Source organism: Pleurodeles waltl, chromosome 7 (assembly GCF_031143425.1).
Source record: "Pleurodeles waltl isolate 20211129_DDA chromosome 7, aPleWal1.hap1.20221129, whole genome shotgun sequence".
Taxonomy (NCBI): Eukaryota; Metazoa; Chordata; class Amphibia; order Caudata; family Salamandridae; genus Pleurodeles; species Pleurodeles waltl.
The window spans coordinates 769,303,711-770,457,143 of NC_090446.1; the positions used below are offsets into that span (position 1 = coordinate 769,303,711).

A 1,153,433-nucleotide genomic window follows, 5' to 3' on the forward strand; every position below is an offset into this window, starting at 1 on the left:
TAAATATTTGTATATACTGTTTTTTCCAATCGTTAACTTTATCTGCATATTTATAAATATCACTATTTGCACTCAATTCCTTTTGTCCTTGCGTTCTTCCAGGGGATTAAGGGGTGTAAATGTACTGTTGCTGCATGTGTGTGTGTGTATGGTGTTGTGGGTGAGGGTGAGGGTGGGGGTGGGGATGGGGGTTTTGCATGTTGTGTGTGTGTGTCACTCTCTTTTTCCTCCCCCCACCCCTGTGTGCTAGGTGCAGTACTCACTGTGGTCGTTGCCGCCGCCGTCTTTGGTGTTCCTGGTGTATTAGCAGATACACCAGCATCGGCAGGACCTGTAGTTCGGGCTCCATGGCATCCTGGTTCTTTGTTGAGTGTCGAAAGGTGAGTGGTTTCCCTTCAGAACACTGTTTCCGCTGTGCTTTTGATGGCGTTGGTACCACCCTGAAAAAGCTGGCAGATTGGCGGGTTGTGATAGGGTGGGCGGTACATTGTCCTCCGCCTGTCTGTTGGCGGTGACCGCTGTGGTGTTTGTTGCTATCGCCGTGGCGGTCAGAGGGTTAAAGTTGCTGTCTATGATGGCGGTTTCCGATGTGGTCGTGATCCCATTTTTATTACCGCCGGCCTGTTGGAGGTATTACTGCTGCTTTAACACTGACCGCCAGGGTTGTAATGAGGGCCTTACTTACTAATCTGACTAATGCCAGTAGTGATTTAAAGGTGTTGAAAGAACCAGATGTTTGGGTAAAGGTTGGCAAAGGGTTTATTTCAGTGTGAAATTGGCTTACTAGTATTTGGAATGGGGTACTATTTAACATTATACAGGGAATATTAATTGTTGTGGGTTGTCTATTAGGAATATGGGGATTATGCAAATTGTGCAAGAGAATTCAACTGAAAAGGTTTAAGAAGAATCAGAGGAGGGAAGAAAAGAAACAGGAAAGAATTTATAGTGAAAATTCACGGAGAAGACAACATTTTGAAGAAATAGAGCTATAAAATTGTGGGTGGCAAATTTGGTGTGATGGCACATTTAGTCATCAGAGGAGGGATTGCTGAAGCAGATGTCTTAATTAGAAATTATTAATGAGTGTTTACGTATTTTGAATAATGACATGTAGAAGATGAATAACGTAGACAAATATAATGCACATGTTTGAAAAAGTGACCACGAAGAATGGCCACCAGTGTTGACAAAATGTACTAATTAATGATTAATACTTATAAAATATTGAAAATGTATTAGATTAATGTACTAATATGTCATATTGGGGGTTATAAAGTATGCTTAGATTATAAATTGTAGGCCTTAATTTAGAGAATGTCTTGGCCTAGTTTTGCCAGGCCTCATCCAGAAGATGTATTTCTTAGCGCTTAATGGAAAATTATGACAGAGTGAACTAACTGTGAAATTTTCATTGTTTTAATAAAATGCTTAGCAGAAGCTTTCCATGAGAACCAACTAACAGGAGACAGTGTCCTAAAATTTGTAACAACTCTGTGTTATGTGTGTAAGAAGTTCTTTCCCAGGACGCAAACAATGAAGACACTGATTGGAGATGAAGATGCAACAAATTCGATACCTGACGAGCCGGATGATGAGAGCATCGTAAAGCAGACCAATTCACGTCGTGTGAAGAGTGAAATATTAGAATTTAAAGATTTGGTATGGAAATAAAATTGGGTAAAGTAATACAGTACGATTAATTGACCAATCGGAAATTAGGGGATAGTTTGGGTGACTTTGATATAACAACGCAACAGAGGAAAAAGACTTCAGACTAGATAGAGATTTTCAGATTACGAGACCAGAGATCTAGAGTGACTTTGGGAGAAGATGAGATTGGAGATTCTGTCATTGGGCTCATACTCTCTGACTGAGAACCTGATGTTTTGTTGATCGATTTATGACCTGAGGAAGAAGACTGATTCTGTTTGCTGACCCATATCGTGGCTAGGTAGATATGACAATATGACTGAATGCATTTTTATGCCTTTTCTTTCTAGGTACTAACTTCGCTGTCTTAAGAGTTTTCCTTAGCTAGAGGTTTTTCTAAATTGTGTTCTAAATTGTTTTTGCATAAAGCCCCACATGCTGATGCTTATCTGGGTTAGGTGAGGCTATCTACATGATGACTGATGAATTGTAGGGACAAATGTTTGTGGAGCTATCCTGCTGAATTCTATGTATCATATATCCTTATTACAGCTGACTCTACTATTGATTTGCACCGTTGCCTTAGAATGTATTGTGATTAAAGACTTGATTAGATTGCGTTTCTTCTGTCGCTTTGGTAAACCAGTATTGTTCTTATAAGTGTTTCATTTGATTTTGAGGTTAATCTACATGACTTTGGCAATGTTAATATAAGGGAAATAAGCTTACTAAACTTTTACTAACGGAGTGGTTATTCATGGCTAAAACATCATGGTGCGTGACAATTACTGACTCCATTGATTGTTGATTGATTTGACAAATGCTAATTGCTTATTGTGTACTGATTATTGTTTCTGTTCTGGAGCTATGGTAAGAACATCCTAAACGAGTCAAAAGGTTCATTGACCTATACGCGTCCCCTTGTAAGTTTACTTATTAAGGACCGACACGCTAACAACAGCCTGATCACCAAATAGTCGAATTCCAATAGTCTCTCAAGTTGAGCACCACCTAACACAACTGAGGCACCCAATCGCTTCTTTTTAGAGAAAACTATTAATTTGGTCCTAAGAGCATTTATCTCTGGCCCGTATGTGTCACAAAAAAGCATAGGCCTATCCATAAGTGTCTGGAGGCTCGAGTGTGTTTTGAAAAGCAACAAAGTGTCATTGGCAAAAAACAAAGGTGGCAACTTTTGGTTGGCTAGGGATGGAGAGTCAGTGACACAATTTAACAGGTAATCTATATTTTTGTTTCTGAACAAGCTAACTGTGGGTCCAAGTCACACATAGTGGAAAAAAGAATATTTGATCCTCCTTCACTAGTTGGCAGTTCCCTGCCAGGTGTGTAGGCGCCCGTGGTTAGTGTACACAGTGCACTGGCACCGGCACACGCAGCATAGATGGTCTGATCACTGAAGGGCCAGGTAGTATCTATGGCCCATTTTTTATAACCTAGTAAGGGCAGGACTAGTTTCACTTAATTAACGGCAGGGTGCAGGACTTGAGCTCTTTATTTTTGCCAGAAGTGGGAGAGGTAAATCCCAGTGTAAATTCTCTATCACCAGGAGACAAATGTTCACCTTCAGAGTTGCAAGGGGTGCAAACCTATTGGCAGTGAAAATTTGAAACTGAGTTGGGATAGAATCCTCACTATGAGAATTGTTCAGAAACGTGTGTATTGTTCGGAGAAGTGTGCATTGTCAGAAATGTGTGTACAAGAAAAGTTAGATAAGAACAAACCCACCGGTCACCCATTGCAGCTGCTCGAACATGTATATAACAGCCAGCTAAACATGGTGCAGACCTCTTACTTAATACTATAGCCGTATGATCAGATTCATCTTCCCCCCTCCCTAATCATAGAAGCCAGATGGAGTTCACTGAGGGACCACATGCAAATGGAGAGGTATGCAGTACAAGGAACATGAATCAGTAAGTAGAAACTTTTCAAGTTCCCTGTATTTTGAGGCTGACATTCAAGGGCCTGGAATCACCAATTCTGCCCAGTGTTGCAGAACCAAAGTACAGGATTACAAATTATTTTCCTCAGATATGAGACTAACGTGTAGACTCAGGCATACAGGGTCCAATAGTGTGTGTGTGTATTTTGCCTAGTCCACAGTAACTAACAGGCCCAAATCTTTATGCATTTACCACCAGTTTTAAACAAGTGTTAAGTTAATGTGGGGCTCTGTTTTGCTCCATGATGCAGATAGCAGAGAGTATGGTAAAAAGGAAAGACCACGATTAGAGGAGAGAGCTGGCCTTGCTCTGTGTTATAATGGGCTAGTTGAGTGCCCACTCTGCCTTTCGCCGTGTTGTCCAGTGGAATCCTGGCGATGCATGTATTCTGCTGGGCACGAGGGTGACATTTGGAGAGACTGAGAGGGCGAGGACTGAGGCAGGCGAGGAAGCATCATGCCAGTGGCTGTACACATAAAGTTTATCTGCTGGATCAGGATGGAGTGAATTCATTACAGTTTGGTGACACAATCCTGCCATTCATTTTTACAGCCACTGGTGAGGTTGGATCTCATGTGTTTAACTTATTACCATCAAGTCTTCTTCTCCAGCTGCCCTAAGGAAAAAAGCCTGGCATAGAGAAATGTGCGAACAACTTTCCTCTTACCACTTTGGGGATCAGCAGTGAGTTTGTGCTTTTCTCGACTTTCAATCTAAGGCAACTGAAAACTTTGCATTCTCCCTGGGAACTGATACTCCTGACATCACTTATGGTGGAAGAAAACATCTCAGAGTATTCTTCTACGCCTTTCAGATTTCTTGGAGAAGACTCAACTGACTTGCTGGGCATGACCGGAAGCAGAAGCGGGACTCGGCTCAGAAGAGCAGGGCGCGGCACGGCGGTTGGTAACAAGCTGAATTGAGCCGCGGAGCCGGAGCGGACCTCGCCGAGAACGCCTGGCGGCTGTTTTAGCAAGGAGATGTGCATTGCTGCAGTCAGGGAGAGGACGTCGCGAGGCCAAGAAGCCGGCGGTGAGGCGAAGTAGGCAGCAGGGCATTGAGGCTGAGCCTGGTGAGACTGCTGACTCTCTTAACTCTCAATTAGCCCTCATCCTCCGTCCCAGTGCCTTGTGCCCCAGCCTCTACCGCAGCCCTAAGCTAAGAACAAATAGCACAGGAACCTTAAATTTTGACTTTTTCTTTGTCTTTGTCTCTGGTCTCTGCCAGATTGGATTTAAGTGGCTAAAGGGGGCTCAAGTGGGCTCAAAGTGGACTCAAGTGGGCCCAGAATATTCTGCTTACCCTTCAGGGAGTAGAGTGGCGGCAGGCAGGCAGTAGGTGGAGGGGGCAAGGATAGGGATATCTGAACCCCCTTTGCCACTTCTGTTACTGTCAGTACTATATTGTGTACTGTGGCTTATGGTGGCGTACTTTGGGACGCGTGGATAGCGTGGTCAGCGTGGTCAGCTTCGGCTGCTCAGTGGATCCGGGTGAGGAGTTTGTGAGGAGCACAGGCCCTCGCCCTCGACCTTAGTTGGAGAGTCCGGAGGTATTTTGGAGTGTAAAAGGAACCTAATGCCAGTAGTAATTCATTGTTAGCCCTTGGTGGTGGTGCAGAAACGGCTGGTACCAGGCCAGACCAGTGCAGTTTGCCCCCCTCCGGTGCTGGATCAAGAAGTAAAGCAACTCCTACAGTGAAGTCCCCGGCAATGTAGAGTGTTGCGATCTATTGTGGAAATTTATTGTGGAAATCCTCCTACTATTACGTCTTAGTATAATACTGGGTATATACCTGGTATACAGTATATAGTACACAGTGCATAGTGCACAGGATGCCGGTAACCAAAGCTCGAGTACGTGGCATTAAAAAGGGTCCTAAGATAAGTTCGAAACCAAGGGAGACTTTCGGGGACACATCAGCTCTCAGGGGTATTGCATGGAAATCATGAAAAAGGTGATGGAGAAAATATACTCCAGTTGCTGGACCAGGAGAACACCCAGAGACAATGGTGACAGTGGCGCAAAACCCTCAGAGACCCCCTTGGTGGCTTCAATTAGAGAGTTTGTTGGGAAATATTTTTAAAAAGACTCATAGCATGTCACAGGCGTCAGAGGGTAATATAATGTTTGATTCTAATCAAACTGAAATAGGTCGACCCATGAGGAACAACTCTCAAGCCTCAGATTCATCGCAGATAGATAACTTGTTTTTAGGGGAGGGGTTTGAGGTTGTGGGTGGGCGCAAGGCCTCACTGGAACCTAGGCAATCCTCATCCCCATGCCCCCACCACAAGCTAGGGGTAGTATAAGATCAGAACTGGCTGTGAGAGAATGGAATGGGATGGAGGGAGGGGTTTTGTAGGAGGTCTGGGGGGGCCTGTCATAGAAGAGAGCAAAATAGGCGCTCTACTACCATCTTCCCCCCGGGTAGGCAGTCTGCATTTGCGTTGGATACTACTGCCATACCCGAGTCACTACTAGATGTAATGTTCCTAATGCAAAAGACCCTGCAAGCAATTTTAGAAGTACTGACGGCAAATAATAGTTTGGGAAAAGTACATAAAAATCAATTACAAGGAATTACTGAAGAGCTCTAGTGCAGCGTATATTGGAAAAAAGGGACCAAGAAACAGATACCCTCGGCACCCCCGAACAAAATAAAGATGGAGGGGAAACAGTTAGATTACAAACACTAAATAAACCATCAGTATATGTTTCTAAACAACCAATGTTAGTGATAAAGAGGAATCGTAGATGGGGATAAAGGGCTACGGTTTGCGTAGTCTCCCGTACCAACCGAAATATAGAAAGCAAAGTAAGCAAAGTAATGTTTGGAGTAAAACATCAGAAGGGGGAGTGGGAAAGATAGCACAGGCAGCTCAGGGCAATATTTTAAAGATAGGCCATGACCGAGGGTGGGAAGCAATAACCGGAGAGCAAAGGGCTATGTCGCAAAAGGTATCTAGTATACCCCATAGAGAAGTCAGTAAGCGAGGGAATAGAAAGAAGGGCAGTCATGAAGGGAAAGTGGAAATGGAAGTAGTAGAAGAAATAGAAGGAAGAGGAGAAACTAATGGTTTGGAGGGAGAGAATAATAGTAAGAGATCGTTGAGAAGTAGGGGTGGTAGAGAATTATTAAACCCAATTTACCCAACGAAGAGCGGGGTTTCATTCTCCCCTAATGACCATGAGAATAAGAAGGAGCGAGAAAGCCCTAGTTGGAGTAAAGGCAGGTGGATCTTTTTGGAGCCTTGGGGAAGAGAGATTGGGAGGAAACGGCAAAGGAAGTTAAAACCCTTGAATCGTACCCGCCTTTTAGAAGTTATGGCCTTGTGCCCAAGCTTATGTGAGATTGAGTCAGATGATAAAAAGCAAATAGGATTCATATTAAGCCCGGAGGGGACAGAGGTGACTAAAGCACTCTTTTATTCTGACTGCATTAGATGATTAGTACTACAAGCAGAGGTGGAGCTAATGAAGGAGGGTATAAGATTAGTGCAGGGAAATGTGACAGAGGATGAGTCACAAGATAGGCGAGCCCTCACGTGCCATGCAGGTTTATTCCCAAACTAAGTGCAGTGTAATCTGTCATATAATAAAAATTGCAGAAGGTGTGTGGATGGAAACAATGGTAGTTTAAGTGTAACCGTAGCCACTGAGTATAACGACTCACAGTGGAGGAATGATCTTGAGTCCATTGTAAACCCCTGTGACAAGTATAGTAGGGGAGAATTGAGGGAGGTGGACTAGGAATTAAGCCCCGCCCACAGCCATTTGATTTTATCCTGGAACTTGGGAGGATACAATAAACACTTAAAACAAGAACTATTTCGAGGAGAGTTCGAAGAGTATGATATAATGTGTTTCCAGGAAACTTGGCTGTGCGACGAACCCGAACCAGTAGATGGTTTTATGAGGCTTTTCAGAGGAGCAACACAGCAAGGGTTAGGACGTCCATCAGGGGGCCTATTAATGTTAGCCTCTACAAGATTAGCGAACAAGATCACAGAAACAAAAACCAAATGTCGCTGGCTATTGGCAGGCCGGGTAGATCTCTACAATGAAATTGGAGGTGTTAAACAGGTTTTGATAATCATTGTTCATATACAACCGGGGAATACATCTGATAATACCCAGCGGGGTCTCTTTGAGAAAGATTTGGAACTTTTATGTACTGGTAAAGCAGAATACTTGATTTTAATGCTGGGAGATTTTAATCATAATCTTAACCCTAACAGTAGTGACAATCTATATAAGGAGCTATTAGCAGCTGCACAAATCCCTAGTAGCATCTTTCCCAATGTAGAAAGTTTTGCCTGCGACTTTTCCTTAGTAAGAACTTTAGGATCTCTAGGCATGTTTTGTCTAAATGGGCGTATGAAGATGGATTGTCCAGCAAAAAAGACTTTTCGAATAGGCAAGCAGGAATGCCCTATTGATTATGCTTTTGTAAACACCTGGTTCTTTGGAGAAGTGCTAGACCTTGAAGTTAAACATATAGAGGGCAGTGATCACTGGCCACTCCGTTTAGCAATACGATCAGCTGGTAAAACCCCAAAAGAAAGAGAAAAGGCATTGATAGTGGTAGTTGAGTATTCCCCATAGGATAACAACTCGACTTACAGAAAGTAGTCTTGAAGTACTTAATAATCTGATAGTAAACTATCCAATCCTTAGTATGGAAGAAGATCCAGAAGATATATTCAAAGGATACAATAAGACATTGCGTTAATGGTTAACTGCTTAAAAACTAAATTAAATATATCGCAAGAGGGAAAGTTAAAGGGTGAACCATATAAGGCAAATAATAGCTAAACATGGTTTAATTGGGAATGTAGGCGGAAAAAGCAAATGATGCGAAAATTAGAAAGAGAATATAAGCTAAGACCCTCTGTTGATACAGAAGAGATGCTCCGTCAAGCAAAACAGGGCTATAAAATATTGATAAGACAGAAGAAACAAGAATATGCCAGTCAAAACTGGGATACAATGATTGAGGTGATAAGAACACAGAATATTAGGGGCTTTTGGCAGCTGGTAAGGGAGGAAAAAAAGGTAGAAACTTTGCGGTGTCTGGTCGAAGAAGAAGACTGGTATAAATATTTGTCCTCCATATATAAAGGTACAGATGATGAAGAAGGTTATGGTATCATTAGGAAGCTTGGCGAGAACATGAGATTAGCTTTTGCCCCACAAAAAATAAAATAAACTATTGCAGCATTAAAATTAAATAAAGTGGCAGGCCCAGTCAATCTCCCAGCAATAATAATAAAAAAGAATATTGATTGGTGGACTAAATTTCTCCATGCTACGTTTTGTAAAATTTTGGATCATGGCCGTTTCCCAGAGAATTGTAAGGGTGCCATGATAAGACCAATTCACAAAAAGGAGGATCCAACTCAACCAAAAAATTATCGGCTGATAAGCCTATTAGATGTAGGTGAAAAGGTATTTACGAAGCTACTGCTGTGGTTAATCAAAGAATGGGCAGATGGTAATGATTTGATACCAGTAGAACAAGGTGGCTTTAAAGAAGGGCACTCGACAATCGACCACTGCTTTGTGGGCATTAGCAAACAAAATCAGTGGAAATGCGAGGCAGCCTATTTTGCTGCTTCGTTGATTGTCATGCTGCATTTGACTTGGTAGATAGGAAATTACTATGGGATATGCTAAAACAGTTAGGGATTGGTTTGGATTCATTATCATTCCTTCAGGGTCTGCATTCACATAATTGGATATGAGCGGCTCACTCTCAAAAAGGATCCCCATAAAGAATGGCCTTCGCCAAGGTTGCGTGTTGGCCCCAATATTATTCTAATTATTTCTGTCAGACTTGCCAGGGTTGTTACGGGAGACCAAAGGCTTAAGCCCAAAAATGGATGGTGTACATGTTTCCTGTTTATTATATGCTGACGATCTAGTGATAATGGATATGATGGAGTTAGGGCTACAAAGAAAATTGGAGGCGTTTTACTCCTATTGTCAAAATAAAAAAATGGTAGTAAATGTGGAGAAAACAAAAATAATGTTTATAGGGAAAGAGAAAAGTGCATTTACCTACCATTTAGGAGGAGAAAAAATAGAGAAGGTAAAAGAATATAAATACTTAGGCATATGGTTTGACTCACACTTGAGATGGAAAGTCCATACCGAAGCCCTAAAAAAGAAAGCTCTATCATCAGTTTGGGGATTAAAACAGTTCAATAATAAATATGGGGGTCCTTCCTTCCAACTGGTTATTTCTGCCTTTAATGCCATGGTACATCCCCAGTTCCAATATGGAGTGGAAGCTCTAACATTTTCTGGGAAATTAAACTGGGAGACAGAAGAAAGCACTTGCGTAAAGCGTATGCTCTCACTGCCCCCTTCAAGTATGCTACAAGCTATAAGAGCAGAATGTCAAATGACGGCATGGACTTACCTGGGACTACAAGCAACACAGAAGTTCTGGTTAAGTATAAGAGATGAAGGGAACTTATCGCAAGATTGTGTAAAAAAGAAATAACAACAAGCAAGTTACATTGGGCGCTACAAATGAGAGGACGGATAGAAAAGATTTGTGTCCTTTTAGGCTTAACCGGCAACCAGTGGTGGGGTGCACAAATTCCGAAATCTAATCTACGAAGAATAGTGAAGGAAAGAGCAAGAGAACTAGACCTGAAGTACTTAGAGAGCAAAATATCAACTCAGGCTATGGTTGTCGGATGGAGGAATCCGGAAAACTTTCCCTATATAGAGGCTCTGCCTAACCCAACTCAGTGTTACAGTTCCGAATTGGGCTGAATCCAGGCTATAGATATCCCAAGGTAAAAGCATTCCTTAAGGATGCCCAGGGTCTATGTGCATGTGGCTTACAAAAGAAATATACTATGCAACACCTACTTTTGGATTGTTACTGTTTTTTAGAAGTGCGTAATACGTTTTTTAAACCAATTTTTAAGGAATATAATATTATTAATCAGGACCAAGCGTTTAGGTTACTCATTGATGTGAGATTTTTAAATGTAACCTGTGCATTGGGCCTATTTTTAAATAGCCTAAGAGGTGTTTTAACTGGAATTATAGGCTCCGGTATGATGTAGGAAGTAAACAGGAATTAAATACTATAACTAGTTGATGGTATTTTAGAAAATTGTGCCAAGTTATAACGAGGCAAGAATTTAAATGTAGAGTACTTTATATCGGAAATTGCACTTTATGAGATTATAAGGATTTTATATCGGAAATTGCACTTTAGGAGATTGTAAGGACCTGAGTCTAATTAGAATTGTATGTGGGATAATCCGGTTGGCACGTTGCACATTATGAAATTGTAAGAATTTGAACTTTGTAAGAAGTAAAGAGGAATGAAGAGTTTTTTACTATAATTGACTATTTTAGAATTGTATTGGACAATGGTATTTTAGAAAATTTGGCCTCACCTTAATGAAATACGATAAACTGCAGTGCATTTTATATTGGAAACTGCACTGTATGAGATCGTAAGGACTTGAGTCTAAACAGAATTGTATGTGGGATAATCTGGTTGGCACACTGCACTTTATGAAATTATAAGAACCTGAACCTTAAATTAATGATCTTTGTAAGTAGAGCTGATTATTAAGACTTAGAATGATTTAAGAATTTTGTATGTGAATGTAGTATGTAATAGAAAAAATGTGTACATTTGATTGTTTTTATACTTTTAATGGCTATGCCAAATAAAAGAATTTGTGAATTGAAAAAAAAAATCTAAGGCAACTATTTGACAAGAGACTGGTCCTTCATGAGCGTTGTTCCTCTCGTGACAATTAGGTTCTACACACGGGCTGCAGACTGGCGTATGCACTACAACGCTGACTCTGAAGGCTTATGGCAACGTCAGCAAGTGTCTTTGGTCCACCATCTTAGGAGAGTCTTAGGAAAGTTTTTCCAGCTTGATATCTCAGTGATTTGCACACTGCAAGCGGGCACAGAGAAGCTCTCTTATTACAGCCAAAAGGTGACAAAGAATTCATATATTAAACTAATTACAAATTCATGATTGTGAACTTGGCATCAGTGATTTGCACACCTGGATATTGAGAGATTTGACCTTTGTGATTAGGGATCTCACAATAAGTATATTTAAATCTTAGTTACAACTCTTTTGTAAACCCTCATATTTTTATCATTGTACTCTCATAAGTATCCCCTGGTGTACTGTAAACAGTGTTATAATGGCGAGTAATCAAACAAAAGCAACCCTTCCCATGTTCCTACCACAAGCAGGTTTGCCAGAAATAGAAAGGGAAGAGAGAATTCAAATATTTTTAAATTATCTAGAAGACATAGATAGGTTGAGATATCCTCTATCTAGAAAGAAGGCTTTATTATGAAATGCCTTAGGGAAGGACGGCCAATATGTGTTTAAATTTCTACCCGAAGTACTAGGAGCTGATGAACAGGTGATAGAAAATCCATATGTAAAAGTTAGAAGGATATAAGAGAAACAATTTAGGAAAATAGCTCCCTGTTGCAGTTACCCCCCACTTTTTGATGCTGACTTGACAGAGAAGAGTGCTGGGACCCTGCTAACCAGGCCCCAGCACCAGTGTTCTTTCACTAAAAATGTACCATTGTTTCCACAATTGGCACACCCCTGGCACACAGATAAGTCCCTTGTAAAAGGTACCAGTGGTACCCAGGGCCCTGTGACCAGGGACAGTCCCCAAGGGCTGCAGCATGTGTTGTGCCACCCTAAGGGATCCCTCATCTAACGCATGCACACTGCCATTGCAGAGTGTGTGTGTTGGTGGGGAGAAAAAGGCAAAGTCGACATGGCATCCCCCTCAGGATGCCATGCACACAGAATACTGCCTGTGGCATAGGTAAGTCACCCCTGTAGCAGGCCTTAACGCCCTAAGGCAGGCTGCACTATACCACAGGTGAGGGCATAGCTGCATGAGCAATATGCCCCTACAGTGTCTAAGTCCATTCTTAGACATTGTAAGTGTAGTGTGGCCATATTATGTATATGGTCTGGGAGTTCAAACTTCTCAGAATAATAAACCCACACTGATGCCAGTGTTGGATTTATTACAAAATGCACACAGAGGGCATCTTAGAAGATGCCCCCTGCATTTTACCCAAATCCTTCAGTGCAGGACTGACTGGTCTGTGCCAGACTGCCACTGAGATGAGTTTCTGTCCCCCTGGGGTGAGAGCCTTTGTGCTCTCTGCGGCCAGAAACAAAGCCTGCACTGGATGGAGGTGCTTAACACCTTCCCCACTGCAGGAACTGTAACACCTAGCAGTGAGCCTCAAAGGCTCAGACTTTGTGTTACAATGCCCCCGCGGAACTCCAGCTAGTGAAGATGCCCACCCCTTGGACACAGTCCCCATTTTTGGTGCAAGACCAGAGGAGATAATGAGAAAAACAAGGAGGAGTCACCTACCAGTCAAGACAGCCCCTAAGGTGCCCTGAGCTGAGGTGACCCCCACCTTTAGAGATCCTCCATCTTGGTTTTGGAGCATTCCCCCAATAGGAATAGGGATGTGCCCCCCTCGCCTCAGGGAGGAGGCACAAAGAGGGTGTGGCCACCCTCCAGGGCAGTGGCCATTGGCTACATCCCCTCAGACCTAAACACACCCCTAAACGTCGTATTTAGGGCGACCCTGAACCCAGGAAATCAGATTCCTTCAACCTACACAAAGAAGGACTGCTGACTTGAAAGTCCCGCAGAGACGACGGAGACACCAACTGACTTGGCCCCAGCCCTACCGGCCTGTCTCCAGACTCAAAGAACCTGCACTGCGACACATCTGACAGAGACCCGTGACCTCTGAGGACTCAGAGGACTGCCCTGAAACCGAAGGACCAAGAAACTCCTGAGTAAGCAGCACTGTTCACTAACTGCAACATTTTTGCAACTTTAAAACAACTTTGAAAGAACTCTCCCTTCCAGCCGGAAGCATGAGACTTCTCACTCTGCACCCGGCGCCCCCGGCTCAAGCTCCAGAAAACAAACACTGCAGAGAGGACTCCCATGCAACTGCGACAATGTGAGTGACCTGAGTCTACCCCCCTGCAACCCCACAGCGATGCCTGCAGAGAGGATCCAGAGGCTCCCCCTGACTGCGACTGCCTGGTAACAAGGAACCCGATGCCTGGACCAAGCACTGCACCCGCAGCCTCCAGGACCGAGAAGAACCAACCTCCGGTGCAGGAGTGACCAGCAAGTGGCCCTCTTCCTAGCCCAGTCAGTGGCTGGCCAGAGAAGCCCTCCTTTGCCCTGCCTGCATCACCTAAGTGACCCCTGGGTCCCTCCATTGCTTCCCATAGCAAACCCGATGCCAACTTTGCACACTGCACCCGGCCGCCCCTGTGCCGCTGAGGGTGTGTTTTGTGTGCCTGTTTGTGTCCCCCCCAGTGCTCTACAATGCCCCCCGGTCTGCTCCCCGAGGACGCAGGTACTTACCTGCCAGCAGACCAGAACCGGAGCACCCCTGTTCTCCATATTCACCTCTGTGTTTTGGGCCCTCCTTTGACCTCTGCACCTGACCGGCCCTGTGTAGCTGGTGCGGTGATTTTGGGGTTGCCTTGAACCCGCAACAGTGGGCTGCCTATGCCCAGGAGACTGACTGTGTAAGTGCTTTACTTACCTGCGAAACCTAACCAAACTTACCTCCCCCAGCAATTGTTGATTTTTGCAGTGTGTCCACTTTTAAAATAGCTTATTGCCATTTTAACCTATACTGTGTGTACTACTGCTTTCATTCAAAGTTCCCTACTTACCTGTGTGGAGTACCTTGCATTTTACTTGAAATCTTGAATCTTGTGGTTCTAAAATAAATTAAGAAAATATATTTTTCTATATAAAAACTATTGGCCTGGAGTTAAGTCTTTGAGTGTGTGTTCCTCATTCATTGCCTGTGTGTGTACAACAAATGCTTAACACTACCCTCTGATAAGCCTACTGTTCTATCACACTACCACAAAATAGAGCATTAGTATTATCTAATGTTGCCACTATCAACCTCTAAGGGGAACCCTTGGACTCTGTGCACACTATCTCTTACTTTGAGATAGTATATACAGAGCCAACTTCCTACAAATACTATGGTAAACAGGTGAATATTCTTATGCAACAACATAAGTTCTACACTTAATCTAAAAGAAAAAAATGAGTCTGTAGATCAACTAGTAACAAGACTGAGGGAATTAGCTAAAAAATGTGATTTTAGTACAATGACTGATCAAACGGTTAGAGATCAGTTAGTTGTACAATGTGAAAATAAACGCATGAAAGAGAGGTTGTGGACTGCAAGAAATCACATCTCAATGGAAACAATTGCAATAACAAAAATTGTGGAGGAATCTGACTTGCGCATGAAGTTCAGGTGCGGAAGTCCAATTTACTTACCTTTGGGAACAATATAACTGGTAGAGACATATTCTAGTTGCAGATTCTTCCCATTTTGAATTCCCCCCGGCGTCAGACTGGATCTGGAGACTTTTTCTTCGAGCAGTGCCTCTGTGCGCTGTCAGATGACGTAAGCCGACTCCGCGGGCGTTGGTGGGTTCTTGTTCGCCGTGATGATGTTGCAGTCGTATACAGGTGCCACTCCGGCACGCTGACGCCAGTTTCTTTTCACGACTTTCCACGCCAGAAGCGCAGAGCCATGAAAAACACTGATAGAGGTGCGCCAAACCTAGGGCCCTTTAAGGAAAGTTCCTGCTCCTAGAAATCAGTTTGCAGAATGGGGAGGATGTTATGTTATGTTAACAAACTTATACAGCGCATAACTACCCAAAGGCCTCCCAGCGCTTCAACAAATCCTCCATAACACTTTCATAGGGAAAAGATCAGTACAGCCATGTTTTCAGTAGCCGCTGAAAGGTTAATTCCTGGTCAGTTTGACGTAGGGACAGAGGTAGCCAGTGCCACAGTTTAGCGCCTAGATATGACATAGATCTTCCACCCCATCTGGCCTTATTTACTGCAGGAATTACCACCAGGGCAGCTGAAGAAGACCTGAGATGTCGCGTAGGCTGATAGAAAGTGGCCAAGGTTCGCAGCTGAGGGGGCCCTTTGGCATATAAGGCTCTGTGAATGTAGCTTAGTTGCCTTCAATTTTATTCGCTGCTCCAGTGGAAGCCAGTGAAGAGCTAAAAATGCCGATTTAACTGATTCATGCCTAGGTATGTTAAAAAGCAATCTGGCAGCAGTATTCTGCACCACTTGGAGTCTCTTTTTCACATAGTTTGGAGAACCCAGGATGGGTGGGTCGGTAAGGAATCTGCAACTAGAATATGCTTCCACCAGGTATATTGTTACCAAAGGTAAGTAACTTGTACATCTGATAGAGACTTCTAGTTGTAGATTCGTTACCTTTCGAATAGATACTCGAGCAATACCATCCCAGTAGTGGGCTGCGAACCAAGATCACACCAGGAAGTCCTGTAGGACCGAACAACCAAAGTAGCAGTCGCTACGGACCTGACTGTCCAGGCAGTAGTGCTTGGTAAACGTGTGCAGAGATGCCCGTGTGGCTGCCTGACAGATATCCAGGACTGGAACGCCTCATGCTAATGCTGTGGTAGCTGCAGTTGCTCTAGTTGAGTGAGCTCACAAACCCTCAGGGGGTTGCTTCTTTGCCAAAGCATAGCATATTTTGATGCATAGGAGGACCCAAATTGAAATGGTTCTCTTTAGCACCGCCTTCCATTTCTTCACTCCCACATATCCCACAAAGAGTTGATCGTCCACCTGCAAGTCTTTAGTACGATCAATGTAGAATGCCAATGCTCTTTTTGGGTCCAGGCGGTGGAGTCTCTCCTCCTCATGTGAGGGATGTGGAGGTGGGTAAAAAGTGGGCTAGGTGATGGATTGAAGTACATGGGAGGGTGTTGCCACTTTAGGGAGAAAAGAAGCCCTAGTGCGGAGTACCACTTTGTCAGGATGTACTGCCATAAAAGGTGGTTTAGATGACAGAGCTTTCAGCTCACTTACCCTGCAAGCAGAGGTAATGTCAACCAAGAAGGCAGTCTTGATGGTTAGGAGCCGTAAAGGGCAGCTATGAAGCAGCTCGAATAGAGTGCACATCAGATATGTGAGTATTAAATTTAAATCCCATTGTGGCATGATAAATGGGACAGGTGGGAAGAGATGTGTGAGGCCTTTGAGAAACCTCCCCACAGGGGAAGATTTGAATAAAGAAGGTTTGGTCAGGTAGTCTCAGGAAGGTAGAGATAGCAGAAAGATAGCCCTTGAGGGTGCCCAAGGCAGAGCCCTGTTGGGCGAGAAAGAGAACAAAAAGCAGAACTTCAGAAAGAGGTTCAGAGAGAGAATCAACAGATTTGTCGATACACCATGCCACAATTTATTTCCAACGACTGGAGTATACCGTTTTGGTGGAGGGACGCCTGGCTGCCAAGATGACGTTACAGACTTCGGGTGGAAGGTCAAAAGCCGTCAACTGTCGCCGCTCAATCTCTGCGCAAGGAGGCGGAAAGGAGACAAGTTCGGGTGGATGACCTTCCCCTGCTGCAGTGACAGAAGATCCTCCCGAATGGGCAGCCTGATCAGGGGAGATATGGCCATGCTCAAGACCTCAGGATACCAGACTCTTCGTGCCCATTCCAGAGCCACCAGAATAACTTGGGCCAGGTCTTGCCTGATCTTTTTCAGAACTCTGGGCAGAAGTGGTACGGCCAGAAAAGGCATACAGGAGGCCTGAGATCCACTTGAGACAAAATGGGTCGCCAAGCAAGTGCTGCCTTGGAAACTCCAACGTGCAAACCAGCTGACATTGCGCATTCTCTGCGGAGGCGAAGAGATCTAACCAAGGCTCTCCCCACTGTTGAACGAGACCTTGTGTCACTTCTGGATGGAGATGCCATTCGCAATCGACTATGCATCATCTGCTGAATTCGTCTGCTCTGGCATTCAAGGAGCCTGCCAGATGTTGAACCACCAGGGAAATGTCCTGATGTTCCAGGCAAGTCCAGAGACGAAGGGCCTCTTGACAAAAAGTCCACGATGCCACTCCGCCTTGTTTGTTGCAGTACTACATGGTGGTGGTGTTGTCTGTGAATACTTGCACTGCTTTCCCTTTGAGAGAGGAAAGAAATGCTTTCAATGCTAGTCGAATTGCACAGAGCTCCAATAGATTGATATAAAGCCTGGATTCCGCCAGAGACTAGAGGCCTCTGATCTGTGCTTCTCCCATGTGGCCGCCCCATCCCCAGAGTGATGCATCTGTCACTACTGTGAGGGCTGGTTGGGGAAAGGAGAGGGATCTGCCCTTGACCCAATCTTGATTCGTTAGCCACCACTGAAGATTGTACGCAGTTCCTTCCGAGATCTGGACTTTGCCGGAAAGTCTCCCCTGATGCTGCGCCCACTGGAACTTCAGGTCCCACTGCAGAGCCTGCATATGCCATCTGGCCTTTTGAACTGGCAGGATGCAGGAGACCATGAAGCCCAGCAGCCTCAGTCATTCTCACCGAAATCCAGGACAGAGGCTGAAACATCGGTATCATAACCCGAAAATCCTGAACTTGCTTTTCCGGAGGATGAGCCCGAAACTGCACTGGGTCCAGAACAGTTCCTATGAAAGGGAACGTCTGAGAAGGAGTCAGGTGTGACTTCGGCATGTTTATAGTGAACCCCAGCAAATGCAAGAGGTTTGGCGTAGTCTGGAGGTGGAAGACGACTTTCTGGGGTGTATCCACCTTCAACAGCCAGTCGTCGAGTTAGGGGGAAGACTTGGACCCCTAACCTGCGCAGTTGAGCTGCAACCATTACCATCACCTTCATGAACACCCGAGGAGTGCTGGTAAGGCCAAAGGGGAGCACGGTGAACTGAAAGTGCTCATGGCCTACCACGAATCTTAGGTAATGTCGCTGGGCCGGAAAGACGGGGACGTGGAAGTATGCGTCCTGCAAGTCCATCGACACCAACCAGTCTACCGGGTCCAGGGCAGAGACCTGAGCCAGTGTGAGCATCTTGAGCTTCTCCTTTTTGAGGAAGATTGAGGGACTGAAGATCTAAAATAGGACGAAATCCCTTGTCCTTCTTTGGCACCAGAAAGTATCGGGAATAACAACCACTACCTACTTCTGACGCAGGGACTCTCTCTATAGCTCCTTTTTCCAAAAGAGCTTTAACTTCCTCATGGAGAAGTGCCATATGATCCTCCGATATGTGGTCGAATGTAGGTGGCATGGCTGGAGGAGAAGACTTGAAAGGGAGGGAGTAGCCCGTCCGAACAATCTGGAGGACCAACCTTCCCGTGGTACTGGATTTCAAAAGGGGCAGATGATGGCAAATCCTGCCTCCAACTAGTGGTGGTCCGACAAACTAGGAAGGTTTGGAGACCGAGGAGGACGGGGTGGGGGTGGACTGGGCGACCCGCTGGCTCCCTGGTCCCCGAGATCATTGGATTCCACGGCCACGCAGGGGCTGTACAGCATGCGCGGATCAATAGCTCGGTGGAATAGGACGCAGCTGGGTCCCCTTCCAAAGCTACGAAAGGGGCGAGAGGCAGACTGGTGGGGTCTAGGGGCAGGTGCAAGGCCAAGGGACTGGGCCGTGGCTCAGGGATCCTTAAAGTGCTCGAGCACCGAGTCCACCTTATCTCCGCAGAGATGGGTGCATTCAAAGGGCATGTCCATCAATGTTTGCTGGACCTCCCCCGAGAAGCCAGATGTTCTCAGCCAGGCCTGATGTCTTAGTGCCACAGTCGATACAACCGATCTGCCGAGGGAGTCCGTCGTTTCCAGTCCACAGCAGATGATCTCTCCCATCTGCGAGCGCCTGGGAGAGGACAGTATGGGTCTCCTCCGGAACTGTAGGCAGCACCTACGTGTCTGTATCCCAGAGAGTATTGGAATAGTGGCCCAAAAGGCATGCAGTGTTCACCAACGACAGCGCTAGACTGATAGAAGAAAACATTTTCTTCCCCAAATTATCCAGTCTTTTTGATTCCGTATCCGGGGTGCGTCAGGGAATGCTCCAGAGGAGGAAGAAGAGGAAAACTGGATCAGAAGACTCTGAGGCCTGCGGTGTTGGGTGAGGAATTTCGGGTCTGTTGGCGCAGGCCGATGGCGGCAGGCAATCGTCCTATTGAAAGGAGCTCCTGTGCTGGGTCTGGAGCAAGTACCCAAAAGGACGTCTGTCAGTGCCTCATTAAAGGGGAGAAGGGGTTCTGATGTGGAAGACCCCGGCTGAAGCACATCGGTTAGGATGTTAGGCCTAACTTCCACAGAAGGTAGCTCAAGGTCCAAGACCTCAGCCGCCCTTCTCACCGCCATGGAGTATGTGGCGCCCTCCTCCTTGGTCACGGTAGGGGGAGAGAGCATACCAGTGTCAGGGGAGGTATCTAGACCACTGGCATCACCCAAATCCTGCACCCAGTCAATTTGGTGGTCACGCTGGTATTCTAAAGGGTCCAGTGGCCCCTCTCAACTCTCCCCATAAGTATAAGGGTCTGGATCAACCGTGGGCCCAGGCGAGCTCATAGAGAACAGAACTGGCGTCGAGCGACGTCGTTCCGGCTCCAGGTCATCGGGTATGAGAACAGGATCAACGTCGATTGTGGGCCCAACTTACGTCAGGAGCATTGAGGTTTGACCCGATGCCAGGGAAGGTTGCTTTGGCATGACCAGCATCGGGCGGACCCGAGATTGGATACAGAGGAGCCCTCCGGAACCATGGCCAAAGCCAACAACTTCGAACCCGAGGGGAACCTCACTGACTCACCTGTGCCCGAGTGCGCCAAAAGTGGGTCAGTCTGCCCAAAAATGGGGCGCATTGCCTCATAAACCCCCTTTTAGCTGGGCAGGGGTGGCTCCGGCTCCCAGGAAGTCTGGAAAGCGCGGGCAGACCCAGATGGAGTCTCAGTGGACGTAGGCCTAGAGCGTTGACGCCCTTCCCTCGCCACATCGTCCGAGCGACGGGGTGAAATCGATGAATGTTTGTTCTTCTTTGATTTCTTTTTCTTATGACCTGAATGTCCCGATGACTTAGAGGAAGAAGAGTGTCAGGTTACCATTAGCTTTAGGGACTGCCCCCTCAAAGCATTCGGGTTCATGGGCCGACACTCGGAGCACGACTTCGAGTCGTGATCGCGCACCAGGCAACAAAGACACACGAGGTGCGGATCCATCACCGACATCATTCGCTGACAGGAGTCGCAGGGCTTAAAACTGGTCTTGCGGGACATCCCTCAACACATCCACGACCTCGTCAAAATTGTTCAACAAAAGTGTTGTTGTAGTAGCCAAAATGACTGAGGTAGCTCCTCCCCGGATCTGCGCGCAGGCTGGCGCGGAAAGAAAAGAACTGACGTCAGCGCACCTGGGTGGCGCCTATATACGACCATGACATCTTCATGCCGAACAGGACACCACTGACGCCCGCGGAGTTGACCAATGCCACCTGACGGCACGCAGAGGTACTGTTTGAAAAAAAAGTCTCCGGATCCAGTCTGACGCCTGGGAGAATTCAAAAGGTAAAGAATCTGCAACAAGAAGTCTCTATCAGATGGATGGGACAGGCTGCTGACTATAAGGGATGCTTTGCTCGAGACAAAGAATGTTGTAAGTGTGGGGAGAAGTGACACTTAGCAGGAGTATGCAAAGACTTCTCTAGAATTAGGTTGCATGAGTTAAAGGAAATAGCATCACTCAGGATATAGTTCTGTGAATATTAAATGAAGGTGGAGAAAGGATACACAGACCTAGAGCAAGGTTTACAGTAGATGGGGTGCAGGTAGAATTAATGGTAATCCTGGATCAATGTACACCATTGTACCTAAAGATGTATTCCAGGAGAATTGCCCTTACACAAAGCTGCAGAAAAGTGATATTCAAACCAAAGTGTATAGTGGTGAAACCATAAACACTTTGCGATGGGTTGGGTCAAAGTTTGAATTCAAGGAAAGAAGAGCAACAGGAAAAATGTATGTGTCACAATATGGTATAGCCATTTTAGGTTGGGTACAACAATATGACTTGGATGTAGTCTTGGATCCCAGATCTACGGAACAGGTATTGTCAGTACAGAATAATGAAGAGTTGGAAAGTATATTAAAAGCATTCTCCACAGTGTTTGAAGTGTTAAAGGGTTATGTGCATTAAATAAAATTGAAGGAAGATGTGGATTCAGTTAAACATAATGTGAGAAAGATTCCCATTGCAGCCCAGGAGGAAGTGAAAGGAATGTTGAGAGAAATGCAAGAAAATGACATAAACAAATCAGTGGAAGCTTCTGAATAGGTTTCTCCAGTGCTTTTGACAAAAAAGTGATTGAAAGTTGAGATTCTGTGTGGATCTCAGGTCCTTGAATCAGTGTATTGTAATGGATAGTTTCCCCTTGCCAAACATTTCAGAAATGGTGTTGATGCTTAATAAAGCAACAAATTTCTCCAGACTGGATTTAATGTCAGCATACCATCAAATAAGACTGTATCTCAAATCCAATAAACTTACAGCATTCACAGTGATGGAAGGGGTATTTCAATTCAAAAGACTTCCTTTTGGGCTATCATCCACTGCTAGTGTATTTCAATGCATGCTGGACAAACTATTTGTTTCTTCCAAGATGATATTTCAATTACTGGGGTGTCTGGGGAAAATCTTAACAGAACCTTAGTAAAAGTGTTGGAAATATTGAGCAAGGCAGGTTTATCACTACATAAAGAAAAATGTCAATTCTTACTTAGGGAGATTGAATATCTGGGTTATACCATTACAGAATAGGGAGTTAGGCTCAAGGAGGACCTGGAGAAAGCTATACGTCTAGAGCTCCCACTCCCAAAGGGAAAGATCAGTTACGTTCATTTATGGTCTTAATTGAATATTATGCAAAAATTATAGACAGTGTTGCTGAGAAGACAGAGGTCTTGAGGTAAATGTTAAAGAAAGGAAAAGAGTTTGATTGGAAGCAAAGTCAGGATGAAGCTTTTGAAAAAATAAAGAATTAAATAGCAAATGTAAAGATTGTACCCCATTTGAACCAAGGAGCAGAACCATAATAACAGTGCACATATTCATGAAGGATTGAAGGGGGAAGGCAAAGGAGACACTAAGCCCGTTTTAAGAAATTATGCACCAATACAAGAGGAATTGAGTGAAGGAGTAACTGACAGTTTGGTGATAAAGAGAGAGAGGTATGTGCCTCCGTAAGGAGTGAAGAAGTGAGTTGCTTTTGCACATGAAGGACACTTGGGGCAATCATTAACATAGAAACGATTAAGAAGTAAGTTTTGGTGGCCAGGTATGGATGGTGAAGTGAGGGATTGGGTAGAAAGATGTGAGTTGTGCAGAGAGAGTGAAAAGATGACGTATTGTGGGAGGAGAAGGAATGGGATCGTTGAGTAAGGTCAAAGGTGCATGGATGACAGTGTGTCTGGATTTCATAGGTCCCATGGATTATTTAGGGAAAAATAATAGATTTGCAAAGTTGGTGCAAGATGTTTTTTCTAGGTGGGTAACTGCGGAATTTATGAGGAATGTCACAACCCAAAATGTTATTAGAAGTTGGAGAAACTATTCATGAGGGAACGTTGTCCGGGAATCTTAATAACAGTTAATGGCACGCAACGTACATCCATGGCCATGCAGAGTTGTTTAAAAGAACATGGAGTAAACCATGTAAGAACATCACTTTACAATTGTAAGTAAATGCCTCCTTGGCATGGTTGACCCCTAACTTTTTGCCTTTGCTGATGCTAAGTTTTGATTGAAACTGTGCTGGGACCCTGCTAACCAGACCCCAGCACCAGTGTTCTTTCCCTAAACTGTACCTTTGTCTCCACAATTGGCACAACCCTTGCACTCAGGTAAGTCCCTTGTAACTGGTACCCCTTGTACCAAGGGCCCTGATGCCAGGGAAGGTCTCTAAGGCCTGCAGCATGTCTTATGCCACCCTGGGGACCCCTCACTCAGCACATGCACACTGCCTCATAGCTTGTGTGTGCTGGTGGGGAGAAAATGACTAGGTCGACAAGGCACTCTCGTGAGAGTGCCATGCCAACCTTACACTGCCTGTGGCATAGGTAAGTCACCCCTCTAGCAGGCCTTACAGCCCTAAGGCAGGGTGCACTATACCACAGGTGAGGGCATATGTGCATGAGCACTATTCCTCTACAGTGCCTAAGTAAAACCTTAGACATTGTAAGTGCAGGGTAGCCATAAGAGTATATGGTCTGGGAGTTTGTCAAACACGAACTCCACAGTTCCATAATGGCTACACTGAACACTAAGAAGTTTGGTATCAAAATTCTCAGCACAATAAATGCACACTGATGCCAGTGTGCAATTTATTGTATCATACACCCAGAGGGCATCTTAGAGATGCCCCCTGAATACTAATCTGTCTTCTAGTGTAGGCTGACCAGTTTCTGCCAGCCGGCCACACGTCAGACATGTTACTGGGTGGAGGTGCTTCTCATCTCCCCCTGCAGGAACTGTAACACCTTGCGGTCAGCCTCAAAGGCTTACCCCATTTGTTACAGCTTCCCAGGGCATCCCAGCTAGTGTAGATGCCCGCCCCTCCGGACACTGCCCCCACTTTTGGCAGGAAGGCTGGAGGAGATAATGGGAAAAACAAGGAGGAGTCACCAACCAGTAAGGACAGCCCCCAAGGTGGCCTGAGCTGAGGGGACCCCTACCCTTAGAAATCCTCCATCTTAAGTTTGGAGGATTCCCCCAATAGGATTAGGGATGTGCCCCCCCTCCCCACAGGGAGGAGGCACAAAGAGGGTGTAGCCACCCTCAAGGACAGAAGCCATTGGCTACTGCCCTCCCAGACCTAAACACACCCCTAAATTCAGTATGTAGGGGCACCCCAGATCTCAGGAAATCAGATTCCTGCAACCTGAAGAAAGAAGAAGGACTGCTGACCTACAAGCCTGAAGAGAAAGAGGAAGACAACAACTGCTTTGACCAAAGGACTACTGGTCTGTCTCCAACTTCGAAAACCTGCAACCAGCGACGCATCTGACAGGGACCAGCAACCTCTGAAGCCTCAGAGGACTGCCCTGGACTAAAGGACCAAGAAACTCCAGTGAACAGCGGCCCTGTTCAAATTAAAACCAGCGACTTCTTTGCAACAAAGAAGCAACTTCCCAAGAGTGCATGTTTCCCGCTGGAAGCGTGAGACTTCTCACTCTGCACCCAACGCTCCCGGCTCGAGATTCAGAGAACCAACACCTCAGGGAGGACTCCCCGGTGACTGCGAGCCCGTGAGTAACCAGAGACGACCCCCCTGAGCCCCTACAGCGATGCCTGCAGAAAGAATCCAGAGGCTCCCCCTGACCGCGACTGCCTATAACAAGGGACCCGACACCTGGAACCAACACTGCACCCGCAGCCCACAGGACCTGAAAGAACCGAACTTCAGCGCAGGAGTGACCCCCAGGCAACCCTTTGCCTAGCCCAGGTGGTGGCTGTCCCGAGAAGTCCCCCCTGTGCCTGCCTGCACCGCTAGAGTGACCCCCGGGTCCCTCTATTGTTTCCTACCTGAATCCCGATGCCTGCTTTGCACACTGCACCTGGCCGCCCCTGTGCCGCTGAGGGTGTGTTTTGTGTGCCTACTTGTGTCCCCCCCAGTGCTCTGCAAAACCCCCCTGGTCTGCCCCCCGAGCACGCAGGTACTTACCTGCTGGCAGACTGGAACCGGAGCACCCCTGTTCTCCATAGGCGCCTATGTGTTTTGGGCACCTCTTTGACCTCTGCACCTGACCTGCCCTGAGCTGCTGGTATGGTAACTTTGGGGTTGCCTTGAACCTCCAACGGTGGGCTGCCTATGCCCCAGAACTGAGACTTGTAAGTGTTTTACTTACCTCATAAACTAACCTTTACTTACCTCCCCCAGGAACTATTTTTTTTTGCACAGTGCCCACTTTGAAAATAGGTTATTGCCATTTTTACAAAGACTGTATATGATATTGCTTTTATTCAAAGTTCCTATAGTATCTAAGTGAAGTACCTTATATTTAAAGTGTGTAATGTAAATCTTGAACCTGTGGTTCTTAAAATAAACTAAGAAAATATATTTTTCAATATAAAAACCTATTGGCATGGAGTAAGTCTTTGAGTGTGTTTTCCTCATGTATTGCCTGTGTGTACAACAAATGCTTAACACTACCCTCTGATAAGCCTACTGCTCACTACCACAAAATAGAGCATTAGAATTATCTACTTTTGCCACTATCTTCCCTCTAAGGGGAACCCATGCACACTATTTCGTACTTTGAAATATTATTATTACAGAGCCAACTTCCTACATTGGTGGATCAGCGGTGGGGTCTAAGACTTTGCATTTGCTGGACTACTCAGCCAATACCTGATCACACGGCTAAATTCCAAAAATTGTCATTAGAAACTGATTTTTGCAATTTGAGCTATTTTTCTAATTCCTGCTAGGGCCTTGTGTAAGTCCCTGTTAGCATTTGTTTTAGAGTTTAAAGGTTTTGTAAAAGTTTGGATTAAGTTCTAGAAATTGTTTTAGATTCTTAAAAAGTATCCCAACTTTTAGAAAAGTAATGTCTAGCACAGATGAGATAGTGGTGGAACTCAACCTCACCCCTTACCTGCATCTAGGGATGTCAGAGTTAAGGACTCTCTGTGAACTAAAAAATATAAAGACTGGGTCAAACCCTACCGAAGTTAAGCTCCAGGAGCTTTTGGCAAAGTTTGCAAGAGACGACCCTTCTGAGGATAACCCTACAGAGGGGGAAGCTAGTGAGCAGGAGGATGATTCCCTCCCTCCTGTCCTAGTTAGGGAGCCCAGGGTCCCTCAAACCCTGACTCCACAAGTGATAATCAGAGTTACTGGTTCTTCCACAGGGGAGTCCAGTAACTCTGGAAGCATTGAGGGCAGCCTCAATTAAGATGACTTCCTGTTAGCCAGGATTGCCAAAAGATTGGCTTTGGAGAGACAGCTCCTAGCCATAGAGAGGGAAAGACAAAAGATGGGTTTAGCTCCCATCAATGGTGGCAGCAACATAAATAAGGTCAGAGAAAGTACTGACATCCTAAAAATCCCCAAAGGGATTGTAACAAAATGTGAAGATGGTGATAACATCACTAAATGGTTCACAGCTTTTGAGAGGGCTTGTGCAACCAGAAAAGTAAATACATCTCACTGGGGTGCTCTCCTTTGGGAAATGTTCACTGGAAAGTGTAGGGATATACTCCTCACACTCTCTGGTAAAGATGCAGAATCCTATGACCTCATGAAGGCTACCCTGATTGAGGGCTTTGGATTCTCAACTGAGGAGTACAGGATTAGGTTCAGGGGGGCTCAACAATCCTCAAGCCAGACCTGGGTTGATTTTATTGACTTCTCAGTAAAAACACTAGATGGTTGGATTAATGGCAGTGGTGTAAATGCTTATGAAGGGCTGTATAACTTGTTTATGAAGGAACACCTTTTAAGTAATTGTTTCAATGATAAACTGCATCAGCATCTGGTAGACCTAGGTCTAATTTCTCCCCAAGAATTGGGAAAGAAGGCAGACCACTGGGTCAAGATAAGGGTGACCAAGAGGTCCACAGGGGGTGACCAAAAGAAGGGGGTCACAAAGCCTCCCCAGGGGAAAAGTGTTGAGACATCCAAGGGAAAAAGTAAAGAGTCTTCTACAGGGCCCCAAAAACCTGCACAGGAGGCTGGGTCCAAACCCTCTTCACAATCCTCATTTGGGTACAAGGGTAAAAATGTTGATCCCAAAATGGCCTGGGTGTTGCAGCTGTAGCCAGCATGGACACCAAACTGGAGACAAGGCCTGTCCCAAGAAAGGTTCCACTTCAACTACTACTCCAGTTAGCACTGGAATAGCCAGTCTCCAGGTGGGATCAACAGTGTGCCCAGAGCAAATCAGGGTTCACACTTAAGCTACATTATTCTCTGTGGGTGGGCTGGACCTAGCCACACTTGCTGCCTGGCTGCCTAACATGCAAAATACAGGCAGCAGCTCTTAGTTAATGGGACTAGAGTAGAAGCCCTGAGGGATACAGGTGCCAGTGTCACTATGGTGACAGACACACTGGTTTCCCCAGGACAATACCTGACTAGACAAACTGATCCAGTCACCAATGCCGACAATCAGACTAAAATACTTCCCATGGCTATGGTAACTTCAGAATGGGGAGGGGTCACTGGCCTGAAACAGGTGGTAGTCTCTTCTGCTATACAAGTAGAATGTCTGCTTGGAGATGATCTGGAGTCCTCAGCATGGGCTGAGGTAGAGCTCAAAACCCATGCAGCCATGCTGGCTATCCCTGAACTGGTGTGTGTCATGACTAGGGCACAAAAGAAGTGTTGGAGTCTGGAATAATGGCCCAACCTTCCAAGAGAAAAGGAAAGAAGACTGGGGAACCAGCTTCAGCACAGAAAAAGAAACAGAACCTCTCTTCTCAGGAAGAAGTTCTATCCCCTGAGGGAACTGAGCCCATGGAGCTGGAACTTTATCAGGTTGAGCTCTTGGGCCCAGGGGGACCCTCAAGGGAACAGTTGTGCAAGGGGCAAGAGCCCTGTCCCTCTCTTGAAGGCCTAAGACAGCAAGCAGCTGAACAAGAAAAAAGAATTGTCAGTGGAACCCACAGGGTCTATTGGGAAGATGGACTCCTTTACACTGAGGCAATAGATCCTAAACCTGGTGCCACTATGAGAGTGGTAGTGCCTCAGGAGTTTAGGGAGTTCATCCTGACCTTAGCCCATGACATTCCCCTTGCTGGGCATTTGGGACAAACCAAGACATGGGAAAGGTTAGTGAACCATTTCTATTGGCCCAATATGTCCCAGAAGGTAAAGGGGTTTTGTGCCTCCTGTGCCACCTATCAAGCCAGTGGTAAGACAGGTGGCCATCCAAAGACCCCCCTCATTCCACTTCCAATGGTGGGGGTCCCCTTTGAAAGAGTGGGAGTGGATGTAGTCGGTCCACTTGAACCTCCCACAGCATCAGGGAATCAGTATATTCTAGTAGTAGTGTATCATGCTACTAGGTACCCTGAGGCAATTCCCCTTAGGTCCATTACTGCCCCTGCCGTAGCCAAAGCACTCATTGGTATTTTTACCAGAGTGGGATTTCTTAAGGAGGTGGTTTCTGACAGAGGTACCAACTTCATGTCAGCTTACCTGAAACATAGGTGGAATGAGTGTGGGGTGACTTACAAATTCACCACACCATACCATCCACAAACCAATGGTCTTGTTGACAGATTTAACAAGACATTGAAGGGCATGATCATGGGGCTCCCTGAAAAACTCAAAAGGAGATGGGATGTCCCCTTGCCATGCCTGCTTTTCACCTACAGAGAGGTGCCTCAGAAGGGAGTAGGGCTTTCCTCCTTTGAACTTCTGTTTGACCATCCTGTTAGGGGACCACTAGCTCTTGTAAAAGAAGGCTGTGAGAGACCTCTCCATGAGCCTAAACAAGATATAGTGGACTATGTACTGGGCCTACGCTCAAGGATGGCAGAGTACATGGAAAAGGCAAGTAAAAACCTTGAGGCCAGCCAACAACTCCAGAAGATATGGTATGACCAAAAGGCTGCTATGGTTGAGTTTCAGCCAAGGCAGAAAGTCTGGGTTCTGGAGCCTGTGGCTCCCAGTGCACTTCAGGACAAATGGAGTGGCCCTTACTCAGTGCTAGGGAAGAAGAGTCAGGTCACCTGCCTGGTGGACCTAGGCACTAGCAGGACCCCGAAGAGGGCGATCTACTGACCCTAAAGATGGCACAGAAGATGGAGTGATCTATTCAGACACCCTCTCTGGCCAACAACAAGCTGACTGCAGGCAAGTTTCCTGAGCTCTCTTCCCTAACCCCTGGTAGGACACACCTGTGTACCCATGATGTGAACACAGGAGACAGCATGCCTGTCAAAAACAAAATATTCAGACAGTCTGATCAAGTTAAGGAAAACATCAAAGTGGAAGTCCACAAGATGCTGGAGTTGTGAGTGATTGAGCACTCTGACAGTCCCTGGGCTAGCCCAATGGTCCTGGTCCCCAAACCTCATACCAAAGATGGCAAGAGAGAGATGAGGTTCTATGTGGACTACAGAGGGCTTAATTCTGTCACCAAGACAGATGCTCACCCCATTCCAAGGGCAGATGAGTTGATTGACAAATTGGGTGCTGCCAAATACTTGAGTACCTTTGACTTGACAGCAGGGTACTGGCAAATAAGAATGGCACCAGGAGCAAAAGAGAAAACAGCATTCTCTACACCTGATGGGCACTACCAGTTTACTCTGATGCCCTTTGGCTTAATGAATGTCCCTTCCACCTTCCAAAGGTTGGTGAATCAAGTCCTTGCTGGCTTGGAGTCCTTTAGTGCAGCTTATCTTGATGATATTGCTGTCTTTAGCTCCAGCTGGCAGGATCACCTGATCCACCTGAAGAAGGTTTTGCAGGCCCTGCAAGCAGCAGGCCTCTCTATTAAGGCATCTAAATGTCAGATAGGGCAGGGTACTGTGGTTTACTTGGGACACCTTGTAGGTGGAGGCCAAGTTCAGCCACTCCATTTCAATATCCGGACTATTCTGGACTGGGTAGCTCCAAAAACCAAGACCCATGTCAGGGCATTCCTTGGCTTGACTGGGTACGATAGGAGGTTTGTGAAGGGATATGGATCAATAGTGACACCCCTCACAGAACTTACCTCCAATAAAATGCCCAAGAAAGTTAACTGGACCATGGACTGTCAAAGGGCCTTTGACACACTGAAGCAAACAATGTGCACAGCACCAGTTTTGAAAGCTCCAGATTACTCTAAGCAGTTCATTGTGCAGACAGATGCCTCTGAACATGGGATAGTGGCAGTCCTGTCCCAGACAAATGATGATGGCCTTGACCAGCCTGTTGCTTTTCTTAGCAGGAGGTTACTCTCCAGGGAGCAGCGTTGGAGTTCCACTGAGAGGGAGGCCTTTGCTGTGGTCTGGTCGCTGAAGAAGTTGAGACCATACCTTGTCCCGAGAAGCCCCCCGTGCCTGCCTGCACCGCTAGAGTGACCCCCCGGGTCCCTCCATTGTTTCCTACCTGAAACCCGACGCCTGCTTTGCACACTGCACCTGGCCGCCCCTGTGCCGCTGAGGGTGTGTTTTGTGTGCCTACTTGTGTCCCCCCCAGTGCTCTACAAAACCCTCCTGGTCTGCCCCCGAGGGCGCAGGTACTTACCTGCTGGCAGACTGGAACCGGAGCACCCCTGTTCTCCATAGGCACCTATGTGTTTTGGGCACTGGTGGTAACTTTGGGGTTGCCTTGAACCCCCAACGGTTGGCTGCCTATGCCCCAGAACTGAGACTTGTAAGTGTTTTACTTATCTCCTAAACTAACCTTTACTTACCTCCCCCAGGAACTGTTGATTTTAGCACTGTGTCCACTTTGAAAATAGCTTATTGCCATTTTTACAAAGACTGTATATGATATTGCTTTTATTCAAAATTCCCAAAGTATCTAAGTGAAGTACCTTACATTTAAAGTGTTTAATGCAAATCTTGAACCTGTGGTTCTTAAAATAAACTAAGAAAATATATTTTTCAATATAAAAACCAATTGGCCTGGAGTAAGTCTTTGAGTATGTATTCCTCATTTATTGCCTGTGTGTGTACAACAAATGCTTAACACTACCCTCTGATAAGCCTACTGCTCGACCACACTACCACAAAATAGAGCATTAGAATTATCTACTTTTGCCACTTTCTTACCTCTAAGGGGAACCCTTGGACTCTATGCACACTATTTCTTACTTTGAAAAAGTATATACAGAGCCAACTTCCTACAACAAACCACAAGGAAATGGAATGGTTGAGCATATGAATTGTGTGACAAAAGGAACTGTACGGATGGCTATCAACAGTGAAAAGGATGTTAGGAGAGCGGTGGAGAGGGTGGGCATATAATACCACAGAAAACAGTGATATGAGGTAGACACCTTTTAAGAGAATGAGAGATAGAGAAGCCGAGAACAAGCTTTCACCCCAGTGGATGGTGTAGAGGAATAGAGTGAAAGATAAAAGTTCATGTAAGAGAAAAGGGAGAATAGACAAAGGAGACCTAGTGAAAATCAAATTGGGAAGAAGAGGAGATGGGGTCAACAAATTCTCTTACCCTATAAAAGTATGGGAGGTTCATACATGGCATGTTATGTTGAAGAATGGGAAGAGCTGGAACAAACAAAGATTAGCATTATATCGCAAACAAATGATGAGCGTGGTAGGAATTTTAAGGAAGAAGTTGAGGAAAATCAAAAGTGTAATGGTTATATGTTTATGAATTATAAGGAGATTAAAAAGGGTTTGGGGGAGAATATAAGGGCAACAGAAGAGAGCACAAGTAGGAGGGAAGAAAATGAGGAGAAGATAGAAGAAAGAAAACAAGGAAGTAGACAGCACCAAATGCTCATCAAGTATTATGTCTATGTAATGAAGTGAGGTCATGTCATGTATTTGGAAGGAAGGGCAATTGATGAAGATGACTCACACTTTTCATGTAGTTTCAGATAGGGTTTTAAATATGACAAAGTATGTGTATTCCATAATGTAAATAATTGAGGAGGAAGGTACTTTACTGTTTAAACTGTTACATGTTATGCATCTTATGTTGTATGTGTAATGAAAGGAGACATGTTATAATGGGCTAGTCGCATGCCCTCTTTGCCTGTCGCCATGGTGTCCATTGGAATCTTAGTGATGAGCGGATTCTGCTGGGTGCGAGGGTGACATTTTGAGAGAGGAAAAGGGAGAGGACTGAGGCAAGAGAGAAAGCCTCACGCCAATGGTTGAGCACGCATTTTATCTGTTGGATCAAGATGAAGAATGAATTCATCACAATTTGTCCGTTAGAAACGGAATATGCTTTTCAACACATATATTTTAAAATAGTTATGTTAAAGTGCCAGAATGAAGTGCACATAAAATGGGTAACTCCACAAAAGATAATAAAAATCAGCTAAGGGTTTTAATAATAGTGAAAACAGGAAAAAAGTGCAACATCACATTGATAGCATTTGCATCCTCACTGTGCGATTTCTAAGTGCTATGCTAGTACTAGCAGATTAATAATTAATAGGCCTGAGTTCTGGAGGTGCTGAGCATACCTGAACAACAGATTTTTGGCCTGTTTGCAATAGCTTTTCAGTTACTTTAGTACAAAGCCAAGAGCTAGGAGATTGTGCCTACGAGAGAACACAATCCTGGCACCAGCTTGTGAAGGCAGAATAGAATGCTTGGACGAGCCTTTAAAAGTCTTGCTTGAGGCTCTTTCGGTCAGATAGATTCTGGAGGCGTGCTCGTCTGGGTCTGCAATATGCATCTGTGACCTGGGTGAAGTTTCTCTCCTGACTAAGTGGTCAAGTGACTGTCTATATATTACTCCCCTGAAATCATATTCTCTGCCGCTAGCCCATTTTGGCCGTTGCTAGGACAGGAGGACATCCAGCGATGGGAGGCAGCGGGAATAGGCACCCTCGGTGCTCTTTTCCATAATTGGGCCATCCTGTCCTTCGAACAGCTTAGAGCAGACCAGGGAATACCAGTTGGACACTTCGTAGCACATGGCAGGCTGCTGGCAGCTCTAGCTGATCTCTAGCACATCACAGACAAAGAGCCTGAACATCACCCCATGGCACACCCACTTCACCTTATAGGTAGTGGCCTTCGTCTTATAACTTGCTTCACTCATGCACTAGCACACACTGTTTAAGATCCTTACTCTCAACACGCTGGATCTGGGAGCTTGGCACTGGTAAGGAATTCACAGTAAGGAATGAGAAAATGTAGTTATAGATCCCAGGAACGTGTCATGCATGCGAAATTTCAATACATACAACATAACATCCTACACAGGGCTTATCTCACACCAACATCCCTGAACCAAATGTTTGGTTCTTCCCCGGAATGCCCTAGATGATGGAGCCCTGCTGCAAACTTATCTGACATGTTTTGGTCTTGCCCAGAGGTGGAGAGGTTCTGGACTTATATTACTGGCACTATCTCAGAACTGACGGACCAGTCAGATATTCCCACATTGAAGGTCTCCTACTTGCGCGTTTCAAGTGCCCCAAAAGTGCAAAGGTGACCAACTCCTTTATGGATCTTGCCTTGTTAAGCGGCTGCAGAAGCATTGCCATGCACTGGAAAGCTCATATTCTCCTAGGTCTATACTACTGGTGAGCAGCACTATTAAAATTGGATATAGCCGAATCCGTAGCACTTAAACGGGAATAGGCGCGGTGCCTACATAGAATACCTATTGCAGCTGGTTGAGAGTTGTTAATTCAAGACCTGCAAATATTCAAGGAAAAGCTACCAGGTTAAATGCAATCCCCCACCCCTCCCAACTCCCCATGCAGGGCTTGATGATTTCACAGTTCTTGGAAAGATAAGGTCTGGTGACATTGTATCTAATACCACTCTTGATGATGATACTGCATAAATCAGGAAAGAAAGCAGCTGCCACTGATTAAGAGAGGGAAGATGGTGACCTCCATCAGTAAGATGGAGTCAAGGCCTACATAGGTGAATGAGCTACACAGGCTAACTAAAATGGAAACTATCACTAAACTGCAACCTGTCCTGTATGTGTTTCAGAACCTAAAGCTAAAAGAAAGAGTGCCAAAAAAGTGACTTAAATAATAGCATTATGTAGGGAATAAGTCCCACATTTATGACATTTCTCTGAATAATTTCTCAGCTAAATAGTTAGTAAATTATATTTGAATGTGTTTTGATTGACCTTGCTTATCAGAAATATTCACTGTACCTCTACAGAATAAAAGCTCATGCCAGAAATGTGCATTGGATGAGATGACAATTCATCACTTGTTACATATTCAATAACATGTCTTCAAAGTGAAATGAGAAAGGGGTCACTGCACTGGAAAACATCATCCTACAACTGCTCCCAGGAGGCCTTTCACCCTTTTTCATATTTGTTCAAGGCTGTGCACGGGCAGAGAGCTGCCCGAGTCTTATGTTAATTAGCCTTCTGACTGTCCAGGCAGATAAAGCGTATCTTTCTAAAAGTTACTTTTCTTTAATAGTTATTAATAATCTGACTTCACCATGAATTTGTGAGATCTAATAAAAAATAGTGGTTTCATAGTTTTTCTGGTTGGTACCATTCCCAAGATAAAGTATTAGGGCCGATTTAAGAAAAGTGGCGCTGCACCCGGAGCTTTCTAAGATTAGCATCAAAACATTTGACACTAATCCTGCAAAGATCATTGAGGTCCCTTGTAATAAATGGTGTGCCTTCTTTTAACGCCTGCTCTAAGCAGGTGTTAAAATTGCCCCAAAAAATGATGCAAGGAAATCTCTTAGATTTCTTTGCGCCATTTTTTCTGCCCCCTTATGGGGAAACACCCCCTTTGCATGCATTATGCCTGGCGCAGGCATAATGTATCACAAAGGGTTACAAAGTGGTGCAATGCATACATTGCACCACTTTGTTAATTTGGCGCTGCAATTTTGGCTTGTTTGGGCCACAATAGCGTCAATAAAAATGACACTAATGTGGCGCAAGGAGGCACTAGGGTCTCTTAAATCTGCCCCTGAGTATTTTAACTTGCTGTATTCTGGTTTTCGACATATGGCAGATAGACCTGCCACAGTGAAAAAAAGCATTTTGGGTCTAAGTGAACAAGTTACTCACCTTCGGTAACGAATTATCTGGTAGAGACTCTATCTAGCTGCAGATCCCTTACCTTAGAATTCCCTGGTGTCAGCTTCGAATCCAGAATTTTGCTTCTGAGCAGTACCCTGTGCGTGCCATTGGGTGGCATTGTTCGGATCCGCGTGCGTCATCCAGCTTCGCTTGGCATTGTCAGTGTCATTGGAGCCGTCTGTGATGTCACAGTCTTCAATATAAGCACCACCCAGGTGCCCGTACGTCAGTTCTTTTCCACAACTTCCCACGCCTAAAACGCGCAGAGTCATGGGGAAAAACCAACAATTATTTTCTTTTCTTTTGATTGTTTGAGTAAAAAGACATGCCCTTGAGAAAGGGAAAAATTATGAAACATGATGTATATATCTGCAGAGCGGGGAGGCCTGGGTGGGTGTAAGGAATCTGAAGCTAGATAGAGCCTCTACCAGATAATACGTTAGCGAAGGTAAGTAACTTGTTCATCCGATAGAGACTTCTAGCTGCAGATTTCTTACCTTAGAATAGATACCCAAGCTATAACTCCTGGTGGTGGGCTGCGAGAATATACTCCACACCAGGAAGTCCTGTAGGACCGAGCAAGCAAAATGCCCCTCTCTCCTCACTTGGCTATCCAGGCAGTAGTGTCTTGCAAATGAAGCCCACGTTGCCGCTTGGCAAATATCAAGTACTGGCACGCCTCGAGCTAACGCAGTGGTAGCAGCTTTCCCTCTGATAGAGTGAGCTCTCAAGACCTCATGAGGCTGCATCTTAGCCGAAGTGTAGCAAATCTGTATGCAGAGAACAACCCAGCGCGAAATGGTTCATTTCTGGACTGCCCGACCCTTCTTAGCACCAACGTACCCCACAAAGGGTTGGTTGTCCACCCGGAACTCTTTTGTGCAGTCAAGGCAGAACGATAACGCTCTTTTTGGGTCCAGCCGATGTAGACGCTCCTCTTCTTTAGAGGGATGCAGTGGAGCAAAGAAGGTGGGCAGGGTGATATTTTGACCCAGATGGAAAGGGGTCACCACCTTGGGAAGGGAAGAGGCACGAGTTCTGAGGACCACTTTATCAGGATATATTGTGAGATACAGCGGTTTCGATGATAAAGCGTGCATCTCACTCATTCTCCTGGCAGATGTGATCACCACTAAGAAAGCTGTTTTGATAGTGAGCAGCCAGAGAGGACAGTTATGTAAAGGTTCAAAAGGAGCAGACATTGGAAAAGTGAGTACTAGATAAAGGTCCCACTGGGGCTTAACAAAAGGAGTAGGTGGAAACATATGTACAAGCCCTTTTAAGATTCTCAGTACAATGGGAGACTTAAACAAAGATGGTTGATCGGGCAAACAAAGAAAAGCGGATAAGGCAGAAGGATAGTCCTCAAGAGTCCCTAAGGAGGAACCCTGTTGTGCGAGTGATTGAATGAACAAAATGAAATTAGAAAGAGAAGAAGCAAGAGGATCAATAGACCTCTCTGTACAATATGATACAAAACGTTTCCACCGCAGGCATAAATCAAGTTAGTAGAGGGACGCCTGGCTGCCAGATGACATCACAGACCTCGGGAGGGAGGTCATAAACCATCAACTGTCGCCGATCAACCTCCACGCATGAAGCCACAAAGTTGACAGGTTCGGGTGGAGAACCTTCCCCTGCTGCTGTGACAGAAAATCCTCCCAAAGAGGCAACCTGACTGGAGGACTGCTTCTCATTTTGAGAAGCTCGGGATACCAGACTCTTCGTGCCCAACCCGGAGCCACTAGGATTATTTGGGCTGAGTCGTTCTTGATTTTCTTGACACCTCTGGGCAGGAGTGGCATGGGCATAAAGGCGTACAGGAGGCCTGAACTCCACTTGCGACAAAAAGCGTCACCTAGCGATAGCCGCCTTGGAAACTCCAACGCGCAATACTGCTGACATTGCGCTTTCTGTGAGGAGGCAAAATATCTAACCAAGGCTCTCCCCAGTGCTGAAAGAGTCCTTGCACCACCTCTGGATGGAGATACCATTCGTGATCTGCTAAGCATCATCGGCTGAGTTCGTCTGCCCTGGTGTTCAGAGAACCTGCTAGATGTTGAACTACCAGGTTTATGCCCTGATATTCCAGCCATGTCCAGAGACGTAGAGCCTCTTGACAAAGAGTCCACGACCCCACACCGCCCTGCTTGTTGCAGTACCATATCGTGGTAGTGTCGCCCGTGAACACCTGCACTACCTTCCCTTGCACAACAGGAAGAAATGCCTTTAATGCCAGTCCGATCACCCGAAGCTCCAACAAGTTGATATGGAGCCCAGATTCCGCCGGAGACCAGAGACCCCTGATCTCCACCTCTCCCAGATGGCCGCCTCATCCCAGAACTGACAAATTTGTCATTACTGTGATATATGGTTGGGGAAGGGAGAGGAGTCTGCCTTTGACCCAGTCGCAGTTCACTAACCACCACTGCAGATCCTTTGCAGTTCCCTCCAAGATCTGAACCACGTCAGTAAGATTTCCCTGATGCTGTGGCCATTGAAACTTCAGGTCCCACTGCAGATCCCTCATATGCCACATGGCATGCTTGACCAATAGGATGCAGGAAGCCATGAGTCCCAACAGCCTTAAAGTTTGTCTTACGAAATCCAGGATAGAGGCCAAAACATCAGTATCATAACCTGAATATCCTTGACTCGCTCCAGAACATCTCCGATGAAAGTGAGCTTCTGAGAGGGAGTCAGGTGTGACTTCAATATATTTATAGTGAACCCCAGCGAATGCAGGAGGTTCACCGTTGTCCGGAGGTGGGTGATGAGAGCCTGGTGCGTCGGAGCCTTCAACAGCCAGTCGCCTAGGTAGAGGAAAACTGAAATCCCTAACCTGCGCAGATGAGCTGCCACCACCGCCATCACCTTCGTGAACACCCGAGGGGCACTGGTGAGACCGAAAGGGAGCACGGTACACTGAAAATGCTTGTGGGCCACCTTGAACCGCCTGTGGGTGGGCAGGATGGGTATGTGAAAATATGCATCCTGCAAGTCCAACGCTACCATCCAGTATCAAGATCTGAGCAGGAATGAGCATCTTGAATTTCTCCTTCTTGAGGAAGAGCTTGACGTCTTTTAAATCCAGGATAGGGAGAAGGCCCTTGTTCTTTTTGGGAACCAGAAAGTAGTGGGAATAACAATCACTGCCTACTTCTGACATCGGGACCCTTTCTTTAGCTCCCTTGGCCAAGAGAGCTGTAACTTCCTTGCGAAGCAAAGCCAAATGATCCTTCATCAGCCGTTCTTTTATCGGTGGGATAGAAGGAGGGAAAGACTGGAAGGGGAGGGAATAGCCCTTCCGAATGAACTTCAAGACCTATTTGTCCAATGTGATGGATTACCAGTGAGGGAGATGAAATTGAATCCTCCCTCCAACTGGATGGACATGGTCTCGCAGAACTACACTAGAAGGGCTTGGGCGCTGTGGAGGGGGGCTGTGTGGTGGTCGACCTCTAGCCAGACGCTCTGGGTTTGATGGTACCATGACCTTGCGCAGGAGGATGGTGGCTAAGATGTGGCAGGCGTGGTACCGTGCCCTTTCCGAATCCTCAAAAGGGGCGGAAGACAGACTGCTGGTGAGTTGGGGCAAAGAGGCCCAAGGATCTGGCCGTAGCTTGAGAATCCTTGAACCACTCAAACGCGGAGCCTGCCTTCTCACCAAAAAGGCGAGAGCCATCAAAAAGTATGTCCATCAAACTTGACTGGACATCCGCTGAAAAGCCAGTAGAACAAAGCCAGGCGTGGTGACGTAGGGCCACTGTTGACGCAATCACTCTACCCAGCGAGTCGGTCATGTCCAATTCACACCTGGTAGTAAACTTGGCTGCATCTCTCCAATCCTTGACAGCCTGGGTGACAGTATTCTGTATGTCCTCCGGGACTTGTGGCAGCACCTGTGCCACCGTATCCCATAAAGTATGGGAAAAACAGCCCAATAGGCAAAATGTGTTTACTGACCTCAATGCCAGGCTGGAAGAAGAAAACAACTTCTTTCCAAGTTGATCTAGCTTCTTGGATTCCCTATCCGGAGGGGCTGAAGGAAGGCACCACGGTAAGTGGAGGCTTGGACCACCAAGCTCTCCGGGGTGGGGTGTTGGGTGAGGAAACTAGGGTCATTTGGAGCAGGTCTATGGTGGTGGCCGACTGTCCAATTCACAGGAGCCCCTGTGCTGGGTTTGGACCATGTTCCCAGAAGGGCGCCCGTAAGAGCTTCATCGAACGACAACATCAGCTCCGATGTGGTCACCCCCCGCTGAAGCACCTCTGTCAGGAGATTTGTCCTGACTAGCACCGTGGTCAAGTCTAAGTCCAAGACCTCAGCTGCCCTATGCACCACCAAGGCATAAGAAGCCCCTTCCTCCGTAGCCACATTGGGAGGAGAGAGCATACCAGTATCTGGAGAAGTATCCAGTCCACTGGCCTCCCCTAGATCCTCATACCAGTCCTGTTCTTGCTCCAGTTCACACTCTTAAGGGTCTTCAGACCCCTCCCACTTCTCTCCTGTGCCTGGTCGTTCAAAATAAGGCTCAGGCAATGATCAGTGCCTAATTGGCGCCGTCGAAGTTGGACTCAGCGTCGTACGACGTCATTACAGCTCCGGATCATCCATAATGAGGATGGGGCTACCACCAGTGGGCGCTAGTGGTGGAGGAAGGGTTGACGTTGGACACTGTACTGGAGGTCGACTGTGAGAGGCCGGCGCCGGTCCGGATCTGCTATCGGATCCTGGGTTCCCCAACGGCGCCGAGGCCTAAGCCACCGATGTCGAATCCGACGGGGCCCCTGCTGACCCATTGGGGCCCAAAGACCCACCGAGAGTGCAGCCCGCTCAAAAACAAGCGCATAGCTTCGTAAAACTCTTTAATTTGAGTAGGAGTCGCTCCGGTCCCCGGAAAAGGGGGAAGACGCGGAGTCGGCCCTGGCGACGGCTCTGCGTACCGGTGCTCGGAACACCAACGTTCCCTAGATGCCGCGTCGCCCAACGGGCGTGGTGAAGTCGAAGTCCGCTTGGACTTCTTCTATTTGTGCCTCTTACTTGAGTGGCCCGATGATCTCGATTGAGAGGAAGAGGACTTGGGGCTCCGGAAGCGGTGCCGCAACCTCCTCCTACTGCGGACCGTTACCTCCTTGGAGTCACGCTGACGAAGACAGCTGTGGGGCCGGCAGAAATTTGAGGGATCTCTCCCTCAAGGCCTTCAGAGCCATGGCCCGACAGTCGGAACACGAAGTCGAATCGTGGTCCTTTTAAAGACACCAGAGACACACTCTGTGCGGATCCGTGACCAACATGGTGCGATGACATGCACCACAAGGCTTGAATCCTGTCTTTCTCGAAGACATCTCAAACAATCAAGATAAAAACTGGACAATCGTTGAAGAAAAAGGGTAGCTCTTCCCGGATCTGCGCTTAACCGGCACGGAAGGACAAGAACTGACGTACGCGCGCCGGGGTGGTGCCTATGTAGAAGACCGTGACGTCACAGACGGCTCCAACAACGCCACGTGAAGCCGGATGACGCATGCAGATCCGAACGACGCCACCCTACGGCGCGCGCAGGGTACTGCTCAGCAGAGAAATTCTGGATTCAAAGCCGACTCCAGGGAATTCTAAGGTAAGTAATCTGCACCTAGAAGTCTCCAGCTAGAAGTCTCTATCAGATACCATGCACACTTCATTGTGGGCAATAAGGCCTACATAGGGGTGACTTACTATTATTTAAAAGTCAGGCTTGTACCTGGCAAAAGTATTATTTCAACAGGTTTTAAACTGCAGCAGTCAAGCTATAATGGTAAGGCTGAAGCCATGTTTTTTTTGTTACACTAGTGGATGACAGAATACAGTCCAAAGGTGACAGTTGACCTTTCATGGCATGGGTGTATTTCAGCACCATATACTATGGTCTTACACAAGTTAGATACAGCAATCAGGGATTAGTCAATTTAACCATGTTTAAAAGGGAAGTGTGTCACTTTTTTTTATAAACGAGTTTTATTAATTTTAATAAATTTAAAGTGTACACACAGCATGTTCTTACATTGTCCCACACATAATTCACACAGTCAAAAAATCATGGATGATCCACCAAGTAAAGTGTAACATTACAATAGAACTCCATGGTTCCCCCATATTTTGTGATACTTTTCGGGGCACCCTCTGGCCGCGTAGATCATTTTTTCTTGTTGGGTGCACCAATCTACCCCCACCCTCCAATCCACCAATGATGGACCTCTGGGATGCCTCCACAGGCAGGCTGTATCTTTTTTGGCCACGAGACATGCAACACCTACAAACTACCAGTCTGCACGGGGGCCACCTAGTTCCTCCAACAGCCCCATTAATGCGACCTTTGGAGTAAGATCTATGGGACGCCCCAAAGCCTCAGCCAATTTTTTACCAGAAGGGCTGGATCCGAGGACAACTCCATACCACATGGAAAAAATAACACCTAGTACATGTGATCATCACCCTGCCGGACAGTCTGGAGATTCTTGCTGGGGATAAATAAGATGCATGTAAATAATTGAATTGTATCATCCTCAGCCTAGTTGAGAAGGCTAATTCCCTAGGGAACAGTGACGCCTCCCGCCAGTCATCATCATCCAGCTCACCGACCCAATGAGCCCATTTCTGTTGCAAGTGGTCAAACCGATCTGATGAGTTTGTAGCTAGTGATTTGTAGATTTGAGATATTGATTTCTTCCCCAAACCCCCAGTTAATAATTTAGCCTCAAGCGGTTATAGTCAGGGAGCTGGGCGTTAGGAGAAATATGGCCCCCAAGGCGTGGCGCAGCTGTAAGTACCAAAAAATTGTGTCTTATGTTGTCCGTAATGCTCTCTTAGATCCTGGAATGACATAAGGCTACTTCCTGTGTACACGTCACCCAAGTAGGTGATCCCTATTGAGTCCCATCAATGAAACCCCTCCATTGTAGTGAGTTGATGTAGCTAGTCCTCCTGTCACAGTGGAATCAATCGCGTAAAGTGCTGGTCCCACCCTATAAGTTTGAGGGCCACTCTCCAGCAGCCTACAGTTACCCAGGTACAAGCACCATGTGGACAGAAATCTTGTCTCCATTAGCATCCCCAGAAGGCCACCGAAGCCCAACTCATGGATCTCAAGCTGGTACACCGGGTCATTCCAACCCCCAGCAAACCAATCACCTATAGGTGTCACCTGAGCTGCTAAGTAGTACATATAAAGATCTGGGACACCCAACACTCTTTGTATGAAGACTTCTGTGCTGTATTAAAGGCCACTTTGTGGCACCCACCATTCCATACAAAGTTAGTAAACTTAGAAGTGAGGGCCCGGAGCCATGCCCTAGGTATCTGAGAGAGATAATGCGTGAGGGCACAGTGGTATCGGGGGATCCACATCATTTTAAAGAAGGCGGTACACCCGCTGGAGTTTAAGGGGGGGTCCTTCCATCGCTGTAGATCCCTCTCTAAATGTGCTGATATGCCCTTAAAGTTCAGTACCTACGCCAACTCAGGCAGGAGGGAGATATAGATCCCCAGGTACTTAAACACGTTTCTCTGCACTGAGAATTGTGTGCACCAGTGTTGACCCGCCGCATCCCCCCTTACTTCCACCAGGGTTGACTTTTGGGCATTGACTAGAAGCCTGGACACCTCCCCAAATCTCTCCAATAACTCCACACATCTGGGGCCCGACAAAGGCGAATCTCCTAAGAATACCAGGACATCGTCCACATATAAAGGCACTCTGTTTTCCATGCCTCCTCCCCACCTCCAGCACCACATCAAAGGATCGCTACACAACAGGCACGCCAGGGGCTCAATGGTCAGCACGAAGAGCAGCGGGGATAAAGGACATCCCTGAAGCGTCCCCCGTTGGATGGGGAACGCGTGAGAGAGCACTCCATTCACCCGGATTTGGCCCGTAGGGTGCTGATACAAAAGCCAGATCATTCGACAGAGCTATAGCCCCAGCCCCATACGTACGAGGATTACTTCCATGTATTTCCACGAGATCGTGTCAAATGCCTTTCACAAATCAATTAAAAGAAGAGCAAGAGGACCATCGGACAGTGAGCCACGAGATAAGGCCACCTGAACACGGCGGATGCAATGCCGCGTACTCCTGCCTGGCATAAAACTACACTGGTCCGGATGAATAAGATATGTACGAGTAAGGCGCGATGCCAATATTTTGGCATATATTTTTACAACAGCATTGATGAGGGAGATTGGTCAATATGAAGCGCACAGGTCTGGGGGCAACCCCTCCTTTGGCAGGACTACGATTGTGGTGCAGTCCAATTCAAGGGGAAAGGGTCCCTGCAACAGTGCCTCAGCATAAAGGTTCAAGAGATGGAGCACCAGTAGTGAACAGAACCGTTTATAAAATTCTATCGAGTATCCTTCCGGCCCGTTGTTTTCTCCAGTTAAGCTTGGATATTGCAGCATCCACCTCGTCTGCCGACAATGGTCGGTCCAGTTCTTGGGCAAGGGTAAGCAGGATACTCGATAGTGGAAGTTCACACACACCAGAGCCCTCCTCCACCAGATGCCGGAAAGGGTCCCTAGCATATAAGTCTCAATAGTAGTTCTCAAAGGCCCAGGCTATCGCCGCCAACATTACGTGGAGATTTCCCTCCTTATTGTGCATAGCGGACACAACCCTGGCTGCTGCCCCATGCGTTGCCAACTGTAGGAAGTTGGCTCTGGGTATACTATCTCAAAGTATAGAGTCCAAGGGTTCCTCTTAGAGGTTGATAGTGGCAAAATTAGATATTACTAATGCTCAATTTTGTGGTAGTGTGGTCGAGCAGTAGGCTTATCAGAGGGTAGTGTTAAGCATTTGTTGTACACACACAGGCAACAAATGAAGAACACACACCCAAAGACTTAACAATAGGATTTATATTGAAAAATATATTTTCGTAATTTATATTAGAATCACAAGATTCAAGATTTGAGGTAAGTACATAAAATGTAAGGTACTTCACACAGGTAAGTATAGAACTTTGATTTAAAGCAGTAGTACACACAGTTTTGGTTAAAATGGCAATAAGCTATTTTAAAAGTGGACACTGCAAAAATCAACAGTTCCTGGGGAAGGTAAGTTTGGTTAGGTTTCTCAGATAAGTAAAGCACTAACACAGTCAGTCTCCTGGGCATAGGCAGCCCAACGTTGGGGGTTCAAGGAACCCTAAAGCCACAGCACCAGCAACACAGGGCTGGTCAGGTGCAGAGGTCAAAGGAGGGCCCAAAACACATGGGTGCCTATGAAGAACAGGGGTGCTCCGGTCCCAGTCTGCTTACAGGTAAGTACCTGCACCCTCGGGGAGCAGACCAGGGGTGTTTTGTAGAGCACTGGGGGGATAGAGGCCAACACACCCCTCTAGCAGGCCTTACAGCCCTAAGGCAGGGTGCATTATACCACAGGTGAGGGCATATGTGCATGAGCACTATGCCCCTACACTGCCTCACAGCTTGTGTGTGCTGGTGGGGAGAAAATGACTAAGTCGACATGACACTCCCCTCAGAGTGGCATGCCAACCTCACACTGCCTGTGGCATAGGTAAGTCACCCCTCTAGCAGGCCTTACAGCCCTAAGGCAGGGTGCACTATACCACAGGTGAGATGAGCACTATGCCCCTACAGTGTGTAGGCAAAACCTTAGACATTGTAAGTGCAGGGTAGCCATAAGAGCATATGGACTGACACAAACTCCACAGTTACATAATGGATACACTGGAATCTGGGAAGTTTGGTATCAAACTTCTCAGCACAATAAATGCACACTGATGCCAGTGTGAAATTTATTGTAAAATGCTAGAGATGCCCCCTGAATACCCATTCGACTTCTAGTGTTAGGCTGACCAGTTTCTGCCAGCCTGCCACAACCAGACGCGTTGCTGGCCACATGGGGAGAGTGCCTTTGTCATTCAGTGGCCAGGAACAAAGCCTGTACTGGGTGGAGGTGCTTCTCACCTCCCCCTGCAGGAACTCACCCCCTTTGTTACAAAGCCACAGGCATCCCAGCTAGTGTAGATGCCCGTCCCTCCGGCCACTGCCCCCACTTTTTTCTTTATTTTTCTTTTTAATGTATTTATTTATTGTTATATGAAGAAACATACAACGGAAACCAACAGAAGACAAGCCCACTGAACAGGAAAACACAGTCAATGTAACATTGTTCCAGCCTAGGTCTGGGGCCCAAGCCATGGTCCAGAAGCACCCACAGGGATGCCAGCCAGTGCGCATCATCAAAGAGTTCCAGTACTACTAAAAGAGCCCCATCCACGGCAATGCAGACATGCAAAACATAAACCAAAAACTATCACAAAACCAACATGGACAGAGAGAGGAGAAGGGAAGGCAGACAGAAAATGGACGCGGGGCGCACAACATCCAATCAGCTTCGTATTGTGGGCACAGCACAGTAGAAGAGCAATGGAGATCAGGACCGCTCAGCACATGGGCACACATAGAATGCATACACATCTGCACTATAAAGACTCCAGAAAAGAACTCAGTGGAGCCCATATATCCCGATGCCAAGACCCCTTAGGAGCCAACTCCCAAAAAATCATCAATTGCTCTTGGCAATAGGAGGTGTCATGCAACCAATCAGATCCACAAGGGGCTCGGCCCGACCCCAGCACATTGCAATCCTGAGCTTAGCCAGCAGAAGAAGTAGGCCCACCAGTCTCCTATATGTCTGCTGTACCTCATCCACACATCCAAGCAGCGCCAATCTTGGTGAAAGGGGCAGTTCTAAACCAGTCATCTCCTCCATCATATGGATGACCTCCGTCCAAAAAGCATGGACGTCGGCGCACTCCCACGCGAGATGGAGAAATCCAGCATCAGGGTCGCGACACAGTTCACAGCACGCATCTGCGTGAAGACTCTTAGAACATAGGCCTTGTGGAGTATAGTATAGGCGATGAAGAAATTTGAAGTGAATCAGACACAACCTATAATTTGGGGACAAAACTCTCATGTGCGCACAGCATCTGTGCCACTCTTCCTCCGATATATTCACTACAAGATCTGCCCCCCAACGAGCCTTAGCCGACCCCACAACCCCACCTTGCTGATCCTGCAAACAGTTGTACAATTTAGTAATGAGTTTACACGGCGACTGAGCGTGACACAGCACCTCCAAAGCCTGACACACTTATAGAGTATCAGAAGAACTAGAGAAATGAGCACGCAGCATGGTGGACATACAAAACATACAACCGCTGCAGAGCCGTAGCGCCACCGTCCCCAAGCGCATCCCCAGGAGAAATAGTCGACCATCCACAAACCCCTCACCCAATACAGTTAGATTTGAATTGTGAAGGAAGTCACGCAACCTCACATCTCGAAACATCTCAGCATCCGCAACTGAGAGAACCGGCATAGAGGGGGCAAAAGGCACGCTTACTTCAGAGCGATGCATCAATGCAGTCCAAGCGCGTGCGGTACACGTCACAGTGTCAACTCCGCGCGTCCTAGACCGGGAAGGATTCCCAAGTATACGAGGGAAACCATCCGGCCAAACTGCGTCAGTCTCGGAGCAAGATGCGATAAGTAGCGAATCGGGCGCAACCAATAGTACGCAAAGTGAGCCTGAGCACAGAGGTCGTAGAGCTCCAGATCAGGGGCGGCAAGGCCACCCAGCTCAAATGTAAGTGTAAACTTCTCCCAGGCGATTCTGGGCTGCCGGCCAGCCCAAACCAAACATATCAAGGCAGAACGAAGACGCCGCATGAAGCTCACCCGAAGAAGAAGAGGAAGGTTGACAAACAAATAGAAGAATTTTGGCAATACCACCATTTTTGCAATAGCAATACGCCCAATAAGCGAGAGCGGCAGTGAGCGCCACGCCTCAACTCTGTCCTCCAGCCACTTCATCGCCTTATCATAATTGGCCGACCAGAGAGCCTCCACATCACAGCTCAACCAAACCCCCATATAACGCACTGGGCCACTCGTTCATCCAATTGGGTACCGGGAAGGGAAGACGGCCACACCAGCCGCCAAAGGCATCACCACGGACTTAGACCAATTAATCGCGATCCCAGAGAAGGTGCCAAAGAGCACAATTTCATCCAACAAAACATCAAGATTCCTATGCGGCTCTTGAACGTACAGCGCAATTTCATCAGTGTACATAGATATTAATATAGGCCGCTGCTAGAACGGCAGTCCCATATCACTATGATGTTGTCTCAGCTGCGCCGCAAAAGGTTCCATGGCAACAGCAAAAAGTAACAGGGATATAGGGCATCCCTGGCAGGTTCTCCGAGCAACCGGAAAAGGGTCTGAAATATTCCCATTGAGGCGCAGCCTAGCGGTGGGGGCAGAGTACAGCAAGCGGATCAATTTCACAAAGCGCGCATTCAGCCCAACCCCGGCAAGCAAGGCAAACATATACTCCCGAGCCAGCGAGTCAAAGGCCTTGGAAGCATCCATAAACACTGCCCCACCGCGAAGAACGTACACAAATTGTGTGACGTGGACCGACCAGGCACAAAACCAGACTGATCAGGCAGCACCAACTTCGGGAGCAGTGGCTGTAACCGCACCACAATCATCTTAGCCAAGATTTTGTTGTCGATATTAATCATAGAGAGCGGGCGATACGAGTTGCAGCAAGATGGGTCCTTGCCAGGTTGAAGGATCGTAACAGTCAATGCCTCACGAAGGGAGGCAGGAAGTATCCCGGTCTCCATAGCCTCCGCATATACCTCCAAGAGATGGGGAGCAAGAATTTCGGAATACTCCTTGTAGAACGCAGGAGTCAAGCCATCCAGCCCAGGGGACCTGTCTCGAGGCAGACTACGAATCACAGCAGTAACCTCCTCTACTGAAAAGGGGGAATCAAAATAAGAACGGTGTGCATCATCAAACCAGAGCAGAGCAATCTCTGAAAATTAAGTCTGAGCTGCAGCAGCATCCAACCCAGAAGGCTCTGCATACAAATTTGCAAAAAAGGAGGAGAAAACCTTCAGAACAATCTTCGTCCCAGCAACACGCACGCCCTCCACACTATCTATTTCAGTGACATAGTTGCTGGCCCATAGGCTCCGCAGCATATTCGCCAATGTGCGTCCGGCCCTCTCCCCCTCGCCATATCACCTCGCCGTGGAAAACTTCCCCAGAAAGCAGATCTCCCGTAGTGTGGCCTCCTCATACAAAGACACAGCGCTCCGAAGAGCCGCAAGCACTGCACCCGGCCAGTCCAGCACCAAGCGCCGCTCCAAATCCACTATCTTCCCCTCCAGATTGGCCAATTCCCGGCGTAGTGTCCTCAGTACACCATGCTGCTTTGAGAGGCACACACCACAAATTACCACTTTAAAGGCCTCCCATAGAATACCTGCGGAGCTCACAGACCCACTGTTCTCAGCAAAAAAATGTATTGTGGCCTCGCAAACCTCCTCCTGGAATACCTGGTCTTGAAGCGCCCAATGCGGCAGCCGCCACATAAATGTGCGCTCCAACCCACAGGGCACCGCCAGCACTAATTTCACTGACGAGTGATTAGATAAGGTGTGAGCCAGATGTTCCACCTACTGTGTCCAGAGCTCCACATCTCTCGTACCCAGCCAACGATCAATGTGGGACCAGCTGCTATGGATATAATTAGCAAACGTGCCCTCCTGTGCGGTTCCATGTTTTGCCCCCCCAAAGATCCACCAGAGCACCCTTATCCATCACAGACGCCAAAGCCTTTGCCACAGCAACATGCTCAACCCTGGCCAAGCTTTCACGGTCCGCAAGCGGGTCCAGAATCACATTAAAATCGCCACCCCAATTCACAGCACCGTTGTCCAGCGACTCCACCAAACGCCACACCTCATGAAAAAACTCGGGGTCATCCTTGTTGGGACCATAGACCGACACCAGCCGACAGGCTCTATCCATCAACATCCCACTCAACAAGACATATCTGCCATTAGGGTTGGCCACAACATTGCGCGGGCGCCATTGCAACCCCTTGCGCAGCAAGATAGCCACACCACGTGCATAGCGCGAGAACACCGAACAGTGATATTCACCGATCCAGCCAGCCTTCAGCCTGCCCTGCGCAGAAGCTACTAAATGAGTCTCTTGTAGCATGCAAATATCGATCTCCTGACGTTTAACATGAGCAGACATGAGGCGCATCTTTCGTCCATGATTCAAGCCACTCACATTCCAGGTAAGACAACGAACCATTATCACATTTCAAGACTCCATCGCAACCTCCCAGCAAAATTAAAGCATTGCCACAATGACCAAATATGCCCGCCCACAGTTAACCAACAGTGAAAGGGAAAGAAGGAAGGATACCAGGAAAGGGAAAAACAGAACATGAACAGATTCCACCCCCAACCACACAGACCCCCCCCAACCGGGTCAAAGCAGTGAACCCACCCCCCAGAGCAACAAGAGGTCTGTACAGAACAGGTAGATAAATATAAGGACTCATCCAAAGGGCGGGAGCCAAGCCACCCATCCCACCATCCCAGGAGGACTGGGGAAAGGAGGGCAAAGGGCCAAACATGAATGCAAAACATTAGAGTGGCCGAAAGGTTAGGAAGCACATCGCGGGACCCCCCCCAGCAGGCATACCAGGAGTCCCCAGTCAACATCGCCATGCCCGATCAGTCATTGTCACTCAAGGCAGCGCGCTCAGATCCAGAACCTTCCGGGCCCAAAATCTCCGGTCGCTTCGGTACCGTTGTAGCAAATTTAGCCGTAAGCTTCTGGTCAGTGAAGGTAAACAGCTTCCCTTTATGCTCGATCTTTAGTTTGGAAGTGTAAACAAGAGAGAATCTAGCGTCTGTCTGGCTCAGCGGGCGCTTAACCGGCAAAAAGGCACGATGCGCAGCTGAACACCGGGGGTGTAATCCGGGAAAAAATTAAGTTCAGTATTCTTGTATACCACCGGTCTCCGCTCCAGAGCCAACCTGAGGACAGCAATAGTTTAGCAGGTGAGCTATTATGGGACGCGGAGGAGTGCCAGGTGGGGGCCGAGGGCCCAGGGACCTGTGCGCTCTCTCAACCACTAGCAGCCGGGAGAGTTCTCCAGGAAAGAGGTATGAGAGCATGTTTTCCACAAAATCTTCCATGCAGCCCATATCAGTGGACTCAGGCAGACCAATTATACATATGTTGTTACGGCGAGATCGCACTTCCAAATCCTTGTTTTTTTTGCGAATAATGTCCAATACTGGCTCCATTTGGAGTAGTTTTTCCCTTTCGCCATTATGTTGGTCCTCCAGATCAGATGTCTGCGACTCCAAATGATCAAGTCTAGAGTCGCGATTGTCCACCCTGGCCTCAATGCGTTCCAGCTACTCCGTCATATGGTCTAGCTTGGCATCTATGCCTGGAAGGCTACTCTTGAGATCCAGGAACATGGCCTTGACCGAGCATCGGGCCCCCTCCGCAGCAGGCCCATCACCAGACAGAGAGGCAGAGGAGCCACCTCTCTTCTTCCCACCATTGAAGGTGAGCTTTGACTGTCTTTGGTCGGATTTGCACATTCCCAACAGCCACCTAGCACCGACGCAGATCACCCAGCCCCCGACAACACCAGAAGGGGTCAACTTGGAGCTCCACAAAACCATGCAACGCAGTCCAGCAAAAACAAGAACAGGCCTCAGGTTCGTAGCTCAGGTGCACCAATTGCGACTGCCAGGCAAGTCCAAGCACCAGCCAATGCCTACAGCCAGAGTGCATACAGAAGCAGAAAATGGGCAGCTGCCTGAACCGCCCGTCGTCCAGCAGCCCGGGTCCTCTCCAACTTAGTCCATGCTCAGCTCCGGCAGGCAGCCCGCCAAGAGATCTTCAGGTGACCCGAGAACCAGCCTCAACAGGAATTCCACTGACCCATACAGTTCCGATGCTTTGAAGCCCAGTCTCTCCGGTCCGATCTGACTGGCAGCAGTCTCCCAGTGAACAGGGCATGGCACCGGGCCCACACAGCAGCCAGCCCACTCGGCGTGCAGACAACGCGGAGGGCCCCGCAGGCCACCACTCCCCTCCAACAAGAAGCTAGAGAAGCTAGCCAGCAGCACCCCCGCAAGGCCGGCAGGCCAATTCAGAGCTTCTAGCCCCCGGCCCACGCCGTAATTATCCAGCCGCAGGTGGGCCAACTCGGGAGACCTCCTCTCGCCGGCCCGGTCAACAACACCGGGCCAGATCCGCAGCGCTCCTGCGCCCCAGCGACAGCAAGGCCACGGTCCGACCCGACCGCCATTCAGGCCTTGGGAGGGAGGCCCCAGCATCCCCCTCCAACTTACCACAGCACCGTAGAGAACAGCGCAGCACTGGAGGGCCTGCCGGCGAAGGCAGTGAGGCCAGGAAACCGCGCAACCACCAGCACCGCAGGCCCCACCCACCGGCGAGGTTCGTCCCCAGGGAGCCAGTGGTGAAATACAGAGCCCGCGGCTCACACGGGGACCGCCGCCGAGATTGAAAGCGGCACACAAATCTCCAGGGGCCCCCGGCCAGTGTAGGGTGCAATCAGGTGCTCTGATACGAGAAATAAAGAATTTAGGCCCGAAGCCCGGCAGAGCCTCACAAAGTGACGGCCATCTTGCCGAAGGCTAGGCCACGCCCCCTCCCCACTGCCCCCACTTTTGGCGGCAAGGCTGGAGGAGATAATTAGGAAAAAAAGGAGAAGCCACCCACCAGTCAGGACAGCCCCTAAGGTGCTCTGAGCTGTGGTGACCCCTGCCTTTAGGAATCCTCCATCTTAGTTTTGGAGGATTCCCCCAATAGGATTAGGGATGTGCCCCCCCTCCCCTCAGGGAGGAGGCACAAAGAGGGTATGGCCACCATCCAGGACAGTAGCCATTGGCTACTGCCCTCCCAGACCTAAACACACCCCTAAATTTAGTATTTAGGGGCACCCCAGAACCCAGGAAATCAGATTCCTGCAACCTGAACTAAAGAAGAAGGACTTCTGACCCACAAGCCTGCAGAGACGACGGACGACAACAACTGCTTTGGCCCCATCCCTACTTGCCTGTCCCCTGACTCGAAAACCTGCAACCAGCGACGCATCCAACAGGGACCAGCGACCTCTGAAGCCTCAGAGAACTGCCCTGACCCCAGGACCAAGAAACTCCCGTGAGCAGCGGCTCTGCTCAACAACCTGCAACAAACTTGCAACTTTTCCAGAACTTTAAAAACCTCACTCTTCCCGCCGGAAGTGTGAGACTTCCCACTCTGCACCCGACGCCCCCGGCTCGAGATCCAGAGAGCCAACACCACAGGGAGGACTACCCTGTGACTGCGACTCCGTGAGTAGCCCGAGACGACCCCGTGGATCCCCACAGCTATGCCTGCAGAAAGAATCCAGAGGCTCCCCCAGACCGCGACTGCCTGTAACAAGGGACCCGACGCCTGGACCAGGCACTGCACCCGCAGCCCCCAGGACCAGAAGGGACCTAACTTCAGTGCAGGAACTACCCCCAGGTGACCCTCTGCCTAGCCAGGTGGTGGCTGGCCTGAGAAGCCCCCCTGTGCCTTGCCTTCACCGCTAGAGTGTCCCCCGGGTCCCTCCATTGAAACCAATACAAAACCCGATGCCTGCTTTGCACACTGCATCCAGCCGCCACTGTGCCGCTGAGGGTGTGTTTTGTGTGCCTACTTGTGTCCCCCCCCCAGTGCTCTACAAAACCCTCTTGGTCTGCCCCCCGAGGACGCAGGTACGTACCTGGCAGCAGACTGGAACCGGAGAACCCCTGTTCTACATAGGCGCCTATGTTATTTGGGCCCTACTTTGACCTCTGTGTAGGAAAGCACCATCTTGCCTGGCATGTTACCCCCATTTTTACATGTATGTCAGTTTGTTTTTGCCTGTCTCACTGGGATCCTGCTAGCCAGGACCCCAGTGCTCATAGTTTGTTGCCTGAATGTGTATACCTGTGTAGTGAGTTAGGGCCAGATGTAGCAAACTTTTGCGAGTCGCAAATGGCCCGAATCGCTATTTGCGACTATGCAAAATCGGAAATGGGATGCAAAAACCCCATTTCCGACTTGCAAAAAGCGATGCGAGCCGTTTGCGACTCGCAAAATTTGCGACCCCATTTTGGGGCCCGCAAATAGCAAGTCGCAATTTGCGAGTCGCAAAGCTTATGCAATGGCAACTCGCAAAAAGCCCAGTTTGCACTTGCAATTTACCACTAACTCAGAGCAGGTGGTAACCATAACCAAAGTATAAAAGGAGACCCAGAAAGCATCTGGGTTACTCAAGATGGCGGAGATATACCTGATAGCAGTGAGGAGGAGAGTCCACGCCGCACAGCAGAGGAGGAGGAGGGGCCACAGACAGGAGAAGATATATAGAACAAGGCAGACTCTTTTTCAGCAAACTGAGGATGAGATCTATGACAAATATCGCCTTAGCAGCGCAGCCATACTAGAATTAATTGATTTACTGAAACCACAGCTAGAACACCAGACTCTGCGGGCTGCGCCATCCCTACGCATGTGCAAGTGCTACGCTCACTGCACCTCTTGGCCTCAGGGAGCTATCAGGGGGTCATTGCTGTGGCAGGTGGGGTATCCCAAAGTGCAGTGTCAAGGTTCCTCAGGGCCTTCCTAGATGCCTTAGTCACACACATGTCTCACTTCATATACCTACCAAGGAATGAGGCAGAAATAAACAGCACCAAGCTGGACTTTTACAGGATTGCAAACTTTCCCCATGTCATAGGATGTGTAGAATATGCCCCCCTGGAAACCTGGAACATCTTTTCCGCAACAGAAAGTGTACCCACTCACTGAATATTCAGGTTGTTTGTGACGCCCATTATGTCATCACTGACATTGTAGCTAAGTTTCCAGGCAGTACCCATGACTCATACATTTTTAGGCACAGTGGGATACATCAACGCCTGGAACGTGGGGAGTTTGGAGACGGATACCTCCTAGGTGGAGCTGCATACACCTTGCAGACATACAGACAGGTCACTGTGCACACCAACCAGGACTTTCTAACAGTGTAATGTTTGTGCCCAACAGGTGACAGTGCATATGCTCTAAGGCCATGGATTATGACTCCGTTTTTAACACCCAGCAATGAATGTGAGAGGCGATATAACAATGCACATAAGAGGACCAGGAACTTCATTGAAAGGACCCTCGGACTCCTGAAAGCAAGATTCAGATGCCTCCACCGCAGTGGAGGTGCCCTCCAGTATACCCCCATTACAGCATTCAAAATTGTGGTTGCATGGGCCATCCTCCACAACATTGCCACCCGACGTGGGCTACCTCTCACCCCTGCAGACCCAGATCCTGATGATGAAGAGCAAGAGCAACCACATCGCCATCATGGGGATCGGAGTATAGCTAATCAAGGCAGACTGAGACGGGAACACATCGCAATCCAATACTTTGGAAGGTACGTGTCAACTCCAACCATACTCACCTACTGACCAAAAACTCCATTTGTTAAGTGGAACAAAAAAACTATTTAATTTGTGCAGAAATAGAACTATTTACAAATAATGACTGTTCATGGCATCTAAATGCAAACCATGCATGGGGCACATTAATATCATGTGCCACATCAACAGGGCCAGGGTAATGTTTATGTCCTTCTGCGGCTCCTGCCAGCCTGGCTGGTCCCTGGTGCTTCCGCTGTGCTCTGCCTGGTACTCCGGAGCACCCTAGTATCAGTGGCAGATACACTGCTCACTGTAGAGCCCTCCTCACTGTCCTGGGGTGTTTCCCCTGTGCCCCTGGACAGATGTCGTGCCTCCATTAGGTCTATGACGTGTGTGATACGTCCCAGGCCCCTAGCCACATCTCCAGAAAAATGGCCCATTTCGACCTGGAGGCCAACTGTCCTCCTCGACAGGCCTGTGGTGTTCATAGCCAGCCTGCCGATGGATGTGGCCATCCTATCCAGTCTTTGCAGGAGCTGACGGTTCCTGCGCCGCCCACCCTCGGCCTGGGCCAGTAGTCCTGCCGCCAGATCCCTCATGGACAGGGCAAGGTCCCCAGTATTTGTGGCAATCAAGTCGATTCTGGAGTTCAGATGCTGCATGCTTGCCTCGTTATTTCGGACAAAGCGGTGCAGCACACCACTAATCCTCCCTAAAATGTTATTTTGTAGGTGCTGACCACGCAGCAGCTGTGCCTCACTGTTGCTGGGAGGTTGATGGCCGGAAGCAGCCTGCAGCCCTGGTCTCCTGTGCCTGCGTCGCCTGCGCAGCGGTGGCTGCCCTGTGTGTTCACCTGTATCACTCCTGCCTGTTGCTGGCGCAGCCTCCTGGGACACAGTTGGAGCAGGTGTGGACATTCCAGGGATGATGTTGGCTGTGCAGGTGGGAGTGCTGGCGGCTCCTGAGCTGACCTCATGGGGCTGGCTGCTGTGGGTTGTGGTGGTGTCTTGTGGGAGACCTGTGGGACATGGGGAACAGACTGTCAGTGACTACTATCTGTTGCACACTTCCTAATAAACATTTGCCTATGAACTGCCTACTTGATTACATTTCCCATAATGCATCATTCTGGTGTTTGCTACCCTGAAATGGCGCTATCTTGGTTGAGCATGCCCCTGTCTACATGGTGGGTGGGGGTATGGCATTGATAGGGGTACAGGCATGTCACATGGTACTCACCGGTTGATGTGCTGGTCTCTGAGGTGTACAGGTCTCCAAATCCTGATACTGCCTCCTGCTCCAGAGTCTCCTCCACCCTTTCTTCCAGGGGTGTGGGTGGTGGTACTGAAGATGGTCCCCCTTCTGTGCCTCTCATCTCCCGGAGCTTTTCAGCCACCCTCTCCTTGGTCCAGGAGCGGAGGTCATACCACCGTTTTTTTAATTCATCAACACTCCTGTGGCTCACCCCCAGGGAGTTGATTTTCTCCTGGATGTCCTGCCACAGCTGTCTCTTGGTGGCTTCTGGCACATTTAGGGCTGCCTTCCCAAATAATTCGTCATAGTGCTGACAGCATTCATCTGTCAGCACTACCAGCTCCCTCTCTGAGAATTTAAGTTTTCTCTTCCTAGGAGTGCCTTCCATTGCAGCTGCTGTTTCTCCTGTGTGCAGTACAGCAGTTAAAAAGGGTGTGGTCCTCCCTCCTCCCAGGTGTATTTGTCAACTTCCTGACTGTGATGTCATCATCATGTGCCAGGAAGTGTTTCCAGAGTGTTCTGGAGTGGTTTCTGGAGTGTTCTGCAGCACCTGTAAGCAATTTACATGCAACTCGCAATTTGCGACACCAACTCGCAATTTGCGAGTTCGTTTTTTGCACGGTCGCAAAAAGTGACCTCGCACTCAGCGGACTCGCTCTCTGCGTTGCGACTCCGGGTGCGAGTCGCTATTTCAACACTGACATTGTCCCTGCATCTCAATTTGCGAGTCGCACCTACTCGCAAATTGCGAGTCGCAAAAAAATTATTTCCTACATCTGGCCCTAACTGTGGTCTCTCTGCCTTTAAATTTGTCACTATAGGCTAGTGACCACTTTTACCAATTCCAATTGGCATACTGGAACACCCTTACAATTCCCTAGTACATGGTACCTAGGTACCCAGGGTATTGGGGTTCCAAGAGCTCCCTATGGGCTGCAGCATTTCTTTTGCCACCCATAGGGAGCTCAGACAAACCTTTACACAGGGCTGCCACTGTAGCCTTATTTCAGAGCCATTTTCACTGCACTTAAGTAACTTATAAGTCACCTATATGTCTAACCTTCACTTGCTGAAGGTTAGGTGCAAAATTACTGAGTGTGAGGCCACCCCTGCACTAGCAAAGGTGCCCCCACATAGTTCAGGGCCATTTCCCTGGACTTTGAGAGTGTGGGTACACCATTACACACGTGCACTACATACAGGTCAGTACCTATATGTAGCTTCACAATGCTAACTCCGAATATGGCCATGTAACATTTCTAAGATCATGGAATTGTCCCCCCATTCCAAATCTGGTATTGGGGAGCCAATTCCATGCATCCCTGGGGCTCTACTATCGACCTCGGGTACTGCCAAACCAGCTCTCTGGGGTTTTCTCTGCAGCTACTGCTGCTGCCACCCCACAGACAGGGTTCTGCCCTCCTGGGGTCTGGGCAGCCCAGTCCCAGGAAGGCAGTACAAAGAGTTTCCTCTGAGAGAGGGTGTTACACCCTCTCCCTTTGGAAATAGGTGTTAAAGGCTGGGGAGGGGTAGCCTCTCACAGCCTCTGGAAAGCTTTGAAGGGCACAGATGGTGCCCTCCTTGCATAAGCCAGTCCATACCAGTTTAGGGAACCCCCAGTCTCTGCTCTGGCGCGAAACTGGACAAAGGAAAGGGGAGTGACCACTGCCCTGTCCATCACCACCCCAGGGTGGTGCTTAGAGCTCCTCCAGTGTGTCCCAGACCTCTCCCATCTTGTTTCCAGAGGTTTGACGGCACTCTGGAGGCCTCTGAGTGGCCAGTGCTAGCAGGTAACGCCAGGAACCCCTGCTGATAGGTGCTTACCTGACTAGGTGGCCAGTCCTCCTCTGAGGGCTATTTAGGGTCTCTACAGTGGGATTTTCCTCAGATAACAACTTGCAAGAATTCACCAGTGTTCCTCAGCACTTTTCTCTTTGACTTCTGCCAAGGATCGACTGCTGACTCCTCCAGGACGCCTGCAAAACTGCAACAAAGTAGCAAGAAGACTACCAGAAACATTGTAGCGCCTAATCCTGCCGGCTTTCTCGACTGTTTCCTGGTGGTGCATGCTCTGGGGCTTCCTGCCTTCACCCTGCACTGGAAGCTACGAATAAATCTCCTGTGTGTCAACGGAATCTTCCCCTTGCTTCAGCTGGAACCAAACTTCAGCTTCACCGGTACTCTGGGACCTCTCTCATCCTGACGAGCGTGGCCCCTGGAACACAGGTGGAGGACCCAAGTGACCCAGACTCTCCAGTGGTCCAACTGTCCAAATTTGGAGGAGGTAAGTCCTTGCCTCCCCTCGCCAGACAGTAATCCTGTGCACCACGTGAACTGCAGCTACAAGGGCTTCTGTGCACATTTCCAAAATATTCTGCATTGCCAGCCGAGCCTAGGTCCCCAGCACTCTGTCCTGCGCTGCTCCGCTCCCTGAGTTGATCTCCGGTGTCGTGGGACCTCCTTTTGCAGTGTTGAGACGACTGTTGTGTTCTGTCTTCTTGAACCCGTGTTCAAGGACTTCTGCGGGGGCTTCCTGCTTGCCGTGGGCTCTGCGTTGCTGATGGCCCCCTCTGTCTCCTCTCCCAAGTGGTGTAATACTGGTCCTTCCTCGGCCCGGGCAGCACCCTTTTTCTCTCACCGTGACTCTTGCAGCTATCAAGGCTTGTTTGTGGTATTTTGTCAAGGAATCAACTCCCCATCCTCCAGCACGCTGTGGGACATGTTTTGCACAAAGGGGAAGTTCCTAGCACCTTTCGTTGTTACAGAATCTTCAGCTTCTTCTATCCGGAGGCAGCCATTTTGCATCTGCATCTGGACACTTTTGCGAATCTTGGACTTGGTCCCCTTCTTTGCAGGTCCTCAGGTCCAGGAATCTGTCTTCAGTGCTTTGCAGTCTGTTGTGGTCTTTGCAAAATCCCTTATCACAACTTTAGTGTGTTTCTGGGGAAATAGTAGTACTTTACTCCTACCTTCCAGTGTCTTGGGGTGGGGTATCTTGGACCTTCTACACACTACACTAGCCTAGGGGTCCATTTGTGGTTCGCATTCCACCTTCTTAGTATATGGTTTGTGTTGCCCCTAGGCCTATTGCATCCTATTGTATTCCACAGTGTTTGCACTACTTTCTGACTGTTTTACTTACCTGATTTGGTTTGTGTGTATATTTTGTATATTTTACTTACCTCCTAAGGGAGCATATCCTCTAACATATTTTTGGCACATTGTCACTAAAATAAAGTACCTTTATTTTTAGTAACTCTGAGTATTGTTTTTCTTATGATATAGTACCTATATGATATAAGTCGTATAGTAGGAGCATTGCATGTCTCCTAGTTCAGCCTTGGCTGCTCTGTTATAGCTACCTCTATCAGCCTAAGCTGCTAGAACACTACTAATCTACTAATAAGGGATAACAGGACCTGGCACAAGGTGTAAGTACCATTGGTACCCACTATAAGCCAGGCCGGCCTCCTACATTGGTGGTGCAGCAGTGGGATAAGTACTTGTAACTGCTTTATCACTTTGTCATTGGTGCTTTTCATAGGAAAAACAAATTCTAAATACTTAGAAATATACACAAGTAACCTTAACAGTCTTACTTTCATTCTCCCCCAACCTCTTTCTTTCCACTATGTCTGTGATAGAGGCCACTCCCAAAGTTGTGAAGACAACTTAAGAGAATCTAAACTTTAAGAGTTTGAGGGGTCTCTCTATAGAAAGGAGTATAGGGATTGGTAACAACGCTACCAAGGATCTCATTCTTAGCCTTCTCCTTGAAAGTGACCAGAGTCAGACTGGTCAAACCCAGGATCAGGAGGTAGAGGAGGGAGGTACCCAGATAGTTTCAGGGGAGGGCCCTGAAGACTCTGGGGAGAGTACTTTGAAAGACCTTTCAGTTATCAGGCCACGTAGTGAAGCTGGTAGTAGGAGGGGGTCACACACCAGTAGGGCACCTTTCACTCCAAAAGGCCAGGTCACTACGGTTCAGGTAGTTAGAGAAAGGTCCACTTCTACTAATTCGCGCATTACCTCTTTGTCAGAGAATTCCCAAACCTCCCACCCTGAGGATAACACCCTAGACAGGGAACTCAGAAAGTTGAGGTTGGAAGAGGCCAGACTGAAGCTAAGACAGCAGCAGCTGGCCTTAGACAGGGAGTCTTTAGATGCAGAGAGGGAAAGACAGAAGTTGGGGTTAGTTCCCCATGGTGGCAGCAGCAGCAATCTTGATAGTCATCCTGTTAGAGAAACAGCTTCAAGAAAACTGCACAGGATTGTCCCCCCCTTACAAGGAGAGGGATGACATCAACAAGTGGTTTTCTGCAATTAAGAGGGCCTATATGGTACAGATGGTCCCTTAAAGGCAGTGGGCTGCTATATTGTGGCTATCTTTCACTGGCAAAGGTAGGGGCAGACTCCTTACTGTCAGGGAGAGTGATGCCAAAACTTACAAAGTTTTGAAAGATGCACTCTTAGATGGATTTGTCTTAACCACTGAACAATACAGGATAAAGTTCATAGATACCAGAATAGAGTCCTCTCAAGACTGAACAGACTTTGTAGACTGTTCAGTAAAGGCCTTGGAGGAATAGCTACATGGCAGTAAGGTAACTGATTATGAAAGCCTGTATAATCTTATTTTGAGAGAGCATATTTTGAATAATTGTGTATCTGATGTGTTGCATCAGTACTTGGTAGACTCAGATCTGCCTTCTCCCCAAGAGTTGGGAAAGAAGGCAGACAAATGGGTCAGAACAAGAGTGAGCAGAAAAGATCTTACAGGTGCTGACAAGGATGGCAAGAAGAAGGATGGTAAGTCTTCTGGGGACAAAGACAAAAAGAATTCTGAGTCTTCATCAGGCCCACAAAAGTCCTCTGGGGATGTAGGTCCAAATCCACTTCACACAATCAAAAGAAACCATGGTGTTATTTATGTAAAAGTAAAGTCCATTGGGCATGTGATTCCACTTGTCCAAAGAAAAACATCAAGGCTCCCACCACCACAACCCCAACTGCGTCCTCTAGTGCCCCTAGTAATAGCAATGGTGGTGGGAAGAGCACTACAAATAGCCAATCAAAGGGTGTAGCTGGGCTCACCATTGGTAATGTAGTTGGGGTTGGTCTTGTTAGGGAGACCACAGAGGCTGTTTGTAAAGAAATGGCTCCCTGTTGCAGTTACCCCCCACTTTTTGCCTGATACTGATGCTGGCTTGACTGAGAAGTGTGCTGGGACCCTGCTAACCAGGCCCCAGCACCAGTGTTCTTTCACCTAAAATGTACTTTTGATTCCACAATTGGCACACCCTGGCATCCAGGTAAGTCCCTTGTAACTGGTAGCCCTGGTACCAACGGCCCTGATGCCAGGGAAGGTCTCTAAGGGCTGCAGCATATCTTATGCCACCCTGGGGACCCCTCACTCAGCACAGACACACTGCTTGCCAGCTTGTGTGTGCTGATGAGAACAAAACGAGTAAGTCGACATGGCACTCCCCTCAGGGTGCCATGCCAACCTCACACTGCCTATGCAGTATAGATAAGTCACCCCTCTAGTAGGCCTTACAGCCCTAAGGCAGGGTACACTATACCATAGGTGAAGGCACAAGTGCATGAGCACTATGCCCCTACAGTGTCTAAGCAAAACCTTAGACATTGTAAGTGCAGGGTAGCCATAAGAGTATATGGTCTGGGAGTCTGTCAAAAACGAACTCCACAGCTCCATAATGGCTACACTGAATACTGGGAAGTTTAGTATCAAACTTCTCAGAATAATAAACCCACACTGATGCCAGTGTTGGATTTATTAAAAAATGCACACAGAGAGCATCTTAGAGATGCCCCCTGTATTTTACCCAATTGTTCAGTGTAGGACTGACTGGTCTGTGCCAGCCTGCTGCTGAGAGATGAGTTTCTGACCCCATGCGGTGAGAGCCTTTCTGCTCTCTGAGGACAGAAACAAAGCCTGCTCTGGGTGGAGGTGCTTCACACCTCCCCCCTGCAGGAACTGTAACACCTAGCAGTGAGCTTCAAAGGCTCAAGCTTCGTGTTACAATGCCCCAGGGCACTCCAGCTAGTGGAGATGCCCGCCCCCTGGACACAGCCCCCACTTTTGGCGGCAAGTCCAGGAGAGATAATGAGAAAAACAAGGAGGAGTCACTGGCCAGTCAGGACAGCCCCTAAGGTGTCCTGAGCTGAGGTGACTCTGACTTTTAGAAATCCTCTATCTTGTAGAAGGAGGACTCCCCCAATAGGAATAGGGATGTGACCCCCTCCCCTTGGAAGGTGGCACAAAGAGGGTGTACCCACCCTCAGGGCTAGTAGCCATTGGCTACTAACCCCCCAGACCTAAACACGCCCTTAAATTTAGTATTTAAGGGCTCCTCTGAACCTAAGAATTTAGATTCCTGAAACTACAAGAAGAAGAAGACTGCTGAGCTGAAAAACCCCTGCAGAGGAAGAACAGAAGACACCAACTGCTTTGGCGCCAGTCTTACCGGCCTGTCTCCTGCCTTCCAAAGAAACCTGCTCCAGCAACGCTTTCCAAAGGACCAGCGACCTCTGAATCCTCAGAGGACTGCCCTGCTTCAAGAAAGACAAGAAACTCCCGAGGACAGCGGCCCTGCTCCAAAAGACTGCAACTTTGTTTCAAAGGAGCAGATTTAAAGACCCCTACAACTCCCCGCAAGAAGCGTGAGACTTGCAACACTGCACCCGGCGACCCCGACTCGACTGGTGGAGAACCAACACCTCAGGGAGGACCCTCCGGCGACTCCAAGACCGTGAGTAACCAAAGTTGTCCCCCCTGAGCCCCCACAGCGACGCCTGCAGAGGGAATCCCCAGGCTCCCCCTGACCGCGACTGCCTGACTCTGAAATCCCGACGGCTGGAAAAGACCCTGCACCCGCAGCCCCCAGCACCTGAAGGAACGGAACTTCAGTGCAGGAGTGACCCCCAGGAGGCCCTCTCCCTTGCCCAGGTGGTGGCTACCCCGAGGAGCCCCCCCCTTGCCTGCCTGCACCGCTGAAGAGACCCCTTGGTCTCTCATTGAAAACCATTGGAAACCCGACGCGCGTTTGCACACTGCACCCGGCCGCCCCCGCGCTGCTGAGGGTGTACTTTTTGTGCTGACTTGTGTCCCCCCCGGTGCCCTACAAAACCCCCCTGGTCTGCCCTCCGAAGACGCGGGTACTTACCTGCTGGCAGACTGGAACTGGGGCACCCCCTTCTCTCCATTGAAGCCTATGTGTTTTGGGCACCTCTTTGACCTCTGCACCTGACCGGCCCTGAGCTGCTGGTGTAGTAACTTTGGGGTTGCTCTGAACCCCCAACGGTGGGCTACCTTGGACCCAAACCTGAGACTTGTAAGTGATTTACTTACCTGATAAAACTAACAATAACTTACCTCCCCCAGGAACTGTGAAAATTGCAGTGTCCACTTTTAAAACAGCTATTTGTGTTTTATGTGAAAAGTATATATGCTATTGTAATTATTCAAAGTTCCAAAAGTACTTACCTGCAATACCTTTCAAATGAGATATTACATGTAGAATTTGAACCTGTGGTTCTTAAAATAAACTAAGAAAATATATTTTTCTATAACAAAACCTATTGGCTGGATTTGTCTCTCAGTGTGTGTTCCTCATTTATTGCCTGTGTGTATGTACAACAAATGCTTAACACTACTCCTTTGATAAGCCTACTGCTCGACCACACTACCACAAAATAGAGCATTAGTATTATCTCTTTTTGCCACTATCTTACCTCTAAGGGGAACCCTTGGACTCTGTGCATACTATTCCTTACTTTGAAATAGTGCATACAGAGCCAACTTCCTACACTGTTTTAGCCTCAGATGGTGGTACTGATTTTGCCACCTTGGTTGCTTGTCCCCTTAATATGGGTAAGTACAAGCAACTACCTACCCCTAATAAATGGTGTTGAGGTGGAGGCCTACAGGGACACAGGAGCCAGTGTCACCATGGCGATAGAGAAACTGGTTACCCCTGAACAACACCTACTTGGTCAGCAGTACCACATGAATGATGCTCATACCAACACTCTTAGCCACCCCATGGCTGCTGTGAATCTAAACAGGGGAGGGCGTTACTGGGCCAAAGAAAGTTGTGATAGCCACTAATTTACCTGTAGATTGCTTACTAAGAAATGGTTTGGAAACATCAGCTTGGGGTGAAGTGGAGTTTGAGGCTCATTTAGCAATGCTGGGCATTCCAGGGCATAATTTTGCTCTCACAAAGGCTCAGGCCCAGAAGCAAGGAGGACAGGGAAACTTGGATCCTGGAAAAATTGACCAAGTGCTCCCAAAAGCTAGGGGTAGAAAGAGTAAATCCTTGCCCACTATCCCTCTCTCTCCAGAAGATTCCCCTTTTGAGGAAGAGGAATCCCCTCCCTGTGCAGAACCTACACCAGATGAGCTTGCAGCAGACACTGCTGAGCTTTTGGGTGCAGGGGGGTCTGCTAGGGAAGAGCTGAGTGTGGCACAGCAGACCTGTCCCACACTAGAGGGTTGAAGACAGCAAGCTGTCAAACAGCAGAATGGGGATGTCACTGATAGCCACAACGTCTTTTGGGAAGATAACCTGCTCTATACTGAGTCAAGGGACCCTAAACCTGGAGATGCCAGGATACTGGTTATCCCTTTGCAGCATAGGGAGTTTATTCTGACTTTGGCACATGACATACCTTTGGCTGGGCATTTGGGCCAAAGTAAGACTTGGGACAGACTTGTTTCATTGTTTCACTGGCCTCATATGTCAGAGGACACCAAGGAGTTTTGTTGCTCCTGCATCACCTGCCAAGCCAGTGGCAAGACTGGTGGCACACCTAAGGCCCCCTTAATTCCACTTTCAGTGGTTGAGGTGACGTTTGAGAGGGTAGGGGTTGACATTGTTGGCCCCCTTGACCCTCCAACAGCTTCAGGAAATAGATTTATCCTTGTGGTAGCGGACAATGCTACTAGGTACCCTGAAGCTATACCCTTAAGGACCACTACAGCTCCTGCAGTGGCAAAGGCCCTCTTAGGAATCTTTTCCAGGGTGGGTTTCCCTAAGGAAGTGGTATCAGACAGAGGTAGTAACTTCATGTCTGCATACCTCAAAGCAATGTGGAAGGAGTGTGGTGTAACATACGAGTTCACTACTCCTTATCATCCACAAACAAATGGTCTGGTTGAGAGGTTTAATAAAACTCCCAAAGGTATGTTAATGGGACTCACTGAAAAACTCAGAAGGAGATGGGATGTCCTGTTACCTTGCCTCCTTTTTGCTTACAGGGAGGTACCCCAAAAAGGAATGGTCTTCAGCCCCTTTGAACTCCTCTTTTGGCACCCTGTAAGAGGTCCCCTTGCACTTGCTAAGGAGGGTTGGGAACAACCTTTAAAAGCTCCTAAACAAGACATTGTGGATTATGTACTTGGCCTAAGATCAAGAATGGCTGAGTACATGAAAAAGGCCAGTAAAAACCTTCAGGCCAGCCAAGAGCTACAAAAGCAATGGCATGACCAGAAGGCTGTCCTGACCCAGTACCACCCAGTACCACCCAGGACAGAAGGTGTGGGTATTGGGGCCTGTGGCCCCAAGAGCACTCCAGGACAAATGAAGTGGACCCCATCTAATTGTTAAGAAAAAGGGTGAGGTTACCTACTTGGTAGACCTGGGCACTGCCAGGAGTCCCCTTAGGATACTCCATGTCAACCGCCTAAAACCCTACTATGACAGGGCTGATCTCACCCTGCTCATGGCAACTGATGAGGGACAGGAAGAAGAGAGTGACCCTCTCCCTGATCTCTTCTTCACCACTGAAGCTGATGGCTTAGTGGAGGGAGTAGTTTTTGCAGATTGTCTTACTGCTGAGCAGAAAGATAACTGTGTAAATCTTTTAAGTCAGTTTTCTGAACTCTTCTCACTGATACCAAGTACCACTACTTGGTGTGAGCATACAATCAACACTGGAGACAGATTGCTTGTCAAAAGTAAGATTTATAGGCAGCCTGACCATGTCAGAGACTGCATTAAACAAGAGGTTCAGGAAATGTTAGACTTAGGAGTGACTGAGCCTTCAGAAAACCCATGGGCTAGCCCAGTGGTGCTGGTTCCAAAACCTCACAGTAAGGATGGAAAAAGAGAGATGAGGTTTTGTGTTGACTATAGAGGGCTCAACCAGGTAACCAAGACAGATGCTCACCCTATACCCAGGGCAGATGAGCTGATTGATACACTGGCTTCTGCCAAGTATCTGAGCACTTTTGACTTAACTGCAGGGTATTGGCAGATTAAGTTATCAGAAGATGCAAAACCTAAAACTGCATTCTCAACCATTGGAGGGCACTATCAATTCACTGTGATGCCCTTTGGTCTGAAGAATGCACCTGCCACTTTTCAAAGGTTGGTGAACAGAGTCCTGCAAAGGAAGGAAGCTTTTAGTGCAGCATATCTGGATGATATAGGTGTCTTCAGCTCCACCTGGGATGATCACCTGGTCCACCTGTGGAAAGTTTTGGAGGCCCTGCAAAAGGCAGGCCTCACTATCAAGGCCTCAAAGTGCCAGATAGGGCAGGGGAAAGTGGTTTATCTGGGCCACCTGGTAGGTGGGGAACATATTGCACCACTGCAGGGGAAGATCCAGACCATTATGGAATGGGCTCCCCCTACAACTCAAACCCAGGTGAGAGCCTTTTTAGGCCTCACAGGGTACTATAGGAGGTTTATTAAAAAGGATGGCTCCATTGCAGCTCCTCTTAATAACCTCACTAGTAAAAAGATGCCTAAATAGGTATTGTGGACAGCTAGCTGTCAAAAAGCTTTTGATGAGCTCAAACAGGCCATGTGCTCTGCACCTGTCTTAAAAAGCCCTTCCTACTCCAAAAAGTTCATAGTCCAGACTGATGATTCTGAATTAGGGGTTGGGGCAGTGCTATCACAGCTTAATACTGAAGGCCAGGATCAACCTGTTGCTTTTATCAGCAGAAGGTTGACCCCTAGAGAAAAGTGTTGGTCTGCCATAGAGAGGGAGGCCTTTGCTGTAGTCTGGGCACTGAAAAAGTTGAGACCATACCTGTTTGGTACTCACTTTATTGTTCAGACAGACCACAAACCTCTACTTTGGCTAAAACAAATGAAAGGTGAAAACCCTAAATTGTTGAGGTGGTCCATATCCCTACAGCGAATGGACTATACAGTGGAACATATACCTGGGAGTACCCACTCCAATGCAGATGGACTCTCCAGATATTTCCACTTAGACAATGAAGAATCATCTGGGCAAAGTTAGCCTTATTGTCCTTCGTTTGGGGGGGGGAAGTTGTGTAGGAAAGTACCATCTTGCCTGGCATGTTACCCCCATTTGTACTGTATGTATGTTTGTTTTTGCCTATGTGTCACTGGAATCCTGCTAGCCAGGACCCCAATGCTCATAAAGTGTGCCCTGTATGTGTTCCCTGTGTGGTGCCTAACTGTATCACTGAGGCGCTGCTAACCAGAACCTCAGTGTTTATGCTCTCTCTGCTTTTAAAACTGTCACTGCAGGCTAGTGACTAATTTTACCAATTCTGATTGGCACACTGGAACACCCTTATAATTCCCAAGTATATGGTACCTAGGTACCCAGGGTATTGGGGTTCCAGAAGATCCCTATGGGCTGCAGCATTTCTTTTGCCACCCATAGGAAGCTCAGACAATTCTTACACAGGACTGCCACTGCAGCCTGAGTGGAATAAAGTCCATGTTATTTCACAGCCATTTTAGACTGCACTTAAGTAACTTATAAGTCACTGATCAGTATAGGGAAAGGTGCGGAAGACATTGTGACGCGAAGGGTTAATTAGCTTGAACAGTGTAGATGAGCGTGATGCCTGCTGAAGCTAGAGCAACGTGGAAAAATTTACAATGTTCGCTTTCAAGCTTGTTTTTTTTACGACATTCCGTAGATAAACTTATTCACAGCTGCATGTGTAAGAAACAGGTTGTGAAGGAGATTCAGTCTCAACCTTGAGAACAAGACCACAGTAAAAGATGGAATAAAAACAATGGCCAGGGAATGGCAAGGCAGCCAAGAGACATGTACTGATAACATAGCTAGAAAATACTAGAAGGGGATAGAATCCAAGCTTCAGGTTACTTAAGCACTGAAAGGCGAGTGAGGGAATTGAAGCTCGCAGATGGAGTTGTGAAAACTGTCATCTTCAGACCCAGAGCTGCCACCCTGTTGTGCTGTTCAGAGACCGTGACGCTCAAGGGGAAGAGAGGTCCAAGCGGGCGGTAGAAGGCTTCCCAGCACTTCGTGGACTATGTTAAGTTCCACCCAGGGATGAAAGGCCTTTGTTTCTCTGCTCTATTATTATGCTTGATTATTATGCTTGCACTGTGTTTATAATCTGAAGTATTCAGCTTGTTTATATTTTGCTTTCTAAACATCGTAGTGTGAGCCTGCTGCAGTAATTGAAACATGCATTTTGGTGTGCAGTAAATCAGAGCTTATCTGAAGTATTCAACTCGTTTATATTTTACTTCCTGAACATCGTAGTGTAACACATTTTGGTATACAGTTATCAAAGCTTATATCTGTCAATGAACTCTTTGCTTATATATGCATAGAGGCTCTTTGTAGTGTACTCATATATAAATAGATGCTTTTCATTGCTATTCTTATTCTACTATTGTTGATGTGCTAAATACATATATTCACCTGAAATTCTAGTTAAGCTAAATTGTATTCATAATTGGCGTGTGGTCCTTCACTGAGCGTCCTTATTGATTTATGCCGAATAGGTGTCAACCAGTCACCTGGATAAGACATTTTGGTACCAGGAGTGGGGTACAAGTCAATAATGCCTCTTTGGGGACGTAAGAAAAATGGGGCAGAGAGCGGAAGGCAGCGTGGGGCAGAAGCAGATCCATTCCCGGGTGGTTAGCAACTGACCCGTTCTCTGGTGTGGCAGGACTCCTGAACCGGTGGGCAGCGCCGGTTTTATGGGAAGCATTAGATGAGAAAGTGACTCCTCCCTTAGTGGAAGATGCGGTCCAGAGTGTGAAACTAAGAGAGGCGAAGCTGGAGCTGAAAGTGGCAGGGCAAGTGGGATGGCTTTTCCTGTCTGCGCTCCATATGGTATACAGGAAGACAAAACTGCGGGATGAGGTTGCAGCCTTGCAGGAAAGGCAGTTACTTATGAAAGAGACCATAGAAAGTGCAGTGACTCGGGGTAATCAAATGGAGGCAAGGTGCACCACATTAGCAGTATGAGTAGCAAAACAGAAGAGTAGGCAGAAGCCTAAAATGCCCTCAACTATGCAGGTGAGGGCACTAGTATGCAAACAGATGAGTAGGCAGAAGCCTAAAATACCCTTAGCTATGCAAGTGAGGGCACTGGTACGCAAACAGAAGAGTAGGCAGAAGCCTAAAATACCCTCAACTGTGCAAGTGAGGGCATTGGTACGCAAAGAAAATTGGGATCCATATACTCGGGATGGGACAGTCTCAGATAATGATGACTGGAATTGGGAGGATGAGGTGGAAGTACGTGTAACAGAACTAGGTGGAGTTGAAAGTGGAGAAGGACGTGTAGGTGAAATTGAAGGTGAACGGGGAAGTGTAATAGAGGTTCGCCAACTCGTGCAAAACAAATCAAAGGGAGTGAATGGTGGGCAAATACAGAATTCTCGTTTGGTAAGAGATTATACACAGAGTGAGTTGTTGGAGATATCCCGTATGTTTAGGCAGATACCTGCAGAGCCTTTGTTGGTGAGATTGTGGGACACTGGAGCAAAAGATGCATTACAGAATCCTTTTACGTTAGGTCCCATCACAGAAGGAGACCCGTTTAAGCTGGAAATGATTGTACAGGATGATGTAGTGATGTGGAGCCTATGGCAGAGGCAGGGAAAAAAGAGGGTGCCACAAGATTGGGCTTTAGTGGAAACAGAACGTATAACTGATGATCTGCCGGTCACCTTAAAAACATGGGTCCCCTTACTAGGTTGGACAAGAGAAGGAGGGATTGGCAATAAAGTATGCAGAGCGCAAGAGTTTGCCATTGTGAAGTGGAAATGGTATCTGCAGCAGAGGGCAAAACCGGGACCAGCAGGAGTGTCGAAGTTACAAGAAGATAAGCTAGGGGCAGTGGACTTGCAGGCAATGGCCCCTGCGCCAGAGCCCACTGAAATGGAATCCTTACCATTTAAGACAGCCCCGCCTTTTGAACGACTCACTTAAGAAGAACAGCAAAATGCATGATTCACAGATGGTACCGCCCGGTACTATCAAGGAAAAAGACAATGGCAAACAGTCGCATTCCAGCCTGCTACAGAAACAATGTTTCTGCGAGGAGGGGATAATGCATCAAGCCAGCTTGCAGAACTGCAGGGGGTAGCAGCAGTGATCGAACAAGCCCCCATCGGAGAGAAAACATTTGTGTACACTGACAGTCGGGCCACTTACCAAGGACTAGTAAGCAGGGCCCCAACTTGGCGCAAGGACGGATGGAAAATTAAAGGCACCCCCATTTCGGGAGGTGAGCAGCTATGGGAAGAGATGTGGGAGAAAGGGCAAAAATTTCAAATCTATGTGGGACATGTGGATGCCCATTGCCCATCGGATACCTCACATGCATCCTTATTCAACAACACCACAGATCAAATGGCCAAAACACGAACGGTGGTCATCAAGGAGGAATCTGAAGCTGCTTTAGCAAACAGGGCTCATGCAACATCCGGACATCTAGGAGAGAATGGCACTTATGCATGGGCACCTCAATGACAAATTCCAGTTACTAAAGAACAAGTGCAACAAGCAGTAAAGGAGTGCCCCACATACAACCAGATTAGACAAATGCCCCTGCAAAAGAAGCCTAGCGGCCATATCAGAAGTGGAACTGCAGCTGCTATAGTGTGGCAATTGGACTATATCGGGCCGCTACCAAAAGAAGGAGGAAAAAGCTACCTATTGACCATGGTGGACACCTACTCTGGCCTTATGTTGGGTATGCCCTGTAAGTCTGCAGTTCAAAAGTCCTCTTTGCGAGGGCTAAACTACCTGGTAAAACATTATGGGGCACCTGATGAGGTCCAAACAGATAAGGGCACACACTTTTCAGGGAAAACAGTGCAGAGCTGGGTGCAGGAACAGGGAATTTGGTGGATTTTGCACCTTAGTTATTACCCAGAAGCTGCAGGCATGATTAGGAAATATAACGGATTGGTGAAAAGAACAGCTAAAAAAGTTATCAGCACATGACAGACTTGCATAATTGATTTATGAACAAGCGTACACCCCCCACATTGAAGAAAGATCTGCCCTCCCCGATAACACCCGGAGAGGTGAGGGAGGATATGGAAGCACAAGAAGAAAAGTATGGGTGAACCATCCAGGAAAAAAACCAGAGGCAGGAGAGATATTGAGTCAAGGGGTGGGGAGTACGTATATTGTGTTTTTAAAGAACTCTAATGTACCTGTATTTGTACCTGCAGTGAGACTTACCCCACGGTCGTAAATGATGACATCTGCATCAATGACATGGTTCCTGTTTGCGGTCATGATTATAACCGGGAAAAGTGTATGGGTCCGACCGAATATAGCAGAGAATGTTGTTACGAACCTTCATGTCACTTGTGCACCTCAAACCGCTAATGTGACTGATGACGAGGGAAATGTTTCATTTTGCAACGTGAAGGTACCTGGAGGCAAGTGGATGGCTGCCAAAGCTGTAACCTGGAAGGAAACTGGACAGCAAATCTGACATGCCAACGGACTGAACGAGTTGCAGGGGATGCCAGCAACAGTACAGGCTTTGAATTATACGCTAAACATGATATGTAAATATTGTGATACCATCGTACCTTTTACACCAGTACAGGCATATCCGTGTAGACCCTATGATTGATCCAACAAACGAAACATTTTACCAGGACATATGGTGGTTGTTACAATGAACAATGGAACCAGAGGAGTTCGATACTCCAAACCGCCCGCCTTTCTGTTTTATGTAGCCGAAAGACGCATGGTTAGCAATTTAGGCAACGTTTCCATAGTTCGATATATAGAATAGGATGTAAGCAAGCTTTGCATGCAAGCATAATTAACCATATTGTGTTACAGATAACTATTGCCAAGGGGACTGTTTCTAAGTATGATCCATTAAGCACACCATGGACACTACAGTTATGGCCGTTGCCGAAGTTACGCATCAGAAGAGATCTAGGATCCTTGATAGCCGGGGCCACCGGAATTGGGGTAGGGGCCCTTTTGATATTGAAGCCATTAGGAATAAGCTATCTTCCACTGGATATAGTACAGGGGAGGCCATAAAAGTAATTTCACAATGGGGCCCACACACTCACAAGAAGTATGGAAGGTTCTACGTGGGTGGTATCGTGATTGGCAATGGCATAATTTCACTTATGAACAATTTGGAAAAAGCTTTCAAAGCACACAAACAGTGTCCAAAGGCATTCAATGCATACTATGGCAAAGCATTGTTAATCAACAGTATGTAGACTTCTAAGCGGAATGGGGACAGCTTCAGCGGGAATATTGGAGACAACAATTGCATTTGCCTGAGGAAATATGGGTAAAGCCCATACAGTTTCTTTGTGAGGGAGCGATGTGTTATGCTCATTTTGATATAGCTAGAAGTGATCTTCCTCCTGAAATATGGTGCCCCTTTATATTGCTCCCTGTAGTGATAGGTGAAGAATGGTGGATACCTCACACTGACAAAAAGTGGATTGATCAAACAAATCACACCGTAGATCCCACTAGATGTGCAGATTGGTCTAAGGGGTGGGTATGTACCCACATTGGACGGGTGCTAGATCCATGCCTTCACCCAATACCAGGAGAATGTGAATGGTTACTATTATCCTATTAATGGCACAGACTTATATCAGATTGGAACAGAGAGTATATGTTATGTTACTCATCATCCCTTACTTATTAACGGATTTGTACAAACCACCGGAGAGCAGGTATTGTGTATGTGCAATATTACCAGCATTATTGACATAAGTACTCACATCCTATACCGACCGACTAAGTTCACCACAACCACATTACAGACGCAAATGCAAGCACAGTTAGAATGGAACATCCCGCTTGTTGTGAAGCTACCTAGGCTAGAGCCAATCAGGCGCTATGCACAAATCACATTTGCTAAATTCGACATGGCGGCTAAATATACCAAGGATACCGCCATGCAGATGACCATAGACACCAAACAGCTTATGCACACTGCTTCACGCATCCAGCAAGTAACTGAGCACCATTGGTATGACATCTTCTTAGGTTGGGCACCAGGAGCTACGAAGACGCTAAATATAGTGTTACATCTGCTAATTTGGTTATTGATTGTCTGTGTCACGCTAATGATTATACTATGTAGACTATATATACGCACAAACCAGCTTTATACTAAGATGCAGGCGCTTAGAATAATGCTAACAAGTATTCGTAGCAACCTATCTAGCGAAGTGTCAAAATAAATGATTCTTGTTTCACATACATCGCGCTCATCTAAGGGGTGGAGTGATCAGTATAGGGAAAGGTGCGGAAGACATTGTGACGCGAAGGGTTGTCTAGCTTGAACAGTGTAGATGAGCGTGATGCCTGCTGAAGCCAGAGCAACGTGGAAAAATTCACGATGTTCGCTTTCAAGCTTGTTTTTTTTTATGACATTCTGTAGATAAACTTATTCGCAGCTGCATGTGTAAGAAACAGGTTGTGAAGGAGATTCAGTCTCAACATTGAGAACAAGACCACAGTAAAAGATGGAATGAAAACAATGGCCAGGGAATGGCAAGGCAGCCAAGAGACATGTGCTGATAACATAGCTAGAAAATACTGGTAGGGGATAGAATCCAAGCTTCAGGTTACTTAAGCACTGAAAGGCGAGTGAGGGAATTGAAGCTCGCAGATGGAGTTGTGAAAACTGTCATCTTCAGACCCAGAGCTGCCTCCCTTTTGTGCTGTTCAGAGACTGTGACGCTCAAGGAGGAGAGAGGTCCAAGGGGGCGGTAGAGGGCTTTCCAGCATTTCGTGGATTAAGTTAAGTTCCACCCAGGGATGAAAGGCCTTTGTTTCTCTGCTCTATTATTATGGTTGATTATTATGCTTGCACTGTGTTTATAATCTGAAGTATTCAGCTCATTCATAATTTGCTTTCTAAACATCGTAGTGTGAGCCTGCTACAGTAATTGAAACATACATTTTGGTATGCAGTTAAGCAAAGCTAATCTGAAGAATTCAGCTCGTTTATATTTTGCTTTCTGAACTTCGTAGTGTGAGCCTGCTGCAGTAATTGAAACATGCATTTTGGTGTGCAGTAAATCAAAGCTTATCTGAAGTATTCAATTTGTTTATATTTTACTTCCTGAACATCGTAGTGTAACACATTTTGGTATACAGTTATCAAAGCTTATATCTGTCAATTAACTCTTTTCTTATATATATGCATGGATGCTCTTTGTAGTGTACTCATATATAAATAGATTCTTTTCATTGCTATTCTTATTCTACTACTGTTGATGTGCTAAATACATATATTCACCTGAAATTCTAGTGAAGCTAAATTGTATTCATAATTGGCGTGTGGTCCTTCATTGAGCGTCCTTATTGACTAATACCGAACATGTGTCAACCAGTCACCTGGATAAGACAGTCACTTATATGTTTAACCCTCACTTAGTGAAGGTTAGGTGCAAAGTTACTTAGTGTGAGGGAACCCTGGCAGTAACCAAGGTGCCCTCACATTATTCAGGGCAATTTCCCCGGACTTCGTGAGTGCGTATAATGCATTATACGCATGCACTACATATAGGTCAATACCTATCTGTAGCGTCACCATGGTAACTCCGAACATGGCCATGTAACATGTCTAGGATCATGGAATTGTCACTGCAATACCATTCTGGTATTGGGGGGACAATTCCATCCAACCCTGGGTCTCCAACAAAGTGCCTGGGTACTACCGCTGCTATCAACCCTCAGACAGGTTTCTTCCCTCCTGGGGTCTGGGCAGCCCAGTCCCAGGAAGGCAGAACAAAGGATTTCCTCTGAGAGAGGGTGTCAGACCCTCTCCCTTTGGAAATAGGTGTGAAGGGCCAGAGAGGAGTAGCCTCTCCTGGCGTCTGGAAATGCTTTGCAGGGCACAGATGGTGCCCTCCTTGCCTAAGCCAGTCTACACCAGCCCTGCTCTGGTGCAAAACTGGATAAAGGAAAGGTGAGTGACCACTCCCCTGACCAGCACCTCCCAGGGGAGGTGCCCAGAGCTCCTCCAGTGTGTCCCAGACCTCTGCCATCTTGGATGCAGAGGTGTGAGGGCACAATGGACAGCTCTGAGTGACCAGTGCCAGCAGGTGACGTCAGAGACCCCTCCTGATAGGTGCTTACCTTTCTCTGTAGCGAATCCTCCTCTGAGGGCTATTTAGGGTCTCTCCTATGAGTATCTCACCAGATAATGAATACAAGAGCTCACCAGAGTTCCTCTGCACTTCCCTCTTCAAATTCTTCCAAGGATCGACCGCTGACTGCCACAGGACACCTGCAAAACTGCAACAAAGTAGCAAGAAGACTACCAGCGACATTGTAGCGCCTAATCCTGCCGGCTTTCTCAACTGTTTCCTGGTGGTCCATGCTCTGGGGGCTTCCTGTCTTCACCCTGTACTGGAAGCCACGAAGAAATCTCCTGTGTCTCAACTGAATCTTCCCCCTGCTTCAGCTGACACCAAACTTCAGCTTCACCGGTACGCTGGGACCCCTCTCATCCTGACGAGCGTGGCCACTTGGACACAGGTGTTGGACCCAAGTGACCCAGACTGTCCAGTGGTCCAACTGTCCAAATTTGGAGGAGGTAAGTTCTTGCCTCCCCTCGCCAGACAGTAATCCTGTGCACCGCGTGAACTGCAACTACAAGGGCTTCTGTGCACATTTCCATGATATTCTGCATGCCCAGCTGAGCCTAGGTCCCCAGCTCTCTCTCCTGCGCTGCTCAACTCCCTGAGTCGATCTCCGGTGATGTGGGACCTCCTTTTGCAGTGTTGAGACGACCGCTGTGTTCAGTCTTCTTGAACCCGTGTTCAAGGACTTCTGCAGGTGCTTCCTGCTTGCGTGTGAGCTTTACATTGCCGAGGGCCCCCTCTGCCTCCTCTCCCAAGTGGTGACATCCTGGTCCTTCTTGGGCCCGGGCAGCACCCCTTTTCTCTAACCGTGACTCTTGCAGCTAGCAAGGTTTGTTTGCAGTATTTTGCCAAGGAACCAACTCTGCAACCTCCAGCACGCCGTGGGACATCTTCTGCACAAAGGAGAAGTTGCTAGCACCTTTCGTTGTTGCAGAATCTTCAGCTTCTTCAATCCAGAGGCAGCCATTTTGCACCTTCATCCGGGGTTTAGTGGGCTGCTGCCCCCCCTCGACACTTTCGCGACTCTTGGACTTGGTCCCCTTACTTTGCAGGTCCTCAGGTCCAGGAATGTGTCTTCAGTGCTTTACAGTATGTTGTGGTCTTTGCAAAATCCCTTATCACAACTTTAGCGTGTTTCTGGGGAAATAGTAGTACTTTACTCCTACCTTCCAGGGTCTTGGGGTGGGGTATCTTGGACCCTCTACAAACTATATTAGCCTAGGGGTCTATTCATGGTTCGCATTCCACTTTCTTAGTATATATGTTGCCCTAGGCCTATTGCATCCTATTGTATTCTACAGTGTTTGCACTACTTTCTGACTGTTTTACTTACCTGATTTGGTTTGTGTGTATATTTTGTGTATTTTACTCACCTCCTAAGGGAGCATATCCTCTGAGATAATTTTGGCACATTGTCACTAAAATAAAGTACCTTTATTTTTAGTAACTCTGAGTATTGTCTTTCTTATGATGTAGTACCTATATGATATAAGTCATATAGTAGGAGCTTTGCATGTCTCCTAGTTCAGCCTTGGCTGCTCTGCTATAGCTACCTCTATCAGCCTAAGCTGCTAGAACACTACTAATCTACTAATAAGGGATAACTGGACCTGGCACAAGGTGCAAGTGCCATTGGACCCACTATAAGCCAGGCCGGCCTCCTACATTGGTGGTGCAGTGGTGGGATAAGTACTTGTAACTGCTTTACCACTTTGTCATTGGTGCTTTTCATAAGCAAAACAAATTCTAAATACTTAGAAATATACACAAGTAACCTTAACAGTCTTACTTTCATTTTCCCATAACCTCTTTCTTTCCACTATGTCTGTGGTAGAGGCCACTCCCAAAGTTGTGAAGACAACTTATGAGAATCTAAACTTTAAGAGTTTGAGGGGTTTCTGTATAGAAAGGAGTTTAGGGATTGGTAAGAACCCTACCAAGGATCTCATTCTTAGCCTTCTCCTTGACAGTGACCAGAGTCAGACTGGTCAAACCCAGGATCAGGCAGTAGAGGAGGGGGGTACCCAGATAGTTTCAGGGCCCTGAAGACTCTGGGGAGGGTACTTCCAAAGACCTTTCAGTTATCAGGCCATGTAGTGAAGCTCGTAGTAGGAGGGGGTCACACATCAGTAGGGCACCTTTCACTCCAAAAGGCCAGGTCACTAGTGTTCAGGTAGCTAGAGAAAGGTCCACTTCTGCTAATTCTCACATTACCTCTGTGTCAGAGAATTCCCAAACCTCCCACCCTGAGGATAACACCCTAGACAGGGAACTCAGAAGGCTGAGGTTGGAAGAGGCCAGACTGAAGCTAAGACAGCAACAGTTGGCCTTAGACAGGGAGTCTTTAGATGTAGAGAGGAAAAGACAGAAGTTGGGGTTAGTTCCCCGCGATGGCAGCAGCAGCAGCAATTTTGAGAGTCATCCTGCTAGTGAAACAGATTAATGAAAACTGCACAAGATTGTCCCCCCCTTACCAGGAGAGGGATGACATCAACAAGTGGTTTTCTGCAATTGAGAGGGCCTATATGGTACAGTTGGCTCTCAAAGGCAGTGGGCTGCTATATTTTGGCTATCTTTCACTGCAAAGGTAGGGACAGACTCCTTACTGTCAGGGAGTGATGCCAAATATTACCAAGTTTTGAAAGATGCACTCTTAGATGGATTTGTCTTAACCACTGAACAATACAGGATAAAGTTCATAGATACCAGAAAAGAGTCCTCTCAAGACTGAACAGACATTGTAGACTGTTCAGTGAAGGCCTTAGAGGAATGGCTACATGGCAGTAAGGTGACTGATTATGAAAGCCTGAATAATCTTATTTTGAGAGCGCATATTTTGAATAATTGTGTGTCTGACTTGTTGCATCAGTACTTGGTAGACTCAGATCTGACCTCTCCCCAAGAATTGGGAAAGAAGGCAGACAAATGGGTCAGAACAAGAGTGAGCAGAAAAGCTCTTACGGGTGCTGACAAGGATGGCAAGAAGAAGGATGGTAAGTCTTCTGGGGACAAAGACAAAAAGAATTCTGAGTCTTCATCAGGCCCACAAATATCCTCTGGAGATGTGGGTCCACATCCTCTTCACACAATCAAAAGAAGCCATGGTGTTATTTATGTAAAAGTAAAGTCCATTGGGCAAGTGATTCCACTTGTCCAAAGAAAAACACCAAGGCTCCCACCACCACAACCCCAACTGCATCCTCTAGTGCCCCTAGTAATAGCAGTGGTGATGGGAGGAGCACTACACATAGCCAATCAAAGGGTGTAGCTGGGCTCACCATTGGTAATGTAGTTGGGGTTGGTCTTGTTAGGGAGACCACAGAGGCTGTTTTAGTCTCAGATGGTGGTATTGATTTTGCCACCTTGGTTGCTTGTCCCCTTAATATGGGTAAGTACAAGCAACTACCCCTAATAAATGGTGTTGAGGTTGAGGCCTACAGGGACAGAGGAGCCAGTGTCACCATGGCGATAGAGAAACTGGTTACCCCTGAACAACACCTACTTGGTCAGCAGTACCAAGTGACTGATGCTTATAACAACACTCTTAGCTGTTGTGAATCTAAACTGGGGAAGGGGTTATAGGGCCAAAGAAAGTTGTGGTAGCCACTGATTTACCTGTAGACTGCTTACTAGGAAATGATTTGGAAACATCAGCTTGGGCTGAAGTGGAGTTGGAGGCTCATTCAGCAATACTGGGCATTCCAGGGCATATCTTTGCTCTCACAAGGGCTCAGGCCCAGAAGCAAGGAGGACAGGGAAACTTGGATCCTGGAAAAATGGTCCAGGTGCTCCCAAAAGCTAGGATTAAAAATGGTAAATCCTTGCCCACTATCCCTCCCTCTCCAGAAGATTCCCCTTTTGAGGAATAGGAATCATCTCCCTATGCAGAACCTACACCAGATAAGCTGGCAGCAGACACTGCTGAGCTTTTGGGTTCGGGGGGCTGCTAGGGAAGAGCTGAGTGTGGCACAGCAGACCTGTACCACACTAGAGGGTTTAAAACAGCAAGCTGTCAAACAGCAGAATGGGGATGTCACTGATAGTCACAAAGTCTATTGGGAAGATAACCTGCTCTATACTGAGTCAAGGGACCATAAAGCTGGAGCTGCCAGGATATTGGTCATCCCTTTGCAGTATAGGGAGTTTCTTATAACTTTGGCACATGACATTCCTTTGACTGGGCATTTGGGCCAAAATAAGACTTGGGGCAGACTTGTTCCATTGTTTCACTGGCTTCATATGTCAGGGGACACCAAGGAGTTTTGTCGCTCCTGTATGACCTGCCAAGCCAGTGGCAAGACTGGTGGCACACCTAAGGCCCCCTTAAGTCCACTTTCAGTGGTTGAGGTGACGTTTGAGAGGGTAGGGGTTGACATCGTTGGCCCCCTTGACCCTCCAACAGCTCCAGGAAATAGATTTATCCTTGTGGTAGCGGACCATGCCACTAGGTACCCGGAAGCTTTACCCTTAAGGACCACTACAGCTCCTGCAGTGGCAAAAGCTCTACTGGGAATATTTTCTAGAGTGGGTTTCCCCAAGGAAGTGGTGTAAGACAGAGGTAGTAACGTCATGTCTGCATATCTCAAGGCAATGTGGAAGGAGTGCGATGTTACATACAAGTTCACCACTCTTTTTCATCCACAAACAAATGGATTGGTTGAGAGGTTTAATAAAACTCTCAAAGGCATGGTCATGGGACTCTCTGAAAAACTCAGGAGGAAATGGGATGTTGTAGGAAAGTACCATCTTGCCTGGCATGTTACCCCCATTTTTCACTGTATATATGTTGTTTTAGTTGTATGTGTCACTGGGACCCTGCTAGTCAGGGCCCCAGTGCTCATAAGTGTGCCTGAATGTGTTACCTGTGTTATGACTAACTGTCTCACTGAGGCTCTGCTAATCAGAACCTCAGTGGTTATGCTCTCTCATTTCTTTCAAATTGTCACTAACAGGCTAGTGACCAATTTTACCAATTTACATTGGCTTACTGGAACACCCTTATAATTCCCTAGTATATGATACTGAGGTACCCAGGGTATTGGGGTTCCAGGAGATCCCTATGGGCTGCAGCATTTCTTTTGCCACCCATAGGGAGCTCTGACAATTCTTACACAGGCCTGCCACTGCAGCCTGAGTGAAATAACGTCCACGTTATTTCACAGCCATTTTACACTGCACTTAAGTAACTTATAAGTCACCTATATGTCTAACCTTTACCTAGTAAAGGTTGGGTGCTAAGTTACTTAGTGTGAGGGCACCCTGGCACTAGCCAAGGTGCCCCCACATTCTTCAGGGCCAATTCCCCGGACTTTGTGAGTGCGGGGACACCATTACACGCGTGCACTACATATAGGTCACTACCTATATGTAGCTTCACAATGGTAACTCCGAATATGGCCATGTAATATGTCTATGATCATGGAATTGCCCCCTCTATGCCATCCTGTCATAGTTGGCACAATCCCATGATCCCAGTGGTCTGTAGCACAGACCCTGGTACTGTCAAACTGCCTTTCCCAGGGTTTCACTGCAGCTGCTGCTGCTGCCAACCCCTCAGACAGGCATCTGCCCTCCTGGAGTCCAGCCAGGCCTGGCCCAGGATGGCAGAACAAAGGACTTCCTCTGAGAGAGGGTGTTACACCCTCTCCCTTTGGAAAATGGTGTGAAGGCAGGGGAGGAGTAGCCTCCCCCAGCCTCTGGAAATGCTTTCATGGGCACACATGGTGCCCATTTCTGTATAAGCCAGTCTACACCGGTTCAGGGACCCCTTAGCCCTGCTCTGGCGCGAAACTGGACAAAGGGAAGGGGAGTGACCACTACCCTGACCTGTACCTCCCCTGGGAGGTACCCAGAGCTCCTCCAGTGTGCTCCAGACCTCTGCCATCTTGGAAACAGAGGCGCTGCTGGCACACTGGACTGCTCTGAGTGGTCAGTGCCATCAGGTGATGTCAGAGACTCCTTCTGATAGGCTTCTTCAGGTGTTGCTAGCCTATCCTCTCTCCTAGGTAGCCAAACCCTCTTTTCTGGCTATTTAGGGTCTCTGTCTCTTGGGATTCCTTAGATAACGAATGCAAGAGCTCATCCGAGTTCCTCTGCATCTCTCTCTTCACCTTCTGCCAAGGAATCGACTGCTGACCGCGCTGGAAGCCTGCAAAACTGCAACATAGTAGCAAAGACGACTACTGCAACTCTGTAACGCTGATCCTGCCGCCTTCTCGACTGTTTTCCTGGTGGTGCATGCTGTGGGGGTAGTCTCCCTCCTCTCTGCACTAGAAGCTCCGAAGAAATCTCCCGTGGGTCGACGGAATCGTCCCCCTGCAACCGCAGGCACCAAAGAACTGCATCACCGGTACCTTGGGTCTCCTCTCAGCACAACGAGCAAGGTCCCTTGAATCCAGCAACTCTGTCCAAGTGGCTCCCACAGTCCAGTGACTCTTCAGTCCAAGTTTGGTGGAGGTAAGTCCTTGCCTCCCCACGCCAGACTGCATTGCTGGGAACCGCGACTTTTGCAGCTACTCCGGCCTCCGTGCACTTCCGGCGGAAATCCTTTGTGCACAGTCCAGCCTGGGTCCACGGCACTCTAACCTACATTGCACGACCTCCTAAGTTGTTCTCCGGCGACGTGGGACTCCTTTGTGCAACTTCGGGTGAGCACGTTTCACGCATCCTCGTAGTGCCTGTTTCTGGCACTTCTGCGGGTGCTGCCTGCTGCTGAGAGGGCTCCTTGTCTTGCTCGACGCCCCCTCTGTCCCCTGACACAATTGGCGACCTCCTGGTCCCTCCTGGGCCACAGCAGCATCCAAAAACACTAACTGCACGATTTGCAGCTAGCAAGGCTTGTTGGCGGTCTTTCGGCGGGAAAACACTTCTGCACGACTCTGCACAGCGTGAGGGATCCGTCCTCCAAAGGGAAAGTCTCTAGCCCTTGTCGTTCTTGCAGAAACCTACGCTTCTACTGTCAAGTAGCAGCATCTTTGCACCCACAGCTGGCATTTCCTGGGCATCTGCCCATCTCCGACTTGCTTGTGACTTTTGGACTTGGTCCCCTTGTTCCACAGGTACCCTCGACTGGAAATCCATTGTTGTTGCATTGTTGGTTTTTGTCTTTCCTGCAGAATTCCCCTATCACGACATTCTATGTCCTTTGGGGAACTTTAGTGCACTTTGCATTCACTTTTCAGGGTCTTGGGGTGGGCTATTTTTCTAACCCTTACTATTTTCTAATAGTCCCAGCGACCCTCTACAAGGTCACATAGGTTTGGGGTCCATTTGTGGTTCGCATTCCACTTTTGGAGTATATGGTTTGTGTTGCCCCTATCCCTATGTGTCCCCATTGCATCCTATTGTAACTATACATTGCTTGCACTGTTTTCTAATACTATTACTGCATATTTTGGTATTGTGTACATATATCTTGTGTATATTTGCTATCCTCATACTGAGGGTACTCACTGAGATACTTTTGGCATATTGTCATAAAAATAAAGTATCTTTATTTTTAGTATATCTGTGTATTGTGTTTTCTTATGATATTGTGCATATGACACTAAGTGGTACTGTAGGAGCTTCACTCGTCTCCTAGTTCAGCCTAAGCTGCTCTGCTAAGCTACCATTATCTATCAGCCTATGCTGCTAGACACCCTATACACTAATAACGGATAACTGGGCCTGGTGCAAGGTGCAAGTACCCCTAGGTACTCACTACAAGCCAGTCCAGCCTCCTACAGATGTCCTGTTGCCATGCCTCCTTTTTGCTTATAGGGAGGTACCCCAGAAAGGAGTGGGCTTCAGCCCCTTTGAGCTCCTCTTTGGACACCCTGTAAGAGGTCCCCTTGCTCTTGTGAAGGAGGGTTGGGAACAACCTTTAAAAGCTCCCAAGCAAGACATTGTGGACTATGTACTTGGCCTCAGATCAAGGATGGCTGAGTACATGAAAAAGGCCAGCAAAAACCTTCAGGCCAGCCAAGAGCTCCAAAAGCAATGGCATAACCAGAAGGCTGTCCTGACTCAGTACCACCCAGGACAGAAGGTGTGGGTATTGGAGCCTATGGCACCAAGAGCACTCCAGGACAAATGGAGTGGACCCCATCTCATTGTGGAGAAGAAAGGTGAGGTCACCTATTTGGTGGACCTGGGCACTGCCAGAAGCCCCGTTAGGGTGCTTCATGTCAATCGCCTGAAACCTTACTATGACAGGGCTGACTTAACCCTGCTCATGGCCACAGATGAGGGGCAGGAGGAAGAGAGTGACCCACTCCCTGACCTCTTCTCCACCACTGAAGCTGACGGCTTAGTGGAGGGAGTTGTGTTGGCAGATTGCCTTACTGCTGAGCAGAAGGACAAATGCATAAATCTCCTTGATCCGTTCTCTGACCTCTTCTCACTGATTCCAGGTACAACTACCTAGTGTGAGCACACAATTGACACTGGAGACAGTTTACCTAACAAAAGTAAACTTTATAGACAGCCTGACCATGTCAGAGATTGTATTAAACAAAATGTTGGAGTGATTGAACCTTCTGAAAGCCCATGGGCTAGCCCAGTGGTGCATGTCCCCAAACCTCATAGTAAAGGTAGTGAAAAGGAAATGAGGTTTTGTGTTGACTATAGAGGTCTCCACCAAGAAACAAAAACTGATGCTCACCCTATACTCAGGGCAGATGAGCTGATAGATACACTGGCTTCTGTCAAGTATCTAAGCACTTTTGATTTAACTGCAGGGTATTGGCAGATTAAGTTATCAGAGGATGCTAAACCAAAAATAACATTTTCAGCCACTGGATGGCACTATCAGTTCACTGTTATGCCCTTTGGATTGAGAAATGCACCTGCCACTTTACAGAGGTTGGTGAAAACAGTCCTCCAAGAATTAGAAGCCTTAGTGCAGCACAGCTAGATGATATTGCTGTCTTTAGCTCCACCTGGGATGATCACCTGGTCCACCTATGAAAAGTTTTGGAGGCCCTGCAAAAAGCAGGCCTCACTATCAAGGCCTCAAATAGCCAGACAGGGCAGGGGAAAGTGGTTTATCTGGGCCACCTGCTAGGTGGAGAACAGATTGCACCACTACAGGGGAAGATCCAGACCATTGTGGAATAGGCTCCCCCTACAACTCAACCCAAGTGAGAGCCTTCCTAGGCCTCACAGGGTAGTACAGGAGGTTCATAAAGAATTATGGCACTATAGCTGGCCCTCTTAATGACCTCACATCAAAGAAGATGCCTAAAAAGGTATTTGGACAGCTAGCTGTCAAAAGGCTTTTGATGAGCTTAAACAGACTATGTGCTCTGCACCTGTCCTAAAAAGCCCTTGTTACTCCAGAAACATCATAGTTCAAACTGATGCTTCTGAATTAGGGGTAGGGGCAGTTCTATCACAGCTTAACACTAAGGGCCAGGATCAACCTGTTGCTTTTATCAGCAGGAGGTTGACCCCTAGAGAAAAGTGTTGGTCTGCCATAGAGAGGGAGGTCTTTGTTGTGGTCTGGGCCTTGAAAAAGCTGAGACCATACCTCTTTGGTATTCACTTTATTGTTCAAACAGACCACAAACCTCTATTATGGCTTAAACAAATGAAATGTGAAAACCCTAAATTGTTGAGGTGGTCCATCTCCCTACAGGGAATGGACAATACAGTAGAACATAGACCTGGGAGTACCCACTCCAATGCAGATGGACTCTCCAGATATTTCCACTTAGACAATGAAGACTCATCTGGACAAGGTTAGCCTTATTGTCCCTCATTTGGGGGTTGGGGTTGTGTAGGAAAGTACCATCTTGCCTGGCATGTTACACCATTTTTTACATGTATGTCAGTTTGTTTTTGCATGTCTAACTGGGATCCTGCTAGCCAGGACACCAGTGCTCATAGTTTGTGGCCTGAATGTGTATACATGTGTAGTGACTGGCTGTGTCACTGAGGCTCTGCTAATCAGAACCTCAGTGCTTATGCTCTCTCTGCCTTTAAATTTGTCACTATAGGCTAGTGACCACTCTTACCAATTTCAATTGGCATATTGGAACACCCTTATAATTCCCTAGTATATGGTACCTAGGTGCCTATGGGTGGCTGTAGCATTTCTTTTGCCACCCATAGGGAGCTCAGACAAACCTTTACACAGGACTGCCACTGCATTCTGAATGAAATAACGCACATGTTATTTCACAGCACTTAAGTAACTTATAAGTCACCTATATGTCTAACCTTCACTTGCTGAAGGTTAGGTGCAAAGCTACTAAGTGTGAGGGCACCCTTGCACTAGCAAAGGTGCCCCCACATAGTTCAGGGCCATTTCCCAGACTTTGTGACTGTGGGGACACAATTACACGCATGCACTACATATAGGTCAATACCTATATGTAGCTTCACAATGGTAACTCCGAATATGGCCGTGTAACATGTCTAAGATCATGGAATTGTCCCCCCATTTCAAATCTGGTATTGGGGAGCCAATTCCATGCATCCCCGGGGCTCCAGTATGGACCCCGGGTACTGCCAAACCAGCTCTCTGGGGTTTTCTCTGCAGCTACTGCTGCGGCCACTCCACAGACATGGTACTGCCCTCCTGGGGTCTGGGCAGCCCAGTCCCAGGAAGGCAGAACAAAGAATTTCCTCTGAGAGAGGGTGTTACACCCTCTCCCTTTGGAAATAGGTGTTAAAGGCTGAGGAGGGGTAGCCTCTCCCAGCCTATAGAAATGCTTTAAAGGGTACAAGATGGTGCCCTCCTTGCATAAACCAGTCTACATCAGTTTAGGGAACCCCCAGTCCCTGCTCCGGCGCAAAACTGGGCACAGGAAAGGGGAGTGACCACTCCCCTGTCCATCACCACCCAGGGGTGGTGCCCAGAGCTCCTCCAGTGTGTCTCAGACCTCTGCCATCTTGTTTCCAGAGGTGTGGGGGCACTCTGGAAGCCCCTGAGTGGCCAGTGCCAGCAGGTGATGTCAGATACCCCTCCTGACAGGTGCTTACCTGAATAGTCAAGCCAATCCTCCTCTGAGTGCTATTTAGGGTCTCTCTCATGGACTTTTCCTCAGATAACGACTTGCAAGAATTCACCAGAGTTCCTCTGCACTTCTCTCTTTGACTTCTGCCAAGGATCGACCACTGACTGCTCCAGGAGGCCTGCAAAACTGCAACAAAGTAGCAAGAAAACTAACAGCGACATTGTAGCACCTAATCCTGCCGGCTTTCTCGACTGTTTCCTGGTGGTGCATGCTCTGGGGGCTGGCTGCCTTCACCCTGCACTGGAAGCCACGAAGAAATCTCTTGTGGGTCGACAGAATCTTCCCCCTGCTTCAGCTGGCAACAAACTTCAGCTTCACCGGTACTCTGGGACCCCTCTCATCCTGACGAGCGTGGTCCCTGGAACACAGTTGATGGACCCAAGTGACACTGACTGTCCAGTGATCCAACTGTCCAAATTTGGAGGAGGTAAGTCCTTGCCTCCCCTCGCCAGACAGTAATCCTGTGCACTGCATGAACTGCAGCTACAAGGGCTTCTGTGCACATTTCCAAAAACTCCTGCATGCCTAGCCGAGCCTAGCTCCCCAGCACTCTGCCCTGCAATGCTCAGCTCCCTGAGTTGTTCTCCGGTGTCATGGGACCTCCTTTTGCAGTGTTGAGATGACCGCAGTGTTCAGTCTTCTTAAACCCGTGTTCAGGGACTTATGAGGGTGCTTCCTGCTTGTGCAGGGGCTCTCTACGTTGCTGAGGGCCCCCTCTGTCTCCTCTCCAAAGTGGCGACATCCTGTTCCTCCCTGGGCCCAGGTAACACCCTTTTCCCTTAACCATGACTCTTGCAGCTAGCAAGGCTTGTTTGCGGTCTTTGCCAAGGAAACAACCCTGCATCCTCCAGCACACCGTGGGACATCTTCTGAACAAACGAGAAGTTCCTAGCGTCTTTCGTTGTTGCAGAATCTTCAGCTTCTTCCATCAGGAGGCAGTCGTTTTGCACCTGCATCCGGGGTTTAGTGGGCTCCTGCCCCCCCCGGGCACTTTTGCGACTCTTGGACATGGTTCCCTTCCTTTGCAGGTCCTCAGGTCCAGGAATCCGTCTTCAGTGCTTTGCAGTCTGTTGTGGTCTTTGCACAATCCCTTATCACAACTTTAGTGTGTTTCTGGGGAAATAGTAGTACTTTACTCCTACTTTCCAGGGTCTTGGAGTGGGGTGTCTTGGACAACCTTACTGTTTTCTTACACTCCCAGCAACCCTCTACACACTACACTAGCCTAGGGCTCCATTCGTGGTTCGCATTCCACTTTCTTCGTATATGGTTTGTGTTGCCCCTAGGCCTATTGCATCCTATTGTATTCTACAGTCTTTGCACTACTTTCTGACTTTTTTACTAACCTGATTTGGTTTGTGTCGATATTTTGTGTATTTTACTTACCTCCTAAGGGAGTATATCCTCTGAGATATTTTTAGGAACATTGTCACTAAAATAAAGTACCTTTATTTTTAGTAACTCTGAGTATTGTCTTTCTTATGATATAGTACCTATATGATATAAGTCGTAGAGTTGGAGCTTTGCATGTCTCCTAGTTCAGCCTTGTCTGCTCTGCTATGGCTACCTCTATCAGCTTAAGCTACTAGAACACTACTAATCTACTAATAAGGGATAACTGGGCCTGCCACAACGTGTAAGTACCATTGGTACCCACTATAAGTCAGGCCAGCCTCCTACACTCTGCGCCTGACTGGCCCTGTGTTGCTGGTGCTGGGTGTTTGCTGTGGACTTGAACCCCCAACGGTGGGCTGCCTATGCCCAGGAGACTGAACTTGTAAGTGCTTTACTTACCTGAGAAACTAACCAATACTTACCTCCCCCAGGAACTGTTGATTCTTGCACAGTATCCACTTTTAAAATAGCTTATTGTCATTTTTGCCAAAACGGTGTACATTACTGTATTAATTCAAAGTTCCATTCTTACCTGTGTGAAGTACCTTACAATTTATGTACTTACCTAAAATCTGAATCTTGTGGTTCTAACATAAACTAAGAAAAGAATATTTTTCTGTATAAAAACCTATTGGCCTGGAGTTAAGTCTTTGAGTGTGTGTTCTCATTTATTGCCTGTGTGTGTACAACAAATGCTTGACACTACCCTCTGATAAGCCTACTGCTCAACCACACTACCACAAAATAGAGCATTAGTATTAACTTACTTTGCCACTATCAACCTCTAAGGGGAACCCTTGGACTCTGTGCATAGTATCTCTCTCTTGGAGATAGTATATACAGAGCCAACTTCGTACACCTATTTTTCCCCTTTTAATTTTGACTTCTGTCAAGACAGCTTAGTTCTACTTCCATTCTTCAATATAAGTAATGCAATTCTGCTTTAGAGCACATCTAAAATGTAATCTGTGTTGGAAACACACTCTAATTCAGCGTAGATGCTTGAAAAGGTGTTAAGTGATTGGTCACACTACACCACCTTATGCCGTGATAAAAAAGTGTGATACGTTGGACCTCTTTGTTATTTGGATCATTGTAGCTCGACTGAAGAAACAGAAATATAGAACGGAAAGAAAGTGAAAACGAAAAGCTGTAATTAAGAATGAGAAAAGAAACAAAGTAAGTTATAATGTAATAGTTCAGGACATACTGAGAGCATGTCAAAGATCTTGTAATGTCACTTCCTGTGATATCATCCATGATTCAAAGGGCACGTGATATTACTTTCCCTACATTTGACAATATGATTAACATCTATGCTGAGATAGTCTGTTCTTTGCTACAGAAGTCTCATTAAAATAATTCTTAGGTATTGGCACTAAATCTAAGTTAGTGTTCTGATTCTTAGCCAGGGCACAGCTCGAAGGTTCTGGTTTCCCCTGCTCTTTAAGCAAGGACAATGGCAAGCATCTATTTCTTTACTTTGAGGTTTCCTTTGGACGATTAACACAGATGTGACATGACCTAGAATCATTACCTGGAAAAATAAATGCTTGTCGACTCTGTAGATTTTTTTTTTTACAGTTGCCGGTATATTGTTGTTCCAAATGCTCAGCAATGAATAAAACAGCACACATTTGTAAGAACAGAGTTTTCGAAAAACAGAACTGGAGCAGAGCTTCCCATCACTGACATACACAAGAGAATCTGACAGTTTGAGCCTCTGAGGGCATAACGTTGAGTGCCTATCCTTCTCATTGATACCAGTTTAGGTCCTACAATAAGATGTAAAGGTCAAAAGTAGCTTATGGCTGTTTCCAAAGTTTCTGTGTGTCTATAGACACTACTATATACCGAGGGCTCCCAGCCAGATAAAAGTGAATATTCAAGCATGTGAATACACAAAATATCTGAAGGTTACCCACACTTGCTACTACTGGTAAAAGACTGACTGACCAGGGTAAAGGCTGATTTGCATATGGTTGGGTCTACACTGAGGTGGCATGATGGGTGAAAAACGATGGATTGGAACGGGGTCCCAGTATGCATGTATGTATGTATGTAGTATTTGTAAAGCGCATTCCGACTCACGAAGAGCATTGAAGCGCTAATGTAGGAGGAGAGGAAGAAAGGGAAAGTGACAAAAATCCAAAGAACCCATCCCAAAGCATAACTAATAGTGAAAAAAAAGAAAAGAAGAAATTACTTGAAGATACAAACCAGGGTACTAAGTTGATACTATCGAGGGAAAAGCCATGTTTTAAGCAGTTTCCTGAACCTTAGGTAACAAGGTTCTTGCCGGATATTCAAGGGGAGTGAGTTCCAACTTTTGGCAGCAGCCATGGGGAAAGCTTTAACCCCCCATTTGACTTTATGAGTGCGGGGGACCTGAATTCGATAGGCATTACAGGACCTCAGGTTTCTCTTGGAAACGTGCCAACAGAGCTTGGTGGTAACGTAGTGAGGACCAATCCCTTAAGCAGCCTTATACATCAGACAGAGTGATTTAATAATAATACGCTGAGCCACCGGAAGCCACTGTAATTGCTTAAGACTCTGTTTGACAGATACCCGCCGTGAGAGGTTAAGAACTGCTCTAGCGGCTGCATTGTGGACCAATTGCAATTTATTGATCAAGGCCTTATCCAGATCCAGGAATAAGGCATTGCAATAATCTACCTTAGACATCACCAACGCTAAAATGGCAGAATCTCTCCATTCATGCTGAAGGTATGGAAACATTTTCCTGAGCATTTTAATAAGCCAAAGGCATGTCTTTAGAGTATGATTTGCCTGATTTTTAAAAGATAAGCAATCATCAAATAGAATGCCCAAATTCTTACTGACAATTGAAGGGACAGGAAGCTTGCCACATTCTGAAGGCCACCAATGTGTGCTTCAGAACTCTTTTCCTGAGCCGAAACAACAAATTTCAGTTTTGGTGGCATTCATTTTCAGCCAATTGGTCTTCATCCAGTTACTAACCGCTTGCATGCAGTTATTGAACTGGTCCGCAACCTCCTCCCAAGGTTTTTTAATTGGGATGATAAGCTGAGTATTATCTGCATAAGAAGATGGGATAAAGCCAAAGGAGAGGATCAGACTGGCCAGCTGGGCAATATACACATTAAAATGAGTAGGACTCAGAGAAGATCCTTATGAAATCCCGCATGGTAATAAATAAGGTGTGGATCTAAAATCACCACAACTTACAGTGGTCCATCTGTTTGTAAGAAAAGATTCCAAAAGCTTAAGGGCCTGCCACCCCCCACCCATGGGCAGGGATGGAAGGGGAATTGCTTCCCCTTCCACTCTCAACCCTGACTCGCCCGCCCAGTGATGTCTGATGACGTCAGTGTGCGATCGTGCGCTGACCTCAGGAGAGCTGACCCCTGAGCTTCCAGCGCAGATCTGAAGAGATTCTTTGCATTTCTCTTCCAGTCAGGGCGTGGGGGCAGGCAGAGGCATCAAAGGAAAGGAAAGGCCTTTCCTTTTGTTTGATGTCTCTTTGACCATTTATGCAGCCTGATTGTGAAGCAATCGAGCTGCAGAAATGCCCATTAGACACCAGGGATTTTTCTTTTGAAATGTAAACAATGAAGGGGAGCGACCCCTAGAGCAAGGGTCTCTCCCTGGGGGGGGCATTTTTTAAGGCCTTTTTTTCTGCAGATCAGCCTATTTTAATTAGGCTGATCTGCCCCCAGGGCAGGCAGAACCTACTAGACACCAGAGATATTTTTATTAACTTTTAAACATGTGGGGAGCGACCCCTTAGACAAAGGTAGCTCCGGGGGGGGCAAATTGTTATTATGCCAGTTCTGCCCCCCACTTGGGGCAGATCAGCCTATTTTAATTAGGCGATCTGCCCCTAAAGGGGGCAGAAACCCTTAGGCCCCAGGTTTTTTTTTGTTTTATTAATGGGGAGCGACCCCTTAGGCAAGAGTCGCACCCCTGGGGGGCAATTTCATTTTAGACCATTTCTGCCCCTTGTGGGGTCGGATCGGCCTATTTTTCTTATGCCACTCTGCCCCCAAGGGGGGCATAAAACCACCAGACACCATGGATTTTTCTTTTGTGCCAATTACACACAAGGGGAGTGACCCCTTAGGCTAGGGTCACTCCCGTGGGGGGCAAATTTATTTTAGCCAATTTCTGTACCCCTTGGGGGCAGATCGGCCTATTTCTATTAGGCTGATCTGCCCCCAAGGGTGGCAGAAACCACTAGGCACCAGGGATATTTATTTAAAAAATGTTTTTTACAGATGGGGAGCAACCCCTTAGTCAAGGGTCGCTCCCCTGGGGGCCAAATTTACTTTAGGCCATTTCTGCCCCCCTTGGGGACAGATCAGCCTATTTCTATTGGGCCGATCTGCCACCAGGGGGGCGGGGCAGAAACCACTTAGGCACCAGGGATTGGGGGTGTGTGTGTGTTTTATTTGGGGGGGCAGCCCCTGGGCAAGGGTCGCTCCCCATAGGGGCACATTACTGTTGGCCATTTCTTCCCCCCTTGGGGGCATATCGGCCTATTTCTGTAAGGCCCATCTGCCCCCAGGGGAGGCAAAAATCCCACCAGAGACCAGGAAATATTTTTTTTTTTAAAAAGAGGTTGGGGGAATGGCAATACACCCACCCCAAATAAATGGGGAAAAAGTTGTTTTGCCCACTGGTGGGCAGATGGGGCAATTACCCCCGATCCACTCCCTGGGGGGCAGAAAGTCTACTAGATTCCAGGGAATAAAAAAAAAATAGTGGGGTGGTGGCTACCAACCAGTATGGGCATGGTTATGCCCCCATCCCAAGTGAAGGGGGGTAACAGTCTTTCAGCTCTCCCCGTACACTAAAACATATCTTATCCCACGGCAAGCAAGAGGACATTTGATTAGCTTGGGTCTTGGTTTTACATTTGGGCCATGAGGGCTTGTTTAACTCTCAAAATCGTCCCACTTGGAATGGTGAGGGCTGTACCTTTTGGGCTTTGGGACGCTGCCATGTAGAAAACTCTACGAGACCTAGACACATCTGAAAACTAAACATTTGGGTGAGTCCAGGGTGGTGTGCTTCACATGCACCGAACCATTTTCATACCCACAATGCCCTGCACACCTCCAACTTTGCTTGAAATCACACATTTTTCCCACATTTTTTAGATGGAACCTTCTGGAATCTGCAGGAGTCCACAAAATTCCTACCACCCAGCACTGTCATACCTATAATTATAAAAGTTCCGCCCCACTTGTCAGCCTAAAAACATTTGTTTTCAAACTGCCCTTTTGGACCCACTTTGGTTCACCCACATTTTATTGAAAAAATAAGAGGGTGCAGGTATGGCCATACCCACACCCCAAAAAAATGGGGCCAATGTTGTTCTGGCCACCAGTGGGCAGATGAGGCAATTACCCCCGACACCCTGGGAGTGGCGGGAAAAAGTCTACTAGGTTCCAGGGAATTAAAAAAATAAATAAAAATAACAACCATTATGGGCATTGTTATGCCCCCGCCCCAAATGAAGGGGGTGACAGTCTTTCAGTTCTCCCTCCCGCACCCTAAAACATCTTATCCCACGGCAAGCAAGACGACATTTGATTATTTTGGGTTTTAGTTTTACATTTGGGCCATGAGAGCTTGGCTAACTCTCAAAATCGTCCCACTTGGAATGGTGAGGGCTGCTCTTTTTGTACTTTGATATGCTGCCATGCACAAAAATCCACAAGACCTAGACACATCTGAAAACTAAATATCTGGGTTAGTCCAGAGCGGTGTGCTTCACAGGCACCCCACACCAATTTCTTACCCACAATGCCCTGCAAACCTCCAACTTTGGTGGAAATCACACAAGTTTTCCACATTTTGTGATGGAATCTTTCGGAATCTGCAGGAATCCACAAAATTCCTACCACCCAGCATTGTCTCATCTATACTGATAAAAAATCTGCCCCACTTGTCAGCCTAAAAATGTTTTTTTTTCAAACTGCCCTTTTGGACCCGTTTTGGTCCCCCTCAATTTCGACATGTTTTTGACTCTTCCCTGTCACAGGCACTTGGCCCACCTTCACAAGTGAGGTACCATTTTTACCAGGAGACTGAGGGGAACGTTGGGTGGTAAGAAATTTGTTCCAGTGCGGTGATCCTACAAAGAAATGTGGGAAAAGGAATGGTTTCTTACCTGTAACTCCAGTTCTCTCGTAGGGGTATTTCCATGATAGTCATAAGCACTGAATAGTTCCGCGCGCCTGCGGGGACCCCGGAGCACTGTTGTGTAGTATATTCTTAAGTGCAATCATCAGCTCCTTGACAAAAAAGGTCTGTGAAAAACACTTAAGAATAACAATGTGCAGCCTATGTGAACAGCTACACAGGCCAAATTGTTAGAAGAAAAAACAGTTGTAGTGTAAATTTCACGTTTAAACCTCTATTTATTCTATAAATACATAAATAAATACATTCTCATATTTTATTTACACCTCTCATGAGAATAAAACAATGTAGGGCAGTGTAGCCCATAGGCTGCCATTATACAGAATGAAAATAGAGCTGTGCCTTTAAGAAAGTAAAGTCTTCCTGTTTCCCATCATGCACAGCAAAAGGCAGTTGCCTCAGTTCTTTTTTGGAGGCTATTAACCTGACATGAAGAAAAAACAAAACATTTGTTGGAGTACCAACCTCCATAATATTCATGTTCTATGTCAACTCCACCGGGGAGGAGGGAGGGTTGCTTATGACTATCATGGAAATACCCCTACGAGAGAACTGGAGTTACAGGTAAGAAACCATTCCTTCTCTCGTAGGGGATTTCCATGTATAGTCATAAGCACTGAATAGAGTAGCAAGCCCATCCCCATAACCGCGGTGGAGTAGATATAAGAATACTGAGAAAAACATGAATCATGCAAACAAATTCTTGAGCAAAGCCTGCCCAACCTGAGCATCTGCCCTAGCGTCTGTATCAAGGCAGTAATGCTTAGTAAAGGTATGGACCGACCTCCAAGTGGCAGCCTTGCATATTTCTGCCAAAGGGACATTTCTCATCAAGGCTACAGTAGCTGCTTTCCCTCTGGTAGAGTGGGCTTTTGGCCTACCACCAAGGGATTTGTTTGCTAACTGATAACATAACATTATACATGAAACAATCCACCTGGATAACGATTGTTTAGATGTGCCCAAACCTGTTCTGATTGGGCCATAGTTAATAAAAAGCTGTTGTGATTTTCGAAAGCTTTTTGTCCTGTCCAGGTAAAATTTCAAGACTCTCTTTACATCCAGAGAGTGCAGAGTTCTCTCAGCAGGGGTAGCTGGATTCTGAAAGAAAGTCGGTAATGAAATTGTTTGGTTCACATGGAAGTCGGAGACTACCTTAGGTAAAAATTTTGGATGAGTTCTCATTACCACTTTCGCAGAATGAAAAACCGTGTAGGGTTCCTGAGCGCAAAGGGCCTGGATTTCGCTGACCCTACGCGCTGAAGTGATTGCCACCAGAAAAGCAGCTTTCCATGTGAGATGCTGCAGCGATGCCTTATGTATCGGCTCGAATGGCGGCAGCATCAGACGTGATAAGACAACGTTCAGTTCCCATGGAGGAGAAGGCTTTCTAATGGGAGGAAAAACCTTCTTTAAACCTTCTAGGAAATCCTTAATAATCGGAATCCGAAAAAAGGAAGTTTGTGAAGGACTCTTTCTGTATGCCGTTATCGCCGCCAAGTGAACTTTTATTGACGACAGTTGTAAGCCCGATTTTGCGAAACTTAACAAGTATGGCAGGATAGATTGTTCCCCACAGGAAACCGGGTCAATGTTGTTGTGTAAACACCAAATGCAGAATCTCTTCCACTTGCTTGCATAGGCTGATCTTGTGGAAGGGCGCTTTGCTTCCTTCAGAATTTCCATACAGTCCTGAGGTAGGTTCAAGTGTCCATATTGCACTAGCTCAGGAGCCATGCTGCCAAACTCAACGATGAGGGGTTGGGATGAGATATCTGCCCTCTGAACTTCGTGAGAAGGTCCGGACGATATGGTAGCCTGATGTGTGGTTTGAGTGACCGGTGAAGAAGGTCTGGGAACCACCACTGGCGTGGCCACTCCGGAGCAATTAGGATCATTTTGGTCTGAACATTGGACAGCTTCTGGAGGACCGCCGGAATCAGGGGAAGCGGTGGAAAGGTGTAAAGAAATGCTCCTGACCAGCTTATCCACAGGGCATTCCCCAGTGTCCCTGGATGGTAATATCTGGAGGCGAAGTTTTGGCATTTTTTGTTTTCTGGGGTTGCGAATAGGTCTGTAGAGGGGGTACCCCAGAGTGCGAAAATGGAATGAACGACGTCGTCGTGTAGTACCCATTCGTGGTTCTCGTCCATTACCCGACTGAGGGCATCCGCTTGAACATTCTGGATGCCGGGCAGGGGAGTTGCCACTAGTGACAGGTTCCTGGCTAGAAGCCAATGCCAGATTGTCTGAGCCTCTCTGGATAAAATTCTGGACCTGGTGCCTCCTTGTTTGTTCACGTAGTACATAGTGGCCACGTTGTCTGTCTGGAGAAGGAGAGTTTCCGTTCTCAGAGAGGGAAGGAAGGCTTTGAGCGCAAGGTGGACTGCGCGAAGTTCCAGCAGGTTGATGTGATAGAGACTCTCTCTCTGTGACCACTCGCCTTGGACTCGAAGATGTTCCATGTGTGCCCCCCATCCGATCAGTGACGCATCTGTTACGATGGTTTGAGATGGGGGCCGTTGTTGGAACGGAATCCCCACCAAGAGATTGCTGGGTAAACACCACCACTTGAGGGATTGTAGGGTGTGAGGAGAAAGAAGGACTTTGTTCTCCCAATCGTCCCTCAGTTGACACCACTGATCCTCCAGATTTTCCTGCAATGGTCTCATATGGAGGCGAGCATTGGGAACCAGATGGATACAAGACGCCATTGAGCCCAGTAGAGAAGCTATTATTCTTGCAGTGGCTTGAGGTCTTTCCTGCAGTTGTTTGCACTTCTGGAAAATCGATAACCGTCGTTCCTCCGAAGGAAACACCTTTCCTAGCCTGGTATCTACAATGGTCCCTAAGTAATGCAACCTCTGAACAGGTGTTGCTGTAGATTTTAGGAGATTGACTTGAAGACCAAGTTTTTGCAGCAGTTGTAGAGTCCATTCGAAATGTTGCTGTATCTCGAGACAACTGGAGGCCTTTATGAGCCAATCGTCTAGATAGGGGTAGACGAATATTCGCTGTTTCCTCAAGTGGGCGGCTACTACCGCCATGCATTTGGAAAAAGTTCTTGGCGCTGATTTTAGGCCGAAAGGTAGAACTGCAAATTGGTAATGGCGTTTTCCGACGGTAAACCTTAGGAATTTTCGATGTTTCTTGGTTACTGGGATATGAAAGTAAGCGTCGCAAAGATCTATCGCACATAGCCAGTCGCCCTGACGTAGATGTGGATAAATTTGGTGTAAGGCTAACATCCTGAATTTTTCTTTGCGAATCCATTTGTTTGCTGTCCTCAGATCTAAGATGGGACGAAACTCTTGTTTGTCTTTTTTCGGTACAAGGAAATATCTCGAATAAATCCCCTTCCCTTGTTGGCTGATGGGAACGGGTTCTATGGCTCTTTTTTGCAATAGGATATTGACCTCTAACTGTAGAGCTTCGAGATGGCGGTTGTCTGTTTTGGGTGGAACAGATGGTGGAGAACTGGTGAATCTGAGAGCGTAACCATGTCTCACAATATTCAATACCCAGGCGTCTGTTGTGATGCGTAGCCACTCGTCCAGATGATTTGAGATACTTCCCCCTACCGGAGTGGATAACGGAGGAGGGGGAAGCAAAGATTCAGGGCTTAGACGTGGGAGCCTGTCGAGTTGCCTGAGTTTGAGGTGTTGAACGACCCCTTGTCGACCTTCGCTGAGTAGAGAAACCCCTTTGATACTGCTGTTGTTGCTGCTGCTGGGGGCGCGAAGACATCCAGTGTGGCGACTGATACCGGTGGGTGAAAAGTCGTCGTTGATATGGCCGGAAAACCTTTCTTTGTTCTTTCGGTCTTTCCATGCCTACCGCTTTCAAGGTATCTAGTTCAGCTTTCATTCTAGCCATCTCGTCATCGGCATGAGAACCGAACAAGGTGGAGCCCGAGAAAGGCAGGTTTTGTATTCTCTGCTGCGCTTCAGGTTTGAGTGATGTAAGTCTCAACCATGCATGCCTTCTGAGCGCTATCCCGTGTGCATAATTGTGTGCGGATAGCACCGAAGAGTCAGCTGCAGCACTTATAATTTGGTTAGACACCATGGCTCCCTCACCCACGACCTCCAGGAAATCTTCCCTTTTATCCTTAGGAAGATGTTCCGCAAACTGCATTAAAGAGTCCCAGAGGGCACGATCGTACCGCCCTAATAACGCAGTAGCGCTGGCTGCCTTCATCGTGACGGCTGCAGTAGAGCATACTTTTCGTCCTGCAGCATCTATCTTTCTGCTCTCTTTATCTGGAGGTGAAGAAGAAGATGGTGAGGTTGAATGCAGTTTCTTTGCCGCTACTATGACCACCGAATCAGGAACTGGGTCCGACCTCAAGAATAGAGGATCTTGTTCTGGTGGACGATATTTTTTAATAAGTCTGGAAGGAGCAGACTTTGTTGCGGCCGGTGCAAGGAAAATATCCATTGCTGGTTCAAGGAGACCTGGAACCAGTGGAAGCAAAGGTCTGGAAGATGTCCTGTGATGCAAGGTCTCGAAGATCACTGACGTCAATGGGGCAGGTACCGCCAGCGGGATGTTCAGCTTGGTTGCCCCTCGTACTAAGACCTCCTGGAACGTATTCACATCATCTATGGGGGACACTCTCGGGGACGGTGAGTCCGATAGGGTTGGAGAGTAGTCCCGTGTAGACGAAGAAGAACGCCTGTGATGTGAATGCTGAGATCTCTGTGAGTCATGACGGTGCCGAGAGGAAGAAGAGCATCTAGAGGAATGTCCCGAACGTCTTACAGACCGCGTTGGAGTCCTCAAAACAGACTCTGAAGGCGGAGCCGGAAGAGGTGCCGTAGGTGTTACCGGCGTCTGTGGCAATGGTGATTGTCGAGGAGAGAGTTGTGGAGACGCTGGAAGGAGGATGAGTGAAGCCGAGGATTCTGAGGTTGTATAAACCCTCCTAGGTCTTTTTGATTGTCTCGACGTCGACACACTCCTCGACGTCGAAGTACGGTGACGGCGAGTGCCCTTCGCCGTCGATTCTTCTCGCCGTTGAGAATCTCTCGACGACAACCCTCGACGTCGCCGTGATGACGGTGAACGTCTACGACGTCGAGCACCCCTCGACGTTGATCGATCTCGCCGTTTCGACGGCGAACCGGATTCAGATCTCCTCGACGTGGAACGTCCTCGCCGTGTCGACGGTGACCCAGATCTCGACGGCGAAAGTCCACGCCGTCTCGACGGCGAAATCGTCGTCGACGGCGAGCGATGTCTCTTTCTCGCCGGCGAACCACTCCTCGACGGCGAGCATGTTGGCGCCGTTCCTTGCCTCGACGTCGACGCCCTCGACGTCGTCGGAGACCTGTGCCGTTTTTGAGCCGGTCTGGACGGAGTTATAGAGGAACCAGTGTGAGCCCTGGTAGAAGACTGACCTTCTCCTCGCTCTGTGGTAGAATGACCACTTTTCCTCCTGTCCTCTTTCGCCTGGAGTCGGATCTTCTCCCTGTCACGAAGGGTCCTTCTGGAGAAGGTTTTGCAGATGTCACACGACTCCGGTTTGTGGCTGGATGGAAGGCAAATTATGCAGACCCGATGTGGATCTGTTTTGGCCTTTTTTCTGCCACAAGAAGGACATTTGTCAAACAGTGAAGGCATTTCTGAAGTAGAAAAACCTCAAAATTCTGTCAGAATCTAACAGAAAAAAGCAGAAAATTATCACTCAATGTTAAAAACGTCGAGTGAAAATGAAATTCAAAAGATTTTAAATGAATTTCTGTCACAAAAGGATTTTGTGAGGTAGAGCTCAATGCTTCAGGGTCCTGTCAGAAAGGAGCCGGAAAAAAGAACTGAGGCAACTGCCTTTTGCTGTGCATGATGGGAAACAGGAAGACTTTACTTTCTTAAAGGCACAGCTCTATTTTCATTCTGTATAATGGCAGCCTATGGGCTACACTGCCCTACATTGTTTTATTCTCATGAGAGGTGTAAATAAAATATGAGAATGTATTTATAGAATAAATAGAGGTTTAAACGTGAAATTTACACTACAACTGTTTTTTCTTCTAACAATTTGGCCTGTGTAGCTGTTCACATAGGCTGCACATTGTTATTCTTAAGTGTTTTTCACAGACCTTTTTTGTCAAGGAGCTGATGATTGCACTTAAGAATATACTACACAACAGTGCTCCGGGGTCCCCGCAGGCGCGCGGAACTATTCAGTGCTTATGACTATACATGGAAATCCCCTACGAGAGAAATTTGATTTTTAGCTAAATTTGAGGATTGCTGAGGATTCAGGGTAAGAAAACACTGGGAAATCCACACAAGTCACACCTCCCTGGACTTTCTCGGGTGTCTAGTTTTCAGAAATGTCTGGGTTTGGTAGGTTTCCATGTATGGCTGCTAAGCCCAGGACCAAAAACGCAGGTGCCCCCGCCCGCAAAAATAAAGTTTTGTATTTGATAATTTTGATGTGTCCTGATAGTGTTTTGGGGCGATTCCTTTCACGGGCACTAGGCCTACCCACACAAGTAAGGTACCATTTTTATCCGGAGACTTGGGGGAATGCTGGGTGGAAGGACATTTGTGGCTCCTCTCAGATTCCAGAACTTTCTGTCACCGAAATGTGAGGAAAAAGTGTTTTTTTAGCCAAATTTTGAGGTTTGCAAAGGATTCTGGGTAACAGAACCTAGTGAGAGCCCCACAAGTCACCCCATCTTGGATTTCCCTAGGTGTCTAGTTTTCAAAAATGCACAGGTTTGGTGGGTTTCCTTAGGTGCCGGCTGAACTAGAGGCCTACATCCACAGCTTGGCACTCTGGAAAAAACAGCTCTGTTTTCTTTGAGAAAATGTGATGTGTCCATGTTGTGTTTTGGGGCATTTCCTGTCGCAAGCACTAGGCCTACCCACACAAGTGAGGTACCCTTTTTATTGGGAGACTTGGCAGAACACTGGGTGGAAGGAAATTAGTGGCTCCTCCCAGATTCCAGAACTTTCTGTCACCTAAATGTGAGGAAAAGGTGTTTCTTTGGCCAACTTTTGAGGTTTGCAAAGGATTCTGGGTAACAGAACCTGGGAGACCCCCACAAGTCAACCCATCCTGGATTCCCCTAGGTGTCTAGTTTTAAAAAACTGCACAGGGTTTGGTAGGTTTCCCTAGGTGCGGCTGAGCTAGAGACCAAAATCCACAGCTAGGTACTTTGCAAAAAACACGTCTGATTTCAATGTAAAAATGTGATGTGTCCATGTTGCGTTCCCTGTCGCAAGCATTATGTCTACCCACGCAAGTGAGATACCATTTTTATCGGGAGTCTTGGGGGAACACACAATAGCAAAACAAGTGTTATTGCCCCTGTTAAAAAGACGTATATTTGAGAAATGCCCTGTAATTCACATGCTAGTATGGGCACCTCGGAATTCAGAGAGGTGCAAAGAACCACTGCTTCTCAACACCTTATCTTGTGCCCATTTTGGAAATATAAAGGTTTTCTTGATACCTATTTTTCACTCTTTAAATTTCAGCAAATAAATCGCTGTATACCCTATATACAATGAAAACCCAATGCAAGGTGCAGCTCATTTATTGGCTCTGGGTACCTAGGCTTCTTGATGAACCTACAAGCCCTATATATCTCCACAACCAGAAGAGTCCAGCAGACGTAACGGTATATTGCTTTAAAAAATCTGACATCACAGGAAAAAGTTACAGAGTAAAACGTGGAGGAAAATTGCAGTTTTTTCACCTTAATTTCAATATCTTTATATTTCAGCTGTTATTTTCTGCAGGAAAACCTTGTAGGACCTAAACAAATTATCCCCTGCTGAATTCAGAATGTTGTCTACTTTTCAGAAATGTTTAGTTGTCTTGGATCCAACATTGGTTTCACACCCATTTCTGTCACTATCTGGAAGGAGGCTGAAAGCACAAAAAATAGTAAAAATGGGGTATGTCCCAGTAAAATGCCAAAATTGTGTTGAAAAATTGGGTTTTCTGATTCAAGTCTGCCTGTTCCTGAAAGCTGGGAAGATGGTGATTTTAGCACCGCAACCCTTTGTTGATGCCATTTTCAGGGAGGGAATAAACCATAATCCTTTTCTGCAGCCCTTTTTTCCCATTTGTTTGAAAAAAATGAAATGTTTGGTGTATTTTGCCTAATTTCTTGGTCTCCTACAGGGGAACCCACAAACTCTGGGAACCTCTAGAATCCCTAGGATGTTGGAAAAAAAGGACGCAACTTTGGGGTGGGTAGCTTATGTGTACAAAAAGTTATGAGGGCCTGAGCGCGAACTGCCCCAAATAGCCAGAAAAAGGCCTGGCACCTGAGGGGGAAAAGGCCTGGCAGCAAAGGGGTTAAATGATTGTTGTCTGGTAGAAATACCATCACCAGTGATAATCTGCAAATATACACATATGCATCGGTTGAGACTCTGACATCTTTATTGTATTAATCACAAAACGCGTTACATTCCATTGCACTATATGTGAATCACACACTGATGGCAGCACCAATGTGTGGATGCTTGAAATGCTCCACTCAAGAACATTCTGCAGTAACACTGAAGTACAAGTTACTTACCTTCGGTAACGAAATATCTGCTAGAGACATATTCCAGTTGCAGATTCCTTACCTTTTAATTTCCCCAGGCATCAGACTGGATCCGAATATTTTTCTTCGAGCAGTACCTCTGCGCGCCGTTAGGTGGCATCGAGCGACTCCGACTGCATCGTTGGCATCATGCTCGCCGTGATGACGTTGCGGTCATATATAGGCACCACCCTGGCGCGCTGCCGTCAGTTTCTTTTCACGACTTTTCACGCCAGTAGTGCGGAGCCATGAAGAACACTGAGAGTGGTGCGCCAAAACTAGGGCCCTTAAGGAAAAGTTCCTGTCCCTAGAAATCAGTTTGTAGTGCGGGAAGGATGGCGGGTCGGTAAGAAATCTGCACTAGAATATGTCTCTCCCAGATATTTAGTTACCGAAGGTAAGTAACTTGTACATCTGACAGAGACTTCTAGTTTCAGATTCCTTATCTTTTGAATAGATATCCGAGCAATACCATCCCCGGAGGTGGGCTGCGAACCAAGATCACACTAAGAAGTCCTGCAGGACCAGACGGCCAAAGTAGCGGTCCCTTCGGACCAGATTGTCTAGGTAGTAGTGTTTGGTAAAAGGGTGCAGGGATGCCCACATTGCTGCCTGACACATGTCCAGGACTGGAATGCCCTGTGCTAGCGCTCTCGTAGCAGCAGTAGCTAAGGTGGAGTGAGCTCGCAAACCTTTGTGAGGTTGCTTTTTAGCCAGAGCGTGGTACATTTTGATGCATAAGAGTACCCATCGTCTTCTTCTGCACCGCCTTCCCCTTCTTTGCACCCACATATCCCACATATCCCACAAAGGGTTGATCGTCCACTCAAAAGTCTTTGGTACGATCAAGATAGAACGCCAATGCTCTTTTTGGGTCCAAACGGTGGAGTCTCTCCTCAACATGAGAGGGATGTGGGGGTGCATAAAAGGTAGGCAAGGTGATGGACTGTCCGACATGGAAGGTTGTCACTACCTTAGGTAGCAAGAAAGCCCTCATGCGAAGCACCGCTTTGTAAGGATGTATGGCAAGAAAAGGTGGCTTGGATGAGAGGGCCTGGAGTTCACTAACTCTGCAGGCAGAAGTAATCGCAACAAAAAAAACAGTCTTTATAGTTAAGAGCTTTAGACAAAAATTGTGAAGCAGTTCAAACTGGGTACACATAAGGGCCCGTATTTATACTTTTTGACGCTAAACTGCGCTAACGCAGTTTAGCGTCAAAAAGTTTAGTGCCGGCTAACGCCATTCTGAAGCGCCATGCGGGCGCCGTATTTATTGAATGGCGTTAGCCGGCGCTAGCAGACCGGCGCTGCCTGGTGTGTGTGGAAAAAAACCACGTACACCAGGCAGCGCCGGCGTAGGGAAAAATGGCGTTAGGGCGTCTTAAACTGGTGCAAGTCAGGTTGACGCAAAAAAATCGCCTCCACCCGATTTGCGCCATTTTTAACGACGCCCAGACGCCATTTACATGACTCCTGTCTTAGTAAAGACAGGAGTCATGCCCCCTTGCCCAATGGCCATGCCCAGGGGACTTCTGTCCCCTGGGCATGGTCATTGGGCATTGTGGCATGTAGGGGGGCACAAATCAGGCCCCCCTATGCCAAAAAAAATTATAAAAAAAATATATATATATACTTACCTGAACTTACCTGAATGTCCCTGGGATGGGTCCCTCCATACTTGGGTGTCCTCCTGGGGTGGGCAAGGGTGGCAGGGGGGGTCCCTGGGGGCATGGGAGGGCAGCTGTGGGCTCATTTTGAGCCCACAGGTCCCTTAACGCCTGCCCTGACCCAGGCGTTAAAAAGAGGCGCAAATGCGGGGTTTTTTGCCCCGCCCACTCCCGGGCGGGATTTTTGCCCGGGAGTATAAATACGACGCATTTGCGTCGCAGTCATTTTTTTAGACGGGAACGCCTACCTTGCATCTCATTAACGCAAGGAAGGCGTTCACGCAAAAAAATGACGCTCTTTCCTCCTACTTTGGCGCTAGACGCGTCTAACGCCAAAGTATAAATATGGCGTTAGTTTTGCGCCGAATTTGCGTCGAAAAAAACGACGCAAATTTGGCGCAAACGGAGTATAAATATGCCCCAAGGTATGTTAAGACAGGTTGAGATCCAATTGGGGCATGATGAATGGGATAGGAGGAAAGAGATGTGTGAGGCCTTTAAGAAACCTCCCAACTATGGGAGATTTAAATAAGTAAGGCTGATCTGGTAACCTCAAGAAGGCAGAGATAGCAGAGAGCTATCCCTTAAGAGTGCCCAAGGTGGAACCCTGCCGGCAAGGGAAAGAATAAAGAGAAGAACTTGAGAAAGAGGAGCAGATAGAGGATGGACAAAATTGTCGATGCACCATGCCACAAATTTCTTCCAATGACAGGCATATACAGTTTTGGTTGAGGGACACCTGGCTGCCAAGATAACGTCACAGACTTGGGTGGCAAGTCAAAAGACACCAACTGTCGCTACTCAATCTCCACGCATGAAGTTGCAGAATTGACAGGTTTGGGTGGAGGACCCTTCCCTGCTGCTGCGACATAAGATCCTCCCTAAGGGGCAGTCTGAACAGAGGAACTATGGCCATGTTTAAAAGCTCGGGATACCAGACTCTTCATGCACAGTCCGGAGCCACCAATATTACTTGGGCCCGGTCTTGCCTGATCTTCCTTAGAACTCTGGGCAGAAGTGGTATAGGCGGAAAGGCGTACAGGAGGCCTGAATTCCACTTGCAATGAAAAGCATCACCGAGTGAGTGCCACCTTGGAAACTCCAACCCGCAAAACAGCTGACATTGCATGTTCTCTACAGAGGTGAACAAGTCTAACCAAGGTTCTCCCCAATGCAGAAAGAGACCTTGCACCACCTCCAGATTGTGACGCTATTCGTGGTTGACCACGCATCATCAGCTGAGTTTGTCTGCTCACGCATTCAAGGAGCCTGCCAGGTGTTGAACCACCAGGGAAATACCCTGATGTTCCAGCCAAGTCCAGAGGCGAAGGGCCTCTTGACAAAGGGTCCACGACCCCACTCTGCCTTGTTTTTTGCAATACCACATGGCAGTAGTGCTCTCTGTGAACACCTGCACCGCTTTCCCCTTGAGGGAGGGAAGAAATGCTTTCACTGCTATTCGAATCACTCGTAGCTCCAGATGATTGATATGGAGTCCGGTTTCCGCCAGAGAACAGATGCCTCTCATTTCTGCTTCTCCCATGTGGCCACCCGATCCCAGGAGTGACGCATCTGTCACAACTGTAAGATCTGGTTGGGGAAAGGAGAGGGATCTGCCCTTGACCCAATCCTGATTTGTTAACCACCACTGGAGGTCTTTCACAGTCCCTTCCGAGATCTGAACCTTGTCGGAGAGATTCTCCTAATGCTGCGCACACTGGAACTTCAGATCCCACTGCAGAGCCCGCATATGCCACCTGGCATTTTGAACCAGCAGGATGCAGGAGGCCATGAGGCCCAGCAGCCTCTGAGTCACTCTCACTGAAATCCAGGACAGAGGATGAAATATCGGTATCATAGCCCGAATATCCTGGACTCGCTTTTCGGGAGGATATGACCGAAACTGCACTGTATCCAGAACAGCTCAGATGAAAGGGAGCGTCTGAGAAGGAGTCAGGTGTGACTTCGGCATGTTGATAGTGAACCCCAGCGAATGCAAAAGGTTCGCCATAGTCTGGAGGGGGGAGATGACTGTCTGGGGCGAGTTTGCCTTCAACAGCCACACGTCGAGGTAGGAGAAGACTGGGACCCCTAACCTGCTCAGATGAGCTGCAACCACTACCATCACATTCGTGAACACCTGAGGGGCACTCGTAAGGCCAAAGGGGAGCACGGTAGACTGAAAGTGCTTGTGACCTACCACGAATCGTAGGTAACGTCTGTGGGCCAGCAAAATGGGGATGTGGAAGTATGCGTCTTGCAAGTCCAACGCTACCATCCTCTCTCAGAGATCCAGGGCAGTTAGGACCTGAGCAAATGTCAACATTTTGAACTTCTCCTTTTTGAGGAAGAGATTGAGGGACCGAAGAACTAATATAGGACGAAGACCTTTGTCCTTTTTCGGCACCAGAAAGTAGCGGGAAGAGCAACCAAGACCTACTTCTGGCAACGGAACCCTCTCTGTAGCTCCTTTGGCCAAAAGGGCTTGAACTTCCTTGCGGAGAAGCGCAATATGATTCTCCGATATCTGATTGTATGAAGGTGGCATGGCTGGAGGAGATGTCTTGAAGGGGAGGGAGTAGCCCCTTCGGACGGACAATTTGATGGACCCACCTGTCTGAGGTAATGGATTGCCATTGGGGCAGGTGATGGTGTATCCTGCCACCCACTGGCTCCTGATGTACCCGCGTACTAGGAAGGCTGGGAGGCTGAAGAGGGGGCGGGGTGGACTGGGTGACCTGCTGGCTCCCAGATCTTTGGGGCGTGGGATCCATCATCCGCAGCAGCGCAGGGGCTGTACAGCATGTGAGAGTCGGTGGCCAGGGGGGAAAGGACACAGTTGGGTGCCACTTCTGTAGCCACGAAAGGGGTGAAAGGCAGACTGCTGGGGTCTAGTTGCGGGCGCGCGGCCAAGGGACCGGGCCGTGGATCAGGAATCCTCAAAGCGCTTGTAGTTTCGTTTAGTTTAGTTTTAAAGTTTTATAAAGCGCATAGCTACCCTAGGGCATCCCAGCGCTAAAGGTACATAACGACTCTCGGAAAGACCAAAGAAAACAGATTAACTACAAACAAGGATAGTTTTCAGCTTTTTCCTAAAAAGAAGTTCTGATGGTTCTTGGCGAAGTTCAGAGGGCAGGGCATTCCAGAAACGCCAGCCTTGGTGGTGAATGAATTACCTCCCCATGATCTCTTGACACGAGGAATATAAATCTGCTTGTAGGAAGTTGGCTCTGTATATACTACCTCAAAGGGAAAGATAGTGCGCACAGAGTCCAAAGGTTCCCCTAGAGGTTCATAGTGGCAAAATTAGATAATATTAATGCTCTATTTTGTGGTAGTGTGGTCAAGCAGTAGGCTTATCAGAGGGTAGTGTTAAGCATTTATAGTACACACACAGGCAATAAATGAGAACATACACTCAAAGACTTAACTCCAGGCCAATAGGTTTTTATATAGAAAAATATTATTTTCATAATTTATTTCAGAACTACAAGATTCAGAATTCAAGTAAGTACATAAATCGTAAGGTACTTGGCATAGGTAAATATGGAACTTTGAATTAAAACAGTAATGTCCATAGTTTTGGCAAAAATGGCAATAAGCTATTTTAAAAGTGGACACTGCAAAAATCAACAGTTCTTGGGGGAGGCAACTCTTGGTTAGTTTTTCAGGTAAGTAAAGCGCTTACAAGTTCAGTCTCCGGGGCATAGGCAGCCCATTGTTGGGGGTTCAAGTCACCCCCAAACACCCTGCAACACAGGGCCGGTCAGGTGCAGAGGTCAAAGTAGGGCCCAAATAGCAGAGGCGCCTATGACGAATAGGGGTGCTCCGGTTCCAGTCTTCTAGCAGGTAAGTACCTGTGTCCTCGGGGAGCAGACCAGAAGGGTTTTGTAGAGCACTGGGGGGGGGTCACAAACAGGCACACAAAATACACCCTCAGTGGCACAGGGGAGGCCGGGTGCAGTGTGCAAAGTAGGTGTTGAGTTGTAAATAGAAATCGATGGAGAGACTCGAGGGTCACTCTGGCAATGCAGGGAGGGCACAGGGGGGCTTCTCGGGCCAGCCACCGACTGGGTAAGGACGAGGGCCGCCTACTGGTCACTCTGGCACCAGTAGTTGGTTTCTCTCGGGCCTGGGGGCTGCGGGTACAGTGCTTCTTCCAGGCATCGGGTTCCTTTGTTACCAGGCAGTCGTGTTCAGGGGAGCCTTTGGGTTCTCTCTGCAGGCGTCGCTGTGGGGGTGCAGGGAGATGTCTCAGGGTGTCCACATCGTGGGAGTCCCCTGTCAGTCCTCTATGCAGTGTTAGTTCTTCTGGACATGAGCCAGGGGCATTGGGTGCAGAGTGTAGGGGACTCACGCTTCCGGACTGAGACTGGAGTCCCTTTAAAGATGGTTGTTTCTTGGTTTCTTGGACAGAGCCGCTGTCCACTGGAATTTCTTGGTCCTTTGGGTGCAGGGCAGTCCTCTGAGTCCTCAGAAGTTGCTGGTCCCGCTGGATGCGTAGCTGTGCAGGTTCTTTGAGTCTGGAGACAGGCCGGTAGGGCTGGGGCCAAGTCAGTTGTTGTCTCTATCATCTCTGTGGGGCTTTCAGGTCAGCAGTCCTTCTTCTTGTTGAAGGTTGCAGGAATATGGTTTCCTGGGTTTAGGGTCACCCCTAAATACACAATTTAGGGGTGTGTTTAGGTCTAGGGGGCAGTAGCCAGTGGCTACTGTCCTTGAGGGTGGCTACACACTCTTTGTGCCTCTCCCTTTTGGGGAGGGGGGCAAATCCCTAATCCTACTGGGGGGAATCCTCCAAAACAAGACAGAGGAATTTCTAAGGCAGAGGTCACCTCAGCTCAGGGCACTCTAGGGGCTGTCCTCACTGGAGGGGGACTCCTCCTTGTTTTTCTCATTATCTCCTCCGGACTTGCCACCAAAGGTGTCTGGGGGGCGGGCATCTCCACTAGCTGGAGTACCCTGGGGCATTGTAACTCAAAGCCTGAGCCTTTGAGGCTCACTGCTAGGTGTTACAGTTCCTGCAGGGGGGAGGTGTGAAGCATCTCCACACAGTGCAGGCTCTGTTTCTGGCCTCAGAGAGCAAAGAGGCTCTTACCCAATGGGGTCAGAAACTCGTCTCAGTGGCAGGCGGGCACAGACCAGTCAATCCTGCTCTGATGGATTGGGTAAAATACAGGGGGCATCTCTAAGATGCCCCCTGTGTGCATTTTGTAAAAAATCTAGCACTGGCATCAGTGTGGGTTTATTATTCTGAGACATTTGATACCAAACATCCCAGTATTCAGTGTAGCCATTATGGAACTGTGGAGTTTGTTTTGACAATCTCCCAAACCATATACTTAATATGACTACCCTGCACTTACAATGTCTAAGAATGGACTTAGACACTCTAGGGGCATAGTGCTCAAGCAGCTATGCCCTCACCTGTGGTATAGTGCACCCTACCTTAGGGCTGTAAGGCCTGCTAGAGGGGTGACCTACCTATGCCACAGGCAGTGGGTTGTGGGCATGGCACCCTGAGGGGGATGGCAGGTTGACTTTGCCTTTTTCTCCTCACCCACACATACAATATGCGCTGGCAGTATGCATGTGTTACGTGAGGGGTCCCTTAGGGTGGCACAACACATGCTGCAGCCCTTAGGGTCCTTCCCTGGTCACAGGGACCCCTGGTACTTTTTTACAAGTGACTTATCTGTGTGCCAGAGGTGTGCCACTTGTGGAAACAATGGCACATTTTTAGTGAATAAACACTGGTGCTAGGGCCTGGTTAGCAGGTTCCCAGCAAACTCTCAAGTCAAGTCAGCATCAATACCAGGCACAAAGAGTGGGGGGGGGGGCGGCACCACGGGGCCATTTTCCTACAGAAGCACCACCCCCAGCCCACAGGCCAGGAGACTCAGCCAAAGTTGGGAGAGTATTCCTAGTCTGTCAGGCGAGGAAGAGTAGGGAACACTGGCTGGTGTGTTGCAGGGCCTACTCTGCCTTACATCCTCCTGTTCAGGTCATTCCCTCTGGGGAACTGACCTACTTCCACAGTGATAGGACCTAGTCTGAATTGCTTCTTATCTATGTTTTTAGTGTCTTCACCCATTCTCTCTAATTTGGGGTTAAAGGTACCCACCTCTGCTAATCTTATCTTAGCCAGGGTCACCCCTAGCTTACCCAATGAGGTTACCCATAGCTGGAGTAACCCCACCATGACCAACAGGGTCAGGGGGCTTAACTTGCTATTTGGCATGGGGTTAGACCTCCATGCCAAGGACAGTGCAGCCATAAAGGCTAACACCCAGCAGAGGCCATTGACAGCTGTCAGTGCCCAGAACCACACCTTTAGCTCTTCACCAACAAGGGAAGGGGCTATGTTACAGGCTTCTTTGGGCTCAGGGTGCCTGTCTGTTGTGGTAGAGTAGGGGGGTTGCTACATCTTGTAGTAAACACCCTCCTTCCACTCTTTCTTCTGTTAGCTGAGGAGCCACCCACACATGCTTAACAGTTGCCTGAGTAGTCATGACTTCTTGTGGGTCAGGATGGACTTTACCAGGGCCACTTTTGAAGTTCTCCCCCACAGGAGCAGAATCTCCATGGCTTGCTGGAACGTTAGCTAAAGGTTGTCTACCTTTCCTGCACTGTTTTCTTTTCTTTTTCTTCTGGGGCCAACTTGCAGTTACTGCAGGGGCAGCACCTCAAGAATCCTTGGGAGAGGACTGGCACTGGACCAGTTCCTCTCTTGGGCTCTGACCAACCTCTGGGTGGTCATTTCCAAGGAGACAATCAAGGGGGAGATCTGTACTGACTTTCACCTTTCTCCAGCTAAAAGTCCCACCCACTTCTAGGGGCATTTAAGCCACAGGCCTATTAGTGACCTTGTCTGGGCTAACCCTTACTCTGGCAGTCTCACCTGGGATGCAGTGGTTTGAGAGCTCCAGCCTGTCATGCACAATAGTGTGACTGGCACAAGTGTCTCTCAGTGCAGTGGCTGGGATTAATTTCACCAGTAGGTGGTGGAAGTGTTTACAGGGAGTGCAGAATTATTAGGCAAATTAGTATTTTGACCACATCATCCTCTTTATGCATGTTGTCTTACTCCAAGCTGTATAGGCTCGAAAGCCTACTACCAATTAAGCATATTAGGTGATGTGCATCTCTGTAATGAGAAGGGGTGTGGTCTAATGACATCAACACCCTATATCAGGTGTGCATAATTATTAGGCAACTTCCTTTCCTTTGGCAAAATGGGTCAAAAGAAGGACTTGACAGGCTCAGAAAAGTAAAAAAATAGTGAGATATCTTGCAGAGGGATGCAGCACTCTTAAAATTGCAAAGCTTCTGAAGCGTGATCATCGAACAATCAATCGTTTCATTCAAAATAGTCAACAGGGTCGCAAGAAGCGTGTGGAAAAACCAAGGCGCAAAATAACTGCCCATGAACTGAGAAAAGTCAAGCGTGCAGCTGCCACGATGCCACTTGCCACCAGTTTGGCCATATTTCAGAGCTGCAACATCACTGGAGTGCCCAAAAGCACAAGGTGTGCAATACTCAGAGACATGGCCAAGGTAAGAAAGGCTGAAAGACGACCACCACTGAACAAGACACACAAGCTGAAACGTCAAGACTGGGCCAAGAAATATCTCAAGACTGATTTTTCTAAGGTTTCATGGACTGATGAAATGAGAGTGAGTCTTGATGGGCCAGATGGATGGGCCCGTGGCTGGATTGGTAAAGGGCAGAGAGCTCCAGTCCGACTCAGACGCCAGCAAGGTGGAGGTGGAGTACTGGTTTGGGCTGGTATCATCAAAGATGAGCTTGTGGGGCCTTTTCGGGTTGAGGATGGAGTCAAGCTCAACTCCCAGTCCTACTGCCAGTTCCTGGAAGACACCTTCTTCAAGCAGTGGTACAGGAAGAAGTCTGCATCCTTCAAGAAAAACATGATTTTCATGCAGGACAATGCTCCATCACACGCGTCCAAGTACTCCACAGCGTGGCTGGCAAGAAAGGGTATAAAAGAAGGAAATCTAATGACATGGCCTCCTTGTTCACCTGATCTGAACCCCATTGAGAACCTGTGGTCCATCATCAAATGTGAGATTTACAAGGAGGGAAAACAGTACACCTCTCTGAACAGTATCTGGGAGGCTGTGGTTGCTGCTGCACGCAATGTTGATGGTGAACAGATCAAAACACTGACAGAATCCATGGATGGCAGGCTTTTGAGTGTCCTTGCAAAGAAAGGTGGCTATATTGGTCACTGATTTGTTTTTGTTTTGTTTTTGAATGTCAGAAATGTATATTTGTGAATGTTGAGATGTTATATTGGTTTCACTGGTAATAATAAATAATTGAAATGGGTATATATTTTTTTTTGTTAAGTTGCCTAATAATTATGCACAGTAATAGTCACCTGCACACACAGATATCCCCCTAACATAGCTAAAACTAAAAACAAACTAAAAACTACTTCCAAAAATATTCAGCTTTGATATTAATGAGTTTTTTGGGTTCATTGAGAACATGGTTGTTGTTCAATAATAAAATGAATCCTCAAAAACACAACTTGCCTAATAATTCTGCACTCCCTGTATTTCCCTCTGAAATTTCCAACTCACCTGTTGGGCCCTTTCTCCCAGCTGAAGGCTATGAGGACCTCCTCATCTGAAGAGTCATCCCCAATGGGTACACTGGTCACCCCTGGGGTTTTGCTTTTGGGACAAGACGTGTCCTTGGTATGGTGCCCTGTCTGTCTACAGTTGTGGCACCATGCCTTAGTGGTATCCCAGTTCTTACCCTGGTACCCACCTTTGTTTTGTGTTGTGTCTTGGGGCCCACCCGCCTTGGGGCCTACAGAGGACTACTTTTCTTTATTTCTAGTGTCACCCACTTTCTCCTGAGGAGGGTTTGTAACCCCTTTCTTTTGGTCACCCCAAGTGGAGGTTTTGGTTACCCTAGTCTTGACCCAGTGGTCTACCTTCTTTCCCAATTCTTGGGGAGAAATGGGACCTAGGTCTGCCAGATACTGATGCAACTTTTCATTGTAGCAGTTACTTAAAATGTGTTCCTTCATAAACAAATTATAAAGCCCATTATAGCCATGCACTTCATTTCGAGTTACCCAATCATCAATGTTTTCACTGAGTAGTCTACAAAATCAACCCAGGTCTGGCTTGAGGTTTTGTGAGCCCCCCTGAACCTAATTATATACTCCTCAGTTGAGAATCCAAAGCCCTCAATCAGGGTAGCCTGCATGAGGTCATAGGATTCTGCATCTTTACCAGAGTGTGAGGAGTCTATCCCTACACTTTCCAGTGAACATTTCCCAAAGGAGAGCTCCCCAGTGAGATGTGCTTACTTTTGTGGTTGCACAAGCCCTCTCAAAATCTGTGAACCATTTGGTGATGCCATCACATTCTTCATATTTAGTTACAATCCCTTTGGGGATTTTTAAGATGCCAGTATTTCTCTGACCCTATTTAAGTTGCTGCCACCATTTATGGGAGTTAAACCCATTTCTTTTCCTTCCCTTTCTATGGCTAGGAGCTGCTTCTCCAAAGCCAATCTCTTGGTCATCCTTGCTAAAAGGATATCCTCTTCATTGAGGCTGTCCTCAATGCTTACAGAGGTACTGGTCTCCACTGTGGAAGAACCAGGCTCTCTGACTATGATTTGTGGGGAAAGAGTTCTAGGAACCCTGTCCTCCCTATTTAAGACAGGAGGGGGGGGTAGTTCCTCCTCCTGTTCACTAAGTTCCCCAAATGAAGCAGGATCTTCCATATCAAAGGGGTAGTCACTTGTGAAGTCTGCCAAGAGCTCCTGGAGCTTTGCTTTGGTAGGGTTGGACACAGTTTTAATCTTTTTTGTCTTACAGAGAGACCTTAACTCTGACATCCATAGATACAGGTAAGTGGTGAGTTGAGTTCCAATACCATCTCATCTGTTTGACTCATTATCACTCTAAAAGTTGGGATTATTTTTTAAGAAACTAAAAACTACTTCTAGATCTTAAATTCAAACGTTTACAAACATTTAAACTTAAAAATAAATGATAACAGGGACTTACATAAGGCCTTAGCATGACTTTTAAAAATGTAGAAAACTAGTCAACAACTCAAAAATCTGTTTCTAATGACAATTTTTGGACTTTTGTTGTGTGATCAGGTATTGACTGAATAGTCCAGCAAATGCAAAGTCTTAGACCCAACCGCTGATCCACCAATGTAGGAAGTTGGCTCTGTATATACTATCTCAAAGTGAGAGATAGTGTGCACAGAGTCCAAGGGTTCCCCTTAGAGGTTGATAGTGGCAAAATTAGATAATACTAATGCTCTATTTTGTGGTAGTGTGGTCGAGCAGTAGGCTTATTAGGGGGTAGTGTTAAGCATTTGTTGTACACACACAGGCAATAAATGAGAACACACACTCAAAGACGTAACTCCAGGCCAATAGGTTTTTATATAGAAAAATATTATTTTATTAATTTATTTTAGAACCACAAGATTCAGAATTCAAGTAAGTACATCAGTTGTAAGGTACTTGCATAGGTAAATATGGACCTTTGAATTAAAACAGTAATGTACATACTTTTGGCAAAAATGGCAACAAGCTATTTTAAAAGTGGACACAGTGCAAAACTCAACAGTTCCAGGGGGAGGTAAGTATTGGTTAGTTTTTCAGGTAAGTAAAGCACTTACAAGTTCGGTCTCCTGGCCATAGGCAGCCCACTGTTGGGGGTTCAAGTCAACCCGAAACACCCAGCACCAGCAACACAGGGCCGCTCAGGTGCAGAGGTCAAAGTAGGGCCCAAATAGCATAGGCGCCTATGGAGAATAGGGGTGCTCCGCTTCCAGTCTGCTAGCAGGTAAGTACCGGCGTCATCGGGGAGCAGACCAGGGAGGTTTTGTAGAGCACTGGGGGGTCACAAACAGGAACACAAAATACACCCTCAGCGGCACAGGGGCGGCCGGGTGCATTGTGCAAAGTAGGTGTCGGGTTGTAGATAGAAATCAATGGAGAAAATCAGGGGTCACTCTGGCGATGCAGGCAGGGCACAGGTGGGCTTCTCGGGCCAGCCACTGACTCGGCAAGGATGAGGGCCGCCTGTTGGTCACTCCTGCACCGGTAGTTGGTTTCTCTCGGGCCTGGGGGCTGCGGGTGCAGTGCTTCTTCCAGGCATCGGGTTCCTTTGTTACCAGGCAGTCACGGTCAGGGGGAGCATTCGGATTCTCTCTGCAGGCATCACTGTGGGGGTGCAGGGAGGTCGTCTCTGGGAGTCCACGTCATGGGAGTCACCTGGGGTCCTCTCTGCAGTGTTGGTTCTTCTGGACACGAGCCGGGGGTGTTGGGTGCAGTGTTGGGGACTCATGCTTCCAGAGTGAGGCTGGAGTCCCTTTAAAGATCGTTGTTTCTTGGTTTCTTGGACAGAGCCACTGTGCACAGGAGTTTCTTGGTCCTTTGGGTGCAGGGCAGTCCTCTGAGTCCTCAGATGTTGCTGGTCCCACTGGATGTGTCGCTGTGCAGATTCTTTGAGTCTGGAGACAGGCCGATAGGGCTGGGGCCAAGTCAGTTGTTGTCTCCGTCGTGCACTCACAATGCCTAAGAATGGACTTATACACTGTAGGGTCATAGTGCTCATGAAGCTATGCCCTCACCTGTGATATAGTGCACCCTGCCTTAGGGCTGTAAGGCCTGCTAGAGGAGTGACCTACCTATACCACAGGCAGTGGGTTGTGGGCATGGCACCCGATGGAGGATGCCATGTTGACTTTGCCTTTTTCTCCTCACCCACACCTACAATCTGCACTGGCAGTATGCATGTGTTAGGGGAGGGGTCCCTTAGGGTGGCACAACACATGCTGCAGCCCTTAGGGACCTTCCCTGGTCATAGGACCCATGGTGCCAATGGTACCTTTTACAAGGGACTTATCTGTGTGCCAGAGGTGTGCCAATTGTGGAAACAATGGTACATTTTTAGTGAAAGAACACTGGTGCTGGGGCCTAGTTAGCAGGATTCCAACACACTCTCTAGTCAAGTCAGCATCAATACCAGGCAAAAAGTTGGGGGGTACTGCAACAAGGGGCCATTTTCCTACAGCACTCGAGCACCAAGTCCACCTTCAAGGATTGCTGGACATCCCCTGAAAAGCCAGATGTTCTCATCCAGGCGTGGCCTGACAATGCCACAGTCAGTGCAACTGATCTGCCCAGAGAGTTGGTCGTATCCAGTCCACAACGAATCATGAACTTAGCTGCATCCCTCCCATCTGCTTGGGAAAGACCAGTCCGGGCCTCCTCCAGAATGGCAGGCAGCACTTGCGCAACCGTACCCCAGAGATTATGGGAATAGCGGCCAAAAAGGCATGCAGTGTTCACGGACCGCAGCGCTAGACTGTTTGGAAGAAAACAACTTCTTCCCTAAATTATCCAGTCTTTTTGATTCCCTATCTGGGGGGGCGGCAGGGAATGCACCAGATGAAGAAGAAGCCTGGATGACAAGGCTCTCAGGCATGGGGTGTTGGGTGAGGAATTTCGGGTCTAACGGCGTAGGCCAATGGCCCAAAATGACATCTGTCAGTGCTTCATTAAAGGGTAGAAGGGGCTTGGAAGAGGATAACCCGGCTGAAGCATGTCAGTTAGGATGCTAGGCCTAACCTCCACAGAAGGTAGCTCGAGGTCCAGGACCTCAGCCGCCCTTCTCACCACCATAGATTAAGAAGCACCCTCCTCCATAGCCACACTAGGAGGAGAGAGCATACCAGTGTCAGGGGAGGAGTCTAGACCACTGGCATCACCCAAATCCTGCACCCAGTCCATTTCGGGGTCAAGCTGGTATTCTAAAAGGTCCAGCGTCCCCTCCATACTCTGCCCGTATCCATACCCACAAGAATAAGGGTCTGGATCAAACCTGGGCCCAGGACAGCCCATAGAGAACATAATCAGCGTCGATCTACGTCGTTCTGGCTCCGGGTAATCGGGTATGAGGATGGGATCGGAGTCATTTGTGGGCCCAAACGATGTCGGAAGCATCGAAGTCTGACCCCGCGCCGGGGAAGGTTGCTATGGCACGACCGCCGTTGGGACGGATTAGTGATTGGATCCGGAGGGGCCCTCCGGGGCCGTGGCCGAAGCCGACGGCTTTGAAACCGAGGGAGCTCCAACGAGTCACCTGTGCCTGAAGGCGGGTCGGACTGCCCAAAAATGTGGCTCCAGCTCCCGGGAAGTAGGGGAAGCCCAGAGCCGACCCAGAGGAAGGCTTTGTTGGCGAAGGCCTACAGCATCGACGCTCTTCCTGCATCTTATCATCCGATCGACGGGGCAAAGTCGAAGAACACTTATCCTTCTTCGACTTCTTCTTTTTGCAACCCGAATGTCCTGAAAACTTGGAGGACAAGGAGTGGTGGTGACTCCGCGGCCGGTCTCAAGACTTTCCTCTCCAACGAGTCCATGAGCGCTGCGGAGTCGGGTGTCGGGCCACCATGAGCTTTAGGGACCACTCCCTCAAAGCTTTTGGGTTCATCACTCGACCCTCGGAGCACGACTTTGGGTCGTGATCACGCTCCAGGCACCAAAGACACACGAGGTGCGGATCCGTCACCAACATAGTTCGGTGACAGGATTCGCATGGCTTGAATCCGGTCTTGTGGAACATCCCTCGATGCAGCCACAAAAGTGTCAAAAATGTCTACAAAAGTGTTGACGTAGTAAAAAAAATTACTGAGGTAGCTCTCTCTGGATCTGCGCATTGGCTGGCGCGGAAAAAAAAAGAACTGACGTCGGCGCGCCGGGGTGGTGCCTACAAACAACCGCAGCATGATCACGGCGAGCATGATGCCAACGGGGAAATTCAAAGGTAAGGAATCTGCAACTAGAAGTCTCTATCAGATATAGATAAGTAATCAGAACAACCGGGATATTGGCATCTAGCAAGTGGCCAGAAAATAAGGAAACAAAACTGTCCCTGTGTGTGCGTTACATCCTCATCTTTCTTCCTTGTCAGAGCCCTTACTGGTAACATATTAAATATATAATCAGAGCTGCAACAGGGAGCCCAAACTAAACTGATATAATTTTTTTTTTTACATAGTGCTACCGTCTTTCCTAGGCGCTGTAAATACCATAACATTTTGACATGTTATAAATCAGAATTTACACCTCAGAAAGGTAAAAGGTGAATCAATTTTGCTCGGATTTGAAGTCCTATCTTTAGCAGCACAGCTTTTTATCTATGGTAAGCTTTTAGCACATTGAGCCATCATGCAAGACCTTATCTTGTGCTTGAGACAAAAAAAAGACAGTGAATACGACGGCGGGTGAACAGTTGTCCCAACAATATTCTTAGAGAAGGTGCTTCATAGGTACAAAGACTGATTAGCTCTTGAGGTTACACAAACAAAGACAGGTATATCACTATCATCAACCCTAGGGTAACTATAACTCGCGCCCCCACCATGCTCAGTTTTTTCTTCAAACTTTTACTGCTAATGTTTCATTTATATTTTTAATAATGACTATAAAGAAATCAAGGGTGCTGTAATATCTGGGGTAATTAGCAGTGCATGCGAGGGCGTGAGTTACAGTTACCTTAGGGGACGAGTTACAGTTACTTAAAATAACAATAACTATAACTGCTGAATTCCTATGGTTTTGTAAAAGTAAATTGAGAACCTAACTATAACGTCCCTGTAACCTTTGGTTTTTAAGTGAATTTCTATGGTTTTTTAAAATTCAATTTCTTAACTATAATAATGTCCCTGTACCTTTGTTTTTTTTCAGTGAATTTCTACGATTTTTTAACGTATAGTAATTTTAATTACTATACGTTAATCCAACCACCACCGCGTATGGCCTGTGGCCAGCCCTGCAGCCAACCCCTATAACCACCCAGTCCCGAATATGTGACGGAACAACTAGGTCCTAAACAACTATAGCCTAAACCACTACTGCTAAACAACTAAAAAGTCTCTACAACTAAGTACTGAACAACTACTGTCTGAACAACTATTGTGTCTGAATAACAATTGCCTGAACAACTAATATATATATATATTCTAAACAACTAATAAACCATAAAAACCAAAAGGAAAACCTTACCTTAAAATTAGTTGTTCAGGCAATTGTTATTCAGGCACAATTGTTGTTTAGACAGTAGTTGTTCAGTACTTAGTTGTAGAGACTTTTTAGTTGTTTAGCAGTAGTGGTTCAGGCAAGTAGTGGTTTAGACCTAGTTGTTCAGGATGTTTCCCCCCAGTCCCTGCAGCCAATCCCTTCAGCAACTCAAACTCGCACAGCCCCCCTCCTCAGGCCGATCTCAGCCTGGGGCCCCTTTCCCCCGGGACCCAGCCTAAATATTTAATATTTGGGAGGGAAGGGGGCTGTGGGGTCACCCTTTCCTGGCCAATCTCAGCCCCTGGGACCCCATCCCTCGGGCCCAGCTTAAATATTTAATTTTTTTTGGCGGGAGGGGGACCCACATGTCCCCCCTCAGGTCAATCTTGGCCCCGGGGACTCCATCCCCCAGGGGGGAGGCTTCATTTTTTTTGTGGGGGGGGACCACAAGGCCCCTATCCCAGGGCCAATCTCAGCCCCGGGGACCCCATCCCCAGTGCCCAGCCAGGTTGCTCTGTAGGCTACCCAGTCACTATGTTGGGGACCATGGGGGGAGCCTGTAGGCCCCACAGCCCCAGCTGCCTCCCCACCTCCTGTTGGAGCCAGCATTGCAATCACAGAGAGGGAGCTGCTAACGCAGCTTCCCCTCCATGAGGGCAATTGTTTTGTCTGTCTCCCTGTTTGCATTTCCGCAGGCAGAGAGACAGAGGAAATAAGGGAGAGTTGTTTGACAGATCTCCCTTGATGTGAGCAGAGTATTTGCCGTGGCTTGGCAGCAGCTGTAAAGATGTAGCCAAGCTACAGCAAACAGCTATGTCCTAGGAATGGGCACCACGGGACATAGCAGAAGTCGCCCCTGGGGGGTAGTGGTCCCGAGGGCGATCAGTGGCTTCTCAAGGAGGGTTGTGCGCCCCCCCCCCCCCTCTCACAAAAAGCACCCCAGGGAGGTGGTGGTCCCCAGGGCTGTAGGGATTCAAAACTGACGCCCTTTCTATTTTTGGGGAATATTTGCCCCAGGGAGGTGGGGGTCCCCGACGCTGCGGGGAGCAAGGAGGCCACCCTGCATGGCTTTTCATTTGTGCCTCAGGACGGTCCCAAGGGCTGCAGGGGGGCCAGGAGGCTCCTCCACATTACTTTTGCATACTACCCTGGGATGTGGCAGTCCCCGCGCTGTGGGGGGCTGGGATGTCCCCACCATATAATAAAAAACAATGCCGCCAAGTCCTGGCTCACCGGGGGGCTTATTAAAAAATGTGAACCCACGCGTGTTTTTAAAAACAAATTCCAGCAACGTTGTGACAACGCTGAAATTTCACAACAAAAAGTATACAAAAAATGCTTTTTTGCTCTGGCAGGGTTCCCCTGGGACCCCAGCACCAGAGCTAAGGGATCAGAGCTAAGGGGTCAGGGTGTCTCTACCCTGGCCCTTTTTCCTTTTTTTTGCACTTTTTTTAAAGGACCCAGCTCAAGCCGAGTCCCAAGATGGCTTCCAACACTTCCTGGTTTGAAGTGTTGGCAGCCAATCAGAACTGTGCATTTCCCTGCACAAGCTCGTCTTTTTATGTGAATCATTATGAAGGTTCTGCGGCCCTAGATATACACATTTATTTTCCCTTTAATTTCTCAAAACCTACTCAACAGATTTACACCAAATAAGCAAAAGTGTCATCTGTGTACTCAAAGCTTGCATTCGCCCAAATCTGGTGTAATTCCAACCAGAGGTTCGGGCTCTAGTCATGTCTAACCTTCCTATGGAAATTAATTTGGGAAACACAACTTTTTTGACCCCCACCCTTTTTCTCAAGCCCCACTTGACGAATCACCCCCAAACTTTCCATGTGCAACAAGAATCACCAGGGCACTTTTTTGGGAAATGTTCGTGAAGATTCGTCAAACGGTACCAAAGATATAGCCAAGTCAAAAAACCTTTTTTTATGGAAACAAGATCCTAACTATAACTACTTAGTGGCGACCGCAACTTGGTAATACATATATAGCTACCTCACCCATACTTAGCACGTGTAGTAAAGGTATCTGAAAGGTAAAGGATGTGTAGTAAATTGATGCATGGAAAAGACTGCGTAGTAAAGGTTGTTTCCCGACAAAGTTTGCAAGCATACCTTTGACATTGACAGAGCAAAAACATTGTTACAGGTAAAAATTAAAAACTTGTTAGTGAAATGGAGTAAATGATGTCTATCAATGAAGACACAAAGGAATATTAAAAAAATTTAGGGCCTGATTACGAGTACTTTGGTCCACAGGACCGCCATACCCATTGTGGAGGTCTGACCGCCGCATCCCTAGCGGTCTGACTTTCACACCCCTGGCGGTCCAACCGTCAGGTTATGATGCTGGCGGTTAGACCACCACAACACCGCTGACAAAGCAAGGACCAAAGATCCCGCAGTGCTGGCTGTACAGAAAACCTTGGTCAAGCACGGCAGTGCCCATGGTGGCACAAACGTGCTGGTCCCGACTTTCCTTTCCGCCAGCCTTTTTATCGCAGTGTCACTGCCATGAAAGTGCTGGAGGACAGACAGCGATGGGGCTATAGGGAGGCCCCTGCACTGCATGTCAGCAGTGCAGGGTCTCCATGTCAGCACACTAGGAATGCGCACTGTCTGCCATGGCAGACAGTGCACATCTCGAATGTGCTGTCTGCAGCAACATGGGCCTCAGCTCTCTCTAAGAGCCAAAGCCATTGCTATCTCACTTTTTCTGGTGGCCAACCCAAAGGAAACATCATAATATGGTGGTGGGGAGGCCGCCGGCTTGGCATTGGCCTTCCCATAGCTGTATTGGAGGTCTGGCGATCAAATCATTGCCATTGTAATGAGGCCCTGAGAAAGGCCGCTAGCAAGATAAGAAAGATTATTTTCAGTTCTCATGCTAAATCGACTTATATTGCACACAGCTACTCACATCATGCATGACTGAATAAAAGGCGCAGGGCAATCAATCAATCAATCAATCCATTTATAGAGCACGCTACTCACCCTCAAGGGTCTCAAGGCGCTAGGGATAGGGGAGGGTTACTGCTGCTCAAAAAGCCATGTCTTGAGGCGCTTCCTGAAGGCAAGATGGTCCTGGGTAGTTCTTAGGTGGTGGGAAGGGAGTTCCATGGTTTGGCTGCCAGGTAGGAGAAGGATTTACCTCCAGCGGTGGTTCTGCGGATATGTGGAACGGTGGCGAGGGCGAGGCTGGCTGAGCAGAGCTGACGGGTGGGCGTGTAGAACGAGAGGCGTCCGTTGAGGTATTCAGGGCCCATGTTGTGGAGGGCTTTGTGTGCGTGGGTGAGGAGCCTGAAGGTGATCCTTTTGTTGACGGGGAGCCAGTGCAGGTGTTTCAGGTGGGCGGATATGTGGCTGTGGCGCGGTATGTCGAGGATGAGGCGTGCGGAGGCATTCTGTATGCGTTGAAGACGTTTCTGTAGCTTTGCGGTGGTTCCTGCGTATAGGGTGTTTCCGTAATCCAGGCGGCTTGTGACGAGGGCGTGGGTAACTGTTTTTCTGGTTTGGCGGGGATCCATCTGAAGATTTTTCGGAGCATGCGAAGCGTGTGGAAACAAGAAGACGAGACAGCGTTGACTTGCTTGGTCATAGTGAGGAGGGGGTCCAGGATGAATCCGAGGTTGCGTGCGTGGTCTGTTGGGGTTGGTGCAGTGCCCAGAGCCGTTGGCCGCCAGGAGTCGTCCCAGGCGGACGGGAATGTCCGAGGATGAGGACCTCTGTCTTGTCTGAGTTCAGCTTCAGGCGGCTGAGCTTCATCCATTCCGCGACGTCTTTCATTCCTTCCTGTAGGTTAGTTTTGGCGGTGGTTGGGTCTTTGGTGAGGGAGAGTATCAGCTGGGTGTCATCGGCGTAGGAGATGATGTTGATGTTGTGTTTGCGAGCGATGTTGGCGAGGGGGCTCATGTAGATATTGAAGAGGGTTGGGCTGAGCGATGAGCCTTGCGGAACGCCACAGATGATCTCCGTGGGTTCTGAGCGGAAGGGCGGGAGGTAGACTCTTTGGGTTCGGTCCGAGAGGAACGAGATGATCCAGTCCAGGGCCTGTCCTAGGATTCCAGTGGAGCAGAGGCGGGTTATTAGGGTGCGATGGCACACGGTGTCGAAGACAGCCGAGAGGTCCAGGAGGATGAGGGCGGTTGTTTCTCCGTTGTCCATCAGAGTTCTGATGTCGTCGGTGACTGCGATGAGGGCGGTTTCCGTGCTGTGGTTGGCGCGAAAACCTGATTGGGGAAGGTAGAGCAGGTTGTTAGCTTCAAGAAAGTTGGCCAGTTGCTTGTTGACGGACTTCTCGATGACCTTGGCCGGGAAGGGGAGAAGAGAGATGGGGCGGAAGTTCTTCAGGTCGTTGGGGTCAGCCGTGAGTTTATTCAGGAGAGCGCTGACTTCCGTGTGTTTCCAGATCTCGGGGAAGGTGGCAGATGCGAACGAGCTGTTGATGATGCTCTGGAGATAGGGGGCGATGATGGAGTCGGCTTTGTTGAAGATGTGATGGGGCACGGGTCCGAGGGGGAGCCGGAGTGGATGGTGTTCATGGTGATTCTGGTCTCTTCGGAGCTGATGGGGGTCCAGGCGTTGAAGGTAGTGGCGGGGGCTGTTGGTTCAGTGGTGAACGGCGGGGTCTGGGGTCTGAAGCTGTCGTGTAGGTCAACGATCTTTCGATGGAAGAAAGTAGCGAGGGAGTTGCAGAGTTCTTGTGAGGGCGTGATGGTGTTGGAGCTGGCGCTGGGGTTGGAGAGCTCTTTGACGATGTTGAAGAGTTCTTTGCTGTTGTGGGTGTTGTTGTCAAGTCTCTCTTTGAAAGATGCCCTTTTGGTGGAGCGGATCAGCTGGTGGTGTTCACGGGTGGCGATCTTGAGGGCTGACATGTTTTCTGCGGTGTGTTCTCTGGGCCAGGTTTTTTCGAGGGTACGGCAGGATTTCTTGGATTCTTTTAGGGCGTCCGTGAACCACAGGGGTTTCCTGATGTTGGTCCCTCTTGGGTGGCTTTTAAGTGGGGCGAGGTTTTCGGCACAGTTGGTGTGAGGCTGAGGGCTGCGTTGTTGGCATCGGTGGTGATGGCTGGTGGGTTTTGGTTCAGAGTTGAGAGGAGCTGTTCTGTGGAGATTTTGCTCCAGGGTCTGAGGGGGGATTTGTTGTGTGCGATGGTGGTGGGTCTCCCGTTTGAAGGTGAAGTGGACGCATCTGTGGTCAGTCCAGTGTAGTTCAGAGGAGTGGCTGAAGGATATGTGGCTGCTGGCAGAAAAGATGGGGTCGAGCATGTGGCCAGCGGTGTGGGTGGGGGTGTTCACCAGTTGCTTGAGTCCGAGGTTGGCGAGGTTATCGAGCTGGGTGGCGATGTTGTTGTCGTTTTTCTCCAGGTGGAAGTTCAGGTCCCCGAGGAGGATGTAGTCTGGTGAGGCTAGGGCGTGCGGGCCGATGAAGTCAGTGATGGATTCGCTGAATAGGGCGCGTGGGCCCGGGGGCCTGTAGATGAGAGTTCCTCTGAGGGTGGTTCTGGGGTCGGTGTGGATCTGGAAGTGTGTGTTCGGCGGCAATAGTGGACATAATACCTCATGTTGAAAAAAAACAATGTGAAAAAAGTCTGAAACAGAAACAAATTAAAATAAATCTACATTTCTGGTAATGAATATAAGAACGATTGGTGAAAACACTTTTAACCTTTACAAAGTTAATAGAAATACTTCTTTTAATTTGTATTTGTAAGAGAAGAGCACTAGCTCAAATAAAATCCCTTACTATACACAACTTAGCGATAACTATCATTGTGAATTCACTCGTTATTCTTAAGAAAGGTCTATTAAAAACACGTATCCAGCATGATATTACATATTGTAGGTTCTACTTTGATATTAACTCTAGAAGACAACTGACATGCAATGGCTGTCCTAAATTCAAACAGATGAGGACAATTAGCAAATATACACACACCCTCTGCATTTATAGACTCACATCTGCAATATCTGGGGTCAGTTTCCACTTATTTAATTTATAACATGTGTAATATAACATACTGATGGTCTTAAATTGCTGTACCTTCATTCTAGCGCATATAAATAGTTGATGAGGCATATTGAAAGCTTCTACAGTTCTTGCATGGAAATTCAAGATCATCTTCTGCAGTATTGGTTAATGCTTTGTAGAATTCTTGAGTAGAAATTGTATTATTATGTGTACAAATCAGACCTAACAAGTTATAAGTATCCATACACAGACCTTGAGAGTTTATTCTACCAAAGAAATGCCATGTTTGTAGGTATGAAAATAGGTTACTTACCTGTAACTGTAGTTCCCAGTATTGCTATCTTACTTAGATTCACATTCTTGAATCATTCCCCGTCGTTGCAGTGGGAGTCTCACAGTACAATTAGAAAAGCAGCGTAATGTTTAACATAGCTTGGGAATGCCATAAAGCCTTCACTTTAGTAACATATCACTATCATTTCAAAGAAACCAAACTTCCACCAAGCAGGTTGCAGCACCCGTACAACACTCCCCTCAGAGGCTTCTGTCTCTCAGATGTTTAGAGCACAAGAGTGGATATGTAAAGAACAGGTGAGCATCCCAGGGGAGGAGGGTGGGCGGCATGTGAATCGAAGAAAAATATCAATACTGGAGAACTACAGCTATAGGTAAATAATTTATTTTCTGCTCCAGTTTTGGATTTTTCATAGATTGACATGCTTGAAGCAGATTAAATTGTGGTTAATGAGCACATTACATGTGAGCATTATGTTATGGATTATGCTTGTACATGTATATATATATATATATATATATAGAGAGAGAGAGAGAGAGAGAGACAGACAGAGAGAGAGAGACAGAGAGACACATACACATCTAAAAAATGTGAAATGTACACAATATATTAGGGGATGGTGGGATATCACTTAAAACGATGGCTCACCTTTAATGGAAAAGATGACCTCAACATAGCCTGGCCCACTGCTGTATCGCTGCAGAGAGTAGAGTCCAAGCAGTACTGCTGCATAAAGGTGTATCTATTCTTCCAGGTCGCTGCTCTGCCAATATCTTGGAGAGAAGAACCATCAAACCACACTGTTGAAGTCAATATACTTCTGGTGCGATGGGCTCGCACTTTAGCCTGTAATGGTGTACTAGCTTTTTGATGACAAAATTGTATGGCATTAGTTATCCACCTTGCTATGCCTTATTTAGAGCTGGATTTGCAGAAACTGCTTTGTCTTGCCATGGTAAAACTTCAAACATCTCTTTGCATCCAAGGAATGTAATGTCCTTTCTGCTACATTCTGGTGATTTAGAAATAATGGGGGTCATTACGACGTCTGCAGTCTTTTTGCAAGACCGCCGAGGGACTGCCGTGCGGAAGACCGCCTGTGCAGGCGTTTTGCCGCTCGCGTATTATGACTGTTGGCTGCTCTCCGTCGTTATTCCGACGGAGAGCCGCCAACAGCCATACTGGCAGGAGGCGGGGAAGTGGAGGTTGCTCCACCTCCACTGCCACGCCAACAGAACACCGCCCAGCGAATCACGTCCTGTGATTCGCCATGGCGGTGTTCTGTTGGCGGTGTGGTGTCGGCGGAGCCGCCCCCATGGCTCCCGTCCCCTCCCGGAGGATCGACGGACCAGGTAAGTTGATCGTTAGGGGAAGGGGGTGGGGGGGTGTTGTGTGTTGTGTGCGTGCATGGGGGGGTGCGTGTGTGTATGTAGAGGGGGTGTGCGGGTGCGTGTATGTTTGCGGGGGTGTTGTGTGTATGGGAATGAGTGCGTGTATGGCTATGGGTGTGTCTGTATGGATGTGTGCGTGTATGTTTGAATGTGGGTGTGTGTGTCTGACTGTGTGTGTGGATGTAGGCATGTATGTCGGTGTGTGTGCGTGTTGGTGGTGCCTGCATGCGTGTCGGGTGTGTGTGAGTAATGTTATGATGGGGGTCGGGTGGGGAGGGGGGCCCTGCCACCTTTGGGGGGTGGCAGGGGTGGTGGGGGGTGTAGGTGAGGGAGTCGGGGTGGGGGTGGGGGGGATGAGACCCCTATCAGTGCCAGGGAAGGAATTCCCTGGCACTGATAGTGCTTACCGCCATAGATTTCATGGCGGTTGAAACTGCTGGAAATCCACGGCGGTAAGCCGGGTCCAAATACCGCCGGCGGTATACTGACGGCCGCCGGGCTGGAGACCCAGGTCCCAGCCCGGCAGTCGTCTCCGCCCTGGCGGGCGGGACGGAGAACCGGCGGATGACCATGGCAGTAAACGCCATGGTCATAATTCACCAAGGTAAGACCGCCAGCCTGTTGGCGGTCTTACCGCCGGTTCTCCGCCATCCGCCAGGGTTGTAATGACCCTCAATGTCTTTAGAATTATTGGTTCAGACAGATGGATGTCTAATGAAACTTTTGAAATTAATTTTGGATTTGTTCATAGAATGACTCTATTGCTCCTGTACTGTAAAAAAGGCTTTGTGAATGGTGCATGCCTGTTTACTTACTTGTCTTGCAGATTTTTGTGTCAGCAGGCAGGATTGGCACTTTCCAATAAAGAAATGTAATGTCTACTTTGTGTATAGGCTTAAATGTGCTTTTCATTCATTGAGAAAACACAGTATTTAGCTGCCAGAGCAGAGGAGGATTTCCTACTGGCAGGTAAACCCTAAACAGTCCTTGGAGAAATGATTTGATAAGCCTGCTAGCCATAACAATGGTGATGTCGACAATCTTCAGAAGTGGGATATGGCTGCTAAATTAACCTTAATGGAGGTATGAGGGAGACTTTACTGTATCAAATGTAGCAAGTAAGGAACACTTTCTTCCAGCGTAGATGACCCTGGGTGTACATTTGCTCATTGACACCAGATTCAAAACTTCTTCTTTTAACACTGTAGGTCTTGTTCATACTATCTGCTCTAGCACTGGCCAGAATATCTCTGCATTCTCCTGGGACATTCAGAAGGGCAAACTCATTGAATTCAGGAGCCAAGCTGACAAGCGTAAGGATGTTGGATCTGGATGAAGTACTTGGCCTTGGTTCATGGTCAGTAGAGAGGTAATTGGTTGTAGTTGGATGTGCTGTCTCTCTGATAGGAGAAGTCGCTCTGTTAACCAGTATTGTCATAGCCATCTTGAAGCTATAAGAATTAGCCTGCAGGGCTTTGCCTTTGTCTTCCTGTGAATCCTCACAAGGAGAAGAGTCAGAGGACAAGTCTATGCAGAGATTTCAGACCATACAAACGAAAATGCATTACCCCCGCAACCCTGGTTGTGGATGCCAGCTTGCACAGAGTCGGCATTTCCGATTCAGGGAGGTTGCAAAAAGGTCCAGATTTGTCCTGCCCCATTGATAGAATATGTTGTCCAGGAGTTCCTGAGTGATCTCCTATTCGTGACTGGTAGTTCTTATTCTGCTCAATGTGTCTCTCATTACGTTTCGTTTCCCTGACACATGCTCCACTGTCAGATCTATCTGGTGACTGATCACCCATTCCCAAATCCCCTACACATCTTGGGATAGCGCTTGGTATCTTGTGCTCCCTTGCTTGTTGATATAATGCATAGTGGTCATAGTGTTGTCTGTGCGGATGAGCACTGCAGACTTTGTATTCTCAGCAGGAAGGCTTGCAAGGCTAAGTGTACTGACTTGAGTTCCAGAAGATTGATATGTAGAGATAACTGAGACAGTTCCCATTTGCCAATGACTTGCAAATCTTGGGGATGTGCCCCCTAACAATTTAAGGATGGTTAGGCTGTGAAAAGATTCGCTTCTTGAGTCCACTAGGAAAGGGCTGTGCGTATTTCTGGGGTGACACAAACTATACATTTGAAAGATCCTTGTTTGGATCCATTGCTTGTCAAGTTCCTCTTGCAATTGTCGCATCTGAAGTTGGAAGAACGGTATCAAAGGAATGCATGAGGACATCATTCCTAGCAGGGATTTTAATTAGGTGAACTGAAAGTGATTTTTTTCCTTGTACTAACTGAGCCAGGTGCAGGATTCTTGCCCATCTTTCTCGAGTTGGATATGCTTTGTTCTGCACTGTATGCTGTGTAGCTCCCAAGAATGTTATCCTTATGGATGGGTGAAGGGCTGACTTTTCCAGGTTCAGCATAAGGCCTAGTTTCCTGAAAAAGATCAAGCATGCATTGATTGTCCTATGTGCGGATTAATGGGAAGGTGTCTTGACTACCCAATCCTTAAGGTACAGAAAGACTTGGGGGGTCATTCTAACTTCGGCGGGCGGCGGAGGCCGCACACCAAAGTTCCCCCGCCAGAAGACCGCACCGCGGTCAAAAGACCGCGGTGGTCATTCTGGCTTTCCCGCTGGGCCGGCAGGCGACCGCCAAAAGGCCGCCCGCCGGCCCAGTGGGAAAACACCAGCAACGAGGATGCCGGCTCCGAATGGAGCCGGCGGAGTTGCTGGTGTGCGACGGGTGCAGTTGCACCCGTCGTGATTTTCAGTGTCTGCCAAGCAGACACTGAAAATCAATGTGGGGCCCTGTTAGGGGGCCCCACGACACCCGTTCCCGCCAGCCTGGTTCTGGCGGTTAAAACCGCCAGAACCAGGCTGGCGGGAAGGGGGTCGGAATCCCCATGGCGGTGCTCGTGGAGGATTCACAGGGGCAGCGGGAAACCGGCGGGAAACCGCCGGCTTCCCTTTTCTGACCGCGGCTTTACCGCCTCGGTCAGAATAGCCCCAGAAGCACCGCCAGCCTGTTGGCGGTGCTTCTGCGGTTGTTGGCCCTGGCGGTCCATGACCGCCAGGGTCAGAATGACCCCCTTGGTGTTTTTCTTGCCTTAAGAATTCTGCTTCTGGCTTTAGCCACTTTGGAAAATGCGAGGGGCAGCTTTCAGGCCGAATGGGAGGGCTTTGAACTGATAATGGCTGCAGGTTACTGTGAATCTTAAAACTTTTCGATTGCGTGGATGAATTGGGACATGAAAATATGCATCTTTGAGATCCAATGTTGTCATGTAATCTCCCTGGTTTAGAAGCTGTAGGATAACTTGGAGTGTGACCGTGCGAAATTTCCATTTCCTGAGATATTTGTTCAATGGTATTAAAACCAAGATAGGTCTCCATTCCCCTGACTTCTTCCGGATCAAGAAGAAACAAAAATAAAAACTTTTTCCCTTCTGAACTGCAGGGACTCATTCTATAGCCCTTTTACTGAGCAGGATCTGGAATTCTAACCTGAGAAGATACAGATGTTTCGGTGGGGACTTCTGGGGTTGACTCAGAGGCAGTTTTCAAATGAATTTCAGTGTGTGACCGAATGCAATTAAATAAAATACCCATTGATCTGTTGTTATTTTTCTCCACTAAGGAAGGTGATTGGATATGTTGCCTCTGAGACATGCTGGAGGAGATAAAGGAGTAGCTGGTGCCTGTAATAAGTAACTGTCAACGTCCTGTGGCCTTGCTCTGGTGACCCAGCTTTCCTCTCTGGATCTGCCTTGTGTATGCTGTCTGGGGAGGTTGTCGCTGTTGGTATTGGGGACGACCCTGTTGCCACCCAGATTGGTACATTGGATTCCTGTATTGTTGGTAGCCTCCTCCATAATAAAATTATCCTCTACCTCGTGTACCAAGAAAAGGAATCTTTCGATGTTGGAGAGTACCCAGTGACTTTGCGGTATCAGTATCCGCTTTTATGGATTGGAGAACCTCATCAATGTGCTTCCCAAAGGGGGTGTCACCCTCATATGGTGGTTCTAGAATTTTAGTTTGTACTTCTGGCCAAAAAGAAGAGGCCTTCAACCACTCCTGACTCCGTAGGATTGCCGCCCCTGCCAGCTGTCTAAATCCTGTTGACTCTTTCTTGTAGGATTTTTTGGCTTAGGTTTTGGCATCATCTGGCAGACGATCAACATATGGTGCTAGGTCTGACCACATTTAGTGGTCATATATTCCGTGCATTGCCAATCAGTTTTCTGTGAGTGCCAACATAGAAGAAAAGCGCTTGTCGATGTTGTTGAGGAGCCTGCCTTCCTTATCAGGAGGTGCTGACTTGAGGCAGATGGATTTTGGAAAAGCGTTGGGCCGCTAGGGTGCCTACAGAGTCAGGTTTTGGGTGCTCAATTAGGCAAGGTGGAGAATATTCCAGGGCCTTATACTCCTTGTCGAGGTGTGGCAAAATTGCAGCCACTGTGACTGGGTTTTTCATCACCTTTCTACCTTCCTCCCAGATGTAGTCAGCAATAGGAATAACTGACACACTTACAGACAATCTCTTTAAAATTGCATAAAAAGCAGTCAGTTTGCTTAGTTGTCATCAGGAATTCAAACATTTTAGCCTCTCTCTCCAGGAGATTGTGGAAAGCTCCCATATCTTCATGGAGTGAATCCATGGGTGGTGGTGTTGGGGATGATGGAGCCAGGATGAAGTAACCATCCCACTGAGTGTGGATATCTCAAAGTTCGCCTGTTCAGGGTCTTCATCTTAAGAAAAGCTATCATGCACTGGCACGGTTCTGGACTGTGGTGTATGCCTTGACGCAGCTGTTAGGATACTCTGTGGCATTTGAGGTGCTGAAGGCTGTAGTGAAGGAGTTTTAGGAGGCACTATAGCCTGCGTAGGTGAGGTAGTAGTCGAAGAAAATCACTTGTGGTGATCTTCTAGCATCATTTTCCGAGACCAATCCTTGGTACACATACCACATCCTCCTGATATTGTTGCAGCGTATATGGCTGGAATTGTCCGTGATAATGTTTGCCCACTTGCTGAGGAGGGTAATATTATTGACCATAAGACTCAACCTCCTCCTCGTCATCATCTTTCTGATATTATACATGCATTTCCGATGGGCTACTTGCTACTGCAAAGGGGTCATCGTCATCTGTGTCATACTCATCCACGAGATGGTTAAGGTGACACCTTGCTTGGGGATGTATGTTCTAGCATCAGAGAGAAGGTTTCCCCATTTCTTTTGCTGTTTCCTGAGATTTTCCTCTCATCGTCAATGTGGTTGACTGCGGTCTGGTCAGCACTTCCGATGGAATCGGTCTTGCCATTGAGGAAGACACCAGTTTAACCATTGGAGGGATGTGCACTGTCGACTGTACTGTCGACAAAGTAGTTGTCATCAGCGAACTGACCACGATCACAGTTGTTACCATCATCGTGGTCGACATCTTGGTCATCGTCAACAACACAGTAGACAATCCTTTCATCAATGGTGTGCTCGTCGATGATTTCTCAGTCAGCAGTGCCAACAACGGTTTCTTAAACTTATGAGATATCTGAGGGGAAGACATAGATGGTTCAGATCTTGATTTCCCTGCTTTTTCCGAGGAAATGTCATGTCCCTTATGCTTGTGAGAGTGCCTTTCAGATGGACGGTGCTCCTTGTCAGTGGTCAAAACGTATGCTCATACTTCCCTCATAATTTAATGTAATGAACTGAAAAGAGCCCCTGAGCCTGTCTATATTGAAAAACTAAAGTGCATTTTCAGTATATAATGCAATTATGTTCACAAGCATCTATTTTCAATATCTATTTGAAATGTTTAAATTGTTGCACCGCTGACCGTAACAGCCCTGAAGCAATAGACCTTATGAATAAAGTGCCTGTGCTAAGGTGCCATTGTTGCGCTCGTAAAAAAAATGTTTCACAAGAGATGTAATTCATATTGCACTATTCAACCAGATCCATTCATGTTAGATCAATGATTAGATATAAGATTAAACAGTACTGTGTACAGTTTGTTAAGTATATTTTCCCTGTAAAGTGCCTCTGCTGAAAAGCCAGTGTTGCACTCATAAAGTGCATATTTCATAACAGATGTAATTCATATTGCACTTATCAGCCAGGTACATTCATTTTACATCAACAATTAGATATGAGACTTGTTAAAGATATCTAAAGTGCACATCAAATTTAATCAAATTATTCATAGCTTAAACAGCACAGTTTTCAGTTTGTTAAGTCAATTTTTCTCTTGTGATATTCTGATATATATATATATATATATATACATATATATATATATATATATATATATATATATATATATATATATATATATATACTTACTTTCAGCAGTTCCGATTTATCAATCTCTTTAGGCACCAATGCTAATCTGATTTATTTTATCACGCTGACCTCTTGAGTGACCATATAGTTCCATGACTGGATTATGAATCAAGAGTCCCCTAAAGGTGAACATGCAGTTCTACATCCAAATTATATCCTAGAGGAGTCTCAGTACCCATTAATATAATAAGCCTTACTCATTAATATAATTAACCTTGATACTGCTCTCCTCAGTCTCAGTATATGATTGCCTCTTTTCTCATATTTCTTAATATGTTGAATCCTATATATCTCATGTTCTGTGGTGTTGCCATCATGTTTTCCCCAAAAGTGCTTGGCTAAGGGATCTGTAAAAGCCCTGTTCTTAATTCCATATATGTGCTGAAGAATCCAAAGCTTAACTTTAATTTTTGTACTTCCCAATTAGGTTTTATCACAAACACTCTGCAGCACATAAACAACATAGGGGGTCATTCTGACCCCTACGGTCTAAGACCGCCGGGGCCAGGGTCGGCGGGAGCACCGCGGACAGGCCGGCGGTGCCCCGCAGGGCATTCTGACTGCGGCGGTTCGGCCGCGGTCAGAAGAGGCAAACCGGCGGTCTCCCGCCGGTTTACCGCTGCCCTTAGAATCCCCCATGGCGGCGCAGCTTGCTGCGCCGCCATGGGGGATTCTGACACCCCCTACCGCCATCCTGTTCCTGGCGGTTCGCCCGCCAGGAACAGGATGGCGGTAGGGGGTGCCGCAGGGGCCCCCGTAAGAGGGCCCCACAAAGTATTTCAGTGTCTGCCTAGCAGACACTGAAATACGCGACGGGTGCAACTGCACCCGTCGCACCTTCCCACTCCGCCGGCTCAATTCTGAGCCGGCATCCTAGTGGGAAGGTTGATTTGCCCTGGGCTGGCGGGCGGCCTTTTGGCGGCCGCCCGCCAGCCCAGGGCAAATCTCAGAATCACCGCCGCGGTCTTTCGACCGCGGGGCGGTGTTCTGACGGCGGAACCTTGGCGGACGGCCTCCGCCGTCCGCCAAGGTTAGAATCAGCCCCATAATCTGTTTCAAATGTGATGAATTCCTTAATTTTCTGTTTTTGGTTATTGTGCAATTTCTGTCTACCTATCTATCCATGCACAGTTATCTGATCAATAATTTTAGTGCAGATGTTACAGTGGCATTATAAATTATGTCATCAAAGATGTCATGAGTGCTGTAATGTGTGCGGTCATTGGCAGTGCATGGTGAGGGCACAAGTTATAGTTACCTTAGGGCAAGAGTTATAGTTACTTGACATAACTCTAACTATAATTTGTGAATTTCTATGCAAGCAGAGTGTTTGCTGTGGCTTGGCTGCAGATGTCAAAGCTGCAGCTAAGCCACAGCCAGCAGCTATGTCCCAGGGGTGGTTACCCCAGTACATAGTAGGAGCTGGCCCAGGGTGATGGCGGTCCCCAGGGCCATCTGTGGCTCTTTAATGGGCCCCTCCAATGAGCATAGCCCTCGGGAGGTGGTGGGCCCTAGGGCTGTGGGGGTCTGAAACAGACCCCCTTCACTTTTTTTTTGTAGCCCTGGAGAGGTGATTGTGCCAGTGCTGCGGGGGTTAGGGGCGTGTCCCCCACGGAACTGAACTGGATTTAGGCCCCAGGGAGTAGGTGGTCCCTTGTCCGGCAGGGGGGCTGTGAGCCCCGCATATTATTTTAAAGCCCGGGAAGGTGCCGGTCCCTAGGGCTGTGCTGGTGCCAGGTGCCCCTCCCGCATTACAAATATTAATGCCCCCAGGACTTGGCCCACCCAGGAGCTTAAGAATAATGAAGCGCGGGAACCCAGGCTTTGTTTTTTTTTTTTACTTTTTGCCCAGAATGGCTAACCCGTTGCATATTTTGGCAATATTTTTTTTAGAAAGCGTTTTTTAGCCTTTGGGGGGGTCCCACTAGGACCCCACTACCAGAGCTAAGGAGTGAGGGTGTCCGTACACTGGCCCCTTTTCGTAATTTTTACCTTTTTTTCTGGGACTCGGCTTATGCAGAGTCCCAAATGGCTGCCAACAATTCCTTTTTGAAGTGTGGGCAGCCAATTAGATCCACGTACCTAGATATACATACATCTTTTTACTTTATTAATGCCAAAACTACTGTCCAGATTTACATCTAATGACAGAAAGCACTCTCTCTGGACCAAGATCTAGCTTTCTGACCAATTTGATGTTATTCTGTTCTGCAGTTTGGGCTGTAGTTGTGCTAAAATCCCCATGGGATATTGTATGAGGAAATTATATTTTAGACCACCCCTATTTCTCAGCCTCTGCTTGACGGATCACCCCAAAACTTCACAGGCAGCAGCCGAAGTGACTGGCAAACTAGTTTAGAAACTTGCATCAAGATTAGTTTAACGGCACCAAAGTTAAAGTTATTAGCTAAACAAAAAATGCTTTTCCTATGGAAACTAGGTCCCAACCATAACCACCTACTGGCAACTGCCAGTACTTTATTTATTTATATATATATATATATATATATATATATATATATATATATATATACAGTATATGTACATATATATATATATATATATATATATATATAAGTAAGGAAGTGATATTATAATTATATATATATATATATATATATATATATATATATATATATATATATAAATAATAATATCAATTCCTTACTTATGTTTTTTCCTCAGAAATCTGTCTTATTGAGCCAATACGTTTCTTTATTTTATCTTCACCACATACTGTAAACGTTCATTTGACCTTTAACTGCCCCCCCCCACACACAAAATGGCTAGTCTCACTCTTTGATAACCCCACATAAAGCTACCCACAGTTGAGTCTAGAAACATCAATCAAAACAGATAGTGAAAGCTCAGAAGTATATCATTGCAACATCCTACAAGACTGATAGGTAAGTGATACCAGTGACGCATTGGGGAGAAGCACTGTTTCAAATGAGTTACACAATTTAAGTAAATCATTTATCCAATGCAACTAGATACTCTGCTAACTGAAGAAGCTGCAACTCCAATAATCCAATTAAGCCATTTCTCTAGTTTGAGTTTAAGAATAATCTGGATTTTATTAGTAGTCAATTTATGCCCTGAAACTTCCCAAAAGCACAACGTATTTGCCTCAATAGAAGCAACACTTTGACTAACATCAGGAGAATAAACTGCGACATCATCTGCATGTGTAGTAATTCTAGCTTCTACTACTCTGAACTATATGGGAGTTGTATGTTTATTTTTCATTATACATTGTAAATAAGGCTCTAAATAAATCACAAATTAAAATGGAGGGATGGGCATCCTTATTTAGTATCCCTGTTTATCTGGATAATGTCAGAGGACTGACCTGCAACTATAACTCTACCAGTAGGATTAGTATATAACAAACCCCATCATTCTCATTATAGCCCATAGAAAGCACCCAGAGAATCTATCAAATGTGTTAACAGCGTTGAGGAAAACCCAACAGACAAACCTGTGCAGAGTATTCGCAACATCAAATAGTGAAAGGGCAGTATTGATATTCGTGGTAGTACCCTAACTAGGTATGAAGCCATGCTGATGGATTGATACTAATGAATCGATGACTGAAGACAACTGTGTTGCAAGAATCTTGGTATATTTTAGCATCAGCACTAATTAACAAGATGGGCTGATGTGATCCTCAATCATCCGCAGGTTGGGCCACATGTACGAAAGTTTTTGCACGTCCCAAACAGCGAATCAGGCTGTTTGCGACGTGCAAAATGCACTTCCCCACGTACAAACCCAGTTTTGCGATTTGGTAAACTTTTTACTGAATCGCAAAACGGGATTGCGACTCGCAATTAGGAAGGGGTGTTCCCTTCCTAGTTGCGACTCGCAGTCCAAGTATGATTGTTTTGTGACCGCAAATGCGGTCACAAAACAATCGCAGTTAGCACAAGTGTCACACTGGTGCTAACCCATTCGCAAACAGGAAGGGGTCCCTTGCCTGCTCTGAAAAAATGAAACAAAAACATTTAGGCCCTCATTCTGACCTTGGCGGGCGGCGGAGGCCGCCCGCCAAAGTCCCGCCGTCAGGTTACCGTTCCGCGGCGGTAATTCTGACTTTCCCGCTGGGCTGGCGGGCGGTCGCCTTCAGGCCGCCCGCCAGCCCAGCGGGAAAGAGGCTTCCACGATGAAGCCGGCTCGGAATCGAGCCGGCGGAGTGGAAGCTGTGCGACGGGTGCAGTTGCACCCGTCGCGTATTTCACTGTCTGCGCAGCAGACAGTGAAATACATTTAGGGGCCCTCTTACGGGGGCCCCTGCAATGCCCATGCCAGTGGCATGGGCACTGCAGGGGCCCCCAGGGTCCCCGCGACCCCCCCTACCGCCATCCGGTTCCCGGCGGTCGGACCGCCGGGATCTGGATGGCGGTAGGGGGGGTCGGAATCCCCTCGGCGGCGCAGCAAGCTGCGCCGCCTTGGAGGATTCAATGGGGCGGCGGTACACTGGCGGGAGACCGCCAGTGGTGCCGGTCCGACCACGGCTTTACCGCCGCGGTCGGAATCCCCATTGGAGCACCGCCGGCCTGTCGGCGGTGCTCCCGCGGTCCTCCGCCCTGGCGGTCTTTGACCGCCAGGGTCAGAATGACCGCCTTAATTTTTTGTTTTTGAAATGCATCTCGTTTTCCTTTGAGGAAAACAGGCTGGATTTAAAAAAAAAAAAAACTGCTTTATTTAAAAGCAGTCACAGACATGGTGGTCTGCTGTCTCCAGCAGGCCACCATCCTTGTGGGGGCCGCCATTCCTAAGGGGGTCGCAAATTGCGACCTACCTCATGAATAATCATGAGGTGGGCATTTGTGACCCCCTTGCAAATCACTATTAGTGTTAATGCCACTATACAGCATTCGGTTTTGCGACTCGCAAATGGCGAGTCGCTCTGACTCGCAATTTGATCATCGCAAATCCGAACTTTGGTACATATAGCCCGTTATCCCTTCTTTAAGAAAATTATCGTTTTAATTGAATTTTATGTCGGTGATACGCCGAGACCTTGACTGATCCCTCTGTTTATTGCTAATAAACTATAACATTTTTATAAAACTCAGAAAGAATAGAATCATCGCCTGCTAACACACACAAATGACACTGTAATGTTATTAAAGTGTTATGGATAACTAGATAATTAATAATGCAGCATGCCAAAGGGCTAAAATCTGTTGAATGCTTGGAGAGAGACCTGCTGCTGCTGCTTAAATTGTTTACGAGCATTGACAATGCCAGTAGGTCTGGTTTTAAAAGAAAGTTGTATTGGAATGTGGAGCACTGCAAGTAGATAGCATGAGTAGATAACATGGAAATTGATATGTATTTGTGTAGAAGAAAAGAACTGTAAAATAATATTGGTGTAGTTTAAAAGGTCAGTTAACAGTTGTACTGTCATACCAGACTTAGAATCCATGGGGGTTAATGACGGCCATCCTCATATCTGCATTCAATCTTTTGCAAAAAAGCCCTTCGCTGAGGTAAAAAATATGTATACCATTAGACTGACTAATTTTTAATGGCACAAAAATCTACTTGTGTCTTGGTTAATTCGTATTCATATCTAACTTCGTATCCATCAAATATTTCACGGTAACGGCCCTTACATATGCTTCTATCATGTCCCAGACTAAATTCCTGTATAGAAAGTGAAATATGCTTTTTGTATTTAGTATCAATAAATAGAGACCAGTCAATAGTCCATCTCTTATTCTCCATTTCTCCTAGCTTGTTCAGTCACTAGTATGGAGCTATGAGCAGAGATTACCACTGGAAAGATTTCAATGTTAATACAGGATAAAGAAGCATGAGGAGCAAAGACCATGACTATACAGGAATGTAGGAGGCTGGCCTGGTTTGTAGTGGGTACCAAAGGTACTTACACCTTATGCCAGGTCCAGTTATCCCTTATTAGTGAAATGCATTCAGTGTCTAAAAGCAGGCTGTCTAGAGGTAGATGTAGGCAGAGCAGCCAAGGCTGAACTAGGAGACATGCAAAGCTCTTGCAATGCCACTGTAGTCACACAGTACTCACACACGTGAAAGACAATACTCAGTGTTACAAAAATAAAGGTACTTTATTTTAGTGACACTATGCCAAAAATACCTTAGAGACTATACTCCCTTAGGAGGTAAGTAATATACATAATATATACACTAGTAACCAAAAAACAGGTAAGCACACAGTCAGAAAACAGTGCAAATTGTGAAAATCACAATAGGTTGCAATGGGCCTAGGGGGAACACAAACCATACACTGAAAATGGTGGAATGCAAAAGTTGTTTTCCCACCTACCCAAGGGTAGCGTGTAGAGGAGGGCTGGGAGTGTAAGAAAACACCAAAGTAAGTAATAGACCCCACCCCAGAGCCCAGCAAAACAGGAGTAAATCACAGTAAGGCCCATATTTATACTTTTTGACGCTAAACTGCGCTAACGCAGTTTAGCGTCAAAAAATTTAGCGCCGTCTAACGCCATTCTGAAGCGCCATGCGGGTGCCGTATTTATGGAATGGCGTTAGCCGGCGCTAGCAGACCGGCGCTGCCTGGTGTGCGTGGAAAAAAACCACGTAGACCAGGCATCGCCGGCGTAGGGGGAAAATGGCGTTAGGGCGTCTTAAAATGGGGCAAGTCAGGTTGAGGCAAAAAAATCGCCTCAACCCGATTTGCGCCATTTTTTTCGACGCCCAGACGCATTTAAATGACTCCTGTCTTAGTAAAGACAGGAGTCATGCCCCCTTGCCCAATGGCCATGCCCAGGGGACTTATGTCCCCTGGGCATGGTCATTGGGCATAGTGGCATGTAGGGGGGCACAAATAAGGCCCCCCTATGCCACCCAAAAAAATGTTTAAAAAAAAAAAATTATACTTACCTGAACTTACCTGAATGTCCCTGGGATGGGTCCCTCCATCCTTGGGTGTCCTCCTGGGGTGGGCAAGGGTGGCAGGGGGGGTCCCTGGGGGCATGGGAGGGCACCTGTGGGCTCATTTTGAGCCCACAGCCCCCTTAACGCCTACCCTGACCCAGGCGTTAAAAAGTGGCGCAATTGCGGGGTTTTTAGCCCCGCCCACTCCCGGGCGTGATTTTTGCCCGGGAGTATAAATACGACGCATTTGCGTCGCCGTCATTTTTTTAGACGGGAACGCCTTCCTTGCATCTCATTAACGCATGGAAGGCGTTCACGCAAAAAAATGACGCTATTTGCCCATACTTTGGCGCTAGACGCGTCTAACGCCAAAGTATAAATATGGCGTTAGTTTTGCGCTGAATTTGCGTCGAAAAAAACGACGCTAATTCGGCGCAAACGGAGTATAAATACGGGCCTAAGTTTCCTGAAACACACATTAAGTCATGATAGAAGATTATGCAAGAACCAGAAGAGACTACAAGACACCAACAATGGATTCCTGGACCTGGAGACCTGTGGAAGAAGGGGACCAGGGGCCAGATGTATCAAACTTTTTTGCATTCGCAAACGGTGCGAATCGCAAAATTCGTCCGTTTGCGAATGCAAAAACGTGGTCTGCGATGCATGAAAGGCATTCGCAGACCAAAAATAAGAAATCGCAAAAATTTTGATTTTTTGCGTTGCGACCTGTTTTTGCGAGTCGCATTTTGTGATTCTGTATTTCCAGTAGGAAATTGCGAGGCGCAAAATGAGATTTGCAAAATCCAAGTCACAATTCGATGCACCAAAAAATCGCAAATTGCGATTTTTCGCAGAATGGCATTTTGCACATGCAAAATACAATTAAGTGAAACCAGGTGGTAACCAGGTGTAACCTATATAAAGAGGCCCAGAATGCCTCAGACTCTTTTCCACAATGGCTGCACTCTACGTAATGGCGAGGAGGATGAGGATCTTGGCAGGTTTGAGGAGAGGGAGGAGGAGACAGGAGCGCATTTTCAGAGTGCGCATTACACTTTTTAACCAGACTGAGGAGGAAATACTTGAGAGGTATAGGTTGAACTCAGCCATGATACTTGATCTGATAGCTGAGCTACAACCCATACTGCAGCGCAAAACACATAGGACTCATAGTATCCCCCCTCATGTGCAGGTATTATGCTCCCTACACCTACTTGCCTCAGGGAGCTATCAAGGGTTCATAGCAGCAGCTGGAGGGGTCTCACAGAGTACCCTCTCTAGATTTTTCAATGCATTTATCAACGCCAAGCTGATACACCAGTACATCATATTCCCCCACACCCCACAGGAAATACAGCAGACAAAAATAGATTTTTACCAGATAGCACAGTTCCCCCATGTCCTAGGTGCCATAGATGGGACACATGTTGCAATCTGTCCACCATCAGCCATAGAGTATGTGTACCGCAACCGTAAATACCAACATTCAATGAACATACAGGTGATATGCAATGCCTCCTACATTATAACTGATCTCGTGGCCAGGTACTCAGGGAGCACCCATGATTCATACATCTTTCGCCATAGCAGCATTCACACAAGACTGCTAGCTGGGGAGTTTGGAGAAGGATATCTACTAGGTATTGTCCCTCTGTACACTGGCGCATTGATGGCGTGTTGATGTCAGATGGCTCAGTTACTCAATATACCCTCTGTCCCTTCCAGGAGACAGTGCCTACGCAGTGCGCACCTACATGATGACGCCCTACCTAAATCCTACTACACCTGCTGAACGGAGATACAATACAGCACACAGGGCAACCCGCAACGTGGTGGAGCGCACCTTTGGACTGCTGAAGAGTCGCTTCCGGTGCCTCCACAAAAGTGGAGGGGCACTATAGTACAGCCCAGAGATGACATGTAGAATAGTGGCTACTTGTGCAATCTTGCACAATATAGCTACCACCAGGGGCATACCTGAAGAAATATGTGATTCTGAATCTGATGAGGATGATGATCCCATGCCACCACTACAGCCAGCAGACAGGACCAGTGCAGCAGAGGGAAGGAAAAGGCGTGCTGACATCACACACAACCATTTCAGATGTAAGTATGAACAACACAAATACACTGACAAATGTACCTGTAGTGAGAAAATGTATTACCTTAATGTCAGGTAATGTTAGTCCAACGAATACCAACAAAAGTGATTTTAAAAAAACCAATAGAAGTCCAAAGTAAAGCACTATTCCTTCATAGTGTACTCATTACCCCTCTTGCCACTACTGTCACTTCTTGCGCCAGCCTAGTCACAGAGCGACAAAATCCCCCGAACATGCTCATGAAGCGTCGCTCCTGCTTGTGGTGGCTCACCCTGTCATGGCGCAGCTCCTGACATAGGGCCTGATTCTAACTTTGGAGGACGGTGTTAAACCGTCCCTAAAGTGGCGGATATACCACCTACCGTATTACGAGTCCATTATATCCTATGGAACTCGTAATACGGTAGGTGGTATATCCGCCACCTTTGGGACGGTTTAACACCGTCCTCCAAAGTTAGAATCAGGCCCATAGTCTCCTCACAGCAGAAGTGAGCTCCCTTGTGTCCTGCGATGCCTGAACCTGTCCCTCATGCAGCTGTTCAATGTTTGCATTCAGGCACTCCAGCTGGCGATGTAGGCCGCCCATGTTGGCATTATGTTGCTGCATCTGTTTTTGTAATGCAGTGATCTTTTTATTCTGCAGGCGCTGCTGCTGCAACATAGACGATTCAAGGCCACCAAAGAAGGAGGTTCCCTCACCTGCCTCATACGCCTGTGCACCTGCATTTGTAGCCATCCTGCGGGGTGCTGTGGTCTGCTGCGAACTGGGCTTCTGCATCTGGGTGCATCTGCCAGTTGGGGATGGTGTATGTGTGCCTTCCTGCTGCTCATCGGAGTCCTGACTGAGCTCTGGCAGTGGCAGTGCCCTGGGCCTGCGTCGGAGTGGCGCAATGTTCAGAGACCCACTCGTGTTGGAGTCTGAAGCAGGTTGGGTGTCAGTCTCCCCTAGCTGGCACATGCTGTGGCTGCTGGGCCTGGCCCACCTGCAACGACAATATGCAGCATGTCAGTTATGTTTGTTACAATTACGGTCACACAATGGTAGTAAAGGTACAGGTACTTCTCTGTGTTGTGGGTGTTGTGTTCTTCTGGGTGTCGCTCTACTTACTTACATTGTATGTGCTACTTTCAGCTCTGGGTTGTGGACTGCCACTCCCATAATGCACTGTTGTGCTGCTTCTAAAATGTGGAATGGACTACTTCTCACAATGTTTTACATTATTTGCTAGTTCCTAAGGGGCTTTTGTGCATACACATATGGGGTTACAATTCAATATTGCACTTACCTTTGCTGGTATTTGGTGTGCTGGAGGTGTCAATCTCAGTTACACCACTGACTGCTTCAGGGAGGAGTGTGGACTCCACTAGGTCCTCTATCGGGGTGGAGGGTGACTCTGTGGGTGGGCCGCCTCCTGTGCTCCTGGCCTCCTGCAGTCGTCTTGCCACCCTCTCCTTGGCACGGGACCGCAGGTCGTACCACCTCTTAATTTCTTCAACCGAGCGCTGTGTCACTCCAACAGCGCAGATCTTTGTTTGTATGTCTGCCCAGAGTCTGCTTTTCTCACTATCAGGCACCTGGAGTTAGCTTTTGCCAAAAAGCCGGTCATAGCTCCAGGCCTCCTCCTCTGTCAGCACCTCCAGCTCTTGCTCACTGAATTTCAGCTAACGCTTTCTTTCTCCCTTCTCCTTTCCTTGGGCAGAGGTGTCCATGGTTGTTCTGGTGTGCTGCCTCCTTCAGAGTGTTGCTCAGTGTGGCTGGGCTGACTCTCTCTGGATGCTGGTTTGGGTGTGGCACCTGAAACTGCCTGGGATGACTCACTTCCTGCTTGTGATGTCATCAGGCTCCTCCATTGATAAAGGGGCACTTATCTTAAGCCAAAGAGGTGGGGCCCTAGTACGTAGGTCTAGAAAGGCACCAAGTTCCCCTTTGATCACAATTGCTGAGATCTATAACGCCCAAATTCGTGCTGCGCCCCTGTATGGAGCGGAACTCTGGGGATTACACAGAAGATTGGATATTTTACAAACAAAAGAAAACAATTTCCTCAGACATGTCTCTCGGTTAGGGGCAGGTACCCCAATGATTCCTCTCAGGCTCGACTTAGGTTTAAACAGCATCAAAACCATAGCGGCCCTGAGATCGCTTTCCTATTGGATCCGACTTTGGAAAACTGCCGAACTCAAACCCTACAGGGCGGCGGTGAGGGAACTTATAGCCACTCCCCAGGGCCCAATTAAAATCAAATGGTTGCAGGAGATGAAATCTGCCTGGGTTAAAATAGGTTTCTCCCACTACTGGGAATACCCGAAATTGATTCCCAATAATGCGAAACAACTTGTTAAAAGAAGATACTGGGAAAAAGTTAATGAAGATCTACTGTGCCAAAACGGGCTGGGCAGGCTAACAACAGAACTCCTCCAATTCAAACACGAACCCTGGCCCAAGACTTTTTTGAACCTCCCTATGCCACCTTATGCTCGTGCCCTCTATCTACAGCTCAGATATGGTTCCCGGCCTATTAATGATTATATGGCCCAATGGTCAACCAGAGACCCCTCAACTGACAGGTGTATATCTTGCCCTCATTATAAAGAAACAACTGAACATATTTTGTTCGTCTGCCCTCTATATAAGAGTCCTAGAGGAAAGTGGATCATCCCCCTCTGTAAAAACTTATTACTGTTGGATAGAGCCAATGCGATCAGAATATGCAGATATGAAACATCCACATTGGTAGTTTCTTCAGTTTCCAAATTTTTATCAGAGGCTTGGTGTATCCGTCGCAAGCATATTTCCGTGAAGGGCCCTTAGAGTTCTAGGCCATGCTCCTGTTTGTTTACAGAGGGAGATTTTAATAAGATTTTAACAAGATTTATATTCTTTCATCCCTCTTCCTACTTTTTTAAACATGCCACATACCGTGTCATTATTTTAAAACTTCTACTTCGTATGTGTCACTTTTTAGATTGCACAAGCGCATAGAGACGTTTTTTATGCTAAAAACCTGCAAATTGTTGTATCTTTAGTTTGATTCTAATTTTAGCTGTAAGAATTTTACTGAAACATTTTATATATTTATTGATTATTAGATTTCTACAATATCTTGAAGGATTGTTACTTTGATTTATGATGAGCTATTGCGATTCTAACGGATTTTACATGACTATATAAGATTGTTCTTTTTCTTTTTGTAATTTTAATTGGTCCAAATTTTTTGGGATCGAATGTATTTAAATAAATAAATCCTCCAGGTGTGCTTTCTTGCAATTTCTTGCAATTTGCGATTTTCAATTACCGAATAGCAATTTGCGAAAATGCAAATTGTGATTCGGTAAATGGGCCTCGCAAACCACAAGTAGCGATTTTTAAGAAATCGCTAATTCCGAATCGCAATTATGATACATGGCCTATTGCGACTCGGAAATAGCGATTTCTTAAAAATCGCTATTTGCGATTCGCAAAGCCATTTCTTCATACATTTGGCCCCAAGTCCAAGAAGCACTGAAGAGTCCAGGGAGAACAGGAGCCCGTGCTAACCCGGATGAAGGTGCAAAAGAAGAACCACCGGTGAGAAGACAAAGTCAGTAATGCACCAAAGAAGATAAATGCGGGTCTGTGGTTGGTGCAGAAGATGTCCCACGCCAGATGGATGAATGGAGTCTGGTTTGCATTGCTGGATTCTGCCAACAAACCTTGGCACATGCAAAGCTCGCAGTTAGCGAAAAATGGTGCTGCCTGGGACCAGGAGGGACCTGGTAGCCTCTACTCAAGAGGGAGAGACAGAGGGGCATCTCAGCAACTGAGGGAGCCCTAGGAAGACCAAGCAGCGCACACAGGAGTTTCACAGCACAGGGGCAAAGAAGGTGCAAATGGAGGCCCACACAGCACTACACAAAGGGATCCCACACCACTGGAGAACCTCTCAGGAAGCTGTGTGTCGCAGGATGGAGTGCTGGGGATCTAAGCTGTGCTGTGCACAAAGAACTTCTTGGAAGGTTGCAGACAAGTCTTGGCAACTGCGAGTCACGCGTTTCACGGGGGTACAGTCTTGCATGGGAAGCCAAACTCTTACTTTCACCAAAGTTGGACAGCTGGACTTTGGGATTGTCGGGATCACTTTAGTTCACCACCTGTGTTGCTGGATTCACGCTCGTCGTCTGGAGAGGGGACCCAAGCCACCGGTTGTCCCTGCAGAGAGGTGCCTCCTGAACCAGGGAAGTGACTCCGTCGGTTCTTCTGGTGCAGGCTGAAGACTGGCAGTCCTCGAAGGATGCACTACCTGGAAACTGTTGCAGTTGCTGGCAGGAGCTGAAGTTACAATGTTGCAGAAGTCATCTTTGCTTCTTTGTTGCATTTGTAGAGTACCTGGAGGGTTCAGCTGCGGTTCCAGAGGAGAGACCCTAAATAGCCCTGAAAGAGGGATTGGTCACCTAACCAGGTAAGCACCTATCAGAGGAGGGCTCTGACATCACCTGCTGGCACTGGCCACTCAGATGCTCCAGGGTGCCCCACCACCCTGGAATCCAAGATGGAAAAACCCAGGGACACTCTGGAAGAGCTTTGGGTACCACCCCTGGGGTGGTGATGGACAGGGGAGTCGTCACTCCCCTTTCCTTTGTCCAGTTTCACACACTACTGCCTGGACAGTCAGGTCGGCAGGGACGGCTTCTTTGGCCATTCGGCCATGCAGGACTTCTTGGTGTACTCTTGGTTCACAGCCCACTACCGGGGATGGTATTGCTTGGTAAGGAATCTGCAACTAGAATTCTCTATCAGTTGTACCTAATACGGTAACTAACTTGTACAGTACATCTGATAGAGAATTCAAGCTTCAGGGTTGGAAGGCCTGACATATAGGTGACTTATAAGTGACCTGGTGCAGTGAAAATGGCTGTGAAAGTAGATGTCCTTGCGGACCTGACTGTCCAGGCAGTAGTGCTTGGTAAAAGTGTGCAGAGATGCCCATGTTGCTGCCTGGCAGATGTCCAGGACTGGAATGCTCCATGGTAGTACTGTGGTAGCAGCAGAAGCTCTGGTGGAGCGGGCACGCAAACCTTCAGGAGGTTGCTTCTTAGCCATAGCGTAGCACATTTTGATGCATAAGAGCACCCTTCTTGAAAAGATCCTCTTCTGCACAGCCTTCCCCTTCTTTGCACCCACACATCCCACAAAAAGTTGATCGTCCACCCGTAAGTCTTTGGTACGATCAAGGGAGAACGCCAACGCTCTTTTTCTGTCTAGACGGTGGAGTCTCTCCTCTTCATGTGAGGGCTGTGGGAAAAGGTAGGCAAGATGATGGACTGTCTGACATGGAAAGGTGTCACTACTTTAGGTAGAAAAGAAGCCCTTATGCGGAGTACCACTTTGTCAGGATGTATTGCCAGGAAAGGTGGTTTAGAAGAGAGAGCCTGGACCTCACTTACTCTGCAGGCAGAGGTGATGGCAACTAAGAAGACAGTTTTGATGGTTAAGAGCCATAAAGGGCAGTTGTGAAGCAGCTCAAACGGGGCACACATAAGATATGTTAATACTAGGTTCACATCCCATTGGGGCATGATGAATGGGGTAGGAGGAAAAATATGTGTGAGGTCTGCAAGAAACCTACTATAGGAGGCTGGCCTGACCTTTAGTGGGTACCAGATGGTACTTACACCTTGTGCCAGGTCCAGTTATCCCTTATTAGTAGATTAGTAGTGTTCTAGCAGCTTAGGCTGATAGAAGTAGCTATAGCAGAGCAGCTCAGACTGAACTAGGAGACATGCAAAGCTCCTACTATACCACTTATGTCATATAGCACTATATCATAAGAATCACAATACTCAGAGTTACTAAAAATAAAGGTACTTTATTTTCGTGACAATGTGTCAGAAATATCTCAGAGGATATACTCCTTTAGGAGGTAAGTAAAATACACAAAATATACACACAAACCAAAATCAGGTAAGTAAACAGTTAGAAAAGTAGTACAAACACTGTAGAACACAATAGGATGCAATAAGCCTAGAGGCAACACAAACCATATACTAAGAAAGTGGAATGCAAACCACTTAGGGACCCCAGGCCTAGTGTAGTGTGTAGAGGGTCACTGGGAATGTAAGAAAACACTAAGGGTGTCCAAGTTACCCCACCCCAAGACCCTGAAAAGTAGGAGTAAAGTTACCCTACTTCCCCAGAAACACACTAAAGTCGTGATAGGAGATTCTGCAAAGACCACAACTGACTGCAAAGCACTGAAGACGGATTCCTGGACCTGAGGACCTGCAAAGGAAGGGGACAAACTCCAAGAGTCAGGAAAGTGTCCAGGGTGGCAGGAGCCTACTAAACCCCAGATGAAGGTGCAAAACAGCTGGCTCCGGGTGGAGGAAGCTGAAGATTCTGCAACAACGGAAGATGCCAGGAACTTCTCCTTTGCACAGAAGATGTCCCACCGTGTGCTGAAGGATGCAGAGTTGTTTCTACGCAGAAAGACCGCAAACAAGCCTTGCTAGCTGCAAAGGTTGCGGTTGAAGAAAATGGGTGCTGCCCGGGCCCAGGATGGACCAGGAGGTCGTCCTTGGAGGAGGAGACAGAGGGGGTGCTCAGCAGCAGTGAGAGCCCATGCAGAAGCAGGCAGCACCCACAGAAGCACTTGAACAGGCATTCAAGAAATCTGAGCACGGCAGTCGTCTCAACACCACGAAGTCTGTGGTCAACTCAGCGAGTTGAGCAATGCAGGACGGAGTGCTAGGGATCTGGGCTATGCTGTGCATGAAGGATTCCTTGCAAAAGTGCACAGAAGCCCTAGCAGCTGCAGTTCACGCAGTACACAGGATTACTGTCTGGCGTGGGGAGGCAAGGACTTACCTCCACCAAATTTGGACAGAAGGACCACTGGACTGTTGAGGTCACTTAGATCCAGCTCCTGTGTTCCAAGGACCACACTCGTCAAGATGAGAGGGGACCCAGAGGACCGGTGAAGCAGAAGTTGGGTGCCTGCGTTAGCAGGGGGAAGATTCAGTCAACCCACAGGAGATTTCTTCTTGGTTTTCAGTGCAGGGTGAAGGCAGACAGTCCTCAGAGCATGCACCACCAAGAAACAGTTGAGTAAGCCGGCAGGATTAGGCACTACAATGTTGCTGGTAGTCGTCTTGATACTTTGTTGCAGTTTTGCAGGCGTCCTGGAGCAGTCAGCGGTCGATCCTTGGCAGAAGTCGAAGAGAGAGATGCAGACGGACTCTGGTGAACTCTTGCATTTGTTATATGAAGAGAAACCCACAGGAGAGACCCTAAATAGCCCTCAGAGGAGGATTGACCACCTAACCAGGTAAGCACCTATCAAGAGGGGTCTCTGACGTCACCTGCTGGCACTGGAACTCAGAGGCCTCCATTGTGCACTCACACCTCTGCATTCAAGATGGCAGAGGTCTGGGGCACACTGGAGGAGCTCTGGGCACCACCCCTGGGGTGGTGATGAACAGGGGAGTGGGCCACTCCCCTTTCTTTTGTCCAGTTTCGCGCCAGAGCAGGGGCTGGGGGATCCCTGAACTGGTGTAGACTGGCTTATGCAAGGAGGGCAGCATCTGTGCCCTTGAAAGCATTTCCAGAGGTTGGGGGAGGCTACTCCTCCCCAGCCCTTAACACCTATTTCCAGAGGGAGAGGGTGTAACACCCTCTCTCAGAGGGAATTCTTTGTTCTGCCTTACTGGGACTGGGCTGCCCAGACCCCAGGAGGGAAGAAACCTGTCTGAGGGTTGACAGCAGCGGTAGTTGCAGTGAAAACCCCAGAGAGCTAGTTTGGCAGTACCCGGGGTCCATACTGGAGCCCCGGGGATGCATGGGATTGGCACTCCAATACCAGATTTGGCATGGGGGGACAATTCCATGATCTTAGACATGTTACATGGCCATATTCGGAGTTACCATTGTGAAGCTACATATAGGTATTTACCTATATGTAGTGCACACGTGTAATGGTGTCCCTGCACTCACAAAGACCGGGGAAATTTCCCTGAACAATGTGGGGGCACCTTGGCTAGTGCCAGGGTGCCCTCACACTTAGTAACTTTGCACCTAGCCTTCACTAAGTGAGGGTTAGACATATAGGTGACTTATAAGTTACTTAAGTGCAGTGAAAAATGGCAGTGAAATAACGTGGACGTTATTTCACTTAGGCTGCAGTGGCAGTCCGGTGTAAGAATTGTCTGAGCTCCCTATGGGTGGCAAAAGAAATGCTGCAGCCCATAGGGATCTCCTGGAACCCCAATTGCCCTGGGTACCTAGGTACCATATACTGGGGAATTATAAGGGTGTTCCAGTGTGCCAATCAGAATTGGTGAAAATGGTCACTAGCCTGCAGTGAGAATTTTAAAAGCAGGGAGCATAAGCACTGAGGTTGGTTAGCAGAGCCTCGGTGACACAGTTAGACACCACACAGGGAACACATTTAGGCCACAAACTATGAGCACTAGGGTCCTGGCTAGCAGGATCCCAGTGAGACAGGCAAAAACAAACTGACACACAAGTAAAAATAGGGGTAACATGCCAGGCAAGATGGTACTTTGCTACACCTCCCAACAATAGAAGATTTGAATAAAGAAGGTTGATCTGGTAATCTCAACAAAGCAGAGATAGCAGGGAGATAGCCCTTAAAAATGCCCAGGGTGGAGCCCTGTTGGGCAAGGGAAAGAATAAAAAGAATGACCTGAGAGAGAGGAGCAGATAGAGGATCAACAGATTTGTCGATGCACCATGCCACAAACTTCTTCCAACGACAGGCGTATAGAGTTTTGGTTGAGGGATGCCTGGCTGGTCAAGATAACATTACAGACTTCGGGTGGCAGTCCAAAAGACGTCAACTGTCTACGCTCAATCTCCACACAAGGAGGCGGAGGGTGGACAGGTTCGGGTGGGTGACCCTCCCTGCTGCTGCGACAGAAGATCCTCCCAAAGAGGCAGTCTGATCAGAGGAGCTATGGCCATGCTCAACAGCTTGGGATACCAGACTCTTTGTGCCCAATCCAGAGCCACCAGGATTACTTAGGCCCGGTTTTGCCTGATCTTCTTCAGAACTCTGGGAAGAAGTGGTATGGGCGGAAAGGCACACAAGAGGCCTGAATTCCACTTGTGACGAAAAGCTTCGCCAAGCGAGTGCCGCTTTGGAAACTTCAACATGCAAAACAGCTGACACTGCGCGTTCTCTATGGAGGCGAACAAGTCTAACAAAGGTTCTCCCCACTGAAGGGAGAGACCTTGTGCCACCTCCGGATAGAGATGCCATTCGTGATCGACCACTCACCGTCGGCGGAGTTAGTCTGCCCTGTCGTTCAATGAACCCACCAGGTGTTGAACCACCAGGGAAATGCCCTGATGTTCCAGCCAAGTCTAGAGGCGAAGAGCCTCTTGACAAAGGGTCCACGACCCCACTCTGCCTTGTTTGTTGCAATACCATACAGCGGTGGTGTTGTCTGTGAACACCTGCTCTGTTTTCCCTTTGAGAGAGGGAAGGAATGCTCTTAATGGTAGTCGAATCGCTCAGAGCTCCAGAAAATTGAGATGTAGCCCGGTTTCCTCCAGAGACCAGAGGCGTCTGACCTCTGCCTCTCTCATGTGGCCGCCCCATCCCAGGAATGATGCATCTGTCACTACTGTAAGATCTGGTTGGGGAAAGGAGGGGGATCTGCCCTTGACCCAATCCTGATTCGTTAACCATCAGTGCAGGTCTCTCGCAGTTCCTTCCGAGACCTGGACCTTGTCAGAGAGATTCTCCTGATGCTGCGCCCACTGGAACTTCAGGTCACACTTCAGAGCCCGCATACGCCATCAGGCCTTTTGAACTACCAGGATGCAGGAGGCCATGAGGCCCAGCAGCATCACAGTCATTCTCACTGAAATCCTGGATAGAGGCTGAAACATCGGTATCATAGCCTGAATATCCTAGACTCGCTTTTCGGGAGGATACGCCCAAAACTGCACTGTATCCAGAATAGCTCCGATGAAAGGCAGCCTCTGAAAAGGTGTGACTTCGGCACGTTGATAGTGAACAACAGTGAATGGGAAAGGTTTGCTGTAGTCTGGAGGTGGGAGACGACTGTCTGGGGCGAGTTCACCATCAACAGCCAATTGTCGAGGTAGAGGAAGACTGGAACCCCTAACCTGCACAGATAAGCTGCCACCACTACCATCACTTTTGTGAACACCCGAGGGGCACTGGTAAGGCCAAAAGGGAGCACAGTGAACTGAAAGTGCTCATGACCTACCACGAATGGTAGGTAATGTCTGTGGGCCGGCAAGATGGGGATGTGGAAGTATGCGTCTTGCAAGTCCAACGCTACCATTCAGTGTCCAGGGTCCAGGGCAGATAGGACCTGAGCTAAAGTCAACATTTTGAACTTCTCCATCTTGAGGAAGAGGTTGAGGGACCAAAGATCTAATATAGGACGAAGATCCTAGCCCTTTTTTGGCACCAAAAAATAGCTGAAATAGCAACCACAACCTACTTCTGGCAGCGGAACCCTCTCTATAGCTCCTTGGGCCAAAAGGGCTTGGCCTTCCTCGCGGAGAAGCGTTTTATGATCCTCTGATATGCAATGGTATGAAGGTGGCATGTCTGGGAAGGTGTCTCGAAGGGGAGAGAGTAGCCCCTTCGGACAATCTGGAGAACCCACCTGTCTGAGGTAATGGCTTGCCAATAGGGCAGGTGATGGCGAATCCTGCCACCAACTGGTTTGTGGTGTTCCCACGGGCTAGGAAGGTTTGGAGGCTGAGGAGAGGGTGTGGGTGGACTGGGCGACCCGCTTGCTCCCTGATCCCCAGGTGCGTGGGATCCCACGTCCGTGCACAGGCTGTACAGCATGCGCTGGTCTATGGCCAAGGGGAAAAAAACGCGGTTGGATGCCCCTTCCGTAGCTACATAAGGGGCGGAAGGTGACTGCTGGGGTCTAGGAACAGGCGCAAGGCCAAGGGACCGGCCTGTGGGTCGGGAATCCTTGAATCGCTTGAGCGCTGAATCCGCACTGTCTCCAAAGAGATGTGTGGCATTAAAGGGCATGTCCATCACAGATTGCTGGACATCCCCTGAGAAGCCAGATGCGTCATCTCAATGCCACTGTTGATGCAACCGATCTGCCCAGAGAGTCAGTCATATCCAGTCCACAACTAATCATGAACTTTGCTGCGCCCCTCCTGTAGGAAAATGCCTCTCATGACATGGTTATCCCCTAACTTTTTGCCTTTTGTTGAAGCTAGTTATGATTGAAATTGTGCTGGGTTCCTGCTAACCAGGCCCTAGCACCAGTGTTCTTTCCCTAAACCGTACCTTTGCACCACAATTGGCCCAGCCCTGGCACACAGATATGTCCCTTGTTAGTGGTACCCCTGGTACCAGGGGCCCTGTGCCCGGGGGAAGGTCTCTAAGGGCTGCAGCATGTATTATGTCACTCTCTGGACCCCTCACTCAGCACATGCACACTGTCTCACAGCTTGTGTGTGCTGGTGGGGAGAAAATTGCTAAGTCAACATGGCACTCCCCTCAGAGTGCCATGCCTACAACCCACTGCCTGTGGCATAGGTAAGTCACCCCTCTAGCAGGCCTTGCAGCCCTAAAGCAGGGTGCACTACACCACAGGTGAAGGCCTAGTTGCATGAGCACTATGCCCCTACAGTGTCTAAGCCAAATCTTAGACATTGTAAGTGCAGGGTAGCCATAAAGAGTATATGGTCTGAAAATTTGTCAAACACGAACTCCATAGTTCCAGAATGGCTACACTGAATTCTGGGAAGTGTGGTGTCAAACTTCTCAGCACAATAAATCCACACTGATGCCAGTGTAGGATTTATTGAAAAATGCACACAGAGGGTATCTTAGAGATGTCCTCTGTATACCAGTCCAAATGCTAGTGTTAGGCTGACCAGTTCCTGCCAGCCTGCCACATCCATATGGGTTTCTGGCCAAATGGGGTGAGTGCCTTTCTCACTCTGTGGCCAGTAACAAAGCCTGTACTGGGTGGATGTGTTTCTCACCACCCCCTGCAGGAACTGTAACACCTGGCGGTGAGCCTCAAAGGCTCAAGCCTGGTGTTACAATGCCCCAGGGCACTCCAGCTAGTGGAGATGCCCGCCCCTCCGGACACAACCCCCACTTTTCGCAACAAGTCCAGAGGAGATAATGAGAAAAACAAGAAGGTGTCACCCACCAGTCAAGACAACCACTAAGGTGTCCTGAGCTGAGGTGACCCCTGCCTTAAGAAATCCTCCATCTTGTTTTGGAGGATTCCCCCAGTAGGATTAGGGATGCGCCCCCCTCCCCACAGGGAGGAAGCACAAAGAGGGTGTAGCCACCCTCCAGGACAGTAGACATTGGCTACTGCCACCCAGACCTAAACCCCCCTAAATTTAGTATTTAGGGGCGACCCTGAACCCAGGAAATCAGATTCCTGCCAACCTGAAGAAAGAAGAAGGACTGCTGACCTGAAAGCCCCGCAGAGACGACGGAGACAACAACTGAATTGGCCCCAGCCCTACCGGCCTGGCTCCAGATTCAAAGAACCTGCACAGCGACGCATCCAGGGGGACCAGCGACCTTTGAGGACTCAGAGGACTGACCTGCATCTAAAGGACCAAGAAACTCCCGAGGACAGTGGCTCTGTCCAAATCTGCAACCAAGAAACCAACTTTAAAAAAGACTCCAGCCTCACTCTGGAAGCTTGAGCCTTCACACTCTGCACCTGACGCCCCCTTCTCATATCCAGAGGAACCAACACCACAGAGAGGACTCCCATGTGACTCCAACAACATGGACACCCTGAGTCGACCTCCCTGCACCCCAACAGCGACGCCTGCAGAGAGGATCCAGAGGCTGCCCCTGACCGCGACTGCCCAGTAATAAAGGAACCCGACGCCTGGACAAAGCACTGCACCCGCAGCCCCCAGGACCGAGAGGAACCAACCATTGGTGCAGGAGTGATCAGGGGGCAGCCCTCATCCTAACCCAGTCGGTGGCTGGCCCGAGAAGCCCCCCTGTGCCCTGCCTGCATCGCCAGAGTGACCCCCGGGTCCCTCCATTGACTTCATTACAAAACCACTGCACCCTGTGCCGCTGAGGGTGTATTTTGTGTGACTGTTTGGGACCCCCAAGTGCTCTACAAAAATCCCCTGGTCTGCTCCCCAAGGACGCAGGTACTTACCTGCTAGCAGACTAGAACCCAAACACCCTTGTTCTCCATAGGCGCTTATGTTATTTGGGCCCTACTTTGACCTCAGCACCTGACCGGCCCTGTGTTGCTGGTGCTGGGTGTTTTGGGTTAACTTGAACCCCCAATGGTGGGCTGCCCATGCCCAGGTGCTGAACTAACCTGAGAAACTAACCAATACTTACCTCCCCCAGGAACCGTTGATTTTTGCACAGTGTCCACTTTTAAAATAGCTTATTGCCATCTTTGCCAAAACTGTGTACATTACTGTTTTAATTCAAAGTTCCATACTTACCTGTGTGAAGTACCTTACAATTTATGTACTTACCTAAATTCTGAATCTTGTGGTTCTAAAATAAATTAAGAAAATAATATTTTTCTATTTAAAAACCTATTGGCCTGGAATTACGTCTTTGAGTGTGTGTTCTCATTTATTGCCTGTGGGGGTACAACAAATGCTTAATAGTACCCTCTGATAAGCCTACTGCTCGACCACACTACCACAAAATAGAGCATTAGCATTATCTAATTTTGCCACTATCAACCTCTAAGGGGAGCCCTTGGACTGTGTGCACACTATCTCTCACTTTGAGATAGTATTTACAGAGCCAACTTCTTACACCTCCCATCTGTCACGGCTTAGGAAAGGACAATCCGGGCCTCCTCTGGAAATCTAGGCAGCACTTGCGCAACCGTATCCCAGAGAGTATGGGAATAGAAGCCCAAAATGCATGTGGTGTTCACAGACTGCACAGCTAGACTGTTGGAAGAAAACAACTTGTTCCCCAAGTTGTCCAGTCTTTTTGATTCCCAATCCGGGGGTGCAGCAGGGAATGCGCCTGATGAAGATGAAACCTGATGACAAAGCTCTCAGGCGTGGGGTGCTGGGTAAGGAATTTCGGGTCTGTCGGCACAGGCCGATGGTGGCAGGCAATCGTCCTATTAATAGGAGCCCCTGTGCTGGCTCTGGACCAGGTACCCAAAAGGACGTCAGTCAGTGCCTCATTAAAGGGAAGAAGGGGTTCTGATGTGGCTGAAGCACGTCTGTTAGGATATTAGGCCTAACCTCCATAGAAGGTAGCTCAAGGTCCAAGACCTCAGCCGCCCTTCTCACCACGATGGAGTAAGTCCTCCGTAGTCACTGTAGGAGGAGAGAGCCTACCAGTGTCAGGGGAGGTATCTAGACCACTGGCATCACCGAAATCCTGCACCCAGTCCATTTGGGGGTCAAGCTGGAATTCTAAAGGGTCCAGCTTCCCCTCCAAACCCTTCCTGTATCCATACCAGTAAGCATAAGGGTCTGGATCAACCCTGGGCCCAGGAGAGCCCATAGAGAATGTAATTGTCGATGAGTGATGTCATTCCAGCTCCAGGTCGTCGAGTTTGAGAATGGGATAAACGTCGATAGTGGGCCCAACTGACATCGGGAGCATCAACTTCTGACCCGACGCCGGGGAAGATCACTGTGGCACGACTGGTGTCGGGACGGATCTGAGATTGGGTCCGGAGAAGCCCTACGGAGCCATGGCCGAAGCCAAGGACTTCAAATCCAAGAGGGCCCACACCAACTCACCTATGCCCGAGGGTGCCAAAGGTGGGTCAGTCTGCCCAAAAATAAAATGCATTGCCTCATAAAACTCTTTGAGGTGGGCAGGGTTGGCTCCGGCTCCTGGGAAGTCAGGGAAGGGCGGAGCGGACCCAGATGAAGGCTCCAAGGGCAGAGGCCTAGAGCGTCAGCACTCTTCCCATGCTGCATTATTAGAGCGACAGGATGAAGTCGAAGAAAGCTTGTCCTTCTTGTAATTCTTTTTCATATGACCAGAATGTCACGATGACTTCGAGGGCGAAGAGTGGTGGTGACTTAGCGGCCGGTCTCGAGACCTTCCTCTCGAACGAGACTGTGAGTGCCGCAGAGTCAAATGTTGGTCCGCCATTAGCTTTAGGTACCACTCCCTCAAAGCTTTCGGGTTCATGGCGCGACACTCGGAGCACGACATCGGGTCGTGATCGTGCTCCAGGCACCAAAGACACTTGAGGTGGGGATCCGTTACAGACATCATTCAGTGACAGGAGTCTCAGGTCTTAAAACCGGTCTTGCGGGACATCCCTTGATGCATTCATGACCTCCTCAAAAAGAATTCAACAAAAATGTTGTAGTCAAAAGTGACTGAGGTAGCTCTTCTCTAGATCTGCGCGTAGGCTGGCGCGGAAAGAAAACAACTGACGTCAGTGCTCCAGGGTGGCACCTATATACAACCTCGACGTCATTACGGCAACCATGATGCCCGCGGAGTCGACCGACGCCACCTGACGGTGTGCAGAGGTACTGTTTGAAGAAAAATCTCCAGATTCAGACTGACACCTGGGGAAATTCAAAGGTAAGGAATCTGCAACTAGAAGTCTCTATTAGATACTAGGAACTTATAAGGGGTGACCAGTTTGCCAATTTGGATTGAAATACTGGGTTACTAGTATGTAGTGACAAATTTGGGAACAGAGAGAGCACAAGCACTGGAATCCTGGTTAGCAGGATCCCAGTGACACAGTCAAGCATACTTACAAAAACAGTGAAACATACTGGAAATTAGGCCACAAACCATAAGCACTGGGTTCATAGACCCCACCCCAGAACCTAGGAAAACAGGAGTAAATCACAGTAAGTTTCCTGAAACAAACAAGAAGTTGTGATAGAAGAATATGCAAGAACCAGAAGATATTGCAAGACACCAGCGGTGGATTTCTGGACCTGAAGACCTGTGAAAGAAGGGGACCACGTCCAAGAAGGACTGAAGAGTCCAGGGAGAACAGGAGCCCCTGCTAACCCGGATGAAGGGGCAAAAGAAGAACCACCGGTGAGAAGACAAAGGTGGTCATTACAACCCTGGCGGACGGTGTTAAAGCGGCGGTAAGACCGCCAACAGGCCGGCGGTAAAAAAATTGGAATTACGACCGTGGCGGAAACCGCCAACAAAGAAAGCCACTTTAACACTCAGACTGCCACGGCGGTACAGACAAACAGCTTGGCGGTCACCGCCAACAGACAGGCGGAAAACAAAGTACCGCCCGCAGTATCACAACCTACCATTCCGCCACCTTTTCCGGGGCGGATTCACTGCGGACAAAAATACGGCAGAAACAGGACTTCAAAGGGAAAACGCTCGCCTCTACACACCCCACGAGGAATCCAGACGCCATGGAACCCGAGCTGCACATCCTGCCAGCCCTCATCTTCTTGCTCCTCTATCAGGAGCACGAACGCCGGCGGCGAAGACTACAACACAGGGGAGGAGGGAGGGAAAAAACAGGGACACACACATGCAACACCCCCACCCCAACCCTCACCCACGACAACACACACACTAATACATATTTATACATTATAGTTACACCCCCAACGCCCCCGGAAGAATGCAAAGACAAAAGGAAATGAGTGTAACCATTGTAATATATTAAAATCAAGTACGCTAAAATATATATATACACCATAAACAAAATATACACCAAGCTTGGTAGGCCAGGTAGTGCTCCAATGAAGTCCGTGGAACACTGGGCCCACACGGTATGGGCGAGGCCCACACAAGATCCCCGACCTTATGGAGAGAACACTGTAGGGGCATCAGAGAGCAAGAAAACAGGCACCTCAGGGGGAGGGAAAGGGGGGGCACCTCAGCCGGTTGAGTGCACAATGCCAAATCCACGAGGGGGCCACATGCCCACTGTTCAATCCTGGGGAGTGCAAAGCCGCAGTCTCTCAAGTCTCTACAGTGGGTGGGTTGCTCACTGTTCCATCCTGGGGAGTGCAAAGCCACAGTCTCTCTAGTCTATACAGTGGGTGGGTTGCCCACTGTTCCATCCTGGGGAGTGCAAAGCCACAGTCTCTCAAGTCTATACAGTGGGTGGTTTGCCCACTGTTCAATCCTGGGGAGTGCAGAGCCACAGCCTCTCAAGTCTATACAGTGGGTGGTTTGCAGACTGTTCAATCCTGGGGAGTGCAAAGCCACAGTCTCTCAAGTGGATGACAGTCTCCACTGGTTCTGGAGGGGGCATGGTGCCCAGAGTGCTTCATCCTGCTAAGGACAGAGGTAGTGGATGACAGTCTCCACTGGTTCAGGAGGGGGCATGATGCCTAGAGTGCTTCATCCTGCTAAGGACAGAGGTAGTGGATGAGAGTCTCCACTGGTTCTGGAGGGGGCATGGTGCCTAGAGTGCTTCATCCTGCTAAGGACAGAGGTAGTGGATGAGAGTCTCCACTGGTTTTAGAGGGGGCATGGTGCCTAGAGTGCTTCATCCTGCTAAGGACAGATGTAGTGGATGTATCGCTCCACTGGTTCTGGAGGGGGCTATGTGCCCAGAGTGCTTCATCCTGCTTGTGACGGACTCAGTAGCGTCAGTGCCCTTGGTGCTCATGGGCCAGCGGTGCTTGTGGCGGCGGTGCCAAGTTCAGCGGTGCTTGAGGTGGCGGTGCCCTGTTCAGCGGTGCTTGTAGCGGCGGTGCCCTGTTCAGTGGTGCTTAAGGCGGCAGTGCCCTGTTCAGCGGTGCTTGTGGCGGTGGTGCCCTGTTCAGCGGTGCTTGTAGCTGCGTGCCCTGTTCAGCGGTGCTTGAGGCGGTGCCCTGTTTAGCGGTGCTTGTGGCGGCGGTGCCCTGTTCAGCGGTGCTTGTGGCAGTGGTGCCCTGTTCAGCGGTGCTTGTGGTGGCGGTGCCCTGTTCAGCAGTGCTTGTGGCGGCGGTACCCTGTTCAGCGGTGCTTACAGCGGCGGTGCCCTGTTCAGCGGTGCTTGTAGCGGCGGTGCCCTGTTCAGCGGTGCTTGTGGCGGCAGTGCCCTGTTCAGCGGTGCTTGAGGCGACGGGCTCCTTTGCAGTGACTCAGCTGCTGGTGGTCCTCTCTGTTCCAGCGGGGCTTGTGCTGGCGGTCCTCTATGTTTCAGCGGGGCTTGTGCTGGTGGTCCTCTCTGTCCCAGCGAGGCTTGTGCTGGCGGTCCTCTCTAGCCCAGCGGGGCTTGTGCTGGCGGTCCTCTCTGTCCTAGCGAGGCTTGTGCTGGCGGTCCTCTCTAGCCCAGCGGGGCTTGTGCTGGCGGTCCTCTCTGTCCCAGCGGGGCTTGTGCTGGCGGTCCTCTCTAGCCCAGTGGGGCTTGTGCTGGCGGTCCTCTCTGTCCCAGCGGGGCTTGTGCTGGCAGTCCTCTTTAGCCAGCGGGGCTTGTGCTGGCGGTGGCCTCCTGGGCAGCAGGGCAGGTGCTGGCGGTGGCCTCCTGGGCAGCAGGGCAGGTGCTGTTAGTGGCCTCCTGAGCAGCGGGGATGATGGCGGTGGCCTCCTGGGCAGCGGGGATGATGGCGGTGGCCTCCTGGGCAGCGGGGATGATGGCGGTCTCCTCCGCTGTGCTGCTCTTCCCAGAATTGCTGGGTTTCTTGTGGCCCTTCCCCACCTTGGAAGGTGTCGCAGCTGACTCCACACTCCCACCGGGACCCCTGGGAGCGGCTTTGGTGGCTGGAGTCTTCCCCCTCTCCCGCCAGGCACTGGCCAACATTTGATGCTTGACAGGTGGGGGACTGTCCGTGCTGTGGCTCCGTGCCACACTTGCTGCCTGGTGGCCGGTGCACTCTAGATTCCGGTGACTACAGGCACCACTGGTCCCGGAGATGTTGTGGCTGAGGTGCTAGGTTGGGACCTGGAGAGTCGGGCCCTAGAAGACGGACGGGGTGGGGGAGGTGTGGGAAAGAGGTCAAGGTTGGAGAGGAAATGTTTTTGGGAGACACTGGGACGGGTAGCTGGAGGGTGTTTGGGTGTGGAGGAAGAGGTTGTGGTTGTGGTTGAAGGAGGTGTTCGTTGGGTGTCTTTGGGTGAAGGTGCATGCGCTGGAGGCTGTCGTGAGGTGGATGGCTGTTGGGTGGGTGGGTGCCTGCGTTTGTGTATCTTGGCAGGTGGCGTCACAGACACACTGGGAGAGGACACAGGGGACGTGTGAATGGTAGTGGGGGTGGTGACTGCACGTGAGCAGGGTGTGGTGGTGGGTGTGCTGGTGATGGCAGTAGTGGCTGTAGATGTAATGCATGCAGGTGTGAGTGTAGATGAGACTGGGAGGGAGGAGGGAGACGAGGAGGAGGGGGGCACAGTGGAGGCTGTGGATGCTGGTGTGTCTGCATGTGTGTGATGCTTGCGTGAGTGCCTGTGGGATGTGTGGTGCTTATGTTTGCCTGAGCTTCCCTTGTGCATTAACGTGTGTGCATGCTGGTCTGAAGGTGTGCTTGGGATAGGCTGGGGTACAGGGGATTGGATCTGGGTGGAGGAAGTTGGAGGGGGAGGCTAGAAACAGGGACAATGGCTGCCATCAGTGCTGAGGCCAGAGTCTGAAAAGCTCGCTGAAGGGCCGCCTGACCAGAATGAATGCCCTCCAGGAATGCATTTGTTTGTTGCAACTGCCTTTCGACACCCTGGATGGCATTCAAAATGGTAGATTGCCCAACAGTGAGGGACCTGAGGAGGTCAATGGCCTCCTCACTGAGGGCAGCAGGGGTGACTGGGGCAGGGCCTTAGGTGCCTGGAGTGAAGGTGATGCCCACCGTCCTGGGTGAGCGGGCACAGGGCAAAGGCTGAGGGGCTGCTGGGAGGGCGGTGCAGGTAGGGGGGGTGGCGGCTGTACCTGTAGATACGGGGGGCACAGATGTTTCCGCCACCACAAGGGAGCTCCCATCAGAGGACAAGCCTGTGTCGGCTCCTGTCCCCGCTCTGGAGCTCCCCTCACCCTCCGTCCCACTGTTGAACTCCGAGTCCATTGTCTCGCCCTCCAGGGCCATGTGGGATGCAGCTCCCTCGTGCTCCGGTGCCACTGCACCTCCGCCTGATGATGCTAATGCACAAAAGAACAGGGAGACCACAAAAAGGGGGGGGAACAACAGAAGAAAGACATGTTCAGTGCATGCATTACCGCTACCGTTGGCGGACACGACAGACACAGAAGCCACCTGCACTACTTCGAATCCTTGGGCTCCTATGTTCAATCCCTGGGAAATGGCCTACAAGGCTATGGACGACATCTGCACACATGGATGACACAGGGGCATGACTAGGTGTACTTGGTACTCTACAGAGGTGGGGTGGGGTGCCAAATGGCCTGCCTTACGGAGGGGCCTTGCCTACTAAACTTGCGCTGGCCTAGGGAAACCTACAGCCCACCTCCCCCACCCAGACACCTCCACTGCACGCAAAGTCAGCAGGCTGAGAGTGTACTCACCCCCTTGTGGCTGCTGTGAGGCCCTCAAGCACCCATCCAACTCCGGGTACGCCACCGCCAGGATCCTGAACATCAGGGGGATCATGGTGCGACGGGCACCCCTCCCATGTTTGGAGGCCATCCCCAGCTGAGCCTCTGCCGTCTTCTTGCTCCAGCGGCGAATGTCCTCCCATCGTTTCCGGCAGTGGGTGCTCCGTCTGTTGTAGAACCCCACTACGCGCGATGGCACGGCAAATATCTTTTTTCTGGTGGGCGCTGACCTACTTGAATTGTACAGGGGGAAGAGAAACATATTACCAACTGCACCGTCACAGTCATTGGCCCCCATCCCTACCCTTGCCATGTGGCACATGCACTCACCGTTGTTTCATGCACGCCGCAATCTCCCCCCCCATCTTACATCCACCCCACTCCACACAGGCATAGCCCATACAGCATGCTCCCAGTGTACTTACCTGTTTGTCTGGAGGACCGTAGAGTAGCATGTACTGGGGGAGGACCCCGTCCACGAGTTTCTCCAACTCCTCCGATGTGAAGGCAGGGGCCCTTTCCCCAGACACTCGAGCCATTGTCTCTTCCAGACCGAGGTCACAGCAGCACTTGCAGTGTAGGTCCTCTCCTGTCGAAGATCAGGTATCGAGTGATTGAACAGATAGAAAATGGCGGTCACGTCCGCGGCGGTGTGTACCGTCACCGCTGGCGTACATTGTCATTGGGTCCTGGGACCCATGGGGTCCAATGTTAACCAATGCAGCATTGCGCCGCAGTCTTCGACCGCCTACCGCGACAGTGTACAGCACCAGCGCAGTTACCTCACATCCCATTGTCCCACTTTACATGTCAGGCAGCTGCCATTTCAAGGGCCCACATGGCTTAATTTTTAACTGTGTCACACATACCTAGGCCTAGACTCAATGCACATACAGGCCACTTTTCGGATTAGGATTTGTGTTCTGTGTAAGCTGTGGGTACGTACCTCTGAGTTGGTTGACTCTGTGCTCGCTTTTGTCCTTCATAGGCACAGTCCGCTGGGACATGTGAGGAGATGGCGGCATCCTCCGGTGTACACACCGCTGGTGGACCTGTCGACAATGGAGGAAAGACATGTGATCATCACATACCGGCTTGACCGTGCCACAATCCAGGAACTGTGTACCCAGCTGGAGCCAGACCTGATGTCAGCTATCCGCCATCCCACATGAATCCCCCCTCAAGTGCAGGTGCTGTCAGTGCTCCATTTCCTTGCAAGTGGGTCATTTCAAACAACAGTGGCTGTAGCATCAGGGATGTCCCAGCCTATGTTTTCCAACGTGTTGTCCAGAGTGTTGTCTGCCCTGCTGAAACACATGCAGAGCTACATCGTTTTCCCTCAGGTGGAGGATTTGCCTACAGTGAAAGGTGATTTCTGTGCCCTGGGACATATCCCCAACATCATAGGTGCCATTGATGGGACCCATGTGGCTTTGCCCCCCCCCCCAGCAGGAGTGAACAGGTGTACAGAAACCAGAAGAGTTATCATTCCATAAATGTGCAGATGGTGAGTTTGGCAGACCAGTACATCTCACATGTGAATGCCAAGTTCCCTGGCTCAGTGCATGACGCCTACATCCTGCGGAATAGCAGCATCCCTTATGTGATGGGTCAACTCCTGAGGCACAGTGTGTGTCTAACAGTTGTCCCTTGCCATTTGCAGGTGACTCTGGTTACCCCAAACCTATCCTGGCTACTTACCCTAGTGAGGAATCCCAGGACAAGGGCAGAGGAACGCTACAATGAGGCCCATGGGCGAACACGTCAGATAATAGAGCGGACCTTCGGCCTCCTGAAGGCCAGGTTCAGGTGCCTCCATATGACAGGTGGATCCCTATTCTACTCACCAAAGAAGGTGTGCCAGATCATCATGGCCTGCTGCATGCTTCACAACTTAGCTTTGCGATGACGGGTGCCTTTTCTGCAGGAGGATGGTCCAGATGGCGGTGTTGTGGCAGCTGTGGAGCCTGTGGACAGTGAAGACGAGGAAGCAGAAGAGGACATGGACAACAGGGACTCAGTGATCCTGCAATATTTCCAGTGAGACACAGGTAAGGATACAAACCTGCCTACTACATGTACTTTAAGACTACTACCTCTCTACTGTCTGTCGTTTTCACCCAGTGTATGGTCACTGAGTTGTCACTTTCCCTTACGATTTCACAGATGTGGGTCCCACTGTGTGACATCTGCTTTGATTCCTCATGGACTAGAGCTGTGTGGCATAGGTATGTTGACATTACAATTGAAAGAGCTTTTTGCCACAGTAATTGCTAATACACTATTCCAAAATCACAGACTGACTCCAGATTGTTTTGTGCTTCAAGGGTGTTTATTTAAGTGCAAAATATTGGAGGGGGTAGCAAAATGGTGAGGGGTGATGGTGGAGGAATGTCCATGGCAGAGTCCAGTCTATTAGTCTCACAGGCGCATTGCCCAAATGGGCATAGGAAGTAGAGCTGGGGCAGTTTATGGATGGACAGGGTGACTAAGTGGGACAGAAGGATGACATTCAGGGTGGTCTCATTTGTTGGCGGGGGTCTTGGCATCATTCTCTGGCTTTGTACTGAATCTCACGGACCGTTTGCAGGGTGGTTCTCCCTCTGCAGGGGGTGGGGTGGGGTGCGGGTGTGGTGGTCCTGTGGCGGTGCCTCCTGTCTACTAGCACCAGTGGAGGTGGTGGGCAGTTCATCGTCCATGCTAGTGTCAGGGGCCCCTTGTTGTGCCACAGTGTCCCTCCTGGTGTTGAGTACTTCCTTCAGCACCCCTACGATGGTGCCCAGGGTGGAATTGATGGTTCTGAGTTCCTCCCTGAAGCCCAAATACTGTTTCCCCTGCAGGCGCTGGGTCTCCTGAAACTTGGCCAGTACCGTTGCCATTGTCTCCTGGGAGTGGTGATAGGCTCCCATGATGGAGGAGAGGGCCTCATGGAGAGTGGGTTCCCTGGGCCTGTCCTCCCCCTGTCGCATAGCAGCCCTCCTATTTCCCCTGTGTTCCTGGGCCTCCGTCCCCTGGACCGTGTGCCCACTGCCACTGCCCCCAGGTCCCTGTTGTTTTTGGGGTGGTGGGTTAGCCTGGGTTCCCTGTATTGGTGGACACACTGCTGATTGACATGTCCTGGGGACAGAGGTATGGGCCCGCTGGGTGGGTGCTGTGCTGGTGTTTCCAGAGGGGGGAAGCTCTGTAGTGGCCTGTGACTGTGTGATGGGAACCGACTGTCCCGAGGTCCCCGATGGGCCGGGCTGGTCATCTAGATCCAGTTGACAGAGTTGCTGTCATCACTGTGGGTCTCTTCTGTTGGTGGTGTGGACATGTGTGGACCCTCCTGTCCGGTGATGTTGGGTAGGGGTCCTGCAGGGGTATAAAAGGATGTTTATTACATCTGTGTGTGCCATGGTGTGCAATGGGTGGGTGACCGTGTACCCCAGTGCTTGCATTCCTGTGTGGGACCTTGTGTGATGATGGTTTAGGTGGGTGTATGGGTATGTGCAGTGGGCATGCTTTGGTGATGGGTGTCCATGCTTTGGTGTTGCATGCAGTACTTGGTGTTGGGATGTGTGGTTTGTGATGTTGGTACATTTGTGAGGAGTTGGAGTGATGGGGGTGAGGGTGGGGGTATGTGATGGCATGCAGGTAGGGTGGGGGATGTAATAGTTAAGATTTGACTTACCAGAGTCCATTGCACTATCTACTCCTGCGAGGCCCTCAGGATGCAGAATCACCAAGACCTGCTCCTCCCATGTTGTTAGTTGTGGGGGAGGAGGTGGGGGTCTGCCGCCAGTCCGCTGAACCGCAAGGTGGTGTCTTGAGACCACGGAACGCACATTCCCCCGTAGGTCGTTCCACCTCTTCCTATATCTTGGGTGCTGTCCCACTGCGTTGACCCTGTCCACTATTCTTCGCCATAGCTCCATCTTCCTTGCAATGGAGATGTGGTGCACCTGTGATCCGAATAGCTGTGGCTCTACCCGGATGATTTCCTCCACCATGACCCTGAGCTCCTCCTCCGAGAACCGAGGGTGTCTTTGCCGTGCCATGGGGTGGTGTGGGTGATATGTGGGGTGGTGTGTGTGGTGATAAGTGTGCTGATATGTAGTGGTGTGTTGTGTGAGGTGCGTGGAAGTTATGTGGGTGATGGTCTGGTGTGCCTGTGGATGCTAGTATTGTTGATGGTGGTATCTATCTCTGTGCTTCTTTCTCAATTGTTGTCGTAGGGGGTTGTGGGTGATGTGGGTGTGTGTTTTATATTGTATTGGGTGCGTGGGAGTGGTGTGTGGATGTGTATGAGGTGTGTGTATTTTGAATTGTCCAATGTGGCTGTGTTTTGTAAAAGTGTGGATTTGTGTGTCGTGATAGCGTGGGCGTATTTCTGTTGGCGTGACGGTGGAGGTTTTGTTTTCGACATTTTATCACTGACCTTTGGTGTGGCGGAAGTCTGAGAAAATGGTCCTGGACGACATGGGGGCACCTCTGCTAGTGGCCTGACATATAGATGACTTATAAGTGACCTGGTGCAGTGGAAATGGCTGTGAAAGGGTGCATGCACCATTTCACGCAGGCTGCAATTGCAGTCCTGCGGAAGCCTTTGCTTGGGCTCCCCGTGGGTGGCAAAAGTAATACTGAAGCCCATAGGGATTCCCTGGAACCAGAGTGCCCTGGGTACCTCAGTACCATATACTAGGGACTTATAGGGGGTGACCAGTATGGCAATTTGGAGTGAAATACCGGGTTACTAGTATGTAGTGACAAATTTGGAAACAGAGAGAGCATAAGTACTGGGGTCCTGGTTAGAAGGATCCCAGTGACACAGTCAAGCATACTGAGAAAAACAGTGAAAAATACTGACAAGAAGGCCACAAACCATAAGCACTGGGGTCCTGGCTAGCAGAATCCAGGTGACACAGTTAAACACACTGACAAACAGGCCAAAATGGGGGTAACCATACTAGAAAGAAGCTACTTTCTCACAAGGAATAATGCTTATGCATAAGGAAATAAGTAGGCATAGCCGAGTTGATCCCTATTCAGTGTTCGCCCTACATCACAAAGTCCATATATTGTGATTAATTTATATATTCAGTTTTAGACTTCTTGCGTATGCCCAAGGGAGTTAAAACACCCCCGCAGCTCCAGAGCCTTTGTTTGACAGCTGTTGCCGTAAATGTTCAACAGTTAATAGCCGGACCCAAGGCTATAGCTGTGAAAGCCCCTGGCAAAAGCCAGCAATAGCTGTGAAAGCCCCTGGTTCTCCCTAGGCTCGGATAAACTGCTTTTCCTCATTCAGCGAGCCATGGAGACTCAGGAGCTGAGCAGCGTTCCCCACTCCCTCCTTCTGAGGCTCCAGTGACACTGAACTATGGTAGGACAGATGGGGAAGGCTTCTGTGTGCCCTGCTGCAATCCATATATTTTGAGAGGCAGAGGCTGTGTCTTAGGACATTGTAGTGTTGCGAGCAGCGGGCCTGTAACCGTTTATATAGAATGCTGCTGCTCCACTGTCTTCAGTGGAGCTCTCAAAAATCCAATGTTATAATCTACTAAGCAATATGAATTCCTACAACGCAAAGCATAGGAGGTTTCCAGGACACTTCTCTCACTAAGGCCCTCATATGACATTGGCGGTAAGTGCCGCTTACCGCCATGCTGACTGACGCCAACATACCACGGCGGTATACCACTGCGCGTATTATGACCCACACATAGAAATCCGCCACTATACAGACACACACACAAGTCCGCCACACCAAAGGTCAGTGATAAAATGGCAGTACCAAAACCCACACCGTTACGCCAACAGAAATACGCCCACAGCATTATGACCCACGAATCACCGCAGCAGACCTTCAACCGCGGTAAACCATTGGCAGTACATACCACCACGCTCAAAAATATACACACACACATCCAACACAACACCATGTTGGTTAATACAAATTACACACACCTGACACACATACAGACACCACACCCACACCACTATACAACACACACCCACATTACCCAAAACCCTTTACCACTACAAACAATTTACAACACAGAGAGAGAGACACACCAGGAGCACCCACAGAACCAGAGTCAGAGAACACCATCACCCATACAACATCCACGCACCTCACAGCACACACCCCAACCCATCACCCCACACACCCTCACACACACCACACACACTACACCCATGGCACCACAAAGACACCCTAGATTCTCTGAGGAGGAGCTAAGGGTCACGGTGGAGGAAATCATCCGGGTAGAGCCACAGCTATTCGGATCACAGGTGCAGAAGACATCCATTGCAAGAAAGATGGAACTATGGCGGAGAGTTGTAGACAGGGTCAACGCCGTGGGACAGCACCCAAGAACCAGGGATGACATCAGGAAGAGGTAGAACGACCTACAGGGGAAGGTGTGTTCTGTGGTTGCAAGACACCAGATAGCAGTACAGAGGACTGGGGTTGGACCCACACTTCCTCCACCACAAAAAACAACATGGGAGGAGCAAGTCTTGGCAATAATGCGTCCTGACAGGAGTAGCAGGAGGGCTGGACTCTGGTAAGACAAATCTTAACTACTTTCACCCCCCTACCTGCGTGCCTCACCCCTACCCTCACCCCCATCACCCTGCCACCTCACATACACCCCACCATCATAACCCACCCCTCTCAGTACCCAGCACTGCATGCAACAACAATGCATGGACACCACTCACAGTCCTGCATGGACACCCATCACCACAGCATGCACAGTAGTGACAATCACTTAGCCAACCAAATTACAACTCACACAAGCCAAAGCTGCCTTGGTAATAACAACCATAGAGGGAAACATACCCATGCACAAGATGTCACACGCAGTAACAATAATACTGAATTTACATCCCCTCAGGACCCCCACACAACGTCACCGGAGAGGAGGTGCCTGCAACATCCATTGCCCCCCGAAGAGACCCCCAGTGATGACAGCAGCTCTGCACGCCTGGATATGGATGACCAACCTGGTCCATCAGGGACCTCTGGACAGTCGGTTACCCAGGCACAGTCCCATCCCGCCACAGAGCCTCCCCACTCAGGAAACACCAGTACAGCACCCACCCAGTGGGCCCATACCACTGTCCCCAGGACACGTCAATCAGCAGTGTGCCCACCACTACAGGGACCCCAGGCAACCCCACAAACACAGGACAATCAGGCACATGGGGTCAGTGGCAGTGGGCACACGGTTCATGGGACAGAGGCACAGGACAACAGGGAAGCTGGGAGGACTACTGTGCGACAGGGGGAGGACAGGCCCAGGGAAGCAACTCTCCACAAGGCACTCACCAACATCCTGGGAGCATACCACCAGTCCCAGGAGAAAATGCAGGAGACCCAGTGGCTGCAGGATGGACAGTACCTGGGGATCAAGGAGGACCTGAAGGACATCCACATCACCCTGGTCACCACTGCAGGGGTGCTGGCAGACATGGCCAACACCATGAGGGAGGCAGTGGCACACCAAAGGGCCCCTGACAATAGCCACACCGATGAACAGCCTTCCACCTCCACTGATGCTAGTGGACAGAAGGCCCGCCACAGGAACAACAGACCACCGGCACCCCACCCCCTGTCAAAGGAGAACCATCCCACAAATGGTCCCTGCGATCCAGGCAGAAGCCAGAGAACATTGCCAAGAACCCCACCAGGAAATAAGACTCCCCTGATTGTCACCCTTGTGTCCCACTCTGTCACCCTGTCCACCTTGAACTGACATTGCTCTCCTTCCTATGCCCCCTTGGACAATGCACATGTGATACCAATACACTGGACCCAATCCTGGATGAATTTCCTCTACCATCACCTAAACCCATTGAAAAACCTTTACTTCTCAGCACTGAAATAAACACCCTTGGAAAAAACAAGTATGGAGTATGTCAAATGATTTGAGGATGTAGTTGTTTAACAATCAGTAGACATTGTCAATAGACTGTACAGTGATGTATACATAGTTATGACCTTTAATGTGCTGCAGTCAATACACCAGGAGCCACAGGAGGGCACACATATCTGGAAATAGACATGTTAAAGGGTACAATAAGTGGCCTTTGAAGTGGGAACAGCAGCCAGCCAGAGAAAATTCACTTCACAAAACAGCAATGGAAGGTGAGGTTACAGTGTCTTACCTGTGTGTCATGTCACTGGAAGTACTGTTGTATTATAGTTGTTCTGTTGTCCACATCCTCTTCCTCTGCCTCCTCTTCGTCACTGTCCACATGCTCCACCACTGCTACACGTCCATCTCCGGCCTCATCCTCCTGAAGAAAAGGCACCTGGTGTCTCAAGGCCAGGTTGTACAACATGCAACATGCAACATGCAACGATGATCTGGCAGACCTTCTTGGGTGAGTAGCACAGGGATCCACCTGCCAGATGGAGGCACCTGAACCTGGCCTTCAGGAGGCCAAAAGGTGGGCTCAATGATCCTCCTTGTTCGCCATTGTGCCTAATTGTAACTTTCCTCTGCCCTTGTCCTGGCATTCCTCACTGGGGTCAGTAGCCATGAGAGGCTGGGGTAACCAGAGTTCACCTGTAAATATTGAGGGATACCTGTTAGCCAGACACTCACCCGTAGGGCCAACCCCACACCCATATACCAACAGACACTGGGTGCGAACAATGGGCTCACCTATTAGCCACACCTGGTGCCTCTGGAGTTGGCCCATCACATAAGGGATACTGCTATTCCACAAAATGTAGGCGTCATGCACAGAGCCAGGATACTTGGCATTCACATGAGAGATGTACTGGTCCGCCAAACACACCATCTGCACATTCATCAAATGGTAGCTTTTTCTATTTCTGTACACTTGTTCATTTCTGCTGGGGGGCAAATGCCACATGTGTACCATCAATGGCACCAATGATGTTGGGGATATGTTCCAGGGCATAAAAGTCAGCCTTCACTGTGGGCAAATCCTCCACCTGGGGAAACACAATGTAGGTGCGCATGTGTTTCAGCAGGGCACACAACACTCTGGTCAACATGTTAGAAAACATTGGCTGAGACATCCCTGATGCCATGGCCTCTGTTGCTTGAAAGGAGCCAGTTGCCAGGAAATGTAGCACTGACAGGAACTGCACTATAGGGGGGATTCCTGTGGGATGGCGGATAGATGACATCAGGTCTGGCTTCAATTGGGCACACAGGTCTTGGATTGTGGCACTATCACGTCTGTAGGTGATTATGGTGTGTCTGTCTTCCATTGCCGACAGGTCCACCAGGAGTCTGTACACCGGAGGATGCCTCCATTTCATTATCTGCCCCAGCGGTTGTGGCCTATGGAGGAGAACTGTGAGCAGAGGGTCATGTATCACATAGGTTGCACAAGTGTGCCTGCAGTAATGTGAGTAAATCCGTGTGGGGCGTAGTTAGACCGTATATGTGCCAAAATGTGCTGTGACACAGTTAGGTGCCATGCCATGTGCCTCCCTGAAATGGCGGCTGCCTGACTTGTGAGGAGGGACAAGGGGAAATGAGGTAACTGCACTGGCATTGTGCTACGTCGCGGTAGGCGCACCGGTGATGTACGCCGGCGGTGACGGTACCCACTGCCACAGACGTGACCGCCATTTTCTATCTGTTCACTCACTTGATACCTGACCTTCAACTGGTGAGGACCTACACTGCAAGTGCTGCTGTGACCTCAGTCTGGAAGCGACAATGGCTCGAGTGTCTGGGGAAAGGGACTCTGCCTTCACCGGGGAGGAGTTGGACACAGTGGTGGATGGGGTCCTCCCCCAGTACATGCCACTCTATGGTCCTCCAGACAAACAGGTGAGTACACTGTGAGCATGATGCGTGGGCAATGACTGCTTGGAGTGGGGTGGATGTAAGAAGGAAGGGGGGAGAGTGCAGCGTGCATGAAACAACAATGAGTGCATGTGCCACATGGCAAGGGTAGGGATGGGGGCCAATCACTTTGACGGTGCAGTTGGTAATAAGTTTCTCTTCCCCCTGTACAACTCATGTAGGTCAGCGCCCACCAGAAAAAATATATTTGGCATGCCATCGCCAAGGACGTCCGGACCCTGGGGGTCTACCACAGACGGAGCACCCACTGCCGGAAAAGATGGGAGGACATTCGCCGCTGGAGCAAGAAGACAGCGGAGGCTCAGCTGGGGATGGCCTCCCAACGTGGGAGGGGTGCCCGTCGCACCATGACCCCCCTGATGTTCAGGATTCTGGCGGTGGCGTACCCGGAGTTGGATGGGCGCTTGAGGACATCACAGCAGCCACAAGGGGGTGAGTACACTCTCATTCTACTGATTTAGCGCGCAGTGGAGGGGTCTGGGTGGGGAAGGTGGGCTGTGGGTTTCCCTAGGCCAGGGCGAGTTCTGTAGGCAAGGTCCCTCCATAAGGCAGGCCATGTGGCACCCCACCGCACCTCTGTAGAGTGCCAACTACACCTAGTCATGCCCCTGTGTCATCCATGTGTGCAGATGTCGTCCATAGCCTAGTAGGCCATTTCCCAGGAATTGAACATAGGAGCCCAAGAGCGCGGCGTAGTGCAGGGGGATTCTGTGTCTGTCGTGTCCGCCAACGGTAGCGGTAATGCATGCACTCAACATGTCTTTCTTCTGTCGTCGTCCCCTTTTTGTGTTCTCCCTGTTCTTGTGTGCATTAGCATCATCAGGCGGAGGAGCAGTGGCACCGGCGCACGAGGGGGCTGCATCCCACATGGCCATGGAGGGCCACACTACGGAATCGGACTTCACCAGTGGGACGGAGGGCGAGGGGAGCTCCACGGCGGGGACAGGAGCTGAGACCAGTGACACGGGCTCGTCCTCTGATGGGAGCTCCCTTGTGGTGGCGGCAAAGTCTGTGCCACCCCCATCTACAGGTACAGCCGCCAGCCCCCTTCCAGCACCGCCCTCCCAGCAGCCCCTCAGCCTTTGCCCTGTGCCCGCTCACCCGGGAGGGTGGGCATCACCTTCGCCCCAGGCACCTCAGGCCCTGCCCCAGTTACCCCTGCTGCCCTCAGGGAGGAGGCCATTGACCTCCTCAGGTCCCTCACTGTTGGGCAGTCTACCATTTTGAATGCCATCCAGGGTGTAGAAAGGCAGTTGCAACAAACCAATGCATTCCTGGAGGGCATTCATTTTGGTCAGGCGGCCCTTCAGCAAGCTTTTCAGACTCTGGCCTCAGCACTGATGGCCGCCATTGTCCCTGTCTCTAGCCTCCCCCCTCCAACTTTCTTCACCCAGACCCAATCCCCTGTACCCCAGCCCATCCTAAGCACACCTCTAGACCAGCATGCACACACATCAACACACAAGGGAAGCTCAGGCAAACATAAGCACCACACATCCCACAGGCACTCACGCAAGCATCATACCCATGCAGACACACCAACATCCACTGCCTCCGCTGTGTCCCCCTCCTCCTCGTCTCCCTCCTCCCTCCCAGTCTCGTCTACACTCACACCTGCATGCACTACCTCTACAGCCACTACTGCCATCACCAGCACACCCATCACCACACCCCGCTCACGTGCAGTCCCCACCCCCACTTCCATTTACACGTCCCCTGTGTCCTCTCCCAGTGTGTCTGTGACACCCCCTCCCAAGATACACAAACGCAGGCACACACCCACCCAACAGCCATCCACCTCACGACAGCCTCCAGCGCATGCACCTTCACCCAAAGTCAGAAAACGAACACCTCCTACAACCACAACCTCTTCCTCCACTCCCAAACACCCTCCAGCTATCAGTCCCAGTGTCTCCAAAAAACATTTCCTATCCAACCTTGACCTCTTTCCCACATCTCCCCCACCCCGTCCGTCTCCTAGGTCCCGAACTAGCACCTAAGCCACAATCTCCGGGACCAGTGGTGCCTGTAGTCACCGGAATCTAGAGTGCACCGGCCACCAGGGCAGCCAGTGTGGCACAGAGCCACAGCACACACAGTCCCCCACCTGTCAAGCATCAGAAGTTGGCCAGTGCCCGGTGGGAGAGGGGGAAGACTCCAGCCACCAAAGCCGCTCCCAGGGGTACAGGTGGGAGTGTGGAGTCAGCTGCGACACCTTCCAAGGTGGGGAAGGGGCACAAGAAACTCAGCAAGTCTGGGAAGAGCAGCACGGCGGAGAAGACCGCCATCATCCCCGCTGCCCAGGAGGCCACCGCCACCAGCCCTGCTGCCCAGGAGGCCACTGCCAGCACCAGCCCTGCTGCCCAGGAGGCCAGCACCAGCCCAGTTGCCCAGGAGGCCACCGCCAACACCAGCCCTGCTGCCCAGGAGGCCACCGCCAGCACCAGCCCATCTGCCCAGGAGGCCACCGCCAGCACCAGCCCTGCTGCCCAGGAGGCCAGCACCAGCCCAGTTGCCCAGGAGGCCACCGCCAACACCAGCCCTGCTGCCCAGGAGGCCACCGCCAGCACCAGCCCATCTGCCCAGGAGGCCACCGCCAGCACCAGCCCTGCTGCACAGGAGGCCACAGCTGTCATCCCGCTGGGACAGAGAGGACCGCCAGCACAAGCCCTGCTGGGACAGAGAGGACCGCCAGCACAAGCCCCGCTGGGCTAGAGAGGACCGCCAGCACAAGCCCCGCTGGGACAGAGAGGACCGCCAGCACAAGCCCCGCTGTGACATGAAGGACTGCCAGCAGCTGAGTCACTGCAAAGGCGCTCCAAGCACCGCTGAACAGGGCACCGCTGTCTCAAGCACGGCTGGCCCATGAGGGCTAAGGGCACTGACGCTATTGAGTCCGTCACGGGCAGAACTAAGCACTCTGGGCACCATGCCCCCTCCAGAACCAGTGGAGAGATCCATCCACTACCTATGTCCTTAGCAGGATGAAGCACTCTGGGCACCATGCCCCCTCCAGAACCAGTGGAGACTGTTATCCACTTGAGAGACTGTGGCTTGGCACTCCCCAGGATGGAACAGTGGGCAACCCACCCACTGTAGAGACTTGAGGGACTGTGGCTTTGCACTCCCCAGGATGGAACAGTGGGCAACCCACCCACTGTAGAGACTTGAGAGACTGTGGCTTTGCACTCCCCAGGATATGGCAGTGAGCAACCCACCCACTGTAGAGACTTGAGAGACTGTGGCTTTGCACTCCCCAGTATTGAACAGTGGGAATGTGGCCCTCTTGTGGATTTGGCGTTGTGCACTCAACCGGCTGAGGTGCCCCCCCTTTCCCTCCCCCTGAGGTGCCTTTTTTTATTTTGCTCTTGGATGCCCCTGCAGTGTTCTCTCCGTCATGGTCGGGGATCCTGTGCGGGCCTCGCCCATACCGTGTGGGCCCAGTGTTCCACGGACTTAATTGGAGCAGTACTTGGACATCTATGCTTGGGGTATATTTTGTTAATGGTTTATATATATATATTTTTGCCTACTTGATTTTAATATATTACAATGGTTACACTCATTCATTTTCTATTGTCTTTGCATTCTTCCGGGGAGGATGGGGGTGTAACTGTGATGTATCAATATGTATTGGTGTGTGTGTTGTCGTGGTTGAGGGTGGGGGTGTTGCGTGTTGCGTGTCCCTGTTTTTTCCCTCCCCTGTGTCGTAGGTGCAGTACTCACCGTGGTCTTCGCCGCCGGCGTTCGTGCTCCTGGTAGAGGAGCAGGAAGGCTATCGCAGGGAGAATTTGGAGTTCCGGGTCCATGGTGTCCTAGTTCCTGGTGGGATGTGTAGAGGTAAGCGTTTTCCCTTCGGAATCCTGTTTGCGCCGTGTTTTTATCCACGGTGAATCCGCCCCGGAAAAGGTGGCGGATTGGTAGTTGTGATACTGTGGGCGGTACATTTTCCTCCGCCTGTCTGTTGGCGGTGACCGCCGCGCCGTTTGTTTGTACCGCCATGGCGGTCGGAGTGTTAAAGTGGCTGTCTTTGTTGGCGGTTTCCGCCACGGTCGTAATTGCAAAAGTTTTACCGCCGGTCTGTTGGCGGTCTTACCGCCGCTTTAACACCGACCGCCAGGGTTGTAATGACCACCAATAATACAAATCACAGACAATCAGCATTAGCTGGTCAGGATCCGTATGTTCCAGTGCCATCACCAGAGCCTTTAGCTCTGCTAGTTGTGCAGTGCAATCCCCTAGGGTTTGTGTAAAGGTATGTTGTGGATAGAATTTACTACCCTCCATATAGCCGTTTACGACTGCGCAAGCAGCGGGGTATTGATGCCTAATGGGGGTTGTGCTGTCCTATCGGTGTACATGACTCTTTGATATTGATCAATAAGCAATGTATTTGCTGGAACTGGGTATTCTAGTTCATATTGCAAAAATTCTTGAGTTTGTAACTTTGGGTCAAAAATATAGTTGACATCAGTGGCTGTCAAAGATGTTGCCCATTGGATCCAACATGGATGTCATGCTTTAGAGTTTGAAACACTGGCTTTGGTAACAGCCTTGAGGGCTGGGATTGGAGATACAGCAATAATGCGTTGCTCCTGGGCTAGTGGTCTTTCCTTAATGACAGCTGTAGGAAAATGGCTCCTTGTTGCAGTTACCCCCCCACACTTTTTGCCTGATATTGATGCTGACTTGACTGAGAGTGTTCTGGGACCCTGCTAACCAGGCCCCAGCACCAGTATATTTCCACTAAAAATGTACCATTGTTTCCACAATTGGTACACACCTCGCACACAGATAAGTCCCTTGTAAAAGGTGCCAGTGGCACCGAGGGACCTGTGACCAGGGAAGGTCCCTAAGGGCTGCAGCATGTTTTGTGCCACCCTAAGGGGCCCCTCACCTAACACATGCACACTGCCATGGTAGATTGTGTGTGTTGGTGGGGACAAAAAGGCAAAGTTGACATGGCATCCCCCTCACAGTGCCATGCACCTAAAATATTGCCTGTGGGTCACCCCCCCTAGCAGGCCTTAAAGCCCTAAGGCAGGGAGGGTGCACTATACCACAGGTGGGGGCATAGCTGCATGAGCAATATGCCGCTACAGTGTCCATTTTTAGACATTTTAAGTACAGTGTGGCCATATTAAGTATATGGTCTGGGAGTTTGTCAAAACGAACTCCACAGTTCCATAATGGCTACCCTGAATACTGGGAGGTTTGGTATCAAACTTCTCAGAATAATAAACCCACACTGATGCCAGTGTTGAATTTATTAAAAAATGCACACAGAGGGCATCTTAGAGATGTGCCTTGTATTTTACCAAATCCTTCAGTGTAAGACAGACTGGTCTTTGCCAACCTGCCACTGAGAGACAAATTTCTGACCCCAGGAGGCCAGAAACAGAGCCTGCACTGGGTAGAGGTGCTTCACAACTCCCCCTGCAGGAACTGTAACACCTTGCAGTGAGCCTCAGAGGCTAAGGCCTGGTGTTACAATGCCCCCAGGGCACTCCAGCCAGTGGAGATGCCCACCCCCCAGACGAGCCCCCACCTTTGGGGGCAAGTCCAGAGGGATAATGAAAAAAACAAGGAGGAGTCACCCCTCCAGCCAGGTCCATCCCTAAGGTGACCAGAGCTGAAGTGGCCCCCTCCTTGAGTGATCCTCCATCTTGCTTTGGAGCAGTAGCTCCAATAGGGATAGGGATGTGCCCCCTCCCCAGAGGGGGAAATGTAGTATTAGGGGTGACCCTGAACCCAGATCATCAGATTCCTGACGACCTCACAAGAAGAAGAAGGACTGCTTAGCTGAAACCCCAGCAGAGAAGGAAAGGAGTCAACAACTGACCACAGTCTCTCAAGTGGGTTTTTTGCCCACTGCTTGGTCCTGGGGAGTGCAAGGCCACAGTCTCTCAAGTGGGTGGTTTTGCCACTGCTTGGTCCTGGGGAGTGCAAGGCCACAGTCTCTCTAGTGGATGGCTACTTCCACTGGTTCTGGAGGGGGCACTGTGCCCATGAGCTTCATCCTGTGGAGGATGGGGTGTGTGGATGGCTTCTTCCACTGGTTCTGGAAGGGGCATTGTGCCCAGTGACCTTCATCCTGTAGAGGATGGGGTGAGTGGATGACTTCTTCCACTGGTTCTGGAGAGGGCATTGTGCCCAGTGAGCTTCATCCTGTGGAGGGTGGGGTGAGTGGATGGCTTCATCCACTGGTTCTGGAGGGAGAATTGTGCCCAGTGAGCTTCATCCTGTGGAGGGTGGGATGAGTGGATGGCTTCTTCAGGGGTGAGTGGATGGCTTCTCCACTGGTTCTGGAGGGGGCATTGTACCCAGTGAGCTTCATCCTGTGGAGGATGGGGTGAGTGGATGGCTTCTCCACTGGTTCTGGAGGAGGCGCTGTGCCCTGTGATGCAGATCTCCAGGGGTGAGTGGATGGCTTCTCCACTGGTTCTGGAGGGGGCATTGTACCCAGTGAGCTTCATCCTGTGGAGGATGGGGTGAGTGGATGGCTTCTCCACTGGTTCTGGAGGAGGCGCTGTGACATGTGATGCAGATCTTGGGGAGTGCAAGCTCACAGTCTCTCACCTAGGTGTCAGACCCACAGGATTTCCATGGCCAGGCCACACAACAGCCCATGGATGTAGGACTGCACACTGTCTGCCAGCGGTGACGGCTGCTCAGTGCTGGCAGTGGTGCTGGTGGCGGTGCTGGCAGTTGTAGGGGGAGGCTCCAGTCCTTCCCCTGCAGCCTCGGACGGCTGCCTACTGGGGCTGCTGCTGCTGGCAGTGGTGCTGGAGGCGATGCTGGCAGTGGTGGGGGGAGGCTAGAAACAGGGACAATAGCTGCCATCAGAGAGGAGGCCACAGCCTGGATTGATCTCTGTTGGGCTGCCATGCCAGTGTGAATTCCCTCCAGGAATGCATTGGTCTATTGCATTTGGGCTACCAGCACCTGGATGGCATTCACAATGTTTGACTACCCAACAGAGATGGATCGCAGGGGGTCAATAGCCTCCTCACTCAGGGCAGCAGGGCTAACTGGAGCAGAGCCTGAGATGCCTGGGGCGAAGGAGATGCCCACCCTCCACGACATATACACACAGGGAACAGTCCTACGTACAAGGCAATGCACTACCAGTCACAATGCTAGTCATAAGCCCATGGATATCTAATGCCAATTGCAGCATACCTGAGACCCACAGACCCCTGCCCAGTAGTGGATGCCTACTAGCTTGGATGGAGGAAGTTTACATCAGACCCTGCCCAACATGGGACCTACCCTGCAATGTCCGGCCTGGCCTAGGGGCACCCACAGGCCAACATCCCCCACCCAGATACCACCCCACCAGGCGCAAGTAGTATATTTGGGCACTTTACTCACCCCCTTGTGGCTGCTGTGATGCCCCCAGGCCCCCATCCAGCTCCGGATAGGCCACCGCCAGTTTGCGGGCCATCAGGGGTGTCAGGGTTCGACGGGCACCCCTTCCTCGTTGGGAGGCCATTCCCAGCTGGGTCTCCGCCGTCTTCCGTGCCCAGGGTCTCAGGTCCTCCCACCGTTTCTGACAGTGGGTGCTCCGCATCCTTGGCGATGGCACACCATATCCCCTTTTTCTGATGGACGCTGACCTGCAGGGAAATGAACACAGGGAAAGATATTAGTCCGACCTTCCTGCCTGTTACACTCATGGCCCACCATAGCCCTTCACACCCCCTTACGCACAGACATGGCCACACATACATGCAGCACTCTACCCCCACAGAAGGCCTTCACATACAGCACTCCATGCATTCATGCCCCATGCATCGTACTCACAGTGTACTCACCTGTTGGTCTGGAGACCCACACAGCATTCTGTACTGGGGTAGGACCCCATCCACCAGTCTCTCCAACTCCGCTGCAATGAAGGCAGGGGCCCTTTCCTCAGTGACACGAGCCATGGTCGATTCCAAACACAGGTCACAGCAGCACATGCAGTGTAGGTCCTCTCCTGTTGAAGGTCAGGTAGCAAGTGAGTGAACAGATAGAAAATGGCAGTCACGTCCACGGCGGTGCGTACATCACCGCCGGCGTACATCACCATTGGCCACTGTAACCCATAGGGCCCAATGATAACCAATGAGCAGTTGCACAGCGGTTTTCTCGCAACGGAGCACAACATCAGCGGAATTACCTCATTTCCATATGTCTCTCCATACAGGACAGGCGGATGCCATTTCAAGAGGGGGGCAGGCCATGGCACCTAACTGTGTCACAGTACATATAAGCACCATTTGGACCTATCTAACAATATACTGTTACAACCTTAACATGCAATGAAGTGTAGTGTTTGGAAATATGAGAGACTGACCACCTGTTCACCATTTTGCCCCATAGATTGCAACCACTGCGGGTGAATAGGAGATGGAGACATCCCCCCGTGTACAGACCCCTGGTGGACTTGGCAACAATGGAGGACAGGCACATTTTCTTCACCTATAAACTGGACACAATCACAGAGCTGTGTCCCCAATTGGAGCCTGACCTGATATCTGCTATCCGTCACCTCACCGGGAACCCCCCTCTTGTGCAAGTGCTATCAGTGCTCCATTTCCTGGCAACTGGCTCCTTCCAAGTGACAGTGGGCTTGGCAGCAGGAATGTCACAGCCAATGTTCTCAATAGTGCTGACCAGAGTATTGTCTGCCCTGATTAAACACATGCGCAGCGATATCGTTTTCCCCCAGGTGGAGGATTTGGCCACAGTGAAAGCTGACTTCTATGCAATAGGACATATCCCCAACATTATTGGGGCAATTGATGGTACACGTATTTCAATTGTCCCCCCCTGGAGAAATGAACAGGTGTTCAGAAATCGAAAGAGCTTTCACTCTATGAATATGCAGATAGTATGCCTGGCGGACCAGTACATCTCCCTTGTCAATGCAAAGTATCCTGGGTAAGCGCATGATGCCTTTATCCTGAGGAATAGCAACATACCATATGTGATGGCTCAACTGGGCACTGTGTCTGGCTAATAGGTGAGCCCTGGTTCCCAGCCAGTGGATGTTGGTGTATGGGTATGGTGTGGGCCCTAAGGGTTGGTGTGTGTCTAACAGGTGTCCCTCGATATTTGCAGGTGACTCTGGTTACCCCAACCTCTCATGGCTACTGACCCCTGTGAGGAATCCCAGGACAAGGGCAGATGAGCGTTACCATGAGGCACATGGGCAAACAAGAAGAATTATAGAGAGAACATTCGGCCTCCTGAAGGCTAGGGTTCGTTGCCTCCATCTCACAAGTGCTTCCCTGTGCTACTCACCCAAGAAGGTCTGCCAGATCATCGTGGCATGCAGTAGGTTGCACAACCTTGCCTTACGTTGCCAGGTGCCTTTTCTGCAGGAGGATGAGGCTGGAGAAGGGTGTGTGGCTGCAGTGGACCCTGTGGACAGTGAAGATGAGGAGGCAGAGGATGAGGACAACAGAAGGACAATAATTTGTCAATACTTCCAATGACAAATCAATGGCGTAGGATTCTGCGAGATCATCTGGAACAAGAGGCGAGAAAGAAGGTTTGATAACCTCTTCCCCATATGGGCAGGTACGGACAAATTCAGGTGGCCAATCCTTTTCTGCCAAAAAATATCATAAATTTTAACGACGCGGTCCCAAAAGATTCTGTCAATTGTGCGTTCAATGTCTCCTTCTAACTGTGTTGTTACTTTGTACACCCTGTCATGATTGGAGATATGCATGTCCGCAGTTTCAACTTTTAAGAAGTCATCAGTTGCTTTCACCTCCAGATGATTTTGAACATTCCGGAGAACTATTGTGACCCCTGCTGCACTGTCTAGAAGAGCTAGTGCCCACGTCTTGTTCTTCAATAGAGCCCTCTTCCTGAGTGGCCTGACGAATCGCAACTGCTGCCACTTTTTTCTTTTCAAATTGGAGTTTGTGTTGGGGAAGTTTCTCTTCTTTTTTAACAGAAACATCTGTAGAGCATTATGATTGCTATCTCTGTTTCACATACTCAGTCCTTTGCTCTGACAGCCCACCTCTCACACTGCGTTTTTCCCGTGAGTCCTGAAAGGAACGAGAATGGCGTGTATCAGTATATTGATATCTGTCAGGCATTTTTATAATATCTCTATTTCTGAGATTATATCTATTCTGAGGGGTCTCCTAGTGCGGAGATTCTCCCCTTTCTTTTTTAGGTGTTTGTTGTTTTTTATCCCAGCGTTTTTTAGAACCTTCAGATCCATGCTCGTTAGAATCTGTATTAGATTTACCCTGAAACTGTGGTTTTGTCGGTCTGGCCCCTAGACTATCTCGACCAATGTAAGAGTAGGTCTCCTCGATAATCTTTGGCGGCTCACGTTTTTGATCCTGTGGAGTAATGTCCTTGAGCCGCATACGTACTGCTAGTGCAACTGCTTTCCCTTTGAGGTTACTTAATGTAATAGAAAATACAGTGGCAAAATTGCCCATAAGTTGCATCCCCAAGTCTAGGCCCGGGGCAGCCCCGTATTCATCTTGAATTTGTTTTATCACTTTTGGAAGATTGGCAAGTGTTGATGTACCGTGTGCGGTAGTATGGAGCGTGGCAAATACCATGCCCCAAGTACTGCAGTTATCTACTGTGGGAACCATACTAAATGGCAAGCACATAATTATTATTCTATGCTTATCCTGAGGTCCCATATGGGGAAATACTGCTTCCAGTGCATTTATGTTTTGAGCTGACTAAAATGGAATCTCTTCCCGTTTGGCAGGTACCTTACCCGCAATCAAATGTACAGTTGCAGGATTAATGCCTGGCGTTACTGCATGTGGTTGCATTATGGCAGCACGTGCTGGGTTTGTATTTAATGTTTGCATTACAAACTGTACTAACAGTCTGAATATTTCCGTAAGCACAGTATATAAGCAGCGAACCTCGACTCATCAGGATGCAGTGTGTATGTGGCCAATAAAGGGCAGGTAGGACCATCATTACTTAGAGGACCTAACCTAACATGTAGGACTGTATGTGGTAAGGCGCCATCAAGACAATTATTATGTTTTTGATAAGATAAAGGTATTTCTAAATATTGGTATGCTCTATATTGTGCAGGTATGTTTGCAGGTGTATAGTGGTGAAATGTATTTGTATTTGTGTTCCCATTGGCTGTTGGAAATGTGACCCAAGAATAGAACATTTATTTTCTATAATCTGGATGAGCTTCAACAACAAACGTAACTGGACCCCCCAGGGCCGTTAGGCCATGTCTCAATAAATGTGATGTAAGGGGTGGTCGCATATTGACCGTAATTGCTCCTTGTTGCGGGGTTGCCATGGTGAACAGTAAGTGTTATTCAGAGATAAGCACACCAAATGGGGATTATCCTTTTAGGGTTCAAGCTTGAACAACCTACAGCGTTAGTTAGGTACTCCCTACTTAGCTGAAGAGGGAAATCCTCAATACCATGGACGTCTCCTTAAATAGTACAGAGGTGTCTTTGCATGTAGTGAGACAGAGATACTCAGGAGGACCCGAAAATTAGTACCTGACTGTAAGGAAATGGCTCCCTGTTGCAGTTACCCCCCACTTTTTGCCTGATACTGATGCTGACTTGACTGAGAAGTGTGCTGGGACCCTGCTAACCAGGCCCCTGCACCAGTGTTTTTTCACCTAAAATGTACCATTGTTTCCACAATTGGCACACCCCTGGCACACAGATAAGTCCCTTGTAAAAGGTACCAGTGGTACCAAGGGCCCTGTGACAGGGAAGGTCTCTAAGGGCTGCAGCATGTGTTGTGCCACCCTTAGGGACCCCTCACCAAACACATGCACACTGCCATTGCAGATTGTGTGTGTTGGTGGGGAGTAAAAGGCAAAGTCGACATGGCATCCCCCTCAGGGTGCCATGCACACAAAATACTGACTGTGGCATAGGTATTTCACCCCTCTAGCAGGCCTTACTGCCCTAAGGCAGGGTGCACTATACCACAGGTGAGGGCATAGCTGCATGAGCAATATGCCCCTACAGTGTCTAAGTCCATTCTTAGACATTGTAAGTACAGTGTGGCCATATTAGGTATATGGTCTGGGAGTTTGTCAAAAATAAACTCCACAGCTCCATAATGGCTACACTGAATACTGGGAAGTTTGGTATAAAACTTCTCATAATAATAAACCCACACTGATGCCAGTGCTGAATTTAGTCTTTGAGTGGGTGTTCCTCATTCATTGCCTGTGTGTTTAAAACAAATGCTTAACACTACCCTCTGATAAGCCTACTGCTCGACCACACTACGACAAAATAGAGCATTAGAATGATCTACTTTTGCCACTATCTTACCTCTAAGGGGAACCCTTGGACTCTGTGCACACTATTTCTTACTTTGAAATAGTATATACAGAGCCAACTTCCTACACTGACCAAATGTTGACGGCGCCATGTTGCGTAGGTTCTCATTATCCTAATGAGACTACTGGATTTGGGTTGCAAAATCACCTGTACTGCAGGAGACCGAATCTGAACCTGCTCCATGTGACGCCTGTCGGCCTAATCTGGGTTTGTTTCAGCTAACTAGCAGTGCTTCTCTCCACCCAAGAGTAGGGATGATTGGGGCAACCAGGAGCATGACAGAAATGACTCCTCAGGGGAATTGTGGTCACTCAGATTTCATCCGTTTCTCTCAGTTACATTAGTCCCATGTATGCAAGGGCAATCAAAGACAGAGTATAGTACAATAAAGTTTTATTGAAGTAACTGCATCTCAGATAATAATGCATGAATTGCAAAAACTAGGACGATGAAGCACAATAGGATTCAAATTGTGACAAGGAGAGTAGAACACAAGAATAACGCTACCATATTGTCATTAAGGTCTTTAAGGATAGTTCTTACCTAAGCTATGTTAGAGCACAGCATTTTAAGCTCTAATTCTTCCCTTCAAGTTTCCCCCTGGGAAGACATCATCCCTCATACCAGAGCAAGAGGCCTGTAGTCTACATAAGCAGCTGCAGCAAAGTAATCAGCAATCAGCATACAGTAGTGGTCATCTGGCCGGAATCTCCCTCTATCGTACATCGGTCAAAGTAGTATTTTTATAATAAAACAGCTGATGTTCCAAGAAAGGATTCCCACGTATGAGTGTGTATGATTCTGTGAACACTGGAGACAAAGCAGACCACTTTTACCGGCAACCTATCTTACTGCAGCCTTGAGAAAAACACAGAGTGAAAGAAATGTCTTGTTTGAGAACGCAGTGCTGACCTAGTTGAAGAACAGCTAGACAGAGAAAATAAAGTAAGACCGCAAATGTGGCTACAGTTAAAATAACATAACAAAGCTAAATTAAAACATATCTAGGATACAGTGCACAGCAGCAGGCCTAGTGTGCTAAAATAACAAATATAAAAAATATAGCTAAAATGGCTACACAACAAGAGTACCCAAGGCAGAACCTTGCTGGGCAAGGGAAAGTATAAAGAGAAAGAGAAGCAGAAAGAGAATCAAAAGACCTTTCTGTACAATAATATACAAAGCGTTTCCAAGGGCAGGTGTATATCGATTTAGTGGAGGGACACCTGGCTGCCAAAATAACTTTACAGACTTCGTGAGGAAGGTCAAAAGCCATCAACTGCAGCCACTCAATCTCCATGCATGAAGGTGCAGAGTTGACAGGTTCGGATAGAGAACCTTACCCTGATGCTGTGACAGAAGATCCTCCCAAAGAGCCAACCTGATCGAATAATTGATGCACACTTTCAGAAGCTCGGGATACCAGACTCTCTGTGCCCAATCTGGAGCCACTGGGATTACTTGGGCTCAGTCGTTTTTGATTTTCTTGAGAACTGTGGCCAGAAGTGTTATGGGCGGAAAGGCGTACAGGAGGGCTGAACTCCACTCACAACGAAAAGCGTTTCCAAGCGATTGCCGCTTTGGAATCTCCAACATGCAATACTGCTGACACTGCGTGTTCCCTGAGGAGCGAAACAGATCTAACCAGCTTCTCCCCATTGCTGAAAGAGTCCTTGTACCACCTCTGGGTGGAGAAACCATTTGTGATCCACAAGGTACCAATGACTGAGTTTGTCCGCCCTGGTGTTCACAGAACCTGCCAGGTGTTGAACCACTAAGGTTATGCCATGCTGTTACAGCCATCTCCAGAGATTCAGAGCCTCTTGACAAAGGGTCCACGACCCCACACCACCCTGCTTGTTGCAGTACCATGTTGCAGTAGTGTTGTCCATGAACACCTGCACTATCTTCCGTTTTACAACAGGAAGAAATGCTTTCAATGCCAGTTGAATCGCCGGAGCCCCAGTAAATTGATATGGAGTCCAGATTCCGCTGGAGACAAGAGACCTCTGACCTTCACCTCTCCCAGATGGCCACCCCATCCCAGAAGTGACGCATCTATCACTTCTGTGAGATCTAGCTGGTGAAGGGAAAGGAGCCTGCCTCTGACCCAATCGCAGTTTACTAACCACCACTGCAGGTCTCTTTCACTTCCCACCGGGATCTGAACCGTGTTGGTAAGATTACCCTGATGCTGCGCCCACTGGAACTTCAGGTCCCACTGCAGAGCCACAGGAGGCCATGAGTCACAACAGCCTCAGAGTCTGTCTCACTGAAATCCAGGACAGAGGCTGAAACATTGGTATCATAACCTGAATATTCTGGACTCACTGCTCATGAGGATAAGCCTGAAACTGCACTGTTTCCAGAATGGCTCAGATGAAAGGGAGCTTCCAAGAGGGTGACTTATGCACGTTTATAGTGAACCCCAGCAAATGCAGGACGTTCGCCGCCATCTGAAGGTGGTTGACGACAGCCTGGGGTGTAGGAGCCTTCAACAGCAAGACGTCGAGGTAGGGGAAGACTGAAATCCTTAACCTGCGCAGGTGAGCTGCTACCACCGCCATCACCTTGGCGAACACACGAGCGGCACTAGCGAGACCAAAGGGCAGCAGGGTAAACTGAAAGTGCTTGTGGCCCACCTTGAACCGCAAGTAGCGCCTGTGGGTAGGCAGGATGGGGATGTGAAAATAAGCATCCTGCAAGTCCAATGCTACCTTCCAGTCTCCTTGGTCTAGAGCAGATGAGACCTGAGCAAGAGTGAGCATCTTGAATTTCTCCTTTTTGAGGAAAAGATTGACATCCCATAAATCCAAGAATTTTGTTCTTTTTTGGAATCAGAATGTAGTAGGAATAACAACTACTGCCTACATCTAACATCGGGACCTTTTCTATGGCTCCCTTGGCCAAGAGAGCCGTAACTTCCTCGATTAAGTGATCCTCCATCAGCCGTTCTTTTTAAGGAGGCACAGAGGGAGGGAAAACTGGAAGGGGAGGGAATAGCCCTTCTGTATTATCTGCAAGACCCATTTGTCAAATGTTATGGACCGCCAGTGAGGGAGATGAAATTGAATCCTCCCTCCAACTGGACAAGAATGGTCTTGTAGAATCATACTAGGAGGATTTGGGTGCTGTGGAAGGTGGGGGCTGGGTCGTGCCCGACCACTGGCTAGACCCTCTGGGTATGATAGTATCACAACCTCGTCCTTGCACTGGATGTTGAGATGATGGAGGACGGTGGCTGACCAGTGGGTGGCGTGGTACTACACCCCTTCCGAGGCCTTGAAAGGGGTGAATAGCAGAATGCTGGCAAGCAGGCACAGAGAGGCCCAAGGATCTGGCCATAGCTCGACAGTCCTTGAACCGCTCAAGCGGCGAGTCTGCCTTTTCTCCAAAAAGGCATGAGCCATCAAAAGGCATGACCATCAGGTTTGCCTGGAAATCCCCTAAAAAGCCAGTCATACAAAGCCAGGCGTGGCGACGAAGGGCCACTGTCGATGAAATCATCCTGCCCAGCGAGTTGGTTGTGTCCAAACCATACCGAATCGTAAACTTGGCTGCATCCCTCCCATCTCTGACGCCTTGTGTGAGAGTGTCCCGCACACCCTTCGAGACCTGGGGCAGTAACTGTGCCACCATATCCCATAAAGCATGGGAAAACCAGTCCAATAGGCATGCGGTGTTTACAGACCTCAATGCCAGGGTAGAGGAAGAAAACATCTTCTTCCCAAGTTGGTGCAACCTCTTGGATTCCCTATCCGGGGGGCAGAAGGGAAGGCACCATGGGAATGTGAGTCTTGGACCACCAAGCTCCCCAGGGTGGGGTGTTGGGTGAGGAAACTAGGGTCAGTAGCAGTTGTTCGTTGGCAGTGACTGATCATCCTATTTACAGGGGCTCCTGTGCAGGGTTTGGACCATGTCCTCAGGAGGATATCACTAGGGGCTTCATTGAAGGGTAACATCGGCTCCGATGTAGAAATCCCTGGCTGAAGCACCTCTGTCAGGATATTAGTCCTGACCAGCAACGTAGGCAACTCTAGGCATCTCGTACAGTCGAAAATATCTTCGACATAAAGGTTGAAAATAGCCTGCCAAAAAAGGCAGAGGGTAGCTCAAACCCAGACCTACACTTAACCAGTGCAGAAGGAAAAGAACTGACGTGTGCGTGCGGAGTTGGTGGCCTTCTAGGCGATCGTGATGTCACAGACGGCTCCAACAACGCTGACAATGCACGTGGAGCCAAGCAATGCACATGGGTCTGAACGATACCACCCGACAGCACGTGCCGGGTACTGCTCAGCAAAACCCCTTGTAGGCCGTAAGATGTAAAAAATAGTCATAATGCAACTGTAACAACTATACTAATTCACTTTTTCTGTTGTTATCCTCCTCAGAACTTAGGTTCAAGGAACAAAAGATAAGAGTGGTAGCTTGTAGGGTAGTCTTTGCTTGAATGTGAGGTTGCTGTTGTTACATTCTGTCAATCCATTTTTATTTTTAAACAGTGTATTGTCCAGATGTAATAGTAACTCCTTCATCAAATGTATTAGCCACAGTAGGGTATGATTTTCCTGAAATAGATATTTGTTGTGCTTTAACATTTGTAATTTCTGTTTCCAATTTAATCCCATCTGCTCTGCATCACTGTAACATTACAGTAGAATAAGATACCTGCCAGTTCTTTGTATTCATAAAGCTGACATAAGATATGAGCAACAATTTCTGCAGGTATTGATTTGTGTAGCTTCTCCAATCTCTCAAAATTGACAGTTTTGCAATCCAATAGTTTTACGTAAGTAAATCGCTCTGAATCTACTTCTGTACTATGTCCATGAACGATATTCACACTTATGATTCCATGAGTAACTAAGTCCAAATAAGTTGTAAATAGGTACTTCCTCTTCTTTTAAAATTCCAAACATCACCATCAGAAATTCCTGTGCATCCTCTTGAGTATTTTGTGTAAACTGTACAGATTGAGTACATATATCTACAATGCTTCAAATGTGTGAGGTAGAATGTGTTTTACTTCTATCACCTCAGAGCCGTTGCAACAAAGCAAACAGTGCAGAGCACGTCTGTTTTCTGTGTTCAATTGCATGATCAAACATGGGGTAATGTAAACATTGCACTGGGAACCATGTTGCCATACCTGTTGACTCAAGGGGGTTTGACAACTGGTAACCAACAATATCTCAGTCATTATCAGTTTTTTTTCTAAACAACTTTCTGGTTCTCTTTCTTTCCCTTCTTCTCAGCAACACACTACAGTCGTTTGAAAGTTTTAGCTTTAGAGCAGATGCTATGTTTTTCATAAACAGTATACTGTCCCAGGCCACACAACTTGGATTGGCATTTACTTTACTGGCATCAATCTCAACAAGATACAAACCGGACAATGTTCCAACTCGGGATAAGGCTACATATGACATAACTTCTTTAAACACATTAAACACATTGCTACCAATATTAATAAATGCTGCATCTACACTTATACCTTGAGATTTCCTCCAAACATACAAGTCTTTCACAAGCATAAAATGTGCAACAGACCTTCCAATCTGTTTTATGCCATCAACCTGATCAAATTTTATCGCTAGGTATCTAACCTCATTTTTATTAGGAAAGGAAATGAAATCTAGCACTTTACCCAGTCTTCAACATTTACATTTTGACGCAAAATTACTGTACTGTTCTTACAAACACTTAAACACTTAAACACTTCTCTAGTCCTGCAGTTCTGGAAACATATTTTGCCAATAAATACAATGTTGCTGGTAGTTTTTCATTCAGGAGTACGGTCACTACCTGTTCCTTTTTGTCTATTCCTTTAAGTTGCAAAATGTCTTCTTTCTTCAATTTTAGTAGATCTTCGTTAAAACAGGAGCACTGCTGAAGTGTAGGCATTAGGCAGACAATAGATTTTCCTTCTTGAATAAAAGTGAACATTATCTCGGCTGCTGTCTTGTTTGTATGAAACAGTTTCTTAACAATTCGACTTTCTAAGCATTGTTTCACCTCTTTTGAAAGAACACTTACTCTAATATCCTTGAGAATATCTGTGCATTCAATGTCAGATGCTTGTCTCATATTCCTAAGTAGTTCTTTGCGTTGCAAGTTTAACCAAATGTTTACGTTTCCAATACTTCCTAAAAAGTTCTGCGTTTCATCATGTAGAAGAGTCTTGAACACAGACTGTCCCTTGGTGTATGTTGTAGTAGATCGACAAACACAATCAAGTGCTTTCGTTTAAATAGCACATCATAGTCTGTCCTTAGTTTATGTTGCATTCTCAAGTGTACAAAGGCAAGCATTGCATTTGAGACCATGCTGACCTCATCAATGTCTAGAAGTTTCAATTTCTTCAGTACTCTTGAGACTTTATGACAAGCTTCACGTGATAATTTGGTGCTCCAGTTTGTTGTTGTTTTCCTCGGGCAGCATGAGAAGTTGATGTAAAGTAATTCCTTTAATGTTGTGGGCAGCTAATCCAGTCGGTCTGCTACAATACATGATAAATGACAATCTGTAATATTCTGTAGGAAAGCAGTGAGAACCTATATTAAAAACCCTTTACTGATGCCAGCTCAGCTAGCTGACATACAATAGTATTGGCTTAAATCATGTACATGCACACTGTTTCTTCTCATGAAGGAATCCATGTTCAACTCTGCCTTTTACCTCTGTAAATATTTATTTTTGCTCTTCATTTAGTTGTCCAAGTAACTGTTCCAAATCAACACTTTCCTGTCTTGCTTGTTGCATTGCAGTCTTCACCCCATTCATGGCAATGACAGCTTCATTTTCAATAATTGGTTGTCCAAGAGGATCTTGACTTAGAGGTTCTGAATTTTGATTGCTTTGTGAACTCTCCTTAGCTATGTCATCAACAATCTTTACTTCCTGTTCAATCTCATCATTTAACATCCTCAAATAGTTTGCAAATACTGAACACTGAATGCTGTCCTTTGCAGCATTTAATGAATCTTTTTAGCAGTGAGTAATTCCAATTCAGAACGCCAAAGCTTGAACAGTTGTAGAAGTGCCAAATAGAAAAACTCTCTTTTATCAGGACTTTAGAAACTAAGGGCCTGAGTAGGACCATGGCAGAGGGAATTACTCCGTCCCAAATGTGACGGATATCCCGTCCGCCGTATTACAAGTTCCATAGGATATAACAGAACTTGTAATACAGCGGGAGGGATCTCAGTCACATTTGGGATGGAGTAATCCCCTTCGCCAAGTTCCTAATCAGGCCCTAAGATTTCTGTGGGCAATTGGATTGTCTTCTGTGTGTCGTAACAGACAACCTATGCAACCAACTACTACATAATTCCCGTCATCTACATTTTCTGTTACACTGTTTCTATATCTGTAGTGTTAAAGTATTTAAAAAAGACACATGTTTTCAAGAAGTCAAGACTCCTTCTTGGAAAGCAGGTGTCCAAAATATTTGTTTTGACAATATTTGTACTTTCCGGGCCCAACTTGGAGAGGTACTACATTTCTGGAAAAGACTTTTAACACTCTATTTCACGTACTTGCCAGGCCTAGACTTACCCAGACAATTCCTCTTGACTTTCAGTACAAACTAACTGAGCTCAACCGATCACAGCACTTATAGGAATCAATTTCCCTGGTTGAAAGCATCTTCAAACTGAAGCTGTACAATTTCTTGGTTATAGACTTTTCAGCAGAAATCTCCACCAACATCGCCTTCATCTCCGTCTTCTCTAATTTTGTTACGTAGGAAGTCACATAACAGGCAACAACTGTGGAGTTATCTGCAACAAACTGAATATCCATCACTTGTTGTTTTTGCTTTATCCATATAGGAACACTATTTGAGATGGATTATAGTCAATAATATATTTGGAGGTCTCTGTTCTTCTAAGGATTTATGTGTTTTTCAGTGATTTTTGAGTAACTGTAAGTCTCACTTCAGATACAAAACTGTTGACACTTCCTTTGGAAATTACTGGTCTTGGAAATCCAAAACAGCACTTTGTGTAAAGAGTTCCTTTAGCCATGTATTTTCACCAACAGTATTTCCCACATCTATATGTTTGAAAGTGCAGAACTTGCTGCTTCAGGCTTTTTTTCCTCACTGCCTTCCAGGATGACACGTCACATGCTGTTCTATGAAAGAGAATGCAGAGTCATCACTGTCTATTCCAAATTTTGTGCATCTTTTATTCATAACAGCATGTGAATATGAGGAGCACCTCTTGCATCCCACTCTTCACGGCAGAAGAAATAAGTAACTTATCAAAGAGGTGGATTTGTTTTGTTGCAGATGAAGGACAGCCTTGAAACCTGTGACTGAAATACCTACAAACATTAGCAGGATCCAAAGGGCAAAGTTCTCCTGCTGTCTTCAAATTGATGTCCTTAATGTTTGAGTCTGCATCTCTCAAAAATGCAAATAAGTCATCTCAAGCATACTCTACACAACTGAGTGTGACAAACCAAGTAGGTGCATCTAAATTTCGCAACACACATTTCAGTTCATCATGGCGACAATATCAATACTCGTTGGTCCTATGTTTGTATGTTGTCAAATCAATCAAATTGCAACTTTTCATCTTTTGCATGAACATTGTCAACACATTTTTTTGCAGAGAGATTTTGTACATTAACTCATGTCATCCTTATGTGGTTTACAAAATATGCTAGTTGGGGTAAATCACTCTCAAATAACAGATGGAATTTATATGGAAAACATTGACAAAATCTAGGGTACTCTGAATATAATCCGGTTGGCCTATGCTCAGCTGCTGGTATTTGTACGGGGCATTCATCATACCGGCCATCTACTCCATTTGGAAATAGTTTTGTAAAACAGCGAACCTCTAGACCTTTGTCCCACACACTCACTGGAGCTCCTTTTGTTTGATCTATTTGAAAGAGATCAATAGCATCGCTAATAACTTCTTTAGAAAGGAGTGGATCGATACTATAGTGTTCATATAATTCTTCTAGTTTAGTTCTATCCACTTTTTCGATCTATCCACTTGAGGGTAATAGTTCATCCTCCATACAACTTCTATGTCCAACAACACCTACATCTTTGTAATACATATTATTTTGTTTCAGGTATAATGTAGCTTTTTTTACTTTATTAACATCCACCATCTCTTGCCAGGTTTTTTGTTTTTAGTAGGCACACCATTTACTAGAATGATAAATGGTTCACCTATATCTCTCTCTTCACCCATAATTTGAATATTCCATTTACAATCTAATGGCAAGTAGACATCTCTACCTTTAAGGCCTTTCTGTAGCTCTGTTGGGGGTAGTTTCCCAGTCTTTAGTTCCATACAAACTATTGTTCGAAAAGGGTGCATAGGCTGTATCAGTATTGCTTCATATATATTTAAATCTCTAACTTCTTCTGGAATTTGTATTGCTCTGGTAGGCATTATGTTATCCCCTAATGTATCATAGCAATTTATACGTATAATTTGCTGTGCTGACAAATCAAAGCCTTCCTCTACAAATAGACTACATAAAATTCTTGCCACTTATCTCTGTTCTCTTGTTCAGTCTTTAAGAACAAAACTACAATTGTGTTTGGCTTTTGTAGTGAGTGCATCAACAAAACTAATACAAACAAAATCTGGTTTCTCTGAAGAAACTGTGTTAATACTTATACCTGTGTTCTGTTCTTCTACACCTGCACATACCAACTCCTCTCTTTCCCTAGACTCCTATTTATAGCCAAGGAAATTAAGCTGAATATCTTCACCAACTTTTTCTACCTCTGGTACTGTACCATAAAATAGAGCTCTATTAATTACTCCTAAACTTAAGGCAGGAGTTTTTACAAAGTAAAGTCTCCTAACTAAATTTTCAATTTTCTCTACCCTATGTTCTTTTTCACTCTCATATTTAAGCAGATAGTATTGTTGCTTCTATTTCTTTCTTCTTTCTCTCTTGTCCAGCATTGTAATTCTTCTTCTTCAAACACAAGTAGATATCTGGAACACAAATAAAGAATACATTTACCTCTATAGAACATAGTATTTCACTAGGTACTATAAGCAAGTAACTAACTATATAGGTGGTCATTTTGGTGTCTAAAAGGCTGTATAAGTGTATCAGTACAGATCTATAAATGTGTAAATGAATTAGTATATGGATAGGTGATTAGTTGTTCCAGTACTTCAGTATATGTTAAGTGAGTGTATCAGTGGGTCCCTGAGTGTCTGACTGGTTATGTAATGAACTATGCTGTTGTGTAACCGGCTATCATGTTAACTCTATGGATTTCTAAATGGTGACGCAAGTGACTATGTGCATTGCTAACCTGCTGTGTTACTCACAGTAGGGACATCAAACTCTGTGTACAACACCTCTCTTACTAATAGATATATAAGTGCTCTGTAGAGGTGTTCTTGGATATATGTGTTGCTGTGTGACTGGCTGTATAAATGGCTTTATGGTTTTGTACATAGAGATGTCAGTAACTGCATGAATATGCAACTGGATGTCTACCTGAGTGTATGGATGTATACACCTGTTTGTAACTTACTGACTTTTGAGTAAATCTGCCACTACCTGCATGGGAGTGTGAATAAATGACTATGTAGGATGATGTATATGTTAGTTAATGGTTTTTTTCAGTCATTTAGTTACTATGGCTATTTCTGTAATGAGTACATAACAAGGGTTCTAGAAGTGTAACTACGTGTTACAGTGTAGTGTTTACATTCAGTGTAGTAGGCACTGTAAGTCCCTCAGAATGCATGTTTAAATGTATATATGAGTTACAGCATACATGGGTGAGTAGATATGTTTGTACTTGAGCATACATTTGTGAAAGTGCATCAGTGCTTCTCTCTGTGTGTGACTTGATATGTAACGGACTATATCAATGAATAATTCACTGTCTTACTAACTATATACCTCTATTAACGCATATGCAAATGCCTCTACGGATTGGTTACTGGCTGTGGTAGTGGCTGTAGTAGTATTTAACTGTGTGTGCTTATAGGTGTGTTAGTGCAACATATATAAGTATTCTGTAGCTGTCTGAGTGAATATTGAAGTCTCTGCTGCTCCCTGACTAGCTCAATAAGTGGCTCCATGGTTTTCTAAATAGGTATGTCAGTAGCTGCACTGGTAGGTGAATGGATGTATGAGTGCCTGGGACATAACGGTTACGTCCTGAGTAGCACCGCTCGGGTGCCCAGGACGTAACCTTTATGTCCTTGTATGGGCCCTTGGGTGAACTCACTAGACACCACAGAGTTTTTTTTATTTTATTTTTTTAAATGAAGAATGGAAGTGACCCCTTGAGTAAGGGTCGCTCTCTTGGGGGGCAAATATGTATTATGCCACTAGACACCAGGGAGTTTTTTTTTTTTCACACCAAAAGGATGAAGGGGAGCGTCCCCTCTTTGTTTGTTTACCTTTTTTACAGGAGGGAAGCGACCCCCTAGACAGGGGTCGCTCCCCTGGGGGGCAAATTTATTACAGGCCATTTCTGCCCCCCTTGGGGGCAGATCGGCCTATTTCTATTAGGTCCATCTGCCCCCAGAGGGAGCAGAAATGACTTAGGCACCAGGGATTGGTGTGTGTGTGTGTGTGTGTTTGATTTTGGGGGGCAAGGGGGACAGAAAGCCCACCAGAGACCCGGGAAGATTTATTTTTCAAAAAAAGAGTGTGGGGGTATGGCCATACCCCTATGCCAAATAAATGGGGACAAAGTTGTTCTGCCCACCGGTGGGCAGATGGGGCAATTACCCTTGATCCACTACCTGGGGGTGGAGGGACAGAAAGCCTACTAATTGCCAGGGAATTAAAAAAAATAGTGCGGTGGTGGCTACCAACCAGTATGGGCATGGTTATGCCCCCACCCCAACAGAAGGGGGTAACAATCTTTCAGCTCTCCCTCCACACACTAAAAGATCTTATCCCAACAATAAGCAAGAAGACATTTGATTATTTTGGGTTTTGGTTTTTGGTTTTACATTTGGGCCATGAGAGCTTGTCTAACTCTCAAAATCATCCCCCTTGGAAAGGTGAGAGCTGCACTTTTTGGACTTTGGGACACTACCATGTAGAAAAATCTATGAGACCTAGGCAAATCTGAAAACTAAACATCTGGGTGAGTCCAAGGTGTTGTGCTTCACATGTACCCCACACCATTTTCTTACCCGCAATGCCCTGCAAACCTCCAACTTTGCTTCAAATCACACATTTTCCCCACAATTTTGTGATGGAACCTTCCGGAATCTGCAGGAAGCCACAAAATTCCTACCACCCAGCACTGTCGCATCTATAACGATAAAAATTCCGCCCCATTTGTCAGCCTAAAAACGTTCGTTTTCAAACTGCCCTTTTGGACCCGCTGTGGTTCCCCCTCATTTTCTACATGTTTTTGCTCTTCCCTGTCACAGGCACTTGGCCCACCTTCGCAAGTGAGGTATCATTTTTACTGGAAGACTGAGGGGAACGTTGGGTGGTAGGAAATTTGTGTCGGTGCGGTAATCCCACACAGAAATGTGGGAAAAATTTGATCTTTTAGCTAAATTGAGGTTTGCTGCTGATTCTGGGTAAGAAAACTCTGGGGGATCCACGCAAGTCACACCTCCATGGACTCCCTTGGGTGTCTAGTTTTCAGAAATGTTTGGGTTTGGTAGGTTTCAATAGATGACTGTTGAGCCCAGGACCAAAAATGCAGGTGCCCTCCATTGCAAAAACAGGTAGTTTTGTATTTGATAATTTTGATGTGTTCACATAGTGTTTTGGGGCATTTCCTTTCACGGGCACTAGGCCTACCCACACAAATGAGGTACCATTTGTATCGGGAGACCTGGGGAAAAGCTGGGTAGATGGAAGTTTGTGGCTCCCCTCAGATTCCAGAACTTTGCAGCACCAAAACATGAGGAAAAAGTGTTTTTTGCTAATTTCTGAGGTTTTCTAAGGATTCTGGGTAACAGAAACGGGTGAGAGTATGACAAGTTACCCCATTCTGAATTCCTCAACATGTCTAGTTTTAACAAATGTATAGGCTTGTTAGGATTCCCTAGGTGCCGGCTGAGCTAGAGGCCAAAATACACAGCTACGCACTATGCAAAAAACAGGTCCGTTATCTTTGGGAATATTTGATGTGTCTACGTTGCGTTTTGGGGCATTTCCTGTAGCCGGCACTAGGCCTACCCACACAAGTGAGGTACCATTTTATCGAGAGACTTGGGGGAATGCTGGGTGGAAGAAAATTTGTGGCTCCTCTCAGATTCCATAACTTTCTATCACCGAAATGTGAGGAAAATGTGTTTTTTTGCAAAATTTTGAGGTTTGCAAAGGATTCTGGATAACAGATCCTGGTGAAAGCCCCACAAGTCACCCCATTCTGAATTCCCCTAGGTGTCTAGTTTTCAACAATGTATAGGTTTGCTATGTTTCCCTAGGTGCCGGCTGAGCTAGAGGCCAAAATACACAGCTACGCACTATGCAAAAAACAGGTCAGTTTTCTTTGGGAAAATGTGATGTGTCCATGTTGCATTTTGGGCCATTTCCGGTCGCGGGCACTAGGCCTACCCACACAAGGGAGGTACCATTTTATTGGAAGACTTGGGGAAATGCTGGGTGGAAGGAAATTTGTGGTTGCTCTCAGATTCCATAACTTTCTGTCACCGAAATGTGAGGAAAAAGTGTTTTTTTGCCAAATTTTGAGGTTTGCAAAGGATTCTGGATAACAGAACCTGGTGAAAGTCCCACAAGCTACCCCGTTCTGAATTGCCCTAGGTGTCTAGTTTTCAACAATGTATAGGTTTGCTAGGTTTCCCTAGGTGCTGGCTGAGCTAGAGGCCAAAGTCGATTGCTAGGCACTTTGCAAAAAACAGGTAAGTTTTCTTTGGGAAAATGTGATGTGTCCACGTTGTGTTTTGAGGCATTTTGTGTCGCAGGCGTTAGGCCTACCCACACAAGTGAGGTACCATTTTTATTGGGAGACTTGGGGAATGCTGGGTGGAAGGAAATTCGTGACTCCTCTCAGATTCCATAACTTTCTGTCACCGAAATGTGAGGAAAAAGTGTTTTTTGTGCTAAATTTTGAGGTTTGCAAAGGATTCTAGGTAACAGAACCTAGTTAGAGCCCCACAAGTCACCCCATTCCAGATTCCCCTAGGTGTCTACTTTTGAGAAATGCAGAGGTTTGGTAGGTTTCCCTAGATGTCGGCTGAGCTAGAGGCCAAAATCTACAGCTAGGCACTTTCCAAAAAACATGTCAGATTTCAATGTAAAAATGTGCTGTGTCCATGTTGTGTTTCCTGTAGCGGGCACTAGGCCTACCCACACAATTGAGGTACCATTTTTATCAGGAGACTTAGGGGAACACAGAATAGCAGAACAAGTGTTATTGCCCCTTGTCTTTCTCTACATTTTTTCCTTCCAAATGTAAAACAGTGTGTAAACTGCCCTGTAATTCCCATGCTAGTATGGGGACCCCGGAATTCAGAGATGTGCAAATAACCATTGTTTCTCAACACCTTATCTTGTGCCCATTTTCGAAATATAAAGGTTTACTTGATACCTATTTTTCACTCCTTATATTTCACCAAATGAATTGCTGTATACCCGATATACAATGAAAACCCATTGCAAGGTGCAGCTCCTTTTTTGGCTCTGGGTACCTAGAGTTCTTGATGAACCTTCAAGCCCTATATTTCCCCACAACCAGAAGAGTCCAGCAGACGTAACAGTATATTGCTTTTGGAAATTTGACATCACAGGAAAACGTTACAGAGTAAAATGTGGAGAAAAATGGCTGTTTTTTAAGCTCAATGTAAAAAAATTTTTAATTTCAGCTCTTATTATCAGTAAGGAAACCTTGTACGACCTACACAAATGACCCCTTGCTAAATTCAGAATTTTGTCTAGGTTTCAGAAATGTTTAGCTGTCCGGGATCCAGCATTGGTTTCACACCCATTTCTGTCACTAACTGGAAGGAGGCTAAAAGCACACAAAATAGTAAAAATGGGGTATGTCCCAGTAAAATGCCATAATTGTGTTAAAAAATGTGGTTTTCCGATTCAAATCTGCCTGTTCCCGAAAGCTGGAAAGATGGTGAGTTTAGCATTGTAAATCCCTTGTTCATGCCATTTTCAGGGCAAAAACCACAAGCCTTCTTCTGCATGCCTTTTTTCCCATTATTTTTTTTTTAAAAACAACATCTTTGCTGTATTTAGGCTAATTTCTTGGTCTCCTCCAGGGGAACCCCCAAACTCTAGGTAACTATAGAATCCCCAGGATGTTGGAAAAAGAGGACACACATTTGGCGTGGGTAGCCTATGTGGACAAAATGTTATGAGGGCCTAAGAGCTAACTGCCCCAAATAGCCAAAAAAAGGCCTGGCACCTGAGAGGGGGAAAGGCCTGGCAGGGAAGGGGTTAATATCATCATATACCCTACCTTTTAGTTTCCCTTATATTCTTAAATGCATCCTACACACTTTATTCAACCTTATGTACACACACATATTTTCTTTTAAACATTTTCTTTTTCAAAACATACATCCTAACTTACATACCTGGTAAATTTGTTTGTTGAATTGCAATTTTGTTTTGTCAGGATCAGTTAGAATTTCTTCTCACTGAAAATGTGATCTCTGAAGCACAAGAATGGTATACCACTCTCATGCAAAGGAACCTTTAATGGCAAACTGTTCAACTTTGCTTTCAGGGTTACTCATGTAGAAAACAAATTGCAACCTTCCTTTCATATTTGAATATTCTTATACCATTTCTGAATGGTCAGTCTTTTTAAAGTTTTCTAAGACTCCTGTGAAGATGCCTAATTTGGTAGGGGTTTTGGACAGATCTACTGCAGTGTCAGCACAGCCCCCATACAAATTCACGGTGCATCCACAGATCCAGAAGGGAGCCCGTAAATCCTTTTCATAATCTGCTGATAAACAATGCCATTTATATTCCACCTGGTATCAATGACTATATTTTAACCCAAACACTCCATATTCAGCATTTCTTCTAATACCACTCTCCTTTCATGTTGACATGCTAGTCTTTTTTGTTCCCTTGCCCCGATATTATTGTCCCACAGCGACCAAGTTTGAAACATTTTCTGCTAGCACTAGGTCAAAAGTTCAGAATACTTTCTGAGAGCAGTATTCTAACGTCTAAACCAATTGTAGCCAGTGTGGTTGAGTGTATGGAATTATAAGCATTTTCCAAACACCATTACTTTTTTGTTATTTCTCCAAAACCAATCACACATGTTCTTACTTTTATCTCAATATCAATTTAGGTGCTATCCTCCATTTTACCTGCCTTACATTTTAAATAGGTCTCATTCAAATGCAGTGTTCTCTGGTCTGCAACTCCAGTTTTCCTCCCAAGTGAGTGTGAATTATTTGTCATAGTTATGTGTTTTGGGCCAGAGAGAATGCTAGAAAGAGTGGCATTGACAAGGACCTGGGTTTATCTAATGTGGGTGTTACTTAGGTGGAAAGCATTATGAATTGTCAACATCAAGGACTCATGAATGTGCACTGCAGTGGCAATGACATAGGCACAACTACTGTGGTAGGACTGGAAATCCTAATGAAGGATACTGCTGGTAAATTCAAGGCCATTTTCCCACACACTGCCTTGGTATTCTCAAATATTTGCCAAAGGCACAAGTGGAAATGGTCAACAAAAGTCTGCCCACAGATAGACAAATCCAGAAAACTTGTCAATAAAACTGTTTCTCCATTCCTCAGAGACCACAACATGGGTTCTATATACCACAATAATTTACACTTTGATATGGGTAGTATATAAAGAAATGATGGAGTTCATTTGACAGAGGAAAGCAATAGTGTGCTCCTCCAGAACTTGAAAGACTGCATCCTGTTTTATGTGTAGTTATCATCTATAAGTCATAAACACAACGCTCTTCTCAGAACCAACCTTTTACCAACGACAAGTTTCTTTATTTCTCAATTCCTTTATTTTTAATCTCATTCAGATTTGCGAATCCATCGCAGATTTACAAACCAAAAGCAGTCATTTGATACACACCAGCAACACTTAAGGATGTGTCAGTTGGTATGTAAGTGCATTTGTAAGTGTATGAATAGCTGTATCAATGGCAGTATGGGTCTTTAAGTGTCTGAGTGTGTTTGTAACTTGGTGTGCAAGTGTCTCTGTAGGTCAGTGAGTGAGTGTGTAAGCATCTGTGTGAAACTGTGAGTGGGTGTATGTGTGCATGATTGGGTATGTGAGTAGGTGTGTCAGTGTCCAAGTGAGGCTGTAAGTGGGTGTGTGAATTTCTTAGTGGATCTGTGAGTAGGTGAGTCAGTGTCCGAGTGGGCTGTAAGTGGGTGTGTGAATTTCTTAGTGGATCTGTGAGTAGGTGTGTAAGTGTTTACACGGCTCTCTCAATGGGTGTGAGAGTGTCAGTGCAGGTCTGTGAGCGGGAAAGAGAGTCTCTGAGTGGGTCTGTGAGTGGGTCTGTGAGTGAGTATGACAGTGTCTGACTGGGTCTTTGAGTGGGTTTGAGAGTGTCTGATTAGGTCTCTGGGTGGGAGGGAGAGTGCCTGAGTGGGTCTGTGACTGTGTGTGTCAGAGTGGGTCTCTGGTTGGGTGTGTGAGTATCTGAGTGTGTCTGTCAGTGGGTGTTTAAGTGTCTGCATGACTCTGTGACTTGGTATGTGAATGCCTCAATGGTTCTATGAGTGGATCTGTGACTGGGAGTGTGTGTGCGAGTAGGTCTGTGAGTGGGTGTGTAAGTGTTTGTATGGGTCTGAGACTGGGTGTGTGACTGTCTGAGTGGGTGTGTTAATGGATGTCTGACTGTCCAAGTATGATTGAGAGTGGGTGTGTAAGTGTCTGCATGGCTCTCTGAGTGGGTGTGTAAGTATCTGCGTGGGTCTGTGAGTGAACTTGTGAGTGTCTGCGTGGGTCTGTGAGTGAACTTGCGAGTGTCTGAGTGGATCTGTGAGAAGGTGTGTACATCTCTATGTGGATCTGTGACTGGGTGTGTGTGTAGGCAAGTGGATCTGAGAGTGGGTGTGTAAGTGTCTGCATGGGTCTGTGACTGAGTGTGTGAGTGCCAAGGTGGGTCTTTTAGTGGGTGGGTGAGTGTCCAAGTGGGTCTGAGAGTGGGTGTGTGGGTGTCTTTCAGTGGGTCTCTGAGTGGGTGTGTGAGTGTCTGTGTTGGTCTGTGATTGGATGCGAGAGTGTCTGTATATATAAACAAGAAACCAAGGCCCTTTCAGGGTTAGAGTGACGTAAAAATTATGCAAAAAGCAGACATTTGAGGTGAGCAAATTTAGAGTGTCGCTGGTGTTGCAGGGTGCTCCTTACTAGAGCAGCTCTCCACCTAAAATTGGGAACTTCCCAGAGCTCTCCTTTGTTTTTTGCATATCTATATATATATATATATATATATATATATATATATATATATATTGTAGGAAGGTAGCCTCTTTCTAGCCTTGTTACCCCCACTTTTGGCCTGTTTGCGAGTATGTGTCAGGGTGTTTTTACTGTCTCACTGGGATCCTGCTAGCCAGGGCCCAGAGCTCATAGTGAAAACCCTATATCATCAGTATGTTTGGTATGTGTCACTGGGATCCTACTAGCCAGGACCCCAGTGCTCATAAGTTTGTGGCCATATGTGTTCCCTGTGTGGTGCTTAACTGTATCACCGAGGCTCTGCTAACCAGAATCTCAGTGTTTATGCTCTCTCTGCGTTTCACAATTGTCACTGCAGGCTAGTGACTATCTTCACCAATTCTCATTGGCACACTGGAACACCCTTATAATTCCCTTGTATATGGTACCTAGGTACCCAGGGTATTGGGGTGCCAGGAGATCCCTATAGGCTGCAGCATTTCTTTTGCCACCCATAGGGAGCTCAGACAATTCTTACACAGGACTGCCACTGCAGCCTGAGTGAAATAACGTCCACGTTATTTCACAGCAATTTTTCACTGCACATAAGTAACTTATAAGTCACCTATATGTCTAACCCTCACTTGGTGAAGATTAGGTGCCACGTTACTTAGTGTGTGGGCACCCTGGCAAAAGCCAAGGTGAGCCACATTGTTCAGGGCAAATTCCACGAACTTTGTGAGTGCAGGGACACCATAACATGTGTGCACTACATATGGGTCACTATGTAGCGTCACAATGGTTAACTCCGAACATGGCCATGTAACATGTCTAGGATCATGGAATTGTCACCCCCAATACCACTATGGTATTGGGGGTGACAATTCCATGCATCCCCGCGTCTCTAGCACAGAACCCAGGTACTGCCAAACTGCCTTTCCGGGGTTTCCACTGCAGCTGCTGCTGCTGTGAACCCCTCAGACAGGTTTCTGCCCCGCTGGGGTCTGGGCAGCCCAGTCCCAGGAAGGCAGAACAAAGGATTTCCTCTGAGAGAGGGTGTTACACCCTCTCCCTTTGGAAATAGGTGTAAAGGCCGGCAGAGGAGTAGCCTCCACCAGCCTCTGGAAATGCTTTGATGGGCACAGATGGTGCCCATTTCTGCATAAGCAAGTCTACACCAGTTCAGGGATCCCCCAGCTCTGCTCTGGCGCGAAACTGGACAAAGGAAAGGGGAGTGACCACTCCCCTGACCTGCACCTCCCAGGGGAGGTGCCCAGTGCTCCTCCAGTGTGTCCCAGACCTCTGCCATCTTGGATTCAGAGGTGTTGGGGCACAATGGACTGCTCTGAGTGGCCAGTGCCAGCAGGTGATGTCAGAGACCCCTCCTGATAGGTGCTTACCTCTTTAAGTAGCCAAGCCTCCTTTCTTGGTAGCCAAACCTCCTTTTCTGGCTATTTCGGGTCTCTCCTGTGGGCTATTCCTCAGATAACGAATGCAAGAGCTCACAAGAGTTCCTCTGCACTTCCCTCTTCGACTTCTGCCAAGGATCGACCTTTGACTGCTCCAGGACGCCTGCAAAACCGCAACAAAGTAGCAAGACACTACCAGCAACATTGTAGCGCCTCATCCTGCCGGCTTTCTCGACTGTTTCCTGGTGGTGCATGCTCTGAGGGCTGTCTGCCTTCACCCTGCACTGGAAGCCAAGAAGAAATCCCCCGTGGGTCGACGGAATCTTCCCCTTGCCAACGTAGGCACCAAACTTCTGCATCACCGGTCCTCTGGGTCCCCTCTCATCCTGACGAGAGTGGTCCCTGGAACACAGGAGCTGGGTCCAAGTGTCTCCCACAGTCCAGTGGCCCTTCTGTCCAAAGTTGGTGGAGGTAAGTCCTTGCCTCCCCATGCCAGACAGCAAACCTGTGTACTGCATTATTTGCAGCTGCTCCGTCTTCTGTGCACTTTCCCAAGGATTCATTTGTGCACAGCCTAGCCTGGGTCCCCAGCACTCCGTCCTGCATTGCCCAACTTGCTGAGTTGGTCTCTGACGTCGTGGGACCCTCCTTTGTGACTCTGAGTCGACCGCTGTCCTCAGATCTTCTAAGTGCCTGTTCTGGTACTTCTTCGGGTGCTGCCTGCTTCTGCGGGGGCTCTCTGAGTTCCTGAGTGCCCCCTCTGTCTCTTCCTCCAAGGGGCGACATCCTGGTCCTTCCTGGGCCCAAGCAGCACCCAAAAACCTCAACCACGACTCTTGCGGACAGCAAGGCTTGTTTGTGGTATTTCTGCCTGGAAATACTTCTGCAACCTCCAGCATTCCGTGGGACATCTTCCATCCAAAGGAGAAGTTCCTAGCCCTTTTCGTTGTTGCAGAATCTTTGGCTTCTTCCACCCGGAGGCAGCCCCTTTGCACCTTCATCAGGGGTTTGGTGGGCTCCTGCCCCCCCTGGACACTTTCGTGACTCTTGGACTTGGTCCCCTTCCTTTACAGGTCCTCAGGCGCAGGAATCCGTTTTCAATGTTTTGCTGGTGTTTGTGGTTCTTGCAGAATCCCCTATCATGACTATCCTGTCTTTCTGGGATAGTAGGGTAACTTTACTCCTACTTTTCAGGGTCTTGGGGTGGGGTATTTTGGATACCCTCACTGTTTTCTCACAGTCCCAGCGACCCTCTACAATCTCCCATAGGCCTGGGGTCCATTCGTGATTCGCATTTCACTTTTGGAGTATATGGTTTGTGTTGCCCCTAGGCCTATGTCTACCTACTGCATCCTATTGTGATTCTACATTGTTTGCACTACTTTTCTTACTGTTACTTGCCTGTTTTGGGTTTGTGTACATATAATTTGTGTATATTACTTACCTCCTAAGTGAGGGTATCCTCTGAGATACTTTTGCCATATTGTCACTAAAATAAAGTACCTTTATTTTTAGTAACTCTGAGTATTGTGTTTTCTTATGATATTGTGCTATATGATATAAGTGGTATAGTAGGAGCTTTGCATGTTTCCTAGTTCAGCCTAAGCTGCTTTGCCATAGCTACCTCTATCAGCCTACACTGCTAGAAACACCTCTTATCTACTAATAAGGGATAACTGGACCTGGCACAAGGTGTAAGTACCACAAGGTACCCACTATCAGCCAGGCCAGCCTCCTACATATATACACACATATATATATCTTTTTAATTTGCGGCGCAAATATATACATATTTTTAATTTGCGATCCATCGCAGATTTACACGGGGGGCCATGCTGAGTATGTGGGAATTTTTTTTTAATGCAATTTCTTGTTCATCATACATACTTTTGCCACCTCTGTAACACAGACATGGGGTCATGGAACCTCTACACTGACCCCTTCATGTAAATCACACATTACTTTTCAGCCAATGGGACAGTTTGTCTGATACATAAAATTTCTTGCTGCTAGCCAATCAGGGCCTTGCTTTAGCGCGCAGATCCACCACAGGTGGCTCCACGGAGGATCTGCATCACTAGATATCTATATCTCTTTTTCCTTTAATAACTCTGAAACTAGTGAATGGATTTACACCAAATCACAAAAAGTACGCCTTATGGACCAAGAGCTAGCTTTCTGCCAAATTTGGTGTAATTCCAACCAGGTTTTAGGGAAAGTGCATGTCGAAAACGCATTTTGGTACCCCCCCCTTTCCCAACACCAGTCAAAGTAAGTGGCATACTAGTTTTGAAAATTTCGTGAAGATTTGTCAAATGGCACCAAAGTTATTTGCAAAGCAAAAAAATGATTTTCCTAAGGAAACTAGGTCCTAACTATAACTACCGACTGGTGACATACATACATTATCATTACACATACATATATATAGTGAAAGTCCAAATCGCCACAAAGTAACATGCGCTCACTAGGGTAGCCAAGGTTTTACCATTTATTTCAACACACATATAAATATGTGTGTGTCAATGCTTAATTTGTAAATAAAAAGGTGCTGGTGCCGAAAGCCCTCCTCTTAAGCACACGGCTGCTGCAATTAAATGTGCGAACACGGAATACAGAGGCACGGTAATCCTGAAGCCATCTCTGGGCTCTTCAATCCATATAAAGCCACTCTCTGCCTCTTCCGTTGACTCTGGCAGCTTTCTGCTTTCTCCCTTTCTGACGCTATTTCGTTTTTCCCTTCCTACGTCTTCCCCATAAGTGTCTTTTGCTCGCAGCAAATGCTTGAGGCAGAAGAGTAAGCTCCGGCCCTCAAAAATAAGTGCCGGTGCTCAGCACCAGAAACAACAAGCACAAATTAAGCACTGGTGTGTGTGTGTGTGTTTAACTTACCGTAACTCCTTAGCTGTACTTACCTGTCACGGTACAGGCATGCGTGGTAAATAAATATATATGGTAAAGGATGCATGCTAAAGGCATGCGTGGTAAACACATGCATCCCTTCAAGACTGTTATGTTGTTAGAAAGTCAAGGCTTGTAGGGTACTGAGGAATTTTCGTCATTGCCCCTCAATGCTAGTAGAGAGAGAGTTTGCAACCCTGTTTTTTTCAGCCACTTGAGAATACCTCTGATGAAAGCAACTAAAAACAAACTATTACCTTTTTTCAATGACTCATAGACACATATTTACAGTTTCCACCGTTGAATAATTACTGCAGTAATTGCACAGTAAAGCATACTTACCAGTAATACAAAGAAGACAAAGAATACATATGATATAAAATAAACAGGTCCAAGGATTCGGTTGGCATGTTCAATTGACACAAAGGTAAAATCTCCAAGAATAATGCGAAACTGCGTAAAACTGTGAAGAGAATAAGAAGGAAACAATTGGTAATATATAAAATCAACATCTTCAACATCTTCCAAACTTACAATATAATTACCCAAAAAGATTCTTCAAAGAAGACCTGGGCCCTGGAGAACAAATCAAGAAAACGGTGTCTTGTATGGACAGACTCCAAGTAGTGGCTATATATATTTCCAATTTATGTAGGTTTCTCAACACCACTGCTGTAGCAGCTTTACCCCTAGTAGAGTACACTTTAGGCCTGCCAAGTACAATATTTTTTGCTAACTGATAACTCAGTAAAATACAAGAAAATATCCAGCTAGAAATAGACAATTTCATAACAGTAAGGCTTGTTCCAAGGTGCAGCAGTTTACAAATGATCTGAGTATCCTAATGTATTTTGTGTTCTCAATAACAGACACACAGAGAAAGAGAGGAAAACACTTCACACCACGTCTTCCCTAAAAAATCAATAATCACGAATGGTGTAGTGGCATAGAACTCAAAGTATGATGTTTTGTTTACTTCTGATATGTGAGACCATTTGTCACATCCTTAGATCGTTTCAAGAATGTAGCTCCAATCCAGCAACCGGGATGTTTCCTTAATGGAAAAGGTGGTCTCACACACTAATAGTGCCGTGCTTCATCCTTGACCACCTCTCACCACCCTGGTAGGACAATACAATCAGGGTGGACTCAATCTCTGGGTAAGACCTACACTAGAGGGAGTTCTTATATAAAAACTACTGGATAAAGTCAGGGATCCAGATCTTGGTTAAAATTTCTCCTGGACTACCGGTGTTGTTTATCTTTATTAGTGATGTCCGAGGGTATGATTAAAACACTGTAGGACAGTAATAAGAGCTTAATTACCCTAAGTGTCTACTCTAGCCAACATATTTCTGCCCTCTCTATGAGCCTCAATCGGTCTGGGACTTTTGCCAGAGCTGAGGATCCCTAAAACCTAAACCCATGGTGTATTACCCAAGGAACGGGAAAGGAACTCAGGACCTACCTGAGTGGGAATCAAATTGGAGATACCCTTTATTTGGGGGGCAACAAGCTTTTGGTCTGGAGCAAGGCGATGTCCTTTGTAGTCACACATTCATCAAAAGGTCCTTCGCGTGGTAGCACCTGAGCATTATTACTTCCAGTCGCTTGTCCCATTTGTGTTCTCTTCACATCAAGTGTGTGGAGTGCTCTTTCCACTGGGGATAATGGATTCAGAAAGAACGATTGGAAAGAACTAGAAAGAAAGATTGGAAAGAACTAGCCTGATTGACACAGAAATTGGACATCAGAAAATTGGGATAAGTTCTCACCACCACTCTCTTCATATGGAACACAGTGTAAGGTTCCTGACTAAATAAGGCCTGAATATTACTGGCTCTATGAGCTGACGTAATGGCACCTTTCTGAACTAGATGTTGTACAGATGCCTTAAGTAGCAACTCAAAAGGAGGACCCATGACCTTAGAAAGGAAAACATTAAGCTCCCAAGGTGGAAATGAGGATCTATACGGAGGAAATACATTTGTAATGCGCTCCAAAATAACTTTTACTCAAGGAAAAGGCATTCTAAAATGGGAGGTTTGAGTGTGACCTTTTTCTATAGGCAGTGACTACTGCAAGGCCTATCTTAATCAATTTAAAGTGCAATTCAGATCTTGCTAAGTGCAGAAGATACAGAACTTTCACTTCTTGACATCTGGAGCTATCCTGAATGCTCCAGATGACGACCCTCTTCATCCTTACAGCCTGTTTCCCTCTTTTTATCCTCCCAGATGCCACCTATATTTTCTCTCCTTTTCTGTCTCCCTCTGCACTCTTCCCCTGTGCAATCTCAAACCAATCCCTGATCCACAGTATCCACTCTGCACATGTTTTTTTCTCTCCCTTTCTCTCTCCCTCTGCTCTCTTCCTGTGTGATTTCAAACTGCCCCACTCACCACTCCACTCCACTATATACTCTATTTACTGGCTCTGCTCCCCTTTTTACAGTGTTTTTCCTCTTTACAGCCTGTTTCCCCCAGTTTACCCCACTGCTCTGCCTACCCCATTGCCTTTTCCACTCACAGGCACCTGCCACTTAAATTATGCTAATCAGCCTAACAGCTGTGTACTCTTTAGACTATTGAAATAGTCTTTATCATCCCAATAGTTGCATACTCTTTAGACTATATTCAAAATGAATTTTTAGAGCTATGTAGCAAAATTTATTTTGGTAACAGCCTGTACTTGTGTTAATTGTAAAGGTTTGTGATTTTTGCGCAATCCCAGCCACAATTAACTAAGGTTTACTGCTACAAAACCCAGTTTCTCTCCTCTCCCCTCAATTTTCACTCTTCCTATCGGCACTTATGGACACAGTTTGTGGATTATTAAGCAGACTACACCACTCCTCTGGTGCACTCATTTGAGGGTTCCTGGGCAACCACTTAGCTGGGCCTGAAGCTGAACCTAAGAGGCTGGCTGTAGGAAAATGCCATTGTTGGCATAGTTACCCCCTAACTTTTTGCCTTTTGTTGAGACTAGTTATGATTGAAAGTGTGCTGGACCCTGCTAACCGGGACCCAGCACCAGTGTTCTTTCCATCAAACCGTAGCTTTGTCTCCACAGTTGGGACAGCCCTGGCACACAGGTAAGTCCCTTGTAAATGGTACCGCTGGTACCAAGGGGCCTTTGGCCAGGGAAGGTCTCTACGGGCTGCAGCATGTATTATGCCACCCTAGGGACCTCTCACTCAGCACATGCACATGTGCATGTGCTGGTGGGGAGAAAAACACTAAGGGGGTCATTCCAACCCTGGCGGTCGGTGTTAAAGCTGCGGGAAAACGCCAACAGGCTGGCGGTAAAAAAAATGGAATTCCGACCCTGGCGGAAACCGCCAACAAAGACCGCCACTTCAACACACCGCCCGCCATGGCGGGACAAACAAACAGCGCGGCGGTCACCGCCAACAGACAGGCGGGAGTCAATGTACCGCCCACCCTATCACAACCCACCAATCCGCCACCTTTTCCGGGGCGGTAGCCCCGCCGATAAAAACACGGCGGAAACAGCCATTTCGAACGAAAAACGCTCACCTCCATACACCCCACGAGGAATCTGGACAGCATGGAACCCGAACTACACATCTTGCCAGCGATTGTCTTCCTGCTCCTCTACCAGGAGCACGAACGCCGGCGCAGAAGACTACGGTGAGTACTGCACCTACGACACAGGGGAATATGGGGACACACATACGCCACACACCCACCCCCACCCTCACCCACTACAACACACACATCAATGCATAGCAATACATCACAGTTACCCCCCCAAACCCCCCGGAAGAATTCAAAGACAAAAGGAAATGATCATAAACAGTCGAATATATTGTATTACTGGCTAAAAAATATATCACACATCTAATACTTTTATATACATACATTGTCCAGTCCAATATTTGTAGCAGTCATTGTTATTGGACCACTGGGCCCAATTCACATGGGCAAAGCCCACACAGGATACCTGACTCCAACGGAGAGAACACTGCAGGGGCATCAGATAGGAAAACTACAGGCACCTCAGGGGGAAGGGAAGGGGGGCACCTCAGCCAGATGAGTCCACGACGCCAGATCCACGAGGGTCCTCCATGCCCACTGTTCCATCCTGGGGAGTGCAAAGCCACAGTCTCTCAAGTCTCTACAGTGGGTGGCTTGCCCACTGTGCAATCCTGGGGAGTGCAAAGCCATAGTCTCTCAAGTCTCTACAGTGGGTGGGTTGCCCACTGCCATATCCTGGGGAGTGCAAAGCCACAGTCTCTCAAGTCTCTACAGTGGGTGGCTTGCCCACTGTGCAATCCTGGGGAGTGCAAAGCCACAGTCTCTCAAGTCTCTACAGTGGGTGGGTTGGCCACTCTGCCATCCTGGGGAGTGCAAAGCCACAGTCTCTCAAGTGGATAACAGTCTCCACTGGTTCTGGAGGGGGACTGGTGCCCAGAGTGCTTCGTGCAGCCCTGCCCGACACAGATGCGGGCCTGCCCCTTCTGCCAATGGGGCAGCGGTGGTTGAGATGAAGGGCCCAGTTCAGCGGTGCTTGAGACGGCGGTGCCCTGTGCAGCGGTGCTTGAGACGGCGGTGCCCTGTTCAGCGGTGCTTGAGACGGCGGTGCCCTGTACAGCGGTGCTTGAGACGGCAGTGCCCTGTTCAGCGGTGCTTGAGATGAAGGGCCCAGTTCAGCGGTGCTTGAGATGGCGGTGCCCTGTGCAGCGGTGCTTGAGACGGCGGTGCCCTGTTCAGCGGTGCTTGAGACGGCGGTGCCCTGTTCAGTGGTGCTTGAGACGGCGGTGCCCTGTTCAGCGGTGCTTGAGACGGCGGTGCCCTGTGCGGCGGTGCTTGAGACGGCGGTGCCCTGTGCAGCGGTGCTTGAGACGGCGGTGCCCTGTTCAGCGGTGCTTGAGACGGCGGTGCCCTGTTCAGCAGTGCTTGAGATGAAGGGCCCAGTTCAGCGGTGCTTGAGACGGCGGTGCCTGTGCAGCGGTGCTTGAGACGGCGGTGCCCTGTTCAGCGGTGCTTGAGACGGTGGTGCCCTGTTCAGCGGTGCTTGAGATGAAGGGCCCAGTTCAGCGGTGCTTGAGACGGCGGTGCCCTGTTCAGCGGTGCTTGGGATGAAGGGCCCAGTTCAGCGGTGCTTGAGACGGCGGTGCCCTGTTCAGCGGTGCATCGGATGAGTGTCCAGGTCAGCGGATCCGGCCATGGCATGGAGGTCATTCGCCACTTGACCTGTGGCTGGCGGTGCCTTCCTGCCCATCTGTTGTGTGGCTTACGTGGCCCTCCTGGGCTGCAGTACCGGTCCTGTGGGTGTCCTCCTGCCCACCTGGGATGGGGCTGGCGGGGCCCTCCTGGGCTGCAGTACCGGGCCTGTGGGTGTCCTCCGGCCCACCTGGGATGGGGCTGGCGGGGCCTTCCTGGCCAGCTGGCCTGCTGGCGGACTCGTCGGGCGTGCTGCCCTTCCCACCCTTCCCTGTTCGCCTGTGGCCCTTTCCCACCTTTGGGGGTGGGCCAGGTGGCACCACACTTTCTGCCGGAGCCATGGTAGGAATTTTGGTACCTGGTGTCTTCGGCCTCTCGCGCCGGCCACTGGCAATGTTCGGATGCTTTACCGGGGGTGGGCTGGCCGTGCCTTGGCTCCTTACTGAACTGGCTGCCCTTGAGGGTGGGGGACTCCACAGTCCCTGGCAAACAGTCTTTACAGGGCCCGGTTTTGTGGTGGCTGAGGTGCTGACTGGAGTCCTATGAGATGGACGGGGTGGGGGAGTTGTTGGAAAGAGGTCAAGTTTGGAAAGGAAAATCAATTTAGGAAGAGAGGGAGGGGTAGGTGTAGTGGGTATGGGAGTGGAGGAAGAGGTTGTGGTTGTAGGAGTTTTCAGTCTGGTGTCTTTGGGTGCAGGTGCTTGGGCTGGATGCTGTGGTGAGGTGGATGGCTGTTGGGTGGGTGGCTGCCTGCGTTGGTGTAGCTTGGAAGAGGGGGTCACAGACACAGTGGGAGAGGACACAGGGGACGTGTAAATGGTAGTGGGGGTGGTGACTGCACGTGTGCGGGGTGTTCTGGTGGGTGTGCTGGTGATGGACGTAGTGGCTGAAGATGTTGTGCATGCAGGTGTGAGTGGAGATGTGACAGGGTGGGAGGAGGGAGACGAGGAGGAGGGGGACACAGTGGAGGCAGTGGGTGTTGGTATGTCTGTATGTGGATGTTGCTTGTGTGAATGCTTGTGTGATGTGTGATGCTTATGTCTGGATGAGCTTCCCTTGGGTGTTGAGGTGTGTGCAGGCTGGTCTGATGGTGTGTCTGGGATAGGCAGAGGTACAGGTGATAGGGTATGGGTGGAGGAAGTTGGAGGGGGGAGGCTAGAGACAGGGACAATTGCTGCCATCAGTGCTGAGGCCAGAGTGTTGAACGATCGCTGATGGGCAGCCTGACCAGAATGAATGCCCTCCAGGTATGCATTACTCTGGTGCACCTCCCTTTCTACACCCTGGATGGCATTCAAAAGGGTAGACTGCCCAACAATGAGCGTCCTCAGGAGGTCAATGACCTCCTCACTGAGGGCAGCAGGAGTGACAGGGGCAGGGCCTGAGGTGGCTGGGGCGAAGGAGATGCCCACCTTCCTGGGTGAGCGGGCACAGGGCAAACGCTGAGGGGCTGCTGGGAGGGCGGTGCTGGTGCGCTGGGTGGCGGCTGTACCTGTTGTTGCGGGGGCACGGATGTTGCCGCCACCACAAGGGAGCTCCCTTCAGAGGACGAGTCGCTGTCACTAATGTCTGCATGGGTCCCCGCTGTGGAGCTCCCCTCGCCCTGCGTCCTACTGGTGTATTCGGACTCCGTTGCATGGCCTTCCAGGGCCATGTGGGATGCAGCTCCCTCGTGCTCCGATGCCACTTCTCCTCTGCCTGATGATGCTATTGCACACATGAACAGGAAGACTACAAGAAAGGGGGGGGGGAGAGAAATAAAGACATGTTGAGTGCATGCATTGGCGACACCGTTGGCGGAGAGGGCAGACACAGAAGCACCCTGCACTACGCCGAGCACTTGGGGTCCACTACTCAATCCGTGGGACATGGCCTACAAGCCTATGGACGACAACTGCACACATAGATGACACAGGGCTATGAATCGCTGTACTTGGCACCCTACAGAGGTGGGGGGCGGGGGCACAGGGCCATGCCTTACGGAGGGGCCTAGCCTACAGAAATCGCCCTGGCCTAGGGATACCCACAGCCCTCCTCCCCCACCCAGACACCTCCACTGCGCGCAAAGTCAGCAGAATGAGTTTGTACTCACCCCCTTGTGTCTGCTGTGATGTCCTCACGCGCCCATCCAAATCGGGGTAGGCCACCGCCAGGATCCGGGACATCAGGGGAGTCAAAGTACGACTGGCACCCCTCCCACGTTGGGAGGCCATGCCCAGCTGAGCCTCCGCCGTCTTCCTGCTCCAGCGTCGGATGTCCTCCCATCTCTTCCGGCAGTGGGTGCCCCGTCTCTGGTGGACCCCCAGGGCCCGGACGTCCTTGGCGATGGCACGCCAAAGGTCTATCTTCTGGTGGGCGCTGACCTATGTGAAATGTACAGGGGGAGAAAAATAGTCATCACCTTCTGCACCCTCAATGTGAGTGGCCCACCATCCCTACCCTTGCCATGTGGCACATCCTGTCATCCGTCGTCTGATGCATGCCTCATTCGCTACCCTCCCCACCATCTTTCATCCACCCGACTCAACACAGGCATTGGCCACAAAGCATGGTCCCGGTGTACTTACCTGTTGGTCTGGAGAACCGTAGAGTAGCGCATACTGGGGGAGGACCCCATCCACGAGTTTCTCCAATTCTTGAGCAGTGAAGGCAGGGGCCCTTTCCCCAGTCGCATGAGCCATTGTCTCTTCCAGACCGAGGTCACAGCAGCACTTGCAGTGTAGGTCCTCTCCTGTCGAAGATCAGGTATCGAGTGATTAAGCAGATAGAAAATGGCGGTCACGCCCGCGGCGGTGCGTACCGCGGCGGTGCGTACCGCAACCGCCGGCGCTCATCGTCATTGGCTCCTGAGACCCATAGGGTTCAATGTTAACCAATGCTGCTTAGCGCCGCAGTCTTCGACCGCCTACCGCCACGGTGTGCCACGCCAGCGCATTGACCTCACATCCCATTGTCACACTTCACAGGTCAGGCAGCCACCATTTCAAGGGCCCACATGTCTTACTTTTAACTGCGTCACACATACCTAGGCCTTGCATCAACACTCATACAAACCATTCAGTGCATTGGGAATCGTGTTTTTTGCAAGCTGGGGGAACGTACCTGTGGGTTGATTGACTCGGTGCTCGCTGTTGTCCTTCATAGGCACCGTCTGCTGGGACATGCGAGGAGATGGAGGAATCTTCCTGTGTACAGACCGCTGGTGGACCTGTCGACAATGGAGGAAAGACATGTCATACTGACATACAGGCTTGACCGAGCCACTATACAGGAACTGTGTGCCCAGCTAGAGCCAGACCTGATGTCACCAATCCGCCAACCCACAGGTATCCCCCCTCTAGTGCAGGTTCTGTCAGTGCTCCATTTCTTTGCAAGTGGGTCATTTCAAACAACAGTGGCCATATCATCAGGGATGTCCCAGCCCATGTTTTCCAAGGTGTTGTCCAGAATGTTGTCTGCCCTGCTGAAACACATGCAGAGTTACATCGTCTTCCCTGAGGTGGGGGATTTGGCTACAGTGAAAGGTGATTTCTATGCCCTTGGACATATTCCCAACATCATTGGTGCCATTGATGGGACACATGTTGCTTTGGTCCCCCCCTGCAGGAGTGAACAGGTGTACAGGAACAGGAAGAGTTATCATTCCATGAATGTCCAGATGGTCTGTTTGGCTGACCAGTACATCTCCCATGTTAATGCCAAGTTCCCTGGGTCAGTGCATGACGAGTACATCATGCGGAATAGCAGCATCCCTTACGTGATGGCTCAACTCCAGAGGCACTGTGTGTGGCTAATTGGTGACTCTGGTTACCCCAACCTGTCATGGCTACTGACCCCAGTGAGGAATCCCAGGACAAGGGCAGAGGAACGCTACAATGAGGCCCATGGGCGTACTAGGAGGGTGATCGAGCGGACCTTCGGCCTCCTGAAGGCCAGGTTTAGGTGCCTCCATATGACAGGTGGATCCCTAATGTGCTCACCAAAGAAGGTGTGCCAGATCATCGTGGCCTGCTGTATGCTTCACAACCTGGCTTTGCGACGCCAGGTGCCTTTTCTGCAGGAGGATGGTCCAGATGGTGGTGGTGTAGCAGCTGTGGAGCCTGTGGAGAGTGAAGAGGAGGAAGGCGAAGAGGACGACATAGACAACAGGAACACAGTAATACAGCAGTATTTCCAATGACACACAGGTAAGGATCGACACCGGCATATTACATTTACTTAAAGAGTACTACCTCTCTACTGTCTGACCTTTTCCCCCTGTGTATGGTAACTGAGTTGTGACTTTCCCTTCCGATTTCAGAGATGTGGGCCCCACTGCGTGACATCTGCTTTGTTTTCCATGGACTACAGCTGTGTGACAGTGGTATGTTGTCATCACAATGTACATATACAATTTGGTCCGGTCATGTCTAATACATTTATATAAAATCACAGCCAGACTCCAGATTGTTTTGTGCAATAAGTATGTTTATTAGAGTGCCCTAAATTGGTGGGTGGTTGCAAATCGGTGAGGGGTGATGGTGGAGGATTGTCCTGGCAGAGTCCAGACTATCAGTATCACAGGTGCATTGTCCAAATGCCTGTGGAAAGTGGAGCAGGGGCAGTTTAAGGATGGACAGGGTGACAATGTGGGACAGTGGGATGACAATCAGGGAGGTATCCTTTGCTGGCGGGGGTCTTGGCATCTTACTCTGTCTTCTTCCTGGATCTCAGGGACCGCTTGCGGGGTGGTTCTCCTTCTGCAGGGGGTGGGGTTCTGGTGGCCTGTTGGTCTTGTGTCGGGGCCTCCTGTCCACTAGCGCCGGCGGAGGTGGTAGGCATTTCTTGGTCCATGCTAGTGACAGGGGCCCTTTGTGGTGCCACAGTGTCCCGCAATGTGGTGACTACCTGATTCAGTGCCACTACGATGTTGCCCATGGCGGAACTGATGTTTCTTAGTTCCTCCCTGAACCCCATATACTGTTGCTCCTGCAGAAGCTGGATCTCCTGAAACCTGGCCAGGACCGTGGCCATCGTCTCCTGGGAGTGGTGGTAGGCTCCCATGATGGAGGAGAGGGCCTCGTGGAGAGTGGGTTCCCTGGGCCTGTCCCCACCCTGTCGCACAGCAGCCCTCCCAGTTCCCCTGTTTCCCTGGGCCTCTGTCCCCTGGACTGTGTGCCCACTACCACTGCCCCCAGGTCCCTGTTGTTGTTGGGGTGGTGGGTTAACCTGGGTACCCTGTAGTGGTGGACACACCGCTGATTGACGTGTCCTGGGGACAGAGATATGGGCCCGCTGGATGGGTGCTGTGCTGGTGTTCCCAGAGGGGGGAAGGTCTGCTGTGGCCTGTGGCTGTCTGAGGGGAACCGACTGTCCCGAGGTCCCCGATGGGCCAGGCTGGTCATCTAGATCCAGGGAGACAGAGCTGCTGTCATCACTGTGGGCCTCTTCTGGGGGTGGAGTGGACATTTGTGGACCCTCCTGCGCAGTGACGTGGCGTTCGGGTCCTGCAGGGGTATAAAAGTATGGTTATTGCTTCTGTGTGTGCCATAGCGTGCAATGGGTGGGTGCCCGTGTACCCCTGTGCTTGCATTCCTCTGTGGGGGCTTTTGTGATGGTGGTTTGGGGGGGTGGTTATGTGCAGTGGGCATGCTTAGGTGATGGGTGTCCATGCTTTGTGGTCCCATGCAGGGATTGGTGTTGGGATGGGTGGGTTGTGATGGTGAGACATTTGCAAGGATTGGCTGTGATGGGGGTGAGGGTGGGGGTATGAGTTGTCATGCTGGTGGGGTGAAGTAGTTAAGATTTGACTTACCAGAGTCCATTCCTCCGCCTACTCCTGCAAGGCCCTCAGGATGCATGATCGCCAAGACCTGCTCCTCCCATGTTGTAAATTCTGAGGGAGGAGGTGGGGGTCCGCCCCCAGTCCGCTGCACCGCAAAGTTGTGCCTGTATACCATGGAACGCACCTTCCCCCGTAGGTCGTTCCACCGCTTCCTGATGTCGTCCCGATTTCTTGGGTGCTGTCCCACAGTGTTGACCCTGTCCACTATTCTGCTCCATCTTCCTGGCAATGGTGGTGTGCAGCACCTGTGTCCCGAATAGCTGTGGCTCTACCCGTACAATTTCCTCCACCATGACCCTGAGTTCTTCGTTAGAAAACTGGGGGTGTCTTTGCGGTGCCATGGGGTGGTGTGGGTGATGTGTGGGGTGGATTGTGTGGTGCTAAGTGTGGTGATGTGTATTGGTGTGTAGTTTGAAGTGCGTGATAATATTGCTGGGTGACAGTGAATTGCGCGCCTGTGTGCTCGGATCTCTTTTCTCTGTGCGTGTTCACGAATCACTAGTAGTGGGGGTTTGTAGGTGATGTGCGTGTGTGTTTTATATTGTATTGGGTGTGTGGGAGTGTTGTTTGTATGTGTATCAGGTGTGTGTATTTCAAATTGTCCAATGTGGCTGTGTTTTGTAAGTGTGTGTGTATTTTGAGCGCTACGGTGTGTACCGCCAATGGAATACCGCAGTTGAAAGACCGCCGCGTGGATTCATGGGTCGTAATGGCATGGGCGTATTTCTGTTGGCGTGACGGTGGAGGTTTGGTCATCGCCAGTTTCTCGCTGGCCTTTGGTGTGGCGGTCTTTTGGGGATGTCTGTATTTTGGCGGTTTGCCTGTTGTGGGTCAGAATGACCGTGGCGGTTTACCGCGGCCGCGGCAGTGTTATGGCGGTCTTCTGCACGGCGGTAAGTGCCTTTTACCGCCAAGGTTGGAATGACCGCCTAAGTCGACATGGCACTCACCTCAGGGTGCCATACCCACAACCCATAGCCTGTGGCATAGGTAAGTCACCCCTCTAGCAGGCCTTACATCCATAAGGCAGGGTGCACCATACCACAGGTGAGGGCGTAGCTGCATGAGCACTATGCCCCTACAGTGTCTAAGCCAATTCTTAGACATTATAAGTGCAGGGTAGCCATAAAGAGTATATGGTCTGGGAGTTTGTCAAACACGAACTCCACAGTTCCATAATGGCTACACTGAATATTGGGAAGTTTGTTATCAAACTTCTCAGCACAATAAATCCACACTGATGCCAGTGTGAGATTTATTGAGGAATGCACTGAGAGGGCATTTTAGAGATGCCCCATGCATGCCAGCCCAGCTGCTAGTGCTAGGATGACCGGTCTCTGCCAGGTCTCTTCCAGCCTGCCAGTTCCAGACTACTTTCTGGCCACATGGAGTGAGTGCCTTTGTGCACTCTGTGACCAGGAACGAAGCCTGTCCTGGGTGGAGGTGCCTCACACCTCACCCTGCTTGAACTGTAACACCTGGCGGTGAGCCTCAAAGGCTCAAGCCTGGGGATACAACACTCCAGGGCACTCCAGCTAGTGTAGATGCCCGTCCCCCAGACATAGCCCCCACTTTTGGTGGCAAGTCTGGAGGAAGTAATGAGAAAAACAAGGAGGAGTCACCCTCCAGCCAGGACAGCCCCTAAGGTGTCCTGAGCTGAGGTGACCACTTCCTTGGAAAATCCTCCATCTTGCTTTGGAGGATTTAGACAAATAGGATTAGGGATGTGCCCCCTCCCCAAAGGGAGGAGGCACAAGGAGGGTGTAGCCACCCTCAGGGACAGTAGCCATTGGCTACTGCCCTCCAGCCCTAAGCACCCCCCTAATTTGAGTATTTAGTAATGTGCCTGTTTGGGACCCCACCAGTGCCCTACAAAACCCTCCTGGTCTCCTCACCGAGGACGCAGGTACTTACCTGCTAGCAGACTGGAACCGGAGCACCCCTAGTCTCCATAGGCACCTATATTATTTGGGCCCCTCTTTGACCTCTGCACCTGACCGGCCCTGTGTTGCTGGTGCTGGGTGTTTGGGTTGACTTGGACCCCCAACGGTGGGCTGCCTATGCCCCTGAGATTGTACTTGTAAGTGCTTTACTTACCGGACAAACTAACCTTTACTTACCTCCCCCAGGAACTGTTGAATTTTGTACTGTGTCCACTTTTAAAATAGCGTTTTGCCATTTTATGCCAAACTGTGTACATTACGGTTTTACTTCAAGGTTCTATATTTACCTATGCCACGTACCTTACAATTTATGTACTTACTGGGGTTCTGAATCTTGTGGTTCTAAAATAAATTAAGAAAATATTATGTTTCTATTTAAAAACCTATTGGCCTGGAATTAAGTCTTTGAGTGTGTGTTCTCATGTGTTTCCTGTGTGTGTACAACAAATGCTTAACACTACCCTCTGATAAGCCTACTGCTCGACCACACTACCACAAATAGAGCATTAAAATTATCTATTATTGCCACTATCAACCTCTAAGGGGAACCCTTGGACTTTGTGTACTCTATCTCTCACTTTCAGATAGTATATACAGAGCTAACTTCCTACACTGGCTATCAAGTATGAACCAACTTTATTGAAGAACTATACTTTAAAATATGTCAACATGAATGGAACTGGAAATATGAAATAAATTGAACACTTGACGACACAGAACGGATCTGTTTGAACTCTGGACTCTTTTCAACTGTATTTATGTGCGTTGGTTGTAATATATATATGTATGAACTTAAGAGGCTTATAAACTGTCAAGTGACCTCCCCTGCAGCCTTTACAAGCCCTCCACCTAGAACAACTCAACCTGGGTGACAAGGCTACAGATAGAGAGGACAAGGTAATTACCTATTTGGCCGGTTAGGGCTACGGGCCAGAGATGCTGCCTATTTCACATTCTACATTCACACTCCAGTACAGCCATGCACACAAGTTCACAATAAACACGCACAACTCTCTACCAACAATAGGTTAACTCACTTTTCCCTTGCCCACCAAACTCCAGTCATTTGTATAACTCACTCCTATATGTCATTCTATCCATAAACCCACACACTCCTACACAAACCACTACTCTGTACTACAACACAACCAAATGAATATTTTGCTTATATAACAATAAAACTCAAAATTCACACATTTAATCTTACAACTCCCCACCTTCTTTCAAACAAACCTCTTTTACTACTCTCTGCATACTCCTAGCATTGCCTTTGCCACCCCTTTGAACCCTTCTTTCAACCATCTATCATATTGCTTTACTATATAGCAATCATCTTCTTTTTACACATGACCAGTGACAACACTCTTTCAACACTAAGACAGAATCATTCCTTTACTCAGCCTACAACCATCTCTCAAAACAAATATTTTCCCACTCTCATACTACACAGAGACTCTACTCTCATACACACTCCTGCCCTCCCTTCAACATACACAGCTCATCAGTCTTCCACACTCAAATCGTACCCCCCTCAAGTCACTACCAAAAAGCAGATAATATGACCTCACAAAAAACACAGATGTTTGAAATTTGTCTGAATAAAATCTCCCACATTCAAAAACTCCCCACCTACCCAACATAGCTACATGCTGAATACCAGCACATTTAAGCCCAACTCTGCCTCACATTCTCCAAGCAACAAGTATACCAATTGCTCAATCAACAAACACACGAATACACTCACTCACACATCTATCATCCATTGCTCAGTTCAGAGCCACAAAACAGTACCCTCATGCTCCTCCACCACCTGTTACACATACACCTTCCACCTTCAACATATGCAAAAAGAGTAGTTCCACAACCCCACAAAACATGCCTACCTTTGACACACAAAGCACAAGCAACACCGCCAACACAACACCCAAACAATATCTTCCAACCCTTTAGGAGGGAGATAGCTAACACCTCCGACAATAGCATACCACCCACATCTTCAAAGGACAATACTCATTCTCCTGCAGCACAAAACCACACCACCTCGAAAGTAGATTCTTTAGACTGCCTATTCATCAATACTTATTCCAGTAAAAAAAACAAGTACCATATATACCGGAACCGGAATAAGGGACCGGAATACCTCAACCGACGCCTCAGCTTCTACGTCCCCACCCGCCTCCTCCGTTCCTCTGGTCTCGCACTCGCTGCCATCCCTCGCATCCGCCGCTCCACGGCGGGTGGGAGATCTTTTTCCTTCCTGGCGGCCAAGACCTGGAACTCCCTCCCCACCAGCCTCAGGACCACCCAGGACCACCCAGCTTTCCGGAGACTCCTAAAAACCTGGCTATTCGAGCAGCAGTAACCCCCCCTTTCCCCTAGCGCCTTGAGACCCGCACGGGTGAGTAGCGCGCTTTATAAATGTTAATGATTTGATTTGATTTGATATATGATCTATTAATAGACACAGAACCTGAGTTACTTTTCAAAACTGAATCTTGGCTAGTGGAAGATATGGTAACGGTATTGCATGAAGCAGTTCCCCAGGATATCAAACTGTAACACAAAATTGCATATGAAACAGAGGAGATGGCTTATCCACTATATTTAAAGAAATAACAAATCTCACCAAAGCTGAGGATGTTTCATTACAAGGTTTGAGGCCCTCCTTGTCAGATGCAACCCTACCCCAACCTTTTCATGTTACTTTCCCTATCCTCTACAGACTGGCTTCTAGCAAAGCAACATTTCCAGACATGTTGCTAGATGCAATGCTAACCTTTTACCATACACTGAAACATCTGCATCATTGGTGAAATCAAAAAATGGCTTGACAAACCTGATATGCCACACCCCAGAACCATTCTCCTGGCTTAGCCACACACAACCTAAAACAGCCTATGCCCAATCCCACTAATCGCTGGGCACACATTAGGTATTATCTTCACTAACCAATACCTAGTCACATTCCAAAGGATCACTCCAGTCACATGGTCAGACCACTACCTCATTGCTTTCCAACACAAGACACCACAACTCACCACAGTGAAAATCATCATACCCTCAACTACAGATCGACGTTGGAACACGCTTAATTTCGAGAAACGAGAAAACTTTCTTACCTCCAACAAAGATCTGGTCATAATCAGTTCTGTAAACAGACTCTATTGATGGCTCCACAAAGCTTTTAATTTTTTAATTCTTCTGAAAATGCCTACGCATAACCAACATAAACACACCCATTGGATGAAAGCAGGATTAAAAAACGATCAAAAACTAACAGTGCAACTAGCTCAAAATAAACAACCCTCAAAACAAGAAATGCCTACACAGATACAACAGAATAAACAAGTCAACAATCAAAAAGGCAAAACACCTATACTCTTCCATCGGAATCCACAATGTAAAGTGTGTCAATAAAGAATGTATAAAATACTCTCAGAATTCTGTAAGCCAAAACACACAGAAGCTACCAGTACAAATTCTCATGCACTTTGTGACAAACTGACAAATCATTACACAACTAAAGCAAACATGTTGAACTGCTGCCTAAACAAAAAAAATCAACAGCCACAACCTGTTTCCAACAAAGCCCTGCAAGGAAAGGCAATACAGCTTCTATGCTCCTCTGAGAATTATCACTGACTAAATTTCTGGATCTCGTCAAAGCAAGCAAGCCAGTCAGCTACCCCTTAACCCTTGTGAACCTCATATCTCCAAAAACCATTCTGCTATTAAGCTTAGCAACCTTCCCAGTTAGAACAGGCATCAGCAACTCCTTAATGACAGGAGTTTTCCCTGAAGACTTATACCCACTATCAAAAAAAAAGAAAAACCTAGACAGTTAAGACACCACCAAATACAGACGCGTAGCAAATGGACAAATCCTGAGCAAACTTGTAGAAATAATAGCTTTTGCCCAGATCTCATAATTTATTGAAGACAATTACATAAGTTCCAAACTAGATTCAATTCAGGAACAGGCACTGAATCGTCCCTAATCTCTATCTGGGATGACCTTAAAAACACAGTAGACCAGAACAGGGTTGCCACCTTTTGAAACAATCTTTATTGTATAAGGTAAATTAAAACCTTTAAAAATGTTACTAACATTGAAAGCAATGTAGAGTTAAAAATCAAAGTGCCAGTGCATGAAAACACATAATTAAAACAGTAAAAGCAATCATGCAGATAAATTGAAAGTGCTGGACAGAGACACAGGACATGATTCAAGGATCCTTCGCACTGGCCACAGCCCCTAAAAGAGGTTCCCTCCATGGGCCAAGCTAGATGCTTCAGGAATAGCCAGTCCCCCAACCTAAGATCCATAAATCTAAATTTCAGATGATTGGAGTACATGCAGGTGAGATATGGGGAGAGAGATGCAGGGTGGTATGAGTTGATAACTGCCCATGAGTGCTGTCCGTGTGATAGGACCAGAGATGAATGTGTTTTTTGAAGCCCAATTTAATGCTGATTGACTCTGAGGTCGTTCACATTTAATAGTTGCTCACATTCTTTGAAAAACTGGTAGTGGTAGAGACCAGGCCAGGTAGTGCTAATAGTCCATATCAATGCCTCTAGGGAGCCAGCCCTAGCCCCCCTCAGCTTACGACACAGATTAAGGTTGGTTCAAGCACCAACAGCCCACTGACCAAGAAGGCCCAGTTCCAGTCTGATCTGGAAGGCAGATATAGACTTAGGCAGCTGCAGAGCACATTTGTAAATCCCTGAAATGAGCTTGTTCAATAAACTAATAGCCTGCTCAAAACAATTTCAGTATCGTAGGTTAGTGTGGGGAAGGTCTTTTCTCTCATAACTTCCAACAGAGGGCAAAGGCTTGGTCCTAATAGTGAGTTTAGATAATGTCACCTGGAGGACCCGGGCCTATGTTTCAATTTCCTCCCGTTGTGTTGCAAAGGAAACTTTGGTGTCGATGTGTACCCCCAAGTACTTGTTTGATAGGTCTAGCACAACCTTGTTACGGTTGTAAGACCAGTCGCCCCCAATACTTTTTTCTTCCAAACGTGACTATCTTGGTTTTATTTAGGTTGACCTCCAGATTATTAATGATTACATAGGTATGCAGCCGACTGAGCAGACAGTGCAACCCTACCCTTGTGAAGCTAAACAGAGCAAGGTCATTAGCATATAGCAGGTTACTAATCTGTGAACCGACGATCTTTGAGGGATGGCAATTAACTGAATCAAAGGATTGGGAAGGATCCGCAATGATCAGATTAAAAGGTAGGGGGGCAAGCACACAACATTGCTTTACACCCAGTGATGTTGGGATTTTCCTGGATAGATGAGCACCATCACTAACTTAATGCGAATTCAGGTGTTGGTGTGTAGCTGGATTATGGACTCCAGGAGCTTCAAGGGGATTCCCCACTTCTTTAATTTGGTCCAGAGAGTCCCCCTTGGTACATGGTCAAACACCACCTTGAAATCCACAAAGCAGCAGTGTAGCAGGGAGTGTGAATAATTTGCCTTATCCATCAGGGTTGATTTAGCTAACAGATTAGTTAGCGTACCAGACGAACAACCTTTGGTAACTCATTTTCTGGTAGGGACTCTATCTAGATATAGATTCCTTACATTTGATTTTCCACAGAAGTCAGACTGGATCCCGAAACATTTGTTTGAGCAATACCCCTGCACGTGCCGTCGGGTGGCTCCAGTCACCTCTTCATGGTGTTGTTGGTGCTGGAAGTGACATTGCGATATAGGCGCCACCCGTGGGCGTCAGTTACTTTAATCACGACTTTCCACACCAGAAGAGAAGAGCCATGACACGCACTGGTGCATATGTGTGTCCAAATAAGGGCTCTGAAAAAGGGTTCACCCTAACCCTAGAAAACAAGTCCGCAGAGCGGGAGGACATGGGTGGGTATAAGGAATCTCCAGCTAGATATAGTCTCTCCCAGATAATAAGTACACCAAAGGTAAGTCACTTGTTTTTCTGATAGAGACTTCTCGCTGCAGATTCCTTATCTCTGATTAGATACCCAAGCCATATTCTCCTGGCCATGGGCTTCTGACAAATGTTTTCAGATTAGAACGTCCTGCAGGGCCGAAGGGCCAAAATGCCTGCCGTCCCTGCGGTCCTGACTGTCCAGACAGTAGTGTTTGGCAAACGTGTTCAGTGACATAAACGCTGCTGCCTGACAGATATTCAGGACTGGGACTCCACAAGCTAACGCTGTGGTCGCAACTTTTTGCCTGGTGGAATGGGCTTGGAAAGCCCTTTGGAGGCTACTTTTTAGCCAGGGCATGGTGGATCTTAAATCAGAGAACAACCCAGCGTGAAATGGTCTGGTTCTGTACTGCCCGACCCTTCTTTTCTCCCACATACCCCACAAAGAGTTGGTTGCCCACCCGGAACTCTTGTATGTTTCAAGGCAGAACAACACCACTCTTTTTGGGTCCAGCCAGTGGAGATGCTCCTCTTCCTTAGAGGGATGTGGGGGACTACAGAAGATTGGCAGGGTGACAGTTTGACCCAGATGAACAGGGGTCACCATCTTGGAAGGAAAGGGGCACGGGTACACAGGACAACCTTGTCTGGAAATAACGTGAGATATGGGAGCATGGATGATATTCTTAATATTCTTGAGAACTCTGGGCAGTAGTGGTATGGGCAGAAAAGCATACAGGAGGTCTGAACTCCAACTGATACGAAAAGCTTTGCAAAGCGATTGCCACCTTGGAAACTCAAACATGCAATAATGGTGACATTGCATACTCTCTTCAGAGGCAAACGGATCTAACTAAGGATCTCCCCACTGCTGAAAGAGACCTTGAACTACCTCCATATGGAGATGCCACTAATGATCCGCAAAGCATTGATGACTGACTTTGGGGGTGACTCTAACTTCGGCGGGCGGCAGAGGCCGCCCGCCGAAGTTCCCCCACCAAAATACCGCTCCGCGGTCGAAAGACCGCTGAGGGTATTTTGGGATTTGCCCTGGGCTGGCGGGCGGCCGCCAAAAGGCCGCCCGCCAGCCCAGGGCAAATCAACCTTCCTACTAAGATGCCGGCTCAGAATTGAGCCGGCGGAGTGGGAAGGTGCGACGGGTGCAGTTGCACCCGTCGCGTATTTCAGTGTCTGCTAGGCAGACACTGAAATACTTTGTGGGGCCCTCTTACGGGGGCCCCTGCCGTGCCCATGCCTTTGGCATGGGCACGGCAGGGGCCCCCAGGGGCCCCGCGGCACCCCCTACCGCCATCCTGTTCCTGGCGGGCGAACCGCCAGGAACAGGATGGCGGTAGGGGGTGTCAGAATCCCCCATGGCGGCGCAGCAAGTTGCGCCGCCATGGGGGATTCTAAGGGCAGCGGTAAACTGGCGGCAGACCGCCGGTTTACCCTTTCTGACCGCGGCCAAACCGCCGCGGTCAGAATGCCCTGCGGGGCACCGCCGGTCTGTCGGCGGTGCTCCCGCCGACCCTGGCCCCGGCGGTCTGAGACCGCCGGGGTTAGAATGAGGGCCTTTGTCTGCTCTAGCGTTCAGAGAACCTGCCAGGTATTTAACCATCAGGGTCATTGTAGGAAGTTGGCTCTGTATGTACTATTTCAAGGTAAGAAATAGCATGCACAGAGTCCAAGGGTTCCCCTTAGAGGTAAGATAGTGGCAAAAAGAGATAATTCTAATGCTCTATTTTGTGGTAGTGTGGTCGAGCAGTAGGCTTATCAGAGGGTAGTGTTAAGCATTTGTTGTACACACACAGGCAATAAATGAGGAACACACACTCAAAGACAATTCCAGGCCAATAGGTTTTTATATAGAAAAATATATTTTCTTAGTTTATTTTAAGAACCACAGGTTCAAGATTTACAAACAATACTTTAAATGAAAGGTATTTCACTCAGGTATCTTGGGAACTTTGAATCATCACAATAGCATGTACAGTTTTGGCAAAAATGGCAATAAGCTATTTTAAAATTGGACACAGTGCAAAAATCAACAGTTCCTGGGGGAGGTTAAGTATTTGTTAGTTTCACAGGTAAGTAAAGCACTTACAAGGTTCAAAGTTGGGTCCAAGGTATCTCACCTTTGGGGTTCAGGGCAACCCCAAAGTTATCACACCAGCAGCACAGGGCCGGTTAGGTGCAGAGGTCAAAGTGGTGCCCAAAACACATAGGCTTCAATGGAAATAGGGGTGCCCCAGTTCCAGTCTGCCAGCAGGTAAGTACCCGCAACTCCAGAGGGCAGACCAGGGGGGTTTTGTAGGGCACCGGGGGGGACATAAGCAGGCATAAAAAGTACACCCTCAGCGGCACCGGGGCGGCCGGGTGCAGAGTGCAAACAGGCGTCGGGTTCATAATAGGATTCAATGGGAGACCCAGGGGTCTCTTCAGCGATGCAGGCAGACAAGGGGGCGGGGGCTCCTCGGGGTAGCCACCACCTGGGCTAGGAAGAGGGCCGCCTGGGGGTCGCTCCTGCACTGGAGTCCGGATCCTTCAGGTCATGGGGGCTGCAGGTGCAGTGGGTTTCCCAGGCGTCAGGTTCTTTGAAGCAGGCAGTCAGGGGGAGCCTCTTGATTCCCTCTGCAGGCGTTGCTGTGGGGGCTCAGGGGGGTCAACTCTGGCTACTCACGGGCTCGCAGTCACCGGGGAGTCCTCCCTGTAGTGTTGGTTTTCTGTAGGTCGAGCCGGGGGCGTCGGGTGCAAAGTGGAAAGTCTCACACTTCCGGCGGGAAATGTGTGGTCTTTAAAAGTTGCTTCTTTGTTGCAAAGTTTCAGTCTTTGTGGAACAGGGCCGCTGTCCTCAGGAGTTTCTTGGTCCTTTTAGATTCAGGGTAGTCCTCTGAGGCTTCAGAGGTCGCTGGACCCTGGGGGACGCGTCACTGTTGCAGTTTCTCTTGAAGTGGGGAGACAGGCCGGTAGGGCTGGGCCCAAAGCAGTTGGTGACTCCGTGTTCTCTGCAGGGCTTCAGGTCAGCAGTCCTTCTTCGTCTTCAGGTTGCAGGAATCTACTTTCCTAGGTTCTGGGGGGCACTAAATTCTCAATTTAGGGGGGTGTTTAGGTCTGGGAGGTTAGTAGCCAATGGGTACTAGCCCTGAGGGTGGCTACACCCTCTTTGTGCCTCATCCCGGTGGGGAGGGGTTCACATCCCTAATCCTATTGGGGGAATCCTCCATCTGGAAGATGGATGATTTCTAAAAGTCAGAGTCACCTCAGGACACCTTAGGGGTTCTCCTGACTGGCCAGTGACCCCTCCTTGTTTTTCTCATTATCTCCTCCGGCCTTGCCGCCAAAAGTGGGGGCTGTGGCCGGAGGGGCAGGCATCTCCACTAGCTGGGATGCCCTGTGGCGCTGTAACAAAGGGGGTGAGTCTTTGAGGCTCACCGACAGGTGTTACAGTTCCTGCAGGGGGAGGTGTGAAGCACCTCCACCCAGTACAGGCTTTGTTCCTGGCCACAGAGTGACAAAGGCACTCTCCCCATGTGGCCAGAAACATGTCCGGTGTGTGGCAGGCTGGTAAAACTAGTCAGCCCACACTGGAAGTAAGGTATGTTTTCAGGGGGCATCTCTAAGATGCCCTCTGGGTGTATTTCACAATAAAATGTACATTGGCATCAGTGTGCATTTATTGTGCTGAGAAGTTTGATACCAAACGTCCCAGTTTTCAGTGTAGCCATTATGGTGCAGTGGAGTTTGTGTTTGACAGACACCCAGACCATATACTCTTATGGCTACCCTGCACTTACAATGTCTAAGGTTTTGCTTAGACACTGTAGGGGCATAGTGCTCATGCACCTATGCCCTCACCTGTGGTATAGTGCACCCTGCCTTAGGGCTGTAAAGCCTGCTAGAGGGATGACTTATCTATGCCATAGGCAGTGTGAGGTTGGCATGGCACCCTAAGGGGAGTGCCATGTCGACTTAATGATTTTTCTCCCCACCAGCACACACAAGCTGGCAAGCAGTGTGTCTGTGCTGAGTGAGGGGTCCCCATGGTGGCATAAAATATGCTGCAGCCCTTAGAGACCTTCCCTGGTATCAGGACCCTTGGTACCAGGGGTACCAGTTACAAGGGACTTACCTGGATGCCAGGGTGTGCCAATTGTGGAGACAAAGGTACAGTTTAGGGAAAGAACACTGGTGCTGGGGTCTGGTTAGCAGGCCTCAGCACGCTTTCAAATCATAACTTGGCATCAGCAAAGGCAAAAAGTCAGGTGGTAACCATGCCAAGGAGATATTTCCTTACACAACCCCCGCCAAACGAAAGAGGATGAGACTAACCTTTCCCAAGAGAGTCTTCATTTTCTAAGTGGAAGAACCTGGAAAGGCTATCTGCATTGGCATGGGCAGTCCCAGGTCTGTGTTCAACTACAAAGTCCATTCCCTGTAGGGAGATGGACCACCTCAACAGTTTTGGATTTTCACCTTTCATTTGCATTAGCCATCTGAGAGGTCTGTGGTCAGTTTGAACTACAAAATGAGTACCAAAGAGGTATGGTGTCAGCTTCTTCAGGGACCAAACCACAGCAAAGGCCTCCCACTCAATGGCACTCCAATGCTGCTCCCTTGGGAGTAACCTCCTGCTAATGAAACCAACAGGCTGGTCAAGGCCATCATCATTTGTTTGGGACAAAACTGCCCCTATCCCATGTTCAGAGGCATCAGTCTGCACAATGAACTGCTTGGAGTAATCTGGAGCTTTTAGAACTGGTGCTGTGCACATAGCTTTTTTCAGGGTGTCAAAGGCCTGTTGGCATTCTATAGTCCAGTTTACCTTCTTAGGCATTTTCTTGGAGGTAAGTTCTGTGAGGGGTGTCACTATTGATCCATATCCCTTCACAAACCTCCTGTAGTAGCCAGTCAAGCCAAGGAATGCCCTGACTTGAGTCTGGATTTTTGGAGCTACCCAGTCCAGAATAGTTTGGACCTTGGGTTGAAGTGGCTGAACTTGGCCTCCACCTACAAGGTGTCCCAAGTAAACCACAGTTCCCTGCCCTATCTGACATTTGGATGCCTGGATAGAGAGGCCTGCTGCTTGCAGGACCTTCAAAACCTTCTTCAGGTGGACCAGGTGATCCTGCCAGCTGGAGCTAAAGACAGCAATATCGTCAAGATAAGCTGCACTAAAGGACTCCAAGCCAGCAAGGACTTGATTCACCAACCTTTGGAAGGTGGCAGGGGCATTCTTTAAGCCAAAGGGCATTACAGTAAACTGATAATGCCCATCAGGTGTAGAGAATGCTGTCTTTTCTTTTGCTCCTGGTGCTATTTTGATTTGCTAGTACCCTGCTGTCAAGTCAAAGGTACTTAAGTATCTGGCAGCACCTAGTTTGTCGATTAACTCATCTGCCCTTGGAATGGGATGGGCATCTGTTGTGGTGACAGAATTAAGTCCTCTGTAGTCCACACAAAACCTCCTCTCTCTCTTACCATCTTTTGTGTGAGGTTTGGGGACCAAGACCACTGGGCTAGCCCAGGGGCTGTCAGAGTGCTCAATGACTCCCAATTCCAGCATCTTGTGGACTTCCACTTTGATGCTTTCCTTAACTTGGTCAGACTGTCTGAAAATTTTGTTTTTGACAAGCATGCTGTCTCCTGTGTCCACATCATGGGTACACAGGTGTGTCTGACCAGGGGTTAGGGAAAAGAGCTTTGCAAACGGTTGTAAGACCTACCTACAGTCAGCTTGCTGTTGGCCAGAGAGGGTGTCTGAATAGATCACTCCATCTACTGAGCCATCTTTAGGGTCAGTGGAGAGGAGATCAGGGAGAGGTTTACTCTCAGCTTCCTGGTCCTCATCTGTAACCATCAACAGGTTCAAATCTGCCCTGTCATGAAAGAGTTTGAGGTGGTTCACATGGATCACCCTTTTGGGGGTCCTGCTAGTTCCTAGGTCTACCAGGTAGGTGACCTGACTCTTTCTCTCTAGCACTGGGTAAAAGCCACTCCATCTGTCTTGAAGTGCCCTGGGAGCCACAGGCTCCAGAACCCAGACTTTCCACCCTGGCTGAAACTCAACCATAGCAGCCTTTTGGTCATACCACATCTTCTGGAGCTGTTGGCTGGCCTCAAGGGTTTTACTTGCCTTTTCCATGTACTCTGCCATCCTGGAACGTAGGTCTAGTACATAGTCCACTATATCTTATTTAGGCTCATGAAGAGGTCTCTCCCAGCCTTCTTTTAGAAGAGCTAGTGGTCCCCTTAAAGGATGGCCAAACAGAAGTTCAAAGGGGGAAAACCCTACTCCCTTCTGAGGCACCTCTCTGTAGGCGAAAAGCAGACATGGCAAGAGGACATCCCATCTCCTTTTGAGCTTTTCAGGGAGCCCCATGATCATGCCCTTCAATGTCTTGTTGAATCTTTTCACAAGACCATTGGTTTGTGGATGGTATGGTGTGGTGAATTTGTAAGTCACTCCACACTCATACCACATTTGCTTCAGGTATGCTGACATGAAGTCGGTACCCCTGTCAGACACCACCTCCTTAGGAAATCCCACTCTGGTAAAGATACCAATGAGTGCTGTTGCTACTGCAGGGGCAGTAGTGGACCTACGGGGAATTGCTTCAGGGCATCTAGTAGCATGATCCACTACTACTAATATGTATTGGTTCCCTGAGGCTGTGGGAGGTTCAAGTGGACTCACTATGTCCACAGCCACTCTTTCAAAGGGGACCCCCACCACTGGAAGTGGAATGAGGGGGGCCTTTGGATGGCCACCTGTCTTACCACTGGCTTGACAGGTGGTACAGGAGACACAAAACTCCTTTACTTTCTGGGACATGTTGGGCCAATACAAATGGTTGACTAACCTCTCCCAAGTCTTGGTTTGTCCCAAATGCCCAGCAAGTGGAATATCATGGGCTAAGGTTAGAATGAACTTCCTAAACTCCTGAGGCACTACCACTCTCCTAGTGGCACCAGGTTTGGTATCTCTTGCCTCAGTGTAGAGGAGTCCATCTTCCCAATAGACCCTATGTGTTACAGTGATTTTTCCTTTGGTCTCTTCAGCAGCTTGCTGCCTATGGCCTTCAAGAGAGGGACAGGTTTCTTGCCCCTTACACAACTGTTCCCTTGTGGGTCCCCCTAGGCCTAAGAGCTCAACCTGATAAGGTGCCAACTCAATGGGCTCAGTTCCCTCAGAGGGCAGAACTTCTTCCTGGGAAGAGAGGTTCTTTTTCTTTTGTTGTGTTGAAGCTGGTTCCCCAGTCTTCTTTCCTTTTCTCTTGGAGGGTTGGGCCATTATTCCAGGCTCCAACACCACTTTTTCACCCTGAGCCTTGCACTGTGCCCTTGTCTTGACACACACCAGTTCAAGGATACCCAGCATGGCTGCATGGGTCTTGAGTTCTACCTCAGCCCATGCTGAGGACTCCTGGTCATTTCCAAGCAAATAGTCTACTGGGATATTTGAGGAGACTACCACCTGTTTCAAGCCATTGACCACTCCCCATTCTAAAGTTACCATAGCCATGGGATGTACTTTAGTCTGATTGTCAGCGTTGGTGACTGGATAAGTTTGTCCATTCAGGTATTGTCCTGGGGAAACCAGTTTTTCTGTCACCATGGTGACACTGGCACCTGTATCTCTCAGGCCTTCTACACTAGTCCCATTAATTAAGAGTTGCTGCCTGTATTTTTGCATATTAGGGGGCCAGGCAGCCAGTGTGGCTAAATCCACCAAACCCTCAGAAACTAATGTAGCTTCTGTGTGAACCCTGATTTGCTCTGGGCACACTGTTGATCCCACCTGGAGACTGGCTATTCTAGTGCTAACTGGAGTAAAGTTTGAAGTGGAACCTTTCTTGGGACAGGCCTAGTCTCCAGTTTGGTGTCCCTGTTGATTACAGCTATGACACCAGGCCTTTTTGGGATCAAGGTTTTTACCCTTGTACCCAAAATTGAATTGTGAAGAGGCTTTGGACCCTACCTCCTGAGCAGGTTTTTGGGGCCCTGTAGAAGACTCTTTACTTTTACCCTTGGATGTCTCAACACTCTTCCCCTGGGGAGTCTTTGTCACCCCTTTCTTTTGGTCACCCCTGTGGAAGTCTTGGTCACCCTAGTCTTGACCCAATGGTCCGCCTTCTTTCCCAATTCTTGGGGAGAAATTGGTCCTAGGTCTACCAGATGCTGATGCCGTTTATCATTGAAACAATTACTTAAAAGGTGTTCTTTCATAAACAGATTGTACAGCCCATCATAATCATTTACACCACTGCCATTAATCCAACCATCCAGTGTTTTGACTGAGAAGTCAACAAAATCAACCCAGATCTGGCTTGAGGATTTTTGAGCCCCCCTGAACTTAATCCTGTACTCCTCAGTTGTGAATCCAAAGCCCTCAATCGGGGTAGCCTTCATGAAGTCATAGGATTCTGCATCTTTTCCAGAGAGTGTGAGGAGTCTATCCCTACACTTTCCAGTGAACATTTCCCAAAGGAGAGCACCCCAGTGAGATCTGTTTACTTTTCTGGTTGCACAAGCCCTCTCAAAAGCTGTGAACCATTTGGTGATGTCATCACCATCTTCATATTTAGTTACAATCCCTTTGGGAATTTTTAGCATGTCAGGAGTATCTCTGACCCTATTTAAGTTGCTGCCACCATTGATGGGAGCTAAGCCCATCTCTTGTCTTTCCCTTTCTATGGCTAGGAGGTGTCTCTCCAAAGCCAATCTTTTGGCCATCCTGGCTAACAGGAGGTCATCTTCATTGAGCCTGCCCTCAATGCTTCCAGAGCTGTTGGACTCTCCTGTGAGAGAAGCAACATCTCTGACTATCACTTCTGGAGTCAGGGCTGGAGAAACCCTGGGCACCCTAACTAGGACTGGATGTGGGAATTCCTCCACATCATTAGCATCCCCCTCTGTTAGGCCATCATTAGAGGGGTTGTTTTTAGCAAACTCTGCCAAAAGCTCTTGGAGCTGCACTTTGGTAGGGTTTGAACCAGTTTTTATCTTTTTGATTTTGCAGAGAGACCTTAACTCTGACATCCTAAGATGCAGGTAAGGGGTGAGGTTGAGTTCCACCACCATCTCTTCTGCAGCAGACATTTTGTTTCTAAAAGTTGGAATACTTTTTAAGACTCTAAAACTATTTCTAGAACTCAATTCAAACTTTTATAAAACTTTTAAACTCTAAAAGAAATGCTAACAGGGACTAACAGAAGGCCCTAGCAGGACTTTTAAAAATTTAGAAAAATAGCTCAAAATTCAAAAATCAGTTTCTAATGAAAATTTTGGAATTTAGTTGTGTGATCAGGTATGGGCTAAGTAGTCCCGCAAATGCAAAGTCTTGTACTCCACCGCTGATCCACCAATGTAGGAAGTTGGCTCTGTATGTACTATTTCAAGGTAAGAAATAGCATGCACAGAGTCCAAGGGTTCCCTTTAGAGGTAAGATAGTGGCAAAAAGAGATAATTCTAATGCTCTATTTTGTGGTAGTGTGGTCGAGCAGTAGGCTTATCACAGGGTAGTGTTAAGCATTTGTTGTACACACACAGGCAATAAATGAGGAACGGACACTCAAAGACAATTCCAGGCCAATAGGTTTTTATAGAGAAAAATATATTTTCTTAGTTTATTTTAAGAACCACAGGTTCAAGATTTACAAACAATACTTTAAATGAAAGGTATTTCACTCAGGTATCTTAGGAACTTTGAATCATCACAATAGCATGTACAGTTTTGGCACAAATGGCAATAAGGTATTTTAAAATTGGACACTGGGCAAAAATCAACAGTACCTGGGGGAGGTAAGTATTTGTTAGTTTCCCAAGTAAGTAAATCACTTACAAGGTTCAAAGGTGGGTCCAAGGTAGCCCACCTTTGGGGGTTCAGGGTAACCCCAAAGTTACCACACCAGCAGCTCAGGGCCGGTCCGGTGCAGAGGTCAAAGTGGTGCCCAAAACACATAGGCTTCAATGGAAATAGGGGTGCCCTGGTTCCAGTCTGCCAGCAGGTAAGTACCTGCTACTTTGGAGGGCAGACCAGGGGGGCTTTGTAGGGCACCAGACGGGGACACAAGCAGACACAAAAAGTACACCCTCAGCATCACCGGGGCGGCCGGGTGCAGAGTGCAAACAGGCGTCGGGTTTGCAATAGCATTCAATGGGAGACCCAGGGGTCTCTTCAGCGATGCAGGCAGGCAAGGGGGGGGGGCTCCTCAGGGTAGCCACCACCTGGGCTAGGAAGAGGGCCACCTGGGGGTCGCTCCTGCACTGGAGTCCGGATCCTTCAGATCCTGGGGGCTGCAGGTGCAGTGGGTTTCCCAGGCGTCAGGTTCTTTGAAGCAGGCAGTCACGGTCAGGGGGAGCCTCTGGACTCCCTCTGCAGGCGTCGCTGTAGGGGCTCAAGGGGGTCAACTCTGGCTACTCACGGGCTCGCAGTCACCGGGGAGTCCTCCCTATAGTGTTGGTTTTCCGCAGGTCGAGTCTGGGGCGTCGGGTGCAGAGTGGAAAGTCTCACGCTTCCGGCGGGAAACGTGTGGTCTTTAAAAGTTGCTTCTTTGTTGCAAAGTTGCAGTCTTTGTGGAACAGGGCCGCTGTCCTCTGGAGTTTGTTGGTCCTTTTAGATGCAGGGTAGTCCTCTGAGGCTTCAGAGGTCGCTGGACCCTGTTGCAGTTTCTCTTGAAGTGGGGAGACAGGCCGGTAGGGCTGGGGCCAAAGCAGTTGGTGTCTCCGTCTTCTCTGCAGGTCTTCAGGTCAGCAGTCCTTCTTCGTCTTCAGGTTGCAGGAATCTAGTTTCCTAGGTTCTGGGGGCCCCTAAATAGTCAATTTAGGGGTGTGTTTAGGTCTGGGAGGTTAGTAGCCAATGGGTACTAGCCCTGAGGGTGGCTACACCCTCTTTGTGCCTCATCCCGGTGGGGAGGGGGTCACATCCCTAATCCTGTTGGGGGAATCCTCCATCTGCAAGATGGAGGATTTCTAAAAGTCAGAGTCACCTCAGCTCAGGACACCTTAAGGGTTGTCCTGACTGGCCAGTGACTCCTCCTTGTTTTTCTCATTATCTCCTCCGGCCTTGCCGCCAAAAGTGGGGGCTGTGGCCGGAGGGGCGGACATCTCCTCTAGCTGGGATGCCCTGTGGCGCTGTAACAAAGGGGGTGAGCCTTTGAGGCTCACGGCCAGGTATTACAGTTCCTGTAGGGGGAGGTGTGAAGCACCTCCACCCAGTACAGTCTTTGTTCTTGGCCACAGAGTGGCAAAGGCACTCTCCCCATGTGGCCAGCAACATGTTTGGTGTGTGGCAGGCTGGTAAAACTAGTCAGCCCACACTGGAAGTCAGGTATGTTTGCAGGGGGCATCTCTAAGATGCCCTTTGGGTGTATTTCACAATAAAATGCACACTGGTATCAGTGTACATTTATTGTGCTGAGATGTTTAATACCAAACTTCCCAGTTTTCAGTGTAGCCATTATGGTGCTGTGGAGTTCGTGTTTGACAGACTCCCAGACCATATACTCTTATGGCTACCCTGCACTTACAATGTCTAAGGTTTTGCTTAGACACTGTAGGGGCATAGTGCTCATGCACCTATGCCCTCACCTGTGGTATATTGCACCCTGCCTTAGGGCTGTAAGGCCTGCTAGAGAGGTGACTTATCTATGCCATAGGCAGTGTGAGGTTGGCATGGCACCCTGAGGGGAGTGCCATGTCGACTTAGTCATTTTTCTCCCCACCAGCACACACAAGCTGGCAAGCAGTCTGTCTGTGCTGAGTGAAGGGTCCCCAGGGTATCATAAGATATGCTGCAGCCCTTAGAGACCTTCCCTGGCATCAGGGCCCTTGGTACCAGAGGTACCAGTTACAAGGGCCTTACCTGGATGTCAGGGTGTGCCAATTGTGGAGACAAATGTACAGGTTAGGGAAAGAACACTGATGCTGGGGCCTGGTTAGCAGGCCTCAGCACACTTTCGAATCATAACTTGGCATCATCAAAGGCAAAAAGTCAGTGGGTAATCATGCCAAGGAGGCATTTCCTTACAGTCATGCCCTGCTATTCAGCCATGTCCACAGACTTGGGGCCTCTTGACAAAGTGTCTATGACCCCACCCTCCCTGCTTGTCGCAGTACCACATGTTTTCCCCTTGAAAGAGGGAAGAAATGCCTTCAATGCTAATCAGATTGCTCAGAGGTTTAACATGTTGATGAGGAGTCTGGATTCTGCTGGAGACCAGAGCCCTTTGATCTTCACCTCTCCTAGACGGCCGCCCCATCCCAGCAGTGACGCATTTGTCAATACTGTAAGGTCTGGTTGGGGAGGGGAGAGGAGTCTGTCTCTGACACAATCTCGGTTCGTAATCCACCACTGAAGGTCTTTCGCAGTTCCCCCTGGGATTTGGACCATGTCGGAGAGATTTCCCTGATGCTGCGCACACTGGAACTTCAGGTCCCACTGCAGAGTCCGCATATGCCATCCAGCATGTTTTATCAGTAGGATGCAGGAGGCCATGAGGCCCAGCAGCCTCAGAGTCGGTGTCAGTGAAACCCAGAATAGAGCCCGAAAAAGCAGTATCATAGCCAGAATATCCTGGACTTGCTGCTCGGGAGGATAAACCCAAAACTTTGCTGTGTCCAGAACAGCTCCTATGAAAGAGAGCATCTGAGAGGGAGTCAGGTGTGACTTCTGCTTGTTTATACTGAACTCCAGTGAATGAAGGAGGTTCGCCATAGTCTGGGGTCAGAGATGACAGCCTGGAGCAAGCCCGCCTGCAACAGCCAGTTGTCGAGGTAGGGGAAGACTGATACCGGAACGATGGGAATATGAAAATATGCATCATCTAAGTCCAGCGCTACCAACCAGTCTTCTAGGTTTAGGGTAGACAAAACCTGAGCCAATGCAAGCATCCTGACCTACTCCTTCTTGAGGAAGAGATTTATGGTCCGCAAGTCTAGAATAGGATGAAAGCCTTTGTTGTTTTCGGGTATCAGAAAGTAGCAGGAATAACAACCACTGCCTTCTTTTGATATCGGGACCTTTTCTATGGCTCCCTTGGCCAAGAGAGCCGGTAACTTCGTCTCACAGTAGAGACAAATTTATCCTCTGCCAGCTGTTTGAATGTTGGCTGTATTAGGGGAGGAAAGGATTGAAAAGGCGGTGCATAGCCCTTCCTGATGATCTGCAGTATCCATGCATCCGATGTGGACTGCCAGTGGAGGGGATGGTGATGTATTCTCCCTCCAACTGGGCAAGCATGGTCCTGCAAAACCAAACTAGGAGGGCTTTTAGGCTGCAGCTGCTGGGGGCTGGGTAGCAGATGACTTCTGGCTTCCAGACCCTTTAGGTCTAAAGGTAGCACGCCATGTCCTCGTGGAACCTGGGGTGATTGCATAGGATGGTGGCTGGCATAGGGCTGGCACAGTGCCACATGCCTTCCATAGCCACGAATGGGGCGAAAGGGAGATGGTGGATGAGGGGTAACGAGTGAGGCCCAAAGTCTTGGACGTAACCTGGGACTCCTTAAAGAACTCCAGTGCTCAGTCTGCCTTCTCGCCAAACATGCGAGTGTCATTGAAGGGCATGTCCATAAGATTTGCCAGGACATCCCCTGAAAAACCAGATGTTCTCAGCAAGGTGTGGCGCCTTATGCCACTATTGACGCAACCTTGGGAGTCAGCTATATTTAAACCACACCAAATGGAGAACTTAGCTGTATCCCTCCCGACTTTTACTGCTTGGGAGAGTATGGCCCGGGCTTCCTCCGGAACCTGAGGTAGCACGTGAACACCTCGTGCTTATTGGGCCATTTCCCTCAAACGGTGTGCGGGAAATGGCCCAATAAGCACGAGGTGTTCACCGACCTCAATGCCATGCTGGGAGACAAAAACATCTTCTTCCCTATATAGTCCAGCCTCTTGCATTACTTGTCCACGGGAGCGGAAGGGAATGTGCCATGGTACGTGGAGGCTTGGACTGCCAAGCTCTCAGGAGTGGAGTGGTAGCTGAGGAAGCTAGGGTCACCCCGTGCAGGGTGACAGTGGCAGGCAATCGTCCTATTCATAGGAGCCTCTGTGCTGGGCTTGGACCAAGTTCCCAGCAAAACGTCTGTAAGTGCTTCATTAGAGGGCTGAAGGGGTTCGGATGTGGACGCCCCAGGCTTAAGCGTTTCTGTCAAGATATTCGTCTTGACAGCCACTGAAGGCATTTTGAGGTCAAGGAACTCCACTGCCCTATGCACCACCATTGCATAGGAAGCTGCCTTCCCCTAGAGCCACAGGGTTGGGGGAGAGGAAGTCAGTATCTGGAGAGGTGTCCAGACCACTGGCCTCTCCTTGCTCCTCATACCAGTCCAAAGATCTCTCCAAATGGTGTTCTAAAGGGTCCAGTGACCCATCTCAATCTTCTCCAATGCCTGGCTGAGTCAAATAAGGCTCAGGCAACGATCTGGATCGTCTGGAATCAGAATGGGGCTGGTGCCACTGGTGTTCTGCGGCAGTGCCAGGAGCATCAGCACCGAGACCGGCACCGGAGAAGTTTGCCTGGGAATGACCAGCACAAGTCCAGATCCAGAATCGGATCCTTGAGACCCCATCGGAACAGAGGCTTGAGCTGCCGGCGTGGAACCGGATGGAGCCTCCAGTACTTGGCCTAGTAAAGCACCTTAAGCAGTTGTCGATCCAGCGCCCAGAAACAGGGGGAGGCGTGTAGTCAAACTCAACAATGGCTCTGCAGAATCGTGCCAGGAATGCGTATGTTCCCCACTTGTCTTTTCGGCCTACGGACGAGGTGAAGTCTAAGTCCTCTGGGACTTCGTCTTCTTTTTGTGCCTCTTACCCGAGTGTCCCAAGGACCTTGAGTGGGACAAAGAGGGTTTGGGGGTCCTGGAGTGGACCCGTGACCTCCTTTTGGACCGGGAACGAGACCGCCGAGGAGTTGCACATGCCGGTGTTGTCGACTGCTGGGCCACAAGCAGCTTTAGCGACCGCTCCCTCAAAGCCTTTGGCGCCATGGCCCGACAGTCCGAACACGACTTCGAGTCATGGTCATGCTTGAGACCACAGAGGCAGCTGAGGTGGGGGTCAGTAACCGACATGGAGCGGTGACAGGAGCCACATGGTTTGAACCCTGCCTTCTTAGATTACATCCTTGACACATGAACAAGAATAAACTTCGAACAAATGTCAAAAAAAGGTCTGTCAAAAAGCGACAGAGGGATAGTTCTCTCCATATCTGCACTAAGTGGCTTGGAAAGAAAAGACTGAGGCCCGCACACCTGGGTGGTGCCTATATAGGTGACCATGACTTCACTTCTCGTGCCAACAATGCTACGCAGATTCGTGTAGCCACCCGACAGCAGGCAGGCGCATTGCTTGAGCAAATGTTTCTGGATCCAGTCTGACACCTTGGGGAAACTCTATGGTAAGGAATCTGCACCGAGAAGTCTCTATTAGATTTTGCTGTAAATCCTGTTTGATTTATTGGGACAAGCCCCTTGGACACTATTCTTCCTATCCTGATACTCCAGGAGCAGGCTGGCATAGTACTTGGCTTCATTATCAAGGAGCGCAATTAGCCTATAGTTACTCAGATCTGACTGGGAGCCCCCTTTGTAAATGGGGTGAATTATTGACTGACACCATGATTCTGGTATGGTTGAGCTCTGCATGTAGTAATCGAAAAGCTTAGATAACTCAGCCCAAAACGAGATGTTCTCTTTAAAAAGGGACTGGGGCAGGCCGTTATGCCTAGGAACCCAATCCGTTCTTGCCTTTGACATTACAAAGTCCTGCCCACCTGACAGAGAGTACATCTCCGCGTCAGAAGAGGGCCGACAGTCTTGATCTTGAGGTGGTGGGCAGGGGTATTGCTTGAGCAAAAGTTTCTGCATCCAGTCTGATGCCTGGGGAAACTCTATGGTAAGGAATCTGCAGCTAGAAGTCTCTATTACATTTTGCTGTAAATCCTGTTTGATTTATTGGGACAAGCGCCTTGGACACTATCCTTCCTATCCCGATCCTCCAGAAGCAGGCTGGCATAGTACTTGGCCTCATTATCAAGGAGCGCAATTAGCCTATAGATACTCAGGCCTGACTGGGAGCCCCCTTTGTAAATGGGGTGAATTATTGCCTGACACCATGATTCTGGTATGGTTGAGCTCTGCATGTAGTAATCAAAAAGCTTGGATAACCTCCCAGCCTAAAACAAGATGTTCTCTTTAAAAAGGGCCTGGGTCAGGCTATTATGCCCGGGAGCAAAAACAACAAGTGATGGATGGAATGCTGAACATTGTCAAACACTCACCCCCAGTCATAGATCTGGGTTTAATCCATCGTTCTTTTGCTTACCATGCCACCCCAGTTTGGACCCAGCTATATGCAAATCAGTCTTGACCCTGTTCCTCATGGGAACAGTCCAGACCGAACTGCCAAGCCAGGTCCTCACTGGACCGGAAACAAGCATCCTGGGACCGGTTTCGGGGTTTCACCCCTCATCAGCCAGGCTAGCTTGAATCCAGTGGCATGGGAAGCACAGGACCCACGTCTGGGCATACCCTTCCCACTAGGGCGACAAAGCAAAAACAACAAGTGATGGACGGAATGCTGAACATTGTCAAACACTCACCCCCAGTCATAGATCTGGGTTTAATCCATCGTTCTTTTGCTTACCATGCCACCCCAGTTTGGACCCAGCTATATGCAAATCAGTCTTGACCCTGTTCCTCATGGGAACAGTCCAGACCGAACTGCCAAGCCAGGTCCTCACTGGACCGGAAACAAGCATCCTGGGACCGGTTTCGGGGTTTCACCCCTCATCAGCCAGGCTAGCTTGAATCCAGTGGCATGCAAAGACTGACTGCCTATAGGTTTTCTGCGCCAACTTGAATATGTCAGTTAGCTCTATGGCCCTGTCACATAGGCTCTCATTATTCTAATGAGACTACTGGATTTTGAGCAGCAGGATCGCCTGCGGTGTGGGAGACTAAGTCTTACCCACTACAGATGACGCCTGTTGCCCTAATCTGGGTTCTACTCCAGTTAACTAGCAGTGGCTCATCTCTATCCAAAGGCAGGAATGATTGGGCAGCCGAGCGCATGACATAGTTTATTTCTTGGGGAAATCGTGGTCACTCAGGTCTCCTCCGTTTCTCTCAGTTACATTAGTCTCACCTACACAATGACAAACAGAGGCAGTATATGTTTCAATAAGGTTTTAATGAAGAGACTGCATCTTACAAAGCATTTACTGCAATAACCAGGACTATACAGCATGGCAAGATTAGAATTGTGACAAGGAGAGTGAAGCATAGAAATAACTTTACCATATTGTCACTAGAGTCAATAGACTAATTTCTACCTAGGCTATAATAGAGCACAGCATGTTAAACTCTAAGGGCCTGATTATGACCGCGGCGGTCGCCGCCCGCCATGCGGTTCCCGCCAAATGACCGCACCGCGGTCACAAGACCGCGGCGGCCATTCTGGCTTTCCCGCAGTGCTGGCGGGCGACCGCCAAAAGGCCGCCCGCCAGCACAGCGGGAAAGACCCAGCAACGATGAAGCCGGCTCCGAATGGAGACGGCGGAGTTGCTGGAGTGTGACGGGTGCAGTAGCACCCGTCGCGAATTTCAGTGTCTGCTAGGCAGTCACTGAAATTCTTTTTGGGGCCCTCAGGGGCCCCGCGGCACCCCCTACCGCCATCCTGTTCCTGGCGGGAGACCCGCCAGGAACAGGATGGCGGTAGTGGGTGTCAGAATCCCCATGGCGGCGGAGCGCGCTCCGCCACCATGGAGGATTCTCACGGGCAGCGGGTACACCGCCGACTTTCCGTTTCTGGCCGCGGCTGAACCGCCGCGGTCAGAATGCCCAGCGGTGCACCGCCAGCCTGTTGGCGGTGCAACCGCGGTCATTCGCCCTGGCGGTTTTTACCGCCAGGGTTAGAATGACCCCCTAATTCTGCCATTCCGGTTCCCTGGGATGACATCATCCCCCATACCTAAACAAAGGCCTGAAGTCTGCATAAGCAGCTGTAGTGAAGGGTTCAGCAATCAGCATACAGTTGTGGTTCTCTGGTTGGAATCTCCCTCTAATGTGTAAGGGACAGGGAAGCATTTATATAATAAAACAGCTGATGTTCTAAAAAAAATGTCCCTACGTAAGGATGTGTGTTTTTCTATGAATGTCAGAGCCAAAACTTGTACAACGTTCACCGGCAACCTATCTCACTGCAGCCTTGAAAGAAGCACAGAGTGAAGAAGAATATCTTGTTTAAGAACATAGTGCTGGCCTAGGCAAAAACAGCTAGATAGAAATAAATAAAACAAGACCACAAAAGTGGCTATTGTAAGAATAATAAACAAACCTGAATAAAATATATCTAGGTTAAAGTGCACAGCAGCAAGCCTAGTATGCTAAAATAACGTGCATGGAGCTGTAACTAAAATGGCTAGACAATAGCCCCATGGTTCTTCTGAGCATCCCTCAAGGCCTTGTTACAGACGTTCTTTAGGTTCTGTGTCAGTGCCCATTAACACTTTATTTGAGAAGACTATGACAGTGGGCTGGCCATTTAAATTTAGCAAGCAATCAAGTACAGAGGCTCGACCATTCAATGATCGGAGACCAAGTGCCAACTTCGACTTCGGCCATGAAATGTGCACACTCTGCCATGATGGTATTGTCCTAGATTAACTCTCACTCCCTAGCGAGACTGCTGGTTTAGGGGTGATAGCACTTTTGTTTGTAGGCAAATGAGTCACTCCAACAGCAAGTTGCAAATGTTGGCTCATAAGCAGTAGATGAACAAAACTCAGACAGCAAAGGTGAATTCTGGCAGACTTATGCAAGGACTCTAGATTAGACCTCACAGAAAAGTTGTGGTGGAATGGAAGTTACACTTTTCTCTCACTAGCAACAAGTCTCATACACATATAGGCAAGGAAGGAGATGCAGGATTGTTTTCAATAGTTTTATTGAAAAGACTGCAATCTACAATAAAATGCAAGTACTGCAATGATTAGGAATATGAACAGTAATGAAAGCAGAATTGTGAAGATGAAAGTTGTGAATATAAAATGCCCCACCATCTTACAATAAACATGAGATATAATATTCCTAACCAAGAAAACCTAATCCTTACCCTAAAGAGAGTTAGGTGTGATAAACCTAATTTGCCAGTACCATGTCCATGAGAAGCACCCTCTAACCCTTGGTACCTTGAAATGAGGTCACTAGGTTAGACTACATGGAAAAACAAAGGCTGAGTTCTGCACCAAGGTGACATGCAGCAGAGATGGCATCTGGAAGGAACCCCTCTAAAGACCTTGTCCTTATGAGGTGTATTTATACAGATCATGTATGATCCCTGATGCAGATATGTTCCTAAACAACTGACAATGTGGCAGAGTTGTGTCTACAATTGCACAATTGCATAAACAATCCCTAACAAGTGTGTATGATGTTCCTATCATTCGTAAGTGAGAAAGGGACATGATGACAATACCTATGTGTATCACTGGCAATGACGCTAATAATGACGCCTTCTCAGAATGGCACTGATAATGAAAATCAAAACATTTCTTATAAAATGTAAGCACATGGCAAAAGCTAAAAGAAATAATAAAATAAATGGAATAAAACAGAGCATGCTAAGTAGGTAACAGGTCACTTGGTGATGGGGGCACAGGCCTGCAACCCAGAAGCTAAGCTCACTCATGTGTCCCAGTGTGGAACTAAAATAGATTCACCACAATATCACTGACAGTTGGACTCCACTTGAGATGCTCTAGATTCTCGGTGTGTTTTTCATGATATGTAATGCTGGCCGGAGCGTAGTATGATAATTTGGTCTGTGGTGATAATGTGAGGGGTATGGTCACTCTGTGCGTAGAGCAATACAGTAACTGTCAATGAATGGGAAAATTTCTGTGTTGCAGTTCGTTCTGCATCTTGTGGGAACCTACTGTTCAACACTTTGTAGCCAACACTATTAATTTGCAGAGCTACAAATTAACCTAATATGCTTCACAAACAGCCCCTTGACCTTGATTGTTCTGAAATATTCTGAGAACACCCCGATGGAGGCCAGTCAAGTTCCTCAAGGCTCTCTTGGAAGACACTGGTATTAAAGTTCCCAGTTATCAATCAGTCTGCTTGGGGGAAGTCCCTGGCTAGGGCACATAAAATCATCACTAAGGAATTAAGCTCTAACTGCTTCTCTCTTGCACTGGGGTAGCAAAAGGGGGCGCTGCAGTCTCCAATTGCTGATTTTGGTGGTCATTACAACCTCAGAGGTCTATTTGCAAGACCGCCGAGGGACCACCATGCTGAAGACCGCCAGTGCAGGCGGTTTTCCTCTCAGCAAATTATGACTGCTGGCAGCCCTCCGTCCTTTTCCGGACGGAGAGCCGCCAGCAGCCATACTGGCGGTCAGCGGGGAAGTGGAGATTGCTCCACCTCCACCGCCCTGTCAACAGAACACCGCCCACCGAATCACGTTCTGTGGCGTTGTTCTGTTGAAGGGGTGCTGGCGGCAGAGCAGCCCCCATGGATCCCGTCCCCTCCCAGAGGATCAACGGATGAGGTAAGTTGATCGTCCGTTAGGGGAGGGGGGGTGGCGGGTGTTGTGTGTTGTGTGCGTGCATGGAGGTGTGTGTGTGAGTATGTAGAGGGAGGTGTGAGTGCGTGTATGCATGCTGGAGGTGTATTGTGTTTGGAAATGTGTGCGGGTCTGTCTGTATGTATGCCTGAATAGATGTGTGCGTGTATGTCTGTGTGTGTGGTTGTTGGCATGTTTGTTGATATGTGTGCAGGTATGTGTGCTGGTGGTGTCTGCATACGTGTACGGTGTGTGTCTGGGTTGCGATGTTGGGGGTAGGGGTGGGGAGGGGGGTCCTGCCACCTTTGGGGGCTGGCAGGGGGGTGGGGAGTGTGGGGGGAGGGCACTGGGGGTTGTGGTGGGAGTGGGGGATGGGGGAGACCCCTATCGGTGCCAGGGAAGGAATTCCCTGGCACTGATAGTGCTTACCGCCATGGATCCCAACCCCATGGAATCCATGGCGGTCACCCGGGTCGTGATACCGCCGGTGGTCTTGTGACAGCCGCCGGGCTGGAGACCCAAGTCTCCAGCCCAGTGGTCATCTCCACCCTGGCGGGCGGAACAGAGAAGTGGCGGATGACCATGGCGGCAACCGTCATGGTCGTAATTCAATTTTTTTTACCGCCAGCCTGTTGGTGATAAGACCGCCACTTCTCCGCCAACCGCCAGGGTCGTAATGAGGGCCTTTAATTCTTAACAACTAGCTTCCTGGCAGCGTTATTGGGTCGATTTTGCTTTCAGTTTACATGAGATGTATATGGCTAGACCGCCCTGGGTTCTGCCAAAATTGTGCTCTCTGAGCGCCGGCTTTTAATAACAAAGCCTTTTATAGGGCAAGTCTGCTTGGCCCATGTTTCCTGCTAAACATACCAATGCCATGTTTGCTGCTAAAATATCTTGGCCATTTAGAAGGGTGAGTAGATCTGGGGAATGTAATGTCTGCGGAAGTACATTCATGTTCCAGGAGCACAGTGATAACGAAAGTAACAAGGAGTGCTGAGATGCCCAGAGGTTTGTTCAGTCTACGCGTCTGCTGGACACGACTGCAGGCAGCCAGTTCCAATCATTCTTAAGGGCAACGATAGCTGCTGCATTTCGAATATTACCATTTGTGACAGCACAACCTTGGTTGCTTTTTAAGATCGAATATGGTTTAATCTTGCGGGTCTCGAGAGGGGACTGCGGTTTGGCCAACACAACTGGATAACCAGTCACGTTGAAGGGGCTAATCTTAATGCCCTTTGCATTAAAAGTCTCTGATCTGGATAAACTTGATTGAGCCTGAGTGGGCAAGGCAAATGTTATGAGTGTGACTTCTGAAATTTGAGAGCCCCTGGAGGGGGAGAAATACAAATGATGCAATGTTGCATGATTCCTGTCCGCCCAGCCCAGGAACCACCTTCAGTAATCTTCAAATGCTTCCCCTATTTAGAATGTCATGGGGGCCTTGCAAGCGCTATTCCGGGATAAACAACAACTTGGAATTTGTGAGTTGTCGTACTGTTTCCTGCTGTAGGTTATGAGACCCAAGCGGGTCCTGCTCCGCCGGTGGTGACATAAGTGCAGTACCCTGGCTGTCCACATCCTGAGCACTAGACAGTCGGAGCTCTGATTAGGTCGAGCATTGCAGCGCGCAAGCGCTGCTTTTTCGACGTGTTGTTATGTATCTGGGCTTTTAACAACGCCCATCACTACCACTCGTTCGTGGGCTTGCCCTTCGAAAAATCCTTTGATGACATTGGTAAATGGTTTATCTTTGTCCCTCCTTGGGGAGGTTTTGTTACCGCCTTGGCCATCGCCTCTGTGACATGGCTAATTGCACTTTTGCCAATTAGTTTAACTGCAAGCAAACTTTTTTCCTTTTGTGCGTCTCTTCACGCTGATGCTCATGGCGGCCGTGACACTGTGAATTGGCTCGCTTATGTGAAACTGTTTAACTTTTAATTTTCAATTTATGTGGCAAGAAAAGTCGGGTTAGGGGTTTACAACGCTAATAGCTCTAACTCGAGCAGATGCGAGACCCACTGCATTGCAAATGCTTGTTATCATTGGTAAATGCTTTACGTTTGTCCATCCTTGGGGATGTTTTGTTACCTCCTTGACCATCGACTCTGTTTCATGGATAAATGCACTTTTGGCGATAACATTGACTGCGAGCAAACTTCTTTTTACTTTTATCTCTCTCTTCACTCTCATGGTGGCACTTTGAATCGGCCAGCTTATGTCAACATTTTTACTTTTTATTTTCAGTTTCTGTGGCAAGAAAAATTCCAGTTAGGAATTTACAACACTAATAGCTCTAGCTCGAGCAAATCCTAGACCCATTGCATTGCAAATGCTTTTAAACAATTGTGAATACCTTACAATTAGTTTACATTGTAAAATCAGCCTGAAGCCGTTATTTTTTTTAATCATTAAAGGCTTGTTTGGACAAACTTACGTTGCTTTATTTTTTGGGGGAACTCACGTTCGTGCATACAGTTAATTTGCTCATTTGTTTTTTAATTATGTGGCAAATTACTTTTGTGGAAATTAAACGCAGCAATATTTTCAAATAATTTATTATTAGATAGAATGCAAAACAATTTTCCGACTTCGGGAGGGGGCACCGTGTTTGCAAGTATATTACAGTTTTAAATGCACCTGCTGCCTGTTCTTTGGCTACAGCAATTTTAAGATAACAATAAAGATGTCAAGATAACTCTGGTGATTATTGTGCTTCCTGGAGAGATCGGAGTTTTGTCTTGTGGAAATTGTGACTTATCCTAAGGTAGGGGAGAGGGTTAATATGCGGGGTGCAAAGAACGTGTACCGTGCAGATTACAAAGTGGATATAGGTTACTGCTTTTGCCGCAGAGTTGCTTTTGTTATTTGCAGTTTATAAGTTAAAATGCTAATATAGAACATAGAGCTTTTATTTGTTATTAAGAAGCTGTCACTAGAGCATTACGGTTTTTACTCTCTTTCGTTAATCTAATGCTTCAAAAAGGTTTAGGTGGGTAGAACCTGAAACGAAACTGCTGCTCCACTGTAGCACACATAAAATAACTATTACAATTATTTGCTAACACGTATTAATTTAAATATATATTTTGTCTTCTGTAGCAAAACAGTTTGAAGAAATCTTTTTAGCAATAACCAAAGGCATAGCAGGTATGCTGCACACTTCCAACTTTGTACTTTTTGCCAACTTGTTGTTAATGTTACTATTGGGTTGCACTCTGGCCTTTGTAGATTGCCTTCCAACAGTGGCTTCAAAATGCTAGTATGGAAAACACATGTGATAGCCTTTCTCCCACTTCCTCTCCACAGAACTCTCACATGAAACACAGCTATTAACTGTCCAAATGTTACAAATTAGTTGTGCTTTAAAGTGAGCTGCTAAAGTTGGAACATACTTTGCTTTTAATTTTTGTGATGAAGAAAGTGAGCACAGGAGAGTTAATGCCTTAAAGTAGCACTTGCTGAAAACTTCATATTATATAAGGAGATAAAGCAGCTGTGCACAAGAGAGCTAACAGTGCGTGTCCTTTACTTTATGTATATATTTGGCTTTCATGTGTGGGGATACATCAACCATACATTACTGAGATTCATAAGTGTGACTTGCTCCCAGTGTATATATCATGACGCTCACACTCACACTGCCGCCCCCCACTCCCAAGCACAGGAGGCACCTCACCCTGACATTACTGGCTTTCACAACTGACCTGTGGTCGGTATTGTATTGTATTGTAATAGTATTTATATAGCGCTTACTACCCCTGACGAGGCGTCGAAGCGCTTGTCTGTGAGTAGCACGCTACTCTGGAAACCAACAAGAATTAGTGATGGATTAGTATCGGGAAATATGAGTACAGTTTTAGTATTATTATGAGTTAATTTGAGCCACGGATATGAGAGTTTGTTAGTTAGATTGACTGGAGTAATGGAGGGGTGGAGGAGGAAAGAAATCCAGAAGTGTTAATTGGGAGTATATCCTTCATTTACTCAACCCAAAGGCTTGGGATGAGTAAAGGGGGATGGAGGAGGAAAGAATCTGTGGACGAAAACCCATGAGCAGTAACTTGGATTATAAGTAAGAAGCTTTCCTTTCCGCTTCAAGAGATGCACTAATCTCCATAAAAAGATGGCTAAAAATACAACAGAATAAACACTGCCTAGAAGATGTGGACAAACAAAAAAACAAAAAGAAGAAAAAAACAGTTACATTCATACCAATAGATTACATTGAGAGGTGTGACCCGAAGCTAGTTTCTGGATTTAGACAATATAGTAGTGAGAAATGGCACACAAGATAAATCCTTTTTAGCAGCAAAAAGGCAATGGGACTTACCCTTAACTGTTTGTTAATTCACTGTAGTAGATGCTATACTGTGCACTATCCGGCAATCTAGTGTTGAGTTTGGAATTTTACAACTTGTTTATGAATTTCTTGAAATCTAAACAATCTCTTTATCACATAGCAGGAAAGTATGATGCATCAACACGCACACTCCACCTCAGAAGGTGATATTTTCCTCACTGAAGTAGGTGTGTCTGCTTGCATGTGAGAAGTAAAAAAAAAAAATGTAGTGCTAACTAAAGCAACCTAGTGCACCCTTTACTTTACAACCACAGGGGAGGAGGATGGCTAATGCAAGTCTTCAGCAGGCTAAAGCGAAGTAACATTTTTCTTTTGCAGCATGCATTGTTGTAGAGAACATGCTACACACCAACTTAAAAGTAATGCCCCAGCCCCTTAAAGTTGAGGTGGACTGAAAATAGATAAAACTGTAGCATAGAATATTTTAAAACTGTTAGGTCTGTTTGAGCTTCTTGTCCTTACAAGAAATTCTACACAGAAATATTTAGTAAATGGTTGTGCAGATGACCCAGTTGAAGCATTGCAAATATTTGCCAGAGGTACGTTACTTAGTAAGCCCAGGGTGGGCCCTTTCTTTCTGCACGTGGAATGAGCATGTGCTTTTCAATTAATTGTGCTTTTGCACGATGCATTGCAATCCTAAATGTACTGCACAATCCGTTTACCTGTGTTCCCTTTTAAAGGTATGTCACCCCGTCTCTTTTACTCACACACAGTGCAGCAGGCACATCACCCTTGCAAGTTATCTTGCTGGCCAGGTGTGACGTGCAAGTTGTACATGTTTCTGAACAACAATATACCTATCTCTCTCTCTTCTGCTCTATCTCACTCATCTATCTCCCTCTCTCATACACTATTCCCACATCATTATTATCATTTACTTCAAATCTTCACACACAATTTATTTACATCCCTTTTCAAAGTTTCCTTCCTTCAAGCACACGCTATCCTCCTCTTCTAACATTCTTCAACATACAGAAAAGGTCCCTCTTGAAGTATTTATAACATCCTCTCACCTTCTTTCTCTCTTGCTCTCACACTATGACAGCTCCTCTTTCTCAGTATCAATAACTACATCAAAAAACAATGTATTCCTTGTATACTTCCTTTCTAGCTATTCTCTACAACTATCACCACTATCTATCCACCAAAACACATAATTCTACTACACAAATTCAGTAAAAAACATACAATTCCACAAAACACAAATAAACAACAAACAAGTCCAATACTACACACATAGGTACATTACACAACACATACATATACTACACCATAAAACAAAGCACATACCTAAAAATCATTATCATTTACAACGCCAATAGCTCTAACTCTAACAAATACGAGACCTATTGCATTGCAAATGCTTGTTTTTTTTGGTAGAGGCGACTAAGAGTTGTTCAGTCCCGGGGCATTTGTTCTCGTTACTCGAAGGGTGTTTTTCCAAACGTGGGCGGAGCTGCTGTGAGCCTGAGTAACAGGCTTAGATTGTTCCACGTGGAGCTCTATGATTGGCAGCTGTCCGTGTTCACTCACACCCTATTTGGCGCACCTTGGCATGGCTGCTTCTGAATCCGCACCTTGCTGCCCGGGCAATGGGTTCTGCTCAATTTTAGGGGAACTTTGTGATATGTTATAACCAGCCATCGAGGGACCGTCTGAGTGGTTCTGAGGAGGAATAAACAGTGACTGGGGGGCGCCAATCCGTTCTCCATTCAGCGCTATTCTTTTACTTGTATACAGTGGTTGACAGATGCCACTCTGTTTTCCGCTGCACCAAGCATGCCCTGAGGTTTTGCTTGTGAACAGTTAGAAAAGGTTACAAATTGCGGAGCAGGTGTTGCTGTTTGTTTTATTTTGCTGTTTCTGGATTCTTTTCTTTTCCCTCTTGCTGAGTAGATCGGAGTTCATAAATGACAGATTTCCCGGAGGCTGATTTAGTAACTGAGGGGGGATTTTCCAGCTTGGGCTGGTAAAGTTGATGCCTCTGCTGACTCAGGGTTCAAATTTGTTGAAGGATTGAGTATATTATTGTAATGGCAAAACTGCTGTAGATCATCCAAGCCACTTTTCTCAGAGAGGGAATGAGGACAATTGGGGGCCATGCTGATAGCCGCAATGACGGTTGCCATTGGGCAGGCCACCAGCCGTGTAACTCAGATTTCGGGCCAGACCTTAAATGCCTGTTGGGGATATTGCTATCAAAGGCCACAGGAGTTTGCTTGGACGTTGCCTGTATAGGTCACAGGCTTTGGAAAGAGGTGCCAGACAAACCCTTAATTGCAACCACAATGGTGTTGAGAAACAGAAGTAAAGACAAGCTGTCTATAATAGGTGAACAGCATCAAACAGACAGTATGAGGTTAGTGGTCGACTGTGTTCTATGTATTAGTTTATTTAAATTGTCCAGCTTGTTGTCCACCCCTGCTGTAAAAACAGCTAACGAATTCTGGAGATCGACTTGTACATCCAGTTTGTCTGAATGATAATTTAAGGAAGAGATGGTAGATTGGAGTGTTTGCAATAGTTGTTACCACATTGTGCAGGAAGAGGTCGTAGTTGTATCGGGGTGGTTTTAGCTTGCAAATTGGGGCTCCGAGGGTACTCTGTGAGAAAGGAAGACAGTTCCAGTAGAGACTGGTCATTTGGCTCCATGCCACCTGGTTTATGGATGGGGTCACCTAAACAATCTGGATTGGGTTGTTTAGTAGGTGAGAGCAATAATATGTTTGCTGCTGGAGACCTGGACCATTGGGCAACTGGTGGGCTGGTGGTGCAGTCTGCACATGTCACCAGCATTAAACCATGCCACAGACTACTAAACTGAGGCAGCCTTTAGTTTGAAAGCCTTGAACATCCTGATGACTGGGTTCCCTTCGTGGAAGAGTGGATTCTGAGAAGACAGGCAAGAGGATGGTTGGGGGAGCTGGTAGCGAGAGGTTATAAAAGGGTGTAGCTACCTGAGGGGAGAACTCTTGGTCGGTCTGATGATTTGATGTTGTTAGTGCTGACTCAGCAGCTTCTACCTTAGGCTCTTCCAGTTGAGAATTGGTGTCCTCCATCACCAGGCTGCTACCAAGCTCATTATGATCCGAAATAGGGCAGGTTGTCGGAGGCAAATGTATTGTAACCTGAATTTTGAACAGTGAGTGCCTCTTCTCCCACTGCACTGGGCTAATGTGGGTGGGAGGGTCACCCTCAGTACCTTAGCAGTGGAGGATTTTTTTAAAGAAGTCCCAGAGGGTAACCCCCGAGGGCAAGGAGTGCCGATCGTTCTGCTAACGTCTATTGGTGTAGTCAGTATGTGGTCAGGGGCTATGGTTGGGTGGAGTGTTGTGAGATCATGTGGGAAGCTGTCAACATCAGAGACTGGGGAGGTTTAAATGATGAGGAGCATTGTTGGCTGAGCTCTCTGACTGACGGATGAGACTCCTCAGTCTTGCGGGTGGTTCCCACACTACCCAGCTTGTTCTTCCTTCCCCTTAGAGTAGTTGGAGGCTCCCTCCTCATCCTGCTTGATCTCATAGCTCCCAGAGAAAAGCCAGTCACTGGTAGCGCCGCCTCGCCTCCTTTCTACGAGTTTTCCACTGAACACTGGGGGAGGGGCATGAGCACGCTATCGGCAGTACTTTGGGGGTCCTTGTTGAGTATAGCTTAAACATTGTGGGTGGCAAATGCTTCAGAGGCTTATGGTAGGCTGCCGCTTCTTAATATTATTAGAGGTAATGGGCGGACACTTTAAGGTCCTGTGATAGTGGGGATGCTGGCCATTACCCAGTGTACAAACCGCACCAGCCTAACGCTGGCCACTTCCGTACTATTGGGCGATAGTCCTACGACCTAGCGCATCACACACATCACGCACCAGTCGTGACAATAGTGAGCAACAGTAAGAGGCAATTTCAGGGGTTTTAGCACACTAAACTCCCTCTCTGTTCCTTGTCCAGGTGCTTTGCTGGGGTAACAGGGAGTCAAGGCTGTGTGAAGTGGTTTAAGCAGATGATGGAAGGTTAATGGAGGCGTGAACCATTCCACAGCTTCCCCCGCTTATGGCACAGCCTTTTTAGCGACTGGCGAGTATCCGCTAAGCCCCAGCGGAGCTCCCTTCACACCCCAACATGCCAGCTGACACACTGGCAGCGAGAGTCAGAATCAGGCCGAAGCCTAGCAATGGTACAATGCTGCGCCAGCAGTGCCACTCACCGGCTGCCCCCTTCCAATTCCTGCAGTGACAGTGGCAGCGGCAGCTTCAGTCCTCTGCATGACTCTCCTCAGTCACTGCCAGTGTTGGGCAGTGATCATAGGCCCGGGGAGTTCAGAGGCTCGAGGTTGGAGCACAGTAGCCCATCGACATATAGGAGCAGCGAACACTTCTTCTCTTGGACATTTCAGCATCCTTTGAACAGTAGAAACTGATACACTAATCCAAAGACTTGAGAAAGGCGGGATAGCGGGCACGGCTCTAACTTGGCTCAAATCATAACTAAACAACAGAACAAATACTATACTTTCTCCTCTATTATGTTGTAAACCATACAGCATTAAAGCAGGAGTTCCTCGAGGCTCAATCATCTCACCCATACTTTCCAATATCTACATGAAATCTTTACCAGGGTTCATCAATGGTTTTGACTTCACCTGCTAAAACTACATCAATGACACTCCGATAATTCTGAAACTGGAAAGACCAAAGGACACTGGAACATCATAAATCTCCAGTTGCCGCTGGGCCACTGACTAACGGATGACATGGGACTACCTCAAAATGAATGCCTCAATAAACAAAATACTCACTTGGGCAAACTGGAAAACCTATTGCCCTCTCTGCACCTGACCTGAAGGTCTAGGACCACCACCAAGAATATCTAAGGAGGTAGAAAACCTCAGAATTACCATGGACACCGAGCTGTCAATGAATGCTCAACTAGATATGGTAGCCAAATCAAGCGTTCTTACACTGAAGACACTGCAGTGTTTAACACTTAGGAATCCCCCAAAAGGTACAAGCTACTATCAATCTGTTTTATGAAAAATGGAGTACACTAATATTCTGTATCACTGCTCACCTTTGTCAACAATGTGAAGATTACAGAGAATTTAGAACGCTGCTGCTAGACAACTCCCACTGGTAAAGCCACAAGTCCACATCTGTTCTGCCTTGAGGGCTCTACACTGGTTACTAGTTGTCAGAAGATACACCTTCAAACTGCTTTGTATAACACACCAAGCAATACATAGCAAAGGACCACTCTTCATCAGGATGAAAATCAACAGATACATACAACAAAATAACCCACACTGTAGGAGGTTGGCTCTGTATATACTATCTCAAAGTGAGAGATAGTGTGCACAGACTCCAAGGGTTCCCCTTAGAGGTTGATAGTGGCAAAATTAGATAATACTAATGCTCTATTTTGTGGTAGTGTGGTCGAGCAGTAGGCTTATCCGAGGGTAGTGTTAAGCATTTGTTGTACACACACAGGCATGCACTGGCATCAGTGTGGTTTTAATATTCTGAGAAGTTTGATCCCAAACTTCCCAGTGTTCAGTGTAGCCATTTTGGAACTGTGGAGTTCGTTTTGACAAACCCCCAGACCATATACTTAATATGGCCACAATGTACTTACAATGTCTAAGAATAGACTTTGAGACTGTAGGGGCATATTGCTCATGCAGCTATGCCCTCACCTGCGATATAGTGCACCCTGCCTTAGGGCTTTAAGGCCCGCTAGAGGGGTGACTTACCTATGCCACAGGCAGTATTTTGTGTGCATGACATCATGTGGGGGATGCCATGTCGACTTTGCCTTTTTGTCCCCACTAACACACACAATCTACAATGGCAGTGTGCATGTGTTAGGTGAGGGGTCCCTTAGGGTGGCACAACACATGCTGCATCCCTTAGGGACCTAACCCGGTCACAGGGCCCTTGGTACCACTGGTACCTTTTACAAGGGGCTTATCTGTGTGCCAGGCGTGTGCCAAATGTGGAAACAATGGCACATTTTTAGTGAAGGAACACCGGTGCTGGGGCCTGGTTTGCAGGGTCCCAGCACACGTCTTAGTCAAGTCAGTATCAATATCAGGCAAAAAGTGGGGGGTAACTGCAACAGGGAGCCATTTTCCTACACACACTAATGAATGGCTCCTATCCACACAATTCCTACATACAAGAAAAAACATGGGTGGAACATCTTACTCTGTTCAAGCAGCCAACTATGGGATTTGCTATAACCAGACATAGGATCCACTGTCAACCATCTCAGCTCCAGAAAATTAGTCAAGAGCTGGCTCTTCCCCACATGGGAACTATACTCATTACACAACAGTGTACCACTATGGTATAATAAAACATAATAAACAATGCCTCTCACGGTGTGGAGATGAGGTTTTCGTTATACATTAGTCCTGGTACATAAAACTACGCTTCCTGTTATAAGCAGACACATTTATGTAAGGAGAAAAATTTATATTACACCTTAAGATGCATGTGTATATCAGACCATTTCAAAACTGGTGCTTCTGTGTACACGTAGGTGCATACATAGAGGGGTTTATGCCTGCTACTAATCTTTTAAGACATGTCATGTTCAATAAGTATGTATGAATTCAGTTATTTGAATCCATAAAAATCATACTTCACCACAAGGTAAATGTGCGCATCAGACCGTGTATATATTGCTGTATCTATGTACATATGGATATTATATAGCGGTTTACTCTAGCCACACAACGTTATAAAATGTTCTGTATATATGTATGTACAAATTAATTTCAGTTTTTTATAAAAATATATATGTATACTCCCTACAACCTTTGCCCCATTCCTCCTTTCTGACTACTATGAACTCCCAAACATCCTTCACAAACTTCCACCTCCTTTTCAAGCCATATCACCCAACAACCTGACACACACAACCACTACCTACAAAAACAACTTATTACTTCCCCACTGTAAAGATATGCCTCTTTTTTATGTTCACCCTGAATGTTTTGCACAGTTGCTGCTGGTTTTTCAACTCTGTAAGTTACTCTTTGCCCTCAGGGACTGCAGCACTCAAAGTGCCACCCTGCCCTGAGTGGGACAAGGTAAAAAATGGCTCCCAGTCTGCCACTGAAAACGGGGAGGGCAGTTTAAAACTTTTAGCTCGACTTAGCCATTTTAATCAATGACAAACTCCAATCTCCTTTTTTAGTATGTGTAAGAGACCTCAACGCAAGGTCTTTTGAGTCTTAAGGCAGGGTGCAGCATGTTAGCAAACTAGAACATGTGTTTAGCATGTTCTAGTAGTAAAAACCTACAATTATCTTTTTTAATGGGAGAGACTGGTAGCCTCATTGGCAAGTACAGAATTACATGCTGAACACTTCATCTGTACTAGTTCTGAATAGGATTACCAAAGTTGATACTTCAAGGTATTAATCAACTCGTTACATTAAGCCTGACTTGAGTCCCAAGTTGAATTTAATGTAACTTGTTGACACGTGCAACTTTCAGAAAATTTCTATTCTGTGGCCCAGTTTTTGAGTGGGCATTTGCTAAGGCTGGCCATGAAACAGCCTTATGCCTGCCGAGGGAGATGTATCAACCGCTCGCAGGACAGGTAAAAATAGAGATCTAGAAGATGACTGGAGGTCTGCCCTGCTGACCCTGGAATCGGCAAGGAAGAGGTTGCATGAACGTTGGACTTCACCTGCTGCTTCCTGGGCTACTAAAGGACTATGCCTGATGTGTCTCACTCGTGAAGAAGTCGTCCCCCAAACCCGGTCAGAAGCAGAGAATGCAAGATTCAGTTGGCTGACTTCCTGTTTGCAGCACAGGGCCACAAAATCTCATAAAACCTGCAGGGGCCAGCTGGTAGCACAGTTAACAGTATTTGCCACTCCTTGCTATCGTGCAGCCCAAGAGACCAAGAACCAAAGTTCAAAAGTTGCATCCTAGTCTGCTGTGCCTAGGAGTTGTGGGAGAGCAGTTTGGTCACACAGAAGGAGAGAGACAGTTAAAAGAAGAAAAACGCTGTGCCGGGTGACTGGTAGCCTAGTGGCGACTGGTCCTCTGTTGACTCGGAAAGGACTTCTAGGGACGGTGATCCCTGTGTTCAGAATCAGCTCACCAAGACCATGCACCAAGGAGTAGCTCCAGAAAGACCCCCGTCAACTACACAACATCTTCATCATCCTTGGGCATCGTCAGCATCCTGTATCCCTTGCATCAAGACCCCTCAATAGAAGTCAATGGCAAGGGGCCATTGACATTGGAAATCACTCTGGGCTGCATCTCAGCCCATCATTTTAAATCCATCATGCCACCTCAATTCAGATCCACACATATGCAAATCAGACTTGACCCTGCTCTGATGGGAGCAGTCCAGCCCGAACTGCCAGGCCAGATCCATGTCTTCCTCACTATCACCACAAGATTGATATTGTTATCTCTAGATCCGCCTTCTGCATCATCAACTTTGTCTTCTAGGTTCCTCATTGTCTACATAGATTTCATCTGTCCCTGTAGGTCAGTCACATATGAACGCACACCTGCCGGTGTGGATTCTGCTTCTGTTATCCTCTCCATCAACTTTCTATGATTGTTCTCAAGAGATTGACTTCTATTGTTACACATTTTTTTTGGGGCTTGGAAGATGGTCTTGGCCTCCAGAATTGCTTGCAGAAACATGTCAAACTTTTGAATGTAGTCCTCTAAAATAATTTCTAGATTGTTTAAAGAATTTTTATCATCGCTCTAATCGGGACTGGGGGCTGATCTTTAGTAACCTGCAAGACTCGCCATTTCTGAAGAAGTCTTGAGCAGAACATGTTTCCTCTTCCCTCTCTGACTATATAAACACTTACACAGATAGTCAAGTCAGTAAGGGCTGTAAGAGAACAGTGCCTGACACTTATCTCAGCAATAGAGGCCCAACTTTATATGCATACTTCATGTGCCAGCCACAGTCCTATCAACACATCTCTCCATTAAGAAAAAAGACCACCAATCCTCTGGGCCACTCACTGTCCGATCACTGTGTCAGTTATAAGGTAGCAAGAAACGAGGGGCAGTGGCACGTCCCATTGCCCACCCAGGGCACAATCTTCATTTTTAGTTGTCCATGGGGGGATAGGAAAGGAGAGCTCCATGCTACAAAAACAATTCTATCTTGGCAGGCAAATGCAAAAAGAACAGATGATGGACAGAATGCAGAGCAAATCAAACATTCACCCCCAGTCACAGAGATCTGGGTTTAATCCATCATTTTTTTGCTCACTAAGCCACCCCAGGTTGGACCAAGCCTATGCAAATCAGTCTTGACCCTGTTCCTCATGGGAACAGTCCAGCCCAAACCGTCAAGCCATGGGGAACAGGGTCAAGACTGATTTACATATGGCTGGGTGTGAGCTGGAATGGCATGGCAAGCAAGAAAACTGATGGATTAAACCCAGATCTGTGACTGTGGGTGAATGTTTGATTTGTTCTGCATTCCGTCCATCCTCTGTTGTTTTTGCATTTGTCGCCCCAAGTGGGAAGGGAATGCCCAGACGTGGGTCCCGTGCTTGCTATGCCACCACATTGAAGCTAGCCTGGCTGATGAAGGGTGATACCCTGAAACCGGTCCCAGGATGCTTGTTTCTGGTCCAGGGAAGACCTGGCCTGGCAGTTCGGGCTGGACTGTTCCCATGGGGAACAGGGTGAAGACTGGTTTGCATATGGCTGGGACTGAGCTGGAATGGATGGCAAGCTAAAAAACTGATGGATTAAACCCAGATCTGTGACTGGGGGTCAATGTTTGATTTGTTCTGCATTCTGTCCATCTTCTGTTGTTTTTGCATTTGTTGCCCCAAGTGGGTAGAGTATGCCCAGTCATGGGTCCTGTGCATGCTATGCCACCAGATTCACGCTAGCCTGGCTGATGAAGGGTGATACCCTGAAACAGGTCCTAGGATGCTTGTTTCTGGTCCAGGGTAAACCTGGCCTGGCAGTTCATGGGGAACAGGGTCAAGATTGATTTGCATATGGCTGGGTCTGAGCTGGAATGGCATGGCAAGCAAAAAATCTGATCGACTAAGCCCAGATCTGTGACTTGGGGTGAATGTTTGATTTGTTTTGTCCCCCAGGACCATGCCTAATGTAAGGTGTTCACAAACCATGCAGTCTGTCTGAGGGGATAACTCCTCGGCAGCAACCTAATTTTCCCAAAACTGCCTCATCAAGGATGGCGCCCACCAGTAGGTACTCCATTCTTTGCATTGTTTCTTAGCTTGCCATCTGAGCCCCACTACAGCTACCTGACTTTTTCCAAGGCTAGCATGCCCTGGGAGGTACTGCCACTGTTCTTCTGCGGCCTTGATGGGTTGCCTGACTCACTAATGTGCATTACACCTCCATCGCACAGGAACTGCGTGCTGCAACACACCTCTAAGTGCTCACCAGGCCTCACCTCCATTCGAACTCGGCCTCCCGGGTGCCGTGATGCTTTCAAATCTCAGACTAGGAGGATCCGCTGAGGTCATCCTATAGCAGCAGTCTAGAATCTGCCAACATCATCCTAGGGCCCCACTGTTTGACAGCCAGCTCAGAAGGGCCCATCATATCCAGAATCATTGCAGGAAAGGATGAATACAGGGGGTGCTCCCTTATCAGTCGCATAACATTAACCCTTGCGGTGCGGGGTGAGCTCCACGGGGCTCCCTCAGCACAGTTCTAAATCTGAGACAGATTACAGTGCCATCCTGCTCCTGACTGGGGCCAGGATGGGGGTGTTTCCACACCATGTACTTTGCAGGGAACCATCTCAAGTTTCATTATGCCACTGTCCCTCAGGAGCAGCTGAGAAATGCATGTTATGCCATGTTTATTTCGCCCATGCCACCAGGCAGTAGCAGATGTTAATGGAGAGGACTATTTACCTCAATAGGGTCCTTGTGTGCATAGCCTTCTATTTCTTCACACCAGAAAACTAAAAAAAAAGTTGAGCATTCACTTGATGGTCCTTAGTACCATCGATGTAAACGCTTTAAGTCCTGTTGGGGGCCAGCTAATGGAGTCTTTCCTCCTCTTTCAAGGGGTAGGAGACAGCAAAGAAGTAGGCAGAGTGATGGATTGCTCCACATGGAATAGAGTTACGACTTTTGGCAAGAATGTCGCTCGAGTCTCCAGCACCAACATGTAATGGAAAATGGTGGTGTAAGGTGCTTGCACTGAATGTTCCTGATGTTCACTCACACTACGAGCTGACATGATTGCAATGAGAAAGATGGTGTTTAAATTCAGCAGACTTCTCTGACAAGATCATCTGCTGGGTCCGCTACTGTGGATCACAAGAGAAGCTGAGTAAAGTTACACATTCTGACCAAGGGGGACTGGGTCTACTGGACCTGTTCCTATACTACGCTGTGACACAGCTGCAATATGAAGTTAGTTGATTCAAAGAGGGACCCAACTGGGAGCGGACGCTCTTGGCTGGTAGCCGCAGCATGCATTCCCTGCATGAACTTTTCCCATTGGGAGAGGGTGTTTCTTAAGATTATCCCTACCTAGTACGGCAGTGTAGGAAAGTGCCTCTTTTTGACATGATCACTCCCACTTTTTGCCTGGTATTCATTACGATTTTAACTGAAAGTGCACTGGGTTCTTGCTGACCAGGTTCCTAGTGCCAGATATATTTCCTTAAAACTGTGCAATTGTTTTCCAATTGGCAGTACATTTGGCACCTCTGTAAGTCCCTAATAAATGGTAACCCAGGTACCTAGGGCATGGGCACCAGAGAGGGTCCCCAAGGGCTTTAACATGTATTGTGCCACCCTCAGGGACCTCTAACCTAGCACATGCAGAGTGCCATTGCAGGCTGCGTGTCTTGATGTAGATGAAAGTGAAAACACAACATGGCATAAAGCTGTGTGCCATGCCCACTAACAGTGCATGCAATATGTTACATGTGTGGACATATCTGTCACAGCAGATGTGCCCCTACTATGTCTTTGTCGATTCTCAGACATAGTAAGGGATCAGGGAAGCCATTTTAAGCATGTGCTGGACACTGGTCAATACGAGTTCCCCAGCTACATGATGGCTCCACTGAAACTAGGGATGTTTGATATCAAACTTCTTGTATTAATAAACCCTGATTCCAGCGATGGATTGTCAATATTTGCAACTGGGGAGCACCTTTGAGGTGCCCCCTGAAAAATCTACCAACTTCTGGTGTACTAGCTAACTAGATTTAGCCAGCCTGCCACCAACAGACGTGTTCCTGACCCTCAAGGGTGAGAGCATCCGACAATTAGCCTACACTCCCCTATTGCCCCTAAATTCAGTATTTAGGGGAGCCCCTGGCACCAGAAAATCAGATTATTTCGACCTGAAAAAGAAGGGCACTCCAAAGACGCAAAAACAAGAACTGAAGACCAGTGACTGACTTGACGCCAAACACTGCCAGCCTGCCTGCTGACTTCAACAATTGCGGAAAAGACGCCTTGTCCTGCAGCTGCTTTTACCTTCAAAAGCTTGGGATGTCTGCCAGCCTTCACCCAAGAGCCAGGAACTCCTGTGGAGTATAGGAGCCACTTCCTTGCATCTTGCAGGCACTCCAAGAAATACTGAGAGGACTCCAGACTGCCAAAACTAGATGCCGGACAGCACCACTACACTTGTGCCCCCTAGCCTGAGTTGAAGTGGGACAACAGTGCCAGTGTGGTTTCCAATCCTTCCAGAGACAAAGTCCATTGTGGGTCTTCCCACTGTGACCTTCATGCTGATGCCTAGGGCCTCTTTCTACAGGCTCCCTCTACTGCGACCGCCTCTGGAGATGGAAACCCGATGCTCCACTGCACCTCTGCACTCGGCCACCCCAGACCAAGGAGAAGAGGAACAAATGTGTCCCTACGTCTCTGAGCCTTCTGAGACCTGAGCCCACTTGTTCACTTGGTTAGACTTGACCTCCAGTCCATACCTGCAGTCTCTTTCTGAAAGACACCTCAGCACATGGCCACCCCAGAGCGAGGAGAAGAGGAGCCCTGGTGTCCCCACATTCCGAGCATAGCATCGTAAGAACTGAACCCCCTTGCTGGTTCACCTGGTCTGGGCCTCCAGTCCCTATCTGCAGCACCGATCCCCACTGACTTCAACGGAGCACCCAACACTGAACTACATCACTGCATCCGGCCACCCCAGTGCTGCCTGATGTTACCTGTTGGTGGCCTAGGTGCCTGCCCTGTACTAACCTTAAGTCTGGAAGATTGGTCCTGTAAGTTGCTGTGGAGTACCTGTTTGCTGTGAATGTTTTCTCTCCTGTAGGGTAACATTGCAGCTTCAGAGAATTGCACTGCATCAATTTAGAAAGTACCCTCTTTCTTGGCATGGTTACCCCCATTTTCTGCCTGTTGTCAGTATGTTTGACTGTGTTTGACGGTGTCTACTGGGTTCCTGCTAACCAGGACCTCAGTAGTTTCATTCTCTCCTCTAAATTGTACCTCTTTCTTTCCACAGTTGGCATACTGGTTCCCACATGTAAGTCCGTAGTATATGGTACCTCGGTACCCAGGGCATTGGCGGTCCAGGGGATCCCTATGGGTTGCAGCAGTTATTCTGCCACCCGTAGGGAGCCCATGCAAAGGGTTCTGCAGGCCTCCCATTGCAGCCTGCGTGAAATGGGTGCATGCACCCGTTTTTACTACAGGTCACTACACCCTATGGTAGGCCCTCTCAGTCCAAAGGGCAGAGTGCAGGTAACTGTGTGTGAGGGCACCATTGCACAAGCAGAGGTGCCCCACAAACTCCAGATCCATTTTACTGGACTTTGTGAGTGCGGGGACTCCATTTTACACGTGTACTGGACATAGGTCACAACCTATGTCCAGCTACATAATGGTAACACCGACCCTGATAATGTTTGGTATCAAACATGTCGGAATCATACTCCAATACTGTTGCAAGTATTGGAAGTATGATTCCATGCACTCTGGGGACTCCTTAGAGGACCCCAAGCATTGCTACCACCAATCTTACAGGGTTTTCCGCGCAGGGTTTAGCTGCTGCCACCCCTCAGACAGGTTTCTGCCCTCCTGCTGCTTGATCTGATCAAGCCCAGGAAGGCATAACACAGGATTTCCTTTGAGAGAGGGAGGTAACACCCTCTCCCTTTGGCAATAGGTGTCACTGGCTTGGGAGGGGTAGCTTTCCCAAGCCACTGGTTTGCTTTGAAGGGCACATTTGGTGCCCTCTGTGCATAAACCAGTCCTCGCCGGTTCAGGGACCCCCAGACCCTGCTCTGGCACAAAACTGTACAATGGAAAGGGGAGTAACTACTCCCCTGTTCATCATCACCCCCGGCGTGGTGCCCCCAGCTCCTCCAGAGAGTCCCTGGATTCTGCCATCTTGGTTCCAAGGTTGGCAGAGAACTCTGGGAGCATCTGAGTGGCCAGGCAGGTGATGTCAGAGCCTCTTCCTGATACTTGATTACTTGGTCAGGTGACCAATCCCCAGTTCAGGGTTGTTTTGGGTCTCTCTCTTGGGTGGTGTAAGGAAATGCCTCCTTGGCATGGTTACCCCCTGACTTTTTGCCTTTGCTGATGCCAAGTTATGATTTGAAAGTGTGCTGAGGCCTGCTAACCAGGCCCCAGCACCAGTGTTCTTTCCCTAAAACTGTACCTTTGTTTCCACAATTGGCACACCCTGGCATCCAGGTAAGTCCCTTGTAACTGGTACCCCTGGTACCAAGGGCCCTGATGCCAGGGAAGGTCTCTAAGGGCTGCAGCTGTCTTATGCCACCCTGGGGACCCCTCACTCAGCACAGACTCACTGCTTACCAGCTTGTGTGTGCTGGTGGGGATAAAATGACTAAGTCGACATGGCACTCCCCTCAGGGTGCCATGCCAACCTCACACTGCCCATGGCATAGATAAGTCACCCTTCTAGCAGGCCTTCCAGCCCCAAGGCAGGGTGCACTATACCATAGGTGAGGGCATAAGTGCATGAGCACTATGCCCCTACAGTGTCTAAGCAAAACCTTAGACATTGTAAGTGCAGGGTAGCCATAAGAGTATATGGTCTGGGAGTCTGTCAGACACGAACTCCACAGCACCATAATGGCTACACTGAAAACTGGGAAGTTTGGTATCAAACGTCTCAGCACAATAAATTCACACTGATGCCAGTGTACATTTTATTGTGAAATACACCCCAGAGGGCATCTTAGAGATGCCCCCTGAAAACCTACCCGACTTCCAGTGTGGCCTGCCACACACCAGACATGTTGCTGGCCACATGGGGAGAGTGCCTTTGTCACTCTGTGGCTAGTAACAAAGCCTCTACTGGGTGGAGGTGCTTCTCACCTCCCCCTGCAGGAACTGTAACACCTGGCGCTGAGCCTCAAAGGCTCACCCCCTTTGTAACAGCGCCACAGGGCATCCCAGCTAGTGGAGATGCCCGCCCCCTCCGGCCACTGCCCCACTTTTGGCGGCAAGGCCGGAGGAGATAATGAGAAAAACAAGGAGGAGTCACTGGCAAGTCAGGACAACCCCTAAGGTGTCCTGAGCTGAGGTGACTCTGACTTTCAGAAATCCTCCATCTTTCAGATGGATGTTTCTCCCAATAGGATTAGGAATGTGCCCCCCTCCCCTCAGGGAGGAGGCATAAAGAGGGTGTAGCCACCCTCAGGGCTAGTAGCCATTGGCTACTAACCCCCCAGACCTAAACACACCCCTAAATTGAGTATTTAGGGGCCCCCAGAACCTAGGAAGACAGATTCCTGCAACCTAAGATGAAGAAGGACTGCTGACCTGAAGCCCTGCAAAGAAGACAGAGACACCAACTGCTTTGGCCCCAGCCCTACCGGCCTGTCTCCCCACTTCGAGAGAAACTGCAACAGCGAAGCGCTCCCCAGGGTCCAGCGACCTCTGAAGCCTCAGAGGACTACCCTGCATCTAAAAGGACCAAGAACTCCCGAGGACAGCGGCCCTGTTTTAAAGAAACTACAACTTGCAACAAAGAAACAACTTTTAAAGGACTGCACGTTTCCCGCCAGAAACGTGAGACTTTCCACTCTGCACCCGACGCCCCCGGCTCGACCTGCGGAGAAACAACACTACAGGGAGGACTCCCCGGCGACTGCGACCCTGTGAGTAGCCAGAGTTGACCCACCTGAGCCCCCCCAGCGACACCTGCAGAGGGAATCCAGAGGCTCCCCCCTGACTGCGACTGCCTGCTTCAAAGAACCTGACGCCTGGTAAAGACACTGCACCCGCAGCCCCCAGGACCTGAAGGATCCGACCTCCAGTGCAGAAGCGACCCCCATGTGCCTACTCCCTTGCCCAGGTGGTGGCTACCCCGAGGAGCCCCCCCCTTGCCTGCTTGCATCGCTGAAGAGACCCCTGGGTCTCCCATTGAAACCTATTGCGAACCCGACGCCTGTTTGCAAACTGCACCCGGCCGCCCCGTGCCGCTGAGGGTGTACTTTTTGTGCTGACTTGTGTCCCCCCTGGTGCCCTACAAAACCCCCTGGTCTGCCCTCCGAAGTCGCGGGTACTTACCTGCCGGCAGACTGGAACCAGGGCACCCCCTCCTCCATTGAAGCCTATGCGTTTTGGGCACCACTTTGACCTCTGCACATGACCGGCCCTGAGCTGCTGGTGTGGTAACTTTGGGGTTGCCCTGAACCCCCAATGGTGGGCTACTTTGGACCCAACTTTGGACCCTGTAGGTGGTTTACTTACCTGCAAAACTAACAAACACTTACCTCCCCAGGAACTGTTGAAATTTGCAGTGTCTAGTTTTAAAATAGCTTACTGCCATTTTTGCCAAAACTGTACATGCTATTTTGCTGATTCAAAGTTCCTATGATACCTGAGTGAAGTACCTTTCATTTGAAGTATTGATTGTAAATCTTGAACCTGTGGTTCTTCAAATAAATTAAGAAAATATATTTTTCTATATAAAAACCTATTGGCCTGGAATTGTCTTTGAGTGTGTGTTCCTCATTTATTGCCTGTGTGTGTACAACAAATGCTTAACACTACCCTCTGATAAGCCTACTGCTCGACCACACTACCACAAAATAGAGCATTAGAATTATCTCTTTTTGCCACTATCTTACCTCTAAGGGGAACCCTTGGACTCTGTGCATGCTATTTCTTACTTTGAAATAGTACATACAGCGCTAACTTCCTACAGGTGGGTTCTCAGATTCGGCTTGCAAGATTCCAGCAGGACTTCTCTGTAACCTCTGTTTCAACGTCTGGCCTCCCAGACCACAACTGGAACCTCCAGGACCCGACAAGTTGCTTCCAAGAAGAAAGGACTCTTCAGCAACCTTGTTTGCAGGGCTCCTGCCAGCTTTGCAAAAGTTCCCTCACCGTGAATCCTCAGAAGACTGCAATCTTCAGCCTGCACAAGAAGAAGAAGGAATCTCCCTTGGAGTGAAGGAGTCACTCCCCTGCAACCGCAGGCACCTACAAGTGATGACCGGCTGCGTGGATCCCCTCTCCTGCTGAGCTGCGTTGATCTTGCATCACAGGTGGTGGTCTAGAGTAGTCCTCTTGGTCCTCACTGCCAGCTGTCCGACTTTGGTGGAGATAAGTCTTTGCCTTCCCAGGTAGGACAGTACCCCCGTGCACTGCGTTTCTTGCAGCTGCCAAGGCTTGTTTGCATCTCCTCCAAGGAAACTTCAGGCGACATATAGCTCCAGCCCCCAGCACTCCATCCTGCAAAGTACAGCCTCCTGCGTGTTCTCCTGCGGAGTGGGATCCTCTTTTGTAGTGCTGCGTGGACTCCTTCTGCGACTCCTGTGTGCCCATCTTGTGGGACTCCTGCAGGTGCTGCCTCTGCTCCTGTGGACTCCCTGCAATGCTGAGGGTCTCCTGTGACTCCCCATTCTGGGATGAGTTCTCCAGGGCCTTGCTAGTCCCCGGCAGCACATCTTTTCCACTAACAGCGAGTATGCCTTTGGCAAGGCTTGTTGTTGGAAATCCTGCACCGACACCCATCTGCAATCTTCCTTCCAGCGTGGTATATCTTGTGCATCTATCAGGAACTGTTCTCTGGCTTCAGGGCTGCAGTGCTGACCTGTTCTTCAGTACCGTCAACCAACTTCTGCACCCACAGCTGGGTGGGTAGTACTTCCTACTCCTCCTTGACTCCACTGTGACTCTTCGACTTGGCCCTCTCTCTTCACAGGTCTTCTTTCTTCAGGAATCCACTGCTGGTTTTCTTGCAGTCTTCTCAGGGTGTCTTTTATTTCTTCTTTTCCTCCTTTTGGGTGGTTTGGGGAAAATCTAGTGTTTTACTCCTGCATTCCTGGTCGCTGGGGGGTACTGTGTTACTTACCTATGTGGTTTTCTACTCCCAGATCCCCTCTACACATGTTACTTACCTATGTGGGGGTACCTTGTTAGCATTCCATTTTTTAGTGTATGGTTTGTGCTCTCCCTAGGTTCACTATTGGTTATTAGTGTTTGCACTGTTTTCTAACCTTTTCTATGCCTATTTCTGATTGCTAGTGTATGTATTTAGTGTATTACTTACCTCCTAAGGGTGGGACACCTGTCTAGTATTTTGTGGTGATTTGTGCCAAAAAAAAAGTACCTTTATTTTTGTACAACTGAGTGTTTTCTTTCATTTGTGTAAGTGCTGTGTGACTACAGTGGTACTGCATGAGCTTTGCATGTCTCCTAGAAAAGCCTTGGCTGCTCATCCACAGCTACCGCTAGAGAGCCTGCCTTCTAGACACTGCCTATGCTTCACTAAGAGGGGATACCTGGATCTGGTATAAGGTGTAAGTACCATAGGTACCCACCACACAACAGGCCAGCTTCCTACAGTCGACTTTTCAAAACTTTGATGATTTATAACACAAAACGTGCTTACCTGATCATATTGATTCTAATACTGCTTATTTTTGTAAATTGGCGTTGATCTCCTTATTGAGTCATGTGTCTCAATTACTGACTGCCTGCTACTGGTAAATGTAAAACACTTCTCTCTGATAAGCCTAAGGCTGCTTGATCACACTAACTCCAATAAGAGTACCTTGGGATTGGTGGAGCAAGCCCCTGTCCACTCATAAGGGAACCCCTGGACTCTTTGCATGGTATATCTCATGTTGGTAGACCATATAAAGACCCAGGTTCCAACAGGCAGCTAGCGGCAACATTGCATAAGGTGGTGTGTGAAATACTGTGGAAGGTGCTCTTCGTTGACTCCCTGCGGATATGCTATTTGCGGCCATTTGCTGCATTGCAGAGAGTGATGTCCTACACCCGATGTTGAGAGGGGGGCTGTGCGACTGTTGAGGACCTTTTTTGTAATGTTAGATTTATTACCTTTGAACAGATGCAGGAGCAATTTGGAGTGGGCTGGGGCAATACTTTGCAATACTCAAGGCATGTGGCTCACCAGGTCTGGCTCACCATCTCAGAAAAAACGGGCAGCCACAATGTGGTGATTGGTATCTTTGAATTGGCTGGATGCTGGTGCTTGATCACAAACCTATATAGGGCTTAGCAAGAGGATAAGGGAGATACGACGGGAAGGGTTAGGCACAGCAAGGAAGTGGCTTGCCCAGATGCGCTGGCTGAGCGTGACTCAAAAAAGGACTACAAGGCCGTGAAGCCTCTGTCTCTCAATGCTAGATTTAAGGTGACACTTTTTAATTACTTACACCAAACCCATTTGATGCTCAGTAAACTGACCGCATCAACCCTGGCAAGGTCGTGACGTGTGCAAGGACCAGGCTACGGGCAGCGGTTTTCCTTCACATAGCTTAGGTATGCCCACCTTTTGAGAACTTCTAGGAGACAGTTATGGTGGAACTAACACACATAGCGGCTATGGGGATGGAGGGGACAGTACAGATGTGCCTTCTCGGCATTCTGAAAGACTGGAAAAACTGTAAACTGGGGAAGCGCATGGTTGCGCTCGGAATGGTACTGGCGAAGTGCAGAATTGTGATACACTGAGTTGCACCACAAGCTCCTCAGGTGTACGTGTGGGAGAAAGATTTGGTGAAGTGGGTGACAGTAGATACACAACACATGAGACACACAAGGCAAGATGAAAAACTAGAGGAAGACTTTGACCAATGGGCTGGGATTATACATAGAATTGAGGAACAAGCAGATGGTCACAAACATAGCGAGAAAGCAGGGAAAAGCGGGGACACCGATTGTTGAACGGCAAGGTCTATGGTATGGAGGATTGAGTGGGACATTAGTTTCTATACACTTGTCGAATGATGTGATGTGATCTGAATATTTGATGCCTTATCCTTCAGAGAAGGTTTTTGTAAAATGGCAATAAAAAACTTAAATAAAAATATCAGCAGGCACAGCAAGCAGCTATGTATCAGGTTGAAAGATGTGTAGATACCACACGTGAATCACAAGACTACCTGCTCAGTTTGTCCGCCCTGAAATTCAGGAATACTGCCAAGTAATTGGCAATCAGGAAAAGGCCATAGTTTCCCAACTACCTCTAGGTATGCAGAGTTTCCTGACACAAGACCCTGGGCCCCACTCCATCCTGTTTGCTATGAAGCCATATGGTGGTGTCTTTGAGAACCTTCACCAGGCCCCCTTTGATGGACAGCAGGAAGGCTTTCAGAGTCAATTGAATGGCTCTCAACTCCAGCAGACTGATGTGAAGCCAGCCCTTTGCCAGAAACCAGAGTCCCCTAAGTTTTACATTCCCAGTAGGGATCCTTCTATACCGCAGCCAGGGAAGGTAAAGAGGTGTTCCACTGGACCAACTGCTTTTCAGCAACCACCACTGTATAGCTCAAGCCGTCTCCGCTTAGATCTAGATGGCCCTGATCACAATGCCTTGTTGTTGAGCCGACTGAACTTCTTCTTCTTTCACCCACAAGTGCCACCTGCCATAGCTGATGAGGAGGATGCAGGAGACTAACAGGCCAAGAAGACTCAGAGCTGCTTTTACCATGACCCAGGATCAAGCCTGATACATCATGATCGTAGCCTGAATGTCCTTGACTCACTGCAGAAGAGAAAAAGCCCTGAACTCAACTGTGTCCAGGATTGCCTCAATGAAAAAAAGCATCCGCAAAGATGGCAGGTGGTTTTTTGCTTGTTGATAATGAACCCCAATAACATTAAGAAGTCTGTGGTAAACCAGAGTTGGCCTACGACGGTGGTGAGCCAGCTTACAACAGCCAATCATTAAGGTACAAGATTACTGATTTCACCAACCTCTAAAGATGCGTAGCAATCACTGACATCACTTTTGTGTGAACACCTGAGGGGCGCAGGTGAGCTGGAAAGGTAGCACAGTGAACTCAAAATGCTCCTGCCTACCTTAAACCACAGCTAATATCTTTGGAACTGCAGGAGGGGTATATGAAAATATGCCTCCTGCATGTCCAAGAACACTATTACGTCACCTGCACCTGCATCCAGGATCTGGGCCAGCATGAGCATTTTGAATTTGTCCTTTTTCATGTAAGTGTTCAGAAGCCAACAGTTCAGAACAGGGCTGAGGCTCCTGTCCTTCTTCATAATGAGAAAATAGCAAGAGTAACGGTCTCCTCTTCGGTGAATCTGGAACCTTCTCGATGGCCCTCTTGGTGAGCAACAACTGCACTTCCTGTAACAGAATGGGAAGCTTGTCTGAAATCTTCTCTGGTGTGGGAGGAATAGTGGAAGGGACAGAATTAAACAGTAGAGCACAGAAACATAGAAAGACCATCACACACGCCCTCATCACCAGCAGACTGGAATATGGCAATGCAATCTATGCCAGAATCAACAAGAAATCACTTGCAAACTACAAAACATCCAGAACACTGCCGCAAGAATGGTCCTCGAACTACCTCGACTCAGCCACATCTCGCAACACCTGTGTACACTGCACTGGCTCCTCATAGAGAAAAGAATCACTTTCAAGATCCTCACCCACGCACACAAAGCCCTCCACAACACCGGACCAGCCTACCTGAACCAGTGACTGAACTTCCACGTACCCCATAGGGTGCAGCCCAGCTCTTTCTCGCAGAAGTAAAACCAGAACAGGAGGACGCTCCTTCTCCTACCACGCAGCCACCGCCTGGACCCATATCCACAGGCTCAAAAGGAATGTGGTGCGTGCTGCAGAGGCAGCAAATGTCATGTCGAAATGCTAGTCCTCTGGAACAGCCTCTAAAATCCCTGAACTTATGCAGGAAATGTTTGGCAGGAGTCAACAGCCCCGACAAGTGTGCTACAGCTCAACTGCATTTAAAGCACTCCATCACAGATTCTGCCTTTTTGCCGAAGAGGCAGGAACCATCAATGGGCATATCCACGAGGAGACCTGTACATCTCTGGAAAAAACAGTGGAACGCATCCATGTGGCCAATGATGTACAATATTAGAACCTCCTACCCTTGCCAAGCAATATGTAGAATCCATGCCGGTATTGATAACATATTTTGCCACATCCTTCCCATCCTGAATTGTCTTGAACAAAGAGGCTCTATGGTCTTCAGGGACTGCCAGCCAGAGCTTGCTAGCCATGTTCCGAAGGACATGTATGTGTAACAACCTAGAAAACAAACAGGAATACCTGATCGCAAAGCTAGTCTGGCTGAATCAAACATGAGTTTGCCAAAAGCCTCTCTCCTTTGTGGATGAGTGGTCAGAAATGAGTGATGATTCACCTTACTGGTTGAGGGCTGCATGATAACATTCTCTGAAGTGGGAGGCTGCTTGAGAAAATCTAGGCCACAAGGTACCAGTGTTTGAGGTCTGACCACCAGCCTATTCATAGACGAGCAAGTAGAAGGCTTTGATCAAGAGGCTATCAAATTATAATTAAGGTCATTAGTTAAGGGCAGCAAGGGCACAGAAGTAGCCGGTCCAGGCTGTAAAGTGTTTGTTCATTTTGATTTCAATGGATGGTGGCTGTAAGTCAAGTGCCTCACGTGTCCCACAGACCACCACCACAAATAAGGCACTTGGTGGCCTAAGTAATGAGTAAAGTTCTGTCTCAGGCAAAGTATCAAGCCCAGTGGTATTCTGTAAATCCATATGTAAAGCATTCTAAGTATACTGAGGAGGAAGCAAGTCATCCTCCTCATCCTCATCATTATCAACAACATCTTGGGATGTACCCTGCCTTAGATTAGGATCATAAATCAGAACAAAAGAGATGATGGAGTCTCTGCTGATAAGTGCAACTTGGTGGAGGCACCAGGTTTGAATCATGCTGTATGACGACCAGTAGTTTTTGTAATTTCTTAGTACAACATCTGTAAGATTTGGTCCGAAGTATCTTCAAGGTCTGACATTGGTGCTGGCACTAGAACTTTCTCCAACGCTGGTGGCATTGGGACCAGCGCCAATGGGCTCTGAATAGGTGTGGAATATGGCTGTACAGTGGAAGTCTGTCCTGGAGTCTTTACCTGCCCAGGAATGGTCCCAAGAGGACAGACAGCACCTTGATTGACTAGTTGGTGGAAACCAGATTGGAAGGTCCTGTGGAACCTCAGGCCTAAAGGTGCATGAAAGGGAGATCGTAGCACACACCGAATATGTTCAACATGACCTTCTTGAAGACCTCTGTCACAGGGTTGGCGGAGGCTCTGGAAACTTGGAGCACATTGGGACTAGCTGAGGAATGGTCTACATGGCTGGAGACCTCAAAAGGGTGGGACTGACAATGTGTTATCCTCATGTCTCCTCTTTTGATTTACAGCTGCAGGATGGTGTTTTGTCCTGCTTCACTTTCTTATGTTTGCTGTTGGACCTGGACATATAAGAGGAGCTTGAGGTTAAAGTTGAGCTGTTCTTGGAACTGCTTCTGGACCAGTTCGATACTTCTTCTTGTATTCATTGACATAAAGCTTCTCTTCCCAGTCTCGGAGTGCCTTGTGCATGAGGGTGCACTTACCTTATGACTTCATCATATGGAACACTGTGTAAGTGCCCGAGTCTACTACGTGTAAACTATTGCCGAAAGTGATTTTAATTAATATTATATTTAGTCAGAGTACTGTTAACTTTTCATGCTCATTTTAACTTGGTCTTAAATATATCTTACACCACTGATATTTACAATGGGGGGGGCATTTTTTTCTTGTAAGCAACGCGTTCGGTATTTTATTGCTGTGTCGCTTTCTGTTTCCTTGTGATTCTCCTGCTGGGTGTGTGGGCCTGTCAGAGCCCTCCCCCTAATTCCCAGACACTCACCATCTTGGGGGGTTTTCAGGTTAGCAGTCTAGCTGCTAACCTGAGGTCATAGGGGATTTAAACCGGCTATTATTTATTCAGCTGAGATGCAGCCTCGCAGCCGGAACACTGTGTAAGTGCCCGAGTCTACTACATGTAAACTATTGCCGAAAGTGATTTTAATTAATATTATATTTAGTCAGAGTACTGTTAACTTTTCAGGCTCATTTTAACTTGGTCTTAAATATTATTTTTTACACCACAGATATTTACACAGGGGGGGCATTTTTTTCTTGTAAGCAACGCAGTCGTCATTTTATCGCCACACCGCTTTCTGTTTCCTTGCGAATTTCCTGTTGGGTGTGTGGGCCTGTCACACCCCTCCCCTAATTCCCAGGGACTCGCCATCTTGGGGGTATTTCAGGTTAGCAGTCTAGCTGCTAACCTGAGGTCATAGGGGACTTAAACCGACTATTATTAATTCAGCCAAGATGTGGCCGCGCAGCTGGCGTGCCAAAGCCGCCCCTAAGGGAAGCCCGTCTGCGCCCATCCGTGTCCGTTTGGTCCAGGGGCCAGAGACTATACCTCTCCTCAGCCTCAGAAAAATCAAATTTCCTATTCCCCTCATACACTTCTTGCATTGGAAGGTAAGCAGAAGTGTAAGCATAAGGCGAAGGTTTCCCTTAGAAAGTTAGAAGGATGGAGATGTGCATATTGTCAATGGCCTTCTTGGCCAGTATTTAACTTCTCCTCATCTCCTCCCTCTCTTGGCCCTCCTCAAGGGACACAAGAGAATTGTAAAGAAATAAAGCCTTCTGAGACCAATACAGTGACCTATGCTTTCATTAAAGTGCATTATTTGATTAAGCACAAGACTGAAATATTAGATTTAATTTGCCAGGACAGTTTAAGAACCTGGGCTAAGGCAGGCTCATGCCCTGATTTTATTGCAGCAACCCCGCCGGGATATTATTTTCTAAGACTGGATAGAACTACGGGGAGGGGTGGGGGACTGGCACTGATTTTCAGGTCCACTCTTAACTGCTGCTGGGAACCTTTAAAGGTGGCATCAGAAATTTGCGAGGGTGCCCGCTTTAATACTTGTCAGAAAAACGTTATGCTATTTGAAGGACTGCTAATTTATAGACCCCCAGATTCCTACTCTACTTTTCTACACCATTGGTCACCTATTATTGAGCCAATAACTATGAACCCTAGATCTATAGTTCTGGGGGATTTTAACATTCATTTTGACGATAGTCAGGATCCCCACATTAATGATTTTCTTGATTTTATGGTAGATTTCGACTGGAATCTGAAAGTTACGTCAACCACTCACAGGGCGGGTCATATACTTGATGGAATATTTGCCTGTAACAATGATTTTGTTATTAGAGACAACAGGCCTTTATATTGGACGGATCACCATCTTCTTAGTTTTAGACCAACTAATATTTCTGCCTCTCAGACAACTATCTTCCTCCCCCTGAAGCCAGTCAGACACTGGAACAGCCTTAAAGTGTCCGAACTAAGGCCGGCTTTGATCACCGGCTGGAAAGCGGCTGAGGTAGAAAGATTTAATCAGGGGATCAGAGTAGCCATGGATCAATTAGCCCCCTGCAAACCACCATGGCTCTCGAGGAGGAAAATGGCTAGTTGCCCGTTGTAGGAAGTTGGCTCTGTATATACTATTTCAAAGTAAGAAATAGTCTGCACAGAGTCCAAGGGTTCCCCTTAGAGGAAAGAAAGTGGCAAAATTAGATAATTCGAATGCTCTATTTTGTGGTAGTGTGGTCGAGCAGTAGGCTTATCAGAGGGTAGTGTTAAGCATTTGTTGTACACACACAGGCAATAAATGAGGAACACATACTCAAAGACTTACTCCAGGCCAATAGGTTTTTATATTGAAAAATATATTTTCTTGGTTTATTTTAAGAACCACAGGTTCAAGATTTGCAGTAAACACTTTAAATGCAAGGTACTTCACTTAGATACTTTAGGAACTTTGCATAAAAGCAATATCATACACAATCTTCGTAAAAATTGCAATAATCTATTTTCAAAGTGGACACAGTGCAAAAATCAACCGTTCCTTGGGAGGTAAGTAAAGGTTAGATTAGGAGGTAAGTAAAACACTTACAAGTCTCAGTTCTGGGGAATAGGCAGCCCACCGTTGGGGGTTCAAGGCAACCCCAAAGTTACCACACCAGCAGCTCAGGGCCGGTAAGGTGTAGAGGTCAAAGAGGTGCCAAAAACACATAGTTGCCTATAGAGAACAGGGGTGCTCTGGTTCCAGTCTGCCAGCAGGTAAGTACCTGCGTCCTCGGGGGGCAGACCAGGGGGGATTTGTAGAGCACTGGGGGGGGGGACACAAGTAGGCACACAAAACACACCCTCAGCGGCACAGGGGCGGCCGGGTGCAGTGTGCAAAGCAGGCATTGGGTTTCAGGTAGAAGGCAATGGAGGGACCTGGGGGTCACTCTAGCGGTACAGGCAGGTACAGGGGGGACTTCTCGGGACAGCCATCACCTGGGCTGGGCAGAGAGTCGCCTGGGGGTCACTCCTGCACTGAGGCTCGGTTCCTTCAGGTCCTGGGGGCTGCGGGTGCAGTGCTGGTTCCAGGCGTCGGGTCCCTTGTTACAGGCAGTCGCAATCAGGGGGAGCCTCTGGATTCTCTCTGCAGGCGTCGCTGTGGGGGTTCAGGGGGGTTATCTCTGGTTACTCACGGGCTCGCAGTCGCCAGGGAGCCCTCCCTGAGGTGTTGATTCTCTGAATCTTGAGCCTGGGGCGTCGGGTGCAGAGTGAGAAGTCTCACGCTTCCGGCGGGAAACGTGCAGTCTTTGGAAGTTGCTTCTTTGTTGCAAAGAAGTAGCTGGTTTTGAGCAGGGCCGCTGCTCACGGGAGTTTCCTGGTCCTTTAGTCCAGGGCAGTCCTCTGAGGCTTCAGAGGTCGCTGGTCTCTGGCGGATGCATCGCTGGTTGCAGGTTTTCGAAGTTGGAGACAGGCCGGTAGGGCTGGGGCCAAAGCAGTTGTCCTCTTCCTCCTTCTCTGCAGGCTTGTAGGTCAGCAGTCCTTCTTGTTTCTTCAGGTTGCAGGACTCTGGTTTCCTAGGTTCTGGGGTGCCCCTAAATACTGAATTTAGGGGTGTGTTTAGGTCTGGGAGGGCAGTAGCCAAAGGCTACTGTCCCTGAGGGTGGCTACACCCTCTTTGTAGCTCCTCCCTGTGGGGAGGGGGGCACATCCCTAATCCTATTGGGGGAATCCTCCAAACACAAGATGGAGGATTTTTCAAGGCAGGGGTCACCTCAGCTCAGGTCATCTTAGGGGCTGTCCTGACTGGTGGGTGACTCCTCCTTGTTTTTCTCATTATCTCCCCCAGCCTTGCTGCCAAAAGTGGGGGCAGTGGCCGGAGGGGTGGGCATCTCCACTAGCTGTTACAGTTCCTGCAGGGGGAGGTGAGAAGCACCTCCACCCAGTACAGGCTTTGCTCCTGGCCACAGAGTGACAAAGGCACTCTCCCCATGTGGCCAGCAACATGTCTGGTGTGTGGCAGGCTGGCAGAAACTGGTCAGCCTACACTAGAAGTTGGATTGGTATTCAGGTGGCATCGCTAAGATGCCCTCTGTGTGTATGTTACAATAAATTGAACACTGGCATCAGTGTGCATTTATTGTGCTGAGACGTTGATACCAAACTTCCCAGTTTTCAGTGTAGCCATTATGGAACTGTGGAATTCGTGTTTGATAAACTCCCAGACCATATACTCTTATGGTTACCCTGCACTTACAATGTCTAAGGTTTTTCTTAGACACTGTAGGGGAATAGTGCTCATGCACATATGCCCTCACCTGTGGTATAGTGCACCCTGCCTTAGGGCTGTAGGGCCTGCTAGAGGGGTGACTTACCTATGCCACAGGCAGTGTGAGGTTGGCATGGCACTCTGAGGGGAGTGCCATGTCGACTTAGTCTTTTTCTCCCCATCACCACACACAAGCTGTGAGGCAGTGTGCATGTGCTGAGTGAGGGGTCCCCAGGGTGGCATAAGACATGCTGCAGCCCTTAGAGACCTTCCCTGCCATCAGGGCCCTTGGTACCAGGGGTATCAGTTACAAGGGACTTACCTGAGTGCCAGGGCTGTGCCAATTGTTGAAGCAAAGGTACAGTTTAGGGAAAGAACACTGGTGATGGGCCCTGGTTAGCAGGGTCCCAGCACACTTTCAATCAAAACTTAGCATCAGCAAAGGCAAAAAGTTAGCGGGTAACCATGCCAAGGAGGCATTTCCTCACACCCGTGGTTTACGAATGATCTTAAAAATTGGCAAAGAAAATACCTTCAACAAGAACGGAAATGGAGGTTAGATCCTACTCCCATGGAAAAGGCAAAACTTAGAGCTATCCTTAGTCTGTATAAAAACGCTATTAATACTGCTAAAACGGAATATTACTCAAGCATAATTGAGGAAGCTGTTAATACCCCTAGAGAACTTTTTAGAGTAGTATGCTCTCTCACCACCTGATACGCCCACAGATTTTGAGAATCCTTAAGATTTCTGTAATAAGGTGGTAACATATTTTGAAAGTAAAATCTTACACATCCAGGCGGATTTTTCACAACCCGTGGCACATGTGAGTTACATCAATCTCCCAACATCTTCATTAGATATGACAGCCTTACATTGATACATTTTCAGCCTCTCTGTTCACAGAAGATTAAAAAGCTTATGGCAACCATTAAATCTGGGTCTCCTACTGACCCCTGTCCAACTCACTTCCTAAAGCTTGTCCCAGATCTAATCTCTATTGCCCTTTTCCCCATATTTCAGGAGGTTATGACCTTGGGCGTGTTTCCTTCCTCTTGGAAGGAAGCCACGGTGATCCCCTTGAAAAAGAAAGTAGATGGCAAATCTAATGATCTCAAGACCCTTATTGCCTTTCCAATCGAAGAGCTTGGAAAACCATATCAATAAAGCATTAGACAGGTTCCTTCAAGACTCAGGGAGTCTAGATCCTACTCAACATGGTTTCAGAAAAAACCATAGTACTGAATCAGCTCTCATTACCACCTCGGATACAATCGGGAACTAGTCGATGAGGGAGTTGGTACCATTCTAGTGCTTCTAGATTTGTCAGCAGCGTTTGACACTATCTCCCCTCAAATTATGACACATTCCCTGTATCAGGCAGGCATTAGGGCACAGCTTTAGACATATTGAAGTCCTTTCTTGAAGGCATATTTACCACTGTAACCTGTAGAGATTTTACATTTAAAGCACCTGCATATCAGTTACCATGTGGTGTACCACAGGTTTCCTCAATTAGTCCTACCCTGTTTAATATGTATATGGCTCCACTGGCCAGATTGATTCGCTCTTTTGGTTTCTTGACCACATCTTATGCGGATGATACTCAACTAATCATTCCCATTGATGGGAACGGGGAAGAAGTCGCTGACCGTTTCCACCAATGTATATATGAGATTAATAAATGGATGAGAATGAATTGGCTAAAGATGAACGGCGATAAAACTGAAATTCTTCTATTTAGCTCTAGTAAAAACTTATGGAGCGCCCGCTGGTGGCCATCTGCGTGCAGAGACCTACATTTTCCGATTGGCTCTACTAAGAACTTGGGATTCATTTTTGACACTGCTTTATCTTTTAAGCCACATGTCAATTCTATCACTAAAACCTGCTTCTAGATAATGAAAACTCTGAGAAAAATATTCTATTTACAAAAGAGGCTCAGAATAACGGTGTCCCTTGCCCTGGTAATCTCGAAAATAGACTACTGCAATGCGCTATTGCTTATCATTGACAAGCTTCTACTCAGTAAGTTTCAACTTATCCAGAATACTGCTGCTGGTTTAACACTCAATCTCCCCTGTTCCACTTCAGCAGGTGCTACTCTGAGGCAACTGCACTGGTTACCTGTGAAGAAATGCATTGTCTTTAAGACAATGTGTTTAACACATAAAGCTGAATATTTGATCTCTGGGCTTCGCTGGTGTACCCCTGGCTGCCAGCTTAGATCTGCAAGTTCCAATTTGGCCTACGTACCACGGACTTGGAAGGCCAGATGGGGCGATAAGGCATTTACGGTGGCCGCAGCTAAATACTGGAACATGCTCCCTCCTATGATGAGGAAAAAATATGATTTCTTGGCTTTCAGAAAGAAGCTAAAAACTTGTCTCTTTCCACAGTAGATATGGACTTGCTTTTCTTTTTGCCTGTTTCTAGGCTCTCTCACTCCGTTCCTAGCGCTTTGATGCCTCAGCCGGAATGCGCCTTATAAATATGAAATACATATGAAATACATACTTTGAGTTGTGGCCTGAGAACAGACACCAAAACCACACCTTGTGCGGATCTAGGACCAACATCTGTTTCCTACAGTCACAGCATAACTTGAAATGTATAGTTTTGGGTGGGGACATAGATCCCTAGCACACTGGTCTGAAATTATTTGAGCTTGGTCAAAAAATGGACAAAGTTGGGAGCGGAGCTGTGGGTCTATGTCAGAAGGCATGGAAAAAATGGAACTGACACCAGTGCATAGGAGTGGCGCTTCAATGCGGCTCTGCTCTGGCACGTCTAGGGTGATGTGTAGTCAAGCATAGAGCTGCACAACACTACCTGGCACTGCATGGTAGTACTGATATGAAAACATTTCCCAATCCAGTCTGCCACCTGATGAGAATTCAAAGGTGAGGAATCTGAAGTTAGAAGTATCCATCAGAAATTTTCTTTCTTAATCCATTTGCTTCTTTTTTTTAGATCAAGGATAGGAGGGAGTTCTTGTTTTGGACCCTTTTTTTGAACCAGAAAGTAATGGGAGTACAATTCTTCTTTCGACGATGAGGGAACTCCTCCACCGCTTTCTTCTCCAGTATTGTGTTGACCTTTTTTTGCAGCTGTTCTTGATGGTACTGAGATGATTTTTTTAGTGGGACACATTAAGGGGAGTTTGGAATCTCACTGAGAATTCAAAGTGAGCAATATTCAAGACCCATTTGTCTCCTGTTATCTTTTGCCTTTCTCTAAGTGGTTTACTTTGCTTCTCCCCACCAGGGCGGGGAGGGCATAAGGGAGAGGTGTGGTCATATATGGTTTGTTGGCCACTACTTTCTTTTGATGGCTTACACTGGTGATAAGATTATCTCTGCTCATGCTGCTGAGACTGATGAAGGATTTGAACACTGAGGGAAGTAGCATCAGTCGTAGTGGCTACTGCATTGTATTCTTACCTCTTCTCTGGTACCACGGTTCTTAGTGTCTCCATTTCAGTCTTCATTCTATTCATGTCATCATTGCTTGAGATCCAAATAGAGAATTACCAGACCAACAGAGATTAAGAAAGCACTGGTATGGTTGTGTTTTGATCTCAGGGAGGCAAATCTAGGAATTTTATCTCCGGCACAATCCAAGGCAGTACCCAGGGGTTGCAAGATCCAATGAGTCTACTGCCACACTAACAGGAGCGGCTTGCGGTGGTAACAGGGGGGAAGGGTGGGGACCTGCATACCTGAATCATCATGGCCGCCTCCATCACCACCACGCTTCTCCTCTCCTGCAGGCACAGGCTTCCAGCCTGCCCTGCGGCCAATCCTGACGCTGCTCAGAGCAGTGTCAGGATTGGCTGGGAGCACCTAGCCAGGGCGCTCCCATGCAGACTGGGAGCATGTGCAGGCTCGCTCTTTCTGTTTGTCCGGCCCGAACTGACCGGCCAAACATACATACGCATTGAGGGGTAGTGCTGTGCACTACACCTCAGTGCTCGTAACAGCCTGTGGCCCCACCTCTTTTACTAAAAACAATAATAAACGTAGTTTATTGCCGTTTTTAGCAAAAAGTTTGCAGCCGCTGCTGGCAGTGGGGTGACCCTTCTCCGCCCTAGCGGAGGAGCCTCGCCTGCACATTAACTACCTAGTTGGAGACAAATATGGCTTCTAGGAGCAACTACTGGAAGCCTTATCTCTCCTTGCTTGGTAATTTCTCTGTAAAGTGTTGAATGGAATCCCATAGGCATCGGACATAGAGCCTTAATATAGTGATGGCCCTCGCAATCACAATGGTTGTTGCATGTAGCTGATGTTTCACACATTTTTTCTCTCTACAGAATCCATCATTTTACTTTGTTTGTCTAGGGGAAGAGTAGAGACGTACAAGTTACTTACCTTCGGTAGTGAAATATCTGGTAGAGACATATCCTAGTTGCTGATTACTTACCTTTGAATTTCCCCAGGCGTCGGACTGCATCAGGAGAATATTTCTTCGAGCAGTACCTCTGCGCGCCGTCAGGTGGTGTCGGTCGACTCCATGGCGTCGTGCTCGCTGTGATGACGTCGCAGTCGTATATAGGTGCCACCCCGGCGTGCTGACATCAGTTTCTTTTCACGACTTTCCAAGCCAGTAGCGCAGAGCCATGAAGAACACTGAGATTGGTACGCCAAAACTAGGGCCCTCAAGGGGAAGTTCTTGTCCCTAGAAATCAGTTCGCAGTACGGGGAGGATGGGCAGGTCGGTAAGGAATCTGCAACTAGAATATGTCTCTACCAGATATGTCATTACCGAAGGTAAGTAACTTGTACATCTGATAGAGACTTCTAGTTGCAGATTCCTTACCTTTGAATAGATACCCGAGCAATACCATCCCCGGTGGTGGGCTTTAGAACCAAAAAGTCCTGCAGGACCGAACGGCCAAAGTAGTCGTAAAAGTGTGCAGAGATGCCCACCTGACAAATATCCAGGACTGGAACGCCCGTGCTACCTCTGTGGTAGCAGCAGTATCTCTGGTGGATTGAGCTCTCAAACCTTCAGGGGGTTACTTTTTAGCCAGAGCATAGCACATTTTGATGCATAGAGTACCCATCTCGAAATGGTCCTCTTCTGCACCGCCTTCCCCTTCTTTGCACCCACATATCCCACAAAGAGTTGATCGTCCACCCAGAAGTCTTCGGTACGATCAAGATAGAATGCCAACGCTCTTTTTGGGTCCAGACGGTAGAGTCTCTCCTCTTCATGAGAGGGATGTGGGGGTGCATAAAAGGTAGGCAAGGTGAAGGACTGTCCGACTTGGAAGGGTGTCACTACCTTGGGTAGAAAAGAAGCCCTCATGCCAACCATCACTTTGTCAGGGTGTAGGGCAAGAAAAGGTGGCTTAGATGACAGAGCCTGGAGTTCACTAACTCTGTGGGCAGAAGTAATGGCAACTAGAAAGACAGTCTTTATAGTTAAGAGCCTTAGAGGACAGTTGTGAAGCGGTTCAAACGGAGTACACATAAGGTAAGTTAAGACCAGGTTGAGATCCCATTGGGGCATGATGAACGGGATAGGAGGAAAAAGATGTGTGAGGCCTTTAAGAAACCTCCCAACTATGAGAGATTTAAATAAAGAAGGCTGATCAGGTAACCTTAAGAAAAAAGAGATAGCAGAGAGATATCCCTTAAGAGTGCCCAAGGTGGAACCCTGCTGGGCAAGGGAAAGAATAAAGAGAAAGTCCTGAGAGAGAGGAGCAGATAGAGGATCGACAAAATTGTCGATGCACTATGCCACAAATTTCTTCCAACAACAGGCACATACAGTTTTGGTTGAGGGACGCCTGGCTGCCAGGATAATGTCACAAACTTCGGGTGGCAAGATGAAAGACGTCTACTGTCGCCGCTCAATCTTCATGCAAGAAGTTGCAGAGTTGACAGGTATGGGTGGAGGACCTTCCCCTGCTGCTGCAACAGAAGATTCTCCAGAAGAGGCAGTCTGATCGGAGGAGCTATGGCCATGTTCAAGAGCTCGGGATACCAGACTCTCTGTGCCCAGTCCAGAGCCACCAGTATTACTTGAGCCCAGTCTTGCCTGATCTTCTTCAGAACTCTGGGCAGAAGTGGTATTGGCAGGAAGGTGTACAAGAGGCCTGAGTTCCATTTGCAACGAAAAGCGTAGACAAGCGAGTGCCGCCTTCGAAACTCCAACGCGCAAAACAGCTGACATTGCGCGTTCTCTACGTAGGCGAACAAGTCTAACCAAGGTTCTCCCCACTGAGGGATAAAACCTTGCGCCACCTCTGGATGGAGGTGCCATTCGTGGTCGACCTTGCATCGTCAGCTGAATTCGTCTGCTCTGGCATTCAAGGAGCCTGCCAGGTGTTGAACCACCAGGGAAATGCCCTGATGTTCCAGCCAAGTCCAGAGATGAAGGGCCTCTTGAAAAAGAGTCCACGACCCCACTCCGCCTTGTTTGTTACAATACCACATGGCGGTGGTGTTGTCTGTGAACACCTGCACTGCTTTCCCATTGAGGGAGGGAAGAAATGCTTTCAATGCTAGACCGAATCGCTCGGAGCCCCAGAAGATTGATATGGAGACCAGTTTTGGCTGGAGACCAGATACCTCTGATCTCTGCCTCTCCCATGTGGCCACCCCATCCCAGAAGTGACGCATCTTTCACAATAGTAAGATCTGGTTAGGGAAAGGAGCGGGATCTACCCTTGACACAATCCTGATTTGTTAACCACCACTGCAGGTCTTTCGCAGTGCCTTCCGAGATCTGGACCTTGTCGGAGAGATTCCCCTGATGCTGCCCCCATTGGAACTTCAGGTCCCACTGCAGAGCCTGCATATGCCATCTGGCATTTTGAACCAACAGGATGCAGGAGGACATGAGGCCCTGTAGCCTCAGAATCATTCTGACCGAAATCCAGGAAAGAGGCTGAAACAACTGTATCATAGCCCAAATATCCTGGACTCGCTTCTTGGGAGGATATGCCCGAAACTGCACTGTATCCAGAACAGCTCCGATGAAAGGGAGCTTCTGAGAAGGAGTCAGGTTTGACTCCCGCACGTTGATAGTGAACCTCAGTGAATGTTAAAAGTTCGCCATAGTTTGGAGGTGGGAGACAACTGTCTGGGGCGGGTTCGCCTACATCAGCCAATCCTCGAGGTAGGGGAAGACTGGGACCCTTAACCTGCGCAGATGAGCTGCCACCACTACCATCAGTTTCGTGAACACCCGAGGGGCACTGGTAAGGCCAAAGGGTAGCACGGTAAACTGAAAGTGCTTGTGACATACCACGAATCGTAGGAAACGCCAGTGGGCCAGCAAGATGGGAATGTGGAAATATGCTTCTTGTAAGTCCAACGCTACCATCCAGTCTCCGGGATCCAGGGCAGATAGAACCTGAGCCATTGTTAACATTTTTAACTTCTCCTTTTTTAGGAAGAGATTGAGGGACTGAAGATCTAATATAGGTCGAAGACCTTTGTCCTTTTTCAGAACCAGAAGATAGCGGGAAGAGCATGACCTACTTCTGGCAACTGAACCCTCTGTATAGCTCCTTTGGCCAAAAGGGTTTGGACTTCCTCACGGAGAAGCACCATATGTTCCTCCGATATCTGACTATATAAAGGTGGCATGGCTGGGGGAGATGTCTCGAGGGGGAGGGGAGACGGAGCGGGGGCACAGCGAGAGTTGGAGAAGGTCCATGTACCACACCCTTTTCGGCCAATCCGGGGCTATTAAAATGACCTGAGCCCGGTCTTGGCGAATCTTCCTCAGAACCCGAGGAATCGAGGGTATGGGGGGAAATGCGTAAAGCAACTGGTTGCACCAAGAGATCTGAAACGCATCCCCCAAAGCTCCTTGCACGGGATACTGGAGGCTGCAGAATGGCGGGCAGTGCGTGTTCTTCCGAGCGGCAAACAGATCTATCCTTGGAAAACCCCACATCTGAAAGACGTGTAGGACCAGATTCGGGTGGAGACGCCACTTGTGATCGGCCGAAAAATGTCGACTGAGAGTGTCCGCACGTACGTTGAGCACCCCTGCCAGATGATTCGCTACCAAGCAAATCCGATGGTCCCGAAGCCACCAGAGTCGGAGAGCTTCTCTGCAGAGAAGATACGACCCTACTCCTCCCTGCTTGTTTATATACCACATCATGGTAGTATTGTCCGTCAGGACCTGAAATGAATGACCGCGAAGGGACGAGAGGAAGACCTTGAGAGCCAGACATATTGCCCGCAATTCTAACAGACTGATATGAAAGGTCTGTTCCCCTGGAGACCAATGACCCTTGATCTCCAGGTCCCCCAGATGAGCTCCCCACCCTAGAGTGGAAGCATCCGTCATGACTGTGGGCACTGGAGTTGGCTCTGAAAATGACCTTCCTTGAGTAAGGTTGCCATCCACAGCCCACCATCGTAGATCCGCTGCAGCGTCTCTGGAGATCGTTTGAGACTCTTCAAGATACCCTTTATGTTGAAACCACTGCCTGCGGAGGCACCATTGGAGAGCCCTCATGGGCCAACGTGCATGAGTGACCAACAGAATGCAAGAAGCCAACAGACCGAGCAGACGTAAGACCTTGAGGACTGGAACAACTGCTCCATTTTGAAACATTGGAAGCAACGCCTGGATGTCCTGAATCCGCTGAGGTGGAGGATAGGTATGATTCAATGTAGTATCCAGTACTGCTCCTATGAACATGAGGCGTTGAGAGGGCTCCAGGTGGGACTTGGGTACATTTATCTTAAAACCCAGACTGAACAACAACTGAGTTGTCATCTGCCAGTGAAGCAACACAAGCTCTGGAGACTTGGCTTTGATCAACCAATCGTCCAGGTAAGGGAATACCGAAATCCCCTTCCTTCTGAGACTTGCTTCCACCACTGCCATCACTTTCGTGAAGACTCGAGGTGCTGAAGTAAGACCAAACGGAAGGACCGCAAACTGGTAGTGTTGCGACCCCACCACAAAACAGAGATACTTCCTGTGCGACTTGAGTATAGGGATATGAAAGTAAGTATCCTGCAACTTCGCAGACACAATCCAGTCTTCTTTGTTCAACCCCAAAAATACCTGTGCCAGAGTCAGCATCTTGAATTTTTCCTGCTTGAGGAACCAATTCAAAATCCTCAGGTCTAAGATTGGTCCCTTCTTGGGGATCAGGAAGTTTCTTGAATAACAACCCTAACCCCTTTCCTGCTCCGGAAACAACTCCACTGCACCTTTTGACAACAGGATCTGAACCTCCTGCTGCAACAACAGGAGATGGCCTTCTGAACAAAACGAGGGACGGGGAGGGGTAGGAGGGGGAAACTCCTGAAAAGGTAGAGCACATCCTTTTCCCACAATGTACAGAACACATGAGTCTGATGTAATTAACTCCCACTCGTGGAGAAAAAGACATGGGCCCTCATTACAACCCTGGTGGTCAAAGACCACCAGGGCTGTTTCGACGGAAGCACCGCCAACAGGCTTGCGGTGCTTCCCATGGGATTACGACCGCGGTGGAAGCGCCGGTTTCCCGCCACATTGGTCCCAGCGGTTGTAACCCCCCAGGGTAGCGCTGCTTGCAGCGCTGCCCAGGGGATTACGAGTCCCCCTCCCACCAGCCTTTTCATGGTGGTATGAACCGTCATGAAAAGGCTGGCGGAAAGGGGAGTCGCGGGGCCTCCTGCACGGCCCCATGGAACTTTTCACTGTCTGCATAGCAGCATAGCAGACAGTGAAAAGCGCGACGGGTGCAACTACACCCGTCGCACCGTCGCAACACATCCGGCTCCATTTGGAGCCGGCTCCTGTGTTGCGGGCGAGATCCCCGCTGGGCCGACGGGTCGGAAACTAGGTTTCCACCCACAAGGCCAGCGGGGATCTCCAAATAGCCACCGCGGGTGTGCGGCCGCATTGGCGGCCGCGCGGCGGATTCAACTTGGTGGGTGGAGCATGCCTCCCGCCAATCTTGAAATGAGGGCCATAATCTTCCCCCTACAGGAGAAGTGTGGTCGAAAATGGGGAGAAAACTAGGACTGCTTCCCTTGTTCTTGTCCTGCAGAGGAAGAGGATGATGCAGGGTGCTGCTGGGTGGCCCCTCTTGTCTGAACCCTCCCCCTCCCTCTAAAGGATCGATATGGGGGGCTGGTAGGCTGTTGGACTGTGGACTGGGGTGGACACGGTAAATAGCGCCACGCCCAAACCCCCTGAACCTCCAAAAGGACCTGAAAGGGGTAGCAGGGGAGGCTTGCAGACCCAAAGACTTTGCCGTGGCCCGACTATCTTTAAAGTGCTCTAGGGCAGAGTCAGCTTTAACACCAAAAAGGTTTTCTCCATCAAAGGGCAAATCCAATAAAGCAGTCTATACATCAGAAGAAAAACCAGAGGACCTGTGATGGCTCTTATGCCCCTTCTTCGTCTTGGTCAAAAAGAGTTTGGCCTCCCTCTCTTTCAGAACCTTAGGATTCATGCTCTGGCAGGAAGCACACTCCTCAACGTCATGCTCAGAGCTCAGACACCAAAGGCAATCGTCATGAGGGTCGGTAACCGACATGCGACCCCCGCATTCTCGACATAGCTTAAATCCCGACTTCCTAGGAGGAGACATTGTAACTAGAAACCGAACTGCAACTAGTAACAAGATGGAACACCTCCAACAGTAGCGAGAGGTAGTTGTATCCATCAGAAGTTCTCAGCCAGGCGTGGCGTCTCAATGCCACCGTCGATGCAACTGATCTGCTCAGAGTCTCGGTCGTATCCAGTCCTCAACGAATCATGAACTTAGCTGCATCCCTCCCATCTGTTATGGCTTGGGACAGGACAGCCCGGGCCTCCTCCGGAACCGCAGGCAGCACTTGCTCTACCGTATCCCAGTGAGTATGGGAATAGCGGCCCAAAAGGCATGCAGTGTTCACGGACCGCAGCAAAAGACTGTTGGAAGAAAACAACTCCTTCCCCAAATTATCCAGTCTTTTTGATTCCCTATCCGGTGGTGCAGCAGGGAATGTGCCAGATGAAGAAGAAGCCTGGATGACAAGGCTCTCAGGCGTGGGGTGTTGGGTCAGGAATTTCGGGTCTGATGGCGCAGGCCGATGGCAGCGGGCAATCGTTCTATTCACAGGAGCCCCTAGGCTGGGTCTGGACCAAGTATCCAAAAGGACATCTGTCAATGCTTCATTTAAGAGTAAAAGGGGCTCGGAAAAGGAAGACCCCGGATGAAGCACGTCGGTTAGGATGTTAGGCCTAACCTCCACAGAAGGAAGCTCGAGGTCCAAGACCTCAGCTGCCCTTCTCACCACCATATTGTAAGAAGCACCCTCCTCCATAGCCACGCTAGGAGGAGAGAGCATAGCAGTGTCAGGGGAGGTGTCTAGTCCACTGGCATCACCCACATCCTGCACCCAGTCCATTTGTGGGTCTAGCTGGTATTCTAAAGGGTTCAGCGGCCCCTCCATACTCTCCCTGTATCCATACCCACAAGAATAAGAGACTGGATCAACCCTGGGCCCAGGAGAGTCCATAGAGAAAGGAATCGCCATCGATCGATGTCGTTCCGGCTCCGGGTTGTCGGTTATGAGTATGGGATCGACATCGATTTTGGGCCCAACTGATGTCGGGACGGATCCATGATTGGATCCGGAGGGACCTCTGGAGCCGAGGCCAAAGGCAACGGCTTCAAAACCGAAGGGACGCCAACCAACTCACCTGTGCCCGAAGGCTCCGAAGGTGGGTCAGACCACCCAAAAATGAGGCACATGGCCTTGTAAAACTCTTTGAGTTGGACGGGGTGGCTTCGGCTCCTGGGAAGTCGGGGAATCACGGAGCCGGCCCAGAAGAAGGCTCCGTTGACGGAGGCCTAGAGCGTCGACACTCTTCCCACGTCGTATCATCCGATCTATGGGGTGAAGTCAAAGAACGCTTTTCTTTCTTCGACTTTTTCTTCTTGTGACTCGAATGTCCCAATGACTTGGAGGATAAAGAGTGGTGGTGACTCCGTGGCCGATCTCAAGACCTTCCTTTCGAACTGGACTGTAAGCGCCTTTGAGTCACGTGTTGAGCCACCATGAGCTTTAGGGACCGCTCCCTCAAAGCCTTTGGGTTCATGGCCCAACACTCGGAGCACAACTTCGGATCATGATCACGCTCCAAACACCATAAACATACGAGGTGCTGATCCGTCACCGACATAGTTCGGTGACAGGAGTCACAGGGCTTGAATCCGGTCTTGTGGGACATCCCTCGATGCATCCACAAACACGTCAAAAATACAACAAAAAAGTCAAAAAATGACTGAGGTATCTCTTCTCTGGATCTGCGAGTAGGCTAGCACAGAAAGAAAAGAACTGACCTCAGCGAATCGGGGTAGCGCCTATATACGACCGCAACATCATCACGGCAAGCATGGCACCAACGACGCCTGCGGAGTCGACCGACACCACCTGACAGCGCACAGAGGTACTGCTCACAGAAAAAAATCTCCGGATCCAGTCTGACGCCTGGGGAAATTCAAAGGTAAGGAATCTGCAACTAGAAGTCTCTATCAGATTGGCGCAACAGCATGTGCCTTCCCAGCCATTGAGACAATAACAGCGGACCTGTATTGATAAACAGCATGTCCTGATCTGATGGCTTGAATGTCTTTCAAATCTAGTTGGAGTAGAGTCAGTTGATGCAGAGTGAGGAAAATCTGCAAAGCTGGTTCCAGAAACGCAGGAATAGAGGTAGAAGAGGTCTGGAGAATGATCTATGATGAAGGGTCTCAAGTATAACTGATGTTGTTGCTGGTGGAACTGGCATTGGTGCATTTAGCATAGCTTATCCTCTAGCTAGAACCTCATTGATCCACTACTGAGACACGAGTGGGAGGCGAATCTAATAGAGTTGGAGAGTAATCCAAAATGAGAGAAAAGAAGTAGGACATCCTAGAAGAATGCAACAGTAGATGAGACTGTGATCTTTTTCTAGGCGGTAGATGATGAGAATTTAGAGGCACTAGTAAGAAGCGAAAAGCAGACCGGCTTAGAGATGGAGTAGAAGATATGGGCTACTGGAGATACTTCCTGTGTAGAGCTGTTAGCCTGAAAAAATTTAATCAGAGAAGTGCTGAAGCTTCCTTTCTTTTCAGTGTTGAAGCCATTCAGCAGATAACTGCAGGGATCCCTCATGGAAGATGCTTGTCTCAATGGCTTGATGTGAACCCAAAGGAGAGAGACCAGAAGCCCTTGATGTCGGTTGTAGTTGTGATGATAAATGGCCCATGAACCACTTCACTGAATGTGGTCTCAACGTTGAAGGTGGACTCAATGTTGAATGTCTGGTAGTCTCTGACTTCGATACATGCCTCGACGTCCAATAGTGATTCAGTGTCAAATGTCTTGGCGGCATACCAGCCTTCAATGATGAACAACACCAGACCAAAATACCTAAAAAAAAGACTTTCCTTCTACACCCTGACCTGGCATCCCCGCTCCGCTGCCCCCGCAACCATCCCACGTGTCAGCAGAACTACAACTGGCAGTAGATCATTTTCACACCTCGCCGCCAAAATGTGGAACACTCTTCCCACCCACCTGTGCCAGACCAAAGACCTCCTTACCTTCAGGAAACTTCTCAAGACCTGGCTGTTCGAGCAGTAGCAGCACCTCCCACCCTCCTTCTTCCCCTCACCTCCTCAGCGCCTTGAGACCCTCACGGGTGAGTAGTGCACTTTACAAATCCCCTGATTGATTGATTGATTGATTGATGTTAAGACTGTACCCGTCCTCCATCTCAACGTCAGACAGGAGCGGCGCCTTTTCCTGTATGGATGTCTCTATTTGGACCTACCCTTTGGGATATCCCTGGATAGTGTCGTTGGAGCTGTAGAGAAGGCCCCCCTTCTCCTCAGGCCTTCCTGCAGCAGTGTCTTGAAGCCTCTCTTGTAGGCAATGAAACCTAATCTTCTGTCTGTCTTTAAACGTTCTTCTGGACATATTCTGACATTGGCAGCAGTCTTCAGGACAATGCTCATTTGGCAAGCAAACAATATACATTTTGCAAGAGTCTGAGTTGGACTTCTTGTTACATGAAGGGCACCTCACAAAAATTGAAGGCACTCTGTGCGAAAATGATTGCAGAAAATTTCTGAAAAACACACTTATGCCCTTTTTTGACAATGGTGGTAAATGCCGCCTACCGCTGCGGCGACGGCCGCCAAAAGACCGTCGGCGCAGCTAACAGCCATCTGCCAAATAATGACCACAGCCGGATTTCCGCCACACGAATGGTGGAAATCCGGCTGTGGCCATGCTGGCGGATGGCATTAAGGTGGCGCTGCTACCACCAGTAGCGCCATTCCAGTGGACCTCCACCAGCAGTATTATGAAAAATATTATGGCCTGGCGGTGTTCTGCTGGCGGGCACTGTTGGCAGTAACAGCACCCCATCCCGTCCCCTGCCGGAAGACCCCTTGGATTCAGGTAAGTCGGGTTTCCGATAGGGGAGGGGGTGGAGGGTGTTGTGTGTCGGCGTGGGGATGTGTGCCTGAATGTGTTTGTGTGCGTGAATGCGAATGTATGTGTAGTGTTGTTTGCGTGAGTGTAAGCATGTGTGAGAATGTCATAATGTGGCGGTATGTACCACCAGCCTGTTGGCAGTACCACCGCCACATTACCACCGACTGCCGGGGTCAAAATGACCCCCTTAGTCTTAAAAGGCACTGAGTGAGTGAAAGCAGAATTTAAAGTTCTAGAAAGATTTCTAATGTCAAAAAGCCAACAAAGGCCAAACTCAGTGCTCCAGGATACCATTTCCAGGAACTGGAAAGCGGAACAGACCTGCCACTTTAGAGGCATAATAGCATGTTGGAGGAGGGCGATTCCATAAAGGCACAGTGCAAGTTTGCATCCGATATGTATAGTAGCCTATTTGATAACACGTCTCCGCTTTTCCTTTTTAAAAATATTTTGTAAAATATGTTTCTACACAACTTTAATTAAATTCGAGACGGATAAGACTTTACACGTTTCCTTTTTTTAAATTTAAATAAATGAAATATATGCACTTATTAGGCTGTAAAGACATTTTACTTCTTAGAAGCACACTTGGAGTAAAATAGATATTCTTATTATGGCACATGTCCTACGTTACTAGAAGAGACGTTCTACCATTTTCATCATTTCTGCCTAAGCATTAAAAACATCTGAACACAATGAATGTGAGTTGTAAACACATGATTAGGAGGCTTACATGCAGTTCGGAAATGTTGAAAATTCTTCCACTTGAGTACCGAAGATAAGGTTTGCCAATTGTGCATACGCTAGGAATATAATAAAAAACATAAAAGCAAATCCGGTGATGTCCTTTGCACAGCGAGATAAAGTAGATGACAGCTGACTCATAGTGTGGTTGAAACGTATATATTTAAATATCTACAAGAGAAAAAAAGTAACTTAAATTACTCTGCATAACCTTATCTACAAAATCATAATTTATGCTGTTTTCACAGAATATATTGGCAACAACCATACATCTACATTTCCTTTTTCATTGCCAGATAGTGGAAGTCTACAGGGTGACACTGTCTAGAAGCGGTGAAATTGACCCGTCAAAAAACAAGTATGCGCTGAAGGGGAAGTAAAGAACATTCTGCTTTACATTGAGTATGTGATATATATTTGAGCTAAATACTTAGCAAACCAAGGCCCGTATTTATACTTTTTGAAGCTAAACTGCGCTAACGCAGTTTAGCGTCAAAAAGTTTAGCGCCGGCTAACGCCATTCTGAAGCGCCATGCGGGCGCCGTATTTATTGAATGGCGTTAGCCGGCGCTAGCAGACCGGCGCTGCCTGGTGTGCGTGGAAAAAAACCACGTACACCAGGCAGCGCCGGCGTAGGGAAAAATGGCGTAGGGTGTCTTAAAATGGTGCAAGTCAGGTTGACGCAAAAAAATCGCCTCCACCCGATTTGCGCCATTTTTAACGACGCCCAGACGCCATTTACATGACTCCTGTCTTAGTAAAGACAGGAGTCATGCCCCCTTGCCCAATGGCCATGCCCAGGGGACTTCTATCCCCTGGGCATGGTCATTGGGCATTGTGGCATGTAGGGGGGCACAAATCAGGCCCCCCTATGCCAAAAAAAAAAATAAAAAAAAAATATATATATACTTACCTGAACTTACCTGAATGTCCCTGGGATGGGTCCCTCCATCCTTGGGTGTCCTCCTGGGGTGGGCAAGGGTGGCAGGGGGGGTCCCTGGGGGCAAGGGAGGGCAGCTGTGGGCTCATTTTGAGCCCACAGGTCCCTTAACGCCTGCCCTGACCCAGGCGTTAAAAAGAGGCGCAAATGCGGGGTTTTTTGCCCCGCCCACTCCCGGGCGTGATTTTTGCCCGGGAGTATAAATACGACGCATTTGCGTCGCAGTCATTTTTTTAGACGGGAACGCCTACCTTGCATCTCATTAACTCAAGGAAGGTGTTCACGCAAAAAAATGACGCTCTTTCCTCCTACTTTGGCGCTAGACGCGTCTAACGCCAAAGTATAAATATGGCGTTAGTTTTGCGCCGAATTTGCATTGAAATAAACGACGCAAATTTGGCGCAAACGGAGTATAAATATGCCCCCAAGTGTGGCCTACCTCAATTAAAACAGGGCCCTTTCCAGTGTATGAATTTTGGTCACCATTAGCACCAGAATGGGACACACTCTGCTAAATGCTCCACTCAGAGATATATCTCTATGCCCTCACAGAATTAACCAGCATTTATAATGCAACGGGTCTCGCCTTTGCTCATGTTAGAGCTGATTGCGTTGTAAACTCCTAACCCGACTTTTCATCTATCGGCAAAAGTGCTTTTATGTGCCTAAACCGAAAAAGTGAAATTAACTGTGTAATGCGCTCGACTTCTGCCAAGCGAAATCACGCTAATAGAATAGAGAAAAAGTAGTCCACGATCCGACAGAACACAGCGAGCCTCGCATGTTTTCTGTACTTGGTCGCTGCGCTCGAGCAGGGCTAGCCGCCGAAAAGGCATGACGTGTGCATGCCTTGACTAATGAAAGCAATCAGATTTTATTAGGCAAGCAGACGAACCAATGAAACACACTGACATGACATGACAGGGCTCCGAGCCCTTTTCTAAACACTAAAGCGTCTCGCTGCGACATACATGCACGAGCGCATGCAACGCAGGCTCGACCCTAAAAATGAGTGGATACCTGGTTTGTCCTGAAATATGTTCCCAAAACAGAAGTGCAACAAAAAAACAAAAACAAACAGTCTGTGGAGTAAAGTGTTCATAAATTAATTTATCTTTCAATTAAATGTGTGCTTGATTTTATAAAGACTGGGAATGGGGAGACAACTCACAATACATTCACCAAGGTGAACAGCCGCCCAAAAATATCAATAATGCTATACCACTAGGCAGGCATAAGTACTCTTAATGTCAATACATTTTGCTGGTCCGTGCACCCACTTGTTTGGTCAACTTTAATAAGTGGCATACCTAGGGATTTGAGGAATGTACCAATCAAGACACTTTCAGCAGCAAGGGTCCTCCACAACAGGCAAAGCACTCAACACAACCAACAGCGCAATAGTACAATTATCCAGCCCAATGCTTATCTTTCTTTAAAAAAAGGTATTTAATACACACTAAACACTATCACAAAAAGTACCAGACATCCAAGGTATAGGTGTTAGACTATTACTTTCATGTGAAGATGCCCTCACTTCCAATTCCCTAATCTAAGGTTGGGTTGCTCTGGTGTGGAGCCTCAGTAAAGGTGCTGTGCTTTCCACTTTTGAGTTAATATTCTTATTTGATAATACCAAGCCCTCAGTGTCTCACCCTCGGTTTAGTTCCAAAGCAGCTTCGCATCAGCCTCTAATGCTTCTGATTTTTTGGGGCAGGAATGCGCTGGTCATAGTCAACCAGGCAACTACCCCACTTCCAGCAGGTATATGTGGACTGTGCAACAGTGTTTTGGAGGCAGCAGTGTATAATGAAGCGAGAAATTACACAAGTATGTGTGAACAATGTAATTTATTGAGCAAAGCTCACACGACATTGAGTCATCCCAGCCTGCTTGCAGGAATATCTCCAATGGACTCATCTCCCTCTCCAATTCCAACCCAACATTCCATAGAACCTCTACTGCCCAAAGCTCCAACATAGAACCTTGGTAAAGACTCTTACATACAAATACTACATAGTGGCAGACATTGATGGTTGGAGGGCCGATGGGTTACAGTCGGGCCACCCTATTCCAGACTGGATGAATCTTTATTTCAACCACTCTGGCCTACCTGGATGTTGCAGAGGTGTTCATGCAGTTCCCCTCCAGGTGCAAGTTGTTTTGAAACGCTGTAGGGAAGGGATGGATCGATCCCATCATGTGAACCTCTGGGATAGTGCCACAGGGAACCACTCAGTTGCTTGGCACACACTACCAAATGACTCAATATAGTGGCTTTACTTTCGGCAGAACAGTCTGTATAGCAGATTGGCAAATGTCATGGTTAGCCACGATATTGATCCGTTCATGCTCACTTGGAGCAATTTTAAGGATTTCTCAGGTTTCTTCTGTAGCGTTGCAGACCGCTCAGGCACATTTCGTCAGTGCCCAAAAACCTCAGTTTCTGCGATGATGACCAGCTATGAGTTAGAGGCATGACATTCATGAATTTCAGTTAAATGAACCCACAGCACTAGGGGCCAACTCTTGTTGCACATGCCAAGTGTCAGCTCTTTCTATAGGCATGACTCACTCTTTCTTCCTCTTTCAGGAAGCACTCTCAGGACATTCCAGGGCAGGGAAACAACTATTCCTTCAGATAAGACGACAGGTAATGTCCTCTCACCTCTAGGAACTGGCTGCAGGCAGACACAGAGCTCTGGTTGAGCAGTAGACCTATTGGTACAGTGTAGAAAACCCTCTCCTTAGTCAAAGAGAACTTGGAACTAGAAAAAGTGGGTCAACAAGTCCCAGATTTATACAGGGATGACAGACAGGGTGTGTGTATCTCTGTCTGAGCTTTCAGAATAGATTGTGGTCGGTTCTTCTTTCATGTGTCCTTCTCAGGGTGTCTTTCAGACTCACTAGTTGTCTAGAATGATTTTCCACACTGCAGGGTCAGGCCAGCCTACAGCACCCACAAGGAAGGCAAAAAAAGATGCATGCATTCTGCACTTGACTATCAACAGCCGTACCTGGCAGTGATCAGGCAGAAGGGAAAAAGGCGGACCCCTTGTAAAGGACGGCTCTTACTCTGGCAACAAGAACTGCAATACTGACTTTCCCCCTTACCTTCTACCGAATGACAGCTTCAGGAACACTAATCAGAAGCCTTCTGAATCAAAAGGACATATTTATAAGGGGGAATCTGTCTCCACTTACCACACTTTACTCTCTAGGTGCCCCTGAGTCTCAGGAATGTCAGCAAAACACCTTCATTATTTGGGACAGGAATCCCACCTCCATTTTGTGCAGATGAACAGGCAAGTAGCTTTCAAAATGGAACCAGGGGGTGTGTATCACTCTGGTTCCCCAAGGCACTCACTTATGTGTGAAACACATAGACCACACATAACATAGATACATCCATGCACTCAGGATCGTAGGGCAAGAATCCAGGCTCATCTGTAGCAGTGGTACTTTATAGGGGTACTCCAGTACATCTCCACTCCTGTGACACAGGTAAAAGTGCTAGTCACACTAACTTTTCCAAAAACACAGTATGCTGCCACAAGCACATAACGCACATGAACCTGTGAAAGGAATAGTAGACCTCTGCAATCTTTGAGCACACCCATGGTGCAACCCTCCGAAGCCCAGCACAGTCCAGGACCGTACCCTCGTCAAAGGCCAGTTGTAAGAAATTGGGTTACTGTTTGAGGGGGTGAAACCCTTCTCAAGAAGCAACCACAATCCTTGTCAGAGTGAAGTCGCAATTAAACCCTAAATTAACTTGTGCTCAACCCTGGGGTAGCTTGGCATAGAACAGTCAAGGTAGTAACCTCCCACCTCTACTCTTACCTTTAATCTCTCTTCAAATGCCTCTGTTTCCCATGATTACCATTCTGTATGTACCTTACATTCACCACCATATAATAGATATTCCCATCTACTCCCACTGTGCCCCCTCACTTTGTTCACCTATGACCCAATGTATCTGCCCCTCCCATAAATTATTCTATTGCATTACAGATTATGTGAGTTCCTAAATAATTCACAGTGGGTCTCCATTTTATTTAGCCTCATTTGCTATCAAAATAATTTCCCAAGTGTCCACAATATACCTCTGCCATTCATCTTCTGTGGTGTGTACAATGCATTCACTTCAGCCATATTCAATTTCTTAACATCAAGTAACCATTTCCTGACCTCTGGTGCGTTACCTGCCTTCCACCCCATAGCAGTATTTGCCTTAGCTGGTTCCATGGCCAGATCCACAACTCTGCAAATCTAATTGGGTACAATGGTTCTCACCATTTCTCTCAATAAGCATACCCACGGGTCAGGGGACATCAGCCTAACAAACACTTTGTTAATTCAATCCAGTACTTCAAACCAGTATTGTCATATTTGATTACACTGACACACCGTGTGATAAAAATCTGCATGTTCTTGCAGTCCTGCTTCGCCGTTGAGGATCCTGTCAATGAGGGCTTGCAATGTGAGGTCCGGCCTTGAGGATGAGTTGTGCAGATGAGGTGATGGTTCAGTTCCAAGGAGCTGAGAGGCTGCAATGCGAGAACCTGCATCATCATCGAGACTGTCATCGCCATGAGATTTGCAATGTGGGGGCCTGAGTCAGGGATGCATTGTGCCATAGCAGTTCTGATATGGTCTGTGACTTCGGTGTGAAGTTCTTGCGTTGGGGGAATCCTTGCAGCAGAGACGATGTGTCTGCTCGACTCAGGGTTGTGCCACACAGCAGAGGAGATGCAACAGTTCTGCTGGAACCACAGATGGGCTGGCAGAGCATCTTCAGCCCCACTTCTATGGGTCCAGGACTGGGGTGGCACCACTTGACAGGGAAGGACTCACACGGTAGAGTCCAGGTGCTGGTTCCAAGAGACTAGCCCTTAAAGTCACTGGGTACAGCTTGCAGGTTCAGTGCTTATCACCCATGCAAGAGGACAGTAGACAGCAGGTCGACGCAGCAGTCATTCGAGATAGCAGTCCAACAGGGTGGCAATCTCTTCAGCTGCACAACAGTCTTTTTTCCTGGAAGAGTCTTCAACAGGTCCAGAAGTGTACTGAAGAGTTGGTGTCTGAGATCCAGTATTTATACCTGGCCATTCCTTTGAAGTAATAGAAGCTTCTCAATGTTTTTCTTTGAATTCCTCAGGCTTCCTGGCCCTGGCTGCAGACTAGCTTCAAGGAGTATGCAGACCTTTGGGTCAAGGCAGGAAACAGCCTATTCAGGTCTGAGCAGGGCTGTGCCCAGCTACGCCCGCCCATCCTGCCAGTGATGATCCATCCAGGCACACCTAATCTCTCTATTGTGTGTGGCTGTCTGGGGGGAATACACAAAGCAACCAAAATCGCCAGCTAAACCCAGTCATGTGACTCAGAGGCAGGCTGCACTAAATGGCTAAGGCAAGAAAATGCCAACTTTCTAAAAGTAGCCTTTTCAAAATTATAATTTAAATACACCTTTACGATAAAAAATAATTTTTTAAGTATGGGACACAGTAACAAGGGCCTACGAGGTAACGACTTTTCCCTACCCGCACAATCCAATCCATCATAACGTAGCCTACCCACCGGGATTGACACCAGGGTCGTTTGATAGATGAAAGGAGGGAGGGTGTCTGCGGATCGCGGACTTGTATCATGGTGAAAACATACACACGTTTGAAAACTGCTGCAGAGACTTTCGGCTGGCCCCATCTGAACAGTTCCATTGCACCCAATTGAAACACTGGGTTGCACAGCTTCACATGCGACACACGGCTTCCAGGGACCTCCTTCCGATTGAAAAATGTGTACAGCGAGGGGTAGTGACGGGAAGCATTTCCACGCTGTATAGACTACTGACTTCGGCCCAGCACACGTTCACTCCTCCCCATATTACTTTTTGGGAGCAGGTATTGGGTTCCACAATAGAGAAAGTTCACTGGAGCCTACTGTTCCACGATATAACTAAATACAATCGCTCTATGGGGCAAAAGAAGCACACTATAAACTGCTTTACAATTGGTACCTCTACCCAGAAAATTTTAAAAAATATATCCCCACATGTCTGATAGATGCTGGAGGGGCTGTGGTATGGTGGGTGACTTCAGACATATCTGGTGGGATTGCCTAACTTTTCGCCCCTACTGGGAGGAAATCTTGTCACACATAAAGGACATTTTGGGTTACCCCATCCCAGCATCTCCGGCACACATTTTTTTTAGATATTAGAGGCCCAGACCTGACGTACCAAACAATGGGAGACCGCTCCATTATGTGGCGAGCATTGGGAGCTGTGAAGGTGGCTTTAGTGTCATACTGGAAAAAATCAGAACCGCCCCCTATAGCACTGTGGTACACGAGATTATGGCACAGCCTCTCCATGGAATGCTTAACAGATAAATTGGCAGAATCAAGAAGAAGCTTTGACTATATATGGGACCTCTTCGTGCGGTTCCTCTCCAGAGACCTGCCTCTTACAGCCTGTGGCCCATGTCTCAGGGATTTGCATCTCTTCCATGAGTAGGGGGGGAGTGACCTTGGGGTGGATGTGTACGGTGGAACAGGGTACACCTGAGGAAAGCAGATCGACTCCTCGGTTTGTGCATCCCAGGGTACATTGGCTATGCTGAGTGAGATATGACACACAGTTTCTTTGTTATGTTATGTTTTGTTTTTCTTGTTCACATTAGTTACTTGGTACTTTTGCTCTCATGCTATTATATGGTTTGATTAAGAGGGATACACCAACCACTTTTGGATAAGATGCCACTGTAAGCCACGTTCTGTGGAAGAAATAGTCTGATGTAACACACAGCGAGATATGTCAACCCATATGTTATTTTGAACTGTATATTGCATTGTACCATAAAAACGCAAATAAAGACAGTTTAACAAAAAAAATAAGAATAATAAATTTTCACAATATCAAAGGCACGAAACATGAGCTGGTTACCTGTTTCCATTTGGAATTTACAACTTATTAAATGTAATAAGGTAACTCAAATGTTATCCTATGGGAGAGGTAAGACTTGTGCACTAGTGAAAAACGAATTTAAGAGGTTTTCACTACCAGGACATGTAAAACCTAAACGCACATGTCCAGCTTTTTAAAGACAATGCACCCCGCCCTTTGGGTTGCCCAGGATCTACCCCAGCAGCGACTTACATGTATTGAAAATGAAGGTTTGGGCCTGGCAAAAGGTTTTTTTTGCCAGGTCGAAATGGCTTAAGTGCCTAGCACAATAAGTGCCTCAGGCCCACTAGCAGCATTTAATGTACAGGCCCTGGGCATATGTACTACCATTTTACTAGGGACTTATAAGTAAATTAAATATGCCAAATGGGGCTACGCCAGTGTTACCATGTTTTAAGGAGTGAGCACACACACTTCAGCATTAGTTAGCAGTGGAAAGTACACAAATTCTTATGACCAGCAAAAATAAGGTCAGCAAAAAGATGAAGAAAGGCATAACGTTTGGGAGAAGACCACCTTAAGGGTGACAGGTCTAACACCAGAGCTAAGCCTTCACACATACACAAGATTACCTTGAGTCTGTGAACAAAAATTCAAAAAACAAGACAGCAGTTACTTGCAGATGGGCACACAGGTCTGGGGAAAAAACTGTGCATCATTTATGGGATACTCTTGTACCAACGCCGCTTTGTTACCTTCTGCGTCTTCTACCAAGAGATATTGGCTTAAAAGGGAAGACTAGGTAGAAGGACAACTTTGCTCAGCAGGCCAATCCAATACCTCATATCAGCTAGTCTTACTAAAAGTACACAGTGAAAATTTTCTTGAGTAAAATTCAACCACATTTCTGGGCCTGCCCAAAATTCCTTTTGGATGGTTAAATTTATTTATACCCCAGAAGCATACATTTTTCTCACATAGTTGTGAAAGAAAATAGACAATTGCGAAATCCCTTAAACGTTTAAAACATGTTTAACAAAAAAATACAGGAAGCAAAAAACATTCTAGGTGCAAATCGACCAACACTTTGCCTTCTGAATGGTGAGCAAATAATGTTAAACTCCGTACGTTTACTTTGCTTTCATACAATGTTTTCAATTCAACAAACGGAGACTTGTGACTGTACCAAAACTCAAGATAGACACTAACAAACGGGTGCCTAGCTCTTCTTATGAGAACACGAGAAGACCGTGGTATGAAGATACAGTAGGTACGGTAGAAAGTCTGACTCCATTTAATCTGCAGTTCTCACTTGTCTATGTCAACCTCAAGACGAGGCCAGGCTTACCTGAGCAGCTAGGCTAAATGTGAAGTGTACAAAACTGGCATACAAAATGCCAGTATGTTTAAAATGCATATTAATGTACAATAATGCACCACATTTCTAGGTTCCGGACCAAAATTCCTTTGAATGGTTACATTTATTTATACCATAGTAGATGGAATGTACATTTTTCTCACATGATATGCTAGTGATTCTTTACGAATGAAGTCTCCATATTTTATCCCATTTGTGTGTACATTACATTCTATATCACTGCTGGGTTATGTGTAGGGTGTGGGCAAAAAAACAAAAGGTGAAACAATGTACCACACAGAGCTTTTGGAAAAGGTGACGAAGGTGTGGTACATACAATGCTTAATGATCTCTACAACTTCAGGCTAATTACTTTGCCACTTAACTCTCCTGCCTTCCCTCAAAGGGCGTGCATTCACTTGTCCAGGGTTCTTTATACCCTTCTGGTCTTGTGTAGTGTCGCACCAGTGATGCAACTGGTCGCAGGCACTACCATGAATAAGTTCATGGAATGGGGGTAGGCTAATTAGTTCCCCCGCCAATATGTTACCTAATGTGAGTGACCATAGTTCACGTGAGATCCTGATATATAATAGAGCATTCCTGCAGGCTGAGGCAGGGAAGGACAGATAGACAGATTGTGAAGACTGCTGATAAGCCTGCGGGTGGTATAACAATCACACTGTGTCCGGCTCACTGATTGCTGTTGCAGCGCGCATGAGTGCGATAATAAATAAGGTTTGTCTACGACAGTAAAGTACAAGTTACTTACCTTCGGTAACGATATATCTGATCTGATAGAGACTTCTAGTTGCAGATTCCTTACCTTTGAATTTCCCCAGGCGTCAAACTGGACGGAGATTTTTCTTCGAGCAGTACCTCTGCATGCCGTAAAGTGCAGTTGGTTGACTCCGCAGGCATCGTTGGCGTCATGTTCGCCATGATGACATTGCTGTCGTATATAGGCACCACCCCAGTGCGCTGACGTCAGTTTCTTTTCGCGACTGTCCACGCCAGTAGAGTGGAGCCATGAAGAACACTGAGAGTGGTGCACCAAAACTGGGGCCCTTTAGGGGAAGTTCCTGTCCCCAGAAATCCGTTCGCACTGTGGGGAGGATGGGCGGGTTGGTAAGAAATCTGCAACTAGAATATGTCTCTACCACATATATCGTTACAGAAGGTAAGTAACTTGTACATCTGATAGAGACTTCTAGTTGCAGATTCCTTACCTTTGAATAGATATCCGAGCAATACCATCCCCGGTGGTTGACTGCAAATCAAGATCACACCAATAAGTCCTGCAGGACGAACAGCCAAAGTAGCCGTCCCTTCGGACCTGACTGTCCAGGCAGTAGTGTTTGGTAAAAGTGTGCAGAGATGCCCACGTCGCTGTCTGACAGATGTCCAGGACTGGAATGCCATGTGCTAGCTCCATGTTAGCAGCAGTAGCTCCGGTGGAGTGAGCACGCAAACTTTCAGGAGGTTGCTTCTTAGCTAGAGCGCAGCACATTTTGATGCATAAGACCACCCTTCGTGAAATGGTCCTCTTCTGCATCACCTTCCCCTTCTTTGCACCAACATAACTCACAAAGAGTTGATCGTCCACCCAGAAGTCTTTGGTACGATCAAGGTAGAATGCCAATGCTCTTTTTGGGTCCAGACGGTGGAGTCTCCTCTCCTCATGAGAGGGATGTGGGGGTGCATAAAAGGTAGGCAAGGTAATGGACTGTCCGACATAGAAGGGTGTAGGTAGGAAAGAGGCCCTCATGCGAAGCACTACTTTGTCAGGATGTATGGCCAGAAAAGGTGGCTTAGATGACAGAGCCTGGAGCTCACTTACACTGTGGGCAGAGATAATGGCAACTAAGAAGACAATCTTGATAGTTAAGAGCTGTAAGGGGCAGTTGTGAAGTGGCTCAAATGGGGCACACATAAGTTATGTTAATACCAGGTTTGGATCCCATTGGTGCATGATGAATGGGATAGGAGGAAAGAGATGTGTGAGGCCTTTAAGAAACCTCCCAACTATGGGAGATTTAAATATGGAAGGCTGATCTGGTAACCTCAAGAAGGCAGAGATAGCAGAAAGATATCCCTTAAGAGTTCCCAGGGTGGAATCCTGCCAGGCAAGGGAAAAAATAAAGAGGAGGACTTGAGAAAGAGGAGCAGATAGAGGATCGACAGATTTGTTGATGCATCATGCCACAAATTTCTTCCAACGACAGGCGTATGCAGTTTCGGTTGAGGGACGCCTGGCTGCCAAGATAACATCACGGATTTGGGTGGCAGGTTAAGAGACGTCAGCTGTCACTGCTCAATCACCAAGCATGAAGCCACAGAGTTGACAGGTTCGGATGGAGGACCTTCCCCTGCTGCTGTGACAGATGATCCTCCCTAAGGGGCAGTTTGATCGGAGGAGCTATGGCCATGCTCAACAGCTCGGATACCAGACTCTTTGTGCCTGTTCCAGAGCCATCAGTATTACTTGCGCCTCGTCTTGCCTGATCTTCTTCAGAACTCTGGGCAGAAGTGGTATGGATGGAAAGGCATACAGGAGGCCTGAGTTCCACTTGCGACGAAAATCGTCGCTGAGCGAGTGCCGCCTTGGAAACTCAAATGTGTAAAACAGCTGACATTGCGTGTTCTCTACGGAGGCAAACAAGTCTAACCAAGGTTCTCCCCACTGCTGGAAGAGACCTTGTGCCACCTCCGGTTGCAGGTGCCATTCGTGATCGATCATGCCTCGTTGGCTGAGTTTGTCTGCTCTGGCATTCAAGGAGCCTGCCAGGTGTTGAACCACCAGGGAAATGCCCTGATGTTCCAGCCAAGTCCAGAGGCGAAGGGCCTCTTGACTAAGGGTCCACGATCCCACTCCGACTTGTTAGTTTCAATACCACATGGCGGTGGTGTTGTCTGTGAACAACTGCACTGCTTTCCCCTTGAGAGAGGGAAGGAATGTTTTCAATGTTAGTCGAATCGCTCAAAGCTCCTGATGATTGATATGGAGCCTAGTTTCCGCCAAAGACCAGAGGCCTCTGATCTCCGCCTCTCCCATGTGGCCGCTCCATCCCAGGAGTGACGCATCTGTCATGACCGTAAGATCTGGTTGGGGAAAGGAGAGGGATCTGCCCTTGACCCAATCCAGATTCGTTGACCACCACTGCAGGTCTCTCGCAGTTCCTTCCGAGATCTGGACCTTGTCGGAGAGATTCCCCTGATGCTGTGCCCACCGGAACTTCAGGTCCCACTGCAGAGCCCGCATATGCCATCTGGCATTTTGAACCAGCAGGATGCAGGAGGCCATGAGGCCCAGCAGCCTCAAAGTCATTCTCACCAAAATCCAGGACAGAGGATGAAATATCAGTATCAAAGCCCAAATATCCTGGATTGGCTTTTCGGAAGGATATGCCTGAAACTGCACTGTATCCAGAACAGCTCTGATGAAAGGAGCATCTGAGAAGGAGTCAGATGTGACTTCGGCACATTGATAGTGAACCCCAGCGAATGCAAAAGGTTCGCCGTAGTCTGGAGGTGGGAGACGACTGTCTGGGGCGAATTCGCCTTCAACAGTCAATCGTCGAAGTAGGGGAAGTCTGGGACCCCTAACCTGCATAGATGAGCTGCCACCACTACCATAACTTTCTGGAACACCCGAGGGGCACTTGTAAGGTCAAAAGGGAGCACAGTAAGCTGAAAGTGCTCATGACCTACCACGAATCGTAGGTAATGCCTGTTGGCCGGCAAGACTGGAATGTAGAACTATGCGTCTTGCAAGTCCAATGCTATCATCCAATCTTCGGGATCCAGGGCAGATAGGACCTGAGCCAATCTCAACATTTTGAACTTCTCTTTTTTGAGAGAGAGGTTGAGGGACCACAGATCTAATATAGGCCAAAGACCTTTGTCCTTTTTTGGCACCAGAAAGTAGCGGGAATAGCAACCACAACCTACTTCTGGCAACGGAACCCTCTCTGTAGCTCCTTTGGCCAAAAGAGCTTGGACTTCCTCACGGAGAGGCGCCATATGTTCCTCCGATATCCGATTGTATGAAGGTGGCATGGCTGGAGGAGGTGTCTCGAAGGGGAGGGAGTAGTCCCTTCGGACAATTTGGAGGACCCACCTGTCCGAGGTAATGGATTGCCATTGGGGCAGGTGATGCGAATCCTGCCGCCAACTAGATCCTGGTGTACCCACGGACTAGGAAGGTTTATAGGCTGAGGAGGTGGCGGGGCTGGACTGAGTGACGCGCTGGCTCCCTGATCCCGCGGCCACGCAGGGGCTGTACAGCATGCGCGTTCTATGGCCAAGGGGAAAGGACGTGGTTGGGTGCCCCTTACGTAGCCACGAAAGAGGTGAAAGGCAGACTGCTGGGGTCTAGGAGAAGGCGCGAGGCCAAGGGACCGGGCCGTGGCTTGGGAACCTTGAAAGGGCCTGAGCGCCGAGTCCGCCTTGTCTCCAAAGAGATGTGTGCTATCAAAAGGCATGTCCATCAAGGATTGCTGGACATCCCCTGAAAAGCCAGATGTTCTCAGCCAGGCGTGGCATCTCAATGCCACAGTCGGTGCAACCGTTCTGCCCAGAGAGTTGGTCGTATCCAGTCCACAACGAATTATGAACTTCGCTGCTTCCCTCCCATCTTTTACAGCTTGGGAAAGGATAGCCCGGGCCTCCTCCAGAACTGTAGGCAGCTCTTCCGTGACCTTATCCCAGAGAGTATGGGAATAGTGGCCCAAAAGCATGCGGTGTTCACGGACTGCAGCGCCAAACTGTTGGAAGAAAACAACTTCTTCCCCTATTATCCAGTCTTTTTGATTCCCTATCCAGCGGTGCATCAGGGAATGCGCCAGATGAAGAAGAAGCCTGGATGACAAGGCTCTCAGGCGTGGGATTTTGGGTGAGGAATTTCGGGTCTGATGGCACAGGCCTATGGCAGTGGGCAATCGTCCTATTCACAGGAGCCCCTGTGCTAGGTCTGGACCAAATACCCAAAAGGATGTTTGCCAGTGCTTCATTAAAGGGAAGAAGGGGCTCGGAAGAGGAAGAACCCGCCTGAAGCACTTCTGTGAGGATATTAGGCCTAACCTCCACAGAAGGTAGCTCGAGGCCCAGGACCTCAGCCACCATTCTCACCACCATGGAATAAGAAGCCCCCTCCTCCTTAGCCATGGTAAGAAGAGAGAGCATACCAGTGTCAGGGGAGGTGTCTAGACCACTGGCAACACCCAAATCCTGCACCCAGTCCATATGGGGTTCAAGCTGGTATTCTAAAGGGTCCAGCGTCCCCGCCATACTCTCTCCGTATCCATACCCACAAGAATAAGGGTCTGGATCAACACTGGGCCCAGGAGAGCCCATAGAGAACCGAACTGGCGACGAGCGTCTTCGTTCCAGCTCCGGGTCATTGGATATGAGGATGGGATTGACCTAGTTTGTGGGCCCAACCAACATTGGGAGCGTCGACGTCTGACCTGACGCTGAGGAAGGTCGCCGTGGCACGACTGGCCTTGGGACTGCTCCGTGATTGGATCTGGAGGGGTCCTCCGGAGCAGTGGCCGAAGCTGATGACTTTGAACCCCCACCGACTCACATGTGCCCGAAGGTGGGTCGGACTGCCCAATAATGAAGCGCATTGCATCATAAAATTCTTTAAGCTGAGTAGGGGTGACTCCGGCTCCCGGGAAGTCGGGGAAGCGTGGAGCTGACCCATATGAAGGCTCCGATGACGGAAGCCTAGAGCGTCAACGCTCTTCCCTGTCGCATCATCGAATCAACGGGGTGAAGTCAAAGAACACTTGTCTTTCTTTGACTTCTTCTTTTTGTGACCCGAATGTCCCGATGATTTGGAGGAAGAGGGGTGGTGGTGACTTCGCAGCCGGTCTCAAGACCTTCCTCTCGAACAAGACCGTGACTGCCACGGAGTTGAGTGTCAAGCCACCATGACCTCTAGGGACCGCTCCCTCAAAGCTTTCGGATTCATGGCCCGACACTCAGAGCACGACTTCCGGTCGAGATCGCGCTCCAGGCACCAAAGACACACGAGGTGCGGATCCCTCACTGACATAATAGGGTGACAGGAGTCGCAGGGCTTGAATCCGGTCTTGCGGGACATCCCTCGATGCATCCACGAACTCGTTAAAAAACTTCAACAAAAGTATCGACATAGTCAAAAAATGACTGAGGTAGTGTAGGAAGTTGGCTCTGTATATACTATCTCAAAGTGAGGGATAGTGTGCACAGAGTCCCAGGGTTCCCCTTAGAGGTTGATAGTGGCAAAATTAGATAATTCTAATGCTCTATTTTGTGGTAGTGTGGTCGAGCAGCAGGCTTATCAGAGGGTAGTGTTAAGCATTTGTTGTACACACACAGGCAATAAATGAGGAACATACACTCAAAGACTTAACTGCAGGCCAATAGGTTTTTATATAGAAAAATATATTTTCTTAGTTTATTTTAAGAACCACAGGTTCAAGATTTGAAGTAAATACATAAAATGCAAGGTACTCCACACAGGTAAGTTAGGAACTTTGAATTAAAGCAATATCATATAGAGTCTTTGTTAAAATGGCAGTAAGCTATTTTAAAAGTGGACACAGTGCAAAAATCAACTGTTCCTGGGGGAGGTAAGTAAAGGTTAGATTGTGAGGTAAATAAGACACTTACAAGTCTCAGTTCCTGGTTATAGGCAGCCCACTGTTGGGGGTTCAAGGCAACCCCAAAGTTACCACACCAGCAGCTCAGGGCAGGTCAGGTACAGAAGTCAAAGAGGTGCCCAAAACACATAGGCGCCTATGGAGAACAGAGGTGCTCCGGTTCCAGTCTGCCAGCAGGTAAGTACCCGCGTCCTGGGGGGACAGACCAGGGGGTTTTTGTAGAGCACTGGGGGGGACACAAGTAGGCACACAAAACACACCCTCCGTGGCACCGGGGCGGCCGGGTTCAGTGTGCAAAGCAGGCGTTGGGTTTTAGGTAGGATTCAATGGAGGGACCCGGATGTCCCTCTAGCGGTGCATGCAGGCACAGGGGGGCTGTAGCCAGGTAGATTACGACGCGGACTCCCCGTCGGAAAAGAGCGGTTCGCGCGGCCGCGCGAACAGCGTCTCTAGTTGCCTTGACGACCGGGGAGCCGGCGTCAGCAACGCAAACCCGGATTTCCGGGTTTTGGAAGGACAAGAAAAAGGAGGACGGACGACGCGAGAGGAGGACGCGGAGAGAGAAGCCTGCCGTCGGGAGCGAGACGAGGTGGAAAACTCACCACAGTTGCCGAAAGGAAGCCCAGAGGATCCCGACCCCGCTAGGGACACGGGAGAACGGAGCAGTCCAGAAGCGAGTGTAGAGACGCCAAAACGCCGCCACGTCCCAGGAGGGGCGTGGCTCTCTAAGGTACGGTCCCTTCTGAGGGACAGACAATTTTCTTACTTGAGTCGGGACAGGGAGGGGAGGGGGGATAGAGGACTGAGAGGAGGGAGGGGAGGAAGGGAATTAAGGGGAGAAGAAAAGGAGAATGGGCTGGAAAGCAAGGCACGAGGAAACACTTCACTTTAGTACTATGGCGGACAAATATAAACAGAACTGACGTCTCAATAAAACCAAGGGTGCACTGAGGGTGATCATCTCACAGTCTGCCATTCTTTATTTCCCACACAAGCACTCTCTCTCACTCTCTCTCTCTCTCTCTCTCTCTCTCTTTTTTGTCTCATTCTAAATTCTAAAACAAGTCCCATAGAGCAAAATCACCCCGACTTACCTTCCCTTTTCTTCTTTTCCGGCCCACGGGAGACACCTACCAGGACCGTCGCCAGTCAAGCAGGAGAAAGAAAAAAAAAACAAAGAGAAATTGGCCGGAGAGAACACCAAGAAACTGTCACCACAATAATAATAATAACTTGTAAATAAACACCTTATCACCTTATCGGAGTCTCTGAGTCCTTCTGTCACCGACCCACGTAACAGGGGCCTTCTAGGCAGAGGGTCACCTGGGGGTCACTCCTGCACCGAAGTTCGGTTCCTTCAGGTCCAGGGGTCTGCGTGTGCAGTGCTTGGTCCAGGCGTCGGGCCCCTTGTTACAGGCAGTCGCGGTCAGGGGCATCGTCTGAATTCTCTCTGCAGGGTTCACTGTGGGGGCACAGAGGGGTCGTCTCGGGCTACTACCGGGGTCGTAGTCACTGGGGAGACCTCCCTGTGGTGTTGGTTCTCTGGATCTCGAGCCTGGGGTGTCAGGTGCAGAGTGTGAAGTCTCACGCTTCCGGCGGGAAGAGTGAGTTCTTTGGAAGTTGCTTCTTTGTTGCAAAGATGTAGCTGTTTTTGAGCAGAGCCGCTGCTCACTGGAGTTGCTTGGTCCTGGGGGTCAGGGCAAGCCTCTGAGGCTTCAGAGGTTGCTGGTCTCTGTTGGATGTGTCCCTTGTTGCAGGTTTTCGACTCTGGAAAAAGGCCAGTAGGGCTGAGGCCAAAGCAGTTGTTGCCATCCGTTGTCTCTGCAGGCTTGTAGGTCATCAGTCCTTCTTTGTAGTTCAGGTTGCAGGAATCTAATTTCCTGGATTCTGGGGTACCCCTAAATACTAAATTTAGGGGTGTGTTTAGGCCTGGGAGGGCAGTAGCCAATGGCTACTGTCCTGGAGGGTGGCTACCCTCTTTGTGCCTCCTCCCTGAGGGGAGGGGGGCAGATCCCTAATCCCATTGGGGGAATCCTCCAAACTTAAGATGGAGGATTTCTAAAGGAAGGGGTCACCTCAGCTCAGGACACCTTAGAGTCTGTCCTGACTGGTGGGTGACTCCTCCTTGTTTTTCTCACTATCTCCTCCAGCCTTGTCGCCAAAAGTGGGGGCAGTGGCCGGAGGGGCGGGCGTCTCCACTAGCTGGGATGCCCCGTGGCGCTGTAACAAAAGGGGTGAGCCTTTGAAGCTCACCACCAGGTGTTACAGTTCCTGCAGGGGGAGGTGAGAAGCACCTCCACCCAGTACAGGCTTTGTTCTTGGCCACAGAGTGACAAAGGCACTCTCCCCACATGGCCAGCAACTCGTCTGGTTTGTGGCAGGCTGGCAGGAACTGGTCAGCCTAACACTAGTAGTCGGATTGGTATTCAGGGGGCATCTCTAAGATGCCCTTTGGGTGCATGTTAAAATAAATTGCACCCTGGCATCATTGTGCATTTATTGTGCTGAGAAGTTTGATACCAAACTTCCCAGATTTCAGTGTAGCCATTATGGAACTGTGGAGTTCGTGTTTGACAAACTCCCAGACCATATACTCTTATGGCTACCCTTCACTTACAATGTCTAAGGTTTTACTTAGACACTGTAGGGGCATAGTGCTCATGCACATATTCCTTCATCTGTGGTATAGTGCACCCAGCCTTAGGGCTGTAAGGCCTACTAGAGGGGTGACTTACCTATGCCACAGGCAGTGTGAGGTTGGCATGGCACTCTGAGGGGAGTGCCATGTCGACTTAGTAATCTTCTCCCCACAGCACACAGAAGCTGTGAGGCAGTGTGTATGTTCTGAGTGAGGAGTCCCCAGGGTGGCATAAAACATAATGCAGCCCTTAGAGACCTTCCCTGGCATCAGGGCCCTTGGTACCAGGGGTACCAGTTACAATGGACTTATCTGAGTGCCAGGGGTGTGCTAATTGTGGAAGCAAAGGTACAGTTTAGGGAAAGAACACTGGTGCCGGGGCCTGGTTGGCAGGGTCCCAGCACACTTTCAATCAAAACTTAGCATCAGCAAAGGCAAAAAGTCAGGGGGTAACCATGTCAAGGAGGCATTTCCTTACACAAAGTTTTTGCAGTTTCTGAACAGTGCCACCGTACTCAGGAGTTTATTGGTCCTTTAGGTGCAGGGCAGTCCTCTGAGTCCTCAGAGGTATCTGGTCCCGCTGGATGCGTCGCTGTGCAGGTTCTTTGAGTCTGGAGACAGGCCGGTAGGGCTGGGGCCAAGTCAGTTGGTGTCTCTGTCGTATCTGCAGGGCTTTCAGATCAGCAGTCCTTCTTATTTCTTCAGGGTGCAGGAATCTGATTTCCTGGGTTCAGGGTCACCCCTAAGTACTCATTTTAGGGGTGTGTTTAGGTCTGGGGGCAGTAGCCAATGGCTACTCTCCTGGAGGGTGGCTACACCCTCTTTGTGTCTCCTCCCTGACGGGAGGGGGGGCACACCCTATTCCTATTGGAGGAATCCTCCAAAACCAAGATGGAGGTTTCTTAAGGAAGGGACCACCTCAGCTCAGGCAATTTAGGGGTTGTCCTGACTGGTAGGTGACTCCTCCTTGTTTTTCTCATTATCTCCTCTTGACTTGCTGCCAAAAGTGGGAGCAGTGTCCAGGAGGTGGGCATCTCCACTAGCTGGAGTGCCCTGGGGCATTGTAACACGAAGCCTGAGCCTTTTAGGCTCACTGCGAGGTGTTACATTTCCTGCAGGGGGAGGTGTTATGCACCTCCACCCAGTGCAGGCTTTGTTTCTGGCCTCAGAGAGCATAAAGGATCTCACCCCAGGGGGGCAGAATCTCGTCTCAGTGGCAGGCTGGCACAGACCAGTCAGTCCTGCACTGAACGATTGGGTAAAATACAGGGGGCATCTCTAAGATGTCCTCTGTGTGCATTGTTTATAAATCCAGCACTGGCATCAGTGTGGGTTTATTATTCTGAGAAGTCTGATACCAAACTTCCCAGTCTTCAGTGTAACCATTATGGAGCTGTGGAGTTCGTTTTGAAAAACTCCCAGACCATATACTTAATATGGCTACCTTGCACTTACAATGTCTAAGAATGGACTTAGACACTGTAGGGGCAAAGTGCTCATGCAGCTATGCCCTCACCTGTCGTATAGGGCACCCTGCCTTGGGCTGTAAGGCCTGCTAGAGGGGTGACCTACCCATGCCACAGGTAGTGGGTTGTGGGCATGGCACCCTGAGCGGCTTCCCCACTGACCTCCGTAGCCCCACATTATCATTCACAGTGCAGCGTGACGGTGTATCTCCCACGCACCTGTGCTTCGGCTCGCTGCCAGACTCCAGCATCACCTGCTACGCCCGCTCCAACGAGAGCCGGTGAGGTCCATTTGATTTCACTACTGAAACAGCAGATTACACAAGTTTCATTTTCACAAAATAAAAAAATAATAAAAGGAGAAAAGGAAACGTTAATAATACCACGAAAGACACACAAACAATAACTCCATTATGAACACCATCCCGCCCTTCGAGCCGTTCCTCATAGGGGGTGAGCTATGCTAATACACCTTGGGGGAAAATAAATATATCGGTTTTCCTAAATTCTTGCAGAAGCCACCCCTAAAATCCACCTCACCCTTGAATGCCGCTCTCAACCAACATTTTGAGCCAATGGCAAAAATAAGCTACAAAGGCTTTGTATTCAGCCAGGTCTGAGGAGTCCATTGACTCATTCCATATGAGACTCAAGGAACTAGCCATAACATGTGGGTTTGCCGAGACTGAAGAGATTAGGGGCAAATTATTCAGGGATGCACCTCAGTAAAGTTGCACAAAATAATCCAAAAAAATTGGGAAGTTCCATAGCCGACATCCTGACAATGAGGGGAATGAAAGAATTGTCCAAAGCCAGGGCATCCCATATGGAAGCTGCCCTACAAAGACCCATCAAAGAATAAATGGTCAACACCATCATGTGGGCACCCTCCAAGCCAAAATCCAAGACTGTGCATTAACCATCTCGAACATGCGGGTACTGTGGAGTCTCAGAAAAAGGGGGGAGGGACCGGGAGGTTATGTGGTCCAGTGTACGTTCTCCCAAACTATAATCAAATATATAAAGTACACAGTTCCAATAAAATCTAAGGGACCACTGGTCTCAGGAGCGAGAGCCCTCAAGCATCACAATGGATGACTACTATCATCATTGGGAAGTGCTCCACACCAGGCTGGTGCTGCAATACCTGGTGGACACCGCACCAGGGGGGCTCTAGACCATGTTGTTGTGACTGGTAAACTTTACTGTACAGTCCAAGATGCTTCAATTCAAGCACCAGTGCAAAAGAGAGGTCAAAAAACTGGTTAAAATTGGTTATTCATCTTTAATAGAAACCATCAGAATTTTAATCAGTGTAATAAAGATGAAGACCAAGATTAAAAACAAACAATGAAAGTCGTGTGTAGAGTATCATGCTCCTAAGACTTTCACAAGATACAATCTCTAAGGATTCCCAACAAAAAAAAATTATGGGTACCTTTACGAACAGGTCAACATGTTTCGCGTCTATCGGTCCATCCGGATCCATTGACGCTTCATCAGGACCAACAAAAACTTTTTACCTCTTCATAAGCCAAAAAAGAACCACCTCTATTAGGGTAGAGAGACCGGTAACTTACATTAAAGTACACTGGTTACATCAGGTCACCCTAGAAAACAAAACATATAAAGCAAACAGTACACCATAAATACCCAATAGTGGTTAAAGGTGATCAAACAGTTAAACGAGTGATAAGTAAGTGAAGATGGGCTTACCTTCCCCAAGTAGAGAAAGGGCCCCCTGGGAAGCACGTTCCTAGGACTCAGATAGACACTCTATATAGATTGAATTGGGACAACAATTTATGAGCTTGTTAAATATACTTGTAGAGATTAAACTAGGAAATGGGTTCAGAAAAGTTAATTTTTCTCAGAAAAAAAGAGAATTTCTTTGTGCATTCAATAGATACAGGGTCTCAATGGTGGCCCTTGCATAAATCATCCTTCTTAAAACAACCGGGTTGGGGAGACCTCGTACTGTGGAGTGCCTACCCACCGACCTATTGCCCAGCCAGAGGTAAACAATGCGCAGGATGTGGCAAAGTCAACCATTTCGCGAAGGTATGCCGTTCAAGCACAACATAAACGACTTCAGCTCTCAAGTGGAGAAAGAACTAGAGAAGCTTGAAAAAGCGGGGATCATTGAAAATGTGAATGGACCAACACCCTGGGTATCTCCGATTGTGGTGGCCCGGAAGCCTAAACATCCGGGCGAAGAGCGAATGTTTGCAGATATGTGCTTGCCAAATGTTGTGATAGGGAGGGAGAGGCATCTGACCCCCACCATTGATGATCTGATTGGTGATCTAAGTGGGGCCTGCTGGTTCTCTAAACTAGAACTGTGATCAGGATATCACCAACTAGTCCTCGCCGAAGAGTCCCGGTACATCACGACTTTTTCTACGCATGTGGGCCTCCGACAGTAATGGCGACTTAATTTTGGCATATCCAGCGTGGCAGAGGTATTCCAGAATGAGATCCAATGACTTCTGTTTGGACTTCCTGGTGTTATCAACATCAGTGATGACATTTTTGTATATGCCAAAACCATACCTGAGCATCATCTCAGGTTGAGAGGCATGCTGCAATGGATCACGGACTCTGGCCTAATACTCCATCGTAGAAAACGCGTTCCTAAGGCACAAGCTGCAATTCTTCGGGTATTTGTTCTCTGCTGCAGGTATACCCCCCGATGCAGACAAGGTGCGAGACATCAAGGAGGCACGACCCCACACCACAGTGACTGAAGTCTGTAGTTTTCTGGGGATGGTCAACTATTGTGGACCCTTCATCAAGGGCCTCTCGACGCTGACTCAACCCCTCAGAGATCTAAGCAAGGTCTCCGAACCCTGGTTGTGGGGTCCAACCCAACAGGCCGCTTTCGATGCCACCAAGGCTGCCCTCTCTTCGGACACCACTCTCCGGTATTTTGACCCAAGCTATGAGACCACCATTGCTGTGGACGCCGGCCCAAAGGGGTTGGGTGCAGTACTACTACAAAGACAAGGCAACGACAAGTGGTCTCCAATTGCTTTTGCCAGTAGGTCTCTGACGGACACAGAGCAGCGGTACTCGCAAATTGAGAAGGAGGCCACTGCGGTACATTGGGGCTGTAGACATTTTCACCTGTACGTGTATGGCTATCCTTTTGCAGTGACCACTGATCACAAGCCACTAATCCCGTTGTTCAATGGGACCGCCACCATACGACTCCCAAGAATAGAGCAGTGATTACTCCAAAAACAAGACTACAACTGTTGCCTAGAATATCGGCCTGGATTGAACAACCCAGCCGACTATCTATCTCGATACCCTAGAGCGGCCACAATTAAGGAAGAGAATGAGGCCCAGGAGGTGGGGGAGTTTGTACGCTACATAGCTGACCGATCGCGACTGCTACCCCTGTCCACTGAAACTATAATCCAAGAAACTGCCCAAGATAACTGCCTCCAAAAGGCCCTGAATGCTACACGGACTAATCAGTGGCACAGGGTAAACAAGCAGTGGCCACAACTAACCACTGAGGCCAAACACATCATGTAAAGCTTGTATCACGTTTGTCAAGAACCGTCTATTGACTAAGAGGGGTGTTTGCTAAGGGGGCATTGGATAGTTATTCTGTCATCCCTCACTGACCAAGTGATCGAGTTAGTCCACACTGGGCACCAAGGGATGTTAAAAACAAAGAGTTGGTTGAGGACCAAGGTCTGGTTCCCTTTGATGGATGACAAACTGGAAGCCCTAGTCTGCTCGTGTCAGTGGTGCCAAGTCGCCGGAGACCCCAGTTGACCTACTCCGGTACGAACTGAAGTGGGACCCCGGTAGCCATGGGTTTCTGCCAGTCTGGACTTCAGGAGTCTCCCTGATGGAAGGCCCACCCTAGTGGTGATTGATGACAACTCATAATACCCAGAGGTGGAGGTTAATTCCTCTTTGACAGCTAAGGAAGTGATACCTAAAATTGAGAAGATCATGACCACCCACGGTCTAATATCTGTGTTGAAAACAGACAACAGACCCCCCTTTCAGAGTCATGAACTGTCATCTTACTTCAAAGCGGCAGGCGTTTGACTCAGAAAGATCGGTCCAGGTGAACACTGAATGAGGTCATCCGCATAGCCTCTACTCGCCACCAATCTCCTGAACTGGTAATATACTCATTTTTGAGGGACTACCATCAAACCCTGTACTCTACCACTGAACGAGCACCAGGGCACCTTTGCATAGGACACATAGGTGGTCATTCCGACCTCGCGGTCTTTTTTCAAGACCGCTGAGGCCAGGGGAGACAGAATACCGCCATTGCCGGCGGTATTCACGCCTTCCTATTCCGACATTTCCGCTGGGCCAGCGGACGGTAACAGCGTTACCGTCCGCTGGCCCAGCGGAAATGGCACATCAACATTGCCGCCGGCTTGTAATCGAGCCGGCGGCAATGTTAATGTGCAGCGGGTGCAGTAGCACCCGTCGCGCATTTCACTGCCCGAAATTCGGGCAGTGAAATGCGCGACGGGGCTACGCCTGGGGGCCCCTGCACTGCCCATGCCAAGTGCATGGGCAGTGCAGGGGCCCCCAAGGGCCCCATGCGTCCCCTTACCACCAGCTTTTCGCCATGGACAGGCTGGCGGTCGGGGACTCATAATCCCCAGGGCAGCGGTGCTTGCACCGCTGCCCTGGGGATTATGCCCGCCTGGCGGAAACCTGGTGGGAAAATGGAGGGGCCGGCGGTATGGCCGTGGCTTTTGCGCCAAGGTCATACTTGCTGGCGGGACACCGCCAGCCTGTTGGCGGTGCTCCCGCCAGCAATCCGCCGGCCGACAGGGTCAGAATGACCCCCATAGTCAGTGATTCCAGCCCTCACCATCACCTTTGGTGAACTGACCCCCCAGATGACCATCGAGTACACCAGGAGAGAGAAAACATAAAACAAAGGGCCAGCCCCCACCAGCGTGCGCAAGCCTTTGACCTGGGAGCTGGGGACTTAGTACTCCTCAAGGATCAGTCCCCAGGCAGTAAATTCCAACTACCATTTCTGCGACAGCCCTGGACAATTATTTGTCAACAGGGTTCCATTATCGTTGCACAGAGAGGGACAGCCACCATCACTCGAAACATCTCGGTGTTCAAAAGATTCCACCCTCATTCCTGCATGTCCCAACCAGAGAGTGATCAGTATGTCCAAGGATCCAGTCCAGACTCAAGGTCCAATGACAGCAACTCTCCGTCGCCAGCCCTGTCACCTCCATCCCCTGAACCACGACCAGCTCCTGAACAGGACTGCCAAGGAGCAGGCTCTTATGATCTGCGGACAAATCACCCCTCCACTCGATCTTCTCGCACCAGATACAGACTGAGGGAAAACCCAACGCCATCCCAGAAGCTGCGGGATCTCTAGTTATATGCTATGTATGTGTTTGCATAGAACTGTCTGTTTTGTTTTAAGGAGGAATGTAGTGTCGCGCAAGTGACACAACTGGTCGCGGGCACAACCATGAATGAGTTCATGGAATGAGGGGGTTACTTAATGTAACATGGCTTCATTGTATGTTAGTTTTCCCTAATTTTACCATTGAGAGATCTCCACACCAACAATAGAGTCTCCAGATGGTAAAGTATGGGGAAAAGTAAATAAATGTTTATTTAAATTAAAACATGGTAAAAATATCTTTATGGTAAATATTAATGTAAAATAATTATATCTGTTAATTTTAAATATAGAACAAAATTAAAAAGTGACAGCACGATTAACTTAATTTTTAATTAACCTTTTATTTAATTATCACAGATTAAATAAAGTATTTTTTGAAGTTTAAATGAAAAAATATATTTTTTCCTAAAGTAAAACAAAATTGTTTGTATTATGCAGTAATAATTATTAAAAGTGATTACAGATTTATTGTTCAAATAATTCCATTGTATTTTAATCAAAAATCATCTTCCATTTATTTATAAATTCAAGGTTGGTAAATATTTTCTAATTAAATAATTTTTTTTTTCTTTTTTTTTTAACATTACATTATAGTTATTCATAATTGTAGCTTTTTAAGTAAGTTAATGTAACATTATTTCTTATGGGTTTTATTTTAAGTCCATACCTCTATTATTTTCTATGGGAGGGTGTGGCAGTACCAGTAGTTGGCCGTGCATGGTGTTGGACGTATTCCAGCTCTGAGCTAGAGTAATATAATACTGTTGTGGGATGCTCTTTTGGCTACAGTCTCTTTGGAAGTGTACTTTGTGAATACTAATGGGCTTACTCTTTTGTGGATGGGTGCATGCCCCTCCCTCAACCTCCCTACATGCCTTACTTTTCTTAATACCCTCCCATTTAGTAGTATGTCCCTTTTTTCAGCCACTCCCATGGTCCTTCCACACATTTTTACTACTAAGGGCCTTGTAAGGAAATGCCTCCTTGGCATGGTTACCCCCTGACGTTTTGCCTTTGCTGATGCTAAGTTATGATTTGAAAGTGTGCTGGGACCCTGCTAACCAGACCCCAGCACCAGTGTTCTTTCCCTAAACTGTACCTGTCCACAATTGGCACAACCCTGGCACTCAGGTAAGTCCCTTGTAACTGGTAGCCCTGGTACCAAGGGCCCTGATGCCAGGGAAGGTTTCCAAGGGCTGCAGCATGTCTTATGCCACCCTAGGGACCCCTCACTCAGCACATGCACACTGCTTCACAGCTTATGTGTGCTGATGGGGAGAAAATGACTAAGTCGACATGGCACTCCCCTCAGAATGCCATGCCAACCTCACACTGCCTGTGGCATAGGTAAGTGATCCCTCTAGCAGGCCTTACAGCCCTAGGGCAGGGTGCACTATAGCACAGGTGAGGGCATACGTGCATGAGCACTATGCCCCTACAGGTTCTAAGCCAAACCTTAGACATTGTAAGTGCAGGGTAGCCATAAGAGTATGTGGTCTGGGAGTCTGTCAGACACGAACTCCACAACACCATAATGGCTACACTGAAAACTGGGAAGTTTGGTATCAAACTTCTCAGCACAATAAATGCACACTGATGCCAGGGTGCAATTTATTGTAAAATACACCCAGAGGGCATCTTAGAGATGCCCCCTGAAAACATACCCGACTTCCAGTGTAGGCTGTGTAGTTTCTGCCAGCCTGCCACACACCAGACATGTTGCTGGCCATATGGGGAGAGTGCCTTTGTTACTCTGTGGCCAGGAACAAAGCCTGTACTTGGTGGAGGTGCTTCTCACCTCCCCCTGCAGGAACTGTAACACCTGGCGGTGAACCTCAAAGGCTCACCCCCTTTGTTACAGCGCCACAGGGCATCCCAGCTAGTGGAGATGCCCGCCCCTCCGGCCCCTGCCCCCACTTTTGGCAGCAAGGCTGGAGGAGATCATTAGAAAAACAAGGAGGAGTCACCCACCAGTCAGGAAAGCCTCTAAGGTGTCCTGAGCTGAGGTGACTCTTACTTTTAGAAATCCTCCATCTTGTGGATGGAGGATTTCCCCAATAGGATTAGGGATGTGCCACCCTTCCCTCAGGGAGGAGGCACAAAGAGGGAGTAGCCACCCTCAAGGACAGTAGCCATTGGCTACTGCCCTCCCAGACCTAAACACACCCCTAAATTCAGTATTTAGGGGCCCCCAGAACCTAGGAAACTAGATTTCTGCAGCCTTAACAAGAAGAAGGACTGCTGACCTGAAGCCCTGCAGTGAAGACAGAGACGAAAACTGCTTTGGCCCCAGCCCTACCGGCCTGTCTTCCAACTTCGAAGAAAACTGCGACAGCAACGCATTCAACAGGGACCAGCGACCTCTGAAGCCTCAGAGGACAGCCCTGCAACCAAGTACCAAGAAACTGCCATGAACAGCGGCCCTGTTCAACAATCTGCAACTCTATGGACTTCACATTTCCCGCCGGAAGCGTGAGACTTTCCACTCTGCACCCAACGCCCCCGGCTCGACCTGCAGAAAACCAACACTACAGGGAGGACTCCCCGGCGACTGCGAGCCAGTGAGTAGCCAGAGATGACCCCCCTTGACCCCCCACAGCGACGCCTGCAGAGGAAATTCATAGGCTCCCCCTGACCGCGACTGCCTGTAACAAGGGACCCGACACCTAGAACCAACACTGCACCCGCAGCCCCCAGGACCTGAAGGAACCAAACTCCAGTGCAGGAGCAACCCCCAGGTGACCCTCTGCCTAGCCCAGGTGGTGGTTACCCCGAGGAGCCCCCCTGTGCCTGCCTGCATCGTTGAAGAGACCCCCGGGTCTCCCCATTGCTTTTAATATAAAACCCGACACCTGTTTGCACTCTGCACCCGGCCGCCCCTGTGCCGCTGAGGGTGTACTTTCTGTGCCTGCTTGTGTCCCCCCCGGTGCCCTACAAAACCCCCATGGTCTGCCCCCGAGGAAGCGGGTACTTACCTGCTGGCAGACTGGAACCGGGGCACCCCTGTTCTCCATTGAAGCCTATGTGTTTTGGGCACCTCTTTGACCTCTGCACCTGACCGGCCCTGAGCTGCTGGTGTGGTAACTTTTGGGTTGCCTTGAACCCCCAACGGTGGGCTACCTTGGACCCAACTTTGAACCCTGTAAGCGTTTTACTTACCTGTGAACTTAACAATTACTTACCTCCCCCAGGAAATGTTGATTTTTGCACTATCCACCTTTAAAATAGCTTATTGCCATTTTTGCCAAAACTGTACATGCTATTGTGATTATTCAAAGTACCTAAAATACCTAAGTGAAATAACTTTCATTTGAAGTATGACTTGTTAATCTTGAACCTGTGGTTCTTAAAATAAACTAAGAAAATATATTTTTCTATATAAAAACCTATTGGCCTGGAGTAAGTCTTTGAGTGTGTGTTCCTCATTTATTGCCTGTGTGTGTACAACAAAAGCTTAACACTACCCTCAGATAAGCCTACTGCTCGACCAGACTACCACAAAATAGAGCATTAGAATTATCTATTTTTGCCACTATCTTACCTCTAAGGGGAACCCTTGGACTCTGTGCACACTATTTCTTACTTTAAAATAGTACATACAGAGCCAACTTCCTACAGACCTCTTTAGATCTTGGCGGTAACGGTCCCGCCGCTAACTTTTCGATGAAAACTCATCCAGAGTCATGACCACCCGCCTGCCGTATTTAGATGTTGGTAGTCTCACAGATGAAAGCCCACATTCAAACCGCCATCTCGGCCAAGAAACACCGCCCATGTCAAAAGCGGGAGAGGGAAAAGGGGATGCTGGAAGGTCCCTAGTCATACTTCCCACACTGCAGATTTGGATGTGCCTTACCGCTAAGTAAAAAATGGCTGTCCTACCTCTACTTCTGAGTTGGCGGGTTGGGAAGGGGTGAACAATCACCTTCTTTCCCCCATTCCACTCCCGTTTTCGACTGGACAACAGCCTCCATCACTGCTGCTACTGGACCACAGAGAAATCACACTCCTCACAAAGGTAGGGAACCCACATTGACTGGACGTGAAGGTAGGGAACCCGCATTGGCTGTGTAATGTTGGGGACCACTGCAGGCATATATATGTCACAGTAATTTTTTTAAGTTACTGTGACATGCATATGTAAGGGACAGAAGTGGGTGAGAAACAGATGGGGATGTACTGGTACACAACACATAACACACACATACGCAACTGTCATGATGGTGCCAGTATTTATTGGCAAATGATTGCTGGCACCATAATGATGGTAAATTCACACCTGTCAACTGTGTCCATGAGTGTACCTTTTATGCTGTGCTATGAGTTTTGTGTTCAAGTGAGTACATGTGTGGGTGTATGTGATGCGATTGGCTGGGTGAGGGAGAGGGAGCTGAAGTGGGTGCTGTGGTTGTGTCAGTATGTAAGCCACTTGTATCTGAGTTTGATGTTGTTGTGTATGTTGTGTATGTTGTGTTGTGTTGCTACGTGCAACATTCAGGGGAGTGGTGTTGTGTGGCGGTCTTTGTTGTGATGTGTGTAGTTGTGCTTGTGTGTGAGTGTGTTTATGTAGCTGAGTGTGTAGTTGTGTTGGCTGTTATGGTTGTGTGTGGGTGAAGTATCAATGGTGAATGTATGTTGTGTCTTGGAGGTCCGTCAATGTTTGCTTGTGGCATGTACATGTTGTGATGAGGTGGGATGGCAATCAATACGGTTGTGTATGTGGTGTGTTGTGTCATGCGTGATGCAGGAGGACATATATGGCAAAGGTACAGTGCATGTGTATGTGTGACTTACCTCTATTCCACAGCCATTGCCACTGTCCGTTGGGTCCTGCGATGTCCTTCCTCTGTCAGAAAACCGCTGCCAACCATTTACCTGAAATTCTGTAACATTAACCCCACGGGTCCTTGACAAGACCAGCTCGTCCTGTACCCGGCCCACGGGGAGCGCATTAGCGCTCCCCGTGGGCCTCCCATCCACACCCCCCAGTCGGGGATGGAAGGGGAATCGCTTCCCCTTACACCCCTGACCCCCCCTCGGCAATTTGATTACATCAGCGCACTAACAGACGTCATCAGAAGCTGCCGAGGAAGTGCTGGAAGCCATTTGCTTCCAACGCGTCTAGAGAAAGGACGCCTTTTGGGTAAGTCCTTCTCTTTTTGGGGGTTTTGGGGGGAAAACAGACACAGGGGGAAAGGATAGAGTGTTTCCTTTTCCCCTGTGCCTGTTTTCAATGGATTCCTGTTTCACGATCTCGGGCGGGGCCCGAGATCGTGAAACAGGAATCCCCACTAGGCACCAGGGATTTATGTTAGCATTTATTTTGGGGAGCGACCCCTTGGCCAAGGGTCGCTCCCCTTGGGGGCAATAATAAATTCTGTTTCGGTCCCACCTGGAGGCAGATCGGACGTTTTTCGGCCGATCTGCCCCCAGGGGAGGTCGTAACCCACTAGACACCAGTGAATATGTGTATTTCAAAGTTTTAGGGCAGCGACCCCTTAGGCAAGGGTCGCTGCCCCGGGGGAAATATGTTTTTATATGTTTCGGCCCCCCCGGGGCTAGATCGCCCATGTTTTTTGCCGATCTCTCCCCCAGGGGAGTCGAAACCCACTAAGTCCCAGGGATTGTGTGTGTGTGTTTTGTGTGTTTGGGGGTACCCCTTGGGCAAGGGTCGGCCCCCCAAAGGGGGGGAAATTATTATTGGCCATTTCTGCCCCCGATGGGGGCAGATGGACCTATTTCTTTTAGGCCCTTCTGCCCCCAAGGGCGGCAGAAACCACCAATATGCCAAGGATTTTTTTTGTTCCCCTTCTTTTGTTTTGTGCTGAGGGTGCCCCCTTTTGCCCCTTTGGCAAGGGTCGCCCCCTAAAGGGGGAACAGAGCTGTTGGCCATTTCTGCCCCCCTTGGGGGCAGATCGGCCTATTTTTTTTACGCCCATCTGCCCCCAAGGGGGGCAGAATCCACTTAGGCACCAGGGATCCTGTGTGTGAGTGTTTTGTGTGAGGGAGGCGGCACCTTTGGCAAGGGTCACCCACCAAACGGGGCACATTACTGATGGCCATTTCTGCCCTCCTTGGGGGCAGATCGGCCTATTTTTTTTAGGCCCATCTGCCCCCCTTGGGGGCAGAAGGCACTGAGATGTCAGAGATTTTTTTTTGGTTCCCTTTGTTTTTGTGTGTGCTGGGGGCACCCCCTTTGACAAGGGTCGCCCCCGAAGGAAGCACAGAGCTGTTGGCCATTTCTGCCTTCCTTGGGGGCCGATTGGCCTATTTATTTTGGCCCATCTGCCCCTAAGGGGGACAGAATCCACTTAGGCACCAGGGATCTTGTGTGTGTGTGTTTTGTGTGGGGAGGGGGGCGGCCCCTTTGGCAAGCGTCGCTCCCCAAAGGGGGGCACATTACTGATGGCCATTTCTGCTCCCCTTGGGGGCAGATCAGGCTATTTTTTTTAGGCCTATCTGCCCCCAAGGGGGCAGAAGCCACCAAGATGTGAGGGATTATTATTTTTGTTCCACTTAGTTTTTTTGTGCTGGGGCGCCCCCCTTTAGCACCCCTTTGGCAAGGGTCGCCCCACCCCAAAAAGGGTACAGAGCTGTTGCCCATTTCTGCCCCCCTTCGGGGCAGATCGGCCTATATTTTGTAAGCTACTTAGGCACCAAGGACAATTTCTAAGTTCTTGGTGGCGGGGTGTTTGTCAACTGGCGAAGTATTTGTATTTGTGATTATAACTGTTTATTTCTTCTTTTTGTTCTAGTTCAAAGCTTTTGCTTCCTTTGCTGTGGATCCTTGCAGTTTTGGCAGTAGTTGTCCTGCGGTTTGCATAGTTGCTTATTTAGATAAGTAAAAGCAATTTACTCAAAAGGAGTATTGTTGACATGTATGAATGACATGTTTGTAGGTGGTGTACTAAATGCAGGATTGTGTGTGAAATTGTCCTTAGATTTGAGCACAATGATATTTGTGTTGTCATATGTCTAATTTGCTTTTTTCTTTATCATTTTTAGTGGGATATCATTGGTGATTGCTGTGTCTGTGCAGAGTAGTTGCTGATGAGTAGCTTTTTCAGGCAAGTGAGTGGTATAGATTTTTAGTACTTAACTCTTTGTGATAAAGCTATATTTTGTTAATTACTTTAGTGCTGGTTGTTGTTGGCAATCCATTTTTGTTAGAAAGGATCATGGCTAGCCGCAGAGTGACCACCCAGCAGGTTGTTGGCATGCTTTTTGAGTCGTCTTCTGACCATGAATATGAGACTGACTCTGCATCTAAGGCAGAGGAGGAAGTGAGACATTCTGGGAGTGAGTTTTCGGTCCGAGAGAATTCTTCTGATGAGGAAGTCACTCTCAGTGCAGATGAAGGTCCTGTTTTAGAGGAGGACATTGATGTGCCAAGAGTACAGCAGCCTAGGGCTGAAGGGTTTCCTATTAGAAGACCTGACACCTGGATTGCCCCAAACATGGAGCAGCCATAGTTACCTGCGTATACTGGTCTCCCAGGGTGCAGAGTAAATACAGAAAACTTTTTGCCTGACAATTTCTTTCACTTGTTTATGGATGATGTATTTTTGGAAGAGATTGTGGAGCAGACTAATTTGTATGCAGAGCAATATTTGAGGGACAATGCTGCCAGGCTTAGGCCTCAGTCTAGAGCTGCTCAGTGGGTTCCCACTTTTGGAAGAGATGAAAAAGTTTTTAGGTTTGACTTTTTTGATGGGGTTGATAAGGAAACCGTCACTTGCTTCTTATTGGTCTACTAGTCCCTTGATGGCAACGGATATATTTCCTGCAACTATGACTTGTAATCACTATTTGCTTCTTCTTCGTATGCTGCATATTGTAGACAATGCTTTAGCCTTGCCACAAGATCACCCTGATTGTGACCGTCTTTTTAAGATTAGGCCTGTCTTTGATCATTTGGTAGATCGGTTTTCAGAGGTCTATTTTCCAGGCAAAGAGATAAGTGTGGACGAGTCTTTGGTCCTTTTAAAGGGGCGTTTAGTTTTTAAGCAGTACATTCCTAGTAAGAGGGCACAGTATGGAATTAAATTGTATATGCTTTCAGAAAGTAGTACAGGATACGTGTATAATTTCTGGGTCTACACTGGTAGGGATTCCAGTATTGATCCTCCTGGTTGTCCGTCTACTTTTGGAGCGAGAAGATTGTGTGGGAACTTGGTAGACGGCTGTTTAACAACGGTCACTATTTGTATGTAGATAATTTCTACACTGGAGTGCAGATGTTCAAGGAGTTGTTTAGAGTGGACACTGTTGCTTATGGCACACTCTGTTCTAACCGGAAAGGCTATCCAAGGGAGCTTGTCTGTAAAAAAACTTGAGAGGGGACAGTGCAGTGCCTTGCAGAATAATGAGCTGCTAGCTCTGAAATTTTCAGACAGGAGGGATATGTACATGCTATCTACCATCCATAATGAGAGTACTTCCCCTGTGACTGTTTGGGGTCAGGTTGCCGAAGTGCCCAAACCTGCATGCATTTTGGACTACAATAGGCACATGGGTGGTGGTGATGAAGTAGATCGGAGGTTGGAACCTTACATACACTGCTCTTCGTAAGTCTTACATGTTGTAAGGAAATGCCTCCTTGGCATGGTTACCCCCTTACATTTTGCCTTTGCTGATGCCAACTTATGATTTAAAAGTGTGCTGGGACCCTGCTAACCAGGCCCCAACACCAGTGTTCTTTCCCTAAACTGTACCTTTGTCTCCACAACTGGCACAACCCTGGCACCCAGGTAAGTCCCTTGTAACTGGTACCCCTGGTACCAAGGGCAATGATGCCAGGGAAGGTCTCTAAGGGCTGCAGCATGTCTTATACCACCCTGTGGACCCCTCACTTAGCACAGACACACTGCTTGCCAGCTTTTGTGTGCTGGTGGGGAGAAAATGACTAAGTCGACATGGCACTCCCCTCAGAGTGCCTTGCCAACCTCACACTGCCTATGGCATAGATAAGTCACCCCTCTAGCAGGCCTTACAGCCCTAAAGCAGGGTGCACTATACCACAGGTGAGGGCATAGGTGCATGAGCACTAAGCCCCTACAGTGTATAAGCAAAACCTTAGACATTGTAAGGGCAGGGTTGCCATAAGAGTATATGGTATGGGAGTCAGTCAAACACGAACTCCACAGCACCATAATGGCTACACTGAAAACTGGGAAGTTTTGGTATCAAACTTCTCAGCACAATAAGTGCCAGTGTGCACTTTATTGTAAAAATACACTCAGAGGGCATCTTAGAGATCCCCCCTGAAAACATACCCGACTGTGGGCTGACTAGTTTTTGCCAGCCTGCCACACACCAGGCATGTTGCTGGCCATATGGGGAGAGTGCCTTTGTTACTCTGTGGCCAGGAACAAAGCCTGTACTGGGTGGAGGTGCTTCTCACCTACCCCTGCAGGAACTGTAACCCCTGGCGGTGAGCCTCAAAGGCTCACCCCCTTTTATTACAGCGCCACATGGCATCCCAGCTAGGGGAGATGCCCGCCCCTCCGGCCACTGCACCCACTTTTGGCGGCAAGGCTGGAGGAGATAATGAGGAAAACAAGGAGGAGTCACTACCCAGTCAGGACAGCCCGAAGGTGTTGTGAGCTGAAGTAACTGATTCCCCCAATAGGATTAGGGATGTGCCCCCCTCCCCACAGGGAGGAGGCCCAAAGAGGGTGTAGCCACCCTCAGGGCCAGTAGCCATTGGCTACTGCCCTCCGAGGTCTAAACACACCCCTAAATTGATTATTTATGGGTGCCCAGAACCGAGGAAGATAGATTTGTGCAACCTAAAGAAGAAGAAGGACTGCTGACCTGAAGCCCTGCAGTGAGACGGAGATGACAACTGATTTGGCCCCAGCCCCACTGGCCTGTCTCCCTACTTCAAAGAAAACTGCAACAGCAACGCATCCAACAGGGTCCAGTGACCTCTGAATCCTCAGAGGACTACCCTGCATATAAAGGACCAAGAAGCTCCCGAGAACAGCAGCCCTGTTCAAGAAACTGCAACTTTTGGAAACAAAGAAGCAACTTTTAAAGACCACACGTTTCCCGCCGGAAGCATGAGACTTTCCACTCTGCACCCGATGCCCCCGGTTCGACCTGCGGAAAACTAACACTACAGGGAGGACTCCCCGGTAACTGCAAGCCCGTGAGTAGCCAGAGTTGACCCCCCCTGAGCCCCCACAGCGACGCCTGCAGAGGAAATCCAGAGGCTCCCCCTGACCGCGACTGCCTGCTTCAAGGAACCAGACGCCTGGAAACCACACTGCACCCGCAGACCCCAGGACCTGAAGGAACCGAACTCCAGTGCAGGAGCGACCCTCAGGCGACACTCTGCCTAGCCCAGGTGGTGGCTACCCCGAGGAGCCCCCCACTGTGTCTGCCTGCATCGTTGAAGAGACTCCCGGGTCTCCCCATTGATTCCTATTGAAATCCCGACGCCTGTTTGCACTCTGCACCCAACCGCCCCTGTGCCGCTGAGGGTGTACTTTCTGTGCCTGCTTGTGTCCCCCCCGGTGCCCTACAAAACCCCCCTGGTCTGCCCTCCGAAGTCGCGGGTACTTACCTGCTGGCAAACTGGAACCGGGGCACCCCTATTTCCATTGAAGCCTATGTATTTTGGGCACCACTTTGACCTCTGCACCTGACTGGCCCTGAGCTACTGGTGTGGTAACTTTGGGGTTGCCTTGAAACCCCAATGGTGGGATACCTTGGATCCAACTTTGAACCCTGTAAGTGTTTTACTTACCTGTGAACTTAACATTTACTTACCTCCCCCAGGAACTGTTGATTTTTGCAGTGTGTCCACTTTTAAAATAGTGTATTGCCATTGTTGTCAAAACTGTACATGCTATTGTGACTATTCAAAGTTCCTAGAATACCTGAGTGAAATACCTTTCATTTAAAGTATTGTTTGTAAATCTTGAACCTGTGGTTCTTAAAATAAACGAAGAAAATATATTTTTCCATATAAAAACCTATTGGCCGGGAATTGTCTTTGAGTGTGTGCTCCTCATTTATTGCCTGTGTGTGTACAACAAATACTTAACACTACCCTCTGATAAGCCTACTGCTCGACCACACTACCACAAAAAAGAGCATTAGAATTATCTCTTTTTGCCACTATCTTACCTCTAAGGGGAACCCTTGGACTCTGTGCACACTATTTCTTACTTTGAAATAGTATATGCAGAGCCAACTTCCTACTCATATGGTATAAAAAGTTGGCCCTAAATTTATTTCATTTGGCAACTTTTAATGCTTTTATTGTGTTCAAGGATTGTTCACCTGAGTCAAGGATGAAATTTGTTAAATTTCAGGAGTCAGTGATGGAGAGCCTTATTGTGGTGGAACAGGCAAGAGTTCCTAGAGTAGCAGTGGTGGAGGATATGGCTAGATTGAAAGATCAACACTTTCCAGATCACGTTCCTCCCACTCCCAAAAAAGACTTGCCCGCTAAGAAATGTAGAGTATTTGCCCGAAGATGTATCCGGAGGGAGAGCTGGATCTACTGCCCCGATTGCCCTTAAAAGCCTGGGCTGTGTGCAGCCGGCTGTTTCAGGAGTTACCACACCAAGAAATTTTTTGGGGAAATACCGTGAGCGCAAACTGCCTATTCTATATTTTCATATGTTCAGTTTCACGGTTGGCATTACTGTCATGTATTTAGTTAGAGCTTTTGTGTTTGTAGTTTTGTACTTATTTTATAATAATTAGCTAGTGGTTTCTTTGTTGTTTATAAAAAAAAGTTATGGCGGTGTACGTGGGGTGGCGCTTGGCTGGCGGTGTGTGTGGGGTGGTGCTTGGCTGGCGGTGTGTGTGGGGTGGTGCTTGGCTGGCGGTGTGTGTGGAGTAGTGCTTGGCTGGCGGTGTGTGGGATGGCGCTTGGCTGGCGGGGTGCATGGTGTGGCTCTTGGCTGGCGGCGTGCTTGCGGTGGCGGTGTGCGTGGGGTAGCACTTGGCTGGCAGTGCCAGCCAAATGTCAGTCCACACACTCCCATCAGTTAGTGTGGTTGCTGTATCAGGCATGTGGGTGTATGTAACTGATGGGCCCTTGAGTTGCGCTGTCTGTCGATGCAAGTGTTGTAATGTGCTGGGCCCGTGGCTGGCGGTGTGAATGGTCTTGTGCATGTCATGTATGAAAGGTGTGTGAATTGACTGTAAAACGGTTGGTGCCTTGACGCAGCTTTACAGCTCACAAGCTGTGAGTCATTGGTTCAGTTTTTTGGCCTTTCAGTTATTGAGAGTGCGTTTCACTTTTGTGAAATCTCTTGTTAGTAAAACTTGATCTACTGAACCATCGCTCACCCTCGTGCCAAATCCAAACAGTATGTGTGGTAAAAATGACAAAACCTGCTCCGCTGTGATCAGGCATCGCAGCACACTTGTGACACGCTAGGTGTCTCAGGTGGGACCCCGATAATGAAGCATGCCACCAACTTGGTTGGTGGGTGAGAGTTTTTTTTCACATAACCTAAGTGTGTTTCTTTTCACAATTTTAGTGTTTGGCACATCACAGACATTATGGGGGTCATTCTGAGTCTGGCGGGCGGCGGAGGCCGCCAGCCAGACTTCCCCCCTCCAAAATACCGCTCCGCGGTCGAAAGACCGCGGAGGGTATTCTAAGTTTTTCCCTGGGCTGGCGGGCGGTCGCCAAAAGACCGCCCGCCAGCCCAGGGAAAAACTCCCTTCCCACGAGGATGCCGGCTCGTAATCGAGCCGGCGGAGTGGGAAGGTGCGACGGGTGCTGTTGCACCCGTCGCGTATTTCACTGTCTGCCAAGCAGACAGTGAAATACTTGTAGGGGCCCTCTTACGGGGGCCCCTGCAGTGCCCATGCCTGTGGCATGGGCACTGCAGGGGCCCCCAGGGGCCCCGCGACCCCCCCTACCACCATCCGGTTCCCGGCGGGCGGACCGCCGGGAACTGGATGGCGGTAGGGGGGGTCGGAGACCGCCAGTGTTGCCGGTCGGACCGCGGCTTTACCGGCGCGGTCGGAATGCCCTTGGGAGCACCGCCGGCCTGTCGGCGGTGCTCCCGCGGTCCTCCAACCCGGCGGTCATTGACCGCCAGGGTTGGAATGACCCCCTATATTACAAAACTACCTGTGCTTGGAGGGGAGGGGCCACCTATGTTTTTGGTCCTGGGTGCGGCCTTCACCTAGGGAAGGCTACCACACCCAGACTTTTTTTAAACTAGACACCCCAAGGAGTGCAGGGAGGTGTGGTTTCCATGGATCCCTCAACATTTTCTTACCCAGACTCCTCTGCAAACTTCAAAATTTGCATAAAAAGCATATTTTCCTGACTTTTTTTGTAGGATCACCGCTCCAGCACAAAATTCCTACTCTCCAGCGTTCCCCTCTCAGTCTCCCAAGTATAATGACACCTCACTTGTGTGGGTCCCCAAAGCAGAGTCAGCCTAAAGATGTATAAAAGGAAAATATGTGCTTATCAACTCGCTGTGCTATTCCCTCCATCTCTACAGGTTTTTGGCCTTTTTCTGTTGCAGGTACCTGCCCCACCCACACAAGTGAGGTATCATTTTTATTGGGAGACTTGGGGGAATGTTGGGTGGAAGGAAATTTGTGGCTCCTCTCAGATTCCAGAACTTTCTGTCACCGAAAGGTGAGGAAAAGGTGTTTTTAGCCACATTTTGAGGTTTGCAAAGAATTCTGGGTAACGGAACCTGGTTAGAGCCCCACAAGTCACCCCATCTTGGATTCCCCTATGTCTCTAGTTTTAAAAAATGCACAGGTGTGATAGGTTTCCCTAGGTACCGGCTGAGCTAGAGGCCAAAATCCACAGGTAGGCACTTTGCAAAAAACACCTCTGTTTTCTGTGGAAAAATGTCATATGTCCAAGTTTCGCTTTGGAGCATTTCCTGTCGCGGGCACTAGGCCTACCCACACAAGTGAGGTATCATTTTTATCAGGAGACTTGGGGGAACGCTGGGTAGAAGGACATTTGTGGCTCCTCTCAGATTCCAGGACTTTCTGTCACCGAAATGTGAGGAAAAAGTGTTTTTTTAGCCAAATTTTGAGGTTTGCAAAGTATTCTGGGTAATGGAACCTGGTGAGAGCCCCACAAGTCACCCCAGGAAAAAGTTATTTTTTAGCCACATTTTGAGGTTTGCAAAGGATTCTGGGTAACAGAACCTGGTGGGAGCCCCACAAGTCACCCCATCCTGAATTCCCCTAGGTCTCTAGTTTTTAAAAATGCACAGGTTTGGTAGGTTTCCCTAGGTGCCGGCTGAGTAGAGGACAAAATCCACAGGTAAGCACTTTGCAAAAAACACCTCTGTTTTCTTTAAAAAAATGTGATGTGTCCACGTTGTGTTTTGGGGCATTTCCTGTCACGGGCACTAGGCTTACCCACACAAGTGAGGTATCATTTTTATCGGGAGACTTGGGGAAACGCTGGGTGGAAGGAAATTTGTGGCTCCTCTCAGATTCCACAACTTTCTGTCACTAAATGTGTGGAAAAAGTATTTTTTTAGCTAAATGTTGAGGTTTGCAAAGGATTCTGGGTAACAGAACCTGGCGAGAGCCCCACAAGTCACCCCATCTCGGATTCCCCTAGGTCTCTAGTTTTAAAAAATACACAGGTTGGTAGGTTTCCCTTGGTGCCAGCTGAGATAGAGGCCAAAATCCACAGGTAGGCACTTTGCAAAAAACATTTCTGTTTTCTTTGGAAAAATGTGATGTGTCCACGTTGTGTTTTAGGGCATTTCCTGTTGCGCGCACTAGGCCTAACCACACAAGTCAGGTACAATTTTTATCGGGAGATTTGGAGGAATGCTCGGGGTAAGGAAATTTGTGGCTCCTCTCAGATTACAAAACTTTCTGTCACCGAAATCTGAGGAAAAAGTGTTTTTTTAGCCAACTTTGAGGCTTGCAGAGGATTCTGGGTAACAGAACCTGGTGAGAGCCCAACAAGTCACCCCACTTTGGATTCCCATAGGTCTCTAGTTTAAAAAAATGCCCAGGTTTGGTAGGTTTCCCTAGGTGCCGGCTGAGCTAGAGGCCAAAATCCACAGGTAGGCACTTTGCAAAAAACACCTCTGTTTTCTGTGGAAAAATGTGATATGTCCAAGTTTCGCTTTGGAGCATTTCCTGTCTCGGGCACTAGGCCTACCCACACAAGTGAGGTATCATTTTTATCAGGAGACTTGGGGGAAAGCTGGGTGGAAGGACATTTGTGGCTCCTCTCAGATTCCTGGACTTTCTGTCACCGAAATGTGAGGAAAAAGTTTTTTTTTTAGCCACATTGAGGTTTGCAAAGGATTCTGGGTAACAGAAACTGGTAGGAGCCCCACAAGTCACCCGATCTTGAATTCCCCTAGGTCTCTAGGTTTGAAAAATGCACAGGTTTGGTAGGTTTCCCTAGGTGCCGGCTGAGTAGAGGCCAAAATCCACAGGTAAGCACTTTGCAAAAAACACCTCTGTTTTCTTTGGGAAAATGTGATGTGTCCACGTTGTGTTTTGGGGCATTTCCTGTCATGGGGACTAGGCCTACCCACAAAAGTGAGGTATCATTTTTATTGGCGGACTTCAGGAAATGCTGGGTGGAAAGAAATTTGTGGCTCCTCTCAGATTCCACAACTTTCTGTCACTGAAATGTGAGGAAAAAGTATTTTTTTAGTCAAATGTTGAGGTTTGCAAAGGATTCTGGGTAACAGAACCTGGTGAAAGCCCCACAAGTCACCCCATCTTGGATTCCCCTAGGTCTCTAGTTTTAAAAAATGCACAGGTTTGGTAGGTTTACGTTGGTGCCAGCTGAGATAGAGGCCAAAATCCACAAATAGGCACTTTGCAAAAAACACCTCTGTTTTATTTGGGAAAATGTGATGTGTCCACGTTGTGTTTTGGGGCATTTCCTGTCACGGACACTAGGCTTACCCACACAAGTGAGGTATCATTTTTATCGGGAGACTTAGGGAAACGCTGGGTGGGAGGAAATTAGTGGCTCCTCTCAGATTCCACAACTTTCTGTCACTGAAATGTGTGGAAAAAGTATTTTTTTAGCCAAATGTTGAGGTTTGCAAAGGATTCTGGGTAACAGAACCTGGTGAGAGCCCCACAAGTCACCCCATCTTGGATTCCTCTAGGTCTCTAGTTTTCAAAAATGCACAGGTGTGGCGGGTTTTCCTAGGCGCCGGCTGAGCTAGAGGCCAAAATCCACAGGTAGGCACTTTGCAAAAAACACCTCTGTTTTCTTTGGGAAAATGCAATGTGTTCGCGTTGTGTTTTGGGGCATTTCCTGTCACGGGCAGTAGGCCTACCCACACAAGTGAGGTATCATTTTTATTGGCGGAATTCAGGAAACTCTGGGTGGAAGGAAATTTGTGGCTCCTCTCAGATTCCACAACTTTCTGTCACTGAAATGTGAGGAAAAAGTGTTTTTTTAGCCAAATGTTGAGGTTTGCAAAGGATTCTGGGTAACAGAACCTGCAAGTCACCCCATCTCGGATTCCCCTAGGTCTCTAGTTTTAAAAAATACACAGGTTGGTAGGTTTCCCTTGGTGCCAGCTGAGATAGAGGCCAAAATCCACAGGTAGGCACTTTGCAAAAAACATTTCTGTTTTCTTTGTAAAAATGTGATGTGTCCACGTTGTGTTTTAGGGCATTTCCTGTTGCGCGCACTAGGCCTAACCACACAAGTCAGGTACAATTTTTATCGGCAGATTTGGAGGAATGCTCGGTGGAAGGAAATTTGTGGCTCCTCTCAGATTACAAAACTTTCTGTCACCGAAATCTGAGGAAAAAGTGTTTTTTTAGCCAACTTTGAGGCTTGCAGAGGATTCTGGGTAACAGAACCTGGTGAGAGCCCCACAAGTCACCCCACCTTGGATTCCCCTAGGTCTCTAGTTTAAAAAAATGCCCAGGTTTGGTAGGTTTCCCTAGGTGCCGGCTGAGCTAGAGGCCAAAATCCACAGGTAGGCACTTTGCAAAAAACACCTCTGTTTTCTGTGGAAAAATGTGATATGTCCAAGTTTCGCTTTGGAGCATTTCCTGTCTCGGGCACTAGGCCTACCCACACAAGTGAGGTATCATTTTTATCAGGAGACTTGGGGGAAAGCTGGGTGGAAGGACATTTGTGGCTCCTCTCAGATTCCTGGACTTTCTGTCACCGAAATGTGAGGAAAAAGTTTTTTTTTAGCCACATTGAGGTTTGCAAAGGATTCTGGGTAACAGAAACTGGTAGGAGCCCCACAAGTCACCCGATCTTGAATTCCCCTAGGTCTCTAGTTTTAAAAAATGCACAGGTTTGGTAGGTTTACGTTGGTGCCAGCTGAGATAGAGGCCAAAATCCACAAATAGGCACTTTGCAAAAAACACTTCTGTTTTCTTTGGAAAAATGTGATGTGTCCACGTTGTGTTTTGGGGCATTTCCTGTTGCGCGCACTAGGCCTACCAACACAAGTGAGGTATAATTTTTATCGGGAGATTTGGGGGAATGCTCGGTGGAAGGAAATTTGTGGCTCCTCTCAGATTTTAAAATTTGCTCAAAAAAGCATATTTTCCTGACTTTTCTTTGTAGGATCACCACTCCAGCACAAAATTCCTCCTCCCCAGCGTTCCCCTCTCAGTCTCCCAAGTAAAATGACACCTCACTTGTGTGGGTCCCTAAAGCAGAGTCAGCCTAAGGATGTATAAAAAGTGTGCTTATCAACTCGCTGTGCTATATCCTCCATCTCTTCAGGTTTTTGGCCCTTTTCTGTTGCAGGCACCTGGCCCACCCACACAAGTGAGGTATAATTTTTATCGGGAGATTTGGGGGAATGCTCAGTGGAAGGAAATTTGTGGCTCTTCTCAGATTACAAAATTTTCTGTCACCGAAATCTGAGGAAAAAGTGTTGTTTTAGCCAATTTTGAGGCTTGCAGAGGATTCTGGGAAACATAACCTGGTGAGAACCCCACAAGTCACCCAATCTTGGATTCCCCTAGGTCTCTAGTTTAAAAAAATTCACAGGTTTGGTAGCTTTCCCTATGTTCCGGCTGAGCTAGAGGCCAAAATCCACAGGTAGGCACTTTGCAAAAAACACCTCTGTTTTCTGTGGAAAAATGTGATATGTCCAAGTTCCGCTTTGGAGCATTTCCTGTCACGGGCACTAGGCCTACCCACACAAGTGAGGTATCATTTTTATCAGGAGATGTGGGGGAGCTCTGGGTGGAAGGACACTTGTGGCTCCTCTCAGATTCCATGACTTTCTGTCACCGAAATCTGAGGAAAAAGTGTTTTTTTAGCCACATTTTGAGGTTTGCAAAGGATTTTGGGTAACAGAACCTGGGGGGAGACCCACAAGTCACCCCACCTTGGATTCCCCTAGGTCTCTAGTTTTAAAAAATGCCCAGGGGTGGTAGGTTTCCCTAGGTGCCGGCTGATCTAGAGGCCAAAATCCACAAGTAAGCACTTTGCCAAAAACACCTCTGTTTTCTTTCGAAAAATGTGATGTGTACACGTTGTGTTTTGGGGCATTTCCTGTCACAGGCACTAGGCTTACCCACACAAGTGAGGTATCATTTTTATCGGGAGACTTGGGGAAACGCTGGGTAGAAGGAAATTTGTGGCTCCTCTCAGATTCCAGAACTTTCTGTCACCGAAATGTGAGGAAAAAGTATTTTTATAGCCACATTTTGAGGTTTGCAAAGGATTCTGGGTAAAAGAACCTGGTGAGAGCCCCACAAGTCACCCCATATTGGATTCTACTATGTCTCTAGTTTTCAAAAATGCACAGGTGTGGTAGGTTTCCCTAGGTGCCGGCTGAGCTAGAGGCCAAAATCCACAGGTAGGCACTTTGCAAAAAACACCTCTGTTTTCTTTGGGAAAATGTGATGTGTCCACGTTGTGTTTTGGGGCATTTCCTGTCATGGGCACTAGGCCTACCCACACAAGTGAGGTATCATTTTTATTGGCGGACTTCAGGAAACGCTGGGTGGAAGGAAATTTGTGGCTCCTCTCAGATTCTACAACTTTCAGTCACTTAAATGTGAGGAAAAAGTATTTTTTTAGCCAAATGTTGAGGTTTGCAAAGGATTCTGTGTAACAGAACCTGGTGAGAGCCCCACAAGTCACCCCATCTTGGATTCCCCTAGGTCTCTAGTTTTACAAAATGCACAGGTTTGGTAGGTTTCCGTTGGTGCCAGCTGAGATAGAGGCCAAAATCCACAGATAGGCACTTTGCAAAAAACACTTCTGTTTTCTTTGGAAAAATGTGATGAGTCCACGTTGTGTTTTGGGGCATTTCCTGTTGCGCGCACTAGGCCTACCCACACAAGTGAGGTATAATTTTTATCGGGAGATGTGGGGGAATGCTCGGTGGAAGGAAATTTGTGGCTCCTCTCAGATTTTAAAATTTGCATAAAAAAGTGTATTTTCCTGACTTTTCTTTGTAGGATCAGTGCTCCAGCACACAATTCCTACTCCCGAGCGCTCCCCTCTCAGTCTCCCAAATAAAATGACACCTCATTTGTGTGGGTCCCCATAGCGGAGTCAGCCTAAAGATGTATGAAAGGAAAATATGTGCTTATCAACTTGCTGTGCTATTCCCTCCATCTCTACAGGTTTTTGGCCTTTTTCTGTTGCAGGCACTTGGCCTACCCACACAAGTGAGGTATAATTTTTATTGGCGGACTTCAGGAAATGCTGGATGGAAGGAAATTTGTGGCTCCTCTCAGATTCCACACCTTTCTGTCACTGAAATGTGAGGAAAAAGTATTTTTTTAGCCAAATGTTGAGGTTTGCAAAGGATTCTGTGTCACAGAACCTGGTGAGAGCCCCACAAGTCACCCCATCTTGGATTCCCCTAGGTCTCCAGTTTTCAAAAATGCACAGGTGTGGTAGGTTTCCCTCAGTCCCGGCTGAGCTAGAGGCCAAAATCCACAGGTAGGCACTTTGCAAAAAACACCTCTGTTTTCTTTGGGAAAATGTGATCTGTCCACATTGTGTTTTGTGGCATTTCCTGTCACGGGCACTAGGCCTACCCACACAAGTTAGGTGTCATTTTTATTGGTGGACTTCAGGAAACGCTGGGTGGAAGGAAATCTGTGGCTCCTCACAGATTCCACAGCTTTCTGTCACTGAAATGTGAGGAAAAAGTGTTTTTTTAGCCAAATGTTGAGGTTTGCAAAGAATTCTGGGTAAAAGAACCAGTTGAGAGCCCCACAAGTCACCCCATCTTGGATTCCCCTAGGTCTCTAGTTTAAAAAAATGCACAGGTTTGGTGAGTTTCCCTTGGTGCCAGCTAAGATAGAGGCCAAAATCCACAGGTAGGCACTTTGTAAAAAACACTTCTGTTTTCTTTGGAAAAATGTGATGTGTCCACATTGTGTTTTGTGGCATTTCCTGTTGCACACACTAGGCCTAACCACACAAGTGAGGTATAATTTTTATCGGGAGACTTGGGGGAATGCTCAGTGGAAGGAAATTTGTGGATCCTCTCAGATTACAAAATTTTCTGTCACCGAAATCTGAGGAAAAAGTTTTTTTTAGCCAACTGTGAGGCTTGCAGAGGATTCTGGGTAACAGAACCTGGTGAGAGCACCACAAGTCACCCCACCTTGGATTCCCCTAGGTCTCTAGTTTTAAAAAATGCCCAGGTTTGGTAGGTTTCCCTAGGTGCCGGCTGAGCTAGAGGCCAAAGACCACAGGGTAGGCACTTTGCAAAAAACACCCCTGTTTTCTGTGGAAAAATGTGATATGTCCAAGTTTCGCTTTGGAGCATTTCCTGTCTCGGGCACTAGGCCTACCCACACAAGTGAGGTATCATTTTTATCAGGAGACTTGGGGGAAAGCTGGGTGGAAGGACATTTGTGGCTCCTCTCAGATTCCTGGACTTTCTGTCACCGAAATGTGAGGAAAAAGTTTTTTTTTTAGCCACATTGAGGTTTGCAAAGGATTCTGGGTAACAGAAACTGGTAGGAGCCCCACAAGTCACCCGATCTTGAATTCCCCTAGGTCTCTAGTTTTGAAAAATGCACAGGTTTGGTAGGTTTCCCTAGGTGCCGGCTGAGTAGAGGCCAAAATCCACAGGTAAGCACTTTGCAAAAAACACCTCTGTTTTCTTTGGGAAAATGTGATGTGTCCACGTTGTGTTTTGGGGCATTTCCTGTCATGGGGACTAGGCCTACCCACAAAAGTGAGGTATCATTTTTATTGGCGGACTTCAGGAAATGCTGGGTGGAAAGACATTTGTGGCTCCTCTCAGATTCCACAACTTTCTGTCACTGAAATGTGAGGAAAAAGTATTTTTTTAGTCAAATGTTGAGGTTTGCAAAGGATTCTGGGTAACAGAACCTGGTGAAAGCCCCACAAGTCACCCCATCTTGGATTCCCCTAGGTCTCTAGTTTTAAAAAATGCACAGGTTTGGTAGGTTTACGTTGGTGCCAGCTGAGATAGAGGCCAAAATCCACAAATAGGCACTTTGCAAAAAACACCTCTGTTTTATTTGGGAAAATGTGATGTGTCCACGTTGTGTTTTGGGGCATTTCCTGTCACGGACACTAGGCTTACCCACACAAGTGAGGTATCATTTTTATCGGGAGACTTAGGGAAACGCTGGGTGGGAGGAAATTAGTGGCTCCTCTCAGATTCCACAACTTTCTGTCACTGAAATGTGTGGAAAAAGTATTTTTTTAGCCAAATGTTGAGGTTTGCAAAGGATTCTGGGTAACAGAACCTGGTGAGAGCCCCACAAGTCACCCCATCTTGGATTCCTCTAGGTCTCTAGTTTTCAAAAATGCACAGGTGTGGCGGGTTTTCCTAGGCGCCGGCTGAGCTAGAGGCCAAAATCCACAGGTAGGCACTTTGCAAAAAACACCTCTGTTTTCTTTGGGAAAATGCAATGTGTTCGCGTTGTGTTTTGGGGCATTTCCTGTCACGGGCAGTAGGCCTACCCACACAAGTGAGGTATCATTTTTATTGGCGGAATTCAGGAAACTCTGGGTGGAAGGAAATTTGTGGCTCCTCTCAGATTCCACAACTTTCTGTCACTGAAATGTGAGGAAAAAGTGTTTTTTTAGCCAAATGTTGAGGTTTGCAAAGGATTCTGGGTAACAGAACCTGCAAGTCACCCCATCTCGGATTCCCCTAGGTCTCTAGTTTTAAAAAATACACAGGTTGGTAGGTTTCCCTTGGTGCCAGCTGAGATAGAGGCCAAAATCCACAGGTAGGCACTTTGCAAAAAACATTTCTGTTTTCTTTGTAAAAATGTGATGTGTCCACGTTGTGTTTTAGGGCATTTCCTGTTGCGCGCACTAGGCCTAACCACACAAGTCAGGTACAATTTTTATCGGCAGATTTGGAGGAATGCTCGGTGGAAGGAAATTTGTGGCTCCTCTCAGATTACAAAACTTTCTGTCACCGAAATCTGAGGAAAAAGTGTTTTTTTAGCCAACTTTGAGGCTTGCAGAGGATTCTGGGTAACAGAACCTGGTGAGAGCCCCACAAGTCACCCCACCTTGGATTCCCCTAGGTCTCTAGTTTAAAAAAATGCCCAGGTTTGGTAGGTTTCCCTAGGTGCCGGCTGAGCTAGAGGCCAAAATCCACAGGTAGGCACTTTGCAAAAAACACCTCTGTTTTCTGTGGAAAAATGTGATATGTCCAAGTTTCGCTTTGGAGCATTTCCTGTCTCGGGCACTAGGCCTACCCACACAAGTGAGGTATCATTTTTATCAGGAGACTTGGGGGAAAGCTGGGTGGAAGGACATTTGTGGCTCCTCTCAGATTCCTGGACTTTCTGTCACCGAAATGTGAGGAAAAAGTTTTTTTTTAGCCACATTGAGGTTTGCAAAGGATTCTGGGTAACAGAAACTGGTAGGAGCCCCACAAGTCACCCGATCTTGAATTCCCCTAGGTCTCTAGTTTTAAAAAATGCACAGGTTTGGTAGGTTTACGTTGGTGCCAGCTGAGATAGAGGCCAAAATCCACAAATAGGCACTTTGCAAAAAACACTTCTGTTTTCTTTGGAAAAATGTGATGTGTCCACGTTGTGTTTTGGGGCATTTCCTGTTGCGCGCACTAGGCCTACCAACACAAGTGAGGTATAATTTTTATCGGGAGATTTGGGGGAATGCTCGGTGGAAGGAAATTTGTGGCTCCTCTCAGATTTTAAAATTTGCTCAAAAAAGCATATTTTCCTGACTTTTCTTTGTAGGATCACCACTCCAGCACAAAATTCCTCCTCCCCAGCGTTCCCCTCTCAGTCTCCCAAGTAAAATGACACCTCACTTGTGTGGGTCCCTAAAGCAGAGTCAGCCTAAGGATGTATAAAAAGTGTGCTTATCAACTCGCTGTGCTATATCCTCCATCTCTTCAGGTTTTTGGCCCTTTTCTGTTGCAGGCACCTGGCCCACCCACACAAGTGAGGTATAATTTTTATCGGGAGATTTGGGGGAATGCTCAGTGGAAGGAAATTTGTGGCTCTTCTCAGATTACAAAATTTTCTGTCACCGAAATCTGAGGAAAAAGTGTTGTTTTAGCCAATTTTGAGGCTTGCAGAGGATTCTGGGAAACATAACCTGGTGAGAACCCCACAAGTCACCCAATCTTGGATTCCCCTAGGTCTCTAGTTTAAAAAAATTCACAGGTTTGGTAGCTTTCCCTATGTTCCGGCTGAGCTAGAGGCCAAAATCCACAGGTAGGCACTTTGCAAAAAACACCTCTGTTTTCTGTGGAAAAATGTGATATGTCCAAGTTCCGCTTTGGAGCATTTCCTGTCACGGGCACTAGGCCTACCCACACAAGTGAGGTATCATTTTTATCAGGAGATGTGGGGGAGCTCTGGGTGGAAGGACACTTGTGGCTCCTCTCAGATTCCATGACTTTCTGTCACCGAAATCTGAGGAAAAAGTGTTTTTTTAGCCACATTTTGAGGTTTGCAAAGGATTTTGGGTAACAGAACCTGGGGGGAGACCCACAAGTCACCCCACCTTGGATTCCCCTAGGTCTCTAGTTTTAAAAAATGCCCAGGGGTGGTAGGTTTCCCTAGGTGCCGGCTGATCTAGAGGCCAAAATCCACAAGTAAGCACTTTGCCAAAAACACCTCTGTTTTCTTTCGAAAAATGTGATGTGTACACGTTATGTTTTGGGGCATTTCCTGTCACAGGCACTAGGCTTACCCACACAAGTGAGGTATCATTTTTATCGGGAGACTTGGGGAAACGCTGGGTAGAAGGAAATTTGTGGCTCCTCTCAGATTCCAGAACTTTCTGTCACCGAAATGTGAGGAAAAAGTATTTTTATAGCCACATTTTGAGGTTTGCAAAGGATTCTGGGTAAAAGAACCTGGTGAGAGCCCCACAAGTCACCCCATATTGGATTCTACTATGTCTCTAGTTTTCAAAAATGCACAGGTGTGGTAGGTTTCCCTAGGTGCCGGCTGAGCTAGAGGCCAAAATCCACAGGTAGGCACTTTGCAAAAAACACCTCTGTTTTCTTTGGGAAAATGTGATGTGTCCACGTTGTGTTTTGGGGCATTTCCTGTCATGGGCACTAGGCCTACCCACACAAGTGAGGTATCATTTTTATTGGCGGACTTCAGGAAACGCTGGGTGGAAGGAAATTTGTGGCTCCTCTCAGATTCTACAACTTTCAGTCACTTAAATGTGAGGAAAAAGTATTTTTTTAGCCAAATGTTGAGGTTTGCAAAGGATTCTGTGTAACAGAACCTGGTGAGAGCCCCACAAGTCACCCCATCTTGGATTCCCCTAGGTCTCTAGTTTTACAAAATGCACAGGTTTGGTAGGTTTCCGTTGGTGCCAGCTGAGATAGAGGCCAAAATCCACAGATAGGCACTTTGCAAAAAACACTTCTGTTTTCTTTGGAAAAATGTGATGAGTCCACGTTGTGTTTTGGGGCATTTCCTGTTGCGCGCACTAGGCCTACCCACACAAGTGAGGTATAATTTTTATCGGGAGATGTGGGGGAATGCTCGGTGGAAGGAAATTTGTGGCTCCTCTCAGATTTTAAAATTTGCATAAAAAAGTGTATTTTCCTGACTTTTCTTTGTAGGATCAGTGCTCCAGCACACAATTCCTACTCCCGAGCGCTCCCCTCTCAGTCTCCCAAATAAAATGACACCTCATTTGTGTGGGTCCCCATAGCGGAGTCAGCCTAAAGATGTATGAAAGGAAAATATGTGCTTATCAACTTGCTGTGCTATTCCCTCCATCTCTACAGGTTTTTGGCCTTTTTCTGTTGCAGGCACTTGGCCTACCCACACAAGTGAGGTATAATTTTTATTGGCGGACTTCAGGAAATGCTGGATGGAAGGAAATTTGTGGCTCCTCTCAGATTCCACACCTTTCTGTCACTGAAATGTGAGGAAAAAGTATTTTTTTAGCCAAATGTTGAGGTTTGCAAAGGATTCTGTGTCACAGAACCTGGTGAGAGCCCCACAAGTCACCCCATCTTGGATTCCCCTAGGTCTCCAGTTTTCAAAAATGCACAGGTGTGGTAGGTTTCCCTCAGTCCCCGGCTGAGCTAGAGGCCAAAATCCACAGGTAGGCCACTTTGCAAAAAACACCTCTGTTTTCTTTGGGAAAATGTGATCTGTCCACATTGTGTTTTGTGGCATTTCCTGTCACGGGCACTAGGCCTACCCACACAAGTTAGGTGTCATTTTTATTGGTGGACTTCAGGAAACGCTGGGTGGAAGGAAATCTGTGGCTCCTCACAGATTCCACAGCTTTCTGTCACTGAAATGTGAGGAAAAAGTGTTTTTTTAGCCAAAGTTGAGGTTTGCAAAGAATTCTGGGTAAAAGAACCAGTTGAGAGCCCACAAGTCACCCCATCTTGGATTCCCCCTAGGTCTCTAGTTTAAAAAAATGCACAGGTTTGGTGAGTTTCCCTTGGTGCCAGCTAAGATAGAGGCCAAAATCCCACAGGTAGGCACTTTGTAAAAACACTTCTGTTTTCTTTGGAAAAATGTGATGTGTCCACATTGTGTTTTGTGGCATTTCTGTTGCACACACTAGGCCTAACCACACAAGTGAGGTATAATTTTTATCGGGAGACTTGGGGGAATGCTCAGTGGAAGGAAATTTGTGGATCCTCTCAGATTACAAAATTTTCTGTCACCGAAATCTGAGGAAAAAGTTTTTTTTAGCCAACTGTGAGGCTTGCAGAGGATTCTGGGTAACAGAACCTGGTGAGAGCACCACAAGTCACCCCACCTTGGATTCCCCTAGGTCTCTAGTTTTAAAAAATGCCCAGGTTTGGTAGGTTTCCCTAGGTGCCGGCTGAGCTAGAGGCCAAAGACCACAGGGTAGGCACTTTGCAAAAAACACCCCTGTTTTCTGTGGAAAAATGTGATATGTCCAAATTTCGCTTTGGAGCCTTTCCTGTCACGGGCACTAGGCCTACCCACACAAGTGAGGTATCATTTTTATCAGGAGACTTGGGGAAACTCTGGTTGGAAGGACATTTGTGGCTCCTCTCAGACTCCAGGATTTTCTGTCACCGAAATGTGAGGAAAAAGTGTTTCTTTAGCCACATTTTGAGGTTTGCACAGGATTCTGGGTAACAGAACCTGGTGGGAGCCCCACAAGTCACCCCATCGTAAATTCCCCTAGGTCTCTAGTTTTTAAAAATGCACAGGTTTGGTAGGTTTCCCTAGGTGCCGGCTGAGTAGAGGCCAAAATCCACAGGTAAGCACTTTGCAAAAAACACCTCTGTTTTCTTTCGAAAAATCTGATGTGTCCAAGTTGTGTTTTGGGGCAATTCCTGTCACGGGCACTAGGCTTACCCTCACAAGTGAGGTATCATTTTTATCGGGAGACTTGGGGAAATGCTGGGTGGAGGGAAATTTGTGGCTCCTCTCAGATTCCAGAACTTTCTGTCACCGAAATGTGAGGAAAAAGTATTTTTATAGCCACATTTTGAGGTTTGCAAAGGATTCTGGGTAACAGAACCTGGTGAGAGCCCCACAAGTCACCCCATCTTGGATTCCCCTAGGTCTCTAGTTTAAAAAAATGCACAGGTGTGGTAGGTTTCCCTAGGTCCCGGCTGAGCTAGAGGCCAAAATCCATAGGTAGGCACTTTGCAAAAAACACCTCTGTTTTCTTTTGGAAAAATGCGATGTGTCCACGTTGTGTTTTGGGGCATTTCCTGTCATGGGCACTAGGCCTACCCACACAAGTGAGGTATCATTTTTATTGGCGGACTTCAGGAAACGCTAGGTGGAAGGAAATTGGTGGCTCCTCTCAGATTCCACAACTTTCTGTCACTGGAATGTGAGGAAAAATTGTTTTTGTAGCCAAATGTTGAGGTTTGCAAAGTATTCTGGGTAACAGAACCTGGTGAGAGCCCCACAAGTCACCCCATCTTGGATTCCCCTAGGTCTCTAGTTTTCAAAAATGCACAGGTGTGGCGGGTTTTCCTAGGCGCCGGCTGAGCTAGAGGCCAAAATCCACAGGTAGGCACTTTGCAAAAAACACCTCTGTTTTCTTTGGGAAAATGCAATGTGTTCTCGTTGTGTTTTGGGGCATTTCCTGTCACGGGCAGTAGGCCTACCCACACAAGTGAGATATCATTTTTATTGGCGGACTTCAGGAAACTCTGGGTGGAAGGAAATTTGTGGCTCCTCTCAGATTCCACAACTTTCTGTCACTGAAATGTGAGGAAAAAGTGTTTTTTTAGCCAAATGTTGAGGTTTGCAAAGCATTCTGGGTAACAGAACCTGATGAGAGCCCCACAAGTCACCCCACCTTGGTCTCTAGTTTTAAAAAATGCACAGGTTTGGTAGGTTTCCCTTGGTGCCACCTGAGATAGAGGCCAAAATCCACAGGTAGGCACTTTGCAAAAAACACTTCTGTTTTCTGTGGAAAAATGTGATATGTCCAAATTTCGCTTTGGAGCCTTTCCTGTCACGGGCACTAGGCCTACCCACACAAGTGAGGTATCATTTTCATCAGGAGACTTGGGGAAACTCTGGTTGGAAGGAAATTTGTGGCTCCTCTCAGACTCCAGGACTTTCTGTCACCGAAATGTGAGGAAAAATTGTTTTTTTTAGCCACATTTTGAGGTTTGCAAAGGATTCTGGGTAACAGAACCTGGTGGGAGCCCCACAAGTCACCCCATCTTGAATTTCCCTAGGTCTCTAGTTTTTAAAAATGCACAGGTTTGGTAGGTTTCCCTTGGTGCGGGCTGAGTAGAGGCCAAAATCCACAGGTAAGCACTTTGCAAAAAACACGTCTGTTTTCTTTCGAAAAATCTGATGTGTCCAAGTTGTGTTTTGGGGCATTTCCTGTCACGGGCACTAGGCTTACCCTCACAAGTGAGGTATCATTTTTATCGGGAGACTTGGGGAAATGCTGGGTGGAAGGAAATTTGTGGCTCCTCTCAGATTCCAGAACTTTCTGTCACCGAAATGTGAGGAAAAAGTATTTTTATAGCCACATTTTGAGGTTTGCAAAGGATTCTGGGTAACAGAACCTGGTGAGAGCCCCACAAGTCACCCCACCTTGGTCTCTAGTTTTAAAAAATGCACAGGTTTGGTAGGTTTCCCTTGGTGCCACCTGAGATAGAGGCCAAAATCCACAGGTAGGCACTTTGCAAAAAACACTTCTGTTTTCTGTGGAAAAATGTGATATGTCCAAATTTCGCTTTGGAGCCTTTCCTGTCACGGGCACTAGGCCTACCCACAAAAGTGAGGTATCATTTTCATCAGGAGACTTGGGGAAACTCTGGTTGGAAGGAAATTTGTGGCTCCTCTCAGACTCCAGGACTTTCTGTCACCGAAATGTGAGGAAAAATTGTTTTTTTTAGCCACATTTTGAGGTTTGCAAAGGATTCTGGGTAACAGAACCTGGTGGGAGCCCCACAAGTCACCCCATCTTGAATTTCCCTAGGTCTCTAGTTTTTAAAAATGCACAGGTTTGGTAGGTTTCCCTTGGTGCCGGCTGAGTAGAGGCCAAAATCCACAGGTAAGCACTTTGCAAAAAACACGTCTGTTTTCTTTCGAAAAATCTGATGTGTCCAAGTTGTGTTTTGGGGCATTTCCTGTCACGGGCACTAGGCTTACCCTCACAAGTGAGGTATCATTTTTATCGGGAGACTTGGGGAAATGCTGGGTGGAAGGAAATTTGTGGCTCCTCTCAGATTCCAGAACTTTCTGTCACCGAAATGTGAGGAAAAAGTATTTTTATAGCCACATTTTGAGGTTTGCAAAGGATTCTGGGTAACAGAACCTGGTGAGAGCCCCACAAGTCACCCCATCTTGGATTCCCCTATGTCTCTAGTTTTGAAAAATGCACAGGTGGTGGTAGGTTTCCCTAGGTGCCGGCTGAGATAGAGGCCAAAATCCACAGGTAGGCACTTTGCAAAAAACACCTCTGTTTTCTTTAGGGGAAATGTGATGTGTCCACGTTGTGTTTTGGTGGCATTTGCTGTCATGGGCACTAGGCCTACCCACACAAGTGAGGTATCATTTTTATTGGCGGACTTCAGAAGCGCTGGGTGGAAGGAAATTTGTGGCTCCTCTCAGATTCCACAACTTACGTCACTGAAATGTGAGGAAAAAGTATTTTTTTAGCCAAATGTTGAGGTTTGCAAAGGATTCTGTGTAACAGAACCTGGTGAGAGCCCCACAAGTCACCCCATCTTGGATTCCCCTAGGTCTCTAGTTTTCAAAAATGCACAGGTGTGGTAGGTTTCCCTAGGTCCCGGCTGAGCTAGAGGCCAAAATCCAGAGGTAGGCACTTAGCAAAAACCAACTCTGTTTTCTTTGGGAAAATGCGATGTGTCCACGTTGTGTTTTGGGGCATTTCCTGTCACGGGCACTAGGCCTACCCACACAAGTGAGGTATCATGTTTATTGGCGGACTTCAGGAAACGCTGGGTAGAAGGAAATTGGTGGCTCCTCTCAGAATCCACAACTTTCTGTCACTGAAATGTGAGGAAAAATTGTTTTTATAGCCACATTTTGAGGTTTGCAAAGAATTCTGGGTAACAGAACCTGGTGAGAGCCCCACAAGTCACCCCATCTTGGATTCCCCTATGTCTCTAGTTTTGAAAAATGCACAGGTGTGGTAGGTTTCCCTAGGTGCCGGCTGTGATAGAGGCCAAAATCCACAGGTAGGCACTTTGCAAAAAACACCTCTGTTTTCTTTAGGGAAATGTGATGTGTCCACGTTGTGTTTTGGGGCATTTCCTGACACGGGCACTAGGCTTACCCTCACAAGTGAGGTATCATTTTTATCGGGAGACTTGGGGAAATGCTGGGTGGAAGGAAATTTGTGGCTCCTCTCAGATTCCAGAACTTTCTGTCACCGAAATGTGAGGAAAAAGTATTTTTATAGCCACATTTTGAGGTTTGCAAAGGATTCTGGGTAACAGAACCTGGTGAGAGCCCCACAAGTCACCCCATCTTGGATTCCCCTATGTCTCTAGTTTTGAAAAATGCACAGGTGTGGTAGGTTTCCCTAGGTGCCGGCTGAGATAGAGGCCAAAATCCACAGGTAGGCACTTTGCAAAAAACACCTCTGTTTTCTTTAGGGAAATGTGATGTGTCCACGTTGTGTTTTGGGGCATTTCCTGTCATGGGCACTAGGCCTACCCACACAAGTGAGGTATCATTTTTATTGGCGGACTTCAGGAAGCGCTGGGTGGAAGGAAATTTGTGGCTCCTCTCAGATTCCACAACTTTACGTCACTGAAATGTGAGGAAAAAGTATTTTTTTAGCCAAATGTTGAGGTTTGCAAAGGATTCTGTGTAACAGAACCTGGTGAGAGCCCCACAAGTCACCCCATCTTGGATTCCCCTAGGTCTCTAGTTTTCAAAAATGCACAGGTGTGGTAGGTTTCCCTAGGTCCCGGCTGAGCTAGAGGCCAAAATCAAGAGGTAGGCACTTAGCAAAAAACAACTCTGTTTTCTTTGGGAAAATGCGATGTGTCCACGTTGTGTTTTGGGGCATTTCCTGTCACGGGCACTAGGCCTACCCACACAAGTGAGGTATCATGTTTATTGGCGGACTTCAGGAAACGCTGGGTAGAAGGAAATTGGTGGCTCCTCTCAGAATCCACAACTTTCTGTCACTGAAATGTGAGGAAAAATTGTTTTTATAGCCACATTTTGAGGTTTGCAAAGAATTCTGGGTAACAGAACCTGGTGAGAGCCCCACAAGTCACCCTATCTTGGATTCCCCTATGTCTCTAGTTTTGAAAAATGCACAGGTGTGGTAGGTTTCCCTAGGTGCCGGCTGAGATAGAGGCCAAAATCCACAGGTAGGCACTTTGCAAAAAACACCTCTGTTTTCTTTAGGGAAATGTGATGTGTCCACGTTGTGTTTTGGGGCATTTCCTGACACGGGCACTAGGCTTACCCTCACAAGTGAGGTATCATTTTTATCGGGAGACTTGGGGAAATGCTGGGTGGAAGGAAATTTGTGGCTCCTCTCAGATTCCAGAACTTTCTGTCACCGAAATGTGAGGAAAAAGTATTTTTATAGCCACATTTTGAGGTTTGCAAAGGATTCTGGGTAACAGAACCTGGTGAGAGCCCCACAAGTCACCCCATCTTGGATTCCCCTATGTCTCTAGTTTTGAAAAATGCACAGGTGTGGTAGGTTTCCCTAGGTGCCGGCTGAGATAGAGGCCAAAATCCACAGGTAGGCACTTTGCAAAAAACACCTCTGTTTTCTTTAGGGAAATGTGATGTGTCCACGTTGTGTTTTGGGGCATTTCCTGTCATGGGCACTAGGCCTACCCACACAAGTGAGGTATCATTTTTATTGGCGGACTTCAGGAAGCGCTGGGTGGAAGGAAATTTGTGGCTCCTCTCAGATTCCACAACTTTACGTCACTGAAATGTGAGGAAAAAGTATTTTTTTAGCCAAATGTTGAGGTTTGCAAAGGATTCTGTGTAACAGAACCTGGTGAGAGCCCCACAAGTCACCCCATCTTGGATTCCCCTAGGTCTCTAGTTTTCAAAAATGCACAGGTGTTGTAGGTTTCCCTAGGTCCCGGCTGAGCTAGAGGCCAAAATCCACAGGTAGGCACTTTGCAAAAAACACCTCTGTTTTCTTTGGGAAAATGCGATGTGTCCACGTTGTGTTTTGGGGCATTTCCTGTCACGGGCACTAGGCCTACCCACACAAGTGAGGTATCATTTTTATTGGCGGTCTTCAGGAAACGCTGGGTGGAAGGAAATTGGTGGCTCCGCTCAGATTCCACAACTTTCTGTCACTGAAATGTGAGGAAAAATTGTTTTTTTAGCCAAATGTTGAGGTTTGCAAAGTATTCTGGGTAACAGAACCTGGTGAGAGCCCCACAAGTCACCCCATCTTGGATTCCCCTAGGTCTCTAGTTTTCAAAAATGCACAGGTGTCGTGGGTTTTCCTAGGCGCCCGCTGAGCTAGAGGCCAAAATCCACAGGTAGGCACTTTGCAAAAAACACCTCTGTTTTCTTTGGGAAAATGCAATGTGTTCGCATTGTGTTTTGGGGCATTTCCTGTCACGGGCACTAGGCCTACCCACACAAGTGAGGTATCATTTTTATTGGCGGACTTCAGGAAGCACTGGGTGGAAGGAAATTTGTGGCTCCTCTCAGATTCCACAACTTTACGTCACTGAAATGTGAGGAAAAAGGATTTTTTTAGCCAAATGTTGAGGTTTGCAAAGGATTCTGTGTAACAGAACCTGGTGAGAGCCCCACAAGTCACCGCATCTTGAATTCCCCTAGGTCTCTGGTTTTCAAAAATGCACAGGTGTGGTAGGTTTCCCTAGGTCCCGGCTGAGCTAGAGGCCAAAATCCAGAGGTAGGCACTTTGCAAAAAACACCTCTGTTTTCTTTGGGAAAATGCGATGTGTCCACGTTGTGTTTGGGGCATTTCCTGTCACGGGCACTAGGCCTACCCACACAAGTGAGGTATCATTTTTATTGGGAGACTTCAGGAAACGCTGGGTGGAAGGAAATTTGTGGCTCCTCTCAGATTCCACAACTTTCTGTCACTGAAATGTGAGGAAAAAATTGTTTTTTTAGCCAAATGTTGAGGTTTGCAAAGTATTCTGGGTAACAGAACCTGGTGAGAGCCCCACAAGTCACCCCATCTTGGATTCCCCTAGGTCTCTAGTTTTCAAAAATGCACAGGTGTTGTGGGTTTTCCTAGGCGCCTGCTGAGCTAGAGGCCAAAATCCACAGGTAGGCACTTTGCAAAAAACACCTCTGTTTTCTTTGGGAAAATGCAATGTGTTCGCGTTGTGTTTTGGGACATTTCATGTCACGGGCACTAGGCCTACCCATACAAGTGAGGTATAATTTTTATTGGCGGATTTCAGGAAACGCTGGGTGGAAGGAAATTTGTGGCTCCTCTCAGATTCCACAACTTTCTGTCACTGAAATGTGAGGAAAAAGTGTTTTTTTAGCCAAATGTTGAGGCTTGCAAAGGATTCTGGGTAACAGAACCTGGTGAGAGCCCCACAAGTCACCCCATTTTGGTCTCTAGTTTAAAAAAATGCACAGGTTTGGTAGGTTTCCCTTGGTGCCACCTGAGATAGAGGCCAAAATCCACCGGTAGGCACTTTGCAAAAAACACTTCTGTTTTCTTTGGAAAAATGTGATGTGTCCAGGTTGTGTTTTGGGGCATTTCCTGTTGCACGCACTAGGCCTAACCACACAAGTGAGGTATCATTTTTATCGGGAGATTTGAGGGAATGCTCAGTGGAAGGAAATTTGTGGCTCCTCTCAGATTACAGCATTTTCTGTCACCGAAATCTGAGGAAAAAGTGTTTTTTTAGCCACATTTTGAGGTTTGCAAAGTATTCTGGGTAACAGAACCTGGTGAGAGCCCCACAAGTCACCCCATCTTGGATTCCCCTAGGTCTGTAGTTTTCAAAAATGCACAGGTGTGGTGGGTTTTCCTAGGCGCCGGCTGAGCTAGAGGCCAAAATCCACACGTAGGCACTTTGCAAAAAACACCTCTGTTTTCTTTCGGAAAATGCAATGTGTTCGCATTGTGTTTTGGGGCATTTCCTGTCAGGGGCACTAGGCCTACCCACACAAGTGAGGTATCATTTTTATTGGCGGACTTCAGGAAGCACTGGGTGGAAGGAAATTTGTGGCTCCTCTCAGATTCCACAACTTTACGTCACTGAAATGTGAGGAAAAATGATTTTTTTAGCCAAATGTTGAGGTTTGCAATGGATTCTGTGTAACAGAACCTGGTGAGAGCCCCACAAGTCACCCCATCTTGGATTCCCCTAGGTCTCTAGTTTTCAAAAATGCACAGGTGTGGTAGGTTTCCCTAGGTCCCGGCTGAGCTAGAGGCCAAAATCCAGAGGTAGGCACTTTGCAAAAAACACCTCTGTTTTCTTTGGGAAAATGCGATGTGTCCACGTTGTGTTTTGGGGCATTTCCTGTCACGGGCACTAGGCCTACCCACACAAGTGAGGTATAATTTTTATTGGCGGACTTCAGGAAACGCTACGTGGAAGGAAATTGGTGGCTCCGCTCAGATTCCACAACTTTCTGTCACTGAAATGTGAGGAAAAATTGTTTTTGTAGACAAATGTTGAGGTTTGCAAAGTATTCTGGGTAACAGAACCTGGTGAGAGCCCCACAAGTCACCCCATCTTGGATTCCCCTAGGTCTCTAGTTTTCAAAAATGCACAGGTGTGGCGGGTTTTCCTAGGCGCCGGCTGAGCTAGAGGCCAAAATCCACAGGTAGGCACTTTGCAAAAAACATCTCTGTTTTCTTTGGGAAAATGCAATGTGTTCGCATTGTGTTTTGGGGCATTTCCTGTCACGGGCACTAGGCCTACCCACACAAGTGAGGTATCATTTTTATTGGCGGACTTCAGGAAGCACTGGGTGGAAGGAAATTTGTGGCTCCTCTCACATTCCACAACTTTACGTCACTGAAATGTAAGGAAAAAGTATTTTTTTAGCCAAATGTTGAGGTTTGCAAAGGATTCTGTGTAACAGAACCTGGTGAGAGCCCCACAAGTCACCCCATCTTGGATTCCCCTAGGTCTCTAGTTTTCAAAAATGCACAGGTGTTGTAGGTTTCCCTAGGTCCCGGCTGAGCTAGAGGCCAAAATCCAGAGGTAGGCACTTTGCAAAAAACACCTCTGTTTTCTTTGGGAAAATGCGATGTGTCCACGTTGTGTTTTGGGGCATTTCCTGTCACGGGCACTAGGCCTACCCACACAAGTGAGGTATCATTTTTATTGGCGGTCTTCAGGAAACGCTGGGTGGAAGGAAATTGGTGGCTCCGCACAGATTCCACAACTTTACGTCACTGAAATGTAAGGAAAAAGTATTTTTTTAGCCAAATGTTGAGGTTTGCAAAGGATTCTGTGTAACAGAACCTGGTGAGAGCCCCACAAGTCACCCCATCTTGGATTCCCCTAGGTCTCTAGTTTTCAAAAATGCACAGGTGTCGTGGGTTTTCCTAGGCGCCCGCTGAGCTAGAGGCCAAAATCCACAGGTAGGCACTTTGCAAAAAACACCTCTGTTTTCTTTGGAAAATGCAATGTGTTCGCGTTGTGTTTTGGGACATTTCATGTCACGGGCACTAGGCCTACCCATACAAGTGAGGTATCATTTTTATTGGCGGACTTCAGGAAGTGCTGGGTGGAAGGAAATTTGTGGCTCCTCTCAGATTCCACAACTTTACGTCACTGAAATGTGAGGAAAAAGTATTTTTTTAGCCAAATGTTGAGGTTTGCAAAGGATTCTGTGTAACAGAACCTGGTGAGAGCCCCACAAGTCACCCCATCTTGGATTCCCCTAGGTCTCTAATTTTCAAAAATACACAGGTGTGGTAGGTTTCCCTAGGTCCCGGCTGAGCTAGAGGCCAAAATCCACAGGTAGGCACTTTGCAAAAAACACCTCTGTTTTCTTTGGGAAAATGCGATGTGTCCACGTTGTGTTTTGGGGCATTTCCTGTCACGGGCACTAGGCCTACTCACACAAGTGAGGTATCATTGTTATTGGCGGACTTCAGGAAACGCTGGGTGGAAGGAAATTGGTGGCTCCGCTCAGATTCCACAACTTTCTGTCACTGAAATGTGAGGAAAAAGTGTTTTTGTAGCCAAATGTTGAGGCTTGCAAAGGATTCTGGGTAACAGAACCTGGTGAGAGCCCCACAAGTCACCCCATTTTGGTCTCTAGTTAAAAAAAATGCACATGTTTGGTAGGTTTCCCTTGGTGCCACATGAGATAGAGGCCAAAATCCACCGGTAGGCACTTTGCAAAAAACACTTCTGTTTTCTTTGGAAAAATGTGATGTGTCCAGGTTGTGTTTTGGGGCATTTCCTGTTGCACGCACTAGGCCTAACCACACAAGTGAGGTATCATTTTTATCGGGAGATTTGAGGGAATGCTCAGTGGAAGGAAATTTGTGGCTCCTCTCAGATTACAACATTTTCTGTCACCGAAATCTGAGGAAAAAGTGTTTTTTTAGCCACATTTTGAGGTTTGCAAAGTATTCTGGGTAACAGAACCTGGTGAGAGCCCCACAAGTCACCCCATCGTGGATTCCCCTAGGTCTCTAGTTTTCAAAAATGCACAGGTGTGGCGGGATTTCCTAGGCGCCGGATGAGCTAGAGGCCAAAATCCACACGTAGGCACTTTGCAAAAAACACTTCTGTTTTCTTTGGGAAAATGCAATGTGTTTGCATTCTGTTTTGGGGCATTTCCTGTCACGGGCACTAGGCCTACCCACACAAGTGAGGTATCATTTTTATTGGCGGACTTCAGGAAGCACTGGGTGGAAGGAAATTTGTGGCTCCTCTCAGATTCCACAACTTTACGTCACTGAAATGTGAGGAAAAAGGTTTTTTTTAGCCAAATGTTGAGGTTTGCAAAGGATTCTGTGTAACAGAACCTGGTGAGAGCCCCACAAGTCACCCCATCTTGGATTCCCCTAGGTCTCTAGTTTTCAAAAATGCACAGGTGTGGTAGGTTTCCCTAGGTCCCGGCTGAGCTAGAGGCCAAAATCCAGAGGTAGGCACTTTGCAAAAAACACCTCTGTTTTCTTTGGGAAAATGCGATGTGTCCACGTTGTGTTTTGGGGCATTTCCTGTCACGGGCACTAGGCCTACCCACACAAGTGAGGTATCATTTTTATTGGGAGACTTCAGGAAATGCTGGGTGGAAGGAAATTCGTGGCTCCTCTCAGATTCCACAACTTTCTGTCACTGAAATGTGAGGAAAAATTGTTTTTTTAGCCAAATGTTGAGGTTTGCAAAGTATTCTGGGTAACAGAACCTGGTGAGAGCCCCACAAGTCACCCCATCTTGGATTCCCCTAGGTCTCTAGTTTTCAAAAATGCACAGGTGTCGTGGGTTTTCCTAGGCGCCGGCTGAGCTAGAGGCCAAAATCCACAGGTAGGCACTTTGCAAAAAACACCTCTGTTTTCTTTGGGAAAATGCAATGTGTTCGCGTTGTGTTTTGGGACATTTCATGTCACGGGCACTAGGCCTACCCATACAAGTGAGGTATCATTTTTATTGGCGGATTTCAGGAAACGCTGGGTAGAAGGAAATTTGTGGCTCCTCTCAGATTCCACAACTTTCTGTCACTGAAATGTGAGGAAAAAGTGTTTTTGTAGCCAAATGTTGAGGCTTGCAAAGGATTCTGGGTAACAGAACCTGGTGAGAGCCCCACAAGTCACCCCATTTTGGTCTCTAGTTTAAAAAAATGCACAGGTTTGGTAGGTTTCCCTTGGTGCCACCTGAGATAGAGGCCAAAATCCACCGGTAGGCACTTTGCAAAAAACACTTCTGTTTTCTTTGGAAAAATGTGATGTGTCCAGGTTGTGTTTTGGGGCATTTCCTGTTGCACGCACTAGGCCTAACCACACAAGTGAGGTATCATTTTTATCGGGAGATTTGGGGGAATGCTCAGTGGAAGGAAATTTGTGGCTCCTCTCAGATTACAACATTTTCTGTCACCGAAATCTGAGGAAAAGGTGTTTTTTTAGCCACATTTTGAGGTTTGCAAAGGATTCTGGGTAACAGAACCTGGTAGGAGCCCCACAAGTCACCCCATGCTGAATTCCCCTAGGTCTCTAGTTTTTAAAAATGCACAGGTTTGGTAGGTTTCCCTTGGTGCCAGCTGAGATAGAGGCCAAAATCCACACGTAGGCACTTTGCAAAAAACACTTCTGTTTTCTTTGGAAAAATGTGATGTGTCCACGTTTTGTTTTGGGGCATTTCCTGTTGCGCGCACTAGGCCTACCCACACAAGTGAGGTATCATTTTTATTGGCGGACTTCAGGAAACGCTGGGTGGAAGGACATTTGTGGCTCCTCTCAGATTCCACAACTTTCTGTCACTGAAATGTGAGGAAAGATTGTTTTTTTAGCCAAATATTCAGGTTTTCAAATAATTCTTGGTAACAGAACCTGGTGAGAGCCCCACAAGTCTCCCCATCTTGGATTCCCCTAGTTCTCTAGTTTTACAAAATGCACAGGTTTGGTAGCTTTCCCTTGGTGCCAGCTGAGATAGAGGCCAAAATCCACAGGTAGGCAATTTGCAAAAAACACTTCTGTTTTCTTTGGAAAAATGTGATGTGTCCACATTGTGTTTTGTGGCATTTCCTGTTGCACACTCTAGGCCTAACCACACAAGTGAGGTATAATTTTTATCGGGAGATTTGGGGGAATGCTCAGTGGAAGGAAATTTGTGGATCCTCTCAGATTACAAAATTTTCTGTCACCGAAATCTGAGGAAAAAGTGTTTTTTAGCCAACTTTGAGGTTTGCAGAGGATTCTGGGTAACAGAACCTGGTGAGAGCACCACAAGTCACCCCACCTTGGATTCCCCTAGGTCTCTAGTTTTCAAAAATGCACAGGTGTCGTGGGTTTTCCTAGGCGCCGGCTGAGATAGAGGCCAAAATCCACAGGTAGGCACTTTGCAAAAAACACCTCTGTTTTCTTTGGGAAAATGCAATGTGTTCGCGTTGTGTTTTGGGACATTTCATGTCACGGGCACTAGGCCTACCCATACAAGTGAGGTATCATTTTTATTGGCGGATTTCAGGAAACGCTGGGTGGAAGGAAATTTGTGGCTCCTCTCAGATTCCACAACTTTCTGTCACTGAAATGTGAGGGAAAAGTGTTTTTGTAGCCAAATGTTGAGGCTTGCAAAGGATTCTGGGTAACAGAACCTGGTGAGAGCCCCACAAGTCACCCCATTTTGGTCTCTAGTTTAAAAAAATGCACAGGTTTGGTAGGTTTCCCTTGGTGCCACCTGAGATAGAGGCCAAAATCCACCGGTAGGCACTTTGCAAAAAACACTTCTGTTTTCTTTGGAAAAATGTGATGTGTCCAGGTTGTGTTTTGGGGCATTTCCTGTTGCACGCACTAGGCCTAACCACACAAGTGAGGTATCATTTTTATCGGGAGATTTGGGGGAATGCTCAGTGGAAGGAAATTTGTGGCTCCTCTCAGATTACAACATTTTCTGTCACCGAAATCTGAGGAAAAAGTGTTTTTTTAACCACATTTTGAGGTTTGCAAAGGATTCTGGGTAACAGAACCTGGTAGGAGCCCCACAAGTCACCCCATGCTGAATTCCCCTAGGTCTCTAGTTTTTAAAAATGCACAGGTTTGGTAGGTTTCCCTTGGTGCCAGCTGAGATAGAGGCCAAAATCCACACGTAGGCACTTTGCAAAAAACACTTCTGTTTTCTTTGGAAAAATGTGATGTGTCCACGTTTTGTTTTGGGGCATTTCCTGTTGCGCGCACTAGGCCTACCCACACAAGTGAGGTATCATTTTTATTGGCGGACTTCAGGAAACGCTGGGTGGAAGGACATTTGTGGCTCCTCTCAGATTCCACAACTTTTTGTCACTGAAATGTGAGGAAAGATTGTTTTTTTAGCCAAATATTCAGGTTTTCAAATAATTCTTGGTAACAGAACCTGGTGAGAGCCCCACAAGTCTCCCCATCTTGGATTCCCCTAGTTCTCTAGTTTTACAAAATGCACAGGTTTAGTAGGTTTCCCTTGGTGCCAGCTGAGATAGAGGCCAAAATCCACAGGTAGGCAATTTGCAAAAAACACTTCTGTTTTCTTTGGAAAAATGTGATGTGTCCACATTGTGTTTTGTGGCATTTCCTGTTGCACACTCTAGGCCTAACCACACAAGTGAGGTATAATTTTTATCTGGAGATTTGGGGGAATGCTCAGTGGAAGGAAATTTGTGGATCCTCTCAGATTACAAAATTTTCTGTCACCGAAATCTGAGGAAAAAGTGTTTTTTAGCCACCTTTGAGGTTTGCAGAGGATTCTGGGTAACAGAACCTGGTGAGAGCACCACAAGTCACCCCACCTTGGATTCCCCTAGGTCTCTAGTTTTAAAAAATGCCCAGGTTTGGTAGGTTTCCCTAGGTGCCGGCTGAGCTGGAGGCCAAAGTCCACAGGGTAGGCACTTTGCAAAAAACACCTCTGTTTTCTGTGGAAAAATGTGATATGTCCAAATTTCGCTTTGGAGCATTTCCTGTCGCGGGCACTAGGCCTACCCACACAAGTGAGGTACCATTTTTATCAGGAGACTTGGGGGAACTCTGGGTGGAAGGACATTTGTGGCTCCTCTCAGACTCCAGGACTTTCTGTCACCGAAATGTGAGGAAAAAGTGTTTTTTTTAGAAACATTTTGAGGTTTGCAAAGGATTCTGGGTAACAGAAGCTGGTGGGAGCCCCACAAGTCACCCCATCTTAAATTCCCCTAGGTCTCTAGTTTTTAAAAATGCACTGCTTTGGTAGGTTTCCCTAGGTGCCGGCTGAGTAGAGGCCAAAATCCACAGGTAAGCACTTTGCAAAAAACACCTCTATTTTCTTTCGAAAAATGTGATGTGTCCACGTTGTGTTTTGGGGCATTTCCTGTCACGGGCACTAGGCTTACCCACACAAGTGAGGTATCATTTTTATGGGGAGACTTGGGGAAACGCTGGGTGGAAGGAAATTTGTGGCTCCTCTCAGATTTCAGAACTTTCTGTCACCGAAATGTGAGGAAAAAGTATTTTTATAGCCACATTTTGAGGTTTGACCAGGAGTCTGGGTAACAGAACCTGGTGAGAGCCCCACAAGTCACCCCATCTTGGATTCCCCTATGTCTCTAGTTTTAAAACATTCACAGGTGTGGTAGGTTTCCCTAGGTGCCGGCTGAGATAGAGGCCAAAATCCACAGGTAGGCATTTTGCAAAAAACACCTCTGTTTTCTTTGGGGAAATGTGATGTGTCCACTTTGTGTTTTGGGGCATTTCCTGTCATGGGCACTATGCCTACCCACACAAGTGAGGTATCATTTTTATTGGCGGACTTCAGGAAGCGCTGGGTGGAAGGAAATTTGTGGCTCCTCTCAGATTCCACAACTTTACGTCACTGAAACATGAGGAAAAAGTATTTTTTTAGCTAAATGTTGAGGTTTGCAAAGGATTCTGTGTAACAGAACCTGGTGAGAGCCCCACAAGTCACCCCATCTTGGATTCCCCTAGGTCTCTAGTTTTCAAAAATGCAAAGGTGTGGTAGGTTTCCCTAGGTCCCGGCTGAGCTAGAGGCCAAAATCCAGAGGTAGGCACTTTGCAAAAAACACCTCTGTTTTCTTTGGGAAAATGCGATGTGTCCACGTTGTGTTTTGGGGCATTTCCTGTCACGGGCACTAGGCCTACCCACACAAGTGAGGTATCATTTTTATTGGCGGACTTCAGGAAACGCTGGGTGGAAGGAAATTGGTGGCTCCACTCAGATTCCACAACTTTCTGTCACTGAAATGTGAGGAAAAATTGTTTTTGTAGCCAAATGTTGAGGTTTGCAAAGTATTCTGGGTAACAGAACCTGGTGAGAGCCCCACAAGTCACCCATCTTGGATTCCCCTATGTCTCTAGTTTTCAAAAATGCACAGGTGTGGTAGGTTTCCCTAGGTGCCGGCTGAGATAGAGGCCAAAATCCACAGGTAGGCACTTTGCAAAAAACACCTCTGTTTTCTTTGGGGAAATGTGATGTGTCCACGTTGTGTTTTGGGGCATTTCCTGTCATGGGCACTAGGCCTACCCACACAAGTGAGGTATCATTTTTATTGGCGGACTTCAGGAAGTGCTGGGTGGAAGGAAATTTGTGGCTCCTCTCAGATTCCACAACTTTACGTCACTGAAATGTGAGGAAAAAGTATTTTTTTAGCCAAATGTTGAGGTTTGCAAAGGATTCTGTGTAACAGAACCTGGTGAGAGCCCCACAAGTCACCCCATCTTGGATTCCCCTAGGTCTCTAATTTTCAAAAATGCACAGGTGTGGTAGGTTTCCCTAGGTCCCGGCTGAGCTAGAGGCCAAAATCCAGAGGTAGGCACTTTGCAAAAAACACCTCTGTTTTCTTTGGGAAAATGCGATGTGTCCACGTTGTGTTTTGGGGCATTTCCTGTCACGGGCACTAGGCCTACCCACACAAGTGAGGTATCATTTTTATTGGGAGACTTCAGGAAATGCTGGGTGGAAGGAAATTCGTGGCTCCTCTCAGATTCCACAACTTTCTGTCACTGAAATGTGAGGAAAAATTGTTTTTTTAGCCAAATGTTGAGGTTTGCAAAGTATTCTGGGTAACAGAACCTGGTGAGAGCCCCACAAGTCACCCCATCTTGGATTCCCCTAGGTCTCTAGTTTTCAAAAATGCACAGGTGTCGTGGGTTTTCCTAGGCGCCGGCTGAGCTAGAGGCCAAAATCCACAGGTAGGCACTTTGCAAAAAACACCTCTGTTTTCTTTGGGAAAATGCAATGTGTTCGCGTTGTGTTTTGGGACATTTCATGTCACGGGCACTAGGCCTACCCATACAAGTGAGGTATCATTTTTATTGGCGGATTTCAGGAAACGCTGGGTAGAAGGAAATTTGTGGCTCCTCTCAGATTCCACAACTTTCTGTCACTGAAATGTGAGGAAAAAGTGTTTTTGTAGCCAAATGTTGAGGCTTGCAAAGGATTCTGGGTAACAGAACCTGGTGAGAGCCCCACAAGTCACCCCATTTTGGTCTCTAGTTTAAAAAAATGCACAGGTTTGGTAGGTTTCCCTTGGTGCCACCTGAGATAGAGGCCAAAATCCACCGGTAGGCACTTTGCAAAAAACACTTCTGTTTTCTTTGGAAAAATGTGATGTGTCCAGGTTGTGTTTTGGGGCATTTCCTGTTGCACGCACTAGGCCTAACCACACAAGTGAGGTATCATTTTTATCGGGAGATTTGGGGGAATGCTCAGTGGAAGGAAATTTGTGGCTCCTCTCAGATTACAACATTTTCTGTCACCGAAATCTGAGGAAAAGGTGTTTTTTTAGCCACATTTTGAGGTTTGCAAAGGATTCTGGGTAACAGAACCTGGTAGGAGCCCCACAAGTCACCCCATGCTGAATTCCCCTAGGTCTCTAGTTTTTAAAAATGCACAGGTTTGGTAGGTTTCCCTTGGTGCCAGCTGAGATAGAGGCCAAAATCCACACGTAGGCACTTTGCAAAAAACACTTCTGTTTTCTTTGGAAAAATGTGATGTGTCCACGTTTTGTTTTGGGGCATTTCCTGTTGCGCGCACTAGGCCTACCCACACAAGTGAGGTATCATTTTTATTGGCGGACTTCAGGAAACGCTGGGTGGAAGGACATTTGTGGCTCCTCTCAGATTCCACAACTTTCTGTCACTGAAATGTGAGGAAAGATTGTTTTTTTAGCCAAATATTCAGGTTTTCAAATAATTCTTGGTAACAGAACCTGGTGAGAGCCCCACAAGTCTCCCCATCTTGGATTCCCCTAGTTCTCTAGTTTTACAAAATGCACAGGTTTGGTAGCTTTCCCTTGGTGCCAGCTGAGATAGAGGCCAAAATCCACAGGTAGGCAATTTGCAAAAAACACTTCTGTTTTCTTTGGAAAAATGTGATGTGTCCACATTGTGTTTTGTGGCATTTCCTGTTGCACACTCTAGGCCTAACCACACAAGTGAGGTATAATTTTTATCGGGAGATTTGGGGGAATGCTCAGTGGAAGGAAATTTGTGGATCCTCTCAGATTACAAAATTTTCTGTCACCGAAATCTGAGGAAAAAGTGTTTTTTAGCCAACTTTGAGGTTTGCAGAGGATTCTGGGTAACAGAACCTGGTGAGAGCACCACAAGTCACCCCACCTTGGATTCCCCTAGGTCTCTAGTTTTCAAAAATGCACAGGTGTTGTGGGTTTTCCTAGGCGCCGGCTGAGATAGAGGCCAAAATCCACAGGTAGGCACTTTGCAAAAAACACCTCTGTTTTCTTTGGGAAAATGCAATGTGTTCGCGTTGTGTTTTGGGACATTTCATGTCACGGGCACTAGGCCTACCCATACAAGTGAGGTATCATTTTTATTGGCGGATTTCAGGAAACGCTGGGTGGAAGGAAATTTGTGGCTCCTCTCAGATTCCACAACTTTCTGTCACTGAAATGTGAGGGAAAAGTGTTTTTGTAGCCAAATGTTGAGGCTTGCAAAGGATTCTGGGTAACAGAACCTGGTGAGAGCCCCACAAGTCACCCCATTTTGGTCTCTAGTTTAAAAAAATGCACAGGTTTGGTAGGTTTCCCTTGGTGCCACCTGAGATAGAGGCCAAAATCCACCGGTAGGCACTTTGCAAAAAACACTTCTGTTTTCTTTGGAAAAATGTGATGTGTCCAGGTTGTGTTTTGGGGCATTTCCTGTTGCACGCACTAGGCCTAACCACACAAGTGAGGTATCATTTTTATCGGGAGATTTGGGGGAATGCTCAGTGGAAGGAAATTTGTGGCTCCTCTCAGATTACAACATTTTCTGTCACCGAAATCTGAGGAAAAAGTGTTTTTTTAACCACATTTTGAGGTTTGCAAAGGATTCTGGGTAACAGAACCTGGTAGGAGCCCCACAAGTCACCCCATGCTGAATTCCCCTAGGTCTCTAGTTTTTAAAAATGCACAGGTTTGGTAGGTTTCCCTTGGTGCCAGCTGAGATAGAGGCCAAAATCCACACGTAGGCACTTTGCAAAAAACACTTCTGTTTTCTTTGGAAAAATGTGATGTGTCCACGTTTTGTTTTGGGGCATTTCCTGTTGCGCGCACTAGGCCTACCCACACAAGTGAGGTATCATTTTTATTGGCGGACTTCAGGAAACGCTGGGTGGAAGGACATTTGTGGCTCCTCTCAGATTCCACAACTTTTTGTCACTGAAATGTGAGGAAAGATTGTTTTTTTAGCCAAATATTCAGGTTTTCAAATAATTCTTGGTAACAGAACCTGGTGAGAGCCCCACAAGTCTCCCCATCTTGGATTCCCCTAGTTCTCTAGTTTTACAAAATGCACAGGTTTAGTAGGTTTCCCTTGGTGCCAGCTGAGATAGAGGCCAAAATCCACAGGTAGGCAATTTGCAAAAAACACTTCTGTTTTCTTTGGAAAAATGTGATGTGTCCACATTGTGTTTTGTGGCATTTCCTGTTGCACACTCTAGGCCTAACCACACAAGTGAGGTATAATTTTTATCTGGAGATTTGGGGGAATGCTCAGTGGAAGGAAATTTGTGGATCCTCTCAGATTACAAAATTTTCTGTCACCGAAATCTGAGGAAAAAGTGTTTTTTAGCCACCTTTGAGGTTTGCAGAGGATTCTGGGTAACAGAACCTGGTGAGAGCACCACAAGTCACCCCACCTTGGATTCCCCTAGGTCTCTAGTTTTAAAAAATGCCCAGGTTTGGTAGGTTTCCCTAGGTGCCGGCTGAGCTGGAGGCCAAAGTCCACAGGGTAGGCACTTTGCAAAAAACACCTCTGTTTTCTGTGGAAAAATGTGATATGTCCAAATTTCGCTTTGGAGCATTTCCTGTCGCGGGCACTAGGCCTACCCACACAAGTGAGGTACCATTTTTATCAGGAGACTTGGGGGAACTCTGGGTGGAAGGACATTTGTGGCTCCTCTCAGACTCCAGGACTTTCTGTCACCGAAATGTGAGGAAAAAGTGTTTTTTTAGAAACATTTTGAGGTTTGCAAAGGATTCTGGGTAACAGAAGCTGGTGGGAGCCCCACAAGTCACCCCATCTTAAATTCCCCTAGGTCTCTAGTTTTTAAAAATGCACTGCTTTGGTAGGTTTCCCTAGGTGCCGGCTGAGTAGAGGCCAAAATCCACAGGTAAGCACTTTGCAAAAAACACCTCTATTTTCTTTCGAAAAATGTGATGTGTCCACGTTGTGTTTTGGGGCATTTCCTGTCACGGGCACTAGGCTTACCCACACAAGTGAGGTATCATTTTTATGGGGAGACTTGGGGAAACGCTGGGTGGAAGGAAATTTGTGGCTCCTCTCAGATTTCAGAACTTTCTGTCACCGAAATGTGAGGAAAAAGTATTTTTATAGCCACATTTTGAGGTTTGACCAGGAGTCTGGGTAACAGAACCTGGTGAGAGCCCCACAAGTCACCCCATCTTGGATTCCCCTATGTCTCTAGTTTTAAAACATTCACAGGTGTGGTAGGTTTCCCTAGGTGCCGGCTGAGATAGAGGCCAAAATCCACAGGTAGGCATTTTGCAAAAAACACCTCTGTTTTCTTTGGGGAAATGTGATGTGTCCACTTTGTGTTTTGGGGCATTTCCTGTCATGGGCACTATGCCTACCCACACAAGTGAGGTATCATTTTTATTGGCGGACTTCAGGAAGCGCTGGGTGGAAGGAAATTTGTGGCTCCTCTCAGATTCCACAACTTTACGTCACTGAAACATGAGGAAAAAGTATTTTTTTAGCTAAATGTTGAGGTTTGCAAAGGATTCTGTGTAACAGAACCTGGTGAGAGCCCCACAAGTCACCCCATCTTGGATTCCCCTAGGTCTCTAGTTTTCAAAAATGCAAAGGTGTGGTAGGTTTCCCTAGGTCCCGGCTGAGCTAGAGGCCAAAATCCAGAGGTAGGCACTTTGCAAAAAACACCTCTGTTTTCTTTGGGAAAATGCGATGTGTCCACGTTGTGTTTTGGGGCATTTCCTGTCACGGGCACTAGGCCTACCCACACAAGTGAGGTATCATTTTTATTGGCGGACTTCAGGAAACGCTGGGTGGAAGGAAATTGGTGGCTCCACTCAGATTCCACAACTTTCTGTCACTGAAATGTGAGGAAAAATTGTTTTTGTAGCCAAATGTTGAGGTTTGCAAAGTATTCTGGGTAACAGAACCTGGTGAGAGCCCCACAAGTCACCCATCTTGGATTCCCCTATGTCTCTAGTTTTCAAAAATGCACAGGTGTGGTAGGTTTCCCTAGGTGCCGGCTGAGATAGAGGCCAAAATCCACAGGTAGGCACTTTGCAAAAAACACCTCTGTTTTCTTTGGGGAAATGTGATGTGTCCACGTTGTGTTTTGGGGCATTTCCTGTCATGGGCACTAGGCCTACCCACACAAGTGAGGTATCATTTTTATTGGCGGACTTCAGGAAGTGCTGGGTGGAAGGAAATTTGTGGCTCCTCTCAGATTCCACAACTTTACGTCACTGAAATGTGAGGAAAAGGTATTCTTTTAGCCAAATGTTGAGGTTTGCAAAGGATTCTGTGTAACAGAACCTGGTGAGAGCCCCACAAGTCACCCCATCTTGGATTCCCCTAGGTCTCTAATTTTCAAAAATGCACAGGTGTGGTAGGTTTCCCTAGGTCCCGGCTGAGCTAGAGGCCAAAATCCATAGGTAGGCACTTTGCAAAAAACACCTCTGTTTTCTTTGGGAAAATGCGATGTGTCCATGTTGTGTTTTGGGGCATTTCCTGTCACGGGCACTAGGCCTACCCACACAAGTGAGGTATCATTTTTATTGGCGGACTTCAGGAAACGCTGGGTGGAAGGAAATTGGTGGCTCCGCTCAGATTCCACAACTTTCTGTCACTGAAATGTGAGGAAAAATTGTTTTTGTAGCCAAATGTTGAGGGTTGCAAAGTATTCTGGGTAACAGAACCTGGTGAGAGCCCCACAAGTCACCCCATCTTGGATTCCCCTAGGTCTCTAGTTTTCAAAAATGCACAGGTGTGGCAGGTTTTCCTAGGCGCTGGCTGAGCTAGAGGCCAAAATCCACAGGTAGGCACTTTGCAAAAAACATCTCTGTTTTCTTTGGGAAAATGCAATGTGTTCGAATTGTGTTTTGGGGCCTTTCCTGTCACGGGCACTAGGCCTACCCACACAAGTGAGGTATCATTTTTATTGGCGGACTTCAGGAAGCACTGGGTGGAAGGAAATTTGTGGCTCCTCTCAGATTCCACAACTTTACGTCACTGAAATGTGAGGAAATAGTACTTTTTTAGCCAAATGTTGAGGTTTGCAAAGGATTCTGTGTAACAGAACCTGGTGAGAGCCCCACAAGTCACCCCATCTTGGATTCCCCTAGGTCTCTAGTTTTCAAAAATGCACAGGTGTGGTAGGTTTCCCTAGGTCCCGGCTGAGCTAGAGGCCAAAATCCAGAGGTAGGCACTTTGCAAAAAACACCTCTGTTTTCTTTGGGAAAATGCGATGTGTCCACGTTGTGTTTTGGGGCATTTCCTGTCACGGGCACTAGGCCTACCCACACAAGTGAGGTATCATTTTTATTGGCGGACTTCAGGAAACGCTGGGTGGAAGGAAATTGGTGGCTCCACTCAGATTCCACAACTTTCTGTCACTGAAATGTGAGGAAAAATTGTTTTTGTAGCCAAATGTTGAGGTTTGCAAAGTATTCTGGGTAACAGAACCTGGTGAGAGCCCCACAAGTCACCCCATCTTGGATTCCCCTATGTCTCTAGTTTTCAAAAATGCACAGGTGTGGTAGGTTTCCTAGGTGCCGGCTGAGATAGAGGCCAAAATCCACAGGTAGGCACTTTGCAAAAAACACCTCTGTTTTCTTTGGGGAAATGTGATGTGTCCACATTGTGTTTTGGGGCATTTCCTGTCATGGGCACTAGGCCTACCCATACAAGTGAGGTATCATTTTTATTGGCAGACTTCAGGAAGTGCTGAGTGGAAGGAAATTTGTGGCTCCTCTCAGATTCCACAACTTTACGTCACTGAAATGTGAGGAAAAAGTATTTTTTTAGCCAAATGTTGAGGTTTGCAAAGGATTCTGTGTAACAGAACCTGGTGAGAGCCCCACAAGTCACCCCATCTTGGATTCCCCTAGGTCTCTAATTTTCAAAAATGCACAGGTGTGGTAGGTTTCCCTAGGTCCCGGCTGAGCTAGAGGCCAAAATCCATAGGTAGGCACTTTGCAAAAAACACCTCTTTTTTCTTTGGGAAAATGCGATGTGTTCACGTTGTGTTTTGGGGCATTTCCTGTCACGGGCACTAGGCCTACCCACACAAGTGAGGTATCATTTTTATTGGTGGACTTCGGGAAACGCTGGGTGGAAGGAAATTGGTGGCTCCGCTCAGATTCCACAACTTTCTGTCACTGAAATGTGAGGAAAAATTGTTTTTGTAGCCAAATGTTGAGGTTTGCAAAGTATTCTGGGTAACAGAACCTGGTGAGAGCCCCACAAGTCACCCCATCTTGGATTCCCCTAGGTCTCTAGTTTTCAAAAATGCACAGGTGTGGCGGGTTTTCCTAGGCGCCGGCTGAGCTAGAGGCCAAAATCCACAGGTAGGCACTTTGCAAAAAACATCTCTGTTTTCTTTGGGAAAATGCAATGTGTTCGCATTGTGTTTTGGGGCATTTCCTGTCACGGGCACTAGGCCTACCCACACAAGTGAGGTATAATTTTTATTGGCGGACTTCAGGAAGCACTGGGTGGAAGGAAATTTGTGGCTCCTCTCACATTCCACAACTTTACGTCACTGAAATGTGAGGAAAAAGTATTTTTTTAGCCAAATGTTGAGGTTTGCAAAGGATTCTGTGTAACAGAACCTGGTGAGAGCCCCACAAGTCACCCCATCTTGGATTCCGCTAGGTCTCTAGTTTTAAAAAATGCACAGGTGTTGTAGGTTTCCCTAGGTCCCGGCTGAGCTAGAGGCCAAAATCCAGAGGTAGGCACTTTGCAAAAAACACCTCTGTTTTCTTTGGGAAAATGCGACGTGTCCACGTTGTGTTTTGGGGCATTTCCTGTCACGGGCACTAGGCCTACCCACACAAGTGAGGTATCATTTTTATTGGCGGACTTCAGGAAACTCTGGGTGGAAGGAAATTGGTGGCTCCGCTCAGATTCCACAACTTTCTGTCACTGAAATGTGAGGAAAAATTGTTTTTTTAGCCAAATGTTGAGGTTTGCAAAGTATTCTGGGTAACAGAACCTGGTGAGAGCCTCACAAGTCACCCCATCTTGGATTCCCCTAGGTCTCTAGTTTTCAAAAATGCACAGGTGTCGTGGGTTTTCCTAGGCGCCCGCTGAGCTAGAGGCCAAAATCCACAGGTAGGCACTTTGCAAAAAACACCTCTGTTTTCTTTGGGAAAATGCAATGTGTTCGTGTTGTGTTTTGGGACATTTCATGTCACGGGCACTAGGCCTACCCATACAAGTGAGGTATCATTTTTATTGGCGGATTTCAGGAAATGCTGGGTGGAAGGAAATTTGTGGCTCCTCTCAGATTCCACAACTTTCTGTCCCTGAAATGTGAGGAAAAAGTGTTTTTTTAGCCAAATGTTGAGGCTTGCAAAGGATTCTGGGTAACAGAACCTGGTGAGAGCCCCACAAGTCACCCCATTTTGACCTCTAGTTTAAAAAAATGCACAGGTTTGGTAGGTTTCCCTTGGTGCCACCTGAGATAGAGGCCAAAATCCACCGGTAGGCACTTTGCAAAAAACACTTCTGTTTTCTTTGGAAAAATGTGATGTGTCCAGGTTGTGTTTTGGGGCATTTCCTGTTGCACGCACTAGGCCTAACCACACAAGTGAGGTATCATTTTTATCGGGAGATTTGAGGGAATGCTCAGTGGAAGGAAATTTGTGGCTCCTCTCAGATTACAACATTTTCTGTCACCGAAATCTGAGGAAAAAGTGTTTTTTTAGCCACATTTTGAGGTTTGCAAAGTATTCTGGGTAACAGAACCTGGTGAGAGCCCCACAAGTCACCCCATCTTGGATTCTCCTAGGTCTCTAGTTTAAAAAAATGCACAGGTGTGGCGGGATTTCCTAGGCGCCGGATGAGCTAGAGGCCAAAATCCACACGTAGGCACTTTGCAAAAAACACCTCTGTTTTCTTTTGGAAAATGTAATGTGTTCGCATTCTGTTTTGGGGCATTTCCTGTCACGGGCACTAGGCCTACCCACACAAGTGAGGTATCATTTTTATTGGCGGACTTCAGGAAGCACTGGGTGGAAGGAAATTTGTGGCTCCTCTCAGATTCCACAACTTTACGTCACTGAAATGTGAGGAAAAAGGATTTTTTTAGTCAAATGTTGAGGTTTGCAATGGATTCTGTGTAACAGAACCTAGTGAGAGCCCCACAAGTCACCCCATCTTGGATTCCCCTAGGTCTCTAGTTTTCAAAAATGCACAGGTGTGGTAGGTTTCCCTAGGTCCCGGCTGAGCTAGAGGCCAAAATCCAGAGGTAGGTACTTTGCAAAAAACACCTCTGTTTTCTTTGGGAAAATGCGATGTGTCCACGTTGTGTTTTGGGGCATTTCCTGTCACGGGCACTAGGCCTACCCACACAAGTGAGGTATCATTTTTATTGGGAGACTTCAGGAAACGCTGGGTGGAAGGAAATTCGTGGCTCCTCTCAGATTTCACAACTTTCTGTCACTGAAATGTGAGGAAAAATTGTTTTTTTAGCCAAATGTTGAGGTTTGCAAAGTATTCTGGGTAACAGAACCTGGTGAGAGCCCCACAAGTCACCCCATCTTGGATTCCCCTAGGTCTCTAGTTTTCAAAAATGCACAGGTGTCGTGGGTTTTCCTAGGCGCCGGCTGAGCTAGAGGCCAAAATCCACAGGTAGGCACTTTGCAAAAAACACCTCTGTTTTCTTTGGGAAAATGCAATGTGTTCGCGTTGTGTTTTGGGACATTTCATGTCACGGGCACTAGGCCTACCCATACAAGTGAGGTACCATTTTTATTGGCGCATTTCAGGAAACGCTGGGTGGAAGGAAATTTGTGGCTCCTCTCAGATTCCACAACTTTCTGTCACTGAAATGTGAGGAAAAAGTGTTTTTTTAGCCAAATGTTGAGGCTTGCAAAGGATTCTGGGTAACAGAACCTGGTGAGAGCCCCACAAGTCACCCCATTTTGGTCTCTAGTTTGAAAAAATGCACAGTTTTGGTAGGTTTCCCTTGGTGCCACCTGAGATAGAGGCCAAAATCCACCGGTAGGCACTTTGCAAAAAACACTTCTGTTTTCTTTGGAAAAATGTGATGTGTCCAGGTTGTGTTTTGGGGCATTTCCTGTTGCACGCACTAGGCCTAACCACACAAGTGAGGTATAATTTTTATCGGGAGATTTGGGGGAATGCTCAGTGGAAGGAAATTTGTGGCTCCTCTCAGATTACAACATTTTCTGTCACTGAAATCTGAGGAAAAAGTGTTTTTTTATCCACATTTTGAGGTTTGCAAAGGATTCTGGGTAACAGAACCTGGTAGGAGCCCCACAAGTCACCCCATGTTGAATTCCCCTAGGTCTCTAGTTTTTAAAAATGCACAGGTTTGGTAGGTTTCCCTTGGTGCCAGCTGAGATAGAGGCCAAAATCCACACGTAGGCACTTTGCAAAAAACACTTCTGTTTTCTTTGGAAAAATGTGATGTGTCCACATTTTGTTTTGGGGCATTTCCTGTTGCGCGCACTAGGCCTACCCACACAAGTGAGGTATCATTTTTATTGGCGGACTTCAGGAAACGCTGGGTGGAAGGACATTTGTGGCTCCTCTCAGATTCCACAACTTTCTGTCACTGAAATGTGAGGAAAGATTGTTTTTTTAGCCAAATATTCAGGTTTTCAAATAATTCTTGGTAACAGAACCTGGTGAGAGCCCCACAAGTCTCCCCATATTGGATTCCCCTAGTTCTCTAGTTTTACAAAATGCACAGGTTTGGTAGGTTTCCCTTGGTGCCAGCTGAGATAGAGGCCAAAATCCACAGGTAGGCAATTTGCAAAAAACACTTCTGTTTTCTTTGGAAAAATGTGATGTGTCCACATTGTGTTTTGTGGCATTTCCTGTTGCACACTCTAGGCCTAACCACACAAGTGAGGTATATTTTTTATCGGGAGATTTGGGGGAATGCTCAGTGGAAGGAAATTTGTGGATCCTCTCAGATTACAAAATTTTCTGTCACCGAAATCTGAGGAAAAAGTGTTTTTTAGCCAACTTTGAGGTTTGCAGAGGATTCTGGGTAACAGAACCTGGTGAGAGCACCACAAGTCACCCCACCTTGGATTCCCCTAGGTCTCTAGTTTTAAAAAATGCCCAGGTTTGGTAGGTTTCCCTAGGTGCCGGCTGAGCTGGAGGCCAAAGTCCACAGGGTAGGCACTTTGCAAAAAACACCTCTGTTTTCTGTGGAAAAATGTGATATGTCCAAATTTCACTTTGGAGCATTTCCTGTCGCGGGCACTAGGCCTACCCACACAAGTGAGGTATCATTTTTATCAGGAGACTTGGGGGAACTCTGGGTGGAAGGACATTTGTGGCTCCTCTCAGACTCCAGGACTTTCTGTCACCGAAATGTGAGGAAAAAGTGTTTTTTTAGAAACATTTTGAGGTTTGCAAAGGATTCTGGGTAACAGAAGCTGGTGGGAGCCCCACAAGTCACCCCATCTTAAATTCCCCTAGGTCTCTAGTTTTTAAAAATGCACTGCTTTGGTAGGTTTCCCTAGGTGCCGGCTGAGTAGAGGCCAAAATCCACAGGTAAGCACTTTGCAAAAAACACCTCTATTTTCTTTCGAAAAATGTGATGTGTCCACGTTGTGTTTTGGGGCATTTCCTGTCACGGGCACTAGGCTTACCCACACAAGTGAGGTATCATTTTTATGGGGAGACTTGGGGAAACGCTGGGTGGAAGGAAATTTGTGGCTCCTCTCAGATTCCAGAACTTTCTGTCCCCGAAATGTGAGGAAAAATTATTTTTATAGCCACATTTTGAGGTTTGCACAGGAGTCTGGGTAACAGAACCTGGTGAGAGCCCCACAAGTCACCCCATCTTGGATTCCCCTATGTCTCTAGTTTTAAAACATTCACAGGTGTGGTAGATTTCCCTAGGTGCCGGCTGAGATAGAGGCCAAAATCCACAGGTAGGCATTTTGCAAAAAACACCTCTGTTTTCTTTGGGGAAATGTGATGGATCCACTTTGTGTTTTGGGGCATTTCCTGTCATGGGCACTATGCCTACCCACACAAGTGAGGTATAATTTTTATTGGCGGACTTCAGGAAGCGCTGGGTGGAAGGAAATTTGTGGCTCCTCTCAGATTCCACAACTTTACGTCACTGAAATGTGAGGAAAAAGTATTTTTTTTAGCCAAATGTTGAGGTTTGGAAAGGATTCTGTGTAACAGAACCTGGTGAGAGCCCCACAAGTCACCCCATCTTGGATTCCCCTAGGTCTCTAGTTTTCAAAAATGCACAGGTGTGGTAGGTTTCCCTAGGTCCCGGCTGAGCTAGAGCCCAAAATCCACAGGTAGGCACTTTGCAAAAAACACCTCTGTTTTCTTTGGGAAAATGCGATGTGTCCACGTTGTGTTTTGGGGCATTTCCTGTCACGGGCACTAGGCCTACCCACACAAGTGAGGTATCATTTTTATTGGCGGACTTCAGGAAACGCTGGGTGGAAGGAAATTGGTGGCTCCTCTCAGATTCCACAACTTTCTGTCACTGAAATGTGAGGAAAAATTGTTTTTTTAGCCAAATGTTGAGGTTTGCAAAGTATTCTGGGTAACAGAACCTGGTGAGAGCCCCACAAGTCACCCCATCTTGGATTCCCCTAGGTCTCTAGTTTTCAAAAATGCACAGGTGTGGCGGGTTTTCCTAGGCGCCGGCTGAGCTAGAGGCCAAAGTCCACAGGTAGGCACTTTGCAAAAAACACCTCTGTTTTCTTTGGGAAAATGCAATGTGTTCGCTTTGTGTTTTGGGGCATTTCCTGTCACGGGCAGTAGGCCTACCCACACAAGTGAGGTATCATTTTTATTGGCGGACTTCAGGAAACTCTGGGTGGAAGGAAATTTGTGGCTCCTCTCAGATTCCACAACTTTCTGTCACTGAAATGTGAGGAAAAAGTGTTTTTTTAGCCAAATGTTGAGGTTTGCAAAGGATTCTGGGTAACAGAACCTGGTGAGAGCCCAACAAGTCACCCCATCTTGGTCTCTAGTTTTAAAAAATGCACAGGTTTGGTAGGTTTCTCTTGGTGCCACCTGAGATAGAGGCCAAAATCCACAGGTAGGCACTTTGCAAAAAACACTTCTGTTTTCTGTGGAAAAATGTGATATGTCCAAATTTCGCTTTGGAGCCTTTCCTGTCACAGGCACTAGGCCTACCCACACAAGTAAGGTATCATTTTTATCAGGAGACTTGGGGAAACTCTGGTTGGAAGGACATTTGTGGCTCCTCTCAGACTCCAGGACTTTCTGTCACCGAAATGTGAGGAAAAAGTGTTTTTTTAGCCACATTTTGAGGTTTGCAATGGATTCTGGGTAACAGAACCTGGTGGGAGCCCCACAAGTCACCCCATCTTGAATTCCCCTAGGTCTCTAGTTTTTAAAAATGCACAGGTTTGGTAGGTTTCCCTAGGTGCCGGCTGAGTAGAGGCCAAAATCCACAGGTAAGCTCTTTGCAAAAAACAACTCTGTTTTCTTTCGAAAAATCTGATGTGTCCAAGTTGTGTTTTGGGGCATTTCCTGTCACGGGCACTAGGCTTACCCTCACAAGTGAGGTATCATTTTTATCGGGAGACTTGGGGAAATGCTGGGTGGAAGGAAATGTGTGGCTCCTCTCAGATTCCAGAACTTTCTGTCACCGAAACGTGAGGAAAAAGTATTTTTATAGCCACATTTTGAGGTATGCAAAGGATTCTGGGTAACAGAACCTGATGAGAGCCCCACAAGTCACCCCATCTTGGATTCCCCTAGGTCTCTAGTTTTCAAAAATGCACAGGTGTGGCGGGTTTTCCTAGGCGCCGGCTGAGCTAGAGGCCAAAGTCCACAGGTAGGCACTTTGCAAAAAACACCTCTGTTTTCTTTGGGAAAATGCAATGTGTTCGCTTTGTGTTTTGGGGCATTTCCTGTCACGGGCAGTAGGCCTACCCACACAAGTGAGGTATCATTTTTATTGGCGGACTTCAGGAAACTCTGGGTGGAAGGAAATTTGTGGCTCCTCTCAGATTCCACAACTTTCTGTCACTGAAATGTGAGGAAAAAGTGTTTTTTTAGCCAAATGTTGAGGTTTGCAAAGGATTCTGGGTAACAGAACCTGGTGAGAGCCCAACAAGTCACCCCATCTTGGTCTCTAGTTTTAAAAAATGCACAGGTTTGGTAGGTTTCTCTTGGTGCCACCTGAGATAGAGGCCAAAATCCACAGGTAGGCACTTTGCAAAAAACACTTCTGTTTTCTGTGGAAAAATGTGATATGTCCAAATTTCGCTTTGGAGCCTTTCCTGTCACAGGCACTAGGCCTACCCACACAAGTAAGGTATCATTTTTATCAGGAGACTTGGGGAAACTCTGGTTGGAAGGACATTTGTGGCTCCTCTCAGACTCCAGGACTTTCTGTCACCGAAATGTGAGGAAAAAGTGTTTTTTTAGCCACATTTTGAGGTTTGCAATGGATTCTGGGTAACAGAACCTGGTGGGAGCCCCACAAGTCACCCCATCTTGAATTCCCCTAGGTCTCTAGTTTTTAAAAATGCACAGGTTTGGTAGGTTTCCCTAGGTGCCGGCTGAGTAGAGGCCAAAATCCACAGGTAAGCACTTTGCAAAAAACACCTCTGTTTTCTTTCGAAAAATCTGATGTGTCCAAGTTGTGTTTTGGGGCATTTCCTGTCACGGGCACTAGGCTTACCCTCACAAGTGAGGTATCATTTTTATCGGGAGACTTGGGGAAATGCTGGGTGGAAGGAAATGTGTGGCTCCTCTCAGATTCCAGAACTTTCTGTCACCGAAACGTGAGGAAAAAGTATTTTTATAGCCACATTTTGAGGTATGCAAAGGATTCTGGGTAACAGAACCTGATGAGAGCCCCACAAGTCACCCCATCTTGGATTCCCCTAGGTCTCTAGTTTTCAAAAATGCACAGGTGTGGCGGGTTTTCCTAGGCGCCGGCTGAGCTAGACGCCAAAAGCCACAGGTAGGCACTTTGCAAAAAACATCTCTGTTTTCTTTGGGAAAATGCAATGTGTTCGAATTGTGTTTTGGGGCCTTTCCTGTCACGGGCACTAGGCCTACCCACACAAGTGAGGTATCATTTTTATTGGCGGACTTCAGGAAGCACTGGGTGGAAGGAAATTTGTGGCTCCTCTCAGATTCCACAACTTTACGTCACTGAAATGTGAGGAAATAGTATTTTCTTAGCCAAATGTTGAGGTTTGCAAAGGATTCTGTGTAACAGAACCTGGTGAGAGCCCCACAAGTCACCCCATCTTGGATTCCCCTAGGTCTCTAGTTTTCAAAAATGCACAGGTGTGGTAGGTTTCCCTAGGTCCCGGCTGAGCTAGAGGCCAAAATCCAGAGGTAGGCACTTTGCAAAAAACACCTCTGTTTTCTTTGGGAAAATGCGATGTGTCCATGTTGTGTTTTGGGGCATTTCCTGTCACGGGCACTAGGCCTACCCACACAAGTGAGGTATCATTTTTATTGGCGGACTTCAGGAAACGCTGCGTGGAAGGAAATTGGTGGCTCCGCTCAGATTCCACAACTTTCTGTCACTGAAATGTGAGGAAAAATTGTTTTTGTAGCCAAATGTTGAGGTTTGCAAAGTATTCTGGGTAACAGAACCTGGTGAGACCCCCACAAGTCACCCCATCTTGGATTCCCCGAGGTCTCTAGTTTTAAAAAATGCACAGGTGTGGCGGGTTTTCCAAGGCGCCGGCTGAGCTAGAGGCCAAAAGCCACAGGTAGGCACTTTGCAAAAAACATCTCTGTTTTCTTTGGGAAAATGCAATGTGTTCGAATTGTGTTTTGGGGCCTTTCCTGTCACGGGCACTAGGCCTACCCACACAAGTGAGGTATCATTTTTATTGGCGGACTTCAGGAAACGCTGGGTGGAAGGAAATTGGTGGCTCCACTCAGATTCCACAACTTTCTGTCACTGAAATGTGAGGAAAAATTGTTTTTGTAGCCAAATGTTGAGGTTTGCAAAGTATTCTGGGTAACAGAACCTGGTGAGAGCCCCACAAGTCACCCCATCTTGGATTCCCCTAGGTCTCTAGTTTTCAAAAATGCACAGGTGTGGCTGGTTTTCCTAGGCGCCGGCTGAGGTAGAGGCCAAAATCCACAGGTAGGCACTTTGCAAAAAACACCTCTGTTTTATTTGGAAAATGCAATGTGTTCGCATTGTGTTTTGGGGCATTTCCTGTCACGGGCACTAGGCCTACCCACACAAGTGAGGTATCATTTTTATTGGCGGACTTCAGGAAGCACTGGGTGGAAGGAAATTTGTGGCTCCTCTCAGATTCCACAACTTTACGACACTGAAATGTGAGGAAATAGTATTTTTTTACCCAAATGTTGAGGTTTGCAAAGGATTCTGTGTAACAGAACCTGGTGAGAGCCCCACAAGTCACCCCATCTTGGATTCCCCTAGGTCTCTAGTTTTCAAAAATGCACAGGTGTGGTAGGTTTCCCTAGGTCCCGGCTGAGCTAGAGGCCAAAATCCAGAGGTAGGCACTTTGCAAAAAACACCTCTGTTTTCTTTGGGAAAATGCGATGTGTCCACGTTGTGTTTTGGGGCATTTCCTGTCACGGGCACTAGGCCTACCCACACAAGTGAGGTATCATTTTTATTGGCGGACTTCAGGAAACGCTGGGTGGAAGGAAATTGGTGGCTCCACTCAGATTCCAAAACTTTCTGTCACCGAAATGTGAGGAAAAAGTATTTTTATAGCCACATTTTGAGGTTTGCACAGGAGTCTGGGTAACAGAACTTGGTGAGAGCCCCACAAGTCACCCCATCTTGGATTCCCCTATGTCTCTAGTTTTCAAAAATGCACAGGTGTGGTAGGTTTCCCTAGGTGCCGGCTGAGGTAGAGGCCAAAATCCACAGGTAGGCACTTTGCAAAAAACACCTCTGTTTTCTTTGGGAAAAAGTGATGTGTCCACGTTGTGTTTTGGGGCATTTCCTGTCACGGGCACTAGGCTTACCCACACAAGTGAGGTATCATTCTTATCGGGAGACTTGGGGAAATGCTGGATGGAAGGAAATTTGTGGCTCCTCTCAGATTCCAGAACACTCTGTCACCGAAATGTGAGGAAAAAGTATTTGTATAGACACATTTTGAGGTTTGCAAAGGATTCTGGGTAACAGAACCTGGTGAGAGCCTCACAAGTCACCCCATCTTAGATTCCCCTATGTCTCTAGTTTTCAAAAATGCACAGGTGTGGTAGGTTTCCCTAGGTGCCGGCTGAGCTAGAGGACAACATCCACAGGTAGGCACTTTGCAAAAAACGCCTCTGTTTTCTTTGGGAAAAAGTGATGTGTCCACGTTGTGTTTTGGGGCATTTCCTGTCATGGGCACTAGGCCTACCCACACAAGTGAGGTATAAATTTTATTGGCGGACTTCAGGAAACGCTGGGTGGAAGGAAATTTGTGGCTCCTCTCAGATTCCACAACTTTCTGTCACGGAAATGTGAGGAAAAAGTGTTTTTTTAGCCAAATGTTGAGGTTTGCAAAGGATTCTGGGTAACAGAACCTGGTGAGAGCCCCACACGTCTCCCCATCTTGGATTCCCGTAGGTCTCTTGTTTTAAAAAATGCACAGGTTTGGTAGGTTTCCCTTGGTGCCAGCTGAGATAGAGGCCAAAATCCACAGGTAGGCACTTTGCAAAAAACACTTCTGTTTTCTTTGGGAAAATGTGATGTGTCCACGTTGTGTTTTGTGGCATTTCCTGTTGCACGCACTAGGCCTAACCACACAAGTGAGGTATCATTTTTATCGGGAGATTTGGGGGAATGCTCAGTGGGAGGAAATTTGTGGCTCCTCTCAGATTCCAACATTTTCTGTCACCGAAATCTGAGGAAAAAGTGTTTTTTTGGCCAACTTTGAGGCTTGCAGAGGATTCTGGGTAACAAAACCTGGTGTGACCCCACAAGTCACCCCACCTTGGATTCCCCTATGTCTCTAGTTTTGAAAAAAATGCCCAGGTTTAGTAGGTTTCCCTAGGTGCCGGCTGAGCTAGAGGCCAAAGTCCACAGGGTAGGCACTTTACAAAAAACACCTCTGTTTTCTGTGGAAAAATGTGATATGTCCAAATTTTGCTTTGGAGCCTTTCCTGTCACGAGCACTAGACCTACCCACACAAGTGAGGTATTATTTTTATCAGGAGACTTGGGGAAACTCTGGTTGGAAGGACATTTGTGGCTCCTCTCAGACTCCAGGACTTTCTGTCACCGAAATGTGAGGAAAAAGTGTTTTTTTAGCCACATTTTGAGGTTTGCACAGGATTCTGGGTAACAGAACCTGGTGGGAGCCCCACAAGTCACCCCATCTTAAATTCCCCTAGGTCTCTAGTTTGTAAAAATGCACAGGATTGGTAGGTTTCCCTAGGTGCCGGCTGAGTAGAGGCCAAAATCCACAGGTAAGCACTTAGCAAAAAACACCTCTGTTTTCTTTCGAAAAATCTGATGTGTCCAAGTTGTGTTTTGGGGCATTTCCTGTCACGGGCACTAGGCTTACCCTCACAAGTGAGGTATCATTTTTATCGGGAGACTTGGGGAAATGCTGGGTGGAAGGAAATTTGTGGCTCCTCTCAGATTCCAGAACTTTCTGTTACCGAAATGTGAGGAAAAAGTATTTTTATAGCCACATTTTGAGATTTGCAAAGGATTCTGGGTAACAGAACCTGGTGAGAGCCCCACAAGTCACCCCATCTTGGATTCCCCTATGTCTCTAGTTTTCAAAAATGCACAGGTGTGGTAGGTTTCCCTAGGTGCCGGCTGAGTAGAGGCCAAAATCCACAGGTAAGCACTTTGCAAAAAACACCTCTGTTTTCTTTTGAAAAATCTGATGTGTCCAAGTTGTGTTTTGGGGCATTTCCTGTCATGGGCACTAGGCCTACCCACACAAGTGAGGTATCATTTTTATTGGCGGACTTCAGGAAGCGCTGGGTGGAAGGAAATTTGTGGCTCCTCTCAGACTCCAGGACTTTCTGTCACCGAAATGTGAGGAAAAAGTATTTTTTTAGCCAAATGTTGAGGTTTGCAAAGGATTCTGTGTAACAGAACCTGGTGAGAGCCCCACGAGTCACCCCATCTTGGATTCCCCTTGTTCTCTAGTTTTCAAAAATGCACAGGTGTGGTAGGTTTCCCTAGGTCCCGGCTGAGCTAGAGGCCAAAATCCAGAGGTAGGCACTTTGCAAAAAACACCTCTGTTTTCTTTGGGAAAATGCGATGTGTCCACGTTGTGTTTTGGGGCATTTCCTGTCACGGGCACTAGGCCTACCCATACAAGTGAGGTATCATTTTTATTGGCGGACTTCAGGAAACGCTGGGTGGAAGGAAATTGGTGGCTCCTCTCAGATTCCACAACTTTCTGTCACTGAAATGTGAGGAAAAATTGTTTTTGTAGCCAAATGTTGAGGTTTGGAAAGTATTCTGGGTAACAGAACCTGGTGAGAGCCCCACAAGTCACCCCATTTTGGATTCCCCTACGTCTCTAGTTTTCAAAAATGCACAGGTGTAGCGGGTTTTCCTAGGCGCCGGCTGAGGTAGAGGCCAAAATCCACAGGTAAGCACTTTGCAAAAAACACTTCTGTTTTCTTTGGAAAAATGTGATATGTCCAAGTTGTGTTTTCTGGCATTTCCTGTTGCACGCACTAGGCCTAACCACACAAGTGAGGTATAATTTTTATCGGGAGATTTGGGGGAATGCTCAGTGGAAGGAAATTTGTGGCTCCTCTCAGATTGCAAAATTTTCTGTCACCGAAATCTGAGGAAAAAGTGTTTTTTTAGCCAACTTTGAGGCTTGCAGAGGATTCTGGGTAACAGAACCTGGTGAGAGCACCACAAGTCACCCCACCTTGGATTCCCCTAGGTCTCTGGCTTTAAAAAATGCCCAGGTTTGGTAGGTTTCCCTAGGTGCCGGCTGAGCTAGAGGCCAAAGTCCACAGGGTAGGCACTTTGCAAAAAACACCTATGTTTTCTGTGGAAAAATGTGATATGTCCATATTTTGCTTTGGAGCATTTCCTGTTGCGGGCACTAGGCCTACCCACACAAGTGAGGTATCATTTTTATTGGCGGACTTCAGGAAACGCTGGGTGGAAGGAAATTTGGGGCTCCTCTCAGATTCCACAACTTTCAGTCACTGAAATGTGAGGAAAAAGTGTTTTTTTAGCCAAATGTTGAGGTTTGCAAAGGATTCTGGGTCACAGAACCTGGAGAGAGCCCCACAAGTTACCCCATCTTGGATTCCCATAGGTCTCTAGTTTAAAAAAATGCACAGGTTTGGTAGGTTTCCCTTGGTGCCAGCTAAGATACAGGCCAAAATCCACAGGTAGGCACTTTGCAAAAAACACTTCTGTTTTCTTTGGAAAAATGTGATGTGTCCACGTTCTGTTTTGGGGCATTTCCTGTTGCACGCACTAGGCATAACCACACAAGTGAGGTCTAATTTTTATCAGGAGATTTGGGGGAATGCTCAGTGGAAGGAAATTTGTGGCTCCTCTGAGATTACAAAATTTTCTGTCACCGAAATCTGAGGAAAAAGTGTTTTTTTAGCCACATTTTGTGGTTTGAAAAGGATTCTGGGTAACAGAACCTGGTGGGAGCCCCACAAGTCACCCCATCTTGAATCCCCCTAGGTCTCCAGTTTTAAAAAATGCACAGGTTTGGTAGGATTCCCTACGTGCCGGCTGAGCTAGAGGCCAAAATCCAAAGGTAGGCACTTTGCAAAAAACACCTCTGTATTCTTTGGGAAAATGTGATGTGTCCACGTTGTGTTTTGGGGCATTTCCTGTCACGGGCACTAGGCTTACCCACACAAGTGAGGTAATATTTTTATCGGGACACTTGGGGAAACGCTGGGTGGAAGGAAATTCGTGGCTCCTCTCAGATTCCAGAACTTTCTGTCACCAAAATGTGAGGAAAAAGTATTTTTATAGCCACATTTTGAGGTTTGCAAAGGATTCTGGGTAACAGAACCTGGTGAGAGCCCCACAAGTCACCCCATCTTGGATTCCCCTATGTCTCTAGTTTTAAAAAAAGCACAGGTTTGGTAGGTTTCCCTAGGTGCCGGCTGAGATAGAGGTCAAAATCCACAGGTAGGCACTTTGCAAAAAACACCTCTGTTTTCTTTGGGAAAATGTGATGTGTCCACGTTGTGTTTTGGAGCATTTCCTGTCATGGGCACTAGGCCTACCCACACAAGTGAGGTATCATTTTTATTGGCGGACTTCAGGAAGCGCTGGGTGGAAGGAAATTTGTGGCTCCTCTCAGATTCCACAACTTTACGTCACTGAAATGTGAGGAAAAAGTATTCTTTTAGCCAAATGTTGAGGTTTGCAAAGGATTCTGTGTAACAGAACCTGGTGAGAGCCCCACAAGTCACCCCATCTTGGATTCCCCTATGTCTCTAGTTTTAAAAAATGCACAGGTGTGGTAGGTTTCCCTAGGTGCCGGCTGAGATAGAGGCCAAAATCCACAGGTAGGCACTTTGCAAAAAACACCTCTGTTTTCTTTGGGAAAATGTGATGTTTCCACGTTGTGTTTTGGGGCATTTCCTGTCACGGGCACTAGGCCTACCCACACAAGTGAGGTATCATTTTTATAGGCGGACTTCAGGAAACGCTGGGTGGAAGGAAATTTGTGGCTCCTCTCAGATTCCACAACTTTCTGTCACAGAAATGTGAGGAAAAATTGTTTTTTTAGCCAAATGTTGAGGTTTGCAAAGTATTCTGTGTAACAGAACCTGGAGAGAGCCCCACAAGTTACCCCATCTTGGATTCCCATAGGTCTCTAGTTTAAAAAAATGCACAGGTTTGGTAGGTTTCCCTTGGTGCCAGCTGAGATAGAGGCCAAAATCCACAGGTAGGCACTTTGCAAAAAACACTTCTGTTTTCTTTGGAAAAATGTGATGTGTCCACGTTCTGTTTTGGGGCATTTCCTGTTGTACGCACTAGGCATAACCACACAAGTGAGGTCTAATTTTTATCAGGAGATTTGGGGTAATGCTCAGTGGAAGGAAATTTGTGGCTCCTCTCAGATTACAAAATTTTCTGTCACCGAAATCTGAGGAAAAAGTGTTTTTTTAGCCACATTTTGTGGTTTGAAAAGGATTCTGGGTAACAGAACCTGGTGGGAGTCCCACAAGTCACCCCATCTTGAATCCCCCTAGGTCTCCAGTTTAAAAAAAGGCACAGGTTTGGTAGGTTTCCCTAGGTGCCGGCTGAGCTAGAGGCCAAAATCCACAGGTAGGCACTTTGCAAAAAACACCTCTGTTTTCTTTGGGAAAATGTGATGTGTCCACGTTGTGTTTTGGGTCATTTCCTGTCACGGGCACTAGGCCTACCCATACAAGTGAGGTATCATTTTTATTGGCGGACTTCAGGAAACGCTGGGTGGAAGGAAATTGGTGGCTCCTCTCAGATTCCACAACTTTCTGTCACTGAAATGTGAGGAAAAATTGTTTTTGTAGCCAAATGTTGAGGTTTGGAAAGTATTCTGGGTAACAGAACCTGGTGAGAGCCCCACAAGTCACCCCATTTTAGATTCCCCTAGGTCTCTAGTTTTCAAAAATGCACAGGTGTAGCGGGTTTTCCTAGGCGCCGGCTGAGGTAGAGGCCAAAATCCACAGGTAAGCACTTTGCAAAAAACACTTCTGTTTTCTTTGGAAAAATGTGATATGTCCAAGTTGTGTTTTCTGGCATTTCCTGTTGCACGCACTAGGCCTAACCACACAAGTGAGGTATAATTTTTATCGGGAGATTTGGGGGAATGCTCAGTGGAAGGAAATTTGTGGCTCCTCTCAGATTGCAAAATTTTCTGTCACCGAAATCTGAGGAAAAAGTGTTTTTTTAGCCAACTTTGAGGCTTGCAGAGGATTCTGGGTAACAGAACCTGGTGAGAGCACCACAAGTCACCCCACCTTGGATTCCCCTAGGTCTCTGGCTTTAAAAAATGCCCAGGTTTGGTAGGTTTCCCTAGGTGCCGGCTGAGCTAGAGGCCAAAGTCCACAGGGTAGGCACTTTGCAAAAAACACCTATGTTTTCTGTGGAAAAATGTGATATGTCCAAATTTTGCTTTGGAGCATTTCCTGTTGCGGGCACTAGGCCTACCCACACAAGTGAGGTATCATTTTTATTGGCGGACTTCAGGAAACGCTGGGTGGAAGGAAATTTGGGGCTCCTCTCAGATTCCACAACTTTCAGTCACTGAAATGTGAGGAAAAAGTGTTTTTTTAGCCAAATGTTGAGGTTTGCAAAGGATTCTGGGTCACAGAACCTGGAGAGAGCCCCACAAGTTACCCCATCTTGGATTCCCATAGGTCTCTAGTTTAAAAAAATGCACAGGTTTGGTAGGTTTCCCTTGGTGCCAGCTAAGATACAGGCCAAAATCCACAGGTAGGCACTTTGCAAAAAACACTTCTGTTTTCTTTGGAAAAATGTGATGTGTCCACGTTCTGTTTTGGGGCATTTCCTGTTGCACGCACTAGGCATAACCACACAAGTGAGGTCTAATTTTTATCAGGAGATTTGGGGGAATGCTCAGTGGAAGGAAATTTGTGGCTCCTCTCAGATTACAAAATTTTCTGTCACCGAAATCTGAGGAAAAAGTGTTTTTTTAGCCACATTTTGTGGTTTGAAAAGGATTCTGGGTAACAGAACCTGGTGGGAGCCCCACAAGTCACCCCATCTTGAATCCCCCTAGGTCTCCAGTTTTAAAAAATGCACAGGTTTGGTAGGATTCCCTACGTGCCGGCTGAGCTAGAGGCCAAAATCCAAAGGTAGGCACTTTGCAAAAAACACCTCTGTATTCTTTGGGAAAATGTGATGTGTCCACGTTGTGTTTTGGGGCATTTCCTGTCACGGGCACTAGGCTTACCCACACAAGTGAGGTAATATTTTTATTGGGACACTTGGGGAAACGCTGGGTGGAAGGAAATTCGTGGCTCCTCTCAGATTCCAGAACTTTCTGTCACCAAAATGTGAGGAAAAAGTATTTTTATAGCCACATTTTGAGGTTTGCAAAGGATTCTGGGTAACAGAACCTGATGAGAGCCCCACAAGTCACCCCATCTTGGATTCCCCTATGTCTCTAGTTTTCAAAAAAGCACAGGTTTGGTAGGTTTCCCTAGGTGCCGGCTGAGATAGAGGTCAAAATCCACAGGTAGGCACTTTGCAAAAAACACCTCTGTTTTCTTTGGGAAAATGTGATGTGTCCACGTTGTGTTTTGGAGCATTTCCTGTCATGGGCACTAGGCCTACCCACACAAGTGAGGTATCATTTTTATTGGCGGACTTCAGGAAGCGCTGGGTGGAAGGAAATTTGTGGCTCCTCTCAGATTCTACAACTTTACGTCACTGAAATGTGAGGAAAAAGTATTCTTTTAGCCAAATGTTGAGGTTTGCAAAGGATTCTGTGTAACAGAACCTGGTGAGAGCCCCACAAGTCACCCCATCTTGGATTCCCCTATGTCTCTAGTTTTAAAAAATGCACAGGTGTGGTAGGTTTCCCTAGGTGCCGGCTGAGATAGAGGCCAAAATCCACAGGTAGGCACTTTGCAAAAAACACCTCTGTTTTCTTTGGGAAAATGTGATGTTTCCACGTTGTGTTTTGGGGCATTTCCTGTCACGGGCACTAGGCCTACCCACACAAGTGAGGTATCCTTTTTATAGGCGGACTTCAGGAAACGCTGGGTGGAAGGAAATTTGTGGCTCCTCTCAGATTCCACAACTTTCTGTCACAGAAATGTGAGGAAAAATTGTTTTTTTAGCCAAATGTTGAGGTTTGCAAAGTATTCTGTGTAACAGAACCTGGAGAGAGCCCCACAAGTTACCCCATCTTGGATTCCCATAGGTCTCTAGTTTAAAAAAATGCACAGGTTTGGTAGGTTTCCCTTGGTGCCAGCTGAGATAGAGGCCAAAATCCACAGGTAGGCACTTTGCAAAAAACACTTCTGTTTTCTTTGGAAAAATGTGATGTGTCCACGTTCTGTTTTGGGGCATTTCCTGTTGTACGCACTAGGCATAACCACACAAGTGAGGTCTAATTTTTATCAGGAGATTTGGGGTAATGCTCAGTGGAAGGAAATTTGTGGCTCCTCTCAGATTACAAAATTTTCTGTCACCGAAATCTGAGGAAAAAGTGTTTTTTTAGCCACATTTTGTGGTTTGAAAAGGATTCTGGGTAACAGAACCTGGTGGGAGTCCCACAAGTCACCCCATCTTGAATCCCCCTAGGTCTCCAGTTTAAAAAAAGGCACAGGTTTGGTAGGTTTCCCTAGGTGCCGGCTGAGCTAGAGGCCAAAATCCACAGGTAGGCACTTTGCAAAAAACACCTCTGTTTTCTTTGGGAAAATGTGATGTGTCCACGTTGTGTTTTGGGTCATTTCCTGTCACGGGCACTAGGCTTACCCACACAAGTGAGGTATCATTTTTATCGGGACACTTGGGGAAACGCTGGGTGGAAGGAAATTCGTGGCTCCTCTCAGATTCCAGAACTTTCTGTCACCAAAATGTGAGGAAAAAGTATTTTTATAGCCACATTTTGAGGTTTGCAAAGGATTCTGGGTAACAGAGCCTGGTGAGAGCCCCACAAGTCACCCCATCTTGGATTCCCCTATGTCTCTAGTTTTCAGAAATGCACAGGTGTGGTAGGTTTCCCTAGGTGCCGGCTGAGCTAGAGGCCAAAATCCACAGGTAGGCACTTTGCAAAAAACACCTCTGTTTTCTTTGGGAAAATGTGATGTGTCCACGTTGTGTTTTGGAGCATTTCCTGTCATGGGCACTAGGCCTACCCACACAAGTGAGGTATCATTTTTATAGGCGGACTTCAGGAAGCGCTGGGTGGAAGGAAATTTGTGGCTCCTCTCAGATTCTACAACTTTACGTCACTGAAATGTGAGGAAAAAGTATTCTTTTAGCCAAATGTTGAGGTTTGCAAAGGATTCTGTGTAACAGAACCTGGTGAGAGCCCCACAAGTCACCCCATCTTGGATTCCCCTATGTCTCTAGTTTTAAAAAATGCACAGGTGTGGTAGGTTTCCCTAGGTGCCGGCTGAGATAGAGGCCAAAATCCACAGGTAGGCACTTTGCAAAAAACACCTCTGTTTTCTTTGGGAAAATGTGATGTTTCCACGTTGTGTTTTGGGGCATTTCCTGTCACGGGCACTAGGCCTACCCACACAAGTGAGGTATCATTTTTATAGGCGGACTTCAGGAAACGCTGGGTGGAAGGAAATTTGTGGCTCCTCTCAGATTCCACAACTTTCTGTCACAGAAATGTGAGGAAAAATTGTTTTTTTAGCCAAATGTTGAGGTTTGCAAAGTATTCTGTGTAACAGAACCTGGAGAGAGCCCCACAAGTTACCCCATCTTGGATTCCCATAGGTCTCTAGTTTAAAAAAATGCACAGGTTTGGTAGGTTTCCCTTGGTGCCAGCTGAGATAGAGGCCAAAATCCACAGGTAGGCACTTTGCAAAAAACACTTCTGTTTTCTTTGGAAAAATGTGATGTGTCCACGTTCTGTTTTGGGGCATTTCCTGTTGTACGCACTAGGCATAACCACACAAGTGAGGTCTAATTTTTATCAGGAGATTTGGGGTAATGCTCAGTGGAAGGAAATTTGTGGCTCCTCTCAGATTACAAAATTTTCTGTCACCGAAATCTGAGGAAAAAGTGTTTTTTTAGCCACATTTTGTGGTTTGAAAAGGATTCTGGGTAACAGAACCTGGTGGGAGTCCCACAAGTCACCCCATCTTGAATCCCCCTAGGTCTCCAGTTTAAAAAAAGGCACAGGTTTGGTAGGTTTCCCTAGGTGCCGGCTGAGCTAGAGGCCAAAATCCACAGGTAGGCACTTTGCAAAAAACACCTCTGTTTTCTTTGGGAAAATGTGATGTGTCCACGTTGTGTTTTGGGTCATTTCCTGTCACGGGCACTAGGCTTACCCACACAAGTGAGGTATCATTTTTATCGGGACACTTGGGGAAACGCTGGGTGGAAGGAAATTCGTGGCTCCTCTCAGATTCCAGAACTTTCTGTCACCAAAATGTGAGGAAAAAGTATTTTTATAGCCACATTTTGAGGTTTGCAAAGGATTCTGGGTAACAGAGCCTGGTGAGAGCCCCACAAGTCACCCCATCTTGGATTCCCCTATGTCTCTAGTTTTCAGAAATGCACAGGTGTGGTAGGTTTCCCTAGGTGCCGGCTGAGCTAGAGGCCAAAATCCACAGGTAGGCACTTTGCAAAAAACACCTCTGTTTTCTTTGGGAAAATGTGATGTGTCCACGTTGTGTTTTGGGGCATTTCCTGTCATGGGCACTAGGTCTACCCACACAAGTGAGGTATCATTTTTATTGGCGGACTTCAGGTAACGCTGGGTGGAAGGAAATTTGTGGCTCCTGTCAGATTCCACAACTTTCTGTCACGGAAATGTGAGGAAAAAGTGTTTTTTTAGCCAAATGTTGAGGTTTGCAAATGATTCTGGGCAACAGAACCTGGTGAGAGCCCCACAAGTCACCCCATCTTGGATTCCCCTAGGTCTCTAGTTTTAAAAAATGCACAGGTAAGGTAGGTTTCCCTTGGTGCCAGCCGAGATAGAGGCCAAAATCCACAGGTAGGCACTTTGCAAAAAACACTTCTGTTTTCTTTGGAAAACTGTGATGTGGCCGCGTTGTGTTTTGGGGCATTTCCTGTTGCAAGCACTAGGCCTAACCACACAAGTGAGGTCTAATTTTTATCAGGAGATTTGGGGGAATGCTCAGTGGAAGGAAATTTGTGGCTCCTCTCAGATTACAAAATTTTCTGTCACCGAAATGTGAGGAAAAAGTGTTGTTTTAGCCACATTTTGAGGTTTGCAAAGGATTCTGGGTAACAGAACCTGGTGGGAGCCCCACAAGTCACCCCATCTTGAATTCCCCTAGGTCTCTAGTTTTTAAAAATGCACAGGTTTGGTAAGTTTCACCTAGGTGCCGGCTGAGTAGAGGCCAAAATCCACAGGTAAGCACTTTGCAAAAAACACATCTGTTTTCTTTCGAAAAATGTGATGTGTCCAAGTTGTGTTTTGGGGCATTTCCTGTCACGGGCACTAGCCTTACCGACACAAGTGAGGTATCATTTTTATCAGGAGACTTGGGGAATCGCTGGGTGGAAGGAAATTTGTGTCTCCTCTCAGATTCCAGAACTTTCTGTCACCGAAATGTGAGGAAAAAGTATTTTTATAGCCACATTTTGAGGTTTGCAAAGGATTCTGGGTAACAGAACCTGGTGAGAGCCCCACAAGTCACCCCATTTTGGGTTCCCCTATGTCTCTAGTTTTCAAAAATACACAGGTTTGGTAGGTTTCCCTAGGTGCCGGCTGAGATAGAGGCCAAAATCCACAGGTAGGCACTTTGCAAAAAACACCTCTGTTTTCTTTGGGAAAATGTGATGTGTCCACGTTGTGTTTTGGGGCATTTCCTGTCATGGGCACTAGGCCTACCCACACAAGTGAGGTATCATTTTTATTGGCGGACTTCAGGAAGCGCTGGGTGGAAGGAAATTTGTGGCTCCTCTCAGATTCCATAACTTTACTTCACTGAAATGTGAGGAAAAGGTATTCTTTTAGCCAAATGTTGAGGTTTGCAAAGGATTCTGTGTAACAGAACCTGGTGAGAGCCCCACAAGTCACCCCATCTTGGATTCCCCTATGTCTCTAGTTTTCAAAAATGCACAGGTGTGGTAGGTTTCCCTAGGTGCCGGCTGAGATAGAGGCCAAAATCCACAGGTAGGCACTTTGCAAAAAACACCTCTGTTTTCTTTGGGAAAATGTGATGTTTCCACGTTGTGTTTTGGGGCATTTCCTGTCACGGGCACTAGGCCTACCCACACAAGTGAGGTATCATTTTTATTGGTGGACTTCAGGAAACTCTGGGTGGAAGGAAATTTGTGGCTCCTCTCAGATTCCACAACTTTCTGTCACGGAAATGTGAGGAAAAATTGTTTTTTTAGCCAAATGTTGAGGTTTGCAAAGTATTCTGGGTAACAGAACCTGGTGAGAGCCCCACAAGTCACCCCATCTTGGATTCCCCTAGGTCTCTGGTTTTAAAAAATGCACAGGTGTGGTGGGTTTTCCTAGGCTGCAGCTGAGCTAGAGGCCAAAATCCACAGGTAGGCACTTTGTAAAAAACACCTCTGTTTTCTTTGGGAAAATGTGATGTGTCCACGTTGTGTTTTGGGGCATTTCCTGTCATGGGCACTAGGTCTACCCACACAAGTGAGGTATCATTTTTATTGGCGGACTTCAGGTAACCCTGGGTGGAAGGAAATTTGTGGCTCCTGTCAGATTCCACAACTTTCTGTCACGGAAATGTGAGGAAAAAGTGTTTTTTTAGCCAAATGTTGAGGTTTGCAAATGATTCTGGGCAACAGAACCTGATGAGAGCCCCACAAGTCACCCCATCTTGGATTCCCCTAGGTCTCTAGTTTTAAAAAATGCACAGGTAAGGTAGGTTTCCCTTGGTGCCAGCCGAGATAGAGGCCAAAATCCACAGGTAGGCACTTTGCAAAAAACACTTCTGTTTTCTTTGGAAAACTGTGATGTGGCCGCGTTGTGTTTTGGGGCATTTCCTGTTGCAAGCACTAGGCCTAACCACACAAGTGAGGTCTAATTTTTATCAGGAGATTAGGGGGAATGCTCAGTGGAAGGAAATTTGTGGCTCCTCTCAGATTACAAATTTTTCTGTCACCGAAATGTGAGGAAAAAGTGTTGTTTTAGCCACATTTTGAGGTTTGCAAAGGATTCTGGGTAACAGAACCTGGTGGGAGCCCCACAAGTCACCCCATCTTGAATTCCCCTAGGTCTCTAGTTTTTAAAAATGCACAGGTTTGGTAAGTTTCACCTAGGTGCCGGCTGAGTAGAGGCCAAAATCCACAGGTAAGCACTTTGCAAAAAACACATCTGTTTTCTTTCGAAAAATGTGATGTGTCCAAGTTGTGTTTTGGGGCATTTCCTGTCACGGGCACTAGCCTTACCGACACAAGTGAGGTATCATTTTTATCAGGAGACTTGGGGAATCGCTGGGTGGAAGGAAATTTGTGGCTCCTCTCAGATTCCAGAACTTTCTGTCACCGAAATGTGAGGAAAAAGTATTTTTATAGCCACATTTTGAGGTTTGCAAAGGATTCTGGGTAACAGAACCTGGTGAGAGCCCCACAAGTCACCCCATTTTGGGTTCCCCTATGTCTCTAGTTTTCAAAAATACACAGGTTTGGTAGGTTTCCCTAGGTGCCGGCTGAGATAGAGGCCAAAATCCACAGGTAGGCACTTTGCAAAAAACACCTCTGTTTTCTTTGGGAAAATGTGATGTGTCCACGTTGTGTTTTGGGGCATTTCCTGTCATGGGCACTAGGCCTACCCACACAAGTGAGGTATCATTTTTATTGGCGGACTTCAGGAAGCGCTGGGTGGAAGGAAATTTGTGGCTCCTCTCAGATTCCACAACTTTACTTCACTGAAATGTGAGGAAAAGGTATTCTTTTAGCCAAATGTTGAGGTTTGCAAAGGATTCTGTGTAACAGAACCTGGTGAGAGCCCCACAAGTCACCCCATCTTGGATTCCCCTATGTCTCTAGTTTTCAAAAATGCAAAGGTGTGGTAGGTTTCCCTAGGTGCCGGCTGAGATAGAGGCCAAAATCCACAGGTAGGAACTTTGCATAAAACACCTCTGTTTTCTTTGGGAAAATGTGATGTTTCCACGTTGTGTTTTGGGGCATTTCCTGTCACGGGCACTAGGCCTACCCACACAAGTGAGGTATCATTTTTATTGGTGGACTTCAGGAAACTCTGGGTGGAAGGAAATTTGTGGCTCCTCTCAGATTCCACAACTTTCTGTCAAGGAAATGTGAGGAAAAATTGTTTTTTTAGCCAAATGTTGAGGTTTGCAAAGTATTCTGGGTAACAGAACCTGGTGAGAGCCCCACAAGTCACCCCATCTTGGATTCCCCTAGGTCTCTAGTTTTAAAAAATGCACAGGTGTGGTGGGTTTTCCTAGGCTCCAGCTGAGCTAGAGGCCAAAATCCACAGGTAGGCACTTTGCAAAAAACACCTCTGTTTTCTTTGGGAAAATGTGATGTGTCCACGTTGTGTTTTGGGGCATTTCCTGTCACGGGCACTAGGCTTACCCACACAAGTGAGGTATCATTTTTATCGGGACACTTGGGGAAACGCTGGGTGGAAGGAAATTTGTGGCTCCTCTCAGATTCCAGAACTTTCTGTCACCAAAATGTGAGGAAAAAGTATTTTTATAGCCACATTTTGAGGTTTGCAAAGGATTCTGGGTAACAGAGCCTGGTGAGAGCCCCACAAGTCACCCCATCTTGGATTCCCCTATGTCTCTAGTTTTCAGAAATGCACAGGTGTGGTAGGTTTCCCTAGGTCCCGGCTGAGCTAGAGGCCAAAATCCACAGGTAGGCTCTTTGCAAAAAACACCTCTGTTTTCTTTGGGAAAATGTGATGTGTCCACGTTGTGTTTTGGGGCATTTCCTGTTATGGGCACTAGGCCTACCCACACAAGTGAGGTATCATTTTTATTGGCGGACTTCAGGTAACGCTGGGTAGAAGGAAATTTGTGGCTCCTGTGAGATTCCACAACTTTCTGTCACGGAAATATGAGGAAAAAGTGTTTTTTTAGCCAAATGTTGAGGTTTGCAAATGATTCTGGGCATCAGAACAAGGTGAGAGCCCCACAAGTCACCCCATCTTGGATTCCCCTATGTCTCTACTTTAAAAAAATGCACAGGTAAGGTAGGTTTCCCTTGGTGCCAGCCGAGATAGAGGCCAAAATCCACAGGTAGGCACTTTGCAAAAAACACTTCTGTTTTCTTTGGAAAAATGTGATGTGGCCGCGTTGTGTTTTGGGGCATTTCCTGTCACAGGCACTAGCCTTACCGACACAAGTGAGGTATCATTTTTATCAGGAGACTTGGGGAATCGCTGGGTGGAAGGAAATTTGTGGCTCCTCTCAGATTCCAGAACTTTCTGTCACCGAAATGTGAGGAAAAAGTATTTTTATAGCCACATTTTGAGGTTTGCAAAGGATTCTGGCTAACAGAACCTGGTGTGAGCCCCACAAGTCACCCCATCTTGGATTCCCCTATGTCTCTAGTTTTCAAAAATGCACAGGTGTGGTAGGTTTTCCTAGGTGCCGGCTGAGATAGAGGCCAAAATCCACAGGTAGGCACTTTGCAAAAAACACCTCTGTTTTCTTTGGGAAAATGTGATGTGTCCACGTTGTGTTTTGGGGCATTTCCTGTCATGGGCACTAGGCCTACCCACACAAGTGAGGTATCATTTTTATTGGCGGACTTCAGGAAGCGCTGGGTGGAAGGAAATTTGTGGCTCCTCTCAGATTCCACAACTTTACGTCACTGAAATGTGAGGAAAAAGTATTCTTTTAGCCAAATGTTGAGGTTTGCAAAGGATTCTGTGTAACAGAACCTGGTGAGAGCCCCACAAGTCACCCCATCTTGGATTCCCCTATGTCTCTAGTTTTAAAAAATGCACAGGTGTGGTAGGTTTCCCTAGGTGCCGGCTGAGATAGAGGCCAAAATCCACAGGTAGGCACTTTGCAAAAAACACCTCTGTTTTCTTTGGGAAAATGTGATGTTTCCACGTTGTGTTTTGGGGCATTTCCTGTCACGGGCACTAGGCCTACCCACACAAGTGAGGTATCATTTTTATTGGCGGACTTCAGGAAACGCTGGGTGGAAGGAAATTTGTGGCTCCTCTCAGATTCCACAACTTTCTGTCACGGAAATGTGAGGAAAAATTGTTTTTTTAGCCAAATGTTGAGGTTTGCAAAGTATTCTGGGTAACAGAACCTGGTGAGAGCCCCACAAGTCACCCCATCTTGGATTCCCCTAGGTCTCTAGTTTTAAAAAATGCACAGGTGTGGTGGATTTTCCTAGGCGCCGGCTGAGCTAGAGGCCAAAATCCACAGGTAGGCACTTTGCAAAAAACACCTCTGTTTTCTTTGGGAAAATACAATGTGTTCGCGTTGTGTTTTGGGGCATTTCCTATCACGGGCACTAGGCCTACCCATACAAGTGAGGTATCATTTTTATTGGCGGACTTCAGGAAACGCTGGGTGGAAGGTAATTTGTGGATCCTCTCAGATTCCACAACTTTCTGTCACTGAAATGTGAGGAAAAAGTGTTTTTTTTAGCCAAATGTTGAGGTTTGCAAAGGATTCTGGGTAACAGAGCCTGGTGAGAGCCCCACAAGTCACCCCATCTTGGATTCCCCTATGTCTCTAGTTTTCAAAAAGGCACAGGTGTGGTAGGTTTCCCTAGGTGCCGGCTGAGCTAGATGCCAAAATCCACAGGTTGGCACTTTGCAAAAAACACCTCTGTTTTCTTTGGGAAAATGTGATGTGTCCACGTTGTGTTTTGGGGCATTTCCTGTCATGGGCACTAGGCCTACCCACACAAGTGAGGTATCATTTTTATTGGCGGACTTCAGGAAACGCTGGGTGGAAGGAAATTTGTGGCTCCTCTCAGATTCCACAACTTTCTGTCACGGAAATGTGAGGAAAAAGTGTTTTTTTAGCCAAATGTTGAGGTTTGCAAAGGATTCTGGGCAACAGAACCTGGTGAGAGCCCCACAAGTCACCCCATCTTGGATTCCCCTAGGTCTCTAGTTTTAAAAAATGCACAGGTAAGGTAGGTTTCCCTTGGTGCCAGCCGAGATAGAGGCCAAAATCCACAGGTAAGCACTTTGCAAAAAACACTTCTGTTTCCTTTGGAAAAATGTGATGTGTCCGCGTTGTGTTTTGGGGCATTTCCTGTTGCACGCACTAGGCCTAACCACACAAGTGAGGTCTAATTTTTATCAGGAGATTTGGGGAAATGCTCAGTGGAAGGAAATTTGTGGCTCCTCTCAGATTACAAAATTTTCTGTCACCGAAATCTGTGGAAAAAGTGTTTTTTTAGCCACATTTTGAGGTTTGCAAAGGATTCTGGGTAACAGAACCTGGTGGGAGCCCCACAAGTCACCCCATCTTGAATTCCCCTAGGTCTCCATTTTTAAAAAATGCACAGGTTTGGTAGGTTTCCCTAGGTGCCGGCTGAGTAGAGGCCAAAATCCACAGGTAAGCACTTTGCAAAAAACACCTCTGTTTTCTTTGGGAAAATGTGATGTGTCCACGTTGTGTTTTGGGGCATTTCCTGTCACGGGCACTAGGCTTACCGACACAAGTGAGGTATCATTTTTATCAGGAGAGTTGGGGAATCGCTGGGTGGAAGGAAATTTGTGGCTCCTCTCAGATTCCAGAACTTTCTGTCACCGAAATGTGAGGAAAAAGTATTTTTATAGCCACATTTTGAGGTTTGCAAAGGATTCTGGGTAACAGAACCTGCTGAGAGCCCCACAAGTCACCCCATCTTGGATTCCCCTATGTCTCTAGTTTTCAAAAATGCACAGGTGTGGTAGGTTTCCCTAGGTGCCGGCTGAGATAAAGGCCAAAATCCACAGGTAGGCACTTTGCAAAAAACACCTCTGTTTTCTTTGGGAAAATGTGATGTGTCCACGTTGTGTTTTGGGGCATTTCCTGTTATGGGCACTAGGCCTACCCACACAAGTGAGGTATCATTTTTATTGGCGGACTTCAGGAAGCGCTGGGTGGAAGGAAATTTGTGGCTCCTCTCAGATTCCACAACTTTGCCTCACTGAAATGTGAGGAAAAAGTATTTTTTAGCCAAATGTTGAGGTTTGCAAAGGATTCTGGGTAACAGAACCTGGTGAGAGCCCCACAAGTCACCCCATCTTGAATTCCCCTAGGTCTCTAGTTTTCAAAAATGCACAGGTGTTGTAGGTTTCCCTAGGTCCCGGCTGAGCTAGAGGCCAAAATCCAGAGGTAGGCATTTGGCAAAAAACATCTCTGTTTTCTTTGGGAAAATGCGATGTGTCCACGTTGTGTTTTGGGGCATTTCCTGTCACGGGCACTAGGCCTACCCACACAAGTGAGGTATCATTTTTATTAGCGGACTTCAGGAAACGCTGGGTGGAAGGAAATTCGGGGCTCCTGTCAGATTCCACAACTTTCTGTCACGGAAATTTGAGGAAAAATTGTTTTTTTAGCCAAATGTTGAGGTTTGCAAAGTATTCTGGGTAACAGAAACTGGTGAGAGCCCCACAAGTCACCCCACCTTGGATTCCCCTAGGTCTCTAGTTTTAAAAAATGCACAGGTAAGGTAGGTTTCCCTTGGTGCCAGCCGAGATAGAGGCCAAAATCCACAGGTAAGCACTTTGCAAAAAACACTTCTGTTTCCTTTGGAAAAATGTGATGTGTCCACGTTGTGTTTTGGGGCATTTCCTGTCATGGGCACTAGGCCTACCCACACAAGTGAGGTATCATTTTTATTGGCGGACTTCAGGAAACGCTGGGTGGAAGGAAATTTGTGGCTCCTCTCAGATTCCACAACTTTAAGTCACTGAAATATGAGGAAAAATTGTTTTTTTAGCCAAATGTTGAGGTTTGCAAAGTATTCTGGGTAACAGAACCTGGTGAGAGCCCCACAAGTCACCCCATCTTGGATTCCCCTAGGTCTCTAGTTTTCAAAAATGCACAGGTGTGGTGGGTTTTCCTAGGCGCCGGCTGAGCTAGAGGCCAAAATCCACAGGTAGGCACTTTGCAAAAAACACCTCTGTTTCCTTTGGGAAAATGCAATGTGTTCGCGTTGTGTTTTGGGACATTTCCTGTCACGGGCACTAGGCCTACCCATACAAGTGAGGTATCATTTTTATTGGCGGACTTCAGGAAACGCTGGGTGGAAGGAAATTTGTGGCTCCTCTCAGATTCCACAACTTTCTGTCACTGAAATGTGAGGAAAAATTGTTTGTTTTAGCCAAATGTTGAGGTTTGCAAAGTATTCTGGGTAACAGAAACTGGTGAGAGCCCCACAAGTCACCCCATCTTGGATTCCCCTAGGTCTCTAGTTTTCAAAAATGCACAGGTGTGGAGGGTTTTCCTAGGCGCCGGCTGAGCTAGAGGCCAAAATCCACAGGTAGGCACTTTGCAAAAAACACCTCTGTTTTCTTTGGGAAAATGCAATGTGTTCGCGTTGTGTTTTGGGGCATTTCCTGTCACGGGCACTAGGCCTACCCATACAAGTGAGGTATCATTTTTATTGCCGGACTTCACGAAACGCTGGGTGGAAGGAAATTTGTGGCTCCTCTCAGATTCCACAACTTTCTGTCACGGAAATGTGAGGAAAAAGTGTTTTTTTAGCCAAATGTTGAGGTTTGCAAAGGATTCTGGGCAACAGAACCTGGTGAGAGCCCCACAAGTCACCCCATCTTGGATTCCCCTAGGTCTCTAGTTTTCAAAAATGGACAGGTAAGGTAGGTTTCCCTTGGTGCCAGCCGAGATAGAGGCCAAAATCCACAGGTAGGCACTTTGCAAAAAACACTTGTGTTTCCTTTGGAAAAATGTGATGTGTCCGCGTTGTGTTTTGGGGCATTTCCTGTTGCACACAGTAGGCCTAACCACACAAGTGAGGTCTAATTGTTATCAGGAGATTTGGGGGAATGCTCAGTGGTAGGAAATTTGTGGCTCCTCTCAGATTACAAAATTTTCTGTCACCGAAATCTGAGGAAAAAGTGTTTTTTTAGCCACATTTTGAGGTTTGCAAAGGATTCTGGGTAACAGAACCTGGTGAGAGTCCTACAAGTCACCCTATCTTGGATTCCCCTATGTCTCTAGTTTTCAAAAATGCACAGGTGTGGTAGGTTTCCCTAGGTGCCGGCTGAGATAGAGGCCAAAATCCAGAGGTAGGCACTTTGCAAAAAACACCTCTGTTTTCTATGGGAAAATGCAATGTGTCCACGTTGTGTTTTGGGGCATTTCCTGTCACGGGCACTAGGCCTACCCACAGAAGTGAGGTATCATTTTTACTGGCGGACTTCAGGAAGCGCTGGGTGGAAGGAAATTTGTGGCTCCTCTCAGATTCCACAACTTTACGTCACTGAAATGTGAGGAAAAAGTATTCTTTTAGCCAAATGTTGAGGTTTGCAAAGGATTCTGTGTAACAGAACCTAGTGAGAGCCCCACAAGTCACCCCATCTTGGATTCCCCTAGGTCTCTAGTTTTCAAAAATGCACAGGTGTGGTAGGTTTCCCTAGGTCCCGGCTGAGCTAGAGGCCAAAATCCAGAGGTAGGCACTTTGTAAAAAACACCTCTGTTTTCTTTGGGAAAATGTGATGTGTCCACGTTGTGTTTTGGGGCATTTCCTGTCATGGGCACTAGGCCTACCCACACAAGTGAGGTATCATTTTTATTGGCGGACTTCAGGAAGCGCTGGGTGGAAGGAAATTTGTGGCTCCTCTCAGATTCCACAACTTTACTTCACTGAAATGTGAGGAAAAAGTATTCTTTTAGCCAAATGTTGAGGTTTGCAAAGGATTCTGTGTAACAGAACCTGGTGAGAGCCCCACAAGTCACCCCATCTTGGATTCCCCTATGTCTCTAGTTTTCAAAAATGCACAGGTGTGGTAGGTTTCCCTAGGTGCCGGCTGAGATAGAGGCCAAAATCCACAGGTAGGCACTTTGCAAAAAACACCTCTGTTTTCTTTGGGAAAATGTGATGTTTCCACGTTGTGTTTTGGGGCATTTCCTGTCACGGGCACTAGGCCTACCCACACAAGTGAGGTATCATTTTTATTGGTGGACTTCAGGAAACTCTGGGTGGAAGGAAATTTGTGGCTCCTCTCAGTTTCCACAACTTTCTGTCACGGAAATGTGAGGAAAAATTGTTTTTTTAGCCAAATGTTGAGGTTTGCAAAGTATTCTGGGTAACAGAACCTGGTGAGAGCCCCACAAGTCACCCCATCTTGGATTCCCCTAGGTCTCTAGTTTTAAAAAATGCACAGTTGTGGTGGGTTTTCCTAGGCTCCAGCTGAGCTAGAGGCCAAAATCCACAGGTAGGCACTTTGCAAAAAACACCTCTGTTTTCTTTGGGAAAATGTGATGTGTCCACGTTGTGTTTTGGGGCATTTCCTGTCACGGGCACTAGGCTTACCCACACAAGTGAGGTATCATTTTTATCGGGACACTTGGGGAAACGCTGGGTGGAAGGAAATTCGTGGCTCCTCTCAGATTCCAGAACTTTCTGTCACCAAAATGTGAGGAAAAAGTATTTTTATAGCCACATTTTGAGGTTTGCAAAGGATTCTGGGTAACAGAGCCTGGTGAGAGCCCCACAAGTCACCCCATCTTGGATTCCCCTATGTCTCTAGTTTTCAGAAATGCACAGGTGTGGTAGGTTTCCCTAGGTGCCGGCTGAGCTAGAGGCCAAAATCCACAGGTAGGCTCTTTGCAAAAAACACCTCTGTTTTCTTTGGGAAAATGTGATGTGTCCACGTTGTGTTTTGGGGCATTTCCTGTTATGGGCACTAGGCCTACCCACACAAGTGAGGTATCATTTTTATTGGCGGACTTCAGGTAACGCTGGGTGGAAGGAAATTTGTGGCTCCTGTGAGATTCCACAACTTTATGTCACGGAAATGTGAGGAAAAAGTGTATTTTTAGCCAAATGTTGAGGTTTGCAAATGATTCTGGGCATCAGAACAAGGTGAGAGCCCCACAAGTCACCCCATCTTGGATTCCACAATGTCTCTAGTTTAAAAAAATGCACAGGTAAGGTAGGTTTCCCTTGGTGCCAGCCGAGATAGAGGCCAAAATCCACAGGTAGGCACTTTGCAAAAAACACTTCTGTTTTCTTTGGAAAAATGTGATGTGGCCGCGTTGTGTTTTGGGGCATTTCCTGTCATGGGCACTAGGCCTACCCACACAAGTGAGGTATCATTTTTATCAGGAGACTTGGGGAATCGCTGGGTGGAAGGAAATTTGTGGCTCCTCTCAGATTCCAGAACTTTCTGTCACCGAAATGTGAGGAAAAAGTATTTTTATAGCCACATTTTGAGGTTTGCAAAGGATTCTGGGTAACAGAACCTGGTGAGAGCCCCACAAGTCACCCCATCTTGGATTCCCCTATGTCTCTAGTTTTCAAAAATGCACAGGTGTGGTAGGTTTTCCTAGGTGCCGGCTGAGATAGAGGCCAAAATCCACAGGTAGGCACTTTGCAAAAAACACCTCTGTTTTCTTTGGGAAAATGTGATGTGTCCACGTTGTGTTTTGGGGCATTTCCTGTCATGGGCACTAGGCCTACCCACACAAGTGAGGTATCATTTTTATTGGCGGACTTCAGGAAGCGCTGGGTGGAAGGAAATTTGTGGCTCCTCTCAGATTCCACAACTTTACGTCACTGAAATGTGAGGAAAAAGTATTCTTTTAGCCAAATGTTGAGGTTTGCAAAGGATTCTGTGTAACAGAACCTGGTGAGAGCCCCACAAGTCACCCCATCTTGGATTCCCCTATGTCTCTAGTTTTAAAAAATGCACAGGTGTGGTAGGTTTCCCTAGGTGCCGGCTGAGATAGAGGCCAAAATTCACAGGTAGGCACTTTGCAAAAAACACCTCTGTTTTCTTTGGGAAAATGTGATGTTTCCACGTTGTGTTTTGGGGCATTTCCTGTCACGGGCACTAGGCCTACCCACACAAGTGAGGTATCATTTTTATTGGCGGACTTCAGGAAACGCTGGGTGGAAGGAAATTTGTGGCTCCTCTCAGATTCCACAACTTTCTGTCACGGAAATGTGAGGAAAAATTGTTTTTTTAGCCAAATGTTGAGGTTTGCAAAGTATTCTGGGTAACAGAACCTGGTGAGAGCCCCACAAGTCACCCCATCTTGGATTCCCCTAGGTCTCTAGTTTTAAAAAATGCACAGGTGTGGTGGATTTTCCTAGGCGCCGGCTGAGCTAGAGGCCAAAATCCACAGGTAGGCACTTTGCAAAAAACACCTCTGTTTTCTTTGGGAAAATACAATGTGTTCGCGTTGTGTTTTGGGGCATTTCCTATCACGGGCACTAGGTCTACCCATACAAGTGAGGTATCATTTTTATTGGCGGACTTCAGGAAACGCTGGGTGGAAGGTAATTTGTGGATCCTCTCAGATTCCACAACTTTCTGTCACTGAAATGTGAGGAAAAAGTGTTTTTTTTAGCCAAATGTTGAGGTTTGCAAAGGATTCTGGGTAACAGAGCCTGGTGAGAGCCCCACAAGTCACCCCATCTTGGATTCCCCTATGTCTCTAGTTTTCAAAAAGGCACAGGTGTGGTAGGTTTCCCTAGGTGCCGGCTGAGCTAGATGCCAAAATCCACAGGTTGGCACTTTGCAAAAAACACCTCTGTTTTCTTTGGGAAAATGTGATGTGTCCACGTTGTGTTTTGGGGCATTTCCTGTCATGGGCACTAGGCCTACCCACACAAGTGAGGTATCATTTTTATTGGCGGACTTCAGGAAACGCTGGGTGGAAGGAAATTTGTGGCTCCTCTCAGATTCCACAACTTTCTGTCACGGAAATGTGAGGAAAAAGTGTTTTTTTAGCCAAATGTTGAGGTTTGCAAAGGATTCTGGGCAACAGAACCTGGTGAGAGCCCCACAAGTCACCCCATCTTGGATTCCCCTAGGTCTCTAGTTTAAAAAAATGCACAGGTAAGGTAGGTTTCCCTTGGTGCCAGCCGAGATAGAGGCCAAAATCCACAGGTAAGCACTTTGCAAAAAACACTTCTGTTTCCTTTGGAAAAATGTGATGTGTCCACGTTGTGTTTTGGGGCATTTCCTGTTGCACGCACTAGGCCTAACCACACAAGTGAGGTCTAATTTTTATCAGGAGATTTGGGGAAATGCTCAGTGGAAGGAAATTTGTGGCTCCTCTCAGAGTACAAAATTTTCTGTCACCGAAATCTGTGGAAAAAGTGTTTTTTTAGCCACATTTTGAGGTTTGCAAAGGATTCTGGGTAACAGAACCTGGTGGGAGCCCCACAAGTCACCCCATCTTGAATTCCCCTAGGTCTCCATTTTCTAAAAATGCACAGGTTTGGTAGGTTTCCCTAGGTGCCGGCTGAGTAGAGGCCAAAATCCACAGGTAAGCACTTTGCAAAAAACACCTCTGTTTTCTTTGGGAAAATGTGATGTGTCCACGTTGTGTTTTGGGGCATTTCCTGTCACGGGCACTAGGCTTACCGACACAAGTGAGGTATCATTTTTATCAGGAGAGTTGGGGAATCGCTGGGTGGAAGGAAATTTGTGGCTCGTCTCAGATTCCAGAACTTTCTGTCACCGAAAAGTGAGGAAAAAGTATTTTTATAGCCACATTTTGAGGTTTGCAAAGGATTCTGGGTAACAGAACCTGGTGAGAGCCCCACAAGTCACCCCATCTTGGATTCCCCTATGTCTCTAGTTTTCAAAAATGCACAGGTGTGGTAGGTTTCCCTCGGTGCCGGCTGAGATAAAGGCCAAAATCCACAAGTAGGCACTTTGCAAAAAACACCTCTGTTTTCTTTGGGAAAATGTGATGTGTCCACGTTGTGTTTTGGGGCATTTCCTGTTATGGGCACTAGGCCTACCCACGCAAGTGAGGTATCATTTTTATTGGCGGACTTCAGGAAGCGCTGGGTGGAAGGAAATTTGTGGCTCCTCTCAGATTCCACAACTTTGCCTCACTGAAATGTGAGGAAAAAGTATTTTTTAGCCAAATGTTGAGGTTTGCAAAGGATTCTGGGTAACAGAACCTGGTGAGAGCCCCACAAGTCACCCCATCTTGAATTCCCCTAGGTCTCTAGTTTTCAAAAATGCACAGGTGTGGTAGGTTTCCCTAGGTCCCGGCTGAGCTAGAGGCCAAAATCCAGAGGTAGGCATTTGGCAAAAAACATCTCTGTTTTCTTTGGGAAAATGCGATGTGTCCACGTTGTGTTTTGGGGCATTTCCTGTCACGGGCACTAGGCCTACCCACACAAGTGAGGTATCATTTTTATTAGCGGACTTCAGGAAACGCTGGGTGGAAGGAAATTCGTGGCTCCTGTCAGATTCCACAACTTTCTCTCACGGAAATTTGAGGAAAAATTGTTTTTTTAGCCAAATGTTGAGGTTTGCAAAGTATTCTGGGTAACAGAAACTGGTGAGAGCCCCACAAGTCACCCCATCTTGGATTCCCCTAGGTCTCTAGTTTTAAAAAATGCACAGGTAAGGTAGGTTTCCCTTGGTGCCAGCCGAGATAGAGGCCAAAATCCACAGGTAGGCACTTTGCAAAAAACACTTCTGTTTTCTTTGGAAAAATGTGATGTGGCCGCGTTGTGTTTTGGGGCATTTCCTGTCACAGGCACTAGCCTTACCGACACAAGTGAGGTATCATTTTTATCAGGAGACTTGGGGAATCGCTGGGTGGAAGGAAATTTGTGGCTCCTCTCAGATTCCAGAACTTTCTGTCACCGAAATGTGAGGAAAAATTATTTTTATAGCCACATTTTGAGGTTTGCAAAGGATTCTGGGTAACAGAACCTGGTGAGAGCCCCACAAGTCACCCCATCTTGGATTCCCCTATGTCTCTAGTTTTCAAAAATGCACAGGTGTGGTAGGTTTTCCTAGGTGCCGGCTGAGATAGAGGCCAAAATCCACAGGTAGGCACTTTGCAAAAAACACCTCTGTTTTCTTTGGGAAAATGTGATGTGTCCACGTTGTGTTTTGGGGCATTTCCTTTTATGGGCACTAGGCCTACCCACACAAGTGAGGTATCATTTTTATTGGCGGACTTCAGGAAGCGCTGGGTGGAAGGAAATTTGTGGCTCCTCTCAGATTCCACAACTTTACGTCACTGAAATGTGAGGAAAAAGTATTCTTTTAGCCAAATGTTGAGGTTTGCAAAGGATTCTGTGTAACAGAACCTGGTGAGAGCCCCACAAGTCACCCCATCTTGGATTCCCCTATGTCTCTAGTTTTCAAAAAGGCACAGGTGTGGTAGGTTTCCCTAGGTGCCGGCTGAGCTAGATGCCAAAATCCACAGGTTGGCACTTTGCAAAAAACACCTCTGTTTTCTTTGGGAAAATGTGATGTGTCCACGTTGTGTTTTGGGGCATTTCCTGTCATGGGCACTAGGCCTACCCACACAAGTGAGGTATCATTTTTATTGGCGGACTTCAGGAAACGCTGGGTGGAAGGAAATTTGTGGCTCCTCTCAGATTCCACAACTTTCTGTCACGGAAATGTGAGGAAAAAGTGTTTTTTTAGCCAAATGTTGAGGTTTGCAAAGGATTCTGGGCAACAGAACCTGGTGAGAGCCCCACAAGTCACCCCATCTTGGATTCCCCTAGGTCTCTAGTTTAAAAAAATGCACAGGTAAGGTAGGTTTCCCTTGGTGCCAGCCGAGATAGAGGCCAAAATCCACAGGTAAGCACTTTGCAAAAAACACTTCTGTTTCCTTTGGAAAAATGTGATGTGTCCACGTTGTGTTTTGGGGCATTTCCTGTTGCACGCACTAGGCCTAACCACACAAGTGAGGTCTAATTTTTATCAGGAGATTTGGGGAAATGCTCAGTGGAAGGAAATTTGTGGCTCCTCTCAGAGTACAAAATTTTCTGTCACCGAAATCTGTGGAAAAAGTGTTTTTTTAGCCACATTTTGAGGTTTGCAAAGGATTCTGGGTAACAGAACCTGGTGGGAGCCCCACAAGTCACCCCATCTTGAATTCCCCTAGGTCTCCATTTTTTAAAAATGCACAGGTTTGGTAGGTTTCCCTAGGTGCCGGCTGAGTAGAGGCCAAAATCCACAGGTAAGCACTTTGCAAAAAACACCTCTGTTTTCTTTGGGAAAATGTGATGTGTCCACGTTGTGTTTTGGGGCATTTCCTGTCACGGGCACTAGGCTTACCGACACAAGTGAGGTATCATTTTTATCAGGAGAGTTGGGGAATCGCTGGGTGGAAGGAAATTTGTGGCTCGTCTCAGATTCCAGAACTTTCTGTCACCGAAGAGTGAGGAAAAAGTATTTTTATAGCCACATTTTGAGGTTTGCAAAGGATTCTGGGTAACAGAACCTGGTGAGAGCCCCACAAGTCACCCCATCTTGGATTCCCCTATGTCTCTAGTTTTCAAAAATGCACAGGTGTGGTAGGTTTCCCTAGGTGCCGGCTGAGATAAAGGCCAAAATCCACAAGTAGGCACTTTGCAAAAAACACCTCTGTTTTCTTTGGGAAAATGTGATGTGTCCACGTTGTGTTTTGGGGCATTTCCTGTTATGGGCACTAGGCCTACCCACACAAGTGAGGTATCATTTTTATTGGCGGACTTCAGGAAGCGCTGGGTGGAAGGAAATTTGTGGCTCCTCTCAGATTCCACAACTTTGCCTCACTGAAATGTGAGGAAAAAGTATTTTTTAGCCAAATGTTGAGGTTTGCAAAGGATTCTGGGTAACAGAACCTGGTGAGAGCCCCACAAGTCACCCCATCTTGAATTCCCCTAGGTCTCTAGTTTTCAAAAATGCACAGGTGTGGTAGGTTTCCCTAGGTCCCGGCTGAGCTAGAGGCCAAAATCCAGAGGTAGGCATTTGGCAAAAAACATCTCTGTTTTCTTTGGGAAAATGCGATGTGTCCACGTTGTGTTTTGGGGCATTTCCTGTCACGGGCACTAGGCCTACCCACACAAGTGAGGTATCATTTTTATTAGCGGACTTCAGGAAACGCTGGGTGGAAGGAAATTCGTGGCTCCTGTCAGATTCCACAACTTTCTGTCACGGAAATTTGAGGAAAAATTGTTTTTTTAGCCAAATGTTGAGGTTTGCAAAGTATTCTGGGTAACAGAAACTGGTGAGAGCCCCACAAGTCACCCCATCTTGGATTCCCCTAGGTCTCTAGTTTTAAAAAATGCACAGGTAAGGTAGGTTTCCCTTGGTGCCAGCCGAGATAGAGGCCAAAATCCACAGGTAGGCACTTTGCAAAAAACACTTCTGTTTTCTTTGGAAAAATGTGATGTGGCCGCGTTGTGTTTTGGGGCATTTCCTGTCACAGGCACTAGCCTTACCGACACAAGTGAGGTATCATTTTTATCAGGAGACTTGGGGAATCGCTGGGTGGAAGGAAATTTGTGGCTCCTCTCAGATTCCAGAACTTTCTGTCACCGAAATGTGAGGAAAAAGTATTTTTATAGCCACATTTTGAGGTTTGCAAAGGATTCTGGGTAACAGAACCTGGTGAGAGCCCCACAAGTCACCCCATCTTGGATTCCCCTATGTCTCTAGTTTTCAAAAATGCACAGGTGTGGTAGGTTTTCCTAGGTGCCGGCTGAGATAGAGGCCAAAATCCACAGGTAGGCACTTTGCAAAAAACACCTCTGTTTTCTTTGGGAAAATGTGATGTGTCCATGTTGTGTTTTGGGGCATTTCCTGTCATGGGCACTAGGCCTACCCACACAAGTGAGGTATCATTTTTATTGGCGGACTTCAGGAAGCGCTGGGTGGAAGGAAATTTGTGGCTCCTCTCAGATTCCACAACTTTATGTCACTGAAATGTGAGGAAAAAGTATTCTTTTAGCCAAATGTTGAGGTTTGCAAAGGATTCTGTGTAACAGAACCTGGTGAGAGCCCCACAAGTCACCCCATCTTGGATTCCCCTATGTCTCTAGTTTTAAAAAATGCACAGGTGTGGTAGGTTTCCCTAGGTGCCGGCTGAGATAGAGGCCAAAATCCACAGGAAGGCACTTTGCAAAAAACACCTCTGTTTTCTTTGGGAAAATGTGATGTTTCCACGTTGTGTTTTGGGGCATTTCCTGTCACGGGCACTAGGCCTACCCACACAAGTGAGGTATCATTTTTATTGGCGGACATCAGGAAACGCTGGGTGGAAGGAAATTTGTGGCTCCTCTCAGATTCCACAACTTTCTGTCACGGAAATGTGAGGAAAAATTGTTTTTTTAGCCAAATGTTGAGGTTTGCAAAGTATTCTGGATAACAGAACCTGGTGAGAGCCCCACAAGTCACCCCATCTTGGATTCCCCTAGGTCTCTAGTTTTAAAAAATGCACAGGTGTGGTGGATTTTCCTAGGCGCCGGCTGAGCTAGAGGCCAAAATCCACAGGTAGGCACTTTGCAAAAAACACCTCTGTTTTCTTTGGGAAAATACAATGTGTTCGCGTTGTGTTTTGGGGCATTTCCTATCACGGGCACTAGGCCTACCCATACAAGTGAGGTATCATTTTTATTGGCGGACTTCAGGAAACGCTGGGTGGAAGGTAATTTGTGGATCCTCTCAGATTCCACAACTTTCTGTCACTGAAATGTGAGGAAAAAGTGTTTTTTTTAGCCAAATGTTGAGGTTTGCAAAGGATTCTGGGTAACAGAGCCTGGTGAGAGCCCCACAAGTCACCCCATCTTGGATTCCCCTATGTCTCTAGTTTTCAAAAAGGCACAGGTGTGGTAGGTTTGCCTAGGTGCCGGCTGAGCTAGATGCCAAAATCCACAGGTTGGCACTTTGCAAAAAACACCTCTGTTTTCTTTGGGAAAATGTGATGTGTCCACGTTGTGTTTTGGGGCATTTCCTGTCATGGGCACTAGGCCTACCCACACAAGTGAGGTATCATTTTTATTGGCGGACTTCAGGAAACGCTGGGTGGAAGGAAATTTGTGGCTCCTCTCAGATTCCACAACTTTCTGTCACGGAAATGTGAGGAAAAAGTGTTTTTTTAGCCAAATGTTGAGGTTTGCAAAGGATTCTGGGCAACAGAACCTGGTGAGAGCCCCACAAGTCACCCCATCTTGGATTCCCCTAGGTCTCTAGTTTAAAAAAATGCACAGGTAAGGTAGGTTTCCCTTGGTGCCAGCCGAGATAGAGGCCAAAATCCACAGGTAAGCACTTTGCAAAAAACACTTCTGTTTCCTTTGGAAAAATGTGATGTGTCCACGTTGTGTTTTGGGGCATTTCCTGTTGCACGCACTAGGCCTAACCACACAAGTGAGGTCTAATTTTTATCAGGAGATTTGGGGAAATGCTCAGTGGAAGGAAATTTGTGGCTCCTCTCAGAGTACAAAATTTTCTGTCACCGAAATCTGTGGAAAAAGTGTTTTTTTAGCCACATTTTGAGGTTTGCAAAGGATTCTGGGTAACAGAACCTGGTGGGAGCCCCACAAGTCACCCCATCTTGAATTCCCCTAGGTCTCCATTTTTTAAAAATGCACAGGTTTGGTAGGTTTCCCTAGGTGCCGGCTGAGTAGAGGCCAAAATCCACAGGTAAGCACTTTGCAAAAAACACCTCTGTTTTCTTTGGGAAAATGTGATGTGTCCACGTTGTGTTTTGGGGCATTTCCTGTCACGGGCACTAGGCTTACCGACACAAGTGAGGTATCATTTTTATCAGGAGAGTTGGGGAATCGCTGGGTGGAAGGAAATTTGTGGCTCGTCTCAGATTCCAGAACTTTCTGTCACCGAAAAGTGAGGAAAAAGTATTTTTATAGCCACATTTTGAGGTTTGCAAAGGATTCTGGGTAACAGAACCTGGTGAGAGCCCCACAAGTCACCCCATCTTGGATTCCCCTATGTCTCTAGTTTTCAAAAATGCACAGGTGTGGTAGGTTTCCCTAGGTGCCGGCTGAGATAAAGGCCAAAATCCACAAGTAGGCACTTTGCAAAAAACACCTCTGTTTTCTTTGGGAAAATGTGATGTGTCCACGTTGTGTTTTGGGGCATTTCCTGTTATGGGCACTAGGCCTACCCACACAAGTGAGGTATCATTTTTATTGGCGGACTTCAGGAAGCGCTGGGTGGAAGGAAATTTGTGGCTCCTCTCAGATTCCACAACTTTGCCTCACTGAAATGTGAGGAAAAAGTATTTTTTAGCCAAATGTTGAGGTTTGCAAAGGATTCTGGGTAACAGAACCTGGTGAGAGCCCCACAAGTCACCCCATCTTGAATTCCCCTAGGTCTCTAGTTTTCAAAAATGCACAGGTGTGGTAGGTTTCCCTAGGTCCCGGCTGAGCTAGAGGCCAAAATCCAGAGGTAGGCATTTGGCAAAAAACATCTCTGTTTTCTTTGGGAAAATGCGATGTGTCCACGTTGTGTTTTGGGGCATTTCCTGTCACGGGCACTAGGCCTACCCACACAAGTGAGGTATCATTTTTATTAGCGGACTTCAGGAAACGCTGGGTGGAAGGAAATTCGTGGCTCCTGTCAGATTCCACAACTTTCTGTCACGGAAATTTGAGGAAAAATTGTTTTTTTAGCCAAATGTTGAGGTTTGCAAAGTATTCTGGGTAACAGAAACTGGTGAGAGCCCCACAAGTCACCCCATCTTGGATTCCCCTAGGTCTCTAGTTTTAAAAAATGCACAGGTGTGGTAGGTTTCCCTAGGTGCCGGCTGAGATAAAGGCCAAAATCCACAAGTAGGCACTTTGCAAAAAACACTTCTGTTTTCTTTGGAAAAATGTGATGTGTCCACGTTGTGTTTTGGGGCATTTCCTGTTATGGGCACTAGGCCTACCCACACAAGTGAGGTATCATTTTTATTGGCGGACTTCAGGAAGCGCTGGGTGGAAGGAAATTTGTGGCTCCTCTCAGATTCCACAACTTTGCCTCACTGAAATGTGAGGAAAAAGTATTTTTTAGCCAAATGTTGAGGTTTGCAAAGGATTCTGGGAAACAGAACCTGGTGAGAGCCCCACAAGTCACCCCATCTTGAATTCCCCTAGGTCTCTAGTTTTCAAAAATGCACAGGTGTGGTAGGTTTCCCTAGGTCCCGGCTGAGCTAGAGGCCAAAATCCAGAGGTAGGCATTTGGCAAAAAACATCTCTGTTTTCTTTGGGAAAATGCGATGTGTCCACGTTGTGTTTTGGGGCATTTCCTGTCACGGGCACTAGGCCTACCCACACAAGTGAGGTATCATTTTTATTAGCGGACTTCAGGAAACGCTGGGTGGAAGGAAATTCGTGGCTCCTGTCAGATTCCACAACTTTCTGTCACGGAAATTTGAGGAAAAATTGTTTTTTTAGCCAAATGTTGAGGTTTGCAAAGTATTCTGGGTAACAGAAACTGGTGAGAGCCCCACAAGTCACCCCATCTTGGATTCCCCTAGGTCTCTAGTTTTAAAAAATGCACAGGTAAGGTAGGTTTCCCTTGGTGCCAGCCGAGATAGAGGCCAAAATCCACAGGTAAGCACTTTGCAAAAACCACTTCTGTTTCCTTTGGAAAAATGTGATGTGTCCACGTTGTGTTTTGGGGCATTTCCTGTCATGGGCACTAGGCCTACCCACACAAGTGAGGTATCATTTTTATTGGCGGACTTCAGGAAACGCTGGGTGGAAGGAAATTTGTGGCTCCTCTCAGATTCCACAACTTTAAGTCACTGAAATATGAGGAAAAATTGTTTTTTTAGCCAAATGTTGAGGTTTGCAAAGTATTCTGGGTAACAGAACCTGGTGAGAGCCCCACAAGTCACCCCATCTTGGATTGCCCTAGGTCTCTAGTTTTCAAAAATGCACAAGTGTGGTGGGTTTTCCTAGGCGCCGGCTGAGCTAGAGGCCAAAATCCACAGGTAGGCACTTTGCAAAAAACACCTCTGTTTTCTTTGGGAAAATGCAATGTGTTCGCGTTGTGTTTTGGGACATTTCCTGTCACGGGCACTAGGCCTACCCATACAAGTGAGGTATCATTTTTATTGGCGGACTTCAGGAAACGCTAGGTGGAAGGAAATTTGTGGCTCCTCTCAGATTCCACAACTTTCTGTCACTGAAATGTGAGGAAAAATTGTTTGTTTTAGCCAAATGTTGAGGTTTGCAAAGTATTCTGCGTAACAGAAACTGGTGAGAGCCCCACAAGTCACCCCATCTTGGATTCCCCTAGGTCTCTAGTTTTCAAAAATGCACAGGTGTGGTGGGTTTTCCTAGGCGCCGGCTGAGCTAGAGGCCAAAATCCACAGGTAGGCACTTTGCAAAAAACACCTCTGTTTTCTTTGGGAAAATGCAATGTGTTCGCGTTGTGTTTTGGGGCATTTCCTGTCACGGGCACTAGGCCTACCCATACAAGTGAGGTATCATTTTTATTGCCGGACTTCACGAAACGCTGGGTGGAAGGAAATTTGTGGCTCCTCTCAGATTCCACAACTTTCTGTCACGGAAATGTGAGGAAAAAGTGTATTTTTAGCCAAATGTTGAGGTTTGCAAAGGATTATGGGCAACAGAACCTGGTGAGAGCCCCACAAGTCACCCCATCTTGGATTCCCCTAGGTCTCTAGTTTTAAAAAATGCACAGGTAAGGTAGGTTTCCCTTGGTGCCAGCCGAGATAGAGGCCAAAATCCACAGGTAGGCACTTTGCAAAAAACACTTCTGTTTCCTTTGGAAAAATGTGATGTGTCCGCGTTGTGTTTTGGGGCATTTCCTGTTGCACGCAGTAGGCCTAACCACACAAGTGAGGTCTAATTGTTATCAGGAGATTTGGGGGAATGCTCAGTGGTAGGAAATTTGTGGCTCCTCTCAGATTACAAAATTTTCTGTCACCGAAATCTGAGGAAAAAGTGTTTTTTTAGCCACATTTTGAGGTTTGCAAAGGATTCTGGGTAACAGAACCTGGTGAGAGTCCCACAAGTCACCCCATCTTGGATTCCCCTATGTCTCTAGTTTTCAAAAATGCACAGGTGTGGTAGGTTTCCCTAGGTGCCGGCTGAGATAGAGGCCAAAATCCACAGGTAGGCACTTTGCAAAAAACACCTCTGTTTTCTTTGGGAAAATGCAATGTGTCCACGTTGTGTTTTGGGGCATTTCCTGTCACGGGCACTAGGCCTACCCACAGAAGTGAGGTATCATTTTTACTGGCGGACTTCAGGAAGCGCTGGGTGGAAGGAAATTTGTGGCTCCTCTCAGATTCCACAACTTTACGTCACTGAAATGTGAGGAAAAAGTATTCTTTTAGCCAAATGTTGAGGTTTGCAAAGGATTCTGTGTAACAGAACCTGGTGGGAGCCCCACAAGTCACCCCATCTTGGATTCCCCTAGGTCTCTAGTTTTCAAAAATGCACAGGTGTGGTAGGTTTCCCTAGGTCCCGGCTGAGCTAGAGGCCAAAATCCAGAGGTAGGCACTTTGTAAAAAACACCTCTGTTTTCTTTGGGAAAATGTGATGTGTCCACGTTGTGTTTTGGGGCATTTCCTGTCACGGGCAATAGGCCTACCTACACAAGTGAGGAATAATTTTTATTGGTGGACTTCAGGATACGCTGGGTGGAAGGAAATTTGTGGCTCCTCTCAGATTCCACAACTTTCTGTCAATGAAATGTGAGGAAAAAGTGTTTTTTTAAGCCAAATGTTGAGGTTTACAAAGGATTCTGGGTAACAGAACCTGGTGAGAGCCCCACAAGTCACCCCATCTTGGATTGCCCTAGGTCTCTAGTTTTAAAAAATGCACAGGTTTGGTAGGTTTCCCTAGGTGCCGGCTGAGTAGAGGCCAAAATCCACAGGTAAGCACTTTGTAAAAAACACCTCTGTTTTCTTTGGGAAAATGTGATGTGTCCACGTTGTGTTTTGGGGCATTTCCTGTCACAGGCAATAGGCCTACCTACACAAGTGAGGAATAATTTTTATTGGTGGACTTCAGGATACGCTGGGTGGAAGGAAATTTGTGGCTCCTCTCAGATTCCACAACTTTCTGTCAATGAAATGTGAGGAAAAAGTGTTTTGTGAAGCCAAATGTTGAGGTTTGCAAAGGATTCTGGGTAATAGAACCTGGTGAGAGCCCCACAAGTCACCCCATCTTGGATTGCCCTAGGTCTCTAATAAAAAATGCACAGGTTTGGTAGGTTTCCGTTGGTGCCAGCTGATATAGAGGCCAAAATCCACAGATAGGCACTTTGGAAAAAACACTTCTGTCTTCTTTGGAAAAATGTGATGTGTCCACGTTGTGTTTTGGGGCATTTCCTGTCACAGGCACTAGGCTTACCCACACAAGTGAGGTATCATTTATATCGGGAGACTTAGGGAAACGCTGGGTGGAAGGAAATTTGTGGCTCCTCTCAGACTCCACAACTTTCTGTCACTGAAATCTGAGGAAAAAGTATTTTTTTAGCCAAATGTTGAGGTTTGCAAAGGATTCTGGGTAACAGCACCTGGTGAGAGCCCCACAAGTCACCCCATCTTGGATTCCCCTAGGTCTCTAGTTTAAAAAAATGCACAGGTGTGGTCGGGTTCCCTAGGTGCCGGCTGAGCTAGAGGCCAAAATCCACAGGTAGGCACTTTGCAAAAAACACTTCTGTTTTCTTTGGGAAAATGTGATGTGTCCACGTTGTGTTTTGGGGCATTTCCTATCACGGGCACTAGGCCTACCCACACAAGTGAGGTATCATTTTTTTTGGCAGACTTCAGGAAACGCTGGTTGGTAGGAAATTTGTGGCTTCTCTCAGATTCCAGAACTTTCTGTCACCGAAATGTGAGGAAAAAGTATTTTTGTAGCCACATTTTGAGGTTTGCAAAGGATTCTGGGTAACAGAACCTGGTGAGAGCCCCACAAGTCACCCCACCTTGGACTCCCCTAGGTCTCTAGTTTTAAAAAATGGCTAGATTTGGTAGGTTTCCCTAGGTGCCGGCTGAGGTAGAGGCCAAAATCCACAGGTAGGCACTTTGCAAAAAACACCTCTGTTTTCTGTGGAAAAAGGTGATATGTCCAAGTTTCGCTTTGGAGCATTTCCTGTCGCGGGCACTAGGCCTACCCACACAAGTGAGGTATCATTTTTATCAGGAGACTTGGGGGAACGCTGGGAGGAAGGACAGTTGTGGCTCCGTCCAGATTTAAGGACTTTCTGTAACCGAAATCTGAGGGAAAAGTGTTTTTTTAGCCACATTTTGATGTTTGCAAAGGATTCTGGGTAACAGAACCTGGTGGGAGCCCCACAAGTCACCCCATCTTGAATTCCCCTAGGTCTCTAGTTTTGAAAAATGCACAGGTTTGGTAGGTTTCCCTAGGTGCCGGCTGAGTAGAGGCCAAAATCCACAGGTAAGCACTTTGCAAAAGACACCTCTGTTTTCGTTCGAAAAATGTGATGTGTCCACATTGTGTTTTGGGGCATTTCCTGTCACGGGCACTAGGCCTACCCACACAAGTGAGGTATCATTTTTATTGTCTGACTTCAGGAAACGCTGGGTGGAAGGAAATTTGTGGCTCCTCTCAGATTCCACAACTTTCTGTCACTGAAATGTGAGGAAAAAGTGTTTTTTTAGCCAAATGTTGAGGTTTGCAAAGGATTCTGGGTAACAGAACCTGGTGAGAGCCCCACAAGTCACCCCATCTTGGACTCCCCTAGGTCTCTAGTTTTAAAAAATGCACAGGTTTGGTAGGTTTCCCTAGGTGCCGGTGGAGCTAGAGGACAAAATCCATAGGTAGGCACTTTGCAAAAAACACCTCTGTTTTCTTTGGGAAAATGTGATGTGTCGACGTTGTGTTTTGGGGCATTTCCTGTTGCGCGCACTAGGCCTACCCACACAAGTGAGGTATAATTCTTATCGAGAGATTTGGGGGAATGCTCGGTGGAAGGAAATTTGTGGCTCCTCTTAGATTTCAAAATTTGCTTAAAAAAGCATATTTTCCTGACTTTTCTTTGTAGGATCACCGCTCCAGCACAAAATTCCTACTCCCCAGCTTTCCCCTCTCAGTCTCCCAAGTAAAATGACAACTCACTTGTGAGGGTCCCCAAAGCAGAGTCAGCCTAAAAATGTATAAAAGGAAAATATGTGCTTATCAACTCGCTGTGCTATTCCCTCCATCTCTACAGGTTTTTGGCCATTTTCTGTTGCAGGCACCTGGCCCACCCACACAAGTGAGGTATCATTTTTATCGGACGACTTGGGGGAACCCTGGGTTGAAGGAAATTTGTGGGGCCTCTCAGATTCCAGAACTTTCTGTCACCAAAATGTGAGGAAAATGTGTTTTTTAGCCACATTTTGAGGTTTGCAAAGGATTCTGGGTAACAGGAACTGCTGAGAGCCCCACAAGTCACCCCATTTTGGATTCCCTAGGTCTCTAGTTTTCAAAAATGCACAGCTTTGGTAGGTTTCCATAGGTGCCGACAGAGCTAGAGGCCAAAATCCACAGGTAGGCACTTTGCAAAAAACACCTCTGTTTTCTTTAGAAAAGTGTGTCCACGTTGTGTTTTGGGGCATTTCCTGTCACGGGTACTAGGCCTACCCACACAATTGAGGTATCAATTTTCTCGGGAGACTTGGGGGAACACTGCGTGGAATGAAATTTGTGGTTCCTCTCAAATTCCAGGACTTTCTGTCACCGAAATGTGAGCAAAAAGTGTTTTTTAGCTACATTTTGAGGTTTGCAAAGAATTCTGGGTAACAGAACCTGGTGGAAGCCCCACAGGTCACCCAATCTTATATTTCCCTAGGTCTCTAGTTTTAAAAAATGCACAGGTTTGGTAGGTTTCCCTAGATGCCGGCTGAGTAGAGGCCAAAATCAACAGGTAAGCACTTTGCAAAAAACACCTCTGTTTTCTTTAGAAAAATGTGATGTGTCCACGTTGTGTTTTGGGGCATTTCCTGTCAAGGGCACTAGGCTTACCCACACAAGTGAGGTATCATTTTTCTAGGGAGACTTGGGGAAATGCTGGGTGGAAGGAAATTTGTGGCTCCTCTCAGATTCCAGAACTTTCTGTCACCGAAATATGAGGAAAAACTATTTTATAGCCACATTTTGAGGTTTGCAAAGGATTCTGGGTAACAGAACATGGTGAGAGCCCCACAAGTCACCCCATCTTGGATTCCCCTAGGTCTCTGGCTTTAAAAAATGCACAGGTTTGGTAGGTTTCCCTAGGTGCTGGCTGAGCTAGAGGGCAAAATTCACAAGTAGGCACTTTGCAAAAAACACCTCTGTTTTCTTTGGAAAAATGTGATGTGTGCATGCTGTGTTTTGGGGCATTTCCTGTCATGGGCACTAGGCCTACCCACACAAGTGAGGTATCAATTTTATCAGGAGACTTGGGGGAACGCTGGGTGGAAGGAAATGTCTGGCTCCTCTCAGATTCCAGAACTTTCTGCCACCGAAATGTGATGGAAAAGTGGTTTTTTAGCCAAATTCTGAGGTTTGCAAAGGATTCTGGGTAAGAGAACCTGGTGAGAGCCCCACAAGTCACCCCATCTTGGATTCCCCTAGGTCTCTAGTTTTCAAAAATGCACAGGTGTGGTTGGTTTTCCTAGGCGCCGGCTGAGCTAGAGGCCAAAATCCACAGATAGGCACTTTGGAAAAAACACTTCTGTCTTCTTTGGAAAAATGTGATGTGTCCACGTTGTGTTTTGGGGCATTTCCTGTCACAGGCACTAGGCTTACCCACACAAGTGAGGTATCATTTATATCGGGAGACTTAGGGAAACGCTGGGTGGAAGGACATTTGTGGCTCCTCTCAGACTCCACAACTTTCTGTCACTGAAATCTGAGGAAAAAGTATTTTTATTAGCCAAATGTTGAGGTTTGCAAAGGATTCTGGGTAACAGCACCTGGTGAGAGCCCCACAAGTCACCCCATCTTGGATTCCCCTAGGTCTCTAGTTTTAAAAAAATGCACAGGTGTGGTCGGGTTCCCTAGGTGCCGGCTGAGCTAGAGGCCAAAATCCACAGGTAGGCACTTTGCAAAAAACACTTCTGTTTTCTTTGGGAAAATGTGATGTGTCCACGTTGTGTTTTGGGGCATTTCCTATCACGGGCACTAGGCCTACCCACACAAGTGAGGTATCATTTTTATTGGCAGACTTCAGGAAACGCTGGGTGGTAGGAAATTTGTGGCTTCTCTCAGATTCCAGAACTTTCTGTCACCGAAATGTGAGGAAAAAGTATTTTTGTAGCCACATTTTGAGGTTTGCAAAGGATTCTGGGTAACAGAACCTGGTGAGAGCCCCACAAGTCACCCCACCTTGGACTCCCCTAGGTCTCTAGTTTTAAAAAATGGCTAGATTTGGTAGGTTTCCCTAGGTGCCGGATGAGGTAGAGGCCAAAATCCACAGGTAGGCACTTTGCAAAAAACACCTCTGTTTTCTGTGGAAAAATGTGATATGTCCAAGTTTCGCTTTGGAGCATTTCCTGTCGCGGGCACTAGGCCTACCCACACAAGTGAGGTATCATTTTTATCAGGAGACTTGGGGGAACGCTGGGAGGAAGGACAGTTGTGGCTCCGTCCAGATTTAAGGACTTTCTGTAACCGAAATCTGAGGAAAAAGTTTTTTTTTAGCCACATTTTGATGTTTGCAAAGGATTCTGGGTAACAGAACCTGGTGGGAGCCCCACAAGTCACCCCATCTTGAATTCCCCTAGGTCTCTAGTTTTGAAAAATGCACAGGTTTGGTAGGTTTCCCTAGGTGCCGGCTGAGTAGAGGCCAAAATCCACAGGTAAGCACTTTGCAAAAGACACCTCTGTTTTCGTTCGAAAAATGTGATGTGTCCACATTGTGTTTTGGGGCATTTCCTGTCACGGGCACTAGGCCTACCCACTCAAGTGAGGTATCATTTTTATTGGCTGACTTCAGGAAACGCTGGGTGGAAGGAAATTTGTGGCTCCTCTCAGATTCCACAACTTTCTGTCACTGAAATGTGAGAAAAAAGTGTTTTTTTAGCCAAATGTTGAGGTTTGCAAAGGATTCTGGGTAACAGAACCTGGTGAGAGCCCCACAAGTCACCCCATCTTGGACTCCCCTAGGTCTCTAGTTTTAAAAAATGCACAGGTTTGGTAGGTTTCCCTAGGTGCCGGTGGAGCTAGAGGACAAAATCCATAGGTAGGCACTTTGCAAAAAACACCTCTGTTTTCTTTGGGAAAATGTGATGTGTCGACGTTGTGTTTTGGGGCATTTCCTGTTGCGCGCACTAGGCCTACCCACACAAGTGAGGTATAATTCTTATCGAGAGATTTGGGGGAATGCTCGGTGGAAGGAAATTTGTGGCTCCTCTTAGATTTCAAAATTTGCTTAAAAAAGCATATTTTCCTGACTTTTCTTTGTAGGATCACCGCTCCAGCACAAAATTCCTACTCCCCAGCTTTCCCCTCTCAGTCTCCCAAGTAAAATGACAACTCACTTGTGAGGGTCCCCAAAGCAGAGTCAGCCTAAAGATGTATAAAAGGAAAATATGTGCTTATCAACTCGCTGTGCTATTCCCTCCATCTCTACAGGTTTTTGGCCTTTTTCTGTTGCAGGCACCTGGCCCACCCACACAAGTGAGGTATCATTTTTATCGGACGACTTGGGGGAACCCTGGGTTGAAGGAAATTTGTGGGGCCTCTCAGATTCCAGAACTTTCTGTCACCAAAATGTGAGGAAAATGTGTTTTTTAGCCACATTTTGAGGTTTGCAAAGGATTCTGGGTAACAGGAACTGCTGAGAGCCCCACAAGTCACCCCATTTTGGATTCCCGTAGGTCTATAGTTTTAAAAAATGCACAGCTTTGGTAGGTTTCCATAGGTGCCGACAGAGCTAGAGGCCAAAATCCACAGGTAGGCACTTTTCAAAAAACACCTCTGTTTTCTTTAGAAAAATGTGTCCACGTTGTGTTTTGGGGCATTTCCTGTCACGGGTACTAGGCCTACCCACACAAGTGAGGTATCAATTTTCTCGGGAGACTTGGGGGAACACTGCGTGGAATGAAATTTGTGGTTCCTCTCAAATTCCAGGACTTTCTGTCACCGAAATGTGAGCAAAAAGTGTTTTTTAGCTACATTTTGAGGTTTGCAAAGAATTCTGGGTAACAGAACCTGGTGGAAGCCCCACAGGTCACCCAATCTTATATTTCCCTAGGTCTCTAGTTTTAAAAAATGCACAGGTTTGGTAGGTTTCCCTAGATGGCGGCTGAGTAGAGGCCAAAATCAACAGGTAAGCACTTTGCAAAAAACACCTCTGTTTTCTTTAGAAAAATGTGATGTGTCCATGTTGTGTTTTGGGGCATTTCCTGTCAAGGGCACTAGGCTTACCCACACAAGTGAGGTATCATTTTTCTAGGGAGACTTGGGGAAATGCTGGGTGGAAGGAAATCTGTGGCTCCTCTCAGATTCCAGAACTTTCTGTCACCGAAATATGAGGAAAAACTATTTTATAGCCACATTTTGAGGTTTGCAAAGGATTCTGGGTAACAGAACCTGGTGAGAGCCCCACAAGTCACCCCATCCTGGATTCCCCTAGGTCTCTGGCTTTAAAAAATGCACAGGTTTGGTAGGTTTCCCTAGGTGCTGGCTGAGCTAGAGGGCAAAATTCACAAGTAGGCACTTTGCAAAAAACACCTCTGTTTTCTTTGGAAAAATGTGATGTGTGCATGCTGTGTTTTGGGGCATTTCCTGTCATGGGCACTAGGCCTACCCACACAAGTGAGGTATCAATTTTATCAGGAGACTTGGGGGAACGCTGGGTGGAAGGAAATGTCTGGCTCCTCTCAGATTCCTGAACTTTCTGCCACCGAAATGTGATGGAAAAGTGGTTTTTTAGCCAAATTCTGAGGTTTGCAAAGGATTCTGGGTAACAGAACCTGGTGAGAGCCCCACAAGTCACCCCATCTTGGATTCCCCTAGGTCTCTAGTTTTCAAAAATGCACAGGTGTGGTGGGTTTTCCTAGGCGCCGGCTGAGCTAGAGGCCAAAATCCACAGGTAGGCACATTGCAAAAAACACCTCTGTTTTCTTTGGGAAAATGCAATGTGTTCACGTTGTGTTTTGGGGCATTTCCTGTCACGGGCACTAGGCCTACCCACACAAGTGAGGTATAATTTTTATCGAGAAATTTGAGGGAATGCTCGGTGGAAGAAAATTTGTGGCTCCTCTCAGATTTTAAAATTTGGTTAAAAAAACATATTTTCTTGAGTTATCTTTGTAGAATCACCGCTCCAGCTCAAAATTCCTACTCCCCAGCGTTCCTCTCTCAGTCTCCCAAGTAAAATGACACCTCACATGTGTGGGTCTCCAAAGCAGAGTCAGCCTAAAGATGTATAAAAGGAAAATATGTGCTTATCAACTCGCTGTGCTATTCCCTCCATCTCTACAGGTTTTTGGCCTTTTTCTGTTGCAGGCACCTGGCCCACCCACACATGTGAGGTATCATTTTTATTGGGAGACTTGGGGAATGTTGGGTGGAAGGAAATTTGTGGCTCATCTCAGATTCCAGAACTTTCTGTCACCGAAATGTGAGGAAAAAGTATTTTTTTAGCCAAATGTTGAGGTTTGCAAAGGACTCTGGGTAACAGAACCTGGTGAGAGCCCCACAAGTCACCCCATCTTGGTCTCTAGTTTTAAAAAATGCACAGGTTTGGTAGGTTTCCCTTGGTGCCACCTGAGATAGAAGCCAAAATCCACAGGTAGGCACTTTGCAAAAAACACTTCTGTTTTCTTTGGAAAAATGTGATGTGTCCACGTTGTGTTTTGGGGCATTTCCTGTTGAAAGCCCCACAAGTCCCTCCATCTTGGATTCTCCTCAGTCTCTAGTTTTCAAAAATGCACAGCTGTGGTAGGTTTCCCTAGGTGCCGGCTGAGCTAGAGGCCAAAATCCACAGGTAGGCACTTTGCAAAAAACACCTCTGTTTTCTTTGGGAAAATGTGATGTGTCCACGTTGTGTTTTGGGGCATTTCCTGTCACGGGCACTAGGCCTACCCACACAAGTGAAGAATCATTTTTATTGGTGGACTTCAGGATACGCTGGGTGGAAGGAAATTTGTGGCTCCTCTCAGATTCCACAACTTTCTGTCAATGAAATGTGAGGAAAAGTGTTTTTTTAAGCCAAATGTTGAGGTTTACAAAGGATTCTGGGTAACAGAACCTGGTGAGAGCCCCACAAGTCACCCCATCTTGGATTGCCCTAGGTCTCTAGTTTTAAAAAATGCACAGGTTTGGTAGGTTTCCCTAGGTGCCAGCTGAGTAGAGGCCAAAATCCACAGGTAAGCACTTTGTAAAAAACACCTCTGTTTTCTTTCGAAAAATGTGATGTGTCCAAGTTGTGTTTTGGGGCATTTCCTGTCACGGGCACTAGGCTTACCCACACAAGTGAGGTATCATTTTTATCGGGAGACTTAGGGAAACGCTGGGTGGAAGGAAATTTGTGGCTCCTCTCAGATTCCAGAAGTTTCTGTCACCGAAATGTGAGGAAAAAGTATTTTTATAGCCACATTTTGAGGTTTGCAAAGGATTCTGGGTAACAGAACCTGGTGAGAGCCCCACATGTCACCCCATCTTGAATTCCCCTATGTTTCTAGTTTTTAAAAAATGCACAGGTGTGGTAGGTTTCTCTAGGTGCCAGCTGAGATAGAGGCCAAAATCCACAGGTAGGCACTTTGCAAAAAACACTTCTATTTTCTTTGGAAAAATGTGATGTGTCCACATTGTGTTTTGGGGCATTTCCTCTTGCGCGCACTAGGCCTACCCACACAAGTGAGGTATAATTTTCATCGGGAAATTTGGGGGAATGCTCAGTGGAAGGAAATTTGTGGCTCCTCTCAGATTTAAAAATTTGCTTAAAAAAGCATATTTTCCTGACTTTTCTTTGTAGGATCAGCGCTCCAGCTCAAAATTCCTACTCCCCAGCATTCCTGTCTCAGTCTCCCAAGTAAAATGACACCTCACATGTGTGGGTCCCCAAAGCAGAGTCAGCCTAAAGATGTATAAAAGGAAAATATGTGCTTATCAACTAGCTGTGCTATTCCCTCCATCTCTACAGGTTTTTGGCCTTTTTCTGTTGCAGGCACCTGGCCCACCCACACAAGTGAGGTATCATTTTTATTGGGAGACTTGGGGAATGTTGGGTGGAAGGAAATTTGTGGCTCCTCTCAGATTCCAGAAATTTCTGTCACCGAAATGTGAGGAAAAAGTGTTTTTTTAGCCAAATTTTGAGTTTTTGCAAAGGATTCTGGGTAACAGAACCTGGTGAAAGCCCCACAAGTCACCCCATCTTGGATTCCCCTAGGTCTCTAGTTTTCAAAAATGCACAGGTGTGGTAGGTTTCCTTAGGTGCCGGCTGAGCTAGAGGCCAAAATCCACAGGTAGGCACTTTGCAAAAAACACCTGTTTTCTTTGGGAAAATGTGATGTGTCCACGTTGTGTTTTGGGGCATTTCCTGTCACGGGCAATAGGCCTACCTACACAAGTGAGGAATAATTTTTATTGGTGGACTTCAGGATACGCTGGGTGGAAAGAAATTTGTGGCTCCTCTCAGATTCCAGAACTTTCTGTCACCGAAATGTGAGGAAAAAGTATTTTTGTAGCCACATTTTGAGGTTTGCAAAGGATTCTGGGTAACAGAACCTGGTGAGAGCCCCACAAGTCACCCCACCTTGGACTCCCCTAGGTCTCTAATTTTAAAAAATGGCTAGATTTGGTAGGTTTCCCTAGGTGCCGGCTGAGGTAGAGGCCAAAATCCACAGGTAGGCACTTTGCAAAAAACACCTCTGTTTTCTGTGGAAAAATGTGATATGTCCAAGTTTCGCTTTGGAGCATTTCCTGTCGCGGGCACTAGGCCTACCCACACAAGTGAGGTATCATTTTTATCAGGAGACTTGGGGGAACGCTGGGAGGAAGGACAGTTGTGGCTCCGTCCAGATTTAAGGACTTTCTGTAACCGAAATCTAAGGAAAAAGTTTTTTTTTAGCCACATTTTTATGTTTGCAAAGGATTCTGGGTAACAGAACCTGGTGGGAGCCCCACAAGTCACCCCATCTTGAATTCCCCTAGGTCTCTAGTTTTGAAAAATGCACAGGTTTGGTAGGTATCCCTAGGTGCCGGCTGAGTAGAGGCCAAAATCCACAGGTAAGCACTTTGCAAAAGACACCTCTGTTTTCGTGCGAAAAATGTGATGTGTCCACATTGTGTTTTGGGGCATTTCCTGTCACGGGCACTAGGCCTACCCACACAAGTGAGGTATCATTTTTATTGGCTGACTTCAGGAAACGCTGGGTGGAAGGAAATTTGTGGCTCCTCTCAGATTCCACAACTTTCTGTCACTGAAATGTGAGGAAAAAGTGTTTTTTTAGCCAAATGTTAAGGTTTGCAAAGGATTCTGGGTAACAGAACCTGGTGAGAGCCCCACAAGTCACCCCATCTTGGACTCCCCTAGGTCTCTAGTTTTAAAAAATGCACAGGTTTGGTAGGTTTCCCTAGGTGCCGGTGGAGCTAGAGGACAAAATCCATAGGTAGGCACTTTGCAAAAAACACCTCTGTTTTCTTTGGGAAAATGTGATGTGTCGACGTTGTGTTTTGGGGCATTTCCTGTTGCGCGCACTAGGCCTACCCACACAAGTGAGGTATAATTCTTATCGAGAGATTTGGGGGAATGCTCGGTGGAAGGAAATTTGTGGCTCCTCTTAGATTTCAAAATTTGCTTAAAAAAGCATATTTTCCTGACTTTTCTTTGTAGGATCACCGCTCCAGCACAAAATTCCTACTCCCCAGCTTTCCCCTCTCAGTCTCCCAAGTAAAATGACAACTCACTTGTGAGGGTCCCCAAAGCAGAGTCAGCCTAAAGATGTATAAAAGGAAAATATGTGCTTATCAACTCGCTGTGCTATTCCCTCCATCTCTACAGGTTTTTGGCCTTTTTCTGTTGCAGGCACCTGGCCCACCCACACAAGTGAGGTATCATTTTTATCGGACGACTTGGGGGAACCCTGGGTTGAAGGAAATTTGTGGGGCCTCTCAGATTCCAGAACTTTCTGTCACCAAAATGTGAGGAAAATGTGTTTTTTAGCCACATTTTGAGGTTTGCAAAGGATTCTGGGTAACAGGAACTGCTGAGAGCCCCACAAGTCACCCCATTTTGGATTCCCCTAGGTCTCTAGTTTTCAAAAATGCACAGGTTTGGTAGGTTTCCATAGGTGCCGACAGAGCTAGAGGCCAAAATCCACAGGTAGGCACTTTGCAAAAAACACCTCGGTTTTCTTTAGAAAAATGTGTCCACGTTGTGTTTTGGGGCATTTCCTGTCACGGGTACTAGGCCTACCCACACAAGTGAGGTATCAATTTTCTCGGGAGACTTGGGGGAACACTGCGTGGAATGAAATTTGTGGTTCCTCTCAAATTCCAGGACTTTCTGTCACCGAAATGTGAGCAAAAAGTGTTTTTTAGCTACATTTTGAGGTTTGCAAAGAATTCTGGGTAACAGAACCTGGTGGAAGCCCCACAGGTCACCCAATCTTATATTTCCCTAGGTCTCTAGTTTTAAAAAATGCACAGGTTTGGTAGGTTTCCCTAGATGCCGGCTGAGTAGAGGCCAAAATCAACAGGTAAGCACTTTGCAAAAAACACCTCTGTTTTCTTTAGAAAAATGTGATGTGTCCACGTTGTGTTTTGGGGCATTTCCTGTCAAGGGCACTAGGCTTACCCACACAAGTGAGGTATCATTTTTCTAGGGAGACTTGGGGAAATGCTGGGTGGAAGGAAATCTGTGGCTCCTCTCAGATTCCAGAACTTTCTGTCACCGAAATATGAGGAAAAACTATTTTATAGCCACATTTTGAGGTTTGCAAAGGATTCTGGGTAACAGAACCTGGTGAGAGCCCCACAAGTCACCCCATCTTGGATTCCCCTAGGTCTCTGGCTTTAAAAAATGCACAGGTTTGGTAGGTTTCCCTAGGTGCTGGCTGAGCTAGAGGGCAAAATTCACAAGTAGGCACTTTGCAAAAAACACCTCTGTTTTCTTTGGAAAAATGTGATGTGTGCATGCTGTGTTTTGGGGCATTTCCTGTCATGGGCACTAGGCCTACCCACACGAGTGAGGTATTAATTTTATCAGGAGACTTGGGGGAACGCTGGGTGGAAGGAAATGTCTGGCTCCTCTCAGATTCCAGAACTTTCTACCACCGAAATGTGATGGAAAAGTGTTTTTTTAGACAAATTCTGAGGTTTGCAAAGGATTCTGGGTAACAGAACCTGGTGAGAGCCCCACAAGTCACCCCATCTTGGATTCTCCTAGGTCTCTAGTTTTCAGAAATGCACAGGTTTGGTAGGTTTCCCTAGGAGCCGGCTGAGCTAGATGCCAAAATCCACAGGTAGGCACTTTGCAAAAACCACCTCTGTTTTCTGTGGAAAAATGTGATGTGTCCATGTTGTGCTTTGGAGCATTTCCTGTCGCTGACACTAGGCCTACCCACACAAGTGCGGTATCATTTTTATCGGAATACTTGGGGGAACACTGGGTTGAAAGAAATTTGTGGCGCCTCTCAGATTCCAGAACTTTCTGTCACCGAAATTTGAGGAAAACATGTTTTTTTAGCCAAATTTTGCGATTTGCAAAGGATTCTGGGTAACAGGAATTGCAGAGAGCCCCACAAGTCACCCCATCTTGGATTCTACTAGGTCTTTAGTTTTCAAAATGCACAGATTTGGTAGGTTTCCCTAGGTGCCGACAGAGCTAGAGGCCAAAATCCACAGGTAGGCACTTTGCAAAAAACACCTCTGTTTTCTTTAGAAAAATGTGATGTGTCCACATTGTGTTTTGGGGCATTTCCTGTCACGGGTACTAGGTCTACCCACACAAGTGAGGTAGCAATTTTATCAGGAGACTTGGGGGAACGCTGGGTGGAAGGAAATGTGTGGCTCCTCTCAAATTCCAGAACTTTCTGCCACCAAAATGTGAGGGAAAAGTGTTTTTTTAGCCAAATCTTGAGGTTTGCAAAGGATTCTGGGTAACAGAACCTGGTGAGAGCTCCACAAGTCACCCCATCTTGGATTCCCCTAGATCTCTAGTTTTCAAAAATGCACAGGTTTGGACGGTTTCCCTAGGTGCCGGCTGAGCTAGATGCCAAAATCCACAGGTAGGCACTTTGCAAAAACACCTCTGTTTTCTTTCGAAAAATGTGATGTGTCCACGATGTGTTTTGGGGCATTTCCTGACACGGGTACTAGGCCTACCCACACAAATGAGGTATCAATTTTATCGGGAGACGTGGGGGAACGCTGGATGGAAGGACATTTGTGGCTCCTCTCAGATTCTAGAACTTTCTGCCACCGAAATGTGAGGGAAAAGTGTTTTTATGGCCACATTTTTAGGTTTGCAAAGGATTCTGGGTAACAGAACCTGGTGAGAGCCCCACAAGTCACACCATCATGGATTACCCTATGTCTCTAGCTTTAAAAAATGCACAGGTTTTGTAGGTTTCCCTAGGTGCCAGCTGAGCTAGAGGGTAAAATCCACAGGTAGGCACTTTGGAAAAAACACCTCTGTTTCCTTTGGAAAAATGTGAAGTGTCCACGCTGTGTTTTGGGGCATTTCATGTCATAGGCACTAGGCCTAGCCACACAAGTGAGGTAGCAATTTTATCAGGAGACTTGGAGAAACGCTGGGTGGAAGGACATTTGTGGCTCCTCTCAGATTCTAGAACTTTCTGCTACCGAAAAGTGAGGGAAAAGTGTTTTAATAGCCACAGTTTGAGGTTTGCAAAGGATTCTGGGTAACAGAACCTGGTGAGAGCCACACAAGTCACCCCATTTTGGATTCCCCTAGGTCTCTAGCTTTACAAAATGCACAGGTTTGGTAGGTTTCCCTAGGTGCTGCCTGAGCTAGAGGGCAAAATCCACAGGTAGGCACTTTGCAAAAAACACCTCTGTTTCTTTGGAAAAATGTGAAGTGTCCACGCTGTGTTTTGGGGCATTTCCTGTCATGGGCACTAGGCCTACCCACACAAGTGAGGCATCAATTTTATCAGGAGACCTGGGGAAACGCTGGGTGGAAGGAAATGTGTGGCTCCTCTCAGATTCCAGAACTTTCTGCAACCGAAATGTGAGGCAAAAGTGTTTTTTAGCCAAATTTTTGAGGTTTGCAAAGGATTCTGTGTAACAGAACCTGGTGATAGCCCCACAACTCACCCCATCTTGGATTCCCCTAGCTCTCTAATTTTAAAAAAATGCACAGGTTTGGTAGGTTTCCCTAGGTGCCGGCTGAGCTAGATGCCAAAATCCACAGGTAGGCACTTTGCAAAAACCACCTCTGTTTTGTGTGGAAAAATGTGATGTGTCCATGTTGTGCTTTGGAGCATTTCCTGTCGCGGACAATATGCCTACCCACACGAGTGAGGATCATTTTTATCGGACGACTTGGGGGAACCCTGGGTTGAAGGAAGTTTGTGGCGCCTCTCAGATTCCAGAACTTTCTGTCACCAAAATGTGAGGAAAACATGTTTTTAGCCACATTTTGAGGTTTGCAAAGGATTCTGGGTAACAGGAACTGCTGAGAGCCCCACAAGTCACCCCATTTTGGATTCCCCTAGGTCTCTAGTTTTCAAAAATGCACAGCTTTGGTAGGTTTCCATAGGTGCCGACAGAGCTAGAGGCCAAAATCCACAGGTAGGCACTTTGCAAAAAGCACCTCTGTTTTCTTTAGAAAAATGTGATGGGTCCACGTTGTGTTTTGGGGCATTTCCTGTCACAGGTACTAGGCCTACCCACACAAGTGAGGTATCAATTTTATCGGGAGACTTGGGGGAACGCTGCGTGGAACGAAATTTGTGGTTCCTCTCAAATTCCAGGACTTTCTGTCACCGAAATGTGAGCAAAAAGTGTTTTTTAGCTACATTTTGAGGTTTGCAAAGAATTCTGGGTAACAGAACCTGGTGGAAGCCCCACAAGTCACCCAATCTTGAATTTCCCTAGGTCCCTAGTTTTAAAAAATGCACAGGTTTGGTAGGTTTCCCTAGGTGCCGGCTGAGTAGAGGCCAAAATCAACAGGTAAGCACTTTGCAAAAAACACCTCTGTTTTCTTTAGAAAAATGTGATGTGTCCACGTTGTGTTTTGGGGCATTTCCTGTCAAGGGCACTAGGCTTACCCACACAAGTGAGGTATCATTTTTCTCGGGAGACTTGGGGAAATGCTGGGTGGAAGGAAATTTGTGGCTCCTCTCAGATTCCAGAACTTTCTGTCACCGAAATATGAGGAAAAACTATTTTATAGCCACATTTTGAGGTTTGCAAAGGATTCTGGGTAACAGAACCTGGTGAGAGCCCCACAAGTCACCCCATCTTGGATTCCCCTAGGTCTCTGGCTTTAAAAAATGCACAGGTTTGGTAGGTTTCCCTAGGTGCTGGCTGAGCTAGAGGGCAAAATTCACAAGTAGGCATTTGCAAAAAACACCTCTGTTTTCTTTGGAAAAATGTGATGTGTGCATGCTGTGTTTTGGGGCATTTCCTGTCATGGGCACTAGGCCTACCCACACAAGTGAGGTATCAATTTTATCAGGAGACTTGAGGGAACGCTGGGTGGAAGGAAATGTCTGGCTCCTCTCAGATTCCAGAACTTTCTGCCAACGAAATGTGATGGAAAAGTGTTTTTTTTAGCCAAATTCTGAGGTTTGCAAAGGATTCTGGGTAACAGAACCTGGTGAGAGCCCCACAAGTCACCCCATCTTGGATTCTCCTAGGTCTCTAGTTTTCAGAAATGCACAGGTTTGGTAGGTTTCCCTAGGTGCCGGCTGAGCTAGATGCCAAAATCCACAGGTAGACACTTTGCAAAAACTATTTCTGTTTTCTGTGGAAAAATGTGATGTGTCCATGTTGTGCTTTGGAGCATTTCCTGTAGCTGACACTAGGCCTACCCACACAAGTGCGGTATCATTTTTATCGGAATACTTGGGGGAACACTGGGTTGAAAGAAATTTGTGGCGCCTCTCAGATTCCAGAACTTTCTGTCACCGAAATTTGAGGAAAACATGTTTTTATAGCCAAATTTTTTGATTTGCAAAGGATTCTGGGTAACAGGAATTGCTGAGAGCCCCACAAGTCAGCCCATCTTGAATTCTCCTAGGTCTTTAGTTTTCAAAATGCACAGGTTTGGTAGGTTTCCCTAGGAGCCGGCTGAGCTAGATGCCAAAATCCACAGGTAGGCACTTTGCAAAAACCACCTCTGTTTTCTGTGGAAAAATGTGATGTGTCCATGTTGTGCTTTGGAGCATTTCCTGTTGCTGACACTAGGCCTACCCACACAAGTGCGGTATCATTTTTATCGGAATACTTGGGGGAACACTGGGTTGAAAGAAATTTGTGGCGCCTCTCAGATTCCAGAACTTTCTGTCACCGAAATTTGAGGAAAACATGTTTTTTTAGCCAAATTTTGCGATTTGCAAAGGATTCTGGGTAACAGGAATTGCAGAGAGCCCCACAAGTCACCCCATCTTGGATTCTACTAGGTCTTTAGTTTTCAAAATGCACAGATTTGGTAGGTTTCCCTAGGTGCCGACAGAGCTAGAGGCCAAAATCCACAGGTAGGCACTTTGCAAAAAACACCTCTGTTTTCTTTAGAAAAATGTGATGTGTCCACATTGTGTTTTGGGGCATTTCCTGTCACGGGTACTAGGTCTACCCACACAAGTGAGGTAGCAATTTTATCAGGAGACTTGGGGGAACGCTGGGTGGAAGGAAATGTGTGGCTCCTCTCAAATTCCAGAACTTTCTGCCACCAAAATGTGAGGGAAAAGTGTTTTTTTAGCCAAATCTTGAGGTTTGCAAAGGATTCTGGGTAACAGAACCTGGTGAGAGCTCCACAAGTCACCCCATCTTGGATTCCCCTAGGTCTCTAGTTTTCAAAAATGCACAGGTTTGGTCGGTTTCCCTAGGTGCCGGCTGAGCTAGATGCCAAAATCCACAGGTAGGCACTTTGCAAAAACACCTCTGTTTTCTTTCGAAAAATGTGATGTGTCCACGATGTGTTTTGGGGCATTTCCTGTCACGGGTACTAGGCCTACCCACACAAATGAGGTATCAATTTTATCGGGAGACGTGGGGGAACGCTGGATGGAAGGACATTTGTGGCTCCTCTCAGATTCTAGAACTTTCTGCCACCGAAATGTGAGGGAAAAGTGTTTTTATGGCCACATTTTTAGGTTTGCAAAGGATTCTGGGTAACAGAACCTGGTGAGAGCCCCACAAGTCCCACCATCATGGATTACCCTATGTCTCTAGTTTTCAGAAATGCACAGGTTTGGTAGGTTTCCCTAGGAGCCGGCTGAGCTAGATGCCAAAATCCACAGGTAGGCACTTTGCAAAAACCACCTCTGTTTTCTGTGGAAAAATGTGATGTGTCCATGTTGTGCTTTGGAGCATTTCCTGTCGCTGACACTAGGCCTACCCACACAAGTGCGGTATCATTTTTATCGGAATACTTGGGGGAACACTGGGTTGAAAGAAATTTGTGGCGCCTCTCAGATTCCAGAACTTTCTGTCACCGAAATTTGAGGAAAACATGTTTTTTTAGCCAAATTTTGCAATTTGCAAAGGATTCTGGGTAACAGGAATTGCAGAGAGCCCCACAAGTCACCCCATCTTGGATTCTACTAGGTCTTTAGTTTTCAAAATGCACAGATTTGGTAGGTTTCCCTAGGTGCCGACAGAGCTAGAGGCCAAAATCCACAGGTAGGCACTTTGCAAAAAACACCTCTGTTTTCTTTAGAAAAATGTGATGTGTCCACATTGTGTTTTGGGGCATTTCCTGTCACGGGTACTAGGACTACCCACACAAGTGAGGTAGCAATTTTATCAGGAGACTTGGGGGAACGCTGGGTGGAAGGAAATGTGTGGCTCCTCTCAAATTCCAGAACTTTCTGCCACCAAAATGTGAGGGAAAAGTGTTTTTTTTAGCCAAATCTTGAGGTTTGCAAAGGATTCTGGGTAACAGAACCTGGTGAGAGCTCCACAAGTCACCCCATCTTGGATTCCCCTAAGTCTCTAGTTTTAAAAATGCACAGGTTTGGTCGGTTTCCCTAGGTGCCGGCTGAGCTAGATGCCAAAATCCACAGGTAGGCACTTTGCAAAAACACCTCTGTTTTCTTTCGAAAAATGTGATGTGTCCACGATGTGTTTTGGGGCATTTCCTGTCACGGGTACTAGGCCTACCCACACAAATGAGGTATCAATTTTATCGGGAGACGTGGGGGAACGCTGGATGGAAGGACATTTGTGGCTCCTCTCAGATTCTAGAACTTTCTGCCACCAAAATGTGAGGGAAAAGTGTTTTTATGGCCACATTTTTAGGTTTGCAAAGGATTCTGGGTAACAGAACCTGGTGAGAGCCCCACAAGTCCCACCATCATGGAGTACCCTATGTCTCTAGCTTTAAAAAATGCACAGGTTTGGTAGGTTTCCCTAGGTGCCAGCTGAGCTAGAGGGTAAAATCCACAGCTAGGCACTTTGGAAAAAACACCTCTGTTTCCTTTGGAAAAATGTGAAGTGTCCACGCTGTGTTTTGGGGCATTTCATGTCATAGGCACTAGGCCTACCCACACAAGTGAGGTAGCAATTTTATCAGGAGACTTGGAGGAACGCTGGGTGGAAGGACATTTGTGGCTCCTCTCAGATTCTAGAACTTTCTGCTACCGAAAAGTGAGGGAAAAGTGTTTTAATAGCCACAGTTTGAGGTTTGCAAAGGATTCTGGGTAACAGAACCTGGTGAGAGCCACACAAGTCACCCCATTTTGGATTCCCCTAGGTCTCTAGCTTTACAAAATGCACAGGTTTGGTAGGTTTCCCTAGGTGCTGCCTGAGCTAGAGGGCAAAATCCACAGGTAGGCACTTTGCAAAAAACACCTCTGTTTCTTTGGAAAAATGTGAAGTGTCCACGCTGTGTTTTGGGGCATTTCCTGTCATGGGCACTAGGCCTACCCACACAAGTGAGGCATCAATTTTATCAGGAGACCTGGGGAAACGCTGGGTGGAAGGAAATGTGTGGCTCCTCTCAGATTCCAGAACTTTCTGCAACCGAAATGTGAGGCAAAAGTGTTTTTTAGCCAAATTTTTGAGGTTTGCAAAGGATTCTGTGTAACAGAACCTGGTGATAGCCCCACAACTCACCCCATCTTGGATTCCCCTAGCTCTCTAATTTTAAAAAAATGCACAGGTTTGGTAGGTTTCCCTAGGTGCCGGCTGAGCTAGATGCCAAAATCCACAGGTAGGCACTTTGCAAAAACCACCTCTGTTTTGTGTGGAAAAATGTGATGTGTCCATGTTGTGCTTTGGAGCATTTCCTGTCGCGGACACTATGCCTACCCACACGAGTGAGGATCATTTTTATCGGACGACTTGGGGGAACCCTGGGTTGAAGGAAGTTTGTGGCGCCTCTCAGATTCCAGAACTTTCTGTCACCAAAATGTGAGGAAAACATGTTTTTAGCCACATTTTGAGGTTTGCAAAGGATTCTGGGTAACACGAACTGCTGAGAGCCCCACAAGTCACCCCATTTTGGATTCCCCTAGGTCTCTAGTTTTCAAAAATGCACAGCTCTGGTAGGTTTCCATAGGTGCCGACAGAGCTAGAGGCCAAAATCCACAGGTAGGCACTTTGCAAAAAGCACCTCTGTTTTCTTTAGAAAAATGTGATGTGTCCACGTTGTGTTTTGGGGCATTTCCTGTCACAGGTACTAGGCCTACCCACACAAGTGAGGTATCAATTTTATCGGGAGACTTGGGGGAACGCTGCGTGGAACGAAATTTGTGGTTCCTCTCAAATTCCAGGACTTTCTGTCACCGAAATTTGAGCAAAAAGTGTTTTTTAGCTACATTTTGAGGTTTGCAAAGAATTCTGGGTAACAGAACCTGGTGGAAGCCCCACAAGTCACCCAATCTTGAATTTCCCTAGGTCCCTAGTTTTTAAAAATGCACAGGTTTGGTAGGTTTCCCTAGGTGCCGGCTGAGTAGAGGCCAAAATCAACAGGTAAGCACTTTGCAAAAAACACCTCTGTTTTCTTTAGAAAAATGTGATGTGTCCACGTTGTGTTTTGGGGCATTTCCTGTCAAGGGCACTAGGCTTACCCACACAAGTGAGGTATCATTTTTCTCGGGAGACTTGGGGAAATGCTGGTTGAAGGAAATTTGTGGCTCCTCTCAGATTCCAGAACTTTCTGTCACCGAAATATGAGGAAAAACTATTTTATAGCCACATTTTGAGGTTTGCAAAGGATTCTGGGTAACAGAACCTGGTGAGAGCCCCACAAGTCACCACATCTTGGATTCCCCTAGGTCTCTGGCTTTAAAAAATGCACAGGTTTGGTAGGTTTCCCTAGGTGCTGGCTGAGCTAGAGGGCAAAATTCACAAGTAGGCACTTTGCAAAAAACACCTCTGTTTTCTTTGGAAAAATTTGATGTGTGCATGCTGTGTTTTGGGGCATTTCCTGTCATGGGCACTAGGCCTACCCACACAAGTGAGGTATCAATTTTATCAGGAGACTTGAGGGAACGCTGGGTGGAAGGAAATGTCTGGCTCCTCTCAGATTCCAGAACTTTCTGCCAACGAAATGTGATGGAAAAGTGGTTTTTTAGCCAAATTCTGAGGTTTGCAAAGGATTCTGGGTAACAGAACCTGGTGAGAGCCCCACAAGTCACCCCATCTTGGATTCTCCTAGGTCTCTAGTTTTCAGAAATGCACAGGTTTGGTAGGTTTCCATAGGTGCCGGCTGAGCTAGATGCCAAAATCCACAGGTAGACACTTTGCAAAAACTATTTCTGTTTTCTGTGGAAAAATGTGATGTGTCCATGTTGTGCTTTGGAGCATTTCCTGTAGCTGACACTAGGCCTACCTACACAAGTGCGGTATCATTTTTATCGGAATACTTGGGGGAACACTGGGTTGAAAGAAATTTGTGGCGCCTCTCAGATTCCAGAACTTTCTGTCACCGAAATTTGAGGAAAACATGTTTTTTTAGCCAAATTTTTTGATTTGCAAAGGATTCTGGGTAACAGGAATTGCTGAGAGCCCCACAAGTCAACCCATCTTGGATTCTCCTTGGTCTTTAGTTTTCAAAATGCACAGGTTTGGTAGGTTTCCCCAGGTGCCGACTGAGCTAGAGGCCAAAATCCACAGGTAGACACTTTGCAAAAAACACCTCTGTTTTCTTTGGAAAAATGTGATGTGTTCACATTGTGTTTTGGGGCATTTCCTGTCACGGGCACTAGGCCTACCCACACAATTGAGGTATCAATTTTATCGGGAGACTTGGGGGAACGCTGGGTGGAAGCAAATGTGTGGCTCCTCTCATATTCCAGAACTTTCTGCCACCGAAATGTGAGGGAAAAGTGTTTTTTTTGCCAAATTTTGAGGTTTGCAAAGGATTCTGGGTAACAGAACCTGGTGAGAGCCCCACAAGTCACCCCATCTTGGATTCCCCTAGTTCTCTAGTTTAAAAAAATGCACAGGTTTGGTAGGTTTCCCTAGGTGCCGGCTAAGTAGAGGCCAAAATCCACAGGTAAGCACTTTCCAAAAACACCTCTGTTTTATTTCGAAAAATGTGATGTGTCCACGTTGTGTTTTGGGGCATTTCCTGTCACAGGCACTAGGCTTACACACACAAGTGAGGTATAATTTTTATCGGGAGACTTGGGGAAACACTGGGTGGAAGTAAATTTGTGGCTCCTCTCAGATTCCAGAACTTTTTGTCACTGAAATGTAAGGAAAAAGTATTTTTATAGCCACATTTTGAGGTTTGCGAAGGATTCTGCGTAACATAACCTGGTGAGAGCTCCACAAGTCACCCCATCTTGGATTCCCCTAGCTCTCTAATTTAAAAAAATGCACAGGTTTGGTAGGTTTCCCTAGGTGCCGGCTGAGCTAGATGCCAAAATCCACAGGTAGGCACTTTGCAAAAACCACCTCTGTTTTCTGTGGAAAAATGTGATGTGTCCATGTTGAGCTTTGGAGCATTTCCTGTTGCGGACACTATGCCTACCCACACAAGTGAGGTATAATTTTTATCGGACGACTTGGGGGAACCCTGGGTTGAAGGAAATTTGTGGCGCCTCTCAGATTCCAGAACTTTCTGTCACCAAAATGTGAGCAAAAAGTGTTTTTTAGCTACATTTTGAGGTTTGCAAAGAATTCTAGGTAACAGAACCTGGTGGAAGCCCCACAGGTCACCCAATCTTGAATTTCACTAGGTCTCTAGTTTTTAAAAATGCACAGGTTTGGTAGGTTTCCCTAGATGCCGGCTGAGTAGAGGCCAAAATCAACAGGTAAGCACTTTGCAAAAAAAACCTCTGTTTTCTTTAGAAAAATGTGATGTGTCCACGTTGTGTTTTGGGGCATTTCCTGTCAAGGGCACTAGGCTTACCCACACAAGTGAGGTATCATTTTTCTCGGGAGACTTGGGGAAATGTTGGGTGGAAGGAAATTTGTGGCTCCTCTCAGATTCCAGAGCTTTCTGTCACCGAAATATGAGGAAAAACTATTTTATAGCCACATTTTGAGGTTTGCAAAGGATTCTGGGTAACAGAACCTGGTGAGAGCCCCACAAGTCACCCCATCTTGGATTCCCCTAGGTCTCTGGCTTTAAAAAATGCACAGGTTTGGTAGGTTTCCCTAGGTGCTGGCTGAGCTAGAGGGCAAAATTCACAGGTAGGCACTTTGCAAAAAACACCTCTGTTTTCTTTGGAAAAATGTTATGTGTGCATGCTGTGTTTTGGGGCATTTCCTGTCATGGGCACTAGGTCTACCCACACAAGTGAGGTAACAATTTTATCAGGAGACTTGGGGGAACGCTGGGTGGAAGGAAATGTCTGGCTCCTCTCAGATTCCAGAACTTTCTGCCACCGAAATGTGATGGAAAAGTGTTTTTTTAGCCAAATTCTGAGGTTTGCAAAGGATTCTGGGTAACAGAACCTGGTGAGAGCCCCACAAGTCACCCCATCTTGGATTCTCCTAGGTCTCTAGTTTTCAGAAATGCACAGGTTTGGTAGGTTTCCCTAGGAGCCGACAGAGCTAGAGGCCAAAATCCACAGGTAGGCACTTTGCAAAAAACACCTCTGTTTTCTTTAGAAAAATGTGATGTGTCCACATTGTGTTTTGGGGCATTTCCTGTCACGGGTTCTAGGTCTACCCACACAAGTGAGGTATCAATTTTATCAGGAGACTTGGGGGAACGCTGGGTGGAAGGAAATGTGTGGCTCCTCTCATATTCCAGAACTTTCTCCCACCGAAATGTGAGGGAAAAGTGTTTTTTTTGCCAAATTTTGAGGTTTGCAAAGGATTCTGGGTAACAGAACCTGGTGAGAGCCCCACAAGTCACCCCATCTTGGATTCCCCTAGTTCTCTAGTTTAAAAAAATGCACAGGTTTGGTAGGTTTCCCTAGGTGCCGGCTAAGTAGAGGCCAAAATCCACAGGTAAGCACTTTCCAAAAACACCTCTGTTTTATTTCGAAAAATGTGATGTGTCCACGTTGTGTTTTGGGGCATTTCCTGTCACAGGCACTAGGCTTACACACACAAGTGAGGTATAATTTTTATCGGGAGACTTGGGGAAACACTGGGTGGAAGTAAATTTGTGGCTCCTCTCAGATTCCAGAACTTTTTGTCACTGAAATGTAAGGAAAAAGTATTTTTATAGCCACATTTTGAGGTTTGCGAAGGATTCTGCGTAACATAACCTGGTGAGAGCTCCACAAGTCACCCCATCTTGGATTCCCCTAGCTCTCTAATTTAAAAAAATGCACAGGTTTGGTAGGTTTCCCTAGGTGCCGGCTGAGCTAGATGCCAAAATCCACAGGTAGGCACTTTGCAAAAACCACCTCTGTTTTCTGTGGAAAAATGTGATGTGTCCATGTTGAGCTTTGGGGCATTTCCTGTCAAGGGCACTAGGCTTACCCACACAAGTGAGGTATCATTTTTCTCGGGAGACTTGGGGAAATGTTGGGTGGAAGGAAATTTGTGTCTCCTCTCAGATTCCAGAGCTTTCTGTCACCGAAATATGAGGAAAAACTATTTTATAGCCACATTTTGAGGTTTGCAAAGGATTCTGGGTAACAGAACCTGGTGAGAGCCCCACAAGTCACCCCATCTTGGATTCCCCTAGGTCTCTGGCTTTAAAAAATGCACAGGTTTGGTAGGTTTCCCTAGGTGCTGGCTGAGCTAGAGGGCAAAATTCACAGGTAGGCACTTTGCAAAAAACACCTCTGTTTTCTTTGGAAAAATGTTATGTGTGCATGCTGTGTTTTAGGGCATTTCCTGAAATGGGCACTAGGCCTACCCACACAAGTGAGGTAACAATTTTATCAGGAGACTTGGGGGAACGCTGGGTGGAAGGAAATGTCTGGCTCCTCTCAGATTCCAGAACTTTCTGCCACCGAAATGTGATGGAAAAGTGGTTTTTTAGCCAAATTCTGAGGTTTGCAAAGGATTCTGGGTAACAGAACCTGGTGAGAGCCCCACAAGTCACCCCATCTTGGATTCTCCTAGGTCTCTAGTTTTCAGAAATGCACAGGTTTGGTAGGTTTCCCTAGGAGCCAGCTGAGCTAGATGCCAAAATCCACAGGTAGGCACTTTGCAAAAACCACCTCTGTTTTCTGTGGAAAAATGTGATGTGTCCATGTTGTGCTTTGGAGCATTTCCTGTCGCTGACACTAGGCCTACCCACACAAGTGCGGTATCATTTTTATCGGAATACTTGGGGGAACACTGGGTTGAAAGAAATTTGTGGCGCCTCTCAGATTCCAGAACTTTCTGTCACCGAAATTTGAGGAAAACATGTTTTTTAGCCAAATTTTGCGATTTGCAAAGGATTCTGGGTAACAGGAATTGCTGAGAGCCCCACAAGTCACCCCATCTTTGATTCTACTAGGTCTTTAGTTTTCAAAATGCACAGATTTGGTAGGTTTCCCTAGGTGCCGACTGAGCTAGAGGCAAAAATCCACAGGTAAGCACTTTGCAAAAAACACCTCTGTTTTCTTTATAAAAATGTGATGTGTTCACATTGTGTTTTGGGGCATTTCCTGTCACGGGCACTAGGCCTACCCACACAATTGAGGTATCAATTTTATCGGGAGACTTGGGGGATCGCTGGGTGGAACAAAATTTGTGGCTCCTCTCAGATTCCAGAACTTTCTGTCACCGAAATATGAGGAAAAACTATTTTATAGCCACATTTTGAGGTTTGCAAAGGATTCTTGGTAACAGAACCTGGTGAGAGCCCCACAAGTCACCCATCTTGGATTCCCCTAGGTCTCTGGCTTTAAAAAATGCACAGGTTTGGTAGGTTTCCCTAGGTGCTGGCTGAGCTAGAGGGCAAAATTCACAAGTAGGCACTTTGCAAAAAACACCTCTGTTTTCTTTGGAAAAATGTGATGTGTGTATGCTGTGTTTTGGGGCATTTCCTGTCATGGGCACTAGGCCTACCCACACAAGTGAGGTATCAATTTTATCAGGAGACTTGGGGGAACGCTGGGTGGAAGGAAATGTCTGGCTCCTCTCAGATTCCAGAACTTTCTGCCACCGAAATGTGATGGAAAAGTGTTTTTTTAGCCAAATTCTGAGGTTTGCAAAGGATTCTGGGTAACAGAACCTGGTGAGAGCCCCACAAGTCACCCCATCTTGGATTCTCCTATGTCTCTAGTTTTCAGAAATGCACAGGTTTGGTAGGTTTGCCTTAGAGCCGGCTGAGCTAGATGCCAAAATCCACAGGTAGGCACTTTGCAAAAACCACCTCTGTTTTCTGTGGAAAAATGTGATGTGTCCATGTTGTGCTTTGGAGCATTTCCTGTCGCTGACACTAGGCCTACCCACACAAGTGCGGTATCATTTTTATCGGAATACTTGGGGGAATACTGGGTTGAAAGAAATTTGTGGTGCCTCTCAGATTCCAGAACTTTCTGTCACCGAAATTTGAGGAAAACATGTTTTTTTAGCCAAATTTTGCGATTTGCAAAGGATTCTGGGTAACAGGAATTGCTGAGAGCCCCACAAGTCACCCCATCTTGGATTCTACTAGGTCTTTAGTTTTCAAAATGCACAGATTTGGTAGGTTTCCCTAGGTGCCGACTGAGCTAGAGGCAAAAATCCACAGGTAGACACTTTGCAAAAAACACCTCTGTTTTCTTTGGAAAAATGTGATGTGTTCACATTGTGTTTTGGGGCATTTCCTGTCACGGGCACTAGGCCTACCCACACAATTGAGGTATCAATTTTATCGGGAGACTTGGGGGAACGCTGGGTGGAAGCAAATTTGTGGCTCCTCTCATATTCCAGAACTTTCTGCCACCGAAATGTGAGGGAAGTGTTTTTTTAGCCAAATTTTGAGGTTTGCAAAGGATTCTGGGTAACAGAACCTGGTGAGAGCCCCACAAGTCACCCCATCTTGGATTCCCCTAGGTCTCTAGCTTTAAAAAATGCACAGGTTTGGTAGGTTTCCCTAGGCGCTGGCTGAGCTACAGGCCAAAATCTACAGGTAGGCACTTTGCAAAAAACACCTCTGTTTTCTTTGGGAAAATGTGATGTGTCCACGTTGTATTTTGGGGCATTTCCTGTCACAGGCGCTTGGCCTACCCACACAAGTGAGGTACCATTTTTATCGGGAGACATGGGGGAACATAGAATAGCAAAACAAGTGTTATTGCCTCTTGTCTTTCGCTACATTTTTTCCTTCCAAATATAAGAGAGTGTGTAAAAAAGACGTCTATTTGAGAAATGCCCTGTAATTCACATGCTAGTATGGGCACCCTGGAATTCAGAGATGCGCAAATAACCACTGCTCCTCAACACCTTATCTTGTGCCTATTTTGGAAATACAAAGGTTTTCTTGATACCTATTTGTCACTCTTTATATTTCAGCAAATTAATTGCTGTATACCCGGTACAGAATGAAAACCCACGGCAAGGTGCATCTCATTTATTGGCTCTGGGTACCTAGGGTTCTTGATGAACCTACAAACCTTATATATACCCGCAACCAGAAGAACCCAGCAGACGTAACAGTACATTGCTTTCAAGAACCTGACATCGCAGGAAAAAGTTACAGAGTAAAACGCAGAGAAAAATGGCTGTTTTTTTCACCTCGATTTCAATATTTGTTTATTTCAGTTGTTATTTTCTGTAGGAAACCCTTGTAGGATCTACACAAATTACCCATTGCTAATTTCAGAAATGTGTCTACTTTTCAGAAATGTTTAGGTTTCTGGGATCCAGCATTGGTTTCACACCCATTTCTGTCACTGACTGGAAGGAGGCTGAAAGCACAAAAAATCGTAAAAATGAGGTATGTCCCAGTAAAATGCCAAGATTATGTTGAAAAATTGGGTCTTTTGATTCAAGTCTGCCTGGTCCTGAAAGCTGTGCAGCTGGTGATTTTAGCACCGTAAACCCTTTGTTGATGCCATTTTCAGGGAAAAAACCACAAGCCTTCTTCTGCAGCCCTTTTTCCCATTTTTTTTTTTTAAACGAAATGTTCACTGTATTTTGGCTAATTTCTTTGCCTCCTTCAGGGGAACTCACAAAGTCTGGAATCCATAGGATGTTGGAAAAAAAGGACACAAATTTTGCATGGGTAGCTTATTTGGACAAAATTTTATGATGGCCTAAGTGCGCCCTGCCCCAAATAGCCTAAAAAAGGCCTGGCACCGGAGGGGGAAAATGCCTGGTAGTGAAAGGGTTAAATACACCGGGTGGACACTGTAGACCTGGTGGTCTTCTCGGGTCCGCCACTGACGCGGCTTGGCTGTGCGACCACTAAGATCTAAATCAGGCCCTAAGTAGTTAACTTACATTTGTGAGGATATCCCCACAGAAAAGATAAGAAAGATGAAAGTGAAGATTTGCACTTGTATGTTCTTAAATAGAATTTATTTTGTAGTGCTTTGGTAGTACTATTGTAGATCTACTAAACGTACTACAAAAATAAGTTTGTAAATGGCCTCACATGTCTATCTTAGTCCCTGGAACATGTTGATAAATGCAGTATTCCTATAACAACTTTGGCATTACCCTGTAACATACATTCATTGTTTCAACAGACCAAAAACATATGAAGTACCACCAAATCCTTTAGTGCAGATTTTCCTTTACTGAAGAAAGATTGCAATTAAAAACAAAAAACAATACACCATCTAAATTCATACTTGTTAGGGCTTAAAATGTTGAATTCTTAAATAAAACAGTGTTGGTAAGGGGCTTGTAAAACCCCATGTATTAAGGAAGAAAACAATTTTACATTTTTGACCTTAGCAAAATGTATGTGTAACTCAGTATGCCTGCTTCTAGCATCAACATAAATATCTGACATAAAGAGGTACAGCTTATGGAAAGAGTGCGTAGTTCTACATGTGGTAATTCTGGGTTCTGGAATGTTATGTGTCTGGAAAAACCCAAATCAATAGGTAAGTCATAAATGTTTCGATTTCGGAGCTCAATCCGACAAACAAGCATACCTGTTAAGATTCACTGAAAATTATGCAGTATTTTAAAGTCACAGGAATGTAATGTGCTCCACAGATTGTATTATTGGGATTTTATGGAATGCCTCTTGGAACTTTTTTCATCTCACGATTTTCTTTTTTTTTTCAAGCAAATAAAAAGAGGGAGAACATGCATAAAATAACCAATAACTTACCTGTGGTAGTGCTCTTTCTGATAGAGACTTGTAGCCGCAGATTCCTCATCTTATAAATAGATAACAACTTATTACCTTATTGGAGGTGAGTCTGTAAATCGACAGATGGTCCTGTAAAACTGAATGGGCAAAATGCCCTTCTTGGTGGACCTGACTATCCAGACAATAGTGCTTCATGAATGTATGGAAAGGCATTTACGCAGCTGCTGGCAAATGTCTGAGACAGGGATTCCATGTGCAAAGGCAGTGGTGGCAGCTTTGGCCCTTGTAATAGATTGAGCGTGCAGTATTTCTAGCCAACATGCAGCAAATCGTAATGCAGGACATGATCCAGCAGGAGATGGTTCTCTACTGCACAACCTTGCATTTTTTCACTTTGGCAAACCCTACAAACAGCTGATCGTCTGCTCAGTGTTCTTTGGTACTATTTTTGTAAAAGCTCAGCGCTTTCTTGGGTTCCAAGTGACGCCTTCTGAGGGGGGTGAAGCAGAACATAGAATTCTGGCAGGTTGATGGTCTGACCGATGTGGAAGTGTGTCACAACATTTGGTAAAAAGGATGTTTGCGTCTGTAGAGCCAGTTTGTCTGGGGCAAAAGTGGTGTATGGCGGGTTGACACAGAGAGCTTGTAACTCACTAACCCGTCATGCTGATGTAACGCCGACAAGGAACACTGTCTTGAGGCTGAGAAGTAACAAAAGGCTGCTGCGAAGTTGCTTGAATGGACTATACATCAGGAACGTAACAACAAAACTAAGGTGCCACTGTGGCATGCCAAAGAGGGAGAGAGGAACCAGATGTTGTAAACCTTTTAAAAACGTACAACTGGAAACTTAGACCATGAAACCTGACTCGGCAACTGCAGAAAAGCCAAAAGATATCCTATGACAGTGCCCAAAACAAAGCCTTTGCTGGGTGAGGGCCAAAACAAATAACATTATGTCAGATAACTTTGCCTGGAGGGGGTCTATCTAACTGGACAGTGCACACACCAAGTTATAAATGTATCTCGACCACAGACATTGTTTTTTATCGAGGGATGCCTGGCTGCCAAGATGACATCAACCACCTCTGGAGGAAGGTCAAAGGTGTTCAGATGTCACCGCTCCTGCTACTAAGACAGCAGATACTGCTGAAGGAGTAGGCTGAACAGAGCACAGATGCTGAAGACCAGGAGTTCTGGATACCATACTTTCTGTGCCTAATCTGGAGCCACTAGGAAGATTGGGGCCCGGTTAGTTCTGATCTTATTAAGAACTTAGTACAGGAGTGATATCAGCACAAAGACATACAGGTATCTCTAGTTCCATTTGAGATAAAATGTGTCTCCCCACAAGAGACACCTTGGAAACACCAACACGCAGAAGTGCTAACATTGCACATTCAGAATGTGGCGAAGAGAGTGACCCAAGGTACTCTGCATTTGAGAAGAGACATTGCACCATCTCCAAATGCAAATGCCACACATGATCCACAAGGTGTCAATGGGAGAGTTGATCTTTCATGTCAATCTAAGAGCCTGGCAAATAGTTTACCACCAAGAAGATCCCTTGGCAGTCCAGCCATTTCCAGAGCAGCAGAGCTTCCTAGTACAGGGTCCAGGGCCCTACCCTGCCCTGTTTGTTGCAGTACAACATGGCAGCGGGGTTGTCTGTGAACACCTGTACCAGTCCCCTGGAATGTATAGTAAGAAGGCTTTCAATACCAAGTGGATGCCCCTCAGCTCCAGAAGTTTGACATAGAGCTGGGGTCCCCTGGAGATCACAGCCTTTAATCCCCGCCTTTTCCAGATGGCAGCTCCAACATTGAAGTGATGCATCAGTCACCACTGTCAGCACTGGGTCAGGAAGAGAGAGCTGTCTGCTGCAGACCCAATCGTGGTCCAATAACCACCAGTGCAGATCTTTTACAGTCTCCTCCAAAATCTGGTTACCTTGATGTTGGGCTCGCTAAGACTTCAGATCCCACTTCAGAGCAGGATGCAAAAACCATTAGTCCAAGCAGCTTCAGAGTCAACCTCCCTGAAATCCTGGACTGAGGCCACAAATTTGGGATCAAGGCTAAAAGTCCTGGACTCTTTTTCCTATGGGAAAAGCATGGCATTGAACAGTGTCCGAAACGGATCCAGTAAAGGGGAGCACTTGAGTAGGAGTTCAGCATATTGATAGTGAACTCCAAAGGTGACGGGTTAGCTGTAGTCTGGAAGTGGCTGAAGACTTCTTAGGATGAGCCCACTTTTAACAGCTGGTAGGGGAAGACCGGCATCCCTGACCTTCAAATATGTGCTGCCACCTCTGCCATCACTTTTGTGAGCACCCAAGGGGCGCCAGTGAGACCAAACCGGAGCAGCAAATTGAAAATGCTCCTGTCCCACCATGAATCGAGGGTGGCATTGATGGGTAGGTAGGAAGAGTATATAGAAATGGGTGTCCTGCAGGTCCAGCACTACCATCTAGTCTCCATGGTCGAGGACAGACAAGACCTGTGCCAGGGTGGGCATCCTGAATGTCTGGAGCAAGTTGTTATGAGGGCATAGATCTAGCATAGGAGGAAGGCATTCATCCTTCTGGGTCACCAGAAAATAAGTGAATAACAACCATGTCCTACTTCTGTCACTCAGACCTCTTCAACAGTTCATTTGGCCAAAAGGGCTTGCACTTCCAGCCACAAAATGAAGAGAGGGTTTTCTGTCAGGCACTGGAGGGATGGTGGAAGGTCCAGAGGAGGAATCTAGCATTTACTAATTGAAGAGAAAACTTGCTTTAAAAAAATATCCACCCTTTTGGTCTCCCTATCGTGGGAAGTAGTCAGAGAAGTATCTGCTCATGGACACCTCCACCGCTAAACTTTTGGTTGAAGGATGCTGACGAATAAGCAGGATCGCCTGTGGCAGGACAATGGCATTTCGCTAAGTGTCTGTTCACTGGGGGCCAGAGCAAGGCTTAGCCTAGGCTCCCAACAAGGTATCTGCCAATGCCTAATTGAATGGCAGAAGGGGTTCGGAAGACGTTTGCCAGGCTGAGGACTTCTGTCAGCACATTCATTTTTACCACGAAGGAGGGAAGCTGGAGGTCAAGGGCTTTGCAAGAGCCATGTCACCGAGCCTGTGCATGCTCAGGCGAATGTGAATGGCGATTTCTTGCTCTTCTTTTAGCAGTTACCAGGGCAATTCGGATTGTGATGCAAACCGGCCTCATGAGTGGGTTCAGCTACTCCTTGAGTGGCAGCTGGACTGGGGCTGACCTTTGTACTTGGACCGCAACTTAGATCGGGCTTCTCTAGGAGTCTTCTTATGCTTAACAATGTAAAGTTTTGACTTGAGGTTCCAAATTGACATCAGTTTCATTGATGCACAGTGGCTGCAGGCCCTGGAGTCTTAACTTAACCCCAGCCACCACAGGCACACCTGATGAAGATGTATAATAGACATTTCTTAGCCACAGTGCCTACAGGGCTTAATATCTGCTGTTGTTTTGGGAGGTGACAACCCTTGCACACTGAGAAATTTTTTTGAAAAAATATTGATATGCCTCCCTGAGGGATGAGAGAGCTCTGGATCTTTGTCTGGTGGGACAGAGAAAAAGGAACTGACGCCAGAGCACGGGAATGACGCTTTAAAGGCTCCACAGGTTATTTCCGGAGCAGAAGAGCATCACTGCAGAGCCACACGTGCCACCGAGCAGCACGCAGAGGTACTGGTGAAAAGTTTCCGGCTCCAGTCTGATGCCTGGCAAATATTGCAAAGGTGAGAAATCTGCTTTTATAAGGCTTTATCATATTTTAAGACGACAAAAGTAATCTAACAATTATTCATACTAACCATCTACTCCGTTTTTTTTTTTGTCATTTATAATCCATCTAAGGTTAGTCAATTTAACTAGGAACACAGATATCAATGGTACATCTGGTGCAATTGAACTGGGCCCCCATAGAATGAGGGACCTACTGCAACCGAGTTAAAGCTATCTTACCAAAGTACAAAATGGCGGATCCATTTTCCTTTTACTTGCATTAAGTACCATGGCAAACTTGTTACACCACTGCTTTTTATAAAAAATAAAGATTACTGTATGGATGCTATTAGAATTCAAATACCTAGACATAATATTTCTGAAACATAAACCAGTAGCAACAAGCACGGTAAATTTAGGGGACTAGTTCCAGCCTTCACCTTTTGAGAGCTGCTCTCTCAAAAAAAAAAAACTACAAAAAAGTTGCTGGTTCTAAGAAAAAGACTACAATTCTTTTACAGTGAATAAACTTAGTTCACAAATAATTCAACAACTTTTAAGGAACTTGCTTTTTAGGCGATGCTTAGATATTGAGCATACAAAGTGCAATTAAAAATATGTTTCGATGTCGTACCTTAATCCAAGCAAAGAACACACTGACTGCGACCATGATGTTGTACTGAGTTTGCCAGTAAGCAAGAAAATGAAAGTTAGGATATGCTGTGGAATCTTCGAGAAGCTTTTCAATCAAAAGATTGACTTGCACAGTTCGATACAAGTTGAAGGCGATGGCCAAAAGTGATATCTAGCAGAAAAATAAACCAGACATATATACTCTTTTACATAAACGGAAACTACATTGACTAAGGGTAGAGATTACTGTGTTTCATACCCATTTAGTTAACCAACTTCAGCAAACATTTTAATTGCATGGCACTTCAAATAAACAGTTTTAATGATGAAGAAATGACAGTACGCCTATGTTGAGTTGTGATTTTTCTAAATGCTAAATTGATTACCTTATAAAACATCTGATGACGCAGAAAAAGAAGGACCAACATATATTCTTATATCATGTAACCAAAATCGTATAATGTAGTGTGATTTTAGTAAAGAAAATAACGTACGTGGGAAACTGTGCCCTCGGAGTAGTTCGCCAATACTATAAACGGGCTTTATTAATCATGAAGAATTGAAAATTGTAGTAATCCGTTATAATTGCAAATGTGTGCCATGATTTCTTATTGAAACTGTGTGTGTTTAGCTTAAATTAAGTAGAGGCTTTGGCCTAGTTGCCTGGTCTCAAATTCTAACTGCGTGGCTTTTCCTTGAACTAATAAAATGAATATTTTACTTTAAGGTTGTATTTTTCCAGTAGGGATAACTAACATACTTATCTCCAAGGTTTCGTGCTAGGCAAGTTTCATCCCCTTTGAAGCAAGGTCAGTCTCTGCAGGTGCGGACAATAAGAGTACTGATATCAAAATAATTGGCAAACTGTGTTGCAACTTGTGTTCCAAGGCTCCAAGGACAATGTATGCATAAATCAGTACTAGGAGAAAGACACTATTCATTGGTCAAATTGAAGCCATCCTATGAACCCTCCAATGGAAGACCCTGCTGAATTTGGAATGTTTCTTACTTAAACCCACCAGACAAAGAGAAGTCAGCCGTTTTTCCTTGATGCCATCTTTGAAGCCAAATGCCAGACGCCATCATAGACGACATCTTGATGCCCTTTTCTCTATTCCAGAGAAAGAGACTTTGAGAATTCTCACCCTAGAGACTTTAACTTTAAATTGCCCCGTCTTGCCCATGCAGTAGCTTTGCCCCATTCTCCTTGCTGCTGCAAGGAAACTTGCCCTTAATTCTGCCCCTTTGATATCTGCCCCATGCTGATCGAAACAATACCTGAAGGACGAAGACTTTCTTGAATGCTGCTTGTATTTGGTAATTATGAAAGGATAATTGGATTATGCATTGTGTTTTTCCTTTTAGGTACCAACTGCTATTTTGATAGGGCCCAAGCTAGAGGTTTTCCAAATTTGTGTTGACTAAATTCGTTTTGCATGAAGCCCCACATGCCAATGCTAATTAGAGGCTAGTCAAGGTATTCATCTGATGCACCATGCTAAATTGAAATCTTGTTATGCTGACCGATGTATGAAATTAGTCAAATTCAGTTGCTTATATTAGTGATTTGTGTTGCTAAAACTGAATGCATTATAATTCAGATTTTGCGTAGATTGCGTTTCTTCCGCCTCTATGGACAGCTAGTAATGTTCGTATACATATATCATTTGGTTTTTAGACTTATATACATTGTGCTAGCTTTGTTAATATAGGGAAATAAATTCATTAACTTTTAATAAACTTGTGTGGTTATTCATGACTGAAAGGTCATGTTGCGTCGAAATACAAACTGTTATTAATTCCTAATGTGGTATTTTGATCTATTAATTGAGTATTGGATATTGATTACAATAGTTATTGATTATTAATTTAAGTGACCCGACTATTCTCTAAAAGGTTCACCGACCTCTAGGTACAGGTAATTCATAAGGGCTGGACGCGTTATCACATCTATAGTATCGAATTAAAAAAGAACAAACCTTGTATTTACCTTAAGTCTTCACAGTGTTATACAAATAGGAGAACGAATGAAAATGCAAATTTTAGGACATACTGGCGGGCTAAAGCCTTTGGAAACACAAGACTAATAAGCTATGGGAAGATAAGAGACAGTTCCTCCTGCGACACTGAAGTCACACACAGAAGGTGGAGTAGACCCAAAGAAGTGGTGTGCCGCACGCTAATGGTCGGGTGCTTTATAAGTGACATGCTGCTCATTCACATCTTGGCCTGGTAGTTCAGATGAGGCTACGAAGGCTCGACAATCGCATCGTAAAGGAAGTTACTAATCCAAACCCTTTGGTGGACACCATTGACAGCAGTAGTGTCAACTGTTATGGTCAGTGTTTCTCCCTGGATGATAGGGATGAGCAAAACTGGAGTTAGGGGGAAGCAATAGAAAACCATAAAGGGAAGGAGGGGGCATTGGAAGCAAATAGACCTAGAACAGGGGGGGCGAGGAATATCAAAGAATGTGCAAGACACCCAAGAGAAAGGTGGTGGAACAAGCGCAGGCGGGAGAGTTCTTTTAGATTCCCCCAGGAGCCTGCTGTTATGTGGTGTATCCCGACACTCCACACCAGGAAGTTAATATATTGGAGTAATGTGTATGAGCGTGGTCAGTTGAAAGGCCACCACTGTACTAACTATGTGCCTGGCTGTTTTCTTGGCCTGCCTGTGCCACACCACATTGGCGACGAGAAGGCTGCACGGACCCTCGATGTATACTGGCACCTCGATGGCCAAAGTGGACCCTGGTGCAGCCTCCCACAGCGACTGCCTGAGGCCCACAGAATTATTCACCATAAGCAGCTGCCTCGCTCACCCGGCAGCCTGCCTGTGGATGTCAACTGCCCGAGCTGGAAGCCCGCCTCAAAGTCAGCCAAGGTCTCCGACCACACAACCTTGCCCCTTGAGTTTGGCAGCCAGGCCCAGGAAACTCAGTACCACTTGAGGGAGCCCTCCTTGTAGTGTTTGCCTGTACTCAGGCAACCCCATGTTGCGGTCCCAGGGGTGGAGGATATGTTAGCCCACCCCTCTCCACTGGTGCCGAATGGTTGGGCCGACATAGTGGTGACCCAAAATGGTTAAGTTGCCTGTGACATGTATGAGTGGGGATCAGTGAGTTCTGAGTGAGTAAAGTATTTCTAGCAAACACTCCCGGCTCTGTGTCATTTTGAAGCCTACATGACACTGGCGATGAGGATGGCCATGCCGCCGTCCTCACCTGCCTCACTGCCCAGCACCTACTCTACGCCGCATTGCTGGAATGATCCTTGTGTGGTGCTTTCCATCCAGAGACCGCCAGAATTGGAGCTGGAGCCCGTACGTGACTTCACCCGGAACGGCCCGCTATCTGCTGCCAACCACCAGGTGCTCACTCAACTATGCGGCGCTGTCAGAGCCTGCCATCAGCCTGCCTCCTGCTGACACGCCCACTATGCTCTGCAGGTTATCGCCCCAGGGGGAAACACAACAGCGTTTCTCCACTGCACCCGAGGCTTCCCTGCAATGTTGCTTGAAGGCCTGCTCCAGCCGAGCCTGCCACGTGCTTGGGCCTATAACATCCCCATCGCTCTACCTGCTGAGAACTCAACATCTGGCAGGTACTGTGCAAATGTCTGGGGAACCAAGATGCCAGCCCCAGCAAAATTTGGTGCCTACACAAATAAAGGGTTGCAGAGCATAAGAAGGGCAACATATTACAGTCAGGAGGAGGAAGGAAGCAAGCCACCACATACCAGCACCACCCAAAAAATAAATAAATAAATAAAAGGAAGACACCACTCACACCACGCACAGCTCATAGTGGGCAGGGCTAGACAGTCATTTCACTCGCCTCTGAGTAGTGTTTGCCAGGCGAAAAGACCACAGCTTGGCCCTTCCCAGAATGAAGTGTGGATTCCTGAGGAAGAGTAAAAGTTTCTCCTGCTACCAACTCTCTGACCAAGGAATAGGTCCCGACCCAGAAAAAGTGAAGGACACTGGAAACCCTCATGCATCTACCTCTGTGTTAGGGGTCTGCAGTTTCCTGGGCATGGTAACTTAATGTGGACGGTTCACAATGAACCTGTCGGACATCACAGGGATCATAAAATTGCAGGTTTCAACTTCACTATCAAGTACCGGCCAGATATGCACAACCCTGCTGATTCTTTATCAGGCCATGCCCAGCCAGTGACTCTCTCCGAAGCACAGGAAGCACAGGAGACTGACAAATATGTATGCCTGGTAGTCAAGAGTTCTAATCCGATCCCTCTGTCCCTGGAGGATGTCATGGAAGCCACTGATTCAGATGACTACCTGCAAATGGCCATCTGAGCAGTACTAACTAGTGACTGGAGGCCCCTCCATGATGATACTGCTCACCGTACTGAACATGTGAAGCTAACTCTTCAATCACTACACAACATTTGACAAGAACTCTCAGTAATAATCAAAGGCAGCCTCAAGTGAGGACCACAACTTTTCTCCTCAGCAGCCTGGGTCACAGGGCTATCCTCCTGGCTCATGAAATCCACCAAGGTGTTGTAAAATTCAAGAATATGTTGAGGAGCAAAGCCTGGTTTCCTAGGCTTGATCAGCACGGTCAAGTGTGGTGTAGCCATTTTGGCTTTAATTTTATATACATTATTTTATCATATTAGGCCTGTTGCTGTGAACTTTAACCGAGATATATTTTATTTGCCTTTGTTTTATTATTTTAACATTAACCACATTTGCGGCCTCGTTTTATTTTTTCAATCTAGCTATTCTTCACCTTGGTCAGCACTATGTTCTTAAACAAGACAATTCCTTCACTCTGTGCTCAAGACTGCAGAAAGATAGGTTGCCGGCAAAAGTAGTACGCTTTGTCTCTAATGTTCACAGAAACATACACATTCTTGCGTGGGGATCCTTTCTTGGAACATCAGTTGTTTTATTATAAAAACACTACTTTGACCCATGTACGTTAGAGGGATATTCCAGCCAGATGACCACGACTGTATACTGATTACCGATTTCTGCGCTACAGCTGCTTATGTAGACTACAGGCTTCTTGCTCAGGTATGAGGGAACCTGAAAGGCAGAATTAGAGCTTAACATGCTGTGCTCTAACATGGTTTAGGTAGGAACTATCTCTACAAATCTTAGTGACAGTATGGTAGCATTATTCTTGGGTTTTACTCTCCTTGTCACAATTTTAATCTTATTGTGCTTCATCATCCTAGTTATTGCAATTCATGCTTTATTATCTAAGATGCAGTTACCTCTGCCTCTGATTGTCCCTGCATATGTTAGACTAATGAAACTGAGAGAAACAGATGAGATCTGAGTGACCACGATTCCCCTGAGTAGTCCTGTACCAAGTTATGATTTGAAAGTGTGCTGGGACCCTGCTAACCAGGCCCCAGCACCAGTGTCCTTTCCCTAAACTGTACCTTTGTCTCCACAATTGGCACAACCCTAGCACCCAGGTAAGTCCCTTGTAACTGGTACCCCTGGTACCAAGGGCCCTGATGCCAAGGAAGTTCTCTAAGGGCTGCATCATGTCTTATGCCACCCTAGGGACCCCTCACTCAGCACATGCACACTGCTTTCCAGCTTGTGTGTGCTGGTGGGGAGAAAATGAATAAGTCAACATGGCACTCCCCTCAGGGTGCCATGCCAACCTCACACTGCCTATGGCATAGATAAGTCACCCCTCTAGCAGGCCTTACAGCCCTATGGCAGGGTGCACTATACCACAGGTGAGGGCATAGGTGCATGAGCACTATGCACCTACAGTGTCTAAGCAGAACCTTAGACATTGCAAGTGCAGGGTAGCCATAAGAGTATATGGTCTGGTAGACTGTCATACACGAACTCCACAGCACCATAATGGCTACACTGAAAACTGGGAAGTTTGGTATCAAACTTCTCAGCACAATAAATGCACACTGGAGCCAGTGTACATTTTATTGTGAAATACACCCTGAGGGCATCTTAGAGATGCCCCCTGAAAACATACCCGACTTCCACTGTGGGCTGACTAGTTTTACCAGCCTGCCACACACCAGACATGTTGCTGGCCACATGGGGAGAGTGCCTTTGTCACTCTGTGGCCAAGAACAAAGCCTGTACTGGGTGGAGGTGCTTCTCACCTCCCCCTGCAGGAACTGTAACACCTGGCGGTGAGCCTCAAAGGCTCACACTCTTTGTTGCAGCGCCACAGGACATCCCAGCTAGTGGAGATGCCCGCCCTTCCGGCCACTGCCCCCACTTTTGGCGGCAAGGGCTGAGGAGATAATGAGAAAACAAGGAGGAGTCACTGGCCAGTCAAGACAACCCCTAAGGTGTCCTGAGCTGAGGTGACTCTGGCTTTTGGAAACCCTCCATCTTGCAGATGGAGGATTCCCCCAATAGGATTAGGGATGTGACCCTCTCCCCACCGGGAGAAGGCACAAAGAGGGTGTAGCCACCCTCAGGGCTAGTAGCCATTGGCTACTAACCTTCCAGACATAAACAGAATGTCCCAGAACCTGGGAAGATAGATTCCTGCAACCTGAAGACGAAGAAGGACTGCTGACCTGAAGCCCTGCAGAGAAGACGGAGACACCAACTGCTTTGGCCCCAGCCCTACCGGCCTGTCTTTCCACTTTGAGAAAAACTGTAACAGCGACGCGTCCCCCAGGGTCCAGCGACCTCTGAAGCCTCAGAGGACTACCCTGCATCTAAAAGGACCAACAAGCTCCTAAGGACAGCTGCCCTGTTCACCAACACTGCAACTTTGCAACAAAAAAGCAACTTTTAAAGACCACACGTTTCCCGACGGAAACGTGAGACTTTCCACTCTGCACCCGACGCCCCCGGCTCGACTTGCGGAAAACTAACTCTACAGGGAGGACTCCCTGGCAACTGCGAGCCCGTGAGTAGCCAGAGTTGACCCCCCTGAACCCCCACAGCAACGCCTGCAGAGGGAATCCAGAGGCTCCCCCTGACCGCGACTGCCTGCTTCAATGAACCAGACGCCTGGAAAACACAGTGCACCCGCAGCCCCCAGGACCTGAAGGAACCAAACTCCAGTGAGGAGCGATCCTGGCTACCCCGAGGAGCCCCTCCTTTGCCTGCCTGCATCGCTGAAGAGACCCCCGGGTCTCCCCATTGATCTCTATTGAAAACCGATGCCTGTTTGCACTCTGCACCCGGCCGCCCCTATGCCGCTGAGAGTGTACTTTTTGTGCCTGCTTGTGTCCCCCCCGGTGCCCTACAAAACCCCCCTGGTCTGCCCTCCAAAGTCGCGGGTACTTACCTGCTGGCAGACTGGAACCGGGGCACCCCTATTTCCATTGAAGCCAATGGGGGTCATTCTGACCCTAGCGGCCGGTGACCGCCAGGGTCACCGACCACGGGAGCACCGCCAACAGGCTGGCGGTGCTCCCTCGAGCATTCTGACCGCGGCGGTTCAGCCGCGGTCAGAAGCGGAAAGTCGGCGGTCTCCCGCCGACTTTCCGCTGCTCGGGGGAATCCTCGCGCTCCGCCGCCATGGGGATTCTGACACCCCCTACCGCCATCGGATGGCGGTAGGGGGTGCCGCGGGGCCCCTGGGGGCCCCTGCAGTGCCCATGCCATTGGCATGGGCACTGCAGGGGCCCCCGTAAGAGGGCCCCGCAAAGTATTTCAGTGTCTGCAAAGCAGACACTGAAATACGCGACGGGTGCAGCTGCACCCGTCGCACCCCTGCAACTCCGCCGGCTCCATTCGGAGCCGGCATCCTCGTTGCAGGGGCATTTCCGCTGGGCCGGCGGGCGCTCTTTTGGAGAGCGCCCGCCGGCCCAGCGGAAATGTGTGAATGGCCGCCGTGGTCTTTTGACCGCGGTGCGGTCATTTGTCGGCGGGACTGTGGCGGGCGGCCTCCGCCGCCCGCCACAGTCAGAATCAGCCCCTATGTGTTTTGGGCACCACTTTGACCTCTGCACGCGACCTGCCCTGAGCTGCTGGTGTGGTAACTTTGGGGTTGCCTTGAACCCTCAATGGTGGACTACCTTGGACCCAACTTAGAACCCTGTAAGTGTTGTACTTACCTGTAAAACTAATATTTACTTACCTCCCCCAGGAACTGTAGATTTTTGCACTGTGTCCATTTTCAAAATAGCTTATTGCCATTTTTGCCAAAACTATACATGTGATTGTGATTATTCAAAGTTCCTAAGATACCTGAGTGAAATACCTTTCATGTGAAGTGAAGTATTACTTGTAAATCTTGAACCTGTGGTTCTTAAAATAAACTAAGAAAATATATTTTTCTATGTAAAAACCTATTGGCCTGGAATTGTCTTTTGAGTGTGTGTTCCTCATTTATTGCCTGTGTGTGTACAACAAATGCTTAACACTACCCTCTGTTAAGCCTACTGCTCGACCACACTACAACAAGATAGAGCATTAGAATGATCTCTTTTTGCCACTATCTTACCTCTAAGGGGAACCCTTGGACTCTGTGCATGCTATTTCTTACTTTGAAATAGTGCATACAGAGCCAACTTCCTACATTGGTGGATCAGCGGTGGGGTACAAGACTTTGCATTTCCTGGACTACTCAGCCAATACCTGATCGCACAACTAAATTCCCAAACTTTCCATTAGAAACTGATTTTTGAAATTTGAGCTATTTTTCCAAATTTTTAAAGGTCCTGCTAGGGCCTTGTGTTAGTCCCTGTTAGCATTTCTTTTAGAGTTTAAAAGTTTTGTAAAAGTTTGAATTAAGTTCTAGAGATAGTTTTAGATTCTTAAAAAGTATTCAACTTTTAGAAACAAAGGGGGTTATTCTAACTTTGGAGGAGGTGTTAATCCGTCCCAAAAGTGACGGAAAAGTGACGGATTTACCACCAGCCGTATTACGAGTCCATTATATCCTATGGAACTCGTAATACGGCTGGTGGTATATCCGTCACTTTACTGTCACTTTTGGGACGGATTAACACTCCTCCAAAGTTAGAATAACCCCCAAAATGTCTACAGAACAGTTAGTGATGGAACTCAATCTCACTCGTTACCTGCATCTTAAGATGTCAGAGTTAAGGTCTCTCTGTAAAATCAAAAAGATAAAGACTGGTTCAAACCCTACCAAAGTACAGCTCCAGGAGCTCTTGTCAGAGTTTGTTAAAAACAACCCCTCTGATGATGCCCTCACAGAGGGGGACACTAGTGAGTTGGAGGAACTCCCACCTCCATCCCTAGATAGGGAGACCAGGGTTTCTTCAACCCTGACTCCAAATGTGATAGTCAGAGATGCTGCTTCTCTCACAGGAGAGTCTAGCAACTCTAGAAGCATTGAGGACATCCTCAATGAAGATGACCACCTGCTAGCCAGGTTGGCCAAAAGATTGGCTTTGGAAAGACAGATCCTAGCCATAGAAAGGGAAAGACAAGACATGGGATTAGGTCCCATCAATGGTAGCAGCAATATAAATAGGGTCCGAGATTCTCCTGACATGCTAAAAATCCCTAAAGGGATTTTTACTAAATATGAAGATGGTGATGACATCACCAAATGGTTCACAGCTTCTGAGAGGGCTTGTGCAACCAGAAAAGTAAACAAATCTCACTGGGGTGCTCTCCTTTGGGAAATGTTCACTGGAAAGTGTAGAGATAGACTCCTCACACTCTCTGGAAAAGATGCAGAATCCTATGACCTCATGAAGGCTACCCTGATTGAGGGCTTTGGATTCTCAACTGAGGAGTACAGGATTAGGTTCAGGGGGGCTCAAAAATCCTCGAGCCAGCCCTGGGTTGATTTCGTTGACTTCTCAGTCAAAACACTGGATGGTTGGATTAATGGCAGTGGTGTAAGTGATTATGATGAGCTGTACAATCTGTTTATGAAAGAACACCTGTTAAGTAATTGTTTCAATGATAAACTACATCAGCATCTGGTAGACCTAAGACCAATTTCTCCCCAAGAATTGGGAAAGAAGGCGGACTGGGTCAAGACTAGGGTGACCAAGACTTCCACAGGGGGTGACCAAAAGAAAGGGGTCACAAAGACTCCCCAGGGGAAGAGTGTTGAGACATCCAAGGGTAAAAGTAAAGAGTCTTCTACAGGGCCCCAAAAACCTGCTCAAGAGGGAGGGTCCAAAGCCTCTTCACTATCCAATTTTGGGTACAAGGGTAAAAACTTTGATCCCAAAAAGGCCTGGTGTCGTAGCTGTAATCAGCAGGGACACCAAACTGGAGACAAGACCTGTCCCAAGAAAGGTTCCACTTCAAACTCTACTCCACTTAGCACTGGAATAGCCAGTCTCCAGGTGGGATCAACAGTGTGCCCAGAGCAAATCAGGGTTCACACTGAAGCTACATTAGTCTCTGAGGGTGGGGTGGACTTAGCCACACTGGCTGCCTGGTCCCCTAATATGCAAAAATACAGGCAGCAACTCTTAATTAATGGGACTAGTGTAGAATGCCTGAGGGATACAGGTGCCAGTGTCACCATGGTGACAGAAAAACTGATTTCCCAAGGTCAATACCTGGCTAGACAAACTTATCCAGTCACCAACGCTGACAATCAGACTAAAGTACATCCCATGGCTATGGTAACTTTAGAGTGGGGAGGGGTCAATGGCCTGAAACAGGTAGTGGTCTCCTCAAATATCCCTGTCGACTGTTTGCTTGGAAATGACCTGGAGTCCTCAGCATGGGCTGAGGTAGAACTAAAACCAATGCAGCCATGCTGGGTATCCCTGAACTGGTGTGTGTCAAGAAAAGGGCACAGTGCAAGGCTCAGTGTGAAAAAGTGGTGTTGGAGCCTGGAATAATGGCCCAACCCCCCAAGAGGAAAGGAAAGAAGACTGGGGAACCAGCTTCAACACAACAAAAGAAAGGGAACCTCTTTTCCCAGGAAGAAGTTCTGCCTTCTGAGGGAACTGAGCCCATGGAGTTGGAACCTTATCAGGTTGAACTCTTAGGCCCAGGGGGACCCACAAGGGAACAGTTGTGTAAGGGTCAAGAAACATGTCCCTCCCTTGAAGGCCTTAGGCAGCAGGCAGCAAGCTGCTGAAGAGACCTAAGGAAAAATCACTGGAACACATAGAGTCTATTGGGAAGATGGACTCCTCTACACTGAGGCAAGAGATCACAAACCTGGTGCCACTAGGAGAGTGGTAGTGCCTCAGGAGTTTAGGAAATTCATTCTGACCTTAGCTCATGATATTCCACTTGCAGGGCATTTGGGACAAACCAAGACTTGGGAGAGGTTAGTCAACCATTTCTATTGGCCCAACATGTCCCAGAAGGTAAATGAGTTTTGTGTCTCCTGTGCCACCTGCCAAGCCAGTGGTAAGACAGGTGGACACCCAAAGGCCCCCCTCATTCCACTTCCAGTGGAGGGGGTCCCCTTTGAAAGAGTGGGTGTGAACATAGTGGGTCCACTTGAATCTCCTACAGCATCAGGGAACCAGTATATCCTAGTGGTAGTGGATCATGCCACTAGGTACCCTGATGCAATTCCTCTTAGGTCCACTACTGCCCCTGCAGTAGGTAAAACACTCATTGGTATATTTACCAGAGTGGGATTTCCTAAGGAGGTGGTGTCTGACAGGGGTACCAACTTCATGTCAGCATACCTGAAACACATGTGGAATGAGTGTGGGGTGACTTACAAATTCACCACACCATACCATCCACAAACCAATGGTCTGTAAAAAGATTTAACAAGACATTGAAAGGCATGATCATGGGGCTCCCTGAAATGCTTAAAAGGAGATGGGATGTCCTCTTGCCATGTCTGTTTTTCGCCTACAGAGATGTGCCTCAGAAGGGAGTAGGGTTTTCCCCCTTTGAACTTCTGCTTGGCCATCCTGTCAGGGGACCACTAGCTCTTGTAAAAGAAGGCTGGGAGAGACCTCTTCATGAGCCTAAACAAGATATAGTGGACTATGTACTAGGCCTACGTTCAAGGATGGCAGAGTACATGGAAAAGGCAAGTAAAAACCTTGAGGCCAGCCAACAACTCCAGAAGATGTGGTATGACCAAAAGGCTGCTATGGTTGATTTTCAGCCAGGGCAGGAAGTCTGGGCTCTGGAGCTTGTGGCTCCCAGGGCACTTCAGGACAGATGGAGTGGCCCTTACCCAGTGCTAGAGAGAAAGAGTCAGGTCACCTACCTAGTAGACCTAGGCACTAGCAGGACCCCCAAGAGGGTGGTCCATGTGAACAGCCTCAAACTCTTTCATGACAGGGCACATGTGAATCTGTTGATGGTAACAGATGAGGACCAGGAAGCTCAGAGTGTGAGAGTGAACCTCTCCCTGATCTCCTCTCCACAGACCTTAAAGATGGCTCAGTAGATGGAGTGATCTATTCAGACACCCTCTCTGGCCAACAGCAATCTGACTGTAGGAAAGTCTTACATCAGTTTGCTGAGCTCTTTTCCCTAACCCCTGGTCAGACACACCTGTGTACCCATGATGTGGGCACAGGAGACAGCATGCATGTCAAAAACCACATTTTCAGGCAGTCTGACCAAGTTAAGGAAAGCATCAAAGTGGAAGTCCACAAGATGCTGGAATTGGGAGTCATTGAGCACTCTGACAGCCCCTGGGCTAGCCCAGTGGTCTTAGTCCCCAAACCTCACACCAAGGATGGTAAGAGAGAGATGAGGTTTTGTGTGGACTACAGAGGACTTAATTCTGTCACCAAGACACATGCCCATCTCATTCCAAGGGCAGATGAATGAATTGACAAACTAGGTGCTGCCAGATATTTAAGTACCTTTGACTTGACAGCAGGGTACTGGCAAATCAAAATGGCACCAAGAGCAAAAGAAAAGACAGCATTCTCCACACCTGATGGACATTATCAGTTTACTGTTATACCCTTTGGCTTAAAGAATGCCCCTGCCACCTTCCAAAGGTTGGTGAATCAAGTCCTTGCTGGCTTGGAGTCCTTCAGTTCAGCTTATCTTGACGATATTGCTGTCTTTAGCTCCTGCTGGCAGGATCACCTGGTCCACCTGAAGAATGTTTTGAAGCAGCAGGCTTCTCTATCAAGACATCCAAATGTCAGATAGGGCAGGGAACTGTGGTTTACTTGGGACACCTTGTAGGTGGAGGCCAGGTTCAGCCACTCCAACCCAAGATCCAGACTATTCTGAACTGGGTAGCTCCAAAGACCCAGACTCAAGTCAGGGCATTCGTTGGCTTGACTGGCTACTACAGGAGGTTTGTGAAGGGATATGGATCAATAGTGACACCCCTCACAGAACTCACCTCTAAGAAAATGCCTAAGAAGATAAACTGGACTATAGAATGCCAACAGGCCTTTGACACCCTAAAACAAGCTATGTGCACAGCACCAGTTCTAAAAGCTCCAGATTACTCCAAGCAGTTCATTGTGCAGACTGATGCCTCTGAACATGGGATAGGGGCAGTTTTGTCCAAACAAATGATGATGGCCTTGACCAGCCTGTTGCTTTCATTAGCAGGGGGTTACTCCCCAGGGAGCAGCGTTGGAATGCCATTGAGAGGGAGGACTTTGCTGTGGTTTGGTCCCTGAAGAAGCTGAGACCATACCTCTTTGGTACTCACTTTGTAGTTCAAACTGACCACAGACCTCTCAGATGGCTAATGCAAATGAAAAGTGAAAATCCAAAACTATTGAGGTGGTCCATCTCCCTACATGGAATGAACTTTATAGTGGAACACAGACCTGGGACTGCCCATGCCAATGCAGATGGCCTTTCCAGGTTCTTCCACTTAGAAAATGAAGACTCTCTTGGGAAAGGTTAGTCTCATCCTCTTTCGTTTGGTGGGGGTTGTGTAAGGAAATGCCTCCTTGGCATGGTTCCCCCTGACTTTTTGCCTTTGCTGATGCCAAGTTATGATTTGAAAGTGTGCTGAGGCCTGCTAACCAGGCCCGAGCACCAGTGTTCTTTCCCTAAAACTGTACCTTTTCTCCACAATTGGCACACCCTGGCATCCAGGTAAGTCTCTTGTAACTGGTACCCCTGGTACCAAGGGCCCTGATGCCAGGGAAGGTCTCTAAGGGCTACAGCATGTCTTATGCCACCCTGGGGACCCCTCACTCAGCACAGACACACTGCCTGCCAGCTTGTGTGTGCTGGTGGGGAAAAAATGACTAAGTCGACATGGCACTCCCCTCAGGGTGCCATGCCAACCTCACACTGCCCATGGCATAGATAAGCCACTCCTCTAGAAGGCCTTACAGCCCTAAGGCAGGGTGCACTATACCATAGGTGAGGGCATATGTGCATGAGCACTATGCCCCTACAGTGTCTAAGCAAAACCTTAGACATTATAAGTGCAGGGTAGCCATAAGAGTATATGGTCTGGGAGTCTGTCATACACAAACTCCACAGCACCATAATGGCTACACTGATAACTGGGAAGTTTGGTATCAAACTTCTCAGCACAATAAATGCACACTGATGCCAGTGTACATTTTATTGTGAAATACACCCAGAGGGCATCTTAGAAATGCCCCCTGAAAACATACCCGACTTCCAGTGTCGGCTGACTAGTAATGCCAGCCAGCCACACACCAGACATGTTTCTGGCCACATGGGGAGAGTGCCTTTGTCACTCTGTGGCTAGTAACAAGGCCTGTACTGGGTGGAGGTGCTTCTCACCTCCCCCTGCAGGAACTGTAACACCTGGTGGTGAGCCTCAAAGGCTCACCCCCTTTGTTACAGCACCACAGGGCATCCCAGCTAGTGGAGATGCCCGCCTCCTCCGTCCACGGCCCCACTTTTGGCGGCAAGGCCAGAGGAGATAATGATAAAAACAAGGAGGAGTCACTGGCCAGTCAGGACAACCCCTAAGGTGTCCTGAGCTGAGGTGACTCTGACTTTTAGAAATCCTCCATCTTGCAGATGGAGGATTCCCCCAATAGGATTAGGGATGTGCCCCCCTCCCCTCAGGGAGGAGGCACAACGAGGGTGTAGCCACCCTCAGGGCTAGTAGCCATTGGCTACTAACCTCCCAGACCTAAAAAGTCCCTTAAATTGAGTATTTAGTGGCCACCAGAACCGAGGAAAATAGATTCCTGCAACCTGAAGACGAAGAAGGACTGATGACCTGAAGCCCTGCAGAGAAGACGGAGACACCAACTGCTTTGGCCCCAGCCCTACCGGCCTGTCTCCCCACTTCGAGAAAAACTGCAACAGCAACGCGTCCCCCAGGGTCCAGTGACCTCTGAAGCCTCAGAGGACTACCCTGCATCTAAAAGGACCAAGAACTCCCGAGGACAGCGGCCCTGTTCCACAAAGACTGAAACTTGCAACAAAGAAATAACTTTTAAAGGACTTCACGTTTCCTGCCGGAAGTGTGAGACTTTCCACTCTGCACCTGATGCCCCCGGCTCGACCTGCGGAGAACAACACTACAGGGAGGACTCCCCGGCGACTGCGAGCCCATGAGTAGCCAGAGCTGACCCCCCTGAGCTCCCACAGCGACGCCTAAAGAGGGAATCCAGAGGCTCCTCCTGACCGCAACTGCCTGCTTCACAGAACCCGACGCCTGGTAAAGACACTGCACCCGCAGCCCCCAGGACCTGAAGGATCTGACCTCCAGTGCAGAAACGACCCCCAGGTGGCCCTCTCCCTTGCCCAGGTGGTGGCTTCCCTGAGGAGCCCCCCCCCCCCTTGCCTGCCTGATTCGCTGAAGAGACCCCTGGGTCTCCCATTGGAACCTATTGCGAACCCAACGCCTGTTTGCACACTGCACCCGGCCACCCCGTGCCGCTGAGGGTGTACTTTCTGTGCTGACTTGTGTCCCCCCGGTGCCCTACAAAACCCCCCTGGTCTGCCCTCCAAAGTCGCGGGTACTTACCTGCTGGCAGACTGGGACCGGGGCACCCCCTTCTCCATTGAAGCCTATGCGTTTTGGCCACCACTTTGGCCTCTGCACCTGCCCGGCCCTGAGCTGCTGGTGTGGTAACTTTGGGGTTGCCTTGAACCCCCAATGGTGGGCTACTTTGGACCCAACTTTGAACCCTGTAAGAGTTGTACTTACCTGTGAACTTAACATTTACTTACCTCCCCCAGGAACTGTTGAATTTTGCACTGGGTCCAATTTTAAAATAGCTTATTGCCATTTTTGCAAAACCTGTACATGTGATTGTGATTATTCAATGTTCCTAAAATACCTGAGTGAAATACCTTTCATTTGAAGTATTACTTGTAAATCTTGAACCTGTGGTTCTTAAAATAAACTAAGAAAATATATTTTTTCTGTATAAAAACCTATTGGCCTGGAATTGTCTTTTGAGTGTGTGTTCCTCATTTATTGCCTGTGTGTGTACAACAAATGCTTAACACTACCCTCTGATAAGCCTACTGCTCGACCACACTACAACAAAATAGAGCATTAGAATGATCTTTTTTTGCCACTAACTTACCTCTAAGGGGAACCCTTGGACTCTGTGCATGCTATTTCTTACTTTGAAATAGTGCATACAGAGCCAACTTCCTACACCTACCCTGACTAGGACTGTGATCCCTATTTGGGCAAAGGTGTATACCTCTGCCAACTAGAGACCCCATTTCTAACATTGGTGATCAGCGGTGAGGATAGGACTTGTGTTTGTGCAGTGACATACAATAGCTATGTGTACACTACCTACCCACAGTTAAAGGTAAACTTGATTTTCTCTCTTTTTTTGCAATTTCGTTTTTCTGCTTGACATTTTAACCTAATCCTCAAACAACATATCTCTGGCTGGGTCTCAAGTAGGAGCTGGAGAGTTCGACCTAGCCAAGCTGGAGACATACACTGTCAGCCAGCTGAAAGGGTTCTGCAAAGGGATGGGAGTACCTACCCGGGGTGTCTTCAGGAAGGAGGAGTACCAAAAGGCACTGTGGGCCTGGGCAGAAGCCCATTCACAGGATGATGTTGAGGTGGAGGAGCCAGAGGATGGCTCCTCAGAGAATTTGCCACCAGAAATGGGGGATGATACCCCTGGAATTGTGCCTCCTGCTAAACCAGGGAGCAGTGTCTCTAGCCATGGCCTAACCGCAGAGAAAAGGAGGGAGGAGATAGAATTTCAATTGTGAATGGCAAGGTTAAACATGGAGGCAGAGGAGAGGAAGGCTGAGAGAGAAGCCAAACAACCTGAGGCTGGGAGAGCCTTGGCTGAAAAAAAACTTCTTCTGGCTCACAAACTGAGTCTCAAAGAGCTGGACCTCAAGCCTAGGCAGCCTGAGTCCAGCAGTGATGCTGGCAGCATACATGCAGGACTTGCTTGAGACAAGATTTGTATACCTAAAAATGTGGTGCCAAGTTATATGGTGGGAGATGCAAGTGGTTGGCTGCTTATGAAGTTGCACTAAGGGCTCATGGGGTTCCTGAAGAGCAATGGGGGGCAGGCTTGTGGAGATATGTGCCAGTTGTTGGGAGTGACCCACACCTCTCACATTAGACCCAAAGATCAGAACACATACTCGCCCATGAAAACCACTTTACATGCCAAGAACCCCTGAGAAGTACCGTCAGAGGTTCAAGAACAGCACCAAGTTCTACACATAAACTTGGGTAGACTTTTTTGATTTTTCCAGTAAGGCAATGAATGTATGGGTGCGGGGCAGTAAAGTAGATGACTATGTGAGGTCGTGTAATTTGATCCTGAGAGAGCATATGCTCAGTGTTTGCTTTACAGAGTTCAGCCAACACCTAGTTGATGGTAAGCTGACTGACCCTAGGAAGCTTGCTGAGAAGGCGGACCTCTGTGTTAGCACAAGAGTGTCCAAAAAGGTATCTGGGAGGAGACTCCCAAAGGTGGTTAGGGTTCCCACCAGAAGAAAGAGGGGGGGGACTTAAAAGTGAGTTCTCAAAAGGCCCCCAAAACAACTCATGAGGGGGTGGTGGTAACCAGTCCCAGCCTGAGCCTGAGAAGAGGCCAGAGTTCCTTGATAAGAAGAAACGGAAGTTTGTACCCAAATGCTTAGAGTGCACCAGGCATGATCACTTTCAGGGCAACTCCAAGTGTCCTATGCGGGCACAGCCCCCACTGGATGGCAGACACCTGGGTTGGCTAGCGTAGTGCTTTGGGTGGAGGTAGTCCCAGATAGTTTTGAGGAACAGATAGAGGTAACCCTAGTGGCCCTGGGAGATGAAGAAATGGTACCAAAAGCCCACATCCCTGCCAATACTTCCAAGTATAGACAGGGGGTCACCATTAATGGTCAAAGGGTGAAGGCTCTGCGTGACACAGGAGCCAACGTGACCACTGTTAGGGGTCAGCAGAGCAGGTCATCCCCAATACATTCCACCAGGTCACAGTCGCTGACAATTGTGAGTTACCTACCGGTGGCTCTTGTTCCCTTTGAGTGGGGTGGGGGTGGGGGGGGTTCTGGTACTCTAAAAGTAGTTGTGAGTCCTGTCATGCATGTAGATTTTCTGATAGGCAATGACCTTGAGCATACTACCTGGAAGGATGTGGAGCTCAAGTCTCACCTGGAGATGGTAGGTTTGCCTGAATGGGTCTGCATGACCACACAATCCATGGCTGCCCGGTAAGGGAGTCAAGGGTGCCTGGAGCCTGTAACAATGGCCCAGACAGCTGCAAAGAGGAAGGGCATGGGGTGTGGGAAAACGGTCCCAGATGTTCCCGTGGTGGTTGACGGGGCCCAGAGGAGGAGGCCCCTGAGCCAACTGGGGAGGACATTGCCGTCCTGGGTAACCTGCCTGAGCTTGCTGGCTGGCAAGTTGAGGGTGGGCCAACCGGGGAAGAGTTCTGCAAAGCGCAGAAAGAGTACCCCACTCTTGAGGGTTTGAGGCAACAGGCCACAGCCCAGGCAGCAAGTGAAGCCTCTAGTGATCACCATATCTATTGGGAGAATGATCTCCTTTACAGTGTGCCCAAAGTACCGGAAGCTGGGGCAGCACATGTGCTGGTGGTCCCCCAGTGCTACCTGGTCTTCCTGCTGGGGTTGACTCACAACACCCCCCTGGTGGGACATTTGGGGCAAGACAAGACCATCGCCAGGCTTGCCATCCACATTTATTGGCCCCAAATGCAGGTAGCCTCAGATGCTTTCTGTGGGCCCTGCCCAACCTGCCAGGCTAGCGGAAAGACATGGAAAAGGCTAAAGGACCCCTAATACCACTCCTCATCGTTGGCACCCCCTTTGAAAGGGTGGGCATCAACGTCATTGGTCCCTTTGACCCCAAAACTGCCCTAAGCAGCAGGTTTATCCTGGTTTTGGTGGACCATGCCACCCGCTATCCAGAGGTGATGCCTCTAAGGACAGTGACTGCACCGGTGGTGACCAGAGCTCTAATGGGGATATTTACCCGTGTGGGATTTCCAAAATAGATTGTGTCTGACAGAGGCACAAACTTCATGTCTGCGTACAGGACGTCCATGTGGGATGCGTGTGGGGTGAACTACTGGTTGACCACCCCTTACCATCCTCAATCCAACTGGCTTGTGGAAAGGTTCAAAGGCATGACCATAGGCCTACCTGAGGCCATGAGGCGTAAGTGGGATGTCCTCTTGCCATGCCCTCTCTTTGCTTATAAAGAGGTGCCCCAGAAAGGGGTGGGGTTCAGCCCCTTTGCACTTCTCTATGGGTACCTTGTCATGGGACACCTAAGCATAGTAAAAGAGTGGGGAGAGAATGCTCCCAGGAAACCCCCCCAGGATGTGGTCAATTATACGCTGGCCCTCTGCAACCAGATGCAAAGCTTCTGAAAGCAGGCCAAGAGCAACCCCAAGGCCAGTCAAGAGGTGATGAAGCAATGGTATGACCAGAAGGCCACCCTGGTAGAATTCTCACCTGGAGACAAAATATGGGTAATGGAACCAGTAGAGCCTAGAGCTCTACAGAACCGGTGAGCTGGCCCATTCGAAATTAAGGAGCAGAAGGGGGAGGCCACTTACTTAGTGGACCTCAGGTCCCCTAGAAACCCCCCTCAGGGTGCTTCATCAGAACAGAGTGAAGCCTCAGTTTGAGAGGTTTGAAATGAGCATGCTTCTGGTGACAGATGAGGGTATGGAAGAGTAGAGTGAGCCTCTCCCCAACCTCCTCTCTGCCAAGGAAGGTGATGGGTCAGTGGAGGGTGTCAATCTCTCTGACTCCCTGACCCTAGATCAGAAAGGCGACTGCTACGAGTTATTGGAGCAGTTCTCTTCACTGTTTCCCTCACCCCTGAACTCACACACTTGTATGTCCATGATATTGACACAGGAGACAGTCCTGCTGTAAAGAATACAATTTACAGTGTCAGATAAGGTGAGGTGCAGCATCAAGGAGGAAGTTGCCAAGATGCTGGCTCTTTGAGTGATAGAGAAGTCCAGCAGTCCCTGGTCCAACCCAGTGGTTTTGGTTCCCAAGGCTCTCACTCCCGGTGCCAAGTCAGAGCTTAGGTTTTGCGTGGACTACCAGGGTCTCATCTCTGTCACAAAGACAGATGCTCGCCCCATCCCCCGAGCTGACAGGCTAGGCGCTGCCAAGTTCCTCAGTACCTTTGAGCTCACATCAAGGTACTGGCAGATTGCCTTGACTGAGGGGGCAAAATAAATATTTACTTTTTCTACTCCTGAGTATGATTACCAGTTCAGAGTAATGCCCTTTGGACTGAAAAATGCCCCCTCTACCTTCCAATGGTTGGTTAACGGGGTCCTAGCTGGCAAGGATGCCTTCTGCGCAGCCTACCTGGACATCGCCGTCTACAGTTCTAGCTGGGAGGAATACCTGCTCCACCTCAAGGAGGTGCTTCAGGCTCTGCAACAGGCAGGCCTGACCATCAAAGCCAGTAAGTGCTAGATTGGGCAGGGTTCAGTGGAGTACTTCGGACACCAAGTAAGGTGTAGCCTGGCAACCACCCAGAAGCCAGACAGAAGTGACAGCCTTCTTAGGACTCACCAGATATTAATGCAGAATTGTTAAGGGTTATGGCACCATAGTGGCCCCTTAACCGAACTCACATCCAAAAAGCAACCTAGGTTGGTGAATTGGACAGAGGCTTGCCAGAAAGCCTTTGACTCCCTGAAGGAAGCCATATGCAAGGCACCTGTGCTCAAGGCACATGACTACTCCAAAGAAGTCACTGTGCAGACAGACGCTTCAGAGCATGGCATAGGGGTGGTCCTAGCACAGCTGAATGCGAAAGGCCTAGACCAACCAGTAGTCTTTATTAGCAGAAGACTATTACCAAAGGAACAGAGTGCCATTGAAAGAGAAGCATTTGCTGTGGTTTGGGCACAGAAGAAGCTGACACCATACCTGTTTGGAACTCACTTCTGGGTTCAGACAGACCACAGTCCCCTCAGATGGCTCATGCAGATGAGGGGTGAAAATCCTAAACTCTTGAGGTGATCCATTTCCATACAGGGGATGGACTTTATGGTGGAGCATCGCCCGGTGACTGACCACGACAATGCTGATAGTCTCTTCAGATCCTTCAACCTTAGCGATGAGAACTGCCAAGGGGTTAGGTAGCTCTCCCCACTTTCAGCTGGGGGGGGACACATGTTAGACCTGAATGCCTTAGGGTGGTCACCCTGACTTTTTGCCTGCCTTCCTCCACTTATTGACACTTTGGGGGTGATTCTGACCGCGGCGGACGGCGGTCGCCGCCCGCCAAGCGGTTCCCACCGAAAGACCGCGGCGGTCATTCTGGCTTTCCCACTGGGCCGGCGGGCGACCGCCAAAAGTCCGCCCGCCAGCCCAGCGGGAAACACCCTTCCCACGAGGATGCCGGCTCAGAATGGAGCCGGCGGAGTGGGAAGGTGCGACGGGTGCAGTTGCACCCGTCGCGAATTTCAGTGCCTGCAAAGCAGACACTGAAATTCTTCGTGGGGCCCCCAGGGGCCCCGCGGCACCCCCTACCGCCATCCTGTTCCTGGCGGGAGAACCGCCAGGAACCGGATGGCGGTAGGGGGTGTCAGAATCCCCATGGCGGCGGAGCGCGCTCCGCCGTCATGGAGGATTCTCAAGGGCAGCGGGAAGTCGGCGGTACACCGCCGACTTTCCGTTTCTGGCCGCGGCTGAACCGCCGCGGTCAGAATGCCCAGCGGTGCACCGCCAGCCTGTTGGCGGTGCTACCGCCGACCTCCGCCATGGCGGTAATTACCGCCAGGGTCAGAATGACCCCCTTTGTTTGCTGGTTTTAGGACTCTGTGCCCTTTACCACTGCTACCTAGTTCTAAAGTGCATAAGCTCTCTCCCTTGAAACATGGGGACATTGGCTCCTACCCAAATGACATATTTAATTTACTTGTAAGTCCCTAGTAAAGTGCACTGCATGTGCCCAGTGCCTGTAAATTAAATGCTACTAGTGGGCCTGCAGCACTGATTGTGTGCAATTTCACTGCCACTTCGACTTGTCATTTAACAATACTTACCAAGCCTTACACTCCCCTTTTTCTACATATACGCCACCCCTAAGGTAGGCCCGAGGTAACCCATAGGGCAGGGTGCTGTGTAGATAAAAGGCAGGACATATACCTATGTGTTTTATTTGTCCTGGTAGTGGAAAACTCCTAAATTTGTTTTCCACTGCTATGAGGCCTTCTCCTTTCATAGGCTAACATTTGTGCTACCCTCATATACTGTTTGAGTGGTAGATTCTGATCAGAAAGGAGTAGACAGGTCATATTTAGTAGGGCCAGAATAGTAATACAAAATTGCGCTGACTGGTGAGATTGAATTTTATATTACTATTTTAGAAATGCCACTTTTTTGAAAGTGAGCATTTCTCTGCACTTAAAATCCTTCTGTGCCTTACTGCCTGTCTCCAATCCATGTCTGGGCTGATTGACAGCTCCCTTGTGCATTTCACCCAGACAACCACAAACACAGGGTGCTCAGTCGGAACTGCTCACATCTGCACACTGAATGGGTCTTCTTGGGCTGGAAGGGTGGAGGGCCTGGCACTTACATTTCAAGGGACAGTGGCCTGCCCTCCTACTGGGACCCTGGCAGTCAGGGTTGTACTTAAAGGTGACCTTGTGCACTTCAAAACCAGTCTTTGAAGTATCCCCCATTTCAAAGGCACTTTTGGGTATATAAACTGGCTCCCTGCCCCAACCAACTTAGACACTTCTTGGGAAAGACACTCTGCACCAGAACCTGCAATCTGCCAAGAAAAGCTGCCTGGCTGCCCAAAGGACTCACCTGGACTGCTTTGCTGTAAAGGACTGCTGCCTTGCCGTTGCCCTGCTGCCTTGCTGACCTCTGGCTCTGCTGAGAAGTGATCTCTAAGGGCTTGGATTGAGTGAGCTTGCCTCCTGTTTCCTGAAGTCTCAGGGCCAAAATGACTTCATCTCTGCAAAGAAATTCCTAGTGCAGTGAAAATTGACGTACAGCCTGCCAGAATCGACGCACAGCCTTCATAGCAGTGAAATAATCACCGCATCACAGAACCGGAACGATGCAGCCTGGCTCCCGGAGTGGAGATCGACAAAGCACCAGCGTTGCGTCTGGAACTTCGACACACAGTCCACTGGATCGACGCCTCGTCAGGCCGGAATGGCGCAGCCTGACTTCCTGCGAGAAGAGTCGACACAGCGCCTGCTGTGCAGCAGAAATTTCACTGTTTTGCCCACCGGATTGACGCAGCACCTGTGACTTCCCCCTGCACGCCCAGGATTTCCATGCATAGTCCCTGGGCATCAAAAGACCCCACCTCGCAAAACGGATTCAAGCCTGTGTGCCGGAATTCGACACAAAGTCCTTGCTGCATGGAGGTTAATCGACGCATCATCTGTGTGCGTCTGGAAATCCGACGCACACCTGCCTTTTTCCACGCATCTCCTCCTTTGCAGTCTTCGTGCGTGTAATTTTGACGCAAAGTAGGTACTTTGTGCTTGTAAGAGACAATTGTTGCTTTTAAGAACTAAAGACTTATCGTTACAAAAGTGATATTTCAACTTGTGCTTATCAAAACTTGATCGTTTTGACCTTAGTTTAATCAGATAAATATCCTATATTTTTCTAAACCTGTGTGGTGTAATTTTGTGGTGTTCTCACTGTGTTATTCCATGATCTATCGCACAAATACTTTACACATTGCCTTCTACGTTAAGCTTGACTGCTCTGTGCCAAACTACCATAGGATGGGCACAGAATAATTTGGATTGTGTGTGACTTACCCTAAGATTGTGATCCGTACTTGGACAAAGGTGTATACCTCTGCCAACGAGAGACCCCATTTCTTATAGGTATTATCAATGGAAAGGCATACAGCAGTCCCAAGTTCCACTCAAAGCGGAACATGTCTCTGAGCAAGTGATACCTTGGAAACTCCAACGTACAGAAGTGTTGATATCACACCTTCTCAGTTGTGAATAGATCAAGCCAGGGTTTCTCATTCAAGGAAGAGACCTTGTGCCACCCCCTGGTGTTATTTGCTACTCGTGAACCGCTTAGCCCCAAAGGCTGAGCTCGCCTATCCTAGTGTTCAATAATCCTGCCAGGTGGTTCACTTCCAGGAAAACTCTGTGAAGGTCCAGCCATTGCCGAGGACCAGTGCCACCTGGCACAGGGTCCATGACCACACCCTGGCCTGACTGCTGCAATACCACATGGTGGTGATGTTGTATGTGAGCGCCTGTACCCTGATAAACGAAAAAAAAATCAATGTCAAGATGGATGATATGAAGATGGGACTTTGCCAGAGAACAGAGGACTCTGATTTCCGCTTCTCCTGGATGGCCACCCTATCCCAGAAGCAATGCATCGGTCACCACTGTCAGCTCTGGGTGGGGAAGGGACACAGGTTTGGGGCTGACCTAATTGTGGTCCTCAAACAACCACTGCAGATCTTTTGCAGTCTCCTCCGAAATCTAAATGTGGTAGGAGAGGACCCCATGAAGTTGGGCTCACTGAGAGTTCAGATCTCACTGCAGAGCCAGCATATGCCTCCTGGTGTGCTTGACCAGCAGTATTCAGGAGGCTATCAGACCCAGCAGTCTCAGAATCGACTTCAGAACCAAAGTTGAAAGCTTGAGATTGCACCCTGAATCAGAAGATCTTCTGAGAAGGAGACCAACCTGACTTCCCAAGGGGCATGATGAGACCAAAGTAGAACACTGTGAACTATAAATGCTCCTGCCCAACCAGAAATGGCAGGGAGCACAGATGGGAGTGCAGGACAGATATACTGAAATAGGCATCATGCAGGTTGAACGCCACCATCCAATCCCCGGGGTCGATTGCAGACAAGACCTGGGTCAGTGTGAGCATTTTGACCTTTTCTTGTGAATGAAGCAGTTTAGAGGCTGTGGTGCTAAGTTAGAAAGGCCTCATCCTTCTTGGGCACCAGAGGGTCAAAGCAATAAAAACCACATCCTGCTTCTGGCGTGAGCTCCCTCTCGATAGCCCTTTGGCCAAAAGAACATGCACTTCGTACTGCAAAAGGTAAAGATGGTCCTTTGTAACTTTAGAGATGGTGGAAGGTGCAGTGATGTGAAAAGGAAAGGTAGAGCCTAGTACTTCTGAATAATTTGTAGGACCCATCTGGCTGAAGTTATGGCCAGCCAACTGGGCAAGAATCACCGGATGCTACTTCCCTCCAAGTGCCATGCTTCACTTATAGCATACTAAAAGTAATTGGGTAGGTGAGGCAGCGGGAGAAGTTGACACAATTGTGTTAAACTGCTGGGCACCTTGTTGAGGCTGGATTGGCTGAAGGTACTGGACACCTGTGCCGAAGCTGCAAAAAAGCAATAGGACCGATGCAGTTGGAGAGGTGAGGCAGTTAAGCCCTAGGGAGCGTGCTGTGGTCCTAATTTTCTTTAATGGCTCCAGAGCTGAATCTGCTTGTCCCCAAGAAGGCAAGTCCCATCGAAGGGCACGTCCTTGAGGAATGGCTGGACATTGCCTGAAAAACTGGCTGACCACAGGCAAGTATGGCAGCGAATTACAACACCAGTGCCAATGCCCCCCTTTGATGGAATCAGTGGTGTCCAAGCCACAACAAATAATGAGCTTGGCTAAATCTCAACCATCCCATTTAGTCTGGGTGAGGACGCATCAGAGCTTTTCAGGAACACCTGGTAGGACTAGAGTCCCTAAATTCCAAAGGGCATGGGAACAGAGCCCCAGGAGGCAGCTCGCATTCATTTATATAGAAGCCATTCTGGTGTATGAGAAGACTCTCTTCCCCACAGCCTAAACCTGCTATGACTCTCTATCAAGGCGAGTAGTTGGAAAAGTATTTTGGTTTGTCTGTCTTGTAGATGCCTACATGACCAACCTTTTCAGGGGAGGCGTACTAAGATAAATACGTAGGTTCTCCTGGGGTCTGGGTTGTGACGCTGTGTGATCTGGCCACTTGAAAGGAGCCAAAGCAATGCCTTGCCGAAGCCCCCAACAAAGTTAAACGAGGAGCTCAATGAATATTTGCCCTGGCTAGAAGACTTGTGTCTGCACATTGCTCTTCAGCTCCAAATGGGGAGTTGGAGGTCAAGAATTTCATCCACCATAGGCATTGCCATAGGGTGAGAAATGCTTTCTTAAGTTGCTGGACCAGGAGATGAGGGAAACCCAGACCTAGGGGAAGTATTAAGACCATTAGCTTTTTCTAGGTCACCATACATGTTAGGGAAGTGTGGCCAAGATGGAGACCGTGATGGACGTGCTTTGTTGAGCTCCGTCCCAGGCCCATCAACAATCCTGAAAATATCATCTGGATCAAAACTGTTTTTACTCCCTACATTCTGGAGGAGGGGTGGGATTGACCTAGTATTGTGACACACTCAGTCACAGTCCTGACTGCATTTCTCAACAGGGCGGTTCTCGCTTTCAGACATTGCTGGAATCTGGTCCCTGTTTGTGACCGCATTCAAAGCGGAGAGAGCACACCAATCATTGTCACATGTGTGCAGAGCTTCTAAATGCCTGGAGGCACCGGAGCCTGTGCCTCAGAGGGTGGGGGTGTCCCGAGGGCCATCTGCCTCCCGGGAGCAATGCTCTGAGGCATGCAGGTTGCTTCAGCCCGGCCCCTGAGGGATCCTGTACCTGCAGTAGACATGCTGAAGGTGGTCAGGATCTTTGAGCGGCGGAATTCTTTGGGACCAAACTGGAAGCGGATGCCTGCGCCTGTATGTGGCCCTGTGTCATGCGGTACCAGCGGTGAATGAAGGTGCACTGCTTGGCAAAAAACAGAGTGCGAGCACACCAATTTGACCTCATTGACTGACATACTGGCCGAGACTTGATGAGCCTGAGCTTGTACCTTGACTGGCATGGGTGCAAAGGAAGTTGGATATATCCCCTTGCATTTTACAATTGAGGTGACGCAGAACCTTTTGTTTTGCACATAATCACTGGAGTCTTTACAGCTACATCAAATTTAGAAACCAGCTTGGGGCCTTAGATGTGGGCCCAATACATGGTGGAGGAAATCACTGAATGGATTCACGGTTTTGTGACTGTCTCCAGGGCTGTACATTGGAGCACTACGAGGATTCTGGGGTCCCATATGATGGCAGTCTCCTGGGAGCTGTGTTGGGTGCTATGATTAACAAACCCAGGCACTTATTCCATCTCTAACATCTTCCTTCGCTGTTCCAATTAAAACTGGGGACTCCCTGGTGACTTGCACCCTGGTTTCCCACTGCCTATGCCCACACTAGCCCGAATGCTGCAACCCAGGTTACTGGCTTTTGGCAAGTTGGAAGGCAGCATAAGGAACATGAATAAATTGCCAGATTCCCTGCCTGGTGTGTTTGGTATTTTTCCAGGTGTAACCTTCCTGCTTTGCACCTCGTGGTGAGTGGGGGTGCACGTGGAGAGTTTCTAGGCAGGACTTGTGACCTGTGGGAGCTTATTCATTATCTCAATGCTCGACCACAGCTGGGATGTTGTGCCCTCTGAGGTCCTGCTACACCTGCTGGCTCAATGCTCTCACACTCCTCACCTGATACATCATGGTTCGGCCCAAGGTTGCTGAGACTCAGTCAGGAGCTTACTGATACTGCACCTCTCGTGGCACCTCTGGATCTGAAGATGGGCACATTTGCCTCAACGCCACTTTTCATAGTCACTCTGCTCAGTTCCATAAGGTCCTTAAAGCGATTTTCGATTCAAAAAGGCCAGGATTGATGCATTCCCATTAGATTCTAATCTGCTCAGGGTGAATGACCATAAGCTGGCAAAGAGGCCTGAATCGGTTTTGACCTCCATGCAGCCTACCCTTCAGACCCTCCAATCCCAAATAGAGCAGCTACAGATGGAAGTCACTTCCATTCAACGCTTGGCAGAAGATGCAAAGGGTCTCTCTTGCCGGAATAATGTTTTTTTTCTTGGCTTCCCTGAACGCTGTAAGGGTCCTAATGTGGAACTGTTCTTGGAGCAATGGCTGATGACAATAGTACCGGAGGGCAAGGTACCAAAATTATTTTCAGTGGAACGGGCACAATGCATACCAGGCAGGCATCCACCTCCTGGGGACCGTTTGCAACTTGTCATAGATCCCCTCCTAAATTACAGGGACGAAACTTGGTTTTACAGCTGTTACGATCCAAAGGCCCCTGGCGCTATAAAAATATCATCATCACGATGTATCTGGACTGCACGGCGGAAGTAAAACAGAAATGTAATTCCTATATTGCAGTTTAGTGAAAACTATGTGGACTGTCCTTGAATTATGCATTACTGCAACCGGCCAGGCTAAAAGTTGTGGATGGTGCGTACTCAGTTCTTTTCTTCCCCCAGGGACGTATGGAGCTGGCTACATGCTAAAGGTTTGCAAAAGACATCCGGACTGAACAGGAGTGGCTGACAGCTAAGCAGAAGATGCAAGTAAATTGCACATCGCCCCACTCTCGAACAGGTGTCCAGGGAACAAGCGCGAGCGGTGGGAGAGGCTTTGCGTCTTGGGAAAATCCATTTGCTGGGTTACATCAACAGCACCCCTCGGACTTCAGCTTGGTGGCAAGAAGTTTGGGGACCTCGTATGAGTCAATGGCTCGAGGACTGGTTTTGATGCCTAGAATGGTAGAACCCTTGATCTGATGTTTCCATTGGCCTTTTGTTCCTCTTTTTCACTGTCTATCAGTTACACATTTTTTTGGCTGCCTCTTGGGGGGAGAACATTAGTCAGATCCAGCTTGGCTACCACAAGCATAATGGCAGGCACCTTGGCCGTAGCTCTGCTATCATAAATGTGCTCTCATAAATGTGCCATGCCCTGTACGGCTTCTGAAATGGGCAGGGTTTCTTAGTTGGGTTTTTTCTGATCTGTATTTTTGTTATATGTATGAGTGGTATAGGTCGGTGACAAGTTGTTTTACTGCAAAGGGTGGGTTCAACACTGTTCTGCTTTCCTTGTCTTTTCTTCTTAATTTCTCAAATTGGATTATGATGCTCATGCTTTATGGAACCAGCTGTATGACTTTACAAGGGTCACTAAAATAGGCGGATGACCGTGGCTTACTGTGGATTGGAATGCCATTATGGCTTTTGCTACTCAGGTGTACGGACCACAGGGACAAGGTATTCACACACATATGGGGATATCATACATGACACTGCTCCCCGTTATAGATTGCTAACATAGATTGTGTGAAGCATGGCTGTAGAAAAGTGCCACTGGTGGCATGGTTACCCCCACGTTTTGCCTAGTGTTGATGCCAACTTTGATTGAAAGTGTGCTGGGACCCTGCTAACCAGGCCCCAGCACCAGTGTTCTTTCCCTAAAACTATACCTTTGCTTCCACAATTGGCACAGCCCTGGCACACAGTTAAGTCCCTTGTAAAAGTTTCCCATGGTACCAAGGGCCCTGTGACCAGGGCTGCAGCATATATTATGCCACCCCAGGGGACCCCTCACTCAGCACATGCACACTTCCTGGCAGCTTGTGTGTGCTGGTGGAGAGAAAAAGGCAAAGTCGACATGGCACCCCTCTCAGGGTGCCGTGCCCACAAACCACTTCCTGTGGCATAGTTAAGTCACCTCTCTAGTAGGCCTTACAGCCCTAAGGCAGGGTGCACTATACCACGAGTGAGGCCATAACTGCATGAGCAATATGCCCCTACAGTGTCTAAGTCAATTTGTAGACATTGTAAGTGCAGTGTAGCCATATTGAGTATATCGTCTGGGGGTTTGTCATTACGAACTCCACAGCACCATAATGGCTTCACTGAATACTGGGAAGTTTGGCATGAAACTTCTAAGCACAATAAACCTACGCTGATGCCAGTGTGGGATTTATTGAAAAATGCACAAAGAGGGCATCTTAGAGATGCCCCCTCTATGTTTGCCCAACTGCTATTGTAGGACTGACCGGTCTGTGCCAGCCTGCCACTTTCAGACAAGTTTATGACCACATGGGGTGAGTATCTTTGTGCGCTCTGTGGGCAGAAACAAAGCCTGTCCTCGGTGGAGGTATTTCACAACTCCCCCTGCAGGAACTGTAACATCTCGTGATGAGCCTGAAAGGCTCAAGCCCCGGGTTACAGTGCCCCAGAGCACTCCAGCTAGTGGAGATGCCCACCCCCGACAAAGCCCACTTTTGGCAGCAAGTCCAGCGTGAAAATTAGGGAAATTAGTGACCACCCCAGCCAGGACCACCCCTAAGATGTCCAGAGCTGAGGTGACACCCTCCCTGCAGAATCCTCCATCTTGGTTTGGAGGACATGGACCAATAGGGAAAGGAATGTGCCCCCCTCCCCAAAGGGAGTAGGCACAAGGAGGGTGTACCCACCCGCAGGGACAGTAGCCATTGGCTACTGCCCTCTGACCCTTAACACACCCCTAAATCTAGGATTTAGGGGCCTCCCTGAACCCAGCTCACCAGATTCCTGGCGACCTAGAAGAAGAAGAAGGACTGCGAAAATGAAAACCCCAGCAGAGAAGAAAGAAGACGACATCTGCTTTGGCCCCAGCCCTACCAGCCTGTCTCCTGCTTCAGAGATCCTGCAAAAAGGCCAGCGATGCCTCCAGCTGGCCCAGCGACCTCTGCCAACTCCAGAGGACTGCCCTGCACCCAAAAGGACCATGAACTCCCAAGGACAGTGGCTCTGTCTAAAAGAAACCTACAGCTAGGGACTCCCACCTCACTCCAGAAGGGTGAGTCGTGACCCCTGTGCACCCGACACCCACAGCCCGTGACCAGGTGGTCCACCAGCAAGAAAGGGTTCCCAGGCGATTGGGAGCAAGAGCCTACCCTGGGTTGACCCTCCAAACCTCCACGACGATGCCTGCAGAGGGAATCCTGACGACCCCCGTGACCACAAGTTCCGGATGAAGATATCAGATGCCTAAAGAACACCCTGCACCCGCAGCCCCCAGGCCTTGGAGAACCTGATCCCCGGTGCAGCATGGACCAGCAGGCGGCCCTCCTCCCTCTCCAGCTGGTGGTTTGCCCGAGAAGCCCCCCTGGACCTCATCTGCAGCCTCAGAGTGACCCCCGGGGTCCGCTCATAGAGTTGCATTGAAAACCTGACGCCCTGTTTGCACCCTGCACCCGGCCACCCTAGTGCCACTGAGGGTGCGTGTTTGGTGTCTACTTAGGACCCATTCAGTACTCTCCCTCAGCCCCCCTGGTCTGCCCTCCGAGTCGCGGGTACTTACCTGCTGGCTGACCAGATTCCGAGTACCCCCTGTATCCATAGGAGCCCACGTTAATTTGGTTCCTCTTTGACCTCTGCACCCGACTGACCCCGTGTTTGTGGTGATGGGTGTCTGGGGTTAACTTGACCCGCCAACGACGGACTACCTAAATCCTGGAGTTAGGAACTGTAAGTTGAATTCTTGCCTGTAAACCGGTACTATCTTTTCCTCCCCAAGTAACTGTTGAAAACTGCAGTGTGTCCACTTTTAAAATAGCTTTTTGCCATTTTAAAGAAAACTGTATACATTGTTGATTCTATTCAAAGTCCTGATTATATATATGCAAATTACCTTTCATTTTATGTACGTACCTCCAAACTGAATCTTGTGGTTCTAGAAATAAATTAACAAAAAATATATTTCTATATAAAATCCTATTGGTCTGGAGTTGAGTGTGTGTGTCTCCTATTGCTTGTGTGTGTACAACAAATGCTTAACACTACCCTCTGATAAGCCTAACTGCTCGACCACACTACCACAAATAGAGCATTAGTATTATCTATTTTTGCCTCTGTCAAGCCTCTGGGGAACCCATGGACTCTGTGCACACTATGGCGGTCATTATGACCCCGGCGGTCGGAGATAATGTAGCCGTAGCACCATCAACAGGCTAGCGGTACATACCACCACATTATGACATTGGTAGGTTGGCTGAAGCCAACCTGCCAATATACCACACCGACAGCCATGGCGGTAGCAGCCTCAGACCTCCACCTTAACACCATCTGCCAGAATGGACACAGCCGGATTTCCACCCTTCTTGTGGCAGAAATCTGGCTGTGGTCATTATTTGGCGGACTGATGTTAGCTGCTGTGACGGTCTTTTGGTGGCCGCCACTGCGGCGGTAGGCAGCACTTACTGCCAATGTCTTAATGTGCCCCTATGTCTCATTTTGATATAGTACATACAGAGCCAGCTTCCTACAATGGCTAATACCTCAAAGCACTGTAAAATGCATGCATACATTAAGCGGCGACAAATACACATTGCAAGTTTACAGGAAACAGCCCTCATACCAGGCGAGTTAGGTAAGGTGAGGGCGACATGGAGGGGACGAGTATATGGAACTGTAGCATCGGCCTATGCGAGGAGAGTGCTAGTATGGATAGCCTCAGGTGTCCCATTTGTGGTGAATTCTCAAAAGATTGATGAATTGGGTCAGTTTGTAATCTTATAGGGTCATTTGGTTGGTTTGTCTTTCGCCATGGTGGGAATTTATGCCTCAAACTTTGGTCAATCGGCATTCTTCAGTACTCTTGCTCCGGGCACCTGGGTTGGGAGGTGGAGATTATAATTGATAATTGAGTGCAGGATGTAGACAGAGACCATTCTGTTCCTTCTCTGCAAGGGCTGCGAGTGTACAGATGCCACAATATTTCAGGGAGCAGATGGCTCGCAATGGTCTGTACAGCACATGGTGCTTGCTTCACCCTGCAGTTGATACTTCTATTCCCCGGTCCATAATATTCATATGCGGCTGGACCTTTTTCTTTGTAGTGAACCCCTGGGAGGGCACATTGGGGAGCAGAGTATTTGACACTTACGCTGTTGGACCACTGTCCACTACTGATTACGATCAACTGGGGGAGGCCGCTGTCCCAGATCCAAACCTGGAGGCTTCAGACAGAGGCCCTCCTGGACCTGCCCTTTAAAGAGGCACTAGCTCTGCAGGTTCTCACCTACTTTGAGCTAAATAAAGAGACAGCAAAATCTAGGGCAACAGAATGGGATGCCCACAAGGTGGTACTGAGTGGTCACTGAATGGGAGCAACATGCAGGATTCACAAGGTCCTCACCCTGGAACTCCTCACCATCGAACGGGCGAGAGGGTGTTGAAGAGTTGACAGTTCACCGACCTGGCGAGCTGGACCAACTGTGTTCCCTTCATAAGGAACAGAAAGAATCAGAAGCGAAGCTAGAGAAGCATGATTAAAGGTGACACCAGGCCACCTGGCAGATGGAGGGAGACCAATCTGGTAGGTTATTAGCTTGGATGGTGAATGAGAACTTGCCTTGCAGGGGCTTCCCACTGGCACCGTGGTTAATACACAGGCAGTAATCAACACTGCCTTTATTGAGTACTACCATAGATTGTATTAGTCAGAGAGTGCCTCCTCACCTGCACACATATGAGATTATCTCTGTGAACTGCTGTTACCTCGGCTACCAATAATATACATGGAGGACCTGTAGGCCCTCCTCCACCTGGAGGACAGCCAGCTTACTATCAAACAGATTGCTCATAATAAAACTCAGGGCGCTGGCAGGCTCCTGGTAGTGTATTATGCGACATATGCATCAACCCTGGCACCAAAGCTTCTTGAGATCTTCAGCGAGGCCAGGCATCTGGGGCAGTTGCTGCAATCTCTCAGGGAGGCATTAATTGTGGTCCTCCTTAAGTCAGGGCGTGACCCCTTAGATTTCCGGTCCTACTACCAGCTGTCCGTCTTGAACCTTGACTGTAAAGTGCTAGGGAAGGTGTTGGCCAATAGATTACTCTCTGTGATTGATATTTTGGTGCATGTGGATCAGTCCGGGTTTATATGGGCCAAAGCTCCTTCCTGAAAATCCGTAGTTTGCTCTGGGTAGTGGATCTCAACCCGGCTGGGGATAGGGGATAGGGGATGGAGTACTTTGTCATTGGATATAGAGAAGCCCTTTGGCACCCAGGGGTGGGACTACTTGATGTCCTCTCTCGAACACATGGGCTTTGGTCCTATGTATACGGGCTGGATCCGTGCCATATCCGGGAATCCAACTTCCAGAGTGCGCACAGGTGTTACAATTTCTGACAGTTTTCATATCCAGAGAGGCACAAGGTAAGGCTGCCCACTGTCTCCTTTGATATTTGCCTTGGCCATGGGGCCTTTGACATGTAGTCTACATCTGCAGGCACAACAATGGGGGCTACAGGACCGGGGCAAGTACCATGTTATCTCCTTGTACACTGACTGTGTGCTGGTGTACGTCTGTGATACTTCCTCTATGTGTTTAGGTGAGTTACCTTGTCTCAAAGTGAATTGCGCCAAATCTTGCATTTAACCGCTGGTGCCAGTTCTGGAGCCAGAGTGGAGGATCCACCTGGACTGCCGTTTACCTTGGTGCTACACCACTTTAAGATATTTGGGTGTGCAGATATATCACAACCTCTGTGACCTTAGAGATGGAAACATCAATAAGGCACTTGCTGGAATCAGTAGGTTCTTCCCATTCTGGACATCACAACTACTGTCCTCAGCAGGGTGGGTGGTGATAACCAAGATGATGCTACTACCTCGGCTTTTGAATTTTTGCTGCTCTCCCAATATATCGCCACAGAACATTTTTCAGGGAATTACATGGGATGTTGAGTCAGTGACCGGAATGTGTTTACAGGAGTCAGTTCAAAACAAGTTAAATTCAATAAGAGACACAAAGTAGTCAGAATGAGAAAATATCTACATTGGAGACATGAGCAAACATACCTAAATACTCTTCTGAGACAGTTGTTCAGCAAGCCCTGCTGTTGCTCGAAATCCAAGATGGCAGCTGCTACGAGGAATTATACAGGTCAGCGGTTTAGTTGTTTGATCCTCGTGCAATTTAGAGAGCAGTGCTCACATTTTTTTTTATATGAGTTAATTTCTCACTTTTGTATTTCTTCTTCTGTGTGCAATAAATGTTATTCAATTAAAATTGTTCTGGATAAACGTTATGTATTAAGGCTAGGGAGAGGTAATTGGTTTTGCCTTCTCATTGTAAATAATTACTTTTTTCAAGTTAATTACAGTGTTGGCTCTTGTTTCTTTTGTGTATTTTGATAGGCCTAGTCTCGCTGTTTTACAGGTCATACCCCTACAAGTCTTTTAGAAAGTGGTCATTTTCTTGCTTAACCATTCTGTGCCTCTGCCTGCCTGTGGAATCCATGTCTGGGTTAGACCGACAGTTTGGCTGTTTGTGAATTCCCTAGACAGTGACACAAAGGGAGCTGAGGCGTGTCCTGCATATCCTGATGAGTCTCCTGTGCTAGAGAGGGGGAGGGGGGAACTGGCACTTACACCTGAAAGGGCTGTGCCTGTCCTCACACAATGCAGTCTCCAACCCCCTGGAGTGTGCCTGGGCCAGGCCTGGGCAAGCAGGATCTTGTGAACAACAGAGACTTTCCTTTGATGTTTACCTACTGCAAAGGTAGAAATAAGCATAGGTAGTTGATCCCAAGCCCCAGACTTTTAGAATACTTCTGGATCAAGAGGAACCCCTGCCAAGGGGAAGAGGTGAAGGAGGGGTACTGCCCCTTTGCTGTGTATGCTTTGCTGGGTTTGCCTACAGTTGCTGCTTCTGCCTTAAAGAGGACAAAGACTGGACTTTGCTGTATATCTTGCTTGTGAAGATTCTCCGAGGGCCTGGGCTGAGCTTGCCCCCTGTTCTGAAGTCTTGGGGTCATCAAAGACTTAATCAGCCAGCACCTGGACTCTCTTACTGAGACCCCTACCCTGCCAAGTGCTGCTTCATCCAGTCACTGGGCCCTTGAAAGGAGAAGCTAGTAAACCCTAGGTGAAAATCCAGAACCTGCACCGTGGCTGAAAAACCGACGCTTCGCCGGCAAAATCGATGCATCACCAGCTCAGCACAGATTCATGGCTGCCGTGAGTCCGTATTTTTTGTGCAACGTCTCTGGGCGTCAAAACGTACAACATCACCTTGAAGACCTGAGGCTGTTTGTCCGGAAATCGACACATCTCGTCCTGCAAGGAAAGAATCAATACAGTGCTTGCCCCTTACAGAAAGAATCGCCACACGGCCTCACTTGCGAGAAAGGAATCAACACATTGCTTGCTTTTCCGACGCATCACTCGCCCGTGCAGCTTTAATTTTTTACGCATACCAGGTACTTCGGGCTAAAACAACGCATCCATTGATTTCTGTGGCTTAAGACTCTCTTTACTTTAAAAATTCATATCTTTACTTGTGCATGTTGGATGTTTGTCATTTTGGTCTTATTTGATTTAGATAAATGTTGGCTTATGTTCTTAACTGGTGTGGAGTCCTTTTGTGGTGTTTTCACTATGTTACTGTGTGTGTCGGTCCAAATACTTTACACATTACCTATGAGATAAGCCTGGCTCCTTGTGCCAAGGTGCCAAGGGGGTGGGCAGGGGTTATCCTAGGTGTGTATCTCCCTTCCCTGAATAGAGTGAGGTCCCTGCTTGGACAGAGTGCAAACTGACTGCCAACCAGAGATCCCATTTCTAACAGATTCGCCCCAGGATGAAGGCGGACAAGTACATGCATACATTTATAGACCTGGTGTTTATCCTGTTTTAACATCACATTGCCATACAATGGATGGCTTTTGACATGGGCTCGCGCTGAACCAAAGTTTCTCATGTGAATGCGTTCTCAAGGCATGACAGAGGGCTGAGGGGGAGGAAACTGCTGGGACAAATATGTTGGGAGGATCGAGGTAAAAAATGATGACCACCCTCCCTGAATGTTATGTTTACGCCATTGAGGCTTTCATGGTAGGGTATACAGCAGTATAGGAGGAAAGACTCGGAGATGGGCCCACCAAGAAATTGTCTGTCGATGGACTGAGTGTCTTGACCCTGTTACCGCGAATACTGTCTCCCGGTACTCCTTCATGGCATCCTACATACGAATCATGAACGGTGGGGTGTCCTCCTTAGTAAGTATGGTCATGAATACTGTTGACCCACTTGCAGCTATTGATCTGATAATTGTTAAGTGTGGAATGCTCAACAAATACATGCCTGCAATACGGTTAACTATTACTTACCTCCCTAGGGTTTGTACTATCATCGCGATCGCACAAAATCATCATGCCAATTCTATTATTTGTGCTCCCATTGAGTTTTTTTTTTTTTTGCCTTTTGCTCTATTGGTACATTTGTTTCCCCCTAGATATGGGGATGACATACAGAATATATTGACAGCTTATTCTGTAATGTTTTATTGCTCTTATAGTAAACCAATAAAACAAAATACAAAAAAAATCACACCAGTTCTCTTCATGGTACGACTGCCCAATCTCATCACCCACATCGTAATCATTGCCAGAATCCGTGACAAATAGGGAATGTAGGGCACCTGTTCTCCCTTGTGGAGGCGGCATGTCAAATGTAGAAAGTAGTGCCTTAAGAGTGGTAGGCGCATCGTCAGTCGACATTGAACCGGCACTGACTCACAGAGTACATCAGATATCTTGTCTTTCAGCGTCTTTGGGGCCCAAAGGCACACCAGACAGAGATGAAAAGGATCCAAAGTGTTGCAGCATGGCCTTACGGATCACTCGATCTGTTTCAGAGTTGGGGACGGTCCCGTACACTCAGGCTGTGCCGGAACAACTTGTGGGATAGGATTAGACTTTATCAACTTTGGGAGCAAGGTTGAGATATAAGGTGCCACCCCTGCACCTTCTCAGAAGAATGTGAGTGGCAGGAAGTTGCCCAGTCTCACTTAGATTTCTTGTGCATTTTCTTCAACTTACCCGAAAATCAGCCTCTAGAACAACTCTTGTGACTCCTGCATCTGGAAGGGGTCTGGGACTGAACTCTTGGCTGGTCTCCTTGCAGTCTTCTTGTGCTTAGCGATATAGAGTTTCACCTGGCGGCCTTTAGGTTGATCAATGCACAGTCACTGCAGGCCTCAGAGTTGTGACTCGACTCCAGGCACCTCAGAAAATCTGATAAGCATCTGTCACAGACATTTGTTTGTGACAGACCTCACAGGGTTTAAAGCCTATTTGGTGGTGCAGAAATAAAGAAACAGACATCAGCACACAGGAGTGGTGCTTATATAGGCTTTGTACATAATTTCCTGAGTAAAACAGTGCCAGTGATGATCCACACAGCACCACCTACCAGCGCACAGAGGTACTGGTTTGTGACCCCAAATCTGGCCACAAACAACTGAAAAGTTATTGACTCCTCCTAGTAGGTGGTAACTTATTCACAAAATGGAAAAGAGTCTATTGGGGTCCCTTCCCCTTTGTGAATGTTAAAAAAAAGTTTGTTAGTGAGTAGGCAGTTATCCACATGACGACTGCCAACTCTCAAAGAAACTTAAATACAACCCTGTTTCCTTTAAAAAAAATTAGCTGCACATAAAAAAAGTTTACCTTATTCAGAGGTGAATCACAGACTTGGTTTGCTGATCCTAGCTGGCCACCAACAATGTGATGGCCATCAATTGGAGTAAGTGGCAATTAGTGACTTACCTCATCAATACTGAGGTGGGTCGGAATGTGATCCAGTCTGATTCAGAATTTTACGAGTCAACTTATTTGAACATACGTTGCTTCATAAAATTCTTCACAGGTCGCAAAAACAGAAATTGCAGCTACATTTTTGTGACTGGACCTTTGTACATATGGCCCTATGTTTCTGTTTTAAAATAAGTATGGCACTTGGTTTACAGAAATGTTTACTTTTATATGAATACTGAGGGAATGTGTATGTACTGACCAGCAGTTTCTAGATTATCTGTATTACAGTTATATTAAAACTGTCATAATAAAGCTGAACATTATTTCTGATGTTGGAAAAAGGTTATTTTGTCAGAGATTTCAAAAGTAATAGAACGATTTATGGCTGAGTGTGGCTTTTTTGTTTTTCAAAGTTTAGAGCAGGTGCCATACACTTCGCCAGCCCACAAAGGGGCAAAACACAAACCTTTCACAACATCTCATACAGTAAATGCCCACTTTTGATTATACAGCAATCCATACATATCAATATACATAATTTATATGAGCTGCTGAATACATAATCATTTAACAATTAGCCATTTTAGCAACAAATATAGACCTGGGTATACTCACCAGCACAAGAACAACTTCAATCCAGTTCAAGATACTTTTGAAATAATCAGCCTTGTATTTTTTACATTTCATAATTTCTTGGAAAATAAATGCAAGTATGAAGAGGCAAAAGAGGACTTCACAGGCAGCGAGGAAATAATCATACAAGGTAACATATCTGAGCAGTTTTACGGCATAAAAGTGCGATGATGGAATTGCTCCACCTGTTGCAGGGAATTCGACCAGCAACCTGTGAAATTATGAGGACAGACAAGTATAAATGTGGTATAAGTGAAAGTGTTGTCAACAGAAAGATGCATTACTAATTTAGGCTAATATTTAAATCAGGACTTTTTTTTCATTTAGGAATATCAATGTATTACTTTTTCTAACGGTTACATAGTTAATATTAAAGACTAAGGCCATGGGTAGTTACGAACTGATTCACATATTTTTCTTCCATATTATTTCACCTACATTTGGAGAAAATATACAATTTTCATATAGTTTTAGGAATAACCAGATATGTAAAACTAATGGATATGAAATTAACATCTAGTGGATAGTCTACACCTGATAGTCAAACAGATATGAACAACATATTTCCACCAGGGAAAACCAGTTGCACCGGCTCTTGTAAGGAGAACATTTGCAAGTGTTTTCAGGGACGAAAACCACTTATAGGCGGTACAAGAATCAAAAAATGTTTACATTTGAAGGTGTTCAACTTCTCCTAATAGTTGCCCATTCAGGAAAAATCATCCCATCTTTCTGATGAACCTCTCCATGTAAAACCCCAGTATATTGGTGGGATTTACAAGGGTATGAAGTGACTTAGCAAGGCCGACATCACAAATACCTAAATTCTGCGAATCATAATGGGGAATATGTTATTTCCCCAAACGTTTCTGACTCTTAGTATCCTGTAGTCCAATGACAAAATGTACAATAAAATATAATGAATGGCGTCTTACCTGTAACGATAAGTTACTTACCTGTAAATCCTAGTTCTCTTCCAGGGGTATCCTCATCAAAGTCATAAACACTGAATATTCCCACCGAGTATGACCAGACACACATCAGGGAGGCGGGAGGGACCGTGAGGAATCCACAGGTAGCTAGTGTATCCACTAGAAAAAGCATTACCGAAGGTAAGTAACTTGCTCCTCTGATGGATACAACTACCTGTGGATTCCTCACCTAATGAATAGAGTCCCAAAGCAGTACCACCTCGGAGGAGGGTGTCTGTCTGGTCACACCAGGAACTCCTGCAGCACAGACCGCGCAAAATGGCCATCCCTCCGCACCTCAGAATCCAGGCAATAATACTTTACAAAGGTGTGGAGGGAAGACCAAGTCACGGCCTTACATATGTCCGCCACCGGAACACCTCTGGCCAGAGCTGATGAGGTCGATTTGGCCCTGGTGGAATGGGCCCTGATCCCCTCAGGAGGATCCATCTTCACCAATGAGTAATATATTTTAATACAAAGAATGACCCACCTGGACAGCATTGGCTTGTGGACGGCCTTCCCCTCCTTCTTCCCCACGTATCCAATAAAGAGTTGGTCATCCAGAACTCTCTCGTCCTGTCAATGTAAATGCTGAGAGCCCTCCTGGGGTCCAGATGATGCAGTCTTTCCTCCTCTTTAAATGGATGCAGAGGAGGGTAGAATGTCGAGAGAGTGATGGATTGTCCCAAGTGAAACAGAGACACTACCTTGGGGAGGAAAGCCGCCTTTGTCCTCAAAACCACCTTGTCTTTATGAAAAGTTGTTAACGGCGGATGAACAGAAAGCGCCTGGAGCTCACTTGCACGTCTAGCCGACGTGATGGCTGTCAGAAACACAGTTTTTAAAAACAAATACCTCAAGGGACAAGAATGAAGTGGCTCAAAGGGAGAGCCCATCAAAAAAGTCAACACCAGATTTAAGTCCCACTGGGGCATGAGAAACGGAGTGGGAGGAAACCTATTAATAAGCCCCTTCAAAAACCTTAATACTAAAGGGGATTTGAACAGAGAGGGTTGATCAGGAAGACATAAGAAAGCCGACAGGGACGAAAGATAGCCTTTAACAGTGGCCACAGCACAACCACGCTGCGCCAACGACAAAGCAAATAACAATATATCTGATAGATGGGCACTTAAGGGATTCATTTGACGCTCTCCACACCAATGAACGAATTTAGCCCACCTGCTCGCATAGACCGATTTGGTGGAGTGTCGCCTGGCCGATAAAAGAACGTCCACCACCTCTGGCGGGAGAGAAAAAGCACTCAGGTTGCCCCGTTCAATCTCCAGGCATGAAGGTGCAGGCTCTGGAGGTGGGGGTGTAGAACCCACCCCTGCGACTGCGAGAGGAGGTCTGCCCTGAGAGGGAGACGGAGCAGAGGGCACAGCGAGAGTTGGAGTAGGTCTGCGTACCACATCCTTCGTGGCCAATCCGGAGCTATAAGAATGGTTTGGGCCCGGTCTTGGCGAATCTTCCTCAGAACCCGAGGAATCAAGGGTATGGGGGAAACGCGTAAAGCAACTGGTCGCAGCAGGACATCTGAAATGCGTCCCCCAATGCTCCTTGCGTCGGATACTGAAGGCTGCAGAACAACGGGCGGTGCGTGTTCTCCCGAGTGGCAAATAGGTCTACCCGGGGAAAACCCCACATCTGAAAGATTTAAAGAACCAGATCCAGATGAAGATGCCACTCGTGATCGTCTGAGAAGAACCAACTGAGACTGTCCGCACGCACGTTTTGAACCCCGGCCAGATGGTTTGCTATTACGCAAAGCCGATGGTCCCGAGCCCAGGACCAGAGTCGCAGAGCCTCTCTGCAAAGAAGGTACGACCCTACACCTCCTGCTTGTTGGTATACCACATCGCGGTCATGTTGTCCGTTAGAACCTGAACCGACTGACCGCGAAGGGAAGGGAGGAAGGCCTTGAGGGCCAAATGAATCGCCTGCAGTTCCAGCAGATTGATATGAAACATCTGCTCTACTGAAGACCAACGACCCTTGATCTCCAGGTCCCCCAGATGGGCTCCCCACCCCAAAGTGGAGGCATCCGTTATCACTGTGGTCACCGGAGGAGGCAGCGAAAATGCCTTTCCTTGAGACAGGTTGTCGTCCGCAGCCCACCATCGGAGATCCGCCGCAGTGTGTTTGGAGATCCTTATCGACTCCCCGAGATCCCCTCTGTGTTGAAACCACTGCCTGCAGAGGCACCAATGAAGAGCCCTCATGTGCCAGCGTGCATGAGTGACCAACAGAATGCAAGAAGCGAACAGGCCGAGCAAGCGAAGGACCTTGAAGACTGGAACAACCGCTCCTTCTTGAAACATTGGAATCAACGCCTGAATGTCCTGGATCCGCTGTGGCGGACGAAAGGCCCGATTCAATGTAGTGTCCAGTACTGCCCATATGAACAGGAGACGTTGAGAGGGCTCTAGGTGAGAGTTGGGCACATTTATTGAAAAGCCCAGACTGAACAACAACTGGGTGGCCAGCTGCAGATGATGCAACACAAGCCCCGGAGACTAGGCTTTGATCAACCAATCGTCCAGGTAAGGGAATACCGCTATTCCTTTCCTCCTGAGGTCTGCTGCAACAACCGCCATCACCTTTGTGAAGACCTGAGGTGCGGAAATAAGACCAAAAGGAAGGACAGCAAACTGGTAGTGCCGTGATCCCACCACAAACCGGAGATACTTCCTGTGTGACTTGAGAATGGGAATGTGAAAATAAGCATCCTGCAAGTCGACCAACACCATCCAATCCTCCTTGTTCAACGCCATAAGCACCTGTGCTAGAGCCAGCATTTTGAATTTCTCCTGCTTGAGGAACCGATTCAAAATCCTCAGGTCCAAGATAGGCCTCAGACGACCATCCTTTTTGGGGATCAGAAAGTACCTTGAATAACATCCCTGACCCCTATTCCTGCTCTGGAACCAACTCCACTGCGCCTTTCAACAATAGGGACAGAACCTCCTGTTCTAGCAACAGGAGTTGATCTTCTGAACAAAAAGAAGGACGGGGAGGGAAGGGAGTGGGAATCTCCCGAAAGGGAAGAGCATAGCCTTTTCTCACCACACTGATGACCCGGAAATCTGATGTTATGGACTCCCACATGGGAAGAAAAAGTGAAAGCCTCCCCCCTACTGGAGAGACATGGGAGACAATGGCAAGAGGACTAGGGCTGCTTTTCTTGTGGCATCCCTCCTGAGGAAGAGGAAGGGTGCTGCTGCTGGGTGGCCCCTCTAGTGCGGACCCTACCCCACCCCCTAAATGATCGATAAGGGAGGCTCGAAGACTGCTGCCCTGGCTGCTGCGATCTCCCACCAAAGGAAGCTCCTCTTCCAAAAACTTGCAGCTGTCTAAATGATCGAAATGGGGTTGAAGCAGCCTGCAGGCCCAACGACTTAGCCGTGGCCCTACATTCCTTAAAGCGTTCTAGCGCAGAGTCCACTTTAGACCCAAACAATTTCGCCCCATCAAAAGGCAAATCCAACAACGTGGCCTGAACGTCTGAAGAAAATCCAGAAGTGCGCAACCAAGCATGGCTCCTGGTGGCAACAGAGGTCCCCATGGCTCTTGCAACAGAGTCCGTGGTATCCAGCCCTGACTGAATGACTTGCATAGCCGCTTCCTGGGCATCAAAAAGTAGGCCATGCAAGTCCTGGGGCATGTCTGGTAAAACTGTCTTCGCCGCGTCCATTATAGCGTGTATATACCTGCCAAGAATGCAGGTAGCATTGGGAGATTTTAATGTCATGCTACACAATGAAAACACTTTCTTGGCCAACTGTTCCATACTCTTGGATTCTCGGTCAGATGGAACTCCCGGAAAAGAGCCAGGAGCAAACCGCGAAGAACAGGATGCCTGCACGACCAGACTTTCTGGAGACGGATGCTTAGACAAAAACTCAGGGTCTCCAGGTGCAGATCTATATCGTCTGGCCACCGACCTGCTCACATCCGAGTAGGTGACAGGCTTCTTCCACACCTCCCCTATTGGCTCCATAAGAGCCTCATTAAATGGCAAAAGAGGATCCGCAATGGCTGTAGCCAAATTTGCAGCCTTCTTGATGACTGAGTGAAAAGTGGCTGCCTCCTCCGTAAACTCCCCTTGGGACTCCAGATCCCATTCTGCGGCAGTATCAAGACCACTAGCTGTATCCAATCCTGGAAACCTCACTCTGCGGATCAGCAATCTTCCCCCTCCTCAAGGATTTGCAGCTGGTATTCCCTCTCCTCCAGCAACCTGAGGGCCTTCCTTCTGGATCTTAACTTGGCCTCCAACCCTGCCGTCGACATGGAGTGCAACGACGTCAGTGAATTTCGCTGAGAAGGCGTCATGACAGGATCTCCGGATCCTCCCGACGCCGCAGATGGATCCATCAGCGCCATGGACAAGGGCCCTGTTCCGACGACGCCATCCTGCCTCGAGGCTCCATCTCATCCGACAACGGCATCGAAGGTCTCTACCTCGACCTCAATGGCAGCGCCGCCGGCATAGGCACCTGGTTAGAATCTCCTGACAGACAGAACGCCATAAACGGCGCCGGCCTGTACGGAGCCGGAACGCCTAGATTGAATGCCAGGGGACCAGTGCGGCCAGCCGGCGCACCACCTCCCGAAGCCATATTCTGGAATATGGTAAACATGGCATTTAGAAATGCCGCCGTATCCGTCCCCAGAGCCGGAAACGTAGGATAGCCCTGAGGAGCCAGGGCCAGCACCGGACTTGACTCCTGCATGCCTGGATGCACCGGAGAAGCCTGATGACTTTGAGGCTCCACAACCTCAAAGACCAACTGCGTCGGGGACGTCTGCGGAGTCACTGGATGTGGAGACACCGTCGGGCTGACTTCTCAAGACTTACGGCGTCGAGTCGACGGAGACCTCGACTCCGACCAGCTCCTGGACCGACGCCTAGAGTCACGATGACGCCGTTTCTTATGACTCGACTTCCCTGAAGACGAACCATGGTGCCACTTCCTCTCTTTCTTCGACTTGGCTAAGAACAGCTTAGCCTCGCGTTCCTTCAAGGCCTTGGGATTTATCTTTTAGCATGAACCACATTCCTGGACGTCATGATCCGAGCTCAGGCACCAAAAGCAGTCGTTGTGGGGATCGGTCACTGACATCCGACCTCCGCACTCTCTGCAGGGCTTAAAACCTGACTTCTTCGGAGCCGACATGTCGAGAAAAACACAAAGTATCCCTTCCGAAGAGCGAACGATACAGGTAGCTAGAAAAGTAACCGTTATCAAAGGCAGGGAAAAAAGGGAACTGACGTCAGCACACCAGCGAGGACCTCTTATTGCCACGATGACGTTAGGCGGAGCCACGTGGAGTCAGGCAATTGTGACGTCCTTGCCGACGTGCAGAGCTAGAGAGAAGTTTCCGTCGAATGCTACGCATGGGGAGAATTCATTAGGTGAGGAATCCACAGGTAGTTGTATCCATCAGAAATGATTTTTTCTCAAGTGCGCCACTATTGTCGCTACACATTTGGAGAATGTTCGAGGGGCTGATTTTAGCCCAAAGGGCAGCACCTTGAATTGGTAGTGTTGCGATGCCACTACAAAGCGAAGACATTTTCGGTGCTTTGCTATAACCGGGATGTGAAAGTACACATCCTGCAGATCCATGGAGCACATCCAGTCCCCTTGATGAAGCTGAGGAAAAAATCTGATGAAGAGCTAGCATTCTGAGTTTTTCTTTCCGAATGTATTTGTTCAGATGTCTCAGATCTAAAATGGGTCTGAAAACCCCTTCTTGGCCTTTCTTTTTCACTAGGAAATATCAGGAGTACACTCCTATTCCTCTTTGAGAAGATGGAACCTTTTCTATCGCTCCTTTTCTCAACAGGATGAGAACCTCCTTTCGTAGCAACAACTGGTGAGTACACCGGAGGGGGAGGAGACTTGAAACAAAGAGAAAATCCATTCTCGACAATATTCAGCACCCGTTTGTCGCTTGTTATGGTGTGCCACTCGTGTACGTATTTTGCAATACTTCCCCCACTGGAGTGGTGGACAGGATTAGGGGAAGCAAATCCTCATTGCTTGCCTGATGCTTTGGGGGTAGACTGATGTGGCCTGCTTGTTTCACGTTCTCGTGTCATCTTGCGGGACTGAAAAAACGGTTGCCCTTGTCTTTGCTGGGGTCTTTGGGACCAATGAGGGATTTGAACCCTCTGTTAATAAGGGCGCCTATCATATGGTCTGTACCTTCGTCTATAGTCTTTGCGCCTATCTAGCTCCACTGCTTTCATCGTGTCCACTTCTGATTTCATCTTAGCCATCTCATCATCAGTAGGCGACCCAAATAAGGAGTTCCCATTAAATGGCAGGTTCAGGATGCGGTGTTGGGCTTCCTGTTTCAAGCCTGTGAGGCATAGCCAAGAGTACCTCCTTGCACAAACGCCATTTGCGTAGCCATGAGCCGCCAGGTCCGATCCATCCGCAGCAGCACAGATAACCTGGTTGGACACCAAATTCCTCTCCTGAAGGATCTCTTGGAAATCTTGCCTATCTTCCCTAGGCAATTTCTCTACGAACCTGTTCAGAGAGTTCCACAAAGAACAGTCGTATCTCCCCAACAGTGCAGAGGCACTAGAGAACTTCAGGAAAGCTGCAGAGGTGCCACACCTTTTTCTGCCCAACGAATCCAGATGTTTGCTCTCCTTATCTAGAGGGACTGTTGATGATGAGGCCACCAAATAGGTCTTACGGGTAGCGGCTAAAATAACAGAGTCTGGTGGTGGGTCAACCCTGAGAAATAAAGGATCCTGGTCTGGGGCCTTATACTTCTTTAGGATCCTAGCCAGAGTTGAACGCAGGCTTCCAGGAGTCAAAAACGTGTCCATAGCCAGTTGTAGAAAACCAGGCACCAGTGGTAACAACTGCCTAGAAGACGTACGCTGATGTAGGGTCTCAAAAATTACCGATGATGAATTTGTCGGTCCTGGAATGTCTATATTAAGCTTCTGGGACCCTCTAACCAACACTTCGTTGAAGGTTGTTATATCGTCCACTGGCGACACTCTTGCCGGAGGAGTATTAGTCAGGGTTGGCGAATAGTCTCTAATTGAAGACTCCGATGCTGTCGACCATGAAGGAGATCTGCATCATTGTTGACGGGATCTAGAGGTTCTAGATCTAGACTGCCGTCTGGATCGTGACCTACTCCTGATGGGCTGCGTCGGTGTCTAGGACTGGGCTGATCCAATGTTGGCCTTGTCCGTTTTGGCGGGCATCGTTGGCGATGGCGTTCGTGGTAACGATGCAGATGGCGAATATGACGCAAATACTGTGAGTCTGGGGAAGCCGGTATTTTGTTAAGGCTTTCCAACCATCTCGGAGACAGGTTTATAGGCGAAATGTGTCCTTGAGATGATGCTCTTGATGCCCCAGATGACCCACTCTGTATAATGACCACTGGACCTTGATGAGGTAGAGCAGTTTGTTGTAGTCCTGTGGATGCCTTCTGAGGAGGACTGATATGTAGCGTCACCCTTTCTGGTGCAGGTGTCACTGGTGATGGCTGTCTCAATGTTGATCGACGTTGCACTGTCGTCGACTAAGATATACAAGTTCCTGATGTCGACTGAGACTTCCCCGACTTCTCAGGTCTCAACGTTGAGTGCCTCGACATCGACTGGCGGCCCATTGTAGAGGCATGCTTTGACGTTGACTGCCCTGACTTCGAGGGATGGTCCAACGGTGATGAGCGTCTTGACGGCGAAAGATGTGGCGACCTCGACCTTGTTCTTGAGGTCGACTTCGACGTTGGATGTCTTGACATCAGAGGATGGTGACTCGTCTTCAACGGCGTATGAGCACTCCTGTGCCTACATGACGTCGATCGGTGTGTGACCGTCAGCGGAGATCTTTCCCGATGAGGGAGTTGAGTCCTCGACGTCATGTCTTTCGACATTGATTGAATTGCTGAAAACGGCGGTGTACTCTTCGACATCTGGTGATGCAATGACGGAAGGGATGACGTCGACGGTGAACAGACTAATGTTCTGGCCAAATAACCAGAAAAAGGAGGACTCAATGCTCCAGGATCCTCACAGAAGGAGCTGGAAAAAAGAACTGACCTAACTGTGAACAAACTGTCACCTCACTTTCACCCCTGAGGCATGATGGGATACTGGAGGTCCTCAGAGTCTTAAAGGCATGGTGGCAGTTTTTTTATTCTACTGTGTTAATCTGCATGCAGCCTATTGGCTAATAATGCTCCTTTATTTTCAATGTAGTTGTTTTCTGTTTTATTATGGATTACTTATATTTTCTATACCTTATGCTTGGATTACAGAAGGTTTTGTACCTTTAATTGAAGGTTTTTAATTTACGTTAAAAAACAAAAAACCTCCAAAAATAAAGCATGTTTTGCCTGTTTTCTCAGCATAGACTGCATTACTGTTTACACATGTATATATTATATTGGTATTGAAATTCTCTACTACAGTATTATTTTTCATATATTCCACATATATATGCATGTTTGTTTGTATATGCTCCGGGGTTCCCGCACGTGGGCGGGAATATTCAGTGTTTATGACTATTGATGAGGATGCCCTGGAAGAGAATTCCAGTTTTCTCTTAGCGGAATCTTCGTAGACGTCATAAGCACTGAATAGTCCCGCCCACGTGAGCGGATTTAAGAGCACTTTTTTATAGTATTTATTCGTAAGTGTAGATGCTCGCGTTTCTTTGGGAAGGCCTGCAGAGTCACTTAAGACAAACAACATTATGCAGCCTATAAGAACATGCTACAGTGGCCCAATTTTTAATATTGTGCTTAAAAAAGGGACAGGAAAATCATATATGTGCATAATTTAATGCTAATATTTAGTAAAATAGCATAAATCTCTTTCACAAACCATTTTTTGGAAAATTAAAGATATGAAGGATAGCAGAACAGTGTAGCCCCATAGGCTTTCATTATGTGAGTTTAAAACAGTCTGTGCATTTAAGAATCCAGGGACTACCAGTATTCGTTCATGCCCAGCAGATGGCAATTCCTTCAGTTTTTTTTGACTCGATGCATGAGTGATAGGTAGGTCCCATAATTGTTTCTGTCTTCTCCCCCAGGGAGGAGGGGGGTTGCTTATGACTTCTATGGAGATTCCCCCAAGAGAGGACTGGGATTACAGGTAAGAAACCATCCCTTCTCTCTTAGGGGATCTCAATTAATAGTCATAAGCACTGAATAGAGTTGCAACCCCCATCACGACCAAGATCGGTGGAAAAGACAGAGGAATGAGTAATATAGGAAATTAAGCAAATACATTTTTGAGGGAAGCCTGTCCTACTTGAGCACCTGTTGTGGCATCCAAGTCCAAGCAGTAGTGCTTTGTGAACGTGTGAACAGATCTCCATATACATGCCTTGCAAATTTCAGCTATGGGGGCAATTCTCATTAATGCAGTAGTACCCACTTTGCCCCTAATAGAATGTGCTTTGGTCTAGCTGATAAGGCCTTGTTGGCTTCCTGGTAGCATAATAAAATGCAGGACACTATCCATCAGGAGAAGAGTTGTTTGGAAGTGTCTAAACCTGTATGGCCCAGGTCAAAATTAATAAACAATTGGTCTGATCTGCGTATGTCATGTGTTTTATCTAGCTAAAACTTTAAGACCAACCTTACATCTACAGAATTATAGAATTCTTCAGCCGGGGTAGTAAGATGCTGAAAGATTGGTGGTAGTGAAATAGTCTGATTAACATGGAAATCCAGAATAACCTTCAGAAGGAATTTCGGGTGAGTCCTCATGACAACTTTATAGAGTGAAAGACTGTGTATGGTTCATGAGAACATAATGCTTTGATCTCACTAAGCCTACAAGCTGATGTGATTGCTATGATGAAAGTAGTTTTCCTAGAGAGATGTTGCAGGGATGACTTATGAGTGGGTTCGAAAAGGCCCTGTAGGAGTCATGAAAGGACTATGTTGAGCCCCAACGGATGGGAAGGACGCCTACTGGGAGGAAACTCCTTTGTCAACCCTTCTAGAAAATCCTTGATCAAGGGGATTTGAAAAAAAAAAAAGAGGTTCATGAAGGACACTTTCTGTATGCAGTAAGGGCTGCCAAGTGAACTTTTATGGAAGAGAACTGTAAGCTAGATTTGGCCAAATGTAGTAAATATGGAAGAATAACATTTTACTGGCAGGTTGTAGGGTGTACATTCTTGGAGGAACACCAAATGCAACATCTCTTCCACTTGAAGGCATAGGTGGAACCGATTGACGGCTGTTTAGCCTCCTTGAGGATGCCCATGCAGTCTTGTGGCAGACTCATTTGTCTGTACTGCACAAGCTCAGAAGCCATGCAGGCATTATTACACGGAGGAAAGATTGAGGTGAACCATGTGGCCTCCGACTTTCGTTAGCAGGTCAGGTCTGCATGGCAGCTTGAGATGTTGGAGCTCTGGCCGGTAAAGTAGCTGGGTGAGCCACCACTGACGTAGCCACTTCGGGGCTCTTAAGATCATTCTGGCTCTTGAGTGGGACACTTTGATGAGGACTGAGGGAATCAGGGGAATCGGTGGAAAAGAGTGGAACTGATCCATAGGCATTCACAAGTGTCCCTGGTTTGAAGTATCTCGAGGCAAAGCTTTGACATTTTTTGTTTTCCGTGTTGGCGAATAAGTCGATGTTTGGTTGTACCCCACAGTGTAAAGATGTTTTGTACGATGATGTTGTGCAAGACCCATTCATGATTTTCCTGTAGAACTCTGCTGAGATTGTCTGCTTGAGCATTTTGCACACCTGGAATGTGAGTTGCCATGATCTTCAGGTCCCTGGCTATGAGTCAATTTCTAGATTGTTTGGGCCTCGGGTGACAAGATTCTGGACCTCATTCTTCCCTGAATGTTGAAGTAGTACATGGTGGTTTTATTTTCAGTCTGAACAAGAAGAGGCTGGATCTTGAATGACGGGCAAAAAGCTTTCAGTGCCAGATGAACTGCCCGGAGCTCACGGAGATTGATGTGATAGATCATCTCTCTTGGAAAACATGTGCCTTGAATTTGGAGGTGATCCATGTGGGCTCCCCAACCTAGTAGTGATGCATCCATCACTATCATCTGAGAGGGAACCTGAAGCAGGTTGGCTGGAGAGCGTCACCATTTCAGGATCTGCTTTGCATGAAGGGATACGCTGATTCAGTCCTCCCAGTTACCGTTAGTTAGTCCCACTGGTCCTCAACCCATTCTTGGAGAGGCTGCATGTGGAAAGGGGTATTTGGAGTCATGAAGATACAGGAGGCCATTGAGCCCAGGAGAGACAATACTAACCATGACACTCTTGCCTGAACAGTGTTTATGGAGGCCCCCAAATAATGCAAAGTCAGAACAGGGGTGGATGTTGACTTGCTGTGGTTGATATAAGGCCCCAACCGTCGAAGCAGATCGCAGGTCCATTTATAATTAATCCATTTGTTGGCTACTTTTAGGTCTGAATGTTTTCTTTTCTTTCTTTTTCACCAGAAAATATCTGGAATAAATGCCTGCTCCCCATTGTCTGTGAGGAACAGCCTCCACCGCCTGTTTCTGAAGCAGGATGTTGACTTCCGACCAACGCAATATCTGGTGGTAATTGGACGGTTTTGGAGCTATGGTTGGTGGAGGGGGGGGCTTGTGAATCTGAGACAATACCCATTTCAAACAATAGTCAGAACACAGGCGTCTTGTGCGATTTTTTGCCAATCTGCCAGAAAAGGAGAGATGCTTTCCTCTACCGGAGTGGGTATCTGAAGAGGAGGAAGAGAAGATTCAAGGTTTGGAGCCTAATGTTTGTTTACCTCCTTGAGCAGGCTGTTGGGTAAATCTTCCTCTATTCTGCTTTTGTTGCTGTTGTTGGTAATGTCTTTGGTGTTGCGGCGACTGTCGACCTTAATACCATTGAGGGGTTTGAACCCTCTGAAGGTAAAAACGTTGTTGGTAGGGCCTGAAAGATTTTCTCTGTTCTTTTGGCCTTTCTATACCCATTGCTTTAAGGGTTTCCATCTCTGCTTTCCTGAGATCCATCTCATCGCCCATGTGGCTTCCACAGAGGATGGAGTCTGAGAATGGAACGTTTTGGATCGTTTGCTGAAACTTCGGCTTGAGAGATGTTAAACGGAGCCAAGCATGTCTCATTAAAGCTACGTCGTAGCAGTATTCATGTGCCGCTAACAGAGAAGAATGTGCTGCCGCACTATTGACCTGATTAGACACCATCAAGCCCTCATTAACAATTTCCATTAAGTCTTCCTGTTTGACTCTGGGAAGGTGCTCTGCAAAATGTTGGATAGAGTCCCAGAGAGCTATGTCATATATGCCGAGTAGGGCAGCTGCTCTGGCTGCTTGCATGGCAGATGCAGCAGTGCTACAGACTTTGCGGCCTGCAGAGTTCAGTTTTTTTACTCTCTGTAGCCATCCTTGTCTCAATGTCGAACCTCTCAATGTCGATCCGGACCAATGTGTTTTTTTGGCCGGAACCCTCTTTTTGGACCTTCCACGTCCTTCAGTGGTAGAAGGCAGAGCCATAGTAGAAGACTGACCTTCTCCTCGCTCTGAAGTCCCACCTTCAGTCTGTGATTGCTGTCTTTATCTTTCCTCAGTGCCATGGAGGTGGGTTTTCTCACTTTCTCTTAGGGTACTTCTTCAAATGTTCCTGCAGCGATGACAAGAATCAGGAACGTGACTTGTTGGAATGCAGGTGATAGAGACACCATGAGGAACTGATTTGACCGTCTTCCTCCCACAAGCAGGACACATGTCAAAGATGGCACTTTATTTGACAAATTATCTCACCTTTCTGTCAGACAAATTCAGGGAGAGATGAAAATAGTCGAATGAAATGGCTGTCACAAAATTCTACTGGTAAATTTTGATGAGAAAAAGCCTAAAAGGCAAAGATCAGTGCTCCAGGATCCTGTCAGCAAGAGTCGCAAAAAAGAACTGAAGCAACTGCTACCTGCTGGGCATAATGGGATACTGGTGCTCTCTGGGTTCTTAAAGGCACAGACTCTCTTCTAAACTCACATAATGACAGCCTATGGGCAACACTGTCCTGCTATCCTTCATATTCTTACTCTTCCAAAAAAGGGTTTGTGAAAGAGATTTATGCTGTTTTACGAAACATTATCATTAAATTATAGACATAAATTTTTTTTGGGCCCTTTTTCAAGTACAATATGAAGAATTGGACCATTGTAGCCTGTTGCTATTGGCTGCATAATGTTCTTTGTCTTGTGACTCTGCAGGCCTTCCTGAAGAACAGCGAATATCTACACTTACGAAGACATTTCATGAAAAAGTGCTCTGCACGTGGGGGGGGGGGGATTTTCGGTGCTTATGACTATCAATGGAGATCCCCTAAGAGAGAAACAGGGTTAGGCTGATGAAAGTTGTTTGTCATTAAAGGTACATAAAAAATGATGGTGTAGTTCGGTAGCCAAATGGATACACACTGGGTTACGTACGGGTGTAAGCGCCACAATATCATACCAACAACAGAATGAGTTATATAAATGTCGATAACACAAGGTAACATTATACACAGATATTGTTATTATACAGGTTACATTTAGGGAGCTAGTCCTGGATGTTGTGAGGAGGAGCCTTGCATCTTAGATGTGCCATTTAAAAAACAAGACATTTATTTTGAATAAAAATGTCAAAAGCTTTACCCTCCACAAAAAAACAATTCAGAGAAATGTAACTAGTGATAGATAATTACTTGCTTTTTCATGATATGCAGGAGGCATGAGGAGGATTGCAAAACAAAACCTTGAAAAACCATTAAAGTGTCTCAACCTGCACCAGGACTGAAGCTGCTACCTTGTTAATATGTTTTTCATCATTTGTCAGTTATAGAAACATTAGCACTTCTCCCTTTATTTCTCATCACAATCCGGAGTAGCCTGGTTCAAAGCATTGTAGAAGTACCATACTGGGTCATATTCAGCACCATGGCCACCAATGCTTTTTATCACAAAATATATGTATATACTTATGTATATGTATTTAGCGCAAATCTAGATACAAAGCAAATGAGCACCTTATAATGTAGAAAGTAGGGCACTGAGGGTGGGGGAGAGGGGTGTCATGCTAAAATGTGGACGGCAAGGAGGGAGGAAGTATATGTCTGCTGGCATAAAGATCCAGGGTTGCGGAGGTGAAGGATTTTACATTAATGATGATGTAGAACAAAGGGGTTGATTCTAACCCTGGCGGTCGGTGTTAAAGCGGCGGCCAACCCGCCAACAGGCTGGCGGTAAAAAAAATGGGATTCTGAGCCTGGCGGGAACCGCCAACACAGACAGCCACCTTAACACTCCGACCGCCACGGCGGTACAAACAAACAGCGCGGCGGTCACCGCCAACAGACAGGCGGCAGACAATGTACCGCCCACACTATTCCAACTCACCAATACGCCACCTTTTTTCCGGGGCGGGAGCACCGCCGATCAAAACACGGCGGAAACAGACTACGGACGGGAAAACGCTCACCACTACGCACTCCAGGAGGAAGGAGGACAGCATGGAACCCGAATTAAACATCCTACCTGCTCTCGTCTACCTTCTCATCTACCACGAGTACGAAGTCCGGCGCAGACGACAACGGTGAGTACTGCACCTACGACACACGGGAGGGGGAGGACGAAAGGTTACGGGCACACATATATGCGACCCCCCCCAACTATGTACTCACCAATGCAGAGCACCAAGTCACAGTGACACCACCCAAACACCCCTGAATGCTAGGACATAATCATATTTGGAATAAATATTTATGTACCAAAAAGCTCCAGAAAATTATTGTACAACCATGAAAGATATTCACAACAAAACTAATGACATACACATCAGTGTATAACTGAAGTACCAAGTCCTGCACATCCTACGAATTCAGCATGTCCATGGGCCAAAGTCTTGAGAAATAAGGGCAAAGCCCACACAGGAGACCTGAGTCCTTTGGAGAGAACACTGCAGGGGCATCAGATGTAAAAACTACAGGCACCTCAGGGGGAAGGGAAGGGGCGGGCACCACAGCCACATGAGTCCACGACGCCAGATCCACGAGGAGCCACCATGCCCACTGGACCATCCTGGGGAGTGCAAAGCCACAGTCTCTCAATGTCTCTACAGTGGGTGGGCTGCCCACTGGACCATCCTGGGGAGTGCAAAGCCCCAGTCTCTCAATGTCTCTACAGTGGGTGGGCTGCCCACTGGACCATCCTGGGGAGTGCAAAGCCACAGTCCATCAGGTGGATGGCAGTCTCCACTGGTCAAGGAGGAGGCATGGTGGGCACAGTGAACCATAAACAGTGCTTGAGAGGAAGGGCCCAGCGGAGCGGTGCTTGAGAGGAAGGGCCCAGCGGAGCGGTGCTTGAGAGGAAGGGCCCAGCGGAGCGGTGCTTGAGAGGAAGGGCCCAGCGGAGCGGTGCTTGAGAGGAAGGGCCCAGCAGAGCGGTGCTTGAGACGGCGGTGCCCAGCGTAGCGGTGCTTGAGAGGAAGGGCCCAGCGGAGCGGTGCTTGAGAGGAAGGGCCCAGCGGAGCGGTGCTTGAGACGGCGGTGCCCAGCGTAGCGGTGCTTGAGAGGAAGGGCCCAGCGGAGCGGTGCTTGAGACGACGGTGCCCAGCGGAGCGGTGCTTGAGACGGCGGTGCCCAGCGTAGCGGTGCTTGAGAGGAAGGGCCCAGCGGAGCGGTGCTTGAGAGGAAGGGCCCAGCGGAGCGGTGCTTGAGAGGCAGGGCCCAGCGGAGCGATGCTTGAGAGGAAGGGCCCAGCGGAGCGGTGCTTGAGACGGTGGTGCCCAGCGGAGCGGTGCTTGAGACGGCGGTGCCCAGCGTAGCGGTGCTTGAGAGGAAGGGCCCAGCGGAGCGGTGCTTGAGACGGCGGTGCCCAGCGGAGCGGTGCTTGAGACGGCGGTGCCCAGCGGAGCGGTGCTTGAGAGGAAGGGCCCAGCGGAGCGGTGCTTGAGAGGAAGGGCCCAGCGGAGCGGTGCTTGAGACGGCGGTGCCCAGCGGAGCGGTGCTTGAGAGGAAGGGCCCAGCGGAGCGGTGCTTGAGAGGAAGGGCCCAGCGGAGCGGTGCTTGAGACGGCGGTGCCCAGCGTAGCGGTGCTTGAGAGGAAGGGCCCAGCGGAGCGGTGCTTGAGAGGAAGGGCCCAGCGGAGCGGTGCTTGAGATGGCGGTGCCCAGCGGAGCGGTGCTTGAGAGGAAGGGCCAGCGGAGCGGTGCTTGAGAGGAAGGGCCCAGCGGAGCGGTGCTTGAGACGGCGGTGCCCAGCGGAGCGGTGCTTGAGAGGAAGGGCCCAGCGGAGCGGTGCTTGAGAGGAAGGGCCCAGCGGAGCGGTGCTTGAGAGGAAGGGCCCAGCGGAGCGGTGCTTGAGACGGCGGTGCCCAGCGTAGCGGTGCTTGAGAGGAAGGGCCCAGCGTAGCGGTGCTTGAGAGGAAGGGCCCAGCGGAGCGGTGCTTGAGATGGCGGTGCCCAGCGGAGCGGTGCTTGAGAGGAAGGGCCCAGCGGAGCGGTGCTTGAGAGGAAGGGCCCAGCGGAGCGGTGCTTGAGACGGCGGTGCCCAGCGGAGCGGTGCTTGAGAGGAAGGGCCCAGCGGAGCGGTGCTTGAGAGGAAGGGCCCAGCGGAGCGGTGCTTGAGAGGAAGGGCCCAGCGGAGCGGTGCTTGAGACGGCGGTGCCCAGCGTAGCGGTGCTTGAGAGGAAGGGCCCAGCGGAGCGGTGCTTGAGAGGAAGGGCCCAGCGGAGCGGTGCTTGAGAGGAAGGGCCCAGCGGAGCGGTGCTTGAGACGGCGGTGCCCAGCGTAGCGGTGCTTGAGAGGAAGGGCCCAGCGGAGCGGTGCTTGAGACGGCGGTGCCCAGCATAGCGGTGCTTGAGACGGCGGTGCCCAGCGGAGCGGTGCTTGAGAGGAAGGGCCCAGCGGAGCGGTGCTTGAGAGGAAGGGCCAAGCGGAGCGGTGCTTGAGACGGCGGTGCCCAGCGGAGCGGTGCTTGAGAGGAAGGGCCCAGCTTAGCGGTGCTTGAGAGGAAGGGCCCAGCGGAGCGGTGCTTGAGAGGAAGGGCCCAGCGGAGCGGTGCTTGAGAGGAAGGGCCCAGCGGAGCGGTGCTTGAGACGGCGGTGCCCAGCGTAGCGGTGCTTGAGAGGAAGGGCCCAGCGGAGCGGTGCTTGAGACGGCGGTGCCCAGCGGAGCGGTGCTTGAGACGGCGGTGCCCAGCGTAGCGGTGCTTGAGAGGAAGGGCCCAGCGGAGCGGTGCTTGAGAGGAAGGGCCCAGCAGAGCGGTGCTTGAGAGGAAGGGCCCAGCGGAGTGGTGCTTGAGAGGAAGGGCCCAGCGGAGCGGTGCTTGAGACGGCGGTGCCCAGCGGAGCGGTGCTTGAGACGGCGGTGCCCAGCGGAGCGGTGCTTGAGAGGAAGGGCCCAGCGGAGCGGTGCTTGAGAGGAAGGGCCCAGCGGAGCGGTGCTTGAGACGGCGGTGCCCAGCGTAGCGGTGCTTGAGACGGCGGTGCCCAGCGGAGCAGTGCTTGAGACGGCGGTGCCCAGCGTAGCGGTGCTTGAGAGGAAGGGCCCAGTGGAGCGGTGCTTGAGAGGAAGGGCCCAGCGGAGCGGTGCTTGAGAGGAAGGGCCCAGCGTAGCGGTGCTTGAGAGGAAGGGCCCAGCGGAGCGGTGCTTGAGAGGAATGGCCCAGCGGAGCGGTGCTTGAGAGGAAGGGTCCAGCGGAGCGGTGCTTGAGAGGAAGGGCCCAGCGGAGCGGTGCTTGAGACGGCGGTGCCCAGCGTAGCGGTGCTTGAGAGGAAGGGCCCAGCGGAGCGGTGCTTGAGACGGCGGTGCCCAGCGTAGCGGTGCTTGAGACGGCGGTGCCCAGCGAAGCGGTGCTTGAGAGGAAGGGCCCAGCGGAGCGGTGCTTGACAGGAAGGGCCCAGCGGAGCGGTGCTTGAGACGGCGGTGCCCAGCGGAGCGGTGCTTGAGACGGCGGTGCCCAGCGTAGCGGTGCTTGAGACGGCGGTGCCCAGCGTAGCGGTGCTTGAGAGGAAGGGCCCAGCGGAGCGGTGCTTGAGAGGAAGGGCCCAGCAGAGCGGTGCTTGAGACGGCGGTGCCCAGCGGAGCGGTGCTTGAGAGGAAGGGCCCAGCGGAGCGGTGCTTGAGAGGAAGGGCCCAGCGGAGCGGTGCTTGAGACGGCGGTGCCCAGCGTAGCGGTGCTTGAGAGGAAGGGCCCAGCGGAGCGGTGCTTGAGACGGCGGTGCCCAGCGGAGCGGTGCTTGAGACGGCGGTGCCCAGCGTAGCGGTGCTTGAGAGGAAGGGCCCAGCGGAGCGGTGCTTGAGACGGCGGTGCCCAGCGTAGCGGTGCTTGAGACGGCGGTGCCCAGCGGAGCGGTGCTTGAGAGGAAGGGCCCAGCCGAGCGGTGCTTGAGAGGAAGGGCCCAGCAGAGCGGTGCTTCAGACGGCGGTGCCCAGCGGAGCGGTGCTTGAGAGGAAGGGCCCAGCGGAGCGGTGCTTGAGAGGAAGGGCCCAGCGGAGCGGTGCTTGAGAGGAAGGGCCCAGCGGAGCGGTGCTTGAGACGGCGGTGCCCAGCGTAGCGGTGCTTGAGAGGAAGGGCCCAGCGGAGCGGTGCTTGAGAGGAAGGGCCCAGCGGAGCGGTGCTTGAGATGGCGGTGCCCAGCGGAGCGGTGCTTGAGAGGAAGGGCCCAGCGGAGCGGTGCTTGAGAGGAAGGGCCCAGCGGAGCGGTGCTTGAGACGGCGGTGCCCAGCGGAGCGGTGCTTGAGAGGAAGGGCCCAGCGGAGCGGTGCTTGAGAGGAAGGGCCCAGCGGAGCGGTGCTTGAGAGGAAGGGCCCAGCGGAGCGGTGCTTGAGAGGAAGGGCCCAGCGGAGCGGTGCTTGAGACGGCGGTGCCCAGCGTAGCGGTGCTTGAGAGGAAGGGCCCAGCGGAGCGGTGCTTGAGAGGAAGGGCCCAGCGGAGCGGTGCTTGAGATGGCGGTGCCCAGCGGAGCGGTGCTTGAGAGGAAGGGCCCAGCGGAGCGGTGCTTGAGAGGAAGGGCCCAGCGGAGCGGTGCTTGAGACGGCGGTGCCCAGCGGAGCGGTGCTTGAGAGGAAGGGCCCAGTGGAGCGGTGCTTGAGAGGAAGGGCCCAGCGGAGCGGTGCTTGAGAGGAAGGGCCCAGCGGAGCGATGCTTGAGAGGAAGGGCACAGCGGAGCGGTGCTTGAGACGGCGGTGCCCAGCGTAGCGGTGCTTGAGAGGAAGGGCCCAGCGGAGCGGTGCTTGAGAGGAAGGGCCCAGCGGAGCGGTGCTTGAGAGGAAGGGCCCAGCGGTGCGGTGCTTGAGAGGAAGGGCCCAGCGGAGCGGTGCTTGAGAGGAAGGGCCCAGCGGAGTGGTGCTTGAGAGGAAGGGCCCAGCGGAGCGGTGCTTGAGACGGCGGTGCCCAGCGTAGCGGTGCTTGAGAGGAAGGGCCCAGCGGAGCGGTGCTTGAGAGGAAGGGCCCAGCGGAGCGGTGCTTGAGAGGAAGGGCCCAGCGGAGCGGTGCTTGAGACGGCGGTGCCCAGCGGAGCGGTGCTTGAGACGGCGGTGCCCAGCGTAGCGGTGCTTGAGAGGAAGGGCCCAGCGGAGCGGTGCTTGAGACGGCGGTGCCCAGCGGAGCGGTGCTTGAGACGGCGGTGCCCAGCGGAGCGGTGCTTGAGAGGAAGGGCCCAGCGGAGCGGTGCTTGAGAGGAAGGGCCCAGCGGAGCGGTGCTTGAGACGGTGGTGCCCAGCGGAGCGGTGCTTGAGAGGAAGGGCCCAGCGGAGCGGTGCTTGAGAGGAAGGGCCCAGCGGAGCGGTGCTTGAGAGGAAGGGCCCAGCGGAGCGGTGCTTGAGAGGAAGGGCCCAGCGGAGCGGTGCTTGAGACGGCGGTGCCCAGCGTAGCGGTGCTTGAGAGGAAGGGCCCAGCGGAGCGGTGCTTGAGAGGAAAGGCCCAGCGGAGCGGTGCTTGAGATGGCGGTGCCCAGCGGAGCGGTGGTTGAGAGGAAGGGCCCAGCGGAGCGGTGCTTGAGAGGAAGGGCCCAGCGGAGCGGTGCTTGAGACGGCGGTGCCCAGCGGAGCGGTGCTTGAGAGGAAGGGCCCAGCGGAGCGGTGCTTGAGAGGAAGGGCCCAGCGGAGCGGTGCTTGAGAGGAAGGGCCCAGCGGAGCGGTGCTTGAGACGGCGGTGCCCAGCATAGCGGTGCTTGAGAGGAAGGGCCCAGCGGAGCGGTGCTTGAGAGGAAGGGCCCAGCGGAGCGGTGCTTGAGAGGAAGGGCCCAGCGGAGCGGTGCTTGAGATGGCGGTGCCCAGCGGAGCGGTGCTTGAGAGGAAGGGCCCAGCGGAGCGGTGCTTGAGAGGAAGGGCCCAGCGGAGCGGTGCTTGAGACGGCGGTGCCCAGCGGAGCGGTGCTTGAGAGGAAGGGCCCAGGGTAGCGGTGCTTGAGAGGAAGGGCCCAGCGGAGCGGTGCTTGAGACGGCGGTGCCCAGCGGAGCGGTGCTTGAGACGGCGGTGCCCAGCGTAGCGGTGCTTGAGAGGAAGGGCCCAGCGGAGCGGTGCTTGAGAGGAAGGGCCCAGCGGAGCGGTGCTTGAGAGGAAGGGCCCAGCGGAGCGGTGCTTGAGACGGCGATGCCCAGCGGAGCGGTGCTTGAGACGGCGGTGCCCAGCGGAGCGGTGCTTGAGAGGAAGGGCACAGCGTAGCGGTGCTTGAGAGGAAGGGCCCAGCGGAGCGGTGCTTGAGAGGAAGGGCCCAGCGGAGCGGTGCTTGAGACGGCGGTGCCCAGCGTAGCGGTGCTTGAGACGGCGGTGCCCAGCGGAGCGGTGCTTGAGAGGAAGGGCCCAGCGGAGCGGTGCTTGACAGGAAGGGCCCAGCGGAGCGGTGCTTGAGACGGCGGTGCCCAGCGTAGCGGTGCTTGAGACGGCGGTGCCCAGCGTAGCGGTGCTTGAGAGGAAGGGCCCAGCGGAGCGGTGCTTGAGACGGCGGTGCCCAGCGTAGCGGTGCTTGAGACGGCGGTGCCCAGCGGAGCGGTGCTTGAGAGGAAGGGCCCAGCGGAGCGGTGCTTGACAGGAAGGGCCCAGCGGAGCGGTGCTTGAGACGGCGGTGCCCAGCGGAGCGGTGCTTGAGACGGCGGTGCCCAGCGTAGCGGTGCTTGAGACGGCAGTGCCCAGCGTAGCGCTGCTTGAGACGGCGGTGCCCAGCGGAGCGGTGCTTGAGAGGAAGGGCCCAGCGGAGCGGTGCTTGAGACGGCGGTGCCCAGCGTAGCGGTGCTTGAGAGGAAGGGCCCAGCGGAGCGGTGCTTGAGACGGCGGTGCCCAGCGTAGCGGTGCTTGAGAGGAAGGGCCCAGCGGAGCGGTGCTTGAGAGGAAGGGCCCAGCGGAGCGGTGCTTGAGAGGAAGGGCCCAGCGGAGCGGTGCTTGAGACGGCGGTGCCCAGCGGAGTGGTGCTTGAGACGGCGGTGCCCAGCGGAGCGGTGCTTGAGAGGAAGGGCCCAGCGGAGCGGTGCTTGAGAGGAAGGGTCCAGCGGAGCGGTGCTTGAGAGGAAGGGCCCAGCGGAGCGGTGCTTGAGAGGAAGGGCCCAGCGTAGCGGTGCTTGAGACGGCGGTGCCCAGCGGAGTGGTGCTTGAGACGGCGGTGCCCAGCGGAGCGGTGCTTGAGAGGAAGGGCCCAGCGGAGCGGTGCTTGAGATGGCGGGGCCCTGTTCAGCGGTGCTCTTCTCCACGGCGGGGCCCTGTACAGCGGTGCTCTTCTCCACGGCGGGCCCTGTTCAGCGGTGCTCTTCTGCACCGCGGGCCCTGTTCAGCGGTGCCTATCTCCACGGCGGGCCCTGTTCAGCGGTGCTCTTCTGCACCGCGGGCCCTGTTCAGCGGTGCTCTACTCCACGGCGGGCCCTGTTCAGCGGTGCCTATCTCCACGGCGGGCCCTGTTCAGCGGTGCTCTTCTGCACCGCGGGCCCTGTTCAGCGGTGCTCTACTCCACGGCGGGCCCTGTTCAGCGGTGCCTATCTCCACGGCGGGCCCTGTTCAGCGGTGCTCTTCTGCACCGCGGGCCCTGTTCAGCGGTGCTCTTCTCCACGGCGGGGCCCTGTTCAGAGGTGCCTATCTCCACGGCGGGCCCTGTTCAGCGGTGCCTATCTCCATGGCGGGCCCTGTTCAGCGGTGCTCTTCTGCACCGCGGGCCCTGTTCAGCGGTGCTCTACTCCACGGCGGGCCCTGTTCAGCGGTGCCTATCTCCACGGCGGGCCCTGTTCAGCGGTGCTCTTCTGCACCGCGGGCCTTGTTCAGCGGTGCTCTTCTCCACGGCGGGGCCCTGTTCAGCGGTGCCTATCTCCACGGTGGGCCCTGTTCAGCGGTGCTCTTCTGCACCGCGGGCCCTGTTCAGCGGTGCTCTACTCCACAGCGGGCCCTGTTCAGCGGTGCTCTACTCCACGGCGGGCCCTGTTCAGCGGTGCTCTTCTGCACCGCGGGCCCTGTTCAGCGGTGCTCATCCAGCAGGTCAAGGGAGCCAGACCTGGCCTGGACTCCCTGCTCAGTCGCCCTCGGACCGTGACGTTTCTGGACCCTTCGGGGACGGACTCCTGGCCTCCTTAGTGTCCTCCTTCCCAGCTGGGATGTGGCATGTGGGGTCCACCTTCTCCGCGCTCCTGCTGCCCTTCCGCTCCTTTGATGGGGCTCTCGGGCCCTTGCCTCCCCTAGATGGTGTGGGTGGTGAAGTGGCCGCACATTGCTCCTTGGGGGCAGCCCTGTCGGTCCTCGCACGGCGGCCCTTGTTTTTGCGGGTCCTCTTGCCGGGGGGGGGGGCTGGACGTGTCCTTGCTGCTGATCGATGTGTCACTGCTGGCAAAGGGTGGGCTCCAGAACCCAGGCACAACAGTGACACCCGAAGCTGGGCTGGTGGTGGCTGCGGTGCTCTTGGGACTCTTTGAAGATGGATGGGGGAGCTCATCGGGGGGAAAGAGGTTAAGGTTAGCCAGGAAAAGTTTTTTAGGGCCAAGGTAAAGGGTAGGAGAAGTGGAGATGGAAGTGGAGGTAGAGGAGGTGGTTGTAGGAGAGTCAGGTGTGCTGTCATTGGGTGAAGGTGCTGGTGCTGTAGGCTGTCGTGAGGTGGATGGCTGTTGGGTGGGTGTCTGCCTGCGTTTGTGTGTCTTGGAAGAGGGGGTGACAGACACAGTGGGAGAGGACACAGGGGACGTGTAAATGGCAGTGGGGGTGGTGACTGCACGAGTGTGGACTGTCCTGGAGGGTGAGGTGGTGATGGAAGCACTGGCTGATGTTGGGGTGCATGCAGGTGTGAGTGTAGACGTCACAGGGAGGGAGGAGGGAGACGAGGAGGAGGGGGACACAGGGGTGGCAGTGGCTGTTGGCATGTCTGCATCTGGGTGTTGCTTGGGTGAGTGTTTGTGGGATCTGTGGTGCTTGTGTTTGGATGAGCTGCTCTTGGGTGTTGAGGTGTGTGCAGGCTGGTCTGATGGTGTGGATGGGATAGGCTGAGGAACAGGAGACAGAGAAAGGCTGGAGGCAGTAAGAAGAGGGAGGCTGGAAACAGGGACAATGGCTGCCGTCAGTGCTGAGGCCAGAGCAGTGAACGCTCGTTGATGGGCAGCCTGACCCGAATGAATGCCCTCCAGGTACGCATTGCTCTGTTGCACCTCCCTTTGCACACCCTGGATGGCATTCAAAAGGGTCGTCTGCCCAACAATGAGCGTCCTTACCAGGTCAATGAGGTCCGCACTGAGGGCAGCAGGGGCAACAGGGGCAGGGGCTGAGGTGCCTGGGGCGAAGGAGACGCGCGCCTTCCTGGGCGAACCGGCACGGAGCGAAGACTGAGGGGCTGCTGGGAGGGCGGGGCTGGTGCGCTGGGTGGCGCTGTACCTGTAGAGGCGGGGGGCACGGATGTTGCCGCCACCCCTAGGGAGCTCCCATCCGAGGACGTGTCGCTTTCGCTGCTCTCACCAGCGGTCTCCGTCGTGGTGCTCCCCTCGCCCTCCGGATCACTGGTGCCCTCGGTGTCTGTTCCTGGGCCCACCGGGGCCTTGTGTCCTGCAGCTCCCTCGTGCTCCGATGCCAAATCTCCTCCGCCTGATGATGCTAATGCACACATGCACAAGAAGATGAAGAGAAAGGGTGGGGGGAGAAAAAAGAAGACCAGGTTGAGTGCATGCAATGTCAACACCGTTGGCGGAGAGGACAGACACAGGTGCCTAATGCACTAAGCCGCGCATTTGGGGTACACTACTCAGTACTACTGACTAAGACAACAGGCCAAGAGACGTCAAACGCGCACATGGGAGATGCTGGACCGTCAATGGCTGTACTTGTCACCCTACCGAGGTGGGGGCCGGGGGCACAGGGCCATGCCTAAGGGAGAGGACTACACTACAGAAAGCGCCCTGGCCTAATGTCACCCACAGCCCTCCTCCCCCACCCAGACGCCTCCACTGCACAGAAAGATAGGAGAATGTGCTGATACTCACCCCCTTGTGTCTGCTGTGATGTCTTAAAGCGCCCATCCAATTCAGGGTAGGCCACCGCCAGGATCCGGGACATCAGGGGGGTCATGGTGCGACTGGCACCCCTCCTAGGTTGGGAGGCCATCCCCAGCAGTGTTTCTGCGGTCCTCCTTGTTCCGCGGCGGATGTCCTCCCACCTCTTGCGGCAGTGGGTGCCCCGTCTGTTGTGGACCCCCAAGTTCCGGACTTCCTTGGCGATGGCACGCCAAATCTCGATCTTCTGATGGGCGCTGACCTATTTGACATGTACAGGGTGGAAAGGAGGAAATCATGAATGACCTGCATGTTAGATGTGATTGGCCCCCCCCACCAACTTTGCCATATGGCACATGCTCTCATCTGTCGGGCGTTGCACTCCTCATTCGCCCCCCACCCCACCAACTTGCATCCACCCCAATCCACACAGGCATAGCCCATTCCATGTGCACCCGGTGTACTCACTTGTTGGTCTGGAGGACCGTACAGTAGCGCATACTGGGGGAGGACCCCATCCACGAGCTTCTCCAACTCTTCAGACGTGAAGGCAGGGGCCCTTTCCCCAGTCGCAGCAGCCATTGTATCTTCCAGACCGAGGTCACAGCAGCACTTGCAGTATAGGTCCTCTCCTGTGGATGATCAGGTCTCGAGTGATTAAGCAGATAGAAAATGGCGGTCACGCCCGCGGCGGTGCGTACCGCGACCGCCGGCGCACTTCGTCATTGGCTCCTGAAACCCATAGGCTTCAATGTTAACCAATGCGGCTTTGCGCCGCGGTCTTCGACCGCCTACCGCCACGGTGTGCCCCGCCAGCGCATTGACCTCACATCCCATTGTCCCACTTCACAGGTCAGGCAGCCGCCATTTCAAGGGCCTACATGGCTTAATTTTGACTGCGACACACAGGCCTAGGCCTTGCATTGCCACACATACACGCCTTTCAACCCATTGCCATTCTTTTACTGTGCAAGCTGTCTGTACGTACCTGTGGTTTGGCTGACTCTGTGCTCCATGTTGTCCTTCCTAGGCACCGTCCGCTGGGACTTGCGATGAGAAGGAGGAATCCTCGCGTGTACCGACCGCTGGTGGACCTGTCGACAATGGAAGAACGCCATATAATACTTCGATACAGACTTGACCATGCCACTATCCATGAGCTGTGTGCCCAGCTGGAGCCAGCCCTGATGTCCCCCATCCGCCAACCCACAGGGATTCCCCCTCTGGTGCAGGTTTTGTCAGTCCTCCATTTTTTGGCCAGTGGGTCGTTCCAGACCACAGTGGCCATGTCATCTGGAATGTCTCAGCCTATGTTTTCTAAGATTTTGAGCAGAGTGTTGTCTGCCCTGATGAAACTCATGCGGAGCTACATCATTTTCCCAGAGGAGGGTGACTTGCCTACAGTGAAGGGTGATTTCTATGCCCTTGGACATATCCCCAACATCATTGGTGCCATTGATGGGACCCATGTGGCTTTGGTACCCCCAAAAGACGATGAGCAGGTGTACCGAAACAGAAAAAATTATCATTCGATGAATGTCCAGGTGGTCTGTTTGGCTGACCAGTACATCTCCCATGTAAATGCCAAGTTCCCAGGGTCAGTGCATGACGCGTATGTGATGCGAAATAGCAGCATCCCCTATGTGATGGAGCAGCTACAGAGACAACGTGTGTGGCTAATAGGTGACTCTGGTTACCCCAACCTGCCGTGGCTACTGACCCCAGTGAGGAATCCCCGGACAAGGGCAGAGGAACGCTACAATGAGGCCCATGGGCGTACTAGGAGGGTGATTGAGCGAACCTTTGGCCTCCTGAAGGCCAGGTTTAGGTGCCTGCATATGACAGGTGGATCCCTAATGTACTCACCAAAGAAGGTGTGCCATATCATCGTGGCGTGCTGTATGCTGCACAACCTGGCTTTGCGACGCCAGGTGCCTTTCCTGCAGGAGGATGGTCCAGATGGTGGTGTTATAGAAGCCGTGGAGCCTGTGGAGAGTGAAGAGGAGGAAGACTCAGAGGACGACACAGACAATAGGGACAGAGTGATACAACAGTATTTCCAGTAACACCCAGGTAAGAATCACCCACGCCATTTCACAATTGCTTCTAGCCTCCTGCATCTGTACTTTCTGTAGTTCCCACCAGATATTTTGGGGTAATTTTTTATTTTCCCTTCCTTTCTCAGTGCTGTATGACGCAGTGCCTGACTTCTGCTTGGTTTGCCCATGAACTACAGCGTATTGACATTGGTATGTTGTCATCACTAATTGACAGAACAGATATTGAACAGTAATATGTAATACATTTGCTAATAATACAGCAAGACTCCAAACTGATTTGTGTGCAATATGTGATTTATTTACAGGGCTAGATATTGGTACATGTGATTCTAAGGGTGATGGGTGGGGGTGGAGTAATGTCCATGGCAGAGTCCAGTTCTCAGTCTCACAGGTGCATTGTCCTTTTGCCTGTGGAAGGATGGAGCAGAGGCAGTTCATGGTTGGACAGGGTGGCAATGTGGGACAGTGGGAAGAGTTCAGGGGGTATGTCCTGCTGGCGGGGGTCTTGACATCCTACTCTGTCTTTTTTTTGGATCTCAGGCTCCTCTTACGGGGTGGTTGTTCTTCAGCAGGAGGTGGAGTTCTGGTGGCCTGCCGTGGTGTTGGGGCCTCCTGTCCACTAGCGCCGGTGGAGGTGGTAGGCTGTTCCTGGTCCGGGCTAGTGACAGGGGCCCTGTGTGGTGCCACATGGTCCCGCAACGCGTCTTCTATCCTGTTGAGGGCCAGGACGATGGTCCCCATTGCGGTCCCGATGATTCTCAGCTCCTCCCTGAACCCCATGTAGCGTTCCTCCTGCTGTGCCTGGATCTCCGTGAACCTGGCCAGTACCGTCGCCATCGTCTCTTGGGAGTGGTGGTAGGCCCCCATGATGGTGGTGAGGGCCTCTTGGAGAGTGGGTTCCCTGGGCCTCTCCTCCCCCCCCTGTCGCACAACAGCCCTCCGAGCTGCCCGGTTTCCCCCGGCCTCTGTCTCCTGGACGGTGTGCCCGCTCCCACTGCCCCCAGGTCCCTGTTGTTGTTGGGGTGTTGGGTTAGCCTGGGTGCCCTGTAGTGGCAGACACACCGCTGATTGACGTGTCCTAGAGACAGAGGCATGGGCCCGCTGGGTGGGAGCTGTGCTGGTGTTGGCAGAGGGGGTCGGGTCTGGTGTGGCCTGTGTCTGAGTGAGGGGAACCGACTGCCCAGAGGTCCCCGATGGTCCGGGCTGGTCATCAGGTTCAGTGTCGACAGAGCTGCTGTCCTCACTGTGGGCCTGTTCCGGGGGTGGGATGGACATTTCTGGACCCTCCTGGCTGGTGTTTTGGCGTTCGGGTCCTGCATGGGGTAAGAGAGTTTGGTTATTGTTTCTGTGTGTGCAATAGCGTGCGTGTTATGGGTGCCCTCGTCCCCCAGTGCAGGCATTCCCTTGAGGGAGGTGTTGTGAGGGTAGTTAGTGGGGGGGGGGGTAAGTGCGGTGGTCATGCTTGGGTGATGGGTGTCCATGGATTGTGTTGGCATGCAGGAGTTGGTGTTGGGATGGGTGGGTTGTGCTGGTGAGACATTGTCAGGGAGGATGTGTGCTGGGGGGTTGGGGGTGAGGGTGGGGGTGTGGGTTGGCATGCTGGTGGGGTGGGGGGGATCTAGTAGTTGAGATTGGACTTACCAGAGTCCATTCCTCCGGCTACTCCTGTGAGGTCCTGAGGATGCAGGATGTTGAAGACCTCTTGCTCCCATGATGTAAATTCGGGAGGGGTGGGTGGGGGTCCGCCGCCAGTCTTCTGGACCGCGATGTTGTGCCTGGAGACCATCGATCGGACCTTCCCCCGTAGGTCGTTCCATCGTTTGCGGATGTCCTCCCTATTCCTGGGATGCTGTCCCACCGCGTTGACCCTGTCCACGATCCGCTGCCATAGCTCCGCCTTCCTAGTTATACTGGTGTGCTGCACCTGTGAGCCGAAGAGCTGGGGTTCCACTCTTAGGATTTCCTCCACCATGACCCGGAGTTCTTGGTCCGAAAAGCGTGGGTGCCTTTGGGGTGCCATGGGGTGGTGTGGGTGAGGTGTGGGGTGGTGTATGTGATGATGAGTATGTTGGTGTGTGGTGCTTTGTGCTACTATGTGGTGTGTGTGATGGTGTAGTGTGCCTCAGTGTGTATTGCTATGGATTGTCTGCTGTGTCTCTCTCTCCTTCTCTCAGTAATTGTGGTCGTAGGGGTTTGTGGGTGATGTGGGGGTGTGTTTTATAGTTGATTGATTGTGTGGGAGTGGGTTGTGTATGTGTATCAGGTGTGTGTATTTGTAATTGTCCAATGTGCCTGTGTTTTGGTGCTGTGTGTGTATTTTGACCGCGGCGGTGTGTACCGCCAATGGAATACCGCGTTGGAAAGCCCGCCGCGTTGATTCGTGGGTCGTAATGGCATGGGCGTTTTTCTGTTGGCGTGACGGTGGAGGTTTGGTCATCTCCAGTTTATCGCTGCCCGCTGATGTGGCGGCCTGCAGTGGAGGTCGGATTTTTGGAGGTTTGGCCGTTGTGGGTCAGAATGACCGTGGCGGCTTTCCGCGGCCGCGGCGGTGTTATGGCGGTCTTCTGACCGGCGGTAAGCGCCTTTTACCGCCGAGGTCAGAATGACCCCCAAAGTGTTTACACTGTTGAAGATGGGTTGCATTTTCTCAGGGCACTACATGTGACTTTTTAACCCCTCGCTGCCAGGCCTTTTCCCCTCAGGTGGCAGGTCTTTTTTTGGCTATTTGGGGCAGTTCGCGCTTAGGCCCTCATAACTTTTTGTCCACATAAGCTACCCATGCCAAAAAAACACTTTTTCCTCACATTTCAGTAACAGAAAGTTCTGGAATCTGAGAGGAGCCACAAATCTCCTTCCACCCAGCGTTCCCCAAAGTCTCACGATAAAAATGGTACCTCACTTGTGTGGGCAGGCCTAGCGCCTGCAACAGGAAATGCCCCAAAACACAATGTGGACACATCACATGTTCCCAAAGGAAATAGACCTGCTTTTTGCAAAGTGCCTAGCTGTGGATTTTGGCCTCTAGCTCAGCCGGTACCTATGGAAACCTAACAAACCTGTGCATTTTTTAAAACTAGACACCTAGGGGAATCCAAGATGGGGTGACTTGTGGATCTCTCACCAGGTTCTGTTACCCAGAATCCTTTGCAAACCTCAACATTTGGCCAAAAAAACACTTTTTCCTCATATTTCAGTGACAGAAAGTTCTGGAATCTGAGAGGAGCCACAAATTTCCTTTTACCCAGCGTTCCCCCAACTCTCCTGATAAAAACAGTACCTCATTTGTGTGGGTAGGCCTAGTGCCCGCGAAAGGAAAGACACCAAAACACTATCTGGACACATCAAAATTATCAAATACAAAACTGCCTGTTTTTTGCCATTGGCACCTGCGTTTTTGGTCCTGGGCTCAGCAGCCATCTAGGGAAACCTACCAAACCCAGACATTTCTGAAAACTAGACACCCGAGGGAGTCCAGGGAGGTGCGACTTGCGTGGATCCCCCAATGTTTTCTTACCCAGAATCCTCAGCAAACCTCAAATTTAGCAACAAAAAAAAATCACATTTTCCCCATATTTCTGTGTGGGATCACCGCACCGGGCCAAATTTCGTACCACCCAACGTTCCCCTCCATCTCCCGGTAAAAATGATACCTCACTTGTCTAGGTGGGCCAAGTGCCTGTGACAGTGAAGAGCCAAAAACATGGCAAAATTGAGGGGGAACTAAAGCAGGTCCAAAAGGGCAGTTTGAAAAAAAATATTTTTAGGCTGACAAGTGTAGCAGAATTTTTGTCAGTATAGATGAGACAATGCTTTGTGGAAGGAATTTTGTGGATTCCTGCAGATTCCGGAAGGTTCCATCACAAAAATGTGGGAAAAATGTGTGATTTCCAGCAAACTTGGAGGTTTGCAGGGCATTGTGGGTAAGAAAATGGCGTGGGGTGCATGTGAAGCACACCACCCTGGAATCACCCAGATGTTTAGGTTTCAGATGCGTCTAGGTCTTGTGGATTTTTCTACATGGCAGTGTCCCAAAGTCCAAAAAGTGCAGCCCTCACCATTCCAAGTGGGACAATTTTGAGAGTTAGCCAAGCTCTCATGGCCCAAGTGTAAAACCAAAACCCAAAATAATCAAATGTCCTCTTGCTTGCTGTGGGATACAATGTTTAGTGTGCGGAGGAGAGCTGAAAGACTGTTACCCCATTCAGTTGGGGGTGGGTGAATAAACAGGCCCATACTGGTTGGTAGCCACCACCCCACTATTTTTAGTTTTTAATTCCCTGGCATCTAGTAGAGTTTCTGCCCCCCCCCCGGGTGTGGATCAGGGGTCATTGTCCCATCTGCCCATTAGTGGGCAGAACAACTTTGGCCCCATTTATTTGGGGTGCAGGTATGGCCATACCCCCCACCCTCTTATTTTGGAAAAAAATCTTCCCTGGTCTCTGGTGGGCTTTCTGCCCCTCTTGAGGGCATATGGCCAACAGTAATGTGCCCCCATGGGGAGCGACCCTTGCCCAAGGGTTTCTCCTTCCATCCCTGCCCTGGGGAGGGGGGTCCAAGGCCCCTGGGGGGAGCGCTAGACCTTCCCCCGTGGGCCCCTATCTGGAATTAACGGTTACGTCCTGGGCACCCGAGCGGTGCTGCCTAGGACTTAACCGTTACGTCCATGGCACCCGAGGGGTTAATGTCCACCACAGTTGATGTTTGCATCTATGCTGCCCAAGCAGACCAGCAAATGAAAAGGGCTATCAATGTCTTAGAAGTAATCAGCTGTTGTAATGGAGCCTATGGAAGAGGTGATAAATACCAGGATTTGGCACTCAAACTATTGAAGGAGAGGACGTCTACATGGCAGGATATTGTATGGCCACCCTGCCAAGCATAGAAGCTCGGTAAACCAGCACTTATGTGACCATTTCAGAGCTTGGTGGATCATCCTGGCTCTACTGTAAGTCAACTTGATAGTTACCAATGGAATTAGGGGTGTCTGATGAAATGTTTAAAAACATCCCTGAATAGTTTATCAAAGGTTTCTTGCTCATTCTAGCTGTAGGCAAAGTCTGGCCATTGTTTTGATTTTAGTATCTGTGTGAGCGCGTCTGACCATATTTGTTTGGTCTTTTAGAATTTAATCATAAGGGGACACATTAGAGGTTAGATAGATATTTTGACCATGCTTAGAGGAATCTCACCATCACTAATTTCAGTTTACTGACAACCAAATTTAATGACAACCACATATACAACGATCCATTTGTCAGAAACCTTGAGTCACTAAACTTCACACACCATGACCCATGTGGCCAGAAATAGCACAGCTTTTAGTAAACGTTAGAAAGTTTATTTCCCTATATTAAGAATGCTAACTTCACGTATATTAGTCTCAATGCCAAATCATAAACATATATGAATAACACCGGCTGACCAAATCTTCTAAAGAATCTCAAGAGTCACAGTTCAAATCAATAGCAACAATAACCGCACAATAGAAATTACATACATCTAGATTCAATCAGGAGAATAAGATCAATTCTTAGTTAATAACATTTGTCAATATTGGGATTACTAACTAACCATCCAATTAGAATAGCATGTTTCAATCAATCAATTAATCAAAAAAATGTATTAAGCGCCCTACTCATCTGCAAGGGTCTCAAGGCACTTGGGGGGAGGGGGACAAAACAGGGGGATGCCGTTTTACTGTTCAAAAAGCCATGTCTTGAGGTGTTTTCTGAAGGACAGGAGGTCCTGGGTCTTGTGTAGGTTGGTGGGGTGGCAGTTCCAGGTCTTGGGGGCAAGGTAGGAGAAGGATCTGCCTCCGCAGGTGGTGCGTTGGATGCGGGGGACTATGGTGAGGTAGGCAGAGCGGAGGAGACGAGTGGGAGTGTGGAAGTTCACTCTTTCGTTGAGGTAGGCTGGTCCAGTGTTATGGAGGGATTTGTGCGCGTGGATGAGGACTTTGAAGATGATCCTTTTGGTGATGGGTAGCCAGTGGAGGGGTCTGAGGTGGGCGGAGATGTGTTCATGGCGTGGGAAGTTCAGGATGAGACGTGCGGCTGCGTTCTGGATCCGCTGGAGTTTCTGCTGAAGCTTGACTGTGGTGCCAGCGTAGAGGGCGTTTCCGTAGTCTAGTCTGCTGCTGATGAGTGCTTGGGTGACGGTCTTCCTGGTTTCTATGGGGATCCATTTGAAGGTTTTTCGCAGCATGCGGAGGGTGTTGAAACAGGAGGAAGTGATAGAGTTGATTTGCTGGGGCATGGAGAGAGAAGAATCTAAGATGATGCCAAGGTTGCGTGCGTGGGGGGCGGGTGTTGCCGGTGGTCCTAGGGCGGTGGGCCACCAGGAGTCATACCATACTGTCTTGTTGGGGTCGAAGATGATGATTTTGTTTGGACTTCATGCAAAAGTGATTTAGTCAAAGTTAATTTGGAAAACATCTAACTAGGGCTCCATCAAAATAGCAGTTAGTATCTATAGCAAACAATAGCATTTTGTTATACCTCTCCTCAATGGATCGGCAAGCTGTGATTCTCTTCATCAGTTAGACATCCGTTGGGTTATCTTCAGCCATGGAGCAGTGAAAGGGAATGGCACATACACAGTAGGCTCTAAGCTATTTGAACCATTTAAGAAGCAATTTTTAAGGAATCAACATCCACCATTAGCAAACTAAGCTAGAAAGTTAAAGTTAGAAAATAAAGTCATCAGGAACTCTTCAGAACAGAATAAGACAGTGCACAAAAGAAGAATGGCAAAAAATAACACAGAACTCTCTCTGCGGTCAGGTCAAGTTAGAATTTCCTGAAGAATCTTCGCACATCGTCATTGGTCAGGAAATCGTGCATTTACAGTTGACCCAATAAAACTAAAATCCAAATCTAAGACATAACTAAACTGTCTTTCACACGTCGATGATTGGCTCCTCTTCTCCAGTACCCATCGTCAGGCTTGTGAGGTAAGAAATAAGAGCCATATGTAGGTAGCCTTTTGCACGTCGCAAACTGCGAAAAACGCAGTTTGCGGCATGCAAAAGGCCTAACGCGATGCACAACCTCAAATTGTGAGTCGGTACCGACTCACAATTTGAGGCTGCGACTCGCAAATAGGAAGGGGTGTTCCCTTCCTATTTGCGACCGCATCGCCATGCTGAGTTGCTTTGTGACCGCGAATGCGGTCGCAAACCAACTCGCAGTTACCACCCACTTGAAGTGGGTGGTAACTCATTCGCAAAAGGGAAGGGGTCCCCATGGGACCCCTTCCCCTTTGTGAATGCCAAAAAAAATGTTTTTTCAGAGCAGGCAGTGGTCCCATGGACAACTGCCTACTCTGAAAAAAACGAAACCAAATGGTTTCGGAAGTTTTTCTTTTTGCAGCTCGTTTTCCTTTAAGGAAAATGGGCTGCAAAAATAAAAAATAAAACTGCTTTATTAAAAAAGCAGTCACAGACATGGAGGTCTGCTGTCTCCAGCAGGCCACCATGCCTGTGAGTGCATGGACTCGCTATGGGGTCGCAAACTGCGACCCACCTCATTAATATTCATGAGGTGGGTCTTTGCGACCCCATAGCGAGTCGCCGATGGTGTCTGAGACACCTTTCTGCATTTGGTTTTGCGAGTTGCAATTTGCGAGTCGGTATGACTCGCAATTTGCAAGTCGCAAAATTTTGTGTACCTACATCTGGCCCTAAGTTACTTACCTGTAACTGTAGTTCTCCATTATTGGACAGTTTCATAGATTCACATGCTTGAATCCTTCCCCGTTGTTGAGATGGGAGTCCCCAGTGTAATACAGAAGCTATGCTCAAGTGCATATAAAGATTAAGCGCATTAGGTCTTAAAATCAGAAACATGTCATAGTTGTTTTGTAAAAAAAAGGACCAAACTCTAAAGTCAACCAATCAGATCACACCACCCTCTAGAACCCTCCTGTGAAGACCTGATTTCCCTCAGATTTTCAAAGCACTAGTGCTATAATATAGATACTACTGAGAGAATGAAGGTGAGCTCACCAGGGGAGGTGGGTGGGTTCCATGTGAATGTATGAAAGTGTCCAATACTGGAGAACTACAGTTAAAGGTAAGTAACTTATTTCTTACTCCAGTATTGGAAGTTTCATAGATTCACATGCTTGAATCAGAATAGAAAGCAGTGAGTAACACATTTTCTACATGTTCAATATCAACATAGTATTATATATGTGAAAGAGTGTTGCAAAATTCTCAGAAGTTTTTCCTTGCGGTCTAGAGTCTGGAGACCATAAAGTTATTACTTTTATAGACAAATTTGACATAATACAAAACAAGCCGATGGAGGGTAGAAAAAACAGCTCACCTTCACTGGAATAGATTTCTAAGGAATGCTTGTCCAACCGCTGCATCTTGAGGTGACTCTGTATCCAGGAAATAGTGCTGCGTGGAAGTATGTGCTGTCTTCCATGTTGCAGCACGATAGGTGTCCTGTATTGATGCACCTGTGAACAGTGCACAGGATGTGGATATTGCTCAGGTGGAATGTGTTTGCACACTTGTATTCAATGGTCTACCCACCCTCTGATGGCAGAAAATGATCATGTACTTAATCCATCGAGAAATAGTCTGTTTAGTTACAGTGTGCCCTTTTCTAGAGGTACTGAGGGCTATGAATAGCTGGTTAGATTTCCTAAATGGCATCGTTCTGGCCAAATAAAATTTGATGCATCTTTTAAGATCAAGTGAATGCAGGGTTCTTTCCTCAGTAGTTTGGGGGTTTGGGAAGAATGACTTCAGTACCACTGGCTCATTAATATGAAAATCCAAAGGCACCTTAGGGATGAATTTTGGATTGTTGCACACAATAACTCATCATGTTTACATTGTAAGAAAGGCTCCTGTATCGTGAAAGCCTGGATTTCGCTCACCCTTCGTTCTGGAGTAAGGGCGAGGAGAAGAGCCACCTCCGATGTGAGGTACTTGATGTCTGCCCTGTGAATGGGTTCAAAGGGCTCCTTCATGAGCTGGTGGAGGACGATGTTAAGTTGCCCTGCTGGAGGTGGGGCTTTCACCAGAGGAAAGGATCTGAAGAGGCCTTTCAAGAATTGCTTTATTAACCTCAGCGAATATAAAGATGGATTGCCTAGTATTCTCCTATATCGAGAAATAGCTGCCAGATGGACTCTGATGGACGTGTCAGCTGTAAGAAGAATGGTAAAACTCTTTCTGGGGCAGAGGAGAGAGGGTGTATATTCATGGCTTTGCGCCACAAACAAAATTGCTTTCACTTCAGGCGGTACGTTTTATTTGTGCTATCTGCCCGTGCTTTAGCTTGTATGTCCTTGAAATCACTTGGTATGTCTAAGCAGCCAAATCCGTTGAATTCAGGAGCCATGCCGATAAACTCAGAGGCTTGGAATCCGGGTGTCTTACTTATCCCTGGTTGATGGTGAGCAGCTCCGGAATTGGTTTCATCCTGATGGGTGGACATGAGGATAGTAGAAGTAACTCCGTGTACCAAGGTTGACGTCGCCAGGGAGATTAGCTTGTTCTGGCTGTCCAGTGTTGGGTAGGCTTTGATTTGTTGCGTGTCCAATATAGCCCATAGGGAGGCTATCCAAGTCAAAGAATGTAGTAGGGATTTTTTCCGGTTGGAAGCGAGGCCCAATTCCTTGAAAAGGGATAGGGTCGCCTTGACAGACTTGCTCGCTAACTGGACATCAGGAGCTTTCACTAGTCAGTCGTCTAGATAGGGAAAAATCTGGTGCTTCTTTCTTCTCAGGCAGGCTGCGACTGGAGCCAAACATTTGGTGAAGATTTGTGGTGCCGATCGTAGTCCAAAGGGAAGAACCTTGAATTGGAAGTGTTTGCCGTTCGCCACAAATCTTAGTAACTTCCTGAAATGCTGCTGTACTACCTGTGAGATGACAGAGACTGGTTTTGGGTGGCCTGTGAGGCAAGCAGGAGGAGATTCCACAATAGGTGTCGCAGGTGAGGCAGGTGCTGGAATGATATAGTCATCCCATTCATCATTCAGTGTATAGATCTCTCCTTCCTCACCATCTTCATCCGAAGAGGCTTTCCCCTGCGCAGGTATAGATTGAGGGAAAGCTTGAGGCCTAGGAGGAGTTATAATCTGCAGTTGTTGAAACTGCTGAGGGGTTGGTAGTATAGCGGGAATCATCAGCTGATACACCAATATAGGCGTTGGCGTAAAACACTCTCTATAATCCGCTAACATTGCTTGCAGGTCCGATACCATGCCGGAAGGGAGACCTACCAGCTCCTGTTGTTGCTGTTCATAATATTGCTGGTCATAGTAAGAGTCATCATCATCTGAATACTCCGGATATTTGACCCGTAATTGAGAGGGACTGCTGACCACCATATAGAGGCCATCCTCCTCTAAGTCGTCTTCATCCAACAGGTGCAAAGGTAGTAGGCTTGACACTTTACTAGGAGATGTAATTGAGGGGCTCAGGTGATCAAGTGATTCTTTTTGACTTTTCTTTGACTAACCTGCTCAGTCGACAAGAACAGAGCTAAGGTAGATGGTCTCTGTCTCTTTGCTGTTATCTTGATCGTCGTCTCGAGGACAAAAGTGTCAATGACATAAGCATCACCAATGGTGGGAGCGTCAACGGTTGAAGCGTCGTCAACGAGGCAGTCGTCGGTAAGGTCAACGAGGATGACCAGACTGTCGACGAGCATTCAGAAGTAGCTGCCATCCACAGACATTGTGACGACGGTAGATGTCATCACTGAGGCATGGGCATGGAGATACCGCCGATGATGGTCCCGTCAACGGTGAAGAGGCTGGCTTTTTGAAAGCATGTTTTATTCTGAAAGGCAGCGTTGGGGGCTCAGAGATGGTTTTCTTTCTAGATTTTATGTAATCTGAACCCTTTAATTTCCCCTTCTTTAATGGGCTACATATTTTTGAGGAAGCCTTGGATGACTTCTTTGAAGCTTTTTTAGGTGGTTCATGAGTGGCTAGCATTTCCTCAGCATGTTTCATCCCCGGTGTCTTGACGACAGACACAGAAGAGGAGGCACTGTCTTTATCAGAAACCGGATTGTCTCTGGATCTGAATTTTTGTAGACCTTCTCTGTCCTTTAGGGTCTTAGTAGAAAATGTCCTACATAACTTGCAGTCTCTGGTTTTAAGGTTAGGATAGATACAGTATATGCAGTCCTTATGCTGGTCATCCACATGCAGCCTCTTCTTCATGCTGGTAGCTCAGGCTCTAAAATGCCCTTTCTTAGGTGTCTCTGACATGGTTGTCAGTTTGAAGCATCCAAATGAAAGAATTTCTGAAGAGAAAAAGTAATCTAAGTTTCCTCAGAAAAGAGTATCTGAGAGAAAAACTGAGCTTAGCTCAGAGGAGGCTCCTAAGCACGACCTGCGGTGGAAAATCTGAGGGAAATCAGCTCCTCAGAGGAGGGTTCTAGATGGTGGTGTGATCTGATTGGTTGACAGAGTTTGGTCTTTTTTTTCACAAAACAACTGTGATATTTTTCTGATTTTAAGGCCTAATGCACTTATTATTTATATGCACTTGAGCATAGCTTCTGTATTACACTGGGAACTCCCACCGTGACAACGGGGAAGGATTCAAGCACGTGAATCTATGAAAGTTCCAATACCCAAGTAACTCTTTTGTTGCAATCCATACTCCAAATAGTGCATCCATTGTTGCTTCATGGGAACATTTGGATTCACTGTAACTTTTAATTTTTCTTTCCCTTTTCGAATTTTCTTAAAGTACTTCTCCATTTTAGTTTTTTCCCTCCTCTGATAATTTTTCAACTTCCTCATTTTAATAACATGATACAATTTATAAATTCCCTGTGCTCCAATTATACAAGTCACAATAATCAATATTATCTGTATTATTTTCAAAATTATACCTTTCCCTAGGTTGCCTAGCCAATTTCCCACAAAAGCAAAACCTTTGCCAACCTTTTCCCAAAATCTAGGCTCTCTTTTGCGGTCAGATCAGAGCTGCTATTCGTTAAATTGTTAATAAGGCTTCTAACCTTCTTACTATTGTCCGGAATGAAGGTACAACAATGTTGCGATTGTACCAAATTAAAAACCCCTGCCCTCCTTTGCTAAAAGGATGTCTAAAGCAAAGCAGTTCTGAAGAGTCACAGATCTTACTGTAGCTATTTCTGTATCCATTAGGATCATGGCTGCTGAAAAACTAGTCAGCATGTTTCCACAACAGTAGACAACTTTCGAATTTTCACTTCATTCGGAATAACTCCCGCTGATGGAATTTTTGCTCCACATATATCGCCATCTATGCCAAAATAAGATTCTCTCTTTGGTCTAGCATGATGTAACCCTTTCAGGTTCCCAAGTTGATAAATCTTTAGGAACCCAAGTAACATGTGGCATACCATCCTCTTGGAAGATGGTAATACGCACTTGATCCACAGATATAATAAACTACTTGAATTGCTAGGTCTTATCCATTTAAGATAAAAGCCCATTTACTCTGGAAAAGGAACACATGTCTACATTCACTCGTTCCCACAAACAATGTATCAGTTCTAGATTTAGGCCTATATGCACAAAGCTCCCCTACGTGTTGTGCATCTAAAGCTAATTTCCTTTGTGTTTTGATTTCACTAAATGAATAGTCATTTCTAAATGTCCTTTTCTCTAAGCCCTTGTCTAACTTCTCCTTCAATGCCTTCCTCCTATCATCAGTCTGATCTGAGAAACTTTTTTTCTATTGGTGTGAGCAAACATGTCAAATTGTTCCTGTGTGTGTAAGCTGTGCCAAATGTCAATGCAGGCCCAAAGAAACGTCTCACTAATTCTGTACTATTTTCTTTAGCTACTCTACTCAAATATTTGATTATAGGAACAAACGGAAACACTACATCATGATTTGAATAAAAAAACTGAATATACTCCTGGTTATAGAATCTTGTTAGTAACAGACTACAACTAATCCCAAAAGTTAGTGGCAAACTATGATAAGCAATCCCTTACTGTACTGATGAAGGAATTTGCGTACAAACGTAACACTCTCTCACATTCATTGTTTCAACATACTCATCTAGTAAGCGATAGAAGACATTAGAAGAAGGATCTCCCTGTGCATTATTGGCATGTAAATATATCTCATCCCTCTTAAACTTCTCTAATTCTGTAAGTGCAGTAGTTGTTTCTAAAGCAGTAGCATTATTAACCATAGTCTTCTCAATGAGATTCACACTCACAATCAGTACCAAGCATACTATAATGCACACAACTGCTAAGCCAATACCTATGTATCTACAATACCTACTGTCTCTAATTTGCTTAGTATGGTTACTCATGGTCTGTAAAGAATTAGAAAGTAGAAAGAACCAAAAATTATAGCTCTGCAGCAAAACAAAAATCTTCTTTTGCAAACATTTACAGCTTTCAGTCTCTTTTCCAGAACGTTCGTCAAAAATATGTAACTTGTCAAAATCAGTTTAGCAGCTTACCACATCAGTTTACTTAAAACGTCTCTTCCGGTTAATTTCAATTGTCTCTTTTCACTTTTCTTTGTTACACAACTTTACAAAGTTCAGTTCGTTAATCTCCTTCATGCCAAAATATTGACCTGGAATTTCACGATCAAAACAAAAAGACAAAACTTCACTTTGCCATTCACTTGTTGTTGCATATGCCCATTCAGGACCTGTGTCCCTTCTGCTCGCAACTTGCTCTCTTTTCAGTCTTCGATCTCCATTTTACTCTCCATCGCTCAAATCTTCTCTTCTTGTTGTGTCTATTTCCTCTTCGATTGTTGTCACTGTAATTGCTTCTTTTCTCTTGGCTTGTGATTTTGGCCACTTATCGCCTTTTTTCCTTTTGGTGGAACTTGGTCAATGCTCTTTTCAGCATTGAACTTTTGGCTTCTAGTTCTGCACGATTTGGACTTGATGTACCTGTGACTTCTGTCGGAGGAGTCAGGTCGTTTTAGCTTTGATCCACCTCAACTCTTTCCACCTCGGAGTCTGTTTCTTGCTCTGCTTGTCCTTCAAGACTGTCTACTTCTGAGAGAGCCCTCCTCTGACTAGACACTCCTGTTGTCTCATATGAGGTTGGCTCGCTGTTATCCTCCTGTATGTCTTCCACTTCTTCTCTCAAAGGAGTGCCTGAACCATCTTTGGTCTGCTCAGATTCAGTCTCTGATGCTCCTGTTTCCTTTTCCCTTTCTGGAGATTGTCCAGAAGTTGTTGGTACTCTCTACAACTCATCTTCGTTGTCCAGAGGACAGGGTACTTTCCGAGTATGGCTGGCATGAATCCAGTTCGGAACTCCTGCACACTTCACAGCTGTAGTAGTAACCAGTACTACTTGATACAGGCCTTTCTACCAAGGCTCCAAGGACGTCTTCCTCACATGGTTTCTGATCACAACCCAGTCTTCAACTCTCAGGTTGTGGCTTTTATCTTGGGATGATTGCACAGTGGTGGCTTCCACCTGATGAGAGAAAGAGCAAACCACATCAGCTAGACCCTTGCAGTAGTCCAACACCATATCATCTGTTATATTCACAAGAGGATTGAATGGGGCGACAGGCCAGTCTTCCTGTCAGGTGTGTTTCTCATGCTCATCAGAACTAGCTGTAGTGCGTCTGCCTATTTCAGATTCGTTGCCGCACACTCTTTACAAGTCCTGACTTCAAGGTACCATTCATTTGCTCAACAAGTCCTGATGCTTTGGGGCAGTAGCTACAATGCAACTTCTGTTCAATGTTTAAAGCTGAATATAGCAATTTAATTACTTTATTGTTGAAGTGACTTCCTCTATCTGATTCTAAAGAGGCCGGATACCGAAAACGAGATATCAGTTTCGCTACAGTAAGACTATAATTTCTTCATTTGGGTTAAGCCTCAATTCAGTGACTAAAGATGCACACAATAACAATCACCAGCACATATCTCAATCCTCCACACACAGGCATCTCAATAAAAATCCATCTGCATCCTTCTAAATAGACCTCCCGCTCTTCCAATGTGGCTCATATTGACCACAGTTCTCTTTCCCATATTCATCTGCTGACAGATGATGCAACGGTGGCAAACTGCTTTGGCAACATATGTAAACTTTGGATTAAACCAAAACTGTCTAAGGGTACGAATCATGGCATCTCTCTCAACATGTGCTTGACCATGATAATATCTAGCCATCTGAGTCAACAAATTATTTGGTAAAACCACTTGTCCCTGCCCAGACATCCAAACAGCGTCTTCTCGCTGAAAACATTTCAATTTGACCCATATTTTCTTCTCCACATTTAGAGCATAATTGGTACATAGTTCTTCCTCCAGTAACAATTCCCATTTGTCCTTAAAGGATATTCCATTCAGGGCACAAAACCTTGCAACTTGATCCAAATATCCATTTCCCATTGATACAAAATCTTGTGATTTCTGTTGTGCACTACAGTTCACCACAGTAATCTTTTCAGACATTTGCAGAGCTTGCAACAAATCGTGTATTGTTTCCCCATTTCTCACAGGTGAACCAGAAGAGGTCAGGAAACCTCTCTGTGACCACAGCTGGCCAAAGTCATGGACTATTCCAGATCCATACTGGCTATCAGTATAAATGGTAACTTTAAGCTCTGGAAAAACATGGCATGCTCTAGTAAGAGCCACTAATTCAGCCACTTGTGCACATTACACTCCTCGAAGCCAGGATGCTCAGAGTATACCAGAAATTGTACACACAGCATAGCCTGCTCTCAATGTTCCCATGTTATCTCTTCAACAGGAACCATCAATGAAAATAATTCAATCATTTTCTTCCAAAAGAGTATCTTTAATGTTAGGTTTTGGTTTGGTGCACAAATCAGTCACTTCCAGGCAGTCATGTTCAACTTCCTTCAATTTATCAATTTCAACATTTTCATTTGGAAGCACAGTTGCTGGGTTAAGCACTGTACACCTTTTCAATGTGACATTTGGAGAACCTAAAATCATAGTTTCATATCTAGTCAATCTAGCATTGGTTGGATGTTGGGTCTTGGTTCGGGTAAGCAAAACTTCAATGGGATGAGGGACCATAACAGTTAAAGGATGTCCCATCACAATGCTCTCACTCTGAGTGGGGCTCAGTCCAACCGCTGCCACTGTGCGCAAACAGCCAGGTAGTGTTGCTACAAATGGGTCCAAAGTAACTGAAAATATGCTACTGCGAGGTTTACACCACCATGGACTTGAGTCAAAACGGACAAAAAGCATGCATCACGCTCATGAAAAAACAACATTAAGGATTTTGTGTAGCCAGGCATTTCCAAAGCTGGAGCTTTGCACACACTCTCTCTCAGTTCAGTAAAGGTTTTCATACAGGCCTGGTCTAACACTAAAGGATCAGTAACTTCTATGTGAGTCAGCCTCTGCAATAGTTTTGAAATGATTGAAAAGTTGGGAATCCACTGGCAACAGTAGCTCACCATTCCCAGAAACATTCTGTCATCTCTCTGTATGACAGGGGGATTCATCTGTAATATAGCTGGAAACCTTTCCCTTGAAATCTTCCTAGCTCCATTTTCAAATTGGTGTCCCTAATACTTTACTTCTTTCAGACAGTACTGTTATTTAGCCGGGGACACTTTATGTCCATTCTTTCCCAAGTGATTCAATAAGGCAACAGTATTCTACTTGCATGCTTCTCTTGTCTTTGAAGCAACCAATAAATAATCAATGTACTGTACCAAATTAGATTGGAAAGGCAAGTCCAGTGATTCCAGATTCTTCTTCAATATATGACTAAAAATGGACGGTGACTCTGAAAATCCTTGAGGAATTCTGCACCCACAATAGACTCTACCATGAATTTAAAGCAAAAGAGACACTGGCTATCCTCATGAAGAGGTACAGAAAAGAATGCTTGTGACAGGTCTACTACGGTGAACCATTCAGCATCGCATGGGATCTGAAACAATATCACTTCTGGATTTGGCACCACGAGCCAACATTTAATCACAATGTCATTTACTTTCCTCAAATCCTGAACAATTTGGAATTTACCACAGGGTTTTCGCAAACCCATTATTGGTGAGTTACATGGGCTGCTCAGTACTTCTTTCAGAACACCTTACAAATTCTGCAATTATAGGTACAATCCCTTCAATAGTGTCCTGTGTCATGTGGTATTGGGGTATCTAGGGTATCTGGGGAAAATTGCATTTGGCTTGACTGGGACTTTAACTGGCTCAACTCCTTTGATTAGGCCAATGTCCTTTCCTGTAAAATCCTACACCTTCATTTTAACTCTGGAAATTCATGAGATAGTGAAAGTACAGATTGATTTTATTGTTGTACAGGCATTAAAGTCCCAGTTATACAAAAAGTCACTGGTTAATAGGACAGAGTACAAGATCCAGGGTCCAAATATGATGACCAAAGGAGAAGAGAAGATCAGCCAACACGTGTTTCGCCCCCTCTGGCTATATATAGGCCGGGGCTTTCTCAAGGCTGAAAATAAACAGAAATAACAAATTGCAAGTCGGAGTTATTCATATGAACAGGTAAGATGTCATTAGAAGCACCATCAAGAAAGTGAGCAATGGGGAAATCCCATGCGAAGGTCGTTGAAAGTGTAATCAGCCAAGATGTGAAGTAGTTAAAACCAAGTGCTTAATAAAAAGATAATACATAAGTGCAATTGGTGACTACAGTCAGACCCAGATATATTGAGAGTCCAAGGAAACAGAGGAGCAACCAGTGGCATGTCATTCGCGTTCCCAAGTTAAGGTAATGATAGAGGGAGCGGTGGGATGTAGAACAAACAGTCTGCAGTTACTTCCAATGTCCCAAGTACCAGGTAAGACTAAGGTATCCCCTAGGTGAGCTTGTGCTCAAGAATGGAGGATAGGAGTGCTAGAATGCTAACAAACATACCACGCGAAATGAGGCAGACATGTATCAAATACAAACTGAAATAGTCCTTTTCTGTAAGACAACAGTAATCTATCAGTTGGAACATTCAGGGTTTTACAAGAGTATATAAGAAAGTATTTTACAGCTTGTTTCGACTAATAAAGCAACTAATAGACCAGAGTTAAGAGGTACATACAAAATTTTTTTGCAACTAGTTAAGCAAAACAATAATCATACATTGATTTGTTGAGAGGAACCACCATATGGCTAATAGATAAATACGAAAGTTAAAATGTTCGAGAGAGAAAACTCGTCTGGGGGACTAAATCAAATAAATGAAAAATGCTGCATAGTAATCCATTAAATGTGACATACTAGACTGAAGCATCTACATTCACTCCCACGCTCCCAGCGGGTAACTCTATTGATCTGTTTTCCACAGCAGTTCTCCATGATCTTGATCCTGAATACAAACGATATTGTGACCAACGTAGATACTTACCTACTAACACTCACGGTGACCATACAGAGGCAATAAAACAGCTGAGATCTAACAACAACATTATCATTAAGGAAGCTGATAAAGGAGGCAATATTGTTATCCTCAATACCGATGACTATCTCATTGAAGCCTATCGCCAGCTCCAAGACAAGACATGCTATAGGAAACTTTCATATAACCCGACAGTTGAAATACAACAGAAACTGTCTGAACTATTGGAATACTGGCACTCTTGCCATACTCTCTCCAGCTCCGAAAAGACTGCCCTTTTTCTCCAATACCCCACCATTCCGACTCTGTACCTTTTACCTAAAATCCATAAAGCAGGTCATCCTCCGAAGGGCAGACCTATCATCTCTGGAGTAAACTCCATATGCTCTAAACTGGGATCCCTCATTGACCAAGAGCTCCAACTTTCATGACGAATCTGTCATCATATGTTAGAGATACTAAAGATATCCTACAAAAGCTACAAGATATTGGGTGGCAATCTGACTTTTTCCTTGCAACTATTGATATTGTCAGTCTTTATACTTCCATCAAACACACTGATGGGTTAACAGCAGTGAGCAAATGTTTGTCTACTAGATCAGTTCAATATTTGACACGGAATGCAATCATCTTGGATCTCCTCAAATTCTGTCTGCAAAATAACTATTTTCTTTTTGACAGAAACTTTTATCTACAGCTTCAAGGAACTGCGATGGGAGCAAAATTTTCTCCACCCTATGGTTGCATCCTGATGGGAGCTGTTGAAAACTATTGGCTCTGGTCAGACCATTCGGATCAATTCATCAAACACATCATCTTTTGGGGACGATATATTGACGACATTTTGCTCATTTGGCAAGGCTCAGAGGCTCACCTTCATAAATATATTCAGTCCCTAACACCTAACCCTTGGGAGATCGAAGTGACCTATCAAATTTCTAATTCCTCCATTGAATATCTAGATCTATTGATTTATGTTGAGGATAACAAACTTCTGACAAAGGTCTTTCGCAAAATGACATCTGCTAATTCGACTCTTCATGCCACTCTGCCAGTACCATTCGGAATATACCCAAAGGAGAATTCCGACGTGCTAGACTTAATTATTCTAATATTAATGACTATGACAGAGCGTCCTCTGAAATGACTATGAGATTAGTTTCCAGGGGGTATAATCAGGCCTCTCTTAACACCATCAGAAATGAAGTGAGAAATATGGATCGAAATTCTCTGTTGAATAAACCTAAAAAAATCAATAAGAACACGACCATTCGCTTTATCACGGCCTTTCACAATGGACATAAGCATATTCGTAAATCACTCAAAAAATTTTGGTTTCTACTGGTGAATAACTCTTCAATGAACCAACATATCACTAGCTATCCACAATTAGGGTTTAGGAGGGCACCCAATTTACGTAATAAATTGTGTCCTTCATTTTTTCAACGTAAGTCTTCCACTACTTTCTTACCACCCAAACCTGAAGGTTTCTACACCTGCAGTAAATGTTCTATATGCAAGTTAGGCCTGTCCAAATCTACAGCAGTCAGTATTAACAACTGTACCTATCGGATCATCGACTTCATTAATTGTTCCAGTACCTTTGTTATTTATGCCATTTGGTGTCCCTGTAACTTGACTTATATTGGCAGTACGGTTCGCCCTTTAAGAATTCGAATACAGGAACACTTTCGGAACATACACAAGTCTGATACCCATGGTGGAACATTTTATCAAGTGTCACCAACATCAACGTACCTTTACTTTTTGTGGGTTACGACGTATTACACCCTCCCCTAGAGGAGGCAACACACCATTGCGACTACGCCAAGAAGAGAGCCGCTTAATAATCAAACATGATACTGTTAACAATGGCCTCAACAAAGACCATGAATGGCATTTTTGGTTAATGTAAATAATCTGCAACACAGTGTCTTTTTCTCTTTCTTTTTCAGTATCAGTTTTTCCATTGCCTTTCAGGTTTCACAAGAAGTATATTTTTTTGACCTTATGTTAAAATCCAATTTTTGTCTGGTCTGTGAAAATGTAATTGCTTGATTTACTACTTGTATTTTCCTTTTTCTATTTACTCCTAAATTCTAGGTAATTATGCTGTTTCTCATCTTGCATTGCTTATTGTAACATTTACAGAATATTCATACATCATATAAGATCTTGCCAAATAAGGCTCCGGTAAGACGGAGCCGTCTGCACTCATGTTCCTATCTGACTTTCAAGATGACAGCTATCTTCGTCCACTCTTTACCAAAATGGCGCTGCCCAGCGCGTAGCGTGTGAGTCCTTTCTCCCTTTCACTCTATTCATTCTGACACGGGTTTTTTAAACGCGACCTGAGACGCGTGCGCGTCCGTCCTGTTCCCCGTGTTCTACTTTGCTTTCGGCCGTATTTGCACGGCATTTTGACTCCGCTGGGTCAAGGTAAGGGCCTGGAATATTGTTGCTATTTAAGCGAACCTTGGCTCTCTCTGAATGCCGCAACTTTGCTGTTTAAGAAGGTGAACCTCAGCTGTAAACACCGTGTTTGCCATACTGCCGTATTTAAATTGCGCTTTATATATAACGCATCTGTGTTATTTAAACTTACGAATTTATTGACCGACATCAGCCACATTGTATTATTGCTTCAGTCTAATATGTCACATTTAATAGATTACTATGCAGCATTTTTCATTTATTTGATTTAGTCCCCCAGACGAGTTTTCTCTCTCGAACATTTTAACTTTCGTATTTATCTATTAGCCATATGGTGGTTCCTCTCAACAAATCAATGTATGATTATTGTTTTGCTTAACTAGTTGCAAAAATATTTTGTATGTACCTCTTAACTCTGGTCTATTAGTTGCTTTATTAGTCAAAACAAGCTGTAAAATACTTTCTTATATACTCTTGTAAAACCCTGAATGTTCCAATTGATAGATTACTGTTGTCTTACAGAAAAGGACTATTTCAGTTTATATTTGATACATGTCTGCCTCATTTTGCGTGGTATGTTTGTTAGCATTCTAGCACTCCTATCCTCCATTCTTGAGCACAAGCTCACCTAGGGGATACCTTAGTCTTACCTGGTACTTGGGACATTGGAAGTAACTGCGGACTGTTTGTTCTACATCCCACCGCTCCCTCTATCATTACCTTAACTTGGGAACGCGAATGACATGCCACTGGTTGCTCCTCTGTTTCCTTGGACTCTCAATATATCTGGGTCTGACTGTAGTCACCAATTGCACTTATGTATTATCTTTTTATTAAGCACTTGGTTTTAACTACTTCACATCTTGGCTGATTACACTTTCAACGACCTTCGCTTGGGATTTCCCCTTTGCTCACTTTCTTGATGGTGCTTCTAATGACATCTTACCTGTTCATATGAATAACTCTGACTTGCAATTTGTTATTTCTGTTTATTTTCAGCCTTGAGAAAGCCCCGGCCTATATATAGCCAGAGGGGGCGAAACACGTGTTGGCTGATCTTCTCCTCTCCTTTGGTCATCATATTTGGACCTTGGATCTTGTACTCTGTCCTATTAACCAGTGACTTTTTGTATAACTGGGACTTTAATGCCTGTACAACAATAAAATCAATCTGTACTTTCACTATCTCATGAATTTCCGGAGTGGGACTTCACCTTTTTTGTATACTGTTTTGCCTTAGAGGACGTGGGTTCCTGTCTTCTGGTCAAGTCCCCTATTTTATGAAAGAGGCATCCATACAGGAGATTAGTGGTTTTTGGGCCCATCCGTTTGGAGTTGCTGTTTTACCTTCATTTTAACTGTGCACTGTAAGTCAGAGAGTAGATCTCATATTGTAAAAACTGGAAAGAAACTGATCAAAGGATACTCCTCATTCACTGTGTCACAATCTGTTCCTCCACGCAAGTCATCTTCATCATCACTGTTAGTCTGGATGGCAATACCATCATTCAAGCAAGTAATCGAACATCTTGTTTTGCATAGTAAGTCTCTTCCTAGTAAGGAAACCGGACTTGAGTCACAAACTACAAAGCTGAGTAACTTTCCAATTTTAACCTGAACTGGTTCCGTAGTTGGGTTTGTCAAATACTGATTTGCAACTCCTTCAATCTGTACTGTTTTCCCTGAAAGAGGCAAATTTGGAACTTCTGCAGTTCTCACTGTAGAGCGTGTAGCTCCTGTGCCAACAAAAAATTTGACTTTGTGACCCAACACTTTTTCCTTTACGTATGGACCCTTCTGATCCACTTCTAATGAAGCTGCTAACGCACATTCCTCCTCATCTGAACTCTCGCTCACCCAGTCATCATTCGCTTCATCCTCACTGTGTAGTGGGTATTGGTGTATTGTGTTATTACTCTGGTTAAGCCTTTGACCTGTGACCTGCTGTGGAAGCATCACCTGATGCTGTTCCATTGGGGCATGAGGTATCTGAATTTGCTGCCTAGTTACCATTTGGACTTAGGGTTGCATTGGCTGCACTGAGGCATCTGTAAACGTGCCATTTGAATCTGCTGCATAGGCTGAAAACCTTGCATCTGGTTCACATTATTTTGGAAATTTGGATTTTGATCTCTCATTCTTAGCTTCTCACATTTGAATTTTGTTTGTCTGCTGAACAACACCTTAACATTGGACACTCCTGTTTCCAATGTCCGAGGCCTTCGCAAGCATGACAAGTTAACATCCTTTTCATCACTTGAACATAATTCTGAATGATGCACAGTATTCAAATCAGGACCACGGTTCACATTTTCAACTCCCCCATGACCTCTACCCTTCGCTTGGTTCTGCAACCACGTTTCCCTGTTGCTGCTGTGGAAAACTTCCCTGCATTCCATGTCTGTGCTGCTTTAATCTGCATCACCATTGCCTTTTCTCTCAACTTTCTCTGTTTCAACTCAATCTCATTACTACAGTACTTCACATACTGCAACACTTCATCAGTCGGCTTTGCTTGCCAACAAATTAAATGATTCCTAAACTGACTCATTTCAGGTCTCAACTCCTCAACAAATCTAAACACAAAATGAATCATGTCTTTCGGCTCCATTGTTTCTGTGCTTCTACAGTATAATGATTGAATGCCTGCACAATCTCTCATAGTACGCATGTCTTTACTCTTTCCCTTCCAGAGCTGTCCTGTCTATTCTCTGCCAGTCAATATTTGGGGGCAAAATTCTTGTTTTCAAAAATTCAATCACCTTATAATAATGTTTCATTACATCAGGAGAAGGTGCACCTGTAGCCGGATCTCTCTGAGGTTCACTTGTTGGCCAATCTACAATCCTCCTACATTCGACCCATGAGTCTGCTGGAACTACTATTTCTAAAAGGGTGTTCAAATCCTCCCACAGGCACTTCACGAGTTTCTCTCTCAACCTAGGATAATCATTGGTAAACAATAATATGTCACTTCTGCTCCAAGGCAAAATTCCCTCCCGGAATTTCTCTCATTGGTAATGTTTTCACTAGGTCCTCAACCTGCTGCACATTTGCAGTAAGATTCCCAGAATCCCTTTTCTTCTTGTCTCTTTTCTTCACCCATCTGCCTTCCCACTTACCTGATGCTCCACATAATTGAATGTTCTGAAATAATTTCCTAACGTGAATTTTCAATCCCGGTATTCTCATATTCTTAAAGTCCTCAGAGTCAAACTCTAATCTGTAACTTCTCTTTGTTTTCACAATTTCTATGTCATATTTCTCTGCCAGATCTATTCATTTCTGATGGACTATTCCTGCTTTGTTGGTAATCAGTTTGCACAAATATTGAAACTCACGGTATGAATCAATTCCGTCTATCCCTTTTGTTCCTTCAATTAAGTCTTCTGCTTCTAGTTTAAGTCTTGTCAAATTCAGCGCACTTCCTCCACTGGGATCTCCTTGTGTGCTACTCAACTTCTCTAACCATTCAGTTAACTGCTGAGCTCTCAAACCTTGCAATGAAATGTTATTACTTACACCAGGCACTTGCTGTAACGTTAGGCTTGTGGTCTCTGGTGTTACCATGCTTGGATTGGAACCTATGTTGAATCTCTCCTGATTATCCGGAGGAGTTCTAAAAGACCTCTGTAGGAAAATGGCTCCCTGTTGCAGTTACCCCCCACTTTTTGCCTGATATTGATGCTGACTTGACTGAGAAGTGTGCTGGGACCCTGCTAACCAGGCCCCAGCACCAGTGTTCTTTCACCAAAAATGTACCATTGTTCCACAATTGGCACACCCCTGGCACACAGATAAGTGCCTTGTAAAAGGTACCGGTGGTACCAAGGGCCCTGTGACCAGGAAAGGTCCCTAAGGGCTGCACCATGTGTTGTGCCACCCTAAGGGACCCCTCACCTAACACATGCACACTGCCATTGCAGATTGTGTGTGTTGGTGGGGAGAAAAAGGCAAAGTCTACATGGCATCCACCTCAGGATGCCATGCACCCAAAATACTGCCTGTGGCATAGGTAAGTCACCCCTCTAGCAGGCCTTAAAGCCCTATGGCAGGGTGCACTATACCACAGGTGAGGGTATAGCTGCATGAGCAATATGCCCCTACAGTGTCTAAGTCTATTCTTAGACATTGTAAGTGCATTGTGGCCAAATTAAGTATATGGTCTGGGAATTGTCAAAACAAACTCCACAGTTCCATAATGGCTACACTGAATACTGGGAAGTTTGGTTCCAAACCTCTTAGAATAATAAACCCACACTGATGCCAATGCTGGATTTATTAAAAAATGCACACATAGGGCATCTTAGAGATGCCCCCTGTATTTTACCCAATCCTTCAGTGCAGGACTGACTGGTCTGTGCCAGCCTGCCACTGAGAGACAAGTTTCGGACGCCCCTGGGGTGAAAGTCTTTGTGCTCTCTGTGGCCAGAAACAAAGCCTGCACTGGGTAGAGGTGCTTCACACCTCCCCCTGCAGGAACTGTAACACCTAGCAGTGAGTCTCAAATGCTCAGGCTTCATATTACAATGCCCCAGGGCACTCCAGCTAGTGGAGATGCCAGCCCCCCAGACACAACCCCCACTTTTGTCAGCAAGACGGGGGAGATAATGAGAAAACCAAGGAGGAGTCACCCTTCAGCCAGGTCCACCCCTAGGGTGGCCAGAGCTGATGTGACCCCCTCCTTAGAAAATACTCTATCTTGCTTTGGAGGATTTAGCCCAATAGGATTAGGGATGTGGCCCCCTCCCCAAAGGAAGGTGGCAAAAGGAGGGTGAAGCCACCCTCAGGGACAGTAGCCACTGGCTACTGCCCTCCAGCTCTAAACACCCCCCTAAATCTAGCATTTAGGGGCGACCCTGAACCCAGGAAATTAGATTCCTGCAACCTGAAACAAGAAGGACTGCTAACCTGAAAGCCCTACAAAGATGACGGAGATGACAATTGACTTGGCCCCAGCCCTACCAGCCTGTCTCCAGGCTCAAAGAACCTGCACAGCGACACATTCAGCGGGACCACCGACCTCTGAGGACTCAGAGGACTGACCTGCACCCAAAGGACCAAGAAACTCCTGTGGACAGTGGCTCTGTCCAAGAAACCGAGAAACAACCATCTTTAAAGGGACTTCAGCCTCAGTCAGGAAACCTGAGTCCCCAACACTCTGCACCCGACGCCCCCAACTGGTGTCCAGAAGAACCAACACTGCAGAGAGGACCCCCAGACGACTCCAACGATGTGGACACCCTGAGTCGACCTCCCTGCACCCCCACAGCAATGCCTGTAGAGAGGATCCAGCGGCTCCCCAGACCTCAAATGCCCGGTAACAAAGGAACCCGATGCCTGGAATAAGCACTGCACCGCTGCCCCCAGGCCCGAGAAAAACTAACTACCGGTGTAGGAGTGACCAGCAGGTGGCCTTTGTCTGTGCCCAGTCAGTGGCTGGCCCGAGAAGCCCCCCTGTGCCCTGCCTGCATCGCCAGAGTGACCCCCGGGTCTCTCCATTGTTTCCTATCTGAATCCCGACACCTACTTCACACACTGCACCCGGCTGCCCCTGTGCCGCTGAGGGTGTATTTTGTGTGCCTGTTTGTGACCCCCCCCCCAAGTGCTCTACAAAACCCCCATGGTCTGCTCCCCGAGGACGCAGGTACTTACCTGCTAGCAGACTGGAACCAGATCACCTCTATTCTCCATAGGAGCTTGTGCTATTTGGGGCCTACTTTGACATCTGCACCTGACCGACCTTGTGTTGCTGAGTGTTTGGGGTTAACTTGTACTCCCAACAGTGGGCTGCCTATTCACCGGAGACTGAACTTTTAAGTTCTTTACGTACCTGAAAAACTGACCAATACTTACCTCCCCCAGGAACTGTTGATTTGTGCACTGTGTCCACTTTTAAAATAGCTTATTGCCATTTTTACCAAAACTGTGTACATTACTGTTTTATTTCAAAGTTCCATATTTACCTATGCCAAGTACCTTACAATGTATGTGCTTACTTGAATTCTGAATCTTGTGGTTCTAAAATAAATACAAATAATAATATTTTTCTATATAAAAACCTATTCGCCTGGAGTTAAGTCTTTGAGTGTATTTTCTCATTTATTGCCTGTGTGTGTACAACACATGCTTAACACTATCCTCTGATAAGCCTACTTCTCAACCACACTACCACAATATAGAGCATTAGTATTATCTAATTTTGCCACTATCAACCTCTGAGGGGAACCCTTGGACTCTGTGCACTCTATCTCTCACTTTGAGATAGTATATACAGAGCCAACTTCCTACAAACTCAAATCCATTAAAGGACCTGTTCCATCAAATGTCGGTCTCATGGGGGGGTCATCAATCCTGCATTTGAATTGAACCTCTTCCTTTCTACACTTAGATTCAGAATTTTCTGTTCAATGCTCTGATTTTTTTCCCTGGGCAAACAATGGTATAACTGGACCTATGGTAACCTGTACTGACATGGCATCTGGACTTGGTCAGACATTTGGATCTCTAGGGTACACTACTCCTGTATTCTGACTTGTCAATGCAGACATCTCCGTTTGTGACCCTGTTTCGGGGATTTATCTCGGGATCGTCTGTGCTTGTATTGGAGGCATTAAGTTCAGGGTAGACTCTATCTGGATCAGCGTCGGCTTCTGACAGACCTGTCTCATGTGGGCAGCCTGTCCTGTCTGCACTACTAAATTTGTTGCAGTATCTATAATACGTACATCTGGATAGAGTCTGGGGATGTCAATCTCTGGCATAGGCATTTGAATCACAGAAGTGGTAGAAATGTTAGGGTAAAACTGTACCTGTCTCTGTGCAGATTCAATGGACATCGGAACTGTAGGGTCTACACTAGTGTATGAACCTGACTCATGTGCTGCATACGGTAGGGGACGATTCCTCAATAATTGCAATATAAACTTGTCATCATCTGAGTCCTCAACAAGAGTCACAGTCTTTCTAGGCTTGCTCGGTCTCTGCTCTTTGTCATCAGAAGGATAAGAATCCCTCTTCTTAGTACTTTTTCTAGCCTCGCTCTAGTTGTCTTGGGCAATTGCAGGAAACAACTTAATTCCCTGTAAAGTCTCAGCTCTCCAAACTTCTGCTCACTATCCCATCTTGCCTCAGCTAAAGTCTTCTCAGCCTTTCCCATTCTCCTCTCAAATTTCTGTTGCTGTTGTTGTCTGGCCACTAATTCCCAAATAGCTAATGCTTTGCACTTTGCAGGTCTGAGAGGAGGTTTCAAATCACACAGTGCTCTCCTCAAGTTCTCTGAAATTCTCAAATTGAATGTTCCATGGGCAGGGAATGCTAAGCTCCCATCTCTCTCTGTTTCTTTGCACCATTGTTTCAGCCAATGACATGGTGAAGCACCCTGTTCTTCAAATACAATATAGGCGGGTGTACCTTCTGGCGGTGTAATTTCTCCTATTCTAGTTGGAATGAACACATCTCCCCTATGGCACTCTTTAAAGCTTTAAAAAAAATTATTTTCTGTAATTTATGCTACTTCAATCAAATCAGGAAGTAATTTTTCAATCCCAAAATCCTTTACCTCTACCTTCTCAGCCAATTTCGCTTCACGGTTGTCCACCAATCCGTTTGCGACCTTTCTCACTAACTGCCCTATCCAGGTGCGACTCTAGTGACGTCACACTCACACCTACAACAGCTGACAAAGCCTTTCGGCTTGCCCTCCTATACTCAGATCCGCGCAAAACTAAATTCAAATATTGCGAACACTAAATAAAAATAAGCACATAACTTGTCTGTTTACTACACGTAGGTAACACAATCGCTTCAGAAACCTTGTTGAATTTTCAACTGCAGCATTTCACTCTAAAAGGTAGTCCTTCTATCTCTGTTTCCCTGAATTGCAAGCAACATTCTACCAGCAAATTCTACTCTCAACTGATCATTGGATCCTCCTGATGCACATAGGACTCACCAAATCTCAGTTGAAAAACTATCACTCACTTTAACACACACTCTGAGTTCGTCAACCACACCCGATTGACTTTTAAACAGACAAATTACAACTTAAACCAAGTGTCTCATACACCTATACAATACTCCAGAGCCTTATGCCATGCAGGGCCCATATACCAACAACCACATGGGCAATTTTTGAGCACCAAGCGCCACACACATCTGAAGTTCAACGACTTCCCTACTCACACTCTTTGGAGTACGCAAACTCCCTAAACAACCTCATTTGGAGAACGCAGACTATCTATCCACTCACAAACATCACAATTCACCTGCAATTTGCTTAAGCTGTGCAAGCGAAAAACCTTTTTCATTCACACTCTCACTAGAACGCTGAGAACATTTTCAAACAAGCATTGGCAAACTCCAAGGTTTCGGGAAAATCATGGTAGGCTCTTAGGGAGACATAATCACTTGTTTTGTTTACCAAGGAGACAAACAATCCAACTCTTTTATCAAAAACTGGGAAATGATGGTGTCCTCTTAAAGGGACAAACCATTCAACCGTTCAAAAACTGAAAAATGATCAGCTGAAAAAATGATTGGGTCCTCTTAAGGAGACTAACCATCTGACTGTGCTACCAAAAACTGTGAGTCTGACCTTATTTGGTCTTTTATAATTTATTCATAAGGGGATGCGTTAGAGGCTCGATAGAACTTTTGACCGCACTTAGAGGAATCTCATCATCACTAATTTCAGTTTACTCACAACTACATTTAATGACAACCCCATATACAACAATCAATATGTCAGAAACCCTTAGTCAGTAAACTTCATGCACCATGGCCCATGTGGCCATAAATAAGGAATAGTTTCTTACCTGTAACTCCAGTTCTTTCGTAGGGGTATTTCCATGATAGTCATAAGCTGTGAATATTCCCCCCCCCCTGCCGTGCGGGGACCCAGGAGCACTTTTTCCAATATAACGTCTTAAGTGTCAATGTTCGCCTTACTTCAGAAAGGCCTGCCAAGTCACTTAAGAATGTACATAAGCAGCCTAGGGGAAAGGCTACAGTATCCAAAATTATTTATCCAGTCTATCTTTAAAAGGGACACATTTTAGATGTCTGCATCTAAGTGCCTGAATGAATGGCAAATATTGCAAAAAAATCCTTCACAAACCTTTTATATATTGTAAAACACTACTGAAGAAGTGCAGGGCAATGTAGCCCATAGGCTGCCATAGTAATGAAGAAAAATGTGACTGTGCCTTTAAGAGCAGCAAGTCCTCCAGTATCCCATCATGCCTAGAGAGATGCAGTTACCTCACGTCTTTTTGTAGGAAGACCTAGCTGAGGATTATGAGTAACTTGAGTTAGTAATCTGTCTACTCCACCGGGGAGGCGGAAGGGTCGCTTATGACTATCATGGAAATACCCCTACGAGAGAACTGGAGTTACAGGTAAGAAACTATTCCTTCTCTAGTAGGGGATTTCCATGTATAGTCATAAGCTGTGAATAGAATAGCAAGCGCATCCCAAAAAATGCGGAGGAGTAGACAGGACACTCATGAAATACATTTTCAAGCAAAGAGGTTCCTGAGAGAAGCCTGTCCTCCTTGAGCATCTGCCCTGGCGTCGGAGTCAAGACAATAATGCTTTGTAAAGGTGTGAACAGACATCAAAGTCGCAGCTCTTCAAATGTCTGCTAAGGGAACATTTCTCATTAAAGTAGTCGTTGCCGACTTGCCTCAGGTAGAATGCGCTTTTGGTCTGCCAGCTAGTGTCTTGTTAGCTAGTTGGTAGCAAAAAAGAATACAGGAGACAATCCATCTCGATATTGTCTGTTTGAAGGAGGCCATACCGGTACGAAGTGGACCATAATTAATTAACAATTGTGAAGATCTTCAAAGAGAATTGGTCTTATCTAGGTAAAATGTTAACACCCTCGTTACATCTAGAGAATGGAGAGCTCTCTCTGCTGGAGTAGATGGGTTTTGAAAGAAAGTTGGTAAGGAAATCGATTGGTTGACATGAAAATCAGATATAACCTTGGGTAGGAATTTAGGATGTGCACGAAGTACTACCTTGGAGGAGTGAAATACTGTGTAAGGTTTGTGGGTACAGAGGGCCTGAATCTCGCTAAACCTTCGTGTTGATGTGATTGCCACAAGGAAAGCTGTTTTCCGAGTTAGATGTTGGAGAGATGCCTTGTGTCTGGGCTCAAATGGACTTTGCATGAGCCTCAAAAGGACCACATTAATATCCCATGGTAGGGAAGGACGCCTAACTGGAGGAAAGACCTTCTTTAACCCTTCTAGGAAATCTTTGATGACTGGCATCCTAAAGAAAGAGGTTTGCGAAGGACTTTTTCTGTATGAAGTCAAAGCTGCCAAATGGACCTTTATAGAAGAGAGTTGCAGACCAGACTGAGCCAAATGTAACAAGTATGGAAGAATGACATCTTCCTGGCAAGATGTAGGGTGTATCCCTTAGAAGAACACCAGATGCAGAATCTCTTCCATTTGAAGGAATATGTTGTACGGGTAGATGGTCGCTTCGCCTCCTTTAGGATTTCCATACAATCCTGTGGAAGATTTAGGTGTCCATACTGGACTAACTCAGGAGCCATGCTGCCAAATTCAAGGAGGAGAGATTGGGGTGTCTCATCTGCCCTCCAAACTTCGTCAGGAGGTCCGGTCTGCCTGGTAGCCTGAGATGTGGACGGAGTGACCGGTGAAGAAGGTCTGGGAACCACCACTGTCTCGGCCACTCTGGTGCAATGAGGATCAATGTGGCTGAAGTCATTGAGAGTTTGAGGAGGACTGCTGGGATCAGTGGAATTGGTGGAAAAGCGTAGAGAAATCTGTTGGACCAGTCTATCCACAGAGCATTCCCCAGCGATTCTGGGTGGTAAAACCTGGGGGCGAAGGCACAGCATTTTCGGTTTTTCTCTGTGGCTAAGAGGTTGATAGAAGGTGTGCCCCACCAACGGAAGATATCTTGGACGACATCTTCGTTGAGCACCCACTCGTGGTTCTCTTCGAGAAGTCTGCTGAGGGCATCCCCTTGTACATTCTGAGCCCCTGGAAGGTGGGTTGCCACTATGTTCAACTTCCTGGCTAGGAGCCAGTGCCATATTGTCTGGGACTCTTGAGACAAGACTCTGGATCTGGTGACCCCTGCTTGTTCAGATAGTACATGGTGGTAGTATTGTCCGTCTGTACAAGCAAGTTGTCAGTGGTGAATGATGGGAGAAAGGCCTTCAGAGCTAGGAGCACAGCATGGAGCTCGAGGAGATTGATGTGGTATGACAACTCTGTGGGAGACCAGAGACCTTGTGCTCGTGGGTGACCCATATATGAGCTCCCCATCCGAGGAGAGAGGCATCTGTCACAATAATCTGTGCTGGAGACTGTGGATGAAAAGGTATCCCCTTTAGGAGATTGTCTGGAGAACACCACCAAGCGAGAGATCTTGGTGCATGGGTGAACAGACGAATCCGATCTTCCCAGTTCCCTGACAGTTGACTCCATTGGTCCTCCAGACACTCCTGAAGAGGTCGCATGTGGGGGCGAGCGTTGGGTGTCAGATAGATGCAGGAGGCCATGGAGCTGAGAAGGGGAGAGACTGTGCGCACTGTTGGTTGACGCATAGTTTGGAGTGCCTGACACTTCTGGAGAATGAAAAAGTGTTGTTCCTCTGAAGGACACACTTTTGCCTGTAGTGTGTCTATGGTAGCTCCTAAGTAATGTAACTTCTGGAGAGGAACTGTCATTGACCTTTGAAAATTGACATGAAGGCCTAGCCGTTAAAGGAGGTCACAGGTCCACTGGAAATGGAGTTGGGCTTCTGAACGGGTGGATGCTTTGATTAGCCAGTCGTCCAGGTATGGAAAGATGTAGATCCGATGTCTTCGGAGATGTGCTGCCACCACAGCCATGCATTTGGAAAAGGTTCTGGGTGCTGAGATGAGACTGAATGGTAGGAAGGTGTATTGGAAGTGATCTTGACCCACCACAAACCTCAGGAACTTCCGATGCTTTTTCGCGATGGGGACGTGAAAGTAAGCATTGTGAAAGTCTACCGAACACAGCCAGTCCCCTTGTTGAATCTGAGGGTATATCTGGTGTAAGTATAGCATCCTGAACTTTTCCTTTTGGACCCATTTGTTGGCAATTTTGAGATCTAGAATGGGTCTGAACTCTCTCTTGTCCTTCTTTGGGTTAGAAAATACTTGGAGTAAATGCTCTTCCCCCGCTGGTTGAGGGGAACGGTTTCCACTGCTTTCTTTTCTAGAAGGATGGAAACCTCCTCCTTTAGAAGGCCGAGATGAGAAGTGGTGGATTTCGGTGGAATGTTTGGGGGCAGAACGGAAAACCTGAGACAATATCCATTTTGTACACTGTTTAAGACCAAAGCGTCTGTTGTAATTTTTTGCCACTCTTCCAAACAATTGGTGATGCTTCCCCCCACCGGAGTGGGTAACGGAGTTGGGGGCAGGAGATTTTCAGGGTTTTGAAGCTGAAGGTTGCCGAGAACCCTAATTGGACTGCTGGGTCGAACGGCCTCTCTGTGTTTTTCGCTGAGGTTGATAAGATCGTTGGCATTGTTGGTGAGATCTTGCAGGGACCCAAATGAAGAGTTTGAACCCTCTGAGTAGGATAGCAATGCTGGAAAGGTCGGAAGGGCCTTCTTTGCTCTTTGGGTTTTTCAAGACCCACTGCCTTTAAAATGTCCCCTCAGCCTTCATCCTTGCCATTTCATTGGGAGCCGAATAGAGTGGAGCCTGAAAATGGCAGATTCAGAATACGGTGCTGAGCATCCAGTTTCAGTGAAGTAAGCCTCAGCCATGAATGCCTCCGTAGTGTCACTCCCTGGCAATATGTATATGCGGAGAGCAATGAAGAATCCGCCACTGCACTGATGATCTGATTCAAGACTATAGCACCCTCATGGACTATCTCCATAAAATCCTCCCAATGATCTCTCGGAAGATGACCTGCAAACTGGAGAAGGGAATCCCACAAGGACCTGTCATTTCTGCCTAAAAGGGCTGTTGCACTTGTGGTCTTCATGAAGGTTGTGGCCGAACTACAGACTTTGTGGCCTGTTGAATCTACCTTCTTACTCTCTTTGTCCGGAGGTGAGGTGGAAGATGGAGATGTTGCGTGGGATTTGCGAGCAGCCAGTATGACCACCGAATCAGGTGGAGGGTCAGAACGTAGAAACAAAGGGTCTTGTTCTGGAGGATGATACTTTTTCTGTAGTCTGGTGGGAGCAGGTTTGGTTGTGGCCGGCGAAAGGAAGACTTCCATAGCAGGCTCTAAAAGGCCAGGTACCAGAGGTAGAAAAGGTCTGGTGGCTACACGCTATTAGAGAGTCTCAAATATAATTGAAGTAGTAGGGGTAGCCATCGGAATGTTAAGTTTGTTACACCTCTGACCAGAACTTAATGAAATGTGTTGATATCATCCACCGGTGAAGACCGAGGTGGAGGTGTATTCGATAAAGTAGGGGAGTAATCTCTGGTAGAGGACGAAGAATCTCTCTGATGGTCACGTGATCTTGATCAATGGCTAGATCTACAGTGAGAGTGTTGTGACCTTGAACGGCCTGATGACTGATGGTCATGTCGAGACCAATGGCGCGATGTAGAGCACCGGCTAGGAGCTGGGACACTGATAGGCTCTTGAGGCACTGGAAGTGGTGCCGGAAGAATCAGGTCAGAAGGCTGCAATGGTGTTGCTGGAGGAGAGGCCTGAGGAGAAGGCGACAAAGGAATAGGCACTATAGAAGGTGAATGGTGCGATTCGGATGACAAATTAATCCTTCTCCTTTTCTGCCTCCTCGATGTTGATGGACTCCCCGAAGTCTTGACGTCGACGTTGAGCGGGACCTCAACGTCAAAACACGCCGTCTGCGTTTTCGTCTCAACGTCGATTCCAATTACACCGATTTGCTTCTCGAAGTCGTGTGATGTGGAGTCTTCGACGTCGTGCAGTGTCTTGATGTCGAATGGCGACGCTTATGCGACGTCGAGCCAGATTTTGACAGCGAGCATGTAGGCGCTGTACCTCCTCTCGACGTCCATCTCCTTGACGGCGATCTTCTCGATGTCGACCGGGACCGAAAGCGTTTTCTGGTAGAAGAATGCCTCTCAGACCTCCCAAGACCACTGGAGGCTGAGGTAAGAGCCCTGGTTGAAGACTGACCTTCCCCTCACTCAGAGGTCCCACTGGTTTCCTGGCGCCGTCTCTCCTCTTTCCCTTGAAGGCGAATCTTCTCCCTGTCATGCAGGGTGCACCTGGAAAATATCTTACAAATGCTACAGGAGGCAGGTATATGAGAAGACGGCAGACAGATGATGCAGACCTAGTGGGGTTCTGTTTTGGCCTTTTTCCTGCTACATTTTGGACATTTGTCAAATAGAGAAGGCATTTTTGAGGTTAAAAAAAGCCCTAAGTCCAGTCAGAAAATGACAAAAATGTAGAGAGAAAGTCAAAAGACGTCGAACAGAGCAGTTATTTTCGAAATTTAAGCTGTATTTTTGAAGAAAAAACCTAAAGAGGTCGAGCTCAATGCTTCAGGGTCCTGTCAGCAGGAGCCGGAAAAAAGAACTGAGGTAACTGCCTCTCTCTAGGCTTGATGGGATACTGGAGGACTGTCTGCTCTTAAAGGCCCAGTCACCCTTTTCTTCATTACTATGGCAGCCTATGGGCTACATTGCCCTGCACTTCTTCAGCAGTGTTTTACAAAATATAAAAGGTTTGTGGAGGAATTTTTCTGCAAAATCTGCCATTCATTCAGGCATTTAAATGCAGACATCTCAAACTTGTCCCTTTTAAAGATAGACTGGATAAAGAATTTTGGACACTGTAGCCTTTCCCCTAGGCTGCATATGAACATTCTTAAGTGACTTGGCAGGCCTTAATGAAGTAAGGCGAACATTGACACTTAAGAAGTTGTATTGGAAAAAGTGCTCCGGGGTCCCCGCAGACGGGAGGGGAATATTCACAGCTTATGACTAAACATGGAAATCCCCTACGAGAGAACCACACCTTTTAGTAAAAGTTAGAAAGTTGATTTCCCTATATTAACAATGCTAGCATCATTTATATTAGTCTCAATACCAAATGATAAACATATATGAATAACACTGGCTGACCAAATCTTCTAAAGAATCTCAATGCAAACCAATGCATTTACAATTCAGCATTCAAGAGTCACAGTAAAAATCAATAGTAACAATAACTGCGCAGAAGAAATGACATACATCTAGATTCAATCAGGAGAACAAGATCAATTCTTAGTTAATAGCATTTGTCAACATTGGGATTACTAACTAACCCTCCAATTAGCAGAGCATGTTTGGACTTCATGCAAAAGTAATTTAGTCAAAGTTAATTTGGAAAACATCTAACTAGGGTTCTATCAAAATAGCGGCTGATACCTACAAACTTAAAAAACAAAAATCTACAGCAAACAATAGCATTTTGTTATACCTCTCCTCAGTGGATCAGCAAGCTGAGGTTCTCTTCGTCAGTTGGACATCCGTCTGGTCACCTTCAGCCACGGGGCAGTGAAAGGGAATGGCTCAGACATGGTAGCCTCTAAGCCATCTGAACCAATTAAGAAGCAATTTCCAGGGGATCAGCATCCACCATTAGCAAACTAAGCTATAATGTTAACGTTAGAAAATAAAGTCATGAGGAACTGTTCAGCTCCTCAAACAGAATAAGACAGTGCACAAAAGAAGAATGGTGAAAAATGGAATGGAACTCTCTGTAGTCGGGCTAAGTTAGAATTTCCTAAAGAATCTTCTCACGTCATCATTGGACAGGAAATCATATGTTTACAGTTGATCAAATTAAACTAAAACCCAAATATAAGATATAACTAACCTTTCTTTTACACGTCGATGATTGGCTCCTCTTCTCCCGTTACCATCGTGAGGCTTGTCAGGTAACTCTTTTGTTGAAATCCATACTTCAGTCAGTGCATTCATTGTTGGCTCCTGGGAACATTTCAGTCTTGCGCATCAAGTTAACTTTGTATCGACCTTTAGTACAGCATGGTTGTTGGAAAGTACCATCTTGCCTGGCATGTTACCCCCATATTTCACTGTATATATGTTGTTTTAGTGTATGTGTCACTGGGACCCTGCCAGCCAGGGCCCCAGTGCTCATAAGTGTGCCCTGTATAGGTTCCCTGTGTGATGACTAACTGTCTGACTGAGGCTCTGCTAACCAGAAACTCAGTGGTTATGCTCTCTCTGCTTTCTAAATTGTCACTAACAGGTTAGTGACCAATTTCACCAATTCACATTGGCATACTGGAACACCCTTATAATTCCCTAGTATATGGTACTAAGGTACCCAGGGTATTGGGGTTCCAGGAGATCCCTATGGGCTGCAGCATTTCCTTTGCCACCCATAGGGAGATCTGACAATTCTTACACAGGCCTGCCACTGCAGCCTGAGTGAAATAACGTCCACGTTATTTCACAGCCATTTACCACTGCACTCAAGTAACTTATCAGTCACCTATATGTCTAAGGGGGCTAAGTTACTTAGTGTGTGGGCACCCTAGCACTAGCCAAGGTGCCCCCACATCGTTCAGGGCAAATTCCCCGGACTTTGTGAGTGCGGGGACACCCTTACAAGCGTGCACTATACATAGTTCACTACCTATGTATAGCGTCACAATGGTAACTCCGAACATGGCCATGTAACATGTCTAAGATCATGGAATTGTCACCCCAATGCCATTCTGGCATTGGGGAGACAATTCCATGATCCCCCGAGTCTCTAGCACAGACCCGGGTACTGCCAAACTGCCTTTCCCGGGGTTTCACTGCAGCTCCTGCTGCTGTCAACCCCTCAGACAGTTTTCTGCCCTCCTGGGGTCCAGCCAGGCCTGGCCCAGGAAGGCAGAACAAAGGACTTCCTCAGAGAGAGGGTGTTACTCCCTCTCCCTTTGGAAAAAGGTGTCAGGGCTGGGGAGGAGTAGCCTCCCCCAGGCTCTGGAAATGCTTTGATGGGCACAGATGGTGCCCATCTCTGCATAAGCCAGTCTACACCGGTTCAGGGATCCCCCAGCCCTGCTCTGGCGCGAAACTGGACAAAGGAAAGGGGAGTGACCACTCCCCTGACCTGCACCTCCCAAGGGAGGTGCCCAGAGCTCCTCCAGCGTGTCCCAGACCTCTGCCATTTTGGATTCAGAGGTGTGCTGGCACACCGGACTGCTCTGAGTGGCCAAGGCCATCAGGTTACGTCAGAGACTCCTTCTGATAGGCTCTTACCTGTGTTACTAGCCTATCCTCCTTCCTAGGTAGCCAAACCTCCTTTTCTGGCTATTTAGGGTCTCTGCTTTGGGGAATTCTTCAGATACCGAATGCAAGAGCTCACCAGAGTTCCTCTGCACTTCTCTCTTCACCTTCTGCCAAAGGATCGACCGCTGACTGCTCAGGACGCCTGCAAAACCGCAACAAAGTAGCAAAGGCGACTACTGCAACCTTGTATCGCTGATCCTGCTGCTTTCTCGCCTGTTTCCTGGTGGTGCATGCTCTGGGGGTATCCTGCCTCCTCTCTGCACCAGGAGCTCTGAAGAAATCTCCTGTGGGATGATGGAATCCTCCCCCTGCAACCGCAGGCAACAAAAGACTGCATCACCGGTCCTCTGGGTCCCCTCTCAGCACGACGAGCGTGGTCCCTGGAACTCAGCAACTCTGTCCAAGTGACTCCCACAGTCCAGTGACTCTTCAGTCCAAGTTTGGTGGAGGTAAGTCCTTGCCTCCCCACGCTAGACTGCATTGCTGGGTACCGCGTGATTTGCAGCTGCTCCGGCTCCTGTGCACTCTTCCAGGAATTCCTTCGTGCACAGCCAAGCCTGGGTCCCCAATACTCTAACCTGCAGTGCACAACCTTCTGAGTTGTCCTCCGGCGTCGTGGGACTCCCTTTTGTGACTTCACGTGGACGTTCACTCCTCTTCCAAGTGCCTATTACGGTACTTCTGCGGGTGCTGCCTGCTTCTGTGAGGGCTCCCTGACTTGCTGGGCGCCCCCTCTGTCTCCTCATCCAAGTGGCGACATCCTGGTCCCTCCTGGGCCACAGCAGCATCCAAAAACCCTAACTGTGACTCTTGCAGCTAGCAAGGCTTGTTTGCAGTCTTTCTGCATGGGAACACCTCTGCAAGCTTCTTCACAATGTGGGACATGCATCCTCCAAAGGGGAAGTTTCTAGCCCTCTTCGTTCTTGCAGAATCACAGCTTCTACCATCTGGTGGCAGCTTCTTTGCACCCTCAGCTGGCATTTCCTGGGCATCCGCCCACTCTCAACATTGTTGCGACTCTTGGACTTGGTCCCCTTGTTTCACAGGTACTCAGGTCCGGAAATCCACTTTGGTTGCTTTGCTGGTGTTGGTCTTCCTTGCAGAAACCCCCTATCACGACTTCTGTGCTCTCTGGGGGTTAGAGGTGCACTTTACACCTACTTTTCAGGGTCTTGGGGTGGGCTATTTTTGTAACCCTCACTGTTTTCTTACAGTCCCAGCGACCCTATACAAGCTCACATAGGTTTGGGGTCCATTTGTGGTTCGCATTCCACTTTTGGAGTAAATGGTTTGTGTTGCCCCTATACCTATGTGTTCCTATTGCGATCTATTGTAACTTTACACTGCTTGCATTACTTCCTTTTGCTATTACTGCATATTTTTGGTATTGTGTACATATATCTGGTGTATATTTGGCATCCTCATACTGAGGGTACTCACTGAGATACTGTTGGCATATTGTCATAAAAATAAAGTACCTTTATTTTTAGTATATCTGTGTATTGTGTTTTCTTATGATATTGTGCATATGACACCAGTGGTATAGTAGGAGCTTTGCATGTCTCCTAGTTCAGCCTAAGCTGCTCTGCTATAGCTACCTTCTATCAGCCTAAGCTGCTAGAAACACCTCTTCTACACTAATAAGGGATAACTGGACCTGGTACAGAGTGTAAGTACCCCTTGGTACCCACTACAAGCCAGGGCAGCCTCCTACATTGGTTGTGCGGCGGTGGGATAAGTACTTGCAACTACTTACCACTTTGTCATATTGTACTTTTCATAAGAGAAAAATATACAAAACAAGTTCAGTGTATGTACACCTAACCAAAAAGTTTTGCTTTTCTTCTCTTACACTATCTGCTAAGTGCTGACAAGTACTCCTAAACTTTAAAAAAGTTTCAAAAAGTGGAAAAAGTTTTTTTCCTTGTTCTTTAAAAAGTCCTGACATTTTTTCTGTCTCTAAACCTTTTTCTACCATGTCTGGTGTAGGAACTCCTCTTAATTTAGTCAATACAACTTATGACCACCTTAACTTTAAGAGCCTAAGGAGTCTCTGTATTGATAGAGGTTTAGTGGTCGGAAAGAACCCTGCTAGAGAATTATTGTTTAACATGCTCATTGAGAATGATAAGGCCTTAGCAGGCAGTTTAATTGAGAAGTTAGGAGATAGCTCACAATCTGACTCAGGGGAGCCCCCAGTAGGAGTGTTGCAGGGTTCCCTTCCTAATCTGCCCCTTAGCAGACCACCTAGCAATGCTGGTAGTAATAGAAGCTCCCATCATAGTAGGGATGTTTTTGTTCCTGGAGGCCAGGTTGTTAGAGTGCCAACTGTTAGGGACATTTCTCCCTCTGCTCATTCAAATCTTTCTTCTGTGTCAAAACATTCCCAACCCACCCACCCTGATGACAAGATGTTAGAAAGGGAACTCAATAAGTTGAGAGTGGAAGAGACCAGGCTGAAGCTTAAACAGCAACAGCTGGCTCTAGACAGGGAATCCCTAGACCTAGACAAAGAGAGACAGAGGTTGGGGTATGGACCCCATGGTGGCAGCAGCAGTATTCCTGATAGCAATCCTGTGAGAGAGCATGATTCTAGGAATCTGCATAAGATAGTTCCCCCTTACAAGGAGAGGGATGACATTAACAAGTGGTTTGCTGCACTTGAGAGGGCCTGTATGGTACAGGGGGTCCCTCAAAGGCAGTGGGCTGCTATCCTATGGCTATCTTTCAGTGGAAAGGGTAGGGATAGGCTCCTTACTGTGAAGGAAAGTGATGCCAATAATTTTACAGTTTTGAAGAATGCACTCTTGGATGGATTTGGCTTAACCACTGAACAATACAGGGTTAAGTTCAGAGAAACCAGAAAAGAGTCCTCACAAGACTGGGTAGACTTTGTTGACTATTCAGTGAAGGCCCTGGAGGGGTGGTTACATGGCAGTAAAGTTTCTGACTATGAAAGCCTGTGCAATCTAATCTTGATAGAGCATATTCTGAATAACTGTGTGTCTGATTTGTTACACCAATATCTAGTGGACTCAGATCTGACCTCTCCCCAAGAATTGGGAAAGAAGGCAGACAAATGGGTCAGAACAAGAGTGAACAGAAAAGCTCATACAGGGGGTGACAAGGATGGCAAGAAGAAGGATGATAAGTCTTCAGACAAGGTTGGGGACAAATCTAAAAATGAGTCTTCATCAGGGCCACAAAAACACTCTAGTGGGGGGGGGGTCCAAATCCTCTTCTAATCAAGTAAAGAAACCATGGTGCTATTTATGTAAAGTAAAAGGCCATTGGACAACTGATGCCAGTTGTCCAAAGAAAAGCACCAAGTCTCCCACTACCACAACCCCTACTGCGACCTCTAGTGCCCCTAGTAATAGCAGTGGTGGTGGGAGCAAACCTACTAATAGCCAATCCAAGGGAGTAGCTGGGCTCACTTTTGGTAATTTAGTTGGGGTTGGTCTTGTTATGGAGACCACAGAGGCTGTGCTAGTCTCTGAAGGTGCCATTGATTTGGCCACCTTGGTTGCTTGTCCCCTTAATATGGATAAGTACAAGCAACTTCCCCTAATAAATGGTGTGGAGGTTCAGGCCTACAGGGACACAGGTGCCAGTGTTACCATGGTAATAGAGAAACTGGTACACCCTGAACAACACCTACTTGGTCACCAGTACCAAGTGACAGACGCTCATAACAACACTCTTAGCCACCCCATGGCTGTTGTGAATCTCAACTGGGGGGGTTACTGGTCCAGCGAAAGTTGTGGTTGCCTCAGATTTACCTGTAGACTGTCTACTAGGGAATGATTTAGAGACATCAGCTTGGGCAGAAGTGGAGTTGGAGGCTCATGCAGCAACGCTGGGCATTCCTGGGCATAATTTTGCTTTGACAAGGGCTCAGGCCAAAAAGAAAAAAGGACAGGGTAACTTGGATCCTGGAACAATGGACCAAGTGCTCCCTAAAGCTATGGTTAGCAAGGGTAAATCCCTACCCACTATCCCTCCCTCTACAGATGATTCAACTTCTGAGGAAGAAGAATGTCCCCCCTGTGCAGAACCTTCACCAGAGGAGCTGAGCTTTTGGGTGGAGGGGGGCCTGCCAGGGAGGAGCTGAGTGTGGCACAGCAAACTTGTCCCACATTAGAGGGTCTAAGACAGCAAGCTGTCAAACAGCAAAATGGGGATGTCAGTGACTCACATAGAGTTTACTGGGAGGACAACCTCTTGTACACAGAGGCAAGGGACCCAAAACCTGGAGCAGCCAGGAGATTGGTCATTCCCCTGCAGTACAGAGAGTTCCTCCGAACTCTGACACACGACATTCCCTTGGCTGGACATTTGGGTCAGATTAAAACATGGGAAAGGCTTGTCCCCCTGTTTCACTGGCCTAGGATGTCAGAGGACACAAAATACTTTTGTAAGTCCTGTGTGACCTGCCAAGCCAGTGGCAAGACTGGTGGCACCCCAAAGGCTCCCCTTATTCCACTGCCTGTGGTTGGGGTTCCCTTTGAAAGGGTAGGGGTTGACATAGTTGGCCCCCTTGACCCTCCTACTGCTTCAGGCAATAGGTTTATCTTGGTTGTAGTGGACCATGCCACTAGATATCCTGAAGCAATTCCTCTAAGGACACTGCAGCTCCTGCAGTGGCAAAAGCCCTCCTGGGAATCTTTTCCAGGGTGGGTTTCCCAGAAGAGGTGGTATCAGACAGGGGTAGCAACTTTATGTCTGCATACTTGAAGGCCATGTGGAAGGAATGTGGTGTAACATACAAATTCACCATACCTTATCATCCACAAACAAATGGACTGGTAGAGAGGTTTAATAAAACTCTCAAAGGAATGATAATGGGACTCCCTAAAAAACTCAGGAGGAGATGGGATGTCCTGTTACCTTGCCTCCTTTTTGCTTACAGGGAGGTACCCCAGAAAGGAGTGGGCTACAGCCCCTTTGAACTCCTATTTGGGCACCATGTAAGAGGTCCTCTAACACTTGTGAAGGAGGGTTGGGAACAACCTTTAAAAGCTCCTAAGCAAGACATAGTAGACTATGTACTCGTCCTAAGATCCAGAATGGCTGAGTACATGAAAAAGGCCAGTAAAAACCTTCAGGCCAGCCAAGAGCTCCAAAAGCAATGGCATGACCAGAAGGCTGTTCTGATTCAGTACCAACCAGGACAGAAGGTGTGGGTATTGGAGCCTGTGGCCCCAAAAGCACACCAAGACAAATGGAGTGGACCCCATCTCATTGTTGAAAAGAAGGGAGAGGTCACCTATTTGGTTGACCTGGGCACTGCCAGGAGTCCCCTTAGGGTGCTCCATGTCAATCGCCTAAAACCCTACTATGACTGGGCTGATCTCACCCTGCTCATGGCAACAGATGAAGGACAGGAAGAAGAGAGTGACCCTCTCCCCGATATCTTCTCTTCCACAGAACAAGATGCTCTAGTGGAAGGTGTAGTTTTGGCAGACTGTCTTACTGCTGAGCAGAAAGACAACTGCATACATCTCCTAGGTCAGTTTTCTGAACTCTTTTCTACTGTGCCAGGCACCACTTCTAGGTCTGAGCACACTATAGATACTGGAGACAGCTTGCCTGTCAAAAGTAAGATCTATAGGTAGCCTGACCATGTCAGGGACTGCATAAAGCAAGAAGTTCATAAAATGCTTGAACTAGGAATGGTTGAACATTCTGAAAGCCCATGGGTCTCTCCTGTGGTGCTGGTACCAAAGTCTCACTCAAAAGATGGGAAAAGAGAGATGAGGTTTTGTGTAGATTACAGAGGTCTCAACCAGGTAACTAAAACTGATGCTCACCCTATACCCAGGGCAGATGAGCTCATAGATACACTGGCTTCTGCCAAGTATCTAAGCACCTTTGATTTGACTGCAGGGTATTGGCAGATCAAGTTATCAGAGGATGCTAAAGCAAAAACGGAATTTTCGACCATTGGAGGGCACTACTAATTCACAGTAATGCCCTTTGGTTTGAAAAATGCACCTGCCACTTTTCCGAGGTTGGTTGAATACAGTCCTGCAAGGGTTGGAGGCTTGCAGTCCAGCATATCTAGATGATATACCTGTCTTTAGCGCCACCTGGGATGATCACCTGGTCCACCTGTGGAAAGTTTTGGAGGCCCTGCAAAAGGCAGGCCTCACTATCAAGGCTTCAAAGTGCCAGATAGGGCAGGGGAAAGTGGTTTATCTGGGACACCTGGTAGGTGGAGAACAGATTGCACCACTTCAGGGGAAAATCCAGACCATCATAGATTGGGTTCCCCCTACAACTCAGACCCAGGTGAGAGCCTTCTTAGGCCTCACTGGGTATTACAGAAGGTTCATTAAAAACTGTGGCTCCATTGCAGCCCCACTTAATGACCTCACTCCCAAGAAAATGCCTAAAAAGGTATTTTGGACAGCTAGCTGTCAGAAAGCTTTTGAGGAGCTGAAACAGGGCATGTGCACTGCACCTGTCCTAAAAAGCCCATGTTATCCAAGAAATTCATTGTTCAAACTGATTCATCTGAATTAGGGGTAGGGGCAGTCTTATCACAACTCAATTCTGAGGGCCAGGATCAACCTGTTGCTTTTATCAGCAGGAGGTTGACCCCTTGAGAAAAGCGTTGGTCTGCCGTAGAGAGGGAGGCCTTTGCTGTGGTCTGGGCACTGAAGAAGTTGAGGCCATACCTGTTTTGCACTCACTTCATTGTTCAGACAGACCACAAACCTCTACTTTGGCTAAAACAAATGAAAGGTGAAAACCCTAAATTGTTGAGGTGGTCCATATCTCTACAGGGAATGGACTATACAGTGGAACATAGACCTGGGAGTACCCACTCCAATGCAGATGGACTCTCCAGATATTTCCACTTAGACAATGAAGACTCATCAGGTCATGGCTAGTCTTATTGTCCTTCGTTTGGGGGGGGGGGGTTGTGTAGGAAAGTACCATCTTGCCTGGTATGTTTCCCCCATATTTCACTGTATATATGTTGTTTTAGTGTATGTGTCACTGGGACCCTGCCAACCAGGGCCCCAGTGCTCATAAGTGTGCCCTGTATGTGTTCCCTGTGTGATGACTAACTGTCTCACTGAGGCTCAGCTAACCAGAACCTCAGTGGTTATGCTTTCTCTGCTTTCTAAATTGTCACTAACATGCTAGTGACCAATTTCACTAATTCACAATGGCATACTGGAACACCCTTATAATTCCCTAATATATGGTACTAAGGCACCCAGGGTATTGGGGTTCCAGGAGATCCCTATGGGCTGCAGCATTTATTTTGCCACCCATAGGGAGCTCTGACTATTCTTTCACAGGCCTGCCACTGCAACCTGAGTGAAATAACGTCCACGTTATTTCACAGCCATTTACCACTGCACTTAAGTAACTTATAAGTCACCTATATGTCTAACCTTCACCTGGTAAAGGTTGGGGGCTAAGTTACTTAGTGTGTGGGCACCCTAGCACTAGCTAAGGTGCCCCCACATCGTTCATGGCAAATTCCCCGGACTTTGTGAGTGCGGGGACACCATTACACACGTGCACTATTCATAGGTCACTACCTATGTATAGCGTCACAATGGTAACTCCGAACATGGCCATGTAACATGTCTAAGATCATGGAATTATCACCCCAATGCCATTCTGGCATTGGGGAGACAATTCCATGATCCCCTGAGTCTCTAGCACAGACCTGGGTACTGCCAAACTGCCTTTCCTGGGGTTTCACTGCAGCTGCTGCTGCTGCCAACCCCTCAGACAGGTTTCTGCCCTCCTGGGGTCCAGCCAGGCCTGGCCCAGGAAGGCAGAACAAAGGACTTCCTCAGAGAGAGGGTGTTACTCCCTCTCCCTTTGGAAAAAGGTGTCAGGGCTGGGGAGGAGTAGCCTCCCCCAAGCTCTGGAAATGCTTTGATGGGCACAGATGGTGCCCATCTCTGCATAAGCCAGTCTACACCGGTTCAGGGATCCCCCAGCCCTGCTCTGACGCGAAACTGGACAAAGGAAAGGGGAGTGACCACTCCCCTGACCTGCACCTCCCAAGGGAGGTGCCCAGAGCTCCTCCAGCGTGCCCCAGACCTCTGCCATCTTGGATTCAGAGGTGTGCTGGCACACTGGACTGCTCTGAGTGGCCAGGGCCAGCAGGTGACGTCAGAGACTCCTTCTGATAGGCTCTTACCTGTGTTACTAGCCTATCCTCCTTACTAGGTAGCCAAACCTCCTTTTCTGGCTATTTAGGGTCTCTGCTTTGGGGAATTCTTCAGATACCGAATGCAAGAGCTCTCCAGAGTTCCTCTGCACTTCTCTCTTCACCTTCTGCCAAAGGATCAACCGCTGACTGCTCAGGACGCCTGCAAAACTGCAACACAGTAGCAAAGACGACTACTGCAACCTTGTATCGCAGATCCTGCCGCTTTCTCGCCTGTTTCCTGGTGGTGCATGCTCTGGGGGTAGCCTGCCTCCTTTCTGCACCAGGAGCTCTGAAGAAATCTTCCGTGGGACGACGGAATCCTCCCCCTGCAACCGCAGGCAACAAAAGACTGCGCCACCGGTCCTCTGGGTCCCCTCTCAGCACGACGAGCGTGGTCCCTAGAACTCAGCAACTCTGTCCAAGTGACTCCCACAGTCCAGTGACTCTTCAGTCCAAGTTTGGTGGAGGTAAGTCCTTGCCTCCCCACGCTAGACTGCATTGCTGGGTACCGCGTGATTTGCAGCTGCTCCAGCTCCTGTGCACTCTTCCAGGATTTCCTACGTGCACAGCCAAGCCTGGGTCCCCGACACTCTAACCTGCAGTGCACAACCTTCTGAGTTGTCCTCCGGCGTCATGGGACTCCCTTTTGTGACTTCGCATGGACTCCGGTTCACTCATCTTCCAAGTGCCTGTTCTGGTACTTCTGCGGGTGCTGCCTGCTTCTGTGAGGGCTCCCAGACTTGCTGGGTGCCCCCTCTGACTCCTCATCCAAGTGGCGAAATCCTGGTCCCTCCTGGGCCACAGCAGCATCCAAAAACCCTAACCACAACCCTTGCAGCTAGCAAGGCTTGTTTGCAGTCATTCTGTGTGGGAACACCTCTGCAAGCTTCTTCACAACGTGGGACATCCATCCTCCAAAGGGGAAGTTTCTAGCCCTCTTCGTTCTTGCAGAATCCACAGCTTCTACCGTCCGGTGGCAGCTTCTTTGCACCCTCAGCTGGCATTTCCTGGGCATCTTCACACTCTCGACATTGTCGCGACTCTTGGACTTGGTCCCCTTTTTTCACAGGTACTCAGGTCTGGAAATCCACTTTGGTTGCCTTGCTGGTGTTGGTCTTCCTTGCAGAAACCCCCTATTATGACTTCTGTGCTCTCTGGGGGTTAGAGGTGCACTTTACACCTACTTTTCTGGGTCTTGGGGTGGGCTATTTTTCTAACCCTCACTGTTTTCTTACAGTCCCAGCGACCCTCTACAAGCTCACATAGGTTTGGGGTCCATTCGTGGTTCGCATTCCACTTTTGGAGTATATGGTTTGTGTTGCCCCTATACCTATGTGTTCCTATTGCAATCTATTGTAACTTTACACTGCTTGCATTACTTCCTTTTGCTATTACTGCATATTTTTGGTATTGTGTACATATATCTGGTATATATTTGGCATCCTCATACTGAGGGTACTCACTGAGATACTTTTGGCATATTGTCATAAAAATAAAGTACCTTTATTTTTAGTATATCTGTGTATTGTGTTTTCTTATGATATTGTGCATATGACACCAGTGGTATAGTAGGAGCTTTGCATGTCTCCTAGTTCAGCCTAAGCTGCTCTGCTATAGCTACCTTCTATCACCCTAAGCTGCTAGAAACACCTCTTCTACACTAATAGGGGATAACTGGACCTGGTACAGAGTGTAAGTACCCCTGGGTACCCACTACAAGCCAGGCCCGCCTCCTACAATGGTTCTACAAGCAGAGAAGGTTAAAGGCATCTGCAAATCGTTTGGTCAGCGCATTGTGAACAATGAAAGCATTAATTCTCTAGTTTTACAATACATTATCCATCTTTCATTAAACATTGCAGCTTGACATGAGGTTTTGCAAACTAGGCCCAAACCTTGTCAATTTATGACTTAAAGTTAATAAAAACAAATACAGAGCATGAAACGATTAATATGACATACTAATACATTTTCTCTACTCCTGCACAATAACTTTTAATAATATGCATTCACTAAAAGCATTTACGTATTTTATGACAGCCACTCAAGTGGGCACATTTACCAAGTCGCACATTATTTTCTATTTTAGCCTAATTCCATGCGTCCAGAATAAGTTAAAACCATTCGAAATTAATTCAGCTTTCACATCTGTGAAGAGGTCTAGTTGCAGACAATCCCAGTTGTGATATACATCTTGTAGACCACTGTTACCCAGAATTCATCCTAATATTCCTGGAACATTGTTCTGAGTGAGTCTGCTTCAGCAGTCTATACATCTGTAAGGGATAGTGCAGCAATTTTACATTTTTCACTATCAGCCATTTTCAGATTGATAAAGCTTCCAGTGACAGGGGCCTGGAGTATCTCCTTCCTTGCTTGTCCAAACACGGACATTGTTGTTGCATTGTCTGTTTGAACCAGAAATGAGCTCTTCCTAAATGCTGGAAGAAATTACTTTAGAGCCTGAGAGAATGCTCTCAATTGCATATTAATGATGTGATGTGACATCTCTTTCTCGGACCAAGTCTCTTGTACTTGGGGCACTGCCTGACAGGCATGGTATAGGATGCACCTAGGAGGAGCACTGTGCTGGCTGCCTGTAACATCTAGGGGCTGATTGAAGAGTTCCTAGCACCTCCTGGTGCTCCATTAGCCTAATTTTTATTTTACACTAGTGTGGCCCAACAAGGCCAAAATCGTCACACCAAATTTACAATGTGGTGCCATGCATTCATTGCACCACTTTGTAACCCTTTGCTGTACATTCTGCCTGTGCCAGCCATAATGTTTGCAAAGGGGCATTCCCCGTTACAGGGGCCAAACAAATGGTGCAAAGAAATCTGAAAGATTTCTTTGCTTCATTTATTTCGGTACTTTTAATGCCAGCTCATAGCAGGCATTTGTTTTCAATGGGCTTTGCACGATTAGCATAAAACATTTTGATGCCAATCCTGCAAAGCTCCGAACTAGAGTAAAAATTGTTGATGCTTGCTCCCCTTACTACCGCCATGGTGCGCTGTATCTTAGATACGGCACACACATGGTGGCATTAGTGGGGCGCTAAGGGGGCACAAGAAAAGTGTCTCTGCACTGGGTGCAGCGCCACTTTTTTGTTAAATCGGGGCCTTGGTGTTCCTGCCTTAAGGGACGGAGCACTGGGGGTGCTCATTGTGCTTGATGCAATCTGGTGCACCCTGTATATCACTAAGCTGGATTATTTCAACAATGGTAAAAACTGAGGATCTGCCTGGGCCCAGGTGTGGCGGTTGGCCTTCTGCTTCTCTCAAAATAGTGGTGGTTGGGCTTCTCTCAAAATAGTTGCTGCACCGTTGTGAAGGGCTGCGACTAGACAGGGCACTGCCAATGAGGATCTGTGGAAGCTGTTGCCTGTGACTGGTGGGGGGTAGAGCATAGACATTTTGGGGGTAGAGCATAGACATTTTGGAAGCCAAAAATACAAAGGTGAAGAATCATTTGCCGTACCAGTTGTGGAGAAGAGGTGGCAGTGCCATCGACTATGCTTCTAGTGATGAAAACTGACAAACTGGCCAGAGAAGAGGCCTTCTGGGCCCTTCAAGCTTAGAACTGTGTACAAAAGAGGACAATGGTAGACCGCCTTGGGATGAGAAGGATAAAGGTTCCATGGAGATGGTCCTGAGGGAGAGTGGCAAAGAGTTGAGGGAACTATTGACATATTGGACCCTAGGGCAGTGATAACATGTCCCTTTGCACTCCCTGCAGCACCAGCATAGCAGTGTTGCATTCAGAGCTACGAATAAGGTAAGTGAAGGCTTTTGCGCAGCATAGCCATAAAGCACCATGGGCTCTGAGGGCATCACCCAGTTCAGTTCAGTTCAAACAAGCTTTATTTGGTCTAAATAACCATCAAAGAAATAATTTACAACAATAAAATCAAGATCTATACATAATAAATATATAACACCAAAGTTAAAAAATAGGTGATAAAAGAGAGATAAGAATAATGAAAAATGAGGAATCTGCGAGTGTACAAAGAGAAAAAAAAGTCAGATATATCTTCACATATATGCCCCGGCCTGTAGATAAAAGGGAAATATCAAAGATCCTTTGATTGACTGCTTTTAGCTTCCACAACGGTAATTTATAAAAATTACATTTATAAAACAAATAAGTAAAATAAGGTAAAATCAGAAAATAATTAATAACAAATCACTTATAGTCCTATTTTATTTTAAAAAGTATGTACGTATATACCAAGCGGACGCAAGGAACTTGCTGACCGCACAAATTAAAGGAGAGGAGCAATCTCTCAACATCAGCCTAAGGGCATTTCTACATGTTCTCAACCCCATGTTTCTACAAACGGGACGAAGCCATTTCCGCCGGGCAGTTCCATGGGCAGGACAAATGAACAAAAAGTGCACTACTGTTTCCACAGAGTCATTACAACACGGACATTTGTCGGATAGCAGGGTGGAGCTCCATGAACTGGAAAAAGACTTCAGAGGGAGACATCCATACCTAAGTCGAACAAACAAACTTTTGCTTAGTTGATCAGTAATTAGGTCCAGAAAGGGTTCGAACTGGGGAAACCACTTATAATCGAGGAAGAGCGATGTCAGCCTACCATGTGAAGTGCAAAGCAGATATTTTTCCATAACATGGGACCAGTAAGCAGATTTCAGGTGGTCCTTGTGAGCCCTCCTTAACTTATTGGGCTGGCTCCAAAAGTGACTGAGTCCCAAAGTATGGAACCATTCTGAAATGTGCTTGAACCAGGGGATAGAGAGTACATTTGGTCTATCCAATAAGTCTTGCAAGGATTCCTTGTAAGTGTCTAGTTCAGGGGTAGTCCAAATACGAACCCCAAAAATTAAAGGCCTTAAGACTATTACATCGGAAATGCGAGGGAACCCTAGATCCAAAAACACTGGAACCAGGGGCGTACTACGAGGACATGCCAAGAGTGATCTTGCAAAATTATTTTCCCCCACGGATAACTTGCTGGATTTAGAGCAACCCCAGACCTCAGCACCATAGACCGCGGCACTCTGAGCCTTAGCTAGATAAATTTTAATAGCAGGGGAAACAACTTTCTCAATATTAGACATTTGAAAACGCAAAATTGCCCCAGCCCTATGTGCTAAGAGGGCTGACCTTTTCCCTACCTGGGCCTGCCAGTTCAAATCATTACTGATTCTTACCCCTAAGTAATCGATAGAGCATACCTTACTCAAGGGAACCTTATTATACAAAATGTTGCATCACTTTGAGCTACCAGGACCAAAGATCATAAGTTTTGTTTTGCTGGAGTTAAGTTCCAATCCATGATCTGCACAAAACACACTAAACCTATCCAGGAGGGCCTGCAGGCCCATAGGTGTTTTAGAGATCAGGAGGGAGTCATCTGCAAATAAAAGGATTGGAACTTTTGTATTATTCAAAGTAGGGGCATCGTTTAGACAGTCAGTTACAACTTGCACTACTTCATTGATAAACAACGAGAAGAGGGTAGGAGCCAGGATACAGCCCTGGCGTACTCCCTGCGTGATGTTAATACGATCAGTGAGTACCCCCTGGCTGCCCCATCTTACTCGAGCATAGGTGTTCTTGTGTAATCTTTGGATTAGATGCACCAGGTTCAGCGGGACGCCAGTATTCTTTAAGACTTCCCACCCAGTTGTGTATATCAGCACTGCGAATGCTCAGAGAGTAACTGTTTACTAGAAGGATGTAATCATTTATGGCCAGATGTATCATGATTTCCAATAGCGATTACCAAATTGCGATTTCTTTGCAAATTGCAATTAGATAATTGCTACTGGAATGTATGAAACTCCAGGAGTTTCATGTAGCGATTCGCAAGGGCTCGGAAATGGACCTACCTCTTTAATATTCATGAGATAAGTTGCAATTTGCAACCGACTGCGAATGGCTACAATCACAGGGATGGTAGCCTGCTGGGCTCAGCAGACCACCATGTCTGTGATTGCTTTTAAACAAAGCAATCTTTTTTTTTTTTTTAAATGCAGCCCATTTTCCTCAAAGGAAAATGGGATGTGTTTAAATAATGAAAAGTTTTCTTTAAATTTTTTTAAAAGTATGCAGTGGTCCCTGGGACCACTGCTTTCTCTTAAAAAATGTTTCTGCATGCATTCACAAAAGGGAAGGTGTCCATTAGGGCCCCCTTCCCCTTTGCGAATGGGTTACCACCAATTTGAAATTGGTGGTAACTGCAATTGTTTTGTGACCGCATTCACAGTCACAAAACAATCATACATACCTCTGCGATTAGGTATTAGGAAGGGACGCCCTTGACATGTCCCTTCCTAATACCAAATCGGTATGTAGTCGCAAATCCAATTTGCAAATCAGTGCCACATGATTGAAGATCTGGTTCTGCGACTCGCAAACTGCGAGTCTTAGCGACTCACAAAACCGGATGTACAACAGTGTTAATGACACTATCTGTGCTTCACAATGGAGTCACAAATGACCTACCTCATGCATATTCATGAGGTAGGTCGCAATATGCGACCCCATTGGGAATGGTGACACTCACAGGGATAGTGGCCTGCTGGTGTTATGAGACCACCGTGTCTGTGACTGCTTTTAAATAAAGCAGTATTCTTTTCTGAAATGCAGCCCGTTTTCCTCAAAGGAAAATGGAATGCATTTCGAAAAAAAAAATGAAAGTTTTCTTTTCATTTTTTTCAGAGCAGGCTGTGGTCCATGGGCAAAAGTGTTTTCACATGCATTCACAAAGGGGAAGAGGTCCCAATTTGAAACTGGGATTGTTTTGCAAGCTTATTCGCGGTCACAAAACAATCATACATACCATTTGGATTTGGTATTAGGAAGCGATGCCCTTGACACGCCCCTTCCTAATACCGAATCGCAAAACCCAAACTGCGATTCAGTAACCAGTTACCGAATCGCAGTTTGGGCTTTGTACATCCCAAATAAAACGACCCCTTTGCGACTAGAAAAACGCTTCGTACATCTGGCCCTCAGTAACAAGTTACTGAATCGCAAATTGGATTTGATAAATGCCAAGATGCATTTTTGCGATCACAAACGGCCCATCTCAAAAATGTTGATACATCTGGCTCTTAGTCCTCTCTCTCACTGCTGTATCAATCTTTTGAACCTCGCCAGACAAAAGTGAAAAGCAGTTAGTGTTTGGACAGGCAAACTTAAGGCGTGGGACACAGCGGCGTGGCCCAATTTCGTGAGCTTGCCTGAAGTATTTACAAGCTTGCCAAACCCAGTTCAAACTAAGGTAAGTGTCAAATATACATTGTGAATCATTGGCCCATATGAGCACAATTTAATGAGTCAGAAGGTGATAAACCTGACAACGAAACAGCGACAGACAATGGCACAAATGACAAACTTGACAAAATAGCAGCCTCCAGAGAACCCCTTACACATAAAATCGATTCCGTGGTGGTGGATAATGGACTTCTCTGAGACGACCATAGGAAATTTGCAGACCACTTCTAAGACAATGGCAATATGCAGAGGGACTGCAACCTACCACTAAAGCATTTCAGAAACAGGTGTCAGGTGCAACCAAGCACATAAGATTGTTATAATACACAGAAGAGGATTAAGAGGAGTGGAGTAGATGCAATAATTTACACGTGGTGAATCTACCTTAAAGTATTAGCAACACAAACATATTAGGCTATCTGGAGAAATGTCTGGTGCAAAGTGTTGCAACCCAAGGTTTATTTAGTTTCTACACAAACAGTACAGCCCACAGGAGTCCTGCAACTCCGCTGCCGCAATGGCCTACTTCTGAAATGAAAATAGTAAACTTGTGATTGTTGTGGGATATACTTGCAATCAAACACAAGCTGTGTGACATGGGTGTGAGGTACATTCCACTGTTCCCAGAAAAACTTAGGAGGCCATTACAACCCTGGCGGACGGTGTTAAAGCGGTGGTAAGACCGCCAACAGGCCGGTGGTAAAAAAATTGGAAACCGCCAACAAAGACAGCCACTTTAACACTCCGACCGCCACAGTGGTACAGACAAACAGCTTGCCGGGCACCGCCAACAGACAGGCGGAAGACAAAGTACTGCCGACAGTATCACAACCTACCAATCCTCCACCTTTTCCGGGGCGGATATACCGTGGACAAAAACACAGCGGAAACAGGATCTTGAACGGAAAATGCTCACCTCTACACACCCCACGAGGAATCCAGACGTCATGGAACCAGAGCTGAACTTCCTGCCAGCCCTTATCTTCTTGCTCCTCTACTAGGAGCACGAACGCCGGCGGCGAAGACAACGGTGAGTACTGCACCCATGACACAGGGGAGGGAAAAAATAGGGACACACACACACAACACGCAACACCCCCACCCTCACCCACGACAACACACATACAAATACAACATGAAATATTACAGTTACACTCCCCAACCCCCCCGGAAGAATGCAAAGACAAAAGGAAATGAGTGTAACCATTGTAATATATATTACAATCAAGTATGCAAAAATATATATTTACACCATAAACAAAATATACACCAAGCTTAGTAGTCCAGGTAGTGCTCCAATGATGTCAGTGGAACACTGGGCCCACACGGTATGGGCGAGGCCCACACAAGATCCCCGACAATGATAGAGAGAACACTGCAGGGGCATCAGAGAGCAAGAAAACAGGCACCTCAGGGGGAGGGAAAGGAGGGGCACATCAGCCGGTTGAGTGCACGACGCCAAATCCACGAGAGGGCCACATGCCCACTGTTCAATCCTGGGGAGTGCAAAGCCACAGTCTCTCAAGTCTATACAGTGGGTGGGTTGCCCATTGTTCCATCCTGGGGAGTGCAACGCCACAGTCTCTCAAGTCTATACAGTGGGTGGGTTGCCCACTGTTCAATCCTGGGGAGTGCAAAGCCACAGTCTCTCAAGTGGATAACAGTCTCCACTGGTTCTGGAGGGGGCATGGTGCCCAGAGTGCTTCATCCTGCTAAGGACAGAGATAATGGATGACAGTCTCCACTGGTTCTGGAGGGGGCATGGTGCCCAGAGTGCTTCATCCTGCCAAGGACAGAGGTAGTGGATGGCAGTCTCCACTGGTTCTGGAGGCTCTGTGCCCAGAGTGCTTCATCCTGCTCATGACAGACTCAGTAGCGTCAGTGCCCTTGCCGCTCATGGGCCAGCGGTGCTTGTAGAGGCGGTGCCCTGTTCAGCTGTGTTTGAGGCGGCGGTGCCCTGTTCAGCGGTGCTTGAGGCGGCGGTGCCCTGTTCAGCAGTGATTGTGGCGGCGGTGACCTGTTCAGCGGTACTTGTAGCGGCGGTGCACTGTTCAGCTGTGCTTGAGGCGGCGGTGCCCTGTTCAGCTGTGCTTGTAGCGGCGGTGCCCTGTTCAGCGGTGCTTGAGGTGGCGGTGCCCTGTTCAGTGGTGCTTGAGGCGGCGGCCTCCTTTGCAGTGACTCAGCTGCTGGCACTCCTTTCTAGCCCAGCGGGGCTTGTGCTGGCAGTCCTCTCTAGCCCAGCATGGCTTGTGCTAGTGGTCCTCTCTAGCCCAGCGGGGCTTGTGCTGGCGGTCCTCTCTAGCCCAGCGGGCTTGTGCTGGCACTCCTCTCTAGCCCAGTGGGGCTTGTGCTGGCGTTGGCCTCCTGGGCAGCGGGGATGATGGCGGTGGCCTCCTGGGCAGCAGGGCAGGTGCTGGCGGTGGCCTCCTGGGCAGCGGGGATGATGGCGGTGGTCTCTTGGGCAGCAGGGCAGGTGCTGGCCTCTTGGGCAGCAGGGCAGGTGTTGGCGGTGGCCTCCTGGGCAGCTGGGATGACAGCGGTCTTCTCCACCGTGCTGCTCTTCCCAGACTTGCCGGGTTTCTTGTGGCCCTTCCCCACCATGGAAGGTGTCGCAGCTGACTCCACACTCCCACCAGGACCCCTGGGAGCGGCTTTGGTGGCTGGAGTCTTCCCCCTCTCCCGCTGGGCACTGGCCAACTTTTGATGCTTGACAGGTGGGGGACTGTCCGTGCTGTAGCTCCGTGCCACACTGGCTGCCCTGGTGGCCGGTGCACTCCAGATTCCGGTGACTACAGGCACCACTGGTCCCGGAGATGTTGTGACTGAGGTGCTAGGTTGGGACCTGGAGAGTCGGGCCCTAGGATACGGACGGGGTGGGGTAGGTGTGGGAAAGAGGTCAAGGTTGGACAGGAAACGTTTTTTGGAGACACTGGGACAGATAGCTGGAGGGGGTTTGGGAGTGGAGGAAGAGGTTGTGGTTGTAGGAGGTGTTTGTTTGGTGACTTTGGGTGAAGGTGCATGCGCTGGAGGCTGTCGTGAGGTGGATGGCTGTTGGGTGGGTGTGTGCCTGCGTTTGTGTATCTTGGGAGATGGCGTCACAGACACACTGGGAGAGGACACAGGGGACGTGTGAATGGTAGTGGGGGTGGTGACTGCACATGAGCGGGGTGTGGTGGTGTGTGTGCTGGTGATGGCAGTAGTGGCTGTAGATGGGACTGAGACTGGGAGGGAGGAGGGAGACGAGCAGGAGGGGGACACAGTGGAGGCAGTGGATGTTGGTGTGTCTGCATGTGTGTGATGTGTGCGTGAGTGCCTGTGAGATGTGTGGTGCTTATGTTTGCCTGGGCTTCCCTTGTGTGTTGACGTGTGTGCATGCTGGTCTGAAGGTGTGCTTGGGATAGGCTGGGGTACAGGGGATTGGGTCTGGGTGGAAGAAGTTGGAGGGGGGAGGCTAGAAACGGGGACAATGGCTGCTATCAGTGCTGAGGCCAGAGTCTGAAAAGCTCGCCAAAGGGCCGCCTGACCAGAATGAATGCCCTCCAGGAATGCATTTGTTTGTTGCAACTGCCTTTCTACACTCTGGATGGCATTCAAAATGGTAGACTGCCCAACAGTGAGGGACCTGAGGAGGTCAATGGCCTCCTCACTTAGGGTAGCAGGGGTGACTGGGGCAGGGCCTGAGGTGCCTGGGGTGAAGGTGATGCCCACCCTCCTGGGTGAGCGGGCACAGGACAAAGGCTGAGGGGCTGCTGGGAGGGCGGTGCTGGTAGGGGGGGTGGCGGCTGTACCTGTAGATGCGAAGGGCACAGATGTTGACGCCACCGCAAGGGAGCTCCCATCAGAGGACGAGTCCGTGTCACTGGTGTCAGCTCCTGTCCCCGCCGTGGAGCTCCCCTCACCCTCCGTCCCACTGATGAACTCTGAGTCCGTAGTGTCCCCCTCCAGGGCCATGTGGGATGCAGCTCCCTCGTGCTCCGGTGCCACTACTTCTCCTCCTGATGATGCTAATGCACACAAGAACAAGGAGACCACAAAAAGGGGGGGGGGCGACAGAAGAAAGACATATTGAGTGCATGCATTACCACTACCGTTGGCGGACACGACAGACACAGAAGCCCCCTGCACTACGCCGCGCTCTTGGGCTCCACTGTTCAATCCCTGGGAAATGGCCTACAAGGCTATGGATGACATCGGCACACATGGATGACACAGGGGCATGACTAGGTGTAATTGGCACTCTACAGAGGTGGGGTGGGGTGCCACATGGCCTGCCTTACGGAGGGACCTTGCCTAATAAACTCGCCCTGGCCTAGGGAAACCCACAGCCCTCCTCCCCCACCCAGACACCTCCACTGCGCACAAAATCAGCAGGATTAGAGTGTACTCACCCCCCTTGTGGCTGCTGTGATGCCCTCAAGCGCCCAGCCAACTCCGGGTACGCCACCGCCAGGATCCTGAACATCAGGGGGGTCATGGTGCGACGGGCACCCCTCCCACGTTGGGAGGCCATCCCCAGCTGAGCCTCCGCCGTCTTCTTGCTCCAGCCGCGAATTACCTCCCATCTTTTCCGGCAGTGGGTGCTCAGTCTGTGGTAGACCCCCAGGGTCCGGACGTCCTTGGCGATGGCGCGCCAATTATCTTTTTTCTGGTAGGCGCTGACCTACATGAATTGTACAGTGGGAAGAGAATCTTTATTACCAACTGCACCGTCACAGTCATTGGCCCCCATCCCTACCCTTGCCATGTGGCGCATGCATTCATTGTCGTTTCATGCACGCCTCAATCTCCCTCCCCCCCATCTTTCATCCACCCCACTCCACTCAGGCATAGCCCATACAGCATGCTCCCAGTGTACTTACCTGTTTATCTGGAGGACCGTAGAGTAGCGTGTACTGGAGGAGGACCCGATCCACATGTTTCTCCAACTCCTCCGATGTGAAGGCAGGGGCCCTTTCCCCAGACACTCGAGCCATTGTCTCTTCCAGACCGAGGTCACAGCAAACTTGCAGTGTAGGTCCTCTCCTGTCGAAGATCAGGTATCGAGTGATTGAACAGATAGAAAATGGCAGTCACGTCTGCGGCGGTGCGTACCGTCACCGCCGGTGTACATCGTCATTGGCTCCTGGGACTCATAGGGTCCAATGTTAACCAATGCAGCATTGCGCCGCGGTCTTCGACCGCCTACCGCGACGGTGTAGAACGCCAGCGCAGTTACCTCACATCCCATTGTCCCACTTTAGAGGTCAGGCAGCCGCCATTTCAGGGGGCCACGTGGCTTAATTTTTAACTGCATCACACATACCTAGGCCTAGACTCAACACACATACAGGCCACTTTTCGGATTAGGATCCGTGTTCTGTGCAAACTGTGGGTACGTACCTCTGAGTTGGTTGACTCTGTGCTCGCTTTTGGCCTTCATAGGCACCGTCCGCTGGGACATGTGAGAAGATGGCGGCATCCTCCGGTGTACAGACCGCTGGTGGACCTGTCGACAATGGAGGAAAGACATGTGATCATCACCTACAGGCTTGACCGTGCCACAATCCAGGAACTGTGTGCCCAGTTGGAGCCAGACCTGATGTCAGCTATCCGCCATCCCACAGGAATCCCCCCTCAAGTGGGGGTGCTGTCAGTACTCCATTGGGTCATTTCAAACAACAGTGGCCATAGCATCAGGGATGTCCCAGCCTATGTTTTCCAACGTGTTGTCCAGAGTGTTGTCTGCCCTGCTGAAACACATGCGGAGCTACATCGTTTCCCCTCAGGTGGAGGATTTGCCTACAGTGAAAGGAGACTTCTATGCCCTGGGACATATCCCCAACATCATAGGTGCCATTGATGGGACACATGTGGCTTTGGTCCCCCCCGCAGGAGTGAACAGGTGTACAGAAACCGGAAGAGTTTCATTCCATGAATGTCCAGATGGTGTGTTTGGCCGACCAGTACATCTCCCATGTGAATGCCAAATTCCCTGGCTCAGTGCATGACGCTTACATCCTGTGGAATAGCAGCATCCCTTATGTGATGGGTCAACTCCAGAAGCACCGTGTGTGGCTATTAGGTGAGCACCTGGAAGCAAGTCAGTGGAAATGGTTGTCTAGGTCTGGGGATATCACTCCAGGTTAGTGTGTGTCTAACAGTTGTCCCTCGCCATTTGCAGGTGACTCTGGTTACCCCAACCTGTCATGGCTACTGACCCCAGTGGGGAATCCCAGGACAAGGGTAGAGGAACGCTACAATGAGGCCCATGGGCGAACACGGCGGATAATAGAGCGGACCTTCGGCCTCCTGAAGGCCAGGTTCAGGTGCCTACATATGACAGGTGGATCCCTATTCACCAAAGAAGGTGTGCCAGATCATTGTGGGCTGCTGTATGCTTCACAACTTAGCTTTGCGATGACAGGTGCCTTTTCTGCAGGAGGATGGTCCAGATGGCGGTGTTGTTGCAGCTGTGGAGCCTGTGGACAGTGAAGACGAGGAAGCAGAAGAAGAGGACATAGACAACAGGAACTCAGTGATCCTGCAATATTTCCAGTGCAACACAGGTAAGAGTACAAACCTGCCTACTACATGTACTTTAACACTACTAACTCTCTAAAGTCTTTTGTTTTCACCCAGTGTATGGTCACTGAGTTGTCACTTTCCCTTACGATTTCACAGATGTGGGTCCCACTGTGTGACATCTGCTTTGATTCCTCATGGACTAGAGCTGTATGACATAGGTATGTTGACATTACAATTGTAAGAGCATTTTGCCACAGTAATTGCTAATACACTATTCCGAAATCACAGACTGACTCCAGATTGTTTTGTGCTTCAAGGGTGTTTATTTAAGTGCTCAATATTGGAGGGGGTTGCAAAATGGTGAGGGTTGATGGTGGAGGACTGCCCATGGCAGAGTCCAGTCCATTAGTCTCACAGGTGCATTGCCCAAATGGGCATAGGAAGTGGAGCTGGGGCAGTTTTAGGATGGACAGGGTGACAAAGTGGGACGTAGGGATGACATTCAGGGTGGCCTCATTTCTTGGCGGGGGTCTTGGCATTGTTCTCTGTCTTTGTCCTGGATCTCAGGGACAGTTTGCAGGGTGGTTCACCCTTGGCAGGGGGTGGGGTGCTGGTGTGGTGGTCCTGTGGCGGTGCCTCCTGTCCACTAGCGCCGGCGGAGGTGGTGGGCAGTTCATCGTCCATGCTAGTGTCAGGGGCCCTTTTCTAGTGCCACAGTGTCCCTCCTGGTGTTGAACACTTCCTTCAGCACCCCTACGATGGTGCCCAGGGTGGAATTGATGGTTCTGAGTTCCTCCCTGAAGCCCAAATACTGTTCCTCTTGCAGGCGCTGGGTCTCCTGAAACTTAGCCAGTACCGTTGCCACCGTCTCCTGGGAGTGGTGGTAGGCTCCCATGATGGAGGAGAGGGCCTCGTGGAGAGTGGGTTCCCTGGGCCTGTCCTCCCCCTGTCGCACAGCAGCCCTCCCAGTTCCCCTGTGTTCCTGGGCCTCCGTCCCTTGGACCGTGTGCCCACTACCACTGCCCCCAGGTCCCTGTTGTTGTTGGGGTGGTGGGTTAGCCTGGGTTCCCTGTAGTGGTGGACACACTGCTGCTTGACGTGCCCTGGGGACAGAGGTATGGGCCCGCTGGGTGGGGGCTGTGCTGGTGTTTCCAGAGGGGGAAGCTCTGTGGTGGCCCGTGACTGTGTCAGGGGAACCAACTGTCCAGAGGTCCCCGATGGGCCGGGCTAGTCATCTAGATCCAGTTGGACAGAGCTGCTGTTATCACTGTGGGCCTCTTCTGTTGGTGGTGTGGACATGTGTGGACCCTCCTGTCCGGTGACGTTGGGTAGGGGTCATGCAGGGGTATAAAAGGATGTTTATTACATCTGTGTGTGCCATGGTGTGCAATGGGTGGGTGTCCATGTACCCCAGTGCTTGCATTCCTGTGCAGGACCTTGTGTGATGATGGTTTAGGGGGATGTATGGGTATGTGAAGTGGGCATGCTTTGGTGATGGGTGTCCATGCTTTGTTGTTGCATGCAGGGCTTGGTGTTGGGATGTGTGGGTTGTGATAGTGGAACATTTGTGAGGAGTACGAGTGATGGGGGTGAGGGTGAGGGTGGGGGTATGTGATGGCATGCACGTAGGGTGGGGGATGTAATAGTTAAGATTTTACTTACCAGAGTCCATTCCTCCATCTACTCCTGCAAGGCCCTCAGGATGCAGAATCGCCAAGACTTTCTCCTCCCATGTTGTTAGTTGTGGGGGAGGAGGTGGGGGTCCGCCGCCAGTCCGCTGAACCGCGATGTGGTGTCTTGAGACCACGGAACGCACCTTCCCCCGTAGCTCGTTCCACCTCTTCCTGATGTCATCACGATTTCTTGGGTGCTGTCCCACTGCGTTTACCCTGTCCACGATTCTTTGCCATAGCTCCATCTTCCTTGCAATGGAGGTGTGCTGCACCTGTGATCCGAATAGCTGTGGCTCTACCCGGACGATTTCCTCCACCATGAACCTGAGCTCCTCCTCCGAGAACCTGGGGTGTCTTTGCCGTGCCATGGGGTGGTGTGGGTGATGTGTTGGGTGGTGTGTGTGGTGATAGGTGGGGTGATATTTAGTGGTGTGTTGTGTGAGGTGCGTGGAAGTTCTGTGGGTGATGGTATTGTGTGCCTGTGGATGCTTGTTAGTTGTTTGTGGTGTCTCTCTCTGGCCTTCGTTCGTGATTTTTGGTCGTAGGGGTTTGTGGGTGATGTGGGTGTGTGTTTTATATTGTATTGAGTGTGTGGGAGTGGTGTGTGTATGTGTATCAGGTGTGTGTATTTCGAATTGTCCAATGTGGCTGTGTTTTGTAAATGTGTGTGTATTTTGAGCGCGACGGTGTGTACCGCCAATGGAATACCGCGTTTGAAAGACCGCCGCGTGGATTCGTGTGTCGTGATAGTGTGGGCGTATTTCTGTTGGCGTGACGGTGGAGGATTTGTTTCCGCCAGTTTATCACTGACCTTTGGTGTGGCGGACTTGTGTGGGTGTCTGAATTTTGGCGGTTTCCGAGCAGTGGGTCATAATGGCCGTCGCAGGATTCCGCAGCGGCGGTGGTGTGTTGGCGGTCTTCTGCACGGCGGTAAGCGGCTTTTATCGCCAATGTTATAATGACCCCCTTAGAGTTATTGCCAAACAGCCAGACCAAGTATTTTGACTGGATTATAGGACTCGGTATCGCAAAGGGACTTAACGGACTCCTGGAGGTTACACAAACCAAAAACTCAGCCTTGATTACAAGTTTGGTGGTAAAAACCAGAAACAATGTCATCCTCTAACAGAGCATGTGTGGACATATTTTATGACCTACAGTGTTCCAGAGGCCTACCTGATTCACATTACTCACCTGCCACATTAGTCTGAGAGACAGGACAGTCATCAACATGTGTCAGCATGATGCATGTGCTTACATAATGTATGTGTTCACTGCATGATGATATTTTACCGGATGTCATTGTCTCACATTCTGTTGTCTTTGTTGTTGAGGCTTATCTTCATTTGTGCGATATCCCCCATCCCCGATGTCGCCAGGTATTGGTGTGCGTTTCCTGATGCCAATGTTTTGAAGCATGACATACACCACTAGAATGTGACAAACTGTACTTGTGTGTACTCCAGTGAACCTCCATTTCAATACAGGCATATCTTCTTTAAGAGGCCAAAAGCACACTGCCAGTTGTGCTTGCTTATATGCTTGCTGGCGGGCATTATTTTCTTATAATTAATTTGACTATTTTTCACATGGGATAACCATCATGACACATTTCCGCAGCATGCCACCACCCAGGCCCACTTCGTCCACCATCCCTCACAGTAAAGCATTCTCAAACCAGTATTCCTGTAAAGTCTTGATGTTGGTGAGATCAACCATGCATACAGCTCTTGGCTGTTTGACTCTCTGGCAGATGACTTTACCCTTGTCCGCCAGCCCCGACCATTTGGGACATTCCCATAATGTGCTCTAGTGCAGTCTAGAGCATTTATTACTTGCCACCCATGTCCCTTTCTCTTAGAATCTTCTAAAATTTCTGTGGACAACCTCTATCCTTGTATGCCTCTCTCGCCACCATCATGCAGTTAGCCATGCCTATCTACCACTCCCTCAGACTAGGAATGTGTTCACTCCCAAATTTCTGGGTGTTGTCCCTCTTTACTGCCATATATCCTTTATTTACCGGGAGTTTTTGGTATCTCTTTGTCTTTGTGGGGTCTTAAAACCTGAGTAGTGCTAGTTTAGCCTGCAGCTCTAGTTTAAACCCAGTTGCCTCCTCCAAAGAACCCGTGACATCCCTCCAGAAGGCCTGTATCCCCAAGCACGATCACAGCGTATGCATGAAAGAGCCCTCCATCCTGCATTTCCGGAGACATGTTGCGTCACCCACATTCCCTATTTTATGTAAAAGCGTCCTCGTGCAGTATGTCCTGTGAAGGATTTTAATTTGGATCAGCCTGTAACTGTCCTTACTTGCCACTTCTGTGGGGAAGCAAAGTGCCAACTAACAGTCATACTCGTCTAGTTCACCCAAGTCCTGTTATTAGCACTCTTTCACCCTCCACAGAATTTCCTGTATGGTTCTCATTATTGTCACATATGTCAGCGAGATAGCTTTCCTCCTGAAATGCACATCCAAGAGTGGCATCTGCAGGGGAGAGTTCTCCTGTGTCTCCTCCTCCTCCTTAGGAATACACCAATTGAGTGCATGCCACAATTGTCTATACTTGAGCCATTGGGTTGTGGGCATTTCTAATTCTCTTTGCAGATGCTCAAAGGGGAAATCCCCTTTGCATCCCTTATGTCAGCTAGCATAGAAATGCTGATAGGATCCCAACCATGAAAGCCCTGCATGGCTACTATGGACCCCAGATTACGCCCCTCCCATAGAGGTGTCCTAGGGATTAGTCTTTTATCCCACTTCATTTCCCTAGACAGTTTATACCATACTCCAATCACCAACAGGGTAGATGGCCATGATGAGTAGGGCGTCTTCCCACCATAAAGCACACACAAATAGCTCATATGTCCCATATTTCACCAATCCATCCAGAGGGCCAGATAATCCCTCTCCGCATATGCCCAGTCACTGACCACACTAACTTGGGATGCTTCATATTTCCTAACATTTGGTGGCGCTATGTGTCCCTCAAATTGCATTGCAGAACCGCCATCATGATGCAGGTTAGTATCCACACCCACAGAAGCCTCCTCCGCACCGCATTTATTTAAACAAATAAGGCATCAGTATTTTATATGGACCATTCAGATAGGAGTCTGGGGAGCGCAGTCATCTTGAACATTGCCTCTTTAACCAGCAAAGAGAGGGGCAGAGTGTTCCAGTGATTAACATCCATCTCCAGAGTCCTGATCAGTGGCACCACATTTGCCTCTATTAGAAATGGCTCTCTCTAAAGGATCACCCCAAACCTATTGCCTTCCTCCTCCTATGGTTTGCTGGATTTTTGCTTGTTGGCCTTAGGACTCTGTGCACTTTACCACTGCTAACCAGTGCTAAAGTGCTTGTGCTCTCGCTCTAATACAGGATACGATTGGCATATACCTGCCTGACATATTTAATTCACATGAAAGTCCCTTGAAGAGTGTTATACCATATAATTGTAAATTAAATGCTACCAGTGGGCCTGCAGCACTTAGAATGCCACCCACTTAAGTAACACTTTAAAACATGTCCTCGGTCTGCCATTGCAGCCTGAAGACAGCATTCCCCTGCCATGTTGACCTGGCATTTAAAACCCTTTGCCAAGCTTAAACTCCCCTTTTTTTTACATATAAGTCACCCCTAAGGTAGGCCTTGGGTAGCCCACAGGGCAGGTTGCTGTGCAATTAAAAGATCAGACATGTACTTTTTAGTTTTACATGTCCTAGTAATGAAAAACTCCCAAATGTGTTTTTTTCACTGCTGTGAGGCTTAACCCTCCCATAGGATAACATTGGGGACTCCTTATTCAGTTTAAATTTAATAAGCTGTAATTCCTAAACCAGTGGTGGTAGTTATCTCATGTTTGGTATCTGTGAACTTGTAATGATAAACCTCTGATGGTAAAATTGGAAAGTGCCTCTTTTAGGAAATTGGCATTTTTCTGTCCTTAGCCCTCAGTGCCTGTAGACTGATTTAGGTCACATAACTGGGTGAAACTGACGTTGAGACTTTGTGAATCCACCCCAGGGATTCCCACAATAGTGGGATTAGCAGATCTGAATTTGCCATTAACTCACTTGATGGGAGAGGGTGCTGGAACTACGCACAGCCCCACTTATACCTGGATAGGTTGAGCTCTGGTGCCACACAATAGGCTTAACAACCCTGTATTGTCAGTGCAGCTAGCTAGGAGCCAAGGGAGAGGAGGCAGGAAACTCCTGGAACTTCAGAAAACTCTTCTGGAAATGTCTCTCAGCTTCTAGGAGCAGGGCACCTGGGTAGAACACTAGGGCTTTCAGACCCACTCTCTAGTTCATTGGGCATGCAGATGGACTCTCAGAGGATTTGCTGCTGCTGTGACCTGCTGTGCACTCTACCAGACAGCTGCTATACCTGGAAGAACTGCTTTGCTGCCTGGAGCCTGCCTTGAACATTGAGGCCAGCCCTGTATCTTCACTTGCACTCAGGACTCCAGCAGTTACTCCAAGGCCTAGTTTAGCTGGCCTCTTGTTCAGAGCCGCAGGGACATAAAAGGCTTCCACCATCTTGAACCCGTACATGGATCCAGCCTGAGTAAGCCTTGACTCCCCAAGAGGTCTCCATCTACTCCTGGACCCTTGGATGTGTTGCTGTTTTTCAAAACTGAGGACTTAATATTTTGAACCTTGACCGTTAATAATTCATAACTTCTGTTCTACTAATTGAATTTTTATGGTTTTGGTTTCAAATAATTTATTATAACATTTTCTCTATTTTTCTAAATTGGTTTGGAAGTTTTATTGTGTTGCGTTTTCACTGTATTGCTGTTTGTGTGCTACATAAATATTTAACATAGTGCCTCTAAGTTTAGCCTGACTGCTTTTTGCACCAAGCTATCCAGGGTTAAGGACAGGTTAAAATTTGTGACTTTTTATGGTTTATCTTGCAAGGGATTGTGGATGTTGCTTGAGCAGGGCTCACACCCCCAGTCAACCAACAACTCCATTTATCACAGCATCAGAGTGAGACGTAGCATCCCTAGTGATCCAAATACCCAAATATTTAAACCTGTAGGTGTCTACCCTTGGCAGCAATGGTAGATCGCCCATCAGTTTCCAATCCTCCTTTGGGAAGAGCGGGTATTTTTCCCAGTTGATCATGAGACCTCCCGTAGATACAAAAGATATCCTGTAGCCAAGTGAGGGACTGGTGTGGACTAGTGAGGTACAGCAGAATATTATCCGCATACAGCGGTATTCTCTCTACCCAACTCGTGCCTACCAACCAACCCCAGATTTGTGCATCTACTCTGACTCATGCGGCCAGCACCTCTGCTGTCACAGTAAAGAGCACGGGCAAAAGAGGGCAACCCTGTCCTCAATACAGAATACGAAAGGAACCCGTTGACCTTCACCCTTGCTCTGTCACGATTCACCCTGGGCTTACCATAGGTACTGGAGAGGGATGGTGAGCCCCCCGGTTATTGCAAGTCCTGCTCTGACTGAGGTAGGGGCGACCCCTTCCGGTAGCCACGGTGCTGTTGACAATAGTAAGCCACCACAGTCCGTGCCCTCCAGAAGGAATCCCAGAGGAAAAACCCCAAGGGGGAAAAAACCTCCAACAGGAACTCCCTGAAACAGAAGGAGGACACAAGGATTAGAACTCAGGATCCTGGAAATCTGGAAGACTGAAGACAGAACAAGAATGACTGGCATCCAAAACGAAGACCAGCCGGAGCGTGACCACCACCGCTGAAGTGTTGCAACGCAATGAGAAGAAGAAATGAGTTCCCTTATGTACCCCTAGACAGGAAGTGATAAACAGGAAAAAGTAACACCACCATCTTGGCTTGGGAAGGAGCTATAGCTAGAGATAGAAAATATACTCTTGTACAAAAATATACTCTTGCATGCAGGGAAGAAGGGAAGTGCACGGCATGCTGGGAAGGAGAAGGCATGCTTCAAAACCATGCATGAGGAAGAGGAAGGTCCTGAAGGCGTGTGGCAGGTAAGGAATGCTAGGGGGGAGGGCCCAGACACCCCACAACCATGTCCGTGTCACGCGCTGTGCGCGGCAAGAACCGTGACCCAATTCTGGACCTCCGGCCTCGCTGCGTCCTCACAACAGCGCGCAGCCGCAGAAAAGGGTCGCCGTGGGCGCCGTGACCTTTGACACGGGCCGCGGCTACCTCCGCGGCCCAGCTGAGAGACGCCGCGGCTTCCCCCGCGGTTCGGCCGGGAGGTGCCGCAGCAGCCCACGGTGCCACAGTAGGTCCCCCCCCCGAGGCCCCAGGTTTGTGAGGGAAAAGACAGAAAAAACGACGGACCAAAAGAGGGGCATGAACCGAAGATGCGTTTTCCCAGGAGCATTCACTCATAGGGTAGCCCTTCCAATGAATGACGTATTGGAGACGACCACGGAAGACCCGGGAGTCACAGATTTCCTGGACCTCGTATTCAGGCACGTTATCAATCAATTGAGGAGGAGGACAGGTGAACTGTCTGCGAAAAAGATCAGGGATGTAGGGTTTGAGTTGTGATACATGGAATACAGGATGTATTTTCCAAGTCAGAGGCAAGCGAAGACGAACAGACACAGGATTGATCTTCTGAAGAATCAGGAATGGACCATAATATCGAGGTTTAAATTTATTTTGGGTTAGTCGGAGAGGTAAGAATTTAGAGGAAAGCCAGACCTTATCGTGGATCTGATAACGCGGGGCTTCACAACGTTTCTTATCAGCCATTCTTTTCATGCGTGTTTTAGTGGCTAAAGGATTTGAATGTATGACACGTTGGATACCCCGTAGTTGCCGGACATATGAGGTAATGGCAGGAAGATTGGAGGTTTCTTTTAGAGGAATAGGAAAGGCCTTTGGATGGAATCCATAAGAACAATAGAAAGGGGAGACTTTCGAAGCACTGTGTAATGAATTGTTGTATGAGAATTCTGCAAGTGGTAGGTACGTAGACCAATTACTCTGCGTAGCATTACAAAAACTACGTAAATATTGTTCAAGGCCTTGATTCAGCCGTTCTGTCTGTCCATTCGTTTGGGGATGGAAACCTGATGATAAGGCCACCTCTATTCTTAGTGTCTTACAAAATTGTCTCCAAAATCGGGAGATGTATTGGGGACCCCGATCTGAGATAAAGACCTGTGGAAGGCCATAAAGCCGAAAGATCTCCTGAATAAAGATTTGACTTAGTTCCTTAGCCGTAGGTAGTTTCCTTAATGCCGTGAAATGTGCCATTTTTGTGAAGGAATCAATCGTTACCATTATTACCCGATTCCCAACCGAAGGAGGCAAAGAGCACATAAAATCAGTGGACATAGTGTGCCACGGACCTGGTGGAACAGGTAACAGATGGAGTAATCCTACTGGTTTATTGTGAGGTGTCTTGGCTTGTGCGCAGATGGGACAAGAAGTCACATAGTCCTCAGTATCTGCTTTGATTGTGGGCCACCAAAAAGAGCGAAGCAGGAGCTCTTGGGTAGCCTTCATTCCGCGATGACCTGCGATGGGAGAGTCGTGGCACATACGTAGGGCTTCTGTTTAGACTATCTTAGTAGGTAGAAACAAGGCTTTTGTGTAATAATAGTATTCCTGGTCTTTATGAAGCTGAGGTCGTAAATTGTTCATTTTGGTTATTTCAAGGTTGGAATATTCAGTCTTACCCTTGTCTAGGAATGTCTGTACTAGGCCAATGATCTTATCATTTTCAAATAGCTTTTGTACAGGAGAATCACTACACTCAGGGTTGCGACGGGATAGGGCATCTGCCAAAATATTCTGAGAACCAGGGATATACGTGATGTAAAAATCATGTTGACTAAAAAAAAAAGCCCAGCGAGCCTGCCGACTATTTTGGCACTGAAAGTTTCTCAAACACTGTAAATTCCGGTGATCTGTCCGTGCCTCAAAAGGTTCTTTCGATCCCATAAGAAAGTGTCTCCATTCCATGCCAACTGTCTTCAAGGCGAGTAGTTTTCGTTCTAACACCGAATAGTTACATTCAGAGTCGGATAGTATGTGTGAGAGATAGAATACAGGGTGCTCTAGCCCATCATCATCTTGTTTTGGTAGCAAGGCAGCCCCGATTACTCTTTCTGAGGCGTCCATGATGATGATGAACTGTTTGGTGGTGTCTGGATGCCGTAGAATGGGAGCTTGAATGAAGGCCTTCTTTAACTCTTGAAAGGCAAATTCGGTGTCTTGGGTCCAAGAAAAACCCTTCCTTAGATTGTCTTTCTTAAGGGTTTGTGCAATATAACTGGTTCTCTGGGCAAAGTCAGCTATAAACTGTCGATAAAAATTGGCCAATCCCAAAAAACACTGAGGCCCTGATTTTGACCCCGGCGGTCTGAGACCGCCGGGGCCAGGGTCGGCGGGAGCACCGCCGACAGGCCGGCGGTGCCCCGCAGGGCATTCTGACCGTGGCGCTTTGGCCGCGGTCAGATTTGGAAAACCGGCAGTCTCCCGCCGGTTTTCCGCTGCCCTCGAGAATCCTCCATGGCGGCGGAGCGCGCTCCGCCGCCATGGGGATTCTGACACCCCCTACCGCCATCCTGTTCCTGGCGGGTCTCCCGCCAGGAACAGGATGGTGGTAGGGGGTGCCGCGGGGCCCCTGGGGGCCCCTGCAGTGCCCATGCCAATGGCATGGGCACTGCAGGGGCCCCCGTAAGAGGGCCCCACTTAGTATTTCAGTGTCTGCTATGCAGACACTGAAATACGTGACGGGTGCCACTGCACCCGTCGCACCTTCCCACTCCGCCGGCTCAATTCTGAGCCGGCGTCCTCGTGGGAAGGATGATTTGCCCTGGGCTGGCGGGCGGCCTTTTGGCGGTCGCCCGCCAGCCCAGGGCAAATCCCAAAATACCCTCAGCGGTCTTTCAACCGCGGAGCGGTATTTTGGTGGGGGAACTCTGGCGGGCGGCCTCCGCCGCCTGTCAGGGTCAGAATGACCCCCTGAGTTTCCTTGATGGAAGAGGGGGATGGCCAATCCAGAATGGCTTGAATCTTGTCTGAATCCATGGCAACGCCTACTTGGTTAATGCAATACCCCAAGTATTTTATCTCAGTTTGGTCAAATTCGCATTTTTCTGGCTTGCAGAATAGATGATGTTGTCTAAGCCTTTCCAATACTTGGAGTACATGTTTAGTGTGTTGTTCTGGGTGAACAGAGAATATTAGAATGTCAGCCAGATAGACGACCACTGTCTGGTGTAGAAGATCAGAAAAAATAGCGTCCATGAATCTTTGAAAGATGGAGGGAGCATTGGTTAGTCCAAAAGGCATCACCCGATATTCATAATGGCCGAAAGGTGTTCTGAGGGCGGTCTTCCATTCATCACCTTCCTTTATCCTTAAAAGATGGTATGCTCCTCTAAGATCTACCTTGGTGAATTTCTTAGCTCCTCTGACAGCTTTGAAGATGTCCTTAATAAGAGGCAGAGGGTAGCGATCCTTAGTAGTAATCTTATTTAATCATCGAAAGTCTATGCAAGGACGTAAGTCTTTCGTCTTTTTTGGTACGAAAAAGAGAGGAGCCCCTGCAGGTGAAGAGGAAGGGGCAATCAAACCACTTTGTACATTTTCCTCTCAATATTCTTTGAGGATCTTTTTCTCAGGCTCGGTTAGAGAATACATTCGCTCGAAAGGAACCACGGCATCTGATTCCAAGGGAATGGCGCAATCGTATTCTCTAAGGGGTGGTAGTTCTGGCCTTTCTGGTTTCTGGAATACATCAGCATAGTCTAGATAATGTCTGGGTACTCCTTGTAGGACGTTGATGGAACATCCCACCTTAGGTGGTGTTAGTAAGAGACTCTTCGGGGACCAATAGGTTCCTGCTAAATAACAATGGTGTTGGCAAAAGTGGGAGGAAAGAGAAATGGTTCTGGTTTCCCAATTAATGTAGGGATTATGCCGAGTTAGCCATGGAATCCCCAGAATCATTACGTGATGCGGTGAGGATATTAAGTCAAAGGAAATATTTTCTTGATGTTTCCCGAACTGCAGACATAAGGTAGGAGTGGTATGCCAGACAGGTCCCGCGGCTAGGAGTGAACCATCCACTGTGTGGACTTGCTCTGGTACTTCCTCGGGTATTTGCAGAATCTGTCTTTCCATGGCCCAGGTTTCGTCTAGATAGATACCACTGGCTCCACAATCCAGCAGGGCCAGTGCTCTTTCTTCACGGCCATCTGTTAAGTGTAATGTGACGGGTAAGAGGAAAAGAGTAGTTATTTCTTCCCTTGAGGAACAGATGGAAGGTATCTCGGAATATCCCGTCCTCACCCTTCTCACAGAGGACGGGAGCTGGCGTTTCCCAAGGGCATGGCTGGACGGACAGGACAGGTACGAAGTAGATGACCAGCAGCACCACAGTAAAGACAAAGGCGGTCATTCTGACCGCGGCGGTTGGCGGTCGCCGCCCGCCAAGCGGTTCCCGCCGAAAGACCGCACCGCGGGCAAAAGACCACGGCGGCCATTCCGGCTTTCCCGCTGGGCCGGCGGCCGACCGCCAGAAGACCGCCGGCCGGCCCAGCGGGACAGCCCCTTCAACAATGAAGGCGGAGTTGAAGGGGTGCGATGGGTGCAGTGGCACCCGTCGTGACCCGTTCCCGCCATCCTGGTTCTGGCGGTGGACACCGCCAGAAACAGGCTGGCGGGAAGGGGGTCGGAATCCCCATGGCGGTGCTGCAAGCAGCGCCGCCATGGCGGGTTCCCTGGGCCAGCGGGAAACCGGCGGGAAATCGCCGGCTCCCCTTTTCCGACCGCGGCTTTACCGCCGCAGTCAGAATCGCCCAGGAAGCACCGCCAGCCTGTTGTCGGTGCTTCCGCCGCACTCCGCCATCGTGGTCATGGACCGCCAAGGTCAGAATGACCCCCAAAGTCCTTTTCATTGCCTGTTTTCCCGCTCACTAGTGGATAATGGCCCAATTCTGGGCCTCCGGCCTCGCCGCGTCCTCACAACAGCGCGCGGCCGGAGAAAAGGGCCGCCACGGGTGCCGCGACCTTTGACACAGGCCGCGGCTTCCCCCGCGGCCCGGCCGAGAGACGCCGCAGCATCCCGCGGCGCAACACGCTCTTGGTCCAGTTTAAATTAATCTCACCTACCTATGATAGAGGGGCCCAAATTCCATCCTAGTCATCACTGAAAACAAGAAAGGCCATTCAACCGAGTATAATAAGGCTATGGCCCATGGGTTCCGCTTGTTTCCTGCCCCAGTCAGAGCGTTGTGGAGTCTCTGTAAACTCAATCTTGCTGACCTATAGGGCATGAAACCTGTTTTGTCTGCGTGTATCAAATTGGTCACCACTGTACACAGTCTGTTGCCCAGCACTTTAGCCAGGATTTTGGTGTCAGAATTTAGCAGGGCAATCAACCTGTAGGATTCACATTAATCTAGGGATTTCCCTGCATTGGTGAGGAGGTCAGTAGGTGCCAATTAAACATCTGCTGGTAATTCTCTGGTGCGGCATACCTCCTCGTATGTTGGATTCAGCAAGGCAACCACACTGTCTCCATTTTACAGAAAAAGTGTATCCGGAGCCCATTCGGAGAGGGGGCCCTCCCTGCCTGCAATTGCGTAAAAGCTAACATGACCTCTGCCACCCTGGTGTCAGCCTCCAGCACCTTTCTCCAATTCTGGCTTAGCCATCTGGTAGGATAGTCCCGCGTGAACTCCATCACTGCCTCTGGGGGCACAGCAAGCTTAGACTTATAGAAATCTTTCATATAAATCACAAAAGCATCTGCTATACTCCCACTCCCACTTGCCACAGTCCAGTAAAAGCTCTGTGATATGCATGCCCTCTCTCTCCCTGCTCCCACATGTGCTAGCAATTTCACTGTCTTGTCCACAGCTTCATAAAGTCATTTCTGCTTAGCTGAGTAGAAGGTTTTTACCTTGTTTTGGGCCATCACCCAGTAATCCTCAAGTGTCAGACTTAGACTGCGCTTTATCTGGAACGTTGGGGAGGCGCAATGCTTAGACTTGAGCTGCATTATCTCTCAATCTAGTGCTGTCAGGTTCTTGTGTTGCTTCCTGCTTTCCTCACCTTGCCTGAAATTATTGTTCCCCCAGTTTGTGGCTTTATAGGCGTCCCAGAGTGTGAGGGCACTTAGCACTGACCCTGTGTTTTCTTGAAAATAATGCTCTGTGGCCTCATCCGGGTGTTTCACCTCATTTTGTTTAGCCGTGACCAAGGTAACAATCAAAGGCAAGCCTTGTAGACAATACTGGGTTCAAGAACTAGTCATCAGCCAAGACATGACAGGGTATCAGGCATCAACTACAGGGTGGAATACATGGATGCAGGTAGCGCAATTGGGTACTTTCTTGTAGGTGTACATCTGCTGCAGCAGAGATGTTGCAGTGCAAGTACATTTGGGTAAAAATTTAATTGGCTGAGAATCATCATCAAAGAGAAAAGTAACCAATATAACTTGTACAATATATGCACTGTGATCCATGTATGTGCTGCTACAGGGTTTACAATTTAAACTGTAATTGTACTGCCAAAACTTATTGAGTTTGGAACACAACAATCATAATGCATTGTAATCTTGATAATACAGCACTGATTTGCCTAGTAATCCTAAAACAACCAATTGCTTTGACGGTGATGTGTCAAAACAGAATGACTAATGTTTCTCCTCCAACTATCGTGGTTATATGGATTGATCCAGGACACCTAGCTCCACAGTTCAGTATACACATCTGCATCACACGTAGTCTGCATTACACTTGCTCCTGTGTACTTGAGGCAGCCAGGCGTACATGCGTGCATTCACTTGACTCTAGGGTAATAGGAAATTGCACTAAGACATATAGGGGGTCATTATGACCCCGGTGGTCGGAGATAATACAACAGTGTTACTTACCGCCACATTATGACATTGGCGGGTTGGCTGAAGCCAACCTGCCAGTGTACCACTCCGACCGCCATGGTGGTAGCAACCGCTGGGCTGGAGATAACAATCTCTAGCCCGGCAGCTGCTATTGGGCTGCCGGTGGTACCATGACCCGGCCTACCGCCATGGTTTTAAACCATGGTGGTAGGACCTATCAGTGACAGGGAATTCCTTTTCTGTCACTGATGGGAGGCCCACTCCTCCCAACACTCCCCAGACACCCCTACCCCCCCTTCATCCACGCTCCCCCTCCCTTCCAACCTCCCCCATACACACACACACACACACACACACATGCAGACACACACTCATTCACGCAGACATACACGCATACATACACGCATGCATTCATTCATTCATGCACACATCCGCACACACATCAACACATGCACGCAGACACGCATTCACATTTCCATTCATACACGCACTCACACACATGCATACACCCACCCAGACAACACTAAACATACTCTTGCATTCACGCACACACTCACACACACAACACCCCCCACCCCCTCCCATTGGAAACCCGACTTACCTGTATCCAGGGGGTCTTCCGGCAGGGGACGAGATGGGGCGCTGCTACCGCCAGCAGTGCCCCCTCAACAGAACATTGTCAGGCCGTATAATTTGGCATAATACTGCTGGCGGTGGTTCACTGGTGTGGCGCTGCTGGTGGTGGCAGCGCCACCTTACCACCATCCAGCAGTGTGGCCACAGCCGGATTTCTGCCCTTCTTGTGGCGGAAATCCAGATGTGGTCATAATTTGGCGAATAGATGGTAGCTGCGGCAACTGTCTTTTGGCAGCCGCCGCTACGGCAGTAGGTGGTTTTTACCGCCAAAGACATAATGAGGCCCATAATTTGGCTTTGATGGCAGTTGCTGTGTGGGAGTCCATGGGCAATTGTATTTTTACATGCTGCCCACTCACTCTAAGAAAAGAGTCCATCACTTTGTTGAGTACTTTACATAAAGTTGGCTTAGAAATTTTATGCAATAATCCTACTGCCTGTTGTGTCTGTTGTGAAGAATTCTAGCAGTTCTAGCATTTGTTCTGGAAAGGGGAATTGCAGTTATTCATACGTTGAGTTCCAGAGTACCCCTAATGATGCAAGTATGGTTTGGATGATGCCCATATTGAACCTTTATGTCCTCAGAATCTCAGGCTGATTAATTTTTAGTGGTTCTAGCCTTACTCTGTAATCCTGGCTTAGATCTTGCATTGCTGCACCCTCTAAAGACACAGCCGGGTGATCTGGTTTCCATCCTCACAGTATGGCCCTCATTATGACAATGACGGTAAATCCTGTTTACTGCTGCGGGTGGAAGTGAGGTAACGCCGCCCTCGTTGAGCATCATAGCGGAAGGCAGTCTTGCACCGCTGTGCTATTCCTCATTGGCTAATATGGGGCTCTATAGAGTACAGTGGCCGATGGGGATCATCATGCCATTTTCTGACTGTAACCTCACTTGATTCCTGAATATCCACAGGACAACACCTACACTGCGTGTGCTTCTGTGGCCTGTGTTTGGATCCTGCATGGCCTGTGTGACTGGGGAAAGGGCACCTGCCTTCACTTCGGAGGAGCTGGAGCGCTTGGTTGATGGGGTCCTACCCCAGTATGGACATGGTCTTCCAGACCAACAGGTGAGTACACCTTGGGCACGATGCACGTGACAAGGCTGCATGGAGATGTGTGTGCAAGAATTGTGTCATTTGGGGGGGTGGTGTGGCTGGTGGTAGTGTCAATGTTGGGCATTGGGTGATGTGTGTGCCAATGGATGGAAATAGAATTTGTGTGACAGGCTAGATTGTATGTGTAATGGTGTCCGCCTGTCTATATTACCTCTGCAGGTCAGTGCCCATCAGAAGAAGGGATTGTGGCGTGGCATCGCCAAGGACGTGCGGACCCTGGGGGTCTACAGCAGGCGGAGCACCCATTGTGGGAAAAGGTGGGAGGACTTGAGACGCTGGGCACAGAAGACCGTGGAGGCCCAGCTTGGGATGGCCTCTGAACGAGAGCGGGGTGCCCATCGGATCCTGACCCCCCTGATGGCCCACATACTGGCAGTGGCCTACCCAGTGCTGGATGGGCGCTTGAGGGCATCACAGCAGCCACAAGAGGGTGAGTACAGTGAGCGTAACGACAATTATTGGTAGGTGGTATGGGATCCTGGTGGTGGATTTCAGTTAGTGGGTGCCCCTTAATGCCAAGTCAGACATTGCAGTGTGATCCAGCTCAAGGGAAATGGGTGTATTGCAAAAGCTGGTAACCTAGCTAGGTTGCATTCCATGTCAGACAGGACTTAGTGGGTCCCAGGAGGGGTGCAGTTGGCAGTGATTGGCTCTTATCTTGCTGTGGCACCTAGCCAACTGAATGCCAGTGCGGTGCATAGTGCACAATCCTATTCCCTGTGTGTGATGGTAATGTGTATGTCAACAATGGTGTTGGTGCTGTAATTCACCCAGTGCTCCCTTTCTCTCCCCCCCTTTTTTCTTCTGTCATCCTGTCCATGTGTGCATTAGCATCATCCGGCAGAGGAGCAGGGGCACCAGCCACAGAGGGAGCTGCATCCCACAGGACCCAGAGTCCACTGACACCGAGGGAACCAGTGGGACGGAGGGCGAGGGGAGCACCACGGCAGAGACAGGAGGTGACAACACTGACTCTGATTCCTTCTCCGATGGAAGCTCCCTGGTGGTGGCAGATACCTATGGGACCACCGTACCAGCACTGCCATACCAGTAGCCCTCCACCGATTTGCCCTTGCCTGCTCACCCAGGAGGGTGGACATCTCCTTCGCCCCAGGCACCTCAGTGAGCCCTGGTGCCCTCAGTGAGGAGGCTACTGACCTCCTGAGATCCATCTCTGTAGGGCAGTCAACCATTCCTCCCTCACAGTCACATCTGCACTCACACCTGCATGCACTGCATCAACAGCCACCACCACATCTAGCAGCATACACACCTCACTTGCAGACACCTCCACAACATCCATCCAAGCGTCCCCTGTGTCCTCTCCCACCCTGTCTGCTCCCCTCTTAAGAGACACAAACGCACAAACTCAGACTCCCAACAGCCATCCACCTCACATCAGCACACTGCCCATGCACCTGCACCCAAGTCCAATAACCACTCCCTCAACCTCCACTCCCATCTCTCCTCCCTCATCCCGCAGCACCATCCCTAAGAAGCTTTTCCTTGCTCAACTTGACCTCTTCTCTCCCCCTTCTCCCCGCTGTCCTGCCCGTAAGAGCAGGATCCGAATGACCCGGCCCAGCACCTCAGCCAAACAGTCTGCCAATGCTCCCATCAAGTCAATAGCTGCTACGCACGAAGGGGCCCCAGAGTATGACGGCTGCCACCACACCTCCGCCTCAGAAAGGGAGGACTAGGGTGTTGAAACCCAAGGGACATGAGATGGGGTCAGTGGAGGCAGCTCCTGGTCATGGAGGCAAGAAAGGGAAGGTTCCCACTCCACCACCCAAAAAAAGGAAGATTCCACTCCATCAACAAAGAGAGGCATGAGGCCCCCTCCACCAGCAGTGGGCAAGGATCCCTCACCTCCAGCTGAGGCAGGCAGGGTAACACCTCCACCAACAGTGGGCAAGGAGCCCTCACTTCCAGCTGAGGGAGGCAGGGTAACACCTCTACCACCAGTGGAAAAGGAGCCTTCACCTCCAGCTAAGACACAGCAGCCCTCGCTTCCAGCAGAGGGCATGTAGGCCACCATCTAGGGACTGTTGTACAAGGAGCCCCCTCCAGAATCAGTGGGCAAGTTTCCCACCTCAGACGCTGTGACCTTGCACTCCCCAGCAAATAGAAATGGGCATGGGCAAGTTCCCCACTTCAGCTGAGGTGCCCCCCACCCTCTTCCCCCTGAATTGTCTGCCCGTTTCCAACATGATGCCCCTGTACAGTGTAGTGTGGATATTGTCAGAAAACAAGTTGGGGCTTGGAGTGTGCCCTGTGGCCATGTGTGCCTTTTGTACTTTGGAGTGGCCACTGGCCCTTTCAGGACGTTCACTCCAATTGTATTTTTTTCACATAGACAATATGGTGGCTGTTGGCATCAAATTACAATATCAGTTAAACCTAAATGTAATCCTTGCATTTTTATGACGTGGGTCCTGTGACATTGGTTTTCCTCTGCAGCTGGTTGTGTGTATGGTGTGTGTGTGAATGGTGTATATTGTGCGTGTGTGTGTCACCCTTTTCCTCCCTCCGTCCTTTGTGTGCTAGGTGGCTGTACTCACCGTCGTTGTCTTTGTCAGCGTTAGTGTTCCAAGTGGAGCATGGAGTAGAAGAGCATGGGAAGACTTGTAGTTCTGGTTCCATGGCGGTGGTGGTCTCCTCTGTGTCCCTGAAGGTGAGTCTTTCGTCTTCTGTGCAGTGTTTCTGCCAGGCTTTTGATGGTGTTGGTACCGCCCCGGAAATCGTGGCGGTTTGCTACGTCATAATATGGTCGGCGGTACCTTGCCTTCTGCCTGTCTGTTAATGGCTGCCGAAGTGGTCAGTGGTGTTAACACCCTGGAGGTTGATGTGGTACATTGGCTGTCCATGGGAGTTATCACCGTCATGGTCATAATTTGGCGGTAATCATGCCCAGCCTGTTGGCTTTATTACCGCCACTTTAACAGTCACCGCCAATGTCATAATGACCACCTATATGTCTTATTGTGGGGGAAATTGACTGGCCATAGCATGATGTAGTGGCCTAGCAGTGCTGCATTCATGGTGGTGTAATGCAATGCTGAATGGAAATGTAAGCTGCTGTAATCAACTCCTTAGGGCTGCAACTGTGCATGGCTGTTTGTGTAGGTCTAGGCCTGTGTTTAGGTGTGTGTGACACTATGGGCCTGATTCTAACTTTGGAGGATGGTGTTAAACCGTCCCAAAAGTGGCGGATATACCACCTACTGTATTACGAGTCCATTATATCCTATGGAACTCGTAATACGGTAGGTGGTATATCCGCCACTTTTGGGACGGTTTAACACCGTCCTCCAGAGTTAGAATCAGGCCCTATGTTTTCAGCAAAAATATTGCATGTACTGTGTTTTTGTGTATTGTTTGTAGATGTTTGGTGTTGCTTTTCCTTCTTTCCCAAAACATTGAGGAACTTTTTACCACCTGAGCGTATTTTTAGGTGGTACTTCCACTGGTTCCCACTGGTTTTCATTGACCTCTAAAACATGTGTAAGGAAATGCCTCCTTGGCATGGTTACCCCTAACTTTTTGCCATGGCTGATGCTAGGTTTTGATTGAAAGTGTGCGGGGACTCTGCTATCCAGGCCCCAGCACCAGTGTTCTTTCCCTAAACTGTACCTTTGTCTCCACAATTGGCACAACCCTGGCACCCAGGTAAGTCCCTTGTAACTGGTACCCCTGGTACTAAGGGCCCTGATGCCAGGGAAGGTCTCTAAGTGCTGCAGCATGTCTTATGCCACCCGGGGGACCCCTCACTCAGCACATGCACACTGCCTCACAGCTTGTGTTTGCTGGTGGGGAGAAAATGACTAAGTCGACATGGCACTCCCCTCGGAGTGCCATGCCAACCTCACACTGCCTGTGGCATAGGTAAGTCACCCCTCTAGCAGGCCTTACAGCCCTTAGGCAGGGTGCACTATACCACAGGTGAGGGCATATGTGCATGAGTACTATGCCCCTACAGTGTCTAAGCAAAACCTTAGACATTGTAAGGGCAGGGTAGCCATAAGAGTATATGGTCTGGGAGTTTGTCAAACACGAACTCCACAGTTCCATAATGGCTACACTGAAATCTGGTAAGTTTGGTATCAAACTTCTCAGCACAATAAATGCACACTGATGCCAGTGTGCAATTTATTGTAACATACACCCAGAGGGCATCCTGAATACCAATCCAACTTCTAGTGTAGGCTGACCAGTTTCTGCCAGCCTGCCACACACCAGACATGTTGCTGGCCACATGGGGAGAGTGCCTTTGTCACTCTGTGGCCAGGAACAAAGCCTGAACTGGGTGGAGGAGCTTCTCACCTCCCCCTGCAGGAACTGTAACACCTGGCGGTGAGCCTCGAAGGCTCACCCCTTTTGTTACAGCGCCCCAGGGCATCCCAGCTAGTGGAGATGCCCGCCTGTCCGGCCACTGCCCCCACTTTTGGTGGCAAGGCTGGAGGAGATAATGAGAAAAACAAGGAGGAGTCACCCATTAGTCAGGACAGCCCCAAGGTGTCCTGAGCTGAGATGACCCCTACCTTTAGAAATTCTCCATCTTGAGATTGGAGGATTCCTCCAATAGGATTAGGGATGTATCCCCCTCCCCACAGGGAGGAGGCACAAAGAGGTTGTAGCCACCCTCAAGGACAGTAGCCATTGGCTACTGCCCTCCCAGACCTAAACACACCCCTAAATTTTGTATTTAGGGGCACCCTAGATCGCAGGAAATCAGATTCCTGCAACCTGAAGAAAGAAGAAGGACTGCTGACCTACAAGCCTGCAAAGAAGGAGGAAGACGACAACTGCTTTGGCCCCAGCCCTACCAGCCTGTCTCCAACTTCGAAAACCTGCAACCAGCGACACACCCAACAGGAACCAGCAACCTCTGAAGCCTCAGAGGACTGCCTTGGACTAAAGGACCAAGAAACTCCAGTGAACAGCAGCCCTGTTCAAAACCAACTACTTCTTTGCAAGACTGCACGTTTCCCGCCGGAAGTGTGAGACTTCTCACTCTGCACCCGACGCCCCCGGCTCGAGATTCAGAGAACCAGCACCTCAGGGAGGACTCCCCGACAACTGCGAGCCCATGAGTAACCAGAGTCGACACCTCTGAGCCCCCACAGCAACGCCTGCAGAGAGAATCCAGAGGCTCCCCCTGACCGCGACTTCCTGTAACAGGGGACCCGATTCCTGGAACCAGCACTGCACCCTCAGCCCCCAGGACCTGAAGGAACCAAACCTCAGCGCAGGAGTGACCCCCAGGCAACCCTCTGCCTAGCCCAGGTGGTGGCTGTCCGGAGAAGCCCCCCCTGTGCCTGCCTGCACCGCTAGAGTGACCCCCCGGGTCCCTCCATTGTTTTCTACCTAAAACCCGATGCCTGCTTTGCACACTGCATCCGGCCACCCCTGTGCAGCTGAGGGTGTGTTTTGTGTGCCTACTTGTGTCCCTCCCAGTGCTCTACAAAACCCCCCTGGTCTGCCCCGAGGATGCGGGTACTTACCTGCTGGCAGACTGGAACCGGAGCACCACTGTTCTCCATAGGCGCATATGTATTTTGGGCACCTCTTTGACCTTTGCACCTGACCGGTCCTGAGCTGCTGGTGTGGTAACTTTAGGGTTGCTTTGAACCCCCTATGGTGGGCTGCCTATGCCCCAGAACTGAGACTTGTAAGTGTTTTACTTATCTCCTAATTTAACCTTTACTTACCTCCCCCAGGAAATGTTGATTTTTGCACTTTGTCCACTTTGAAAATAGCTTTGTGCCATTTTTACAAAGACTGTATATGATATTGCTTTTATTCAAAGTTCCTAAAGTATCTAAGTGAAGTACCTTGCATTTAAAGTGTTTACTTCAAATCTTGATCCTGTGGTTCCTAAAATAAACTATGAAAATTTATTTTTCAATACAAAAACCTATTGGCCTGGAGTAAAGTCTTTGAGTGTGTGTTCCTCATTTATTGCCTGTGTGTGTACAACAAATGCTTAACACAACCCTCTGATAAGCCTACTGCTCGACCACACTACCACAAAATAGAGCATTAAAATTATCTAATTTTGCCACTATCTTACCTCTAAGGGGAACCCTTGGACTCTGTGCACACTGTTTCATACTTTGAAATAGTATATACAAAGCCAACTTACTACAACATGTAATTGGCAATGTAATGACATTTTTTTCCCCTGTGTTGTCATTTTTAGATGTACTAAATAAATAGCACATGCAACAAATAACGCACACAAACCAAATACATACAATACTTAGAGCACGTGATAAATGTCTCTTGTGTTATTTAACTCAGGATCGGATGGGCTGCTAAGTTCATGTACTGTTTACCCTGGCATGCGGTTATTACCATTATACCTAACATGTAATTGAGGCCCTTTAGGTCCACTCTTTCTATTCGGACTTGCATGACTTCCAAGTCAGACAAGATAAAATATTCTAATCTGTAAGCTTAAATAGCAATCGTGGCCCACGGCAAGCAGAGGGGGTGGGAAAGATAAATACAAACTAAATTAAAAAGCCTTTGCCTGCCCTGCAGCCAATCCTGACGCTGCTCAAAGCAGCATCAGGATTGGCCTGGAGCACCCAACCAGTGTGCTCCCTGGCAGACTGGGAACCTGTGAAGGCTCTCTCCAGCCCGGCAACTGTGGCATGTGGCCCACCCCTTTTACCAAAAACGATAATAAACACAGTTTATTATAATTTTTTGGTAAGAGGTTTGCAGCTGCCACTGCTGGCAGAGAGAGGAGGAGCAATGCTCCTCCGCCCTAATGGAGGAGCCGTCCCTGTTAAATATGTCTGTCAATCAAGCTGAATATTTCCATAAAAACTCCACTGTCAATAAAACCCAAGTGTTGGGAAGAGGAGGGGTATCACAGTTCAGCAGCGCTATTCAGGGAATTCAAACTACTGCATTAGAGGACAAGCAGGCTTGTTCCCAGTCCTAATACTTCCCCACTACTGTTTTATGTCCTAGGTAACAGCCAAAGCACTATACCAAAACTTGTGGTTTCAAGACTGACCTGGAAAAAGCATTTGACACAATAGAATAGTGCTGCATTTTCCCAGTCTGGGGAATACTGGGTTTTGGGTCTAATGCTTTACCTTGGATCACACTATTGTATGTACAGCCACAGGTCTGTGTCAGAACATGTCAAGTTGTGTCAAGCCCCACAGGATAGAGAAGGAAACTTCTGAGGTGTGGCCTTTTGCCTCTGATACTCCCTATAGTGATAGAGGTCAGAACTATTATAATGAGATGTTCATGTAAAGATAGTTGTAAAGATAGTTTAACAAATATTTATGTTAGACTTGGCATCCTTGGCGTGGCTTCCCCTGTCTTTTTGCCTCTGCCTCAAGTATTATTGACTGTGTGCTGGATTTTGTTTTTGCTGAATTGGGTACTCAGAGCACTTTACCACTGCTGATCAGGCCTAAAGTACAAGTGTTCCATGTGTAAATTGTGATATGATTGCTTATCCATTATTTGCATATTTTATTTACTGTTAAGTCCCTAGTATAGTGTGCCATGTATGCCCAGACCCTATCAATCAAATGCTACTAGAGAGCCTGCAGCACTTATTGTAAACATGTCTCAGACCTGCCAATGCAGTACCTGTGTGTGCAGTTTTAAACTGTGGGTTACAGATCTGGATCAGGATGACAGTTGGGCTGGTTATGAATTCATTCTAGACAGTCACACAAAGGGAGCTGAGGTGTGCCTGCCCTGCATATCCTGATGGGTCTTCTTGGGATAGTGTGGTGGGAGAAGCTGACACTTGCAGCTGAATAGGGCTGTGCCTATCCTTAAACAATGCAGTCTCCAAATCCTAGAGTGTGTCTGGGACCAGGGCAGGAAAGGCAGGGTCTTGTGCACTACAAAGGCTTTCCTTTGAAGCTTGCCTACTTCAAAGGTAGAAATGAGTATAGGTATTGGACCTAAAAACCCAGACTTTTAGAACACTTCTAGATTAACAGGAGACTCTGCCAAGGGGAAGAGCTGAAGAGCTGTGAGGAGGAGTACTGCCACTTTGTGGTGTCTGCTTTGCTGGGTTGGCCTGCAGTTGCAGTTTCTGCTTTGAAGAGGACAAAGACTGAACTTTGCTCTGTATCCTGCTTTTGAAGTTTCTCAAAGCACTTGGACTGAGCTTGCTTCCTGTTAAAAAGTCTCAGGGACATCAAAGACTTCACCTACCAGTCTCTGTGTTCTCTTGCTAAGGACCTTGACTTGCCAGGAGGTGCCCACGCCAGTTCCTGCATCCTTGGGAGTGAAATCTGGCATAAAACAAGAAGAGTCAGGCAGATCAATTCTGGGCGACTCCAGAACCGGGACTGCAGCCTCACTCCGTGCAGCTGCCTGCACCCAAAGCCCTGGTCCCCGCTGAAGTGCAGTGACTGCAACTGATACCACAGACCTGTCACTGCTGCAGCTCCTCTGAGGACCTGCATTATTATGTGTCTTGAGTGGCGTGCCTTTGACGTCCGTGACACCTGACTCTGCCACAGCATCTGTGGCCCCGTGGTTTGAACGTGACCCCGGGAGGTCATCCCATCATGTCTTGAGCCGCTAGACTCATCGACCCTGGGATTGTAAGGAACTGATGCCTCGCTATCGATGGCACCTCACAACCGCTGGCTTTGTAAGAACTGACACCTCACCTCCTGTGTAGCAGTACGGAAATGAGGCGGCACCGGCTCCAGTGACGCCTCGCCTCCCCGGTTCCATGCCATGCCTTTGACTCTGCCTGTTTCTAAGATACTGTACCTGGGGTCCGTGCAACTCTGTGACCGGCGCCGCACTCCCCCGCAAGTGGCATCGGACTGTTGGGAATTACTTTGTCACAACCCCATGATAGCACCAGTTATAACTAGTGGGTTTCTAACCGCTTTATTGGGATTTCATATTTTTAATATTCATTTCTTTGCTTGTGTATGTTGGATTTTTGTTGTTTTGGTCATGTTTTACTTTGATAAATATTAGCTATTTTTCTAAACTGGTGTGGTGTGCATTTGTAGTATTTTCACTGTGTTGCTGTGTGTGGGTATAAATATTTAATATATTGCCTCGGAGATAAGCCTGACCTCTCGTGCCAAGCTACCAAGGGGGTGAACAGGAGGGTCTTTGTAGTGTGACTCCCTTTCTCTGACTAGACTGAGGGTTCCTGCTTGGACAGGGTGTAAACTGATTGCCAACTAGAGACAATACACAAATGATATCATTATGAACAGACAATATATTGTGTTACATAAGGGATGTCGCAACAGATCTGCCACCATGCTGGAAGTGTTGCAGTCCTTTGGAGGAGTGCTGGAGGTATGGACCAACAGGCCAAAATCTTGCATTTTTGCCTATTAGACTGATCCTATAGGAACTGCTATGCTGCCCAGCCATCATGGTCTTCAATAGGAATGGGATCTGTTCCACTATCTGGGGCACGTTAGCCATCATTGAGAGCAGTATATATGGGGCAGTGACAGGCCTGGAGGAAAGAATCCCTTTTTGGAAATCTCACCAACTATTGGTCTGGGGTAGGATATCATTTTCCAAGATGATTATTCTGTCAGGCCACTTGGCTGCTTCATCAATCTTCCAGTGTTCATACATGACACATTCTTCTGAGTGCTTGATACTCAATTGACAATTCTGATTTGGAGAGCAGACAGACATATAAAGGTGGACTAAGTACTGCCACTTCAGACTGTACTATGGCCCCCATTATGACCCTTGCGATCACCAGTCCGCCAGGGTCACGGTCACAGTTGGACCGGCGCCAAAAGTGGCGGTCCGTCCACAACATTACGATCGTGCCGCCTTGCCGCCAGCAGACAGCCTGGCGGTCCCGGCGGTTGTAATCCTCCAGGGCAGTGCTGCTTGCAGTGCTGCCCTGGGGATTATGAGTCCCCATTCTGCCAGCCTTTGCCCTTTGCTTGGCATAACTCCGCCATGCAAAGCCCGGCGAAAAGGAGGTTCCGGGGTCCCTAATTTGTAAAGCTCATAATTCAGGCTATCCACTGCCTAAATTACGGACAGTGGAAAGCGCGACAGGTGCTGCTGCACCGCCATATTGGCGCCGGCTCCATTGGGAGCCAGCGTCAATGTTAAGTCCCTGCGGTGAACTCTTTACAAGGCTGGCGGTGATAGCACCTGATGGCGGAACGAGTTTCACGGGTGGCCTCTGCCACCCACCAAACTCGTAATGAGGGTCGACACGGCTGCAAAACTTAAATGGATGTCAAAAGGACTATGAACGTCCCCTCAGGCCAGAAATGAAAATCTCAATGCTGAAATGGGGAAGGAACAGCCTTCCCTATTGCTGAACACAAATGTGATGATGAGTGATGTCCATGGGCTGCTAAAGGTGTCAAAACAATGGAATGCATGCCGTTCTAAAAAGTCACTAGAAGAGATATCCCATTCAGAGCCTTAGCAGGACCACACCCCTTCACAGAAGTGATGGTTTGGGATGTAGGAGAGATGCGTGAAATAAGTGCTCAATATCAGGCAGGATGTCAGACACCATTCGAGTGGGGGTCACAGGGCAGACAGAAGCAAATGTCAAAGTAGTGAAAGTGATAAGTCTAAAGCTTCTCAGTGAAGTAGTGTGGGGGACAAGTGCTCTAAACTCATGAGTCAAACAGCAGACACAATATAGTATTGTCCAGCTTGTGCTCATCTTAGTACAACAAATTGCTTTGATAACACAGCAAAATGTAATAGCACACATGATTCAATTTGGGCTCAAATATGGGGTTGTGATACCAACAATTCTTAGGTGGGCATTTTTTACCCTCTACAGAGCTCTCTCCCTGTTCTAGGAGGAGGTCTATTGTCAATTGGACCTCTAACCAAGGCACAGTCATTGTCTTTAGGCACAGGTGTAGTTCACTTGGGCTACATGTACGAAAGATTTGTTTTTGCGAGTCGCAAAACCTTACGTTGCACAGTGTCAATGACACTATTTGCGATTCGCGAGGGGGTCTTAAATGCCCATCTCATGAATATTCATGAGGTAGGTCGCAATTTGCGACCCCCTTGGGAATGGCCGCCCTCACAGGGATGGTGGCCTGCTGGAGACAGCAGGCCACCATGTCTGTGACTGTTTTTAAATTAAGCGGTTTTTTTTTCTTCGTTTTTTTTAAATGCAGCCCGTTTTCCTTAAAGGAAAACGAGATGCATTTCAAAAACAAAAAATGAAACGTTTTCATTTCATTTTTTGCAGAGCAGGTAGTGGTCCTCAGGACCACTACCTGCTCTGAAAAAATGTTTTTACTGCCATTCACAAAGGGGCACGGGTCCCATAGAGACCCCTTCCCGTTTGCGAATGGGTTAGCACCAGTGTGACACTGGTGCTAACTGCTATTGTTGTATGACCACATTCATGGTCTCAAAACAATTTTACATGGGACTGCGACTCGCATTTAGTAAGGAAACACCCATTCCTAATTGCGACTGGCAATCCCTTTTTGCAATTCGGTAAATAGTTTACCGAATCGCAAAAATGGGTTTTGACATTCCAAACTGCATTTTGCATGCCGTAAACGGCCTGATTTGCTGTTTGCGATGTGCAAAATGCTACGTACATGTAGCCCTAAGTCTCTACTCATCCCGAGTATTTTGTGGTTTAGTTCATCAGATCATAATTACAATTGGGATTATTTAAGTAGCAGTCAATGTGGCTGCCGCAGAACGAACAAGTTGGTTACCTTCGGTAACGCCTTTTCTGGTGGATACACTAGCTACCTGTGGATTCCTCACCTAATGAATTCTCCCAATTTGCCAGCATTCAACAGAAATTTTCTTCCCAGCTGTGCACGTCGACGAGGACGTCACTATTGCCTGACACCCACGCGACTCCGTCTGACGTCATCGTGGCAATAAGAGGACCTCGCCGGCGTGCTGATGTCAGTTTTCACCATTTTTTCCGTGCCTTTGAGGCGAACAGGTGATCACCTGACATCACATACTTGACATGACTACATCAATCAAATATAATACACAACATTTAATCAAATAAAAACAGCAAAATATACAAATATCTATGGATATATATCACACATATATGTACATATACATACATATACAATCAAACATATATACACATCCTTATATACATACACCCTAGGGAATCTTGGTAAAACCAACCAGGCAATGGGGAGGTGAGAGGGACCGTGAGGAATCCACAGGAAAAGGCGTTACCAAAGGTAAGTAACTTGTTCTTCTGATGGATACAACTTCCTGTGGATTCCTCACCTAATGAACAGAGTCCCAAAGCAGTACCGCACTCGGTGGCGGGTGTCTGAATGGTCACACCAAGAAATCCTGCAGCACGGACCATGCAAAATGGCCATCCCTCCTAACCTCCGATTCCAAGCAATAATGCTTTGCAAAAGTGTGGAGGGAAGCACAAGTTGCAGCCTTACAAATTTCAGCCACAGAAACACCTCTAGCCAAGGCCGAAGAGGCTGACTTAACCCTGGTGGAATGGGATCTAATTCCAACAGGAGGAACCTTCTTTGCCAAGGAATAATATACTGTTATGCAAAGAATGACCCACATGGACAGAGTTCTTTTGTGGACAGCCTTGCCTTTCCTCTTCCCCACGTAGCCGACGAAGAGCTGATCGTCTACCCGGTACTTTCCCGATCTCTCGATGTAGAAACTTAAAGCTCTCCTCGGGTCAAGCCGATGCAGTCTCTCCTCCTCTTTTGATGGATGGGGAGGAGGGTAGAAAGACAAGAGTGTTATAGATTGTCCCAAATGGAAGGGGGTAACAATCTTTGGTAGGAAAGCCGCCCTGGTCCTCAACACCACCTTGTCCGCATGAAAAGAAGTAAAAGGGGGTTTTAACGCTAAGCGCTTGAAGTTCACTCACTCGCCTAGCCGATGTGATGGCTATGAGAAAAACAGTCTTTAATACTAAAAACCTTAATGGACATGAATGTAAAGGTTCAAACGGCTAACCCATCAGGAATGTGAGAACCAAATTCAAATCCCACTGAGGCATAATAAACAGAAAACTATTGGTAAGACCCCTTAAGAACCTTTTAAGTATAGGGGACTTAAATAAAGAGGGTTTGTAAGGAAATGTCTCCTTGGCATGGTTACCCCCTGACTTTTTGCCTTTGCTGATGCCAAGTTATGATTTGAAAGTGTGCCGAGGCCTGCTAACCAGGCCCCAGCACCAGTGTTCTTTCCCTAAACTGTACCTTTGTCTCGACAATTGGCACACCCTGGCATCCAGGCAAGTCCCTTGTAACTGGTACCCCTGGTAACAAGGGCCCTGATACCAGGGAAGGTCTCTAAGGGCTGTAGCATGTCTTATGCCACCCTGAGGACCCCTCACTCAGCACATGCATACTGCTTGCCAGCTTGTGTGTGCTGGTGGGGAGAAAATGACTAAGTCGACATGGCACTCCCCTCAGGGTGCCATGCCAACCTCACACTGCCTATGGCATAGATAAGCCACCCCTCTAGCAGGCCTTACAGCCCTAAGGCAGGGTGCACTATACCACAGGTGAGGGCAGAGGTGCAGGAGCACTATGCCCCTACAGTGTCTAAGCAAAACCTTAGACATTGTAAGTGCAGGGTAGCCATAAGAGTATATGGTCTGGGAGTCTGTCAAACACGAACTCCACAGCACCATAATGGCTACACTGAAAACTGGGAAGTTTGGTTTCAAACTTCTCAGCACAATAAATGCACACTGATGCCAGTGTACATTTTATTGTGAAATACACCCAAAGGGCATCTTAGAGATGCCCCCTGAAAACATACCCGACTTCCAGTGTGGGCTGACTAGTTTTACCAGCCTGCCACACACCAGACATGTTGCTGGCCACATGGGGAGAGTGCCTTTGTCACTCTGTGGCTATTAACAAAGACTGTACTGGGTGGAGGTGCTTCTCACCTCCCCCTGCAGGAACTGTAACACCTGGCGGTGAGCCTCAAAGGCTCACCCCATTTGTTACAGCACCACAGGGAATCCCAGCTAGTGCAGATGCCCTCCCCCTCCGGCCACGGCCCCACTTTTGGCGGCAAGGCCGGAGGAGATAATGAGAAAAACAAGGAGGAGTCACGGGCCCGTCAGGACAACCCCTAAAGTGTCCTGAGCTGAGGTGACTCTGACTTTTAGAAATCCTCCATCTTGCAGATGGAGGATTCCCCCAATAGGATTAGGGATGTGCCCCCTTCCCCTCAGGGAGGAGGCACAAAGAGGGTGTAGCCACACTCAGGGGTAGTAGCCATTGGCTACTAACCCCCCAGACCTAAACACACCCTAAATTGAGTATTTAGGGGCTCACAGAACCTAGGAAAATAGATTCCTGCAACCTGAAGACGAAGAAGGACTTCTGACCTGAAGCCCTGCAGAGAAGACGGAGACACCACCTGCTTTGGCCCCAGCCCTACCGCCCTGTCTCCCCACTTCGAGAAAAACTGCAACAGCAACGCATCTCCCAGGGTCCAGCGACCTCTGAAGCCTCAGATGACTACCCTGCATCTAAAAGGACCAAGAATTACCAAGGACAGCGGCCCTGTTCCACAAAGACTGAAACTTGAAACAAAGAAACAACTTTTAAAGGACTCCACGTTCCTCGCCGGAAGCGTGAGACTTTCCACTCTGCACCCGACGCCCCCGGCTCGACCTGCGGAGAAACAATACTACAGGTAGGACTCCCCGACGACTGCGAGCCCGTGAGTAACAAGAGTTGACCCCCCTGAGCCCCTACAGCGACGCCTGCAGAGGGAATCCAGAGGCTCCCCCTGACCGCGACTGCCTGCTTCAAAGAACGCAACGCCTGGTAAAGACACTGCACCCGCAGCCCCCAGGACCTGAAGGATCCGACCTCCAGTGCAGCAGTGACCCCCAGGTGGCCCTCTCCCTTGCCCAGGTGGTGGCTACCCCGAGGAGCCCCACCCTTGCCTGCCTGCTTCGCTGAAGAGACCCCTGGGTCTCCCATTAAAACCAATTGCAAACCCGACGCATATTTGCACTCTGCACCCGGCCGCCCCTGTGCCGCTGAGGGTGTACTTTTTGTGCTGACTTGTGTCCCCCCCGGTGCCCTACAGAACCCCCCTGGTCTGCCCTCCGAAGTCGCGGGTACTTACCTGCTGGCAGACTGGAACCGGGGCACCCACTTCTCCATTGATGCCTATGCGTTTTGGGCACCACTTTGACCTCTGCACCTGACCGGCCCTGAGCTGCTGATGTGGTAACTTTGGGGTTGCCCTGAACCCCCATCGGTGGGCTACCTTGGACCCAACTTTGAACCCTGTAGGTGTTTTACTTGCCTGCAAAACTAACCAATACTTACTTCCCCCAGGAACTGTTGAAAATTGCACTGCCTAGTTTTAAAATAGCTTATTGCCATTGTTGCTAAAACTGTACATGATATTGTGTTGATTCAAAGTTCCTAAGATACCTGAGTGAAATACCTTTCATTTGAAGTATTACTTGTAAATCTTGAACCTGTGGTTCTTAAAATAAACTAAGAAAATATATTTTTCTATATAAAAACCTATTGGCCTGGAATTGTCTTTGAGTGTGTGTGTTCCTTATTTATTGCCTGTTTGTGTACAACAAATGCTTAACACAACCCTCTGATAAGCCTACTGTTCGACCACACTACCACAAAATAGAGCATTAGAATTATCTCTTTTTACCACTCTCTTACCTCTAAGGGGAACCCTTGGAGTCTGTGCATGCTATTTCTTACTTTGAAATAGTACATAGAAAGCCAACTTCCTACATTGGTGGATCAGCGGTGGGGTACAAGACTTTGCATTTGCTGGACTACTCAGCCAATACCTGATCACACGACTAAATTCCAAAAGTTGTCATTAGAAACTTATTTTTGAAATTTGAGCTATTTTTCTAAATTTTTAAAAGTCCTGCTAGGGCCTTGTGTTAGTCCCTGTTAGCATTTCTGTTAGAGTTTAAAGGTTTTGTAAAAGTTTGAATTAAATTCTAGAGATAGTTTTAGATTCTTAAAAAGTATTCCAACTTTTAGAAACAAAATGTCTACTACAGAAGATATTGTGATGGAACTCAACCTCACCCCTTACCTGCATCTTAGGATGTCAGAGTTAAGGTCTCTCTGTAAAATCAAAAAGATAAAGACTGGTTCAAACCCTATCAAAGTACAGCTCCAGGAGCTCTTGGCAGAGTTTGCTAAAAACAACCCCTCTGATGATGCCCTCACAGAGGGGGACACTAGTGAGTTGGAGGAACTCCCACCTCCAACCCTAGATAGGGAGACCAGGGTTTTTCCAACCCTGACTCCACATGTGATAGTCAGAGATGCTGCTTCTCTCCCAGGAGAGTCCAGCAACTCTGGAAGCATTGAGGACAGCCTCAATGAAGATGACCTCCTGCTAGCCAGGTTGGCCAAAAGATTGGCTTTGGAAAGACAGATCCTAGCCATACAAAGGGAAAGACAAGAGATGGGCTTAGGTTCCATCAATGGTGGCAGCAATATAAATAGGGTCAGAGATTCTCCTGACATGCTAAAAATCCCTAAAGGGATTGTAATTAAATATGAAGATAGTGATGACATCACCAAATGGTTCACAGCTTTTGAGAGGGCTTGTGCAACCAGAAAAGTAAACAAATCTCACTGGGGTGCTCTCCTTTGGGAGATGTTCACTGGAAAGTGTAGGGATAGACTCCTCACACTCTCTGGAAAAGATGCAGAATCCTATGACCTCATGAAGGCTACCCTGTTTGAGGGCTTTGGATTCTCAACTGAGGAGTACAGGATTAGGTTCAGGGGGGCTCAAAAATCCTCGAGCCAGACCTGGGTTGATTTTGTTGACTTCTCAGTCAAAACACTGGATGGTTGGATTAATGGCAGTGGTGTAAGTGATTATGATGGGCTGTACAATCTGTTTATGAAAGAACACCTGTTAAGTAATTGTTTCAATGATAAACTGCATCAGCATCTGGTAGACCTAGGACCAATTTCTCCCCAAAAATTGGGAAAGAAGGCGGACCATTGGGTCAAGACTAGGGTGACCAAGACTTCCACAGGGGTGACCAAAAGAAAGGGGTCACAAAGACTCTCCAGGGGAAGAGTGTTGAGACATCCAAGGGTAAAAGTAAAGAGTCTTCTACAGGGCCCCAAAAACCTGCTCAGGAGGGAGGGTCCAAAGCCTCTTCACAACCCAATTTTGGGTACAGGGGTAAAAACTTTGATCCCAAAAAGGCCTGGTGTCGTAGGTGTAATCAGCAGGGACACCAAACTGGAGACAAGGCCTGTCCCAAGAAAGGTTCCACTTCAAACTCTACTCCAGTTAGCACTGGAATAGCCACCCTACAGGTGGGATCAACAGTGTGCCCAGAGCAAATCAGGGTTCACACTGAAGCTACATTAGTTTCTGAGGGTGGGGTGGACTTAGCCACACTGGCTGCCTGGCCCCCTAATATGCAAAAATACAGTGTGCAACTCTTAATTAATGGGACTAGTGTAGAAGGCCTGAGGGATACAGGTGCCAGTGTCACCATGGTGACAGAGAAACTGGTTCCCCCCGGTCAATGCCTGGCTGGACAAACTTATCCAGTCACCAACGCTGACAATCAGACTAAAGTACATCCCATGGCTATGGTAACTTTAGAGTGGGGATGGGTCAATGGCCTGAAACAGGTAGTGGTCTCCTCAAATATCCCTGTAGACTGTTTGCTTGGAAATGACCTGGAGTCCTCAGCATGGGCTGAGGTAGAGCTCAAAACCCATGCAGCCATGCTCGGTATCCCTGAACTGGTGTGTGTCAAGACAAGGGCACCGTCCAAGGCTCAGGGTGAAAAAGTGGTGTTGGAGCCCGGAATATTGGCCCAAACCTCCAAGAGAAAAGGAAAGAAGACTGGGGAACCAGCTTCAACACAACAAAAGGAAAAGAACCTCTCTTCCCAGGAAGAAGTTTTACCCTCTGAGGGAACTGAGCCCATGGAGTTAGAACCTTATCAGGTTGAGCTCCTAGGCCCAGGGGGACCCACTAGGAAACAGTTGTGTAAGGGGCAAGAAACATGTCCCTCTCTTGAAGGCCTTAGGCAGCAAGCTGCTGAAGAGACCAAAGGAAAAATCACTGGAACACATAGAGTCTATTGGGAAGATGGACTCCTCTACACTGAGGCAAGAGATTCCAAACCTGGTGCCACTAGGAGAGTGGTAGTGCCTCAGGAGTTTAGGAAGTTCATTCTGACCTTAGCTCATGATATTCCACTTGCTGGGCATTTGGGACAAACCAAGACTTGGGAGAGGTTAGTCAACTATTTCTATTGGCCCAACATGTCCCAGAAAGTAAAGGAGTTTTGTGTCTCCTGTGCCACCCGTCAAGCCAGTGGTAAGACAGGTGGACACCCAAAGGCCCCCCTCATTCCACATCCGGTGGTGGGGGTCCCCTTTGAAAGAGTGGGTGTAGACATAATGGGTCCACTTGAACCTCCTACAGCCTCAGGGAACCAGTATATCCTAGTGGTAGTGGATCATGCCACTAGGTACCCTGAAGCAATTCCCCTTAGGTCCACTACTGCCCCTGCAGTAGCTAAAGCACTCATAGGTATCTTTACCAGAGTGGGATTTCCTAAGGAGGTGGTGTCTGACAGGGGTACCAACTTCATGTCAGCATACCTGAAGCACATGTGGAATGAGTTTGGGGTGACTTACAAATTCACCACACCATACCATCCACAAACCAATGGTCTTGTGGAAATATTCAACAAGACATTGAAAGGCATGATCATGGGGCTCCTTGCAAAAGCTCAAAAGAAGATGGGATGTCCTTTTGCCATGTCTGCTTTTCGCCTACAGAGAGGTGCCTCAGAAGGGAGTAGGGTTTTCCCCCTTTGAACTTCTGTTTGGCCATCCTGTAAGGGGACCACTAGCTCTTGTAAAAGAAGGCTGGGAGAGACCTCTTCATGAGCCTAAACAAGATATAGTGGACTATGTACTAGGCCTACGTTCCAGGATGGCAGAGTACATGGAAAAGGCAAGTAAAAACCTTGAGGCCAGCCAACAACTCCAGAAGATGTGGTATGGCCAAAAGGCTGCTATGGTTGAGTTTCAGCCAGGGCAGAAAGTCTGGGTTCTGGAGCCTGTGGCTCCCAGAGCTCTTCAGGACAGATGGAGTGGCTCTTACCCAGTGCTAGAGAGAAAGAGTCAGGTCACCTACCTGGTAGACCTAGGCACTAGCAGGACCCCCAAAAGGGTGATCCATGTGAACCACCTCAAACTCTTTCATGACAGGGCAGATGTGAATCTGCTGATGGTGACAGATGAGGACCAGGAAGCTGAGAGTGAACCTCTACCTGATCTCCACTCCACAGACCCCAAAGATGGCTCAGTAGATGGGGTGATCTATTCAGACACCCTCTCTGGCCAACAGCAATCTGACTGTAGGAAAGTCTTACAACAGTTTGCTGAGCTCTTTTCCCTAACCCCTGGTCAGACACACCTGTGTACCCATGATGTGGACACAGGAGACAGCATGCCTTTCAAAAACAACATTTTCAGACAGTCTGACCAAGTTAAGGAAAGTATCAAAGTGGAAGTCCACAAGATGCTGGAATTGGGAGTCATTGAACACTCTGACAGCCCCTGGGCCAGCCCAGTGGTCTTAGTCCCCAAACCTCACACCAAGGATAGTAAGAGAGAGATGAGGTTTTGTGCGGACTACAGAGGACTTAATTCTGTCACAAAGACAGATGCCCATCCCAATCCAAGGGCAGATGAATTAATTGACAAACTAGGTGCTGCCAGATACTTAAGTACCTTTGACTTGACAGCAGGGTACTGGCAAATCAAAATGGCACCAGAAGCAAAAGAAAAGGCAGCATTCTCCACACCTGATGGGCATTATCAGTTTACTGTTATGCCCTTTGGCTTAAAGAATGCCCCGCCACCTTCCAAAGGTTGGTGAATCAAGTCCTTGCTGGCTTGGAGTCCTTTAGTGCAGCTTATCTTGACGATATTGATGTCTTTAGCTCCAGCTGGCAGGATCACCTGGTCCACCTGAAGAAGGTTTTGAAGGCCCTGCAAGCAGCAGGCCTCTCTATCAAGGCATCCAAATGTCAGCTAGGGCAGGGAACTATGGTTTACTTGAGACACCTTGTTAAGTGGAGGCCAAGTTCAGCCACTCCAACCCAAGATCCAGACTATTCTGGACTGGGTAGCTCCAAAAACCCAGACTCAAGTCAGGGCATTCCTTGGCTTGACTGGCTACTACAGGAGGTTTGTGAAGGGATATGGATCAATAGTGACACCCCTCACAGAACGTACCTCCAAGAAAATGCCTAAGAAGGTAAACTGGACTATAGAATGCCAACATGCCTTTGACACCCTGAAACAAGCTATGTGCACAGCACCAGTTCTAAAAGCTACAGATTACTCCAAGCAGTTCATTGTGCAGACTGATGCCTCTGAACATGGGATAGGGGCAGTTTTGTCCCAAACAAATGATGATGGCCTTGACCAGCCTGTTGCATTCATTAGCAGGAGGTTACTCCCCAGGGAGCAGCGTTGGAGTGCCATTGAGAGGGAGGCCTTTGCTGTGGTTTGGTCCCTGAAGAAGCTGAGACCATACCTCTTTGGTACTCACTTTGTAGTTCAAACTGACCACAGACCTCTCAGATGGCTAATGCAAATGAAAGGTGAAAATCCAAAACTGTTGAGGTGGTCCATATCCCTACAGGGAATGGACTTTATAGTGGAACACAGACCTGGGACTGCCCATGCCAATGCAGATTGCCTTTCCAGGTTCTTCCACTTAGAAAATGAAGATTCTCTTGGGAAAGGTTAGTCTCATCCTCTTTCGTTTGGGGGGGAGGTTGTGTAAGGAAATGCCTCCTTGGCATGGTTACCCCCTGACTTTTTGCCTTTGCTGATGCCAAGTTATGATTTAAAAGTGTGCTGAGGCCTGCTAACCAGGCCCCAGCACCAGTGTTCTTTCCCTAAACTGTACCTTTGTCTCCACAATTGGCACACCCTGGCATCCAGGTAAGTCCCTTGTAACTGGTATCCCTGGTACCAAGGGCCCTGATGCCAGGAAGGTCTCTAAGGGCTGCAGCATGTCTTATGCCACCCAGGGGACCACTCACTCAGCACATGCACACTGCTTGCCAGCTTGTGTTTGCTGGTGGGGAGAAAATGACTAAGTCGACATAGCACTCCCCTCAGGGTGCCATGCCAACCTCACACTGCCTATGGCATAGATAAGTCACCCCTCTAGCAGGCCTTACAACCCTAAGGCAGGGTGTACTATACCACAGGTGAGGGCATAGGTGCATTAGCACTATGCCCCTACAGTGTCTAAGCAAAACCTTAGACATTTTAAGTTCAGGGAAGCCATAAGAGTGTATGGTCTGGGAGTCTGTCATACACGAACTCCACAGCACCATAATGGCTACACTGAAAACTGTGAAGTTTGGTATCAAACTTCTCAGCACAATAAATGCACACTGATGCCAGTGTACATTTTATTGTGAAATACACCCAGAGGGCATCTTAGAGATGCCCCCTGAAAACATACCCGACTTCCAGTGTGGGCTGACTAGTTTTACCAGCCTGCCACACACCAGGCATGTTGCTGGCCACATGGGGAGAGTGCCTTTGTCACTCTGTGGCTAGTAACAAAGCCTGCACTGGGTGGAGGTGCTTCTCACCTCCCCCTGCAGGAACTGTAACACCTGGTGGTGAGCCTCAAAGGCTCACCCCCTTTGTTACAGCACCACAGGGCCTCCCAGCTAGTTGAGATGCCCACCCCCTCCGGCCACGGCCCCACTTTTGGCGGCAAGGCCGGAGGAGATAATGAGAAAAACAAGGAGGAGTCACTGGCCAGTCAGGACAACCCCTAAGGTGTCCTGAGCTGAGGTGACTCTGACTTTTAGAAATCCTCCATCTTGCAGATGGAGGATTCCCCCAATAGGATTAGGGATGTGCCCCCTCCCCTCAGGGAGGAGGCACAAAGAGGGTGTAGCCACCCTCAGGGCTAGTAGCCATTGGCTACTAACCCCCCAGACCTAACACATCCCTAAATTGAGTATTTAGGGGCTCCCAGAACCTAGGAAAATAGATTCCTGCAACCTGAAGATGAAGAAGGACTGCTGACCTGAAGCCCTGCAGAGAAGACGGAGACACCAACTGCTTTGGCCCCAGCCCTACCGGCCTGTCTCCCCACTTCGAGAAAAACTGCAACAGCGATGCACCCCCCCAGGGTCCAGCGACCTCTGAAGACTCAGAGGACTACCCTGCATCTAAAAGGACCAAGAACTCCCAAGGACAGCGGCCCTGTTCCACAAAGACTGAAACTTGCAACAAAGAAACAACTTTTAAAGGACTCCACGTTTCCCTCCGGAAGCGTGAGACTTTCTACTCTGCACCCGACGCCCCCGGCTCGACCTGCGGAGAAACAACACTAACGGGAGGACTCCCCGATGACTACGAGCCCGTGAGTAGCAAGAGTTGACCCCCCTGAGCCCCCACAGCGACGCCTGCAGAGGGAATCCAGAGGCTCCCCCTGACCGCGACTGCCTGCTTCAAAGAACCCAACGCCTGGTAAAGACACTGCACCTGCAGCCCCCAGGACCTGAAGGATCCGACCTCCAGTGCAGCAGCGACCCCCAGGTGGCCCTCTCCCTTGCCCAGGTGGTGGCTACCCCGAGGAGCCCCCCCCCCCCTTGCCTGCCTGCTTCGCTGAAGAGACCCCTGGGTCTCCCATTGAAACCAATTGCAAACACGATGCCTGTTTGCACTCTGCACCCGGCCGCCCCTGTGCCGCTGAGGGTGTACTTTTTGTGCTGACTTGTGTCCCCCCCGGTGCCCTACAAAACCCCCCTGGTCTGCCCTCCGAAGTCACGGGTACTTACCTGCTGGCAGACTGGAACCGGGGCACCCCCTTCTCCATTGAAGCCTATGCGTTTTGGGCACCACTTTGACCTCTGCACCTGACCGGCCCTGAGCTGCTGGTGTGGTAACTTTGGGGTTGCCCTGAACCCCCAATGGTGGGCTACCTTGGACCCAACTTTGAACCCTGTAGGTGTTTTACTTACCTGCAAAACTAACCATTACTTACTTCCCCCAGGAACTGTTGAAAATTGCACTGTCTAGTTTTAAAATAGCTTATTGCCATTTTTGCTAAAACTGTACATGATATTGTGTTGATTCAAAGTTCCTAAGATACCTGAGTGAAATACCTTTCATTTGAAGTATTACTTGTAAATCTTGAACCTGTGGTTCTTAAAATAAACTAAGAAAATACATTTTTCTATACAAAAACCTATTGGCCTGGAATTGTCTTTGAGTGTGTGTGTTCCTCATTTATTGCCTGTGTGTGTACAACAAATGCTTAACACTACCCTCTGATAAGCCTACTGCTCGACCGCACTACCACAAAATAGAGCATTAGAATTATCTCTTTCACCACTATCTTACCTCTAAGGGGAACCCTTGGACTCTGTACATGCTATTTCTTACTTTGAAATAGTACATACAGAGCCAACTTCCTACAGGGTTGATCAGGAAGGCACAGAAAGGCCGACAGTGCCTACAGATAGCCCTTAACAGTCGCAACGGCACAACACCTCTGCGCCAAGGACAACGCAAACAATAAAATGTCCGACAAATGGGCCTGTAAAGGATCAATTTGCTTCTCTCCACACCAAGCAACAAATTTTGCCCATCTGCCAGCATAGATAGATTTGGTGGAGTGTCGCCTGGCCGATAAAATAACGTTCACCACTTCTGGCGGGAGAGAAAAGGAACTCAGAATGCCCAGTTCAATCTCCAGGCATGAAGGTGCAGGCTCTGGAGGTGGGGGTGAAGAACCTGCCCCTGCGACTGTAAGAGAAGGTCTGCCCTGTGAGGGAGACGGAGCAGAGGGCACAGTGAGAGTTGGAGGAGGTCTGTGTACCACAGCTTTCTTGGCCAATCTGGGGCTATTAAGATGACTTGGGCCCAGTCTTGGCGAATCATCCTCAGAACCCAAGGAATCAAGGGTATGGGGGGAAATGCGTAAAGCAACTGGCCGTACCAGGACATCTGAAACGTGTCCCCCAATGCTCCTTTCACCGGATACTGGAGGATGCAGAATGACGGACAGTGCACGTTATCCTGAGTGGCAAAGAGGTCTACCTGAGGGAATCCCCCATCCGGAAAATGTGAAGGATCTGGTCTGGATGGAGACGCCACTCGTTATCGGCCGAGAAGTGCCGACTGAGTCTGTCCGCACATACGTTCAGAACTCCGGCCAGATGGTTTGCTAGTACGCAAATCTGATGGTCCTATGCCCAGGACCAGAGCCGCAGAGCCTCTCTGCAAAGAAGGTACGACCCTACTCCTCCCTGCTTTTTGATGTACCACATCGCGGTAGTGTTGTTCGTCAGGACCTGAACCGACTGACCGCAAAGGGAAGGGAGGAAGGCCTTGAGATCCAAACGTATCCCCTGCAATTCTAACAGATTGATATGAAACATCTGTTCTACTGGAGACTGATGGCCTTTGACCTCCAGGTCCCCCAGATGAGCTCCCCACCATAGAGTGGAGGCATCCGTTATAACCGTGGCCACTGGTGGTGGTAGCAAAAACGTCCTTCCTTGGGAAAGGTTGCCGTCTGCGGCCCACCATCGTAGATCTGTTGCAGTGTCTCTGGAGATCTTTATCGACTCCTCGAGTTCACCTCTGTACCGAAACCACTGCCTGCGGAGGCACCAATGAAGAGCCCTCATGTGCCAGTGTGCATGAGTGACCAACAGAATGCATGAAGCAGACAGACCGAGCAGACAAAGGACCTTGAGGACTGGAACAACCGATCCACTTTGAAACATTGGAATCAACGCTTGAATGTCCTGAATCCGCTGAGGCGGAGGATAGGCCTGATTCAATGTTGTGTCCAGTACTGCCCCTATGAACAGGAGGCGTTGAGAGGGCACCAGGAAAGATTTGGGCACATTTACCGAAAACCTCAGATCGAACAACAACTGGGTTGATATCTGCAGGTGATGCAGCACGAGCTCCGGAGACTTGGCTTTGATCAACCAATCGTCCAGGGAAGGGAATATCCTCATGAGATTTGCTGCAACCACCGCCATCACCTTCGTGAAGACTCGAGGTGCGGAAGTAAGTCCAAAAGGAAGGACTGCAAACTGGTAGTGTTGCGACCCCAACACAAATCGGAGATACTTCCTGTGCGACTTCAAAAAGGGATATGAAAGTAAGCATCCTGTAAATCGACAGACACCATCCAATCCTCTTTGCTCAACGCCAAGGCACCTGCGCTAGAGACAGCATTTTGAATTTTTCCCGTTTGAGGAACCAATTCAAAACCCTCAGGTCTAGGATAGGTCTCAACCGACCATCCTTCTGGAGATCAGGAAATATCTTGAATAACAACCCTGACCCCTTTCCTGCTCTGGAACCAACTCCACTGCACCTTTCGATAAAAGGACTAGAACTTCCTGCTGCAACAACAGGAGATGGTCTTCAGTGCAAAAGGATGGATGGGAGGGGGAAACTCCCGAAAAGGAAGGGCATAACCTTTCCCCACAATATTGAGGACCCAGGAGTCTGATGTGATCAACTCCCACATGCGGAGAAAATAAAACAACCTTCCCCCTACAGGGGAAGCATGGCATGCAATGGATGGAGGACTAAGGCTGCTTTCCCTGTTGCACCCCCCGGAGGAAGGGGAAGAGGCAGGGTGCTGCTGGGTGGCCCCTCTTGTTCTAACCCTACCCCGCCCTCTATAGGACCTATAGGGAAGACTAGAAGGTTGTTGGCCTGCCGGTTGGGGTCTCCCCCGAAAGGAAGTTCCTCGTCCAAACCCCCTGAATCTTCTAAAAGACCATAACGGGGTGGTCGTAGAAGGCAGCGGGACTTGGCGGTAGCCATGCTCTCCTTAAAGCGCTCTAAGGCAGAGTCAGCTTTGGAACCAAACAACTTGTCCCCATCAAATGGCAAGTCCAACAGGGTCGTCTGTGCATCTGCTGAAAATCCAGAAGATCTCAACCATGCATGTCTCCTGGTGACAATGGATGTGCCCATTGCCCTGTCCACCGAGTCCGACGTATCCAGCCCCGACTGAATAACCTGAGTCGCTGCCACTTGGGCATCAGATAGGGGACCCCGCATATCCTGAGGCAAATCAGGTAGCACAGCCTTGGCCACGTCCATCAGGGCATGAATATACCTGCCCAAAACAAAAGTGGCATTTGCAGACTTAAGGGCCATACTGCACGAAGAAAAAGTCTTCTTTACAGACTGCTCCATTCTTTTCGACTCCCTGTCCGATGGAGGCCCAGGGAAGGAACAAGGAGCTGAATGCGAGGAACACGAGACCTGAACCACCAGACTCTCCAGAGTCGGATGCCGAGAGAGGAATCCTGGTCCCCAGGAGCCACTCTATATCTTCTCGCCACTGATCTGCTTACAGCAGTCGAAGATACAGGTTTCTTCCAGACTTCCAGGATTGGTTCTGTGAGAGCCTCATTGAACGGAAGGAGTGGCTCCGCAGCAGCCGAAGCAGGAAGCAAGACTTCCATCAGAATGTTCGTCTTTACTTCAGCTGCTGGTAGCGGAAGGTCCATAAAGTCCGCCGCCTTCCTTACCACCATATGGAACGAGGCAGCCTTCTCAGTAAAATACCCAGGAGAGGCTAAATCCCACTCAGGGGAAGTATCGAGACCACTCGCGGAGTCCAAACCCTGAAAGTCCCTCAGGGGGCTCAGTGATCTCTCCTTTCTCCAGGAGCTGCCTTCGATACTCTTGCTCCTCCAAAAGCCTCAGAGCCGTTCTTCCTGAGTGCAGCCTGGCCTCTATCCTCTGCGTCAACATAGAATTGGCCGACGTCGATGACCTTGGCTGACACGGCCCAGAAGACACAACCCGGTCTCCGGATTCGTCTGACGCCGCATCCATCGGCGCCATGGATAAACGGGCACTCTTCACCGGTGTCGACTGTATTTGTGGCGAAGTCATCGGCGCCACCGGATCAACAGAAGCCACTGGTGTGAAGGTCTCCTCGGCGAAGCCAACAGCACCGGCGCCGGACCAGCACCCTCTGCTGGACAGAAGGGCATGAACAGCATCGGCTTGATGGGAGCCGGAACGCCCAATCCAAAAGCCAAGGGACCTGAGCGACCAACCGGTGCTCCGCCAGGGGTCATGGAGCTAAAGATATTAAACATAGCATTCAAGAATGCTGCCGGATCCGTTCCTAGAGCTGGGAATGCTGGATACTCCTGCAGCGTCGGTGCTGGATCAGGAACCTCCGACTGTGCTGCAGGTGAGAAGCAAGGACTCTGGTGAGGCTCGACCACCTCGAAGACTGACGGCACAGGAGAAGCCTGTGGGCTCTCAGACTGAGGAGTCACCGTCGGACTGACATCCCACTTCGTCGAGTAGATGGTGACCTCGACCGGGATCAGTCTCTCTCCGAACGGTGCCGGGAATCATGCCGACGCCGGGAATCATGTGGACGCCGTCTCTTATGCGACCTCAAGGACTTCCCTGAAGATGACCTCCGATGCCTATGCTTCTCTTTCTTTTTAGCCTTGGCCAAAAACAGCTTGGCTTCTCGCTCTTTGAGTGCCTTCGGGTTCATTGTTTGACACGAACCACACTCCTCCACGTCATGCTCGGATCTTAAACACCACAGCCAGTCATTATGCGGGTCCGTCACCGACATGCGACCCCTGCACTCCCTACAAAGCTTGAATCCGGATTTACGAGGTGGAGACATCTTAACAAAGTAACACCTTTGAGAAACAGTAGCTCCCCCAAGAGCCAGGAGAAAAACCATTATGCTTCGAAGGCACAGTAAAAAGGGAACGTATGTCAGCACACCAGCGAGGTCCTCTTATTGCCACGATGGGGTCAGACGGAGTCGCGTGGGAGTCGGGCAATAGTGACGTCCTTGTCGATGTGCAGAGCTGGAAAGAAAAGTTCTGTTGAATGCTGGCACATTGGGAGAATTCATTAGGTGAGGATCCACAGGTAGTTGTATCCATCAGAAATAGTCTGCGCGTCTAGCTCAGCTTTTTGCATATGATGCCTCATTACCTGCTCATGTTTCTGTGGCTGTGCAGCGCTGGCATTCTCCAGGCTGGCACTTTTAGCAATGTTTAAGCTGATGTGGCACTGAGTGGGCAGCAATAATTGGTTCTGGGATGGGTTTGGTATTGGGTGTAACTCGCTTATTTCAGGTAACATAATTCTGAGACATTGCCGAAACATTACTTGAAATTACACATAATTAAGTGAACTGCATCTTGCACTGAAATAATTACCTGAATGTTCCATTCGGGTAAAAATTAAAGTCAAAGATGTAATTTTGAGTTTATTCCCCATTGCTCGCATTCAAAACATGGCCACTTGAATTTGGATTTGCAGCTTTGAGTTTAGAAATTACCCAATGGTCCTTTCAGGTAACAAAAATCTACCTGAAATATTTGTTGACCAACCATATTAAAAGAACTGCCACTTAAGTTCAAAATACTACCCTGCACGTTCATATTTGTAGTTTCACATTCAAAAATTAAAATTATGGTCCATTTGCTAAAAAAATCAACCTGAAATGCTGCATGTGCTAACAAATGACTGAATGCTACATCTTGCATTAGAGTCTCTTCAAAATTAAGCAGTGTGAAGTAATGGCATGATTTCACGTAGACTTTGTTATGCAGATTTACCAACATTAAGCCAATTAATCCAGCATAACTAAACCTTTGCCCAGGCCTAGTTAGGATCACATGGCGTGCTGGTTTATCAGTCCAGCCTCAGACAAAGTCTCATAAAGTGCTCATTAAGCAGGTGTGACCTCTCAGTAGGGATTGTGCTTCTGTTTCAGTGATGATGGCTGCTCTTTCACTTGATTCGTTTGGAGTTGGACAGCAGCAATACCATGCTTTTAAGAGTCACAAATGTGCTGAGCAGCATGTGCGCTTTTGGAGCTTCATTTCTGTATGCAGTCTATGGTGGGGCCATGTTGGGAGACAGGGAGACTCCTCATGAAATAGGTAATCTCCACTCCCAAGGGCAATCAGCAAGGGCTTTGTGTTCCTCGCACTAGGAACACAGTTGGCTTCTGTTCCTACATGGCCAGGCTCACTCCTCCGTCTCAGAGCAGGCAGGCAGGCTAGACAGACCTTCAGTTTCTTAGGAAAGTTGTGCTGGCTTCAGGTCTTGTCCCCTCCCCTCAGGGAGATGGTCTGCCATGAGGATGCTAGCCTTGGTCGCACAGCAGTCTTTTAAGTATTACACAGGGCACCCCTTCCTCTGTCATGCAGAATGTAGAACTGGAACAAAGTGGAGTAGTTTGGATTTTTCTGACAGTGGATGTGGATATACTGTATAAGGTTCTTGGATCCCCACCCACAGAATGCAGTCAATATCTTTCCACTGCCTAGAGAAGTTGTATCACCCTGCAGCTTGTGCCATGCTAAACTAGGGGACATCAATTTTGGATCCCACATGTTCCCATAATCATACCACATCCTACTACCATCCATGTACTATCTATTCACTGCACATTCTAACACACAAAGCACACATGATATGTAAGCACAGTGTTCAGAGAGGTCAGAAGACTCTCTTCTTCTTTATGAAGAGAAAATGATCTGGTCACACCGATTCACAAAAATTCAGTAAGCTGCCACCTCAACTTTACATAAGGGCATTGACAGTAGACCTATGACCATCATGATCTGTGCACCCTCCAGGGCAAAGATCAGGATCCAGACCTTGCATTACCAGGGACAGCCCTCGGCCTCTAAGCACACACTAGATTAGTGTGAAGCGAGCCCCAAAATCTCAAACTAGGACACCGGTTACACGCAGTCACACTCGAGGTGGGGGAGCAAGACTGTATATCATGTACATTCCCATCCCAAAAGATGCCCCTCCCAGGCCAGACTGCCGGGAGCCTTACTCCATAGTTGGAGAAGTCCAGTCATTGTCACAGCAAAACAGGTAGGTAAGCACACCTGCATTTCCATGATGCATTTCAGCTTTGTCCTCCGCTGTTAAACCTAGGTCTTGTCACAAAGTAGACCATCTCAAAAAATTGGGATTCTCATTCTTCATTGCCATCAACCACTTTAGTGGTTTGTGATCTGTAAAGGCCATAAACTTGGTACCAAACAAGTAAGACCACTGGACCTTTTCTGCTCTTGTCTTCAAGTTGGCCCGGTACCACTCCAATACCCTTACCTGATGCATCAGTTTGAAAAACGCAAAACTGACCATAAGAGGGCCCCACAAAGTATTTCAGTGTCTGCAAAGCAGACACTGAAATACGCGACGGGTGCAACAGCACCCGTCGCACCTTCCCACTACGCCGGCTCAATTCTGAGCCGGCGTCCTCGTGGGAAGGTAGATTTGCCCTGGGCTGGCGGGCGGCCTTTTGGCGGCCGCCCGCCAGCCCAGGGCAAATCTCAAAATACCCTCAGCGGTCTTGCGACCGCGGAGCGGTATTTTGTCGGGGGAAGACTGGCGGGCGGCCTCCGCCGCCCCCCAGTCTCAGAATCACCCCCATAGTGTTACTTTCAGGTCCTTGAAGGCCTTCTGACACACTGCAGTCCTAATCACTTTTGCAGGCTGCTTCTTGTATTTCAGGGCTGTGAAGGATGTAACTACAGTCACATAGTTGGCCACAAGGTTCCTGTACTACCCGGTAAATCCTACAACAACTCTCATGTGCATCTGCATAGTTGGAACTCCAAAAGAGACTGGATCTAAAAGGCGGCTCTAACAGTCAGATCTTCCCATTTCCAATCTGATGCCCAAAGTAGACCACGGAGGACTGCCCCACCTGGCCCTTGGTTGCCTTGATGGTAGGTTTTGCTCTCTGTATTGTGACGCACACCTATTCTAGAAGACTTAAGTGGTGTTCCCATGAATTGCTAAAAATGACAATGTCGTTCATGAAGGCCATGCAAAAATCTTCCAAACCCAAGAGACTATAGTTCACTGGAACTGAGAAGCAGCAGGAGCACTGCTAAGTGCAAAAGGTGTGAGCCTAAACTCGTACTACCCTTCTGGCATAGAGAAAGCAGTCTTCTCGCTGGCACTAGGTGCTCATGCTACCTGGCAACAGACACTGATCAGATTAAAAATACTGAAGAAATGAGCAGCACCCAGGACATTAGCTTCACAGCTCTGGGAATCCATTGTGCATCTGTCTTATTCCCCTAATTAATGGCCTAGTGGTCCACAGTTTTGAGCACCAATTGCAGCTGACTAGCTCAAAGGCTAGAGGAATGCTCAATCACCCCAAATTCAACATCTTAGCAAGCTCTGTCATAACGCACTCTTGCACCCAGTTGGACATCCTGTAACCCTTTCTCTTCATTGGCAAGTTATCTCATAGATGTATGTGATATGCAACCATATGTAAAACCTGGGCCAACAAAATTAGACGAGAAAGTTGGCTATTTCGCTTTTTACACACTCTGCTGCTCAGGTGTCCATTCATGTGGAAGTTGTAACTCCTCCAAAGATTCATCTTTCTCATCACTGTGCAAGAGGTCAAGTTGAGGTTCATTATTTCTCCAGAAACACATTTACCGTTGCAAGGATGTCAACTGTAAAATCTCTCTTGGGGTATGGCTTAAGGGAGTTCACATGAAACACCCTCTGGGCATATGGCAACTGGGTCTACCAAGCCATTTCAGGGGTTGTTGTAGGGTCTTGCCTTCACAACATTAATCCCTTACCTATATGTTAGAACTGGGGTTCCTGGTTATCAGAGTATGCACCCTGTACAAACAGAAAACACCAGTCTACTCACTGTAAGTCAGCTACATACTTAGAGATAACCTGTGCTCACCCTCTGGAAGCTTGGCACAGAGCAGCCAGGTTTATCTAAAGAGGCAATTTGTAAATATTTGTGCCACAGACACACAGTAACACAAAACAAACACCACAAAAATACTCCACACAGGTTTAGATAAATAGATAATATTTTATGAGTAAAACAAGACCAAACCGACAAAAATCCAATCAGCAGAAGTTGAGATATGAATTTTTAAACACTTGATGTAACCTAGACCGGAGTAATTCCAAAGTTCAGGGCAACTGCAATGGAGGGCAGGCTTGCAATTGAACCCAGGCAGGGTCTGCTGAGAAAGTACTTTGGATGGATTAACCATTGATGTCTGGGGCTCGATGCGCAGAGCAGAGGAGGAGATCTGTCACTGTTCATCAAGGAGATGTAGGAGATGCGTCAGTTCTGAGCTGTGCAGCATAGAGGCGACGTTGAAAATCGGGTAGTGTTAGTTGTCGAGGCGATGCGTCATTGTCAAACTTCTGGATTGGGGCGCTGCATTGATGCTGTGTTGCAGCACAGATACTCACTTTCAAGGGCCCAGGTCTGGATTGGCACCACTTGGCAGGACTCACAGCCGAAAGAGTCCAAGTGCAGGTTGCAGGCAGTCTTTGATGTCCCTGTGTCAGAAAACAGGCTTTTTGTAGGTTTCCCCCAACTTTCTGAAAAGGCTGTGCATGCACTGCACACCTGACTTTGCCATTACAATTAATAATGTCAGAGACACCTTAAGTCCCTTAACCATACCTGTAAGTCTCCTCTAAGGCAGGCCTTTCTAGCCCTATGGCAAGGAGCTGTATATTGTTAAGATAGATATTTACTTTTGATATGTCGATGCAGCAAAGCCCTAAACTGTTTGTGTCTGCTGAGGATGGTTGAGTAGCCTTATAAGGTAATGGAAGAGTTCACAGTTGGAACTCCAATGCATCTAACTTCTGGAAGAGGTTACCTAACCCTATCATATAAGGTATCAAATGAAAGGGCACATCAAATGCGACTCAATGGCGCAGTTGACATCCATGCCCACTTTGATGCTGGCTACTTTTGCGAAAGTAGCCAAACTATGACCCAGATAGTCCAGTGAATTCACAGAGTTACAGGGACTGAGACAGGTTTCTGCCCGCCTGGGGAGACGTGTAAATGACTCCCAGGCTGAGAACAAAGGATGTTGCCACACTGGAGGTGCGACCCCACACACCCACACGATGGGCTGCAAAGGGTGTTAACCTGAAAGGCAGGCATCAAAGGGCAATACCACCTTTGAAGGGCCGGTGAGACACCATTCCCAAACCGGAAGTCCTTTGATTCCCCTAGACAGGATAGAGCCAGGGCCAAAGGAGGGAAAACTCGTTTAGAACCAGTTTTCCATGGGCGTGCTGTCTGTGGTAGCCGTAGCCCCAGGAATGGGCTACCAAGGTCCTCATCCTCAAGGGAGACCTCAGCCATGTTTGTTGTGTCATGCAAAGTGCAGTCTGGGATAGTCACTTGCCAAACGTCCCTGGAACTGTGTCACCAGGTAGGAGGGAACCTATTAGCCCATTGGCTAATGACTGCATTGTCCCCTTGGGGTATTTTACTGAGATATAATGGGCACCCCTGGCACCCCTGGCACCCAAGAAGTTAGTACTCACTAGAATCAGACCAAGGACAAGGAGAAGACCACTCTGCACAACTTTGAAGCACACGGGGATAGGCTGCGGCATCGGACGGACTGCACCTGCTGCACACTGGGCTAGTGGAGTTTGGACCCTGTTCTTTGTGCCTGGCCTGGGTAAAGTTGATTCCTGGCCCCAATCCACTACAGAGGCTCCAAGGATCAGGTGGCTGGTCTCCTAGAACCCAATCCAGGGACACAAGAGGGGAAAGTGTCTAAAAGGACAAAGTGGGAGCCACTGTGGAAGTTTCCCTGCTACCAGTCGCCGTGCACCCCAACAAAGGAATACGAATCAGCCAAATTCTGCACCAGATTCTGGTGGACCCAGGGGAGCTGTCAGAGACTGGATTTGTTGGACTACAAAGACCCTAGCCCCCACCAAGGTTTGTACCAGAACCGTTGTGTTGTGTCTGCACAGGCAGCCCTTTGATCCCTGTGTAGTGGACTTCGTGGGACCCTAAGATCCGTGGTCACAGTCGCCCACACTCACCCGGGGACACAAACTGTCTTCATCCCCATGGATCACACAGCATCTGGAGCTTCAATTAGCACCCTTAAGCCTGCATCCCTCAGCAACAGGCCACTCCATAGAAGTCAATGGCAGTTGTCCTTTAAAGTCCGGAACTTGCTTCTAGGACGCATTTGTGGGCAGGTAACTTTCTAAAGTTTTCATTCTAGACTCCTCAACCTTTAGACTGCTGGATTTGGTTGCCCAACTCGGTTGGAGTCACCGAACTTAGAGTAAGAAAAGTTTTAGAAAGTTTTCCAAAGTTTTCAAAGTTTTGACTTGCCAGTGTTTGTTAGTGTTTGACATTAATATTTTTTAAATCTTAAAAAATGTATGTCTCTGGCACTCTTTTCATAAATTGTTGTTGTGTTTCTTTCTTGTTTGGTGACGTTCTTATTTCGTTGTTTGGTGTTGGTGCTTAACACATTGTTCCTTTGCTAAGCCTTGCTGCCTGTGCCATAGCTACCAAAGGGTTGAGCTCAGGGTTGAGTAAATAACTCTGACTGGGCCCAAGGAGACAAATGTGAATGTGTTGCATGACAAGGCCTCAAATTTCACATATAAGACATAAATTTTCTTACATCTTGAGACTGCAGAAAAATAGAGGACAAGCCAACAAGCTCTTGGAGTCACTGTGGGTTCAGATAAGAGGAGTCCAGTCTTTCCTCAGCAGGACAAAGATCTGCCGGCAGCACGGTAACTCATCAAAGCAGAAAGCAGTCTTTCTTGGAAAGCAGTCTAGCAGAGTGGAACTCCTTGTAGCACAGCAGTCCTTACTCTTGGCAGAGTCCTTCACAGGTCCAGTGGTGTACTGATTTGGTAGGGTCCGAAATGAAGTTCTTATATCCAAATTTGCATTTGAAGTGGGCTTGACTTCAAAGAAGGCTCTTTGGAGTGCACAGAGGTCTTTCCTTCCTCAGCCCTGGCTACAGACTATCAGTAGGGGGTAACCAGCACTTTGTGTGGAGATAGGCACTCCCTATTCAGGTGTGTCAGCTCCCCTCCACCCTTCATGTCCAGAAAGAGCCATCAGAATGCAGATGAGTGCTCAGACACCCTAACCTTCCTGTGTTTGTAGCCATCTAGAGGGAACGCAGAAAGTGTAGCTGTCACCAACGCCAGGTGTGTATTGGAGACAGACAGCAGGCACACAGAGCTGTAAGAGCAGAGAAATGCCCACTTTCTAAAAATGGAATTCCTAAAATAGTGATATTAAATCAAAATTAGCACTAAAGAGGATGTATTATTAGCATTCCAATGATATGAAACATGATGTAGCATCTCCTTTCTGATCAGGAATTGCAACTTAAAAGTATATTAAGGATGCAGGTCTATAAGAGGAGTAGGCCTCACAGTAGTGAAAAATTACTTTGAGAGTTTTTCACTACCAGGACATGTAAAACTGAAAAGTACATGTTGTGCCATTTACTTACATAGCCCCCGGCCCTATGAGCTACCTAGGGCCTACCTTAGGGTGTGACATATGTAATAAAAGGTGAGTTTAAGACTTTGCAAGTGGTTTTAAGTGCCAAGTCGAAGTGAAACTGCACACACAGGCTCTGCAGTGGAAGGCCCGAGACACGTTTAAAGGGCTACTTAAGTGGGTGGCACCATCTCTGCTGCAGGTTCACTAGTAGCATTTAATTTACAGGCCCTGGGTATATGGTATACCACTTTACAAGTGAATAACCAGTAAATCAAATATGCCAATTGTGTATACACCAATGTTAACATGTCTAGGGGAGAAGCACATGCGTTTTAGCACTGGTCAGCAGTGGTAAAGTGCTAATAGTCCTAAGGCCAACAGAGAGATACAGCAAAAAAATGAGTCAAGCAGGCAGAACATTTGAGGGAAGACCACCCTATGGCAGACAGGTCTAAGACTATAGGAAAATAATATATGTGATTAAAAAAAAAGGTACATGAGCCTACTGCACACTTTATTTCACATGTATAAATTCATGCTGGGGTAGCAAAAATAGTACTTGATACTGAATGATACACATAAAGCACCTTGTTAAACTCCTGCTATTGAACTATATAAATACGACTTAACTAATCTGTACAAAAGTTAGCAAAATCTTAAAAACGTCAAGCACCCATTACCCTAGATGTCAACATGGTGAGGTAGGATTCTTCCACATGACCTGAAGGTGTCAAATGATAGAAGAGTAATTGCAAAATGTGATTTTCCTCATAAAATACAAATTGTATACCTTCAATACAGCTCTTTCCAGAAGGGACTTGTGAGCGTTTGGGGTTATTGGTCAGGAGGGTGAAATCCTACTCAAGCATTGACCACAATCCTTGAAAGGGTAAACCACAAAAGTTACTAGTTGCAGCTCCTTGTAGTAGCAAAAATCCTTATCATAACCACGCAGGAGACAAAAATGGTAATGCAGCTGACACCGAGCAGTGGACAAGAACAGGCATAGTGGGATGGCCCTGCTATCTTTAAAGTGCTTCACGGCTGAGTCAGCTTGATACCAAAAAATAGGAAACCATCAAAGGGCATGTCCATGAGACTGGCCTCATCATCACCTGAAAAACCGGTAGAGTGCATCCAGGCACACTTGTAAAGGGCTACATTACTGCCTGTGGCTCTCACATAAGAGTCAGTGGTATCCAGTCCACAGCAAACTGTAATTTTGGCCATTTCATAAGCGTCCTCTATGGCCTGAGGGAAGTTGGCACACGCAGGCATCACCTGGGATAGCGAGTCCCACAAACTGCAAATGCAGCAACCTAAAAGGCAGCCTGTATTCACAAACTTGTGGATGGGAATACTTGCTTTACAAAGTTTCTATTCTCTTCCACTGTCTGTCAAGGGATGTAGATAGGAACAAATTTGGGTTGACCTTGCTGGCCAAAGCCTGTACCACAAGGCTCTAAGTAGTGGCATGTTGGGTAAAGAAGTCTGGGTCAGGTCTCTACAAAAGTACCTGTAAGAGGCTTGTTGAAGGCAAGTAGAGACTCAGACTTGTTTGACCAGGCTGAAATATTGGTTCTGACTAGATGATTAAGGATTTGGAGAACCATTGCAAAGAAGTCATCTTCTTCTGTTGGCAGGGCCTGAAGGTGAAACTAATCCAGTGTCCTGGGATGTATCCAGACCACTGTGGTCCTGGATATGTTCATATTGATTGTCCTTATGACAGGTGAAAGAAAGTGGGTTGTTGGTTGACCGGGGTGTGAGCCCTCGTCAAGCAACAACCACAGTCCCTCGCAGAGTGAACCACAAGAAGTAACTAAATTATCCTGTGCTTACACCTGTGTAGATTTGCATAAAAAGCAGTCAGGCTTAAAATTGAGGCAATACGTATTTATGCAATACACAAACAATAATAAAGTGGAAATACAACACAATAAAAATCCCACACCAATTTAGAAAAAGCGAGTAAATTGGTAATGAATAATTTCACACCAAAATGACAAAAATCCAATCCACAGAACCGGAGTTATGTATTTTTAAAGTTTCTAGTAAAAACTAGTGACTAAAAGATCAAAGAGCCAACTAGGATCATCTAGTTACGCAAGACTGGTTCAAAGTTGAAAAATATTGCCAAACATGATGGAGCATGCTTGGGATAAAGGAAGTGGATTGGACCAAGTCAGCGATTACCCGTGGACTTAAAAGAAATTTTGAAAAAAGTGTCCTTAGGAGGTCAAATTCAGCGGGGCAAGGCTGCAGGCAGTGTCCGAGGAGGAAGCATTGTCATCAGGAAGCCTTGGGTCGAAGCAACGTTGAAGATTTGTACATTCAGACTTAGGGGGTCATTATGACCCCGGCGGTAGGTGGTAATGTGGCGGTAGTACCAGGTGGTCTTCCATCAGGGAACGGGATTGGGGCGTTGCAACCGCCGGCAGCGCCCACCAGTAGAACACCACCAGGCCTTTTCATGTGTCATGATACGGCTGGTGGCAGTCTACTGGCGTGGCGGTGCTGGTGGTTGCAGCGCCACCTTACCACCATCCGCCAGTATGACCACGGACGGATTTCCGCCGTTCTTGTTGCGGAAGTCCGGCTGTGGTCATAATCTGGCGAACAGATGATAGCCGCAGTGACGGACATTTGGTGGCCGTCAATGCGGCGGTTTATACTGCCAATGTCTTAATGTGGGCCTTAATCTCTTTTTTGGAAGTCAAAAATTTCCAGCAGAATGTGGGCAAAAGTCGTACTCAAAGACAATTCCAGGGTCTCGGATACCCCTCTAGTGAAGGACTACTGAATAGGATTTGCTGTTGTGGAGAAGAACATAGTGAGAGAAGCCATGAAGTCAATACAACCTCGGGCAGATAGTCGAACAGGGTAGTCCTGGTCACCTCCTGCTTCTCAGAGAAGTGTTTGGACAAAAAAGGTTTTAAAGTTTAGGCCATATGGGCACCATTAGCACCACAATTAAGGGTCCAGGACTGGTAGGACACCACTTGGGGGTTCAGGACTCACTCATGCTGAGTCCAGGTGCAGGTTCAAGATGGTGGGAGTCTTTTGTGTCCCTGTGGCTCTGAACTGGAGGCCACCAAACTAGCCCTTGGAGTCTCCCTGGTAGTCTCAGGTTCAAGTAAAGATGCAGGGCTCAACAGTAGGGCTGGCCTCTGAGGGTTCAATTCAGGCTCCGGCAGTAAAGCAGTCCTTCCAGGTACAGCAAAGCAGTCTGGCACAGCGCACAGCAGGTCACAGCAGCAGACATTCCACTGAGAGTGGTTTTGCAGGTGCAGGAGGGAACTGAAGAGTGAGTATGAGGGTCCTATTTTTATACCCGGTGCTCTTCCCACTGGAAGAAACTTCTAGAAAGTTTATTTGAAGTGCATGGATTTTTCTGCCTCCCTTGCACTGGCTTCAAGTTGGCTGCAGTGCAATATGGAGTCGATCCGCCCTTTGTGTGAAGGCAGAGCACACTCTACTCAGTTGCAAGTAGAGATGTGCTCAGCTCTGCCCACCTCACCTCATCTTGTAAGCAGATGGCTCATTCAGGCATACCTAATTCCTCTATTGTATGACTGCCTGGGAGGAATTCACAAAGTCTGTCAGTTACACCCAGTCATGTGATCCAAGACAGGCTGCCGACACAAAAGGGCTATGGGCAGGTAAATGCCAATTTATGGGCTAAAAAGTGAAATTTTCATAATTGTAATTAAAAATCAGAAGTTATCATAAATAGGATTTTTCATCACAATTTCATAGATACCAAACATGAAATGATTACATGGTCCCAATCAAATGTTAGCATATATTACATGAAATCAGGCAACCCAATGTCCTTTTACGGGATAGGTAGGCTTCACAGTAGTGAAAAATGGATTAAGGAGTTTTTTACTAACAGGACATGTAAAATGTAAAAGTACATGTCCAACCCTTTATTTAATTACAATGCACCTTACCCTATGGCCTACCTAGGGAGTGGCATATATATATATAATAAAATGGAAGTTTAAGGCTTGGCAAAGAGGTTATATTGCCAAGCCGAACTGGCTGTTTATAACTGCATTCAGGCAGCAATGGCAGGTCTGGGACATGTTTTGAGATGCTTATAAGTGTGGTGGCAAAATAAGTGCTGTAGTCCTACTAGTAGCATCTAGTTTCCCGGCCCTGGGTATATGGTATACTACTGTATAAGGGACTTATAAGTAAATTAAATATGCCAATCAAATGTAAGCCAATCAAACCATGGTCAAGGGAGTAAGCACACGCAATTTAGCACGGATTAGCAGTGGTAAAGCAGACAAAGTTCTAAGGCCAACAAAAACTAATTTCAGCACAAACATGGCGGTAAGTAGGCAAAAAGTTTGAGGAAAGACATCCCTACAGCTGACAGGACTAACAAAAGCGCTTGGTAAACTTCTCCCCAGTATCATAACCACTATTTTCCAAATCTGTGCCAAACAATTCATTCAAGACATGAGCTCCCTTGAAGGCAGGGCCACTGTATCGGACTCAGAGAGGTGGCAGAGGGGCTGTGTCTCCTTTAGAGCAGAATGCAGCCTTAGTCAAGGTTCCACAGCACTATAGGTTCTCATCGTTGTCCATTGTCAATGCAGTGATGGATCATATTCCGGCATGGGATCTGGCACAGGAGAAGAAGTCGGTACTGAAGATGGTCAGGAATCCGTAATGAAACCAGAGGACCCAACTGGCACCATGGGCAAACGTGCCGACGGAAGTCCAAATAGGAGGCCTTTCGTCTTCTTTAAGTCCGAAGGTGCGCCAGAGGGAGCCGGTTATGTGCCAAAAGCCACAGCATCTATCATGGAATTCGTTGATTTGCTGTGCCTCTGCCAATGGCTCTGGGAATTGGGGTTGCCTAGGGACAAGAGTTGGAATGGGTTCCGGAAGCAAAACTGGGAGGCACGTAGATGCCATCACGCCTTCTCAGGGAAGCAAGATTGGTGAGAAAAGGCTTTGTCTTGTTTGGACTTTTTGTGCCTTTTCTTCAACTTATCCAAAGATTTGGACCATGATGACGATCTGTTGCTGGAACGACCACATTAGTGGGACTATCACTTTCCCTTGGGCCTTAACTGGTCACAAAATGGAGTCTTGGGGTACTTCACGTCTAACAACTTTTTTTCTTGAGCCCTGATGGCTTTGGGGTGGAACAAGGCACAGTCACTGCAAGCCTGGCAGTGATGGTCTGACCCCAGGCACTATAGTAAAAAAACATGCAGGTCTTTCACAGACATTTGTTTGGTACATTACCCACAAGGTTTAAACCCTATATCTGGGTAGAGACGTTGCTTACAAACTGTGGGAAAAATCTAAATTAAGGTCTTGAAAGAGATCATGGATAGCTCCAGATTCGCATTTGATAGCATAAAAAAGAAAGGAACTGATGTCAGTGTCCATGAGTGGTGACAATAGAGGGCCCCTTGCCTCACTTCTGGAGCAGAGATATCAAAGAAGAGACAAAGGGGACCACCTGCCGTCACGCAGGTGTTCAGCTTGAGATTTCCCAGACCCAGTCTGTTGCCTGGGGCAGTAGTGACACATTCATCACTACCGTCAACTCTGGGTGAGGTAAGGAGAGGGGTCTGCCACTGGTGCGCCTGCAGTCACGTAGCTGCCACTGCAGGTCTTTTGCAGTCTCCTCCAACACCCAGATGAAATCTGATGGGTCCCCCTGAAGCTGGGCCCTCTGAGACGTCAGATCCCACATTAGGGCTCGCATGCGCCATATGGCATGATCGCCAAGCGAGATGCAGGCAAAGAAGCCATGCAGCTATCTTCAATGAGACACAAGACAGAGGCTGAAACATCTGGATCTTAGCCGGAAACCTTGGACTCATTGGTCCAGAGGAAGGCCTGAAAGCGCACTATATTCAGAGTGGTTTAAATGAAAGGAAGCCTCCACGAATGAGTCAGGTGTGACTTTGACAAGTTAATTGAGATGTCCAGTGATGTCAGGAGGTTCACCATCATCTGAAGGTGATCTGTGATTGACTGGCAAGCTTTCCTTTAGCAGCTGGCTGTCATGTTAGGGAAAGACTGGAACCCCTAACCTCTGAAGATGGGCAGTGACCACTGCCAGTGACCACTGCCATCACCTTTATAAATATCTGTGGGGCACTAGTGAGTGTGAAACGGAGCACAGCCAATTGAAAGTGCTTGTGGCACACACTGAACTGCATGTAGTGCCTGTGGGCTTGCAGGACAGGGATGTGAAAATAGGCATCCTACAGGCATAAAGTCACAATCCAGTCTACGATTTCCATGGCAGATAGAACCTCGGCGAGCATCAACATCTCAAATTTCTTCTTTCGCAGGAACAAGGGTGAAAATCCACACAAGACAATGGTTTCTGTACTTTTTCAGCACAAGGAAGTTGCAGGAATAACATCCATCACTACGTCTGAGGCCGGTACTCTCTCTATGGCTCTTTTGGCCAAAAGAGCATGCATGCCCTCCCGCAAAACAAACATATGACCTTCTGAAAGGGCCTCTGATATAGGTGGCTGGTGTGGCTGGTCGAAAAATGTAATGGCAGAGATTAGCTTCATGAGACAATTTGAGGAACCTACCTGTTGGATGTGATGGTCTACCACCTATGAAAGAAGTGGCTAACCCTGTCTCCTACTGGATGACTGTGTGTCACGAAGGGTGCAGTAAAGAGGTTTCAAAGTGGTTGTCAGAGGGGGAGGAGGACTGAGGTGTAAATTGCCCCTGATGGTCCGATTGTGGTCTGCTAGGCCTATGGCCATTACCTTAAAGGGCTGGGAGGCCTGTTGTGTGGGCGACAGTGCCTGATGCTGTTGATAAACCAAGACCATAGCATATCCCTGAAAATACCGAAACAGTTGGGGGGATTGCTGGGCTGGTGCTGAAAGGCCCAAAGAGTGTGCCATGGCTCGACTCTCTTTAAAAAGCTCCAGGGTGGAGTCCGCCTTGTTTCATTAAAGGCAGGAACCGTTGAAGGGCATGTTCATTAGGGACCCCTTAACCGTTGAAGGGCATGTTCATTAGGGACCCCTTGATATCGCCAGAGAAGCCTGTGGATGTCATCCATGCATAGTACTGGAGCACCACAACTGTCCCAGTAGCCCTTCCTAGACAATCAGTGATGACTAGGCCTGAGCGGATGACAAACTTGTTTGCATCCTGGTAATCCTGAATGTTTTGGGCAAAGGAAGGCAGTATGCCTTCTGGGACTGCCGGTAAATTCTCACCAACCATGTCCTAGGGTGAGTCTTAAAGGGCAGGTAGCACAGACCAACCTCACGATAAGGCTAGACGATTAAAACATTCTCTTGCCTAATGTTTCCATACGTTTGGACTCTGACCAAACTGGCTATGGTCAATTCTGCCCCTTTTCCTGGGTTTTGCCCCAAACTGTCTAGGGTAACAAAAAGGCAGGTAGGCCCAGGTGTCAGCTGCATTTGCCAGTGACAGAGCATGTAGCTTCAAAAGTCAGGAAGGGGTGGGCACAGCCTTCGGGCTACCCTTTGAAGCTGAGGAAGGGCTGTGTACCAAACCCAGGCCAGGAGAGAAATACCCATGGCCATTTTGTCCCCTGTCTGGAAGGAATACACATCTCTCCACACAAGAGCCATTACAGTCATGTGATCCTGGACACTGGCAGGAAGGCACATTTAGTTTAGGCACGAAAATGCCAAAAACGTGGCATTTTCAGATTAGTAACTTAAAATCCAACTTTATTATTACAGAGGATTTTAAATTACGACTTATGGGGGGTTTCACTGCCAGTGTACAACATAAGTGCACATGTCCTACTGTTTAACTACCATGCATCCTGCCTTATGAACTGTGAGGACCTATTGTTGAGGGGAGTTACAACTCTTGAAAAGGATGGTTTAGGACAGGCAAAAGGTTTATTTTGCCTGGTTGAAATGGTAGTTTAAAACTGTACTACAGGCTGCAGTAACAGGCTTGCAACACATTTTTCAGTGCTACTTCAGTTGGTTTCACAATGACTGCTCCAGCCCAGCATTTAATTTTACAGGCCCTAGGTTTATGTAGTACAGTTTACTAGGGATGTAAATTAAATGTGTCAATTTTACCATGTTTAAGGGAGAGAGCACAAGCACTTTACCTCTGGTTAGCATAGGGAAAGTGCACACAGTCCTAATGCCATCAAGAATAGGTTCACCAAAAACAAGGCAGTAAAACCAAAAAGGTCTGGGGGAATACCATGCTAACGTCGTCCGGTGTAACAGCTCAAATTTGTTTTTGTTGCCAGTAGACTTTCCTTATGTGTGGTGTGATGTGAGACCAGAGTAGGAGGCTGAGGACCATTCTGGCTGCTGCATCCGGAAGAGTCTCTAGTCTTTTTTTGAGCTGGTGGTTTATTACTATGTAGGGGTGTTCCTTTAGTCAAGTTTGCTAGTGATGAGGGCTTGGGTGATGGTTTTCCTGGTATTGGTGGGTAGCCACTTCAATATCTTTTTCTTCATCCTCGAAGTGTGGAAGGAGGGTATGGTGACTATGTTGGCGTGTGGGTATGTCCAACATTTTGTCAATAATGATTCTTTGGTTTCCTGCTTGTGTGCTGGGGGTGGGACGGGGTCCAAGAACTGTAGGCCACCAGGCAGAGTCCCATGGCCAGGCATCTTTATTTAAGATCACCACTTTGGCAGTTGGACTTCATCCAGATGGCACTTCGGTCATGAACGCATTAAAGTTGATCTTGGCGGTGAGTGTTTTGTCTAAAAGGGACAACATCAGTTGTGTGGTGCCTGCACAGGTGAATATGTCAATGCTGTGTTTACGGAAGATGTCTGCCAGCAGAGTCATGAACATGTTGGAGAGGGTTGGACAGAGCTAGAAACCCTGTGGGACTCTGCAAATGAGTGTCATGTTTCTGAGGAATATGGTGACATGTTGACTGTTTGGGTTCTCACAGTAATACATGAGCAGATCCTTTGGAGGGCAGGTTCTTGGATGCCAGTTTTTGGAGACCTTTGATCAGGATGTGATGGAGACTGTAGAAAGCTGTAGAGAGGTCAAGAAGGAAGAGGGCTGCAGTTTTCCCTCTGTTGAGGATCACCTGATGTCGCCTGTAGGTGTAATGATGGTGGTCTTTGTACTGTGGTTTGGTCTGAATCTTGGTTGTGTTGTGTTGAGGAGTTGGTGGTTGGCAAGGTGGTCAGCGACGCACTGTTGATGGCTTTTACTAAGTCGTTAGCTGAGTATAATAGGAGGGAGAAAGGTCAGTAGTTTGTGAGGCTGGCTGGGTTGGCTGAGAGCGTCTTCAGGAAAGCATGGACAGGTGTGTGTTTCCAGGTTACTGGGGAAGTGGCTGTGTTGAAGGAGGTATTGAGGTTGGGTGTGTGCGCTTTGCTGATAGGGGCTGAACTATTGCGAAAGGCATGGTCAGGCAAGGGTCTGACAGTGTTCCCAGAGTGGAAGGTCTTCATGACTGCTATTGTTTCTTCTGTGGTGACGGTCTTGTCTTTGTCCAGTACTGTGAGGACTTATTTCAAGTTTAATGCAGTCTGACTGTGGGTCGAAGTTGCTGTAAGGGGCTGATTTTGTGGCAGAAAAAGTCAGAGAGATCACTGCAAGTTCTTGGGTTGGGGTGAAGCTGCTGGAGGTTGCTGTGGGAGTGGTGTAGTCCTTACTGTTTGAGAAAATGTTTTTTTTTCTGCTGTAGCTGACACCCTCAGCTAGGGTCTTTCTCTTGATTTCCAGGATTTGTTGGTGGTAGCGCCTCTGGGTGAATTTGAACATGTCCTTATCTAGTTCTTCCTGGCTTCCCCTTGATCTCTGTTCTTCCATGAACACTCTAAGAATTTAAGAGTGAAAATCAAAGAAAAAAAATCTCTACAAGGAGAGAAGATGAAGAGGAGCAGAGCTCCGGAACCACATCTGGAGACACTGAAAGAAAATAACAGTTACCAGCATCCCTGGGTGGCACTCATATATGGCTCACTTCAACACTTATCGTGCGGAACAGGGCAATGTTTTTTGAGTTTCTGAATTCAGTCTGGTGTCTGGCGGTATTGACAAGGTGAGGAATCTGCATCTAGAAATATCCATCAGAAAAAGGATATGACAGCACCATTGATGTTGAATGCACCAATGCTGATCTTATTGTCGTCCAGTGTTTTGATGGTGATCTTACTTTTGTGTTGAATTATGCAAGAAGGAGTGTCTCAATGTAAAATGTGTTGGTGCTGGAAACCTTGATGATACAATGCAAATGCATTGATTCCAATACCTAATGGGATTTCTCCTTTGAATCTGAGGTATCTCTGTGTTTCAGCATTTAACCTGCACCAATGCAGGTATTTGACAGAAAATTCATTGTTATAGCCACAAGCCTCAACATCGAAGTGCACGTCAAATGAGAGTCATGGGATTTGTGGGAATGGCCTATGTGGCGTGATGGTGACATGCCTCTTCCTCTCTGTATATTTCCTCCATGGGATTCTTTTGACAGAGAGAGTCAAATCGTCGAGGAAGGCACACCTTCCATAGCTGTCCTGTGGTAGTTTTCTTTCTCTTTCTCTTCCTTTAGCTCTACAAGTTTTCCTCTGATGTCCACTTAGACATTTTTTTACAGAATTCACAGTATTTGGTCAAATGTGAGGGCAGTAAACATGCCACACATACATTATGAAGGTCTGGGGGTGACTGCTTTCTCCTGCAGGGGGGGCACTTCACAAACAGCGAAGGTAGAGCTCCAAATTTCTCATACTTGCATGCATGCCACCACTGCCCACAGGTATTTCACCATCTCCAACTGCAGGGCTGTGAAATTATGCATTGCAGTGCAGATGGCAATATGACTATCAGCAAAACAAAATGGCACAAAATTTGCATACCATTGACCTGTATTCCTCCCAACTCCAGCTGCGACCACCTGGAGACCTGAAAATGTTCCAAACATCTCTTACTGAGCACCTGGAACTTGGCCAAGCTCAGAAGCTTTTAACAATCAAGAAGCTGCCACATTTGTAATGGACATGACATAGTATGTCTCCAAGAGACCTGTACCAGAGGCTCCCTTTCACTAGAAGGCTTCCAAAACTTTTGTTTGCCCGCATTAAGAACAACATTTTTGTGCACAACTATTGTTCGCCTGCAGTAAGGACAACATTTTTGTGCCTCTGTCTTGGCGGCCTAAGCATTTAAATTTTTACCTCTCTGGACATCAACATTCAAAGTGTCCCTCTGTCCAAAGATGTTTTACAAGCTGTCATCTTAGATCATTGCCTCATTGGAGCCAAAATAACTCCCTTAATTATAATAAATATCTACCTGAAAAGACATGAAGGAGACTATTGAAGGAAACAATCATGCATCAGCAAGAATCTGGAGGACCTAATACTCCAATGCGTGGGACATGATGCAATCCTCTTCTGAGATTTTAGTACACAATTTAGATAAACTGCTGACTGGTGACAACATTAGAGAAGATGTATTTACTCAGAGCCTTCAAATTACAATAATCACCATTTCATCACTCAGCAGATAAATCTCAGCATGCACATGTCAGGCGGAAGAACAATGACCATCAACTACTCGAGAAGAGAGAGATCATAACCCAATGATATAAAGATATAAAATAACCATAAAGAATGCTGGAAAGATACCAGTGATGGGTAAAATCCAGTCAGGTGTTCAGATGAAAAGACTAAGGTGGTCATTCTAACCCTGGCGGTAAAAACCGCCAGGGCGAATGACCGCGGTAGCACCGCCAACAGGCTGGCGGTGCACCGCTGGGCATTCTGACCGCGGCGGTTCTGCCGCAGTCAGTAGCGGGAAACCGGCGGTCTCCCGCCGGTTTCCCGCTGCCCTGCAGAATCCCCCATGGCGGCGGAGCGTGCTCCGCCGCCATGGGGATTCTGACACCCCCTACCGCCATCCTGTTCCTGGCGGGTCTCCCGCCAGGAACAGGATGGCGGTAGGGGGTGCCGCGGGGCCCCTGGGGGCCCCTGCAGTGCCCATGCCTATGGCATGGGCACTGCAGGGGCCCCCGTAAGCGGGCCCCAAAAGGAATTTCAGTGTCACTGAAATTCGCAACCGGTGCTACTGCACCCATCGCACTCCAGCAACTCGGAGCCGGCTTCATTGTTGCTGGGTCTTTCCCGCTGTGCTGGCGGGCGGCCTTTTGGCGGTCGCCCGCCAGCACAGCGGGAAAGCCAGAATGGCCGCCGCGGTCTTGTGACCGCGGTGCGGTCATTTGGCGGTAACCGCATGGCGGGCGGCGACCGCCGCCCGCCGCGGTTAGAATCACCGCCTAAGTGGAGTCCCACCAGCCACGCATTCATAAAGTGCTCTGAAAAACTTCCAACAGTTTAAACTCTCCTACTGGTACTTCGTGATACCTCATGGTTGATAAACACATAGGCGGTGATTCTAACCGCGGCGGGCGGCGGTCGCCGCCCGCCATGCGGTTACCGCCAAATGACCGCACCGCGGTCACAAGACCGCGGCGGCCATTCTGGCTTTCCCGCTGTGCTGGCGGGCGACCGCCAAAAGGCCGCCCGCCAGCACAGCGGGAAAGACCCAGCAACGAAGAAGCCGGCTCCGAATGGAGCCGGCGGAGTTGCTGGAGTGCGACGGGTGCAGTAGCACCCGTCGCGAATTTCAGTGTCTGCTAGGCAGACACTGAAATTCTTTTTGGGGCCCCCAGGGGCCCCGCAGCACCCCCTACCGCCATCCTGTTCCTGGCGGGAGACCCGCCAGGAACAGGATGGTGGTAGGGGGTGTCAGAATCCCCATGGCGGCGGAGCGCGCTCCGCCGCCATTGAGGATTCTCAAGGGCAGCGGAAAGTCGGCGGTACACCGCCGACTTTCTGTTTCTGGCCGCGGCTGAACCGCCGCGGTCAGAATGCCCAGCGGTGCACCGCCAGCCTGTTGGCGGTGCTACCGCGGTCATTCGCCCTGGCGGTTTTTACCGCCAGGGTTAGAATGACCACCATAGTCACAGGTGATTCATTCACTGCATGTCTACTGGCACATAGGGAGTCAAGATCCGCCTCAACCCTGATTTGAAAGTAAAAATCAATGGAATGCTACCACATTAAAAACAACAAGATAGAAAATTACTTTCCCTAAAAGTTTTGATGATAACTCTGGTGCAATTCATACTGACTTTAATAACATCCAAAAAAACATTTAAAATGACTTTGGGAGGCAAAATGGAAATACAATGGCTCTCAACGGCAACCCTCTATAAGGCCATTCACTAGAAATACCAAATTATACTTATTATGATAATTAAGTTATAGTTTATAAAGAGATTGAACACATCAAATGCCCAACAAGAGTGGAGTGAGCTCCAGGACTTGGGTGGCACAAATCAACCCAATATACTGCTCACATGAAATATCTGAGGACAATGTGCCAATGATTGATAAAAGAAGCCATGCGGCTATTTACCAACTTAACCATAAAGGAAAAGATGTACTCCTTAATAAACACTGAGGTAAGCAAGCAAAAAGGTCCTGCAGGTCAAATGGGGTGCAAGGACCAAATGGAATTCCCAGCTCAGTATACAAGTCGAATGTCCACAAGTGGGCAACTAGGTTACATCCTCTTTTTTCTCTGTTGTATGAACCGGCTTGTGTACCAAAGTCGTGGAAGGGTTCCATATTGTTCACAATTTACAACAAGCATTTGCAATGCAATAGGACTCGCATTTGAGCGAGTAAGAGCTATTTGCGTTGTCATTTCCGAACTGGACAATTCTTGCCACATAAACTGAAAATAAAAAGTAAAACAGAAGTTCGCTCGCAGTCAAACGTCAAACGTATTATCGGCAACAATGCAATTATCCATGTAACAGAGTCGATATGATGCAAATTGCTGGACTACTGCCCAGCGAGATCGTGCTGCGTAGGAAATAAAATAGAAAAAAGTAGTCCAGAAACCATATGGAAAACACAGAGCCTCGTATGTTTTCAGTAGTTGGCCGGTGCACTCCAGGAGGGCTAAACACCGGAAAAGGGTGTGACGTATGCATGCCTTCCACTAATGGAAGCAAGCGAATTTTAAAAGACAAGCCCACAAACCAATGAAAGTGATGGGCATGACATGGGCGTGGTTAAAAGCCCACAGAGAGATTACAGCAGGGACAGAGGGATTTGCACTCGACCCTAAAAATAAGAAGGTGTGGTGGGAAATGGGGAGGGAGGGAGGGAACTACACAGCAAAACAAATAGATATAAGTATCTACAGGGGTATGAATGCCTTGCCTTTTGGATTTTTGAGTAGTGGTATTCGCTGCAAGGAAGTGGTTGGCAGCAGTGCTCCAAAGCAGTGGGTTTGGGTGAATGGTTTTTAAAAAATTATTTTATGTTTTTTATTGTTGGTTCCAGGGGAATGTCAGCGCGAAAGCAGTAACGTGAGCCACAGCCCAGCGTCAGAGGCCCCGATGCACTCAGTTGCAGGGAAAATTTGCACTGATTAGTGAGTGCACAGGACATAGGATTTTAAATAGAAAGGTGGATTGAGTTAGGGAGTTTTTTTTTTTAAAGGCGAGATCGATAGGCTAATGGTGAAAATATATTATAAAAATAGCACAAACCACTCCCCAAACCCCTCAAATATACCCCCAAGTCTGAAACCAATTTGCCATTCGGTTCACAGAGTCCCCATGTCACAAAACAGGTTGGCAGGAAGTAAACAATTCCGATTTGTTCCGATATGAGCAAACAAATAACATCCTTCCAACTTATTATTTTCAGCTGAAGGGCACATTTTAATGTTTTTTTCCCCCCAACCTCCGTATTGGACGAAAGTGTTTGTGCCTCCCCCGTTCGCCAGCCACTAATACACTGTGATGTTTATTACACAAACAACTGCTGTCCCTGTGCTGTCTTCTCCTTCGCCTCCCCAATTTTATGATTTATGGTGTTCGCGCCTGTATGACAACCCTGCTCTAAAGAGAGAAATACAAATTTAGGCGGTCAGAAGACAAAGAACAAAACTCCACTATTTTAATATGACAAACACGAGTGATGAATATACTTATACAAATTCACGATGTGTTTTCTCTCGCCCTCTCTCCCTGCGAAACTTAACTATAAGTTAATGTTTCTCGGCGAAAGTAGAAGCCTACACTGTTCCGGTTAATGGCTTAGGTATTAGCTGACATTAAGGATGCATACAAACACAAGCGTCTCTGTGGGCTGTGAGCAAGATTTATGGCTCAGGGGCGACTGGAGCTGTGAACAAGGAGAAAAGGCACATCTCAGCCGCTCTTTGCCACTTCCTACTTCAATTTTTGCCAGTTCAGTGGCTAGTTCAGCCGCATTGTCAACGTATCTGGGCTCAGAAGCAGTAACTTGAGAGCCCCCCTTGCAAAGCACATGGAGCCCCCCTCTAACCCCTTCGACCCAGTCAGGAGTCCGTCCGTGCACACTGCTGGCCACTGCATGGTGCTTGACTGTGTGCTGCACATGGGCCAGCTGGCGCGCGGGGGCTAATGTTATGAAGCATGAAAGCAGGCGTGTGTATGGCTTAGGTGCGTGGCGAGCAGTGTTTTAGCCACCGAAGCGCGGCGTAGGTTCATGCCTCACGAAAGTAGCTGTATTTTCATGCTTCGTAATAGCGGCGGGAGGGGCACTAGCGTGTGCAGGAATATTGAAGACAAGAATGAAACCTATCCGCACTTATCTACGTAACCGGCAAAAGTGCAATAAACTATGAAACATCGTTGATGTTATGCAAAGCGCTCGACTTCGGCCAAGCGAGATTGCGCTGCGAACAAAAGATAACAAGCACCCACACTGTTGTGGTGAAACAGGCAAATGCCAAAACAAAGTCCCTTACGGAAGAGATAAGCAGGACATAGCGTAATCACACAGTACTTTGTGCTACTCCCAAGTGAAAAAAGGCAGGACAAAGAGGCAGAACTGACCACTAGCAAGCAAGGATTTTTGAAGGACACTGTAACTAACAAATCAAAACGATGGAACTCACTCTATTGTATACTTTAGAATACAGCAGGCCGAACGCTAACGCTCAACCTAAAAAGAGGCCTGCCAATCCAGAGGACTACCAGCTCATTGTCCTCCTAGATACAGAGGCAAAAGCCTATTCCAGAATTCTACTACATATCCTGAAATGTTGGGCCACAGATAATCAAATATAATTTTAACAAACAGGGTTCCAATGAAACTGCAGTACCACTGACAAGATCTTCGCATTGTCCCAAATGGCATTCATCTCTGCTTTGTGGACTATTCTGCGATCTTCTACAAAACAGAATTGTGTGGTGCATATTGCCCAATTGGGGCATATTATCATTAATACTAAAAGCAATTATGTCACTTTTTACTGACACCTGCAGCAGGGTCCAAACTGAACCTGGCAATTGAGTCATAGATCCTATTGAAACTAATACTGGACTCAGACAGGCATGTCTGTTCGCACCACCTTTTTCACGGCTGACTTCACAATGGCATTAGCCCAAGGACGAACATGCCCCTCAGGAACAAGAACACAAAAAATCCAGAACTTATTGTACACGGATAACCATTGCATTCCTGGTTCAGAACAATGTATGTTTTCAGAGAGCCTTCGATGCACAAAACATCTATAATAAACAGAATAAACTGACCGCAAATGATTTGAAAGAAAAGATTATGATCTTTAGAAAAGTAAAAAATGAACCAGCAAAGAAAGGGTTTATTGGGATAAGGAAAATTACTTATTCACCTTTATATTACTACCTTGAAAGGGCTCCTGGAGATACTGCTTCCCTTGCATAAGTAACTCTGCTGCTGCTTTGATTTTGGGTCTTTGCAGAATTAATTTAAAATTGAGAGCCCATCTGCAGATGCTATCCTTAGAGTAATCAAGGGAACGTTTCTGCTATCTCTTTATTACGGGATAGCCATTTTTCCAGCAAAAATTGTCTCCTTACGAGAGAAAATGCAATCCAAAACCTCCGGGAAAGTATTTTGGCTCCCAGACTCCACAAAAGGCATGACGTGGCACACAATGCTTCTTTTCTGACATATTGTTACAGTATAAAATAACTGACCCTGATTGAAGACACCTTAGGACGAGATAGCTAATCAACATATCAATCAATATGTCAATAATGTCATCAAAGTTCACAGTAATACGACAATTCAAATTAATCAAAGACATTTAATAAACTCGAAAACCACCCTGACCTTTCAGTCATGAATAATCATGCAAGTTTTAGTATGATTTTGTGAAGTTCATTCCCTATTGATTACAATTCTACTAGCAAGTTTATTAGTCTCAAAACCAAGAAACACATTAGCATAGTCACAATATGGCAACTCTGATAAGATTTCATCAAAGCAAGAATCACTAATATTAGAACATAACACGGCGTCAACATAGATTTACTTTAGAAGAGTATCATCACGTTATTCAACAAAGCATAGATTCAGTCATTTGTCTATTTGCGTCAGTTTAGTGAAACCCTCTCATAACCTCGAACTGGCATTGGCATGTTGGGCTTCATGCAAAAAATTTTGTAACACCAATTTAGAAAAACATCTAAGATCTCTGTCTAAAGAAGCAGTTGGTACCTAAAAAGGAAAAGCAAACAGACAATTATAATTTCATGGTCATACAGTTACCCTCCGTATTTAGGTCAGCACTCAGGTTCGGTCTTCGTCCTCAGGACATCAGTTGGTTCGCCATCAGGAATACAGCAATCGTGGAAAAGGGGCACTTCCCTCATAAGGAGGTAAAGTGTAATCAGGCAATATAAGGCAGGATTGGTTTTAAGAATCAAACGGCAAAGTCTCTATGCAGAGTGACAAAGTGTCTGGGTCATAGCAAAACGCATCAGCATCTCCCTAACTCTCTCCTTGTCTCTTATTCTCTCCTGTTCTCCAGTCCTAATTTACTTCCTGGTATCAAGGATTTTTAGCCCATTTTCGTTGTACATTCCCCTAAAATTTGGTTGGACAAGGGGTTGCACCCCACTATCTTTATACAATTGTCTTCAAATTAGCTCATCGAATTTGTCACCCCATAACAGTTCTCACGTATTTTATTGGTCCTTATGATTGATGTCTTCAGCGGGTGGAATGTCCGGTATGATTTCATAGTCTTGTGGTCCTTTGCACATCTTCAATCAGTGGCTCCATTGTCTGTACCGGTTCAGGCGACCTTGTACCTGCTACTAATCTACACTGTTGCATTCATCTAAAATGTTTCTACAAGCAAGTCGAATTTCATGAGAACGGATCTACTACAGTTACATTCAGCTTCTAATCTAGAGAAAACAAGAGTTCATGTCCTTCAGCAAGTCAGCACACTGCACGTTAGAAAAACAAATTTAATATGAGAGTCAGGCAGCTAGGCCTCGATTCATGCTAAGGCCTAATAATTTATTAGCAAAAGCCTTTACTTATACCTATTATAAAATCATATCATAATATAGCATTTCAACATTATTAGTCAGTTTCATTAGTCCCTGTATATGTTGACGGCCACTCCCCGTGGGCACATTTCAAGCGCATGTTTAGTAAAATACATTAATACATTTTCTATGCAGCATTATTACACATTAGTTCATAAACATTTCATGTTAATATTGATTATATAAGCTGCGCTCTCTCAGTATATTACAACTTAAACAAACGCATGTTCTAGAACGAATGCATAGCAACATATAAAAATGCCAGGCACAGAACAGTCGTTCTCTTTTGATTGCTGCTCCTTCACAAGATAAGTAACACTTTGTTTACTTCTCATGCTATTGTTCTGATCTTTGGTTTGATTACTTTGTCATCATCCCATTATTCACCATCATTATTCTTGTTATTATTTCGTTTCCAGTTTATGTAAACCTACTTGCTAATTTCGTCTTTTCTAAAACCCTTACACTTTTTATGTTTTTTTGCCTCCACAGCATTATAAAAATACAGTCTTTTAGTACTCTGACAAAGTTAAAGTTCCTGATTCTAAATATGCCCACGCGGCATATCTTTGTCAGATGTGTTTTAAAATAATTATTCATGGGCCAGTGCATTCTCAATAGCCTGATGCTGCGAGCGCTTGCCACGGTCCACTACTCTGCTGTTTTCGGCGTAGTCCGACTCCCATTACGCCACCCCCCACACACCTCCGATTCTCACAATGGGCTGACCGGTGGCCTGATACTCCGCACTCACTCACCGTGATCTGCAGGAGGGCAGTTTCTCCATCGGTGTTGAACGCCCTTGTAGCCAGGCTACGGTAGTGCTGGCGTTTGGCGAGCCTCTGTGTCCTAGGATTCTATGTCAGGACCGGAGGCTTCGGATTTTGCTTTCTCTTACTTTGCTGACACAAAACAGCAGCCAATAAAAAGCAATAAAACTATCATTACCATGATGTCAAGTCCACCAATCACGGCCACACCATGACCCCATAAATAGCCTGTGTGCCAAAGTCCATCTTCTTTCTTTGCTGCTCTAGCAGTCAGTTAAGTGACGCGTGCGCAATGTATTTGATACGTTCTTGCATTATTGTGTAGTTTAAAACAATCGCGCGTATTGTTAGCACTTCAGTTTTTTCTTAAAAAGTAAATGCGCATTTGTCAGAGCTTCGTTTCCGTTAAGTTATTTCATTTCTCCCCCCTTTTTCAAGCCGGCGTGGAGTGGGAGCAGGCCGATTGGTGAGCATACGCTCACTGTAAAGAGGACACAGTCCTCTTTCTATGCCGATGGACGCACACGCGCGGTGAGCCGATCGAAGTTTTCCGACCGGCTTTCAGCGCGTGTGCTTCAGTCTGCATAATCCAAGCAGCGTTAACACGCTAAACGGCCGTTTATCGCCCGTAGGGGCTGTAATCATTCTTATAGCGCTCTGCTCAGGGGGCAATTTTGCTGTTGCATCCAATACTATTATTTTTTACAGGCAGGTGGCTTCCTCCACTCAAAATTATTGCCGGTTATACAGCTTGTTAGCTGTTTTAAAAAGACTATTTGTTCACCTGGCCAGGGTTTTTTGCCCCCGTTAACTCCTCCAATACCATATATCTCTAACATGGCGTACTACGCCAATGAAGACGAGCAGTTTCAGGAGCTGCAGGAGATGCCATTGGAGCATCAAATGGAGGAAAGACTTGCGGAGGCACTAGGACACCATGTGCAAGACTGTGTGAATTGGGCGCTAATACAGACCCTCAAGCCTTTTACCCAACCTTTGACAAATTTTGCCAAAAGAGAGTTTTTGGGCGAGAGCAGTCAACAGCCTCGGTTACAATCTGGAGATCCCAAGGAAAATTTGGGTCTCCCTCTGGAACGCACAGGAGGCTCTTCCTCAGCAGAAATTTTGGCGCAAATGGCAACCTCGGTGTTGCGCGACCATGCCTATGGAGGTTTTCCTCCTCCTCAAGATCCATCCTCAAATTTTCAGCAATCATCTTTTTCACAATCCAGTTACCAGGACCCCTCTTTGTCCAAATCGGATTCAGATGACTCGCAATCAGATCCCCTTCCTCGTAAAAAGCAATGTAAATCACGACATTCTATGTCTGAAGCCACTCCTCCGGCTGGTAAGAACCTCTTATTCACGCCTGAGGATGTTATTCACCCACGTTCCACGGAGTTTGTTCCTATTCCAGAAGTGGCCAACTACGTCCAAGACAGACTGCGTAAAAGCTTCGAGAAAGAAGTGCGCAACACCCTCAGATCTGAATGTCCTCGTCCCTCTCTGCTGGGTAAGGTGGCGGATATGCCTGAGTTAGGTCCCAGCATGGCGACCTTTCTCCGCAAATTCTCCAAAGATCCTAAGAAGGGCCTAGATCAGGCCTGGAGAGGCTGCCAGGACAAACTGCTAGACGTCTCCGGCCCTTTGACGAAAATCCTGGATCTGACCATCCAATCTAAAGAATCGGATATTCCATTAGATGCAGAAGCTGTGTTTCAATAGGCCCAGAGGGCAATCTGTCTCCTTGGCAATGCCAATTGAGCAATGTCAACAGAGAGTAGATGATCCTTCCTCATTCACTTAGACCCTAAGCTGGCGGAGTTGGCTACTAATGAAGCGGGCTCTTCAGACAATGGTATGCTCTTTGGGGATAAATTTATTTCCAACTTGAGCAAATATGTTGCCACCTTTACAGCCCTAGACAAGGCCCAATCCAATATAAAGAAAGTTTTCAACAATGCTCTTTTTGCCCGGGCCGGGCGCTTCAGAGGCCGAGCGTCAGGCCGCAGGTATCAGGCTTCCAGATACGCCTCTCAAAGTAACCGAAGTGGTTATTCAGACCAACAGAACGTCTACCCCAACCGCTACAGAAGACGTGGTCGCTCCTCAAGAGGGTATCGCGGAGGTGGTTCCAATCAAGACACCTCAAATTCAGGTGAGAATTATCCCTCCTTCGAAGGTTGTGTTGGGGGGCAGGATACAGTTGTTTCTCCCAGCCTGGCAGATAATCACTCAAGATCCTTGGGTTCTTCAGACTGTTCAAGGTTTTCAACTGGAGTTTTACACCTCCCCGATTCAAAAGGCTCCTCCTTTGCCTCTCCTTTTTTCCCTTGCAGATCGCGAATTCATAGAAAAAGAGATTTCTTCTCTCTTAAAAAAAGGGGCAATAGTGCAAACTTCTCCTCATCCTTGGGGGTTCGCCAGCACTATCTTCCTAGTCCAAAAGAAAGGCGGGGTTCCAGGTTGGTCCTAAACCTCAAACTTTTCAATTCTTGGATGGTTCATCGCCATTTCAAGATGGAAGGTATTCATCTTCTCAGAGATCTCTTAAGGGACAACAACTGGATGGTGCGTCTGGATCTCAGACGCTTTTCTCTCAGTCCCGATTTTTGCCCCCATAGACGCTTCCTACAATTCCGATGGGGTTCCCAATGGTTCGATTTCAAAGTCCTTCTCTTTGGTCTGTCCTCAGCGCCTTGGTGTTTCACCAAACTTTTGCGTCCAGTGGTCCAGTTCTTGAGAGAACGAGGGGTACGTCTGATTATTTACCTAGACGACATTCTTATTATGGCTCAAGACAAGCAGTTAGTTCTGCTTCATCTAAACTGGACAATATAATTGTTACAGGATCTCGGGCTTGTAATCAATTCCAAGAAGTCTTGTTAAATTCCAACTCAGAATATAGAATTCTTAGGGTTTTCAAATAGATTCAATGAAGGCCTTGCTAATTCTTCCGGCCAACAAACGGAGCTTGATCAAGAAGGAGTTGAAGAGACCGCTTGCTTCTCCGACTATATCACTGAGGACGCTAGCTCGCCTAGTCGGGCTCTTGGCTTCGTCCATTCAAGTGATTTTTCCGGGCCCTTTACATTACAGGGCCCTTCAGAGATTGAAGATTCTCCATCTCCAGAAGGGTCTTCAATACTCAGAGTTGGTTCCCCTGTCAGAAGAAGCAAAGACAGAGATGTCATGGTGGCTCTCCCACATGGATGCATGGAATGGCAGAGCGACTTTTCCCTCCAGTCCAGATGTTGTAATAGAGTCGGATGCCAGCCGATGGGGCTGGGGAGCACGTTGCGGTCCAGTGGAGACTGAGGGATGGTGGTCCCCGGGAGAACTAACATATATCAATTGCCTATAGCTCTTAGCAGGGGCTTTTTCCATCAGATCTCTTGCTCTTCGTCGGGCTCATTTTTGTATTTTCCTGCGGATGGAAAATGTCTCAGCGGTCAAATACATCAATTGCCTGGGGGGGACCAGATCACGTCTCCTAGCGGAGATAGCGAAGGAATTCTGGCATTATTGCCTCAATCAGAAAATTTTGGTAATAGCGAAATACATTCCAGGCCGGGTCAACACGACAGCAGACTGGAATTCTTGCTTCCTTCGAGATGGCAGCGACTGGAGGCTCAATCCACGGATTTTCCAAGCACTTCAGCTACGCTGAGGGACGTGTCAGATGGATTTATTTGCCTCCTGATTGAACAGTCAGGTTCCTTGTTTTTTTAGTTGGAAACCGGATCCTCAGTCGAAGGGGACAGATGCGTTTCTGCAACTATGGCAGAAGGAGCTCCTTTATGCCTTCCCTCCTTTTGTGATGATTCCTCGCGTCCTGGCACAAGTTCGTCGCCAACGCTCGGAGGTCATTCTGGTAACTCTGCTTTGGAGTGCTCAGCCTTGGTTCCCTTCTGCGATGATTCTGTCTTGCGATTTTCCAGTGAAGATTCCACTGTCTGTGGACCTGCTCATGGACCCGTTGAACAATTTTCACCTACTAATTCTACAGGGGTTGTTGCCCCTGATGACGTGGAGACTTTCAGGTGATGATGGCAAGTGCCTGGAGTTTCGGAATCTGCGTTGTTCTTCTTATCCCAATCTTGGGCCCCTTCCACTCAGAAAAGATACGAGCAGGCCTGGAGGAAGTGGGTTTGTTGGTGCAATTCAAGGAGTGTGGATCCCCTGGGGTCAGAAATTCATGTCATAGCCAATTTTCTCTCTGAATTGGCCTCCCAGGGTTTGGCATACAGGACAATTAATAATTGTCACTCCGCCCTTTCTGCTGGACACCCACATATTCAGGGAAAATCAGTAGGTGAGCATCCTTTGATTTGTAAATTATTGAGAGGTATCCGTATGGTTAAACCTCCTCAACCAAAATATACTTCCTTATGGGATGTCAATATTGTCTTACGTTTCCTCAGAAATTGGCCAGATAATGAGGGATTATCTCGTAAACAATGTTCGGCAAAGTTGACAATGTAACTATGCTTACTGTCATGCAGAAGAGTATCAGATGTTAAAGCTCTGGATTTATCAGGTAGAGTATTTACTCCGGAGGGAGTATCTTTTACCATTACTAGACGTACTAAAACCTCATCAAAATGTATTTCTTATCCATCTTTTCCACATAATAAGAAACTCTGTGTTGTTCAATGTTTGAAAGTGTATGAAGATTGCACAAGAGAATTCAGGCAAAATGTTTTTGGTCAGTTATTGATTTCTTTACAAAAACCTTTTCGTCCAGTCACTGCAGCAACCTTGGCTCATTGGGTTAAATGGCTATAAGCTGAAGCAGGTATTGATATAAGTGTATTTGGAGCTCACTCTGTTAGAGGAGCCATGGCTTAAAAAGCCTTTGCTACTGGAGCCAGATTAGAAGATATTATGGCTGCAGCAGATTGGTCAAATGATTTCACTTTCAAGGTATTCTATCACAAACCTATTGTCGACGTACTGTCAGAAGTTGTAAATAGACTTTAAACTAGCATAATCCGAAGCCTCCGGTCCTGACATAGAATTAAAAAATTTCTAGCTATCGCGTCAAGAATTTTAGATTCTATTAAGGACACAGAGGCGAGGATTATCCCACCCAGTAATCATTTTAATGAATTTTGTAAGTGTTTATATTCAATTTTGGTACATGTTTCAACCATGATAAATTGTTGACCATCCCTTCAATGTACTTGGATATTAGTTTATTCTTTTGCATTCACAGGATCAAATAACACGAATGCGTAGAGGTCACCTTTTCGGATTAAGAATCGGATTCCAGTTTCTGTTCTAAGTTGGAGTGGAGTGTTGGTCCCTCAGGTTTCGAGGAGTTTCGTTTCTAAGGTGGCAAACTAATTCAGCGTCAGGTTGGATTCGCAAAGAAAGAGGACAGACTTTGGCACACAGGCTATTTATGGGGTCATGGTGTGGCCGTGATTGGTGGACTTGGCATCATGGGAATGATAGTTTTAAGTTTTATCGTTTTTTATTGGCTGCTTTTTTGTGTCAGTAAAGTAAGAGAAAGCAAAATCCTCGCCTCCGTGTCCTCAATAGAATCTAAAATTCTTGACGCGATAGCTAGAATTTGTTTAATTCCCATGAAGGGGAATCTTCACGGCAAGAGGTCTGGCCCAGGCAAACACCCTGAAGGGGAGTGTTTTCTAGGCAAAGCACTTGTTCAATAGCACAAGATTAGCAGCCATCTTGGTTTGGGTTTGAAACCCTTAATTCCTTTGTGTTTTAGTTTGCGTGTTGCGTTAGACAACTTCCGTCATGGTTAACAGTTGCAGTTTTCCATTGCGCAGCTGATCGGTCACACTACCACACAGTAAGACTAGCAATTTCTTTTGGATTATCAATAGGAATTATTTCTGGCTTTCCATATTATCTCCTGAAATAATAGAAATTTGGGTCTTTTACCATAAGGCAAATAAATATTTTACTATGTCTGAAAACGAGAAACATTCACCTGAGAGGGTAAGATCAACAAAGAGCTCATTAGGAAGCTCATTCAGCACGAAATGCGTTCTTGTGTTCAAGAGACGATAAACCAAGTAATATAGGCAAAAAAAGACAAAACAAAGGCTTTGGCCATGAAACATGCTCCATGTCTGATGCTGAGTCTGAGTCCTTAAACAAAGGTGGAAAAAAGAGGAAAACTAAACACATAGAGAAAGAGCCCTCGGAGATGATGGAAGGTCAAAGCACCCTTAGAAAGCTTGGAGGTCCAAGCATCTCAAAAATCAGTGGTGTCCTCTGCGGCACAAATGACTTGGGTGACCCTAGCAGCACAGAACAGATGAGCATTTTAGACCCAGATTTTGGGGATCGAGTTGATGAACAGACATTTATAATGAGTACGTACTTGACTTTGATCAAATGTGGTTGGATACAGATGATCTCTTTGATGCTGAATCACCACCTTAAACATCAAAGGATATTGTTAAGAATCCCCTGAGAGAGGTATTTTTTTCCCTCTGCAATATCAGACATCCAAAGAGCTCAGAATGGTGGCCCATGAAGCATGTGGGCAATTTTTTCATGAAATGTAAATTAACCCCTCTTGGAAAGGACACTCATGACCTGCTTAGAACAGAGTGTCCATGGCCAGTGATCCATGATAAAATGTGTTGAACTCCCAACCTAGACCCTGAACTTATCACCTTCTTGTTCAAGATGAGACAAGACCCACAAAAAAGCCTGGAAAGGTCCCATAAACTTTCTCCAAGTCCGTCTACTCCACTTAGTTGGTCCTCTGGCAAGGAAAATAGACATGTCCGAGGAGGCATACATTAAAAGCCTTCCTATTGATTTCAATCTGCTATGAGGTTGGAGCCAGAGGTCTATGTTTTTTTTGAGCAATGCCGGGTTTAACGATGAAAGGTGTAAAGCAGTACACCGAAGGTTAACCTTAAACTAGGTAATTTGGCAGAGAAAGCATCATCTGAAAACCCTAAAGGCTTACTCTTCAGGGACTATAAGGTAAAAAGCCTGGGAAAATACGTGGCCACATTTGCTGCATTTGATAAAGCACAAACTAATATGGACAAGATTTTTAACCTAATTTTTGGCAGGGCCAGCAAAAGGGGACTTTCTTTCGGCTGATACTGTCAAAGGTCCCAATTCAACAGTTCAAGACAAAGAGGAGGCCTGGGAAGAGTTTACCAAACCAATGCCTAATCTAACTTCTACCTTCAACGATCAAGGGGAATTAGAGGCCGTGGCAAGCTTCCCCACTGCACTTCCTTATTCTTCTCAAGAAAGTGCGGGGGACATCTCAAGTACTTTTTCAAGACCTGAGAATCTATTACTCAGGACCCGTGGGTATTACAAATGGTACAAGACTTCAAAATAGACTTTTGGGAGATCCCCTCTCAAACTTTCAGTCCAAAAGAAATTGGTTTGAATGCAGATCAACAAGTAATTGTAAAGAAAGAAGTAGGGTCTATGCTGATAAAGGGTGCCATTAAGGAAATAAGTTTAGAAAACAGAGTATTTCACCAGCACAATTTTCCTAGTAAAGACAAAAGACAAGGTTTGGAGACCCGTGATGAATCTCCAAGATTTAAACAAGGTGTTAATTTACAGACATTTCAAAATGGAAGGCATCCATCTCTTAAGAGACATTTTACTAAAGGATGACTGGTTGGTGAAACTGAATCTGAAGGATGCCTACTTCACGACCCCTATGGTCATAGAGTCCCAGCCTTATCTTCAGTTCATCTGGCAGAATCGCCTTGAAGTATTCTGTTCTCTCCCATTCGGTCTGTTCTCAGCCCCTTGGTGTTTTACAAAGGTGATGAGACCAGTAGCTTCCTATCTCAGGAAAACAGAAGTCAGATTGTTTGTTTATCTAGACAACATTTAGATAATGTCCCACAGTTATTCACAAGTTTTGGAGGATTTGGGCCAATTTTTGTCCCTGCTTGAAAGCTCTCTGGAATTTGAATTTTTAGGTTTTATATTAGATACGTTAAAAGTCATTCTTCTCCTACCCTTAAAGAAGATCAACAAAATTTGAAAAGAAATAAGATATGTTCTCGGGCGAGATTTTTTAACTCTGAGAGAGATAACAAGAGTTTTGAGCCAATTATCATCTTCCATTTGGGCTATTTTTCCAGGCCCCTTACAGAGGATAAAAGCAAAAGCCCTCCATTCAGTTCTTTAGTATGGGGACAGAGTATCTCTAAACAGGCGGCAAAAACAGAGTTGACTTGGTGTTTGGACAATTTAATGCTTGGAATGGCCTAGCAATTTTAGGTTGTTCCCCAGATTTCCTTCTGGTTTAGATGCAAGTTTGACTGGCTGGGGTGCACCCCTGGGTGTGCAGGAGACTGGTGGGGTTTGGTCAAATGCAGAGAGAATATATCATGTGAATTGTTTAGAATTGACTGCAAGATTTTACGCTCTCATGAATTTCAAAGATTGCTTGCAAGGCAGATCAGTATTACTGAAAATGGACAATGTCTCTGCAGTAGCCTATATAAATCGCTTAGGAGGAACAAAGTCCATGGATCTACCAAATTTAGAAATGAAACTTTGGTTTTCCTGTTTAAAACACAAAATCAGTCTGGAGGCAGAATATTTACCTGGGAAGGCAAATGTTTATACAGATTGGATTTCAAGGTTTTTAAAGGACTACAGCAAGTGGAAACTGAACGAGGATTGTTTCAGGAAAGTATTCCAAGCCTGGGGTCCAAAAGAGATAGATCTATTTGCAAGCGGACTAACCTTTCAACTGTAGAAATACTACAGCTAGAGGCCCGTCTCAGGTGCTATGGCAGTCAATGCACTTCTTAAAACTTGGAAAGGAATGATACTGTATGCCTTCCCTTCTTTTTCAATGTTCCGGATAGTCCTTCAGAAAGTGAGAAAGGAGAAATGCTCCCTTATTCTGAAAACTCTTTTTTGGGTTACACAAGCATAGTTTCTAATGGCATTGGAACTCGCATGCAACATTCCATTCTCTCTTCCTGCCATGGAGAGTCTGCTGAAAGACGTAGATGGAAGGAACACCCACTGGTTCAAACAGAGACTTTGAACCTTCTTGCATAGAAAGTGTCAGGCAACATTCTGAGTTGTCAGGCATTTCGAGAAGAGCTGCAGAGCTCCTCGAAGAGTCTTGGGCTCCAGGAACTCAATTCAGATATAAGGGAATTTAGAAGATCTGGGTTCATTGGTGCTTGGAAGGGGACATGGATCCCTTTGAGGCTCCTGTAGTTGAAGTAGGTAATTTCCTTGTAATTCAATTTGATGAAGGCCTAACTTATAGGACTATTAATTGCTACAGATCTGCCAGTCACAATATGGTTAATGGCCGTAGTGTAGGTGAGAATGTTTAAGTTTGTTGTGTTCTTAAGAGCACCTGCCAAACCAAGATATCAGACTCTTTGGGATGAAAACTTAGTTCTTAGCTTGTTTTTGGCTTGGTCTGTTAACAGATATTTAGATATGAAGAAAATATCTTAAAAAACTGGTGTGTTTGTTATGTTTAATTTCTTGCCTTAGAATATCAGATGTCAAAGCGTTGGAGGTAAGTAATAGAATCTATAACTCATTTGGAGTCACCTTTGATATTACACAAAGGACAAAAACTATGTCTGATGCTATCTTCTATCCTAGATTCATTTCTTGTGAAAAATTGTGTCAAGTGCATGAAGGAATATGATTCACAGATAATGGAATTTAGACCTAATTGTGTTAATTAGTTACTAATCTCCTTTGTTAAACGCTTTCAAGCAGTGTCCACAACAACAATTGCTAGATGGCTAAAGTGTATTACGCAGGAAGTTGGTGTTGATTTACAAACATTTTGTACACATTCCATGAGAGTCGCCATGGCTTCCAAGCTTTATGAAAAGATGCAAAATTGGAGGACATTATGAAGGCAGCTGACTGGTCTAATGCTACCATCTTTGCTAAATACTACTGTAAATCTATTGAATACGTCGAATGTTGTTTCAGAAGACTACTAACATGCATAATGCTCTTGTAATGTAATAGCGATCGTCAAAGTTTTACTGTCAAGAGAATATGAATTTCATTAAAGACATGGAGGATAACATTATCCATCCCTCTCCACTCTATTGGTATCTGTTAAAACATTTACTACATAATAGAAATTTGATGAATTTTAAATAAAAAAAAAAGAGAAAGAAAGTTCTTGTTATTTCTGCTTTGAGTTTCAATAGTAATTTGATGAGACTCAAGTGTATTACTTGCTTGGGTTCGTATTCTGATTGTTCTGAGCTAATGATTTTCTTACTTTTCAGATAATTTGCAGTGAGTTGACCCTTCTATTGGAATATATTTCAATTTCATTCATAGATTTCTTCTTTACAAGAGAAGAGTTTAAGTTTCGTTTATGAAGTTGTGCATTAAAAAGAGGATGATTGTTCTGTGCATGGGACTTTTGTATGTTGCGATGGATTTGTTCTATGCTGCATTTGTTTATGATGTAATGTACTTTCAAGTGCTGCTGTGTGGAGTAGCATTAAAAGATTAATTCATAATGTTAGCCTCCTTGTCTTTAATGAAATTCTGAATCTCTTCACATAAAAACTTTGAGAATCGCTATTCACTTCAAGAATCATACTATTGCAGCCTGTGCTCTCACCATCAGGAAACAATCCTCAGTCTTCAGTGCTGCTACTCAGGTGCCACCACAGAGAGACTGCAGCTATTAAACCTGTTGTGTAGCCATTTTAGCTAGTTTTATACGCGTTATTTTAGCAAACAAGGCCTTCCGCTTTACACTTTAACCTAAATATGTTTTATTTTAGCTTTGTTATATTATTTTAACAATAGCCACATTTGCCATCTTTTTTTATTTTCTCTATCTAGCTGTTCTTCGCCTAGGTCAGCACTGCGTTCTTATACAAGACATTTCTTTCACTCTGCGCTTTCTCAAGGCTGCAGTGAGATAGGTTGCTGGCAAAAGTGGTATGCTTTGTCTCCAATGTTCACAGATCACACACACTTTTAAGTGGGGATCCGTTCCTGAAACATCAGCTGTTTTATTATAAAAACACTACTTTGACCCATTGTGGTGCGTGGATCGAGTGTTGATCTACATTCGATCTACCTCGTGATGGAATGCGGCCAGGTAGAACGGTTCGGAGGGCGGCAGTTGGGTTGGACGATGGCCAGCAGATGTGCTGCATCGGCTCCTGTAACAAACCTACATTTATTTGATTAAATTAATAAAAGATATACTCCGACCTGTCGATGTACATATTTACACCCATGTGCGTTAGAGGGAGATTCCAGCCAGATGACCATGACTGTATGCTGATTGCTGAGTGCTTTGCTGCAGCTGCTTATGTAGACTACAGGCCTCTTGCTCAGGTATGAGGGATGATGTCTTTCCCAGGGGGAACCTGAAGGGCAGAATTAGAACTTAACATACTGTGCTCTAACATAGCCTAGGTAGGGACTATCCTTAACGTTCTGTAGGAAGTTGGCTCTGTATATACTATCTCAAAGTGAGAGATAGTGTGTACAGAGCACAAGGGCACACACAGAGGCAATAAATGAGGAACACACACTCAAAGACTTAACTCCAGGCCAATAATTTGTATATAGAAAAATATATTTTCTTAATTTATTTTAGAACCACAAGATTCAAGATTTGAGGTAAGTACATAAAATGCAAGGTACTTCACACAGGTAAGTACAGAACTTTGATTCAAAGCAGTAGTACACACAGTTTTAGTTAAAATGGCAATAAGCTATTTTAAAAGTGAACACTGCAAAAACCAACAGTTCCTGGGAAGGTAAGTTTGTTCATGTTTCTCAGGTAAGGAAAGCATTTACACAGTCAGTCTCCTGGGCATAGGCAGCCCACCGTTGGGGGTTCAAGGCAACCCCAAAGTCACAACACCAGCAACGCAGGGCCGGTCAGGTGCAGAGATCAAAGGAGGGCCCAAAATGCATAGGTGCCTATGGAGAACAAGGGAGCTCAGGTTCCGGTCTGCTGGCAGGTAAGTACCCGCATCCTCGGGGAGCAGACCAGGGGGGTTTTGTAGAGCACTGGTGGACACAAACAGGCACAAAAAAACAGACCCTCAGCGGCACAGAGGCGGCCGGGTGCAGTGTGCAAAGTAGGCATCGAGTTTGCTGTTGAAAGCAATGGAGGGACGCGGGGGTCACTTAGGCAATACAGGCAGGGCACAGGGGGGTTCTCAGGCCAGCCTCTGACTGGGATAGGAAGAGGGCCACCTGCTGGTCACTACTGCACTGGAAGGTGGTTCCTCTTGGTCCTGGGGGCTGCGGGTGCAGTGCTTGGTCCAGGTGTCAGGTTCCTTGTTACCAGGCAGTCGCAATCAAGGGGAGCCTAAGTATCCTCTCTGCAGGCGTCACTGTGGGGGTCCAGGGGGGGTAGACTCAGAGTTTTTGAACAGTGCAGCTGTTCTCTGGACTTTCTTGGTCCTTCGGGTTCAGGGCAGTCCTCTGAGTCCTCAGAGGTTGCTGCTCCCTGTCGGATGCTTCCCTGTGCAGGTTCTTTGAGCCTGGAGACAGGCCGGCAGGGCTGGGGCCAAGTCAGTTGTCGTCTCCGTTGTCTCTGCAGGGCTTTCAGGTCAGCAGTCCTTCTCTTTCTTCAGGTTGCAGGAATCTGGGTTCAGGGTAGCCCCAAAATACTGAATTTAGGGGTTTGTTTAGGTCTGGGGGGGCAGTAACCAATAGCTACTGTCCTGGAGGGTGGCTACACCCTCTTCGTGCCTCCTCCCTGAGGGGAGGGCGGGGCACATCCCTATTCCTATTCTGGGAATCCTCCAATCTGAAGATGGAGAATTTCTAAAGGCAGGTGTCACTTTAGCTCAGGGCACCTTAGGGGCTGTCCGGACTGGTGGGTGGCTCCTCCTTGTTTTCCTCATTATCTTCTCCAGCCTTGCTGCCAAAAGTGGGGCAGTGGCCAGAGGGGCGGGCATTTCCACTAGCTGGGATGCCCTGGGGTGCTGTAACAAAAGGCATGAGCCTTTGAGGCTCACCGCCAGGTGTTACAGTTCATGCAGGGGGAGGTGCAAAGCACCTCCACCCAGTACAGGCATTGTTCCTGGCCACAGAGTGACAAAGGCACTCCCCCCTCATGTGGCCAGAAACTCGTCTGGTTATGGCAGGCTGGCAGAAACTGGTCAGCCTAGCACTAGGAGTCGGACTGGTATTCATGGTGAAGAACCAGAACCTTATGGGCCTGGCGGCGCAGGGTACGCCTGAAATCTCCTTGGATTCACCTGCCTCAACTAACAGAGACACGGGACACTCTGTCAGGCGTAAAAGATCAGATTTTATTAGCTGCAGCTAGTACAGTTGTCCAAGAAGTACACAAGGTATGTTCTCAGGAGACTGCCACTTTACTTTGTGGCGCACAATCTTATATACCGTATAAAAACCATTTATTAACTACATACACTCCCAGAACACATAGAAAGGAGCCAGTAAGAATAATGTAAAGATAGAACAGAGCCAATAGAAATGTCGGAAAACAAGACAGCACCAATAGAAGGAATTGGAAAACAAAGTATCAAGTGACTTAAGGTTGCCTCCCCTCCAGCTGTGTTTGTCACCCCTCCCTTGAACTAATTCATTAACCGATCCACAACGAAGTTGCATGTGGTGTGATAAGTTTGTGTGCGTTTGGAGGACAGTTGTGAAATGAGAGAATACTAGCAAAGGACAGCGAAGGCCAGACGATAAGATAAGATCGGCGGAGAATAGTGTGAGCCTACAGATAGTTGAAACAAGGATTAGAAAACCAGACAGGGATTAGTGTACTCGGTCAGACCTTAATACCAGCCTTGTAAAGATAGAGGCAGAAGGCTGTTTTGAACACCATGTTGCAGAATAAGCAGAAAAGGCAGAATGGACTTCGTTCGCTGTGCTGCCTGAGTGAAGGCAACATAAAATGGCGGCGGGCCACAAAATGGCGGGTCGATACGATCGTATTAAAAATCGAATTTCCTCAGACCCTCCTTTTGCCAGAACTCAGGCAAGATACACAAACTCATGTTAATCTGAGTCGATGTCTATGGCCATGAGGTCATCAAGCTGTTGCTGTACCATCATTTTGATATTCTCTGCTCTTTGTGACTTGGGTTTGGGAATACATGCAGTAGCACATAGGTTGCAGATGGCAGGACCGCAGTGCATACAAAGACAACAAGAGAATATAAAAGCTAAAATTACTCCAAAGAATGTCAATACCTTCCAACCCCATTTGGACAGTAATCCCCAAAACCACTCTGAAAAGGACCAATCTCCTTCGTCCTGATGAATCGACTCGGAGATTATGTGTAACTTAGAGATAGCTTGGTATACTGTCGGAGCGTCATTAGGTATGAAAATACAGCAACTTGATCCGATCAATTTGCATAATCCACCACGGTCCGCAAGAACAAAGTCTAAGGCAACACGGTTCTGCAAGGTCATAAGACGATCAGCCTGTAGTTCAGCTGTAATGTTACTTAAAGCTCCTACAGTGATGTCTATGGTGGTTTCTACGACACGAACCAATTGCCTTATATTTCTGCTGTTGGCCATTGGACCCCAGAAGGGAAGAAATCCTTTGAGGAAATCTCCTCCCTCTTGTCCTGCTGTGTCTTTCGAATCCACAATCCCTCTGCCATATCTATTTTTATGATGGTTCGCAGGAGCGGTGTATGTAGGGGGAAGAAGAAAGGCTATATAACAAGTACCAGAGAAATCAGCTGGCAACCATGTATAAGCCCTATCGTGGCAAACGAAGTATGTACCTTGAGATGGTACTAACGGCAGTGAATTCAGGGCTGAATAAACATATGTATGGGAACATAAACTTTCTCTTTGTCCGGTGTTTGGAGTTCTACCATTTATTTGCAGACAGAAATTTCCTTGTTGGGGTATGACCCGTATCGGAGGAGATTTTCCTTGCTCAACCTTATCATTGAGGCTGGAAATGTAATTAGTTATGTTCCAATTGGTATATGCTTTTCTTTCATCTATGGAAGCTTCACTTTTTTCCATGATTTTAGCCATAGCTACCATTCCCTTTCTCAATAAACTATGACTAAAATCTGAACCAACACTATGTGAACTGACAGGTTGTTTAATTTTACTTTGATATGCATTATTGAAAATGACAAAATAAGCCCAAGCGGAACCTTCATAGGAGAATGGAAGAACTAAATATGGCATTCCTTTTTCTACCGTATGTGGTATGAGTCCACACACCCAACAGTCAGTTGTATTGATCACTAACTGATGTTGATGTAACAACTGGACGAAGGAATTGTTAAAGTATTCAGTTCTTCTGATGAGTTCATGCTGGGGAAGAGTGTGAAATAGGTGCGGAGAGATAGTAGAAGAAGATGTAGAGGTAGGAGAAGAGACAAATTTTTGCTGCAGAGTAATAATGATCCAGTTTACAGATGCCAAAAGAATACACGACAATATAATGACGCATAGAGCAATACTACAACGACTATATATTTCTTTACAATTATTCTTTACATTTTTACTTTCTCTTTTATCTAATGTAGCCTCCATCTTTCTAAGTGGATGCTCACGGCAATCTTCCTCAATCACTGTAGTCACGATTATCTACCGTCCTATGACACTGTGAGGTCCTGCAGGCCTATTGCCACTTACTCAGGTCGTAACTAAGACTCCTACCGTGACCCTGCAACCGGGATAGAGTACTACATAGGAGAGAAATTTACAAGTTCTTTGGTCTTGGTCTCAAATTATAGCGTTCCTGTCCAGAGGCAGTCTGGTTTTGAAACAATGTTCCTGGATTTGTCGTGTTCAAGCGACGATGCGATGGTATTGCTTCTTGAAGGATGTCGTCGTCCTCTTTCTCAGAAAGTGTTCCAATTAGACGCGCATCACTGAATGGTACAAATTGCGGAACTTTCTCACTTTCAGAGTCACTGATGCCTCTACGGACCCACTGATCGAAAGGCAAGGGCAAAGGCACTTTCTTGCAGTGCACGGCATGCATCCAGTTTTTCTTTCCTTCGACTTTAACTGCTGTTCTTGTGGTCAAAAGAACCAGGCGTGGCTCTCTCCATCTGGGCTCCAAATTTCTCTGTCGTTGGAAATTTTTCGTGCAGACCAAGTCACCTGGTCGGATGGAATGACCTGGGTCTGTGGAAGCCTCTGGTAGAGCACTCTGAACCTGTTGATGAAGAACACGCAATTTAGTTGTAAGGTCATGCAAGTAGTCAATCAACATCGGGTATGGCAAGTCTGAGTATTTCTTAGGGCGAGGAACTCCCCATACATTAGCTGGGCGACCAAATATCACTTCGTAAGGGCTAAGCCCCAAACGAGAGTGTACTGCTGTTCTGGTGGACAGAAGAGCCAATGGTAAAGCATCAGGCCAATTAAGTCCTGTGCTAGCTTGCACCTTAGCAATTTTAAGCTTCAAGGTTCCATTGTAGCATTCTACTAAACCAGCCGACTGTGGGTGATTCGCCGCGTGGAACTTCTGTTTTATGCCAAGACCTGCACAAACTTTTTGCATGACTTGACCCACAAATTCGCTCCCATTGTCACTCCAGACAATGCGCGGCAAACCAAACCTAGGGAAGAATTCTTTCAAAAGTATTTTGGCAGTTGATAAAGCAGTATTGTCCTTCAGAGGGTAGGCTTCTACCCATCTAGAAAAAGCACATACTACCACCAGAACATATTTGAGGTTGTTGCATCGTTCCATGTGAATATAATCGATCTGCAACACCTCAAATGGATATGTTGGAGGAGCAAAATGACCTGCTGGAGTTGGGGTTCCCTTTCCCGGATTGTACATCAAGCAAACAATACAATGTTTTACTACATTATTTGCACACTTTGGGATCCCCTCATTTTGCCACACTGGAGCCAGAAGTTTACATATTCCTTTTGCACTTAGGTGAGCTGGACCATGTGCCATAGTAACTACAGGTAGTACATAAGCATCTGGTAACAGCCAACGTTGATGTTCTGATAATTCAACCCAACATCCCATCTCATCTAACATTCCTGTACTTTCCTTCCACTTTCTCAACTCATTCTCCGTAGCCTCTCCTTGAATTGATTTCACACTCTCTACTGTATCTTCACACATTCCCTTTTCTCTTACGCAGTTTGCGGGACCTGCAACATACATTCGACTTGTGTTGTCTCTGGCTGTCTTTTTCGCTACCTCATCTGCAAATGCATTTCCTCGACCAACATCGTCCACAATCTTTTTGTGTGCACTACACTTCACGATCGCTATCTGAGTAGGCATTGTAAGTGACTCAAGAAGTTCAGTCACTAATTGACCATGTTGTATCTTAGTACCATGGGAAGTAAAGAATCCTCTTTCCTTCCATAAACGCCCAAAGTTAAACGCTACACCAAAAGCGTATTGGCTATCAGTGTACACGTTTACTCTTTTTCCTTTGGATAACACACACGCTCTAGTTAAGGCTATCAATTCAGCTGCCTGAGCTGAATTATGTCTAATGCGTGCTGTCTCCACAATCGTATGCAAAGTAGTAATAGCGTAGGCTGAAACTGTATCTCCATTCGGGAGCTTGAAACAAGAACCATCTACCCATAGTGTTCCATCTGGATTCACTAATGGCGTGTCTTTTAGGTCAATTCTACCCTTAGTCTCTTCTTCAGTACGGAGAAAACAATCATGCTGTTCAGAGACATCTCTCTCTTCTGGAAGAGGCAACAAAGTAGCTGGATTCAGGGTATTACATCGTTTGATGTGTATGTGACTAGCCAAAAGCGTCAGCTCATATCCGGACAACCGAGCACTCGTAAGATGCTGCGTTTTTGTCCTATTTAGTAAAGTATCCACTGCATGTGGCACCATAACAATGAGAGTATTATCTAGCACTACTCCAGCAGACTGTCGAATAGAAATTGCTGCTGCCGCTGTCGCCTTAAGACAACTAGGCAATGCTTTAGCTACTGGATCTAACGTAGCTGAGAAATATGCGCATGGTCGCTGTTGATCTCCAAAACGCTGCGTTAAGACTGACAATGCACAACCCTCTCTTTCGTGGACATAGAGCGTAAAGGGCTTACTGTAATCAGGAGTACCCAATACAGGAGCAGAACACAAAGCAATACGCAAATCAGTAAAACTCTTCTGACATTCGTCAGTCCACGGAAGAGGCTGAGGCGTATCTTTTAAAGTTAGCGCCAACAGCGGTTTAGCCAATAAAGAGAAACTCGGAATCCACTGTCTACAATAAGAAGTAATGCCCAAAAAGGCACGTACCTCTCTTTGTGTGGATGGCACTGACATTTGTGCAATTGCCTGAATTCGTTCGGGGGTCAATCGTCGTCCCTCCTTTGACAAGAGATGACCCAAATAAGTCACCTCGCGACAGACATATTGTAATTTAGAAGGAGAAACCTTGTGATTCAGATCAAACAAATGACGCAACAGTGCAACGGTCACGTTTTTGCAAATCTCCTCTGAATCAGCTGCAACTAATAAGTCATCCATGTACTGAATGAGAGCGGCACCGGACGGTAAGGAAAAGGCATCAAGATGACATTTTAGAGCTTGACTGTAAACAGAGGGACTTTCACAATAACCTTGAGGTACGCGTTTAAACCGGAAGCTTCGGCCTCCGAGGGAAAAACCAAAAATATCTCTACTCTCTTCGGCGATGGGAATACTAAAGAAAGCATTCTTTAGATCAATAACTGAAAACCAAGTCGCTGTAGAAGGTATCATCGTCAACAGAGCAGTGATATCTGGGACTACAGGAAACTGCGGTACGACAATCTTGTTTACCTCCCGAAGATCAATTACAAAACGATAAACAGGAGGCTGAGAAGGATCAGTGCGTTTAAGAACCGGAAGAACAGGACTGTTACATGTATTTCCTCTCGTTTCCTCAACCACACCCTTCTGAATCAAATCATGGACAATTTCCAGAAGTGCTTTCTCACCTTCAGTAGAGATTCTGTATTGCGGAATACGTGGCATTTCAGCATTGGGCTTAAGAGTAACAACATAAGGTGGGATCTCAAGACAACCAACGTCATTCGGACCCGTAGCCCAAAGCGTTTCGGGAAGAGAAAGCAATTCAGGTGGGAATTGATCTTTTGATAAGTACATTGGACTAGTCATTTTCTGTCCTAGAGTGAGGTATACACCAGAAGGTGAACAATATATCGTAGCATGCATTCTTTTTAATAGATCTAAACCCAACAGATTTTCACCACAACCATTCGTCAGAAGAAGCGGAGCTTCTAAATCATAAGGGCCTATTGAAACAGGCAAAGGGCAAGAAACTGGATTGCGAACAGGGGCGCCAGAAAATCCTACAGATACATTCGTTAAGCCAGACAAAGGTGCGCCAGGGAGTTTAGAATGAATGATAGAGCTTCTCATGGCACCAGTATCTAAAAGAAATGGCTCTGAAACACCCATTGTAGTGACATTAACATAAGGTCCATTCTGATCCACTGGAATTGACGTAACCCCCTTACTTTGTCCATTGCTGTCCTATTCAAAATGAAGACTTTCATTCCCTCCTTCAATATACTGATCCTCACTGTAATACTGTGTAGACCTAACATTTTGCTGGTCAAAGTAATTTCCGGAATTTGGAGGAACAAAAGAACGCTGCTCTTGGGTTAACACACCTCGACCTCTACCTCTATTTGCTGACTGAAGACCACCACGACCTCGTGAAGCAGATGTTGCTCCATTACGCTGCAACAATGCCGGACAATTGTTCTTAAAATGACCTTCCTCCCTACAATAAGAACATTGATTGGGACCTAGCAAAGGTCTTGGAATGAATGGTTCAGGCTTTTGATACAACCTCTGAAACTGCGGAGGCTGTTGAAACTGAGGCTGAACATAACGAGGAGGATAAGCCTGTTGCAAGAGAACTTTAGTTTTTAATTCTTTCGTCTTTTTCTCTTGTTTTTCCCTTTCTTCTTTGTCTCTATTTTCATAATATTGTGCAGTAGCCAATATCTGGGCGGAAGAAGAAACTGCCCATGAACTCTCGGAGTCTTTTAGCTTGTGTGATAGTTCAGGAAGCAAGTTATATACGAACTTATCCACAAATAATCGCTGTCCCCCTTCTGTAGCCATATCTTGACCACTGTGATCAATGAATGTCTCCTCGAATCGGGTAAAGAAATCGGAAACACTTTCATCTTTCTTTTGTTTACATGCTGCTAACTTATCCCAATTAACTCTCAAAGCAGGCATCATTGTTTTCATTAATGTAATAATCCTACCAGGGAGTTCTGAGATCAAAGCGTCGGGCTTTGCACCACCTACTTGACCTCTATCTGCGGCAATAATAGCGTTCCAATCGCCGCCTAATTCTTGAGCGTGATCCTCTCTACGAATTTTAGCCCATATTGTCTGTGGAACTACATTTCCCATCAACATGTCAATATCTGCTAGATTCATAGTACATGCATCAACTGTTTGCGACAACTCTTTATAGTAACCAGCAGGATTTTTGCGTGGATCTGGTAGTGACTGTTTAAGTGCTAAAACTTCAGACCTTTTCCAGGGGACATGTATCCATATGCGCTGAAAATGCGCAGGAATAGCTGGATTAGCACCTGCTGCTGCAACTTCTTCCTTCCATATTGGAGAAACCTCTCTCATGGGATAGTTTTTCAGTGCTGTCCTAACTGAAGGATCAGAATCAGGAAAAGTCTGTGAGAACAATAGGGATCTGAAAGAAATAAGTGTTCTGACAGCGTTTTCAACCTTAGGACCCACAATAAGTCCTTTGTCAAAGTCAGCCTGAACATCTAACAGATCCTGTGGGACCGAACCCAAATTCATATCCTCCCATTCTTTAGCGAGAGTATCGCACATAACTTTAAAAACATATCTCTGCGTAGGTGCATTCCATTGCAGAAAGGTGGACATAATATCAGACGTACTATATTGGGGACCCTTCTTGATCCATCTACAAGCAAGTGAGTCCAATTTTTCTCGCTCTTCGGAGTCTGGGAATTGACTACGAGACTGTCTTCGAGAAAAAGCTGGAGACACATTTAAAGCTTCAAAGAAAGGTGATAAGAGACCAGAGACAGTATCTGCAAATCGCTTACGCATAGATGGAGAATTTGACATAAGGATAGGGGACAAGGTATTAGGTGAATTAACTAAAGGAGCATTAGGAATTGCCAAAGGAGCAGAAGGCAAAGGAGTTAAAGGCAAAGCTGGCATAGGCAATACTTGAGGAGGCAAATGTGGAAAAGCTGGAGCAGGCGGAAGCACAACTGGCGGCTGAACAGGCTGTAACATCGGGGGTGCATTAGCACCTTGTACATAGGGCGGAGGCAATTTCAATAAGTGGGACATTAAGGAATCTTCCTCAAAATCTTTTCTCTTATCAAGGGAAGAGATAGGCAACGTCGGATAGCATTTATCTATTGCCATTCGATGCTGTCTGTCTGAAATTTCCATTGCATTATCTATTTCATCATCTTTGAATTGCTGAGCAGCCTGTATAATCGTCATTCCCTGTGTTTTCCTATCTCGTTTCGCTTGTTTAATTTCTCTCTGTTTGGCTTCCTTACGCCAAAGGCGAAAAGAGTCAAACATTGCCGGCCGGGCTTTTCTTTTAAATAACGTTGCTTCTAAATTATCTAGCACATCAGTTTCGAAACTACCATTTTCTGGCCATTTTAAAACACCATCTTTCTTTGTATATCGGGTCCATGTCTTATTAAAGGCAATAGGACCAACACCATGTTTAGAATAGAGCTCATATGTGGGAGTTCCAACCGAAGGAATCGGACAGGAGTCCTCAAGCTGGGAGTCCCTATTACAACCAAAGCAACAAAGTTTTCCAAACTTAGTCAGACCAGACATCTCACGATTTTTACTGGCTGTTCACAAACATCAAGGGGGTAAAACTTTCAGTTTACACAGCACAAATGCACTTACCCCTCGGCTTTGGCCACTGCAATGGCCAAATCTAAGGACCTAAGGACAAAACAAAGACCAAAATTTGTGGGCGCGACCCACCAAATACTTAACTAAGGATGTCTTCTTACACCAACAGAGGCCCGTCTATCGTCTCGCTTTACCATACATCATCAAAGAAAGGGCCAAGGCAGGGCGGCAGTCAGGGCAGCAGTCGTCAGTAGCCGTCAGGAAGGAGTAACCGCGCTGAAAAAGACCTTCGGACCACTTCGACATACAGGGGTCGCTTGACGTGGCTCGCGATTCCTCCAGAATTTTCTTGCGGGGTTCCTCACGACCTTCAGGCAGAACCGGTACCGCTGAAGCCGCCCCACGTTGGGCGCCAGTTGAAGAACCAGAACCTTATGGGCCTGGCGGCGCAGGGTACGCCTGAAATCTCCTTGGATTCACCTGCCTCAACTAACAGAGACACGGGACACTCTGTCAGGCGTAAAAGATCAGATTTTATTAGCTGCAGCTAGTACAGTTGTCCAAGAAGTACACAAGGTATCTTCTCAGGAGACTGCCACTTTACTTTGTGGCGCACAATCTTATATACCGTATAAAAACCATTTATTAACTACATACACTCCCAGAACACATAGAAAGGAGCCAGTAAGAATAATGTAAAGATAGAACAGAGCCAATAGAAATGTCGGAAAACAAGACAGCACCAATAGAAGGAATTGGAAAACAAAGTATCAAGTGACTTAAGGTTGCCTCCCCTCCAGCTGGGTTTGTCACCCCTCCCTTGAACTAATTCATTAACCGATCCACAACGAAGTTGCATGTGGTGTGATAAGTTTGTGTGCGTTTGGAGGACAGTTGTGAAATGAGAGAATACTAGCAAAGGACAGCGAAGGCCAGACGATAAGATAAGATCGGCGGAGAATAGTGTGAGCCTACAGATAGTTGAAACAAGGATTAGAAAACCAGACAGGGATTAGTGTACTCGGTCAGACCTTAATACCAGCCTTGTAAAGATAGAGGCAGAAGGCTGTTTTGAACACCATGTTGCAGAATAAGCAGAAAAGGCAGAATGGACTTCGTTCGCTGTGCTGCCTGAGTGAAGGCAACATAAAATGGCGGCGGGCCACAAAATGGCGGGTCGATACGATCGTATTAAAAATCGAATTTCCTCAATGGGGCATCTCTAAGATGCCCTCTGGGTGTATTTTATAATAAATCCCATACTGGCATCAGTGTGCATTTATTGTGCTTAGAAGTTTGATACCAAACTTCCCAGATTTCAGTGTAACCATTATGGAAGTGTGGAGTTCGTATTTGACAAACTCCCAGACCACATACTCTTTATGGCTACCCCTGCACAATGTCTAAAGTTTTGCTTAGACACTGTAGGGGCATAGTGCTCATGCACTTATGCCCTCACCTGTAGTATAGTGTACCCTTCCTTAGGGCTGTAAGGCCTGCTAGAGGGGTGACTTACCTGTGCCCCAGGCAGTGAGAGGTGGGCATGGCACTTAGGGGGTCATTCCGACTCCCGCCGGCAGCGGTAACCGCACGCCTGGCGGGAGCCGCCGAATGACCGCACCGCGGTCAAATGACCGCGGCGGTCATTCTGAGTTTCCTGCTGGGCTGGCGGGCGACCGCCAGAAGGCCGCCCGCCCGCCCAGCGGGAAACCCCCTTCCACGAGGATGCCGGCTCCGAATGGAGCCGGCGGAGTGGAAAGGGTGCGACGGGTGCAGTTGCACCCGTCGCGATTTTCAGTGTCTGCTATGCAGACACTGAATATCTTTGTGGAGCCCTGTTAGGGGGCCCCTGCAGTGCCCATGCCATTGGCATGAGCACTGCAGGGGCCCTGTTAGGGGGCCCCACGACACCCGTTCCCGCCAGCAAGGTTCTGGCGGTCAAAAGCGCCAGAACCAGGCTGGCGGGAAGGGGGTCGGAATCCCCATGGCGGCGCTGCCTGCAGAGCCGCCATGGAGGATTCCTCTGGCCAGGGGAAAACCGGCAGGAAACCGCTGGTTTCCCTTTTCTGACCGCGGCTTTACCGCCGCAGTCAGAATTGGCCTGGATGCACCGCCAGCCTGTTGGCGGTGCATCCGCGGTCCCCGGCCGTGGCGGTCTATGACCGCCAGGGTCGGAATGACCCCCTTAGTCATTTTCTCCCCACCAGCACACACAAGCTGTGAGGCAGTGTGCATGTGCTGAGTGAGGGGTCCCCAGGGTGGCAAAAGACATGCTCCAGACCTTAGAGACCTTCCCTGACAATTGGGCCCTTGGTACCAGGGGTACCATTAACAAGGGACTTATCTGTGTGCCAGGTCTGTGCCAATTGTGGGAACAAAGGTACAGTTTAAGGAAAGAACACAGGTGCTGGGGCTTGATTAGCAGGGTCCCAGCACACTTTCAATCATAACTGGCATCAACAAAAGGCAAAACGTCAGGGGGTAACCATGCAAAGGAAGGCATTTCCTTACACACCCCTCCCCCCAATGAAAGAGGATGAGACTAATCTTTCCAAAGAGAGTCTTCATTTTCTAAGTGGAAAAACCTGGAAAGGCCATCAGCATTGGCATGGGCAGCCCCAGGTCTGTGTTCGAATACAAAGTCCATTCCCTGTAGGGATATAGACCACCTCAACAGTTTAGGGGTTTCTCCTTTCATTTGCATCAGCCATCTGAGAGGTTTGTGGTCAGTTTGAACTTTGAAGTGAGTACCAAAAAGGTATGGTCTCAACTTCTTCAGGGATCAAACCACAGCAAAGGCCTCCCTCTCAATGGCACTCCAACGCTGCTCCCTGGGGATTAACCTCCTGCTATTAAAAGCAACAGGCTGGTCAAGGCCATCATCATTTGTTTGGGACAGGACGGATCCTATCCCATGCTCAGAAGAATCAGTCTGCATAATGAACTGCTTAGTATAATCTGGAGCTTTCAAAACAGGTGCTGTACACATAGCTTGCTTCAGGGTGTCAAAGGCCTTTTGACAGTCCACGATCTAGTTCACTTTCTTGGGCATTTTCTTAGAGGTCAGTTCTGTGAGGGGTGTCACTATTGATCCATATCCCTTCACAAACCTCCTATAGTACCCAGTCAAGCCAAGGAATGCCCTGACTTGAGTCTGGGTTTTTAGAGCTACCCAGTCCGGAATAGTCTGGATCTTGAGTTGGAGTGGCTGAACTTGGCCTCAACCTACAAGGTGTCCCAAGTAAACCACAGTTTCCTGCCCTATCCGACATTTAAATGCCTTGATAGAGAGGCCTGCTGCTTGCAGGGCCTGCAAAACCTTCTACAGGTGGACCAGGTGATCCTGTCAGTTAGAGCTAAAGACAGCAATATTATCAAGATAAGCAGGACTAAAGGACTCCAAGCCAGCAAGGACTTGATTCACCAACCTTTGGAAGGTGGCAGGGTCAATCTTTAAGCCAAAAGGCATCACAGTAAAATGGTAGTGCCCATCAGGTGTAGAGAATGTTGTTTTCTCTTTTGCTTCAGGTACCATTTGTATTTACCAATGCCCTGCTGTCAAGTCAAAGGTACTTAAGTATTTGTCTGCACCCAATTTGTCTATGAGCTCATCTGCCCTTATTGAGCCCTCTGTAGTCCAGGGACAACCTCATCTCTTTCATGCCAACTTTGGTGTGAGGTTTGTGGACCAAGACCACTGGGCTAGGCCATGGATTGTCAGAGTGCTCAATCACACCCAATTCCAGCATCTTGTGGACTTCCACTTTGATGCTTTCTTTGACTTGGTCAGACTGTCTGAATATTTTATTCTTGACAGGCATACTGCCTCCTGTGTCCACATCATTGGTACACAGGTGTGTCTGACCAGGGGTCAAGGAAAAGAGCTCACTTACCTGCAGTCAGCCTGCTGTTGGCCAGAGAGGGTGTCTGAATAGATCACTCCATCTACTGAGCCATCTTTAGGGTCAGTGGAGAGGAGATCAGCAAGAGGTTCACTCTCTGTTTCCTGGTCCTCATCTGTAACCATTGACAGGTTTACATCTGCCTTGCCATGAAAGAGTTTGAGGCGGTTAACATGGATCCCCCTATTGGGGGTCCTGCTAGTGCCTAGGTCCACCAGATAGGTGACCTGACTCTTTTTCTCTAGTACTGGGTAAGGACCACTCCATTTGTCCTGAAGTGCCCTGGGAGCCACAGGCTCCAGAACCCAGACGTTTTTCCCTGGCTGAAACTCAATCATAGCAGCCTTTTGGTCTTACCACAACGTCTGGAGCTGTTGGCTGGCCTCAAGGTTTTTGCTTGCCTTTTCCATGTACTCTGCCATCCTTGAACGTAGGCCTAGTACATAGTCCTCCACATTTTGTTTAGGCTCATGGAGAGGTCTCTCCCAGCCTTCTTTTACAAGTGCTGGTGGTCCCCTAACAGGATGGCCAAACAGAAGCTCAAAGGGGGAAAACCCTACTCCCTTCTCTGGGACCTCTCTGTAGGCGAAAAGCAGACTTGGCAAGAGGACATCCAATCTCCTTTTGAGTTTTTCCGGGAGCCCCATGATCATGCCCTTCAATGTCATGTTAAATCTCTCCACAAGACCATTGGTTTGTGGATGGTATGGTGTGGTGAAATTATAAGTCACCCCATGCTCATTCCACATGTGTTTCAGATAAGCTGAAATGAAGCTTGTACCTCTGTCAGAAACGACCTCCTTAGGAAATCCCACTCTGGTAAAAATACCAATGAGTGCTTTTGCTACTGCAGGGGCAGTAGTGGACCTAAGGGGAATTGCCTCAGGGTACCTGGTAGCATGGTCCACTACTACCAGGATATACTGGTTCCCTGATGCTGTGGGAATTCCGGGGGACCCACTATGTCCTCTCCCACTCTTTCAAAGGGGACCCCCACCACTGGAAGTGGAATGAGGGGGGCCTTTGGATGGCCACCTGTATTACCACTGGCTTGACAGGTGACACAGGAGGTGCACAACACCTTTACCTTCTGGGACATATTGGGCCAGTAGAAATGGTTCACTAACTAATCTCTGCCATGTCTTGGTTTGTTCCAAATGCACAGCAAGGGTAATGTCATGGGCTAAGGTCAGAATTAACTCCCTAAACTCCTAAGGCACTACCACTCTAATAGTGGGACCAGGTTTTGGATCTCTTGCCTCAGTGTAAAGGAGCCCATCTTCCCAATAGACCCTGTGGGTTCCACTGACAGTTCCTTTTTCTTGCTCAGCTGCTTGCTGTCTTAAGCCTTCAAGAGAGGGACAAGTTTCTTGCCCCTTACACAGCTGTTCCCTTAAGGGTCCTCCTGGGCCCAAGAGCTCAACCTGGTAAGGCTCCAGCTCCATGGCCTCAGTTCCCTCAGAGGATAGAACATCTTCCTGGGAAGAGAGGTTCTGTTTATTTTGGTGTGTTGAAGCTGGTTCCCCAGTCTTCTTTCCTTTTCTCTTGGAAGGTTGGGCCATTATTCCCGACTCCAACACTTCTTTTTCACCCTGAGCCCTGCTTTGTGCCCTTGTCTTGACACACACCAGTTCAGGGATACCCAACATGGCTGCATGGGTCTCAAGCTCTACCTCAGCCCTTGCTGAGGACTCCAGATTATTCCCTAGCAGACATTCTACTGGAATTGCAGAGGAGACTACCACCTGTTTCAGGCCAGTGACCCCTCCCCATTCTAAAGTTACCATTGCCATGGGATGGACTTTAGTTTCATTGTCAGCATTTGTGACTGGATATGTCTGTCCAGCCAGGTAGTGTCCTGGGGAAACTAGATTGTCTGTCACCATGGTGACACTGGCACCTGTATCCCTCAGGGCTTCTACTCTAGACCCATTGTAAGGAAATGCCTCCTTGGCATGGTTACCCCCTGACTTTTTGCCTTTGCTGATGCCAAGTTATGATTTGAAAGTGTGCTGAGGCCTGCTAATCAGGCCCCAGCACCAGTGTTCTTTCCCTAAACCTGTACCTTTGTTTCCACAATTGGCACACCCTGGCTTCCAGGTAAGTCCCTTGTAACTGGTACCCCTGGTACCAAGGGCCCTGATGCCAGGGAAGGTCTCTAAGGGCTGCAGCATGTCTTATGCCACCCTAGGGATCCCTCACTCAGCACGTACACACTTCTTACCAGCTTGTGTGTGCTAGTGGGGATAAAATGACTAAGTCGACATGGCACTCCCCTCAGGGTACCATGCCATCCTCACACTGCCTATGAAGTATAGATAGGTCACCCCTCTAGCAGGCCTTACAGCCCTAAGGCAGGGTGCACTATACCATAGGTGAGGGCATAAGTGCATGAGCACTATGCCCCTACAGTGTCTAAGCAAAACCTTAGACATTGTAAGTGCAGGGTAGCCATAAGAGTATATGGTCTGGAAGTCTGTCATGCACGAACTCCACAGCACCATAATGGCTACACTGAAAACTGTGAAGTTTGGTATCAAACTTCTCAGCACAATAAATGCACACTGATGCCAGTGTACATTTTATTGTAACATACACCCCAGAGGGCACCTTAGAGGTGCCCCCTGAAACCTTAACCGACTACCCGTGTAGGCTGACTGGTTTTAGCAGCCTGCCACACACCAGACATGTTGCTGGCCACATGGGGAGAGTGCCTTTGTCACTCTGTGGCTAGTAACAAAGCCTGTAATGGGTGGAGGTGCTTCTCACCTCCCCCTGCAGGAACTGTTAACACCTGGCATTGAGCCTCAAAGGCTCACCCCCTTTGTTACAGCACCCCAGGGCACTCCAGCTAGTGGAGTTGCCCGCCCCCTCCGGCCACGGCCCCACTTTTGGAGGCAAGGCCGGAGGAGATAATGAGAAAAACAAGGAGGAGTAACTAGCCAGTCAGGACAGCCCCTAAGGTGTCCTGAGCTGAGGTGACTCTGACTTTTAGAAATCCTCCTTCTTGCAGATGGAGGATTCCCCCAATAGGGATAGGAATGTGCCCCCCTCCCCTCAGGGAGGAGACACAAAGAGGGTGTAGCCACCCTCAGGGCTAGTAGCCATTGGCTACTAACCCCCCAGACCTAAACACACCCCTAACTTCAGTATTTAGGGGCTCCCCAGAACCTAGGAACTCAGATTCCTGCAACCTAAGACGAAGAAGGACTGCTGAGCTGAAAAACCCTGCAAAGAAGACGGAGACTCCAACTGCTTTGGCCCCAGCCCTACTGACCTGTCTCCCCACTTCTAAAGACACTGCTCCAGCGACGCGTTCCACAGGGACCAGCGACCTCTGAAGCCTCAGAGGACTGCCCTGCATCTAGAAGGACCAAGAACTCCTGAGGACAGCGGCTCTGTTCCACAAAGACTGCAACTTTTCAACAAAGAAGCTGCTTTGAAACAACACACGTTTCCCGCCGGAAGCGTGAGACTTTGCACTCTGCACCCGACGCCCCCGGCTCGACTTGTGGAGAACAAACACCACAGGGAAGACTCCCCGGCAACTACTAGAACGTGAGTAGCCAGAGTTGACCCCCCTGAGCCCCCACAGCGACGCCTGCAGAGGGAATCCCGAGGCTCCCCCTGACCGCGACTGCCTGCTTTAAAGACCCGACACCTGGTAAAGACACTGCACCCGCAGCCCCCAGGACCTGAAGGATCCGACCTCCAGTGCAGGAGCGACCCCCAGGTGGCCCTCTCCCTTGCCCAGGTGGTGGCTACCCTGAGGAGCCCCCCCCCCTTGCCTGTCTGCATCGCTGAAGAGACCCCTTGGTCTCCCATTGAATCCTATTGCGAACCCGACACTTGTTTACACACTGCACTCGGCTGCCACCGTACCGCTGAGGGTGTACCTTCTGTGCTGACTTGTGTCCCCCCCAGTGCCCTACAAAACCCCCTGGTCTGCCCTCCGAAGACGCGGGTACTTACCTGCTGGCAGACTGGAACCGGGGCACCCCCTTCTCCATTGAAGCCTATGCGTTTTGGGCACCACTTTGACCTATGCACCTGACCGCCCCTGAGCTGCTGGTGTGGTAACTTTGGGGTTGCTCTGAACCCCCAACAGTGGGCTACCTTGGACCCAAACCTGAACCCCGTAGGTGGTTTACTTACCTGCAAAAACTAACAAATACTTACCTCCCCCAGGAGCTGTTGAAAATTGCACTGTCTAGTTTTAAAATAGCTATATGTCATTTGTGTGAAAACTGTATATGCTATTTTGCTAATTCAAAGTTCCTAAAGTTCCTAAGTGAAGTACCTTTCATTTAAAGTATTACTTGTAAATCTTGAACCTGTGGTTCTTAAAGTAAACTAAGAAAATATATTTTTCTATACAAAAACCTATTGGCCTGGAATTGTCTCTGAGTGTGTGTTCCTCATTTATTGCCTGTGTGTGTACAACAAATGCTTAACACTACCCTCTAATAAGCCTACTGCTCGACCCTGCTACCACAAAATAGAGCATTAGAATTATCTCTTTTTGCCACTGTCTTACCTCTAAGGGGAACCCTTGGACTCTGTGCATGCTATTTCTTACTTTCAAATAGTACATACAGAGCCAACTTCCTACATTGGTGGATCAGGGGTGGGGTACAAGACTCTGCATTTGCTGGACTACTCAGCCAATACCTGATCACACAACTAAATTCCAAAAATTGTCATTAGAAACTGATTTTTGAAATTTGAGCTATTTTTCTAAATTTAAAAGTCCTGCTAGGGCCTTGTGTCCCTGTTTGCATTTCTTTTAGAGTTTAAAAGTTTTGTAAAAGTTTGAATTAAGCTCTAGAAATAATTTTAGATTCTTAAAAAGTATTCCAACTTTTAGAAACATAACATCTAATGCAGATGAGAATGTGATGGAACTCGACATCACCCCTTACCTGAATCTTAGGATGAAAGAGTTAAGGTCTCTCTGCAAAATAAAAAAGATTAGTACTGGTTCAAACCCTACCAAATTACAGCTCCAGGAGCTTTTGGCAGAGTTTGCCAAGAACAACCCCTCTGAGGATGACCTCACAGAGGAGGAAACTAGTGATGTGGAGGAAGTCCCACCTCCATTCCTAGTTAGGGAGACCAGGGCTCCTCAAGCCCTGGTCCCAAATGTGATAGTCAGAGATACTGGTTCTCTCACAGGAGGGTCCAGCAACTCTGGAATCACAGAGGACAGCCTCAGTGAAGATGACCTACTGTTAGCCAGGATGGTCAAAAGATTGGCTTTAGAGAGACAGCTCCTAGCCATGGAAAGGGAAAGACAAGATATGGGTTTTGGTCCCATCCATGGTGGCAGCAACATAAATAGGGTCAGAGATTCTCCTGACATGTTGAAAATCCCTAAAGGGGTTGTAACTAAATATGAAGATGGTGATGACATCACCAAATGGTTCACAGCTTTTGAGAGGGCTTGTGCAATCAGAAAAGTAAACAGATCTCACTGGGGTGCTCTCCTTTGGGAAATGTTCACTGGAAAGTGTAGGGATAGACTCCTCACCTTCTCTGGAAAAGATGCAGAATCCTATGACCTCATGAAGGCTACCCTGATTGAGGGCTTTGGATTCTCCACTGAGGAGTATAGAATTAGGTTCAGGGGGGGTCAAAAATCCTCAAGCCTGACCTGGGTTGATTTTGTTGACTACTCAGTGAAAACACTGGATGGTTGGATTCAAGGCAGTGGTGTAAATGATTATGATGGGCTGTACAATTTATTTGTGAACGAACACATGTTAAGTAATTGTTTCAATGATAAACTGTATCAGCATCTGGTAGACCTAGGACCAATTTCTCCCCAAGAATTGGGAAAGAAGGCGGACCATTGGGTCAAGACTAGGGTGACCAAGACTTCCACAGGGGGTGACCAAAAGAAAGGGGTCACAAAGCCTCCCCAGGGGAAGAGTGTTGAGACATCCAAAGGGAAAAATAGTAAAGCGTCTTCTACAGGGCCCCAAAAACCTGCTCAGGAGGATGGGCCCAGAGCCTCTTCACAATCCAATTTTGGGTACAAGGGTAAAAACTTTGATCCCAAAAAGGCCTGGTGTCGTAGCTGTAATCAGCCTGGACACCAAACTGGAGACAAGGCCTGTCCCAAGAAAGGTTCCACTTCTAACTCTACTCCAGCTAACACTGGAATGGCCAGTCTCCAAGTGGGATCAACAGTGTGCCCAGAGCAAATCAGGGTTCACACTGAAGCTACACTAGTCTCTGAGGGTAAGGTGCATTTAGCCACACTGGCTGCCTGGCCCCCTAATATGCAAAAATACAGGCAGCAACTCTTAATTAATGGGCAAAGTGTAGAAGGCCTGAGGGATACAGGTGCCAGTGTCACCATGGTGACAGAGAAACTGGTTTCCCCTGCTCAATACCTGGCTGGACAAACTTATCCAGTCACCAACGCTGACAATCAGACTAAAGTACATCCCATGGCTATGGTAACTTTAGAATGGGGAGGGGTCAATGGCCTGAAACAGGTGGTGGTCTCCTCAAATATCCCTGTAGACTGTTTGCTTGGAAATGACCTGGAGTCCTCAACATGGGCTGAGGTAGAACTCAAAACCCATGCAGCCATGCTGGGTATCCCTGAACTGGTGTGTGTCAAGACAAGGGCACAGTGCAAGGCTCAGGGTAAAAAAGTGGTGTTGGAGCCTAGAAAAAGGCCCCAATCCTCCAAGAGAAAAGGAAAGAAGACTGGGGAACCAGCTTCCACACAACAAGAAAAAGAGAACCTCTCTTCCCAGGAAGAAGTTCTGCCCTCTGAGGGAACTGAGCCTCTGGAGTTAGAACCTTATCAGGTTGAGATCCTAGGCCCAGGGGGACCCTCAAGGGAACAGTTGTGTAAGGGGCAAGAAACCTGTCCCTCTCTTGAAGGCCTTAGGCAACAAGCTGCTGAAGAGTCCAAAGGAAAAATAACAAGAACACATAGGGCCTGATTCCAACCCTGGCGGGCGGCGGAAGCCGTCCGCCAGGCGGGAACCGGCATTTGGCCGCCATGCGGCCAAAATACCGCTTCCCTCATTCTGACATTCCCGCTGGGCCGGCGGGCGCTAACCAAGTTAGCACCGGCCGGCCCAGCGGGAATGGGGGCCGCAACAGAGGAGCCGGCTCCAAATGGAGCCGGCGGTGTTGCGGCGGTGCGACGGGTGCAGTTGCACCCGTCGCGCTTTTCACTGTCTGCTAGGCAGACAGTGAAAAGCTTCATGGGGCCCTGTTAGGGGGCCCCTGCACTGCCCATGCCAGTGGCATGGGCAGTGAAGGGGCCCCCAGGGGCCCCAGGACACCCCTTACCGCCAGCCTCTTCCTGGCGGTGAAAACCGCCAGAAACAGGCTGGCGGTAAGGGGGTCAGAATCCCCAGGGCAGCGCTGCTTGCAGCGCTGCCCTGGTGGATTCGCCCAGCCGGGGCAAAAACGGTGGGAAACCGCCGGCCCCGGTTTTCTGACCGCGGTCAGAATGGGCTTGGAAGCACCGCCAGCCTGTTGGCGGTGCTTCCGTCATTCGTGGCCCTGGTGGTCTTGGACCGCCAGGGTCAGAATGACCCCCATAGAGTCTATTGGGAAGATGGACTCCTTTACACTGAGGCAAGAGATCCCAAACCTGGTGCCACTAGGAGAGTGGTAAAGCCTCAGGAGTTTAGGGAGTTCATTCTGACCTTAGCTCATGATATTCCTCTTGCTGGGCATTTGGGCTAGACCAAGACGTGGGAGAGACTAGTCAACCACTTCTATTGGCCCAACATGTCCCAGAAGGTCAAGGAGTTTTGTGTCTCCTTTGCCACCTGTCAAGCCAGTGGTAAGACAGGTGGACACACAAAGGCCCCCCTCATTCCACTTCCAGTGGTAGGGGTCCCCTTTGAAAGAGTGGGTGTGGACATAGTGGGTCCACTGGAACCTCCCACAGCCTCAGGGAACCAATACATACTAGTAGTAGTGGATCATGCTACTAGATACCCTGAAGCAATTCCCCTTAGGTCGACTACTGCACCTGCAGTAGCCAAAGCACTCATTGGTATTTTTACCAGAGTGGGATTTCCTAAGGAGGTGGTGTCTGACAGAGGTACCAACTTTATGTCAGCATACCTGAAACACATGTGGAATGAGTGTGGGGTGACTTACAAATTCACCACACCATACCATCCCCAAACCAATGGTCTTGCTGAAAGGTTTAACAAGACATTGAAAGGCATGATCATGGGGCTCCCTGAAAAACTCAAAAGGAGATGGGATGTCCTCTTGCCATGTCTGCTTTTCGCCTACAGAGAGGTGCCTCAGAAGGGAGTAGGGTTTTCCCCCTTTGAACTTCTGTTTGGCCATCCTGTAAGGGGACCACTAGCTCTTGTGAAAGAAGGCTGGGAGAGACCTCTTCATGAGCCTAAGCAAGAAATAGTGGACTATGTACTAGGCCTACGTTCAAGGATGGCAGAGTATATGGAAAAGGCAAGTAAAAACCTTGAGGCCAGCCAACAGCTCCAGAAGTTTTGGTATGACCAAAAGGCTGCTATGGTTGAATTTCAGCCAGGGCAGAAAGTCTGGGTTCTGGAGCCTGTGACTCCCAGGGCACTTCAGGACAGATGGAGTGGCCCTTACCCAGTGTGAGAAAAGAAGAGTCAGGTCACCTACCTGGTAGACCTAGGCACTAGCAGGACCCCCAAAAGGGTGATCCATGTGAACCACCTCAAACTCTTCCCTGACAGGGCAGATGTGAATCTGTTGATGGTAACAGATGAGGACCAGGAAGCTGAGAGTGAACCTCTCCATGATCCCCTCTCCACAGACCCTAAAGATGGTTCAGTTGATGGAGTGATCTATTCAGACACCCTCTCTGGCCAACAGCAATCTGACTGTAGGAAGGTCCTGCAACAGTTTGCTGAGCTCTTTTCCATAACCCCTGGTCAGACACACCTGTGTACCCATGATGTGGACACAGGAGACTGCATGCCTTTCAAAAACAAAATATTCAGACAGTTTGACCAAGTTAAGGAAAGCATCAAAGTGGAAGTCCACAAGGTGCTGGAATTGGGAGTCATTGAGCACTCTGACAGCCCCTGGGCCAGCCCAGTGGTCTTAGTCCCCAAACCTTACACCAAAGATGAAAAGAGAGAGATGAGGTTTTGTGTGGACTACAGAGGACTTAATTCTGTCACCAAGACAGATGCCCATCCCATTCCAAGGGCAGATGAACTTATTGATAAACTAGGTGCTGCCAAATACTTAAGTACCTTTGACTTGACAGCAGGGTACTGGCAAATCAAAATGGCACCAGGAGCAAAAGAAAAGACAGCATTCTCCACACCTGATGGGCATTGTCAGTTTACTGTTATGCCCTTTGGTTTCAAGAATGCCCCTGCCACCTTCCAAAGGTTGGTGAATCAAGTCCTTGCTGGCTTGGAGTCCTTTAGTGCAGCTTATCTTGACAATATTGCTGTCTTTAGCTCCAGCTGGCAGGATCACCTGGTCCACCTGAAGAAGGTTTTGAAGGCTCTGATAGCAGCAGGCCTCTCTATCAAGGCATCCAAATGCCAGATAGGGCAGGGGACTGTGGTTTACTTGGGTCACCTTGTAGGTGGAGGCCAAGTTCAGCCACTCCAGCCTAAGATCCAGACTATTCTGGACTGGGCAGCTCCAAAAACCCAGACTCAAGTCAGGGCATTCCCTGGCTTGACTGGGTACTACAGGAGGTTTGTGAAGGGATATGGATCTATAGTGACAGCCCTCACAGAACTTACCTCCAAGAAAATGCCCAAAAAGGTAAACTGGACTGTAGAATGCCAACAGGCCTTTGACACCCCGAAACAAGCAATGTGCACAGCACCAGTTCTCAAAGCTCCAGATTACTCCAAGCAGTTCATTGTGCAGACTGATGCCTCTGAACATGGGATAGAGGCCGTTCTGTCCCAAACAAATGATAATGGCCTTGACCAGCCTGTTGCTTTCATTAGCAGGAGGTTACTCCCCAGGGAGCAGCGTTGGAGTGCCATTGAGAGGGAGGCCTTTGCTGTGGTTTGGTCCCTGAAGAAGCTGAGACCATATCTCTTTGGTACTCACTTTGTCGTTCAAACTGACCACAGACCTCTCAGATGGCTGATGCAAATGAAAGGTGAAAATCCAAAACTGTTGAGGTGGTCCATCTCCCTAGAGGGAATGGACTTTATAGTGGAACACAGACCTGGGACTGCCCATGCCAATGCAGATGGCCTTTCCAGGTTTTTCCACTTAGAAAATGAAGACTCTCTTGGGAAAGGTTAGTCTCATCCTCTTTCATTTGGGGGGGGGGGGGGTTGTGTAAAGAAATGCCTCCTTGGCATGGTTACCCCCTGACTTTTTGCATTTGCTGATGCCAAGTTATGATTTGAAAGTGTGCTGAGGCCTGCTAATCAGGCCCCAGCACCAGTGTTCTTTCCCTAAACCTGTACCTTTGTTTCCACAATTGGCACACCCTGGCAGCCAGGTAAGTCCCTTGTAACTGGTACCCCTGGTACCAAGGGCCCTGATGCCAGGGAAGGTCTCTAAGGGCTGCAGCATGTCTTATGCCACCCTGGGGACCCCTCACTCAGCACAGACACACTGCTTGCCAGCTTGTGTGTGCTAGTGGGGATAAAATGACTAAGTCGACATGGCACTTCCCTCAGGTTACCATGCCAACCTCACACTGCCTATGAAGTATAGATAGGTCACCCCTCTAGCAGGCCTTACAGCCCTAAAGCAGGGTGCACTATACCATAGGTGAGGGCATAAGTGTATGAGCACTATGCCCCTACAGTGTCTAAGCAAAACCTTAGACATTGTAAGTGCAGGGTAGCCATAAGAGTATATGGTCTGGGAGTCTGTCATGCACGAACTCCACAGCACCATAATGACTACACTGAAAACTGTGAAGTTTGGTATCAAACTTCTCAGCACAATAAATGCACACTGATGCCAGTGTACATTTTATTGTAACATACACCCCAGAGGGCACCTTAGAGGTGCCCCCTGAAACCTTAACCGACTACCCGTGTAGGCTGACTGGTTTTAGCAGCCTGCCACACACCAGACATGTTGCTGGCCACATGGGGAGAGTGCCTTTGTCACTCTGTGGCTAGTAACAAAGCCTGTACTGGGTGGAGGTGCTTCTCACCTCCCACTGCAGGAACTGTAACACCTGGCGGTGAGCCTCAAAGGCTCACCCCCTTTGTTACAGCACCCCAGGGCACTCCAGCTAGTGGAGTTGCCCGCCCCCTCCAGCTACGGCCCCACTTTTGGTGGCAAGGCCGGAGGAGATAATGAGAAAAACAAGGAGCAGTCACTGGCCAGTCAGGGCAGCCCCTAAGGTGTCCTGAGCTGAGGTGACTCTGACTTTTAGAAATCCTCCATCTTGCAGATGGAGGATTCCCCAATAGGGATAAGAATGTGCCCCCCTCCCCTCAGGGCTCGTAGCCAAATTCAGTATTTAGGGGCTCCCCAGACGCCTGCAGAGGGAATCCCGAGGCTCCCCCTGACCGTGACTGCCTGCTTCAAAGACCCGACACCTGGTAAAGACACTGCACCCGCAGCCCCCAGGACCTGAAGGATCCGACCTCCAGTGCAGGAGCGACCCCCAGGTGGTCCTCTCCCTTGCCCAGTTGGTGGCTACCCCGAGGAGCCCCCCCCCTTGCCTGTCTGCATCGCTGAAGAGACCCCTTGGTCTCCCATTGAATCCTATTGCGAACCCGACGCTTGATTGCACACTGCACCCGGCCGCCCCCGTGCCGCTGAGGGTGTACCTTCTGTGCTGACTTGTGTCCCCCCTGGTGCCCTACAAAACCCCCCTGGTCTGCCCTCCGAAGACGCGGGTACTTACCTGCTGGCAGACTGGAACCGGAGCACCCCCGTTCTCCATTGAAGCCAATGCGTTTTGGGCACCACTATGACCTCTGCACCTGCCCGGCCCTGAGCTGCTCGTGTGGTAACTTTGGGGTTGCTCTGAACCCCCAACGGTGGGCTACCTTGGACCCAAACTTGAACCCCGTAGGTGGTTTACTTACCTGCAAAAACTAACAAACACTTACCTCCCCCAGGAGCTGTTGAAAATTGCACTGTTTCTAGTTTTAAAATAGCTATATGTCATTTGTGTGAAAACTGTATATGCTATTTTGCTAATTAAAAGTTCCTAAAGTTCCTAAGTGAAGTACCTTTCATTTAAAGTATTACTTGTAAATCTTGAACCTGTGGTTCTTAAAATAAACTAAGAAAATACATTTTTCTATACAAAAACCTATTGGCCTGGAATTGTCTCTGAGTATGTGTTCCTCATTTATTGCCTGTGTGTGTACAACAAATGCTTAACACTACCCTGTAGACGTGGGTCCTGTGCTTCCCATGCCACTGGATTCAAGCTAGCCTGGCTGATGAGGGGTGAAACCCCGGAACCGGTCCCAGGATGCTTGTTTCCAGTCCAGGGAAGACCTGCCTGGCAGTTCGGGCTGGACTGTTCCCATTGTTGTAAATTAGTAGCGATTAGATTAAGCATTAGCAGAAGACATCTTGTATTTAGCAACTATTGTGAACATTTCGCAGAATCCATTTGTATTCATGGCAGCCATTTTCTCTGCCACATGCTGCCATGTGCTCGCCATGTGCTCTGTCCTACCTTCATGTTAACTACTCTTGAAAATCTGTCTAGTGACAAGTTATATTTAGCATCTCCCACTTTCGCACATGCCCAGTAAGATCTGCAGCTGTTAGTAATGAGTAACAGACAGTAATGTGTCAACTAGTCCTTGAAAACTGTTAGCCCCTCCTACCTGTCCACTGTGCATTTCCATATGACCTTATATGTATACAAGTCCTGCTTCTATAATTGTATCACCTTCTTTTAGCCCCTGCATGGGTATAAAAGGACCATGCTCTCTTAGTTCAGTGTGCTACTTCAAACATTACCGAAGGGTGCTGTTTGAACTGTAGTACCACCTCATGAGGTTTATTAAACTTTGCCTTTTATTGCAGAGAAGGGCGAACCCCTTGCACTAGTAGGCCTTGCTGAGGCTTACTTCGACAAATTGGCGCCCGAACAGGGACTCATCGGCGACTCGGATGCCCGACGGATTGGTCGCGACGAAGGATTGGGATCTCGCTGCGGACGATCAATGCCTGAGGAGACCCGAGTCTTGGCAACCATGGCGTTTTTCCCTTCTTTCTGATTTGACCATCCAGGTGGCGCCGGTCCTCGACTGAGATCCTTTTTGTACATTCGTCTTGCAGTGACCATATGGTCGATTTTAGAACTTGGCAGTTGGAACCTGGACGCCCTGTGATTGGTAAGAACCGTTTTACGGCACTTGCAGTGGGTTTTGATGCCTTTGTTTCACCACTTACTGTGGCTCTCGTGTTTTGGGTGACTAGTCAATTTGTGTCCTTTGAATTGATATATAAATTGCAATTTATATAGGCAGGTAATGAGGAGAATTTTCTCCAATTTAATTTTGATTTGAACGGCACATTGTACTAGAGGTACTTTAAGTGCTACCTTGATTATAATACTGCATATTCTGCACTATTTTTGGCATGCCTGTTTTTAGCGCACTTCGTAGGATGTGTTGCTTTTGTAATGGTACCAATTTGAGACTGGAAGAATTGCAACCGGCACCCACAGAGGGGACCCCCAATAGAGCTATGTATGTTAAACATGGTCTTTCTTCTATAATGTACAGCACATTATGGAATAAATCTACTCGTGCGGATCCTGAGTTACGTTGGCCTATGCATGGGTCATTTGATTTGCGAAAGATTGAGTATGTGGAACAATGTATGTGTAAGCGAAGGTCTAGGCAAGATATGTTGGACTGTGTATGAATGTGGGAGAAAGAAGTGCGTGGACGAGTGAAGCGTGAGCAAGCCTTGCTTGAGAAAGAGCAGCGGAAGAATGTATATGTGAAAGCATAGGAAATGAGAAAGAAAGAAATAAACGATTTAAAGGAGATAGAAGAGAAAGAACGTAAATTACAGGCAACTGGCCAATACACTGTTCGGCAACCTCTCTATCCTATCCTTAATAAACCGCAGGATGTTTTTTTTGTTACTAGATCACCCTCCACCTCCGTATGTCGTTCCTTCTGCCCCTCATGAGTTAGCTGAGGTCTCCGGTTCGGAGCAACAGAAGATACGAGACAGTCGATCTATGTTGCCTGCTGACCGTGCATCTGAGCTTAGATCTATTGCTCGTAAAGCAATTCGTAGCGTTGTCTCTGCTTCTGAACTTTTAGACAACACGAAAGGGTGGATGGAAAAGAAACAGCTATATTTTACTGAGGCATTTGGCACAGAAGTTATTGAACTATTTCGGAAATATTCTGATGAGTTAGAGCCCGATGATGTAGCAGCTGATCATAAGCAAATGCATGATGGTCTTTTTGTTTTCTCCCAGGTGGCTGATGCAATCAGGTGTTTGGTGAAATTATGTGTTGCAGCAGTCCGTTTGCAAGAGGAGAAAAGGGCCGTGGACGTAGTTGCACGGACCTAGCTTCTGCACGTCGACGAGGACGTCACAATTGCCCATGCGACGCCGTCTGACGTCACACAGGCAATAAGAGGTCCTCGCCGGCGTGCTAACATCAGTACCAAAAAAATGTACGTGCCTTTGAGGCGAACAGGCAAATACAAACCCAATATATACATTTGAAACAAATGCATCAAATAAAATCTTATATCATAAAATTTAATTAAATCATATTGAGAAAACATCAGCATAAATATGCAAACACGCAAAAATATATACATATAAATTATATATAATTATATTATCATAAACATTTTTAAATATAGATACAACATATTACCAACAGGAGCTCACCCAAGGAAATCTTGGTAAGACCAGACAGGCAACGGGGAGGCGGGTGTTACCGTGAGGAATCCACAGGTAGCTAGTGTATCCACCAGAAAAAGCGTTACCGAAGGTAAGTAACTCATTCTTCTGATGGATACAACTACCTGTGGATTCCTCACTCATTGAATAGAGTCCCAAAGCAGTACCGCACTCAGTGGAGGGTGCCTGAATGGTCAAACCAAGAAATCCTGCAGCACCGACCGTGCAAAATGGCCATCCCTCCTAACCTCCGAATCCAAGCAATAATGCTTTGCAAAAGTGTGGAGGGACGACCAAGTTGCGGCCTTGCAGATGTCAACCACAGGAACACCCCTAGCCAAGGCCGAAGAGGCCGACTTAGCTCTGGTGGAATGAGCTCTTATTTCATCAGGGGGTTCCTTCTTTGCCAGAGAATAACACAACTTAATGCAAAGAATGACCCACCTGGAGAGTGTTCTCTTGTGGACTGCCCTTCCTCTCCTCTTTCCCACGTACCCGATGAAGAGTTGATCTTCCAATCTAAACTCCTTCGTTCTGTCGATGAAGAAGCTCAGATCTCTTCTCGGGTCCAAACGCTGCAGTCTTTCTTCCTCTTTCGAAGGATGAGGTGGAGGATAAAAAGAGGAGAGTGTAATAGACTGACCCATATGGAAGGATGAAACAACCTTCGTCAAGAAAGCAGCATTGGTCCTCAACACCACCTTATCCCCATAAAAGGATGTATACGGGGGCTTAATAGAAAGAGCCTGCAGCTCACTCACCCTTCTAGCTGAAGTAATAGCAACAAGGAAAACAGTTTTTAATACCAATAGCCTCAAGGGACAAGAATGCATCGGCTCTAACGGTGAGCCCATAAGAAACGTTAAAACTAGGTTCAAATCCCACTGAGGCATATTGAAAGGAGTAGGAGGATATCTATTAGTCAGGCCCTTTAAAACCCTTAACACTAAAGGAAATTTAAATAAAGAAGGCTGGTCAGACAGACACAGAAAGGCCGACAGAGCCGACAAGTAACCCTTAACTGTCGCAACTGCACAACCCCTCTGTGCCAGGGACAACGCAAAAGACAAGATATCCGATAAGTGGGCACGTAAGGGATCAATTTGCTTCTCTCCACACCAATTCACAAATTTAGCCCACCTGCTAGCATAGATAGATTTAGTGGAGTGTCGCCTGGCCGATAAAATAACATCCACTACCTCAGGTGGGGAGAGAAAAGGAACTTAGGTTGCCCCGTTCAATCTCCAGGCATGAAGGTGCAGGCTCTGGAGGTGGGGGTGTAAAACCTGCCCCTGCGATTGCGAGAGGAGGTCTGCCCTGTGAGGGAGACGGAGCGGGGGCACAGAGAGAGTTGGAGAAGATCTGAATACCATTCCCTCCTTGGCCAATACGGAGCTATTAAGATGACTTGGGCCGGGTCTTGGCGAATTTTCCTCAGAACCCGAGGAATCAAAGGTATGGGGGGGAAACACGTAAAACAACTGGTCGCACCAGGACATCTGAAACGCACCCCCCAACGTTCCTTGCACCGGATATTGGAGGCTGCAGAACAACGGGCAGTGCGCGTTCTCCCGAGTGGCAAAAAGATCTACCCGAGGGAATCCCCATCTGGAAGATTTGCCGGGCTAGATCTGGATGAAGACGCCACTCGTGGTCGGTCGAGAAGTGCCGACTGAGACTGTCCGCACGCACGTTCAAGACTCCGGCCAGATGGTTTGCTACCAAGCAAATCCGATGGTCCCTTGCCCAGGACCATAGCCGCAGAGCTTCTCTGCAGAGAAGGTACGACCCTACTCCTCCCTGCTTGTTTATATACCACATCGCAGTAGTGTTGTCTGTCAGGACCTGAACTGACTGACCACGAAGGGAAGGGAGGAAGGCCTTGAGAGCCAGACGTATCGCCCGCAATTCCAACAGATTTATGTGAAACATCTGTTCCACTGGAGACCAATGACCTTTGACCTCCAGGTCCCCCAGATGAGCTCCCCACCCTAGAGTGGAAGCATCCGTTATCATTGTGGCCACTGGAGGAGGTAGCGAGAACGGCCTTCCTTGGGAAAGGTTGCCATCCGCAACCCACCATCGAAGATCCACTGCAGCGTCTCTGGAAATCTTTACCGATCCCTCGAGATCCCCTTTGTGCTGAGTCCACTGCTTTCTGAGGCACCACTGAAGAGCCCTCATGTGCCAGCGAGCATGAGTGACCAACAGAATGCAAGAAGCGAACAGACCGAGCAGATGAAGGACCTTGAAGACTGGAATGACCGCTCCACTTTGAAACATTGAAACCAACGCCTGAATGTCCTGAATCCGCTGAGGCGGAGGAAAGGCTTGATTCAATGTTGTGTCCAGTACTTCCCCTATGAGCAGGAGGCGCTGAGAGGGCTCCAGGTGAGATGTGGGCACGTTCACCGAAAAGCCCAGATCGAACAACAACTGGGTTGTCGACTGCAGGTTACGCAGCACAAGCTCCGGAGACTTGGCTTTGATCAACCAATCGTCTAGGTAAGGAAATACAGCTATCCCCTTCCTTCTGAGCTCTGCTGCAACTACTGCCATCACCTTCGTGAAGACTCGAGGTGCTGAAGTAAGACCAAACAGAAGGACCGCAAACTGATAGTGCTGCGATCCCACCACAAACCGGAGATACTTCCTGTGCGACTTGAGTATCGGGATATGAAAGTAAGCATCCTGCAAGTCGACAGACACCATCCAATCTCCTTCGTTCAACGCCAAAAGCACCTGAGATAGGGTCAGCATCTTGAACTTTTCCTGTTTGAGGAACCAATTCAAAATCCTCAGGTCCAGGATTGGTCTCAATCGACCATCCTTCTTGGGGATCAGGAAGTATCTTGAATAACAACCCTGACCCCTTTCCTGCTCCGGAACCAACTCTACTTCACCCTTTGAAAAGAGGACTAGAACCTCCTGTTCTAATAACAGGAGATGTTCTTCTGAACAGAAGGATGGACGGTTGGGATGGGGGGTGGAAACTCCCGAAAGGGAAGGGCATAGCCTTTCCCCACAATGCTGGTGACTCAGGAGTCCAATGTTATTGCCTCCCACATGTGGAGAAAGTTCATTAACCTCCCCCCTACAGGAGTGGTATGCAAAGGAATTGGTGGATGACTAAGGCTGCTTCCCATGCTGCACCCCTTCAGAGGAAGAGGAAGAGGCAGAGTGCTGCTGGGTGGCTCCTCTGGTTCAGACCCTACCCCTCCCCCTGTATGATCTATAGGGGAGGGTAGTGGCGGCTTGCTGCTGAAACCTGCCCCGAAAGGAGGAGGAGGAGCCACGACCAAACCCTCTAAATCTTCTGAACAACCTAGAAGAAACAGAAGAGGAGGCTTGCAAGCCTTATGATTTTGCCGTGGCTCTACTCTCTTTAAATCTTTCAAAGGCAGAGTCCGCCTTTGATCCAAAAAGTTTATCCCCATCAAAGGGAAGATCCAGCAGGGCTGACTGAACATTGGATGAAAACCCTGAAGAACGAAGCCAGGCCTGTCTCCTCATAGCAACAGTGGTGCCCATAGCTCTGGCCACAGAATCAGTCGTGTCCAGCCCTGACTGGATTACTTGGGTTGCCGCAGCCTGAGCATCAGAAACAAGGCCCAACACCTCCTGAGGCAATTCTGAATGATGTGACTTGATCTCCTCCATAAGGGCGTAGATGTATCTGCCCAAGATGCATGTGGCATTGGTGGACTTGAGGGCCATACTACAAGATGAAAATGCCTTCTTCGAAGACTGGTCCATCTTTTTAGAGTCCCTGTCCGAAGGCACACCCGGAAAAGAACCTGGAGCAGTGCGAGACGAACATGAAGCTTGTACAACCAGGCTTCCTGGAGTCGGGTGCCTCGACAAAAAGCTCGGATCCGCAGGAGCCACACGATACCTGCGCGCCACTGTCCTATTAACAGCCATAGATGAAACTGGCTTTTTCCAAATCTCTAGAATTGGATCCAGGAGAGCCTCATTAAGAGGCAAAAGTGGCTCTGCAACTGCTGAAGCCGGATGTAGCACTTCCGTTAATATGTTGGGTTTTGACTCAGCCACTGGAAGAGGAAGGTCCAAAAAGTCAGCTGCTTTCCTTAAAACAGGGTGGAAAGAAGCAGCTTCCTCTGTATATTCCCCAGGAGATGTTAAATCCCACTCTGGAGAAGTGTCCAAGCCACTTGCCGTGTCCAAACCCTGGAGATCTACAAGAGGTTCTTCAATCTCACCCTCCTCCAAGGCCTGCTTACTATATTCCAGTTCTTCAAGGAGGCGAAGAGCTAGCCTCCTTGAATGAAGCCTGGCCTCGATCCTTGGCGTCGACAAGGCGTCCGCCGACGTCGATGACCTTGCCTGACGCCGATCCTCCGATCCATCCGACGCCGGGTCCATCGGCGCCGTGGGCTTCTTCGGCGCCGACCGAGGTAGAGGATGTGAAGGTGAAGAACTCTCCGGCACAGCAGTCCTCATCGGAGTCGCAGGTCATGTAGGCGACGCCAAAGGAACCGGCGCCGAACCAGCACTTCCCATTGGAAGGAAGGGCATAAAAGGTGCCGGTCATAAAGGAGCCGGAGCACCCATATTAAAGGCCAATGGCCCCGAAGGGCCAGCCGGACCACCACCTGGAGCTATCTGCTGAAAAATGGCAAACATCGCATTTAAAAATGCAGAACTATCAGCACCTGGCGCCGGGAATGCCTGATACTGCGGAGCCTGAGCTCGAGGTGATAACGGCGCTGGCCCCGGCGTCTCTGAAGCAGGTGAATACTCCTGTACCTGCTGAGGTACGACCTCGAAGACAGATGGCGGAGTCGTAGGTGAAGTCGGGGATGCGGGAGGCGACTGCGGCTGAGGAGTGATGGTGGGACTAACCTCCCATGTCTTTCGGCGCCGAACCGAAGGCGGCCTCGAGCGTGAACGCTCTCTACTCGACCGGCGCCGAGATTCACGACGGCGCCGGGAGTCACGGTGACGCCGATGAGATTTAGGCGATGATGATCTGTGCCGATGCCGCTTCTCTTTCTTCTTGGACTTCGCCAAAAACAGCTTCGCCTCCCGTTCCTTAAACGCCTTAGGATTCATGCGTTGACAGGAATCACATTTCTCCACATCATGGTCGGAACTCAGACACCGCAAGCAATCCACATGTGGGTCTGTCACCGACATCTTGCCTCTGCACTCTCTACAAGGCTTAAAGCCCGGCTTTCGCTGAGACATCTCGAAAACAGAATTGTAACTGTAACTACGCAGAGCAGAAACAGTTGCTCCCTCGAAGAATAACCGTGGCTTGAAGGCACGGAAAAAAGGGAACTGACGTCAGCACGCCGGCAAGGACCTCTTATTGCCTGTATGACGTCAGACGGCGTCGCGTGGGCAATTGTGACGTCCTCGTCGACATGCAGAAGCTAGGAAGAAAATTTCCGTTGGATGCTGGCGCATGGGGAAAATTCAATGAGTAAGGAATCCACAGGTAGTTGTATCCATCAGAAGTAATGGCACTTAAAACAGCATTACCTGACGTGCGGAAAAATCCAGCCGCCTTTTGTGAGGAAGTTGAGGGAGCAATTAGTTCTTGTACTATGACTTTAGCTGACATTGATTTATTTTTCGGATTGATATTACCGCCAGATATGTGGAGAACTGTTCGTAAAGTTGATGATCGTGTAGTTTTTGGGGCGTCATGCAAAGAATTAGAACAGATGGACAGGGATAGGGAACCTGCGAAAAAGCCGTATCAGTTTTTTCTAGATCTTCCCGCAGCCATATTAGTTAAGTTAAAAACAATTATTCCCCCTAAAAAGATAGATTGGACTGTTTTAGCGTCTTGTAAGCAAAAGGCAGATGAATCTGTCTCTGAATTCTTTACATGCTTTGAAGAAGCATTTCATGATTTTAGCGGCCAGTTATTGTCAGATGATACGGGCAGACATTTGTTTGTCGATAAATATGTCGCAAATCTGTTACTAGGAATAGCTAGTCATCTAAAAGCTACTGAAAGTTCATGGACTACCTCTACTCCGGTTTCTCTTTTGACTATGGCTCAGTATTATGAACGTCAGGAATTAGAAGCAAAAGGTAGCGAGGATAAAAAGATTAAAGAATTAAAGACGAAGGTTATGTTGGCTCAAGCTTATGGTTCACCTTTTAGAGATAGTGATAGAGGTGGATGTGGCTCTTATGGTTCTTCTTACACTCGTTTGAATTTGTCTGTTGATCAGTGTGCGTATTGTAAGAAATTTGGGCATTGGGCTGCCGATTGTCCAGCACTACATGTTCAGCAGTGTTCACGTGGTCGGGACAAATGAGAAATTGCTCAGGATATTCAGGGCCTAGAAGAAGCATGAATGATCATGCTAGGTTTGATGCTAATGTACGAAGGCAGGATGGGTTTTACACTTTTGATAGACGGAACCAATACCAGATGTCTAACTATGTGCAGCCTGATTTTCAAGATTCTGCTTATGCATAGGATTGCCTAGGACGGGGTAAGGAATCAGTTGAAGTTCCAGTAGATCTGAGGGGTCTCTATGTTACAGCACATGTTTTGGGTTCTACTGATCAGTTTCTGGTTGATACAGGAGCTACAAGTAGCGCCTTGTCTACAAAATTGGTTCCAAGGGCTCCCCTGTCTGGCTTAACAATTACATCGATAGGTTTTGATGGAACACCTTCCCCTAGCCCATTGTCACAACCACTTGCATCCCATGTTGATAAATGTACTGCTCCATGTCAATTTTTGCTTTCTCCAAATACACCAGACAATATTGTGGGTCTTGATATGCTCAAGTATTTCAGGGCTACAATACGATGCTCTCCTGAAGGGGTGTGTGTTATTTTGAATGATAATCATCCTGTGATGGAAAGAGTTTGTCTTGTTAAAGAGGATATTGCATTAGCTTCACTCCCTAGTACTTTGTGGGCTACTTCAGATACTGATGTGGGACAAATGATTATTCCACCGGTACATATTAGTGTCAAGGAGGTAGCTGTATTGCCACGTTTGCCTCAACACAACATTTCACAGGAGGGCGAAGAAGCACTCACACGAATTTTGCATGACCTTATTGCAGTTGGAGTTGTTGAGGAAGTTCCGTATAATGTTTGTAACAGTCCGATTCTTCCTATTCTGAAAAGGGATACTGATACTAGGATTTACCGATTCATTATTGATTTACGAGAAGTGAATAAGATTGTGGTACCACAATATTCTGTGGTATCTGACATCATGGCACTTCTTACTTTGGATCCCCCGACAGCAACTACGTTCTCTGTGATAGACTTGAAGAATGCTTTCTTTTTGATTCCTATTCATCCTGACAGCCGATATTTGTTTGGTTTTACTTTGAATAAACAATCATATAGATTTTTAGCAGAGTTCCTCAAGGCTATACTGAGAGTCCTAGTATTTATAGTCAAGCGTTAAAACAACAACTTGATTCTTTTGTTTTGCCTGAAGGTGTGGCTCTTATACAATATGTTGATGATATTTTGTTGGCAGCTGATACCCCTGTGCAATGTGAAAAGTGCACTTTGTCCTTACTTTCTTTTCTTGCTTCACACCATCATAAAGTGTCACGAAAGAAATTGCAATATTGTAGACCAAAGGTAACCTATTTAGGTCACCTTTGGTCTAAGGAGGGCCGTGCACTTACATCAGATCATATTCAAGCAATTTTAGACACACCAGTACCCTCTACTCGGAAAGATGTTCGTGCAGTCCTTGGAATTACTTCTTTTTGTAGGCAATGGATATTAGGGTTTTCACACATTGTCAAACCTTTGCTAGCACTTTTGACTAAAGATACTCCAATGCCCCTCCAATGGGCAGATGAATGTGAGACTGCTCTCCGGCAGCTACGACAAGCCCTTTGTTCAGCACCAGTGTTAGGTACTCCAGATTACACGAAGCCTTTTGCACTTTACGTACATGAGAAAGATGGATGTGCATTGTCAGTTTTAGTACAGACACATGGCGATAAGCAGCATCCCTGTGCATATTTTTCAGCATTACTTGATGCTGTCGCTCGAGCATTGCCTGGGTGTTTTCGTTCAGTTGCGGCAACAGCTGTGTCAATACGTCAGAGTGAAGGGATAGTTTTGTCACATAAGCTGTTGGTGTTAGTACCCCATGCGGTTGATGCTCTTTTAAATCAAACAAAGATGCAACATTTAACTAGCGCTCGCCTGACAGGATAGGAATTGACATTGCTAGCTCCTCACATTACACTGAAGAGATGTGCAACACTAAATCCAGCCACTTTGTGGCCATATCCAGTGACTAAGCCGCAGTCACAAGAAACACATGATTGTATATCCCTTACCAAAGAACAGACAAAGGGTCGTATTGATTTGCAAGATACGCCCCTTCCAGATGTAGACAGGGAATTGTGGGTTGATGGGTCTTGTTTGAAATTGCCAGATGGTACTACCGCAGCTGCATATGCAATCACCACAATACACACGGTAGTGGAGACAGCTCGTATACCACAGAAGTCAGCTCAAGCAGCTGAACTAATAGCTTTGACATGAGCATGTGAGCTTAGTATTGACTTATGTGTGAACATTTATACAGACAGCCGCTATGTTTTTGGAGTGGCTCATGATTTTGGTCTGCTTTGGAAGGAGAGAGGCTTTCTCACATCCCACGGGATGCAGATAATGCATGGAGAATTAGTGCATAACCTCTTGACTGCATTGACATATCCAAAGAAAATAGCTATTGTGAAATGTAGTGCACACAAGAGAGTAACCAATAAAAAAGGACAAGGTAATGCCCTTGCGGGCCGCGTAGCACGTGAGACTGCGATGCAGCGAAGTACTACTTCTATGTATGTAGTGAAGTCACAAGCTGAACGCTGGCATAATGCTAGACAAGACGTATTAGATATACAGAAATCTGCTTCTGTGAAAGAACGTGAGCAATGGTCCAAAGGAGGAGAAATGGATGATGAGGGCTGTTGGCGGAATAAGCAGATGGATAAATGGAAATTGCCTATAGCTTTTGTACAACCTATGGTTCAGATGGCACATGGGCTGGCACATGTTGGAGCTTCAACAATAACGAAGTTGCTTATGCAAGTTTGGGAGCATCCAGAAATTTCCAGTACAGCTAAGAGAGTATTACAGTCTAGTTTGATCTGTTTACAATACAATCCTGGAAAAGGGACATGAACTCCTGTGGGACGGTTTGCTACACCAACAGCCCCTTTCGAAGTTCTACAAATGGATTATATTCAGCTTGAACGCTGCAACAATATAAAGTATGTCTTGGTGGTGGTATGTGCCTTTAGTAAATCAATAGAGGCATACCCGACAAAGGATAATACTGCCATTACCACAGGGAACGTGCTTTTGAAATAATTTTTCCCTAGGTTTGGTGTTTGCAGACTTTTATGAAATGATAACGGACCTCATTTTGTTGGGGAAGTTATTAAGTATGTCCTGAAAGGATTAGGGATCAACCAGAAGTACCATACGGGTTTCCACCCACAATCAGCAGGGTCGGTGGAAAGGTATAATGCTACTTTGAAGCTGAAGTTAGCGAAGATACAGGCTTCCACATCTTTAACTTGGCCGGATGCATTACCGTTGGAATTATTGTCTATTAGGTCAGTGCCACACTCTCGAACAGGCCTTACCCCTTATGAAATAGTATTTGGAAGGCCAATGAACATTTGGGGAGTTCCTAAGCCAAATTCTGTTTAAGATGTACCTTGTGTCCTGATGAATGATATTTGGCACATTTAACCGACAATTTGGTTTCTATTCATCAACAGGTTCGAGAAGCACTTCCTGACAGATCTACAGGTGAAGGCCATGAACTCCGACCTGGTGACCAGGTGATGATTAAGTCCTTTGAAAGATCAAGCATCTTGGAACCAAGGAGGCGAGGCCCAGAGCAGGTGCTCCTTGCGACAAGGACAGCAGTTCGAGTGACGAACCGAAAGAATTGGGTCCATAGTACTCATTGCAAGAGAGTGCTGCCTACCTTGGTGGAACCTGCTGTGCTGACCGATCATCGAGAGATTTTGACTACGGAGAAAGGCCGTGCTATATCGCCTGACGAATCTGCAGAGTTCTTCCCGGACCATTCGATTTCTGGAGTGTTGCGATATAACTTGAGACCGAGGAAGGAATCTGTAGTGCTGAAAAAAACTGGTTGAGCTACCGCCCTGGGTTGGTGAAACAGAGAGCCAATGTGGCAAGGGGGAGGGGGGGATCAGCCATCCATTAGAGTAGTGACACCCGTCTTGGCCCATGGTGAAGAAATCAGCGGCTGCCCAGGGATAAGAGCTCCAACGATTGTTTTTAATTAATTTCTGGAAGGTTCGATCATCACTGTTGCTAAAATGAATAACAAAGTGATCATTAGTACTATGGGGTTTGTTGTTGTTTTGGTGGTTATAGTAATAATCACCTGGTTTGTTGAAAAGATGGCCCCTGCTCGTGAGTTTTTTGTTGCCACTACTCCAGTACCAGAGGATCACTATTTACTTTACGCTTTCCTATCAGGAGCAGAAGCACCGTCAATCATACTTCAATAACACTTTCATTCAGATGTTGCATCATACTCATAATGCTACAAATACTACTAACTGTTGGGTATGTGGAATGATACCTGCGCATCAAAAGAAAGGAGGAACACCTTTCATTCCTCTTCCTTTTTCACACTATGGTTCTTGTCAAGCTTGGTATGCACTTTTGTTTGCATCTGGAAAACGTACAGAGGGCGGACTTATTTTTCGCCTTAATAAAGTATGCTACCAAGACAAAGATGGGTATCCCCAAGCCAAAGGAACTAAAAGGGAATGGGAAGAGTATCAACCGGACAATGTTTCAATACCATATGTCTTCACAAATATAAGAGACTCTGAAAAGAAAGAACAATTTGTGATTTCTGTTACAAAAACTAAAGCAGATTTATGTATACATAGCATTGGGCGAATTCCAGTGGGGACAAGCGATTGTACCTTGATTATAACTATTGAGAGTGTAAATAATAGTAGTTTTACAGCTTCACATAATACATATTTTGTTTGTGGTAACTATGGATATTACCAACTACCTGTTGGGTGGTCAGGTGTGTGTTATGTATCTTTTCTATTACCCCCTGTGTTTTTGGCACCTGCATCATATCACCGAGATTTTAAACTGTTTAATGACATCATTAAAAATAGATATAAAAGGACAATAAGTACAAACGAGGTAGACCAAACGGACACTAGCCTGCAACAATATGTTGATTTTAATTTAGGGTTGTTCTCTTTTGTGGGTGCTGCGTTAAACAGTAGGAAAGTGAGACGATTGACTAGGGTTGTGGAAGCTGTTACCAATCAGGCAGCTCTGGCACTTGGGAATATTACAGAGGAGCTTCAAATTGCGAGGATTGTAGCGCTCCAAAATCGTATGGTACTAGGGGCCAGATGTAGCAAACTGTTTGCGACTCACAAACGGCGAAAATCGCCATTTGCGAGTCGCAAACGCGTGTTTGCTATGCAGAAATGCATTTTGCGAGTCGGAACCGACTCGCAAAATGCATTTCCGAGTCGCAAATAGGAAGGGGTGTTCCCTTCCTATTTGCGAGTCGCAGTGGTATGCAATTCCATTTGCGACCGCAAACGCGTACGTGGTCGCAAATGGAGTCGCAGTTACCATCCACTTGAAGTGGATGGTAACCCACTCGCAAACAGGAAGGGGTCCCCATGGGACCCTTTCCCCTTTGTGACTGGACCAAAATTATTTTTTTCAGGGCAGGCAGTGGTCCAAGGGACCACTACCTGCCCTGATAAAATCAGAAACTAAAGGTTTTGTTTTGTTTTCCTAAGTGCAGCTCGTTTTCCTTTAAGGAAAACGGGCTACACTTGGAAAAAAAAAAACTGCTTTATTTAAAAGCAGTCACGGACATGGAGGTCTGCTGTTCCCAGCAGGCCTCCATCCCCGTGAGTGCCCAGAGTCGCTATGGGGGCGCAAATTGCGAACCACCTCATTAATATTAATGAGGTGGGTCTTAGCGACTCGCAGAAGGTGTCTGAGACACCTTTCTGCATATATTTTTGCGACTCGGAAATTGCGAGTCGCTCGGAGTCGCAATATCCGAGTCGCAAAACCTAGATTTGCTACATCTGGCCCTAGATGTGATATTAGCTGATTGAGGTGGTGCATGTCGCATCATCGGTAGTAGTTGCTGCATTTTCATTCCAGATCACTCACCTTCAGTATATGATGCAAAATCTAAATTGCATAAAATTGCTGCAGAAATTCACACAGAGACTGGTACTTTGACTTTTTCTGCATGGTTTTGGGCTCTTGTTTTGGCCTGGAGCTGGAAACTACTGATTATCCTGTGTGTAATGATTGCAATATTTTTCACATGCTGTATCTGTATTCAGGGTGGTCCAATGTTCTGCTCCATGTGTATTACTGCTTGTATGAATACCAAAAGAGATATTACAGAAATGAAAGCACAACACATGTTAGATATGTATATAGCTGAAATGATGAGCATAAATATACACGATGAATATTTAGATTATCCCAGAAAGACGAATGTCTTCAGTTAATGCTGAAAGGGTCGTCTTTTGTAATTTAGTAGCGATTAGATTAAGCAATAGTAGAAGACATCTTGTATTTAGCAACTATTGTGAACATTTCGCGGAATCCATTTGTATTCATGGCAGCCATTTTCTCTGCCACATGCTGCCATGTGCTCGCCATGTGCTCTGTCCTACCTTCCTATTAACTACTCTTGAAAATCTGTCTAGTGACAAGTTATATTTAACATCTCCCACTTTCGCACATGCCCAGTAAGATCTGCAGCTGTTAGTAATTAGTAACAGACAGTAATGTGTCAACTAGTCCTTGAAAACTGTTAGCCCCTCCTACCGGTCGACTGTGCATTTCCATATGACTTTATATATATACAAGTCTTGCTTCTATAATTGTACCACCTTCTTTTAGCCCCTGCGTGGGTATAAAAGGACCATGCTCTCTTAGTTCAGTGTGCTACTTCAAACATTACCGAAGGGTGCTGTTTGAACTGTAGTACCACCTCATGAGGTTTAATAAACTTTGGGGGTCATTCTGACCCTGGCGGTAAATACCGCCAGGGCGGAGGTTGGCGGTAGCACCGCCAACAGGCTGGCGGTGCTCCGCCGGGCATTCTGACCGTGGCGGTACAGCCGCGGCCAGAAGCGGAAAGCCGGCGGTGTACCGCCGACTTTCCGCTGCCCATGGGAATCCGCCATGGCGGCGCAGCTTGCTGCGCCGCCATGGGGATTCTGACACCCCATACCGCCATCCTGTTCCTGGCGGTTCGCCCGCCAGGAACTGGATGGCGGTATGGGGTGCCGTGGGGCCCCTGGGGGCCCCTGCAGTGCCCATGCCAATGGCATGGGCACTGCAGGGGCCCCCGTAAGAGGGCCCCACAAAGAATTTCAGTGTCTGCTTTGCAGACACTGAAATTCGCGACGGGTGCAACTGCACCCGTCGCACCTTCCCACTCCGCCGGCTCCATTCTGAGCCGGCGTCCTCGTGGGAAGGGTGTTTCCCGCTGGGCTGGCGGGCGGACTTTCGGCGGTCGCCTGCCAGCCCAGTGGGAAACCCAGAATGACCGCCGCGGTCTTTTGACCGCGGTACGGTCTTCTGGCGGTTCCCGCTTGGCGGGCGGCTACTGCCGCCCGCCAAGCTTAGAATCAGGGCCTTTGTCTTTTATTTCAGTTTTTGTGCCAACTTCTTCCTATATGGTCTGAGGACTTTGTGCAGAGAAGGGCGAACCCCTTGCACTAGTAGGTCTTGCTGAGGCTTACTTCGACACCATGGGGAACAGGGTCAAAACAGATTTGCATATGGCTGGGTCCAAACTGGAATGGCATGGGCAGCAAAAAAACGATGGATTTAGGCCCAGATCTCCGTACTGGGGGTGAATGTTTGATATTGTTCAGCATTCCGTCCATCACTTGTTCTTTTTGCCTTATTTCCTCTGGGCACACTGTTGACCCCACCTGGAGACTGGCTATTCCACTACTAACTGGAGTAGTATTTGTTGTGGGACTTTTTTGGGACAGGCCTTGTCTCTAGTTTGGTGTCCATAATGACTACAGATTCAACAGCAGGCCTTCCTGGGATCAAAGTTTTTACCCTTATACCCATTTGAGGACTGTGGAGAGGCTCGGGTCCACCCTCCTGAGCAGGTTTGTAGGGCCCTATTGAAGACTCTTTACTTTTTCCCTTGGATGTCTCACCACTCGTCCCCTGGGGAGGCTTTGTGACCCCTTTCTTTTGGTCACCCCCTGTGGAAGTCTTGGTCACCCTCGTCATGACCCCATGGTCTGCCTTCTTTCCCAATTCTTGGGGAGAAATTGGACCTTGGGCTACCAGATGTTGATGCAGTTTGTCATTGAAAAAATTACTTAACAGATGTTCTTTCATAAACAGGTTATACAGCCCATCATAATCATTTACACAACTGCCAATTATCTAACCATCTAGTGTTTTGACTGAGAAGTCAACAAAATCAACCCAGGTCTGGCTCAAGGATTTTTGAGCCCCTCTGAACCTAATCCTGTACTCCTCAGTTGAGAATCCAAAGTCCTCAATCAAGGTAGCCTTCTTGAGGTCATATGATTCTGCATCTTTACCATAGAGTGTGAGGAGTCTATCCCTACACTTTCCAGTGAACATTTCCCAAAGGAGAGCACCCCAGTGAGATCTGTTTACTTTTCTGGTTGCACAAACCCTCTCAAAAGCTCTGAACCATTTGGTGATTTCATATTTTGTTACAATCCCTTTTGGGGGTTTTAGGATGTCAGTATTCTCTCTGACCCTATTTATGTTGCTGCCACCATTGATGGGAGTTAAACCCAGCTCTTGTCTTTCCCTTTCTATGGCTAGGAGCTGCTTCTCCAAAGCCAATCATTTGGCCATCCTGGCTAACAGGAGGTCATCTTCATTGAGGCTGCTCTCAATGCTTCCAGAGGTACTGGTCTCACCTGTGGAAGAACCAGTCTCCCTGACTATGATTTGTGGAGTCAGGGTTTGAGGAATCCTGTTCTCCCTGCTTAGGACAGGAGGGGGGAATTCATCCTCCTGTTCACTAACTTCCTCATCTGAAGGATTATCCTCAGAGGGGTGGTCCCTTGTGAACTCTGCCAAAAGCTCATGGAGCTTTACTTTGGTGGAGTGGGACCCAGTTTTTATCTTTCCAAGTTTACAGAGAGTCCTTAACTCTGACACCCCTAGATGCAAGTAAGGGGGGAGGTTGAGTTCCATCACCATCTCATCTGTATTAGACATCATCACTCTAAAAGGTAGGATTACTTTTGAAGAATCTAAAAACTACTTCTAGAACTTAAATCCAAACTTTTACAAACTTTTACACTCTAAACGAAATGCTAACAGGGACTTACACAAGGCCCTAGCATGACTTTAAAAACTGTAGAAAAATAGTTCAAATTGCAAAAATCAGTTTCTAATAACAATTTTGGGAATTTAGTCATGTGATCAGATATTGGCTGAGTAGTCCCGCAAATGCAAAGTCTTAGGTCCCACCACTGATCCACCAATACAGGAAGTTGGCTCTGTATATACTATATCAAAGTGAGAGATAATGTGCACAGAGTCCAGCAGACGTGCTGCATCGGCTCCTGCGATGAACCTACAGTTATTCTATTAAATTAATAAAAGATATACTTCAACCTGTTGATGTACATATTTACACCCATGTGCGTTACAGTGAGATTCCAGCCAGATGACCATGACTGTATGCTGATTTGTGAATGCTTCGCTGCAGCTGCTTATGTAGACTACAGGCCTCTTGCTCAGGTATGAGGGATGATGTCTTCCCAGGGGAAACCTGAAGGGCAGAATTAGAACTTAACATGTTATGCTCTAACATAGCCTAGGTAGGAACTATCCTTAACGATCTGTAGGAAGTTGGCTCTGTATATACTATCTCAAAGTGAGGGATAGCATGCACAGAGTCCAAGGGTTCCCCTTAGAGGTTGATATTGGCAAAATTAGACAATACTAATGCTCTATTTTTGTGGTAGTGTGGTCGAGCAGTAGGAGCAGTAGGCTTATCAGAGGATAGTGTTAAACATTTGCTGTACACACACAGGCAATAAATGAGGAACACACACTCAAAGACTTAACTCCAGGCCAATAGTTTTTATATTGAACAATATCTTTTCTTAATTTATTTTAGAACCACAAGATTCAAGATTTGAGGTAAGTACATAAAATGCAAGGTACTTCACACAGGTAAGTACAGAACTTTGATTCAAAGCAGTAGTACACACAGTTTTAGTTAAAATGGCAATAAGCTATTTTAAAAGTGGACATAGTGCAAAAATCAACAGTTCCTAGGGGAGGTAAGTTTGGTTAAGTTTCTCAGGTAAGTAAAGCACTTACACAGTCAGTCTCCTGGGCATAGGCAGCCCACAGTTGGGGGTTTAAGGCAATCCCAAAGTCACCGCACCAGCAACACAGGGCTGGTCAGGTGCAGAGGTCAAAGGAGGGCCCAAAACACATAGGCGCCCATGGAGAACAGGGGTGCTCTGGTTCCGGTCGGCTGGCAGGTAAGTACCTGTGTCCTCAGGGAGAAGACCAGGGGGGGTTGTAGAGCACTTGGGGGGGACACAAACAGGCACACAAAACACACCCTCAGCGGCACAGGGGCGGCCGGGTGCAGTGTGCAATGTAGGCATCGGGTTTGCTATTGAAAGCAATGGAGGGACCCAGGGGTCACTTAGGCGATGCATGCAGGGCACAGGGGGGCTTCTCGGGCCATGCACCGGCTGGGCTAGGAAGAGGGCCGCCTGCTGGTCACTACTGCACTGGAAGGTAGTTCCTCTCGGTCCTGGGTTCTGAGGGTGCACAGCTTGGTCCAGGCGTCTGGTTCCTTGTTACCAGACAGTCGCGGTCAGGGGGAGCCTCTGGATCCTCTCTGCAGGCGTCGCTGTGGGGTCCAGGGGGGTCGACTCAGGGTACTCATATCGTCGCAGTCTCCTGGGATTCCTCTCTGCGGTGTTTGTTCTCTGGCGCTCAAGACGGGGACATTGGGTGCAGAGTGAGAAGTCTCACGCTTCAGGTGGGAAGAGAGAGTTCTTTGGAAGTTGCTCAAAAGTTGCAAAGTTGTTGCTGTCCTCAGAGGTCGCTGGTCCCTGTGTGTTTAGGTCTGGGGGGGCAGTAGCCAATGGCTACTGTCCTGGAGGGTAGCTACACCCTCTTTGTGCCCCCGCCCTGAGGGGAGGGGGGCACATCCCTATTCCTACTGGGGGAATCCTCCAATCTCAAGATGGAGGATTTCTAAAGGCAGGAGTCACCTCAGGTCAGGGCACCTTAGGGGCTGTCCTGACTGATGGGTGGCTCCTCCTTGTTTTCCTCATTATCTCCTCCAGCCTTGCCACCAAAAGTGGGGGCAGTGGCCGGAGGGGCGGGCATCTCCACTAGCTGGGATCCACTGGGGTGCTGGAACAAAAGGCATGCGCATATGAGGCTCACCAACAGGTGTTACAGTTCCTGCAGGGGGAGGTGAGAAGCACCTCCACCCAATACAGGCTTTGTTCCTGGCCACAGAGTGACAAAGGTACTCACCCCATGTGGCCAGAAACTCGTCTGGTTGTGGCGGGTTGGCGGAAACTGGTCAACCTAGCACTAGGAGTCGGACTGGTATTCAGGGGGCATCTCTAAGATGCCCTCTGGGTGTATTTTACAATAAATCCCACACTGGAATCAGTGTGAACTTATTGTGCTGAGAAGTTTGATACCAAACTTCCCAGATTTCAGTGTAGCCATTATGGAACTGTGGAGTTCATATTTGACAAACTCCCAGACCATATACTCTTTATGGCTACCCTGCACTTACAATGTCTAAGGTTTTGCTTAGACACTGTAGGGGCATAGTGCTCAAGCACGTGTGCCCTCACCTGTCGTATAGTACACCCTGCCTTAGGGCTGCAAGGCCTGCTAGAGGGGTGACTTACCTATGCCACAGGCAGTGAGAGGTAGGCATGGCACTCTCAGGGGAGTGCCATGTCGGGCTAGTCATTTTCTCCCTACCAGCACACACAAACTGTGAGGCAGTGTGCATGTGCTGAGTGAGGGGTCCCCAGGGTGACATAAGACATGCTGCAGCCCTTAGAGACCTTCCCTGGCAACAGGGCCCTTGGTACCAGGGGTACCATTTACAAGGGACTTATCTGTATGCCAGGTCTGTGCCAATTGTGGGAACAAAGGTACAGTTTAGGGAAAGAACACTGGAGCTGGGGCCTGGTTAGAAGGGTCCCAGCACAGTTTCAATCATAACTGGCATCAACAAAAGACAAAAAGTCAGGGGGTAACCATGCCAAGGAAGGCATTTCCTTACACGATGTTAGTGACAATATGGTAACGTTATTTATATGTTTCACTCCCATTATCAGAATTGTAATCCTATTGCACTTCATCGTCCAAGTTATTGCAAAACACTCTTTATCATCTAAGATGCAGTTACTTCAATAAAACCTTACTGAACTATACTCTGGCTCTGATTGTCCTCGCATATGTGAGACTAATGTAACTGAGAGAAACGGATGATATCTGAGTGACCCCGATTCCCCTGAGGAGTCATTTATGTCATGCACCCAGTTGCCCAACCATCTCTGCTCTTGGGTGGAGATGAGGCACTGCTAGTTAGCCGGAAGAAAATCCGGATTAGGCTGACAGGTGTCACCTGGTGTGGGTTCAGACTCAGTCCCCCGCAGTACAAGTGATTCTGCTGCCCAAATCCAGTAGTCTCATTAGGATAATAAGAACCTATGCGACATAGCACCTCCAACGTTTGGGCAGGCACTCATTTTTGGGTCCTCCTGAGTATCTCTGTCTCGCTACATGCACAGACGTCTCAGTACTATTTAGGGAGACGTCTGTGGTATTGAGGATTTTCCTTCTCAGCTAAGTAGGGAGTGTTTGAAGCTGGCTCCGTATATACTATATCAAAATGAGATATAAGCCCTCATTACAACCCTGGCGGACAGCCAATAGGCTGGTGGTACATTTCCCCATATTACGACATTGGCGGTTTAGCTCAAGGTAAACTGCCAATGTACCACTCTGTCCGCCGCGGCGGTAACAGCTGCCGGGCTTGAGACTCAGTCAACAGTCAGGCGGCCGTCACTAGCCCGCCCACGGGATTATGACCCTGCATACCGCCCTGGTTTTCGTGGCTTCCTTACTGCCACGAAAACCATGGCGGTAAGCACTATCAGTGACAGGGAATCTCTTCAAATTCCTTCCAATTCATGATGGGATTGTTTGGGATAAAGTCACATTTGATGTTTATGGCCCGACGGAGGTCATTCAAATACCATGGCCGTCATTACGACTTCAGCGCCACGGGAGCCAACATACCGTTGGTGCTAGCGGTAAACTTGGCCCCCTATTATGACTTTTGCGCTGGGCCAGCGGACGGAAACAGCGTTTCCGCCCGCTGGCCCAGCGGAAAAGTCACATCAACATTGAAGAGCTGGCACAGTGTTGATGTGCATCAGCATCCGTCGCGCATTTCACTGCTCATAATTCAGGCAGTGAAATGCATGATGGGGCTGTGCCTGGGGGGGCCCTGCACTGCCCTTGCTAAGTGCATGGGCAGTGCAGCGGCTCCCAGGGGTACCCCGAGTCCCCCTTACCGCCAGCCTTTCCATGGCGGAGTTTACTGCCATGGACAGGCTGGCTGTTGGGGACTCATGGGCCCTCATTACAACATTGGCGGTAAATCCCACTTACCGCCGTGCAGAAGACCGCGAACACACCACTGCGGCCGCGGAAATCCGCTACAGCTGTTACGACCCACAGCTCAAAATCTGCCAAAATCTAGACACCCACACACGTCCGCCACACCAAAGGTCAGTGATAAACTGGCGATAACCAAACCTCCACCGTCACGCCAACAGGAATACGCCCACAGTATCACGACTCACAAATCCACGCGGCAGTCTTCCAACCGTGGTATTCCATTGGCAGTACATACCGCCGCACTCAAAATACACACATTTACAAAACACTACCACAATTCCAAATACACACACCTGATACACATACACACACCACTCCCACACACCCAATACAATATAAAACACCCACCCACATTACCCACAAACCCTTACAACCACATATTTGGCAGAAGCAGAGAGACAGCACAGCAAAGTCCATACCTGCATACAGAGGCACACAACACCATCACTCACACAACATCCACGCACTACACACCCCTAAACAACACCACACATAGCACAACACACACCACCTCACACATCAACCACACCACTCCATGGCACCGCAAAGACACCCCAGGTTTTCTGAGGAGGAGCTTAGGGTCATGGTGGAGGAAATCATCCGGGGAGAGCCACAGCTATTCGGATCAGAGGTGCAGCTCACCACCATAGCTAGGAAGATGGAGCTATGGCGCAGAATCGTGGACAGGGACAACGCAGTGGGACAGCACCCAAAAACACGGGATGACATCAGGAAGAGGTGGAACGACCTACGGGGGAAGGTGCGTTCCGTGGTCTCAAGACACCACATTGCAGTTCAGAGGATGGGCGGTGGAACCCCACCTCCTCCCCCACAACTAACAACATGGGAGGAGCAGCAGGTGTTGGCTATCCTGCATCCTGAGGGCCTCGCGGGAGTAGCTGGAGGAATGGACTCTGGTAAGTCAAATCTTTCACTACTTCATCCCCCACCCTACCTGCATGCTATCACATACCCCCACCCTCGTCCTCACCCCCATCACTCCAACTCCTCACATATATCCCACTATCACAAACCACACATCCCAACACCAAGCCCTGCATGCAACAACAAAGCATGGACACCATCACCAATGCATGTCTACTACACATACCCTCACAGACCCCTAAACAATTATCACACAAGGTCCTACACAAGAATGTAAGCACTGGGGTACAGGGTCACCCACCATTGCACACCAAGGCACACACAGATGCAATAATCATGCCTTTACACCCCTGCAGGACCCCTACCCACCGTCACCGGACAGGAGGTTCCAGACATGTCCACTTCACCCACAGAAGAGACCCACAGTGATGACAGCAGCACTGTCCAACTGGATCTAGATGACCAGCCCGGCCCATCTGGGACCTCAGGACAGTTGGTTCTCCTCACACAGTCACAGCCTACCACAGAGCCTCCCCCCTCGGGAAACACCAGCACAGCACCCACCCAGCAGGCCCATACCTCTGTCCCCAGGACACGTCAAGCAGCAGTGTGTCCACCACTACAGGGAACCCTGGCTAACCCACCACCCCAAGAACAACAGGGACCTGGGGGCAGTGGGCACATGGTTCAGGGGACAGAGGCCCAGGAAAACCGGGGAACTGGGAGGTCTGCTGTGTGACAAGGGGGGACAGGCCCGGGGAACCCACTCACCACGAGGCCCTCTCCAACATCATGGGAGCATACCATAATTCCCAGGAGACGATGGCAACAGTACTGGCCAAGTTTCAGAAGACCCAGCGGCTGCAGGAGGAACAGTATTTCTGGACGTTTAAAGTTTTTCCTTTTCCCCTGTACTATCCCTGTAGGTCAGCACCCACCAGAAGAAGGATATTTGGTGTGCCATCGCCAAGGACGTCAGGACCCTGGGGGTCCACCACAGACGGAGCACCCACTGCCGGAAAAGATGGGAGGACATTCGCCGCTGGAGGAAGAAGACGGCGGAGGCCCAGCTGGGGATGGTCTCCCAATGTGGGAGGGGTGCCCATCGCACCATGACCCCCCTAATGTTCCGGATCCTGCGGTGGCGCATCCGGAGTTGGATGGGCGCTTGAGGGCATCACAGCAGCCACAAGGGGGTGAGTACCGTCACATCCATCTGACTCTGTGCGCATTGGAGGTGTCTGGGTAGGGGTGGTGGGCAGTGGGTTCCCCTAGGCTAGGGCGAGCATTGTAGGCAAGGACCTTTTGTGAGGCAGGCTGAGTGGCACCCCAACCCCACCAGTAGTAAGAGCCATCTACACCTGGTCAGGCTCCTGTGACTTCCATGTGTGCAGCAATCGTGCATAGGCCATGTACCCCATGTCCCTGTAATAAATTAGGGAACTCCAAGTGCATGGCGTAGTGTGGAGGGCTGCTGTGTCTGTAGTGTCCGCCAACAGTAGCGGTGTTGCATGCACTGAACATGTCTTTCTACTTTCTTTCCCCCACCCTTTTTGTGGTCTCCCTGTTCTAGTGTGCATTAGCATCATCAGGCGGAGGAGCTGTGCCACTGGAGCAGGAGGGAGCTGCATCCCACTTGGCCCTGGAGAGCAAGACAACGGAGTCAGAATTCACCACTGGGAGAGAGGGCGAGGGGAGCTCCACTGCGGGGACTGGAGCAGAGACCAGCGACACCGACTCCTTCTCTGATGGGAGCTCCCTTGCGGTGGCGGGCCCTTCTGTGCCCCCCGCATCTACAGGTACAGCCGCCACCCTCCATACCAGCACCGACCTCCCAGCAGCCCCTCAGATTGTGCCCCTGGCCGCTCACCCAGGAGGGTGGGCATCTCCTTCGCCACAGGCACCTCAGGCCCTGCCCCAGTCAGCCCTGCTGCCCTCAATGAGGAGGCCATTGATCTCCTCAGGTCCCTCACTGTTGGGCAGTCTACCATTCTGAATGTCATCCAGGGTGTAGAGAGGAAGTTGCAACAGACAAATGCATACCTGGAGGGCATTCATTCTGGCCATGCAGGCCAACAGCGAGCATTTCAGACTCTGGCCTCAGCACTGATGGCAGCCATTGTCCCTGTGTCCAGCCTCCCCCTCCAACTTCCTTCACCCAGACCCAATCCCCAGTATCTCAGCCTATCCCAAGCATACCAACAGACCAGCTTGCACACACCTCAACACACAAGGGTAGTTCTGGAAAACATAAGCACCATACATCCCACAGGCACTCACACAAGCATCATACCCATGCACACATACTAACATCCCCTCCTCCACTGTATCCCCCTCCTCCATGTCTCCCTCCTCCCTCCCTGTCACGTCTCCACTCACACCTGCATGCACTACATCTTCAGCCACTACCTCCATCACCAGCACGCCCATCACCACATACCGCTCACGTGCAGTCACCACCCCACTACCATTCACACATCCCCTGTGTCCTCTCCCAGTGTGTCTGTGAGCCCTCCTCCCAAAATACACAAACGCAGTCACACACCCACCCAACAGCCATCCACCTCACGACAGCCTCCAGTCCATGCACCTTCACCCAAAGTCAGCAAACGGACACCTCCTACAACCACTACCTCTTCCCCCACTCCCAAACCCCCTCCATCTACCCATCCCAGTGTGTCTAATAAACATTTCCTGTCAAACCTTGACCTCTTCCCTTCACCTCCCCCACCCCTTCCGTCCCCTAGGGCCCACCTTTCCAGGTCCCAAACCAGCACCTCAGCCACCACATCACCAGGCACAGTGGTGCCAGCAGTAACTGGCTTCTGGAGTGCGCCAAGCAGCAGGGCTGCCAGTGTCCCAAGGAGCGAGTCCAAGGATATTCCCCCACCTCCAAAACAGAAGAAGTTGCCCACATCCCGGAGGGAGAAGGCCAAAACACCTACCACCAAGGGCTCAGCCAAGACAACAGTTGGGAGTGGCAAGACAGCTGCGCCACAATCCGAGGTGGGGAAGGGCCTGAAAAAGAAAGGCAAGTTGCCGCCAACTAGCATGGCGGACAAGACCGCCACCGGCACCGCCACATGCACCGCCGCCACGGCCACCACCACCAGCACCCAAGATACTGAGCCCTTCACCAGCACCGCAGATACTGTGCCCTTCAGCAGCACCGAGGTCAGTGAGCCCGCCACCAGCACCGCCACTCATGACACCGCCGCCAGCACTGAGGTCAGTGAGCCCCCCATCAGCACCGCCGCTCATGACACCGCCGCCAGCACCGAGGTCAGTGAGCCCCCCACCAGCACCGCCGTTCATGACACCGCTGCCAGCACCGAGGTCAGTGAGCCCCCCACCAGCACCGCAAACACCGCCACTACTGAGTCCGCCGCCAGCACCGCCAGTGGCCACGCCACATCCTGAGCTAGTGGCATCACCGCAGACATGGCTGCCATCCCCAGTGGTCATTCGTACGCGGCTGGTGGTCAGTTCCAGGGGCCTGGGCAGCTTCCATGTTGCACCACCATCAGTGGAGTAACACATGCAGTACCTCAGTCCTTGGCAGGATGTAGCACTCTGGGCACAAAGCCCCCTCCAGAACCAGTGGAGAAAGGCATCCACTGCCTCAGTCCTTGGCAGGATGAAGCACTCTGGGCACAAAGCCCCCTCCAGAACCAGTGGAGAAAGGCATCCACTACCTCTGTCCTTAGCAGGATTAAGCACTCTGGGCACAAAGCCCCCTCCAGAACCAGTGGAGAAAGGCATCCACTACCTCAGTCCTTGTCAGGATGAAGCACTCTGGGCACAAAGCCCCCTCCAGAACCAGTAGAGAAAGGCATCCACTACCTCTGTCCTTGGCAGGATGAAGCACTCTGGGCACTAAGCCCCCTCCAGAACCAGGGGAGTATCACATCCACTACCTCTGTCCTTGGCAGGATGAAGCATTCTGGGCACAAACCCCCCTCCTGAACCAGTGGAGAAAGGCATCCACTACCTCTGTCCTTGGCAGGATGAAGCACTCTGGGCACAAAGCCCCCTCCAGAACCAGTGGAGTATCACATCCACTACCTCTGTCCTTGGCAGGATGAAGCACTCTGGGCACAAAGCCCCCTCCAGAACCAGTAGAGAAAGGCATCCACTACCTCTGTCCTTGGCAAGATGAAGCACTCTGGGCACAAAGCCCCCTCAGAAACCAGTGGAGTATCACATCCACTACCTCTGTCCTTGGCAGGATGAAGCACTCTGGGCACAAAGCCTGTCCTTGTCAGGATTAAGCACTCTGGGCACAAAGCCCCCTCCAGAACCAGTGGAGAAAGGCATCCACTACCTCTGTCCTTGGCAGGATGAAGCACTCTGGGAACAAAGCCCCCTCCAGAACCAGTGGACACTGTTATCCACTTGAGAGACTGTGGCTTTGCACTCCCCAGGATAAAGCAGTGGGCACACCACCCACTAAAAAGACTTGAGAGACTGTGGCTTTGCACTCCCCAGGATAAAGCAGTGGGCAAACCACCCACTGAAAAGACTTGAGAGACTGTGGCTTTGCACTCCCCAGGATAAAGCAGTGGGCAAACCATCCACAGGAGAGACTTGAGAAACTGTGGCTTTGCACTCCCCAGGATGCAGCAGGGGCAACCCACCCACTGGAGAGACTTCAAAGACTGTGGCTTTGCACTCCCCAGGATAGAGCAGTGGGCAACCCACCCACTGGAGAGACTTGAGAGACTGTGGCTTTGCACTCCCAGGATACATCAATGGGAATGGAGCCCGTGCACTCATCCGGCTGAGGTGCACCCCATTCCCTTCTCCCTGAGGTGCCTGTTTTATTTCGATCAGATGCTCCTGCAGTGTTCTCTCCGTTTGGATTGGGTATCTTGTGTGGGCCTCGCCCATGCATTTTGGGCCCAGTGGTCCACGGACTATATAGGTGCAGTACCTGGACTTGAATTCTTGGCGTACATATTTGTTAATAGTGTATATACATTTTTGAGTAATGGATTTTTCTTGATTACATTCGTTCAAATCATTTCCTTTTGTCCTTGCGTTCTTCAAAGGGGGGGTTGAGGGGGAAATGTAAAGTTTCAGCATGTATTTGTGTGGGTGTTGTTGTGGGTGAGGGTGGGGGAGGGGGTGTAGCGTGTTGCATGTGTGTGTCACTCTTTTTTCCCTCCCTCCTCCCCTGTGTCGTAGGTGCAGTACTCACCGTGGTCGTCACCGCCGCCGTCAGTAGTGCTCTTGGTAGAGGAGCAGGAAGACAATCGCAGGGAGGATTTGAAGTTCCGGCTCCATGGCGTCCTGGTTCCTCGTGGGTTATGTAGAGGGGAGAGTTTTCCCTTCCAAGTCCTGTTTCTGCCGTGTTTTTGTTTGCATTGAATCCGCCCCGGAAAAGGTATCGGATTGGCCTGTCATAATAGTGTGGACGGTACATTGTCTCCCGCCTGTCTGTTGGCAGTGACCGACCTGCTGTTTGTTTGTACCGCCGTGGCGGTAGGAGTGTTAAAGTGGCTATCTGTGTTGGCGGTTTCCGCCACAGTCGTGATTCCATTTTTTTTTCCACCAGCCTGTTGGCTGCCGCTTTACAACTGACTGCCAGGGTTGTAATGAGGGCCATAATCCCCAGGGCAGTGCTGCTTGCAGTGCTGCCCTGGTGGATTATGACCGCCTGGCTGAAGCCTGGCAGTATACTGGCGGGACCGGCGGTATGACCGTGGCGAATACGCCACAGTCATAATACGCTGGCGGAACACTGCCAGCCTGTTGGCAGTATTACCGCCAGTGTTCCGCCGACCGCCGGGGTCATAAAGACCCCCTTTATGTGTTTAAACTTTCCATGGCTGATGTAATAATATCCGGAGGTGTTTCTGATGACTAGGATGTGAAAACAGTTGATTCTATAACTGAGTTGCAGTATTTAACTGTATTTAAAAATTAGGATGTTTATCAATCCAAAGAAAATGATGGTGACATGTTTTGCTATAATTATTATAGACACCATTTCGTTCACAGAGCAAGGACCCCAAAGACTATTTTTAATTACACACAATGGGAACATTGTCCGACACCACCACAAGGGAGTTCTAAAACATATTCTGAAAAATTTACATATTTTCTGGGCACAATGTTAAAAATGCTGAGTCATATTATTTCAGATTGTCATTTATGGAAAATGTACATATATTATTGACAGATACAAAAAATTAATCTATTTGTATTCCTTTGTTTCCCAGTTGATTATAGAAGGCTATGAATATTGGTTGAAGTCGATTGACTTAAAAAGTGTGTGGGGAATAAACAATTGGCAAATAAGGGGAAAGGAAGCTTTATTTAGAGCCTGCCTGATACCTGGACAAATGATATTTTTGAATGAAACTGTACAACAGACAAGCTGTTTAAGCTTAGCAACGATTAAGGATTTGAATGCGCCCAGTATTCCTGCCCCTGCAAACTTTTACAAATGGCAAACGTATATAAATGCAACTGAAGATCAGCTCGTTGAATGGGTCCGAAACGGCACGTTTAATGCTTCACTTTCACGTATTGGTGGGTGGTTATTGTGGCCAATAGATACCAATGGATGTCATAAATGTTTTGTAAACTCCACTGGGGTTTTTAGAACAAGTAGGCCTGACCCTCGCTATGTGTCATCTGAACATGTAGGTATAATAGCAACATACAATGTAGGGAAGCTATATCAACAATTGTTTAAGAGTTCCTCACTAGATGCTGTTAGACAACACCTCAATCTCCTCTCTAATAATACTGACTTACAGGATTTCCTGTTAGGCCCCAGAAAACAACACAGAAAGCGCATCTTATATGCAGTCTATAATGAAATTTGGGAGCTTTCTCATCAAGAAACTGCCACCCGGTTAAGGCAAATAGATCAGGAAAACTTACAGAAGGCATTAGCTGTTGTAGATAATGGGATTAGAACCCTGTCTGATCAAATATACACCTTAAACAACATTGTTTCTTCTGCAATAGACATAGTACAAACCGTCATGTCCTCTTTACACCACAGCCAGAGTCAACTAAGGTCCATCATGCAGTTAGGTTGGACACTACAAACACTGAAGGCAAGTCGCGTTTCCTGGCAACACGTTAGTGCAAGGAACATATTTCCCACATTTAATTTAACATGACAACAACAACTAATGGCTAAAAAAGAAGTGACTTATGTCATGTTAAATATTGAGAAATGAGAAAAGTTGCCTTTTACCGTGGCTGAAATACCATCTGCTGAGTGGTTAATACACAGCGTCATCAATCTGCCTATTTCAACACTTCAATTCACATCTTGCCTAAAACACATTCCAGCGGGCAGATATGAAAGGCTAGGAGATAGTTCCATACACGAGGTGTGGGAGCTACCCTTCTCGTACAAATGTCTCAGTGGCATGAAAGAGGTCTTTCTAAGCGGTAGTAAATGTGAGACTTCTGTCAGCCATTCAATGGTTTGTAAACAGCTCTCCTTGCACAGGGCATGCAACGCTTCGGCAGCAAACTTGTCTTGTTATCTGAAGGGAGTCCCAGGCCCCTTGATTAGACCTGCATTCCAGATGCTCTTGAATGGCAGCTATGTGCTTCTCAATGGTGAGAGCTGTTGTGGGATGCGAGCCAGAATAGTTTATGTTGTTTCGGTCTCTAGAATTATTACATGCTGCTGGAAAGTACTTTTTCCTCCTACACTACAGAGGTAAGTAGCTGATTTCTGACCCCATATTGCTACTTCAAATGTGAATTTTAGCAAGTTGAGCAGACTCAAGGCTTTATTGTTTCAAAAACATGTGGTGCTTACATCTGCACGCGAGACCTATGCGCTTCAGGTTGTGAGGTCATCTGCAGAGATACAGTCCCTTTTAAGAACAAACTTTCTGAGACACTTTGGTGAACCCGTGGGACAGATATTTAATACGTCCAGCACTACTGGATTCGCAAATTTCTTTAAGGCTGTTGGTTCTGGTTTTGTTCACACCTTCTCCTCTATATGTGGCTTAATACCTTCTCCAGTATTTTAGGGGGATCTCCGATAACTTTGGGTATAATAGGTGGCATCTTGCTATTGCCACTTTTTATGCGCAATGGCTGTCCTGTAGCAATAAGGAGGACTGAAAGCGCATCCACCAGAGCAGCTGTGTCGTGAATGCATGATGCAGTACTCTGGAGCACCACTCCTGGAGAAAGTGGAGTGTGAATGACTCTGTATTTCAGACCGGTTTTGTATTGTGTGCAGCTCGTGTTTCGATGCCTCTGGTGCACTTTTAAATGTGCACTGAAAGTTTGTCTGTCTACGCAGCACTTGCTTTCATTGGATGCTGATCTGTTGATGTTCTCGCTGAGGGCTCATTACTAGACATGCGCGTTGAGGGTGCGTTTGCTATGGGAAGATGTTTATGAGTTGCCCTTTGTGGATCATGCAGCTCTAAATTCACTGTTGGGCACACCACGGAATGCTGCTGCCTTGGCTGGAGCGAGGTTTTGGAACACGAAAGCTCTTTGGTTTTCCTTGGCAATGAACTTCCTAATTTACCACCTGCCGAAGTGGAAGATTTCCTGTCTTTAACTGTCCTGGATTCAATTGGCGATTTAAAAAATGACTCTGACTTTTGAAATTTGGCTTTTTCTGATGCTACAATTAACATTTTAAATTGTCCTTTTAATACATGCTCAAGAGTCTTTAACTTGTCATTATTGACATTCCGCTATATATGCCGTAGGTTGAATTTTAGTAGCTTCCATATATATATATAATTAGGCTTTGAACCATCTTTAAACCGGCAAGGGGAGGGTGTTGTGTAGCCATTTTAGCTATAGTTTTATACATGTTATTTTAGCAAACTAGGCCTGCCGCTGTGCACTTTATCCTAGACATGTTTTACTTTAGCTTTGTTGTATTATTTTAACAATAGACATATTTGCAGTCTTGTTTTCTTTTCTCTAACAAGCTGTTCTTTGCCTAGGTCAGCACTGCGTTCTTAAACAAGACATTTCTTTCACTCTGTGCTTTCTCAAGGCTGCAGTGAGATAAGTGAGATAAGTTGCCCACCCGCTTTGTCTCCAGAGTTCACAGAAACATACACACTCTTACGTGGGGATCCTTTCTTGGAACATCTGCTGTTTTATTATAAAAACACTACTTTGATCCACGTACCTTAGAGGGAGATTCCAGTCAGATGATCACGACTGTATGCTGATTGCTGAGTGCTTCGCTGCAGCTGCCTATGTAGACTACAGGCCTCTTGCTCAGGTATGAGGGATGATGTATTCCCTGGGGGAACCTGAAGGGCAGAATTAGAGCTTAACATGCTGTGCTCTAACATAGCTTAGGTAGGAACTATCCTTAACGATCTTAGTGACAATATGGTAGCGTTATTTTTATGTTTCACTCTCCTTGTCACAATTTTAATCCTATTGTGCTTCATCATCCTAATTATTGCAATACATGCTTTATTATCTAAGATGCAGTTACTTCAATAAAAACGTATTGAACTATACTCTGCCTCTGATTCTGATGATTACATATGTGAGACTAATGTAACTGAGACAAATGGATGAGATCTGAGTGACCACGATTCCCCTGAGGAGTCATTTATTTCATGTGCCGGTTGCCCAATCATCTCTGCTCTTGGGTGGAGATGAGGCACTGCTAGCTAGCCAGAAGAAAACCAGGATTAGGCCGACAGGTGTCACCTGGTGTGGGTTCAGACTTAGTCCCCCATAGTGCAAGTGATTCTGCCATCCAAATCCATAGTCTCATTAGGATAATGAGAACCTATGCGACAAACCCAATTTTTTTAAAGAGAGGTATTTGAACATGCAAGGATGGAGTTAATAGCTGAACATGGAGGATATCTCTGAGTAAACCTGCTTTGTGGTTCTTAAAGCTCATTTTTACAAGACTAAATGGGAATGCTGGACTTTGAAAAGTTGAATTAACATAATATTTCAATCACAGTGTATTAGATTATGCATTGTAGCTATTTAACAATAAAATGTATTTGTACAGGTCATGATGGCAAACAATATATTTAGGTGGTCATTACAACCCTGGCGGTCGGTGTTAAAGCGGCGGTAAGACCGCCAACAGGTCAGCGATAAAAAATTAGCAATTACTACTGTGGCAGAAACCGCCAACAAAGACAGCCACTTTAACACTCCGACCACCACGGCGGTACAAACAAACAGCGCGGCGGTCACCGCCAACAGACAGGTGGGAGACAATGTACCGCCCACACTATTATGACAGGCCAATCCGCCACCTTTTCCGGGGCAGATTCACCGCGGATAAAAACACGGCGGAAACAGGAATCCCGAAGGGAAAACGTTCACCTCTACACACCCCACAAGGTTCGAGGACGCCATGGACCTGGAACTCCAAATTCTACCTGCAATAGTCTTCCTGCTCCTCTACCAGGAGCACAAACGCCGGCAGCGAAGACCACGGTGAGTAATGCACCTACGACACAGGGGAGGGGGGAGGCAAAAAACAGGGACACACACACGCAACACCCCCACCCTCACCCACTACAACACACACACTTATACATATCAATACATCACAGTTACACCCCCCCAAACCCCCCAGAAGAATGCAAAGACAATAGAAAATGAGTGTAACCATTGTAATATACTAAAAGAAAGTAGGCAGAAATATATATATATACACCATGTACATAATATATACCAAGCATAGTAGTCCAGGTAGTGCTCTAAGAAAGTCTGTGGAACACTGGGACCACACGGTATGGGTGAGGCCCACACAAGATCCCCGACCATGACGGAGAGAACACTGCAGGGGCATCAGACAACAACTAAACAGGCACCTCAGGGGGAGGGAAAGGGGGGCACCTCAGCCGGTTGAGTGCACAATGCCAAATCCACGAGGGGGCCACATGCCCACTGTTCCATCCTGGGGAGTGCAAAGCCACAGTCTCTCAAGTCTCTACAGTGGGTTGGTTGCCCACTGTGAAATCCTGGGGAGTGAAAAGCTAAAGTCTCTCAAGTCTATACAATGGGTGGGTTGCCCACTGCCATATTCTGGGGAGTGCAAAGCCACAGTCTCTCAAGTCTCTACAGTGGGTTGGTTGCCCACTGTTCAATCCTGGGGAGTGCAAAGCCACAGTCTCTCAAGTCTCTAAAGTGGGTGGTTTGCCCACTGTTCAATCCTGGGGAGTGCAAAGCCACAGTCTCTCAAGTCTCTACAGTGGGTGGGTTGCCCACTGTTCAATCCTGGGGAGTGCAAAGCCACAGTCTCTCAAGTCTCTACAGTGGGTGGGTTGCCCACTGCCATATCCTGGGGAGTGCAAAGCCACAGTCTCACAAGTGGATAACAGTCTCCACTGGTTCTGGAGGGGGCATGGTGCCCAGAGTGCTTCATCCTGCTAAGGACAGAGGTAGTGGATGACAGTCTCCACTGCTTCTGGAGGGGGCATGGTGCCCAGAGTGCTTCATCCTGCTAAGGACAGAGGTAGTGGATGAAAGTCTCCACTGGTTCGGGAGGGGGCATGGTGCCCAGAGTGCTTCATCCTGCTAAGGACAGAGGTAGTGGATGCTTTTCTCCACTGGTTCTGGAGGGGGCATGGTGCCCAGAGTGCTTCATCCTGCCAAGGACTGGGGTAGACTGAACTGCATTACGACCGCAACATTACGACCCTGGCAGTGGGACCGCTGTCCCCACCAGGAACATAGTTCCCAACGGCATGACAACAGTCAGAGTTGTACTTGGCCAGGGCAGCGCTGAACTCAGTGCCGTCTAGCTGATTACAGCTCCCCCTACCACCAGTCTTTCCATTGCAGTCTGACGGCCACGGAAAAGCTGGTGGTAAGGGTGTGCTGGGGGCCACAGTGTTGGGCCCCTGCACTGCCCATGGCATGGGCATTGTAGGGGCCCCCCTGCCCAGCACCATCGGAATGCGCACTGTATGCTTTGCAGACAGTGCGCATTCCATGGATGCTAGACGGTCCCATCTGTGCTATGGTATAGGACTTGGCTTCCTTAAGGGAGTCAAGTCCCATATCGTACCACTTTTCTCGCCAGACTGACCAGCGGGAATGCTCTATTACAATGTTCCCGTCGATCAGTCCGGTGGGAACATTGTAATAGAGTGGGGGGGTGCCTCCGGTATGACGATGGCGTTCTCACTGCTACATTGGCGGCTGGCTGCTCCTACTGCAAATGTTGTAATGAGGCCCTAGGTACTTTAAGATAAAAGGTAAATAAATATTCAAAATATTGTTTTGCATGAAGGGCACCTCAATGTCACCCTGTTTGTCTTTTACCTCTGTAAGCTCCTTGTACTGTATGCTTATGTCCCTCGGTGTTCCCTTGAGCTTGTATCTCTCCTGTGTGTCACTGTGTCCAGCTTCCCCTCGTGCCCATATGACAAGAGCTGTCCTCATGCAGGCTTCTGTGTCGTAAGCATTCCAGGTCAGGTAGAGAAGCAACAAAGCTACTAACTGCAATAAAGGTGTGTCACTGAACTTCTCTTTGTGGACAGCTTCTTCTTTAAACAAAAAAAACCCTATTATTTTGGGTGGGACCAGCACTCACTGACATGGGTCTGTACTACCCCCCAAACCTACCCATGTCTGTCTTTCTATCACCTTCGAGGGGAGATCCGGAATCTTCAGGTATCCCCGAAATTTCTGCTGCCGATAGATCCCCCTCTTGTACTGTTTAAAATGCTACCCCTCGTGCAGCAGACCCAAAAATCACAGGTAACCACACTGCAAATAAGGGTCGGTTTGAATGGGAAAATGTTATCTGCCTATGTTGCATTCTGGGTCCTTTCCCGTAGAGGCCGCTTGGCCAGCCCATACAAGTGGGGTAGCATTTTTATAGTCCTTGCAGATTCCAGAACGTTTGTGCACAGGAATACAAGAAAAGTGTGTTTTCAGCCAATATTTGAGGTTTGCAAGGCATTCCATGTGAGAGAACTCTGATTGGTAGGAAATCTGTGGAAAATGTGTGCTTTATCTTAAGTTTGAGGTTTTCAAGGGTTTATGGGTAAAACAGCTTGTGAGATCTATGTCAAGTCACCCCACCCTGGATTCTCCTGCAGTGGCAGCTGGCAGCTTTAGGAGGGAGGGGTGCGTGTGGGAAGCACACACACTCATTCTTTCACACACGCACGCACATCCATTAACAACACTCATAACATTCAAAGATGCATGCAAGCATCAAACATTCATTTTAAAACATCACACACACACTCATTCTTTCACACACACACACAAACGCACACACATCCATTAACAACACTCATATCATTCAAACATGCATGCATGCACCAAACATTCATTTTGAAAGATCACACACACTCATTCTTTCACACACACACTCACGCACATCAATTAACAACACTCATAACATTCAAACATGCACGCACGCACCAAACATTCATTTTGAAAGATCACACACACACTCATTCTTTCACACACACATGCACGCACGCTCATCCATTAACAACACTCATAACATTCAAACATGCACGCACACACCAAACATTAATTTTAAAAGATCACACACACTTACCTTCAGCCTCAGAGGTCCCAGGAGGGTTGGGACTGCTGCCTTCCCTCATTAGCTGACCTAAGGCAGCAGTCCCAGCCTCGTCACAGAGTGGGATGGGGTCAGTGAGACTGCTGACCCCACCCCACTCTGTGACGAAGTGTCACTGATTGACACTCGCCCTGGGCGCTTCAGGGCTTAAACCTGAAGTGCCCAGGTCGAAGTCAATGAGTGATGCTTTCCTCGTAACCCACAGGAGGGCCTCGAGGCACCTTTGCTGAGCCGAGGAGGTCACGCCCATAGGAGCTGTGACCTCCTCAGCCCAGCAAAGTTCAGCTCAGGCAGCCAGGAGTCTGCGCAAATCGCGCATGTCTGCTCCTGGCTGAGTGACCTGAACATGAAGAGTGTCTATCAGGCTGACCTTTGTTCAGCCAGACAGACATTCTTCCTGAGGGGCAAAAGGTGGAAGGGCATGGCCCCTCCGCACTAAAGTACGGGCCACGCCAGCTCTCCCGGTTGTCTAGTTTTCAGACATTTCTGGGTATGGTAGATTTCCCTGGGTGGTGACCAAGCCCAGGCCCAAAATACACATATTGCAACAAAAAAGGGTCAATTTTGAGTGAAAACATTTGATCTGTCTATGTTGCATTTTGAATCCTGTGCTGTTGCGTGCGCTTGGCCCACCCACCGAAGTGGGGTTGTGTGGGCACGCTGGGTCATGGGAAAGTTCAAGATCCCCGCAGACTCTGAAACTTTCACTCACATGAATATGAGGTAAATGTGTGTTTTAGCCAAAGTTTGAGATTTGAAAAGGCTTCTTAGTGAAAAAAAATACCTTTAATGTTCCACACAAGTCATCCCACCATGCACTCTCTTGGGTGTCTAGTTTGCATAAATATCTCATTTTGGTAGGTTTCCATGAGTGGTAGCCGAACTAGGCCAAAAATCCACAGCTACCCACATTGCAAATAAAGGGTCAGGTTTAGTGAAAGCATGTGATCTGTCCATGTTGCATTTTGGGCCCTATCTTATCCTACTCTGTAGACCAATGCTAACAAGTGGTGTCGCGATTTTATCAGGAGACATGTGGGAACACAGAATAGCAGAACATATGTTAATACCAATTGACTTTTTGTGTATTTCTGGCTTCCAAATGTAAGTCCGCGCAAGAAAAAAACTTTTCGCAAACTACCTTCTGAATAATATTATAGTAGGGGCAACCACAAATTCAGAGATGTAGAAATAGCCACTTTTCCTAAACTAAGTAGCTTGTGTACAATTTAGTGATACATAGGTTTCCGTCATACCCATTTTTCATTCTTTATATTTTACAGTGTGCATTGCTTTATAATCAGCACACAAAAAACAACCATTGTAAGGTGTTGCTCAGTTACTGGCTCTATGTACCACGTGTTTTGTGTGAGAACCTAGAAATCCTATATATACCAACAACCAGAAGGGTTTATTGAACATAACACTCTATTGCTTTTTTCAGCCACAGTGAGAAGTTACAGGTGAAAAGGTTGTGAAAAACAGCTGTCTTTTTCCTTCTCATTTTCATTATTTTTTCATGTTAACAGTTTCTTTGGGAATACCTTGGGAGACCTGCTGAAATTATTTTTTTCTGCTTTTCAAAGTATAGTTTGTCAGCATCAACCATGGGTTTGCCAGCTGTTTTTACCACAAACTGCAAGTAAGTGGAAACCTCAAAAATTTGGAAATATGGTCTATTTCTTAGCAAAATGCCAAAACTTTGGTAAAAATGTTTTTATACACCTCTGCTTGTTCCTGAAAGCCGCGAAGATGGTGATCGAAGCACAACACACCTTTCGTTGAAACAGGTTTTTAGAAAAAATAAACACACTTTCTTTCACAACACATTTTCCCATTTAAAAAAAAATGTATTTGTATTTTAGCTATTTTCTCAGTGCCCTCTAGGGGAACCTATAAAGCCTGGGTGGCTTTCGAATCCCCGGGATGTGGGAAAAAGGGTGCAAATGTGGCATGGATACCTTATTGTGGAAAAAAGTAAGCTGTAAGAGCAAAAAAAAGGCTTCACCACTGGGTGTAGAAAAGTCTCAACAGTAAAGGAGTTTATATATATATATATATATATATATATATATATATATATATATATATATATATATATATATATAAATATGTATACCAAACACTAAAAAAAATTGTTATACAGGGACAATAGAGTTAGGTGTTCAGACTTTACACACACAAAACCATAGAAATTCAGCAGATATAGTTATAGTTATCCCACAAAAATATAACACGTGCCCTAAGGTAACTATAACTCGCGTCCCCACCATGGATAGTTTTCTCATCAAAAATTTTACTGCAAATGTTTCAGTGATATTATCAATGTCATAGAAGATGCCACAACAGATGTAGTATGTAGGGTAATTAGCAGTGGATGGCGAAGGTGTGAGTTCTAGGCTACCTTAGGGCATGAGTTATAGTTTCTTGAGATAACAAAAACCATAACTGCTGAATTTGTATTGTTTTGTGTGGGTAAAATCTGAACTGAACTATAATGACCCTGTAACCTTTGTTCTTTTAGTGAATTTCTATTTTTTTAAAATTCTATTTCCTAACTATAACGTCCTTGTAATCTTTGGCTTTTTCTGTGAATTTCTAGGTTTTTTTTTAACATAAAGAAATATTTACTTACTGTATATGTTAATCCAACTGCTGCCACATATGGTCAGGCCCTGTATCTAAACACCCTCCCCCCAACCCACATGCAGCCTGCCCCGTGCTGTGCACAGCCTTTGGCTGTGGGTCAGTGAGTGGATGTGTGAGTGGCAGTATGGGTGTGTGAGTGGGTGCATGTTGTTGTTAGGGTATGCAAGTGGGTGCATGAGTGTATGAATGGGTGTGTGAGTGCATGTGTGAGTTGCTGTGTGGGTCTCTGAGTGGGTGTGTGAGTAATTTTGCGTATCTGAGTGGGTGCATGAGTGGCTGTATGGGTGTGTGAGTGTTTGTGTGGGCGAATGTGTTTGTGTGAGTCAGTGTATGAGTCGCTAGACAATTTCTTGCCCGTATGGGGTCCCTAACAGACCTCTCCATCAGTCTCATGGACCTCTACCCTGACCCCTTCTATCACTCATAACTATTATTTCCCTCCTCCATGACTGAGTCTCGATACACAAAATGGCGGCCAAAACTTTTCTCTCAGGTTGCGGCCAGCCAATCACAGCACTGCTGTCGATCTCAGATATACATAAATCTTTATTCTATAATAACTTCAGAATTACTTAACAGATTTACACCAAATTCGAGAATAGATCTTTCTGGACCGAAATCTAGCTTATTGCCAAATTTGGTGTGATTCCTTTCAGCGGTTCAGGTTGTAGTTGTGTCTAAAACGCCTATGGGAAATTGCATGGGGAAAACAAATTTTGGGACCTCCCTCTTTTTCTTGGACCCCGTTTGAAGAATAACCCCAAAGCTTTCCAGGCAGCAGCTGAAATGAGTGGCAAAAATTCATCAAATGGCTCAAAAGTTATTAGCATAACCAAAAATGCCTTTCTTATGGAAACTAGGTTCTAACTATAACTACCTACAGGCGCCTACCAGTAGGTAATACATATATATATATATATATATATATATATCGGTCCTCCTTGAATGTGGCTGAGAATCTGGAGAGTGCTCCTTTTTGGCTCTGAAGTGGAGCCTGTTCTGTTGCTATATTTCATGTGCATGCCACTTGCACGAAGGACGTACCCATCCCAAAATTGTTCGCCAATATTGGTGGCATTTGTGAAAGAACTGAATTGTTATTGCCAGAACTGCCACATCCCTTTAAACTCCTAAATGCCTGCTGTTTTTTCAGGACATGACTACATGTTTTTGCACCAGTCACCAGACTACCGCTTTCAGGTATGGAGAGACATAAAATGTGGGCAAGAGACAGCTAGATGAAATGGCTCAGCTGATTTATTGTGCTAAGAGACATCTGGTTGCTTTAACAAGAACAGGAAAGATGAAAGATTACAGCTAAATGTGCGCCAGTTATAATGTGAACAGCAATGTACCCAGAACCATTTGGGTATTTAACTCTACTAAAGAAAAGTTATAACTGGGAATAAGCAACATCTAAAAGTACTTGGGATCATGGTGGTGCTGTAGCTGTGTGATTTATGGAGACTTTTTAGTCCTTTTTTACTTACTAGTATCATGAAATAACAATGAAGGAAAACTATTTAAAGCACCTGTGAGTAAATATCTATTTCTTTACTGGCATTTGAGAAAGGCAATCTGCTGCAACGCGTCTTGCTGGGTGTAATGAATGTGGCTGAGAATCTGGAGAGTGCTTCTTTTTGGCTCTGAAGTGGAGCCTGTTTGGTTGCTATATATATATATATATATATATATATATATATATATATATATAATGCAAAGATAATCCACGAACTCCAAAGCCCAGAAAATATATCAAATTTATGGATGGCTTCACCAATGCGTTTCGGCCGGAGCCTTGATCACTGAGGATTATTTTTGCGTAATTTGTTGGGCTGCCGGCACCCGGCACTGACCGCTGCATCAGTGGCCCTCCTACGATTGCTGGATTGGAATTTTTGATATATATATATATATGTACTCATTCACTTAAAAAACAAAAGGTTACAGGGACGTTATAGTTACACTCACATTTTAAACGTACAAAACCATGGAAATTCACCAGTTATAGACTGAGTTACCGCAAGCAACTAGAACTCGTGCCCTAAGTTAACTATAACTCGTGCCCCAGCCACGCACAGCTTTTTCATCAAAAATTTTGCTGCAAATATTAAATTGATATTATCAACAATGTTATCAAAGATGTCGTGAGTGCCATAATTTGTGGATTAATAAGCAGTGCATGGCAAAGGCGCGAGTTATATGAACCTTAGGGCACAAGTTAACCTTTGTTTTTTTAAGTGAATTTCTCTGGGGTTTTTTGTATTCTATTTTCTAACTGCAACGTCCCTATAACCTTTGTTTTTTCAGTGAATTTTCTATGTTTTTTTTTAACGTATAGTAATTTTCAATACTATATGTTAATCCAACCAATGCCTGTGGCCGGGCACTGGGCTGACTCCCTGTAAGCACCCAACTGTGCAAGCCCTTCACCCATGTGCAGCATAGGTTGCCGGCAAGACCTGGCCTGCAGCCAAACCATGCAGCCAACCCCCCTAAACCACCTAACCCCATGCTGTGCACGACCCTTTGGGGCATGTGCGGCTGGAGATGGCCATGGCCTCTTTGGGTGTGAGAACAGATGTGAGAGAGTGTATCTGGGAGTAAGGGTGGCTGTGAAAGTGTCTGTCTAGGTGTGACAGTGCGTACATCAGTGTTTTAGTGGGTGCGTCAGTGTGTGCACGGGTCTGTGAATGGGTGCATGAGACTGTCAGTGGGTCTATGAGTGGGTATGTGAGAGTCTGAGTGGGTCTGTGAGTGATTGGTTTAGGTCTGACTGGGGCTGTCAGTGGGTACATGAGTGTCTGAGTGGGTCTGTGAGTGGGTGCATGAATGTCTGACTGGGTCTGTGAGTGGGAGAAAATGACCGAAAGAGAGATACAGAGAGAGAGAAAGTGAGAGAGAGACACATGGCAAGTTATTTAGGTTTTAAGGTATGATAAACTTAGAATGAGATATTTCTGCACAATTTAAAATAAAAAATGTATCTGTCATTTGTAAAAATTAAAATCATTTTTACTTAAAAAAAAAAAAGAGGGAAGTGAGTCCAACCGGAACCCTGAATGCGACCTTCACACTGAGCTATTGCTTTCTCTTTTGCTCATTTTTTTAGCCCTCTATGGGCTATCTGGGACCGCAAGAGAGCAGGGCTCCCCGCAGTCCCTACATATTTATTTATGTTTTAGTATTCAAGAAAATACCCTTTACCGGCTATCTGGCACTGCAGGCTTACCTCATGGTGCCATTGCTTCAGCAAGCAAAGAGCTGCTCTTAACAGTAGCTCATTGCTTCCTGAAGCATTTCATCTCTGTTCCCTGCACTCCTGCAGAAAAAAAGAGATTAAAGCTTCAATTTTTGAAAGTGGGACCTGCATTCTGTCTGCATAACCACACCAGGTAAAACTGGCCTCCTACTGATAATCCTCAAGTAACATCTCCTACACTGACCTGCACAATCCTTTTCACTGTGTGCTGTTAAGCCCTGATAACTATCTTCCACAGCTTCAACGTGCTTTACCACATAAATGCAGATGCTGCCCAGGATCACTTTTGACTGTCTAATGAATAACTGTCTCATATGAATTAAAACTTTGGTGCATCATAACTGATTACATCAGACGACCTCCAAGGCTTTACTGTTTGATTCACCAGACTCCCTGGTGCCTCTGGCTGACTATCATTAAGACTGCATGGAAATCTGTCACTGATTGTGCAGGTGAACACTATCAAAAGGAACACCTGAAATCCATGCAACCCACGGGGAATCCTGTCTCTGGTACTTCTGCCTTAACAAAACAGCCTACTGCTAGCACTGGTCATCACCAGGGCCCATTGGCTCACTCTCTAAAAGTTGGGCACTTATTCCAACAGGCCCTTGATGTACACTGAAGGTGATATTCCTTGAAGTTGTGACAGTCTGCAACAGCATAGACTCCAAAAGCAGTGAGTCTACCTCCATAAAACCTCTACTCGCCTAAGCAAAGCACTTTGAAGATCCCACCTAATAGCGATGTTTTAAATTATGATGGGGCATGTTGAACATGACACATGTGTAGAGGCAATCTCACTAGAGCTCCGCCGATCGGGTGAGCATCTGGGTTAAGGCAGCATGCTGTGGGTCCCATAACAGTTCCCAGACCTCGCGCGGCTCACTACTGATTGTCAGGGACCCGGAGTGTCCCTGTTCAGCTGCTGCCCATTGGCCAAGTTGGGTGAGGAGCTGATGGGGTGAGCTGACCGCAGCTGCAACACGACAGCTGCCACGGCAACCCGGCTGTAGCTGAGAGCTGGTGCCGGAGTTGGAAAGCACACACCTGTGCATTCCGGATACCTGGCATTCCTGGCAGAGGTTAGTGCCCATTGGTGTTGCCCTGGGAATCGGCGTGGCGGAACCTTCTCCAAATGCGCTATGACAGCCACCACTATAGAAACAGGCCTGGGCGACCTTGGGTGTAGAGTGCCTGCCAGCCACAGGGAATTCAGAGCTGAGTGAAGACAGAGCATACTGAAAACAGCATGGGAACCTGCGGCAGACACCACCAAGATAGAGGCCACACGGAAGCCGCCAGTGAAGGAGAAGGCAAAGCACTGGTCCCTCCGGGTGCTGTGAGCCCTGGGCCCTGCATCAACTCACATGAGGTACTGTACTTACTGAAGGCTCTAATGTGACATGCGCTCTTGCTGTCACCCCCGCGAAAGACTTCCCCCACTTGCAGTCAGTGGCTGGGAGACTCAGGGTGTCTTCATCCACTAGCCTCAGAGCATTCATTGGAGCTTCTACATGGGGGTGGGGGCCTATAGACACTCTACAGGTGGGCCTTGGATCGGAATCAGGCCCTGAGGAGCTACGCCACCATACCGCATTATTAAACCTTGGGTCACTATGCATAGTCTTGAGCCGCAGTGCTTAACTGTTTATTGCATAGGCACTGGGGGTCAATGGGACTTCCAGACTTTACTGGCCGGGTGCAGCTCCTGGACCGTGGCCTACTGTGTTTCCATGGTGCGGAAACACCAAATCACCTCATCTACAATCCTAGGGACATGATCCAATAGCAGGAACCCAGTTTGATACCCACGGCCATTCCTGGGCACTTTATTCCAGAGCGCACAAGTTGTTGCCTGCAGGCTATCTCGTTCAGCATTGCCAAGTGGCATACAAGGTGGAAGTGTCCCACATCACGACTGCGGGTAGAGAAGAGGAGTCACCATGGGGCAGAGCTGCTGCTGCTATTCCTCCTGCCTGTGGGTCTGTGCTGCCTGCACCACCAAGAGGTTTGGTGCAGCCCCAGAGGAGAGAAGTGCAGCTTCATCAAGCATAAGGGTCCACATACGACAAGCTCAGCAATGGCCTACTGTAGCACTATGTCTTCCAACCACAGCAGTAAGAAAGACAATACCTTCAAAGATATGTTCACCAAACCTCACTCTGAGAAACCTGACCACCGTGGGGACTCTTCCTCGACCATGCTCCCACTCCCATCACCAACCGATGCTGGGTTTCAAGAAGATGATGCGCCAGTCACACTGTAATTCCTGAAGCATCTGTTTGGGGTCTTCAAGGAAGACCTAGTTGTCCTCAAGTGGGACATAGCAGCAGATGTCAAAGACTTGAAGAAGGATATTGGTGAGCTGGGTCAGAGAGTCTACGCCCTGGAGCAGACTGGAGACTCCCATGAGGAGGACCGGAGGACCACTGATGGGAGCTGACAGAACTGAGGGACAAAAATGCAGAGCTCCTCTACCAACTGGAAGACTTAGAAAACAGGTCCCAGCACTTGAACATATAAATTAAAGGGGTTCTGCTAGAGGCAGATGCAGGGAACATTGAGAAGTATGTTATCTGCCTGTTTCAACTTGTGGTGCCTGATCTTGCGGATAAAGAAGTGGTCCTGGAGCGTACACACAGGGTGGGCCAACTAACCAAATCACCCGGTAAGCCACAAGACAAACTTACCTGTCTCCACTTCTATCATCAAAAGGAAGTCATAATGGCAGCAGTGCCTGACAGGAACGCGATTGACTTCAAAGGTTCAAAAATTTGGCTGCACCAGGACCTCTCACTGAATATGGTGCAGTGCCTCAGAGCTCCTTGCCCTATCACAGAACTTCTGCATGGAAAAAGAATCAGATACAATCTGGGACACCTCTACAGACTAATCTTTGCATGGTATAAGGAGGCTTGGAGTGTCCGAACTTTGGAATAGGCCCTCTTGTTGCTGGCGATGGACAGATTTCAGGAGAAGGATGGAGCTCCTTTTTCACCAAGATTATCTGCAAAGTCACCCACTGAGGCACGTTGCTCCTCTTGCTCTACCAATAAACATGTCCACAATCCTACAGACACCAAAAGTTTCAAAGAAAGAGCTGCTATCCTGCAACAATTTCAGCTACAGGATAACATGTCGGAATCACAGACTGACTAATGCAGAAGTAGACTGGCGGTCCCTCAACCCTTATAAAAGACAAACCCTAGGGGCTAGGCCATAATTTCAGATGGACAATGAGGGGCGTGTGCTGTATCCTCACCACTCAAGGATGGACTTCACTAGGCAGAGCTTTTAGTCTTCTGCCATGCCAGTTGTTGGAGTTCCTCTCTATCGGATACATGCACCCTTGGTTAAGTAACTGTTACATTCCCAGGAGGGGACCTACTCAGTTCTATGGTTAAATGTTTATTTTCTTTCCTTCTTGCTCGGCAGTCATCACCTTGACAGGCATGCCTCATACACCACTATCTCTACAGATGTGCAGCAAGTTTCATGGTACCAACCCCATTCCCCTACATAGTCTGAAGTCGTCTTATGTTATTTCTCATGCCCAGGTCCATTGTAATGTCTAGAGCTTTAATCTACCAGTGCAGCGAATAGCGCTCCTCACCCTCCTCAAAGTCTCCAATTGTGACATCTACCTGCTCCATTTAACACACTCCTTCGTGCTGACTGGAAATTATTACGGTTCTGTTGGTTTATTATCACTACTTTTCCTCTGGGCCTGGAAAGAGGGCGGGTGGCTATAATGATAGATTCACATTCCACAGGGAAAGTGCTACAAACACAAGCAGAGCAAACTGGCAGGTTGATGTCCCTGCAAGTGAAGGTGTACATCCTGAATGAGCATCAGGTGACATTCCTTAAGAACACTGTGGGGTGGGTGGTGGCAAATACTGACAATGACTTTCTCTTGGGGGGAGATTTCAACATAGTCACCAACTCCCTACATGGACAAGTCTTCGCACACAGTGGAGTAAGCAGGGGCTCTCTCGTTACCCACCCAGAAATGGCTGTCAGACATGGGATTGGTGGATGTGGAGAAAGCATAACTCGACAACCAGTGCCTACACATATTTTCAGCCTCACACCAAAGGTATGTACTGATAGATCTTTTCTTTACCTCCCAGCGCCTAACAACAGCCAAAAAAGCAGTAGACATTGGGTGGGCAACTCTTTCAGATCACTCGCCCATAGTTATTGCACTTCAATTGCCCAATATGGCATCGCACCAGCATCCTTAATGCCTGAATCCTAAGCTGCTCTCTTATGTTACTACTATACCCAAAATACCCAACACCCTCTGCATATTCTTGTACACTAACAATAAACAAGATACTCCTATTGCCTTGTTGTGAGACACTCTGAAGGCTGTAATTTTGGGCCATTTCACTGCCATCTTGACCCGCCATAATAGAGAACACTGGGACAAGAGCGCCCAACCGGTAACAGGTATAAGAGATCTGGATGATCTGGATGAAGCCCATATGCGCACAGCTTCCCTAAAAACTCCGCCCCAGCTTACGCCGGCCCACAAACAACAAAGGGCCCTGGATATGGATAGAGCTGAGTATGCACTCCTGCACACAAAACAGAAATACAATGCAGGGGGTAACAAGGCGGACCATTTATTGGCTCAATAGCTTTGTGCTCAAACTAAACAGCAAAGAGTTGCTGAGCTCGAGAGGCCTTAGGGAGATTGAGTCCAGCAAGATCAACAAATCGCGCAGGAGTTCGAATGATTATATTCTCTCTTATATACAGGAGAAGCGCTCAATATGGACGCCGCTGAAGACTACTTAGCCCAGGCATGTGTCACCCAACTCCCTCAAAGCAAGTCTTCTAAACTGGATAAGGGTATACAACCTGCTGTAGTCCTTGCAGCCATACAATGCATGCTGCAGGGCAAAGCGCCCGGGCAGGATGGGTTCACATCCAAATTCTATATAATATCTCTACGATTCCTTCAGTGACAAGGGTGCCCTTACAGATACCATGAGGCTAGCCACCATTGCAGTCCTACCCAAGCTTGGAAAAGACCCAGCATACTGTGCGTCCTAGAAATCAATATCCCTTGTGAATATATATGCAAAAATCTTTACTAGCATACTGGTGTCACTTCTCGCCCTTTATCTGCAGAGAATTATCATCCCTTACCAATCCATGTTTAGACCAGAGAGCAGTTGCAGCAACAATGCCAAACGCCTCTGCCATCTACTCGAAAAAACACAACACACATGTCTACCTGCACTACTCCTGTCTGTTTATGTCAAGAAGGCTTTCAACCAACGACACTGGCCGTATTTCCACTTAGTTCTTGCCAAATTTGGATTAAGGGCATGGTTTAGACATTGGATTGGGCGTAGATATGCAGATCCCCAGAAGAGAGTCAGGATTAATGGTGTGCTATCCAGCTCATTTGCAATAGTAGGGGGCACCCAGCAAAGGTGTCCCCAGCCCCCGCTTTTATGCACACTATACATGGAACCCTTTCCTGAGCGAGAGCGTCAACACCCACACATAAAAATACCAATGTGGCGAAGGGACTATGGGCCATATGTACAAACACATTTTCCCATAGACACAGAATGGGCAAAACTGCTTGCTACATCTGGCCCTATATGTTGGCCTTGTATGCCGACTACATAATGTTTGCATTGACACAGCCATTCACGACCTTATGGCCACTCATGTGTGAGATGGAAGAATTTGGGTGGGCTTTTGGTTTCAAAATCAATTTCCAGAAAACCCAGGCCCATAACCTCAGTATTTCCAAAGAAGCTCAGCCTGCATTTGAGCACCTCTTACCATGTGACTGGGCCACTCAGAGAATCAGATACTTCGAATTACAGATCTATTCAACACCGAGGTGCACTGTGCATGAAAACATGCTACCCTTCTCTCCAATACCAGATCCGACTTGTCTTCCTGGAAGAAAAACATTCTGTCATGGTTGAGACGACTGTCTGCAGTCAAGATGACTTTGCTCACCCAGTCCTTTATATCATGCAGGCACTGCTCCTGCAATCTACTGCATATATGTTGGTTAAATTAAAGCATGTTATAGAAGATTTCATTTGGGTGTGCAACAAGGCTTGGATCGCGAAAAAACAGGCTTACTTAAGTCTGGCTGTGGGAGGGATTAGGTGTACTGCAGCTAGTCCGCTATTATTATGCGGTCCAGCTTCAGGACCTGGTGGAATGGGCTAGAATGAGTACTAAGAAGCACTGGTGCTTCATAGACCAGGCTGTCACAGGGATACATATATGGAAGGTGCCATGGCTCCCCAAGTCATACCGCCCGCTGAGGGTGTATGTATCTCTCGTCACAAGGGAAATGTTGGGAGTGTGGTATAGGGTACAGGAAGAACAACACCTCTCCTCACATATTTCCCCCTTGGCTCTGCTTATAGGTAACCCGGATTTTCCTCCAGCATCTCAAGGGTCCACCTTCCTATGCTGGTAGGAAGTTAACTGCAAAAGACTGGGGGACCTCTTCACATTGGATAGGATCATGGACTTTGATTAACCCCAATCTAATTATGATATTCCACCCACTGCCTACTGGAAGTATCTAGCCATCCGTCACAGGGTCACACAACCTCATATTCACCCCCAAGCCAGCCGCCCCTCATACCGTTTGAAAATTGTCCTCTAACATGTCACTCAGAAAGACAAATTTGATCAGAGATTTACGCCTTCCTTGTTAAGCCAATCACCCCTGTTGAAACACCAGTGAGCGGCTGTGGGATCTGGAGTGTGGACGTGAGTTTACTCCCAAGGAATTGCATGACATCCTGCACTGAGCAGGTACATTGGCCTGTGGTACGTCGGGCAAATAAATGTTTCTTAAACTAGCACACTATTGGTACCACACACCTGCTAGGGTGACTCAGTAGAAACCGGGTGGAGATGCTACTTGCTGGAGGGAATGCGTTCAACACAGCACCTTGACACATTTGCTGTGGCACTGCTCCAAGATAAAAACAGTTTTGGACAGAGATTCTAGCAGATATTGATAAGATATACAACACTGAATTACCTAAATTCCCTAGTTAGATTCTGCTGTGCCTTCCAAATGTATTGACTTACCACCTGAAATCCGCACCAGGGTGGGCCATCACTCTAACCCTGGGCGCAGCCAAACAAGTCCCGCTTTCCCTCTGGGGTACTGATGCTGTCCCAACAAAACTAGATTGGCTACACACAATATGAGAACTCCTGGGCATGGTGAAGTTGATGGCGGTGGCCAATAGCACACTGCCATGTTCTAATAAAACTTATGGTCCTTGAATAAAGTTTGTATCCTGTGAATTTAAATAATTGACCTGCCTAATGTATCTTTGCACACTGCACCTCATGCAGAAGAGTCAGTATTCTGATTCAAGGGACCTGCATTGTCATCTCCCTCCTATATGCACTCTAGGTAAATTATCTTATTCTCTCTAGGCTCAATTGAGCATTTTTCCCCTTTCTTTGACCACCCTTCTACCCCCTGACTTCTCTCTTCCTGCTCTCCCTCTGATCTGTGATGTTGATATTTATGTGTTCCCCACCGTCCAGTGGATGTCGATGGGATATTGTTGTATTGCACTTTGATGTGAAAACCAATAAAATAGAGTTAAACCATAAAATATTAACATATGCGGATTTATACATATAAAATGGATACCCTAAATGTACCTGATAACACAGAACAGATTTAGGTTAGCGTTGTAAACTGAAAAGTCAATGAAAATTGCTCTTGTCCCTCTTGTCAGCCAACTTTTTTCCTTTAGATTCCGGATTATTATTAGACTTTCCTCCTTCTTTCTGGATAATGACTTTTTGAATCCTCCACCAAAGTAAGTGCCAACAATTCCCCACTCCAGTTCGAAAGACTCCGCAGGACTGTATTCCCATCTGTTAGAATAAGAATAGTTTTTTGTCTGTTACGATAAGCCCTACACAGCACAAATACTTTAGCAATCTTACACACATATTCCCTTTAAAGCAGCAATTCCTTAAGGTTAGAGATGTTAGCTGAAGTGCTACAGATAGTTATAAATTAAAGTTCATAAAAGACACAATGTGAATTAAACGTCTTGTATAAAAAAAGCCAAAAAAACTACTAATCAATGCAACAGCTAGCATTACTACTTAAGAAACGTCGGGTTAAACCATATGTTTCTTTGCCACTTCCCCATTTTTTAAGTTTCGCAAAACTGATTTGAGATGTCCCACTGTTAAAGAAAACCATTTACTCAAATAAATCTCTCCTTTAAACAGTGCTGCATCTCTTACCTTATCATTGTATAATGTGATATACTAAACTGGGGATCAGATATCACATCTAAACTAGTCCTAAGCACATATTTTACAGAATAATGATAGCACTCGATACAAAACTGCCAACTGTACACATCGTTATTTCAGTTAACTCCCACAGTTCACCCAGTTATTTTCACTATCATGTTTTTCTTTCTTTCTGAAGGGGAAAATAGTGATGTTAATGAATGTAAGAAATGTAACTCTAGGACATAATTGCAACAGATAACAATGAGTACCGGAATGCTTTTCATGTGAGTATCTGTTCACTTTCCTGGGATTTCAAATTCTGAAGTGAAATAAAAGGGCTGCAGTTTAAATGGCTGGTAAAAAGCGATTATATTGCCTCATCCCTAAATGTGTACGAATGCAATGCATGTCATGGGTGCGACAGGACAAAGTATGATCTCGACTACGAACAAAAACATAAGAATCCCATTATAGAAGTTCCTGTGATATCTGTGCAAATATTATTGTGGGAGGGAACTTGGCAAGGAGGTGAAGAGACTATAGCACCATTTTTTTAGGGACAAGCTATATGAGCTCTAATGATTTGGGGTACCTGAATGAAAGATACAGTTTATGTCTCATTAAGCTATGTGCAGAATAAAGTATAATCAAGCACATCCATTGTAATTGGAGTACACGATTAACTGCTTGGTGTGCTGGAGTCCCTTAATTACAATTTGGCTAGTAAATATTTGTAAGTGAGTACACTATAATATTGTATCATTTCATATCACTCAGTAGTGTGTCATTACAAACATTATGCTCCCACACCAGCTCACATTGTGCCTGAAAGATTATCCAGTATGTACTTCAACGCGTACAGCAACATTATGGGGGTCATTCTGACCCTGGTGGTAAATACCGCCAGGGCGGAGGTTGGTGGTAGCACCGCCAACAGGCTGGCGGTGCTCCGCCGGGCATTCTGACCGCGGCGGTACAGCCGCGGCCAGAAGCGGAAAGCCGGCGGTGTACCACCGACTTTCCGCTGCCCATGGGAATCTGCCATGGCGGCGCAGCTTGCTGCGCCGCCATGGGGATTCTGACACCCCATACCGCCATCCTGTTCCTGGCGGTTCGCCCGCCAGGAACAGGATGGCGGTATGGGGTGCCGTGGGGCCCCTGAGGGCCCCTGCAGTGCCCATGCCAATGGCATGGGCACTGCAGGGGCCCCCGTAAGAGGGCCCCACAAAGAATTTCAGTGTCTGCTTTGCAGACACTGAAATTCGTGACGGGTGCAACTGCACCCGTCGCACCTTCCCACTCCACCGGCTCCATTCTGAGCCGGCGTCCTCGTGGGAAGGGTGTTTCCCGCTGGGCAGGCGGGCGGACTTTCGGCGGTCGCCCGCCAGCCCAGTGGGAAACCCAGAATGACCGCCGCGGTCTTTTGACCGCGGTACGGTCTTCTGGCGGTTCTCGCTTGGCGGGCGGCTACCGCCGCCCGCCAAGCTTAGAATCAGGGCCTATGTTTTTTGTGAATATCAACATCCTACAGCAACAGCAAGCAGCACTAAAGAACAGGCCTACACAATAGATATGTATCTCTGAGCTAAAATTCCAAAATACTTTTCTAAATGGTTACATTTAAGTAGTAAATATTTGTGAGTAAATACCAGGTGATACTCTATCACTTTATAATAATCAGGGGTGTGCCATCAACAGACATTTTGGCCCCACATCACTCCACATTTTGTCAGGAAAAGTGTCCAGTAACTACTTCAACTTATATTGATTAAACATTTTCCCCATATACAGCAACATTACATTATTTGTACATGAATACAAGCATTCTACAGCACCTACGTGTAGAAGTGTATGCTGCACTAATGGATAAGACCGAGCAAGAGATCTGCAACTCTGAACAAACATTTCAAAATACTCTTAAGGGCTGTAATCTTTTTGAACATTAATTATTTTGTTACCAATGATACATTTTATCTTCAGACAAAAGGTACGGAAATGCACTTTAGTTTATGCAAATTTAGCTCTGGGTCTTCAGAAAATAAAGCAAACGTGTGGTCTGGCATACTGATGAAATATTTCTTATTTGTGATAGTGCCACTATGGACTAGGATGATTATGTCAAGGTACTGAACTGCAATGAGTGAAACATAAATAATTATGTGATACATGTAATACAGTGGCTTTAACATTAGTAGTAGGGGATTACAATCTGAAATCTGAATGAACGCCCAGGGAGTCTCTTACATTGTAACACCTCTTCCAGCAACAGTATCTCATGTACACTACATGCCCATCCAATGAGTCAAAATAGTTATATAAACTCTGGTGCAAAAGTATGTGACAAATGGTGTTTCTCCTTGGAGAGTTACCATTAGGTGAACTAAGAGATTTCTGCTTTAACCAAAAGCAAACAGTGTCTTGTGGAGAAGTGTATCATCAGATACAGCCCAGTGCAGATATACTAAAGATAAGAACATTAGAAATGGGATGACCTAAGATACTCACACTAACATCATTAGAAAAGTAGAAAAGGCATTGACATTTATTGTGCGTGGCTAATGATCTGATTCCGAATTGTCCCTCCAGGACCTTTAGGAAATCTTTTACTGTAACAGATCCACTATGCCATTCCTCACTAAAACAGACAATACTACATTTATGTAGCAAGACTGTAGTAATTGTACCAGTGCTTCCACTGTGTGTGCTGTTATAGCAATAGTGCCAGGGTTTTGTGGGAACCACTACTTAAAAGCTTTGTTGTGAAAGTAAGAATTATCAGGTTAGTGTTCGATTTGAAATCAGAGCAGACCATACCTCAGACATAATGAGAATCACGGTCCTATATAAATACTAAAATAATAACCAGTGAGGCATTAGGAAACTAGTGATGGTTACATTATAAACCAAAAGCATCATTAAACTGAACAATAAGAAACTAAGGAGGAAAGCTTTCAGTTGTTTTCACTTAAGGTACGCTATTTCATATACAATATAGGCTGCTAGTATTTTAAAATTGTTGTGGTGAAATAGCACCCAGGTTTCATTGTATCTAATATCACAAACGGTATTCCTCTTTGAAGCTCTGTTATTTAGTAGGACCAATCATGGCAACACAGACTGTTCTACATACTAGTCATAAATTGTTTTTCAAATGCCATCTAGCCAGGCACCAATTACTTGAATCCTTTCATTTTAATTCTAATACAAGATCTGAACATAAGAGGTTTGCTAATATTGCAACTTTGTATTTTTATGATAATTATTATGTACAGCTTACTGTTGCAATATGTGGAATGTTTGTAGTAAGGCATTGTTCAAAGGCTTTGCACACCAGTGCTTGCTTGAGCATAAGATATGCATTAAGTATTTTGGATATGAGACACCCATCTTAGTGTGCAAGTCGTAAGGGGCTTGGTGCTACAGCTGAGTATAATAGTGTCCAAGTGATAGTGTAGATCTGAAGTTGTAACTTGCTATTTAGATGCAGATGACCATGGTAGCAGCTGTCTTACATTGTAAGAGTTTTAGTTCATGCTTGAGGGACACAGTGTTTTTGCATACAAATACCTTATTGTCTCACAGAGGTGTTTTGGGGAGAAGTGAAAGAACCTCCATAACCCTTAGATGTGACTGTTTTTACATCTGCATATGTGACTGAGGATTAATGGTCAGAGGTCATTCTTTTGGTGATTCTAGCCTTTCACTCCTTCACTAGGCAGCTACAGTCTAGTAGTGATTTAAATGTTGTACCCACAAGATTTCAGCTATGGTTAAAGGTTAAAATCATTAAACTATCTGAAACCAAACTTTTAAATTGTCAGCCAAAATACTGACTGTATGTCACATGTTGTAGGAAAGTGGAGTATTATGTGGTGTGGAGTTAGTCCTCACCATGTAATAGTCTCACAATACCCCAGACATGGTCCTTGGATTCACACTAGTAAATCCTGAGCGCAGTCATAATAGAGAGGCAAAAAGCAGTCAGGCTTTACTTAGGGGAACATGTGTTAAGCATTTCGAGCACCAACATGAACAATAAGTAAATGACACAACTCAAAGAAATTCAACACTAATTTATAAAAATAGAGCTTATTTTTATCTTAATTTAGACACCAAAACTAACAGAACTGAATCAGTATAAACAGAGTTATAGATTTTCTAAGCAAAATTAAATCACAGCAGAACTGGAATTTAAATGGTGCATTGAAGTCTTTGGAGAAAAATCCCTAGTTGCAAAACAGTGCTTAGAAAGTGAGTTGCGTGGAACACTTTTGGGTTTAAGGTTGTGCAGTCTCTAGTACCAGATCACAACAGTCAGATCAATTTTACCTGGCATGTGGCTTCCAGTTGCAGAGTTGTCTGGGCTGTCCATGGTGCTAAATGGGAATGTGATGACAAAGGGATGCAAAATCTCAGCTGGGGCTGATTTGCAGATGTTGGGTGCAGGCTGCATGATGTGCCCTGCACTTGCAGCATCGAGTGTGTGGGATAGTTACCGGACTGGCAACCAACAAGCCTTGGCAGCAGTAAAGGTGCAGAAATCCTTTGGAAACTTCACAGGGTCCGGGGGAGTGGTGAAGTGGCCTGAAGCTTGGAGGCAAGCAGGACTGCAACACCTAGAAACAACTGGACACCTGGCTTTGGTCGATTCCACGGTGAGCCTGATGGCCAGTGAGACTTTGGATGCTGCAAGCGTTTTTACCTGCAGTTTGCAGTGGACTAGTGACACTAGTCCAGGAGAGTCTAAGGGTGCTTCTGGTTTCCACAAGGGTTCCTCTAGTCAGGTTTGTCGAGCTTCAGCCAAAGAAGAGGGTCGTTCATGCAGTTCCCAGTCTGTTGCCTCTGGAACAGATTATCTCTCCTTTGCCTTGGTGCAGTAGGCAAAGTCCAATTGTTGGTAATGCAGAGCACCTCCTGGTCCTTTTTTGAAGTTGGTCGATCAGCCCCCCCCCCACCTTTTGCCCCTCATGAAGAGTCCCGGTCAGGCTGAGCAAAGGTCAGCCTGGCAGACTCACTTCATGTTCAGGTCAGGCAGCCAGGAGCAGACATGCGCTATTTGCGCAGACTCCTGGCTGCCTGACCTGAACTTTGCTGGGCTGAAGAGGTCACAGCTCCTGTGGGCATGATCTCCTCGGCTCAGCAAAGGTGCCTCGAGGGCCTCCCCCAGGTAACGAGGGAAGCGTCACCCACTGACTTTGACCTGGGCACTTCAGGCTTAAGCCCTGAAGCACCCAAGGTGACTGTCAATCAGTGACACCTTGCCACAGAGTGGGGTGGGGTCAGCAGTCTCACTGACCCCATCCCACTCTGTGACGAAGCTGGGACTGCGGGAAGGCAGCAGTCTCAACCCTCCTGTAACCTCCGAGGCTGAAGGTAAGTGTGTGTGTGTGTGTGTGATCTTTTGAAATGAATGTTTGGTGCATGCGTGCATGTTTGAATGTTGATGAGTGTTGTTAATGGATGTGCGTGCATGTGTGTGTGAAAGAATGAGTGTGAGTATTCTTCCCGCCCACCACCTCCCTCCTAAAACTGCCGGCCGCCACTGACCCACACTGTCTGGCAGGAAGTCAGAAACCTGTATTAGTGGCAGCAAGAGCGGGAAAAAGCATGAATATGGGCCTTAGTGTGGCCAGAATGGTAATAGAAAACCCTGCTTACTGGTGAAGTTGCATTTAATATTACTATTTTAGAAATGTCACTTTTAGAAAGTGAAAAATCACAAATGATGCAAGGAATGTGGAACCAATCAAACATTCACCCTCATTCACAGATCTGGGTTTAATCCGTCAATTCTTTTGCTCAGGGAAGGGAACATAATATGGGGAATGCAACGTTGATAAGAGTGTACAAAGATGAGAATGTTTATGGCAGAGAAGGAACATGGCAGCTGTTGTCAGGGACATAAAGAAGGACATTGGTGAGCTTGGCCAGAGGGTTGTTGCTCTTGAACAGACAGGTGACTCACATGAAGAGGAACTGGAGGCCCAAAGACAAGAACTATTGGAACTACCGGACAAGATGTGGAGCTCCTGTACAAATTAGAAGACCTTGAAAACAGGCCCAGATGCCCCAACATTCAGGCAGAGTCAGGGAAGCTTGAAGATTAAGGGGGTCATTCCGACCCTGGCGGTCCATGACCGCCAGGGCGGAGGGCAGCGGAAGCACCGCCAACAGGCTGGCGGTGCTTCCTGGGCGATTCTGACCGCGGCGGTAAAGCCGCGGTCAGAAAAGGGGAGCCGGCGGTTTCCCGCCGGTTTCCCGCCGGTTTCCCGCTGGCCCAGGGAATCCACCATGGCGGCGCTGCTTGCAGCACCGCCATGGGGATTCCGACCCCCTTCCCGCCAGCCTGTTTCTGGCGGGAAGTGAAAATCGCGACGGGTGCCACTGCACCCGTTGCACACCTTCAACTCCGCCGGCTCCATTCGGAGCCGGCTTCATTGTTGAAGGGGCTTTCCCGCTGGGCCGGCCGGCGGTCTTATGGCGGTCGCCCGCCGGCCCAGCGGGAAAGCCGGAATGGCTGCCGCGGTCTTTCGGCGGGAACCGCTTGGCGGGCAGCGACTGCCGCCCGCCGCGGTCAGAATGACCGCCTAAGTCCTTTGCCTATTTTTCCATGTGGTGCCCAAACTTGCGGAATAAGAAGTAGTGCTGCACCAGACACACACAGAGCAGGCTGACCAGCCAGACCCCTGTGGAATGATATACTCACTTGCCTTCACTCATATCGCCAAAAATACATCATCACGGCAGCAGTGAGGGTCAGAAATACTACTCAGTTTGAGGGGGGAAAACTAGGACCGTACCACAATTTTTCCCCTATGACACTACAGTGCGTTTGTGCACTCCAGCCCATAATTGACTTCCTAAAGAGACAAGGCATTCGGTACAAGTGGGGCCATTCATTCAGACTTACCTTTGTGTGGGATAAAGAAACTCAAAGTGTTCGCCCTCTGGAGGAGGCCCAAATGCTGTTGGACAAAGATATAACCCAAGAAAAGGACTGCGCTAATTCTCAACTGAAGACCGGTGCAAAATAATTGGTGGGGCCTCGCCGATCATCTCGCCCCTCAAAGAAGCATCTCAGCAAGCCAACAGATACTGAAAGCCATAGGGACAGAGCAGCACTACTACCACAACTATAGCAACAGGAAACCACCTCGGAGCCAGAAAATGACTGAAGTGGAGACGGATCCACTGCGGACTCACCCAGCCCCTTGTGGAATAAGCAATAGTCCTAAACTGAACTACAGGGGCAACGGGGTGCTGTTTCCCCTTTTCCTGGCTACAGGTGATGCCGGATGTCATCATCGCCAGCTACACGCTTTCTCTATTTCTTGTTTGCTTTGTTCACAGGAGAAGAACTCCACAGTTGTATTGGTTCACATTTTCCATCTTCTCTCCTTGCTCACCCACCTTCTTGACATACATGCCTTTGGCACCACAACACGATATGAGAGACTCTATTGTTCTAGCGGCCCTACCCAGTTCAGCTCAGCGACCCCCTTTATAGCTCCATCTGGTTAAAATATTAAGCCTCAATGTTCGGGGCCTCAATGCCCCAGCAAAAGGTGTAGCGCTGCTCCCCTTCCTTAGAGACTCTAATTGTGACATTTGCCTGCTCCAGGAACTAAGTCTAATTTGTTCCAACTGGAAACGTCTCAGGTCCCACTGGTTTGACCAACAATACTTTCCTCTTGTTCCGGGAAGAAGGCCGGGTGGCAATCCTTTTGGCATTGTGCTTTTCAGGGAAGGTGTTACAAACACCAGCAGAACTGCCTTGCGGGCTTTCATCCTTACACATGGATGTGAGGGGCTACAGCTTTATACTTGCTACTGTATACGTGCTGAACGAACACAAGAAGGCCTTCTTTAGGGATGTGGTGGGGCGGGTGGTGACTACTTCTGATAGAGACTTAATCCTAGAGGGTGACTTTAAAGTGGTGACCGATGCAGTGCTTGATAGGTCAACACAACCAACAGGACATGCAAGAGCTCTTTCATTAGCGGGCAAGAAATGGCTGTCAGACATGGGGCTGCTAGACGCGTGGCAATGGCACAATCCAACAACAAAAGCTTACAAATTCTTCTTAGCTGCTCGACAGACATATGCTCACATAGACTTTTTTTTACATTCCTGCATATTACTATAGCTACCATGGTAGTGGACTCTGAGGTGGCAGTCCTATCTGATCACTCACCTATTACCATCACCCTACACCTACCAGGGGCGCCAACACCTTGCCGCACGTGGTGCCTTGACCAGAAACTACTTACATATGACTCCACTGGAATCACAGACACCATTTGAAACTTCCTTGCAATGAATGATAGACAGGAGAAACCAATAGCCTTATTATGGGATACCTTAAAAGCAGTCATCTGAGGTCGCTTTCTTGCTATTTCGGCTCAACTTAATAGGGATATGAGGGACAAACATGCTCACTTAGAAGGGGCGGTGAGGGACTTAGAAGAGACACATAAATGCACTGGCCCCTTTAAAATACGGCGTCAACTCATGCTAGGTCGTAGACAACTCAAGGTTCTATAAATGGAGAAAGCTGAATACGTTCTTCTGTGCACAAAACAAAAGTATTACACAGGAGGTAACAAAGCAGGCCACTTACTGATTCAAAGCCCTCACGCCCAAGCTATACAACAAAGGGCACCTGAAACTGAAAGGTCAACAGGTAACCGGGTTCAACAGGACGAACAGATTGCACAGGAATTTAAACAGTTTTGTTTCACCCTCTCTATGGCAGAAGATCTCGACATGAGCACAACTGAAACATATTTAGCTCATATACTACTAACATGACTTCCCCACTACGAGGTTTCTAAACTGGATAAGTATACTCATCCTGAGGAAGTCCTTCTAGCCATACAACAACTATCACCGGACAAAGCAAACAGTCAGAACTGATACACCGCAGACGTTTACAAGGTGTTTGCAACTCTCCTTGCCCCTCTCTTAGCTCACCTGTAGAATTCTTTCAGCGAAACAAGGACTCTCACAGAAACTATGAAAATGGTGATCCTTACCACTTCTTCTCAAACCCGGCAAGGATGTTGTGTATTGTTCTTCATATCTCCCCATATCCCTGCCGAACGTTGATGCCAAGATTTTTAACAGTATCCTGGCGTCCTGTCGAGCCCCCTGTATGCAGGGCCTTGTCAACCCTGATCAGGCTGGGTTTATTCCTGAATTAGGTTTGTAGCTACAACACCAAACGACTCTGCCACCGCCTTGATGAAACACAATGCTCTCGATTGCCGGCTGTGCTTTTATCCATTGACTCTGAGAAGGCTTTCGACTGCGGGTATTGGCCATTCCTTTGATTGGTATTTACACGATTTGGCTTGGGCGCAAGGTTTCAATGCTGCATTGGGTGTAGCTATAGGACCCTACTGCAATGGTTAGTGTCAATGGATTGATGGTGCAACCGTTTTCAGCTGAGAGGGGCACCCATCTGGGTTGTCCTTTGTCCCCACTAATATTTGCCCTATAGATGGAGTCATTCGCTGAACGGTGTGCCAACACCCTCATATCAATCAATCAATCATAGCATTTGTAAAGCTCAGCACTGTCACCCCTAAGAGTATGTGGGTGCTAAGGGTGCTGTCTCTCCGTCAAAAAGTAATGTCTTGACTCCCATTCTGAACTCCACCAGGGAGAGAGCTGTTCAGAGGTGGAGGGGCAGGCTCTTCCAGAACTTGGCTGCTGTCTAGAAGGAGCAGCCTCTGCCGTGGCTCTGATGGATGCAGGGTGTGTGCGAGGTTTAGAGAGGTAGAGCGTAGTTGTCTTGCTGGGACGTAGAAGCTCATCCAATGGTTGATGTAGGATGGCCCTAGGTTGTGGAGAGCCTTGTATGCAAGTGTGAGGATTCTGAATTGGCATCTCTTTCGGATGGGGAGCCAATGGAGGTTCCTGAGGTGTGGGGTGAATCTTGAGTGTGTGGGGAGTTTGAGGATGAGCCTGGCTGCGGTGTTCTGTAGAGTCTGGAGTCTTTTAAGTAGCTGGGAGGACACTCCTGTGTAGAAAATGTTACCACAGTCGAGACAGCCGGTGACCAGGGTGTGTGTGACGGTCTTTCTGGTGTCAGTAGGGATCCATTTGAAGATTCAGCAGAGCATACAGAGGATGTAGAAGCAGGAGGAGGTGACTGAATTTACTTGTCCATTCATGGATAGTTGGTAGTTGAGGATGAGGCTGAAGTTTCGTGCTTGATCTGATGGAGAGGGCGTTGGTCCGAGTTCTGCTAGCCACCAGCTGTGGTCCCATATGGCGGTGTTCTTCCCGAAGATCAGGACTTGCATTATATTGGTGTTTAATATGAGGCAGCTGTTTTTTATCAATGTTGCTACATTGCTCATGGCATGGCAGAAGTTGGCTTTGGCGCTGTGGAGGTCTTTGGTGAGTGAGAGTATTAGTTCAGTGTCGTCGGCATAGGCGACTATATTGAATGCCCAGGATCTGAAGATGTCTGCGAGGGGAGTCATGAAGATGTTGAATAGGGTTGGGCTGAGGGAGGATCCTTGGGGTGCTCTGCAGGTGATGTTCTCGGGTTTAGAAGTGAAGGAAGGTAGATGCTGTGCGTGCAGCTCGAGAGGAAAGAGGTGACCCACTTATTTAGTAGGAATACAAATAGAGGGAAGAGAACATAATTTGGCTCTTTACGTTGATTACGTTATGGTCGCAGTAACACAACCACACACTTCTTTAACACCACTAAAGCACAAAATGGAGGAATTTGGGTAGGCATCTAGTTTTAAAATTCATTTTCTAAAAACAAAGGCCCTAAACGTCACTATCCCTAAAGATGGGCAAGCCAAACTTCAGCACCTTTTCCCCTTTAAGTGGGTTATTCAAGGCAGTATGTACTTGGGCCGAAAGATCTAATCCACTCCGGGCAGCACTGCCAAAAGCAATTACAATACTCTCCTCTCTAATACCAGAAACAACCTTTATGCCTGGAAGAAATATACACTATTGTGGATGGGGTGGCTTGCAGCAGTTAAGATGACCCTACTCTCCAGGGTTTTATATGTCATGCAGACGCTACCCCTGTAGCCCTTTGCACAAGTGCTTGATAAACTACAACAGTTAATAGGCAATTTTATCTGGTCATGGAAGAAATCTTGGATGGCGAAGAAGCATACCACACCTAGGGCCATATGTACCAACACATTTTCCGATAGACACAGAATGGGTAAAACCCTTTCCTACATCTGGCCCCTAGTGTGATACAGGCTGCCAGCTTAAATACCTAGTGGAGTGGACTGCACCTTCCCACCATCACATTACACTTATCTCAATGCCAAGCCCTGCGTGCACTACCAATACATGGACACCACTCACAGCCCTGCATGGACACTCATCACTAAAGCATGCACACTATAGAGAACTAATCATCCCACCATACACCAGCGTACACAAGTGAAAGCTGCCAGGGCAAATACGAACAAAAAGGACAAGCCACAGATGCACAATATGTCAGACACAGAAACCACAACACATCATTTACATCCCCACAGGTACCCCAGCCAATGTCAGCGGAGAGGAGGTGCCAGCAATATCCAGTCCCCCAACAGAAGAGGCCCATAGTGATGACAGTAACTCTGGTCTTCAGGATCTGGATGACCAACCTGGCCCATCAGGGACCTCTGGACAGTCGGTTACCCAGGCCCAGTCACACGCCACCACAGAGCCTCTTCCATCAGGAAACACCAACACAGCACCCACCCAGCTTACCCATACCTCTGTCCCAGGACATGTCAATCAGTAGTGTGTCCACCTCTACAGGGACCCCTGGACACACTTCAAACCCATGACAATCAGGGACCTGGAGTCAGTGGCAGTGGGCACACAGTTCAGGGGACAGAGGCACAGGCCAATAGGTAAACTGGGAGGACTGCTGTGTGCCAGGGGGAAGACAGGCCCAGGGAACCGACTCTCCAGGAGGCACTTGCAGAGATCCTGGGAGCATATCAACATTCCTAGGATACAATGGGCCAGATCTTGGACAATGTGCAGGAGAACAGGAAGCTGCAGGAGGGACAGTACCAGTAGATCAGGGAGGACTTGCAGGCCTTCAACAACACCCTGATCTCCATGGCAGGGGTGCTGGCAGACATGGCCAGTATTATGAGGGAGGCAATCACACAACAGCGGGCCCCTGCCACTAGCCAGACATCTGAATAGCCTTCCACCTCCGCTGACGCTAGTGGCCAGGAGGCCCTGTCACAGGACTCACAGGCCACCAGCACTCCTCCCCCTGCAGAAGGAGAACCACACCACAAACGTTCCCTGCGATCCAGACAGAAGACAGAGACACTTGCCAAGCCCCCGCCAGGAATTGAGACTCTCCTAATTGTCACCCTTGTGTCCCACTCAGTCACCCTGTCCACTTGGAACTGCCATAGGTCCCCTTCCTATGTCTCCTTTGACAACGCACCTGTGTTACAAACAGACTGGTACAATACCCTGGACTTTCCTCCATCATCACCCCATCCCACTGCACTTGCCCCTCAATATTTTAACACTTCAATAAACACCCTTGGAAAAAAAAGAAGTTTGAAGTATGTCAAAGTTTTAAAGTATGTATTCATTGAAACAGGTACAAACATTGCAATTCAACTGTTCAGAAAATGTGCATAGATTAATGACCTGTAGCTGGCTGCAGTGATCACACCAGGAGCACATGTCAGGTCACCAACATCTGCAAAATTAATTGCCAAAGGGTACAGTAAGTGGGCATAGAAGTGGAAAAAAACAGCATGCCAGTGCCACAGATATTCACACAAATGTCATTGAAAAGTGAAGTAACACTGTCTTACCTGTGTGTCATTGGAGGTGCTGTATGATCACTGATGTTCTGTTGTTCTCATCCTCATACTCTGCCTCCTCATCCTCACTGTCCACAGGGTCCACTGCTGTCACATGGGAATCTCCAGCCTCCTCCTCCCGCAGAAAAGGCACATGGCGTCTTAGGGCAAGGTTGTGCAACTTGCAGCATGCCACTACTATCTGACAGACCTTCTTGGGTGAGTAGCACAGGGATCTACCTGTTAGATGGAGGCACCTGAACCTGGCCTTCAGGAGGCCAAAGGTTCCTTCAATTATCCTTCTGGTTCGCCTATGTGCCTCATTATAACGTTCTTCTGCCCTTGTTATGGAATTCCTCACAGGGGTCAGGAGCCATGATAGGTTGGGGAAACCAGAGTCACCTGCACATTTTGAGGGACAACATTTAGCCATACAGTATCCCATATGGCCCACACCATACCCATACACCAAGATCTACTTGGTGGGAACCAGGGTTCACCTATTAGCCACACCCTGTGCCTCTGTAGTTGGGCCATATCATTTGGGATGCTGCTATTCCTCAGGACAAAGGCATCATGCACCGACCCTGGATACTTAGCATTGTTGTGAGAGATGTACTGGTCCGCCAAGCACACCATCTGTACATTCATAGAGTGGAAACCTTTCCGATTTCTGAACACCTGTTCATTCTGATGGTTGGTGGGACAAATGCAATATCTGTTACATCAACCGCCCCAATTATGTTGGGGATATGTTCCATTGCATAGAACTCAGCCTTCACTGTGGCCAAATCTCCAACCTGGGGAAATACAATATAGCTGCACGTTTTTTTATCAGGGTAGACAACACTCTTGTTAGCAGTATTGAGAACATTGGTTGTGACATTCCTTCTGCCAAGCCCACTGTCACTTGGAAAGAAGTTGCCAGGAAATGGAGCACTGATAGAACTTTCACAAGAGGGGGGATACCAGTGGGGTGACGGAAAGCAGATATCATGTCAGGCTCCAATTGTGCACACAGTTCTGTGACTGTGGCCCTGTCCAGTATATGGGTGAGGATAATGTGCCTGTCCTCCATTGTTGGCAAGTCCACCAGGGGTCTGCAAACGGGGGTATGTCTCCATCTCCTATTCATCTGCAGCGGTAGCAATCTATGGGGCAAAAGAGTGAGGAGCCAGTCACAAACTGAACAATGGGGCTACAACAGTACTTTGCATGCTGTTAACTTGAAATGGGTAAGTGTGATTTGTACAGTATGTCCTAATTTCACCAGTGATGCAGCAATTATCCAGGGCCTGCCCCCCTGAAATGGCATCCACCTGTCCTGTGTGGAGGGACAGGTGGAAGTGAGGTAATTTAGCTGACATTGTGTGCCATTGCGGGAGGCAGTCGGGAACCGCCGTGCAACTCCTCATTGGTCAACATTGGGCCCTATGGGTTATAGTGGCCAATGGTGATCTACGCCGGCAGTGACGGTATGCACTGCCGCGGATGTGACCGCCATTTTCTTTCTCATCCCTCACTTGCTACCTGATCTTCAACAAGAGAGGAACTACACTGCATGTGCTCCTGTGACCTGTGTCTGGAACCTACCATGGCCCGTGGCCCGTGTGACTGGGAAAAGAGCCCCTGCCTTCACTTCGGTGAAGTTAGAAAGACTGGTGGATGGGGTCCTACCCCAGTACAGACTGCTGCATGGGCCTCCAGACCAACAGGTGAGTACACTGTGGGCACAATGTGGCATGAATGCATGGAGTAATGTGAGTGAAAGCCTTGTGTAAGGGGTCATGGGTAGATGTCCTCTGGGCGGCGTATTGGTTGTGTGCTGGGCCATGTGTGTGTAAATGGTGATGTGAAGGAGTATGGTGAGCCATAAGTCTAACAGGCAAGACTGTTTGACTAATTCTATTTTCCGGTGTGTATTTCCTCTGCAGGTCAATGCCCATCAAAAGAAGGGTATATGACATGCCATGGCCAAGGGCGGTCAGACCCCGGGGGTCTACGGCAGGCGGAGCACCCACTGTCGGAAACGGTGGGAGGACCTGAGACGCTGGGCACAGAAGACGGCAGAGGCCCAGCTGGGGATGCACTCCCAACGAGGAAAGGGTGCCCATCGAACTCTGACCCCCCTGATGGCCCGCATACTGGTGGTGGCCTATCCTGAGCTGGATGGGCACTTGAGGGCATCACAGCAGCCACAAGGGGGTGAGTACAGTGCCCATCATCACAACTTACACATAGTGGTATCTGGGTGGGGATGTATGTCAGTGGGTGCCCCTAGGCCAGGCCTGACATTGCAGCATAGGTCCCCTGTTCGCTAGGGTTCAGAAGGGAGAATCTTGCTACCTAGCTTGTAGGCATCCACAACTGGTCAGGGCTCGGTGGGTCCCAGGTGTGCTGCATTTGGTGGTGTGTGCCCCTCCCCCTGGCTTGGCTGCTGACTATTTCTCTGGTAGTGCTATGGCATATTGTGTAGGGCTTCCCCCTGTGTGTGAGGGTGCTGTGTACGCCAATGGTGGTGTTGGTGCAGCAAGTGACCAAGTGTATCCTTTGTCTCTTCCTCCCTTTTTGTTTTGTCACCCTGTCCTTATGTGCATTAGCATCATCTGGCGGAGAGAGCGGCATCCTACAGGACCCAGGAAGGAGAGTCCATCAACAGTGAGGGCACCAGTGAGACGGAGGGCGAGGGGAGCACCACGGCGGAGACTGGAGGAGACAGTTCTGACACAGATACCTCCTCCGATGGAAGCTCCCTGGTGGTGGCGGACACCTCTGTGACCACCGCAGCTACAGGTACCACTGCCACCCCCGTACCAGCACCGCCCTCCCAGCAGCCCCCCAGCGAGGTGCCCGTGTCCGCTCACACAGGAGGGTGGGCATCTCCTTCGCCCCACGCAGCTCAGGCCCTGCCCCAGTTAGATACAACCACAAATAGGGGTCTTTAATGAGAGAAGAAAACAAGCGCTCACCATAACAATCCCTCTTAAGTACAGGAACGGTGCTAGACAAGGTACCACCTCAAAAAACCTTGCAATTGGACAATCATACGATTGGTCCTAACATAAACAACAACTACTAGCACTCGTGTTCATTAATGAGTATACCGAAGATCAAAATATCAAATCAACAGTCCCAGAATCAGGTATCCAGTAAATTTCTTCTTTAATAACTCTTCAAAGACAAATCCAGTCAAGTCATGTCTCTTCACAGAAAAATTCAGCCAAGCCGACACGTGTTTCATCTGGGTTGAATCTCCCCCAATGACTTCATCACGGCTGTTGTGAGCTATCCATAGAGCTCTTTCCAGGGTAATATCACTAGAACCCACTAGATGAATTGTATAAATACCTTTCCAAAAACGAGAAAATTCAGTTCAAATTGTATAAAAACTTGTGTTTCTCAAAGAGTTGGAGCGACGTTGCTCGTGTGTTTGCTTGCGTAATGCGAGTACACGTGACTATGTGAAACAAGTTGTACGAGTCGTATCAATGTCCGGTTCCTGGGGTTCCTGGAGAGAGTGGAAGGGCACAATTCGGAATTGTTCCTGGAGCAATGGCTAATTAAGGAGGTGCTGAATGGTACACCATCAAAGTTCTTCTCTGTGGAAAGGGCACACAGAGTTCCAGGAGGGCAGCCGGCTCCGGGGCTGCCGTCTCGCCCACTGATCATCCGTTTTCGCAACTACAGGAATCACGATCCGATATTACAGTGCTTCTGAAGCAAAGGCCCAATACGACACAAGGGGATCTTTATTATGGCCTATCCAGACTTCACGGCAGAGGCGCAGTGTCAGCGATATTCTTACATGAAGATCAAACAGCGTCTCCGTGAGCACAACATTAAATATGCCCTGATGTTCCCTGCTAAGCTCCGGGTAATCGCGGATGATCGTACTCATGTCTTTGCCACACCAGCTGATGCTTAGACATGGATGCATGCCAAAGGTATTGCCCAACTATCGGAGGAAGATGGGGATCATGGTGAATGGCTGACCTCACCGTCTCGTAGGAGACCTAGGAAAAGATCAAAAGCACAACCCACAAAAATGCAGGCAGCTGCAGAAAGGGCAAAAGTGCTGAGAGATGCATCATTGCACACTCATAATTCTTTCACTGTGCTCCGCACTGCCTCACATGAGCAAACGGACTTGGACTCTGGTGGATCTGATTCGACCGTCACGGATGTGCTGAAGGGATCAGCGATTACACCCAGGTCTGCAGATGAGTTGTGATACCTGGACAGTTCTCTTCCAAACTGCTGGTGCTTCCATGTAGGTTTCTGATTCCCTTGGCATTGTGATGATCTGGGCCATGGGCTCTGAGGCAACGAGATTTGTGACTAGGACTGGCACTTGGCTGGCCCTTGTTTGGAGTCCTTGGAGCTGTGTTGCCGATGGCTGCTTGCAGTGGAGTTGGTCTCCTCCTGGCCCATGGAGGTAGAGAGATCCTATGGCAGTGTGGTTGTGACTGCTGGAAGCGCTAATACAGACATTTTTTTTCTGACAATGGGGGTCCCCTACAAGGGCTTCCATGAATAGTTACCATGCTCCCCCAGATGGTATCCATATGGACAAAGTTTTTTGGTACTCGATGCATGTTTTATTTTTTGTTCCTATTGGTGGAGGCATATTTGCATCACCGTTTTTGGGGTTCGAGGGCGTTGTTGGGGGGTGGTGGGCTATGTTTATTATGTTCAACTGGATCACAATGTTTTTACAATTGCCAGACAGATGCTTTCTCCAAAATTGTAGTTATATATCCTTACTGGGGGTTAGTACCTGGGCACAGCAAACACAAATATATTGCCTACCATGTTGTGGGTTACCGCAGGCCATACACTATGCAGGAGTATAACATCATTACATGGAATGTACACGGGATGGATGCACTGGGTAAGAGACATCATATACACACTTACCTCAAGCACCAGGGAGTGCACTTTGCTCTATTGCAGGAAACACACTTGTTGGAGGGGGTGACCTACAGGCACTGAAGAAACGCTGGCGTGGACAGGTTTATGGCACGACTTTTTCAACTTATGCGAGGGGAGTTTTGGTGTGGATAGCACCGGGGGTACCATACCTTCAGCATGCACACAAGATAGATGAGGGGGGCAGATACGGAGTGTCAGAAGCACAGCTTGATGGTAGACCAATCACTATAGTAGGTGTCTATACTCCCAATAGCACGTTATCTGAATTTCTCCAGAGGCTGTCCTCCGTACTGCTGACTGACCCTGCTGTGCCTGCCATCTGGGGTGGGGACTTTAATTGTGTCCCAGATGTACTGCTGGATCGCTCGGCATTGCCCCCACAGGGTGCAGCGAGCAGACGTAATTCTAACTTGTTGACAGCTTGGGTCAGTGACATTGGGGTGTATGACATGTGGAGTGTGGGTCATCCGACGCATATGGAGTACTCATTTTACTCTGCACTTCACAAACTACACACTAGAATAGACTTGTTGTGGGGAACTTCAGCCGTGTGCTCCTTGATTAAAGATTTGGGGTACCTGGCCAGGACGTTGCCCGATCACTTCCCATTGCTGCTGACTCTACAGTGGGGTAGAAAGCGCTCCACAATTCCTACTTGGCGTCTACAGAGGGAGGCACTGTTGGACCAACCCTTTAGAGAAGAAGGAAATACCTGTATCAAGCATTATTGGGACTTAAACAAGGGGTCCACGGAATCGAGGGCAACAGAGTGGGATGCACACAAGGTCGTGGTGAGGGGGCATTGTCTTTTGGCCTCTTGGGGAGCACGTCGCTCACTGCGCTTTGATGTCGTTACCCTGGAAAAAGATCTGCGGGCCTTGGAGGTGGCAGTTGCACAACATAGGGTGTTGCTTGAAGCCCTCCGGGCTAAGCGGGGGATGTGTGAGGAGGCGGATCAATGCCTTCGTCGACACAATTATAATTATCACCTTAAGTGCCTACAGACAGAGGGTGACTGCTCAGGAAGACTGTTAGCATGGTTGTTGAGGGAGAACCAGCAACAGAACCCTATTTGAGCTATACGTCTAGAAGACGGAACTTTGGCCACTACACAGGAAGCAATTAATAATGCTTTCAAGGAATACTATATGGGGCTGTATCGGGGGCAAATGACATGCGATACTCGGCAATTAGGGCCCTTCCTTAGTAGAGCGCCTTTCCCGCAGTTGTCGGCAACGGACATGGCAGCATTGGACGTACCCCTTACAGTAGAGGAAATAGGCGTAGCCATAGCACAAATAGCCCTCAATAAGTCCCCGGGTATGGCTTGTCCGATAGAGTACTATGCCACTTATGCGCAGCACCTGTCATGGCACTTATTGTCAGTGTTTGAGGAGGCATGGACCCGTGGGATACTCCCATTGTCTCAGAGAGAGGTGTTGGTTGTGGTCCTTCACAAGCAAGGTCGTGATCCCAGGGACGTGAGGTCATATAGGCCGTTGTCTCTCCTTAACCTGGACTGTAAAATTCTGGGTAAGGTGTTGGCAAACAGACTTGCCCCCATAATACACACCATAATTGATGAAGATCAGAATGGCTTTATGCCAAAGCTAAATACGTTCCTGAATATCCGCAGACTCTTAAGTATTATTGGCGACACTCTGTCTGAGGCATATGACAATGTGGCAATGTCGCTGGACATTAAGAAGGCATTCGAAACGTTAGGCTGGGATTTTTTATTTGCCACAATGCATGGCATGGGGTTTGGTCTGGGCTACATACGTTGGGTACAGACCCTATACCCTGAGCCTACGGCTAGGATGAAAACGGGAGGAGTGATATCACACCAGCTTCTCAATTGGTAGAGGAACTAGACAGGGTTGTCCCCTATCACCTTTGCTGTTTGCCATCGCAATGGAACCGCTGGTGGTCCGGTTGCGTGCACTGGCCGAGCAGTGGGGGATATGCCGAATGGGGACACATCATATTCTCTCATTATATGCTGACGACGCACTGATCTATCTGGAGAGGGATTGGCCGACGCTACCTGCAGTGATGTTCCTGTTAGATGCATATGGAGAGATTTCGGGGTTGAAGGTCAATTGGTCTAAATCCTGTTTGTTCCCTTTGAATGATCTGCCTGCGCTGGTGAGAGAGAATTCTCCTGTGGAGGTGTTAAAGTGGTGCTATGACACATTTAAATACTTGGGAGTGCATGTATATCATAAATCCAAGGACCTGAGGGATGGCAATTTGGGACGCAAGTTCAGCTCTACGAAGGGCTCACTTCGGTTCTGGTGCTCACTCCCTTTGTCTCCATTGGGCAGGGTGGAAGTAGCAAATATGCTGGTGCTCCCACGGTTCCTTTACTATTTCACTGCATTGCCCATAGTAGTTCCCCGGTTGTTTTTTCCATTATCTGAATAGATTGTTGTTGGGACTTATATGGGGGAGTGGCAGAGCACGTGTGGCACTTGCCACTTTGCAATGACCGTTTCGGGAGTGGGGTTTGAGTGCCCCGAACTTTGAACACTATTATGCTGCAGCACAAATGCAATGGGCACTGTATTGGATACACAGGCCTGAGTCGTCGGAGGCACTGTGGGTTCGCACACAATTGCAAGGTGTTCCTGTTTATACGTGTCTGATTGATCGCTCGGTGAAATACAACACCCGCAACTCTTTATTGATAACAGCTCATGCCTTTTGGAGGCGATATGTGCAAAAGGGAGGAACGGGTTCCCCATACTCACCCCTCATCCCCCTGGGCCAGATTCTGGGAGGTACATATTTGCTTAGGGCTCACTCTCTTGCCCCGTGGGCAGAAGCAGGGCTAGAAACAGTAGTCGATTGTTTTGATGATGATGTCTTGATGTTGTTTGAGGCCATTAGAGACCTTACCTCAGTGGGCTTGGCACAATTCATGTCGTATTACTCCATATGTCATTTAATTAGAAGAGCATGGGTGGAGGGCGATCAGGAGCCTATCACTTCTCCCAAACTACATTATTTGCTCTCAGATAATGGCCTCACAAAAGTGATTACAAATTCGTACAAAGCCCTAAACGGAGTGGATGGTAACAGACTGGAGATTACGAGGCAGAGATGGAATGCAATTCTCCCGGTCCCCTTGACTCCCAGGGCTTGGAGGTTTGCCCTTCAGCAGGTGCAGGGTGTATCGGGAAACCCCAGGTTCCGATATACCCAATTTAATTTTATACACCAGACATATCTTTCCCCATTCCATATTCGGCGCATGTATCCTGCCTCTAGTCTGACGTGCCCCCATTGTGGCTCCCCGGCGGCTCATTCCTATCATATGGTGTGGGAATGTGGGCCCCTTCAGTCAGTTGGGCATGACATAGTGGCGGACATTACTGACATCACGGAACACTCGTTCCCACTGGAACCGAGATCTTCTCTCTTCAGGATACGAAGCAGAGATAAGCAACACATTTATATTTATAGGTTCACCAATTTAACATTTATCATGTATAAAAGATTGATTGCCATGAACTGGAAGGCGCCCAGGGCACCAGAGCTCCAGGTGTGGCGTGTCATGACATTACGCTAGGCACGGACGGAGTCCCAGGAGTTACGGGCATTGTGAGATAAGTGGACAGGCGCACACGGGACATGACACTTGGGAAATGTTTGTCACTAGACTGGAAATTAAGAATGATGAGTACCCGCTGTGAATTAAGGAAACATGGCAATTACACCTGCAGGGTGGAGCGCTTGGAGTTTTCATGCAGAGTGGGGGTGCACCGGGCAGTTGGAAGGGGCCTTTGTATATTGTATTTGGTAATGTGCTGATGTTGTCTTCCCGGAATGCCAACAAAAGACTGTCCATATCCAGATGATTGAATCCTCGTGTGTGCATAGCATTGTAATGGTCAAGCCATATTGGACTGCATGCTTGTAATGGGTTGTGTTAACGAGCTCAGGGGTGAGATGAGCAATAGAATAGATCCACACAAAACAAAACATGCAGACAGCCAAAGGTCACGCATGTTACAGTTAGTGTATTGTACCTTGTAATTTTCTTGCTCCGTTGGTGTATCGCTTGCAACCCCCTGGAATGTTTGCACAATGAATCAGCAATTAACTGCGATGCTGACTTTAGGAGAACAGAATGCTTTGATCCTGTATTTGTAAATGATTACATGTGTTGAAAACAATAAAATAGATATATACATAAAAAAAGACTATGTCGACCTCCTGTGATGTCTTGACATTGAACTGCTCCTTGACATTAAAACACCCCTCGGCATCAACAAGTGTGTGTGTCTCAACGTCGACCTACTCCTCTACATTGACGTTGATCTGTGTCACCTCCTTGACATTAAAACACCACTCGGCATCAACAAGTGTGTGTGTTTCAACGTTGACCTACTCTTCTACATTGATCTCAGCCTATGTGTCAATGGCGTGTGAGTGTTCAATGTCGACCTACCCTGTCTCAACATCAATCTCCTTGTCTTTCTTGACATTAATCCAGCCTTGACGGCGAGCAAGTCGGCGGCGTACCTTGTCTCGATGTCAATGCCCTCGAAGTCGATGGGGAATGATGTCATTTTTGGGCTGGAAACCTCTTTTTGGATCCTCCACATCCACCAGAGGTAGATGGCAGAACCCTGGTAGAGGACTGACCCTCTCCTCACTCTGAAGTCCTACCTTCAGACTGTGGCCCTCATTATGACATTGGCAGTAAATCCTGCTTACCTCCATGGTGACGGCCGCCAGCATAATGCTTCAGTGGCGAATATCCGTTTGCCATATTATGACACACAAACATGAATCGGACAGAATACTGCCACATACACAAATACGACAGTCCAAAGGTCATTGCTAATGTGGCGGTACCAACACCCATACCGTTACGCCACAAAACAATACCCACTACTTCATGACACATAACCACCGCTGACATTCAATGGTGGTAAACCATTGGCGGTACACACTGGCACGCTTAGAATTGACACCCAAATACTAAACTGCACAACATTGGCCAATACCAAAAACACACACCTCACACTCATACACACACTACACCCACCCACAGTAATCTAAAACACACACCCACATTACCCACAACCCTTTACAAACACAAATCATTGCCACCAGACTGACACCAAGACCACTGCGACAACTAGACACACACACCACATACACCCATACATCCCTCACACACACCAGTACGCACACCCAACCACAGTAACCAACACCCACACACTTACACGCACCACACAACACCCATGTCCCCACAAAGGCAGGCACCCCCGTTTCACTGATGAGGAGTTGAGGGTCATGGTAGAGGAAATAGGGCAGAGACACAGCTGTTTGGAGCACAGGTACAGCAGATCTCCATTGCCAGGAAGATGGAGTTATGCGGAGAATCGTGGACAGAGTGAACGCCGTGGGACAGCATCCAAGAACAAGGGATGACATCAGGAAGAGGTGGAACGACCTACGGGGGAAGGTACATTCCATAGCAGCAAGGCACCAGTTCGACATACCGAGGACTGGCCGTGGACCCCCACCGCCTCCCTCACAGCTCACAGCATGGGAGGAGCAAGTCTCTGCAATCCTGTGTCCTGAGGGACTCACTGGAGTTGCCAGAGAACTGGACAGTGGTGAGTCAATATTTACTACTTATCACCCCCTTTACCTGCATGCCATCATACCCTATCACCCTCACTCCCATCATTCCACTCCATCCAACACCCTGCACCTACACATATGACTAACCACAATGCCCAGCCCTGCATGCAATACCACTGCATGGACAGCCCTCCTAGCCCTGCATGGACACCCATCACTAAAGCATGCACAGCACAGGGGAACTAACAATCCCACAGTACATCAATATACACAAAGCAGGGTGTAAGGGAAACAGCAACGATAGAGGGAAAGCTAGGGATCTACAATGTGTCACAGGCATGAAGCATAATACATCACTTACATCCCCATAGGTGCCCCAGCCAATGCCAGTGAAAATGAGGGGCCACGACAAACCAGTCCCTCAACAGAAGATGCCCCAAGTGATGAGAGTAACTCTGGACTTCAGGATCTGGATCAATAACCTGTACCATCAGGGACCACTGGACAGTCGGTCACCCCAGCCCAATCACAGTCCACCACAGAGCTTCCCCCATCAGTATCCAACACCACAGCACCCACCCAGCGTCCCCACACCTCTGTCCCCAGGACACGTCAATCAGCAGTGTGCCCACCTGTACAGGGACCCCAGTCCACACCTCACACCCAAGACAATCAGGGACCTGGGGCCAGTGGCAGTGGGCACACCATTCAGGAGACAGAGGCACAGGGAAACAGGGACACTGGAAGGACCGCTGTGTGCCAGGAGGAAGTCAGGCCCAGGGAACCGACTCTGCAGGAGGCACTCACCAAGATCCTAGTGCCTACCAACAATCCCAGGACACGATGGACCAGATCCTTGACAACATGCAGGAGAACAAGTGGCTGCAGGAGGACTTGCAGGCTCTCAACACCACCATGATCACCATAGCGGGGGGTGGCAGACATGGTCAACATCATGAGGGAATCAACAGCACACCAGCGGGCCCATACCACTCCCTACCACTAGCAAGTCTATTGACCAGCCCACCACCTCCGCTGCAGATAGTGGACAGGAGGCCCCGCCACAGGACCCACAGGCCACCAGCACCCCTCCCCCTGCAAAAGGGGAACCACCCCGCAAATGTTCCCTGTGACCCAGACAGAAGCCAGAGACCAAGACCACGTCAGGAAATGAGACCCTCTTGAATGTCCCCCTTGTGTCCCACCTTGTCACCTTGTCCACTTTGAACTGCCTTTGCTCCCCTTCCTATGGCTCCTTGGAAACTGCACATGTGCTACAAACAGACTGGAACAATACCCTGGACTTTCCTCTACCATCACCCCATTCCATTGCACTTTACGCTCAATTTTGTAGCACCACAATAAGCACCCTTGAACACAACTTGACTGATAGTATTTTATGTGTTGAAAATGTGCATTTAAGGGAACAGTCACATCTGGTGCAAATGATATGGACACTACGACAGCATACAATTAATGACCTGTAACTGTCTGTAGTAATCACATCAAGACACTGTTGTCATATCACCAACATCTGTAAAAATTACAAGCCATAGTTGACAGTAAGTTTAGATGCAAAGGAAGCGAATGCCATCATGCCACAGTCATACAGATGAAATCAATATTCAGAGCAATGATCAGTTCTACTGTCTCACCTGTGTGTCATTGGAAGTATTGATGTATAACTGATGTTCTGTTGTCCACAGCTTCATCCTCTACCTCCTCCGTCTCCTCTCTGCCTCCTCCTCTGCCTCCTCATACTCACTGTCCTCAGGGGTCCACTGCTGCCACAGGGGCATCTCTAGTCTCCTCCTCCTGCAGAAAAGGCACATGCCGTCTGAGGGCCAGGTTGTGCAACATGCAGCATGCCACTACTATCTGGCGGACCTTCCCGAGTGAGTAGCACAGGGATCCACCAGCCAGATGGAGGCACCTAAACCTGGCCTTCAGGGGGCCAAAGGTCCTTTCAATTATTCTTCTGGTTCACCCATGTGCCTCATTATAAAGGTTGTCAGCCCCTGTCCTGGCATTCCTCACAGGGGTCAAGAGCCACAAAGTCCACAAGGGGTCTGTACACTGGGGTTTGTCTCCTCCTCCTATTCATCTGCAGCAGTAGGTATCCAAGGGACACAAGAGTGAGTAGGCTGTCACAATCTGAGCAATGAAACCACCACCTCAGTGTACATAGAGCATCAATGTGATGGGACAGTGGGAATGGCGATGGTATACACCACAGTGGACGTGCCTCCATTTTCTATCCAAATCCACACTTATTTCCTGAGTTTCCACAGGTCGACACCTATACTGCGTGTGCTGCTTTGACCTGTGTCTGGAACCTACCATGGCCCGTGTGACCCAGCATTCACTTCAGAGGAGTTGGAGCGACTGGTCGATGGGGTCCTACCCCATTATGGACTGCTGTATGGGCCTCCAGACCAACAGGTGAGTACACCATGGGCATGATGCATGTGGGAAGAATGCATGGGGATGTGTGTGCAAGCATCGCATCATCGGGGGGATGCCTGCTGGTAGTGTGCATGGTGGGTGCCGGACGATGTGTGTGCCAATGGTGATAGGAATGGGATTGGTGGGCCATATGTGTGACAGGCTGGATTGTATGTGTAATGGTGCCCTCCTGTCTGCATTGCCTCTGCAGGTCACCGCCCATCAAAAGAAGGGATTGTGGTGTGCCATTTCCAAGGACGTGCGGACACTGGGGGTCTACAGCAGGGGGAGCACCCACTGCAGGAAACAATGGGAGGACATGAGACGCTGGGCACGGAAGACCGCAGAGGCCCAGCTGGGGATGGCCTACCAACGAGGAAGGGGTGCCTGTCGGAACTTGACCCCCTGATGGCCCGCATATTGGCGGTGGCCTACCCAGAGCTGGATGGGCGCTTGCTGGCATCACAGCAGCCACAAGGGGGTGAGTACAGTGAGCATTACTACAATAATTGGTAGGTGGCATGGGATCCGGGTGCTGCGTGTGACTTAGTGGGTGCCCCTTAATGCCAGGCCAGACATTGCAGCGTGATCCAGCTCAAGGGTAATGGGTGTATGGAAATGCAGGTAACCTAGCTTGTTTGCATTCCATGTCAGTCAGGGCTTTGTGGGTCCCAGGAGAGGTGCAGTTGACAGTGTTTGGCCCTCATCTTGCTTTGGCATCTACCCAAATCAATGGCAGTGCAATGCATAGTGCTAAATCCTGATCCCTGTGTGTGACGGTGCTGTGTATGCCAACTTTGGTGTTGGTGCTGTAACTGAACCAGTGTTCCCTTTCACTCTCTCCCCCTTTTTTCTTCTGTCATCCTGTCCATGTGTGCATTAACATCATCTGGTGGAGGAGCAGGGGCACCGGCGACAGAGGGAGCTGCATCCCACAGGACCCATGAGGCGGAGTCCACCAACGCCAAGGGAACCAGTGGGCCGGAGGGCGAGGGGAGCACCACCACGGAGACAGGAGGTGACAACCCAGACTCAGATACCTCCTCCGATGGAAGCTCCCTAGTGGTGGCGGACACCTCTGGGACCATCCCAGCTGCAGTTACAGCCGCCACCGCCCGTACCAGCATCGCCCTCCCAGTAGCCCCTCAGCGAGGTGCCTGTGCCCGCTCACCCAGGAGGATGGTCATCTCCTTCACCCCGGGCACGTCAGGCCCTTCCCCAGTGAGTCCTGCTGCCCTGCGTGAGGAGGCTATTGACCTTCTGAGATCCATCTCTGTAGGGCAGTCAACCATTGTGAATGCCATACAGGGGCTGGCATCCCAGATGCAGCAATCCAATGCATCCCTGGAGTGCATCCACAGTGGTTTGGTAGCCCAACAGAGATTGATTCAGGCTCTGGCCTCCTCTCTGGTGGCAGCCATTGTCCCTGTTCCTACCATCCCCCCTCCAACTACCTCTTCCCAGTCTCCTCAACCCCAGCCCATCCCATGCACACATACTGATGAGCATGCACACAAGACAACACACAAGAGTGGCACAGGCACCACCCTTTAGCCCACAAGCACTCACGAAAACACTAGCCAGTTTCCACTGAATCCCCTCCTCTCCTCCTCCATCTCCCTCACAGTTTCATCCAGACTCACACCTGCATGCACTGCTTCAACATCCACCACCAGCATCACCACACCAAGCAGCGCACACACCTCACTTGCACACACCTCCACAACATGCATCCACGCGTCCCATGTCCTCACCCACCCTGTCTGCACCCCCCCTCCTAAAGGACACAAACACAGGCACTCAGCCATCCACCTCACATCAGCACACTCCCCATGCACCTGCACTCAAGTCCAGCAGACATACTCCTCCAACAACCACTCCCTTAACCTCCACTCCCATCCCTCCTCCCTCACCCGCCCAACTGTCCCTAAAAAACTTTTCCTTGCCCAACTTGACCTCTTCCCTCCGCCTCCACCCCCCCCATCTTGCCTGTAAAAGCAGGGCCCCAACGACCCTGCCCAGCACCTCAGCCAAATAGTTCACGGGGACAGTGGAGGCACCTCCTAGCTGTGGAGGCAAGACAGTGAAGGATCCCACTCCAGCAGCCAGGAAGAGGAAGGATCCCACTCCAGCAGCCAGGAAGGGGAAGGATCCCACTCCACCAGACAGGAAGGGGAAGGATCCCATTCCAACAGCCAGGAAGGGGAAGGATCCCACTACAACAGCCAGGACAGGAAAGAAGCCCTCACCTCCTGCCATGAAAGTGAAGAAGCCCACACCTCCAGCTGCCACACAGCAGCCCTTGCCTCCAATGGAGGCTGCCCAGGAGGCACCTTCCACAGCTGAAACACAGCCGCCCTCACCTCCAGCAGAGGCTGCCCAGGAGGCACCTTCCACAGCTGAGACACAGCAGCCCTCACCTCCAGCAGAGGCTGGCAGGGTACCACCACCACCAGTGGTCACGGAGCCCTCATCTCCAGCAGTGGACATGTAGGCCACCCTCCAGGGACTGCTGTGCAAGGAGCCTCCTCCAGAAGCAGTCGGGGAGTTCCCCACCTGAGAAACTGTGACCTTACACTCCCCAGCAAAGGAAAATTGGCATGGAGCCCCCTCCCGAACCAGTGGAGGGAGCTCCACATGAGAGACTGTGACATTGCGCTCCCCAGCAAAGGGAAATAGACATGGAGCCCCCTTCAGAGCCAGTGGGCAAGTTCCCCACTTCCGAGATTGTGACCTTTCACTTTCCACCAGGGGCAATTTGGCATGGAGCCCCCTCCAGAACCAATGGGTATGTTCCCCACTTCAGAGATTGTAGCCTTGAACTCCCCAGCAAAGGGAAATGTGCATGGATTCCCCTCCAGAACCAGTGGACAAGTTCCCCACTTCAGAGACTGTGACATTGCACTCCCCACCAGGGACAATTGGGCATGGAGCCCCCTCCAGAACCAGTGAGCGAGTTCCCCACCTGAGAGACAGTGACCTTGCACTCCCTGCAATGGGAAATGGACATGGAGCCCCCTCCAGTGGGCAAGTTCACGACTTCGGCTGAGGTGCCCCCACCCCTCTTCCCCCTGGGGTGCCTGTCCACTTCAATAATGATGTCCCTGCACAGTTCTGTGAGGGTGTTGTCAGGAAACGAGTTGGGCCTTGGACTGTGCCCTGTGGCCAGGAGAGTCCTTAGTACTTTGGACTGGGCATTGGCCCTTTGTGGACAATTGTCCATATCTCTTTATTATCCAATTGGTTCATTTGTGGCTGTTCCCATTCCATACATTCTCAGTACTGCCTTATTGTTGTCCTTGCATTAGTATGCCATGTGTCACCTGCCATTGTTTTTTGTCTGCAGCTGGTTGTGTGCATGGTGTGTGTGTGTCTGGTGTGTGTTGTGCATGTTTGTGTCACTCTCCTTTTCCTCCCTCCCTCACTTGTGTGCTAGGCGGCTGTACTCACCGTTGTCATCTTCGTTGGTGCTGGTGTTCCAGGTGGAGCATGGTGTAGAAGAGCATCAGGAAGACTTGCAGTTCCGGTGCCATGGCGGTGTTGTTCTTCTCTGTGTCTCTGATGGTGAGTCTTTTGTCTTCTCTGCAGTGTTTCCACCAGGCTTTTGATGGCGTTGGTTCCGCCCCAGAAATCGTGACAGATTGCAAGGTCATGATATGGTGAGCGGTACCTTGTCTTCTGCCCGGCTGTTGATGGTTACTGCCGTGGTGTTAACGCCCTGGCGGATGGTGTAGTTCATTGGCTGTCTATGGGGGTTCTCACCACCATGGTCATAATTTGGCGGTAATTACCTCCAGCCTGTTGGCAGTATTTCCACCATTTCATCACTCACCGCCAATGTCATAATGACCACCTATGTCTGCTGCCTGCGCTGCTCTTCCATGCCATGAAGGCAAATCTTCTCCCTTTCCCTCAGGGTTCACCCGGAAAACTTCCTGCAGTGATGACAATCTTCAGGAACATGACTTGCTTGAAGACAAATAATACAAACATCACAGGGGTCTGTTTTGGCTTTCCTTCTCCCAAAAGGCAGGGCATTTGTCGAATAAAGATGGCATTTTTAATGACAAAATATCACAGATATGCAGAAAATGCAAGCGAGAGATGGAAAACATCAAGGTGGTTGTCATGAAAATTCACAGTTGAATTTTGAAGAGAAAAAGCCTAAAAAGGCAGAGTTCAGTGCTCCAAGGTTCTCTCAGCAGGAGCTGGAAAAAAGAAATGAAGCAACTGTTAATTGCTCAGCACGATGAGATACTGGTGGTCCCTAGGTTTATTAAGGCACAAACTCTATTTTTAACTCTTGTAATGCCAGCCTATGGGGTTACACTACCCTGCTCTCCTTCATCTCTATGCTCTAATAAAAGGGTTTGTGAAAGACATTTATGTTGTTTTACAGAAACATCATGAATGTATATACATATACAGTTCTCCTGGCCCTCTTTAACTACAAGATGAAGAATAGGGCCACTATAGCCTATTCCTACAGGCCGCATAATATTTTCTTTCTTCGGTGACTCTGCAGGCCTTCCTGAAGACAGGCAAACATTTACACTTAAGAAGACATATTGTGAAAAAGTGCTCTGGGTTCCCCGCACATGGGTGGGGCTATTTAGTGCTTATGACTATCAATGGACATCCCCTACAAGAGTATGTTGGCTTATAGTAGACCTGAGGAGCTCCACAATACTTAGAACGTCACTGTTCAATGGAACCAATTATCAAAAATAAATATTTTGATACACATGATGATTCAGGGAGTGATTCTGTGTTAGAACACAGTAAACAATTTAAAGAGTGGGCCGGATACTTTTAAAAGGACAGCTACTGTCATGGTAAAGAGTGATTTAGTCCTCAAATTTAGAAGAATCGATCTGGAAAAGATTAATATTCTGTAATAATATTATGCTCGATTAAAAATTGAGGGGGGTTGTGAATGTCAAATTTTTCAACTAGAAAAAAGTAGCAGGTCGCAGAGTGAATAGGAGAGGTGGTAAAGGTTTAGAATAGACTGTTCCCAGGAGAAGCAGGGTCAGTAATGATTTGCATTAAATGGGTCTTACGGGCTGATTTAGAGTTTGTCAGACAAGGTACTCTGTTGCAATGGCGACAGAGTACCCTGTCTGCCAAACTCAAAGTCTGCCCACTTGATTTCAAGTCAGGCATGTCTTACACCAACAGAGTAAACTTTACTGTCATGTAAAATGTCTTCTGGTGGCCCAAAAACGTAGGTACCATCTAAGGTAAGTAATCTGACTCTCTGCCCTACTTAGAGTGGACAGTTTGATGGCTGTTTTTTAACTGTTGATAACTGACAGGTATATCCTGGTGGTGATGGCCAGGGGAAAAAAGAAACAAGACCTTCACACCATGGAGTTTGTTTTTGAAAATAAAAAACTTTGATTGGAGTTCCTGCCAATATATATAGTGGTCCACCGGGCTGGTAGACACCTCTACATTTTACAGATGGGGCAAAGGCAGGCTGGTTGATGTAAAGTACTTTGGCTCCCTGTCTGCCTTCACTCAGTCCACCAAACCCAGAATCAGGCTTTTTCTTTAGAGTGGCCCAGTGATGGAAAAACAATGATTTGGAATGCTAACCTGAACGACCGCCAGTGGTTCAACTATTTGCAAGCATCCAGCCCATCACCTTTTCGGTTGTTTGATTGCCATTAGTATGTCTGTAAACCTGAGACTGGGATAGATAGATAGATAGATAGATAGATAGATAGATAGATAGATAGATAGATAGATAGATAGATAGATAGATAGATAGATAGATAGATAGATGTTCTGTGTAATATGTACTGTATGTATGTTTCTTTACAGCAAAGATGCTGTAGAACACCATGTCATGTCCCAAAGGATGGAAAAGACTTGAAGGAAGAAATATGTCAGTCAGGAAAGTAAGTGGAAGGTTTTTTAAACCAAAAGAAAAAAAACACCTTTTTATTCTTCTACAGTAGAGACACCCAAGTCTAAACTCTACATCACAAACTCCTACCAACACTAATGTTGTGATAAATATAAAAACAATGACAAAAGCAGCTCTTTTAAGTAACTTTGAATCCGACATACACACCCATGAGTGAATGGATACAAATGATGTCGTGGCACAAAACAATAATGTGGGCGCTTTAGGGCATTTTATATTTTTGTGCATTATTACTGGTGTGCATGATGTGGATTTACTCTTGATTTCACAAGTACACACTTTACTCTAGGACACGCTATTTTGTGTCCTCTAGATAACGTCAGGTAAGGCCGTGTATACACACACACCCCTTACGAGTTTTTACACAGAATGTCTTACACAGTGCTACTTATTGGATCACTAATATTTTGAGACTTCATATGAGCTATTTTAGCTTTTTTGATTTGTCAATTTCTTTCTAAACATCGTGTTGAGCCCTGAGGAAGTCACGGGGATCATTTTCTCATAAGACGAAACACGTGTTGGCTGTTTTCTGTCCTAACAATACATGAATATTCCATCTCAAGAATAAATTGGAGTCATGCTAACCTTTTACGTCTACTTTGTTCCTGATTGTTTGGAAGAGGACCTGATATCCTATATACATGGTCTACTGACCTTCTGTTATTTATTCATGAGTGCCTTGACATTGAGTAAGCTATATTTCTCTTGAGAAACGTTGCAGGAGGGGGAAGATCCTCTTGCCAGGAGTACCGTGCCTAAGTTTATTTGTATTATGTACTAACTTGAGGATTCTTTGTAAGCGCTTTGTACTATAATCTTCTTCCCATCGCTGTTCTTTTCGTTTGTATTCACATCAATTACAGCAACGTCAATAAATGGAATCATAGCACCAAAACATCCAGCACAAATTGTCCAAATCTACACTTCACTCTTTTCAAACCAAAAGCATCTTTCATTTCATTCACAAGGTATACCCGAGGGAATACCAAAACAAGGTAAAAACTCCCTACCCATTTACAGGGCAGGTTAAAATAAACAGTCTTACCACAAAAATAAAAAAATCATCTAAATATTGTATTTCTGTAGGAAGGTAGCCCCTTTCTAGCATTGTTACCCCCACTTTTGGCCTGTTTGTGAGTATTTGTCACAGTGTTTTTACTGTCTCACTGGGATCCTGCTAGCCAGGGCCCCAGTGCTCATAGTGAAAACCCTATTTGTCAGTGTGTTTTATATGTCTCACTGGGACCCTGCTAGCCAGGGCCCCATTGCTCATAGTTTGTGGCCTGTATGTGTATCCCTGTGTGGTGCCTAACTGTGTCACTGAGGCTCTGCTAACCAGAACCTCAGTGCTTATGCTCTCTCTGCCTTTAAAATTGTCACTATAGGCTAGTGACCATTTTCACCAATTCTAATTGGCACACTGGAACACCCTTATAATTCCCTAGTATATGGTACCTAGGTACCCAGGGTATTGGGGTTCCAGGAGATCCCTGTGGGTTGCAGCATTTCTTTTGCCTCCCATAGGGAGCTCAGACAAATCTTACACAGGACTGCCACTGCAGCCTGAGTTAAATAACGTCCACGTTATTTCACAGCCATTTTACACTGCACTTAAGTAACTTATAAGTCACCTATATGTCTAACCCTCACTTAGTGAAGGTTAGGTGCAAAGTTACTAAGTGTGAGGGCACCATGCACTAGCCAAGGTGCCCCCACATAGTTCAGGGCGATTTCCCTGGACTTTGTGAGTGCGGGGACACCATTACACGTGTGCACTACATATAGGTCAATACCTACATGTAGCTTCACAATGGTAACTCCAAATATGGCCATGTAACATGTCTAAGATCATGGAGTTGTCCCCCCATGCCAAATCTGGTATTGTGGTACCAATCCCATGCATCCCTGGGGCTCCAGCATAGACCCCAGGTACTGCCAAACCAGCTCTCTGGGGTTTTCACTGCAGCTACCGCTGCTGCCAACCCACAGACAGGCGTCTGCCCTCCTGGGGTCTGGGCAGCCCAGTCCCAGGAAGGCAGAACAAAGAATTTCTTCTGAGAGAGGGTGTTACACCCTCTCCCTTTTGAAATAGGTGTTAAGGGCTGGGGAGGAGTAGCCTCCCCCAGCCTCTGGAAATGCTTTGAAGGGCACAGATGGTGCCCTCCTTGCATAAGCCAGTCTACACCGGTTCAGGGATCCCCCAGCCCCTGCTCTTGCGCGAAACAGGTCAAAGAAAAAGGGCAGGGACCACTCCCCTGTCCATCACCACCCTAGGGATGGTGCCCAGAGCTCCTCCAGTGTGTCCCAGACCTCTGCCATCTTGAATCCAGAGGTGTGAGGACACAATGGAGGCTTCTGAGGGGCCAGTGCCAGCAGGTGACGTCAGAGACCCCTCCTGATAGGTGCTTAACTGACTAGGTGGCCAATCCTCCTCTGAGGGCTATTTAGGGTCTCTCCTGTGGGCTTTTCTTCAGATAACGACGTGCAAGAATTCACCAGAGTTCCTCTGCATCTCCCTCTTCGACTTCTGCCAAGGGTCGACTGCTGACTGCTCCAGGACGCCTGCAAAACTGCAACAAAGTAGCAAGAAGACTACCAAGGACATTGTAGCGCCTAATCCTGCCGCTTTCTCAACTGTTTCCTGGTGGTGAATGCTCTGGGGGCTGCCTGCCTTCACCCTGTACTGGAAGCCAAGAAGAAATCTCCTGTGGGTTGACGGAATCTTCCCCCTGCTAAAGCAGGCACCAAACTTCTGCTTCACCGGTCCTCTGGGTCCCCTCTCATCGTGACGACCGTGGTCCCTGGAACACAGGAGCTGGATCCACGTGACCCCGACAGTCCAGTGGTCCATCTGTCCAAATTTGGCAGAGATAAGTCCTTGCCTCCCCATGCCAGACAGTAATCCTGTGTACTGCGTGAACTGCAGCTGCAAGGGCTTCAGTGCACTTTTGCAAGGAATCCTTTGTGCACAGCACAGCCCAGGTCCCCAGCACTCTGTCCTGCATTGCTCAACTCACTGAGTTGACCACCGGCTTCGTGGGACCCTCCTTTGTATTGTTGGGATAACCACATTGCTCAGTTTTCTTGAACCCGTGTTTAAGTACTTCTGCAGGTGCTTCCTTCTTCTGCGTGAGCTCTCTGTATTGCTGAGGGCCCCCTCTGTCTCCTCTTCCAAGTGGCGACCTCCTGGTCCTTCCTGGGCCCGGCAGCACCCTTTTTCTTTAATCGTGACCTTTGCAGCTAGCAAGGTTTGTTTGCAGTCTTTCTCCAAAGAAACAACTCTGCATCCACCAGCATTCCGTGGGGCATCTTCTTTGCAAAGGAGAAGTTCCTGGTACCTTCTGTTGTTGCAGAATATTCAGCTTCTTCCACCCGGAGGCAGCCATTTTGCACCTTCATCTGGGATTTAGTGGGCTCCTGCCCCCCCGGACACTTTTGTGACTCTTGGACTTGGTCCACTTCCTTTACAGGTCCTCAGATCCAGGAATCCGTCTTTAGTGCTTTGCAGTCAGTTGTGGTCTTTGCAGAATCTCCTATCACGACTTTAGTCTTTGGGGAAGTAGGGTCACTTTACTCCTACTTTTCAGGGTCTTGGGGTGGGATATCTTGGACACCCTTAGTGTTTTCTTACACTCCCAGTGACCATCTACACACTACACTAGGCCTGGGGTCACTAAGTGGTTCGCATTCCACTTTCTTAGTATATGGTTTGTGTTGCCCCTAGGCCTATTGCATCCTATTGGATTCTACAGTGTTTGCACTACTTTTCTAACTGTTTACTTACCTGATTCAGGTTTTTGTGTATATTTGGTATATATTACTTACCTCCTAAGGGAGTATATCCTCTGAGATATTTTTGGCACATTGTCACTAAAATAAAGTACCTTTATTTTTAGTAACTCTGAGAATTGTGATTCTTATGATATAGTTCTATATGATATAAGTGGTATAGTAGGAGCTTTGCATGTCTCCTAGTTCAGCCTAAGCTGCTCTGCTATAGCTACTAATCTACTAATAAGGGATATCTGGACCTGGCACAAGGTGTAAGTACCATCAGGTACTCACTATACGCCAGGCCAGCCTTCTACAATTTCCACCAACCAAAAACTCACTATCAATGACACACCTCTTTTCACACTCACTTTCCCCAACAAACTCTATTGGTCTAATCCCCAGAGCTTTCTGATGCACCATACACAACTCTCACTTCCTTTCATGCTCCATTTTCAGTTTTGGATGCGCATTTGAATTTCTAACTTTCTCTTCAGTGTTAATTTGTGTCCTAATTTCGCTCTTCTCTCATTAAATTCCTTAATAGAGTATAATATTTTCCTTAATACAGTACAGGGTGTGTACAAGATGGTGTGTGTTTAATCTCCCACTGCCCATATGTCCTTAAGAGTTTGGTTAACAGACCAGAGATAAGGAACTGGCCTGCATAAAGATTAAGCCAGATTTTCAGTGACTGAAACTGTTGGAGTTGGTTGTCTTGCAAAAGATCACAGAGTGGGATGATGGCGGTCTGGTTCCAGAACTGCATTTCAAGCGTTGTTAGGTGCGCTTGTTTAAGGGCGGACCAAGGAGAGGTATGCAAGTAGCGTACAGAATTAAATTCTTGATAGCTTCTGACTCTCTGTTGTGATAGATGAAGGGAAATCACCTCTTGGGCAGGCACCTGGGGCCGCCAGAGACAGGATCTCTGCCTGAGTACAGGTTGGGTATAAAGAGCTAGTTTCATCAAGGGAAGGTGCCACTATCAAGTGACTCAGCCTGTGGAGGTGGCGTGCCACGAAACATTCAAAGTTAGGGGCTTGAAAGCTACCCTAGTCATGAGATAGTTGCAATTTGGTGAGGGCCACTCGACTGCAGCCATTATGCCTAATAAGGTCACCTAGCAATTTATTAATGTTCCAAATGAACTTCCAAGGGTTTGCTAATGGGAGGTTGACGAAGTAGTACAAAAGACAAGGGAGCATCAACAAGGAAGGAGGGAGGCCACTTCAGCTGTATATTTGCCTGATACTTTTAAAAGGACAGCAACTGGTAAAGATTGATTTAGTCATCAAATTTAGAAGAATCGATCTGGACAAGTTTGATATTCTGTAATAATATTATGCTTGATTGAAAATTGACGGGGTTGTGAATCTCACATTTCTCAACTAGAAAAAAGTAGCAGGTCGCAGGGTGAATAGGTGAGGTGGCAAAGGTTTAGAATAGACTGTTCCCAGGAGAAGCAGGGTCGGTAATGATTTGCATTAAATGGGCCTTAGGAGCTGATTTAGGGTTTGTCAGACAGGGTACTCTGTTGCAACCCCAGCGCAACTCTCTTCATAAGCCTGCTAATTGTAGTTCAAAATCAACACACTTCCTTTCGCCATGAAAATACACTAATGAAAAAAAAAACCTTGCCTGCTCAACTTAATAAATGAGGAAAAGAAAAACTCAGGAAATTCTAAGATTCTTATTTACATATAGAAATTTTCTATCATCGATGTATATGCAGCGCCTCGCGACGCGCACTAATTTGCAGACAAGTTCAATGATCTATATCTCTGGATTTGAGATGACGACCAATCGGATTATTTTAACCAACAATGAATATAAAAAATCCAACAGCTTCTTCAATGCATACACATTTCAGCGCCTTCTCATCAAAACATCAAGACAAACATGACAGACATATACCAAACCTGAAAATCTCTGATACAAGAGAACCATGAAAATTACAGCAATTAGAACACACAATGAACGAAAAACCAACATGCATAACCAAAAATTTCACATGAGGTATAATTCATGTCCCCAAAACAAATCAGAACTCTCAGAATTAATTTCAGCCTGCTGATACTCACAACCCTTCGCATGGAAACAGCACTGGAACACTGGAAATAATCCAATTTATGGACATTTGCGTAGTATAGACAAAATCCAGATCAGGGAAAAAATTATCTTAGGAAAGATCTCTTATTTTATCTCCAATCTTTCCCCATATGGGTCACAAAAAACTGTGGGCGCTTTATCTCTTACATAATCTGCATGATAGTGGCTCCCAAGTTGTGGGGGCGAGGACAGTGTTGACCTCAAGAACTATGAGCTACCATGTCCCTAGAGACAAGATTCAAAACAGCACTGCAAAATTCAGTCAATAAAAAGGACTGACTCAAAAACTGGAGTGCAAGATCGGAAATATAGAAATAGCATTAAGATTTATTAAATAATAAAGTGCAATACAGAAGAATGATAAATACAAATTCAGTAGCACTCTCACTGAATCAGGCAAAATACATAAAAATCAAATGGCAGGGAGCCTATCAAATATAGCAATAATAATCAAATGATAATGAAATAATAAGCAAAATCAGAAAAATAGACTTAGGGCCTGATTACAATCTTGGCGGAAAGAATACTCCAAATTCCGTCCGCCGTAGTACGATTTCCATAGGATATAATGGAATCGTAATACGGCGGACGGGATATCCGTCATGTTTGTGATGGAGTAACCCTGTCGGCAAAGATCATAATTAGGCCCTAAGTTTCAAATGAACAAAAAAATCAACAGAGAATTGGGCTGCATCCTTAGTAGAAACCCAAAAGTCTCAGTTTCAACCCCAAATTTGAGGGTTTATAGAGCCACAGAAAATGATTGGCACTGCAATGTCAACTGGTTGCAAGCAAAATAGTCTATTCATTCACAAATCATGTAAACCAATCATGCTAGCGCTATCACCTATTTTGAATGTATTAAACTATTTCAGACCTAATGTTATTGGTGGAGGTAGGACAGAGATGATACAATAAACAATGGAAAAACTCATGGCTGTACAGTCTTCAGCGAGCAAGGACAAAGAGCACTGAAAGTCATAAACAAGCTTCCTCCATAGTTTCTTCAATAACAGCAAATCATTACCAAACATTTTACTGTGTTTGGTGTCAAGCGACAAATATAATCACACAATGAACAATATGCAACAGCAGTCATATTTTCCAGATGGAGTTAAGGCGAAGTAATGGCTACGAGAAAAGCTGTCTTCCACGTAAGGTGTTGCAAGGGAGCTTTTTGAATAGGTTCGAAAGGAGGGGCCATGAGTCTAGATAACACTATGGAGGTGAGGGTCTCCAAATGGGTGGAAAAACTTTCTTTAAGCCTTCTAAGAAATCCTTAACTACTGGCATGGTAAAGAAGGATTTCTGAGAGGGCGACTTACAATAAGCTGTAATGGCAGATAAATGTACCTTAATAGAGGAAAACTGCAGACCAGATTTCGCCAGATGGAGTAGGTAAAACAATATGACCTCCTCCTGAGCCAGAATAGGATTATGACCATGCTGTCGGCACCACATGTAGAATCTCTTCCACTTGAACGCATAGGAGCGTCGCGTAGACAGTCTTTTGGACTCTTAAAATGTTCATACATTCCTGCGAGAGCCCTAGATGCCCATACTGCAGGAATTCAGGAGCCATGCTGTCAAGTTCAGAGAGGGAAGGTTGGGATGAAGAATCTTGCCTCCTAACCTGCAAAGGAGATCCGGTCTGCACGGCAGCCTCCTGTGCGGTTGTTCTGACAACTGGAGAAGATCTGTGTAACAGAATTGTCGAGGCCATTGTGGGGCTATGAGTATCATCCTGGTGTTGGACCTGTAGAGTTTGTTGATCACCGCTGGTATCAGGGGAATCGTGGAAAAGCGTAGAGAAATATCCCTGACCAGTTTATCAACAGGGCATTCCCTCGAGTCCCTGGACAGTAGAACCTGGACACGAAGTCTGGGCATTTTTTGTTTACTTCGTCTGCAAACAGATCTAACTGAGGCTGAACCCACTGAAGGAAGATGTCTGCAATGACTTTGTCGTGAAGAACCCAGTCGTGGGCATCCCTCAGGGTCCTGCTTAGGAAATCTGTCTCTATGTTTTGTTGCCCTGGGAGGTGGATCGCTGTAAGAGACATCCCTCTCGCTATCAGCCAGTGCCAGATGGTTTGAGATTCCCGAGACAGGGGGCGGGATCTCGTACCCCCTTGTTTGTTTAGATAGTACATTGTCGTTGTATTGTGTGTCTGAACCAGTATAGGCTTTCCTTTAATCAATGTTGCAAATGATTTGAGAGCCAGGTGAACCGCTCGGAGCTCCAGCAGATTGATATGGTAAGTCTGCTCCTTGCTGTTCCACAAGCCTTGAGTCTGAAGGTGACCCAGATTAGCTCCCCAGCCCTGTAGCGATGTATCCGTTACCAGAGTGTCAGAAGGAATTGGTTGGTGAAACAGAGCCCCTACTGACAGATGATGTCTGTGCATCCACCATTGTAATGATCACCGTACTCCGACAGGAAGAACTATCCTGTCCTCCCATTGGCCTGTGTGCTGATTCCACTGCTCTTCTAGATTCCCTTGAAGAGGTCTCATATGCAGTCTGGCATTCAGGACAATGAAAATGCAAGAGGCCATGGAGCCCAACAGAGATGTCACCTGACGGACCGTAGGTGCGGGGGAGCAGAGGAGATTGCAACACCTCTTCATTATTGATGATAGTTGTTCCTCCAAAGAATACACTTTTTCTAGCTTTGTATTCAGTATCGCCCCCAGGTAGTGAAGGGTTTGTGTTGGGGTGAGAATGGACTTTTGGAAGTTGACTTGCAGACCTAAAGAGTGGAAAGTCCTGAGGACCAGACTGAGATGGTTTACCGCCTGTTCCGGGGTGGAGGCTTTTTGTAGCCAATCGTCCAGGTATGGATAAATGAAGATCTTCTGCTTTCTTAAGTGTGCTGCTACCATTGCCAAACACTTGGAGAATGTGCGAGGGGCAGATTTGAGGCCAAAAGGCAGCACCCTGCATTGATAGTGTTGAGAGGCTATCACAAACCGAAGGAACATTCAATGTTTGGGTACAATCGGAATGTGAAAGTACGCATCTTGCAGATCTATGGAGCACCTCCAGTCTCCTCGATGTAGTTGAGGGAAAATCTGATGAAGAGCCAGCATTCTAATTTTTTGCTTCCAGATTAACTGGTTCAGCAGTCTTAAGGGAAGACTCCTTCCCGACCATTTTTTGCTACTAGAAAATATTGGGAGTATACTCCCTGTCCCCTTTGAGCGGCTGGCACCTTTTCTATCGCAACCAGATGCGAACTTCTTTGCGTAGTAACTCTATGTGGGCAGAGTTTGATCTGGTTGGTGGTAGATGAGGTGGAGGGTGTCTGAAAAGAAGAAAGTATCCATTCTCTACAATGCTCAGCACCCATTTGTCTTTTGTTTTGCCGCGGCACTCGTGAGCAAACTCTGTGATACTTCCCCAACTGGAGTGGTGAACAGAATTAAGGGAGGCGAACCCTCATTGCTCGCAGGGGGTTTTGGGGGTAGACTGCTGTGGTCTGCTTGTTCCTCGATCTCTTGCAGCCTTGCAAGTCTGAAAGGGAGGACACCCTTGCTTTTGCTGAGGTCTCTGGGACCACTGAGGGGTTTGAACCCTCTGTTGGAAAGGACGCCTGTCGTAAGGTCTATACCTCCTTCTAAAATATTTCCGTCTCTCTAGACCGACTGCCCTCATTGTGTCGACTTCTGACTTCATGTGTGCCATCTCATCATCCGTGTGGGCACCAAATAAGGAATTCCTGTTAAAAGGAAGGTTCAGGATGCGATGTTGTGCCTCCTGTTTCAACCCTGTGAGCCTCAGCCAATAAGACCTTCTTGCGCAAACCCCATGCACGTATCCATGGGCCGCCAAGTCCGTACCGTCTGCCGCCGTGCTGATGATCTGATTGGCCACCAAACTCCCCTCCTGAAGGATCTCCTGAAAGTCTTGCCTGTCTTCCCTAGGCAATTTCTCTGCAAACCTACTTAGAGAATCCCAGAGGGATCGATCGTATCTGCCCAGAAGTGCTAAGGCACTGGAAACCTTCATTACTAATGCCGACGTGCCACACAGCTGTCTACCCAGAGAGTCCAGATGTTTGCTCTCCTTATCTGGCGGCACAGTTGACGATTACACCACCAAATGTGTCTTATGGGCTGCGGCTAAAATGACCGAGTCTGGTGGAGGATAAGCCCTGAGAAATAAACGATCCTGATCTGGGGCCTTGTACTTCTTCAGGATCCTAGCTGGTGCTGAACGCAGGCTTGCTGGTGTCAGAAATGTTTCCATCATTGGCTGGAGGAGACCAGGCACCAGTGGTAACAACTTCCTGGAAGCTGTTCTGTGCTGCAAGGTTTCAAAAATCACTGATGAGGAAGTTGATGGTTCTGGAACATCAATGTTAAGTTTCTGTGCACCTCTGAGCAGCACCTCTTAAAGGTCGTTATGTCATCCACTGGGAAAACTCTAGCCGGTGGAGAGTCTGTCAGAGTCGGAGAGTACCCCCTGATGGAAGAACTCGATGATGTGGACCATGAAGGAGTCCTCCGCTGATGGCGTGACCTCGACCTAGATCTCCGTAGGGAGCGTGACCTGCTCCAAGACCTTGTAGGAGTGCGTCGAGGCCTAGGGTTAGCCTGGTGAGATGTAGAGCAAGCCCGCTCTGTGGCGAAGGTGTCCTCGGCAATGACGCTGACGGTGAGTACATGCAGGAGTACTGTGAGTCTGGAGAAACCGGTGTCTTGTTAAGGCTCTCCAACCATCTGGGAGATAGATTTATGGGCGACATGTGGCCTGGTGATGAGGCCCTTGACCGTCCAGATGATCCACTCCTAATAGAGACCACTGGACTTCGTGGAGGGAGATCCTTGTCGGCTGGTGGTTGTGCCGATGCGTGTGGCTGATGCTCCCCTCCTTGAGAGACAGGTGACAGCTGTCTCGACGTTGACCAGTGGTGTACCGACGTCAAAGGAGGCCTCGAATGTGATATGGGCTGTTCCGGTCTCGACGTCGAGTGCCTCGTCGGCGACTGATGGTCCTTTCCATGGATACGACTCGACGTTGCATGCTTCAACGTCGAGCGATGGGCTGCTGACGACGGAAGCCTCTGCTCCACACAATGCGGCGACCTCGACCTTGACGTCGTTTTACCTGCAGTCGAGAGTTGAAGCGTCTTCGACGGCGTATGAGCACTCCTGTGCTGGCTCGACGTCGATCGGTGGGTTGCCGTCGACGGAGATCTATCCCGATGAGGGAGATGAGTCTTCGACGATGAATCCTTCGACGTCATTCGAGTCGCCGTCGACGGCGATAAGTCCCGGTGATGCGACGATGAAAGGGATGACGTCGACGGGGAGCAGGCAGGTATTTTCTTACCGGCTGACGTCGATCTAGCTTGTTGTGCATGAGAGTGGCATGTAGAAGTACTGGGAAGAGACGAGGATGATGTTTTCTCTCTCTCATGAAGCCCATAAAGTCGAATCTTTTCTCTGTCTTTCAGAGTCCTCTTAGACAGGTTTTTACAATGTCTGCAGGTGTCAGGGCAGTGACTCCGAGGCAGACACACTATGCAAACAGAGTGTGGATCTGACTGGGCCTTCTTCTTCCCACAGGAAGGGCACTTCACAAAAAAGAGAAGACATTTTCCAGACAGAAAAAGACCCTTCACTCAGGAAATCAATGAAGACATCGAGTGAAGTGGAAAAAACAAGGTTTTTAGTATATTGTTCTGTGAAAAAACTCAGAAAAATGAGAGCTCAATGCTCCAGGATCCTCTCAAAAGAAGCCGGAAGAAAGAACTGACCTAACTGTGAACCAACTGTCACCTCACCTTCACCCCTGAGGCATGGTGGGATACTGGAGGTGCTCAGGGTCTTAAAGGCACAGTGCCAAATTTTTTGGTTCTGCTGTGTTAACTTCAATGCAGCCTATTGGCTAATAATGATCTGTTATTTCCAATGTAGTTTTTCTCTTTTCTGATGTGTTGCTTGTATTTTCTGTGTCTTCCAATTGGGCTTCAGAAGTTTTTTTTTATTCTAATGGAGCGTGTTAATATTTAAAAAAAAAAAAACTCCATAGAAATAAAGCATTTTAGCCTGTTTATCAACATTGACTGCATTGCTATTATGCACATGTATACATGATTCTGGTATGGAAATTATCTACTAAAAATGTTATTTTTTCATATATATTTCATACTTATACATGTGTGTTTTTTACATAAGCTCCGGGGTCCCCGCACGGGGACGGGAATATTCAGTGTTTATGACTGTTGATGAGGATCCCCTGGAAGAGAACCAAGATTATGATGGAGCTGGCGGTTCCCTGGCAGTCTGACCGCCAGGGTTGTAATGTCATAGATGGACTGCCACATTGGTTTATAGACCGCCACACTCATAATAAGGCCCTAAGTCCAATGCCAATAAATGAATCCTCCACAAAACGAGAATTCAAGTCAAAACCAGAAGGGTTTATTCAAAGTTAGGATCATTAACTGTGGCTGGTCTAAGTCCACTCCCAAGCACTGACAGCGCTGACAAGTGGCATCTGCATGGTCAAAAAATCTGTTGATCTTGTCAGGTGTAAGGTAGGCTCTTTGAGTAACATAGTATTGAATGAGTCGAAAACACATATTGCGTGAGACTTACATGGGGGTTTCCAGTAGGGTCACCCACTCCTGTCCATGAAAGGTTCCAGTCTCCCTCCCATCTCCCTCAGAGGGCCACAAGTGGGCCAGATGTATGGAGACGCAGACAGTCCGCTACCCAGTGTATTAAATGCCTCTGTTCCCCAAATACATGTAGATACTGTAGTGTGTGGTGCACACGGGGTTCCTCCGTGAGGTCATCCCATGCATGTTGTAAGGCATGCCTGAGGGAGCTGTATAATAGAAAGGTACCTGGATGCAGCCCAGTGGCCGCCATCAGTGTGTCATGAGTATGGAGAGTGCCATCTGTGTAAATGTCCCCTAGGGTATATATTTCCACTGCATGCCAAGCTGCCAGTTCTGCAGCCGATATGCCACATGTGCCACGTGGTGTCCCCAATAGTGGTATGGCAGGTGCATAGGGCGTAATGTCCCTCGTGAGGTAACAGCATCTACGGAAGCAGCGATATGATAGGTTCAGCAATATGGGCACTGGTGTTGTGGATTTAGCACAGGGATGAAATAGATGAAGCAGTTTACACCGTGACCACGCTGGAAGGTCAGTGGCCGTGTCTGCCAACTGCCTTGAAGAGAGCTAGCAGTCCACCCACTGTAGCTGTGCAGCCAGATAGTAGTGTTTCAAATTCAGCAGTGACAAACCCCCCCCTGATTCAGTGGGTGATAAAGTTTAGATAGGGCCATCCTGCAGCGGGAAGCATTCCTAATTAAATTACTCACATTCCGCTCTATGAACCGGAAGAAAGAATCCGGAATGTGTTGGGGCAGATTCACAAAATAATATAATAGTCGTGGTAGCACTATCATTTTAACAAGGGCCACCCTGCCCATGGCCGTCAGCAGCAATGTTTTCCAGAATGCCATCTGACGACGCAGGCCTGATACAGCACGTCAGTTTCCCGTCAAATAGGTCAGATTCTGTGTGATATACCTGTATGCCTAGGTATCTAAATGTGGTGGATTGCTATGCCATGCCAGGGGGTATAGATGTGAGGCTTGGATCAGACACAGTAGGTGATAATGGGAAAATACAGGACTTGGCCCAGTTAACTTGCAAGCCGAAGATCCTTGCTTGCGCATTTAGTAATGGCATTATATTGCTGGGAACATTCACTAGGTCTCTAATATAAATTAGAAGGTCATCTGGCTATAAAGGGACCGTATGATTCCCATCTCCCAGTGGTATCCCCCAGCCGCGTCCCGCTTTGCGGAGCGCAGCCGCCAGTGGCTCCAGTGCAAGAGCAAAAAGTAGGGGAGACAGAGGGCATCCCTGCTGCGTGCACCTCATAAAACGAATGGGAGATGGTATGAGGCGCCCTGTTCGATTACGAGATTACAGGCATGTATACAATAATTTCACCAGCTGTATAAAACGAGGGCCGAAGCCATATTTTGGCAAGACTGCAAAAAAGTGAGGCCATTTCAGTGAGTCAAATGCCTTTTCCAGGTCAATCACTAAGCAGCCCGCTCATGGCCAGTGACGGGGGACATACCGCAGTATGCAAAAAAATCTATGTATATTAAGGGACATCGTGCAGCCTGGTACAAAGCCATTCTGGCCATGTCATGCTCCGATATGTGATCGAATGAAGGTGGCATGGCTGGAGGAGAAGACTTGAAAGGGAGGGAGTAGCCCTTCCGAACAATTTGGAGCACCCACTTGTTCATGGTAATGGTTTTCCAATGGGGCAGATGATGGCGAATCCTGCCTCCAACTGGTTCCAGGTGTTTCACCGGACTAGGAAGGTTTGGATACCGAGGAATAGGGGGTGGGGGTGTACTGGGTGACCTGCTGTCTCCCTGATCCCGAGATCGTGCGATACCGCGTCCGTGCAGGGGCTGTACACCATGTGCGGGTCAATGGCTCAGTGGAAAAGGACAGGGTTGGGTGCCTCTTCCAAAGCTACAAAAGGGTCAAGAGACGGACTGGTGAGGTCTAGGGGCAAGTGCGAGGCCAAGGGACCAGGCCGTGGCTCAGGAATCCTTAAAGCGCTCGAGCGCAGAGTCCGCCTTCTCTCCAAATACACGGGTGCCATCAAAGGGCATGTCCATCAATGTTTGCTGGACATCCCCCAAGAAGCCAGATGTTCTCAGCCTGGCGAGACGTCTTAGTGACACTGTTGATGCAACCGATCTGCCTAGAGAGTCGATTGTACCCAGTCCACAGCGAATGATGAACTTGGCTGCATCTCTCCCATCTGCAAATGCTTGGGAGAGAACAGTCTGGGTCTCCTACGGAACTGTAGGCAGCACCTGCGCGACCGTATCCCAGAGAGTATGGGAATAGTGGCCCTAAAGCCATGTGGTGTTCACTGACTGCAACGCTAGACTGGCCGACTAAAACATTTTCTTCCCCAAACTATCCAGTTTTTTTGATTCCCTATCCAGAGGGGCGGGTGTTAATGCGCCAGAGGAAGAAGAAGAGAAAGCCTGAATCTCAAGGCTCTCAGGAGTGGGGTGTTGGTTGAGGAATTTCGGGTCTGTTGGCGCAGGCCGTTGGTGGCGGCCAATCATCCTATTGACAGGAGCTCCTGTGCTGGGTCTGGACCAAGTCCCCAAAAGGACGTCCATCAGTGCCTCATTAAAGGGGGAAAGGGTTCTGATCTGGAAGACCCCACCTGAAGCAAGTTGGTTAGGATATTAGGCCTAACCTCCACAGAAGGTAACTCAAGGTCGAAGCCCTCAGCAGCCCTTCTCACCACCATGGAGTATGTGGCGCCCTCCTCCGTAGCAACGGTAGGGGGAGAGAGCATACCAGTGTCAAGAAAGGGGTCTAGATCAATGGCATTATCCAAATTCTGCATCCAGTCCACTTGGGGGTCAAGCTAGTATTCTAAAGGGTCCAGCGGCCCCTCTAAGCTCTCCCCATATCCATACCCGTAAGTATAAGGGTCTGTATCAACCCTGGGCCCAGGAGAGCCCATTGAGACCGGAATCAGCGTCGAGCGATGTTGTTCCGGCACCGGGTCGTCAGGTATGAGAATAGGATCGATGGTGATTGTGGGCCCAACCGACATCAGGAGCATTGACATCTGACCCGATGCCGGCGGAAGGTTGTTGTGGCACGACCGGTGTCAGGGCGGATCTCAGATTGGATCCAGAGGAGACATCTGGAGCCGTGGCTGAAGGCGATAACTTCGAACCTGAGGGTGCCCTTACCAACTCACCTGTGTCCAAGGGCACTGAAGGTGGGTCTGTCTGCCCAAAAATGAGGAGTAATGCCTCACAAAACTGTTTTATCTTGGCGGGCTGGCTCCAGCTCCCGTGAAGTCGGGGAAGTGCGGGGTGGACCCAGATGGAGGCTCGAAGGACGGAGGCCTAGCGCGTCAACGCCCCTTCCTGCGCAGCATCTTCCGAGCGACGGGGTGAAGTCGAAGAACGTTAGTTCTTTTTCAACTTCTTTTTCTTATGACCTGAATGTCCCATAACTTTGAGGATGAAGAGTGGTGGTGACTCCGCGGCTGGTCTTGAGACCTTCCTCTCGAACAAGACCGTGAGTGCCATGGAGTTGAGTGTCAGGCCGCCATTAGCTTTAGGGACCGCTCCCTCAAAGCTTTCGGGTTCACGGTCCGACACTCGGAGCATGACTTCGGGTCATGATCCCACTCCAGGCTAAAAAGACACACGAGGTGCAGATCCGTCACCGACATCATTCGGTGACGGGAGTCGCAGGGCTTAAAAATTAAAATCAGTATAGTGGGACATCCTCTCGACGCATCCATGACCTCGTCACAAATCGTTGTCATCGTTGGTAAAAAAGTGACAGAGGTAGCTCTTCTCCAGATCTGCACGTAGGCTGGTGCGGAAATAAAAGAACTGACGTCAGCGCACTGGGGTGGCACTTATATACGACCGCGACGTCATCACGGCAAGCACGATGCCCCTGAATCCTACGGAGGTGACCGATGCCACCTGACAGCGTGCAGAGATACTGCTCGAAGAAAATGTCTCCAGATCCAGTTTCACGCCTGGGGGAATTCAAAAGGTAAGGAATCTTCAACTAAAAGTCTCTGTCAGATAGTACTGAATTACATATATTGTGTAATCAGAGAAATAGGTTTGTCTAATGGCTTTATTGCACGTTACATTTGATAACCTTTTGATGCCTTTTAAATTTCATTTTTATCTTGGAATATGTATTTATTCACTAATTGTTCTTTTATTCTTTCGTTGATAAATTGAATTTGTGTTAATGGGCTTCTGGCCAAATAAAGCTGTTTGATATTGAATCAAGTATGCATAGGAAATAAGGGGAATTACATGACGTTTGTGCAATTAAGAAAAACAATAGACAGTTCAGGTAATCAGCGATGCCTTGGAAAGACTTGAGCATAGAATCATAAATATTTCATAGACAGGAACATCCTTCAGATGAGCAGAGATTTATACAATTATTTTTTTTATAAATCTACATCATGACGAATAAGGGTTCTATTTCGATGATTTTCTGCAATTGAAAATCACACAGGCAAACACAAGTGGAGAATGCTCGTTCACATAAAATAAAAATGACCTTTCTTTTTGCAAATGTGAATGAATGTCAATAGAAGAAGGTTACAGCTTACTAATCGTGCCAATTTAAACACATGTGAATTAAGCATTGTTTTTAAATTATTAAAACGTTTCCACGCAGTTTGCATAACCAGCATATTGAGGGGCTTTATTTAAATCGAAACAATATTATCAGAGAGAGAAAACAGCACATAGATGCAAACACAAGCATCCGAATAAGCCTTATTGAAATTTTGCTCTAGATCTAAAACGGCATCCCATTTCTAATTTCAACAAAGTACCTAAACACCTTTTAGCGTGCCCCTTCAAAGAGGAAACGGATGTAACCGGGAACACCTTAAGCTCTTTCTTTCAAACTCCCTACATATCCAAGATTCCTTCAAACAAATAATCTAAAATGAGTCAAGAACTGACACAAAATTTGAGTTTTTCAAGCCTGCTATATTCCTACAAAGAGAACAACTGTCTGTGGTATTAGGGTGAAATTAGAACCCTGGTAAGCCATGATCAGGGATCACAATCACAGTCTTCCCCATGGACAGGAATCGAAGTTTTTTCAAAAACCTGCCTAGATCCATTTTGCGCTAAGACAGTAGTTTCTTCCCTGGCCTTTTAGGGGTGATGGCAGGACATATCGAGAAATAGGTCTATGCTCAGGATCCTCTACTGAATTTCTTATACTTTGTGGGACTAAATATAGCCCTCTGCTACCGTGCTCCTGCCCGCCCAACACGTCACACTCTAGGGAGCCGCAACAGAGAAGTCACAAGGGAGGGCTGCTGCTACTCATCAGACAGGTTGGGAAGGTCCGTTCAAGCCCTTCCTGGACCACTTTGACCTTGCGTTGCGGTTCTTATAGTGTGGCCACGCCGTTGCTGTCTCTGTCTGCCTTCACTGTACCCGGCTCCCTCATGGAGGGGTGAGGGTATACGTCAGCGTGGCAGGTGTTGTGCTGCGGTTGTGGGGCCTCCAACAGCAGTTGCAAAGGCACGGGGGTCATGGCTGTTGACTAGGTCGACTGTGCGCTTATATCCTGAGCGCCATCAGCAGCAGGATGTTAGGGTGTTAAAATGGAGGCTTCTCTGGCTCCGATAGACCTCCGATCAATTGACCTACTGACATCTGGTCCATCCTGGTGCGGCATGGCTGTGGGTAGAGGCAGCGACTCTCTGCAAGACCAGGGGGAGGAGGCAAGTATCCCCTGCTGTTTGGCTGGATATCATATAATTCTTCTGAATACTACTCCAGGCTACTATATTATCACATTGCTACATTGACTTAATAGCATCACCCTGACTTTATACCTGCCCCTACTTCCCACACGTGACTTCCTCTATGAATGATTGCCACGAGTGACTTAAACAGGCCTAACCTGACTTAGCAGTCTATATTTAGTTAATAACTTGACAGTAGGCAATGGGCATTAAAGTTGCTGCCTAGCTGTCTGTCTGTCTTCCTGCCTAATTGCCTAAGTCAGCTACATGGTGCAGAGTTTCCTCCCTCCCCCAAGGCAAAAGGGAGGGTAAGAGGAGTGGAGTGTCCCTGGGAGCTTTCTTGCCCATCTACCTACTTAGGGGGTCATTACAACATTGGCGGTAAAAGCCGCTTACTGCCGTGCAGAAGACCGCCAATACACCGCTGCTGCCGCGGTAGACCGCCACAGCTATTATGACACACATCTCGGAATCCGCCGAAATTCAGACACCCACACAACACCGCCACACCAAAGGTCAGTGATAAACTGGCGGAAACAAATCCTCCACCTCCACGCCAACAGAAACACACCCATGCTTTTACAACCCACGAATCCACGCAGCGGTCTTTCAACCGCGGTATTCCATTGGCGGTAAACACCGCTGTGCTCAAAATACACACACATCTACAAAACACCGCCACATTGGACAATTCCAAATACACACACCTAATACACATACACACACCACTCCCACACACCCAATACAATATAAAACACACACCCACATCACCCACAAACCCCTACGACCAGAAATTCTGAAAGAAGGCCAGAGAGAGAGCACAGCAGTTGACAACCCCATCACACAGAGGCACACAACAGCATCACCCACACAACATCCACGCACAAAACACCACACACCACTACACTTACCACACTCATCACCACATACACCACCCCACACCTCACCCACACCACCCCATGGCACGCCAAAGACACCCCTGCTTCTCCGAGGAGGAGCTCAGGGTCATGGTGGAGGAAATCGTCCGGGTAGAGCCACAGCTATTTGGCTCACAGGTACAGCACACATCAATAGCCAGGAAGATGGAGTTATGGCACAGAATAGTGGACAGGGTGAACGCCGTGGGACAGCACCCAAGAAATAGGGAGGACATCAGGAAGAGGTGGGAAGGTGCGTTCAACGGTCTCCAGGCACAACATCGCGGTGCAGCAGACTGGCGGCGGACCCCCACCTCCTCCCCCACAACTAACAACATGGGAGGAGCAAGTCTTGACCATCTTGCATCCTGAGGGCCTCAGAGGAGTCGGTGGAGGATGGGACACTGGTAAGTCAAATCTTAAATATCAGATCCCCCACCCTACCTGCATGCTCTCACACACCCCCTCCCCTATCACTACAACTCCTCACTAATGTAACCATGACACCAACCACCCATCCCAAAACCAAGCCCTGCATGACACAACTAAGCATGGACACCCAGCACTAAAGCATGCCCACTGCATATACCCAGAATACCCCCCCAACCATCATCACACAAACCCACACACAGGAATGCTTGCATTGGGGTACACAAACACCCACCCATTGCACACCATTACACACACACATGCAATAATCATGCTCTTATGCCCCTGCAGGAACCCGAAGGACCGTCACCACACCAGAGGGTCCAGACAACACCACTCCACCCCCAGAAGAGGCCCACAGTGACGAGAGTAGCTATGCCCTACTGGATCTTGATGACCAGCCCGGACCATCGTGGGCCTCAGGACAGTCGGTTCCCCTTGCTGTGCACAGGCACAGCCCAACACCGACCTTCCACCCTCTGGTAACACCAGCACAGCACCCAACCAGCGGGCCCAAACCTCCCTACCCAGGACAGGTCAATCAGCGGTGTGTCCACCACTACAGGGCACCCAGGGTAACCCACCACCCCAACAACAGGGACCTGGGGGCAGTGGTAGTGGGCACACGGTCCAGGGGATGGAGGCACAGGAACACAGGGGAACTGGGAGGGCTGCTGTGCGACAGGGGGCGGACAGGCCAAGGGAACCCACTCTCCACGAGGCCCTATCCTCCATCATGGGAGCATACCACCACTCCCAGGAGACGATGGCCACGGTCCTGGACAAGTTGCAGGAGACCCTGTGCCTGCAGGAGGAGCAGTATTTGGGGTTCAGGGAGGAGCTCAGGACCATCAGCTCTGCCCTGGGCACCATCGTAGCTGTGCTGAAGGACATACAGCAGACCTTGAGGGACACCGTGGCACTCCAAGGGGCCCCTGACACTAGCCACGACGATGAACTGCCCACCACCTCCGCCGGCGCTAGTGGACAGGACGCCCCGCCACAGGACCACCACACCAGCACCCCACCCCCTGCAGACGGACAACCACCACGCAAGCGGTCCCTGAGATCCAGGAACAGGACAGAGCAAGATGGTAAGACCCCCGCCAGGAATTGAGACCACACTGATTGTCCTCCCACTGTCCCACTTTGTTACCCTGTCCATATTCGAACTGCCCCAGCTCCACTTCCTATGCCCAGATGGGCAGTGCACCTGTGAGACTAATAGACTGGACTCTGCCATGGACATTCCTCCACCATCCCCCATCACCATTTTACAACCCCCCTTCATTTTCGGAGCACTTAAATAAACACCCTTGAAACACAAAACAATCTGGAGTCAGTCTATGATTTGGTAATTTGTATTATCAATGACAGTGTCATAATGGCTGTACCATTGTAAGGCTAACATACCTATGTCACACATCACAAGCCCTTGAAGGATGCAAGTAGTTGACACGTAGGTTACCACACCTGTAAAACCGTAATGGAAGGGTACAACTCAGTTAACAAATAGTGATTGAAATCGAGAAACAGGATAGACGTAGACGTTTGAAAGTTAATGTAATGTTAAACATGAAAATGTTCTCACCTGTGTGTCACTGGAAATATTGCTGTATGACTGACTCCCTGTTGTCGTTGTCTTCTTCCTCAGCTTCATCCTCATCACTGTCCACAGGCTCCACAGACTCCACAGCTGCTACAACACCGTCATCTGGATCATCCTCCTGCAGAAAAGGCACCTGGCGTTGCAAAGCCAAATTATGGAGCATGGAGCAGGCAATGATGATGTTGCACACCTTCTTTGGTGAGTAGAATAGGGATCCACCTGTCATATGGAGGCACCTGAACCTGGCCTTCAGGAGGCCGAAGGTGCGTTCGATCTCCCTCCTAGTCCGCCCATGGGCATCATTGTACCGTTCCTCTGCCCCTGGTCCTGGGATTCCTCACTGGGGTCAATAGCCAGGACAGGTTGAGGTAACCAGAGTCCCCCAATAGCCATACACGGTGCCTCTGGAGTTGACCCATCATATCAGGGATGCTGCTATTCCGCAGGATGTAGGCGCCATGCACAGAGCCAGGGAACATAGCATTTACCTGCGAGATGTACTGGTCTGCCAAACAGACCATCTGGACATTCATGGAATGATAACTCTTCCTGTTCCTGTACACCTGTTCACTCCTGTGGGGGGGGACCAGAGCTACATGGGTCCCATCAATGGCACCTATGATGTTGTGGATATGTCCAAGGGCATAGAAGTCACCTTTGACTGTAGGCAAATCCTCCACCTGAGGGAAAATGATGTATCTCCTTACGTGTTTCAGCAGGGCAGCCAACACTCTGGATAACACGTTGGAAAACATAGGCTGGGACATCCCTGATGCCATGGCCACAGTAGTCTGAAATGACCCACTTGCAAGAAAATGGAGCACTGACAGCACCTGCACATCAGGGGGGATTCCAGTCAGATGGCGGATCGGTGACATCAGGTTTGGCTCCAACTGGGTACATAGTTCCTGGATAGTGGCACGGTCAAACCGGTAGGTGACGATGACATGTCTTTCTTCCATTGTCAACAGGGCCACCAGCGGTCGGTACACCGGAGGATTCCGCCATCTTCTCATATGTCCCAGCTGACGGTGCCATGAAGGACAACAGCGAAGAGCCAGTCATTATTCCTCCAGGTATGTACCCACAGTTACACACAAGACTACACCAGACACAAAACCCTTCCTGTATGTGTGTTGTGTGTCGGCCTAGCTATGTGTGACGCAGTAGTAAATGAAGCCATGTGGGCCCCTGAAATGGCGGCTGCCTGACCTCTAAACTGGGACAATGGGATTGTGGGGTAACTGCGCTGGCGTTGCACACCGTCGCGGTAGGCGGGCGTAGACCGCGGCGCAATGCTGCATTGGTTAACATTCCCTATGGGTCCCAGGAGCCAATGAACAGGTGCGCCGGCGGTGATGATGCACCGCAGACGTCACCGCCATTTTCTATCTCTTCAATCACTAGATACTTGACCTTCGACAGGAGAGGACCTACACTGCTAGTGCTGCTGTGACCTCGGTCTGGAAGCGACGATGGCTGCTGCGTCTGGGGAAAGGGCCCCTGCCTTCACTGCACAGGAGTTGGAGAAACTTGTGGATGGGGTCCTCCCCCAGTACACGCTACTCTACGGTCCTCCAGACCAACAGGTTAGTACACAGGGAGCACGTTGTATGGGCTAGGCCTGGGTGGAGAGGGCTGGGTGGAAGAGGGAAGGGTGCAGAGTTCATAGAACATTAATGCATGGGAACGAATGGGCCACATGGCCAGAGTAGGGAGGGGGCCACTCACATTGGCGGTGCAGTTGGTAATGACTGTTCCTCTTCCCTTGTGCATGTCATGTAGGTCAGCGCCCACCAGAAGAGGGACATCTGGCGTGCCATCGCCAAGGAGGTCCGGACCCTGGGGGCCCACCAGAGACGGGGCACCCACTGCCGGAAGAGATGGGAGGACATTCGCCGCTGCAGCAAGAAGACGGCGGAGGCTCAGCTGGGGATGGCCTCCCAACGTGGGAGGGGTGCCCGTCGCACCATGACCCCCCTGATGTTCCGGATCGTGGTGGTGGCCTACCCGGAGTTGGATGGGCGCTTCAGGACATCACAGCAGACACAAGGGGGTGAGTACAACCTCATTCTGCGCACTTTGCGTGCAGTGGAGGGGTCTGGGTGGGGGAGGTGGGCTGTGGGTGTCCCTAGGCCAGGGCGAGTTAGGTAGGCAAGGCCCCTCCGTAATGTAGGCCATGTGGCACTCAACCCCACCTCAGCAGAGTGCCAAGTCGAGGTATGGTTGCCCCTGTGGCATCCACGTGCGCAGATATCCACCATTGCCATGTAGGCCATAACCCAGAAATTGTGTGTGCAGAGTGCAGGAGCACGGCGTAATGCAGGGGGCTGCTGCGTCTGTATTGTCCGCCAACGGTAGCGGAATGCCATGCACTAAAACTCTCTTTCTTCTGTCTCCCCCCCTTTTCCTGCTCTCCCTGTCCTTTTGTACATCAGCATCAACAGGCGGAGGTACAGTGGCACCGGAGCACGAGGGAGCTGCATCCCACATGGCCATGGAGGGCCACACCACGGACTCTGAATGCACCAGTGGGATGGAGGGCGAGGGGAGCTTCACGTCAGCCACCGGATCACCAACCAGCGACACGGACTCGACCGCCGATGGGAGCTCCCCTGTGGTGGCGGCACCATCTGTACCCACCACTTCAACAGGTACAGCTGCCACCTCCCCTACCAGCACCGCCCTCCCAGCAGCCCCTCAGCGTTCGCCCCTTGCCCGCTCACCCAGGACGGTGGGCATCACCTTCGCCCCAGGCACCTCAGGCCCTGCCCCAATCACCCCTGCTGCCCTCAGTGAGGAGGCCATTGACCTCCTCAGGTCACTCACTGTTGGGCAGTCTACCATTGTGAATGCCATCCAGGGTGTAGAACGAGAGTTGCAACACGGTAATGCATTCCTGGAGGGCATTCATTCTGGTCAGGCTGTCCTTCAGCGAACCCTGCAATCTCTGGCCTCAGCACTGATGGCAGCCATTGTCCCTGTGTCTAGCCTCCCCCCTCCAACTTCCTCCACCCAGACCCAAACCCCTGTTCCCCAGCCCATCCCAAGCACACCTACAGACCAGCATGCACACAAGTCAACACACAAAAGTAGCTCAAGCAAACATAGGCACCACACATCCCACAGGCACTCACACAAGCATCACACCCATACAGACACAGCAACATCCACTGTCTCCACTGTGTCCCCCTCCTCCTCTTCTCCCTCCTCCCTCCCAGTCTCGTCTACACACACACCTGCATGCACCACATCTACAGGCACCATGAATCGCACCAGGACACTCAGCACCACAAGCCGCTCACCTGCACTCACCACCTCCACTGCCATTTACACGTCCCCTGTGTCCTCTCCCAGTGTGTCTGTGACGGCCCCTCCCAAAGTACACAAACGCCGGCAATCACTCACCCATCATCCATCCACCTCACGACAGCCTCCAGTACCTGCACCTGCACCCAAAACAGCTAAAGTGACACCTCCGACAACCACCTCCTCTTCCTCCACTCCCAGACCCCCTCCAGCTACCCATCCCAGTGTTCGTCAAAAACTGTCCCTGTGTAAAATTGACCTTTTTTCCCCTACCCCCCCCCCTCCAATTCATCAGTCCTGTCGTAGCGCCTCAGCCAAAAAGCCTCTAATACCAGTGGTGCGTGTTCAAGGCTTGTGGAGTGCACCGGCCACTAGGGCAGGCAGTAGGACCCGGAGCCAAGGCACTGGCAGCCCACCCCCTGCAAAGGCTCTAAAATTGGAGAGTGGACGACGGGACCGTGTTAAGACTCCTGGTGGGACAACAACTGACATGGGTTCGAAGGGGATTGGTGAGTCAGCTGTGACTCCACCAAAGGTGGGGAAGGTCCAGAGGAAGTCTGCCCAGCCTGTTGTGAGTGTCACGACGGAGAAGTGCGCCATCATTTCCGGCGGTCCAGACACAACCGCCAGCACCGTCGTCACTGGTCCAGAGACCACCGCCAGAGTCACAGCCCAGGAGGGCACAAGTATCGTCACTGGTCCAGAGACCACCGCCGGAGTCACAGCCCAGGAGGGCTCAAGTATCATCACTGGTCCAGAGACCACCGCCGGAGTCACAGCCCAGGAGGGCTCAAGTATCGTCACTGGTCCAGAGACCACCGCCAGAGTCATAACCCAGGAGGGCAGAAGTATCGTCACTGGTCCAGAGACCACCGCCAGAGTCACTGCCCAGGAGGGCACAAGTATCGTCACTGGTCCAGAGACCACGGCCGTAGTCACAGCCCAGGAGGGCTCAAGTATCGTCACTGGTCCAGAGACCACCGCCAGTCACAGCCCAGGAGGGCACAAGTATCGTCACTGGTCCAGAGACCACCGCCAGAGTCACAGCCCAGGAGGGCACAAGTATTGTCACTGGTCCATAGACCACCGCTGGAGTCACAGCCCAGGAGGGCACAAGTATCGTCACTGGTCCAGAGACCACCACCGGAGTCACAGCCCAGGAGGGCTCACGTATCGTCACTGGTCCAGAGACCACCGCCGGAGTCACAGCCCAGGAGGGCCCCGGCTGCCACAGCCCCGCTGGGCAATAATGGAACGTCATGCCACACACCAATGCCCAGTGTGAAGAACGTCATGCCACACACCAATGCCCAGTGTCGAGAACGTCATGCCACACACCAATGCCCATTGATAAGAACGTCATGCCACACACCAATGCCCAGTGTAGAGATCGTCATGCCACACACCAATGTCCGTATCAGAACCGCCATTTCAAAGCACCACTGAACAGGGCAAAGACCGCCATGGCAAAGCACCGCTGAACAGTCCAGAACCGCCATGTCAAAGCACCGCTGAACAGGGCAAAGACCTCCATGGCAAAGCACCGCTGAACAGGGCAAAGACCGCCATTGCAAAGCACCGCTGAACAGGGCAAAGACTGCCATGTATATATAATTATGACTGATTTTCAAATATATATCTGTATATTTTTGTATGACATGTATATTGGCACATTATAATGTTTGACCGAATTTCGCATTGTCTTTTCATTCTTCCGGGGGGATTGTGGGTTGTTCTTGTGATTTTTGTGAATGCATTGGTGTGTATGTTGTAATATGCGAGGGTGGGGGTGTTTGGTGGGTGTCCCCCTAACTTTTGCCTCCCCCTCCCCCGTGTCGTAGGTGCAGTACTCACCGGTGTCTTCGGCGCCTACGTAGCTGTTGGTCGTAGAGGAGCAGAAAGACAAGGGCAGGGAGTATTTGTAATTCCGGCTCCATGGTGGCCTCCTTCCTCGTGGGATGTGTTCAGGTGAGCGTTTTCCCATTGCAAAAGCTGTTTCCGCCGTGTTTTTATCCACAGTGAATCCGCCCTGGAAAAGGTGGCGGATTGGCGGGTTGTAATACTGTGGGCGGTACATTGTCTCCCGCCTGTCTGTTGGCGGTAACCGCCGCGCTGCTTCTCTGTACCGCCTTGGCAGGCAGTGTGTTAAAGTGGCTGTCTATGTTGGCGGTTTCCGCCAGGGTCATAATTCCCTTTTTTTGTCCGCCGGCCTGTTTGCGGTATTTCCGCAGCTTTAACACCGTCTGCCAGGGTTGTAATGACCACCTTAGTCTGCAATTAGACATTGTGGGGCCTGGTCTGACTTTGGCTGTTAAACGGTCACGTGGGCACTTGCTTACTACTCACACAAGACTGTTCACTGTGGCTTACTACTGTTACTGCTGTTGCTCCCCTTGCCACTGTCTCACCGACTAATACCAGGGGGATCCCATTTAAGGTATCTTTGTGGAGTGAGACAGTCTGGTGTCTCTCTCTTAGCCCTGAAGCTAGGACTATAGTGCACACAACCCTTGCGCCAGAAGGTGCCGCTACTAGCGTGGAGGTGGGGGAGGGGCCGAGTCCAGTCACTTTAAGTTTCATCCAAGGCAGTCCTTACTTTGTTTCCTGGTTCCCCTGTCCTCTGAATGGACTAATTAAGATTGCCCCTGGGATCTTTATTGAGAATTGCCAGAACAAATGGGGAAGAGAAAAGTGGGGGGAGACATGGGCACCTCTACACCCCCAGTGACAACTACCTCAACTGATTGGAGGATCCAACGAGCTGTGAGTGCCCTCAGTAATGAGATTGAGCTACCCGAAAGGAAACTCTCCCTCATCTCAGTTAATTTGAGCCGCTCAACCAGTAAAACATCTAACTCTCCCCCACCCCCTTCAACTTTGGCTCCACCTAACACGCTTGGTCACCTAAAACTGTTTTCGCCTGAGTCAAGCTCTAGCTTCATCCCATCTGATCTCTAGCAGATCTAGCTATCTAGCACACAACCATCTATTATGGTTAAGTGCCCAAAGCAGGCACCTAAGTGTTAAATAAAAGAGGTAGCCATGTAGACAGGTTGCATCCTTCCAGTCTGGCCCCTGCACCCCACCTAAGCAATCTAATGATAGAGGGCGAGGAGGGAGACCCTGGCCCCAATTGTGCATGGGCAAAGAGACCGATAGAGGGCTGCCTCGAGAAAATGAAGGATTCTCTACTGGCGGAGCTATCTCCAGTTCTTGAACGCTTGGAGGGTATTGAGAGCAGACTAGCAGTCATCAGTCTCTGGTCCTACCCGCACAGGGCTCCAGCTATACCGCCATCATAGACCCCTGTCAGAGGGCTGTCCTCAGCCAGTCAAAATGTAATCTTATCCAGGTGATCACAAGCCAGAGTCTTGCTTCAGGCTCCCTACATCTGTTCCCTGTCTTCACAGCCCAAAAGTCAAGCTCAGCCAAAGACACATACTTTCCACACTGGCCATTGTTCAGGACCCATGGAGGATGGGCAATCAGAGTATTGTCTAAACGGCCCTGCAGCCAGTGATAAACCTGCCTATATGTGGTTGTTCCATCTGGGGTACCAACTCTGTGTCTGGACCAAAAGGAAACCCAGGAGGAACTATATAACGAAACCTTGAACTGGCAGGGGCAGCACAGAGACGTCTCACTTTCCACGGCCAATGATATTTTATTGCCAAGAAGGGCGTGCCGGTGACTGAGTGATTGTGAACTTTAGGTCACCCCTGTCAGTGCAGAATTTACTCTACGGTCAGCTAAGCCACCAAAAAGGCAAGCGCAACATCACACTGCTAACTTTAAGGTATTTCTACAAGCGGGGTCCTCGCAACCAACAAGATCGCAACTGGGTTCAGTTAGGTGTGCCATAGATATCAGCATTTACCCCTCACAGTGCCACCATCACAGATGCTGTTGGCCTACCTGGGATCTTGACATCTAATCACTTTGAAGCCCTGGCTGATATACATTGACTTGATCAGGACAGTGGGTCTGAGTCCCACCATGACTCTGCCCAGGAGGATTTGTGCCTAGCAAATTAAAGCTCTGCCACACCATAAAAGTTGATCTCCTGGAATGTGGGCGGGCTACAGTCAAAGTTGTCCTACCCAGAGTGGTGCGCAATCATTGATACCTATGATGTTTGTCTATTTAAAGAACCTGGTTGCTTACATCTTTGCACTGTGTGGGATACACCATGAATTACCGGTAAGCTGTCACTTTCAGGAGAGGCAGATAATCGGGTGGCATGACAATTTGGATCAAAACTACTATGTTATGCAAGATCAAGGAAATCAAGTTTGCCTCACCTGATCTGTTGGGAGTTAATATGGTTCTCCCATATAATGGTGCTTGTAATATCTATAATGTTTATTGTAGGTCTACAAGTAACAGATCAGAGGCAGAGATAACTGAGGTACTTTCCTCACACTTAGCAACACTTCCAGTTGAGGTTCTAAAAATTGTGGGATATAACATCAAATGTCAATTTGAACTGCTTAATACTAGTACGGACCTTTTGCGGTCTGTCCCAGATCTAGCCATTCCTCCTGTAAAAAATAGTCCCCATTGGCTATACAACTCAATGCTTTCACTCTGAACCAAGCCCTAAGAGCCTGTAATGGCATATCTAATTCTCGCAGGGAGGGTAGCCATATGTTCAATTGTTCACAGAGTATAAGTCTTATAGATTACTTCCTGCTTGACGTCTGGTTATGGCCGAAATTACTTGACATTGAAACTATCTTGTCATACCCCAGCAAGATAGTGACAATATCACTCAGTCCTTGATATGAGTTCATTGGATCCTGGTTGTAGAAAGCTGGTCTGGGGTGTTGTGAGCACATATGGTGTTATCACCTTATACCTGGTCCAGGTATCCCCTATTAGTTAAGTGTAGGCAGTGTCTAGGAAGCCAGGGTTCTCTAAAGGTAGCTGTGGATGAGCAGCCAAGACCTATCTGGGAAACATGCAAAGCTTATGCAATACCAATATAGCCACACAGCACTTACACACATAAAAGAACCACACAGTGTTACAAAAATAAAGGTACTTTATTATAGTAACACAAATACTAGAATAATGAATAGACACCCCCCAACTGGATGTAAGTAAACACACTATCATATACACATTTGCAATCAGTAAATAGCATAGAAAGCAATAAGCATTGGTAAAAGTAATAGCAAATAATGAGGACTCTAGGGGAGGGACAAACCATATGCTAAAAAAGTGGAATGTGAAAGGCAGTCCTGCACCCAAGAGAGTGGAATCAGTAGATGGGAGCTGAAGGAACTAGGAACCCCAAGAGGTGAGTACCAGAGTGACCCCCAGCAACCAGGAGAGCAGAGATGATTACCTGATTTTCCCCCAAACTAACAGGAGGACTTTGGAAAAGGATTGTGCAAGATCCAACCAAGGCTAGAAGACCTCAAAGGTGGATCCTGACAGAAGTGAACCTGTGAAGGAAGGGGACCAAGTCCAGTTTGAGTTGGAATGTCTGGTTGTAGCAGGAGCCACTTCCCACTCTTCTGTGGATGCAGGACCAGGTCAATGCTGGGTGAAGGTCAGCATTGCAGCACAGGAGCTGAACAGGAGTTCCAGAAGTAAAGCATGTGATGTCCCACATCGGCGGTCGAGATGCAGTCAGTCAGTGGTGCTGGAAAACCACCAACAAGCCTTGGCAAATGCAAGAAACAGAGAAGAAGGTTTGCAAGGCTGAAGGGAACCAGCAAGGTCCAGGGTACTCGAATGAAGGAGGGGAATCTGGGGTGACCCTCACCAGCTAGGAGAGTCACAAGAAGAGGAGGCAGCCCCCACACACAACCCACAGGCAGCAGTACCAGGAGTCACAGTGAAGCCCACCGAGCACACGTGAAGAGGACTCCCACATCGCTAGATCAGCAAGCAGCAGACTGTGTTTTGCAGGAAGGAGTTTTGGAGGTCGGGTTACACGGAGCCTGAAGATCCCTTGGAGGAGGAGCAAACAAGTCTTGGTAGCTGCAAGAGTCGCTGTGCACAGAGGTACTGTCCTGCAAGAAGAAGCAAGGGCTTACCGTCTCCCAAGTGAGACAGCTGGTAGAGAGGACCAAGTGGACCACTCCAGACAACCACCTGTGATACAAGATCCATGCAGTTCCGGAGGAGAGCAGATCCACGCAGCCGGTCATCGTTGCCATTGGTGCCTGCAGATGTAAGAGAATGACTCCTTCATTTAAAGGGAGATTCCTTCTAACTTTTTGTGCAGGCTGAAGACTCTTCACCTTCAGAGGATGCACAGTCGGGGAAATGTTGCAGCTGCTGGAAGAAGCCAGAGAAACAATGTTGCAGAGCGGAGTCGTCACTGAAGATGCAGATCGTCGGTTCCTGGAGGGTCCAGTTGCAGTCCCAGTGGCCAGAAGATGAAGTAAACAATGCAAAGGAGTCCTGCTGGAATCTTGCACATCAAATCTGAGGACCCACCCAAGAGGGAGACCATAAATAGCCCAGGAAAGAGGACTGGTCACCTTGCAGGTTGACCACCTATCAGGAGGGGGCTGTGACGTCACCCACCTGACCTGGCCACTCATATGCTCCCAGGTCCTCTGCCCACCTTGGTTTCAAGATGGCAAAATCGAGGGGCCACCTCGAAGAGCTCTGGGCACCACCCCTAGGGTAGTGATGGGCAGAGGAGTGGTCACCGCCCTTTCCCTTGTCCAGTTTCGTACCAGAGCAGGAACTGGGGGACCCTGGACTGGTGCAAACCAGTTTATGTATGCAAGGAGGGCACCAAATGTGCCCTTCAAAGCATACCAGTGGCTTGGGAAGGCTACCGTTCCCAAGCTATGTAACACTGATTTTCAAGGAAGGGGGCGTTAACTCCCTCTCCCACAGGAAATCCTTTGTTCTGCCTTTGTCTGCCTAAGCTGGTCAAGCAGCAGGAGGGCAGAAAGCTGTCTGAGGGGTGGCACCAGCTTGGGCTGCCTGGAAAACCCCAGAAGACTGGTAGGAGCAATGCTGGGGGTCCTCTAAGGAGCCCCCATAGTGCAAGGACTCATACAACTAATACTGGCAACAGTTATGGGCTATGATTCAGACATGTTTGATACCAAACATGCCCCTGTTCAGAGTTACTATTATGTAGCTGAACACAGGAAACACGTACACGGGAAACATGGCTATCCCTCTCTTATAAAGTCCGGTATAATGGAGCTGGAGTTCGTGGGGGTACCTCTGCTCATGCAGGGGGGCCCTCAAACACAGGTACCTGCACCCTGCACCCTGCCCTCTGGGCTAGTAGGGGGTGACTCACAGTGTCCTTTTGCAGCGCCCTGTAGTGAAAGGGTGCATGAACCTCTTCATGCAGGCTGCAATGGCAGGCCTGCATACACATTTTGATTTGCATGGGTGGCACAATACATGCTGCAGCTCATGGAGAACCCCTGGTGCCCCAATGCCCTGGGTACCTAAGTACCGTATACTAGGGACTTTTTTGGGTGCACCAGTATGCCAATTGTGGGGTGCGCAAAGTCCTAAGCAATCAAATTTAGAGAGAGAGAGCACAATCATTGGGGTCCTTGTTAGCAGGATCCCAGTGAAAACAGTCAAAACACACCGACAGCAGGCAAAGTGGGGGTTACCATGCCAAAAAGAGGGTACTTTCCTACACCCGTTGCCCCGGCTAATCATGAAGATCCTTTTGACAGAATACTAATGATTACCACCTATAGGTGTAGGGTCAAATGGAGCCCTCTGTCCCAATCTAAATAATCATTTGAAGAACCATATAGAGTAGTTGCTGAGAGCATAGGGAGGCTGGCGCCACTACTAGTATTGAGTTTAAAGATGGGGGAGGTCCTGACCGGCATTGGTACCCTCCACAATCAGCTTTGTGAGAATTAGAGATTATTTTTATGTGGAAATGAGATGGTCAGTTACAAAATGTACTGCGCCCAACTGGTACAACAGTCAGTGCAGCGGAGTTAGAGTGTCCCTAACTGAATCCATCAAACTGCAGGACAGGCCTCTGATAAAAGTAGTGTAGAAGGCATATAAAGCAGAGCAAGAGTGGCAGCTTAGGAAATGGAATTGATTGCTGGCTGCGGCAATAAGTGGTGATCACTGCTCTTTTTGGAATATCGGGCCAGATGTATCATAGTACCGTATTGCATTTCCTAAATAGCAAATTTTAAGAAATCGCTATTTGAGAAATGCAAATTGGTATGTATGAAAATAGAAAATCCTTAATAGCGATTTGTTAAAATTCGCAATCACTATCAGGGAATCACAATTAGGGAATGGGACTCCATTTATCGATATAGGTGCGAATGGTCTTGCATTTCTTAATTTGCAAATTCCAGTAAGGAATTTGCAATTTAGGTAATGCAAATCCAAGGGTGCTGAGGGCCTAATCCCCCTTTGTTGCACCCTCTCCAAAACAATATGTACAGGTAAAGCACACATAGGGGCATGTATGCGCTACATGGCACTTTTATAAAATATTTTTTTATGCATTTTAAAAATTGCACATGGTTACCATCAACTTGGAGCTGGTGGTAATTGTATTTCCTAAATACCCAGTTTGCATTTAGGAAATGCATGATACATGTGCATAGGTAATTGCAAATAGGTATTCCCTATTTGCGATTTCCTATTTAGGGAATCGCAATATGCTAAATTGAGTCGCAATTTTAGGGAATCGCTATTTTAGCGCTTCCTTGAAATTGCACTGTGAATACCTTTCATAAATCGTGAAAGTCTATTTTGCATTCGCAAACTATGGAATTTTGTGATTTGCACTGTTTACGAATGCAAAATCTGGCCAATTCTCTGTAGAGGAAGTGTTGAAAGTTTTCGCCCTGTCGAAAATTACATTTCAATACCTGACTTGGGCGCTCACTTTTCAAAATTGTACTCTATTGCCAAAAAAGAGTAAAGCCCCTATACAGGCAGCAAATAACTCATGCAATGACAGGCATGGTGGGTCCCCACATGGGGGATGGATCCCACCCCTTTCCTGAGTGACAAACTGACAGAAGCAAACTTTAGCCCTGCGGAAATAAGCCATAAGCAAATTAGGTTTGCATATGGAGCCAGGGCTTAACAACGTACCACAGAATCTCTTTTTGGACAAGATTGGTGTTTGGTGCCTCTATTGTTCGTAAATTTTTAGTGCTATAATCAAGGGGGCACCCATTCCAATGACATGGGCTGGGGCAGAGACTGTTCCAATTTTTAAAAAGAACTTGCGTGACCTCCTGTAGGAAGCTGGCTCTGTATATACTATATCAAAATGAGATATAGGCGGTCATTAAAACATTGGCGGTAAAAGGCGCTTACCGCCGTGCAGAAGACCGCCAACACATCGCCGCGGCTGCGGAATTCCGCCACAGCTATTATGACCCACATCTCGGAACCCGACAAAATTCAGACACCCACACAAGTCCGCCACACCAAAGGTCAGTGATAAACTGGCGATAACAAAACCTCCACGGTCACGCCAACAGAAATACGCCCACACTATCACGACACACGAATCCATGCGGCGGTCTTTCAACCGCGGTATTCCATTGGCGGTACACACCGCCGCGCTCAAAATACACACACTCTTACAAAACACAGCCACATTGGACAATTCGAAATACACACACCTGATACACATACACACACCACTCCCACACACCCAATACAATATAAAACACACACCCACATCACCCACAAACCCCTATGACAAAAATTGAGAAAGAAACACAGAGAGAGACACCACCAGCAAGTACAACAGCATCCACAGGCACAGAACACCATCACCCACACAACTTACACGCACCTCACACAACACACCACTACATATCACCACACTTATCACCACACCCACCGCCCCAGACATCACCTACACCACCCCATGGCACCGCAACAACACCCCAGGTTCTCGAAGGAGGCGCTCAGGGTCATGGTGGAGGAAATCGTCCCCGGTAGAGACACAGCTATTTGGATCACAGGTGCAGCACACCTCAATTGCAAGGAAGATGGAGCTATGGCGAAGAATAGTGGACAGGGTCAACGCAGTGGGACAGCACCCAAGAAATCGGGAGGACATTAGGAAAAGGTGGAACGACCTACGGGGGAAGGTGCGTTCCTTGGTCTCAAGACACCACCTGCCGGATCAGCGGACTGGCGGCGGACCCCCACCTCCTCCCCCACAACTGACAACATGGGAGGAGCAGGTCTTGCCGATTCTGCATCCTGAGGGCCTCGCAGGAGTTGGTGGAGGAATGGACTCTGGTAAGTCAAATCTTAACTATTACATCCACCACCCTACCTGCATGCTATCACATACCCCCACCCTCGCCCTCACCCCTATCACTCCAACTCCTCACAAATGTACCAATATAACAAACCACCCATCCGAACACCAAGCCCTGCATGCAACAACAAAGCATGGACACCCATCACTAAAACATGCCCACTGCACATACCCATACACCCCCCTAAACCATCATCACACAAGCTCCCACACAGGAATGCCAGCACTGGGGTACACGATCACCCACCCATTGCACACCATGCCACATACAGATGCAATAATCATGCCTTTCCACCCCTGCAGGACTCCTACCCAACGTCACCAGACAGGAGGGTCCAGACATGTCCACTCCACCCACAGAAGAGGCCCACAGTGATGACAGCACCTCTGTCCAACTGGATCTAGATGACCAGCCCGGACAATAGGGGCCCTCAGGACAGTCAGTTCCCCTCACCCAGTCACAGGCCACCACAGACCTTCCCCCCTCTGGAAACACCAGCACAGCACCCACCCAGCTGGCCCATACCTCCATACCCAGGACACGTCAATCAGCAGTGTGTCCACCACTACAGGGAACCCAGGATAACCGACCACCCCAACAACAACAGGGACCTGGGGGCAGTGGCAGTGGGCACACGGTCCAGGGGACGGAGGCCCAGGAACACAGGGGAACTGGGAGGGCTGCTGTGCGACAGGGGGTGGACAGGCCAAGGGAACCCACTCTCCACGAGGCCCTCTCCTCCATCATGGGAGCATACCACAGGAGACGATGGCAACGGTAATGGCCAAGTTTCAGGAGACCCAGCGCATGCAGGAGGAACAGTATATGGGCATCAGGGAGGAACTCAGAACCATCAGCTCCACCCTGGGCACCATCGTAGGGGTGCTGAAGGAACTACTTAACACCAGGAGGGGCACTGTGGCACTCCAAGGGGCCCCTTACACTAGCATGGACGATGAACTGCCCACCACCTCCGCCGGCGCTAGTGGATAGGACGCCCCGCCACAGGACCACCACACCAGCACCCCACCCCCTGCAGACGGAGAACCACCCCGCAAACGGTCCCTGTGATCCTGGAACAAGACAGAGCACGATGCCAAGACCCCCGCCAAGAAATGAGACCACCCTGATTGTCATCCCACTGTCCCACTTTGTCACCCTGATTTCGAAATAGTGTATTTGCAATTACAGTGACAAAATGTTCTTGAAATAGTAATGTCAACATACCTATGTCACACAGCTCTAGTCCATGAGGAATCTAAGCAGATGACACACATTGGGACCCACATCTGTGAAACCGTAAGGGAAAGTGACAACTCAGTGACCATACACTGGGTGAAAACGACAGACAGTAGAGAGGCAGTAGTGTAAAAGTACATGTAGTAGGCAGGAATGCATTCTCACCTGTGTTTCACTGGAAATATTGCTGGATCACTGAGTCCCTGTTCTGCATGTCTTCTTCCTCTGCTTCATCCTCATCACTGTCCACAGGCTCCACAGCTGCCACAACACCGCCATCTGGACCATCCTCCTGCAGAAAAGGCACCTGTCGTCACAAAGCCAAGTTGTGAAGCATACAGCAGGCCACGATGATCTGGCACACCTTCTTTGGTGAGTAGAATAGGGATCCACCTGTCATGTGGAGGCACCTGAACCTGGCCTTCAGGAGGCCGAAGGTCCGCTCGATCACCCTCCTAGTTCGCCCATGGGCATCATTGTTGCGTTCCTCTGCCCTTGTCCTGGGATTCCTCACTGGGGTCAGTAGCCATGACAGGTTGGGGTAACAAGAGTCACCTGCAAATGGCGAGGGACAACTGTTAGACACACACTAACCTGGAGGGATAACCCCAGACAACCATTCCCACTGTCTTGCTTCCAGGGGCTCACCTAATAGCCACACAAGGCCCCTCTGGAGTTGACCCATCACATAAGGGATGCTGCTATTCCGCAGGATGTAGGCGTCATGCACTGAGCCAGGGAACATGGCATTCACATGGGAGATGTACTGGTCTGCCGAAAATACGATCTGTAGATTCATCGAATGATAACTCTTCCAGTTTCTGTACACCTGTTCACTCCTGTGGGGGGGACCAAAGCCACATGGGTCCCATCATTGGCACCTATGATGTTGGGGATACGTCCAAGGGCATAAAAGTCACCTTTCTCTGTAGGCAAATCCTCCACCTGAGGGAAAACGATGTAGCTCCGCATGTGTTTCAGCAGGGCAGACAACACTTTGGACAATACGCTGGAAAACATAGGCTGGGACATCCCTTATGCCATGGCCACAGTTGTTTGAAAAGACCCACTTGCAAGGAAATGGAGCACTGATAGCACCTGCACTTGAGGGGGGATTCCTGTGGGATGGTGGATTGCTGACATCAGGTCTGGCTCCAACTGGGTACACAGTTCCTGGATTGTGGCACGGTCAAACCTGTAGGTGATTATCAAATGTCTTTCCTCCATTGTCGACAGGTCCACCAGTGGTCGGTACACGGGAGGATGCCGCCATCTCCTCACATGTCCCAGCGGACGGTGCCTATGAAGGACAACAGCGAGCAGAGAGTCAAACAACTCAGAGGTACGTACCCACAGTTTACCCAGAACACCAATCATACACAAAAGGTGGCCTGTATGTGTGTTGAGACTAGGCCTAGGTATGTGTGTCACAGTTGGAAATTAGGCCATGTGGGCCCCTGAAATGGCGGCTGCCTGACCTCTACAGTGGGACAATGGGATGTGAGGTAACTGCGCTGGCGTTGTACACCGTCGCGGTAGGCGGTCGGAGACCGCGGCGCAATGCTGCATTGGTTAACATTGGAACCTATGGGTCCCAGGAGCCAATGACGATGTACGCCGGCGGTGATGGTACGCACCGCCGCGGACGTGACCGCCGTGGACGTGACCACCATTTTCTATCTGTTGAATCACTCGATACCTGATCTTCGACAGGAGAGGACCTACACTGCAAGTGCTGCTGTGACCTCAGTCTGGAAGAGACAATGGCTCGTGCGTCTGGGGAAAGGGCCCCTGCCTTCACATCGGAGGAGTTGGAGAAGCTCGTTGATGGGGTCCTCCCCCAGTACACGCTACTCTACGGTCCTCCATACAAACAGGTAAGTACACAGGGAGCATGTTGTATGGGCTATGCCTGTGTGGAGAGGGCTGGATGTAAGAAGGAAGGGGGCAGAGTTCTGCGTGCATGAAAGACGGTGGGTGCATGTGCCACATGGCAAGGGTAGGGATGGGGGCCACTCACTTTGACGGTGCAGTTGGTAATGACTTCTCTTCTTCCCTTGTACATTTCATGTAGGTCAGCGCCCACCAGAAGAAAGATATTTGGCGTGCCATCGCCAAGGACGTCCGGACCCTGGGGGTCTACCACAGACAGAGCACCCACTGCCGGAAAGATGGGAGGACATTCGCCACTGGAGCAAGAAGATGGCGGAGGTTCAGCTGAGGATGGCCTCCCAACGACCATGACCCCCCTGATGTTCAGGATCCTGGCGGTGGCCTACCCGGAGTTGGATGGGCGCTTGAGGACATCACAGCAGACACAAGGGGGTGAGTACAACCTCATTCTGCGCACTTTGCGTGCAGTGGAGGGGTCTGGGTGGGGGAGGTGGGCTGTGGGTGTCCCTAGGCCAGGGCGAGTTAGGTAGGCAAGGCCCCTCCGTAATGTAGGCCATGTGGCACTCAACCCCACCTCAGCAGAGTGCCAAGTCGAGGTATGGTTGCCCATGTGGCATCCATGTGCGCAGATGTCCACCATTGCCATGTAGGCCATAACCCAGAAATTGTGTGTGCACAGTGCAGGGGCACGGCGTAATGCAGGGGGCTGCTGCGTCTGTCTTGTCCGCCAACCGTAGCGGAATGCCATGCACTAAAACTCTCTTTCTTCTGTCTCCCCCCCCCCTTTTCCTGCTCTCCCTGTCCTTTTGTACATCAGCATCAACAGGCGGAGGTACAGTGGCACCGGAGCACGAGGGAGCTGCATCCCACATGGGCATGGAGGGCCACACCACGGACTCTGAATGCACCAGTGGGACGGAGGGCGAGGGGAGCTTCACGTCGGCCACCGGATCACCACTGGAGCAAGAAGACGGCGGAGGTTCAGCTGAGGATGGCCTCCCAACGCGGGAGGGGTGCCCGTCGAACCATGACCCCCCTGATGTTCAGGATCCTGGCAGTGGCCTACCCGGAGTTGGATGGGCGCTTGGGGCATCACAGCAGACACAAGGGGGTAAGTACACTTTCATTCAGCTGACTTTGCGCGCAGTGGAGTTGTCTGGGTGGGGGAGGGGGGCTGTGGGTTTCCCTAGGCGAGGGCGAGTTCCGTAGGCTAGGCCCCTTCGTAAGGCATGGCCCTGTGGCCCTCCACCCCACCTCTGTAGAGTGCCAAGTACAGCTATTCATGCCCCTGTGTCATCTATGTGTGCAGATGTCGTCCATAGAGTTGTAGGCCATTTCCCAGGAATTACACTGTTGAGCCCAAGTGCGCTGCGTAGTGCAGGGGGCTTCTGTGTCTGTCTTGTCCGCCAACGGTAGCGGTAATCCATGCACTCAACATGTCTTTATTCTGTCCCCCCCCCCTTTTTGTGGTTTCCCTGTTCTTGTGTGCATTAGCAACATCAGGCGGAGGAGTAGTGGTACCGGAGCATGAGGGAGCTGCATCCCACATGGCCATGGAGGGCCACACTATGGACTCTGAATTCACCAGTGGGACGGAGGGCGAGGGGAGCTCCACGGCGGGGACAGGAGCTGACACCAGCAACACGGACTCGTCCTCTGATGGGAGCTCCCTTGTGGTGGCGGCAACATCTGTGCCCCCCGCATCTACAGGTACAGCCGCCACCCCCCCTACCAGCACAGCCCTCCCAGCAGCCCCTCAGCCTGCGCCCCCTGCCTGCTCACCCAGGAGGGTGGGCATCCCCTTTGCCCCAGGCACCTGAGGCCCTGTCCCAGTAACCCCTGCTGCCCTCAGTGAGGAGGCCATTGACCTCCTCAGGTCACTCACTGTTGGGCAGTCTACCATTTTGAATGCCATCCAGGGTGTAGAAAGGCAGTTGCAACAAACTAATGCATTCCTGGAGGGCATTCATTCTGGTCAGGCGGCTCTTCACCGAGCCTTTCAAACTCTGGCCTCAGCACTGATGGCAGCCATTGTCCCTGTGTCTAGCCTCCCCCTCCAACTTCCTCCACCCAGACCCAATCCCCTGTACCTCTGCCTATCCCAAGCACACCATCAGACCAGCCTGCACACACCTCACCACACAAGGGAAGCTCAGGCAAACATAAGCACCACACATCCCACAGGCACTCACGCAAGCATCACACACATGCAGACACACCAACATCCACTGCCTCCACTGTGTCCCCCTCGTTGTCGTCTCCTTCCTCCCTCCCAGTCTCGTCTACACACACACCTGCATGCACTACCTCTTCAGCCACTACGTCCCTCACCAGCACACCCACCAGCACACCCCGCTCACGTGCAGTCACCACCCCCACTACCATTCACACGTCCCCTGTGTCCTCTCCCAGTGTGTCTGTGACGCCCCCTCCCAAGATACACAAACGCAGCCACACACCCACCCAATAGCCATCCACCTCACAACAGCCTCCAGCGCATGCACCTGCACCCAAAGTCACCAAACGTACACCTCCTACTACCAACACCTCTTCCTCCACTCCCAAACCCCCTCCAGCTACCCATCCCAGTGTGTCCAAAAAACTTTTCATGTCCAGCCTTGACCTTTTTCCCACACCGCCCCCACCCCGTCCATCTCATAGGTCCCGAACTAGCACCTCAGCCACAACATCTCCGGGACCAGTGGTGCCTGTAGTCACAGGTTTGTGGAGTGCACCAGCCACCAGGACAGCCAGTGTGGCACGGAGCCACAGCACAGCCAGTCCCCCCGTGAAGCATCAGAAGTTGGCCAGTGCCTGGCGGGAGAGGGGGAGGTCTCCAGCCACCAAAGCCGCTCCCAGTGTTCCCCGTGGGAGTGTGGACTCAGCTGTGACACCTCCCAAGGTGGCGAAGGGCCACAAGAAACCCGGCAAGTCTGGGAAGAGCAGCACGGCGGAGAAGACCGCCGTCATCCCCGTTGCCCAGGAGGGCCCGCCAGCCCCATCCCAGCTGACCAGGAGGCCACCACCAGCCCCCGCCCAGCTGCCCAGGAGGGCCCCACCAGCACCATCCCAGTTGCCCAGGAGGCCACCGCCAGCCCCATCCCAGCTGCCCAGGAGGGCCCCACGAGCCCCATCCCAGCTGCCCAGGAGGACACCGCCAGTCCCATCCCAGCTGCCCAGGAGGCCACCGCCAGCCCAGCTGCCCAGGAGGCCACCGCCAGCCCCAGCCCAGCTGCCCAGGAGGGGCCCACCAGCCCCATCCCAGCTGCCCAGGAGGACACCGCCAGCCCCAGCCCAGCTGCCCAGGAGGCCACCGCCAGCCCCATCCCAGCTGCCCAGGAGGGCCCCGCCCGCCCCAGCCCAATTGGGCCATGAAGGACCACCAGCACAAGCCCCGCTGGGCCATGAAGGACCACCAGCACAAGCCCCGCTGGGCCATGAAGGACCGCCAGCACAAGCCCCACTGGGCCATGAAGGACCGCCAGCACAAGCCCCGCTGAGCCATGAAGGACCGCCAGCACAAGACCCACTGGGCCATGAAGGACCGCCAACTCAAGCACCGCTGAACAGGGCACCGCCAACTCAAGCACCGCTGAACAGGGCACCGCCAAATCAAGCACCGCTGAACAGGGCACCGCCAAATCAAGCACCGCTGAACAGGGTACCGCCAACTCAAGCACTGTTGAACAGGGCACCGCCAAATCAAGCACCGCTGAACAGGGCAAGCACCGCTGAACAGGGCAAGCACCGCTGAACAGAGCACCGCCATATCAAGCACTGCTGAACAGGAAAGCACCGCCGAACAGGGCACTGCCAACTCAAGCACTGCTGAACAGAGCAAGCACCGCTGAACAGGGCAAGCACTGCTGAACAGGGCACCGCCAACTCAAGCACCACTGATCAGGGCACCGCCAACTCAAGCACCGCTGAACAGGGCACCGCCAAATCAAGCACCGCTAATCCATGAGCGGCAGGGGTACTGATGCAACTGGGACCGTCACAGGGTGAGTGACCTCTGTCCTTCACAGGATGAAGCACTCTGGGCACCAGTCCCCCTCCAGAACCAGTGGAGAGATCCATCCACTACCTCTGTCCTTCACAGGATGAAGCACTCTGGGCACCAGTCCCCCTCCAGAACCAGTGGAGACATCCATCCACTACCTCTGTCCTTAACAGGATGAAGCACTCTGGGCACCAGTCCCCCTCCAGAACCAGTGGAGACATCCATCCACTACCTCTGTTCTTCACAGGATGAAGCACTCTGGGCACCAGTTTCCCTCCAGAACCAGTGGAGACTGTTATCGACTTGAGAGACTGTGGCTTTGCACTCCCCAGGATGGAACAGTGGGCAAACCACCCACTGTAGAGACTTGAGAGACTGTGGCTTTGCACTCCCCAGGATGGAACAGTGGGCAAACCACCCACTGTAGAGACTTGAGAGACTGTGGCTTTGCACTCTCCAGGATTGAACAGTGGGCAAACCACCCACTGTAGAGACTTGAGAGACTGTGGCTTTGAACTCCCCAGGATTGAACAGTGGGCAAACCACCCTCTGTAGAGAATTGAGAGACTGTGGCTTTGCACTCCCCAGGATGGAACAGTGGGCAAACCACCCACTGTAGAGACTTGAGAGACTGTGGCTTTGCACTCCCCAGGTTTCCACAGGATTGAACAGGGGGCATGGAGCCCCCTCGTGGATCTGGCGTTGGGCAGTCATCCGGCTGAGGTGCCCCCCCTTCCCTTCCCCCTGAGGTGCCTGTTGTATTTCTATCTGATGCCCCTGCAGTGTTCTCTCTGTTTTGATCTGGTATCGAGTGTGGGCCTCGCCCATGCATTTTGGGCCCAGTGGTCCACGGACTATAAATGGTGCAATACCTGGACTTGTATTATTGGTGTATATATTTGTTTATAGTGTATATATATTTTATAGTACTGTATTTTAATAGATTACAATGGTTACAATCATTTCTTTTGGTCTTTGCATTCTTCCAGGGGGTTTGGGGGGTGTAACTATGATGTATAGATATGTATTAGTGTGTGTGTTGTAGTGGGTGAGGGTGGGGGTGTTGCGTGTGTGTGTCCCTGTTTTTTCCCTCCCCCCTCCCCTGTGTCGTAGGTGCAGTACTCACCGTGGTCTTTGCCGCCGGCGTTCGTGCTCCTGGTACAGGAGCAGGAAGACTATCGCAGGTAGGATTTGGAGTTCCGGGTCCATGGTGTCCTTGTTCCTCGTGGAGTGTGTAGAGGTGAGCGTTTTCCCTTCGAAATTCCTGTTTCTGCCGTGTTTTTATCCGTGGTGAATCCGCCCCGGAAAAGGTGGTGGATTGGCCTGTCATAATACTGTGGGCGGTACATTGTCTTCCGCCTGTCTGATGGCGGTGACCGCAGCGCTGTTTGTTTGTACCGCCGTGGCGGTTGGAGTGTTAAAGTGGCTGTCTTTGTTGGCGGTTTCCGCCACGGTCGTAATTGCAAATTTTTCCCCGCCGGCCTGTTGGCGGTTTTACCGCCGCTTTAACACCGTCCGCCAGGGTTGTAATGAGGGCCATAGTGTGCACAGAGTCCAGGGGTTCCCCAAGAGGCTTGACAGAGGCAGTAATAGATAAAACTAATGCTCTATTTGTGGTAATGTGGTCGAGCAGTTAGGCTTATTAGAGGGTAGTGTTAAGCATTTGTTGTACACCCAAAAGCAATAAGTGAAAACACACACTCAGGGGGTCATTACGACCCCGGCGGTTGGTGGTATAGTGGAGGTATTACCGCCAACAGGCTGGCGGTACCTACCTCCACTATTATGACATTGGCAGTTTGGCCAAAGCCAAACCGCCAATGTACCACACTGACCTCCACTGCGGTTAATGACCGCCGGGCTGGAGACTTCAGTCTCCAGCCCGGTAGCCGTCACTAGACCGCCCATGGCATCATGACTCCGCCCTCCGCCATGGTTTCAGTGGTTTCAGTTCCGCTACTGAAACCATGGCGGTAGGCACTATCAGTGCCAGGGAATTCCTTCCCTGGCACTAATAGGGGTCTCAACCCGCCCCCTCCCCAGAACACTCCCCCACCCTCCACCTCCCTGTCCCGACCCCCGCACATTTACACACATACACATACATACACACCCATACACACCCATACACACATTCACCCACGCATTCATACATTCATATATACTCACAGCAACACTCACAAACATACATCCAGGCACACACGCAATCTCACGACACAAAATGCACATACACTCACACCCACTCATGCACACACGCATTACACATGCATGCACGCATTCACACACAGTCACACACACTCCCACTCACGCACACAACACCCCCTCAGCCCCCTCTACTGTCAGAGAACCCAACTTACCTACTTGCAGGGGGTCCTCCAGCAGGAGACAGGACGAGGCACTGCTGCCAGCAGCAGCGTCCTCCAGCAAAACACTGTCAGGCAGTATCATGGAACATGATACAGTAAGCAGTGCTTTGCTGGCGTGGCGCTGCTGCTGGCAGCAGCGCCACCTTACCGCCGTCCGCCGCCATGACCGTAGATGGAATACCGCCAGCCTTCTGGGGATATTCCGTCTACGGTCATAATGCCATGGATGGTCAGTAGCCACGGCAATGGTATGTTGGCGGCTGTTGCCGTGGGGGTAGTTGGCATTTGCTGCCAAAGTCCTAATGAGGGTATCAATGGCAACTCCAGGCCAATAGGTTTTTACATAGAAAAATATTATTTTGTTGATTTATTTCTAGAACCACAAGATTCATTTAGCAGGTAAGTACATCAAATGAAAGGTACTTTGCATAGTAATACTTAGGACTTTGAATAGAGTCAATATTGTACACAGTTTTCTTTAAAATGGCAAAAAATTTACAAGTTGACACTGCAATTTTCAACAGTTCCTGGGGGCGGTAAGTAAAGTACAGTTTCTGAGGTAAGTACCACACTTACAGGTTCAGGCTCCAGGGCATAGGTAGCCCACCGTTGGGAGTTCAAGGCAACCTCAAGCACCCACCACCAGCAACACAGAGCCGGTCAGGTGCAGAAGTCAAACAGGAGCCAAAATAACGTGGGCAGCTATGGAGACAGGGGGTACTCCATTTTCAGTCGGCTGGCAGGTAAGTACCCGCGTTGTCAGAGGGCAGACCAGGGGGGCTTGGAGAAATACAATACAGGTCCCCAAGTAGGCACAAAAACCACACCCTCAGCGCCATGGGGGAGGGTGGGGCAGTGTGCCAACAGGGTGTCAGGTTCTCAATAGAACTCTATGGAAGACCCGGGGGTCACTTAAGCGCTGCAGGCAGGGCACAGGGGGGCCTCTCGGGCAAGCCACCAACTGGGCAAGGGTGAGGTACGCCTCCTGGTCATTGCTGCACTGGTGGTCGGTTTCTCATGGGCCTGGGGGCTGCGGGTGCAGTGCTTCTCCAAGCGTCAAATATCTTTGTCCCAGGCAGTCACGGTCAGTGGGATCCTCGGGATTCCCTCTGCAGGCATCATCGTGGTGGTGCAGAGAGGTCAGCCCAGGGTGGACACGTCTTCGAAGTTGCCTGGGGGTCCTCTCTGGATAGTTGGTTTCTCTGGACATGGGCCGGGGACTTTGGGTGCAGAGTAGTTGGACTCATGCTTCGGAAGTGAGGTGAAAGTCCCTTTAAAGTTGGTTTCTTGGTCTTCTTTTTGGACATGTTACCTGTCCACTGGAGTTTCTTGGTCCTCGGTGGTGCTGGCAGTCCCCTGGAGGCAATTCAAGGGTCGCTGGTCCTGCCGAACACGTTGTTTCCTTTCTTGCAGCTTTTTGAAGCAGGAGACGGGCCGGCAGGCCTGGGACCAAGTCAGTTGTCTCCTTCTCTTCTCTGATGGGTTTTCAGCTCAGCATCCTTTATTCTTTCTTGAGGTCATCAGGAATCTGCAGAGCTGGGTTCAGGGTTGCCCCTAAATAATGAATTGAGGGGGACGTTAAGGTCAGAGGGCAGTAGCCAATGGCTACTGTCCCTGAGGTTGGCTACACCCTCCTTGTTCCCACTCCTCTGGGTAGGGGGAGCACATCCCTATCCTTATTGGTCCTATTCCTCCAAAGCAAGATGGAGGATTTCTCAAGGAGGGGGTCACTTCAGCTCTGGATACCTTAGGGGTGGTCCTGGCTAAGGGAGTGACTCCTCCTTGTTTTTCTCATCATCCCTCCGGACTTGCTGCCAAAAGTGGGGGCTTTTCCAGGGGGGCTGGAATCTCCACTAGCTGGACTGCCCTGGGGCACTTTAATACCAAGCTTGAGTCTTTGAGGCTCACTGCCAGGTGTTACAGTTCCTGCAGGGGGAGGTGTGAAGCACCTTCACCCAGGACAGGCTTTGTTTCTGACCACATAGTGCACAAAGGCACTCGCCCAATGTGGTCAGAAACTCATCTGGAAGTGGCAGGCTGGCATAGACTGGTCAGCCTTGCACTAGCTGTTGGGCTAACATACAGGGGGCATCTCTAAGATGCCTATTGTGTGCATTTGTCAATAAATCCCACACTGGCATCAGTGTGGGTCTATTGTACTGAGAAGTTTGATACCAAACTTCCCAGTATTCAGTGTAGCCATTATGGTGCTGTGGACTTCGTAATGACAGACTCCCAGACCATATAGTCAGTATGCCTACCCTCCACTTACAACGTCTAAGAATTGACTTAGACACTGTAGGGGCATAGTGCTCCTGCAGCTATGCCTTCACCTGTGGTATAGTGCACCCTGCCTTCGGGCTGTAAGGCCTGCTAGAGGGGTGACTTACCCATGCCACAGGCAGTGGCTTTATGGGCATAGCACTCTGAGGGTAGTGCCATGTTGACGATGTCTTTTCTCCCCACTAGCACACACAAGCTGCAAAGCAGTGTGCATGGACTGACTGAGGGGTCCCTGAGGGTGGCATAATACATGCTGTAGCCCTTAGGGATCTTCCCTGGCCACAGGGCCCTTGGTACAAGGGGTACCTATTACAAGGGACTACCCTGTGTGCCAGGGCTGTGCCAATTGTGGGAACAAAGGTACAGTTTTATGGAAAGAACACTGGTGCTGGGGCCTGGTTAGCAGGGTCCCAGCACACTTCCAATCAAAGCTGGCATCACCACTAGGAAAAAAGTTGGGGGTGGACATGCCAACAGTGGCATTTTCCTACACCTCCCCTCAAATTATAGGCCTATAAGCCTTATAGATAGCCCCCAGAAGCTTTCCTCAGGGTAATTTAGGGCAGATTGGATGATGTGATGTCTGACAAAGAGATATTGACACCCTTACAAGAGAGCACACCTGTATAGTTGACCAGGTGTTTCGATGTTAGTTGCTGTACTGGAAGACTGTTCTACTAAGGGGTGGGTGCCTTTAAGTAGCCTTCACAGACCTAAGGTCTGCATTTGACCTTATTCCTCCATCTACCCTATGGCAAATTTTGACTGACATAGGGGTCCCTCAGCACCTATTGGACCTGATCGAGAGACTCTATGATAACAACTATGCACAAGTAAGATGTGGGCCAGCAAGGGAAATGACAGATCAATTCCCAGTTATTAGAGGGGTTTTGCTGGGCTGCGTACTTGCGCCCACCTTATTCACCCTGTTCATTAATGACCTGTTTATGTTTGTGGACCACTGCAACTCGGACTCCCCACGTCTTGCAAAAATCAGGGTGCCTGCCCTGATGCTTGCAGATGACACATTGTTACTCTCTTAATCAACTATTTTTATGAGGTTATTTTAGCATTTTACATGGGCAAATTATTTCGCTCCGGGCCTGAGGCTTGTGTCCTTTTACCTGGTTACATTCCGCTTTTATTCCTTTTATTATTTTAGCAACACTTCTTTTTGGAGGAGATGTTTTTTATCCCTTTGATCAGTTATCCTTCCTTGCAGAATCTGTTATTCATTTCTTTGCACAACACTTTCATCCTGTGCTCAACCCAAAGCTTTACACAATGTTTACTGGGTTTTGCCGGTCTGAAGGGTACATTGTCTTCCCTACACAGAAAAATATGTGTTGTCATGTCAGGGCAGTTCTTAGAAAAACAGATGTATTATTATAAAACATCACACTGCCCATACCATCTTGGAAGGAACATTCTAGCTGGTTTGCCATCTCATCTTGCATGTCTTCTCAGTTTCAACTGACACCTTTTGGTTCCTCCTCGTCTACGTGGGAGAACTCTCAGCAGATTAACAGACCTCCTCTTTACCTCTGCACAGGTATGAGGGTTGGGATTCCTTCCCGGGACCAGAAGGGCGATAAGGGCTACCAATCTTGAACCTTTAAAAGGCATCTTCAACTGGTGTTTCAATCTCAGAAAAATTAAATACCATTTTTTAAAAATGGCGGACCAAAACAGGGTCATAATTGCAGCAAACATAAGACTCCCCCTCACAACACACTTAAAGACTAATGGTCTCAAAGATGTAGGAGGAGAAGTTACACTTGTCTTTGAGACGGATGCAGCATACAGAGCAGAAATGTTTTCTCTTGTGTCACCTTGCCAGCAGCAGATGGGAACATTTCATCATTACACTCCAGCAAATGTAACCGTACAATATAGACCATAAGAGTATTTAGAAATACCATTATCTTACCAAAAACACCAAAATTGGCTTCATGGCGCTCTACCACACGTTCCACAGAGTATTAGACTAGGGCCCTCATTCTGACCTTGGCGGGCGGTGGAGGCCGCCCGCCAAAGTCCCGCCGGCAGAATACCGCTGCGCGGTCAAAAGTCTGCCGCGGTTATTCTGAGTTTCCCGCTGGGCTGGCGGGCGACCGCCAGAAGGCCGCCCGCCAGCCCAGCGGGAAACACCCTTCCATGAGGATGCCGGCTCCGAATGGAGCTGGCGGAGTGGAAGGGGTGCGACGGGTGCAGTTGCACCCGTCGCGATTTTCAGTGTCTGCATGGCCCCACGACACCCCATACCACCATCCTCTTCCTGGTGGCCAAAACCGCCAGGAACAGGATGGCAGTATGGGGCTCGGAATCCCCATGGCGGCGCAGCAAGCTGCGCCGCCATGGAGGATTCCCCAGGGCAGCGGGAAACCGGCGGTGCACCGCCGGTTTTCCGTTTCTGACCGCGGCTGTACCGCCGCGGTCAGAATGCCCATGGGAGCACCGCCAGCCTGTTGGCGGTGCTCCCGCGGTCGTTAAAACCGCCAGGGTCAGAATGACCCCCTAGGTCCTTTAAGTAATGACTGTTCTACATGGAGGGACAATCGCGGTGGCAGACGCACACCGCATATACACTAATTTAGTAGAAATATGTAGACAATTAACCCCTCGGGTGCCCTGGAAGAGCTGGTCTCAACCTCGGATATGGTTGCTGGTCAATGGTCAATGGGGGTTGGGAGTAAAAAAAAATGGCGCAAATCGGGTTGAGGCGAAAATTTTGCCTCAGCCTGACTTGCCCCATTTTTTGACGCCCAAGCTCCATATTCCCCTACGCCGGCGCTGCCTGGTGTAAGTCATTTTTTTTTACGCAATTCAGGCAGCTCCGCCGGCTAACGCTGGCTAACGTCATTGAATAAATACGGCGCCCGCATGGCGCTTCAGAATGGCATTAGCCGGCGTTCGATTTTTTGGCGCAGTTGTGCGTCGAAAAGTATAAATATGGCCCCAAATCTTTTTACAGATGGAAAGCAACCCCTTAGGCCAGGGTCACCCCCCTGGGGGGCAAATTTATTTTAGGACATTCAGATCGACCTATTTTTGGAAGGCCAATCTGTCCCCAACAGGGGCAGAAAGCCCTTAAGCAACAGGGATTGGTGTGTGTGTGTTTTATGTTGGGGGGGGCAACTCCTTGGGGAAGGGTCACTCCCCATGGGGTCACATTACTGTTGGCCATTTCCGACCCCTTGGGTGCAGATCGGCCTATTTTTGGAAGGCCCATCTGCCCCCAAGGGGGCCAGAAAGCCCAGCCGAGTCCAGGGAAGAATTTGTTTTTTTTAAAAAGAGGGTGGGGTTATGGCCATACCCCACCCCAAATATATGGGGATAAAGTTGTTCTGCCCACCGGTGGGCAGATGGGGCAATTACCCCTGTGCCACTTGCTGGGGGATGGGGGGCAGAAAGTCTACTAGAAGTCAGGAAATTAAAAACAAAAACAAAATAGTGGGGTGGTGGTTACCATCCAGTATGTGCATGGTTATGCCCCCACCCCAACTGAAGGGGGTAACAGTCTTTCAGCTCTCCCCCCACACACTAAAAAATCTTATCCCAACAGTAAGCAAGAGGACATTTGGTTATTATGGGTTTTGTTTTTACATTTGGCCGATTAATTTAAATCATCCTACTTGGAATGGTGAGGGCTTCACTTTTTGGACTTTAGAACGCTGCCATGTAGAAAAATCTATGAGACCTAAACACATCTGAAAACTAAACATCTGGGTGAGTCCAGGGTGGTGTGCTTCACATGCACCCGCACCATTTTCATACCCACAGATGGCCTGCACCCTCCAACTTTGCTTGAAATCACACATTTTCCCCACATTTTTGTGATGGAACCTTCCGGAATCTGCAGGAATCCACAAAATCCATACCACCCAGCACTGTTGCATCTATACCGATAAAAATGCTGCTCCACATGTCAGCCTAAAACCATTTATTTCGAAAATGCCCTTTTGGCCCCAATTTCGACATGTTTTTGGCTCTTCCTGTCACAGGCACTTGGCCCACCTACACAAGTGAGGTATCATGTTTATCGGGAGACTGAGGTGACCATTGGGGGTAGGAAATTTGGGCCGATGCAGTGATTTTTCAGCTAAATTTGAGGTTTGCTGAGGATTCTGGGTGAGAGAACACTGGGTCACACTTCCCTAGATTCCCTCTGCTAAATTTGAGATTTTCTGAGGATTCTGGGTGAGAAAACACTGGGTGAGACTTCCTTAGATTCCCTCTGGTATCTAGTTTTCAGAAATGTCTGTGTTTTGTAGTTTTTCCTAGATGGCTGCTGAGCACTGGACCAAAAACACAGGTGCCCCCCGCAAAATTTTGATGTGTCCACGTAGCGTTTTGGGGCACTAGGCCTATCCACACAAGTGAGGTACCATTTCTATCGGGAGACCTGAAGGAATGCAAGGTGGAAGGTAGTTTGTGGCTCTCCTCAGATTCCACAACTTTGCAGCACCAAAATGAGACTAAAAAGTAACAGAACCTGGTGACAGTGCCACAAGTTACCCCATCCTGGGTTCCCCTAGGTGTCTAGTTTTCAGAAATGTCCAGGTTTGCTAGGGTTTCCTAGGTGCCGGATGAGCTTGCAGCCAAAATCCACAGCTAGGCACTTTGCAAAAAACAGGTCAGTTTTCTTTGGGAAAATGTGATGTGTCCATATAGTGTTTTGGGGCATTTCCTGTCACGGGCAATAGGCCTACCCACACAGTTAGGTACCATTTTTATCAGGGGACTTGGGGGAATGCTAGGTGGAAGGAAATTTGTGGCTTCGCTCTAATTCCAGAACTTTCTATCACCGAATTGTGAGGAAAAAGTGTTTTTTCCCCACATTTTGAGGTTTGCAAAGAATTATGGGTAATAGAACCTGGTGAAAGTGCCACAAGTTATCCCATCCTGGGTTCCCCTAGGTGTCTAGTTTTAAAAAATGCACAGGTTTGTTAGCTTCTCCTAGGTGCCGGCTGAGCTAGAGACCAAAATCCACATCTAGGCACTTTTCAAAAAACACGTCAGTTGTCAATGTAAACATTTGATGTATCCATGTTGCGTTTTGGGGCATTTTTATCGGGAGCCTTAGGGTAATGCTGGGTGGAAGGAAATTTGTGGCTCCTCTCAGATTCCAGAACTTTCTGTCACTGAAATGCAAGGAAAAAGTGTGTTTTTGCCAAAGTTTGAGGTCTGCAAAGGATTCTGGGTAACAGAACCTGGTGAGAGCCCCACAAATCACCCCATCCTGGATTCCCCTAGGTGTCTAGTTTTGAAAAATGCACAGGTTTGGTGGGTTTCCCTAGGTGCCGACTGAGCCAGAGGCCAAAATCCTCAACTAGGCACTTTCCAAAAAACATGTCAGATTTCAATGTAAAAATGTGATGTGCCCATGTTGCGTTTCCTATCACAGGCATTTGTATCAAGAGACTTGTGGGAACACAGAATAGAAGATCAAGTGTTATTGCCCCTTGTCTTTCTCTACATTTTTTCCTTCTAAAAGTAACATAGTGTGTAAAAAAGACGACTAATTGAAAAATGCCCTGTAATTCACAGATGTGCAAATAACCACTACTTCCCAACACATTATCTTGTGCCCATTTTGGAAATAAAAAGTTTTCTTTGATACCTATTTTTCACTCTTTATATTTCAACAAAAGAATTGCTGTATACCCGGGATACAATTAAAACCCATTGCCAGGTGCAGCTCCTTTATTTGCTCTGGGTACCTAGGGTTCTTGATGAACCTACAACCCTACATATCCCTGCAACCAAAAGAGTCCAGCAGACGTAACAGTATATTGCTTTCAAAAATCTGCCACAGCTGGAAAGAGTTATAGAAGAAAACGTGGACCGAAATGGCTCTTTTTTCACCTTATTTTCAATATTTTTTTATTTTAGCTGTTCTACAGAAATGACGCCTTGCTGAATTCAGAATTTTGTCTACTTTTCAGAAATGTTTAGCTGTCCAGGATCCAGCATTGGATTCACACCCATTTCTGTCACTAACTGGAAGGAGGCTGAAAGCATAAAAAATAGTAAAAATAGCATATGTCCCAATAAAATGCCAAAATTGTGTTGAAAATGTGGTTTTCTTATTCAAGTCTGCCTGTTCCTGAAAGCTAGGAAGATGGTGATTTTAGCACAGCAAACCCTTTGTTGATGCCATTTTCAGGGGAGAGCCACAAGCTTTCTTCTGCAGCCCTTTTTTCCCATTTAAAAAAATGTTTTCACTATATTTTGGCTAATTTCTTGATCTCCTCAAAGGGAACCCACAAACTCTGGGTACCTCTAGAATCCCTAGGATGTTGGGAAAAAGGATGCAAATTTGGCATGGGTAGCATATATGGACAAAACTTTATGAGGGCCTAAGGACGAACTGCCCCAAATAGCCAAAAAATGGCTGGCACCTGAGGGGAAAAAGGCCTGGCAGCGAAGGGGTTTATCCAATTTATAATGCAGATTTTAAACAATGCTCCAGCAAGGACTCCTCCAGTGCAACCACATGTGGCCAAAGTGGGAATTAATCCTGCTACTGTGTATTCAATTATTGGTAAAGTACCTACCATACGTGAAGAAAGTTCGTTCTGGGTAACACAAAAAACTAGCGCTTTGGAAGTAGTGTTTTTCCATACGGGACCCCAAGACAAATATAGAATTCTCAGAATGTGCTTGCCATTTGCAGTGGTTCCCTCAGTGGACAACTGCACCACTTGGAGTGTGGTGTTTGCTGCACTTTACACTATTGCACACGGTACACCAACACTTGCTAATCTTCCAGAAGTGTTAAACAAATTCAGGATGAATATGGGGCTGCCCCGGCCCTAGATCGGGGGTGCAATTAATAGGCAACTTTGTCACAGTATCCTCAATAATATTAAATAACCTTAAAGGGGAAGCAGTAGCATTGGCAGTATGCCAGCAGCTACGGACTGATCATGTACAGAATCAGGAGCGTGAGCTGCAAAAGATTATTGCCAAGACTTATTCTAGTATAGGTCAGGTTAGTTTGGGGGCGAGATCAAGTAAACCACAACTACAAGATAAATTCAATAAGGATACTACCAAGGAAGCAGAGGGTTCTAAAAAACGGTGGAATAAACAAAAACAAAATAACGATAATGCAAAACAAAGAGGAGAATTTCCACATTCTGAGACATCTGAGAAACACTACAATTTAAGAAACAGAGATAATTAAAAAAACTCCTGATAGATACCATTGTACTGATACACACCAATCTTGTTCTTTTCAGGACACCCTGGAAAAATGCAGTGAGAGAGGTAAGTGTTTGAACAATGAAACGAGTACATGAAACCAAGAAGAGATTAACAACACTCATCTGAACCTCCCATAAAAAGGAAGAGAAACTACCCCAAGAGAAAGCACAATTCAAAAAGAAAAAGATGGCAGCAATTTTGGCTAAAAATGCTACACATAATGAGAACTTTACTGAAGAACAGGAAGTGGGCACTGACTCTGCTAGACAGCGCAGCATAGGTCACAAAAGTTTGCCGAAATCGACAAGAGCTTCTGGAGGTGACAGCAACTAATGACTTTTTAGAAGTCAAAACTGCAGACATGCAGGTCTCCCCCCACTCCCAGATTTGGTTTACAAAGTAAAAATGCAAATTGAGAGAGAAATAGTGCACACAATTAAAGTTATAGTCTGGGAAAAATTGACGTTATGTTATGACAGCCTATTGGCAGAAAAAGATTAGCCACCAGAATTTGTCCGTAAACTCCCAATAGGAGAAGATGTTACTATGTCATCTTTCTCTTTCCTTGTTCTTGAAGAATTAAGACAGGCTTATGAAGTAGACTGGGCACTGGCATAAGCCCCGGAGCTACATCGCAACCACGTAGTATGGGATAAATACTCCCCCTACCATATAATACTGATTAGATCAACACCACTTCTACAATCACAATATCCCTTTAAGCATGATGCTAAAGCACCAGTGAAAGAAATACTCACACAACCTGAGTACCAGGGGGAATAGAACCCTACATATCACTAATGAACAACCCTTTGTTCCCCGCAGCTAAGCCGGCCCATTGATATAGAATATTCTTAAACTACAGATACTTAAATAGTCACACATGCACATTTGATATACAAAGGCTAACAGCACAGCACTCATTAACAGTCAGGTGTGCAGAAAATGAAAAACAAGCTTGGATATTTCCAAGGGGGTTTTCTGCCAAAATATAGCACCTCATAGCAGGGATTTGACCCCCCTTAGCCCCTCAGGCTCATAAAGGAAATTTTCTTGACTGCTACAAGGGTATAAGAACAGTCCCTGATTGTTCTCAGCACGTGTAACATCTATACTACACAACATTTACCTGGAGACATTGGGCCTGATTAAAACTTTGGAGGAGGTGTTAATCCATCCCAAAAGTGACGGTAAAGTGACGGATATACCACCAGCCGTCTTACGAGTCCATTATATCCTATGGAACTCGTAACACGGCTGGTGGTATATCCGTCACATTTGGGACGGATTAACACCTCCTCCAAATCTGTAATCAGGCCCATAGGGGGTCATTAAAACATTGGCAGTAAAAGTCGCTTACCGCCGTGCAGAAGACCGCCATTACACCGCCGCACCCGTGGAATTCCACCACAGCTATGATGACCCACAGCACGGAATCAGCCGAAATTCAGACACCTAAACAAGTCTGCCACAACAAAGGTCAGTGATAAACTGGTGAACACAATTCCTCCACCGTCACGCCAACAGAAACACGCCCATGCTATAACGAACCACGAATCCACGCAGCGGTCTTTCAACCTCTCTATTCCATTGGCGGTACACACCTCCGTGCTCAAAATACAAACACATATACAAAACACCGCCACATTGGACAATTCCAAATATACACACACCTGATACACATACAAACAACACTCCCACACACCCAACACAATATAAAACACAAACCCACATCACCCACAAACCCCTACGACCAAAAACTGAAGACGAAGGCGACAGAGACTACAGCAATAGAGAACCCCACCATACAGAGGCACACAACACCATCACCCATACAACATCCACGCTCAAAACACTCCACACCACCACACATTACCACACTCATCAACACTTACACCACCCCACACATCACCTACACCACCCCATGTCACGCCAAAGACACCCCAGGTGTTCCGAGGAGGAGCTCAGGGTCATGGTGGAGGAAATCTTACGGGTAGAGCCACAGCTATTTGGAGCACAGGTGCAGCACACCTCTATAGCCAGGAAGATGGAGCTATGGCGAAGAATCATCGACAGGGTCAACGCTGTGGGACAGCATCCAAGAAATCGGGAGGACATCAGGAAGAGGTGGAACGACCTACGGGGGAAGGTGCGTTCAGTGGTCTCCAGGCACAACATTGCGATTCAGCGGACTGGTGGCGGACCCCCACCTCCTCCCCCACAACTAGCAACATGGGAGGAGCAGGTCTTGACCATCATGCATCCAGAGGGCCTCGGAGGAGTCGGTGGAGGAATGGACACTGGTAAGTCAAATCTTAACTATCAAATCCCCCACCCTACCTGCATGCTATCAGACACCCCCACCCTCACACCCTCCCCATCACTCCAACTCCTCACTAATGTACTAATAACACAAACCACACATCCCAACACCAAGCCCTGCATGACACAACTAAGCATGGACACCCATCACTAAAGCATGCTCACTGCACATACCCATAACAACCCCCCAACCATCATCACACAAGCCCCTACACAGGAATGCTTGCACTGGGGTACATGCACACCCACCCATTGCACACCATGACACACACACATGCAATAATCATGCTCTTATACCCCTGCAGGACCACAACGTAACATCACCACACAGGAGGGTCCAGATATCTCCACTCCACCCACAGAAGAGGCCCACAGTGACGACAGCAGCTCTGGCCAACTGGATCCAGATGACCAGCCCGGACCATCGTTGGCCTCAGGACAGTCGGTTCCCCTTGCACAGGCACAGCCCAACACTGACCTTCCACCCTCTGGTAACACCAGCACAGCACCCACCCAGCGGGCCCATACCTCCGTACCCAGGACATGTCAATCAGCTGTGTGTCCACCACTACAGGGAACCCAGGATAGTTCCCACCCCAACAACAACAGGGACCTGGGGGCAGTGGTAGTGGGCACACGGTCCATGGGACGGAGGCACAGGAACACAGGGGAACTGGGAGGGCTGCTATGCGACAGGGGGTGGACAGGCCAAGGGAACCCACTCTCCACGAGGCCCTCTCCTCCATCATGGGAGCATACCACCACTCCCAGGAGTCGATGGCTACGGTACTGGCCAAGTTTCAGGAGACCCAGCGCCTGCAGGACGAACAGTATTTGGGGTTCAGGGAGGAGCTCAGAACCATCAGCTCCGCCCTGGGCACCATCGTAGGGGTGCTGAAGGACATACAAAAGATCATGAGGGACACCGTGGCAATCCAAGGGGCCCCTGACACTAGCCTGGACGATGAACTGCCCACCACCTCTGCCGGCACTGGTGGACAGGACGCCCCACCACACCAGCACCCCACCCCCTGCAGATGGAGAACCACCCCGCAAGTGGTCCCTGAGATCCAGGAACAGGACAGAGCAAGATGGCAAGACCCCCGCCAGGAAATGAGAGCACCCTGATTGTCCTCCCACTGTCTCACTTTGTTACCCTGTCCAGATTGGAACTGCCCCAGCTCCACTTCCTATGCCCATATGGGCAGTGCACCTGTGAGACTAATAGACTGGACTCTGCCATGGACATTCTCCCACCATCACCCATCACCATTTTGCCACCCCCTCCAATAATTAGCACTTCAATAAACACCCTTGAACCACAAAACAATCTGGAGTCAGTCTGTGATTTTGAAAATGTGTATTAGCAATGACAGTGACAAAATGCGTTTTCAATTGTAATGCCAACATACCTATGTCACACATCACAAGTCCATGAAGGATGCAAGCAGATGACACACGTTGGTAACCACACCTGTGAAACCGTAATGGAAAAGTACAACTCAGTTACCAAATACTGCTTCTAATTGACAGACAGGATAGAGGTAGAAGTGTGAAAGTGAATGTAATAGTAGAAAACTTGCTCTCACCTGTGTGTCACTGGAAATATTGTTGTATGACTGACTCCCTGTTGTCTATGTCTTCTTCCTCAGCTTCCTCCTCATCACTGTCCACAGGCTCCACAGCTGCCACAACACCGTCATCTGGACCATCCTCCTGCAGAAAAGGCACCTGCCGTCGCAAAGCAAGATTGTGAAGCATCGAACAGGCGATGATGATCTGGCACACCTTCCTGGGTGAGTAGAATAGGGAACCAACTGTCATATGGAGGCACCTGAACCTGGCCTTCAGGAGGCCGAAGGTGCGTTCGATCACCCTCCTAGTCCGCCCATGGGCCTCATTGTAGCGTTCCTCTGCCCTGGTCCTGGGATTCCTCACTGGGGTCAATAGCCAGGACAGGTTGGGGTAACCAGAGTCCCCTAATAGCCACACACGGTCCCTCTGGAGTTGACCCATCACATACGGGATGCTGCTATTCTGCAGGATGTAGGCATCATGCACAGAGCCAGGGAACATAGCATTTACCTGGGAGATGTACTGGTCTGCCAAACATACCATCTGTACATTCATCGAATGATAACTCTTCCGGTTCCTGTACACCTGTTCACTGCTGCCTGGGGGGACCAGAGCTACATGGGTGCCATCAATAGCACCTATGATGTTGGGGATATGTCCCAGGGCATAGACGTCACCTTTACCTGTAGCCAAATCCTCCACCTGAGGGAAAACGATGTAGCTCCTTACGTGTTTCAGCAGGGCAGACAACACTCTGGACAACAAGTTGGAAAACATAGGCTGGGACATCCCTGATGCCATGGCCACTGTTGTCTGAAATGACCCACTTGCAAGGAAATGGAGCACTAATAGCACCTGCACTTCAGGGGTTATTCCTGTGGGATGGCGGATTGGTGAGATCAGGTCTGGCTCCAACTGGGTACACAGTTACTGGATTGTGGCACGGTCAAACCTGGAGGTGATAATCAAATATCGCTCCTCCATTGTTAACAGGTCCACCAGCGGTCGGTACACCGGAGGATTCCGCCATCTCCTCAAATGTCCCAGCTGACGGTGCCAAAGAAGGACAACAGCGACCACAGAGTCAACAAATTCTCAGGTATGTACCCACAGCTACACAGAACACAACACCAAATACAAAACTCTTCCTGTATGTGTGTTGAGTGTAGGCCTAGGTATGTGTGACGCAGTAGTAAATTAAGCCATGTGGGCCCCTGAAATGGCGGCTGCCTGACCTCTAAAGTGGGACAATGGGATGTGAGGTATCTGCGCTGGCGTTGTACACTGTCGCGGTAGGCGGTCGTAGACCTGGGTGCAATGCTGCATTGGTTAACATTGGACCCTATGGGTCTCAGGAGCCAATGATGAAGCGTGCCGGTGGTGATGATACGCACCGCCGCGGACGTCACCGCCGCGGGCGTGACTGCCATTTTCTATCTGTTCAATCACTCGATACCTGATCTTCGACAGGAGAGGACCTACACTGCAAGTGATGCTGTGACCTCGTTCTGGAAGACAATGGCTGGTGCGTCTGGGGAAAGGGCCCCTGCCTTCACTGCTCAGGAGTTGGAGAAGCTAGTCGACGGGGTCCTCCCCCAGTACACGCTACTCTACGGTCCTCCAGACCAACAGGTAAGTACACAGGGAGCACGTTGTATGGGCTATGCTGGGTGGAGAGGGCTGGATGTCAGTAGGAAGGGGGCAGAGTTCTGCGACCATGAAGGACTGTGAATGCATGTGCCACATGGCAAGGGTAGGGATGGGGGCCACTCACTTCGATGGTGCAGTTGGTAATGACTTCTCTTCTTCCCCTGTACATGTCATGTAGGTCAGCGCCCACCAGAAGAAGGGCATTTGGCGTGCCATCGCCAAGGACGTCCGGACCCTGGGGGTCTACCAGAGACGGGGCACCCACTGCCGTAAAAGATGGGAGGACATTTGCCGCTGGAGCAAGAAGACGGCAGAGGCTCAGCTGGGGATGGCCTCCCAACGTGGGAGGGGTGCCCGTCGCACCATGACCCCCCTGATGTTCCGGATCCTGGCGGTGGCCTACCCGGAGTTGGAGGGGCGCTTGAGGGCATCACAGCAGACACAAGGGGGTGAGTACACTCTCATTCTGCGGACTTTGCGCGCAGTGGAGGGGTCTGGGTAGGGGAGGAGGGCTGTGGGTTTCCCTGGGCCAGGGCGAGTTACGTAGGCTAGGCCCCTTTGTAAGGCATGGCCCTGTGGCCCTCCACCCCACCTCTGTAGAGTGCCAAGTACAGGTATACATGCCCCTGTGTCATCTATGTGGACAGATGACACTCATAGTCATGTAGGCCAAATCCCAGGAATTGCATCTGTAGAGGCCAAGAGCACGGCGTAGTGCAGGGGGCTGCTGTGTCTGTATTGTCCGCCAACGGTAGCGGAAAGCCATGCACTCAACCTGTCTTTCTTCTGTCACCCCCCCCCCCTTTTTGTGCTCTCCCTGTTCTTTTGTGTATCAGCATCATCAGGCGGAGGTACAGTGGCACCGGAGCACGAGGGAGCTGCATCTCACATGGCCATGGAGGGCCACGCCACAGACTCTGAATGCAGCAGTGGGACGGAGGGCGAGGGGAGCTTCACGTTGGTCACCGGATCAGCAAACAGCGACACGGACTCGTCCGCCAATGGGAGCTCCCTTGTGGTGGCGGCACCATCTGTGCCCCCCACTTCTACAGGTACAGCTGCCACCCCCCCTACCAGCACCGCCCTCCCAGCAGCCCCTCAGCCTTCGCTCCATGCCCGCTCACCCAGGAGGGTGGGCATCACCTTCTCCCCAGGCACCTCAGCCCCTGCCCCAGTCACCCCTGCTGCCCTCAGTGAGGAGGCCATTGAGCTCCTCAGGTCACTCACTGTTGGGCAGTCTACCATTGTGAATGCCATCCAGGGTGTAGAAAGGGAGTTGCAACACACTAATGCATTCCTGGAGGGCATTCATTCTGGTCAGGCTGCCCATCATCGAACCCTGCAATCTCTGGCCTCAGCACTGATGGCAGCCATTGTCCCTGTGTCTAGCCTCCCACCTCCAACTTCCTCCACCCAGACCCAATCCCCTGTACCCCAGCCTATCCCAAGCACACCATCAGATAAGCATGCACACACCTCAACACACAAAAGTAGCTCAGGCAAACATAAGCACCACACATCCCACAGGCACTCACACAAGCATCACCCACATACAGACACAGCAACATCCACTGCCTCCACTGTGCCCCCCTCCTCGTCGTCTCTCTCCTCCCTCCCAGTGTCATCTACACTCTCACCTGCATGCACTACATCTACAGGCACTAGGACTCGCACCAGAACACCCAGCACCACACCCCACTCACCTGCACTCACCACTCCCACTACCATTTACACATCCCCTGTGTCCACTCCCAGTGTGTCGGTGACGCCCCCTCCCAAAGTACACAAATGCGGGCACCCACACACCCAACATCCATCCACCTCACGACAGCCTCCAGTACCTGCACCTGTACCCAAATCATCTAAAGTTACACCTCCTACAACCACCTCCTCTTCCTCCACTCCCAGACCCCCTCCAGCTACCCATCCCAGTGTTCGTCAGAAACTCTTCCTCAGCAACGTTGACCTCTTTCCCACCACCCCCACTCCTCCAATTCATAGGTCCCGTAGTAGCACCTCAGCCCAAAAAAGTCCGGTATCAGTGGTGCGTGTTAAAGGTGTGTGGAGTGCACCGGCCACCAGGGCAGCCAGTGTGACACGGAGCCAAAGCATCGCCAGTCCACCCCCTGTAAAGCACCTTAGGTTGGAAAGTGGCCAACGGGAGAGGGTGAAGACTCCTGCCGGCAAAACAGCTCACAAGGGTCCCGGGGGGAGTGCCGAGTCAGCTGTGACTCCTCCCAAGGTGGTGAAGGGGCAAAAGAAGTCTCCAAAGTCTGGTAAGAGCAGCACGGCGGAGAAGGCTGCCATCCTCCCCGCCGGCCGGGATGCCAGCACTGTCGTCACTGGTCCGGAGACCACCGCCAGAGTCAGTGCCCTGGAGGGCAGCAGTATCGTCACTGGTCCGGAGACCACCGCCAGAGTCAGTGCCCTGGAGGGCAGCAGTATCGTCACTGGTACAAAGACCACCGCCAGAGTCAGTGCCCTGGAGGGCAGCAGTATCGTCACTGGTCCGGAGACCACGGTCAGCGTCAGTGACCTGGAGGGCCCCGGCAGCCACAGCCCCGCTGGGCACTGAGGGACCGTCATGCCACACACCGCTGCACAGGTCAGAGACAGCAAAGGCAAGCACCGCTGAACAGGGCAAAGACCGCCATGGTGAAGACCGCTGAACAGGGCAAAGACAGCAAAGGCAAGCACCGCTGAACAGGGCAAAGACCGCCATGGTGAAGACCGCTGAACAGGGCAAAGCACCGCTGAACAGGTCAGAGACAGCAAAGGCAAGCACCGCTGAACAGGGCAAAGACAGCAAAGGCAAGCACCGCTGAACAGGGCAAAGACCGCCATGGTGAAGACCGCTGAACAGGGCAAAGACAGCAAAGGCAAGCACTGCTGAACAGGGCAAAGACCGCCATGGTGAAGACCGCTGAACAGGGCAAAGACCGCCATGGTGAAGACCGCTGAACAGGGCAAAGACCGCCAAATCAAGCATCGTTAGCCCATGTGCAGCTGGGACAGTGACGGAACTGGGACCGTCACGGGGAGCGTGTTGCCCTCTGGGCACCATTCCCCCTCCAGAACCAGTGGAGACCTGCATCCACTCTGTCTGTCCTTCACAGGACGAAGCACTCTGGGCACCAGTCCCCCTCCAGAACCAGTGGAGACCTGCATCCACTCTGTCTGAACTTCACAGGATGAAGCACTCTGGGCACCAGTCCCCCTCCAGAACCAGTGGAGACCTGCATCCACTTGAGAGACTGTGGCTTTGCACTCCCCAGGATGGTACAGTGGGCAAACCACCCACTGGAGAGACTTGAGAGACTGTGGCTTTGCACTCCCCAGGATAAAGCAGTGGACAAACCACCCACTGGAGAGACTTGAGAGACTGTGGCTTTGCACTCCCCAGGATAAAGCAGTGGGCAACCCACCCACTGTAGAGACTTGAGAGACTGTGGCTTTGCACTCCCCAGGATGGTACAGTGGGCAACCCACCCACTGTAGAGACTTGAGAGACTGTGGCTTTGCACTCCCCAGGATAAAGCAGTGGGCAAACCACCCACTGTAGAGACTTGAGAGACTGTGGCTTTGCACTCCCCAGGATGGTACAGTGGGCAAACCACGCACAGTAGAGACTTGAGAGACTGTGGCTTTGCACTCCCCAGGATGGTACAGTGGGCAAACCACCCACTGTAGAGACTTGAGAGACTATGGCTTTGCACTCCCCAGGATACATCAATGGGCATGGAGCCCTGTCGTGGATCTGGCGTGGTGCTGTAATCCGGCTGAGGTGCCCCTCCCGTCCCTTCCCCCTGAGGTGCCTGTTGTATTTCTATCTGACGCCCCTGCAGTGTTCTCTCTTTTTGTAGACAGGTATCTAGTGTGGGCCTCTCCCATGCATTTTGGGCCCAGTGGTCCACGGACATTGATATGTGCATACCTGCAGTAATAATCGTGATGTATGATTTTTGACTGTTTATATATATCTGTATATATTTGGTTACTGTATTTTGATACATTACAATGTTTGAACTGATTTCCTTTTGTCTTTGCATTCTTCCGGGGGGATTGTGAGTTGTTACTGTGCTGTTTGGAAATGCATTGGTGTGTGTGTTGTAGTGGGTGAGGGTCGGGTTGGGGGTGGGGTTGTTGCGTGTGTGTGTCCCTGACTTTTGCCTCCCTCCTCCCCTATGTCGTAGGTGCAGTCTCACCGTTGTCTTCGGCGCCTACGTTGCTGGTACTCGTAGAGGAGCAGGAAGACAGGCGCAGGGAGTATTTGTAGTTCGGGCTCCATGGTGGCCTCCTCCCTTGTGGCGTGTGTTAAGGTGAGCGTTTTCCCATTGCAAAAGCTGTTTCCACCGTGTTTTTATCCACGGTGAATCCGCCCCGGAAAAGGTGGCGGATTGGCAGGTTGTGATACTGTGGGCGGTACATTGTCTTCCGCCTGTCTGTTGGCGGTGACCGCCGCGCTGTTTGTCTGTACCGCCGTGGCGGTCAGAGTGTTAAAGTGGCTGTCTATGTTGGCGGTTTCTGCCACGGTCATAATTCCCTTTTTTTGTCCGCCGGCCTGTTTGCGGTATTACCGCAGCTTTAACACCGTCCGCCAGGGTTGTAATGACCCCCATTGTCTTAAGTAGATGACATCTACCTGACAGACAATGACCTGATCACACACCTAAGAAGGGTGGACCGCATTATGGTGGATTTTGCTGAAATAGGCTACAAATTTAATTTCAGGAAAACAAAAGTTGCCTTTCTCAGTGTCCTGTTTTTGGGATACGAGTTATCAGATGAAAAAAAGACCCTGGCGCCCCACTTCTTAGCAATTACAACCACCAAATACCATCAAGAGTCTACATTAATTATTAGGCTTCTTATATTTTGGCAGAATATCCATTCCACATTTTGCACAAGGCATAAAACCACTTTATGACTTAATACGTCCAGAATTTTCAAGTAAATATTGGATGGTTAAACACGCATTCTCAGAGAATTACAGCAGGACATGCTTGAAGCAAAACACTTACACACAAATGATAACAAACTTGGTCATCACATAGGTGAACCCAATGGCTGGTGCCATTGGGTTTACCTATGTATCATTTATTGAAGGTAATACCGAACCCATGGCATACAAATCACATTTGTATTCAACAGCTGAACAATACTTTTCTCCCACTGAAAAAATTCTGACTGCTGTTCAGACGGCTGTTATAAAAGAGAGTTCGCTAGGCAAGGGGAAACGCATTGTTGGAGTGACCAAAAAAAACAGCCTTAGAGACTGTGACAAAACCCAGCGTTCCATACGCAAAAGCACTACATCCACATTGGATCCAATGAGCCACCTCTTTGACTGCCACTGATATTGATCATGTTTTTGATCCAAAACTTCAGACACAAAAGTTCCTTCAAAATGAACTTGAATACCCAGCACCTACAAATATTTTGCCTCTTGATCAGTATCAAATTATAATATATACTGATGGTTCAGTGCAACTAGCAGTAGGCACCAAACATCAATACTCTGCTGCTTGCACAGCTGTGAGCGGATTCATGAGGGATGGCAAGTTCCACCCTCAGAACACACATGCAGACCTTAGGGGACAGCACTGCACAAGTGGGAGAGTGTAAGGTTCTATTATTGACACAGGCACATATGGATCCTGAGCTTCTGACACTCATTGTTGTGATTCACACTATTGTCTCCAGTCCTTTGATGAATACATGCATTAGTGGAGCCAGAATGGGCTCAGAGTTTCAAATGGGAACACCATCAAACAGAGACTGCTGTGGGGGAAGGTAGCAGATCTAAAAGAGACATCACCAAATACCCATGTAGTTCATACAACGGGTCATCAACGTGTACGAAAACACATTGAAGGAAACACTTTGGCTAATGAAGCAGTCAAGTCAGCAGTAGCCAGGGCTCATGTTACAGAGATTATCTGTTCTAAGACAAGGTTGGGTGATGAAACACTGGCTGCTGTGAAAGCTTCAAAAGACAGCAAGCACCTTGCCAAAGGCGTATCCGGCCAAATATTCCTATCATTTAAGTGGCCAAAATGTTTGTAGGAAAGTACCATCTTGCCTGGCATGTTACCCCCATATTTCACTGTATATATGTTGTTTTAGTCTATGTGTCAGGGCCCCAGTGCTCATAAGTATGTGCCCTGTATGTGTTCCCTGTGTGATGCCTAACTGTCTCACTGAGGCTCTGCTAACCAGAACCTCAGTGGTTATGCTCTCTCTGCTTTCCAAATTTGTCACTAACAGGCTAGTGACTAAATTTACCAATTCACATTGGCATACTGGTACACCCATATAATCCCCTTGTATATGGTACTGAGGTACCCAGGGTATTGGGGTTCCAGGAGATCCCTATGGGCTGCAGCAGTTCTTTTGCCACCCATAGGGGGCTCTGACAATTCTTACACAGGCCTGCCACTGCAGCCTGCGTGAAATAACATCCATGTCATTTCACAGCCATTTACCCCTGCACATAAGTAACTTATAAGTCACCTATATGTCTAACCTTCACCTGGTGAAGGTTGGGTGCAAAGTTACTTAGTGTGTGGGCACCCTGGCACTAGCCAAGGTGCCCCCACATCGTTCAGGGCAAATTTGCCAGACTTTGTGAGTGCGGGGACACCATTACACGCGTGCACTATACATAGGTCACTACCTATGTATAGCGTGTCAATGGTAACTCCGAACATGGCCATGTAACATGTCTAAGATCATGGAATTGTCACCCCAATACCATCCTGATATTGGGGTGACAATTCCACGATCCCCCGGGTCTCTAGCACTGAACCTGGGTATTGCCAAACTGCCTTTCCGGGGTCTGCACTGCAGCTGCTGCCAACCCCTCAGACAGGTTTCTGCCCTCCTGAGGTCCATGCAGCCCTGGCCCAGGAAGGCAGAACAAAGGATTTCCTTTGAGAGAGGGTGTTACACCCTCTCCCTTTGGAAATAGGTGTGAGGGGCTGGGGAGGAGTAGCCTCCCCCAGCCTCTGGAAATGCTTTGATGGGCACAGATGGTGCCCATCTCTGCATAAGCCATTCTACACCAGTTCAGGGATCCCCCAGCCCTGCTTTGGCATGAAACTGGACAAAGGAAAGGGGAGTGAACACTCTGATGACCTGCACCTCCCAGGGGAGGTGCCAAGAGCTCCTCCAGTGTGTCCCAGACCTCTGCCATCTTGGAAACAGAGGTGTCTGTGGCACACTGGGCTGCTCTGAGTGGCCAGTGCCAGCAGGTGATATCAGAGGCTCCTTCTGATAGGCTCTTACCTCTCTTGGTAGCCAATCCTCCTTCCTAGGTAGCCAAACCTCCTTTTCTGGCTATTTAGGGTCTTTGCTTTGGGGAATTCTTTAGATAACGAATGCAAGAGCTCATCAGAGTTCCTCTGCATCTCCCTCTTCACCTTCTACCAAAGGATCAACCGCTGACTGCTGAGGACGCCTGCAAAACCGCAACAAAGTAGCAAGAGGACTACCAGCAACATTGTTGCGCCTCATCCTGCCGGCTTTCTCAACTGTTTCCAGGTGGTGCATGCTCTGGGGGTAGCCTGCCTTCACCCTGCACCAGAAGCTCCGAAGAAATCTCCTGTGGGTCGACGGAATCTTCCCCCTGCTAACGCAGGCACCAAAAGACTGCAACACTGGTCCTCTGGGTCCCCTCTCATCCTGACGAACTTGGTCACTGGAACTCAGCAACTCTGTCCAAGTGACTCCCACAGTCCAGTGACTCTTCAGTCCAAGTTTGGTGGAGGTAAGTCCTTGCCTCCCCACGCTAGACTGCATTGCTGTGTACCGCGTGATTTGCAGCTGCTCTGGCTCCTGTGCACTCTTCCAGGATTTCCTTCATGCACAGCCAAGCCTGGGGCCTTCCTGTAGTGCACCACCTTCTGAGTTGTCCTCTGGCGTCGCAGGACTCCCTTTTGTGACTTCGCGTGGACTCTGGTTCTCTCTTTTTCTAAGTGCCTGTTAGGGTACTTCTGCGGGTGCTGCCTGCTTCTGTGAGGGCTCCCTGAGTTGCTGGGCGGCCCCTCTGTCTCCTTCTCCAAGTGGCGACATCCTGGTCCCTCCTGGGCTACAGCAGCACCCAAAAACCTCTACTGCAACCCTTGCAGTTAGCAAGGCTTGTTTCTGCATGGGAACACCTCTGCAAGCTTCATCACGATGTGGGACATCCGTCTTCCAAAGGAGAAGTCCCTAGTCCTCTTCTTTCTTGCAGATCTCCAAGCTTGTTCCACCCAGTGGCACATTCTTTGCACCCTCAGCTGGCATTTCCTGGGTTCCTGCCCACTTTCGACACTGTTGTGACTATTGTACTTGGTCCCCTTCTCTTACAGGTACTCAGGTCCGGAAACCCACTGTTGTTGCATTGCTGGTGTTTGTTCTTCCTGCAGAATCGCCCTATCACGACTTCTGTGCTCTCTGGGGGTAGTAGGTGCACTTTACACCTACTTTTCAGGGTCTTGGGGTGGGCTATTTTATTAACCCTCACTGTTTTCGTACAGTCCCAGCGACCCTCTACAAGCTCACATAGGTTTGGGGTCCATTCGTGGTTCGCATTCCATTTTGGAGTATATGGTTTGTTTTGCCCCTATATCTATGTGCTCCTATTGCAATCTATTGTAATTCTACACTGTTTGCATTACTTTTCTTTCTATTACTTACCTAATTTTGGTTTGTGTACATATATCTTGTGTATATAATTTATCCTCATAATGAGGGTACTCACTGAGATACTTTTGGCATATTGTCATAAAAATAAAGTACCTTTATTTTTAGTAACTCTGGGCCTGATTACAACTTTGGAGGAGGTGTTAATCCGTCCCAAATGTGACGGATATACCACCAGCCGTATTACGAGTTCCATAGGATATACTGGACTCGTAATACAGCTGGTGGTATGTCCGTCACTTTACCGTCACTTTTGGGACGGATTAACACCTCCTCCAAAGTTGTAATCAGGCCCTCTGTGTATTGTGTTTTCTTATGATATTGTGCATATGACACCAGTGGTACAGTAGGAGCTTTACATTTCTCCTAGTTCAGCCTAAGCTGCTTTGCCATAGCTACCTTCTATCAGTCTGCTAGAAATACCTCTTCTACACTAATAAGGGATAACTGGACCTGGCACAAGGTGTAAGTACCTCTGGTACCCACTACAAGCCAGGCCAGCCTCCTACAATGTTGTATTCGTAAAATTACCAGGGGCGGGTGATCCCAATCCAAGACCAAAGACTGAACTTAATAAAAAGCAGCGCACAAAGAGGTTGCTTCTCCCGATGCAGATGTGACAGCTACAATTGTATTATTGCAGAAACGCTATTGATGGCCGGGTCTATATGAACAGGCCAAACAGTCCACTGCTGTGACATCTGTCAACAAATAAAATAATCCACTGTCAAACGCCCACCGCAGACGCCCCTCCTAATTTCCAACAAACCATTACAATGTGTGTACCTGGACCATTGTGGTCCCCTAACACACTGGTGGTGCATACAAATACATCTTAGTCGCTGTTCATTGTAACTGTTATTAAAGATTTGCATGTCTTCATCAGGACATATGCAGTAGCGGATTTCTATCCGGACAAGGACCCTGCCTTCGTCTCCAGGGCATTCAGGGACACCACAGCGACAAGTGGGGTACAACTACATTTCTCGTCTCCATTTCATCCTGAGGAAAATGCTGTTGCGGAGTGGAAGAACCAGAGACTTAAACTAATCCTTAAAGGTTAGAATATTAGGTTCCGGTTGTAGTTGGCTCAACCACCTGTCTGGAGTTCAGAGAGCACTCAATAATCTGCCCAGAAGGTCGTTGAGAGGACGCACCCCATATGAGGTTCTGTTTGGCATACCTGTGTATGTCCCAGATCTTGATTGCCCTGTGCAGTGGCAGCAGACACACCTCTTGACATAAATTAAGGTGTCACTGTCTTGCAGGAATTACAACAGTTCTGTGATGACAACTCATCTGCATGTGCTGCCACCTTGAAAATGAGGGATTCATCAACATCTACCAGCTGGATTCCAAAAGTTCAGAATCTAGTACGTGAAAAGATTGCTGTGAAAAAAGAATTTGGCCCTGCATATCGAGCACCAGTTCCATTCCTGGGAATACAAGGTACCAAAACTGCAGCCTGTCACCTCTTCCTGGTTCCAAAGAAAACCACTTTGTATCAATTGACAATGTCAAGGTACACCATGTGGCCAGTCCTATGCAGGAGACCACAAGGAATCCTAAGTAGTTCCTGAATCCCACTCTCTGCCAGTCAGGATATGCCTCTCCAAAATTTAACCAACAGTGATGAGACTTCCCTGTGCTTGTGGAGGGTAGAAAATGAGCTTTCATTAGTACCCGTCTCTACACTTTCGACAAGAAATATCCAAAGTTCTGGATTATATTACTTAAATTCAACACAAATAGATGGCATTGCCTATTACAAACCACCAAGAGACCCATCTGTCAGTTCTCCTTTTCCGACCCCGGCAACAGTGTTTGCACAAACTGCTGCTGTATATTTTGCCAACATTAACGATTCCTTTTCAAATTCTTCAGCATCTTCAACAGCACCTGTTTCAGGAGCACGTAAGCTATTCAATTGGCTTAAAACTAACTACCTGATTTGTCCATGGAATTATCTATGGGTCCTGTTAACTGTGTTTGCGTTCCTTCTCTGGAATGGTTTTGTCATCATTTTCTTTTTACTAATATATAGCCATTATCTTCCTGAACACTCTGCTGTTGAACTGGTGGATGAAGTTTTGAAGCCTCACCTGTCCTCACATAAGGTCTGCAGAGACTCGTCCCAAGTGAACATTTCAGCTATGCCGATTTCTCATGGGTTTGTCTGGGATAAAGTGTCATTTGATACATTTGGGCCAATGGAAATGATTACAATTTCATATGTATTCATAGTATCTATGAATGATATAATAACATATCGGGTGGTTTCTGATGATTGGGATGTGAAAACAATTGATTCTGTGCTTTCTGAGCGTGAATACTTTACTGTCTTAAAAAGTGAAGATGTTTACCAAAAAACAGCAAATTATGGGAAATGTTCTGTTACCCTCATTATGGACACCACTTTATACATAAAGCCAGCACTCCGAGAAATGTTTACATTCACACACTATGGGAACATTGTCCAACTACACCAGTAGGGAGTTCTAAAACGTATGCAGAAAAGTTTGCATATTTTTCTAGGCATGATGTAATGAATGCTGAGTCTTATTATTTTAAATTTCCTGCTATGAAATTGCAGAATGTCCTGTTAACAGATACCAAATTGATCTATTCTGATTCCTTTGTTTCCCAGTTGGCTACTGAAGGCTATGAATATTGGTTGAAGTTGACTGACTTAAAGAGTGTGTGGGGAACTAGAAATTGGCAAATACAGGGATGGAAAGTTTTGTTTAGAGCATGCCTTATTCTGTTGCCAATTATTATATTTTTTAATGGAACTGTACAACAAACAAGTTGTTTAGGCTTAGCAAAAATGAAGGAATTGAATGGGCCCAGTATTCCGTCACCAGCTAGCTTTGACAAATGGCAAACTGTTTTAAATGTCACTGAAGAACAGCTCAATGGGCGCGTCAAAAATGAAACATTTAATTCAACCTTTTCAGGTACAAATAGGTGGTTATTGTAGCAAGTGGACACAAAGGGATGTCATGCGTGTTTTCTAAACTCCACAGAGAGTGTTAGAGCAAGCTGACCTGGCCATCGTTACATATCATCACAACACACTGATATCGTCATCACATATAGCATGGTCAAACTATATAGCATGGTCAAACTATGTCAACAATTGTTGAAATCTTCCACATTAACAGCAGTTGAAGAACACCTTAGTTTCCTGTCAGAAAACACAGACTTGCAAAACTTCTTGTTAGGTCCTAGAAAACCATGCACAAAGCGGTCCTATATGCAATATATAACAACATTTTGAAACTTTTGCAGAAAGGTTGAGGCAAACAGATCAGGAAAATTTACAGATGCTCTAGCCATTGTAGGTAATGGAATAAACACATTGTCCAACTGCATATACAGACTTAACAATATTGTTTAATCTACAATTGACATCATACAAAATGATGTCATTTTTACAACATGGACAGAGTCAGTTTAGGTCCATTATGCAGTTAGGTTGGACGTTACAAGTTCTGAAAAGTAGTTGTGTGCCCTGGCAACACGTCAGCTCCAGGAAATTGTTTGCTTTGTTTCATGTGACACAACAACAACAAATAATGGCTAAGAAAGAAGCAACAGACATTTGTGAAACATCGAAAAGTTAAAAAAGCTGTTTTTCATTGTAGCAGAAATATCATTTGCAGTTTGGTTAATACACTGGGTTGTTAATCTGCCCATTTCAAGACTTCAGTTCACCTCATGCTTGAAGCACATTCCTGTTGGCAGATTTGAGAAGCTAGGAGATAAATTATGTCCATAAGGTGTGGGATCTACCCTTCACCTACAAATGTTTCAATGGCATAAAAGTGGTCTTTCTTAGAGGAAGCAAATGCAAGTCTTCTGTTAGTCATTTGATGATTCGTAAACAGCTGTCCTTGTACGGAGCACCTAATGCTTCTGCTGCAAGTTTAGCTTATTCTCTGAAGGGTATTCTTGTCCCTTTGATTCGTCCAGCATTCCAGGTGCTCTTAAATGGGAGTTAAGTGATGCTGAATGAAATCTGCTGTTGTGGAACGCGAGCCGGAAATGCCTGTGTAGTTTTGGTCTCCTAAACTGTTACATATGTGAGATGAAAGTAGCAGAAATTTGGCCTCATACTGCTACTTCTAATGTATATTTTGACAAACTAAGCAGACTGAAGGCTCTTTTGTTCCAAAAACTGGTGTCACATCTGTCCATGAGACCTATGCCCTCCAAGTGGCAAGGTCATTCGCAGGGATATAGCCCCTTTTAAATACAAACTTTCCAAGGCATTTTGGTGTACTCATGGGTTGCATTTTTGACATGTCTAACACCACTGGGATTGTATGTTTCTTTCAGGTTGTTGGTTCTGGTTTTTGTCAGCACCTTTTACTCTGTATTTGGCAAAATACCTTCAGCCGTGCACTCGATTTTTTCAAGTGTCTTTAGGTGATTCCCTGTTACGTTGGCATTAATCGGAGGCATTTTGCTGTTGCTATTTTTTTCATCGCAACCCCTGCCCCATCTCAACAATGAGGTCTGATGGTGTTTCCACTGTGTCATAAATGTATGATGGAGTATTTCAGGGCACCACTCCTGGAAGAACTAGAGTCCAACTGGTCTTTGTCATTCAGACTGGCTCTGAATTACATGCCATCTATCTTTTAATGTTTGTGGTGGCCATTCAAACTGGACAAGAAGAATGTCTTACCATGCAGCACATACCTTCTTTGGATGCTGGTCTGTTGGTGTTCTCGATGAGGGCTCATTACCAGACATGCACACCGAGATTGTGATTGTTATGGGAAGCTTGCTATGATCCGCCATATGTGGATCAAGTGGCCATAGTGCTACAACATCTACCACTGCATGGGATGCTGTCGCCTTGGCTGGAGCTATGGCTGAGGAATTGGAATATGAGTGCTCCCTCGCTTTCCTTGTCAATAATCAGTCGCCCTTCCTTGCAGAAAAGCAAACCAAAAGGGGGGGCTGTGTAATAGGTTCGCACCTCCAAATTATTTCGGTAAAGTAAAATATATCCACTGGCATGTACCACTAAATAATGGTACTGAATCGGGTGCCAACATTAGTGAGCAAACAGCCACCAAGAATGTAAATGTGTTAGTTGAAGCACCAAAAGACACCTTATAACATATAAATATCCAACTAGGGCACACCAGCAGTAGTTCGTAATCTTCTTGGTCAAAACAGTTAGCAAAAATTATGAGGAGTCAGTTCTTTATTGTTCCTTCAAATAGTTCATGAAGAAGAGTAACATCACAAGTTCCAAGATGCAACAGCCGTTTGCAATCTCCTGATGCACGTCTTTGCAGTTTCTGCCACAACCTTTTGGTTCCTCTTTGTCTATGTGGGAGAACTCTCAGCAGACTAAAAGACCTCTTCTTCACCTATGCACAAGCATGGGGGTTGGGCTTCCTTACCAGGACCAGAAGGGCAAATTAGGGCTAACACTGCTACTTGCTCTCATGTAGAAACCTAGTAGTGTAGGTAGGAATGTTAGGCACACTATTATGACAATATGTTGGGACTCTTCTTGTGTTTCACTTTTTTGGTCACTGCTGTAATAACGCTGTGTTTCATTACCCTCATAATCACAATTCATGCCTTTCTACATAGAACGCAGTTGCTTCAATAAAACCTATTGAACCTGTCTTGTCTTTGCATGTATGAGACTTGTATAACTGAGAGAAAGAGGTACTATCTGTTCCACCATGACTTCCCTGAGGAGTCTGAGTGTCATGTGATAGGCTGCCACAAATCGCTTTTTCTCTGGTACGTGTGAGGTGCTGCAAGCTAGCCAGAAAGGGTTAAGTAGACAGCTGTCACACAGTGTGGGATCAGACTCAGTCCCCCATGCTTGATGGTGCTGCCACCCATAATCCAGCAGTGTTGTTACCATAACGGGAGTCTACAACACTGTAGGGTTACAGAGAATCCTTGACCGCTTTGACCTTTTTTGCAAGTTAAGGGGCTTAGACATTAATATTGAGAAAACGAAATATATGGTCTTTAACCCATGTCATTCTACTCGTCCCAGTCCCATACAGAGAGGGGCTCCCCTTGAACGCAAACACGCTTTTTGCATCAACTGGAAAGAGTCAGTAGAGCATGTTACAAATATTTGTGGTCTCTTGATTCTTACTCGCTATGTGGAGGATTAGGAGGAGAAGTATGTTCCAAGGCATGCCGTAAGGCAAAAAGGGTTCTTTTAAAGTACATAATAATTTGAGTTCATATGTTAAGCCTTTTATCTCTCAAATGTAGTTTTTTAGAACACAACTGAGATCATTGTAAATGTATTCGATATGGTTTTAAATTTTTATGAATTTTGACATTTATTGTTTCCATATCGTAGTTTTAGTATTTTTATACTGATGTTTTTATGCACTTTGATGCATTTTGCTGAAAAAAGTCTTTGACATCTGAAAATCTGATATTCCAATACCAATTTGGAAAAGTCTTGCCTAAACTTCAAAATGTGTGCACCTACAGTATTTGAGAAAAAAAACAGCTGTCTCTAGATATACTTGACCATTTACATTTAGAAGGGATTTTTCCCAATTTGATATCTCTTGATGGTATAAGTCTTAACTCATACATATTAAAGAGCAATTTTAAAATACTATGATGGTTCAAAACATAGTCCTCCTTGTGGGTAGGAAAAAGATCAGTGATGGCTGATGCACATTGGAACAGTTGAGCATTGATTCAAAGAGTTCTTTTCTTCTATTAAATCCAAAAGGCTTTGATTGGGAGAAGATGCCAGCGAGAAAGATTGAAGTAATGGATTTGAAATACATATTTCATTGTTATAACTGTTCGAGTGTGGTGTGGTCTCGAGACACCACTTGATTATCTTTTGTGGGACTATAAGTAACAAAAATTAAATCTTCCTGAGGTGCAAAGTCCTGTATCCTAAAAATATTGTTTTGTGTATGGTTCCCCTTGAATTATAACATTAATTTCTTGCTTTATTTACTTTGTTAGACCATACGTTTTTATTCTTTACTAATACTTGTGAAAATTTTTAACATTTGATTTTCCTTGCAGGTTTCTATTTTATTCCCCAAACTTTGATACACTTTTTCTTATTTTGATTACAGACCTTTTAATTTCGTCCTATTCTCCCATTTTTATTTATCAGGGTAAAACATGAAGCAATAACTTAAGTCATTTGAGAAGCTTCTGCCCTTCTTAGTACCCTGGTTCCACCACTGGTTGCTCTGCAGGGGATGGCCGGAAACAGCACCCAAGAAGTGGCGGCCTGAAGAATTACCTGCACATGATAACGGCGGCCTGAAGAATTACCTGATTAGAATAATGTAACACTGGCATATAATAATCCTCGACCAACACTGACTTTCGATTACAACCATCATCAGCATCTGCAATAAGTGTCTAAAAAACGTTGAAAATGATGGCTCCGGTACCATCATTTGTTTACAATTTAGCTTTAATACTGAAGAAGAACTGAGTGCACGGGAGACATCATTACCGCAATAGGAACATCAGTTATTTGGGGCTGTAGGATATTTTCTCCAAGTTGTGATAATGAGGCCCTGTGTTCCATTGCAGATACATACATAATTATTAGTTGATGTGTTGACAATGAATTGTCCAGCTGAAATCTACCCGATTCCTTGTTTACATTCTTAGCCATTTTCTCAAATCATTGAGAGGCATTAAGGAAACACAATTATTCCATAACCGCTGTGGCGTGCCTCTTTGCACTTTCCTACAATTTCTCTTTATTTAGTACTTGCATTTCTGGTGAAGGAGACCTCAAAGTATCAGTAATACCTGAATGTGAATCTTGAACTTTTACAGATCCCCTCGAGGACCTATTCTTCTCATTAGATCTGTTGTCTTCACTGAAGTTAGGAAAATAATCGAGAATAATCCGTTTTTTTGGGTGTGGAAAGCTCTCTAAATCTATGCACTTGATGAATGGATTATACACCCATTAAGGCGTCTGAATTAGCATCTACCAAGGAAAGTATGCAGGTAATTTTTTAATTGCGGACCTCCTTTGGTAATAGGTTCATTCTGATGCACAGAGAATACAGTTGTTGCAATCGTTCCTTTCAGTTACAGAGTAGTTGAGGAGAGTGCTAACTCAGATAATAAAAAGGCACAAAATCCTCCACTGAAACATGACGATGGCCAGTTTTCCTCAAATATCACAAGCTGTATTACAGCTGCCATCCCCGGATTGGTGATTTTGCCGTAGAATACGAAATCCTAACCACAGAAAACTGCAACAAGTCGGGTTCAACATACATTTCTGTCCACTCTCCTAGCTACCCAAGCTTGAGAGACAGGGTAAAGAACAGCCAGACTGATGCTTGGGGACTGATGCTGCCATCAACTACATGGGGCACGAGCACCCCAGCCACGTGGGTAACAGTATTTCAATGGTGGAAGGGAATTTTCGGGCTTGTGTATATATATTCACTTAAAAAAAAAAAGGTTACAGGGACATTACAGCAGTGGCGTCCGGCAGCTTTTGGAGGGAGGGGGGTAGGCGGGAAGCACACACACACACACTCATTCTTTCACACACACGCACATCCATTAACAACACTCATAATATTCAAACATGCACGCACGCACCAAACATTAATTTTAAAAGATCACACACACACACTCATTCTTTCACACACGCATGCACGCACATCCATTAACAACACTCATAATATTTAAACATGCATGCATGCACCAAACATTCCTTTTAAAAGATCACACTTACCTTCAGCCATGGAGGTCCCAGGAGAGTTGGGACAGCTGCCTGATGGAAGGCAGCAGTCCCAGCCTCGTCAGAGAGTGGGATTGGGTCAGTGAGACTGCTGACCCCACTCTGTGATGAAGTGTCACTGATTGACACTCGCCCTGGGTGCTTCAGGGCTTAAACCTGAAGCGCCCAGGTCGAAGTCAATGGGTGACGCTTTCCTCGTCACCCAGAGGAGGGCCACGAGGCACCTTTGCTGAGCCGAGAAGGTCACGCCCATAGGAACTGCAACTTCATTAGCCCTGCAAAGTTCAGCTCAGGCAGCCAGGAGTCTGCGCAAATCGCACATGTATGCTCCTGGCTGCCTGACCTGAACATGAAGAGTGTCTGTCAGGCTGACCTTTGTTTAGCCTGACAGACACTTCATGAGGGGCAAAAGGTGGGGGGGCGTGGCCCCTCAGCCCTAAAGGACGGGCCGCGCCTGCATTACAGTTAGGAAATAGAATTTAAAAACAAACCGGATAATTTCACCAAAAAACAAACGTTATAGGGATGTGTAATCAAGTTCAGATTTTACACACACAAAACCATAGAAATTTAGCAGATATAGGGCCAGATGTAGCAAACAAAAAATTTGCGACTCGGATTTTGCGAGTTGGTGCGACTCGCAAAATGCGAGTCGCAAATTGGAATGCAGGCAAAAAAAACGTGCCGAAATTGCGACTCGCACCCGGACTCGCAACGCAGTGTGCGAGTCCGCCAATTGCGAGGTCGCTTTTTGCGAGTGTGCAAAAAACGAACTCGCAATTAGCGAGTGGATGTCGCAAATTGCAATTAGCTTGTTAATTGATTACAGGTGCAGCAGAACACTCCAGAAACCACTCCAGAACACTCTGGAAACACTTCCTGGCACATGATGATGACATCACAGCCAAGAAGTTTACTAATACACCTGGGAGGAGGGAGGACCACACCCTTTTAAAACTGCTGAACTACACACAGGACAAACAGCAGCTGCCATGGAAGGAACACCAAGGAAGAGGAAGCAGAAATTCTCAGAGAGGGAGCTGGAGGTGCTGACAGACGAATGCTGTCAGCACTATGATGACTTGTTTGGAAAATCAGCCCTCAATGTTCCTGAAGCCACCAAGAAACAGCTGTGGCAGGACATACAGGACAAGATAAATTCCCTGGGGGTGAGCCACAGGAGCATAGATGACATCAAGAAAAGGTGGTATGACCTCCGCTCCCGGACCAAGGAGAGGGTGGCTGAAAGGCTCCGGGAGATGAGAGGCACAGGAGGGGGACCATCGTCTGTGCCACCACCCACACCCCTGAAAGAAAGGGTGGAGGAAACCTTGGAGCAGGAGGCAGTTTCTGGATTTGGGGACCTGGACACCTCAGAGCCCAGCACATCAACCGGTGAGTACCATGTGACATGCCTGTACCCCTATCAATGCCATACCCCCACCCACCATGTACACAGGGGCATGCACAACCAAGATAGCTCCATTGCAGGGCAGCAAACGCCAGAATGATGCATTATGGGAAATGTAGTCAAGTAGGCAGTTCATAGGCAGATGTTTATTAGGAAGTGTGCAACAGATAGTAGACACTGACAGTCTGTCCCCCATGTCCCACAGGTCTCCAACAAGACACCACCACTACTCCAATCAGCCAGCCCCATGAGGACACCCCAGGACCCGCCAGCACCCCCACCTGCACAGTCAACAGCATCCCTGCAGTAGCCACACCTGCTGTAACAGTATCCCAAGCGACTGCCCCAGCAACAGGCAGGGATGAGACAGCTGAAATCACAGGGCAGCCACCGCTGCGCAGGCGTCACAGGTCCAGGACATCAGGGCTGCAGTCTGCATCCGGGCAACTACCTCCCAGCACCAGTGAGGCACATCTGCTGCATGGTCAGCGCCTACAAAATCGAATTTTAGGGAGGATTAGTGGTGTGCTGCACCGCTTCGTGCGCAATAACCATGCCAGCATGCAGCACCTGAACTCAAGGATGGACATGATCTGCACTAACACTGGGGACCTTGCCCTTGCCATGAGGTAACAGGCGGGAGGACTACTGGCCCAGGCCGAGGGTGGGCGGCGCAGGGACCGTCAGCTCCTGCACAGACTGGACAGGATGGCCACATCCATCGGCAGGCTCACCATGAACACCACAGGCCTGTCGAGGAGGACAGTTGGGCTGCAGGTGGAAATGGCCCATTTCGCTGGGGATGTGGCTAGGGGCCTGGGACGTCTGACCCACATCATTGACTTGATGGAGACACGGAAAATGTCTAGGGGCACAGAGGAAACACCCCAGGACAGTGAGGAGGGCTCGACAGTGAGCAGTGTCTCTGTCACTGACAGCAGGGTGCTCAGGAGTAGCAGGCAGAGCACCACGGAAGCACCAGGGACCAGCCAGGCTGGCAGGAGGGGCAGAAGGTCATAGAGATCACCCTGGACCATTTGAAGTGGCACATGACGTCAATGTGCCACATGCCTGGTGTGCATTTTCATGCCCATGGACATTCATTACTTGTAAATAGTTTCATTTCTGCACTAATAAAATAGTTATTTTTGTTCCACTTAACAAATGGAGTTTTTGGTCAATAGGTGAGTATGGTTGGAGTTGACACGTACCTTCCAAAGTATTGTGTTGCGATGTGTTCCCGTCTCAGTCTGCCTTGATTAGCTATACTCCTATCCCCATGATGGCGATGTGGTTGTTCTTGCTCTTCATCATCAGGATCTGGGTCTGCAGGGGTGAGAGGTAGCCCACGTTGGGTGGCTATGTTGTGGAGGATGGCGCATGCGACCACAATTTTGAATGCTGTAATGGGGGTATACTGGAGGGCACCTCCACTGCGGTGGAGGCATCTGAATCTTGCTTTCAGGAGTCCGAAGGTGCGCTCGATAAGGTTCCTGGTCCTCTTATGTGCATTGTTGTATCGCCTCTCTCATTCATTGCTGGGTGTTAAAAACGGAGTCATGATCCATGGCCTTAGAGCATATGCACTGTCACCTGTTGGGCACAAAAAGTACACTGTTAGGAAGTCCTGATTGTTGTGCACAGTGACCTGTGTGTATGTCTGCAAGGTATCTGCAGCTCTACCTAGGAGGTATCCGTCTCCAAATTCCCCACGTTCCAGGCGTTGATGTATCCCACTATGCCTAAACATGTATGAGTCATGGGTACTGCCTGGAAACTTAGCTACAATGTCCGTGATGACATAATGGGCGTCACAAACAACCTGAATATTCAGTGAGTGGGTACACTTTCTGTTGCGGAAAAGATGTTCCAGATTTGCAGGGGGGCATATTTGAATGTGTGACCCATCTACACACCCTATGACATGGGGAAAGGGGGCAAAGCGGTAAAAGTCCAGCTTGGTGCTGTTAATTTCTGCCTCATTCCTGGGTAGGTATATGAAGTGAGACCTGTGTGTGAGTATGGCATCTAGGAATGCCCTGAGGAACCTTGACACTGAACTTTGGGATACCCCACCTGCCACAGCAATTACCCCTGATAGCTCCCTGAGGCCAAGAGGTGCAGTGAGCATAGCACTTGCACATGCGTAGGGATGGCGCAGCCACGCAGAGTCTGGTGTTCTAGCTGTGGTTTCAGTAAATCAATTAATTCTAGTATGGCTGCGCTGCTAAGGCGGTATTTACCGTATATCTCATCCTCAGTTTGCTGAAAAAGAGTCTGCCTTGTTCTATATATCTTCTGTCTGTGGCCCCTCCTCCTCCTCTGCTGGGCTGCGTGGACTCTCCTTCTCACTGCTATCAGGTATATCTCCGCCATGTTGAGTAACCCAGATGCCTTCTGGGTCTCCTTTTATACTTTGGTTATGGTTACCACCTCCTCTGAGTTAGTGGTAAATTGCAAGTGCAAAATGGGCTTTTTGCGACTAGTCGCAATTTGCGAGTTGCAATTGCATAAGGTTTGCGACTCGCAAATTGTGACTTGCAATTTGCGGGTCGCAAAATGGGGTCGCAACTGATGCGACTCGCAAACGGGTCCCATCGCTTTTTGCAAGTCGGAAATGGGGTTTTTGCATCCCATTTCCGATTTTGCACTGTCGCAAATAGCGAATCGGCCCATTTGCGACTCGCAAAACTTTGCTACATCTGGCCCATAGTTATCTCAAGTAGCTATAACTCGTGTTTTTAGGTCACTATAACTCGTGCTCCTGCCATGAACAGTTTTCTCATCAATAATTTCACTGCAAATGTGATGTGATCAATGATGTCCTAGAAGATGTCACAACCAATGTAATATGTGGGATAATTAGCAGTACATGGCGAGGGCGCAAGTTTTCTATGATTTTGTTAGTGAATATATATATATATATATATATATATATATATATATATATATATACATATATATATATATATATATATTATATGTAGAGAGAGTCTTTATAACTTATATCATTTTTATTACATTTTTTATTGAATTAAATAATTAATTCTAGAATTCTAGTATGTATTTATTGTTTACATTTTATTTCAAGCTACATATTTCTTTTGTTTTTTTTAGGTTTTAAATGTGTTTCCTAACTATAACATCCCTGTTACCTTTGTATTTTGTCAGTGAATATCCCTATCCCTTAGGAACCCACCACTATTCAATGGGGTAGGGGTGCTGTGCGCCTCCATCCCCGGGTCGATTTCAGCCTACCTCTATTCAATAGGGGAGAGGGCCATAAGGCCCCCCTCCCCGAGCTGATTTTGGCTCCAGCGACCCCATTCCCCAGGGCCTGGCCATGTCACCTGGGTGTACAGGACATCCAGTGTGCAATGGGACCATGTGGGGCAGCTCATTGCCCCTCCAGTCACAGCCGGCTCCCAGCCCCTGCGGCAGCCGGCGTTGCTTTTCCACACATGGAGCTGCTAAACATGCAGCTCCCTGTCTGCAGAAGCATAGTTTAATCTCTTTCCATGCCCGCATCTCTACAAACAAGTAAAAAGATGAAACCTCAGCTTTCAGCGGGCAAGAGCACTTTGACAGTTTTCACCTGCTAGAAGCAGAGTGTTTGCTCTGAAATGACAGGAGCTGTCAAAGCTCCCTCCAAGTCAGAGCAAACACCTATGCCCCGTGGTGGGCATTCCGGGACATAGCAGTATACGGCCCTGGCTGTGAAAGTCCCCAGGGTGATTATTGGCTTCACAAGGAGGCTGTGTGCCCCGCTCCAATGTTTCATTTTGACCCTGGGAGGTGGTGGTCCCTGGGGCCAGTGGTCCGCAATGGACCCATTTATTGGTTTTTCTCAGCCCCAAGGAGGTGGAGGTCTTCAGGACTGTAGGGAGACCAACCTCACCCCCCCCCCCATTAATTACACAAATTGCCCCAGGGAGGTGGCGGTCCTCGGGCTGTGGTGGGGCAGGTGGGCCTCATCACATAAATTTCTCATTCAGCCCCAGGGTGGTGGCTATCCCCGGGGCTATAGGGAAAGCCGTATGAGCCTCCCCCATTATAAATTATTGTTTTGCCTGGAGAGGTGGTGGTCCCAGGGGTGCAGGGAGGCCATGCTGCCCCTCCCCCCACATATCTCAATTTTATTGCCCTGGGGAAGTGGTGGTTTATGGGGCTATCACAAGCCCTAGGAGGGGGCCCCTTTATGCCCCTAGGACCAGGCCCACTAGGGGACCAAAAAAGGGCAGAGGATTGCTCTTTTAAAAAAAACTAAATCTCTGGAAAATTGCCAGACCTCGATCTGTTGATTTTTCCAAGATTTAAAATAAAATGCTTTCTAGCCCTGGCGGGGTCTATGAGGAACCCCTGGACCAAGGCTAAGAGTTCAGGACGAACCTACTGTGGCCCCTTTTTTTTTTTTTTCAAAACTTTCTTTTGTGGTAGCTGAGCCTAAAGATGGCTGCCAACACTTCTATGTTGAAGTGTTGGCAGCCAAATAGTTATTAGCCTGGGTATAGTTGGATCTACAAAGGATCCATGTCTCTAGATATCTATATTTTCCATCCTTTAATATCTCTAAAACCACGAAACAGATTTACACCAAATCACAAAAAGCACACTTTCTAGGCCAAGAGCTAGTTTTCTTTCAAATTTTGGTTAATTCCCTCCAGAGGTTTGTTCTGTAGTTGTATTCAAAATCCTTAAGGGAAAATGAATGGGGAAAATGCGTTTTGGGCCCCCTTTTTTCTCAGCCATCACTTGATGGATCGCCCTGAAACTTTTAAGGCATCAGCTGAACCGACTGTCGTATCAGTTTTGAATATTTTGAGAGAATTCGTCAAGCGACCCTAAAGTTATTGGCAAGACAAAAAACGCTCTTCCTATAGAATCTAGGTCCTAACCATAACTACCTACTGCCAAACGCCAGTAGGTATTATATCTCCCAGGTGGTCCAGTGTCAGACTCTCCAGCTCTTTTGGCGGTGGTGCAAAAAACAGGGCGGCAGAACCCAACCGCAAATCTTCAACAATTTAATTTGCCAAACGAAAAAGAGTCGCCCATGCTCACCAGGGTAACAAATTATATTTAATTTTATTCCATTACAGCAGAGTGGCTCAAACAAAGTCCTGATGTGTTTCAGTCCTCATGGACCTTGATCACAGGATACTTTACACAGTCCTTCTGCTACTTTTATTCTCATTTTGCGTCTATCCATTTCCTGTTTCTAGGAAATGTAGTTCCACACCATGGAGAAGTACAACAGCACCACAAACTTGTTGGCAAATTAATGACACAATGAACATAGACTCCTAACAGACTGTAGTAATAATGGTATAACTATGAGCATTTGAGGAAATAGAATAGACATTATGAAATTAATACAATTCGCTTCTTATCACAAAGTGAACTTTTTGACACAGTCACTCAGCCCTTTTTTAATGTAGATAATGATGCGCCCAAATCACTATTTTACTCACAATAGGGTTTAGCGGGGTAATCACTGAGTAACACTGAGCACAACATACTTTAGAACTACATTTCCCAGAAACAGGAAATGGGGAGATGCAAGATGAGAATAAAAAAAGCAGAAGGACTGCGTAAAGTACCCCGTGATCAAGGTCCATTCTATGTCAGTACCGGAGGCTTCGGATTATGCTTCTTTGCTGTTTATTGCACAACACACACAACAGCCAATCAAATTAAACTTTAATAAAACTACAGTTTCCATATTTCACAATAACGTCATGTTCTCTTCGCCAATGATGGTCCCCGTCATGTATATACTTCCTCTGGCGTCATCTTCTTTCTCTTTCTTTGCTGCTATGCAGAGATAAGTACCTTTTACATTTATTGCTCTATTGTTTGTATATTTAAATTGTTATGTCTACTCTGTTTAGCAAGTAAAAGACTTAATAGGGGTACCTGGAGCCGGGAGACAATGCGTGCTAGTGGGAGGACTTTCACAGTCCTAAGTTTAGCTTGCCTCCCGTATGCATTCCTCACGCGGCACTTATGTTCCTACCAGGTACTCATGAGGAGAGAGGTGGCTGCATTAATCGGAGGCCTTGTATGCAATTTTCAGCCTCTGCAGCCACTAAAACGTCTCCCATACGCCCTAAGTCAGGGCAGGTACAGAAAATTACAGGATAATCCTGAGGGGCTCATATGTGTGTTAGCCTGGTGACGTATTCTTAACTGTGTTGCCCCCCGTTTGACTGTCTATCTCTTGACTAACACTTAGATATTTTATAAGAAAGTATCATGGCCCAAAGTGACTTACCTGAAAATCTCCCTCAGGATGATGAGGATCTGTTTCTAATTGGCGATATTGTCCATGCTTTGAATGCATCTGTCACACAATCTGTGAATAGAGCTTTAGCAGTCGCACTACAAACTATAGCCTACCAATTAAAAATATATGCTCTATCTGTACCTCGTTATGACTCAGAGCTCGACGCCCCACCAGCCCTTGCCCGACAGGTGGATGAAGTCCCTCAGTCCTCTAACTGACCGCACGCGGCAGCCATGTCACCCATATCCCAGGCCCCCACCTCAGACCACATATATTCAGCGCCCAAAGAATCCTCTAGCGCCCCCCTCCTGACTGTCCCCCTCAAGACATTGACACAGAGACTTCTGGCTCCAACAATTCAGACTCTGACGACGACTCCTACCAAGCTCCAAAACATCATTGTGATAATACACACTACCTACCCTCTTCCCTTTCTAGCATCTTATTATCCCAATATTCCATACTTGATTTTGACCCAGACAACATTGTCCACGCCCATTCCTCTGACTGTTTGCCACTCCCAGCAGTCTCCGGCTATGCCCATGATAGACTGTGAAATGCTTTTGATAAAGAAGTCCGGAATGGACTTCGATCTGAAAGTTCACATCCAGACATCCCACACAAAGTCGCTGAAACCCCAGAATTGGATGCCAATCTGGCCACTTTACTTAAATGATCCTAAAAGGATCCCAAGATGGAGATAGTTAGAAAGCTTGCTAGGGCAAGCTTCTAGATATTTCAGCGCCCCTATGTAAAATCCTTAACATGGCGGTGACAGCAAAACAATCAGACAACCCTGTTGACCCTGCCATTTTGGCAGGCTGGGCCCAGCAAGCTTTATGCCTTTTAGGCAACGTGCTATCTGTGGAATGCGTGCAATCTGTGCTCATGTGCACAGACCCCAAGTAAACTGAACTGGCCAGTGCAGAACCTGGACCCTTGGCAAATGATATGCTCTTTGACAACAGGTTTGTGAAAGATCTTGGAAAGTTCGACTACACATCCACAGCCTTGGAAAAGGCTCAGAGCTCCATAAAGAAAGTGCTGAACCAACACTTTTTTGCAAGGACTGGCTGTTTCAGATGGTGACTGTCTGGCCTCTTTGTCTCTCGCAAACCCCATCCTTCCACCTCAGCTGGAGGTCGTGGTTATTCCACCCAGAACAGAGACACCTTCTACTCGGCCAGAACACAAGGTGGACATCCTTTGTATAAGAGAGGCTATTTCCGAGCCCAGTCCAGCGGTAATTCCGGAGCAAACACTCAAGGTAAACTTAATTTTGCCAATGTCTGTGATCTTGGGGGCAGGACACGGTTATGCCTGACCAATTGGTCTCTCCTAACTTCAGACCCATGGGTCCTAGAGACAGTAATGGGGTTCAAATCAGAATTGTTCAGAATTCCCTTTCAGACCCTATTACCCCCTCTCCATTTTCCCCAAACAGATCAAGCCTTTATTCAACAGAAAATAGAACAGCTCTTTATGTTATGAAAGAAGCAATATGGCCTTGCCTTCCAGGCCTCTCAGGCTTCTGCAGCAATATTTTTGCAGTAACTAAAAAAGGAGAAGGCTCCCACCTTGTCATAAATCTGAAGGATTTCAATAGTTTGATTCTCTACTGCCAATTCAAAATGGAGGTAATCTATCTTTTCAGAGATATCTTTCTGGGGGGTGACTGGATGGTCCATCAGGATTTGAAAGATGAGTACCTCTCAATTCCAATTTCTCCAATTCCAATGGAAGGGCCAATGGTTCCACTTCAAAGTCCTCTCTTTCAGTCTCTCTTCTGCCCCATGGTGTTTCACCAAAATCATGCGTCCAGTAGTAAAGACCGTCCGCTCCAAGAGTGTCCAGATGATTATTTATTTGGATGACATTCTAATAATGGCCGAAGAGATTCAGATTTTTATGACTTGTAGGAGGCTGGCATGGTTTGTAGTAGGTACCAAAGGTACTTACACCTTATACCAGGTCCAGTTAGCTCTTATTAGTGAAATGTAGTCAGTGTCTAGCAGCCAGGCTGTCCAGGGGTAGACGTAACTGAGCAGCCAAGGCTGACCTAGGAGACATGCAAAGCTCTTGCAATACCACAGTAGTCCCATAGTACTCTCACCCATGAAAGAAATTACTCAGTGTTACAAAAATAAAGGTACTTTATTTTTAGTGACACAATGCCAAAAATGCCTTAGAGATGATACTCCCTTAGGAGGTAAGTGATACACACAATTTACATTAATTTGCAGAAATAGCTGTAAAAACTGTTAGACAACAGTGCAAATAGTGAAAATCACAATAGGTTGCAACAGGCCTAGGGGGAACACAAACCATATACTAAAATAGTAGGATGCGAAAGACGGTCTCCCACCTAGGCAAGTGTAGTGTGTAGAGGGGCGCTGGGATAGAACCCACCCCAGAGCCCAGGAAAACAGGAGTAAATCACAGTAAGTTTCCTGATACACACAAGAAGTTGTGATAGAAGATTATGCAAGAACCAGAAGAGACTGCAAGACACCAACGATGGATTCCTGGACCTCAGGCCCTGTGGAAGAAGGGGACCAAGTCCAAGAAGCACTGAGGAGTCCAGGGAGAACAGGAGCCCTTGCTAACCCGGATGAAGGTGCAAAAGAAGAACCACGGATCAGAAGACAAAGTCAGTTATGCACCCAAGAAGATAGATGCGGGTTCTTGGTTGGTGCAGAAGATGTCCCACGCCGGATGGATGATTGCAGTCTGGCTTGCGTCGCTGGATTCCGCCAACAAGCCTTGGTACATGCAAAGATCACGGTTAGCAGAAAATGGTACTGCCCGGGACCAGGAGGGACCGGGTGGCCTCTACTCAGGAGGGGGAGATACAGGGAGCTCTCAGCCACTCAGAGAGCCCTCACAAGACCAGGCAGCACGCACAGGAGTCCCACAGCATGGGGTCAAAGAAGGTGCAAATGGAAGCTCATGCTGCATGACACAAAGGGAACCACTCTGGAAGCTGTGCGTTGCAGGATGGAGTGCTGGGGCTAAGCTGTGCTGTACACAAAGAACTTCTTGGAAGGTCGCACACAAGCCTTGGCATCTGCAAGTCACGCAGTGCACAGGGGTAATGTCTTGCATGGGGAGGCAAGCTTTTACCTTCACCAAAGTTGGACAGCTGGACTTTGGGACTGTTGGGGTCACTTTAGTCCACCACCTGTGTTGCTGGAACCAAGCTCGTCATCTGGAGAGGGGACCCACACTACAAGTTGTCGCTGCAGAGAGGTGACTGCTGAAACACTGAAGTGACTCTGTGACATCCCCGGGAGATTCCTTCGGTTCTTCTGGTGCAGGCTGAAGAAAGGCAGTCCTCGGAGGAAGCACAACCTGGAAACTGTTGCAGTTGTTGGCAGGAGCTGAAGATGCAATGTTGCAATGTCTTTGCTTCTTTGTTGCAGTTTTTAGAGTTCCTGGAGGGTTCAGCTGCAGTTCCATCGGTAGAAAATGAAGTAAAGGATGCAGAGGATTCCTGCTAGAGTCTTGGAATTCGAATCTGAAGAAACATCCAGAGGAGAGACCCTAAATAACTCTGAAAGGGAGACTGGTCACCTAACCAGGTAAGCACCTATCAGGGGAGGGCTCTGACATCACCTGCTGGCACTCGCCACTCAGATGCTCCCAGAATGCCCCACCACCTTGGAATCCATGATGGCAAAACCCAGGGAGACTCTGGAGGAGCTCTGAGCACCACCCCTGGGGTGGTGATGGACAGGGGTGTGGTCACTCCCCTTTCCTTTGTCTAGTTTCGCACCAGAGCGGCGACTGGGAGGCCCTGAACCGGTGAAGACTGGATTATGCAAGGAGGGCACCATCTGTGCTCTTCAAAGCATTTCCAGAGGCTCTGGGAGGCTACCCCTCCCATGCCTGTAATGCCTTTTTCCAAAGGGAGAGGGTGTAAAGCCCCTCTCCCAAAGGAAATCCTTTGTTCTGCCTTCCTGGGCTTGAGCTGCTCAAGCAACAGGAGGGCAGAAACCTGTCTGTGAGGTGGCATCAGCTGGGGCTGCCTGGAAAACCTCAGAAGGCTGGTTTGGCAGTACTGGGGGTCCACTGTGGAGCCCCCAGAGTGCATGGGATTGTGCAACTAATACTAGAATCAGTATTGGGGTAATATTCCCAGTTGTTAGACACCTTACATGGCCATATTCGGGGTTAACATTGTGAAGCTGGACATAGGTATTGACCTATGCCCATTGCATGAGTAAAATGGCATCCCTGCACTCACAAAGTCTGGGAAAATGGTCCTGGATAACGTGGGGGTAGCTCTGCTAGTGCATCGGTGCCCTCACACACAGGTACTTTGCACCTAGCCTTCAGGGTAGGAAGGCTTGACATAAAGGTGATTTATAAGTGACCTGCTGCAGTGTAAATGGCTGTGAAATGGTGCATGCACTATTTCACACTGGCTGCAATGGCAGTCCTGTAGAAGCCTTTGCAGGGGCTCTGTATTGGTGGCAAAAGTAATGCTGCAGCCCTTAGGGATCCCCTGGAACCCCAATGCCCTGGGTACCTAAGTACCATATACAAGGGTCTTACAAGGGGGCACCAGTATGCCAATTTGGGATGAAATACTGGGTTACCAGTATGTAGTGACAACTTTGGGAACAGATAGAGCATAAGCACTGGGGTCCTGGTTATCAGGATCCCAATGACACAGTCAAGCATACTGACTAACAGTCAAACATGCTGACAAACAGGCAAGCACTGCGGTCTTGGCTAGGAGAATCCTAGTGACACAGTCAAACACACTGACAAACAGGCCACACATGGGGTCATACTTTGTTGCTGGAGTGTAGGCAGTGTTTTCCCTTTCTTTGAACCAAAAATGGGGGTAACCATGCTAGAAAGAGGCTACTTTCTGAAAAGACTCACCTAGATTAGACCATCCAACTGTTACAGGATCTAGGTTTCATCATCAACTAAAAGAAATCAGCCCTTTCTCCCTCCTGCTGCATAGTATTTTTGGGTTTCCCCAGAGCTCCTCCTACTCTCTTCTATCCCTTCCTACGCAGAAACTGAGAACAGTCCAAAGAGAAATCAAGTCTGTTCTGCGGAGGCACCAGTTTTCTCTCAGGACTTTGGCCATAGTGGGCCTCGATCCAATTGATCTTCCTGGCCCTCTACACTACAGGGCACTACAACACCTAAAAATACAATATCTTCAGAAGGGTGTGGGATATTCCAAACTCATTTCTCTCAACACCGAGACAAAGGTCGAGCTTCACTGGTGGCTAGACCACATGTCGGCATGGAACGGTAGGGCTATCTTCGGTTCCCAAACGGATGTTGTTCTAAATCGGATGCCAGTTAGTGGGTCTGGGGCGGCAGATGCAGTGACATTTCCAGCAGGGGTCGGTGGTCTCAAGAGGAATCCCAGTTGCACATCAACTACTTAGAACTCTTGGCCAGTTCTTTCGTAATTCATCCCCTCTCCAAATGCTGAGTCCTGCTGAGGATGTACAACATCTCAGCAGTCCACTCTATCAATAAGCTGGGTGGAATGCATTCCCAAATCCTGACAGAGATTGCAAAAAACTTCTGGCAATACTGCCTCCAACATCACATTTCGGTGACTGCGGAGTACCTCCAAGGCCAGTGCAATGTGGTAGTGGATTGGAACTCAATATATCTAAAAGATTCCAGCAAATGGAAGATACTCCATTCTGTGTTCCGAGCACTTCAAGATTGATGGGGACTGTGCCATACAGACCTGTTTGCACCTTTTTTGTCACACCAGCTACCTCAGTTCTTCTTGTGGAGATCGGATCCACTAGCCAGAACCACGGATGACCTCCTTCAGCAATGGAAAGGGTCATATGCACAATGCCTTTCCCCTGTTCCTAATGATTCCGAGGGTTACATTCTAAGTCCTCTATCAACAAGCGGAGCTGATACTGGTCACGCGCTATGGAGGGCGCGACCTTGGTTTCCTGTCCTGGTTTCCTGTCCTGTTAGAAATGGCTCAAGACTGCCCAGTGCTCATACCCTCCATACTGGATTTACTGACGGACTCGATGGCTTGTAGACATTCTCTCCTGATTCAAAGCAGCCATCAACTCATGGTTTGGTGGATTTCTGGACAAGATTGTTTGTGCCAAAACTTTCGGAACAAGCTATTATTTGCATCTTGGTCTGAATCCACTCACAATCAGCTTGGTTATAATGGCTAGGTTGGTGCAACTCACAGGGTTGAATCCCCTTAGGCCGCCTGTTACCTTTGTCATCAACTTCTTAGTGAAATTAACTCCAGCTACCTTAGTTATTGTTCAGTCAACAATTATCGCTCTGCTATTACTGCAGGTCATACTTTCATCAGAGGTAAACCTATCAGTGAACACCCTCTGGGAAAGAGTCATTAGAGGCATTTGTTTCTCCAATCCTCCCCTGCCAAAATATTCAGCTTTATCCGATTTTAACATTTGTTTGAACATTTTTGTAATGTTGGCCATTTAACACTAATCTGTCTAGGAAACAGGTTTCAGCCACACTTAATCTCCTATTATGTCTAGTATCCTGTAGGAGACTGTCAGACGTCAGAGCCCTGGACGTTTTGGGCTGAATTTTTTCCCCGGAACGGTTCATGTTTTCCACTTTTAAGTGCACAAAGATGTTTTCCAGACAAATCACCTATCCTAGTTTTCCAGAAATGCCAAAACTTTGCATTGTTCATTGCCTAAAAGAATATGAAAACCACAGGAGAGAGTTTCATCAGTCTAACGGCAGTCAACTCCTAATTGCCATTCAGAAACCTTTGTGCTCTGCCACACTAGCTCGCTTGGTGAAATGGATTCTTTCAGAGGCTCGTATAGACACTTTCTTGTTTGGTGCACACTCAGTGAGAGGAGTCATGGATTTTAAGTCATTCAGCTTAGGTTTGCAGTTAGAGGACATTATGAAAGTAGCAGCCTGGTCTCCTGATTCTACATTTAAAACCTTTTACTATAGACCAATAATAGGCTTCTTTAGTTATACAACGGCTTTGAACAAACACAATCCGAAGCCTCTGGTCCTGACGTAGAATGAAAAATGTTCTAGCTAACACAGCAAGAATTTTCAATTCTATTGAGGACAGGAAGGCATATATTATCCCACTCAGTCCTTTATCAATACAATCAAATATGAAAATAGTTTCTAAACAAAGAAAACAAAGATAATTGTATTGCTGATGTTTTTTCCTACCATGTTGTGAAAATTAGTTGTAATGACTTCTGTTACAGAATTTTAGATGTTACTATGGGGGTCATTCGTACATTGGCGGGCGACGGGTGCAGTTGCTAAGCAGACAGTGAAAATCATGCTGGGGCCCTGTTAGGGGGCCCCACGACACCCATTCCCGCCATCCTGTTCCTGGCGGTAAAAACCGCCAGGAACAGGATGGCGGGAAGGGGGTCGGAATCTCCATGGCGGCGCTGCTTGCAGCGCCGCCATGGAGATTCAGCCCAGGCAGGGGAAATCCGGCGGGAAACCGCCGGATCCCCTTTTCTGACCACGGCTTTACCGCCGTGGTCAGAATGGACAGGGAAGCACCGCCAGCCTGTTGGCGGTGCTTCCGTCATTTTAGCCCTGGCGGTCGCGGACCGCCAGGGTTAGAATGACCCCCTATGTCTTTTCTTATTTTATTCCAGATTCTGAACAAAAGAATGGACGAGGCGACAGGTCTTTCTCCATAATTGGCAGTTGCGGACCCTGTTGGTAGTTCTTTAAGTATGTGGTTATGCATGTTCCGCTGAGTTGAGCAGTGGTTGTCCAGATCAGAGGCCTGTACAGGTATGTGTGAAGACTCAAGTTTAAAGTCAAGCCATCAGGCAAAGAAAGAGAAAGAAGATGGTGCAGGTGGAAGTATATATATGGAGGGACCATCATTGGTGCAGAAGCCATGATGTTATTGTGAAATATGGGAAATGTAGTTTTATTAAAGTTTAATTTGATTGGCTGCTGTGTGTGTTTTACAATAAACAGCAAAGAAGGAGAAGCATTGTCCTTTCATCTGTATCTTTAATAGAACTGAAAATTATTGATGCATTGCTCGAAAAATGTTCATGAGGACTGAAACACGTCGGGGCTTTGTTTGAGCCACCCTGCTTTAGCGCAATAAAATTCATTATAATGTGTCACCCTGGCAACATTTCTGACCTGGTCAGGGTCTCTTCACCCTCCTCTATGCAGCTCCACCTGATTGCTGCTGCTGCCTCTGCTGCGAGCGAACTGAGAGCCTGCCAGACTCTCAGTTTGAGGCCCACCTCCACCCTCAGGCTCCCGCCTGCACCTCAACTCTGGTGGCCTAGTGGCCATCTGCATGTAAGTATCTTGCTGTTTCTTTTTACTCCTGCTTTCACTTCTGCTTATTTTTCTTTTTATTTCATTTTGCTTTTCTTTCCTTCTTGTCTCTTTATCTCTCCTTTCACTCACCCTGCGTTTTCCTATGCTGCTACTGCCTGTGCATCCACGCCCCCTTCCCTCTCTGCAAAGCACTCTCCCGCCCTACCACCTCCCAGCTGACCAGACCTCCCGCTTCCCTCCCCTTCTTAATGGCGGCTCTGTGCGGCTGCACCGCTGACGTACCAAAGGTGGGATAAAGGCAAACCCGTCTGCACCCATCCGGGCCTGGACTGCACCTAACGCTATGGACCCTGGTCCTCGCTCCATCTGCTGGTTCAACTCCAACACACTATGTGCTCTCAACCCAGGTAGATCCTCAGCCTGCCACCTAGGACCAGAGGAAAAGTCATGGGCCTTTTTCATGCTGCACATGCTCTTGCATTCTCCAAAGACCTCCACACTATCCCAAACCAAGCACGGATGACTACCTCAAGTGCATACTCCTCAACAAACGCTCCCTCGTCAAGCACGCACTAGAAGTCTGGGACCTTCTCGACCGCCCCGGACGTCGCCTACCTCACGGAGACGTGGATCACACCCACATCGGCCCCGGACATCGCCACAGCCATCCCAGACAACTACAAAATCATCCACAAGGACAGAACCAACCAGCTTGGAGGAGGCATTGCCATAGACTATAAGAACACACTCCCCTTGACAACCACCAATGAGTCACAGTCTCAGCCAACCCATGAACATCTACACTTCTAGATTCAGACCAAACCCAACTCCTCCCTCAATGGCACACTCGTCTACAGATCGCCCAGACCCAGACCTCAATTCTGTGAAGCCATTGCTGACGTCCGCCCCCCAAAGCACATGCCTCCTCAAACACCACAAACCTCTTGGACAACCTTGCAATACTCAACCTCAAACAACTTTTCAACATCCCCACCCACAGAGCGGGACAAGTCCTCGACTCTGTTTTCTCAGCAGGGAACAGCATCACCATCTCTCACACCTCTGAACACCTTTGAACCGACCACAGGTGCATCCACTTTACCTTCTCAAAGAACACTACATGCCACTATGACCCCGCCTCCCCAGCAGACGCTGGAGCAAAGTTACAGAAGTGCAACTCACCAACGTTCTCAGACACTCCCTCCCACCAGACACAGCAAACAATAATGAAGTTGCACATAATCTACACTGCTGGTTGTCAGATTCCAGGAGATTTAGAAAGACTTCAAGAACCAAAACGTGCCCGCGCCACCTGCCAATACCACCACGGACCCAGTACCACACCAGATCCTGAACTCCTGGACACTCATCACCAGTGTGGACACCCAAATACTCAAGAACTCAATCCAGTAGTGAGCACCCTCGGATCCATGCCCTTATCACATTTTCAACCTTTTCAGCGCCACTGTAGCAACTGAGCTGTGCTGAACAATCAACTGATCCTTCAAAACTGCCACCTTCCCATCAAACTGGAAGCATGCCGAGATCAACTCGCTACTGAAGAAACCCATCGCCGACCCAAGGGAGCTGAAAAATTACAGACCCATCTCTCTGCTCACTTTCCCAGCCAAAGTAATGGAAAAGGCCGTCAACCAGCAACTCACTGAATTCCTCGAGACACACCAAAACCTAGACCCATTCCAATCCAGAGTCAGGAGCAACCACAGCACCGAAACAGCACTTCTAGCAGCCACCGACAATATACGCGCCATACTAGTCCACAGAAGCACGGCCGCACTCATGCTCCACCTCTCGCCACATTCAACACCGTCTCCCACTCCGCCCTCTGCGTCAGACTCCATGAAGCTGGCATCTGGGATGAAGCAATGGAATGGATCAGGTCCTTCCTCACCGGAAGAACACAGTGTCAGACTATTGCAGTTCACATCAGAACCCAAAGATACTTGCTGCAGAATGCCCCAAGGATCATCACTCAGCCCAACACTTTTTAACATCTACATGGCCCCGCTAGCCAAGATCATCACTGAATACGGGCTCAACATTGTCTCCGGTTGATACCCAACATATGCTCTCCCTGTCCGACGATTCTGTAAAGGCCAAGAGAAATTTCCACAATGGGATGAGAGCAGTTGCCGCTTGGATGGAAGCCAGCTGCCTCAAATTCAACTCAGATAAGATGAAGATCCTTGTAATCGGCTTCACCCCTTCTGCCTGGAACGACTCCTAGTGGCCTACTGCACTGGGAAACCCCCCGCTCCTACAGACCACGCACGCAATCTGTGCATCATCCTGGACTCCTCTCTATTCATGACCCTCCAAGTCAACGCCATCTCGTAGTCATGCTTCCTCACCCTCTGACTCCTTTGAAAGATCTTCAAGTGGATTCCCTCTGACATGAGGTAGACAGTCACCCAGGCAGTCGTCACTAGCAAACTGGACTACGGCAACACACTCTATGCCTGCATCACCAAGAAACTGCAATAAAGACTGCAAAGAATCCAGAATGTAGAAGCCAGACTCATCCTGGACATCCCCCAACACAGCCACATCTCCTCTCACCTCAGAGACATACACTGGCTCCCAGTAAAAAAGCGCATCACATGCAAACTCCTGATCCACATCTACAAGGCAATACACAACATAGGACCGTCATACCTCAACCACCACCTTGCCTTCTATGTACCCAACAGACAATTCCATTCTTTCCAGCTCACCCATGCAGCCGTTCCAAAGATCCGAAAAAACACAGCAGGAGATCCTTCTTCTACCTCGCAGTCCAAACACAGAACAAGCTACCTCTCACACTCAGACAGACTCCGTCACTGAAGCAGTTCAGGAAGCACCTCAAGACCTGGCTTTTCGATTGAGCCGCATGCCAGCAAACAGCTACTTGAGACCCTACTCGTGATTAGCCGCCATTTAGAAATTACTGATTGGGTGATTGGTGAGCGTGTACAACTCCTTTACTTCAGTGTGGTCCCCCTAAAAATGACAGGCTGCCCACTTTCAGATCTAGTAAATCCTTGGCCTAATAGGCAGGCCGGGTGCAGCACTCCCCGCCCACAAGGTATTTAATACAAACAGTTAAACTTTTGCAGCGGCATTCTATTTTCAACAATAGCCAGATGATTTCAAATGAATGTTCCTCGTTCCTTCAGGCCTTTAACTGCGCGTGTGTAGCATGCGTAGTGTAAGAAGGTCATCTAAATACCTGCCTGCCCTATGAAAGCAGTCTACACACCAGGCGGGACAGGACCTCCCCGAACCGAAGATGGGAGCTGCTTACCAGAAAATGGAAAACTTCCGCCCAGCGTTCCCCCAAGTCTTCCGATAAAAATGGTACCTCACTTGCGTAGGTAGGCCTAGCGCCTGCGACAGGAAATGCCCCAAAACACAATCACATTTTCCCAAAGAAAACATACCTGTTTTTTGCAAAGTGCCTAGCTGTGGATTTTGGCCTCTAGCTCAGCCAGCACCTAGGGAAAGCTACCACACCTGTGCATTTTTTAGAAGTAGACACCTAGGGGAATACAAGATGGGGTGACTTGTGGGGCTCTCATCAGGTTCTGTTTCCCAGAATCCTTTGTAAACCTCAATATTTGGCAAAAACAAATTTTCCTTACATTTCGGTGTTAGAAAGTTATGGAATCTGAGAGGAGCCACAAATTTCCTTCCACCCAGCACTTCGCCAAGTCTCCCAATAAAAATGGTACCTCACTTGTGTGGGTAGGCCTAGTGCCTGCAACAGGAATAGATCACACAACGGTCAATGTTGGTCCTTACATGAGGCAACTGTTGACCCTGGGGTGATCCATTCCTGACGCAGGCATTACGTACGGGCACTCAAGTGGGGTAGTCTTTTTATCAGGACAGGTAAGGAATCACTGGGTGGTAGGAATGTTTGTGGATTCCAGCATATTCCCGTAGTTTGTGTGACAGAAATGCAAGAGCAAATAGAGTTTTTATTCAACATTTTAGCTTTGCAGGGTATTCTAGGTAAGAAAGCTTTGGGGAATCCACACAAGTCACACCTCTCTGGACTCCCCTGGATGTCTAGTTTCCAGAAATGTCTGGGTTTAGTATGTTTCCCTATATGGCCGCCGAGCCCAGGAGCAGAAACACAGGTGCCTACCTTACAAAACCAGTTTTGTGATGTATAATTTTTATGTCTCCATAATACAATTTGGGCAGTAGAATTTGGGGCTGAAACTAAATTGGGGAGCTCCCAAGAGAGCACTCTCTCTGTGTGCTTGCCGCCGCATTCACCTGCTCTCTGGGTTGGGCCAACCCACTATTGTACCATTGCACAGACTGTGCTTGCGAAGGAACAGCAGGACTGTTCTCATCACCTCCCTCATAAGCACTGGAAGAGGAGTTATTGAATGGGACTCCTCCGACTGAAAAATCACTCCCAGAGCCTGTGCCATTGCCCTATCCCTAAGATGCTGTCTCAGTATCTACTGTCTCAGTCTCTGATCCTATGTCAGAGCTGTCCTCTACACCCTGAGTGAGGGCATGAGCAGCAGTCATCCAATGAAATGCCATCTCTGCTACTGGCTAAACTGTTGCTCTAAAACACTAGCCTACGTAGACAGTCACAAAATTGCTGGTGTGTGTGTGATGCGTGCAACAGGAGAGGTCATCTTACCTTCGCTTCTTCCCTCAATCAGCACGTTCTTTTAAGACACTAAAAAAAGACCTTGTCACATACCAATCGTCACAGTCTTTAGCACCTCTAGCGCCCAGTCCAACAATCATTATTGGTGCTCCCACTCCCATGTCCTCCTCTGATTCTCCCACTACCACTCAGCAAAAGTGCCCTTTATCTCTCCATAGCCGCCCCCCGCACATACATTTCATTTGCATCATAGCGCAGGTAATGGCTGACTTTACGAATGTACTCAGCTATTCACATGAAATACAGATTTGCTCTTTGTGGTAGGCATATAAACCTTCTGCGCTTCTTTATGGCACCAAAACTGCCACTAGACAAAAGTCTGATCCTTTTGAAGCAGAAACATATTCATAAGACTTACTTGACTTTTTTATTGCTGCCTATAAGCTACAGTTGAAACGACTCAGTTGAAGTCTGTGCACTGCTTTGAAGATGCAAGCGGCAACTGCAAGACAACTGGTGGTAAATATATATATATATAGATCAATTTTATAGATGTGCCTGGTTTTCTGGGGGCCGATTGCAGCCCCCCCGGGAAACCACACCTGCTTTGACAAAAGTAATATATATATATATATATATATATATATATATATATATGGATATATCTATCGACGTAGATAGATATATCTACCTACATCGATAGATATATCTACACAGATAGATCTATCTACATAGATAGATATATAGATCTATATATGTTTTTAGTAGTTGTCTGGTTTCCTTGGGTGCCATAATGGCCTCCCATTGAAACCCTACAACTACTACAAAAAGTATTGCCCCCACAGGAGGTCCCCCTGTCAATTTTTTTTTATTTAAAAAAATTTAACCCCTGGGGTCACCTACCTTTATTTAAAAAAATATGCCCCCGGGGGGGGGAAAGGGGGGGCATTTGCCGAGGAGGCTGACCCCCCCCAAGTAAAATCCCTGTTGTCTAGTGGGGTTTCCTGGCCCTCAATCGCAGCACAGCAGAAAACCTGTTCAGGAAGGCCTTGTTTGAAAGGGGAGTCTCAGCTTTCAAAAGAGGCCTTCCCAAACGACGGGAAGGCCATTTGGGGCCGCTTCCTGCTCCAATGGGGAAAACAAAACAGTGGCGTCAGCCCGCCCCGCAGCACGCTGACGTCACAAAGGGGCAGGTGAGGGGGTGGGGGAGACACAGAAAATCTTTCGTGTCCCCCGGGATTTTTTAAACAAAATAAAAAATCCTTGGGTGTGTTTTTTAACCCCCTCCCTGGTGTTGGCCACTGGTCGTGACCCGCACTAAACGGTTTAAAGGAAGCATTATTTGTTTTTTCCCAGTATGCTTCACTTGTGCGATTTCTGACCTGAACTAGAGAACAGTAAAGTTCTGAAAAATTCCACAATCAAAGCAAACCATAAAATACTGTGGACATGCATCAGACATACAGACTCATTACATGTGGGAATGCTGGAAAGATAGCTCAGGGAGTTATACACCAACATATTTGTGAGCCCTCCGAATCATAAGCTGCAATCTCGGTGTACCACCGCAGCCTTTCATCCTTCTAAGATTGATAAATTGAGACCCTATATATTCTGTAACCATGTCATCTGGTTTGTATAGGGTTAGAGAAGGCACAATTTCAGTTCTGTACCGAAACAAGCTTTTTATTGTCAGAAGAAAATACCATCAGTAAAATTTGCACACGTGAGAGAGAATTATAGGCTCACTGACACTGTTCATCACTTGCAAAGAGTTGGCCATGAGACAATGTAGGTATTTTGGGGGATATTATGTGCTTCTGTGGCTGCAATGGTGATACATAGCCACACAAGGTAGAACAATCGTTCCATGTGTGGCAGTAGTGAATGCTGATAAAGTTTAATAAAAAGAAAAAGCTTGTATTTCAGAACAAAATTGTATTTTGTTTTATTCAAGCAATCACCTTGTGATTTTCAGAATTGAATTTATTGTTCTAAACTTCATTATAATGTTGTTTTAAGTAGCAATATTCATATATTTCCATAAACTGAAAAACGGATGTCTGTGGAATAAAATGCATACAGTTACATAATTATATATCAAAACAGTATTTGTTTGATAATCACTATTGCTGTCTGCAACTCTAGTCTTTTTGGACCAAGAAATTTGACTTTTTTATTTTTCTACCTTACACTCTTCAAGAATATTTTGAGTCAAAAAGCAGAAGTACAGAAAGATGCTAAGACAATGGTTAGCTGTTTGAAAGTCAATTTTTTAAACTAGCTGTATTACATATGGCATTTCACCTTAGAGAATTTGTGCTAAAACATGTATCACTTTCCCCCAAGTTTGTGGTGTGAGTGAACCCCAAACACAACTATGGTGGGTCAATCACACCAATTGCTCAATTTGCTGTCACCCTGAAACTGATGGAAAAAAATGGGAGACCAGCTTTATTGCATATGTATATAAGAACAGTGGTGTACAAAAACTGCATTTGGTTTATGTTTTGTGAAAATGTGGGGGGGGAGAATATCTCTATAAGTTCCAGGCTTGTTCGCTATGTTTTCTAAGTTCACTCCATCCAATTCAGGGTCAATATTTATCTCCTACTACTAGCCACCATTACTAGGAGGTGACCTTCCTGCTACACTGGGAACTATGGCCATCATTACGAGGCTGGCATCAATGAGATCGCCAGTCTCGCTGTGGCGGTCCTTCTGTCACGGAGCTGGCGGTAAGGACCGCAACATTAAGAGTTGTGGAGCTTGGCAGATGCCACGCCTCCACAACCCCACCTGTCCCGCAGGGGCGGTCCCACTGCCCTGGTGGGCGGTGAGCACCTTCAAACCGGCAGCAGGCCTCAGTCTGCCGGCCGGATTACAGCCCTGCAAACTGCCAGGCTTTCCGTGGCAGTCACACACCCGACAACAAGAATCTTCATTCCTGTCACCAGCACACACATGCACACATGCACACATCCTCCCACCCATCCACAAACTCACAGACACCCCCACTCACCCACATTCATCAACACAGACACCCTCACTCACTCACATTCATCCACACAGACACCCCATACACGCGCACAGATACACATACACACATTCACTTGCATACATGCACACATTCACCACCCCTCCTCCACAGAAAAGCACACATGCACCTACACACACACAGGCCCTCTCACCCCCACCCCCTTTCGGATGCCCACTTACCTTCTCCGTCGAGCAGGACGTCCGGGAGGGGATGGGTCCTGGTGGTCTTGCATCGCCAGCACCACCACGTCAGCGGAGTCCTGCTGCTGTGGCGGTGCTGGCAGTGCACCTGCCTCTGCACAGCAGACTGCCAGCATGACTGCTGGCGACTTTCCACCACTAAGATGGTGGACAGCTGCCAGCACTCGTAGTCTGGCGGTCTGCAGACCGCCAACAATGGCTGTCTGGTGGCTGGTTTGGCTTTGGCGGTCAGGGAAATTGATCGCCAAGGTCAAAATGACGGGCTATATGTTTTACTTGTAGAGCTCACTTACATCTGCAGTTTAGGCCTTGTTTAAGAATTTTCACCAGTGCTGCCTTTATTTTCCAGCAGCACCATGCCTGCATTTGCTTAAGGCTGCATCATGTTCTGGTCAAGGCATGATGTTTTGCGTGTCGTGCAAGCCAGTGGCCCACCAGCCCATCCTTCGTTAGTTTAAAAAAACTAACAAAGGACGGGCTGAGCCTGAGTGCCAAAGAAGGGTGTGCGCCAACATGCTTCTGCTTGACTCTGCCTATGCAGACCATTACCATCAAAAACTACTGAAGAGGGCAACCCCACCATTGTCACCAGTGTCACCGGACCCTGTTACTGACAGCCACCATCATCTCTGAGCAGAGTCTGTGTGCTCTGCTCCATTTCTGCTTATAAGCATTGTAAATTAGCCATGATTGCATTGTTTGTGTGTGTCACACAGGCAACCATTTTACAGTGTAAGCACTAAAACTTATTTTTTGGGGGTAGTGTGAAATATTCATCATCAGAATTTAACCTAGATCAAGAAGGAGAAAGGCATAATTGGGAGAATGAAGGAGGAAGACAAATATACTATGACAAGACAAAACAGAAGGCAGTAAAGCTAAAGAACTGGCAGCACTGAGACAGAGATACATGAAGTGTATGATGGTGAAGGAAGAGGTATGAGGTTGAATCTCAACTAGGCAGCCTGGGAATTCCGCAGCCTCGGCTTTCAGTAGTACAAACGGCTAGATTCCAAGAAAACCTTTGGCCCCCTGCAGTTACGTTGTTAACAAATTAAACACAGCTGATAAGGAATACTAATTGAAGCCCTTTCACAAAATGTTTTCAGTCTCATACACGAAGAACTTGCTCTTAAGGAACCCATTCTGAGTTCTAGTGCTGTTCTTTGATATCATTGAATGTAGATGGTAGTGTATCCCTACAAACTATAGACAAGTTATGTTACGCAGAACAGATCCAGTTAATGAAAAAAGAGACCCTCCTCAGACACCAGCTCTTCCCAGCAACTTTGCTATGGGCAAGCAATAACACTTAATAATGATAATAATAAAGTAATTTATAGAGTGCCTAGTAACTTTCAACAAAGTGTCCCAGCGCTGAGAAATAGCTCCCAAACATAGGTTAAACTGATTGACACAAACAGCCCCAATCAGATTGATCTAAATAATCAGGTTTTTAAATTTTTACGAAAGGATAGTTCCCCCTGAGAGAAGGGGGAATAGACTTCCACATTTCGGATGACAAGAAACTAAAAGAACAGCCCAGATACGTGCTCTTTTTACAGCAGGAATACAAGCTCCTGCTGATCTTAAATTCCTTCTGGGAGAATAAGAAGTAACTGGAGAATGCAGATAATGAGAGCCTTTATTGTTAACAATTTTATGACGACGACACATTGCTTTAAAAAAGAGCCTTTCTCTCACAGGCAGCGAATGCAGTTTAGTAAGAGCAGGCGTGAAAGATCGCCTTTGAAGATTCCGCAATAAACAAGCTGTAGCATTCTGTACCTGCTGGAGTCTCATCTGCTGAGGCTGTGAGACTCCCAGATACAAGACATTACAGTAATCCGGCATGGATGTGACTAGTGTACGGACCACTGTCTTTCTATCAGCCTCTGGAAGACATCCAAGAATCTTTTTTAGAGTTTTTAAAATTCCGAAACTTTTTCCAGTCAGAACTGTAATCTGGCTGTCAAACGTGAGCTTTGCATCAAACCAGATGCCAAGACTTGTGTTAGGATTTCTTCTTGAATAACAATAAAGTAAAGAAGGCATTGCTAGATAGTAGTTTATAACCAGTGGGATTCACACTGAAGTCAATATTTCTGTTGAGTGAACATTTTCCCTGGTTGGCACATATATGATGGATTATTTTAGTGTCATTTGGGCAGTGCACGGTCTGCATCAGCATGACCTTGTAGCACTGTCATTTGCCCTGCTTGCCTGTGTTGCTTTGGTGTACTAACAACAGTATATTGAAAGGAAAATGTCAGAAAATGTACCAGTTAGCTCTATGTATTAATCCTTTTTTACTAACAGTTTTTCGAACAACTGACAGCCGTCTCCTGAGGGTCTGATCTCACTTACTATTGTCACCAAAACCAGGCAAATGTGATAAACCTTCTAAATGTATGTTACGTTTAATGTCACCTAGCAGAGGGGTTTCCTCTGTGTTTTACTCTGCTTTAGCCTTCCTGCCTTAGAATGGCATTATTGCTTTTGTTACTTATAAGGGTCTCTATTTCTTTGACCTGTAATTCACGTGCTTTTTTAACCGATTGGAGAGATGAACAGTGAAACAAAGTAAGTCAAATAAGAGAGAGGTGACGTTGAACTTGAAACGTTCTTGAGAGCTGCTGAACATATGGGAAGGAAGGCTATGCATTAACAAGAGAGCAACATAGGGAGAAACAAGTGAAGGGGAGACAGATGCAAAGAAGCAGGTAGAGAGTAACTTAAGTTTATTGGTCAATAGGGAGAGTGTTTGTGTCAAGGTATTGTAGTTAATCATATTATATTTAAGCAGACAACCCCATTAGGCAGGCAATCGTCTGACTTTATCACATTTCAAATATAGAGGTATTTCTAGAGCCTAGAAGATCTGTCAAGATCTTTCATGAGTTTGTATCTCTATCTGCGCTAACGCTGCCTTTTGGTCCTTCTCAGGCCAATAGATTGATCACCATTATTGTGACTAATAATAATGTCTGTCATTTACAATAATTAGGCACTGCCGAATTGTGGTAATAGACGTTATGTGAAAAGTAAGGTATACAAAATAAATACCAGGCTTGCTAAGTCTTTAAACTTTGTTCATCCTTAAAAGAGCTTGCCAGACTGGTAACCCAGTACTCTGATACATCCACAGCAGGGACTTGTGTTCACTCATTGGCTCACAGTCTCAAATTTCAGGGTCCACCCAACCATTTACACGCCCCATGTCAATAGTTGCCATCATAGCCAATACACACGTCACTATGGGCCATGATCAAGTGCTTTAAAAAATAAACATGTTATTCTTCTAAGTATTTCTATTTGCCCATCTTGATTTTAATTTCTTCTTTGTTAAAATACCAGAGCCTCCTTCTGTATCATAGTGAACATTCATTTTTATAGTGCTCTTTCTGCATTTTTCTCCCATCACTCCAAAGGTGTGAAATTGTGCAGCACCACCTCTGCTTTGCAGGGCCACGTCCTCGGAGTGACATTGAAAACAACTGCATGTCTGATGGGCTGGCAACACATGGTCGAACTGTCACGCTTGAACCATTTGTGTTCTTTGGAGCACTGAGGCACCTAGGTTCTGTAAAAGACAAGACTCTGGAGAATATGTCACACACCTCTCCACAGCACTCCAAAGCTAATTACAGGACTTGTACCACACTAATGTGACTGACAAGGTAGATCCTAAAAAAAACAAAAATTATGTGATCCGAGCCATGCGGCGAACGGCTCTATTACAGACATTTGAACTGTCAGTCGCAATATAACTGTGGCATAAGGCCTGCCAGGAAGTGGGAGGCAAGTGGAGGAACAAGAACCAGACAACAGCTACAGAGGGACATGGTGGCACAGTATATAAGAAAGGATGAATGTTACTGGTTTGTGTGTTTGTGTATGTGAGAAATTGCATAATTGTGTGTTTGTTTGCTTATGTGTGCATTCATGTAGAAGATTGTGTAATTTGTCCTCCTCACCTTCACGACCAGATGGTTTCACTCTTGTTATAATGGTGACTCTAATATAGAGGTGGTGATTCTTAGTATATTGTGAAAATCCATGGCATGAAGAAAGCTTTTAACACTGTATAAACATAGCTAGAACATAATCTACCATTTATGCTGCTACAAAGCAAATAAATGTTAATAGATTCCCTAAAATGAAACAAAATTGGATACACTCAAACACGACATTAATGTTTAAAAAGGAATGAAAACTTCAATCTCACTTTTCACATTTTATGATTTATCAGCTTTGTAGCAAGATGAAACATGAGCTTTACATTTAGGTATTTTTATATGGTGTGAAATGTGTTTAATTGGTTGTAGAAATGTTGTGTGGCTTTCTATTTAATTTGTTTATGGTATAATATGTACAATTTAGGTTTAGATCAAATTTTGACGTAAATAAATACATTAGAAAAAAATCATGCAAGCTTCCGAAGACTAAGGTTAAGCATTTAAAAACAGAGTTAATCTTTTACCCTGCTATAACACAAATAAATGATTGACTGTTAAACGTGCTGCTCTATACTTTTCAGCAGATATTCCCCTTTACATGGCAGCAATACCACTGACCTGGTTAGGGAACTGCTCTGCCTCCTGTAGCTCCACTGGTAAGATAGCACTCTCCTTCTTCTGAACTCCTGACCTATGTGAGGAGTTCAACCCCCCCACTTGCAGGCTTCTGCCTGTGCCTCATCCCTGGTGTCAAGTGGGGAGCTCTGCTTTCCTACTAGGCTGCCCTCTGCCTCTCTCATCCTTTTTCCCGCTTCACTCTCTGTGTGCTTTCTCTTCCATGTCTGCTCCTTTTGCCTTTTTGACTCGCTTCTGTTACACAGTTTTCCCATATTTCTCTCCCCTCACTCCACTCTCTTTCACTCCTCTCTCTCCCCGCTGCTGCTGCCCCAACAGCCTCGCCCCTTCCTCTCTCTCGTGCTGCCTTCCCACCGCTGCTGCCCCCGCGGCCGCTCCCTTTTTTCGCGCCGTTTTCCGACCCGCTCCTGCCTCCCAGCTGTCCTCTCCTCACCCTCTCCCTACTTAATGGCGGCCGCTGCATGGTAGGACGAGCGATACCACTGACCTGGTCAATGAACTGCTCTGCCTCCCGTAACTCCACCGGTAAGTAGAGCCCTGGTTCCTCTGAACACCTGACCTCTGTCAGGAGTTTGAGGCCCTCCTCCACCCGCAGGCTTCTGCCTGCACCTTATCCCTGGTGTCTAGTGGGGAGCTCTGCTTTCCTACTAGGCTGCCCTCGGTCTCTCCTCCTTTTTACCGCTTCGCTCCCTGTGTGCTTTCCCTTCTGTGTCTGTCCCTTTTGTGCTCCTTTTGCCTTTCACTCTCCAAAGTGCTCCTTTTACCTTTTTGCCTTGCGTCTGCATTACACTCTTTTCTCACATTTCTCTCCCCTCACTCAACTCTCTCTCTTTTACTCTCGCTCCTCTCTCACTCCCACCGCTGCTGCCCCGTGGCCCGGACCCTTTTTTCACGCCATTTTCCGCCCCCTCTCTTAGCTATCCTCTTTTCCCCCCCTCCCTACTTAATGGCAGCTGCTGCGCTATAGGACGAGCAATACCACGACCTCTTCAGTGAACTACTCTGCCTCCCATAGCTCCATCGGTAATTAGAGCTCTCGTTCCTCTGAACTCCTGACCTCTGTCAGGAGTTCGAGGCCCTCCTCCCCCCGCAGGCTTCTGCCTGTGCCTCGTCCCTGGTGTCTTGTGGGGAGCTCTGCTTTCCTACTAGGCTGTCCTCTGCCTCTCGCTTTTTTCCTGCTTCGCTCTGTGTGCTTTTTCTTTCCTGTCTGCCCCTTTTGTGCTCCTTTTGCCTTTTGCTCTCCAAAGTGCTCCTTTTGCCTTGCTTCTGCGTTACACTCTTTTCTCGTATTTTTTTCCGCTCACTCCAATCTCTCTCTCTCTCTCGCTCCTCCCTCTCCCCGCTGCCCGTGCAGCCCCACCTCCTCCTCTCTCTCTCTCTGCATTCCTGTTGCTTCTGACCCAAGGCCCCGCCCCCTCTTTCGTGCCATTTTCCACCACCCACCTCCCAGCTGTCCTCTCCCCCCCTCCCTACTTGATGGCGACCGCTGCGTGGTAGGATGAGCAATACCACTGACCTGGTCAGTGAACTGCTCTGCCTCCTTGTAGGAAGTTGAATCTGTATATACTATCTGAGAGATAGTGTGCACAGAGTCCAAGGGCTCCCCTTAGAGGTTGATAGTGGTAAAATTAGATAATACTAATGCTCTATTTTGTGGTAGTGTGGTCGACCAGTAGGCTTATCGAAGGGCAGTGTTAAGCATTTGTTGTACACACACAGGCAATAAATGAGAACACTCAAAGACTTTACTCCAGGCCAATAGGTTTTTCTATAGAAAAATATTTTTTTCTAAATTTATTTTAGAACCAGAATTTAGGTAAGTACATAAATTGTAAGGTACTGCACACAAGTAAGCATGAAACTTTGAATTAAAACAATAATGTACACAGTTTTAGCAAAAATGGCAATAAGCTATTTTAAAAGCGGACACAGTGCAAAAATCAACAGTTCCTCTGGGAGGTAAGTAATAGTTTCTCAGGTAAGTAAAGCACTTACAAGTTCAGTCTCCTGAGCGTAGGCAGCCCCTCGTTTGGGGTTCAAGTTAACCCCAAACACCCAGTACCAGCAACACAGGGCCGGTCAGGTGCAGAGGTCAAAGTAGGGCCCAAACAGCGTAGGTGCCAGTGGAGAACAGGGGTGTTCCGGTCCTAATCTGCTAGCAAGTAAGTACCTGCGTCCTCGGGGAGCAGAACAGGGGGCTTTTGTAGAGCACTGTGGGGGACACACACAGGCACACAAAATACACCCTCAGCAGCACAGGTGAGGCCGGGTGTAGTGTGCAAAGTAGGTGCCGGGTGTTACTTTGACAGCAATGGAGGGACCCATGGGTCACTCTGGCGATGCAGGCAGGGCACAGGGGGGCTTCTCGGGCCAGCCACTGACTGAGCTAGGATGAGGGCCACCTGCTGGTCACTCCTGCACCGATGGTTGGTTCCTCACGGTCCTGGGAGCTGCGGGTGCAGTGCTTTGGCCAGGCGTCGGGTTCCTTTGTTACCGGGCAGTCAGGGTCAGGGGGAACTTCTGGATCCTCTCTGCAGGCGTCGCTGTGGGGGTTCAGGGAGGTCAACACAGGGTGTCCACGTCATTGGAGTCACCTGGGAGTCCTCTCTGCGGTGTTGGCTCTCCTGAACTCGAGCCAGGGGCATCGGGTGCAGAGTGTGAAGACTAACGCTTCAGGTGTTACAGTTCCTGCAAGGGGAGGTGAGAAGCACCTCCACCCAGTGCTGGGTTTGTTCCTGGCCACAGAGTGACAAAGGCACTCACCCCATGTGGCCAGAAACCCATCTGGAATTGGCAGGCCGGCAGGAACTGGTCAGTCTAACATTAGCATTTGGACTGATATACAGGGGGTTTCTTTAAGATGCCCTCTGTGTGCATTTTTCAATAAACCCCACACTGGCATCAGTGTGGATTATTGTGCTGAGAAGTTTGATACCAAACTTCCCAGAATTCAGTGTAGCTATTATGGAACTGCGGAGTTCGTGTTTGACCAACTCCCAGACCATACTCTTTAATGGCTACCCTGCACTTACAATGTCTAAGGTTTAGCTTAGACACTGTAAGGGCATAGTGCTCATGCAACTATGCCCTCACCTGTGATATAGTGCACACTGCCTTAGGGCTGTAAGGCCTGCTAGAAGGGTGAGTTATCTATGTTACAGGCAGTGGGTTGGGGGCATGGCACTCTGAGGGGAGTGCCACGTTGACTTAGTCATTTTCTCCCGACCAGCACACACAAGCTGTGAGGCAGTGTGCATGTGCTGAGTGAGGGGTCCCCAGGGTGGCATAATACATGTTGCAGCCCTTAGAAACCTTCCCTGGCCACAGGGCCCTTGGCACCAGGGGTACCATTTACAAGGGACTTATCTGTGTGCCAGGACTGTGCCAATTGTGGAGACAAAGGTACAGTTTAGGGAAAGAGCACTGCTGCTGGGGTCTAGTTAGCAGGGTCCCAGCACACTTTCAATCATAACTAGCATCCACAAAAGGCAAAATGTTAGGTGGTAACCATGCCATGAGAGGCATTTCCTACACCAGTGCAAACTCAAAATACTGAGGCAGTACAACCCCAAAATTACCTCGGGCCTCTTTAATCCGTTTGCAGCAACTGATAGCTCCTCCATATCACTTTTGCAGTTGTCTGCTTTATCCCTTTGTGAAGTTTTTTCTTTTTTCTATTTCTCTGCCTTCCACAATCTGTTTTTGGCACGCAGTAAATGCTTCCTGCAGGAAATAAGTGCCACTCCCCAAAAATAAGTGTTTAATCCCCTCCAACGGAAGCCAGGTGCTCAAATTAAGCACTGCTTTTAGCAAAGGAAGAAACACGAGTTCAAAAGATAACAGTAAAGGTGTCTGCTTCTATTTTGAAACTGTCACATTTCACAGTGTATGTTTGCAAAATATAGCCAGCTATATGTTTACATTAGATTTACGCACCATTTAGATTACAAATACTATAACACTTTGGCAAACAAAGAGAAAGATGTATTATCTGTGCCTTTAAAATTGTAAACAAGCATCTGTCTCTGTTGTTTCCTACACTTACAGTATTTAATTTGTACACCATGTTTATACCTAATAAAAAGTATTGCCAATGCTCTTTCTATTTTTTACAATTATCAATATACATTCCGCACATTTAGAGGCTGCAAGCTTCTTATTTTATTCTCTTTTTTATGTATGCTTTAAAGGCGTCTAAAAAGCAGCTTGTCTTTTTTTATTAATCTTTTTTATTGTAAAACTGGTGTATATAAGCATTCTGTTCAAATAATGTGTTTACCTATTTATGCAAGGTTCGCAATTTAGAAATATAAAACAAAAAAAAAGAAAAATTGCTTTTCACATGCCTTTCATCGGTACATGGCAAAAGGCCATTTTGCTCACACAAATCACTGAAGGTTGCCATTTACAAATAATAAATAGTTTTTCTCTTTTTATGAATACTACAAAATCAAATTATACATTTTGGAGGTGTAACTTCTCAATAATTTTTTTTATATATTGCTATTCTGTTTTATATAAATGGGCACCTGCAAAACACTTGCTGAAATACAAAAAAAACATTTGTACACCTCAATTATGCTTTACATTTACGTTTTTGTTGCTTATTGTTCGTAGGCACTTAAAATATAATGAATATCTTCCTGTACATTTCCAAAGCAAATATTTCTCTGTTATGTTTATCAAACTTATAATATGCAAAATCCTCAAACTCAACTCACTACAATACACCTCACCACAATGCAATCACCCCCAATACAATACAATACACCCCATCCACAACAATCCAATCTGTTCCAATCCGCTATAATCCCCATTCCATTCCAATTGACCTTATTTCAGTCCTCCCCACCTCTACTCAATACACCCAATTTCAATCTACACCATTCCAATTAAATCCAATCAACCACACTACAAAACATACAACCATGATTTTGACTCATTACAAACTACTCACTCTAATACATTCCACTCTTCATACTCCAATCTAAAACAATCTGCCCCACTTTAAACCATACGAATCGACTACACTACAAGCCAAAACAATGTGCTTCACTCCAATCTAAAACAATATACTTCACTCAAATCCAAAACAATCTAGCCCACTCAAATCCAAAGCAATCAACTACACTCCAATCTACCACACTCCAATCCACTCCAACCTACTCCACTGCAAGCCACCTAATCCAAAACAATATAATACATTCCAACCCAAAACAATCTTCTACACTACAATCCTAAACAATTAACTCTATTCTAATCTAAAACAATCTACCCCACTCAAATCTACCCAGGTTAATACACTTCAATCTAACCCAGTCTAATCCATACAACTACAATCTTAACTACAATCACTCCAACTCCAATCCAAAACAATATACCCCACTCAAATAAAAAACAGTATCTTACAAAACAATCTACCCCACTTTAATACAAAACAATACTTCACATTTCAATCAACCCCACCCTACTACAAACAAGAAGAATCCACACTCCAATATAACCTTCTACAATACAATCCCAAAAAATACACCCATTCATATCCATTCTATCACATTTAAATCTACCCCACTCCAATCTAATACAATGCAACCCAATACACCCAACGCACACCACCTCACTCCAATCAAATCCATTTTAACCACCCTCTACCAATTCAGTCTACTCTGCTTTATTAACCCCACTCCAATCTAAAACACCCTAATGCAAACCACTTAAATACATCCCATCCAACTCCAGTCTACAACACTTCACAAAAATGTAATTCACCACACCACACTCCAAATCAATCCACCCCAAACAAATCCTACCTGCTACAATACAATACACTCAAAATAAATCCACACAAATCCACACCACTATACTCCATTCCAATCCACTTCAATTAAAGCTACCCCAATATAATCCACACCATCCCAATCCACACAACCATGCCCCAATTCACCCCATACTAATTCAATACACTATACTCCAAAACAATACAATCCAAAACAAAAAAATACTATCCACGCAACTAAACACAATCCACCTTATTCCACTCCTATCAACCCCATTTATTCTACCCCAGTCAATCTAATTCACCCCACGCAGTCCAATTCAACCTAATAAATAAAAATAATCCCACTCAACCCAATTCACCGCACACAATACAATCCACACCACTCAATCCAATTCAACAAACTCACTCTAATTCACCCTACTCAATTCACTTCACCCCACCCCAATCCAATCTACCCTACCGCATCTCAATACAAAACAAAACACATCAATAAAATACACACCACTACAATACAATACACCCCACTCTAATACAATACACTCCATTTACATCCATACCTATTTATCGCATACAATTACAATCAATCCCACTCTATTTTAATCCACACCAAATCAAACAATCACACCCATAATGAACCCACCCAATTTCAATGTCAACTATTCCAAATCAATCCAATCCACACAATTACATTTTACCTCACTCTAATCTACTCACTCCAGTACACTACAGGCTACCCCATACCTATCTGCCCAATTCTAATCTCCTCTACTACAATATACTCTAATACAATTCAAAACAATATACCCCATTCTAATCCACAACAATATGCTTCACTTCCATACAAACAATTTGAAACCACTCCAACACAAAACAATCTCCAACTCTCCAGTCTGCAACACTCCAAATCCACTCCAATCTACTCCGCTACAATCTGCCCCACTCTAAACCACAACAAAATACCCCACTCTAACCCACAACAATATACTCCAAAACAATCTACTCCATTCTAATACAAAACAATATACAACACTCCAATATTCCCCTCTCTCATCAAAAAACTGCACTATAATTTAAACCAATCTACTCTCCTCCAACCAAACAGAAAACAATCTACCACACTCAAATACACAACAATCTACTTCACTACAATACAAAACAATCTACTTTGTTCAAATCCAAAACAATATACCCCACTCCAGTACAAACCAATCTGCCACACTGTAATCTGCTCCACTTCAATCCTCCACAACCTACCACACTACAATCTAACCCACTACAATCTAAAGAATCTGCCATATTCCAATCCAAAACAATCTAATTTAAAACAATTGGTCCCATAACAATGCACCACACTTAAATCTATACCAATCCAAACTAAACACATACAATACACCCCAATCCAAAACTATACACCCAAATCAAAACCAAAACAATCTACCCCACAATAATCTAAACCAATCTACCCCAATACAAACGTTCTATCCCAAAACAATACACCACACTCCAATCTATCCCAATCCAAAATAAAAAGCACTACGACACCCCAATCCAAAACAATACCCCCAACTTCAAACAAAAACAATCTATCCAGCAAGAATAAAAAAAAATAGAACCCACTACAAACTAACCCACTCCAATCCAAAACAATCTATCCCCCTCAATTTATAACAACATATACCACTCAAATCCTAAACAATCTGTCCCACTCAAATGCTCCAATACTACACACTCCACTCCAAACCACCCTATTCAAATCTAACCCACCCCACTCCAATGCAATTCAATCCAACCTATTACAATTCAACCCACTACAATACATTCCAAACAAATAAAGCCCCTCAAACACATTCCACCCATTTCAAACTACATCACCCCAAACTAATCTACCACAACCCAATACACACACCAATCCCACTCAAATCTAATCCATTTTAATCATCCCAATCCAATCCAATTTACCTTCATGCAATTTTAATCCAATCTATCCCACTTAAAACCACTTACCACTCTCCAATCCACACCATTCCACATCAAAATAATCCACCCACTCCACTCCTACCCAACACAGTATAATCCAAACCACTCCTATCTAAACAAACCCATTTCAATCCCTCATCTCAAATCCAGTCCACTCCCTTTATTCCACTCCATCCCCATCCAATCCACCCAATAACAATCCACCCCACTACAATTCAGTCTAATCAACTGATCACCAATCCATCCCACTGTAATTCACTCAACTCCATTCTACCACACTACAATCCATCCCACTCAATATACTCCACTACATCCCATTGGAAAAATCCTACCCCAAAAATATATACCACACCCCAATTCTACTCAATCCAGTACACCACACCCCAATACAATCTACCCAAATTCAATCAACACCAATACAATACAATACACTCATTTCAATACACACAACTCCCTTCAACTCCACTCCAATATACACCACTGCACTTCAATCCACCCCACCAAATGCAATTCATTCCACTCCAAACCATTCCACCTCATAAAACCCTATCCACTCCACCTCACCCCAATCAAATAACCCCACCCACACTAATCCAATTAATTTCACATCACTCCACTCCACAACTCCCCATCCTACCCCCTACTATCCACCCAAATAAAACCCACATCATTCAATCCACCCTAATGCAATAATCTCTAAAAATACACATTATAATCTACAATACCCAATACTAAATTCTCCTCAATCCAATCCACCCATCCAATACAATCCACCCTATTCCAATCAACACAAATACAATACATCCACTCAATTTTGTATACCACACTCCCATACATCACACTCCAATCCAATCTGCTCCTCTCTAATCCACTCAGCTACATACAATTCACACCACTCCAATCTATCCCACCTCAATACATAAACCCCAAACCAGTCCACCACAACCCACCCCAATCTAATACACCTCACACACCCAAACCTACTACAATCCAATTCACCCCATCCCAGCCCACTTCACTCCTATTCCATACACCTAATCTCAGTCTACAACACTTTAATCCAATACACTGAACTACTCACATCAACCTCACTTCAATCCACCCTATTCCTCCCTGCTCCAATCTACTCCACTACAATACATTCCACTCAATCCACCCCTTAATCCAACAAAATCAATCCCACTCATGTCACCCCACCCTACTCCATTTTAATATACCCATTACACCACAATTCAACCCATATCATCCCAATTTAACCAAACCACTCCAACCCAATAAACCACCCCACCTCACTCCACTCTAATTCAATCCACCCCACTCCATTTCAATCCAAACCACTCCAACACTCCAAACCAACCCTCCCCACTCCAATCTAATATAGTGCAATTTACCCCACTCTAACCACACCAATCCAATTCACTAAACCCCGCCTAATCCAATTCTCCCTACTTCACTCCTATCAATTCAATACATACACATCAATCCCATTAAATCAACCCCACTCCAATCAACCACATCCCATTTCAATACACCCTACTCTACTTCACCCACTCAATACACCCCACGCTATCACAATCCAGTCCACCCTACTTCAAACAAAAACATCACACAGTACTAACTTACATATATTGCCAATCACTTTTAACTATTTTCAAAACCACTGCAATAATATAAAACATACATAAAACAAATTACAAACACCAATAGCTCTTCCAAATACACAGTACTAAAAAAAAATATAACATGTTTAAATTACAAAAAAGTTAATATGATTAAAATTATACAAGCAAATTATCATCAAGGTAATGAAATATTAAAAAATCAGTCAATGGGCAAACAATGCCTACCAAATAGTACTTTTGCAATTTTACATAACTACTATAAACCAGCAGAAATTTGGGATTACAATGATTTACACTATATTATAGATCTGGGAGATAACTTCTATAGTAAAATGCATTCTATTTCTACTCAAATGCATACGCATCCAGATGAATTACCTAATTACAGCACAGTTAAGAACCATAACAAAATAACACAATATATTAATTTAAACTAGGATCACCTTATTATGGTGACATACTACATTCTATTGATCCTTTATATCCTGATTTTAAAAGTGCATTAAATTTAACAGTAAATTTGCATTCAGGCATAATATTCTGCAAGCATGCATATACAATTAAAATTTTCACAAACGCACATACTTATTTTATTTTTTATTCATATAGCCGAGATAACAGAGGGATGCCACATCTAAATGCAACCTGTACTACTATTCAGATAATAAACTTCGAAGGAGTAATACAATATATTTATCAATTTGAAAACAATAATAAAGTTCCAAATGATAATTCTGTCGCTTTTGAGCTAACTCCCATAACTATAGATGCAAGTAAAAATACAGCTATACCTAATACACTTAATCCTACTACAGAAACATTACTTGCACATAAGACACATAGAAATACAGATACAGTTAACAACACAGTAATTTATAATACACATACAGAAAGTGTTACACATAACAATATCAGCTTTAATATGATGCACTTAGCAACAATACTGTAGTGAATCCCAGTTTTGTTTAATGGGATAACAGGAGTTAGCTTAGCCTGTGGCTTGCAGACTCGTGTCCCCGTCACCTAGTGACTTTTAACCTACTTAGCCTGCTCTGTCTTAGACCATTTATTTAATAAATTCTTCTAAGATGGCTGCCTTGCTTATAGTTAGGCCCTTTTGTTTAGAATTATGTTATCAGTGTCACCGTGCTAAGGCATCAACTCATACAACAAAGACAAACAAACTGTATGTGCTCACATTAGAAATTATCGTCCCAAGCATGCAGCGTTATCTATTCTTTTGGAACAACCTACTTCAGGGTTCCAAGTAGATCTGTATAAATACATCACACTTTAGACAGATAATCAGAGGGATTCCAACCAGTTACCATCGCTGCTATTGATGCTGCAGGTAGCCTTTACCCTGACCCGGACTTCGTGTTCTTCCGAAGTCTGAGCTCGAGACCTCACTCAAGGTAACCAGGGTTGGGGGCTCCTTCCAGGGACATGGCATTGGCAGATTAGGTTTAACATACCTAGCTCTTCTAGGTAGAAGGTGAGGCCTATTATGATAGGGGACACGGATATCTGATGTACTTTATGTCCTTCTATGCTAATACAAGATGGTGGGGGTCTTCATAATCATGACCCTCGTCTTTACAATTCTATCTCTTGTACTGTTCATTATCCTAATCATTGCAGCCAATACGATTAACCAAATTGTATTAAATAAAAACTATTGAAACATTACTGCATCTTCTATTATTGCCTGTGTTTGGTGAAGACATAATATATCTGTGAGAAAGGGGTAATCTCCGTTTAACCAAGACACTCCCTGAGATGTGATACTTATAAGTCCATGCGTAAAGACTGCCACAAATCACCTTTATCTGTTTCGGTTGTTGGTGAGGTACTGCTAAGTGAGCCAGAAGGGTTGGGACCACAATTGCAACTTGTTGTAGGATAGGCATAGTCACCTATAAACATAAGTACTGCCATCCCTGAACCAGCATTTTTGTCCAGAGCAAGAGTCCAAACTATGACATGGCGCCACCAATGATGGTGTTTAGGCACTAATTTACGGGTACCCCGAATATCACTGTCTCACAAAACGACAGGTACCCTAAGTACCGTTATACGGAGACGTCCGTGGTCTTTTGGAAAATCCTCCTCAGCTGAACAGGGAACACCTAATAAGGCTGTAGGTTGTTCAAGCTCAAACTCTTTAAAATTACTATACTCCCCACTTGGTGTTCCATACACATTCCTGAACATGCTAGAGAAGCATTAACATTACATCTAGTAGCGCATGGCTTAAGAGAAGAGGGCAGGGAAGCCACTTTCATAGTAGAAGCTAATGAAGCTTACCAAAGAGGAATGTTCTATGCCTGGGTCACCTTTCCTGAGGAAGACACCAGGTCAGACACTTTTCACACATACAGAATTGCTAATTTACCTCAACGGTACCAAGCATGCCAGTATCACGAAATACCGCTCACCTATCAAGAGCATCAGAATTGGTTAGAAGGCACCCTACCATATGTTATACAACGAGTGAGATTAGGGGCCACATGTACAAAGCTTTTTGCGTGTTGCAAACAGTGAATTTTGCTGTTTGCGACTTGTAAAAAGCAAATCGCAATGCACAAACCCCGTTTTGCGATTCAGTAACCTGGTTACCGAATTGCAAAATGGGTTTGCGAGTCGCAATTAGGAAGGGGTGTTCCCTTCCTAATTTTGAGTCGCAGTGCAATGCAGGACTGGTTTGTGACCGCGAACGCATTCGCAAACCAATCACATTTTGCACCCTTTTGAAATGGGTGGTAACCCGTTCGCAAAAGGGAAAGGGTCCCCATGGGACCTCTTCCCCATTGAGAATGGCACCGCAAAAAAATTTCTGAGCAAGCAGTGGTCCTATGTTTCATTTTTCATTTTTGTAATGCATCTCGTTTTCCTTTAAGGAAAACGGGCTGCATTACAAAAAAAAAAAGAAATGCTTTATTTAAAAGCAGTCACAGACAAGGTGGTCTGCTGTCCGCAGCAGGCCACCATCCCTGTGAGGGCCGCCATTCGCAAGGGGGTCGCAAATTGCGACCCACCTCATGATTATTCATGAGGTGGGCATTTGCGACCCCCTTGCGAATCGCAGATGGTGTCAGGGACACCATCCAACATTCAGAAGTGTGACTCGCAAATTGCGAAACACTCTGACTCACAATTTGTGGGTCGCAATTCTAAATGTTGCTACATCTGGCCCTAGGTCCTTTAAGTAATGACGGACGAACATGGCCTATGTTTGCCACATACACACCTCACTCAGATATACAAAATATGCCAGTAGCAGATCTGCGGAACTTACATAACGAAATTGTAACATTATATAGAAGGCTTGTTCAGTTCGTAATGCGGACTTTGCACACAACACCAGCATGTCCAGCACCACCAGCACCTGCTGGATATCAATTAACTACTGGGATTAATCCACAAACAGTACATACTATTATGGCTAAAGTGCCCACAGAACGGGAGAAAATATCTTATTGGATAGCCCAGTAAACAAATCAGCTGGAAGCTGTGTTTCCCCATACAGGACCACAGGAGAAACATAGAATTCTAACAATTCTAACAGTGTGCTTGCCCTTTGGGATGGTTCCCTCGGTGGATGACTGTGCCACATGGGGTACAGTCTTCGCTATAATATATACTACCACACATGGTACCCCGACACTTGCCAATTTACCGGAAGTGTTAAAACTAATTCAGAATGAGTATGGGGAAGCCCCTATCCTAGATTTGGGGATGAAATTGATGTGTAATTTTGACGCAGTATCCTCGATAATACTCAGTAACATTAAAGGGGAAGCGGTAGCACTGGCTATACACCAACGTCTCCGAGAAACTCCACATTAGGAACAAGAGAGACAGCTACCACAAATTATTTCCGATACCTTTACAAGTAAAGCGCAGGATAGCTTGGGATCCAAGCCAAAGAAATTGGAAGTACACAGTACCACTCCTAAGGAAGGTACTAAACAGACACAAGAGAGTTTGAAAAAGCACTGGGAGAAGCCAAAACAATTTAAAGAAAGACAGAAGCAGAGAGCAGATTCTCCACATCCAGAGAACTCTGAAGGGAGATATATTCTCAGAAATAGGGAGAACTCCTGATAGGTATACTGATTCATGTCCCTCTCGTTCCTTTCAGGACGCTCCAGATAGGCATAGCGGGAGAAGGCGCCCGCCCCGACCGACATCTCGATTATGTGAAACAAAAGAAAGACTCCACACAGTCTACAGAAAAAAAGAAGACTTTGCAACAAAAACCACAGTTTAAAAAGAAAATGGTGGCAGCAAATTTCACTTAAAAATGCCAATACACTTGAGAACATTGCTGAAGAACAAGAAGTGGGCAGTAACACTGCTAGACAGCACAGCAGAGAACATCTGGATGCGACACCAACTAGCAATTTTGTTGCAGTTGAAACGGCCGATGGGCGTGTACTCCCACCAGATAGAATCTATGATCTAAAGATCCAAATTGAGGGAGACGTGGTATGATCTTTTGAGACAAACTTAATTGTGGCATTGTTTTGGGCGAAAGAGATTGGCCGCCCGAACACGTCCGTAAGCTCACACATGGGGAAAATGTCATTTTGCCTTGTTTCTCTAATCTTGTTCCAGCGGCTAAAAAGGAAGCCTACACTGTCAGTTGGGTTCTAGCATAGGTGCCTGCATTATATCGCAATCATGTAGGATGGGACAGGGAGTCTCTGTGTCATAAAATACCTATCAGGTTCACACCCCAGCCTCAGCCACAATATCCAGTTAAACATGAGGCGAAAGCTCCAGTGAGGGAGATCCTCACTCAGCTGGAATATCAGGGGGTAATTGAGCCCTGTGCCTCTGCAATGAATAACCTGTTATTCCCGGTTGTGAAGCCAGACCATTCCTATAGAATAGTCTTAGATTACAGACATTTAAACAGCCATACCCGTACATATGCTATACAAAATTCACATAGCATGGCACTAATAAATAATATAGTGCGCAAAAAATATAAAACGACGTTGTATATATCGAACAGGTTTTTCTGCCAGAATTTAGCAGAAGAAAGTAGGGACCTGAGTGCATTCTCATTTGGCTCAAAAAACTGTTTTGCCGTCTACCTCAGGGCTATAAGAACAGCCCAAGGCTGTTCTCAGCCCGAGCAACGTCAATATTACATGATATTGATCCTGAGGCATTATCCTATGTGGCTGACATTTATCTCACAGATGACGACCTGAACATTCACCTTGTGAGAGTCGATCGCATAATTTTGGGGTTTGCAGAAGTTGGTTATAAATTCAACTTTAAGAAAAGTAAGATTGCCTTTCTCAGTGTACTGTTCCTGGGATATGAGCTATCAAACGAAGGAAAGAGCCTGGCCCCACACTTCTTAGAAAAATGTGCACAACTGCACCCACAAAATACTCTAAAGAAACTACAGTCTTTGCTCGGTTTCTTTAATTCTGGCAGAACATACATTCCTGACAATGCACAACCCATGAAGCCACTATATGACTTAATACATCAAGAATTTTCTAGCAGACACTGGACAGGTTAACATACACGCATCCTTAGGGATTTGCTACAGGACATGCTAGAAGCCAAACACTTACACACCCGTGACAACAAGAAAAATGTGGTCATCAGAATAATTACTGGTGCCCTTGGGTTCACGTATGTCACCTTCAATGAGGATGACACGGTGCCCATAGCATGTAAATCTCATCTGTACTCGAATGAAGAGCAACGCTCTGCGCCCATAAAAAAAAATCTAACTGCAGTTCAGATGGCTGTCATAAAAGAGAGACCACTTGCCCAGGGTAAATGCATCATTGTCGTTACCCCGGTGCCAGCACCAGAGGCCGTCACCAAAGCGAGCATTCCTAACGCTAAAGCACTACACCCATGCTTGATTCAGTGGGCAATTTCTCGGACAGCTACTGATGTAGATTACATTTGTGATCAGAAACTTCAGACAGAAGAATTTCTCCAATATGAACAAGAGTGCCCCGCTCCCCTACATCTTTTACCTTTAGACAACTATGATACTGTCATTTATACTGATGGTTCAGCCCAACCAGCTTGTGCAGCCGTGAGTGGAGTGATGAAGGATGGAATTTTCCACCCTCACAATACCTACACACAGACCCTTGGGTACTGCACTGCTCAATTGGCTCAACTTAAAGCCCTTATTTTAGCACTAGAAAAACAGAGACAGGAAGGCTGACTTTGATAGTCTGTGATTCATATTACTGCATTCAGTCTTACAATGATTATCTTAATCATTGGAAACTGAACGGGTTCAGAGATTCTAAAGGGAACAGCATAAAACACAAGACATTGTGGGGGAGGGAGTTGATCTTAAGGATAAGCTACCATGTGTCCATGTAGTACATACACAGGGCCACCAACGTGTAGGAGTACACGTTATCTGTAATACTTTGGCTGATGAAGCAGCCAAATACGCAGTAGCTACGGCTTCTTTGGCTGCAGTAACTCGTTCCCATACGAGATTGGATAATGAAATAATGACTGCTGTGAAAGCTTTGGCTGAAGGCAAGTCTCTCCTGAAAGGATACCCTACAAAATATTCATTCCACATCTGTGCACAGAATATTGCTTATGCAACACTTCCTGGGGTTGGAGATCGAGCAATCCCCAACAGAGACCAGAGATTAGATCTAGTGAAAGCAGCGCACGAGGGTGTCGCTTCTGCTCATGCTGATATTTCGGCCACGATAACACTCTTACAGAAAAGATTCTGGTGGCCCGGTCTATACAAACAGACATAGCAATATGTCCTTTGTTGTGACATCTGCCAGCAAATAAAGAGCTCTTATATCAAACACCCACCACAGACATCCCTCGTAGTGTCCAGTAGGCCATTACAATGTGTGTACCTGGACAACTGCGGCCCACTCAAACCGGATGGTGCATACAACTACATTCTAGTCACTGTAGATTCTTGTTCTAGATTCCTGTGGATATGGCCGCAGCAGTTGGCTGACACTCGAACTTTTAATAAAGATTTGCTGATCTTTATCGGTACATATGCGGTTGCAGCATCCCACTCGGACCAGGGCCCTGCATTTGCCTCTAAGGCATTCAGGGACACCATGGGGACGATGGGTGTTAAACTCTATTACTCCTCACCATACCATCCCAAGGGAAATTTAGTTGTGGAGAGACAGAACTGTGATCTAAAGCAGTCCTTAACAGCTAGAGTATTAGGTTCTGGCCGCAGCTGGCTTCATCACCTATATGGGGTCCAGAGAACACTGAATAATCTGCCAAGACGGTCCTTGGGGGGACAAACTCTCTATTAGGTTCTCTTAGGGATACCTATGTATGTCTCAGATCTTGATGGTTCTGGTATGGTGGCAACAGAAACACCTTTTGACATAAATGAACGTCTCACTGTTTTACAGGAGCTTCAACAATTTTGAGATGAAAAATCCTCCACCAGTGCTGCCACCTTAGGAATAAGGGATATTCCAACAACTTCCACTGACTGGATTCCTACAGTGGGGGATCTGGTTCGTGAAAAGATTGCTGTAAAGAAGGAATTCGGTCCACCCTACAGACCACCAGTCTCAGTCTTGGGGATACAAGGTACCCGAACTGTAATCTTACCACCGTTGCCTGGTTCCCGAGGAAACAGATTAGTTTCAATTGACAATGTCAAACTACACCATGTTGCCTATCCTGCACAGTAGACCAAGAGGTCCCTTGGGTGGTTCCCAATCCCCTCTCACTACCCAAAAGGACATTCCTCTTCAGAACAGAGTGGCCAACACTACTATGGACTATGTTACAATGTACAATTGATATAAGTTCCTCCTCGACCATGGGGAGGGCGGAAAATGACCTCTTGCTGGTTCCAGTCAACACTTCCACAACAACATCTGGTCAAGAATTAGCTGTTTTATACACCAATACAACACAGACTGATGACACAATTTACTATGAGCCCCCATGAGAAGTAAACTCATCTAAAAGTACTGAACTTGCACCTGTTTTTGCAGAGACTGGCTCTGGCTACTTTGTTGACATTGATGACTTTTCTTCAGACTCATCCACTCATGCGATTGAAAATGATTTAAAGACACACAAGCTATATCAATGGCTTAAAAAGAACTACTTGATATATCCATGGAACTATTTTTGGTTCTGCCTAACATTTATTACCTTATTTTTATGGATTGTTTTTTCTTGCTCATAAATGGTCATTACATCCCTGAACGTGCAATTGTAGCACCAATAGATGACGTTTTAACTCCACATCATTCCTCACACAAGGTCTGCAGAGAATTGTCCCGGGGAACATTTCAGCAGTACCCATTTCTGATGAGATCATGTGGCACAAAGTTCCTTTTGAAATATACGGGCCTACTGAGGTCATTCAAATTCCATATGTATTCAAAATATCCATGACAGATGTTATCACACCGGGTATATCCATGACAGATGTTATCACACCCGGTGTTGTTTCTGATGATTGCGATGTCCAGACAGTTGATACTATATTAACGGAAATTAAGGACTATTCAATATTTGAAAGTGATGATGTATATGTAAATACAATGAATTATGTGGACATGTTCTGCTACCATAATTAGGGTCATTACTACCTGCACCGTGCAACTAGACATAGACCTGTACTTAATTACACACAGTGGGAACATTGTTCAGCGCCACCAGTGGGGAGCCCTAAAACTTATTTAGAAAAATTCACATACTTTTATGGGCATGACACAAGAAACCCTGAGTCATATTTTTTCAAATTGCCTTGTTCAAAACTTAGGAAACTTTTGCTGACAGATACAAAACTGATATATTTAGATGCCTTTGTTTCCCGTCTTACCATTGAAGGTTAGGATCACTGGAGGAACAATATTGATTTAAAGAGTGTATGGGGGACACAGGATTGGCAAATATAGGGTAGGGAGGCCTTGTTTAGGGCATGCCTAATTCCTGAACAATTGATTTTTTTTTAATGACACTGTTCAACAGACGTCCTGCCTCGGGTTAGCAAAAATAAAAGAAATGTACAAGCCCAGTATCCCGACACCGGCTAAGTTTAATGGTTGGCAATTATTTTTTAATAACACCGAAGGGGAGCTATATGCAAAAGTTCAGACTGGTACCTATAATTCTTCACTTTCCAGTCCCAGCGGGTGGTTAGTTTGGCCAATAGACACCAATGGATGTCAGGGTCGTTTTTCAAATTCCTCAGGGGCTTTTAAGATTAGCCGGCCAGATCCTCGCTTTATCTTGTTGTGTAGCCATTTTAGTTATAGCTCCATGCACGTTGTTTTAACACACTAGGCCGCTGTGCACTTCAACCTAGATATATTGTATTCAGCTTCGCTTTATTATTATTACAATAACCATTTTTACGGTCTTATTTTATTTTTATCTGTCTAACTGTTTTTGCCTAAACCAGCACTCTGTTCTCAAACAAGACATTCTTGATCACTCTGTGCTTCATTCAAGGGTACAGCTTGGTACATTTCCGGTGAACATGGTAGAAGTTTAGTCTCCGACATTCGTAGAAAATACACATCCTTACATAGGGACATTTTCTCCGAACATCAGCTGTGTTATTATATAAACACTTACTTGTCCTTTACACGTTAGAGGAAGATTCCAGCCAGGGAACCATGACTGTATGCTGATTGCTGAATGCTTTGCTACAGATGCTAACGCAGACCACAGGCCTTTGCTCAGGTGTGGGGATTGATGTCTTCCCGGGGGAACCTGAAAGGCAGAATTAGAGCTTAACATGCTGTGCTCAAATTACAACCTAGATAGGAAATAGTCCATTGATCATAGTGACAATACAATAGCGTTGTTTTTGTGCTTCACTCTTCTCGTCACAATTTTAATACTGTCATGTTGTGTCATCCTGGTTATTGCAGCTCACGCTTTGCTATATAAGATGCAGTTGTTTTATTAAACTCATTATTGAAACATATACTGCTTCTGTTTGTCATTTATATATGAGACTAAGTTGTAAATGAGAGAACCGGATGCGACCTGAGTGACCACGACTTCCCTGAGGAGCCTAGTATGTCATGTGCTCGGCTGCCCAATCATCACTGTCCTTTGGTAGAGATGAGGCACTGCTAGTTAGCCGGAGCAAAACCCAGACTGGAGCGAAAGGTGTCACCCGCAGTGGTTTGGACTCAGTCTCCCACACCGCGGACGATTCTGCAGCTCAAAATCCAGTAGTCTCATTAAAATAATGAGAGCCTACCTGACATGGCACCGCCAACGTTTGGTCAGGCTCTAATTTTCGGGTCTTCTGGAGTATCTCTGTCTCATTACATATAATGACGCCTCAATATCGTATACGGAGATGTCCGTGGTACTGAGGATTTCCACCCCAGCTTCATGGGCTATCCTATTTGCAGCTGGAGGTCATTCAAGCTTGAACTTTAAAAGGAAAGCCATATTTGGTGTGACTTCTCTGAACTTATAGTGTCACTACCATGGCGAATCCACAGCAGGTACAAATAGCATGTTAAGATGAGACAACCTCTAACTGCACATTTATTAGCGAATGGCCTAACGGCCCGGGGGGGGGGTCCAGTCACATTTGTGGTGGATGCCCATGTAGCTTATAGGACAGAGCGTTTTTACTCTTGGGTCACATTTCCAGCAGTTGATGGGAATACAAATACATTTCACCAATATACACATGCAAATGCGCCTGGACAATACAGAGCATACGCATATTTAGAAATACCTTTATCTTATCAAGAACCTAATATTTGGCTTGATGGCGCCCTACCCCACACAATTCTACCAGTAAGGTTAGGTCCTCTAAGTAATGATGGTCCTACCTGGCCTTTATTGGCCACCTATACACCACATCCTGCAGGTGCAAATTTAGCGGTAGCTGAGGTTCGTCGTTTATATACTGAATTGACAGCGATATATAGACGATTAGTACAATTTGCAATGAAACACTAAATACAAACCCAGCACGTGCTGCTCCAGCACATTCACATGCAGCAACGGCAGGTATAAATCCTGCGACTGTACATTCGATTATGGGTAAAGTACCCGCCAAATGAGAGGAAACTCCGTTTTGGTTAGCACAAAAGATTAATGCGCTGGAGGCAGTATGTCCCTATACGGGACCTCAGGATAAACATAGAATATTAACAATGTGCTTGCCCTTTGGGATGGTCCCTACAGTAGATAACTGTAATACCTCGGGCACGGTATTTGCTGCGCTCTATACAACCGCACACGGTACACCGACACTTGCCAATTTACCAGAGGTGTTAAAACAAATTCAAGATGAATACGGGCCTGGCCCAGCCCTAGCTTTGAGGATGCAACTGATGGGCAATTTTGCCACAGTTTCCTCAATCATTTTAAGTAATCTTAAAGGGGAAGCAGTAGCGCTTGCAATGCGCATGCGGCTCCGTGACGTTCCTCAACAGGATCAGGAAAGAGAGCTGTCCAAAATAATCGCTGAAACTTACTCTAGCATTGGTTGAGACAGTTTAGGGGTCAGACCATCTAAACCACAATTTCAGGGTGAATCGAGTAAAGATTCCCCCAAGCAAGCACCTGAGAGCAATAAGAAACCCTGGGATAAAAAGCAACAAACTCCTAAAAAGAGAGGGGAGAATCTCCACGTATGGAGACCCCGCAGAATAGATATAATCTCAGAAATAGAGATAATATAAAAAACCCTGATAGATATCAATTTACTGAAACACGCCAATCTCGTTCCTTTCAGGACTCATCGGAAAAACGAAATGAGAGAGGTGGGCGATCCGAGCGAAGGACAGAGTATGTGAAACCCGAGACAGGAATCACAACGCTCTTCGGAGGTTTCTGTTAAAAAGAAGGAGAAACCCACCCAACAAAAAGCACAATTCAAAAAGAAAAAAGTGGCAGCAGTCGCAGTCCGACATGCCACTCAGGAAGAGGGTCCTCTTGAAGAACAAGAAATGGGCTCTAGCACTGCTAGACAGCTCGACAGAGGTCACAATAGTTCACCGGAATCTTCTAGAGCATCTGGAGGTGAAAGCAACTGATGACTTTATACAAGTAGAAACTGTGGACATGTGTGTCTCCACGCCTGATAGGGTGTATAAAGTAACACTACAGTTAGAAGGTGACGTTAAACGCATAATAGACACAATCTTTTGGGATCGCGTGGTGAACATATATGATGTTTTGTTGGCCGAACAAGATTGGCCACCTGAATTTGTCTGTACCTGCCCATATGATGAAGATGTCATTAAGCCTTCCTTCTCGCCCCTTGATCCAGAGGAACTCGCCGAATCCTATTCAATTGAATGGGCTTTGGCACAAGCACCTGCATTATATCGAAATCACGTAGGATGGGATAAGGAATCCCCTACCATGTAATTCCAATTAAAAGTGAACCGCAACCGCAGCATCCTATAAAACATAGAGCAAAAGCATCAGTGAGAGAAATACTCACGCAATTAGAATACCAGGGCATAACTGAACCCTGTGTGTCACCGATGAATAATCCATTATTCCCAGTAGCTAAGCCAGACCATTCATATAGAATAGTTTTAGACTACAGACATTAAAACAGTCATACGCGCACTTATGCTATACAAAATTCACATAGCACAGCACTAATGAACAATATAGTGCGAAAAAAATACAAAACAACACTGAACATTTCCAATGTTTTTTTCTGCCAGAATATAGCGTCTGAGAGTAGAGACTTACCAAGTTTCAGAGCACTAGGCTCCCAAAAAAAATTCTGTCATTTACCTCAAGGGTATAAGAACAGCCCAGGACTGTTAGCAGCTCATGTTACTGCAATTTTGCACGAGATTGAACCTGAAGCATTGTCCTATGTAGATGATATTTATCTTAAGGATGATGAATTGCTACAACGTTTAAGATGGATAGCCTGCATTGTTGTCGGATTTGCTGAATTTGGCTACAAATTCTACTTCAAAAAACAAAAATAGCCTTCCTCAGTGTCCTGTTCCTAGGATATGAGCTGTCAAGTGAAGGAAAGAGCCTAGCGCCACAATTCTTAAAGAAATGTGCAGTTACAACCACCAAATACGATAAAAAAACTCCAATCTCTATTGGGTTTCCTAAATTTTGTCAGAACTTACATTCCATATTATGCTACACGCATAAAACCTTTATATGATCTAATATGTCCCGATTTTTCAAGTAAATTCTGGACAATTGAACATACACGCATTCTTCGAGAGTTGCAAACGGACATGCTTGCAGCACAACACCTACACACGAAGGACAACAAAACACATTTGGCCATCAGAGTAATAGCTGGGGCCATCGGTTTCACCTATGTGACATTCAATGAAGGTGAGACAGTCCCGACTGCATACAAATCACACTTATATTCAGCGGCAGAACAACGCTTTGCTCCCACTGAGAAAATTCTCACTGCTGTGCAGATGGCTGTCATTAAAGAAAGACCTCTTGCCCAAAGAAAACACATTATTGTCGTTTCTCCGATCCCAGCCCTCGAGGCTGTTACAAACGCCAGCGTTCCAAACGCAAAAGCATTACATCCTCATTGGATACAATGGGCTGCGTCTCTGACAGCCACTGATGCAGACTACATTTTAGACCCAAAGTTACAAACTCAAGAGTCTTCACAATACGAAATAGAATACCCAGTTCCATTAAATACATTGCCCATTGAACAATATCATAGAGTCATATACACCGATGGCTCAGCACAACCTGCAATTGGTACTAAACACCAATACACCAATATTCTGCTGCTTGCGCAGTCGTAAGTGGCTTCATGGAGGGCGATCAATTTTGTCCTCTACATACCTTTACACAAACCCTAGAGGATTGCACAGCACAGTTGGCAGAACTAAAAGCTTTGCTGATGGCACTGGAACACACGGATCCTGCACAGCCTACGCTGATTGTTTGTGATTCATATTATTGTGTCCAGTCCTTTAATGAATACCCGCATTATTGGCACCAGAATGGGTTCAGAGATTCCAAAGGCAACACCATCAAACACAGACTTCTGTGGGGGAAAGTAGCAGATCTGAAAGAGACGCTACCAAATGTCCACGTTGTACATACACTTGGACACCAGCGCGTTGGGATACACATTGCTGGAAATACATTGGCTGATGAAGCCGCAAAGTCAGCAGTGGCTGTGGCCGCTGTAGCTGCAGTGACTCGTTTGAGTTCAAAACCGGACGCAGACATTTGAGCTGCCGTGACAGCTACGGCTGATGGTATGCCCTATCCTAAAGGATTTCCTTACAAGTATCACTATTGAATGGGGGGTATGCTGAATGCTGAGGTTAAGATAACAGGTGTAGGTGTACACGACATTCCACATAGAGACACAAGATCACAATTGATTAAAGCAGCGCATGAAGGGGTTGCATCTGCCCAGGCTGGTATGGCGGTTACAATTTAGATCCTGCAGGCCTGTTATTGGTGGCCAGGTCTTTAAAAAGAGACCAAGCAGTAGGTCCTTTGTTGTGACATCTGTCAACAAATGAAAGTTTCCACTGCCAAGCACCCGCTGCAGACACCCCTGTTAATTTCAAACAAAACATTACAATGAGTGTACTTGGACCACAGTGGTCCCCTAACACCAGATAGCGCATACAAGTATATTTTAGTCGCTGTTGATTCATGCTCCAGATTTGTATGGGTGTGGCCACAACGCTCGGCTGACGCTCGGACTGTTATTTAAGATTTGCGAGTCTTTAGCGGTACATATGCGGTTGCGGCTTTCCATTCAGACCAGGGCCCTGCTTTTGCCTCGAGCGCATGGCTAATTTGGGGGTCCAACTCCAGTACTCGTCTCCATTTCATCCCGAGGGAAATAGTGTCATGGAGCGATTAAACCGTGATTTAAAACAATACTTAACAGCCAGAGTCTTAGGTACAGGAATTAGTTGGCTTAACCACCTGTATGGAGTCCATAGAGCACTAAATAATCTTCCTAGAAGGTCCCTAGGGGGTCGTACTTCATATGAGTGGCTGTTCGGAACTCAAATATATGTTCCGGATCTTGATGATCCTGGCGTGGAGGCAGCAGAAACACCCTTTGACATAAATGAACGTGTCACTGTCTTACAGGAATTGCAACAGTTCCGTGATGACAATTCTTCTAACAGTGCCACCTCCACCGTAATCAAGGATGTGCCTGTAGCATCTACCGGCTGGATTCCCAAAGTTGGGGATCTTGTAAGTGAGAAAGTCTCTGTGAAAAAGGAATTTGGCCCTTCCTATCGAGCACCAGTCCCAGTACTAGGGATACACGGTACCAGAACTGTAATTGTACCACCGTTGGCAGCTGTGTCATGAACGCATGATGCAGTATTTTGGAGCAACACTCCTGGAGCAATTGGAGTGTGGCTGGTCTTTGTCATTCAGACAGATTTTGCATTGTGTGCAGCCCGTGTTTTGGTGCCTCTGGTGCTCTTTCGAATATGCACTGGAAATCTGCCTTTCGAAGCAGCCCTTGCCTACAGTGGACGCTGATCTATTGATGTCCTCGCTGAGGGTTCATTACCGGACATGCGCATTGAGGTTGCATTTGCTACGGGAAGCTACTTATGAGTTGCCCTTTCTTGAGGAAGTTGTTCACGACTCATCACCAGGCACACCACGGAATGCCACCTTGCTTGAGACTGAGGCTACAGAACACATCTGCTCCTTGATCCTTCATGGCGAGGACTTTCCGATTTTAACAAGTGGAAGATCTCCTATTCTCAATGACTCAGAATTAGATTGGAACTTTTCTAAATTGACATGCCCTTCAAATTCAGTTTTACGCCACATGCTCATATTTTAAATTGTCATGTAGGTTGCTTATGTGTCCCTTCAACTTGTCCGAATTGACTTTGCTTTTATATTTATCTTAGGTTGAGCTTTTTAGCAATAACATTTTAGTTTTGGCTTTGAACCACTTTCAACCGACAAGGGGAGGGTGTTGTGTAGCCATTTTAGTTACAGCTCCATGCACGTTGTTTTAACACACCAGGCCGCTGTGCACTTTAACCTAGATATATTTTATTCAGCTTCGCTTTATTATTATTACAATAACCATTTTTACGGTCTTGTACTTTCATCTATATAACTGTTTTTGCCTAAACCAACAATCTGTTCTCAAACAAGACATTCTTGATCACTCTCTGCTTCATTCAAGGCTGCAGCTTTGTACATTGCCGGTGAATGGGTAGAAGTTTAGTCTCCGACATTCGTAGAAAATACACATCCTTACGTAGGGACATTTTCCCCGAACATCAGCCGTGTTATTATATAAACACTCCCTTGTCCTTTACACGTTAGAGGGAGATTCCAGCCAGGGAACCACGACTGTCTACTGATTGCTGAATGCTTTGCTACAGATGCTAATGCAGACCACAGGCGTTTGCTTAGGTACGGGGTTGATGTCTTCCCAGGGGAACCTGAAATTCAGAATTGGAGCTTAACATGCTGTGCGCAAATTACAACCTAGATAGGAAATAGTCCATTGATCATAGTGACAATATGATAGCGTTGTTTTTGTGCTTCACTCTTCTCGTCACAATTTTAATACTGTCATGTTGTGTCGTCCTGGTTATTGCAGCTCACGCTTTGCTATCTAAGATGAAGTTGTTTTATTAAACTCATTATTGAAACATATACTGCTTCTGTTTGTCATTTATATATGAGACTAAGTTGTAAATGAGAGAACCAGATGCGACCTTAGTGACCACGACTTCCCTGAGAAGCCTAGTATGTCATGCGCTCGGCTGCCCAATCATCACTATCCTTTGGTAGAGATGAGGCACTGCTAGTTAGCCGGAGCAAAACCCGGACTGGAGCAACAGGTGTCACCCGCAGAGGGTTGGACTCAGTCTCCCACACTGCGGGCGATTCTGCCGCTCAATATCCAGTAGTCTCATTAGAAGATTGAGAGCCTATGCGACAATCTCAGGTCAACACATGGGGATAGTCACTATGTACAGTTTGGGTAAACTGTGTCAACAATGGGAACAGTCTAACACGTTAGCCGCAGTTAAAGAACACCTGAACACACTTTCTGAAAATATAGACTTGCAGGACTTCCTGTTAGGGCCTAGAAAACAGCGTTCTAAAAGATTTGTATATGCAATGTATGATGAGATATAGAAACTTTCTCAGATAGAAGCAGATGCAGGTTTAAGGCAGATAGATCAGGAAAACTTAGAAAGAACATTGGTGGTTGTCGATAACGGCATGAACACCTTGTCCAACAGAATTCCTTCACTCACAAATATTGGGCCTGATTCTAAGCTTGGCGGGAACCGCCAGAAGACCGTTCCGCGGTCAAAAGACCGCGGCGGTCATTCTGGGTTTCCCACTGGGCTGGCGGGCGACCGCCAAAAGTCCGCCCGCCAGCCCAGTGGGAAACACCCTTTCCACGAGGAAGCCGGCTCCGAATGGAGCCGGCGGAGTGGGAAGGTGCGACGGGTGCAGTTGCACCCGTCGCGAATTTCAGTGTCTGCAAAGCAGACACTGCAATTCTTTGTGGGGCCCTCTTATGGGGGCCCCTGCAGTGCCCATGACATTGGCATGGGCACTGCAGGGGCCCCCAGGGGCCCCACGACACCCCATACCGCCATCCTGTTCCTGGCGGGCGACCCGCCAGGAACAGGATGGCGGTATGGGGGGGTCAGAATCCCCATGGCGGCGCAGCAAGCTGCGCGGCCATGGCGGATTCCCATGGGCAGCGGAAAGTCGGCGGTAAACCGCCGCCTTTCCGCTTCTGGCCGCGGCTGTACCGCCGCGGTCAGAATGCCCGGCGGAGCACCGCCAGCCTGTTGGCGGTGCTACCGCCAACCCCCGCCCTGGCGGTACCCCCATAGTGTCATCTATGATTGATATTATTCAGTCAGACACGTCATGTTTATACCATGGACTAAGTCAGCTGCGTTCTATGATGCAGCTTGGTTGGACGTTACAAACATTGAAAAATGGCCGTGTTCTTTGGAGATACATTAATGGCAGTGAACTGTTTGCTGCTTTTAATCTCTCTGAGAAACAACAGACAATGGCTACAATGGTAGCGCACAATGAATAGCAAGAGTTAACTCATAAGCAAAGAATCGCGTGTCTTGCCGATTCGAGTATCAGCATGCAAATGCTACGAAACGACCAAGCGCACATTCACCGACCTACGTCTTACCGCCCTGATCTAGGATCACCAATTAAAGTGAAAAGGGCAAGGCCTGGAGGATCAAAGTAGGCCACCAGAACAGGAGCTCAGGAAGTTGCTGCTGCTCTGCACCGGGACCTCTGAATAATGAGCACGTGGAGCTGGGATGGCTCCCTTATATAGAGTCTTGGCCCAGCCCACAAACCACACCCAGGCATGCTGCAGGGAAAGCTTCTAGAAGGCCCTGGAAGGGGACCACACCCTGACACAGTCTGAAAACCTGCATGCAGTACATAGCATGTGAACAGTATTTATATGCATGTTGAACATAAGTCTTTAAGATTAAACTCTGGAATGCAAAAGGGTAAACAACATCATATCAGCACAATGTTAGCTTGAAATTGTTGGGTTTTTGCATTCTAGTCGCCTGTAGAGTGCGCACTGCCCTGATATTAACATGCAGCTTCTTTATAGGCTTTAATTACCTAGGGTTCTTGATGAACCTACAAGCCCTTTATATCCCCACTATCAGAAGAGTCCAGCAGATGTAACAGTATATTATGTCTGAAAATCTGACATCGCAGGAAAAAGTTACAAAGTAAAATGTGGAGAAAAATGGCTGTTTTTTTCAGCTCAATTTCAATATTTGTTATTTCAGCTGTTATTTTCTCTCGAAAAACCTTGTAGGATCTACACAAATCACCCCATGTTAAATTCAGAATTTTGTCTACGTTTCAGAAATGTTTAACTCTCCAGCTAACTCAAAGGAGGATAAAAGCACAAAAGATAGCAAAAACAGGGTATGACCCAGTAAAATGGCAAAATTGTGTTGAAAAATGTGATTTTCTGATTCAAATCTGCCTGTTCCTGAAAGCTGGGAAGATGGTGATTATAGTACCGCAAACCCTTTGTTGATGCCATTTTCAGGGGAAAAAACACAAGCCTTCTTCTGCAGCCCTTTTTTCCCATTTAAAAAAAACATTTAGCTGTATTCTGTCTAATTTCTTGGTGTCCTCCAAGAGAACCCACAAATTCTGGGTACCTCTCAAATCTGTAGGATGTTGGGAAAAAAGTACGCAAATTTGGCGTGGGTAGCTTATGTGGACAAAACCTTATGAGTGTCTAAGCGCAAAGTGTCCCAAATAGCCAAAAAAGGCCTGGCACCTGAGGGGGGAAAGGCCTGGCAGCAACCGGGTTAGAGTACTAATAATTGATTAAATTTAAATGGTTGGGACAAATATGTTCAATTTTATACATAACAGATTACAAGAAATAAAAGGATCTAATCAACCATTTGGAGGCATCTCCATTTTAGCTATTGGAGATTTCATATGGAAGAGTAAGTACTAACAGATGGGTAACACATTTTAAACTATATGAACTTACAAAAATTATGAGACAACTAAATGAACTACCATTTGCAGAATTGCTAAACCGGTTAAGAGAAGGGAATCATACATAAACAGATATTTTACACATTAACAAACGCGAAAAACCACAGTTGAAAGTAAAATACACCTTATTTTATGCCAACATAGACATAAATCACATTAATAATAAAATTTTGATACAACACATTCAACACAACAATATCCAGTTTTCACAACAATAGCAACTGATACAGTTAGTTTTGATCTTACAGAAGCAATACAGCAAACAATATCTAGCAAAAACGATGGGATTTCCACACACCTTATACTTTGCTTTAAAACTACGTTATGATTGCTAACTTGTAATGTTGCTTTTAACGATGGTTTAATTAATGGAGCAACTGGAATTGTAGAATTTGTAGAAACTATTAACAATACACCATGCATCGTTTTGATAGCAATTGGTTATGAAACAATTGGTAAAATACAAGGAGAGAAAACTACCACTTATATCAAACACAAATATCAGCTAATTGGACACCTACACATCCAATTACAAGGCAATTTCAATAACCTAAAAATGTATAACTATAATACGCAAACAATTTCCATTGTGCCAAGCATCAGCACGGACAATACATAGGACACAAGGTGAAACTATTGAGCTACTTTATATACACTTTAACAATAGCACTATACATTACTTTCAATATGTAGCTTTAAGCAAGGCAAAATCAATTTCAAACATATATCTTCAAAACTCTGATGAAAACAATAAGTGTACATCACAAGTAAAGGAAGAAATGCAGTGATTACGAACAGAAATGCCATTACATATATCAATACTACAATTAGACACATACAACAGCTTAGATATTATTGTGCAAAATATCCGTTCACTTCAAGCACGTTTCAAATCAATAACATCTGATAAAAACATCATGAATGCAGACATTATTTGTCTAACAGAAATAAATACTACTAGGAGAACTTCAAATGATGCTTACTCAATCATACAAAATATCATCATATGATCTTTGATAAATACCACAATGAACAAACAAAACATGGCATTGCAAGATACTACAAAAAATACCTTTTCATACTACCTCTATATGAAGCACAGCAAAGAATCGACATTATATATTTCACACTACAATCTATAACAAACGTTATTAATTTCTATCCTAATTTCACATATATTATCATGGGAGATTTTAACATAGATATAAGAAATAAAAAAAACAACAAAGGTACTTACTACAAGAATTTATGCGCACACACGTTCAATGCAACCAAATAATTGCTACTTACACCACAAACGACCAAACAATATTAGATCACATATAAACTAATGAACATATTATGGAACTTTAGAATCATATTACAGTGACCATAAAGCTTTATGGATAGCACTTTAAAAAGAATATGTAGTTACTAACAGTTTTTTTTTCTCTCATTTCAGATGTTTTCTATTCACAAGATTAATGGAAAAGCAAATGATGGCAACACACCTTATAAAAAAGGCTTAAAAGCCAATATTATAAAATTTACAGGCAAAACATATCACAAAACAGCAAAACAAGAAAACAAAGTTCTTCATCATATGGTATTAGCAGACACAAATTGCTGCATGAAAGCTACTTCTTACAATGAAGACTATACCTTTAACAAAAGAATATAATGGAATTTCAATGCTCATTTATGGTGAAAAACAATTTGGTTTTAATTACGAAGCAAACAAGAATGACAAAAATACCTCAATTTAAAATTCCAGAAAAAACTATTCAAGAAGCAGCATCTTTATAACAACCGCCAGCTCCACCAGCATCACCAATAAAAGCAATAAGAGAAGCAAAGCTTAAAACACTCATGACAGTTTGTGGGACAATAACAGAGGTCAGACAACTACACATCCAAAATATACCACAACCTCTCTTTATTTCTCTGTTTAATCTTTTTCAACTTTATTCTTAGTCTCCTTTTATCTTTCTAATCTAATTTTAATCCTTTTCTATTTCCTTCATCTCTATTTTTCTAAATCTATCTTTCTCAATATATCTTTATTTTGTACTTCATCTGTTTCAAATTCTTCAACTCACTTCTCTTTAAGCTTCCTTATCTGGCTTTCTCTTTCTTTTGAACTTTCTTTTATACTCTTCATCTTTTTCATTATCTTCACATTCTTAGTTTTTCATTTCTTGTTTTTTTAAAAGCTATTCTTTTTCATTCTAACATTACAGAATACATTTAAAACACATTATTATAGTTCCTCCATTTATCATCTCTTTTTTACACTGCAGTTCCATATATTTATTATTTTCTATTCTTCACATTTTCTCTTTTATCACTTTTAACTTTCACACTTTCATTTTCAAACTCTCTTACTGTAACTCTTTCATTTGGGTTCTCCTTCTACTCTTTCTCTTTCATTATCTCATACAAAAAATAATATATCTTCAAAAAATACATTCTGTTCCCATTCCTCTAATTACTTTCTCACTTCCTTTCTTTGTCCTCCATTTTCAAATCCTTAATTCCTTACTTTTAACCATGAAACCTTACCATTTTAACTATCCATTTAATAGTTCTTTTCACATTTGTCATTGCTTCATTTACATCTATCACTTTTAACCTTCTTTCTTTCCTTTTCACTTCATATCCTTCCTATCCTTCATTTGTCTTACTTTATTATTTCAAAATAGATTGCACATCACATCACAAAATTCTATATCAGTTTTTATAATAACATTTTATAATAACATAAATGATGCTTCACCATACTATCCATGGTGCATCGCAAACATAAACTCCTATGCTTTTATTATCATATACTACCCCATCACACAACTATAAGTAAGCTTTCAATAAAAAACGTATTACAAAACAATAATAACATAGCAAACATCATTAAATCAACACTTCAAATCATACTCAAACAACTTTTACAAACTTAACTTGTAAATATAAAAATAATCTCTTTCTTATTATATATTTTATTTTCTTCTTCTTTCTCTTTCACATCCTTCTGACTCTGATCTTCATATTCCTCTCATTTATATCTTTCTCTTATCTAATTATTCACTCAAATAAATCAATATTAACATACGTATAACTGCAACAAGATGGGGAATGATTCAAGCATGTGAATTTATGAAAGTTCCAATAGTGGAGTAAATTGCACATAACCATACCCCATTGCCCGTTGTATAAAGTTCCAAGTGCTGTGCAATATGAATCTTAAAGATGCTACATATGGTACTGTACACATTCTTAATATATCTGGATGGCACAGTCCAATACCAAGGAAATTACATATACTCAGCCATTGAAAGAGGTATGAGGGTGATAATATCCAAGGACAACTACTTATATAATAATAACAACAAAGTGCAAAAATGTCAACACATGAATGGATGTGTGAATACCTCACTGCAACACTAATCTTTAATGTTTCTCCATATATGTTTTGCATTTCAAATTGTTGTGCACCAAATTAACACCCCTCACTGTCATATTTCACAGAGGGTGTCACTGATAATAAAGGTTATAATTTGTCAACCCCATGGGAGGCAGGTTCTTCAAAATTTTAGTTGTAACTGGATGAGGAAACCTCCAGATGGAAAATTCAAAATCTCGTCATCGCAACCTGATCCAATACCAACAGATTCCCATTGTGTCCCCTATAAGTGCACATGTAATTCTGCATCTAAATTGTGTCACCATGGCTTCTCCGTACCCAAAGACAGAATCATCTGGGCTCCATTCTTCTTAATTCCAGTGCTCTATCTGCCTTCCTAGGGTCTATCTTTACATGTTTAATGCCATAAAAAGTCAGACTCTTGCGATCCCCTTCGTGAACATCCGAAAAATGTTTCGCCATGGGATATGATCTATCTTGATTTTTGATGGCTCTAAGGTGTTGCAAGAATTGAATCTTGAGTTTATGAATTGTACAACCACATTGGATGGCATACATTGCAAATTCAGTTTCACATGTAATCCTCTCTGTAATGTGGCACAGTCTCCACTCAAATGTCTAAAAGGACTGTGTGTTCACTGCATACATGGATGTTTTGCAATGGCCACAGCTCCAAACACCCACACTCTTTTTTGTTGCCCACATTGTGTTATCCTTTTTCATGAACAAACTCCTGTTTAATATATCTCCCAGTAATCTTGACTTTCGATGTATAATCTGAGGGTGCAGGCCAATCCTTGCCCTAGTATGTTCATCCTGTTGCAAGACATGCCAATTACAACTCAAAATAGTTTTGAGTGTCTTAGGTTTTTTATTGAACCCCAGAAAGAATCTGAGTTGAGAAGGCTCCACATTCCCCTGTTTTCTATGATCTTGATGTTTGAAAAGCAAATCCTCTCTTTTCTTACTTGTTACCCTTTCATATGGATCCTTGAGGACCTTATGCGGATATCCTCTCTTAGAAAATCTCTCTGTCATCACAGATATATTTTTTTCAAGTGTCAGATCACATGACCATATCCTACGGGCTCACAGAAATTAACTAAAGGGGATGCGCCGTTTTAGAGCCCCCGGAAATCCACTGTTACCATGCAACATCAAAGTGCACACTTTTGGTTTGTGATAAATACATGTTTCAAATTTTTCACTTTTCACTTCAAGCAGGACATCCAAGAACTAAATTCCGGTGTTGCTCCAGGTTGCTACAAGTTGTATGTTTAAATTGTTTTTGTTCAATGTATTAATATATTCTTATAATAGACTATCTTGCCTATCCTATATGAAGAACAAGCTGTCAATAAAGCGCACCTATAGCACCACTTTCGCCATGTATACACTCAATTCATCTGACCATGCTACCTCCTTCTCCCACCATCACATGTAGAGGTTGCTGTACGTCAGCGCAAATTAAGCCCCCATTGCCGTACCTTGTTTCTGGAGGCAGTATTCATTATTGAACAAAAAAACATTATGGGCCTCATTACAAGTGTGACTGTCTTCAGACCAACGCACTCGCAGCAGTGGTCAGGAACCCCGCTGTTGTGCTGGTCCCACCACCACATTGAACTCTGGCAGTCAGACCACCAGGGAACAGCCAGCACCACCAGGATCCATGATCCTGGTGGTCTGTGTAGGAGGCTGGCCTGGTTTATAGTGGGTACCTTGAGTACTTACACCTTATACCAGGTCCAGTTATCCCTTATTAGTGAAGTAGTTGTGTTCTAGCAGCTTAGGCTGATAGAGGTAGCTGTAGCAGAGCAGATTACGCTGAACTAGGAGACATGCAAAGCTCATGCAATACCACTTATAGTTACACAGTATTTATACACAAGTAAAGACAATACTCAGTGTTACCAAAAATAAAGGTATTTATTTGGATGATACAGTACCAAAAATATCTTAGAGACAATACTCCTTCTGGAGGTAAGTATTATACACAATATATACACTAGACACCAAAATTAGACAAGTAAATAGTCATAGAACAATGCAAACAATAGGAAATGCTATAGATTGCAAAGGGAGAAAATAGGTGTAGGGGCAACATAAATCATATACTAAGAAAGTGGAAGTGGACTGCAAATCACAAATTCCCCCCTAGACAAGTGTAGTGTGTGCAGAATCGCTGGGAGAGTAAGAATACTGTAAAGGTAAGTAAATTATCCCACCCCAGAGCCCAGAAAAGTAGGAGTAAAGTACTGCAAGTTTCCTTAGGACACACTACACCTCGTGATTGGGATTTTGAAGTAACCAACCAAGTCTGCAAACAACAACTGCTGGATTCCTGGACCTGCAAAAGAAGGGGACCAGAAGTCAAAGGACAGGAGCCCCTGCCTACCCAGAAGAGGGTGCAAAAGAAGAGTCCTCGGTTAGTCGAAGACTGCAGGAATGCATCCTAAGAAAATGCCAGTAGGTTTCTCCATCATGCAAAGGATGTCCCACGACGTGAAGATGGATGCAGGCATGATTTCGTATTGGAAGTCGTCAATAAGCCTTGGTTACGACAAAAGAGCATTTTGCGTCAAAATGGTGCTGGCTGGTCCCAGGAGGGACATCGGGGCTTCAACACTGTGTGAGGAGGAAGAGGGGGCTCTCAGCACTTTAGAGAGCCCTCCGGATGCCAGGCAGCACCCACTGGAGTCCCAGGACACGGGGACAAGGGAGGTGCAAAGCTTGGTTGGTGCAGCACAACAAAGGAAGGTCCCACGCCACCGGAGAACAACTCAGCGAGTTGAGCGTCACAGGATGGAGTGCTGGGGGCCTGCGCCAGGCTGTGCACAAAGGTATTTTGCAAATAGTGCACAGAGGCTTCAGGAGGTGAAGAATAAGCAGTACACAGGGGTACCATCGCTCCTCCAAGTTGCGTCAGCACAACCTCAGGACAGTCTATGTCGATGGGGTGCAACCTCTGTGTCCTTAGAAGCACGCTTGTCGCTGTGAGAGGAGTCCAAGGGTACGGTTGTCCTCTTAGAAGGTGCCTGCTGGAGCACGGGAGTGACTCCGTCACCCCACAGGAGATTTCTGCAGTCCTTCTGGTGCAGGGTGAAGACAAGGAGTCCTCAGAGCATGCACACCGTGGAAACTGTTGCAGTTGCTGGCTGGAGCTGAAGTTGCAGAGGAAAAGTATCCCTTGTGGATACTTTGTTGCTGTTACAGTGGTTCCTGGAGCAGGCTGCTGTTGAACTGAGGTCAGAGGATGATGAAGTAGTTGCAGAGGATTCCTGAAAGAAACTTGCAAGCAGAATCTGAAGAGAACCCACAGGAGAGACCCTAAATAGCCCTGAGAGGGGGATTAGCTACCTTATCAGGTATGGACCTATCAGGAGGGGTCTCTGACGTCACCTGCTGGCACTGGACACTCAGAGCCCTCCAGAGTTCCCCCACATCTTGCAAAGCAAGATGGCTGAAGTCTGGGACAAACTGAAGGAGCTCTGGGAACTACTCATAGGGTGGTGATGGACAGGGGAGTGGTCACTTCCCTTTCCTTTGTCCAGTTTCACACCACAGCAGGAGACAAGGGGTCCCTGAACTGGTGTAGACTGGCATATGCAAGGAGGGCACCATCTGTGCCCTTCAAAGCATTTCCAGAGGCTAGGGCACTACCAAAGGGAGATGGTGTAACACCCTACTCTCAGAGGAAATGCTTTGTTCTGCCTTCCTGGGACTGGGCTGCTCAGACCCCAGGAGGGCAGAACCCTGTCTGTGAGGGGGCAGCAGCTGTAGCTGCAGTGCAAGCCTCAGAGAGCTGGTTTGGCAGTACTGGAGGTCCATGGTGGAGCCTCTAGGAGGCGTGGAAGTGGCTCCCCAATGCCATATTTGGAATGAGGGGACAGTTCCATGATCTTAGACATGTTAGATGACCATATTCGGAGTTACCATTGTGAAGCTACAAATAGGTATTGACCTATATGTAGTGCACGCGTGTAATGGCGTCCCCGCACTCACAAAGTCCCGGGAAACGGCCCTGAACTATTTGGGGGCACCTTTGCTAGTGCAAAGTGCTCTCACACTTAGTAACTTTGCACCTAACCTTCAGCAAGTGAAGGTTAGACATATAGGTGACTTATAAGTTACTTAAGTGCAGTGAAAATGGCTGTGAAATAACGTGTGCGTTATTTAACGTGGGATGCAATGGCAGGCCTGTGCAAGGGTTTGTCTGAGCTCCCTATTGGTGGCAAAAGAAATGCTGCAGCCCATATGGATCTACTGGAACCCCAATGCCCTGGGGATCTAGGTACCATATATTAGGAACTTATAAGGGGGGTTCAGTGTGCCAATTGAAATTGGTAAATGAAGTCACTAGCCTACAGTGACAAATTTAAAAGCAGAGAGAGCATAATCACTGAGGTTCTAATTAGCAGAACATCAGTGACACAGTCAAGCACTATACAGACACACACATTAGGCCATAAACTATGAGCACTGGGGTCCTGACCAGCAGGATCCCAGTGAAACAGGCACAAACATACTGACATACAGGTAGAAATGGGGATAACATGCCAAGGAAGATGGGACTTTCCTACAGTCTGGCAGTGGCAGAGGTTGTAATCTGCCAGGGCAGCACTGTACGCAGTGCTGCCCTGCGGATTACAACCTGGTTCTCCGCCAGCCTTTTCATGGTGGAAACACCGCCATGAAAAAGCTGGTGAAGAACAGGTGCAGGCTGCCACAGGTTGCCCCCTGCACTGCCCATGTACTTGGCATGGGCGGTGCAGGGGTCCACCTGCCGAGCACCCTCGCAAAGTTCGCTGTCTGCTTTGTGAGGGTTCTCGTGCACCTTGTGGGCTGCAGCATTGGCGCCGGCTCGATTACGAGCCAGAGACAATGCTGTAGCTTGAGGTTTCTGCCTGCCGACCTAGTGGGAAAGTCTTAATAACTATGGCGTAATGGTCGCCACAAAGGAGGCAGCCACCCTGTCAAGAGTTTGGCGGATGGGCTTTCCCATCCGCCAAACTCGAAATGAGACCCAATGTGTCAGACAAAATGACAACATGGTCATCAACATGTTGTGCAAACTCTATAAAGCGCGTCCTTAGAAAATATCTACATGCTTCCATGCCAAATTGATGTTTGAAAGACATATAAACAGATACTACATCCATAGTCACTAAAAGGTAAAAGCTCTGCCTAGGAATGTTACCAATTTTAGATAAAAAGTCTGTGGTGTCACATAAATATGATGGAAGTTCTGTTACATAGGGACACAAGAAAAGATCTAGATCTCTAGATGTGGTTTCTGAGAGGGAGCCTATCATGCTAATAATAGGCCTGCAGGGAGGATGACTTTTCTTAATGGATCTTCGATAGAAAATAAATACAGAGAATCCTTGGGAAGTCCACTTTCAGATATGCAGATTCCTCATACTTTATAAGCCCATGACTCAACCAATCTTTCAATATCTCATGATATCTTATTTGATGGACATTAGTAAGGTTTCCTTTGAGTCTCTCGTAGCGGTCACAATTATGTAGTTGCTTCTTAGCTTCCCTGACATATTGAACAGTGTCCACAATAACAATGTTTTCACCCTTATCTGAGGGTTTTATAATGATGGAGTCATTATTCTTCAGAGCATTAATTTCCTTCTAGTCATTTTGAGTAAAATTGCCATGTCCTTTGATTTTTGTCCTTGTCTATAGTTTATTGATATCTCCAACCATTAGTTCATGAAAGATGTCAACTAAATTCCCACTCGGTAGTTGGGGATTGAATCTACAAGATGGCTTCAAATCGCTTACAGTGGAGTGATCTGTGACAAAACCCATAGATGCCAATCTTTCCATGTCAGTGTTCTTGCTTTCAGTTCCAGATGGACCATCTTAGGTAGTTTCATCCCCTAAATCTTTAATGACCATAAGATCCAGGTTGTCTCCTATTTTAAACCCAGAATATTAGAAATCTTGTGTTCCGATTACGTTTTCACAGAAATTTGTATGTTTCAACAGGAGTTTTAGTGTAATCCCCGTCTGTAGTAGGGCAGAAACCGAGACCAAGATTCAATATTCTCTCTTGGTTGTTAGTTAATATTGTCTTTGAAATATTTAGAACTCTTGTATTCACTGAGGAATATACCTGCAAAGCAGAATATCCATCTCCTCCTTGGTACCTTTTCCTTTTTCTCTTTCCCTTTCTCGTCTTGTGCCACCACAGCCTCACCCTCTGCCTCTGGTTGATTGTGGTGTGGCCATTTGCATTAATTTAATTCCCCCTTGAAACTCCAGCTTGTGTCATGGTGCTTCATCAGCTGAGGATCCCGGATTTGAGCTCACATCTGTGTTTGTGTGTATATATCAATTTACATAACAACTCTTAAATAGCTATTGATTAATAAATGTCATTCAGTAATTAACCTCCCAAACCTAGCAGCCTGCATCAAAATTATACCTAAACAATATGTAGTCCATAATTTACATATTTAAAATCAATTACATTAACAATTAATCAATTGTTATTTATTACTTAATGAACTTCCCATCCTAGACCCCTACAAACCTAGCAACTAAAATATAGTTTAAATAAATATTCCATAATGGATATTTAAAATTCAATTGAATTATTATTTTGAAATACTAGTTTGGTAATTACTCCTTAATTACCTTCCCACTCTATATCCCTACAAACCTATCATTCAGCAACTAAAATATAATTAAATAAATCAGTATTCCATATTTTACATAATAATTAAAAATCAATTAAATAAGTGCTTAACAATTAATAATAAAATGTTAATTATGACTTAATAGTTAATTGCTTAGGGTTTGATTAAGAGTCTGGCGGTCTCAAGACCGCCAGACTAGCGGTGGCAGTCGAACCTCTGTGGCGGTCTGACCATCACATTGTGACCCTGTCAGTCCAACCACCTGGGGACCGCCATCTCCGCTCCCAACGGGAGCCCAACGGGACGACGGCGGTCTTGGTTGTGATCAGCCAGGGTGGTACTGAAGTCAGCATCGCTCTGCTGATTACAACCTTGTTCTCTGCCAGCCTTTTCATGGAAGTCTGACCACCATGAAAAGGCTGGCAGAGAAAAAGTGCAGAGGGCCTCGGGGGGCCCTGTATAGCCCATGCCCATGGTATGGGCAGAGTTCAGGGGTCTCCCTGCCTAGCACCCTTGAAATGAGCACTGTCTGCTGCGCAGACAGTGCTCGTTTCAAAGGTGCTGGAGCACCCTGTGTGCGGAAGCATTACAAACCGGCTCAATCAAGTGCCGGGTTCAATGCTGCTGCTCCTCTCCCACAGGGCTGACAGATGGGAAACTTCTAAGTCGTGAGTTTGACGGTCGGATGTTTCTGACCATCAAAGTTGTAATGACCCCCTAAGTGACCTTCTCACCATATACCCCTACAAACCTAACAGCCCGCAAATAATATAAAACAAAAATAAATCTGTATTACATATTTAACATAAATATTAATCATATCATTTAATAAAATTAATTAATCTAATGTAAAACTTATTACCAAATACATTTCCCACTCTATCCCCCTAAAATTATTTAAATAATTAATAACATATCATAAAATAAACTTCTAACCCAATCCCCCCACACAAACCCAACAACCCGTTACAACATTATAAATTACTATTAAAAATTAAATAAAACATTCTAAATCACTTCAAATGACATGTTATATTTTAAAATAATTTATAACATTTATATAAATAATAGTAACACATACAATTAATATATTAACTAAAACACATTAAAATAATTAAAACAATATTTTTAATAACTGTATTACTGAAAACAATATTAGAAACATCACTATTATTTTTAACGATATAACTTACCTCAAAAAATGATCTTTTTGTCAATGATATTCTACCATCAAGATATTAATATATAACTATATTTTACCTATGATATTTCTGTCCCCTGATATTTACAAGTCCATATTTTTTCCAGACATCCCAGGGTGGAGCTAAGGTTTTACAAACAAGCCCACCAACCAAAGAAGTGGAGGAGTTAACAGTGGTCTGTCCCTAAAAGTAAAACAGTCACATAACAATGGTTGGTGCCTGAGAGTAAAACAGTCACAAAAATGTAAGTACATAACAGGCTTGTGAGATTAATACACAGGCTTGTGAGGCTTGTGAGTTTAATACCCAGAGAGGTCCCAGGACCACACTATATACTAAACCGTATTTCTTCACAAGGGTCAAGCTACACTGGGAAGCTGATGGGGCCCTAACGAACTGGTCCCTGCAGGCCCACGAGGGCTATTGTTTAAGTGAGTGTGTGTGTCTGTGTGTGTGTGAGGCATATATTGTGTGCGTGTGAGGCCTATATTGTGAGGCTACCAATGGCCACCTGCTGGCACCGGCCTTCAGGACTAATTTCTGTGAGGGAGCCACCTATTGCAAAACACAGACTCTGACATCCTGATAATAAATATGGGTTCACCCATTTCGAAGTGCTAGTCTTGACATACTGAAGGTAATTCTTGGCCTAAGGGTGGGGGCAATCATGCTATATAGGGTAAGGGAGTCAGCCATGAGAAAATGCTGACCCTGACATACTAGCACCATTTGTTCTCATAAGGAGCACCCATGATATGGGCAGCATGCATGATAAAATTCTGGCATATCGTATGTAATTCTATTCTTGACGAAAATCTGGAAGTGGAACACCATAAGGGGTGAACACCGTAGCAATTATTTTCCTGGGAAGCATTCATTGGTAAATCAAGAAAGCACTGGAATTTTTCATTAGTGCATTTTCAGAGCCTATGGCTTTTTATGTCTTTAGCAAATTCACATAACAATTGTGCTTTAAATGCACTGCTTGCCCCACCACTTTCCAAGATCATTAGCCTACCCATTTTCAAAGATCACTAGCCTCCACTGACAGGACCAATAAAAGTGGTCAAATGAATAGGCACAAGTTGAAAATTAAACGGAAGTTCGTACTGCGATTTACCATCAACATTTTTTTTAATAACCAGTTTTAATATTTTCGAAAAAATCAGGCAGTACAAAATACACAAGTCTATGAACATAAGAAAGTCAATCACAAGTGGCTTTTTTAAACAAATGCATGACGTGATGACATGCAGCATTCACACAGGATAAAAAAGACATTTCCCAATACTTTAATGCCAAGTGATTTCAGCAGTAGTGCACTTACTCTGATCCTTTTTCGGAACCAAATGCGTCTTTGTCTTCGTATGTTGAAAAATATGTATGAAAACAATCCAATATATTGTATCGAAAATAGGGATGCACACGACAAGTGTTGCCACGAACTTTCACTTGACGAATCTGAGCTACCCCCAAAAGTATGTTCTCATAGTAGATATAACTTTCATTGCTGGACATTGTCTGGTTGTTGTACCATGTGTTCCAAAATAACCCATTCAGAAGAGGTCCTTCTGCGAACTGCATGGGATAGAGTTAGTAATATAATGTGCTCATCTGAGTTCTGAAAAAACGATGAATAAAATGTTATTTGTCTTCATAATTTTATAAAGTCCAACTTTGAATAGCACCAGAAACATTTCATAATTAGCATTAACTAGTGCCTAATTCTGAAAAATGTACATTTTTATGAAGGGGAGGAGTTAACAGTGGTCGGTACCTAGGAGAAAAATAGTAACTTAAATTTAAGTATCTAACGCTAATACATGTCAAAGGCACAACAGATTCACGTGAAAGAGGTCACACCAAACCAAACTTAATTTGCAATAATTAATTCCAAATTCTCGAAATCAATAGTAATGATTTGTTACAATCAAGGTTAGTTCAAAATATTTTCGCTTTTATGTTCCTTTCTTAGGAACACTGACATACACAACACTGATTCATGTGAATAGTAATTTTGATTTGTAGCCACAAACCTTGCTTGAATACAATCTAAAACGATTATTTTAATACAGTATTGAAATGGTCTGCAGAAGGTTGGTCTATGTAATGGCGTATTTATCAAAAAACAAAATAAACTGGAATGTGGCCCTGTCTAATGCCCAGCCGACATTAATCCAAACATTCCATAAATTACTTTTTTGTCTTTCTCGAAAGCACAAACACATTATATGTTAAGGCGAATGTGATTGCTAAAACCGGAAACCTACTCACAGACCATTGAAACATACAGTCGGCTCACAGTACAAAGAAATCTAAATAATCGGAATGTGCACAAGAGGAAAAGAAGCTGCAGAACCTTTTATTCTTCTTTGACATGATATCAAGGTTAAATAATAGCAATCCAAAGCTATTGTGGAAACAATATCGACGATAAAAACACTGACTACATGCCTATTAACTAAAAATAAAGTCCAATAAGATAGACTACAAGACAACATTTTTGAAAACACATAGATATGTATATGCATTTACAACACTGAAATAACAACATAAACTTAAATCATTGGTTTAAAAATATAATAATACTGAAAAATAAACACATTTAATAACCTAAAAAAAAAAGAACTATGCAGCTTAAAATAAAAGGTAAACAATAAACATATACTAGAATTAATAAATGATTAAATTCAATAGAAATGTAATATACTGCTATAAATTATAAAAACTCTCACTCTCTCTCTCTCTCTCTATATATACACATAAATATATAAACAGGTAAAAAAGGTTACAAGTGAGTTATAGTTAGGCTCACGTTTTAAACATACAAAACCATAGAAATCCACATGTTATACTTAGATTTATCTCAAGTGACTATAAGTCATGCCTTAAGGTAACTTTAACTCACGGCCCTGCCATGCAAACAATTTACTGCAAATATTACATTGATATTATCAAAGATCCCATGAGTGACACAATTTGTGGGGCAATTAGCAGTGTATGGCGATGGTACGAGTTATAGTTAGCTTAGGGCACGAGTTATAGTTACTTGAGATAACTCTAACAAGTTAATTTCTGTGGTTTTCTATATTTAAAATGTGAACCTAACTATAACGTCCCTGTACGCTTCGGTTTTCTAAGTGAATTTCTATATTTTTTTTAAATTCTATTTCCTAACTATAACATAACTATAACATAACTATAATTTCTATGTTTTTTTTAACGTAAAGCAATTTTCATTACTATACGTTAATCCAACCACAGAAGCGCTTGTCCTGTGGCTATTCTCTGAGACCAACCCCCTATAACCACCCAGCCTTGAGCAGTGCATGGACTTTGGCCAGGAACAGAGGGGGTTGGCCGCAGGTCCACATGGCCCTCCTCCCCCAGCCGATCTTGGCCCTGGGGACCTCATCCGCAGGTGCCCAGCCTTCTAAAAAATGGTTTTGGGGGGGGCACGCAGTTTCCCTTCCCTGGCCTATTTCGGCAGCTCTCATTTGCTGGAAACAGATTGTTTGCTCTGATGTGACAGAAGCTGTCAACCCCCCGCCAAGTCAGAGAAAACAGCTATGTCCTGGGGGTGAGAATCGTGGAACATAGCATGAGCTGGCCCTTGGGGGGGAGGGGGGATGGTGGTCCCCAGGGCCATCTATGGCTCGAGGAGGGCCACGCGGCCCCCTCCAATGTTTCAATTTGCTCCAGGGAGGTGGTGGTGACCCGGGCTGCGGGGGGGGCACATGGCCTCCCCGCACTTCATTAAGTATTTGCCCCAGAGAGGTGGCAGTCCTAGAGGTTTCAGGGGGGTCGGGTGGCCTCTGCATTTCATTCTATATTTAGCCCCAGGAAGATGGCGGTCTCCGGGGCACGGATGCGGACTCCTCCCCTACTTCTACAAAAACATTTTACCCTGGGGAGGTGGTGGTCCACGGGGCTTCAGTAAGCCCAAGAGGGGGCTACGTGCATCCCCTCCTTATTTTGTACATTCCCCCAGGACCTGGCCCACCCGGGGGCTTCATTAAAGCAAGTGTTTTTTTTATTTTTATAACTTTCGCTAGATCTGGGAATCCGCTGCGACACACTTGGTGAAAATTAAAACAAAAAAAACCCTTTTTGCTCGGGGGCCCCAGCACCAGAGCTAAGGGGTCAGGGTGTCCCAGCTCTGGGCCCCTTTTCTTTTTTTTTTTCTGTGACGTGGCTGAAGCTGAGTACCAAGAAGGCTGCCAACACTTCCTTCGTGAAGTGATAGCATCCAATCAGATCTCGGCATGAGATCTGGAGGGTTCACGAGCCCTCCACATCCCTATACATACAAATTTGTTTTTTCTTTAATTTCTCATAAACTACTAAATGAATTTACACCAAAATACAAAAACAGCACCAGAGTTATTGGCAAAACAAAAAAACCTTTGTCCTTGGGAACTGTGTCCTAACTATAACAACTCATTGGTGACTGCCAGTAGGGGGGTGTGTGTATATATAGGTATACAAGCTTCTTTACAGAGACAGCTACTTGCCAAGGAAAGGAAGCCTCACCACTCAATACCAGGGTGGGCGCCGGCAAAGTGCACAGAAACTGCAGAGCTTTTAGCTTATCAAAACAACTTTATTCTTGCCACTGAAAACCATCTAATGCATTTCTGCTGGCCCGCAGCCTTGCTCACAGATAGTGAGGCACCATATTTCCAATACATTACGTGGACACCAAACGTGACGTCATCAAAGCCAATAAGAAAGACAACAAACATACACCCTATGTAAGAATTACCCATACCCGAGGATCATGCTTCAATAAATATAAAAACTAACTAATGAAATTTGCAAAGAAAATGGTGTACAATACAATAACTTAAATCATCAATTTTATTTGTGGCTTGTCCTAGAATATTAGCTCCCACTCATCCCCATACCACGCTGTTACGTACTGTGTCAGCTGCCTTAATGGCTGGTAGCATATATCGCAATTAATGAAATACAAAATAAATATTAATTCATACATTCATAAACTGCAAATCACTGATGCAGAAATAGTGGAAATAACACTCTAATCTCAAGTGGGTGCACTAATCAATACAAAAACTACCTGAGACAACGCGCTCTCATCTCAAATCTGATTGCAAGTGTGTAAAAGAGAGGTCACAGGGTTATTACATCGCTAGGATGCCTGGAAGTTAAAATGCCACCATGTTCTCTCAAGCTGATCCTGTAACATATACCCCTTGTGTCACATTCTTTAATCCAAGATGAGCCTAATTGGCTTCATAATAGAGAACACACCTCAGGTGAGAGGAGGACTACACCTTTAAGTAGGTGTGCAAATCCTCCTCATTGTTGAGACCACTGGGAGTCTTGGAATTCAATTCCAAGATATACCTGGTCTTGAACTGTCTCATTTTCTTTTCTCTGTTACCACCTCTGCGATTGAGGGGGGCAGCATCAATAACAAAATATTTCAACAGAACTGCATTACTCTGATGTCTCATGAAAATGCTTGGCAACTGGATATTTACTGTCCTTAATCCTGATAGGTCGAGGTGTTGTAAAATTCTCTTGTGCACCGGGTGTCTTAAGGAAATCAAGAGTATTCAGTCGGATTTAACTAAGGAGCAAGATCAAGGCAGCATTGAGAAATTCATTATTGAGCTCAAAGTAGGACTGACAAAATCAGAAGATTCAATCAAGGGGAGGAAAATATTGAAATTTAAGAGTGATCAAATTGATTATTAACATCACAAATATTCACTTTTGCAAAGAAATTTGACAATTTACGCCACTGATGTTTGAGTGATAGGAACAGAAGTGGTGAAGAGCAGCTCTATGAAGATATATTAGTGTTCCCAGCTCTGAGGTAGATACAGCTCTGGAATATTCTGAACCAAACAGGGTGAAAGTTCCCTCTGTAGTGGAAGAATTGGATTTTGTAAGACTAGATCGCACATTCAACCTACGACCTCGGGATCCTTCAAGGCCACATTCAAGAAGGGGAAAATAAAAAGAAAAGAACAGTATTCTGCGAGAGAGAATACCACAAAGCAGGGAGAAGCGAGGACCATGGGGCAAGAAACAGTAATCAATAGAGACAACAGCAACACAATTATGAACCTAACGGATATTCAATTGTCTCCCGAGGAAGAGAAAGTGCTCCAATTGGGGTCATCCTTTTGCCCCCCACAGGATATGCAGTATGCGCAAATGAGAATCGATTTATTTAAGTTTATATGGACATGAAATTGCAAACGTTCTTCCCATTGCACCTAACAAAAAAGAGCAAGTTATGCCAGCAGCCAACACTGATCAAGGTAACCTAAGAGTTGTGGACATGGATTTGTGGTTCCGTAGGAGTTAAAGAATGAAAATCTTGGTTTCAGCGAAACAATTACTGTGGACACAGTCAGTGTTGATCATCGTTTCGGCCAAAGCCCAGCTTTATACCATCCATACCAAAGGATGCATTAGACACCTTCAGTGATTTAGTGGTGGAAGAACTTAAAAAGCTGTATGATGACATCAACAGGAGGACCAGAGAATACCGTGCCTTAATTAACAAGTTAAAAACAGACACAGAGACTATCAAAAGGAACTCTGATAAGAGGTGTAATGTGATGTGTGGGTCCAAAGCAAAGTACAAGCAGAAAGCATATAGGCAATTGAATGATATAGGGGGTCATTACAACATTGGCGGTAAAGCCTCTTACCACCGTGCAGAAGACCGCCAATACACCGCTGCGGAATTCCGCCACAGCTATTATGACCCACATCGCCGAAATTCAGACACCCACACAAGTCTGCAACACCAAAGGTCAGTGATAAACTGGCGAAAACAAATCCTCCACCGTCACACCAACAGAAACACGCCCATGCTATTACGACCCACGAATCCACGCGGCGGTCTTTCAACCGCGGTATTCCATTGGCGGTACACACCGCCGCGCTCAAAATACACACACATCTCCAAAACACCGCCACATTGGACAATTCCAAATACACACACCTGATACACATACAAACAACACTCCCACACACCCAATACAATATAAAACACACACCCACATCACCCACAAACCCCTACGACCCAAAATCAGAGACCAAGGCGACAGAGAGAGAGCACAGCAAAAGACAACCCCACCACACAGAGGCACAAAACACCATCACCCACACAACATCCACGCACAAAATTCCACACACCACTACACATCACCACACTCATCACCACATACACCACCCCACACATCACCTACACCACCCCATGGCACGCCAAAGACACCCCAGGTTTTCCGAGGAGGAGCTCAGGGTCATGGTTGAGGAAATCGTCCGGGTAGAGCCACAGCTATTTGGATCACAGGTGCAGCACACCTCTATAGCCAGGAAGATGGAGCCATGGCAAAGAATTTTCGACAGGGTAAACGCAGTGGGACAGCACCCAAGAAATAGGGAGGACATCAGGAAGTGGTGGAACGACCTATGGGGGAAGGTGCGTTCAGTGGTATCGAGGCACAACATCGTGGTTCAGTGGACTGGCGGCGGACCCCCACCTCCTCCCCCACAACTAACAACATGGGAGGAGCAGGTCTTGACCATCATGCATCCTGAGGGCCTCGGAGGAGTCGGTGGAGGAATTTGACTGGTAAGTCAAATCTTAACTATCATATCCCCCACCCTACCTGCATGCTATCACACACCCCCATCCTCACCCCCTCCCCTATCACTCCAACTCCTCACTAATGTACTTATAACACAAACCACCCATCCCAACACCAAGCCCTGCATGACACAACTAAGCATGGTCACCCATCACTAAAGCATGCCCACTGCACATACCCATAACACCCCCGAACCATCATCACACAAGCCCCCACACTGGAATGCTTGCACTGGGGTACACGCACACCCACCCATTGCACACCATGACACACACACATGCAATAATCATGCCTTTATACACCTGCAGGACCACTACCTAACGTCACCAGACAGGAGGGTCCAGACATCTCCACTCCACCCCCAGAAGAGGTCCACAGTGATGACAGCAGCTCTGGCCAACTGGATCCAGATGACCAGCCCGGACCATTGTTGGCCTCGGGACAGTCGGTTCCCCTCGCACAGGCACAGCCCAGCACTGACCTTCCACCCTCTGGTAAGACCAGCACAGCACCCACCCAGCGGGCCCATACCTCCGTACCCAGGACACGTCAATCAGCTGTGTGTCCACCACTACAGGGAACCTAGGATAACCTGGGACCTGAAGGCAGTGGTAGTGGGCACACGGTCCAGGGGGCAGAGGCACAGGAACACAGGGGAACTGGGAGGGCTGCCGTGCGACAGGGGGCGGACAGGCCAAGGGAACCCACTCTCCACGAGGCCCTCTCCTCTATCATGGGAGCCTACCACCACTCCCAGGAGACGATGGCTAGTTTCAGGAGACCCAGCGCATGCAGGACGAACAGTATTTGGGGTTCAGGGAGGAGCTCAGAACCATCAGCTCTGCCCTGGGCACCATCGTAGGGGTGCTGAAGGACATACAAAAGACCATGAGGGACACCGTGGCACTCCAAGGGGCCCCTGACACTAGCATGGATGATGAACTGCCCACCACCTCCGCCGGCGCTAGTGGACAGGACGCCCCGCCACAGGACCACCACACCAGCACACCACCCCCTGCAGATGGAGAATCACCCCGCAAGCGGTACCTGAGATCCAGGAACAGGACTGAGCAAGATGGCAAGACCCCCGCCAGGAAATGAGACCACGCTGATTGTCCTCCCACTGTCCCACTTTGTTACCCTGTCCAGATTGGAACTGCCCCAGCTCCACTTCCTATGCCCATATGGGCAATGCACCTGTGAGACTAATAGACTGGACTCTGCCATGGACATTCCCCCACCATCACCCATCACCATTTTGCCACCCCCTCCAATAATTAGCACTTCAATTAACACCCTTGAACCACAAAACAATCTGGAGTCAGTCTGTGATTTTGAAAATGTGTATTAGCTATGACAGTGACAAAATCCATTCTCAATAGTAATGTCAACATACCTATGTCACACATCACAAGTCCAAGAAGGATGCAAGCAGATGCCACAACACCGTCATCTGGACCATCCTCCTGCAGAAAAGGCAATAGCGTCGCAAAGCAAGATTGTGAAGCATCGAGCAGGCGATGTTGATCTGGCACACCTTCCTTGGTGAGTAGAATAGGGAACCACCTGTCATATGGAGGCAGCTGAACCTGGCCTTAAGGAGGCCGAAGGTGGTTCGATCACCCTCCTAGACCGCCCATGGGCCTCATTGTAGCGTTCCTCTGCCCTGGTCCTGGGATTCCTCACTGGGGTCAATAGCCATGACAGGTTGGGGTAACCAGAGTCCCCTAATAGCCACACCCGGTGCCTCTGGAGTTGACCCATCACATAAGGGATGCTGCTATTCCGCAGGATGTAGGCGTCATGCACTGAGCCAGGGAACATAGCATTTACCTGCAAGATGTACTGGTCTGCCAAACACACCATCTGTACATTCATGGAATGATAACTCTTCCTGTTCCTGTACACCTGTTCACTCCTGTGGGGGGGGACCAAAGCCACATGGGTCCATCAATGGCACCTATGATGTTAGGGATATGTCCCAGGGCATAGAAGTCACCTTTAACTGTAGTCAAATCCTCCACCTGAGGGAAAACGATGTAGCTCCTTACGTTTTTCAGCAGGGCAGACAACACTCTGGACAACATGTTGGAAAACATAGGCTGGGACATCCTTGATGCCATGGCCGCAGTTGTCTGAAATGACCCACTTGCTAGGAAATGGAGCACTGATAGCACCTGCACTTGAGGGGGGATTCCTGTGGGATGGCGGATTGGTGACATCAGGTCAGGCTCCAACTGGGTACACAGTTCCTGGATTGTGGCACGGTCAAACCTGTAGGTGATGATTAAATGTTGCACCTCCATTGTTAACAGGTCCACCAGCGGTCGGATTCCGCCATCTCCTCACATGTCCCAGCTGACGGTGCCTAGGAAGGACAACAGCGACCACAGAGTCAACAAATTCTGAGGTATGTACACAGAACACGACACTAAATACAATATCCTTCCTGTATGTGTGTTGAGTGTAGGCCTAGGTATGTGTGACACAGTTGTAAATAAAGCCATGTGGGCCCCTGAAATGGCGGCTGCCTGACCTCTAAAGTGGGACAATGGGATGTGAGTTATCTGCGCTGGCGTTGTACACCGTCGCGGTAGGCGGTCAAAGACTGCGGCGCAATGCTGCATTAGTTAACATTGGACCCTATGGGTCCCAGGAGCCAATGACGAAGTGCGCCGGTGGTGATGATACGCACCGCCACGGACGTGACCGCCATTTTCTATCTGTTCAATCACTCGATACCTGATCTTCGACAGGAGAGGACCTACATTGCAAGTGCTGCTGTGACCTCGGTCTGGAAGAGACAATGGCTGGTGCGTCTGGGGAAAGGGCTCCTGCCTTCACTGCACAGGAGTTGGAGAGGCTCGTGGATGGGGTCCTCCCCCAGTGCACGCTACTCTACGGTCCTCCAGACCAACAGGTAAGTACACAGGGAGCACGTTGTATGGGCTATGCCTGGGTGGAGAGGGCTGGATGTAAGTAGGAAGGGGGCAGAGTCTTGCGGGCATGTAGAAGTGGGGATGTGGGCCACTCACTTAGACGGTGCAGTTGGTAATGACTTCTCTTCTTCCCCTGTACATGTCATGTAGGTCAGTGCCCACCAGAAGAAGGATATTTGGCGTGCCATCGCCAAGGACGTCCGGACCCTGGGGGTCCACCAGAGACGGAGCACCCACTGCCGTAAAAGATGTGAGGACATTCGCCTCTGGAGCAAGAAGACGGCGGAGGCTCAGCTGGGGATGGCTTCCCAACGTGGGATGGGTGCCCGTCGAACCATGACCCCCCTGATGTTCCGGATCCTGGCGGTGGCCTACCCTGAGTTGGATGGGCGCATGAGGGCATCACAGCAGACACAAGGGGGTGAGTACACTCACATTCTCATTACTTTGCGCGCAGTGGAGTGGTCTGGGTGGGGGAGGAGGGCTGTGGGTTTCCCTAGGCCAGGGCGAGTTCCGTAGGCTAGGCCCCTCCGGAATCCAGGTCATGTGCCACTCCACCCCACCTCTGTAGAGTGCCAAGTACAGGTATACATGCCCCTGTGTCATCTATGTGGGTAGATGACACTCATAGCCATGTAGGCCATATCCCAGGAATTGCATCTGTAGAGGCCAAGAGCACGGCGTAGTGCAGTGGCCTGCTGTGTCTGTAGTGTCCGCCAACGGTAGCGGTAAGCCATGCACTCAACCTGTCTTTCTTCTGTTTCCCCACCCCTTTTTGTGCTCTCCCTGTTCTTTTGTGCATCAGCATCATCAGGCGGAGGTACACTGGCACCGGAGCATGAGGGGGCTGCATCCCACATGGCCATGGAGGGCCACACCACGGACACAGAACACACCAGTGGGACGGAGGGTGAGGGGAGCTTCACGTCGGTCACCGGATCAGCAAACAGCGACACAGACTCGTCCTCCGATGGGAGCTCCCTTGTGGTGGCGGCACCATCTGTGCCCCCCACTTCTACAGGTACAGCCGCCACCCCCCTACCAGCACCTCCCTCCCAGCAGCCCCTCAGCCTTCGCTCCGTGCCCGCTCATCCAGGAGGGTGGGCATCACCTTTGCCCCAGGCACCTCAGCCCCTGCCCCTGTCACCCCTGCTGCCCTCAGTGAGGAGGCCATTGACCTCCTCAGGTCACTCACTGTTGGGCAGTCTACCATTGTGAATGCCATCCAGGGTGTAGAAAGGGAGATGCAAAACACTAATGCATTCCTGGAGGGCATTCATTCTGGTCAGGCTGCCCATCATCGAACCCTGCAATCTCTAGCCTCTGCACTGATGGCAGCCATTGTTCCTGTGTCTAGCCTCCACCCTCCAACTTCCTCCACCCAGACCCAATCCCCTGTACCCCAGCCTATCCCAAGCACACCATCAGACCAGCCTGCACACACCTCAACACACAAGGGCAGCTCATGCAAACATAGGCACCACACATCCCACAGGCACTCACACAAGCATCACCCACATACAGACACAGCAACATCCACTGCCACCACTGTGTCCCCCTCCTCGTCGTCTCCCTCCTCCCTCCCAGTCTCGTCTACACTCTCACCTGCATGCACTACCACTACAGCCACTAGGACTCGCACCAGAACACCCAGCACCACACCCGCTCACCTGCACTCACCACCCCCACTACCATTTACACATCCCTTGTGTCCTCTCCCAGTGTGTCTGTGACGCCCCCTCCCAAAGTACACAAACGCGGACACCCACACACCAAACATCCATCCACCTCACAACAGCCTCCAGAACCTGCACCTGCACCCAAATCATCTAAAGTTACATCTCCTACAACCACCTCCTCTTCCTCCACTCCCAGACCCCCTCCAGCTACCTGTCCCAGTGTTCGTCAGAAACTTTTCCTGAGCAACCTTGACCTCTATACCACCACCCCCACCCCTCCAATTCATAGGTCCCGTACTAGCACCTCAGCCAAAAGAAGTCTGGTACCAGTGGTGCGTGTTAGAGGTATGTGGAGTGCACCGGCCACCAGGGAAGCCAGTGTGACACGGAGCCAAAGCACTGCCAGTCCACCCCCTGTAAAGCACCAGAAGATGGACAGTGCCCGACGGGAGAGGGTGAAGACTCCTGCCGGCAAAGCCGCCCACAAGGGTCCTGGGGGAGTGTTGAGTCAGCTGTGACCCCTCCCAAGGTGGTGAAGGGGCAGAAAAAGTCTCCAAAGTCTGGTAAGAGCAGCACGGCGGAGAATGCCGCCATCCTCCCTGCTGGCCAGGATGCCACCGCCAGCCCCATCGTCACTGGTCCGGAGACCACCGCCAGAGTCAGTGCCCTGGAGGGCAGCACTATCGTCACTGGTCTGGAGACCACCGCCAGAGTCAGTGCCCTGGAGGGCAGCACTATCGTCACTGATCCGGAGACCCCCGCCAGCATCAGTGCCCTGGAGGGCCCCGGCACCCAAAGCCCCGCTGGGCACTGAGGGACCGTCATGCCACACACCGCTGCACAGGTCACAGACAGCAAAGTCATGCACCGCTGAACAGGGCAAAGAGCGCCATGGCAAGCACCGCTGAACAGAGCAAGCACCACTGAACAGGGCAAAGACCGCCATGGCAAGCACCGCTGAACAGGTCAGAAAAGGCAAAGTCAAGCACCGCTGAACAGGGCAAAGACCGCCATGGCAAGCACCGCTGAACAGGGCAAGCACCGCTGAACAGGGCAAAGACCGCCATGGCAAGCACCGCTGAACAGGTCAGAAAAGGCAAAGTCAAGCACCGCTGAACAGAGCAAAGACCGCCATGGCAAGCACCGCTGAACAGGGCAAAGACCGCCGTGGCAAGCACCGCTGAACAGGGCAAGCACCGCCAACGCAAGCAACGTTAGCCCATGTGCGGCTAGGACACTGACGGAACTGGGACCGTCACGAGGAGCGTGATGCACTCTGGGCACCAGTCCCCCTCCAGAACCAGTGGAGAACTGCATCCACTCCGTCTGTCCTGCACCGGATGAAGCACTCTGGGCACCAGTCCCCCTCCAGAACCAGTGGAGAACTGCTTCCACTCCGTCTGTCCTGCACAGGATGAAGCACTCTGGGCACCAGTCCCCCTCCAGAACCAGTGGAGAACTGCATCCACTCCGTCTGTCCTGCACAGGATGAAGCACTCTGGGCACCAGTCCCCCTCCAGAACCAGTGGAGACTGTTATCCACTTGTGAGGCTTTGGCTTTGCACTCCCCAGTATTGATCAGTGGGCAACCCACCCACTGTAGAGACTTGTGAGACTGTGGCTTTGCACTCCCCAGGATGGTACAGTGGGCAACCCACCCACTGTAGAGACTTGAGAGACTGTGGCTTTGCACTCCCCAGGATGGTACAGTGGGCAAACCACCCACTGTAGCGACTTGAGAGACTGTGGCTTTCCACTCCCCAGGATGGTACAGTGGGCAACCCACCCACTGTAGAGACTTGAGAGACTGTGGCTTTGCACTCCCCAGGATGGTACAGTGGGCAACCCACCCACTGTAGAGACTTGAGAGACTGTGGCTTTGCACTCCCCAGGATACATCAATGGGCATGGAGCCCCGTCGTGGATCTGGCTTTGCACTCATCCGGCTGAGGTGCCCCCCCTTCCCTTCCCCCTGAGGTGCCTGTTGTATTTCTATCTGATGCCCCTGCAGTGTTCTCTCCGTTTCTGGGCAGGTATCGTGTGTGGGCCACGTCCATGAATTTTGGGCCCAGTGGTCCACAGACATTGAATTGTGCATACCTGCACTACTAATCGTGATGTATATATTTGGAATGTGTATATATTTCTGAATATATGAGCTTACTGTATTTTTATTCATTACAATCGTTATACTGATTCCCTTTTGTCTTTGCATTCTTCCGGGGGGGTTGTGGGTTGTTACTGTGATGTTTGGATATGCATTGGTGTGTGTGTTGTAGTGGGTGAGGGTGGGGGTGGGTGTGTTGCATGTATGTCCCCCTGAATTTTGCCTTCCCCTATGTCGTAGGTGCAGTACTCACCGTTGTCTTCGGCGCCGCCGTTGCTGATGTTCGTAGAGAAGCAGGAAGACAAGCGCAAGGGAGTGTTTGGAGTTTGGGCTCCATGCTGCCCTCCTTCCTCGTGGAGTGTGTTAAGGTGAGCGTTTTCCCATTGCAAAAGCTGTTTCTGCTGTGTTTTTATCCGCGGTGAATCCGCCCCGGAAAAGGTGGCGGATTGGTGGGTTGTAATAGTGTGGGCGGTACATTGTCTCCCGCCTGTCTGTTGGCGGTGACCGCCGCGCTGCTTGTCTGTACCGCCGTGGCGGTCGGAGTGTTAAAGTGGCTGTCCATGTTGGTGGTTTCCGCCACTGTCATAATTCCCTTTTTTTCTCTGCCGGCCTGTTTGCGGTATTACCGCAGCTTTAACACCGTCCGCCAGGGTTGTAATGACCCCCATAGAGTGTTAAAGTAAAGTGTCTCCAACCTTCATGAAGAATGTACACAGAGAGTTGCATTTGCAATTGACTGATTTGCAAGATTTAGGCTTGAAAAGTTTTGATGAATATTGTTTTCTGAAAGTCAACCGCCCCAGAACCCCTATCACGGATCTAGGGCCAGATGTATCAAAGGGTTTTACCTATGGGAAAATGTGTTCTGACATATGGCCCCTAGTTCCCAAAATTCAGGAAGATAAGGACAAACCTCCAGGGCACCCAATCATTTCTGCCATTGAGAGCACCTTTGAAAATATTTCTAAATATGTAGACTTTTTTTCTAGGGGATTTTGTGAATAACCTGCCCTCATAAATACAAGGCAGAGGTGATTTCCTTAGGAAGATTTAGGACATACCCTGGGAACAAGAGTATTTGTTGATTACTATTGATGTGATATCCTGGTATACAAGTATAAAACACTCAGATGTCCTTAGAACTGTAAAACATTTTTTGGGAATGAGACCCATCAAGGTATGGCAACATACACAAATGTTACTAGCAATACTACAAAGATGTCTTGAATGTGATTTCTTTCTGTTTAACAATGAACTGTTTCACCATAAACGCGGCACTGCAATGGGCATCTGCTATTGCACCCAGCTATGCTAATTTGCATATGGGCTGGTGGGACGAGCAGGTGATCCAAATGGAGTACCAGACAGAGAGGTATAAGCATGTCATACATGGGAGTCGCTACATAGACAACTTGATTTTGAAACAGAAACCAGTGCCAAAGCATTCCTTGACAAAATTAAGAACAATTACCTTAATTTAAAGTTTACCAGTACAATCGACTGTTCAGAGATTAATTTCTTAGACCTCACTGTGTATATTAATAACAACAGATTACAGTCTAAATTGTATAGGAAACATACCTTAGGAAACTCTGTCTTGCGTGCTTCCAGTTTCTATCCCCGTAACTTGGTATGTAGTATTTTGTATGGCTAAAGTCTAAGAATTAAGGGCCAGATGTAGCAAAGGTTTTTCCCCATTCTGTGTCTATGGGAAAAAGTGTTTGTACATATGGCCCTAAATGTAATTGCAGTGAAGCCACTGAGGAAGACAAAGTTTAAGGAGTGCTGACCAATATATTCCTGAAAAAGGGATATTTATCAGTTGCCATTGAGGACGCTAAAAGAAAAGCTGCAATGAAATCTAGGTACCAGGTGTGATTTGAGAAATCTAAAGCAAAGAAACAGGACAGGATGGACTCCCATTTCAGATTTATCACAACATACAACAAACAGGAGGGTGCAATAAGGTTATCCTTCACAAATATTGGTATTTAATCAAGAACAATCCAATTTTGGGGAGGGTAGCACCCCGCACACCTGTGGTAACTTACAGAAAAGCTAAATCTATGCAGCAGGAAGTGGTTAAGAGTAGTCCTGAAGTGAGCAAGCCAGTTAAGACCACTTGGCTGAGTAATCAGAAGAGTTTCAGAAAATGCAGGAGATGTAAGGAGTGCAGGCACGGCGTTAATATGTCATCTTATAAGAAAGCCTTTGCTAAAAGGAGCAAATTGATATCCCGCAATTATCATTGCAAAACTGATTTTGTTGTGTATGTCCTTCAATACCCATGTAAATTGTTGTATGTAGGAAGCACTGTACACCCGGTACACAAGAGAATTCCACAACACATCTGGGCTATCAGGATTCAGGACACTTCCCAGACACTTCAATGAGAGACATCAGATTAATGCAGATCTGTTGAAATATTTGTTATTTATGCTGTCCCCCTCAATAGCAGAGGTGGTACCATAGAAAAGAAACTGAGACTGCTCGAGTACAGGTATATCTTGGAACTGAATTCCAAGACTCCCAGTGGTCTCAACATTGAGGAGGATTTGCACACACACTAGTAGGTGCATTCTTCCTCTCTCTGAACCTGAGGTGTGTTCTCTGTTCTGACGCCAGTTAGGCTCTTCTTGGTTTAATAAATCTGACACTAGGGGTATATGTTCCAGGATCAGCTTGAGAGAACATTGTGGCTTTTTAACATCCAGGCATCCTCTAGATTTAAGTACCCTATGACCTCACTTTTACTCCTTTGGGATTATTATTGAGATGAGAGCGAGTTGTCTCAGATAGGTCTTGTATTGATTAGTGCACTACTTGGTACTAAACTCTTGTTTCCACTATTCCTGCATCAGTGATTTGTAGTTTATGAATGTATGAATTAATATTTATTTTATATCATTAACTGTGATTTATGTGACCAGCCATTAAGGCAAATGACAATGTACATGATATCATGGGATCTGGAAGACTAGAGCTAATATGCTAGGACCAGCCACAAATAAAATCGATAATTGACGTTATTGTATTGTACACCATGTTCTTTGCAAATTTCGTTATTACTAGTTTTAATATTTATTGAAGCATGATCCTGGGGTACTGGTAATCGTTATGTATGGTTTTTGCTGTCTTTCTCCACTGGCTTTGATGACATCATATTTGGTGTTCACATAATGTACTGAAAATATGGCACCTCACTATCTGTGAGCAAGGCTGCTGGTCAGCAGAAATGTGTTAGATTGTTTGGGGTGGCAAGAAGAAACTCGTTTTGATAAGATAAAAGCTCCGCAGTTTCTGTGTGCGTCACTGGCTCCCTCCACGGTATAGAGTGGGAAGGCTTCTTTATATGTATATATATTATTTTAAACATAGGAGGCGGACTGTGCAAACCCCCATCCCCTGGTTCTTTACAGCCCCAGGGACCACCACCTCCCTGAGACTAAATACAAACACTGGAGGTGGGGCCATGCAAAACTCTCTCCATTGGCTCAAAAGAGCCTAAGTGACCACCACCTCCCTAGGACTTAACAAATTCATGAGTGGGGAGCCGCGCGGATCCCTCTCCATGGCCCTGTTGGGCCCTGGGAACCAGAAATCCAAAAAAAGGGGTAGAGAGCCCCCCCTCTCAGGACATTTTTGGCCCCAGAGAACACTTCCTCCCCAGGGCATTCCCTTTGCACAATGAAGGAGGGGGTCGCTCGGCTCCCCTCCTGGAGCCACTAATAGCCCAGGGGACTGCCACTCCCCAGGGCCGACTCCTTATCTCTTGAGTTGCCCACCCTATGTAGATAGCAATTTGCTTTTACTTGCCGGGTGCTTTGACAGCTACTGGGTAGTTATAGTTAGGAAATGCTTATTTGTTTTGCTAATTAATACCTTTGGCACTGTTTTACGAATCTCCACAAAACTTTCCCAAAAAGTTATCTTTATTGTCTAGTTTGTGCATGGTAATTTGTGGGGTGATCAAGTGGGGGCTAAGACAAAAATGGGTCCCAAAATCACCATGCATTTTCAATAGACCTTTTTCCACACTGCAAAAAATGGTGAATGGAATTACATCAAATTTGGCAGGAAGCTAGATCTTGGTCCATAAAGTGTGCTTTTTTACTATTTGTTGTAAATCCATTCAGTAGGTTTTGAGATATTCAGCTACAAAAATATTTGTATATCTGGACAGTTGAGTTTGTGAGGGTCCAGCGAGAATCCTGGGTTGTTAAAAAACTGAGCCATCTGATTGTTGGAGAGGCTGTTTTTTCCTGTGAGCTTTCTCGTTCCAGTGAGTCCCATGGAGGAACAAAATTGAAATGGCCACCATTACTGAAGATGGTAACAAAATCATTGGTGTAGTAGAAATAAACATAAATATCTATACAAAGGAGCAAGAGAAAGGTATTCTGTCCCCCTAACAATTGAGAGATCTAAAAGGCATAAGCACTATGACAAAGCAAACCGTAAACTCTTTTTTCTTTTAAATGTTGCAATCCCACAGGACTCTAGCAGGACCTAGAAAAGTAGAAAGAGGTATGCAATCTTTCTCCCCACTCTACTATGCATATCGGTCACGCTAAGGAGGAGTCTCAATTCAGAGCGTATTCCATCATCAAAACCTGTTATTCTGATCTGACACCTCATAAACTAGTCTCAGCAGAGATGTCAGTCCCTTCCCACAACACCCTACTATGCACACCCATTATACAAGAAAGAGATCTAAGCAGAGAGGCAAGTTCTTTACCACTTCCTACTACGCAAACCTGTGATACAAGAGAGAGGTGTCAGCGGAGAGGCCAGTCCTTCCCAAACCCTATTACACAATTCACTTATGAAAGAGAAAGGTCTCAAGGGAGAGGCCAGTCCCTCTCCACACCCTTCTACACACACCCGTCATTCAAGAAAGAGGTCCCTGTGAAGATGACAGTATATTCAGCAAAGTCTAAATACCTTTCTCTTGTGTGTATTACAGTACTGTCAGATATGTATTGTCACAAGCCGTTTAGTTGACATATACAGAATCTTGCAGTCGAGACAATTATCCAGTACGCTCACATATCTGACATATCTGAGTAGTGCATTACACACAAGAGAAAGTATAATCAGCCCTGAGGAAGTCCACTGGGATGGATAAAACACGTTGGCTGGGTCTGTTTGTGGAATAATGACTGTCATATGAAATTTCACAAGCACGTTTGTTTAGATTCTACCTTTTTTCAGATCTAACTCCACCCCTTGACTATTTGCTGGAGCAGTTGACTCATATTTTCTTACATAGAATCATGAAGTAACACAGTTTGAATACATTCAACCTCTCATTGGTTATTTTTTAGACTTTGGTCAGTTCTGGTGGCAGTCAAAATTATATGAGTGTGTGCAGTAGAATAAAATTTATTGAGTAAAGGACCTGTGCGATATTGGGTACAACTACTGCTACAACAGTTGCTCTTTAATGTGGTGAGAGACTACATTAGGTGGTTTTCTGCCTATGAGGTAGCCCTGAGGTTTCACAAGATTCCATAAGAACACAGAGGGAGGGGTAGTTTCTGGAAGCACACACCCATACTAGGGCGAGACACACTCCTCACTTAAGAGGATGGGAACCAAACCAGGTACTCTCCAATGAAGGTCATATTGATTGCTAAATTTGGGTGAACCCCTGAAAAGTATCGCCAAAGGTTCATGGACATCCAGAAGCTCCCCAACCAGACCTGGGTAGATTTTGTGGATTACTCCAGCAAGGCACTGTATGGTTGGGTGTGGGACAGCAAAGTTACTGATTGCATTGCAGTAGATAATCTTATGATGAGAGAGCCCATGTTCAGTATTTGTTCTCAAGAGCTGCACCAGCACCTAACTGAAGCAAGCTGACTGACCCCAGGAAGCTTGCGAAGGAGGTGAGCCTCTGATCCAGTATCAGAGTGTCCATAATGGTATCTGGGGGAGAAGAAAAAGGGGAGAAAAAAACCTAAAAGTGAGGACTTCTTCAAAAGCCCCCACAATAGTTCCCAGTGGGAAAGTGGTCACCGGTCCCAGTCTGAGTCTAACAATAAGGAGTTCATTGATTAACGGACAGGGAGGTTTGTACCCCAATATAATGAGTGCTACAAATATTCAAACTCAAGGGCACCTCCAAATGTCCCAAGAGGGCACAGCCCCCACTGGTAGACAGACACCTGGGTCGGTGAGTGTAGCGCTCGGGGAGGAGATGGTCCCAGTTAGCTTTGGGGAACAGACAGAGGTGACATTAATGTTCCTGGGAGATAAGGAGATGGTGCCTAAAGCATGCACGCCTGCTAATCTTCCAAAAACACCATTAATGTTCAACAGGTGGAGACTCTGAGAGACACCGGAGCTGACATGACTACTGGTAAGTGCCAGCTGGTGTCGGCAGAGCAGGTCCTACCAAACACATTCAACCAATCTGTAGTCGCAGACAATCGTGAGAGCCATCTACTGGTGGTTTTGGTTCTCTTTGGGGGGGGTCCTCATGCTCTCTGAAAGCATCTGTAAGCCCTGCAATGCCTGTAAATTGGCTGTTAGGCACTGACCTAGAGCACACTGTCTGGAGGGAGGTAGAGCTTAGGTCACACTTAGAAATGTTGGGATTGCATGAGTGGGTCTGTATGACCATACCAACCAAGGGGGTCTGGAGTCTAGAACAATGGCCCAGACAACTTCTCAGGAGCATGGGGACCCAGCCCCTGAAGTCCCCATTGAGGAGGTTGACAGGGTCCCTGACAAAGAGGTCCACGAGCCAACCAAGGAGGACACTGCCACCCTAGGTGACCTGCTGAAGCTTGCTGGCTGGCAAGCTGAGGTGGGGCCACCAGGGAGGAATTCTGCAAGGCGCAGATTGTCCCACTCACAAGATCTTGAGGGGGCAAGACTCAGGCCTGAAAGCAAGTGAATCTTCTGGGTAATACTTACGGTATTGGGAGAATGATCTCTCATATAGTGAACCTAAGGCTTCTGGTACTGGGGTAGCCTGTGTGCTGGTGGTTACCCAGTGCTACAAGGCCTTCCTACTGGGTGTGGCTCATGACATGCCCCTGGCTGGACATTTGGGGGCACGACAAGATCTTTCCCAGGCTTGTCACCCTCATCTATTAGCCATGAATGAGGACAGCCTCTGATGAATTCTGCAGGTTATGTTCCCCCTGCCAGGCCAGTGGGAACAAAGGGTAAAAGTAAAAAAGCTCCCCTGCTTCCATTACCAGTCAGTGGCACCTCCTGTGAAAGGGTAGGCATCAATAACATTGTACCTTTGGACTCCAAGACAGCCTTGGGCAACAGGTTTCTTTGGTCTTTGTGGTCCATGCCACCAGCTACCAAGAGGCAATCCCTCTGAGGTCAGTGACTGCACATGTGGTGGCAACAGGTCTGATGTGGATCTTTACGCGTATTGTGTTCCCCAAAGAGGTACTGTCTGACAGAGGGACTAACTTCATGTCTACATACACACATATTTAAAATTTCCAAACCAATTTAGAAAAAAATAGAGAACATTATAATATATTTTTTGACACCAAAAGCATCAAAACCCAATTAGTAGAACTGGAGTTATGATTTCTTTAAAGTTTAAGTTTCAAAATAGCAAGTCCTCACTTTTGGAAAATAGCCACCTTGGCACCATTAGCACCACAACCAAGGGTCCAGGAGTAGATGGAGACATCTTTGGGGTTCAAGACTCACTCAGGGTGAGTCCAGGTGCGGGTTCAAGATGGTGAGAGCCTTTTTATAGCCCTCTGGCTCTGGACAGGAGGCCAGCTAAACTCGCCATCTTGAACTAGTGGAAAGGGTATGCCTAGATGTGGGTCCCATACTCACTGTGCCACTGGATTCAAGCTAGCCTGGATGATGAAGATGATATCCTGACAACAGTTTCTGGATGCTTGTTTCTGGTCCAGGGAGGACCTGGTGTAGTGTGGTCATTTTTATGTATCCTTTGCGCGTTTGCTTCAGGCGTTAGGCCTTTGTGCACTTTGCCCTGGATGTATTTTATTCCTTTGCTTGCAGCATAGAGCCCCTGTGCACTTTGCTCTAAATGCATTTTATTCAGATTCGTACAGTTATTTTACAAATAGCCAGTTCTACGGTCTTGTTTTATTTTTTATATCACACTGTTTAGCCTACTTCAGCACTGGAGTTCTCAATAACACATTCTTGTTCACTTTGTGCTTCAGTCAAGGATACAGTCTGGTACATTGCCGATAGACGTGGTAGGAATTTAGGGGGTCATTCTGACCCCAGCGGTCATGGACCGCCGGGGCCAGGGTTGGCGGGAGCACCGCCAACAGGCTGGCGGTGCCCCGCTGAGCATTCTGACCGCGGCGGTTTGGCCGCGGTCAGTAGTGGAAAACCGGCGGTCTCCCGCCGGTTTTCCGCTGCCCAAAAGAATCCGGCATGGCGGCGCAGCTCGCTGCGCCGCCATGGGGATTCTGACACCCCATACCGCCATCCTGTTCCTGGCGGCTCTGCCGCCAGGAACAGGATGGCGGTATGGGGTGTCGTGGGGCCCCTGGGGGCCCCTGCAGTGCTCATGCCAATGGCATGGGCACTGCAGGGGCCCCCATAAGAGGGCCCCACAAAGAATTTCACTGTCTGCATTGCAGACAGTGAAATTCGCGACGGGTGCCACTGCACCCGTCGCACCTTCCCACTCCGCCAGCTCAATTCTGAGCCGGCGTCCTCGTGTGAAGGGTGTTTTGCACTGGGCTGGCGGGCGGCCTTTTGGCGGTCGCCCGCCAGCCCAGTGCAAAGCCCAAAATACCCTCAGCGGTCTTTCGACCGCGGAGCGGTATTTTGGAGGGGGGAACTCTGGCGGGCGGCCTCCGCCGCCCGTCAGAGTCAGAATCACCCCCTTGGTCTTTGGATTACTTGCGTAGGGACATTTTGTGATCACCCTGACATGTTAGTTATAAAAAGACTTCCTTGTCCTAATACACGCAAGAGGGAGATTCCAACCAGGGAACCACAACTAGACGCCGACTGCCTTGTTGCAGATGCTGAACCAGATCACAGGCCTTTGCTCAGGTATGAGGGTTGATGTCTGCCCAGGGAATCTGAAAGGCAATTTAGTAGCTTAACATGCTGTGCTCGAAATATAACTTGCTGAGAGAGAATAGAATCTATTAACACCATGATAGCGTTGTTTTTATGTTTCACTCTCATCGTGACTATTTCAATCCTACTTTGTTGTATGGTTCTGGTTATTGTGGCTCACGCCTTATTATCTAAAATGCAGTCGTTTTTATTAAAAACAATATATAAAACTTAAACTGCCTATGTCATTTATATATGAGATCATACGGTAAATGAGAGAGCTGGTTGGGACCTGAGTGACCACGACTTCCCTGAGAAGTTCTAAAGATGTCATGCGCTTCGCTGGCCAATCATCCCTCCCCCTTGGGAGAGATGAGGCACTGCTAGTTAGCCAGAGCAAAACCGGATTGAAGGTGACAGAGGTCCTTCCAAGTGGGTCAGACTCAGTCCCCCACACCAGGAACGATCCTGCTACCTAGAAATCCAGTAGTCTCATTTAGGATAATGAGAGCCCGCGCGACACTGGTCTGGCAGTTCGGGCTGGACTGTCCCCATGGGGAACAGAGTCAAGACTGATTTGCATATGGTTGAGTCTAAACTGGGGTGGCATGGAGAGCAAAAGAGCAATGGATTAAACCCATATTTGTGACTGGGGGTGAGTGTTTGAAATGTTTCAACAATCCATCCATCAAACTTTTCTGTTGCTAAAGTCGCCCTAAATAGGAAGGGTATGCCCAGACGTGGGTTCCGTGCTCACTGCGCAATTGGATTTAAGCTACCCTGGCTGATGAAGGGTGATACCCTGAAACCGGTCCCAGGATGCTTGTTTCTGGTCCAGGGAGGTCCTGGCCTGGCAGTTTGGGCTAGACTGTTTCCATGCGAAACAGGGTCAAGAATGATTTGCCTATGGCTGATTCTAAACTGGGGTGGCATGTTGAGCAAAAGAACGATGGATTGAACCCAAATATGTGATTGGAGGTGAGTGTTTGAAAAGTTTCGGCACTCCATCCATCATCCTTTTGTGTTGCTAAAGTCGCCCTATGTGCGAAGGGTATGCGCAGACGTGGGTCCCATGCTCACTGTGCCACTGGATTCAAGCTAGCCTGGCTGATGAAGGGTGATAACTTGAAACCGGTCCCATGTTGCTTGTTTCCGGTCCAAGGAGGACCTGGCCTAGCAGTCAGGGTCGGACTGTTCCCATGGGGAACAGGGTCAAGACTGATTCGCATATGGCTGAGTCTAAACTGGGGTGGCATGGAGAGAAAAATAAAAATGGATTAAAGGCAGATCTTTGACTGGAGGTGAGTGTTTGAACAGTTTCAGCACTCTGTCCATCATCCTTTTGTGTTGCTAAAATCGCCCTAAGTGGGAAGGGTATGCCTAGACGTGGGTCCCATGCTCATTTTGACACTGGACTCAATCTAGCCTAGCTGATGAAGGGTGATACCCTGAAACCGGTCCCAAGATGCTTGTTTCTGGGCCAGGGAGCACCTGGCTGAGCAGTATAGGTTGGACTGTTCCCCTGGAGACCAGGGCCAAGACTGATTTGCATATGGCTGGGTCCAAACTGGGATGATATGGTGAGCGAAAGAAAAATGGATTCAATCCAGATCTGTGACTGGGGGTGTATGTTTGAAAAGTTTCAGCACTCCATCTATCATCATTTTGTGTTGCTAAGGCAGGCTGCAGGCACAGAAGGCTAGGAGCAGGAAAATACCAACATTCTAAAAGTGGCATTTTCAAACTTGTAATGATAATTCTGACTTTGTCATTAAAGAGGGTTTATCATTTCAAGTTTATAGACACCAAATATGACATATCTACCACCTCTGGTTTAGGAATTACAGCATATTAATTATAATAAAGAATCCCCAGTGTGATTCTATGGGAGGGGTAGGCCGCACCTTAGTAAAAAACACATTTGTGAGTCTTTTCACTACGAAGACATGCACAACTAAAAGGTACATGCCCAAGCTTTTAATTACACAGCACCCTGCCCTATGGGCTACCTAGGACCTACCTTAGTGGTGACAGATATAATAAAAGGGCAGTTTAAGGCTTGGAAAAGGGTTTTAAATGCGAAGTCGGCATGGTAGTGGGACACTGCCTTTAGGATGCAATGGCAGGCCTGGGACATGTTTTAAAGTGCTGCTTAAGCAGGTAGCACAAAAAGTGCTCCAGGTGCACTGGTAGCATTTAATTTACAAGCCCTAGGTATATGTCATACCATTCAGCAAGGGACATACATGTAAACTAATTATGCCAATCAGGTATATACCAATCAAACCATGTTTTAGGGAGAGAGCACAAGCACTTTAGCACTGGTTAGCAGTGGTAAATTGCATAGAGTCCTAAAGCCAACAAGTACAAATCTGACAAAAAAATAGGAGAAGGAAGGCAAAAGGTTTCTGGATGACCAGGGTAGACTAATCAATACCTTGATGGACTTTCCTGCTTAGACGACAGAACATGGAGAATGTCCCTCTAGTATTGTCAGTTCTATGCCTCTATGCATTCAGTTGGACCCCTATGTTTACACTCTCCTGACCCACTGAAATGACCCATGAGGAACTCTTCTCTTGACCCGAAGACCACATCTGTGCAGCACCTAACCTTACATTGCTCACAGATGCATCCCAGTAGGCAGACATTAGCACTACGGCCCATTCTACCCCTTGGATCAGACTTCTATCTCCAACCAAAGGAAAACTCTGTCCATAAGGACAACAACCAATAGAGATCACTGGCAGCTGCCAGTGTCACTAACCAGGCCCCAGGCCATCCAGAGGTCTCTGACCTCTGTAGTCAGCAGCCCCAGGTGTTAGGTACACTTTCTCTACTCTCCCTCCCACCAGACCAAGGGTGGTAACGTGAGGCTGGTCCCTCACCCCTTGATCTGTACCCTGAGGCTGAACAGGAATCAGGTGTGAGTCTTCCTTCCCTGGCCCCTTCAGTTGGGCTCCTGTACTCTCTGCTGTGGAGTGGTGTCCATAGAAGACTGAACTAGCAGGGCACCTTTGGCAGACGTCCCACCCAGTTTTCCTGACAACAGGGGCAACTAATTCCCCATGCTGCAGTCTACGGGCATCTGGTGACTAACTATGACTCTCTCTGGGTCACCTCCCATCCCCATTCCAGGGATACCAAGGCCATAGGGTGAAAAAAGACCTGCCCATGGGCAAGAGTTACCCATAACACCTGGCCAGTGTAGAAACTAGCCTTTCCACAGACTTGTCTTGGCTAGCCCCAGTGTCCCTCTGAGGAGTGACAGGGATCCCATTCACCTTCACATGGTAGAGGTGACGACTCCCACACTTAGGCATCGCAAGCTCACCCTTCGAGTCTATCCCCCAACTAAGGGAGAGTAGGGGCATGCTCTATCTCTTGCCCCTGGGAACTACTGCTCTTTAGGGCCACCTGGGCCAATTCCATTGAGTTCCCACCAGGGTTTGGTTTCTTTGCACAGAGTCCTCCTGCTTGTGTCCTCGTTGAGAACAATAAAAACAATGAGTTTGGAAATGGGGTGCCCTGGGCCACCGCCCACCACAATCTCCCTTTCCCTGAGACTTGTCTGGGCCTCCCTTCACATCCCCCTCACTGTGCCTAGGGGGAAAACTGAACCACCCTCCTTGGGGTAACTCCCAGGTAACTTTTTGTACACTCTGGTGCTGACCCGAGGTCTGCCTTCTCAGCAAGCTTACTATCTACCAGGTGTTGGTGCAGATCTGTAAAGCATGTGCTCCCTCAGAATCAGGTTGTACAGCCCATTAAAATCACCTACCGTGCTTCCTCTCACCCAGACCTTCAGTGCTTTGCAGGCATAATCTATGAAGCCACACAAGGCTGGTTTTGGAGTTTGTGGCTTTCCCTGAGCCTTTGCCTGTATTTCGCAGGGGTCAACCCAAATTTGTGAAGGAGAATGGCCTTCATGGTCTGGCCCTCTACCTCTAGTGTCAGGAGTATGATCCTCCCCACTGTGGGCATACACCTCCACAAGCTACAACCCTGTACTCCTCTGGAACCTTTTGTACCCTCAGGATGATCCCCTAGGCTGAAAATCATTTATCTATATTATCATCTGCCCTATAGCTGGGCACCAGGTCTTTGGTTTGTGGACTCAGCTCTCCAGTAGACACTGCTGATTTGCTGCCACCATTGTTGCTGGCTCCACTTGCTTGGCTTTAATGTCCAGCTCCATAAGACTCAGCTCATGGGCTAATATGAGTTTCCTCTCTTCCATGTCCAGTCTCATTTTCTTCTCCTACTCCTCCATGGCCAGTCTTTTTTTTTCTTCTCCTCCTCTATGGCCACTCATTTCCCCTCCTTTTCTCTGCCTCCAGCTGTGGTTGGCAAGTTGTAACAAGTTTCCTCTCTTCCCTCTGGGGTCAGGCCTTTAGAGGACACACTGCTTCCTGTTCTGGGGGGCAGGTCCATCCATCTCCTCACAGGCTGGTTGCACCTGTCGCACAGGCAGTCCTAGATTCTCCACTGAATTCCAAAGTGAGCATGCTCCTTGTTATAGATGAGGGAGTGGAAGAAGACAGTGACCCTTTCCCTGACCTTCTTTCTGCACAAGAACACAATGGGTCAGTGGAAGGTGTCAACCTCTCTTCCTCACTGAGCCCAGAGCAGCAGAATGACTGTTTCCAGTTACTGGAATAGTTTGCCTCTCTGTTCTCTCTCACCCCTGGACTGACATACCTGTGTGTCCACAACACTGACACAGGAGACACCCCCCCCTGCAAAGAACAAAGTTTACAGGTTGTCAGATAACATGTGGGCCAGTATCAGGGAAAGGGTCCCCAAGAGGCTGGGCCAAGAGGTGAATGAGCCCTCCAATAGCCTGTGGTCCAGCCCTGTGGTAATGGTACCGAAGGCTGCCCCAATGGGCACCACACTAGAACTCAAGCTCTGTGAAGACTACAGGGGACTCAATTCTGTCACCAAGACAGACAGACACCCCATCCCCCAAACTGTGGAGCTCACTGACAGGCTGGGCACTGCTAGGTTCCTCAGTACCTTTGATTTGACATCAGAGTGCTGGCAGATTGCTTTGACTGAGGGGGCTAAAGAGGGGTCAGCATTCTCAACGCCAGAGGACCACTTACTATTTCGGGTAATTCCTTCTGGTTTGAAGAAAGCTCCTGTCACCTTCCAGAGAGTAGTGAAACTTTGTGAATCTCAGACAGAAGTGAGGGCCTTCCTGGACCTCAAAGGATACTATAGGAGATTTGTTAAGGGATAGGGCACCATCGTGGCCCCATTAACAGAGCTGATGTTGAAGAAGCTACTCAGATAGGTGATCTGGACAGAGGCTTGACAGAAAGTCTTTGATACCTTCAAGAAGACCTTGTGTGGAGCACCTGTACTCAAGGATCCTGACTATTCCAAGGAATTCATTGTGCAGACGGATGCTTCAGAGCATGGCATAGGGTTTGTCTTAGCACAGTTGAATAAAGAGGACATAGACCATTCATTAGCCTTCATTAGCAGAAGGCTACTTCCACAGGAACAAAGGTGGAGTGTAATTGAAAGGGAAGCTTTTGCTGTGGACTGGGCACTGAAGAAGCTAAGACCATACCTGTTTGGGACTCACTTCCAGGTTCAGGCAGACCACAGGCCCCTCAGAAGGCTCATACAGATATGGGGTAAAGATCCACAGCAGTTGAGGTGGTCCTTCTTCTTATAGGGAATGGACTTTACAGTGGAACACTGTCTGGAGCCAGACTAAGCAAACATGGATGGTCCCTCCAGGTTCTTCCGTCTTAGTGAAGAGAAGTCCCAAGGAGTTGGGTAGCTCTCCCCACTTTCAGCAAGGGTATGGGGGGACAATTGTTAAGATCTGATAGAATCTTGTGGTCTTCCCCGCAACTTTTTGCCCACTGCATCTACTTTTTTGCTCTTGTTTTTGCTGGCTTTAGGGTTCTGTGCACTTTATCTCTGCTAACTAGTTCTAAAGTGTTTGTGTTCTCTCTTTCCCAATTGCCATATTTAATTTGCTTATAAGTCCTTAATAAAGTGACACTACGTGTGCCCAGGACCTGTAAATTAAATGCGCTGCCCACCCATGTAAGTAGCTCTTTAACAATGTCTCAGGCCTGCCATTGCAGAGTCTGTAAGTGCTGTTTACCCTGCCCTGCTTACCTGGCCAAATTATCCTTTTGCCTGGCCCAAACCTCCCACTGTATACATATAAGTCACCCCTAAGGTAAGCTCCCACAGTTGTTTTTCTAGGCCCATCTCTCCCATAGGATAACATTGGGATTACCTTATTACATACTATAAGTGTAATTCATAGTCTGGAACAGATAGGTTTTTCAAGTTTGGTGTTTCTGGAAAAAAGTTGGGGATAAAAACAACCCTAAGACTGGCAGGTACGTTGATGGCAGAAAGGGCATGCGATGATAGGCTGTGGAGAACTGGGTTGCGAGATCCGGCAGCAGTGACTGAAGATAGCCAACCATATCAGCTTTCTCTGCTACCTCAGGGATGCCATTGATCCATGGATCCAGAAGTTGCCTCTCCTGAACCGGTCTTCGAGGTTGGTCAGTTTACAAATCAACAAGCCAATATCCTGCCCCAGACCGGTATGCAGTTGTAGCGACCTTCCACATCATCCAGTCTATGTTCTACCGTGTCAAAGCCGGTGTGGAACGAGGACTCCTCCTGTCTGACTGACTGCACCTCGATTGTTAAGGCTGTCATCTTGGCTACCATGTCAGTGAGGAAAGGGCTAATAGATGAGATTTCCTTGAGAAGGGTCTCCATGGCGGTGCAAGATGTGCCAGAGAGATATTTTACAGGTGGTTTACAGGTGGTTGTGTGTGGCGAAACTGCTTCAGAAAACTGGAGTTGGTGGGCTGGATGACATGCAGAGCAGCTCACGGCTAGTGGGTTCTCATGGACCTGCTACCAGCAGTAGCCTCCCCTTGTAGCAGGTGGGGAGGGCCTGGGGAGGTGTGCCGAGCAAGAGGCTCTGTCTGTGTGTTCCATGGGCCTTCTCCCTCAAAAAATCACCTGCATCCTCCCCTACCCTTCAAGGGGTGGGGTGCGTGTCCCTCAGTCCTCAGAGCAGGACCAATGTCAGAAGAGTCCATGCAACAGTAGGTCTCTGTCGTCGAAAGATGAAGTTCCACTGCCTCCCAGGAAGCCTCTCCTGCAGGAGTAATTAGGGCCAGAGGTTGCTGGGCAGTCATCCCTAATAACAGGTGCTAGCCCCCACAGTGTATCAGGTATGGGGGTAATGGCAGGTATGTAGTCTCAGTGCCATCTGCATTGTTGCCGCCAGCCCTACATAAGGTGATGCAGGATAACGACTCCTGTGTGCCCACATTGGAAGCCACTCACTTCCGGTGGCACCCCTGCTCACAGGCTATGCCCCAGGTGTGTCTCACCCACAAGAGGGGCTCGCGGACAGATGACTCCGTCAGGTACTGCTGCAAAGCATATAGGAAATGGCAGCATGGAGCTCGCGCGATGTAGGCCGCTTCCACAGCCAACTCGCCTTCTCTGGGTGATAGAAGAGAGTTGCGCAGAAGAGGTGGTGGGAGACCCACCCAGCGAATCCTGTAGGCATCATGTGCTGCTCACCCCAGGCTTGCTGGTCCACAGTGGGAGGCAAAGGACTGTAGGCTGCAAGCATGGATTGGGCCACGCAGCAGCTCTGACAGCACACAGAGCTCTCACCAATCCCCCCACAGTTCTCACAATGCTCTGGGACATAGGGACACCTTTGGTTCTCTTCTCCTCGGGCCGGGGCAGCTGGGTACAAAGGTGCCCTGAGGTGTCTGGTTTTTGTCACCAGGTCACTCGTGGTAGAGTGGGGCGTGCACAAATACCCTGCAAGAGGTCCTGGGAAGTCCACAATTGGCAAACCCAAGGTGGGCTTTGTCTGTGGAGGGCAGGGGGACCACGCAGGCACCATTGGTCCACTTCAACTTGGGCTAGGAGGCACAGGTGCAGTTGTGCTTTCTGGTGTCAGGTTTTGGTGGTCCTGAGTCCTCGCAGTTCTTCTAGGGTGCCTGCAGTATGCAAGGGAGCAGCTCCACTACTCTACTGGCATTCCTGGGTCTTCGTTGAAGGCTAGCAGTCCTCCCATGCTTTTAGAGGCACAGGCAGTTGCAGGACAAGTTGTCTTTGGTGCAACTGTCGAGGACAACAGGCAGGCCGGCGGGGATGATACTAAGTGAGTTGCTGGTCTTGTGTATTTGCTTTTGCAACTCTTTAGGTTCTGTCTTCTTCTTTCAGGTCATGAGGATCTGATTTTCTGGTGCAAGGGACTGCCCTAAATACTGAATTCACAGGCATTTGCAGAGTTTAGGGTGATAGCCAATGGGCTACTTACTCCGGGGGCCCCTATGCCCACTATATGACCACTTCCTGTGGGAAGCAGGCATAACCCTGCCCCAGAGTTCCTAAATCTGCCCTCATCAAGAATGGCAGCCTTTTAAATGTTGTGTCTACATCAGGAAGCTCACCTCAGGGGTGGAAATGATCTGAGGGGTGGGCACGCTTTTCTGACTACTACTTTTCTCACCTGTCCAGGTGCCAAATGGACCCTGAGTCGAGAGGGGGGTCGGCATCTCCTCTGAGGGAAGCCAGATCTGCATTCTAAGGGCAGTGGGCTCCTTGAAGCCCACTGGCTTGCAATGCATGTTTGTAGGTCATCCTTTTGGGAGGGATATGGTAGAACCCCTGGCAGAGCAGGCTTTGTCCTTGACGGCCCGAGAGTGGAGGCTTTCACCCTTGGGGGTCACAAACATGTCTGTGGTGGCAGGCTGCCTAAAGCAGTCTGCCAATACACTAGCAGTTGGTTAGTTTTTCAGGGGGCAACTCTAAGGTGACCTCTGTGGGCGTTTTAACAAATCCATCACTGGAATCAGTGAGATGTTTGATACCAACCATCCCTAGTTTCATTGAAGTCATCATGTAGCTGGGGAATTCATATTGACCAGGGTCCAGCACATGTACCTAAAAGGGCTTCCATGATCACTTACTATGTCTAAGAATCGACAAAGACATAGCAGGGGCATATCTGCTCTTTGAGATATGTCCACACATCTAATATAATGCACCCTGCCTTAGGAGTAAAAGGCCTGGTATAGGAGTTTCTTATATATATTGCAAGCAGTGTTACTGGGCATGGAACCTAGGCTGTGTGCCACGTTGTGTTTCCCTCTTATCTGCACCAAAACATGCAGCCTGCAATGGCAGTCAGCAAGAGCCAGGTGAGGGATCCCTGAGGGTGGCAAAATACATGCAGCAGCTCTGGGGGACCCTCTTTGGTACCCATGTCTTAGGAACATGGGGTACTATTTACTAGGGACTTATAGGGGTGCCAAAGGTATTCCCAATTGGGGAACAACTGTACAGTTTTAGGAAAAGAGTTCTGGCACTGGTGACCTGATTAGCAGGCACCCAGTACACCTTCTGTCACATTGATTACCAGGCAAAACGTGTGGGTGACCATGTCAAAAAGGGGCACTTTCCTACACACACACCCCACCCCCAGACAAAAGAAAATGAGATTAACCTTTCCCAAGAGAGTCTTCATCATGTAAGTGGAAAAACCTGGAAAGGCCATCTACGTTGGCATGGTGAGTCCCAAGTCTCTGCTCCCCTGTAAAGTCCATACCCTGTAGAAAGATGGACCACCTCAACAGTTTGGGGTTTTCATGGCGGGACTCTATGGACTTCTTACAATGGCAGGGGCCACCACACAACACAAGCATACAATTACCTATTGCCATTCAGACAAAACACAACCTGTACATGCCAAAAACACAAATTGACATACATCCATGACACAACATATACACATCAATTACACTGCACACACACACACACATGCAACACAACCATAACAAATACCACAACTACACACTCAGCACTACACACTCACATGCCCGCTCCCCCACCTCAACCAGCCAATTGCATACACAGAAACACATACTGACTCACACACACAATTTGCAGCACAACATGACAGGTACAGGTTCCCTGGCAATGTGCACACATGGACACAGATGGCAGGTGTGAATGTACTAGTGCAGTGCCCACCCAACATACACTGGCATTACAGTGTCCAGTCAAAGACAGGGGGAAGTGGAAAAAAGTGAGTTTTTACCCCTTTTCCCACCCAATCTGCCAACTAAAGAGTAGAGGTTGAACCGCCACTTTTTCCTTAACAGTAAGGCACATCTACATGAGCACAGTGTGAAGGTTGGCAGCTGTCCTGTCAGCATCTCCTTTTCCACTCTCGATGCTGGTGGTGTGCCTTGGCAGAGATGGTGTTTCTAATGCAGTCTTTCATCTATGGCACTGCCAACATCTAAATTACAGTCAGCGTACCCTTGCAGCAACGGGGGATTTTCAAGTCAAAAAGTCGGTAGCGGGACCATTACTGCCAACACCTTTATCAGGCCCCTTGTTCTCCAACCTTTGGAAGGTGGTCAGGGCACTCTTTAGACCAAATGGCATAACAGTAAATTGGTAATGTCCATTTGGGGTTGAGAATACTGATCTTTATTTTGCTCTGGTGGTCAGACCAATCTGCCAGTACCCTGATGTCAAACAAAAAGTACTGAGGAATGTGACTACCATTAACCTGTCAATAAGTTCATCTGCCCTTCCAATAGGTTGTGCATTTGTCTTTGTGACAGCATTGGGGCCTCTATAGTCCACACAAAAGCTCAGTTCTGGCTCACCTCCCTTGGAATGAGGTTTGGGGACTAAGATCATTGGGCTGCCCCAGAAACTGTCAGAGGGCTCAATAATCCCTAACTCCAGCATCTTGCTTACTTCAGCTCCAATGCTTTCCTTCACTGAGTCAGACTGTCTGTATATTTTAGTTTTTTTACAGGCATTTTGTCACCAGTGTCCACATCATGGGCACACCAATTAGTCTGACCAGGGGTGAGGGAAAAGAGCTCAGCACACTGCTCTAGGAATTGCCTGCAGTCAACTTGCTGTTGGGCAGAGAGGGTGTCTGAAAAGATTACTCCTTCAACTGACCCATATTTTGGGATATTGGAGAGGAGGTCAGGGAGAGGCTCACTCTCTTCTTTCTGATTCTCATCAGTGACTATCAGCATGGCCACATCAGACCTGTCAGGGAAAGGTTTTAGGCGGATTACATGGATGACCCTGTGAGGGTTCCTGGGAGTGCCTAGGTCAACCAGATTGGTGACCTCACCCTTCTTTCCAAGGTTAGGGAAGGGCCACTCCATTTGTCCTGAGTGTCCTGGGAGCCTCAGGCTTCAGTACCCACACCTTCTGCCCTGGTTGGTACTCTACCAATGCGGCCCTGTGGTCATATCAGAGTTTCTGGAGCTCTTGGCTGGCCTCAAGGTTTTTGGATGGCTTCTCCAGGTATTCTCCCATCCTTGAGCGTAGGCTAGCTACGTAGTCCACAATGTCTTGCTTGGGCTCTTTGAGAGGTCTCTCCCATCCTTCCTTCACTAGACGCAATGGTCCCCTAACAGGATGGCCAAACAGAAGTTCAAAGGGGGAAAAACTACTCCCTTCTTCAACACTTCTCTGTAGGTTAAAAGCAGGCAAGGTAGCAGGATATCCCATCTCCTTCTGAGTTTTTCAGGGATTCCTCCAATCATGTCTTTCATGGTTTTATTGAATCTCTCAACTAAACCCTTTGTTTGTGGATGATATGGGATGGTGAACTTGCAGATCACTCCACATTCATTCCACATGGCCTTAAGGAAACCAGGCATGAAGTTACAACCTCTGTCTGACGCCACCGTCTTAGGAAACCCACTCTTTTGAAAACACTGAATTGGGCCCTAGCAACTGCAGGGGCAGTGACAGTTCTAAGGGGAATAGCGTCAGGGTACCTGGTGGCATCGTCCTCTGCCACCAGTATGAATAAGTTACCTGATGCTATTGGAGGGTCCAGAGGGCCAACAACGTCAACCACTACCCTTTCAAAAGGAACCCCAACCCCTGGAAATGGATTTAAGGGGGCCTTTGGTTGGCCACCTGTTTTGCCACTGGCTTGACAAGTAACACAGGAGTTACAAAATTATTTCACCTTCTAGGACATACCTGGCCAGTAGAAGATAGGAACTAATCTACTCCAAGTTTTGGTCTGGCCAAGATACCCAGCTAGGGGGATGCCATGTGCTAAGGTGAGTAGGAACTCTTTCTACACATCTGAGGCACTACCACCCTCCTAGTGGTACCAGGTTTAGGGTCTCTGGCCTCAGTATACAGGAATCCCTCATCCCAATAGGTTTGATAGGAGCCACTGACATCTTCCTTTTCCTGGTCAGCAGATTGCTGTCTCAGGCTCTCAAGAGTGGGGCAGGTCCTCTGTCCCTGGTACAGCTCTTCCCTAGAAGGTCACCCTGGACCCAGGAGCTCTGGAGTGTGAGGCCCAAGTTCCTGGGGCTCAGTTCCCTCAAGGGCTGATAGGTCTTCTCCCTGAGGAGAGGGGACCTGAGCCTGTGGCTCATTGGAAGTTGGCTTACCAGACTTCCTGACTTTTCTCTTGGAGGGTTGGATCATTATTCCAGGCTCCAGCACTTCTTTGTTACCCTGGACTTTGCACTGTGTTATGGTTTTCACACACACCCATTCATGGGTCTTTCCATCTATCTCAGCCCAAGCAGAGGACTCCATATAATTTCCTAGCAGACAGGCTACAGGAATTACAGATGATACCACCACCTTCTTTTGACCAGTACCCCCTCCCTATTCTAAGGACACCATTGCCACAGGATGGAGCTTAGATTGTTTGTCAGCACTGATGACTGTGAAGGTCTCACAAGTCAGATACTGTTCTGGGGATATCAGTTTTTAAGTCGCAGTTGTGACACTTGAACCTGTATCTCGCAGTACTTCAGCTCTGATCCCATTTATATGAAGCTGTTGGATGTACTTCTCCAGGTTACTGGGCCGATAGCCAGGGCAGGTACATCCACCTCACCCTGGGAGTCTAAAGTTGCTTCTGTGTGCTATCTGACTTGGTCAGGGAACACCAGGGATCCCATCTGGAGACTTACCACTACAGCAGGGGCTGCAGGTGCACTAAAGGAATTCCTTTTTGGGACAGACAGGGTCTCCAGTTTGGTGCCCAATGACTTTGCAATTAAAGGACCAAGCCTTCTTAAGATACCAGTTTTTACCCTGGTACCCACCCGCGATCTGTGTTTTGTCTTGGACACCACCCTCCTGAACAGGTTTTTTGGGGCCTTTAGAAGACTTTTTGTTTTTATCCTGAGACTGGTCACCATCTTACCCTTTGTGAGCCTTAGCAACCCCTTTCTTTTGGTCAAGCCCACCATGAGTTGTTTTGGATTTTCTAGTCTTAATCCAATGGTTTGCCTTCTTTCTCAATTCTTCGGAAGAAATTAGACCTAGGTCTACAAGGTACTGATGCAACTTTTCAGAATCATAGCTACTTAGCAGATGCACTTTTCATAATAAGATAACAAAGCACATCAGAGTCTTGCACCTGACTCCAATTTAACCAGCCGTCTAGTGTACTGACTATGACGTCAACAAAATCTACCCAAGACTGAATTGAGGTTTTTTAACTCTCCCTGAACCTTACTGTGTACTCCTCAGTGATGAATTCTAAGCCCTCAATCAGGGTATCCTTCATGTGGTCATAGTATCCAGTTTCTGTCTCATTCAGTGTCAGGAGCCTATCCCTAAACTTTCCTGAAAACAGCTTCCAGAGTCATTTTTACAAGCCCTCTCAAAGCCTGTAAACCACTTAGTGATAACATTACCTCCTGTAAATTTATGGACAATCCTTTTTTCCGCACTTTCTTTTTTAGCCTCTAATTCTGTCCTCTTAGCTAGTTTCTGCAGATCAGCATCTTCACTATCTACATCATCTAGGGTACTGTCAGAAGTGCTCCCAGTGGTGTTGTTGTCTTCAGGGTTGCTGCTCATCCTCCTCTATAACCTCATCAGTGGGGGTGTGCATTAGTCGGTTTAGGTCCCATGCCAATTTTCCATTCTTGGCAGAGGGTTTTAAGTTGGACCAACTTAAGGTTCTTGTAGGAGCCCAGATTGAGCTTCTGGGATAGACCTGCTACCTCAGTCATGGTTTTTAAAGTAGTTGGGTTCTCATTAGAACTAACACAAGGCCCTAACAGTTAATTTTAAACAATTTAGAAAAGTCAAAAGATTGGAAAAATGTTTCTAACTAAAGACAATTTGGGATTCCTTAGTGCAATCACTTATTTACTGTGTGGTACAGAACATTTCAAGTCTTGTTTCCTATACCAAAATGAGGTATATCATGCAAAGTGTCCAGGAGTTCCCCTATATGTGGACAGGGTTTGCTCTAGCATTACGTAAGTGCTCTTTAAGGAGTCGTGTGGTCGAGCAGGCTTAGGCTTATCAGAGAGAAGTTTCAGACATTTGCTGCATGCACACAGTCAATAAATGATACACACAACCCAACAAGAGGATCCACACAAATTTATACAAATAACACTTATCTTTATATAATATTAGGCACCAAGATCGCCCGAATCAGGTAAGTACATATCGAGTTATGAATTTTTACATTTTTGAAAAATCAACACTTAGTGCAATTTCTGAAGCAGTAATGTTATCCTATGGAGGAAAGACATAAACTGCAACGAAAGGTACTTTAAAGTAAATTACAGGCTCAATCTTCTGCAGGTAAGGTAAGTATAGGGTGAGGTCCAAGGAAGCACCAACAGGTCACTTCTGGAGGCATTAGGGCGTCTGGGTCCTGAGGTGCTTTTCAGCAGTGGGTGGCACAGGCAGTTGCAGGACAAGTCTTTTTTAGAGCAGTTGCAGAGAACAGCAGACAGGCTGGGCGGACTGGGACCAAGTCAACTGCTGATCTTCTGTTCTTGCTTTTGCCACTCTCCAAGGTCCATCTTCTTCTTTCCGATCAGTAAGATCTGATTTTCTGGTGCTAGGGGCTCCCCTAAATACTCAATTTAGGGGCATTATGTGAATGTAGGCTGGTAGATAATGGGCTACTTACCCCTGGGACCACTACGCCCCCTATATGACCACTTTCGGTGGGAAGTGGGCATAACCCTGTCCCAGAGTTCGTAGTTCTGCCATCACCAAGATGGCAGACTTTTACATTTTGTGTCCACATCAGGCAGCTCACCTTAGGGGTGGAACTGACCTCAGAGGTGGACAGGTCTTTCTGACTACTAATTTACCTGCCTCTCCAGGTGCCGAATTGGCCCAGAGTCAGGGATGTCGGCATTTCCTCTGAGGGAAGCCTGATCTGCATACCAAGGACAGTGATCTCTGTGAAGCCCCTTATTTGGAATGCAGATTTGCAGGTCATCCTGTTGAGGGGAGTGTTTTAACACCCTTGGCAGAGCAGGCTTTGTTTCAGACCTTGCAAGAGTGGAGGCTTTCACCCTTGGGGGTCAGAAACATGTCTGTTGGTGGCAGGCTGGCTAAACGAGTCGGTCAGCACACCAGCAGTTGGTAGGTTTTTTAGGAGGCACCTTTAAGGTGCCCATTGGGTGCATGTATTAATAAATCAATCACTGGAATCAGTGAGGGCTTATTAATATAAGATGTTTGATACCAAACATCCCTAGTTTCTGTAAAGCCATCATGTAGCTGAGGAACTTGTATAGACCAGTGTCCAGCCCATGTACTTAAAGTGACTGTCTAAGAATCGACAAAGACATAGGAAGAGCATATCTGCTCTTGAAGATATGTCCACACATCTAATATAATGCACCCTGCCTTAGGGCAGGAAGGCCTGCTGTAGGGCTTACTTGCATATATTGCATGCAGTGTAAGTGGGCATAGCACACAGGCTGTGTGCCATATTGTGTTTTCACTTTTATCTGCGCCAAGACTCACTGCAATGGTAGTAAGCCTGAGCTAGGTTGGGGGCCCTGAGGGTGGCACAATATATGCTGCAGCTCTTGGGGACCCTATTTGGTACCATGCCCTAGGTACCTGAGGTACCATTTACTAGGGACTTACAGAGGTGCCAAAGGTATTACCAATTGGGGAACAATTGTACAGTTTTAGGGAAAGTAATCTGTGGCCATGGTGACCTGGTTAGCAGGAACCCAGTGCACTTTCTGTCAAAACTACATCGAATACCAGACAAAAAGTGTGGATGACGATATAAAAAAAGGGGCAATTTCCCTACACTCTTATAGTATACAAGGGATCGAAAAATCTACTTGACCACTCACTATAGCTAATTTTATTTTATGAGATCGAACTATTTTTAGATTCCACTCGACCTTTCTGGAGTGGACAAAGAAGAGGTGTTCTGTTCAGTCAGAAACTGAATTAGCAATAAAGATGCCTTTAAATCTTATTCTAGTCACATTTGCTCAGTGTTCAGAGACAGCAGTCAAAAGTCAGTTTGCCTTCTTGCAATGCAAATACTTTTCCTTGTGACTGCAGAGTTCCAGAATTTTGTAAGGTGAACTGTCTGACCTATGTGAAATCAAAGGTTTTTGGTATCAGGTTTTTCCTAACACACATTTATATAACTAAGTCAACTTTACAAACATTTCAAAATATATTTGAGTAGCTGTGAAAGACCATTTTTTTGTACTTCTATGTGATGAACAAAAAGTCAGAACACTTTACTTGGTGATGTGCAAATGATAAATGTTTTCTGAAACCCAATTTTCACAGATTATTGTTAATAATACACTATATAGTTTTATCAGTAAAGCTGCAAGTTAGTGGGAAGGTTTTTGGACATTTCATGGAAATGTACTGTTTGTAAATGACTGTGTGCTACCACATTATGCTTTAGTAATATATTTATTTAAAGTGAGTGTTTAAACATAAACTGAGACACACTCCTGCCCTGATGGCAAAGCTATTAGAAAACTAAGAGGCAAGTCATGCATGGATCATGTGTACCCTTTTTTGGGCTAGATTTATTATACATGGAACAAACGTTTAGTGTATTTAATCAAACAAAAAAGGATTTTTTAATAGCAAAAATGCTGCACTCACATATTTGAAGGTGCACTCATATATGAGAATGAAGAAAAAGGTGACTGTAAAATACAACATTTGCCTAGGATCACACAATTTGAGATCCGTTTCCGGGTCAAGTATATTACAGTTAGGTTGAGTAGATTATTCAAGCTACTTGACCTGCAGGTCTAGTAAAAATTTTTAGATTTTTCGAGGCCTGTAGACACTCTACCTTGAGACGGTCCTGCTTAGTAGAACAATCTTGCAGATAAAGGGCGGGTCTGGAAAGTGGCCTGGCTTACACACATGAAAGGGGATACTGACCCAAGGTAGCAGAAATGGAATACATATCCTCCATCAGCAAAACTGATATAAAGATGCGAGCCCAAGACCCTACATTGTTGTGGTATCTTCTACCAAAGAAGGGTACTCCACAGAGTATTTAGGGACTACAAAGCAGCCAATGGTTATTGTCTCACTGACTACACAAAGTCTAGCATCAATGAATCGAGAATTAGTACATTACTGAATGTATAGCAGAATTACATGTTTTCTGTGTAATTAACTACTTGCCTTTTCTACAAAGATATGCACTGGGCTGGAATTCATCTTATTGTTCTGCTGGGGGGTGTGTGGGGATTGCATTTATTCTTGAGCACCGCCCTGAGAAGCATGTGCCTGTCCTAACTACCACTGACAGTCAAGTTTAGAAACAATGGTACTTGGCACAGTTTGCAGAGCTACATAAGTCATGCCAGCAGTGGAAAGAGGCCTCAACCCCCACAGTTATGGTCCAGTAGCCCCAACTAGTCCTGTGGCATTCTGAACAGAGTCTGACACCGTACATTTTTTTTTGGAACCAGTCCTTCTATGGGTATTGGGTCACCAGAACTGAAACCCACCACTTTCAACCTCAAAACTGACAAAACTGCATAAAGATAGGTTCTGTTACAAGAAAGAAAAATATTTTGACTAATAATAACCTGATTTTTACCAACAACCATCCACACAAAATCAATAAACATCCCAAGGACAACAGAAGAAGAAATATGTAATTCTTTCAAATTATTCTTCAGAGTTAGACCCCGATCAGGCAGCTCTAGCTAGTAACAGCACAAATCGTCATTCAACTACCTTTTCCATATTACAAACTATCCAGCTACAAACACCAGCATTCATTCTGCCTTTCTTAGGCAGTTTGCTAACACGGCAGAACACCGTCAGAAATTGGTATGTCCCAAATGAAAACAGACCAGAAGTCAGTATTATCGGGGTATGGCTGACAGCCACTCAAAATGGCCAATTAGCTGGGGCTCTCCAATCCCCAACTCCAACATCTGGCATACAGTGGCCTCGTAGACAGATTTTATGCTCCGGCTAAAAGATGTGAGGGAAGGTGCTGCAGCATATAAGGGTGAGACAGCTTGAGACCTCTGTGATGTTGCGGGATCCCTTCATACTGATGGGTGCTATGGGGTCTAAGACAGCCGGGTACGCTTGGCACCCAGTGGCCTAAGAGATCCTGATTGGCATTGCTGAGTGGAGGGAAGGGCAGCAGTCCACTGAGGTGCAGGTTGGATCACCTTTGCTGTGGCAGCCCTCTCCACAATGGTGGCTGATACTGGTCCCCTTCATTACACTCACACCAATGAGCGGTATGGCCAACCTGTGGGGAGGGCATGCAACACCTATGTTCATGCTGAAGACAGGTCTGCAATAGCCACCTTGGAGACCCCCTATCATAAAATAAGGCCTGATTTGAACGCACCATTGTTGATCAGTGGAGCTCTTGCTGGATCCTCAGGAGCCTGAGCTCATAGTGCAAGGAAGGCACTAGGAAGGTTACTTTGCAACATTCAATACATCCTTTAGTAGCACTGCTACCTTAATTAAGAGCCCCTTATGCTTGCCTTATTTCATATGCTGACTCGAGACAGGCTGCTGGTAGTGATGGAGATACTGCAGGATGTGCCCATTACCCTGATAAACAGTCCTGAAAAGGGATGCTCCAGAATTCTTTGAAAAGGTGGTGACACATTGTAGAAAAAGATAAGTCACAAACATACTGTGGGGAGGTGACTTTAATCTAACTCTACATCCCTCTCTGTATAATAGTAATCCATGCAAAGTCGACCATCCAGGATCAGCCAGGGTGCTGAGGCATATGCCAGACATGAATGGACTTAGAGATGTGTGGGGGGTGAAAAGGGTGACATGAGAGTATACTTTTACTACTCATTTGTATATGATACACACTCTTGCATTGATCTCTAATCTCTTTAAAACAGGTACACTGCTTCCCAATGACTAGAGAGGCTGTCATCACAGTGGTTCTGAAACCTGGCAAGGATGAAAAACTCTGTAAATCCTATTAGCCACCATAATTAATGATTTCAGAACACAAGATACATTTTCAGGTCATTGCCAATAGGTTAAACACATAGTAAAAAAATGTGGTCCTATCAGAGCAATCAGAAGACACAATGGGAATGCCAACTTAAAAAATTGTGTGCACTTTGTTCCCCTTGATACGCCACGTACTTTCAGATGCTGAAGTTCTCTCAATGTTTCTTGATATTGAGAGGGACTTTGACTCCCACAAATGGCCATTCTTGTTTGTGGTGCTGAAAAGCCCTAATATAATGTGGCTCATTAAGCTGCTTTATACTGAACCTGCGGCATGTGTGGGCATTAATGGGTATACTTACAAACCATTTAATGTTTACAGGGATACACAACAGGGTATCCATTGTCACCCTTTCTTTTTGTCCTAGCCATGAGTCACCAGCTACCTGACTGAGGGAGATGCAGATGCATAGGGTATTGCATTTCCGATGGAGTGGGCTATTGTCATGTATATAGACAACATTATGTTGTTTATGAGAAACCCGTATCCAAAAGTGGATGCACTTACCAGAGAAATAACAAGATTTGTAGGGTAGTCAGAAATATCTGGGACAAACCAGAAATGTTCAGCATTACAAAGGTGATGAACAGGCCGCCCATGGTGTATCCACTTCACTTCACTGATCTGTCTGTCAGATATCTGGATATATTTATAAACTGTGACAAATAACTGGTAATGTGAGATAATTACAGCAATTGGAAAACTAACTGGGCAGATTGAACATTGGAATAAATTCCCACTATCAATGGCGGGCAAGATTTGTCACTATTGTAGATACTATTGTACCTGAATTCTATTGTAGGGGTATCATAGACTGCCAAAGAAAATTCACACCTTGTCCCACTGAATCTCAACCTCCAATAACTATGTTAGGGCTCAGAGACCCCAGGGGAAGGAGGAAAATGGATAGAACGACAGCAACTAGCAATGGATTGAATGGTCAATATCTAAGTGAGAAGATAAAACACTCGTTATTCATTATTATGTTTTTCAGTGGTCATGCACCTAGAGTAAAACCCACCTATCCGTTAACAGACTTGCTCTTAGTTGTATGTCTTTCTGTAAAGATGTGTGTATATACTACACGAATCTAGAAAAACAAATCCATAAAGAATCATAACATCAGAACATACAGGTGTCATTGATATATTAATTCACAGCATGTATAAACAATAATTCTTAGGTATAACTACTTTGTGATTAGGATACAGATTATCTTAGTCCATGACATTTCTTCCATATCAACAATAATGACAGAACTGTTACTTCACAGTCACATATATCTTTCTTCAAATCAGTAAGACCAAATGCTGACCCACAAGTTCATTAATTACTTCTTAGAAAGTTCTGTTTCCGTTAACTACATGTTAGTATTTATTCTTCACTAAACAAATGTTGATCCTTTCTTAAACACCATAGATGATGCTGGCACCGTTTAGGAGGAGATGTGAGACTGAACTGAACATTTAAAACTGTTGAGAGCATGATGGATACCAGTGGATATTTGAAGAGTCATAATCTGGTAGAATTTTGTATGCTGCTTAAGCCTTTCAATCACATGAATAAAGTATATCATACGACTACATCTTTTTACTAACATATATACATTGGAATATAGCATGCTGCCTTATTGTGCCCATGACGGTTTAAATCCTGTTGCCCATAACTTGAGGGCTCCTCAACCTGTAGTGAGTTGTTTTGCTCTGCTTACATAAAAAAAGACTTAAAAGATTTAAATAGATATGTATATTACCAATGGCAACCTTCAAAAGTGATAACTTGGAAATTAGAGAAGTTCAAAAACAAAGGTGGTCATTTTCACTCTTTAATCTCTCAAAACACAATCTGTCAAGTACTTTGTAAAGGGGCACTGTTTGTACCTACCTGCGCCAATCTTTTTGAAGAGAGAATAGAGCTCACTAGATTTTTTAGATTTTTTGGAAATTACAACTAAAATATTTCTTCAGTAAAAATTTGTCTACCCATGTACCAACTGAATGTATTCATTTTCACCCAGATCCTTCAATTTGCCTCACTCAGTTGATTGAGCAATCCAACCTTGTAGTAGGCCATATACTCAACCCAATTGTTTCTTCGGCCAATTTATTGAAAATGATCCCCCGTGGTTAGACCATCTTGCATTGCCTTTCATTCTAAATTGTATAACCCCTTTTAGGTTTCGTCTGCACTCGCACTGCTTGTTAGGGTTTGCCTGCACAAGCACTTGCGCGCTGCTTGCAAAGTCTACTGTGAATAAAAAAACTTATAAGGGGCTTAGACCCATTCCCTTACTTACCTGAATTTACCTTTTGGCTTAGAGCAACGTTGCTCTAATTTCAGTGTTTCTGATTGGCCAGCACGTCGTCCGCACATCTTCCTACTGCACTTCCTGTTGTCTTTTGTCGTTCTTGCAGTGGGGTTGCCTCTGGACCAAGTACTTCTTCCTTCCCATTGGACACTGGCCAGCGTCCTTCGTCTCTGGCTACCACGCTGGAAGTACTTCTTTTGCTTTGCGCTCGGATATGTTGTTTGGGCATACCCTATTTCTTGTTACAATTTCTTTGGGGTCTGCATCCGTTGACTAGTTGTATTTCTTTAGCTTCATGCTCTGTGGAGGTATCTCCTCTACCTACACCTACCTCTACCTACATCCACCTACCTCTATCTACACCTATCTTACCTACACCTACCTCTACTGCCACCTATCTCTACCTCCTCCGAACTCTACCTATAACCAACTACACACCTCTACCTCTCTCTACCTACACCTACCTTTACCTCTGCCTACATCTACCTCTACTTCTACCTACATCTACCTCTACATACATCTACCTCTATTTACACCTACCTCTACCTACACCTACCTCTCCCATTATCTACACCTACATCTATCTACGCCTACCTCTACTTACCTCTACCTACACCTACCTCTACCGTTACCTACCTCTACCTACACCTATCTCTACCTAGCTTTACCTGCACCTACCCATACCTATACCTCCCACTACCTACCTCTACCTACACCTACCTCTACTTACCTCTACTTCCACTTACCTCTACTTAAGACTACCTCTACCTACACCTACCTCTAACTACACCTACATCCACCGCTAACTACACCTACCTGTACCTCTACCTACACATACCCCTACCTACACCTATCTCCACCTCTACCTACACCTACCTCTACCTACACTTACCTCTACCTCTGCCTACACCTACCGCTACTTATCTCTACCTACACCTTACTCTACTTACTTATACCTATACCTACCTATACCTACACCTACCTATATCTCTACCTACCTCTTCCTACACCTATTTTTATCTACACCTACCTACACCTACGTCTATCTACACCTACCTCTACCTCTACTTGTACCTACACCTACATCCACCTACACCTACCTTTACCTTCATCTACCTCTACCTCCACCTACCTCCACCTACCTTTACCTACCTCTACCTACACCTTCACCTACCTCTGCCTCTACCTACACCTACCTCTACCTTCACCTACAGCTACATCTACCTACACCTACCTCTACCTATATCTACACCTACATCTACCTACACCTACCTCTACCTTCACCTATTGCTTCTCACAACTACCACTACCTACACCCATCTCTACATTCACCTACCCCTTACCTACCTCTATCTACACCTACCTCTACCTACACCTTACTCTTCCTACACCTCCTTCTCCCTATCTCAAACTACACCTACCTCTACCTTCACCTACCTCTACTTACACCTACACCTACCACTACCTACAGCTACCTCTACCTGTAGCTACACCTACCTCTACCTACACCAACCTACACCTACCTGTACCAACACCTACCCACACCTACCTCTACCTACCTACACCTACCTCTAAGTACACCTACTTCTACCTACATCTCTCCCTCTCTCTGTTGCTCTCTCTCTTGCTTATGTCCAGGCACATATTGAGAGCACTTAAAGGGTATCAGTAGTACAAGGTACTACAATACAGGGAGCTGCATACAGGAAGGGCACTTAAAGCGAATCATTAGTAAAAGGTATTACAATACAGGAAGCCACATATTGAGTGCACTTAAAGCGTATTGGTACTACAATACAGGGAGCCGCCTATTGAGGGCACTTAAAGGGTATCGGTACTACAATACAGGGAGCTGGTTCTCTGTCTTCTTTGTAGCATGCAATGGGTTTCACCTTTGTTTCTTCTTTCTATCTAACTGGAATATAAATATTACAAAAAATGTCTGATGTTTGTTTCAAAATTTGATAAACCATTAATGATTTATCAAATTGAAAACAACAATTATTATTTAAAAAAATTCAATATTTAACAATCAATTTAGATAAAAAGAAAAAAGAAAGGTGAAACCTATTGGCTTTGTCAATGTTTGTTTCTTCTGTCATCACGAACATAGCATATACTTATAGAGCTTGTAACAGAGCTCCTTTTCATGATTGGATTGTTACTTATCTGCCTGTCTGACTCACATTATGCCACCACAGTACATCTGCAACAACACTTTACAATTCTTGGCTCTCCAGAGCTGCTGATAACTTTAGCTCCTTTAAAAAGGTATGAATAGTGACATACATCCTGCTCTGGTGACTGGTGCAGTAAGGTACTCAGTAATCTTCATTGATCTTGCAAACAAGTTGAATGGGTTTGACATAGCTCAGTAAAAGTGAGTACTGTAGTACTCTCAATATCTATAAGAAATAGATCAAATTTGCTTGTGCAATTTTCTACTCTACTTCCATTAACTGACCTGCAAACTTTCCAGGTGTTGTTTTTAAAACTGTCAGAGGCCTGTTCAACCCCAATCCTTATCATCCACCGTTCTTCCATCTCAAGCTTTCAGCTACTTTTTGCCTCATTTTTTTTTTTAAAGATTCTTACTACATAAAAGCCTTTCAAGACTAGCAACACCAATTTTTTGGCAATAGCTGTACATTTGCCCTTTGCTGCAACAAGTATCACACTGGATCATTTACATCCTTCCTAAGACAACATAACGCTTAAGATCTTGCACACTATTAAAACTGTCTGCCACTGATCCTTGCCCCATGCCATTACTGAGAAGTGCAAACACAGTTGAGGTCCTCATTCTTACCACCCTTTGCAATCTGTATCATCCCTGGAGACTGGAAAAATACTGCAGGTTTTCCTCTTCTAAAAAACACAATAGCTAATTGTAGTAAAGTAGCCTCTTTCTAGCATGGTTACCCCCAGTTTTGGCCTGTTTGTGAGTGTGTGTCAGTGTGTTTTTACTGTGTCACTGGGATCCTGCTAGCCAGGACCCCAGTGCTCATAGTTTGTGGCCTAATGTTTATGCCTGTGTAGTGCCTAACTCTGTCACTGAGGCTCTGCTGATCAGAACCTCAGTGGTTATGCTCTCTCTGCTTTTAAATTTGTCACTGTAGGCCAGTGAATTCATTTACCAATTGCAATTGGCATACTGGACCCCCCTTATAAGTCCCTAGTATATGGTACCTAGGTACCCAGGGCACTGGGGTTCCAGGAGATCCATATGGGCAGCATCATTTATTTTGCCACCCATAGGGAGCTCAGACAAACCCTTACACAGGTCTGCCACTGCAGCCTGGGTGAAATAGTGCACACACTATTTCACAGCCATTTTCACTGCACTTAAGTAACTTATAAGTCACCTATATGTCTAACCTTCACTTGCTGAAGGTTAGGTATAAAGTTACTAAGTGTGAGGGCACCCTTGCACTAGCAAAGATGTCCCCACATAGTTCAGGGCCATTTCCCCGGACTTTGTGAGTGCAGGGATGCCATTACACGCGTGCACTACATATAGGTCAATACCTATATGTAGCTTCACAATGGTAACTCTGAATATGGCCATGTAACATGTCTAAGATCATGGAATTGTCCCCCCATTCCAAATCTGGTATTGGGGAGCCAATTCAATGCATACTGGGGGCTCCACCATGGACCCCCAGTACTGCCAAACCAGCTCTCTGAGGCTTGTACTGCAGCTACAGCTGCTGCCACCTCACAGACAGGGTTCTGCCCTCCTGGGGTCAGGGCAGCCCAGACCCAGGAAGGCAGAACAAAGTATTTCCTCTGAGAGCAGGGTGTTACACCCTCTTCCTTTGCAAATAGGTGTTACAGGCTGGGGAGGAGTAGCCTCCCCCAGCCTCTGGAAATGCTTTGAAGGGCACAGATGGTGCCCTCAGTGCATAAACCAGTCCACACCGGTCCAGGGACCCTTTCTCCCCTGCTCTGGCAGGAAACTGGACAAAGGAAAGTGACCACTCCCCTGTCCATCACCACCCCAGGGGTGGTGCCCAGAGCTCCTCCTGTGAGTCCCAGACTTCAGCCATCTTGCTTTGCAAGGTGTGGGGGTTCTCTGGAGGGCTCTGAGTGGCCAGTGCCAGCAGGTGACATCAGAGACCCCTCCTGATAGGTGCACACCTGATAAGGTACCCAATCCCCCTCTCAAGGCTATTTAGGGTCTCTCCTGTGGGTTTTCCTCAGATTCTGTTTGCAAGTTTCCTTCAGGAATCCTCTGCAACAACTTCAGCATCCTCTGACTTCGGATCAACCACAGCCTGCTCCAAGAAATGTTGTAACTGCAACAAAGTGTCTACAAGAGACACTTTTCTTCAGCAACCTCAGCTCCAAGTTAGCAACTGCAACAGTTTCCACGGTGTGCAAGCTCTGGGGACTCCCTTTCTTCATCCTGCACCAGAAGAACCAAAGAAATCTCCCATGGAGTGACGGAATCATTCCCCTGCTCCATGCAGGCACATTCCAAGGCGACGACCGGTACCCTGGGACTTCTCTCACGGCAACGAGCGTGCTCCTAAGGACACAGAGGGTGGACATCATCAACATAGACTTTCCTGAGGTCCTGCTGATGCAATTTGGAGGAGGTAAGACCTTGCCTTCCCTGAGAATGATGGTACCCCTGTGTTTTGTATTTTCTTCGCCTCCTGAGGCCTCTGTGCACTCTTTGCAAAATTCCTTCATGCACAGCCTAGCCTAGGTCCCCAGCACTCCAACCTGAAACGTTCAACTCGTTGAGTTGTTCTCCAGCGGAGTGGGACCTTCTTTTGTTGTGCTGCATCAACTGCATTTTGCACCTTCTTTGAACCCATAAGTCCCCTGGGCATGGCCATTGGGCAAGGGGGCATGACTCCTGTCTTTGCTAAGACAGGAGTCATGTCAATGGAGGTTGGGCGTAAAAAAAAATGGCGCAAATCCGGTTTGAGGCCTGAATTTTGCCTCAGACCTGACTTGCACCATTTTTTGACGCACAACACCCATTTTCCCATACGCCGGTGCTGCCTGGTGTGAGTCATTTTTTTTTACACACACCAGTCCGCAGCACCGGCTAACGTCATTCCATTAATAAGGCGCCCGCATGGCGCGTTGGAATGGCGTTAGCCGGCGGTAAAAGTTTTGACGCACAACTGCGTTGGCGCAGTTGTGCGTCAAAAAGTATAAATATGGGCCTAAATGCTACCAATCATTGGCACTTGAAAAAAAAAATAGGATTCAGTTGAAGCATAACCCTATCTTTATGCAACTGAAGAAATGGGTATTCGATTGTGAAAAATTACATTTCACGTACTCTTCTAACAGATGACGTAAAGAGGACAGCCATATTTCAAGAGACGTATTTTAATTCCACCTTATGATTTGGTTCAAAAGGCTCTTCATTAAACTGTGACAGGATCATATTTAATTGCCACCGAACTAGTGGGTGTCTCATTGAAGGAAATCTCTGAAGAGTCCTTTCAGATAATCTTCAGTGATCCTGCCAGGCCACATTAATGGTTGATAAACAGCTTGTCTAAAGAGAAAAATAGATGCCAAATGCATTTTGACAGATGTGTGACTTAGGGCCAGATGTAGCAAACAGTTTGCGAGTCGCAAATGGCGAAAATCGCCGTTTGCGAGTCGCAAACGTGAGTTTGCTATGCAGAAATGCATTTTGCGAGTCGGAACCGACTCGCAAAATGCATTTCAGAGTCGCAAATAGGAAGGGGTGTTCCCTTCCTATTTGCGAGTCGCAGTGGTATGCAACTCATTTTGCGACCGCGTACGCGGTCGCAAATGGAGTCGTAGTTACCATCCACTTGAAGTGGATGGTAACCCACTCGCAAACGGGAAGGGGTCCTCATGGGACCCCTTCCCCTTTGTGACTGGACCCCAAATTATTTTTTCAGAGCAGGTAGTGGTCCAAGAGACCACTACCTGCCCTGAAAAAATCCGAAACAAAAGGTTTCGTTTTTTTTTTCTAAGTGCAGCTCGTTTTCCTTTAAGGAAAACGTGCTACACTTGGAAAAAAAAAACTGCTTTATTTAAAAGCAGTCACGGACATGGAGGTCTGCTGACTACAGCAGTCCTCCATACCCGTGAGTGCCCATAGTCGCTATGGAGCCGCAATTTGCGACCCACCTCATTAATATTAATGAGGTGGGTCTTTGCGACCCCATAGCTACTCGTAGACGGTGTCTGAGACACCGTTCTGCATAGCAAATTGCGAGTTGCAATTTGCGAGTCGCTCGGACTCGCAAATTGCAAGTCGCAATTTGCAAAGTACCTACATCTGGCCCTTAGTTCTAACCATGCTCAATATAGCAAGAAAGGCAGACTGTAAAGTGGAAGAGCAGAAAGTGGATGTAGCAACTGAGTGTTACACCACATATGGAAGCGCTTTCTACGAGCTCCATAAGTCTTGTTGGCTGAAAGCCTTAAACTTTAAAAAGTATTTCTCTGCATTCTTATGGATTGGCTAGAAAATGGAACCCATTGTGTCAGGAGCCATGCTGAGACGTTCAGAATTGCTTGCCTGGGGTGAAAAACTTAGCCTCGTCCCGAGATAGAAGATTTGTCAATCGTTTTAGGATATCTTTTGAGAATCCATGTTTCTTCTCCCAGAATTATCAAACTTCATGAAAGGCCTCTTCAGGACCTTTCCTTCAGGTCTGGGAATCTCTCTGTGGTTGGAACAGCACACGAAACTCAGCGAGCTTATGTATCCTCTTTTTGAGCCTATATACAAACCTGAACTGAAGTACCTATCATAGAAGATAACACTTTTCTGGCTCGCTGTGACATTGGACGGAAAAGTGGGAGAGCTCATGCTTTCATGATAAAATAAGGTTCTCTGCGTTTTACTAAGGACAAAGTTTCTCTGTGCATCTGCCCTAGGTCCATGCGTAAGGTGTCATTAAACTTTAATTTTAAAACATTTAAACAAGGCTGTTATACTTCAATCACTCATCTCAAATTCTTCAACATCAGCAGGGCTAACAGTGCATCAAATGGGTGTTTATAGGTACATCAAGGTTTACTTGTACTGAACCAAAAACTTGAGACCTTCTGACCATTTTTCCTTTTTTTGGTGTAGTATATGCATGTTGTATTGCCCATACTTTGAAAACTGAAGCTGCTTTGATTCTGGGTAGGGAGGACTACAATCCCAGTATCATAGTCTCCTAGCTCTAACATGTTTATATGGAGTTGTTGCTTCTCTGTTGTCCATCTGCAATAGGCTGGCAAATTTTGTAGATGTGCATCACAATCCTCCATGGTGGCATCTGTTGTTATTACAAATTGGGATCTTTCCTGTATAAAACGGAGACCTAGAACTGTTTTCTTTTCTTGTGACCACCGTGGCAAAGTTTCTTTCATCTATTGGCATGTCTGCGACACTTGCTGTTGAGTTTCTCATGAAATGGCCTCATGTGAAGACAGAATATGGTATTAATGGACTGCAAGATGAGATCATCCTCATCAAAAAACTGAAGAGGTGCAATGAAATGAACTACTTTGTTGTAGTTGCTTGGCTAAATCTCTTTCCTGTGAAAACCTTTCATTGCTTTACATTGTTAGTAATTGTTTACAGAATAGCTCCGATAAACATGTATTTTCTTCTCAGATTTCAGAGATGATTTCTCCTCATCAAGGGAAATATCTAGGCCCTCATGTTCAAAGTATGCAAAATCATCCTATTTCCTAAAATTGTACATAAAACCAAATAAGGAATAGGTAAATAGTCAGCTATTTAGCGGTTCCTTAAATATGAATTGGAATTCGCGAATTGGTACTCCGATGCACCAAACATTCACACATTGCGTTTCCTCAAAAAAAAAGCCAAGTAAGACATGCAAATTACCACCAAGTGAAAGCAGGTGGTAAACAGGTGGCAAGTGGTCAGCTGAATTTCAGGCCTAACATTCACAATGGCTGGACTCTATCCGATGGGTGTCAGGAGGCGTGCTCTGGGAGCTCTAAATAGGAGAAGGAGTCAGAAGTGCATTTACAGGCAGCGTATAACTTTATCTGATCAAACTGAGGAGGAGGTATATGTTAAATACAGACACAGCAACTCCGTCATTATGGATATCCTCAATGAATTGGAGCCAATGCTTGCATGGCCCACTGGATGCAGTCAAGCTATCCCAACGCTTGTTTAGGTTTTATGTCCCCTACATTAGGGAGTTATAAAAACGCTGATGCAAGTTTTGGTGGTATATCCCAGGGTGCACTCTCCAGGGACTTTAGAAAATGTTTGGATGTAATACTCTCCAAAATCAATGTGCACATATGTTTTCCAAATAGCCATGCTGATTTGCAGTCTACTAAATTAAATGTTTACCAAATTGCGTGATTTCCTAACATCATAAGATGTGTGGATGGTACATATCCTTAAAATTACACCCTCAGCAAATGTGTTTCTCCACAGAAACAGAAAACATCAGCACTTACTCCACATTCAAGGGATGAGCAATGCAAATGATATTGTAACAGGCACTGGTGCACCGTTATCTTGGAAGCACTCATGACTATCATATTTCACAATTGAGCACTCTACAGTCAGCTAGCCTGAGGAGACATGGGAGATGGATATCTGCAAAGTAACTAGGCTTCATGTATGTAACATGTCATAGAAGATGCACTCTGTACTTAAAATGAACACTTTTCTTTGTTTTGTTATAGGCAACATTGCTTATGCCATTCGTCCTTGGATCTTGACTCCTTATTTGCAGCAGAGGTCTGCCACAGAAATGCATTATAATGCGGCACACAACCAAACCAGGAATGTGACTGAAAGAGCCTTTGGGATTTTGAAGGGCAGCTGTCGATGCCTTGAAAGAGGTGGGGGTGCTTTGAGGCATCGCTGACAGCATGTAAAATAGTAGCTGCATGTTTATGAATAATATAGCAATGCAGAGAGAGTTAACACCAAAAATGATTCATGACGAAGTTGATGGTTATGAGGGTGCCACTCCCAAACAACAAAGAACAAGGGAAGACAATTTATGTTCAGCTAAAGAAGAAGACCGGACCGGAAACAAAAGATCACAGATGTTTACGATGTATTATTTCAAAAAAGAGATTAACAGACGTGCTTCACACTGAAGAACAAGTTACTTACCCATTATCTGGTAGATACTCTAATTGCAGATTCCTTACCTTTGAAATCCCTGGCGTCAGATTCGATTCGGGAATCTTTCATTGAGCAATACTCTGCATGTGCTGTTGGGGGCGTCATTCAGATCTGTGTGCATCGTTCGGCTCCTCGTGGCATCGACAGCGTCGTTGCAGCCATATGTGATGTCACGGTCGCCTATAAAGGCACCACCCCGGTGCCCATACATCAGTTCTTTTACCCACAAACTTCCACGCCAGAAGTGCAGAGTCATGGATAGAACCAACAGTTTGGCTATGCAAAACTAGGGCCCTGAAAGAGATCAACCCTAACCCTAATAGACATATGTATGGAGGAGGCATGGGTGGGTGTGAGGAATCTGCAGCTAGAGTCTCAACCAGATAAGGCGTTACCGAAGGTAAGTAACTTGTTCATGTGATAGAGACTTCGAGCTGCAGATTCCATACCTTTGAATAGATATCCAAGTCATAACCTTCTGGCAGTGGGCTGCAAATACCTCCACTACACTAAAATGTCCTATAGGACTGCACGTCTCTACGTACCCGATTGACCAGGCAGTAATGTTTTGCAAACGTGTGCAAAGATGCCCACATTGCTGCCTGACAAGTATCTAGGAATGGAACGTCCCAAGCTAGTGCAGTGGGAGCAGCTTTGCCCCTGGGTAGAATGAGCCCTCAGGAATCTGACCCAGTACGAAATGGTTCGTTTCTGCACTGCACAACCCTTCTTTGTCCCACTTACCCCACAAAGAGTTGGTCATCCACCCGGAACTCATTTGTGCGGGTGGATGAAAACGCTATTTTTGGGTCCAGGAGGTTGAGTCGCTCCTCTTCCTTAGAGGGATGCGGTGGAGCAATGAAGGTGAGCAGGGTGATTTTCTGACCCAGATGAAATGGGGTCACCACATTGGGGAGGAAAGAGGCATGAGTAATGAGTACCACTCTGTCTGGATAGATCGTGCAATACGATGGCTTTGGTGACAGAGCTTGCATGTCACTCACCCTCCTGGCAGATGTTATTGCCACTAAGGAGGCTGTCTTGATGGTGAGCAGCCGGGGGGACAGTTGTGCAAGGACTCAAAGGGAACACACATAAGAAGTGTGAGGACCAGATTTAAGTGTCATTGGCAGTTGCGGCTCGCGGGACGGGGCAACGCGCTGCGTAGGGGGACAATAAAAACATTCAAAAGCAATAAACGTAATAAAAAAAAAAGCTTACCTCTGTCTGCGCGACGCTCCTCTTCTCTGTCGCTGAAGGCAGGCACAGGCTCCCATTCTGCCCTGCGGCCAATCCTGATACTGCTCAAAGCAGTGTCAGGATTGGCTTTGAGCGCCCAGCCACAGCGCTCCCAGGCAGACTAGGGGCCTGTGCAGGCTCTCTCCAGCCCGGCAATACAGCTGCAGGGCTGGAGAGAGCCCTGTTCACATGTGCCCGAGACGGCTGGCCAAACATACATGCGCAGTGAGGGGAATGCATAGTGCATTCCCCTCACTCCTCGTCACCCCATATGCCCTGCCCTTTAACAAGGAAAGGATAATAAACCTAGTTTATTACCCTTTCCTTGTTAAAGGAGTTGCAGCGGTTGCTTCTGTTGTGGGGGGGGGGGTGACGCTCCTTCACCCAAGCGGAGGAGCCGCCACTGCCTACTGGGGCATTACTAAGGGGTAAACTTAGGTACAAGCCCTTTCAGGAATCTATGTACAATGGGAGATTTGAAAAGTGAATGCCGATAAGGCGTAAAGATAGCACTTGAGAGTACCCAAGGGAAACCCTGCTGGGCAAGAAAGAGTATAAAAAGAAGGATATCAGAAAGAGAAGCAGAGAGAGGATCAATAGGTCTTTCTGTACAATAACGTACAAAGCGTATACCATTTTAGTGGAGGGATGCCAGGCTGCCAAAATAACTTTACAGACTTCGGGAGGAAGGTCAAAAGCCACCAACTATCGCCACACAATCTCCATGCATGTAGACGCAGAGATTACAGGTTTGGGTGGAGATCCTTCCCCTGCTGCTGTGACAGGGGCAACCTGATTGGAGGATTGATGCTCATTCCCAGAAGCTCGGGTTACAACACCCTCCGCGCCCAATACGGAGCCATTAGCATTACTTGGGCCCGGTCGTTCTTGATCTTCTTAAGAACTCTAGGCAGAAGAGGTATGGGCAGAAAGGCGTACAGGAGGCCCAAACTCCACTTGTGATGAAAAGCGTCACTGAGCGATTGCCGCCTTGGAAACTCCAACACGCAATACTGCTGACATTGCATGTTCTCTAAGGAGACGAATAGGGCTAACCAAGGCTCTCCCCACTGCTAAAAGAGTTCTTGCGGCACCTCCAGGTGGAGATACCATTTGTGATCCGCTAGGCACCGACTGTTCAATTCTTCCGCCCTGGTGTTCAGAGAACCTTCCAGGTGTTGAACCACCAGGGTTATGCCCTGCTGTTCCAGTCATGTCCAGAGACACTTAGCCTCTTGACAAAGGGTCCATGACCCCATCCCGCCCTGCTTGTTGCAGTACCACATTGTGGTGGTGTTGTCTTTGAACCCTGCACTAACTTTCCTTTTACAAAAGGAAGAAATGCTTTCAATGCCAGTCGGATCACCCGGAGCTCCAGTAAGTTGAAATGGAGTCCGGATTCCACCAGAGACATCTGATCTCCACCTCTCCCAGATGGCCGTCCTATCCCAGAAGTGACGTATCTCTCACTACTGTAAGATCTGACCGGGGAAGAGAGAGAAGTCTGCCTCTGACCCAATTGCAGTTCACTAACCAACACTGTTGGTTTTTTGAAGTTCCCTCTGAGATCTAAACCGTGTTGGTAAGATTTCTCTGATGCTGCGCCCACTGGAACTTTAGGTCCCACTGCAGAGCCCTCAAATGCTTGACTAACAGGATGCAGGAGGCCATGAATCCCAACAGCCTCAGAGTCTGTCTCCACCGAAATCCAGGATAGAGGACAAAACATCAGTATCATAACCTGAATATCCTGGACTCGCTGCTCGGGAGTATAAGCCCGAAACTGCATTTTGTCACAACAGCTACGATGAAAGGGAGCTTCTGAGAGGGAGTCAGGTGTGACTTTGCCACATTTATAGTGAACCCCAGCGAATACAGGGCCAGTCGTCAATGTAGGGGAAGACTGAAATCCCTAACCTGTGCAGATGAGCTGCTACCACCGCCATCACCTTGGTGAACACCTGACAGACACTGGTGAGACCGAAGAGGAGCATGGTAAACTGAAAGTGCTCGTGGCCCACCTTGAACCGCAAGTAGCGCAAGTGGGCAGGCATGGTGGGGATGTGAAAATACGCATCCTGCAAGTCCTACGCTACCATCCAGTCTCCTTGGTCTAGGGCAGACAAGACCTGAGCAAGAGTGAGCATCTTTAATTTCTCCTTTTTGAGGAAGAGATTGATGTCCCTTAAATCCAAGATATGGAGAAGACCCTTGTTCTTTTTTGGAATCAGAAAAGTAGCAGGAATAACAACCACTGCCTACTTCGCAACCCTTTCCATGGATCCCTTGCCCAAGAGAGCTGTAACTTCCTCTTGGAGCAAGATTAAATGATCCTCCATCAGCCGTTCTTTAATTGGAGACATAGAGGGAGGGAAATACTGGAAGGGGAGGGAATAGCCCTTCTGTATGATCTGCAAGACCCATTTGTCCAATGTTATGGACCGCCAGTGAGGGAGATTAAATTGAATCCTCCCTCCAACTGGATGTGCATGGTCTTGCAAAATCATACTAGGAAGACTTGGGTGCTGTGGAAGAGAGGTGCTGGGTGGTGGCCGACCTCTGGCTAGACCCTTAGGGTCTGAAGGTGCCACGGCCTTGTCCTCGCACTGGATGATGAGATGATGGAGAATGGTGGCTGACCTGTGGATGGCGTGTACCATGCCCCTTCCGAAACTTTGAAAGGGGTGAAAGGCAGACTACTGGCAGACAGGTGCCGAGATGTCCAAGGATCTGGCCGTAGCTCGAGAGTCCTTGAACCCCTAAAAGCGCCGGCTCTGCCTTTTCTCCAAAAAGTCATAAGCCATCGAAGAGCATGTCCATCAGGTTTGCCTGGACATCCCCCAAAAAGCAAGTCGTACGAAGCCAGGTGTGGCGACAAAGGGCCACTGTCGATGAAATCGCCCTGCCCAGCAAGTCCGTTGTGTCCAAACCACACCGAATCGTAAACTTGGCTGCGTCACTCCCTTCTTTGACAGCTTGAGTGAGAGTATCCTGCACGCCCTCTGGGACCTGCGGCAGCACCTGTGCCACCGTATCCCATAAGGTATGGAAAAAACGGCCCAACAGGCATGAGGAGTTTACTGACCTCAATGCCAGGATAGAGGAAGAAAACATCTTCTCAAGTTGGTCCAGCCTCTTGGATTCCCTATCTGGAGAAGCAGAAGGGATGGCACCATGGGAAGTGGACGCTTGGACCACCAAGCTCTCTGGGGTGGGGTGTTGGGTGAGGAAACTAGGGTCAGTAGGAGCTGGTCAATGGCAACAGCCAATTGTCCTATTTAGAGGAGCCCCTGTGCTGGTGTAGGAAGTTGCCTCTGTATATAATATCTCAAAGTGAGAGATAGTGTGCACAGAGTCCAAGGGTTCTCTTTAGAGGTTGACAGTGGCAAAATTAGATAATACTAATGGTCTATTTTGTGGTAGTGTGGTCAAGCAGTAGGCTCATCAGAGTGTAGTGTTAAGCATTTGTTGTACACACACAGGCAATAAATGAGAACACACACTCAAAGACTTAACTCCAGGCCAATAGGTTTTATATAGAAAAATATTATTTTCTTAATTTATTTTAGAACCACAAGATTCAGAATTTAGGTAAGTATATAAATTGTAAGGTACTTCACACAGGTAAGTATGCAACTTTGAATTAAAACAGTAATGTACACAGTTTTAGTGAAACTGACAATAAGCTATTTTAAAAGTGGACACTGCAAAAATCAACAGTTCCTGGGGGAGGTGAGTAATAGTTATTTTCTCAGGTAAGTAAAGCACTTACAAGTTCAGTCTCCTGGGCATAGACAGCCCACGGTTGGGGGTTCAAGTCAACCCTAAACACCCAGCACCAGCAACACAGGACCAGCCAGATGCAGAGGTCAAAGTAGGGCCCAAATAACATAGGCGCCTATGGAGAACAGGGGTGCTCCGGCTCCAGTCTGTTAGCAGGTAAATACCTGCGTCCTCGGGGAGCAGACCAGGGAGGTGTTGAAGAGCACTGGGGAGGGGTCCCAAACAGGCACACAAAATACACCCTCAGCGGCACAGGGGCAGCCGGGTGTAGGGTGTGAACAAGGCATCAGGTTGTAGATAGGAATCAATGGAGGGACCCCGGGGTCACTCTGGCAATGCAGGCAGGGCACAGAGGGGCTTCTCGAGCCAGCCACCATCTGGACTGGGATAAGGGCCATCTGCTGGTCACTCCTGCACCGGTGGTTGGTTCCTCTTAGTGCTTGGGGCTGCGGGTACAGTGCTTTGTCCAGGTGTCAGGTTCATTTCTTACCAGGCAGTCGTGGTCAGGGGGAGCCTCTGGATCCTCTTTGCAGACATCACTGTGGGGGTGCAGGGAGTTCGACACAGTGTGTCCACGTCGTTGGAGTCGCCTGGGTGTCCTCTCTGTAGTGTTGGTTCTCCTGAACTCGAGCCGGGGGCATCCGGTGCAGAATGTGAAGACTCACACTGAGTATCTCTTTAAAGTTGGTTTCTTGTTGCTGTTTTTGAACTGAGCCACTGTTCTCAGGAAGTTCTTGGTCCTTTAGGTGCAAGGCAGTCCTCTGAGTCCTCAGAGGTCGTTGGCCCCACTGGATGCGTCGCTGTGCAGGTTCTTTGAGCCTGGAGAAAGGGCATTATGACTGGTACCACGTCAGTTGTTGTCTCCGTCTTTGCGGGGTTTCAGGTCAGCAGTCCTTCTTCTTTATTTAGGTTGCAGGAATCTGTTTTCCTAGGTTCGGGGTCGCCCCTAAATACTCAATTTAGGGGTGTGTTTAGGGCTGGAGGGCAGTAGCCAATGGCTACTGTCCCTGAGGGTGGCTACACCCTCTTATGCCTCCTCCCTGTGGGGAGGGGGGCACATCCCTAATCCTACTGGGGGAAATCCTACAAAGCAAGATGGAGCATTTTCTAAGGTAGGGGTCACCTCAGCTCAGGACACATTTGGGGCTGTCCTGGCTGGAGGGTGACTTCTTGTTTTTCTCATTATGTCCTCTGGACTTGCCATCAAAAGTGGGGGCTGTGTCCGGGGGGTGGGCATCTCCAATAGCTGGAGTGTCCTGGGGCATTGTAACACAAAGCCTGAGCCTTTGAGGCTCACTGCTAGGTGTTACAGTTCCTGCAAGGCTTTCACCCCAGGGGGTCAGGAACTCGTCTCTCAGTGGCAGGTTGGCACAGACCAGTCAGTCCTGCAATGAAGGATTGGGTAAAATACAGGGGGCATCCCTATGATGCCCACTGTGTGCATTTTTTAATAGATCCAGCACTGACATTAGTGTGGGTTTATTACTCTGAGAAGTTTGATACCAAACTTCCCAGTGGTTAGTGTAGCCGTTATGGAACTGTGGAGTTTGACAAACTCACAGACCATATATTTAATATGTCCACACTGTACTTACAATGTCTAACAATAGACTTAGACACTGTAGGGGCATATTGCTCATGCAGCTATGCCCTCACCTGTGGTATAGTGCACCCTGCCTTAGGGCTTTAAGGCCTGCTAGAGGGGTGACTTACCTATGCCACAGGCAGTATTTTGTGTGCATGGCATGCTGAGGGACTTTGCCCTTTCTCCCCACCAACACACACAGGGGGTGATTTTAACCTTGGCCGTCCGCCAAGGTACCGCCGCCAAATGACCGCACCGCGGTCAAAAGACCGCGGCGGCCATTCAAACATTTCCTCTGGGCCGGCGGGCGCTCTCCAAAAGAGCGCCCGCCGGCCCAGAGGAAATGCCCCTGCAAATTTTAGGTAAGTACATAAATTGTAAGGTAATTCACACAGGTAAGTATATAACTTTTGTTTAAAACAGTAGCATTTTTGGCAAAAATGGCAAATAGCTAATTTAAAAGTGAACACTACAAAAATCAAAAGTTCCTGGGGAGGTAAGTATTGGTTAGTTTTTCAGGTGAGTAACGCCCTTACAAGTGCAGTGTCCTGGGCATAAGCAGCCCACTGTTGGGGGTTCCCAGCAACCCCAAAGCCACTGCACCAGCAAGACAGGGCCAGTCAGGTGCAGGGCCCCAACAACATGGGCGCCTATGGAGAACAGGGGTTCTCTGGTTCCAGTCTTCTGGCAGGTAAGTACCTGTGGCCTCGGAGAGCAGAACAGGGGGGTTTTGTAGAGCACTGGGGGGACACACACAAGCACACAAAACACACCCTCAGCGGCACATGGGCGGCTGGTTGCAGTGTGCCAAGTAGTTGTCTGGTTTGCCGCAGAGAGCAATTGAGGGACCCGGGGGACACTCTGGTGCTGCGGGCAGAGCACAGGGGGGCTTCTCGGGCCAGCCACCGACTGGGCTAAGATGAGGGTCACCTGCTTGTCACTACTGCAGTGGTAGGTGGTTCTTCTCGGTCCTGGGGGCTGCGGGTGCAGTGCTTGGTCCCGGTGTCGGGTTCCTTTGTTACCAGGCAGTCGCGGTCACGGGAAACCTCTGGATCCTCTCTGCAGACGTCGCTGTGGGGGTGCAGGGAGGTCGACAATGGGTGTCCACTTCGTTGGAATCTCTTGGGGGTCCTCTCTGCGGTGTTAGTTCTCTTGAACTCTAGCCGGGGGCATCAGGTGCAGAGTGTGAAGACTCACGCTTCTGACTAGAACGTAGAGTTTCTTTAAATTTGCTTGCTTTGTTGTTGTTTCTGGACAGAGCCACTGTCCTCGGGAGGTTCTTGGTCCTTTGGGTGCAGGTCAGTCCCTGAGTCCTCAGAGGTCACTGGCCCCGCTGGATGCATCGCTATGCAGGTTCTTGGAGCCTGGAGACAGGCCGGTAGGGCTAGGGCCAATTCAGTTGTCTCCGTTGTCTCTGCGGGGCTTTCAGTTCAGCAGCCCTTCTTCGTTCTTCAGGTTGCAGGAATCTGATTTCCTGGGTTCAGGGTCGCCCCTAAATACTCAATTTAGGGGTGTGTTTAGGTCTGGGGGCAGTAGCCAATGGCTAGTGTCCTGGAGGGTGGCTACACTTTCTTTGTGCTTCCTTCCTGAGGGGAGGGAGCACATCCCTATTCCTATTGGGGGAATCCTCCAAAATCAAGATGGAGGATTTCTTAAGGCAGGGGTCACCTCAGCTCAGGGCACCTTAGGGGCTGTCCTGACTGGTGGGCGACTCCTCCTTGTTTTTCTCATGATCTCCTCCAGACTTGCCGCCAAAAGTGGGGGCTGTGTCTGCATTAGCTGGGATGCCCTAGGGTGCTGTAACAACAGGCATGAGCCTTTTTAGCTCACTGCCAAGTGTTACAGTTCCTGCAGGGGAGGTGAGAAGCATCTCCACCCATTGCAGGCTTTGTTCCTGGTCACAGAGTGACAAAGACACTCATCCCATGTGACCAGAAACCCGTCTGGTTGTGGTAGGCTGGCAGGAAATGGTCAGCCTAACACTGGTATTCAAGAGGCTTCTCTAAGATGCCCTCGGTGTGCATTTTTCAAGAAATCCCACACCGGCATCAGTGTGGATTTATTGTGCTGAGAAGTTTGATACCAAACTTCCTAGATTTAAGTGTAGCCATTATGGAACTGTGGAGTTCGTGTTTAACAATTTCCCAGACCATATACTCTTTATGGCTACCCTGCACTTACAATTGTCTAAGGTTTGGCTTTCCCATTCCTCACCTGTGCCTCGCTGTTCGAAATAAGCCTCAGGCACTGATCTGGACCGTGTTGGTGCAGTCGAAGTCGGAACGGGCTTAGTACAATGTCATTCCGGCTCCGGATTATCCAGAATGAGGATGGGACTCGCACCACCAGTGGGTGCCGGTGGTGGGGGGAGCGTCGAAGTCGTTACTGATGCCTGAGGAGGCCGACTGTGTGGAATCGGCATCGGACCAGATCCAATATCTGATCCCAGGGTCCCCAACGGCACCGAGGCCAAAGCCGCCAGTGTCCAACCCTATGGGGTCGCAGCTGACCTCTTCACCGAGTGCCCAGAGGACCTCGAATGAGAAGAAGAGGACTGGGGACACCTGGAGTGGTCCAGTGACCTCCTCCTCGAGCAGGATCGTGACTTCCTAGGAGTCACGCCTACCAACGTCCACTGTGTGCCGCATTGAGCTTCAAAAACCGCTCTCTCAAAGCTTTCGGGGCCATCGCCCAGCAGTCGGAACACCATTTGAGTCGTGGTCTCTGTCGAGGCACCAGAGACATACCTGGTGGGGGTCCATCACTGACATGGAGCAATGGCAGGCGCCACACGGCTCGAACCCTGTGTTCCTCGAGGACATCTCACACAGACAAAACAAATTCCTTGACAAAATGGTTGAAAAAAGCCTGCCAAAAAAGGCAGAGGGCAGCTTGATCCCGAACCTGTGCTTAACCAGCATGGAAGGAAAAGAACTGATGTACGCGCACTGGGGTGGTGATCCGAACGACGCCACCAGATGGCACGCGTAGGGTATTGCTCAGTGAAAGATTCCGGATTCGAAGTTGACACCAGGGAATCGAAAGATAAGGAATCTGCAGCTAGAATTCTCTATCAGATTCCAAACGTTAACATTTTTGTTGCATCACAGATATGTGTATTTTTTTGTTCATCAATAACCACACCAATAGGGACATTTTGACATTATTGTCAACGAGATATATGTATCTCTCCATAATAGTATACATTTATTTATGCTTTGGTTTACTACTTGTTTCTCTGCTGACTGACTGCTGACTGTGTGGAAGTTTTACTTTACCCCTACTACTCATACAACATGTCTGTAACACTGAGACATGCATAGATACACTAGTGCCACTTGTACCTTCATCAGATTCTGGTTTTGTAATGGCAGATCTTTGATGTGAAGTAGGGCTCACTTTAACTCCCAAGACATTACTGATGTTTTTAAGTTAACGTCTTATTCATCAAAGTATTTTGTCTAATTAATTGGGCCTGTAAATGCAGTGATCTGTGGCACATTGGTTTAGTGCAAGTGGCTGGTTTTTCAAAAGACTCAGTCAATTTTTTAATGGAAATATTAGACTTGAGCTGCCTTTGTCCCTGTTTGTTTCTCTGTTCCATAAAGGTTTGACATAGTGCTGGTACAACATCTGCCATGTCTGAAATACACTTGCACAATGATACACAACCTGTGTGATTTGATTTTTGTAAATCAGTTATCCTGTGCAACAAATCACATATCGCTATATGCTTTTTTTGGACAGTTAACTTAGCACTCTCCAGTTTGTGAAAATGTTGTATCAAAAGCCCTGCATCCTCTTGTGTATTTTGTTCAAGTCTCCAAGGCTTAGACCTATTCATCACAGAATCCAGTCCAGACTATTCTTTTGTGACAGAAGCAGCAGCAGAAGTAAGTGGTAGTATTTTGGGTGATTGTGTCCTCAGACGTTGTTGGTGGTATGATGTCACCTGGTTCGATTTATTCCAGACTCAGTATTGTGTAGGTCACGTCATTCACAGTGAGAGTAAACCTGGAAAGTTGCAACTACCTCTTCTTGACGCTCTGTTGTGGCAGTTTTGGCTGTTTCTTTGCAAAAACATTGAAAGATAAAATTAATAACTACTTGTATTTATATTTCTGCCCCATTTGAATACTCTCTTAAATTGATTATATGTTACTGATTGCTACTCAGTTATGTATAGTATTTAGTTATAGTTGTATTGCAATACATCAAATTTCTATTGGAAAATGGCCCTCTCACCCCAAACTTTTTGCCTTCCTCCTCTTTTTCTGACCTAATTTTTGCTGTCTTTAGGACTCTGGACACTTTACCACTGCTAATCAGTGCTAAAGTGCATGTGCTCTCTCCCTAAAAACATGGTAATACTGGCTCATATCCAATCAGCATATTAAATTTACCTGTAAGTCCTAAGTAAATTGCACTAGGTGTGCCAGGGCCTGTAAATTAAATGCTACTATTTGGCCTGCAGCACTTATTGTGCCACCCACACAAGTAGCCCCATAACCATATTTCAGGTCTGCCATTGCAAGGCCTGAGTGTGCAGTTTCACTGCCACTTTGACGTGGCATGTACAACTACTTACCAAGCCTTGAACTCCCCTTTTTCTACATATGTCACCCCTAAGGTAGGCCCTAGGTAACACATAGGGCAGGGTGCTATTGAAGTAAAAGGCAGGGTTTATGTTTAACAAGTTCTGCTAGTGAATAACTCACAATTGTTTTTTCCACTGCTGTGAGGCCTGCTACATTCATAGTCCAGTATCAGATCTGCCCTTATATACATTTAAGTGGTAGATTCTGATCTGAAAGGAGTAGCCCTGTAATGCTTAGTATGGCCAGAATGGTAATAGAAAATCCTAATCATTGTTGAAGCTGGATTTATTATTACTATTTTAGAAATGCCACTTTTAGAAAGTGGGCATTTCTCTGCACTTACTGTCATCTGTGCCTTACAGCCTGTCTCAAATCCATGTCTGGTCTGTGTTGGTTGACAGCTCCCCTTGTGCATTCCACCCAGACATCCATAAACATAGGACACTCAGTTACATCTGCATTCATCTGAATACAGAATGGGTCTCCCTGGGCAGGAAGGGTGGAGGGGCTCTCTATTACACTTCAAAGGCCAGTAGCCTGCCCTCACACAAAGGACTCCAAAATCCCCACAGGGATCCTGGCAGATAGGACTGGGCTGGAAGGGCAACTTGTGCACTTCAAAACCCCCACTTCAAAGGCACTTTTGAGTATGTATATATATATGTATATATATATACTGGGTCTCTGACCCCACCAAATCAGACACTTCTGGATCTACACCTGGACTATGACAGAGGGACTGCCTGGCTGCTCAAAGGACTCAACTGACTGAGAAGGACTGCTGCCCGGCTTGTTGCCCTGCTGCTTGCTGACCTCTGACTCTACTGGAAGGACTCTGTCTTCCCCACAAGTGTTCTCCGAGGGCTTGGATTGAGCTTGCCTCCTGTTCTGAAGTCTCAGGGCCAACAAAGTCTTCATCTAATAGCTTCTAGCTAGTTCACCGACTTCAGCGACTCCAGCACGACACTGCACCACTGCCTGCTCCTTGGTCCTCGCTGCACTCAACAACCACGTCCTGCAACACAAGTCCAACATCGCTAGGACTCTGCTGATGTCCCGCTGTGTAATTGTCGACTCATCACGTCTTGACTGACCAGATTTATCAACCTTGCCAGGTCACAAGGAACTGACATTTCACCACTGATGCCGCATCAGCTCCCCTGCAACTGGATGAACTGACACCTCACCTCCCCTGCCTCGCAGTACAGAAGTGACGGCTCACCTCCCTGGACACCGCCAAGGACTGACGCCCCACTGGCTCCAGAGACACCTAACTTCCACGACTTGGTGTGATGTCTTTGCTTCTTTGTTTTCAAAGGTAGTGTGCCTGGGGGTCCGTGTAACGCTGTGACCAGCACCAGTAGCATTGGGCTATTAGGAAAGACTCCGTCAACAACGTTGTGATAGCCCCAGTTGGAGCTATTGCGTTTCTAAGCCCTTTGTTGGGATTTAATCTTAAAAAAGTAATATCTTGGCTTGAACACATTGGATTTTTGACATTTTGACCTTATGTTATTCAGATAAATATTATCTATTTTCTTAAACTGGTGTGTAGTGCTTTTGTGGTGTTTTCACTGTGTTACTGTATGAGTTATTACACAAATACTTTAAACATTGCCTTCCAAGTTGAGCCTATCTGCTCTGTGCCAAGCTACCAGAGGGCAAACAAAGGATAATTTGTGTTGTGTTGTGACTTACCCTGAGTAGGATTGTGGTCCCCACTTGGAAAGGGTGAATACCTCTGCCAGCTAGAGACCTCAGTTTCTAACAATTTCCCAAACTACACTATTTTGTGTGTGTATGTATATATATATATATTTATGTATATGAGAGAGATACATTATATATATATATATATATATATATATATATATATATATATATATATATATATATATATATACACACACACACACACAAATAGCTAGATAGTGATATCGATAGTATCGTATTTATATTTTTTAACCTTTTTATTATGTACAAAATATGACTTCTGGACAATAAACAGATATTAAACATTGCACTTACCACTTCGTGACTCATGTGCTCGAAGTGTCAATTGAAGATACACCACTGATCACTTCTGCGTGAAATGTAGTTGCAATTAGTTCTTCCATCGCAGTAGGTAGAGTTTCAGGACGAGGAGTACCTACAGTTGCAGTTGCGTTCCTTTGCCTTGATGCTAACCTCTCCTTCATTCGTAATTGGAGGTCATACCACCTCTTTCTCATTTCTTCTAAGGTACGGTTTGTGACTCCAACTACAATTATGCCATCCATGATTTGCGCCCAAATATGTTTTTCATTGTAGATTCTGGGGCACTGAATGAGGCCTTTACAGAACGTTTTTCCTTTTCAACCATGCATCTCAACTAGTATTTCAAGTGCAGCATAACTGAACTTGCGCTCCCTTTCACTACTGGCATCCTGTGCACCTTCCTGGCATGCCATTATCCACTCTTATTTGACAGTGTTAGCACCTACTGCACAAACCTCCTTACTCCTCTTCTGTAAACATAGGCACCTACCTTTTACTTCCTGGTTTCCTGGTGTCATTATGAATGGACATGGTAACTTTCGACATTTGTGGCTGATGTTTGCAATTTGCGTCTGCTTTTCACAATTTCTAACTGCTTTTCACAATTTGCAATTCGGATTTCCGAATTCCTTATTTAAAAATACCCAAATCACTATGATTCGTTACCACCAGAGGGTAACTTTTCATACATTCTAAATAAGAAATTGCAAATTACGAAACAGTAAACAATCATTTGCATTCCGAAATTTCTTATTTGTCTCTTTTCATACACGGGGCCCTGAATCTGTTGAAGACCTGTAGACAAACTTTGGTTCTTCAGTATATCACAACTTTGCTCACTCCATGGAATTCAATTTCAGCTAATATTCCTCATCGCCAAGCGTTTGATTCCAGTTGTCTGCTGTATTCAATATTATTATTCTCCAGAGTTTTGTCTACGTGGCTTACAAGTTTTTCCTCTATTGGCTGGTACTTCATTTTTTTTTCATCTCAACCACTGAACATCCTTTGTCAAATTATGATTGCAGAAGAAAAAAGCAGGCCTTATCTTCAGAAGAAGGAGCACCAGAGATTTGACAAAAAACTGGCACGTGACACACTGTCAACGAAAGATTCTATTTTGGAGTAGGTATGGATGAACTTTAAGATCTTCTAGCTCCTGGCAATAATCTTACTACCCAGGTGCAATCGTTAGCACACGATTTCTGCCTCAGAGTTTGGGAGGGTTGTAACCAAGACAGTTGGATTTTAGAACTGTCTGACTTTGAGGGAAGAAACGTGTCAGCTCTGGGGACTTCAATTCGTGGTGTAAAATCTGTCTGTTGTGCCTGTAGAAAAGACTGGGATGAAATGTCAGCAGCGCTGGCGGACATCACAATGGGTGGACCAGATTGGTGTAGTGAAACAGGCGTGGTTGTGCCGGGGTTATGAGTATCAGAATACATTGCTCTCATTAAGCATCAGGCCCAGATGATTAAACATCTTCAGGACCTGGACTTTATGTGCCAAGAGGGTTTTTCCTGTCAAATGTCTAAAAAAACAGAAATACATGCCAAAGAAAAGCTGCTAATGTGGTGAAGATCTGAGGAGCAGAATTTAGGCTGAAGAGAAGTGCTTTGAACTGATAGCGCTGTCCTGCCATTGTTTCGTAGACAATGTATGTGGCTTGGGTGAATGGGGACACAAATGTAAGTATTCTGTAGGTAAAAGAAGCCAAGGAATTCTCCTTCCTTGAGCAGCAGAGGTATTATCGAAAGGTTATCATGTGAAAGTACTGTTTACTTATTAAACTCCCTTATTAAGCTGATTATTAATCCCCAGGGATCCATGATCAACCGACATGCTCCTGTCTTCTTCCTCACAAGAAAATATCTGAAAAAAAGCTGGTAGTTCTCTGGGCTTTGTGTTTGTAGTTGAAAAAGAACTTCCCACTGTACCTCTTGAAGGTGCAAAGGATGATACTCTCTTATAGGAGGATGACAAGGTGGCTTTTGCAGGCACCAACTCTACAATTTGGAGCATGAAACAGTAATTTATGATCTTGTTTCATTTGGATGTATGGTCCCCGACGACCACAGTGAAGGGAAGTGGTAAAGGCAGCAAAAAAGAGGCATGTTTGGTGTTTCCTGGCAAAGCAACTGTGTTGCCCTGTTCTTGCATGTGGGCCTCTGACCAATCAGATGCTGCTGGTCTCCGCCAAAGATGTATGTATGCCTTACATGATTCTGACTCACTTTAAAAAGATTACTGTTGCCTTTCGGAGTTAATATGAAGTCTCTCCATCCTCATTCTATTCATCATTATTGTGAAATTGTACCTCCCTTTCCTTTTCTTCCTCTTCATAGTCACTAACCGGGAGATAATCCTCTCCTGTATCTTGAGGCAGAAGAGGTACAAGGAATGTCAATGGGTGTGTTGGTGAATATGAAGTCTGCAGAGGAAGTAGCTCAAGTGGTGGCATAGGATCCTGCAGCTGAGCCAGCACTGGCACAGTTGCCGGTGAACCAGATTCTGGAAATCTCTCATCTGCTACAAAGTAATGAGGAATTTCAGAGGGATTTGCGATGCAGGTGGGTTTTAATGGTGATGCCTGGGTTTGTAGGGGTGCTCCCATGGCTTATGCCATCCTTCAAAAGGGCGATGTGCAATGGTAAATACTTGTCATGGTCCTGCGGCTTTATGCTGGCTCTGCTGGAATCTTCTTCCTCATATTCCTTTCCTGTAATTCATAGTCAGGTATTTACAGACCATCCAGTTAGGTTGAGCTGTAGGGTGCAACAGATGCTTGCCCTTGGTCTCTGATGTCAGCGTTCACCCCAGAGTCCAGAACAAACACCGACAGCTGAGTTCAGACCTTGAGCATTGGGGAAAATTATAAAGGAGTGTCAAGTGATGCTAAAAAGGCAACGTCCTGAGGCAGGGTTGCTGATGGTTGACTTCTAATCAATCGACCTGTTGCTGGTGTCAACAAGATCGTCGTCAATAAGGTGACCATTGTCAATGTCATGGTTGTCAATGGGAGACGCAGTGTTGGCTTCTATAACATTGTCAACATCAAGTTTGTAGATGGTGATAAGGCTGTAGTTGTCTTTGTTGCGGTCAATGGTGACTTAGTCATTTCAGATACAATACTTTTCAGGATCAAAAGAAGTCCGCCTAATGATGATGATTTAAGGTGGGGTGCTAAGACAGCCTCCCAGGAGCTGTATTCCCCATCTTGGGCACAAAATACTCTGAAGATTTCTTCATCACTTTCTCTGTGGAAATTGCATTTCTTCCTGAAGGAAAATGACACGTCCTTTGAAAACTTCAACTAAGGTAGGTTCAGGTGATTCCTTTTTTTGTGCTGCCTTCACTGAGGTGCTAAAAGGAGTACTGGCTGCATGCTGTATATTTCCTTGCCAGGGCATTCATTTCAGAGTTGGGATATTTTTTATTTTCCTTAAGAAAGGGGATTGGGGTATGGGTACTACAGGCACTGAATGTGTGGATTATCAGTATAGATCCCCCATTGCCCACAGGAACACATTTCTAATAGAGACCTTTCCTCCTTATCTGCCCTGGTGACAACTGGAAGTTCTCCATTAGGACAGGATCTGTCAAACAAACCAGAAGAAAAATGAACTTACCTTTGGTACACTATTTCTTCTGGATACATTAGCTTTCTGCTGGCTATTCACCTTATCTAAGGCTATACAGGAATCAGACTATTCTGGAACACCTTAGACTAGCAATAATTTTCCTGTGACGTCCTGTGGCGTCCTGTGGCACCATGCAGCTTCAGCCACATCTTTGCCCATTTTGCTGTGACAACATCAAAGTATATTAGGCATAACTGGAGCGCTGGAATCAATTAATTGTACTTTTCCTACTCCCTGGGTAGAATGCATCAACAACGAGAAACACAGTATACATGTTTAAATATCTTAGGATCCTATCGGTCAGGATATTAACTATTCGACCTGACTCTCTTGGTTGGTAGTCCCCCAAACCTTTTGACTTCACCTCTCCTACTTTGCTGAATTTGGTTTTGTTAGCTTTAGGACTCTGTGCACTTTACAACAGCTAACCAGTGCTAAAGAGGCTGTGCTCTCGCCCTTAAAACATTGTAAAATTGGCATACACCTAATTGGTACTTTTAATTTACTTATAAATCTCTAGTAAATAGTACCACACGTACCCAGGGCCTGTAAGTTAAATATACTACTAGTACTAAAATCAATATGCCACTGGGGGGCCTGCAGCACTCATTGCGCCTCCCACTAAAGTAGTACTGTAAAACATCTCAGTCCTGCCACTGCAGTCTATAGTGAACTTTTAAACTGACATTTCAACCTGGAAAATAAATCCGGCCTAAACGTCCTTTTAAATACTTATTGGTTAATCCCAAGGTAGCCCCTAACAGCTCCTAGAACAGAATGCATGGTATTTGAAAACAGGACAAGGGTACTTAGGTTTTACACGCCCTGGCAGTGAAAATCTCCTAAAGTCATTTTTCACAACATTGATTAACATTGGGTTACCTAATTACATTTAATAACTGATAACTTTGGATTGGGAGCATATAGAGATATGCTATTTAGACTCAAATGAATTGTAATTCCTCTTTAATGGTAAAGCTGGATTTTATGTCACAATTCTGAAAATGACATGTGTGCCTTTTGCCAGTGTCCTGGGCCACAACGCTGTCAATAGCTCTGCTGTTGTCGTTTGTGTATTCCTCACAGGTAGTGACACAAAGGGGACTAAGTGTGGACAGAATCCTGCCACGTTGGCTGGGGGCTGAGCTGTGCCCTATCCCACTTACACTATAAAGGGATTTGTCTCCTGCACACAAAGGAACTTTACAGCAGCTTTTTGTCACCCCAGACAGTTTGGAGCCTTGAAGGGGAAGGGAAGAGCTTTCTAGAACCAGTTGTGGGAGTAGGACAGGGAGTTACCCCACACAAAGGCTGGCACCAGGTTAAATATTACACCCCCAGAACCACTCTTCAGATTACGTCTAGCCCTGTGGAAGACCGAGAAGAAGGATTGCACTGCTGTGAAAGGACTGACTTGCAGCCCAACTGCTTGTAAGGTCTACCCTGCTGAAGAAGGAAGACTGGACCTGCTCCTTTAACCCAGGACCACAACAATGACTCCAAGGGATAGCTGCCGGCCTCCTTTGTGAACTACAGGGACACAACAAGCTCCAGAGATCCTGCAACTTGCGAGCCTGCTGCTGCTGGTCCTGTGGAAGTGAGTTCAAGTCAAGTGTGCCCCCCCAGGTCCTGGTCCCTTGATGTGGAGCTAAAATGTCCTTTTCCTACCAAAAACCAAAAACCTCTGACTTACAAAATCTTTCAGCAAACATTGCTCTGAGAACCGACAGGAAACCGGGACCTACTTGTCACCCAATCCAACAAAGGTGCATCACCGGTGGGATAGACTGCACTGCCGATCCCGCTATGTTCTTCTCCACTGCAGCAAATCCTCTTTAGCTGGACCTCCTGATGACATTATTAGGCCTTGTGGACTCTACTGCTAAAGCCTGTAGCCTTGTTCCGCTGGGTAAATCCGAGCACTTGAAAAACTTTAGTTTAAGTTTAAATGTATAATCCTTCACCGGATTTTATGACGTTCAGCATCCCATCAATGAAGACAACCTCCTTGGCCTGAAAATCCAGCTCCTCTCACCCTGGCAAAAGGCTTCCCCAAGATTTTGTTCAGCGACTACCATCATTGACATCTCATCCCTGCATACAGTATAGTTCCTTGCCCCACTGAGACTCTACCTTCTCAAGAACCTTTTCCAAAATGCTATCAAAGTTCGAATGTAAGCCGAGACTCAGCCCAATGCACCCCTTGTATCCAACCTGTGCTCCATTGCAGTCAACCATAACCTTTGACTTTGACCCGGTCTTGCGCATCCAAATATCCGCACTTTGTTCTTTTTGGTTCTAGATTTCACAATTTTTTTTTTTAATTCATGACTCCTACTAATCAATTTTTTTTTCATTTACGTGCTATTTTATTTATTAAACTTCCCTCTATTTTTCTAGATTGGTTGGAGATTTTTATTGTGTTGTGTCATCATGTTATTATTGTTAAGGTGCTGCATCAATACTTCACACATTGTCTCTAAGGTAAGCTTAACTGCTTTTGTGCCAGGCTACCAGAGGGTGAAGCACAGGTTATTGTAGTGACTTTTTGTGCTGCACCCTAAAAAGGATTGTGTTTATTATTTGAATGGGGATTGCACCTTGTGACGGGCCGGAAACTGTTCGCCCGTACTCAGACTTCACTTGTGCTGACACTGCCACTGGTGGGCCCAGGCAGCCCAGTTTATCGTCCCGTGATTGGCTGGATGTTTGCAAGCGGCGGGATGTCAGGAAGTTAAAATCACCGCTACCGGAGTTCTCGGTGTCCGGGGTTTGTGAGGAAGGAGTTGGAGGCGATCAAGGACCAGTGAAATCCCATCAAAGCAAGGAGACGGACGACAACCATACAGACGTCGGGAGCAGAGGACGGAGCCAAAGGACTACACGGAGGCCGGTGGAGCACTTGTGTCTTGGCGGTGACGGCTGGGGACGTACATCGGACATCCTGAAGCCCAGAGACCGGGAGGACGAGCTGCTGCAGCCCGCCACGCTTCCGGAGAAGCGTGGCACTACAGGTGCGTGGGATCACGAGCCTGAACCTGAGTAACAGCGGAGAGAGAGAGAGAGAGAGAGTCGAACGAGGGCACAAACGAGCACTATGGGGGGGAAGAAATGGTTTCTTACCTGTAACTCCAGTTCTCTCGTAGGGGTATTTCCATGATAGTCATAAGCACTGAATAGTTCCGCGCGCCTGCGGGGACCCCGGAGCACTGTTGTGTAGTATATTCTTAAGTGCAATCATCAGCTCCTTGACAAAAAGGTCTGTGAAAAACACTTAAGAATAACAATGTGCAGCCTATGTGAACAGCTACACAGGCCAAATTGTTAGAAGAAAAAAACAGTTGTAGTGTAAATTTCACGTTTAAACCTCTATTTATTCTATAAATACATAAATAAATACATTCTCATATTTTATTTACACCTCTCATGAGAATAAAACAATGTAGGGCAGTGTAGCCCATAGGCTGCCATTATACAGAATGAAAATAGAGCTGTGCCTTTAAGAAAGTAAAGTCTTCCTGTTTCCCATCATGCACAGCAAAAGGCAGTTGCCTCAGTTCTTTTTTGGAGGCTATTAACCTGACATGAAGAAAAAACAAAACATTTGTTGGAGTACCAACCTCCATAATATTCATGTTCTATGTCAACTCCACCGGGGAGGAGGGAGGGTTGCTTATGACTATCATGGAAATACCCCTACGAGAGAACTGGAGTTACAGGTAAGAAACCATTTCTTCTCTCGTAGGGGATTTCCATGTATAGTCATAAGCACTGAATAGAGTAGCAAGCCCATCCCCATAACCGCGGTGGAGTAGATATAAGAATACTGAGAAAAACATGAATCATGCAAACAAATTCTTGAGCAAAGCCTGCCCAACCTGAGCATCTGCCCTAGCGTCTGTATCAAGGCAGTAATGCTTAGTAAAGGTATGGACCGACCTCCAAGTGGCAGCCTTGCATATTTCTGCCAAAGGGACATTTCTCATCAAGGCTACAGTAGCTGCTTTCCCTCTGGTAGAGTGGGCTTTTGGCCTACCACCAAGGGATTTGTTTGCTAACTGATAACATAACATTATACATGAAACAATCCACCTGGATAAAGATTGTTTAGATGTACCCAAACCTGTTCTGATTGGGCCATAGTTAATAAAAAGCTGTTGTGATTTTCGTAAGCTTTTTGTCCTGTCCAAGTAAAATTTCAATACTCTCTTTACATCCAGAGAGTGCAGAGTTCTCTCAGCAGGAGTAGCTGGATTCTGAAAGAAAGTCGGTAATGAAATTGTTTGGTTCACATGGAAGTCGGAGACTACCTTAGGTAAAAATTTTGGATGAGTTCTCATTACCACTTTTGCAGAATGAAAAACCGTGTAGGGTTCCTGAGCGCAAAGGGCCTGGATTTCGCTGACCCTACGCGCTGAAGTGATTGCCACCAGAAAAGCAGCTTTCCATGTGAGATGTTGCAGCGATGCCTTATGTATTGGCTCGAATGGCGGCAGCATCAGACGTGATAAGACAACGTTCAGTTCCCATGGAGGAGAAGGCTTTCTAATGGGGGGAAAAACCTTCTTTAAACCTTCTAGGAAATCCTTAATAATCGGAATCCGAAAAAAGGAAGTTTGTGAAGGACTCTTTCTGTATGCTGTGACAGCCGCCAAGTGAACTTTTATTGACGACAGTTGTAAGCCCGATTTTGCCAAACTTAACAAGTATGGCAGGATAGATTGTTCTCCACAGGAAACCGGGTCAATGTTGTTGTGTAAACACCAAATGCAGAATCTCTTCCACTTGCTTGCATAGGCTGATCGTGTGGAAGGGCGCTTTGCTTCCTTCAGAATTTCCATACAATCCTGAGGTAGGTTCAAGTGTCCATATTGCACTAGCTCAGGAGCCATGCTGCCAAACTCAACGATGAGGGGTTGGGATGAGATATCTGCCCTCTGAACTTCGTGAGAAGGTCCGGACGATATGGTAGCCTGATGTGTGGTTTGAGTGACCGGTGAAGAAGGTCTGGGAACCACCACTGGCGTGGCCACTCCGGAGCAATTAGGATCATTTTGGTCTGAACATTGGACAGCTTCTGGAGGACCGCCGGAATCAGGGGAAGCGGTGGAAAGGCGTAAAGAAATGCTCCTGACCAGCTTATCCACAGGGCATTCCCCAGTGTCCCTGGATGGTAATATCTGGAGGCGAAGTTTTGGCATTTTTTGTTTTCTGGGGTTGCGAATAGGTCTGTAGAGGGGGTACCCCAGAGTGCGAAAATGGAATGAACGACGTCGTCGTGTAGTACCCATTCGTGGTTCTCGTCCATTACCCGACTGAGGGCATCCGCTTGAACATTCTGGATGCCGGGCAGGTGAGTTGCCACTAGTGACAGGTTCCTGGCTAGAAGCCAATGCCAGATTGTCTGAGCCTCTCTGGATAAAATTCTGGACCTGGTGCCTCCTTGTTTGTTCACGTAGTACATAGTGGCCACGTTGTCTGTCTGGAGAAGGAGAGTTTCCGTTCTCAGAGAGGGAAGGAAGGCTTTGAGCGCAAGGTGGACTGCGCGAAGTTGCAGCAGGTTGATGTGATAGAGACTCTCTCTCTGTGACCACTCGCCTTGGACTCGAAGATGTTCCATGTGCGCCCCCCATCCGATCAGTGACGCATCTGTTACGATGGTTTGAGATGGGGGCCGTTGTTGGAACGGAATCCCCACTAAGAGATTGCTGGGTAAACACCACCACTTGAGGGATTGTAGGGTGTGAGGAGAAAGAAGGACTTTGTTCTCCCAATCGTCCCTCAGTTGACACCACTGATCCTCCAGGTTTTCCTGCAATGGTCTCATATGGAGGCGAGCATTGGGAACCAGATGGATACAAGACGCCATCGAGCCCAGTAGAGAAGCTATTATTCTTGCAGTGGCTTGAGGTCTTTCCTGCAGTTGTTTGCACTTCTGGAGAATCGATAACCGTCGTTCCTCCGAAGGAAACACCTTTCCTAGCCTGGTATCTACAATGGCCCCTAAGTAATGCAACCTCTGAACAGGTGTTGCCGTAGATTTCAGGAGATTGACTTGAAGACCAAGTTTTTGCAGCAGTTGTAGAGTCCATTCGAAATGTTGCTGTGTCTCGAGACAACTGGAGGCCTTTATGAGCCAATCGTCTAGATAGGGGTAGACGAATATTCGCTGTTTCCTCAAGTGGGCGGCTACTACCGCCATGCATTTGGAAAAAGTTCTTGGCGCTGATTTTAGGCCGAAAGGTAGAACTGCAAATTGGTAATGGCGTTTTCCGACAGTGAACCTTAGGAATTTTCGATGTTTCTTGGTTACTGGGATGTGAAAGTAAGCGTCGCAAAGATCTATCGCACATAGCCAGTCGCCCTGACGTAGATGTGGATAAATTTGGTGTAAGGCTAACATCCTGAATTTTTCTTTGCGAATCCATTTGTTTGCTGTCCTCAGATCTAAGATGGGACGAAACTCTTGTTTGTCTTTTTTCGGTACAAGGAAATATCTCGAATAAATCCCCTTCCCTTGCTGGCTGATGGGAACGGGTTCTATGGCTCTTTTTTGCAATAGGATATTGACCTCTAACTGTAGAGCTTCGAGATGGCGGTTGGCTGTTTTGGGTGGAACAGATGGTGGAGGACTGGTGAATCTGAGAGCGTAACCATGTCTCACAATATTCAATACCCAGGCGTCTGTTGTGATGCGTAGCCACTCGTCCAGATGATTTGAGATACTTCCCCCTACCGGAGTGGATAACGGAGGAGGGGGAAGCAAAGATTCAGGGCTTAGACGTGGGAGCCTGTCGAGTTGCCTGAGTTTGAGGTGTTGAACGACCCCTTGTCGACCTTCGCTGAGTAGAGAAACCCCTTTGATACTGCTGTTGTTGCTGTTGCTTGGGGCGCGAAGACATCCAGTGTGGCGACTGATACCGGTGGGTGAAAAGTCGTCGTTGATATGGCCGGAAAACCTTTCTTTGTTCTTTCGGTCTTTCCATCCCTACCGCTTTCAAGGTATCTAGTTCAGCTTTCATTCTAGCCATCTCGTCATCGGCATGAGAACCGAACAAGGTGGAGCCCGAGAAAGGCAGGTTTTGTATTCTCTGCTGCGCTTCAGGTTTGAGTGATGTAAGTCTCAACCATGCATGCCTTCTGAGCGCTATCCCGTGTGCATAATTGTGTGCGGATAGCACCGAAGAGTCAGCTGCAGCACTTATAATTTGGTTAGACACCATGGATCCCTCACCCACGACCTCCAGGAAATCTTCCCTTTTATCCTTAGGAAGATGTTCCGCAAACTGTATTAAAGAGTCCCAGAGGGCACGATCGTACCGCCCTAATAACGCAGTAGCGCTGGCTGCCTTCATCGTGACGGCTGCAGTAGAGCATACTTTTCGTCCTGCAGCATCTATCTTTCTGCTCTCTTTATCTGGAGGTGAAGAAGAAGATGGTGAGGTTGAATGCAGTTTCTTTGCCGCTACTATGACCACCGAATCAGGAACTGGGTCCGACCTCAAGAATAGAGGATCTTGTTCTGGTGGACGATATTTTTTAATAAGTCTGGAAGGAGCAGACTTTGTTGCGGCCGGTGCAAGGAAAATATCCATTGCTGGTTCAAGGAGACCTGGAACCAGTGGAAGCAAAGGTCTGGAAGATGTCCTGTGATGCAAGGTCTCGAAGATCACTGACGTCGATGGGGCAGGTACCGCCAGCGGGATGTTCAGCTTGGTTGCCCCTCGTACTAAGACCTCCTGGAACGTATTCACATCATCTATGGGGGACACTCTCGGGGACGGTGAGTCCGATAGGGTTGGAGAGTAGTCCCGTGTAGACGAAGAAGAACGCCTGTGATGTGAATGCTGAGATCTCTGTGGGTCATGACGGTGTCGAGAGGAAGAAGAGCGTCTAGAGGAATGTCCCGAACGTCTTACAGACCGCGTTGGAGTCCTCAAAACAGACTCTACAGGCGGAGCCGGAAGAGGCGCCGTAGGTGTTACCGGCGTCTGTGGCAATGGTGATTGTCGAGGAGAGAGTTGTGGAGACGCTGGAAGGAGGATGATTGAAGCCGAGGATTCTGAGGTTGTATAAACCCTCCTAGGTCTTTTTGATTGTCTCGACGTCGACACACTCCTCGACGTCGAAGTACGGTGACGGCGAGTGTCCTTCGCCGTCGATTCTTCTCGCCGTTGAGAATCTCTCGACGACGACCCTCGACGTCGCCGTGATGACGGTGAACGTCTACGACGTCGAGCACCCCTCGACGTTGATCGATCTCGCCGTTTCGACGGCGAACCGGATTCAGATCTCCTCGACGTGGAACGTCCTCGCCGTGTCGACGGTGACCCAGATCTCGACGGCGAAAGTCCACGCCGTCTCGACGGCGAAATCGTCGTCGACGGCGAGCGATGTCTCTTTCTCGCCGGCGAACCACTCCTCGACGGCGAGCATGTTGGCGCCGTTCCTTGCCTCGACGTCGACGCCCTCGACGTCGTCGGAGACCTGTGCCGTTTTTGAGCCGGTCTGGTCGGAGTTATAGAGGAACCAGTGTGAGCCCTGGTAGAAGACTGACCTTCTCCTCGCTCTGTGGTAGAATGACCACTTTTCCTCCTGTCCTCTTTCGCCTGGAGTCGGATCTTCTCCCTGTCACGAAGGGTCCTTCTGGAGAAGGTTTTGCAGATGTCACACGACTCCGGTTTGTGGCTGGATGGAAGGCAAATTATGCAGACCCGATGTGGATCTGTTTTGGCCTTTTTTCTGCCACAAGAAGGACATTTGTCAAACAGTGAAGGCATTTCTGAAGTAGAAAAACCTCAAAATTCTGTCAGAATCTAACAGAAAAAAACAGAAAATTATCACTCAATGTTAAAAACGTCGAGTGAAAATGAAATTCAAAAGATTTTAAATGAATTTCTGTCACAAAAGGATTTTGTGAGGTAGAGCTCAATGCTTCAGGGTCCTGTCAGAAAGGAGCCGGAAAAAAGAACTGAGGCAACTGCCTTTTGCTGTGCATGATGGGAAACAGGAAGACTTTACTTTCTTAAAGGCACAGCTCTATTTTCATTCTGTATAATGGCAGCCTATGGGCTACACTGCCCTACATTGTTTTATTCTCATGAGAGGTGTAAATAAAATATGAGAATGTATTTATTTATGTATTTATAGAATAAATAGAGGTTTAAACGTGAAATTTACACTACAACTGTTTTTTTCTTCTAACAATTTGGCCTGTGTAGCTGTTCACATAGGCTGCACATTGTTATTCTTAAGTGTTTTTCACAGACCTTTTTGTCAAGGAGCTGATGATTGCACTTAAGAATATACTACACAACAGTGCTCCGGGGTCCCCGCAGGCGCGCGGAACTATTCAGTGCTTATGACTATCATGGAAATCCCCTACGAGAGAAAGGAGTGGAAGGAAGGGGGTGGGGAAAGGCCGGAAACTTCACTTACCACTAACACCGTAGAATATAATAAGAGTCTAAAGCGGTCATTCTGACCGCGGCGGGCGGCGGTCGCCGTCCGCCATGCGGTCACCACCAAATGGCCGACCGTGGATGCCATTCTGGCTTTCCGGCTGGGCCGGCGGGCGACCGCCAAAAGGGCGCCCGCCGGCCCAGCGGGAAAGCCCCTGCAACATAGAAGCCGGCTCCGAATGGAGCCGGCGGTGTTGCAGGGGTGCGACGGGTGAAGTAGCACCCGTCGCGATTTTCACTGTCTGCAAAGCAGACAGTGAAAATCTTCATGGGGCCCTGTTAGGGGGGCCCTGCACTGCCCATGCCAGTGGCATGGGCAGTGCAGGGGCCCCCAGGGGCCCCACGACACCCGTTCCCGCCATCCTGTTCCTGGCGGTAAGAACCGCCAGAAACAGGGTGGCGGGAAGGGGGTCGGAATCCCCATGGCGGCGCTGCAAGCAGCGCCGCTATGGAGGATTCCCTGGGCCAGGGGAAAACCGGCGGGAAACCCCTTTTCTGACCGCGGCTTTACCACCGCGGTCAGAATGGCCCTGGAAGCACCGCCAGCCTGTTGGCGGTGCTTCCGTGGTCCCCGGCCCAGGATCACGAGCTCTATAGAGAACAAAACCATAGAAAGAAAGGATGTTAAATATAAAAGAAACACTGGAATGACTAGTATCATGATTAGAAAGTGAGGATAAAAGGATAAGGAACTCAATACTTACCATATGACAGGAATACCTAGTCCACTTACCACTTCTGTTCTCTTCTTTCTGCATGTACCTTCCGGGGAAGCCCTACGGAAGTGGAACAGAGAAGAGGAGAGTGAAAACCTGACTACAGACCAACCCTCACCACCTTCTACCCAGCAATTAATGATCAGAAAACACGTACCTGCACTTGCTTCATCTATATTTTTCCAATAAAACCTCTTTGTTTTTACACTTGGAAATCTGTCGGAGTGATTCCTTCCCTACCATCCGGTCACAAGTGGTGTCAGAAGTGGGATTTGAAGGAAACCGCCACCATGGAGGAGAAAACGACAATAGCTGATGTTATCGCCCAGTTGGCTGAAGGGCAACGACATCTCCAAATGATATGGGAGCAACAAATGAAAGAAGCCAAAGAAGAAAGAGAGGCGTTGCAGACCGCACTTAAAAGCCAGGCAACAATTATGGCCAATAATCAGCTGGTACATGAAACCGCATTAGGCAAGCTCACTGATACCATTGCCCATACTAAAGTACATCCTACGGTGCACAGTAGTGTGTTACAAAAGTATCAGGAGCAGGACGATCCGGACTCTTTTTTCACAAACTTTGAAAGAGTGGCCAGCACTGCTAACTGGCCTGAGGACAAATGGGGTCAATATATCGCCCCCCTGCTCACTGGACAATTACAAACCACATACCAAGCCATTAATCCAAGTGGGACCTTGCCATATAAGGACATTAAAAAGACAATTCTAGAACGAGTGGGCTTAGATACTGAAAGTTATCGTACCAAGTTTAGACAGACGAAATGGCAGCATCAGGAGAACCCCCGCACCTTATATTACTGAGTTCAACATGCTATCGGGAGGTGGTTACAACCCACGGAAAACACAAAAGAAGATATGTTTAATGTCATAGTATTAGAACAGTATTTGGATGCTTTACCACCCACCACCAGGAACTGGGTAAAACAACATCCCGGGCTAACAAACGAAACAGCGGTAGATCTTGCCTGCGCTTATCATAGAGGTTCAGACTTCCGTGCTACCACTAGTCGGGTTCCCCTCCCCCTATCCGACCAACTACATCGAGAAATACTCTCCAGCGACCTGTAATGGCACATGGTACCGATAGATCATCCGCCACAGGCCCAGGGCTACCCAGAACTGCGGGCCCTGGACCCCAATGTTACAGCTGTTCAAAGTGGGGACATATTGCCTGTAATTGTCCGCATAAGAAGGAAACCGAAGAACCCATGGAGATAGGGTTGACTAAGGGAAGGGTGTTCTGGTCTGGAGGAGACAAACCCAAATATATCCTTCCCATTGTCGTCAATAATGAGAAAAGAACAGCCCTCATTGACTCCGGTTGTAGTCACAGCGTGATAAGAGGAACTCTAGTATTGCCAGGACAAGTAGAACAAGGGCTACAAGTCCTAATCACATGTGTACATGGAGATCAGCGGTACTATCCCTTAGCTACAATAAAATTGCAATGGAGAGAGCGGTCGGAGGACCTCAGAGTCGGGGTACTCTCCAAACTAGAGGAGGACATAATCATTGGTACTGACTATGTGGATTTTTCCTCCTTATTGGAGCGAGCAGGGCAAGAACACATGCTGATGTCTTGGTGGACGGAAGCATCCGAAGGAGACATGCCGGAGGGACCAGGAAGGATTCGAGTTACCCTCAGTAAAAGACAAAAAAGAGAGCAAAGACACTCATATTGGCAAACCCTCCCGTCCGATGAAGATTCTACTCCATCTGGGAGAATTTGTACGATTACAGGAGATTTCCGGCAGAATCAGAATGAGGATCCCTCCTTGAAACACGCATGGCAACAGGCGCAGTCTGGGGAAATACAAGGGGTAGGTCCCAGGTTCATCGTTCATAACCAATTACTGTATCGCAATCCCACACCCACCCGAGGAAATGACCTTCAGTTAGTGGTACCCAAAAGTCATCGGCAACAAGTATTACAACTAGCACATGGGGATAACGGGGAAGGACACTTGGGAAGGGAGAAAACTGAAGAGGCAGTACTTAGACGGTTTTATTGGCCTGGGGTTTATGGTGAAATACGTAGACATTGTGCGGAATGTCCCAAATGCCAGTTATACAACCCTTCTTCTCAAATCCCTGCTCCACTCCAACCCCTTCCGATTATTGATATCCCTTTTACCCGAGTTGGGATGGATCTCATTGGCCGCCTCACGCCCTCCACTCGGGGTAGGCAATACGTACTTGTGTTGGTAGACTATGCTACACGGTATCCGGAGGCCATAGCTCTTCCCAGTACACACACTAAAACCATTGCCCAAGCAATGATTGAATTTGTTTCGAGGGTGGGTTTCCCGAAAGAAATATTGACAGACCAAGGGACCCCATTTATGTCCCGACTGATGGCGGAAGTATGCCACTTATTAGGGGTCAAACAAATTTGTACCTTAGTCTACCATCCGCAAACCGATGGACTGGTAGAAAGATACAATAAAACTATTAAATCCCTCCTCCGAAAAAGTATATCAGACGCAGGCAAAGATTGGGAGAAAAAGTTACCGTTAGTGTTATATGCGATCCGTACACATGTACAGGCGTCCCTAGGTCATAGCCCCTTCGAATTACTGTTCGGCCGCCAACCTCGTACATTGTTGGATATGTTAGCCGAACAATGGGAGGATGCGGAGGAAGAAGTGAAAGATTTGTTAACCTATACCCGGGAGTTATGAGAGAATTTACATACGGTATGGGAAGAAGCCCATACTGCTTTGCGAGAGGCCCAGGAAAAACAGAAAAGACTATATGATACCCGAAGCACAGTACGAACCTTGACAGTAGAAGACAAAGCACTGGTGTTACTTCCTAGCACAGATAATAAGTTGTTGGCCCGATGGCAAGGGCCATTTGAAGTGACAGCTCAGATTAACCCCACCACGTACAAATTGGCCATACCCCAAGGAAGTGGCAGAGAACAGATTTATCACATTAACCTGCTTAAAAAATGGTTAGATCCTACAGAGGACCATAACATTCGGTACATCAATACTGACATTAATGAAGACATTCCATACCCCACCCTAACCAAACCTGAACTCCCTAACCTGTCCTTACCCTGGATCAATCCTGACCTTACTGGGTCTTATCACAACCAACTAACTCACCTAGTACGACACAATCATGATGTCTTCTCCAAATATCCAGGAATAACCCCCCTAGTCCAGCATCCCATCCGCCTTAAAACAAATACGGTTCACCGCCAGAGACCATACCGCATCCCTGAAGCCAAACAGATGATTATCGAAAAAGAAGTCCAAGCCATGTTAGCAGCAGGAATTATAGAACCATCAACCAGTCCGTGGTGTTCGCCTGTAGTACTGGTACCTAAGCCAGATGGCAGTACCAGGTTTTGCGTAGACTATAGGGGGGTCAATAATGTAACCTATTTTGATGCATATCCTATGCCAAGAATTGATGAACTCATTGAGAGACCGGGTCAGGCCAAATACTTATCTACCTTAGATCTTACTAAGGGGTACTGGCAAATACCCTTAAGGAAAGAAGATAAAGAGAAAACCGCGTTTGCTACCCCTTCGGGATTGTACCACTTTACAGTCCTCCCTTTCGGGCTCCACGGAGCTCCTGCCACCTTCCAAAGACTCATGGACGAAATCTTACGACCTTTTAGACAATATGCCGCAGCCTATCTGGATGACATTGTTATCTATAGCAATTCCTGGGAAGAACACATGACCCATCACAATACCATTTTACAGGCTTTACGAAATGCACAGTTAACTGCCAATCCTGAGAAATGGCGACTAGGTCAAACGAGCATCAGATATCTGGGTTACGTTGTAGGGGGTGGTAAGATCTTTCCCCAAATCGAAAAGGTAGAAGCTATCTCCAATATGACGTTCCCTAAGAAAAAGAAAGATGTTAGGGCTTTTTTGGGATTGGTGTGTTACTTTAGACGTTTCATTCCTCACTTCTCCACAGTAGCAGAACCCCTTACGGAATTGTTAAAGAAATCATATCCCAACACCCTGGGGTCCCCTTCAGTGACTGCGTTGCAAAGCTTTAACCGTCTTAAAGCTGCTCTTACTTCTGAACCTGTATTATGTTGTCCTGATTTCAAAAAGCCCTTTGTGCTACTCACTGATGCCTCCAACGTGGGCCTTGGGGCTGTATTGTCACAACCCCAAGAGGATGGGACAACGCACCCCATTCTCTACATCAGCCGGAAATTACTGCCCCGTGAAACACATTATCCGATTATTGAGAAAGAATGCCTGGCAATAAAGTGGGCTGTGGAATCTCTCCGATATTATCTATCTGGCAGACCCTTTACCCTCATCACTGATCACGCTCCTCTTACATGGCTCGCCCATAATAAGGACACTAATTCCCGCGTTCTCCGATGGTTTCTTTCCCTACAGCCGTTCTCATTTCAGACTCAACATCTGCCCATAAAACAAATGGTGACTGCGGATTTTCTCTCCCGCTATCCGATCTCTGTGCAGCTCGACAGGCCGCTCTCTAGGGGGAGTGTATGTGACGGCCCGGAACCTGTACGCCCGTACTCGGACTTCACTTGTGCTGACACTGCCACTGGTGGGCCCAGGCAGCCCAGTTTATCGTCCCGTGATTGGCTGGACGTTTGCAAGCGGCGGGATGTCAGGAAATTAAAATCGCCGCTACCGGAGTTCTCGGTGTCCGGGGTTTGTGAGGAAGGAGTTGGAGGCGATCAAGGACCAGTGAAATCCCATCAAAGCAAGGAGACGGACGACAACCATACAGACGTTGGGAGCAGAGGACGGAGCCAAAGGACTACACGGAGGCCGGTGGAGCACTCGTATCTTGGTTTTGACGGCTGGGGACAAACATCGGACATCCTGAAGCCCAGAGACCGGGAGTACGAGCTGCTGTAGCCCGCCACGCTTCCGGAGAAGCGTGGCAATACAGGTGCGTGGGATCACGAGCCTGAACCTGAGTAACAACGGAGAGAGAGAGAGAGAGAGAGAGAGAGAGAGAGAGAGAGTCGAACAAGGGCACAAACGAGTGGGTGGGGAAAGGCCGGAAACTTCACTTACCACTAACACCCTAGAATATAATAAGAGTCTAAATCAACGAAGTCATCACGCACAGGATCACAAGCTCTATAGAGAACAAAACCATAGAAAGAAAGGATGTTAAATATAAAAGAAACACTGGAATGACTAGTATCATGATTAGAAAGTGAGGATAAAAGGATAAGGAACTCAATACTTACCATATGACAGGAATACCTAGTCCACTTACCACTTCTGTTCTCATCTTTCTGCATATACCTCCCGGGGAAAACCTACTGAAGTGGAACAGAGAAGAGGAGAGTGAAAACCTGACTACAGACCAACCCTCACCACCTTCTACCCAGCAATAAATGATCAGAAAACACGTACCTGCGCTTGCTTCATCCATATTATTCCAATAACACCTCTTTGTTCTTACACTTGGAATTCTGTCGGAGTGATTCCTTCCCTACCATCCGGTCACACACCTCTTTCCACTAATAACCCAATTTCTTACACTAACTCATCAAGGAAGAAGGGGTGGCAGTGAGGGCCCCATGGAAAGGAAAGATTATGGGGGTCATTACAACCCTGGCGTACGGTGTTAAAGCGGCGGTAAGACCGACAACAGGCTGGCGGTCTTTTTTTTAGTATTATGACCATGGCGGTTACCGCCATGGTCATCCGCCGCTTCTCCGTTCCGCCCACCAGGGCGGAGACGACCGCTGGGCTGGAGACCTGGGTCTCCAGCCCGGCAGCCGCCACAATACTGACACCGGTATTTTGACCCGGCATACCGCCATGGATTTCCAGCAGTAGGAACTGCCATGAAATCCATGGCGGTAAGCACTATCAGTGCCAGGGAATTCCTTCTCTGGCACTGATAGGGGTCTCAACCACCCCGACTCCCTCCCCTACACCCCCCCAGCACCCCTGCCCCCCCCAAAGGTGGCAGGGCCCCCCTCCCCACCCCGACCCCCAACATCACAGCACTCACACACACACACGACACGCACGCAGGCACCACCAACACACACATGCACACACTCCGACATACATGCCTACATCCACACACTCAGTCAGACACGCACACCCATATACAGACATGCACGCACACATCCATACAGACATACATACAGACATACACGCACTCACTCCCAAAACACGCAACACCCCCGCAAGCATACATGCACTCACACACCCCCTCTACATACACAGACGCACACCCCCATGCACCCACAAAACACACAACACCCCCCCACCCCTCCTCCCCTAACGGACGATCGACTTACCTGTTCCGTCGATCCTCCGGGAGGGGACGGGAGCCACGGGGGCTGCTCCGCCGACACCACACCACCAACAGAACACCGCTGCGCTGAATCACAGGACGTGATTCGCTGGGTGGTGTTCTGTTGGCGTGGCGGTGGAGGTGGAGCAACCTCCACTTCCCCGCCGCCCGCCAGTATGGCTGTTGGCGGCTCTCCATCGGAAAAAAGACGGAGAGCAGCCAACAGTCATAATTCGCTGAGCGGAAAACCGCCACTACTGGCGGTCTTCCACACGGCGGTCCCTTGGCGGTCTTGTTAAAAGACTGCCGAGGTTGTAATGACCCCCTATGTATTCACCAGAAATATCATTATAAATGTAAGTAAACTTTTCATTCTGATCGATACATCTTCTTGCACCTTTCTTACCTTATAAATGAGTTCCAAAAGCAATACCTCCTTATGCACTGGGTTTGAGGTGTGGTGATTAATCAAGAAATTCATGCAACACATGCTTCTTAAAGTACACATCATTGCGAGCTTGGATTGTGAGACAGTAATGTTTGGCAAATCTATGCAAGGATGACTACATCGCTGTCTGGCATAAGTGAGTTGCCAGAATGCTGCTGGTGATTACTGTGGAAGCAACCATGGCCCTAATGGAGACATTTGTGTTAGGGTTTTCATAAGCCATAGGCATGTTACACACAAATCAATCCTAACTGTATGACGAACAAGGGTGCAGTAGTTTTTAGGAGTATGTATGTGAAAGGCATAGGGCCATTGTATTATGAGGTTGATAATAGTTGAGCTAGGGAAAATAACTAAAATGCATAAAAGGCAATACTTCCAGTCTGCTGTTCAGAGTGCTGCAAGGTCATCCTGCCTGTCTCACAGCTAAAATGGAGGGAGGTAAGTTTTGTTATAACTGCTTAGCTTTTGGATATGTAACTAAGGCACTATTCACAATGTGGAACAGAAACAAGTGACTACACAATAACTCCCTGTCTCCTTTCCTTAGAGGATCACTGGGGAGAAAGTTATAAAGAGAGTCAAAGATTTGGGAGGGGTAGATAAGACTTACAGCTTGGGGTAAATTTCAGAGAGTCGATATCAGACGATGGCCTGGGATTTATCTAAAGGTATGTGGGGATATATGGCATAAGGTACTGAGGCAAAATACTAACCATGCAACCAATACCATAATACCATGAAAATATAGGTATAAGTGTTAGGTAGAGTTTGAACCAAGTATTACAGATAGAAGGGATGTGCAAACCGAAATGCTTTGGGCTTTCTAATGTGTAACTTATTCTATATTATTGCTGCTGAGATAACAATAATAATTTGCAGCATTCTGATACGTCCAAATTTCTACAAATAACCCTTGCAGATAACAGATTCTCTGGCAGTGTTGTCTACTCATAACACTCTGGATCTAGAGGAGCTTAACTCGTTATCGAGAAGGATGAGCGACAGCTGTGCATTTTCATTTTCTCTGAAGGGGGTGCGATAAATGAGATCTCATAGGGGCAGAAGACATATTTCTGGGTTTGTCATTCAATATTGGGGTCCACGCCAGTGGAGTGGACACTAATGTCATTTAAGGATAACCCAATGATAATTGTTCAGCTTATATTTTTTAGCTCTAGCAAAGTGTTGATCATCTACTTTGTCCTCTCAAGTAGAATCAATGTAATCAAGGACACCACACAACTGAGTTCCATTCTATGCAACCACTTTTTCTCTTTGGTGGGATGAGGAGCAGGGATAAAGGATGGGAGGGTAAATGAATGACACATTTCAAAGCCAGATACCACTTTGGGTGGCAAGGATGGGAAAGTACAAAAAACATGCTTAATTTGGTAGCAAAAAGGGAAGGGTTTAAGTACTGAGAAGGCCTGATGTTCTCTGACACTACTGAATTTATTGCACTACAGTCTTCGAAATGAGAAGCTGGCCTGGACAACTGTGCAGGCAATGGAAAGGCAATGAGGAAAGTCAACGTGATAACTACATCCTACTGAGGAACTATGAATGGAGGAAAGTAAACCTTTTAGAAAATGCACCACTAATGATGATCAGAGCAAAGATGATTATTCAGGGGATACATGAAAGTAGAGAGTAGTGAGGGTAGGGTTAAGCTACTGCTTGAGCTAAATAACTACTACCAGAGCCTGCTGGGCAAGAGATACAACTAAATGCCAGAAGTTGAAAATGTGGGAAGGAAAAGGATTAAGGCCTCCTAACTCGCACCAGGGAACACATTTTTTCTAGCAACCTGCATAAATTAATTTCATATTGAGCTTTCTGGCAGCAAATATGACATCAATTGCTTCAACAGGAGGACAAAATGAATCAAGTTGGCACCACTCAATGTTCATGCATGCAGCTGCAGTGTTTGGAGGTTTGGGCCAAAACGGAGGTGATCATCTTCGGTAGCAACTTCTCCCTTTGGGATGCCACGCTTGGACAACCCCTGACCCCAACAGACCACACCCACAACCTTGGCATCAGCATAGACAGCAAACTTACCTTCAACCCACAGATAAATGCAATGGCCTCTTCCAGCTTTCATAAACTCCGCATGCAACAGAAGATCTTTAAATGGATCCCCACCGAAACCAAAAAAACTGTCATCCAAACCATCATCACCAGAAGACTAGACTACAAGAACGCCCTCTAAGTCGGAATCCCCGTCCAGGTCCTCTAGCACCTCCAGACAGCGAGACTCGTCCAATACCTCCCCAGAAGGACCTACATCATTCCTTACCTCCCCCCCACCTCAGGGGTCTATACTGCCTGCCAGTGCACAAGAGGTGCAAATTCAAGATTCTCACCATCGTTTACGAAGCCCTCCACAACACTGGACCCAAGATAATAAACCACAGACTTCCTTCCATCAGCCAACCAGGAAGCTTGTTCAACAACTCTTGCGCATGTCCTGAGAGTCCGACGCAGCCACAGCAAAGGACGCTCCTTCTCCTACCTCACTGCCAAGACCTCGAACCACCTCCCCCCGACCTTAGCACCTCGCACACCCTCCTCGACTTCAGGACAAAGCTCAAGACATGTGTCTCTGAGGAGTAGCTACCAACGCACCCTCATCCCCGAGCACCTAGATACCCTCCTGGGTGATGAACCACGCTATACAATCCTAAGATTGACTGACTAAGTACCCTTGATCCCACCTCTAGGTACTGGCAGATCGCCCTAACTGATGGAGCCAAGGAGAGGTGAGTCTTCTCTACCGCAGAGCGCCACTGCTCTTTCAAGGTGATGCCCTTTGGTTTAAAAAAAATGCTTCTGCACCTTTCAGAGGCTGGTAAACAAGATACTTGCTGCTTTGGAGGCCTTCTCTGATGCCTACCTGGATGACATAGCTGTCTTCAGTAGCAGCTGGGAAGACTACCTTTAGCACCCCGGGGAAGTGCTTCAGGCCCTGCAACAGTCAGGCCTGACTATCAATAAGTGCCAGATAGGGCAGGGATTAGTGGTGTACTTGGGACACCTGGTGGGTGAGGGTAAGGTGCAGCCCCTCCATGCCAAGATTGAGTCTACTGTGGCCTGGGAGCCCCTCAAAGCCCAGACTGAGGTCAGAGCATTCTTGGGCGTCAATGGGTGCTATAGGTTTGTCAATGCATACAGCACTAATAATGGCCCCTTGACTGAGCTGACTTCTAAGATGCAGCCCAGGAATGTAATTTGGACAGAGTCATGTCAAACAACGTTTGACTCCCTGAAGCAAGCCATGTGCACAGCTCCTGTGCACAAAGCCCCTGACTTCACCAAAGAGTTAATTGTGCAAACTCATGCCTCAGAGCATGACATAGGAGCAGTATTGTCAAAGCTCAATGAAGAAGGCCTGGATCAACCAGCAGCCTTCATCTCTAGGAGGTCACTACTACTCTGGGAACAAAGGTGGAGTGCTATAGAATGAGAGGCTTTTTTGACTGTTGTTTGGTGCCTGAAGAAGTTGAGGCCATATCTGTTTCGCACTCACTTCCTGATTCAGACTGACCACAGGTCCCTCAGGTGGCTAATGGAAATCAAAAACTGTTGAGGTGGTGCATTTCCCTACAGGGAATGGACTTCAGAATAGAACACATGTGGTGTAGACCCCATCAATGCTGATGGACTACCTAGGTTTTTCTGCCTTAGTGATGAGAACTCCCTAAAGGTTGGATAGCTCTTCCCGCTTTTAGCTGGGACGGGACACATGTTAGACGTGGCATCCTTAGGGTGGTTTTACCCCAGATGTTTTGTTGTTACCTCCTTTTTTTTGTTGTATCTTTTTGTTGGCCTTATGACTCTGAGCACTTTACCACTGCTTACCAGTGCTAATGTGCCCTTAAAACATGGTAAAATGGATGTATCCACAACTGTCATATTTAATTTACCTCAAAGTCCCTTGTAAAGTGTTGTACCATATACCCAGGGCATGTAAATTAAATACCACCGGTAAGCCTGCTGCACTGATTGTGCCAATGACCTAGGTAGCCCTGTAACAAGTCACAGGCCTGCTGCAGCAGAGCCTGTGTGTGCATCTCACTGCCCTCCCAACTTGGCATTTAAAACCTCTTGCCAAGCCCCAAACTCACCTTATCTTACATATAGGTCACCTCTAAGGTAGGCCCTAGGTAGCCTATAGGGTAGGTTGCCATGTAGTAAAAGGCAGGGCATATCCTTTTATGTTTTTCATGTCATGGTGTTGAAAAACTCCCAAAGTCGTTTTTCATTACTGTGAGGCCTACCCTCTCAAAAACAGCAGTGGGAATTCCTTATAATACTTTTAAACTGTAGCTCCTGATCTGAGTGGCCTGAATCATGTTTAGGACCGTTGGAATGCTAATAATAAATCCTCTTCACTGGTAAAGTCGATTTATTATTACTATTTTACAAATACCGCTTTTAGAAATTAGGCATCTCTCTGCTCACACTGTCCTGTGTGCCCACAGTCTAGCTCCAATACACATCTGGCTTGGGCCAGCTGACAGCTAAACTTGTGCATTCTCTTTGGACACCCACAACACAGGATACTCAGCTGCATCTGCGTACCGATGGGTCTCATGGGGAGGAGGTTGGGGAGGGGGGTCACACACCTCAAAGGGTAGTGTCTAGAGTCCGCACAAAGGGGCTGTTTACCTCCCACTGACAGTCTGGAGCTGAGGCTGACCTGAAAGGGGGACCTGTGCACTTCACAAGAACTCTCTATAGTCACCCCCACATAAAAGGCACTTTTCAGTATAAGTGCTGGGTCCATATCCCACTAAAGACAGTACACTTCTGGACTCAAGGAAACTTTGCTGGAGTAGACTGCTGTGCTGAAGGATCGCCACTTTGCTGTGTCTGACAGTTCCAAGGAACTGCTTGTCTACCTTTCTGAGCTAGCTGCCCTGCTGCCTGCTGATCTCTGCCCTGCAACTCAAGACTCAGTCATCAGCCCCAGAGTGACTCCAGGGGCTTACTTACTTGCCCCTGGTTCTACGCCAGGTCTAAGGACATCAAAGAAGTCCAGTGCAGCTTCATTGCAGCTCGCCGCCCAGCTAACCAAGATTTCAGTGTGGCTTTATCACAGTGCCCGCACATCAAACCAAGATTTAATTGCAGTTTCATCGCAGCTCGCTGCTCATTTAACCAAGATTACAGACGGCTTCATCTCAGCTCACCGCTCATTTAACAAAGATTTTAGAGCAGCTTTATCGCAGCTTGCTGCTCATCTAACCATGATTTCAGCACAGCTTCACTGTAATCCACTGCTCCCTTTTGCTCAACAATTCAGTGCAATCCTGTGACGGCCTGCCGCCCTACCAAGCAGGATTTCAGTGCAACCTGCCACTCGCCCCATCCAGACTTCCGAGCAACCCTGTGGCAACCCGCCACTCATCGCACCAGTACTTCGGAGCAGCTTCAGTTGGGGCCCAGCCCCCATGTTGCCAAGTGGCAGAGACACACGCTACAGGCTGGCCTTCCTCAAATGGTGAGTCGTGCTTGCATGCAACCCTGCTTCTTGCCCTTGTGCTGGCCCTGCTCAGATCACTTAGCCTCCACCCAGGGCAGCAGCGGTGTCTTCCCATACTGATAGGACCAAACAGCCTTCGAGCTTCTGCACTGCTCTCTGCATTCCGAGGACATACCACATAGAACCCTACATAATACATACATGTCGCGTGCGGAGCCGTGCAATTGTGATGTCCTTGTCGACGTGGAGAGCTGGGAAGAAAGTTTTCCGTCGAATGCTGGTGCAATGGGAGAATTCATAAGGTGAGGAATTCACAGGTAGTTGTATGCATCAGAAGGGGTGTGTACATCTGTGAGCTGTGGTAGAACTTTTAATTTTGTGACAAATGTCACAACTGAGGACTTATTGTTTAGTCTGTTTGTACACTATGCCACCAATAGCGTTTCTGTCGTTAGGAAACTTTAGCCGCCACACCTGTATGGGAAGACGCTAATCCTTCATAAGCAGCAATAATTAATTCTAGTCTGTGGTCCTGATATCAATCGATCACCCAAACCGGGCATGCAAACAAATGGAATGGTTTGAGCTCTCAGATAGGAGTATTCTGCTGAATATTTTTTGGGTAATGGAGTGCCACTACGTGAAGCAGTGACAGCAGCCATGATGTAATCGTCCACCCCCGTGTGTGAACAACTCATCGCTGCTACAACAGCAGTCAAAAACTGCAGCTTTGGCAACTACATCAGCCAGTGAATTCCCTGCGATGTGTACTCCACCTCGCTGATGACTCAATGTATGAATTACATGAGCCTGTAGAAAGAACTTTTTAAAATGCGCCACTTTTCCTCAGAACAGTTCATGCTTGACAGCGTTTCCTTTCAAATCTCTGAATCAATTCAGGTACCAATGATGAAAATTTCAATTGAAAGATTGGACACAGTAATACAAATCACATACTATGAGTGTGGAGAAATCAGGATCCGTATTTTCCAGTGCCAGAATCACAGCTTTCAATTCAGCCAGTTAAGCGGTATAATCCTCCAAGGATTGTGTAAATGTTTTTTGTGCGCATAAAACACTCCAACTTTCATTACACCAGGTACTGCTGAGCATTGTTGCTTAGTGCCAACCGGATGATAAGCTGAAACATCAGTATATATTATGTAACCTTCCTATTCAAGAGGCAAATTGTCACAGGATACAGGGTATTCTTGTTCATGCGGGAGGAATTCTCATGTTTGCAAAGTAGGGTGAAAGGCATAGCCAACATCACTAGCTGTTAAGGAGGTGGTCCATTTTATCCATTGTGGATGTAAGGCTTTTGCGTTAGGAACACTTGATTTGGTGACAGCCTCTAAGGCTGGAATGGGACTTACCACTGTTATGCGTTCTCCTGAGCCAATGATCTTTCCTTTATAACAGCTGTCTGAACTGCAGTCAATATTTTTCTGTCGATGCAAAACGCATTTCAAAATTAAAAAATAAATGAAATTTATAAGTATCACCATCATTAAACGTGACAATATGTATAACCAGTGGAGCTCACAATTATGTGGATCACTAAGTTAGTTAGGTTGACACAAGTGTGTAAGTGTTTGGATGCAAGCATGTCAGTTTGCAGTGTTCGGAGAATCTGTGTGTGTTCTGATGTCCAATGTTTACTAGAGAAGTCAGGATTAATTAAATCATACAACAGTCTAGTGCCTAGTAAGGTATTGGTTGTTTTACCAAAGTAAAGCAAGTCCAAAAGAGATTGTCGCTTCTTCATGGTGTTTGGTGGTTGCAGAGAGCACTATTCTCTCAGAAACGTGGTAAAAGTCCTTTGCCTTTGTTTCATAACTCATATCCCAAAAATAGTGCACTGAGAAAGGACATTTTTGTTCTCAAAAGTTGAATTTGTAGCCATGTTCAGCAAATCCCAAAACTATGCAATCTACCCTGTGTGCATTGAAGTCACTGTCCGTAAGGTATATGCCATCAAAATAGGATAATGGTTCTGAGACCCTTTCTTGACGTTACTTGGGCAGCAGGGGAGTCAGAAGAATTTTCTCTGGAACGCTAATGCACTGAACACAGTTAAATCTCTGCTTTCAGCTTTCAAGTGCTATTGTTTGGCAGAAAAAAAACACTGGAACTATCCAATGTTGTTTTATATTTTTATGGACAGTCCTGTTCATTAAAGCCGTACTATGGAATTCTGAATTGCAAAGGTGTGTGTATTACTGTTCAAGTGCCTATAGACTAGGAGCCTTATTTAGATGCTGGCGGTTAATGGTCCAGCCGTTGACTTTTCGACTGGAAGCCCACCCGCTCACCCGCCGTATTTAGATGTTGGTGGTCCTATAGACGTAAGACTGCATTTGAACCGCCTTCTCCCCCAAGAAACACCGCCCACATAGATGCCGGAAAAAAAGGGGATGTTGGTGGAACCGCTGCCAGTCTTCCGGCTGTACAGATGTAGATGTGCCTTATCACCATGAAAAAAGAGGCAGTATGACCTCCACTTCTCAGGTGGCAGATTGGGGGGTAAGAGGGTGAAGACACACCTTTTTTTCCGTTCCCCCTGCTTCATCTTCCACTGGACATAACTGGATGACAGCTGCCATCACTGCTGCCACCGACCCATGGAGAAAACAGAACTCCCCTGTCGGCAGACTCCAAGGTAGGGACGCCGCATTGCCAGTTGTACGTTGGGTGGGCACTTCAAGGGATGTGGGGACCACTGGAGACATATACATGTCACAGTCATTTTTATTATTACTGTGACATGCATATTTCAGAGACATGAGTGAGACAGACATGTGTGTGGACACACTGGTACACAACATATATTGCACACATACATAACTGTCATTATGGTGCCAGCATTCACTGGCACCACAATGATAGTACATTCACACCTGACAACTGTGTCCATGTGTGCACGTTACCAGGGGACCTGTATCTGTCATGCTACGCTGCGAGTTGTGTGTATGAGTGTTGTATAGCGGTATGTCAGGAATGTGGAATATTACCGGTTGTTATGGGGATTTGTCTGGGGAATTCTGGAATGTAACGCGGAGCAGAGGCAGTTGCAACTCCTCGCTCCATGTGCCCGGTCATGGGTCTTTTACCTACAATAAATCTTCTTCAAGAATCAGCTTTCATCGTTTTCAGCATGTCATTTTGTGGAGTTCATTACCCACCGACAGTACAGGAAAAATGATGCTGGATTTTGTGCTTTACTGCATTCAAACTCATTGGAGTGCCCCTTACTGTGCGTATTTGGTTTGTGTTCAGTAGCGGCTTACCTTTGGTGTTCTGGATTGTTTGCAGTTTGCCACTCGAGCGCTGCTCACGCGCACTCACCTTTTTCCCTCAAGCCTGCACCCAGTATCACACGTCATTCAAGAGACAACTTACACTACCTTTAGAAAATTTGCAGGGGGTTTTGGTGGCCATCTTTGAACTTTGGGCTTGTTCACATTGACAGCCTTTTTAATCACATAGTTCTGCAGTACATTCCAAAAACAACCTACACTGCCTTTAGAAAATTTGCAACCCCTTTTGGTGGCCATCTTTGAACTTTGGGTTGCTTTACTTTTACGGCCATTTTCACCACTCAGTTCTGGTGTGTACCTTCGGTGATATGCACACCTTATTTATATTGGCATATTCTTCACTGTTGGTGTTCTCATGTTTCATGGTGACAGGCACACCTTACTATTTGCCTGTTAGTGTGCTGATATTATATTTAAAATAAAGTTGGAATTCTGTAAGTTTATTATCTTCTGTCTTGGCAACATTTGGAATGGCTATATCTCAAGCTTGTATCCAACCTTCACCTTTTCTACAAAAGGCTGGAAGACCGCCAATTTAGTGGAGAAAGTGGTTACGGATTTTAGAGAATTATTTTGTTGCTATTGATGCCTCTAAGTACAATGCTACGCGTAGAGCTGCTTTATTATTTAATCATTTAGGTGAAACTGGTCAAGAAGTTTTTGATAACTTACCAGCTATTGTTGCACCACATGGGGATGAATCCTGGGGAGCATATACAGAAGCTACTACACGCATGGCTTAACAGTATTCTGATGAACCATCGGAAATGTTGGAACAACACAATTTTTTCAAGAGAAAACAACTAATGGATAAAACTATAGAAGATTATTTGGCAGTTTTAAGAGTTCTTGCTGCTGAATGTGAATTCGGTTTAATATATATTTATGTGATCAATTAGTTTTACATTTTTATAACAAAAAAATACAAGAACAGATTTTGACGTGTAAAAGTCTGTCTTTGAGTGAAGTCATGGACATAGCGAAGACTGTTAAACACACTCTTGTCTCTTCCAAAAATTTATTGGATGATGCAAAATCTTCCTTTCATATTGCTTCTGTGTTGCAAACAGATGATTTGGAAGTCAATGCTGTATCCAATAGGGGTAAAATAAACAAAAGTGTTGAAAAGAAAAATTCAGGTTACTGTTACAGATGTGGTTCAAAGACATATATGGGGAATAGTTCATCTTGTTTGGCTCAAGGAAAGAGGTGTAATTTTTGCAAAAAAACAGGTCATTTTCAAAGTGTTTGCCGTTTAGCTAAGACTAAAACGAAGATATCTCAAATCGAAATGGTTGATGATAATCTGTGTGAAACTTTTAACAATGTCTTGTTAACAGTAGATACAATTGATGTTCCTCAAAACAAATGTAAAGGTCCTGTTTGCTCTGTCAGCATAGGCTGTGTCACTCTAAATGTTTTGGCTGATTCTGGTTCGCCTATTACTATATTATCTGATCTAACTTTTGAGAAATTCTGGTCCAACAAATTGCTGCAACATACTGATGCTAACCCTGAAGCATTTGGCGAGTTTGACATTACTATGAAGGGTTTCTTTATGGATATTTTGGATTTTATGGGTAGAAACATAAGTACTAAGATTCATGTTGCTGAACATGGTAAAGATATTTTGGATGGCAAGATCAAGCTAGGTTGGGCATTGTTTTAAGACCAGGCCACAGAGTACCATTAGTTCTGGGAGATCTACCTGTTCTGAGTGTGTCAGAGGGAATGTTACTGCCTGATTGTTATTCTGTTGAAAGTTTGTATGAAAGTTTTCCAAAGGTTTTTAAAATGATATTGGTCTGGTTAAAGGGTTTGAATATCAAATCAAGTTGAAGAATGATTCAATGCCTGTCATGCAGAAACTTAGACCTATGCCATTTTCTGTTAGACGAGATCTTAAAAAAATACTTGATGACATTTGTGAACAAGGCATTATTGCTCTGGTTGATTCCTCTGAATGGATTTCTGTTATTGTTCTTGCTAAAAAAAAAGGGTGGTGGTATTCGTTGGTGTGTTGATTTGCGTGCACTTAACCAAAATATTCTGGTGGATGCCCATCCTTTACCTAGAATTAATGATTTATTAGCAAATTTGGGTAAGTCAGCTTATCATCAAATTCTGTTAACCAATGAGTCTCAGCCTTTGACTTCGTTTGTGACATCCTTCGGAACGTATATGTATTTGTGTATGCCTTTTTGTTTGGCTTCTGCAGCTAGCAGATTCATGGATGCATTGATCGGTGAGCAACAATGTGTTCAAGTTTTTCAGGACAACATTCTCATTTATACTCAAAGTAAGGAAAAACATTTTGAAGTGCTACATTTAGGGCCAGATGTAGAAAGATTCCAAATTGCGATTTGCAATTTGAGAGTCCCTGCGACTCGCAAATTGCAAGTCGCAATTTGGGATGCAGAAAGGTGTCTCAGACACCTTCTGCAACTCGCTATGGGGTCGCAAAGACCCACCTCATAAATATTTATGAGGTGGGTCGCAGTTTGCGACCCCATAGCGAGTCTAGGCACTCACGGGGATGGTGGCCTGCTGGAGACAGCAGACCACCATCTCCGTGACTGCTTTTAAATAAAGCAGTTTTTTTTTTTCTCTTTGCAGCCCGTTTTCCTTAAAGGAAAACGAGCTGCAAATAGAAAAAAATACCGATACCTTTTGTTTCGGTTTTTTTCAGAGTAGGCAGTGGTCCATAGGACCACTGCCTGCTCTGAAAAAATAATTTTGTGAGCATTCACAAAGGGGAAGGGGTCCCGTGGGGACCCCTTCCCCTTTGCGAATGAGTTACCATCCACTTCAAGTGGATGGTAACTGCGAGTTGATTTGCGACCGCTTTCGCGGTCACAAATCAACTTAAATCGCGGTGCGAGTCGCAAATAGGAAGGGAACACCCCTTCCTATTTGCGAGTCGGAAACACATTTTGCGAGTCGGTTCCGACTCGCAAAATGTGTTTCTGCATCGCTTGAGGGCTTTTGCACCTTGCAAACGGCGTTTGTCGCCGTTTGCGAGGTGCAAAAGCCTACCTACATCTGGCCCTTAGTATTTTTAGTTTTTAGGAAGTTGGAGAAACATGGGGTTACTGTCAACAAAGATAAGTGCAAGGTTTTGACAGAAAACAGAGATCTTTAGGACATGACATTTCTGGCAAGGGTATTGCACCTAAGTCGTCTTTAGTTGAAGGTATTGTTGAGGCTCCTGTTCCAAAAGACAAAGATTCTCTCAGATCTTTTCTATGTCTGAGTGAATATTACTCTAGGTTTGTGTGTGGTTATGCTATGGTGGTCCAACCTTTACAGGCACTTTTGAAGAAGCATGTCAAATTTGTTTGGACCGAGGAAGCACACAGGACTTCTATTCACTTGAAAGATCTGATGGTAGATGCACCTGCTATTAAACCTTTCACTCATGGGGTTTAAAGTGGCATCACTGTGGACCCCAGCTCTGTTGGTTTAGGTGCTATCTTGAGTCAATTTTTAGATGGTGTTGAGAATACTATTGTTTTTGCATCAAGGATGTTAAATTTAGCAGAACAAACATATTGCACAATTGAAAGAGAAGCACTTGGTTGTTCTTGGGCAGTAGAAAACTTTAAGATGTATATTTGGGGTACGAATTTTGATTTGTATACTGATCACAAGCCTTTGATATACATGCTGGGGGACAGTAGCTCTAACAAGGCATCCTCCAGGTCGGTTAGGTTAATTTCTAAATTGCTGGAATTCAACTTTAACATGAAGTACATTCCAGGGGGAAAGAATAAAGAGTGTACTGTCTTTCTCGGTTGCCAATTGTTGAAGATCATACTGAATTGTATGTTAAGGAAGAGTGTGTGATGACGGTGTCTGATGCCACTTGTGCTTTCAAGATTTCCGAGGAAGTGTGGAATGAAAGTTGCAATAATAATGTAGTTTATCCATGGTTAAAGAATATCTTGTTTGGTTGGCCTTCCGATAGGAGTTTGGACAAGGAGTTGAAATCTTTTGCAAAATTTGCTCCGGGATAGTCTGTGGTTAATGGTACTGTGATGAGACAAAGTATGTTTGTACCACCTTTAGCCTTAAGGGATGGCATTTTTTCAATGGGATATGAAGGACATTGAGGTATTTCAGCTACAATCAAGCATATTAAACAACATTACTGGTGGCCTGGGTTAGACATTGTAGGAAAATGTCACTATTGGCATGGTCACCCCCCATTTTTTGCCTAGTGTTGATGCCAGCTTTGATTGGAAGTGTGCTGGGACCCTGCTAACCAGGCCCCAGCACCAGTGTTCTTTCCCTAAAACTGTACCTTTGTTTCCACAATTGGCACAGCACTGGCACACATTTAAGTCCCTTGTAAAAGATACCCCTGGTACCAAGGGCCATGTGGCCAGGAAAGGTCTCTAAGGGCTACAGCTGGAGCCCTCACTCAGTAAGCCTTTGTGCACTCTGTGGTCAGAAACAAAGCCTTTCCTGGGTGGAGGTGCTTCACAGCTCCCCCTGCAGGAACTGTAACACCTGGTGGTGAGCCTCAAAGGCTGAAGCCTGGTGTTACAGTGGCCCAGGGCACTCCAGCTAGTGGAGATGCCCGCCCCCCGACGAGCCCCCACGTTTGGGGGCAAGTCCAGAGGGATAAAGAGAAAAACAAGAAGGATTCACCCACTCAGCCGGACCCCTAAGGTGTCCAGAGCTGAAGTGACCCCCTCCTTGAGAAATCCTCCATCTTGCTTTGGATGATTAGGACCAATAGGGATAGGGATGTGCCCCCCTCCCCAGAGGGAGTAGGCACAAGGAGGGTGTAGCCACCCTCAGGGACAGTGGCCATTGGCTACTGCCCTCTGACACTAACACACCCTAAATTTAGTATTTAAGGGGTGACCCTGAACCCAGAGCTTAAGATTCCTGACGTCCTCAGGAAAGAAGGACTGCTGAGCTGAAAACCCCGCAGAGAATAGAAGGAGACACCAACTGACACTGCCGCAGCACTACCAGCCTGTCTCCTACTTCGAAAAGCTGGAAGAAAAGAAGCAATGAGCCCGGGAGGACCAGCGACCCCTGAAAAGCCTCCAGGGGACTGCCTGCCTCACTGAGGACCAAGAACCTCCCATGGGCAGCGGACCTGTCCAAAGAAAAGACCAAGCAACCAACTTTAAAGAGACTCTCACTTCCGAAGCATGAGTCCAACTACTCTGCACCCAAAGCCCCTGGCCTGTGTCCTGAGAAACCAACTATCTAGAGAGGACCCCCAGGCGACTCCGACGACTTGTCCAACCTGGGCTGAGCTCTCTGCACCTCCACGATGACGCCTGCAGAGGGAATCCCGAGGACCCCCCTCACCACGACTGCACGGGATGAACATATCCGACGCCTGGAGAATCACTGCACCTGCAGCCCCCAGGCCCTAGAGAAACCGAGCACTGGTGCAGCACCTACCAGCAGGCGGCCCTCACCCTTGCCCAGTCAGTGGCTTGCCCGAGAGGCCCCCCTGTGCCCTGCCTGCAGCGCCTAAGTGACCCCCTGGTCCCTCCATACAGTTCTAAGGAAAACCCGACTCCTTGCTGGCACACTGCACCCGGCCGCCCCTGTGCCGCTGAGGGTGTGGTTTTTGTGCCTACTTGGGGCCCCTCCAATACTCCACCAAACACCCCTGGTCTGCCCTCCAACAACTGACTGGAACTGATGTACCCCTTGTCTCCATAGGCGCCCACATTATTTTGGCTCCTGTTTGACTTCTGCACCTGACCGGCCCTGTGTTGCTGGTGCTGGGTGTCCGGGGTTGCCTTGAACCCCCAATTCTACCTATGCCCGGAGACTTAACCCATAAGTGTGGTACTTACCTCAGAAACTGTACTTTACTTACCTCCCCGCGGGAATGTTGAAAATTGCCGTGTCCACTTTTAAAATAGCTTTTTGCTATTTTAAAGAAAACTGTGTACAATATTGATTCTAATCAAAGTCCTAAGTATTATTATGCAAAGTACCTTTCATTTAACATACTTTCCTGCTAAATTAATCTCGTGGCTCTAAAAATAAATTAACAAAAGAATATTTTTCCATATAAAAACTTATTGGCCTTGAGTTAAGTCACTGAGTGTGTGTTTTCACTCATTGCTTGTGTGTGTTCAACTAATGCTTAACACTATCCTCTAATAAGCCTAACTGCTCGAACATCACTACCACAAATAGAGCATTAGTATTATCTATTATTGCCTCTGTCAAGCCTCTTGGGGAACCCCTGGACTCTGTGCACACTATGGCACTCATTACAACCCTGGCGATCGGTGATAAAGTGGCAGAAATACTGCCAACAGGCCGACGGTAAAAAAAATTGAATTTTGACCACGGTAGAAACCTCCAACACAGACAGTTACTTTAACACACCGACTGCCATGGCGGTAGTAACAAGCACTGCTGCGGTAACTACCAACAGCCAGGCAGAAGACAATGTACCATCCACCATAATTCAATAAAGCCAATCAGCCAGCTTTTCCGGGGATGTACCAACGCCATCAAAAGCACGGGATTAAACAGAACACAAAAGGGAAACAACTCACCTCTGGACACTCAAGGAAGAACCACAATGCCATGGTGCCCGAACTACAGGTGTTTCCCATGCTGGCATACGTCCTCCTATACCAGGAACACGAACGGCGGCGAAGACAACCACGGTTAGCACCACACCTAGCACACAAGGTAGGGGGGAAGGAAAAAGAGAGTGACATACACACGCAACACCCCCACCCCCAACAACGTACACACAAACAGATGCAACAACATTACATATCCACCCTGTACCCCTCAAGAGTAACGCAAGGACAAAAGGAAGTGAGTAAAGTCAGTGTAATAATATACATTTCGAAAAATATGTCCTTTATGCACAAAACAGTATCTACAATATATACAAATGGAGGGACAATGCCCAGTCCAAAATGTCTGTGGCCCACAGGGCCATATCACATAGGCCAAGGCCCCACTTGACTCCTGCCTCAATACGGAGAGAACACTGCTGGGGCATCAGGTCAAAAATACACAGGCACCTCAGGGTGGAAGGGGAAGAGGGGGGGCACCTCAGCCGGAAGATGGTACAACTCCACTGCTCCTGGAGGGGGCTACATGTCCTCTGCTTGGTCCTGGGGAGTGCAAGGCCACAGTCTCTCAAGTGGGTGGTTTGCCCAGTGCTTGGTCCTGGGGAGTACAAAGCCACAGTCTTTCAAGTGGGTGGTTTGCCCACTGCTTGGTCCTGGGGAGTGCAAGCCCACAGTCTCTCAAGTTGGTGCTTTGCCCATTGCTTGGTCCTGGGGAGTGCAAAGCCACAGTCTCTCTATTGGGCAGTTTGCCCACTGCTTGGTCCTGGGGAGTGCAAGGCCACAGTCTCTCAAGTGGGTGGTTTGCCCACTGCTTGGTCCTGGGGGTGCAAGCCCATAGTCTCTCAAGTGGGTGGTTTATCCACTGCTTGGTCCTGGGGAGTGCAAGGCCACAGTCTCTCAAGTGGGTGGTTTGCCCACTGCTTGGTCCTGAGGAGTGCAAAGCAACAGTCTCTCTAGTGAGTGGCTTCTCCACTGGTTCAGGAAGGTGCCTTGTGTCCATTGTGCTTCATCCGGGCAAGGAGGGGGTAAGTGGATGCCTTCTTCCACTGGTTCTGGTGGGGGCCTCGTGCCCAGTGTGCTTCATCCTGGCAAGGAGGGGGTGAGTGGATGCCTTCTTCCACTGGTTCTGGAGGGGGCCTTGTGCCCAGCGATGCAGATCTTGGAGGGTGCAAGCTCACAGACTCTTACATGGGTGTCACACCTACAGTTGTTGCAGGGGCCAGGACACACTACAGCCCATGGAGACACGACTACACACTGCCCGCCGGCGGTGACGCTGCTCAGTAGTGGCGGGGCTAGCAGCAGGGCTGCCAGTGGTGGGGGAGGCTCCAGCCCTTCCCTCACAGCCTCGGACGGCTGCCCACTGGGGCTGCTGCTGCTGGCAGCGGTGCTGGTGCAGGTGGCGTGCTGGCAGCGGTGCTGCCAGTGGTCGGGGGAGGCTCCAGCCCTTTCCCCGCAGCCTCGGACGGGTGCCCACTGGGGCTGCTGCTGCTGGCAGTGGTGCTGGTGGCGTTGCAGGTGGCAGTGCTGGCGGCAGTGCTGGCGGCGGTGCTGGCGACGATGCTTCCAGTGGTGGGGGGAGGCTCCAGCCCTTTCCCCGCAGCCTAGGACGGCTGATGTGCCATGGCTGGTGTTGTTTGCCCAGATGCTGCTCCAACACCAGGCACCAGATCCATCCTGCCTGCAGCGTCTGTGCCTTTTTCATTGCCCTTGGCAGCTTGTGTTCCCTTCCTACCCTTGGCAACTGGTGGTGCCTCCTTGCTTCTGCCAGCTGGTGGTTCCTCCTTGTGCTTGCCAGCTGGTGCTCCTTTTTTCCCTTGGCAGCTGGCGTAGGCACACTGGCTTTATGGACGGGTCTCTTCAGGGTGCCTCTCACAACTGCAGTGGCTGCAGAAACAACAGTGGCCGTGGACTGGGTGGCTGAGGTGCTAGCCTGGGTCCTGACCACCCTGGCCTGAAGTGAAGGACGGGGGAAGGGGCAGGGAATAGGTCAAGGGTGGAGAGGAAAAGCTTTTTAGTGACACTGGGGCTGGAAGAGGGTGAAGGTTTGGGAGTGGAGGAAGAGTGAGTGGTGGTAGGAGGTGTCTGATGGGTTTGGGTGCAGGTGCATGGGCTGGATGCTGTTGTGAGGTGGATAACTGTTGGGTGTCTGAGTGCTTGCGTTTGTGTACTTTGGGAGGAGGGGGCACAGACGGTGGGAGAGGACACAGGGGACGTGTGCATGGATGTGGGGGTGGTGATTGACAGTGAGGGGAGTGTAGTGATAGGCGTGATGGTGATGGAGGTAGTGGATGAGTATGTAGTGCATGCAGGTGTGAGTGGAGATTCTACTGGTCGGGAGGTAGACGACGAGGAGGTGGACATAGTGGAGGCAGTGGATGTTGGTGTGTCTGCATCTGGATGGTGCTTGTGTGAGTGCCTTTGGGATGATGTGTGGTGCTTGTGTGTGCCTGAGCCACTTCTGTGTGTTGATTTGGGTGCATGCTGGTCTGAAGGTGTGCTTGGGATAGGCTGGGGTTGAGGGGAATGGGACTGGGTAGAGGAAGTTGGAGGGGGAGTCTAGAGACAGGGGCAATGGCTGCCATCAGGGAGGAGGCCAGAGCCTGGAATGATCTATGTTGGGCCCCCATGCCAGAGTGAATGCCCTCCAGGAATGCATTTGTTTGTTGCGAATGCCCTGCCAGACCCTGGATGGCATTCACAATGGTTGACTGCTCAACAGAGAAGGATTGCAGGAGGTCAATAGGCTCCTCACTGAGAGCAACAGGGCTGACTGGGGCAGGGCCTGAGGTGCCTGGGGCGAAGGAGATGCCCACCCTCCAGTGTGAGCGGGTACGGGAAACATGCTGTGGGGCTGCTGGGAGGGCAGTCCTGGAACGGGGGTGGCGGCTGTACCTGTAGTTGGGGTGGCCATAGAGGTGTCTGCCACCGCCAAGGAGCTTTCCTCGGAGGAGGTGTCACTGTCCGAACTGTCCCCTCCAGTCTCCGCTGTGGTGCTCCCCTCGCCCTCCGTCCCACTGGTGCCCTCACCGTCAGTGGATTCGGCCTCATGGGCCATGTGGGATGCAGCTCCCTCCATCTCCGGTGCCCCTCTCCTCCGCCAGATGATGCTAATGCACACAAGGACAGGGTGACAAAACAAAAAGTGGGGGGAAAAGACACCCACTTGGTCAATGCCATCAACAACACCACCGTTGGGGTACACAACACACAGGGAACAGCCCTATGCACTAGACCATGCACTACCAGTTACAATGCTAGTCACTGGGTAATGGGGTACAATGCTGAACGCAAATAGCAGCACACCTGAAACCCACAGGACCCTGCCCAGTAGTAGATGCCCACTAGAATATTTGGGGTTGGAGTGCATGAGAGCCTGCCCATCATGGAACCTACCCTACCATTTTCGTACTGGACTAGGGGCACCCACAGACACACATCTACCACCCAGATAACACCGCAACAGGTGCAATTTTCTGATTCTGAAACTGTATTCACCCCCTTGAGCTCCTGTGATGCCTTCAAGCGCCCATCCAACTCTGGATAGGCCACCGCCAGGAAGCAGAACATCAGGGGGGGTCAGGTTACGAAGGGCACCCCTTCCTCGTTGGGAGCCCATCCCCAGCTGGGCCTCCGCCGTCTTCCTTGCCAAACGGCGCAAGTCCTCCCACCGTTTGCGACAGTGGGTGCTCTGCCTGTCAAAGACCCCCAGGGTCCACACGTCCTTGGTGATGGCATGCCAAATACCCTTTTTCTGATGGGCGCTGACCTGCAGAAAAAGATACATAGAAAAAGGTAATAATCATACCGTCCGGCCAGTTACACTCATGGCCCACCATACGCCTCCCATCCCCTCACGCACAGACATTGACCACCATACATGCAGCACTCTGCCCAGGACCCCTCAGCCAACCCCCCTTACACGAGGCTTACATACACAGCACTCCATGCATTCATGCCCCATGCATCGTGCTCACAGTGTACTCACCTGTTGATCTGGAGGTCCATAAAGTAAATGGTACTGAGGTAGGACCCCATCCACTAGTTTCTCCAGCTCCTCCGAAGTGAAGGCTGGGGCCCTTTCCCCAGACACTCGAGCCATGGTCGCTTTAAGGACACAGGTCACAGCAGCACTTGCAGTGTGGGTCAACTCCTGTTGAAGGTCAGGTAGCAAGTGAGTGAACAGTTTGAAAATGGCGGTCACGTCCGTGGCGGTGCGTACCGTCACCGCCAGCATACATCACCATTGGCTACTGGAACCCATAGGGCCCAAGGATAACCAATGAGGTGTTGCACAGTAGTCGTTGACCGCCTTCTTCAAAGGCGCACAAAGTCAGCGGAATTACCTCATTTCCACTTGTCCCTCCACACAGGTCAGGCGGCCGCCATTTCAGGGGGGGAACGGGCAATGGCACCTAGCCGCGTCACAGCAGACATAGGCACATTAACAGAACTACACGTTCACATACTGTTTCTGTCACAAAATGCAAGGCATTTTACTTTAAGGATATCTTTGAATATGACCATCTGCACACCGTTTTTCACCCTAGAGTTCAACCTCTGAGGATGAATAGGAGATGGCGACATACCCCCCTGTACAGACCCCTGGTGGACCTGGCAACAATGGAGGACAGGCACATTATCCTAACCTACAGGCTTGATAGGGCCACAATCCAAGAGCTGTGTGCCCAATTGGAGCCAGACTTGATCTCAGCTATCCGTCACCCCACAGGGATCCCCCCTCTTGTGCAAGTCCTATCAGTGCTTCATTTCTTGTCAAGTGGCTCCTTCCAAGCGACAGTGGCAATGGCAGCAGGGATGTCACAGCCTATGTTCTCAAAAGTGCTGACCAGAGTGTTGTCTGCCCTGATGAAACACATACGCAGCTACATCGTATTCCCCCAGGTGGGGGATTTGGCCACAGTGAAGGCTGACTTCTATGCAATGGGACATGTCCCCAACATTATTGGCGCTATTGATGGTACACATATTGCCTTTGTCCCCCCCTGGAGAAATGAACAGGTGTTCAGAAATCGAAAGAGCTTTCACTCTATGAATGTGCAGATAGTGTGCCTGGCAGACCAGTACATCTCCCATGTGAATGCAAAGTATCCTGGGTCTGTGCATGATGCCTTTATCCTGAGGAATAGCAGCATTCCATATGCGATGGCTCAACTCCAGAGGCACAGGGTGTGGCTAATAGATGAGACCATGGTCCCCACCCAGTGTCTGTGGGTATATGGGTGTGGGTTTGGCCCTAAGGATGAGTGTCTGGCTAACAGGTATCCCTCGATATTTACAGGTGACTCTAGTTACCCCAACCTCTCATGGCTACTGACCCCAGTGAGGAATGCCAGGACAAGGGCAGAGGAACGCTACAATGAGGCACATGGGCGAACAAAGAGGATCATTGAACACACCTTTGGCCTCCTGAAGGCTAGGTTCAGGTGCCTCCATCTGACAGGTGGATCCCTGTTCTAGTCACCCAAGACGGTCTGCCAGATCATCGTTTCATGTTGCACAACCTGGCCTTGAGACGCCAGGTGCCTTTTCTGCAGGAGGATGAGGCTGGAGATGGGAGTGTGACATCCTTAAATCATTTGACAAACTCCATACTTGTTTTTTCCAAGGGTGTTTATTTCAGTGCTGAGAAGAAAATGAGGATGTGCAATGGGCTCGGGTGATGATGGAGGAAAGTCCAGGATAGAGTTCATTCTATTTGTATCACAGGTGCATTGTCCAAGGGGGCATAGGAAGTGTAGCAATGGCAGTTCAAGGTGGACAGGGTGACAGAGTGGGACACAAGGGTGACAATCAGGAGAGTCTTATTTCCTGGTGGGGGTCTTGGCAATGTTCTCTGGCTTCTGCCTAGATCGCAGGGACCGTTTGTGGGGTGGTTCTCCTTCTGCAGGGGGTGGGATGCTGGTGGCCTGTTGTTCCTGTGGTAGGCCGCATGTCCACTAGCGTTAGCAGAGGTGGAAGGCTGTTCATCGGTGTGGCTAGTGTCAGGGGCCCGTTGGTGTGCCACTGCCTCACTCATGGTGTTGGCCATGTCTGTCAGCACCCCTGCAATGGTGACCAGGGTGGTGTTGATGTCCCTAAGGTCCTCCCTGATCCCCAGGTACTGTCCCTCCTGCAGCCGCTGGGTCTCCTGCAACTCGGCCGGTATCTGGCCCATGATCTCCTGGGAATGGTGGTATGCTCCCAGGATGTTGGTGAGTGCCTCATGGACAGTCAGTTCCCTGGGCCTGTCCTCCCCATCGCACAGCAGTCCTCCCAGCTTCCCTGGTGTCCTGTGCCTCTGTCCCCTGAACCGTGTGCCCACTGTCATTGACCCCAGATCCCTGATCGTCCTGTGTTTGTGGGGTTGCCTGGGGTCCCTGTAGTGGTGGACACATTGCTGATTGACATGTCCTGGGGACAGTGTTATGGGCCCGCTGGGTAGGTGCTTTGCTGGTGTTTCCTGAGGCGGAGAGGGTCTGTGGTGGGATGGGACTGTGCCTGGGTAACCGACTGTCCAGAGGTTCCTGATGGGCCAGGTTGGTCATCCATATCCAGGCGTGCAGAGCTGCTGTCATCACTGTGGGCCTCTTCGGGGATGGTGGGGCTGGATGTTGCTGGAACCTCCTCTCTGGTGACGTTCTTTGGGGGTCCTGTGGTTATGTAAAAGCAGTGTTATTGTTACTGCGTGTGACATCTTGTGCATGGGTATGTTTCCCTCTATGGTTGTTGTTACCAAGGCAGCTTTGGCTTGTGTGAGTAATTATTTGGTTGGCTAAGTAATTGTCACTAGTGTGCATGCTGTGGTGATGGGTGTCCATGCAGGGCTGTGAGTGGTGTCCATGCATTGTTGTTGCATGCAGTTCTGGGTACTAAGAGGGGTGAGTTGTGATGGTGGGGTGTATGTGAGGTGGTGGGTTGATGGGGGTGAGGGTAAGGGTGGGGGTATGTGATGGCATGCAGGTAGGGGGAGTGATATTAATAGAGATTTGACTTACCAGAGTCCAGTCCTCCGGCTACACCTGCCAGGCCCTTCACAGTGGTCGTTGACCGCCTCCTGCAAAGGCGCACAAAGTCAGCGGAATTACCTCATTTCCACTTGTCCCTCCACACAGGTCAGGCGGCCGCCATTTTAGGGGGGGAACGGGCCATGGCACCTAGCTGCGCCACAGCAGACATAGGCACATTAACAGAACTACATGTTCACATACTGTTTCTGTCACAAAATGCAAGGCATTTTACTTTAAGGATATCTTTGAATATGACCATCTGCACACCGTTTTTTACCCTAGAGTTCAACCGCTGAGGATGAATAGGAGATGGAGACATACCCCCCTGTACAGACCCCTGGTGGACCTGGCAACAATGGAGGACAGGCACATTATCCTAACCTACAGGCTTGATAGGGCCACAATCCAAGAGCTGTGTGCCCAATTGGAGCCAGACTTGATCTCAGCTATCCGTCACCCCACAGGGATCCCCCCTCTTGTGCAAGTCCTATCAGTGCTTCATTTCTTGTCAAGTGGCTCCTTCCAAGCGACAGTGGCAATGGCAGCAGGGATATCACAGCCTATGTTCTCAAAAGTGCTGACCAGAGTGTTGTCTGCCCTGATGAAACACATACGCAGCTACATCGTATTCCCCCAGGGGGGGGATTTGGCCACAGTGAAGGCTGACTTCTATGCAATGGGACATGTCCCCAACATTATTGGCGCTATTGATGGTACACATATTGCCTTTGTCCCCCCCTGGAGAAATGAACAGGTGTTCAGAAATCGAAAGAGCTTTCACTCTATGAATGTGCAGATAGTGTGCCTGGCAGACCAGTACATCTCCCATGTGAATGCAAAGTATCCTGGGTCTGTGCATGATGCCTTTATCCTGAGGAATAGCAGCATTCCATATGCGATGGCTCAACTCCAGAGGCACAGGGTGTGGCTAATAGGTGAGACCATGGTCCCCACCCAGTGTCTGTGGGTATATGGGTGTGGGTTTGGCCCTAAGGATGAGCGTCTGGCTAACAGGTATCCCTCGATATTTACAGGTGACTCTAGTTACCCCAACCTCTCATGGCTACTGACCCCAGTGAGGAATGCCAGGACAAGGGCAGAGGAACGTTACAATGAGGCACATGGGCGAACAAGGAGGATCATTGAGCACACCTTTGGCCTCCTGAAGGCTAGGTTCAGGTGCCTCCATCTCACAGGTGGATCCCTGTTCTAGTCACCCAAGACGGTCTGCCAGATCATCGTTTCATGTTGCACAACCTGGCCTTGAGACGCCAGGTGCCTTTTCTGCAGGAGGATGAGGCTGGAGATGGGAGTGGGACATCCTTAAATCATTTGACAAACTCCATACTTGTTTTTTCCAAGGGTATTTATTTCAGTGCTGAGAAGAAAATGGGGATGTGCAATGGGCTCGGGTGATGATGGAGGAAAGTCCAGGATAGAGTTCATTCTATTTGTATCACAGGTCCATTGTCCAAGGGGGCATAGGAAGTGTAGCAATGGCAGTTCAAGGTGGACAGGGTGACAGAGTGGGACACAAGTGTGACAATCAGGAGAGTCTTATTTCCTGGTGGGGGTCTTGGCAATGTTCTCTGGCTTCTGCCTGGATCGCAGGGACCGTTTGTGGGGTGGTTCTCCTTCTGCAGGGGGTGGGATGCTGGTGGCCTGTTGTTACTGTGGTAGGCCGCATGTCCACTAGCGTTAGCAGAGGTGGAAGGCTGTTCATCGGTGTGGCTAGTGTCAGGGGCCCGTTGGTGTGCCACTGCCTCACTCATGGTGTTGGCCATGTCTGTCAGCACCCCTGCAATGGTGACCAGGGTGGTGTTGATGTCCCTAAGGTCCTCCCTGATCCCCAGGTACTGTCCCTCCTGCAGCCGCTGGGTCTCCTGTAACTCGGCCGGTATCTGGCCCATGATCTCCTGGGAATGGTGGTATGCTCCCAGGATGTTGGTGAGTGCCTCATGGACAGTCAGTTCCCTGGGCCTGTCCTCCCCGTCGCACAGCATTCCTCCCAGCTTCCCTGTTGTCCTGTGCCTCTGTCCCCTGAACCGTGTGCCCGCTGTCACTGACCCCAGATCCCTGATCGTCCTGTGTTTGTGGGGTTGCCTGGGGTCCCTGTAGTGGTGGACACATTGCTGATTGACATGTCCTGGGGACAGTTGTATGGGCCCGCTGGGTAGGTGCTTTGCTGGTGTTTCCTGAGGCGGGGAGGGTCTGTGGTGGGATGGGACTGTGCCTGGGTAACCGACTGTCCAGAGGTTCCTGATGGGCCAGGTTGGTCATCCATGTCCAGGCGTGCAGAGCTGCTGTCATGACTGTGGGCCTCTTCGGGGATGGTGGGGGCTTGATGTTGCTGGAACCTCCTCTCCGGTGACGTTCTTTGGGGGTCCTGTGGTTATGTAAAAGCAGTGTTATTGTTACTGCGTGTGACATCTTGTGCATGGGTATGTTTCCCTCTATGGTTGTTGTTACCAAGGCAGCTTTGGCTTGTGTGAGTAATTATTTGGTTGGCTAAGTAATTGTCACTAGTGTGCATGCTGTGGTGATGGGTGTCCATGAAGGGCTGTGAGTGGTGTCCATGCATTGTTGTTGCATGCAGTTCTGGGTACTAAGAGGGGTGAGTTGTGATGGTGGGGTGTATGTGAGGTGGTGGGTTGATGGGGGTGAGGGTAAGGGTGGGGGTATGTGATGGCATGCAGGTAGGGGGAGTGATATTAATAGAGATTTGACTTACCAGAGTCCAGTCCTCCGTCTACACCTGCCAGGCCCTCAGGATGCATGATTGCCAAGACTTGCCGGATGATTTCCTCCACCATGACCCTTAGCTCCTCCTCAGAGCATCTGGGGTGTCTTTGTGGTGCCATGGGTGTAGTGAGAGTGGTGTGTGGGGTGATGTTTTTGGGTGTGTGCAGTGAGGTGCATGGATGGTGTATGGGTGATGGTGTTCTGTGGCTCTGGTTCTGTAGGTGCTGCTGGTGTGTCTCTCTCTCTCTCTGTTGTAACTTGTTTGTAGTGGTAAAGGGTTGTGGGTAATGTGTTTGTGTGTTTTATATTGGTGTGGGTGTGTGGGTGTACTGTGTGTATGTGTGTCAGGTGTGTGTAGTTTGAATTGTCCAATTTGGTGTTGTTTTGTATGTGTGTGTGTGTATTTTGAGTGCAACGGTTTACTGCGGTTGTATGTCCGCAGTGGTGATTCGTGGGTCCTAATGCTGTAGGCGTATTTCTGTTGGTGTAACGCTGTAGGTTTTGGTACCGCCATTTTATCATTGATCTTTGGTATGGCGGACTTGTGTGTGTGTCTGTATAGTGGCGGATTTCTATGTGTGGGTCATAAGACGCGTAGCGGTATACTGCGCGGTCGCAGTATGTTGGCGGCAGTCAGCATGGCGGTAAGCGGCACTTATCACCAATGTCATAATGAGGGCCTATATGTCATTTTGATATAGGATATACGGAGCCAGCTTCCCACATTGGTGGATCAGCGGTGGTGTCTAAGACTTTGCATTTGCTGGACCACTCAGCCAATACCTGATCAAAAGACTAAGGGCCAGATGTAGCAAACGTTTGCGACTCGCAAACGGGCCGATTCGCAATTTGCGACAGTGCAAAATCGGAAATGGGATGCAAAAAGCCCATTTCCGACTCGCAAAAAGCGATGGGACCCGTTTGCGAGTCGCATCCGTTGCGACCCCATTTTGCGACCCGCAAATTGCAAGTCGCAATTTGCGAGTCGCAAACCTTATGCAATTGCAACTCGCAAATTGCGACTAGTCGCAAAAAGCCCAGTTTGCAAGTCGCATTTACCACTAACTCAGAGCAGGTGGTAACCATTACCAAAGTATAAAAGGAGACCCAGAAGGCATCTGGGTCACTCAAGATGGCGGACATATACCTGATAGCAGTGAGGAGGAGAGTCTACGCAGCCCAGCAGAGGAGGAGGAGGGGCCACAGACAGGAGAAGATATATAGAACAAGGCAGACCCTTTTCCAGCAAACTGAAGAAGAGATCTATGATAAATACCGCCTTAGCAGCGCTGCCATTCTCGAATTAATAGATTTACTCAAACCACAGCTAGAACACAAGACTCTGCGTGGCTGCGCCATCCCTACGCATGTGCAAGTACTATGCGCACTGCACCTCTTGGCCTCAGGGAGCTATCAGGGGGTCATTGCCGTGGCAGGTGGGGTATCCCAAAGTGCAGTGTCAAGGTTCCTCAGGGCATTCCTAGATGCCTTAGTAGCGCACAGGTCTCAGTTCATATACTTACCAAGGAATGAGGCAGAAATTAACAGCACCAAGCTGGACTTTTACCGCATTGCCCACTTCCCCCATGTCATTGGATGTGTAGATGGGACACACATTCAAATATGCCCCCCGCTAATCTGGAACATATTTTCCGCAACAGAAAGTGTACCCACTCACTCAACATACAGGTTGTTTGTGATGCCCATTACGTCATCACGGACATCGTAGCTAAGTTTCCAGGCAGTACCCATGACTCATACATTTTTAGACATAGTGGGATACATCAACGCCTGGAACGTGGGGAGTTTGGAGACGGATACCTCCTAGGTAGAGCTGCATACACCTTGCAGACATACACACAGGTCACTGTGCACGACTATCTGGACTTACTAACAGTGTACTTTTGTGCCCAACAGGTGACAGTGCATATGCTCTAAGGCCATGGATCATGACTCTATTTTTAACACCCAGCAATGATTCAGAGAGGGAATACAACAGTGCGCATAAGAGGACCAGGAACCTCATAGAGCGCACCTTCGGACTCCTGAAGGCAAGATTCCGATGCCTCCACCGCAGCGGAGGCGCCCTCCAATACACCCCCATTACCGCTTTCAAAATTGTGGTCGCATGCGCCATCCTCCACAACATAGCCACCCGACGTGGGCTACCTCTCACCCCTGCAGACCCAGATCCTGATGATGAAGAGCAAGAACAACCACATCGCCATCATGGGGATTGGAGTCTAGCTAATCAAGGCAGACTGAGACGGGACCACATTGCAACGCAATATTCTGGACGGTACGTGTCAACTCCCACCATACTCACCTATTAACCATTTGTTAAGTGGAACAAAAATAACTGTTTTATTAATGTCATGAAGAAACTATATACAAGTTGAAATTGTCCATGGGCAGGAAAATGCCAACCAGTCATGTGGCACATTAACGCCATGTGCCACATGAATCTGTCCTGGCTGTTATCTATGATCTCCTGCCCCTCCTGCCAGCCTGGCTGGTCCCTGCTGCGTCCATGGTGCTGTGCCTACCACTCCTCAGCACCCTACTGTGAGTGGCAGAGACACTGCTCACTGTTGAGCCCTCCTCCCAGGTGTATTTGTTAACTTCCTGGCTGTGATGTCATCATCATGTGCCAGGAAGTGTTTCCAGGGTGTTCTGGTATGCTTTCTGGAGTGTTCTGCTGCATCTGCAAGCAATTTTGAAGGTATTCGCAATTTGCGACTCCCACTCGCTAATTGCGGGCTCGTTTTTGCACACTCGCAAACAGCGACCTCGCAAACTGCGGACTCGCACACAGCGTTGCGAGTCCGGCTGCGAGTCGCAAAATCGGATCGCTTTTTTTTCTGGCATTCCAATTTGCGACTCGCATCAACTCGCAAAATGCGAGTGGCAATTTTTATTTTTGCTACATCTGGCCCTAAATTCTAAAATTGTCATTGGAAAATTGATTTTTGAATTTTGACTATTTTTCCAAATTTTTAAAAGTCCTGCTAGGGCCTTATGTAACTCCCTGTTAGCATCTCTTTTTTTTTTTTTAAGTTTAAAAGTTTTGTAAAAGTTAGGATTTAAGTACTAGAACTAGTTTCTAGTTTCTTAAAAAGTAATCCCAACTTTTAGAGACATAGGCCCTCATTAGAACCCTGATGGTTAGTGATACAGTGGAGGTAATACCGCCAACAGGCCAGCAGTAATTACCGCCAAATTATGACCATGGCGGAAAGAGCTCAGATAGACAGCCAGTTTACAACACCGACCGCCAGGGCAGAAACAACAGCCACCACGGTGGTAGCCACCCACAGCCAGGCGGAAGTCAATGTTCTGCCCACCGTATTATGACAGCCCAATCCACCACCTTTTCTGGGGCGGTACCAACGACATCAAAAGCCTGGCGGAAACACTGCACAGAAGGAAAAGGACTCACCATTGGAGACACAGGCAACAACCAGACCGCCATAGAGCCCGAGCTGCAAATATTTCCAATGATTTTTTATGTCCTGCTCCACCACGAACACCAACGACAGCGTAGACGGGGGAGGAAAAAGACATTCACACACACACACGCCCAACACACACCCCCACCCCCAACACAATACACACAATCAGATGCAGTGAGAAAACATATTTACCCCTTATCCCTCAGGAATAATGCTGGGACTACAGGAATAGATGAAAGTTAGTGTAATAATATAAATACAGTAGAAATATGTACACACAATCTAAAAGTATATACATATGTACAATTAAAGGGACACTGCCCAGTCCTCAATGTGTGTGGGCCACAAGGCCACTTGATAAAGTCCAAGGCCCCACTTGTCTCCTGCACCAACACAGACAGAACACTGCAGGGGCATCAGTTGGAAAATAGGCAGGAACCGCAGGGAGACGGGGAACGGGGGGCACCTCAGACGGCAGATGGAACACCACCACTGGTCCTGGAGGGGGCAACATGCCCTGTGCTTGGTTCTGGGGAGTGCAAGAAGACAGACTCTCAAGTGGGTGACTTTCCCACATGCTCTGGAGGGTGCAACATTCCCTGTGCTTGATCCTGGGGAGTCCAAGGCAACAGTCTCTCGAGTGGGTGACTTGCCCACATGCTCTGGAGAGAGCATCGTGCCCTGTGATCTTCATCCTGGGGAGTATGGGATGAGTTGGTGGCTTCCCCACTGGTTCTGGAGGGGGAATCGTGCCCTGTGATCTTCATCCTGGGAGGATGGGGTGAGTGGGTGGCTTCCCACTGGTTCTTGAGGGGACATCATGCCCTGTGATCTTCATCCTGGGAAAGAAGGGGTGAGTGGGTGGCTTTCCCACTGGTTCTGGAGGGGGGCATTGTGCCCTGTGATCTTCATCCTGGGGAGGATGGAGTGAGTGGGTGGCTTCCCCTCTGGTTTTGGAGGGGGCATCATGCTCTGTGATACAGATCTTGGGGAGGGCAAGGTCACAGTCTATCAAGTGGGTGTCATTCCCACAGGATTTGCAGGGGGCAGGCCGCATAACAGACCATGGAGGCAGGTCCACAGAATGTCCACCGGCGGTGACGGCTGCTCAGTGATGGCAGTGATGTTGCTGCTGCTGGCGGTGGCTGTGGAGGGAGGCTCCTGCCCATCCCCTGCAGCCTGGGACGGATGCCCACTGCTGGTGGGGTGGGGCTGCTGCTGCTGGTGGTTGTGGGGGGAAGCTCCTGCCCATCCCCTGCAGCTTCAGACGGATGCCCACTGTTGGTGGTGGTGGTGGTGCTGCTGCTGCTGCTAGTGCTGGTAGTGGTGAGGGGAGGCTCAAGCCCATCCCCTGCAGCCTCGGGTGGCTGCCCACTGCTGGTGGTGGTGGTGCTGCTGCTGGTAGTGGTGGCGGGAGGCTCCAGCCCATCCCCTGCAGCCTCGGACGGCTGCCCACTGCTGGTGGTGGTGGTGCTGCTGCTGCTGGTTGTGAGGGGAAGCTCCTGCCCATCCCCTGCAGCCTCAGATGGCTGCACAAGCATGGTTGGTGGTGGGGGCTCCGACTGAGTCCCTGCACCAGGCCCCTTGCCATTTCTGCTTGCTAGTACAGGCCCCTTGCCCTTCCTGGCAGCAGCTGGGGATGGCTCCTTGCCCTTCCTGGCAGCAGCTGAGGCTGGCTCCTTGCCCTTCCTGGCAGCAGCTGGGGGTGGCTCCTTTCCCTTCCTGGCAGCAGCTGTGGATGGCTCCTTGCTCTTCCTGGCAGCACTTGGGGCAGGCACCCTTTCCGTGAGGCAGCCCAGTGCCCTGGATCCTTTCCCACCACAACTGGGTGTGGACACTACTGGGCCCATGGACTGGGTGGCTGAGGTGCTTGCCTGGGTTTTAGCCACCCTGGGCAGACATGAAGGACTGGGGGGAGGGGTAGGGAAGAGGTCAATGGTGGAGAGAAAAAGCTGCTTAGGGACATTGAGAGGGGAGAAGGTATAGGAGTGGAGGGAGAGGGAGAGGGAGTGGTTCTGGGAGGTGTCTTTCTGCTGTGTTTGGGTGCAGGTGCATGGGCTGGATGCTGTTGTGAGGTGGATGGCTGTTGGGTGTCTGAGTGCTTGTGTTTGTGTACCTTGGGAAGGGGGGGACAGACACAGTGGAAGAGGACACAGGGGACATGTGCATGGCTGATGTGGTGGTGTCTGCCAGTGAGGTGTGTGTTCTGATAGGTGTGCTGGTGATGGCGGTAGTGGATGTGAATGTAGTGCATGCAGGTATGAGTGTAGACGCAACTGGGGGGGAGGTGGAGGAGGGGGAGGATGGGGACACAGTGGAGGTAGTGGATGTTGGTATGTCTGCATCTGGATGGTGTCTGTGGGATGATGTGTGGTGCTTGTGTTTGCCTGTGCCACTCGTGTGTTGTCTTGGGTGCATGCTCGTCTGCCTGTGTCCTTGGGATAGGTTGGGGTGAGGGGAATGGGACTGGGTAGAGGATGTTGGAGGGGGGAGGGTAGAAACAGGGACAACAGCTGCCATCAGATAGGAGGCCAGAGCCTGGATTGATCTCTGTTGGACCGCCAAGCCAGTGTGAATGCCCTCCAGAAATGTATTGGTCTGTTGCATTTGGGCTGCCAGCTCCTGGATGGTATTCACAATGGTTGACTGCCCAACAGAAATGGATCTCAGGAGGTCAATAGCCTCCTCATTCAGGGCAGCAGGGCTAACTGGGGAAGGGCCTGAGGTGCCTGGGTTGAAGGAGATGCCCACCCTCCTGGGTGAGCGGGCATGGGAAACTCGATGAGGGGCTGTTGGGAGGGCTGTGCTGGAACAGGGTGTGGCGGATATACCGGTATCTGGGGTGGTTACAGAGGTGTCTGCCACCACCAGGGTGCTTCCATCGGAGGAGGTATCTGTGTCCGAACTGTCCCATCTAGTCTCTGCCGCGGTGCTCCCCTCGCCCTCCGTCCCACTGGTGCTCTCAGCGTCGGTGGACTCTGCCTCCTGGGTCCTGTGGGATGCAGCTGCCTCCTTCGCCTGTCCCTCTGCTCCTCTGCCAGATGATGCTAATGCACATACGGACAGGATGAAAGAACAAAAAGGGGGGGAGAGACAAAGGATACACTTGGTCAACGGCTGTACCAACACCACTGTTGGCGTACACAGCACCCTCACACACAGGGAACTGGCCTACACACTATCAATGCACTACCAGTAACAATGCTAGTCACCAGGGCATTGGGATGGACACATACTGCCAACTGCAGCATACCTGGGACCCACACAGTCCTGCCCAGTAGTGGATGCCTACAAGCTAGGTAGGAGGATTATCACATCAGAACCCTGGGCAACATGGGACCTACTCTGCAATGTCAGGCCTGACCTAGGGGCACCCACAGACACACATCCAGCACACGGATACCACCCTACCAGGCGTAAGTAGTAGTGATGGCACTGTACTTACCCCCTTATGGCTGCTGTGATGCCCTCAAGGGCCCATCCAGCTCCTGATAGGCCACTGCCAGTATGTGGGCCATCAGGTGGGTCAGGGTTCAACGGGCACCCCTTCCTCGTTGGGAGGCCATCCCCAGCTGGGCATGCGCCGACTTCCATGCCCAGCATCTCAGGTCCTCCGACTGATTCCGACAGTGGGTGCTCCGCCTGCCATAGACCCCCTGGGTCCACACCTTCTTTTGATGGGGGTCGACCTGCAGAGGAAATACACACAGGGAAAGGTAGTAGTCAGACCATCCTGCCTGTTACATTCATGACCCACCATACCCCTTCCAATCCCCATTTGCACAGACCTGGCCCAGCACACAAGCAGCTTGCTGTTCAGGGGACATCCACCAACCTCCCCCCCCCAACACGGGGCATTCACACACACCACTCTATGCATTTATGCCCCATGCATCGTGCTCACAGTGTACTCACCTGTTGGTCTGGAGGCCCATACAGCAGTCCGTACTGGGGTAGGACCCCATCCACCAGTCTCTCCAACCCCACCGAGGCGAAGGCAGGGGCCCTTTCCCCAGTCACACGTGCCATGGTAGGTTCCAGACACAGGTCACAGCAGCACATGCAGTGTAGGTCCTCTCCTGTTGAAGGTCAGGTAGTAAGTGAGTGAGCAGATAGAAAATGGCAGTGACGTCCGCGGCGCTGCGTACCGTCACCGCCGGCGTACATCACCATTGGCTACTGTACCGCATAGGGCCCAATATTATCCAATGAGACGTTGCACGGCGGTTCCCGACCGCCTCCCTCAACGGCACACGTCAGCGGACTTACCTCGCTTTCACATGTCCCTCCACACAGGACAGGCGAACGTCATTTCAGGGGGTGGGCCGGCCCTGTATTATACCTGCATCACAGTTCACAATTGTACATACAGGACAGATGCAACTGATACATTTCAAATTAACTTCATGCATTGTACTGTTGTGGCTACAATGTACAGTTTGTGACGGCTCCTCACTCTTTTGCCCCATAGACTGCAACCGCTGCAGATGAATAGGAGATGGAGACATACCCCTGTGTACAGACCCCTGGTGGACTTGGCAACAATGGAGGACAGGCACATTATCCTCACCTATAGACTTGACAGGTCCACAATCGAGGAGCTGTCTGCCCAACTGGAGCCTGACGTGATATCTGCTATCCGTCACCCCACTGGGATCCCCCCTCTTGTGCAAATCCTATCTGTGCTCCATTTATTGGCAACTGGTTCTTTCCAAGTGACAATGGGCTTGACAGCAGGAATGTCACAGCCAATGTTCTCAATAGTGCTGACAAGAGTGCTGGATGCCCTGATTAAACACATGTCCAGCAACACTGTTTTCCCTCAGGTGGAGGATTTGGCCACAGTGAAGGCTGACTTCTATGCAATGGGACATATCCCCAACATCATTGGGGCAATTGATGGCACACATATTGCATTTGTTCCCCCACGGCAAAATGAACAGGTGTTCAGAAATCAAAAGAGTTTTCACTCAATGAATGTCCAGATGGTGTGCTTGGCAGACCAGTACATCTCCCATGTCAATACTAAGTATCCTGGGTCTCTGCATGAAGCCTTTATCCTGAGGAATATTAGCATCCCAAATGTGATGGCCCAACTGCAGAGGCACAGGGTGTAGCTAATAGGTGAGCCCTGATTCACACCCAGTGGATGTTGGTGTGGGCCATATCGGATAGTGTGTGGCTAAATGTTGTCCCTCGATATTTGCAGGTGACTCAGGTTACCCTAACCTATCTTGGCTACTGACCCCTGTGAGGAATCCCAGGACAAGGGTAGAAGAACATTACAATGAGGCGCATGGGCGTACAAGAATGACTATAGAATGTACCTTTGTCCTCCTGAAGGCCAGGTTTCGGTGCCTCCATCTAACAGGTGGATCCCTGTGCTACTCACCCAAGAATGTCTGCCAGACAATCATGGCATGCTGCATAACCTTGCCTTGAGATGCCATGTGCCTTTTCTGAAGGAAGAAGAGGAGGCTGGAAATGGCTGTGTGGCAGCAGTGGACCCTGTGGACAGTGAGAATGAGGAGGCAGAGGATGAGGATGAGGACAACAGAACTGCAGTGATTCGACAATACTTCTAATGATACACGTGTAAGACAGTGTAACTTCACATTTCAATGTCATTTGATTCACATTGTCACTGACAGGCTGTGATTTCCCACTTCTATGCACACTCACTGCACCCTTTTGAATACTCTTTTTCAGATGTTGGTGCCTCACTATTGCTCCTGGTGTGTTCACTGCAGCCAACTACAGGTCTGTCCTAAATGCACATTACTGTACAGTTGATTTACAATGTTTGAACCTTGTTAAACAAATACATACTTAAATCATTTGACATACTCCAAACTTTTATTTTTTTCAAAGGGTGTTTATTGAACTGCTATGAATAACAGGGGGGAGTGCAGTGGGCTGGGGTGATGATAGAGGAAAGTCCAGGGTGTTGTTCCATTCTATTTGTAGCACAGGTGCATTGTTCAAGGGGACTTAGGAAGGGGAGCAATGGCAGTGGACAGGGTGACAGAGTGGGACACAAGGGTGACAAACAGGAGAGTCTTATTTACTGGCGGGGTCTTGGCAACAGTCTCTGGCTTCTGCCTGGATCACAGGGAACGTTTGTGGGGTGGTTCTCCTTCTGCAGAGGGAGGGGTGCTGGTGGCCTGTTGGTCCTGTGGCGGGGCTTCCTGTCCACAGGCGGCAGCAGAGGTGGAGGGCAGTTCAGTAGACTGGCTAGTGGCAGGGACCGTCTGTTGTAAGACTGCCTCTCTCATAATGTTGGTCATGTCTGCCAGCAGCCCTGCTATGGAGACCACAGTGTTGATGAGAGCCTGCAAGTCCTCTCTGATCTCCTAGTACTGTCCATCCTGCAGCCGCCTGTTCTCCAGAACGTTGTCCAGGATCTGGCTCAGCGTATCCTGGGAATGTTGGTATTCTCCCAGGATCTCGCTGAGTGTCTCCTGCAGAGTCGGTTCCCTTGGCCTGTCCTCCCCCTGGTGCACGGCACTCCTCCCAGTTTCCCTGTTGTCCTGAGCCTCTGTTCCCTGAACAGTGTGCCCACTGCCACTGACCCAAGGTCCCCGATTGTCTTGGGTATGAGGTGTGCCCTGGGGTCCCTGTAGTGATGGACACACTGCTGATTGACGTGTCCTGGGGACAGAGGTATGGGTACGCTGGGTGGGTACTGTGGTGTTGTTTCCTGAGGGGGAGGCTCTGTGGTGGTATGTGACTATGGCTGGGTAACCGACTATCCAGAGGTCCCTGATGGGCCAGGTTGGTCATCCAGATCCAGGTCACCAGAGTTGCTGTCATCACTGTGGGCCTCTTCTGTGGGGGGACTGGAAGTTTCTGGCACCTCTTCTCCCCTGGCATTGGCTGGGATACAGTGTTATTGTTTCTGTGTGTGACATATGGTGCATGGGTGGCTTCCCAGTTTGGTTGTATTTGCCCTGGCAGCTTTCACTTGTGTGAGTTGTTATATGGTGGGCTGATTCTCTCTTGTGTGCATGCTTTAGTGATAGGTGTCCATGCAGGTCTGTGATTGGTGTCCATGCATTGGTATGGCATGCAGGGCTTGGCATTGGGATGAGGGAGATGTGATGGTGGGGGATGTTGGACGTGGTGATGTGATGGGAGTGAGGGTAAGGGTGGGGGTATGTGCTGGCATGCAGGTAGGGGGGTGATAGAAATAGAGAGTTTACTTACCAGAGTCAAGTCCTCCTGCTACTCCTACCAGGCCCTCAGGATGCATTATTGCCAAGACTTGCTCCTCCCATGTTGTTAGTTGTGGGGAGGAGGTGGGGGTCCGCTGCAAGTCCTCTGTACAGCGAGTTGGTGTTTTGCTGCAATGGAACGTACCTTCCCCTGTAGGTCGTTCCACCTCTTCCTGATGTCATCCCTGGTTCTTGGGTGCCGTCCCACGGCGTTGACGCTGTCCACGATCCTCCGCTATAGCTCCATCTTCCTAGCAATGGATATTTTCTGCGTCTGTGCTCCAAATAGCTATGGCTCTGCTCGGATGATTTCCTCCACCATGACCCATAGCTCCTCCTCAGAGAATCTGGGGTGTCGTTGTGGTGCCATGGGTGTTGTGTGAGCGGTGTCGGTGAGGGTGTCTAAGGTGATGTGTTGGGATGTGTGGTGCATGGGTGGTGTATAGGTGATGGTGGTGTCTGGGTCTGGCCTTGTCTGTAGTCATGATGTCAGTCTGTTGGTAATGTTTTGTATTCGTAAAGGGTTGTGGGTGTGTGTTTTATAGTGGTGTGGGTGTAGTGTGTGGATGGGTGGCAGATGTGTGTTATTTAAATTGACCAATGTAATGTTGTTTTGTATGTGTATGTGTATTTTGAGCGCAGCAGTATGTAGAGCCACTGGATTAGCGCAGTTAAATGTCCGCCGTGGTGATTTGTGGGTCATAATGTGATGGGCGTTAATCCCAAGAAGGCCTGGTGTCACACCTGTAGACATCACAGTAACCAACTGGAAACAAGGCCTGTCCCTAAAAAAGTCCAACAACTTCTAATCCAGTTAGCATTGGAATAGCCAGTCTGCAAGTGGGATCACCAGTGTGCCCAGAGCAAATCAGGGTTCACACTGAAGCTACTTTAATCTCTGATGGTGGGTAGATATAGCCACTAGCTGCCTGGCGGCCTGACATGCAAAAATGCAGGCAGCAGCTCTTGGTAAATGGGGCAAAGGTAGAAACCCATAGGGATACAGGTGCCAGTGGGAAGAGGACAGTATTTGGCTGGACAAACATATCCAGTCACCAATGCTGACAATGAAACTAAGGTCCATCCCATGGCAATGGTGACTGTAGAATGGGAAGGGGTTACTGGCCTGAAGCAGGTAGTGGTCTCTTCTGCAATCCCAGTAGAATGTTTGCTAGGGAATGATTTGGAGTCCTCGGTATGGGTTGAGGTAGAACTCAAAATCCATGCAGCCATGCTGGGTATCCCTGAACTGGTGTGTGTAAAAACAAGAGCAGAGCACAGGGTGAAAAGGAAGTATTGGAGCCTTGAATAATGGCCCAACCTTCCAAGAGAAAAGGTAAGAGGACTGGGGGAACCAGCCTCTGTACAGCACAAGAAACAGGAAGACCTCCTATCCCCTGAGGGAACTGAGTCCATGGAGCTGGACCCTCACCAGGAGAGCTCTTGGGCCCAGGGGGATCCGCAAGGGGACAGCTCTGCCAGGGACAAAAGACTTGTCCCACTCTTGAAGGCCCGAGATAGCAAGCTGCTGAACAGGAGAAAGGAGATGTCAGTGGCTCCCACAGAGTCTATTGGGAGGATGGACTCCTTTACACTAAGGCAAGAGATCCCACACCTGGTGCCACTAGGAGAGTAGTAGTGCCTGAGGAGTTTAGAGAGTTGATCCTCACGTTGGCCCATGACATCCCCTTAGCTGGGCATTGGGGACGAACCAAGACATGGGACAGATTAGTGAACCATTTCTATTGGCCCAATATGCCCCAGAGAGAAAGGAAGTTTTGTAGCTCCTGTGTCACCTGTCAATCAAGTGGCAAGACAGGTGGCCATCCAAAGGCCCCCCTCTTTCCACTTCCAGTGGTGGGGGTCCCCTTTGAAAGGGTTGGTGTGGACATTGTGTGTCCACTTGAACTTCCCACAGCCTCAGGGAACCAATACATACTGGTAGTAGTGGATCATGCTACCAGATACTCTTAAGCAATTCCCCTTAGGTCAACTACTGCCTCTGCAGTAGCCAAGGCGCTAATTGGTATCTTTACCAGATTGGATTTCCCTAAGGAGGTAGTTTCTGAAAGAGGTGCGAACTTCATGTCAGCTTACCTCAAACGCATGTGGAATGAGTGTGGGGTGACTTAAAAGTTCACCACACCTTATCATCCAGAAACCAATGGCCTTGTTGAAAGGTTTAACAAGACATTGAAGGGCATGATCATGGGGCTCCCTGAAAAACTCAAATGGAGATGGGATATCCTCCTGCCATGCTTGTTTTTCGCCTACAGATAGGTGCCACAGAAGGGAGTAGGGTTTTCCCCATCCGAGCTTCTGTTTGGTCATCCTGTAAGGGGACCACCAGCATTTGTAAAAGAGGGCTGGGAGGGACCTCTCCATGAGCCTAAACAAGATGTGGTGCACTATGTGCTTGGCCTCCGCTCAAGGATGGCTGAGTACATGGAAAAGGCATAAAAAAACCTTGAGGCCAGCCAACAACTCCAGATGTTGTGGTATTACCAAAAGGCTGCAATGGTTGAATTCCAACCAGGGCAGAAAGCCTGGGTTCTGGAACCTGTAGCTCCCAGGGCACTTCAGGACAGATGGAGTGGTCCTTACCCAGTGCTTTAGAAAAGGAGTCAGGTCAGTTACTTGGTGGACCTGGGTACTAGCAGGACACCCAAGAGGGTGATCTATGTTTACCACCTTAAGCTTTATAATGATAGGGGAGATACAACCATGTTAATGGTTACTGATGAAGATCAGGAAGCAGAGAGTGAACCTCTCCCTGATTTCCTCTCAACTGACCCTAAGGATGGAGCAGTAAATGGTGTGGTCTTTTCAGACACCCTCTCTGCCCAACAGCAAGCTGACTGTAGGCAAGTCCTACAACAGTATTCTGAGCTCTTTTCTTTGACCCCTGGCCAGACACATCTGTGTGCCCATGATGTGGAAAAGGGAGACAGTTTACCTGTCAAAAAGAAAATATTCAGACAGTCTGACCAAGTCAAAGAAAGCATCAAAGTGGAAGCCCACAAGATTTTGGAGTTAGGGGTAATGGAGCACTCTGTCAGTCCGTGGGCTAGCCCAGTGGTCTTGGTCCCCAAACCTCATACCAAAGATGGAAAGCGAGAGAGGAAGTTTTGTGTGGACTAGAGAGGACTCAGTTCTGTCACCATGACAGATGCTCACTCCATACCCAGAGCAGATGAGCTGATTGACAAATTAGGTGCAGCCAAATTTATGAGTACCTTTGACTTAACTGCAGAGTACTGGTGGCAAATTAGGATGGCCTTGGAGCAAAAGAGAAAACAGCATTCTCAACACCGGATGGGCATTATCAGTTTACTGTTATGCCCTTTGGCTTAAAGAATGCCCCTGCCACCTTCCAAAGGTTGGTGAATCAATTTGTTGCTGGCTTGGAGTCCTTTAGTACAGCATATCTAAATGGTATTGCTGTCCTTAGTTCCAACTTGCAGGACCACCTGGTCCACCTGGGGAAGGTTTTGCAGGCCCTGCAAGCAGCAGACCTTTCTAGCAAGGCACCCAAATGCCAGATAGGGCAGGGAACAGTTGTATACATGGGCCACCTTGTAGGTTGAGACCAACTGCAACCTCTACAGCCCAAGATCTAGACAATTCTGGACTGGAAAGCTCCAAAACCCCAAACTCAAGTCAGGGCATTCTTTGGCTTGACTGGGTATTACAGGAGGTTTGTGAAGGGATATGGGTCCATTGTGACTCCCCTCACAGACCTGACCTATAAGAAAATGCCCAAGAAGGTAAACTGGACCCTTTGAAACCCTAAAAGAAGCTGTGTGCTCATCACCAGCTGTAAAAGCTCCAGATTATTCCAAGCAATTCATTGTGCAGACAGATTCCTCTGAACATGGGATAGGAGCACTTCTGTCTCAAACCAAAGATGATGGCCTTGACCAGCCTGTTACTTTTATTAGCAGGAGGTTACTCCCCAGGTAGTAGCGTTGCAGTGCTATTGAGAGTGAGGGCTTTGCTGTGGTTTGGTCACTAAAAAAGTGGAGACCATACTTGTTTGGTACTCACTTTATTTTTCAAACTGACCACAGACCTCTTAGATGGCTCATGCAAATAAAAGGGAAGAACCCTAAACTTTTGAGGTGGTCCCTACAGGGAATGGACTTTATAGTGGAACACAGACCAGCGTCTGCCCATGCCAATGAAGATGGCCTTTCCAGGTTCTTCCACTTAGAAAATGAAGACTCTCTTGGGAAAGGTTAGTCTCATCCTCTTTTGTTTGGGGAGGGGAGGGTTGTGTAGGAAAATGCCACTGTTGGCATGGTCACCCACCCCCCCACTTTTTGCCTAGTGTTGATGCCAGCTTTGATTGGAAGTGTGCTGAGAGCCTGCTAACCAGGCCCCAGCACCAGTGTTCTTTCCCTAAAACTGTACCTTTGTTTCCACAATTGGCACAGCCCTGACACACAGATATGTCCCTTGTAAAAGGTACCCCTGGTACCAAGGGACGTGGGGCCGGGGAAGGTCACTAGGGGGTGCAGCACCTTCAGGGACCCTCAGGGACCCCTCACTCAGTATATGCACACTGCTTTGCAGCTTGTGTGTGCTAGTGGGGAGAAAAGACAAAGTCACCCCTATTGCAGGCCTTACAGCCCTAAGGCAGGGTGCACTATACCACAGGTAAGGGCATGGCCACTTCCAGACGAGTTTCTGACCACATGGGGTGAAAGCCTTTGTGCACTCTTTGGTGAGAAACAAAGCCTGTCCTGGGTGGAGGTGCTTCACATCTCCTCCTGCAGGAACTGTAACACCTGACTGTGAGCCTCAAAGGCTCAAGCCTGGTGTTACAGTGCCCCAGGGCACTCCAGCTAGTGGAGATGACGGCCCCCCCCAGACGAGCCCCAACTTTTGGCAGAAAGTCCAGAGGGCTAATGAGAAAAAAAAGGAGTCGTCACCCCAAGGTCTCCAGAGCTGAAGTGACCCCCTCCTAGAGAAATCCTCCATCTTGCTTTGGAGGATTAGGACCAATAGGGATAGTAATGTGCCCACCTTCTTCAGAGGGAGTGGGCACAAGGAGGGTGTAGCCACCCTCAGGGACAGTAGCCATTGGCTACTGCCCTCTGACTCTAACACACCCCTAAGTTTAGTACGTAGGGGCTACCCTGAACCCAGCTCTTCAGATTCCTGATGATCTCAAGAAAGAAGAAGGACTGCTGAGCAGAAAACCCAGCAGAGGAGAGAAGGAGACACCAATTGACTCGGCCCCACCCCTACCGGCCCATCTCCTACTTCAAAAAGCTGCAAGAAAAGAAGCAACGCGTCCTGCATGTCCAGCAACCCCTGAAAGCCTCCAGTGGACTGCCTGCTGTCTCCCAGAGGACCAAGAAACTCCCTTGGACAGCAGACCTGTCTAAAGAAAAGACCAAGCAACCAACTTTAAAGAGACTCTCTCCTCACTCCAGAAGCTTGAGTCCAACTACTCTGCACCCGACACCCCTGGCCCGTGTCCAAAGACACCAACTAGCCAGAGAGGAACCCCAGGCATCTCTGACGACGTGTCCACCCTGGGCTGACCTCTCTGCACCCCCCCTGATGCCACCTGCAGAGGGAATCCTGAGGACCCCCCTGACCACGACTGCCCGGGATGAAGATATCCGATGCCTAGAGAAGCACTGCTGCCGCAGCCCCCAGCCCCAAGAGAAACCGAACACTGGTCCATCAACGACCAGCAGGTGGCCCTCACCCTTGCTCAGTTGGTGGCTTGCCCGAGAGGCCCCCCTGTGCCCTGCCTGCAGCGCCTAAGTGACCCCCGGGTCCCTCCATAGAGTTCTATTAAGACCCAACGCCCTGTTGGCACACTGCCCCTGGCCGCCCCCATGCCACTGAGCGTGTGATTTTTGTGCCTACTTGGGGCCCCTCCAGTACTCCTCCAACGTCCCTGGTCTGCCCTTCGTCAGTTTACCTGCAAGCAGACTCGAACTGGAGCAGCCCCTGTCTCCATAGGCGCCCACGTTATTTTGGCTCCAGTTTGACCTCTGCCCCTGACCGGTCCTGTGCTGGGTGTTTGGGGTTGCCTTGAACCCCTAATGGTGGCCACCTATGCCCCGGAGAATGAACCCATAAGTGTGGTACTTACCTCAGAAAATGTACTTTACTTACCACCCCCAGGAACTGTTGAAAATTGCACTGCCCTCTTTTAAAATAGCTTTTTGTCATTTTAAAGAAAACTGTGTACAATATTGATTCTAATCAAAAGTCCTAAGTATTACTATGCAAAGTACCTTTCATTTAATGTACTTACCTGCTAAATGAATCTTGTGGTTCTAAAAATAAATTAACAAAATAATATTTTTCCATATAAAAACCTATTGGCCTGGAGTTAAGCCATTGGGTGTGTGTTTTTACTTATTGCTTGTGTGTGTACGACAAACCCTTAACACTGCCCTCTGATAGCCTAACTGCTCGACTACACTACCACATATAGAGCATTAGTATTATCTATTATTGCCTCTGTCAAGCCTCTTGGGTAATCCCTGGACTCTGTGGACACTATGGCCCTCATTATGACACTGGCGGTAAATGCTGCATACTGCCACGCTGACGGCCGCCAACATACTGCCTCAGTGGCGAATATCCGTGCACCATCTTATGACACACACACACACACACACCAATCCTACAGAATACAGCCACATACACAAATTTGCCAGCCCAAAGGTCAGTGATAAAGTGGCGGACCCAATATCTATACTGTTACGCCAACAAAACAATGCCCCCCCCACATTATGACCCACGAATCACCACAGTGGACATTCAACAGCGGTAAACCATTGGTGGTACATACCGCCGTGCTCAGAATGGACACCCACATACAAAACAACACTACATTGGCCAATACCAAAAACACACACCTGACACTCATACACACACCACACCCAGACAACTATAACAGACACACCAACATTGCCCACAACCCTTTACAAACAACAATTACTGTCAGGAGATTGACACCCATGGCACCACAAAGGCATCCCCGTTTTACTGAGGAGGAGTTAAGGGTCATGGTGGTGGAAATTGTCAGGGTAGAGCCACAGCTTTTTGGAGCACAGGTACAGCAGATTTCCACTGGCCGGAAGATGGAGCTATGGCAGAGAATCGTGGACAGGGTGAACGCAGTGGGACAGCATCCAAGAACAAGGGATGACATCAGGAAGAGGTGGAACGAACTACGGGGGAAGGTACGTTCCATAGCAGCAAGGTACCAGCTCTCCAAACAAAAGACTGGCAGTAGACCCCCCCACCTCCTCCCCTACAGCATTGGAGGAGCAAGTCTTGGCAATACTGCATCCTGAGGGACTCACTGGAGTAGCCGGAGGACTGGACACTGGTAAGTCAACATTTAACACTTATCACTCCCCATACCTACATGCCATCACACACCCTCACCCTCACACCCATCACTTCACTACATCACACGCACTGCACCTACACATATGACTAACCCCAATGCCAGGCCCTGCATGCTATACTAATGCATGGACACTCCTCCCAGCCCTGCATGGACAACCAACACTAAAGCATGCACAGCATAGGGAAACTAATAATCACACAATACATCACCATACACAAGCAAAAGGTGGCAGGGCAACACCAACTAAAGAGGGGAAGCCAGTGTTGTACAATATGTCACAGACATGAAGCATAATAAATCACTTACATCCCCACAGGTACCCCAGCCAATGGCAGTGGAGAGGAGGTGCCACGACTATCCGGTCCCCCAACAGAAGATGCCCCCAGTGATGACAGTAACTCTTGACTTCAGGATCTGGATGACCTACCTGGCCCATCAGGGACCACTGGACAGCCGGTTACCCAAGCCCACTCACAGACCACCACAAAGCCTCCCCATCAGGATCTAACACCACAACACCCACCAAGCGTACCCTCGCCTATGTTTCCAGGACACGTCAATCAGCAGTGTGCCCACCCGTACAGGGACCCCAGGCCACACCTCGCCCCCAAGACAATCAGGGACCTGGGGTCAGTGGCAGTGGGCACAACATTCAGGGGACAGGGGCACGGCCCAACAGGGAGACTGGGGGGACTGCTGTGTGCCAGGGGGAAGAGAGGACCAGGGAACCGACTCTCCAGGAGGCACTCTCCGAGATCCTGGGAGCCTACCAACATACCCAGGACACAATGGGCCAGATTCATGACAACGTGCAGGAGAACAGGGGGCTGTAGGAGGGACATTATCAGGGGATCAGGGAGGATTTGCAGGCCATCAACACCAGCCTGATCTCCATAGCAGGGGTGCTGGAAAACATGGTCAACATCATGAGGGAGGCAACAGCACACCAACAGGCCCCTACCACTAGCCAGTCAAGTGAACAGCCATCCACTTCCGCTGGCGCTAGTGGGCAGGAGGCCCTGCCACAGGACCCACAGGCCACCAGCACCTCTCCTCCTGCAGAAGGTGAACCACCCTGCAAATGTTCCCTGCGACCCAGACGGAAGCTAAGACCACAGCCAGGAAATTAGACTCTTCTGATTCTCCCCCTTGCGTCCCACCCTGTCACCTTGTCCACCTTGAACTGCCTTTGCTCTCCTTCCTATGGCCACCTGGACACTGCACCTGTGCTTCAAACAGACTAGAATAATACCCCGGACTTTCCTCCATCATCACACCATTCCATTGCACTTTACCCTCAATTTCTTTGCACCACAATAAACACCCTTGAACACAACTCAAATACTTGTATTTCATGTGTTGAAACAGTGTATTAATAAAAACAGTTACATCTGTTGCAAATGAATTGTGCAGTGTGAAAGCATAGAAATAATGACCTGTATCTGGCTGTAGTCAGCACATCAGTACACAGTTGTCATTATACCAACACTTATAAAATGATAATCCATAGGTGACAGTAAGTAGAGGTAAAAAGTGCTTAATGCCATCATGCCACAGCAACACAGAATACAACAATAGTCATAGAAATGTGAAGTTGCACTGTCTCACCTGTGTGTCATTGTAAGTACTGACGGATAACTGTGGTTCTTTTGTCCTCATCCTTATCTTCAGCCTCTTCATCCTCACTGTCATCAGGCTCTACTGCAGCCACAGGGGCATCTCCAGTCTCATCCTCCTGCAGAAAAGGTACATGGCATCGCAGGGCCTGGTTGTGCAACTTGCAGTATGCCACTACTATCTGGCAGACCTTCTCGGGTGAGTAGCACAGGGATCCACCTGCCAGATGGAGGCACCTGAACCTGGCCTGAAGGAGGCCGAAGGTTCTCTCGATGATCCATCTGGTTCACCCATATGCCTCATTATAACGTTCTTCAGCCCTTGTCCTGGCGTTCATCACAGGGGTCAGCAGCCACAATAAGTTTGGGTAGCCAGAGTCACCTGCAGGTATTGAGGGACAACATTTAGCCACACACCATCCTATGAGGTTAACCCCAGAGGCATACACTAACATACATTTGGTGGGGAGCAAGGCTCACTTATTAGCCACACCCGGTGCCTCTGTAGCTGGGCCATCACATTTCCGATGCTGCTATTCCTCAGGACAAAGGCATCATGCACCGACCCAGGAAACTTAGCATTGACGTGGGACCATCTGCACATTCATGGTGGAAACTGTTACGATTTCTGTACACCTGTTCATTCTGGCGGGGGGGACAAACACAATATGTGTCCAATCAATCACCCCAATAATATTGGGGATATGTCCCATTGTCTAGAATCCAGCCTTCATAGTGGCCAAATCTTCCACCTGAGGGAAAGCTATGTAGCTGCACATGTGTTTTACCAGGGAAGACAACACTCTTGCCAGCACGACTGAGAACACTGGGTGTGACATTCCTGCTGCCAAGCCCACTGTCACTTGGAAATAACCTGTCGCCAGGAAATGGAGCACTGATAGCACTTACACAAGAGGGGGGATCCCAGTCGGATGACAGATAGCTGAGATCAGCTCAGGCTACAACTGGGCACACAGCTCTGATTGTGGCCCTGTCAAGTCTATAGGTGAGTATAATGTGCCAGTGTAGCTAAGTCCACCAGGGGTCTGTACACGGAGGTATGTCTGCACATCCTATTCATCCGCAGCAGTAGGTATCTAAGGACACAAGAATGAGTAGGCTGTCACAATTTGAACAACAAAACCACAACATCAGTCCACATGGTGCGCTTATGTATTGGGATACTGTCAATGGTGAAGTATGTGCTAATCTAGGCTGTGACACAGTTAATGTCAATATGCCTGTTCCCACTCCAACTGAAATAGCGACCGGCTGTCCTGGATGGAGGGACAGGTGGAAGTGAGGTAACTCCACCGACGTTGGGCGTCGAGGCAGAAGGCGGTCTTGCACCGCTGTGCAATTCCTCATTGGATAATGTGACGCTCTATGGAGTGCAGTGGCCAATGGGAATCTACGCCGGCGGTGACGGTGTACACCGCAGTGGACGTGACCGCCATTTTCTAACTCAATCCTCACTTGTTTTCTGACCTTCAACAGGAGAACACCTACACTGCGTGTGCTACTGTGACCTGTGTCTGGAACCTACCATGGCCTGTGTGACCAGGGCAGGGGCCCCTGCCTTCACTTCAGAGGAGTTGGAGCGGCTAGTGGATGGGGCCTTACCCCAGTGCAGACAGCTGTATGGGCCTCCAGACCAACAGGTGAGTACACTTTGGCCACGATGCATGTGTCAAGGATGCATGGAGATGTGTGTGCAAGCATTGTGTAAGGGTGGGTGGGGTGTGGGGGGATTGTCTGTTGGCAATGTACATGTTGTGCGCTGGGCTATGTGTGTGCCAATGGTAATGGAAATGGGTATGGTGGGCCACTTGTGTGACGGGCTGGACTGTTTGTTTAATGGAGTTCGCCTATTTATATTGCCTCTGCAGGTCAGCGCCCATCAACAGAAGGGATTATGGCGTGCCGTCACCAAGGACGTGCGGACCCTGGGGGTTTATGGCAGGTGGAACACATATTGTCGGAAATGGTGGGAGGACCTGAGACGCTGGGGTCAGAAGACCATGGAGGCCCAGCTGGGGATGGCCTCTCAACGAGGAACGGGTGCCTGTCAAACCCTGACATCCCTGATGGCCCACATACTGGCAGTGGCCTACCCTGAGCTGGATGGGCGCTTGAGGAAATCACAGCAGCCACAAGGGGGTGAGTACAGTGGGTATCAATACATATTTTGGCTGATGGGATGGTATCTGGGTGGTGGGTGGGTGTCAGTGGATGCCTTTAAGCCTGGTCAGACATTGCAGCATGGGTCATCTGAAGGGTAATGGGTGTATGGCTAATGCAGGTAACCTAGCTTGTTAGCAGTCCATTTCAGGCAGTGCATCGTGGGTCCCAGAAGTGCTGCAGTAGGCGGTGTGTTGTCCTCATCTTACCTTAGTGACTAGCCATATCCCTAGTAGTGCAATGCATAGGGCTTAAGCCTGTTCCCTGTGTGTTACAGTGATGTGTATGCCAACTGTGGTGTTGGTGCAGTCATTGATCCAGTGTATCCTTTGTCTCTCTCCCCCCTTCCTTGTTTTGTCATCCTGATCTTGTGTGCATTAGCATCATCTGGCGGAGGAGCAGGGGCACCGGCGACGGAGGGAGCTGCATCCCACACGACCCAGGAGGCAGAATCCATGGACGCCGAGGGAACCAGTGGGACGGAGGGCGAGGGAAACAACCTGGCGGAGACTGGAGGAGACAAAACAGACTCAAATACCTCCTCCGATGGAAGCTCCCTGGTGGTGGCGGACACCTCTGTGACCACTCCAGCTGCAGGTACATCCGCCACCCCAGTACCAGTACCGCCCTCCCAGCAGCCCCTCAGCGAGTTTCCTGTGCCCATTCACCCAGGAGGGAGGGCATCTCCTTTGCCCCAGGCTCCTCAGGCCCTACCCCAGTGAGCCCTGCTGCCCTGAGTGAGGAGGCTACTGACCTCCTGAGATCCATCTCTGTAGGGCAATCAACCATTATGAATGCCATCTAGGGGCTGGCATCCCAGATGCAGCAATGCAAGGCATTCCTGGAGGGCATCCACATTGGATTGGCGGCCCAACAGAGATTGATTCAGGCTCTGGGCTCCTCCCTGATGGCAGCCATTGTCCCTGTTTCTACCGTCCCCCTCCAACTACCACTTCCCAGTCCCATTCTCCTCAACCCCAACCCATCCCAAGCACACATACAGACGAGCATGCACGAAACACAACAGACAAGAGTGGCACAGGCAAACACAAGCACCACACTTCATCCCACAAGCACTCATGCAAACACCATACAGTTGCAGGCACGACAACATCCACTGCCTCCACTGTCTCCCCCTCCTCCTCCTCCTCCTTTACCTCCCTCCCAGTCAAGTTCACACTCACACTTGCATGCACTACATCTACATCCACTACCAGCATCACCACAACAAGCAGGACACACACCTCACTGGCAGACACCTCCACAACAGCCATGCACGCGTCCCCTCCCACCCTGTCTGTCCCTCCTCCTAAAGGAGACAAACGCAAGAACTCACACACCCAACAGCCATCCACCTCACATCAGCATACTGCCCACGCACGTTCACCCAAGTGCAGCAGGCATACACCTCCAATAACCACACCCTTAACCTCCACTCCCATTACTCCTCCCTCCTCCCACCCCAATGTCCCTAAAAAGCTTTTCCTTTCCCAAATTGACCTCTTCCCTACCCCTCCCCTGTCCATATGAGCAATGTACCACAGACACAGCCGAGCACCTCAGCCACACAGCCCATGGGGACAGTGGTAGCACCACCTAATTGTTGTGGTAAGAACACCACTCCTCCATCGAAGAAGGGGAAAGAGCCAGCACCACCAGGCAAGAAGGGAAAGGAGCCAGCACCACCAGGCAAAAAGGGGAAGGAGCCTGCACCACCAGGAAAGAAGGGGAAGGAGCCTGCACCACCAGGAAAGAAGGGGAAGAGCCCAACCACCCTTGCCAGGAAGGGTAAGGGATCTGCACCCCATGTACTGGAGGAGACGAAGCCCTCTACTCCAGCGGAGGCTATCAGGGTAACACCTCCACCACCACCAGCTGTCAGGGGCCCCCACCACCAGCTGATGAAGTGCAGCCATCAGTCAGTGCAGAGGCTGCCCATGAGGCTCCTCCATCCACCACCAGACTGCAGTCATCAGACAGTGCAGAGGCTGCCCAGGAGGCCCCTCTTTCCACCACCACATTGCAGCCATCAGACAGTACAGAGGCGGCCCAGGAGGCTCCTCCATCCACCACCACATTGCAGCCATCAGACAGTGCAGAGGCTGCCCAGGAAGCTCCATCATCCACCACCACACTGCAGCCCTCACCGCCAGCGGACGCCATGTAGGCCACCCTCCAGGGGCTGCTGTGCGAGTTGTCCCCTCCAGAACCAGTGAAAAAGTTACCCACCTGAGAGACTGTGGCCTTGCACTCCCCAGGACAGAGCAATGGGCATGTTGCTCCCTCCAGAACCAGTGGGAAAGTCACCCACTCCAGAGACCTTTGCCTTGCACTCCCCAGCACAGAGCAATGGGCATGTTGCCCCATCCAGAACCAGTGGGAAAGTCACCCACTCCAGAGACTGTGGCCTTGCACTCCCCGGGACAGAGCAATGGGCATGTTGCCCTCTCCTGAAAAAGTGGGAAAGTCACCCACTCCAGAGACAGTGGCCTTGCACTTCCCAGGACAGAGCAATGGGTATGGAGCCCCATCCAGAACCAGTGGGCTTGTTCCCGCATCTGGTCACTCCCCCTGAGGTGCCTGCCTATTTGCAAACTGATGCCCCTTCAGTGTACTATCCGGATGGGGTCAGGATTCAAGTTGGGCCTTAGACTGTGCTCTGTGACCATGTGGGCCCTTTGAACATTGGACTGGGCAATGTCCCTTTATGTACATGTGTACATATCTGTTTCATTGACAAATCAAATTATTGATTTTGAATTTGATCTGATTACAATCACTTTCTACATTTCTCTTGTCCTTGCATTATTCTGCAGTTTTTTGGGGACAAATTATTTTTTGTGTATGGTGTGTGTATTGGGTGTGTGTCGTGTGTGTGTGTGTCACTCACGTTTTCCTCCCTCCCTCCCTTGTGTGCTAGGCAGCTGCACTCACCGTCATTGTCTTTGTCAGCATTGGTGTTCCAGGTGGAGCATAACGTAGAAGATCATCGGAAAAACTTGCCGTTCAGGTTCCATGGCGGCGCTGTTCTTCCCTGTGTCTCCGAAGGTGAGTCCTTTCTCTTCGGTGATGTGTTTCTTCCAAGCTTTTGATGGCGTTGGTACCGCCCTGGAAAAGGTGGCGGCTTGCAGGGTCAAAATATGGTGGGCGGTAGCTTTGTCTCCCGCTGGCTGTTGTTGCCTACCGCCGCGGTGAGTGTTGTTTCAGCCCTGGCGGTTGGTATGGTACATTGGCTGTCTATGGGAGTTCTCACCGCCATGGTCATAATTTGGCGGTATTACCGACACTTTATCACTCACCGCCAAGGTCGTCATAAGGGCCTATATCTCATTTTGATATAGTATATACAGAGCCAGCTTCCTACCAGGATTAATCGCTAACACCAAGGAAGCTCCGTATCAAGGTGAAAAAGAGAACTTTGGCACTCGTATAAAACTGCTCAGTAGACCCATTAAGTAATTCCCTGAACTAGAGCATTGGTGGTGCCGTGTTATATGGTTCATACAAATTAACTAGAATTGCGTACCAAGTCAACATGAACTTCAGAATATTTGGACTTAGGGCCTGATTACGATTTTGGCGGTTCCGTGACCGCCATGTTGGTGGTCCAACCGCCAACTGTTTGGTGGAGTGGACTGCTGTATTATCAGTTTGGTGGTCATACAACCAGAAGACCGCCAGCGGTCCACTGGCACCTCCAGGGAGCACAGAACGTCACGGTCACAAAGAAGCATAAATAGGCCGGCAGAGACAGTGTTTTCGCCTGACCCATCACGAGGTTGCACACTGCCAGTGTGACAGTCCAACCACCATGTACAAGCTGGTGGAAATAAACAGTATAAAGGGAGACACTCACCTGCAGGCACCTTTACATGTCCGGGGCCGCCATGCAGCCATTAATAAACATCAGGCTGCTGCTGCTGCTCATTGAAAGACCACAAAATCAACTTTGACGTGGACACCATCAACCGTAAGTACACATAGCTACATGTTTCATCAACTTTTAAAAACAAGCTTGTAGCGCTGGCAAACACGCCATGGGCAGCAGGCACACGTCTCATATAACACACTCACTGACATACATCAACACGTACACACACATGCACACTTTGGCCAGCACACTCACACTGCACTGTAACACAACACAAATACACACGGACACACAGCTCAGGAACAGGGACACTGAAGGCTACACAACATTATCACACACAACACACCTACAGCACAAATACAGCTCACACAACCGCATTCCACACTGTCCAGAGACTGTCCCCACACACAGCACACATCTCTATTCATGTTGCATGGAATACAAACAACACAACCAGAAAACAGCTCTGTAATGGACGTGCAAGTTATTTACCTTTGGTAACGAAATATCTGGTAGGCATATTCTAGTTACAGATTCCTTACCTTAGAATTTTCCTCAGTCATCAGACTGGATCTGGCGATTTTTTCTTCGAGCAATACCATTGTGCGTCAGTAGGTGGCATCGGTAGACTCCACGGGCGTCGTTGGCGTTGCAGTCGCTGTGATGATGTAGGGAGTAGTACATAGACGCTACCTCAGTGCAGTGATGTCAGTTTCTTTTAACAACTTTCCACGCCAAAGCGCAGAGCCTCTAAGAACATTGAGATTGGTGCACCAGAACTAAGGACCTGAAGGGGAATCCCTGTCCCTAGAAATCAGTTCGCAAGTGGGGAGGATGGGTGGGCTAGTAAGGAATCTGCAACTAGAATATGTCTCTATCAGATATTTTGAAGGTAAGTACCTTGTACATCTGATAGGTAATTCTAGTTGGTGATTCCGTACCTTAGAATAGATACCCAAGCAATGCCATCCTCGGAGGCAGGCTGCGAACCAAAATCATACTAGAAAGTCCTGCAAGACCGAACGACCAAAGTAGCCGTCCTGACTGTCCAAGCAGTAATGTTTAGCAAACGTTTTGTGGGATGCCCACGTAGCTGCCTGGCAGATATCCAGGACAGGAACTCCACGTGCTAACGTAGTGGAAGCAGCAGTTGCTCTGGTGGAATGATCGTGCAAGCCCTCGGGGTTGCTTCTTGGCCAAAGCGTAGCACATCTTGATGCAAAGACGCACCTATCGAGAGTTGTTACGTGTTTGCACCGGCTTCCCTTTCTTCGCACCCATATAGCCAACAAAATGTTAATTGTACACCTGGAAACCTATAGTACGATTTAGATAGAATGCCAACACTCTTTTTGGGTCAGACAGTGGAGTCTCTCCTCCTCATGAGAAGGATGTGGGGGTGTAAAAAGAAGACAAGGTGTTGGACTGGCCAACATGAAAAGGCATAACAACCTTGGGAAGGAGGAGGCCTTGGTGCGTGTAGGAAAGTGGCTCCTTGTTGCAGTTACCCCCTGTAGGAGATGGGGTGTGGCGGATACGGACAGAGAGGAGACGACTCAGATTATCAGAGGTGTTGAGTGAGTATTTATTTCTTTCAAGGTATCTTTTATATGGTTTTACATGTTCGAGTCCCAATGTTTCTTATGACTAATGTCTTCTCTTTCTTCTTTCCAGGGGGAGTTCTCTCCAGTTGGTGGAAGGTCCAGGGACGCAGTGTTGTCCAGCGGAGAAGACGGGGAAGAGAGAAAAAGGAATGGTATGTTGTTTAATATAGACTTCTGGATGGGGTTAGTACAGGGAGAGGGAGTGTGGTGAGGTGGGAAGGAACCTGGTGTTACTCATCTACTCGAGGTGTGTTACACCCGATAGTATTGTGCTCCACACGGCCTTAGTCTACCCGCGTATGCTAAAGCTTCCACCAGGTACGCAACAGATACCCTAGAGAAATAGCAAAGGAAAGAACAGTGGATATAATGGTGTGTGACTCTAATCATAGGGTGAGAGGGACACTGTTAGTATTAGCACAGTACCTTCCCCTCACAAATGGTGGTGGAGTTCAAGGAAAGAAAAAGGGTGAAAGAAGAGCAGGAAGGGAAACAAAAGAAGAAAAAAAAACACAAGTCCTAGATATATAGATATATATATATACTTAGGGTAGATTGTTACACCCTTCATCTACCCTACCCGTTATTGAAACTATCCTCTTAATTATTCCTCCCTCCTCCTTCCCCAGCAATGCCCGGTACCCGTTCTGTAGGCAGGACCGTACCTGCTCTAGCCACTCCCCTCCAGGGACATGGTGGTTAGTGAGGGTTCTAGGTCTTCCCTGCCCTTCGCCTCCACCAAGGGTTCCTCGTCCACGGTGTCTGCCTTTGCCGCTCTCGGATGGTGGTTCGGGCCTCTCTCTGTCTGCGTTCTCGGCGTCTGTCCTCTTCTCTTCCTCCTCTTCCGGCCCCGTCCGTTGTCCTTCTTTTGTTTTGACGGGAACCCAGACTTCCAGGTTCCCAATGACCTCTCCTTCCAGGTCTCCGTCGGCGATGCCCCCGGCGTACTCATGTCCTCGATGGTTGTCCGAAGGCGTAGCCGGGCTGCGAGTCACACGGCTACACCCCCCTCACAAGCACACTTTTTGCCTGATATTGATGCTGACTTGACTGAGAAGTGTTTTGGGATCCTGCTAACCAGGCCCCAGCATCAGTGTTCTTACACTTAAAAATGTATCATTGTTTCCACAATTGGCACACCCCTGGCACTCAGGTAAGTCCCTTGTAAAAGGTACCAGTGGTACCAAGGGCCCTGTGACCTGGGAAGGTCCCTAAGGACTGCAGTATGTGTTGTGCCACCGTAAGGGACCTCTCACCTAAGACATGCACACTGCCATTGCAGATTGTGGGGGTCATTCTGACCCTGGCGGCCGGTGGCCGCCAGGGCCACCGACCACGGGAGCACCGCCAACAGGCTGGCGGTGCTCCCACTAGCATTCTGACCGCGGCGGTTCAGCCGCGGTCAGAAGCGGAAAGTCGGCGGTCTCCCGCCGACTTCCTGCTGCTCGGGGGAATCCTCCATGGCGGCAGAGCGCGCTCCGCCGCCATGGGGATTCTGACACCCCCTACCGCCATCCTGTTTCTGGCGGGTCTCCCGCCAGGAACAGGATGGTGGTAGGGGGTGCCACGGGGCTCCTGGGGGCCCCTGCAGTGCCCATGCCAATGGCATGGCACTGCAGGGGCCCCCGTAAGAGGGCCCCACTGTGTATTTCAGTGTCTGCAGTGCAGACACTGAAATACGCGACGGGTGCAAACTGCACCCGTCGCACCCCTGCAACTACGCCGGCTCAATTCTGAGCCGGCGTCCTCGTTGCAGGGGCATTTCCTCTGGGCCGGCGGGCGCTCTTTTGGAGAGCGCCCGCCGGCCCAGAGGAAATGTTTGAATGGCCGCCGCGGTCTTTTGACCGCGGTGCGGTCATTTGGCGGCGGTACCTTGGCGGACGGCCTCCGCCGTCCGCCAAGGTTAAAATCACCCCCTGTGTGTGTTGGTGGGGAGAAAGGGCAAAGTCCCTCAGCATGCCATGCACACAAAATACTGCCTGTGGCATAGGTAAGTCACCCCTCTAGCAGGCCTTAAAGCCCTAAGGCAGGGTGCACTATACCACAGGTGAGGGCATAGCTGCATGAGCAATATGCCCCTACAGTGTCTAAGTCTATTGTTAGACATTGTAAGTACAGTGTGGACATATTAAATATATGGTCTGTGAGTTTGTCAAAACAAACTCCACAGTTCCATAACGGCTACACTAACCACTGGGAAGTTTGGTATCAAACTTCTCAGAGTAATAAACCCACACTAATGTCAGTGCTGGATCTATTAAAAAATGCACACAGTGGGCATCATAGGGATGCCCCCTGTATTTTACCCAATCCTTCATTGCAGGACTGACTGGTCTGTGCCAACCTGCCACTGAGAGACGAGTTCCTGACCCCCTGGGGTGAAAGCCTTGCAGGAACTGTAACACCTAGCAGTGAGCCTCAAAGGCTCAGGCTTTGTGTTACAATGCCCCAGGACACTCCAGCTATTGGAGATGCCCACCCCCCGGACACAGCCCCCACTTTTGATGGCAAGTCCAGAGGACATAATGAGAAAAACAAGAAGTCACCCTCCAGCCAGGACAGCCCCAAATGTGTCCTGAGCTGAGGTGACCCCTACCTTAGAAAATGCTCCATCTTGCTTTGTAGGATTTCCCCCAGTAGGATTAGGGATGTGCCCCCCTCCCCACAGGGAGGAGGCATAAGAGGGTGTAGCCACCCTCAGGGACAGTAGCCATTGGCTACTGCCCTCCAGCCCTAAACACACCCCTAAATTGAGTATTTAGGGGCGACCCCGAACCTAGGAAAACAGATTCCTGCAACCTAAATAAAGAAGAAGGACTGCTGACCTGAAACCCCGCAAAGACGGAGACAACAACTGACGTGGTACCAGTCATAATGCCCTTTCTCCAGGCTCAAAGAACCTGCACAGCGACGCATCCAGTGGGGCCAACGACCTCTGAGGACTCAGAGGACTGCCTTGCACCTAAAGGACCAAGAACCTCCTGAGAACAGTGGCTCAGTTCAAAAACAGCAACAAGAAACCAACTTTAAAGAGATACTCAGTGTGAGTCTTCACATTCTGCACCGGATGCCCCCGGCTCGAGTTCAGGAGAACCAACACTACAGAGAGGACACCCAGGCGACTCCAACGACGTGGACACACTGTGTCGAACTCCCTGCACCCCCACAGTGATGTCTGCAAAGAGGATCCAGAGGCTCCCCCTGACCACGACTGCCTGGTAAGAAATGAACCTGACACCTGGACAAAGCACTGTACCCGCAGCCCCAAGCACTAAGAGGAACCAACCACCGGTGCAGGAGTGACCAGCAGATGGCCCTTATCCCAGTCCAGATGGTGGCTGGCTCGAGAAGCCCCTCTGTGCCCTGCCTGCATCGCCAGAGTGACCCCGGGGTCCCTCCATTGATTCCTATCTACAACCTGATGCCTTGTTCACACCCTACACCCGGCTGCCCCTGTGCCGCTGAGGGTGTATTTTGTGTGCCTGTTTGGGACCCCTCCCCAGTGCTCTTCAACACCTCCCTGGTCTGCTCCCCGAGGACGCAGGTATTTACCTGCTAACAGACTGGAGCCGGAGCACCCCTGTTCTCCATAGGCGCCTATGTTATTTGGGCCCTACTTTGACCTCTGCATCTGGCTGGTCCTGTGTTGCTGGTGCTGGGTGTTTAGGGTTGACTTGAACCCCCAACCGTGGGCTGTCTATGCCCAGGAGACTGAACTTGTAAGTGCTTTACTTACCTGAGAAAATAACTATTACTCACCTCCCCCAGGAACTGTTGATTTTTGCAGTGTCCACTTTTAAAATAGCTTATTGTCAGTTTCACTAAAACTGTGTACATTACTGTTTTAATTCAAAGTTGCATACTTACCTGTGTGAAGTACCTTACAATTTATATACTTACCTAAATTCTGAATCTTGTGGTTCTAAAATAAATTAAGAAACAAATATTTTTCTATATAAAAACCTAATGGCCTGGAGTCAAGTCTTTGAGTGTGTGTTATCATTTATTGCCTGAGTGTGTACAACAAAGGCTTAACACTAACCTTTGATACGCCTACTGCTCGACCACACTACCACAAAATAGAGCATTAGTATTATCTACTTTTGCCACTATCAACCTCTAAGTGGAACCCTTGGACTCTGTGCACACTAGCTCTCAATTTGAGTTAATATAGACAGTGCCAACTTCCTACATTGGTGGGTCCAACCCTACCAAGGCAAAGCTCCAGGAGCTCTTGGCAGAGTTCACAAAGGACCACCCCTCTGATAAGGAGGATACTCCTTTAGATGGGGAAATTAGTGAACAGGAGGAATATCTCCCCCCTCCTTTCCTAAATAGGGAGGACAGGGCTCCTAGAACCCTGTACCCAAAAATCATAGTCAGAGGGCCTGGTTCTTCCACAGGAGAGTCCAGTACCTCTGTAAGCATTGAGGATAGCTGCAATGAAGAGGACATCCTGTTAGCCAGGGTGGCCAAGAGATTAGCTTTGGAGAAGCAGCTCCTAGCCATGAAAAGGGGAAAAAAAGAAATTGGTTAAACTCCCATAAGTAGTGGCATCAATTAAATAGGGTCAGAGAGAAAATTGACATCCGAAAAATCCCCAAAGGGACTGTAACCAAATATGAAGAAGGTGATGACATCACCAAATGGTTCACAGCTTTTGAGAGGGCTTGTGCAACCAGAAAAGTAAGCAGATCTCAATGGGGATCTCTCGTTTGGGAAACGTTCACTTGGAAGTGTAGGGATAGACTCCTCACACTCTCTGGTAAGGATTCAGAATCTTATGACCTCATGACAGCTACCCTGATTGAGGGCTTTGGATTCTCAACTATGAGTATAGAATTAGCTTCAAGGGGGACTCACAAAACCTCCAGTCAGACCTGGGTTGATTTTTTAGACTACCCAGTGAAAACACTGGATGGTTGGGTAACTGGAAATGAAGTGCATGACTATGATGGGCTTTATAATTTGTTTATGAAAGAACTCATTTTAAGTAACTGCTTCAATGAACAGTTGCATCAATATCTGGTAGACCTAGGTCCAATTTTTCCCCAAGAATTGGGAAAGAAGGTAGTCCACTGGGTCAAGACTAGGGTAACCAAAACTTCCTCTGGGGGTGACCAGAAGAAAGGGGTTACAAAGCCTCCCCAGGAGAAAGAGGGTGACACTAGAAATAAAGAAATAGAGTCCTCTGTAGGCCCCCAAAAAACCAGTCCAGATGGGTGGGCCCCAAGACACTACCCAAAACAAAGGTGGGCACCAGGGTAAGAACTGGGATGCCACTAAGGCATGATGCCACAACTGTAGACAGACAGGGCACCACACCAAGGTGTGTGCGTGTGTTCTCATTTATTTCCTGTGTGTGTACAACAAATGCTTAACACTACCCTCTGATAAGCCAACTGCTCGACCACACTACCACAAAATAGAGCATTAGTATTATCAAAGGTTGCCATTATCAACCTCTAAGGGAAACTCTTGGACTCTGTGCACACTATCTCTCACTTTGAGACAGTATATACAGAGCCAACTTCCTACAGTGCGCAACATCACTTTTTCAGGGTGCACTGACAAGAATGGGGGCTTTGAAGAGAGAGCTTGAAGCTCACTTACTGTGAGCAGAAGTGATGGCAACAAGAAAGACAGTCTTGAAAGTGAGGAGCCGTAAAGGGCAATTGTGCATCGACTCAAAAGGAGTACATATTAGGTAAGTAAGGACAAGATTGAGGTCCCACTGAGGCATGATAATTGGAGTGGGAGGAAATAAGTGGGTGAGACCTTTAAGCCTTTAAGGAATTGATTGACAATAGGAGACTTAAAAAGTGAGGGCTGATCGAGTAACCTAAGAAAGACCAAAATGGCCGATAAAAACCCTTTAAGCGTGCCCAAAGCAGAGCCCTGCTGGGCTAAAGAAAGAATGAACAAAATAACCTCAGAAAGAGGAGCAGTGAGGGGATCACCAGATTTGTTGATACCCCATGCCACAAACCTATGCCAACCATAATGTATACCATCTTGTATACCGTTTTGGTGGAGGGACACCTGGTTGCCATGATAACATCGCAGACTTCGAGTGGAAGGTCAAAAGCCGTCAACTGCTGCCACTCTATTTCCACGCATGAAGGCAGAGATTGGACAGGTCCGGGTTGAGAACCATCCCCTGTTGATGCGACAGAAGATCCGCCCGAAGAGGCAGTCTGAGTGGAGCGTCGGTGGCCATGCTCAATAGCTCTGGATACCATACTCTCCATGCCCGGTCCTGAGCCACCAAGACAACTTAGGCCCGGTCGTTCCTGATTTTCTTGAGAACTCTGGGCAGAAGTGGTATAGGTAGAAAGGTGTAAAGGAGGCCGGAGTTCCACTTGAGACAAAAAGCGTATTCCAGTGAGTGCTGCCTTGGAAACTCCAACGTGCAAGACAGCTGACATTGCGCGTTCTCAGCGGAGGCAAACAGATCTAACCAAGGCTTTCCCCACTGCTGAAAGAGACTTTACTCCACCTCCGGATGGAGATGCCACTCATGATCAGCTGATCACTGACTGCTGAGTTCGTCTGCTCTGGCGTTCAGAGAGCCCTGCCAGACATTGAACCACCAGGGTAATGTCCTTATGTTCCAGCCATGGCCAGAGGCGTAGTGCCTCCGGACAAAGGGTCCAGGACCCTGTTCCGCCCTGTTTGTTGCAGTACCACATGGTGGTAGTGTTGTCCATGAACACTTGCACTACTTTCCTTTTGAGAGGGAAAAGAAATGCTTTCAACGCAAGCCTGATCGCCCAGAGCTCCAGAAGACTGATATGGAGCCCAGACTCCGCTGGAGACTAGAGGCCTCTGATCTCCGCCTCTCCAGGGAGATGGATCGCCGTGGACCCAATGCAGATTGGAAAGCCACCACTGCAGGTCTTTCGCAGTCCCCTCTGAGATCTGGACCATGGCAGAGAGATTTCCCTGATGCTGTGCCCCACTGAAACTTCAAGTTCCACTGCAGAGCCCGCTTATGCAATCTGGCATCTGTCACTAGCAGGATGCAGGAGGCCATGAGGTCCAGCAGCCTCAGAGTCAGTCACATCAAAACCCTAGACAGAGGCTGAAAGAACGGACTCAAAGTCTGAATATCTTGGATTCGCTTTTCGAGCGGATAAGCCTGAAGCTGCACTGTGTCCAGAACAGCTCTGATAGAGGGAGCGCCTCAGAGGGAGTCAGGTGTGATTTTGGCACATTTATAGTGAACCCCGCGTGTGCAGGAGGTTCGCCATAGTCTGAAGGTGGGAGGCGACTTTGTGGGGCGAGTCCACCTTCAACAGCCAGTCGCCGAGTTAGGTGAAGACTGAAACCCCTAACCGGTGCAGATTAGCTGCAACCACCGCCATCACTTTCGTGAACACCCAATGGGCGCTGGTAAGGCAGAAGGGGAGCATGGTAAACTGAAAGTGCTTGTGACCTACCACGATTCGCAGGTAATGTCTGTGGGCAGGCAGGATGGGAATTTGGAAATAAGCGTCCTGCAAGTCCAACGCTACCATCCAGTCTCCTGGGTCCAAGGCAGACAGGACCTGAACCAGGATGAGCATTTTGAATTTCTCCTTCTTGAGGAAGCAATTGAGGTCCTAAAAGTCTAGGATAGGACATAAGCCCTTGTCTTTTTTGGGCACCAGACAGTAGCGGAAATAACAACCATGACCTACTTCTGGCACAGGGACCTTCTCATTGGCTCCCTTGGCCAAGAGAGCCACGATTTCCTGGCGGAGAAGTGCCAAATGATCCTCTGGAATATGGCTGACTGATGGAGGCATGGGCGGTGAGGCTGATTCGAAAGGGGGGGAGTAGCCCCTCCGAACTATCTGCAAAATCCACCTATCCGTAGTGATAGATTCCCAGTGGGGCAGGTGATGGTGCATCCTGCCACTAACTGGATCAGAGTGAGGCGACGAACTAGGAGGGTTGAGAGGCTGCAGCACGGACAGAGGTAGAATGGTCAGACCTCTAGTTCCCTGTCCCACGCCCATGGCCCTGTATGGCCAGGGATTACGCATCCCTGGAAATGCATCGGCTGAACAGCATGGGTGGCACAGTGGCTGGGATGGGGACGTGACAGGGAAACCCTTCCTTGACCATGAAATGGGTGAAAGGCACACTGTTGGGGACGAAGGGCAGTGGTAAGGCCAAGGGACCGAGCCGTAGCCCAGGAGCCTTGAACCTCTCCAAAGCTAAGTCTGCCTTGTCTCCAAAAAGATGAGAGCCATGAGAGACTGTTGGACACCCCACAAAAACCCAGAAGTACGCAACCAGGTGTGGAGCCTCAAGGCCACCGTAGTCGCAAACGATCTGCTTAGAGAGTCGGTTGTGTCCAGCCCACATCTGACTGTGAACTTTGCCGCATCTCTCCCATCGTTGACAGCTTGGGAGACAATAGCACGGGCTGCCTCCGGTATCTGCAGCAGAACTTGTGTGACCGTATCCCACAGAGAGTGGGTATAGTGGCTCAAAAGGCATGCGGTGTTCACAGACTGCAGTGCAAGACTGAAGGTAGAAAACACCTTCTTCCCAAATAGTTCCAGAATTTTGATTCCCTGTCCGGAAGGGAATGCACCAGAAAAAGAGGAAGCCTGCATGACAAGACTCAGGCGTGGGGTTTTGGGACAGGAATTTAGGGTCGTTCAGGGCAGGCCGATGGCGGCGTGTGATTGTCCTGTTCACAGGAGCCCCTGTGTTGGGTCTGGACCAAGTATCCAAGAGGACATTGGTGAGGGCTTCATTGAATGGTAGAAGGGGCTCAGATGTGGAAGCCCCTGGCTGAAGCACCCCCGTCAGGAGATTTGATCGGACCTGAACAGTAGGCAAATCAAGGCCAAGGACCTCAGCCGCCATACTGACCACCATAGAATATGTTGCTCCGTCCGCCGTAGCCATGCTAGGAAGAGACAGCATGCCAGCGTCTGGAGAATTGTCCAGGACACTGGCCTCACCCAGCTCCTGTGCCCAGTCCACATTAGGGTCATCCTGGTATTCATAAGGGTCCAGGGACCCCTCCAATCCTTCCCCGAATTCGGACCCATAAGAAAAACGGTCCGAATCCGACCTGGGGTGAGTAGGCCCCATCAAAGACAGATGGCATCGGTCGACGTTGTTCCGACTCTGACTCGTCGGGGATGAGGATCGAATCGCCGTTGATGGCGGACTGGGGAAGTTCTCAGTGGTACGACCCGCGTCAGTGCGGATCTGAGAGCAGATCCAGAGGGGACCTCAGTGGCCAGAGCCGAAGTCACCAGCGCGGAACCCGAAGGCCCCCCGACCGAACTCTTTGGGCCCGTATCAGGGTTGGCCTGTCCAAAAATGAGGCGCATGGCCTCATAAAACTCCTTTAATTGGCAGGGGTCGCACCGGCTCCCGGAAATTCAGGGAAGCGCAGTGCAGGCCCAGAAGCAGGCTCCGAAGACGGAGGCCTCGAACGTTGACGCTCCTCCCGTATCCTTCCACATCAGCCGGGCGACGGAGTGAAGTTAAAGGGTGACGGGACTGCATTGACTTCTTCTTCTTCTTACCTTGGCCCAGAGATTCAGAGGAAGAAGAATGGTGGTGGCTCTGCAAGCGTTCTCGAGACCTTCCCCTCAAGCAAGACCAGGACCTACGCGAAGTCAGCGCCGGACCGCCATGAGCTTGAGGGACTGCTCCCTCAAGGCCTTCGGGCGCATGGCTCGGCATTCAAAGCACGACTTCAGTTAGTGGTCGCGCTCCAGGCACCACAAACAGACCTGATGTGGATCTGTCACCAACATCATGCAGTGACAGTCCTCGCACGGCTTGGAACTGGTCTTTGGGGACATCTCAACATACCAAAAACTCACAAAAAAAACTCTACAAAACGGTCGAAGTCGGTCAACTAGCTATCTCTGGATCAGCGCTTGGTGCTTGGTGTGAAAATAAAAGAACTGATGTTAATGCATTGAGGCAGCATCTATGTACTACTCAAGACATCCTCAAGGCATCTACGACGCCAACAACACCCGTGGAGTCGACCGACGCCACCTACTGACGCGCAAGGGTATAACTTGAAAAAAAAATCTCTGGATCCAGTCTGAGGCCTGGGGGAAAATTCTAAGGTAAGGAATCTGCAACTAGAAGTTTCTATCAGATACACATATTACACACATCACAGCACATCAGAAGCACAATGGCATGCATAAAACACAGAGAGACAAATACACCAAGAACAACATAAAACTATGCCCACACAATTTAGATGGGGCCATCTGGGACACACAGGCAAGGAGACTGCACTGGGACACATAACACTTTGAACATGACCCACAAACAATATCTCCACAGGAAATTGCCCTTCATGGGTCTCGGGACAAACAATACCAAAATGAACTGCCATACATATTTAAACAATGGGGAAGGGAAAGTCAACAAAGTACATACCACTCCTACTGCATGTGACGTACCTCTACAGGAACCATCTGCAAGGGACACACACCTAAATGGACACATGCACAGGCAAATGCAAAGCTAGCACAATTCAACACACTCCGTGTCTGCATGTACAAAACTCACGATGACACACATCTCATGTATAGGTAAGCCAGATCTGGGGGACAGGCTAAACCCGTACATGCTCACATTGGACATCACACTAAGAAATACTTACTATGCCAAACAGCGCACAATGGCATGACCACCATAGCATTCACACACACATACCTATACACACAACATATACCCTTCTCCTGAGGGACAACAGAACTGCACACAAACTCAGATACTGCAAACAACAGCACACAGCAGCAAGCAGGCTCAAACCACACAACTGCAGGCACACAACCAATGTCACTCAGGGCCAACAGAAAGCTAGAACAGAAATTGCAGGACAAAGCTTTACTCAAACCAAAAAACTGTTGGATTTATTTTCAGGAACAAGTATGATTTTCCATGAATACTGCCAAAAATGGCACACTGTTGTAGGAAAGAAAACAAGTTACTTACCTGTAACTACAGTTATCCAGTATTGGTATCTTTCATAAATTCACATGCTTGAATCATCCCCGTTGTCGAAGTGGGAGTCCCACGGTACATAAAATAGCAATAATTAACAAATATTTTTTTTTCCTATAGGCTATAATGGAAACACCAGCCACTCATATAGCCTATCCAAGTCCTTTTGTGAAAAGGACCCAAACCTGCCTGCTGGCCAATCAGGCACCAACACCCTCTAGAACACTCTAAAGAGAAGCTCCTTCCCTCAGATTTTCTAGCACAAGAGTGAAAAGATTATAACCTGAAAGGAAATGCGAGCGTCTAAGGGGAGGAGGATGGGTTGCATGAGAATTTATGAAAGATACCAATACTGGATAAGGATAAGTTACTTACCTGTAAATCCTAGTTCTCTTCCAGGGGTATCCTCATCAAAGTCATAAACATTGAATATTCCCGCCCTTGTGCGGGGACCCCGGAGCATATATAAAATATACACATTATACATGTGCAACAAACAGTCATGCAGGCTATCATGTTAAAAACAGGCTAAAAAGCTTTATTTCTATGAATATTTTTGTTTTTTTTTGTTTTTTTTTTTATATTAAAGACTACAATAGAGCATAAATATGTACCCAAGCTCCTAAAACTAGGCTTAGGGAAGTAAGCAGCAGCAAACTCTAGAGAACAAATAGAAAAAACTGCATTGAAAAACAATGAAGCATTCTTAGCCAATAGGCTGCATGCAGGTTAACACAGGAGAACCATAAAAACTTTGGCACCGTGCCTTTAAGACCCTGAGCACCTCCAGTATCCCACCATGCCTCAGGGGTGAAGGAAAGGTGACAGTTGGTTCACAGTTAGGTCAGTTCTTTTTACGGTGACAATTTGTATAACTGATTCCAAACACAGTCTGTCCTGCACTTCTAGGAGACGTGCGTCCGGGGAGGAGGGTGGGTTGTTTATGACTTTGATGAGGATACCCCTGGAAGAGAACTAGGATTTACAGGTAAGTAACTTATCCTTCTCTTCCAGGGGATCCTCATCAATAGTCATAAACATTGAATAGATTAGCAAGCCCATCCCTAAACCCAGCGGACTGTCCGATAGAAGTGCAGGAATAGATATGTCTTACGCAAATAGATTTCTTAGAGAGGCCTGCCCCACTTGGGCATCCGCTCTTGCATCTGAGTCTAAACAGTAATGTCTTGTAAACGTATGGACAGACTTCCATGTAGCAGCCTTACAAATCTCAGATATCTGAACATTGTTAAGGAGAGCAGCAGTAGCCGCTTTTCCCCTTGTGGAATGTGCTCTAGGCCGCGCTAGTAATTGTTTATTAGCTAGCTGGTAAGTATTAACAATACAAGAAACTATCCATCTTGATATTGTTCGCTTAGATGCTGCCTCTCCTGTCCTTAAATGACCATAGTTTACAAACAAGCGGTTAGAGTGTCTAATCGATTTTGTCTTGTCCAGATAAAATTTCAGCACTCTTTTCAAGTCTAATGAGTGCAATGCTTTCTCTGCCGGAGTCTCCGGATTGGGAAAGAACGTCGGTAAAGATATGGTCTGATTGATATGGAATTCTGACACCACCTTCGGAAGGAAAGATGGGTGAGTTCGTAGAACCACTCTATTGTCATGAAAAACCGTGTACGGTTCTTTTGAAGACAAGGCCTGGATTTCACTGACCCTCCTCGCTGAAGTAATGGCCACTAGAAAAGCCGTCTTCCACGTAAGGTGTTGTAAAGAGGCCTTATGTATAGGCTCGAAAGGAGGGCCCATAAGTTTTGCCAGGACTACGTTCAGTTCCCATGGAGGAGAAGGTCTCCGAATTGGCGGAAAAACTTTCTTCAAACCTTCTAAGAAATCCTTGACTACAGGTTTTGTAAAGAAGGATTCCTGAGAAGGCGACTTGCGATAGGCCGTAATAGCAGACAAATGTACCTTAATAGATGATACCTGCAGACCGGACTTCGCTAGATGAAGCAAATAGGACAGTATGACATCCTCCTGCGCCCGTATGGGATTATGGCCTTGCTGACAGCACCATATGTAGAATCTCTTCCACTTAAAAGCGTACGAACGCCGCGTGGAAGGCTGTTTGGACTCTTTCAATATGTTCATGCACTCCTGCGAGAGCCCTAGGTGCCCATACTGCAGGAATTCAGGAGCCATGCTGTTAAGCTCAGAGAGGGTAGGTTGGGATGTAGAATCCTGCCCTCCATTCTGCTCAGAAGATCCGGTCTGCACGGCAGCCTCCTGTGAGGTTTTTCCGACAGGTTGAGGAGATCCGTGTACCAGAATTGTCGGGCCATTGTGGCGCTATAAGAATCATTCTGGTCCTGGATCTGTAAAGTTTGCTGATCACTGCCGGAATGAGGGGAATCGGCGGAAAAGCGTAGAGAAATATCCCTGACCAGTCGATCAACAGGGCATTCCCTCGCGATCCCGGACGGTAGAACCTGGATGCGAAGTCTGGGCATTTCGTGTTTACTTCGTCTGCGAAGAGATCCAGTTGAGGCCGACCCCATTGCGCGAAGATGTATTCTGCGACTTCGCCGTGTAGGACCCAATCGTGAACGTCCTCCAGGTGTCTGCTCAGAAAATCTGCTTCCACGTTTTGCTGACCTGGCAGATGAACTGCTGTAATTGACATTCCTCTGGCCAGGAGCCAATGCCATATCGCTTGGGACTCTCGCGATAGGGGTAGGGACCTCGTTCCCCCTTGTTTGTTCAAGTAATACATCGTGGTTGTATTGTCCGTCTGTATCAAGAGAGTTTTCCCCTGAATTAGCGGTATGAAAGACTTGAGAGCCAGATGGACCGCTCTGAGTTCTAGCAGATTGATGTGGTACTGCTTTTCCTTGTCTGACCACAGACCCTGCGCTTGAAAAGGACCCAGATGAGCCCCCCAACCCTGAAGAGACGCATCCGTTACTAGGGTTTCGGATGGAAGCACCTGGTGAAACGGAGCACCCACTGACAGGTGAGGTCTGTGCATCCACCATCTCAATGACTGAAGTGCTACCGCCGGTAGCTGCACCGTGTCCTCCCAGCGACCTGTTCTTTGGCTCCAGTTGGTCTCCAATGCCTCTTGGAGGGGTCTCATGTGGAGTCTGGCATTTGGGACAATAAAAATGCACGATGCCATGGAGCCCAGCAGCGATGTCACCTGACGTGCCGTAGGTGCGTTGGCTCTCAACAGGTCCTGGCACTTTCTGTCTATTGAGGATAGTCGTTCCTCCGAAGGATACACTTTTTGGAGTTCTGTGTTTATGATAGCTCCTAGGTAGTGTAGATTCTGTGTTGGAATCAAGGTTGACTTCTGGTAATTGACCTGAAGACCTAGAGCTTCGCAAACTCCTAGTACAATGTCCCGATGGCTTCTCGCCTGCTCCGGAGAAGAAGCCTTCAGTAGCCAGTCGTCTAGGTACGAATATATGTATATCCTTTGTCTTCGAAGATGCGCCGCCACCACTGCCATACATTTTGAGAAAACTCTTGGGGCAGATTTCAGGCCAAAGGGTAGAACTCTGAACTGGTAATGCTGTAACGCTACTCGGAAGCGCAGGAATTTTCGATGTTTGGGAGCTATTGGTATGTGAAAGTACGCATCCTGCAGGTCGATGGAGCACATCCAGTCTCCCTGATGCAGTTGAGGGAAAATCTGGTGAAGCGCTAGTATTCTGAACTTCTGCTTCCTTATGTATTTGTTCAGCAGCCGTAGGTCCAGAATTGGCCTGAAAACGCCCTCTCGACCCTTCTTCCCCACCAGAAAGTAACGGGAGTAGACTCCCTGTCCTCTGTGTGCAGGTGGAACCTTTTCTATGGCATTCTTTTTCAGGAGGGCGAGAGCCTCCTTGCGTAGCAAGCTGAGATGAGATGGATTGTTTTTGGTTGGTGGCAAGCGTGGTGGAGGCTGTTTGAAAAGAAGAGAATAGCCATGTTCGACAATATTGAGCACCCATTTGTCTCTTGTGATAGAGTGCCACTCGTGAAGATAAGCCGTAATACTTCCCCCCACCGGAGTGGTGTACAGTGTCGAGGGAAGCGAGATTTCATTGCTTGGTGGGTGCTTTTGGAGTGGACTGTTGAGGTCTACTTGACCCTCGCTCCCTTGTGTTTCTCCGTTGAAAAAGAGGGCGTCCCTGTCGTTGCTGTGACCTTTGCGACCAATGAGGGGTTTGAACCCTCTGCTGGAAAGGGCGCCTGTCATACGGCCTGTACCTCCGCCTGAAATCTTTCTTTCTTTCGAGGCCCACCGCCCTCATGGTATCCACCTCGGTCTTCATGCGGGCCATCTCTTCGTCTGCATGGGCACCAAATAGAGAGTTCCCGGCAAATGGAAGATTCAGGATGCGTTGTTGTGCTTCCTGTTTCAAACCAGTGAGCCTCAGCCAGGAAGATCTCCTTGCACAGATACCATGTGCGTACCCATGAGCAGACAAATCTGCCCCATCTGCTGCCGCGCTGATAACCTGGTTGGATACCAGGCATCCTTCTTGTAGTATCTCCTGGAAATCTTGTCTGTCCTCTCTGGGCAATTTTTCTGTAAATCTACTGAGGGAGTCCCACAGAGAACTATCATACCTGCCCAGGAGCGCAGACGCACTGGAGACCTTCATTGCCGAAGCCGCCGTCCCGCATATCTTTCTCCCCAGAGAGTCTAGATGCCTGCTCTCTTTATCCGGGGGTATCGTGGATGAAGATGCCACCGAGTGGGTCTTTCGGGCGGCAGCTATTATAACCGAGTCCGGTGGCAGATCCTTCCTGAGGAACAAAGGGTCCTGTTCTGGAGCCTTGTATTTTTTGAGAATCCTAGCCGGGGCAGACTTAAGCGAGGCTGGGGCCAGAAAAGTGTCCATGGTTGGCTGCAACAAACCAGGCACTAGAGGCAGCAACTTTTTCGACGCTGATCTCTGTTGTAGAGTCTCAAAGATGACTGATGAGGAGGTAGATGGTTCTGGAACCTCTATGTTGAGTTTTTGCGCTCCTCTTAGCAGCACCTCGTTGAATGTGGTAATGTCATCCACCGGTGAGACTCTAGCAGGTGGTGAATCTGTCAGGGTGGGTGAGTAACGCCCGACAGATGAACCTGATGAAGACCAAGAGGGTGATCTTCTTCTTGACCGAGACCTGGATCTTCGATGGGAGCGAGAACTGCTGCGAGACGCTGTAGCAGAGCGTCTAGGCCCCGCGGTCGGTTGGCGAGGAGCAGAACGAGCCCGTTCTGCCCTGGCTGTCGGTGATGGCGTTCTTGGCAGGGAGGCAGTAGGTGAATACATTCGCGAATATTGCGAATCTGGGGAGGCCGCTGGTCTGTTGAGGCTCTCCAGCCATCTCGGAGATAGATTGATGAGCGAGACATGCCCAGATGATGCCGCTCTTGACCGAGAAGAGTCGCTCGGTATGGAGACCACTGGAGATGGCGCCTTGTCTGGCGTGGGGCGATGTTCTGCTCCCTGTGGGACAGGTAAAACCTGAGTCGACGTCGATGGTTGTTTCGACGTCGAAAGGTGCCCAGCCGGTTGCTCTTGCCTCGACGTTGAGTGCCTCGACGTTGGGCGCCTCGACGCAGAGTGCCTTGACGCCGAACGGCGATCCTTGGACCTTGACCTGCTCGCCGTCGTGTGCCTCGACGTGGAGCGATGGGAGGTCGACGGCGGATGTCTCTCGTGCCGTCGTGGTGATTTCGATGTCGTGTGTCCTGACGTCATGGGGCGCACAGCCTTTGGCGGCGACCGGGCACGCCGGCGATGGCTCGACGTCGATCGGCGGGCTGCCGTCGACGGAGACCTGCCCCTGCACTGATGTTCCTTCGACGCCGTTCCCTTCGACGTCGGGTGTGTCGCCGTCGACGGCGATCTATGCCGGTGAGACGGTGGAAGCGACGACGTCGACGGTGAACAAACAGGTACTTTCCTACCTGCTGACGTCGATCGGGCCATTCTCTCCTGAGAATGGCCTTCTGGCTGTCTGGGAAGTGAGGAGGACGAAGTTCTTTGCCTCTCCTGAAGCCCATGAAGACGGATCTTCTCTCTGTCTTTCAGAGTCCTCCTAGACATGTTCTTGCAGTACTTACAAGTGTCAGGGCAGTGACTCTGAGGCAGGCACACTATGCACAGAGAGTGGGGATCTGACTGGGCCTTCTTCTTCCCACAAGCAGGGCATTTGACAAAAAGTGAAGGCATTTTTCTGTCAGAAAAAACCTTCCTATCTCAGACAAAGATGTTATCTGTCGAGTGAAAAGTGAAAAAACGCTTTTTTAAAGAATTTTTCTGAGAAAAACTCAGAAAAACTGAGAGCTCAATGCTCCAGGATCCTCTCAGAAGAAGCCGGAAAAAAGAACTGACCTAACTGTGAACCAACTGTCACCTTTCCTTCACCCCTGAGGCATGGTGGGATACTGGAGGTGCTCAGGGTCTTAAAGGCACGGTGCCAAAGTTTTTATGGTTCTCCTGTGTTAACCTGCATGCAGCCTATTGGCTAAGAATGCTTCATTGTTTTTCAATGCAGTTTTTTCTATTTTTTCTCTAGAGTTTGCTGCTGCTTACTTCCCTAAGCCTAGTTTTAGGAGCTTGGGTACATATTTATGCTCTATTGTAGTCTTTAAAATAAAAAAAAATAAATAAAAAAATTCATAGAAATAAAGCTTTTTAGCCTGTTTTTAACATGATAGCCTGCATGACTGTTTGTTGCACATGTATGATGTGTATATTTTATATATGCTCCGGGGTCCCCGCACAAGGGCGGGAATATTCAATGTTTATGACTTTGATGAGGATCCCCTGGAAGAGAACTGTAGTTACAGGTAAGTAACTTGTTTTCTTATCCATTACTGGATCTTTCATAAATTCACATGCTTGAATCTGAATAGCCAGCAGTACTGTTGACAAACGTTATACTCGCAGTGGATGGAGGATGCGAGCATAGAAATCCTCTAAAACATGTTATCAAATAGCTAGCTCATAAATCTTGTATTATGAACTTCAAACAAATCTACATAAATATATATATATATATAGATTTATATATATATATATATATATATATACATATATATATATATATATATATGTATACATATATTTTAAATATCCATATATATACAAAGATATAAAAGCCTGTCAAAACTATAATGCATAACAATTATAGACTATTTGCATATAAAACACTTTTTAGACAATCAAGGAAAGGTCTCACCTTAATGAAAGAGATGACGTTGAACAGCTTGTCCAACTAGAGAGTCAGTTCTCTGCGAGGACTCCAAACAATAGTGCTACGTAAAGGAGTGCGTAGTCTTCCATGTCGCAGCTTGGCATATTTTATCCAGGGCAATACCCTGAAACAAAGCAGCCGATGTGGAGACTGTTCTCGTGGAGTGGGCTCTCGGGCGCCTAGTCAACGGTTTTCCTGCTTTGGTGTGACAGAACTGAATTGTAGAGGCAATCCACCGGGCTATAGTGGCATTGGTGACCCCTGTTCCTTGTCGTCCAAGAGAATAAGATACCAAGAGCTGATCTGATTTTCTGATTTGTTTGGTACTTTGAAGGGAAAATTTGAGGCATCTTTTGATGTCCAAAGAATGCAGAGTTTTTTCTGCGATTGTAGTTGGATTTAGGAAAAAGGTTCGTAGTATCACGGGCTCATTGAGATGAAATGATGATGGCACTTTAGGAATGTATCTGGGGTTGGTCCTGCGCAGAACAAAGTCATCCGAAAAAAACTGAAAAGGTTCTTTAGTAGTAAAAGCCTGTATATCACTGACTCTCCTGGTGGAAGTGAGTGCAAGCAGGGTTGCCACCTTCAATGTGATGTACTTGAAATCCGCCCTGTGAATAGGTTCGAAAGGAGCTTTTTATGAGCTGGGACAAGACTATATTCAGATGCCACTCTGGCGGAGGCACCGGAGGGAAAGTGCAGAAGAGGCCTTTCATGAACTGCTTAATGATTCTGGATGAGCCGATTGAAGGCATATCAGCAGAGCGCCTATAAGAGGCTATAGCTGCCAGATGAATCTTGATGGATGCATGGCAAAGACCAGCCTTTGAGAGTGTGAGAAGGTACAAGAGAATTTGTTTAGGCTTAATTTGTAAAGAGTGGAATTTGCTCTGAGAACACCAAACACAAAATCTCTTCCACTTGAGCTTGTATGTCTTATTTGTACTCTCCGCTCTTGCCCTAGATAAAATCAGTCTACATTCCTGATCAATGTTCATACCCTGAAACTCTCGGAACTCAGGAGCCAAGCGTGCAATTGAAGAGATGTTGGATCGGGATGAAGAATTTTACCCTGATTCTTCATGAGAAGGTCGTGGTTGCAGGGAAGGCGCATCGGATTGGACACGGACTGGAGTAGAAGCTCCGTGTACCAGTACTGTCTGGGTCATCTGGGTGCTATGAGAATGACCCTGCAGCATTCAGACTTCATCTTCCTGAGGAGTCTGGGAATCAACGGGATGGGGGGAAAAGCATAGGCAAAGATCCCAGACCATCTCATCAAAAGAACATTTCCCTACGACCCCGGGAGTGGGTATCGACTGGAGTAGAACTGGCATTTGGCGTTCAGATTGGTGGCAAATAAGTCTAGGATCGGTTGACCCCATCGTTGGAAAATGCAGTCGAGTATCTTCTGGTTGAGTTCCCACTTGTGGCAGTTGTCGTCCGTTCTGCTGAGAGAATCCGCTAGGGCGTTGTTGACCCCTGGCAGGTGCTCCACCCTGAGGCGAATATTGTGCAGTGTGAGTCAGTCCCAAAGAGATTGAGCTTCCCTTGAGAGGGAGAGGGATCTTGTTCCTCCCTGCTTGTTGATATAAAACATACTTGTTGTGTCGTCCTGACCAACACTGAGGACCCTGCGATGCGTGGAAGAAAAGCCTTGAGCATGAGGTAGATCGCCTTTAATTCCAACAGATTTATGTGCATTCCTTCCTGAAGATCCAACCATCTTCCCTGAAGGCGCATGTCTTTTAAATGGCCTCCCCAGCCTTCCAAGGAAGCGTCTGTGGTGATGATAAAATCTGTTATTGGCGTTAGAAAAGTAAGACCTTGGGAGAGATGGTTGGTCTGGGACCACCACTTCAACGGCTGGCAAATTTTTAGCGTAACAGTTATTAAGTCGTCGAAGGACCCTTGCGACTGGGTCCATTGGAGCTGTAATTCTTCTTGTAACGGTCTCATTCTCAATCTTGCCAGTCGAACTAGGACGATGGCTGAGGAAATCATGCCCAGAAGTGACTTGAACAGTCGCACTGAAATGAACGTTTCTCTGGAAATACTGACAGCTAAGTTGGTTAGTTTCTGCTGCTGTGCCGGAGTGAGGTATGCTTTGTTTTTGATTGTGTCTAATTCTGCACCCAGGAAGACTCTCCAGCATGAGGAAAGAATGACCGACTTCTGTAGATTTACTGTTAGCCCCAAACTGCGGAATAACTTCAGGCAAGCGTTTGTAGCCCTGGAGGCTAGTAGTGAAGAAGGAGCTTTTATGAGCCAGTCGTCCAGGTATGGAAACACCTGGAAACCCCTATAGCGGAGAAAACCTGCGACTGGGGCATGGCATTTTGTGAAGATTCGTGGAGCTGACTTCAGACCAAATAAGAGAACTTTGAACTGATAATGGGCACCGGCTACAGTAAAGCAGAGATACTTGCGATGTTTCTGATGTATTGGTATGTGGAAATAAGCATCCTGGAGATCCATTGTTGTCATAAAATCTCCAGGATTGAGGAGGTGCAGGATATCCGACAGCGTGATCATCCGAAAAGATTGTTTCCGAAGGAAGTTGTTGAGTTTCCTGAGATCTAGTATCGGTCTCCATTCCCCTGACTTCTTCTTTATCAGGAAGAAACAGGAATAGAACCCAAGACCTTTTTGCTGAACTGGAACCTTTTCTATAGCTCCCTTGGCAAGCATAAGGAATACTTCCTGCTGAAGTAGTCGAAGATGGAATGGTCTGGATGTTGTTGGTGGATGATGCAGTGGTTTTTGTATGAACTCCAGGGAATGACCTCTCGTCACTATATCCAGCACCCATTTGTCTGATGTTATGTTTTTCCACTCCTGGATGTAATTGGAGATGTTTGCTCCTACTTGTTGATTGTGTAAACATTGGGGAAGCATAGCTGGTGCCTGGTGATGATCATTGCTTTCTGGGTTGATCTCTGTTTTGTGAACCCTGTCTTCTCTTTCCTCCCTGTTTGGCATATGAGGCCGTGGATGGTTGCCTATACTGCTGCTGATAGGATGGCCTATATTGGGGTTGCTGATATTGCCTGTGAAAGGAACCTAGAAATGAGGTAAATCCTCTTCCTCTTGCACCCCGAAAGGGCTGTTTCCGGTACTGCAGGGTACCTAGGGACTTGGCAGTGTCTGTGTCGGTCTTGATGACCTGCAGAGCGTCATCTACGTGCTTGCCGAAGAGAGATTCTCCATCGTAAGGCATGTCGAGAATTCTGGACTGCACTTCCGGTCCGAAAGATGTGGCCTTGAGCCAACCTTGGCGGCGTAACACCGCAGCACTAGCCAGCTGACGAAAGACGGTGGAGGCTATATCTACAGCGCAGACGAATATTTCCTCTGACGTAGACTCACATTCTTGGAGGATCTTCCGTGCCTCTGCTTGCTTGTTTTCAGGGATGAGATCAATGAAAGGCTGCATATCTGACCACATTTGTCGGTCATAACGACCTAGGATTGCAAAGGAATTTGCTGCTCTAACAGTAATTGCTGACATGGAGGAGAATATTTTGCCCACATTATCTAATCTCCTTCCTTCTCTATCTGGAGGAGTAGAGATAGAGCTCTTAGAACACCTTTGAGCCGCTTGAGAAATAACAGAATCTGGCTTTGGGTGACCAGTGAGACATGCCGGAGAGTCCTGAGTTGCCTTGTATTTTTTGTCCAACTTTTGTGGCACTGGTGGGACTGTTGCCGGGTTACGCATGATCTTGGCAGCCTCACTCCATATAAAGTCAATAATGGGAATGGCCCTTACAGACTTCCTTGACTGTTCCTTAAAATCTTGGAGGAAGCATTCCGACTGTGAAACAGATGTTGGAAGGTGGAAGCGTGCGGCATCCCTGTCCATCAGATTGTGGAAACCACCTACATCATCGGGTGGAGAATCTGAAGGACAATGAGGTGGTGGAGAAGGAGTGGGGGCTAAGTAGTCATCCCATTCCTCAGTGGGATGCTGTGGCGTAGATAGCTCTCCTTCTTCCTCTTCTTCCCCTGAAGTGGAACCTTCATCTCCAGGGGGGGCAGCTAAAACGGAACGAGGTGTCATCCTGGGAGTAGCTGGAGGTGGAGGGACATTTCTTGGTATAACAGGAGAAGCTGGTGGTGGTGGTTGATCTTCTGCAGTAACTGGGAACCTCCTCCTATAATCCTGCAACATTGATTGTAAGTCCTGGATTAAGGAGGCAGGCATCTGTATAGAGTCTCTTGGCTGAGGAGGTTGGTAATAGCGTTCTTGATGCGAGTAATGAACGAGTTACTTACCTTCGGTAACGACTTTTCTGGTGGATACATTAGCTACCTGTGGATTCCTCACCTAATGAATACTCCCATGGCGCCAGCATTCGACGGAAATCTTCTTCCTAGTCTCTGCACGTCGACGAGGACGTCACTCTAGCCCACGCGACGCCGTCTGACGTCATACAGGCAATAAGAGGTCCTCGCCGACGTGCCAACGTCAGTACCAACATTTTTTACGTGCATGAGAACAACAACCCAATGCAATGAAAGAGCAAGGCAACATCCCATAACATTGTAAAATACACAACATTGCAATAAAATGGCTGTAGATTTAATATAACTCTCTTTTTTTTTTAACCAACAAATATATGCAAATCATGTATATACACAAAGATATATACATATATGTATATACATATAAATATATACAAGTATCCATATATACATCATCTATTGCAATCTTGAAGACCAAGAGGAGCGCACTCAAGGATTACTTGGTAAGACCAGAAAGGCAACGGGGAGGCGGGTGGGACCGTGAGGAATCCACAGGTAGCTAATGTATCCACCAGACAAGTCGTTACCAAAGGTAAGTAACTCGTTCTTCTGATGGATACAACTACCTGTGGATTCCTCACCTAATGAATAGAGTCCCAAAGCAGTACCACTCCCGGTGGTGGGTGCCGAAATGGTCAAACCAAGAAATCCTGCAGCACTGACCGTGCAAAATGGCCGTCCCTTCTGACCTCAGAGTCCAAATAGTAATGTTTCGCAAAAGTGTGAAGGGATGACCAAGTTGCGGCCTTGCAGATGTCGACCACAGGAACACCTCTGGCCAAGGCCGAAGTGGCCGACTTAGCTCTGGTGGAATGAGCTCTAATGCCATCAGGAGGATCCTTCTTTGCCAAAGAGTAACAGATTTTAATGCAAAGAACAACCCACCTGGAGAGTGTTCTCTTGTGGACTGCCTTTCCTCTCCTCTTGCCCACGTATCCGATGAACAGCTGATCCTCCAGCCTGAAATCCTTTGTTCTATCAATGAAGAAGCTTAACGCCCTCTTTGGGTCCAAGCGATGTAGTCTCTCTTCCTCCTTTGAAGGATGAGGCGGAGGATAGAACGTGGACAAAGTAATTGTCTGGGCCAAATGGAAGGGTGAAACAACCTTCGGGAGGAAAGCAGCCTTGGTCCTCAACACCACCTTATCCCCATAAAAAGTTGTATAAGGGGGTTTTACCGATAAGGCCTGCAACTCACTCACTCTCCTTGCAGAAGTTATAGCCACCAGGAAGACTGTTTTAATAACCAAATACCTTAAGGGGCAAGAATGCATAGGCTCAAAAGGGGACCCCATAAGGAAAGTGAGGACCAAGGACAAATCCCATTGAGGCATAACGAATGGTTTTGGAGGATATTTATTTAGAAGACCTTTCAAGAATCTGAGAACAATAGGGGATTTAAATAACGATGGTTGATCTGGAAGACAAATGAAGGCTGACAAAGCTGACAAATAACCCTTAATGGTAGCCACCGCACAACCCTTCTGCGCTAGAGACAGAGCAAAAGACAAGACGTCCGACAGATGAGCATGTAAGGGATCAATCTGTCTCTCCCCACACCACATAACAAATTTAGACCACCTATTAGCGTAGATAGATTTAGTGGAGTGTCGCCTGCCCGCTAATATAACATCCACTACATCAGGCGGGAGAGAGAAGGAACTCAGGTTGCCCCGTTCAATCTCCAGGCATGTAGGTGTAGACTCTGGAGGTTGGGGTGTAAAACCTGCCCCTGCGACTGCGAGAGGAGGTCTGCCCTGAGAGGGAGACGGAGCGGAGGGCACAGTGAGAGTTGGAGAAGGTCGGAGTACCACACCCTCCTTGGCCAATCCGGAGCTATTAAGATGACTTGGGCCCGGTCTTGGCGAATCTTCCTCAACACTCGAGGAATCAAGGGTATGGGGGGAAACGCGTAAAGCAACTGGTCGCACCAGGTTATCAGAAACGCGTCCCCCAATGCTTCCTGCACCGGATACTGGAGGCTGCAGAATAACGGACAATGCACGTTCTCCCGAGTGGCAAACAGATCTATCCGAGGAAACCCCCACATCTGGAAGATTAAACTGACTTGATCTGGATGGAGACGCCACTCGTGGTCGGCCGAGAATTGGCAACTGAGACTGTCCGCACGTACATTCAAGACCCCGGCCAAATGATTTGCTACCAAGCAAATCTGATGATCCTTTGCCCAGGACCATAGTCGAAGAGCTTCTCTGCAGAGAAGGTACGACCCTACTCCTCCCTGTTTGTTTATGTACCACATCGTGGTAGTATTGTCCGTCAGGACCTGTACCGACTGACCACAAAGGGATGGGAGGAAGGCCTTGAGAGCCAGATGTACAGCCCGTAACTCTAACAGATTGATATGAAACATCTGTTCCTCTGGAGACCAAAGTCCTTTGATCTCCAGATCCCCCAGATAAGCTCCCCACCCTAGAGTGGAAGCATCCGTTATGACCGTGGCCACTGGTGGCGACTGAGCGAACGGCTTTCCTTGTGAAAGATTGTTGCTCGCAATCCACCACTTCAAGTCCACAGCAGCATCTCTGGAGATCTTGACCGCACCTTCTAGATCTCCCTTGTGTTGAGACCACTGCCTTCGGAGGCACCACTGAAGAGCCCTCATGTGCCAGCGAGCATGCGTGACCAACAGTATGCAGGAGGCAAACAGACCGAGCAGACGAAGGAACTTGAGGACTGGAACTACCGATCCATTTCGAAACATTGGAACCAATTCCTGAATATCTTGAACCCGCTGAGGCGGAGGAAAGGCTCGATTCAATGTTGTATCCAGTACTGCCCCTATGAACAGGAGGCGCTGAAAGGGCTCCAGGTGAGATTTGGGCACGTTCACCGAAAAGCCCAGGTCGAACAACAACTGGGTTGTTGACTGCAGATGATACGACACAAGCTCCGGGGACTTGGCTTTGATCAACCAGTCGTCCAAGTAAGGGAATACTGCTATCCCCTTCCTTCTGAGCTCTGCCGCAACCACTGACATCACCTTTGTGAAGACTCGAGGTGCTGAAGTAAGACCAAACGGGAGGACCGCAAACTGATAGTGCTGCGACCCTACCACAAACCGGAGATACTTCCTGTGCGACTTGAGTATCGGGATATGAAAATAAGCATCCTGCAAGTCGACAGACACCATCCAATCTTCTTTGTTCAACGCCAAAAGCACCTGTGCTCCGGTCAGCATCTTGAACTTTTCCTGATTGAGGAACCAATTCAAGATCCTCAGATCCAGGATCAGTCTCAACCGACCATCTTTCTTGGGAATCAGGAAGTACCTTGAGTAACAACCTCGACCCCTTTCCTGCTCTGGAACCAACTCCACCGCGCCCTTTGAAAGGAGGACTTGAACCTCCTGTTCTAGCAACAGGAGGTGTTCTTCTGAACAATAATATGGGCGGGGCGGGAGGGGGGGCGGAAACTCACGAAAGGGAAGGGTGTAGCCTTTTTCCACAATACTGATAACCCAAGTGTCCGTTGTAATAGTCTCCCACTTGTGGAGAAAATGTCTTAATCTTCCCCCTACAGGAGAGGAGTGAGTGGGAAATGGTGGAAGCCTAAGGCTGCTTTCCCTGCTGCACCCCTCCAGAGGACGAGGGAGAGGCAGAGTGCTGTTGAGAGGCTCCTCTGGTGCGGGCCCTACCTCTCCCTCTAAATGATCTATAGGGGTGAGAAGAGGCGGGTTGCTGGAACCTCCCCCGAAAGGAAGAGGAGGAAGCGCCACGCCCAAATCCACGAAACCTCCTGAAAAACCTGGAAGAGGCAGAGGAAGAAGGAGCTTGCAGCCCTAACGATTTGGCTGTGGCCCTGCTCTCTTTAAATCGCTCCAAGGCCGAATCTGCCTTTGCTCCAAACAGTTTGTCCCCATCAAACGGGAGGTCTGATAGGGTCGACTGTACATCCGCAGAAAACCCTGAATTACGGAGCCAGGCCTGTCTCCTTGCCACCACAGCCGTGCCCATCGCCCTAGCCACTGAGTCGGTCGTGTCCAGCCCAGACTGGATAATCTGGGTTGCGGCAGCCTGGGCGTCTGAGACAACATCCAAGAGTCCCTGGGGAAGCTCCGTAAAAGAAGATGAAATATCATCCATAAGAGCATGGATATATCTCCCCAGAATGCAAGTTGCGTTTGTGGCCTTCAACGCCAAACTGCAAGAAGAAAATATTTTCTTGGATTGCGCATCCAGTTTTTTGGAGTCCCTGTCTCGTGGTACCGTCGGGAAAAATCCAGGCGCTGATTTTGATTAACAGGAGGCTTGCACCACCAAGCTCTCCGGCGTAGGGTGTCTTGAAAGAAAACCAGGGTCAGATGGTGCAGCCCAATATCTCCTGGCCACAGCCCTATGAACTGCTGAGGAAGATACAGGCTTCTTCCACACCTCCAACACCGGATCAAGCAAAGCCTCATTAAACGGCAAGAGAGGCTCCGCTGCAGCAGAGGCCGGATGCAGCACCTCCGTCAATAAATTCTGCTTCGCCTCTGCCACCGGCAAAGGCAGGTCCAGAAAGTTAGCCGCCTTCCTCACCACTGCGTGAAAGGTAGCAGCCTCCTCCGTATACTCCCCTGGAGATGAAAGGTCCCACTCAGGGGAAGTATCCAGCCCACCGTCCCGTATCCAGACCATGCAGTCCATCACCAGAGTCCTCAACCTCTCCTTCCTCCAGGACTCGCTGGTACTCCTGCTCTTCCAAAAGACGGAGAGCACGCCTCCTTGAATGTAGTCTCTGCTCAATACGCGGAGTCGACATGGCCCCTGCCGAAGTCGAAGATCGGCGCAGATCTCCAGAAGCATCCGACGCCGCATCCGGCGCCACAGGCAGCTTCGGTGCCGATGAAGGAGCAGGACAAAGAGATCTTGGAGCCGATGGACCCACCGGAGTCACAGGACGAAATCCCGACGTCGACGAGATGGAAACCTCCGGAGCCAATCCCTCTGAAGCCAACGGAGCGGCCACCGGCGCCGACCCCTGCGCCGAGCCCACATTCCCAAAAGGGAGAAAGGGCATAAAGGGTGCCGGCCGAAGAGGCGCAGGATCACTCAATGAAAAGGCCAAAGGCCCCGAAGGACTAGCCGGAGCACCTCCTGGAGCCATCTGCTGAAAGATGGTATACATCGCATTCAGAAATGCGGTACTATCGGCTCCAGGGGCTGGAAAAGCCGGATACTGAGGTGCCTGGATCGAAGGCGACCCCGACGCTGGCCTCGACGTCCGCGACGTCGGAGACATCACAAGAGGCTGCATCACCTCAACCACAGACGCTTGTCCAGGCGAAGTCGGTGACGCCGGAGAGGGCAACGGCGTCAATGGATGCGGCGTGACCGTGGGACTGACCTCCCAAGTCCTCCGACGCCGAGCCGAAGGCGACCTCGAACGAGTCTCCTTGCCCGAGTGACGCCGTGAATCTCTACGGCGCCGGGAGTCTCGATGACGCCAATGAGACCTTGGCGAGGAAGACTTTTTGTGATGTTTTTCCTTTCTCTTCGACTTCGCCAGGAATAGTTTAGCCTCACGTTCCTTGAGGGCCTTCGGATTCATGTGCTGACATGAATCGCAAGTCACAAAGTCGTGGTCGGAGCTCAAACACCAGAGACAGTCGGAGTGAGGATCTGTAACGGACATCTTGCCCCCACACTCTCGACAGGGCTTGAAACCCGACTTTCTCTGAGACATTGTTACCGCAGAGAAGAACTACGCAGCAGAAAACACACTGTAACCACTAAAGTAACAGTAGCTCCCTCGAAGATAACCGTTTCGAATGCACGGAAAAAAGGGAACTGACGTCGGCACGTCGGCGAGGACCTCTTATTGCCTGTATGACGTCAGACGGCGTCGCGTGGGCTCGAGTGACGTCCTCGTCGACGTGCAGAGACTAGGAAGAAGATTTCCGTCGAATGCTGGCGCCATGGGAGTATTCATTAGGTGAGGAATCCACAGGTAGTTGTATCCATCAGAAATGTTTGGTTTTGATCATACTCATCATCGTCGTCCTCTTCCTGGTATTTAACGTGTAACTGGGATGGACCGTGTGCATCTCCAAATGGACCCTCATCCGATTCCTCCCAATCCAGTAAATGACTGGGTAGTAAAGTTGACACCTTGCTTGGTGATGTGTCTGTAGGATAAATCTCAGATCTGGGCAGAGATATGATCTTGACCATGGCCCGAAGATCAGGAGACCTGGAAGAGGTAGGAATAGCCTCTATCTGTCTCACAGGCACCAATGGCATCGTAGATGGTATCAATGATGATGGTGCTGTCGACGGTAGTGTTATCAGGGATGATCCTTCCATCTACGACGGTCTCGTCGACAATGGTGTCGACGACAGTGGTATCGACGACGAGATGGTTTCGTCGACGGTGGTTTCGTCGATGACGGCCTCGTCGATGGTGTCCTCGTCAACGGTGAGACAGCCGGCGACGCTGTCGTTGGTGGTGTTGCAGTCGACGGCGCTTTTGTTGACGATGTTATCAAGGATGAAGGCGTCGATGTTGTCAGCGACGCACTCTTTTCTGGAATCCTCGTCGACGGAGGTTTAATAGAGGAAATAGGAGCCTTTACCGTCGACGCCAAGGTAGTCGTCGCCGATGATGGTCTCGTCGACGAGGTGGTGGAGACGGTAGATGTAAACACCGTCTTCGTCGTCACGGTCGCCGATGGTGGAGTCGTCGTCGACTTAATTTTAATGGTTACCTTTCTAGAGGTAGAAGGCTCCTTCTTTTGACGAGGAGAGGATGGCTCAGAAGAGATTGAAGCCTGTAAGCATTTTCCATGATGTAATTTCTGCCTCTTTCTAGATCTTTCTGCCTGGTCCAGGTCCTCAGATTTGGACCTTTTGTGTGGCCTTTCTGACCCACTCTCCTCACCTGAAGTACAGGATTTTGCCTGTAACTATGTCAGAAGTCTACCCTCACGGTCTCTGAGGGTTTTTGTGGAGAAAGTACGGCATATGTTGCAGTCCTTCAACTGGTGTTCTGGGTAGAGGCAATACAAGCAGTCTTTATATGGATCATCCACATGGAGCCTTTTCTTTCCACAGGTCTTGCAAGGGCGGAAAAGGCCTTTCCTAGAAGTATCCGCATTTTTAGAGTTCTCTTGAGAGAAAATAATTCTGAAGAAGTAGAAAAACTGAGAAGAGCTCAGGGAGACTACCGTCACACGACGTGAGGTAGAATATCTGAGGGAAGGAGCTTCTCTTGAGAGTGTTTTAGAGGTTGCTGGTGCCTGATTGGCCAGCAGGCAGGTTTCGGTCCTTTTCACAAAATGACTTGGATAGGCTATATGAGTGGCTGGTGTTTCCATTATAGCCTATAGGAAAAAAAATGTATTTGTTAATTATTGCTATTTTATGTACCGAGGGACTCCCACTTCAACGACGGGGATGATTCAAGCATGTGAATTTATGAAAGTAGCCACTTTCTAGCGTAGTTACACCCATTTTTGGCCTGTTTGTCGGTGGGTTTGACTGTGTCTACTGGGATCCTGCTAACCAGGACCCTAATAGTTATGCTCTCTGCCCCTAAATCTGGTTGGTGGATACTGTTAACACAGTAGTCCACTCATGATTTGCATACTGGTGCCCCCTTATAAGTCCCTAGTATATGTTACCTAGGTACCCAGGGCATCGGGATTCCAGGGGATCCCTATGGGCTGCAGCATTTCTTTTGCCACCCATAGGAAGCCCATGCAAAGGCTTCTCCAGGACTGCCATTGCAGCCTAGGTGAAACGGTGCATGCACCCTTTCATAGCCATCTACACTGCACCAGGTCACTTATAAGCCACCCATATACCAGGCCTTCCAAACCTGAAGGCTGGGTGCAGAGTACCTGTGTGTGAGGGCACCCCTGCACTAGCAGAGGTGCCCCCAAGTTGTCCAGGACCATTTTCCCAGACTTCGTGAGAGCGGGGACGTCATTTTACGCGTGCACTATACATAGGTCCCTACCTATGTACAGCTTCACAATGGTAACTCCTAATATGGCCATGTTTGGTATCAAACATATTGGAATCATACCCCAAGGCTTTTGAAAGCATTGGTTGTATGATTCCATGCATTCTGGGGGCTCCTAAGAGGACCCCCAGTACTGCCATTACAGCCTTTTGAGGTTTTCCAGGCAGCCCCAGCTGCTGCCACCTCGCAGACAGGTTTCTGCCCTTTTGTTGCTTGAGCAGCTCAAGCTCAGGAAGGCAGAACAAAGGATTTCCAATGGGAGAGGGATGTTACACCCTCTCCCCTTGGAAATAGGTGTTACAGGCATGAGGGGGGTAGCCTCCCAGAGCCTCTGGATAAGCTTTGAAAGGGCACGGATGGTGCCCTCCTTGCATAATCCAGTCTACACTGGTTCAGGGACCCCCAATCCCTCCTCTGGTGCGAGGCTGGACAAAGGAAAGGGGAGTGACCACTCCCCTGTCCATCACCACCCCCTAAGGGGTGGTGCTCAGAGCTCCTCCAGAGTGTCCCTGGGTTTTGCCATCTTTGATTCCAAGTTGGCAGGGCACTCTGGGAGCATCTGAGTGGCCAGTGCCAGCAGGTGGCATCAGAGCCCTCCCTGATAGGTGCCTTACCTGTTAGCTAACCAATCCCCCTTTCAGGGCTATTTAGGGTATCTCCTCTGGGTGTTTCCTCATATTCGGACTGTAAGACTCCAGCAGGAATCCTCTGCATCCTTTACTTCACCTTCTTACTGAAGAAACTGCATCTGGACCCTCCAGGAACTCTACAACTGCTACAAAGAAGGAAAGACGACTTCTGCAACATTGTATCTTCAGCTCCTGTCAATAACTGCAACTGTTTCCCGGTCGTGCATCCTCAGAGGACAGTCAGTCTTCAGCCTGCACCAGAAGAAGCAAAGGAATCTCCCTTGAAGCGAAGGAGTCACTTCCCTGCTTCAGCAGGCACCCCTCCGCAGTGACGACCTGTGGCTTGGGTCCCCTCTCCTGAAGAAGTGCGTGGATCCAGCAACACAGGTGGTGGACTGAAGTGGTCCCTACGGTCCTGAAATCCAGCTGTCCAACTTTGGTGGAGATAATAGCTTGCCTCCCCCCCACACAAAACAGTACTCCTGTGCACCACGTGTTTTGCAGTTGCCAAGGCTTGTGGGCATCCTTCCACGAAGTTCTTCATGCACCGTGCACCTCCGGCCCCCCAGCACTCCTTCCTGCAAGGCACAGCATCCTGCGTGGTTCTCCAGCAGCATGGGATCCCTTTGTGAAGTGCTGAGTGGGCCTCCTTTGACCCTTGTTTGTCTTTGTGCTGTGGGACTCCTGTGCATGCTGCCTGGTCTTCTGAGGGCTCTCTGAGGTGCTGAGAGCCCCCTCTGTTTCCATCTACTGGAATGTGCCAAGGCTTGTTGGCAGAATCCAGCCACGCAAACTAGAATTCAATCATTCATCTGGCGTGGGACATCATCTGCACCAACCTGTTCTCCCTGGTCTCTTCAGTGCTTCTTGGACCTTGTCCCCTTCTTCCACAGGTCTTCAGGTCCAGGAATCCATTGTTGGTGTCTCGCAGTCTCTTCTGATCCTTGCAAAATCTTCTATCACATGTTCTTTCATGTTCTAGGAAATTTACTGCGATTTACTCCTGCTTTCCTGGGCTCTGGGGTGGGTTCTATTACTTACCTTTGGTGTTTTCTAATATTCCCAGCGCCCCTCTACACACTACACTTGACTAGGTGGGAAACCGACTTTCGCATTCCACTATTTTAGTATATGGTTTGTGTTCCCCCTAGGGCCATTTCTAACTATTATGATTTTCACTATTTGCACTGTTGTCTAACGTTTTTCACAGCTGTTTCTGCATTCTAGTGTATATACTAGGATTTAGGAGGGGGGATTTGGCTGGGGAGGGGTGTTTTTCTTCTTGGGAGGAGTGGGCTTCTTTGGGGAAGGGGAAGAGGAATGGCTTCTTGCAGGGCGGGGGGAGGCCTTGGAGGTGGAAGCGATGGACTGGGAGCTGGGTGTGGGCCTTGTGGGTGTGGTCTGGTGGGGGGGGAGAACTTGGTTAAAGCAAAGGTCACAGAGGAACAGTTTTTTGGAAACACAGTGGAGGTCATCAGGAGTGGTTGTAGGCTGTGTAGGTGTGGATGTCTTGGGTACATACTTATCGGGGTATGCTTGATGGTGGGGTCTGTTGAATGGGTGAGTGAGTTCCTTTAGGTGTGTTGGGTTGGGGGAGGTACTGGGGTATGCTGTGGTGGGTCGGTGGGTGTCTGTTGGGGTGGTGACTGCAAGTATGGTGGATGTGGTGGATGTAAGTGTGTTGGTAGTTGTGGTGTCTGCGGGTGTGGTGCTTGTGGTGGATGTCTGAGGGTCTGCTGGGGTGGTGTCTGCCGGTAGGATGGGTGTGGTGACTGTGTCTGTGACTGCTGAGGTGGTGTCTGTAGGTTTGCTTGATGTGGTGTGTGTGATGCTGGGCTGGTGCTGGTGTGGTGTCTGGGGCAGTTGTGAATGTTGCTGTGTTTGTGGGTGGATGTTGTTTTTGTTCGTGCCGTTGTGTCTTGTGGTGCTTGTGTTTGTGTGTGCTTCGTTTGTCTGTTGAGGTGGATGCATGAAGATCTGTTTGTGTGCTTTGTGTAGGTAGGGGAAGGGGGACTTGGATTGAGAAGAGAGAGGGGAGGAGACGGAAGATGGGGGGTGACTGGCTGCCATCAGTATGGAGGACAGAGCCTGAAAAGATCTCTGTAGGCCAGACAATGCACCATGAATGCCTTCTAGGAATGCATTAGTCTGATGTAACTGACTTGCCGATTCCGGGTTGCATTCACAATGGCATGGCCAACTGGGTGGGAAGCAACGGAGAGGGCGATGATAGAACGGGGGCTGGCAGACAAGGACTGTACTGGGGCGGTGGGAGGGTCCCTGATGGGTCTGCCACCATTAGGGAGTTGCCAAGTTGCCACTAAAGGAGAAATCCGATGATGAGGATGTAGATCCCATCTCCCTGTGGCCCTCCCCTCACCCTGAAGGCCACTGGGTCCCTCTGTGTCTGTGCAATCTTGACCCGAGGTCCTGTGGCCAGAGGCTTCCCCACTGGGCTGTGCCCCATCTCCTTCACCTGCCTGTGCTGCAAAAAGAATGAGAAATGGAGACATACCATATAAATGAGAACACTTCAATCACAACTCTGATTGACAAACAATACCATAATGTCAAGTAGGGTGCATCAACAAATTTCACCAGAGGCACATTCATGTGGCATACCATATTTATGCATGCATGCCATCTGGATTTACAAACGTTACCCACAGGTTTATCGGGATACCAGAAAAACTACAATTGCGTGGCTAAAGTCTTACAACCACAGTGACCATACAACAACTGGGGGACCTCTCCATCCTCACAGCTTTGCCATATGCAGCAGAATTCAGTTTACTTGTAGCCAACAATCCTATCCATTTGTAATGTAACTTTCCATAACACGCAAGTCTATGCACACATCTATTTTGCACATACATGATGTATCAACAATCTGAAATGATGCCAATGAAATCCAGCTATCTCAGATACAAAAGTGAAATATCCTGGAGTAGTTGGCATTGGAATACCCATGTCACAATGGGCACATTTCAACAATGTACAGCTCAAAAAGTAACACCTGTCCCAACAGAGTCAAGAAGGTAGTATCAGTGTCACTCAGATAGGCCTCACGTGTGTTACTGAAAGGAACAACATTGACATCAGGTCCAATATGTCAGGGAGAGATGTCTCCAGAATACACACAACAATGAATCTGTAAGCCCCAGGATAGTCACCACTCTGACACGCATTACAATGACATTATCTGAGTGTGTCTGTGGTTCACATCTGTACCTGGAATGTTGGAGGGACACAGAATTTTCAAGGAATAGAAGGATCCCAACCTGTTGTCCAATGAGGAGCAACATCATTATCAACATCTTAGCCATGCCAACCCTGGTATCTGTCTGTGGATGAGTGCCTAAACCCAAACATGTGATGTCAACATCACTGAAAGTCACTCTGTGATGCATGAAAACAGTCAGGGAACAATTCTCAATCATTCAACATGTGCAGTGCAATATGGGCCTAAATGTTATGTCCCTCATTGCTACTGCAGTCCCACATGCCAAATTACATACTATGATGCATGAAAGTGTGTGTCAGACAATAAACAATGCTGACACACTCGTGTCACAACATGAAATGGGCCAGCATTGTAAATTTACTATTCCAATGACTGTTTTCCATGCACAGAAAAGTGAGGGAATACAGACATCATCGCATCAACATGGGTAGGACATGCATGAAAATGCAGAATAAGGAGGTTTCCTAAAGAAAAAAAGGACACATGCTGACATGTAGGCACAAGGAATGTTGGCTACCATCATAGGGCATAATTCTACTCAATGGGAAAGTAGTTTGCTACACTGCAAACCAATAACCATGCAAGCCATGTCACATCTATGCTGGGTACAAACACATCACAGACTGCAGTGAGGCACCAGCACACCTCATATACTGAAAATAACTTGCTTCTGGGTGGCAGATGTCTACATACATATATGCCCAGACACATGGCAGAGGACAGTGATCCATAACCTACTTACCTTTTGTCTGTGACTTTCGGGAAGTGATCTGTGGTCAGAAATGACACACACTACAACAAAAAGTACATGAAAGGTCACTGTACACAACTATTTGTGATCCATGCAGAGAAAGTCGTTTGAGGATTCCCCGCAGGTTTGTACCAGATCCCAGGTTCAGAAGGAAAGGTACACCAATTTGATACACATGACATGCCAACACAAACAATCTCCCATCTACTGTGTGACACATGGCTCATCCCAAATTGTCAGGGGGAGCAGTCAGACCCCATTCAATTACCTGACTACGGGACAGGCAGGAACTTGCTGCCTACTCAGCCCCTTGTGTCTGTTGTGCGTCTCTCAAACGACCATCCAGCTCCGGGTAGACCACCACCAGAATGTGGGCCATTAGTGGGGTCATGGTCCAATGGGCATCCCGCCCACTTTGGGAGGACAGCCCCAGATGGGCCTCTGCGATTTTCCGGGCCCAGCATCTCAGGTCATCCCACCGCTTTCTGAGTCAAATGTCATGGGTTTCCAGGATTCATCACACTGTCTGCACTGTGGGACTATCATTTATGCAATAAGCCTGCACATGATAAATATGACCTGTGTGATGCTGTCAACAGGGCTGTGTGAGACGTGTCGGGGGTCAGAGACACATACTGACAGTGATGCCAAGTGCACATTATACACAGATCATTGTCTCTCTACTAAAACCATTTACATACTCACCAGGGAAAGAACCTCAATAAGCTGCATTTTCTCAATGTGTCTAGACTGGTTCACATAACAGGATATACTGGGATACAGTGGTGGGCGCATTGTCACAATTGCATAGTCAAAAAGTCTCAACACCAGCTGGGCCTCTGCGATCTTCCGGGCCCAGCATCTCAGGTCATTCCACCGCTTTCTGCAGTGGGTGCTCCGCCGGCTGTGGACCCCCAGGTTTCCGCAACTTCTTGTCAATGGCTCTCTAAAACCCTTTCTTCTGATGGGCTTTGACCTGCATGGATGCAAAAGAAAAGACAAGAAACTATGTCCACATTTCCCATTCAAAATAGCTGAGTCACATACATGGCAGTACACAAAGCTAAGCACATTCTTTTTTTGCCCAAACTGCCCAAGTGTGTCACATACCAACCAGTAAGTACAGGGACATGACTACAAAAGCTTCCCAATCTGCAGGTCAATCCATCATCCTGCTCAGACCCTCCACTGACTAGGTAGGCCAACTGGCATCTTGTGGGACATGCTCTAGCAATCTGACTAAGAGCTGAGGAACAATGGGATGCATCACACCTCTGTGACTTCTGAATGGTACACTCCTTAGGCATGAATGCATTAATACACTCACACTCTGTGAGAATTATTCCCTGCACACAGTTCCTACAGGATACAGACAAAGTACAAACTCAAACATTACACATGGGTAACGCTGAAGGGACTGGTGTGGTGGGAATAGAAGGTGTCTAACTTGTCCAAGTGTGGACGTGTGTACTGACAAATGCCACCTCAGGGGATGGGGTTCTGTATCATGTACATGTGCCACCAAACATGCTTTTGGACATGGGTGACTAAATAAATGAGTCACGTGTCATGGGTTTCCAGGATTCATCACACTGTCTGCACTGTGGTCCTATAATTTATGCAATAAGCCTGCACATAACAAATATGACCTGTGTGAGTTGTCAACAGGGACCTGTCAGGGGTCAGATACACATCCTGACAGTGATGCCAAGTGCACATTATACAGAGATAACTCTCTCTCTCTCTCTCTCTCTCTCTCTCTACTAAAACCATTTACATACTCACAAAGGAAAGAACCTCAATAAGCTGCATTTTCTTGATTGTGCCTAGATTGGTTCACATAACAGGATAAACTGGGATACAGGGAGTGTGCGCATTGTCACAATTGCATAGTCAAAAAGTCTCAACACCAGTCTAGACTTGGACCCATAGTGGGAGATACATTTGACAGGCCCAGGTCTCTGCAGGCTGAACGGACAGAACCTATATGGAGCTTCATTGGCTGCAATGTCACCCATCTAGTTTTGTGCAATCAACATATAGTACAACAGGGTACGCTTAAAATAGACCCCCCGATAGATGATGTCTACATATTTCTGGCAAAACAAGGGGAACACATGTTGATTCTGTTTCCTTGGGAGTGGTAATATGTAGTGATTATCAAGTCCTCAACTTATGACATGCCTTGTCACAGTTGTCATTGACATGCCTAATGTATGTTGCAAGGGACAAATTGAGTGATAGCTGAGCTCATTACTTGTCCTACATAGGTACCCAGGGAAGGGAAGGATCAGACATCCTCCTGTCTATCGTCCACTGCCAAACCTTCAGGCCATGGAAGAAAGACACATCATCCAGGTCTACTGCCTGAATCGGTAAACAATTGTGGATCTCTGTCGTCAGTTGGAGCCAGATCTGATGTCTGCCATTCATCATCTAAATAGCATACCCCCCATTACACAAGTCATGGCAGTGCTACACTTTCTGGCCACAGTGTCCTTCTAAAAGGCAGTGGCCTTGTCTGCTGGGATATCCCAGCCTATGTTCAGTCTTGTTTGGAAGGATGTACTCTCAGCAATGTCAAAACACCTGGACAGCTACATCCAGAGGATTTTACCCATGTGAAGACTGACTTCTATGGTTTTGCATAAATCCCACATGTTGTGGGAGCCAATGATGGTACACATGTTGCTTTGGTTCCACCGCATGGCAATGAACATGTCTATTGGACCAGGAAGAACTTCCATTCCATCAATGTCCAAGTTGTTTGTCTGGGGGACCTCTACAGATCACAGGTCTGTGCTTATTATCCAGGTTCAGTCCATGATGACTTTATCATGCGTAACAGTGCAATTCCCCAGCTGATGTCACAAGTGTCCCCAGAGAGGGCCTGGCTGGTTGGTAAGTCACATATGTCATGTTTGTTTGTATGCAATGTCTGCAGCAAACATTCGGATGAGAGAGATTCATAGTTGTACATATGTCTCATTCCATTACAGGGGACTCTGCATACCCAAACCTTCCATGGTTGTAGACACCGGTGAGGAACCCAACTGCGCCAGCGGCAGTCCGCTTCAATGATGCCCATGGAAGAACAGGGCATGTCATGGAGCAGGCTTTAGGGCTACTGAAAGCCAGATTTACCTTTCTGGACAAGACAGGTGGAGCCCTCCTCTACTCACCCGACAAAGTATGTAAGATCATTTTGGCCTGCTACAAGCACCACAACATTGCCCTGGGGAGAGATATCCCATATATTCCAGATGAGAGGGAACTAAAGTACTACCCGGTGAGAATCCTGAAATACCAAGTGAGGATGACAGTGATGAAGAGGAAGGTGAAGGCTTCCGGGGAGATCTCACCATTCACTACTTCACTTGAGTGTAAGTATGTATTGTTATGTGATTATTGTGACTGTAGGGAGAACCTTAGGGGTCAGGATGTGTTGAGTAGGGTATTTGTTTCCAATAGACAGGGGGTCTAAAACTATGCAGTATACAGCCAAAGTTTGCTTGCTAAGTCAGGCTTGGAAATGTTGCTACCTTGATGATCTGTCTCATAGCAACGTGGGTGGATCTACTGAAGTTTGATATGAGGTTTGGGTCATATGTATGATTTTTCATACCCAAACTCCTTGTATTGTGTTCAGTCTAGGTGTCTTAACCATGCCATCATCATGTGGGGATTTCAGAGTTGTGACATTGGCAGTTAGCTGTTGTTGTTCTGACATATGAAGTGGATATGGATTGATCCAGGTAAAGTTGGTCACAGATATGCTGTATATGAGTCCTATGCCAAAGCAGCTTGGACAGTGGGTGGATGGAATTCTGAAGTGCGTAATACACTTGTTTGATGTGGTGAGTTGGTCCAATTGTCTTGTGTGTGTGACTATGTTCCCTTGAAACAAGTCATCCAGTGCAATCCATGCATTCTCCCTTTACATTGTGTTGACAATGATCATGTATGAACTTTGTGCAGCTGTTGATGTGATTGTGCCACAACACTGAGATAGATTTGTGTAATGCCACCAGATGCTTGCTCACTGTAATAGGATGTACCAATGATCAGGGACGGTTATACTGCCCCCTGTCTGTGCCATAGCATATGTTAAGTTGGCAGACATGGTTTTGGTATGTGACGAGGGTCTAGCTAGTGACAAGATACAATAATTTGTTTGCCTATTCTATGGGACAAGGTCTGACAAAGCCCTTTCTTCTGTGGCCTGGGGGATGGTACCTTTGTAATATCTAGCCTGACTCAATTATGGTACTGCCATTCTTGACTATGACAGTCCAGACATTTTAACACCCTGTGTGCTGTACTGTGCAATAAAATGTTTGGTGTGACCAGACACTTTTGTCTTTGTATTGCTAATTCTCCTCTGCATGACATTACTTGAAACATATGCCTCCTTCCTTTACGATCTTATGTCTTCCTTATGTGCATCACATGGGTTTACAAATCATCCTTTCAAAATGTAGAAAAATAGTAGTAGGCAGTGTTTTTGTGATAGGTGTGTTTATTTACATAAGTACAGTACATAATTGGGAGACTCTAAAAAAAAGATAAAGTGAAGGGATCAGTCATGGTGGATGAAATCAAAAGATGCCACAAGATTTGAAGTCCAAAGTCCAGTCTCCTAAAACCTTGGAAAATGGGAAGTGGTTAGAGAACAGTCAACAGAATGAACAGTGGCATGCAAAGGAATTCTTTCCGGAAGAGGTAACTTTCTGGCAGTGGTTGATGTCTTGCCATTTGCACCTCCTGGGTTCTGGTGTGGGCATCCCAGTTTGTGGGGGAGAATCTGCTGCTACAGAGGCAGGGGTGTCTGAGGCTGGTGTTTCCCCTGTCAAGACCTCCCTTCCAGTGGCTGCCACAGATGCTGAAGGGGCTGGTGTTGCTTGGCCAAAGGAAAGGATGTGGTGTTGCTCACGAGGATGGGTTTTCAGTTCTTCTATGTCTCCAAACTGCAGCAGATGAACCCTCACTGAAGAGTATTTAAATCCACTGCTCTCCAGACTTATTCAGAAGGATTTGATAAGGTTTTATTCTTAGTGGATGATGGCCATTGTTCCTGCACCATGCACAGAACGCTTCCACTTGGCGCTGCTGGCCTTCCTGATTGACGGAGCTCAAGCATATGCCAAAATATTTCTACATTCCTGTGGCAGAGCCAAATGGCCAAATTTTCTGTGGTCAGGTAACATGCAGTCAAGTTCAGTGACTTGGGATCATGATGGAGAATCTCTCTGTGATTTTGGGACAGAATCCCGGGGTGCACTTTCAGAGGAATAGCTGAATGTGCTGACAACTTCAGAGGTTTGGTGTTTCAATACTGGAGTGGCCATGCCGGAGCAACTAGGATCAGCGTGGAATGATCTATCTTATCCTGCCACAACACCCTGGGGATGAGGGAAAAAGGAGGAATGTTGTAGGTGAAATTCTTGGACAAAGTGACCAAAAGAGTACTGCCCGTCGTCCCTGGAATACAAAACCTCCTTGTGAAGCACAGGCATTTCCTGCTGATCAGAGTAGAAAACATATCTATTGTTGGGTGGTGTCACTGATCAGAAATGTAATCCACCTGCTTCTGTTCTAGTTCTGACTCATGACAATTCAACATTTGTCGACTGAGTGCACCCACCTGACCATTCTGGCAACCTGGCAAGTACTGCACAGTGATGTTGATGCCTTGTGAGATGGCCCTGGTCCACAGCAGTTCAGCCTCTTCTTGAAGGAATCAGGACCATGTCCCGGACAACAGTGTCTGACTACAGGACCAAACCTCCCTCCGCCCCCTGTGGGGTATGACAATACACCCGTAGAGGTAAGTTATTATGATCAACGATAATATGGGCATGACTATTTTGTTACATATGCCAGCTGCACTATCACAGTTTACTGTGAATGAATTTATATTGCATGGTTTGCACTGACCACATAGAACACTCCCTTCACAGAGGTAATGTGTTCTTTCACATGCCTTGTTGTATTGCACTTATTACACAAGGCAGGGCCTGAGCTCAAATGAAGCAAGATAGGCGTTTTTATAGTATGAGTAAAGAAAAGAAAATTAAACACACAGTAGTATTTATCTTGCATGCGTGCCACATGATCACCAATGGTAAAACCTGGTAATTTGTGAATCTATATATCTCCAGGTACAGGTACCACTGATCAGGTGATTGGGTACCACATGCTGAACAGGCGAGTAGTACACTCCCCTTGCATGCCAATTGGACGTGCATGCCATAGTTGAAAGAGACCCACAGGTTGTCACCGGGGTACTGACAGCATTTTGAGCACATTCGGATGAATGCCCTGGATGGCATTTATCATTAGAGTAGGTCAGAAACATAATGACGCACTAAGGGTCATAGGACCACTATATACTCAGTTGTCCCTCCTTTCTGTTTTTATACTCTGTACATCCACCCCGTAAATAAACGGATGTCTGAGTGTTGATAAGTTGTTTTTGTTATAGTTTCCCCTGGCCACCATAAATATTCACAGAGCTCCATACAACAGGGTCAAGCCGATCCCGGCCTTTAGGAGCCAGGATGAACACGATGATGAAGCATGCCACTATTAGAGAGTGTGAGGGTTATATATAAAAACTAAAGACTCCTCTTTTTCTTTATTTACTAAGATGGTTATCATCCTGTAGGTGCACCCCCGTATTGTTTAAGCAGACGGATACTTGATTTCTTTTGCAGTTCACGTTCTGGGAGAACGAATACTAGTGTTCCTTAGCCTCTAACAGGTCTTTCCTCCCTTCTGTGTGGCAGGTCCCTTAACAGGGCTTGCCACACCTTGGTTTAAAGTATCCTTGATCATATCCAGATTGTATTTGAGGACAATATGACCTTTGATTTCCATATTGATTGAACTGTCCTTTGAAGAAAGATCTTGGAGAGGCACAAAAATTAGAAGATCCAAATGTGCAATACAATAAGAGACTCGAAGCCTTAGCAGAACCTGTTTTCAGACCCTGTATCGCCTCTTCCACGTGCTTGCAGAAAAGAAAAGAGTAAGGCCATCAAAGGGCATAGCCAAAATCTTTGCTTGCACCTCAGGCCTGAAGAACAGGGATTTTAGCCAACCTCGCCTTCTTAACACTGCTCCTCCAGCAGGACTGGTTCTGAAAGTAACCCCTTGATAACTGTGAAAATCACCTATTCAGAATCGTTCAAGTCAGGATCACTTGTGCACTGCACACTTTTCACTACAATTTTATATTTCTTCTATTTTAGTGATGAGTAATGTAAATATAACATGCTGTGCTGAAATGTATACGTGGGCCCACTGTCTTGTCGTGTCCCAGATTGTGATTGTTTGAGCCGTTTGGATCTTTTTCATTGATTGATACTCTGGCTAGTAAATTTCATACATTTTCCTACCCGGAACTTCTGTTTTGTATCTGTATGGCACTGAAAAGGAGACACAGTGGAAGGAGACTGAGAAATGAACACAAACCATCCCTGAAATAATCATGCAGTGAATAGTTGAGAATGCTGAAGAACTTGCACAATGGAGGAAAGACGCATCAACAGATTGGAATGGAATGGCCATAAATGCCTCTACTAGATTTAGGCTTGTTCTTAGGTGGGTCAATCCTTTTATCTGCTCAATCACCAGAACACTTTCCTTCTTGCGGCCTAAAATGTATGATTAAGGGAAGGGAAAGTGTCAGCGATGCAGCACTACTAGGGATCTTCGGTAACAGGCAGTGTTATTTGTGGTGGGTGCGGGAATTCATGCTCTTGACATTTTTCACCCACACATTCAACAACTAAAAAAAACAAATGTCCTCAATAGCCTGGTAAGGACTTTTGTTATCAGCATTTTTGGTTTCAAAACTTGCCTAAAATTTGAGGAGGAAAAGTTCTTGTTATGGCTTTTAAGAAAAGTAGTCATTCCATAATTACTTGATGGTTGAGACATTACACAGACACATTCAAGTAATTTATTTAGAATACAGAGCTAAAATTCATCCTGGTGACGCAGGTAGGGATCACAAGTTCCCAGAAGCGATTGGTTGTGAACAAACTGTTACTGGCTCTCACACATGCGCACCACTGATGTGTACAAAATCTCTGCCTGTAACATGAGGGGAATAGTATAACCTCTCAAAAGGCACAACGCACATGCACATACGCTTAGAAGGGATATGAAAGTAGCCTGCTTCCAAGAGACTTTCTTTACCAGTTTTTCACCCTATGAGAGAGGAGCATTATTTAGTGTATGTCCTTTTTGTGTCCCAACATGTACAATCATACCAGGAGAGGAGTTTGTGGTTGTAAATTGACTGTTAAATGGCAGACCACCTCGACTGTCAGTATATATGCATGGATGTCATCTAGGAGGCGCTAGAAGTAGCAGCTACTGGCTTGCCCCTTGAGACCACTGATTGTGGCTTTACAACCTCTGGGGTCAAGGGTAGCAAAATCAGTGCCATGAAGACCTGGGCAGCTCACCATTGTGGGTATCAGGGCTCGACTCTTGTTTTCTGCCCATTTCTTATTACACTAGTACTGAATAATAAATATCAGTCTGGTGTTGGCTATTAAGGTATCACCAAAAAATTAAGCACATGGAGCTGAAAAAAGATGCAGGGGCAGATGTGAGCAATTCATGTTTTTAAATGTATTTTGTGTGTGCTTGTGGATGAGTGAGCGAGGGATGTATTTGTGAGCCTTTGAATGTGTGTGTGTGTGTGTGTGCGAGAAAGTGAGTCTGTGTCATTTAATGAGAATGAGTGAGACTGGGTGGGGAGAATGAGTAAGAATAACTGTGAATGAGAATAGAAATGAGTGTATAGGTGTGACAGTGAGTAACGGTGAGTGAGAATGAGAGAATTAGAACCAGAATGAGTGAGAATAAGAGTGTGTGCACATGAGAAGTATAAGCGATTGACAGTAAGTGAATGTGCATTAGAAGGAGAATAAGTGAATGAATGAATGCATAAGACTAAGTCAGAGTTTGTAAATATAATGAAAACAGAATGAGGGAGAGTAAGCATGAGTACAAGTGAGTTTAAGTAGGAGTGAGTAGAACTACAAAGGCACTCATTGCAAAATTATGCCACTGGTATACTGGAGGCAGTTGTTAGCATGACAAGCACCTGTGACGAAACACTGGCACTGGCAAACTAAAGGCAAATCATGGCATACCGGACCGTCATGGTGAAATACTGGTACTGGCATATCAGAAGAAATTCTTGGCATAGAGGCACCCATGGTAAAATGCTGACACAAGCTCACTGGAGGTACGTTTTCACATGAGGGAGAAAAACCATGGCATATGGGAGGTGCGCAACCATGACAAAATACTGGCTCTGACATTCCAGATGTAATTTTTACATAAAGGTCACCCATAGTTTATGGTCAGCATTAACAACAAAATTCTGGTACTGGAATGTTGAATGGAATTTTAGCGTAAGTGGGCACACATTGCAAAATGGGGCATCCGCAGCACATTTTCAAAACACAGCTTGAAAGGACTTGATTACTTAATGAGTACCCTTTCAAAACCATTGACCTTTCAGAATAGTTATGAGAAAATTGTCATTTTAAATGCAGTGTATGACCACATTTTTTCACAAAATTGTGGCAGAGAGAACCCAGCCCTCCTCCCCAGCCCTCCTACAACAGGTCTAGCTCAATCACTCGCTACAATTCAGGGCAAGTATTTGGCCCCACCAATTTCAAATATCATGTCAGCACCCTAATATAGGTGCTATCTGTTTGCCTGTGTTGTATTATATGAATTATGCAGTCATTATGGAACTTCAGCTATGTTATGGTGAATTCTTCAGGCTTAAGATCGTCTGACACCACTTCCTGTGGGAACATTTTGGTTCAAAAGTCATATGATGTAAATTCCTGTGATGTTATTAAGGTCAAAGTGGGTGTGATGTCACTTCTTCCATCCCTGGGATTTTGGTGAATCAATGTCCATGATTACATGCCCCTAGTGTTTTGCACACTGAATTATTGGATTTGTTGGGAGCCATAAGAACTCTTGCCTATAAAGATTCCGAGTGTACCGGGGAGACATTAACAATATCCTAGATTTTGTGAGAGATACGTTGCTCCCCTCTACTCTTAAAACTCCTAGTGCAAAGGCGTCAGTGGCATTCTCTAACTGGCTGTTCAACTGGAAATTGACTGACACTTGAGGCGCACTTCACCCAGATGTGCCTGAATACTCTCATTACTCCTCTATGCATACCCTACACTTAAGGCTAGACATGATTTTACACTTTAAACATGTCCACGATTTGACCTTACATGCTCAGTTTTTAGTTTGAACTGTCTCAGATCACTTTCTACTGCTGGTACACTTACCTCAGGAAATAAGAGGGCCTTCATCCCCACATGGAGGTTATGCACCTTTCAAAGTACATTCTGAGAGAAAGGGCACCAATACTTTGGCATCAATGCAGGTTGTACGCTCCTGGAATAGGACGCCTTAATGTTGTTCAATTATGGCATACCACACGCGGAGTCAGATTAATATTTAGCACATACGTCACCAAACAACACGGAAAATTGTAAATTTAAGGTTGCAGCAGGAACACGAGCAGCAGAAGCTCTCATACTGTGCGACAGCATGCAGAAGGGGATAGATAAGGTCACCTTTGAGCATGGCTGCTAAGCAATAAAGTCACTCATGAATTCTGTAAAAAACACTTTCCTGAGAATCCTCCATGCCCTTTCAAAAGCAGGTGACCCGTTATCTGTACTAATTAGTTTTATGGAGACTCAATCCTCCATAAACAGAGGAATTAAACATCCCTCTGAAATTAGCAGAAATTGAAAAAGCTATAAAATATGTAGTGACAGACAAAACTCTATGAACTGATGGACTCTCCACTGAGTTCTATGCAACTTTTGGACCCCTCCTGACCACTGTGCCTACTGACCCAGCTTGCTTAGGCATATTGAATAGGTTTCCTACAACAGTCTTCCAGAGAGGCTATAATAGTGACAATATAAAAACCCCACCAAGATGACCAGGAAACATATCATACTAACCCTCTTTCTGTGTTCAAAGTAGATTGCAAGTTGCACTAGAAAGCACTGGTGAACAGAATGGCACCAATACAACCGGACATGTTCCACCCAGATCAATCAGGTTTTGTACCATCTAGAAATATGGCAATTAATGTCAAACACCTCTGCCATGTCCTAAGTGAATACCCCAATACCACTCATACCAGCAATTTGTTAATATGGAGAGGATATTCTATACCGTGAATTGTATCTATTTACTGCACTGGAAGAAATCAGAGTTAGGGTAACAGTCAGATGATGAATCCGCTGCTTAACTCATCCCCACCAGCAACAGTAAAAACAGTACGCATCGTATTTGATTCCTGGTCTTGATATCAGTGTATGCGCATGAACTAACCCCTTTCTTCCCAACTATCTGCCTTCACCACAGAACCCTTGAATTGGTGGTTCAGATGAATGAGTGAGCAATGGGGAATAAGAAAAGGGAATTACATGGACATGACCTTCTTTTATGCAGTTTTGGTGACGCAGAAGGTAACATATGTCTGTTTCTGCCCAAACTGCAGAAATTCAGAGGCATGTCAGGTCTAAGGGTAAACAATGTAAAATTCTGCCGTTTCCCATTGACACAGTGAGGAGTTTCGAAATAAGATTCTTCCTGCTTTGCCTCTTACATGGGAGCCAACCACTTTTTGTTATCTGGGTGCCCGAATTTAACTTGGATGCTTACCTGATCTCCGGAAACCTGATCTCTGGGAACCTGCCCAGATACCCGGCAGGTATCAGAGCCCTCAGTCTTTTGAAAAAAAAAAACCTCTATCGACTATGCACAAAATCACTCTATCCAAAATTATATTTGTTATCACTTCCAGGTTTTTCTCAATCATTCCATTACAAGTGCTCAAAAATTTGACTGAGGACACCAAAAGTATGCTGATGGACCTGATAATGGTTGATGGTGGATTGATCTAAAACTGACTATGGGCCTAATTACGAGTTGGGCCAAACTCGTAGTGGCAGTCAGACTGCCATAATCCTGGCGGTCCAACAGCCAGATTACGATCCTGGCAGTTGAACTGCCAAGAGACCACCGCCTCCGCCAGGATCAGGGATCCGAACAGGTTAGCAGCAGTCAAAATTGTGGTCCGCCACGGCAGTGCAAGTTCGGCACCGCCGTGCTGATCACAGCTTTGCTTTCCGCCAGCCTTTTCATGGCAAGGTCCCTGCTATGAAAAGGCTTGTGGAAAGGCAATGCTGCGGGCCACAAGCACCCTGCCAGCACCCTCAGAAAGCACACTGTCTGCTGCAGCAGTGTTTATTCAGAAGGTGCTGGGTGCGACGGCATTGGCCTCGGCTCCCTAAAGGAGTTGAGGCCAATTATGCCACACTGTTTCCAACAGGCTGACTGGAAACATCGTAATACAATTTAACAGCTGCCTCACCACAGCCGTAGTGGAGTTGTGGCGGTTCAACCACCCAACTCCTAATCAGGCCCTATGTGTTTGTTCATAACAAGTAATTGTTCTTTATGCCAGATATGAAAAAGTGGTGGATAAAATCTGAGAAAATGTGAAGCTCTGTTGGGATAAGATCCTGCTAAACATTTAGGACTCATTCACAAAACGTTCTTCAATTAGTATGCATGACTTATACATGCCTACATAAATGTGAGTATCAGCACACTGCCATTAGTGTAACTTCAATGATCCTCTTTTAAACAATAATGGCGGGCTCTTGGGAGGTCACCTTCTGATCTTAGGTGTGAATTAGTTGTATCCCAATAGCAGTAATCCTGAACTAGGATAGTGTCTCCCCTGCTGTCCCCAATGGGTTTATTAATTTAAACCTTAAATCCAAACTCATTCATTGTGATGAATACATTTGTGATCTATCTGTAATCAAATAAGTCAACTCAGTTCCCAAATGTTATTCCATATTTTTATTCTCATGAGTTTAATATAAACACTTCTAAAGGTGCATTCAAAATACCTCAAGTGAATTAGTGCAATTCAAAATCCCCAATGCATTTCGGACTCAGAAAGTTCGTTCTTCATGGGTCTCATATGGAACAAAGAAGAAAAATACTATTTTGATGTATGATCAACAATGTATTCAGTAATTTATATACAGTGCTTCTTAACTCAATGAAACATAACATTCCTTATTATATGCCCTCGTAAATCATATGTACAAACTCATTCTTAGGCGTAGGGCAGTGGTTCCCAACCTGTGGTTTGGGGACCCCTGGAGGTCCGCCAAGCCTCTTCATGGGGTCCGTGACTACTTTGAAAATGAACTAATATTAAAAGATGAATACAATGTATATTAATAAAGTGGTTAAATGTACAGTTGAAAAATTAAAACGTACTTTAAATGTCAAGCAATTTGAAATTCGAGGCTAAAAATTAACCTTAAATTGATTCATTGGAGCAGAGCAGGCGCATCATCCGAATATTAAATTTAGAAAAGCTCCAACCTTCCTATTAGATTAATTTTTTTTTTTTTGCAAAGTAAATAAAATGTGTTATCATTTGTGCATTCTTCGGTTTCTTTTTGTGTATTGCTTTGTGGTCCAAATAATCAACAATGTTCAGGCCAGGGTCCCTGGCTTCCAATAATGACTCAGTGGGGGCTAGGGGGTCTCTTGCGTCCATTAATGACTCAATTGGGGGTGGGGGTGGGGGAGGGGTCCCCAGATACCAATAATGATTCAGAGGGGGTCTCTGGGTTCCAGTTATGATAAAGTGGAGGTCCATAGATGTCAAAAGATTGGGAATCACTGGCAAAGTGTATTCGCTCTTTATCTATTAAAATGTTTACCCAGCTGACATTGTATAAACACAAAGAAACATTTCATATACCCATACCATAAATGAGAACAATCAGAACATTGTTTCAAATGTATCACTGACGAGTAATCGGGAGCCGTCCTTCCATAAGAATGAATAAATCGAGACTCACCTTATTTTGAAAAATGTGAGCACTTTGTGTGGTCTAACCAAATGCGGTCCCGATTTTTAAAATCAGACCGAAGCTCCAACTCTTGTAAATTGAGATAAATATCCAGGTGGAAAATCACTAACCATTAATAGTCCAGACTGATTGCATAATTTTAATTAAAAAATGGCTGTAAAATCTCTGAATGTGTAACGCAATGCTAAAACTGTCATACTATGTAAGGAATACAATTAAACAAAGATACATGATATATGAAAATCAGAGACATTTGTTGGGATCTCTCTACCTTCACATGAAAGTCTGCTTTTGTGACAGACTATGCAAACTTGTGAGTATTTATATGGCCTATTTTGAAGATAGGTGGATCTACAGTAATGACAATTCGTATCGAGAAAACAGCGAACAATGGCATTGTTATAACGATGACTTCACCGACAAGGTATTTGATGTAAAGCACTTTATTGCCTGGAGCATCTGGGGAAAGCGACTCCTCCAACTGCTTCCCCGTTCGTTTCTTACACACGCGTTCCACACAGCGCATAGCAACAGTGGAACGCGTTCGATTATAAACATAACACATCCCCTTCATTTCAATACAGAGACAAAAAAAAATATAATAAATACAAATAAGAAAAATAAATGATTGAAATGAACATAAACCAAACACTGAAATTTAACAGAAGTTCTAAAGAAGTTCTAACAGCTGTACTTAAAAAATGAACATAACCAAACATTGAAATTTAACAGAAGTTCTAAAGAAGTACTAACAGCCGTACTTAAAATATACTATATACATACAACTCCTACGAGTACAAACAATTCCTATAAGTTACTGAATGAACTCAACAAACCTTCTCCCCCCACACAAAATCCTTAAGCCAACCGGGTGGTTTCCTCACTCTTCCTTTCCCTCCATCCAAAGCCTCACTAACACCACCTTCAACATCCTTGTTCGCTTCAGCACTAACCACATATCCACCAATCTCCTCGTTCACCTCAGCACTATCCTCACTTTCACTAGTACAAACCTGTGCATTAGTCTCACATTCAACACTCTCCATACACAGTCCTTCACTACTTACAGTATCACCTTCTTCCCCTTCCAACCATCTAAAATTAGACGTAGAGGAATTGTGACTCCTAACTTCCCTACGCACCTTGGCCACCCGTTTAAGATTCCATACCTTTCCATTGCTCAACCTGACTGCATTGTTCAAAACCTCTACAACTTCTTCTGGTTCATAAAATCGCCAACCACAATGTCAACTGGTTTTGTACCATGCTGCTCATCTCATCGTAACGTTTTTTCATAACAGCATGTTTTTCCTTCATCCTATTCTGAACTGATTCTAAAGACCATTGTACTACATTACGCTGATGCAACCAGTTTAAACTGTATTTGGTCCTAGGCTCCCACCCTCTCATTATTACAAAAGGGGACAATTCTGTTACCTCATTCTTCATCACTCTGTATGCCCAAACAGCCTTGTGTAACTGTACCTCCCAATCCATCCCACTAGCACAGGCTGATTGAATAACTCCCTTAACCACCCTGTTGAACCTTTCCACTATGCCATTGCAACTAGGATTATAAAGAGAAGTAGTTTTATGTTGTACGCCAATTCTTTTGAAGTAATCTTTCGATGCCTTGGACAAGAACTGAACACCATTGTCACTTAGCACCACCTTCAGTCACTTAGTAAACCTTCAGACACAAAAACCTTATCTAAAAATTCCAAAATACATCTCGTGTCTACCCTCTCAACAATTTCTACAACAGGCCACCTAGAAAATAGATCCATCAACACTATTACGTATTTTTGTTCATCACCAAACGGTCCCGCAAAGTCAATTGCCACACCTTCCCATGGTTGTTTCGGCAAAAATGTTTAATTCATTGGCGGTCTGAATGTTTGTAACATCTTGTTGGCATTTGAACACTTGGAACAATTCCTCACAAACCTTTCAACCTCAACATCCACATTTGGCCACCAAAATAAACTTCTTACCACACCCTTTGTTTTTACAATGCCAAAATGTCCTTCATGACATAGACCCACAATTACTTCCCTCAAGCTCTTGGGAGGAATAATCCGCTCACCCCTCATGACTGTACCATTCTCCATGGACAACTGCGATCTCACTTCACAAAAATGCCTAACCTCTTCCTGCAATTTGTTTTTATCAGGCCAATTTCCTTGCAAAAATTTCCTGACATCAACTAGTACTGTATCCTTATCATATTCAGATATCCACTCTTCCCTGCACACAGCATGACTACCATCAGCATGAACAAAGGCTACTTGGAAATTATGCCAACATTCATCCACACACTCTTCCAATTTAGTAGGCATTCTTGATAGGAAGTCCGCTACTAGATTATCCTTGCCAGGTAAATATATCAGTTTGTATACATAATCCTGCATTCTTATTGACAATCTTTCAATCCTCGCAGAAGCATTAACAGTTCCCCCCATTGTCAATAATTTCACCAACGGCTTGTGATCACATAAAATTGTTACAGGTTTTCCCCACACAAAAACCCTGAAGTGATCCAGAGCCCACGCACATGCCAAAGCTTCCCTCTCAATTGTGGGATACTTTTCCTCTGTTGGTGACAACGCTCTGGAAGCAAAGGATATTATAAATTCCTTCCTATCCTTATCCTACTGACTTAATACCGCACCCAAACCTTCACCACTGGCATCCATTGTGATACAGTTATCCAGGTTAGGATCGCACAGTGTAAGCCTTGAACTTTATCAGTTTCAGAAGTGATGCAATTGAATTCTTCCTGGCATTCCTTAGACCATTCAAACTTGACTTTGTTTTTCAATAGCTGTCTCAGATGGAAACTTTTGTCAGCAAATCGTGGAATAAATTTAGCACAGTATTCTACTAGACCTAACAAAGATCTAACATCATCCTTAGAACTTGGAAGCGAAGCATCTTTGATAGCATTCACAAGAGACTCTTTTGGTCTGACACCTTGGGCTCCAATGTCATGACCCAAATAAGTGACGCTGTCCCTTGCAAATTTACATTTTGAAAGTTCCACAGTTAAACCACTTTTCTCCAATATGTTCATCACCTCCTTCAGTCTTGAATCATGTTCAGTATTGTTCTTCCCATAGATTAGAATGTCATCCTGGAAGAATTTTACACGAGATTTATTTCCAAATATCTGAAACATAAGTATCTGGAACACTGCAGCAGCAGATGCTAAGCCAAAAGGCATCCTGTTAAACTGGAAACACCCAAAAGGTGTAATAAATGCTGTGTACTTTCTGGAATCAGTAGTAAGGGAAATCTGATGATACACAGCAGATAAATTTATAGTGGAGAATATTTTTGCATCCTTTAAAGAGAGAACCATTTCATTAATCCTAGGTAAAGGAAAACGATCAATAACAATATTATCGTTCAAATGGCGTAGGTCCACACATAAACAAATCTTTCCATTACTGCGTCTGGTAACCACCAATGGAGAAATCAATTCTGACGCTTCAATAGGTTGTATTACTCCTAAAGCCACCAATTTTTCCAGCTCCTTTGAAACTTCGTCTCTAATCAATATAGGAACATTCCTAACCTTGTGTGCCTTCGGGACTGCATTAGCTTTCAAAATTATTTGGTGTTCAAAACCATTTAAATTTCCCAAGTTTGTGTCAAACACTGAAGGAAATGTTCGTAACAGATCCCTTGCAAAGTCCAACTCTTCATCCACCACCTTCACTTGTTCTTCACTGTTTAGATCCAGGACAATGTTCAATTTACCCTGATCAATCCAGCCAAGAAATGGTGGTCCTTTCTTACTTATATACAGCTTAGCGCGAGTGGATCTGTTTTTAAATCTAAAGGTTAACCATCTATAACCTAACATATCAATATTATCACCATTATAACCTTGTGGTTGTATATCAGATTCACAGAACTCCATACCAATTTTCCCTATTAATTTATCTCTCCATACCTCTTCATTCACAATGGTATAAGGTGATCCAGAATCAGCAAACATTTTCATTATAAATCCACCAATGCTTATTTGACACACCGGCTTGTTTTTCTCTGTCTCCCCATTGACATTCAGAATCAAATTTGTTGTAGAGCATTTGACACTATCATTACCAAACACATGACCCCTTCCATCCTCTTCATCATCCCGTTCAGAATCTTCCAACACACACTTCACGTTATCTTTTTTCCCGCAAACCTTTGCAAAATGACCAATTAAACCACAATTTCCACACTTTCTTTGGATAGCTGGACATGTCTTGCTATACGCTAGGTGATCCTTACTACCACACCTGTAGCATCTATTTTTCTCTTTAGGAAACGATTTTGATTGGGCATTGAAAGACTTACTGGAAGGTTGGGTGACATTGTAAGACTTACTGGCAGGTTTGGAGTTTATTTTACAAACAAACTCAGGCTCTTTAACTTTTGACAATAATTCCTTGGCACATCTACCCAACATCTCTGCATTACGCACAATGTTCATAACCTCCTCAAGTGAAGAATCACCATTCACCCACAAACGTTCTTGAATACTCTGATTATGAACATGCATAACTAATTGGTCCCTAATTAACTCAGTTTGTAATGCTCCAAATTAGCAATCAATAGCTAATTTTTTAAGTTCAGTGACATAATTATCCACTGACTCATTCTCATTTTGCTTACGTTGGAAAAATGTATATCTAGTAATTCCCATTCAAACCTTCGGTGCAAAATAAGTGTCAAGATCTTTCAATGCTGCCTCAAAAACGTTTTGATCCCCAACTACTGGAGCTTTTAACGTTTCTTTGTACACTCTTAACCCATAAGGACCCAAAGAATGTAACAAAATACGTTTTTTTTGCTCTACTGACATGTTGCCAGAATCACCCACTGCATCAATGTAATTTATAAAGTTCTCCTTTCACTCTAACCACTTAATAGATGGTTCAGAACCTGCTGGCCAAAATGCTTGTGGTGGAGAAATGCGGAAATTCTGAGTTGCCATTATTAATAACTACTCTCAATTTTAAATTGAAAACCAAAAAAAAACTATATTATGAAGAAGAATCCAAATGCAACTAGTAATCCCTGGTTTCCATGGAGATTTTTCCAAACAGATAAAGATGACCGCTAAACACACTTGTTAAGTTGTTTTCAAAATAAATGGGGCTTGTCACTGTAACCAGAAGCATTGTATCTAACGGAAATAGAGTAATATTAGGTGGCACGTGTTAAATCACTGTTAAATCTCGCGTGTATGAATTCCAGCACGATTTGCAGCACAATAGAATTTGTACGAGTGGCAGGATATCCTCAAAAGAGCTCACATCCAGTTATTATTTGTTGCTAAGCAACTCCAGAATGCCTCAGGATCCTTCAAAATGGCCACCGGTACGAAATACACAGCCGGCATTCAGGTTGTCATGACAACGTTGACGCGCGAACGTCGCGTCAAGCTACCGTTGCTCACAGCCAACACAACCTCCGTTGTGCAGTCCAGTGAAGAAGCGTACAACAGTAAAACACACAGTCAAGCCCACCAGGAAATCAGCAATGCGCAACTCAAAGCGCGATGAATCACTCCGTCGTCAGCCCAAAAGGAATGCTGTGCTGCACCACACAACTCCTTATGCCACAGCACGCGTAGTCTTTGGCTCCAGGCGCTCGTCGCCGAATTGTAGTGACTTCACCAACAAGGTATTTGATGTAAAGCACTTTATTGCCTGGAGCCTCTGGGGAAAGCGACTCCTCCAACTGCTTCCCCGTTGTTTCTTACACACGCGTTCCACACAGCGCAGAGCAACAGTGGAACGCGTTCGATTATAAACATAACAATGATATAATCACAATATGGAAAGGTCAAACAGAAAGGGTTTTGGCATTTCATGAATAGCTCAACAGACGGTCCAACGATCTTTCTTCCACAATGCATTATGATAAACATGAGCTTAATTTCCTAGACTTCTGGATACAACAGAGAAATAGAAAGCTTATGGTGAATCTACATACAAAACCCACAGATAAAAATACCTTGTTATATTTCTCAAGCGCACACCCTCGTTCGCTCAAAGAAAATTTGCTCAATCGACAATTTTTAAAAATAAGGAAAAACTGTCCTGAAAAAGAAAATCATTCAAAAATGCAAATAGTCGAAGTACCACAGTAATAATATCTGAAGAAATTAGTGAAAGTTGAAACAAGCTTGGTACACCCCTCGAGAAACAGTCATGTGCCCCAAAAGTAAAAGCAATAACATGAAGCTTACTTGTGTATTCCGGCCTTCAGAAAATAAAATTAAGAAAATCTTCAAAAGCAGCTGGAAGTTACTTCACAGTTTGCAAAAGCGTAAACCTGTATTTTAATTGAAGAGGCAAAACTCAGAGAATTTGCTGCGCATGTGCATGCAGCCAGACTTTCCGAGAAACCAAAACAAGATGTAAGATCCACTCTGTAACTTCCAACCGTACAGTGCCATTTCAATTGTATTAATTGCAGGAGTTACAAATAACTCTAAAGATATTACAATGAATGACAAACTAATCAGACAAACATTAATTTCCAACAGCAACAGAAAAAACGTGGTGTACACAACAACACCGTGTTCCTGTGAGTTAGCTTACATAGGACGCACCATACAGGAGGTCAGAGAAAAAAATAACACCACACCACAAGGGAGGCACTAAATAGACCAGTAAAGCACGATGTGCAGCCAGGTTTATAGAGAAATTAAGGACAGTGAGATATGGCCTAAGGGATCATCATGAATTGCTGAGTATCATGAATATTTAAATCCATCATTGCAAAGTATCCTGTTGTATGTGGTGAAAATCACCTGACTACAATGCACTCGGGCAGTTGTCTCACACAACTTTGCAGTTTACATAATGTAGGAGAGAAATAGGAATTACATGCAAGGTAAGGAAGAATGGTAAGTAATTACTGACATTAATGTTATCGAACTTTGGCACATGCCAAAGAGTGTTTCGAAACTCAGCAGCAAACAAAAGATGGTGCCACTACCTGGCACCATCAAGTAGGGGATAAAATAGCGTGAGCCAGCTACACAGTAGCACATATTAGCCTGTTGAAGTACATGTTTCCCCATTTTTATCCCCCAAGATTTGCCGAAACTAGCCTTGGAAAGGCGAATTAAGAATGTCTTTGGATTCTCATTTTTCACAAATGCCTCTATTAGTTTTTGCCCAGAGATGGAGCTGGTGGTGCCCTCTGCAACAGTATTATTTGGCCCCACCACCCCATGACCTCTTCCTCGGATTCACTCACTACCACCCTGCAAATGTGCCCCTCATCTCTCCACAGCCCCCTTTTACATACATTCTTTTTTTAAAGGCTTGTAAAGGTTGGCTTTACTAATCCACTCTGCTATCCACATAAAATATAGTTCTGTTCTTTGCAGCAGGCATATTAATCCGCTGAGCTACTGCATGGCGAGTCAAAGCTGCCACTAGACAAAACTCCCATGTCTCTCCCTAGCAGGAACATTAACCACAAGAGGTATCCATCTTGACATTTTAATTGTTTCCTGAAGGCTGGACGCCTAAGGATCTTTCCAGCAGGTGCTTTTAAATCGCAAGTTTCGTAAGCCTTTGCTGAACACAGCGCTCCCCCCCCCCCCCCGCCAATCAAGGGCAGGACCCGGTGCGGCTGCAACCCTCCCCCTAAAGCGGGCCCAGTGAAAGATAGTGCAATCACAATGACTTTAGTAGGTTCGGTTAATTTAGGCGAACGCATCGTGACCTCTTAGTTGCAGCACATTTCAAGACAATACAACTTCAAAGGCTCGGGAAATATTCTCTATGTGTTTGCTCCTCAACCTCCCCCGAGCTTGATTATTAGCAGTTCACAGGATGGGATAGAATCCGTCCCTCCATTTCTAAACACCTTTGGCATTCGGTGGCTTGATACAAACATTTCATGGCACCACCATAGCAAACTGTGGCATGGGACATTTTCCACATACTAGTGATCATAAATCATCCGCATTAGAATTAAAATGGAAACATGGTATTACGTTTACTACATCAAAACAATGGATAAAGCTCCATATTTTTTTTTTTTTAACTGCATTTTCCAAACAATCATTCAGTCTCTGGGGTTTTTGAATCCGATTTCTTTATCCCAAAGAGCTTTCTCTGGGATCCTTCTTTTTTATTGTCCACGTCATCTGTTATTGTGGCCACTTCCAATATATGAATCTCATGATTTCTTATTCTTGGCTCTTATTTTGCTTTTGTGCTCATCCTATTTGATTTTGATTTTCGTTCGGTTTTGCCGACCTATGCTTAATGCTTAATCTATGCTTGTTGTTTCCGGTGCTGAGCACCGGCACTTATTTGTGAGGGCCGGGGCTTATTCTTCTGCCTCAAGCATTTGCTGCGAGCAAAAGACACATATGGGAGAGACGGATGAAGGGAAAAACGAAAAAACTTCAAAAAGAGAGAAAGTAGAAAGCTGCAAGAGTGAGTTGAAGGGGCAGGGAGTGGTTTTACATGGATTGAAGAGGCCCGAGATGGCTTCAGCATTACGCTTCCTGAGTATTCCGTGTTCGCACATTAAATTGCAGCAGCCGCATGTTTGAGGAGGGCTTTGAGCACCGGCACCTTTTTATTACAAATTAAGCACTGCGTATGCTAACACATGGACATTTCAACATATATACGACATTCTTGGATTTAAATGTTGCACCAGTTCATAGTTTTATTTTGTTTCCCTTTGAAAGATGGTTAATATCTGTGGTTTTTATAATGTTGCAGTTACCGGAGTTCAAATATAGCAAGTACAGTACCATTATATACTCTCTTTGTGGGCTCATCCGTGTCAGTGTTTTTAGAGGACCATAACGCGTTTTTAAACGTTCATACGCGAACATCAGTAAAAATTTCAACATCCCATTGAAATCTAGTTCGGTTTTCAACATCACCCAGTGACAAAGAACTATCTTTTTGAGTTTCATGCTAATGGTAGAGTGCTTTGTTCTGCATGCTGTTCTGTTTTAACTTTGAATATGAGGTTTTTCTTTCAGCAATTATGACCTTCAACAACAGGCGATGCTAAAGGGGAGACACTATCCTAGTTCAGGATTAGTGCTATGGGGATTAAAGGTGCCTACTCGCAGATAAATGCTTGTAATTAGGGCTCTTGTTATCTAACCTCTATATTGCTTTTATCACAAAATCAATTTTTACAAGATTCTACGATGCTTCAATTGGCCTAGGAGATAGCGGTGGAGGTTTCAGAGGAGTTGGTGTGATATTTGGCAATATACCCATGAAGTATAAAGGGAGCCTACATGAAAATCACTTCGAAGTGCTCTTCATAACACCTAACTGGGGGCCAGATGTAGGAAAAATCCAAATTGCGACTTGCAATTTGCGAGTCCCTGCGACTCGCAAATTGCAAGTCGCAATTTGGTATGCAGAAAGGTGTCTCAGGCACCTTCTGCAACTCGCAATGGGGTCGCAAAGACCCACCTCATTAATATTAATGAGGTGGGTCGCAGTTTGCGACCCCATTGCAAGTAGGGGCACTCACGGGGATGGTGGCCTACTGGAGACAGCAGACCACCATGTCCGTGACTGCTTTTTAATAAAGCATTTTTTTTTTTCTAAGTGCAGCCCGTTTTCCTTAAAGGAAAACGAGCTGCACTTTGAAAAAAAAAACGAAACCTTTAGTTTCGGATTTTTTCAGGGCAGGTAGCGGTCCATTGGACCACTGCCTGCTCTGAAAAACTATTTGTTTTACCAGTCACAAAGGGGAAGGGTCCCGTTTGCAACTGGGTTACCATCCACTTCAAGTGGATGGTAACTGCAATTCCATTGGAATTGAATTGCATTGCGAGTCGCAAATAGGAAGGGAACACCCCTTCCTATTTGCGAGTCGGATATGCATTTTGCGAGTCGGATCCGACTCGCAAAATGCATTTCTGCATACCGGTGAGGCTTTTGCGACTCGCAAACTACATTTTTCGCCGTTTGCGACTCGCAAACGCTTTGCTACATCTGGCCCTGGTTCTCTTCTTCATTCATTGAGATCATCATTGAATCTGAGTTAGAGGGAGTGTTTGTGAGAGATGGAAGTATGACAAGTGCCTGGAGCATTCCAAGGAAGCCCTGTAAAGATATTGTAGATTTGAATAAATAAATAGTCGGAAACAGCTCTCTTTGAACTCGAGATGATAAGAAGGGGAGACACAGACAATGAGAGAATGTATACAATACACCTTAGGCAACATATCACCCACAGGCTGGCAGAAGACAAACTGGTGATGCAACTACACGGAAGTAGGCAAATGCCTCCCTATAAACGTCTTTGCCAAAATAGCTGAACACCCTGAAAACCTGAAAAACATAAAAAACGTTTACGTTACTTACTGTACCTACAGTTCCCCAGCATTGGTATCGTTCACGGATTTACTTGCTTGAATATTCATCATCATCAAGCTAGAAACCCTGAGTAGCCAATGTAATAAAGCACTTTCAAGAATGCACTTCATTAACATTGCATTTCCTTCTCCCTGGAAGAGCAAAATTCAGGCCAATCATGTCAACAGGGAGTAAGCTCTACTACCCTAGAAAGGCTTCAAATTCCAGTTTTTCGAAGCCTGTTAAACGAGCATCAGAAAGTGAAGCCTATGGAAAGAGAATGCCAGGCTCCATGTGACTCTATGAAATATACCAACACTGGATAACTGTAGTTTAAAGTAAGTTATTGTTTTCCAACTCTAGATCTCTCCTGGATTCACATGCTTGAATATATACTGACAAAGCAGTACACATTGTAAAGTGGTATGTGAGAAATAGGCTCAACTTCATTAAACAGGTTACAAAGCACCACCTATTCCATTGATAATTCCGCTTTGAAACAGCTGTCCAAACAGTTATAATTTGCACATTAGTGTATAGTCCTCCATGTTGCTGCTTTGCAAATACCTCTTAGAGAAGTGTCAGCAAAGAGAGTTGCTGTAACCCCATGCCTTTGGTTGAGTAGGACATTATGCATCTTTCCAGCGAGACTGGATGTCAGAAAATAAACATGCTCATTCAAATAAAATGTGGAAGGAACCTTGAGTACAAATTTCGGATTACCTTCAGGATAACCATGTCAAAAAGAGTTGTAACAACGTTTTTTTTATGTGGGAACAGCCTGTAACTCAATAACTCTTCTTATCAATGTTATCAACCGAAAATGTTAACTTCTGCTACAGCTGCTGTATTGAGTTCTTGTAAATGAGCTAAAATGGAGCTTTCATCAGATCTACAAGGACTGTGTTGAAGTCCCATCAAGATGTACATGTAGTCACCAGACGAAATGTACAGAAGAGCCCTCTCATGAATCCTTGTTGCAAATAATTGCTACCGGCCCAGCTTTCAGAGTGTTATAGGTATGGCAAAGCTACGCACACTTACATCATTAACATATTTAAGACCTTCAATGGCCAACTCCATGAAACACAGAAGGAAGTGTTTCCAGAATCCAAATGATTAGCACATGCCCATGTTAAGAACTTAGGGGGTCATTATGACCCCAGCGGTCGGTGGAAATGTTGCGGTAGTACAGCCAACAGGCTGGCGGTACATACTGCCACATTATGGCATTGGCTTTACCACACCGACCACCATGGCGGTAGCAGCCACCGGGCTGGAGATAACACTCTCCAACGCAGCGGCAGCTACTGTCCCGATGGTGGCATTATGAACCTTGCCTACCGCCATAGTTTCTGTGGCGTTCGTAATGCCCCGAAAACCATGGCAGTTGGCCCTACCAGTGACAGGGAATTCTTTCCCTGTCACTGGTAGGCGGACCACCCACTCCTCCTAACACTCCCCAGACAACCTCCACCCCCCCCTCCATTCACGCTGTCCTCCTTCCAAACCTCCCCCAATACACGCACCCCACACATTCACACACTCACTCACACAGGCATACACGCATGCATCCATTAATTCACGCACACATCCGTACACACATCCTAACTTACACGTAGACATGCATCCACATTTCCATTCATTCATGCATTCTCACACATGCACACACACACACACACACACACACACAAGCAACACTACACACTCATCTGCATGCATGCTCACACTCACACATTCATGCACACACACCCACACACACACAAAACACATCCCACCCCTGTCGGAGCCCTGACTTACCTGAACCCAGGGGGTGTTCCAGCAGGGGACGGGGCGCTGCTATTTCATAATACAGCTGGTGGTGGTCTACTGGCGTTGCGCTGCTGGTGGTAGCTGCCCCACCATAACACTGTCCGCCAACATGGCCACAGGCGGATTTCCACCCTTCTTGTGGTGGAAATCCATCTGTGGTCATATTATGGCGGACAGATGTTAGCCCCGGCGATGGTCTCTTGGCAGCCGTCGATGCGGCAGTAGGCAGCACTTACCGCCAAAGTTATAATGTGGGCCTCAGTCTACTTGAATTTTTATGTTTTGATATGCACAATGTTGTCTGGCCGTCTGCAATATTTGCCTGCAGTCATGTGGAATTTCGAGATCAACAAACTCAAAATCTTAAGCAGTCAGGCTGTGAGGTGCAAGTATCATGAGTTGTGGCAAGGTACTCGTCCCTCGTGATAGCAGATGAGGATCTTCGTTTAAATTGAGTTACTGTTTCCACTGACATTTGACATTATTTGGAAAACCAATGCGTTGTTGCATGACCAATGCTGGAGCTAATAGAATCATCCTGCAATGTTCTGCTTTGAAAATGTGAAGTAGTTGTGGAATATTCTTTGGATAAGAGGAACTTGTGGAAAGGCCAACAGAATATTTCCTTACCATATTAATAAAAAGCCCCTCCGCAGATTCTAGATATGACAAACTGACGGTGAATGGGGGGTATTTTTTTTTTAACATTCGTGGCAAAAAGATTCCATTATGGCATTCCCCAGCTTCAAAGCACCAGCACAAGCTGTCGGTTTTCCAATTGCCCTTTGTGGTTTGCCACCATTTGCTTGCTTGACATGTCTGAAGCCAGAGGTGCTGAGATCCTTGATTTCTATTCTTGAGGCAAGAATGTTTGGAGTGCTTACCTGACTATATTTAGTTCAAGAAGATTTTTGCGTTTAACTGTCTCCTCTGGAGACCACATGCTATTGATGTGTATATTTTGTATGTGAGATCCCCTAACTGCCAAGGAAACATTCTAACAAAAAAATATTTGTTGTTACGGCATGGACACTGTCCTCCTTCAAAATTCACCACCAATGAAAAGCTGACAACTTGGTGAGTGACTAGAACATCGACGTTCCACGCTTCTTCTACCTGTTTCCACTGTTTAATTCTTCCTGAATTACTCACTTTCTCAGCTGACAATGCAGCAACAGGTGAAGGCAAAAGGACATGTTTCCTAGTATCTCTTTAGCTATTTTTACGGGGAGAACATGTACTTGAATGCACAAGTATATTTGATTGAAAGAATCCTGCCCCTAGAAAAATATGTTTGTACTGGGTAAAACATCTGATGACATCTCGCTTATGGCCTGATTCAGTTTGGATAAAACTTGCACCATCCTTTGAACTGCTGGCTTGGCCCTACTTACAGAAGGAGCTTTGATCACACAACTACAGGTAAATCATCAGCTACCATATTGTCACTAGCATCATTAAAATAGCTCCTACCTAGGCTTTGTTAGAGCACAGCATGTTAAGCTCTAGTTCTGCCCTTCAGATTCCCCTCGGAAGACATCATCCCTCATACCTGAGAAAGAGGCCTGTAGTCTACTTAAGCAGCCACACCGCAGCGCAGCACTCAGCGATCAGCATACAGTCGTGGTCATCTGGCTGGAATCTCCCTCTAACGTACATGGGTCAAAGTAGTGTATTTATAATAAAACAGCTGATGTTCCAAGAAAGGATCCCTACTTAAGAGTGTGTATGTTTCTATGACACTAGAGACAAAGCTTTACCATGTTTGCCGGCAACCTATCATACTGCACCCTTGAGAAAAGCACAGAGTGAAAGACTTGTCTTTTTTAAGAATACAGTGCTGGCCTAGGCAAAGAACAGCTAGACAGAGAAAATAAAACATGACCGCAAATGAGGCTATTGTTAAAATTATAAAACAAAGCTCAATAAAATATGTCTAGGTTAAAGTGCACAGCGATTGGCCTAGTTTGCTAAAATAACGTGTATGAAGCTATAACTAAAATGGCTACACAACAGGGAGTACCCGGAGCATCCTGAGTGTAGTGAGGATTCCCAATGAAGGGCTTCCAGACCTCGTCCCTAGAGAGCGGTTGAGAGACTGATCAGGAGGGTGAGAATGACTGGGCTGGGACGGCAGTTGACAGGAAGGCCCCAGTGATAGGGAGCCCCTTGCTGGGTCCAGTGTAAGAAGCAGGGCTGCCTCTAATTCCTTGACACCTGATGAACTAAGAGACAGGCGGGAAGAGAGGGACCTGGAGTTGCAGTTAGCGCGCCTAGCTGTGAAGGAGAGAAGGATGGAGGTGGAGAAGGCCTTAGTGCAGGAGAGGAGGGCAGAAGCAGAGAAAGCCTTTGCCAGAGAAAGACTCGCTGTTGAGCGCAGTCTGAGGGTTCTGGACTCACCAGCATGGCAGGGTGAGTGCAGTGGTGGCAGCAATGTAGAGTGCTGTATCAAAGATGTTCCCCACATACCTGTAGATCTGGTACCTAGGTTCCAAGAGTAGGGTGACATACGTCAGTGGTTGAAGGAATATGAGAGGGCTCTGGTAGAACGCAGGATTCCTGAGAAGGATTGAGGTACTGGCCTAGCGAGCTAGATTTCTGAGGAGGGGGGATGCCCCACTGACTCTGAAAGGGATTGACAGGGAGGGGTACTCCACTATGAAGAACGCACTGATTGAGAAGTATGGTTTTTCCACTGAGGAATACAGAAAGAGGTTCAGGGGCTGTACGAAACTTTCCCACCAGTCTTGGAAGGAATTTGTGGACGATTGCTGCATTGAACTAGATGGATGGGTGAAGGGTAGCACAGTAAACAATTTTGAAAGGCTGTTTCATCTGATTGTCAGAAAGCACCTGCTTTGTTGTTGTTTTTCAGGAGTACCCCGATACTTGTCAGTGTGTGAGCTCTCTGACCCCAGGGGGCTTGCAAAGGAGGCAGACCTCTGGTTGAGTGTCAGATGGTCTGTTGTGGCATTAGGGGGTGTTCCTAAAGAGAGTGGTCTAGGTGTTTGTCAACCAGGAGTGATGGGAAAGGCTTGTGTCCCCGGTAGGTCCCAGTGTAATGGGAGGGGTTCGGGATTCCATGTCTTGTCTCAAAGGAGTGGGAGTGGGGGTGGGGTGTGTCCCAGGATGTCTGAGACCTAGCCTCATAGCCTGGTTGGTTCCATGAGGGAATGCCGGGAGGGGAGCCTAGCCTGCACCGTAGGGTCAGCTGCTCAGAAGGGTCCCATTTTGCCAGTAGGACATAGGCAGATGGCTGGTGATAGCTTTCTGCCGGTCCTGGTGTCTGCTAGTCTCACTCCAGAGTGGAGGGGATGGAAATCCAGGCGTAGGGTTGAGAGAGAGCTGCGGACCCCAGTGGAGAACCTGGAGGGTCAGGGGTCAGCTCTGAGGTCAGTGACCCCCAGGAATGCCCTTGGTGAGACCATTTCTGGGTTGGGGGTAACCAAACTTTGCAAGATGGGCAGAGATCAGGAGACCTGAGTCAGCCAGACTTTTGTGAGGCCTTTGGGGAAGGTGATTCCCTTGTGGGGGGTAGGTGTGTTCCCCAGGAAGCCCTGATGTGCCAGGCAATAGTTCAGCCTCAGGGTAGTGACTCTGGGTTGGATGATCAGGTTCAGGGGCTAAACTCTGGCCTGATGGGGAGTAGGTGTGCTCCCAAGGAAGTCCTGTTGCACGAGGCAGTGGTTCAGCCGCAGGGTGGTGACTATGGGTTGGATGGTCAGGTTCAGGGGGTAAGCTCTGACCTGGCGGGGATGGGTGTGCTCCCAGGAAGTCCTGGTTCACCCGGCAATGGTCCAGTCTGAGGGTGTTGGCTCTGGACTGGGTAGACAGGTTCAGGGGGTAAACTCTGACCGGGTTGGGGGGGGGGGGGGAGTTAGTGTGCTCAACCCCGTGTGTAACTACTGGAGGCCTTTCCCAAGGTGGAGAGATGCAGAACTCTGGGAGTGGGGTTCAGGGATGGGGAAGCTTGCCCCGGACCCCAGTGCAATCCATGGGTGGTGATCCTGGGTTGGGTGGCCAGTCGTCAGGTGGTGATCCTGGGTTGGCAGGAGAACTGTGCAGGACGGCTGTATCTAGTGCCTTGGCAGTTATGGATTCTGGTGATACCCCTCCTAGGAGAGGAGGACGGGATCTTAGAATGAGGGGTAGAGAGAGGAGCCCCTGTGAAACCTATGGGTGCAGACCCTAGGTTGATAGATCAGTGGAAGGGTAGACTCCCTGAACTGACTGGAAGTGGAGTTGAGACAGGTTGCTATGCACCTGGGGTTACCGCCCCCGCTCATTGTGGTTTCAGAGACCAGAGGCTCCTAGATGGCCTGGGGCCTGGTTCTGGCCACTGGCAGCTAGGGAGCACACCCGTGGGTTAGTCTAGGTTGCCTGGGAAGCATTGAATAGACAGAGAGACTCAACTGGGATCAGGTTGGCGTGGAACTGGAGCGTGACCCAACAGTTGCGGGCCAGGGTTGGCCCAATCAGGGAAGCCCATCAAGCTACTGATTGGTCTCCCTGGCCTTAGGGTGGTGCAGGGTTGTGTTGGACCTAGCCCTTTTGGTAGGTTCATCCGCTGACTTTTTGCCTACTTCTTCCCATTTTTTCTGACCTCTCGCTGTTGGCTCTAGGCCTCTGAGCACTTTATCACTCCTGATCACTGCTAAAGTGCAGGTGCTCTCTTATACCTAATTGGAATATTTAATTAACCTGTAAGTCCCTTGTACAGTGGTATCTCTATACCCAGGGCCTGTAAATTAAATGCTACTAGTGGCTCTGCAGCGCTGCTTGCGCCACCCACTGAAGTAGCCTTTCAAACCTGTCTCATGTCTGCTAGCATAGGGCCTGCGAGCGCAGTTTTCTGCCACAGGGACCTGGCATCTAAATTTACTTTCCAGGCCCAGAACTCCCCTTTAACTACATGTAAGTCACCCCTAAGGTAGGCCCTAGCTAGAGACAGGGTGCCATGTATGTAGAAGGCAGGACATGTGCCAGTTTGTGTGGTCTGTCCTGGTAGTAACAAACAGCCTATTTGGTTTCTCACTGCTGTGAGTGTCTCCTAATAGGATTGCATTGGAAATGCCCTGCCTTATGTCTAGGGGGTTTTGTCTGATTTATGAGGGGTTGCGTAGCCATGTTTGGTACGCTTCTATTGGTAGTGAGAAATGCTGCTTACTGGTATACGTGGATTTTTTATTACTATTACAGAAAAGCCACTTCTAGAAAGTGAGCATTTCTCAGTGCTTATGACTGGTGTTTTGCAGCTTGACTCCAATCCACGTCTGGGCAGAGTGACAGTTGGGCTTTCTGCATACTTTTCAGACAGCCAGTACACAGGGAGGGTGGAGGTGTCACAGAGGTGCATCTGCATACTGCATAGTCTTCCTGGGCTGAGAGAAGGGAAGGGTGGGGCACACTTGCATTTGTAAAGGCTGTGCCCTGGCCTCCCACAAAAGGGTTGTTTACCCTCAACTGATGTTTGGAGCCTGTGCTGGAGGAGAGAGGGGGCACTCCCAGAACCAGTTGTAACTGGTTGGAAACACCTCTTCACTTTCTTTGTAAACACACTGTAATACTGGGTATAAGAACAGGGGAGCTTTCCCCACAATTTAGTGACATTTTGGAACTGGACACAGAATGCTGGAGGGACTCTCCAGGAACCGCCATGGACTGCTGCTGCAATACTGACCTGTGACCTGCTTGGTCATGTAGAGGAACTGCCAACTGCTTGCATTTGCCTTGTGCTGGCCTGCTGCTGGCCCCTGCTGTCCTGTGCTACTTGAGTACTTTCTCCCCCAGGGGCCGGGTTCCGTGGACCCTGATCCCTGCAACAATCAGAAGTGCATGAGGAGCGCTTCTTGTTCTTTGATCTAGCGCCTGGAGGGTGCTCTGCATATTTTTGAACCAGCACTTGGAAAGCACTTTTTTTTATTGCCCCTTTGCGCTTGGTAAAGTGCTGTTTTGCTGCCAGAATAACCGCCGCGACCCGGGCTTGTGGAATGGCCCTAGCGATTTGAGAAGCACTTTGTTCGCCACAAGGATTCACTGCCGCGACCCGGCCGTGTCTACCAGTGCGCCAGAGTTGCACTATCCCCAGTGCCCCAGGGCACCACCAAAAGTCAGGCCTGCCCCTGGGGGAAATCACACTCCAAGGAATGCCCCTGGGGCAAAAGCAGGCACCCACTTTGGTGCCTGCTGTCTCCTACAGCCCGGGTGACCCGCAGCCTGCATTTGGGAGCCGGCAGGAGAAGAAAGTCTCATTGGAGGCTCCCCTGCCCCACCAGAACCCCTTTTGATCTTGGGGGTGTGGGGAGAGGTCGGGGGAAGGAAGCCGCATCGGAGGCTCCCCCTGCCCCAACAAAGCCCTGATTAAATTTGCTGAGACCGCAGGTGGGGCAGAAGCCTCGCCGGTGGCCCCCCGCACCGCCGGTCGCCCATGGTGGCCCCCAATTGTTGTGCAATTTGGCCCCCCCTCTGGAAGGCCAGTTGAGTCACAGGGGGGCCTCCAGAGATCGAGGGCCCCAGGAGGGGCCCATTATAAAAAGAAGAGGGGTTGCGTGCCCCCCCAGAATTACCAGAAAGCCCCTGTTTGGCGCAGAGGAGCACCGGGGGCCCCCTTTTTGTTCTGCAGGGCACTGGAAGTGCCTTTCATCATAAACACAGGTACTTTTTAAAAGACATAGGTGGTCATTATGACATTGGCGTTGAGTGCTATAGTGGTACCGCCAAATTATGACCATGGCGGTGAGAACTCCCATAGACAGTCAATGTACCACTCCATCCGCCAGGAAGTTAACACCACACACCACGGCGGTAGCCATCAACAGCCAGGCAGAAGGCAAAGTACCACCCACTATATCACAATACAGCACACTGCCACGATTTCCGGACGGAACCAACACCATCAAAAGCCTGGCGGAAACACTGCACAGAAGACGAAAGACTCACCATCAGAGAGCGAGAGAAGGACTATGCCGCCATGGAACGGACACTGTAAGTCTTCCCAATGCTCTTCTATGCCATGCTCCACCTGGAACACCAACGCCGACGAAGACGATGACGGTGAGTACAGCCGCCTGGCAACACAAGGGAGGGAGGGAAGAAAATGAGAGTGACACACACATGCACAACACACACCAGACACACATGCACCATACACACAACCAGCTGCAGACGTAAACCAATGGCACACAGCACACAGCATAATACCACAAGGACAACAAGAAGGGAGTAATGAGAATGTATTGAATGGGAACTGCCACCACCAATTGGATAACAAAGAGATATGTACAAATGTCCACCAAGGGCCAATGCCCAGCCCAAAGTACTAAGGGCCCACATGGCCACAGGGCACATTCCAAGGCCCACCTTGTTTCCTGACATCATCTGCACAGAACTCTGCAGGGGCATCATTCTGCAAGTGGACAGGCACCTCAGGAGGCCAGGGGGTGGAGGGCACCTCAGTCAAAGTCAGGAACTTGCCCACTGGTTCTGGAGGGGGCTCCATGCCCATTATCTCTGTTGGGGAGTGCAAGGTCACAGTCTCTCAGGTGGGTGACCTGGCCACTGGCTTTGGAGGGGGGTCCATGCCCATTATCTTTGCTTGGGACTGCAAGGTCACAGTCTCTCAGGTGGGTGACTTGCCCACTGGTTCTGGAGGGGGCACCTTGTACAGCAGCCCCTGGGGGGTGGCCTACATGCCCTCTGCAGGAGGTGAGTGTTGCACTGTCTCAGCTAGGAGGTGAAGGCTGCACTGTGTCAGCAGGTGAAGGTGCCTCCTGGGCAGACTCTGCTGGAGTTGAGGGCTGCACTGTCTCAGCAGGTGAAGGTGCAGCCTCTGAAAGGAGGAGTGGGCTGCAAAGCCTCAACTGGAGGTGAGGGCTCCGTGGTGGTGGTGGTGTCACCCTGCCAGCCACTGCTGGAGGTGAAGGAACCTTCCACTTCATGGCATGAGTCTAGGGCTCCTTCCCCTTCATGGCAGGAGGTGAGGGCTTCTTCCCCTTCATGCAGGAGGTGCATGCTCCTTCCCCTTCATGGCATGAGTTGGGGGCTTTGAGGGCTTCTTCCCCTTCATGGCAGGAGTTAAGGGCTTCTTCCCCTACATGGCAGGAGGTGTTAGATCCTTACCCTTCCTGGTTGGTGGAGTGGGATCCTTCACTGTCTTGCCTCCACAACTAGAAGGTGCCTCCACTATCCCGTGGATTGTTTTATCTGTGGTGCTGGGCTGGGTTGTTGGGACCCTGCTTTTACAGGCAGGACGAGGGAGAGGGAAGAGGTCAAGATGGGCAAGGAAAAGCTTCTTCAGGATGGTGGGGCAGGAAGAGAGATGAGGGATGGGAGTGGAGGTTGAGAGAGTGGTTGTTGGAGGTGTATCTGCTGGACTTGGATGCAGGCGAATGGGCAGTGTGCATGTGTGAGGTGTGTGGCTGTTGGGTGTCTGAGTGCTCGTGTTTGTGTTCTTTAGGAAGGGGTGGACAGGCAGGGTGGGAAAGGACACAGGGAACGCGTGGATGGATGTTGTGGAGGTGACTGCTAGTAAGGTGTGTGCTGCTTGGTGTGGTGATAGTGGTGGTGGATGTTGAAGCAGTGCATGCAGGTGTGAGTGTGGAAGTGACTGTGAGGGAGGTGGAGGAGAAGGAGGAAGGGGAGACAGTGAAGGCAGTAGATGTGGTTGTGTGAGCAATTGTCTGATGTTTGTATGAGTGCTTGTGGGCTGAAGTGTGATGCCTGTGATTGAATGTGCCACTCTTGTGTGATGCCTTGTGTGCATGCTCGTCTGTATGTTTGCATGGGATGGGTTGAGGTTGAGGAGACTGAGAAGATGTAGAGGGGGGGGACAATGGTTGCCATCAGAGAGGAGGCCGGAGCCTGAATCGATCTCTGTTGGGCCGCCAATCCACCATGGATGCCCTCCAGGAATGCATTTCATTGCTGCATCTGGCATGCCAGCCCCTGGATAGCATTCACAATGGTTGACTGCCCTACAGAGATGGATCTGAAGAGGACAATAGCCTTCTCACCAAGGGCAGCAGGGCTTACTGGGGCAGGGCCTGAGGTGCCTGGGGTGAAGGAGATGCCTACCATCACAGGTGAGTGGGCACTGGCAACTCACTGAGGGGCTAATGGGAGGGCAGTGCTGGTACAGGGGTGGCAGGTATACCTGCAGCTGGGGTAGTCCCAGAGGTGTCCGCCACCACCACTAGGGAGCTTCCATCGGAGGAGGTATCTGAGTCTGTGTTGTCACCTCTTGTCTCCGCCGTGCTGCCTTATTCGCCCTCCGTCCCACTGGTTCCCTCGACGTCGGTGAACTCTGCCTACTGGGTCCTGTGGGATGCAGCTCCCTCTGTCGCCGGTGCCTCTGCTCCTCCGCCAGATGATGCTAATGCACACATATACAGGATGACAGGAGAAAAAGGGGGAGAGAGAAAAAGGGAGCACTAGGTCAATTTCTGCACCGACACCGCAGAAGGCATACACATTACCGTCACACACAGGGATTAGGATTGAGCACTATGCATTGCACTGCCAAGCAATTGGCTAGATGCCACAGCAAGATGAGGGCCAACCACCGCCAAATGCACACCTCCTGGGACCCACTAAGCCCTGTCTGACATGGAATGCAACCTAGCTAGGTTACCTTGATTTCCCTTTCAACCATTACGCTTGAGCTGGATCACATTGCAATGTCTGGCCTCGCATTAAGGGGCACACACTAACTTCCATCCAACACCCGGATCCCATGCCACCTAACAATAATTGTTGTAACGGCCATTGTACTCACCCCGTTGTGGCTGCTGTGATACCCCCAAGCGCCAATCCAGCTCTGGGTAGGCCACCACCATTATGAGGGCCATCAGGACGGTCCGGTTCCGACGGTCACCCCTTCCTCGTTGGGAGGCCATTCTCAGCTGGGCCTCCTCGGTCTTCCGTGCTCAGCGTCTCAGGTCCTCCCATTGTTTCAGACAGTGGGTGCTCCGCCTGCCACAGACCTCCAGGGTCCGCACATCCTTGGCGATGGCATGCCGTTATCCCTTCTTTTGAAGGGCGCTGACCTGCAGAGGCGGAAGAGACGGGAGGACAGAATTACTCATACAATCCAGCATGTCACACATATGGCCCACCAATCCCGTTTCCATCACCATGGGCACACACATCGCCCGCTGCCACCATGTACACCACCACAAGACATTACCCACCCCAGGATAACATAATGCTTTGCACACAAATCTCCATGCATCCTTCCCACATGCATCGTGCCCAAGGTGTACTCACCAGTTGGTCGGGAGGCCCATACAGCATTCCGTACTGAGGTAGGACCCCATCCACCAATCGCTTCAACTCCTCTGCAGTGAAGGCAGGGGCCCTTTCCCCAGTCACACGTGCCATGGTATGTTCCAGACACAGGTCACAGCAGCACATGCAGTGTAGGTGTTCTCCTGCTTGAAGGTCAGGAAACAAGTGAGGATTCAAATAGAAAATGGCAGTCACGTCTGCGGCGGTGTACCCCATTGGCCACTGTACTCCATAGAGCCCAATATTATCCAATGAGGAACAACACAGCTGTGCAAGACCGCCTCCCACCACGAAGCTCAACGTCGGCAAAGTTACCTCACTTCCACCTGTCCCTACATACAGGAAGACGGTCAACATTTCATGGTCGTGGACAACGATCAGATTAACCTTAACTGCGTCACTTCCTAGATTTGCACATACCTTGCCATTTCCACTGTCCCATTACATAAATACACTATGTACACTGATGTGGGAGTTCTATTGTTCAAATTGTAACAGCCTACCCACTCTTGTGTCCCTTAGATACCTACCGCTGTGGATGAATGGGAGGAGAAGAAAAACCTCTGTGTACAGACCCCTTGTAGACTTGGCTACACTGGAGGACAGGCACATTATACTCACCTATAGACTGGACAGGGCCACAATCACAGAACTGTGTGGCCAATTGGAGCCTGACCTGATATCAGCTATCCGTCATCCCACTGGGATCCCCCCTCTTGTGCAAGTGCTATCAGTGCTCCATTTCCTGGCAACTGGTTAATTCCAGGTGTCAGTGGCATGGCAGCAGGAATGTCACAACCAATGTTCTTAATAGTGCTGGCAAGGGTTTTGTCTGCCCTGGTGAAATACATGTGCAGCTACATTGCTTTCCCCCAGGTGGAAGATTTGGCCACTGTGAATGCAGGATTCTATGCAATGGGGCATATCCCCAATATTATTGGGGCGATCGATGGAACACATATTGCGTTTTTCACCCGCCTGCCAGAATGAACAGGTGTTCAGGAATCATAAGAATTTCCACTCACTGAATGTGCAAATGGTGTGCCTGGCTGACCAGTACATCTCCCACGTCACTGCCAAGTATCCTGGATCGGTGCATGATGCCTTTGTCCTGAGGAATAGCAGCATCCCAAATCTGATGGCCCATCTACAGGGGCACAGGGTTTGGCTAATAGGTGAGCCAGAGTTCCCATCCACTGTATCAGTGTATGCCTTCAGGTGTTATCCCCATAGCATTGTGTAAGGCTAAATGTTGTCCCTCAATACTTGCAGGTGACTCTGGCTACCCAAACGTATTGTGGCTCCTGACCTGTGTGAGGAATGCCAGGACAGGGACTGAGGACCATTATAATGAGGCACATGGGCGAACAAGAAGAATAATCGAGAGGACCTTCGGCCTCCTGAAGGCCAGGTTCACGTGCATCCATCTGACAGGTGGATCCCTGCGCTACTCACCCGGAAAGGTCTGCCAGATAGTAGTGGCATGCAGCATGTTGCACAACCTGGCCCTCAAACAATATGTGCCTTTTCTACAGGAGGAGATCGGAGATGCCCCTGTGGCACCACGGACCCTGAGGACAGTGAGGAGAAGGAGGCAGGGGTTGAAGATGTGGACAACAGAACATCAGTTATACATCAATACCTCCAATGACACATAGGTGAGACAGTGGAACTGATCATTGATCTGACTATTGATTTCATCTGTGTGACTGTAGCATGATGGCATTCACTTCCTTTACATCTCAACTTACTGTCACCTATGGCTTCTCGTTTTTCAGATGTTGGTGATATGACAACAATGTCCTGATGTGATCACTACAGACAGTTACAGGTCATTAATTGTATGCTATCACAGTGTTCTGATCAGTTGCACTAGATGTGACTGTTCCCAAAAATGCACATTTTCAACACATAAAACAGTGTCACTCAAATTGTGTTCAAGGGTGTTTATTGTAGTGCAAATAATTGACTGAAAAGTGCAATGGAATGGGGTGATGGTGGAGGAAGGTCTGTTTGTAGCATAGGTCCAGTGTCCAAGGGGCCATAGGAAGGGGAGGAAAGGCAGTTCAAAGTGGACAAGATGACAGGGTGGGAAACAATGGGGACAATCAGGGGAGTCTTATTTCCTAGCGGTGGTCTTGGTCTTGGCAAGTGTCTCTGGCTTCTGTCTGGCTTGCAGGGAACTGTTGCGGGGTGGTTCACCTTCTGCAGGGGGAGGGGTCCTGGTGGTCTGTAGGTCATGTGGCAGGGCCTTCTGTGCACTAGCTGCAGTGGAAGTTGTGGGCTGGTCAATAGACTGGCTAGTGGTAGGGGCCCGCTGGTGTTCTGTCTATTCCTGCATGATGTTGGCCATGTCTGCCAGCACCCCTGCTATGGAGATCACTGTGTTGAGGGCCTGCAAGTCCTCCCTGATCTCCTGATGGTGTTCCTCCTGCAGCCACTTCTCCTGCATGTTGTTCAGGATCTGGCCCATTGTGTCCTGGGATTGTAGGTAAGCCCCCAGGGTATTAGTGAGTGCCTCCTGGTGAGTCAGTTCCCAAGGGCCTGTTCTGCCCCTGGCGCACAACGGTCCTTCCAGTGTCCCTGTTGCCCTGTGCCCTTGTCCTCTGAACGGTGTGCCCACTGCCACTGACCCCAGGTCCCTAATTGTCTTGGGGGCCAAGTGTGGACTGGGGTCCCTGTACAGGTGGGATTTTGTTCAATACAATGGTCTAATAAGGGTGCGTTTTTCTCCTGTTGGTTCTTATACCTGATCTATGTTCATTTACACATAATCTCATCTGTCTACTTGTCTTTCCTACATGCCCCATGCTACATTGACATACAATCAGGTATATAACATTTTTTGTTCTGGAATTCACCATGTTTGAAATTTGATGACTAATCCCTTTGAGTTCCATTGCCACTCCTTTTCGGATATTAGTGCAATTTCCACAGGTCCCACATGGAAAGTTCCCTTTAATCTTACTCCCATCTCTTATGTCTCTCTGTTCAGCCTCCTTTGTTTCTCTATATGTGTGTGTACCAAACAGTTTTTTATTGTCCTATTTTTTTTAAAGGCAAATAAGGGTTTTTTCTAACCACTCTTTATTCCCACCATTAAGAAGTGTCCAATTTCTATTTATTAGATTTTTGACTTTGTTGCTATTACTTGAGTAATTTGTAATACAAACAATTCGATTATTAGCCTGTACTTTCTGTTTCCCCTCAAATAAACTTTCCCTATTATAATATTTTGCCCTTTTATAGGCCCTTTGTATTATTTTTTTTATAACCACTGTCTAATAGCTTCTCCTCTAGTACTCTTGTGCGTGCCTCAAAATCCCTTCTCGCTGTACAATTCCTCCTTAACCTAAGGAACTAGCCAAATGGAATGCTGTCTTTTTGACAACCAGGATGGTGCTGGTATAGTGCAATAAAGCGATCTGTGGGTTTCGTGTATAACTCAATCTGTAACTTCATCTCCACAGCTTTAATCTTTATATCAAGAATATCACATTCCAACTAACTTATTGTTGAGGTAAATCTTAAATTGGGGTCCCTGCAATTTAACCAGGCAACAAAGGAATCTAAATCACCTCTGTTCCCTTGCCAGATGAAAAATATATTATCAATAAAACATACCCATTTCCTCACATTTTCATAAAATGGGGCAGATTCATTATAAATATGTTTTTCTTCAAAAAAACCATACAAAGAGGCATGGCAGACTTGGAGCACAGATCGTCCTTTAGTCTGACAAAACATGTCACCGTTAAATAATAAGATATTATTCTTCAAAATGATTTCCACCCATTCTATGATCAATTCTGCATGGCAGGACAGGTAACCCTCTTCATCATATAATATCCCCTTTATCATTTCTATTGTTGCATCCTGTGGGTATAAGGCTTCAATATCTAGAGTTACAAGCCATTCCTTATTGGGATCAAAACATATTCCTTCAACCTTACTAATCATATCCGTAGTGTCCTTAATGTATGAGGGTTGTTTAAAGACCAATGGCTTTAAAAAACAATCCACATACTTACTTAGGGGTTCCGTAAGTGATTTTAAACTGGAGATAATTGGTCGCATCAGTGGATCTATCATATTTTTGTGGATCTAAAGATCTGGTATCATGGGATATTCATTATACAAAAAGTCAAATTCATCCTGACAAATCAATTCATTTTCCTTCGCTAACTGCAGAGATCCCTTGATTTTAATGCCTAATAATCTACAATCCTCCTTACTTGATTTTCTATAGTGTTCTGCTACCTGATTTAGTTTTTCTACCCTCCTAAGGTAGTCATCTGTATCCATAAACACTATGGGCCAGATGTAGCAAAGGATTTGCGCCTCGCAAACGGCGAAAATCGCCGTTTGCGAGGCGCAAATGCCTCTTTGCTATGCAGAAATGCATATTGCGAGTCGGGACCGACTCGCAATATGCATTTCAGAATCGCAAATAGGAAGGGGTGTTCCCTTCCTATTTGCGATTCTGAGTGGTATGCAATACCATTTGCGACCGCCTACGCGGTCGCAAATGGTGTCGCAGTTACCATCCACTTCAAGTGGATGGTAACCCACTCGCAAATTGGAAGGGGTCCCCATGGGACCCCTTCCACTTTGTGAATGGACCCAAAACAATTTTTTCAGGGTAGGTAGTGGTCCAAGGGACCACTACCTGCCCTGAAAAAAAAACCGAAACTAAAGGTTTCGGTTTTTTTTTTAAGTGCAGCTCGTTTTCCTTTAAGGAAAACGGGCTACACTTAAAAAAAAAAAAACTGCTTTATTGAAAGCAGTCACGAACATGGAGGTCTGCTGACGACAGCAGGCCTCCATGTTTGCGAGTGCCTATACTCGCTATGGGGCCGCAATTTGCGACCCACCTCATGAATATTGATGAGGTGGGTCATTGCGACCCCATAGCGAGTCGCAGTCGGTGTCTGAGACACCGTATTGCATACCAATTTTCGAGTTGCAAATTGCGAGTCGCATGGACTCGCACTTTGCAACTCGCAAATTTTTTATTTGCTACATCTGGCCCTATGCTCCCACCTTTATCTCCAGGTTTAATTGTAATAGTCTTGCATTCTTCTAGACCTTTAAGGGCATGTTTCTGTTCCTTTGTGAGATTGTTATCGTTCCAAACTTTTTTCTTAAACAAATCTTCCACTACTTTCTCTAACACTCTTTTTAACACCTCTACTTCTTTCCCCATCATCTGTCTAGATGGTGTCCACACCAACTGGGGTTTCAATCCTGACTTATTTTCTTTCATTACCATATTTTTAGCTTCAAAATACTTCTTTAACCTAATGTTCCTCAACAGATACCTCATCTACTCTATATCCTATACTTATCTGCAAAAGCAGAGGGAGCAAAATCCAGACCTTTTTCCACAACCTGTCTTCCTACCTCACTCAATTCCTTTGTAGACAAGTTGATGATAGGTGCTCACTTGCTTTCTATTCCCATTCTTTCTGGCTCCTTAGTTTCATATATTGCCTCCTCTGACCCGAATTCTGGTATTGGTAGCCTCCTCGCCCTCTCCTTCTGCCCTGATGGGTCTGAGTGCATCTCTTCTGTTCTAAAAAATTTAAATTGTCATGACTGGGACCCGCAACTGCTTCTCTGGTTTCCCTTTTTACTCTCCCTTTTGATACATTTTCATCTCCGGATTCTGTGCTTGTGTATGATGTATTCAAAAAAGTAACATGTTTCCTAATACCTCTCATTTTTGGCTGGGACCCTCGCCTATTGTATTCTCCACCATTATGGGGCATGTCATAATAATCCTTCTATGGGTATGAATACACAAATTCATTTGTATATCGGTTGACCTCTTTCCTTAACTTTGTAGTATTTTTATTTATCCAATATTTCTTATATCCCGCTAGATCTTCCTGTATCACCTCCAATTCCGTTTTGCATCCTCCAAACCATTTTTTTTGTCTCAATTCCATCTCTAAACTTTTGATATCTTTTCTCTTTAATATAATAACTTCCTGCACAGTCTCAATAATTAACAACATCCAGTCATAGCTGCATCCATTAGCAATAAGTGTCAATTGTTCCTTACATTTTTCATTCCTAATAAATAAACCTGGTTTATTTTTGACTTGTAGACCTTTAGGTTAAATCCCATCTTCCAGTATTCAATTAAAAAGTCTGAGTGTAAATCAGTACGAATCATCTTTTTCTATAGATTACATAAATCTTTCCATTTATCATTATCCCCACTGGATATAATTAAAGTACTGATATTTTAGAGTTTCCTTTAATAATGTTATTAAATTGATCTTCTGAAAACCCAAATGTCTTTAATGTATCCATGTTTTTTTTATGTATTTGATTCTTCAGCTAAAAAGCTTTTATTAAACACCCAAAAATTAAGAGAAAACCCCCCAAAACCAATAAAGGAACAGGGTTTAATTTATGTTACACAAACACAGTGTTCCCTTTATGGATATTTTTGTATTAAACACAAAAAGTATTGCTGGCACACCGTTACTATTTATTAACTTATACTTGTGGGAGTTAGGTATCGCCAATATAAAGAATTCCTCATACTCATCAGTATCAAACCCAAAAAGTATTGCCGGCACACCGCTACTATTTATCAATTTTAAGATAGCGTTTATATTCTAGCTGTGTTAAAACCTATCATACAATAAAAAACACACTGTTTCAATCCTTTTCTTATTTATAATAATATTTTCATTTATTGTTATACTCATATGTTAGTTAAAAATATGCACACATGCATTCAAATCAATCCCTGGGTACTCTTGATTCTTTCTTCATTAGTTTTTTACATAAAACGTTTGTTTATAAAACCTATCATCTCATCTTTCATAAACTTAAGCAAATCTCTTTATTTCAGAGACAAAATCCATTTAAATTGAATACACCAAATCCCTGGTGATTGAACAATTTACTGTGATCCCATAATATTGCCAGCATGCTTCTGTAATATACTTCTCTTAAATATGTCGTAACACTTACTGATTTACGGTATCATGATGACATCTGATTTCCAATTTATTCACTGGCATCCATTTTTGTATTTATTTACTTCTGCAAAGGTAAAAAATAAATTTTATCATTATTTATAATTTTTAATACATCAAGCCCTTTTGTGCCCAAATGGAGACTCAGAAGCTCCCTATCTACAAAACAGTTAGGGCCTCATTATGAAATTGGCGGTAAATGCCGCCTACCGCCACGTCTGCCAGCAAACTGTCGCCATGGCTACCAGCCGCCAACCGCATTATGACCATAGACAGAATAGCGCCAGAAGGCTGGCGGTATTCCGTTGACGCTCATGGCGGCGGACGGCGGTAAGGTAGCGCTGCTACCAGCAGCAGTGCCATTTCAGCAAAACACCGACTACCATATCATGAGTCATGATACAGCCTGGGGGTGTTTTGCTGGCGGACGCTGCTGCTGGCAGCAGCTCTGCATCCGTCTCCGTGCCGGAGGACCTCCTGCAAGCAGGTAAGTTGGGTTCTCCGACAGGAGAGGTGGGTGGGGGTGTTGTGCGCATGTGTGGGGGTGTTGTGTGTGTGGGGGTGGCTGTTTTTGTATGCATGCATGCGGGTGTGAGTCACATGGAATGCGTGCATGAATGAATTAATGTGAGTGTATGTTGTGTGTTGTGAATGCATGTGTGCTACAATGTATGTTAGTGTGAGTTGCGGGGTGTGGGTATGTATGTGTGCGTGGATGGATGTGGGTATGCGTGTGTGTATGAGTGTGTATGTGTGCTCGTGTGGGTGTGTGGATGTCAGTGGGGTGTCGGGAGAGGGAGGTGGAGGACTCTGGGAAGGGGGTGGGTGAGACCCCTATTAGTGCCAGGGAGAAATTCCCAGGCACTGATAGATTTGCCACGAAAACCATGGTGGTAGGCGGGATCATAATCCTGAGGGTGGGATTGTGACGGCCACCTAGCTGGAGATGGAAGTCTCCCACTCGGAGGCTGTTACCACCCTGGCGGACAGAGTGGTATATTGGCGGTTTGGCTTGAACCAAACCGCCAATGTCATAATTTGGGAAAAGGTACCACCAGCCTGTTGGCAGTACCTTTCCCCAAATTACCATCATCCACCAAGGTCATAATGACCCCCTAAGTCTTTTTTTTTTCTTCTGCCAATGGGTGAACACTTTTTAATTGAGATATTCCAAACCGTTTCCCAGTCATGCCTCCTGCAATTTTTCTCCTTTGACGGTTTATTCACTCCGTATACCTCTTCCGTGTTCTGTATCTCACATGCGATCTACAAAACAGAAAAAGGGCCCTGTCCCCTTTCATTATCTTACGCCGTGCACCATCATCTATTGTATAGCTGTCACGCCGTTCTTATATCACTTAATACTCGGTAAAAAGTAGTGCTTCAGTTTTTCTGCTCACCTGTAAAATAGTGTTCTATGATCTCTCATATCTTCCCTCGGTTTGAACAACAGAGAAGAATGGGAATATTAGTGAGGTAATACGCACTGATGTTAAAACCATGATGGCATCTTGTGACAGGCAAGTATTAATGGATACCAGAAGGCGTAACAGGCTCTGGTATGTGATCTTTTATTTTTAAGTCTTCCACGCTTTCCTTTCTCAAGATTATGGGGGTCATTACGACCTCGGCGGTCTTTTTGCAAGACCGCCGAGGGACCGCAGTGCGGAAGACCGCCTGTGCAGGCGGTTTGCCGCTCGGCGTATTATGACTGTTGGCTGCTCTCCGTCGTTATTCCGACGGAGAGCCGCCAACAGCCATACTTGCGGGTGGCGGGGAAGTGGAGGTTGCTCCACCGCCACGCCAACAGAACACCGCCCAGCGAATCACGTCCTGTGATTCGCTGTGGAGGTGTTCTGTTGGCGTGGCGGTGTCGGTGGAGCTGCCCCCATGGCTCCCGTCCCCTCCCGGAGGATCCATGGCCCAGGTAAGTCGATCGTCCGTTAGGGGAGGGGGGTGGAGGGGGTGCTGGGTGTTGTGTGCGTACATGGGGGTGTGCGTGTGTGTATGTAGGGGGGGTGTGAGTGCGTGTATGCTTGCGGGGGTGTTGTGTGTATGGGAATGAGTGCGTGTATGTGTCTGTATGGATGTGTGCGTGTATGTTTGAATGTGGGTGTGGATGTAGGCATGTATGTCGGGGTGTGTGCGTGTGTGTGTTGGTGGTGCCTGCATGCGTGTCGGGTGTGTGTGAGAAATGTTATGTTGGGGGTCGGGGTGGGGAGCGGGGCCCTGCCACCTTTGGGGGGTGGCAGGGGTAGTGGGGGGTGTAGGGGAGGGAGTTGGGGTGGGGGGTGTTGGAGAACCCTATCAGTGCCAGGGGATAGTGCTTACCGCCATGGATTTCATGGCGGTTCAAACCGCAGGAAATCCACGGGGTAAGCTGGGTCCAAATACCGCCGACGGTGTACTGACGGCCGCGGGGCTGGAGACCCAGGTCTCCAGCCCGGCGGGCGGGACGGAGAACCGGCGGTTACCGCCATGGTCATAATTCACCTAGGTAAGACCGCCAGCCTGTTGGCGGTCTTACCACCGGTTCTCCGCCATCCACCAGGGTTGTAATGACCCCCAATGTCTTGTTTCTTCAGGGTCTTCCTAACTGGGTCTTCTTTGCTTTAGGCACTCATCACTGAATTCGACCAACGACGACACCGGAAGGGAGAGAAAGAAGAAGCTGTTTTTTTTAGATGGTAAATGGTTAGTAGCTAACTGCCCTATTCTCCTGTCTTCTCTCTTTTCTTCTTCTATCATTTAATTTTTCCTTATTTTCCCCTGTTGTTCTCTCCGTGTTGTTAGTGCAGTTCTTTCTTTTCTCTCTCTCTCTTTAAGTGACACTTCTCTTTTCCTTTATCTTCTGGCTCAATACTGTCCTTGTATGTTTTACCTACGTTTGTGTCTTTCTGGGGTTAGTACCTGCTGCCCCTTTCACCCCGTGCCTTCGTGGGTTTTTATTGTTTTCTTATGGGTTATGTGTCTTTTTTGGTGTTCTTTTTCCCCTTTTCTCCCCCCCCTTCCAGTTATTTATCCTGTGCACTCAGGTTTGATAAGTGGGTTTCCCCACCTTTCCTCCCCATTCCCCAGTATACACCCTGTAACTGCTCTGGCCACGTTCTACCTAGAACGTGGCCGGCTCCAGCGCTTCCTCTCCCTCCGTCTTCTCCTGTTAGCGTTTCTCTTCAGGGCTACCACGTCTCACCGCAACCAAGAAGTAACTCTCCTTTTCGAGCCAACGGTTCCGCATCTCCTGGGAACGCTGCTTCTGCTTGCCTCCGCTTTCCTTGCTGCGACTTCCTCTCCTGATCGCTGCTTCCTTCTTCCTTCACGTTACCGCCCTCCTCCGTTTTACTGACGCTCACCTCCTTTTCCCGGCATGGGACGTTTGAAAAATGCCCGCATCTTCCTCCTCAGCCTCGGGCAATAGCACAGTAGCCCTGGGGCACTTCTCCCTAGCCAGGGCCCCAGCGTCCTATCACACAACTATAACATTCTGGTTAGCTGCCGTGGGTATTGCATCAGAATGTATATTAGAATTCTTCTACGCAGAAAAAAACCTTTGAGTGTGGTGATTTTTCGTTGGGTTGTGATCCATCAGATTTAGATTTAGCAGAATTCTATGAAGTTAAAGAAATATTATAATAATTTGGTTAATACCTTGAATCACGAGGATCTTTTGGGTAACAAAGCCAAAAATTGGAAAGAATTAGAGGAGCTGAAGCTAAAATGGCGACCAATTGTGACACCACACAGAAATATGTATGGTAACATCCCTGCACATGATAGAGTGAATATGATTAATCATATAAATTGTTTTGATATATAGAACACATACATGTCTTTCAGCATGTATGATAAACCAATAATAGAAAGGAGGAAAGATAAGATTTTAACAAAAAATAGGGGTTACAATATAACAGCCTGAAGTTAAAATCGAGCTTAAGGTGACATTGGTGGTCATTACAACCCTGGCGGACGGTGTTAAAGCGGCGGTAATACTGCCAACAGGCCGGCGGTAAAAAAATGGGAATTATGACCGTGGCAGAAACCGCCAACAAAGACAGCCACTTTAACACTCCGACCGCAACGGCGGTACAGACAAACAGCGCAGCGGTCACCGCCAACAGACAGGCGGGAGACAATGTACCGCCCACAGTATCACAACCTACCAATCCGCCACCTTTTACGGGGCGGATTCACCGCGGATAAAAACACGGCAGAAACAGCCATTTCAAAGGGAAAACGCTCACCTCTACACACTCCACGAGGAAGGAGGCCACCATGGAGCCGGAACTCCATATTCTTCCAGCACTAGTCTTCCTGCTCCTATACGACGATCATCAACGCCAGCGGCGAAGACAACGGTGAGTACTGCACCTACGACATAGGGGAGGGGGAGGCAAAAGACAGGGACACACACACGCAACACCCCCACTCCCACCCCCACCCGACCCTCAACCACTACAACACACACACCAATGCATATCCAAACATTACCGTAACAACCCCCAACCTCCCCCCCCAGAAGAATGGAAAGACAAAAGGAAATGAGTGGAACCATTGTAATATATCAAAATACAGTAACCAAATAAATACATATATATATATATATATATATATATATATATATATATATATACACATTAAACAAAATATACACCACGATTAGTAGTGCAGGTAATGCACCATTCATTGTCCGTGGACCACTGGGCCCAAAATGCATGGGCGAGGCCCACACCAGATACCTGATCAAAACGGAGAGAACACTACTGGGGCATCAGATAGAAATACAACAGGCACCTCAGAGGGAAGGGAAGGGGGGGCACCTCAGCCGGATGAGTGCACCACGCCAGATCCACGAGGGGGCTCCATGCCCATTGATGTATCCTGGGGAGTGCAAAGCCACAGTCTCTCAAGTCTCTACAGTGGGTGGTTTGCCTACTGTACCATCCTGGGGAGTGCAAAGCCACAGTCTCTCAAGTCTCTACAGTGGGTGGTTTGCCCACTGTACCATCCTGGGGAGTGCAAAGCCACAGTCTCTCAAGTCTCTACAGTGGGTGGTTTGCACACTGTACCATCCTAGGGAGTGCAAAGCCACAGTCTCTCAAGTCTCTACAGTGTGTGTTTTGCCCACTGTTACATCCTGGGGAGTGCAAAGCCACAGTCTCTCAAGTGGATAACAGTCTCCACAGGTTCTGTAGGGGGACTGGTGCCCAGAGTGCTTCATCCTGTCAAGGACAGAGGTAGTGGATGCTGTTCTCCACTGGTTCTGGAGGGGGACTGGTGCCCAGAGTGCTTCATCCTGTGAAGGACAGATGGAGTGGATGCATGTCTCCACTGGTTCTGGAGGGGGACTGGTGCCCAGAGTGCTTCATCCTGTGAAGGACAGACGGAGTGGATGCAAGTCTCCACTGGTTCTGGAAGGGGACTGGTGCCCAGAGTGCTTCATCCTGTGAAGGACAGACGGAGTGGATGCATGTCTCCACTGGTTCTGGAGGGGGACTGGTGCCCAGAGTGCATCACTCACCCTGTGATGGTCCCAGTTGCGTCACTGCCCCTGCCGCCCATGGGCTAGCGGTGCTTACGTTGGCGGTCTTTGCCCTGTTCAGCGGTGCTTGCCCTGTTCAGCGGTGCTTGCCATGGCAGTCTTTGCCCTGTTCAGCGGTGCTTGAGTTTGCAGTTTCTGACCTGTTCAGCGGTGCTTGCCCTGTTCAGCGGTGTTTGCCATGGCAGTCTTTGCCCTGTTCAGCGGTGCTTGAGTTTGCAGTTTCTGACCTGTCCAGCGGTGCTTGCCCTGTTCAGCGGTGCTTGCCCTGTTCAGCGGAGCTTGCCATGGCGGTCCTTCATTGCCCAGCTGGGCTGGGGCTGGCGGTCCTTCATTGTGCAGCTGGGCTGTGGCTGCCTGGGCCCTCCTAGTCAGCTGGGCTGTTGCTGCCGGTGGCCTCCTGGGCACTGACTCTGGCGGTGGCCTCCTGGCCAGTGACGATCGGGCTGCCCTCCTAGGCACTGACTCATGGTGGTGGCCTCCTGGCCAGTGACGATCGGGCTGCCCTCCTGGGCACTGACTCTGGCGGTGGCCTCCTGGCCAGTGACAATTGGGCTGGTGGTGGCCTCCTGGGCAGTGGGGATGATGGCAGTCTTCATCACCGTGCTGCTCCTCCCAGACTTTGGAGATTTCTTCTGCCCCTTCCCCACCTTGGGAGGAGTCACAGCTGAGTCGACACTCCCCCCGGGACCCTTGTGAGCGGCTTTGCTGGCTGGAGTCTTCACCCTCTCCCGCCGGGCACTGTCCAACTTCTGGTGCTTCACAGGGGGGGGACTGGCTATGCTCTGGCTCCTTGTCACACTGGATGTCCTGGTGGCCGGTGCACTCCACATACCTGTAACAACAGGCACCACTGGTACCGGAGATTTTTTGGCTGAGGTGCTAGTACGGGACCTATGATTTGGAGGGGGGGGTGGGAAACAGGTCAAGCTTGGTCAGGAAAAGTTTCTTAGGAACACTGGGACAGGAAGCTGGAGGGGGTTTGGGAGTGGAGGAAGACGTAGTGGTTGTAGGAGGTGTAGGTTTGGTGACTTTGGGTGAAGTGCACGCGCTGGAGGCTGTCGTGAGGTGGATGGCTGTTGGGTGGGTGTATGCCTGCCTTTGTGTATCTTGGGAGGGGGCGTCACAGACACACTGGGAGAGGACACAGGGGACGTGTAAATGGTAGTGGGGTGGTGAGTGCACGTGAGCGTGGTATGGTGGTGGGTGTGCTGGTGCGGGACGTAGTGGCTGTAGTGGTAGTGCATGCAGGTGAGAGTGTAGATGACACTGGGAGGGAGGAGGGAGACGACGAGGAGGGGGACACAGTGGAGGCAGTGGATGTTGCTGTGTCTGTATGTGTGTGATGCTTGCGTGAGTGCCTATGGGATGTGTGGTGCTTATGTTTGCTTGAGCTTCCCTTGTGTGTTGACATGTGTGCATGCTGGACTGATGGTGTGCCTGGGATAGGCTGGGGTACAGGGGATTGGGTCTGGGTGGAGGAAGTTGGAGGGGGGAGGCTAGAGACAGGGACAATGGCTGCCATCAGTGCTGAGGCCAGAGTTTGCAGTGTTCGATGAAGGGCAGTCTGACCAGAATGAATGCCCTCCAGGAATGCATTTGTGTGTTGCAATTCCCTTAGTACACCCTGGATGGCATTCAAAATGGTAGACTGCCCAACAGTGAGTGACCTGAGGAGGTCAATGGCCTCCTCACTGAGGGCAGCAGAGGTGACAGGGGAGGGGCGGAGGTGCCTGGGGCGAAGGTGATGCCCACCCTCCTGGGTGAGCGGGCACAGGGCGAAGGCTGAGGGGCTGCTGGGAGGGCGGTGCTGGTAGGGGGGGTGGCGGCTGTACCTGTAGAAGTGGGGGGCACAGATTTTGCCACCACCACAAGGGAGCTCCCATCAGAGGACGAGTCTGTGTCGCTGGTTGCAGATCCTGTGACCGCCGTGAAGCTCCCCTAGCCCTCCGTCCCACTGGTGTATTCCGAGTCCGTGGTGTGGCCCTCCATGGCCATGTGGGATGCAGCTCCCATATGCTCCGGTACCACTGTACCTCCGCCTGATGATTCTGATGCACACAAGAACAGGAAGACCAGAAAAAGGGGGGGATGACAGAAGAAAGACAGGTTGAGTACATGGCTTACCGCTACCGTTGGCGGACAATACAGACACAGAAGCCCCCTGAACTACGTCGCGCTGTTGGGCTCTACAGATGCAATTCCTGGGATATGTCCTACATGGCTATGGTCGACATCTGCACACATAGATGACACAGGGGCATGTATACCTGTACTTGGCACTCTACAGAGGTGGGGTGGGGTGCCACATGGCCTGCATTACGGAGGGGCCTAGGCTACGGAACTCACCCTGGCCTAGGGAAACCCACAGCCCTCCTCCCCCACCCAGACACCTTCACTGCGCGCAAAGTCCGCTGAATGATGTTGTACTCACCCCCTTGTGTCTGCTGTGATGCCCTCAAGCGCCCATCCAACTCAGGGTAGGCCACCGCCAGGATCCGGAACATCAGGGGGGTCATGGTTCGAAGGGCACTCCTCCCACGTTGGGAGGCCATACCCAGCTGAGCCTCCGCCCTCTTCTTGCTCCAGCGGCGAATGTCCTTCCATCTTTTCCAGCAGTGGGTGCTCCGTCTGTGGTGGACTCCCAGGGTCCGGACGTCCTTGGCGATGGCACGCCAAATATCCTTCTTCTGGTGGGCACTGACCTACATGAAATGTACAGGGGAAGAAGAGAAGTCATTGCCAACTGCACCGTCTAAGTGAGTGGCCCACATCCCTACCCTTGCCATGTGGCACATGCATTCACAGTCCTTCATGCACGCAGAACTGTACCCCCTTCCTTCTTACAACCAGCCCTCTCCACACAGGCATAGCCCATACAACGTGCTCCCTGTGTACTTACCTATTGGTCTGGAGGACCGTAGAGTAGCGTGTACTGGGGGAGGACCCCGTCCCCGAGCTTCTCCAACTCCTCTGCAGTGAAGGCAGGGGCCCTTTCCCCAGACGCACGAGCCATTGTCTGTTCCAGACCGAGGTCACAGCAGCACTTGCAGTGTAGGTCCTCTTCTGTTGAAAATCAGGTATCGAGTGATGGTACGCATGCCGGCGTACATCGTCATTGGCTCCTGGGACCCTTAGGGTCCAATGTTAACCAGTGCAGCATTGCGCCGCGGTCTCTGACCGCATACCGCGACGGTGTAGAACGCCAGCGCAGTTACCTCACATCCCATTGTCCCACTTTAGAGGTCAGGCAGCCGCCATTTCAGGGGCCCACATGGCCTGATTCTCAACTGCGTCACACAGACCTAGGCCTTGTCGCACAACACAAATACAGGCCAGATTCTGAGTATGAATGGTGTTCTGTGTAGACTGTGGGTACATACCTCTGAGTTGTTTGACTCTGTGGTCGCTGTTGTCCTTCCTAGGCACCGTCCGCTGGGACATGTGAGGAGATGGCGGAATCCTCCGATGTACCGACCGCTGGTAGACCTGTTGACAATGGAGGAGCGACATTTGATCATCACCTACAGGTTTGACCGTGCCACAATCCAGGAACTGTGTACCCAGTTGGAGCCAGACCTGATGTCAGCAATCCGCCATCCCACAGGGATCCCCCCTCAAGTGCAGGTGCTATCAGTGCTCCATTTCCTTGCAAGTGGGTCATTTCAAACAACAGTGGCCATGGCATCAGGGATGTCCCAGCCTATCTTTTCCAACGTGTTCTCCAGAGTGTTGTCTGCCCTGCTGAAACACATGTGGAGCTACATCGTTTTCCCTCAGGTGGAGGACTTGCCTACAGTTAAAGGTGACTTCTATGCCTTTAGACATATCCCCAACATCATAGGTGCCATTGATGGGACCCATGAAGCTCTGGTCCCCCCCCCACAGGAGTGAACAGGTGTACAGGAACCGGAAGAGTTATCATTCCATGAATGTACAGATGGTATGTTTGGCAGACCAGTACATCTCCAAGGTAAATGCTATGTTCCCTGGCTCTGTGCATGACGCCTACATCCTGCGGAATAGCAGAAACCCTTATGTGATGGGTCAACTCCAGAGGCACCGGGTGTGGCTATTAGGGGACTCTGGTTAACCCAACCTGTCATGGCTACTGACCCCAGTGAGGAATCCCAGGACCAGGGCAGAAGAACGCTACAATGAGGCCCATGGGCGGACTAGGAGGGTGATCGAACGCACCTTCGGCCTCCTGAAGGCCAGGTTCAGGTGCCTCCATATGACAGGTGGTTCCCTATTCTACTCACCAAGGAAGGTGTGCCAGATCATCGTGGCCTGCTGTATGCTTCACAATTTGGCTTTGTGACAACAGGTGCCTTTTCTGCAGGTGGATGGTCCAGATGACGGTGTTGTGGCAGCTGTGGAGCCTGTGGACAGTGATGAGGAGGAAGCAGAGGAAGAAGACATTGACAACAGGAACTCAGTTATCCAGCAATATTTCCAGTGACACACAGGTGAGAACACATTCCTGCCTACTACAAGTACTTTCACACTTCTACCTCTATCCTGTCTGTCAATTTCAACCAGTATATGGTAACTGAGTTGTACATTTCCATTAGGGTTTCACAGGTGCGGTTACCAACGTGTACATCTGCTTACATTCCTCATGGACTTGAGATGTTTGACATAGTTATGTTGACATTACATTTGAGAACGCATTTTGTCACTGTCATTGCTAATACACATTTTCGAAATCACAGACTGACTCCAGATTGTTTTGTGCTTCAAGGGTGTTTATTGCAGTGCTAAATATTGGAGGGGGGTTGTAAAATGGTGAGGGCTGATGGTGGAGGAATGTCCATGGCAGAGTCCAGTCTATTAGTCTCACAGGTGCATTGCCCATATGGGCATAGGAAGTGGAGCTGGGGCAGTTCCAATATGGACAAGGTTACAAAGTAGGACAGCAGGATGACAATCAGGGTGGTCTCAAATCTTGGCGGGGGTCTTGGCATCATGCTCTGTCTTGTTCCTGGATCTCAGGGACCGTTTCCGGGGTGGTTCTCCGTCTGCAGGGGGTGGGGTGCTGTTGTGGTGGTTCTGTGGTGGTGCCTCCTGTCCACTAGCGCCGGCGGAGGTGGTGGGCAGTTCTTCGTCCATGCTAGTGTCAGGGGCCTCTTGGAGTGCCACAGTGTCCCTCCTGGTGTTAAGTATCTCCTTCAGCACCCCTACGATGGTGCCCAGGGCGGTGCTGATGGTTCTGATTTCCTCCCTGAACCCCAAATACTGTTCCTCCTGCAGGCGCTGGGTCTCCTGAAACTTGGCCAGGACCGTTGCCATCGTCTCCTGGGAGTGGTGGTGGTATGCTCCCATGATGGAGGAGAGGGCCTCGTGGAGAGTGGGTTCCCTAGGCCTGTTCGCCCCCTGTCGCACAGCAGCCCTCCCAGTTCCCCTGTGTTCCTGGGCCTCTGTCCCCTGGACCGTGTGCCCACTACCACTGCCCCCAGGTCCCTGTTGTTGTTGGGGTGGTGGGTTATCCTGGGTTCCCTGTAGTGGTGGACACACAACTGATTGACGTTTCCTGGGTACGGAGGTATGGGCCCGCTGGGTAGGTACTGTGCTGGTGTTACCAGAGGGTGGAAGGTCTGTGGTGGCCTGTGACTGGGTGTGGGGAACCGACTGTCCCGAGGCCCACGATGGTCCGGGCTGGTCATCTGGATACAGTTGGACAGAGCTGCTGTCATCACTGTGAGCCTCTTCTGTGGGTGGGGTGGAGATGTCTGGACCCTCCTGTCTGGTGACGTTGGGTAGTGGGTAGTGGTCCTGGGTCGTTGGGTAGTGGTCCTGCAGGGGTGTAAAAGCAGGGGTGTAAAAGCATGATTATTGCATCTGGGGTGGGGTCACCAGACCCAGCCGACCACCACAGAACCCACAACCCCAGCCATCACCCTCAACGCCTGGACCCACATCAACACAGAAGAGACCAAAGCCACCATGAACTGCATCCACTCCGGTGCCCCCTCGGACCCCTGCCCACACTTCATCTTCAATAAAGCCGACGACATCATCGCCCCGCACCTCCAGACCATCATCAGCACCTCGTCCTCGTCTGCTACCTTCCCCGAGAGCTGGAATCACGCTGAAGTCAACGCCCTACTGAAGAAACCTACGGCTGACCCAAGCGACCTGAAGAACTTCCGCCCCATCTCGCTCCTCCCCTTCCCTGCCAAAGTCATAGAGAAGACCGTCAACAAGCAGCTTACCAACTTCCTTGAAGACAACAACCTTCTCGACCCCTCTCAGTCCGGATTCCGAGCCAACCACAGCACAGAAACCGCCCTCATCTCAGTCACAGACGACATCAGAACCCTGATGGACAACGGAGAAACAGTCGCCCTCATCCTCCTCGACCTCTCGGCTGCCTTCGACACCGTCTGTCACCGCACCCTAATAACCTGCCTCCGCTCCACCGGGATCCAAGGCCAGGCCCTGGACTGGATCGCCTCCTTCCTCTCCAACCGCTCCCAAAGAGTCTACCTCCCACCTTTTCGCTCAGACCCCACCGAGATCATTTGCGGCGTCCCACACAGCATCATCATCACCTCCTACGCCGACGACACTCAACTGATACTTTCCCTCACCAAGGACCCCACCAGCGCCAAGACCAACCTGCAAGATGGAATGAAAGACGTCGCAGATTGGATGAAACTCAGCCGTCTGAAACTGAACTCAGACAAAACGGAAGTCCTCATCCTCGGTAACACCCCGACCGCCTGGGATGACTCCTGGTGGCCCACGGCCCTTAGCTCCGCACCGACCCCCTCAGACCATGCACGCAACCTCGGCTTCATCTTGGACCCACTTCTCACCATGACCAAACAAGTCAACGCCGTATCATCCTCCTGCTTCCTCACCCTCCGCATGCTCCGAAAGATCTTCTGTTGGATCCCTGCGACACCAGAAAGACCGTGACCCACGCCCTCGTCACGAGCCGCCTGGACTACGGCAACACCCTTTACGCTGGAACCACCGCTAAACTCTAGAAACGTCTGCAACGAATTCAAAACGCCTCCGCCCGCCTCATCCTCAACATACCCCGCAACAGCCACATCTCCGCACACCTGAGACACCTGCACTGGCTTCCCGTCAGCAAAAGAATCACCTTCCGTCTCCTCACCCAACCACATAAAGCCCTCCACAACAAGGGACCAGAATACCTCAACCGTCGCCTCAGCTTCTACGCTCCCACCCGTCTTCTCCGCTCCACCAGCCTCGCTCTTGCCGCCGTCCCTCGCATCCGCCGCTCCACGGCGGGTGGGAGGTCCTTCTCCTACCTGGCGGCCAAGACGTGGAACACCCTCCCCACCATCCTCAGGACCACCCAGGACCACTCCGCATTCCGGAGACTACTCAAGACCTGGCTCTTCGAGCAGCAGTAACCTCCTTCCCCCTAGTGCCTTGAGACCCGCACGGGTGAGTAGCGCGCTTTATAAATGTTAATGATTTGATTTGATTTGTGTGTGTCATGGTGTGCAATGGGTGGGTGACCGTGTACCCCAGTGCTTGCACTCCTGTGTGGGGGCTTGTGTGATGATGGTTGAGGGGGGTTGTATGGGTATGTGCAGTGGGCATGCTTTAGTGATGGGTGTCCATGCTTTGTTGTGTCATGCAGGGCTTGCTGTTGGGATGGGTGGTTTTTGTTAGTAGTACATATGTGAGGAGTTGGAGTGATAGGGGAGGGGGTGAGGGTGGGGGTCTGTGCAGGTAGGATGGGGGATATGATAGTTAAGATTTGACTTACCAGAGTCCATTCCTCCACCGACTCCTGCGAGGCCCTCAGGATGCAGAATAGTCAAAACCTGCTCCTCCCATGTTGTTAGTTGTGGGGGAGGAGGTGGGGGTCCGCCGCCAGTCCGCTGTACCGCGATGTTGTGTCTGGAGACCATGGAACGCACCTTCCCCCGTAGGTCGTTCCACCTCTTCCTGATGTCGTCCCGATTTCTTGGGTGCTGTCCCACTGCATTGACCCTGTCGACTATTCTTCGCCATAGCTCCATCTTCCTAGCTTTGGAGGTGTGCTGCACCTGTGATCCAAATAGCTGTGGCTCTACCCGTACGATTTCCTCCACCATGACCCTGAGCTCCTCCTCCGAGAACCTGGGGTGTCTTTGCCGTGCCCTGGGGGGTGTAGGTGATGTGTGGGGTGGTGTATGTGGTGATAAGTGTGGTGATATGTAGTGGTGTGTGGTGTTTTGTGCGTGGAAGTAGTGTGGGTGATGGTGTTGAGTGCCTGTGGCTGCTAGTTTGTGGATGGTGGTATCTCTCTCTGGCCTTCTATCAGATTTTTTGGTCGTAGGGGTTTGTGGGTGATGTGGGTGTGTATTTTATATAGTATTGAGTATGTGGGAGTGGTGTGTGTATGTGTATCAGGTGTGTGTATTTCGAAATTGTCCAATGTGGTGTTGTTTTGGAGATGTGTGTGTATTTTGAGCGCAGCGGTGTGCACCGCCAATGGAATACCGCGGTTGAAAGACCGCAGCGTGGATTGGTGGGTCGTGATACAATGGGCGTATTTCTGTTGCCGTGACGGTGGAGGCTTTGTTTTCGCCAGTTTATCACTGACCTTTGGTGTGGCAGACTTGTGTGGGTGTCTGAATTTTGTCGGATTTCGGGATGTGTGACATAATAGCTGTGGCGGATTTCCGCGGCCACGGCGTTGTGTTGCCGGTCTTCTGCACGGCGGTAAGCGGCTTTTACCGCCAATGTTGTAATTAGGGCCTTTGTACAGAAGCGTTGCTTGATGGTTATTCATATAAATTGTTTTAAAATCATATAAATATTCTTAGACGCATATGGTAGATTAATGATAATGTTTGTGAATGTAAAGGGGGAAGATAAGATTTGCTTTTGAAAAAACAAAAGGTTCCCGTTTATACATCCAGAAGAGGCGAAATTAGAAATAGTAATAGATAACGCCCAATAAAGAAATATGGGATATAAATGGGCGAGAAAGATAAGGTATTCATTATCAATTTATAGCTCCAATATGAGTAATTTAAATTATTTGTAAGGAATTTGTAATTCATTTTTAAAAATAGGAAAAGAACAATTGTTTTCCACTCCGGGTCGCAAGTTGTCAAAATGGCGAGACCGGAAATCTGAGCCGGTATTGTTCCACGTTGAGAATGGATAAGTTACTTACCTGTAAATCCTAGTTCTCTTCCAGGGGTATCCTCATCAAAGTCATAAACATTGAATATTCCCGCGCATTATTAGCTAATAGGCTGCATGCAGGTTAATACAGCAGAAGCAGGTTAATACAGCAGAACCACAAAATTTGGCACCGTGCCTTTAAGACCCTGAGCACCTCCAGTATCCCACCATGCCTCAGGGGTGAAGGAGAGGTGACAGTTGGTTCACAGTTAGGTCAGTACTTTTTTACGGTGACAACACATCCTACGTATTAGATAGATGGTCTGTGCTGCACTTCTAGGAGATTTGCGTCCGGGGAGGAGGGTAGGTTGTTTATGACTTTGATGAGGATAACCCTGGAAGAGAACTAGGATTTACAGGTAAGTAAGGATAAGTTACTTACCTGTAAATCCTAGTTCTCTTCCAGGGGTATCCTCATCAAAGTCATAAACATTGAATATTCCCGCCCTTGTGCGGGGACCCCGGAGCATATATATATAAAATACATACATATTATCATGTGTAAAACAGCAATGCAGGCTATAATCATAAATAGGCAAAAATGCTTTATTTCTATGCAAGTTTTTTTTTTTTTTTTTTTTTTCATATTATAAAATCACAATAGATCATAAATATCTACCTAAGCCCCAAAAACTGGACTTAGGGAAGTAAACAGCAGTAAATAGCAGGGAAAAATAGAAAAAAACACATTGAAAAACAATGAAGCATTCTTAGCCAATAGGCTGCATGCAGGTTAACACAGGAGAACCATAAAAACTTTGGCACCGTGCCTTTAAGACCCTGAGCACCTCCAGTATCCCACCATGCCTCAGGGGTGAAGGGAAGGTGACAGTTGGTTCACAGTTAGGTCAGTACTTTTTTACGGTGACAATCTGTGTAACTGATCAGAAAGATAATCTGTCCTGCACTTCTAGGAGACTTGAGTCCGGGGAGGAGGGTGGGTTGTTTATGACTTTGATGAGGATACCCCTGGAAGAGAACTAGGATTTACAGGTAAGTAACTTATCCTTCTCTTCCAGGGGATCCTCATCAATAGTCATAAACATTGAATAGATTAGCAAGCCCATCCCTAGACTCTGCGGACTGTCTGAAAGAAGTGCAGGAAAGAATACATATTCATGCAAATAGATTTCTAAGAGAGGCCTGCCCCACCTGGGCATCCGCTCTTGCATCCGAGTCTAAACAGTAATGCTTAGTAAAGGTATGCACAGACTTCCATGTAGCAGCCTTACAAATCTCGGAAATTGGTACATTGTTAAGGAGGGCAGCAGTAGCCGCTTTTCCCCTTGTGGAATGCGCTTTTGGCCTAGCCAGTAATTGTTTATTAGCCAGCTGGTAAGTGTTAACAATACAAGACACAATCCATCTTGATATCGTTCGTTTAGACGCTGCCTCTCCTGTTCTTAAATGACCATAATTCAGAAACAAATGGTTAGAATGTCTAATCGGTTTTGTTTTGTCCAAATAGAATTTCAGCACTCTTTTCAAGTCTAAAGAATGCAATGCTTTCTCAGCCGGAGTCTCCGTGTTGGGAAAGAAAGTCGGTAAAGATACAGTATAGTCTGATTGATATGGAATTCTGACACCACCTTCGGAAGGAAAGATGGGTGAGTTCGCAGAACCACTCTATTATCGTGAAAAACCGTGTACGGTTCTCTGCAAGACAGAGCCTGAATTTCGCTGACCCTCCTCGCTGAAGTAATGGCCACCAAAAAAGCCGTCTTCCACGTAAGGTGCTGTAAAGAGGCCTTGTGGATAGGTTCAAAGGGAGGGCCCATAAGTTTTGACAGGACTACATTCAGTTCCCATGGAGGAGAAGGTCTCCGAATGGGAGGAAAAACCTTTTTCAAGCCTTCTAAGAAATCCTTGACTACAGGTATCGTAAAGAAGGATTCCTGAGAAGGCGACTTACGATAAGCTGTAATTGCCGACAAATGTACCTTAATAGATGATACCTGCAGACCAGACTTCGCCAGATGAAGCAAATAGGACAGTATGACATCCTCCTGAGCTCGTATGGGGTTTATACCTTGTTGAGAGCACCAGATGTAAAATCTCTTCCACTTAAAAGCGTAAGAACGCCGCGTGGAAGGTCGTTTTGACTCTTTCAAGATGTTCATGCACTCCTGTGAGAGCCCTAGGTGCCCATACTGCAGGAATTCAGGAGCCATGCTGTCAAGCTCAGAGAGGGAAGGTTGGGATGTAGGATTCTGCCTTCCATTCTGCTTAGGAGATCCGGTCTGCACGGCAACCTCCTGTGAGGTTTTTCCGATAAGTTGAGTAGATCCGTGTACCAGAATTGGCGGGGCCATTGTGGCGCTATCAGAATCATTCTGGTTCTGGAGTTGTAAAGTTTGTTGATTACTGCCGGTATGAGGGGAATCGGTGGAAAGGCGTAGAGAAATATCCCTGACCAGTTGATCAACAGGGCATTCCCTTGAGATCCCGGACGGCAGAACCTGGATGCGAAGTCTGGGCATTTCTTGTTTACTTCGTCTGCAAAGAGATCCAACTGGGGTCGACCCCATTGACCGAAGATGTCCTCGGCGACTTCGTCGTGTAGGACCCAGTCGTGCGCGTCTTCTAGATGTCTGCTCAGGAAATCTGCCTCTATGTTTTGCTGACCTGGCAGGTGTACCGCTGTGATAGACATTCCCCTGGCCAGGAGCCAATGCCATATCGTTTGGGACTCTCGAGATAGAGGTAGTGATCTTGTTCCCCCCTGTTTGTTCAGATAATACATTGTGGTTGTATTGTCTGTCTGAATTAGGAGAGATTTCCCCTGAACCAATGGAGAGAAAGATTTGAGAGCCAGATGGACCGCTCTGAGCTCCAGTAGATTTATGTGATAGTTCTTTTCCTTGTCGGACCACAGACCCTGAGCTTGGAAGGAACCCAGATGAGCACCCCAACCCTGAAGAGACGCATCCGTTACCAGAGTGTCGGCTTGAATTGTCTGGTGAAACGGAGAACCTATCGACAGGTGAGGTCTGTGCATCCACCATTGTAGTGATTGAAAAGCCGCTGCTGGTAGTCGTACTCTGTCGTCCCAGCGACCAGTCTTTTGGCTCCAGTTGTTCTCTAATGCCTCCTGAAGGGGCCTCATGTGTAGCCTGGCGTTCGGGACAATGAAGATGTATGAAGCCATGGAGCCCAGAAGCGATGTCACCTGACGAGCAGTAGGTGCATCGGCTTTTAATAGTTGTTGACACTTCCTGTGGATCGATAAAAGTCGTTCCTCCGAAGGATACACTCTTTGGAGCTCTGTGTTTAGTATAGCTCCCAGGTAGTGGAGGTTTTGTGTTGGAATCAAGGTTGACTTGTTGTGGTTGATTTGAAGACCTAGAGACTCGAAAGTTCTTAGTACAATGTCTCGATGTTTTCTCGCCTGATCCGGAGAGGAAGCCTTCAATAACCAGTCGTCCAGGTAGGGGTAGACGAATATTTTTTGTCTTCGAAGATGTGCCGCTACCACTGCTACACATTTTGAAAAGACTCGGGGTGCAGACTTCAGGCCGAATGGTAGGACTCTGAATTGGTAGTGCTGTGACGCTATTTGGAAACGTAAGAATTTCCGATGTTTGGATGCTATTGGGATGTGAAAATATGCATCCTGTAGGTCGATGGAGCACATCCAGTCTCCCTGATGCAGTTGCGGAACAATCTGGTGAAGGGCTAGCATCCTGAACTTCTGTTTTCTTATGTACTTGTTCAGGAGCCGTAAGTCCAGAATTGGCCTGAAGATGCCCTGTTGACCCTTTTTCGCCACCAGAAAGTAACGGGAGTACACCCCTTTTCCTCTTTGTGCCGGTGGAACCTTTTCTACAGCTTTCTTTTGTAGGAGTGCAAGAACTTCCTTGCGTAGCAGGCTGAGATGAGAAGGAAAACATCTTGCTGGTGGCAAGTGTGGAGGAGGTTTTTTGAAAAGGAGAGAATAGCCATGTTCGACAATATTGAGCACCCATTTGTCTTTTGTGATGGAGTGCCACTCGTGAAGATGATGCGTAATACTTCCCCCCACCGGAGTGGTGCACAGTGCTGAGGGAAGCAATGCTTCATTGCTTTGTTGGTGTCTTTGCTGTAGACTGTTGAGGTCTACTTGCCCCTCGGTCTCTTGTGGGTCTACGCGCCTGAAACAGGGGACGCCCCTGTCGTTGCTGTGGCCTCTGAGACCAGTGAGGGGTTAGAACCCTCTGCTGGAATGGGCGTCTGTCGTACGGCCTGTACCTCCGCCTGAAGTCTTTCTTACGTTCCAGGCCCACTGCCCTCATAGTGTCCACCTCTGTTTTCATTCGGGCCATCTCTTCATCCGCGTGGGTACCGAACAACGAATTCCCGCTGAATGGGAGGTTTAAAATACGTTGTTGTGCTTCCTGTTTCAGACCAGTGAGCCGTAGCCAGGAAGACCTCCTAGCGCAGATTCCGTGCGCATACCCATGCGCAGCCAAATCCGCCACGTCCGCCGCCGTGCTGATGACCTGGTTAGATACTAGGCCCCCTTCCTGCAAGATTTCCTGGAAGTCCTGTCTATCTTCCCTGGGCAACTTCTCTGTAAATCTGTGGAGTGAGTCCCACAGAGAGCGGTCATATCTGCCCAGAAGTGCTGAGGCGCTGGAGACCTTCATAGCAGATGCCGCCGTACCGCACTTCTTTCTCCCCAGGGAGTCTAGGTGTCTGCTCTCCTTATCCGGGGGGACTGTGGAAGATGATGCCACAGAGTGTGTTTTTCTGGCTGCGGCTAAGATAACAGAGTCCGGTGGCGGATCCTTCCGCAGGAATAAAGGATCTTGCTCCGGAGCTTTGTACTTCTTTTGAATCCTAGCCGGGGCAGACTTGAGAGTGGCTGGAGTCAGAAAGGTGTCCATAGTAGGTTGCAGCAAACCCGGTACTAGTGGCAGCAGTTTTCTCGAGACTGATCTGTGTTGTAGAGTCTCAAAGATAACTGAGGATGAGGTGGCCGGCTCCGGTACCTCAATATTTAGTTTCTGCGCTCCCCTTAAAAGAACCTCATTAAAAGTGGTGATATCATCCACCGGTGAGATCCTAGCAGGTGGAGAATCTGTCAGTGTGGGGGAGTAGCGCCCAACAGACGATCCTGAAGAAGACCAAGAGGGTGATCTTCTGTGTGGTGTTCGCGACCTGGTTCTCCTTCGGGAACGAGACCTGCTACGAGAAGCTGTAGCAGAGTGTGCAGGTCTTGTGGTCGGCTGACGAGGAGCAGAACGAGCCCGTCCTGCTCTAGCTGTAGGCGATGGCGTTCTAGGTAATGAGGCAGTAGGAGAATACATCCTAGAGTATTGGGAATCTGGGGATGCTGCCGGTCTATTCAGGCTCTCTAACCATCTAGGTGATAGAGTGATGGGAGAAACATGCCCCGATGAGCCCGCTCTGGAATGGGATGATGCACTCCGTATAGAGACCACCGGTGAGGGAGCTTTATCTGCTGGCTCTACTGCCTGTGACACAGCTGAAGGTTGTGTCGACGTCGATTGCATCCTCGACGTCGAAAGATGCGATGGCTCGGCTGTTCTCGACGTCGAAGGTCTTGATGTCGAAAACCTTGACGTTGAATGTCTCGATGCCGAGCGTCGATCGCGGGATCTGGACCTACTCGCCGTCGTGTGTCTCGACGTTGAGTGGCGAGTGGTCGACGGCGGATGTTCATGCCGTCGTGGTGATTTTGACGTCTTGTCCTTCGACGCCAAGGGGCGAGACGTTCTCGACGGCGAACGGGAGCGCCGGAGATGGCTCGACGCCGAACGGCGGCCTGCCGTCGACGGAGATGTACCCCTGTGCTGTCCATGCTTCGACGCTTTGTCCCTCGACGTCGGTCTGGTCACCGTCGACGGCGATCTATGCCGGTGAGACGGTGGCAACGATGACGTCGATGGAGAACAAACAGGCACAATCCTACCTGTCGACGTCGATCTGGCCATTCCTTCTGTTGGAGGCTTGGGAAGTGAAGAGGATGTTGACTTTTTCCTCTCCTGAAGCCCATGCAGCCTGATTTTCTCTCTGTCTTTGAGAGTCCTCCTTGACATCTTCTTACAATACTTGCAGGTGTCAGGACAGTGACTCTGTGGCAGGCAGACAATACACAGAGAGTGTGGGTCTGACTGGGCTTTCTTCTTCCCACAAGAAGGACATTTTACAAAAAGAGATGGCATTTTCTGTCAGAAAAGACTGCCAAACTCAGACAAAAGATGTTATCTGTCGAGTAAACAGGAAAAACACTATTTTTAGGGATTTTTCTGAAGAAAAACTCAGAAAAACTGAGAGCTCAATGCTCCAGGATCCTCTCAGAAGAAGCCGGAAAAAAGAACTGACCTAACTGTGAACCAACTGTCACCTTCCCTTCACCCCTGAGGCATGGTGGGATACTGGAGGTGCTCAGGGTCTTAAAGGCACGGTGCCAAAGTTTTTATGGTTCTCCTGTGTTAACCTGCATGCAGCCTATTGGCTAAGAATGCTTCATTGTTTTTCAATGTGTTTTTTTCTATTTTTCTCTGCTATTTACTGCTGTTTACTTCCCTAAGTCCAGTTTTTGGGGCTTAGGTAGATATTTATGATCTATTGTGATTTTATAATATGAAAAAAAAAAAAAAAAAAAAAAAAAAAACTTGCATAGAAATAAAGCATTTTAGCCTATTTATGATTATAGCCTGCATTGCTGTTTTACACATGATAATATGTATGTATTTTATATATATATTCTCCGGGGTCCCCGCACAAGGGCGGGAATATTCAATGTTTATGACTATTGATGAGGATCCCCTGGAAGAGAACTTATCCTTCTCTTCCAGGGGATCCTCATCAATAGTCATAAACATTGAATAGATTAGCAAGCTCATCTCTTATCTCTGCAGACTGTCTAATAGAAGTGCAGGAAAAAGAGACACACTATGCAAACAAATTTCTCAGAGACGCCTGCCCAACTTGAGCGTCCGCTCTCGCATCTGAGTCCAAACAGTAGTGCCTAGTAAATGTATGTACAGATTTCCATGTAGCAGCCTTACAGATTTCAGAGACTGGAACATTATTAAGGAGGGCAGCAGTAGCCGCTTTTCCTCTTGTCGAATGAGCCTTAGGCCTAGCCAATAACTGTTTGTTAGCCAATTGATATGCAGTAACAATGCATGAAACTATCCATCTAGATATTGTTCATTTTGAGGTTGCATCGCCTGCTCTCATATGTCCGTAATTTACAAACAGGTGGTGAGATCGTCTAATCAATTTGGTCTTATCCAGGTAGAATTTTAGCACTCTTTTCAAATCCAGGGAGTGCAATGCTTTCTCCACTGGAGTACCCAGATTAGGGAAAAAAGTTGGTAGTGATATAGTCTGATTGATGTGAAAATCCGACACCACCTTCGGTAAGAATGATGGATGAGTTCTTAGAACGACTCTATTTTCATGGAAAACCGTGTACGGTTCCTTGGAGGACAAAGCCTGAATCTCACTGACTCTCCTCGCCGAAGTAATGGCTACCAGAAAAGCTGTCTTCCACGTAAGGTGTTGTAAAGAAGCTTTGTGGATAGGCTCAAAAGGAGGGCCCATGAGTCTAGATAATACTATGTTTAGTTCCCATGGAGGTGAGGGTTTTCGAATGGGTGGAAAGGCCTGCTTCAAACCTTCTAAGAAATCCTTGACCACTGGCATAGTAAAGAAGGATTCCTGAGAAGGTGACTTACGATAGGCTGTAATGGCAGATAAATTTACCTTAATAGATGACACTTGCAGACCTGATTTCGCCAGATGGTGCAGGTAAGACAATATGACCTCCTCCTGAGCCAGAATAGGATTCTGACCCTGCTGACGACACCATATGTAGAATCTCTTCCACTTGAACGCGTAAGAGCGCCGCGTGGAAGGCCTTCTGGACTCCTTTAAGATGTTCATGCATTCCTGTGAGAGCCCTAGATGCCCATATTGCAGGAATTCAGGAGCCATGCCGTCAAGCTCAAAGAGGGAAGGTTGGGGTGAAGAATCTTGCCTCCCAGCCTGCAAAGGAGATCCGGTCTGCACGGCAGCCTCTTGTGCGGTTGTTCTGATAGGTTGAGGAGATCCGTGTACCAGAACTGACGAGGCCATTGCGGGGCTATGAGAATCATTCTGGTGTTGGATCTGTAGAGTTTGTTTCTCACCACAGGTATGAGGGGAATCGGTGGAAAGGCGTAGAGAAATATCCCTGACCAGTCGATCAACTGGGCATTCCCTCGAGACCCCGGACGGTAGAACCTGGACGCGAAGTCTGGGCATTTCTTGTTTGCCTCGACTGTGAACAGATCTAACTGAGGTTGACCCCATTGAACGAAGATGTCTTCGACGACGTCGTCGTGAAGAACCCAATCATGGGCGTCCTCAAGGGTTCTGCTTAGGAAGTCCGCCTCCACTTTTTGCTGCCCTTGGAGGTGAATTGCTGTAAGAGACATTCCCCTCGCTATGAGCCAATGCCAAATGGCCTGAGATTCCTGAGACAGGGGCCGAGATCTCATCCCTCCTTGCTTGTTCAGATAATACATTGGCGTCCTATTGTCCGTCTGCACCAGGAGAGACTTTCCCCGAATTGATGGAGCAAATGACTTGAGAGCCAGATAAACCGCTCTGAGCTCAAACAGGTTGATATGGTACGACCTCTCTTTGATGGACCACAAGCCCTGAGCTTGAAGGGGACCCAGATGAGCTCCCCAGCCCTGAAGCGATGCATCCGTTACCAGAGTGTCGGACAGAATTGGCTGATGAAAAGGAACTCCTACTGACAGGTGATGTCTGTGCATCCACCATCGTAATGATTGTCGCGCTCCTACCGGAAGAAGCATTCTGTCCTCCCAGTGGCCTGTGTGTTGATTCCAGTTTTCCTCCAGAGCCTCTTGAAGAGGCCTCATATGCAATCTGGTGTTTGGGACAATAAAAATGCAAGAGGCCATGGAGCCCAACAGAGATGTCACCTGACGGGCCGTAGACGCTGGGGAACCAAGAAGGTCTTGACACTTCCTCCTTATTGATAACAGTCGTTCCTCTGAAGGATACAGTCTTTCGACCTCTGTATTCAGTATCGCTCCCAGGTAGTGGAGGGTTTGTGTTGGGATGAGGGTGGACTTTTGGAAGTTGACCTGCAGACCTAGAGATCGGAAAACACTGAGCACAATGTCCAGATGGTTTTTCGCCTGTTCCAGAGAGGAGGCTTTCGGTAGCCAGTCGTCTAGGTATGGATAGATGAAGATTTTCTGCTTCCTTAAATGCGCCGCTACAGTTGCTACACACTTGAAGAATGCGAGAGGGGCAGATTTTAGACCGAAGGAAGCACCTTGAACTGGTAGTGTTGGGAGGCTATCACAAATCGTAGGAATTTCCGATGCTTGGGAATGATCGGGATGTGAAAATACGCATCTTGCAGATCT

The 1,153,433-nt window shown here is 47.6% G+C and overlaps 1 protein-coding gene across 1 annotated transcript; it reads right to left on the reverse strand.

Moving 5' to 3' along the window:
- Nucleotides 1-192,350: 192,350 nt before the first annotated feature.
- On the reverse strand, nt 192,351-911,896 carry LOC138246960 (polycystin-2-like protein 2). The gene is made up of 9 exons (XM_069201708.1): nt 911,640-911,896; nt 779,106-779,130; nt 774,815-774,829; nt 732,579-732,760; nt 485,837-486,065; nt 446,487-446,657; nt 294,377-294,558; nt 207,770-207,890; nt 192,351-192,590 (listed from the first exon to the last, which is right to left on the reverse strand). Exons 1-9 carry the CDS (start codon nt 911,894-911,896, stop codon nt 192,351-192,353), a joined length of 1,422 nt encoding a protein of 473 aa, XP_069057809.1.
- Between the last annotated feature and the right edge of the window lie 241,537 nt (nt 911,897-1,153,433).

Bases quoted from the DNA above. Each gene is read 5' to 3' on its own strand.
- LOC138246960 (XM_069201708.1), bottom strand. From the start codon at position 911,896: ATGCAGTTCGCAGAAGGACCTCTTCTGAATGGGTTATTTTGGAACACA. The intron at 779,131-911,639 runs GTAAGTGCACTA...ACCTGGAACCAG, and splicing joins GGTTCCGAAAAAGGATCAGA to TTGGAGGCAGGATTCGCCAT. The intron at 207,891-294,376 runs GTAAGCCTCCTA...TTCTCTTCACAG, and splicing joins TCAACATTTCCGAACTGCAT to TTTTACGCAGTTTCGCATTA.